Source organism: Nomia melanderi, chromosome 9, assembly GCF_051020985.1.
Source record: "Nomia melanderi isolate GNS246 chromosome 9, iyNomMela1, whole genome shotgun sequence".
Classification (NCBI taxonomy): Eukaryota; Metazoa; Arthropoda; class Insecta; order Hymenoptera; family Halictidae; genus Nomia; species Nomia melanderi.
The window spans coordinates 14456906-15603080 of record NC_135007.1 but is presented as its reverse complement, the minus strand read 5'-3'; the positions used below and the strand labels follow the sequence as shown (position 1 = coordinate 15603080).

Below are 1146175 nucleotides of genomic sequence, written 5' to 3'. Positions count from 1 at the left end.
ATCTCGGCGTTCATTGCGGCTGGTGTAGACGGTATCAGAACTGAAAGCACGGGAATACCTGAAATTTTCTTTCGAAGCCACTATCGGACGATTTCACGCTTGCGGCCACGCATCGGTTGGATTACGTTGCTTCCTGAAGTATTCGAACGTATCTTCCACTAATTTATTCTTTCGTTGTTAAGCGACTCGCTCGTGATAACGCGAGTCGAGTCACGCTTGAGGTCGCTTCGAGTCATTGTTATTTCGCTTGTGCGTACGCGAATCGAATTACCCGTTTGGCAGGTTACAATGTGATCGATTAATGTAACAAACAGCGTGTAATTAAGCCTGCGGATATTTATGCGATCTCGCTTCGTTAAACTTCAATCGAATCTCTTCCTGATCTGCAATACGATTTGCGAGTGCATAAATATCCGCAGTCCAACGATCAGTTACCGAAAAGTATCGTTCTTCCGATTTCACACTAGAACTACCGATAAAGTGGCTCATTTCTGATTTCTTTATAAGTATTCAAAAGGAACTGTTCTAAGGAATTCTTAAACGGATATATAAGTAACCTGCGACAGTACAAGTCAATCGAAATCTCAATGAATTCCTAGTTTCTACGAACGATCAATCATTCGTCCGTTCGGTAGTCCTAGCGTCAAAAGTTTCCCGCGAAACCGTCAGTTCCTTGCGTTACGAGTTTTCCGTTCGATTCGCAACGCCGCGTTATCCGAGTTACCATTTGCGTTTCCTCCGGCGTGCGCAGGAAGAACGAAAGAAACCGGTGTACCCGGTCGCCGGCACCCGAAACAGTGATAATCCAATATTAGGCGACGCGAGATATGTAACGTACAACGTAAGGCGCAAGCGAGCGGGTAATATTTAATTAGGCAGCGGGTTCGCCCCGCCGGACTGCATCCGACGTCCCGACGCGGGGGCGAATCGATAGCGCGTTACGCTAAGTCCGCACGAGATTATCGGAAGTTTATATACGCGTGGCGGGCGATCCTCAGCGCGGCCGACGCGGGCACGCGATCCGCGCGGGTACACGGCGGAGCCGTTCGCGAGAAGCGCGCGTTCGACGGAACGATTCACGGCCGGGAACGACCGATCGGGCTCGCTCGAGGCTGTCGCAGCCAGGAATCTTACAACGTCCTCTTCCATGCTTCCAGGTGCGAGCCGTCAGGAACGATTTCACTAGCGAGAACCTAGAAACAAGGGACGACTTCCCGACGTTCCGCTAGAAACGAGAAATCATTCGTGATCCTTTGACTGCGATCGAGAACGAAACGGAGGAATGTATTCACGACGGAGGCGCATGGGAGTTACACTCGATTTTCTGGAAACAATTCTAAGAATCGATGCCATTACGCGAGATATTAATGCGCATCGTTAGGCTGAAGACACGGCTATAGGCGCTGTTTGCAACGCGTTGCGCGGTTGAGGTAGTTAAAGGGTTAAAGGGTTGACACCTGGAAACATGGAGAAGGTTCAACCGATCCTATAAAGTAGGAGATCGGCGACTGAATGATCCTCGACGGAACCGAAGGCACGAGTGAACTAGTCGCTTCCGTTTTTTCTAGCGCTCGATCCCGCGTCCCGTCGGCCCTATGAGGATCACCCTATATACACATATACATACAAGAAAAAATTATATATATATATACATATATATATATATGTAAGTGTACATGTACCGTTCGTATACACATTAATGCGTGTGTCAATGTATTTCCGATCGTTTAGTCCGCGAACGACGCGCGTTCCGGCGAGACCGCCGCGATCCTCCCGGGGTCGAGGCTACCTTGTATAAATCCGATCGAGCCCGGGCAGGTCGCGGCGGTGTCGCGAGCAGGCGGCGCAGCAATGCTTCCAACGCTTCGTAGTCGAGAGCGAAACGTTCAGGAGTGATATCCGTGATAACTGTGAGAGCTGTTCCTCGATTAGCCAAGTACTCTTCGTTGATAAAACCGTTTCGTTCGCGCGGAGAGGGATCGGCGCGTCGTCCGACCGCTTCTCGTTGATCAGGACATCGGACGTTGATTTAGCTGTAGCGAATTTCGCGCTGATCGGCCGGCCCGGTCGAGGGAGAGCGAACACATTACAGGCGGAACGTTTCGCCTCGCTCGGCCGGGCCGATCGTTGATTTACCTTGCGGCGACGGATCGACTCTCCGCGCGCGTTCCGCGCGGACACTCGCTCAGGACGAAGCCCGCTTCTTCGTCCTCTTCCTATATTCCTGTATAGCGGGGCGCGCGCCGTTCGCGGACGCGCGTTTCGCTCGGTTCGCAGCGGCGCGCGCGCCGCGACTACCGTGTACCTACCGTGTAAGCGTAAGGACTTAGGTTACGAGGACAGATATTATGTATATATATATAGGTATATATATTTATATATATTTATATATATACATATATCTATATATTCATGTTGATATATTATGTGTTGTTGCTGTTGATGTTGTTACCGGTAGACGTAGCGATAAAGGTGGCAGTACTAGCGTAGTCGTTGTACGTAGGATTAACGCGAGATCGGTTTGCGTGCGATCTGCGACCGCGAGGCGCGTGCGCGCGATCCACCGCGGGATACAGGGATCTTCGAGTGCTCCCAGCCGCGTCCCGGCACGTTTCGGTAATTACTGGAAAGGGAGTAGATCGCGTTGAACGTCGAGAATCTGCGCTTCCCTCGCCAGTGGTCACGATCTCAATACGACGTACGAGCGTTCTTCCATTAACCGATCTGTAGACGCTCTTGGATGGCATTCGCGTCCAAAATTCGCCGAGCACGGTTCCACAACGGGAGCGGATAGCGAACACCGTTCGTTAAGCGTCTGGTTTCAATCAATATATCATCACCTCGAGCAAGATAGAATACTCAAGTCAATTCTAGCGAAGAACCTGCTCGGCGAATTCCGGGCGGACACGAATGAATATTGAGATACATATAACCGGTTAAGAAACTGACGCTGGGACGAGTGAACTCTCTTCGAAAACTATAAGTGTTCATTTACCGATGCTCCGTATATTCAGTTCGCGTGTTACTGGATTCAACTTCCTCCGCAGTTCCTTCGAGTTGGCTTCTCGATATTTACGAGAGGCGTCAGATGAGTCATTCGGATTTCTTGCGATCAGTTCCGGTGTCCCAGCGCGCGAGACGTCCCGTCGGGGAACGCGGCTAGCACTCCGAAGACGTTCGCCGGTGTCGCTCGAAGCTTGCCAAAAAGTAGAACGAAACCGTGACGAGCGGACACCGGCCGGCGAGGATGTTCCGCGAGGGTCGCGCGCCCGGCTCGCGAGCAGCAACCTTGAAACGGCCTATCGACGATCGTAGCGGTCCGACGTCGCTGACGTTCCTGTCGGGACTGTTCCCGCGCGTCCTCCCGAGGAGGATTCCGCTCGTCGCGACGAGCGAATCGAAACCGACGGCGAGCCACCGCCGCCCCCGCAATCTTCGCGCGCGTTCCTCCTCGAATTCACTCGGCGAATCCTTTGGCTTCCGCGGCGGCGACGAACGCGCACGCACCGTCGACTCGACAACGACCATTCGTACCTGACCCGAGACTCACACGCTGTCGACCCGACGCCACCGGACATCCGCGGAGGATGTTGGACGCTGAAGCCGCGCGCGAACGGGGCGAACGCGACACGCGGTCAACCCTTTGGGGACGAATGTCGTCACACGAGTCGCGGGGCGAGGCGATTAACTCCGTTTCGGTGTTCCCAGATTTCGATGCTAATGATGTGTTAATTCTTCGCGTTCCTCGCGGGGTTGGTCGCTGAATGAGTAGCTCGTGTCTCTGGATCGTGGTAGCTAATTTTCGAAGTTACAGGCAGCGGTTTCGACAGCTGATCAATCTATAGTTTCCTTGTCTAACGTTTAAGAATTTGTGTGATTCAGCTACTCGCGGGGACGTTTTATCATTCTTTCGAACATCCTCGTCCGCAAAGGGTTAACGCTGCGGTCACAGACGCGCAAGGGTCACTGCTCACACGTCTGGGGATTGCTTCGTATACGCTGAAGTTCGCGCGTACGTTCGATCGGTTCGAGATCGTCGGTCGGTTCTTGACCGCTGTGACCGCAGCACGATTCTTGTCCTCCCGATTCGCTCGCCCCTGAAACGCCAGCAAGCTCTCGCCGCGATATTGCCGTTCGTTCGACCGACCGTCAGCTGTCAATTTTTCGATGCTTCGAATACTATTACGTCGATGTTCAATGTGATTTCCATGCGAGCGAACCTCGCTCGGTTCGCTCGCTCGTTCGTTCGTTCGTTCTCTGTATGTACGATACTCTCGGAACACGCTCGCCGTTTTTTCGTACGCGCGCGTCTCTTGGCGTCGCTCCGTTTCGTCCTAGCAGCGTCACCGTTCTAGACCGGAGTTTCTTTGATTCTCGCTCAACGACGACCGACGAACGCGTTGAAATTTCGGTCTCGGATCGTGATTCCGTTTGAACCAAGTATTTCAATTGTTTACGCTCGTGGGGATACAATGTCAACCGCTTGTCTTTTGCGATTTCTCTTGTTCGTTTTCATAGAATTGTTTCGTCTTCGATGAGCTGTTATAAAAGGATGTATCGAGTCATATGAGCAATGTCGTTTTCCTATGCTAGCTTCCGGAATAGAAAGATGACACTTCTATTTCCTCCGTTTTTCGATGAATCGTTTAATGCCATTTTGGGAATATTCATAAGGAACGACATCGCTTGTGCAGTGACCTGATGATTCTACTTTTACCGTAAGCTTACGTTCGCTTCGAACATTCAGTGTTGAATAGGAAATAGTACCGCGTTTCGTCTGCGATTGTACGTATCATCGAGGCAAGCGATTGACGCGTTGACTGCCGACGAATTTTCCTATTACACGTGTAACTATTTACCGTATAAATGTATTAACTCGCATTCTATTGTACCCAATGTCGCATCCATCTTGCCATGGTTCATTATTTACGAACGTTCCAGTTCCTTTCGATCGTGTATTAATTAACCCCTCGCGCTGCGATTTCTCAACGGCGTTCGACGCGAGAATCTCGTAATTTATAATTGATAACGTTCACTCTACAGCGATCGACGATAGAAAAATAACATCTAACTTGTATCTGAAAAACTCAAGTAGCTTCATACTCGTCGAACACCGTTCAAACTCTGCTACGATTTAACATCGCATGCGAAGGGGTTAAAGATGGCCGCCGGTGGCCAGCGAAGCAGTCAACGCGTTAACACTTTGACTGGCAAAACACTCGTGGAAACTTCTGAGCAGTCGAAAAGGTTTTAAAATCGAGCAGAGACTAAAGTCAAGATTCTTAATTGCTCTACTGTCTTGTATCTAACGAAAGTTTAATAGAAATATTTTAACATTCCCGAGATGAAGATATCTTTTGAAACTAACGACACGTACATTCAAGAATATTTCGTTCAAGTATTTCACAGATCGATGCATCGTGTAAAGTCTAACATTAAATATCAAATTTTCTAATTCTCTTCATGAAATCCGACGAGTTACCTCTCGACTGCAAAGGGTTAATGTTTACATAAAAATCGACGTCACCAGAATCCAGGTGACGCAGCGCTCAAAGTGTTAAAGACATTCCCACCCGCGACGTCGGATCCACGCCGAGGGTAACACCGGACGAAGCCAAGGGAGCGAGCGTCTCGTATTTTCTATAGTCGCGTCTAGATCTCGCCAATTGTCGAAAGTTTGTTGCCTTCCATCGGAAAGCGGTCCCGCATTCGTCCGATCCGCGGCCGACGCGGCGGCTCGAGGCTCTCCCGCGCGCGTTCCCAGCGACACTTCCGTTTCTCCGTCTACGACGACGATACATCTCGGCCGGCGTTTCGCGGTTTTATCGTTCGGCGAGCTAAATTTATTGTTCCCTTCGTATCGCGTAAGAAGCAGTGCCGCATCGATCCGCGCGGAATATTTACGGACGATTAATAACGGTTGATCCGTTCAGGCCAGCGAGCGAGCGAGCGAGAAACACGTTGTTCCTCTCTTCTGTAAATTAGAGCGACGCGTCGCAGTTTGTTTTCCCTCGACTTCCATCGCCACGGTCGATTCCTCCGCGGCCGTCACGCAACCGACCGCGCGCCGCAGAAAATGAAGGGTTTCGTCGTCCACGAGCTCGCCCGTTCCTTCCCCGTTCTTTCTTTCCGACTCGCTCGCTCGATCGTTAATTGCCCGTGCAAAACCATGCGCGCCTATTAGCCGTAATTTACGAGTCGCTTCCACATTAGATCGGGCCACGGGGCAGCCCGATCCGTCCGTCGCAACTACGTTCTCAAGATTTCAAGCCGATACATATTTTAAGCCGCTTTATACGCGTCGCGTCGCGCCGCCCCGCGCTATACCGCGCGTCAATTGATTTATCCCGGCAATTGAATTTTTTACGGGAGCTGGCCTCCCCCTCGCGCCGTCGGAGGAGGAGGAGGAGGAGGGAAGGAATCGCGATTGTGTTCTCTGGCCGAAGGATTCGCTGCGTTATCGCGCGACCTGTGCCCGGATCGATACGCTGCGAGATAGCAGGAATAGAAGTCGGATAACGGGGAGCCGTAGGTCGGCACGTGGATAGTAATTGGCAGGCTGCGGATCTCCTGCGTTCGTGGCACTCGCGATTTCTTTCACGCTTTATCTGTCCGCTCGCTATTAATAGAACGCGAGGCGCGCGTGTAGCGGAAAGGTGCTCGGCGAGTTGCCTTTCGAACGGTCGTCCCGAAGGAGACGGTTTCACGGACTTTCCGGCTGTCGCGTCGCTTCCGGCGCGGTGGGGGATCTCTGGGAATCCGCGGTTTACGAGTGATCGGTTGACGATCGGGGTAGAAAGCTTCGCGGTTTCTTTCGGAACCGAATATCTTCGTGCCACCCCTTTTTCTCGTAGGATTCTAGGGTTGATCGTTCCATTGTTTTCCCTTTCCACTCTTTTCTACGTGTTGCACTTCGTCGATCTTGTCACGCGAAGTTTCGAGAGCCTCTAGCCCGCCATCATGCGCACAATGGTTTAGCTTGCACCGTTGCAACTTTCGACTATTCTTGCGAGCTGCGCCCTTTGGGAACGGTGATCCCGATGATATTGTTTAATTAAGCGAACGTTGGAGACTCCGGGCACGCCGTTCCGAGAGGGCAGAGCTCGGATTGCGAACGTTCGACGGTGGAGATTCCGCGAATCGTGTAAGAACGTTCGAGGTAATTGATGCATCGGTTCAGCTTCGGCTCTCCGCGTCGCTGCCGGCGGATCCGCACAGAACTTCCGTAACGATAAGGATTTTTTGAGCCGTTTTTTAACGTACGCCCGCACCAATGGCGTCCCACGATCGATCCGACGATTCTTCGATGCGTTCCCCTTTGGACTGTTTTCGTACGTTTCGGAATACTTTTTCGATTTCGACGCATTTACAATTGTTTCGCTTGACCGTAGCTCTGTGTTAGCCCGTAGCTGGCCAGAAGGGACGATGTCGCGGCGCGGTCGAGCGCGACGACGCGTTTCAAGGTTGAAGCTGTGTTTACCGCCTCCGAGAGGAGATTTTGCTCAACGTTTCCACTCGTAGTTTCAATTGAACGTTATCTGCAATTACAATATTTCACTAACGATCATTCGACTGTCAGCTTTTACTGCATCGCTAATCAAGAATCCGTTGCAAACTCGCCGCGAAGAGAAAGTTAACCTTTGCACTCGAAAGGTGACTCACCACTTGATTTCATACAGTAAAACTATAAAATCTGATATTTAATATTATATTCCCTATATTCATTTTGAGAAATATTCAAATAAAATAGTTTTCTTCCTCGATGTACGCGTGATTTCTCGTCGACTTAGTTTCACGAAATATCGATTTTGTCTCATCAGAAAATGTTCAAATATTTCTAGTGAAGAACTTCCGAGTGCAAATGGTTAACGAGAAGACGAAGACATTCGACTCAAATTAACACTTTGACTGCCACGTAATTTGAACATTCGTTTTCTTGGTGACGTATCGAACGAACTAAGTTTCATTAATTGTGTGAGATACACAGAATGTAGTAAAGTAACCGTTACGAAGAATCTTGACACTTTAGTGTATGCTTTATTAAGAGAACTATTTCGATGGCATGAGAGTTTTGGCTATTTACTTGGCAGTCAAAGTGTTAAAAGGAGTTTCACCGATCATTCGTATAATTAGCTTCCCATTATTTTTCCAAGTGAAACTCGGTTTAAACTTCTCCGCTATCAGAGACAGTAAACACAGCAGGTGGATAATTCGGGGTTGAACCCGGAAGAAGACGCTCGACTGTCGGCTGCGAGATCGACGAATTCCTACGTTCTGTCGGGAGTAGAGTTCGCGAACCGCGGTAGAAGCTCGGATTGCTTTCGTTTAGGGTTTCCGGTCCCGCTTCCGTAAACGTTCCGACGTAGCTGGTTCCCGAGACCGTGGCGCTTCCCTCGAGGAAACGAAGATGGCGTCCGTTCACCTGTGAACTGCGGATACGCGAACGACGGTCGTTTAAACGATTTCTCACTATATTCGTTGTTCATCGTCATTTAACCAGTTAAATGTGGAATCTCTTGAAAAAACCTCTGGTTCTGTGCAATAAAGTCGAAAAATGGAGCGAACCGAAGAATTACACGTTTATATGAAAAAAAGAATTCATCGCTGAGAATTGGTATCGTGTCAAGTTTTACGTGTATACTCGTCGAACGCAGTTAACCGGTTAAATGATCTGCAAGGGTGAAAAGCTCGTAACGTCTGTTGAGCATTCCGACCACGACGAAGTCTCCGTTGAATTGTCATTGAATTTCGTTATTGTATTCTACGAGACGTGCGAGCGCGCGAAAGCCGCAGTTCACCGGTGAATCCAGAGGGTCGGGGGGTCGAAGACGCGGACGCGAAGTTCATCGCGCGTCGCTGGGAACTCGGGGAAGCTCCACGGTGCCGGAGCCGATCGATGTCCATGGTTTCGAGCAGCTTCCACGACTTGGGCGTACTTTTTTAGGAGGGAAGCGTTAGCGAAATTGTTACTACCCTGTGTATGGTTACCACGTAAGCACCGCAACAGATCCACTTATTACCCGTAACGACGATATATGAGTTTTAAACGATATTCTATAAATGGCTGTACCGTATTGTAAAATCAAAGATATATAGTGTACAATAAAGTTTAGTGTTGTAGAAACGACGCAGAACCACGGTGTACCTTGCTGTCCGACGGATCCTCCGAGTCCAAGCATCCCGACGGCTCCATTCATTCCATCCCACCCGTTTCCGCCGCCGGAAATACCCGTTCGCCAGTCGGAAACGAAGCGGACGCACGTTAAATTCCGTTCGCACGTCTAATTCCCTCGAGATCGTTCGTTTACCGTTGAAACTCGTGTTCGCAAGGAGAGGAACGAAAGTGAGTAAATTTTCCATGGTTTTTTTTATTAACAGTAGAATTATGGTAATAATACGGTAACAACGTTGCACGTTTCAGCGAACACGTAACACTCCTAACGGTCCTCGTGGCAGGCTTCTTCCAGGGGTTTCCTAACGTGCGCCACGAGAATGTCGTACACGTCCAAGATCCTGTACCCCCTTTGGTCGCAGTCGGTGTCGCGGCGGAACAGAATCTTCCGCCTCAGCAGTCCCTGCGTTAGATCTTCCAAGAACTCCTCGCGAAGCTCCTCTGGAAATCTGTTGATGAACGGGTTCACCGCCAGCTGGTGATCTGTCGAGTTGAACATTCGTTTAATTACTTTATTCCTCGTCGTCTGTGATCGTTGATTTTATCGTTGTTATTTCGCTTACTGATCAGCGACTGCTCGTTCTGGAAGATGTAGCTCCTCTCCCTCTTGCTGCAGTGCAGAACCTCGAACCCGGTGTGTTCCAATATTCTCCTCAGGGAAGACCGTTGGTCTTTGCATCTGTGATAGTAAGGGACGAAACAGTCTACATCCTGCGGAACGAAACGCGTCGGGTAAGGAGTTTAATAACGTACCAGTGGAACTGCCAGAGACAAAATTACAGGCACGGCACGCTACTTTGTATTCAGTCCTCGATTAACCGAAACCATGAAGGTACTTTCGGTGGAGATTGAGAACCGGTAATTTCGTTCGGCGATTCCGGGGGATTTCTCGGAAATTCGTTACCTGCATGTACGGCCGGTACCGTGGATTCTCGTACAGGCTCATGTAAACGTCGAAGCCGTCGTTGCGCGCCAGGAACATCGTCAGCGCGGTGCCACCGGGTCGGAGCATCCTCCAGATGTTGTTGAACGTTCGCCTGGATGCGAGAGAACGTTGGATTAAACGTTTGAAGAGGTAAATCGTTTGACGAATTGATCGTATCGTGGAGGTTTGTCACGGTTCCATCGTTTGTTTGGGCAATTTTGAATGTATAGTGAGAACTGTCTCGCGTTAGGTGCAGATTTTAATGTTTATCGAAGAGGAACTCAATGGGGAGATAGCAACGAGACGTACCATGGATTCACGCACCAGTGGAGGCAGAAGAAGGAGAAGACGTTGTCGAACTGCTCGACTAACTCGTTAGGAAGATCTTCGGTCTCGGCGTTTAAACATATGAAGGACAAACGTTTCTCCTCGCTGCACTTCTTCCTTGCGTATTCGACCATTGGTTTCGATATGTCCGCCCCTGGAGATTCGAGTCAATTAACCTTAATTAGCCTTATGATTTATTTCGTAACTATAATACAACTGCTTCGTCATTAACACTAGATACCGAGCATTCAACCCTTAGCACTCTGGATGGTTTTGTAATCTAGCAACTGCAACTAATTTTTATAGTAATCCTAGCGAAAATGAGAAATGCTGTAACATTTCTTAGATCTTTTATTTTCCTTCAACATTTGGGTGTGTGAAAAATGTAATAATTGTAGGGTAGTTTCTTTAAGATTCATTAAAATATCTAATATTACTTCTGAAGCAATATTGGAGCCTACAGAGTTCAAAGGGTTAATTAATATGCAATTCCTATAAAAATTGAAACAGTAGATTATTCTCAGTTTCTTCAGACATTCGTTATAGTACTCAAATGAAACTATTTTCAAAATCATTTCGAATATTCAATGCTTCGAAGATATCAATTGCTAGGAAGAGAAACTTTTGAAAATTTGAAAAAGAAACTCCAAGAGTGCATCTGTTCAGACTTTAATTGATTCACAATTCAATTTGCGTAGTGCTAAATGGATTTCTTTAATAATTTCTCAGAGAAGCATTTGTCACCTTCCTAACAATTGCAAAAAGAAGACATCAGGCATGGGTCATTTGACCGCTCTGGTAGTTTTAGTGTTAAAGGGTTAAGAGGTCTGTCGACGAAGAAGCAAGTTCCACGATTCCCTTACCGACTACTTGAACTTCCGGTGCTAGTTTCGGCAACAGCAGCGTTTTGGTGACGTTACCGGGACCGCAGCCGATGTCTATGCACTTGCCCTTCATCTCTGAGATCTCTTTGCCGAATTCCTCGATCACTTCGAGCGCATCTCGGTACTGAAACTTGCAGGCGTTCACGTACTCCTCGACCATGTACATTTTTCAGGCCTTCTTTCTTGACACTGTTACAGAGAATGACAGATGATTCGATGGACAAAATTTACAGTCTGTTCTATCATTTTAGAAAGATCGACACTCGTTCATTTAGATCTTGGAAATTAGAGATTTGGAGGTAGATGATTAAAATCGACCCAAACATTTAACACTAGAACTAGAGCATTTAATACGATAAAAACTAACAATAGATTATTCTCAGTTTGTTCAGGCATTCGTTATAGTACTGAAATGAGGCTACTTTCAAAATCATTTCGAAGATATCAATAACTGCTAAACAAAAAAATCGAAACCAGTTTGACTGGTACGGTAGTTCCAGTGTTAATGTTTATAAAATTTATTATCAGTAAAATCGACTCATTCCTTGAATCCAGTGTTAACCCTTTTCACTCGGAAGGTGCCAGTCACCACTCGCATCAAAATTGTAAAATTTCGTGTTTAACATTAAGTCTCGAGTAATCTGTCGATACGTGACACGTGGAAATAAAATACCAGTGTTCCTCATTTTGTAAATAGAGTCCTCGTTAAGTTAAAAAATGTCATCTGTATCTGATAAAAATAAATTGAACATTTCTAGTGACAAATGTCTCGGAAGTTTCTCACTAGAAATATTTGAACATTTTCTAATGAGACAAAGTCGATATTTCGTGAAACTAAGTCGACGAGAAATCACGCGTGCATAGAGGAGCAAAGCTACTTTGTTCGAATATTCCTCAAAACGATGCATTACAGGGAATATAATATTAAATATCAAATTTTATAGTTTCACTCTATGAAATCAAATGGTGAGTCACCTCGAGTAAGGGTTAATACCTTCATATTCGATCGCTAATGAAGAACTTACGCGTATGAAACTGAATTCGACAGCTCCGGTGCACTATTTATACTCTTCCTATTTGTTATTCGAGTGGTCGTTGCGTCAGCGTTCGTAAACTTTCCGAATCGCGCACTAAAAAGCCGGTGACCCGCGTCCGTGTACTCGCGACCGGCTCAACGTACCGTCGCTTCTTCTACTGGTGACTTTTAGCCCCGAGTTTCGTATTTATATTCGGCGACTCGTACAAACAACTTTCCGGCTCTCTCGGACAATTCCCCTCCCCATTTCCTCCCGGTCCATTCGCTTTCTTTCCTTCCTCTTCTTTTTCCGGGCTCGCCCCGCTCGGGGGATCCCCTCTTCCTCGTCGCGTCTCCTCGATCCCGTCCCGGCCGCTCGGCCGTGCCTCAATGTCCAAATTCTTGACCGTGGCCACGCCATCCCGGCGATCACGTTCAAAGGTTCAACGACCCTTCCATCGACGATCGAGAATCTGGTGGAGCTCCGGCCTAAGCGTCGATTATGAATTTTAATCGTTTCACTTCTAACTCGAGTAAACCGAAGTGTTGGCCACGAAAATCTCGTTCGGATACAGGAATGTTTAAAGAAACATTGGTTTCAGCGATTCGTCTAACATTCGCGAGAAATTTTGTATGAAAGGGATCGTTCATGGGAAAATATTGATTTTTATATCTTTATTTTGTACTTACATCTGGGGTCGCGGCATAATCTCGATGATAAAGAGGGGTCATGCGCGAGAAAGTTTGAGAACCACTCTCTTCGATAGGCTTAATCGTTGACATTACGATTCTTCATCTTTTAAACAAGATGAATTGTAATCGTAAATAGTGATTAAATACGGAATCAGAATTCGAGTGATTATGAATTTAAGTGTGACATAACGAAGTATAGAATATTCCTGAAGATTCGGTTGGAACGTGTGAAATTGTTCTCTTGTTCCTCACTTATGAAAATACGTTTATCGAGGTTACAATCTTCTTGTGTTCTAGCTTGGTTTCCTCTGAATCGATGTGTCCAATTTCTCAGAAAATTATCAGTGTTCCAGTGTCAAATTTTTAACCAGAGATGGTCCACACCAACTCGTAGTAATTCTACCTTTAACCCTTAGCAGTTCTATGTCGAGTCAGACATTCTATTTTATTGCAATCTCTACCTGTTTTAACACTAGATTTACGGAACCCGTCAAATTCACGTATATTGGATTTTAGAAATATTATTTTGTAAATGTTTACGCCGATTTTGATTGAGATCACACTGACATGTACCCCAATTACCTACTATCAGATCTTCATCGATGTTTTCTCGGTGGAAGCAAGTTAACCCTCTATGGGATAACAAAATCTATGCAGTAGAAAATTACTAAATATTCACATATGAACACGAATTAACAATGTATTCGATAGTTCCAATAATTCCACCAAATGAATATATTCTGCAACTTTCTAGTTACAATGGCGTTAACACGTTAAGCGCCACGGAAATTTTAAGCGTTCTCCCGTAGAGTTTTTCTGTTGTAGCAAAGAAAAGCAGGAACAATTATTAATTATTTGACGTCACAATGTTCGCATAACTCTATTATCAACATAATTACGTTATCAAACATTTTCATTTCACATCAGTTATCTTGTACGTTACGATTGTTCTCTAGTCATTCAGAAGCGTCAGTCACCAATGGCTGACATGGCGCTTAACGTGTTAAACTCTCACGCCTGAGCGTACGAAAGTTTCAGTTTACTGATTACATTTTATTCACCACTTTCATTGCAAAATGAAGTAAATCAACAAGACGCCAGTATACTGGTATGCGACTTCAAAGTTACACGGGCTTACAAAGGGTTAAATTATGTAGCTACAGTATTATTGATTGATTCGTGCCCTACTCTCCCTTTGCGACGTGTCCTCAAGACGATGAAACATTCAGGGGTTCAACGACTGTTCCACAAACGCGAGCCGTGAACTGTCCTCATTAAAATGAACTCCTCGCTTGACCATGCATCTTAATGTCACCCTTCCTGTTCCAGGCCCTCAGCCGAGCTTCCCAGGAGTTCCCGAACCTCGGTAAGTTCAACGATCCCTTCGGAATGCATTAGAGAGTCGACTCGAATTCGTCGAAGCTCGATCGACGCGCGCGCTGCATCCCCGATCGGTCGCGAGGCGATCGGGGCCGAATCGCGGGGACGCCCGATGACGGCCGATGACGCACGCCGGGACTCACGGGAAAGTGGATCGAAAGTTCTCAATGTTCTCGGTAACGCGATACGATTACGTCGAAGGAATAACCAGCTGGTGGATTCCGTTGTAACTGACAATGATAACGCAGGTGACGCGCGCCGTCTAATCGAACTGTGACGAGACTGCAGAAGTGAACGGAAACGGGGACGCAGAAAACGGGTTCGGGGAAGACAGACGTCACTCGACCCGAGTGTTTCATTGCATCACTAGTTTATCCGTATCTCGGAACCGGGCGATAACGGTTCTTGCATCACTATTAAAATGCGGCCCGAGAATTCGAACGCTGGAGAGTTCTACGGATCTCTCGGTAATCTTGGGGACCGCAAGATTTCCTAGTTCAATCTTCGCTTTGACCTTCTCGTATCTTTACGTGATGTTTGTCGCGAGTTTATTACTCAACAGTGTTTTAATCCTTCGCCAGAACGTTGCGTCAACGCGTGTTTACAACGAAGCGTATTGGAACCGTGGAAGTATCGAGCTGAACTGAGTTAAACGATCTGAAATAATTATTCGTGGAATGTACGAGTAAGGGAAGGTGTAATTGTTCAATTAGAGTTCACTCGCGTCGGATCGGAGTGTCTTTACTTTAGAATATCGTGTCACGAAGATTTCTAATGTGGTTCATCAAAGATAAATGTCATTGAGTTAAGTTTAATCGAAACATTATTGTTCATTATTGTTCTAAAAATAAATGCACCTAGGAAATTCAATCGTAAGGCAAGGAATTAAGTGCCAACAATACCCAAGGCGTTAATATTCTTCGTTTATTGAATTGCAAGTGTATTAACCCTTAGCACTCCAGATGGTTCTGTAATCTATCAGCAACTGCGACTAATTTTTATTGTATCTCTAGCGAAAATGAAAACTGCTATAACATTTCTTAGATCTTTTTCCTTCTTAGTACAAAATTTGGATGTGTGGAGAATCTAATAATTGTAGGCTGGTTTCTTTAAGGTTCATTAGAATATCTAATATTATTCCTGCAACATTAGAGCGTACAGAGTTCAAAGGGTTAATGCGTTTCCCTAGTCGTACATTTAAAAATTCGAATCGAGGTTCAGATGGTAGCGTTCCCGAGCAGCGAAAGTCTTAATAACCAGTTTGCCGACCGCCCCGTTTTTCGGTTTCGTTGGAACGCTCGCGAAGGTGTGCACACAGCGTCGTTTAACTAGGCGTTCACCTGTCGTGCCATTCGTACGAGGAGCGCACGTGAGCCGGCCGCGTATAGCCGATCGAGCGGCGCTTCTTCCCACTGTCGTTCCGACGAGGAACGTCCACGCACTCGTCAAATATTTACCTGGAGGTCGTCGTTAAGGTATCGTTAGAAAATTGAACCGTCAGCCTGCGACGCAAACATTGTGTTTCTCGCTCGATTAAAAGCCGTCCCCGTTGTCCCGGTGCTTGTCCACGTCCGCGCGCACGCTGCGCCCCGAATCGAAACGTCCAAACACTCGCTTCTTCCCGGGCGAATGTTGTTTAAGCGGTAAATTGTGTAATTACAGGTGCAACACCTTACGACCGCTTTTATTTCCGGCCTCTAAATACCGTTTGTACAGAACGTTTGATTTCCGATGAAATGTTCGTTACGTTGGTAGTATGTCCGCGTGAGACTTGTAATAATTAATTCCTCTTTGTTAGAATATTTTTTATAATATTCACTATGCTTTGTATATTAACCCTTTGTATTCCAAGGGTGCCTCTCAGTCACTACTCGCATCAAAATTGTAAAATTTCGTATTTAACGTTAAGTCTCGAGTAATCTGTCGATACGTGAAATGTGGAAATAAAGTACCATTGTTCCTCATTTTCTGAATAGATAAAAATAAATTGAATATTTCTTGTGACAAATTTTTCGAGTGCAAAGGGTTAACACTGAAGCGACCGCGTAAAAAGAACTGTAACTACAACCTGCTCCAATATTTCTTATCGAACTCATTCAACTCGGTTAGAAACTGTGTTTTGTAAAAGAACCCCATTTAATAAACTTACTAAACTTACTAAACAACAAAGGGTAAACAAAATAAAAGGCAATACTAAGTGAAAAGTGGGAGATCTCTCTTTCGGTTGGCCAAGCGTCAACCCTTTGCGGATGAAGATTCTCCGAAGAACACGAAACCTTCAGCAGATTCGGCAAAATTGTATATCGGATGCTTAGATAATACAGAAAATGGAAACTAAGCACATCCCTTGCTAATTGAGTTATAGAATCATTCGTTCGCAACTCGGTATTCGAAATATGAGAGTTTGATCTCATTCGTCAGCAAAGTAACCCTTTGCACTCGAGAGGTGACCCTCAGTCACTTGATTTGATTTGCAAAATTATAAAGTCTTATATACAATATTAAGCTTTGCATGCATCTATAATTATATATGTTTTCTCTCTAATTAGTTTGAAAGAACATCGTCTGCGTCTCATTGGAGAACACTGAATGTTCCCAGCGAAAAACTTTCGAGCGCAAAGTGTTAATAACACGTATAACCTAACATCTAATTGTCCGAACGTTTCCATCGCTTCGATCCAGATGCATAAAAATCCCCCATTCCGGTTTATCGCGGCATCCACCGTGCTTCGTCTATATTTACGGCGGCTCGATCTTTATTTTGCTTTCCCCTCGAAGCGACAAAGCGACACACGTCTTCTTCTTCTTCCTTTCGCAATTATTTCCATAAAATACCCGCTCGAAAATAACCTACTCTATTTCGCTCGACGTAATGGCAACTATCGTCGCAACGGCCACTTGTAACGCGTCACGGGAGCAACGGAGAAGCACGGCTTTTACCCGGTAATCCGCGCATTTCACAGAACATTTATATTACGCTATCGCAAACCTTCCACGTGTAACGGCGGTCGTCGCGTCGTACATTCTCTTTCCGCGTCGACGGCGCGTACGCCACGCGTGCTCCCGTTATTTTTATAATCCGCGCCCTCTCGCGCCGCGGACCGTGATTAAATAAATTAAACTGGAGCGCGATAATTCCCTTTCTCCTTTTTTTTTTTTCTTCACACGGATCGGCCGCGATCGGTAGATCCTCCGCGGCTCGGATGCAACCCCCCGCCCCCTCCCGCCCCGTGACGGGAGGAGCCGTTTCCCTTGAGCAGCCCTTATCTTCCGGTCGCCACGTATTTGCGTTTCGGACGCCGCCGCGGCCGTATTTACGTATGCGCGGACACACGTTTCAACCCCATTCGGGGACAGGTCGATACCGGCCGCGGCGGCCACTTTCTTAATCAAACAGATCGAACGGGAATCGCCCGCTATCGTCGCCGTTCCGGTTCCGTCCCCTGGATTTCCAACTGGCGGCTGGCTTACGCGACAACTTTACTTCCTGCGATCGACCTGACGACCCGGGGGGTCACGGTTCTCGACTCGGAGCGAAGTGAACTCATTGCCGTACACTTTTAGTTTTAATATCGCGACTGGAAATGCAGGTTTTCAGCCAATTAACCCCTCAACTTGCACGCTCGAGTACATTCGAGCGCGCTAAACAGGCCGAACTGGGAAAATAATGTGAAAGAGAAGAAAACATCGTTTTATTGGTATTTATCGTTTACATGGGATTGTAAGGTGTAGCACTTATTTTTTCAAGGATAAAGTATTGCCTTTTTCATGGAACAGAAGCGCAGTATAGCAAAATTGATCTTTTTTTGGCCGGTTTTAAAAAAAATGTGCGTTAAGTTAACATCGTTTCTCGATGGAAATATTCTAACGAGTAAATTAGTTTGCAGTGGGTTAATTCTCTGCGTTATGGTTCCTTCTTCAACTGCGATCGTTACGAGTTTGTCGAGAATTTATTGGAACAAGAGATAAATTGTAGGAATGTTCTATGTCTGTGTTTGCTGTTAAGTATAATCGTTTATTAGAAGAATATTTACTTTGAACTCAAATGCACTGAGTAATGTTTATGTTCGTTAAACCATGTGGAAAATCACTAGGAGTCTGACACGTTATGTAATGTAACTTTAATGAAACTTCAAGAAATAATTAGTAGTTTCCTTATTTTCTGTTATTTAAGCATTCGTATGGATAATTCTATAATTCGGCAGGAGCTGCAGGTTTTGCGTATTTTAAAGAATCTTTGTCCGTAAAGGGTTCAAAGTTTAAGAATATTTAGAATTCGTTAAGAATTTCCTAAAAGTTAGATATCCAACAAGAAAACGAGGAATATATTCGTGAAAGTGTTTTTGGAAGTACTCGAAAGCTTGAACAGAGGAAGCGAAGTTACAGATGGAGCTCTGAAACGCTAGAGAAAAAGAGAATGATGTATTGTCACGGACTGTCGGTGGAGACGGCCTGCTGCCGAGGTCATGGGTTATCGGAGACGCGAAACGTTGGGGCCCGAAACGATCTCCCCATGGACATCATCTGGGTTCCCCATTGACTCATCATTATGAATCGAAGACATTTTTTCCCGAGAAAAAAATAAGTGAAGGTAGATTACTCTTATCGTACCATGGTCTTCGATGTTTTTATGCTGATTCGCTCGACGTATTCCGGAAGCTGTTCCATTTCGAGCATCAATGTTTCACAGGGAAGATCTAGGAAGGTCGTCGGAGCGTTTGCTTCTACGAATTCATTTGAATACGTTCATCGGGTTTTGTTCGCGGGACAAAATGTCTCACCGACGTATTTCCGGCCGCGGAAGTATTCTTCAGGAAAACAATCGACGGCTATTGTGACGTATGTTTCCCGTTGAGTTTTGCGTCTTTCGCGATTGAATGACATATCTCAGTATGCAACGATCGTTGGACAAAGAGGAGGAATCTGCGGGGAGAAAGAGACAGTCGAAGGAAGAGCGGGGAGAATAATGCTGTAGATGGCCGAAGATGGTCGCCGGGGAGGTTCGTGAAGCGGAGGAGGGGACGGTTGCTGGAGGAGAAGGAAGATGGATGCGAAACTCGCGAGGCAATGATAGATAGAGACCGCCTCTGCCTCTCGCGACCTCTCGCACCTTTTCTTCGAGAGGATCTTCTATCAGTGCCGGCCTCTGCTTCCCCGTTACCCATGATTCTTCGGCTTCTCTAATCCTTTCCGCGCTGCCATGGTTCCTCGGCAACTATCTTCGGGGGAACAGCTATTTGCGGAAGTTATCCTTTCGAATGAAAGTCATTTTATTTGGTGCGAGTATCAACTAAACATTTAACGAGATGAATTATATCTTTAATTTCAGTTGAGTTTCCGGAACATTGGATGTTCCGAGTCTTGGATCTTGTAATTCAAGTTAATGCAAACTATCTTCGGAAAAATAGCGATTCTGCGAAGGTTTTCCTTTTGAAGAGGAATGAAAGTAATTTTATTTAGTCGCGAGTATCTGTAACTAAACTTAAAGATATAATTCATCTCGTTAATTTCGGTTGAGTTTCCGGAACATTGGACGTTCCGAGTCTTGGATGCATATTCTATAACGTGCTTTTAGCGTTATTTTGTAAAATTCAAGTTAATAGGGAAATAGAAAATACAATGTCCATTGAGTTGGATAAAAGAGGAAAATATGTTGCAATTAGAAAATATTTTCGTGGCTATTACAGAGCAGAAGGGTGAATTCTGAGGAATTAAGGGGTCAGTCCAGTGGATCCCAGTTTGACCGTAGCATCGCGAGGTATCCGTGTTTTTTAAAATTTCCAAAGTGACTGGACGATTCGACGGCGGTCAGATGATCGGCAAAAAGTCGGTCCGGAGGGATCCGGATGTTCACGGGTGAACGGATCGCGGAGGGAAGGAGTCGGGCAGGGTGTTTCGCGGGGCGTACGCGTGCCGGGGCACTCGTGCCCGCGGAATCGCCCCTGGAACCTCGAGGAATCGCTCCCGTCCTTTCGAACTAAATCCTTGTCCGTGTGTATCGAATGAAGGCGGCCCGGCGGAGAGAGCCGGCGGCTTTGATAAATGACTGACGCGGAAAAAAATCCGCGTCGATACGTCTTGCTCGAGAAGATGCGCGCGGAACCAGACGGGAGGCGGAACGGAGAGGCGGGAAAACGATCGTGGAAAGATTCCTCGGGCCTCGGGCCGGATGGGTTCACGCCGCTTTCTCGTTTTGTTCTTTACTCGGCTGGTAATCGAATTACTGGTAATTATTCTAAAACTCTTGCCGACTTTTTCTTCCTCTTTTAGTAATTAGAAAGGTTCGAAGGGGATGCAAAGTATGCGGTGGGCTAGGAACGTGGGAAGATTGAGAGTGTTGGGAGACGCCGCTGTTATTCTATTGTTCTATCGTTTCGTCGTTTTATTATTCATTCATTCCGCCATTTAATTATTCAGACGTTCAAGCATTTTAGTATTTAATCACTCCAGCATTCCGTTATTCCATCATTCAATCGTTCAACCATTCAAACATTCCATCATTCGATCATTCAAACATTCCACTATTCGATCATTCCATCATTACATTATTCAACCATTCAATCCTTCAAACATTCAACCATTCAAACATTCAAACATTCCACCATTCGATTATTCAAACATTCCACTGTTCAATCATTCCATCATTACATTATTCAACCATTCAAACATTCCACCATTCGATCATTCAAACATTCAACCATTCAATCATTCACACATTCCACCATTCAAACATTCAACCATTCAACCATTCAACCACTCAAACATTCAAACATTCCACCATTCAATCAATCTATCATTCTATGATTCAACCATACAATCATTCCACTATTCAATCATTCCCTCATTCAATCATTCCACCACTCTATTTTACTCTTCCATCCTCCCATCCCCAAACTTCCATCTCCTCCACACTATCGCGGAAGATCTAAACAGCGAGGAAGGAGTTCCGACTAATCATACTTTCTGTCAGCAGCATTTCAACAAACGAACGTTTCGTACGACACGAAGTGCAGGCGCGGAGCGAGGTCGATGGTCCTCTCCGGCCGCGGATGCGTGCTTTATCGGAAAACACTGAGTGAGATATATGGAGAGATTATACGAGATGGCGTTTCGGAGTCGAACAGGTCGCTATTCTCCGCTCCGTCAATTATGCTAATTTCGATTGCCGCGAGATTAATGGAAGAAGGCGGCGTCCCCTTCGCGCAGCTCGGCCCTCGGAGCCCCGACGCCGAGGACCTGACGTTCCTTCCGCATTCGGCCGAGCGTGCATAATGTACCGGACTTGTAATTATTGCGGGTTACACGCTGACCTTTCCTATACCGACCGCGCGGACCAGCTTCTCTCTCTCTCTCTCTCCCTCTGTTTCTCTTGAAGCTGCCCGATAGAATCATGCTCGGCACGATGAACTCTCGCCGACGATTTGCGTGCCCCGGACACCCTGTGGCCTCACGATTTTCCGGGCTTCCCGAGGGAAGTGTATCTTCAGGTGGCATCTTCGAAGTATTCTCGGAGTATTCTAAAAACGGAACGTCTTTAGGAGGAGAGGTTTATTTGGAACACATTGTTGCACCGCCTCTCACCCTTTCCTCGGGCACCTTTTCTTTAACGAAGCATGCAACAATTACTTCTCTCGCGTTCGTTCTATTAATAATTCACTTACAAGGAATACTGACTTTAAAAATAGTCTTAATGCTTGAAATAGGGTTACCGGTTCTTCGGAAAAGTTAGCATTCCACTTTGTAGACATATATCGTATTCCTCGGAATAATGTGTATTTAAGACTCGAAGGAACAGTGTAGCTATCGCAGTAATTGTTCCGATCGACGGCCGATAATCGCCGGAAAACGGAACGGATTTCGAACGAGACCGGAATAATGCCTGCTTTCCATACTACGACTGCTGCCCCGCCGCGACCTCTTCGGCATTTCTTATGCTCGCACTCGGCCCGGTCGCACGCAATGACCTCTCGTCTTTTATCCGTCCCCATTGTCCGACGGTGTTGTCGTTTCCCGGTGGCGCATTGTCCGCGACCGAGACCTTTCGATTCATCCGTGACCTTTCTTCCTTCCGAGCTGCTTTCAAAATTCTTCCCGCAGAAGAATCGTTCCTAAAAAAAGAACACCGAATCGCCCGAGAATCATTCTGTCATGAAGAAACGAAACCGGAACGGTAGTCCTCGATGATGTTGGTCCTTGACACCCTTCCACCCTCTGAGAGAATATTTTTCGATTTTTCGATTTAACAATAGGTTTACGGGGATTTATTGTACACTTCATTCTATTATTCCTGAAAGAATTGATGCTCGTTTATTTAGATTGTGGAAATTGGAGATTCGATAGTAGGCAATTGGGGTACATGTCGGCGTAAACATTTACAAAATAATATTTCTAAAGTCCAATATGCGTGAATTTGACGCGTTCCGTAAACCTAGTGTTAATCGCGTTCCCATTTCGCTAAAGACACTCCTGAACATAAGAACTATAAGAGAATATTACTGTTTCCTGTACCTTCAATAATATTTTAACCCTTTGCACTCGAGAGATTTGATACAACAAAATTACAAAGTGTTATATATAATATTAAGTTTTGTACAGTGCATCGATATGTGAAGTATTCATATAAAATAGCTTTCTTTCTTAATTTACGTATGTTTCCTCGCTAGTTCGTTTGTAATAATGTCGTCTACGTTTCATCGGAAAGTGTCGAATGTTTCTAATGAAAAGCTTCCGAGTGCAAAGGTTAAGAATACCAAATAGAATGCATCAGGGTTAACACCCTATCAACGTCGAGTGACACTCATACCGATCTCTAGCTCTTTCCAGCAAAAATCTGTATTATTCATTACGAATAGTACAAAACGACGGATAATTCCGCTTTCAACGTTTCACAAAGCAAATCTACATCTCTAACAAACACAAAATTCCTTTCCATCCTTAAGGAGCATCAATTCTTTTAGGAATAATAGGATCAATTGTACAATAAATGATCCCAAACCGATCAACGTTAACAGCAAAACAGTCGAAACGCCGCGATTCCGTAGAAAATCGTACGGCAAAGGGGTTGAGCGATCCGGCAGCCCCTAGGTGTACCTGTCCGTGTGCGTGTACGTGTATGCACGCCTCCCGGTTCAGCAGGAAAGTATGAAAATCCATACAGTCGCTCGGAGAAAATATCCGTCATTTAAAATGGATGGATTTAGGCGGATATAAAAGTGAGGGGTGGAAGAAACCGGGTGGCAGCGCGAGGGAGAGAGGCCCCCGGCCCGGCACGACCCAGGTCGGCTCGGCTCGGTCACGGGAGGAGGTTCGAGGAGGTCGGGCGAGGTTGGAGGCGACTACTGAAAGTCGGTGGTGCGCTGCCGCTGCCTCCGACGGAGGTGGAGGTCGGAGATGGCGGCGGCGGCGGCAGCGGCGGCGGCGGCGGCGGCGGCGGTGATGGTGGTGGTTGCCGGTGGTGTTGGAGATTTAAGGGAGACATTTTAAATGGATGGTTCTCTCGCTGGAGCCGGCCGCCTCTGGTATTATTCAATACCGTGGCTCGTACCGCGGCGCCGCGCGTGTTTCCCGCAAGAATTCGCGACCACCCGGACGAGAGAATCGCGGAAGAATTACGGCTGGACGATGTATTTTCTTGCTACCGTCCGCCTCTTTCTTCTCGCGGGGCGCTCCCTCTCGTAGGCGAGGCAGCCCGACAGTTTCGAATCCTCTTCGAGAAGAATTTCGGATTCTGGAACGGTCGCTGGATGGAGAATCGATATTACACCCGGGATATTTCGTATGATAATGGAAGGATTCCGTTGGTTCCTTGTCGGTTCCGTATCTTGGGTACTCCGTTCCTCGAGGTTTATCGTTCCTGGGTGGTTTTACGGTTTTTCGGTGTGTTGTAGTTTTTGCTTCGGTAGAATTCGGTGAAATGACACTGGAAATAGCGAATTGGTCGAAATGTTCCTTGATTTTTGCGACTGGAGACGAATATCTTTGAGAAATTGCTGAGGAGTTGATTAAGTAATAAGCTGAAATTTAAATTATTCAAATCTTAAATACACGTTTGTAGTTTTTATAATGGAATTTTCAATTATCGCGGACGTGAATGCTGTAGCATTCATTTTGAGATTCAAAGTGACGTTTTTTCTACTTTTGCGACTCATTAAAATTTGTACTGTCTGCGTGTTAAGTGTTAAGAGAGTTCACTGTATTATATAGACTAGTTTTCATTTCCAGTTTCCAGCGTACATGCCTCGCCAGAACGTGAGATTCAAAATCAGACGGTTATCCGATTGACAGATCGAAAAGTTCGGCGGAAATTGAACAGTCCGAGGGTCGTCAAAGACAAGAATGGAATTACCTTCACGGATTTCTTTCGAATGCGTGCGCGACGCCGCGAATATCCTCGCCAGTTCGCGTCCTTTAAGACGAGCCTCGTGTATCGCGTTGTATCGCCGCGGAAGATAGTGCTACATCTCTTTAAGAAGACTCTGTTTCGGGATCGATAGGGAACGCAATCGCATTCAACACCTCCGGCATCTTTCGGTGCACCTATTTCCGCGTGAAAAAAAGATCGTCCGCGGTAACCAGCGCCGGGGACCCTTTTCCTCGGCGCGAGGTATTCCGGGAGCCTCTGTAAATAGATTTCTTAAGGAGGCTCGCCGTAACCCATGAGCATTAGTCTCCCGATATATGGTGGTATCAATGGCTGTCCTTGTTCCGGCGCAGCCTTCGGGATCGCTGCCGCTTATCCTGCCCCTAACGACCGCGAGATACCTCGTCACCCTCGCGAGGTCCTCTGCGTCCGAATTATTTCGCGCTCTTACCACTGCGACTTCTTCTTCGCGACCTGATCGAAATATTCGAATACCAGCGAAGAATATTGCAATGCTCGTTCCTTTCTTAACACTACCGAGCATTTGATACGATTGAAATTTAGTCGCTATGAATATTTTAGTAACATATTATTTTCGGTTTCTTTGGACATTCATTGTAGTATTCATGTGAAACTATTTTCAAAATCATTTCGAATATTCAATGCTTCGAAGATATCAGTAATTGCTAAATAAAATCGAAACCAGTCGTTTCGACTGGTACGTTAGTTCTAATGTTAATAATTGATTTGGAAGAGAAACAAATCAAGTGAAACTATTTATTTTATATAACTAAGACCTAACCAAGACCTAACCAAAGTTTGTAAGGCCGGGGGAACATTTTTCGAAAATAGCGCTTTAATTCAAGTGAAACTATTTTCAAAATCATTTCGAATATTCAATGCTTCGAAGATATCAATAATTGCGAAACAAAAGATATACTTCCCTGTAAATAACGTTCGCTAATGAGATACAGATATTTTAAAGATCGCACGCGAATCGAGGAACAAGGCAATTTTATTTCAACATCACATATGACTACACTATACAAAGTTTAACAGTGAGCATCAAACCCTCCAATTTCCGAATCAAATCAATCGCCGACCGAGAGGCGGCTCCGCAGTGCAAATGGTTAACTTAGTTTCCTCTTCCCTTTTCCTAGCATCGCCGGTTCCATCGTAGATCTCGCGCATAAATTACCGTTCCCCGCGAGTCGTTCGCGAGGCGGCGAAGTCGATACGTACAGATCTCTCGCGGCAGACGCTTGTTTCCCGGGTAACGCGGAACGAATCCAAACAGCGGTAATCACGGACGGCGTCGGATGCAGATGCAATTGGCACAGCAGTCCTCGCTCCTCCTCCCGGAAGGCTCGTCCCGGCGAAGAACCTATTCCTTTCCGCGCGGAAGACGAGAAAATCCGGCGGCGGCCAATGGGGCCGAGGGAAACCGCGGCGCCGACCAATCGTCGAGTTTCCAGCATTCGGATGTGACTGCGAACAGGTGTGGCGAAAGAGACGGCGGAAATCGAGGGAAAGAGGAACGACCGTGCCGGAGGGAAACCGAGAGAGAGAGAGAGATTCCGGTTCTCCAGCCGCGAGGGGGTGGATATAAAGCGTCGTCGCCGGGATGAGCAGTCGGCCCGCTCGGCCGGCGGTCCTGCGCGATCGGGAGTTTCCCGAATTCGTTTCACGGACCGGAAGTCGGCGTCGTATTTGCGCTTTCCATTGGGTTCCCGAATGTCGTCGGGGCCAATGGCACGACGAATGCCGACTGTCGGTGCCGCGATGCGGATTCTAGAGGGGTTGGTTACGCCCCGCGTCCTACCTACACCGTCGAATCGAAATGTACATAGAGAGAAAGCGCGCGAGCGGGATGAAACGGCGAAAGCGAGACGGACGGGGAGGCGAGCGGACTCGTTCGTCGAAAGAGAGAGAGAAGGGAGCATCGCTGGTAGCGGGAGGAACCGTGCCGAGGGATGAAGAGGGAAGAACCGCGACGGGTCGGAGCGAGACGCGTGCACGGAAGAGCGAGATTTCCCATCGTGTACCGGGCTCCTCCGCCCTCCCTTCGTCCCTCTGTCTATCTCTCTGTGTATTTGCGAGGGATGGCACCGTAGAGGGAGGTTTCTCCCTCTCGGAGTCCTTTGTCCGTGTGTTGCACGGCGTGTACCGTTTCGAGCTGTGTGTAGGGAGAGCCACGGGACCGTCTGTGCGTCGCGGCGAGGTCGAGAGGGAAACCGGGAGGAAAACGGGGCCGGGGACAGACGAGGCGCTGCGCGGAGGGCCGGGGCGGGCCGGGGAGGCGATGAGGACGAAGAGACGAGGACACGGCGGAGGAGTAGGAGGAGTGGGCCGCCTTGCTTCGATCCGAGAAAGAGACGCAGGCAGAGTCGGAGCGAGAGTCCTGGCTTCGATCCCACAAGGAGGTAGACACTCGGTAGCACTTAAACTCTCCTCCCTCTGCTCGCCACCCCCGGCTCTTTTCCCTCCGCCCTCTGCAATCTGCCTTCCTCTCTGCCACCCTCTCTCTACTACTTTATCCGTTCCGTCCCTCTCCTGCTCCTCCGGCCGCCTCGCCCGGCCGCCCGTCACCTCCTCGCCTCTCCCGCGAGGCAACCCGATTCCCTCTTTCTTCCATTCGGGTCCTTCGTTCGTTTAATCCGCGTCTCTTCCTCCAGTCTTCCTACCTCCACCCTTGCCGACGCCGCCGCCGCCGCCGCTCGGCTTCCAGGGAGCAATGAGAAACGCGAGGCTGACTAAGGAGACCCGAGGCAGGGGTCAGAGGTCTTTTTTCGATGGCCGCGATGGATCCTTTACGGGCTCCTCGTGAAATATTTAGCCGGGGTTATTAAATATCGCGCGGGAATGGATTCGTCGGGGTGCTCCGGGACGCCCGGGGATGCTCCGGGCTCTGATGCAGTTGAAATACGTGTTTGCACTGCTGTCGGGGAGGCTGGTAACTAGAAAATCGAGCGAACACGATTCGTATCGCGGAGCTTCTCAATTCGGAGGGGCGAGCTTTCAGAGCGCAGATTAGATGCTTCGGTAATATATATTATTTTTACTAGTTTCCAAAGTCTAGCACGAATACTTCAACTGGCAAGCCACTTGAATTCCACTGATACCATTTTCAACATTCGTGTTCTTGGTACATCGAAGTTTCATTGGATATATGACTGACAACGGTAATCTTGACAGTTTCTGCTGTATCAAGGAAACTGTTTCGATTGCATAGGAGATCGATCGTTCACTCGCCAGTCGAAGTGTCAAAGCAAACTCCGGCATCGCGGATGAGCAGAAAAACAATCGCGTCACGGTAACGTTTCCATCGTAAATCGCCGACACGTTCGGAACATCGTTCGACAAAAGAATCCAGCGGCGATCGCCCCTCTCGCTGGGGAAATTCCTTTCGTTCGGCGGCGGGCGAGCGTTACACCGCGGGGGAACGATGGCCGGCCTTTTATTGGGCAGGATTAAGGGCGGCCCGATTAAAAACGCTCCGTTACGGTGAATCGCGTGGGCCGTTTATTTTTATAAGTCAAGGTTAGCGTAACACCTGTACGCGTCCCCCAGGCGTGCCGGGGGGGATCGAGAGCAGTTTGGGGTTGACATTTTGCTCGCGCTCCTATAAACCGGGGAGGGCTCGTACGGCGCGTCGTTAAAAACGAGCTAATTGGTTTCATCAAAGCGCTCCTCTCGTCGCAGCCGACACGCCGGCCGGGGAGAGCACGGGAACGGGCGTGTCGTGCCCGTTGATTTTTCGTCCCGTGTACACACACCGTAATCTTCCTCGGGACGTCTTTATGAAAATCCTGTCGGGAAGGACACGAAAAAGGAGGACGAAGAAGACGAAGGAGGTTAAAGTCGTCGAATCGCCCTCTCGCTGCTATTTACGCGCGGAGCCGGCTTAATCGAATTTCAAATCACGCGGTTCCCGCCGGTATTTTTCTTTCCCGAAGCCGGGACGCTAAGTTCGCGGCGCACTTTCATCCCCCCGCCCCACCGCCCGGCGAGCAACGCGTCCATCGTTGAACCCTTTTTCTCGGTGGTCTTCCGCGTCCTTTTTTCCTGCCGTCTCTCTTTTAATCTTTCTCGCCTCGGCGAGGGAAGGAGGAAGGAAGCTGCGCCGCGAGGGCAAGCGTAGGTTAAAACCCTTTAGTCTGGACCGCAGGATCGGACGGCCGGCTCGCTCGAGAGTTTTCTATTCGGCGCCACTTAAAAGCGAAGCCTCGGAAAGGATCTCCCGATCCTTCGGGGGAGAGGCAGAAATCGGCTGGCTTTTATCAGACGTTCACGATGCACTGCGAAGGATCCTTCGATGTATCCGACGTCGGCGTTACGAGAACGACCGTCGACCTACTTACAGCTCGAGACCTTTAGAACCTGTGTCACTCGAAGAACATCCCCTAATCGTCCGAGAATCCTAGAGCCACGGCGCGAAGACTCGCAAGCGTAAATATCGTTAGCGGCAGGACAACGGAGGGCGGCGGGTCGGGGTGGTTCCAATTTTAAAAAGAGTACTGCCTCGCTCGAGCGTCCCTCGCTTCTATTTCCGTCGCCGGGGCGACGACGTAGGGTACCGAACGGACGAAAACGGTAAACATTCCATAATAGCGAGAAATAAATTAGTTTGCCCGGTAGCCGCGACCACTCGGCGGAACGATGGCGTCGCGGCGAACGTGCTCGTTGCTGCGCGCGGGGCGCCGGGGGTGTCGCTCCGGCGAGGGGCGAGCGGGGAAGCGGAAAGGCGGAAAAGACGGAGAAGGCGGAATAAGAGGAATAAATGGAAGGGGAGATCTTGAGAGAGGTCTCTCCCTCCTCTTCCCCTTAGCTGGCAATGACAGATACAAATAAACGATCCAGCGGTTTCGCGCAAGCGCCTTTCCAGAATCTAGCTTCTCTACCGTTCGACCACCACCACCACCACCACCACCGTCACACCACCACCACCGCCGTCGCCGCCGTTGCCGCCGCCACCGTCGCTACCACTGCTACCACCCACCCGGCCTCCCTCTTTCGCCCGGCGGAAGCCGGAGGTATATAGGCGACGGGTGCCCCCTCGACACATCCACCACCACCTTGGGTGGAGCCTCGTAACTGACGTCATCAAACGTACAGACAAACGGCACAGACGTAGAAACCAATGCGCGGAGAGGGCCAGGTGCCGGCTTACGTCTGCGTACAAATAACCGAGCACCTCGGCCACCCCCCGAGCGGACCCGCTTGGAGAACCGCCCCTATCCAGACGACTTCCATCCGTTCCGCCGCGGCAGTCGAGGGGCCGACTCTGGTACCGCCTGATTCCGACGAATGCCTCGTCGTCTGCCATTGCCTTGCCGTTTCCGTTGCGGAACGATAGACCCTTCGCTCCTTGCGCTTTAGAGGTCGATGGTCCTTGGGAAATCCTGGGGTATCGAAGGGTTTCAGGTGGATACAACCTAGTTTTGCGGACTCCATCGAAATGTTTCAGGTTTCTATTGGGTATTTCGTGTTTACGATTGTAGACGTTGGTTTCATCTCGTAGCGTGAGGTATTTAAGAAGTCGATGTAGATTATTATGGACATTCGTTATCGAGATCGCGACTCGCAGTTGAGTATAACGATTAATCTAAGGGGATGTCGCAAACAATCCAATTGTCATCCTTAACCCTTGGCGTAATTTGGCGGAGTCTGTCCTCCATAATTCCTTTCAGGAGAAATAGAAGATTCAGGGAAAACTTAGGCAGCTATAGTTATAGCTACGTTAACCCCTTGCGGTACTATTCACTTTCGTTACTAAGCTCGTGTAATATTTCACTATCGACAGTTTGTAAGAAATGCAAGAAAATCTTCCGTTCTACTTCAGGTGGAAGCTTCATTCGAAGATGATACATTGATAATAGCAAAATAGTTTGATCCGTGGTACACAACATTGATTCTTCTTGAATCAGTTTAGAAATCTTCATCGCGAGTCTCACTCGGTGAACCTTCGCATTGCCTATGTTAAACTCTACTCTCATTCTCATCCCCACGTCCAATCGCAGCGATTGAAGCACCGAATATCTCGCGATCCAAAGACAATCACAGGTTCGGTTTCAGAACGAATCCGGAGATCAACGAACTCGTTCGTAGCGGGTTATCCGAAAATGAATTCTTAACTCGGCCAGGCGATGTGACCAGTTCCCGTGTCTGGGCCGCGACGCCGGCACAGGGACCAGGCGGCGTCGGCGGCAGGGACACGCGAGCAGTAGTTGTTGGGGAAGTTGTATCGGGACCTAGTGGCAGAACCGCAGGAGGGTGGACGGCTGGAAAGGCGGCCGTTTGGAGAGGACGGGTGGCGAGGAGGAGTGTGCAGTAGGAGGCGGCGGGCGGAGGTGGAGAGGATGGCGGATGGCGGAGGGCAAGAGAGCGAGGGAGGTACGATCGGTAGGTAACACCGTGGCGATGGTTGCGGGGAGTGAGAGAATAGAGGGAATACAGCAGATAGAGGTAGCTTGGAGTCGAGTGCCCGGGGCTGAATCGACCCGGCTACATACAGCACACCCCAAGCCGGCAGTCCCTCTCTTACTCGTGCATTCGCTCGCTCGCTTCCCCTACCCTCTTTCGTTCTTCCTCCACCGTCTCCCCGACTCTCTCACCCTCTTGCCCACCTGCCGACATTCACCCGCGCGCAACCCCTTTCCACTCATTCCCGTTCTAACCGTCGTCATCTCTTCTCTTCTCCGCTCTGCTCTTCTCTTCTCCGCGCTACCCTTCTCGGCGTGCTCCGATGTTCTCGTCTATCACCCTCGCGGTTCTTCCCGACTACCTTCGCGGCAGTCTTATTCTCTTCTGCGCTGGGTATTTCGGGACCTCGCTTGCTCCTCAGTAGGTTCCTTTTTTTATTCCCTTGTGTTCTATTAGTCTTCCCGATACTCCTGTTCCTCCGATCATCTGGTTTATGCGTGCATGAATGTGACTAATTTTAGAGGAGATCGGTTTCCTTCGTGTCCTCGGTTTGCTACGTTCCAGCCCGGCGTTCTCCGGTTTACGGGAGCTCGTTCGATCCTCTCCCCGAGTTTGGTATCTCTTGGTCTGTTCGATTGTTCTCTGAAGTCTTCCCGATGCTTCACGCTCCACTTGTCGATTACTTCGAAACCTCGCTTTGTCCTAGGGGATGCAAAGAATCCTTCGACGAACGAGGTTCGCGGAATTGATAATTCGAACCGCGGATCGGCGTACTACTCGAGGCTCGTAAACACCGTCGCGCATCGAGAGAATTGGTCCGTTAGGGGGTTAATCGGCGCCCGACGATAGAATGGTAAATTGGACGACGGAGTGGCCAGCCGGCGAGTGGAGGAGCGAGACGAGGCAGCGGCGCGTTATCCTTGGATCTGAAGTTCGAGGGCTCTCCGAGTATTCGTCCTCCCGTCGATTAGGCGCATATCCGATCTGGAAAATTCGCTTAGATCGCCGGATAACCGTCGAGAGTAGGAACTCCACCAGCACTCGAGAAAAGAGAGAGAGAGAGAGAGAGAGAGTCGGCCTCGCAGGAGTCGAACGCCAATCGACTGCCTATTTACCCGCCAAACAGCGGCCGCGCTGCGAGCCGGTTCCTCTTTTCAAATTCACCCCTTTTTGAGGGGCGCGCGCACTCGCGGCGCCTCGCGCCTCGAGTATCCGCCAGACAAAACGGTCTCATTCCCATCTCAATCTATATTCGCACGTCCAACACACTCGAGATTATGAATGCGTGGGGTTAATGAAACCGGGGAAGGCGTCTGCCTTTGCACCACCAACCGACCGCCGCCGCCGCCGCCGCCGACGCCGCCGCCGCTGCCGCCGCCGCTACCCCGTCGCCAAACCCAGCCCCTCGAGTGTCTTGCCTCCGCACACACCTCCTCAGACCTCTCTTCCGCGCCAGGCCTCTTCCTCCTCATCCTACGCCGGCTTCGTCATTTTCCTCCACCTCCGGCGTACACACGTATGTATACAGGGTGTTTCTTAACCCTTTGAGGACGAATGTCGTCGTTCTACATCGAGCTTTCATATTTGGAATGCATTGCGGACGAGGAATAATTTTGTTATTTAAATAAGAGAAGGGTGTAGATCTTTGTTTCTGTGGTATTTAAGAGTTGGGTATGGAATCTAGGTGTGCTGAAGCTTTTGGATAGTTTGGAGAATCATTGTCTAAGGGTTGGATCGTGTGACGGGGAAAGTGAGTGTATATGGAGGAATATATGGAGATTATAGAATAGTTTTCTCATGTGACTCTGTAGGTTTTCTAAGGGGGTGATATTAATTTCGTATGCATCGCACCACGATTTCGCAAACACCCTGTATGCAGTTTGGCCGCAGCTACCCTCGGCGAGAACGCGGACAGCAGCCCTCGTTGCGCCCGCGGTTCTCCGCCGTTTTTCTGGGGAGGTAAACAGAGCCGGACGCGGGCGCGAACTCGCTCCACTTCGCTTTATTCTTTGAAAGGAAGGCGCGGTGGCGCGCGTGAAAGAGCCATTTCAGACCCAACGCCGACCCCCTTGCCCCTTGGGTGGTGTGAGCTGCGAAACGTGGCCAGACGAGACCGGTACTTGCGGTTCTTCGTCGGATCGCCTTCGGTCCTTAAGTTTGAGAATCGATTTCTGGAGGAATCGTGCTGTTTTAGTTATTGCGTGTAGATTCAAAGCTCGTTGGATCCTTAAGCTTAGTGGAATAAGGGATGAATGGTTGTAGGTTTCTAGTAATTTGAAGTTTGACAAAGATCTTCGATGGAAGCTGATTGGGATTCCCTTTAGATTGTTTCCTAATTTCGTTGGATTCTTAAGCTTAGGGCAATAGGGGATGCATGGTTGTAGGTTTCTAGTTTAAAGTTTGACAGAGATGCAGAGATAGTTCGAATGACAAGTATCTTCGTTGGAAGCTGATTAGGATTCATTTGTGGATTGTTTCCTAATTTCGTTGGATTCTTATGCTTAATGGAATAGGGGATGCATTATTATAGGTTTCCAGTAGTTCGAAGTTTGACAAAGATCTTCGATGGAAGCTGATTAGGATTCATTTGTGGATTGTTTCCTAATTCCGTTGGATCCTTAAGCTGAGTGCAATAGGGGATGCATGGCCATAAGTTCCTAGTTTAAAGTTTGACAGAGATGCAGGGATAGTTCGACAGACGAGTGTCTTTTCGGAGGCTGGTTGGAATTCATTGACAGATTGTTTTGCAAAAGCGTCCTCGTGTTTTACAGGGAAACGATGCGGTTTAAATTCGATAGAAAATGCATCGCCGAATGGTACACCGGTCGCGGTCGAATAAACCTCGATATTTCAAACCCCCGTCGCGGTAACCGATAGAGAAGTGTCCCGGGATGCGATGCGAAACAAAGTTGATCGGTTTTCCGCGCGACAAGCTTGTCGACGCGGTGTCGACAATGTGGCCGGAATTTTCGTTCGATTTACTGTCTCCTGAAGTTTTAGTAATTTCGCGTGCAAGTCCCGCGCTGTTTTGCTAGTTTCCCTATCGACTGAGAAGTCTCCTCTAGTTCCCCTCCGTGGCCGCGAGATGGCGTCACCGGCAACGACCGTGGCGCTAACCGCGGTATATTAGACAATTGTCATTAGTTATTCGAATTATTGAATTGATCGCGTGGGAGCTGCGGCCTGGAAGATTTGGAAGATAGTTTCTCGTGAAATTTCCAGTGATCTTTTCTAAATTTTGTGTCCTCGAAGTCTTCGTGGCTAGTACTGTGCGTTTAGCAATGAAATTGTTGTTTGTGCAATGATTCTTTCGATGAATTCGATGAAGATCGACGCTTCACTAGGTACGTTGCATTTCCTTAACATTCGCCATGTTGATTTCTTGGAATGCATTCGAATCGAACTCGTTCCACGTAATTGTATTCTGGTTTATAAAGTTATTAATATTTATCGAGTGTCGTTTGTTACTTTCTAATTATTCGTGACAGGTAACCTTCGTTAATACTTTTTTAAAGATAAACATTTATGAGAGTGTACATAGGGTTACGTTTCTAGAAATTTCCGTTACTATTTTGAATTTAACCTGACCCAAGAGCCTCCGCACGTAGCACTCCAGGTGTGAATAACTCGTTACATTGAAAATATTGCAGCAAAAGTAAAGCATTATGATGAAAGGTCATCGTAGATCGATGAAATTGCCTAGTTTGTTACACATACTTACGATAAAAAGAAGTCGACTGTTTACAAGGTTATCCGTTAACCCTAAAAGACTATAAAATGGCGGCCGAGGCCTTCAAGCGTGTAATTAACAAACTATAAACAATACATTGTTTTGCCAGTGTAGAACATTGAGAGATATTATGTACCATCGATTGGTCGTGTTCTAATATTAACGCTTCAGTTCTATTTCTTCAAAGGAAATACAAATTACTTAGTTTCTACACTTAAGATTATTCTGAATCATTGTAAAATTAAGAATTAAGATCCTAAAAGTAAATTGAAATTCTCATCAGACATACTTAATTCTTAATTTTACAATGACTGAGAATCCCTATCAAGTGTAGAAGTCAAGTGGTCTGTATTTTCTTTGGAGAAATAATTATTATCTTTGTTTAATTAGATAAAGATCCTCCAAATAAATTGAAATTCTCATCAGACTTAATACTTAATTTTACAATTACTAAGAATTCCTATCTTAAGTGTAGAAGTCAAGTTATTAGTATTTTCTTTGGGGAAATAATCATTATCTTTGCTCAATTATAGAAAGATCCTTCATTTTAATTGCAATTCTCATCAGCCTTAATACTTTTCCAGGTGCAGATGCGTATCAACGAATGCTGAACGGTGTCTAAGCAGCGGCAGGACCACGTTTGCCAGCAGCCATCGATGCGACCGAATGAAATGGCTGGATGGCGGGGGTGAGGTTATAAAGATTTTTTATTCTGGGGTGTTATCCTCCAAGTAATGGTCGCAGTAAACCACGGGAGGGCCCGGATGGACCATCGATTGCGAGTTCTTTCGCTGGGCGCCTCTTACGGCATCACGAAGGAGGATTGAGGTCCCGCATTACCTTGACTTACAGGTACTCGCGGCGGTGTTCCTCCGCGCTTCCAGTAGGAATACGTACTCCCGCTGAATATCTATCCTCCTCAGCTAAGGGCTAGACTCTTCGATCCGCGATATATTCGAGGACTAGCCCTTCGCCTGAATTTATTAGCTTCTTTATTTTATCTTTGGCTCGAAGCGACCCTTGGTACGCGGAATAGCTTTCCCTTCGTCTCGGCTTTTAAGCTTCTGGCTAGATTATGTAGATAAACTAGGAAGCGATGAGTTAATCAATTTCAACACTAGATTTACTGGGTCGAAACTACCCTTTGATTTCTACTTTCACAATTACCAAAAGGACAGATTCGAGAAATCCTTCACCCTTTGCACTCCGAAGTTTTCACTAGAAATATTTCAACATTTTCTGATGAGATGACGATATTTTGTAAAACCAACTCGAGAAATTCACGCGAATTGGCGGACAAACTGTCTTATGTCAATATTTCTCATATTGATGCATTATATGAAGTATAATGTTAAATATCAAACTTTATAGCTTCACTGTAGAGTCACCTCTCGATTGCAAAGGGTGAATTATTCAGCGTTGCAATCCTTGCATTACACTATCAACATAGTTACGTTATTAAACATTCTGATTCGATATTGATTTGCCCGTTACAATTGCTTTCAAGTAATTCAGTAGCGTCAGTCACCGGTGACTGGCATTTAACGTGTTAAATCATCCAGGGACACCCGAATTGACACATAAATCACTTTAAATCCCAATAAACCCATTATAGTATCCACAAAGAAATTCAAAAAATTCAGTTAAACCTCAGCAGTTCTACCGAATATACACAACAAAGTAGAATTTCTTCACCACCTTAGCGCCAACGATTCTCTACGCAAGACACAAAGATTTCACACCATAACTATCAATAAACCCATTATAGTACCCACAAAGAAATTCGAAAATTCAGTCGAACCTCGGTTCTACCGAATATCCACAACAAAGTAGAATTTCTCCACCATCTCAGCGCCAACGATTCCCTACGCAGGACACAAAGATTTCACACCATAACTATCAAACCCATCCACCCAATTCCTCCGCGACCCTTCTCAGCTTTCCTGCTTATTCCCATTCAACCCCGAGAAGCTCGCGGTATCATTTCGTTAAAACAACGCGTCTTGGTTCCCCGACGAAGGAATCCAACCCCGCCCTCCCCCGAATACAAAAATAATGAGCGTCGAGTGTTTTGGTTCGATTAGGCCGCGTCGATTTTTATCGTCGCCTTCGCCCTGCGGTCGTGCTCGAAGGGGGCCGCGGGCCTATGCAAATACGCTCGGCGGGGTCGCGGAGGGGGGTTGGAAAAAAATTACGCCGAAGTGCTAAACGATCGCGAAGAGGGCGATGCCTTGTATTTTTACGCGTAGCATGCGCGCTCGAGTTTCCTGCGGACGGGGCCGGGGGGGTGGCGGGGGGTTGGAAGATCGGGAAGCGAAAGAGAGCGGCACGAGGCCACCTTATGTCGGGCCGGGTGACTTCGAATGACAGAGGGTGCGGGATTTTCAGGTCGGTATGCAAATAAGCCACTCCCGGATGTCTCGGGGGTTCGATTCGGTTTAAAGTTATTGCCCCGCGCTCGAGCGGCCGCCCGCGTCACCCGGAATCATCGTTCCCGGCTGCCGGAGGCGAGCGGGATTCGCAGGAAATCGTTTCGCGCGCGATCTTCCGGCTCGCCGCGGTAGAAAAACGGATTGCCGATCAAAGAGACGTCTCGGGACGTCTGCTAATTGGATATCGCGCGAACGAATCGTCGCGATGGGGATCGTTTGTAGGGGAGTTGTTGAGAACTGTGCGAGATAGGCGTTTTTTCGATTTCTCGCTGCTGTCGCGAATTAAACGTGATTGTTTTCCCGAAATACAAAGCACTTAGTTTCTACACTTTAGATAGAGTATTCTCGATTCTAGAATATTCTCGATCCTAGAGTATTTTCGATCCTAGAGTATTCTCGATCCTAGAGTATTCTCGATCCTAGAGTATTCTCAATTCTAGAGTAATAAAATTAAGAATTCAGATCTTTCCAGTGAATTGAAATTCTCATCAGACTTAATACTTAACACGTTGAATGCCACGGAAACTTCGGTCATATTTTGTTTGTGAACTCTATTGATTATTTAAATAAAATATTAAGTTATATTCAAGTTTCTTTTTAATTTTATATGTTTTGATATCGTTTCTTGATGTTTTCGGTACTTTGTAACGTATAGATATTCTTGGCTATGTGTCCCTTAAAAATATTTTGTTACAAAAACTTATGAGTTTCATAATTGAAAACATGATAGGAAAAAGTGTAGCAATACTGTTCGTTGATTCGTGGTATCTAGTTTCTCGACTCTCGGTTAGTTGTAGCAGGAAATTCAACTTACTAGATGCGCTCTGTCGATTTTGATCTGTAATCTTCTAGGAATCATTTTCCTTGTCATTCTTACCGTTTTCTCCCTGGAGATCGTCCCACGATCTTCCGGTTCGTTAGAGTAAGAAGACGATTCTTGATCAAAGATAGCGATGTTTCCCGATGTTCGCGAGTAATTTTCGAGGCGCGGAATCGATAGGACGATCGTAACTAATTATAAGATAAATGTAGCCCGCAGGACCGGCTCGGGCCGAGAGTCACCGGGAGATAAGAGGACAAGTGCGGAGAAAAAAGGAATCGGGGGAAAAGGAGAGGCGCGCGAGCGGCTGAATGGCGATCGGCGAGCGCTCGGCTGGAAAGGGGACGGGAATCATTTAACATTTTTAATCGCTGCGCTTGATTACGGTTCGAGAGGACTCCGTGGAATCGTGTCTGTCAGGTGTGACTGCGGTTGCCGAGGATTTATGGGTCGGGCACTGATTTTTGAGAATAATCATTCTTTCAGACTCGTCCGCTTGGAAAACTCGCTGCAGTTCATACTGAAGCTACGCGATAAATCAAAATTATACGTTCCTTCTTTTTCCATTGCTGAGGAAATGCTACTTCGAGGAGGGTCTATAGAGAAAGTAGAAAGGTCAACTTATGCTTATTCGCTGGAAACATTCGACACTTTCCCATGAAGCATAGACACTATTTGAAACGAAGTGAGAAAACATTACAATTAAGAAACAAAGCTATTTTCTATATATCTTCACATATTGATGCATTATGTAATACTTAACCCTTAGCACTCTAGGTTCTTTTGTAATCTATCAGCAACTGCAACTAATTTTTAACGAGGCATCAATACGTGAAGCGGAAATAAACGAGTCCTATTGCTTAATTGGCGCAAGGTCTTACTTTATTTACGTTAATAAATATTAACAATGAAAAGTACTGTCGAGTACAAAGGTTCACTTGCGATTCTAAGTATTCTCGATAATCGGAACACCGAATGCCCGTTTCGATCTCGATAAAGTGCCTCGTGTCTTCGATTCTCCGATTGTCCCGCGATCGATCGCCGAAGAAGACACGCGATATCGCTGATTAGCGTGTCTCGTAGACGCTTAATCCCTTAAAGCACCCTTCGCGATGTAAATGAATATTGATCACCGTCCCGGGGGGGTGGATATCCGAGGCGGACTCGAAAAGAATCGTATCTCGAGACCGCAAGCGACCGTCTCTGAATGGGAAATCAAACGAAACGAACCCCGACGACGTTGATCGGGGGGTTGGGGAATGTGGGACGGTGTCGGTAATGAATAAAAATTATAATTACGTTTCTACGGCGCGGCGGTCGTTCGCCGCGGGCGAAAAAAAGAAGTTAATCAATCAAGAGTCGGGAAGGGGAGAGTTAAGGTTTTGTCTTTCCACGGGTTGGAACGTGGAAGGGAGCCCTCTCGCAACGCCAGCCCTCCTTACGGTCTCGTCTATCGGATTCGCGTCCTTCGGGGTGGAGGATTCGAGACCGATCAATTAGCTTCCCGTTAGAAGCGAGAATGTCCTCGCTTTTTATGCACTCTCAACTCTCCTGGATTCTTCGGATCTTCAACTTAACACTGGAGCTACTAGATGATTCTAAATTCCCTATTCCTGACTTATTTTACAATTACTGAGAAGATAGAGATACGGACGATTAAGCTAATTCAATAAAAGGACACCTGAAGTATAGATCAATTTGAATCTTAATTATCGCAGGCTTGTGGCTTTTATGAAATTCGTAAACTTCAACTTAATACTGGAGCTACTAGATGATTCTAAATTCCCTATTCCTGACTTATTTTACAATTACTGAGAAGATAGTGATACGGACGATTAACGAAGTTGATTAAGTAAAGGACAACTGAAATATAGATCAATTGGAATCTCAATAATCGCTTATGGTTTTTATAAAATTCGTAAGTCAGAGTAAGTGATCAGTTCTAGCGTTAATGAAGCTTTCAATTTCGTAGCATTTTGTTTGGAGTTTCAACGTTTCTATACACGGAAAATATATAATAATAATAATAATAATAATAAATATTATAAATAGCAATAATTATAATATAAAATAATAATAATAAATAGCAAGTTAGGTCGCGTGACCGATTGCCTTTGCTCCATACCAATTCCTTTCATTCTACAATACCGTCAGAAGTCTCTCGATTCTGTTCCGATTTCACAAAATTCCGACGAGCCTAAAAACATCACGTTGAAACGCCGGAAAACAGTGGAGAATCACCGAACCGCATCTCAATAGCAATCTCGAGCAAGTAAACAGAGTCACGTTCGGCGAGATCACGAGATCCCCGAGCGGATCCGTGAACCGAAGGACCCGGCAGGACCGCGGGTGTCGCGGGGAGGGGTTGTCGAATATCGGGGCCGGGCCCGGCGCGGCTAGTGAAACGTGGAATATGCAAAGAACCGCGTTACACGCATCGCTCACCGCGCATCAAACGTTTATCGCGTGAAACCATAAGAGAGCAGTTGGCGCGGATGATTCATGATGGCCGGGAGAGAGAGCGGGGTCTAGCTGCGGAGAGAAAGGGGTGGCGGATCGAAGGGGAGAGCGTGGGGAGGTCATAGAAGAAAGAGGCTGCCGACTGTATATACCTACATCATGCAAATGGTTCCAATCATAAGCGAAGTCTATAATCGATCTATAAATCTGCTTACAACGGGGGGTGGTGGAAGAAAGGTTCCTGCGGGTAGGGGGGGCGGGATGGCGCGAGGCCACGTTCACGGTGCGGCGGGGGTGGTCCCGACAGCAACGCCGTTGCCTTCCTTCGAGCGCACCTACCAACGCCCGGCCGCACACCACCATAGACAAATGTATCTTGTTAGCATACCATTTGTATGCATGGGGTTTTGCGCTCTCTCTCTCTTCCTCCGGCTACCCGGCTCGCCCCCTTCGTTGATATTGTCTTTGTCGGGCGCCGGCCGAGCTGCGGGCTCGGTTACCGTCCCTTTCGTACAGACATTTAGCGCCTAACTTCTTCGGGAAATCGAATGGAAATCGTTTACCGCTCGCTTCGTACTTAATCGACGCGGACCCTCGGTGATTTTCGATTCTTTAACGGACTCTTTACGAAATTCGACGCGTGTTTCGGTGGTGGTGCTTCACGGTTTCGATTGTGAAGTTGGATGTACCTTGATCGGTTGTGTTTGGATGGACGGTGGTTTACGTCGATCGAGATTGATGCAGTTGGATAATCTGATCGTGTTTTGGAATCTCTTATTTCTCCTTGTTTCATTGTTCAACTGTTGACTATTGGAGTAATTTCAATTGCTGCGTGCTCCAGTTTTGAAACGTAATTATTTCGAGATACTTTAACCCTTTGCGGTCCGAATTGCTCTTTTCTCACTTTGAGGTTCACGTCGACGTTGGTTCATTTTATTACAGCTTAATATGACGCTCTATTTATTTATTCAAGAATATTTGGGAGTCATTCAAATGCTACAATCGTGATACTACAAATAAACATAGAAAAAACTGTTAAAACAGGTAGAGGTTGCAATACAATAGAACGTCGAGTCTGACTCGACATAGGACTGCTAAGGGTTAATATTAAATCATTTGATCGAATTGCATTATTAATATTCCACATTCATTTAACTGAACGTCACTGTACTATGTAGCATTATTTATAATATAGAAATGTTTTCATATGATCGTCGTTTCATTGAGTGAACTATAATAATTTGGTCGGGGTCACTGGTGACCCCCATGGCATTCAACGTGTTAACTATAGAATCAAATCGTGATGCAACAGTAACAAAGTAACTATAGAACAAAGAATTGTGATTAATGGAAATCAAAAGTGTTTATGCAATTAGTATGAATTATGATGATTCGATTTACAAGGAAGACACGTATCTTCCGAACAATCTGCAGTATCGAGAGACCCGTTTGTTTCGGCGGTGGTGGGGACTGAAAGAAATCGCGGGGAGGCCAAAAGACGTCTTAAAGACGGCTGATAATTACGGGAGGCTCGCGCTCGGCCTCCTTGTTTCTTGAATATCAAAGCACTCGACAAAATAATCAGCGAACCAAAGTCGGGACCGGAGCGGTGGTCGAAGGGTTCTCTCGAGCGCGCGCGCGCGCGCACGGGGGAGGAGCCCGGACGATATTCTTTGCATCATTATCGCGATTTAATTATGTCGAGTTCCTTTGACTCTCTTCATTTAACCGTCGACGCTCGTCTCCGACCGTCCCCCGCCGCGATTCCGGCTGTAAATATTTTTAAGACGACTCGCCCGAATAATCAGGGATTCCTTTTAATCAGTCCCCCGTCGCTAATCAATTACATACCTCTCTCTCTCTCTCTCTCGGCTATCGAATTTTTTCCCGTCCTAAGGATTCCCTTCGTTTCCTTGCGAAATTGCTGGTTCGAACGAACACGGTAATTAACAGCGAATGCGACAAATGTATTATTAAATTAGAATTAGATTTATAGAACAGCTACGAATGAGTATCAGTATCTTTTTGGAAACAAATTGAGAGTAATCAAAGAAAATGAATGCGAAGCGACTGTCGAGAACTTGAACCTTTGCACTCGACAGTACTTTTCATTGTTAATATTTATTATCTTCCATTGAGATGATAATTAAGTGATAGAACTGGTTTATTTCCGTCTCACGTGTTAATGCCTCGTTAAAAATTTAGTTAACCCTTCGCGGACGGAGATTCTTTGAAATATACAAAAGCATTAGCATATCGATTGCTTAATTAATATAAGAATAGGAAACTACGTTTTCTCTTGTTGTATGCTCTTTGCAATTTTTAACTTTTTAAAATTTTTAACTTTCTAATTTGCTCTTCGAGTAATGAAATCATTTGCCAGCGACTTAGTCTTCCAAATGCGAACACTTCGTCGAAACGTGGATATTCGTTTCTAGTTAAATTTTCATTTCACAATGTTCCGTTGAATTAAACGGTGACTGAGATTCTGCTCTCAAGTGCAAAGGATTAACGTTCACAGGCGAACGCGGTCGCTGTTATACATACTGTATCGCCAGAAGTAAGTATCCGCCCCTAAAAACGGCCGCAGCCCCAGTTAAGAAGCCGCAAACGTAAAAGCCGCGCGGAGGCGGCCGAGCAGTCTCGCGAGAAATTAATTTTAACTTTAAATTAAGACTGGCCCGATACCTGGTCGCTTCTTTGTTGCCGCGAGTAGCGCGCCGGCTGAATCATCCCCTCGGGAAAGTGGCGTCGCGGGGTGGGGGCGCTCCAAGTTTTCCCGCGCTTTTGTCTAGCCGTGTTCCGCGGCGGATGTTCGCAATAAAACCAGGATACCGTGGCCGGGCAACGAGTTATCGCTTTGCCCGATCAATTTCTCGATCGCGGAATCGCGGAGAGTTCGGTGCGAGGTCAGCATAAGTATCGAACATGAAATACAATCATTTTTGATCTTTATAAATGACGCATTTATATCAATTTCGAAGTGTAACTAATTAATCCATTACGTGTTGACTTCATTAAACGATATTCAGTGATGCAAATATTCCGTTTTGTTCGTAAACTTGCAAACTGTTCGCTTGAACCAAATGAAAGATTTTCGGTACGCAGAGTTCTATTTGCAATGGATTTCCATCAAGGTCAGAATTATGAAAATTCCTATATTAACCCTTTGAACTCTGTAGGCTCCAATATTGCAACAGTTGTAATATTAAATATTTCAATGAATCTTAAAGAAACTACAAAATTATTAGATTCTCCACACATCCAAATTTTGTACTAAGGAAAATAAAAGATCGAAGAAATGTTATAGCATTCATTTTCGCTAGGAATACTATAAAAATTAGTTGCAGTTGTTGGTAGATTACAAAATAACCTGGAGTTAAGGGTTAATAGTGGAATATTGATGATTAGTAATAGATGAATATAGTATTTTTCCTTTATTTCCTTCGTAAAGAATGATTGAATGTTTCGAAATTTTGGAATCTCTGGATCACAGGATCGAAGTTTTCTTCAGTTGCTGATATATTACAAAACAACCTGGACTTAAGTGTTAACCCTTCTCACGACGATGTTTCATACCTTAAACAACTCTCCCGATACAAGCTCGAGCCGTATCGAGCTCTTAAGCATCAGACGAGCCTCGCGTCAATATCTCATTATTCGAACATCAAAATTATTCAGCTTTCGATTCGAAGTACAGAAGCTCGTTACGCGAGCGACGTTCGACAACCGGTTAAACGCGTTGAACGCCTAGGAGGACTCGCCTTGGACGTCCTGCCGGAGCAGACGTCTCCCGAGGTGCTCGGAGATCCAACGAACGAATAAGGGATGACGGTGATCTTTCGAACAGCTCTCTCCGGATCGCGGCGCTGTAATTTCTCGCCGGGAACGCGGCGAATGACAAGAGTACGGCCGAGAGAGAGGGCATCACGGGACGTCGCGCGGCGGCGAGCGAGACGGCCGAGGATAGATGGGCGTAAGAAAAAGGGCAGGGGGAGGGGGTGCGGAAGGCGCGAGAGGCCATCGGTCAATTAATCAAGATAATGAGAGGCAAGTCGAGCCACGGAGAAACTAGTAGGCAAAGGCGAAAAGGGTGGAGCGTCGGATAGAGGACAGGAGGGGTGGTGTCTGAAGGGGGGCGCTGGGAGGGCCGGGATATTAGACGAGGGTCGCCGGGAGGGGCGGGAGCGGGGCGAAGGACGGCGGGAGAGGAACGTCTGTACGAGACATTCGACACCTCGGCCAAACCGTTCCCGACAATACCGAAGATACGCGACTTGGCGGTAAACTTAGCCCGGCGAGGCTTCCGGATAAGCAGGCCAACTTGAGCCACGGAAGGAGGCGCATGATTAATTAATTAGCCCGGGCTAGTTAGGATGCCGGGCCGGATGGTTCCGCGGCGTGTGTAGGTGCGCCACGGCTCCTCGGTTACACGTTCACGGCCGGATCGATATGATCGCAGGCCCATCGATGTCGCTTGGATTCCCTCGGTTTCGAAACTTCGAAGCTACTTTTCCACGGGGTTCTTTCGGGGATGGAGAGGAAGTTTTTGGGATTTATTTGGGATAGATCGGGGTTGATTCGGTAACGATGAGACCGGGAGACTTTTGGGAATTCTGTGAACTTCGAGAGTTTAATGATGCCTTAGAGGAACTGTTATATTTTTAACCCTTGGACTTCGAGAGTTTTATATCAAAATCTAACGCAGTTTTGACTTTTGGGAATTCTGTAGGAACTTCGAGAGTTTAATGATTTGTTAGAGGAACTGTTATATTTTTAACCCTTGGACTTTGAGAGTTTTATATGGAAATCTACAGTTTCTGATGAGGTATAGTTAATATTTCTTGAGAGCAATTAATAGAAATAGCATAGAAAAACGAGGCTTTATTCTAATATTTCAGATATTACGCATCATGCTAAACTTGGTATTCAATATTATACTTGTTAACACTAGAACTACCGAGCATTTAATACGATTAATATGCAGTTCCTATAAAAATTCTAACAATAGATTATTCTCAGTTTCTTCAGATATTCATTATAGTACTCAAATAAAACTATAAAATCGAAACGAGTCATTTTGAGGTACGGTAGTTCTAGTGTTAATTTGCTGTACCTAATCGAGCGGCTGATGTTGTACAAAGGGTTAATTGCACAATGAAGAAATCAGGAATGAGTAGTTTTATTGAAGTAGGGAAGCTGAAGATACAAGATAGACTGTAGAATAGATATTTACCTATAAACATCGAGTTTAGAGTCTTTTCTGTACATTAGACTCTCAGTTGTCGCACCAGACGTCCATTTCCCTCCGTTAATCGTGGATTTCACGATTACAGAGGTTAACACGTGGTTCCGCAGCGACTGTCCGAGCATTTCGTTCCGCCGCGCGCGGTAAGTTTCCCATCGAGACCGCAGCCACGGGTAGCGACTGTTCAAAAATCGTTTTCCCCGCTTTTGTGATCGCGCGGGCATTCACGAGTGGCGGCCGGGAAGCAAACAGAGCTCTTTGTGCGCGTATCAAACCGTCCCCGCGGAATGGGAACGACGGTGGTCGTGATTTATGAACGAAACCGGTGCACGAAGAAATCTAATCCGACGAACGGAAACCCGGTCGATGGTGAAGGGGTGGTTTTTGTTTCCGCGCGCTATCACCTGGGATCTCGCGTCCTCTTGGATCTTTCAGCGAGGACTCAAAAGTCGAATGGAGAGATCGACTCGGGGCCGAGTAGACCCATGAAATATGGATCGGACAAACAGGAAGCGACGGTGAAGAGAGAGAGAGAGAAAGAGACAGAGAGAAGAAGGGTTGAACGGGGCAGAGTTCGAGAGAGAGCGCGCGCTGCCATCGTTATCGCGAGTATACAAGTGCGCAGGACGAGACACGGACCAACGCACAATCCTATCTCCCCGATCCTATCGGTCGGCAAATATAACCCTGAATGACCACCCTTTCGGATATTAACTTTCGCGAAGTCGTGCGTGCCCGCGAGATCCCGGACGGTTTACACTAGATACCGGCGAGAGGTCCTCGTCGGAGCGGGACACTTAGTTTCTCGTTTTTAATGTCCGCCTGACTCGTGTCTACGGTCCTCCACCGGCTACCGAGGATCCGAGCCCCCTGCGCAAACGTTTCCGCCAAATGGGATTAGGAACCGAAGGGGTTACGGACCCTGACTTCGAATCGTCCGCGGTGCACACTTTATTTCCGTCTCGCCGCGAGACGTTCCTGCCTCGGAATATTTCACGACTCGCCGGAGGCTGTGTAACCCTCGACGATTTTTATTCCCGTTAGGTTCAGCCGGGAGTACGATGAATATTCGTAGCTGGGGAACCGGGTATTAATTCAGTTGCGAATTCTCTTGTATACAAATCCCCGGAAGCTATCACTCGCGGTAATCTACTTAGAGGTTAAAACCTATAGACAATTTTCTTTCTTTCAATATAAAGCGGAGAATTCTCTTGTATTTAATCTACTTAGAGATTAAAACCTATAGACAATTTTCTTTCTTTCAACATCCTTCGAACTGAAGTTTCTTAGTGATCTTAGAAAACGCAGTCCGCGGAATCGAAGTCCAAGCGGAGAATTCTCCTGTATACAAATCCCCTCTTGTATTTAATCCACTCAGAGATTAAAATCGATGGACAATTTTCTTCGTTTCGACGTCGTTCGAACAATTTCTCGGTGCTCGTGGAAAACGCAGTCCGCGGAATCGAATTCCAAGCGGAGTTCCCATAGCGGAGGTTACCGTAGACGATAGAGGAATCTCGGCGGAAGGGTTGGGGCGCGAAAGGGGGATGAACCGGAGGCTCTGCCGGGACGTAGGTTAGGTTACGGAGCAGCGGTAGCTAGCTCTAGGCTGGCATGGGGCTACCGTCGGCACCGCGGCGCGTCACACATTAACATAATGCTAATTATCTTGCCAGCTCATTAGCGCCGGTAAACTGTCCGAGGAAACTCGGCCCCCCGAGATAAGGAGGTTGCCGGTGGCCGGGTTAGGGGGCGGTCTGTCGTTCTAGGAGTTGCTTGCACGCGCGTCCGCCCGCTAGCTCGCTCTCTTCTCCGGTGCTTCCCCGTCCGAGGGCTGGCAAAGATTAAGGTCCCGGCCCCGGCGAGCACCGAAGACGCCTTGACGCGGGTACGGTCCGTGCTTCCACGAGTTTGGAGAACTTGCCGGAAAGTGTTTGGACGCTTCCTAACGACTTCCTCCCGCTCCCTATCGCGTCCTCTCTGTTTCGAGGATCGCATTTATCAAACGTTACTCGCGGCATCCTGTCTTCTTTGTTCGAACTGTTAACCTGTTGTATAATACGAGGCGAACGTTGAAACTATGGAAACGACAGCTTGTATGGGTTTCGCTGTGTAGCTAAGGAGACTCATTACGAGAATAAAGTAGAAGCAGTAATTAGAATGCAACGTAATATTATTCTATCACCGATTCGTCGAACTATTCAAAGTTCGTCCTATCTCGATCCCTAAAGTGTTTAATACAAACAAAAATTGTAGTCTTCGAGAGAAAATAGTAATTAGAATGCACGTAACATATTATTCTATCATTGATTCATTGAACTATTCAAAGAAGTCCTTCGTCCTACGATCTCGATCCCCAAAATGTTTAATTCAGATCTCTAATCTCACTGAATGAATTATCTTATATCTATTATTATTATTATCTATTATCTATTATCTCATGAATTATCCAAATACATAAAACAACGTTCAATCTCCTCTACCGGTAGCTAGAAATTAGTTTCGGGTCAGCGAACCTCGTCTCGATTCCCGTAGCAATACGACTCCGTAGTTCGATCGATTAGCCTCGCCGGCTACCTGACAGATTTATTTCAGCTGATAAGCGTATTACCGGTCACCGATCGCGAATTACATTCTCCGGAGCTTAAGAGCTCCTAGACGCCGCACGCTCTTAGACGGTGTTTCTTTCGCGGACCGATACGATTAGTTTCCTCGGCCTCCGACCCGAAGAATGGCGGCACTCGCGAGTAGAGAGAGAGAGAGAGAGTGAGAGAGAGAGAGAGAGAGAGAGCTTCAGCCCTTCGGTGTAATAACCGTAAAGCAGTAACAGCGGCCGCCAACCACCTTCGCGTGCCTCCCTTCCGCCCGTTCCACTATATTCTTCGCCGCTGCCTTTTTCTTCGTTCCCCCTTCCCCGGCCATGATTCCACGGTCGCCCTTTCTTGCGCGGCCGGCCCATGTGTGCACGCGCACGCACAGCCCGGGAGGATAGGGGGATCGGCGAGGCCCCGCAGGAAAAATCATGGGTTCACGCGTCAAATCGCGTATGCATATAAAGCGGTATTATTTCGCGCGTTGACGCACCGACGAGTGCACCTACGACGCCGGATCTACAGGCCGTTGCGGAATGGGAGAGCCCGCTTTGTCGGGGAGAGACGATTCGCCCGTGGAAATGTACGAACGGCTGTTGGCCTTGTCCGTTGTTTATTCGTCTATTGTAAATTGAAAATCAGGGGAGCGCGAGAGAGCGTTCAATGTGGACTGCTTCTATGGAAATAGTGATGAGTTTCGTTTGTTTTTAGTGTGTTGGTGGATAGGAACACGGGGGTGGTAATTTGGTGTCAAAATGACTGGTTTCGATCTTTTTTAGCAATTATTGGTATCTTCGAAGCATTGAATATTCGAAATGATTTTGAAAGTAGTTTCGTTTGAAACTACAATTATAATGAATGTGAATTCTATAATGAATGTCTGAAGAAACTGAGAATAATCTATTGTTACAGTTTCTATAGGAATCGCATATTAATCATATTAAATGCTCTGTTCTAGTGTTAATTATTACTAGCTCTACAATAGTCGAATCGACTTTCCTCAATTCCCCCGAAACTACGAGAGTGCACTGATATTTCGATGGAGTTACTCACCGAATCACTTTCATCTTTTCCCTATCGCTTTTCCAATCGAAAGTCCCATCTACGTCAGACACGGTGCAAAACGAACAATCTTCCCTTCGAATTTCCCATTCTCCAGGTACTGAATCATACAACCGACACCAGAGTGGAATACTAACTTTCTAAATACGGTTGCAGCACCGTTTCTCCCCCGAAAACCTCTCGGTCCCGTTAATCTCCATCTCATCGATCAGAAGACGATCTTCCCAATCGAGTCCCGAGAAGCGAGCAGCGCTCGCCGGAGCGTTCCCCACGCGGAAACATATTTTACGCGTAAACACACGGCGTCGTTGAACATTCCGGCCGCGTCGATCGTCGCGTACATCAAACCGATCCGCTATCCGCCGTCCGAAATCCCGATTATCCGCACACGCGTCGCGCTATCGGCACTCGGAAGTTTTAACGAGCCCGGCCCGGCCCGCTCTCTGTCCGTCCTTCTCCGTTAGAGGTTAATGTCGTCGATAATTTTCGAAACTTTTAATCGAGTGCATCCTAATTGGCGCTCTCGAGACAACATCGCCCGTAGCTAATTCGGGGACGGCGGGGATCGATTAGCCGGCCGTGTCCTCCGTCTCTCTCTCTCTCTCTCGCTCGCTCTCTTTCTCTCTTTCTCTCGCTCCTTCCACCGGTGAACGTAACGAAAGCGAACTTGATGCGCGCTGATTTATTCCACGCCGGGAGTAACTCGTTACGAGTTCACTTTCCCCGGTCCCGATAGAACCACGAAAACGACCGAGGACTCGCCTACTTCGGCTGCGACCGGGCGAGGCCCGTCGACGGCGCAGCTCCCCGGCCCCGACCGACATCAAAGAGGTCTCTCGCCAGCCCAGCTTCCGTATAATTAGTGTCAGTCGTATTTGCATATTGATTGAATTGGATGTGTCGCCGCGCGACGCAAGCAACGACTCACTGCCCTCTTTCTCGCGGAATCGCTCGACCTCCCTCGACTCGCTCGGACGGACCGGTGAGGTTTCTCCGCGGTAGCGCTGCGAGCGGCGACAGTGCGTGGGAACTTGACACTTTATCTTAGCCACTGGTCGAGGGAACTACTTGCTAGTCGGCAATGCGAGTTTCGCTGAGGTGTAGCTGTGCGGTTTCAGTTGCGGAGCTCTGGAACGTTTGAATCGAAGCGTAAAGTCGACGATTTATCTTAGCTACTGGAGAAAACTGGCGACAATATGGTCTTTTTTGAGCTGTAGGAGTGTGTTTGCAGTTGTGGGAGTAGGGAATCTCGTTGATTTTTAGTTTCTTTTAAAGTTTTTTTGGTAGATTCTTCGTTGTTCGTAGTTGGGAACCGGATTCATAGGCTTGTAGATAAAAAGCGACGATAGGAAAGTGAAGTTGAGTTGAATTAATGAGTCGAAGGAAAATGACATGTTGATATGTCAGAAGCGAAATGAAGAGAATAAATCTCTGAGTTTATATGAATTTGGGCGTGAGAGACATTGCATTGAATAAGAATCTCGACTGTGAATATTCAGTTCGAAGTTGAACCACGAAACAATGTCCTTACAAACACTCAGCTGGTACAGTAAACTTGTCACCGAATCTATACAAACGTCGAAAATTCTACAGCCTATACAATCGTCCTCAGAATTACTGGCAAAGTGAGATTCACTCGAAACCGTCCACTCATCGACACAATTATGACCCAATTCATCAAAAGCAACCCTATAAAAAGGAAAGTAGGAACCCTTGCTCCGCAGTGAATATTTCAAACCGCTCTCTTTCGCGAATCATTTCCTCCCCTGACGGTCGAGCCGAGGCGGGCGCGAGAAGAAGAAGAAGAAGAAGAAGAAGGAGTGCGGATGGGAAAAGAGGGGTGGCAGCGAAAATCGACGGCGAGCATCTTGCCGCGAGAAGCGGCACGGAAAATCCGTCGGATCTCGCGGGTCGCGCGCGTGTGTCGGACGGTTTTCCACGGCCGGGGCTCGGGCAGGGGTGCAAAGGCGGCGGAGGATAGAGCGGGAACCCGTTCCAACCCCTGCGTGGCAGCAGGCTAACATATGAACGTTTGGTGACTCCACGATTTTGCGGCGTCGATTCAAATTCAGGCCGGCGCGGGCGAAATCGGTGCGGATTTAAAAAACGTCGGCTGTCGGGGGCGGCCAGGGGAAACCGAGGAAGCCGGGGGCGGGAGAGGGGGAGAGAGAGAGAGAGAGAGAATGCGAGGGGTGTGAGCTAATCGAGCGGGATCGACGCGAAGCAGTGGCTCTTAACTTTTCAGAGGTAGCCAGCAGTTATCAAAAGAGGAGTTTGTGTAGTTTGGAAAACCGACGGCATTGATGATATACTAATAGTTCAGACGCCGATTTCCTGGCGTTCTGATTTTCGGAAATTTTAAACGGAATGAATGATATTTTCCTGTTTTCAGTTGTGACATTCACTCGTTTCTTCGTTTTTCTAGGTTAGACACTTCTGTACCTTCTGAATATGTTGCTTAATCACTTCAGAAACGTTACTTTAATTTTTATTTTCTGCACTCAACTGCGTTGGCTTCTGAACGATTTATACATAACAGTGAAATTTGAAATCTATGTTCTATTCAAAACGAGTAATGTTTCAAGATAGGTGCACTGTATTCATGGAAATCGTAGGTGTATCAGCACTAAAACTAGTTAAACACTTTCGGAAATATCTCTATAGAAACTCCGAGACTGCATCCATCGATATAATTGATTTATAATTCAATTTTCCTATCGCTAAATCAATGTCTTCAATAATTTCTCAAAGCATCTGTCATCTTCTCAATAATTCCAAAAGAAGAAACCAAGAAAGTCTGACTTTAGTCTATCCGATAGTTCTAGCATTGAAACCAGTGTTCCCACTTTTTCGCGAGTATCCGCGAGTATTCGCGAGTAACAATAATACGCCAGTTAACCAGTTAACTGTGTTTAACCAGTATACACGTCATAAATCTTGACACGATACTAATTCTTTCATGAATTCTTTATTTTTCCACATAAACATGCAATTCTTCTTTGTTTTCCTTTAATCTTTAAAATATACTCTACGCGCATTCGTCCTGCGTTCGACGAGTGCACGCTCCATTTTTCAATTTCACCCAACCAGAGGTTTTCCCAACTAGATTCCACAGTTAACCGGTTAAGAACCACTGAGCGCAGAGGGCGGCGCGAACGGGGGACAGAAAAGCTGCGACGAGTCGGCAGCGGAACGGCGGCCGGCGCAGGGGGTTAACAATAGCCTGCAAGTCACTGGATAAACGACCGGGAATCGTTAAAACGCGACGCGGTCGTGACTCTATTTTGATTTCCCGCCTTGTATCGGCCGCGATACAACGCTCGACGATGGGAGGACAAAGGCCGGACCGAACCGGGAGATTCTAATTCGAACGGTGACTCTTGATATTCCCTTTTTTTCCCCTCTCCCCTTCCCCCGCTCCCCTCGCCGGGAGACAGGATCGCCGGCCTCCCTCGGCGACGTTGGTTTATTGAATTATCCGCGCGTTTCTTTTTTCCTCGGTTTCTTCGTGTTCGCCGCCGTATATCAATTCCTACGATCCAATCGCGACAGCGAGTATATTGCTCGGCCGATCATTATACCTTGCGCCCGGACAGATACCATCTGGCCCGCGGTCGGTTAATTTAGTCATTTCGGCAATCAAAGTATCAATTACTCCTGGAAAGAGTTCAGCGCGAGTTCTCCGGATTCGCAGCGTATAATTTGGGATGGCCAGTGGACAGATGGGATCGTAATTGCTCGGCGACCTTGCTGCTTGCGCGATCGCGCTCGGACGCGCCGCTCCCTCTCACGTACGCCTTCTCTCGCAGTATACTATGTATCATTCGCGGATAATTGTCGAGAAACCTTGGAACGAATAATTAAGTTTCGCGCATGCCCCTTCTTCCGAGAGGAAATTACGCTGCGCCTCTGCTGTCGCGCGGAGAACGCCGGTTTCGGTGGCTGGTTCACGGGACTCGGTGGCCTTTGGTAATCGACTTCGTTGGCGCAAAGGTGACTGGGAACGCGAGGTGTTCACTTTCAATGGTAAAACTACCGAGCTATTGGATTGTTCCATCTCTTAGAAAAATTAGTGTACTCGAGATTCGAAGCGCCTCGAACTGATTACTCATAAAAATACATTAATCTTTCTAATTTCTCATGAAAGCGTTATAGTTCCGATGATTGTGACATAAGAATTTCCAGGTGGGTCACTTGAGTTGTCAGTTCTTTGCAACTTGGTCAAAGGTGGAAGTTTCATATGTAAAATATTGACATTCCGCGAAGGGTTGATACTACAGTAGTTATTAATTTTTGCGACGGAAGTCATCAAACTTAGAATATATTCGGTTAATATTTTTATTAAATTTTCAATTTTCAAGTCGTTTTCAAATTGTCAACCTAATATTCCTTGGAATATTCAGTGTAAGTTGCAGCTAGCATTTTATAGAATCTGATCTAGATTCGTGAACTGATTCGAAAGTGTTCGTATCAGTTTCTCCAGTATAAGAAGACAACAAATAACAGTAGCAACGATTCAATCCAGAAATACAGAGAAGAAACGAGGAAATAGTACTGTACTCAAAAGCGGCAGAAAATTCGAACTGAGAAATAAATATGGCGTGCGATCCAGGGGGTAGTTGCGCGTTCCGTCGAGACGAATGTCCGCCGCGGCGGTCGACGCAATAAACAACGGTCCGCTCGCGTCTTGACTAAGAGATCCCGCGGGATGCGCGAGTTCGATGTCCGTGAAGGATAGCCGTGGGTCAGGGGCTATCGCGAACTTCCTCACCCCTCCTCCACCGCCGTAGGATAGATCGAACCCCCGAGACCGGCTCGTTCGTCACGAGCAGAAAGACCGTCCGCCTCGAGGCGGTCCGCATCGGAGGCGGAAAAAGAGTCTATATATTTATTGATTCCGATTACAATCGAACTGCCGGCGAAGGGGTGGAACACCCCTCACCGTCGAATTTCTCCCTTCATCCCTTTATGATCTGAATTATTCTGGGAACGAATGAACTTCGATAGAATCGATCAACAGAGGTGACTTTGAACTTCCTCTAACACGTTGATAAACTGTTTTATTTAGCAAATCAAGATTTTGTATTAAATAGTCGGTAGTAAAATACTGGTTGGATGAAATTGACACGTCGCAGAATTAATTAACATGTTCATTCTTCCAGGTAATCAACGAATCGTACGTAAATTGAATTTGAGCTAATGATAGATCGATTTTAACCCTTTGCACTCCGTTGTCGCCATTACGACATTGTAAGATAAGTTTATAACTTCATTTTCAGTCAAACATAACTTTAAAATGTACGCGCTTTTGTAATGACAAATCAGGGTCTTAAATCTTTTACACGCTCGTAGCTGATAGCTCATTAAAACTGATTCGGAGTTGCTGAAAGGTTATAATAGAAATTACTCGGAGTGCAAAGGGTTGATAAATCGAGACTAGAACTAGAAACACTGCTTCATTATCGCAAAACTCTTTCACCCGCGAATAAAATAGACTCTTGAAAGGGTTCCTTCCGCTGATTGCTCGGACGCGTACCCCGTCATCGCGCATGGCGGGCGCGCGAGAGCGAAACGGCCGTGCAGTTTTCCATAAATCACTTCCTTTCGATGTTCCCTTCGGAACGGAGTAATTTGGGAACGAAAATTAGTCACCGTTATCGTTATCAATATTTTTCGATGGTTTCGTCGCGCGATATCGTTGGAACCCGGGAGGTGAGAGTGGGACCGCGGGGGCGGAGGGGTGTTGCAGGGAGTGTGATATTTACAGGCCGGTGGGCACACCGGGCCAACTCAAAATAAGCAATTGACCCACGATACCTGCCTCTCTGTCTCTCCCTCTTCATCCCTTTCCCGCCGGGCCGTCCCTCTCCGCGCGCTCGCTCGCCGCGCGCACCCCTTCGCCCCCCTGCGCCCCCTTCCGCCTCTCATTCTCGTGGTAACAAAACCGTTCGTTCGGTGCGCCAATATGCGGCTAATTTGCACAACAAATAAAGCTTATTCTCCGGATTTGCATGTGTTTGAACTGCAGTGTAATTGGGTGGTACGCTCGGCTCGACGTTGTCCACTCGCCCTCCCTCTGCCGCTTCGCTGTTCCTCTTTTTCTACCCCTGCCGCCGCCGCTCTGCCTCTACGGCTCTGGAACTGTCATCTCGTTTCACGTTTTTCTACTTTTGTCGGGAATCTTCGAGCGGCCCGGTGATCGTTAAGATACTAACAATAACTGCACAGGAGATCCACGGGGCTGAAGCACTCCCTGAGCTCCGCGTTATTGTTGGCTCTCGCGATTATTCTGGAATTCGCAGGTTCGGACAAAGGAACTCTGGCACGTGGATATTTCCTTCGTCGTAATCTTTGTTCTGACGGTTCGTTTTATTTAGCGGTAGCTTTACAATTTCAAGTATTGAAGGTAAACGTTATTTAAAGTCTACGTTGTACTCGATACTATTCTCTAATCGTCTGCTGTTAAACCTCTAATTTCCAAGATCCAAACGATCATCGATACCAACAATAGAATAAACTACGAACTTAAACCTAACACCAGCGTTTCGAAAACTCTGATTGCCCATATCACAGCGAAGAATTAGCGATAGATACAAAGTTCGATGTGAACGTGACGAAGCGTTAAAGCTTGAACATACTCCTTCAATAATTCAACGGTCGAACGAGTGGACAGATCAAACAGATCGCGGATAAAACGGCCGTGAATCCGCTAATTCGCGGTGTGCGCGTGGATTTTCGCCCGATCGCGATCCCCGGCAGCCGGCCGTCCGTCGTCGGGCCGTTCCTCGATCTTCGCCGGCGATCAAACGCCGTCCAGGCTCGCGACCATTCGTGACACGGGCCGATATTCGTGCGTGGACAGGGGGAAAAAGAAATGGCGACCGGCGTGGCGCCCCTTCAAAATGGCGAGTGGTGCACACGCGTCCAGATCGATCGTCGGATATACGCGAGGTGGTTCCCGCGGCAGCTGCGGGTGCACCGTGCTAGACTTCCGACCGGCTACGAACGACTTCACTTTCAAAATGGCGGCGGTGCACGGAGGTCCGTCCGCGGTTCGTTAGAGCTCGTCGAGCTTCTTCGAGGACCTCCGACGCGGCGAATCGAATTTTCCTGTCGCGATCGACGATCGATTGACGTAGGGTGGCCTCTCCCTACGGTGTTTCGGGGGTTCACCGGATAGATGGGCGCAGGGCCGGCCGGGGGGAGGGAGCAGGGCAGTTCCGGAGGCTGGAACGCTCGAACGTATAAAGTGGTAGTGTGCAATGAACTTGTAAACCAGCGACTGAACACACAATGGCCGACGACGACAGGGTTTCTGGCCGGTTGGTGACGTCACCACTTTGTGTCCCGTGTCCGAATTGCATCGCATCGTAGGACCCTTACCGCCCCGTTTGTTTGTCCTCTCTTTGATGTCCACCTCGACCCGACGGACTTCAGAGAGACACGCTCTCTGTCTTCCTCTCGCTTTCTCTATCTCTCTCTCGGTCTTTCTCTGTCTCTCTTCGGATCGACCAGAAACCCGCCGGCTAGAAACCGAACGGTGTGTCAAAAATTCCCGTTTTCGGGAATCCGGGCGCGAGCGTGCGAGCGAGCGAGCGAGCGAGCGTTCCGGTTCGGTACCGGATCGGTTTAGGCGGGAAGCACGAGCCGCACGGACGTCTGGCGTGTCCACAAAGCGTTTCCTCCTCGCCGGATACTGTGCGCCCTTGCGAGTCCGGCTGTTCGCGCTTCGGGTGACGCCTAACGTGGAGATGATACTTCGTTGTGGAGGTTTCGAGTCGCTTCCGATCGAAGTTCGCCAGGGGAATAAGAAAATCGAGGTTGGCGCGAGTCGAGATTGTTCGAGGAGGATGATTGCTGCGAGGGGTGGTTGTTGAACAGGTATTTCGAAGTGGCAAGATTCTTGGGGGTGGAAAATAGTTTGAGGTAATCCTCGGTGCGGCATTTCGGTCTTCTGATTCTGGGGGAATCGGTTCGTAATGCCGAAGGTTTGTTAGTGTATTGATAAGGATTTGTAATGCTGATTTTCTGATGCTAAGGGTTTCTAAGTGTCTCGTTTCTAAGAAGCATTTATTAGTGTATTCATTTCTAATGCTGAGGATTTGTTGGTAAATTAAATTCTAATGATAAGAATTTATTAGTGTCGTTTGGAATGCTAGGAATTTATTAGTGTATTCATTTCTAATGCTAAGAAATTGTTGGTAAATTAAATTCTAATGCTAAGGATTCATTACTGTCGTTTCGAATGCTAAGCGTTTATTAATCTATTAATTCCTAATGCTGAGGATTTGTTAGTAAATGAAATTCTAATGCTAAGGATTTATTAGTGTCATTTCAAATGCTAAGCATTGATTAGTCTATCAATTCCTAATGCTGAGGATTCGTTGTTCAATTAAATTCTAATGCTGAAGATCTATCATCTACATCGAATAACAATGAACTCGTGTTTCGTTTAAGGTAGAAATATAACGAGTTCCTAAGTTCCCAATTACCAGAAGAAAGGATAGTCGAATGATCGTCGAATAAAATTACAATCCTCCCCGATGAGTTATTAGCCGCGTTTAAAGAGTGTTCCAGCGGGATCGACGCGGGGGTGGAATGAAAGGAGCGCGGCGGGGTGAGTTATCGAATGCGAAAACAAAGAGGTTCGCGATGTAAGATCTAAAAGGCAGGGGACGCGGAGGGCGTAACCCTTTCCCGCGCAACCGACTCTCCGTACGGAACAATTACATTTTAATTAATATTTCCTAAGAGGCCGAAAAGCTCGTCCACCCCGACCCCCGTCGAATTTATGATCGTTTTAGCCATTATTAGGGGCGGAGGCGAGCGAATCTCGCGAAAACCCATAACTTCGCCTTTACGGCTCCTTTCGCTCCTTCCATTTTCTTCTTCTACCCCCCGCCGGCCACCCTCCGGCGCCACCCGTTATCTCCCGGGCGCGCCTACTCGCCGTTTGCTTTCCTCTTCCGGCCACTTGGATTTTATTCCGCGAATAAACACGTATAAATATACAACAGCTGCAACCGTCTCATTGCCCTCGATCGCGCAAGCTTCTTCCTTTCTTTTACGGACATAGTTGATAGTTACTCATTCGACTCGCGACTGGGAAATACAATTTCTACCCTTCTTCCCGAGCATTCTAATTTAATCCCAGTCACCTGAATTCTTAACCCTTTGCAGTTGATAGGTGACTCACTACTCGATTTCACACAGTGAAACCATAAAATTCGATATTAAATATTAAACTGTCTAATCTGTTTAATATTGAAGTTAAACAGCATCGTTCCTCAATGCATTTCTTCAAGTTAGTTCCAACGAATCGTCTTTGTCTCGTCAGAAACTGTTACAAATTTTCTAGTAAGAATATCCCGAGTACAATGGGGTGACACTATATCATCAAGGAATTACTGTTAACCCTTTGCACTCGGAAGTATTTCGCTAGATATATTTAACATTTCCTAACTAGACAAAGACGATGCTTTTTAAATGAACTCAAAGAAATCACAAGTGAATTGTATTATACATAGTTCAATATTAAATATCAAATTTTATAGTTTTACTGCATCAAATCAAGTGACTGAGAGTCACCTCTCGAGTGCAAAGAGTTAACCCTCCAAGACAAAGATGATACTTTTTTGCTTATATCTCTTCGCAACGCCTAAAAACAGTCATCAAAGTACATCCCCTGAACACTTCATATTTCAGTAACAAACTCAGAATTCCCATATCGTAACCCACACGATGCCCATAACATCGGTACCATCGAACTGCAAAAGATCGAGTCTACCTTAACAATATCATCACAACAGAACTTCCACAGCTCTTCATCCTCCTCATCCCCTTCCACCCTTTCATTCCATTCGAACAGGAAATTCAGCTCCGCGCGCGATCAATCGTCCGCTTAATCTCCCCGACTGCGCATAGTCCCATCCGAGACAATTTATACCGGCAGCAACACTTTCGCCGTGTACCGATAAACACCGCGGATATCTCCGACCTCCCCCGTCGACACGGGGCTGCGTAGACGGCCAATAAGAGCCGTCACCGTCGAACAGGTTTTCCGCCGTCGAGCCGCGCGCCGTCAGGCTTCTGTCGACGGTGCGTGCGCGCTGCCGTTGTAAACGCGGGCCTAATAAGACAGCTCGTCCGTGTTCCACGTGAAACACCGGTGGCCGGGTCTCCCCCGTCCGTCGAATGTTTATTCGAGTCGTCGGCGTCGGCGGGCGCACGGCATTATATCTCGTTACGCTGTAAATACGATGGCGCGATCGATAAACGATGCACAGAGGGAAAAAGCATCGCGCGAGACGCTACGGCCGGAGGGATGGCCGCGGAGCAAGGGGGTAAAGGCTGGCGGGGGCGGAGGGGCCGGCGAAGGAGAAGAAGGAGAGACGCGGCAGAAACTTATTGCTATTACCGGCGAAACGTATCACGGGGCCCGCGATGTTACCCGCCGCCGTCGCGGTGCGCAACGCTTTTGAATTCATAAATATGCACATACGTAATTATGCAAATCAATTATTAAACGGGCGAGCGTCTCGTTCGCAACCGGCATACGCAGGCCACCGTGCTTTTTGTTGCTCGACGCGTACCATCCTCTCTCTCTCTCTCTCTCCCTCGCTCTTCTGGCAGCTCGTCCTTTTCTAATGTCCGATGTAACGCTCGCCCGAAGACTTTTCGGAATTGCGACGGGTCAACTCGCGTTGCACGACGTGCGCTGTAGGAAGACGACGGAATCCTGGTATACTGGGTGTCGGGAAAGGAGCTTCGAGAGGGTGCGAGGAATGGTTCGTGGATGATTGTTATTTTACTGTTACTATAACATTGTTGTTAGGATTCTCGCGTCTCTATTATTACAACTAGTATCACGACTACGCAACTTTATTATTTCAATGTTACTGTTGTTACAATTCTATTAGTATTCATTACTGCAACCTCCCCATCACATCTACATCACTATCAACTTTAACCCTTTGCACTCGAGAGGTGACTCTCACCACTTGATTTCACACAGCAAAACTATAGAATGTGATATTTAATGTTAAACTGTGTATAATGCGATACGTGGAACATTGGAAAACAGCTTTGTTCCTCAATGTACCGATTTCTCTTCGAATTAGTCTCAAAGAACATTCCTCGCCTCGTAAAGGAATGTTAACCCTTTGCGGACGAACGTCGACATTTCGACGAGATCAGATTTTCATATTTGGAACAGTACGTGGCAAACGAACGATCTAATTACTCAAACGGCAAGAGACCAGCACATAGTTCCCTTATTTTCCAATATAGAGTTTAGCTTCATCTGTCAAAGGTTTTGTACATTTCAAAGAATCTTCGTCCGCAAAGGGTTAAATACTTCTAGTACGAAACATCCGAGTGCAAAGGGTTAATACTTCAATATTACTATCACTATAACATTACTATCACAACTCTTATCACATCATTATTCCAACCACCCTATCACCATTATCACAACGTCCATCTACCTTACCACTAAAACAACACTCCTTTCAAGCTCTCACCTGTCCCTCGAATCCCAGTTTCCACTCGACACCCTATAGAGCGCACGAGAAAGGCAGGGAAGATGAACCGGAGACGTCGCTGCGAGATCCGTCCTCCCCCCTCGGTCCGCGTTGCGGATGATGACGCGATGCGTGGGACGTTAAGTCGAGCAAACGTGCCCCGGGGATATCGTGTGGTCAGAGATTCCTTCGTGGCTCCGTCACCGGGGATCGCTGGAACTTCCCGGTCCCTGCAAGACGAGAATGTCTTTGAGTCCCGGAAGGCATCCCGTCTCCCCGCAGGGGGTTAGCGCCCGGACCCAGCCGCGAGCCTAGCTACCGAACGGCTCTCGGCCCCCGTTCCGGCGCGCGCGACCCTACGTGCCCGGGTCGAGTGCCGCCCGGCGGGGTTACGCACGGGAAAAATTCGTCTCTTACCAACTATGCCGGGACCGGTACACCGTGGAATGCCGGTGCCTCGCTGCACACCCCCCTAAGGCCGTCCCTTGGTCCTCGATTATTCTCGGCCGCGATGCACGCGAGGAAGTTTTCGTGCATGCGTCGCTGCTGTTGTTGTTGTTGTTGTTGTTGTTGCTGTTACGGCCTCGGTTTTGGCCGAGGTGCGCCGAGGTAATTGGGAGATCTGGAGTCGATCGATGATCGCAGGCGATTTTCAGGGGGTTCTTTGGGACTCGAGCTGCAGTTGTATTGAAAACGGTGACTTCGGTGATTTCGGATTTTTGTGCTTCGTGGGATTCTTGAGTTAGGACCTTTGAGTGTTTATGTATAGATTTCATTTTCTATAACCATGTGGCTTCATTGAAATTGAGTGAGACGGGGATTATGTTGAGTTTCTATGGAAATATCACCCGAATTTGGATGACGTGACAGTTAACCCTTTGCACTCGAAAGTTTCTCAATGGAAATATTCAACATTTTCTATAGGTCATATTGTTTCACACTAATTTAACGATAATTCATAGATAAATTAAGCGACAGAGGTGTTTCATGTAAATATTTCATGTAGCAATGGAAATTTTAATTTGAAATATTAAATATTCAATTGTATAGTTTTGTTGCATCGAATCACGTGACTGAGAGTCACCTCTCGAGTGCAAAGGGTTAAAGGTGTACCAGTTGATATAGACAAACCTTATTCCGACCTCGCTGGTAACTTTATAGCGCGTGTCACCCTAAACGCATAATAATACGTCCGTTGGAGAAGATTCTGCAGCGAGAAAGAGTTGGCCACCCAGGTTTCTTCTTGTCGCGTTTTTCTTGCTCTCGTTGAGTCAGGAACTCGTTCCCCTGTAGATCCTCCGCGTTCGTTGTGTCGCGGGTCTTTCCTTTGACAAGAAGGAAGGAGGTTTCCGAAATACGATCTGTTACCTTCGAGGTATCGACTGGCAAGTTGGTTGCAAGGCTTTAGGGGTCGATCGAGGCCGGGCACGGGGGGATGAGTTAGCAACAGCAGATTGACTAAGTTTCCCCGGGACGGAGTTTCGACAGGTTGAAATCTGGTTGCAGATACCGAGAGCAGCTTCTTCGAACAGCTTCCAAACTATTTGTCCACGGAGGAGAAAGGAAGAGGGAGAGAGAGGGAGAAGGAGGAAAAGTAAGTCTCCCCCGCGGCAACGTAGACCCGGCTCGACTTTCTAAATCGGATCCAGTCCGATCCTTTAATAGCCGATCCCCAAACGATCTTAATTTTAATCCACAGCTATATCCTCTCCTCGTCTCGCCGACATTTCGACACTGACGTTGTCGAGTTTTCTGGTTTGCCAATGGAAACGTGGGGACTGGTTAGTCCTTCGAATAGAAACATAGGATTTGTAAACTTTCCATCATCTTAATTTTATTTCAATCTACATCGTTTTACTTCAAAATTTCCACATTGAAATGCTCAAATTTCCAAGTTCACGAATGCAAACTTACCGGAAACAAAGGAAATTCAGCGATTCCTGAGCTTCTCATCTTAATCTACATTTCAACACTGAAATTATTTTCTCTTTCTCTATAGAAACTTAAGAAATATCTATCGAGACTTCAATTGATATACAATTCACTTTGCGAATTGCTCAATTTCTTTAACAATTTCTCAGAGCAACACCCGTCACCTTTCCAATAATTGCAAAAATAATTATTATTAAATAGTTACTAATATCTAATATTTTACTACCGACAATTTGTAAGAAATACAACAAAATTGTCCATTCTACTTGAGGTGGAAACTTCATTCGAAGATAATAGCTTGATAACAGCAAAATAGTTTTTGATCCGTGGATAATGAACGACATTGATTCTCGTTAAATTAGTTTAGAAATCTCCATCACGAGTCTCGCTCGTTATCGCACGGGGCAAAATAATCGGTCGTTAGGAATGTTTAACGCGGCCGGTTTATAAATGAACAATCTCGCGAGCAATGGAAGCGTGGAAGGGCAGCTCACTGCCGCGATTCACGCGGATCCTTTCTGCGGAGCGGCGCGGAAGGGAACGACACTGTTGACAGGCGTCTCACGAAGTCATCCGGGTTTCGGTACGGCCGATGACGCGCACTTTTTCCCCCGCGGTGATAAATGGCACGTACCCTACCCCCTTCAGCGCCCCTCGCCCCCGCGGTCCCGTCACCGTCGACCGTCTTCTCTCTCCCCCTCGCCTCGTCCCTCTATCAGAATCTGGATAGGAGGGCGGTTGACAAGGAGCGTGAGAGTCCTGCTCGAGGGTTATCGTCGATGTTTCCGGGGAGAAGAGAAGTTGCGTGGGCAAGACACTGCCCTGATTGATACGCATCTGCGTCTCTCTCTGTTCCGTCTTGTCGGGTCATCCTCTTGGTCCCTCCTTCGGTTGGAAGAGTAATCAGTACGCTGGATTTTTATGCGTTTACAGAAAGTTTGAGAATCTAATATTATGGAAGATGTACGAAACGTTTAACCCTTTGCGGTCCGAAGTGCTGTTGGTTTTTTACTTTGAGGTTCATGTCAACGTTAGTTCATTCAACTGCTTAATATGATTCTATTTATTTATTCAGGAATATTTGGGAGTCACTGAAATGTTACCTTCAAATGCTTGTTACCTTCAAAGTTTGAGAATCTAATATTAGGGAACATGTACGAAACGTTTGAAGTGTAGTTTTTGTAGTGTTTGTGAAGAGAAAGGAATTTGTATCGTAGTTCTGCGTTTTTAATTGCATTCTTTGAGATGGGTATTTGTATTGTATCGTCTAGTAATTAGAAATCTTGTGTCATTATATTTGTATTTCTTAGTTTATCTGTAAGTGGCGACTTGTAGGAATTTAAAGGAAGAGTATAGATGAATACTTGAGCTCCTTCAAATTCGAATTATAATTTTTCAGATTGAACTCGTGTTTCTTTAAATGAAGCTGCAGCTGAAATTAAACGGTAATAACTGAATAACGGAGTTCAACGAATTCCCGTTCCTTCGAAACAACCGAAGTCTCGAAAGAAGTCGCGGGCGAATTATCCCGCGATATTTCCCGGGCGGAATCATTTAAGGCTCCTCTTTGAAGCAGCCACCGATTGAATTAAACTGGAACAGGAATAAGACACAGAGCGGGTTCGCGCGCGGGGCGCCGGATTCGACGATGAGAATCCGGCACGGAACGAATGCCAGAGAGATGAATTTATTCATTGGATGGAAGGCGGCGTATAAATGCAAAATTGGCAATACATACGAAATCTCCGGGGTTCGGAGGAAAAAGGGGTGAATACATTAGTCCCGGAATTAACCTCTTTGAACTCGGTTCTGCATCGGAATAATCGCGCGCGTTGCACCGGCCGACGATTCGAGCTGTCCGCCAGGCGGGAACTGTCGTCCTCCGGTTTCCGTGGGACGAGCGAGGGTGGAAAAGGGTTTCGAGAATCCGTGCCGAGGAATCTGAAATTGTGACGAGTTGAAGGGAGATGGAGAAACTTCGAATAAGATGTACACGTACAGGGAGAGAAAAAGAGAGAGGAGAGAAGAGAGAATAGAGCACGCGGGAAGTGGTGTTGTACGTTCGACGGAGTGCAATTTGCCGGGAAACTTATGCACCGGCATGCGGCAGACATCTCGAAAACAAGAGATTTATTCTGGCACATGCGGCTGCGGGAATGCAAGATACTTTGTTTTAATCCGACGACCGAGTGGCATCATGCACTCGCATACATTAACGGGGGCGCGCGTCGAATGCTCGACTTTCTCGATCAAAGGCGAAGGTTTCTCTTGTTCCGTGTGTTTCTCGAGTATTTCGTGGTACTCGCTGTTTCTTTTATTTGAAGATCGACGCCAGATCTGCGGAGCGAGACGGTTTTACTCGTGTCGAGTGTTGCAAACGTGATTTGACTAATGTTTCTGTCGATTTTACTGATGTAGTCACGCATGTATTCTAATCGTGAAACGGTTAGCAGTGAAACCATCAGGGTTAAAATGATCCACTGATGTCTTCTTTTTGCAATTATTAGAAAGATAGCTGTTTCTCTGAGAAATTATTAAAGACTGATCCGGCAACAGGAAAACTGAATTGTGAATCAACTGTGAATCAATGTGAATCAAATGTGAAACAAATGTGAACCAAAGTCTCGATGCAATCTTGGAGTTTCCATAGAATTTTAGAAGTCAGTTTAATTGATTGGTAGTTTTAGTGTTAATATCTTGTTTCTTAGAGATGAAGGTATATTTATGACGCGACAGGTTTTAGACAGATTCTTAGTGTCGAGGAAATTGAAGATTTTCGGGAGGTCGACGAGGAAGAAAATCACGCGGAAGCCTCTCGAAACGGGCCGCCACCCTCTTTTCGCGCGTCGCAATTTCGCGGGCGAGGGGCAGGGTGGTGCCGCGAGAACTCGATATCTCGGGATAATCGATATTAAGCGAGGAGGCCGTGGGGTCACTCGGAAATTAGTGGTACCGAGGGGTTCTCTTGGTCTTCGGCGATTGCGCGGATCCCGAAAGGGTTCGCCAATCTGATACCTCGTACGCGCTCGTATTCCGAGTGGCTCGACGATGATTAATGGCTCGTTCTACGGTTTTTTGTTAATTAGTTGATTGGGAACGCCTAGTATGATATGCAGATTCTCGGCGAGATACCGGGCCCGAGCCGCGGCTTTAATTTCGTACGTGACCTCTCGATAGGCGGTTACCCGTTTCCAACGATTCCGTTTCATCGACTCGTCATTCTGACTTTCCCTCTCCTTTCCTTTTTATTTCCACTTCGTACGTTTGTTCTCTTGTCCTACAAACTAGAACAACACTTTCTAGACGATAGATGAATAGAAGACGTCGCGTTTCGAATAGACTTTAGCTTCTCTTCATTGTTCTATCTCCGTTCTTCCTATTCCTCTTTTCGTATCCACGATTAATAACAAATTCCACTCATTCCCCTCATACTCATTTCCCTATTCCAGTAACCGAAGCAACTAACCAGAGAAGTAAAAGATAAAGAGAAGAAACAGTCACGTTTCGAATAAAGCGTCCAGCTTCCGTTTCTCATCGTTTTTCCCCGGTTCTTTCTATTTTTCTCTTTCTCTGCCCCGGTCGACAGCAAGTTGCGCTCGGTGTTTTTTCGCCTAGACCGGCCGTCATCCGATGTGATTGATTTTTATACCGTGCTCGGACCCCAGGGGAACCTAGCCGGCTGCACATGTTGTTCGGTTTACACGAGGGTGCCTATCTTTTTCGTCGTCTTCTCCGCGGCTATATTCCTCTCGTCCGCTTCTTTCTTTTTTCTCTTTCTTCCTTCCCTCTCTCTCTCTCTCTCTCTCATGATGTCTCCCTCGCTCCTTCTTCTCCTCTTTTTTTTAATATACGTCCGATCCCCGCGATTCCATCGATCTATGTAATTGCTCGGTAAAGCGCGCCGTCTACGCCGCACATTTGCCCCCTCGGTTTCGTATTTGCGGACGTCGAGGGGATGCATAATTATTCGGACGAAGGAAATGGGATATCGCACGTGAAAAAGGGAAAAGCTACGCGCGGCGAGCTATCAGGGACGACTACCGTAGAACGATATTCACTTACCGAATGGTTCACCGATCGTTCGATCGGCGAGATTCACAATCAATCCAGTCGACGCGTTTTGCCTCATTGTGGCACTTCGTTTCCCGCGCTCCCTTTCTTCCAGTAGGAAGCCGAAGGTTTCACTTTACCGTCGACCCTTAAAGGTTCAAGAGGATTAACCCTATTCGGAACCAGGGCGAAAAATACAACCCTTACACGACTCTGTTGAACGTATCAAACTCGTTTCGCCTTAACCAGTTAACTGTGCTCGACGATACTAATTTTTCCAACGACCAATTCGTTATTTTGTCAGACGAACATATAATTCTTCTCCATTTCGTTGCAGGTTTTCGTTAGATATTACTTGCTGTTAGATTTTATTGCGCTCGCGAGGAGAGATTTCTCGAACTAAGTTCCACAGTTAAGCAGATATTATAGAATTCGAAGCATCAATCACAGCATTCAAATTTCTCAACTCAAATTCAGAATTTCCTTCGGACGATCGAAGCATTCCTATCATTCAACGATAAGAGTCCTAAGCGTCTCTCAGCATAAACACGAAATTCTGTAATTACACAGGGTAACACACAATAATACAATAATAATCATGATCGAGGCTGTCGGCAGACACTTGCCTCCCCAGCGATTAATCGAGACGTCGGCGATCCGGTGGTTTAACATCGTGAAACGATACACGGGGGCCGATGGACGCCGCTCCCATTCCAGTCTGATTCGGAATATCCTTTTTTCTAAGCTATCAAGAGAAAGAACGCCGGGGCCGGCTCGAAATCGGCGGGCCCCGGGCTATCCTCTTCCCCCGACGCACGGGACGGAGCCCGCTTGCGATCTTCCGCTCGCGGATCCGTCCGGATCACTGGCCAATTTCTGCCCAATTACCGAGATTATCTAATACACCTCGCGGCTAATGATTTCTCATTACGAGGTATAAATCTCGGCGCCCCCTCTGTCTGATTGGTTCCGCGGATTGCACGAGACGTAACGTATAAATAAACATAAGCCGGTCCCCGGGACGATCGACGGATCGGGACCGGGATCGGGATCGGGACAAGGATCCATCACGCGTCGCCTACCTTTCGTTGCGTAATGATCGATGCCCCTTCGATCGTGCTCATCGAACTTTTTTCCTCGTTTTCTTCTCCCCCGGTTTTTTCGAAATATTACGTGGAAGCTGAGCTACTCCCGCTCAAAGTTTAATCGCGGACAGCCGGATGATTATAGTTTGCCTTACATAAATCACGGCCGGCGCGGCGATCGCCGGACTCCTCGGCGTTCATGCATTTTTAGCGTATTTGGTTCTGTGAAACGTATTAAACGCCGCGATCAAATTACTCGGGATTTTTGCGGTGCTTTCGGTGTATTAAGTTTCTGCGGAAGGAAGTGTGAGGCTGTGTGTTGCCGTTGCCCGGTCGGCGCTTGCCTTTTTTCAGAGGCGGAACGTGTCTTGATCGTCGCCGGGATGCACGCGCGGTTGTAGATTTATGATACTTCTGAGGAACGTAATGAGATGGATGTTGATGTAGATGTTTATCTTTCGTGGAGTGGATGTGGAGACGTTTTTGGAATTGAGAGGTTTGTTTGTAGAATTGCAATCTAATTTGTGGGAGTTTAGACTGTAGAAATTGAATCTATAGAAGTTCAGACTATCGGACTATCGAAGCTACAGAAGTTCAATCTATGAAAGTTTAATCTATCGGAGTTCGATCTATAGAAGATGAATCTATGAAAATTGAATCTTTGGAAGTTGAAGCTATGAAAGTTCAATCTATGGAAGTCGAAGCTACAGAAGTTCAATCCATGGAACTTTAATCTACATGAATTCGATTTATAGAAGTTAAATCTATTAAACTTAAATCTATATAACACGAATCAATAAAACTTTCACAATATTCCAACACTCCACAAACTCACAAAAATATTCCCTCTGTCATCACTATACAAACCCTCTCCAAAATCCTACACCTACGACACCAAGTCATTACCAACACGATTCCCAAATCACGTAATTCCGAGATTGCCATTCGCAAGAACAAGCTCCACGGAATTGCAGTCGCGGAGCAGTTCCGGCCGAAAGAAGACATCAAAAGAGCGAAGAGCGTTCCGCGCAAGTTTTAAAAGGAGCCCCGTCGTCTGACTCTCGCTCGTTTCCCCGCCCCCGCACGGATAATTACATTTACTTCAGTTATTGCCGGGACAAAGGCGCGGACCGTGATAACGCCGCAGGCCGGCTATCGATTATTCGCCGCTTTGGCGATAATTAAAAACTGTCGCTACTGCGTCGAGAGCGAAAGGGTTTCCGTGTTTCTTAAATCCGGTCGGGGACACAAAGGAACCGACCCGCGTTTTTTGCGTCCTCCTCTTCATTCCCGCCCCCGCCCCCGCCCCTCATCGTCCCGCTCCTCGCTCGCTCGCGACGACGACGACGTTTTTCTCTCCCGGCTGTTTTGCGCCCGCGCCGGACACGCTTCGCGCAACTTATTTTTCCGAGGCTTGTCAAAGGTGGCTCGAAATTAAACTCGGAATCTTCTCGCTCGCGACATCGGATTACTCGGACGAGCGGCATTAAAACTTCCTTCTCGCGGTTGGCCATTCGATTTTCTCTCGTCGGCCGATGACTTCGCGACGGGACGCGGAAACGGGGATATCAGAGAAAAATTCTGATTAATCGAAGCATTGGTTTAATGTAAATACTGCGTTAAAAATCTTCGATGCTGCATCGAGATTCTCGTGGAATTCCGAAAAGATTAGAACCTGAGAAGATTAAAGCCAAGCAAGTTAACACGTTGAATGCCATGGGGGTCACCGGTGACCCCAAACCAAATTGAATTACTATAGTTCATTCAATGAAACGATTGTTCGAAGATATTTCTATATTACAGATAATGCTACCTGACGCGGTGATATTCAGCTAGATGAACATATAATAACAATAACGGAATCTAATTAAATGGTTTAATAGTATGCTCTTTCCATTTTGTGTATTCTGCTCTATAAAATCGTGCGACGTTCAACGCGTTAATCAGAAGGAAATCACGAATCTTCGAATTCACATGAATCTTTCATCCTAGCTTATAGAGATTACAAAGTTCAGAAACCGTACCAAATATTTCGAGCAACCCGAAACTGCTGTCTAATCCAGAATAAGAATCATAGGCGCAACAGGCTTCCCAAATTCTGTAGATCCAAAAACGAGATTAAACCTGTACGCGCAAGAGGCCGAAGTGAGCGCCGAAATGTCCGCGCACCGCCGCGGGGGTGGGTCCCTCCGCTTTTCAATTTAATTCGAGGATTTTTACGGTCACACAGACACAAAGGGGAGCATCGCTCTCGGGGCCCGGGACTGCGCCAACAAACTACCCATAATTACGAGCCCCCATAGAAAATTGCGTCCATTCGAATCCCTTAAATGGACGCGCGTCCATTGTCTACGGGCTCGCTGGGCCCGGGCCCAGCGCGCAAACTGTTAAAAGAGCGAAACGCCGCGCCGCGCCGGGCCCGGCTCGTCCAGGCCCGGCCCGGCCGAACAGCCAGCGAGCTTTGATTTATGAGTTTTCGGTTTCGTAGTAAAAAATACGAATTAGTTTTCGGGATGATGATCGCGCGGAGATAATGGTCCCGATTAAGAATCCGTGGACGGCCGAAGAGGAGGAACGGGCGGCGGGTGGGAAAAAGGGAACGGGGACGAGTGGCTGACCGATCTCTCTCTCTCTCTTTCTCTCTCTCTCTCTTTCTCTCTCGAAGGACGAGTAGGATCGACGAAGAAGACGGCAAGGGGAAGGAGGAAGAAGGACGGAGAGGGATGAATGCAGAGAGGACCGGAGAGGTTTGATACTGGTCCCCCCTGCCGCTGGGAGAGCAGCGAGAAGAATCTGCCCCGAGGGCGAAGAGGGTTGACTCCCTTTTCGTCTTTGTTTTACGAAACTCGGTTTCTACTTCGGACAGCCAGCACCCTTTCGTGTCGGTGTCCCGGCCCGGCGTTTCTACCTTCCAGCTGTCTTCCGACTCTCGATCGTTTAGCGGGCTTGGACCTTTTAGCAGCGGTCGCGTTTCGTTCGAATAACGAACGTGAAGGGTTATTAGTTGATACTGGAACTGTTAGGTCTCTCGTGATCATCGAGCAGGATAGTTCGAGAAGTTAGAAATGATTCAATTCCAATAGAACTTGATTCTTGGAGCTAAGGAAACGATCGATTTTGGGTAATTCTAGTTTCTAAGTAGTTCGTTTTGAATGGTTTTACTTGTTTTGTGTAGTTTCGTCGAATTCCAGTTAATCGCCGAGGCGCGTTGGAAGAGGGTCGATTTACAGGATCATTCAACCGACTGGGTTCGTCATTGGGACAACGGAAGGCGGTCCGCTACCGGCCGAAGGATCTCGCGAATAGAAACGTCAAATCCGCGGGCAATCGTCCGTCGCTATTAATGGTCGCGACGCCATTTTACCAGGCTCCGAGGGTCGGCCATTTTGAATTCATTTCCACCAATCAAGCCGGCTACTTTTTCCGCTTATTTTTTTCCTTCCTCGCTTCTTCCTCCTACTCTGCGCCTCTCCTTCCATCCAGCGCGTTCTTCGGCTCTCCTCCTCTTCCGTTCTCCGTGGTTCACCGTCTCGCGTCCTCTCTCGCCTTCCTTCCTCCGCCTCCCCCTTCCGTCTTCTTCGCTCTTTTCCTTTTTTCACCGTTCCTCTCTGTCCCGCGGCGAACGACGCCGCCGCCGCCACCGCCGCCGCCGATACGTAGATACCGATGACCGGGCTTGCATGCGCGTGCAAATACGCGGTGCACGCAGCTAACACGCGCGCCGCGGCTACCGAACGCGCTGAAAATCGAAGAAGAGGATCAAGGCGGATGGAAATTGGACGGCGGGAAGCAACGGGCAGCGATGGGACCAGCGACGGGCTTTCGATTCTCCTCTGTCACGCGGACGCGATGATTTTGCGGCTGAAATACGGTGACGGGTTAACGCGTTGAATGCCATGGGGGTCACCGGTGACCGACCAAATCGAATTGCAGTTCACTCAATGAAACGACAATTATATGAAAACATTTCTATATTGTACATGATGCTACAGGGAGTCCTGGTTGGTTGGAATACCAGTCGATTGTATATAAATATGTTTCAGTTTGTATTGGTACAGATTTAGCAATGATTCTTATGAACTATATACTCCTACCTATCTAATGATTGGTTATACAGCGAAACAAATGGAATAGATTCTCTTTACCAAAGAGAAGCTAGAAACAGCTAATTAATCGCACAAAATAAAGGTTGATACAAAGTTGAACGCATGAAATTACCGAATTTTTAACTAAATTTCAAACCGATCGCTTGATCCAATATTGCACCAGTTCTAACATTAAATATTTTAATGAATTCTAAGAAAACTACCTTAAGATTATTAGATCTTCCAAATATAGAAAGTTTGTACCGAGAAGCGAATTAAAGGTCTGACAAATGTTATAACATTGTTAATTTTCAGTAGGACTACTATCAAAATCGGTAGGAGTCGCTGACATATCACAAAACTCTGTGGAGTGCTAAGGGTTAATGTCCAATGCTATAATTTAGCTCTCGTTAAGGTCTCGAATTCTGTGAACAATCTTCCCCAAGAATCGGTCCGCTGCGTTATTACGTGCTAATGGGTACAATTACGAATCTATCGATACCGGTTCCATCCGGAGCACACAAGAGATCGAGAATGTTTCATTCAAGCGTCGGCACTTTCAATATCTGCTCGCTTGCACGCACCCGTGGCACCGCGATACCTCGCTAGATACCGATACAACTGAATCATTATCATTTCCCGTGATCGCTTAAAACGAAGAAGACGCGGCGAAGAAAGTGGCTCGCAGCTGTGACCATGGCGCAGCAACGTTGATGCCGCAGGATCCTTAAGAGAGCTCGGGCAGCCAGCGAGCGAGCGAGTAAGCGAGCAAGCGAGCGACCGCGCGCTGTCCATCGTAATGCCGTAACATTTATTTTGCCCTTTCCCGCGCCATCCGACGCCGGAATATTTTAAAACGCGCATCCTCGCGCATCCTCGCGCGCGCGCCCTCTCCGCGCAAACGTGTAATTTGGCCGCGTTTAAAACTGTAACCTAACACGACTACCTGCAACGATCCGGCCGCCGTGTATATAACCCGCGCAACGTTGTTCGACTACTATCGATCCAAGATGGCAGCCATATAAATTGGCAGACGACGATGGCTGGGAATGCCTGCTCGGCTGGCTGGCTGGTTGGCTGGCTCGGTTGCCAGAGATCGAACGGTGATTTCGAGTCTTCCGACGCTCCCGATCGATCCGTCGATCGGGGGTTGAAAACGATTATGATGTCGGTTCCGCTTCTTGATTCTTCTTGTACCAGCGTTCTTTCTCTGTGCAGAAACGGAGGCGTAATTGTTCTTATCGGTTCTGAGCCGCATCGGTTTTGGCTCTTTGCGTCGGTTCTGTTAGAACTGCAGTCGAGAGGCGAATGTCATTCAGTATTTGATTTGATATAAGAAAATGATGAGATCTTATATGTAATATTGAATTTTCTATAATTTATTAATACGTGAAATATTGGGACAAAATAGCTTTCATATAAAACTATATGAAACTATATAAAGGTGTATACTATATGGTGTATGGTGTAATACTATATAAAACTGCATACAAGTATAAGTAATAAGGAAACATACATAAGTTAATTTTTATATAGTATTACAGCCTTTTATATAGTTTTATATAGTTTTATATAGTTTTATAGTTTCAAGGAATGTCAATATTCCCATTGGAAAACGTTGAATGCATCAACTTCCGACTGTTCATATTTGTTACATAAATGTTACCTCGATTTGAACGCAGACCCGAAGAACAACAGTTCTAGAACCGAAATCAATGAAGTTCAGAACCGATGTACCTAATAACACGACTCTACTTCAATTCTCTACAACTGTTATAGTTAAAACCAACGTACAACAGTTCCAAACAGTAATCTCAGCACCTTTCCAATCCCTGTAGATCGATTCACCTCGAACACTGTCCTCCGGAATTTTTCAACGTCGTTCTTTCGATCGATCAACCCCGAGAGCTTCTCGCAGCGTCCTCTTGCTTCCCCGGTGTCTTTCGACGTCCTTTGTACTCTGTCTTCTTCGATGCAGCAAGGTTATCTTCGTTGACCCTGATCTTCGAGCTTAAGGGAATTCGTCAAACGTTTCGAGACACTTTCGTTGAACTTTTCAGCGTTTCTTCGTGTTCAGCTGCGATTGCACGCCGATTCTTGTCGGAGTCGATTCTTTTCGGTTTTGCGTTTCGGTCGAATGGGGGCAGGGGTTGCATGTAAGACGCTGGAAACGATGATACGGAGAATTGCGAGGGGGTGGCTGGCTGGCTGGCTGGCGGATGACGGTGCGAGCCGGCTGTACGGAACGGGGTGTGGAGAACGTTGCAGAGCAAGTGCATGGAGGAGGCAATAATCTGGTTATAACTTGAGAGATTAGGTCCGGATTCGATTACCGGCGAGGTATCAAACCGTTAAACAGTCTCCGTGCTAATCAAAACCGAACCTTATTATCAACGAGCTCGGGCACGGGATTCGTCTAACCCCCGGCTGTTCACGGCGAGTCCGTTTCGCGCTCTGTTTCTCGCGACCAGAGAAAAACTCGATACTCTATTCTCGGGGGCCGGTGTTGTCCTTGGTGATCGGAGATTTTGGACGAGATAGGTCGTTGATTAATATTGGAACGGCGAATTAGATGTTGGATGGTAAATTAGAATGACAGAAGGTATTAAGAACGTTATATAGCTAGTTATTTCAATACAAGTTTGTTATGTAAGGAAACTGTAAAAGTTCTAGAAAAGTTCATACTATTCCTGTCCATACCTGTTTAAATCAAAATATCCACTTGAAGAATAAATGAAATTCAAATTCATCGTTACGAAGATGAAGTATTTCTAACTGAATCTCTTCAAATAACAAACTGTCCACCTAGAAACCAAGCAGAATTCCCAAATGTATCATTACCAGTACAAAATCTTCTACCTCTTCAAATAACAAAAATGTCCTAGAAACCAAGCAGAATTCCCAAATTTCTCATTACCAATACAAAATCTTCTACCCCTTCAAATAACAAAAATGTCCACGTAGAAACCAAGCAGAATTCCCAAATTTCTCATTACCAGTACAAAACCTTCTACCCCTTCAAATAACAAAAATGTCCACCTAGAAACCAAGCAAAATTCCTAAATATATCATTACCAATAGAAAATCTTCTACCCCTTCAAATAACAAAAGTGTCCAGCTAGTTTCCAGTAAAAACTCTCGACACGGAGGCGAAATGGAATTGATCGGTACACGAAGGATCACGAGTCGCGTCGGATCGAGGCGTCCGAGGTGCGTCAGAGTATTCCCGCGGATTAACGAGCCTGCGAAAATATGCTGGCCGGCCGCGACAGGGTTGCCGGCGCAGATAGACGCGCCCTGTCGCGTCGCCTGCGCCGCCCGACAAGGGACAGGGTCCGGTTATTCGGTGGCAGGACGATTTTCTAATTATTGCCCGTCGCCCGTGCCCGCAGGGCTTGTTCCCGCAGACCGTGGCAGCCTCTGCGTACACACGGAAATCCGTGATCCGTGGCCGGGTTTCGATCCCGATCGGCCTCGATCGCCATGGATCGAGCCGCGGAACCGAGCCCATCTGTACGACAAAGATGGACGCCGGTGAATCGCGAACGAGGGGCTACGGAAACCCGAAAGGTGTTTCCCGCCGGAAATTTCGGAATCAGGGTACATTATACTCGCGCCTCGATTAACGGGAGATTGGATTTATCGGGTGTTTGTTTAACACTGGAACCGCCGTATATTTATTAGGTTTAATACGTAACGCTTGTGAAGACCGTAACGATGGATCTTCGGTTTCTGTAGATGTTTATTGTAATATTTAAGCGGAATTATTTATTTTCGAAATCGTTTGAATATTCTGTTAACCCTTTGCACTCTGTAGGCTCCAATATTGCAGCAGTTATAATATTAAATATTTTAATGAATCTTGAAACTTTAGAGAGAGAATTATTACATTCTCCACACATCCAAATTTTCTACTAAGGAAAATGAAAGGTCGAAGAAATGTTATAGCATTCATTTTCGCTAGGAATACTATAAAAATTAATTACGGTTGATTACAAAACACCCTGGAGTGCTAAGGGTTAACATCGATTGCAAAATAAGAGAACTGAAGCTAGCGAAATTCACCCCTTTTCGGGGGAGAGACTTTCATGAAACGTAGGAATCGAATTGAGATTTTATCGGGCTTTGCACTTGTATATCATTTCATAGTTTAGCTATGAAAATGCTCTTAGTACTCTATAAATCTATACATTCTAGAGTAAATGTCACATAAAGGATTAATTGTAAATCTAAAATTCTAAGCAACTTTACCTCGGTAAGAAATCCCCGAGCAAAAGGAAGGTATACAGAAAACATAAATTGAGAAGGAAAATTCAAACTCTCGAATAAAAATACACGAGTTCACAGTTCACCAATAAATCTCATGTTTGGTGAAAGAATCGCGATAGTTCGTTGACAAATCGTGGTCGCGATAAGCGGCGGATACGCTCGCGCAGATTGTTTTTCCGCGAGGCACCGCGCGGCTCGCGACAGGCGTATCCGTCGCGGCGTTTAATTAAAAAGACGAAAACGCGGTGAAAGAGTGAGTCCCCGATACAGATAATCGTTTTACGTATAACTAACACGTCCATAAACCGACGGATTAGCGCCTGCTCGTCGTCTGCGCCCGCCTATCTGCCTCCCGTTCGCCCCGTCGACAAGCCCGCCGCGTTATCTCGCCCCGCGATAAGTGCATTAACTACTCGTATCTTCTCTAATAGTTTTCAGACACGCCGGGAAAGTCTTGTCGCGGTCGAATCTCGCCGCGCGCACGAGCAACGATGCCCGATGCTATCGGGAGTGCACGCCCGGCCCGGCCCGAACCGTTTTGAACGCCGATAACCGAACGAACGAGTTGTCTTTCGCGCCGACCGATGGAATTCAATTGAACGGTATTCCCAGGGATGCTCGTAAACGGCAACATTAACGCTGAACGGCAATTTGCACGTAACTATTCCCACCGAGACAAAAAATTGTAAAATAGAGTAAGTTGCACGACACGGATTTTGTAAAGGAAACGGAGACTGGAGGGAAGAAAACTGATTAACCTTCTATAAGTCCGTGTAATTTTGAAGTCACACGTCTATAGACTGGGTTAAATTGATTTATTTAACTTTTTATTGCAAAATGATGAACGACGTTAAATGATTAAACGACGTTAAATCAACTTAAACTTTTATATACGCAGGCGTTTACGTTCAACGTCATTGTAACTTCAAAGTTACAAAATATATACGTTTTATAAAACTATTAAAACTATTGAATGCATTTTTAATTTGTGTTCGTATGTTTACATTCAAGGGTTTAAAAACAATAGTAATTGCATCGATTAAAATCGAATGTTTGATTTCGTTAATAATAGATTCTCGGTATTTATTATTTTCCTAGAAATTGATGTTCGTTTGTTGAGAGTTTAAAATTCAAGAGTTTAAATTAGTGATAGTTGCATCGATTAAAATCAAATGTTTGATTTCGTTGATAATAGATTCTCGGGATTTATTGTTTTCCTAGAAATTGATGTTCGTTTGTTGAGAGTTTAAAATTCAAGGGTTTAAATTAGTGATAGTTGCATCGATTAAAATCGAATGTTTGATTTCGTTGATAGATTCTCGGGATTTATTGTTGTCCTAGAAATTGATGTTCGTTTGTTGAGAGCTTAGAATTCAGGGGTTTAAAAATAGTGATAATTTCATCGATTAAAATGGAATATTCGACGAGTAACGTTTATGGGATTCGATGTTCTACAAGAGTTGCGTCTGTAAGAGAATGTAACATAGTATGGATTAAGTTAATTGGTGTTCGACAGATTCAGATAGCCAGGAAATTGATAAGAGCGGACTAGTTCCTGCACGGGTAGCAATCAGCGGGATCGCGAGCAGTGGACTTAAGAACGGACCCATAGAATTTCAATTTGAAGGTGCTCGGAGGAGTCGTTACTCACTATCGACATCAACTTCTTTTAATTACGCGACACGCGTGCGCGTTTCCAGCTTCATAAAGATCGCAATCTATAAAAATGCGGCTGTCGGACGGGGCGCGCTGCGCCCGCCGAAAAAAAGGGGGGAAGACCGGGGGAGGGTGTCAAAGAGGCGCGAGAAATTGGCCGGGAAACGAAGTGCGAGAATTCGCGCCTCGGAACGATCCGATGGCATGTCAGGGGCTAATGCGATTACCGGCGAAATCAGATCCTGTAGTTAGCCAATTAGGAAAGAAGCGGCGCGGCGCGGCGCGGCGCGTCGATCCGTCGCGTCGATCGGGTGCGTGCCGTTTCCGTGTTCCCTCGTTCCCTCCCTTAACCCTTTGCACTCGGAAGTTTCTTACTGGAGGTATTTAACATTTTTCGACGAGGCAAAGACGATATTCTGTGAAACTACGTTGAGGAATATTTCTCAAATCGATGCGTTGTACGAGGTATAATATTAAATATTAAATTTTATAGTTGTTTTGTATGAAAACTAGTGAGAGTCACCTCTCGAGTACAAAGGGTTGAAGCAGTGTTTCCCAAGTTTCTTCGTGACAAGAGAAATCGCCAGTATATTGAACGAAGCTATTTTATTCTATTTTAAGGCACTGTACAAAGTTTAACATTAACTATCAGATTCTATGGTTTTACTGTGTCAAATCAGATGGTAACTGAGAGTCACATCTCGAGTGCAAAGGGTTAATACACGAAACATCGAAAGAAAATAGTTTTCTTGTGAACTTATGTATGTTCTCTTAAGGATGTCGACTGTATCTAGAAAATGTTGAATGTATTTAATGAGAAACTTTCAACTGCAAAGGGTTAATCCTAAGTCAACAACTCAGATTCTTCGATACTCACAGTCATTTTTCATGAAACAATCGAAACTGTAACAAGAAGTTAAACACACTGGACTAGGATCGGATTAATCAGATTAAGAGATTCGATTCACAAGAAGTTGAAACATCGGAATACGATTAGACGAATCACATCGACGCTACAAGTTAAAATTACTTAACATAGTTAATGCATTAATTACACCGTTACGAAATTGAGTACCAAAGGAAAGATAAAATCGCAACAGCATACGCCCGAAGGAAATCCTCGCAGAAGCCGAAACTCTGACCGGTCAGCGAGGCCGCCATCAAAGTCCTCGATACGTCGATTCCGGGCCGCAGCGCGTCCCACCCCCGGTTTTCGTGGAACGTTTCCACTGGGTCGGTTAAGGACGAGTACAGAAAAGCCCCGAGTGGCCGATAAACTCTCTCCTTTACTCTCTCCCGCTCCCGTTCCGGTCCCTGCGCGGTGGCTCCGGCTCTCTCCTCTTTTTCTTTCCGTTCGGCCGCTCGTAGACGGCCGAGTTAAGGCAGTCGTTTCGCCGACGATCGTTGCCAAGCGATAATAAACTATCCGAGGGTATGGATTTCAACGCAAATTTGCTCGGCTCTTGAAATTTCTTCTTGGCGTGGCGGATGGAGGGGGTGCGCGGCGGCGGCGGAGAATAGCGCTGAAAACCTATAAATTCGAGGGAAGTCGCCCGAGGTGTATACGCGTGTACCCACAGAGAGAGAGAGAGAGAGAGAGAGAGAGAGAGAGAGAAAGAGAGAAAGAAAGATAGAGAGAAAAAGCGGCTCGACACCGTAAAAATTAGGCGGAGGGCATATGGCAACCGTGGAGGTAGCGAAACCCCATTACTACGTGCCTCTTCCTCCACCCCTCCGTCCTCCGCCGATCAAAGCCGGAATAATCGAAAGCCTTTGGCACCTGCCACTTTGGTGCCGGTCACAGGGGACCCGAGGCTCTCTCTCTCTCTCTCTCTTCCTCTCTCTCCTCTGTGCCGTCCGGCTATCTCGAACCGCGGATCAACCGAAAATTACGATTACCCCTGTACAAAGTTCACTGGCGGGCGTGAAAAAGTATCTCCCTCAAATTACTAAATTATCGTTATTTTCCCGAAAAGTGGATCTGGATTTATGGGTCGATCACCGGGCGAAGGGACGCTCCGCCGTGGTGTAGACGCACGCGAAAGGCAATTATATTCCGGGATTCTCGCCCCGATTCCGGCTGAGAGAGGTTACCGGGCGGGTCGGCGGTTAAGTAAAAATTAAGCAACGATTCGGCGCTCCGTTTCATTTTTCAATCATCCCGGGATTTGTTCGCCGTTTTGTTTCTCGGCTGTGTTGCCGCCGCCGGAGCGCGTCCGTCTTCCTCCGGATCGTCGGGGGCCCCCTAATGAGCCGCATCGACGATACCAGCCACGGTTACCGGTTTTTCAACGACCTCTCCGTGATTATCGCCGCGCGGGTAATTGCCACGTGTCTGCGGGTATATGACGCGGTGTAATACGTGCTGAAACCTCGGCCCGCCGAAACGGAAACGATACCGCGCCGGAAGGTGTCCGGCTACAAGGAAAGCCTTTCCTTCGACCCGCCGCCTCGGTCTCGCTCCAACTCGGGGGTGGCTTTCGACGGCGTGCTTGAAGGGTGGGGGAGTGGGGGTGTGGAGCGGCGGCGTTCGACTCTACATTGCAAACACCTAGCCGGTAGAAAATGACCGGGGCCGACGTTACGTGACCGGGCTGACCGTGCCGAGCGTGCGGCGTTCCTTCGTTTTTCTGCGTTTCGGAAACGGCGATTAATCGATTCCCCTACGCCCGGTCGATACGCCCGGGAAATAATACTCCCGGGAATTCAGTTTTCGAGATACTTACGCGCTGATACCGGGAATTGGACGGTCGACTTGGGAATATTAATATACCGCGCGGTTTTCCGTCGCGAGCGGAAGGGTCGATTCTTGGGGAACTCGCGAACGGATTGGGATGCTTGTGGGAACTCTTTGCGACTTATGGCGTTTGTGAATTGATACCGATGTTTGGTTTTATTTGAGTTTAACTTCGATCGTCGCTTGCTACTACGTTGAAATAGAGTGACAGATTGGATGAGTATTCCACCCTTTGACTGTAGACTTCGAGTAGTTTATTGGAAAAAGGAAAATTCTAAGCATATATTACGCCTATATATTCTTTTAATAATAGTTGATCACAGAGGAATAATTACTTTGCATTCGAATGAACTGAGTAATATATTGAATCAAGTTGAAAATCTTCAGGAGTCTCACTCGTAGGACAAGGGGTTAAGTATTACTCTTCATCATTTCGTACTAGAATCTCGCCTGTCAGGTACCTATGGTCCTATCACATGCAAAGGTTTAATCCAAGTACATTTATAACAAAGATTGCAACCAAAGTCGACTTCCATCCTCCACGAGGCTAAAACGCGACACCTTTGCGGTCCGATTGCCCGCCGATCCGGCGAATCTCTGACGGAAAGCGGTGGCCCCGGGCACCGGAAACCCTCGGGGTCCCTAACGGTGGTGTACCGGGTCAGAAATAACGTCGTGGCACGCACCGAGGAGCTGATGAGCGGCGGACACGCGAAACCGATCCCTTCTGGGAACTAATTTCCACCCGCGTCGCCGGGGAACCGTACGACGTACGCAAAAACCGCGTGCAGCCGGTCTCGTCGTTGTCCTGCCACTTTCGCAGGACGCGTCGGGACCGCCTTTTCGGGACGGGGGAACCCCGCAACCCCGTCCCGCTCCCGTTAATTAATTAATACTCGATAATTACCGATCGCCCCGGCCCGCAACCGTGTTATCGTGACTTTCCTCGATTCTCACAACCGGCTAATCACACCCCTGTCGCCGGCGCTAACCGCCTAATAGATTCGTCCCCGCGACAACTCGAACAACGCCTCTTCAGCGTCCTCTTGCGCGCTGGGATCAGTGACGATGCGGTTCTCCGAGGACCAAGATCTACAGATTGCTAACGGATTCATTTAACTGTGCCTTTATCCTTGAGAAATGAGAGTTCTGATTGAATCTCCAACGAATCGATTGAATTTTCAAGATCGGAATCGTCTGATAATGAAACTATTATTCTGGCGACTCTTCTCGAATGCAAAGAAGTTAGATTGCTAAGGGAAGAATATAGAAATGGTCCTCTACACCTGTATAATATCCAAATATCTCCAAAAATAGCGACTTCCATCCACCGACTCGTTCTCCATAGCATCCCCTAAACTTCAACCTTGCGATCAATCCACCGACCGATCCGAATCCCAGCAAAAATCCAGTTCGCCGACCGTCAACCGAAAGAATCAAGCGAATCGAAATCCCCGTAGAACGGTCTCGGTAAGAATCGCGTCCCGTAAAGCCCCGGCTGACCGTAAACAACCGGCGAAGCGGCTACGCGGTCGGCCGGCCATAATATAATATCTAATTTCCAGGGACAACGTATCGCGGTAATGACGAGGATGTACTCGGAAGGTGGACCACCGCCGCCGCACACCGGTGTCCGCGTAACGGGAAAGCGGAGCGTCGACGTGCGTCGAGTTTCGATCGAACCCGACCGACCGGCCGACCGACCGTCCGGCAGCCTCGTTGGTGTGCTCTCCCGGCGGAGCCGTAGGTCCGCGCGCGCGATGCGACCGACGATGGCTCTCTCGCCATCGGACGGCATTGTCGTCGGCGTTGTCAGCGTTGCTCGTTGTTGTCGTTTCTCGGCCGTCCATTGCCCGGTGCGGTGAACTAGAGAGGCCGGCGGAGAGAGGACGAGAGTCGACGGAGGAACCGGTGGTGTGGGCGGCGGTGTTCTGGTAGGGATGAGGACGAGGTAGAACCGCTGGCCGAGCAAGGGAGAGGGCGGAGGGTGTCCCCTGGAGAAGAGGGTGACGGGGCGGCGGTTGTTGCGATGATGGTAGCCGTTGAAGCCATCGAGGCAGAGAGGGCTGCGAAACAGGGGGGTGAGAGAGCCAGCGCACAGGGAGCCGGAGAGTGAGAGAAAGACAGATAGACGGATAGATGGATGGACAGATAGAGAGGGATGGAGTGAGAGGGACGGAAAGAGAGGAGAGAGCCTAGGCCCGGGTTGCGCGTGCACAACGCATAACGTCAACAACAATAGATTATGCCGCAACATAGAGCCGTGTGCCTCGCTCTCGAGAATCCGCGTACGTATTGCAGCCGCGTTGGCCCGCTCACACTCGCGGGTAAGCGCGCGTTACATTACCGCCCTCCGTGTAGAACCAAACATAACCTGGACCTCCCCCCTTCCGTACCCCGGCCGCCGCCGCCGCCGCCGCCGCCGCTCTGCCCCGCCGATCTAGCTTCCCTATATCGCCGCTTCCCCGCAGCCATCTCGTTGCGAGCCCGCTCGAACGATCGAGTCCAATGAGATTCCATTGTCTCGAGTAATTAATATTGATTACAATAGGTTATACCTGCTCCGCTGCCCTCCCGCCGTCTCTCTCCCGCCAATCCGCCCCCCCATCGGCGGCCGTTCGCCTTTCTCCCTCTGTCCAACGGCGGCCGCTCTCTTGATCTGCTTCGCCTCCCTTCTAGTACGTCGTTCTCCGTTAGGACCGGCGGCTTACGGCTTACCTAGCCGCGCGGCCGCTTATATTCGATGCATTTCCGCGTTATATTAGGATTTCGCCGATCGGCTCCGATCGCAATTATCGTTGCCTCGTCATCCTCTATCGGCGTTCCCGCTGTCCCCCTGCCAGCAGCTCCTCTTTCCGCGGGCTTTCGAGGCGAGCTCGTTGTCTCTGTCGGCCGGCAGCCGCCGCGCCTCGCCGCTTTTCTGTACGCTCGTCTCTCTTCTTCGCTCGATACAACGCGCGCGTTGCTCTTCGTCTGGCGCGGGAGGCTCGCGTTTGTTGCTCGTCGCGATGATTACAGCGGTGGACGCGTTGATTAAGTTTGTAACGAGGACGAGCCTGTTTCTTGCGCTCGGCCGATACCAGCTGCGATTCGAGGATAGTTTACCTTCGGGTTCTGCCGGACTCGTGTGGAGCGTCGGTGATGTCGATTGGATTGGTTTCGGGAACGTGTCTTTCATTTTGATAAATTGGATTGCAGGAATTGCTGCGATTTGCGATGGAAATTTCTGCGAAACCCAGACGCAGAGCTGTTAATATTCGTCTTCCGGTCGTTAGGGAATGCAGATTCTGAAAGCTATTCCGTTCGCCCGAAGCGACTCGTCGCGAATTCTTCTCCGGACTCGCGCGGTGCGAGCAACATGGCCGCCACCGTATTACACCGCTCGCCGGCTATTTACTTATTCATTTGCGGGACGATCCCATTTGCGGACGCAATATCAAACGTTATTTTCCTGTTCTCCTGTGTTGCTAAACCAAGATTGGACGGCGTGTTCGTATCGTAATCGTAACGAGCAGAAGGAATGAATAAACAATTGCTGCTTGAATTCTTGAACCATCCGAGTACGGTGGTTCTATCAAAATGCCGACTCTCGAGAAACATAGAACTCCTGTTTCTTCGAAAAAATTCCACGGAGGCGGAATAAGATCAAATAAATCGTAGAAATAAAAATAGAAGTCCACGATCATTCGTCTCTTTGGCTCTACGCTGATTCATCTTGAATAGGTTAAAAAGTTGACTACCAGTCGCTCCGATCTTCCATCATCGATCTCACTCGATAGTTGTACAGACAACTAGACAAATAGATCATAGATCAACGCCGATTTCAAAGAAAGAAAGCACAATCCGATCAAAGTAAACGAGAGTCAATCTCTTAACCTCTTGACTACTGACCCTCTAAAACTTTGGTTCATCCACGTTAATTACACCAAAGCTCGCTTAGATCTAACGTCAGTGCATTCTAATCCAACAATTACATCCTCAATCAATAATACATCATATAAATGTGATCATTTCAGATCGCTTTAACTCAGTTCAATTCAATGTTCCAACGGTTTCAATACGCTGTCTCAGAAACACGCATTGACGCAACATTCTATCGTAGCCGAAGCGTTAATCGGTGGATCGAGCAGAAAAATCGGACAAGCGGGAAATGAAGAAGTCGAGAAACCTGCGGGGGCCGGTTTCTTTTCTCGGTCGTGTCCCGGCGCGGCTGCGGGCCGGAGCCGATTACTCGGGGCGCGATGTTTACCGTAAACCGATCTAAAAGCGGTTAATTCGAGCGGCGCCGGCACGCACGCGCGCGCTATTGGGTTACGTTGGTGCGTGCCACCGCGATTTCGCGTTTCCCGATCCGCCGCTGCCGCCGCCGTCGTCGTTCTCCTCGCGTTCGTGGCTTTAGTCCGCTAAAGAGGATCTCTCCGACTCGGCCGATATCGCGTTACACGCGATACCCGCTGTGCTACTCCAGCACGCGTTTGCGTTTCCGCTTAAACTGTCGTACGCTTCGCGCCGATCCACCCCCGCTCCTCGCCGGAGCACGTTCCGCCGGGGGATTTGCTCGATTGTCCTGCTCCCGATACTCGCTACGACTCTATACACACTATATAACCGTAAATACTATTTGTCTATAATTCTATTATTTATGTACCTCGTGTGTGGCAGCTTTTTTTTAGTTATTAGCTGGCGATTTGCTCGATTGACCTGCTTCCCTTGCAACTATTCTATAAACACTATATAATCGTAAATACTATTTGTCTATGATTGTTATTTATATACGTCGTATGTGGCAGTTATTGTTAGTTATTAAGAGCTTAGATGTTGGATGACATTGCTGAGTTTAAATTCGGAATATTATGCTGAAAACATTGCAGATATGTTGAACATTGGAGATCTTTGATTATTAAGAAAAGAATAATGGTAACTCTATGTAGGGATAACCGTGAAAAAGGAAAATAATTATCCCTTTGCACTAGGAAGTTTTTCATTAGAAACATCTTAACGTCTTCTGATGAGATAGAGACGATATTTTGTGAAACTCGACGAGAAATCACACTTAAATTGAGGGACACATTCTGTTTGAATATTCCTCAAATTGGTGCATTATACGAAGTTTACTATTAAGTATCAAATTTTATAGTTTTACTGTATGAAATCAAGTGATGAGTGACAGGCACCTCTCGAATGCAAGGGGTTAATATAGTAAATGATTCTACAAAATTCCAGCGTAGATAGCATAGGTACTTCTCGCGAGTAAGGGTTGCAGCCACAATTAAAGATCCCGAAAATGACCAAAATTCCTTTTCCACGAATACAGAATAACAACGGCATTCACGTGTTCTTTCAGACGGGCGGATGGGGGGAGCAGACGGTCCAGAAGAGAATGCAGGCAAGAATCACGGCCGGGGGATCGAGAGATCGAGTTCCCGCGGCAGGTGCGAACTCGTCGAGGTGCGTCGCTCGGAAATTATTAATAACGGTAGTAATATAAACATTCGAACCGCTGGTAATTACTTTAATTACACGGCCGCGCCGTGTAACTCGCTCCCGAAGGACCCGGCGCAATAAGCATTTATTCGTTTCGCAAGGCGTATAATCAACCGGTTAATCGGCGAACGCGATCGGCCACGTGTACCACGGTTCCTCCCGTATATCTCGCCGGGAAAATCGGCGTCCGATTTTGTCCCCGGATGATTTATCGATCGCACAATGAGCCGACACACGATACTACCCTTATGGCGTAACGATTCACGGGACACACTGTTCCCGATGCGTGATTGCCCCGGGCGCGTCGCTTTGTTGCGCAACCGGCTGCCACCTGCGACGCCCGCATCGTGAAACAAAAGAACTACGGCGCACGATGTGCTCCTTTTCGATGGAATATTGAGTGACGCCGAATGGAATTCGGTTTCCGCGCCTGCTGACACTCGAGCATCCGCAGACGGGCGGATGGACGATCGTCGCATCCGTTCGCAAGAGGCCGGGGGACGGACGATTCTCGAGCGACATTAGGTCCTTCTGATATCGTTACAGTTTAAGTCGGTGAGAATTTTTTGTTCGAAGCATCTGTAGATTCAGAGGAATTAAGCTCTTGATTCTTTCGAACGGAAGCAACAGAAGGTTCAAAGCTGGAAAGGAACTAGCGTCATTCTACAAGACAGGATTTTGTCAAATAAAATGGCGAAGCCTCGTTAGAATGGCACTCTCTTCAATGCAATGCTCGTTCGGCTGCAGAAGGCCCTAAGGCTCAGCTCGAGGACTTCCTTGTCAGCGTGTTCGTTGCTTCGAGACACTGGGACTTTCCCTTAACACTTTGCCGGCCGCAGATTTATCGCATCGCCGTTAGGTTGGCGAGTATGACGCAGGAAGGCAGCAAAAGTTTCAAACAGAAGAAGCATCTGCTTAAAAGACTAACAAAAGATCTGGTAAATTGGGAAGGGAGAACAGAAGCAATTGTTTCTCTAAAAATAGCATCGATATGTATTCCTGTACAATCATCGAAATAATAATCACGCGTACGTGACAGCGGCCCATAACAGCTGATGAAAAGAAGTCACGTGTACCTGACAACCGGTAAAGTGTTAAGACGACCAGGGTTTTCCCTTCGCGAAGACTATCCCACAACTCGTAAAACACAAATGAAAATTTCTCAGTTCCTACGTTCCCTGGAAAACAGTCGGAAAGCTTACTACCAAACGGAAGTCCTCGGTACCGAAGTTACCGCGGGTCCAGCCGTGACAAGCTCTGCGCGCCGAGACTTGGACGACGACGTTGAACGATAAGGCAGAGCGGAGAAAGTCTCGCAGCGAAATTACGGGCGCGCACGAAGCGAGAAGCTGGCTCTCGGCTACCTCGAGGGACGTCCGCGATCTTAATTCCGCGCGGGGCGTGCTCGACGTCCGTCCGCCGCTTCCGTCCGCGGCGCGGGCCCCGGCGAAAAACGAAATTCGGCGGATTAATTAATTCGGGACCCGCTGAGGCCGGGCCGGAGCGGGCCGCGAGCAGCGGCGAGATAAGCGATTCGACGGTTCGCTCGCATGACGGAGGCGGCGACCGTCCCATAACTCGCTCGCGATATCGCACACGCCGCGTTTAGCATATAGAGTGCAACAATTAACTCGCCAGTTCCCGCGGCGATACGGTCCGCTCCTTCGGCCGCCGCTGCCGCTGCCGCAGCCGCCGTCGGTTTCATTCGGCTTTACTCTTATTGTCGTCGCCTTAATAATCAGCACACCGGGTAGATTAATGCTCGCGGTAATTGCCGAGTTACCCCCGGCTCCCTCCTTCGTACACGTGACTAATGGCGACTCGGTTTGTCGTCGGTGGCTCCCAGATGGAAGGTGGCCGAGAGCCGTCCAACGGACGGCCGCGCCTCGGGCTAGCTTCAAAAACTTTGCTTACTCTCGGTTACTTTGACGAGCTCCGTGGCGCGCTGATTTACGCGGACTACTCGCGTCGGAGACAACCGACGGGACTTCGCGGGACGCTTTCTGTAGCAGGCGTTTGCGCTTCATCGGGGATTTAAGGGTGGATTGAATTCTTGAGTCGAATGAATCAAGAGGTTGTTTTCAGAGTGTATTGCTCGCAAATGAATTCCGTTACTGGTGATACCTAAATAAGTTACTACCGTTCACTCGATTAACTCCTGCAATTTCTGATTTCTTTTATCATTGAAGTATACATTGTAACGTTGCGACAACAATGTAACGATACAAGAAACCATCGAGAAAACAGAATTGTTTCTAGATGCACCGTGTCGCCATATTGAAAGAATAACAACTAGATTAAACAGCTATCACACCAGAGAAATCAATCGCATCCTGCACAATGAGAACCCGAGTGAAGTTTCCCGTGCACTCCCTCAACCCTCGTTCGCGAGCCGCGTCGAACTCCGACCCAGAGAGCCAAGGTCAACGGAAGTGACACGCGCAAAAAACTGTAACGAAAAACGAGGAAAAGAAGAAAGCGGCGCGCTTCCCTATGAGATTTTAACGCACCCCCTGCCAATTACGAGTGCCGTTACGGGGTAGATTAAACGGGGAAAATCGAGTGAAACGCGAAAGGGAACGAGCGAGAGAGAGAGAGGAAGCCTTGCCGCGGAAGGAGAGGAGCGAGAGAGACGACCGGCCGTTTTGAAGAGTCGGAATTACCCGTGGGAAAGGAGGAACGAAGCGAACGAGCTAGCGAGTAAGCGAGCGAGCGAGCGAGCCACGCGGCGTGTCCCCGATTAAAAAATGTTATTCGCTGGCGAGCAGAGGCCACGGTGTGTTCGGCGGGATTTTTTCACGGCGACCGTGGACGGTAAATACCGAGGGCCCGCTAACCACGAGCCAAGCTTATGATTTACCGTGCTCCGCCAGATAGGGTTATCGGCAGTATCGCGGGACTTAACCTCCCGCGACTGGGCCGCGTTATCGCGCGTCCCGCGTATTTACTCGGCCGCTAATCACCGTCGCTCCCCCTTCGAGTTCCGCGTCTTCCTGATTTTCCGGGACGGGGTTCCTTTTTTTCTTTCTTTGCCTCTCTCCTCGCGGAACAACTCCGGCGAAGCCGAAGCTGCATCTGTGCGCCGGTTTAATCGTAACGCTGCGATCAGCCGCGCCGCGGCGACTTCTAAACCCTCGTTGCACTTTCCAATCGACGGGACGAGCGCCGAGTATCGTCGCTGGACAATCGACGCTAAATTGCCCGGTGGTTTCTGGGAATTGGGTACGATGCAGATGCCGGGTTCTGGGAATCCACCGGGGAAAATGGACGGCGACCGGTTGCGTCGCGAGATCATCGGGATTATTAGATAGGGGATGATCCTGCGGAGCGTATTCGAGGTTTTAGGTTGCTTCGTAGTGACTCTTGACTTATTTGCATCGTACTACGTGGAAAATTGACGCTTGTCGTTAGAAGTGTGCTTCATAAGTAGACGCGATTCGAATTTGTAGAAAATTAGGAACAAACTGGCGAACGAGGAATTCGATTTGTTCTGATGAATATTAGGAAATGTTCGATAAATCTTTATTTAATAATTTGACTGCCACGTCACCAATTCGGATGACATTATACAGAAACGTGGAAATTAATTTCTTTCATGACGTATCGAACGCACCGAATTTTATTGGATATATAAGGTATAAGGAAGATAATGGAGCAATTATTAAGAAGAATGTTGATTTCTCAGTTTCTGGTTAATAGAGAAAACTGTTTCGAGTGCATGTGAGTTTTGACGAGTGTTTACGTGGCAAAGTGTTAACAGAGGGTTAACTGGCAATTCCCGAATACAGAATTAATCTTTAATGAAGGTTCAACGCGTTCCATTTAATCGACCTCCTCGATTTCCCACAATTCAACGCATCTCGGACTCCGAGTCGCTTCTCGAGAGAACGATAGCAACCAAAGAATCCTCCCCTTTTCCACGTATCCCGGGTTCCCATCGGAGCAAGACAGTACACCCCGTATTCTCCTTTCGTTCGACGTCGGTAGTTCGCTGCAATGATGCGGCGGACGGTGGATCTCGGCAGGTATACGTATACACATCATACATATCTCTCTTTTCGTAATGACTCGACAAATAAGATGGCCGGCGACGGGGCGCGAGGGGGGCAGGTGCGGTGTCGGCGGCGAAAATGACGTTTGGCCCGTATCGGCGGAGCACAAAGGTGTCGATAATGGAAACGGAGGAAACAATGGGCCCCGCCGCCGACGAAATATCAATTAAAACTGGGACGGTAGGCGGCGGTCGATCGCCCTGGCATTGTTTGTCCTCCGTGGCACGGTAAGGAGAATCGAGCCGAAGCCCCGGGGGAGCCGAGGCCGGAGGAGCGAAGAAACGAGAGGAGGATCGGCCGCGTGCATCGCGCTCGCGAGCTTAATAGCATGCGGCGCCGTCGTCCGGGACTCCTCTCGTTCGTTTTCGAAAAACCGCGAATCGCGTGTCTTATCTACAATCATCGAAATTACAGTGCAAAGTGATTCCTTCTATCGCCGGCAACGCGTAACACTCGCGTGCGTCTCGTCTTTAACTCGATAATCCGGGGCGCGCCTATTTTCGCCCGCATCTTCGGCCGACGTTCCTTTCTTCCACGGTCCCGCGAACCCCGGGCAGCGCCAAAGTGAATTGTAATGGGCTGTTCGTGCGCCGATAATTACGTTTAATCACAATTATCCTATCGAATCGCTGTCGTTTCGTATCGTTCCTGGTGTTCGGGCTGGGCGAGGGACACGCGGAAACCCTGTGCAACGAGCAGCTCGACTATAGGCGGCGCGTCCGTGAGCCCTGGCAGCTTCGTACTCGCGCGTAATGCTTGCCTGTTGCGGCGTTGACAGATAGGGATTACATAGAATCAAGGAAAAATAGAGGAGACGAAGGGATGCGTCTAAATTTAGAAGACACGAGATGTCTCGATGTCGCGTGGAACTCGCCGGCCCTGATCTTCCATCGTCGTCCACTGTGCTAGGACCAGTCTCCATAGTTTCTCCAAACACATGAAACCAGACGCATCCAACATCATCTGCGTTGATACATGGGATCATATGTGTTCGCTAGATTAATCGTCGCTTCTCTTTGCAACTCGCGATTCACGCTCGAACCCTACTTCTTACAGTGATAGGGTAATAAGGTTGTTGAACTGGTTTGTTTAGTTTCACCAAAAATATAATTTCACACTTAACCCTTTGAACTCTGTAGGCTCCAATATTGCACCAGTTGTAATATTGAATATTTTAATGAATCGAAGAAACTACTCTAAAATTATTAGATTTTCCATACATCCAAATTTTGTACTGAGAAGGAAAGTAAAAGATAGAAGGAATGTTACAACATCTTTCATTTTTACTAGATGCTATGAAAATTAGGTGCAGTTGCTGGTAGATTACGAAACCATCTGGAGAGCTAAGGGTTGAAAGTACAATGTTGAAGTAATACAATGATTCTAACGACTGGGTGGTTGATTACGCGAGCCGATGTTAACTGACGCTCAAGGAAAAGTCGGCATATTCATAGGAAAAGGAGCATCTAGCCAATCAGTGCGACTTTGGGTAGAGGCTCCTTTCGTTTCTCATGCGACAGTGACGGTGTGCCCCACTGTCATTTTTGTGCGTGACAATACAGAATCAAGGAAAAGGACGATGAGATCATCCCTCATCATCACGCTCCACTAGCCTAGAACCAGACTCGGCAATTTCTCTAAAGACACGGCGCCGCGCAGATCCGGAAAAGCGCGTCGCGAGAAGAAAGGCGAGTAACGAGGTTAGCCGCGAGGAGGCTAACCAGATGAAGCGCAAAGTAGTCGTCCTTCCGCAGCGGCGAAGACCGAAGAGGATCCGGCGCGAGCGGCCGAAGGGAAATGCCGTTAACGTCGGGAGCAGCGCGCGGAGAAGTCGCCGGGTGCCGCGAAAGGGAAAAAAGATACGTGCAAGGGTTGCCCTTTCCTCCCGCGATCCTCTAATGGCCCGGCGGGTCTTAAGGGCGATTTAAAAGGCTCTTAATGACATCCAACCGGGCCGGCCGACTGGGACGGCCGCGTCCGCCCGTAGCTCGCTCGCTCGCTCGCCTCCTCGCCGCGGCCGCGGCTCTAATTTCATCCGAGTGGAAACTGAAGAAACAAGTGAATTAAGCAACCCGCTAATGACAGATCGGGTTCTGGCCCGGCGAGCCTCTCGCGCCTAACGATATAACCCCAGCCCACCCCCAATTTACGCTTTCCCCGTGAGCGTGCGCCCGCTAATCCACTTTCCGGACCACTCGACACTCCGGCTCCCGGCTCGGCTATCAATTAAAAGAAGCAAAACCCCCCTTTGTCGGCCGAGCGCGTAGAAATGATTCCGGTTCAACGGCGAACCGCGTTTTAGCTGCTCCTCGCGGACGCGTCGGCGCGTTCCGATGGACGCGCGGCGTGTTTGCTCGAGAGGGAGCTGTGTTGTGGTAATTTTTTAGAACTGTGGAAATTTGATTTCGAGGAGGATTCTATGATTATCGTCGGTGGTTTCTTTTGATCGTACTATCTCTGTCGTTCGTGTTTTTACCCTTTGCAGTCCATAGGCGCCTCTAAGTTATCAAATGATTTGACATAGCAAAACTAAAGTTTGATATTTAATATTAAAATTTGTATAGTGCATCAATGTACGAGATATTGAAGGAAATAGTTCTCTTCTTCAGTGCATGTGGGATTTCTTAATTCAATCTAAGAAAACGTCTGTACTTCATTAGAATATATTGAATATTTTGATTATTGAATCATTGAACTACCGTACCAGTCACAATGACTGGTTTCGATTTTTTAGCAATTATTGATATCTTCGAAGCATTGAATATTCGAAACGATTTTGAAAATAGTTTCATTCGAGTACTATAATGAAAGTCTGAGGAAACTGGAAATAATCTATCGGTACAATTTTTATAGGAATTGAATGTTAATCGTATTAAATGCTCAGTAGTTCTGACGATGTATATTTTCCTATTGTTTCTCAATTCAGTATGGAGTCACAAGAGAATGTTTCATTACTGCATGATAGTACGATTGAAATGGAAATGATTGTAATATATTATTGGCTAGTTTTTAGTGTCGAATACACGTACCAGGCGGTAAATAATTTTCACGTGATTTTGTTGGTACGACGGTTGTTCTTTATATCGGTAGGAACTTTTGCACGGTGTGCGGCGTGCGAAAATAGTCGATGGCCGAAAACAGAACGAAAGCGGTGGTGGCCGAGGCGGTGCTCCGGGATGAAGAGTTTCAGAAGAAGCAGAAGAAGGAGGAGGCCGAGGGTAATCTACATAGGCCGAGTCACCGGGCGAACCGACTGCGCCCGACAAAGGCCAGTCTTTCCCCCTCATTTTTGTCTCATTTGAATATCTTCATTAATATCCGACCGGCCGCTCCACCCGCCGCGCGCGGATACCCGAGCCCAGTCGCCGCGGACCGCATGCATTACTCGGCTTCTTGCCACCATTTCATCGATCCCCGGCTACATAAATTATCCAGTCGGCGATTTGTCCCGCCAGCGAGCCGCTGAGTCCGGGTTCAATCAAGTTGAACTGGTTTCGAAGCCGAGATCCGTCACTTTTGTCACCGTCGGTACGACGGGTAGCTTGCGTTTTATTTTTCCTACGATAGTCGGATCGTCAAGTTCTTGTTCGTTGTTTTCATTAGCGTCGAAGGGTGTTGATTGCGGAGGAATTATAATTATATGTGGCGCGAAAACCAGGTGACGGATTTCAACGTCGAAATCAGTTATTTTCTTCGCTATTACTAAGCATTTTGTTTTTCCTATTATTCCGATCGTCAAATTCTTGTCTGTTTTCATTAGTCGAAGGGTGCTGATTAAAGGAATTATAGTTACAAGTGGCGCAAGAATCAAGCGAAATAGATTTCAACGTGGAAATCAGTTACTTTCGTCGCTATTACTAAGAGAAAAACGGGGTATTGTTTTTCCTACGAAAGCTGGATTGTCGGAATTGTTGCATCCTTTTGATCGATGTCGAGGGATGTTTACCGCAGAAGGATCACGGATTATAAGTGGCGCAAAAGTCGTTAGAGTCGGTTCGCACGGTCTAAAGGGGATTTTCGAGCGGCCAGTTTCTCGCCTTGTGTTCCCGTGGGTCATCCCGGCCACGATCGAACGATCGATCAAGTCGGGAACGATACGAGTAATTATTCGGACTCTTAATGACTTTTAGGACGCGCAATGAGCTTCGGATGTGGTCTCGCGCGGCTGGCCCTCGTGAAACTTCGATTCGAAGACTGTTGCTCTCACCCGATAGAATTTTATCTCAACATCGACATCCATCGCCTACTATCGCGACTGAACCCATAGAAAACCATACATTACCATTTCACAAACAATCCAATTCCCCTTTCACATCCCCAATCTTCAAAAACCCTAGATCTTCCACTTCGAATCTCCAAAACTCACAAGTTTCACCCAGAAATCCAATCATCCAATTCAACCCAAACTCAGCGAAACACCCCAAAACCTCCCCTCAAATCAGCGAAATACACCGGTACCAACTCACAGTCTCCGAACCGGAAAAGCGGAAAGTACCCGAGGCCGAGCAGCAACGGTGCGGCGATCGCAAGGTATCGATCTCGTTGCACGTAGCGCAAGCCGCGGTAATTTGGACCACCCATCTCCAGCGGAGACTAATCATAATGGCGTTTTGTTTTCGTGCTTTTTGCACGGAGGATCACTCTCAGCCCCCGTCGGTCGGCCGCGCCGGGGCCCGTCCGCGTGTGGGTTAAACGCGCACACAGAGAGAGAGAGAGAGAGAGAGAGAGAGAGAGAGAGAGAGAGAAAGAGAGAGCAAGAGAGAGAAAGCGAGAGCAGCGTTCACGGTGCCGCGAGAGCCTCGGAGAGAGCGGCCCGTTGGTCCGTGGAGCGAGGCGAAGCGAAAAAGAAAGACCAACGGCGAACAGATAGAGGAAGAGGACGGTCGAGGGGGGGAGGGGGCGAGCGTGTAGGTACCCGGGGCCCGAAGAAGAAGCAGTCGGACGGAGTCCGGCCGCGTAATAATCGCCCAGCACCATTAAACTAAACCGGGAATAATATTATATTAAGCTGTAGTCGGGAGGGAGACCGGAGAGGGTGGAATAGCGGAGCGATGAAGAAGAGGATCGGGCTCGGCCTGGTGCGCGACGGAGTCCGTCGTTGTTCGATCGACGGAGAGGGGCAGAGGAGATCGAACCTGGAGGACGGCCGAGGTACCACCGCTTCTCAGAACTAAGTAGATTCGAATTTCGATACGGATGATCGGGCTGAATACAAATTACTCATATATGCCCCTCGTCCCGGGTAATCACACGGTGGCTGCTCCACGGTCCAAAGAAAAATGCCTCGCTCCTTTATTTCCTTTTTGCCTCCGTCTCTCTGTCTCTATCTCTCTCTCTCTCTCTCTCTCTTTCTCGGGGTCTCATCCTCTCCCCTTCGCGCCGGCCTCCTCGAGGATTCTCGCCCTTTCTTTTTCCTCCTCGCAGTTTCACGGTGAACCGCGACGTGTCGCGAATTTGGAAAATTTTCATCGGAACGTTCCGAGCCGTCCTCTCCCTCGCCTCTTTTCTTCCTTCACTCCGGCCTCCTCCGCCTCGTTTCACCGGTCCCTACCACGTTTCCTCGGCCGCCCTCCCCGCTCGTCGATCGCGTGCAAGGTGGACCCGTGCACCCTGCAAATTATACCCTTCGCTTTCGCCGGATCGGAACGGTACAAACATTTTTGGTTACAGTGAACGGGGCGACCGCTCGGATAGTGGCACCGCGGCGGACGCGAGTCGCAAAGATGGCGGGGGAGACCGGGGCCGTGCCGAGCCGAGTCGATTTCTTGAATAGTGTCGGCGAGGGGGTGGGACGCCGGGGATGGTGAGGCACCTTCAGTCCTGCCCCCAGAACCGCGGGGAATCCAATCATAATTATTATTCCGGGCGAATCGATTGTGGCTCTCGATAGGATTGGCTCGGTTTGCCCCCTTCGGTCCCGGTTAGGCACCAGGTATGCAACCACGGCATAGGTCGGAAGGTTTTTTCCGAGTTTTTTTCAGTTTCGGATGTCGGCGCTCCGGCCGATCTTCGCGTCGATGCATTCGGCTGTATGCTGCGAATCGCAGGAAGGTCGGCACTTGGGTCGACGATGCTGCGACGATTCTGCTCGGTTCATCCTGATGTCCTTAGAATAATTTTCTGTCGATTCTTGAAAGGGAGTGTCTGATTGACGGGAAATTATAGAATTGTGCTTTTCGGAAGTCGGACGAATGAATGTAATTATTCACCCATGGAGGCACCTGCGCTATGAAACCATTACAAACATCAATTCCTCAACGACAATAGAAACTAAAACCACTTCTTAACAATCCCACCTGCGCTACGCTATGAAACAGTTCATTACAAACATCAATTCCCAACGCCCAGAAACTAGAACCAATCTCTCAACAATAAAACCATCTGAGAAAAATAGAATCTAAATTCCCAAAATCCTGGTCCCAGTCAATCAGCGTCAAAGCCATTAAGAACCAAGCAACTATCCCATCCCAATTCCGGTCCCTATCCCTTCCCGAGTCCCATCGACTCCGACGAACCTTCAGCGCGAACGCCAGAAAATCGGAAAAGCGCGTGAATCGTGCACCGTCGCCGGTGCTCCGCGAACGGTGCAGGAAGGTTGCAACGGTGCCGGTCGGCGGCCGGGGGTTGGTGGCGGCGCAACACTCGCAGCATAAATAATTAATAGTAGCCAGAGAGAGCCGCGAAGTGAGTCGACGGCTGTTTTGTGGTTCGCAGGCTCCGCCCAGCCGGACTCCGGAGCTCCTCCCTGTGGTGCCCGGTTCCAGCTTCGCCGAAGAGACCCCGAACACACGGGGACTCGGCCGTCTCGCGAGCCGAGAAGCGACGACAACTCGCGGAATTCCGAGGTCCGGCCGAGCAGGGAGAGAGAGAACCTTTCCTCCGAATTTACGATTATCGCCGGAGACCCGTAGACTCTTCCCGTCCCCTACCACCTTCGATCTTCTTATTTAGCTCCTCTCCTCGTCGCGCCATCCCCCTTTCCGCCGCCCCTTCCACGGCTCGATCCTCGCTACCGTGAAGGAACTACGAGCGCGATTGCCCGGTTTATTTGGCTGTGTAATTTACGCGGAATTACTACGTTCTTGTAATTAACTATTATGGCGTGATTATCGGCTGACGACGATGACGGCGATGCGCGGCGTGCCGCGTCGCCGTTCCATCGATGCGTACACGTACGACGCCACGGGATCGCGAAATTTCAATTTCCATCGGTCGTTCTCTCCCTCCCTCTGTCGCCCCCTCTCGCTCTTTCTCTCTTACGCGCGCTCCCCACCACGCGGCACGCTTATTACCCTCGGTATAATGACTGTGTTACCGGTATAAATTACGCGCGATCACCTTCTTGACTTTTCTGAGTGACCCGCTGCACGGGGACGCCGGCCTCGGTATCGGGCAGTGCACGGAATTGATATCGAGGCGTTTGCGAGTACCTCCGTTGACGGAGTTTGAAGGTGGAAATCGGATTTGGAGATGATTTTGTTTCGGTGTAGGGCTTAGAAATTATTTTTGGTCGATTGGTGGCTTGAGGGAAGATTATTGTTTGAAGGAGGGAAAGAGACTTTATGTTTAGTAAGGTCTATTGTATAGGTTAATAGTTTTTGATGCGTTTTATTCAAGAATTTGGATGTACGTTGAAATCTAGGAAGATTTTATAGAGGTCCTTAGGCAAAACCGTTTTCTATTCCGTTTTTCTAGTATCTTGGGGAGTTTGTTTAACCCCTTGACTTATGACTTTCTCAACTCTGATCGATACAACTTTGTCATTAACCCTTTGCACTCGACAATGTTTTTCAAGCATTCATTATTTTCTGACGGAATATTAAGAATATTATTTGCAACTTTCATAAAGAAACATCTTGCATAAATTGTTAATACCTGATTCAACATTTCATATTGAATTTTTCAGTTTATAATTTTGTTGCGTTCAATCAAATAACTGAGGGTCGCCCCTCGAGTGCAAAGGGTTAATGATTTATTGGAAAAAGAGAAAAACTCTAAGCATGTGTTATGCCTATATTTCCTTTGAAGTATAATAGTTGATTACAGAGGAATGATATTTATTTTGCACTCAAATATATATTAGTTCACAAATACATAACACAAAACATTGAAGGCTACATTGCACAGGAAAAAAGTAACTCCGCCATAGAATGAATTTCTAACAATAATCGATTTATAACCACGTTGTCGAATCACGTTGAAAAACGAGTCTCACTCGTAGGACAAGGGTTTAAGCGAGGATCCGCAGTGTAGTTACCAGAAACGTCGCGTTATTCCTGTCTTGTAGCACTGCGAAAGGAAAATTCTTCGTTCATCCTGCTCTGGGTCACGTCTTCCCTCGCTCGGCCGCGCGTGTCTCTGAAACGAGGAGCGGCAAGGAATATTCAGGTTCAGTAGATTCAACCATACAGAATCAGCCACGGCGCGACATCAAAGGAACACGGGACATAAGATACCGTTTAGCAAAGCTGAGGCTAACAGCCGAACGTGGCTTTCCGGGGGACACAAAGAAGCCGTGCGGCGACAAAATATTGTGCCGTGCGCACCGCTGCTTTCGAAATACTCACTTACGACGTTCCCACGAGTTTTCGCTATTTTCCGTCGGTTTCCGCATCGACGGTAACCTTCACTTCGTACTAAAGACCCGTATCATGCTGTGCGAACTGGGAATGAACGCTTGAAATTTCGCTGATATAGCTTAGAGACTTCAATCTTTAACAGAGGAACTAAATCCTGAAACGTTAAGCCCTTCAGTGGAAATGACGAGTCTCGCGTGGTCTGCGCGCTAAAATTGACTTTGTGCAATCATTTACAAATTTGCCATGTTCTAATCTAAATAAGTTTTTTATTTTCATAGATTCAATTGAACTCGTAATAGTACAATCTTTGATTTAAAACGGAGTTTTCAACTTACAATTTGCAACGCGAGTGCAGAGGGTTAATTAACACTAAACCTACAAGACGATTCAAAACCCATTCCGATTTCTTGTTGCAATATCAAGATCTTTAAGAAATTATTCAAGAAACTGATTTAGCAGAAACTGAATTGTAAATCAAAATTCTCGACAGATGCACCTTCCAAGTTGCATCAGAGGAATTCCAAATATTCATTTAACCCCTTGATGTACTATTTACTTTCGCCACTAAGCTCATGTACCATTTTACTATCGATTTGGAAGAAATGCAACAAAGTCCATTCTCCTTCAAGTGGAAATTATTTGAAGATAATACAATGATAGCAAAATAGTTTGCTTTGAATACCATCGATTGTTGTTAAATTAGTCTAGAAATCTTCATCACGAGTCTCACTCGTCATTGTACAAGGGGTTAATTGCTCTAAGTTCATCGTGAACGTCATCTTGCAAAGATCTCGAGCACTTCGAGCTCCAAGAACGATTCTCCGTGTTCGGTGATACTCGAATCGCCGGGAATCCCCAAAAACTTGTGCCTCCCGATTGATCGGTTCCCGGGTCGGCTATCTCGAAGACATCTTTAGTAGGCGGCGCGATCGTCGGAGACGTTTATGTAGAGCGCGGCGAGCCCGGGTCGACGGCTCGGCCGATAATCGGTGCCGCGCGGAATAAGCCCGAGCCCGAAAAAGGAAAATCCTAGGAGCTCGTCCGCGGCCCACCCCCGCAGAAATCCGCCTACGCTTCACGGCGGAGGGCTGAGCCGGCGATAAGGAGTCGTAAAAAATAATGACCGGAAAATTAATCGAATTCGACGCCGACCCGTCGCCTCGGATTCAGCCAGCTCGTGAACCATACGCCGCCCGGTGCACCGATTCCGCTCGGAAATATATATCGCGGATAAATGCCGGCGCGCTGGAATAAAACTCGGCCTCGTAAAACTTTGATCGTGCTGCGCGAATCATTCTACACCTTCCCTGCTTCTTTTCACGCGTTCGATAGGGAATATTGGGATCTTCCGTTTGAAACGTTTGAACAAAGACGAATGATCGTTTCTTCGATTTGTTAATTGTTCGTTTTTTATTTCTTTTTTTAGTAGGCTGATGCTTTTATTGATGATCTATTTAGTTAGATGATCTATTTCTTCGCTGGATATTCTAGTTGATGAAATTTCATCGGAAGCTTGATGAAATTTTAAAGCAATCTTTCCCTTTAGCTTCCATTGCTTGTCGAGTTCTCTTTCCTCGAACACGATTTTCTTTGGTTCTAGAGACTTAAGACAGGTGCTTCGAATTCGATTCTTCCCTCGTTTTCTATTCTTTTTATAATGATTCTTATTACTAATAATTCTTATTAGTACACAACTCACATCAGAGAACCTATACAATTCCCTTCGATCGTCAGAAATTTCAAAGGCAAGGTTGTTGAAGACTTCACCTGCATTTTCATCTTTTCCATTGTAACATCGAAGTTAAACGATTACTCGGAATTACTGCAAATTTTTATTACTACTAATTCTCATCAGTACAAAACTCAGATCAGAGAACCTGTGCTTCCCCATCGTCAAAAATTTCGAAGGCAATGTTGTTGAAGACTTCACCTTCATTTTCGTCTTTCTTGTAACATCGAACGTTGAACGATTACTCGCAAGGATCGCGAGGAGCTTCTAGGAGGCGTCGAGGGGTCGATCGGCCGCGAAAGCTTTGTTCCCCCTCCCCCGGCAGCCGGCCGAGCACCACGACCCGGCCGGGTATTATCATTATCGGACGAAGGGACCGTGGGACGCTGCCTGCAAGAAAGGGTTGAGTTTACACAAGAGTTAGCAACGATTCGACGCCAGCCGAGTGCTTACCGAATCACTTAAATGATTAAGGAAAAGGGTTGTTTGGACAGCGCCTCGAATCCCGGGCCATTTCATTCTTCGACGCCCGCCGCTGCTTCTTCGTCTTCCTCCTCTCTTTCTTCCAAGGAGCCCTCCTCGTTCCTCCGCCGCTAGACGTCGACGTTGTCGTCGTCGTCGTCGTCTTAGCGTAATCCGTTTTGTCAACGACTGTCGGCCCTCCGTGTCTCATTACCTTTTCTATCTTTTTATTTCCTCCTGATCGAGGAAGCCTCGGAACGGGCTTGTTATTCTCTCTGGGAACGTTCGCTGGATTTTGGAGGTTCGACGGGGGTTTTAAGGTAATTGTGGTTTTTCGAGGGCTGTTCACGCTGGGGCTACTTTATCAGTTGAAATGAAGCTTCGGTTCTCTCGTTACACAGTTATTGATAGCTTCGTCATTGAATGTTGGAAATGGTTTGGAAAATACACAGGTTCACTTGAATTCTACAACGAATGTCCCAGGAAACTATTACAATTCTTATAGGGATTACATGTTAATCGTATGAAATTCTCGATAATTCTAATATTAATGTCCCGAATTTCTTGAAAGTTATATTCGACGATTTATTATTAATCATTCATCTGTATTAGCGACAAAGGCAAATTCTCGAAATAATATTATAACTTCCAACTCAAATGTTGAAATAATATTACCAACTTCCAAATCAAATGTTGAAATAACATTACTAACTTCGAACTCAACTTCTAACCCGTTGCACTCGGAAGTTTTTCACCAGAAATATTTTAACATTTTCTGACGAGATAAAATCGATATCTTGTGAATGATGCATTATAGGAAATATAATATTAAATATCAAATTCCATGGTTCTACTGTATGAAATCAAGTGGCGAGAGTCACCTCTCGAGTGCAAAGGGCTAAATGACAATAGCAACAACATACACTTCACTTACAATATCCCCAGCATCGCTACCATCTCCGATAACCAAAAACTCGGCAACTCCCATCACCCGACCTCCGTCACCGCCGCGAAATCTCCCATCAGCTCTCGAAACGGCGCGCAGCGACCGCGAGCGTGGCGAAACTTTCGCGCGAACTTTTCCGCGAGTCCATTTTCGTTATCTCCGGAAGGGCGGCGGGGCGGGGAGTAACGAGGCGAAAGGATGTCAGGGGTACGAAGCGGAAGGTCCGCCAGCGCGTACGCGCGAGCTGTTACGGCGATCGAGCCGTGCCGGGGCCCGGGGCCCGCAACGACGGGCATTAAACCTATTAAGACGGCATAGCTCCGGCGTCAAGAGATGACAGTGATAAACTCGACCCTCTGACACTGTGCAACTCCTCTCGCCCATTCGCCCGGCGCTGAAGTACCTCTAGGAGGAATTAACGTTTTCCCTCGGCCGTCCCTCGCCCTTCTGACCGGCGCTCCTCCGTGGCGGAGGATCCATTCTGCCCGTTTTCTTCCGTTTCCTCTCTCCGAGGCCTCGATCGAGGCTGCCCGGGACTCGGGACGTCGTTGGAGGAGCCCGTGGAAGAAGGCAGGAGGGCAACAAAGGCCGTACCCCGTATCGTTACAGTTTATTATAATATAATTATGTATCCTGGAAGGGATGTATCGATGGCGGAACGGATAGAGAGGCCTGGGCCTGGAAACGGCTGAGCAAATACGAAGTCACGAAGTCGTCCGGGATCATCTGATCGGGTGGGGATCACCGGGTTCACCAATTCCTTCGTCCGTGGAGTCACGTTCCGGAGGACGGGCACGGCCCGTCCGAGGACCCGGCCGCGCCGGCTCGTGCGGCCTCCGCTCGGGACGACCGTCAGCCGGCAGGGCTCGTGACAAAAACGCTCGGAAGATCCTCATCGTTCGATCCGATCGCGGCCACAATTAACGATCGCTGCGATGGATTCCGAGGAGGATTTCGTTCGACAGCTTTCTTCCTGGTCCTCCTTGCAGGACGCTTTCCTGATGGTTTCGTGGCTTGATCGGCATGGATCTGTCGTTATTGGTTGCTTGTTTGCTTGTGTAATTCGAGTTGCTTCAGATTTGTCCTGTTCGGTAGGGTTAGGTAATAATAGGTTTATTTAGTTCACAAGTTTAGACGTGAACAATCTTCTGTGACATTGATCAGTGAACAATGTTTTCTCATCGTTCGATCCGATCGCTGCGATGGATTCCGAGGAGGATTTCGTTGGACAGCTTTCTTCTTGCTCCTCGTTGCTTTCCTGACGGTTTCGTGAGTTGATCGACATGTATCTGTCGTTATTGGTTGCTTGTCTAATTGGAGTTGTTCGGATGATTTTCCTGTTGAGTAGGGTTAGGTAGTAGCGGATGAGTAATAGAGACTTTGAATGCAATAGGTTTATTTAGTTCACAACTTCTGTGACATTGATCAGTGAACAATGTTTTCTTACACTATGTCTATCTAGATAAACTTCTCTAGAACGCAGAGAATACGGTTTCTCTGATTATACTTATACGGAATCAAGAGGATAGTCATTGGGGCCAGCCCATCCCAATCGTTTCACTCGAAAGTTTCATAGCCGGAGAGCCTCTAAAGTTTAGGGAGTTTGTAGCAGCAGGCCTCGAAGAACCACTGGTTTCGTCCATCGTCGAACATTGTACCCGTCCGGGAGATCTATCGAAGGATATCGAGGGTTGCCGACGCCCGCGGAGATGTTCTAATGCGAGCACGCGGACAGGCGAAACGGCGGGCCCTTAAATGGCGACTATTCGCCGATCGAGCGGATCGGAAATTTATGCAGCCGTCAGAATATGGCTTCGCCACTGCCAAATATATGGTATAATAATTCTCGATATCAGGTGCCTTTAATCACCTTAAATCCACAGTCCAGACACACCCCGGCGTTCACTTAACTTCAGGGTTATCTTAATCTTTCGACAGCTGCCCAGCGCCTCCTCGATCGCTCTTCTCCTTCACCCTCGATTCGATCGATTTTTTAGCGTTCGCTCTCCTCTCTACCCGATTTCCACTTTCTCTCTCTCTCTCTCTCTCTCTCCTCGGTGCCCTCTGGCCGTGCGACGCGTTCACGAGCTCCGTGAGTTTCCGTCGAACCCGCGAAAGCCTCGGTAGCCTTTCGATCTCGATCCTTCCGCTGCATTCGACTTCAGTGTCCGACCAACTGTCAGTCAGTGTTAACTCCGGAGGTGACTCACACCTTGATACGGTAAAATTAGAAAGTTCGATGTTCTATGTTGAACGTGTAATGCGTCACTGTATGAAATATCGAACGCTATCCCTTAATCTACTGATTAGTCGCAACGAACGTCGTTTATATCAGTGTTGCATATTTCTAGTAGATTTCTAGATAGACTAGATTTCTAGTAATCTAGTGCAACGAGTTAAGAAGATTGAGAGATTCTTGTCACCATCTTTAACCGTTTCAAATCTCCACCTAGAAATTTCTATAATTTCTCAACCTCTGTCCAAGTAATACTCAGCCACGTTGTTTCACTCGCATTAACACTAGGACTACCGAGTATTTAATACGATCCATACGTAATCTCCGTACAAATTGTAATAGATTATTTTCAGTTTCTTCAGACATTCATTAGTGTTCAAGTGAAACTACTTAAAATCATTTCAAATATTCACTGCTTTCAAGATATCAATAATTGCGAAACAAAATCGAAACCAGTCACTCTGACTGGTAGTTCTAGTGTTAACAGCCAAGTTCCAAGATCGATATAAATCTTCGCGGCATCGAATCATTAAATTTTCATAAGTAAAGCAGTAAAAATTCCAGAACGCCTCGAAACAACTCGACACCACCGACATCTCGAAGAATCAATCAATCACACCGAGGAACTCGTACTGGTACCAATCAGTCAGCTCAACCGGCGAGGATCTAAAATTTTTCCGTGTCCCCGGGTTACGATCCGCTCGACCCGTCCCGATCGTTCACCAGGTACCCGGCGAAGACGGAAAGAGAGAGGAAGAACCCAGGCGCTAACGACGCCAGTGGGAAAGATGCGAGATAAACGTCTCTGCCCGTGGCCGGATAACTAGCTGGCGGTTCGGAACGAGCCGCGACCTCTTCTATCCAGGTTTGATTACCGGTGTACGCCGGTCCCTCGCGTTTATTTAGGCGGTTCACTCGCGGCGCACCGCAACCTCTTACCAGCGAACACATCCCGCTTCGATCTTCCATCGGGGATCCACCGGCGAGAACTCGCCGGCGAGCTTCCCTCGTCGATCGTTCTTTCGGCGTCTCGCTCGCCTCGAAGAAATCGGCCTTGAAATCAAGCCGGCCGAACGAGAGAGAGAAGAAGAACAAGACGACGACGACGACGACGAGCAGAAAGAGAGAGAGAGAGAGAGAGAGAGAGAGGGACCTAATTGTCGGTCATACAGTACACGCATTACGCCGCCTAAGTATGCACTTAAGATACGCAGTGGCGGACGTTGGATGTATCGCGTACCTTATTACGCGACGGTGGATCCTTTCAGCGGTTAGATGCAGAGGAAACGATAGTGATTCCGGCTTGTTAGCTCCTCCTTTAATTGCCTTACGAGGTTTTCATCGTCCTCGTTGCGCGCGCAACGCACCGCGTCCTACCGGCCGGTCGTTCCCGATCGCGCGGCGACGCGACGCGCGCGGCAACCGGTGCGCGTTCCGCTGACGAATCGCACGTCATCGGCCGGCCCGTATCGCGGAATCGGTGATTTTTCACTCGGCGATTATGTATCTACCCTGCCCACCTATCCGGCGTCTATCTTTCTGGAACCGCGGCGCTGCCTCGGGTCGCTCCCGATCCTGATGGCAATCGATACCGGGCCCCGTCCGTCTCGCCAGCGATCGCGGGGAACACGCGCTACGGAACTTTCCGCGGAATTAATTAACGGACTTTTCTCGGGACTCGGTGTGTGATTGATCGCGAGCCTGGAGACGGTTTGTTTGCCGAGCCGGGGCTCCTCGTCGTTATTAATGGCGGTTTTCGTGAATGATCGCTGAACGAGTGGCGCGGAACGCTGGGATCGGGGATTTTGGAATAGTGTGTGGTGTTGGGACTTATAGTTGGTAATAGTTTCCGTATCGATTAACTCCTTGTACAATGAGGAGTGATTCGAGATGAAGATTTCTCGATTAATTTAACCCTTTGCGCTCTGAATAATTTTTAACGTAACCTTTCAGCAACGCTGGAACAGTTTTAATTCTCTGTGGGACGAATTTTTGTTCGTGATTATAACAAAATCTATACAGTAGAATGTTAATAAATATCCACGTATGAATACGAATTAAGAATGTATTCAGTAATTTCAATAAATTCAGCAAACGAATATATTTTGTAACTTTCAAGTTAGGATGTTAAAGTTTCACGCCTGAGCGTACAAAAGTTGAAGTTAACTGATTACTTTACTTTACTCACCACTTCCAGAGAAAAATAAAATAATTCAGTAAGATGCCAATATACTGATATGTGACTTCAAAGTTACATGAGCCTACAGAGGGTTAATATGAGCCATCTGCCTCTGTAACAGATTTAAGACCCTGCTTTGTCATTGTCACCGCTAGATTTAGCACAACAAAGCTATGAAGTTGAATATTTAGTATTTTAAATTAAAGTTCGTGTTGCTACGTGAACGTAAATAAATTAGCTTCGTTCCTTAATTTCTCTGTGAATCACCATTAAATCAGTTTCAAACAATGTCCTCCACGTCTCATCGGAAAACGTCGAATATTTCCATTGGAAATCTTCTCGAGTTCAAAGGGTTAGCAACATTAAACCCTCGACGGACGTTTAATACATACAAAAGCGTATTCACCGATACGAACGACATTCATACTTACCGAACTCGCAGCCGCCGGCAGAGGTACGATCAAAGCCTCGGCGCTGCGAGCGATTGGTGCCACAATGCGGCGCAATTCCCCGAGTGTTAAAGGGTGAAACGAATCGGGGCCGGCGCATAAGCGCCAGATCATCGTAGAAATTTCCCGCGCAGCGTATTTCCAGATGGAGAGACCGGCGACGTTGAATAAACGGCGAGTCACGCGGCGGTGTTTTCTCGAGGTACGCCTGACCCGCACGCCATAGGAGGCAGTGCATTATTTCCCGATATTACGTGAACGTCCGGGGAAGACGGAGGACCGGCGGAAAGGGAGAACACGCCGGGGAAAAAGGAGCGGAAGAGCGAGCCGCGCGCGCGGCCCGTGGGCGAAGGAGATGGATACTCCATCGGATCACGCACGGTTGAATTTCCGAGTCGGGCGAAACGGGGCCGGGCAGGCGGAGGCTAAACGGACCCGAGGGACACGTCGTCTCGGGCCTCGAAATTCCCTAATCGATCGTGCACTCCCGTGGACTCCGGAATCGGGATTGAAAGGTTCGCGTGCACACCCGCCGAGACATAAAGAAGCAATTTCGAAAAGGTTTGTCCGCCGGACGACGGATAATCTTTTAATTCGCTTCGAGGAACCGAACCGGGATACCCGGCACCAACGGGCGGAGGGGGAGGAAGGGGGCGGAGGAGGGGGAAGCGGAACCGCGCGCCGATCCCGTTCGTGCCGATGAATCCTTCGTTTTCTGGTCGGCGAGATGGAAAGTAATTTTCGCGCAGCCGGACCGGGATTCTGCGGATACCGTGATCAATCCGATTCCTGGAGGCGGAACGGAGCTGTTGGGATGGGAACGCTGTGACGTAACGATGGAGAGGGAGGCTGACTTTGGATTTTGTTGCGGATCGACCGGAGGATCGATTGGTACGGGATTGAGGCTGGTTTTCGGGTTGATATGTAGGTTTGCGATGGTTTGATGATCGATGTTGGTGTTTAACCCTTTGGGGAATGTCGACGTTTCGATGAGATGAAATGTTCATATTTGGAATCATTTAATTACTTGAACAGCAAGAGAGTGTGTAGTTTCTCTTTTTTCTATTAATCAAGCAATTGATGTATAGTTTATCTTTATCTCTTGAAGGTTTTGTACGTTTCAAATCTTCGTCCGCAAAGGGTTAAGCTTTGACTCTTCGAAGATTCTTTAAACTTGTAGATTCAGGGAAATTATCGAATGCTTAAATAGTAAAATAAGAAAACATTTCTTGGTATTCGAATAGTTGAATCATTCGTTTGCGGTATTTCAAACGTGAAGGTTTAACCCTTTGAACTCTGTAGGCTGCAATATTGCACCGGTTGTAATATTGAATATTTTAATGAATCTAAAGAACTACCCTGAAATTATTAGATTTTCCACACATGCAAATTTTCTACTGATAAGGAAAATAAAAGATCGAAATGTTGTAACATTTCTCACTTTCGCTAGAGATACTATAAAAATTGCAGTTGCTGACAGATTACAATATCATCTGGAGTGCTAAGTTAATCTCGAAGCTGTCAGCAGCAAAGGATTAACGTTTCTAATCGGTAGTGTAGATATATCGATATTCATTCTTACTCAAAACATAAAATACTATTCCAATGAATTTCGAAATCCATTCCATCTAAACTCCACTCAAATCAGAGAAACCTAAACACAAACGCGAAATCTTATTTCCATTCCGGTCCGCGACGCCGCAACCTCGAAAATCCCAGTCCCTCGAAAATCGCATCACGCGATCCCGGGAGACGCCGTTGCCGCGAGAAAACACCGGGAAAACCAGATACGGCCCGGCTCGTTCGCGTTAAGCGTAACGAAACGGAACGGAACGGAACGGATCGTAGCAGCACGCCGCGATGGAAAACAACGATTCAGCCCAAATAACAATCGGGCTGGAAAAGCGGGACCGGCCGGCGCGTTGCGGCGGAGTCGGCCCGCTCGGAAAAACGCGTTTATATTTCACCGGCTGCGAGAGTGAATTCCCTTTGTGACTGTAGGATGACAATTTCACGGCATTTAGCCGCGACAGGGCTCGCGTACGCGCGAAACAATGCAGAGCTCGCGAGCCAACGGGTCCCCGGCTCTCTCGTTTTTCCCTGTTCCTCTTCCTCTCTCACCCTCTCCAACCCTCTCTCTCTCTTTCTCTCTCTCTCTCTCTCTTTCTCTCTTTCAACCCCCGGCCGCCCGTTTTCAGCCGGTTTCCCTCTCTGAATTTCACTCGTGCGTCTCTGTACGCGATAGTCCGCATTCTCATCGCTTCCCGCGCTCTCCCTCGCCTCGCCGGAGGTTTTTTTTAATCGGAAACAAAAGCGTTATTGCGGAAATTAAATGACACATCGTGCCGCGCGACGTCGGAGGGGGTGAATTGCCGGCTTAAAAATTGTAGCGCCGGGAAACACCGTCCGACAGGAGGGAACGTAATTTTTTAGCGGGCAAACGGCTACGCGGGCACAATCGTTCCATGGATCGATGGCGATCGATACGTCGTCTAGCTTTCCGATACCCATTGTCGCGAGCACCCGCGCTTGCCCCCTTTTTTTTTGTCGTCGTGCCGAATAGAAACGCGATTCGGGGGAAGGCGGTGTTTGCGCGCAGGTAAACGCAGGTAAATTCGTGTTTCGGGATAGGTCGTTTCTCTTGGATACTACGTTGATTGTGATGCTTGGTAATCGATTTGCTTCTTAACTCGTTAACTGTGTTTGACGAGTATACGCGTCATCTTGAAACTCTGCTAGCTTTGTCAACGATGGATTATTTATTTTTTGAGACAAACGTGTAATTCTTCATCGTTTCCCTTTAGTTTTTTTTTACAAAACCATCTGGAGTGCTAAGGGTTAACCCTTTGCACTCGAGAGGCGGCTTCTAGTCGACATTTGATTTGACCCGAGAAAATGATAAAATTTCAAATTCAATATTAAATTTTCTATGATGTATCAACACATGGAACATCGAAATTAAATAGTTCTGTCACTTAATTTATGGAAGGTATTTCTTTATGGTAGTTGTAAAAATGTCATTGATATTTCATCAGAGAATTATGAATATTATTGCTAAGTGAAAAGTGGGAGGTTTCCCCATTCGGTTGGCTAAGTGTTAAGATTATTAGATCTTCCAAATATACAAAATTTGTGCTAAGAAGGGAATTAAGGGTCTAAGAAATGTTATAACATTGTTAATTCTCAGTAGGACTACTGTCAAAATTGCTAGGAGTTGCTGATACATCAAAAAACTATGTGGAGTGCTAAGGGTTAAAGGTCTAAGAAATGTTATAACATTATTAATTCTCAGTAGGACTACTGTCAAAATTGCTAGGAGTTGCTGATACATCAAAAAACTATGTAGAGTGCTAATTAGAGAGATTTATCGTCTACCTCGCGCGAATGTCACTTTTTTCTGAGTGTAATTGTTGGTAGCCTAGTTCGACGACCATTGACGAAGCTGGATTGGCTCGCAAGGGACCTGTGAATTGGGAGTTTGTAACTTTATCCACAACGGATGTTTTCTTGATTACCGAGACGAAAACCTCGTGACGATCGTGTCGCGATTTTAATTGCGCATGCAAATCTCCGTGCGGAACGGGTCGTGTGGAGAGTCCCGGACGACGCCAGAAAATCCGGCAGGGCCAATTCTATTGTCCGATCTAGGATCCACTTAGCCGGAGTAATTGATAGATCCCTCCGATGGCGGAGGAGGGATCGAGGAATGACAGGTTACGGGCCAGGATACGGGCCGTTCGCACGACCCTACTTCCCTGCCGTGTTATTAGTTAATTCTTACAATTACTCGTCGTCCCTGTGGTTATTCCATTACCGTGCAACTTCTCGTAGATCACCTGGACTTTTTCTCCCCCCGAGCCACCCCCTACGCGTGGGGGCAGACCTCGGGAATCGACGGGTCCGACTGGGGGCCGTTGAACGACATTCTCGACGACAGGATCGATATCGATCCGTCTTTTCTTTCATTTTCCGCCAGTTAACCCTTGACGGACCTTAAATCTTTCGGTTGAAAAATACCGTAACATAGTCAATAAGCGGGAAGATATTCACAAGTGAGCTAGTTCATTGCAAATATTACAGTAGAAGTGATAAAAATAGGAAAATCATTTTTCCACGTATTTACACGTATCATTTAATAAAAAGCAGCTAAGTTTATTATGTCGTAATGAATTTTATATTTTATATCTGAACATTTTAATGAACAGCTTTGCAAAAAGTTCCGGGAACAGAGAAAAAAATTTTTGTGAACCGTGCGGACGTGAAAGTGTTAAGGTACCCTTTGACATTGCAAGAGCAAAGTTCTCTATTCGTCATCCCCAAAACTAGGATGATCTAAAGTACTGTCAAGTGCTGGGAAGCTGGCACTCGTCTGATTGGTCAGGTTCGAGTATAATTCTATAATTATCACAACAAATTTACCCAAACAAACACTGACCAATCGCAATAACGATCGAGTACCAATAATCCTCGTACTCAGTAAGCAAATCGACGCGAAGCGAGAGAAGCGAACCATCGTTCCCGAAGGTGCAAAGAAACTGTAAGGTTCCCGTAGCGGCGCGGGTGCCGGTCACGGCGCGTCGTTCCCCGTAAGCGGTTAACGAAGACGGGAAAGAGAAGGCTCCCGCGAATAGTTAATTAGACGCGACTCGCCGGGCCGGGCCGGGCCGCGGAGGGGGGCGGCGGGCGGCGGGCGGCGGGATATAATAAATGTAACATTAATGAGTCGTAGTAACCTTGATGCTTCGGCAATGAAGCCAGCGCGATCTCCAGGGTTTTATTGAAAAACAGGAAAAGATCAAGCGCACCGAGCCGTGTCGCAATTGCGCCATGCGCGCGCCCGTTCCGCGCGCACACACGTCCCGGCCTCGTACACGGCCGCGTCTATTATTATTTCAACGCGTTTTTTGAATATTCCTCGCTAAATGGAATTAATTCCTGAACAAAAGGGAGACGAACCGGGGGAGGAGAGAGACGGAGAAACCGAACGGGTGGGTGGCGAAACGGACGGGGGAGGAGGGAAAAGAGAAAATAATTAAGTACAGAGAGAAACGTAAAACCGGGTGCGCGCGTAAATGTACCGTGGCGATCTAATCTAGCCCACAAAGTCAGTGCCGGATCGTGAGACTCGTCTGACGTCTTAATTGTAGTGTAATGCTCGTTGCGTTAATGGTGTGAATGAACTGTGTTTTCAATTACGGAGAGATCAAAGGAAGCAACGAACTGGCTGCCTTCACCGCCCGCCTGCACCGTACGCGCTCTACGCGAATCCTGGAGCCGAGAGCTGCCTCCACGGTGGAAACCAGTCGAGAGCCGGGAACGCTTCCGATCGATTTCCACGCGTTGCACCGGATGCGCCTTTTCCTCCTTCCGTCTACCGGCGGGCCGAGCTTTTTCGCCGCTCTCCGCTTCTGCTGCGAGTTTGATCCTTGAGACACTCGATGGACTCTTTGCAGTCGCCACCTGATTCCAGCAAACTTTCAAATTTTCAATTCAATATTGTGTAATGTATCAACACGTACATCGAAGTAAAATAGTTCTTTACCTATATCAGATAATTCTGTTAGTGAAAAATATCGTTAATATTTAGTCAGAGTAATGAATATTTTTCAGGAAAAGTATTGTCGAGTGCGAAGGGTTAACACGTTGATTGCCACGAGAATTTCGAACGTTTGTTACAAGATTTATTCCTTTACAGAGGAAAATAGTATTACATGTAATCATGAACGTTTCGGTATCACAGTATTCATATTACTCTATCTAGCTTCTTAAATATTTTCGTTCAATATCAATCTTCACTTTGATAAGTGCTGCGAGTTTTCTTAGTGAGAAGATTTTGACAAGTGGATGGATCGAAGCTAGGAAATATCAACCCTTACAGTCGCCACCTGATTCGAGCAAACTTTCAAATTTTCGTCTATCTATATTTATTATACTTATTAATATCATTCATCTATATCAGATAATCAATTGTGTCAGTTGCGGAAAATATCGTTAATGTTTAGTCAGAAAGTAATGAATATTTTTCATGGAAAATATTGTCGAGTGCAAGGGTTAATCCTTGAGACTCAACCCTCGTGGTGCATGAATTCTCGGAGAATCCGTGTTCCAGAGGGTTCCCGATAGTTTATCTTGATTTCTTCTGGCGAAGATTGTTTAATTACTACGCGGGTTTCCTTCGTTAGTGTTAGTTTTATTAGTTAATTGTCTGCCCGAGGGAATAGGGGTTACTCCTTGTTCGTCGCGAGTCTGTGGGTTTAATTGGAGGTCTGTGGGATTTAATCTTGCATGTTTTAATTGCTTCCGAGTAATTCAGACGCGTCAGTCATTAGTGACATGGCGCTCGACGTGTTAATACGAGATGTGGTAGATCTATCGATCTAACGTTCAACGTGCAACTTTGTTGCCTCTATACTCGAGTATCCCAAATATCGAATAAATTCTACTAACAGCCCTCACTCCCTCGTCCTCATTAACAACAAAAAACAACTATTTCTCCTTTCTGCAACTACTACAACAGATCTCTAAGAAACTATTCAACACGCAAACTGCAAATCAATTAGTCTAAGCAGATGCTCGTCTCACGAATTCCAAGTCAATTTAACTTAATTAGTTTACTCTCAATCAAAATGCAAACAACCGAAGATCAATGGATTCAAACACGACGTTACATTCCAACATCGAAAACGATCGCTTCCGAGACAGCCGGAGCTCCTCGAGGTTCATCGCGCGATTGAAAAATAAGCGGATCGAAGCTGCCGGCAGCATCGCGATGGACACACTCGTCCGACGAATACATGCTCCGTGATCGGTCTATCTCACGGAGGCGTCTCGCGTCGCGGACCGCGCGATCGAGGCTCGGCCGCGGCACCGGCGAACTCTATTCCCGCCGAGGCGAGGTGTCGATCGTTTTTTCCAGCCGTGGCGCCCCGAAGACCTTGACAAGGCGCGCGCACTTTCTTGTGCTTCTTCTTCTGGCCGGCCGGCTCGTGTTTCGAGAGGAGTTACACGCAAGAATGCGGCGCGATCGGCACCGGCGTTACATCTCGGCCTCATAACGACCGCCGGATGTGGTCAGCCAGTGTTTAATCGGTGCAAACGGAAAAATCCCTTCCGTGAGAACTCCACGGACCACGGTGCCCAGCGCTGACCACCCTTCCGAGCCGGTACGGAGCCGGAAACCAATTACGCCCGCGGGAAGACGCGAATCTCGGGGCAACCTGGAGTTAACCCTGCGGAGAAAGCGGCGGAGGCGGACGAATGAATTATAGAATGCTTTCTTCGACACTGTTTATTGATGTAGGTGTCGCGGAGAAGAATGAGAGTCTCTAAACTCTCGTCGGAAAATATATACTAGGAAGGAAGGAAGATGGAAAAGTTGGAGAGGATCGAGAAGAGAAAAGATTCGAAAGATAAAGGATAACGGTGAAACGGAAAGTAAAGAGATGTGTAATAAAGAGTGGAAAACCTTTGGAAAATCCCGCAGATTTGACAAATGTGTGATTGTACGAGGAAAAGTTATAATGGTAGACGTGAAAAAAAACCAGTGGCGTAAGCTTTTCGGCCGCCACAACCCCTGCAGATCTGATGCGTATTATGACGTACAGTGTTTTGGTATTTCAATGTCTGTTGAAATGTTGAAACTATGGTTGGAGACAGTGTTAAGTCCAGGTTAAGTCCAGGTTGTGGACTTAACCTGGACTTAACAACTTCAGATCTGATGCATCTTGTAATGTGCAGTGTTTTGGTACTTGGATGTCTGCTGAAATATTGGAACTATGGTTGGTGACTGTACATGTTTCCTTTGGGACTATTTGTATTGTACAAGTAGGGTGTTAACAGATTTTGTTATAAATATGGGTATCATTCGTGGTACATCGAATGGGCGGCGTTATTATAATAAATCTTTCGGTATTCTGGACAAGAAGAGAATACGGAGAGTTCTGGATGCTGATTATCCTATTAGCAAGATAATTATTATCATTACCGAGATCTTATCAGTATGGAACTGTAATTATCATCTTGTTAAGCAGCAATGACGGAGCTTCATTAAAATCTCTCGAAATCGAGCGTTCGTAGTTCGGTCAACTACGGTATGCAATGCACAAGGAGGACTGATATAAAATCAACTTATCTTCAACTCTGTGTCCACAAAGGAACTGAATTGCTCATTGACCACAGCTAATTGCAACAAAATCCTGAGGAACCGTAGTATACACTACGTGCCAAGTTTCTTACAATAAACTCGAAAATCTCAACTGTTGCATCTAGATAGAAACCACATCTTCGAAATAAACTCATCATTCAACCCTACATTCCAAAGAAACTAAACCACCCATCAACCAAAGCGAATCGCAAGAGAATCCTGAAACACCATAGCATCATATACTACATACTGAGTTTCCTGGTACAGTAAACCACTCGAAAATCTCAACAGTTGCATCTAGAAAGAAACTACAGAATCTACAAAATGAATTGACCATACAACCCTACGTCCACAGAAAAATCACCCATCGACCAAGGCCAATTGCAACAAATCTCCGAACCACATGAACTCCCTAGTACAGTAAACCACTCTAAAATCTCAACAGTTGCATCTAGAAAAAAACCACACCTCCAAAATAAACTCACCTTTCAACCCTACATTCCAAAGCAACCAAACCACCCATCGACCAAAACCGAATCGCAAGAAAATCCTGAAACACCATAGCATCGTATACTGCACACCGAGTTTCCTGGCACAGGAAACGGCTCGAAAATCCCAACTGTTGCACCGGCGGGACCCGGCAAGCTGCGTAGCCTTTATTCGGTCACGATCTTTCCCCCTCTGGTGATCGGTCCCCCCCGCCGCCCCTCGGAGCCACTCCGCCGGCCGGTTCTTTTTTTCTCGTCCACCCCTTCGTACTACTCGGATTACCGGCGATAAGTATCGGCGCGCACTGCCGTCCGCCGAAATTACGCTCGCCGCAGCTCCCGGCGAGGCGTTTTGATATTCCGCGGCGATAACGGGGCCGCAGCCCGAGTCGTCGTTTCGTTATTAAATTTTCCCTTCGGAACCGATGCGCCGCGGCGTGGCCTCGGCCCGGGCCCGGGCCCGGGCCTGCTTCTGTTCAACGGAGGAGAAACTCATTCGGTACAACGAAATCTTGATGCGCAGTCGGAACGAATTTCCAAAGTTCCTCGGTCCATCTTCGCCATCCCTTCCCTCCCCCTCGCCCCTCCCGCGCCCCCCTGGGGCCCGTTCCTCGCCGAAAACGAATTCTCTCCGCGGCGTCGAGCGCGGGACTCTCGGGGGGCGTGTCGAGGAACGCGATTCGCGCTGCAGGAAATCAACTCGTTCGACGCTTCCAGCGGCGAGCGTTACATTGTGGGAACGGGAAATGCGCGTGTGCTCGTGCGAGTTGCGTAAGGCGAAAGTGTTGTAGGCAAAAATGGCGGAGGTTGGCGGTAGGAGTTTTAGGGTGTGCGTATCGGTGACGTTCGGGTTCTCGCAGTTGTGGCAGTTGAATGATCGCCGATGTTTAGATTGCCAGTGGTTCGTTGGCTTTGTGTACCGGGACGCGAGGTTTGGTATGGTTTTCGATGGATGTAGAGGAATGTGAGACGTTTCTGTTCGAATGAGTGTGATTTTCTAACCCTTTGCGCTCCGAATCAGTTTTAACCCTCTGTGGGCCGAATTTTTGTTCGTGATTATAACAAAATCTATGCAGTAGAAAATTGATAAATATCCACATATGAATACGAATTAATAAATTATTCAATAGTTCCAATAATTTCATTAAACGAATATATTTTGTATTTTTCAAGTTACGCTGACGATAAACTTTCAATCCTCAGCGTGTAAAGGTTGAAGTTAACTGATTACTTAATTTTACTCACCATTTTGAGTGCAGAATGAGATAAATCAACAAGATGCCAATATACTGATATGTGACTTCAAAGTTACATGGACCTACAGAGAGTTAATATGAGCCATCTGCCCCTGTAAAAGGTTTGAGACCCTGCTTTGTCATTAAAAATTAAATTATAAAAAATGTTATAACTATAATTATAAAAAGACGAACTTATCTTACAATGTCGCCGTTACAACGCAGTGCAAAGGGCTAATGAAAAGAGAAACATGTTTTGTAATATTCATTCGTGTATTTTTCGATGCTACGTCATTGATCTTTTTTTAAGGAAAGTGATCATTGAGATATTGTTTAGAAAAGGGAGGGTTTCGTCATAGCGGCGGGGTCTCCTGATGGTCTCCTTTGTGATCGTATGGGGTTCCCTGCGTTTTAACCCGCCCGGAAAAGCTCTCTTCCACGGACCCACCCTTATGAGATAAAGAATCGAGGCGTGGGCTTTTTCGGGGGTTCTAAATAAATTTGCGTCGACCGTACCCACCAGACGGATTAACCCTTTGCACTCTCACGTCTGGTCTCGTTCACTGAGCCGGGTGTTAGTACGTGCTTACCTTTAAAAGCCGGGATTCGTCGACGGAAAGAAAGGACGTCGCGTCTCCTCTGGACCGTCTCGTGTACGTCGGATTTTGTCAGGTGAGACGAGTTAAATCGTCGCTGATACATTACGTCCGCCAGGAATCGAATAACACGTTGAACGCCGCGCTATTTCATAGAGCAAACTACACAAAACGGAAAAAGTATAATATTAAATCGTTTGATTGAATTGAATTCTTATTATGACGCGTTCAAATGTTTTGAAATAATTGTCGTTTAACTGAGTGAACTACAGTAATTCGATTTGGTTGGGGGTCACCGGTGACCCCCATGGCATTCAACGTGTTAATAAATATACACTTAGCTTTTCAAGCTGTGTTGTTTATTTCTACAAATAAATATTCAACACTTTCTTCAATTCTATGCTAGAAGCGATCGTTTGATGTTAAAATTCGAATGAACAAATGGAAGAAATTGAACTACTAAACAGAACAGAGACAAATGTACATTTTTACAAAAAGAGTCTCAAATCTAAGTCGAAAATCATATAAAAAGGCAATTAAGCATTACAGCTTCTATCTTAATTCTTCGAAGATTCACATTCACTTCGATATCACAACTCTCCCAAAGTTTACCAATCGCCTCGATTATTACAACAAAAGCTCTCCCAAATGAATCCAGCCAGGGGATTGTCGAACAAGTTCATCTCCGCCCGTCAAAACCGCAGTTACCAACGTTGCTCCAAGTTTGTCCGGTTAAACGACAGATCCTCGAAAAACAGAGTCAGGCTCGTCGTCGAAAGTTAATTCGGAGCTGTCCGGGACGGCTGGGTCTCGAGTTCACGGGGTAAACTTCGACAGTTCCCGCAGACGAGGACTTGTCCGGCAAAACTCCCCGGAGCGGTGCAGCGAAGAGACGCGACGCACGCCTCGCGACGGCCGATGGCGGCGCAGCGCGTTTCGTGAACCTATTCGCTGCATTTGTTTCAATAGCGGCCTTCGTTGGAATATTTTATTAAACAAAATATACAGATGATATTAACCCTATGATGATGAAGATTGAAGTATATAAAAGTTTGATCCTGTCGAATTGTATCGAATGCTTAAATAGGGAGTAAGGAAACTACTGATTGCTCGATGTTTGAATAGTTGAATCGTTTGCTTGCTACTTATTAGTTTGACCTAGGCAAAGTGTCTGTCATTTTCTGAAGTTTCAGTGATTTTCAACATATTGTGCCATAAGTTACAATGTTGAATTGAGATGCACGTAATAATTTACTCTACACGAAACATGGAATATTGATCGGCAATGAGCGTCAGTCTGGGTTCAAGAATATTATTTATCAAGTGATAACAAATAGAACTGTAATAAAACACTACTGAATTATTCACTTCAATGATCAAATACTCAGAAACCATTCTCTTTACTAAACTACTACAATATTCAGCATCCGATTCCACTGCAAAAGCGGTCAATTCCAACCTTCGCCTCTTCCAACCTTCAATTCACATCGTTACAATTCTCAGCATCTTCATCTTCAAACATCAGCTCCTCTCCCATCCGACCATAGAACAAGATATACCTGAAAAATTCCCAATACAAGAACTCTTCCGAGCCTGCAGTCGCGTCCCGCTATCTGCACATCGTTCACTGACAACGCGCGCAGCCCGACGGACAATTGTCTCGCAGCCTGCAGCAGGCTTTAGAGGAAAGGACGTTGTTGTTCCGCTGCCGGTGTCGGGATCCATTGATTTTCGTTTACCCGACGCCGCCGCCGACGCCGCCCGCGCTCTCCTCCGGTTTCGCTCCCTCTCTTTCGGCCTCCCCCGAGGGATGTTTCGTTATTTAAACAGATTAGCGATACGGCAGCCACCCCCCCCCCCCCGGGGGCGGGGAACCGTCTTATGTGTTTCCAATGCGTGGAACGCCGAGGAAATTAATCCTTCTTGCGGGCTCGCCCTACGCGGAGGATCTTGCTCTCGACGAGCACGCCTCCCGCGGCTCGCCCTCTCCCGAACGTTCACCGGTGAACAGTTTTGTCACGGGATCCGTCGAATTGCTTACACCTACTGGTGATCCTCTGTACCTTTGACAGACAGCACTGATTTTAACACTAGAACTACCAGACGAATTGACATTTTCAAATTCTATAGAAACTCTATGTAACTATCGAGATTTCAATTAACTTGCCGAACCAATTTCTTTAGTAACTTCGCAGGAAGCATCTGTTATCTTTCGAATAATTGAGGAAAAAGAATATAGAAATTGGTCAATTTGATTTATCACTAGAAACACGAGATATATCGATACATTTAGAAACACCGAACCGACATTTGTCTTCCAGAAACGAAGGAATTCGATTTTTTTACTTCGGATTCGTTATGTACACCTAAAATGTTACATTCATGTAACTAGCAATTAAACGATAGTAACACTGATAAATCAATCATACTGCAAAGCTCGCTTCATTCCAAAGGCAGGACCTCGACAGTCAACTTCTTAGCTCCGAACTATCCAGCTCGCAATCATGCGAGGGCCGATCGGAAAGTGCTCCGAAAAAACAGCCAGCCGAAATTTGCTACAAAGTCTCGCAGGATGCTCAAGGTCTCGCGGAGCATTCTTCTGGCTCGGGCAAACGAGGAAGCCGGCCGATCATCGGCGTTCCCGGGCAGAACGGTTAGCCGTCTCTTGGAACCGATTCTCTAATACAAATTCATGAACGGGGCCAGCCGTTTACCCTCCATTAGAGGGAAGCGCAATCAAAACCGGAGCCAGTGGACCCGATAGACTATGAACCTGAATCCGCCGGTTCGACAGAGAGACAGAGAGAGAGAGAGTGAAAGAAAGAGAAAGAGAGAGAGAGAGAGAGGTAGAGGCCAGCTGTAAATCAAACTACGAAATTCCTCCGGTGTCTGGTCGTCTCGCGGTGTCTGCGGGCCACGGGGCGCCCTGGAAAGTGTTGAGCTTGGCCAAAGGTCCTCGTTCCAGGGGAAGAGGGAGCACCTCGACGCGCAAGGGTGTAATTATGCGTCCGGGGCCCCGGGACCCAGCCTGAGGAGAGCTGGCGGAGCCTCGGCCCCCACCCACCCCCTAAGATGACCGAAAAACTGACTCATACGGTGGACTCGAGCGAATTAGAATCGCTCCTTTAACTCTTTGCACTCCGGAGGAAATTTTCTAATTTTTGAGTCTACGAATGGAATCTTCGAGGCGATAGAAACAGGGATTTCCAAAGTTTCCACCTTCATTTTAATTTTACTCTACATTCATATCTTTTTGCCTTTGGGATGCGTTTCACAGTGGCAACGCTATTAAGATATTAATAACTGCGAAGAAAATCGAGATATAATAAACATGGACATTCTTCTCTCAGTTCTGCAAGTTTGTTTATTTCGATTAGTCACGCATCCACGAATAGCAAACTAGAATCGAAAAGGAGATCATACAGAAACCGAGCAGCCAAACTCGCGTTCCTCGGTCTAGTCGAGCGATCTTCCAACTTGACTTTCATACACGTGTAACCCGCGATGTGATCTCGACTAGTGGATGTCGAGTCAGACCGTGACCGAAATAGGGAAAAACGAAGGATTCCCTTCCGCTCGTTTGCACTCGGATCAGGAGATAACGAGGCAGTCGGTAAACGACCTTCCTTCTTGCCTTTTCACCCGAGAAACTGCTTTCGCCGGAGGGCGGCAGGGGGAGGGATGCTGGGGCGCCCCTTCCGCCGATTTGTCCCGTGATCAAAGTCCCTCGCGTCTTCATCGGATTTCCCGGCCTCTTAAATCCGTGGCCGAGTTACCGGCCTCTGGAATTATTCCGGTGAACAGTAAGTTTGTTATTCGGTGCGGCTGATTTCGACGATTTCCCTTGGCTCTTCGACTTTCCCCGCGCGTCTCAACCCTTTCAATATGTGATCGTTGTTGGGTGAAGATTTTAGTCTTTAGAATCATTTTACTAGAACTACCGAGGATTTAATACGACTGATAATCCCTATAAAAATTCTAATAGATTATTTTCGGTTTTTTCAAATATTCATTATAGTATTCAAGTCGAAGATGTTTATTTTCAAGATCATTTCGAATATTCAATGCTTTTAACCCTTAGTACTCCAGGTTGTTTTGTTAGCTAGCAACAACTGAAGAAAACTTCGAGGATCCTATGATCCAAAGATTCCAAAATTTTGAAATGCAAACTTTCGATCATTCTTTACACAGAAAATAAAGGAAAATATTATATTAAGCTACTACTAATCATCAATATTCCACTATTAACCCTTAGCACTCTAGGTTGTTTTGTAATCTAGCAACTGCAACTAATTTTTATAGTATTCCTAGCGAAAATGAATGCTATAACATTTCTTCGATCTTTTATTTTCCTCAGTACAAAATTTGGATGTGTGGAAAATCTAATTTTAGAGTAGTTTCAAGATTCATTAAAATATTTAATATTATAACTGGTGCAATATTGGAGCCTACAGAGTTCAAAGGGTTAATATATCAATAATTGTAAGATAGTTCTGGTGTTAAAGAGTGTTCTAGCTTTTACTCGATGATCGTCGAGAAAGATGATGCTTGGTAACTTTTAGACACGCGTTAGACGTTTCATCCCTTAAAATATGATAGCCGAGACTAGGTTTCCCTCGGGCTGTCCGTTGAATATTATTTAGCTGCATTTCCAAGGCGCAAAACGGTGTTTAATAGTGTTTATAATTAGACGAATGTTTTACGAGGATGCCGGTCGAGAGTGGAATTAATTAGAATCGTGATAGATGGGGAATAATTCCGACTGTATTTAATTATATCGAACCCAGTGTTTTACTGTTTCTTGAAAACTTTTATGGCCCATAAATGCGCAAACATCCGCCGGCTATCTGAAATATTATTAGTGAAAAATGTGAAAGGCCTGGCACCGCATTAACGAATTTATTGGTTGTAAAAATCGCCGGGTGATAATAAGCTACAAGCATCAATTCCGAGAGCCCAATCCTTTTCTTACTTTCAATCCGCTGAAACTATTTTGCACGGGACGCATTAAATTCCATTTTCGAACCGGCAATTTGTATTTGAATATCCGCTGCTCGGTCATGAACAATTCTTGCCCGTTGAACGCCTACGGTACATAATAACCAGATACTCGATCAAATTCGCGTTAACCAGAATGAAACCTGAAAGACACTCTCATCGAGCGCATTACAGTTCCCCTCACAAACGATTCCTCGACAAATTACATTGAAAACTACAATTAACTCTGGACAGATTAACTCAATCAACGTCTCGACTCACCGATCCCTATTTACCACTTGCCCTATGATTTCCTTCCCAAATTGCTTTCAACGGAGATACTTTATTATTCATAATTCATTATTAACGGAGGAAACTTCTACGCTTATCAAAATCTACGGTTACTCAGAGGCATTATGATTAATAAGAAAAATAATATTTAATTAGTAATTATACTTATTAACATTAGAACGACCGAGCGTATAATACGATTAATGTGCAATTCCTATAAAAATTGTAACAATAGATTATTCTCAGTTTCCTCACGTTATAGTACTGAAATGAAACTATTTTCAAAATCATTTCGAATATTCAGTGCTTCGAAGATATTAATAATTGCTAAAAAAATCGAAACCAGTCATTTTGAGGTACGGTAGTTCTAGTGTTAAATACTATTTGAAATTGTAGAGCAAGGGGTTGAAGCCTCGATAAATACCAAACGAAATCCATTCGCAAGAACATCTCGGAAATCCGGGCTCTTTGCACATTAATTATATTTATTAAATACTATTTGAAATCTTCACGAGTCCGACATGGTAGAGCAAGGGGTTGAAGCCCCGATAAATACCAAACGAAATCCATTCGCACGACCATCTCGGAAATCCATGTTTTTTGCACGGTCGCAGAGCGCAACGCTAAACCAGAAACAAGAAAGAGGTCCCAGTTAAACGCACAGCGTTCGAAGTTGCCGAGGCGCTTTCTCGCGTTCGGTTTCTTGTCCGTCGTTCGTCCCGGCCTAGCAGAATTCGGTCGTTAAGTCAGCGCGCGGAATTCGCGCGCGCGGCCGTTAAAACGTTCGAACGGCCGAAAAACCGCGGCCGCGTTTCGAGGCCGGCGTGTAATTATAATTGCAAATCTTACGTCGCTCTCCGGCTAGAGCAGCGCGCGTCCGTTTCTTCGACGTCATGAAAGTTTCCGCGCGGAATCCCGCCGCCGCCGCCGCCGCCGGCTGTTTTTTGCCCGTCCCCATTGGTCGCGCGGGAAAGCTACAGAGAGACGTCCCGCAGCCGCCGCGCAACTCCCGTAGTTCGGTAAAATCGTTTAGCATAATTCGCGAGGGTGCGCGTCGTTTCGCGTCGCGTCACCCCCGATAAAAATGACTTGTTTTGCCTCCGCTTAACTCTCCTCGTTAAACGCGGTGACATCTTGACGAAACGCTGGCCGAGCAATCGGGCATGTCCCGCGGGATCCTCCCGTTCCTTAAATTCCCACCCCTTTTTCCCTGGCCACGCTCACCCTCCGATTGTTCTCGAAAAAGTTTACGGGGGATGGAAGTATCCATGTTCTGCAGATAGTGTGAGTGTCTCGTGTGTTGACAACAGCGATTTTCCATCGAGGTTCAACCCTTTGAGGACGAAGATTCTTCAAAACATACGAAATCTTCAATATACGAAGATAAATTATATATCAATTGCTTAATCGATAGAAAAGAAAACTGCGTGCTGATCTCTTGCTGTTCCACTAATTAGATCATTTTTCCACGACTTAGTCTTTCAAATATGAACGTTTCATCTCGCCGAGAAGCTAAATTATATATCAATTGCTTAATCGATAGGAAAAAAGGAAACTGCGTGCTGATCTCTTGCTGTTCCACTAATTAGATCGTTTTTCCACGACTTAGTCTTCTAAATATGAACGTTTCATCTCGCCGAAATGTCGACGTTCGTCCGCAAAGGGTTAATAGTAATTAAATAAAATGAACAAAAAAAGAAGAAGAGTAATGATCTCGAATCATAGGAACTGTCGTCGACGTCGACTCCGCCCAAGTCGATTTTCTAATTACAATCCACTCGCTCCACTCTTCAAATCGCAGGCGAGGAACTTCGGAGTGGAATAAAACGATAAGAAGAAGCATCACCGTAAAGACGAGCATTAGACGAGGGCTCGTTGCGATTCTAATTAGGAAGAACACCACCCGTTCCGGGGGGAGAATTAAGCCAATCGGCCGCGACGAATAAACGAACGAGGGCGTCCGTGAAAAACCCACCCCCGCCAACTGTCCGAACATCAAAAAGAGAAATAAAAGAAAGAGAGGACCGTCGATCCGCCCGAGAGACGACGGAAGAGACGAAGACGGTCGTCCATAAGAAAGAAACCCCGACCCGGAAAAAGAGGGGTCGCCCGGCAGGGAGACCCCCGCGGCGCAGAAAAACTCGAGAGCATGAAATTAGTCGTGCTCGCGGCCCGCGGAGCATTAGCGGCGGCTCCGGGGGCCGCGTTTTATTCGATAATTATGCAAATGCGGGAATGATTGTCGGGCAATATGTCCGTGGAATAAAAGTCGAGTCGCGGAGCAATTCGGTTATCTTTATGATTCCCGGCGCAGGGGTCGTGGAAACCGGGGGCGGAGAAGCGCTCGATTTGCATCGAGACGCTTCGAGTTTCCCTTTTCCGTCGCCGCACGTGCCTTAGAAATCCGACTGTTCATACAGCGAAAATTGAGTTGATGTGTCGCTAACTATACAGAATGATTTTCATTCGGGAAACAATTTTCTGTGGAACGTTTCCGTTTCTCTGTTTACGTAACGTTAGCTTCGAAGCTGGAAATACCTGTTGTTATTGAAGAAACTTTATAATATTCCTGGAATGTAACAAAAATATATGTTAACGCTAGAACTACCGTACCAGGCAGTTATTGATACCTTAAAAGCATTGAATATTTGAAATGATTTTGGAAATAAATAGTTTCACTTGAGCACTATGATGAATATCCAGAGAAACTGAAAATAATCTATTGTTAGAATTTTTATAGAGATTACATATCTGACACTTTTTGACACTGTTTTTACCGAAATTGATTTCTTTCTCAACGCTCATCGATACGGCTACTTTGTCGTTAATAATTTCTTGGAGAAAGAGAAAAATTCTAAGCATATGCTACGCCTATATTTCCTTTTAACCAGTTAACTGTGTTTGACGAGTATACACGTCATCTTAAAACTCTTAATGGTACTTTTCCAACGATCGATTATTTATTTTTTCAGACAAACATGTAATTCTTGTGCGCAATGAGAGATTTCTCAAACTAAATTCCACACTTAACTGGTTAAGTATAATGGTTGATTATAGAGAAATAATATTTACTTTGAACTGTAATTAACTGAGTAATATATATTTGTCGAATCACGTTGAAAATCTTCACTCGTTGCAGGACAAGGGGTTGACTACAGAACGTCCGAAGTTCCAGCGAGGAACACCGATTAAACCGAGAAGATCACTTCAAGGTAAGACGTCCAAAGCTGTCGTTCGACAGGTTCCGTAGAAATAGCGTCGGGTAAGTGAGCATCCTCTAGAAAACGACCATATTTGGTCGCGGTGTGCGCCGGTTCGAACGTCGGATGGAAAAAAGGAGGAGCCGTCGAGGGAGCGACTCGTCGCTGCGACTCCCGTGGAAGCGGGAAAAGAGAGGAAAAGGGGGAGAAAGGGGCGCGGGAGGCGGCACGGAGGTGGAAGGCCGATTAATCTAGGCGCGTGGCATGTTTTCTCGCGGCCGGTCGTTACGTGACCGCGCGTTACAAGATCTACGCGCGCATAGATCCACCCGGGGGCCTATTAAGACGTTCGCCGGCCGATTTAATTAAGTGGGCAACGAGAGAGTCCCGCGAGTCGGTGCCATACGCGCCGGATCCTCGTTATTTATTATTAAAATATATTCCCTGTCGAAAGGGTGGAGCCTCGCTCGACCAATGGCCGGCCGTCGCGTGCCTCGAGTCGTTAGCCGGGCCCTGGAAATTGATAAGAATGCATCGTCGCACGACGACCGCCGCGGCGAACGGCGCGGCCTTTAATCTGACCGTTGCTGGACTGGGCTGGTTCGAACACGGCCAACGAATCTATCGCTGCGACCCCCTAGGATACGGTAATTGGAACGCCGACCCTTTCCCTCGAACCTTCGCCGACGTAAGACGAGAATTCGTGCGGCACGCGTTCTGTTCTTTTTTTTTCGGTGCGCAGTTACTTGGTGATTCGGTGAATTATTTGCGAGTAATTAACAGGGCCGAGTGATTTTCATTGTATTATTGTGACTCGCGTGGTTTTCAGCGAATTTGATGGTGTTTTACTTCGTCTGAAGGTTTTTTCGAAACTTTGTTCTTTAACCCTTTGCACTCGGAAGCTTGTAGAAATATTCAATTTTTTAATAAGTTATATAGGACACTCCTTGAAACGAAGTGAACAATAGAACACATACTACTTCAATATTTCACATATTCATAGATGACACGAAGCTTAATAATAATAATTCTGTGTAAGATTTTACAATTTCGGTATATCGAATCAAATGACTGAGAGTCACCTCTCGAGTGCAAGGGTTCAAAGTATCTCACGTCGTGTGTCATTGAACTTCAAATAGTATATTTCAGATTTCTCTATACTCAATGTCTTCAAAATAAAAACAGCAAGGTTAGAAACCAAAAAATCTACCAATCCAATCTAAAATTCGGTAAAAAGCGAATCGAAAGTTCCCCACAAAAACCACCGAGAAAAACGACCCTTGTCCAGGAATCGCAGCCGATCGATCGGCGTTAATCCGATCGAAGAAATCCCGTCGAGCGGCGCAGAGGGAAGCGTTCCGTGCGATCGAGAGGCCCGCGAGTCTCTCCAATTCCGAAGTGAAACGACTTTCTAATTGCCGCTAATCAGGATTCTAGGTGTCCGAGAGATTCCCAGTACTCGTTGTACCGTGAACCAGTTACGACTTCGTTTCACCGACGAATATGCGCACGTGTGCGTGGATGCCTATGGAATCAGGGGATCGGAAAGAAAAACCAGAGACACCGAGTTACAATAACAACTATTTATTTATAGGTAATAATGCTGAATTACAATGAATACACTTTGTTGCCTCGATACTAGATTGTATAAGTCCGATCGCGAAATCGTCATCGCTCGTCCTCGTCGTCACTTTGTTTTTTTTTTTCTTAACTTGTTTCCATTTTCGTCGGTAGTGCGATACTCGTCACCCCCCCCCCTTGATCCTGCGATAATTGTTTTCGTCGTCAGCAATTTCCCTCGAGTTCACGGCGAATTGACCCCGTACCGCGGTCCGAGGATCGTCGTTCGAGACCCGTCGCGAATCGCCCCCGTTCGCGCGGGCGAGTCCGTCGATCGACGCGCGCGCGTCACCCGTCGGAGGGGAAACGACGATCCTCGGCCGCGGGCGCGGAACGGCGAGACCCCGATCGATCGATTGGTAGCGGCGATGGCAGATACAGATGAGCTATCGGTGGTTAAATTCTCGTTTCACTACGTGTAGCATCGTCTTAACGGGCATTGGCCGGTACGTACGATTCTAGACACTATGATTATGTGAACTTTACAACACAAGAATCCTTACTGGGCAAGAGACTTTGTACATGGATCTTAAATACGTTGACCGGCCGCGCCGCTCGGGAACACCCGTCCCCGTCCCCCGAGGGAGATCCCTTGGGAACGCCGTTTCTCGGGACGGAAGTCATCCCGTCCCGTCCGTCATCGTCGGGGAGGATGTTCCGGGCGCGCGGCCGGTCGCGACGCAGAACGCGGAACACACGCAAATTATGCATTTTTTTAGCCTTACTTGTCGACGGTAGTAACTAAGTTTATTTATATAAATAAGGTATTACGATTTAAAACGCAACCGGCTGAATCCTCTCCACCCGGCTGTCCACACTCCGCGCGCTGGCGGCGCCCACTCGACGCAATCATCGCCCCCCCCCGTACGCCCGCCCGTGTTTTGTCTCGCACAAGCATTGTTTTCCTACCATTCTACGACTATATTCACTGTTACCGATCCGCCGCGGATCCGATTCTCCCACTCGAATCCTCATTCTCTCCCGCTTTCGCCCCTGCCCCCGCGTCGTCCTCCTCGGTCGGCGGTTCGCGCGCACATTCACTCGCCCCTCTCGCTCGAATATGATACAGGATGATTAAGAGTCGCGCGGCTCGCCGCGGGAACCTCGGGCGGGCTCTCGACGTTCGGAGGATCACTCGCGATCCGTCCGCGAGCGATCGAGAACGTCCGCCGCGTCCTCCGTTCCCGGCGGCGAGTTCGCGGATTCCGGACACGCGTGCGCCGACGACCGGCTCGCACCGGGTAAATAATATTTAATGATAATCGATAATAATACTCGGAGACCGGCGCGGCCGAGCGCGATCGTCCTGTCGCGCGGGATCGCTTAAAACACAATTACCTAATTGAAAGTTACTCTCTTTCTCTCACTCTCACTCTCACTCTCTCATTCTTGCTCACGTCCTCTCTCTCTCTCTCTCACTCGCTCTCGATAATTGGGGGAATAGGTACCTCTAGGAACCGCATGCACGCGCGCGCACGCACTCTTCCCAAGCAGTCTTTAGAAATATGTTCCTCTCCCGTCGTCCTTCCTCAGCGCCGGCGCCGCGCGGTCCGGTTGCTCGTTCGCCGATTCGAGACTCGCGCGGACGCCGGCTCGACCATGGGCCTCGACCATCGGCCCATGGGTTTTGTGGTATACATTCGCGTACGGATTAACGGGTCGCGGAGAACGCGTCCTCCGGATCGTCGGCCCTCGTTGATATGTGTGTATCCACCGGCTCGATCCTCCCCTGGGATCCCCCGACGCGTCGCGGACTCTCCCCCGCCGATCGGGGACCTCCTGGACGGAGATCAAAGCCACGCACGCGTTTAAATCACGGATTCCCTCGCGGGGAGGGAGCGGAAACCCCTCCCCGGGTTGAACAAAGTCCGACAGTTCGAGCTCGCTTCGAGGCAGCTCCTCGAGAACGATCGCTTCGAGCGCGCCTCCTCTCCTCGCGCTTATCTCGAGCGGCGACGGCGCGGTCGCGGTGAATCACCGGCGCTCGGCTCGTCCTCGGCGCCGCGAGTCACGCGGAAATCGGGATTAACCCCTGCGCGACGGGTCCGCGCGCGCTGATCCACCGGGGAACGCGCCCCGCCCGGCCTCCTCGTCGATCCTCGACCGTCGTCACTCGTTTTGGCTGCTCGACAGACGCTCTGCCCCTCTTCTGCCCTCCTCCAGCCTCTTCTAGGTCGCGCTCGTGAACAGAACGGAGTTCTTGTAGTAACCCGTTCGGGACTCTGAAACAGAAGCGGGCGAACGGTGCAGTTGCTGGTGCGGACTCTGCGGCGGGGAATGGATCTCGGCTTGCCGAGGGATTTCGGGGACTCCATTTACGTGAATTGCGGGATTGCCGAGAAGATTTAACCCTTGGCTGTCCTATGTCGGACTCGACGTTCCGTTTTATTGCAACCTCTACCTGTTTTAACAGTTTTTTCGATATTTATTTGTCACAATTGTACCATTTAACCCCTTGCCCTACAAAGTGAGACTCGTGGTGAAGATTTTCGACATGGTTCAACAAATATATATATTACTCAGTTCGGATTCAAAGTAAATATTATTCTGTAATCAACTGTTATACTTAAAAGGAAACAGGCATAACATATGCTTAGAATTTATCTCTTTTTCCAATAAATTCTTAGTGACAAAGTAGCCGTATCGATCAGAGTTGAGAAATCATAGGCCAACGGGTTAAAGGTAACATCTCGATGACTCAAATATTCTTGAATAAATAAATACAGCGTCGTATTAAGTAATCGAATGAAATAACGTCGACGTGAACCTCAAAGTGAGAAACACTTCGGACCGCAAAGGGTTAATGATGTGAATGATCGTAAATGAAGGAGGGAAGAGAAGTGAAAAGAAGATAAGCGATTGAGAGTCTAGTATCTCAATAGAAACTCAGGGGACAGTTTCTCTCGTGTTTTCAACTGTATGCTACCATGCTATTCACAGGGCAACAGAACATTCTTGAAGAAACCTGTAATTAACCCTTTGCACTCGGGAGGACTCTCGGTCACTTGAAGTGATAAAATAAAGTTGAATATTCAACGTCCTCTATATTCCATCAGCAACTGTTAGACAATCCAGTGGAAAGCTCCCGATTGCAAAGGGCCGGTACCATCCGAGACATGTTTATCAAGCCTGAAATTTCCATGAAATTTCACCGGGCGGACAGGTGGATCGCCCGAGGAATCGGCCCGTCGGTCGGATTCGGCACCGTAACGGAACCAGTCCGGATAAATGGAGTCCTACCGTATCCGGGAAATAATGTCGCCCCGCGGAACGACGGACGGGGAAGGGGAGACACGGCGAAACGCGATCTCCGACGGCGACGGTGATCCGAGAAGAACAGAGAAGACCGAGCGAATGATTCGATGATCGCTCGGTTGGAAGCGGCGCCGCTCACTAATTATCCTTTGCCTGTTGAGACGTAGATCAACGCGAAAGGGACCAGGCGAAGACACGCCGGCCACGAACGGAAGGGGAAGGGGAAAGGGCGGCAGAGGGAGGGGGAGACGGACGGATGGATCGGGCCGTATCGGGCCCGCAGCGTTCGTAAATACGAGACCGGTCGACTCATCGGCCCTTAGAAGCCCCTTTGTGATCGAGCCGCCACTCGACTTTTTATCGAACTGTCGCTTATGATTGAAAATCACTGCGCGTTTTAATAGTCCAGCGGATTCGATTTGCCCCGTCCCACCGGTGCCCCGGTGCCCGGCGTCCCCCACCACTTCCCGGGAGCTTTTTTGCCCGGCACTGTTTACCAGCTTTCGCTTTTAACACCTTAACGACGGGAACGTATCGGTAACTCGCGAGTCGCCTCGACGTCGCTCCGATAAAACTCTTGGAAATCGTGATTGTAGGTTCATACGTTGTTCGGACGATCACGGTGGGACCTTCGATTCGACGCGATATCGTGTCATCCGCCGTTAAGGCGTCAATTTCGTCCGACTGCGGACGTCGGGGCGGTTTCTATCGAATCCCGTAGATTGGCGTGTCGGACGGCCGAGAACGGCGATAAAATCCCCGATACTCCCGCTAATATCCCTGAATCCCTGCAATCTCTCAATCGGAAAGTGCATGAAACCGGGCGCAAGTGTTCCCGTGCGCAGTTTATGAAGTTACATACCCGGCTTCTTCCCCCCTTATACATCTTCTTCTTTATACGTCCACTAAATTCGTCTCGCGTAAAAATCAATAACAACATTAATGCTAAATGAACCGCGGCACGCCAATAAAGTTATCGAAAACGTCCGCCTCCCGGCCACTACGTCCCCATCATTACCACTATTAAAATTCCGAATGTCCCCCATAATCCCGTGGAAACCGCTCGGGCAACATTGAAGCGAGGCAACAAAGAGGCTGCTGGCCGGCGTGTAACGCGAGAGGGGGTGAATTTATAACGAGAAAAGGACGAGGGGAATAGACGGCAGCGTCGTATAAACGCTTCTAGAATTAGCTTCCAAGATTGTTGCCGGGCCCCGTGAACATCCCCGGGCCGTCCGTCCGTCCGGCTGGCTCGCTGGCTCGCTCGCTGGCTGGCTGGCCGGTCGGTCGGTTGCTACGAAAAAGAAAAATGGGGAAGATCGGCGTCGAACGATTCCACGGGGCCGAAGCCGAGTTTACGGAGCCGCGGCCAATTAAGGGGGGCCACTCGTTAAGCGGCGAAGGGCCGGGCTGCGGCCGACGCAACGGCACGGGGAGGACCCAGCAGCGAGCGCGGGAGAAAAACGATTATTTACGTGCAACGTCACGTCGGGCCCCCGTTCCCTGCCGCCGGGGAGCATTGAAATCGCGCGTCCGTTTTTGCCGGAGCGGAGGCGCAGCGAACTTTCAGCGAAGTTTCCACCACGGGCAAGTTTTGAATCGGGCCGGGCGTGTGCCGGTGACGCGCTCGCAAGAAACACCCCCTTCGAGCAGCGCGCCGAGCCGAGCCGCGAACCGGCGGACCGCCTATCCGGCCGGGAGTTTCTAATTAAAGATCCGAAACTTTGCGCGTCCGTGTCGCAAGAAATTCCTCGAGCGGCGCCTCGCGATTCGGAAAACCGACGGTGCTCCGAGGAATCGAACGCGGCTCGAGAGGTGTACTGGAACTTCCGATCTTCGGGAACGAGTTTCGCAGCTACCTTCCCTCGGAGATGTATCATCGAGTATAATCGAGCAATGACACGGTTACTGAGTAGCTTCGAACCTTTGTTTTCCAAGTTTAGTTAATTATCTTTCCTTGGAGAGGGAGGACGTTGGATAAGGGAGGAGAGTTGATCTTTTTTGAATGAAGATCGGTTGTGACTTGTGTTGAGATTGAACGATTCGAGTAACCCGTGAGGTTACGGGATTTCTTATTCTACCGGAGATTGAGAACGACTCCGTCGAGCTTCGGGGTTGAACAGTATTAGCGAGGACAGGTTGATAAAGAGATCGAGAGTGTCTCGGCAGCGAGTACGTTCGAGGAAGGATCCTTCACCGTCGCCGATCGTGTTCGAACGAATTTTACCGTGTCTAGATGAAGGTGGTTTAGTTGGACGCACCTTGAAGAGGAGACTTGACCTGGTCCCTCTCGGCCGCCTGATGCTGCCGCGATTTTCTCTCCAGCTCGAGTTCCTGGACCAGCGACTCTGCGACAACAGAAGAGAAAACATTGGTTGATTATCGTGCAGCTCCGTTCGGTCCTCGACGTTTTAACACGTTCACCGTATCTATAGAATTCGGTTGCTTTCGCAGATCTTAGAGACTTTCCCTGGACACATCGAAGATGACAGATGCACGATAATTGCCACAAGCAATATCTACGAAAATCTTGATTCACTCGTTTCATTGAGAAAAGTGTTTCGACCATGTAGGATATTAACGAACGATTCGGCGGTGAACGTGTTAACAGCTTACCGTACCTAATGACCTACCAAGCTAACCGCTGCTAGTTCTTTTACAATCTCTGCGTGGCTTAATTACGTTTAGCGAACGTAACGTCCCTCAGCGATAAAAACCGAGCGATAAAATAACAGAATATAAAACGTCCGCTCGGGCAACCTCTCCGGGTACCGTGACCCCAGCGAGGGTTGATGCAATCGATGCAGATGGATACGATTAAAGGACACCGACGGCTCTAAACGTCTTAGCCGTCGATCTCGCCGGGGCGTGAACATCGGGAGCGCGCGCGGACGATGAAACGGAGCGGTAATTAGTGGAAAACCAGCCACCGCGAGGAAAGGGGCGCAGACAGGGATAACGGACGTAGGCAGGCGTGAAAGGGCCGCGGGTTTGCTCACTGAATTCCGCAAGGATTAGGGTGAAAACTGGAAAATGTCCCTTTAATGATATCGCGCCGAATTAACCGTGGCCGGGCTCCTCGTTTCGGTCTACTTCGTTAAGCTCACGGAACCTCGTCCCTTCTCGCTCCACGATTTCGATTCTTCCGGACGCTGGAATCTGGCCACCGAGTCAGGTAATTCTTATCGAATATTCTTCGTAGGGGTCGTTTCGCAAACACGGGGAGAAATGTTTAAAATCTAGTCTGCGTATTATAACTTCGATGAAGCGATCGCAGAACTAAGGAAGCTTCGAACGTAGTACACCTTTCAGACAATAAGATATATCCATAAAAATTCTATTAGATGTAATTCCTTATTTATATATTTATTACATAGTACACTTATTTTCAGAAAATAAGATATATCCGTTATAAAAATTTTATTAGATATAATTCCTTATTTATATATTTATTATATAGTACACTTATTTTGAGAAAATAAGATATATCCACTATAAAAGTTCTATTAGATATAATTCCTTATTTATATATTTATTACATAGTACACTTATTTTCAGAAAATAAGATATATCCAATATTAAAGTTCTATTATATCTATCACACGTGGAAATCTAGGAATTCGCTAGCACATCGATCTTCAAGTATAGTACACTTTTCAGAAAATAAGATAATCCATAAAAATTCTATTAGATATAATTCCTTATTTCCTTCCACGTCTAAGCACACGTGGAAATCTAGGAATTCGAGGAATACCACATCGATCACCTCGAAGCTAACGGAAAGCCAGTAATTTAAGGAAGCTTCGAACACAGTGCACGTTTCAGAAAATAATATAATCCATAAAAATTCTATTAGATACAATTCCTTATTTCCTTTCGCGTCTAAGCACACGTGTAAATCTAGGAATTCGCCGGCACATCGATCACCTCGCAGCAAACGCGACGGAAAGCTCGTAATTCAGGTGAGCAGCTGCAGCGTTCAGCGCGACGCTGCATAAGGCGGTAATAGAACAGTTCCAAGCGTCGCATCGGCGAGGAACGAATCGACGCGAATCGAAAGGCAAATAGCTAAGCGAGACGAGCGGCCCGAGGCGAGAAATCCGCCGATCGAAAGGATTAATCGGGGGCAAGAGGCGAGGAGGGGCGCGAGCATAATCGGGAAGCGTGAAATGGCGCCTCCTTGGGCAACGAGCAATGGTAAAATCCAATTGCGAGGCCATTAAATCCCGGTTAACCGGCGGACCCGTGGAGCCGAGAGGCAAAAGGCCTGCGCGCGCGCGCCGACTGGAGACGTCGGGGCCGAGATTCCATTATGCTTTGAGCAACAATAGCTCGAAGGGCTGTTCCGCGGCCGCGTGGGTGTGAACTGGTGCGTTCTCGTCGGGGCCGTTTATATTCCACGGGACTTGAACGGCCGGTGTTTGCGTTTCACTGAGCCAAATTACCTCTGCCGCCCTTATCCGCGCGCGGGGTGTCCCGTCCCTTTGATATCCAAATGACAATTTAACTGTTTCGGGACACGCCGCGCCGCGACAATCCACTTTGGGGGTCCCGGCGCGGGCCTCGAAAGAATCAACCTACCGTTGCGGTGCGCTTCGGAACGACGATTCACCGGTGGATCTCGTCTTCAACCCTTTCTATACTAACATGAGAGTATTCCCTTGTAGCATTGTTTCATCGATCAAAATCGCTTTAGTCTCCTGCTAAATACTACTTACGATTTAACCCTTTGCACTCGAAAGTTTTTCACTAGAAATATTCAACACTTCAATTTATCGATTAAATTATTTACATTAGTCGCAACAAGCATCGTCTGTATTTTATCAAAGGACAAAACTATTTTACTTTGATATTTCACATAGTGACGCGTTATGCAAAGTTTAGTGTTAAACATCAAACTTTATAATTTTACTGTATCAAAGCAAGTGGCGACCGAGAGTCACTCCCCTAGTGCAAAGGGTTAATATTCCCAAACTGATTGAACTCCATCGACAAACTTCGAAAAACTAAGCTGACCAACTATCAATCTAACCACACCTAAGAGTCCAAACCTTCCAATCCTCCATGCTCCAATAACTATACAAATCTCCATCTCCAACACTCCCTTCATTCCCTATCTTCGCCATCTTATTTATTCTATTATTAATTCTATTATTCCCAAAAGAATCGATGGTCGTTTATTTAGATCGTGGAAACTGGAGATTCGATAGTAGGTAATTGGGGTACACATCAATGTGATCTCAATCAAAATCGGCGTAAACATTTCCAAATAATATTTCTAAAATCCACTACGCGTCAATTTGACGTTCCGTAAACCTAGCGTTAACCTCAAAATCGCTCAGTTCTCCTCGACCGCGCATCGAAACACTATCACACCTACTCAACCTAACAGAATCTAACGTCGAGAACGAACCATCCTGCAAGACACATCGACGGCAAAATTTCTATAACCCGCAGGTCGCCGGGACATCGGTCCCAGAAATCACCGCGAAACAAGCTGCCCCTCCCCCGGCCGCGGCGGGGCACGTACGTGGCCGGGAGATCGGCCGACTAATAGTTTTGCTACCGTATTACACACCCTGACAAATCGCGCGAACAATGAAAACAATTTCAACCTCGGCGCACCACCGTCCCCACCTCCTCTCCCCTCCGCCGCCTCCGCAATATTCCTCGGGGCCCTAAACGGTCGGCATTGTGCCCTCGTCCCGGCCGCGGCCGTTTTTTTCGGCCGTTGACGCCGCCGGTAGGAGAGGCGCACCGACACAGCAGCGGCAGCGGCAGCGGCAGCAGCAGCAGCAGCCACCGCTGAAAAGAGCTGGGCCTCCTGGGACTCTGTATCCGGTATGACGGTGCGTTTATCCGCACGTAATTAACTGGCGCACAATGCATCGCGAGAAGGCCGGCTCTGGGTAGACGAAGAAAAGGAGTTCGGCCGGGAGACGGAGAAGTTCGGCGCTCGATGACGGCCGGGGGATCGCGGGGGGCTGGGGAGGCGAGAGAGGGGAAAAAATCGGAGGAATACACGGGGCTGCTCGAAAAGTCCCCGTATTGTGCCGTGTACGCCGGCCACGTCATTCTCGCGTCCCAGGTAGATACGAGAGGTGGCTCGCCGTTTTTGTTTTCCAGCCGGCCGGCCAGTCGAAATTCGATTGACACGCGTATTTCGGTGGACGATTCTTCGTTTCGTTTCTTTGCACGACTCCATTGGTGCCGATGAAATTGGGACTGTTTTTTGCGCGCCCCCGGCCGATCGGATTTGTTTTGAGGCTGCTGAGCCGACGGGTTATTAGTTCTTGCGGTTTCGTCTAAGGACGTCGTGGACTTTCGCTGTGTGCCGGGCACCGAACGATTTCACGGGAGGAGATCGGTGGAATAGTGAACGTCGAGTTGTCCGATTGAATCGTTGTTGCTTGTCTCTTGAATGTCATCTGTGTTATTTGCAATGTAGGAGAGTCTTGAGTGAATATTTAACATTGAGCGCAGGCCCCGCAATAATGCGGATTTCTGGATCTCCGTTTCTGGATGTGACGGATATGCAATGAAAATGTACTGTTTTACGAAAATGTATGTTTTGAATATTTTTTTTGGCTACTCGTTGATCAGATACAATTGGGCTAAGTGGCCGATACGTTGCCGGCGCTCAGGCTTTAACCCTTAGCACTCCAGATGGTTTTGTAATTCATCAGCAACTGCATTCAAATTATTCTTTCTTCAATTCTGTGCTAGAAGCGATCGTTTGATGTTAAAATTCGAATGACGAACAAGTGGAGAGATAGAAATTGAATTACTAAGACAAAACAGGCGAGATACAGATGTACATGTGTACAGAAAGAGTCTCAAATCAATGTCGAAAATCATATAAAAAGGCAATCAAGCATTACAGCTAGCTTCTATCTTATTAACCCTTAGCACTCCAGGTTGTTTCGTAATCTATCAGCAACTGCAAATCTGATAAATCTAAATCTAAATCTAAAATCTGATAATTTTAGGGTAGTTTCTTTGATTCTTTAAAACATTTGATACTACAACTGGTGCAACATTGGAGCCTACGGAGTTCAAAGGGTTAAAGTCTCTTAAGTCGCCAGCGCTGAATGTATTAATGGCAATAATTCCAGTTGAATCTCTCCGATTCGTTTCTTTCACACGAAACGGCAGAGCTTCAAAGATCCTATCAATCCGGAAATCCAGCGAAACGGCTTCCCAAAAGCAAGCGTCTCGTAACCGCCCGAAAAATCTTCCCCGGTGCACCGAGCAAACGATCACGAAACGATTTTAGAAAACCGAAAGCCTGCGCCGAGCTCCCCGATAATTGGCCGAGCGTTCCCGCAGCATCGAGAGCAGCGGGGTCTGGCGAAAGGAGGAATCGAAAAACAGAAAAAAGCGGCGGAAAAGAAAAAAGAGGAGGACCGTCCGTCGAGGGAACGGCGAACTCCGGCGCAAGGGGATCGAGCGTCGAGGTCCCGGAGGCACGGAAAGAACGAACGAACCCGCCGGTGGGAGGGGGTCGGCGCGGCGCGGCGGGCGCGGGGGTAGATTTCGTGTAGCGCCGCGTTTTTAATGCTCTGATCTTTATGTAAAACAGAACACGGACGGGCGAGAGAGAGAGAGAGGGGCCGGGGGACGGACGCGGGGGGGACGGGCGGCGGCGAAGGATGGGGGTGGAGGGACAGGCGCTCGAGCAGCAAGCCGACCGTGAAATTGTATGAATCAAGGAGGTGCATGGAGGAGCGCGCGGAGACACAAAAACCGGCGACGCGAGAGCGGAACAAAAAGCTGGAGGCGCGAGGACGGAGAGGAATGCGTGCGGCTGCTGCTCCCCTCGGTCTCGCGGGCGCACCGATTTCCAATCGAACGGCCTTTCGTTTTTCCTCGACTCCGCAGCCTTGATTACCCTGTTTAATTCCTCAAGATACTCCGTGGATTTGTGTCGAATTTCACTGGAACGGTTATTAGCTTCCACTGTGATTATCTTTGGTACGATTGAGGCGAACGTTGACGTATTGCGTAACGGGAAATCTCGCTTTTATGCGGAGACAGCTATGAAATTTCGGTAATTACAGCATTGGGAAATGTAAAATTCGAATTGATTGTATATTTGAAATATATTACGTAATAATGTGGTATCTGAGCTTTTCTTAGCTTTTCTTATGTTGATTGAGTTGATCTCAGTGAAAATTGCCATTCAATTCAGTTTTCTGAAAATTACGTGTGTTAATGGTTTCTCGATGATTTTCGGCGAATTACTTTGAGAGGATTGAATAATGTTGATGAGTTTTAAAGAGTGGTGCGTCGAATCGTTGGGATTGTAGATGAAGGGTTAATTGGATTTTCTGTTTTGTAGATTATGTTATTTAGGAAACTTTGTTATTGGAATTATATTTCTTAAGATTGTGAAGCTTGAATGGAAATATCTCGTTCGCTGATGTAACGGCTGTCTGTCTGTTTATCGAGAGTAAACGTACGACTATAGCGTTTATTTGCGTCAGTGGGTTAATCGAGGGCCGACTGTATTTATTCCCATGGAATGGAAACGAGTTTCGCCCGGGAATTCGAATCGAGTCCCTTTTCCTCGGGACCACCCTTAAAATATTCGTCCGGCCGGCGCAGGGCTCCCCGGGCGATATAGAAATCGCAAGTCGAGCGTCGCTCGTTATATCACGGTCGACGACAAAGCCGCTCGCCTTTTACGTATTACACGGTCGAGAAACGCCGGAGATAATTCGACGCCGTCCTTTCGAACGAATGGACTATGTTCCTCGTTTACCTGCGAGGATTAGGTGACCGAGTATCGCCGATGGATTTCGCCCAACGGTGGGGGTAGTTCTTCGGATTTTCGTATTATTAGATCTGTAACTACTCGGTTGACATATAAATACATCCCCACGTAATCATTCTTTTGTAGTATTAATTCCACGCACTAATGAAACTGATTAATTGGATCTGAACGCTTTGACTACTGTGTCACTGTGGCTGACATCGTTTCTTATATAAACTTAAACATTGATTTTCTTGGTGACGTATGAACTCATGTAACGAACTCGTGTAATGAATCTTGACTTTCTAATTTCTGATTTCTTAAGAAAACTGTTTCGACGTCAGAGAAAATTTTGTTTTCCCAGTGAACTTCGCAAGAATACGTCTTCGGTGTCCAGTAATTAGCGGCGAACGACAGAAGCGCACGGTTCGCGTAACGTCGTCGCGGTTTATCAATCCCCGTCGCGTTATCGTGTTCCGAAGAGCGAGGCAGGTGATCCGGCGCACGAGGATTAGTGGAATATTTCATCGCGGCTGTCGGTGCGCGTGTTATTCTTTCCCCGCGGTGCTACTCTTTTTCGTGGGGCCGTTCAACGGGCGAGATGCCCGGACGAGATACGCGCTCGAATTTGCAACGCACAACCGGTCGCTCGTACATTGTATTACTCCCCGGTTCGTTCCGGTTTTACGGTCGGAAGTTTCCAGGGGATAATAGATTCGCCGTATAAACTCGTGCACGCACATTCCGCGGCGCGGCGCGGCCCTCGGGCGCCGAGCCCGGCACGCTTCTCACCGGCCCGTTCTAGTTTCAAGAGGATTTTTGCCGAACGCTTTGTCCCCTCTCGTTTAACGTGAACACGGTGGCTCGGACTGTTGCCAGTTTATTCGATGGAGGAATCGGCGCGTTGATGAATTCTAGAATCTGTGGAAGTAGGACGATGATGCGGTTATTGTGGATTCGGATTCTTTGTTTATCAGTTGGATCGTTGCTTGTTAGTCTGGGGAATCTTTTGTCTGTGAATGTTGAAACATTCTGGTTGTATGATTGTGGATTGAGTATTTAGGATTCTTTGTCTCCTTTCATTTGAGTTATTGCTCATTACCCTAGGGAATCTTCTGTTTGTGATCTTCGGGATCTATAGAAGCACCGATAACCTAATCTACACAGTTTAATATGGAAAAGACAACGAGCTCCAGTGAATCCAAACGAAATCCAACGACTGGAATTCCAAACTCAGAGAACAGAGTTCCGAAACGCAACTGAAATCGTTGCCATCTAAACGATAATGCGCACTCTTAGCCGATTCGCAACAACGTCGAACAGATCTTCCCCGAAGCGATCGAAAGAGCGCATCGGAAAGCCACTAAAGCATCATCAAGCGATAGCCCACCGTCGCGAGCGGAACGCGACCCGTCTACCCGCTCCACGGGCGACAAATTCGAGGCGCGTCGTCGCTGGAAGTAGATAAAGTCGTCTCGCGCGCGGACGAGAGGTTCCCGTGGAAGTTGCCCGCGTTCGTGGCGCGGCTTGGCAACGCGAGCGGGCCGCCGGGGGGCGAGCGGGGGAGGAAATAAACGACGACGGAAGGTGGAGAGAAATAAGAAGAGCGCGCACCGAGCTGCGCGGTGCACGCTCTGTCGCGAGGTAAAGCGGACGAGGACGACGAAGGAGTAGGAACCCACCGGGGGCGGGACGTGGCGGGGCGCGGGGGGCGGAGGAGGGAGGGACGTTATGGTTGCCGCGAAATTATTGCATATAGTCTGAATATTAAAGCGCGGCGGAGTGCTTCGTCGCCGGTGGATGCCGGATGATGGACGCGAAGGAATCGTCGTCGTGTGCGCCTGTGCCCGCGCGAGCGAGCGGGTCGCACACGCGTGCACCGGCGACGACGACGACGACGACGCTCGAAGCGAGCGGAACCAGCGCGCGCGCGGACAGAGACAAAGCGAGCGACGCGCGGCGGCGAAAGGTGAACGCGGTACGGGACGGGGTGAAGGGGGGTGAAGGGGGCGAGGAGGGTTTAAGGGATACGAAGGGGCAGGGAGGACAGGTAACGCCACCGAGAGCCACCGTGGCCGCCGGGGAAATTACGGCTCCTTCCTTACTTGCCAGAGATGTGCATAAACTCTGCATTACGCGCAGTGGCGCTCATGCCGTCGACTACCGTCTTGCCAGCCGAAAATTGGCTGCCCGATGGGGCGACGGATGGGACGGGGAGCTCGGATGTTTTATGCATCTCCGAGAGCTAGGCGCGGTTCGGTTGATGGAACGGGGAGTGGGCTGTTTGTTGGATTTTGGTGGGATTCGAAGTGTTTCGTATTGAGCTGTAAGATCGAGAGTGTGGAGATCGGGGAAGCTCTCTTGTATTGAAGTTGGCGGGGTACCGTGACCTTTGGTGTCTTGACCTTCGATATGCACTGATGGAGTTTTTGGAAATTTGTTGGTTTCTGTTGGATTAGCTCTGTTGATTCGTGTTCGTACGGTTCATAATTTAGTTCGTTTCTCGGACACGCCTTGTAACCAATGATAGTCTAGTTTTCTAGACCACGCCTACAATCGAGTTTTCCTTGAGCTTCTCGGCGACGACGGGACTCTTTCGACAGTCGGATAGCTTCGGGAGAGGAGAGCTTGGGAAGCTCATTTTTAACTTACGAACTGGTTTCTCGGAGCTTTGTACTCTGTTGGATGGGGTGTATGGAACTGTGACTAGCTATAATGCGATTGTAATATTATATAATAACTAGTAATATTCCAACTGCGAAAGAAACGTCCAGTGTTTCAAGTCTGGAGGAGTTTGAACTTGGATTAGTCATCTTGTGAACTCGTGGAGGTACTCATTTCCGTATCTTCGAGTTCTGCGAATCCACCCTTAACAAACACACCTAAATCAATACAACAAACCTACATCCCAACCACACAATCCCCGAAGTACCATTCCAACTCGAATCCCTCATTTCTTGGAGTCATTTCGCCCAAAAATTCACCTCTCGTTTCCTCCAACCCCCATCGGGCGTTCCACTCACAAGAAGAGGACTCATGAAAATCTCTTTGAATGAAACTCTATGCATATACAGTGCAGATCTATAAATATTCATATCTATATATCTGCTACATTTTTCTTCCTTTTTCTACTGTCCCTCTCTTCGCTTCCCTTCGACCTACAACCTCCAGATAACCCATATTCCATTACCGTAACATCGTTTATCCAATCACAGTAAGATAAAAATTCAAAACATATTTCTCTGACACACATTTCTAGATATACACTGTGTTTCATTAAAAAATAGATTTCCACGTCTAGTCTTCTCATCAGACCATCCTCTGTCCCATCGAATTTCCCTCCAAAGCGTACCATCATCAAAAAGACACATTTCTAGATACATTGGGTTTCATTAAGAAACATATTTCCACGTCTAGGCTTCTCTTCAGACCATCCTTCGTCTCATCGAATTTCCCTCGAAAGCGTACCATCGTCAAAAAGATACACATTTCTAGATATACACTGTGTTCCATTAAAAAACATATTTCCACGTCTCGTCTTCTCATCAGATCAGCTTCTGTCCCATCGAATTTCCCTCGAAAGCGTACCATCGTCAAAAAGACACATTTCTAGGTAACACTACAATATACACCGTGTTCCATTAAGAAACATATTTCCACGTCTAGTCTTCTCTCCATACCATCCTCCGACCCATCGAATTTCCCGCGAAGTTTCCCGCGGGCCGTGGCGAATGAGAGGCGCTGTTCGTATAGAATGCATGACTCGAAGACACGACGGCCCTGAAGTCCCCTCGGCGGCGTAAGTACCCACCTCAGACGACGTTCTCGTCGACCTATACTCCTCTCCGTCTCTTCTTCTCCCCGTTCCCTCCAACCCCCATCTAAATCTCCGTTGTTTATTGCAAATGGATTCCGCATCATGATGCCCGGGCGGCTGCGGGACCCTATTCAAATACCCCGTGTTTCCTCGTCAGAACCGACTGCCCCCTTCCCACCAGCAGCAACGTTCACCTACCCTCTCCCCGACACACAGGGTTGTTATTGCCGCAGGCGTGATCTCTCTCTCACTCTCTCTCTCTCTCTCTCTGTTTGCCGTGGCATCTCCTGCTCTCACGAGATCTTTCGAATAATTTACTTTGCGCGATACAGCCGCGCGCTCGGCTCCTCTCCTCGTCCGACCCCGGTTTTTCCCGTTATTTCCTCTCTTTTTCCCCCGCATTCGAATCCCGTACGGCCGACCCTGACTTCCTCGCTCGCCTTTTTGTCCGGGTAATCGAGGATCGAAGCCGCTCGGCCGGAAGATCAGAAAAATTGAGTGGATCCTAATACGGGAACGCGATTATCCGAATTAGCGGCTCGCCGCGGGAGAGGGCGGGCTCGGAGAACGATTGTGCTCCGTCGTTACGTCGCCGGCTGGGGGAAGGCAGCCGCGCGAGCCCGCGGCGTTTTCTTAAATTTCGCCAACGCGTGGCCATTGTTGCGCGGCCCGCGGCGCGTTTCACGGTTCCGAGAGAGTTTTCTTCCTCGCGGGGCTACGCCGCGGTTAACGGTTTCCTCTACCCCCGGTGGTCTCTGAGCGACCGCACGCGATCGCTGGACGGATAGACGCCGTCTCAGAGAATAATTCTTGGGAGTTCGACGAGCGTGTTAAGTGATTTGGTTAGGAATGACGGGTTTCAAGAGATTGTGAGCGTAAGCAGAGTTTTGAGTGGGATCTGATCAGTTTTTTGTCGAAGTCAGAAAAGAACAGAAGGTACAGTGACAATAATAGCGTCGTCTTTATTGGTCAGATTCAGTGACAATGGAGCTCCTCGCTTACACGGTAGATTTATCAGTATGAATAAGTTCCTCTTATATATGTGTGTGTCGGATGCGCAACAGATTACGATTATTCTTATGGTTCTACGCAACACGGTACGAAATATTTGCCACGGTGAATATACATCTTAATGAATAGGCGGAATTAGAGACGAGTAACACAGGAGACACGAGCGTCGATTAATTACTAAGATTACCCTAGTCTTCTTCGTCTTTCTGATATTTATTCACAGGTTATTGGATGCGACTTTTGGGGATCGTCTAACTCGAGTCGTCGAATTCCCTACAGTAGTTCCCCAGATAGTTCAATCCGAGCAAACCGATCGAGGACGTAGCAAACTGACCTTGGTAGTTCTGCCAGAACGCGGACGCTTGGCTGCCGATCAGGTCCAGACCGTATCCCCATGCCGGTTTCTCGGGGGTGGAGGGTTGCTGCGAAGGGCGCGGCACCTGCGCCTCCCTGTACTGTTGGGCCTGCTGCTGCTGCTGGAGGGGTTGCTGCGAGGACTGTTGCTGCGACGGTTGCTGTTGCGACTGCGAGTGCACCGGGCTGGCTTCCGGCGGCTCGGAACTCGTGCGCGCCTCCACCGTCACGTTTTCTGGAACAGAAGGAAGACAGTTGAATTAGCGATCTGTTTTGCTGACTTGCAGCTGATTTGTGTAGTTAGTTTTTTTTATTAGAGGATATTGCGTAAGAAGATTTACATGAAGCTAACGGTCTTCGATGTTTGGACTTTCGATGTTCTAATTGTCAAATCTAGTAATTTTCAGATAATCAGATATTCGAATCCTCTAATTCTCAGATGTGCCGATCTACAAATTTTCCAATTTTCAAATGTCCCAATTTTCGAATATCCCAATCTCCGAATGCTCCAATTTTCAAACGTACCAATTTACAAATATTCCAAACGTTCCAGTTCTCAATTCCCAAATCTACCAATTTTCAGATATTCAAATATTCGAATCCTCCAACTCTCAGATATGCCAATCTACAAATATTCCAATTTTCAAATATCCCAATTTTCGAATATCCCAACTTCGGAACGCTCCAATCCTCAAACGTACCAATTTACAAATATTCCAAACATTCCAGTTCTCAATTCCCAAATCTACCAATTTTCAGATATTCAAATATTCGAATCCTCCAATTCTCAGATCTACCAATCTACAAATATTCCAATTTTCAAATATCCCAATTTTCAAGCGTACCAATTTTCGAATATCCCAATCTCCGAACGCTTCAATTCTCAATTCTACCAATTCCCAAATATTCCAAACGTTCCAGTTCTCAATTCCCAAATCTAGCAATTTTCAGATATCCAAATATTCGAATCCTCCAATTCTACAAGTATACCAATTTTCAAATATCCCAATTTGGGAGCGTACCAATTGTCGAATATCCCAACCTCCAAACTCTCCAATTCTCAAGTGCACCAATTCGCAAATATTCCAAACATCGCCACCTTAATCCCGCGAGAAGCCCACTCTTCGTTCGCCGCGTCAATCCAAGCCCCCTCCAAACAATACACAATATTTCCATCGAAACCCCGCCACATCCATCCGCCGTTCACCCGACAAACGCAAATCGACTCGCAGCGAGACGCGTCGGGAGGCAAGGGTAGAAAGAGTAGAGAGCGAGCGCCCTAACCGGGGTCCCGCCGCGGCGACAGCAGGTAACGACCCCTCCTGCAAGAGTAGTCCTTACTCGCGTGCTCCGTTTCATTTGAAATTAGTATCGCCCGTTCTCTGGTTCTGACAGGGTTAATCAGCGGCGCGACTGCTCGTGCAGCGTTCGCCGCCGACGTCGTAGACGCGAACCGACTCACCTATATCGGAATAAGAGATTTCACTTAAAGGGTTTCGAGCCGCTCCGCGCCGAGTCGAGTCGAGCCGAGTCGAGTCGAGTTTTGCTTGTGACAGGAAGAGGGGTGCCGGCGGTAGCTCTTTCGACGTTGTAGCTCGCTACCGAAAGGATCGCGGCGGCGTTCATCGTTAACCGGAGAGAGCCGGAGGTGAGCAGGATGATAGAGAGAAAAAGAGAGAGAGAGGAGGAGGAGGAGTCGCGACGATGATTCTTGGCTGGCAAGGGAGAGCGGGGGAGGGAGGAGAGGAGAGGATTCTCCCCGGCGGCTGGGGGATAAGTAAGGAATCGTATTCTGCCGGGTGTCAGGCTGTTTGCTCTGCCTCGGCGAATTAATTAATTTATTCCGAGATCACCCGGTAGCCCCGGGGCTACCGAAGATCGGCGCTGGAAGAGAGCATCAGTTTCAACGACGATCTCCTACGCGCTCGGATCCTCGGAGCGAGCACGCGCGAGAGGTCGCGCCTTCGTCTTCGGGAGCTTAATGCTCCTATCCGCCTCTTTCTCTTTCGTTCGTTCTCTTCCCTCGGTTCCCGGTTTCCCTCTGGCTTTCGGTGATTCGTACTCACCGGTAATCGCTCTGACTTGCTCCGTGGATGCCCCCGTCGCCTTCAACGCCTCCTCGAGCTGCGTGCGCCTCTTGATCTCCAGGTCCAGCTGCTCTTGCAGACGTTTCCTTGCTCTTCGCTCCTTCTTTAACCGTTTCTGGTACAACACTGCGGACAGAGGAACGTGATAGGTGAATCATTCAGTTGGTGTACGGCTCTTTGGATAAATGTGTCTGTTAGCTTCGTTTCTTAAGTACAGTTCAGTTTGAAGCTAGCTCCACAGATAGCACCGAGGAATAATTCAATGATGCTGTAACAATTTCAATATCAAATATTCTATAGAACTTTAACATTTGATGATGAGATAAAAACGATATTCCTTGAAACTAACTCGAAGGGAAATCACAAGTATATTGAAGAACAAAGCTATTTTATGCCAATATTCCACGTATCAAGGCATTGTACAAAGTTCAACATTAAATATTCAATTTTATAGTTTTACCGCGTCAAAGCAAATAGTGACTGAGAGTCGCCTTCCGAGTGCAACTTCGCCGAAGTCTCTTACTATAAACCTTCATCAGAAGAATCCACGTTACCAGATGCTTAAACAACAAAGGAAATGTACTCCTCGATCAGTAATTAAATCATTCATGTACAATTAGCATTCCAAATTCGAGAGTTTTCTCAACGAAACGTCGACATTCATCCCAAACAATACTAAAGCAACGATACCGAAAGCCTGCAACGAGATTCGACGAATCAAACTGCGCGGAGAGTCCAAGGGTCAAAGGTGCGAGGTGTCACGCGATTCCCCTCGTTCGGGCGTCCGTTCTTCGGGGCCCAGCGCGAGACGGACACCTGTCAAAACGACTTAGCGGGACGGGACCGGCGTTCCTCGTTCCCCCCAGGTGGCGGAACCCCGGCGCGGTCCAAGTCCAACGAAATTATCTTGGTGTATCATTCTACCGCGGGGGGTTTCACAGCCAGCGCAGGGGGCCTGGACCTGCGAGCACGCGTCTAAGCGGGGGTCTGATCGTCTGCTCGGCTACCGTGCGACGCCCGGGCCCCGCTGATCCGCGTCGATCAATCGGCGCTTATCGATCGATCCGAGAATCGGCTACCACTCGTTCATCGTGCTATCCGAGACCCCCTTCGACCGGCTCCTCTTTTACACGCGATCCGCGAATGTAGCGTCGGTTTCAACCCTTAGTAGGATTATGTCGGCATTTCGAGATGAAATGTTCAGATTTGGAACTGAGTCGTGGAATAATGATTTAGTTAGTCGAAGAGTAAAGGAGCGCGTAGTTTTCTTTCTGTTAATTAAGCAATTGATATATAATTTAGTATCATTGTTGTTTTTGAAGGTACTGTTTCAGTGGTTCCTAAGGATTGAATGAATAATTAGAGCGACGTGTTAAGTTGTAATTGAATGAAATAATTGCAGTCGAAAGTTGCTCACTTAATTCGTTTTCCGATGAGGATATAGACATTCTATGAAACTGAGTAGTGAGACAATGTATATAAGTTGGGAAGAAGTTATTTTGTAATATTTAATATACTATGTAAAATTGAATGTTATATAGGATTTTGTGGTTATGTTATGTCAAAGGAAAAGGAATTGTTGGAGCAAGTGGTTTGTAAATGTTGAAATGAACCGGTTGAAAAGATGATAACCAAGTTATCAATAGATTAATTAATAATAACCGATTAACCGATTTCCTCTTGCGCAATAGCTTTTCGCAATTTCACGCAAGGGTTCTCCATGGCACACGTGAAAATGCGATCTCAAGAGGAATACATCTGACACGGTCAGACGCATCCTCTAAGACAAACAGATCGCGGATCGGTCTGATCGTTCGTGGCCCCAGGTCGAGCCGTCCCCCTTTCCCCGTCCGGTTTAATTATTTTCCATCATTGTGAACCGCGGCGCGTCCGGCTATTGTGTCTTGCCAGGTTAACCCGCTCCCGGCACTTTTGACTCGATCTCCCGCGAACCCGGGCTTTGTTGTCGAGACGCCTCTATCGACAGGATCCCCGTTCAATCGCGATCGCGATCGCGTACCGTGTTACCGCTCCTTCCGCGAAACGGTGCTTCCAGACATCTTTATGGTTGCAATTTCGTGATCGAGGATCTCCGCGATTTCTGCCCGAAGAAGCCGAATGGAATATTCATTTTTTCTTCGTATCAGATTGCTTCATTTGAATGGAAATCTTCTGAGACTGAGTCTTCGTTGAAGTCATTCTGAATCTTCATTCTCTCGTTATTAAAGGACACTTTCTTTAGCTAACCAATTATCCAAACAACAGAACATTGACATATTAGACAATCTAGCTTGAAGGTTCCTAGCTAAGTTCCCAAAAATTAAAAAAATTCAAATGTCAAACCTTGTCCATGGTTCCTCAAACTTGTCTCCAAACAACTCAAGTACCCACAATTTATTTCGTCATCCACAAACCATTCGATTCTATCTCTCAACATTCTCAAACTCCCTTCATCATCTTCCACCTTCAAACGTCAAACTTCTAAACAATTCCCTCGCCATAAAAATCAGCTTCATTCCTCCATCAACAAACCATTCGATTCTATCTCTTATTCTCAAACTCACCATCTCCCACCTTTAAACATCAACCATCTCTCAACACGCTGAACCTCTCCTCACCCCCCCTCGAAACGTCAATCTTCCAAACGATTCTGCCCCGAAAATCAGCGCGATTCCCTCATCCGAAAAGTATTCGATTTCCATGTCTCACCTTCAAACATCAAACTCCCAAACAATTCTACCGCCATAAAAATCAGCTTCATTCCTCCATCAACAAACCATTCGATTCTATCTCTTATTCTCAAACTCATCATCTCCCACCTTTAAACGTCAACCATCTCTCAACACGCTGAACCTCTCCTCACCCCTCTCGAAACGTCAATCTTCCAAACGATTCTGCCCCGAAAATCAGCGCGATTCGTTCGGCCGAAAAGCATTCGATTTCTATCTCTCTCGGCGTCCAGGTGCTCCGTCCTCTCCGTGGAATAGGTTCGCGAACGACAGGTAAGGGAAGGCGAGGTAAGGAGGCACGGACTCGAGAGGAGGGAGGGTGTCGATGGAGAGAAAGCACGAGAGGGTGCGCGGAGGAGGGAATCGCCGCGCGGCCGAGGGGTCGAGGAGGAACGCAGGGCGAGGCGGGCCGGTGGGAGGCGGCGGGCGGAGGGGGGGGGGGGGACACACGAGAGTTCCTCTCGACGGCGGGTAGAGGAGCGGCCGGTGGGGTACACACGAAGGGGGAAGCGGGGGGCGCAGCATTATGATGCAAAGATGGCGCGGCTGCGGCACCCTAGAATTAGCTCGAGCACTCGCCATTGGCCGCTCGGCAAACCACTCCTTCGGTAACAACCGACTGCATACGTTGCATACTAAGGATACACGCGAGCCGGCAGAAGAATTGCCCGTCGCGCCGGGCCCCCTGCTCTCGGGCCCCGTTTTCCACCTACGATCCGGATCGACCGAGTTTCTCCTCTTCTGCCCTCTTCTCTAGCTTCGACTGTGATCTCCAGCTCGATGAAGATTCAGTTTTCCCGGAGTTCCCCGATCGTTTCGGGAATTTTGGAGGATCTTTGAATTCGTTAGAGGCTCCTGTCTTGGGTTTGATGTTAATCGTTTGAGTGTTACGAGAGAATTGTACGCGATCAGTTTGAGGATCCAGGTTGATGTCGGATGTCATTGGTTGGAGCTTATGGAGCAACCCTTACGCAGCGGACGTTAACCCTTGCGGTCCGGAGTGCTCTTGGTTTCTCAGTTTGAGGTTCACGTCGACGTTAGTTCATTCTGTTGCTTGATATGACGCTCTATTTATGCGAGAATATTTGGGAGAATTGGAATGTACCTTTAAATGGTACAATTGTGGTACTACAAATATAGAAAAGATTGTTAAGGGTAGAGGTTGCGATGAAATAGAATGTCGAGTCTCAACATAGGACTGCTAATTAACACGTTGACTGCCACGAGAATTTCGAGCGTTTCTTTACAGCAAGAAGTATTCCTTTACAATACAGGAAAATAGTATTACAAATAATTATCAATATTTCCTCATTACAGTGCTCATATTACACTATTACCTAGCCTCTTGCGTCACCGAATACTTTGATTCAATAGCAATTCTCTTGCAATTGTTTTCGAGCAATTCGGAAGCTCCGGTCACCGGTGACCACCATGGCAGTCAACGTGTTAAAGAGGCAAAATCAGTAAGCTATCCTCTGATACTACAGATAGAAAACTACCCAAGATACAAAGATCGCAAAGTCTAATGGATGTTCCATTATTCCACTATCTCCTATACCAACACATTCCCCAATCCGACCGTAACCAATCAAAGCCAAGACGCATCGCGAAACTATCCCCGCCTCTCCGCGTAAGACGCAGGGCCGACTGATTTTCCATGGAAAGAAGCCGAGAATATCGCAGCTTCAACGACCGTGAACATTTCGATGCTCCACGCAAGGGTTGACGCGTAATCGGATTACGCTTCCCGTAGTGGTGCGTCGCGCCGAAAGGGCGAAGCGAAAGAAACCCGCGGTCGGGCTCGTGAAATCAGAACCGGAGCGGCCAGGTATCGCGACCGATCGAGCCGATGAATCCGCGGACGAGTGGGAAGGGGGTGAAAGGTAGCCGGGAGAGGAGTCGGGAAGGCGACAGGCGGCCGGGGCGAGGGGGCGAGGCGAATGCTCCATTAGATAATGCAGTGGAAGGCGAAAAAGAGCGCGGCCGACGCGAGGGGCAGGGTGTCCCTCTCTCTCTCTCTCTCTTTTTCTCTCTCTCTCTCTGCCTCCCCCGTCGGAGACGTCAAAATACATCAGCTACCGCTGTGCGTTCGCTCAGAAATCCTGCGGCCGCTGTCCGCGCGGACTCCCCACGTCGAAGAGCTCTCGGACGCGTCCGCCTACGTTTAACGCTCGCCGATGAGGAGAGGAGAGGGACAAGCCGATACAGGATCGAGAGGGAACGATATCGATCTCGTCGTGACCGGCACTGTTGGGATCTTCGGGAGCCGAGGTTCTGAAAGTCGAGTTTTCGACGTCGAATGTTTTTGGATGATTTAGGACTCGATGCGAGGAAGTTTAGGTGTTTTGTCGGTGGTTTGCGGCGTTGAGCGGAAGATAACATCTGGGCTACTGTCGGTGTTCAACGCGTTCCGGCGTGTACCACCGGTGGCTCAGTAAGATGCAAGTGTTGGCTCGTTAGACGTGAATTAAATATGTGGCTCGTGAAGTGGTTTGGTAATTGGGAAACATTGATATGTTGTTGGGAATTAATTTACTTGTTGATCGGTTCAATAGTTTTGTAGATTTTGAGAATTCAGTCGCCAAATCGGAAAGAGTGGAAATTATAGAGCTGGTGTGAACGTGTTAATACTAGAACTACCGAGCAGTTAAATTGACTTTTTGAAATTCCTCTATAGTCTTCAGTTTGCGTATTGTTAAATCAATTTCTTGAATTTCTCAAAAGAACCTCTGTTATCCTTTCGATAATTGCAAAATGAAGAAATCAGGAATCATTTTGCCCCGTCTGGTAGGTTTGGTGTTAACCAGTTAACACGTTCCGTGTCACAGAAACTTTATGTTTTGCTTATGAACTGAGTTTTTCAATAGAGTAAGTTATATTCAAGTTTCTATTTTAGTGTTGTTTCCCTATTTTATTAAACACATATATTTATTCCTAGTTCTCGATCACTTGAGATCCACCTCTTCATTATCTATAATATAGTAATCACTATATACATTTGAAAGAATCTTCGCGCGAAGGGTAACAGACACCGTTTCGATCGTGCGTCTCCTGAAATTTCCAGTTCTATTGTCCCGGTAGCCGCAGAGACACCGCGTCTTTAACCACTAATAAAACTCGCCGGCAGCCAGTCCCTAAAACGGCAATCACGGGGAATCAGCGCGGCCCGGCCGCGTAAACAATCGGGGGTGGAAACGCGTCCGGCGAATCCAATAGGGAAACCCGCAGAAACTAATATACAGACCGGTCGTCTTAACCCGGGCCGCGTTTAATACACGAACGGGCGGTAGGGGTGGAACAGGCCCGCCGGGAATAGCAATATGATTTACATTTTGAGGTTATATTGACCATTCCCGGCACCTGCAGCACTCGCTCGTTCCTAGCCCGCGGCCCGGTACCGGCGATGACCGGGACTGCGCTTAAGAAAAATTAATAACACCCCCCCTCGAGTATCCTTCCAACCATCCAGATAGTCGACGTCGGATCGCTTACCGTCGCAGTGACGGAATGATGGAGATCCGCTCCTTGTACCAATCTTCGGATTCAACGCGGGTTTTTTAACGGATGTTTTAACTTTTCCCTTAGAACACGAAGGTTTTTCAGTGTTTTAATCATTCCTTTTGTTGATATTGAAACTGAAAATCTATTAATAAGGAATCTATGGAAATAGGTGATGATTCTAAGTTGCTACTACTTTTCCACTGTAAAATCTGAACTAATTCGATTCATCTAGGTCTACCTTACACTCCTGTCAGAGAAGACTCCGAACCAAGCAGAAAATTCCATACTGAACATTCAGATGAACATTCAGATCACAATGCCTATAGATTACTCAATAACTTGCAATTTTACTTAATGTTATTCTCAAGCTACTCCGAAATCCTCTCTAACTGTCTCATCTTTTCCATAAACCCCTAACCAAGGTCACTGTCCAATGCAACACTGCAAGAAGCTCAGATTAGAACTCTCATTCCACAATACTCAGAACATACAACGTAAACCAAAAACCCAGAGTCAACCCTTTGCAGATGAACGCTGGTATTTCGGCAAAATCGAACTCACATTTCGAATATGAAGTCCGCGAAGACTTAACCCTTTGCACTCTAGAGATGACTCTCAGTCACTCGATTTGATACAGCAAAACTACGAAGTTGAATACTCAGTATTTCAAATGAAACTTCGTATCGCTGTGAAATATTAAAAAAAAAAGGCTTTGCTTAATCTATCTGTGACTTATAATTAAATTAGTTTCGAACAATGTCCATATCTCATCAGAAACTGTAGAATATCTCCAGCGAAAGACTTTCTAGAGCAAAGGGTTAATTCCCCCGTATCCCGAGAGCGAAGGAACCGCCGGTCGCAGCTCGGAATCGTCTCGCGAGCGGCGTATTTCGTCCCGCAGGGTTGTAACGGCAAGAAAGGGGGAGGCCGGTCCGCGGGCGCACTTAATGCGTAATTACGATTCATGAAGGCGGACGAGCGGCGCGCGGCGCGCGCGTAATCTTGCCCGAATACGTCCTCGAGGACTGGGGGCGAGGAACAGCCGTTAGCCGGCCGTTTAAAGGGGTTCTTACGCACCTACTCGAGAAGGCGAGAGAGAGCGGCGGCCGAGCGGAGATCTCTCCTCCGACGGACAGCATCTGTGCTCTACGGTTCCGGCCGCCCTCTCTCGCCCCTTCGCGGCCGACGTTTCTCGATATATCCATACAAAAGCCCCGTCTGTTGAATAACATTACGCTCCGCGCCGGACCGATTATAGTCGGCCCGAACCCGTCGATAGTAGTTAGACCGTGCATCCTGTGCGAATGCTAATTTCGGAGCGGCGAAGCCCGCCCGGTTGCCCGCTCGGCCGGCCCCGTCCTTCGCGGTAATCGACGAAACCGCGAACCGATGTCTTCCGGTTGGCCCCTGCGCTCCGCTTTTTCCTCCTACCGTTTTCTCGCTTCTGAGATCTTTCTCCGCGATCAATGATCATCCTATGGATTTCGGGAAACGCTTGGTAGGTGATTTTTAGATGGATGAATAGGAGGTTCGAGGGAATTCTTATGGTTTATCGTAGATTTCGCTTGTAGTTTCGGGGATAATGTTTTCAAGGTAGTGTGGTTCTCGGAGTGGTACTGTAGTTTCTGAAGCGACACTTAGTTCTTGAGGGAATAATGTTGCTGATACTCTTCGAAGCGTGGCTCGCAGTGCAATGGTCTAGCTTCGAAACGTATAGTCACCGAGTTTTTTGATACTCAAAATAATCATCAATATTCCACTATTAACCCCTAGCACTCTAGGCTTTTTTGTAATCCATCAACAACTGAAGAGGCTTCGAGGATCCTATGATCCAAAGATTCCAAAATTTCGAAATGCAAACATTCAATCATTCTTTACAAAGAGAATAAAGGAACATAATATATTAATCTACTACTAATCATCAATATTCCACTATTAACCCTTAGCACTCTAGGTTTTTTTGTAATCTATCAGCAACTAATTTTTACAGTATTCCTATCGAAAATTCGAAGTCTTCTTAGTGCAAAATTTGGATACGAGGAAAATCGAATAACTTCAGGGCAGTTTCTTTGATTCATTAAAATATTTAATATTATTCCTGATGCAATATTGGAGCCTACAGAGTTCAAAGAGTTAAAACGCCATCTCCTCTCAGACTACTGATCACATCAGGCTACAGGCAAGAAATACATCTACACATTACACACATATAAAAAAGATTGAAGGCAGTTCCGCCGTAGGGGGCGGACACTTCTGGATATTCCCGTTCAAATATCAATTTCGCGGTGACAACTTCTCGCCGACCCTCGACCGACGCTCCGTGACCCATATGGAAATGGAGATCGGTCATCGGAATCCAGTTTGCGAGTGGAAACAGCCACGAGAGGGTCAGCCGCACAGCCCCGCCGAGTTCAAGCCGGCGCGCGTTTATCCACCCTCGCCGTAAAGTCGAAAGCTTCTCGCCTTTTACGTATTATTCTTTTATCCGATCGACGGACGAGATGTATTTTCCCGCGGGGAGGAATCCTCTTTCGATTTTCTCGTCTGCTCGCGTCCCTTTTCCATCTCGATCAAGGAGCGGAGACCGGCAGAAGCGGAGCGCGTCTGCTTCATCTCGCCGCGCCTGTTTCCATAGGACAAACTAATTTATCCTATTAACATCCGTTGTGTACCTTATCGTCCGGCCGAGTTCTGCGCCGCTGTTTATCGCGGCCCGTGCTTTAGATTCGCGTTGAGAGAAAGAACTCGGCCGGCCGCGCTGCGAACACGTCCCGGGAGTTTTTTGGTGTCTTTGGGACTGCGCGTTTTCATTCGTGGCTTGTGTGTTTTAGCGAATTAAACGGTGGATTTTTGGAATACGTATCTTTTGTAAGATTCAAATGCATTGTTTTGGAGAGAGCAATGCTAAGTTGGGAAGGATTATTTCGATGGGATGGAATTATGTTTCTAAGGTTATGTTGAGAAGGAACGATTTTATTACTATAATAGTAAGATATTGACGCGTAATTTCTGTTTTCTCTATTATTTAAGCGATTGATAGGAAATTTAGCTTGTTGAAGATTTTGTATAATTCGAAGAACCTTCGGTAAAGCGTTAACGAGCTATTGCTTCTATTAACACTAGAACTACCGAGCATTTAATACGATTAATATGCAATTCCTATAAAAATTGTAATAATAGATTATTCTCAGTTTCTTCTATTTAATTTCAAAATCATTTTGAATATTCAATGCTTTGAAAATATCAATAATTGCTAAACAGAAATATCGAAACTAGTCATTTTGACTGGTAGTTCTAGTGTTAATGATGAATATTAATTTAACTCAATGTATAGAATTTCCCGAACATTAGTGCATCGGAAATGACAGTATTTCCTAAATTTCACCAGAACCTAGTGGAATTCTGGAAAGTCTAGATCTGACTTTGAAGACTTTGTCCGAACAATCGACGATCTACAGTTTAGAAATGATTTCAATCTCGCCGTGAGTCGAAGAATCGAATAACAAGGTTATCGTAGAACTGGATGACACCTGAAATCCAGTCGCGTCGGGAGAAGAAGAAACGAGCGCGCCGCTCGTCCCGAGTTTCCCCGAAAATGGCAGGTGGCGGGGTCCGATCCCGGCGGCGGTCGCCAAGGGTCCCGAAACTTGCGACGGTCGCTTGAGTTACGCTCGCCCGAGTTCTGGAACGGTCCAGCAATACGAAAATATTTACTCTCCGTTCGAGCGTGGGTCATTCGAAACCGGCCGATCCGGTTACCCCCGAGTCCGGCAGCGCGGAAACGTAATAGCCGCAGCGTTTTGCTCGCGTTCCGCTTAAGCGGATCTCCCCTGTACTCCTCGTGCCCCGTGGACGTATAATTTGTGACTGAAAAACGATCGATTCGCCGATTCGCATACAAGTATACGAACAACGATTCAAATATCGAAACAGTGGATAATGTACTGTAAAGGATTTAACGATTCGATGCTGGCGTTTTAGGGGATGACGCGTGTTGCCATTGCGATTCTCGTGATTCAGGGTGTTCGTATTGTTTGTGATCGAGAAATGATTAATTCGTTGATTTGCATACTACTGTATAAACAACGATTTAAATATCGAAACAAAGGATAATGAACTTTACATGATTTAGACATGATTCAAGCATTTCAGGGGATGACGCGTATTGCCTATGCGATTCTCGTGATTCAGGATGTTCGTGTCTAATCATATAGTGATCGAGAAATGATCAATGCGTTGATTTACATACTAGTATATAAACAACGATTCAACGAAACAATGGACAATAAACTGTACAAGATTTAGACATGACTCTCTGCAAGCATTTTAGAGGATGACGCGTGATACCATTGCGATTCCCGTGATTCAGGATGTTCATATCTAATCGTATACTTTCTAATCGAGAAATGATCAATTCGCCACATCGAAATGCCCCAAAGAGAATCGAGAAATCCGAACAATCGAGAAACAAGCTTCATACGTCTCAGCCAAGATCCAGCGCCTTAGGGTATGCTACGCGCAGCCATCGCTACCGCGTCTCACAATTCCAGATAACTTCGGCCGAGTTTATTTTCTCACTGAAAAGCGATCAGATTACAACATCCTGTCACGTCGGGCACAGTCGAAAAATCTGAGCAAACGAGAAACGGACTCGAAACGTGTCGGACACGACTCGCTGGCAGCGTCCTAGGGGATGATGCGCGTTAGCATCGCTGACTCGTCCCGCGGCCCGGGATAATTGTTTCCGAAGGTAGCAATCCCGTGCGTGGCGAACCGAGGAATATATTAATTTCCTCCCGATTCGTATTACATTATCGGTAAGTATGATCGTCGATGGCGCTCGATGATAGGGTCCCGGGCGTGATAACGCAGTGTCCGCGGCGCACGTTCGTCGGTTAACGGGAGCCGATTGACCTCGCCGCTCGTTTACGTCCAAGGACTGGTAATTACGCGTTACTACGATCTTTCAGGAAACTTAAATCCCTCGCGAGGGCGAGAAAGAAACGGGCGGGACGGCCGAACGGAAGAACGGGGCGTCGAAGGGGGGGAGAGGCAGGACGCGGTTCTCGACGGTGGGGGATCAGTATCAGCGGCAGTTTCTTTATCGGCGGCCGGCAGCGCCGGTTTTCGGGGGTGCGCCGCCGATGGGACGCGTGTTTTATTGCCCGAAAACCGACAGATATCAGGATTATGTGTTCCTGTCGGCGTAGACGTCGACGCGTCCCATCGATACGCTCGTCGAAATCTCCTGACAACGGGAAAGCGGCTCCGAGGGAGATGGAAATAGAAAAATACGGCTACAGAAGGGAGGATTCTCTTTCGGTCGAGCGGATGGCGAAACCTTTTCGGAACAATCGCGAATCGGAGGAGGTAGAACAGAGAAAATGATAAAGTATTCGCTTTGAACTCTTTGAACTCTTTGAAGACTTTGTAAGCTCCGAACAATTAACGATTTATAGTTTGGAAATGATTTCGATCTTGCCGAGGTCGAAGAATCGAATAACAAGGTTATCCTAGAACTCGATGACACCTGAAATTCAGTCGCCTCAGAACAAGGAGTTCTAATATTAAATATTTTAATGAATTTTAAGGGAACTACCTTAAGATTATTAGATCTTCCGAATATACAAGGATTGCACTTAGAAGGGAATGAAAGATCTAAGAAATGTTATAACATTGTTAATTCTCAGTAGGACTACTATCAAAATTACTAGGAGTTGCTGACATATACAAAACTATGTGTGCTTAACATTTCCTATCTTCAATCCATCCACTCGTCAAAATCCCACCCTAAGAAAACTCGCACCACTCGCAACAGTAGACGCTAAACAAAACCCGAACACACAAAATTCATCACCGCTTCGATCGAGACCTTCCAGTAGTAAGAAACCGTTCGATCCGCAATGTTTCTATTTGCATTATTTCCTTGCGCGAATCCCGGCCATCACAAGCGCCGACTTTCCAGCCAGAAAATAATCGGCCAGCGGGGAGGAGAAAGGGCGGTCCGCGGAGGGTGGCTAGGCGAATCAAACGAATCGCGTTAAATATAATGGCAGCGACGCCGATGGCAAAGGCGGCGGCGGCGGCGGTGGCGAGCGGGCGAGCGAGCGAGCGACGGTGCGCTGGACTCCGAAAAACGCTCTGCGCTGGATGGTTATCGTGGTAATCGCGGGCCCAACTCGGGGCCCGTCCCGTCCGGCCCGGTCCCGATGAAATAAGACGAGAGCCATCTAATGCCGGGTTATTTTTTTAAATGGCCCCGGCCGAACGGGACCAGCCGTGAAACGGCTCGGGTCCTCTCCACCTGTGTAAGCCCGTCCGACTCGTCTCCGTTCCTCTTCTTTATTCCCTCCCCGCCGGGGTGAAACTATTTTGACCTTTTTCGCGCGTAGACGATCGGGCCCCGGACCGGGCAATTTCGTACGCGCCACCCTCGCCTCGTTCGAAAGGTTTCCGGGCCTATTCCTTCTTCCTCTGCGTTTCGAATCTCTATTCAAGCTTCTTCAGGACTCGCCCTTCTTTCTCCTATCTTTTTCCTCCTTTTTCTCCTCCGCCGATCGTATCCCCCGCTTTCGCCGTGGTATCTTTATTGCCGTTCGATCATAGTTATTATTGCCGTCGTCCCTAACAGTTAATCCGAATATTCGCGATCCAGATCGATAAGGTTTCGGGATTCCTCCGGCTGGGATGTTTGCTCGGCTAAAAGCCCGAGCATTGTAACGTTTCTCCGCCGCCGCGGGGGTGTTCCGTGTTCCTCGCCCCTCCGGCCGACGATTATTCGAGCCTTTTACAGTGATTCCTCTGCGAAGGCCTTTTTTTCGGTTTTCTGCTTTGGGAATAAAGAAAACAGAGTCGTTGGGGTGGAGCGCAGGGCAGGAAGCCATGGGGACCCCGTGGAGAAGTGTTTCAGCGATAAGCTCGGTTTCCGCGTTTAATACCGCCACCCCCTGCGAGCTGTTCCGCGTTTTCATCCCTCTGGGAGACATACGGTGGCTTAATGGTGACTTTTTTTCGAGAGAGCCGATGCGTCGGTGCGTAGTGACCGTCGATGGACGCGTGTAACGCTTTTTTCTGGCCCATCGGGCTCGGCGGAGATTGAAGGGACGATTAGGCTCGATACAGTGTTGGTCTTCGCTTGGTTCGATCGGATGTTACGTCGCTCGGCCGCTCGCGGTACTCGTGTTTGTGTTTGTATGGTTCCTTTATTTATAGGTTCTGTCTATATCGTTTCAATTTCTATGATTTCCTTAGCTATAATTTCAATCTTTATAATCTCTTTATCTATAGCTTCAATTTCTATTATTTCAATCTTTAGAATTATCTTACGTATACTTTCACTATCATTCTAATTTCCACAACTTCCTTATCTATCATTCCAATTTCTATAATTTCCTTATCTACAATTTCAATCTGTATAATCTCCTTATCTATAGTTTCAATGTCTATCATTTCAATCATTAGAACTATCTCACACACAATTTCACTATCATTCCAATTTCCACAACTTCCTTACCAATTCCATCTCTACAACTCCAATTTCCCTAATTCCCTCACCCACAGCTCCAACATCCACAATTCTTTTTATAATTTCCTCATTAATATTTCCAATCTCTACTTCCATTTCCATACATTCACTCCCATAGTTTCCATTTCCAAAATTCCTCTTCCCACTATTCCCACATTCGTCTACTACACCTTTCTATCGCTGCACTCCATTACAACCTTTCTATTCCCATTGAATCCCCATCGATTCGCGGTTCCGCGACGTTTCCCAGCACACCCTCGCCGACAGAGTAAACGGAACCGAGAGAAGGGATGAGGAAGTCTTTCCCTAACTTCCAGGGGTACGTTAGGGGTGGGAGGAGCAGGTTCGTGTACGAATTAAATTCTTAAAGTTCCCTCCCATGCATGTGGGCGAAGTCGCATTCCGCGAGTCCCCGAGACATCTAGAATCGAGTTACCTCTCGAACCACCCCCCGCCCCCGCCGCCGTTCTCCGATCTCTTTCTTTCTCCAGCTACTCGGGGGAACCGATATTAATTCCCATAAATTTCCTTTCAACGAGTACGGATATATCCCCGTGCCTCCGACCGCCCCCCGACCACCACCCCCGCGGGGTTCCTTGTGAAGCGAAGGATTGTTTGCCTTTTAATCCGAGTATGCAAAGAACGTTATTCTTCTTTCTTCGGTCTTTGAATGGGCTGGGTAAAGCGAGCTTGAAATATTCAAGGGAACCGGGAAAGTGGAGAGATTGGAGTTCAACGAATGACAGTGGCTTGTTTTGACTATTGTAGACTGGCGACGGTTGATATAGAAACACGTGAATCTAACTATCTATATATAATAAAATTCTGAGAATATATCTATATTTATAAATGAGGTAAATCGGACATTGACTTGATCTGTTTATTGTAGATTCTTATTATGACAATCTTAGATATAGAAACACGTCCAAATATCTCTAGAAATCTAGTCATCTATATATAATAAAAATCCACAATTATACATATATGAATACCTCTATATTTACACATATCTATATTTATAAGTAAGATAACAAATCCGACAATGACTTGATCTGTCTGTTTCTATATCTAAGATTATTATAATATTAATCTACATGTTTGTTTCTATATCTAAGATAGTTACAATATTAATCTACAATAAACACGTCCAAATATCCCTACAAATCTAGTCACCCATATACAATAAAAATCCACAACTATACATCCACGAATACCTCCACATTTACAGCCAGAAAATAAACTCTAAAGAATTTAACGATTCGACGCATTTTAAGGGATGACGCGTGTTACCATTCTGACTCAGGATATTCCTGTCAAATCGTATAGTTTGTAACCGAAAAACGATCATATCAGATAAAAATCCACAACTAGGACGACTGCCTCTACATTTCCAACTAACACAAATCTCAATGTCCACAGCAACCAGCCGCGACGCGAGCAAACGACGCACCCCCGAAGCGGCACGAGGCACCCAAAAGACAATCAAGAACCGAGGACGCGTCCGACAGTCGCAACTGAAGAGCCTCGCGGGCAAAGGTGAGTATCACTTGCCGAGTCTCATTCTCTAAAAAAGCGATCTCCGGCCGACTCGTCCATTCAGTCGGCGCCGCAAAGGGAATTCGTAGGCCGCTCCCCCGCCGGTGGAACGTGGAAAGAGAGAAACTGCCGAATGTACCTTGCGCGAGACACGCGGGACACGTTGAAGAGAGAGAGGAACACAGACAGAAGTACCGTAAGGGTTGGCGTTTGAATCGCAGACCGCAGGCCGCGGTCGTACTCTTTTCTTTTCGTTCGTTTCAGTTTCTGAAGTGGCCACTCGGTTCCCGCAAAACGCTCGCCGACCGAACGTTCGCGGCCGACCCGTGTTTATACAATGTAATGGCTTGTGCCAGCATTGTCGGCCGGTATCCCGGGCACATCACGGGCCACTCGGCCCGCTCGCTTCGCGATTCCCTTTCGGCATTCGTTTGGCACTTTATCACGCCCCTAGATTGCCGCATTAAACATCCAGCAAAGGGAATTTCAACCCTCGCCGACCGCTAACCGTTCGATTCCCGCGTCACGCCCCCTTGGCCGCGACGATTTTTCTGTCGCGCGGAGAGCCGGTCGTTCGGTTCCGATTAATACGGGGATCATTATCAGTTTGAGTGTTTGTAGAATGATCGCGGGTCGCTTGTTTGACGCGATAGACTTCTGAGTTGTACTTTATCAAACCTTTGCACTCGACAGTTTTTCAATGGAAATATTCAACGTTTTCTGACGAGATATAGATAGTTTCATTGAACTGTAATTCATAGATAAATTAAGCGACGAAGCTGTTTTATTTAAATACCACATAGCAATACAAAGTTTCATTTAGAATACTAAATATTCAACTTCATAGTTTTACTGTATTGAATCAAGTGGTTGAGAGTCAAACTGAATTGTTCGGATGGAAATTTTCAATGAGATCAATTTATATTGCTATATACAAAAACTCAGATATATTGTTATGCAATGTATTTTAAATAGATAATCAGTTTGAATCAAATTTCATATTTTTCTAAGTACTGTAGTAATTAGCAAAATTGCATAGCTAAGTGTCTTTACATAAGAACGAGATTTCGAGGATGTATTGAAGAAATGAAATTAAGAGACTAGAACGTAACGTCCTACGAATAGTATTTATATTATTTCAGTTTCTCTAACTCCCTAGTTACTATTGACATCCAAAGGCTTGAAAATTTGGTTTCAGTATACTGTTGGCAAAATGTTGACAATAATTGAAAAGCTTGTTTAGACACAAATGAATTCAACAACTGCATCTTTAGTCGAATATCACATAAACGTAATCATCTTATGTCAGTTTCATTCAATTCAATTCAGTGTTTCTCTACACTTCCTAGTACTGTCGCAAAATTCTGCCGTCAAAAGGTCAAACAATCCATAAGACACTATTACCAGAAACAACGGTGATAAACAATTCTCTCGCACCACGATGGAACAAAGTCCGACGTTTCGAATTAGTTCCGCGAGAGCGTCTTCCCGAGCCGACTCGCGTCACGATTTGCCGAGGAATTCAACGGTTTCCACGGGGATTAACGATCTAGCGGAATTCCGCGCGCGCCTAACGATCGTGCGAGCATTTCGCTGGACGTATCCCGTTTCCCGGCGAGCGGGAATCAAAACTCGATACCCCGAGTCCTTTGCCGAGTCCTCGGGACCACCCCCTTTGCTCCCTCTTTCTTCTTTCTGGTTTTACTCGTCGCTCCCCGTTTTCTCTCGCTTCTTCTTTGTCGATCGATCACGCGTTCAGTAATTCAAGAGGGCAAAAGGGGAAAAGGGGCCGAGCGAGCGAACGAGCGAGCGCGCGCGCGGAGAGGAGAGAGACTCTATGGAATTATGGCAGGTGGAAGACGGCCGACCTCCCTGAGCGGCGATCGCCGTCTCCAATCTACCAGCAGATATACGGTGTCGCGTTACACGCGTGGCTAACGCTATCGACCGGCGACAAGACGGGGCGGGCGGTCCCGCCCGCGTGCGGTACGCGTACCCGCCGCGGAACGGCCGCGTTCCACATTGTCGTCGTTGGAGCCTCGACGGGCGTATTGTTCGTCCCGCGGAAATTTCGATGGAACCCTTCTGGGATGACTGCGGGTCCAGAGTGGTGGGGTCGGACGCGGAAATGGATGACATCTTGCGATTCCAGGGATGGATGAAATGGGATTGCAGGTGAAGAGAGCAGAGGTTGGGCTGATCGTTTGGGGTTTAGCGATTTATTTATGAATTTTGGGAGTGATAGGGTTTGTTGGGAGTTTCGGTTTCTGTGATTTAGATTTCTGGGATTTGAATTGCTGGGGCTTGAGTACCTATGGTTTAGATTTCTAGGCTTTGGATTTCTAGGTTTCGAATTTCTAGGCTTTGGAGTTCTAAGCTTTGGAGTTCTACGCTTTGAATTTCTAGGCTTTGAATTTCTAGGCTTTGGAGTTCTAAGCTTTGGAGTTCTACGCTTTGAATTTCGAGGCTTTGCAGTTCTACACTTTGAAGTTCTAAGCTTTGAAGTTCTAAGCTTTGGAGTTCTACGCTTTGAATTTCTAGGCTTTGGAGTTCTAAGCTTTGGAGTTCTACGCTTTGAATTTCTAAGCTTTGGAGTTCTACGCTTTGAATTTCTAGGCTTTGGAGTTCTACGCTTTGAAGTTCTAAGTTTTGGATTTCTAGGCTTTGGATTTTTAGGCTTTGAAGTTCTAGGCTTTAAATTGTTATGCCCCGAATCCCTATGCTTTAGATTTCTAAGCTCTTGATTTCTACGCTTTAGATTTCTATACTTTGAATTCCTATACCTTAGATGTCTATACTTCGAATCTCCATGCTTCGGATCTCTACACTTCGTATCCCTACTTTCCGGATCCCTATCACCTAACTAACATCGCATTAACCTAAATTTATCCATTACAAACGAATAAATAAAAATTCAACTTCACGATCCAAAAAGCAACAAAAATCCCTCCTCAAAGGATACCGAATCGTCACCGATCGAATCTTTCGTTCTCCAAGAAGCACGAGCAAGCAACGATCACGTAACAGGGCGGCGAAGCACCGGGAAGAACGCTTCAGCCGGATATGACTAGGAGCGTTTGCATTTGCTCGATCGAATTATAATCGCGATGGGAACTGATCGCCGATGAATAAGTCCGGTGGGACGCTGGCTCTCCGGCGAGAACCGATATCGAAGAACCGGGGCTTCTTATGGCGTGCGCACCTCGGGGGCTTCGTTTCGTAACGAATTCCCTGAAACTTTTATTTTTCTTCCCTTTCCACCGGCGAGAAACTCGACCGATCAACCTCCAACCCCCTCCCCCCTTAACCAGGTGCGCACTGAATCATTTTCATCGTTCGATCATCCGCTCCTCGCGACTCGTTTCCGTCTGCTCCCCTTCAGCGCCGAAGCCTCGAGAAATTCCGCGTCGTCTTCCCGCGGTAATTGCGTCAACATTTCAACCCCCTCCCGTCTCAACGCACTGTCTATCTTTCATTTTTCACACACGAGCGATAACCTCCTCGAACGAAAACTCTCGCGACGAGCACGCTCTAAACAATAACACCAATAACCTAACAATAACAATGCCAATCAACAAACTACCATACAGTAAATTCTATAAATACTATAAATACACTATAAAAACATAGATCCAACATCGATGATTCAATAGCAACTTATCCCTAATTTAACTATCAAATGATAAAATAACTAGAACAAAAGAGAACAAAGACCAAAAGAAACAAAAATAAAGATATCCATAGTCAACGAGTTCTCAAAGATAAACCACTCTCGCGATCCTCCGATCACCTCCAAACCGAATCATTTTCACCGTTCGGTCATCCATTGTTATTTCCGTGTGCTCGCTCTGGAGCGTCGCAGCCTGCAGAAATTTTGCAGCGTCTTCGAGCATCGGGAGGACTCTCGTAGGATCGCTCGGAGTGGAACGGACGCGGTAATTGCGTCAAAGCGAGTCACCGAATTTCAATCACGCCACCGGGCCTCCTCGCTGAACCGCCTCCCCCTCCGTCGCAGGAAAATCATCCAGGCATTATGTATTTGCTCTCGAGTATAACCGGTTCGGCGGGTTCACCCTCGCGAAGTCGCCGCACCCGTTCCTCTCCTCGCCCGTTCCGTTCCGTCCCGCTCCTCCCGCTCGCCCGTCGCTTTCCGCTCTTTGAATTCGCGCGAGCTGACGCCCCCGCAACCCCCGCGGTTATTAATATTTGCCGACAATTACCGAACCGGAGACCCCTTTAATTCCGTCCCCCGGCGACCAAGACACGTCCCGGAGATCGATCCGACGACGTCGCTCCGCGTCCGCCACCCTTCCACCCTCTGAGTTTATTGTTTTCTTTTTTTTGGCTTCTTGAATTGGGATTGTTGGCTCTTTTCTGTATCGTTTTGAATCTCTTTAAGAGGATTTCTTGAAGCATTGAGAACATTTTGCTAGGGAGATTGAATTGAAGTGTTGAATTTGCGTTGAAGTGAAAGTGTCGAAGTGTGGAATTTGTGTTGAAGTGACACTGTCGAAGTGTTGAATTTGTGTTGAGGTGAAAGTGTTGAACTTGTGTTGAACTAAAAGTGTTGAAGTGTACAAAACCTTTAACATACGGAGCTAAATTATATATCAATTGCTTACTTAATAGAAAAAAAGGAAACAACGTGATGATCTCTTGCTGTTCGATTAATTAGATCATTTGTCCACGACTCAGTCTTCCCAATCTGAACATTTCATATCACTGAAATGCTAAAGCAAAGATCATTTGGTATTCTTAGGTCTCTAAAATGGATATTGGGTAACTAAGTTATCGAAGAAGCTATTTTTCGAAAATCTTAGGCAACCTAGTTATTAATCAAGCTTCATATATCAAGCTTCCGATGTGGATAAAGCGATCCAATGTCCCCTGCGAGCCTCGGAACGAGTCTATTCATCGGAACATCGATAACGCCGGGCTATCAAAGAAATAGCGACTGGAATATAGCAACAAATATCAGTCAAACCTATCATAAACACCTCCTAAATCCAATTCCCCTTTGCAATACGAACCACCCGGAAACGAGGGAGCCGTGTTCCAAGATCCACCGGAAGGAAGGCGCGTCCGAGGCCATTACTATATTACACCCTGCCTTCCACCTCGATTTCCCTTCGTGTTACGAATCAATCCTTGAAACATCGTCCGCATACCCAGAAACAAGTCTACGAAAATCCCCATTTAGAGTATTCTAACCTAGAATTAAATAAATGTAGGTAATCCTTATCTACTCCTTATCTCTACTAAATTAGAGCTTCTAATCAACAACCACACGAATAATCCGCACCTACTCAATCTCGTAATATTTAACATCAGATTCACGGTTATTCTACACTTCACAGTTGCTCCCAGAAAAATGTAGATAATCCTTATCTACTCCTTATCTCTACTAAATTAGAGCTTATAATCAACAACTACACGAACAATCTACAGTCACTCAATCTCGTAATATTTAACATCAGATTCACGATTGTTCTACACTTTTCACTTGCTCCTAGAAAAACAATCTATACAAACCACACAAACTCTATCTTCGAAACTAGAGTTACCAAATACTTCAAAAAACCTCCCAATAATTGACATATCCAAACAAAACCAGATCAATCTCAACAAAACGAAACTTCCCAACTTCCTCCAAACATTAAAACATCCCACTTACAATCTCACTCTCGATTCCCACAACGACAAACTCCAAAATCGAAAACAATCAACAAGCAGCAATTTCGGCTCCCTTCCAAACGAACCAATCCCATCCCTCCCGATCCTCGAGCCTCCCCGTAATTCCCCGACGGACTCGCGGGAAGAAAGCCCCGCCGCCGCGGCGGGCGTTGATTCGCTCGCGGTTAATCGAGTAATAATTAACAACGAGTTAACTAGTCGACTTCGGGGTCCATATGGGACTCGGCGAAGTTCCGCGTAGTTGCCGGATTACGTATTCTGTCCGGGCTCGTAAAGGCCTCTCGCAGCCGGCGCGGCGCTTCGTTCGGTCCCACCCCCGAAGAAATACGGAAGTCCGCGGCGATTCTCGTCGGGAGCGGCTCCTCTCTTTCCGGGGGCAAGTTTCCCGGCTGGCCTTGCGAGGGAAGTTGGTATTTGCACGGCATCCGTGGCAGAGGAGCGGTCCCCGGGCCGTCCGTGGTCCGATTTCCTCGCGCGATCCTTCGCCCCCGCGAAACTGGATCCCGTAGTTCGAGTCGAAACTGGCCGCCGTTACGGACCGGCTCCACTCCGGGGGTTGGAAAACCCATCAACGGTCGGGGGAGAGGGGGCGGGTGGCCGCGCGAAGGGAACAAGATAGTTTGCAGCGCGCACCCGACCACCCTTCCGTTTCTGCGCGTTCCGTCTTCGTTTCGCGCTGGACCGTCCGCAACGGCGAACCCTTGCAGCTGTCTCGCTCTCTCTCGCTCGGAGGATCTGCTGTGCTGGCCGCCCACCCCTTTCTACCGGAACAGAGAGCGAGGGCAAGAGTAAGCTCCGCTTACTAAGTACGTTTTGCATCTAAGACGCTCTCCGAGTTTAATTACGGGGCTTTGCGGCCGACGACGACACAGACGCCCGGGGACGACACGGACCGCCGTATGGTCAGCCTTCGGTGACCTGGCAGACGCCATGTCGCGTGTTGCTTTTTTCCTTGGATAGAGGGAAGTGGGGGGTTTTTATGGGGTTGAGATGGATTTGTGGTTGGAATTGTAGTATCGGTAAAATTCAGACGTTGGATAGGGGACGTCTTCAGTGTTGTAATTACAGTAACGGTGAATTAGAGTCAGTTCTTTAACCCCTGTATAATGACGAGTGTGACTCGTGATGAAGGTTTATAGATTAATTTAACAATAATCTATGTTATCCAGTACCCACGGATCAAAGCAAAACTGTTTTGCTTTAGAATGGACAATTTTGTTGCATTTATTTCAAATTGTCGGTACTAAAATGGTACATGAGCTTAGTGGCGAAAGTAAATAGTACGGCAAGGTTAGTAATAGAATTATTATACTATGGTATGCTTTCAGATATGACAAACTGAACTTCTAAAGACTACGTTCACTAAAAATTCACCAGGATATGAGTCGTTCAGAAGTCATCGCGGTTGAGGAAACAGAGAAAGTTAATGTTTTGGCTTCTGAAATGATTGTACGATATATTCAGAAGCTATATAAAGGCAAGTAAGTCCTTTAATAAATAGAAAGAATATTATTTATTAAAATGTACAAACAGTAGAAGATATCAAAACATCACTTTAACTCTAGAACTAGTCAAAATGGTTTCGATTTGTTTCTTCAGCAATTTGATATCTTCGAAGCATTGAATATTCGAAATGATTTTGAAAATAGCTTCACTAGAGTACTATAACGAATGTTCGAAGAAACTGAAAACAATCTATCGTTACAATTGTTATAGGAATTGCATATTAGTCGTATCAAATGCTCGGCAGTTGCAGTGTTAAACGCATTAGCTTCCGAGCGACACGAATGATTTATTATTTCCACGTATCAAGTACACCGCGGTTGAAAATTCACGTTGCAGCGTGGTTCCCGCAATATTCACCGGGGAAGCGTCTAAAATAATTTACATTGTCAACAGAATTCCGCGCAGGGGGTAGAGCAGAGGCGTTCCGTTCGAAGGAAAACCGTGGGACGGGACGCGGCGCAACGCATCGCGGCGCGGTCCGGCCCGGCCAGGAGCGAGAGAGCATAAAAGCCCCGTAGAATGACGTTTTACAAAGGGTCTATCAAGCGTGGAGCAATGTTGATGGGCAACAGATAGGCGGAGGGCCGGTGCAATTTCGCTCGGCGCGCACCGCCGCGCCGCCGCGCAGTCAGCGTCGCCGGCGTTACGATTTTTACGACGCTCCCTTTACAACCGACAAAATGTAATTTTCCGCGATATGTGTTACGGGACACGGTGCTCGCGCCGGAGGTCGCCGCTGCACGGAAACTCGCAGGAAGCCGAAAGGGAGGGAGAAGGGGGCGGGTCGGGAAGAATGCAGAAATATAGAATGCGGAAAAGAGACGGAGGAATGAAGTCGAAATCGAGAGACGGCGAAACGAGGGGACTTCTTGTGTTTGGGAGAGACTTGGAAAGGTGGAAGAGAGAAAAGGGTGAAAAGATGTAGAGTTTCTTGTGGTAAAGAGACGAAACGCGAAAGAAAGTGGAAGAAGCTGAAAAGACGTCAAAGCTTCTTCCTCCAGCGGAAGCAACGCGCAAAGTCTGAATCGCGAGCGAACCGAGAAGCAAAGAATCAAAGTTGCATAAAAGGAAGAGATTCTGGTAGACGGAGCAAACAAGGACAAAACATGAGGGAAAGCAGGAATAAAGGCAACGCGGAGGCAAAGATCGCGGAAATACCGAAAGACGATCCCGGCCGTTGGAAAGGTCCCGGCTGCCTTAGCTCCCTCCGCGGCGCGTCGCTCGGCAGCGTCTCCCCGGGGTGAGGAATCGAAGGTCATCGCAACGGTTCGGCGGGATCGTATCGTTCGATTTACCGTCGCTATAAAATTTGAGGAATTTTCAAATACGGTTTCCGAGCAGGACGCTTATGAACGGCGGCGGTCAGCGGAGAAGCCGCGGAGAGCCCGTGCCCGGTGTTCCCCGGGCCCGAAGCAGACTTTCTCGGGAATAATTTTTAAGCGGCGACGCGGGACGTCGTATCCGCGATCGAATTATTGCGAGGGAACCTCGCGACTCGGTGTCGATCGTAAATTCGCCGGCGGACAATAAAGAACCGACCGACCGGCCGGCCGGATGGGCGAATTCTTCGTTAAAAGGGCAGGACCGGCGAAAAAAACGCGGCGGGGACCGGGTTGAACGTCATTTCAACGGCGTCCGGAGAGAATACGACGTCCCCCCTCCGCGAGAGATCGGTCCCGGGGACAGGCTGAACCGAGGAGGAACGGCCGAAAGGGAAAGGAACAGGGAGCGCGTCCCGGACGAATTGATTTTCGGAATTTATCGTGGCGAGCTTCCGTTTTCGGCGGCGCGGCTTCCCCGCAATCCGCGCGTAAAGAAGCCGAGTTTACGACGGCGTTGCACCCGAGAGCACCTTCGACCGGTTAATTGGAAGGCCGGCCTAATCGCGCCGGCCGGCCGGCCGCCGAAAGAGATCGGGCTTTGTTCTTTGTTCCGCGCGATCGGCCCCTGTTCTTTCGCTCTCCTAGCTCTCCACGACCTTTTCCACTCTCTTATGGGCCGCACTCTTTATACCCAGAACTTCCGGTACAAAAGAGTGGAACTCTTCCAGCGGCGTGGCACCCTTAGGAAGGTTGCCCCGGGATCGTTCGCGGACCATTGCTTCTCTCCGTGGCGCTAAACGCTGGACTGCCTGGAGTCTCTTAGATAAACTGGGCTCGTCGAGGAACGTCGCGGGATCGTCGGCGACGGAGTCGCTAGAGCAGGGATTCCTCTTTGACAATCAAAGAAGCGGGTTGGAAGATTTTCTATTGGCGATACGTGGGCCTGACAAAGGCCACTTTGTTGGAGGTCTGTTTTTGAGATCAGCGGCGCGAGAAGTGGGATTGAATTGTTTCTGTTGCTTGGTTCCTTTTAGATTGTTGATTGGATCTTTGGAATGTCGACGGTGCTACAAACTTTGGTTTCATAAGGTTGTTTTGTAATCTATCACTGCAATTAATTTTTATAGTATTCCTAGCGAAAATGAATGCTATAACATTTCTTCGATCTTTTATTTTCCTTAGTAGAAGATTTGGATGTGTGGAAGATCGAATAATTTTAGGGTAGTTTCTTTAAGATTCATTGAAATATTTAATATTAGAACTGCTGCAATATTGGAGCCTACAAAGTTCAAAGGGTTAACCCTTTGCACTCGAGAGGTGACTCAGTCACCACTTGATTTGACACAGTAAAACTATAGAATGTGATATTTAATGTTAAACTTTGTATAATGCCTCGATACGTGAAGCATTGGAATAAAACTGCTTTGTTGCTTAATATAATTTCTCTTCAAATTAGTCTCAAAGAATATCGTCTCGTAAAGAAATGTTAAATATTTCTAGTAAGAAACATTCACTACTATCATTAACATTCAGTAAGACAAAATTGCGATAATATATTAACATTAACAATTAACTAATTTAACACTAGGTTCACGGGCATTTATTGTACACTTCATTCTATCATTCCTAAAAGAATCGATGCTCGTTTATTTATCTTGTGGAAACCGGAGATTCGATAGTAGGTAATTGGGGTACATATCAGTGTGATCTCAATCAAACTCGGCGTAAACATTTACAAAATAATATTTCTAATATCCAATATGCGTCAATTTACGTTCCGTAAACCTAGTGTTAATTCCGTATTCCCATCATTCCCCGGATCCGGCATAAAATCAGGCGTCATCCAACGCGTCAAGTAAACGTTTCGGAGGGTGTCTTTCCACCCTTCGGACAGCGTCGGTAGAAATAGTTACAGAGTATCCACGCGTGAAAGGCTGTCCGATCGCCGAAATTCCCCGCACAGCGCTCTCTCCGTTCTTCCCGTGGGATGTCCAGCGACCGGAAGAAAGAGAGGCGATCGGTGGAACGAGGGGCGGAGGCGAGGCGGCGGACCTAGTGTGCGGTCGCGCGATTTCGGGGCCCTGCGACGCAGCACGGCCGGCGCAACGCAATGCGGCAGTCGCAGTTGGGCCGAGATAATTAGGTTTGAGTGCACTCTGGCCGCCGCAGTCGGTAACTCAGTTATCAGTGGACACCCCGCGTACAATGGCTATCACAACGGCATCAAACATAACGCATCAATTAACGTGAACAATAACCGAGCCGCGGCCCAGTCGGCCGGGGAAGGGCGGGCGGCGCGCGGCGAGCGGGGGCGGGCGCGGCCGCGCTCAGGACCCTTGCGCGATGGCGAAACGATCGACGCGAGCACCCGCGAGTGCACATGATTCGATTTGCTGCGGGAAGAAGCGAAAGAGTGCCGTACGCGAATCCGGTCAATATTCGCTCGGACGATGTTTCGCGGTGAATCCTTCCGCGCGGACTTTCTATGGCGTTCGACGGCTCGTCATTTTTCAAGTGTTCACGTTTTCTGTTGTTTCTGTGTGAGGGATATTTGGATGTTCGATGGTTGGTTTGATCGATTCTTGTGCGGGTTGGAATATTGCGACTGAGATATTGATGACGATAGGAGGTTGCTTTGGACTTTTGGATGCATGTTGAGTTGGAGTATTGGAATCTTGGAATGTTTTTATATTTTAATATAGTAGTAGACTCTAGTAACCACTAGATATAGTAGTTTTATAGGGAAGATTCCAAAATGACGTTTCAAACCGAATCGTTCGCAATGAAACGCAAACATCGATGTTCCATCATTCAAGTAGTAGCGCCCTGTTACACTGCCTAAAAGTGTCTATCATAGAATCGGATTACATTTATTCATGTCCCTAATGATTATCTCCGTTCCTACAATTACCAGTTAGAACAAACGAGGCACTTAAAAACTCTGCAAACACGGAAAGCAAAATTCAGCTGCAAAACTGAGCACCGCGCTTTCCTCGTAACCCGGGACGCTTACCGATCTCGAAGATTCAAAGCTGCCATTCACCTACCAGAATCAGCAACAGCAAGGTGTCCGCGAAAGAAATTCCAGTACGGTGATCCTCGCGCCGTCCCACAGAAGGCAGGGTATTCCGCGCGCGTCCGCGAGTCAATCAAAGAGCGCCGTTGGCCGGCGTGTCCGCGGCGCGCTGGTCCGATAGCATCGGGGCGCAGCGCGGCTAACGAAATTCTCGGAAGCGACGAAAAAGCAATATCCAGAAGACCGGGTGTGCGCGTTAATCCGGTCGCGGGTATGCGTGCCGTTGCGCCTCCGTCCACGCCGCGCATACATGCACGCCGGTAAGTGCGTGCCGGCGCGAGAGGAACCGACGGGGGAAGCGAGATGGCCGTGCAGAGAGGGAGAGAGGGAGGGGGCGAGGGGGGAGAGAGAGAGGGAGGGAGGGACACGGACAGGGATGACGGCCGGAAGGAGAGGGATACGAGGGATGAGAGGGCGGCTCGGTTCGGTTCGCTCGGTTCGTATGCATCGTGCGCGATCGGGGCCCTCTGGCGTATTCAAAGCGCGCAACGTCGCTCCATCTCGAGGAATGCGGCAATCGATTATCACGGTCCTGCATATCGATACTACCGTCGGACACAGGGCCGCCGAGCGTTTTCGAGAAGCGCGGAGAGACTCGGAACGAGAACAGAATGAGAGCGTGATAGGGGCCGAACCGGAGGGACGGGACGGAGGGGCGGAAGATCGTCGCGGGAGGAAACGCGAGCGAGGAAGCACGGGTGTCCGCTTAGCGCCGCACGCACACGCGGCCGACTAATGACATCGGCTCCTCTATAATACTCGTGCCTCGAATATCATCGGCCCGATATTGCCACCACGAGAGATTAATGTTTCGTCCTGGTCCTACCCGGCCGGAACCTGCGCTCGTTCCCGCGCCTCTGCCAGCGAGCTTCTTTAACGACGCCTCGTTCCGCTGCGTTTATGCCGCGCAGTGGTCTCTACTTCGGTTTGCACGTGTTTTGTACTGGACTTTGCTGTTCGATGGTTTCGTTCGATGGATTGTTTGATAGATAATTGAAGCAGCAATTTTGAATAGCTGTCCAGAGGAACAATCTCGCCGAAATCAATGAAACTGTGTTCCAAATTCCCTGATCAATAAGTCCATCCTTAAATTCAATTCGACCGAGCGTCTCCACCGCAGGAGCATCGCAGGAGAAAAATAACTCCGCTCCGTCCGTCGTCACGCCGATAAACGTCAAAGCCCTCGGCGAGCACTCGAGAAACTTGTAGACGAGTGGAGTTTCGAGAAGGTCGGGCGGGGTGGTCGCAGCGAAAGGCTGCAGGGGTGTGGGCCGGGGCGGTTTAGTTGGTCCGCGACGAGCGGCGCCAACGATAATGGCGGCTATTAACGAGCCGTGGCGGGCGCGAAGGCACCTGAGCCCAAAATATCACCGCGATTAATGCAATTACAGCTTACAAGTCCCTTCGGCTCTAAGACCTCCGGCATTACTAATTCAATGTGCCCGGCGTTCGATGCGTTTCCGGCGGGCTCCTCTGTTGCGGGGATACTCCGTCCACCCCCTTCCCGGCGTCGAGCAGCCCCTCGCCTTCCATTTCGGGGTCCCGGGGACGGGGAACCACGAGATCCGCGCGTTGCGGCGTCGCAGGGCCACTCGTCGCTCGAGCACCGTTTCGCTGGCGGCCGGAAGATGGTCGCCCCGAAATTCGCGAGGGTGGCCCGGCGGAGAGGTCGCCGACGGATTACAACGTTCCCGGAGCCACCCTCGAGTCGGCAGCGCCGTTTGGCGGTTGCGGTTCGCGTAATTACGCCGAAGGACCCGGCCCCCCCGCGAGAAACCGCGAACGTCTTAGCTCTCCGCGTTGATCTTAGACGATCCACCCTTTTCGTACCCTATTGCCGGATCGCAGAATGTGCGGAGATGCCGGATGCTCGGGCCCGGTGTCTGATAATCGGCGGATCGACACCGCAACGCGTTCCGGGAAGGTTCCACCCTTGAGCGTCTTACGTCGGAGGTGGATTGGATTTTCGAGATTAAACGCGTCTCGCTTCTGGCAGATGACTGGGGGCGCTTGCGTGGCTTAGTTTCTGGGTATGCGATGGCGTGTATTGTTTGTTAGTAAAGGTATATGTTGGTTTGCAACCGGAGGGATGATTTTTAGAGCGATTTAAGGGATGGTCGTATTGGTTCGTTAAAATGTTTGACGGAGGATTTGAGTTCTAATTGTTAGATGAATAAGGTTATTCGTTAATAGACGTCTTGGTCGCTTTGGGATCTTGATTAGCTAGCAAATATTCCAATTTGAGCTAGCGAATATTCCACTTGTCTAATAACCTGTCAAGCTTTTGAAGATTTCAAATCGAATACAGATCTAAGCGATATTAACACGTCAACTGCCACGAGAATTTCGAGCGTTTTGTTATAAGATTAATTCCTTTATGATAGAAGAATAGTATTAGAAATAATTATCAACTATTATCTAGCTTCTTGTTATATTTGTACTGTAATATCAAAACGTTGATAATTATTTCCAATACTATTCTCTCCTATTATAAAGGAATTAATCAACACTATTATCCAGCTTCTTGCGTTACCAAATATGTTGATTCAATATCAATTTTCTTGTAATTGCTTTCAAGCAATTTGGAAGTTCCGGTGACCATGGCAGTCAACATAAATCAACGTCTAACGTAAAGTACAACTCTTTTCCTCTTTTCCTACTAAATTATCCAGGACAGAGTGGTTTCATCAAGCACGATTCAGAAGGCGATCACTTCAAGTTCAAATCGACCGAGCCCATACTCCCAATGATCCCGACGTCCGTCCCACGCGCCCGTCGTCCATCGATACGGTGCAAATGAAAAAATAGAAGGAACCTCGTAAAAATCGGCAAAAACCCGTGATTCGCGCGTAGACAAACGACCGGGGGATTTACAGTAAGTGTCGGCCGACCGATCGAGCAATTACCGCGCGCCATCCCGAGAGCGATCGTCATCATCGTCATCGACGACGGGCCGTAGGACAGTCGGCGGCGGCGGGGCTTGCACGGCGCGCACAATCCCATCACGGTTTATTAGCGCGACGATCGGGACAATCGGTCCAATGATTACAGCCGAAACATAATCGTTAACACGTACGACCCATTAATGACTATGGACCATTCTCGATGCCAAATTGGCGGCGGCTCGAATGGGCTCCGCACCGCGGCCCCGCGCGCACACGCTCGCGAACTCCATGTAACCGGCCGCACGCGCGATGATGAACGTATTCGCGCGCCGGCCCCCGCGCCCCGTTAATCCTTGTTACGACAAATCAAAACGTAAACGCTCGACACGTCCCCCCGACGTCGAATCCGACGTGATTTCGACGGCGTGCCGCTAGCAAACCGCGAATTTCACTCTGCGCGCTTCCCTCTTCCCCTATCGCGGCCGCTAATACAAGTGGCAATTCGAGTGTTTCTCTTGGTAAATTGGGGAAAGGATTATTATATTACCAAGGAAGGTATCGCGTTGGTATGGGGCTCTGGAGATTGTGGAAAGTAGATCTTAACTACCAAAGTGGATTTCCGATTGTCTGTCCTTTGTTGGTACTGGGACTACCGGGAAATTAGTCGTTCTACATGTCTTTTGTTCGCAATTATTAGAAGGATAAAAATTGATTCGGTAATAGGAAGACTAAGTTGTCGATTAGAGTCTCGATTGGGCACTCTTCGAGTTTCTATAGAGAAATTTCGAAGAGCCAACTTAACTGCTCGGTAATAGCGGTGATCAGCTTCGATGCTTTACTCTGCGTCTTCAGCGTTGATCTCTGCATCTTTCTTTTATCTTCTCGAGAGTTTATCTCTACTTCTATACAGTATAATGTCTACTTTAACCCTTTGAACTCTGTAAGCTCCAATATTGCAGCAGTTAGAGTATTAAATATTTTAATGAATCTTAAAGAAACCCTAAAATTATTATTAAGGGTTAATAGTGGAATATTGATGATTAGTAGATTAATATAGTATTTTTCCTTTATTTTCTTCTTAAAGAATGATCGAAAGTTTGCATTTCGAAATTTTGGAATTTTTGGATCATAGGATCCTCGAAGTTTCCTTCAGTTGCATAGATTACAGAACAAACTGGAATACTAAGGGTTAATACAAATACTACCCTACACAGGGTATAAAAATAATAACTTGATTACAAAATCAAAAAATTTAATAATAAACTAAATCTAATAAACTTTGATACCCTACATCAAATCAGAAAATATACTGTCGTCGTTGCTCGTTGCATCTCCTCGCTGCATCTCCTCTTTCCGCAACGAATATTATCAAAACATTCCAGCGTCTCCATGTCGTTGCCTATCTAACTATTCACGATACGGAACTCCAGTTCCCTGTTTACCGAGGCCGGTCTCCCGAAATCGGCTCGTTCCTTCATAATTTATGAGATTTCTCCGTCTGTCCGTGAGGCCTTTCCTCGCGACGTTATAATTAGAAATATGCTTACGGCCGTAATTCCGTGCGCGGAGAGGAACAAGAGGACGAGGGGGGGCGTGAAGGGGAGAGGGGAGTTCGGGGGCAGGGGTTCGGAAGGAGGGTGAGCACGTTTACTGCCAATAAGGGACGCATGCATAATAGAAAGCCGTAGATGGTAGTCGACCGACCGACAGAAGGACTTACACGGGAATGCTACTTTACGAGGACTCGTATTACGAGGGTTGCGGATTCGGCGTCTTTCATGCGCGGCCGAGCCGCACGCGAGCCGCGCGGACCCCCGCGTGCTTTTCCTTCGGTCCTTCCTGCCCGGGAAAGAACCAACGAATTATTGCTCTGCTGCGAATGCGGCGGAATCCATTCTCGGGACTCCGGCATCTGCTCGATTGCGGCTCGAGGGTGGTTTCCCTGTGTTCTGCTTCGCGAACTTGGAACGATGTGTTGCTTGTTTCTTAGTTTTCGTTGTAGTTTGCTTAGGGAAAGGATATCCAGTGCAAACCATTGTTAACCCTTTGCACTCGAAAGGTGACTCTCAGTCACCACTTGATTTGATACAGCAAAACTTGTTGCTTAATTTATCTGTGAATTCTCGTTAAATTAGGTTGAAACAATGTCGTCTGTATTCCTTCAGAAAACGTCCAAATATTTCTACTGAGAAACTTCCGAGTGCAGGTTAACATATTCCATAAACACCTCCAACTCCTCAAAGTATAATCTATCATCCCAATCACTCCATATTCCAAAAATAATTCCTCAAAATCCTCAAACAACGATTTCCTACCTTATTCCGTTCGCATCCTACGAAAGCAAACTCTTCAACAATCCCCACGCAATCTACCACCCTATCTCAAAAAGAAGAAAACAAGTCATCCTAAGTCACCCAATAGTTCCACCGTTAACCAGTTAACTGTGTTCGACGAGTGTACGCGTCACTAAAATACGGACTCCGAAACTCAGTATCCTCTACGTCTATTGAATCATTAACGGCAAACTTTCGGTAATTTCCCTTTGTACAATCAGCGCAAAACGCGAGAGCACGGAGGTGAAAAATTCGCGCAAAAATTGTTTCGCGAACCTCCTAAATCCCCAGACCCTAATTAACCAATAACTGCAAGGATGCGGTGTTTTCCAAAAAACGGTATAAGCATGGTCAATACTTCAACTTCAACAGTCCGGCGTAAAGATTAGCCGGATGTCCGCGAGGGAAAGAGTCGGATCGCCTCGATCGCCGGGGATTCATTCGCGGCGGCGTTCTCCGCATTGACGTCACGGCTGTTTATCGCCGGCAGAATGGACGAGAAAAGCTCGACGGGGAGACAGAGAGTGGAGGAGCCGCGACCGCGAGGGGGTGGGCGAGGGTTGACGCGGCTCGCACGGGGTGTCGGGTTTTGGCCGGGGTAGGGTGACACCGGCCGGTAATAACGGGTTACCGGTTACGCGCGGACATTTATTTATTTACGCCTCGCGCGCCGGGTAATTTCGCGTGATTCGAGGTTTCGTTCGCCGCGAGGAAAACCGTGTCTAAACGCAGGCCAGCCGACACCGGCTTCGCGGAGAAAAATCCTCGGCCCCGGACGCCGCAGTAGAAAACGACGATCAATGATCAGACGCGCGGGTAAACCGAGGCTGTGCGAGTGATCGCGGTAATACGTCGAGTTTCTCTGTGGGAAATTCACAGTTTTTGACATTACTAACGGTAGAACTGTTATTGTAGAATATTACAGTTACCGTCATTGCAATATTCGTCAGCTTCGCCAAAGAACATTCTAAATTCATTATATATTCCAGCAATAATCTTGAAACCAATCATCTCATCTTATTCGCATAAACAGATCACCAACACATTTCAAACTAATTCCAACCTCCACCTAATAACTCTAACCAAGCACGATCTCTGAAAAAAGCGATACGAATAATCCTCTTGAAACCAATCATCTTATCACTCGCATAAAAAGATCACCAGCACATTCCAAACTAACTCCAACCTCTATCTACAACCCTAACCACGATCTCTGAAAAAATCGATACACCTCGATTCTATCGTAAACCGCCCCTAAACTTCCAAGGGTGCAAGCATCCAATTACCCTGAAACGCGAGCAAACGCGAGCCCGCTGTCGCGCGAAACAGACCGCACGGAAAGAAGAAGAATTGCTCGGCGAGTCTCGCTCTCCGAGTAACAAAAGCAACTTCGCCGCGCTCCGAATTTCCGCGAGCGTTCCCCGTCTGGTTCACGAGCGGAGACGATTCTGGTGCGCGTGGGTGTAGGTCGGGCGGGCGGTACACGTGTGTAGTATGCACACACGGGCGCCCAAGTAATTCGCGCAATTTCATCTAAATTCCGCAGCAACGAAATTTCTCGCGTCGTCTCTCCGTGGCTCGCGCGCGCGCACACACACTGAAACGCGGCGGAGCCGCAACGCCGGCGAGGAGCTACCGTAATGGTATTTCTTACGCTCTTTGTTTATCACGAGGTTGGCCGGGGCGGCCGGCGCGGCGCTCTCGCTCTCGACGTTATTATGAAATACGATTAGGTCGGTACACCTCTGTGCTCTCTTCCATTTCTCGCCTGTGCCCGTCGTTCCTGTCTGCCTCTGTTTCTCCCTCTGACCCGCCGTTGCTCACTCTTCGCGTTAGTCTTTGGTTATTTCGAATATTCGCGAGCATCGACGGATGCCTGCGCCCGGAATACCGTGTCGCGCGCGTCTTAGATTCCAAGAGGTTTTTACTGTTGGTCCGTGTAGGGAGCAATGATTATCATTGGGGTTGGGAGTAATGGATTTCGTAGGTTTCGTGGGTGTGGTGTGTTTGATAGTGTTTGAAGGGATGCTCGGAGTTGGTAGAATCATTCGTTTTTGTTGATAATTCAATTAGGGAAAGAATTCTATTTTATGGGAGGAACTGTCAGAGAGTTTAGAGGAATGGGAACAAGATTGTTCTTAAATATGTAACAGTAGCTGAGAATATTTTGAGACTAGAATTATGTACCAGTGAAAATGACTGGTTTCGATTTTTTTTAGCAATTGATATCTTCGAAGCATTGAATATTCGAAATGATTTTGAAAATAGTTTCATTTGAGTACTGTAATGAACGTCTGAAGAAAATAATCTATTGTTAGTTTTCATATGAATTGCATATTAATCGTATTCTAGCGTAGAGTATTCAAAAATAGGAATTAGAATCATATGGAATAATTAGAGAAATATTGCGAAGAAATGGAAATTGGAAGTGAAATAGAAAATAATATCGCACATATTTTATACGACGCGGCAATATTGCATTCCGGGTACCAACTGCATTTTCGACGCGGAGTCGATTTTTCAGGCTCCCGGACAGACACGACTGCCGTATTTTTCGCCGATAAATCGTCGGGGGAGGCGCGAGCTGTCGCGGCCGCAGGATCGCGTATCTCCATATCACCCCCGTCACCGGGGGTAAGTGCAACCAGACGCGTGTCGGCGAAAGAAAACCCGGGGCCGGCGTCTATTTCCCCGTGGAGCCGGTCGCGTCCCCGTAAATAACTCGGCCGGTTTTATTCCTTTCTCTCGTGTCGTCTCGCGGAGAACGTCCTCTCGCCTCGCGCCACCCCTTCCGACGAGAATATTACCGGCGTCGAACACACGCTTGGCCAGGTAACCGAGAAATTCATCCCTCAGCACCCTCCGCGACGAAGATTTCCCGTTTAGTCCGCAGTCGTCCGCGATTTACTATTTTCTTAGCTGAGGAACGCGGCGACTCGTTGCAGCGAATTATCGATCGAGGGGATGCTGGTGGCTTCGATAAGTGAGTATCGAAGAATTCGATGGATATTGTTTCGTGTATAAGGTGATTTTTATGTTTAGACTATTTGGTTTGGAATCTTTGTTATATCGGATGCTTAAATAATAGAGGAAAAGGAAACTATGCACTGATTACTATTCGAGTTAAGTCATTCGTTCGCAACTCAGTACTCAAAATATGAAAGTTTGATTTGGTTATTTACTTCCTCGTATTGTTAAATATTTCGATTCGACATCCGTTTCCTTCATCGTCTCCGAGCATTTCGGAATCTCCGGTCAACGAGTTAACCCTTTGAACTCTGTAGGCTCCAATATTGCAGGAATAATATTAGATATTTCAATGAACCTTAAAGAAACTACCCTACAATTATCAGATTTTCCACACATCCAAATTTTGCACTAAGAAAGAAAATACAAGATCTGAGAAATGTAGCATTTTTCATTTTCGCCGGGGATACCATAAAAATTCGTTGCAGTTGTTGATAGGTTACAAAACCATCTGCTAAGGGTTAACCCTTTGCACTCCGAAGTTTTTCACCAGAAATATTTCAACATATTCTGATGAGATGAAGACGATATTTTGTAAAACCAACTCGAAATTCAGGCGAATTGACGGACAAAGCTATTTTACGTGAATATTTCTCAGAAATATGCATTATATGAAGTGCAATATTAAATATCAAACTTTATAGCTTCACTCAGGAAATCATTTCACTGTAGGAAATCAAGTGGTCAGGAAATCGACTGAGAGTCACCTCCCGAGTGCAAAGGGTCAATCTCTCGCCGGCGCCAGTAAGCGACTCCCGCAACCACCGTACGCGCGAACGGAGTTGAATTTTGAAAAAAACTGAATTTCACCGTGTTCCTCGTCGTCCGGGCTGGCAATTATAGACGCACAGGACCGGCGTTTTTCTTCCCTTGTCCCGCGATCGCTTTCGCAGCGGCGGCAACGCGGAACTCGCGGCGGAGGCTCGCCGTCGGCGTCTATTTTTACGTAAGGGGTTGCCGGCAGCCCACGCAGCGAACGCGCGGCCCATCAGCGCATTAACAATTATATTACGGAAGCTCACTGTTACGCGCGAGCGAATTCATACGCGTGCCTTCGGGGCTACGTGGGGTGGAAGCGAAGCGCCGAGGGAAGGAAAAAAATGCTGGCAAGAAAGATCCACCTCGTGGCCGGCGGAAACGGGTCCAGGAGGACCCGGAAGACGGTGGTACCTAGATCTATCATGGGAAATAGAAGACGAGACTCTGGGAACTGTTAATTAGGTGCTTACAGATCGAAGCTTGTAATTCGGAGTTCTTAGATTGAAATCGGTGTCAAATATGGAAGTTGAATCCATCACTAGGTCGATGAATCTTCTGGAAGAATGCTAAATATAAGGTGTTTCTGATTATGTTTGTCAAATGATCTAACACTAGAACTAACCAGTTCAATCAAGCACTCAGCTTCCCAACAACCTAAAACCAGATCCTACAATTTTAAAAATTCCCCGAGCAAAGAATGAACTACCCCCAACAATCAAAGATCCCATAATCCCCGAAATCGCAAGAATCGATTCATCAATGGAAACTAATTCGCTCTTTCCTCTAAAATGTGTCCAGCGCCGAGGTGACCTGACGGACGCGTTCCAGGGGGTCGCGGTTTCCGGGCGAGCCGCCGGCTTTGTCGCCGAGCGGTCAGGGAAGCGAAGACGGCGAGCGCGTGGAGCCTCGACAGGTTCGGTCGCCCTTTGGCCGCGTCCTAACAGCGGCTGTGATTTAATTTTTTTTCTCGCTGTCCGAGAGGAGCCGGCGAGGGAGAGAGAGAGAGAGAGAGGGCGGTATCATATTCACGGGTCCGGAAAAGCGGGGGACGCCGAAGGACCACCGGCGAGAGAGCGGAATCAACTGGACCGGAGCGAGTCGGAGCGATCGAGGGGTGGCTGGAGGGAGGAGTGCAGCGGCGCGCGGGGCGAGATGGATGGATCGGCGGAGAGAAAGGGGGCGAGGACGAGTAGTCTCGGCGAGACTTAATTAAACAGCGGGCAAAGCCAGGTTAGTTCACAAAGTGACCGCGGCACCTACCCCCTTGTAGCCACCAGCATCGGCGAAGAGCCGATATAGCCTGCCTTCTGGGATACACTAGCCCGCGTATCGGCTTCCCCGGCGCCGGGGAACGTCGACCGCGTCACGGACCGCCTCTGCCTACGCTTTCGATCGAACCAGCTCGCGAGCGAGCGCGTCCGCGACGGGATTAGTCGTTACATCTGCGGGGCTACTGAAATAAAAACTAAGTCCGTGGTCGGGTTTGTAGGCATTTAGATGTAAAAAACCCTTTCGCGAGCCTATCCTAGCAGCAAAGCCCGGGGACCCATTGCTTGTCGTTTTTAGTTAATCCGTGGATCCCAAGGTAGGCAATAGCTACGAATTTTACACCTGCATGTAATTTAAAGTCGAGGCGATCCTTGGGGCTGTTGCTGCTATGGTCGTTAGAAATTTCCGAGTCTCCGGCCAACGGAACCAACCGACGGACCGCTGGCGGGATGTAGGGTGTCCCGATTTTTGGAAATCCTACCCACGCGTCTGTCACTCCTCCGCCAGCGGATGATTGGTCAAGTTAATTTTAATTAATTTTCTCGCGTACTCTCTTGCGACTGTGAAACTTGCTTTCGGGAACTATGATTCTTATCTGTGCTAAATGCTTCGAGTTCAGCTTTAACCCTTTGCGGAATGTACGGTTTGCCGAGATGAATCTTCCATATTTCGAAGGCTAAATCGCAAATAGATGATTCGATTACTCAAACAGCAAGAAATCGGTAGTTTCCCTTTCTTCTATCGTTTAAGCAACTAATATCTAATTTAGCTTCGTTCGCTGAAGGTTCTGCACGTTCCAAAGAATCTTCCACGAAGGGTCAATAACTTCAGTTCGATCACCAACGCAAAATTCCTACCATTCGATTATTCCTAACAAAACCTGCCCTTCATACCGAATATTCCTACAACCAGCTACATCCCCAAACCGCCAAGCTATTCAACGGACACTTAAACACAAAATCCTTACAACATCCAGCGATCCAGAGTAAAACAAATATCCGCCATTCAAGCCAGCGATCCCCCGAAGTTCAGGTGTCGAAGGGTTCTTCCTCTTTTCTTATATTCCCGAAACACAGGGGACAGGGCAGGGCGCGCGCGTGTGTACGTGTAGTCGACAAAGCGGCACCAAAGAAGTCTACGGAACCGGGCAGCGTACAAAAAGGCGACGGGGGTGGGGAAAAAAGGGTAGCCCGGCGAAAGTGGCTCGTGGCGAGGGTCGAAGGGGCCGGGGTTCGGAAAGGCCAAAAGGGGTTGATATGTCGCTGATCGGTGGCGACACCTTTGTCGTCGTCGCGCGAGCCAAGAGCGTTTTCGACGGCGGCGCGGGGAAAGGGGGGCAGCTGGCAGAGAGAGAGAGAGAGAGAGAGAGGGAGCGTGTTCCGCGAGGGAGGAACGGAAGGGTTTATTTTCGCGGGGCTGATATGCCGGAGTGGCGCACGCCGTCGCCACACGACGTTCTTTTTATCTCAAAGCCGTATCCCTTTTGCGCCTCTTCTCTATTCCTCAATTTCCAATGAGTCGGAATACGACATGAAACGCTAAACTGCCACAAAGGGGGCGAGCACCGGCGATGACGGCCACCGGTCGAACCCTTTGCCCGGTCTGCTCTCTCTCTTTCCCGTCGCAGCGCTGGTACGGAACCTCCTGCCACTCTTCCTCGCTCTTTTCTCTTTTTCTTCCGTGTAATCCGTTAGGTATGCTTTTGTCATTACTGTTAATTCCGTCGATGGTTCCGTTCCATGGGGGGAAGGTGCTGCGATCGACTGCGGTGGGTGTAGGCTAAGGGATGGAGGTGGAATCGGTTCGCGTTTTTTCCTTGGAAACGTGTCATTGGTGAATTCACCCTTTGGGCAACGCGTGATGATCATGGGGAGGATCTTTGTTCGTTTTCTTTTGATGGAATGGTCTGTCTAATGAGGTTTTTAGAGTGTTTCTGTTGTTTAGGTAGGAGTGTTGACATTTTTGCTAGATTATGCTGTGGAGTCTATACTCTGGATTCCACGCGTTTGGAAAGTAATCAGAAATACTCAGAAACTCAGTCTTTGCTACTCTGCGAACATCCCTCTGACGAGCATTTCTTCCTGAGACTCTCCCCGATGTTTCTACTTAAATTTTGAAAATTAACCCTTCAATCTTATCTATCTCTACTCTATACTCTACTCTATATCCCTACTCTATATCCCACACACTTAAAAAAACCATCAAAACTACTCACAATTCGCCACTCTCAAAACAACCCTCTAACGAGCATTTTTTCCTAAGATCCCATTGTTTCGATTTGGATACTGAAAATTAACCCTTCAATATCTATCTCTACACTATGCTCTATCCCATAAAAAACCATCAAAACTACTCAACCCCTCAGTCCACCCTCGAATCATCGCTTCGAAACCTAGCTGAAGCTACAACCTTCCTCAACCGCCCTCTTCCTGCGACAGCAACGTTCAGAGGGACGAGCCCGCGTTTCTTCTGCGGGATCGCGTAATGTTTGTCCGCAGCGTTGACTTGTTCCTGGCAGTTTCCGGTTGCAGGGAAATGCATCCAGTGAATCAGAATGGTCGCGCAAAGGACTCGCCGAAGGAAAGAAGGGAGGGTGGCGGTCATCGAAGCGGCTGGACGGCCGTCTAGGAGCCGCAGCGTTGCACGCGAGCCGTCGACGACGGTGGCGAGGGCGTGCTTGCGTGCGTGCGTGCGTGCGTGCGTGTGCAACAACGCTCGCATCCTCCAGTCGCCGCCCCTTCTCTTGGTCTCGCGAACATTCACAATGCCGGAGGGTTGGGCTCCGCCGCGGACCCGGCGTGTGTAAACTGTTCACTTCAAAGCAAATCAGCTATTCGTTACGCACGGCAGCGCCTCGACGTCACCGTGCGTCCGTAACCGTTTACTGTTGTTGTTGTTGTTGTTGTTGTTGTTGTTGTTGTTGTTGTCGTCGACGTCGTCGTCGTTGGCGGCGATCGTCGCGGCGCAGACTCTTTTGAGGAATTAGCTTTCCACTCGTTCGAGGATAACGCGTCGGCGCATCGGAATCGCGGACGATCGTTGTTTATACTTCGGCGGACGCCTCGCTGCGCCGCTGGCGGATTATTTTCCTGATGGACGGTAATTATAGAACGCTGTCGTTTGTTCATACCGTGTCAAGGATGCACTCGCGGAAGGATCCGAGCGGATATTCGTGGTGGAGCTCGAAGACGTTTTCACTGTGTTCAGCTTTGAATCGGTTTGGAGCGATTTTGAGTCTCGGAATTAGGTTTTGGGGTTTGGGAAGGGGGTTTAGGGGTTGGGAAATTGAATGAGATTGTGTGGGTGTAGAAGGTTTCTTAGGGAAGTGGGAATTGTTTTAGTTGGAATGGAATTTTCGTGTTTCAAGGGTTATGGGAACTGTGTGATTATTGAGTGTAGGGGTAGATGTATTGTATTTGGAAGTTTCGAGTGATAACAATCGATCTTTATCGTTGTCAACGCAATTTCTCAATGACGCGAGATAACGCGGCGTCGACAGGGCCGGCAGATAGCTGCGAAAACTCGTGGATAGCGTGACGATCGACGCTACAGTGGGGTTGAAACGCGCGCGCGAGCGCGGCAAAGTCCCTCGGGTCCCAATTACACCGACACCCGATCCCGGCATTACGGCCGAGCTAATTCAAGGGGCGAGGAACGCGTCGCGTATAAATCTCGTCCCGTTGATTGTACAGTTTCGATTCCGTTTGTCACGGCGCGGTGTCGTCCTAACGATCCTGCGACGAACATTCGCGCCCCGTCCTCCTTGCTCCTTGATCTCTCCGCTGGAAGACAGCGTTCGGTGAAACCAGAGGTTACGACGAGGTTGAAAAATGGGGAATTTAGAAATTTGGTGGTTCGAAGATGTGGAAGTTTAAGAATTTGAGAACTCGAAAGCTTGGAAACTTGAAGACTTCAGTACTTGGAAATTTGAAAATGTGAAGAATTGAAGACTTGAGTACTTGGAAATTTGAAAATGTGAAGAATTGAAGACTTGAATACGTGGACATTTGGAAAATTGAAAGATCGAAGATGTGATGACTCAAAAACTTTGAATGGCAAGAATCCACCCATTTAAAAATTCGAAAATTTGAAAAGTTGAGTACTTGCAAATTTGAGAGCTTGAAAGTTCGAAGATTTGAAACTTGAAAACTTGAGAATTCAAAAATTTAGAAATGTAAAAACTTATGAAGTTGGAAGCCTGAAGACTTCAAACCTTGGAAACTTCAAACGCCAAGAACTCACGCACTTAAAAATTCGAAAATTTGAAAAGTTGAGTACTTGGGAATTTGAGAGCTTGGAAGCTCGAAGACTTGAAGCTTGCAAACTTGAGAATTCAAAAACTTAGAAATTTGAAAGCTTAGAAAGTTGAAAGCATGAATCCTCGAAACCTTAAAAACTTCAAACACTCAAAGATCCAAAATCCCAAGAACCCACGCCCCCGAAACTTCGAAAACCCAAACGTTCCCGAAGGAAACGCAAAGGCTCCGTAATTCAGAGCAAAATTTTTCCACGGTTTCCGTCACGATCGTCGCGCAGAAAGCTTTCACAGCTTGCAAGGGTGACAGGGTCCGCGGGAAAGGCGGGCGGCAGGTGACGAAGGTCTCGCGGAGTCGAAAGAAAACGAAAGGGCGGTCTGGGGTGCGGGCAGGAGGTGGGCGAGCCTTCCAAAGGGTTGTTCCTCTCTAGCGACAAAAGGTTCGACTAATTACGAGGAGGCCGCAAGTCCCCGTGTAACAGTGGCAAAGGCAGCTGTCGGTTCCCAAGGCAGTGCCGCTTGCTCTGCAGAGAGGTTTACGCGCTGAAGCAAGCGCAAAAGAACGAGAGAGAGAGTGAGAGAGAGAGAGGAGGGGGTGGGGAAATAAAGCTTTTTATCAAAGAGTAACATGGTGGTTACAGAACGACAGCAGTCGGCCAGAGTTTCCGGCCACGGATCGAATCCAGAACTCTCGCGGTCGGTTCCGCGTTCTATTTGTTATCCTAGCTCGTCCGAACGGTTTGCTCGGCGTCGCTTAACCTCCCCCGCACCCGCGCGATGACGACATTAACGCCGCTGAAAAACTCGAAGCTCGATTAACGACTTCTGGAGATCCTAGCTGAACGTAAACTGCGGAGACAACGTGTGGGAAAGGTTCCGCTATGGGAAAGCTTGAGGAGTTCTTCGATCAGCGGTATTAAAATAAACACTGTGTTTTTCGTGTATAAAGAAAGCTTCTGTTGTATGAAATATTGAGCTTTTGTAGTTGGGAGTTTAAGATTTTAAGAGACTAACCTAGTGGACTACTGAATCATTAAAATATTGAAACATTATTTACTGGAATATTGGAACATTCAGATATTCAAACGTGGAAACACCAAAATATCGAACAATCAGAACGCTATGATATCAATCTACCAAATCACTAAGAGATTAAATGAGATGAAATTCGATGAGATGAAATGTTCAGATTTGTAAGACTAAGTCGTGGAAAATGACCTAATTAGTGGAACAGCAAGAGGTTTTTCCTATCAATTAAACAATTGACATATAATTTAGCTTCGTATGTTAAAGCTTTCGTATGTCGAAGAATCTTCCAAAGGGTTAAGATAAACAGATCCACCCCTGATTTCAATAAAACAACAGTAAGAAATCTCTTGTGTCGCAATAACTTTCATCGCGCATTCGCCGACATTGCGCTGATTAGGGAAGCGTGCGCCGTATCTAGAGCTGCCAAAGGTCATCCCCATTGTTCGACGCGAAGATCGCTCAGAAATCCTTTGGCCCGCGACGACGCCGCGATTCCTCCGCCACCCCCGGCAGGATAATACGGGGCGGCAGCCAGCCGGCGGGTGGTCGGAGATTTCAACCTTTACCGAAATGCCAAGCGGGGCTTTAAACGGGCTAATAACACCGCGCCCCCGTCGAGCCCTCCGCCCCCGTCCCCTCCCGATTCCGTCCTTATTGCGCAAATTGCCCGTGCAACCGGCGTACAAGGCGATACGCCGACTATAAAATTGATAACGACCCCGCGACCCCGATGATCCGCCGCGATACGTCGTAAAGGAACGAATTTGTACGGCGATGCGATCTCCGCGTTCCTTGGAAAAACCACCCCGATGGAATCTGGAGCTGCTGGAAGCTTTCTTCGACGCGATTCCGTCTCGGGGTGTTTCTAATTCTTTTGGGGCGAGTCTCTGGGCACTCGAATTGTTTTCTCTGTTAGATAGAGGAACACTGGGATTTCTCTGTTGGGAAACGGAGAAATATTTTACATATCGATGCATACGAAACTTAATGTTATACAGAACTTTGTAATTTTGTCGTGTCGAATCAAATGATTGCCACTCCCTAGCGCTCCAGATGGTTTTGTGATCTATCAGCAACTGCATCTAGTTTTTATAGTATCCATAGCAAAAACGAAAAATGCTATAACATTTCTCAAACCTCTCATTTTCCTTAGTGCAAAATTTGGATATTTGAAAAGTCTAGTAATCATAGGGTAGTTCCTTTAAGATTCATTAAAATATCTAATATTATTCCTGGCGCGATGGAGCCTACAGAGTTCAAAGAGTTAACATCAACTCCCAATTGCACATCAGTCCACCAGTATCCAAACATCAATTCCCAGTATCTCATCGGTTTCCAGCAGTGATATCAATTTCTCGATCCTTTGTCCCGCTCGCAAACTGCGACAAAACCTTTTTCCACACCTACAAACATCAAAGAAGCACGCGCGATCCCATTCACCTAATCCCCTTATAATTAGGCCATCTATCCGTCAATAGCGGAGTAGACGAATGAAAGGGGTTGAAGAGCGGCAGCCAGAAAATCGACCGGAAGAGCGCATTGTGCCCGAACGGGATCGTTCCTCCGGAGTATATCCCACGGAACTCCGTTCCGAGAATACACGGGGTGGCATCGCTGCCGGAGCGACCTAATAGGCTGGCTCGGTTTCTTAATGTATTAAAGGCGCGCGGGAAAGCGACATCCCCGAATAACCCCACGGGGCAGCGAGCCTTTTTCTTTACGCGCCGGTCATTAGCCGAATGAAAGACGGTGGTCTCGGCCGAGGGCTTGCGTCAATATCCTCCGGATGATCGATCATCCGGCCGGGACCGCGGGAGGCCTCGCGCAAATTAGGTATCGTCCCGCGTTGCACGGTCGCCGACGATTCCTCGCGGATCCAGGGGAAACCGTCGTATCGACGGATTCTCTTCCGGTGGTGTTTCGAGAATGAGAATGCTAGTTGTGTTTAGGTGGAATGATTCGGAACTGGAATCTTTAGTTGAGGACGATGCTAGGGGTACGAACCGTGTCACGTCGAGGATGTTCATTAATCTTGGAAGATTAACGTTTAAGTTTAATGCGCATCGTGTCCGTGTTGATTTATGTTGGGATATAATTTGCCGTAATGAGTTGCATTAGTTCTAAGCGCGTCTATGGGACTTTGATGGGCTTTTAAGAGTTGTGTGTTTTGGAGGGATACGTCGCTTGTGATTAGGTCGATTTTAGATTCTGTTCGGCATTGGAGAATTGAGTGTGTAGTGGAGTATTGGAATTTACGTTTCATTTGGAGAATATTTCTTAGTACTCCATTTCCTTTCTCAAGCGTTTGTTAGAACTATTGTTAATAATGCACTGGTAAAAGAAAACACTGTGCTACATCTAGATTTAGTATACCATAGAAACTTCTAACAACAATGTTTCATTTAAACGTAACACAACTCAATGACATTTAAGTCTATTAACCCTTTGCCGACGAAGATTCTTTGAAATATACAAGACCTTCAGCAGATAAAGCTGAATTATATATCAAATCTCTAATTAATACGAAAAAAGGAACGCGATGATCTCTAGCTATTCGAGTAACTAAATCATTCGTCTGCAACTTAGTCTTCCAAACATGAAAATTTCATCTCTCCGAAATGTCTACAGTCGTCCGCAAAGGGTTAAACCACACTAAAAATCTTCGCCTCGAATCCACCACGATATCACAATCCAAAGGGTTAACATCCCTCGCGAAAATACCCCGAAAACCTAAAAACAGAGCCATCCGAAAATACACTACCCAAGACCACCCTCGAAACCGAAAGTTTCCACGCGAAGATAAAGGACCCGCCCAGCCCGCATTTCCTATATTTGCGATATCGCTCGGTTGACATTACGTCGAGCGTCGGCGCGGGGGCGGCGGTGGGCAAAGACGAGCCGCGCGAAGGGAATAGATGGGCTATTCCGTGAGACCGGCTGTCATATTCATGTATTGACACTGAGCTGGTTGACTAATGGACTGCTGTTGTCACAGGCTCGTGTTACCGCGAGGGCCGAACCCCGGCAACTCGTTTTTCCTGCGAATCGACCGAAACGAACCGACGAACGCCGCGACTCGTCCCGCCGTCGACTTCCCCGCGCTCTCCGTCGGCCGGAGCGACAGAGAAACCGAAACGGAAAGGGAGATAAAAAAATCCTCCGCGCGACGATCGACGCCATCGTCATCGTGCCAGGACATCGACGTCCTCTCACTCCCTCTCTCTCATACACACACAAACACACACACACACACACAGAGGATTTTTTTATTTTCATTTTCGTTCGTTCCGGGTGCAATATACCGATCACCAGAGATACAGAGAGGAGAGAGCGACCAGCCTCTCCCCCGCTTTCACCTGCGCCCCGCGCGAAGCACGCGGATATATTCCCCCGTCGGTCTTCTCGACTTTTACATATTTATCGGGGGGGAGGCTCGGGCATTGTGCTCGCGTCAGCCGAGACGCGCCGACATCTTTTGCCGGGAAAATCCGTGATATTGAATTTGCCCGGGCCGAGTCGGCCCGACCGGCGCGGACCGCGTTCTCTCTTTTCCGAGCTGTCTCCGTCCCCCTCTGTCTCTTTATCTCTCTGTCGGCGGCGAATCGATTCGCCGATGGCGCGCGTCGGGGCGGAAGGTTTTTCGAAAAATTCGAGAGCCGAGGATTGTCTTCCGCCGCCGACGGCCGACGTCGGCCCCGGTGTGATTCGACGGAGGAACCGACGCGATCTACCGCGGTAATGGCTTTCTCAGGGGCGGTATGAGTTTTTCGAGTGTTTCGTCGGTTTTGCTTTGTCGTTTGGCTGTATCGATTCGGAGTTCTTCGAGTTTACTTGGTAAAATAATGTATAAAGTAATGTGGATGTAGATAAAGTAATATGGATGACGAGTGGAAAGAGATTTGCGGAGATCTAGTAGGATGCTTGACGTGTTAATTGTAGATATTAGGAGAATGACGGTGAGAAGAGTAATGAAATGAGTTTTGGTTCGTTAAGGGTTGATATTCGAGCTGAATTGTACAGTCGGTTTTGTCATTTGGCAGTAACCGATTGGGAGTGTTTCAAGTTTACTTGATAAAATACTGTAATATAGACAAGTGGAAAGAAATTTGCGGAGATCTAGTAGGATGCTTAACGTGTTAATTGTAGGTATCACGGGAATGACAGTGAAAAGAGTAATAAAATGAGTTTTACAGAATTGTACAGTCGGTTGTTCTGTTTTCTTGTAGGAGTTATGAGGATACATTTATCGAGAATTATACTTCAGTGTGGATCTATCTCAATTTGTGTATCTAACGGTTTTGGAAGAAAATATCTATGGCAGTTTCGATGATTAACACTGCCACGTAGACTCATCGAAACTCATTTAAACTCATTTAACACTCATTGAAACAATATTCTTAATAATTGCTCCACTATCTTATATCTCATATATCCAACATTCGGTTTCCTCATCAGAAAATGTCCAAGTTTCTACGAAAATGTTAAAACTAGGTTTACGGAACGTAATTTGACGAATATTGAATTTTACAAACATTATTTCCTAAAAGTTCACATCGATTTTGATTAATGCAATTGCACGAGTATGTATAATAATCGTCCATTCTTCAACCCTTAATTTCCAAGATCTAAATGGATTTTTGGTAGGATCGAGAGAATAAACAGTGCAATAAACGTCCGTAAACCTAGCGTTAAAGAATTGACAATATACACGTTACTCTGACTCATCCACTATTTCCTATTAAAATATCAGTTTCCATAACGGTCGAGCCCAGTTCGCCTTAAACTTCCGTCGCCGAGGAGACACCGCTCGGAACGACGCGCATCGAACGAAGGATCCGCAGGCGACGAAGAGAAATCGCGTCCCCTTTCTTCGAATTTATCTCCCCGCCGGGCGCACGAAAATACTAGAGAAAACGCGGCCGAACAAAGAAGAAGTGGGTGTCGCGGCGAGTAGGTGGTCGACGGGAAGCAGCCTGTAAACGCGAGACGACGACGACTATTCTATTACGGGCCGACATTCGATACAAACTTGTCCCGAGCGATCACGGTTCGGCCTTCGGTTTTCTGCTCGTCCGGACTCCCTTTTTCCTCCCAGCTTCCTTCGACCCCGCGCGCCGGCTGCCTCCGCGATCCAACCCTTCCATTAACGCCGGCGGACAGGGATGAAAGGCGATTCGACGGAGACGCGGCTAAAATCGGTGGAGGCAGGAAGACCGTCTAGCCTCTCCGGAGAGCCCGAATAATAGGGTACGCGGTCGAGAGTTTATAGCGGTGTCTCTCGGTGTGACTCGTTGATTTATCGCCGAGTTAACCGTTTTCGTGGCGCGGAACGGCCGGCAGGCGTTCAGCTACTCGCGGCCGATCGGCCGTCGCGGCCCGCGCGGACGAGCGGGCTCGTTTACGCGGCGAGTCAATTTTCCAGAGGCCGTAAAGAGTGTCCGCCCCGTCGGGGACAGGCGTCCTTAAACCCACGGCGTCCGTGGAATCTCGCCGTGGGGACGCCGAACGAGCGTCGTCGACCTGGACCACCTAACACTCGAGGGGTTGAGAGTGGACGGTCTTAACCCCTTCGCGCACACGTTTCCTCGTGAAACGTGTGAGACGTTACTCATGTTTGTAGTTGATTATCGATATAACTGTTGCCTTTTGATTTTTCGTGATGAAGAGTTGGTTTGTATGGAAGAAGTTGGAATGGATTCTTAACACTAGAACTACGGATTTGAAACGATTGATGTGTAATATGAAAATTGTGAGAATATATTGTTTTCGGTTTCTTCGAATGTTCATTGTAGTATTCAAGTGAAGCTATTTTCAAGATCATTTCGAATATTCAATGCTTTTAACCCTTAGCACTCCAGGTTGTTTTGTAATCTATCTGCAACTAATTTTTATAGTATTCCTAGCAAAAATGAATGCTATAACATTTCTTCGATCTTTTATTTTTCTTCTTAGTACAAAATTTGGATGTGTGGAAAATCTAATAATTTTAGGGTTTCTTTAAGATTCATTGAAATATTTAATATTAGAACTGGTGCCATATTGGAGCCAACAGAGTTCAAAGGGTTAAGATATCGATAATTCCGAAACAGAACAATAGAAACCAGTCATTTTGACTGGTATGGTAGTTCTAGTGTTAAATGAATTGGTTCTTTCTGTCTTTGAGTTCTTTGAATGTTCTTGGAGAAGATACACTAGTCAGTTTCGAGGAGTTTTGGAGTATTGGAAGCAATTTGTACGAATTCATTGCGGATTTAACACTAAAATTACATAGGTTAAAATGACCTTTTTGTAATTATTCAGAAGATGACAGATATTTCTTTGGAGAATGATTCAAGAAATGGATTTAGTGATATAAACTGAGTTATAAATCAGTTAGTATCGATAGATGCACTCAAGTTGTTATAGAAAAATTTGGAAAAGTCAGTTTGACTAGTAGGTTTAGTGTTAATCTTCCCCTAATCTTACAGTTGGCTCGTCTACTCACCTCGGACCTTCTGTTCGTCCTGGAGCTGGCGCTCGAGGCTGTCCTTCACTTCCCTTTCTCGGAGCACGTCCATCTTTAGCTCGGCTGCAAGCAGAAGAATCAAGTTTGTTAGTTCGATCATCCTTTCTGGTTAAGTTCACCCCTTGCACTCGGGAGATGACTCTCAGTCACTTGATTTCACGCAAAAGTATAAAATCTGATATTTAACCCCTTGGTTAAGCTCATGTACCATCTTACTATCGACAATTTGCAGGAAATGCAACAAAATTGTCCATTCTACTTCAAGTGGAAATTTTATTTGAAGATAATACAATGATAATAGCAAAATAGTTTGCTTTGATCCGTGGATAATGAATAGCTTGAACTTTGAACTTTGTATAATGCCCACGTGAAATATTCGAATAAATTAATACTTGCTATTTCCCTTAAAGTTCATTTCAAAGAACATCGCCTCAAAAAATGTTAAATATTCCCAATGAGAAACTTCCGAGTGCAAAGGGTTAAAATCAACAAATGATTATACACTATATTTCACGAGATTTCGAGTTACGTAATTGTATATCATACACATTCCATTATTTACTCTCCTAATTTTCATTCTTTCGATCTAGCCTCCCAAATTCTATATCCTCACATCTCTAGAATCCACTGGTTCGAGCGCCTAAATAATTTCGCCGGCAACTGATTTCCATTTGAAACGTTACTACCGGCTCATTGTCCCGAACGAGGAGCCCGACAATGCCGCCAGGCCGGTAGACCAAGAACGACGCGTTTAATTCCGCTGCACTCTCGAAAGACTATCGCGAGGGGGTGGAATATCGCTCGGTCGAGCGGCTCCGTGATTAAATCCAACGGACGACGGTCGGGCTCGCGTAGTTACCTCTAATAGAATTACATCGAGAAACGGAGAGAGCGACTCGGCCGCGCGGCTTGTCTCCGGAGTCCCTTCGGCCAGCTTTCTCCGTCTTCGAACCCCACGGTCCCAGCGGGACGGGCCGCGGCGAATTAGCCATTTCGAATCTCGGCGAGAGGGTAGGCTCTTCCCACGAGCCCGTGGACCACGGTCTTCCCCTCTGCCCAGAAATCAATCCGAAGATTCGCGGAACATTGCGAAGTCACGGTCACAATGCACCCTTAACGGTTCGTCTACTGTTATTGACTAACGTCCAGTGCAATGGAAATCTTACGTAACCATTATTCTTTCGTACGATAAATGAATGTGTAGATAAATAGGAAGAATTGTTAATTATTTGTCGCTATGGTTCAGTTAGACTATTGACTTACGTTGTTAGATATTTTTAGTTTCACCCTTTGCACTTTGTAGGCTCCAGTATGATAACATTTGTACTATTAAATATTTTAATGAATAAATTTAGAACTATCGTGAGGTTACTGGATCTTCTATAGTCCAAATGTTGTATTAAGAAGGAAAATAAAGAAACCTAAGAGATGTTAGTTACAAAATCTGGAGTGCTAAGGGTTAACTTGTTACGATTATTTTCGAGAAGCCGGTTATTGTGTTAAGGGATCAAAGGTTAATGAATCAATTAACAATCGAAGATGTGAATTAGAAAATCACCTAGAATAGTACAATACAAAGAGGTTTGAAGAAGCTATCGTAGTCAATGTATTAATAATCAAAGGTTAATTAATCTTTAGAGGATTTTCTAATTCACAACTTCGATTGTTAATTGATTTAGGGATTAGAGAAGTAGCACAACGAAGTGGTGTTCCTTTTCCAAAAGAAATTTCTCTGCCACGTGAATATTGGAAAGATCTACAGCTAGATTTTCAGTGAGCCAATAGGCTAGCTTAGGGGATGGGAGTTCCCCGAGGTTCCTTGGAAGAAGGAAACATTTTTTTCGAACGGGCGGAGGGTATATCTCGTGCCTAAATCAAGCAAGCTAATTCGGTTTAACGGAAGAAAAGAAATAAGGGCGAGCCACCCTCGAGGTAGCTTCTCGAATTACGTTGGCAGCGCAATGAGCCGCGCAGCCCGTAACGCGCGTCTCGCGGCTCATCGGCTGATAAGCCGCTCGTTAGATCGCTGCCAATTTGAGGATACTCCGCAGGAGTTGCTCGAGTCGCGTAACGATTCCCCGAACGCAATCAAATTTCCTCTTTTTCTCTTCGTATCCAATTTCATCTTGAACCTACGCCTATCGACCCGGCCGCCTAACCTCGAATAACAATGGCTCTAGCGATGCATCCATTACGAAACTAACATTAAAAAATAACTCCCTTAGCAGAGTTAACCCTTTACACCAGAGGAGCGCCTCATTCGATTCGATACAGTGTAATCACAGAGTGACTACTTCATTCGAATCTCTCTATAACTCATCGATACTTAAAACGAAATAAAACAGCACATCCTTAATTTATTTCCTTAGTTCCTTTATTTCTCGTTAAGAACTTTAACTAGGGAAACCAGAGAACTTTCACAATTCAAAGAGTTATCACCTCTCAGCAAAGGAAACCAGGAACAATTCTCCATTATTCACCGTTAATATTAAACACTTTCGTTCGACATCGGTTATCTCGTTACAATCCTTCTCAAGTAATTCAATATCATCACTCGTCAGTAACACGTCGTTTAACTCATTAAAACTACCAAACGTTCACTACACATAATCCCCAAAACACCACAACAGACATCCAGTTCCTCCAGACATCCATCACAATATTCAAAACAATAATGTATTTCCCAACATCCCTACAAACATCCAATCCCAAAGACACCGATGATCCCGAATCAACACCACCAAAATCATTCCAACACGGTAGCTCCAGCCACCGATTCGCAACATCGGCGGAACATAAAACGAATCCCGGGCGATCCCGGGGACAATAATAACGAAGGTAATGAGGGGTGTGCGAGAAAATTCCGTGGAAGCTCGGCGAGGCGGGGCGCGCGGGATCGGCGGATCAAGCTTGGTAGATTAGGCAGGGCCCCGCCGCGCCGCGCGCGTCTTCTCAGCCAGTCTGCCGGCAATTTGAGAGCGTTTGCGAGGTCCATTAACGGCGGTAACTCTTCACGACCGGCCGCCACGAAGATTCAATTTGAATGCTAACCAGAATAGGAAGTTCGCGCCGGATCGTCGGGGGCTCGCCACGGCGAACGCGGCTCTCCGTATACGTTACGCGCGGACCAGCCCCACCTCCCCCTACCCGACCCCCCCCCGCTGCCCCTCCTCGTTCTCCGGTGAACCTCGCCCACCCCGTTATTGCCAATTTCGGCGCGTTTCTGCAGCCCACTTTGCGATCGTTTAGATTATCATCTCTCCCGGTTTCTCTTTCTCTCGTACCGACTTTAGGGCGGTCGACCGTTTGTCTGTGTGCAGGTGTTTGTGTGTGTGTGTGTGTTGGCCGTACCTTCCCGTTCCCCGTTCGGTACACCTTTCTCCGCCTTTTCCCCGGGTGCCTAACGTTTCCGGAGATAATTGAACTTTATTAGAGATCGTCGTCGACGGGACGTCAGCCCCTCGCGCGATCCGAGCCGAATACGCTCCTCGTCGCTGCCGGGCTCGATGTCTGGTTTAATGATCGCCTCGATTGTCGACGCTGTTTCATCCCTTGCTGGAACTGGTTTTCGGCGGGTTCGCAGGATTATAGAGTATCCGCGCGTTCACGTGTAATTCTTGTAGGAGTCGCGGGTGTGTTTGTTTTGTGTGCTGCGTTGGGAAGTATGTTGGAAGCGGTTTGGGGTGGTTTTGTGGTTTTGCGTTGGTTGGAGAACGGGATGGTTGAAGGGAGTGATTGAAGTTGATAGGTTTTTGGAGGAGCTTTGTTTAGGTCTGTTTGCAGCTGTGGATTGTGGATTGTGGGATGTTTAAATGGAGAAATTTGTATGTTTTGTGTGTCTAGTTGGTTTATGTAGATATTAGAATTAAATGAAGTGGTTTGGCTTGTATTGGAAGTAATTGAAGTTGATATGTTGTGGAGGAGTTTTGTTTAGGTCTGTTTGCAGCTGTTGATTGTGGATTGTGGGATGTTTAAATGGAGAAATTTGTATGTTTTGTGTGTCTAGTTGGTTTACGTGGATATTAGAATGAAATGAAGTGGTTTGGTTTGCATTGAAAGTGACTGAAGTTGATATGTTGTGGAGGAGTTTTGTTTAGGTCTGTTTGCAGCTGTGGATTGTGGATTGTGGATTGTGTAAATGGAGAAATTTGTATTTATTTTGTGTCTGGTTGGTTTACATGGATATTAGAATGAAACGAGATGGTTTAGTTCGTATTGGAAGTTCACTTTGATGTGGTTTGAATCGATTGAACAGCGTGACGAAGGATTGTTCAGCGGGTGGAAATCTTGACGAGCGGAAAGTGAAAATCGATTCCCCGGTGGAGAAAGGCGGTGGGACGGCGCGAGTTTATTGAGATTCGTCCGCGGCCATTAAAATTTCAAGGATTAACGTTAGTCACCGCGGAAAGCTGGCTGGTAAGAAACCGTCGCGCCACCCTCGCCGCGGTTCAGGCGTCGTTTCATCATTCCCGCGTCAATTAGACGATCCCTAATCGCGAGTCGCTCCATAAACCGTGAATTATGCGTCGCCCGTTATTTCTTCGTGCTAATGTCAGCTTCGTTTCTCTTTCTTCTGTTTCGTAGAAAAAGAATACTTGACAGACTCAAGAACCGTATCATTTTTTACCATAGCTTGCTTCTCTTACGATTGTTTTATTTTATTTTGTTTATTATGTAGATATTTTTACGATTATTACGATGTTCTTTATGTATGGTGCTTTTGGACATCCGAACTGATGAATATTTCATCGCAAAACTTTCGTACGAAATTAAAGCAATTATCTCGAGTCACTTCCCAAGATCATTGAGATATCTCACCTCATCAAACCCATTCCCACCTCGTACACACACAAAATGGCACCTTTCCCTCAACCCACGTCCATCAACACCGAACTATCCGGACAAAGGAACGCCCTGAATAAAAATTCATAAGTTTTGCATGGCATCCAAAACGCAGCAGATGTTGCGCTCTCTCCATACCCTAAACTACATCCTCGCTTCCCAGACAGACCTCCTTAACGCTGCCAACAGCGTGACGAACTGGCCGACCGACTCATTCCAGGAAAGAGTAGCCACCCTTTATCATTCATCCAGCTTGAATAAAAAGGTAGCAGGAACAAGTCTTCACTGTGTAATCATTACGCTTCATCCCTGTCGTAGCAAGCCTATTTGACTAAGATTATAGAGTATTTAACTATTCTGTAGAATAGATTATAAGAAGGATACTGACGACAGAAGTTGTAAAAGTTTCGATGTTTCTGCAAAATATATAGCAGAATCTAACTAAAACCAAAGGATTCACCTTTAACCTACCGCATAGCGACAGGACACTTCTACTCAAACCCAATGTCTTGTATATAGCTGCAACAATCATTCTATTACTTTTCTCATTGTTATTGTCGCAATATTTACAATGAACACATTAACACCTTAACACTTTAACTGCCATGTCGTCCGAATTCTATTTTATTTCAATATTTCCCAAATTGACGCATTATACCAAGTATAATATTACATATCAAATTTTATAGTTACTGTATGAAATCATGTGGTGAGAGTCACTTCTCAAGTGCAACGTGTCAACCATCAGTGAATTCATTTCCGTCAACGTTATTCTTTCGCAGCGGCTGAACTTGTAATACTTCCGGTCCGTTAAGGGTTAATCCTGGTTTTTCGGGTGTCCGTGTAGCGCGGGGCCCGGGGGTTGGGAAAGGGGGTGGTATCGCGAGGAGGGATCGGGGCCTAGGCTCCTCTCGCCGATAATAATATTCACGGTGGCTCGAGCACTCCGGGCCGGCAACAATAACGGTGCAACGGAACGTGCATGCCGCTGTTACCGGAGCGATTCATGGTTATTGATTAGTGTATGGTGGCAGGAAGACGGGAGGCAACGGCAACGGCAACGGCAACGGCGGCGGCGGCGGCGGTTGTAGCGTTCACATCCCCGGAGGGCTTGCACGGCGACGCGTACGCGTGTACAGCTTCTGCGCGGCGCTAAGATATTCGCCGGGCCCCCGGGGGCCACCCTCAGAAACAACAATGTCAACTTAGCCGTGCGCCGCGTGCCTCGAACCCCGCCAATCGTTTGAATAGTATAATGTGGCTTTCGTGTTCCGTTACGCTGGCCCCCGCGACAGCCTTGCAACGATGTTCGCCGTCATCTAGCTTTCTTCGGAGGCTTCCGCGCTCCGCGAGGGTTCCGAGGGATGGTTACACGTGTCTGAGGGAAACGGCGATTAACCCTTTGCACTCGAGAATATTTTTATTAATAAGTGTTCGTTATTTCCTTATGAAATGTCAATATCTTTTGCAGTTGACATAGAGATACCTTGCGTAAATTGAGCGACAGAACTATTTTATTTCGATGTTCGAATAAAATTTAATATTGAGTTTTCAATTTTACAATTTTCTTGGGTCAAATCAAATGACTGAGGTTAACCCTTTGCACTCAGAGGTTTTTTACTAGGAGTATTCGACGCGATAAGTTGCGCAAGATATTTTCTTGAATATATCTAGCGGAAGACTTTCGAAGGGTTAACCCTTTGCACTCGAGAGATGACTCTCGGTTATCATTTGATTCGATGTAACAAAATTACGAAGTGTTATATATGATATTAAGTTTTGTTGTAGCGCATCAATATTTGAAATATCTATATAAAATAGCTTTGTTTCTTTGAAACTGTAACAAGAAGTAAAACACGCTGCACTGGGATTAATTAGATTAACACTGGAGATTCGAATCATAAGAAGTTAAAACATCGTAATACGATTAGTATCTAGTATTTAGAAGCGTGTTGAAACCGTGGCAACACTGAATTGAACTAAACGAAAGCGATTTAAAGTAATCAGGTTTAAATAATACACTTCTAGTAAGAGTCACAACTATCAGTTGAGTCTTAATATTCACAGAATTCTTGCCGAAGACGAAAGAAGAAGACGAAAAGGAGGTTCCCCGATCCCGAACGTCTTCCGGCGCGTTTCAAGGGGCAGCGGCCGGGCTCCCGTCGGTTCGCAACGCGCGAATTTCATAAATTTCATAGGCGGAGCCCGATTAATCCCGGCGCGTCGCGTTACTCGGCCGCGCGAGGCTTTCCTCCGGGATCCGAAAGGGGTGGCCCCCGAACCTCCCGGCCAGAAACAACGATATTATTGTTTCCACCCTTGCATATTATAAACGCGCAACGATCGCTCGCCTACCGGGCAAGTTTGTCCTCTCCCGCGGGCATGCTTCTCCGCGCGGGACTCGAATTGTCTCCGGCCGAGCGGAAACCGAGTCTCGGTTAACCCTTTGACTGCTGTGGTCGCATATACGCGTTTCTCGATCTTTTCGATCTCACGTGTGCCGCGGTGACCATTATAAGTGTTAGGACAAGGACTATAGAATCCTTATTCAACGTGAATATCAATTAAAACAGTGTTCCAACAAATATAAATATCCAAATGAAACAATCCCATTGAACTCCATCAAATCATCGACCAAGTAGCCAACCGAATGGGATCTCCCACTTCTCACTTAGCAACGTATTGCCTTTCACTCTGTTCATCTTTTCCTTTTGTTATTTACTAAGTCTTAACGTGGGACTATCAATTCATCAAATACGGTTCCTGTTTGTACAAAACATAGTTTCTAACTAAATTAATTGAACGAGTACAATCGAAGACAATGGAGAAGGTTGCAGTTACAGTTCTTTCTAGGCGAAGTGTTAAACCATACGTGTCGCGTATGAAAATGAATCCAGTAGCACTTCGCGATTAGTTCAACGTCTATCTGAAACTCACACCACGTCTTATCGCTATGCAATCGTATACGTTCCCTTAAAAAATGAAACGAGCCAGTTAGCAACTAACAAGGAGTACTCGAGACTCGATCGATACGAATACCATAGATACTAAATTTCTTTGTAAAGAATTTCAAAGTTCCTACACCCGTAATTACTCGACACCGCCAAAAATGAATGAGGCAATAAATGAATGAAGCCTAGAATAAATGAGCATTGAGACCGAGTGAAATTCAACAGCGCGTCGATGGACAGATAAGAAAACCGGAGCTAAAGATAGACACCGGTGAGCAGAGCAGTGAAGTCGTCATGGCTGGTTAACAGGTTAGAGGAGATTCCGTCGATAACGTTCACGGTCCCGCGGCTTCGATTAACTCCTAGAAAGAGAGTAAGGCAGCGAGAGATAGATAGATAGACAGAGACAGAGAGAGAGAGAGGGAGAGATACGCATACACAAAGACGAGGCAATAGTTATCCAGCGCGGATTACGGTCCTTGGTCTAAGGGCTACAAGGGTTTCCCTCCTACAGGATTTAAGACGGACTTAGGCCTTGTTCCGGTCGCTGACCACTTTGCCTCCCATTAACCATTAACGGATCTAACGAAAATAGGATTAGATCGCAGCTAGCCGGCCTCGCGCGCCCGCTCACTAAAACTACTGTCGCTCGCGGCAGGCGTCGGGTTTCTTCGGGATTATCCGCGGAACTTTATCCGCGCGTCTTCGAGTCGCCGGGATCCGTCACGGATTCACCCGGTCCTGGGAATCTTCTACTCCGAGACGGACTAACTCGCGACGATGTTCGGATTCCGCTCGATCGAAGCTGCTTTGCTTCAAACGTGATTACGCGATCGTTGGTGATGGATTCTTTGTTAGTTGTTTTGGATTGTAGGTGTGTGGAGTATAGTGATTGTAGCGTGATTCTATTTAACCACGAATGACGAAGCAAACTGTTTTGCTGTTATCAATGTATTATATCCGAGTGAAATTTACAATTCATAGAATGGATAACTTTGCTGCATTTCTTCCAGATTGTCGATAGGCATTCTATAGTGATTATAGAATGATTCTATTTAACCACGAATGACGAAGCAAACTGTTTTGCTGTTATCAATGTATTATCTCTAAATGAAATATCCAGTTCATAGAATGGATAACTTTGTTGCATTTCTTCCAGATTATAGATGAGCAAATGTTACACGAGCTTAGTAGCGAAAGTACGCCGAGTTAACACAGTATAGTTTCTAGAGAAGCAGCTACATTTATTAGATAAATTGAAAATTAAAGATATAGAAGATATAGAAGAATAATATAGAATCATATAGAATAATATAGAATAATATAGAATATAGAATAATATAGAACAATATAGAATAATATAGAATAATATATAAAACGCACTCAGTGGATCATTTCGACTCCAACATCTCGATCCACCAAACACCACGAAAACCATAGAACTATCCTAAACCACGCCCCACCTTCGACAAACACGAAACATTCCCAGGAACTACCAACGAGCTACACGCAGAAATTCCAAATCCTAAGGCTAGCGCTAAAGAACAACGTTCCACCCGGTACACCGAACAAACTCCGTCTCCATCATCCGAAAGCTACCATCAGCCCAAAGAAAACAGAAGCGCACGGTGTTCCCGGAATACGAAAAATAATCCGGTAAACAGATCGCCGTGGCGAATAATGAAAATCCACGCGTGGGCGTATCGGTCGGTCAGAGGAGCCGCGCGCGGCGCGGCGCGGCGCGGCGCGGTTAAATTAGCGGGCTTTATCTCGATCCACGGTACTCTCGAAACGTCGCGTTGACTCCGGAGAATTCACGAGTGCGCCCGTTGGTTCCGCGATTGGGCGGTTCGAGCCCGTGGCGCAATCGAATAAAGATAGGAGAGGGATCGTACGTCGCGCGCGGGCTCCGATCGTAGGTGAATAGTTTCGATATCTCGCGGCGGAGGTCGCGGGACTACGGTGGCCGTGTTCGTCGCCCGAGCCCGGCCCGGAGATACGGCGGAGAGCGTTTTCGCGTTTCAAGATAATCCTTCCTTCCTTCCCTCGGGAACAGCCGGGCCCCTCCGGGGATAACTCGCGGAGTTATTGCACGGCCGCGGCGCGCCGCCGCTTAGAAAACGCGCCGAGGGCATCGCCGTCCTCGGCGGGACGCCGATCTTCATTTTTCCGCGCGTGCACGCGGGATTACGGGTGATTAGCTTGAACGTGAAATGTCGCGGATCTGTGATCCTTGCGGAGGAGCTGAGAGGAAAGTGTGTTTTGTTCTTGTTTCTGGGAGATGTAAGTTTCTTTGGTGCACGCTGGATTTCGGGCGATTAGCTTGAACGTGAAATGTCGCGGCTCTGTGATTATTTAGGAGGAATTGGGAGGAAACTTTGTTTTGTTCTTGTTTTTGGGAGATGTAACTTTCTTTGCTAATTCTGAGCAGTCGCTCGTGCGCATTTTGCAAACGTGGATGATGGTTTTGGATTTTAGAGAGGTGTTCACGATGAGATTTAGAGTGTACATAGGTGGGAGAAGATTTGATAGTATCGTGGGATTCCGGGTGATTAGCTTGATTGCGGAGGATCTGAGGGGAAACTGCGTTTTGTTTTCATTTCTGGGAGATGTAATTTCCTTTGGTACTTCTGAGCATTGAGCAAATGTAACCATGCAAACGTGTTAATAGTTTTAGTTTTTAGTGAAGTGTTCACGATGAGATTTAGAATGTAATTAGATGGGAGAGAAGATTTGATAGTATCGTGGGATTCCGGGTGATTAGCTTGAACGTGAAATGTAGCTCTGTGATCCTTTTGGAGGAATAGAGAGGAAACTGTGTTTCGTTCTTGTTTCTGGGAGATGCAACATTCTTTGTTACTTCTGAGCATTGAGCAAATGTGAGCATGCAAACGTGATGATGGTTTTAGGTATAGGAGAACTGTTTACGATGAGATTTAGAGTAGTTTTGATAGTACTGCGTGATTTTTTGATGTTTAGGGGATGGTCTTTTGGTTATAAAGATTGAGGCAATTTTTGACTATTCGAATACGTCAGACTTTGAGACCACCAGTCGTATCATATGCCAGTAATTCAGTAGCGACGTACACTGAGAACGTCAAAACTTTTAAAGTAGCCAAACCTCTAAACAACAGAATATTCCGTCTAATCTACATATCAAACAGTCCACCAGTACTCCATATTAAACCCTCCACCGCGTCTGTTCATAACCGTCCGTTTCTACTTCTCTCAATCCCGACTCCCGGACACTTCAATTCCCAGGAACATCCTCCTCACTTTCCATCAACCGACCGATAAATCCCACACCCCATTAACACTCAATATCAACTGCCTCCTCGGCGGAGAAATAAAATGTCCATCCCATAAATACGAAATCAATGAGTTTCCCGAGCGCACGAACCATCAACTGTCAGATACCATCGCGCCGCGCGCAACCGCGAATCGCGAATGTTTAAGGGGCAATTACCGCGGCGATTACCCGCGGTAAGACGAGTCTCTCTCCGCGTTTCGAAAGGGGATTCCTCTTAAAACACTTTGTCCCGTTTCGCGGACGCGTCTCCTTTCAGCGGCGCGTCCGCGGATCGACGCCCGGGGGAGCGCGCGGAGCGGAACGGAGCGTGCCGCGGCCGCGACGCGACGCGAGTTTCACCTCGAATCGGCCGGCGCGCGGAGAGTTGTAACAAAATATTCGTTCCTCGCGGCAGTAAACGGCGCCGTTAACGACACACAATCCTCCCTCCGTCCTTCTCGCGTCCGTCGCGCGGGACGGGGCCCTCTCTCGCGTGGCCGTTACCACTCCGCTCTTTTATTGCCGGTAAATTACACGCTTTATTCGCCCGCGCGACGACCCGAAAGCAAACTGTATAATTGAACGGTAGTTAAAACTGCGGTAGGTCAAGTTTCTTTTCCGCCCCCTCCGCGTCCCACCCCGCCGCCTCCCTTCCGCCGTTCGATTCTTCTCGTTTTACGGCTGCCCCCTTCCCTCCGCCCTCCCCCGGCCGCATCCTCCTTCGCCGATCGGACTCCGCTCTTCCATGGAAATAAACATCCGAGGGCACGGATGAATAATCGACCGTCCGCCGGCTAGGGCCGACGTTTTATCGATATTTGCACGTGGAAATTCCCGCGTAGGCGTTGGAAATTTCGGTTTCGCCGTGCGACTTCGTGGATAGGTTGTCTAGCTTTCGATTTTGTGCGATGTCTGCGTGTTGGGGAGGTTATGTAGGAATAGTGTCTCGGGACATGGGAGTTTGAGGAGGTTTTCCATGTTGAGATTGTTGAGTTGAGAATTGAGGAACTTGGATTTGAAGGATTTCGAGAGAAAAATGTGACGTGGGAAGAAATTCGTAGAAGTGACTTAGCCCGATGCTTAATTAGCATTGCGATGGTGACGGCGATAAAAATAATAAAATGATTTTTCCATATGATGCAGTAAAAGTGCCCAGAGCAAAGTGTGAGAGCCATGCTTATGGCATTGTTCCGTTAGGGGATGATACTTAAATATTGTTTAAATCTAACGTTGCTCTAGAATATCATCGAAGGCAATACGTCCAAGAGAAGTGGCTAGAATATTAACCCTCTGCACTCGACGATATTTTTAAAAATATTCATTACTTTCTGACTGAATATTAACGATATATCTCGCAACTAACACAATTGATTACCTTCTATAAATTAACAGACAGAACTATTTTACTCCGATGTTTTACGCGTTGATACATTACACGAGGTTTAACATTGAATTGAAAATTTGATAAGTTCGCCACGAGTCAGGTGACTGTAAGGCGCTGCCCGAGTGCAAAGGGTTAAACGCGATTTTCCGAGCGTAAATCTCGACCCGTTCGAATGCAAAGGGAACATTCCCATGAATTCCGGCGCAACAGCAGAATACCCAATAATCCTCTAACAATCCTTTCTTCTCCGGGGGACCATCAGTATAAAACACATCGCAAAGACAAGTTAAGCGGCCATCGCAATAACTCCTGCCCACATCCAATCGGCGAGTCGAGCTGAAGAACACTCGTCCCGAGGGAACCCACGATAACCGGCGATCGGCAACGGAGTGCCACTATTAACAGCCTAACGCGACGATAATTTCTAACTCCGCGGCGGACGGAAAAATGCGTGAGCACAAAGACGGCAACAACCGTCGTAGCGCGGGGCCGGCGAAACGTCTGTATTAAAGAGAGGAACGGACCGATCAAGGCTGGATCGTAATCGGCCGAAGGTCGCGAGAGGAAGGACCTCTCGGCGAAGGCTGCCCGACCGTCCGGGGGACATTTAAAACGGCGGCGACGATAAAACCCCGCAACAAAGTCCCGTGGAACACAAGACCGGCGCGAGATAGCGGCCCAGGGAAAAGAAATCCGCGGGATCTTCCTCTCCCGCGGCTCGTAAATTTTCGACGTTTATAATCGTCGCCGATGCCCGCCGGCGGAGGGGCGACGAGCGCGCGGACCCGCTCCGCCCGGTTCCCGAGCCGGGAAAACCGGCGGGCGGGTCGTTAGACGCGCGTCCACGTCCGTTTTGTTACTTAATTCCGTCGGCGTCGGCGATCGGTGACGATCGGGGGGGCAGCCGGGGGCCGCGTGCACGCGAGGATCGATGTCCCCCGGATCGTTAAATGCAAGATTTAGGTGACGACTCGGTTTATCGCTCGTACCGGCCCTCTTCTCGCTGGTCCCGGGACAATCACTTTTGCTACAATGCCGTCCCGGCAATTGTTGGACTTTTAACGCGGATTCTGTGGATTTAGGGGAGTCGCAGGTAGATTGGAGGCTTGGATAGTGGTTGCTGGTAGCTGTTTGATGTTTGGTGTTGTTTGATGTTGAGGGAAGGGTTTGGGAATGGGAATGTAGAGATATTCTAGATGTTCTGTTTATATTGTTTGAGGTGTTTTGAGATATTGAGGTAGGTTTGCGAAAATTTGAGTTTGAGTGTTCTGTGTGAGTTTGAGGTTTGTGACGTTGGGACAGGTTTGTTAGATTTAGGAGGAATGTATTGCTTGGTAGTGAACTGATGGAATCAGGAAATAGTTTGACGTCACGAGCTTTGTATATGACTTATGAATGAAGAGTCTGAATCCACTAAATGGTGATTCATCTTACTATCGTCGTACAAAGCTTTGTGAACGCGGAATCATCCTTTTGTAGTGAATAATTAATCTAAGAGAGAACCTTTCATGCCATACGTAATTACAGGAGAAACGTTCGTTCTCGAGCCGGTTTTTCCAAAGGTTTAACGAGTTTCCCTTGTTTCTAGAGCGAACCTACAATTTGCCTTTCAACCCTTCTTCCGCTACGGTTTAATTCGGTTTGCATGACGAATGACCGAGACGCGAATGCGGAATGACCTGGGTGTACTTAACGCAGGGGCACGGGTGTATTAAGAAAATGAATCAGCGGGGGGAACGCGTATCGATAACTCTCGGAGCGAGTTGCTCCGTTCCAGGCCAGACCGCGTTCGTGACTCCTTTTATCGTTAAATAAATAATCAACCAGTTGTTGCCGCGTTAGGCATAATTTATTATCCTCCCCGACGCCAGTCGAGGAGAGCGAGAACCCCCCACCGCCCCTCTTGAATTCCTTTTCCCCCTCGTTTCCCTGCATTCGCGCGATACCGTGCCGCCGTGCGCTTTCGTTCTGCGTTATCTCCTTCTCTCTCGGTGGGAAATATCAATTCGCTCGTGATACCGGCGGAACGAAGCGAGAGGAAATAGAATGAAATAGAAGCGTAAGCGTGTCTGCGAGCTGCTGTCGGAAAAGAATGATTTAAATTGTGGAACAGCTTGTACGGTTGATGAATTACTAAACAAATTGATCCATTGACATGTACATTCCGATGAACGCAACTTTGTAACTCGAGTAATTTTCTCTCTAGTTTCACTGCTGAACGATTAAATGCCGATAACTGCTAATTGCGACATTCATTAACTGCGACGGTATAAATACACGTCACGTGAATCAGTAATACGCGCATTGATTGAAACGGAATCCAATATCCAGTACAGCTCGACAGAGAATCAAGGATTAATATATTAGTCACATTTAACGCGGCGAACTCGATTAACTCTTGCTAAACCGTATAAACAATGATGTTTTTATATGAATATCATTAACTCATATATATCCAGGTTTTTCAACCACTACCTATCATTTCCTATTTAATGCAACTGATGTATAATTCTCATAACAGTATCATTTCCAGTTTCTACGGACATCCATCATAGTAACCAAAGAAAATTATCGTTACCAACGTCAATTCAACTACTCAATACTTTATAATACTTCAATTATCAACAATTAACACGGCTCTTAACATATTAACCCTTCGGATGAAGATTCCTTGAAGTGTAAAAAACTGTCAGCAGATGAAACTGTCAGCAGATCTCTTGCTATTCAACTAATTAATTCATCTATTCGCGATTTAGCGTTCCAAATATGAAAACTTCATCTCGCCGAAGCGTCGACATTCGTCAGCAAAGGGTTAACCCTTTGCACTCGGAAATATTCCATCAGAAATACTAAACAGTTTCTAACTAGACGAAGATGATATTTTTTGAAATTAACTCAAAGAGACGTCACAAGTAAATTGAGAAACAAAGCTTTTTTCAGTTGTTCAATGTTAAATATCAAATTTTATAATTATACTTCATCAAATCAGGCGATGACATAGAGTCACCTCTCTAGTGCAAAGGGTCAAATCCCTCTAACACCGTCGCCAACGTTCCACAAACCACTGTATACCTGCAGTCCTCCGGAGTGCAAAGGGTGAACGTAGAAGGCCTCCGAGCAGTTTCTCTAATTGACAATCGGCCGCGTTCCCGGGCCAGAGGCCCGCAGCGAGGTGGGAACCCTACATCGGCCGCGCCGCAGCAACATCGTATTGTCTCGCGTTTTTATTCCTACTTTGTTGCGTGGCGAGCGAGCCCGGCCAACTTAGGGGATGGGCAAGAACAGCCGAAGCCATGGAAGTAAGGGGGGGGGGCTGCTGCTCCCGCGTGCATACCTCCCCGGATCACGCTCGTTTACGCTATCCACGGATTCGCGCGAGAATAGCCGGGCCCCGGGGCCCCTCTTCCCTCCCCACTCCTCGACGTAGCGCTAGGCTGGTGTGCGTGCTCTCCGTCGCGGCAGGAATTAACGAGTAACAACGGGGCCACCCTGACCCGGGCGCCAACGTGTCCCATTAAAGGCGCCCTTTTTTCTGGCCACCGAGGCCCGGAGCAGGCCGGGGCCCCGGCTACCGGCCGCGCGGCTTGCTCGTTATGAAAATTCCTCGAGTTCGAAGCGGGCCACGACCGATCCACGGGCCCGCGGTACTCTCCGCGACGCGGGAACCGCGGGAACCCGGCTTCTTACGTGTCCGTTGCGTCTGCTCGGAGCGTGCAGCGCGACCGAGCCGGCCGGGAGAAAGGAGACACGGATTTTCGTGTTCTGGAAATTCTTCCGCGTCTCTCCCTGGGCGTGGTTCTCGCGATGTGTGAGAAACGCGACTCGTGTGGGAGTGTTGATAGTTGGAGTCTTTGCGATTGGGCCTCTTGTTTTAACATTGAGCGGCGACTTAAGAGGCATTTAAAGACATTCGCTTGTATCTGATCAGTGATAGCCAGGACAAATATTCAAAACATACATTTTCGTAGAATAGTACATTTTAGTTGCGTGTTTGTCAAATCCAGAAATGGAAATCCAGAATTATTGCGGAGCCGGCGCTCACGGGGCATTCACGGGGCCGCTCAATGTTTTAAGTGGTGCTTCTGGAGATGGTTTCGGTTAGGTTAGTTTTCGGGTTGATTGGCAATTGGTTTGTGGGGTTTTTTGATTGGGTATTTTGAGGAGTGGGTGAGGTGGAATCGTGGAGGCTCGTGTTTGATCAATTGGGAGCGCCCTGGGATTCCATGTTCGGAGGATTGTAAAGTCCTACAAAGTTATACTGTATGGGCTCTATTATTTGTTGTTATTGCCATTATATCTTAGGATCTTTACAAGCTATAAACGCGCGGAAACTTCCTCTCGGCTTAATCTCTTCCAGCAACGAGCAGTAAAACGGGAATTTGCATAAGAATCCATAGTTCGGTGATCGGGGTTTTCGTTTCTGCGCGGTGTCCGTGGGACGAGGGACGACTTTCTAGCGGAGCCGGGAACCTCGTTTCCCATGATCGACAATTTGTATCGCGTCCTAGTCCTGCCTCTCAGCTATAAACACAGATGTAAAGGCCGCGCGAGCTGGGAGGGTCGAGGAATATGAGCTCTGGTAGTCCCGAACACGGGAGTAACCGAAAAGCATACACGATGCGGAGCTGTCGGGCCCCGGTATCTCCGCCTCGCCCGCTATAAATAGAGAGGAGGGGAAACGGGGCCCGCTAAAACGAAGAGGAGCACCGGGAATTACGATTTCATCGTTCGCCCTCGTGCCTCCGCTCGTATTTCAACGCGTCGTGCCCCCGCACGGATTTGCTGCCTCTATTTCGTTGCGTTCTGCCATTCGCAACCTTTGAGCATTTCAAACAAACCTACCGTCCATCTTCCTTCTGAAATTAGAAACTGCTTTTCTTCCTTTTGCTCCTCGCTGCGATCGGAGTACGTTCGAGATTTAGTAACGCGGATGCCTAATGTATTCTGGTACTTCACCGAAGGTATCGAAATTGTACTGCGAGAGTTGTAGCGAATGAAGTTAATTGGAATAAGAAATTCTTAAGTCTGGTTTTCAAGCTTTACGAAGTGAAACAGGTACCGTTTAACCCTTTGCACTCGGAAGTTTCTCAAGAAATATTTGGACATTTTCTGATGAGATAAAGACATCGTTTGAAACTAATTTAACGAGAATTCACTGGTAAATTAGGCGACGGAGCTGTTTTATTTGAATATTTCACATTTATATGCAACACTTAGATTTGTCAAATCTAAAAATTTCCATCGTCTGAGGCATCATTACAAGGCAAGGGCTTCTTTCATTATCAATAAACTCAGTTAACCCTTTGCACTCGACAGATGACTCTCAGTCACTCGATTCGATACAAAGAAACTATCAAATTGAATATTCAGTATTTCAAATGTAACTTCTCACTGCTACGTGGAATATTGAAGTGAAACTCGCTTAATTTATCTATGAATTATCGTTAAATTAGTTTTAAGCTATCTACATCTCGTCAAACGAGAAAACGTTGAATATTTCCATTGAGAAACTTCCTAGTGCAAAGGGTTAAATCTGTTAGTTTTCTATACAACTCCGCAATTCCCACTACAAAACCAACAACAACAGAATGGCGCAAGAAAGCCTGGAGACAACGGAAACCGAAACAAATTCCCGGCCACCGGATGTCCAACGCAGGACTCGATGCGCCGGGAGAGGATTCCCCGGCACGCATCATCGTAATAAATATCGGCAACCGCGTGCAGGCTACCTTAAGGATCGTCCCGGGGTCGGAGGTCGTGGGCTACGAGCGCGCGAACAGCGAGCCGCGGCGATTATTATGCTTATTAAGGCGGAAAGTAATAAATTACGGCCGGGTTAATAATGGGAACCGTGAGAAGCAATCGACTTTACAGCGAGGAAGTCGTTCGGGCACGGCAGCCGCGGAACGATCCTCGCGTATCGAACGGCCCCTGGATCGATTCCTCGCAGAGGATCCTCGACTCCGAGAGTACCCTCTCCCTCACCCCCCTTGGCCGTTATTTGTTGCCGGCTCGCGCGAGCGCGCGCGCGCGAGGGAGGGTCACGCGGCGAACGTTTCCAGGGTAATAAAGCGGTCCCATTCTTAATTAAATCTTAGACAACGCGGACAAGGTAATTAAAGCAAACATCCGACGCGATAAAACCGGGGCATCGATCCTGGGAGTCCTGCGAGACCGCCGGGGACCGGGAACGAACGTTAAAAAGGGTTGGCTCGCTTGTCTTCGAGCATCTTCGGGGAACTAGACGATGATTCCCGGCTGTCGGGAGAATTGATTTCATTGGCAGCGGCCTGAGGAACCTGGACGTCTCGTTGAATCGTGAATTTCGGGGGAGCTGATGGGTTACTTGACACCTTGTTAATTGTTTGGGTGGAGAACTTTATGGTTTCTCTGTGTTTAACGTGTGATTTGAATTGAAGTTGTATTAACGCTCTGTGATTTGAGTTGAAGTATTATTAACACACTGTGATTTGAATTGGGGTAGTATTAACACTCTCTGATTTGAATTGAAGTAGTATTGACACTCTGTGATTTGAATTGAAGTAGTATTAACAATCTGTGATTTGAATTTAAGTAATATTAACATTGAATCCTATTTACAATTCGTTCTAAGAATAAGGAAAACAGATCTCTTAAAACTCGAGCTTCCTCCTGCTACAGAAATACAGTAATTTATTCTGAAATTTCTCACAAAACCTTTATCGTCTTAATATCCAAACAACGAAATGATCAGTTCGATCCATCCACTAGTTCCAACATCAACATCGTCCAATATCGCGAGACGAAATTTTCAGATTCGAATACATCTCCAACAGCTAGAATCTCCAAACGTTGCAGCATCTTCAGCGACACGCGAAGGATCCGGGTTTCCCAATAAATTCCGGCGTCATTCCCACTCCGAAAACAACCGAAAAAGAGCGTCCCGGCACCCTCTTCACAGCTCCGCTGTCCGTCGATCCCAATTACCCTGCGATCCCGAGCGCAACGTGTCCTTTCACCGTCAAACGATTCGTTTAAACAAAAGGGGCCCAGGTTCTCCGTTTCCACCCTCGCGCCGCGTAAAACGTTTTCCCGGGCCGGAGTTCGCAGGAACTTCCAGTCGGAACGCTCGAGTATTTCGTACGAAATAAAAAGCAGGAAGCGGCCGGGGCTGCCTTTACGGGAGCATCCAGAAATATCTCTTTCCCTCTTCCCTTTCACTCTCTCTCTCTGTCTCTTTCTCGCTCGCTCCGCCGCTAGGTAGGAAAGTGCAGGACGAAAGGGTTCGCCCGTGAGAGGGGAAAAAGTGGACGGGGATGGTGGACGGCGTAGAAGCCGGTTGGGCTCGCGGAGCGACGGACGGCCGGCCAGGTACCGCTTTGGGAAAAAACGAGCGTGCCATCGATACACGTGTGCGTACATAGTTTGCGCGATAATGGCTGCTCGGCCGGCCGATATAGAGATAGCCTCGGTTGGCTCCGGCCGTGGCGTGCACGCGCGTTAGACAGAGAAAGAGGGGGTCGTTCCTTGGCAGGGTTAAGCATAAATCAATCAGAACGCGCTTCGAACGGGTAGGAACGATGCTGATGCGAGAGGGACTCCGGAGATCGCGGTAGGTGGAACCTCTGCGGGGTACGAGGACCGCGTTTTGTCTTTCCGGATGGCTTTGCGGTTGATTTGCCTCGGCGAAGCAGGCTCGGTAATGACGATACTTTGGATGGATTTTTGGGAGCTTCAGTTGGTGAACCTTGCTGGTGATTGGGATGCGGAGAGGTTAGAGCTGTGGTAGATTGGGGTTGAGTTGATGTATTGAGGATTTAATGATGGTGTCATTACACGTAGACAGTACTTGGAATGGATTTCTGGAATTTTGTGAACTGATAATTTAGAAATATTCAAAGTTAGTAGATCGTCTTGAGGTATTTAACAAGCTATTGTACGAATAATGATGGCAGTAGTAATAAGCATTAACAGTTCCAATAACGACGATAACCCTAACAACACAAACAATCTTCAACCCTTAACAACGCTGACCCCAAAAGCTCAGAAACCTCGACAAAAACCGTCGCGACCATCTCTTACAGCGCTCTCAATGCAGAAAAACTTTCGCCACACGAGTCCGAGCGGACCGGGCACGGAACAAGATCCATAAGGCACGGACCCAGCGCAATATTTACGGCTGCGCGCGGTGCCCGCCGCCCGGGGCATGAATATTCCATCCGGGTTTAAGCGGGCCGAGGCGCGGTTGCAGCAGAAGCGGCCGGCAACAATGTACCAAAACGTATCCGACTCGAAATCCGCGTCCCGCAACAGGCGTAGCTCGGTAGCCGGCGGCTCGCCCGTATCCTGGTCCGCTCGCAGCGGCGGAAACCGAGGAGGGACGGAGGGAGAGAGAGGGTAGTCGCGCTGTCGCGCGGCGTGGCTCGCGGTAATAGGATTTCACGTAAGCAGCCTCCCAGGCAGCGGCCAAAAATCGAAGGAGCTTACGCGGGGCTGCACCGACGAAACGGCCAGCGAGAAAGGAACAAAAATCGGCAGGAGGAGGAGGAGGAGTAAAAGACAGAAAAAGTAAAAGACAGAAAAAAGGGACGCCGGGAAAAGGAGACGGAATCGACGAGGAGCGAACGAGGAGGACAGCGGCGAACCGAGAGCAACGCGGAGGAAAAGAGGAGGAGGAGGTGGAGGACGAGGGGCGGCGGGGGGCGAGGAGAGAGAAAGAAAGACGTCCGGACCGTACAATTTTAATTAACCCGGTACCGGGTAGCCGATCGCGATCGAATCGGGTGCACGATCTACAAGGAATCTACATAAGATCCTCCACTCGCGGCTACAACTCAATCCCCTCTTTCTATTCGGGCCCCGTCTCGGGGCCTTAAGCGGCCCGCCACGGGCGCAGATCCGGTGGACACGGGAACAGGCCGGCGCGCACAATCTTTGCACGGCCTGCCTACAACCCACCCCGCTCGCCCCGGCTCGGCCCCGCTGGCCGCGCGCCGCGCACTCCATCCCCCTGTCTTCCCTTATCTCGGCGAGCATCGGAGATAGCGCAGGCCGCTGCCTCTCGGTGGCTACTCTCGCCGGGATCCCGGCGAGCTCATATTGTTCTCCGCGCGGCCAGCGCGCCGCGGCGACGTGTAACTTACTGGGAGGAGAGGACTGATTCTCCTCTCTCGCGTCCGGTTTCGCTGTTGGCTTCTTGTTGCCTGTGGGACGCGCTCGCGACCGTATTAAGGAGCACTTCGTTTTGCGCTTGTTTCGCGGACGGTCCACGTGTTACGAGTTTCGGGATAGATTCTCGTGGGATGGGGTGGTCGGGGGTGGGTGAGGAGTTTTGGTAGGGTCGGTGGGAGATGATGGTTTAAGAGGGTGATGACGATTTGGGTTTGTGGGATTTTCGGGTGGTTCTGTTGGTAGGTTTTGGAATTCGAAGTGGTTAGAAGAGATTAACGATTCGGGTGTTTTTGAGATTGACCCTTTGCAGTCGAAGGTTTTTCACTGGAAATATTTAACATTTTGATGAAATGTAGACGATACTGTTTGAAACTAATTTAACGAGAATTCATAAATAAATTAAGCGACAAAGCTATTTTAAATACTTCCTATAGCGATGCAAAGTTTAGTTTAAAATACTAAATATTCAACTTCGTAGTTTCATTGTATCGAATCAAGAGTCACCTCTCGAGTGCAAAGGGTTAACATTCATTTTTTTGATGACGAACTAAGTTTCATTGGTTTCAATCGTTGCGAAGAATCTTGACTTCTGCTTTATTAACACTAGATTTACGAAACCCGTCAATTCGACGGATATCGAATGTTCTAAACGTTATTTCGTAACAGTTGGATTCAACTGTCTCCGGTGACCCCCAACCAAATCGAATTACCATAGTTCATTCAACTAAACGATGATTATTTGAAAAGATTTCTATATTATAAATAATACTGCCTAATGTGGCAACATTCAGCTAGACGAGCGTGCAATAATAAGAATGCAATTCAATCGAATGATTTAATACCACATTTTTTCCGTTTCAAGTATTTTGTACCATGAAATGCCGCATTCAACGTGCTAAGGAAACTGTTCTACATAGTTCCGATGACTTTACTTAGTCGAAGTGTTGACCTTTCAGACGATTACCAATTCCATCGATACCGACGAGCCGCAGATCAAAGAGACGTAGCCATGCGAACGAGATCGATCGAAACAGATCTACACTTCATACTTTACGAAACAATCTCACTGTCGAATCTCCGTGGAGGAAAGATCGAAAGAAGGTGCACATCTCGCGGATCGGTCCCGATCCAACTCCGTCATCCATGTTCGCGCGTCCGCGCGTATTAGAACGCGAACCGACGAAGACGAGAACGCGGGCGCGCAACCCGTACGAACAGAGAAGAGAGCTCGGTAATATGATAGCGGCCGTGTGTAAAACCATCTGGTGTAAAACGAGCTGCTGGCTCGTTCGAGTATTAAATCGGCCCTCTCTTACCCCCTGCACACCTCCAGCCCTCGGTTCAGCCCTCTCGGAGTCCACCCTGCACGGACATCTATCTTTCTCCTGTCCCTTCGTTCCTCGTTCTTTGATCGACTCGATCGTTCGACGTTCTTCCTCCCCTCTGGTCCTCTTCCTCTCGGTCCCTTTCTCCTTCTACGCCGGTCAACCGGTATCCTCCTTTCTCTCGCTTCCTCTTTCACACCCTAATTCATCCTTTTCGCTGTAACTCTGTCCCTTTAGCTTATATCTTCATTTCTGTCTTCTTATTCTCGCTCTGCACACCGATCAACCTTCATCCTACTTTCACTCTTTCCTTTCACCTCCTAATTTTTCGTTTATCCACTACTCTGTCTTTTACCTTATATCTCCATTCTCCTTCATTTCTATCTTCTGAATCCCTCTCTCAACACTGATCAACCTTCATCCAACTTTCACTATTTTCTTTCACCTCAAAATTCATTATTTTATCCACAACTCTGTTCTTTTAATTTACATCTCAATTCTCCTTCATTCATATCTTCTCAATCCCTCTTTCCACGCCAATAAACCATCTAACTTTCCCTCTTTCACCTTCCAATTCATCTTCTCATTATAATTTTGTCTTTTACCTTATATCTCCATTCTCCTTCATTTATACCTTCTCAATCCCTCTTTCCACGCCAATCAACCATCACCCAACTTTCCCTTTTTCACCTCCCAATTCATCCTCCTCATTATCTCTCCTTTACCTTATATGTCCATTCTCCTTCAATTCTCTTCTCATTCCCTCTCCGCACACCAATCGACTATCATGCAACTTTCCCTCTTTCCCTCTTTCATCTCCCGATTCATCCTTTTATCCACCACCCTGTTCCTTTAATTTACATCTCCATTCTCCTTTATTTATATCTTCGCAATCCCTCTTTCCACACCAATCAACCATCATCCCTCTTTCCCTCTTTCACCTCCCAATTCATCCTGCTCATTATAACTCTCCTTTACCTTATATCTCCATTCTCCTCCATTTCTCTTCTCATTCCCTCTCCACACCAATCAACCTTCATCCAATTTTCACTCTTTTCTTCCACCTCGCAATTCATCCTTCCCCTACAACTCGTTCTCTTTATCTCTCCCTTCACTCCCTCCCTTCTGTCCCATCCTCCCTTTCTAGACTACTAGTCAACTATCCGCTTTCTCCTCGTTTTGCAGCTTATCGCTTCGCTCTTCCATCAGTATCGCGAGGCGGGCGATAAGACTCGTTGCGCGCGCACGTGGACACGAGGAATCCGCTAAGCCTGGGCCCGTTCTCCCCTCGCCCCGGCGCCGCTGGACGGACGTCGCGACGCGGCAACAGATGAACTCGTCGACGTTCACGTGTCGGCCCCGTCCGACGTACGCCGCGCCGGCTGAACGTCCTCCCGCGTTAAAGTCCCGGCTTAATCGGCCGATCCGCCGCCGCGGGAACAAAGGACGGACTCTGCCTCCCGCCGCTGCCACGGACGCGGGCCCCCGCTAATGGGCCCGTCGTGTTCATACTGGGTGTCCGAGAAATTGAACGAGCATTCACGGAGTCGATGGAAATTCAACGCAAACACCAGATTTACCACACACATTTCAGTCCATTTCGAAGTTCGCGAGGAAAGTATAAATCATTAAAATTTTTTTATGTCACTTGTACACACTTTTATTATTTTATTTTATTCATAGTGTCATTTATCTTTGTGTATCATCTGGCGTTTTTACAGCTGGGTTTTCAAGGAAACGTGTGATTTCGTTGACGTGTCAAATTGACATTTGTCGGTAGACAGGTATAAGAAATGTCGGTGAACCTAATCATGGTAATTTTACATATTGGTTTCCATGCTGTCTATATGGTAAACATCGTCATATTATTTTCGCTGTTGTGATATTTACAAGGAAGTTAAGTGTCTTGATAGTTTTGTGAATTTCTTTTCGCTTGTTAGCTATGACACGGTAGTCTTTGGTAAGTAAACTTGAAATATTTTCTCTTTTGGGTTAATATTGGAGAAAAGGGTTGAGTTCTAATGAAGTGAAGCTCTGGTTTGAGTATTCCTTTTGATTGGTTAATCGTTGAGCTTGCGGTTCGCGGAGTACGCGATGACAACGGGACGCGGGACTAATATATTCCGTCGGAAACGCAAACGCGACAGTTTAATTGGCCATTAACCAGCGGAAAGTGTCGTTCCGAGGGCCGTTAACTAATGCGTTCGGCGAGCGAGCGACCCGGGCGCTCTTGTTTGGTCGATTTTTCCTGAGAGTGAACCATCGCTTCTGGATCGCGCTCGCTTGAACGGCGAAAAGTAAAATGGCTAATGTTTACGAGACGCAGAAGCGGTAAATAATGATCAGGCGTTCGAGCGGATTTCTATTCAACGTTTAGGAGCAACGTTAAATCATGTTAAACGATCGGATGAGATTATCTTGGAAAAGAAGTGTCGTGAAAATAAGAAAACTTCATTTCACGTGTAACAGTGATTACTTTAGCTATTGCAGACGTAAACGAAACTTTTCGTTCGCGTTTCCTGGTACCAAATAGGCAATTCACATCGATCATTACATGTAATCATCGTTACCGAGTAGAAACCAATAAAGATGGCATTCTTTGAAACTAACTCAAAAGGAAATCACAAGTGCATTCAGGAACCAAGCAATTTTTTCCAATATTTCAAGTATCGAGGCATTGTACAAAGTTCAACATTAAATATCAGATTTTATAGCTTTACTGCGTCAAATCAAGTGGTGACTGAGAGTCACCTCCCGAGTGCAAAGGGTTAACAAGGCGACGAAACGCAGGCTACCATTCGACTTTCATCACTAAGAATCTTCCAATAACTTATCGAACATTCAAAAATCCCTACACTCGAAAGCTGGCTAAATTGCTTCGACTACCCAAGAAACGTAATAATCTCGATAAGAATTCATCCCTAATCACATCTCCGAAACACAAGCCACCCGTCTGTCGAAGCCGAACTTCGCGTTGCACGGGATCAGCGTCGATCCTGCGTCGCGTAACACGATTCCCATAGGTTTGACGAAGTCGAACTTCGCGCGGCATCAGATCAGCCTCGATCCTGCGTCGCGTAACACGATCCCGCCGCGAGCAGTTTCTAAACCGTCGATCGAGGGATCGTTAAACGATTTCTATTCCGCGGTGTCCGGTTGCAGGATTTCGAACAGGACCGACCGGAATCGGCCGGCGATATTTCCTGTCCAACGAGAAAACCCGTTCCGCGGCCGGGGAATGCACGCGTCGCCGGCCGAGTTCTATTATACGCCGCGATTATTCGCATTCGTCGGCGATTATGACTCGTTAATTATAATTAGCCCGGCCTGGTACGTGCTCGGGCCCTCTTACGAGCGGCGCGTTATTACGAGGAGATGAAACGGAGAGAGAGATCCAGCCCCCGATCGATCTCCCGTATTAACGACCGGACGATTTGCATCGAGACGCGCGAGTTATCGCGGGCGAACGATAAAACGACGGTCAAACTGCCGACGGGATATCTCTGCGCGCGCTCTCCTCTCGGCCGGCTCGGCCCGGCCGCGTAAAAATGTATAATTGAAATGTGGATTTTAAGGACGCATATCAATTTCGAGCAGCCCCTTCAAATTGAATTTTTAACGCTCCGACGGCCTCGCAGCGACGCGCCGCCGATAACTTTGAGAATTCCGTGCGCGACGAGCTGCCCGGCCACTCGCTGGAATATTTCGATTTCGAGTGGCGATCGGAGATACCGGTTAATTTATGCGCCGTCGTTCGCTTTCGTACAACGAGTTGTAAAGTTTCGTGTTTGATGTAGAGTGCACAATGTATCGGTACGTGATAGATTGATATCGAAGTAGCTCTGCCCGATTTGTTTGTGGTGTGTGTTCAAGTTGAGTTAATCGAATGTATGTATCTAATTAGAGGAAACCTGTCGGAAGGGCTGATATCTCCCATTGCTCGTGAAACTGTTCTACCTTCGAAATCCCTTTGGTTTCATGGGAATTTTATGATACATCGACTTCAATTTTTAAACGTTGGAACTTATTCTCCGATGAAAACTCGTTTGGAAGTAATCAAAGCTAATTATCTCGAGCAACAGTGCTTCCTTTCAATCGCGTAAACTCCGAATGCATCGTATAAATCGCGATGAGTGATTGAAAGTCATACTTTATGACGAGTGTACTCGTCAAACACAGTTAACCCTGTGCACTCGGAAATTTCTCAATAGAAATATTTAACATTCTTTGACGACGCGAAGACGAACAAAGCTATTTTATTCCAATATTTCACGTATTGACGCGTTATACAAAGTTCAACATTAAATATCATATTTTATAGTTTTACTGCGTCGAATCAAGTGGTGACTGAGAGTCACCTCCTGAGTGCAAAGGGTTAACTGGTTAAATTCAACTAATTAGAGCTAGAGAAATCAAGGATCGACACGAATCTCGGGAAAATGACGCAGTGAAAAGGCAATGGTCACTACTTTTTGACGAGTATACTCGTCATGACAAAATCCTGCAACTTCTCCATGACGAGTGTACTCATCAAACATATTTAACTGGTTAAATTCAATTAATTAGAGCTAGAGGAATCATGGATCGACACGAATCTCGGGAAAATGACACGCAGTCCGATCGTCTCGGATGACAGCGTTGCCGAAGAGGACTCAGCGGGTAGCGGAGGGAAAGAGGAACGGACGGTTAGGTAAGAAAAGGTGGGGAACGGAGCCGAAGCTCGTCGACGGGTCGGAGACTAATGCCTCTTAATGTGGCTCCGCGAGAACCTCGGCAGATAATGAAATTGTGGGGAGGGGGTGGGCGAGAGGGCGGGCGACGGAGGTCCGGGGGCCTCGAGTGTCTTAAGAAAGCCCTGCCACTGACCTTTCTCGTAGTTGATTTGCCTCTCCTGCTGCCTCGCGTTGTCGGCCGCGACCTTGAGCAGGCCCTGGATATTCCTGAGCAGGGTCTCCGTACTCGAGACCGAGGGATCCTGGCCTCCCTGAGAGACGGCCACCGCCGCGGACGCGATCTGAGAGTAGTTCAGGGCCTGGGGACTTTCCGAGCCCGGCGCGGCGAGCGGCAGGTTCTCCGGCACGTCCGACAGATCTGGAAAAGTCGATGGAAATCATTCGATGTCTGGTTATTCAAGGCTGATCATGATATTGGGGTGGTTTATTTTGTTGCGGTTTGAAAACGATTTGGTTGTGATTTGAGATTTTGTTTATTGATGTGTTCGATGGAAATCATTCTTTCTTTTATTGGGGTTTGTGTATGATTTGGTTGTGATTTGAGATTTTGTCTATTGATGTGTTTGATGGAAATCATTCGATTTCAGGTTATTCAAGGCTGATCATGATATTGGGGTGGTTCCTTTTGTTGGGGTTTTTCTAGGTTCCAGGGTGTTTCTGTTAAGATTTGATACTAGGATTTCTGTTTAGATTTGGGATTATGTAATATTTCTTTCGAAATTTTAGGTTGTTGGTCTTACGAAGCTTCGAGGTATTTCTGAGATTTGATAATAGTACCTCTGTTCAGATTTGAAATGTAATATTTCTCTTGAGATAGGACGTTAGGTCTTCTAAGTTTCAAGGTATTTCCATTGATATTTGATACTAATCCTCCCGTTCAGATTCCACATTATTCCTTCGAGATTCCAGAACATTCCCTCTGACATCTAACAAGACTATTCCTCTCCATCGTCACAAACTTCCCAAGAAATTAAAAATCTCCCTCAAAACCTCGCTACACGCCAGACAATCGCAAACCTCACAGTAGAATCCCCGAAACCCGAACCGAAGCACGCGCCAAGAAACCTAATCAAACAATCAAATAATCAAATTACCCGTACCCCATCGAATTACTCATAACCCTACGAATGCCACGCAATCAACGAAACAAATGAACAATTCTCACGAAGGGCCGATCGCCGAGTCAAAGAAAACACCATTTCCAACGAAGAAAGCAATTCCATCCGAGGAAAGCGGCTGAAAGAACGAACAGTTCATTCGCCCAATCATCTCCCTTCACCTGAAACAATTCCTCCAGAGTCCGGCTCGGTGTGCTAGACCTATCCGAGCGGGAGGGGGTGGTCGGCGGCGCGGGGCCAATAAATATCGACGTCGGATCGGCCGGAGCAACGTTCGAGGGAGGTCTCTCGCGTTGGTCCGCGGCGCAGAGACTTACAACGCGTGCGTGTTCCAGAGTCGTAATCCAGCGCGGACTACTTGTTACCCTTCGCCACGTCTCTGATTTAACGCGGCCGCGGACGAATTAAATTTCGCGGGCCCCTGGGCCGTGGGCCCCGCGATTAGCCGCGCGGGACCGTGTACCACGGCCGGCCCGCCGCGGGGGTGCGACACCGAATTGTCCGGTCACGGGGTACCGTGTCCCCCGCGAGATTTATTCGTCAGTATCGCCGCGGGATCCGCGGGGAAAATCTGTCGATTCCAGGAACGAGACTCGAGAGGATTCCCGGAGGAAAGGGTCTGGAGAGAAAAAAAGATTCGAGGATTCTCGTTTGAGATTCTGCTACTCTTATTGTTCGGATTCTTGCTTCGCGTCAAGAACTGACGGTTCTTTGTTTTAAGTGTTAAGGGACCGGAAGTTTTCCGCTGGAAATGTTTTAACTCTTTGCGCTTCGCAAGTTTTCACTGGAAATACTCGATATTTCCTAATCAACTGTAGGTGAGATTTTTCGAAATTGATTTGACAAGAAGTCGAGCATACGTTGAGGAAGGAAATTATTTTCTTTCAATATTTCATATTAATGCATGATGCGAAGTAGTGTATTTAACCTCGAACTTTACAATTTAGCTGTGTCAAATGATTGGCGACTGAGAGGCAAAGGGTTAACATTTTCTGACGAGATGAAGACGATATTTTGTGAAACTATCTCGACGAGGAATCACACGTACGTTGAGGAAAGATATTTTATTTCAATGTTTCTGAAATTTATGCATTGTACCTCTTGAGTCATCTCTCGAGTGCAAAGAGTTAAGCGTTGACATTAGAACTACCGAGCGTTTAAAACGCTTAATAAGTAACCCGTGTAAAAGTTGTAACAATAGATTATTTTCGGTTTCTTCAGACATTCGTTATAGAATTCAAGAGATTTATGTTATGTTGGAAGTTGAGAGAATATTCGTTAAAAGAGCTGAGTTTCAATCCTACGAGTGTTTATTCAACAGTTTCACAAATCACCTCAAGGAACCGAGAATGAACAACACTCCCTTGATCCTCATTCACTGCACTCGCTCCGATCAAACCCAGAGGACACTATCGCGCCCCGTAAATCATCAGGAAACGCATCGGCGTGCCAAACAAAACGAACGATCGAAGGGAATCGTCGAAAATCCGGCGGGTTTAATGGTGCCCAAAGAGAGAACACGAAAAGTGGATCCCCCGCGCGAGAGGCGCAAGCCGCTCTCGGAGCGGATCGACGCGGCTAAAAGGCGGGAGTAGTCTCGTTATTCTCGCTCTATCGACGATTAGCCGTGGAAGCATGGTTTTCGTCGTTCGACGGAAAGAGGAAACGGGGGGGAGGGCGGCCCTTGGGCCCCGGGAACGATCGGAATAAAAGGATGCCTTATGGTTATGGCCGCGGAGCGGTGTGTCCCGAACGGAACGATCGGTGGAAGGAGAAAACGCGCGGCGAGACAAGACGTGGCTGCGTGGGTTCCGCCGCGGCTTAAGTGACCGCGAGGGCTGTCGGGTACGGCCCACACCGTGGTGGCTTTCGGTCCCGGGTTCCCTCTTGTTTTACGGCCGATGATACGTGCTTTATTGTATCGTCTTTTAATTATCAGCGCGCGCACCTACAACGCCACGGCATTCGGTTACTTATTGCCATTGGCCGATTTAATGCTCGCGCGCCTTCGGTGCCGATCCACCGGCACCCTTTTGATAGTAAACTACTCCTTTCAGCCAAGCGCGGACCCGCTCCCCCATTTCTTTTTCCCCTCTTTTTCTCTCGGCCGCGCCGCCTCCCACCGCCTCGTTCCCATTTTATCCACGGTTTCCCTGTCGCCTCCGCCTCCCTCCGCCCCCCCCCCCGAGATCTCACGGGCGACCGATCGGCCGGGCCTCGTGTCCTTCTTCGTCGAAACCCATTACAATTATCTACGGCCCAGGGCCGAAGGGGGCCATCCGGCGCGTTCCTTGAAGCTCTCCGGAGATTTCGCGAGGGAGGATCGACCGGAGCGTGATAAGTGTCCGAAAAACGCGTCCGAGAGCGGTCCAGGAAGTCGCGGAAAGGGACGGGGGCCCGACGGCCGAATCGCGGCGCATCGGATTCCGGGAAGGAGGCCGAGATAGCGGCGCGTCTCATTAAATCAGAACTGCATTCCACGGGCGTGTACACTCCCACGGGCGTTCGATGGGGTTCTACTTCGATCAACCCGCGGCCACCACAGCCGGGAGAGATGTTCGCCGGGCCCCCACGACACGCTGCGAGACACGGATTTCGTCTCCACCCCTCCGCGCCGCAGTGGGGTACAACCGTTCATGGGACTACCTTGTTGCTACGGTGAAATTTATACGTCTAACTCGTGTCTTTCGCAAATTTAGGGGCGACGCTAATTCCAGGCCACGCACCTACTCGTTCGGTGACGGGAGATCGGTTGGGGATCGCAAGATCGTGCTCGAGACGATTGAGTTTCGTTGGATTTAGGGGTTTGGTTGATGTTAGTGGGTGATGGAGGGAAACTTTGTGGTACTGCGGGTGGTTAAAAATATTGCTCTTGTGGAACTGTAGGTGATTAACCCCTTGTACAATGACGAGGGAGACTCGTGATGAAGATTTCTAAAGTAATTTAACAGGAATCGATGTTGTTCATTACCCACGGATCAAAGCAAAGTGTTGTGCTGTTATCATTGTATTATCTTCAAATGAAATTTCCGCCTGAAGTATGGTGAATGTGTTAAGAATATTGAAAAGTTTCGTCATTTTCGGTGTACGTGGCGATTGAATTCCTAGCGTATGGTACGGTTGTGTCTCAAAGTCTGTAGTCAGAGGGTTAATTAACCCTTTGCACTCGATAGATGACTCTCAGTTACTTGATTTGTCGCTATGAAATCTATGAAATCTGATATTTAACGTAGAACTTTGTTTAATGCCTCAATACGTGAAAAATTGGAACAAAATCTTCGACTTAATTCCAAAGAATGTCGTCTTCGTCTCGAAGATATCGATCTTCGTCTGAAGAAATATTAAATATTTCTATTGAGAAACTTCCGAGTGCAAAGGGTCAATTTACGAACGTCGGATCGATCGTTGACAATGACTTGCTAGTTCTTTTTCATTTAATTCGATACTAGATTGTAGGATAACCGAAGAAGCTAACAGGCACCAGAGTGTCTTCGAGATTCAACGAGTTAAGAAGCCTCCATTAAGAACGATTCCTCGACTGTTTATTACTATTCCTAAAGGCCCGTTTGTGTGCAAATCCGAGGACTCGTATATTCGAAATGAATTCTAAAGAGGCTCATACTCGAAGCTGAAAGAGAGATCCACGGTCTACAATGGAACGCTAAATATAGAGGATCCCCGTGCATCATAATGGATTCTATTCTCCGAATCGAGCAATCAGCGCAGGCAACAAGTTCCTCAATCGGAGTCAGGCGGCCAACATCCGTTGAACTTCCCCACGCGTCTCGAGGCGAGGATTTCGAAGCCTCTAATTGGAATATCCAATTAACGCGGCCCGCGCAGGGACAATCGGCGAATCGATTAGAAATCACCGCGATTATGACGCTCCGATGCGTCGGACCCGGGCCGGGAGACAGGCCCAGATAGCGCCGTGCTGCCCGTGGAACAAGATTCTTATCTGGACCCATCTTTCATTATTAAAATGAAACTAAATACCGAAGACGCGAGTCTAACGACCGAACCGCTCGGCCAGTGGTGCTCCTCGCGAGGATTCCTCCCTTCACTCTAGACGAAACTCTAAAATTCAATTACTTCCATAATAAAAATTACAGCTTACTGTTGCTAAATAATCCCTGCTACACAAAATGTTCAAAACTAACAAATTTCTGCAACTCATATTCTCCAAACGAATCGAAATCTTCATTGTCACTGGAAAAACTTCATATCTTCATACTAAAGAAACATAATTACACTTTCTTCTGAAGCCCTTTTGCACTCATATTATTTAACACAAACTACCAGTCAAATTGACTTTAACCCTTTGCACTCGACCATATTTTTCATTAGAAACATTCATTGTTTCCCGACAAAATACTAACAATATTATTTACTTACATAAAGAAACATCTTGCATAAATTATGGGGCAGAGTTTTATTTCTGTTTCATTTGTTAATACCTGATTCAACATTTTATATTGAATTTCTCAGTTTAAATTTCGTTCCGTTCAAATGGCGACTGAGAGTCGCCCCTCTAGTGCTAAGGGTTAAATCATTCATAATTCAGTCTACACTGAATCAATCTATTTATTAAGCTCCTAAAGAATCATCACTTATATTTCCAATAATTGTAAAAAAAACCTATCCATTCCTATCCAGTAGGTTCAGTCAGCGAGTTTCGTGCAGAAAAAGCGTTCGGCTGGCAGGAACGAAGCTACACATTGTTCGCCGATCGTCAGACTGTTCAGACTCTTATTAATTAGCGGATCTGCCGATCGGTCTAATAATAACAGGCAATTATTCGCGGAGGATCGCGGCGAGTCAAACGGGACGCGGAATCGGAATCAATTACCCCCGGCGTCGGCGGCGAGTTTTTCCCCGATATATGAGAAATCGAGAACAATCCGCTCCTACGAATCACGAGATCCGAATCAACGGGTATGCCCGAGAACGGGGCGCCGTGACTCGTCGTTCGCATGCAAATTGCTTATCAGATACAACCGCGCGGGAGTCGATAACCCTGAATAGAATGAACGGGGGCCTCTCGGGTAATCTGATCGGGCCGAGTCGCGGGAAATCGCGGGAGTATCTTCCCGCGATCGATCGCGGCTCGCTCGCGCGATTAGACGCGGATCGTGCAACGAGAGTAGAAAAAGATGAAGGGTTGAGAACGAGCCGACCGTTCGAACCCGGGGATAATAAGCCTGCCGATGTTTCTGGCTCGTTCTGCGCGGGGTTTGTGCATCGAACGACGACAGATCTCATAAGAAGATGCGTTCTTCGTTGTAACTAAGACTCTGATGATTAAGAGTCCCTCAGTCGATCGATTCGACGCAGAGAGATAAAATTTGATATTTAACAGTGGAACTACCGAGGATTTAATACGATATATAATCGCTATAAAAATTCTAATAGGTTTTCGGTTTCATCAGACATTCGTTAGTATTCAAGTGACAGCTATTTATTTTCAAGACCATTCCGAATATTCAATGCTTTGAGATATCAATAATATGCAATTCCTATGAAAACTGTAACAATAGATTTTCGGTTTCTTCAGACATTCGTTAGTATTCAAGTGAAAGCTATTTATTTTCAAGACCATTTCGAATATCCAATGCTTTGAGATATCAATAATTGAAACAAAACCGAAACCAGTCATTTTGACTGTAGTTCTAGTGTTAATATTGCATGATGCATCTGTGTGAAATATTCTGATAAAGCTCTTCTCAATTTACCTGTGACTGAGTTAATTTCAAGAAATATCGTCTTCTAGTTAGAAAATGTTAAGTGCTTAATGAAATACTTCAGTGCAAAGGGTTAACAGTCTAACAGTCTAAATACAGGAATATACCTAATCTCAAATATTCAACGCGAAGACAATCTACCAGTTCTCAAAACTGCTCGGAGCTCAATGAAAATCGATCGATCCTTATTCTACTACTCAGACGAATTCCCAGTTTCACGAGAATCTCGACGAATCCTGCACCATGCGTGTTAACCCTTTGCACTCGAAGATTTTTCAATAGAAATATCCAACACCTTTTGACGAGATACAGGTGATATCGTTTGAAACTAATTTAACGATAACTCATAGACAAATTAAGCGACAAAGGTATTCTATTCCGATATTTCACGTAACAACGCGAAGTTTCATTTGAAATATCAAATATTCAACTGCATAGTTTCGTTGTATCGAGTCAAGTGACTGAGAGTCACCTGTCGAGTGCGAAGGGTTAAAGCGGAAAACGGATCACGCTCGCGACGATAGCAGCTTGCCAGAGCGTCGAGCAGGGGTGGCTCGGGGGACGCGAGCAGAAAAGTTTCCGCGGCTGACGGACAGGTGTTTTGACAACCGCTGCGGCGAGTTTCTCGGGGCCCGGCCGATAGGGAAGACGAGAATCCGAGGAACGTCGTGCAACGCTCGGCCCGAGATGATCGATGAGAGGGTCTGACCTACCGGCCGTGCCGGGGGAACTCATCTTTAAACGCGGTGTGCCCGTCCGGTCGATTCGATATAATTATTTTACGCGATGCTCCGCGCGGCGCGGCGCGGCGCGGAACGCTCGGGCAGGGGGGGAGAGCGGAACATCGTTTCGACTTTCGGCACACGTCAAATCCACCGTCACGGTCCGGCTGCACCCTAATTGATCGAGCGATCGTTCACGTGGCCGCGTGTCGACGCCTAGATCGCTGTCCCCTTTCCGCCGGACCTCTTTATTCGTCTACCACCGTCGTACTTTATTCCTTTCGGTTTTGCTCCATTTGTCGCCGGTTTTATTCTGTTTCTGTCCGCCTTCGTTCGTTTCTCTTGCTTCCTGCTTTTTGTTGGATGTTTTTACCTCGATTCGGTTCTGCGCGATTTTGTTTCGTGTTTCGTAGTTTGTGGTGTTTGATGTTGTTTGGTGTTGTTTGATGTTGTTTTATAGTATTTACTGTTACTTGTGAATATTGTCTATTATTTCCTAGGATCTCTCACTATTTATTACTATTTCCTCGTATCGACCCTTAACACGTTCACTGCCATGAGAATTTTAGGCATTCTATACAGTATTCCTTATTCTTTTATAACAATGACAAATCTTGTAGTAACCCATTCACTAATGAAATGTGTGATTTCATTTTTACTTTCAATTTATTTCGCTTTATATTACGATACGGTACTGCCAAAAGTCAACACGTTGACTGCCACGGAGCTTTCAAATTGCTTGAAAACGATTACAATAGGATTGACATTGAATCAAAATATTTAGCAACGCAAGAAGCTAGACAATACTGTAACACGAAAACTGTAACACTTATTAATAATTATATTTAATCCTATTTCCCTCTAATCAAGGAATAAATCTTGCTATAACGCTCGAAATTCTCGTGGCAGTGAACGCGTTAAGGCCACCGACTCGAAAGCTCACCTTCGTCCTTCTCGTTGTCGTCGTCGAGGTCCTCGGACAGATTATCGTCCTCCTCCTCGTCGTCCTGCGATCGGTGCGACGCCTCCGCCTCGCTTCCGGAGTGCTCGCCCACGCTTCCGCTTCCCGCCGTCTTGGACAGGTTCAGCACGGGACTGTGACCGTTCGACGAACCTGGAACGAACAACCGAAATCGGAACGTCAATCGATATATATCGTTCCTCCGGCGATACACTACGAGGTACGACGATATTTCTGGGAAACGGGGACGGGACGGTTTTGATGGATTTTATTTGCCTGTTTGCACGGGAACCGGACTATCTACTCCGAGCGATGATGTTCGATCCCTTTTCCCCGAGTATTTGATATCCTAGCATTTTAATCCTGACGTGGATAGATACTGTTTGGACGGCGACGCGACGCCGCGACGCGTGTAATCGGCCGGACGCGGCTCTATCGGGACTATTGGCTCGATGGAACGTCGAATGCGCACCGCGGCGTCTCTGCGCGCGAGGGAATCGAACGTGACTTTCGCGGAACCGAGGAGAAGTGTGTTGATACTGTGGGTTCAGGAATATTGATGGAATACTGGTGAGAATGTTTGTGGTGAAGTAATGTAGGACTTTTGCTTTGTATTGCGAGGGATGATTGAATGACTGAATGTTTGGAGGTATAACCCAGTTAGAATCTTAAAGAAACTACCCTAAAATTCTTAGATTTTCCACACATCCAAGTTTGGTGAATTCAGGAATACTGATGAAAATATTTGTAGTAAAGTAATGTAGGACTTTTGTTTTGTATTGCAAGGGATGATTGAATGACTGAATATTTTTATATAATAAATATTTGAATGAATCTTAAAAAAATTACTATAAAATTATTAGATTTTCCATACATCCAAGTTTTGCACTGAGAAGGAAAATAGATCGAAGAAAGTTCTAAGGGTTAATAGTGGAATATTGATGATTATTAGATTAATATAGTATTCCTTTATTTTCTTTGTAAGGAATGATCGAACGTTCACATTTCGAAATTTTGTAATCTCTGGATCATAGGATCCTCAAATTTTTCTATCATTCAACGTTCAAACAGTCGAAGCTCCAAATCTTCGATTCTTCAGCTCAAATTCCATAAATTAATTATATTTCCAATGACACCGATATTAACATCCAATCAATATCTCGTTCGACGTAAAACTACATCTATCAGCAAAGCAAACAGTACCATCAGTTCCACGGCAAAAACAATCATCAATCAATTCCAATTGCGCGCCATCAATAGCCAGCAATTATACATTATCAGTCATCGATCGAGCCATCGCAATACATTCGGTGGAGCGTGAAACGGCGAGATTCCATCGGTAACCGGGCACGTCGATTCCGTGGGGCCTGCGATCGGAACACGTTCGGATTCGAGAACTCGAAACGTCCAGTTTGTCGCCGGCCGGGACGGGGCCCGGGCCCCGGGCCCGCGCGCGGATCCTCGCCACCAGCAGGATAAAAGGTTCGATCGGACGGATTAAAATATTACGGGGAATCAGAAGAAAGGCGGTGCCGCGTAACCCGATATCGGACTTAATCTCTCCGGGGCCCTTCCTAAACGCTCGGCCGGGGCCAGCAACGAGAAATAAAGAAACGCGGCCGGGCGGGAGGGGTCCCCCGAGCGGTTAGCTCGTCGACGACGCGATACGGAATCCTTCTGCATCGCTTGGCTTCGACTTTAACGCGATCTGGATGGAACCCCTGCGATCCACGGTCGGGGAATATAAGATCGAGTTGTTGGCTCCTAAGAAGGGATATTCGAGTGTTTGCCACTTTATAAATGAAATTTCTGGTTACTTGTTCTATTATTATCAATTATTCTATAAATGGCGTTCTCATTAGCTGTTCTAATGTAAGTTTCAGAAAGGATGGTAGGATTTTCTGATGGAAAATTTATAGAATGGAGGATCTTCGAGTGTTTGTTACTTTATAAATGAAAGTTCTGATTGTCTGTTCTATTACTATTAATTCTTTTGTAAATGGCGTTCTCATTAGCTGCTCTAATGTAATTTTGAGAGAAGATGATAGGATTTTCTTAAAAAAAATTCATAGAACGAAGGATCATAGAATGAACGAGTTGCTTTGATGAATCCTATAGCTGTATAGACAAACTTTTAATTTTATTTAATAAATATACTAATAAATACACTAATCTCACTCTAAAAACCACGAGTATCACGAGTTCCAATGCAACAGCAATGAAAGAATCGCATGAAAATTTCCTTGCTCCTCGAATAACCGATTTCCCCGAAAACTAAATCAATCACAGAGTGAAATCTCCCAAAAGGGGTGAACATCCCCAGAAACCAACCTCTGGAAGCTCCCGAATTCCCGGTAGAATTCCTTCGAATTCCCTATAAAACCGATACCGTAACGTCGATCGATTCGAAGTGGGACGACGCTCGATCGACGACTGTAATGGCATCCATCCCCGCTGAGAACGATCGTTCGAAGAAGATCGCCGGCGATCTAGCGACGGCCTCGAGTCACGAGAACAGCGCAGCAGAAGGATGGACGCATCGTTCGCGTAATAGTACTCGGGCCCCATAATACCGCGCCGCGTTATTCGCGGTATTATCGGCCGATTACAGTAATTACGGTAAACGAGCGTACGCGTATTTATCTTACCATTGTGCGAGCTCAGATCCCTGGGTTTCTGGTCCAATGCGAGCGCCCTCTCCGCGTCCCCTCTCTCCTCGCGGAGCCTGCAACCAGACAAACCACACACAGGAAACCTTTAGTATATTAATTCCGGCGGATTGAAATCGGCCGAGAGCGGAGGTGGACGCTCTCGGCGCGCAAGGGCATTAATTAAATAATTATTCTAGTCGCCGGGGACCGCGTGGGAAGATAAGTGGCGGTCTCGCGGCTCGCGGTAACATCCCCGTTCGTGACGACTTCGATCGATTCCACGTTTTTCCGTTTTCTCTTTGCCTTTTTCGCGAGACGTTCGTCTGTCAACGAATCATCCTGCTTTCTCTTTCTCTTTCGTTCCGCGACGGGGAATCAATTTAGATGGAAAGTTTGGTTAACCTTTTGGCTACCGTGCGACAGTATCTGCGTGTTTATTTTTCAATGATACTGGTATTTATAAATTCTATGTAATCGATAGTTGTGCACGTGACAGTCTAATATAACGTAATTAAGTAACGGATGATTCTATCAGGCTCAAATCGCAGGGATGTATATGATATGCAGACTAGAATCATAACATCTGGGCTAGTCTCGATAGAAGGTTAATCTATAAGTAATTATTAGAAAACCCGGAGAGTTTGAATGAATTTTCAAGCTAACAGTTGAAGTCTAGCTTTATCCTAAGTATTGACTCTTAACCCTTAGCACTCCAGGTTGTTTTGTAATCTATCAGCAACTGTAACTAATTTTTATAGTATTCCTAGCGAAAATGAGGAATGCTATAAACGCAAAAAATGTAAAATTTGGATCTGTGGAAAATCGAATAATTTTAGGTTAGTTTCTTTAAGATTCATTGAAATATTTAATATTATAACTGATGCGATATTGGAGCCTAGAGTTCAAAGGGTTAATATTGAATCTACTTCTCATCTAACGAGACAAACGCAACCTTGCAGATAGCATAATAAACCGACAGAAAAATAGATTATAAATAAAACCAGAAGAAACGGTAGAAAACAGTAACATTAGAAATAACGATCATCTTCAAAAGATGAATCCCACTTTCACCCAATCAGTACGACTCCATTCCAAAGGACAATCCAAGCATCACCGAGTCACCTTTCCCTGCGACCATTCCTCCGGTCGCCGTCGTCTCGCGAACGAAGAAATAAATTCAGCGAAGGGTAAAGGTTGCGAGGGTACAACTGTCGGTTCCGTTCGGTTCTCGTTAAGAGACAATTCGAGGATCGTAACGACGACCGTTGGGCCGCGGCCCAGCCGTTCGCCGGCTTTAAATGGTCGCGCGGAACGAGGCGACGGGTCCTACCGGTCCCCTCGGCGCGCGAGAACTCCCGCAGCTCCGATATCTTCCCTCTCCCCCCCTCCTCTCCGCGTCCCGCGTTCCGACGGCGCGCTCGGCCGGGCTCTTTTATTTTCTTTCGGTTTCCTCGAATGTTCGGCTTTACGAGGGCCGGGCTCGTTAAGGTACACCAGCGAGGCTTTATGCTCCCGCGCCGCGAAACTTTTAATCTCGCCCCTATATTGTTCGGCCCTCGCCGGGGGCTTCGGGACGCGGCCATAGTCGCCAGCGAGAGCTCGGTAGCGCGCCGGGGATCGTTAAGATCGGAGGACCACGCGAATCGTTCGTGAGTGTTGCCGGCGTTCTCCTCTTTTCTTCTTCTTCGCGTCTCCAGGATATCGCGGGACGCGAAGCTCTCGGGAAACGGCGCAGATTCGGGGCGGGTCTGCGCTGTTGTGTTTGGATTCGAGATTTTTTAATGTAGATTGGAAGCGAGGCTATTGGGAGATAGAGGAAAAGAGGAAAATTAGATGAGTATGTATATGACGTGGAAAGAACGTTTTATCGTTTGTGCTTTCTTTTGTAACTTCCACCCCATTGACACGTTGTGTCAGTCATGGATGTAACATGCTTAACACGTCGAATGCCATGGGGGTCACCGGTGACCCCCACCAAATCGAGTTGCTATAGTTCACTCGATGAAACGACGATTATATGAAATTTCTATATTATAAATAATGCTACATGGTACAGTGACATTCAGCTAGATGAACGTGGAATAGCAACAATGCAATTCGATCGAATGATTTAATATATTTTTTCCATTTCAAGTATTTTGTACCATGACATCCTGCGGCATTCGACGTGTTAATAACGTAACTAACTTGATAGTTAAGGGTCGTAACGTCAGATAGTGAATACTTGCTGCTTTTCTTCGCTGAAGAATAACTTGTTAGGAAAATTAGATGATGTAGATTGCTTGTAAACATCTTTAGAGGAAAGGAGAACGTTTTATTGTTTGTGCTCGCTTTTGTAACTTCCACCCTATTAACGTTAAGCGTCAGTCACAGACGTAATATGCTTAATAACTAACTCGATAGAGTAATGCAAGGGTCGCAACGTCAAACAGTGAACTTCCTGCTTTCCTTCGTTAAAGAATAACTACAGGAAAATACGTTTCAACCCCTAATTCCCCAACCTCCCGCTTCCCATCCAGAGAAATAGAAATCTCCATAAAGAGAAACATCTCCATAAAGAACCGCAGTCCAATAAACACTAGAAGCCAACGTTCGCCCTAAGAGCCGTGAAATCGGTAGAGATTTATTAACCCCAAGGTCATCCGCGCATTTACGAATTTATCCCCGAAGAAGCCGCGTTAGGTTGGAAAAAGAGGAAGAAACGAGTGTTTCCCGGGCGATTAGGCTCTCCTACCAGGCTCGTTCCTTTCCACGTTCCGCAAATTATTCTCCCGGGTATACTTTTTCCGGGCAGGTCCCCGCGCGGGCGGGGGCGGGCGGCCTCTTCGCGCCTCGAATCGAACCGCGGACCATTAAGTAAGAAGTTAATATCATTAAACATAATATTGGGCGCATCTGGGAGCCGCAGAGCACTTACCGAGCCCGGGCCGCTCGTCTCCGCCGCAAACCACCCTCCGACTATCGCCGAGCCGCCCCCCGCGATCTCGTTGAGAACCGACCCGCCCCCGCCGCCGCTCAGGCCGTTTCCACCCGCGTCACGGCCCCCTCGAACCTTAATTTTTTAATGAGAAAATGCTTTCAAAGAGCCGGAGAGAAATACCGTGGCGCGTCCACGGGCGATAAGTTACGGCCCCGCTCGACCGGAGGAGGAGAGACCTCTCGATTTCTTCGTATCTTTCAACCCCCGAGCTTCTCTTTCGGGGGAATGACTTTTTCTTTGGTTTCCGGGGACCTGGGGGTAGGCTTGCTGATTTATTTGTTGTAGCAACTGCGGACGGAGGTGACTGAGTATTGAATATTTGTAGTTGTGGTTAGTTGGAAGGGTTGTTTGATGATTTGATGTGGGTGATTGGGAGAGTGGGAAGTTGGGGGATTTGGTAGTTGGAGGAGGGGGAATTTCCAAGTTGGAAAATTGGAAGATTGAAAAATTGGGAGTTTGCTAGTTGGAGAATGGGAGAATTTCCATATTGGAGAATTGGAAGATTGAAAAATTGGGAAGTTTGCTAGTTGGAGAATAGAAGAATTTCCATGTTGGAAAATTGAAAGGTTGGAAAATTGGCAAGTTTGCTAGTTGGAGAATAGAAGAATTTCCATGCTGGAAAATTGGGAAGGTTGCTAGTTGGAGAATGAGAAAATTTCCATATGGGAAAATTGGAGGTTTGAAAAATTGGGAAGTTTGCTGGTTGAAGAATGGGAGAATTTCCAAGTTTGATAATTGGAAGATTGAAAAATTGGAAAATTATAAAACTAGAAATTCATAAAATCTCTCTAAGACGAAGCATCGCCAAAATACGAATCCCAACTACATTCCAACGATCATCGCCGAACTTCCAAATCATCCCCACCCTACGTCCCGAGGCAGAAGGGTTAAAAGACCCCAGAGCCTTTCGGAATCAACGAAAAGCATCTGCCCGAACCTCCGCCAGCAACGGACATAATAGAAGCAGCTCCTCGGCGAGCCTTCGATATCGTAACGACTTAATTTTCGGGCATAATTAAATTTTAATTGGTAATACGAGTCGATTAAGATGGCCGATGGGTATCTCGGTCCGCCTTCGTAGCCGGCCTCGCCCCCGACGATGCTTTACCCGCTGGACCGGCGAATTCGAGCGGCAACAGGGATACGCTCGGCGGATTCCTCCAAGATCGCCCATGCTTCGTGAACAAAAGCGAACGAGTAACAGACGAAGACGGAGTGATGGAGAAAGCTACGGGAAAGGGTTGACGATGCGGAGAGAGCTAAAGAAGACAAAGAGGGAGCAACACAGACAGAGATGAAGAGAGAGAAAGAAAGAGAGAGAGTAAGAGAGAGAGCATAAGAGAGTAAGAGGGAGAAGATGGTCGATTCGCTTAGACGTCGCCGTAACCAGGAACCCGGCTGGCGGGGTTATTAAATTTGTAATTAGTCGAATATTACGGCGAGCGTCGCTGCTCGTTCCGCGTGTACATCTTCACGGTTCCGGGCCGGGTAACGTTTGCGTGCCACGTTTACCCCCGTGCGTTTACCGACGCGTTTACCTGGCCTCCTCGCGTGAGTAGACACCTAGACCCACGCCGCACCGCGCCACCCTTTGCGCGCCGCGTTAATACATCATGGGATTTCATTACGCGCGCCCACGGTTCGCCCGCGCGCGGAAACGCTCGCCCCGATAGTCGCGAATAATTAGCGTCGTCTTGCAGCCACGGTTAACTCCCGCCCGGGGGTCGCAGCTTTCTTCGAAGGATTCTTCTAGGGTTGAGATCTTTGGGATTTCTTTTGTGAGATGGAGGAAGGCGTTTGAGGAGTTTAGTTGTGTGATTTGGTTGGTATTTGTATCTGTTCATCTATGCATAGTCTAGATCATAGACTCGTATTGAGATTCGAGTTGCATAGAAGCATCGAGAAAACAATTGAAGTTAATGTTCTAGCTTCTGAAATTATTATATATGTTAGGAAGCTATAAAAACTATAAAATTTAATATTATATTTCTTGCAATGCATCAGGTTGAGAAATATTCAAATAAAATAGCTTTGTTCCTCAATATACGCGTGATTTCTCATCGACTTAGTTTCACAAACTATCGATTCTATCTCATCAGAAAGTGTTAAAATATTTCCAATGAAAAACTTCCGACTGCAAAGGGTTAATTCTCTACAATCTAATTATTCCTACTTCCCTATCCCTACCCCAGAAAAATCTCAAAGAAATAAATCCACCCCCAACACCCTAATACTCCACGTTCACCTAAAAACCACAAAAAGCCCAATCAGCCTAGACATCCTAATTATTCCTGTCGCTACCCCCACGAGTTCACTCGAACCAACGTCCAACGCGGTTCATCCAGTGTTCAGACCACACGAGTCTCAAAGGGAAGAGCAACAAAGTGTTCAACGAGCAATCAGGACAAAGACGTCCGCGATCACGGCGAATGGATCCGTTTACGACGGCGAAAGTGGACCGTGAATCTCAATTCCGCGCGACGGGGGTAGGACCGGTCGCCGCGGCATTAAACGCTGCGTCTCGAACGGCAGCGGATTGAACCGTATCAATCCCCGGGCCCCGTCCATTAACGTCCCGCGAGCACGTACGGGAACTAATAAGCCGAACGAACGGCGCCCTTCTCCAGATCTTTGCCTTTAATTTTGATTCGGTAATGACGAACACACCGCGGGGATTCCCTCCCCCCCGAAACGCGTTCTCGGGAACGAGCCCGGCCGCGCAGCGGGAGCTCATTAACAGGCGTATATCCCGAGAGCTGCGCGAAGAAAGCGCGCGTGCGCGATTTTCGGATCGCGGGACGACCGTCTTCCTGCCGTGAGTCGTGCGCGCTCGCGGCTCTCGTCGATCGCTCGCGGAAATTGATCGTTGACGCGCTGTGCCGTCGACGGTTGTTTCCTGGAGAGTCGAATGTTGTTTGCTGTTGTTTACTATTGTTTGGTATTGTTTGGTATTGTCTCCTAATATTTACTCGCCATTACTTTCTAATATTATGTATTTCTTACGATCTTTTAGTATTTCTTATTATTTTCTAGTATTGTCTATTTACACTGAAACTACTAGGGATCAGATGATCAATTTGTAATTCTTTCTTTATAGCAGACATTTCTTTGAGGAACTGTTAAATGGATTTATCTATGGTTTAAAAAGAACCAATGCGTAAAGAAACGTTAATTTGCAGTTCTAGGACGCTGTAATTCTAGTAAGATGCGCAACATTTTCCATATACATTGTTCTGTTTCCCTTCGTTCGCGTTTCCTTTCCACGTCACTCTGTCTATTTCCTTTGTCAAATACAAAGGGTTACATTCATAGTAAGCAAACACCGATTTCCTATGCATTTCTCCTCATCCGTCTCTCTCGCTCTCTCTCTCTCTCTCTCTCTCTCTCTCTCTCTCTCTCTCTCTCTCTCTCTCTCTCTCTCTCTGGCTCCCCTTTCCCGTTCCAGCGGCCGCGAAATCGTATTTTTCATTAACGCGCCAGCTCCCGGCTTTTCTTTGTGCCGCGGCGCGCCAAAACACGGCACACGCGCGCGGCCCGGCGCGTGTCGTTCCGTTTGAAACGAAAAAATCAGGAAAAATACCGAGTCAAAAGGATCGGGCGCTCGCGTTCCGATAATGACGGGGAACAGTTGTAATTTCCAGGGGGTGGACAAAGAGAACGGGGCAAATTGGCGAAAGTATGCCGGCGACGCCGGTTTTTCGACAAACGAAAGCCCCTCGGGGCCGTGCTCCGGAATATTTCACCGCGAGCTAGCACGGAACTTTCCGCCCCGCGAATCGAACGCGACGATTGACCGACCCGGCCGGTGTACCGCTTGCCTGTGACCTCTCGTCGTAATTTTAATTACGCTGGAATCCGAGGCCCGATTCTGTTACACTTTCGCTGAGGGTGGGAAACGAGAAAGGGAAGTTCGCTGGGGAATGGAAGGCGAGCGGGAAATATGTGGACAGGTGGGTGGATGGATAGGCAAATATGTGGAGAAGTAGAGAGGTAAGTAGATAAATAAAGAAGTGGGTGGATAGCTAGATGTATTGATGAAGAAACAGGAAGATGGATAAATAGATAGATAGATAGATAGATAAATAGCTAGATAGCTGGATATATAGATATATAGATATACTGAGATATAGATATATAGAGATATAGATATATAGAGATATAGATATATAGAGATATAGATATATAGAGATATAGATATATAGAGATATAGATATATAGAGATATAGACATATAGAGATATAGACATATAGAGATATAGATATATAGAGATATAGATATATAGATATCACATCTATATAGATATAGACAGATAGTTAGCTAGATAGATAGATATATAGACAGAGAGTTAGCTAGATAGATGCAGAAACCGAAAAATAGATAGATTGATATACAAATATATAGATACATTTCCAAACAGATATCTATTATTACCAAAATTCTGTCGACTATCTATTTCTAGATATGTATCAATCTATCTTAACGTTTATCTATCTACACATCTACGTATCTATCTATCTGTCTATTCTTCTGTTTCTCCACCTATCTATCTACATTTCCATTAAACAAGAAGAAACAAAGACACAAAGAGAAAGGAAGGTCGTAGCAAAGGGGTAGAAGCAGGGAGTCGCCTGTCGCGAGAACGACTCCGCACCCCCGAAATATCCGTCGAGTCGAAATAATAAACGAGTCGGTTTGGCGCGGAAAGGGGTGGTTCGAGCGGCCCGGTAACGGGATCCAAAGTGCGCGATCCTGAAAACGCGACCCTCAGGGACCGTGACATCCGAGGCGAAAGGGGTTCCGTCCTCGGGACTCGTTACTCGAGTCCCGTCCGCGGAGAGCCTTCGCGCCGCCAAGGATATTCCTTATTCCAGCCCGGCCGTCTTTTCTTCCCCGGTAATTACGGGCGGAACGGCCCGTCGCGGGATCGCGTTACTCCGCGAGATGGAGGAATCATTGATTTTCTTTCGGCACTTCTTTCGTGCGCTCGCGAAATAGTTTCCTCGCGTCTTCAACGTTTACTTGATTGTTCGATAGACATTACTGTAGTATCTAGAATTTTTCGCGTAGGTTAAGGTATTTTTAAGAAAAGTGAATGTATGAATGAGAGTTCGAGTGAGAAGAATGCTTGTAGGGGAGAGAATGATTTTTGGGAGGGAATGTTTGTGTGTTGGCCTCCGTGGCATTGAGTATTTTTTGCGTATTGTCCGTGGTTTCCATATTTCATTAAATACATATATCTATTCCCAGTTCTCGATTACTGAAGATCCACCTTTTGATTATCTATAATATAGTAACCAGTATATCATTATGTTATGGGTATACATGGGAACAGTTCGATGGATTCGAATAGCATAGTTTATGCAAACAGGTTAATAAGCAAAATCAGTTTTCCGCACGGTAGGTTCGAACGTCGAGAGTTATATAAGCAAAACAAGGTATTTGTAGTAGAATAATAATTCAGCACGGTAGCCGCAAACACGTTTGATCCGAAGGATACATAAACGTTTCTCGTTACGATGAATCAACGTCTCGAACAACAACGGTCTCGTTAGAAACCGTTCGACGGAGTCGAGGCGGGCTCGCCGGTATATAGAAACGAATCGTGCAATAGCACAGGTAGTTACGGTTTTTCTCGGTGGCCACTGTAACACCGATTGCAAGAAATGAGCGGACGTTTGAATGGCCGTCCCGGGCAAAGTAACGCGAAGGGAATATAATAGTTCGTGGCTCGGCGGAGCGTCTAGACTCGTTAGCGTGTCCTATTGTCCGCGGTTTGGGCCAGTTCTTGCCGGGCTGCTCGCCGTTGCGAACGGGTTGGAGTCGGGAGAAAGAGAGAAAGAAAAAAAGGGAGCAACGGGATGGAATAAAGGAAGGAAGCGAGACAAAGAAACGTGGAGGGAGAGGGAGGGAAGGAGTTACGGAAGAAAGAGGAATAAAGGAGTATAGAGAGGAAGAAGGGAGATAGATGGGGGATGGGTGGATAGATGGAGAATCAGAAAAGTGTGAGGAAAGATAGATAGATATATAGATAAATATGAAAATATAGGAATAGATATCTAGATCAATACCTAGATAGACAAACAATAGAAAAATAGAAAAATAGATACCTAGAAAAATACCTAGACAGATATACAATAGAAAAATACAAAAATAGAAGATAGATAACTAAACTATATTCACCAGATACATAAGCAAAAAATAAAAAAATAGAAGACAGATAACTAAACTATATTCACTAAATCTACAAACAAAAAAGCCCAAAAATATCTATACAGAAATCTACACAAACAAACAACATAAAACTTCTGCACAGCAAAATAAAAAACAAACGAAAGGATACATATCCAGAAAATTAGAAAGCCAGACAGAAAGACAAACCAAAGCAGGAAGAAACCAAGAGAAACAAGAACGAACTTAAGGAAATAAAAACATCCGAAAGAATCAGCTCGACACTTCGTCCGAGACGAAACCGAAGCAACACCGTCGTCAAGCGGAGAACGGTCTCGGCACGGACAGACGGCTAATTCAAACAAACGAGAGTCGCAGAAAATATGAGAAGCATAATTCAAGATAGATGCGCTGCCGCGAGGGTGAACGAGAAATTGGTTTTCGGGATCGAGAAGGTGGCCCGAGGATCGCAGGACCTTGGGCCGGAGTGTCAGGACCGCCGTTCCGTCGGACGTTAGCTACGGCCGAGGACGAGGGGCCAACGGAATCGAATTACACCCGTCACGCGCCCCGGCTTTTCGATTTCTGCCGGATACTCGCGAATATTATCCGACGTATCGGCAGACGGACAACATTTATCAAACGCTGCGCGCGCTCGCTGCGGCGGTGGCGGGGCGCGCGGGGGACGATTCAATCAGCGGATGCCTGAGATTCTTGGCCAGGACCTTGCTCGTCGATCAAATCGATCCCGGCGAAGATGTCCGCGGTATTAATCCGGCGATTCCAATTTTTCCGCTGGCACGTGGGTCGCTGGAGATTCGGAATCGGGCGGGGAGAGTCGGGGGTGAGCTTGACGTAATGGTTTTATTGTTTTTTTAGAGCACTGTGCTTCGATGTTGATGGATTTCTCGTTGTGGGGGTTGTTGTGAAGTTAAAGCTACTGGATGAGTCAAAGTTTGTTTCGTGGATATTAACCTTTGCACTCGAGAGGCGTCTTTCAGTCGCCACTGGATTCGACCCAACGAAATGATAAAGTTTCAGATTCAATATTACATTTTACATAATCAACACATGGAACATCGAAATAAAAGAGTTTCTCGCTTAATTTATACAAGGTATTTCTTTATGTCAGTTGTAAAAAGTATCATTGGTATATTATTATTATTATTATTATTGATATATACATATATATCCAATCAATTTTAGAGCTCCAGCTAATATATATCGTTGATCGTTGACCAGAAAATAATAAATATTTGTTGAGAAAAATATTCTCGAGTGCAAAGGGTTAAGAGGTTAGTTTGACTGGTAGATTTAGTGTTAAAGGTTAGGGACTGAATGACTGCAGATTCGTGAAGATTTTATGATTCTGTGTGACTTTGTTGTGTGATTGTAAATTTTGTGTGTTATTGATGGGGGAATATAGAAGTATGGTAAAGATTTCTTATTAAAAAGTCTCTGTAATGGTTGAATGATATGTTAATCATTGAGATGTAATGGGTTTAGAGTAATCAATTCATTAGTTGGTATAATTGAGTTACAATAGGGTCGAAGATTTCACTGTTTCATTAATTCCTCGTTTGCAATGTAAAAAGGAAAGAACAGTGGAAACACAATTGAATTCGATAAACATGAAAGTTACTTTTTACATCGATTCAACGGAAACACTGTTCCATTCTAGTTTTTTTCTATAGATTTTTGCAAATGAAATTTCGTTTCCCTGTTATTGATGTTTGGCGTGCGGAACGAGCGTACGTTTCTAACGGAAATACAACACTTTTTTCTTTCGACGAATTGTTAAGCACGGAGCGCTGTAAATGATAAACCGATCTCGAATAACTATTGCGGGGCGAGGAGTTAATTTTCATAAAAAATTCGGGGCTCCGTGTAAACAATTTAGCGAAATAAATATGGCATCTTTTTTCGAACAAATTTGCTCGTTATCGAACATCAACAGGTTACGCAAACACTATCGGTGAAAAATTTGTAGCACCTTCCGCTGATCGAACGTTTATTGCCATACTTTTAATTACGATTAAAACACCGGTGCTCCGCCGCTACAACAGAATAATAATATTTCCCGTGGAACAATTATTTGCTCAAGGAACGATTTAAAATCGCGACGCGCTCGAAACTTTTCAGCGGCGGCTCGCAGCGAACGGTCTAACGGCAATTAATTTTTTTTCAATAATTTCGTCTCGCTGCTCCGCGCGACAACTGAGTTCACTGTTGCGTTACCACTGTATTTAATCAATCATAAAATGTCCCTCGCGTTTTTTAATCGTCTTCCACTGCGCTACAAGCGCCACGCTTTTTAACTACCCCTTCGCCTATTTCCTTCGCGGCTGAATAAATTACAGTTTCTCTGGCAATTAACTAGAAAGAGCAAGGGAATGAAATATTAATTATAATTCTAAATTCATTGATCCTTGGCACTACAAATGGTTTTGTAACCTATCGACAACTCCAACAATTTTAGAGCTCCAGCTAATATAATATATTTTATTATTAAATATATTATATATAATATATTATTATTAGATATATTATATATTATATATTATTATTAAATATATTATATATTATATATTATAACATTCCTTAGAATGTTGAAATTTGGATTCGTGGAAAGTAATAATCTTAGGCTAGTTTTTCTAAAATTCATTAAAATATTTAATACTGCAACTGGTGCAATATTGGAGCCTACAAGCGTTCTTTCTAGACATTATTCTATTCCTCCTAGAAAACTACAACTCAAGAAATCACCAAAGTGATTCTAAACCAGAATATTCCAATTCTTGTTCGCAAAATTCAATAAAAATCGACCACTCACCAAATAATGTCTAAAAACTTCAACATCCCTCAAATCAGCTAAACTCCAAGTATCAAGTGTTAAACTCCCAAAATCCTGATATCCAGATCTAAACTCGAATCCAACCCTTCGAAGGATCAATTACCACTAAAAACCACCCTCGCCCCTCTTCGACGTTCCACCTCAACACGCGAATATCCGAATGCAACCGAGAACAGACCCAAAATCAACTTAAACCACCCCAATCCCCGATTGAATCGCGGGACGTTTCTGCCCCTTAAAAATCCTAACTTCCCAAATGGCGGGTCGACGGGATTAGCCCGGAGAATAACACGGCTGAAATTCGAAGGTGGGACTCCGGTGTTCCCGGGGACTCGTTAAAGACCGTCTCCCATACTTATGCAGATTTGATACGGCGCTTAAAGAGCGAACGGCTCGCGGGACGTGTCGCGCGCGCGCGCGACCTGCGAGGGATTCCCGCGTTAATTGCGACGTTTACGCGACTGTGGGGCGGGCCAGGGGGTGGTTCATTGTCGTCGGGGGTGAGATCGTTCCCGCGACTACTTACGACAACGGCGTCACGTCGCGAGCAGTTCCTCGTTTAGGACAAAGCCCGGTCGCCCCGCGTGAAATCGGCGATCGTTCCATTTTATCTACGATTCGAATTCATTGATCGTCTTCTCAAAGCTGCGATCCTGTAGATCAGTTTTTTGGAATGAAAGTTTTTGTGGAATGTTTAAAAATTTGATTGCCATGTTATCTGAATTTTGGTGGCATTATTTTCTAAGTAAATTTAAGCATTCATTGGTGACGTGTTTGACGAGTCGAATTTTGTTGGATATAGGAGATTGCTTCGATTTGAGTTCATTGATCTCTATCTTCCCAAAGCTGCGATTCTATAGATCAGTTCTTTTAGTAATTAATATAATTTTCCAAAAACAATTCGGAAACTGAACAACGCTCGTCTATTTCTACAAAAACAAATTTCAATCCTTTGACTATAAAAATTGTAACAATAGATTATTTTCAGTTTCTTCAGACATTCATTACAGTACTCAAACGAAACTATTTTCAAAATCATTTCGAATATTCAAAGCTTTGAAAATATCAATGATTGCTAAACAAAAAAATCGAAACCAGCCATTTTATCTGGTAGGGTAGTTCTAGTGTTAATATTACAACTGGTGCAATATTGGAGCCTAGAGAGTTCAAAGGGTTAAGAAGTGTACCGGACTCAAACGGTTAATTGTTTCGATGAATGCAATCTGCTTAACCGTATTTTCGTTGCTCGTTTCGTCCACGATCCGCCACCATTCTCCACCATTCGCCTCCCTCGCCGAAAAGATCTTTCCCTTTCTCTCTTTCACTTTTCGGCCGTTTGACTAATAGATCTCAGCGGCAGTCACGACGCAGGCCACGGCGTAGCTAACTCCTCGCGTCGGATCCCCACCCCCGTAACGAGTCGTGATAAATGACGAGCGGGACCCGGAGCAGCGACGATTGAGATTAATTTCTCGTTGTACGTCTTGCAGCGGGCTTTGATACGCTCGTGGTCGAGTTCATTTCTGGGGAAAGATCCGCGAACGCGGAGCGGGAGACCTCGCCAGGGAAGAAACGAAATTTAAATCGAAACAGGGGAACGGTGAGATTTAAAAAAAAGATCGTCGTTCGGAAGACGAGGAACGAATACAAAATTCAGTAGCAACGTTTCTCATTTTTATACGCGATAATTAGATTAAATTCCGCAGGAATTTATAATTCGAAAAATTACTTGGAAAGGAAGCTCGATAGAATTTTATTTCGCGAGGCAGATTTCATTACGTCCGCGTGAATATTTATACGGCGTTAGAATTAATTGAAGTTTCTTTTTGGCCGGATTTTATAGATTAAACGACGCCATGAATGCATTAACTTCCGCGGTCTAATGATAATATTCGTAACCTTGACGCGGAACTCTTCATCCAGCTCCTTTTACAATGCGCTGTTCACCTGCGACTACACCGTTGCGTCGTCTATTGTTTCATCCCCCTTCAGAGGTGAATTTTATTTAATTAACCCCTTGTCTTATAGCTTCTTTGGCCGCCGCGCGTGTCGGTGGGTTGCTTTATCGTTAATAATTCCCCCGCGACGAGAGGGAATTATTCAGGTTGAATAATATTCATAAACCGTCGAGTCGGACCCGATAGAAGCGACTGGTTCGACGGATAAGTCGACTGGAAAAGATTCCGTTGTCGGCCTTGTTACTTAACGGTCGGTATTTATAAATTCTGCCCACAGGAAACACAGAAAATCGAGTCGCTGAACGGCGGCCGCCGGCAGAACAGGTTTCTAATTTAATATTTCAAGTTCAACGCGTCGGATAACTCCCCTGAATTTCCCCGCGGACAGTAAATTCGATACGCGCAACTGAGACACCGGAATTCGACGTATTTATAGCGCGACGCCGCGGAAATCGTCGGACGATTAATAAAACGCGAGCTGAAACCGCGTCCGCGTTGCTCGAATGAAATGTTTTACTGCCACTGACGACCGGCCAGCGAAATCCCGAGCACTTCGACTTTATCCACTAAGACCACTCGTAAATGGTATGAAATTCCACTTATTCTCAACATCTAGAGACTCCCCGCGATCCTCCATTGCTAACACTGAAATTAACTTCAACGATCCCTCAACGAATCTCCCTCGAACCTCCATTCACGCAACGCATCGATCACCTTAAACAATCAAACAAAACGCATCAAACTGAATCAAATCAAACCAGAACACATTAAAACAAACAACCGAGCTTCCCAACTCGTCCAACCGAACAGTCCAAACCCAAACTTCCACATTCCCACCCCCTTTCACCCCTATCCAAGAGAAAACCTAAGAAACTCGCAGGCGGAGGCTTCATTTACACGTCACAATACCGAAACAATCTCATTCCCATCAAACGCACCCATCGCAGATTTCCTCCGCGACATCCCCCTGCGCCAGTTCCGCCCCCCGTATAATCGATAAGCGGCGGGAGGACGCGAGAACGGTACGCGCGCGGAAGCGCAAAAGGCGAACGGCTCCGAAAGATCTCCTTACGTTCCCTTCCCCCGTCGGTCCCCTTCGGTTCCCGGCGAACCAGCTAATTATGTATCCCCTGCGGGACCCCCGCAGACAGGAAATGAGACTACCCGAGTTTCCATTCGTCCCGTGTACACGCGTAAATACACGTACACGCGTCTCCTGCGGGGAAAACGGGGAGCGGCGTCGGGCGGCCGCTTAAAACGCTCGGCCTGGAAATACAGTCGGATTAAGGCCGGCCCGGGGATATCAGATACGACGCCCGGCGATAACCTCCGACTTTATATCCGAGCAGGACAGCGGTTTAATTAGACGACGCCTGAGATTCCGGCTAGAAACGTTGATCGAGCTAAATTGTTTTCACGGCCGTTCCGGGCCTTCCTCGGCTGCCACCTTTGTCCGGACGTCCTATCTTTCGCTCTGTCTCTCTGTCTCCGTCTGTTTTCCGAGGGTGTACGAGTGTCTTTTTCTGTCTTTGCAGGTTGTACAGCTTTGGAGACTCTATGGGCGCCGGGAGAAGACAATGCTGATCGACTAGTCAGATATCGGAGCGTTTGGAGAGGATTCCTCGGGCTCGATCTTTAGGAGACGGAGCTCAGTTTGATCAAAGGTTTCCGGGATTTTAAGGTTATGGTTTGTCTTGCAGGTCCTTAACGAGCCCGGAACACCGGAGTCAGCTTCGAATTTCAGTGTTGTTCTTAATCCGTGATTGGAAGTTAGGATCTTTAATGGGAAGAATTTTAGGGTGTTTAGGTGGTATTTGATGGGGATGGTTTTTAGTCGTGATCTGTTGAAGGAAATTGGAATTTAATCAATTGTATTGATTGGTTCAGTTTTGTGCAATGAGACGTTTGTCTTGGAGATCGAGTCGGGTTGAATTGATGGATTGGCTTTTGGGGGTTGAGTTTGTTTGTTTTGGGAATAATTTAATTAGTAATTGTGTTGTTAGTGTTATTGGTGTAAGTTCATTGGTTAATGGAGAGTTGTCAGTGAACTGTAGGAGTTTGTATTAGGCTAAGTGAATTTTATTTTTCAGTGAAGTTTCGGTCTGTTTCTCATGAGCTCCGTCGGCGTTTAAATTCTTCGATCACGATTTATTAATATTTTGAAGACGTACACGTCTCGAGGGAAGCAAAGACACAAAGAAAACAAGGCTCGAGAAGCTCTCTCGACGCGTCAGAAAAAGAAGCAGGAAGCCGCGACGAGTAGTTGTTTGTTTAGACAGGTTTAAAGCGCTTTTTATCCCCCGCCAACAACAATCTTATCTCGATACATCTTGAACGCATCTCGGGACCACGCGACCGGCTGAATACACAAAGCGTACCGCCGCACATGGACAGTGTTTCGAAATTCGAACGAAAAGCGGAAACAACGCGAGCCAGCCTCGATTCAGCGTGTCTAGATTTCTATTACACTGTTCTATCAAACGATAAATCTATCTTCCGACAGTATTCTCTATATTTCTACTTCCCTGTGAACAAACACATCGATAAAGCTACTACAATTAAAACACCTTACCCTACATTTAACCTCTAATTCACTAAAACGATCTACAAAAATCACAGAAATCTCCCTTGAAACAGTGCGAACGTTCGTCTATTTCCAAGCTGTAACAATGAAAATAATTACAAGGAGAATGGATAAACAAATTCAATCTAATCCTAACCGATAGGCAATTCTTAAGTTAAACAGTTAAACTATTAACCCCTTGACCTATGATATCTTCCTCAACTCTGATCGATACGACTACTTTGTCATTAATAATTCATTGGAAAAAGAGAAAAATTCTAAGCATATGTGGCGAAGATTTCAAACAGAATTCAACAAGCATGAACACTACTCAATTCTATTGAACCCAAATGAAATGTTATTCTTCTGTTATCACTTGTTATGCATCAGAGCAAACACAGACACAGGATGCGCCCAAAATTTCTCTTTTCTCCAATAAACTGTTAACAACAAAGTAGTCGTATCGATCATGGTTCTGAAATAAATCATAGCGCAAGGGGTTAAAAGGGGGTAGTTCTTTTCTTGTTACCACTCGTTATGCATCAGAGCAAACACAGACACAGGACGCGCCCAAAATTTCTCTTTTTTCCAATAAACTGTTAACAACAAAGTAGTCGTGTCGATCGTGGTTCTGAAATAAATCATGGCGCAAGGGGTTAAAAGGGGGTAGTTCGGCGAAATCGCGGCACGCGTCGCGTCGTTTATCCGCGCGAAGATAGTCGGCCGCGGCGCGTTCCCGTGCGATACGTCATCCCCCGTTGGCGGCCGGGGGTTGACGTTCGCCGCCCCTGCCCGGCGAGAAAGCCTCGAAAGCATTTTTCAATTCCGCGGAAAACTTTACGATAGATATCTTCCCCACGAGAGAAGCGGCCGCGCTCCGCTCGCCAGAAACATTTGTACATAAATCTGAAAATTATGAGCCCTCGTCGTCTCCCGGCCCCCTCCCGCGTCGCCGGCGCCCTCACCCCAGCAGCCTGCAACCCCCGCAGCCGGCCGGCCATATGCCTGCCAACGCGTAACGGAGAGATAACGCGGAGAGCAACCACTCGTGAAGGCAACCGCAGCCGCACGGCTGCGTATGCGCGTGAAACTGCAGTCTTGGAACACGGCCGATACGCTGTACAGGGTGTTTCCGAAGTAGTGCGACTGGGGAGGAAGCGAGGTGATGGGGAGAGTCGGTTGGAGCTGGGAAATAGCATAAGTTGTGGGAAACTCGGTTTTTTCATACTAAGTGATCTATTGATTTCATCGTTTTGAGATTGATTGAAGATGCTTCTCGGGGAAATTATTGAAGACATTCCCGTATGTGAATTGAATTGTAAATTAATTAGTATATTAATTGAACTGCTCGGTAGGTTTGATACTGGAACTGAAGATTGGATTTTCGTTATCTTGAAGGCATTGTATATTTGAAGTGATTTTGATAGTTTCATTTTATTGTTTGATGAAACTGGGAATTATATATTATTAGAATTTTTATATCAAATGCTCCGTAGTTCTAGTGCTAAATGGAGATTGATGCACTGCGTGTGAGGAAGTGGAAATGGTGTGTCGTGGACAGACGTGTTAGACGATTCCTATTGAGTAACGCAACATGTGTAACTAATACTATTATATATAATTATTTAAAGTAACATTGTATTATTGAAAACTAGTCCAAGTCACATAATACATTTAGTAACTCAACTCTAACCTCCATTTGTTCAACATTTCAAACGAAAGAGAAATTTCATATTTCAGCAAAAGCGTTAACACTAGAACTACGGATTTAAAACGATTGATATTCTCGGTTTCCTCAAACATTCATTATAGTATTCAAGTGAAGCTATTTTCAAGATCACTTCAGATATTCAATACTTTTAAGGTACCAATAACTACAAAACAAAACTATCTAGTGTTAAACACCGTTACCTCAAAATACCGGAAACACAGGAAAAAATCACATCCCCAGTTCTCCACATAGAATAATCTTCTCTCAGACTGCACCAGAATTTCGGAAACACCCTGTACACGCTTCACTCTCGCGTCGTTCCCCGCGTTCTCTTGTTAGCACCCTCTCGGTTCACCCCGCGGCCGTTTCCAGCGGAATCGGCCACGGCCAGAGAAAGCATTCCCGTATAAATCAAGATCCGTGGAAAATAAAAATCACTTTCGCGGCGGATCGGTCGATTAAGGGGCCATCGATGGCCGCTCGGGGACGCGCCGCCGGTAGCCGGTGCGCTTTTCATCCCTATTTTCGCTCGCGGGGCGGCCGGGGAAGGCGACGAGGCTTATCGCGGTTTCGAATGGACCGATTTCCACGGGGGTTGTGTCACGGAATCGTCGGCTCTCGGGTGTTTTTACCCTGATCCCGTTCCCTCGGAGACTTTTTTACGGCGCGCCCCTAACTCTGCCTTCCTTTCGCTCCCTTGTAAACGTGCGACTTCTCGACGCGACTCGGGACACTTGGCTTTTCGGCGTGGGTATGCATTGCTGGAGTTTGATGAGGTCGATTCCATTCTGAATCTATTGTTGGGAGGTTCTTAACCTCTCGCGGAAATGAATTCTGGGATTTGGCATTCCTCGAGAGAGATTTGGGAAAGTCTTGAGGGAAGAATTCTGTTTTGTATGTACGGTAATTTTGTTTATTGATAATTTTATAGGGAGAGGTACACTTCGAAACGATGTAATATGCGTGATGCAACGAGATTATCAATGTGTGAAACGTAACATTGACGATTTGGGAATAAAACGTCTCGACGTAGGTGCGTCTTTCCAGCGCAAGAGGTTAGAGCTGTAGATCGGTGATTGTAGGATAAGTATGGAGATGGAAGTTAATTAAGGAAAATCTGAGCTCTTGTGAGTCTTTCGATATGCAAGGTTTTTCGTCCCGGTTCTCTCGAAAAATACAAGAACTGCGAAAAGCACAGGGTCGAAGGTTCCGCGCGAGTCTGAGCGACGATAAGTCTACCGATTCGACCAACCCCCCGTCGGTTCCGTTGAACGCCTCGATGCTCAGCCGGCAGGCAATACGCAAATAAACTCGCCGATCCCCCATCGTATACCCTCGACCTATCGGCCCCTCGCCTGGGCGCTAGGCTGCGTGGCCTGAGCAAGCTTCGGGAGGAGATCGAAGGAAAATATGCCGAACGAAGCGAAGTATAAAGAGAGAATCATCGGAAGAATATATGTTCTGAACACTGGAGTGTTCTTACTTGGAAGTAAGAAGGAAAGAAAATATCTAGGTAGTTGAGTAGCTGGGTACTTGAATTGCTAGGTGTCTTAGTGAGTAAGCACCTAGATAATTGGACACCTAAATAGTTGGGCAGCTAGATGGATAGTTGCTTAGATAGGTAGGCATCTTGATAACTAGGGACCTGAATCGCTAGGCGGCTAGGTAACTAGGCATCTAGATAACTAGGTATTTCGATAACTAGGCATCTAGATAACTAGGTATCTCGATAACTAGGCATCTAGATAACTACGTATCTATATAACTAGGTATCTCGATAACTAGGCATCTAGATAGCTAGGTACCTAGGTAGCTAAGCATCTAGATAGCTAGGTGCCTAGGTAGCTAGGCATCTATATAACTAGGGACCTAAATTGCTAGGCGCCTAGATATCTAAACATCTAGATAACCAGGAATCTAGATAACTAGGAACCCAAATAACTAAGCGTTTAGACAACTAGACATCTATGTAACCAGGTACCTAAGTAACTAAGCATCTACACAACTACGCACCCAAATTGCTAGGGCCTAGATAACTAGACGTCTACATAACTAGGCATCTACACATCTAATCACCTATATATCTAGACATCCATATACCCACACACTCATCCACCTACATAACTACAAAGCTAACACCTAAACAATAAAACAACTAAACACAAGAACAATTAAATCTTCAAACATTCACCCCTCACTATCCACCAAACTCAAAAACAGTTTCCACAATAACATCCTTCCCAACACTCCCATCAAAAAGAAAAAGAGAATTTACAGAGATGGTTTATCGAAGCAGACGAATATCTCTCGCGGCGAAATCTGGTTCTCCGCTGATAGAACGGGAACCCACCCCCGCGGTCTCATGTTTCTTGGGGGACGGGGCGCACGGGTGACGCGTGTGCGAAAATACACGCGTAAAAGGCCGCTTATCGGGTTTGCGCAAGAATAGGATTCGACGACGCTTCCGAAAGCCATAACCGAAACGGTAACTGCCACCCTCTGACTGATCGAACTTATTCTTTTCCTCCGTTACGCCGTGCCCCCGTGGCTCCCGTCTGTTCGCGCCGCACACCGACCGACTCCCGCCGATAATGCTTCCCCGAGCGAGACCGGAGAGGAGCGAGGACCACGCACACTATTTTTCTGGAAAATTGAATAGACAAAATCGAATATTTGCCTACTCAGCCGCCGAGGGAACCCACCCCCTCGCGCTCGCGGTATCTCGGGCCGGCAGCGCGCTCTCTGCTCGTGAAACTCGATCGGTTTTCGGGGCTGCGGATCGTCATTGGAACACGGGAATTTGTCGCAGATTTCGATTGATCAACTTGTTTATTAATTACTCTCTCATGCATCATTCTTTAATCTCTCTTTTATGTTATCAAGCTTCTTATAACATTTGCAAATCGATACTTTCGATAGGACAAGAATTCAATCTATTCATCGATCCCTATGAGAATTAACAATGTTATGACATTTCTTAGACCTTTAACCCTTAGCACTCCACATAGTTTTTTGATACGTCAGCAACTCCTAGCAATTTTGATGGTAGTCCTACTGAAAATTAACAATATTATAACATGTCTACCTTTAATTCCCTTCTCAGTACAAACTTCGTATATATAGATCTGATAATCTCAAGATAGTTGTCTTAAAATTCACTAAAATATTTAATATTACAACTAGCGCAATACTGGAGCCCACGGAGTTCGAAGGGTTAAAACTCCACAAGACAGGAACGTCGTTCCCCAGCTCTCGTATACCCAAAAATCGGAGTTTCCGCGACGAATGTCGACAGCCGGTTCCTCGAGTGCGTACGTGACGCGACAAGCCCCGCGGCGCGTTCGGCGGTCCTCCCGCGCGTCCCGTTGTCGAAAAACAATTACGCCCGGCAAAAATAGAGGGTGTCGCGCTTAATTACGCGCGCGGAAGCGGCGAAAACGCGGCGGCGCTCACCTTCGCGCTTTCTCATCAAGCTCCGCTTAATTTCTAACCCTTTCCGGCCCCTGTCGGAAGGGTCGGGCGAGGAACGCGCCCGGAGAGAGGAGAGTATATTAAGCGACACTCGGAATTACAAATAACAAATTGCAATTTGATTCCCCGCACGCTCGGCACTCGTACGGGCGGGCCGCCCGCGCCGAGGCCGAGGGCGCAATTTATCATTACCGCCCGACAATTTCGGTGACGGGCTTCCGATCCGCGATTCCGCTCCGGGGGACGAGTCCTGCGATGGAATCAAGACGTGAAAACAGTCCTTACGAACCATTAGAACTCGTGATCCTCGCTAATACACGGAACGCCGAGGAATTTCTTCGCGATCGAGGGTCTCGGGGAATTCATTTATGCCGTAAGCCTTTTATAGGAGTAGTTTTAATGACTCGTTTATTAGGAATGTGGTAATGAGGCTTTCAACGTCTGCACTGTGCTCGGAATGAGCTTAATGCTAGAGTTGCCGAGAGTTTAAACTGTTTTTGAAGTGTCTTTATGAAAATAAGCGTGAATTTATTGAGATTTTGATTGGATTATATTTTAGTTTGGGTGTTAGTTAATTAGATACTTCAGTTAATTTTCAAAGAGGTATTCGTATGTTTTCAGTAATCTCAGAAGACACATATGGGTAGTTCTAGTGTTAACTGAAGGAAATTGTTAGATTCGACGTTTTCATCGTGAGATTGCTGTTGAAGGAATTATTAACACTATTGTTACAACTTTTATGGGAATTGCATATTAATCGTATTAACACTAGAACTACCGTACCAGTCAAAATGACTGGTTTCGATTTCCTTGCTTCGCAGTTATTGATACTTTATTATATTGAAATAATTTCAAAAATAAATAGTTCCAGTTGAATACTATGACGAATATCCGAAGAAACTGAAAAAATTATTACAATTTTTATACGGATTACATGTCAACCATATTAAATGCTCGGTAGTTCTAATGTTAAGCCATCTTTAAAGAAAAAGTATTCTCGATAAAGTATTACAATATTAATATTACAACCTTCTGTTCCCAATTACACAAAACAATACCTTCGCAAATCACTGTTGAAATTAAAGTATTGACCATTATACCGTTTTTTGGAAAACCCCACATCCTTTGCAGTTATTGGTTAATTAGTTTGGCAGTTTTTTCCTTATTTTCCGTCTTGTAACCACCTACAACATCTCTTTATAAATATAACCATTACTCTAACATACTCTACATTTTTTTACTTCACATAACCCCTTAACAATCACAAATGATAAAAAGAGTCCTCCTCTAAAGGATCCCCGCCCCACAAATCGAATCAGCCCCATTCCATTCTAATTCCGAACGAGCCATAGGAATCCGCGAACGAATGAAAGCAGTGAACCCAAAAACCAAGATCACCGGATCAAGCCTCGGTAGTCACAGATGCGAATCAAACGCTATCGGCCGCGATCCGAGACGCAAGTAAGCGAGACACCCGCGAGAACCCCTGAAACGGAGGGACGGAAAGAAAGAAAGCAAGAAAGACAGAGACAGAGAGAGAATGAGAGAGAGTGACGTCGAAGGGGGTACAGGATAGGCGCGGAGAAAAGAGGGCTGGGCTAGGGTTGACGGGCGGGAGAGCGGAGCGGTTTATATGGCTAAAGGCGCATCCCCCGAGCCGTATCGATCGTTGACTTTAAAATTCAAAGAGACCGACAATAGCTTCCCTTTCCGCCGAGCCTCTGTACTACAATATCATATTCCGTTCCTTTCGTTTCATTGTCTGGTAAAGCCTGCGCTAATAATAAAAGATTGCTACCCTGGAAGCTATGCCTAGAGAAGGAGGAGGGAGCCTGCGCGTGGAACGCGCGAGGGAGACGACGCTCGCACGGGGGTGCCGCGGAACGGAGGAGGACGGACGCGAGAGAAGACGACGAGGCTGAAGCGAAAAGGAGAAACACGGGGGAAGGCGAGGGGGTGGGTTTGACTCGGAGTCTTCCCAACTTCGGTGCTACATCATCCAGATAGCCGGCCCATAATGCCTCCCGCTGAAAAGTTCGGCGAATTTCTGCGCGAATTTAATATTCCGCGCGCGGCCGGCCGCCCCTCCGCCTCCCTCTTTTGTTGCCGCGACGATTCCCGTTGTCGCGAGCCCTGTCCGCGTTAAGGGATTCGATTGTCTACGGCTGAGACTTGTTGACTGGCGTGTTTTCGAGGGACACTGAGAGTTTTGTGTTTGGATGGAGACTCGTTGGAGAGTGGAGGTGGATGTTTGGAATGCTCGTGTTTGGGGTAAATTGACGGATGGTTTGATTGGTGGAGAATTGGGGTGGGACGTGGTTTGTAATTCTGTTGTTTAAGTAATGACGTGGAGGTTTGTTTGGAGGTTTTTGTAGTTATGGGGAGATTGGGAAGGGTTAGTGTAGGTGGAAATGAAATGTGGATTTAGTGGTTTGTTACTGTTGAATTTCGAAGCTACTGTGAATAAAGATTGATGATTCGTGGGGTTGTTTCTAGTTTCTTATTTCGATAGGTAAAAGGTAGTGATAGTATTTATGTTTGATGGATTGACGAATCGAAGATGAAATATTTAACTATAATATTAATTAAACTATAATACTATAATAATATATTATAACAATTATGAAACTACGATAATATACTATAGTTTCATAGATTGTCAGTTCACGGAGGATGAAATATTTAACTATCGAGTAATCATTTTTAATTTATTCAATATTAAACTATAATACTATAATAATATACTATAAAATTTATGAAACTATAATAATATACTATAGTTTCATAGATTATCTGTTCACGAAGGATGAAATATTGAAACTATCGAGTGATCGTATTCAATTTATTCGATATTAATCTATAATACTATAATAATATACTATAACAATTATGAAACTACGATAATATACTATAGTTTCATAGATTGACTCCTCACGAAGGATGAAATATTTAGACTATCGAGTGACCGTATTCAATTTATTCGATATTAATCTATAACACAATAATATACGACAGCAATTACAATACTATAACGTAATACACAAACCACAAAACGTACCAAAAATCAAAGACACCAAGTTATTCCAACACGAACCGAGTTACCTCGATGATTACAAGGATCGGTTGCACAGAATTAAGATTTCCCTCGCTTGTCATTCGCAGTGCCGTCCCTCCTTGCCATTCCTCGTCGTTCACCGAAGAAGATGGCGAAGGAAAAGCGGGCCGAGGAGACCGCGTTCGAATTACACACGTAACAGGAACCCGGAGAAAGATATTTGGCAAGGGGGACGGGGCGAGCGCGGAATCAAAGGGGACGCAACAATGGACGATCATATTAAATCATAAATGTAAACGAAGATGGCAACCGTGGGGGAGGCAGGGCGAGAGCGCAGTCCGATAATGAAAGTTCCCGGATCCTCGAGCGGAGCCACAAAGGCACGCGAGCAATAACCGGCGCGCTCTTACGCCTACGATTTATCGGCCGCGATCCTCTTTTTTATCAGTGGACAGCGTCCCGCTGTTTCTGCGAGGCATCCGAGAATGCTCTTCTTTTTCCGAGGAAATTAACCGTTTAGTGCCAGTATCTTTCCAAAAACCCGGTCAATAAATATTAATTAATAATTAATAACTGGTACTGGAAGATTCAGTTTGGTTTTGTAGGTAGTAGATGGAAATGGAAAAGAGAAGGGAAGTTGAAGGTAGAAAAATGTTAATTAATAATAATTAATAATTGGTACTGGAAGACTCAGTTTGGTTTAGCAAGCAGTAGATGGAAATGGAAAAGAGACGGAAAGTTGAAGGTGTAGAAATCTCAAATTTTAATTCGAGATTACGGAGATCGATAGCGAAGATTGATAATATTCAGAACCTTGATTAGATTATTAGAAATTTAAGATTCATTGTAACAAAGATATGCTAGTACGCTAGAAAATAGTATGATAAAGACGTTCTCCCTAATTATTTGTCTCTGAATATTTTTCATTGTATCTTTTCCAACGTTTGAAGCGTCTAAAAGTGTCTTTCTAGTGCGATTTTCGAGCGAAACTGAAACAAACTGGAGCACACCGAAGCAACAACCCTTCCGTCACTTGTACGGGTCCGTGCTCGTTCTCTCCAGAGTTAATTCAACGAGTCCACGCTCTCCAAGTATCCAGAGGATGCGGTGTATCCTTTGGACGGATGGTTGACATCGAGGCGTGCAACGCGATCTCGCGACGGCCGCGCACCTGAGCCGAGATTAAACGTTTCGAGGGATACGAAATGAAATATTTAGCGATCCACGGGGTTCAAACGGAACCCTCCCCCACCGCGGACTCCCTTTGTCGGCGGCCTGCACCCGTCGAATCGGTCTGGAATGCGCCTAACCCCTTGTCACCGCGTTTCCTCGCCGCCCGACTCCTCTCGTATCGACTCTTTTCCCCGTTACAGCTCGATCGCGGCTCGTAATTGCTTATGGAAGAGGAAAGCGGGAGGCCAGGTGTCCGTTTCACGGTGAAATTGTTGTCTTTCCGCCCGGGGATCGCTCGTCGCGAGCGAAACACGCGCTGACGATTCTGTCAGTTACCTCGAATAATCGACACGCGTGAGTTTCTGCTTGTGAGAAATACTCTTTAGAGCAACGGAGCGTAGTGTTCTCTATATAACGAGCAGAAGACATCATATACTACTCGTTGATCCCGGTGAAAACTCGATAATTAAACAAACAATCGTTAGACGAAGGAAATATCCATGAAAAGTCGGGAATTTTCAATAATCGACACGCGTGAGCTTCTGCTTGTGAGAAATACTCTTTAGAGCAACGGAACGTAGTATTCTCTATACAACGAGCAGAAGACATCATATACTACTCGTTGATCACGATTAAAACTCGATAATTAAACAAACAATCGTTAGACGAAGGAAACATCCATGAGAAGTCGGGAATTTTCAAGAGCTACGATTTTAGAACTTCGTTATTGTTTCGGTAGAGCGTTTAGTAGCTTCACTCGCAAATGGAGATCCGGGAAATAAAGATAAAACGTGAGGGAACAACAGGGGAGGGAAGAAAAAGGAAAAGAAAGCGCGAGTCAGCGTGGAGCGCGGATCAAGTCGTGTGAAAATTTGCACGATAGGCGGCGGTGGCGCGGTTAGATCGATCGGGTGAGTGTTTCAACCGAGGAACGGGGCGGAGGCGGGCCTGAATGGACCGGATTGAAACGTCGACGGGGTGAATGGCGGTTTGAAAGAAATACATTAGCGCAATGTGAAGGGTTACTTGAAAATAAACTGGAATAACCGAACGGGCCCGCGTATCCCGGACGCGCCGGGTGCTCGATCATTCCTTCAATGCGGAACACCGCGCGCCCCGCCACGCTTCCGCCGACTTTCCTTTCAGCCGGGCAGATTTTCCGCCGCGGAAAATTCGGGTTCTCGTTCCCTCGCGATGCTGTGCTTTCTCCGAACATTCTCGTGGAGGTGCTGGGTTCCTTTGAGATTTTATCAGTTTATCGTTTATCAGATGTAACTCGTCGAATTGTTAATCTTTCACTCGACTGGAGAATTGAGTTTACTGCGAACTGGTTTTTCAAAGGTTTCAGCTGCTTTATTGTGGAGCAACAGACGTTTAGGAGAAGTTAGAGGGTTGTTATTTAAATGATTGATAAGTGGATTGATAATCTCTATGAAGTTGAGTTTCTAATGTTTCAAGAATAAGACTCGATATCCAAAAAGTACAACGCACTCTAAAATTGACTAATTTATACTATATACAACACCGATCTTCCTATAATACAATATCTAGACCATCAGCAAAACATCTCTACTCCACAAATCATTTCCTCGCAACTTCTCGAAGTTTCTCACTAGAAATATTCAACATTTGTTCCCAATATAAACACGATTCTTTGAAACTAGCTCGAAGAGAAATCAAAAGTGCATTAACCCTTCACTCACTCTTCAAAGTACACAAAGCTAGCAACATGAAGGCAAATTATACATCGAATGCTTAAACAATATAAATAAAGGAAACTATACTGATCTCTTGCTATTCGAGTAACTAAATCATTCGTTTGCAACGTAGTATTCCAAACATGAACATCTCATCTCGCCAATATGTCGACGTTCCTCCGCAAAGGGTTGAGGAATAAATTTTATCCCAATACAAAGTTCACAAAGTAAGGAAATTACACAAAGTTCATTAAACATCAGATTCGAAACTTCCACTGCGTCAAATCAGGTTTGTAACTGAGTCACCGAGTGCAAAGGTTAAAACATCTGAAACTCCCACGTGCAAGACCGATCACGAAACAATTCAGTCTCGCATTTCCATCGGCTAGTCGGAAGTGTCCGAGGCGTGCACATCAAGAAAATCTTGGAGAGGGTGGCGGAGGGGGAGCAGGAGGCGGGCAGAAGTGGGCCGGTAACGGTCACCAAGCAGGTGCATTATTCCAGCGAATGGTTTACGAGAATTTTATTGTCGGCCCCCGGTGTTCAGCGGTCGTATTTAAGGTTTTATCCGGACGCCGGCTCCGTTTCGCCCCGCGCCGCCCCGCGTCGCGCCACGCCGCGCCGCGGAAGGGGTTACGATTTTATTTTTCGAGCGCGGTTAAAAGGGCTGCGCGCGTACCGGCCCCAGTTCGGGATCGTTTCATAAAAGTCGTCTGGCACCATTCGTTCCCGTAGATTATTGCCGGCCGAGCGCGAGCCGGCACCGACGTATCATTTTATTTATTATTTCACCGTGAGACGCGCGTCCTCCTCGTTCGACAAAGGATTAAGGCGGACTCGCATAAAGAACGGGCCCTGCCTCGTTTCGCGTCGCGCCGCGTCGCCTTCTGCCGGGCACCGCGGAGACCTCGGCCGGTCGTTCTCCTACGCTCCCGCCTTAATTAACGCACGGACGACCGGCTGTCACCTCTCCACCGAATCGCCAATCCGTCGAGAGTATTCGCTCGGCGAAATTGTTGCGGCACCTGCGATCTCGATACGCGATGTCTTTGAACTTTGATAATCGTCGATAGGTTTGTCGACGATTAACCCTTTGCTGAGCTCTTTTCGCGGTTTGTTTTATAGAATTCTGTGTTGCAACCCTTTGCACTTGGAAGGCGACTCTTAGACAGTTGGTTCGACACGGTGAAACTATGAAATCTGATATTTAACCCCTTGCACTCGAAAGTTTTTCACTGGAAATATTTAACATTTTTCAACGAGATACAGGCGACACTGTTTGAAACTAATTTTATGATAATTCACAGATAAATCAAGCGACAAAGCTATTTTATTTCAATATTCCCTATAGCAATACGAAGTTTCATTTAAAATACTAAATATTCAATTTTATAGTTTTGCTGTATCAAATCAAGTGGCGACTGAGAGTCACCTCTCGAGTGCAAAGGGTTAATGTTGAACTTTGCATAATGCCTCGGTACGTGAAACACTGGAATGAAACAGCTTTGTTCCTCAATGTACTGGTGATTTCTCTTCGAATTAGTCTCCAAGAACATCGTCTTCGCCTCGTAAAGAAATGTTAAATATTTCTAGTAAAAAACATCCGAGTGCAAAGGGTTAATAGTAGCGATATACGGGTGGAACTAGGGTAGACTGGTTCTAGCTGAACGAATGAGTAGAAAGTGTAATGTAAAACTTTGCTGTTGGGCGCGTCATTCGTGAGATATGTTCGATTGTTGAACGGTAGATTGTGTCTGTGTATGACTGGATAATTCTACTTCTAGCGCTCGCGTCGTTCGAAGTTTAACCAAGGTGTTCTACCAGGAACTTCAATCTACACTTTCTCTATATTCCTTACTGCCTGAGTGGCAGCGCGGTCGCGCCTCGCTACACTGTCAAACAGTGTCAGCCTATTCGTAGAACGAAATGAAGTTTGTCTATCCTAATTATTTTCATTCCTGTTACCAGCTTGGAAATAAACGAAAACTAATTAACCACCAATCTCAACAGTCAACTGCTTAACCACCAATCTCAACAAAGTCTAGAAAATCTCGACTCCCCCATCCTCCTCCCACCCTCGATTCCAATGTCCCCGGAAGCCTCGACAAACCGTAATCCGAACTCGAAACCCAAAGAACGATCTCCGCAGAACAATCGATTCATCAATTCGTACTCAGCGCGTCGGGGAGCAAATCGAGTTCCAGCGTAACAGGAATTCGTGACACGGGAGCGGCGAGATTAAGGCGCCCCATGGCCGCGCGTGATCGCGTAACGTCTCCGCGCGAGGGAAAAACTGTCGGTGGCTGGGCGTTTAGGTGGGAGGGGGCAGCAGCTGCGACATCGCGAAATTACGAGGTGCCGTTGGAAGTAGTCGGTAGTCGGTCCTCGGAGAGGAAGCGTTGACAAATGACGGAGGCAACTTTTATTATTTTAGATGTCGGCCCATCAGACCCGCCGCCCGGTTACGACTCCGCGAACCGCGCCGGCGACGCCGCACGACGGCCGGGATGTGTTTTACATACATTTCGCGGCGGGGCGAGGACGCGCGCCCCTTGACAAATGGCCCGGGGGTTTTATTAGAGCAACTTTTTAAGCTACTCCCCCGGGCGAAGACGCGCGGCTTACGAGAAATAAAGATAAACCCGGCGCAACCCCCGCTCGCGCGCTTGCCGAGCGTCGTCGAGCCGGCTCGATCTCGTTCGCTTGTTCCTCGAGCGGCAGGAACGGTCCCTCTGCGACGAGAATCCGGGATGGCTCGAGCAATCGACGCGCTGGGGGTAATATCGCGATTTCTTTTAGAGTGGGCTTTGGTCGTTTAGACGCAACGACAGTTTTGTACGTTTGCTGATTGGTTTGTGGTTGATTGGTTGTGGTTTGGGGTTGTAGGTGGATTTTGGGAATTGGGTTTGTGGGGTATGTTTGATGGTTGTTTTATAGATATGGGTTTAATGGAGGATAGATATGTTCCAAACCTAATCAAACCTCTCCAGACTGTCTCAAACCTTCCCAGAAGATTCTCAGACCTCTCAAATCTTCTCAAACATTCTCAAACCTTCCCAAAAGATTCTCAAATATTCTCAAACCTTCCCAGAAGATTCTCTGACCTTCCAAATCTTCTCCAATAATTCTCAAACCTTCCCAGAAGATTCTCAGACCTTCCAAGTCTTCTCAAACAATACTCAAACATTCCCAGAAGATTCTCAGACTTCCCAAATCATCTCCAATAATTCTCAAACCTTCCCAGAAGATTCTCAGACATTCCCAAACCTTCTCAAACGATTCTCAAACCTTCCCAAACCTTCCCAGGAGATTCTTAGACCTCCCAAATCTTCTTCAAAAATTCTCAAACTTCCCAAAACGTCAGACACTTCTCAAACCTTCCGGAACCTCAAACGATTCCAGATCATCCTCCCAGAATCCCAAGCTCCAAGTGCCCCAAACGAACCCAACAATCCACCCACGATCCAACATTCCCAGTTCCGCGGCGTAGTCGCGAAGAACCGAAGAAACAGATACAGAAAGTGAAAAAGAAAGAGGGGCGAGGCAGTCGAACGCGCACGTTTCGCCGGGGAACATATTTACGCGGGCGATGACAAATGGTTTTTAGCGGCCGCTCGGTGGTGTGGGTGGCTGGGATAGCAGAAGTTCGGGACACCCGCTGCACTCCCTCGCCTAGCGGGCGAGCGAGCGAGCGAGCGAGCGAACGACTGCCGACGCCGGCGTCAGCGACGCGGGGCGGAGCGGGACGACGGAACGAAAGTGGTTCGCAGATGCGCCGTGACTGATGGTCCCTACTTCCAGATGTACTATATACCGCGGGGTACTTTTATCGGCGCTTGTTTGTTCAGCGAGTTTCGAAATACCAGTGGCAACGTGCCGTCGCTTTGGATCACGGATAGCGGCCGTTAGCCGGAGCAAGATGGAACACCGGCGGCGGCGGCGGCGGCGGCGGCGAGGGCTCGCTCGCGCGGGGGAGCAAGGAAAACGAAGCGACTGCAATTACCGCCGACAAGGCTGCTGGAACGGGGACGAACGGAAAAAATGATCGTTGTATCAACGGCGATACGCACGTGTGTTTACCGTCGGCGAGAACGCGAGAACGTCCCGCGTTATTTGTACTTACGGGTAATGAGCGTTCTATAGTTTCACCGCGTTCCGCGGAATTCCGCTTTTCTACGGGCGATGCTGAGTTATTCGAGTTCAACGTGTTGAGTACGACGGGGTCGCCGAGTGAATTACTGTGGTTCAATTGAACGATGGTTTGGAGACATTTGTATGGTGTTAGTAACGATATAATGCGGCGTTGAGCTAGAATATCCATTACGCAATTCTAGAGAATGGTTCAATATTATATTTTATTTTGTACTTTTCGTTGATGTAATCGGCATTTAACCCTTTGCACCACGTGATTCGATACAACAAAACTATGAAGTTGAATATTTAATATTTCAAATTAAAGTTCTCTTGGCTACGTGAAATATTCAAATAAAACACCTCTGCTTAATTCATCTATGAATCATCGTTGAATTAGTTTCAAACAATACGACCTATATCTCGTCAGAAAATTTTGAATATTTCCATTGAGAAACTTTCGAGTAAAGGGTTAACACTCTTGGAAGATTGTAGACACCGTTTTGGAGAGTTTTCTATTAACTTCCAACGGTTGGCAATCGTTTTACAGTTAATCCTTTCCATATGTTACCCTAAATGACGATTACGATATTATCAAGTCGTTCGAATTCGTTTGCCATCGTGAAGAATTTCGTTGCCGACTGTACATGTCGCGGAGTCCGCGCGTTGGGGCTTTCGTCGCGCGATGATGGACGTCTATCACGTGAGACAACGTTCCAGGCGTCCGGGATCCTCGTGGATGGACGAGATTGTCTTCCGTACGCGCTGCCGGTCGTCCCGTGAATCATTCCGGCGGCACAAGAAGAAACAGCTGATAAATTTTGGGAGAATATCGGTGGAAATAGAATCCTCCCTTCGGCGAGGGCGGCGAATCGCGGGGAGAAGATTCGGCGATATATAAATGGTCCAGGATAAGAATAAGATCATCGAGGGGCGGAAAGGGGGTGGGCTGGAATAACGCGGAGCGAATGGGAGTAATTAAGTGCCTACTCGGACGCCGTGGTCGCACGGACGTTAAATTTCGACGTTTATGTATTGTTTGTTTTAATTGCAAGCGCGCCCGTGTATACAAACGTGTGACGCTCGCCGTGGAAACGATCGTGTGAACACGGATTTAAGTGGGAATGGAAGCGAGACGTGGATTATCGGGATTCGAGGCGGAGAATTCGGAGACGCGGGAGAATCGTGAATGACTATGGGAATTGGAAGTATTGCTATAGACATAACAGTGTTTCTACTTTTGGAATTTCGACTTGAAGATATATATTTTATTTATTAGACGGAGAATTCGGAGACGCGGAAGAATCGTGAATAAATATGGGAGATCTCGGTAATGGAAGATCTCTTTAATAGATAAATATATAGAATAAATAATTCTATCGATTTCCCAGCAAATATTTCACAAATCATCCCAACGATTCCGACCCCTTTTTGATTGCCCCATTTCCGATGAAATAAATTCGAGGAGCAAATACGGCGATCTTTTCAATCAACAGCCATTATTATCGAAGATCCGCTCTGATTTCCCGGGGAAGAATAATTCACAGGTTGTTTTGATAATTTCAACTCTGCGCCGACGAGATAAACCGTGAGAATTCACATTTCCAACGGATAAACGTTATCGTCGAAGCAAATTTCAAATGGGAAAAATGAAACTGAGAAATGGAATTCTCCCATAGAAACCCCTAAAGTACATCTATTAACCCTTTGAACTCTGTAGGTTCCAATACTGCACCAGTTATTAAATATTTTAACGAATCTTAAAGAAACTACCCTTAAATTATTAGATTCTCCACACATCTAAATTTTGTACTAAGGAAAATAGATCGAAGAAATGTTATAGCATTCACTTTCGCTAGGAATACTATAGAAATTGCAGTTGCCGATTACAAAACAACCTGAAATGTTAAGGGTTAAGATCTCCATTAAACTAAAATCGAGTTTCCCCAACGATTCCTCCGAAAATCACCTATCATCTTCTCAACGATCATAAAAATAAGAGATCAGAAACTGTTTACCATTCGGCGAACCGAGGCAATTCCCCGAAAAACGGTGCACGCATCGAAAAACCGATCTCCGCAGACAAATCGCATCTTCCCGGCGCAAAAAGCGGGAAATCCACGGGAAGAAGGGTGGACAGGCGAGAGCGAGGCCAGTAGCGGAAGGGTTTCTCGTCGAGTGAGCGCAAGTGGGGGGTGGTTCGAAAGTGGATCGCCGGATTTCGGAGGCGATCAATTAATAAGAGGAGAGAGCGAGGCGGGATCGGCCACTTTTCATCGTCGAAGGGAAGCAGCGAGCGAGCGGGCGGCCGGTCGCGCCCACGCGTTGCTATGTAAATTGAAGAGGTTACACGGTTTTACATATTTCAACAGATCCGCGGGGGCGCGGGAAGACGCGGGAAAAGCGGCCGTGGCAGGGCGGGCGGCGGCGGAGTGGAGTGGGCCCGGTGGCCACTCGAAAACCGCGGGCGAAGCGTTTTGTCGAGTGTTTTATGGAAAGCTTTAGAATTGTAGATTTCCTCTCTCTCCGGGGCGCGCGCGCTCTCCGCGGCCGGATTTATGGTGTCCGCTTGTGCCCGCGCGTCTGCTACTTTCAGCTACTCGATAATATAAACGTATATTATTTAAATCCGTGAAAATTCCCGTCGCCGACCGCCGCGCCGCGCCGGGACACCGGTTTTTTCTCCTCCGCCGTGGCCCGTTTCCCGCATATAATTCGCGTCAGACACACTTTAGACCGATGATCAATGGACCGAGGGGTTGACCGATCGACGGAGCAGGCGTCTCGAGGGGCGGCGAGTACCGTTTGCTATTGGATTTCAATTGGGAAACGATTACTCCCCTCGGATTGACCGTTACGGCTCGTTTGTCATCGACGTTTCCGCGACTGCGTTCTCCGTGCACGCGTTTATTGTTCGCCGGCCATTCGGCGATCGGTGGATGAAAAAAAGTTGAAACGGCACCCTCGGTACGTGACATCTTGGTAGGTTTCGGTGGACGATGGAATCGCTCGGCGGGATTTCGGACGCGCCGGGGACGTTTATTTGCCGGAGGAACGATCCCCGATCCGAGCGCACCCTTCGACGCGCGCGGAGGCGGAAGGTGAGCCACGCGAAACCACCGACCGGACGGACACTGCAAATATTAGTTCATTACCAAAAGTGCCGGCCGAGAGCGGACCTGCGAAACGGCAACGCCGCGGAACCGCAGGAACGTTCGTCCGCGGTTTATTTAATGACACCCTGCCCGCTGCTTTTCAATTAACCGGCCCTCGGAATCTCCGCGGACGCAACCCCCGGGTTACGCTCGCGTACCTTTCCGCCACCCTCTTCGCGCGATTCTCAGCTGGAATTTTGAAACTGCTGAGTTTCTTCTCATTCAGAATTTTATTAGATTCTTCGTTTGGAACTGATCTATTCACTTATCGAGTATTTCTAGTATCGCGTAGGAGTTCTTCACTCATCCCCTGTCACTGACCAGCGATTGCGAAAATAATTCAAATCCTCAAATTCTCAGCTGGAATTTTAAAACTGCTTTGTTTCTTCTTATTCAGAATTTCATTAGATTCTCCGTTTGGAACTGATTTATTCACCTCTCGAGTATTTCTAGAACTATCTAGGAATTCGTCACTCATCCCCTGTCAGTGACCAGCGATTGCAAAACTAATTCAAATCCTCAGATCAGCAGATAAATCTGACTCCACGCAACGCTCAAAAAGTTGCATAAAACCGCAGTAAATCTTGTTCAATCTTGTACTGCCTAATCTCGCGGGGATCTTGACACGCTACAGCGTTCCGTAGTCTAGTCACGTTAATAAAACCCCGCGATCTATCGCATCGCTCGCAGCAGCATCGCAAGCATCGCTGCGAGCGATGTGTTCGAGTCTCCCATAGTTCCACGCACGCGTTGCACTCGGGCGAAACGTGGAAAACGCTCGAACACGTCGCTTCTTTGCATCGCAGCGTGTTCCGACGTGCACTGCGTTCTTCGGAGTGCACTGGAAGCTCGCGGGATTGTTCGACTGTCGAATCGCCGTGACGTATCCGATCGACCGGAAGTGTTCGGCCGAAAATCGCATGCCCCGCGATCGTAAATAAGAGAGCGGATCCACGCGTAGAAGGTCCGGGGCTGCGTGCGGGCTGTCGTGTCGTGGCGTGCGTGCACGAGGGCGAAAGGAGAGAGAGAAGCCCCGCTACGTAATATACTGGCGTGCGCGCACCGCCGAAGGGAGACCATTTAATAACAATATATCTTGCCCGTCGCGGAGAGACTGCACGGAGGAGCCGCGCCGGGAATAAGGAGGACGAAGGGCGACGCCGAGCGAGCAGATATTTTACCATTAGAATCGGCGTTTCCTCGGATTAACGCGGCCGCGGGGGATGACGCGACTCCTCGCGCCTGGAACCGCTCCGAAAGGAAGCTCGCTTACACTGGGAACTTTCTGTGTAATCGGTTCAACGTACCTCGAGTATAAAGTGAAATCGACGTTGATGGGTTACATACTTTTACTTAGCTGGTTTTCGGAATTTTTAAGTGACAATCTTTGGAGCTAACGGGAAAACGCGAGGTAAGGTGAATCTGTGTTAACAGATTCTATACATTTCATATTCCAACGTTGAGTTTTTAGATAGAACTGTCTACTAGTTGGTTAGAATATGTAGGGACTGTGTCAATCGTGTTTGTTCAAGGTTGTGTTAAATGTGGAAGTACGCGTGTAATTTATATTAATCTATTACAGATCTACTGAGAATTACATAAAAATGATAATTAAATAGTAGGCTTGAAACTGCCAAACCCTAGAATGTATACAAAAGTGCAATCAATAGAGACTACACGAGAAAGCTACAATAAGAATAGACAAGCAAGGAGGACCGAGTTTCCTATACAAATATCCCGCGTGAAGCGAACGCGCGAAGGAACCCGCAGCAAAAATAAAGGAGATTTGTAACGAGACAGCTTCTCTCGTCGCGAGGACAAATTGGAAGCGCGCCGATCCCCGAGAGCTCGTTAGTCGCGGGGCTCTCGATATCTCCCACGAAAACGATCGCGGCGAGGAAATGACCGTTCGCGGAGGAACTTAACGAGACGCGTCGTCGTCTAGCCAAGAACGAAGAAAAAAAATAAGAGAGAGAAGGAGGAAAGAACGAAGGAAAAAACGGGGTACAAAAGGCGGTCGACGTAGACCGGAAGGGAAAACAAGGTGGTTGACAATTTCACGGTACATTAGCGGGCGGTGGGTGGGTCCGTTGGTGTCGCGCACGCCGCGACTAATTATGTTTTTAATTAATCATCGTTCCGCGGGCCAAAGTTTACTCGGCCATGCTCGTTACCGGCGCGACGGTCACCGTTAATAACGCTGTCCGTCGAACGAGGGCCGAGCACCGCCCCGTTGCGACGCGCGAGACACGCTTCTTCCTCGTTATCCGGCCGGAGACTATCGAAATAATCTTTACGCGCGCCGCAAATGACCCGGAAAGCTGCGCGCCGCCTAAAAATACGTCTTCATAGAGCCACGGCGCGACGGTGTCCGGGCGGGAGACGCTTTTTCGGCGGTTTCCGATCGAAAAAGTTCGACGCTCGTTAACGGGAACGTTAACACGCTGATTACCATGGGAATCTCGAGCGTTTCGGTTATTCTCTTGTGCCGGAGATTAATGGTTTTATAAATAATCGGAGGTTGTCGGGCATTAACGTTCACCGCGAGCAGAGATTCTTCCGATGGCTGTTTCTGCGGTTGCATTGTATTCGGGATAATGTCTTTGTTGAATGCTGGTGAACTTTAGAAAGACTGTTTACACCTTGTGCATGTTGCAATTTTAAATGTGATTAATTAGATGTGATGTATACATGTTCTTTCCTTGTGATTAGGATTTTAACACTAGAACTAGGATTTAATACGATTAATATGCAATTCCTATAAAAATTGTGACGATAGATTATTCTCAGTTTCTTCAGACATTCATTATAGTACTGAAACTATTCATTTTCAAAATCATTGTGAATATTTATTGCTTCCAAGATATCAATAATTGCTAAAAAAATCGAAACCAGTTTTGACTGGTACTAGTTCTGGTGTTAATGCGATTAATATGCAATTCCTATAAAAACTGTAACAATAAATTATCCTCAGTTTCTTCAGACACTCATTATAGTACTCAAATGAAACTATTAATTTTCAAAATCATTCCAAATATTCAATGCTTCATACTTCTTAACAAATCTACCGAGCTGAATCTACTTTCCGAAATTCCTCTACAAAAGGAAAGGAGAATCTGTCATCAAAAAGAAATAAAACAAACATCTGTCACCTTTTTAACCGTCTGGTAGTTTTACTGTTACAGGTGCAAATGTTTATCCTGAAAAGTTTTCGGTACTCCGAAGGATCCTCATCAGCGAGGAATGTATCGTCGAACCAACAAATCACGTCGCGAGCGCGTGGCCGCGCGGACAGTGGAGGCGCCGGGCGATTCGATAAATAATTCGACGATCGAATTAATGAAATAAACGTCCGCGGCGACGATTCACGGTGATGGCTCCTTCGCGAGACGGCACCCTGTCGAGAATGCCGCGGAGAGGAGCGGACGGGCCGAGTTTACGATTTCGACGATTTATCGCGCACGGGGAGCGGTTAACGGCGCCGCGCGCGTTCGTTCGCTCGTCCGTTGGATTTCCCGCTTAACGAGGTCCCAGTTCCAGCCTGCTAATTGCACGCCAGGTTCCCGATTCCACTGGACTTCGGAAAATACGTCCTTGATCCCTGAACTCCGAGTTTCCTTCGAAAATCGGACCGTTCGAGTCGGTTGATCGTATCGTGATCGAGGCATCACCGCGGGAAAGGAATGTTTCGACTGGTTTCTTCGATAGGAAATTTCGCACTTGTTTATAATATTGCAGGGTAATTAACGAAGTAACACTCGGTTTATAGAATTAAGTTTGTAGAATTAATCAGAGCTACGCGAAGTTTAACGAGATAGACAACCTTCGAGTCGAAGGAGTCGAGATTGAAAGTATTAGAAAAATTCGGTCGAAATTATGGAATGCCATCTTCGAACGTCACTCATTTAATTGCTCCAAGTAGTCGGCAACTCCAATTGCTTTAGATACATGCAAGTTAGGTAACCTATACGATCGTTCGATAGTGGCTAACGACTGGTCAACGTTAAATCATCGGAGATCGATCAATCCGTGCTTTACATTCGAGAATCCGGTCTTCCAGGAATGTTTCTCCGAAGGAGAGCGAATAGGAGTAATCGGTTGTACGAGGGTTCGATCCCGATCGATCAAGGAACCGCTCGATTCCAGTGGATGCACACGGGGACCAATTTGTTAGAACGGCTGGGTCGTAGGATCGTGGCGTAACCGGCCGGCCCATCGTCGTGATCGGGCCCGTATCGTTTCGCAACAGGGTCATTAGGTTGGTCCATTTTCGGGTCAGGACGTTTGGCACGAGCGGCCGATTCGGGGAACGGACCCGACGTGTTCGTCGTGCGACGGACGCCGACGTGTCGCGCGGAGTCTAGACGGCCCGACCTATTCCCCTGTGAGATTTTCGCGTCACGCGAGCGGGGATTCCGGGTTCCTTGAAGCCGCTTCATGGAGGATCACGATGACGAATGAAATAATGTGGTGTTAAATTGTCAGTTGAATTTGGAGTATGGTGTGGTTTGATTTCGATTGGTGGTGACGGGTGAGAATGATGGAATGGTGAGTGGTGGATGTTAGGAATGTTGAATGATGGAATAGTGAGTGTTGAATGTTGAAATAATGAATGTTAGGATGTTCAATGCTGAATGTTGAATGTTAGGAATGTTGAGTGATGGAATAGTGAATGTTGAATGCTGAAATAATGAATGTTGGGGTGTTGAATGTTGAAATAATGAATGTTGGATGTTAGGAATGTTGAATAATGGAATAATGAATGTTGAATTTTGGAATGTTGAATGATGGAATAGTGAATGTTGAATATTGAATGTTGAATTCTTTTAATTCTGCAGGAATTATTTCCAGCGTTATTTGAGTGCAATATTCAAAGGAACAACGATGAATTATCAAACGAATTAATTAATCATTCATTCGAATACTCCAAGAGTTCACCAATTTATTCTACCAACCTTCTAATCATAACCTGTTCCAATCGAAGACGATTTATCCAAATCGACAAACAGGATGATTTACCACGAATGACGAGCGATAATTTCCCAAATGAACTAGCCGAATAACAAGAATCAACTCGTCCAATTATCTCCGATAAATACGTATCCGAAGCGATTCGAAAACAATTCCCGACCCCGCCTCGGAACACGATCGGCGAGGATAATTCCCGAGGATTGGGGATTCCTGAGATCGATCTCTAAATCATTGTGTGGCGGCGGCATCGCGAATCGGCCAGGGAAACGATTTCGAGAAACGTTCGCAAGAAATGCTCTCGATGGGGACGGCGGCAGGGGACGGGACGGAAGACAAAAGAAATGGCGTGACTAATGCGAGCTCGTCTGAAGACCAATCGTCCCAGCCCGTCCCGAGTCAGTCTCGAGCCGGCCCGTAACCCGTTGTCGTTAATTTCGTCTCGCTGTTCCGCGTGATTCGATCGTGCGTCAGGGATCGAGACCGACAGGGACACACGCACGACCGATTGAAATTCTATGAGAAATTAAGAAACTCACGGAAACGGCAAAACCTGGAGCAGAGAGGCTGACAGGAATTCAAAGAAACTGATGGAGATCAATGAAGAGAAGTTGAATGAAGAATTGGAGATTGCGAGAGGTTGAGAGGATTTCAAAGAAACTGATGGAGATCAATGAGGAGAAGTTGAATGAAGATTGCGAGAGAGGTTGAGAGAGAATCATTGAAGAAAGTAAATAAAAGATAGCAGTTGAAAGAGGAGAGTTAAAGTTGAAGGAGAAGAGTTAAAAAGAAGTTGAAAGAAAGAAGTTGAAGAACTTGAAAGACAAACTAAAAGAAGTTGATATAAGAAAGTTAAATACGAAGTTGAAAGACAAACTAAAAAAGGTAAAGAAGGAAGTTAAACAATAAAAGTTAATAATGGAAATCTACAACAGAGATTAAGATCCCCAGAGAGACATAGAAAACTCTCGATCAAGATTCACTAATAAAGAGAGATTAAGAGAATGATAGCTTATTAACAACCAGAGTCAACAAACGAGTGAAAAGTTACAACAGACATTAAAAATCTCAATTAAAATCCAGAAGAACAAAGAAGCATTAAAAATCAAAAGAAAAAGACACAGATTAAACGGCAAGAGAACAAGAGACTGAAAGAAAAAAGCGGGATTGCCAAGAGATCGGTAGAGAAGAGGCAAGAGTAGAAACGTCAGAGAGTCAATGGCAATAAACGTTTGGACGGAAGCGTAATTGGCGTATCCGGTGGTTGCGGGACGCTGACAAGCCGAAGCCCCCGGAGCCGTGCACACGCGTATGACGGCATTAATCATAATGCGCGCATTTGCAAGCGGGCATCGCGCCGCGGCTTAGACGCGGACGCGCGAGCACGCGTGCGTGTCGACCCGCTGACAGTTCGTTTGAACGCAATTAGCGTGCCGCTTGATAGTTGCCGGCTTAACACGCTCGGCTATCGCGACAACGATCGTCGAATCGAATTAACCGTTTCGTCGCGCCGCCGCGCTCTGTCGCTGGAACCCTCCGCTCGCCCTCCGCTGGACCGCTCCACGGAACCAGCGCGCTCCTCCGCGCCCCCCTTTTTCTCACCCTCGAACAATCCTCCGGGATTCGGATTATTTTCACCGTGGGAGAAACCAGGTATCCTCCTCGGAAACAGGAATTCCTGTTAGAATCTAATCGAATCCGACGACTTCGATAGACCGTGGACATCCCTTGCGCAACTCTTCTGCGTTACGATGTTATTCCCGGGGCAGACGATGCCGTGACGTATCGATTATTTAAATGTTGCAGACGTGCTCGAATGACGCTCGAATCATAAATATTTATTGATAGGCGAAATATAGTTTGTTGGAGTAAGGATGAAGTTAAGGGGTGTGATTGCGGAATTGTGGCAATTGGGTTTCGAGAAATATAGGGAATATTGTTTATTAAAAGGGAATTGTTGGATAAGAGTCGCAGACTAGTTTAACGCTTTCTCAGACTACCCTTCGACTTGTTTGTGCATCGCGTGTCTCATCTCTGTGTACGTAAGGGCTAAAACGACGAAGAAACTTAATACTAGAATTACCGAGCATTTGGTACGATTAATATGCAATTCCCATAAAAATTGTAACAGTAGATTATTCTCAGTTTCTCTAGACATTCATTATAGTACTGAAACTATTCATTTTCAAGATCATTCCGAATATTCAATGCCTCGAATATATCAATAACTGCTAAAAAAATCGAAACCAATTTTGTCTGGTACAGTAGTTCTAGTGTTAATGCAATTAATATGCAATTCCTATAAAAATTGTAACAATAGATTATTCTCAGTTTCGTCGGATATTCATTATAGTATTGAAACTATTCATTTTCAAAATCATTACGAATATTCAATGCCTCGAAGACATCAATAACTGCTAAAAAAATCGAAACCAGACTGGTACAATACTTCTATTGTTAATTCAACCGATCCACTTCGTAACGAACGAATTAAGTTCAACCCTTACAAGAATCCTCCCTCCCCCGAATGGCCTCTGTCCGACCAAGAGACGACGCAGGTGCGTGCCTCGCTCGCGCGGAACGGCAGCGCGAAGGGGTGGATCGAGTACGCGCGAAGATGGATAGAGAACGACGTGGCTCGTAACGGCGGGGCTCAACTTTATGAATATTATTTTCCAGCAGATGTCCCCGACGATAGAAGCTCGTCGACGTTGTCGCCGTCCGTAGTAATTAATGACGTCTACGTTGGGGCTGCGAGGACTCGCCGGCGTTCGTCGAAAGAGGAGAAGAAAGGCCAGCGGCGTCGAAAGAAGCGGGACGAAACGTTACGGCGAGGGGGTGGGTTTCCAGAGGTGAACGCCGCCGGCCGATAAGGAAACCGGGGGGGGGGGGGGGTTGCGAGAGGGTGGCCCCGGGAAGGTGGAGCAAAACCGACGGCGGATGGCGAGCGACAATGCGCGGGAATTATCCCGGAATGACGGGGTAGTTTTAAAGCCGGGAAGCCGACATTAGCGCATTGATAGCGGCTCCGCGCGTTCTGCCATCGGCCGGACCATTAATATTACTTAGCTCGCGCCGCGGAGCCGCGCGCCGGGGGTCGACGGATCCGTCGCTTCGCTGGTTTCCGTGTTTCCGCTCGCAACCCCTAAGTTTTCACTTCTGGCCGCTCGTGGATTTATAGCTGGAAACGGCCGGTCTGTTACGTGTAAATGGGATGGTTTCTTTTTGGGATTATTTCGCGAACAGGAAACGCTTGAAGACCGAATTCAGTTGAGTTTAACCCCTTGACTATTTATTTCCGCTACTGAGCTCGTATAACATTTTACTATCGGCGATTTAGAGGAAAAGTGGGAAAATTTTTCATTCTACTTTAAGCGGAAATTTCATTTGAAGATGATGCATTGTTAACGCTAGGTTTACGGGAATTTATTGTACAGTTTATTCTATTGTTCCTGGGGAAGTTGATGTTCTTTCATTTAGATTTTGGAAATTGTAGATGTAGAAATAGACAATCAGGATTCATATTCGTGTAATTTGATCAACGAAAACCGATTAAAACATTTACCAAATAATGTTTATAAAATTCTAGTGTTAATAGCGAAATAGTTGTGTGCTTTGATCCGTGAGTTGAACACTGATTGTTGTCGAATTAGTCTAGAAATCTTCGTCGCGAGTCTCAGTCGTCATTGTACGCAAGGTGTTAAAGAAACTTACGTGCGAATCGAAGTGATAGACTGTTTCGTTGCCTATTAACCCTTTGCTCGGAAGTTCGCTAATATTTCCACTGAAAAACTTCTGGAGCGCAAACTGTTAAAAGACGCCAACAACGATCACAACCATCTCACTCCACTCAACCGCACAGCCCGAAACAAGAAGCACAAATCACCCGAAGAAGCCGAAAAATCCAGTCGCGCGTTTTTCCCCGCCCAACTTTCCGGCTTATGAGATTTAATCGGTCCCCCGGAAAGACAAACGAGCGGAATAACTTCCGCGACTCGGAATCACCCGGTTCCAGTTGGTACCGCGCGGATTAACTGCGACAAATCATCGGGATTAAACCAGAAACCCAGAGACACCGCGCGCGAGAAAGGGAGCATCAGCGCGGAAGAGTAGCGAAAGAGCGTCTAACTCTACGCGGATCCGGAATCGGACAGAGGAAAGCCAGGATTGCGAATCGAAAGTACGAACGATTAATAACGCCGGGCCGGCGGCGATTAATCAGAATTGAACTCGCTGTTAAATACTCTCTCGCGCGCTCGCTCGCCCCTTCCGCTTCGCGCGCGGGATAAACAAAGGTTTACATCAGTGTCAGTCGCAACAAGTCCGAATTCGTCTAGGGTTCTCGGCATGAATATTCACGGTCGCCCGCCCCCGCGCGTCCCTTCCAGCCGCCGGTCGGCCGCGCCGATTCGCCACCCCCGTCGACCCTCGGACTCTCTTTCCCCCGTGCGGGCGCGCGGCGCGGGTCCGCGGCCGCTTCGCCGACCCCCTGCGATATCCATCGAACGGCTCGGCCGCTCAAAGGCTGAAATCACAATACGCGTTTGTCCGGTTGACGAAGTCGACTCCACGGGGCCCCGGCTAAAGCAAATAGAACGAGACGGACAGAGAAAGGGTGGACACGGGGCGAGAGGCCGGACGGCGGAGAGGCGGACGGGGACGGGCGGCGGCCAATGGTCATTGCCTTTGAATTGGAAATTACGTTTCGGCCGGTCAAGTGTCGATTTTCACCCTCGCGGATCCACCGCGGGGGTTCGCACCTTTCACGTCTCGACGCGAGATCGGTTGGAGGGATCGACGCGGAGGAATGGGCAGGGATAATGGAGAGGATGGGAGGAGGGTGGAAGAGAGTGGTGATATAAATTAACGGTTCGAGGGCTGACCAGAGATTTTCCAATTAGAGGGTTTTCAGCTGTGGATGTAAGGAGGACTGCCGGATGCTGGCCTGATTGCAGCTCGTTTCAGATGCTTTGTGGTCTTTGCGATGTGGCGTGTGTTTTGAGACGCTCCGAGGTTACTTGGACAATCAGCTTTGTGATTTTGAAGAGTGATTGGTGTTTGATAATTAGTGGTGGAGGGTAGTGTTGTGGGAGTGGAGGTGGATTCTAGGATTCTTGATTGGCTTGGTGAGATTGAAAATATTGTTAATATTTTTTATTAACATTAGAGATTATTAGATATACAATGCTTAGAAAATTCATTACAGAATCTCATCGAATTACTCCATCAAACCAAACGATACCTTAAGAAACCAAAAACTCTCTCAAACTTTCAAACTCGTCCAAGAGACAGTCCCAACTCGAATCAAAGAAACAAATCTCACCCCAAGCGAGTCGTCGCGAGATTAATCCCAACACGTAATAATATTTCCACTTTCTACACTTCCAAAATTCATCACAAAATCCCATCAAACTACTTCAACTCCAATCGAAACCTCAAGAAGCCAAAGACTCCCTCAAACATTCAAACTCATAGAAACGCTTCCAGCTCGAATAAAAAAAACAAATCTCACGCCAAGCGAGTCGCTAAATTAATCCCGACATAACAATATTTCCAACATCAACGCATACAAAACGCCATCAAACTACTCAGCAACCCAAAAAAGCTCCCCCAAACTTTCAAACTCGTCTAAAAGGCGCTTCCAGCTCAAATCGAAGAAACGAGGAGCCACCCCCAGACGAGTCGTCGCTAAATTAATCCCGACACAGTCCCGAAGTGGTTCCGCGAGGGTTGTCTACCGAGGTGTCCCAAGTTCTGCGAAGCGATTTAGCGGGTCCGCGGAGCGAAAGAGCCGCTTTCACGAATAAAGCTCCCGTCGGAAAAGGAGCGCGACCCTCTCCCTTCCGTCGCGGAGGTGGGACGGAATAACGGGGGGCGGGTGGGTGGCTGCGCGGGTGCGTGGGCGGCGGCGAGCGTTTCCCAGCCAGTCGAATGATTTAATCCCCGAATGATGGACGGGCACGTCGCGACGATGATCTGCGTGCCGTGAAGTGACAAGTGGTTAGGATCACGGGGAAACCTCGGTGGCGGCGGATGACGGGGGTTGGCCGGGCGATGGTGGTGGTTCCGGGTCGCCGTCGGTGGTCGAACGTCGGTGTCGTATCGGTGACGGGAACCGGGGATGGATTTGAGGCCGGCGGCAAGTAAAACGGGGGGCGGGGGCGGCGGACGCCGGTGTATCGGCGGTGTGCGTGGCTCGCACCGTACAAATCACGCGGGCATTACGGCGTCAAGCGGGGACTCAACGTGTCGCGCGACCGGAAACTCGATGCGGACGGTAATACTGATTTATCGGGAGCGCGAGCCTCGCGAGCGGAGATCGCGGGACTGAGGATTTTACAGGGCCTGCGGACGTTCCCGATGGCTTTTTCGGAAATTCGGAGGCCGCTCGAGGCTTGAGAAAAAGATCTTTAACGCTTCGTCACGTGAACAACCATTGAAACTTCCGTGTTCGAAACAGTTTTCTTCGTTAACCAGAAAGTGATACAAGGTTCTTCCTAATAATCAACTATCTTATGTCTCATATATCCAACAAAATTCGATGCGTCGCCAACAAAATTAACGTCCATTCCGTGAAACATAGTGTCATTTGAATTCGGCTGACGCGCAGTCAGTGTTCATGCGTTTTGAAGTTTAGGGCAGTTTAGGACTTCGTAGAAATTTTAGGATTTATGAGATAGTACTATAGAGAAATCCTTGATCGTAGATTGTTGGTAATCTTGTTCCTGTTTGATAGTCCCCTAGAAATTTGAGCACTCTAGGCGCAGAGTTCTACGAGCTATCGAGAAGTAAGGTAGACGTAACCCAGAGTATTGATCTGTACACGTCTCCCGTCACGTCCGATCGGTGTTTAAAAATCGCTTAAAGCACGGAGAACACCGAAGTTTGCGAGGAGCCGAGGAAGAATCTCAAGCAGAGATCTCCGAGGCATTATTAGCCCCGGGAGACGTTCCGTCTGATTATGTTTTAAACGTCACGCGAAGGGTCGGTCGTTCGAGGTCCACGAGGAAGCCTGCGACGCGCCCCACGCGCTCGCGTCGAGTCCCATCCCAGCGGTGGTTTAAGTACGTCAAATTTTCCTACCTTTCGAGATGTTTCACGATATCTTCGTAGGCAGCTCGGCAGTTTTCCCAAACCGTCCCGGACCTGTGGATCACAAAAAAGAACGACACTTGAGACAGACGACGGTGAGACGCGCGGGAACAAGATCCAGGGGATCGAGTCCTCCGAGTCGAGCGGAAAGAAGAGCGAAGATCTGGATGGAGGAGAGGGGAGAAGAAGGAATCTGCGGACGGTGGAAGGAATGGTAACCGTGGGGGGTGAGAGACACGGGGTTGATAAGCGAATCGGTTAATTATAAGCCCTGCCACGGGATATCCTCGGAGGAAAGTGGATCCGCGGAGTTGATTAAGAGTCCTCCTCGTTCCGTCTCGTCTTTCGTTTGTCCTTTGACTCGATCGTTGCCCGTTACCCGGCCTCTTCGAAAAACGAACGCGACGACGCTTTGAAGTCGTCCGGCTGATTAAAAAAGACGTCGCCCGTTTAGACGGGCCCTGGACGCTAATTTACTCGGTCCTATCGAAAAAACGCGAGTCCATTCAATCGGAACGGAGATATTAAACGGGGGGAACGAGCAGCACGTTCTATCGAATCGTTGACGAGCTTTGGATCTGCTTTCGCGAGTGATAAGGCTGAGGAACAGAGGTTGATGATGAATTAGATGAATGATTAATTTAATCTATCGTAAATGGTCTATCGAATCGAGGTATTCTTTATTTTCGTTCCCAGAGACGTTCGAGCTCTTTACCTTAGAGATAGTGTATTATCTATATACTTCACTGTGTGAAGATACAAAAATTCATGAAGTCAAAGGGAGGTATTAAACGAATTAAATGGGGAAAGCAAAGAGTTTTGTTGCAGAGAATTTGAAAACGAAGAAATCGAGAAACGTTCGATCGAAGCGTCAAGCTCTTTACTTTAGACAGTGAATCACCTATTTACTTCACTGTATGAAGATATAAAAATTCATGAAATCAAAGGAAGATATTAAGCAAATGAAATGGGGAAAACAAGGAGAGTTCTATTGGAGAGAATTTGAAAACGAAGAACTGTAGAGACGTTCGATAGAACTGTTGGAGAGTTTTAGATGGACTTCGTAGGCCGATAAGGCCGCGCGGGGCGAGGAAATAGAGCCGGGGGTTGAATTAGAGGGTGGCGATAGGGCAACGGCGTTGCGCCGGGATGGGGTTGCGTTGAATTAATCATATTCCGGTGTTTGTCGTGCCGCCCCCAGACGTAATCCGTCTTACCTCCCGATTCCTCTCTCTCTCTCTCTCTCTCTCCCTCTCTCGGTCTCTCCCGTTCCCTCCCCCTCGCCGGCGATAGATTTGCATTTTAATTAAAAGCAAAGCGCTGAAATCATAATGCGAAACGTGCGGCGCCGCCTTCGCCGCGTCGTTCCGCACGTAGGACGCGGCCGCTGCCTCGGAGAGGACGCGAGGAGTCTGTCCGCCCGTCGTGACGTTAAGAAGAATCGTCGGCGCGATTCCGTCCGCGAGAGCCGGCGCGCGGCGGCGAGAGACGCGGCGTGTCTGCCTATCTTCGCCGAGCGGTTGTAATTTTCTGGACAACGCCGTAGAGAGTAAATGATGGGGATAATTTGTCTTTATCGCGCGCGGGGAATTATTAAAATCGAGAAGGGGAAACAGCGTGGAAGGAGACAGACGCTTGTAAATCGCGGCGAGCGGTTATTAAAGCGAGCGTGCACGGGCATTCCGAGAGTTTTAAGCAAACCATTATATTTATCTTTGACCGTGTCCGGCGCGAGTCCCTGGGACTTTCGAAACGTCGCGAGGGGAGCGCGCGATCGAATTATCGTTCCCGTGCTACATTCGCGGGAAAGAATTTCAATGAGCGCTCTCCGCTATTCAATCTCGAGAGCGCGCGCGAGAGAGAGTGATACGCCGGTTTCAATGAGAGACCGAAATTAAGCGCCGTAAATCTCTCCGATATAAGACTATCCGTAGCGCAGCACGACGACGAATCCCGCGGCTTCGCTCCGCGCCGCCGTTGAAATTTACGAATACCAAAGAGGAAAGTTACACAACGGTCCCGCGTCTGTTTTATGCCCGATCCGCCGCGAGTTATACGCCCGGTAGAAACAATCGGGCCCGGCCGGGCGCGGGGAGGGATCGGAGGCTCGAGACGGCTAATGGCGACTGGGCGGAGGCTAATTGCAGCAGGCGGACGTAATCGAAAATTAAGGCGAGCGTCTGTATCCTCGGAAGCCCCCGGAGTCTTTGAGGAACGGGGGTGGGACCCGCCGCTAACGGCATCTATTAGAAACGCGTTAACAAATGCCGGGATTAGCCTCGCAGTTTAGCCACCCCGCCGAGCGGCGGGCCGTGTATCCTTCCTTCGACGGATACAGAAATGCCCCTTCGCCGATTCGGGGCCGCGTAATCCGCGATATACGTCTCGGCACCGCGAACGCCTGCTGGGATTTACCCGCTCGGTTTTCGGGGAAGCTATTGTCTTCGGGAGGACGCCCGATGCCTCGAGTGTTCCCTATTCGGGAGCGATCGAGCGTGTATCATTTGAACCGCGAGGATCCCGATCGTGAGTTATTGGCCTTGTCGAGGCTTGTTGGGAGTTGTAGGAAGAAGACCTTTAACGAGGTGATTTGGATGCTGAATTTGAAATTCTTGAGCGTTTGGCTACGCAGGAGGTTGCGTCGAGTATTTAGAAAGTGTATTGAAACTAAGGAAATACTGGATTGAACTGGATGAAGGCAATGTAAAATAATCATGTTTAATGTGTGGGTTAATGAGAGATGTAATTGAATTAGAATTCATTTACGTCTGATCTAAGCGAAGTTCGCTGCAATTATTGTCAACAGTAGCTAAGGGTTAACAGTGGCAGTTGAAGTAACTTTGTATAGTAACAGGAGATTTGAATGTTGAAATGCAAGCGTCCTAATAGTGGGAATTTTAAGGTGTACCCAGCGAAACTGGGATCCGAACTTAAACTGAAAGCCTTCCCGTTTTACTTTCGACTTTCTCTTTCCCTAAGAACCTCGACTCTCACAAAATCAATCAACTCGCATTTCATATTCATTACCAAATGCCCGACGAACCCTCAAAGAAACAAAAATGAAAATACCATCTCCTGCAACTTTCCTTCTACACATTCAACGAAAGATCCTAAATCGATCACCGAGATCCCGAAACAGAGCGAACGCCGAGGAACGTCTCCGAAATCCGGCAGCCGTCCTTCTCCCCCGCCGGCCCCGGAAAGCAGGAAAGAAGAGTGACGACGCCGGGATCGCGTGGCAAACACGCGGAAGGAGGGTGACTCGGTTGAGGTCGCGCGGGGGTAACACGAGCCGAGTAAACGACCTAGAAGGAACGCGAGCCGGCGAAGGAAACGGACTTCGGAGCCGGGCCATCATCATCGGGCCGCGTCGCGCCGCCTCCGACGAAGAAGAAGAAGCGGCGGGCAACGAGGGAAGGAAAAGATCAAGCAGTGTCGAGACCCCTCGGATTTCCACGGCTTCGCCGTCTCTCCCAATCCTCTTAAAGTTGTATTCTTTTGGCCTCGCCGGCCCTTCGTCACGACCCATCGCGCGGGAGCGGTCGCGCGCTCCGCTCCGCGGAAGAGGCGTCCGAGAAACGAGCAAATCCAATTTCCGAATGCGCGGAGAACGAACCGACCTACCGACCGACGGTCGAACGGACGGAGGAACGGACGGACGGACGGACGGTCGATTTAACATACCCGAAAACGATCGCGCTTAATATACATCTCTATCGCGGATTATCGTCGTTCAGGCCATCTCTAATTCGTTTGATCCCGGGAATCGGGACTCTTAACCTATTAACCGGGTGATCTCTTCGCGCGGTAATCACCCGCGCGAAATATATTCATCCGATTTAATATCAGCCTCGAATATCAACGCTTTTATTATCATTTCTCCGGGGATCGGAGAGCGCGTCCGGGCGGTTACTTCGGTATATTCGTTCTGATCCGGGACTTCTAACCGGGTGATCTTTTCCGTCGTAATCACCCGCGTGAAATATACTGATCCGCGCGGGTTTAATGTTACCCTGATCGCCGTTTTATTGTCATTTCCTTCACATTCCACGGGATATTATAACGTAATTTACTGCGGGAGTATCTTGTAGATAAATAAGCGGGACGCTCGGAAATCGGCGGATGCTAATGATCGCCGTTGCAGTTGTAATCCACGGTCGACGGGTCGATCTAGTTGGCGGTTGCGTTCCTCGCTGGTAACGGCGAGACGGATATCGCGGCGGGAGCGGAAACCGAGGGGCGAATGAATGAAACGACGTAAGATAAAGATGTTACGCTACCATATAATCAACGTTACTATTCGGTACTTCGGACAAATCTTTGGACAGTTGTTACATCGATTTATTCGACGATTGTTTCGAAAATCTTCGCAACGATTGTAAAAGGGAGAAGTAGGATTGACTCGTTTGGTAATATCGATACAGATTAACCCTTTCCGGACGAATGTCTGTAGAGATGAAGTTATGAGTTTGATTAAATAATCATCGGATCAAACGATTTCGACACTCACCTCGCGAGAGCCTCCATGTTCGACATGTTCGGGTTCACCTTCAACCCCTGCTCGGCCCGCGCCTGAGCCTGTGCCTGCAGGTGGTGCGGCAGACTGGCCGGCGACAATATGGCGGTGTGTCCTGCGCCCGGGTGGCCGCCGAGCTGCATGAACTGCATGTGACTGAGGTGGGTGGGTGGGTGATTGTACCCGTTCGCCAGTAACGGGGACTTCTCCATCCTCGGCACGTCTAAAAATCAAAAGCAGAAACAATGCAATACCGTTCGACGGGCAAATACCCGAGGGCCTAACAATGCAGCGTCAACAACCGGGGCACAAACGGGAGGCTAACCGAGCTGTCCGCCGCCCGCAAATACCGTCGCGCGCATATTTGCACGGGGATTCGTCGGGCAGCCCGGTGGATTTTCGGCGTTTCGAGGTCTCCGAGAGAGCCGGCCCATATATCTTCGTCACCGTGATCTGGGGGATGATCGGGCGCAAACATAGGACTAGCGCGATCTCCTAACTGTCCCCCATAGTCCCGTGGAACAGCGTTTCTTTCGAATGGGGGACTGCTCGCGCGTCGGAGTAAATAATTGAGGGGTGGCAAGTGAAAGTCCGGAGATGGGAGCTTCAACGCGTCTGGTCAGTCAAAGTTTCAAATGAAACGAACTGGTAACAATAGAATTTTTCGCATTGATCTCTTATCGTCTCATAGATCAAACAGGTTTGCTCGGTACAAGTTTCTACCGCGTACGAAACGTCGAAGTTTCAGATAACTACCAATTGCAACGATAGAACGTTTCTCTACAATGACAAGTAAGACTCGTGATGAAGATTTCTAGACCAATTTTACAACCAATGTTCATTACACACGGATCAAAGCAAACTATTTTGCTTATCAATGTATCATCTCCATTGAAATTTCTACTTCGAGTAGAATGGAAAATTTTTTCTTTCAAATTGTCGATAGTAAAATATTACACGAGCTTAGTAACGAGAGTGAACAGTATCGCAAGGGATTAAGAAAGCTTTCAACGTCAACCTAAGAATAACGCAACAGTTTAATAAAAATCGCAGTACCGAGTAACAATTATTTTTATATACCTTCGCCACGGAAGAGCCGATCGACAAATAAAACAGCAGACACTTTGATGAACGCTTTAAAGATTCCCCCGCGGTCCAGCCGTATTTCGAATCGCAGCCCGCTAAACGTTTCCCCGGGATCATACGGGATCGAAGGGTCCCGATCTCCACCCGGGCGCGGCGTCGTGGTCGTGCACGGACGACGCCGAAGATGATGCTATTGCGAAGAGGGGCCCGGATTGGGGGGATCGGTTCCGAAGGTGGATAGAAAGGAGGATGGGGGCCAGGGGACAGGCAGAGGTATCGGGGCCAGCCGCGGCAGGGGACGGGGGTAGAAAATGAGCGGTGCCTATTCATTACAAATTATCTAAATGGCAGTGATTTCGGCGGACCGACTGGCCGTTTGACGAGTAAGTGGCGGGTTTGCCGTGCAGTGACTGTCGATCGGATCGCGGCGAGGGGCCGGCCGGCTCGCGGTCGGATCGCGGCGCGGGCCGGTTTGACAACCACTGCGGGACCCGGCCCATGACCGGCCCTAAAATTGGACTTATTACAACTTATAGAGCGCGATTTGAACGCTCCGCTCAATAACATACATTATCCCCAATCCATATGATTTAATGAAATCCCTCTAAACTCTCCACTTAGCCTCAGTACCTTCTCGCGCGGTGCACACACACCTCCCTTCTATCTCGGCTTTTTTCGTGTATGTAACGCGCGCTCCGGCGAGATTGCTACGTGCTGGACGGGGCGAGAGCGGATTGCGAACCGTCGGCGAACAGAGAGAGAGAGAGAGAGAGAGAGAGAGAGAGAGAGAGGGATGGAAGGACAAGGGGAAAACGAGAGAGCGTCTTTCTCATTCTCTAGACGGCGCGGAGTCGGTTGGCACGTTCCGATCGCGGAGGATACTTAAAACGCGTTTCGCGAATTTTATAACCTCGACAATAGGTATTCTCAGTCGCGATACGCAGCGCGATGAAGACGTTTGCCGGTGAGTGGATTTTAGGTGAATCTAGGAAAGACGAACTCTTCTCGTAGAACCGAGAATAGGATTAAAGAGTAGACACTTAACTCGTTTCAGTGTTCGAGAACAATAGATTCACGGGCCTAGTGAATCTTCCGAGCGAGTTGTCTCTCGGCGGAGTCGAAATTCGCAGAAGAGGATCCCATCATCCGCGTCTTCGTTCCCCCACGTTCGTCTTGTCCAGCGATAGGGAAAAGGATCGCGGTGGAACACAGAGTCGCGAGGCGATCAGGCCCAGAGCGAAACGCGAGAACGACGATAAAACACAATTTGAGGCTTAAAGAGCCCGCTCGCTGCTATAACTCGCCACCCCTTCGCCTCCGCGGAGCTGGTCCGCCACCGCCGCCGCCGCCGCCGCCGCCGCTGCCACCACCTTGCCCCTCTCGTGGCTGATGAGGTGACAACCCATAATTATACAGACCGCTTTCTGTCTGGCCTGACTGCAGTGGCATGCAGAGAGGAGAGAGGCCTCCATCATCCACCTCCTCTCCTGGCCCCCCTCCCCGCCGCCTCCCGAGCTCGAAACCCTTCTTGACCGCGCGCATTCTCTCCCTCGTGTCTCTCTTCCATCTCCTATCTGCTCGGATCTCGCCTTTTTCTCCGCTCTCGCCCTTCCCCTGGGCGCCCCTCGCTCCCCCCGCCTCACCCCTTCGCTCTATCTTCCGTCCCCGCGAGTAATTCTCGCGTCCGTCGGGTTCCGGGCTCTCCGCCGGTCACTTCCCGGGCCGCCTTTAATAACGATACGCTCTCCATGGGAGAAGAAGCGAAATCGAACGAGGCGGCCGGACGAAGGGGGTGGGACGCTGCGACCGCCTAACCTGCGCCTCCCCCTCCTGCCCGCGCCACCCTCGCCGGGCCGCCGTTCCGTCGGCGGAACACGTAGATAGCGAGGATAGCGGATCGCGCGCTACTTCTTTCCCGGTGTTAATTACAAAACGCGAGAATAAATTGCCGGGCTAAATGAGCGTGGCCGCGCATCGCGTCGGCGAACCGTCCTTCTCGCTCCTCCGACGCGCGTTCTGCTTCTATCGTCGCGTCCGTGGAACGACGGACAGATGAATGGAGGAGCGAGCGAGCGAGCGGGCGAGCGAACGAGCGAGCGAGTATGCCGACACAGGTGGAATTTGTTATGCGTCGCGAACACCGGTCGCCGGACGGAGTTTCCTCGGGTTGGGGACGGACAGCTGGAAATCTCGCGGGGAGATAATGAGACGCGCGGAGCGGGGGCCGGATTGTTATTGGTAGCTGGTTTTCTCCGTTCGTGGGAAATTTGGAGGTGTGCGAATCGCGTGGAATGCACGGGATACCGGGAATGCGCTCGGCCTTTGCGCACGAATGTTTTTCTGTTGGAACGCGCAGCATTTTCTTTGGGACTCGCCCATGGCGAATATTATAGTAACCGTTTCCCGACGAATGCCTGAGATCGAACTTTCATGTTTGCGATACTAAGTAGATCTAACTACTCGAACAGCAAGAAACCATAGCTCTCTTATTCAATATCATTTAGATATTCGTTGAATTTCCCAAATCTGCAGGTTTCGTATATTAAAGGATCTTCGCCATATCAAAGTAGGATTTCATCGCTTGGCTGTATCAGATCGATCGGTGACCGTCATCTTCGAGGGTTCGACATCCGAAGCGTAGCGATTTCTGTAACGTCTCTCGGGAAATACTTGCCGTCGTAATTCCATCTTCCTGTTCTCTCTTCTTACGTTCGAATTTATGTTCCGCTGGTTCATTTCCTCTCGAATTTGCATGATCCGATACTCGAGTTTGCCGAGGAACTCGCAAACGCCGGCGCATTCCACGGGCGCGCGCGCTCGGAACTTTTCGATCTTTGCCTAGAGGATGCACCGAAGGTTCTCCGCTTTCTCTGTTCCCCCCTCTGGTTCCTTTGTATCTTTCCGTCAGCGGTTTTCTCGTCCAAGGAAACGGGGATCCTTTGCTCGAGTGACCAGCGCGAGAGAGAGAGAGACGACGCACCGGGTGAAATTATTCGGAAAATTTCCCCTTTGTCCCGTGGACGCCACCCGTGGGACAGGGAGAGTTCGATGTTTCCGCGCCTATTGTTCTTACCAAGCGACGAAGAAAACGCTCGCCGGGAACACGTCGCGCTCGTTCCCCCGGCCTATCTTTCACGGGTCGCGTTATTTGCGCTTTAGGTATGTATATGTTTACCCTCGACACCGACTCCCTCAAAACCCTTGGATTTAACCCTCGAACACCGACCCTCCTCGGCTCCGCGGCCGATGACATCGCGGCCCTTTAAGTGCCTTCGAACGTCACCCCAACTTCTTTCTTCCTTCGTCCCGTCCTCCTCTCCTTTCTTCCTCGTCCGTGCGCTTTCGTGACTTTGGCGGAGCGTCTGCGCGCTTCGCCTGCGCTGCCGATGCACAGTTGAATACCAGTTCCGAAGCGATTCAATGCTTCTCAGACGACACTCGAATCGCTTCGAAGATTCGACGCTACTCTCGAATGTCTCAATGTTTCTCGTTTAACTCTTCGTATCGAGCGACGTTCATTCCACTGTTCTACTTCTATTACAACTCGTAACTACGTTCCACCGTCTATAACTACAACCTCAATGCTTCCCAAATTAGTGTCAAAGCAGAAAGATCAAGACTACAGAATCTCAACCAACTGCCACGTATTCAGGTACTCCCAGCTGAGAAATTCTGGTTATTCCTCTTAACAATACTCATACAATTCACTGACAATATCCGCATCGTCTCAATTTTCATCATTGGTGCAATAACCAGATAAAAACGACCGAATGCGACACAGTAAGACGCAACTACAGAGAACTTTTTTCTATCTTACTTTCGTGTTATTGCTGCACCGATGCCGAAAACAGTGAGTGTAAGAGTTCCCTTGCTCCCTGACTTCTCGCCACGAGGAACAACCACTTCTCATCCGTACGACGACAATGCATACGCCGCGCGTACAGCGAGCGCACACGTCCGAAAGGCTTCAGTGGCCGAAAGCCCGTCCTTTCCACGGTTCAAGATTCGATCCCGATCGGCAGCCGAACCCGCTCGCGGTACGCGGGCGAGAATCGCGCCGTTAGCCGAGAGGAAGAGAGAGAGAGAGGGAGATTCCCTTGTGCACGTGCATCCCCGTCCAACATTGTTCCCCGACGTGTATTGGTACATAAACACGAGACGGGAAACACAGTTTCGCGCAGGAGGAATCCGGTTTTTCAAGTAATCGAGAGAGTCGAGAAGCCGGCCAGGCAGGCAGGCAGGCAGGCAGGCAGGCAGGCAGGCAGGCAGGCAGGCAGGCAGGCAAGCGGGCAGGCAGGCAGGCAGGCAGACAGGCAGGCGGGCAGCCATCGAGGTAGCTCCCTTTGCGTCCAGTCTGGAAAGAACCGAGGAGAGAGTGGATGCCATGGGTATGTACACCTCCTCGCTCCTCCTTCGTTCGGTGTTCTTCTTTCCTCGCTTTCCTCTTTTACCACACCCATTCTTCTTAATCGCTCGACCGGCCAGCTACGCGGAGTATTGAGACGTACGTCCTCGGCTGTCTCGCGGTTCCGCGCCCCGGCACCGCCGACGTGGAACTTTGGAAGATTGCCTCGTGGATTGTTCGTACGGATTTTTCATCGGCGCCTTTTTTCACCCGCTCGCGTGATTAGGGGACTTCCCGTGGAATTACTGTCAGGAATGATTTGTACAGTTCGATTTTTCGGCGAGGGACAGGTCCCTGATTATAGAGTGACGGTAATGGTCACTGTATTATGATTATACAGTTGACGGGTTGATGTGACTGGCTGATCGGCTCGGACGGCGTTCTTATTGAATGATTGGCCCGGTTCGGGGTGTATTTGTTACTTGCGAGGCAGCGGATATTGAACCCTTTATATATACTCAGTTTGCCGCGTACATTGAATGTTGAATATTCAGTTTCATAAGTAACCTTGTCGGTCGTGGAAGAAGTTGTACTTGTCAGACATTTTTCGACGATTCACGTGTTCGTCGAACTTCTGGGTAGTTCGACCACTCAACTTTCCCAAGCAGAAGGCAATATCTCCTGCAATCGCAAACTAGAGATCGTTCAACTGAAACTCTGATACATTGAACTTACAAACCCAGCAACAAGAACAACCTCCATTGCATCACCAAAACAATTCCTCTATCCAATACATCAAACCTACAAAATCAGCAACAAGATCCACCTTCAATGCAACCACCAAAACAATTCTTCTATCCAACACATCAAACCTACAAAATCAGCAACAAGATCAACCTTCAATACACCACCAAGACAATTCCTCAGTCCAACACATCAAACCTACAAACTCAGCAACAAGATCAACCTTTATTGCATCACCAAAACAATTCCTCTATCCAACACATCAAATCTACAAACTCAGCCATAAGTTTGTCGAACACATCAAACCTATAAACTCAGCCATAAGTTTGTCGAATACATCAAACCTACAAACCCAGCAACAAGAAAGACCACCAATACACCACGAAGACAATTCCTTCAGCATCCACCCAGAGCAACATCTCAAGAGGTCAACAAGCAAACTAGCTGCATCAGACACCGCGCAAACGAGGAACCACGGCGTATTGAGACATAGCTGACTCGAGGGTGGAGAAGAATAAGATACGAGCGATCTTTCTCGCGGAACGTCGCGTCGGGCGATAAGGGAACCGCGCGCGCGTAGACGGCCTCGCAGGTTAGCCCTCATACCTTAACCCTCGACTCTTTCCTCCCGGTTCCTCCGCAGGGATATCCCTTCCTCCGGCGCTGCCCTTTACCTACCACGCGTCGCCTCGCAAAAGAGCAGCCCAGTATTTGTTCTTCCAGGGTCTCCTTCGGATACGAGCATCATCCGAGGGCAGTAAACCTTTTGATATATAGTCGAAGCTTTTTAGAGTTCTGTCAGCCACGCCCACAATCAGCCTTAGTATTATTTACACTCCTGGTGGTTTGTAGTCGGTTGTGTCCCGCTTCTTCCACGTCCCCGCTCCGGCCGGTCCGCCGAACGTTTTTTTCGCTGGCCCCGGCGCGCTCTTCTTGTTTCGTTCGCCAGCCGAGGAGATCATCCTCTGTCTCCCTCCGTCCCTCACCCCCTTTTTCTCTATCTATCCGCGGCGTCGTCGTCGTTGGCACGTCGAACGATGCGCGTCGTGGATCCGCTTTTTTCCGGCGGCCGTCGGTTTTTCCTCGATCGCCCGCCTCCGGATGCGTCTGAAACTTCTCCGAGTCGAACTTTCGTCGAGACCACCTTCTTCGAGGCACGGGGACCGAGTCGGGATCGCCCGCTTTTTCGCGTTGGTCGCGCGAAGGCTGTTTTGTCAGGAGTCTATCCAATTTATTCTAGGATTCCAGGAAGCTGGCTCCAGTAGAAAATAGATTGACTGTCGGTGGTCGCGAATATTTAACTCTGCGGGCGAACGTCGACGTTTCAGATGAAGTTTTCATGTTTCGAAGATTAAGTCGTAAGTAATTTAATTACTCAGACACCGAGAGATCACGTAGTTTCGGTTTTTCCTATCATTTAAGTAATTGATATATAATCTGCTGAATATTTTGAATATTTCAAAGAATCTTCGTCAAAGGGTTAACTCGTCGATGCTTATTCTGCTTGGTCATTCAATATCTCATTTTCAGTATCTCATTTCACTGCAGAGATTGCAAAGACGAACGTCATGGATTTAGAGTCCGAATGAATCTAAGTATCGCACAGCTGGTGTCAAGGGTCGAATCGCACGATTCCCGCTCGAAAGAAAATTCAAAGGTCAACGTCACTGGAAAGACAGCCCGAGAACCCTAGTCATCAGCGAATCGCCCGAAACAATCCAATCGGAACGCCGACTTACCCAACCGGTCTCTTCCGGATGGCCGAAAGTTTGAAGAGCGGCGAAAGAGGACTGCGCCGGCCCTTCCCTTTTCGGTCGTGGAAGGCAAAGGTACCGCGAATTTATAAAATTAGATACGATCGTATCCCCGGCTGCATCATCCCCGCGAAATTATCTATTCCGAGAGCGGGCACTGTTATATACGCGATCGCATAGCCCGCGGGCCAGATTTCGGATTTCGTCGACGGCCTTCTCTCTCCTGTCTCTCTCCGGGGCCCCGACACGCAACGCGCTGGACAGAGAGAAAAGGACGGGCAGAGGCCGCGCCGCAGCGCGGTCCCAGCCGGAGAGAAAGGGACGCATATTTTATTTCGAAAATGATGATGATACGCACGAAACTTCTTCGCCCGCCATCCTCGTCCCCCGGCGTCCTTTTTTTTCCCGTCCTTCGGTTTTATCGCCGCGATACTCGCCTTCGGTGAACTCTTTTCTCTCGCCGGACAGCGAGAGGGACGCTTTCGGCCGGCTCTCCCGAGGGACTCACGAGAGGACCCGCTCGCCGCGACACCGATCCCTCGCGTGCGCATCTCTCGAATCGGAAACCGCGACCGCGGCACCCGAGCGACGCTTTCGTGGATCTTCGGGACGTGACTGATTAGAGTTGATCGATCACGGACTTTGTTGCTCGACTGTTGAATTCGAGGTGAAATTGAGGTTCGGGGAAGTTTGTGAGAGTTGAGGGTCTTGGAATGAGGTGCCTCTGGACATTGAATTGGTATTGGATAGAGTTTAGTATACAAAAGCGACGCGATTGGAAAATAATCTGCTTTCTTGAGCTAGAACTGTTAGTTTGAATATAAAAGAACTTTAGAATCATTAACACTTTCACGTCCGGTGACACCAACTTGGTGCCATTTGCATCTCGTTTATAATTTGCGGTGACCTCAACGTGGTGCCATTGGAAATTACACGTATTACACGTATCATTTAATAAAAAGCAGCCAAGTTTACTATGTTGTAATGAATTTTTTACTTTATACTTGTACATTTTAATGAACTTTGCAAAAAATTCCGGCAACAGAGAAAATCTTTGTGAACCGCGCGGACGTGAAAGTGTCAAGAACATACGCGACAATTAGTTATCCCCAATCTAAAGGACATCCATCCATTTCTCAGCAATGAAAATTCCTTTGCTCTCGAAAAGATCAATTACCGAATCTCTATCAAACTATTCGACACTTCCATCCAGATCCCCGGGAATCGAGGCTACCTCCAAGCAAAACAAAGGTGGCCAAACACGAAGGGGTAGCTAAGACGAGCGAACGCAGGGGGCTGTGGGAGACCTCGAAAACCTCGCAGCATCGCCGAGGAATCGATGTCGGGGCTAATCTCGAAGGTAAATCTTTCCCGCGGGCTAATCAAAACGGAGGATCGTGGTGCCCGGGGCCTGTATTCCCGAGCCATCTGCCCAACGGGCCGGGCCGCGGCTGAAACGCGCTCGCAACGTGCCCCGGCCCCGGGCTGGTCGCCCCCGTGCTGGGGTCGGCGCGTTTTTTCTGCCGCGTGGTGGCTCGCAACATCGGTTAATCCTCTGCATAAACATTGTATTGTGTTTCGCCGGGGATGCTCCCATTATATCATATTTTGTTATTAATATCTTCCGACTGGCTGGGCCCGGGAGCCGGGTACGGGGCACTTTTGTGCGTTCCCGATGGTTCAGGCGGCCGACTCCGCCGCGTCAAACCGGGACAGACCGATCCGGGGACAGCCGAGAGGGACGGAGAGGGGAATGCGGATCGGTCGACAGAGGGTGGAGAAAGGTTTCTGAAAAAGGACGAGGGAGAGAGGGCGACTGCGAAACCTGGGGAGCCCGAGCGAGAGGGAGGAGGTGTGCAGCGGGGGCTCTCGATATACCGGTTTCCTTTATCGTACAATGCCTACCGGGATTTTTATTATCCTGGATCCTAGCTAGCGAGGCTGCCTCGATTTCGCACGATGCTGCCTGACGAGCTGGATCTAACGAATTGCGGGTCGCGTTTCGTTCGGTAGCGTTTGGGGGACATTGTGCGCTCGCGAGGCGGCCTGTGAAAACGCGCGATGGGAATCGATAGGTTTCGTCGATAGAACTTGGGAGATTGGGCTGATTTAGCTGTTTGCTTTGGAAATGAGAATGGAATTATGATGGAATGAATTATTGTAGTTTATATTGCAGCGACTTCGTTACCACGTTTTCGATTGATTTGACATCCGACTTTCAGTTGGAACAGTAGAAAAACGGTTTCTCGAGATTCTATTAACACGTTGAATGCCGCACGATTTCATGGTACGAAATACTTGAAAGGGAAAAATATGAATTGCATTGTTATTATTGCAGGAAAATCTAGCTGAATATCACCACATTAGTCAGGATTATTCATAGTATAGAAATGTTTTCAACTAATCATGGTTTAATTGAGTGAACTGTAGTAATTTTGGGGGTTACCGGTGACCCCATGGCATTGAACGTGTTAACTGGAGCAGCACAATACCAGATTGATACTTCCACGAACGCAAAAAGTGGGTGTGGATTGTTTTATTGTCTCCTCGTTAACCTACACTTCACTCCCACAAAATAAATTATACGAACGTGTAAATATTGTAAAGAATGACTGGACTTATACTAACCGGACTTATAGTTAATAATCTCACTATTGTAAGATTAGATCCTCGCATACCTCCAGTATTCATAAAACCCTTCCCATCATCCATCCCCCAGCAACAGTTGCAAACTACCCCTATGAAGTAATCCGTGATCTCAGGTGTCCCGAGAGTCCCGAGGAAAAACCTACTGCTAACGAAAAGCACGAGGAATAAAATCATCCCGAGTCGTACGCAGCGAATGGAACAGCAACTCGGAGCGAGGCGTTCGAAGTCACAAAACTCCGCGCCGGTACAAGCAGTTAAACGTTCGTCAAGTTTTTACGGTCGCGTTTTAACTGCGGCCGGGCCGTGCCGCGCTTGTACCCGAGCGCCGGGCGATTTGGAGAGAGCGAAAGCAGCCCCCGTCCCGGCCGCAGCGCGCGTACGCGAGCCCGAGCCGCGCGCGCGGTGATCGGAAATGAAAAGAAAATAAATAACCCGCGCGGCAAAAAACCGCGGCTCGTTTGCGTGGGTACACGCGTAACCAGGACCTTTGACATGCGCCCGTGTAAACGAGCCGACCGCCCTCCAAATGTAGACATTTACCCCTTGTCGGAGGGGTGGGCGAGTTTCGCCGGCTGAAAACAAGCCGCGATCCGTGGTGTCGGTTTTCATTTCCCTCGCGCGTTTTTTCGCGTCCGCCCGTTCCCGGCTCTTTCAATCCTCCGCCCCCCCCCCTGCTCTTCCGAGTCTGTGCGTCTCTGTCGGTCGTAGGGGTAGTCGATCTGTCTCGCTCCGGTTCTCACCCCTTTTCTCTCTTTCCACCGCGGTCGCGTGTTTTTTCCCTCCATTATACGAGGCACTTCCGAGGTTCGTTTGTTGGTCACGAGGGCCGGCCGCGTCCGAAGAGCCCGTGCAAATTATAAAAATACTCGCGCTCGCGCGAGTCGGTGGGCGAGCTAGCGCACGGACAAAGCGGCCCGCTCGTTGATTCGCGAGTTAATTGAGCGGCGCGGCACTCGCCGGCCCGCTAACGAGTAAATTGTTGACTACCGCGTTGAACACGAGCGGCCGCGCGCTGTCGCTGCCCTCGCGAGGCGGCGCGGCGCGACGCGACGGGACGCGACGCCATCATCATCTCCGACACCGCGAAAACGCCGGAACATTGGCGGGGAAATTAGTACAGATTTTTGGAGCAATTAGCCTCCGTTTTCACCGCAGGAAATTGCCGTCACTCGGATAAAAAGGCTCGCACGCGCGCCCTGTCCGTTCTGATAGACCGCCGGATGCTCGTTGATTTTTCCTTTCCATCGTTTCAATGCTCCGCGGGATTTCCTGGTTTTCTGTTGACCCTTTCCACTATGATTTATTTCTCAATTATGAGTCATACAGCTGCTTTGTTATTGATAATTCATTGATAGTGAAAGAGATTCTAGGAATATTCTGTGTCTGTGTTTGGTCCAAGGTATAATAATTGATAACAAAAGAAAGTTTCACGAGTCTGACACGTCATTGTAAGGCAAAGGGTTAAGTGGCTTTCGTCGTTAGTATTATTGAAGATTCTTCTCTGATCATTACATAGGAAGATTTTCTTCTGAGAGCTATGGGGATGCTTTCATCCCTTCGACGCAGTTACATTCACTTATTTCAAAATCATTCATATCTTACTATTTTAATATAAAAAATAAAAGAAATTCGAAATTTAGACGACGAAGTTTTTGCTTGAAACGAGTGTGTTTAATCAACTTCACGATATAGGGAAGAGAATTCAGGAATCTGTGAATCCTTTATATACTGCATCAATACATGAAATATTGAAAGAAAATAACTTACCTAATTTATGTATGATTCCTTCTTAAATTTATCTTAAAGAATGTTGTCTACATCTAATTAGAAAGTAATACTTCAAGTGAAGAACTTTCGACTGCAAAGGGTTAAAATTCATCAAACCTCCAAGAAAATCCAATGAATACAACACAATGAACAATTCCTATCCACAACAAACAGTACATCTACCAATCCAAATACATGATCCTCAAGAGAAGGAACTCAACAAATAGAAAAACCAGCGCCAACATTCTAATCAATTCACCCTCGCAGAATCCTCCAACTCTCCTGCCCAAAAGGCAAACTATACCATTTTCATCGGACAACGGATTGCTCGTAACGACGAGGATAGCCCGGCAGTTTCCGATCCGCTCCCTGGCAGCGGTCGGAATCGTAAAGGGAGGCGCGCGAGGTGAGTCGAACGAGCGGGCGACCGGCGAAATAAAACGGGCCGATGGAACACCGAGTGGACACCGGCGTAATTAAGTCGTAGGGAAACGGAGCGCGGTGTCGGGAGCGGCGTCCCGCGAGCATCGAGAGAGACGGTCGCCGGGGTTTTATGGCGGCGCGCGACGCGTCAGCTTGCTCGCGGCGAGAGAGGGCCCGTGTGTGCGCGCTGCGCGCTGCACGCGTCCGGCGCGCTTGTTTTATGCACGACCCGGGGAAAACGAGACCGGCCTCCGTCGGAATAACGGCCGAGTCGATCGTTCCGCGTACGAATCCGCGGGCAGATTGGCTGCGCCCGATGATATTCAATGCCACAAATCTAACAATAAGCGAGACACCGGTTCGTATGTACACTGCGAAGTGGAGTGTGGCGATTATTTGGGCCGGAATGGTAAGTAATTGAATTTCGGGCGAGATGTTTTTCAGGGAAATTGGAAGGATTTATTGATACTCGGAATGTTAGAGGTTTGTGATGTTTATTTGATGGGTTGGGGTGATTGTGAAGGTATTTTAGTTGATGTTTCTTGATATGGTGATGGTTTAATCGTTTGAAGATGAGATTCTTTGAAATGGAGGAAACCTTCGACAGATGAAGCTAAATTATATTGATTGCCTGCTTGATTATATGAAACTGCTTGATGGATTGCTTAATAGCAAGAACAGAAACTACGTGCTAATCTCTTGCTGTCGAGTGATTAAATCATTCGCCTGCGACTCAGTCTTTAAAATATGAACGTTTCTCGCCGAAATGACATCTGTCCGCAAAGGGTTAATCGATGGTTTAACACTATTTCTATCGAATGTGTTAAAAGAGCTTTTGAAGTAACATATGATTATTTTCCAAGCTTAGTATATTCTGAATTAACACCTCGAATTTCCTAATGATGATACAATTAACTGTAGATGTCCAGAATTCGGGAAAAGTTATTCAACTGAGAATATTGTACTCTAATCTTTCATAAGACGTCTTTTGACGTCTTTTATTTAGTTTTCTTCGATTTTTCTTCTTGCGGATGCTACATTGTGGGAAATAGTGGTACAGAGGAATAGTTATTAACAGTGTACCACTATTTCCCACAATGTACTGGGCACTAAACACTATTAACCTTTTGATAACTAATGTCGTCATTTCAGCGACATCAAACTTTCACATTTAGAACACGAAGAACAAACAATTGATTGGTTCAAACAACAAGAAATCAGTTTTCTCTATCTCCACCATTTAGAAATTTCTTCTACAATGTAACTTCCTCCGTATGATTTTCGATACTCGAAAACCTCCTCGCGCGCAAAGGGTTAAACTACATCGCGACGCATAAATCTCACTCGGTCCGTCTAATTGCCCAGGTAAACTCTCACAAATCAAGCTCCCCCAAGAAAACAAAATCGCGATTTCTCGGAACCCAGATTCCCCGCGAGGACCCGTGTACGGTAAACGGACACGCCGGTTGTACTCCCACCCGCGGGGCTGCGGATGCAACTTTTTCCATCGCGCGCGGTCGCTTCTTTAACGTCTTCATTTGGCCATGGCATGCGAGGGGCCTCCGCCGCGGCGCAAAAACCGGCAGAAACGCGCAAAATTCCCCGCGAGGCTGATTTACGGCCCTGCGCCACGCAGAACAGTGTTGCGAGCCCCAACGGGTGTCCGCTCCGTTCGGTTTCGGCCCTCCGCGAGCGGCGACGCGACGCGCGGTTACCTCGCTCGCCTCTTCTCCTTTTTTTTATTTCGCCTGTCCGTACCGGTGCCCGTGATTTCAGAATTAGAAGCGCCGTTTAAGAGGCATTCTTTCGGTATAAATCACCATCTCCCTTTCTTGATCATTACCCTCGCCACGCAGCTCTTTTTATTTATCGTTACAACGACCGGCGACCCGACGCTTCTTTTTAACCCCTTTGGTACCACTAATTTCTCCCTGATCCCTCGCCTCGGTAAAAATCATGGATCCTCGAAGATCGTTAACGACGCGGATTCCTCCGCACCTGTTCCTCGGCTGATTTTCTCGAGGAGATTCTTGAAACACCCTTGTTCTGTTCGTACGATCATTCTCGCTTTCATTGTCGAGATCTTAAGGGGTTGGAGGATTTAGAAATGTATAAGGAAATCTTACGTGAGATTAGATAAACATTAGAAGCTATACATCTCCTAGAATACACCATTTTAGGTCACTAAATCTCGAAAACAGCTTCCTAAGGTTACTTAAAAGAACTTCCATCGATTTCTCTACAGATCATCCGAAAAACAGAAGATTCCTGGTGTTCGCGAGCGAGATTAGTCGTTACTTGTTTTCAACTTCGGACCCTACGACACTCAACATGCTAACTGATGCTCAAGGAAAAAAGGTAGGCATATTTACAGGAAAAGGAGCATCTACCGAGCGGCCAATCAGCGCGACTTGCCGGACACGCATACCGATTGGCCGGCCGGGGTAGAGGCTCCTTTTGTTTCTCACGCGATAGCGACGGTGAGTGTCCTACTGTCATTTTTGGGTAACACCTGGTAATCCACAATGTAAGGAACCAAATTCGAGTTCTTTGAATCCTTTCGTTCGAATCTCTGAAACTAACGAATCGCGGGAGACGCGATCGATGGACGCGTGTAACTGCCGGCCGCCCCAACCCCCTGTGTAACGGGTTGTAACGCGTCGCGCGCGTAATAATCTCGGCCGGCGTTATTATCGCTTTAATCGCGAGGATTATTTCACTTTCGCGTCAAATCCGCCGGTCCGCTCGGTTTCGGCTTCGGTTTCCCGTCCCTCCGAGCAGCCGGGCGGCCGGGCCGCGTAATTTCTGACCGCAGCCTGAAAATTCCACGTAAGCCAGTGGTTCTCGTCGCGCCCGCGGCCCAATAGGATTCCTCCCGCCGTCGACGCCATGGCATTCCGTCCCCCGCAAAGAACCTCTGCCGCCTGGGACACGGATCCTCCGGTTTTCCGCCGGAGACTCCGCGCCGCCCGACCCTTGCCCCCGATTTCGTTAATTACTTCGCGCGGATATCCGATCCGGCTCTCCGCGTTTCCACCGCAAATTCGCGGCTTCGGCCCCCTGCGGCTCAGTTACCGATCTCTGCCACTATCGTCGTGGAATTTCACTGATCTTCCGCGGAATAAATTTGCGAACCTGCTATCACTACTATCGAAATTATAATGTTCGGCTCGGGGTGGAATCTTTCGGATATTTTCGGGATTTAGATTGGAACGCAGTTATCTTTTATTCTTGTGATCTTGATTTGCTAATGGTGTCGAGGGATTTCCTTGATCTGTGAACTTTTCGGATATTTTCAGGATTTATCTTTGAACAGAGTTATTTTTTATTCTTGTGATCTTGATTTGTTATCAAGTGATTCCGTTGATTTCGGAAACTCGCGAAGAAAGTATAATCACGAATGACTGCCGCAATATTGGAACACAGGAAATTAGTATGCGAACTCCTTTCCTTGTTTAGAAATGATGAAAAAGTTCACACAAGTCTGAATATTAAACTTGAACTCCAGATTTCGAAGGAAAGATAAATCGGACTGCGACTTTCCGGGGAAAAGTGCTAAACACTCGTCAGACGAAAATAATCCAATATCGGCGGGAATTTTTAGTTGTATTTTAATATATTTAACCGATCGATGATCAGAGGCGATCGCCAGCCGAACAAGAGCGTGAAAATTGTCACGGCAGGAAGAGAGGCCTCGGGATCGGTCGATGGCGCGATACCGGAGCGATGTCGGCCCCCTATTAACCGGGTTTTATTGGTACACGAGCCAGCCGCGTTGGCTGACCTACGACCGGCAACAGTTAATCAATGCTTTTATGAGCATTCGCTCGCCGGTACAGCGTCGTTGCAGCCGCGACCGGGCAAACCGCCCCTCGCCACCCACTCGGTGGACGCCTGTCTCACCCTTCCGCCACCCTCTATCGCGTTGCATACAGACGGTCGTTCTCTATCGCGTTTCACTATGAAAAACCATGAAGATCTGATTCTTCATCGATACTCAAACGACACAATCACCCTAAATCATCGTTAAACCATTCACTGCCAGTCATATACTCGTAGCAAGAGATTGCCAGTTTGGTACAATCTTGATTGTATTTGAAATGTCTCGTAATATAAAATAAATTGAAAGTACAAATGAAATCACACATTTTATGCTAGTGAATGGGTTATTCGTCATTGTTATAAAATAATAAGGAGTATTGTATAGAACGCCTAAACATCTCATGGCAGTGAACGTAACAAACTTATCTCGCTTCCGAACTGAACATTCTTCTCGAAATAAATATTCCAAACAGTTCACTGATACACAAACGAGATCAACGTATCATTAAAAATTCCTCTAAACAACTCTCCGACCAAAGTGTCACACTGATACTCGAAACATTCAAAATTCTAGATTCCGCATCCTAAATAAAACACTCCATACAAACATTCTAATTCATCGATGCTCAAACAAGCGATTCATCCAGAAGCAACTCTCAAAACAGAAAATCCCCCATCAAACATTTCACCGGCTCGCTCGCGGTGGTGATTCACGGATCATTAAAAGACTTGGCTCGCCCCTAAATAGAAAACCGGCCGTGAAGCGGAGCCGTCGCTCAACCCCCGTGTGTCGCGCGTAAACGCGGATACCTGGATAATTGACTTAGTTTGCGCATTAATGTACGATTCGCTATGCATTAGGTCATATAATATAAATTGCGGCCGGCCAATTTGATTAATGCTATTTCGGTAATCGATGCATTAAATAATTACGGGGGCGGGGTCCGCCCGGCAGAGGAGGACGCGGCAACGGAACGCGAGCGACTCCGACGTTAGCCGATAGTCATTAGTTTATTACCGTAGGCCGGCCGGCTAGTTCGTGGCGCGCGGAATATAGTTTTCATCGGAAAACGATCGACGTGGGCCGAGCGGACGTAAGCCGGCAGGAAAAAGACGCGAGGAAACGGCCGCACGCGACTCGCACACGCCAAGTCGAGCCCTCCTCCGCGTCCCCCGGCCTTTTTGCACCCCCTTGGACGTCGTTCCTCTCGCTCCGCCCGCAGGCTATTTATTTTTCTCATCGGTTTTAATTTCGTAGAGACAACATAGATGCGTATCGGGCATCTGCACGCCCGCGCGCGCCCGCGCGCCGGTACACACGGCCATTGTGCCGGCCATTGTGCCACGGCTACGTCCCGAATGGATGTTACGCCGCCGCTATCGGGATCGGATCTCGCTCGTTGAGTTTATTAATTGCGTTATGGCAAGTGCCGCTCGCCTACCGGTCCAAATTGAAAAAAATCCCGCGCGCGAGAGCGGCCCTCTCTCTCCCTCCCCCGATCTTTTCCTCTGTTTTCGTCCCCTCGCCGCGTAGGATGTGCTTTTTTCTCTTTTCCCTCGGATCGGCTCGACGATGAATGCACCGGCACTTTGCGTATACGTGTTTCTAGCGGAACCGGCGAGTGACTAGTTGGAAAATAAAGGTGAACGTGTTAGGTGAGGTTTCCTTGGTGGAAACAGATAAAGAATATGGAACGTTGGGAAACTGAGAATGTTTACTTAGAGTTTAACATCGATTATTCGATTGGTACGTTTAATGTTATTTAGATTGCAAAAATTGAATCTGCAGGGATGTTACTCGTTATAGCAACGAATGGAAGAACCTATCTAAAGATAACTAATTTCTCACGATATTCTCCAACTCCGAAAATTCTTCAGAGCTACAAACTCCTTGTTCTACGTTCCACAAACAGATCGATCTTAAATTTTCCATGCAAATCAGAATACTCCATCGACAAACCCACCCGTCCAACGACAAAAACCACCCCGTCTTCGCGAGACCTCGCAGCGATCGGCAATCGAACGCAAGAACTCGATAACCAGGAGCGCTCGCGCAACGGCGATCAATCGTACCCGGTAAAGGGGAACCCGGAATCGTAAAACAATTATACAATTACCGCGAGCTCGTAATTAATTGGCCGCCGTTTCAACGTTTACCTCGGCTCGGCGCTGCGCGGCGCGGCGCCGGTCCTGAAACCGGCCGCGCTCGTCCGCGCGCGCGGTATTAATTCATTAACGTTGCACCGTCGAGCGTATTTGCTCGTAAAATTGAACGGGCCCCGGCGTATTCGCGATTATTTGCTCAGTCGATTTCGCGCGCCGCGATCCGCCGCCGTTCGGCCGTTTCCCCCGGTAAAAATCTCCGCGCTCGGACCGCGGTCGGCGCTCTTACGAGCGTCTTTCGGCGAGTCGGAGGAGGACGAGGACGAAGGAACAGGGGATGGTGAACGGAAACGATGCGGAGACTGTCCGTTCGGGCTAGGATATTCTGGTATCGGCAACCGCCACCGCCAGGCCGCAACACGACGGTGCAGTTGCAGTTAATTTGCTCACTCCAAGTGTGTTTGATTCCCCTAATTAATTGATCGGTGGGGTCACCGAGGCCCGGCGCGTATACGGATGGCAGTAATCAAGTGCGTGCCCCTGGTACCAGGGCTACGCGAGCACACACTCCGCGGACGAGTAGACCACTCCAATGCGATACGGCCCCGTCTTTCCCCGCTTTTCATGATCAACGCTGCGATCTTTCCTTGGTTACGGCTTCCATCGATTTCGGGGCGATGTTAGCCCTTTGCGGTCCGGAGTGCTCTTGGTTCCTGACTTTGAGGTCCACGTTGATGTTAGTTCATTCGATTAGAGATTAATATGACGCTCTATTTATTCATTCGAGAATATTTGGGAGTCATTGGAGTGTTACCTTTAAATGGTACAATTGTGATACTACGAAGAAATATAGAAAAAATTGTTAAAGGTTGCAATAAAATAGAATGTTGAATCTGACTCGTTAGAGATTGCTAACTGAGGTCTTTATCATTTGGATTTAGAATAAGGACGTCGGAGAGTTTCGAATCGAAACGATTGAATTGAATTGATCTAAAGAGAATCTGCACGTGAGTCTCATATATATTATATATTAAGTTTAATAAATTTGCGAATGAGATTGCTGTAAGAGTTAACGTCCTTATCCTTAAGATTCAGCTAAGAAAATCAAAAAATCATGAACCAATATTAAATTAAATATCAGATCTGTACATCACAGCAGTGAAAGTTCTCGCATACATCATCAATATTAAACGAATCCAACCGATTCGCGAGTGAAATCTCAAATATCCCCTTCCCGGGGAATCTTTATATCCCCCCGAACTTCGTATCTTGCAAACTTGTATCTCGCTACCGGGTGCTTCGCAAACTTTTATCTCGCAAACTGCCGTGTCGCAAACTCCCATCCCGCGAACTTTCACCCGGGATCCCGATAAACAATTCGACCGCTGAAACCGCGCGATATTGTTCGATATACTCGTCAGAGGAATCCCATCGCGAAGGGCCGTTCCAAGCGCGAATCTCGCGTCCAATAAACATATTCCCAGTTGCATTCCGGGGTCCCCGATTCCCACCGGGTCCCCGCCGCGCCATGTTCCCGGGGACCGTTCCGCGGCCTCCTCCCCGAGAGTCCATAATCCCTAATCCCCGGTATCCGCGGAGTGATCGCGCAGCATCGTTACGGCTGCTTAAATAACCGTGCTACATGGCGCAACACTGTCGTCAAAATCCGTGCCATTTCCATAAAAGCTGCGGGCCGGTGCGCGGCGCGCCGTCCCCGGGCCGCGGGTATAAAATACGAAGGAACGGGGCGAGAGAGAAAACACGGGTCCCGCGAATGGTCGAAAAGTCGTTCGCAGGCTCGTAACCGGAATCGTAAGAGCCGCTGAACGGCGCGACCGGTCGCTCGCTCGGATCGATCCGGAGACAACGGGTGACACGCTCTTAACGCTGCGAACGCCGGCCAATCAAATTCATTATTTCGGAATTTTTCGTGTAAATTCTGGGAACGGTCTCGTCGGTGTCCGTAATCGATGTGAATACGAAGGCAGACTCTGTCGAACTACATCGAATAAAATAATAGAGACAAAGAAACAGTGCACCGATGTTTCGGTGGTTTGGTAATTAGACTGTTTGCGTGCAACTTAGTATTCATCAAGCTGAATATATAACAGTATTAACCCCTCGTCGTACTATTCGCTTTCACTAAGCTCGCGTAATATTTTACTATCGACGATTTGTAAGAGATGCAACACAAAACGCAGCGTACAGCTATACGAAAACGTCTCGTTCCGACGTGTGAACGGAAGTTTCAAAGGGGTCACGGATCGATATAGGACGGTTGAACCGTCGAAAGAAAAGGGAAGAGTCTGCTCACCTAAGTGCCCGTTCTCATAGTAGTCCCCGTTGTCCATTCTGTGCTTCTTGAGCGAGTGCTGGGGGTGGTGGCCGGTCGTCGCTGCCAGGTGGCTGGCCGCTAAGCTCAGGCCCACTGATGCCCTCTTCGGTGGTCTTCCTGGCCTGGAGCTGTACAGTGGTAGAGAGTTACTGTGGTTAGAGACACCTGTCATCGAGGTAACGTCTTACCCCGATCCGCGTCGTTACGACGCGCTCGTCGTAAGTTCCGCTAGAACCCGACGCCGCGGGATCGTTCGCCGGGCCGATCCCCGTCCGGCGATGATTGATCGATCCGAAACGAACCGTCCCGATCTATCGGCGGTAATTTTGAAAGCGGCCGAGAAAGAGGCCGCCGAGGAGAGTGCTCTGAATATTCACGAATACGTCTGCCGCCCGACTGTAATTACAACGTGGAAGTCGCGTATTTCGTTCGGCCACCCTGACTGCCCTCTTAAAGCACGGCCATCGCGACGGGTGGGATGTATCTTGAGCGCGTCCGTCAGTCTTTAAGCGTATGCAAATGAAATTAATAATACGGCTCTTTAACGAAAGTCCTTAACGAAACACGGAGGATCGCGGGCTCGGAGAGTCGAAGACTCGCAGCGCGGAATTTGCTGTTGTTGACAGTATTACTGAATTTATTGAATTTATTGTGAATGATTTGAAATAATCATGTCTTCGTACGTTCGTTAGAGAAGTATATGTATTTCCAGTTCACGGGAGATAGATCGCATGAAAGTAATTTAATCGGAAGAAGATCGAATTAACACCGAGTATCGATAGAAAGGATTGTTCGGTTGATTCCGGGCACTGTTGAAAGGGTTAGAATGATCGACGAACGCGACGGATGGGATGTATCTTGAGCGCGTCCATCAGTCTTTAAGCGTATGCAAATGAAATTAATAATATGGCTCTTTAACGAAAGTCCTTAACGAAACATGGAGGATCGCGGGCTCGGAGAGTCGAGGAGACTCGAACCGCGCGGAGTTTGCTGTTGTTGACTGTCAATATTACTGAATTTATTGAATTTATTGACTTTATTGAATTTATTGAATTTATTGAATTTATTCTGAATGTTCGCGATTTGAAATAATCATGTGTTCGTACGTTCGTTAGAGAGATATATGTATTTCCAATTAGATTTCCAAGAAAGATCACATGAAAGTAATTTTATCGGAAGAAGATCGAGTTAACATTGAATATTGATAGAAATGATCGTTGGGTTGAGCAGTGATTCGGGCACTGTTGAAAGGGTTAGAATGATCGCCGAACGCGACAGAGCGAGAGCGGTCTTTCCCGAGACAGTTGGATTCGGAGATGCTGCGGAGGGCCGGGCCTCCCGGCGCTCAGGCCGAAGGCTGCGGGAGAGAACTCGATGACCGAGTTCCAGTCGCTAGGGGCGTCAATTAGTCTATGCGGGGAACGAGCGCGTTTCGAGAACTGGTTCTCGGCCGGCTCGCACGGAGGCAGCGAAAATCCACGATTAGCGAGCGCGAGCGTGCGAGCACGAGCGAAAGTGCCACGAGTTGCCGGAGATACCGGCTAATACGTAGTGACGGTGCCGCGATAAACCTAATAGAGGGGAAGATAAAGGTGCGCGTGGGACGACAAAACGCGCCAAATAGCCTGCGCATTTGCATAAGTTATCGTCACGAGGACTTTATGGTCCTCTTGCGCGCGCGTCGAGCCGAGTACCAACGGTACTGCGCCGAAATTCTTACAGCTAGATCGAAATCGAGCCGAAATCGCCGGGGAACCGACGTCCATCGGTCCGGATGCGAAAATCGCGATATCCGGGTGAATCGAGTTCAAAGATAGAACTGTCTACTAGTTGCTTAGAATATATAGAGACTATCACTCGTGTTCAAGTTTGTGTTAAATGTGGAAGTACACCTGTAATTTATATTAATTGGATTAGTAATATATGTACTCTATTTTGCGAAGATTCATCTATCTACTCTCGTGTCAAGCTTAACCCTTAGACGGAGGTTCTCCGAAGTATACGAAACCTTCAGCTAAATTATCAATTGCTTAATTAATAGAAGAAGAGAAAACCACACACTGACCTCTTGTTACTCAACTAAATATATAAATATTTTAATGAATCTTAAAGAAACTACAAAATTATTAGATTCTCCACACATCCAAATTTTGTACTAAGGAAAATAGATCGAAGAAATGTTATAGCATTCATTTTCGCTGGGAGTACTATAAAAATTAGTTGCTGATAGATTAACAACCTGGAGTGTTAAGAGTTAAATCAATCACTTCTTCCAAATACAAACATTCCATATCGTAATCAGTCGAGAATAATACTCGTGCGTCATTCCGGAAACGAACAATACACATTTAACGTTTGAGACCAGGTAATCTCACCCTCGATCTTTCCAGAGTAAACCCATCGACGGCTCCTCTCGCGTATCGCGGCGGAATCCGGAGAGCACGCGGTCGCGGTCCATAACAGTCGGACAAAATAAGAGCGGCGTCACGATGGAAAACCGTGACGCGCAGGGAACGGGCACCGCGGGTCAGAGAACGTGTGCTCGATATTTATATCCAGGCGCCAGTCGGATCGGTCCCGGTTGAGCATCTCTGGCCCCCGGTAAGCGAGCAATCTCATAGTAGTCAGGACAGATTTGTAAATCTAATTTTTCATCCCGTCTTTCTGGGCTGGCTTCTCTCGCTTCGCCTCGTCGTTCCCGGAGAGAGAATCTTCTTCCTCGTCCTACGTTTAACTCTCGCCCCCTCGCCCCCCTACGGTCCCTGCCCGCTCGATCCATCGGTCTCTCGATCTTGTTCTCCTGGCGCCCTCCCACTCTCGACCCTCGCCATCTTCCCTTCTCAATCTCTGTTTTCATCTCTGTCCTCGTTCCTCCCTTTCGCAGTTTCCCTTCTTTCTTCGCCTCTGTCATCATCCTCTTCCCTCTTCCTCTTACTCGTCTCTTACTCTTTCCACTCAATGTTTCATCTTTGTCCTCGTTTCTTCCTTTCTTCAGCTTTCTCTGTTCGATCTCTTTGCTGATTTCCTCTCTTTCTTCGGCTCTGTCATCATCCTCTTCCCTCTTCCTCTTTCCACTCAATGTTTCATCTTTGTCCTCGTTTCTTCCTTTCTTCAGCTTTCTCTGTTCGATCTCTTGCTATTTTCCTCTCTCTTGATCTTCCTGTCGCTATTTCTTCACTTCCATCTTTTCCTCTCCTCTCTATACTTCCATCTCTCTCGTTTCTTCCTGCACTTTCCTCTCCCTTTCGCTTTCCCTCCCTCCTGTCACTCTTCCTTCCTCATTTCTCTTGCACTTTTCCCCTCGTCCATCCTCGTCGCTATTCCTCTCTTCGCCTAGCTCGCCTCCTCTCTCCGTCTCTCCTCGAACTCCTTTTTCTCCGTTCGACTCTGTCCTCTCTTCCTTCGACTTCGCCCGTTTCTCGTTCCATCTCGATGTTCCCGAAGCTCACCAACCTCTCTCTCTCCCTCCCTCTCTCTCTCTCGTTCCACCGTCGGACTCTCACGCACGAGATCTCCAGACGATTCTCAGACGGCCGGTTTATACGGCGTTGATCTCTTAAACCGCTTAGCTTCGGGTTACACCGAAAACAAGAACGCACTCACGGAACGCTTAGACCCGCATAATACGTACTTGTTTGCGTACCGGCGTCTCCGCCGGCGAAATAAGAAAAGCTCGCGCGGCGGCCCCTTTTCCTGCCGCGATCGGCCGATCTAGCGCGCGCCCGGGTGGCTGCGCCGCGACCCGCTCCTCGACGAGGTGTCAGGATCCTGGAGTAATTCCTTCGCCGGGAATCTCGAGCGGGATCCCGCGCTGATGGAGCGTGCAGATCGGATATCGACCGACGCGCGATGATGCGCCTCCGACGCGGACTCGCGATGGAAAAACGTTCGAGCAACTTTGTTGACGCGTTATCTCGGAGTTCCTCTCGTGATTATTAAGCCGATCCTTCGAGTCACAGTTCGTTGGAGAGAAAAGGAATTCCGCTTTCATCGGAGGTCTTTCGTGAATATTAATTATTACTAACTGATACTCGATCGTATAAATATCGTGGACGTTGACGGGGAACGTAGATAACGGAGCTCGAAAAATCGCGAGAGAAAGGACTGAGATATCGCGTTTCTCCCAACTCGTAAATTCCAGATAATCGGACAATTAACAATCGATATCCACGTGAAATTCAGAATACCACGGCGGACAGTCTCCGACGCAAAAATCGCCGAGAAAGTTCCCGCGAGCGCGATGTCTTGCAATCTTCTATCGTTGCGCTCGATCAATTAAGCGCGGCGATTTCCTGGAGAACGCCCGAAAGTCCGTCGAAAAAGCTCTCGACGATAAATCTCGGTATCGAAACAAAACTCCCGGAGCACGCGGAACGCGGCCGACGACGGCGGATCGAATTCTCCGGGGGAAAATCGCACGGATATCGAGAAAGCCGGTTGCGAAACCGCGTCCGGCGGCCGATAAAGCGAGCGCGGGGTACGATCGTTGGCCAAGAGATCGAGAGATCGCCGGTAATCGCGGAGTTGCGGCAACGGCGCGGCCCCACAGCTACCAGATTTCGTCTCGGCTCGACAGAATTAATCGAGCCGCTGCCTGTCGGGCCCGTGTTCTAACGCGACGATCGCCGATCGTTTCGCGGCGCCGGCTTTCCTCCCTTTCCCTCTTTCCTTTTTGCGTCGCGCGCGGAACGGATATCGGCCGAGGAATCTCGAGCACGCGCACGACAACGGGAACCACTCGAAAACGCGAAAACTTCCGCGGCGAGAGGGAGAGATACCAGAAAATAGAAAGAGAGAGAGCTTAATCGCGAGATTGCGTTAGGCTCGAACGAATCGCTCGAATTCATACGCGTGTCCCGATCGTACGCGAAACACATCGGGCCGCCGGCAGCCGAGTGGAACGCTGGAATTATTACTTAGTTGCCGCAAAAACTTTTATTACGCTTCGAGCTGGACACCGGCCGCGATTTATATACGAACGGTAAACGGCGCGACCGATCTGCACGGGGCTTTCCTATTCGAGCGTGTGTGCGCGCAACGTCGGATTTCCTAGCCGATCGAAATACGATCGTTAATTGACAACCGTCCCGGCTTTTACTTTCAATCGTACGCTCGCGCGATTCGTTGGTACGTCAGCGGGCGTTATTTCGTAATTTACGTCGGTGTAATTTGTTCTGGAATTTCGCGCGATGTGAACGGGCGAAGATTGAAAAGTGTTGCGCTTTTTGCGGGAGGTTGCGAGAGAGAGAGAGAGAGAGAGAGAGAGAGAGGTTTTCCATCGATGGGCCAACCTTCGTCGAGCTACTCGTTTCCTTCGGATTGTTCCTCGATATCTCTCGATTAGCTATTTGCGATCTTTGTAATTGGGTCGTAACACGGACACCGCTTTCAACGAAAGAATTGGATTTCGTAACCGAGTTGATACGCAACGAACCAGATAGAGACTCCGGTAATTAACGATAATCAGAAGTAGTAATATCGCAACCCTTAATTCCACGTTTCATCGGAGAAATACTCTCTTCGCTCGGAATGTATGTTTACTGCCGATTCCTACCGAATCCGAACGATATCGTACTCTTATGCTATAATCGAGCGACGAATCGCGATGGCAGCCACACGAGAAACGCCGATTACGTATCGACGACGATTCGATCGTCCGGTCTAGATCGATCGGGGGAAAACGATACACGAGGGAATCGAAATCGATCGATCGGATCGGTCGCAGCGGAGCGTTGCGCGCCGTATCGCGTGTGGGATTCCCGATGATCGCCGAGCCAGGTGCTATGCCTCGATTCGATCATTCCCCGCCTTAATGATCGTTGCGTCGGCCAACGTCCGTCGGGGCTGCCACGAAAAACGACGCGCGGAGGGGGGAGGGGACGCTGCCCCGATACATCGTGGCGGAATTATGGAAGAATTGCAGACCCATTCTTACGGGGGGGACGGTCTAAGGACCGCTGCGCCGGAAAAGAAACAACTTCCACACTGGATCACCAGCTCCGCCACTCTTTTCGGATTCCCGGCGAGAAACGTTACGAGCAGCACGACGGTAAACGCACGTTCGGTGTTCCGGTGTTACCCCGCCGCCGAGGCGAGAGGCGAGACAAGATCGCGCGTTAGGCGAGAGAAAAAGGAAGAGCGGAGGATATACATGATTGGACGCTTTTATAAAGCTACCAGATGAGTCTAAATGAACCATCTTGGATCTCTTTCGCCATTCTTGAGGGATACGGAGGATTGATGGGGTAGTGAGGAAATTGATTCGGAATTAGGAGTTTTAACCCTTTGTAATCGAGATTACTCTCACCACCTGATTTCGCACTGTAGAACTATAAAATTTGATGTTTAATTTTTATTATGATTATACCTTGTGTAACGCGTCAATTTGAGAAATATTGAAATAAAATCTTATACCTTAATATTATAGCTTATATATTTAATACTGTACCTTATATAACGCGTCAGTTTGAGAAATATTGAAATAAAATATTATACCTTAATATTTTACCTTATGTAACGCGTCAGTTTGAGAAATATTGAAATATAATAGCTTTGTCCTTCAATGTACGTTATGATTTCTTCGCGAGTTTCACAAAATATCGTTTTCACCTCGTCAGAAAATGTTAAGATATTTTTAGTGAAAAACTTCCGAGTGCAAAGGGTTAAAATTACTAGCGAGAGAGTCGGCTTGTGATGTTTTGGATATTCTTGATATTTGCAGCTTGAAGTTCACTTTATGAGCAGATCGGAGATTCATCTTTCTCGGAGAATTTTCTGATTTTGTTCCCTAGTTTCTGATATTTTTGGTTAGTTTACTCGTTGATTAGTTACGTGTAAGCAGTCGAAGTTATGAGATACTTCTAGTATCTTCTAGACGTCGCGTCATCTAACTGTACTTTTGTACAGAGAGCTGTTTTCTCGAAGCTAAAGGAAGGTAATAGTGGAGAGATGAAATTCACAGCAATGGAAAGAAATAATAATAATCCGTCCGCGAGGGGGTCGGGGGCGAGGTAGCCGAACGACCATAAATTGACAATTTCGAAGTCAATTTGCCCGGGCTTACCAATCGGCTGCCGGTTAATTTCAAGGTGAATTGTGTCCAATATGGGTATATTATTAATGGGCCGGCGAGGGATAGGGTGTGCACTTCGTGCGGAGGGTTGCAACCCCGTTTTCGCGCACTGGCCGAATCTATCGCTCCGGGGCTGCCCGTGTCGCGTCGAATCGCGCCGCTGCTCTCTCTCTCTTATTCGGCATTCCGGATTAAATGCTCTCTGACGTGCGCTTGCTGCAGCATTTGTCGCGATCGACCGTGTTTAGGCCGAACGGTTTGCGGAGAACATCGCTGCAATTGTTTTCGATGGGTGGAGGCGTGTTCTCGTACGCTTGGTGTCGATTGAGGACTGAAGATTGAACTTTTGGAGCTTCAAGGTTTGAGGATTCAAATTTGAATTTTTGGAGCTTTGAAGCTTGAGGACTCAAGTTTGAACATTTGGAGATTGGAAAGTTAAGACCCAAAGATTGAACTTCTGGAAATTTGAGAACGGAGGATTGAACTTTTGGAATTTCTATACAGGAATTTCGAAATGTCGATTTATCTGGTATTTAGTGTTAAGTTACATTTTGCATGTATGTTACGTTGACTATGGTCACTGACGACTGAGATTCATCACAATAAGAAAATTGATGTCGAAGACATTAGCTAGATAATATGACTGTGATACCAAATTATTAATGATGTCCAATATCTATCGCGTTTGTTATAAAAGAATAAGTGTTACTACACGACACGCTATAAATTCTCGCGGCAGTGAACGTGTTAGCGATATCATACTACATTTCCCCGCGAACTGCATATGTGCATTCGACTTTAGAAGGCAAAGCTTCCACTGCGGAGGGTTGGCCGCACCGGGCAGAATACGTCGGCTTCCGGATTTTCGGTATCAGAGCAACGTGTGGAGTTGTTGGAATTCTTGGGTCGCATAGTGAAACGATCCTCGAGACCCGCGTCGACAATGGAGCCACTGTTTCGCGTTAAACAAACGCGATATCTTTGAATTACGACGCCGGGCTCTGTTATCGCGTATCCTGCTACCGTTCTGCGCCGTTCAAACAAGATGCCGAAAACGCGGGAATTCTTGGGCCGCCGGGAAACCAACCGGCGACAAAGTTGGAAGCTGATTACGTGTTGCTGACGGATACGGGAATTTTGCTGAAGACGTTCACGGGAAATGGAATTAATCCGTTCATATAGATGTTCGCATTCGTCTTTATCTGGAACTGAATTTTAATTTTCCAGAGATGTCTTTATTAACACTAGAACTACCGAAGATTTAATGATTGATACGTAATCCATATAAAAATTGTAACAATAGATTATCTTCGGAAGCTATTTATTTTCAAGATCACTTCGAATATTCAATGCTTTTATATCAATCATTGCGAAACAAAACAATCGAAACCAGTTTTGACTGGTACGGTAGTTCTAGTGTTAAATTGTGTTCTAATATATATAAAACAATTTCGATATGTAATGCTCCAAACTCCTAATATTCCCTTTTACTGATATCCAATCACATAATTCTATTTCGATCCTATGAAAAATTCTTTGCAAAATTCTACTAACCCTAATCTCATTCAAAGTTTATTTTCCAAGGAACAAAGTGTCCAATTATTTTCTAGTTCACCAGTATAAGCAAATTCTACTGCATTCGATTATGTCGAACAGCAACAAGTAGAATTCCAACGCAACCTGTCACAATATTTCACTGCAAATTCGCGTGATTCAAGAATCGCGTTTACACGAATCCACGGCAGTAAAATCGAGCGGAAAGTTTCTTTCAGCGCACGCCGGGTCATAGAAGTATCCACGGTCGTAAGAAAATAAACATCGGGCGATTCCGTACCGCGCAAGCCGCGTGAATCGGCGTCGAACGTGTCGTGTCCGCGCGTGTAATTACAGTTGTCGGCGAAACCGTGCCAGAAGCGGCGCGCCGCGCGTATCCCGGTTGCAACGCGAAATTCCGCTTGCCACTTGTTCACGCCACCGTTCTCCTTAACCGCGGCGGCGTGACAAGGCCGCGCGGAAAGCATTTTTTCGAACGTCCTCCCGCGCGCATTCGGATTTAGGCTGCGGTTACGTTGGCTGAGCGCGTATGCAAACGAAACGATCGATCACTGCCAGAAACAAAGCGAGCATAAAGCGTGAATTTTATGAGTCGGTTTAGCATAGAAGACGGGTTTCGTGAAGCTTTGAGATTTAAGATTAAAGGCTGAGTTTCAGAGGTATAGCTCTGTGAAGTTGGAGTCTCTGGAGATTGAGGACTCAAGATTTGGAGATTTGAAGCTTGAGGACTGAAGCTTGAAGTTTTCGAAACTTGAGGACGGAAGATTGAACTTTTGGAGCTTTGAAGCTTGAGGACTGAAGATTCAACTTTTGAAGCTTCAAAGTTCGAGCACTTAAGCTTAAATTTTTGGAGCTTCGAAACTTAGGGTCTAAAGATTGAACTTTTGGAAACTTAAGGCTTAAAGATTGAACTTTTGAAACTTCAAAGTTCGAGCACTCAAGCTTAAACTTTTGGAGCTTTGAAGCATGAGGACTAAAGATTCAACTTTTGAAGCTTCAAAGTTCGAGGACTCAAGCTTGAATTTTTGGAGCTTCGAAACTTAAGGCCTAAAGATTGAACTTTTGGAAACTTAGGGCCTAAAGATTGAACTTTTGGAAACTTAGTGCCTAAAAATTAAACTTTTGGAGCATTGAAGCTTGAGGACTCAAGCTTGAACTTTTAAATCTTCAAAGTTCAAGGACTCAAGCTTGAATTCTTGTAACTTCGAAGCATGAGTCATCAAGCATGAACTTTAACAGCCTGGAAATTGTACCAAAACCAACTCGAATGTATATGTTTATAGGAATCCGTCGACACAGGCGTCGAATCGAACCGTAACGATGCAACGCTCGAGGCTCGCGCGTGACCCCACGCGACCCGGCGAAATGATACAGATTTTCCGCGTGGACGCTGCCCGGCCGGTCCGGCTCGGTCCACTTGTAACGCGGTCGCACCCCGGGGCAATTAAAAAAAAGCCTATAAACCGCTTAACGCGCCGCGCGGACGCGCGCAGTCGTAAAACGATATAACGAATAATACGAGCGTTCCGTGGCGCGGCTTCTAATTGTCAGTTTCGCCTTTACGTCTCTTTGCCGGGATATTTCTGCCCGTCGTAATCGTTACCCCTTGTGTTCCTGTTTTCATCGGACTACCCCTTTTTCTCGCCATCAGCGTTTTTCTCAGTGAATTTTCCTCGTGGCGATGGCTTAATCAAATTTAGAGGAAATGGATCGTTTCTCTAGAATAAGTACTTTCAGATCTTGTTTCTTAGAGTCATTATTGAATTATCCTGCTAACGAGTTACAAAAAAATTCAAGAAAAAAAGATTATATATAATGCAATTATTCCGATAACGATGACAATACGTCTTTGTTATAATCTAACTGCAACGATATAATTTAAGTAACGATTTAAAAATAATATTACAGAAAATCGACGAAAGAATTCTAGAACATCACCAAATTCTATATTAATTCTAATTTAATATTCCTCTCAATACGAAGTAATTACTTCGATACCTCCAATCGATGTTCATTAAAAAATAATTCAAAAACAACATTGCAGACAATCGATGAAATCCTAGATCAACATCAATTCTAATTCGACATCCCCCTCGATAAAAGATAATTACTAAACCTACCGAGCACTTCAATTGACTTTTGAAAATTTCTATAGAAACTCCAAGAGTGCATCTGTTCAAACTTTAATTGATTTATAATTCAATTTGCGTAGTGCTAAATGAATTTCTTTAATAATTTCTCAGAGAAAAATCTGTTACCTTTCTAATAATTGCAAAAAGAAGACATCAGGGGTCATTCTACCCCTCTGATAATTTTAATATTAAACACTTCCCAAGCGACAAAACACAAAATCCCATTTCACACAATCAATTACCCAACGCTCAAACACACGAAACCTAATTCAACGAAACACCATTCCCGAAGAATCCGATCCAAAAATCACACCGTGCAATCGCACAGCCGGAACGACGGCTGAGCCACCCCAGGCGTCGCAGGATTCTTTTTCCAAAAGCTGGGAGCGTCGACGGGAACGTCCCCGGCCGTAAAGCGTCGTCGCGCGCAATTCCCGTCATAACAACGACTTCAATTTTCGTCAAAAGTCTTTCGACGTTATCGTCGCCGTCGCCGTCCGCCACCCTCTTGCGCCCTCCCCTGCCCGCGCGTCCACCGGAGATCGGCGCCTTTCGATTTCTCGCTTTATAAACTCGACTGCCGGCACTTTTCCAAATTATAAATTTTTACGAGGGCTCGCACGGTTTCTCTCTTTCCCTTTGTTATTCCTTCTCTCCGCCGCCGCCGCCTCCGTTCACCCTAAGCGTGCGGATCGCGGCAATCCCGCCAGTCAGATTGGATTTGTCCGATTTCGCGGCCGGAGCGGAAAAGAACGCGCTGGGGCGCGGACCACCCTCGCCGTGTTATTCCTCTTCACGCTCGTCCCCGCGCCGGGAAACAAAGAATCCGACACGATCCGCGAACACCTCCCTCCGAGGCGAGCTTCTGGCTGACATCAGCCGGACTCCGTCGTTTATGGGGTCGGCATAATAAAAATATCCGGGATCTCTCCTCGATGGCGGCTTTAGGATCACCGATTCGAAACGTTTGAAGATTGGAATGCCGAATTTGTGGCTCGAGAGACTCCGATTGATATTTAGGGGATGGGAATGGTAGGAAACAGGGGAGCGGAACGAACTCGATTCGCGTCTCGGACGGATCGACGATCGACGTCGAGTTTGATAGAGTAGACGCGAAGCGTGAGAGTATAAGTGTGCGATTAAAAGACCAACCCTCTGGTGCAGAAAATAAAATTCCTCGCCACCTCGGCGGGAATTAGTATTTAAAGTAGCGGAGTGGCTGGTTCCGTACAAATTAGTGTTTAAAATTATGGCGCTTCCTTTCCATAAATTGCCGCTGGAAATTACGAGGTATCCGTTCACTGCAAATTAGGGATTTAAATTCGCGGCGCGCCTTACAAATTAGTGCTCGAAATTATGAATTATCTTTTCCTACAAATTACCGGTCGAAATAGTGAAATGCGTTACCCACAAATTAGCGTTTACAATTACAAAGTTTCTTTGCCGGTATTAGCATTTAAAATCACGTATTTGCATGAGCATCCGCTCTATCTGCGAATCGCAACGGTTGATGCCGCCGGGAGGAGGCATCGCGAGCAAAAACTCGGGCGAGTATCCCCCAAGCATCCACCCTCGTTAAGGCGCGTAACCGATCTTCCTTCCGCGGAATCACGCGATCTTTACGCGTCACTGTCGGCGGGACGGAACGGGAAGATCTGGACGGAGAACGTGGCCGATAAAGATACCGTACGAGAGAGAAAGAGAGAAAGAGAGAGAAACGAGGAGAAAGAAGACGAAGGAACGGCTCCCCCGTTTCGACATCGGGAGAGAGCATTTTCTAATAACCACGATGTAAAGCTGGGGTGCGTTACACAAAAGAAATCTTTTTCCCGGGGATACGCGGACTTATCTTAGTAATATTGGATTAAAACTTATGCTCCTCTCGGTCGCAATACGTTATTTTTATTGCTCGCGGCTTTGCATAATATTCGTTCCGGGGGCGGAGCTCCCCCGGCGTTTTCCTCCTTCCGGTTCCCCTTACGCGCCGCGGCGGCCGGCGTCTTCCGAGGCTAATTTTAATTTCGATGCCCCGTCGGGGGGAGCATTACGATTTCAGCGTGGCTTACTTATTTATGTCTCGGGGCTACGCTTATTAGCCTCTCCTTATTCCTCGGGAGAAGTCGTCGTAAATCTATGGACGAGTCCTGTGACAAGGGAATAGGACGGGCTGGTGTCATATCGACGAGTGACGCTTGTTAGAATAAGAGGATGGTGTGAAGACAGTAACGAGCGAATGGGAAAGAGATTGTCGCTTTGTATCGTAACAATGGGAGAAAGGGTGAAAAATCGATTTACGTGAGACGATAGATAAGAAATTGCATTGGAAATTTTAACTTACTATGATTTGTTTTCTAACTGTGATCGATAGAACTTCGTCAGTGATAATTATTGAAAAAGAAAAAAATTCTATGCATATTCTATATCTACGTTTATCCTAGAATATCATCATTGATAACAGAAGAATAATATCTAGGTGTAATTCAAAGTAATCGAGTAATATTTGTGTTCTATAAATATATTCTATAACTCTATAATCCATAAACATACGAAATATAGGAACGATAACTTTTTCTCTTAAATTACGTATCTTCTATCATGTCATTCTATCTAGTGTTATCACTAGAACTACCGAGCATTTAATACGATTGATACGTAATCTCTATAAAAATTGTAACAATAGATTATTTTCAGTTTCTTTGGATACTCATCATAGTGCTCAAGTGAAACTATTCATTTCCAAAATTATTTCAAGTATCCAATGCTTTTAAGGTACGGTAGTTCTAGTGTTAACCCTTTACTCGGAAGTTTCTCAGTAGAAATATTTGGACATTTTCTGATGAGATATAGACGACATTGTTTGAAGCTAATTTAACGATAATTCACAGAAAAATTCAGCAACAAAGCTATTTTATTTAAATACTTCACACTGCAAAATATAATTTTAATTTAAAATACTGAATATTCAACTTCATCGTGTTGCTGTATCAAATCAAGTGGTGACTGAGAGACACCTTTCGAGTGCAAAGGGTTAATATTTCTTCAGTAAACTATCCAGTACGAAGGGTTAATGCTCCAAATGACTCCACCACGCTCCTACAAAAACAGGAAATAAAATAACAAGATAAACTACTCGGGAATTCCAGTCTATAATTAATACGAAATAAATCCTCTATCAAGAGATCCTCCCAATAAACTCCGATACACAATGTTCAATGTTTAACGACAGAGTAGCGACACACCTCGCGACAAAGTGGCAAGAGCTCGGTCGTTCCTTATTCGCGAAGGGGTAATCGCGCCGGTCGATCGGCGGCGAACAACACGAAGACGAGGAGGCGCGCAGATGCGCGATTAATCCGGGGTACGAGGCGTGTAAGCGCGCGCGCGGGGCAGATGTCTCGAGGCGGTCGACGCTCCGCTCGGCGTTGTGTTCTTTTCCGAGGCTGTTCGCGCGCCAGTTTCAATTTCGCCGGCCCTCTCGTCGTCTAGCCTCGTCGCGACTTGTGAACCAACCCCTGCGAGGGGATGAAACAGGCCGAACTCGGAAGAAAGAGATTCTATGAAGAAGCTTAACGCGTTTGCGCCGCATACAGCGTTCAAAAGTTCCCGGATCGTTTTTGGAAGTTTTAGACGATGAAGGCTTTGAGAAGTTTTTGTTGCAAAGGAACATATTGAAAGTACTGTAGAATCAACACCATCTGTTCTTTATACGTATTTCGTTCGAAATGAACAATCTAACATATTACGGTCTATGTTAGGAGTGTTTGGGGAAAGGTAATGCTTGTTTCCTATTATAATAATAATTTAACACTAGGTTTATGGGCATTTATCGCACACTTCATTCTATTATTCCTAAAAGAGATGGTCGTTTATTTAGATCGTGGAAACTGGAAATTTGATAGTAGGTAATTGGCATAAATCAACATCGGCGTAAACATTTACAAAATATTATTTCTAAAATCCAATATGCGTCAATTTGACGCGTTCCGTTAACCTAGTGTTAATGTATAGCATCGATGTGACGTGGATTTAATTCTAAAAACCATCTGGGAACTTTTGAATGCTACTATACGACGCTCCATTACCATTTCCATGATATTCACATTTAGATTAATTTGTCGCTTGAAGTATATATAAAAATATCAAAGATATACATGCAAAACCTTTCGTTTGCTTTATTCACCGTGTTCTGAATATCTGAAAATTATACGAAACAGTTGCATCAAAGACACGATCTACAATGAGGGCATTTCCTCTGTATCTACCTCGTTGGAAAGTATACACGTAGAATGCGACGCGAGAAGTAGGTTACAGCTGTTACGAGTACGATCATAACATCTTTTCGCTTCTTCGCGACGAGTGTACTCGCGAGGAACAGCTAACTGGTTAAATCCATTTCGCTCGACAATCGTCGGGATTTCCTGAGTCGCGCGTGCCAATGGAGCAGGCACGCTGACATTCCTCGTTCACGGCAGCCAGTGATACGCAGCCCGCGATAATACCCGATAATGCTTGTATTTGCGCGGGCGTGTAACCCGGCGGAACGCGGAGCCACGCTCCGCGCGCGTTACAGCCGCGTAATCCCGGCAATCTCGAGGACGTGGCCCAGTCTTCGGAACGAGTAATCCTGCCAATTTGGACCGCGGATTATCCAACGGGCAGGAACAGAATCGGAGAGAGGCGGGAGGAGATGGTGGCGGCGTGCGAGGAAGCCCGATCGCGAAACTTTGATTCGTGGACTCAAGTTCTTCCTCGCACTCGGTAATGGGTAAGTCAAAGGCGAGCGACCGGGGAAACCTCGTTCTCCGCTTGGTGTTCGTATAGCTTCGGGAATGGAGTGTTTTCGTGTACTTCGTTGGATGTACTGTGAATTAAAAATATTCTATTTAATTGGTATCTAAGTGTAATGTTAAATGAAGATTCCAGAGAGATTCTTTCAATTGTACGATTATTCTACTAGGTATTCCTACGATTTGACTACTAGGTATTCCTACAATTTCGGGAATGGAGTGTTTTCGTGTACTTCGTTGGATGTACTGAGAGGTTTAAAAATATTATTCAATTTAATTAGTATCTAAGTGCAATGTTAAATGAAGATTCTTTCAATTCTACGATTAAAAAAATTCTGAAGTATTACTTGAGAATTCGAATGATTCAGTGTACAGATAACCAAGTTCAGTTGCTCAACTTGAAACGCGTTCAAATATCAAGTTCCATATAGAACACAATTCTCAACGCGATCAACTTTGACCCAGCTCCCAGTGTCTCCACCAAGACGATCGAAACCCATTCAAACATTAAGTTCCACACAGAACACAATCCTGAACGCGACGCGTACAGTTGCTCAGCTCAAATCTGAAGGCACGCTTTCGGACGTTTCTCCCGCGACCCGAAGGCGGCCGAACGGAGCAAGGGGGTGGCAGAAGGGGTGAGACGGCGTATCGCAGCTCGGTCGGAATAAAATATATCGACTCGTAAAGCGTCGGCGGTGGTCAGGCTCTTTTTGTCGGTGAACGACGTCGAACGGGCCGCGATGGGGTGGGGCGTGGCGGGGTGGTGGCAACGCCGAAAGCAGTGTCTCTCATTTCAATATTTCTACGATAAATCCGCACCCCGGCCCTTTTACGACTTACGACGGAATAAATAATAATGCCGCCGTACGGCGTTGCGTCGCGTTCTCCTCTTTTCGCGCGCAGTTTCTTTTACTCGCGATTCAACCCGGGGCCCGGACGGTCCTCCCCTGCCGCCCGCCCTCCCCGCCCATCCCTGACACGCCGCCACGGCCTAGTCCGGGGGCTTTTACGAGCGCGCGTCGCAGCCACACACGTCCGATCGAAATAATAAGCGGCCGCGCCGCGGCGTGGACCCGTGGCGGGGGTATAACCGCCGCGAATGCATAAACTCACGCCGACTTACGACCCCGGGGCTTCAAGCGTGTCCTGTCGGGAACGGGCCGCGAACCCTTCGTCATTCTCGCGGGCCCCTGCCCCTGACTCTCTCTCTCCCTCTGCCCTTCCCTCGTTTTCCAGGCTTGTTATTGAGTCGTTAAAAACAAGGAATTCCTCGCGCGAGCTGGATACTGCTGCCGCGGGCATCCCCTCGCCGGCACCGGGAGGTGACTTAAGAGCTGGATGGGAATCATCCCCTTTAGATCTGCCCGCTGGTTTCGCTGGGAAGCTTGAATTTTTTCTCCTGGTTTCTTGTATCCTTGGGTGGATTGTGTGAGATAGTTTAGGTACGGTCGTTGTTTCTTATTGTAAGTTTACTTTGATTGATTCTCTTGGAAGTTGAACTTGGGAATCGTTGAAACGAGTATTCTGGAATTTGGTAGAGTTGGTAATTGAGATTGGCTTCGGTTTTAGTGATTACATTAAAAGTTGAAGCTTGTGGCAGCTAGAAGTTGAAGATCAAGGCAGTGGCAGCTAGAAGAAGAAGCGAACGTCGGAAGCAACAATTCTACTCTACGGGAGACTGCCGAAGATAAAAGGGCCGTGATCAACGTAATTCCTCCGGAATCACGGAAATGAATTTAATCAGTCCCGCGGGCTCCTTCGGCGGAACAGCAGCGACACGATGTCAACGCGTAGGCCCCGCCCACGAACAACGTCCCGGCGCAGCTCAATTAATTAGAATGCTAAAGGCGCGGGGGTGGGATTGTCCCGAAACGAGGAAGGATACTCGCCGGCTAGGAAAGCGGGACGCGCCGTTCGAAAGGCTGATTAAAAGAAAAACGGGGCGGCGTCAAACGGTCGGCCGGCGACCTAATAATAACGCAATTAAGCGGAGGCCGTAACTCAGCGCCGCGGGAAGAATAATTAGGGAATTATTTCGTTTCCGAGTAGGATCTCGAGATCCCATCGGAACCGTGGACTCCCCGGTCCCGTGGACGAGCCCCCACCACGCCGAAATTATAATTAAATATCAAACGTTTGCAATTACCGGGTTGCACCTGCCCAGACGTTTCCGCCTGGCCGCCGTGCTCGCCCCAAACCGGCGAATTTCGCGATGGGGAACCGGTTCGCTCGCGTACACGCGGATCTCGGACGATTATCGAACTTCTTCGCGGATAAACTGCCCGAGTTTCGAACTGCCTTCGCGAAAACGGCGTCGAAAGGCATCGAGCGGCGTGACGGCGCTGCATTTTGCTGGGAAAACGACGGGAACGATATTAACGTTTTCCTACCTGTACATTGATAAACATCGAACAGCGTGATTTCCATATTTTTCCATTTCCAAGCACGGAACAGAAAACTCAGTTCGATCTTACAAACGAGCTGACACTATTAACCCGTTGCACTCGAGAGGTGACTTGATTTCATACAGTAAAACTATAAAATTTAATACTATATTTCCTATAATGCGACATTTTGAGAAATATTGAAATAAAATAGCTTTGTTCCTCAATGTACGCGTCGACTTAGTTTCACAAAATATCGATCTTATCTCATCAGGAAATGTTAACCCTTTGCACTCCGAAGTTTCTCACTGGAAATATTTTAACACTTTCTGATGAGAAACGATATTTTGTGAGACTAACTCGAAGAGAAATTATACGTACATTGAAGAACGAAGCTATTTTATTTCAATATTTCTCAAACTGATGCGTTATGTAAGGTGTAATATTAAATATCAAATTTTATAGTTTTACAGTGTGAAATCAGGTGGTGAGTAAGAGTCACCTCTGGAGTGAAAAGGGTTAAAATATTTCTAGTGTCCAGTGCAAACGAATTACCTGTCACTACTGTGATTATAGAATATCCCAAGAATAGAAACACGTAGATTAAAAACTGCGCAACATCACGAAGTGTCCCAAACATCGAATACTCGATTAATCGCTAATCAATCAAGACACTGAAAGAATGAGACTACTATCTAGAAGGGTCACGGACACGGAGACGGTTAATGGCGGTATGTCCTCTGTTCCGCCACCGGAAACCGTCCTCCGTGTCTGCCATATTGGCCGCGTAATGCAATTAGGACAACGCTGATCCCGTCTCTGTCTTATTCCTCTGTGAGCCTTTGATTTTCGAGGCCTGCCCGCTATTTGCGGACAGTATTCGGGTTACGGTGACATAGTCGGTGCCGCGCGCGTGCATTGTGCGGGTGCGCGGCCTCGATCCTCCATCGAAGGAGCCGCAGAACGCGCGGACAGCGAGTACACACAGCGGCGAGGGTGGGAGGGAGACGGACAGAGCGGAGAGAGCGCGTGGACGTTGTCGGTTTGCGGTTGACCCGTGCCATGCCACACTCCGATACCTCTGCGGTCGCAGCCACGCCGACACACCCCGGGCTACCACATCGCCAATAACGATGTCGAGGCGACCGTCGCTCTAAGAATCCGCCGCCGGTCTCTGCCTGTCCTCTGGATCCGTTACCTCTCGCAGCGGAGAGTCGAGGAATGACAGCAACTGTTTCGAACGGTTCGTTCACCTCTTCCTCCTTCCTCCCTTTTCTGTCTTCCTTGTTCTATTGCAGCTTAAAAGCTACATTCGACGCTGATGTTATAGAAATGCCTATGTTATAGCTTGATTTCTACGATAGAGAGATAGGCAACAGTTTCGAACGGTTCGTTCGTCTTCTCTTCCTCCTTCTGTTGATTGCTGTTGAATCATTTATTCATTTGTTGGATATTGTTGGTGTTTAAGAAACGCGCTTGTGATACTGTAGGCGTCTAGAGCTTGCAAATATTACTCTTATGGTACTGTAGGCGTTTGAAAAGCTTGATTTTTGCGATGGAGAGATAACGATTCGTTAGAGCTAGCAGGAAATCCTACATTTCTATGTGGTACTGTAGGTGTCTAGAGGAGCTTGCAAATATTACTCTTATGATACTGTAGACCTCTGAAAATATTGTTTGAAGAATTCTGCTGTTCACGCGACTGAGTTCCTACCGTATTGTACGACTGATTCTCAAAGTCCAATGTAGTCAAAGGGTTAGATGATTACGAGAAATTGTGAAACAAATTTTGCTTGCACAATAAGGGATGCTCCAAGTTGCACGAAGTGTACTATGTTGAACGCTGATAAACGTCATGATTTCTGGAGACATCGTCGTTCGGTTTTCCTGGAATGTCTAGAGTCCCATGATTCGATGTTATCGCTGCGTGTATGGCGGTGCAGTACAAGTGACGAAGATCGAGCGCGAAGAACCAGTCGATGAGAAACGGAACCGCGCCGGGGGGAAGAGGCGTTCGATCGTGGAGGCACCGGGGGAACGATCCTCGCGAGTTTCGTTTGCGGTTGATCGCGCGAGCGGCTCTCGGCTGAATGGCATTCCACGGGGCCGTGTCGCCGCGGCAGCTGGAGCGGAAGAGAGGATCTCGAATCGCGCGCACGCGGGATTTTCGCGCCCTCCCGAGGCACGCGATCGAGCAGCATTAGCCGAACGCTTCGTCATCCTTCGTGATCGGTCGTTGGATCTGTCGGCGGGATCGCCGGTGATTGGCTCCTTTTTTACCGGGGGATGCGTTTGAATCGCAAACGTGGGACGAGAAAGGCGATGATTTGAATATAATTGAGAGAGTCGATGCCTGGCGGCTGGTACTCTCGACGTTGTCAAAAGATTTAGAGACACACGAGGTATTGTTACACGAATTTTATTGTACGACTGATTAAATATTCATTGCTTGTTAGCCGACGAAGCGAAGTAGATTCCACTCTACGAATAGTAGAATTCGATTGGTTTCATAAGAGAGACTGTTTTTGTGGGACAACTGCAGTGTAGAACTTTCCTTCGTTCTAGCTTATTCTTTCATCCCTTTCTTAGCAGACGCATCTATTCCATTCCTACTTTCTCGCGGTCAACCACCTTCCCCCACTCGCGGCGAGGAACGCCGGAATCAATCTTACTCGTCCACTAAAACCGCAGTTATCTTGTCAGTTGCATTACACAATAAATCGGTGAACACCGAAGCTGAGTTTCCTATTCGATGTTTCTGTTTCAGGAAACACATAGGTTTCTACTGCCTTTCCTGTTTTCACCTCGACCACCCTGCTTCAACGTAGCCATCTATATTATCCTCCAACTATCACATCATCTATAATCCTCAAAAATTCGATGTTTCTCTTAAAACTTCACATAAATGACTATCAACCGATTCCCATTTTCACCCCTTTCCAACGTAGCCATCCCCTATATTATCCTCCAATAATCCCACCATCCACAATCTTCAAAAATGCAATGTTTCTCACAAAACTTCACATAGATGTCTACTAACCGTTTCCTGTTTTCACCTCGACCACCCTGTTTCAACGTAACCACCCCTACGTTACTCTCCAACTGTCCCGCCGCTCGCAATCCTCGAGTCCTCTCATTTCTTTCCTCTCCAGCATCGTAAACCCCAGGTTTATCTGCAGCTCCCATCGAGCCGTATGTATCGCGAACAGCCGGAGCAGCGGCGGTCCCGATGGGGTTGTACGCTAACGCAGTTATTGCAGTCCATCGATATCGCGTTTCAACTTCGGATTCATCCCCCGTATTATTCCGAGTTCCGAAAGTGATCGGTATAGAAACTACGGTGGTTAGCGGGAGGATGATTCGGCAGCGGGGGCGGGAACGCCGGGGCGCAAGGGAATAGAAGAGGGAGTCGCTTTATCTTAATGCCGAAATCAAATCGGCTCTTGCATGGAATTAGAGATGGCATTACGAGCTATCAGCGCATATGCACCCTGCACCCGCCGGTGCGCGACCCCAGCAACCTCGGCTCCGCCGTGGCACAATGCCCGGGCCCCGAAGGGCGAGAACAATGCATGTCCACGGGGGTAACACGAGAACCGCGCGCGCCCGCGCGCGCTGAACGATATTACCGTGCCACCCTCTTTTCCTGCCAAGAGTCTCGCGGAATGCGAATGCGCCCGATGGACCGGACCGGCTGCCCTGTATTCCCTAATACCGGGTGGCCTGGAAGTATCCTAGTGTCCGAACACGCGACGCGAGAGGATGCACTCCCTGAATTAGAAGCGTTGGTGAATCCTTGCGACGAGATGTTTCACGATTTTTGAGGTATAGTCATTGCGCGGAGGAAGGACAAGCGAGATCGAATGCGACGAAGAGGGGAAGAAGAGAAGATTTAGGAATATAGAAGAATTAGGTGTGTAAGTACTTCGTTGACGAATGTGAATTGAAGGGTGCTTCGTGCTTCGAAGCTTCGTTTTTGAGAGTTTGAATGTTGACAGACGAAAGGTATTCAGATTGCTGTAATTCTAGATATCTTTGATGAATTTGATACTTTATCGGAGATTTCGGAGAATATAGCTGGAAGACTGCAGCGAGGTTAAAGGTTTACCAAACGCGTTTATGAAAATGTGAAACTAAGGAAAGTCTCAAGCTACGAGGAGTACAAGTAGCTTCAGAAGTGGGTTAGACGCAGCTATGATCTCTAGAAAGCATTCCCTACCGAGAAGCAACTAGAAAAGAGAATTCTACGAACGCCGCGCGAGCAAGTCGCGATGACTCGGCAGCGACGCGCGTCTGGGGATGACTTCGTGCCTGAAGAGTGTCGGCCAGCGTGCTAGTCCGTGGCTCGGAGAGCTGAACGCGCAGGAAACACGTGTAAATACTCCAATTAACGTGGGAAGTCGAAACGCGGCGTGTAACACACGCGCGGCACCGTTCCCTGCAGCCCCGTCCAATAAACAGGGAAGTTGTTTGCTCGAGGCAACCCCTATCGCCGGGAGAAAGGAACGCGAAGCCGGTGAACGAGATATTCCGTCGTCCAACCAGCAATCAGCAAACACCTTTTACTGCTGGAATCGTCTTATCCGTTCGCCCCCCGACGAGGAACGAGAGCTATCGACGCGATCCGCGCGTTCCCGGCGCGGAAACATCAAAAGGGTCCGGCAATTTCCATTTCTAATCGTCGTCGGAAGAGGCGGTCGCTTTAAAAGCTCCGGAAATTCGAATTGTTGGAAGGACTGTACACGACCCGGGGGAATCCTCTCGCGAGGACCTCGTCCATTCCCTTCATTTCTCTTCATCCCTCTTTCACTTTGTTCCAATATCTCCCTTCCCCGGCTACCCCCCGCTCCCCGTTCCGCGCAGCATTTTTTTTCCCGTGCCCCGACGCCGTTCGCTTCCTTATAAACTAATTTCGCCGGCTCCCCGCTCGCTGTCTGCGAGCGGAGAGGAGGCCGGCGCGGCCGGCCGGCGTCGAACAATTGAATTCTCTCTTTCCATTTACCTATCCGTTTGTATCAACATTTACATTTATATTTGAATAATGGGGAAAATAAAGAGGCACGGCGCCGTTTTCGCCGGCCGACGATCCCCGGGCTCCTCGCTATTACATTTTTAAGCGTTCGCTTTCAAGCCCGCGGCGACGCCGCCCCCGACCACGCCGCCGCGCCCCGGGACGAGGGTGGAAGCCGTGTAGCTCGAAGCTCGCGCTCGCGACACTCTGGGAATTCCGCGCTTCGTATTAACATTTAGATAAAGCTTATGTTAATATTATTTCCCTCGCGCCACCTGCTCTCACCCTTTTTGCTCTTCTGCTCGCCCTGCTCCGCGGCTCGACGTCTCGGCCGAGCGATTCCGCGTAACGACGTCGTCGCGAGTCTCGCAACGTTCCCCCGAGTGGGAAGTTTCGTCGAAAGATTTGCGAGTCGCGAGGGTTCGATCGAAGTATCGTATAATGGTCCTGTAGACGATCTCCGCGCGACACGTCAAATCGAACGCGTGGAAAGCTGTCTCTTCGAAGTTAATTGGAAACCAGGAATTAGTTCACAGGGATCTAAGACTATTAGACGATCCCTGCATAACGATCGCGACTTTGAATTCTTCCAATCTCAACATGAACGATATTGGAAATAAATTCCACGTCGCAAGGGTTCGATCGGAGTATCGAACATGTGAAATCGAACGCGTGGAAAGCTCTCTCTTCAAAGTTAATTGGGAACCAAGAATTAGTTCACAGGGATCTAAGACTATTAGACGATTCCCTGCATAACGATCGCGACTTTCAATTCTTCCAACATGAACGATATTGGAAATAAATTCCACGTCGCAAGAGGAAGAGATTCTACCGCGTTATACTGAACCGCGCTCGTCGGGTATCATCGGAGACACAGAACACGCGAAGCGCAGCGTCCGAACGACGGAATATTTCACCGAAACGTTTACGACTACGCGGCGAGTAAAAAGAATTTCATTGTCGTGAGCCCACCCCCGGAATACTATCGAGTACCGCGGGCGAGCTTCTACGATCGGACCTCGCCCGGAAATTCCGCCCTTTCATCTCGCTCGGCCGGCGAGGCTCGCCGATCGGTTCCCGATGCCGGCGCGCGGTCCGTGGTGAAGAAAACGAAAACCTGTCGCGAGGGCGTGCATATGCGCGCCTGTAAAGCGGCCGACCCGCTGGAAAGAGGATAGCCGGGTCGGACGTGTCCCGTGGGTCGTCCTTTATGGCCGAGGCGTGTCACTGGACCTCGCGGCGGCATTACGCGCGGACGTTAACCGATGATTTAGCGGCGTCGTGCGCGCCGCGGATCCGAGAGGCATCGCCGCCCCGGGTATATACCCGCCGCGCGGACTTTAACGCGCTTAAACGCGAACGTTACCGCCGGAAAATTGACAAGCGAGAGCTAGGACGATCGGTCGTTCGTCTCTTCCGGATCGGCGCGGAATGGACGCTGCCCGCGCCGATACGCTCCTAACGGTCCCGACGTTTTGCGTTTCTAGCGGTTCTCCTGGGTTCTATTTAATGTTTCAGATTTTCATGGGGTTTGCGTTTACGGCTGAGTTTCCAGATTTTGATGGGGGCGTTGTTATCTTTGGGGCACTTACGTGTTGCGGTTGGTTTTCATGGGTTTCGTCTGTGCATACGGAATATGTTGGTTTTTGGATTTGCATTGGTTTAGTGGTGATTCTTTGGTTTAGCTTGTTTTTGAATCTCTGTCGAGTTGTGCGCTTTCGGTTTGAGGTTTCTAATTGTGATATTCTGATCGCATTGACCCTTCGACTACAGACTTTTCGTTGGGAAATGCTGAATTTCACTATGTAGAAGCAATATTACTTACTTCTTTATATTCTACATTGAATTCTTAGTATATACTAAGCATTTAACATTAACGTCTTGTCTCGATATATCTAATAATCTAATAAACCCTAGTACAATTCGAAACATGGATGAACACGTGATCCTACATCACACTTCATACATTCGTAACGTGTCTCTAACACTTTGACTGCCACGTCACCCGACTGACATTATTTTTTACAGAAACTTGGACATTAATTTTCTTGCTGATCTACCGAACAAACCGAATTTTTGGATACGTGAGATACAAGAAAGATAGTGGAACAATTATTAAGAATTTTAATTTCTCAGTTTCTGGTTAATTTGATGAGTGTTTACGTGGCAAACTGTTAAACGCGTTCAGTATCACAAACGCAAATGTCCTTACACGCAACGGTAGTCGAGTTAAATCACCATCCTCGCGTCAATCGAAACCTCAACCCGCTCCTTCGCTCCAAAAGAAAGCAAACAACACAACGCCAGAATGCCTGCAGCAAACTGCAATCCACAATCAAACCCCGAGCCGTCGATCCCATCAGCCGTCCAACCCCGCAGAAAGCATTCGTGCGCCGGTGTATATTCCAACTCCGGATCGATGGCTATTACGCAACGATTTCGAGACAAATTTATTAGAACGCGGACATGGGGTAGAGGGTGGCATCCCCGAGGGAGAAGGGACATCGATCGGCACGGAAAAACAGAAGCACCGGGCACTGTTAATCGAGGGAACAGCGTTTTCTCCGTATCAATCCAATTGACAGCGGCCCCAAGGAGGGCGGGAGGGAGGGACGGGGAGGCTCTCGTATCCGCTATCGTCAGACGCCGGGGTAGGAAACGGAAGAGAACGAGGCGTCGGTTCGGAGCAACACGAACGCGTGCTAGGGCCGCGCGCCGCGCGCGCGGTTTACGAGGTAGCATATTTCTGGTAGCGTTCTGTGTTGTCCGGGGCCACCCACCGCGATCGGAGCAGTCAAAATAGCAGCCGAAATCATAACCGGCCGATTGTCCGGGCCTCGGGTCGAGTTATGAAGCAGTAAACCCCCCGTTGTATCGCGCGTGTCGCTTCTCTCTTGTCCCGCGCCGATTCCTTTCCTCGTTCTCGTCCCTTGGATACGCTCCCTTTGCTCGGCAACGATCCTCGCTACCGTGGACCGTGGGATTCGCTCGTCTTATGGAATAATTCGACCGAGTACCGTTGCCAGACGCGTGTCCTTGTGGTAGTGTAGTACTGTTTCGAACAGTGGAAACGGGTTGTAGATGTGATTCTTCGATCTTCTACTGGACTCGATGATTTCTCGATGCTAGTTTTAATACTGATTGTTAAGAATACTGCGATTTTGAGTTTAGATAGCGGAGGTAGACGTGATTCTCCGATGTTTCGATCTTCTTGAAGTCTACTGGACTTGATGGTGGATTTTTCGATGTTGGTTTTAATACTGATTGTTAAGAATACTGGGATTTTGAGTTTAGATAGCGGAGATAATAGGTTTTAAGTGATAATTAGTTAGGCTTTTGACTTTGAGCTGCAGGGAGATTTTCGAGACTGAAGATTGCTAGGTCGATCTTAATTCGTAGACTATTTTGATTCTACATCATAGAAACTAGATTTCCTCTAACAATATCAAAGAATTAACACTAGAACTACCGTACCAGTCAAAATGACTGGTTTCAATTTTGTTTAGCATTGATATCTTCGAAGCACTGAATATTCTAAATGACTTTGAAAATAAATAGTTTCACTAGAGTGCTACAATATTGTTACAATTTTCATAGGAATTGCATATTAATCGTATTAAATGCTCGGTAGTTCTAGTGTCAATCATTGACGGATCGAAAGTATTCAGTTGACTTACCATCGAAAATACTGCAACATAGTTAACTAAACTAAACCGTTAATTCTAAATATTGCAAGAACGACAGCGATGAAAATGAAATATCACTGGAGTAAAAGTTAGTGCCGTTTATACGGGGGCATTGCTCCGTTAAGGGTTAAACTTTCGACACGCGAAATATACAGCTCGATTCAACCCGGAGAAGAATATTACATCCTTCGAATTTTCGGTTCTGCGACAGGACGATTACTCGATACCGATTCATACCGAATCTGCATAAACACAATGGAGGCGCGGTTTTCGTCGTCCGCGTTCGCCGTTCGCGGTCCGTGCACTCGGCGGTTCGCCGTTCGGCTCTGTCTCGCTCGCGCTCGCGCGTATCTCTCGCCCGTGTTTGTCACGGGGCTCGTTGTTGCTCACCGAATGTCAGGAAACAACCGGCGTCCGTGGAGTCGCGTGACTGACAAACGTTTCGCCGAGGTCCACGCCTCGCGTTCTCGAAACGTCGCGTCCCCGCCGGTACGAGGCCGAATCCAATCCGATACATACCTGAAACAGAGGAAAGGAGAACCGGTCGTTAGATCGAGATTAACCGGGCGCGCGAGTTGCGCCGCATTTTTCACGGCAATGTGAGAAACGGGATGGAATACGAAACACGAGCGAGCGTCGATTGTGCTCTTACAATTAGTTCCAGCTTGACTCCCCTCCCCACGCCCCCCCCCCCCTTCTTCGCCGCTGCGCGATACGGATACCGAGCGATGCCTCGTGTAACGAACACACTTCATCGCTGAATTCCATTAATTAATCAGAATATTATTCCGTTCACATCGATTCAAGGAAAACGCGGCGCATTAATGAATATTTAACCTTTAGTCCTCTAAAAGATTCGTTTCTGCCGCGAGCGAGCAGTTCCTCCCGGCAAATTAACGCCCGGTCTAGTCGTCTTAATTATCGGGGGACTCATCAATCAAGGTTTCAACCGTTTGCACCCGGGACGCGAGCGTCGGCGCGCGATTTCACATAGTAAAATTATAGAATCGTACGATATCGAGCTTCCTATGATGCATTAATGCATGAAACATTATATATCTGTGTTTCTCATTAGTCCCGACGAATCTCGGTCTGCATCAGGAATATTTAATATTCCCGGTAGATTTTCAAGTGTGTACTGTCGACGGATGCGATCGTAAACAAGAGACAAAAATATTCTCTCGCTCGTACGGATCCTTTGCGATGAAACCGCTGCTTCGTGTGCGAATCGTGTACAATAGGGAACGCTCGCTTATCGATAAGGTATCGTCCGACCAGAGAATAGAGGAACCCGAGGAGAAAGGGGGAGAGAAGGTACAGAATGGAAGGTATCGTCGCGAGAGTGTACGCGCGAGACAAAAGGAACGAGCGATACGGGGAGAAGAAAAGGGCGTTGATTTGTGGAACAGGTTCTTCTAATTCCAACTCTTCCTCCGGTTCTGCCGTGGAAGACGGCCGATGGTAGCGTTACCCGATTCGATCGATAAATCAGGATAGCATTAGGCGCCACTTCGTATTGGATCCGCGGCGATCTCTTTCTCGCCACCGTGTCCCTCACCCCCGTCGCCCCGTGCTCTTCGTTGTTTCTTTTTCCCTCTAGCTCGAGAGAGAACGTGCGTTACCCTCTACGTGTCTGTATGTTCATGCGTGTGTGTATTTGTGTGTGTGTGTAAACGTCGTACGAGTCCCGGGGATTTATACGGGCAATATCGAGCCGGGATTAGCACGATCGGACGGACTCGAGTCATGCTCGAGGTCGATACCACGTGGCTATTAGTGTCAAAATAAAAATGTGGCCGCAATATATGGCGAGAACCGTAAGCCCTCTCTTATTGCCACGGCAGCGATGATAGAGAGACTTGCCCGCGCGGTTCGTTCCGTTCTCGTGGCGCCCCGGGAAAAGGAACTTGGAAAACGAACGGCCGAGGAAAGGAGATTCGCTCGGCCAGGGGGATTCGGTGTTGCGACCGTTGCGGCTCGGGGTGCAGAGGTTAGACGGCGGGACGGCGTTCGTGGGATCTGGGGCTGTGGAACTGCGGATGGGAGCGTTGGATCTGTAATTGCGAGAGAGATTGGGACTTGATAGAAAAGTGTTATGTTTTGAGATTGAGGATGCGGAGTTCTGGTGTGATGTGCGGTGAGGGGAGAGCGTTGCTTATAGATGGTGTGAGGTGGAGATGGGTAGATTGGTGTAGAGATAGATGTGGAGAGATATGGAAAAATATGGATGTAGATGTAGATAGATATAGATATAGATAGAAAGATATAGACGTAGATAGATATAGAAAAATATAGAAAAATATAGGTATAGATAGATCTGGATATAGATATAGAGAGATATAAATATTGATAGATATAGATATAGATAGATATAAATATGGAGAGATATAGATATAGATAGATATAGATATAGAAAAATATAGATATAGATAGATATAGATATAGAGAGATATAGATATAGATAGATACAGATATAGAGAGATATAGAGAGATATAGAGAGATATAGAGAGATATAGATACAGAGACATATAGATACAGAGAGATATAGATAGATATAGAAATAGATAGAAATAGATAGATATAGATAGATATAGATAGATATAGATAGATACAGATATCGAAAAATGTCCACAAACATAAATATAAATCCAGGTACAGCCACAGATATATAACTATATCCACCATCCCAAAACGCTCCAACCCCTCCTCCACTGTCCCGCAAGAAATAACCAAAAGCACCCCACGAATCAGCATAAATCTCAACTTGGCGCGCAATCGAATAACCAGAGCATTTCACGTATCACCGACGATTCAGCCGCAATCCCGAGTCGAGGAACGGGACACGCAGCCGCGTCCCGGGCGAGAAAAATCGAGCACGCGGACAGAGGAAAACCAGGAGACGCGCGAATAGAGAGGGAGAGAGAGTGCCGAGGAAAAATCCTGCCGGACGTCGAGCCACCCCATCGTTTTCCTCCTAAATAAAGTGAGCGTCGGATCAGAGAGAGGGGTGGCGTCCGGCGGCGACGGGAGACCCCGAGCGGCAATAAAACCGCCCTCCCGTCTCGCCGGACTGTCGGACAGGCCGCGAGAACCAGCGCCATAAAACTTAGAAACAATTGTCTTTTATCGTTTTGTTGTTATTTAATTTTCTCCCGGATTGGGCAGCGAGGGCCAATCGTGCCGTGGAAAGGGGGGCGGGCGGGGAGGGAGAGATGGAGGGGACACCGAGCCCCGACACCTCGGACCGTGCTCCTAAATAATTTACGAGCCTATCTCGTGCTGGCTACACCTCTCCCTGGATCGTTGGTCACCCTGGCCGCGTCCACTCTCCTTTGACAAGAGCTGGGTCCAAGGAAAACTCATCTTCGTGTTTCCGTTTGCGGACCGGGAACGCTGCGCGCCGAACGGACACGTTCACGGAAATAAAGAATTATCCAACGCGATTAACACGTTCACGCCGCTGTAATTTCCAGTCTTTCCCATTTGACTGAATTCTCAAAATTGATAAAAATATTGAAATTATCAATAAGTAAATTAGTTCTCAACTATATGGCAATGTTTTCTAATTACCAAACCACGAGCCACATATTTCATGCTAGACACCGTCTAATGAGCCATTATTGGACACACTGTCTAATGTGATATCTTACTGAGCCACCGGTGGTACACGCGTGAACGTGTTAAAGATGCATCCCTTCTTACGAGTATCTTGAATACCTTAAATTTCATCTATCGTAAACAGAACAGTTTGAATGAACTGAATCTGCAACAGCTGATTCGATTGTAACGAATCTAAGTGTAATAACTGAATAACCCTCACGAGTATCTTTAATCTGAATACCTTGAATTTCATCTATCGCAGACAGAACAGTTCGAATGAACTGAATCTGTAACAGCTGATTCGATCGTAACGAGTCAAAGAGTAATAACTGAATAATCAAGTCGAAAGTTTCGATCGTTGATTTTAATGTATCTAATCAGAGTTTACCGAACGTGAAGAGTGTCTCTATCATTAACAGACGCGAGGGCAGTCGGGAGACAAAGGGGGTTGAAGATCTCGAGACGAACGTTCGTCGGAGCATAGACCAGCACGTACTTCAGCGAAACAAATCGGTTGATGCGTCTGAACGGTTAGAATAATGTCCGTGGCGGTACCAGCTCTATTTTTATATCCGTTCGTGCAGGAAGTTGGCCCCGTAGGCTGGGGGAGACCCGTGGTACGCGAGGCCCCCAATGAAAATAATTATTAGCGTTAAGTGGACGTCGTTAACCGAGAGGAGACGGTTAGGCCCGTCGGTGACAGACGTTCCAGCGGTTGGTTAAGCTCGGATCACGCGGACGACCGGCTTCGATGCGTGAATCGAGTCGGCCGGGTGTCCCGACGCTGATGACGGCTGCTGCTGATGCTGCTGATGCTGCTGCTACTGCTGCTGCTGCTGCTGCTGCTGCAGAGGATGCGGATCCATTGGCTGGACAACTAGATTTCATTGCGTAATGCTATCTATGGTGACCCGCGGTTCCCCGCCGCCGACGACGATGTCCTCGTTCGACTTGCTCTCTCGTCCCGAGGACAATGCTTGGCCCGTACGCGCGATTAATCTTCCCGTCGCGCGGATGTTGCCGTCTTTTTTGCTCACCGGTACTTGCCAGTCGGGGAATGGGATTAGGCGTTCAACGGAAACTAATATTCGGAGACGACGGTTGGGGGAAGGCGTTATTGTTGGAAATTGCTCTGAGCAGTGCTAATAGGCTGTTCATTGAGCTGTTGATCTTCCTTTCGAAGTCAGGTGAACGTGAGTGTTTGGTAGTGATGATGTTTATTGAGCTGTTGATCTTTTCGAAATGAAAGGTAATGTTGCAAGTGATAGGCTGTTCATTGCTCTTTTCGAAACGTAACGTGAAGATATTTGGTACTGTGACAGTATAATAGTCTAAAGTTAATATTAGTTAATCTTCGTTTAGCCAATGAATTGAATCAAAACAACTCAAAGTGACCCTATTACAACATAAATATCGAGCAGATAAAAAAACAAACACAATGAAAAGCTGTAGAATTCGAGGAACCATGTGGTCCCTACGACAAACCCCATCGAAATCCGATAGAAGATTCCTCCCGACATTTTTATCGCGGGGCAAAAGGTCAGGCAGCTCTGACAGGTTGATCGAACTCGACGCGGCTCGAGGCTGTCGCTAGCACGCAAGCCATAATAAATAAATTCCGTGGGGTGGCGAACGAACGAACGAACGAACGAACATTATGTAGAACATATAAATAAACGGTTTATGTCCGGGGTCTGGACGATCCCTTCCCCTCCCCGGTTCTCTCTTCGCTCGCCTAGCTATATTTGAGTTATGAATCGTAAAAGCTAGATCGGCAATCGAGCCGGACTCTCTTCTCCCCCTCTCTTCCTCTCCGTCATCCTCTCTCTCTCTATCTCTCTTTCTCTCTGCAGGATCGGGGGAAGGTTAAAAGCCACGGTGTTAACTCGCTCTCCGGAGGATAGTATTGACACTGTGCTCCGGCAGCCACTCGTAGCTCCGATATACCACTCGAACGAGGAGGGGACCGCTGTCAATCGCGAGAACTTCTCGGGAATCGGCAGCTTCCCCGAGAAACGGGCGCACCAAGAATCCTTTCTTTCTTCGGTGTTCCCGGACCCGGATCCTTCAGCTAGTTTCTGGAACCGGCGATCTGGAATTTCGTCCTGGCTCGCTGGAAAGAGGATCTGTCCGACATTCGAAACACGAGCGGTACAAGGCTTATCTCGAGAAAACAGCGCGAGATTCGAGGAATAAATTCATAGAAACTTGTCAGTTCGCTTCGAGAGATTCGCAGGAACCTTAAGGAAAGGTGTGAAACTAGAATAATTAACTTCCCGAAGAGCTGTAGCGGCGAATCGAAGAAAGAAGAGACTCGCAATTAGCAGACGGCTATCCCCGCGACATCGAAACGAAGCTATTACAACCGCCGCACGCTCGTTTCGCGTCGAAACGAGACGCCGTTGCCCGTTATCGACGCGCTGCCCGTAACACAAATATAAAGTCGCAATTAACACAGATACCCTGTTTCCCCGGCGAGTTATCGCGACGCAGCTGCGGAGGAAGTCGCGTGGCGAGGGATTACAAACGACATCCCCCAACAAAGGAAACGACAGCCGAAACTTTCAATAAGCATATCTGCCGGCCGACCGAAACCGAAACAGTGTATTTCACACTAATTCTCGGCGTCGTAAAACACCGCAATTTTAAGGGGGCTAATTACCGGCGTCACGGGAAACAGACAAAAAGAGATAGAGAGATAGAGAAAGACAGAGAGAGGGCGCCGTTGAATTTATATATGCACGGCCTGTTTAAAGCGGTCTTTTGTTCCTCGCGACAACGCGAGCGCGTTCGTTCCATCAGATTATCGGGCTCGCATTAAAAGGCTCGTAACTCTGTCCCCCTTTCGCCTCCGTTCCTCCGGGGGGAGCGCAACCCCCAATTAATCGAACCCGGTGGCTACGCGGCGCTACGGGGCAAGACGATCGCGTCGGCCGATCGTCTTCGGTCTCGCGGCGATATCGTTATCGCCGGTCGCGAGGGAACCGCCGCCGCCTTTTATCGTCTCGGGAAGGAGGAAACGTTGCACCTGTCCCGCCTACCTGTGGCCCGGGCCTCCGTTCTTCGAACGCGACGCGGCGCGGCGCAGCGCGATGCGACGGCACAAATCTCGTCCGGAAGCGCGGCGCTCGGTTGACACCTGCGCGCCTTGAGAACCGACTCTCGAGGAGTCGGCCACGCGGACTCCTCTATTTGAACGGAAACACACGGCCGTGGATATATCGCGGCGCAGCGTTCCTCTCCCACCATTGTGGGATCGCTTTGTAGTCTGGCACGCTCGCGCGAGTCGCACGCATACGCTATCATTGCTCCGTTCCTTTTCCTTTTCTTCGCTCTGTGTTTCCTCTCTCGTCCTGGTCCCTCCGGGGATTTTTCGTCCGCTCGGTCTCTCTCCTTTCGCCGCTCTTTCTCCCTCGTTTTCCTCCTCTCTCTCGGATTTTATCCGGCCGGCCTCCGTTCTCTTCCTGGCTTCGTCCTCGTCTTTCTCCGCGCCTCTGTTCCTCTCGGATTTTATTCTCCATTCGATCTCCGTTTCTTGTTTTTCGTTTCTCTTGGGTATCTTTCGCTCGATCATCGTCTTTCTCTTCCGCTTCTCTTCTCCGTCTTCTGAGCTTCATCCTTCTCTTGGAGTTTATCTCGATCTCTCTTTCTGTGTTCCCGTCTTCGTTCGATCTCTCCTTTCCTGTTCGTTGCCTCTCTTCGATTTCCTTTTTTCCATTTAATCTTGTTTCCTCCCGTTTCCCTCCGTCCCGGTCTCTCTTGGATTTTTTCCGTCGATCTCTATCTCCGCTCCTCCCCCCCGCGCCTTGCAGCGCGGCTTCCTCGTTCCTCTTGAATTTTTTTTCCTCCGCTCGCTCGCCGTCCCGCTCAGCTCGTTATTTATTATTCGCGGCGATGGCTATGCAAACGAGCGGCGCGAGACGCGCGCGCTGCGCCCGCTTGCTCCGTCTACCGGAAAAGCCATCGCGCCGGTTTAAAAATGGAACACGCTTCCCACGAGCTGGCCGGCTCGAGTTCGGTTTTCGATGGGAACGAACGTTTCGGCGTGTTATTGCGCGTAGGGGAGATCGCGGATCGGGCCGGCCCCGCTGGAGGGGGCAGCGTTCCGAGTTCTGTTTAATTAAATGTGATTTGTGTGTACGGTTAATTGATAACGGCGCTCCTCCGCGCCTCGTTTCTTTTTATCGAGCGAATCTCTCGGCTTTATGTCGCGCGTAACTTGCCACAGGTGCAAGATACTGCGCGGATAGTTTACTAAGTAATCTGATCGTGTGTTCCGCAAGAATGTTGCGGAATATATATTCGAGGCTTTAACGCCGGACCACGAGAGTCGCGGGTTTTTTTCGGGAATTACTGTTCACTGCGACGATCGACGCTGAAACCGCCGGACGCGTCAAAATCACGCATTCCTGAATCCTTCTTCTCGCAATTATTACAGAAATTGATTCAGCGATACGCACACTGATTTATAGACCAATTAGAGGCTCGATAGATGCACTCTTGGAATTTTTATCGAGGAATTTTAAAGAGCTAATTCCATTCGTTAGGTTTAGCGTTAAGATCGAATGGAGTTTTGTAGAATCTATGGTCTTAGGCGGTTTATCTCGTAGCAGATTGAAATTATCTTTCGAAAATCAGTACAGGAAGAGACACGGAACGCCAGATTCCACGCTGCATACGATCACGAGGAAGACACTGACGGTATCTCGTCTAAAGTCAGACCACACGGTCGTCCTTGTGTAGCCTATTTTCTGTTTACGAGGATCCACAAGTACCAAAGGCCCTCCCCCGAGTATCTGCTTCTCGTCCTCGGAAGGCAGAGCGCAGGACTTCTGGTGTATCCATCGAAAAAGGCCGGCGCCACTCGAGAGTCTCGAGACAAGCATCGGCGGCTGTCACTGGCTTGAAAACGATGCAGGCCCTTCGCGCGATAGCGGTCTCCTTTAACGCGGCCTTTCCCAAACCGTGGACCGCTGACGATCCCAGGAAACAGAAGTAGTCCTCGGAACATATCCCAATAACCCTCTCCACCTAAAGAGACCTCACAATTTCATTTTCCTACTTGAGAATGATTAACCCTTCGCTGACGAAGATTATTTATAGTATACGGAACCTGAGGCAGACTCTGTGGAACTACATCGAATGCTTAAATAATAGAGAAGAACAGTGTCGGCATACGAAGCTAAGTTATGCTTAGAATATAGAAAACAAGGAAACTACACTGATCTTTCGGTGTTTTAGCAATTAAATTGTCTGTGTGCAATTTAGTATTGCAAATATGAGAGTTTTCAACAGTGTCGACATTCGGCTACAGAGGGTTGAAGTCGACGATGCAACATCTGAAGCTAAATTATGCTTAGAACATAGAAAACAAGGAAACTATACTGATCTTTCGGTGTTTTAGCAATTAAATTGTCTGTGTGCAACTTAGTATTGCAAATATGAGAGTTCTCAACAGTTGACATTCGTCCGCAGAGGGTTGAAGTCGACGATGCAACATACGAAGCTGAATTATGCTTAAAACATAGAAAACGAGGAAACTGATCTCTCACTATTCAATTAACTAAATCGATTCGATACTCCAAATCTGAAGATTTCATCTCAAAACGTCTACATTCGTCCGCGAACAGTTACCAAGCGAAATAACTTCCTGAAAGGCTTACACAAACAAATAAATTAATCCAACGAACTACTGTTCAACCAACAAAAATTCTATTACAAGAAACCTGAAAGAATCCCAGCTCGAACCGGCGACCTCGTCGAGACGTCTTGCCCGTGAAACGAATTTCCCGTTCTCCAGTCGGCGCGTAACGACGATCGGCGGCGATACGCGATCTCGTTGCGGCCGTCGACGCGAGAACGACACGACGGACGAAAACCGGGACAAAGAAAAAAAGGCAGGCACGCGGAGAGGAGAGCAGCGTAGACGAGAAAGAACCGCGTCGTGTTTTCCACGGCAACAAATCCTCGGGTATCTGGCCGGTGGCATCTGGCTGCGCGTAATTCCGTATCATTCTTTCGACCGATGTAATTATCCTCGACACGCGGTACCGTACGGCGCATTCGTTATGCGCGTGCACATCGGGCCGCACGCAGCGTACACACCGAGAGAGAGGAGGAGGCCCGCGCGCCGCGCGTACAACGCTCGTCGCGCTCGGACGATGCGTGCGTGTAAGCAGGTACCCTCTTCCGCGGCCCGTGTAGACAGAGAGGAGGCGCAGAGCCGGGACGCGAGAGCCAAGCGAGGGAGAGACGGAGCGCCGGCCTGTCGCAAATATTTCCAAGTTTGTTCATCGAGCGTCCCGTCCCCGTGCTCGTATCTATCTCGTCACGGTCGGCAAAGCCGCCGCGACATGAGAACCGAATACGGAAAAGCACCGGAGAGAGTGCCTCGAGAGGGTCCCGTGTCGTTGTTACGCGCAGGGGCCGGCTGCGCGACAATGTACGCCGTTGTTTCCGCGTTGTACGCCTCCGACTACAACCGGAGAGGCCGCCGCCCGCCCCCGGAACCCCGCCGAACGGTGGTTTTCTGTCGAGTGTCTCCGCCGCCGTGGACATCGCGCGGATACCCTACGCTCGTTGCCGGAGCACACGCGGAATGGCGATCGATGGATCGATGGATGTGTACGAGTGGTTATTGGAAGTTATCAGTGGCTATTAGCAGTTATTCCCGCGATTTCCTTTGCAGTCGTTACGATTGTGATTAACGTTCGGTTAGAATTGAGTTTTATGTTGATTCTGTATCTTTGCGTCGAAGCACGATTGCGGGTAACGGATAAACTATATTTAACGCGTTCGACGCTTCTGAGTTACTCGAAGGCAATCGTGGAGACCACCGACGTCGAATGGGAATGTTTAAGGAACCGAGGTGATAATAGCGCGATGCAAGGATCGTAACGGTGAATAATGAATAACTGTTCCTGCTTCTTTGTTATGGAAGAGCAACTGTACGGGGAAATGGAGATTCTCGTGGTTAACGTGTTAAACTATTCTTGAAATACTCTCGTGAGCCTTATATCATAAGGAGCTTCTCGTGATTAGTTCGGAAGCGGAGATCGATAATTGATCAGTGCTTTAACCCTTTGAACTCTGTAGGCTCCAATATCAAATATTTTAACGAATCAGAGAAACTACCCTGAAATTGTTAGATTTTCCACGCATCCAAATTTTGTACTGAGGAGAATAAAAGATCGAAGGAATGTTATAGCATTTTTCATTTTCACGGGAGATACCATAAAAATTAGGTGCAGTTGCTAATAAATTACGAAACCATCTGCTGAGGGTTAACTTAGGATCTGTTCCGAGTAAAACAGGGGTCAATTCAGGTATTAATCCTAACTTCACTCTATAGGTACTATCTTAACCCTCTATGGGCCGAATTTATGTTCATTATAACAAAATCTATGCAGTACAAAATTAATAAATATCCACACATCAATATGAATTACCAACCTACTCGATACTTCCAATAATTTCATCAAACGAATATATTTTGTAACTTTCAAGTTTTTAATTTTATTCACTTTCAATGCAAAATCAGATAAATCAGCAAGATGCCACATACTGATACGTGACTTCAAACTTACATAGGCCTATAGAGGGTCAAAGGAACCTAGGAAACTACAGGTTTCATTTGAAACTACCAATTCAAACCATAAGACAAGTATTCCTCCATAAACCCATATAACTCGAACTTAGAGAAAGTCGAACGACAATCCCATCCACCCGATTCCTCCATCTATTCATCGAACATGAACACCATAATCCAACGGGAACACCACGACAAAATCACCCGTGCACCGGAGACCATTGCATAATACGAAAATACGCGTCGCGGCCAATTGCAAGCGAGCGATCGCAATTTCTGCAGCGTATTATAAGTGCCTACAAAGTCCTTACGTAAGAGGGTTGAAGTACACTTACTCCTCGGGGTGGAACGAATCGAGCCCGGCCCGCTCGTGCCGTTGATACGAGAGGATAAGAGGAGAGAGAGAGAGAGAGGTCGCGGGGAGCGCGTATTAACGCGATCGCGCTCGTAACGGCGGAATTACAGACGGCAATCGGAGCGGCGTAAAGCTCGCGATGGACGCTTACGCGGGCCGATACGATACGGGCTGGCGGCCCGTGACCCGGCCACGCGTTCTTCCACGTAAGTACACACGTGTACGAGCACCCTCTTCCCGCTCCCTCGCTGCCGGATCGCCTCCACGCCCCGTGTCCCGAGAGTATTACGCGAAATGAAGCCGGGAAGATCGTCGTACGGCCGGCCAGGCACCTCGCAGAGGCGATACGATCCTCATATCCCGGCCGGGGAGAAGAGGCTCGCCGAGATCCTCGCGAGAAGACTTAATCAACGGTCCGAGTGTTTATGATTTTTGTTATTGGCCTCGTATCTCCCGCTCGGCTTTCCCGGATTTCGCGACAAACCCCCGCCCCGTATTCCCCTTGGCTCTTATGGGTAATTACTTTCTCCCGTGCGAGGATCTTCCTTCTAGGCCGGAGATCGTTCGGCTCTCTTGTCGATCGGTTTTTAACGCGAGTTTCTTTTGAATGGATGGTGTAGTTAATATAGTTAATATAGATAATATAGTTTCTTTTGGATGAGAATGTATCGTTAGGGTATTTGAATTGAAATGCAGTTGGAAAGATAGATTTGTAGAGAGCAGTGTGAATGGTAATTAAGCAATTAAGACACACTTTACCTTAACCTACTGCAACATCCAGAAACGAACTCACAGTTAACGGCTGTATTTCTTTATCAAGATATTTTTCAAATAGACTATTATCTCCAATACTATCAATAAGAAGAACAAGTGTATCTTGATTGCTTAGTTAGTAGAAAAGAAGGAATCTACGTGCTGACCTCTTGCTGTTTGACTGATTAAATCATTTGCTCGCGACTTAGACTACCCAATATGACAATCTCGAGAAAATGTCGACTTCGAAGAGGGTTAAGGAAATGGACCTGAATATTAATTAATATGAAATTATTCTCATTCTTCCGTGGCGAGTATAAAAGAGCTGAAACCTAACTGCTTCGGAATTCCCTCGGAAAATAGTTAAAAATAATATAAAAATTAAGTTATAAACGATTGACCTCTTCCAACAGAGCCAAGTACCTAATATTACCCGAATAAACAAGCATATTTTAGAAAAGAATGCAAAATCAACATAAAATTATCATTCCCCATGAACGTCAGTGAACTGGAACCAACTATAATCTAGAAGCAGCGATTACGCGAGTATCAGTACAAGTGATCGAGCCCAAATTGCACGCGAACGAGCCTAATTCCCGTGCACCGAGGAATCCTCTCGAGATCGGATCGAAGGCAGCGGTCCCGGTGCGCGTACGTCTCGACCGCAAAACCGCGGTGTCGCTCGCGCTTCCCTGAACCGCGACACAGCGAGAAGCGGCGGTCTCGCGAATTCCACCGTCGAGCCGTTTCCTCGAAGCTCGGCCCCGGCGAGGGGAAACCGACGGGGAGGACGAGAAACGGGACCGACGCGGATCCGTCGGCCGGAGGGACAGAGACGAGCCATCGAGGCTCGTCGAGCGTGCAATCACGCGGATGGCTCGGCAAACATCTCCCCCGCTCCTCCCCCCGCGCCGTTTTATTTTCTCTGCGCGCGAGTGGCGATCGGTCAGACGTCCGCGCCGCTAGGCTGTTACATATGTTGTCCATTTCGTGTTCAAACACCGCGGAAACCACCGGGAACGGGAGGAACGGACCCTCGACGATTCCGTGACGTGGCTCCGACCGCCGCGATATATCGGGATCGGTCCTCGCGCGGGGAGGATATTTACCGGGCACCGCTTCCAGCAGTTTCTCTGATTAGCCGTGATCGCGCTGCACCGAGAACTGCGCCGATAAAACGCGGCACGTGACTGAAATTCGACGTCACCCTTGTTGGTCGAGGCTCCAGAGAGATTCGGGAGTGACGCTACTTAGGCCAGATATTCCCCGGACGACGAATTTCCCCTGACTCGACAGTATTACCCTCGATGATGCGCTGCGAGCTATGTTTACGAGGAAGTATGAAACGCTTTGGCGAACGGTGGGTTTTTTGTATTAATTGTTGCTTGGAAATCGGGCAGCTTTTCGGGAATGATAGGAATGATAGTATTTCGGGTTTTATACGAATGTTTTAGTAGAGGGTAAATACTGATTTAGTGGGCGTAGATGAAAAGTGAGAATAGGATATTGATGTATTTAACGAGTAGTGCGTATGGAAAGAATCTCGAGCGTTCGCAGGCGCTAACGAAGTACCCTAATCAAACGAAAGTACGCGGCGTGATTCGGAGTCTTCACGCGGAAAGGGACCGATATCACATTGGTTTGAATAATAGGAACTAGGTAAATTAGAAGATAGAATCTAGAAACTAGAAACTAGAAACTGCAAACACTGCAGACTATCCAAACTCAACCACACAGAAACTACCAATTCTCCCAAAGAAAAGGGACCGATCCACCCATTGGTTTAAATAATAGAAACTAGGTAAATTATAAAATAGAAACTAGAAACTAGAAACTAGAAACTAGAAACTAGAAATTATAAACTGCAAACACTGCAAACAGACTATCCAAACTCAAAGACACAGAAACTACCAAGTCCAATTCTCCTAAAGAAAAGGAACCGATCCACCCATTGGTTTGAATAATAGGAACTAGGTAAATTAGAAACTAGAAACTAGAAACTAGAAATTAGAAACTAAAAACTGCAAACACTGCAGACTATATCAACGACACAAAAACTACCAAGTGCAATTCTCCCAAAGAATTCATAGCCGAAACGAGGACCACTCTCCCAACAGAAAAGTCGAATAACAGACTGAAATCTCGAAATGCCAGGGAGAAGATCCCGAATCCTCGGAGCGATCGACCGAGTGGCACAGCTCGCGCGGACCACCGAAAAGGAAGCGACCCGGCCCTCGACTGGCTGTCGAGGCGAGAACGAAAAAGGAGTACAACGCGAGAGCCGCGGGCTCAGGTGCGTGCATATGCGTGCGTGCCTGCCGGCCGTCAGCGCGGCCTCTTGAACTCGTGTCAAGCCACTCCAATCGGAGAATATCGTAATCTCCGGGACTGTACACGCTGACGTACCCCTTACGTAATTCACGTGTCTGGCGGAGAGCGTGCTCGCGTGTGTACGCGAGGCGCAAGAGCTACGGGGGCAAATCGAGGATCGGCCGACCATGCTGGGAGCACGGGAGACGGAAGAACGAGGGGCTGGGAGGGGGAGGCTGAAGGGAACCAGGACTGCCCTTCGACCTCGCGAACGCCACGCCGCATATACAAGGGTAATTCCTACGAAAGTATGATTAATCGACCGTGCTCTGTCTCACTCGCTCTCTTTCTTTCTCTGTCTTTCTCTAGTAGTTCTCGTTTTCACGGCCCTCTTTACCCTCCCCGTGCCCCGCCGACTGGTTCGTCGCGGAGGTTGAAGATCCAGTGGATCCGAGGAACTTCCGGTCTATTCGGTGGAATATTAACCCTTTGCACTCGAAAGTTTTTCAATGGAAATATTCAACAGTTTTTGACATAGGTGATATTGTTCGAAACTAATTTAACGATCGTTCATAGATGAATTAAGCGACAAAGCTGTTTTATTACAATATTTTATGTAACAATGTTTCATTTGAAATATTAAATATTCAACTTTATAGTTTTGTCGAATCTAGTGGTGAGAGTCTCTCGAGTGCAAAGGGTGAAACTAAACCAAACGGGTCAAAATGCTATTCCTGATGTCTCCTTTCTGGAATTATTAAAAATAACAGTTATTCAAGGAATTTTCATATTTGGCACTTAGAAACTACTAGGGTAAAGGGACTAGCAATATATATATATAGAGATTGCTTAGGAACTACCAGCAACATGCATATTCAAAACTACTCTCAGTAACTATAAGCCACTAAACTTCCTCCGAAGTTCAATTCTTCTGAACCACGTCTTATATTATTCCCTAAAGATACCCAATTTTATACTGCAACCGTCAAATACCAAGAGAGGAAAAAAAGATTTTCTGATTATCTCGCGAGGAATTGTTTCAGAGATTCGTAGGCGGATACGAAAACGGATCGAGGAGGAGGGGACGTAAGAGGGCGGAAGATAGGCGAATTCATTCTCGAGTGTTTCGATTTTTATTGCGGCATCCGGGGCCGGAGCTTATCGTTTCCTGGGATTTTGATGAGGTTTCCACGAAGCGGACTGAGAGAGGGAGAGAGAGGGAGACTGCGCGTTGTGCAGGTAAATTCGAGGGATTCATTCGAAAGCACAGCGCACAACGGCCAGCGTGGTCAGGCCGTTTCCTGGGCCGCCGCGGAGCACGGCCGGCTTGCACGGGGTTGTTTCCGGGCCGAGAGAGGGCAAGAGGGTCGTGCAGTTGCCACGCAGTCTGACTGACAAGCTGACTTATGCAAATACAGCCTCGCTTCGCCCGGTAATCTGATCGTACGTACATACATACGTAGTGCCTACGAGCCTTTATTTCTCGATGGGATTTAAATTACCTGTAAGCCGAGCCGTTTTAACGCTAATAATAATATAACGCCGACGACTTTATCCCTGGCCCGCGAGAATCCGTCAACCGGAGACGACTAGGCGACGAACCGTCGCGATTCCCCGAATCTTCTATCCCTAACGTTCGTCGCAACCAATGTAGAAGAAGAATATTTTACGAGCGAACTTCACTTCTACCATCACTACGACGTACACAATGGTGTCTATTGTTTGAAGAGTTTAACGAAAGTTCAACCCTTAACGGACGAATGGCACGGCGAGATCGAATTCTCATGGAATGCCAAGTGGAAAATGATTTAACCCTTTGCACTCGGAAATTTCTCACTAGAAATATTTAACATTTTTTGACGAGGCGGAGGCGATATTCTTTGAAACTAACTCGAAGGGAAAACAAGTATATTGAGGAATAAAGCTATTTTTTCCAATATTTCACTATTGAGGCGTTATACAAAGTTCAATATTAAATATCATATTCTATAGTTTTACTGCGGTGACTGAGCAAAGGGTTAATTATTCCAAATGTATAGTTTCCTTTGTATTGTTTAAGCGTCAGTAAAATTTAGCATATGTTGCAAGTGTTGTCTTTAGGTAAACCCTCTGCACTCGAGGGGAGACTCTCACCATTTGATTTGACGCAGTAAAATTAGAAAAGAAGCTTGGTTTCTCAATTTACCTGTGATCTCTTTGAATTCATTTAAAAAGAACCATCGTCTTTATCTAGTTAGAAAATGTTAAAGAAATGAAAAGAACCTCTTAGTTACAATCGCTATCGCTCTAACCAATACTTCACACTGTATCAAAGTAACACAACGAAACCTCTGACTGTCAACTAGAAATCCTCCAGTACCCAAGAACAAAGGGAAGATACTACAATCCGATTGCCATCGAAATTCGCGAGGCCCGACCGAAGAGCCGCGGTGCCAGGAAACCGTCCGCCCAATTAGCCCCATAAACTACGGCCGTGCCGTGATAAAGTCGGCGGAGGGTGGTAGGAGCGAGGTGTGTGTGTTTTTTTTTTTTACTTCAACAGGAACGGGGATGTTGTAGCCGGGCAGGACCGGGAGAAGCGTTTACGAGCGACGATACACCCTTTGGAATTGCGGACTGCGAATACACTCGGCTACTTGGTAATAAAAGCGAAAGTGCGAGAGCCGCCACGGCGAGAGCGAAGCGAGAGGAGGGGGAGAGGGAGGAAGGGCGTGAACCGCGTCGACGGGGGAAGGAAAAAAGTAGACGCGAAGGTGAGGAGCGAAAAAGGGGGATAAAGGGAAGAGGAGCGCTCTATCTGTCCGATCTGCGGTCGTGTTCGCGCTCGTGCCGAACGCCGACGCGCCGAGCCGAGCCGCTCGCTCTCCTCCGCGATAATAATTACGGCTGGATACTTGAGGGAACGCGGGCGACGAGGAAAGCCGCAACAAAAAGCTGGCGCATCCATTAGCTACGATTTTTTTACGATCGCGACGGACGCGCCGGAAACGCGGGTAATTGCGAAAATTCGCTGCCGGACAATAAAATCGGTCTAATTGAAGAGCGGCGCGACGGTGGCTGACCTTGATCTATGATTTCTTTCTCAACTCTGATGCGGCTACTTTGTCATTAATAACTTATTGGAAAAAGAAAAATTCTAAGCATATGTTATGCCTATATTTCCTTTCGGGTAATAGTTGATTACAGAGGAATAACTTTTACTTTCAATGCGAATGAACTCAGTAATATATATATTTTTTGAATCATGTTGGAAATTTTCAGATTTATATTTCAGTTTAGGTATCAGTAAATCACTCGAACTGTCTGTATCTACAGTAATTGGAGAAACTAGGAATTGTCCTAGTGTTAGACAACCAATACTACTAGAACTTCATCCTCGATTTCACCGCAAAATCCACCTCCCACAACTAACCACTCAAAAACTCGTTGCATCCCCTTTCCCTTAAAAAAAGAGCACCTCTCTCCTACGTCGGATCATCAAAAAGTTGAATTATTATTAATGCTAATCTAGAAAAAGTAAAAATACCCAACGTTTATATATCTTTAGTCTAAACAAGGCGATAGAGAGGCAACCAAATGTATCTTAATTTTCACGCGAAGTCAAGAAAAGAAAAGTGGACCTAAACTCGTGTTCAAGTCGCATCCGAGAACTTGAAGAAGCTAGACGTTTTCCAAAGCCACTAATAAAGTCACTGTTTCATTATTTCCTCGCGTAGTTCCAATGAAAAGTCCCACGTTTCCTCCGGCACGTGAATCGTTATCGATCCGCTGCACCGGGCCCGAGCGTAACGCTGTAATCGCGTCCCTTCTCCGAATTCCGCTTAACTATCGGGTTCTTCGTGCAGGGCTCGCTCGATGAATCTCGAGTTAACTAACGCGACGCCGGGTAATTAATCGAAAGAGCCCGTCCCCGCTGGCCCCCGCGCGAGCGTTGTCCGCGAGGCCGTGGAACAGAGGACGGACGAGCGGCTCGTTTCCGCTGGTCACCTCCGGCTAATCATAGACCGCACGGATCCCGGCACCGCTCCCTTGGCACTCGACTCCTCTTTCGTGTGTCGCGCGGACCCGCGCGAGCACGCTCCGATCTAGCCCTACAAGGGTGTCTGATTGTAATTACTTCGCTCAAGTGCGGTAATTAAACTTCTCCGGTGGCGCTCGCGTCCGGCCCACGGATCGCCCGCCCACGTCTCCTTCCGTTCGGAAATAATCCTCGGCTCGGTTACCTTTCTTTTCTTCGGTGAAAGCCGGCCTTACGTTCGTTGGACGTATTTTATCATCTAGGGGAAGTTTGATAAAGCATTTTAAAGGGCGATCAGCCCTTTGCCTCGTGACTTCGACGACAGGTCGAAACTTGTTTGTTTCTTGGGAAAGAGGAGTGTGTAGTGACTATCATTGCTCTAATTTATATGATGACAGAAGGCATTAGTGATGAAAATTTGGGAATATTATACACCTGTTTTGAAAACTTCCGATTCGGTAGGCAATAAGAAAGTACCGTGAAGTTTGAACGAATATCACTGGGAGGAAAGTTAACCCTCCTCGCCGATGCACGCTCCAGAATCCAAAGCAGCCCGACCTTGGCGTTGATGAAAAATTGCCTTGCCGCGCGTCGAAGCCGTCGAAACCGCGCTTTATTATTCGCTCGCGCTGTCGACGCGGCCGCGCGACGCCCAATAAAAGTGAACGAATATATCCAGATGAGAGTAAAACGAGAAAACACCGGCCGGCGAACAATGCCGCCCGGTCGGAGGGAGCGAGGAGGGCTCGGGAAGGGACTGCTTGAAACGAGAGGGAAAAAGAGTGCCGGGCCGAGGAGCGTGTTTCCTCTCCGTTCGGCGGGGAAAGAGGGAGAGAGAGTTTTCATCGAGCGAGCAACATTCTGACAGCTTATTCCACCGGTCTGCCCACCTCCTGAACTGCCAACTGCCAAATGCCAGTGCGCATTGAATCCGAACAATCAGCGTGTCGGGATTGGAAAAGGCCTGGCGCTGCGTCCGCGAGTCCTGTCAGAATGCCGGATTAACGCGCCCGCCCTCGTAATTCTCTCGTTCCGCGGCGCGATGAAAATAGACCGATCGAATGCGCGTCCCCCGGGGTTCCAGCGACGAGCGGGAACGCCGGGGAAAAAAGGAGGAACGAAGAGAGGCCGCGTACGCGGCGATCGTTCCGCGACGATGCTAACTTGTACGCGAGAGTTTCGACGTCGGGCCACCCTTGAAACAGGGAAACGCGAGGGTGAGGGGGTAAGAAGAATGCGGAGAGGGCGGGCGAAGCAGCGGCGGGGTCCGATGGTCGAAATTAAATCCATATCGGGGGCGGGGGCGCGAGCCGATTCGAGTCAAGGCGGCGGTTATCGATTCTTCGACCCCTCGAGTTCTTGTCCTGCGGACGCTTTTCTTCCTGTGCCAGTCTGTTTTGGACAGTAACTGCTAAGCAGATTGGTTGATGTGTGTTGGATATAGAGATTCACTTGTTTCTTCGATTAATCGATTGCAAAGATATTTTTTATTTGAATTTTCCGCAGCATTCGGGGATTCTTCGTTTCTCTTTTAGAGGTGTTTCCGCTTTCTAGATTGAGATTCGCGAGTGATCTATCCGAGTGACTCGGTAAATAGGAGCTACTATATCTAGATACTCGATGGATCTTTTTAATTTCGTTTCTTCAACACTTTAGTTGAAAAATTGTTCGATTTAACGTGTTGCGACCGACGCGACACCAGAGCGCGTCGCGCTTTTCAAAGATGTTTCCTCTCTCTAGATTAATATTTGCGACTGATCCATCCGAGTGACACGGCAAATAAGATCTACTGTATCTAGATACTCGATAGTCCTTTTAATTTCATGTTTTCGTTACGTCAGTTGAAGAAATCGTCCAATTTCACGGGTCGTTGCGGTTGAGGCGGCGCGCGCCACTCTTCGGCGACACTTTAGAGAAGTGGAGTGACTAGCTACTCGCGGTTGAACTGGTTTGATGCGCTCGAATGGAAGCCGAAAACGAAGAAAAGCAGGGGCAGGTGCGATTACGCGAAAGCGTGCGCATGCAACGCGGCGAAATGTCATTCCCCGCGTGGCTCGGCGCGAACCGAACGGCGGGAGTCAACCAGCCTGAACGGCGGAACACGCACGCGAGCACCGCGCGCGGCGCACATGCCACGCATTCGTTTCTGCGGCGAGCTGGAGAGCTATCCCAGGTATCCGTGTATTCCAGGGAATATGACACGGGGTTTAAACGAGCCGCCACGCGTCTTGCTCGCTCGCGATCCGCGTCGATTCGCTTGGACGAGGTTCCTTCGATTACGACGGATCTGGACGTTCAAGCTTTGCACATTTCATCGGTGCAATAAAGAATAGGTATTCATCACGCCCAACCGATCAATCATCGTGTAATAGAGAAACAGATTCTAGGAGATACTGAAATAAAACCTAGATGATTAGGTAGAAGTAAAGTCTGCGTTAATGAACATTTTCTCGCTACGTATTCGTGACTTTCTAACGAAAGATTGATCGAACCGCTGACTCTGTTGAATGGAAATAATCGAATCAGTGGATAGATCTATTTTATTCGAATATTTCCCGTGTAATTGCGTTATATAGAGTATATCGAATTTTGAGCTTCCTATATCGAACCGTGGTGCGTCACCCGAGTAGAAATGAAACCATGTGAAGTTCAATTGTTACTTTTTCAAAACTACGATTTTATCACTTTTATCTATAATTTGCGAAGGGATCGGAGTTTCGATTGTCTCTGAAAGGTGTTGCATAATTCTATAGAAGATTGTAGAAGGATCCCGCAGCCTGAAACAGGAGTAACGCGAAGTTACAACGAGAAACACGAAAACAGTGACGGGAAGCGATTGTCAATCATCGCAGGAACCAACGAGTGAAACCGATCGGGCCAGCGTCGAGCCGATCGGCTAAACGCTTCGCGGCGAGGCGCGGGTATTAGAATCCAAGGAGGAAAAGAAAGTCACGCTCGGCGCTCGAAACGGCCCCGCGTTAGTGCGCCCGGTACGAGCGGGGAATTCCATCTGGAGAGAGTCCAAGCGTTTTCACGACTCATTGCATTTAGTTCTGGTTACGGACTTATCCGTTTATCCGTCGCGATTACAGAGGGTGAGTCAGGCAATCGTAGGCCGCGCGTTTCCCGTGCTCGAATAGGCTGCCGTAAGCTCCGCGAACGCGCGGCAGACACACGCTAGGTGGGCATCGTTTGTATTATCATTGAAAACACGCGGCCGGTTCTTCCGCGACGAGTTATCGAATTAATTATCAGCGAGCCTTTCCACGCGAAGGGACGCGTTCACCCTTGGCTAATTTCGTTCACATTTCCTCTTCAATAATACTACCTCAAACGTTTCTTATAAACTGTTATTCAAAGAATACGATGAAAAGTGATGAAGATTGTCTTTATTAACGCGTTGAATGTCGCACGATTTCATATGAAGAAATGTAATATTAAATCGTTTTATTGAATTGGATTATTATTAATCGAAACAAACCAATTGAAATCTTTATATTATTTTAATTATTTTCTTATATTATTTCTTAATTTTAATATTATAGCTTTGATAAAGCAATATTCAAAGCACCGTTCAAGTACTCAGTTCCACCGTTAACACGTTAAGCGCCATGTCAGTCACTGATGACTGACGCTTCTGAATGACTAAAAAAGAATCTTAACACACAAGACAACCGATGTGAAATAAAAATGTTTAATAAGGCAACTAAGTTGATAATAGTGTAACGCAAACGTTGCAACGCTAAACAATTCATAATTATTCCGACTTTTCTTTGCTACAAAAGACAAACTATAGGAAAACGCTTAAGATTTTCGTGGCGCTTAACGTGTTAATCGCGTCCCAAAATATGATTCTATGAATCAAACTCTACAAGTGTCAACTAAACTCTCAAATCCGTCCACTACCACCTTCCTACTACTTAAATCAACAACTTCCAAAAATTCCAATTGCCCGATCTCCAATCGTTTGAGAGAAATCAAGTGAAATCGCCGGTTGCGAGGGCGCGTTTCACGTTTCCAATAACAATTCGAGCTCTTAGATAAAGCTGCAGTCGCAGGAAGGCTTAACGACGAAGCCAGATAGAAGCCGCAAACATAATAACATCCCCGCGACAAGGAGGAACACATTGTTCCGACCAATCAGCTCCGCGCGCCGATGCGAACCGTCCAGGTGCTGGCGGCCGGGCACGCCACGCGGCGAAACCGGCGAGGGGAAAAAAGGAGCGAAAGGGCGAGGCGAGCGGGAGAAAAAGAGAGAGAGAGAGAGAGAGAGAGAGGGAGAGCCTTATCGTCGGTTATTATTCGACTGGAATCAATCGACCTGCTCGGCTACGTAACGCAAACACTCGAGAAGCGAGCGAGCTTTATCGGCCGCTAATCGACTCCGCTCGAAAAACCGCGCGTTCGCGCGCTCGCGCACGCACGCACGCCGGTTCCTGCGGACTGGGAACCTGAGAACAACGGGGAATTGATACACACACGTGCACGCGGCCGCGTAGTAGGTGTGCGTGCGGTAGATGCAGCCGATCGGCAGCTCTTTTATTTCCCGATCGCGACGCGACAAAAACCGTATCACCTGTTGTCGATCTATCGCGACACCTGTAACCGACGGACAACATTGTACCGGGCGGATATCGAGATAACCGATCCACGGATAACTCGGGTTATCGTTCGATGTAATGACCGTCGACGCGACGCAACTGACCCCGCGATGACGGGGGGAGGACTCGCTCGGCCGACCGTTTCGCCCGGTGAAAACGCTCCGGGAAAATCTGTTTTTCGGAATACCGTGGGACTCGCTGATGGGACTCGCGTCGGACAGTTATTGGGGGTTTGATTTTTATGGGGGAGTATGGGATTGTTGAGTTTGAAAGAGGTGTAATAGGAGGATAGGAGGATATCATCGTTCGATGATATGTTTGAGTTATAGGAGGATAGGAATGACGTGATTATTCAGGAATATTTTAATGCTTAGTTTCTCGAGGAAAACTCGTGAAATGAGAGAAGAATAGAATTAAGGGTGGAAGAGATTATACGGTAATATTAGAATATTCGGTTCGTTGTTTCGGTACTGAAAACTAGTTTCCATTGGAAACTCCTGCTGTAATGAGAGTAAAATGGAAAAAATCATAGGTAGCAGGGATGTTTCTGGGGGAGAGTGTGGGATTGTTGTGTTGAGTTTGACAGAGGTGTATCGTTCGACGGAATGTTTGAGTTGTGAGGAGTTATGAGTTAAGTGCAAAGGGTTAGAATATTTGGTTCGTTGTTTTGAAAACTAGTTTCCATAGGAAACTCCTGTAACGAGAGTAAAATAGAAAAAATCATAGGTAGCAGGGATCATTCGAATTGCATCAACAGTAAATGCAGTGTCTAGAAAAGCTGCATAGAAATTCGAGAAGAGAGAAAATCGAAGGAACTGTAACCGTAACACAATCCTCGATGCATTTCAATCGCCTCCGATCTCGGCTCCAAACGCGTTTCCACACTCGAGTCAAAGTTTCAACTTCACGTCCGCCGGTGAGCCTATCGAGTATCTTTTCCATTGGCATTACGGCCAATCAATTTCACGGCAGCCATTACGGCGCGGCCGGTATCGGTAAAAATCGAAAGAAACCCGATCCACCTTACCCGGACCGAGCGGAATCGCAACAAAATTCGCGAGCAGAGCAACGAAGGCGTGACCCGCGACCATGAAGGCAGAAACGATCGTAGCCGAGGGCGACGATTCGTCGAAAGCCCTAAATCCGGCTGTGCACGGTGAAATTGATCGGCCGGTGCCGGTCCGATGGTTCCCGAGGGCTATCGGCGGGCGTTTATTATTTCAACCCGGGACCCCGGAATGGCCTGTCGGTGTCCGCGGCGTAGGTGTTAAATTAATACCGAGTGTTAAACGCGTCGTGTGAATCGGTCAGGTGCTCGCCGTCCGTCCGCCCGTCCCCGGCGTCTTTCGCCTTTACGTCCCGATCGGCGTCGAAAGCCCTTAATGAATTTCGTGATTAGGCGGTTTCACCGGAAACGCCTCTTAACCGTTCAATTCACCCTCCCCGGGCTCGGCGACCTGCTTCCGAGTCGTACTTTCCGCGTTTCTCACGGTGAGACAAGCTTTTTGCGAGCTTTCTTCTGTCAGCTCTTTACGATCCAATGAGATTGAAGCAGACAGACACTGCTGGTACCACGTTTGCGAATGGATACTCGGTGAACTGGTTGTGATTGATAGACGCTGGTTTGCTGCGAAGATTAATCGTCGAATTACCGTATACAGTGAACTTGCTCGTAATCTACCGAAGAAAGTACTTTCGAGATCTTAAGTTTTATTCTTATCTATACGTTTTGTTTCGCAATTGCTCGAAGAATCTATACGACTGGAATAATACTAGAATAAATTCGAAGTTCTTGACAGATCTCCATATTGAAGCTTGCATCTTATTCAAGAATCTACAAGCCCAATTCTAATTTATAGAGAAGAGCAGACTCGCATATTCCGATTGTTTCTTCAGTCCGCATCGCGGGAAATTTCGAAAAGCAACGTTTCCACCGGCGAGACGACTCGGTCGAGCAGAAGTCGCCGCGAGAGCGAGCGTACATTATTAATCGCTGTTACGAAGCTGTTCGGCGCATCGAGCACCGTTGATTAATCGGCGGCACGCTCGAGATTTTAATTAATCCTCGCGAGGGAGAGAGACGGATGAAGGAAGAAGGGATGTACAGATCGAGAGAACCAATAGAGCGAGCGAGAGAGGGAGAGAGAGAGCAGCTCGATTCTCGTGCAACGATCCAGACTTTCTCGTCGAAGAAATTACTTTGCCCTCGACGGAGCGAGCGAGAGGCCGCGAAACGCGCTCAGGCAATCGGCAAACGAATCGGGAACCCCCTCGATTCCCGAAGGATTCTCGAGATATCCTGAGCCGCTGACTCGCGCTTCGTGCACGCTTCAACGGGCAACCGGCATTCCTCGACTTCCTCGTGGATTTCTCGTTGCCCCGCGAGCCGGGGGCTCCGCGTGATTAAGTTCCATCTTCGAACCGCGATCGGCTCGGCAACTCGCCCCGGAATTGGGCTTAGGGAACAGGGGATTGCGCTTCGAGTGACAATCTTCCGGTATTCGGAACGTAAGCTTGTTTTCTTGAATGGTGTGCTGTTTACTCGACTGTAGAGGCGAGTAGCTTCTTTTAGACGCTTTCTTCTTATTTTCGTTTTAATGGAAGACGGTCGTTGAATTCTAATGTAGAAGATATGGTGATTTTTGTAGATGCTCCAGGTGAGACAGATGAGATGTGGTTAATTAAGATGTGGTTAATGAAAGACTTATGATGCTGTTCTTGTAGTAGCTGTAGGGCAAACACGTTCGTTGCAGACTTTGCCTCGTGTGCCAATATTAACCCTCAAACAGGCAGCTGAAATTTCTTAAATTTATTGATCGAGTAGGGGGGACGCCCCAGTCGACAGGGTGTTTCCAGATGTAAGGGGTAACTTTGATTAATGTTCATTAGCAGCAAGAATTCGTGTCCATCTACAGTACCAGTCACTTAAAAATTAACCCAATACGAAAGAAACCCTTCTCGAAATCGATCGACGGGAAAATCACTGAAATCATTGTCTTCTGATCAACTTGGTACCAATGTTCCAATCTTTTCGACCACTCGATAAGTCTACTTCTCATGAAACGACAAGGTTTTGCGTTATGACGAGTATACTCGTAAAAACAGCCATCATAGTACTCAAGTGAAACTATGTACTTCCAAAATCATTTTAAATATTCAATGCTTTTAAGGTATTAATAACTGCGAAACAAACAAATCGAATCCAGTCAGTTTGACTGGTAGTTCTAGTGTTAACACTTAGGCGACCGCCTGAAAAGAACTATAACTACAACCCCCTCCATTATCTTCAATTGAACTCATTCAATCAATTCGGTTAGAAACTGTGTTTTCCAAAAATAAGAACCGTGTTTGATAAATTGCAAATAATCCGACTTCAAGACTTACTGAACAACAAAAGAAAAGGTAAGCAGAGTAAAAGGCAATATGTTGCTAAGTAACAAGTGGGAGATCCCATTCGGTTGGCTAATGTTACAGGTACACATTACTCGACCGAAAGCTTCGAAGAAAATTAATTACACACATCAACACGTAGAGATCAACGAAAGCAATCGCAACAGCGAACCGGTTAATCGCTAATTAACTTCGAATACGTCCCTTCCCACGATTCCCTAATGTCGCCGACCGCGTCACGCAACAATAGTCTCGCAAGGAGGCATTCGGCGAGATTGCCGGCAATAATTATCGATTTCCAAAGTAATTCCTCGGAAGCGGCGCGAGCCCCGGGGGGCAAACGGCGGAACAGAAGCGGGACCGGCGGGGGAGGGGCGGCGGAAAAGTATTCCCGGCAAATATTTCCGTTTTTTTCCGGCGGGTAGCAGCGAGGGGGCGAGAATGGACTCGTAGACGGAGGTGGGAGTTCTGATTTCATTAGGCCCGGTGTTATGCGATTAATTAAGTCGCGAGCTCCGGGAAAAATAAGAGTAAAAGCGGATCGATCCCTCTCCTACCGTTCGCCGCGTCTCGCTCCCTCTTTACGCGCTTTCCCTTCCTTCCCTCTTCCTTATCCCCGCCGTCGACGTTCCTCCCAACCGTTACAACTCGGATATAAACGAAAAAAGGGAGATGGAAGCCCGCCGGATCGCGAGCGGAGAAAAGAATCGCCTCGAGACGAGTCCGCTTCGAGGGATGCTCTGATTCTTTAATCTTCGGGGACCGGCATTCTTTCTTAGAAATACGTTACTGTTGTATAGATGTATGATATGGAACGAGCGTATCATATAAAATTATTCTCATGGAGCTCATAGATAACTAGATCTGTAGGATTTCTAAACGATGTGAAAATTTGGAGATTTGGAGCTTTAGAGGGATGAAGGTTATTCCTTGATATTGAACAATTCTTAGGTTCCACAGATGCATAAATTTTCATGAAACCATTTCAACTATTTAACACGTCTCCACAATTTATCCGAGAATGCGTCAAGTTTCTAGTTTCCAGGATAACATCAGAACACTCATAACAACCGTCATTTCGACAAACGAACGAATCTAGTTTCAAAAGCGGCAGCAGCCCCTAAGACGACACCAGTGAATCAACAGATCATCGGTGACTCCGCAACAGCGGACCAAGAACCGTTTCCTAGCGATTCTCTCGATGACTTGCAGTGAGCCCCTAGACCACCCGTCCGCGCCCGCCGCCCCCTCGATGACGGAAATTCCGTCGTAACGATATCACACTGGCTCGGAACGGCGCGATATTAACGACGCGACCGTGTTCGCTTTGTGAAGCGAAACTATAACTGAATTTGGCCCCATCATTTTATGCATCAGACTCGCCATGCCGGTATAACTGAATTCGATGGGTAACGCAATTACGCATCTTTGCCCGTGCAGATATACGTCGCGCGTTTCTCCCCCTCTGCCCCCTGTCTCTGGCCCTCTCTGTCGCTCCGCGGCGATGCGAGAGCGCCGCTCCCACACCTACGCGCAGAGAGCACCATTAATTATTATATACGCGCGGTGCGACCGTGTGTCAACGATACGACCCCCTGCGAGCCACCCTTATCGCGCCGCCGCCGCGGGCCACCGGGATGTTCGATGATCCGCGATTTTCGAGCGAAGACAGCTCGAAGCTGCGCGGGAGAAACGCTGCGGAGATGCGTGTCCTATTGGCTGCGTCGGGTTTAAGTGTTTCAGACCGACAGTTGCAATCGGAGAATTTAATCGGGTAGAAGATACAATTCTTGTTCTGTTTGAAAGTTGAATCGAGTTTCTCGCGGAGAAGGAATCTTCACGTTTGCTGAAAGTTTGATAAATTCGTTGCATTCCCCTTCGCCTCTAACAGTTATGTAATATTTGTGGAGTCTACAGGTTTGCAATCTAAAAGGCTAACGTTTCGTGGAGAAATTGAATTGTTCAGATGTTGAATTTGATTGAATTGTTCAGATTGAATTGAATTGACAGTTATTTGTATAGATTAGTTCTAATTATTTTCTGTTCGTTGTAGTTTTCAGACATCTCGAAGTACGAATTGTGGTTCGTTTTGTGCTTTTTTTAGAATTTATAGGGTTGTGTTCCTTCTGCCTCGCCACGGTAGGAAGATCCTTTAAGAGGACGCGTCTCCGCGATGAGATCGATTGAAAGTTTGATGAGAAAAGTGGCGGACGTTCAGTTGAGCGATTGTAGTCCGCGCGAGGGTGGACGTCGGAGAGGGTGGAAGAGGCGCTTTTGCCGGGGAAAATGGTATCGCGGGCGACACGCACGCGATTCCACGAGTGTGTGGCGACACGGTGCGTAACGCTGCGCCGGCACTCAATCAGAAGTCATAATACATTTACCGCGGACTAATGAAGACCCGATGAAAGGCTGCCGCCGGGACTGCCGACAGTGACGCTCAACTGATGGCTGAATGAGGACACCGGTTTTCGTGGACGTTTGCGTTAATAGAGACGCGTAGGTGTTCTCATTTCTCGTTTCTATAACATTTCTATAACCGATGTTGCGAATTTTGATTTGGAAACATTTGAATTTGACGATTGTTTCCGAATTAAATGTACTGAACAAACATATTTCAAGACTCATAGATGCTTATAGTATCTACTGAAGAATCCTTAATGATGAAATACTCGCTATCATAATCATCAAAATAAGTGACAAACAAGATGAGGTCAACACTGGATTTACAGGCATTCTACTATATTTGTTCATGTAAATTGCGGAAATCGTTGTAGAGCAAAAACTTATGTGAATTCACATGATTGCATCAATTAAAATTAAGTGAAATTGTTACGGACTAATGTTTAAACAATTCAATATCCGTCAAATCCCCGTACATCTATTGTGAATTGCCTTAAACTTCGATCTCAGCAAGAATCTAAGCGCAGAAACCCGAGACTAATGAAACGCCGGTTGAAAAATCGACGATTCCCATTCCCGAAGAAGAGGTTCGCTGAAACCGGTGGTGGGTTCCGTTGTCCATAGGGTCGGGCGAAAGTCGAGTGGCAAATAGACCGGCGGAGAAAGGACGAGAGAACGAGTGGACACCGGGAATCTCTATCGTCCGCGGTAATCCTCGGAAATTAAAAATGCCCGCGGTTTTGAAAGGTCCGCCGTCGGCCTGAAAGAGGAAGAGCGGAAGAATAAGGGTGCGGGTTAGGTAAGTACGAGCGAAGCTCGCGGCCGGATCTCCGCTCCATTTACAGAAACTCATCGTCAAAGGGATCCAGCGTTGCGCTCTTCAAAGTTGAACGCCGGACGGAGACGTTCTCGCGGGCGCCAGGCGAGGGTTGAAGCGGCGACGAAAGCTAATGACGGTTGGGCGGCGGGGTTTCTCTTTTCGCAGTCGTACGGAGACGGCGGGGGGAGGCCGCGGGGAAAAAAGGGAACGGGCGCCGCGGACATTTACCCCGGCGACCGCCACCGTAAATGAGTATTTGCCTTTGTGAATAAATAAAACGCATTACAAAGTTGCCGGCGCGGAGGCAGCGAGTCGGAACTCTCCGGGCAAGGAGGACCCAGAATGCGGCTCCGCCTCGAGAGCACTCGAACCGGAGGAGAAAAAGAACCGGAAAGGGCAGAGCATCCAGTCCGAAGGGTGGAATCGTATTCAAGGAGAAGGGACCGAGTGTCTCGGTTGATCTACCCTTCCCACCGTAATCGAATCGCGGTCGAGTGTCGCTCCGCATTCGAACGTTGCTCTCCAATGAGAGGCAGATACTCTTTGCCGTTCCTTAGATCCTCGGCTTCTGTATTGTACGGTTTCCTCGGAGCACTGTTTCAATACTGATCAATTTAACGCGTCGACTGCCATGAGAATTTAGAACGCTTCGTAACAATACGTGTTCTTTCGTAACAAATGGTATTAGAAATGATTAATGACTTGGTAACAGTACACGCGTTACGCTGTCTAGCTGTTTGTGTTGCTAAGTATTTTATTCGACATCAGTTTCCTTATTGTAATTAAGCAATTTTGAAGCTCTGGTGAGCGTGGCAACGTGTTAATCGAGTATATTTGTAGCTTATATGTATGTTGCATCTGAACAATCTTTGAGGAAATGAAGATAATCGAAGAATAAAGGTGATGTAGTCTAAGGTGTTGAAGTTAGTGAACGTAGAACATTGTAACGCGACTAAAGGAGGATCGTCTGCGTTAAACAGTAGTGTAATCCAAATAATCCGTGTTTCTTTGATGACAGATCGTTGAGAGGAGGACACAGTTTCCCATTTTCAACCGGCGAAGTCACAAAAGGTCCGATACATCTCGACGGATCGGGGGTAGTGGCCTTGAGAAGCCAAAGTCTTTTACCCCGGCCATAATCCGCTGACGCGGTAACGTTACGAGGCACCGGTTCGGGAGCAAACTCGTCCAACTATAACGATGGTCGAGGAAACGTGGCCGCAACGGAAACGGGGGTGGAGACGGGGGCGAAGGTTAGAGGGCAGGGAGCAACATCTAAGACAATGAGATACGGGCCTTTGGAGTAATCCTCCGGCCTTCCTTGGCGTATCGACATTAATTCCCTTGCCCCGGCCACCCCACACACCCCGCCAGCTTTTAACCGGAACAGACGCACCCTATAATAGGCAAGTTGGAATCCAATCTGCAAGTTTGCAAATTCGATTCGGCCGTCTTGCGAGAAGAGCGCCGAACGAGCGGAGTTCCGCCGCTTTCCAGCGTTCGCCGACGGAGGTCCGCGAATCTTCTACCCCCCATCTGCTACTTAAATCCTTTCTGGCATCCCGTTTCCCGATATTTTTATCTCTTTCTCGAAATAAGAAATCTACAGTTTATAGACCGCTATGATGGATGTCCTCTAATAATCGAATGGTAGTTTTCACGGAGCAGGGGATGGAAGCTATAGTTATTAGCATCTGAATTCTTCCTACGTTTGATATAGATAGATCTACAATTATAATCTGTATTATCTAACTGCTCAGCATACGCTTGACTATTTCTCCCAAAATCCACAGTTGAAACTTAAAGAAATCATCTGTCAGGTTCTTCTTGAAAGCAAAAATCCAATCCTAAGTTCTCCTGGGCCTACACTTTACGATCTCCCGAAAACTACTTGCCACTGAAGATTGGAAAAACGAACGCTGATCTGAACAACGAAACACGTTTCTCCGACCATAGAGTTCAACAGCAATTATCAAACTCCCCGGCCAACAAGAAGGTACCGCGGCTCGGCCGTGGCAAGGGCGAAGCCAGGACGAGGGAGGAAGACGTTAGGCGCGGCGTGTAGTCGTACATCGCTCAAATTAGATTCCTTAGCTCGAGGGACGTCGTAAGGCTTGACGTAAAGCCCGAATAATTCTCGACGAAAGGATGGGTAAGTGTACGCGAGTAACAGAGAGAGAGAGAGAGAGAGAGAGAGAGAGAGAGGGGGTGAGACGGAGGGAGACGGGAGGCGGGCTGATTCAACGCGAGTAACATTCGTGGAGAGAAGAGGAGCTGCTGCGATAGGTGTATACGCGAGGCGGCGTATATATCAACCGTGAGCCGCACAGTTTGTCAAGCGGAAAGTTTATTCGGGCAAATATACGTGACACGGTAAAGGTAACGTTGTTTAACGTTCCATCGAGGGGGTGGAAGAGGACCCGCGAGGCACGGTACACACGCGAGCCGTGGATCCCGCCGTTTATCCGCATAAGCGAAAGGACTATTGGCTGGCAACCCTCCGAACGTCTTCCATTAAAGCTGTTCCCTTTCGTGTGATATCATTTTTCATATAGATTTGAAACTCGAGATTCTCGATGATAGTCGAACGAACCGAATTTCGGGGTGGCTGTTGAAGCTTGTGATAGTGACACGATATATCGTGTATCTAGAGTAGAAAGAACTTGAAGCTCGTAGAATATAGAATATTACGGATTTCTGTATACAGGGGTTGAAAATGTCGATTTTCCGGTGTTCGTTTCGGGAAGAAAATCGTTTCGATTGTAGAGGGTTTTAATGAGCGCTGGCCATGTTACTTCGGGACGGAGCAGAATTCCGCACAGCAAGCGGAAACAAAACTTGCTCCAAGTTATTCTCCAAGGCTTCTTCGGCGAGTTGCTGGGAGGGGTTGACGAGGAACGCGAGAGGGTGGCGAGTCGCCCCACGCCGCCGGCATAAACGCAATAATTCGAAGGGGTTGCGCGAGCGAGTGGCATGCGCGTAAATGTAGTTATAAATAAATCTAGGAGCTCTTAATGCTTGCCCCGGTGGTTCGCGAACCGAGCATCGGCAACTAGAGGAGCAGGGGGTGGGAAGTACACGGGGTCGAAGAAAGCCGAGCTGGGGTTGGGGAACAAGAACGAATATAAGGAAGAGGGGTCGCTGCTTCCAGTGTAAGGGGTTGTTCCGGAGGCCACACGCCTTGCTCTTCGAATCTACGATCGGAATAATTGAAAAATATCAAGTATTAATTAACCCCTTGCCTTACGATTCGTTTCATCTCGGATGCTTCTGGTTAATTTAATTCCGTCGAAACGTTGCAGACTTGCAAGAAAAATCTGAAACATTGAAATCAAGCCGCACGGAGAACACGCGAGGAAGACTCATTTCCACGCAAGGGGTTAACACGCAATATTTTATCTTTTACATAATGTTATTGGGCCACGTGCAATTCATTCGAGCAATTATTTTCCTCCATCCTCCGAATGTTCCAGAACCGTGCGGGACCACCTAACAGTTCCCCGAGACTCCTGAAAGAATTAGCCTCTTCCAAGAACGCGTCGCGATAAAGATTAATAATCTCGGGATTTAATGAACGAGACTCTCAGTGGTGGTTATATCAAAGAGGAGGAGAGGAAAAAAGAAAGGGAAAAATTATGTACGGCGCGCGAGTTAACGAGGCCAGAAACGTAACCGGCGCGTCCATTCCGCGAGCAGCGAGGCTCGAACGCGAGCAACTCGCAACCGGGACGACTGTGTCGGATGTTTCTTTTAATTCCTGCTTCCCCACCATCCGCGCCGCTGGCCGACGATCTCGTTCGGATAAGAGTCTGGCCGCGTTACCGGTGCATTCGCACGCCAGCCAAGGAACTCGCAAGCGAGAGCTTCGCACGCTCTCGGAAACGGTATTACAATTAATCGCGGCTGGATCCCGTGGGTGCGAAAAACCGGCGAGCATCACCTCGCGATGGATATTCATACCCGAGACCAGGCCGGGGACGCGCAGCCGCTCCCATCGATTATCGAGAAATCCGCGAAACCGGCGAGATACGCATCGGAACCGCGACGGTGAATCGCGGCTGTTTCGGTGGAAGAACTTTCACGGTGCCCGGAACAAAGACCTTTGTTCCTCTTTTTCGTAATGAGGTTGTTGATCAACGCGTTGTTGATCCCGACACAATGCGTATGCAAACATCAAGGGAACACAGATAATACTCGATTCGAGAATTCGATGAAAATTCACGCGGATTTTGCGTGTAGCTTCCGCTAAGGGATTTTTAGGTTAGGAACGCTGCCCGTAAAGATGGCGACGCGGGATGCCGGTGTAACGCGTGGTTTTTCGGAAAATAATGATTTTCAAATGTGTATAAAACCTCGTACACGAACGAAGTTACGAAAGAATGAAATATGCAATTAATTATGGATTTCTGCGATTAAAATCATACGAGGAATTCATTTTCGAATGAGACTTAAATTATACACGCTAACCGGTGGATATTAATTGTATATTGTTTCGAGCTCGATGTACCTACGTACGTTTACTTCGCGGCAAACATTGTATATACATTATCCTTTCACCAAACCGACAATTACTTTCTCGATCTTAGAAAAATGACGGAACGTATCTTTACAAATACCCGAAGAAACGCAGTGTCCCGTACCGCCGGTTTCCCACGGCGAGCAAATGGCAAACAGCCTGAACCCGCCGCGGCCCTCGTATTAAACGACCCGGCCCGGTGATTTTGAAAAATAACATCGGCAATTCCCGATCGGCGTCCGATCGAGCCACGAAGGAATTCGCGCGCGACTAACCTCGAAGGATACGAAGGATACGGAGGATCGGAACGACGGAGGGTGAACCGGGTGAAATGAGTCGAGAAATTGTTCCGTTGGAATTTATCAATTTTCTTTGAGGGATTCTAATTGTACTAATTTGTCGGGAGCCGCCGATTCCGCGACGGGGGCCACGGAATTCTATCGTTTAATCTCCGGGGAAGGAAGTTCCTTTCGTCTCCCGAACGAGGAGACGGGCGGCCTGGAACACGCGGATGCGTTCGATCGCGGAGTCGCGGCTCGGGGAAGAGAAAGAGACCGAGTAACCGTTCCGGTAAGCAGTCTACCGTGAGAAACGAGCCTCCGGAGACTCGTTTGATCTCCCAACTCCCCTAATTTTCTTGAAAATTCGGCGCAAATCGATCGGACTCGGCGAAAATCAGTAATCGACGAAGCCTCGCCACTCCGCTGTCGACAAGCGATTCTCGGTCAATCGACTCGAGCAACATTCTAAACTTGCTCGAATCATCTCAGTTCTAACAAGTACTTTTATTTCATTAGGAAAACCTGGAGTGATTACTTTCCCGAAAAAACCCTTCGAGCACAAAGAATCAATCAACTCCAGCATCGATCTCCGCCGACTCTGTTCCCCGTTCGTCGAATAAGAGAAAATCGGAAACAATCTGCAGCAGATCGCGCGATCGAAAAGAAACTCGAGACTAACATTGTCTTCGGCAGTCGGTTGCGAGCGAGCCGAGTCGCGACGCGGTGATTCCGGCCCGCCCACGTCGCATCCGCGTTGATGCGGTTACGTTGCGGATTTATCGCCGCTTGGTATCTACACGAACTCGCCGGGAACTCGCGTTAACCGGCTCTTTTATTTCCGGCTGCTCCGTTGCCGGCCGCTCGCGAGCGTCCGCCGTGTTCTCCGAAACGAGGCTCAACCGTGACCCAAAAAAGTCTCGATCGACGGACGGCGGTGTCATCGATTAATTCTGTAGCACCATCGGCGACGAAAACGGTGGCCATTCTTCGACGGCGCCGCGCCGGGAGAAACAAAGAGAGAAACGGGAGACCGGCGAAGGGAAGGAGAGCGGGGGAGAAGACAATGCGAGGAGGCGAGGAAGAAGAAGGAGAAGAAGAAAGACGAGTCTAGCTATTGGGTATCGGCTGTCGGCGATCGGAAAGAGGAACGATCGTCGGCTGGAGGAGGGAGCGCGGGCTAGGGAGCGAGAAGGAGAACGTGGACGTCGGGAAAAGAAGAATCGAGAGCTCGGGGCTGATATCAAAGCAAGGCAAACAATACGGCGAGATGCTGATGCGATTGTATTATGGCTAGTGGACCGGGTGATCCATTGTCTCGTCACGTTCTACCCACTCGGTCCTTTTATCTCGATCCCCGTAATACTCGTATCTCGTCGTATCGAGTGAGCATCCATCGAAAGTAGCACGCTCGCGATCCCCGGGCCGGGGGAGCCAGGGCTCGTCGCACGTAAGTAACGCGCGGGATCTATCGAATCTGTGAAATCCGTGCGATACGCGTCGATGGGCGCGCGCGCGCCGGACCACCCTTCGTCTTTTCTATTCCTGTTCGCCGCGAGAAAAGATCGAGAGGGAGGCGGGCTGCCCGGTGCTGCGCAGGGTTCCAGCGAGCTCGCGATACGGACGTGACTCCTCCGCTGCTTCCCCGGCTGATTCGGATCACGGTACGCGGCTTGCAGTCTTCTAATTACACATTTAGCTAATTGTTCCAGCTTATCATTCGCGGGGAATTTACAGTTCTTCCTGGGCCGTCGCGGTGATTGCGTCTTAGGAATCGGACGTTGGATTTGTCTGATTACTATTCAACGGAGGATTATTATCGGCTGCCTTGAGTCAGCGTTCACGAGTATCCTCGTCACGAAATGGCAAGATTTTCTGTTGTTCTCCTCGAAAGGAGCTGTAACTTTTCGCGACACTGTACTTTTCAAAGAGGTCGCTATCTGATTAACGCAGGGAACAAGAGAAGCGATTGAAGGTTTATGAATATTCATTATTGAAGTCTCTCTATCGTCATTATTCTGGCAATAATTACTCGAACTCCTAACGAACGGAATTCTCTGTAAGAAACTCTTCAATTCCGAATCTCGAGATCACCAGAACCAACCCCTTCATTCACGGCGCAGTCCCCATTAAGCAACACTCGAGCGAACGTAGCATGCGTCCCGTAGTAAATAAGAGGCAACGAAGGATCGCGTGAACGACCTCTCCCTGGATCCGGCGCGTCGTTCCGTTTCCGGCCGCGGATCTCGCGGAGATATGGGTTGGCGCGCGCGGACGCCGCAATTAAGACCGTAGGAAATCACCGGGAAACGAGAAGAAGACGCGTGACGGGGGCCAGGATAAAATGAATGGAAACACCGGCGCGAAAGCGAAATTGGATACACACACGGCGAACGGCGCGCTGGCTGCGGCGTCTCCGTTGGCTTCGTTGCCTTCGTCGTCGCCGTCGCGGGCCGAGGTCCCGCCGGCAGCGAAATTTATTTGGTTTTCATTCAAATCGCCTCATCTCGCATTTATGTATTCCGTGATATTGCACTTTTTAAACTCGCCTGCTTTCATCGTACGCCCGCTGGATATTAAGACCCTCGAGAGGTCCCCGTGTATTAGTCGTATAAATTTACCACGGAGGGAACGACGTTAGGATTCGACGTTGCGCCGCACGGACACAACACGTCCTACCACCCCCTCTCGCCCTGGCAACCCCGTGCACACCCCTAACCGACGCGCTGCGCCAGCACACCCCCGTGTCTCACCTCTGCTGGTCGTGTCCCGGTCGCTCTTCTTCGCGAGCGTTTTCTTCGCGCCGGACGGTATGCCAACGATTTGTATTAATTACGGTCGACCCGATCTGGTATCCCGCCGTCTGAAATTAATGGCGGCGTTTGCGGCGAGCGGTTGCTTCTCGCCTTATAAATTATAATACTTGTCCTTCGGCGAACGTGGCGTGCGGCGGTAAGGCTTCCGCGTGCCGGGCAGCCGAGTTTTTCAGTTTTAGGAAGATTCTGGTGTGTGTATGTGTGAGTTTGAAAGGGATTGGAGAGTTGCTTTCGAATAGACTCAAGACTGCGGTGTCTCGTTTCAATGGAAAGTCTGTCGGGTTTCGGAACGCTAGAACAATGGAAGTTTTTGAACTATTGAAAATATCTTCGTGAAAACTTGGATTTATCGAGATTTCGATTAGTTTCTTCAATCGCTTTCAGAGGAAATTAGGAATTAATTTTGATCCACCTAGTAGTTCTGGCGTTGATATTGATTAATATTCTTAGTGATTGGTTGACGGTAATTCGATAGGATAATGTGATCGAACTATCCGGAATTTATTCTACGAAAGAATTAAGATGTATAATACATTGTGCGGGTTTCTTAGTGAATGACTGGAGTGAAAGGTTGCCTCGCGGATGGTGAAGGGATGACGGACGAAACCAGGAATCCGAAGGAGCGAGAGATTCTCCGGTGAAATCTGATTTGCAAATCACGCGAAATGATACGATCGCGGGCTCTCCCGAGGCGGTATTAATCCGCTATTCATGACCGTTTTGCTTTTGCCGATCTAATTTTCCTGTTCAGCATTCTTAACGGTTACATTAGACGATTGTTCCGCTGTTTTCCAGGCTTAATTAATTTCACCGCTGTTTACGCGATATACGCTCCTCCGCGCCGGCCTTATCTACATTTTTCTATTAGCTCCAATTTGTACACCTGTTAATGACCCGCGTCGCGAATGCATTTCCTTCTAATCGGTATTACAAACCCGCTCGAGCTCGAACGAAACCCGGAATCCTCCCTCTCTCGATCGAACTCATTCTCCCCCTTGATTCTTCTTCGTTTGCCAAATAACGCTCATCCATTTCCCAATTTCCGAACTAACAGTCTTCAATCCACCGTAATTTCCATACCGCCGTCCTCGAGTACCAATTTCCCCAAAACGATGCCGCGGAAATATTCATTTTTTCATTTGTCCGGTTGATACGCTTCCCAAACGATCCACCCCCTAGCAGCAATGTACGGCCGCGGGGAAGGTGCAAACGCGGGAAAAAAAATATGGAAGACAGGAGAGAGAAACGGCCGGAGAAAGTACGCGCGTCGGCGCGAGGGAGAAAGACGGCCGCTCATCCCCCGTTCTAAGCGTTGCTCGCGTTTTTAATCGACCCCCGGCGCGCGCTGCCCCGGAATTCCTACGGTTAATTACGCGGGATTTCCAATGCGTGCAGACCCCGTGGAATTTTTACGATTGGCCGAGTGGCGGGCCGCCTCGCCGGCCGGCTACGGGGATTTGTACGACTGAAATATTCGAGGGATTTCATTTTATAAATGACCAAACCTGTCCCTGCCACGGGAGCGGTCGGACGAGGCGCTCTCCATCGATCTTGCCCCTTGTACCTTGTACTTCGCGCGGCGAGGTTTTCGGGACGGATTGAAATACACGCCGGGACCTCGATTAACCGTTTTCCGCGGCCACGATCGTCCCGGGGTGTCCGACGCTGGAGATTATAGAGATTCTGACTCGAAGTATTTTCAAATCGGATTTTAGCATGCTTGCAAGAATTTCTAGGGATTTATTTATTTGGATTGTCGGTGATTAATTTATTCCGGACGTTTTAACCTCTTGGCTACTGTTAGCTATGGGTCGTGAAATGATAATTCTAGCGAAGGGGTTGAAATGAAATTGTCTCCCAAGTGGCGACGTTTGCGTAAGAAGCGAAATGGAGTGTAAGGGTTAGAAACACGTAGGTTTAACGATTCTTGTGATTGTGTAGTATGTATTACACTGCATTGTATCATGAATTTAGATAATTAGAAGATACGTTGAGTATAGATTTAGACGAGTTTCCGTCAGAAGTATATTCACTGTGTTATAAAATAGTAAGAATGAAAGATGACTCGAGAGCCGTGATATTATAGTCAAAGTGCGTCCGGGTCGCGACAGATCGCGGAATCACGGGGTAAATTAGCGGAGCCGCCCCTAGGAACCGAAGTCGACGTACCGCGGCGATAAATCGAAGCCGCGAGGACGGGCAACGGGAGGAGAAGCGACCGAAGAATTTTCGTTTTCCATAAATAATTCAAGTCCCGTCCGACAGCCAGCGAGCTCACCCCTTCGTCTCGCTGCGTCCCACTCCCGTCTTCGGCCGGCCGACGTTTCTTTCCTTTTCCCACCCCCGGCTCGAGCGGTCAAAGGGGAGCGGCTCTAAGAACCTAATCTTTTCGCAAGAGGGTTTCCGGGAGCACCTGAGAACCCGTCCGGGAGAGAAGTCTTTCGGCCCCGACACCCCCTAAATACTTAATTCCATTCTCGCCTAATTGGACAGTTTTATTAAGGGATGCATATTTCAGATGGCGTTTTTATTATGTCTATTGGGAGCGAAGCGACCTCGGCGAGCCTCGCGGAGCGGGCGGACGGAAAGGAGGGCGGCGAGCGAGAATTCCGAGTTGAAGGGGTGAAAAAAAAATTAGATTTCAACCCTTCGAAAAATATTAGCACGGCCGGGAAAGGAGAGCGGTCGGTCGGACGAGACGAACGGCCGGGGTCGACGCGAGCCGGCAACCCTTCGGCCGAGGGTTGCGGCGATCGCGCTCTCTTTTCCTCCGTTGCTATTGTCTCAGGGATTAAAGGACGAGCGTCTGACGTCCCGGGGACAAACCGCGATTCTGTAAACCGCCCCCGTAACTCTTTCTCCGCGATTAATCGAGGATAACCGGAGATCGGGGTCCGCGACGCGAGGAACAATTCTGTCCCGTTGCTTCCGTTAATAGGCGGAATCGAAGGTAATCGAAGGAAAGACGGACCGGTGACTCGGAGAACGACGGAAATCTTGCTTTCGGACAATGGACGTTAAAAGAGGGAGAGATAAGGCTGTTGAAGGGGCGGATGCAGTGGGCGGGGGGCGTATAAATTTTAATAAGGCTCATTCGCCGACCCTTTGAGCCCGGCGAAATGAACGAATTAAAAGTTTCTCCCGTTTTAGTGGTCTCGCGGTTGACATTTCGGCTCGCGGGACGATCCCGCGGAATTGCGGAACTTTCGTCGTTCCGAAAAACGGGAATCCCGAACGGAATGTCCGCCGGGAGCGTTATGAATTACGCATCTTCGCGCCTGCGTGCCCTGTAGATCCATTCCACATCGATTCGGGACACCTTCCGCAATAAACTGTTACTTCTTACAAAGATCCCATTTCTCTCAACATCTCGTTTCTCCTAACGCCTTATCTCTACCAATATAATAGAAACTCCACCAACTAAACCTGATTCCTCAAAACAGATACCTCATTCCTCTCAACAAGTTCCTTCCCACGATAACATCATTTCTCTCAACAACACTTCGTCTCAACGAAATCTTTCTTAAAACAATTAATGCCTCATTCCCCTCAACAACGCGTGACTCCTCGCAACGATACTTCTCCCAATAAATCTTCTTCTCCCGCGATGAGACGTTGTTTCCCGAGGAATTCCATCCACCCGGCGCGACTGCTCGCATTTCCAAGCGGATAGGGGCGTCTCGTCCCGCGAGGAACCCCGAGACACGTGTAAAGTTCCCTCGCGAACCCCTGTTCCGCGATCCGCGCAGCCTCCGCCCCCGCCGCCCGGCCCCGCTGCGCGCGAATCGTCGAGGCGAGGCGAGCCGAGGCGGCGAGTAAGATTTCAATTAAAACAACCCCCCGGCACGACGGGGGATTAGCGATACCAATCCGTTCCGTGGCGGGCGGCGAAGCCCCGGTTATGACGCGGCATAAATATCAATGTAAATTACCGGCGAGCTCGCGCGCGCGCGCGCGCGGCCTCCGGTTTCCCGAGATCCTCCGCGAAGACGCCGCCGCCCGGTTCCTTTATGAACGCAATCATCACGCGATTTTGCATTTATGAGGTTTAAATTGCTACCACCTACCGTCTTACTGGTATCACCTCGCGTCGCGGGACCGCGCGACCCCCGAGGGGGTTGTTTCGTTGCTTGGTAAACGCGTCTCGGACGAGGCCGGCCGGGAATTGAGGGGAGGGTCGGGTCTCCGTGGCGGCAGACTCTTTGAGTTCGCGATTCCTTGTTGTGGGAGGGCTAGCGCTTGCGTGAATCTTGTGGATAGTTGAAGAATGAATGGGAATTTGATGAATAGGAATGTTGAAGTGGTTTGAAGTCGGTATTGGTCTGTAGATAGGAGTATTTGAACTGTAATCTATAATCTTGGTATTAGATTGTCGAAATTATCAAAGGTATAGTTCGTTCTTTTAGTAGTGTCGAAGAATTTAAAGACGAAGCTTCTAATTCATCCATAGACAACTTTCAGGGGAATCAAAGACAATGCTTTAAATTAATCAATAACTTTCAGAAAAATCAGAGGCAAGGCTTCAAATCAATCACAAATCATTACAGTTCCGAATACGATCACTCCCGGAACGGCTACAAAACCATTGAAAACCGGAGTGCGCGTAACAAAAGCACCCAGCCCCCAAAACTGAGGCAACCACGCGTGCCCGCAACCCTTCTTCCAAGGCCACCGTTGGAAAGAGTATCAGAGTTACATCCGCACACCGGCGAGACTCGAAAGGGGGTAGTATTTCATTACATCTCCGGTTAATCCAGCATCTCCACGTAAGACCGAAGGGGTTCGAATAGATTTCCCGGCGCGGCCGCGCACGTGGCCGGACGCGTCCGTCCCCGGATCTCCATGGCAGCGTGAAACGGTAATTCCGCGAGGACCCGCGAGAGTCTTCCGCCGGCGGTCTCGCGCGCAGACCGGGGAAAATCGTCGTACGGAATCATAATTAACGGAATTATGTCGGGAGTAACCCGATACCATTTTCGAGTAGGCAGAAAGGGTGCGCCGGAGAAAGGGGAGTCCGCGGGGCTTTAAGAACGAGGGGTTGCAATGGAACGGGGAGGAAGGACGGACGTACAAAGAGAAAGAGAGGGACGAAACGCAGCCCCGGCGGAGAACAGCCTCGTACACGCGTACCCGTCCGCCTTTAATGAACGTAATGTTACACGATACGCGCGAGCGCGCGCCACTACTCCGCTTATCCGCCGGAGGATCGGCTCTCGGACGTTGCGTTAACTTTCCCGGCCGCTTCTCGCCCGTGAAACGGGCCCCGGATCGAGGAAACGGGACCGAGCCTTTTTGGATTAACGCTAAATGTACCGGCACATCGTACGTCCGCGCTTCTTCGAATAATCGTGGACTAAAGGCAAATGGGTTGGAAGATTAGTCGTCCTCGTTGAAGAGAAAAACGCGGGAATCGAGCGACTGGTTAATTGGACGATTAGAATCGACGGGGGGTTAAACGAAGGAAGAAGCTACTGAATTCTCTACAAAATTTCGAAGGTTTCTAGATTCATGGAAATGGACGTCCTCCGTTGCGCACGTTGCACGTTTCGCTTTTACCGATGTCAAACTCGCGTTTCAAGTAGATTCCTTCACGAATTTCCAGTAGCAAGAAAGCGGGACAGAGGATTAAACCGGTCCGTCGCCCGCGGAAAAATGCGAGCCGCCTGAGAGCTGGAAATTAGAGGATCTCCAGCGAAAGAAGCTAAGCGGCAAGAGGATAACCGACGATTCTCTGACGCGCGCTCCTTGGAGCGTGCAAATACGTTGTCCCGGTCGACACCCGAAGCAGCGGCGGCTCCATCGAAATCCGAAAAGCCCGCGGGAAAGGGGGAGATTCGGTTTCCAGCGTCGATTCCGCTGGGCGAGCAAAGGCGGCGACACGCTCGAACGCGGAAGAGGATCGGCGAGAAGTGGTCTCGCGAGAAGAAAGAAGCAGACGCCGGGAGAAGAGGTCGAAGAAAAAAAATCTCGGAGGGAGGAGAAAGAGCGGGGGGCGAGGGGGTGAGAGAGAAGAGAGGCAAGAGGGCGTTAACTGAACTTTAATGGAGATCGTAGATAAATCGTTCCGACGGACGTTGAAAGAACTCTTTGACGGATTACGCCCCAAATCGTATCTATCCGCTCCCTGCGTCCCTTTGGGAGCGCGGCTCGCCTACCTGAAGCGAGCCGATGCGCCAAGAGAGTCGCTCGGGGTGCTGTTACGCGTAACAGGGGGTGACGAAGAGGTTTTTTTTCGCCCGGCGACACCGCCGCGCCGGGGAAGAAGAAGGGAAAGAGAAAACGCGGAATTAGCGGAGCGCCGCTCGAGGACCGCGCGAACGAGAAAGGAGCGGAGGGAGAAAGAGACCGAGAGAGGCAGGAAGGCGCTCAACAAGTCGAATAAAAAAGCTCATAAATAAAGAGGAGGAATTCTCTCGCCCCGCTCTCGAACCACCCTTTTCGCTTCTATCTCTCTCGCCGTCTCCGTCTCTCTCTCCGGCCGGCGTTCGCGCCCGTCTCTCTCGGCACCCTCCGCGTTTCTGCGAATGTCCCCGCGGACACCTGTTGCTGGGATCGCGCCCTGCCCGGCCGCCCTCGTGTCAAACAGAGAAACAGAGAAACGGGAAAGGGGACAAACGGAACGCCGCGCCGTGCCGGCCGGGACGAGGGGCAGGAAATTGAAGGCATTCGCTCGATTGCCTCCCGCCGACGATTGTCGGGCGACGCGAATTCGCCGGACGATTTGCCTCCCCCGGCTTTCGTTTCGCAACTGGGGGTTGGTTCCGTTGATTCCCGTTTCCGCGGGATGTTTTGTTCCTTTGTTGATAGTGTCTCGGTAATCGCGGATGTTTGACGGTGTTTGATTGTAATCAGCTCTGTGATTTTGAGATTTATGGAATTGGAATCTTCTATTGAGCTTGCTTGTAAGCTGAATATCGGGTTGTAGTGTGTAAGATGTCAAATAAGAATGAACTTCGAGTGTCACGTCGCGAATGTTCGGGTGAGAACGATTCAGGCCGAGCGAGTTTTTAGAGGCAGCTGCTGATTTGCGATAAATGGAATGCCAAGATCGCGGCCGTGGGGATATTGAGCCCCGGGGCAACCCGCTAATTACAGGGTGGCCTCGAATAAATTACAACCCGACGAAAACGCCGGGCTCGTTGGTGTAACGACGCGTTAGAACGCCTGCGAGCGAGTCGCCGGTTCCGGGGACCGTTGCATTCTAATTTCGGGGAAAAGCGAAGCAGCCGAAATTATCCACGCGTCGATACCCGAAAATGTTGTGACACGTTTCGACAACGATGGCGCTGTTCCCGCGGAATCCGAACGACGCGACGGAGGGAGGGGAATCGCGTTCAGAAGACGATTACGCGAAAGCGGAAAGAAACGATCGACGCGGAAACGAGCGTGGGGCGTCGTTCCACGGCGCTTAACTCGCTTAAATTCCATCTCGACTCGTTCCCCGGAGTCGGCATAATGAGAACGCGATATGAAGAGAGACACCGTTGTCTATCCCCACCCCCCGGCGTCGCGCCCGAGGAAACGGATATCATTTCTCGGCTCTCGTCGCGCCTCGCAGGCTCGATTACAACTTTTTATTGCATTTCCATTTCGTTTCTCCGCGAGCGGAGGGAACGCAAAGGGGATCGAACGCCCACCCCGCTCTTTTTTAAGAAGGAAAAGTCTCGAGAGTCTACGCCGAACGAGATTGCGAGGCGTCGAGATTATTTCGAGGCTCCTTCCAAACTGGCGAGGGCGGCGAGATTTCAGGCTTCTCGCGACGAGGTGTCGCGGAGGAGCTTCGTAGCTGGAGGAACGAGTCTGTCTTTCAGCATATTATCAATCGACTTCTTTGTCTTTCCCTTGTTTCTCTTAATTTCAATGCAGCCACGATATAGAGAAAGTATCAGTTATATTACTATATACTATATTAACAATATTCCTATATTATTATACATTAACCCGTTCACCTACAATATCGTCTCAGACTCGCGACAAATTACTTCCAAATTAAATATTAATTTCCTATTATCAATCGTTACTATTTAGAATAAACATAACCGTAGCATCAGAATTTCTTCCTAATAAGTTACAAACGACAAATTAGTATCGATCATAGTTAAGAAATAAATCATAGCACAAGTTTCAACTGTCATTGCTGTTGCTTCTAGACCTTCACAAAAGTCACCCTCCAACTTCCACGTTTCTACATTTCCCTCCTACCCTTAACAACACAGTGTAGACTATCGCCATTAAATTATTGTCACTATCTAATAACGCTTTCCACACTCTCCGAGAATTAGAAACGAACCAACCCATCGCACGCTTGCGAAAAATCGGCGCGCTAAGTCGCGACGCGTCTGAAATAATTCGGGGATGCGTGAAATCCCGTGCGCCCTGCCCCCCGCTCGCCCCATTCGCAGCGGTAACCGGGGCGTGAGCGATTCCGCAGCGGCGACAGAAGGGGGCGGCCCGCTTCGGGCCGCGTTTTAGGAAGCATTTGTCCGCGGGCCGCGTTTGTTGCCGAACGAAACTGTCTACCACCCGTCGGGTCCGATCGACGGGGGCGAGAAATTGGCCGCCTATCTCGAGGCGGGCAGCGACACCCGCCGCGCGATTATGCGCCGCGATCTTTCAGGCACGCTCGAGCGTGCCGCGCCGCGGCACCGTCCCGGGGACACCGGTCCCTGCGAACAAATATCGGATTAGGACAAGGTGTACGCCGGCCTGCGACACTTACGGGATGTTACGTATCGATGGGCCGCCGGGGCGAGCACGATAGCGATCGATGATACGGGTGATCCTCGAATAAAGGTACTGACGGTAAGCCGTTGTAATAAGTGCTGCGGAAGTTTATTGTGTTCTCGCCGGTAGACGGTCTGGGAAATGAAGACTTCGACCCCCCGGCGCGCCAGTCTTTTCCATGCGTGCTGCTCGCGAATTTTCGATTCATTATGGAAGGGAATTCAGTTGCAGCTTCCTCTGTAAAAAATTCTTGACGTTGGTCTTTTAGGTAAGAAGCTTGTACAGTTTACTCGTGAATTTTGAATTCATATTTTAGAACAGAAATACTATAATTCTTTAGAAACTCTTGGTCTTCAAATTGAACAATCACAACTTCGAAGTAACTCAATAAAAGCAGAAATAACATCTGAAACCAGTGATTCCAAAATCCAACCCTTATCCACTCAACTCCTCAAGCTCACAAAAACATTCCAAAAGAATCCCACCGAGTTCAACTCTATTCGAGCTCCCTCGGAGTCATATGCAACTCTTGTACATTCAATTGGAAACGCATCTGTCTCCCACATAACAATACGCATCGACAACCGGACAACGTATACGCACAACACAGGAAAGCTCGGGAAATTATACACTCGGCGAGAGTCTCCTCTGCAATTATCTGCACGTGAACCGGCGGACAGAGGGCGAAGGGAAGCAATCTATATCGCGTGAAGAAGCCGTCATACACAGAGAGAGAGAGAGAGAGAGAGAGAGAAGCGGCGACGAGATCGGAGTGCCGCACGAAAAGACGGCGGAAAATTGGCCGGCGAATCGAGAAGACGAGTCGGGGGAGGGGTGTGGGGTGACTTATAAATAATGGATGGGAAGAGCGGTGTGTATCGGTGACACGCGGTTCCGGACCTCCCCGCGGACACGGTGACAAACAGGTTTCCAGCATGCGATTCGTTACGCACGACTCGCCGCCGCGTTCCGTCTCGCGGCTCGAGCGGAAAATCTCGCGGCCCAGGACAAACTGTAACACCGGCGAACGGCGGCGGCGGCGTCGGGGAGGGGCACGGGGTAATCGCTAATTACCGAGCACCGCGATTATCTTTTCGCGACTGGAAAACACGAGCGTAACAGGACCGAAGCGAGGAGAAGGGAGTCTCGATATCGGGAGCGCGCGATGCGTAACGGTCCTCCGACGATTCCGGCCCCGTGAGATCCCGGTTCGTCGGCCATTGTTCGATTTGTTCACCGTGACCCCTTCTTCTCGCTCGCAGATCGTTCCGCCTTGTTCCTCCGGCGCACGGACGGTTCGCCGAATCGCTGGTTGAGCGACGTCTGCCGGTGTCTTATCGGTTCCCGTGTTTTCAATGGATCGGGAGGATCTTTCTCGGACAGAGACACGTTTGATGGGTGGCTTGAGTAGATTTTGACGCGACCTCGTCGGTAGTTTCTTCGGATTGCATCAGATTGATGCCTTTGGAAAGAGTTTTAGATTCGAGAGTGTGAGAGAAGTCTTTGACTAGAAATATTTAACATTTTCCAATGAGTTATTTAGACTAACTGAATGACAGAACATGTATAAGTTAAGAAACAAGCTTATTGTTTTTATATTTCACATGTTTACGGATTATACGAAGTTTAATATTGTGTATAAGGTTTTATAATTTTAGTATATCAAATATGGTGAGTGAGAGTCACCTCCCGAGTGCAAAGGGTTAATTGTTGTAACTTTTTAGCGATAGGTGTATATCTTAGGTAACAATTAGTTCGCTGTCGATTAGTCGGCTGGCGATATTTCTTGCTGGAATCGATTCGAACGTGTCAAGCTCTAATTCTAGATAGGAGCAACGTCGAGCGACGTGTTTGAGGAAAGAATTCGAAGGTTTCGGCAAAGCGACGAAGGTGAAATGGTGCAAACAGGTATGCACTCGACGGGTACCCGGCGAAGCGATGGCGTAAGCCGGTAGGAATTAATGGGATAAAGTGGCAAATATAATCGTAGCGACCGCATGTGCACAATGGCGAATGCCTCGGCCGATAATATCGATTCTTTTTACGGCGGTTTTTACGAGCTCGGAAAGTCGGCACCGCAGGCCTTGACTCGCGATCAATTACTTAACTGTATTATTTTATTCCCTCTCTCTCTCTCTCTCTCTCTCTCTCTCTCTCTCTCTCTCTCTCTCTCTCTCTCTCTCTCTCTCTCTCTCTCTCTCTCTCTCTCTCTCTCTCTCTCTCTCTCTCTCTCCTCCGTCTCAGGATTTTTCCGTTTGTTTTTACGTTTGCCCGGCGTTTCTGTGCACCGGCGTACGGTTAGGTAACAGTGCTTCGACGCCGAGGGCTTCTTTAGCCGGTTAATCGTTAATAAAGATGCTGATCTCGCCGGCGGTGAGTACGAATACGGGCGGACGATGATGCGATCGAAATTATTTGATCGAAACGGGGATCGGAAACGACGGTTACGCGTCGAGAGGTGAAACGCGATCGACGATTTCACGCGTTTCTCGCCGGTTAATAGATTCGAATTGCGACATAAAGGTACAGAATAAAAATCTGTCCGAGCCACGTCGAATATCGGCGATTTATGGTGTCTCTTTTCGGAATAACGAGAGGCTAATCAGCGGTTTCGCGTCGCGGGGAATGCGCGACGGCGGAATTCTAACGACTTTTTTCTCCCCCGAAGTTTTATTAACTTCGTACCGTCGAGGAGCGCGCGCCGAAACGACACGGAGGCATGCAATAACGCGCCGTTTAAACATTCTCCTTGATTCGTAACTCGGGAAATAAATCTCGGGCAACCTGTATTCACGCGACATTCGTTCCCCTGATTTCTGGCCCGACGTTTGCCCCCTTCGCGACCGGGTAACCGGCAATTAGCGTGTTCCGTACCGCCGGCTGCGCTGGACATTCGTCCGCGGTGAAGCACTTATTACGCGGCGCACTCTGCTCGCTAAAACGCGAAATCATTATTAGCTTTTCGACGCTAGGATCTCGACGCCGGACGGAATCATTGAAACCGCGGGAGAATGGGAACTCGCCGGCAGCAGCGAGAATAAAGAGTTCTTCAATTAAGAGATCAGCTGGATACTGGAATTCTTCGGGGCTGACGGGATTAAAGGGAAGCCAACCGAACGAGAGATCAGATTAGGAGGAAGGAAACATTGTAGAGGAATGATAAAACGAACGAGCAAAGGGGGCAGAAAGAATGAATGGGGGATCGGGTGCACGTGTGAAAGAAACGCGCGACGGAAGTACCATTTGTTCGCCAGAACCGCTGATTAATAAACATGCGCCATTCTATTCTAATAAAAACTCTTCTCGCGGACTCGAGTTTCGAACGGGATTCAGTGTAGAGCGCTTACCCGCGCGACCTTAGGAAGCATTAACACTTTCGGATCGTTCCGCAAATTTTGCCTAAAATTCTAGGATAGAACCATTGCCGAATAATACTCGATCAAACCTCCTCGAAAGTTATTCGCTAGAAACATTCAGTATTCCATTACTTAATGAAACTTAAATCCTAATTCTATTATCTAATAAAACTTGAATCTTTATTACAACTCTAATGTATACATAACTAAACGAACCGATTCAATCTTACAGCGAAAGTCATTCGAATGAGATATCGAACTTGACAATTGCACTGTACCAAATCGAGGCACGTAAAGGGCTGAATCTCCGTCCACTTGGAAACCGTCGCCATTAAGACGGGCACGAATATTTTTTCGATCCAATTTAGCTCGAAGTATCGCGGCGGCGACCACGCTCGGAGGATTACGGGAGAAATCTCCGTTTACCGTGCACGTTTTCTCGGGCGTTCTCGAGCCGCCTCGACCGCGGCGATACCATTAAAAACCACGAAGACATAATTGAGAACATAAAGGATTAACGTACGTATGCCCCGCTCACGCGTTCCCGTATATTAATGAGCGCACGAGCGCACGGCCGAGCGCGAGACGCGCAGCTACGTTCCCCTTTAGCGGAGGAAGCTAATTAAGAACGCCGCGCCAAGAGATTTCTCTGTCCGACCTTCCTGCCGGCGCGATTTTTCTCGTCCGGTTTCGGCCGGGGTCGCACGATCGCGCCGCGTTTCCCCGATTCGCCACGCGTTTCGTCGCCCCGACGCACGGCGCGGCCCGAAATTTACTACTCGCGTAACGAAAATTGAAGATTACCAACGTGCTCCTAAGTAGTCGCTGCAAAATCATTTCCAGATAAATTCCGTTTCCCTTTATATAAATTAAAGTTTCAATACACTCTTGGCGTTTCTATACAAATGTCAAGACAGTTTTGCTAGTTTTAGCGTTAGAAAGTATCAGCGATAGGGAATGAGACGAAAATCGTAAGGTATAGAGCTGAACGTATGATTCTATTTTTCTCGTATTATAGGGATATTAAGAAGTGTTTCCAATAACAATGAATATTCCACGTTTCGATTCTATCGGTCATTACCGATTTAATTACCAGACCGCCGGTCGAAGTTTCAATTACCGTGATCCATTAAAATGCCGTGTTCGCGGGAAATTAAGATGCAGTTCGGGAAAGAGCGAGGCACGAGAAACGTGTTACCAGAACGCGTGGATTTAATGTATGCTAATTGTCCGGCTTCCACGTGAACGCGATCATTTCAATGGAACATTAACGTTTTCGCGGAGTGAAGCTCGACGACGCGTTACCTTCGCCTCCGTCGAGCGCCGACGAACGCGCGGTTGGTATCTTCGTTCAGCGACAACGTCTAGAACTACGACGACGATTCCGAATCGCGGTATTACGAAGTGATTCGAAGGCGTCTGAACGCGAACAACCAGCACGCTTTGTTCTCGATTACCGAAGCAAAGCAGTTGAAAGGGATCAGCGCAGGAACCGTTAAGACAGATCGGAATCAACGACAGGAGCCTAACCGCTCGACAGGCTTGTTAGCTAATTTGACGCGGCGCAAATAGAAAATAAAACCGCGGGGAAGGCGGTCGGTAGGTGGTTCTGCTAACTCTTGAGAAATCGTACTTCCCGAAGATCTCATTCACACCTCGGCCACGGGAGAATCGGCCGCCGCCGCCGGTTCGGGACGTGGCGGGCGGCGGGGGGAAAGCCGGCGCGGATCGCACAATCGTAAAAAGATAAAGGCCGCGGCGGCGTTCGCGTCGGAGAGGCGCGAACGTGGAAGGCAGAGCGCGAAAAAGAGGAATAGATGTTAGATATAACCCGTCGGAGCGGGTCGGCGCGCAGCCAACAACTCGAGGAAATCGTAGAGTCCGCCGCCGCTGGTGTGTTACCGGTGGCGCTGCGCTGGATGGCTCCTCGCGCGCCCCGCGGCAGCTACCGTTCCTGCCGCGCTCGCTATCATTAAAACGTAATCACTGCCGTTCGCTAACCCCGCTCGGCGATGCTAATTCCCTCGTTAATTAATGCCGAGTCTCATTGTGCTGCGCCTGGCAGAAGCGCGATTTTACTCGTTACCCGGCACCTCGCTCGGTTCGATACGAATTCCGATCGTATTTTTCGGTTTTCGCCGCGGTGGGTCGCGGCGACGGGTAGGGAACGATCTCGACGTGGTGATTCGTTGCCGGTGGAAGTGCATTTGTCGCGTACCTTATCGTGTTAATCCTGGAACTACCGGACGGGTGAAAATGATAGATTTCTGGATCCTTATTTCGCATTATTCGAGTGGTACGCATGCTTGCGTAGGGAATTTCGAAATATTCCTGCATTTGCGAGTGCAGTAGCTGGTCGGATTGAAAGAAATTTTTCTGATTTTTATCAGAAATTCTAAGTAACTCGTTGCTTGGTAGTTCTAGTGTTAACCCTTTGCACTCCGAAGTTTCTCACTGGAAATATTTAAGATTTTTTGACGAAACAATCAGAAGTACATTGAGGAACGATGCTGTTTTATTCGAATATTTCACGTATCGAGGCATTATACAAAGTTCAATATTAAACATCGGATTTTATAGTTTTACTGCGTCAGATCACGTGGTGACTGAGTCACCTCTCGAGAGCAAAGGGTCAATTGTAGAAAGGTTTGCGATATAGATGTCAGAGACTGTAGCTTGAACGAAGAATTGGGATGTGTACCGGTGTAATTGTGTTAATCGAATTGTAAACTGAACGATATTTGTGCAGCGTATGTCAATTTGATGGGCGAGTCTAGTTACCTGCGAGACCTTGACAGTTTACCTAGCGTCTTGTGATATTCCGTCGCTGTGATAAGATTGATTGTACAGTGATTAATAGGTACGAAGGAGGAATGGCCAATAGCGAGGAAACAAGTAGATTTAGTTGTAGTAGATCGGTTATCTTAATTGCAAACATAAGATCCTTCCAGCCTGCTAAGGATCATTTTCCTCTGGATCGCAATCTGGACGGTTACAGCGGAATCTTACATCTCGCGTTTTGTCAATCGACAGATAAGATGCGTGGTTACAGAAGAATCTCGTCCGTCGCGTGTTGTCCAGGCGCGATAAGATTGTACAGTTACGAATATCCAAGAGGGAGAAATGGTGATGCTAAAAGAAATAGCAGATCTCGCTCGGCAGATTGGCTCGCTCGTTAATTGCAAGAGCCTCGGTACCCGCATTTTCCGCGTGCGTTTCGCGCAGCCATCAAGATTCGCATTCAATTTGCACTAGGATTATCGGGGGCTATCGCGCTCTATTCGATAAGTATAATATAATTGCTCGACAACTCGTTTTAACCTCTCCGCCTCGAATATTAATACTTCCACTCTCTCCTTTAACTCGTCTAAACAACCGGCGCCTCTCCCCGTCGCCTCCCCCGGTTCGAATGCAAGCCCATAACCACTCCATAACCTCACTCGTTTACCTTTTCCGCTACTCCTTCGCCGTACACGCTCATAAAATCCTCCTCCCTTATTAAACTCCACCGTAACACGTCTTATTTATCAATCATCCAGTTTCATTCTTTTCTCACATTATTCCTCTCCTATTGTTCCTTCCGCTCGAGGTTCTCTGTCCCCGGCGTGCCGACCGATTCCCCCGGCGACCAAAGAGCCATCGAGCGAACGATTATTATTCGACGCCGACGGGGTCCTCGAGATCGATCGTTTATTCGGAAGAAAAGGAAACGATCGGAAGTAACAGCACGAAGAAAACACTGGAGGAGCAACAGCCTCTCCAGTCCCCCGGAGGCTGCCCGCCCCTTTTAATCGTCCGCGGCCGTAATTACGGGACGTGTCGCAATAATCGGCCGCATTGTCCGGCCGAAAGAGAAGAGGGGCCCGGTCCCCGTTCCTTCTGGGACCGGCCGTTCGATCCTTCGCCTGGAGTGCCCTCGAACCGCGCTCGAGAGAGGGAGAAGGGCCGCGCTCGCTGCGGATCACGGATCCTCCTGCTGTCCGAGCCGAGATACGCTTCATTATCGAGCGCTAAACGGCCGTTTCTGCTCGCGAGCGACAATACCGCCGCGAGCCACCCCTTCGGGTAACCTCTCCGCTCGAAGATCGGTTTTGTCCCCGGCGCGACAATGAATCGTTCCCGGTCGCCGACCGTCTCGCCGGGGAAAACGCGCGAGATTCTTTATCCTCGAAGCGGCGAGGACGCGGAGGATGAATGAGGAGCCGGATCGCTCGAAGCAGATGTTCAAGATCGCGCGGAGACGAGTGGCCAGCGTTCGGCGAGTTCGAAAGTAGGATTCCCTCGACGAATGGGAATCACTTTTGTTCTTGGTAATGAAGGTAATGAATAGTACTCCGTCAACGATTTCATCACGGAAAACGCCGGTTTCCTCTGTCTTCATCTTGCCGGGTTCAAGCAGCGTGAATGTAAAGGAGGAATCGAGAGTTCGGTTGCTCGCCGGTCGAAGCAGATGTTTAAAATCGCGCGGAAGCATGAGTTATCGACGCTCGATGAGTCGGAAAGGAGGATTCTATTAGCGAACGGGGAAATTAGCTTTGTTGTCGAGGATCGGGAGGATGAATCGTTCTCTGTTAATGGTTTCATCATGGAAAACAAGAGTTTTCCCCGTGAAGGAGACGCTGCGTTGTTACATCCGAGAAACAAGGGTCTGAAAGACGAATCGGGAGTTTAATTGTAGATCGAAGCGGATAAAGATCGTTCGAAGACGAGTGACCTGAATTCAGCGATATTCGACGAGGAAACGAGAATTCGATTAGAGAAGAAGAATCCGGAGCGGAGAATCGCGGAGCGGGAATCGCAGATGATTCTAGGAACACCGGAGATCCTCGCGCCGAGATCGGGACCCTTCGATCGAGGACGTCGATCAGCTGGCCCCGCCTTTTGTATACTCGGCTGACGGTGCAACTTCGACCCCACCGTCCAACGGGTTTTTTAGCGAATTTAATATTTATACCGAATGACTGATGACCGTAATAGTGAAACGGGGTCGCATTGTTCGAAACGCTCGTGTCATTGATCGATACGACCGGCGTTTTCCCGTTGCCCGCCGCGCGCGTCAGTGGGAAACTATCCCGCGCGGCGCGGTGCAGCTTGCGCGAGGCCCGCGCGATCCAGCGCGCTCGGGATGGCAATGGCATTTGTTAAATGCTCGCTGCTAATGGCGTTTGGTTGGCCGTTACGGCGCGCCGGGCTGATTTATCGGGCCGTTCGTTCTTTGTTTTACGAGTTTTCCGTTGGCCACGGACAAACAGGTTGCTAATAGTGTCCCAGCGGGAAGAAGAGTCCAGCGTTTCCCATGAAAATCGAAGGAGCAACTCGAAAACAGGGATATTCGTAACAATCGACGTTCCTCGTTACACCGATTAAACGATCGTTCACTCTGACTGTAGTCGACAGAGAGGAGAACAAGAGTCTGCAACGAAGCTTATAGATCACCGCTCCAGATGACCGAAGATCGTTCCTCTTCTTAAACAACCGAAGCCCACGATTTCTAGAGGCGATCGGGCAAACACAAAAAGCAACTTCCTCGCCGGTGGCTCGTGGATAATTCGTTAATTACCGGCGCTCGCGGCGGAATCAACGGAATCGGGAACGATAGGAATCGCCGGTAGCTACCTGCGGATTTCCTCTTCCTATTCGCCGCCCGCTGTTCCAATGTTTCAACGAATCGTCCACAAATCCCGCGTGAAATCGCGTTCGTTCCAGCGGAACGACGAGCGTTCCACGGAGCTTCTGGCCAACGGGGCCAGCGTTCCCATGCCGCCGGATGGACCGAAACTCCTCTTGGTCCCGGGCCCGGGCCGGACTGCAGGGAATCATTAACGAATCATTATCGTGGCGTCCTCTCCTCCTCTCGCTCTGTCTTTCAGCGGGGCCTAGACCCGTGAAACAAAACCATTAATGATTTCTATTTGTATTCGTTTGTTGGTTCGTTTAGCGGCCAACGGAGAGAGAGAGACAGAATGACCGGACAGGGTGGAGGGAGGGGGAGTGAGGGGGGAGTGAGAGAGCGAGGGGCCCCGAAGCCAAGTCCCCAGTGAGTTATGTGAGAAGTTCGCTTATTTTCGTTAAGCCGAACTCCCGCGGCGCGAACAAATCGTCCTACGCTGCCGGTCCGAAGGCGCGCACACCGAGCTTTGTTTCTCCTTTCTGGTTTCCTCTCCGCCGCTTCTTCTTCCTCTCCTTCCACGATTTGCCCGTTGCCTCCGCTTTGTCTCGGGCAAACGATCACGGCCAGTTTTTCCGACTCGCTTCCCCGCTCCCTGACGAAACGATCCGTCCGCCGGCGGGAGAAACAAAAGTTTCAATGTTTCCGCCCGGAGCCACGGAATGGAAAAGCTTCCCGTGTTCGGCTCGAGACAAAAGATCCATCGGGAAGCAGCTTGTATCTCCTCGGCGCTTATGGAAAAACTTGCCGATGATTGTGCGGAACGAATCGGATGCTGCGTACCGTGATCTTAGATATCGTCTTTGTTCGATCCGCGATTATCCTTAATCAAGATCGTGCCTCGAAGCAGTAATATTATCAAGTCGCAATCGTGTGATTACTACTGTTGACTTGCAATCGAATTCGCATTTTAATCGTTACAATGATAGTCGCATAGCACTTTAATTAAGTGTGAAGAGAGCGAAGATCGGTCGCAGCTAACAAGTTAGACGTCAGCCCGTGAAGGTAGCCTTCTATATGGTCAACCTCTTAAGTATCCACCGTCGTCGCCGTTTCCCTCGTAGCTCGCAGCGATTCCCTCGGCGAGCAGACCGGCGCGTTATTTATCGTTGACGCGGCTGAGCCAATATCGTTAGCGGCGCCGCGAATGTTGGTGCCGCCGAAAGTATGGCCGCGATTACGGGAGCCGGGCTCGGTGGCGGGCCCCGCGGACGCGACCCACGGCTCCTCATCTGTCTAAACACGCGTCCCGATCGTCTCGGGCCATGTTTATCGCGATTTCAAACACGTGGGCGGCCGAGCCTCGGTGAATAACGAAGCGCGGAGGGTTTCCGAAGCCTTTGAGCGTCGGTGCACGGCGCTGATAGCCTCCGCGAGACCTCCTGCGAGTGGTAATAAGGAGAAATCTGTTCGGAGCAAGGTTTGCGCGGGTCAATCGTTACGAAGACACTCCGCCGGTCGCTCGGCGCTGATAATTGTGTTAGCGATTTGCGTTTTGATCCGATAAGATTGATGATCCGATCGTTCGGGAACGAAGAATGATTGCAGGCGATCGGGGAGATCGCCGTCGTTGAACACGCGGACGATGCGTCTAGAGGAATAGGTCTAACGCTCATCGTTTGTGTTTCTGGATATTAAGTAATCATTCGCGGAAGAAGAACGAGCGAGGGAGATCCTATAAGCAGTTCCCTAAGCGTTAAATAGAACGATCTACAAAGAAAAATGGACGCTAGAGCACCGGAAGCCTTTGAAATTCAATTCCCGCGGCTTATAGTCACCGAGATGTTCTGAAAGAAGGTATTACGGAGATATTGTGGCCGAGGATGGAACGGGCCGAGTTATACGGACATCAATAGCTAAAAGAGAGACTCTATCCTCCTTGGAATAATAGTAATCTCCTTTACGCTTTTTGCTCCGATTTAAATCGGACGCGTTCGTGGAGGGAGCGAACGCTTCGCGATCCTCGAAGATCCCAACAGGTCGCGAGAGTCCTTTGGAAATTAAAGATCCAACGGAGAAAAATATCGCGAGGGGAAGAACGATCCCGATCGCGTTCCAATTTAAACAGCTGCAGTCTAGAGTAACAGCGATCCTCAAAGATACGCGAAGCCTCCGAAATCCAATTCCGGCGAATAACGCCGACACCTCGCGCGACGGGCCAACGCCGGCGAGGAGCTCCGAGCAACGACGGCGAACAAGAGCAAACCGAGCAGGATCAATCAGCCGGGAATCAACTCCGGCGAACGAATGCAATAATAATCGGGTCCGCGTTTCGCGTTCCAATTTAAATAGGACTCGGCTGCGGGTTCCCCGAGCCTGAGTCACGGGAGCAAAGGAAGGAAGGTATGCGCGGCCGGTCGTGCGGTATACGAAGCGGAGAAGTTTCTATACCTGAATGTACCCTCGGAGGCACTGACAGAAAGGCGTTCCGCCCACAAAAGTAATCTCGGCCCGTGGCGCGGACAGAGACAGAGGGCGGCCGAGGGACGAGGAGGGCGCCACACCTGATTCATCAGCGTGGAATAAATCGAAAGACGGGCCAAAAACAAAACGAGCCACCGCCGATACATCTCTCTTTCTCTCTCCCGCCTCGCCGAGTCGTTTCCCATCTCTTTCGTCGCCCTCGCGGTAATCCGGCACGATGCATCCCGGGACCCTTTTCTTTCCTGTCCGATTCCTACGGTTGGAGAACGAGGCTCGTGTAGGTGTACGAGACCTGTATCCCTCTCTCTCTCTCTCTTCGTCCCTCTAGCCCTCGTTCAACTCGTGTCCTCTTCTCTCCGTTCCTCGCGCGCGTTCGTATCGGGGACTGCGGGCCAGGTACCAGACCCGCCCGTATATAAATTACATTTTTAATTTCCCGCCAAGACAAATGATTTAATTTATTCTATCAATTATTGGCGCGGAACGGATAGACGCGACCCGCGCCGGGGAGGGACTTGTTTGGTTTTCATTTCGATTCGTGGATCGATCTCGGCGTCGATCTGCCCGGGTACACTCCTACCACCGCCAGCCAGCGCGGTGCACGACCGCACGCCCGCGCGGCCCCGTCGATTTCTTCCGCTCGCTTCTTTCCCGCAATCTTTCATCCGAGCGACGAGCTCGCGTCCCGCGGCCGTCGATTCCGCGCGATGACTCGACGAGCCCGAGAGCTAATTGAGAGATACGCGTCGATTCCGGGTGTCTCGAGGACGCCGGCGACCGGACCCGCGAGCCGCGCCCGACGAGAGGGGAAGGAAGACCGTTGTAGACGTTTCGACGGGCAGACGGAGCCGAGACTCCGTCCCGAGAACCGGTTCGACGCGCGTCTGGAGCCCAGGCTAGGTCAGTTATTCAAAAACTGAAATATCGCCTCATTAACGGCAGCTCGTTTGCGAACACTCTCGGACGGCCGAGGATGCTGCGCTCTCCGCGGGTCCTCGCCAGCGCCGGGACCCCGTTCCAGGCTGATCCTACTCGTCCCGGGACCCCAGGGAACGCAACGACGCGACGGAGTCGCGGGGACGTACCGTTGCGAGATCACTCGATGTTCACGGTTTCGTAGGTTTCATTGGGAATTCCCGTAAACATCGGGAATTAGGAGATAATTCTAACGGAAAGCTGGGCGAGAAACTGTGGCAAATGATTCAGATGAATTCCTTAGACTAGCATTTCAATGATTTGTTAGCGTTGAAGCAGACGTGTTCGAGATCGTGGACATTGTTTCTTTAGATCGGTTAGCTGCAGTTTTTCTAGTCGTGTCAGCTTGAGAGAGCAGTGAGGAATATGTGGACGTATCGAGGCTTTCGCAGGAATTTTTATCTTCGGCAAGTGGAATCTCGTAATTCGATAAGCTTGGAATGTTCGGGAGGATTGCAATCGTAAGAATCCGGCGAATCGTCGGAAATGAAGCGATTGCGCTGCTTGCACGTGCGATTTATTCAACTGTGTCACGAGTTTTATAGCGTTCCGGTGATTTGTTTTTATTCGCGACGACATCGAGCAGTTTTTTACATTGGCCTGTGCTTGTACCGTTCACTTTTATACCGAAGAAACTCCTCGGACGAAAGAGGAGTGCATTCTTTCTTAGATTCCAATGAAGGCTACCGTTTGTCTGTCCCGCAGGCGCAGAACGCTCGATCGTAGGTACCGACGAAAGCCCGAGGTACTCTCGGCGGATTGCTATCCACCCCGAAACGAGGCTAACTATCGAGAAGAATCGGCGATTTGCAAATAAAGCCAAGGACGGAGGAGAAACGCGGCTCGGTAGCTGACGCCTCTCTACTAGCAGCCTCCTCTAAGTATCACGAAGGCTTCTAGCCTCGAGATACAGGAATTTCCGAGCATTATCCCGATGAGAAAAGGATCTCGCGAGGCGGACCGATCCTCGCCGATCAAGAACACCGCTTAGAAGTCGAGGAAAAAACGCGGCGTTCAGCGGGATGTCGAGTAGATCGTAGGATCAACGGAATATCAAATTCTCCGAATTGTTCCCTGCAACTTTGACCCGACGAATTCGCCGACATAACGGAACGCGCGGGTGGAAGTGGCGAGTACCAGCGGGTTCAAGTATTTCGCCGGATATTTTCACGGCAATTTAACACGCGAGCATTCCCGCCGCGGCTCGTGTCGCGATCCCGCGAAGATTCGGCGGAGGCGAGGGTTCGTGCATCGGTTCGGCGCCAATTAATCATCGCCCCGCGCGGCTAAGAGGCCAATTAAGCGCCGCTTTTGCAAGTCTGATTGTCCGTACGTGCGACCCGCGAGCCCCATGGTCCGCCGTGCTTTATCTATCGCGAACGCGCTCGAATTAAAATGTACTTTATGGCTCGCGTCGGCCGACAACGATCGCGACTAACCACCGCCGACCTGCCTAGCCTCGGAACAACGAGATCCCGGGCCGATCGTGCTCTTCATCCATAATTCAGCGATCAAGATTCGCTACAATGTCTTCGGCTAGGTGTCCATTTCGGAACACATTGTCCTGGCGACTGGGAAAGTTGCATGAACGATCGCTTGACAGCACAACCGTCGCTTTGAAAAACGTCCCTCGGAAGCAAACAACGAATTTAGACTGTATCCGCGAATGATCATCCTCGAAATCGATCAAACAATTGCGGAAGATTCTCTGGAAAGTAATTCACGACAGTTTCATCATCGAATAGACACTCGAGTTTGGAAACGATCGGAAAAAGGGAACGTCGGATGGAACCCCGGCGTCGCATCCAAGATGGCGGCCGAGACAACCGCGTCGCCGTTGAAATCGAGAATCGCTGGACGTCGAGAGCCGTACGGTCAGCTGCGAGCGGTAATTTGGAATTTTGTCGGGGTTAATCGAACGATGATATACGGCGAACGGCTTCGAGAAACCGAACCCCCCGTAATTACACGTCTATGTTCTCTCTCCCTCCCTCTCCCTCGCTGCCGATCGCGCCCCCTCGCGATCCTTACGAATCGTGACGATCGGATGCACTCGCTTTCCTCCTTTTGCGCCGAATAGAAATCACGGAGAGGTTACAGTAACAAGGAGCAGTCGCTGGAACAATAACACTCCGCGCCGTAAAGGATGTTCCTCGAATCGTTTCGATTAATCTTGAAAGGGTTGGTCGAGAATCGTGTGCAATTTCGCGGAGGATGGACGACAGTTTAATGCCCCGCAAATCTAATAATTTAGCCATCCAGGTCCCATCTCTCTTCTGGAGGGCGGCCGGGGAAAAATGTGCCCGTCGATACGGGATTCGGGCCGCGCCGCCGTGAACCGGGGCTAGATGTATCAACGTCGACAGTTAATAACACCTCCGCGGCCCAGGCTATTCTGGGCCCGCGACCGTAACGACGACCGTGAAACGCCGCCAGGTAATTCGGTGCAATGATATAATTACACGTCACCGGGCGATTATCTCGAGCGTTCGTATCATAGGCGAGACGCGTCGGGTCTGGCAACAACTTAAACGTCACGGTATTGCCACCGTGACGTCGACACCCGCGACGCGTCGTTTGTTTGTTTTGACTCTGGTTTCACGTAAAACGGAGCATTAAGAAGAACGAGACAAGAAGTCTCTCAATCAAAGCCTCGACATTCGATCTGTTGACTACTGACTATTAAATATCCGAGGAAAAGGAATCGCAAGGACGGTCGATTGTCGTATAGTAAGAAGAAGATCTATTCCCTAGCGTCTCGTTTCTATCATCCCCGACAGCTGTACGCGTCGCAGACCTTCGAGGAAGACGGAGATTCTTCGTCTCCCGACAGTCGCAAACCGATACACCATTCGATATCTCTCCAGGTGACGAAAGATCGATCACGGAGCGGCGTGTACTTACAAACGAGCGTACAAAAGTCAGCGGGAAGCGAGCAAGGGGCGCGAGGAAGACAATCGGAGTCGAAAGAGCAAGAAAGAAACAGACGAAGAAGAAGAAGAAGAAGAAGAAGAGGAGGAGGAAGAAGAAGAAACGGAAACGAGAAGGAACGCAGAAGGAGGCGTGCGTGCAACACGCGAGCTGACCGCACGCGTGTAAAGATGGCTCCCCGAGCGGGCTGACGAGCCGTGAAGCGCCGTCTTCGAGGCTCGACTACGGCTTTGGACGCTGGTGCTCGGTTAGCGACTCCGTGACCAGACGACTAACCCTTCTCCTCCGTACGTCGGTGGCTATCACGTAGCGTCCATGTGAAGAAGGGAAGATCGTCTCGACACGTTGCGAGCCCGGCGAGCGGCGGGGTGGCGGCCGAATCGTTCGCTCCGTGAGAGGGTACGCTCTCGACGGTGGCTGTCGTTGATTGACGCGCGACGTTACGCCAAACTCTACGGGCACGCGAGCCGAGCAAACGATATACGCTCCCGATTGGCAGCGATTTCGCCTCGGTAACTGGCAAACAACTCAGCCCCGGATACCTAGCCCTCCGCCGACAACATTCTGCCAACGTAACCGACAATATGGACCTGTTACGGTCAAGCTTGAGCTCTCGTTGTTGCGCACCGCGAGAATCTGAGGAAATTCCTAGATACTTGTAGTTATAGATGTTATCCGAATGTCTAGGTTATTATGAAATTGGAAACGAAGGATCCCGAAGTCATGAAGAGTTGATTTCAGAGTGGCCTTTAACGGCCTATATCGCTGGCGGAGGCCAAGAAGCAGGGCAGAAACGCGGTTCGCATGGAGCGCTCGATCCGAGCCCGACGCCGCCCGCTCGATCTCTCGAATCGAGTTCCACTCGCGGATCCCACCGCGATCTAGACGCGAAACCGTGGCCGTCGATTACAGTGCCGACTATACTGCAGGCCGCTACCAGATTACTAGATTACAGTCGTCCAGCGGGAGGCTCTTGGCCCCGGCTCTCTCAGTTATGTCCGTTCGAATCAGTAGCTTCGAGCTAGAACCACTTCTTTCTTCCATTTTCTTTTTACTTGCTCCGCGCTCTCTCGCGCGACGGCGAGTACGACTCGCCCGTGCGCTATGGAATTTAACGATAATTTCGCGATTCCACGTATCGAGGGCTGTGATTCGCGGTGCGCGGACCGTACCTCACGGATCCTGTTCCAGGGGCTGATTAGGGACCGAGCATCTCCGAGCCGTGACAGTCCCTTCGAAAGGGATGCGAGCTTTTGATGCCGGAACCGCGGAATTGCTGGTTTTCATTGAATTTTCGAAGGAACTATAAAACTATATCTCTTAATCCTGCGGATCTTCTCTCACGAGGTGTCGCCTTCGTATTTCGTTTAAACGAAGCGGGGTAAGAAGTATTTCGTTAATGATAATGGTATTCATCTGTACGAAATGATGTGGCTAAACGATCCGGAAGACGAACACCATAAACACTGACCCTCGAGGCAGAAAGAATATTCGAATAGCAATCACGAAGACATAAGTAGCAATAAATAAGTCCTCATTCGGTGTTCTAGACAAGAGAAAGTTAAAGGTTAAATGGGTAAACGTTAACGGTAATTACCATAATATAATACCCACCCTTGCCAGCGAGCGTTCCATCTGCGCCGCGAGCTTAATCATCGAAGGAATTACTTCTGCACACGAAAAATAGAAAACCAGAGAACTAGGAAACATTCGCAGAAGCATCGAAGAGTAATCCTCCTTCACTGCTTCGGCTAGAAAAATCGAATGAAAAATTCGAACTCCACTCGAAACTCCGCAACGAATAGAAGCGAGATCCGCGTATCCCCCGACTACCCCGAAATAAAATCTGCCAAATTATCCCAGCCGGCGGAGGACCGAAAACTGCTAACGAAACGCTTCCACGTATCATCGAAATTCCTCGGCCGTAGGAAATCCGGAATCGACGCTCGACTCGGTAACAGTCGACGCCGTTTAAGGGTGCCGAGGGGCGGTGGGCGGCCGGCGCGGATCCGCGAGTTCTAACAGTGGCTTAAAATACCGGGCGTCTAGAGCCGGGGAGGTCTCGTGCGTCGTTTAATTACCGTGTGTAACGAGTTCGAGTGGCTGCCGTGCGCACGAAACCCCTCTCGAGCGAAAAGGGGGTGCGATATGCTCGCTGACGTCGTCCACGAATCACTCGAAATTACCGTGTACCGTTGCGACCCACACCCCCTTCGCCCGTCCGTCCCCGCCCCCCAGAGCCTCTCTTAGCCACCCCTTTTCGCAGCCTTCCTCCTGTCTCGGCCGCTCTGTGCAGTCCGGCAACCCCTCGCGCCCCGCCTCGACCGACCGGCCGAGCTTTTCTGCGCTTGGAACCGTTTCGATCCGCCGTTACAATCGTTGCCGATCGCGAAACCGGACGGAAAAGGGGGAAGAAGCACGCCGACCGGTTGCCAACACATGTTAGGACATTCTGTCGGCGTTGAGGATCGCCTGCGAATGGAATGAGCTACCTTTCCTGTGATTCTCATGCGACGCAGTAATTACTTTGCTCGTATTTCCATGGAATTTCGTTTGGTACTGTGTATAACGATATTTAGATTGGTTACGGACTGTGAATTAATTGCAGTTTTGTGTTCCTGGTGTTTCAAGCAATGAAGTTCCTTTTAGAGCTTTGGTCCTCGAATTCTCGCGTGTAGATTGCGCGTCAAACATTGAAGATGTACAAATTTGTATGAGAAAGTGTAAGATCTCTTGAATAGGATAAATAAGGATACTAGAAGTTCCCAGCAGAATATAACTCTTACGCCGATTTGAGTTCTCTGATAGACTTCCATATAACAAACTAAATACGATATCTATCACCGACGAGCCGCTTCTAAACCAAAATTCCTTCTTTTATCGCTAACGAATTAAACGAGAAGGTATCCTCAAACGAATATCCGTGAACCAGTGTTCATAATAAACCTCGAAGAGCGGAGAGTCCTTGGAAGAGACTCGGCCTAAGCGAAAATCGTCGATCTCTCGACGAGCTGCAGAGAAGGGGGGTTGTCTTTCGCGAAAGGGTCGATTAGAAGGGTAGGCCTCGTTGTTACGAGGGTGGAGGACCAGGGGAAAGAACGAGATACCCAGGGGTCTCCCCACAGTCAGCTGTTTTAATGTGGGTCACCGGTTCTCCTGCGAAACGATCGATTTCCGGGCGAAACCGTCGCGTCGCCGACGACACCCGGACAGCTAGTTCCACGCTCGCGGATTCGCTCGGCCGTTCCTGGCGTCGATCGGCCGCGATACTATCGAGGTACGATATTCCGGGCCAGGTGGCGATCGGACGCGCGTTCCTTCCATCGACGCGTCCACGCGATCTCTCCCTCGATCGATCGGCAGACCGTTCCGTCCACTTTTCGTCGAGCCCTCCCGATACGATCTACGGGGCAGCTGATTACGATCAGACAGAGAAACCCCGTGTTTCAGTCGCTAAACGCCCGATCGCCTGCGAACGATGATTTATAATCGGGAACAACGCGGAAAAATAATACTTTTATTACCGATGCGTTTCAAGGAGTAATTCAAGATGGCTGAATCTCATTTCGATCGTCGGATGTCTGTACTTTCAATTGTTTTTAGTGCACTGGATCTTAGATGGACTGATTAGCTGTTCTGTTTATATATACCGATTTTCATGGATATATTTCTTCTCTGTTGGGCACCAATGATCAGCTATTTCTTCCTGACTTATCCTACGTGATCTCGAATCTCTTTCCATTGCCGTGGAGAATGCAGAAGACGTACAGAGGCCCGAGTTTCTGGTAGGCCGACGATGAAACGCAAACTAGGGAATGCATATGTATGCACTCGAAGCTCACCTAGTTGCGAACGAACAAGTGGGCAACAACTGCGGAACGATTCGCTGGAAGAATGTTCTCGGGACAGGGGAATTCGAGATGAGACTTGTAACTTTTTGAGGAACAATCGTTAGTCCTGGATAGATGTATTCAGATTGTGACTAGCATGAACACTGCAACGTTTGCGTGCGATGATCTTTTGAGATATAACGAGCATTGAATTCTAAGAGTAAGTTCTGTTCTATCCTTCACTCAACGTTCTATTCCTTTGCACGAGTAAATTCTACATTATAAAGTTATCATAATAACAGCATCTATAGAAGGAAATAGAACACTTAGTTTCCAATGTTTTAGACGAGGAAAATAACGTATGATGAATGGCCCATGATTTAGGGGATCGGAAAGGCTACCCCCGAGTCTGTACAAGATCAAAGTCAACACACTCATCTCCGAATTTGTGCTCCCAAAGGGAACATGATCCCAGTTTAATAGAAAGAATCGGCGAGCCGTCAAAGCTCCGTGTTGCCGATTTAATAGATGGAAATGTGGGAAACGTGGGGACCAATAAATGGAAATATCAGCGCCGGTCGGTGGCACGATCGCAGGAGAAAGACAAGGAGCCACGGAACGGGAGCCTGGCGCCGCTGCGATACAATGCCGACCCCCGGGATGACTTGCATCCGTACCGGTCTACACGAAGAGGAATCGGCGATCCTAGCCACGGGCGCTTTCGTTCGACTTCCTTCTTGCTTTTCCCTGCTCCCCGCCCCTTCATGAATTCTCATCGCGAGCGAGGAACGATTTCATCGTCCGCCGCGCTCATTGTCGGACACTCGGAGCGTCGCTGCGATCCGCTCGTAAGAACTCTCCCTCGGACCGGAGGATATCGAATGTTTCCACTGGCCCTTTCGAATTACGTTCTACAGCCGAGGAAACGGAGATTGATGGGGAACGAGAACCACGCATCGAAGAAGAAACGAGAATATGGCTGGGGGAATTATCAAATATGACTGGAGGAAACCGATGTTCGATGCAAACCTGTGGTGGATCGGTATTCCTCGAGTTTCGGTGTTAAATAATTCGAATTGGGGGATGCTGGTGTATATTAAAACTAGAGAATGACTAGATGGCGTTACCGGTAAAAAGCGAATATTAATCTTCAAAGGTGGAGAAGCAAGAAACTATCGGTATCTGCTGGCAAACGGAGCATCCGATGACTATGTTCGTTTGAAGGAATTCCTCGCTACAAGTATCCGCGAGAACTTTAATCGAGAGTGCCAAGGTTCCTTTCTAACGCTTCGAATCGCTTATTATCTCCCATTCGAAGCCGAAATCACGAAGAGACCGTAATTCTCGGTGCAACGGGTTTTACACGCGGCCCGCAATTATCGCTCGGGCGAAATGACGCAAAACAAGATCGCAGAAATGATTTAGCTCCCCGAGCGGCAAAGAAACGACAGCGTCCGCGTTCTGCCGGGGGACAACCCCTGGAATCTTGTTGCGGAGGATGGAAGAGGGACGACGACGACGACGCCTGGCCGGGGAGAAAGCTTGAAAAATAAAGGAAAGAGGCGGAAGGGCACGGTTAATCCTTCTTGTTTGCTTTTACGTTAATTATCTAGAATTAAGAAGGCCGGTTGTCGCGGCGCGGCGCGGCGCGCACGGCGACTGGTCGGCCGGATTACTGGCTCGATTATTACTTGTTGCGGATTATTAATTATCGAGAATTAGCGGGAGAGCCGGCTAGGGTTCGGCTGCGAGGGGTGGCGAGGGCCTACAGCTTCGGAAGAAAGCGAGCGACGGATTTGCGTCGGAGACGCGATCGATTCTTCGGAGGAAACCACTCTCGCGGAGGGTTGAAACCTTCGGGAACGGTGTTCCCCGTATATTTCCCTAATTCTGCTTTCTATTTTCACGAACTACGCTAATTACCCGTCGACGTGCATCCATTTATTCGTGACAAGACTGACCGCGACGCGTTCACGACCGCGACAAGAGCGTCGCGTCGACTCGCTCTTCCTTCGTTCAGCGACTGTCGAGTTGCGCAAACGCGATTGTAAAGGAGTAACGTGTATTAGTCACCACTGGCGAGCGGCGGACAATAAGAAGACAGATTTTTCTACGAGGAAACCGTGAAGAAACACAGAACGAAGGATCGCGATCGGCCGCGCGTCGTATCTGTGTCAAAAGCGGCCCGCCGGCAATAATGGAAGCCCTTAAAAACGCGGAGCTGGCTGGAGAGGGCCAGTCGAGCGAGCGCGTGGGTTATGAAACCGAGCGGAGAGCGCGGTGGAGAAAGAAAAACGCAGGAAAAAAGGGGGGATGGAAGAAAGCCGAAAAAAAAGGAGCGCCGGGGCCAGCTGCCGTACACACAATCCGATACAATCGCGGATAGAGTGGATACGGTTTTCCCGGAAGATAAATGGAAGCGTCGGAGGTAGAGCTTGGATATCGTCGCGGTACCGCTCTATCCGGTAGCCATGATGCTTCAGCATCCAACGGGAAGCGTCGTTCGCCGTGAAACCGTGATTTCGCGAGCTCGATCTACCGTCGTGGTTTCTACGTTTCTACTACTCTCTACTTCGACTTCGCGATCCTCTCCGCCTCTTCGCGTTAATCTCATCGTCTACTCTTCATTCTCGCTTCACCGTGTTCCCTTACGTTCCACCTTCGTTTCACCGTCCTCTCCAACCCTTCATCTTAATTTCATCGTCTATTCCTACTTTTCGTTTTCACCGCGCGATCTCTCTACTCTCCACCTTCGTTTCACGGATCTCTCCGACTCCTCGTCTTAATCTCATCGTCTATTCCTACTCTTCGTTTTCACCTGGCCATCTCTGGCCTCTCCATCCCTGTTCCACCGTCCTGCCTAGCTGTTCGCGTTAATTCCATCGCGTATTTCCACTCTTCGTTTTCATTTCGTCTTCCCCCTACCGCCGTTTCTGTTCCGCCGTTACCGCTCTCTCATCATCCCCATCCTGAATTTCCGCGTTCGCCGGTATCCCGCCGCCGTCCTCCGCTTCCCGCGGATTCGATTTGGAAATCGTACTACTTTCCATACGAGCTGGCTCGCGCGTTTGCGCGATTAAACGCGAACGCGTACCCATTTAACCGCGCGGCCGTATAGGTACGCCGGTACGCGGCGGTCGTGCATAAGCGCACGGCAACAACGAGCAGCGGAGGAGCCGTAGAGGTACGGAGCCGAGAAAATAAATATTAATAACGATGCTTTCCCTCCTCCTCTCGCCGTCCCGCTTTTTCTCCGTACCGCCGTCTCTCTCCTTTCTTCCCTCGATGCAACTAGACTGCTCTCTCCCCCCGCCCCCCCGCACGCCGCCAACCCGATCCTAGCCGCCATCCCTGTCTCTCTTCGCCCGTTGTCTGTCCGTCTCCCGCTCCGTTACTCCACGGGTGCGCGTCTGTGCATTGTTAGGGCCATTACGGGAGCCAATTAATCTATGCACAATTTTATAATTAAACGGCTAATAGCGCATAGAATTATAGTCCAGGGCCGCGCGCACTCCCACGTATCCTGCCGCGTTAGTTTGTCGGTTCACTCGTGGGTTACCCGTCGAGGAAGACGTTTAAGGGAAAGAAGGGCTGAAGGGGAAGATGAGGAAGAGGAGAAGGAGGAGGTGGAGGAGGAAGAGGAGGAGAGAACAAGGAAATCGTCGTTCGATTCGTTGGCGAGAGGATCGATCCTCCGGGTTTCCAGCCAGGACACCTGGACCCGGACGATTTTTCAGCGGGACCGGCAAATTGACTCGCCGGATAATTGGCTCGTCTCGTTAGCGAGCGTATATGGCATCAATTAGGCGTAGCCGGGAAGGAGCCGTGCTCGCCGGACGAATCGGGGACGATTCGCGAGAGGAGACGCGACGCGTGGGCGAGCGCGCGTTTCGATTTGTAAGCGTCCAAGCTGTTTCGCAATCGCCCCGCGGAGGAGGGAAAAACGAGCGCGCGTCGCCGATCCTCTAAACAACTTAATTGGTCGTCGCCTGTATCGAGCCGCGAGCCTGCGATCCGGCCGCACATCCGATCCCGTTTCTCGGTTTAACCTTTACGACGCGGCCGGCGAGCGGTTTCGAGCACCGTTCACCTGGGACTTCGACGTCAGCCCGTTAGGATTTATCCTCTTTCGCTCGGCGGGCTGAACAATGTTCCTCGCGCGGATTTGTCGGATGATCTCTCAGTTGCAGCGATGCCCGGGACGCGCGGATTTCGCTTCGCGGAGTTTGCAGGGCCCCAGGAATGCGCGAAGAGAGTAATTATGAGAGATAAAGGTTGAATCTAGGAAGACAGCGTGCAGGCTAACACGTCTGTACGGATGCCTCTCCCGGGAACTTTCTTCGGGGGGATATTGCTCCAGCTAGATCGATAGCGACACTTCGTGTCAATCTTGGAGGCATTAGCGGGATAAATAATTTCCTCCGCTAACTGTCGCACGGCGAGCGTCGTGTTCTAATCACGAGGAATCAACTCGTCAAGCGGACACCAGTGATTAATGAAGCATCCACAGACACGAGAACGCAATGTTCCGACAAAAAAACCGTACAGCGCAACACGGAACACGGGGAATCAGGTTAGGTAGTGACTCAGGCCCGCAGGAAGATTAAATACGCTGCACGAGACGCGCTGGGACATCGAGCAAAACAAAAGGAGGCTCGCGATCGAGACACCTCAGCGACTCCTATCGAGAACCATTCCGCTCGCGGAGATCCTAGCTAAACGGACCGACTCGTTTTCGATTTTACAGCCGGCCAGCAGAGGAGCGCTTGCCCCCGGTCTCCCCGGGATTAAAGATTCTTAATCCCGGCGATCCTCGGGGCACCGACGCATCCCCCGGCGCGGCTCGGCGCGAGCGTTGCAACGCAGCCGGCGCCGCCGCTATAAACCGCAAGAAAAATCCCCCTGAATTATCGGTGCGGTTCTCGGTGCATGCTGTTGCATCGATGGCGATAGAGGCAGCCCGTAGGACCGTGTAACCGTGCGCGCACAAACCCTCTTTCCCTCCGCCGTCCCCCGGCGCCGGCCGGGAGAGAGCCGGAGAGGCAACATCGGTGTGTAGCCTGTGTTCCCGGTGTTACCACTGCCCGTGCATTATCAGAATGTAACGACGTCAGCGGTACACGCGACCAGCACCGGACACCGCGCACACGAGGACCATACCCGCGGTCTCTTAATCATCCGATTTTTCCTGGCGATCCTCCCTCGCCGCTCGCGCCCCCCGTCCGCCTCTAATCGGTTCTACGCTGCTCGCCGCATGTGTCCCTACAGTTTTTCCAATCGATACGGAAAGTCTGGAGAACGATCCCCTAACCGGTGGATCCACGGAACTGGAGACAAGCTAGCGTTGGTCCAGATTGCTACCTCCGACGACTCGATGCTACTTTCGCTTTTCTTTTCAAGGAAGACTCGATTCTTGTTAAGCGTGATCTTGTTTCTCCTGTACTAATATGGCCATTGCCTCATTTGCTAGAGATGCGTTTAATTTCGAGAACAGTGCAAGGTGTAACTATGCGTCTCTACGTTTTTAACGATACGTCCGATGGACAGGAAACCGAGGATCGCATCGGGATCAATAGCGAAAGACAGCAGGGAAACGTTCAACGCAGATTAGGCTTTGTTGTTCGCGGAAGAAGTGTTTCTTATTCTGCTCGAATGAGAATATCAAGAGATTCGGTGGTTGACAAGGGGTAAATGGACGCGTGAAATATTTCATCGTCGCGCTGAGGTTCCGACGCGTCCGGGTATCGCAGCTTTTTTCGAAAGCGAGTCTGATATCGACGTCGGCAGAAGAAGAGAGGAGTGGAGCGCGACGCGCCGCCGAACTGTGCAGAAATGATGGATCATCCGGCGTATTCGAGGGACGTTGACCAGCCGGAGTTTCACTTTTTCGGCGTGGGCAATAGGTGGACGCGGCGACGCGTTCGGAGCACGATGGAGTGGCCGTTTCGACGGGGGATCGATGTAACGGATACGAGATCGAACGAGAGAAGCTGAAACGATTGTACCAATGTCGTCTACGGATTATACACTCGTTACGTAACTCTACAATCTGTCGGTTAATTCGTTCTCGACGCATAATTGATCTAAAGGTCGAAACGAATACTCAATTTCCGGAGTTACCGGGGGGTTCCTAATGTCTTTTCGAGTGTCTCAGAAGCGATTTCGCATCAGCCCCGAAGGGTTCCGAGCACAATCGTTCGCGAGCGACGAGGAATCGCGCAAATGGAAAATGTAAACAGCGTTCCCGCGGGAAAACGTAGCCCGCAGGGACGCGAGCCGTCGAGAGGGTAGCCGGCGCACGAGCCGACGGCCGGGCCGGCTCTGTTCTGTAACTGCGACTCGGATTATTTGGATCCCTATCCCTACAGCTCTCTCTTTCCTCCCGATTTCTCTTTCTCTCTGTTCCCGTCTCTGTTCCCTCCGCGCTCGGCATCCCTCGACCCTCTTTCTCCTACGCCCTCGCTGTGTCGCGCTGAATCCGTTTCCGTTGTGACTGCCACTGCGCGCCGCGCGCCGGCAATACTATTGTCCCGTGACTCCGACAACCCAACGGCGAATCGAGCCCACGGATACCGCGTTCTTGGGGGACACATCGATCTTAAGACACAACGATCTAGCGTCGAGAGGAAAAGACCGGCGAACGGTGGAGGTTTCAAAGAGGCGACGATCTCTCGGAGCACAGCGGGACCTCGATCCCCGTGGACAATACTTTCCCCGACAGCACCGGATCCCCTCGTTCCGTTTACCATTCCGTTTCGTCTGCCGTCTGACTCGTGGGTGGGGTAAGCTTGTACTACAGCCACTTCTCTCTGTCTCGTCGGTGGGGACGATTCATTCAGAGAAACTGCCGTGAAAGGGACACCTGTTGGCACGGAGGCCAGTTGACAATTCCAGATACAAGGGCACGTGCCCGGATCTCCTTTCCGTGGGCCGGGATTCTAGGTGCTGCGATTGACGAGCAGTCGAAAGAGGAATCGTACGATAAAGGCGATTCGTAGAGGAAATAAAAACGACGTACGGATTTCGTTGAGGACTACTGTACTTCGAAACTAGCCTGGATGGAGTGTATCATCGAGGGAATAGTGCAGTGTGATGAATGAAACGCGAGGGGCGAAACGAGGACTCCGATATCCCAGCGGTAGCAAAGAGGGCCTAAGCCGAGGAGGCGCGATTAAAATATTTTTTAGTCGGCCGGCAGCGCGGTACGGAGCGTAGCTGGCCGAAGATAAAGTGCTGCCCAGAGGCGACACCGGGCGTTATTAATACACGCGAGGATCGTAGCTTCCGTTCCCGGGAACGGGAGCCACGAGACGAGCAGCCGTAGGTGGCTCTACACGGCCGGGTCTTATCGTCGCGAGTCATCGAATTTCTTCGGATAGTCTACCGGTTCCCCAGAGGTATACGAGGGAATCGTTGATCGTCGATACCCATCGGAATCGATTATAGACTAGGGGAGAATCGTTAAACGAAGAAAAGCTATCGTGTCGTCTTGATCGGTGAATCAGACGCTTGATCAGGTGTGTGCACTTACCTGGCTGTGGTGCAATCCCTGTAGAGTATGTCGAAGTCCTTGCAGCTGAGTAGCTTGCATCGGTTAACGCCGGGCTGGATGGCGCCGAGTCCCCGCAGGATCCTGACTTGCTCGACGTTGCACACCAACGGCACTATATCGAGCCTCTTGAGCTTCGTGTAGACGGTGTGAAGTCCGCCGACGAGATGCTTGAGGAAGAGCTCGAAGGCCTGAGGCAGGCAGAGCATCGTGTCCCCGGCGATGATGAACGCGGCAACCTTCTGGCCGCGGTAGTCGACCAGCTTGCACTCGTTCGCGGTTGGATCGCTGGTGCTGATCGGCGGCGGGCTGTTGTAGGATCTGGGCGGCAGGACCGCGTGATGTGCGGCCATCAGCTCGAGGGGCGAACCATGGTGACCGCTGAGCATGCCGCCCAGTTGCCCGAGCAGCCCTAGACCCGGTGGCGGCAGGCCCGGCATACGGGGCACCATACCTGGCGGAGCGCCGGGTGCTCCTCCGGCGGACAGGGGTGGCGGGCTCAACGGAAGTCCTTGCGGTGGTGACCCGCGAGTCGGCGAACCCGGTGTGGGCACGCCGCGGTGCTGTTGCTGTTGCTGCGATTGTTGATCGCGGATCTGGTCCCGGGGATGAGGCTGCTGATGCGACGGCGGTGGCTGGCTGTGAGAACCGTGGAGCTGTTGCGGATTCTGGCCCGACGGGCTGTGAGGGTGCTTCGGGCTGCCGGTAACAGGGCTGGCGCGGCTACTGTGGTCGGAAGAACTATCCATCGCTCCGTGGTCCATGAGGTGTCCGAAATGCCCTCGCGATTGGTTCCTAAAAGAAGCGGCTTCTCGGGTTTCGGCTGGCAGAATCGTGGATGGCTCGTGTTGCGGTACCGACACGGCTGACTCCCAGCCGTCCGGAGTAGCGTTTCTGGTTCCGTTTCTCGATCGGTCCGGATCTAGGTGTACGCCCGCCACGTGGACACCACGGGATACGAGGGACCAAGAGGCGCGGGTCAACGCATACTAAGCTCGCGAGTGGACCTCTTTGGGTCGGCTACGCTGGTGGCAACCCAGCCGAAGAGGGCAGAACGTGGCCACGTCGATCCCGGATCGGCAATCGGGTCGTCTCGCGAGCCTCACTATCACTGGGTATTGAACTACCGTTGTCTCACGGAGTACGTTGGACCGTCGTGCACGCGCGGCGAACAACTTCACTGTGCACAACCACTCGGACAATCGTGTCCATGACAATAAGTCGGCGGTGTGCCACCGGACACCGGATTCTCTCGGACGGACCCGTTCAACGTTCTCGTCGCGGAGCAGGTCTGTCTCGGCTACGCTCGAGGAGCAGCAACCGGGCTGCCCCTCGTCGAGGATCGATCGAATGGAGTCACAAGTTCTTCTAGGCGATGCGTAGCCGGTGGACTACTAGTCCCACTGTCGAACAATGTCGGAGCACACTCGGGTATCGGCGGCGGTATCGCGGACTCGCGGGCAGAGTTCGTCGTCGACCAACGTGTGACCACGTTGAACCGTCGTCGACGACCGCGACGGTGACCGAGGAGCGGCCAGGTACGCGACACGCACGATTCGCGAAGATTCACCGCGGACCGACGAAGATGCTGTCGCGGTGACAGCGACCGCGACCACGGTGACGGGCACAACGACGACGACGATCACGACGACGACGAGGACGACGGCGGCGGCGGCGACGACGACGACGACGACGACGGCAGCAACGGCGACGACGACGACGACGACGACGACGAAAGCGGCTGCGGCGGTAACTCGCAGGAACGCGCGTCGCTCGTTCTCAAAGTGGCAAACGCTCTCTCGGTCGAGTCGGGAGTATTTCCCTACCCAGTCACAGATGTAATAAATAAAAACATCAGTGGGAGCCCGAAGAACGGGGAGGATGGGCGTTCTGTGCGCGCAACCGAGTATCCGGTTGGCGGAGCCACCGGGGTGGCTGTTCTTCCTATTGGACGGCGACCTCGCGCCGTCGACGCCTTTCGTGCCTTCCCCCGACCGGTGGTGGGACCAGGCAGCGGTTCCCCACTACCGCCGGCATCCACTGCCACCGACGACGCCGACCGGGACGATTCCGGGGGCGACTAACACACGGAGACATCCAGACGCAGACGCGAGTCTCAACAAGACAGTACGATTCGAACCTACCGCCGATCTACGCGCTACGAGTGGGGATTTCTTCTTTTTCCTCGCGACCTCTCCCTTCCTACCACCCCCAGCACACCTTCCGCGCGTACCACTACCACCGCCCCACCACCTCCTCCCTCGCCGCTGCCCTTCCCCCGCCGCCTCACCTCGCCACTCCTAAATCTAACCACCCTTCCCCCTCTCGGTGTTCTCGTGCCTCCTCGCTCCTTGTCGCCTTTTCTCCTCCCTACCCTTCCTCCTTCGCGTTGTTTCTCCTTTCTTTTCCTCCCCCTTTTTGCTTTCTTCTGCCCTCGACACCCCTCCACCGTTCCTTTTTCCATTTCGTTCGCCAGGTCTCCTCCGCGAGTAATCGTCGTGCTTCCTCTCCTGCGTTGCACCCTGTGTGCTTCTTTTTCCCTTATCGTCTTCCCTTCTGCATCGCTCCTTTCTTTTCGTGTCTAACCCCGTGTTACTTCTTTCCATCGTTCGTCGCTGTTTCTATCTTTGCCGTGTATCTGTACGTACGTCTCCGTCCTTCTCTATCGTTCGCACGCTCGCTTTCTCACGCACGAGTTCCCTCTCTATCTCTTCGCGATAGCGCGACCCGTTTCTCCCCGTCTCTCTTTCTCCTTCTCTCTGCCCCTGCCTCTTCGTAGCTCCCTCCCACTTCTTCCTCCGCAACTTCTCCTCCCACCTTGGCTTATGGCTTGCACGCTCTCTCGAACTCGCGCGCTCTCTTTCTCTCTCGCTCGCTCACTCACTCTCTCTCTCTCGAACTCGCGCGCGCGCTCGCGCTACCAGCCAGCGGACCTCCACCTCGTTCCCTCTTTCGTTACGTGTTACTATTCTCCGAGTCTCCTTCTATACCCCTCCCCCTGCTGCCGTGGAACGCTCCTGCCCCGCCTGTCTTTCTCTCTCCGTTCCTCCCTGTTCCTCTGTCCGTACGACGAAGAATGTCGCCGGCGTTCGAATCGATCGGGTCGGTCGGTCTCTGGCCCGCGCGGGGGGTCCCCCTTCCTCTTCGGTTGCACCCACCCCTTCGCCCAATGGGCGCGAGAGAGAAAGACGGAGAACGAGCGTGTTCCCCACCCCTCGCGCCACCTTCTTCTTCGCCGTTCCCTCGCTGGATCTCCTCTACCATATTCGCCATCAGCATTACACGAGCGCGCTTATTTCTTCTGTAGGTAACTCCTCGCTTCCTCGCGGATCTCTCTCTCCGCTCTCTCCTCTCTCGACCACCCTCTTTCCGCCTCTGCCCTCCGCCGCAGCCCTCCGTCGTCGCCGACGCCGCCGCCACCCCCTCGCGCGCCGCCGCTCCGCGTCGCTAACACCGTCGTTCCTCCGCCTCTTCTTCCACCCCCTCCTCTCCGCTCCTCGTCCTCCTGCCGCGGCATACGCGATATACACCACCGTACCCGACACTCTCCGCGGCTCTCGGTAAGCTCCCGAGTATGAGTGCTTAATATCTTTGTGCCATACCCGAAGCGTCCGTATCCGCCGATGCTTCTTACGTCCGAACTTTCCCTTGCTCGTTCCGACCGCGGTGGCCCTCTTCGTCTGCCGCTAATTTCGCCCCTGGCCGCCGATCTTGCGCCAGCAAAAAGAGCCGCTTCGTGTTTTTACCCCGCGCGATATAACTCGCGTCTATGCTCTGAATCCGTACATTCCTCGGGGCTTGCCGGTGTACACGGTGGATTCACCGGAATCCTTCGATGACGTCTAGAATACCAACGATGTAGTTAAACGTTGAATATATCAGTTGAGAAGAGGGTGTTGATTTCAGGACAGGGTACAAACTCGACGTCACACTGTGAGCGTAGGTAGAGCCCGGGCGAGGAAGAAAACAGTGGAAGACGGAGGGTGTGTAGTTCAGTCTTTTTCCAGCGGTCAACCCCTGTGATCAGTCCTCATCGGCCCGGTGACCCAAATCCACGAGGAAAGACCCTCCGAGTTCGTAACGAGTATCTACACGTATATACACGTGTAGACGGGCTTCGCACGCGTACTCCTCCACCGCAGCTGATCCCTTGACCTCGCGCAACCCCAAACGAAACGAGACCCCCTGGGCCTAACGTTCATTGACCATCGGTGCTAGTCCGAGCAGGGGCCGATCGTCTTGCCGTTCCACTTTTCCGACAATAGCTTGTCGCCGTCGCTGTCGCCCTACGACCGATACTCGTTTCATCCGACAACCCCGATGGCCTTGCAGTGCAGCGTACTTCCACTGTCGTCCTTCGTTCACCTGAAATAGTGAAAACGTAATTTTTCATCGGACGAGAGGAACAAAAAGTTTGAGTCGTCGTTGAAAGTATAAAAGATAGCCGGCGAGAGGCGGTTCGTTACCGTGTACGATAAAGTCATTGTTTGCCGGCGATAAAGCGATCGATGCCGAGATCCAAGTCCCCCGGTTCGAGGAAGGTCGAGGATCGGTAGGGGACCGATGTTTGCCACGAACCAAACCACGTCCAATTAGTGGAATTAATACCGGTTGGCTTTGGGGGAGCTAATGCCTCTGTGTGCATACCTACGGGTATGCACGCCGATGACTGCACTTTCCTTCGTGCGTAATGAAGGACAATCCCGTCGGTCGGGCCAGCCCGATGCATACGCTCGTCCAAGCAACCGCCTGCCTCCTCTTGTTTTGCGGTCACGGGAAAATATCTCGAGCCCACGACGAGCTTACGACTTCGAGAGAGTTAGCCTGCCCGGCTGGCTAACGGTCCCCGTTGTCTTTCTGCTAGCTGCGAAACAATTTCGTTCGCGGCGATGTTCGCGTCCTGTAACGATCCTCGCTCCTTTTTCCATCGTTCCGTCGTGCACGCGTGAACAATGCTGCGCTGTTATTCAACGCCTGAACTCACCATAGAATCCTCTACGTCTACACGAAAATCTGCCTTTGTTTTTTTCTTCTCATTCCTGTTCGTTAAGGAGTACAAGAGCCGATGGAAGCAGCTGCTCTCTGTTTAATCGTCTCCTCGTTTCCATATTACAAGGAAAAACTCCAGAACACCGATTATCAATCTCGACGAGGCGGGAGCTCTGGAAATGTTCAAGTCCCTTCGATAGACGCGTCCTGGCCGATCGACGACGGGTATTTCCAAGCGAATTGCCGCGCGGCACGCATTCTTGGAGCGTTCACGGGAGTCCGGCTCACTGGCATCGTTCCTGTTACTGCTCATTGGCCACCCCGCGCCGGGTGAATTACGCGAAGCGCAAGCGGAGAGAAAACGCCTGTGCCTCTTGTGCACCGCTGTTACGTAACCCTCGTCATTGTTCGCGCGTGGACGGCACGACGGGACTGTAACGGAGAGCGCGCGCGGCAAAGGAGGGTAAACGCGCGTACCGAGAGACCGTGTTCGATAAGAGCGGGAGAAAAAAGCGCGGATTTTTGTCGGGCAGGCCTCTGCACAGGACGAAGGCATTCCGCGTCAGCCAACCGGACACGCGTCAGAAGGACTCCAATGCGCCGGAAGCGTCGCTCTTCTTGATGTCTCTGTCCGGTGTTCCGTTTACCGGGCACCGCGTACTTTCCTCCGGGTTTCTTTTCGCTCTTCACTCTCTCCCTCTCCGCTTCTCGGTTCTTTTTTCGCCTGCGTTATCGTATCATGTTATCTCGGCGCAAAGAGGAAAGAGACGAGCAAAGGGAGAGAGAGCCGAGTTAATAGGGCGGCGTGCATCGACGTAGCGACTACTGCTGGCTGCACAGCTCCTCGTTCGCTCTCTCTCTCTCTCTCTCTCTCTCTCTCTTTCTCTGTCGTCTCTGTCCGCGTCGCGACGCGGCTCTATGCATCGCGTTTCCCGTCGTGCTTCGATCGTCTTTCCGTTCTCCTTGAATCCCCGGGCTCCTCCGTCGTCCCCCTCGATATCAAAGGAAAGAGAGCATCGATCGAATTAACGTAATTACTCGTTCGTGCAAGACACGTCGGTACATACGTGCGCGTCGTGGCGAGGCGTCAAAGTCGACTGCTCTGTCCTTCCTTCACATTCTCTTCTTGTTTTTTTTTTTTTCTCCTCCCTTTCACCCGACGAAGTCACGAAACATCGATAGATTTTGCGAAACGCGAATTGCGTGCGGTTTTTAACGCCTCCGGCCTGGAACGGCGAAAAACTGCGTCGCGTAGCTGCGAGCGGCGGTGTACAGCGGCCGCGGCGTGGAGAGGAGCGGTGTACGTGGAAAAATCAAGTGGCGGAATAATGGATTTCGAGCGGCGGCGGATGAAAAACGACGGTAATTTTTCTGGACACCGTTCGGTTTTTCAGTGCGGCTTACGCGCAACTAATTACCCATATGCCACGTGTTATTATAAATAGCCAATCGTTACCGACACAGCCGCGTCCGCGATTCGCCCATAATGGCGTGTTATCGGATAAATAAAACGGATAGCCACGGGAGGGTGCGCTCCGATTATGCATCGACGCCTCCCGGTGAGCTGTGTGGTACCTACTCTCGCTCTCTCTGGCCGACCGTACTGTTTTCCCAACGAGCGGCCGGCTTTTATTTCTCGTCGACTTTAATCCACGCGCGCCGCTGACGACAACGCCGGGGCATTTTTACCCGTTCCGCTCGCTTCCCTTCAACGGCGGTGCGCGGCTCCTCGCCGGAGCATCGATTCCCGTGGTAACAAAGCTGTTGCGGAGGATCCGTCTCTTTTCCTCGAGCCACGCGTTCCGTCCAATCTTCGAGCTTCCAAATTGATAACCGTGGGGAGCGGCCGGCGGATATCCAACGCAGGACGCGGCCCTTTCGGCGACGCGAGTGTCGACTGCCGCGAATATTCCGCCTAAACGCATTAGAAAGCTCATTTAAATACGATACAATGGCGTGGCCGTGCGCCCCTGGTCGAAATAGTGATGTCCGAAAACGGCGTACCGCCGACTAAGATGTCCTCCAACTTGTTCGGTCCACCGATAGATGAATATCATTGGACGATCGTTGAAGGATTGGAGATATTAAAACGCTTTGTCTCACGGTGAACGCAAACGTCGGTTTATCCCGGCGAGCGGCGCGACGCTCGTCACGGCTACGCTCCTCTCGCCGCGTCAATACTTTTCCACGGTGAACGCGACGCAAGACAATCACGTTGACACCCGGTGATGGATGTCCTGCCTGCTCAAAATACCCCCCTCAGTTTTCCCGCCAATAAAGCCCATTGTAAATGCGAACTATTCGAAATATTAGAGCGGCTCGGCGATTACCGGCCGTTCAGTCATCGCTCCTGACGCGTCCGTAATCCTTTCCATCTTCCTCCGCGTCCTTTTTTATTTTCCTTTCCTCCGCCTTTTTGTTCCCGGTAGCTTCGCACATCGCCGCGAGGCCGAGACTTCGCTTCGCCCGAAAATCTGCCTCCGGATCCCCGATCCGGCCCCGGTGTAATCGTCGATCGCTCGCGACGCGCTCTCGTCGCCCTCCCGTTGGCCAGGTAAGAAAAGTTCCACGATCGAATGTCGAAACATCCTGCCGTGACACCATATCTATTATTACCCGGCGAAGGTTGTTCCTCTATCCGCCGCTGACAATCTGACAACGTGCCTCGTGCTCAATGAGCAGCGTAACAATACTATTTCAGCAACCGCGCGCAAGGAAGACAGCGGAGAGTCGGGGCCCGGCTCCGTTACTGGGCCGCAAGGGAACGAACTCCACCACCGGCTGTCACTTCTCGTTGCTCGTTATCAGCGTTGTCCCTCGAAGAGAACAGAAAAAAGAAACGAACGGGCTGCCCGGCCGTTGTAGGCGGTAGCCGCCTTTCGAATAATAACCCTGGAATAAAGGAAAACGGGTGTCAAACACCGTGCGCCTCTCGGCCGATTTATCGACGAGGAGAAGGGAAAGAGAGAGACGGAGAGAGAGAGAAAGAGAGAGAGAGAGAGAGAGAGAGAGCGAAGAGCAAGGAAAAAGAAAGCGTCAGCGCGGATAAAAGGTTCGAGTCGGGTGTTGTTGAATTTTTCACCGCGTCGACCGAGGCTCCATCGAACGTTTCAGGCTCCCGATTCATCGTGTATGCTGGTCCGCCAACACGATCCGCCTTCCAACGGGGCCGTCGACTTCCCGCGCGCCGCTGTAAAGCTTAAAGAGACAGGCTTACTCGCGATTCGAAATTTATTTACACCGGCCGTAATCCCTATTATGGCCGCACGCGTAGCCCGAGGAAAAGGCCGAGCAATTTCGGATTTGGACTGCCGGGAGATGATGGATCGCCGTTTCGTAGCCGGCCGTTGATGATACCTCGCAGATGTAACCTCCGCACCCTTTTTCGGACGAAACCACTTGCCGGTGATTATCGATTAAACGCATGCATGCCGGCTTCTCTCTCGCATACGCTCCTCTTTCTCTCTTTCTCTCGCCCTCTCTCCCTCTCTCTTTGTGCTTTTCCTCTGACTTTACCCCTCTTTCCCGGGTAGCTCGGTTTCGTTCCGGAACGCTCGACATCTGGTCCCACCGCGGCACGGCTAAACGCCGAAAGTTTCTCTTACACGGATACTTGGCTGAGGATAAAAGGCTTCGATTGTCGGGCGAGGTCGAGTGGCAAGTTCGCGGTAATACGAAGGCGAGGCGGACGCCGAAAGTAGACGACGCCACGGCTGGTCGGGAAGTTGGCTACCATCTCGCGTCTTGTAACGAGCAATCTCGATAGGATTAAGACGCTGTTTACCCGTGAACAGAAAGCCGAGAGTTCGAGTTTACTTCCTCCGCAGCCGACAGGGGCTTGCGCATCCCGCCGCCGCGGACGCCAGGACGCGTTTCCACGCCGGGAACGCATACATATACATACGTTTACAACCGAGCGCCGGTTGTACTCTGTAACTTCCGTCGTCCGCGCGAGTTAGCCGGTCGCGAAGTAACAGTTCGGCAGTTCCATCGTCGCTCCTCGATAAAAATTAACATCCCCGGTGCAACTGGCGCGCGCGCGCGAGTGCCACTCGAGGCGGCGCCGACTTCCGGATATGTCGAACATATGTCGCCACTTCAGATAATCCGATGCTTTTACCGACAATCTAATCAACATCGCGGAACGAGAAATACATTTAGCACGGGTCAATAAATCCTTAAATGCATTTCAATCCGGCTGGCAATGATAAGAACTTGATCCAGGACACGCAGGCTTTTCACGCGGCTCGTGGTCTCCCTGTAACATAAATCCGTGTCGGTTGGAATTCATTCTACATGGATTCGACGGTTTCTTGAATAATTACCAAAACCCACCAGCAAATATGATTAATCGAGCAAAACAGGTTCATCCACTTCTTGCTTGTATCTACTACGGAACACGAGTGCAGAGTATGTCCGTTCTCCTGGTACAGTTTTTATGTCTCTGCAGAGAATTCCTCTAAAATCGTTGATGGCTCGCATCTGGAAGGAACAATGCAGCGTTAGTACTCGTATTTTCGGCTTCGAAACGAGAATTTCCGTCGCGCCGCGAGGAGAGAGAGAGGACTTTGCGAAACGAGTCGGCCATGGAAGTTTTCACGGGAGTTCTGTCGCGAGGCTGAAAGTCAGATGGGCAAGTTAGAACACGCCCGAGAAGACGCAAGCTCCTTTGACTTTATAAATAATAAATTCGCGTAAAAACAGCCGGAGGGACATAGGAGACGGAGAGGGAGAAAGCGAGATTGTGGCAGGAACGTGGGAAGCACGGGGATGAAGGAAGAAACGGGCGCGAACGGTAGGACGACGAGCGACGGGGAGGGGCGGGATGAAAGAGGCGAGAGGATCGCGGCGGCGAAAGAGAGACGGAAGGACAAAGACGACTGGTAATAAAGAGCAGGCAGTAAGAGCGGCGAAGTGACGTCCTGTGTCGCGAAGTCATAAACTGGGCCCCAGGATCTCGGGCTTACACTCTTATTAAAACGTCGTCCTGCATATTGACGGTTATTGATCACCTTTCGCGCACCTCGCCGCTTTTACGATACAAGGTCCGTGTCACCTTGAAAACCACGGATACCGTACCCGTTCCAAAAGAGACGGACGATATCCGCGACGAAAATGCATATCGGTTCACGCTCGCCTTGCCTGCTATCCGTGAACAACGGCAAAATGACCAGCACGCGTCCAATAATTATAATACCGCCATTTTGTCGTTAGGCGAATGCCCACTTGATCATGAACGGGCATCCCGGTGCCCACAAAATTTTGCGGCGTCTTTTTCTTTTAAATGAAATAATGATCAGTTGCGATTTCTTTATGGCGCCGGGACGCCGATTAAGCTTGTAGTACACGCATTAAATGTTTTTAGAAATAAAATGACTTTCTCATATTAACTGGAAGTTGCTCGATCGCGTGGTAAATCTGAGATACTCGTTTGTTAAGTACATTCTTGTATATCGACGAGTTGATTTTCTTTGATAAAGAGATTAAGGTTAAGTCGGTCCATCGGGAGAAATACACGCTGTATCTTTGATCTAGGTTTACCTTTTACGAACTTGAATACTTCCGACGACGAGGGTGAAGAGAATTTTGGTAAATACAGGGATCAGAGGTTGCATCGAACAGGAGAAACATTGTTCTCGAACGAACAAAAGAAAGGTACTGCATACAAACTGATCACTTATTGGCGCTCTTTTTGATTGCTACTGTGTTGGTAATATTACTTTCTACTACTGTAGTCAAATTTTTGTGATCGGTAGGTAACATACTGCAACTGTATATATAGTCGATACCGATGTTATTAGCCGACGAATCGTTGGTGGGACTGGATCAGTCGCAGAGGGCGTCGTCTGTGTATTCTGTACTCAATGATTGTCTACTTCGCGGATAAGTAGATTCTAAGCTGATCGGCCATTTTTAGTCGAATCTCTGCTAGAACCAGTGGTCTTGTCGCCTCTATTTTCCGACGTTTTAATTTTTCCACCGTGTTTGATTTGCCATTTGCGAGCGACGTACGGTGAAACCAGGAAGTACCAATGAAAACGAAGTAGCCTCCGGCGGTTTTGACTTTTAACTTGGTCATCGTTGGGACTAGGTGAGCGAAGCAATTTTTTCCCGAATCTCCTGTTCCCGTAAACAAATCTCAGTGGTGGGGATGCAGATGCACTTCGCTGTTTATCGCATCGATGATATATGCATGACACTACGCTTGTAACAGTTCATTTTTATTACATGAAGAACCACGAGCTGACAATGGGTAACGCGGGAAGCAATCACCCGGTTGGTCATCATCATAGCAGCTCTTCAGGTAGAGAGCATCGTCATACCAAAGAGCATCCTCCTCCGTCGCCAGGAAAGGAAGGCCAAGCGTTCGTTTTTGATAAAAAGCCAAGTCAGAAATTAGTTTTCCAATCGTCCCATGAGGACGAAGAACCTTATTATGCTAAAGTACGTACAGTGTGTCATTATATTAGATAAGTTGTTTGAGATGTAACATTCATATTTCGATAACTCAATATTCTTTCCGTGGATAGACCGGTGGACATCATAATGGAGATGATTACAGCCATCGTCCGCGTTCTAACACTGTATCCGAAGGAACAAAAGTTGCAGACAGCAAAGTATTGCCTACAGTCTTCAAATGGGAGGGTGGTGGTAAACAGGTTTATATTAGTGGAACTTTCACTGGATGGAAGACACTACCTATGGTGAAGAGTCATGGGGATTTTGTAACAATTATCGATTTACCAGAGGGGGAACATCAATATAAGTTCTTTGTTGACGGCGAATGGAGACACGATCCAGACATAGTAACATTCTTTTATTGTCTCTCATATTATAACTGTGTAGAATATGTTTTACAGATGTTTGTGTTTCTTATAGAAAATTGTTGATAATGGTATGGGTTCTAAGAATAATCTTGTATCTGTAAAGAAATCAGATTTTGAAGTATTCCAAGCACTTGCAAAAGATAGCGAGGGTGTTATTAGTAGTGCTCAAACAGAATACGGTCAAGAAGTTCCTCCCCATAAACCATGGGAAAAAGTGGCTGGTCCACCAATATTACCACCTCATTTACTACAAGTTATCCTGAATAAGGATACTCCGTTGTCTGTAAGTACTGAAAAGGAAAATACTGTACAAAAGGTTCTATTATTTGAAAAATCCCATAATACGATTATTTCAGTGCGAGCCAACTCTTCTACCAGAACCAAATCATGTTATGTTAAATCATTTGTATGCCTTAAGTATCAAAGATAGCGTAATGGTACTATCCGCCACACATCGCTATCGCAAGAAATACGTTACAACTCTATTGTACAAACCAATTTAAATGTTTAAATCATTCCCAAAGCTATTGGCAAATTGTTAGTTACATCGAACCAGTACATACGTATTTTGTAGGTAAGGTAAGAATATCAACATTTTAAGAAAATGAAATATTTGGTAACTTATAGATTATGAGGAATTTTATCTGAAATGTATAATACTGTATCTATTATTTATTAAAATGAAATATTTTACATTAGACGTCTTCCAGACAATGCGAGTAATTCTTGTACATGTAAAATTCGTATAGCAATATCGACATAATATCTTCGGCACTTGATTTAAACCATATTATCAGTTATTTCTTCTTGGTAAGCATACGGCGCATCCGGTCTTGTCTTGAGAAAATATGTCCCAACGGTCTTTTTATCAACATACTCGCCCATTAACGTAGTTTCAGAACGACTGCAATTGCCACTCGTAAACTGATCCCACGTGTTACACTTTCTTGCCAAAAACGTCGATTTTGGATTAATGCTCTCCGTGAAATACATATACGATCGCCCGTGACTGCATGCCTCTGCGCAAATAATAATAACCCAGCATATATATACATTTGTGTCCTTTAAGGAGACGCATGCAACCTACCAGGATACATTACCTATAACTTCAGCGATACAACAACAGCCGGGTTGAACAGCAGTTCCACCGTTCGGGTAGAAATCGACGATGCCTATTGGTTGTAAATATCCTAACACTCCGCCGCAGGAATGAATAACATCGACAAATAACGCATCCGTAGAATCCAATCGGGTTTTGTCAGTAGTGAGCAAATGGAATCCTGGCAAAGCAGGATCCAATCCGGTTATCCTTCCCAGGCGGCCCGACTTCACTGAACTTCCGGTGTTCCCGGCAACGTGCGCTCCGAGAGAGTGTCCTTAATTTAATTATAGTCAAGTGAGAGCAAATACGAAATAATAGTACATAAAAGTGATCCCAAATAATACGTACCAAGGAAATGAATGTTTTCAGTTTTCAGACCGGTTTTCGCACCTAGGAAATCAATGAATTCCGCAGCCGCTAATCCTACCTTTTCCGTGTTCCGCATTGGCCCAAGATAAAACGTGCTCGCAGCCAGCGGTTGCCAGTCCACCATAATGACATTGTAATCGTCGTAGCTTAAATACGCTGTGGATTATAAAAATGAAAATATGGAATCAGGCTTACTGACGAGGTAGCGGTTTTGAAAGTATTAGTAAAATTAGTCTGTATACCGTCTTTCATATGGATGAGACCATCGCTCATCGAGCTCGATTTCCATCCGTGTGTTATAAATTTCGTTACTCGGGATGGATTCAAGGTGGACTTGCTAAGTCCCACGGTATCGTTCGTGTACAGCTGAGTACCATTAATCGGACCATCTCTTAAAACACACAACATTATGCTTCAATAAGAAACACCTGATACTTTTGAACGAGATACCACATAACATTACCGGGTGTAAAGAAAGTAGGAAACCTGTGACTCGTCGAAAATGCCTCGCATGTCGGTTTCCGTGTGTTTCAGTACTGCTACTTGCGGTTTCCCGTTTCCATCGGGCATGAAAATCCAGTCTTCTCCGTAGCCGTCGTACTTTTCTCGCAGACCACTGTTCCACGTTGTTTTACATATCGCGTAATCGTAAAAACTAATAAACAGGACCGTGAGCAGTGCGTATTTACTTGTTAAAATCATATTGTTACTCGTGAGAAATACGAAGCTTTGCATGGGAACCGTTACGAAGTTGAGAAATGACACTAAAGCAATTACAAGAGAATTTGAAGACTCGGTTAGGAACTCGTTACGGTAATATCCACGGGGTCCTATCGCTCGTCTTAATCGCTTAGCGAAGACTGCAGGGTGGAAGCTTCTTATAAACCCCGAGAATGTCACGATGGACGTTTGAGCGAGCCCTCTCACGGCCCAGTTTCTTTTTGTTTATCTTAAACACCGTATCGTACATGCGGAAATACTGTCAAGTGGTTGCACGACGGTGCCTTAAGCATTGTAATCGTATTCAAAGAGGTGCAGGTTTTTGCCCAATTAACTGACCAGGTACACCGGATATCTTCCTATCGCGCGAAACTAAATAGTAACGTGTACACTTTATTAAAGGGGACTGTCGCCACGCTGATAACTTTCTTTTCCCTTTTTAACGAAATTGTCGAGGTAATCACGGGTTGGCATAAAGAAGCAATTTTATATGAACATAGAATATATTATCACACATTGTCATACAACACACGTTTTACCGATACACGTCGAGATTGCTGACTTATTCCGTCTAGCGATGTAACGTACCCTATATACGTTTCGAGCTTAATGACTTTATTCTAATGTCCCCTGTACAAACGTGTTAGTAGAGAGTAATTCACATCGATATGCGAAGCTCATCCATACGTGATTATTAAAAAGATAGTGGATGTCACGTTATACCATTTGGCCTTTTTGTTGGATGATTCTGCAAAAGTGTACGATATGCGTGAAATTAGTTTGTTTTACAATCTATACAGATATGGAAATCAAGAATAATTACCGACCATTCGGTAATGAGTTTCTTCCAAATTCACCATCGCCAAAACATCCAACTAACGGAACTTCTGGAAAATATTTTTTGAATATAGTCGATTCCACATTGCACTCGTCGAACATATATTCCCCGCGTGCACAGCATGCGAACATAAATCCCATGGAATGCTTTTTTAAACGGACACGGCTCCTAAATGATTTTATCCGTTGCTCCACGCATTCTTTAGTTTTATAATTTTTCCCGACGATCATTGACCAAGAATCGATTGCTCCAGTCAGAGTAATTCCAACGCAAAATGCAAATTCTCCGCATCTGTCGTTCTTGCTGTCCTTTGCATTGCAAACTAAGACATCTTTAGCTATTCCACCCCATACGGAAAGTTCATCCATTGGATAACTGTATTTAAAAAATATTACATACGTTTTACTGTGTCTAAGTATTAATTATATGATATTAATATTAAAATCCTTAGGACTATTACCATTTCTTCAAAGAATTTGCTAGTTTTATTGCCAAATTACGACCTCTCAAGTCACAGAACAGTAACAAACATTTAGATCTACTAGAATCCTTTTCCGACGTGGTTAAAACCTTTTTAATCTCTTCACTGTAGTTCTCAACAGACACCGACAAATCATTCTTCGTTGTAGAATTATCCCCAATTACAAATGTTTTAATCGTCACATCCGGTATCTTTGGTAAAAATGCGCATACAATATTTTCTAGGTTTCCCTCGATTTCTTTATTATTAAAGACAACTCCATGGGTGCCCAATGTCACAGTATCACAATTCGGGGGAAGTACCTTACAATGGCAGTCTAAAGGACACAGTCGTTAATAGTAAAACGCTAAATACATGTAAAAAGTCGATACTAATCATAGTAAATATTAAATGTAGTATACCTGATTGGCTAAATGGTACAGAAGGTGCTGTAAAAAATAATCCTAGAGCAGGCTTTATTTGTAATTTTTTAACGCTTTGCGCTTTAAAACGTTCCATGCTCCATTTCTGATTGGGTAAAAGTTTACAATCCTGTATGAAATAGGTAGGGCCTCTAGTTCGTATTTCGTCATTTGCCGCCTCTAACCAGGATCTGCAATATAAAGCGCTACGTGCTAGCGCAACTTTACGAAGCCTCTAGGAAAACGAGCCGTGAAATTTCATAATATGTGCAGAAGGCACACGATTAGAGCAGCTCGGGGCTTCTTCATTTCTTAGGAGCCGACCTTTCCCAGGGGGAATCATGAAAAATGAGCTTTTTCCTTCGCTTTAACATAGAACAAAACACAATGCATAAATGGGGTAATCGAGCTCGCACCTGCAAACCATTGAGGCCCTTGACAATTCCACTCCATTCAATTCTTTAAATACAATTCTTAAAATGTCGTAGGTTAAGGGTCCGTTCGTCTGTTTCTCGTCAACTTTGCCGCTGCCCGCGGTGTCCGATTTGCCAGTGCCATTCCCTCGAATCTTCTTTCGCGGTAAATCCTCCATTTATGCGACCGTTTAAATTTGACAATGTCCACTACGGTTTTCAAACGATATATTTATCACATGAGCCAGCTCAAAAAGTTGCCACAGTGATTGCTGTCGCACGGTGTCTGCTTGTGTCACGGATAACCATCGTAAACAGATCACCGCTGTCTCTACTCGTTTTCTCCTCTCCTCGATTTCGATTTCTCATTAAAATTATTACTCTTTCGTCCTACAACTGTTGGCAACGATAACAACAATGAAAGATCACGGTCATTGGAAGCTTACACGCCTCTGGAAATCATTGAATTTTAACGATGAATCATTAAGTTTTCATAGAAACTCTACCAGAGATGCTAATGGCCTTCTGCGAACGAAAGAAATAAGGTTCGTGTGATGGTGAACGCCGCTGCGTATCCGAATGATGACATCACGTTAACAGTCGTGGAAAGTTCGAATGTAAATGTGTTTCTGATCGAACAATTATTTTTACTGAGATCTAATGGAGATTGAAACTAAAGAGAGCGTTTTACCTGATGATACTCACGGTCTTTGCCGTATTTGTCTTACAGCGAATCACAATAACCAATATATTTTCGGAGCTGCTAGAAATGATTCAGATGGTACGGACACGTACGACTTGTCTGATAAATTTCGTTTATGTAGTGGTGTGGAGGTCAGTTTAATATTCAACCTTTTCTCTTCTTCTTTTGACCTCCCCTTATCACTTTATTGATAAAGGTTTGTCTTGAATAGATGATGGAGAATGATGGTTTACCTGCCACTATCTGTATAGAATGTGTGGTTAAAGTGAATGAAGCATACAAATTAAGAAAACAATGTCAGCGATCAGATGCACAGTTAAGGGAGCTATATGGAAAGTTGAAAACATTTTATAATAACACTAGATTGAAGGTGACCAAGGTAAGTATTTAAATATGAATATATAGAAATTGATATTATACAGTTGTAAAACCTCTCTCTTTTTATTAGGATCAGTACTGTCAAACGGACTATACTTTTAATTCTGGTTTTGTTAAAATAGAGGCAAATATACTTTCTGTAATTGATCAGAATGCACCTTCAATCGGGGATTGTGAGAAAGATCATAAAACAATTAATGAATCTAATTGTATAGAATACGATGATATCAATAGCCACCTAAATAATAGTTGTATTAAACGGATTGCAGCTGTATGTGAGAAGAACACTACTGGAAGGGAAGCTTATAGAACGAGAAGGACAACTATGTTCAAAAGAGTAACTTCTATGGAGAACTTAAGAAACCATAAAGAGAGACAAAGACAGTACATAAAAAAGAATGCAAAGCGAGATATCATAGAAAATGATCATACAGAAAATATTAGGGACACAGTCTCTAAAAATTCTTATGCTTGCCTGAAATGTTCTAGGTGTTACTCCAGTAAGAAATCCCTAGATAGACATATAGCAACTCACGATGAAAAGAAATTTACATGTGATAAATGTAATAAACAATTTTTGCAACTTAATGATTTGATGAAGCATAATAAATTGCACAAAGCTAAGGAAAAAGTTAAACCAGTATTATGTAGCATATGTAATAAGAGTTTTAAGAAAACTGATACTATGGTCAGACATTTAAATGTCCACAAAAGGGCCAATCCAAAAGAAGTTCTTTCTATCTTGAAAGAAATTAGGGACAAAAGAAAATTAGAAAATATTAGTGAAGAAACAATTACTGAAATTAATGATAGTAGAAAAGAGCAAAAGGATGGTTATGTAAATAGTGAAAGTAGAGCATCGGACGTGATTAAGAAATATACATTAAGCTCTGAATACAGAGATCCTAATTGTCATATGTTAAATGCCAATATCGACGCAAAAATTGACACTTTCGATAATGCGGCGCTTCATCGTTGTAAATACTGCAATAAATGTTATCCTACGGATAAATTACTTCAGAACCATTTACTGAGTCACAGTGGGAAAAAATTCCTTTGTAACGTTTGCAATATGAAATTTTTCCGGCAAGATAGATTAGAAAGTCATAAAAAGCGTTACGGACACAACGAGGACGAAAAAAGTTTGGAAATCCAAAAACCATCTGATGACAAATCAGCTATTAAATTAATAAACAGTTGGATACGAGAAGAACTTGATTCGGATAACGAAGAGAAGGGTTTCCCCTGTAAAATATGTGGAAAGTCGTATGATACTAAAAGATCTCTTTCGAAACATCAGCTGAATGCGCACAATTCAAAACAAGAAGGATGTATAAACTGCGGTGATAATTGTACTTGCAACGACAAAGATAAAGATCAGCAAAAAGCGAGTAAAATACTGAAGCCGTATCATTGCGAAGAATGTAACAAGTCCTTTGAGAAAGAAGTGAAGCTACAGAGACACGCAAGGATTCATGAACGCGCCAAAGAGCAGGAAGACGCAAACTTTAAACGATACTTATGTCACATATGCAGCAAAACGTTTCGACAAAATACTGGTTTGATGTTCCACATGAGAACACACACCGGTTACAAGCCGCACGTTTGCAAGTACTGCGGTCGAGGATTCACATCGAACTCGAATTGTATTAATCATGAAAGGACTCACACCGGTGACAGACCATTCGTATGCCACTTTTGCAGTGCAGCTTTCGCCAAGTCGTGTACCCTTAAAGCGCATATCACAACGCACACCGGAGAGGCAAATTACCATTGCAAAACATGCGGGAAATCGTTTAGAAGGCTGAAATACTTGAAGGAGCACAGATTCACTCATACCGGGGAAAAACCGTACGCTTGTAAAATCTGCGGTACAGCGTACAGCCATAATGGTAGTCTGTTCGTTCACGAGAAGAAATGTAGAGCGCAGTATCAGAATGCACAAAACTATTGTCAGTCGGAGACATCCTCGCCGAGCGTGACTCCGATTATAACAATCTTACCCCAAACACATTTGAATGAAATTATTGTCCCGTTAAACATTCAAGACGGCAAAACTTATGTGAACGATATGCAGAGAATAAATTCTCCAAGTATAGACAGCGTAAGTCCTGTTACCACTCCGGACTTACATGTGCATCAAAATTCTGATAACTCTGACGTCTCTCTGTCTGTAAAAAACTTTGCTCTTATCGGGCACATGTTTCAATCGTAGGATATCGTAAAAAAAAAGAAAAAGTAATCAACGTGGAGGTATTTCTGTGATAAATCGTGCGGAATTGTTTCGGCTACTTCGCAGTTTAAAAGAAAGAAAATAACAATTTTTCAATATATGTTATTGAATTAACAAGTATTACAACTTGTATATTGTTTGTTTTTTTATATATTATAGAATGAGGTGGACTGGGTCTATTTTATGACTATTTTGCTTGAATTCGTATAATATAGCATGAGTAATAGTGTCAAATATTATCACTGTATAAAAGAAACAGGGATGATCTTTAAAATAAAATAACAAGCATTGATACTTCTTTCTTTTTTATTGAAAAAAGGCTGAATGCATTGTTCCTGTTCTTAATTGCGGTAACGTAAAAGATCAAGCACACTAGCGAACTCTATTCGAACAGGACGGACTGCGAGTAAACTACAAAGCACTGCAACACAAATAGCGTGTGTCCAGATTCCTTCTTTATTCTGGTTATCATTCGAGCCTATCCAAATTTAAATAGTAAATAATTGATAACATTTAACCTCGCCAATGGAAGGAAAATTGTATTGCAGAGTTATGTAGCTCATTAGCTAACTCTTCCATTTTGATAAAATGCGCTAATGCATTGGGACATTTTATATAAAATTATGATGTTAAGCTTGCCATTGATTAGTAGTTAAGAATATTAACGCGTCGCCATCTGTAAGAATGTGATTTATTTAATCATTGATTTCGTTGTAAAGCGACCATAAAACGTAATCGTCAGTCTCGCTCCGAATACGGCGAGTTAAGGGATGTATAGCGTCTGTAATGTGACCATACGTGATTTAAGCAGTGCTCCATGACGTCTTGTGAAATCAGTGAAGGCTATTACATCTTAAGATGATCTATGAGAAGATCTTTGACTTTGTATTTATTTAGATGTTCAATCTAAGCAACTACTGCGGCTTCACTTACTAATGCCACTTCTTTCTACTTCATTTGAATGAAGTTTTTAAGTGAATCATGAATATTTTATACACTGAATTAACATTCACGTGGCAGCTTTGTTTATGATCACATGCACAGACTTTTTCCGTTTTTATACTAAAGCTTATTATTATCGATTCTAAGAATTTAATGTTGCCGCATCCAGTGGACCGATAATGTTCCTCAGAATCATCAGAGAAAATCTTACTCCTCCCGCGATAACAGTAGTGCAGTATACATAAAAAAAATATGTGGTCGGAAATCGTGGAATACTTGAAAGACGCGTCTTTAGTCGCTGAAATTCAGAAAGCTTTTGGCGTGAAAATCCATCATAAGAGAAATTTCAAAGAACATTATGAGGAGAACTCGGTTAATGAGACGCGCGAAATTACTTCTTCGGTGTTTGAACACGACTTAACTAGTTGTACGCGTGAATCTGGAGAATCAAAGGAGAACGGTCACGTTCCATTTTTGAGAAAATCCATCAACGCAGCCGGTACCAGTGCTTCGAACGACGAACAGGAAGAATTACTTTCTGTTTCTAATGATTCAAACTATACCATAACAAATTACTTTTGGTATTATTTGTTTTTATTTGGAACTCAATTAGGAGATGAAATATTTTACTCTACATTTATACCATTTTGGTTTTGGAATATTGATGGGGCAGTGGGTAGACGGGTTGTCTTAGTATGGGCCATCACTATCACTACAGGTATGTGGTTATTTAATAGAATTTGACACCAATTATATTTAAACAAAATAATTTGTTGTAGTATTGTAAATGTATAACTTATTTAGGTCAGATACTAAAAGATATTATACGTTGGCCAAGACCTGCGTGCCCACCAGCAATTCGATTGCAATCAAAATGGTCAGAAGAATATGGTATGCCATCTACTCATGCCATGATTGGCGTATCAATTCCTTTCAGTGTAGTATTATTTACAATGAATAGATATATTTATCCTTTTTCTATTGGTTGGATGATTGCTTTTCTTTGGTAAGTGATACATTGTGACTTAACAGTAGAGGTTTATAAAGTTAATAATGGGTGTAATGTATACCTATCTTTATTTCTTTGAAAGGTGTACACTTGTGTGTATGAGCAGGCTTTATTTGGGCATGCACACAGTGTTAGATATTCTGGCAGGTTTAATATTAGCTATCGCATTAATGATTCCACTAATACCCTTAGTGGATATAACAGATTATTATTTTATATCGAATTTTTGGGCTTTAGCAACCTTAATTGCTATAAGTATAGTTGTGATAGTCTATTATCCCACAAGCAACAGATGGACACCAACCAGGTAATGAATGGAATATTTTATTAATTCTATCAATGAATTTTATCTCAATCTATCAGTATCATTTTTTATATTTTTATTACAGGGGTGACACAAGTATGGTGGTGTCTGTTACTACTGGGGTTCATGTAGGAGCATGGCTTAATTATAAGACTGGGGCTATGATAACTCCCACAAAGGTTCCACCATATCATATTGTATGGCCTTCATATGCAATGCTTGATTGCTTGATACTTAGAACAATACTTGGATTTTGCAGCATTCTTGTAACAAGAGCTGTTTGCAAATCCGTTAGTTATGGAGCAATGTGTGCCATATTAAAAATCAATGCTAGAGACCTTATGAAAAGTCAAAACTATTCAGAAAATAAAAATAAGGTTCTTGTTGATCTAGTCTATAAATATCTAACTTGTTTCATGATAGGTTTAAATACAGTGTACCTCTTGCCAAACATTTTCACCATGATAGGAATTGAACGACCAACATTTTACACGGAAATATAAATTGACTATAGATCTTAGTTATCAGAATGGTGTAATACATATCTTGAACTTAAATAAGCTATGGAATACGATTACTATTTTAGCATATGTTCCACATTCCAATACTAATGCTTGTGATATAATTTTTTTGTACAAAAAGAAAACAGTTGTATGTAATGTTACAATTTGTTTTTATAATGTGTTTGTTGGATATTTTGTAATATTTCTTATACCAAAAAGTATAAGTTGAATCTTCCATAATTGTTGATTAGATTCAAGTCACAGTTGTCTTGTTCATATACAAATATTGATCGATCTTCATAAGCTTAAAAATAATTATGCTATTCACGCACATCAAAGTTTTATTGTTACGAAGAAAAAAAAACAGCAGAGAACAAGATACTGCTTGTATTTGTTTTTGAATATAATTAATGTTACAATAAAACTATTTATAAACTTAATATGCTTACGTTTGTTATTTATTAAACACAGTCTGTAGCATTTTGGACAGGCATATCTAATCTAAGCACCTATAAAAGTTATACAAAATTCATGTTATTTTAACATGATTTCTTTTTGTTGTATAATACGTTTTATAATAAATAGATACTCTTACCCTGAGATATTTATCCAAAAGACATTTTACACTTGCTACATTTATGGTATAGGGAATTGAAAGATCACAGGTAAGTCCAATCTTATCAACATTAATTACAATACGATCTTCATTCAGGAGTACTTCCATGTCTTCACTATTAATCTGTAAAAAATGTAAAGAAAACAACAATATTTTTCTGTGGTCACTGATTGTAGATGAAAATTCATTTATGTTACCCCTTTAGGCATGTAAAATAGACCAATTAAGTTTGTTGCAGTTCCTTTTAAAGGTTGTTTCAATAATACATAATCTATCTTTGAATCTATAGATTTTGAAGAGATTTCTGTCTCTTTAATTTCATTTTTTTTCTTATAACTTTCTTTTGGAGAGGATTTGATTTCTTCAATAAGAGGCTTTTTAGTTTGTGTATGAGTTCTTGGTTCGCGATTTTCAATTCTGAATTGTTGTAATTTTCCCATGACCTGGAATAAATATGATATTAACTACTTATCAATTTTATTTATTTTCCTATATTAAAAAACAATAATACCTTACGATTCTTAAGAATTACATATTCTTCTAGATTTAGATTTTTATTGATCTTTGCTCCTGTACCCTCTATTATAACTGTTATTGTAAAGATTAAGAAGTTCTTCTGTTTCTGACATTTTTCAAAATATGTTGTATTAATTACAATGTCACATGTTACACAAGGCGATCCACCTATAATATTAATTATATCATAAAATTAAATATTAATTTTTTTTAAATTTATTTGAAAGATTTAGACACCTTTATCAGATTCAAGTCTTTCAGTTCCTATACTCAAAGGTATAACAAAATCTGAAGCTTTTTCTTCTGAGATTATCTCTATAAGTTTTGCATCAGATATATCTTCAGGTGCTGGTATTTTATCTGATGTACATATATTTAAAAAAACCTTTTCATCTGCATCTGTTTTTGTTTTTACACATATTCCTAAAATGTTAAACGAATATAGCTTATGTATTTAATACAAGTAATTATTATTTTTTGTCATGTTTATAATGTTGTATATAAACTTACCAGGCTTAGGTTGGACAATAAAGAAAGGTTTCGAATCAAGCTGTTTCAGTAAATTATCCTGTGCCACAGTTTCCTAGTAAAATCACAAATATTTACAGAGAATCTGTCAATTTTAAAATAATATTTTCATTACTAATTTGTTTACTTACTGGCAATGTTAAATTTTGTGTTAATATTGTATCATCGACATCAAGAAACGTTCTGTTACTCATGGTATGAAAATATCTTCACCAATTTTATTGAAATTTAATGTATTCTTTAAGATGTAGTTGTTTAATAACTACCCACACTCAATAAACATCTACGAAGTTGAAAGTATACCGTATCTGCGTATAGATAGCGCTTTGATCAATGACTTAGAACACGAGAGCAAAAATTGGCGGGGATCATGTTTGTTGTTCTTCAAAACATGAAACTTTAGTTTGAGTGAAACACGTTTTTCAGAATTCAGTGTTGTATTAACGTTGAACAGTAATAATTTTACCTTTATAAATTATTACGGTCTATCTTCTTAGCTGTTGTTAAAATGGCACGGTGTGTGAATGCAATGGAAGGATTAACCCTGAGGTACGGAAAAATTAATAAATATTATAATAATCTATTAACGTAACATTGAAAAGGATACTTATTGATATGTTTACTTCAGCGATTTAACAGGGAAGGACGGACTTGTATTCGAAGTCGGTGAATATCTGCAACCCGAAGAAGAAGACTTTTCTTACTCGTCGACGGTTCCATTATCTAACGAGGAGGTTTTAAATTTATTAAATATGAACGATTTTCAAGACAATGATGACGACGATGAAGCTGATAATTCTGCTTCTCTTTTTGGTATAAGCTTTGATGAATTAAAAACTAAAATGACGGATATTTGTGGAAATGGCAAGGTAAATGAATGTTTATCTAAAATGTACTTGTATAAATTAATACTTTTTTATATATTCGTTTTTATTATCATTTGCAGATTATGAAATTTGAAAAGCAGAAGGGTGTTGGAGAAATTATTCCTTTTGACGCTCAAGTTACTATAAAATATTTAGGACATTTTGAGTACAATGATGAGCCATTCGATTCAAGTTTCACTCGGGGAGGAGCAGAAACATACCGTCTTAATCAGGGTTCATTACTACCTGGTTTGGAGATTGCTATATCAACTATGAAAAAGCATGAAATAGCAATATTCATTGTGCATCCTGATTTAGCATATGGAAGACTTGGTTGCCTTCCTCGTATTCCTCCAAATGCTGAGATTTTATTCATTGTTCACCTCATTGATTTTGTGGATAATGGATCTGTAGAGACACTTGATAATCTTTCCATAGAGGAGAAAAGAATATTTGCAAATGTTGTTACACGGGCACGTGCTAAATTTAATACTGCTAAAGATTGTTTTCATAAAAAAAAGTTTAAGCAAGCAATACGAGAGTAAGTTCTTCCAAATATTGTAGGACTGGGACAATGTAGTGGTAATTTGAATGTTTAACAAAAAATTTATTGACAAAATAAAAATTTTAAACTGTAATATAATATTAGGTATGCAAAAGCAATTAATTGGTTGGAAAGAGCAGAATTAAAAAATGATGAAGAAGAAGGAGAATTTAACAAATGGATTTCAAGGGGCTACAGCAATCTTGCAGTTTGTTACAATATGGAGAATATGCCTCGTCGTGCTTGTATCGCGTGCAATAGAGTACCTATACCATCAGCAAAAACTCATTTCAAGTATGTCTTACTGATTACAATTTATGATAAACACATCTGTAGATGAAAATAGGGTCTATGTTTTTTTGTTCCAGTCATGGTAGAGCTTTATTTAAAATGGGAGAGTATAACAGAGCAATGGAACAATTACAATTGGCCCTTACAATGGAACCTAATAATGAAGTGACTATTAAGGAAATTAGATTGGTAAATATTAATATTCAAGCAACAAACATTTTATAAGCATTTTATTTTATTTGTTACTTTTAGGTAAACGAGAATCAACGAAAATACACGGACATAGAGAAACAACTATGGTCAAAGTGTTTGAAAACTCAGCAGAAAGAGAAAAAACAAACAACGTTTGAGGAAGCTGCGCGTAAGATGTGCGAAACTTTCTCAAAAGACAGTCAATTATTAAGGCAACCACTTCCGGAATCGTTAACACCGGAAGAAGATAAATGCATACGAGAACAGGCTGCTGCGTTTGGTCTTTTAATTACCACACATCAAAGATACGGAAGAGAAATTACATTTCTCAATAAATCTAGCTACTAAGGTCGTTATGTCCACTTGTAAATTTAGTATCTTTTATAAGATATGAAAGTGTATTACTCGTGATTCTTTGAACATTTCCAGAAAAAAGATTTATACTTTTCGTAAATTCTCATTGTTCTTCTTTTCATTTTACATAAATTGACTTATAGGAACTTCAGGACAATCCCCGTAATATTTACTAAATCAAGGACTTCAACGAAGCGGAAGAAACTTCAATTGGTACATGAGGATAGTTCAGAGGACTTGTAGTTTATAGTATTAGCGACGAGATAAAAAGAGATATCAAATTGGAGGTATAAAGAGTTCGAAAAAGTGACGAAATATATCGCGTCTCTACAGTGGTCGTTATAGTGTTACTAAAAAGTGTATATAAAACATTTAAACGTTTGGATTAATCGTAGACGAATCTTCTGGAAGAGGCTTTTCAGTTTCATTTCCGAACCGTGCTCTATATTTTCGTCTGACTAGGTCCCATTCAACGATGTTCTCAATTCTAGATGAATCTTTTAAAGATAATTGACTTTCCAATGGAGTTGGTCGAAGTAATGGAAAATTGGTGGCGTCGCGTTGCTGCGGTGATATCCCGTTATCCTAAAGGAAAAAGAAAAGGAAAACGATCATTCATCGATATTTTAAGGTCAACTTTTGACGTGCCACATACCTGGAAAAAGGGGTGGCCCGTGAATAGTCGCGTCACGCCCGTTTTGCGTTCACGGCGGCGGTGTGCCGTGCATAGTTTAACGATGTACGTGATCCAAGAAGAAAATAGGTTCAGGGGCGAAGGCGCTGTTTTTGTTCTTAAAAAAAGGATAGGTGGTTGATTTTCTTTTTTTATCTTCTATACAGAATCATGCCCTACAAATTATAATAATGTTTCTCTTGTAGCGACGGTACCTTTCATGGTGAGCGTTTGGGGAACGCTCGATAATTTTTTACCGGAAACTCTGACTAATCGACGAGAAAAGAATCGTTCTGGAAGGTCTTCGATACATTACGGCTCCTTACTTTTTATTTATCGTCGATTTTACCATTTTTGTTCCAGTTAAGTTGCCGCGATTACTGAAACCTACTTGATCGTGCGCCTTTCTACTTACTTTTGCATTTTGCGAATCAGTTTGCTAAGCCCGTACTTCCACTCGATGTCGCTCTGCGACTGGATACTTTGGTACGTGTCGGACATCATCGCGATCAACAGATTGATCAGTACTATGACGCTAACCAACATGTATAGGGAGAATGATACCTGCCGGAACATTACACCAGGTGATCATTGAACGCGAACAGTCGCTTGTTCGAATCGCGCGCGCCAGCCCGGCCGCTGTTCCGCGAACGTTGTCCTGACCTTAAATAAATATATGGTCCAACTCGGTTGCAGCTTTCGCTTTAACGACATCGTGAAGTCGTCCGTGTCCTTCTGGCCGAAAATAGCGAAGAACAGATTTTCCGTGATATCGATGGGATTCACTTTCACTGAAAGAATGGAATCAACCGTCTAAATGGGCGAACGCGTCCGCTCCGCGTTCAGGTCGAACGGGCGTCTGACACACGTGGGCTCGAGAAGAACGAAAATCGATCGAGTAACTCGGGGATGATATCGCCGGTCTTATTTCAGATCATGGTCCAGCCTTGAAACGCATGCGATGGAGGGGCAAGGGCGTCAGGAAGGGAGGACGAAGCGAATGAATGAGATCCGCAAATGAATTTCGAACGTTCCGAACGGCGTACGAATGAGTGGTCGAGTCGGGAGGTCTGGTGAATCTAGCGATGGAGAATGCGTGTCAATGATCGACGGAAAGCTGATCAATCGGCGGACGGTCGATGCACCGTGTTCACGATACGATCTCGCAAATACGCGTGTAAACTATATGTATCGCCGGGTTTGCAAGCGTCGTGATGGTCGAGAGCCAGCCAGCATGCACACGTGCAATCATTCTCTAGGATTGTCCCGCTGACACCTCAAGGAATCGGTTACTGGTTCGTCAACTTGTTTGGTGAAACATTCAAGGCAGTGACGGTGCGCAAACGGTAATCGTCGAAGTTATCACCGGACTCGCAATCCGGGGTCTAGCTCCCTGTCAAGAAGCGGCTGAAATCATCATATTACGGTACGACGTCGCGAGACAAGGGACACGAGATAAGGTTTGTCGTCGGTGGTGAAAGAATCACAGAACGGTCCGATCGGTTTCGACGTTTATTTCGATAAGAAAGATTTGTACGAGCAAGGGGACGGGGTTGGGTGGGCTGTACACACTGTCTACGCCGGAGAACAATGTTTCGAGGTATCGTCGTGTCTTGCGTGGAAGTAAATGTCACAGAAATTCAATTCAAGGGACGGTGGTCGGCGGTGCTTGATTCCCAGCAGGTACAACGACCAGCGAGTTTTCCAGTGTCGCCGTGATCGCCTCGTGCTCCGCGGAATCTTTCGATTCCTCGGCGTGTTTCTCGAGCGTATCGCCGTAGAGGTCTCGGTACTTCCGTCTGACCGCTTCCCAGTCGACGACGTTGTCGATTCTGACCGCGTTGCTGAACGACAGTTGGCTACCAAGGGGACTCAGGTGAACGACGGACAGGGCGACGCTGTCCTTGTGAGCCACCTGAGTCTTTTTCACTTTGGACAGCCACTTGGCGCCCATACGGGAACGCGGGGAAAGCGCGTCGGCCCTCTGGAGTCCACCCATCAGGCGGACCAGGGACGGCCGTTGCTTTTTCGCGGCGCGTTTTTTGCACAGCTTGTACAGATACGTCATCCAGGTGGTAAACAGATTCAGCGGGGACGGAGCTGTGCTTGTCCTGCGCATCGAAGAAACGTGTCCACGGTCAATTAGGATCAGCCTTGGCCGGAAGACGCCCGGGTTGTAATCGAACGCGGCGGCGCTAACAACCGGTGGGCGACACGAAAATCCGCGGGCATGCAAAACGCTCGGTAACGGTTAAGGAAGACTTTGAACACCGGTGTCCCACCTCTTACCTGTGCATGTTCCTAACGAGTTTACTCAGTCCGTACTTCCACTCGATGTCGGACTGTGCTTGTATCCGCTGGTATGTATCGCTCATCATCGCGATCAGCAGATTAATCAGCACGACCACCGAGACCAGCATGTATATGCCGAAGGTGAGCTTGAACAGCACTCTGGTCCACTCGGGCTGCATTGTTTCGACCTTGAATTGTTCGTGGGTCGTCTGACCGAAGATGGCGAAGAACAATAACTCAACGGCCAGTACGGGACTCATCCTGACTGGAAATACGTGGGAACGAATATGTCTCGTGAAAAGTCTGTTCGCACCGCGGCCTAGAATCTTATAATGCAAATGCATATGTCTATACCGGTCGGTCGTTCTGTCGGTCGAGTTAGAGGTAACGTTCGGTCGGTGTCGGGTGTGTGTCGCATTTGCATTTGTACGGGTGTTAAAAGATAGGTGCGTGTCGGTTTGCCCGCCTCGAATTGCTTCTCGAGGCTGCGTGTCGCTAATGGCTAAATCGCTAAGACACGAGGTACGAACGCCGCGTCGTTCTACGGTATTACGTATCAAGGGATGCGTTTTGCTGCGACTTCGCAGTTCCCGCAACTGATCGCTTCCTTCTACTTTCAGGCACGCGAAATGCGGAAGACCGGTCGCGGGAAGAGCCGCTTTAAGGGGATTACAAGCGCAATCCATGAAGAGGAGGAGATAGCCATGCTGGGTCAACGTTGGACGCACGATACGACACTCTCGTGTCACGCTATGTATCTCCCGTGCCCGTGCGTTACTTACGTAAATCCCGAAACGTACGACGGCCCGTCTATATCTCGCGGGAAGATCGTTGATCTTCGATTGCGGCGACGAGTCCAACTACCGAGATGTATGTACCTATGGATGCGTTGCGTTGACGCGAGACGGCTCTCTCTCTCGGAGCACCGTTGCCGCGAGCGGAGTCCAACAACGTTAGAATAATGTAACAAATCGTGTGTACGCGACCGCCGGACGGAAGAACGCCCGTCGCTTTCCGAGGTGAGGAACCAGGGTTCCTCTAAATAGGCGGCGTGGACGTCGTGGCTGGCATCGCGGACGAGTTGGTGGGTCCGTTCTCGTCCTCGTTCTCGTTGTCCTCGTCCTTGTCGTCTTTGTCTGCCTCTTTCTCGGGCTCGTTCCCGGTCAGCGCCAGGTATTTCTTACGTATCGAATCCCAGTCGACCACGCTTTCGATCCTGGTCGCGCTATTAAACGACAACTGGCTGCCGAGCGGGCTCAAATGCACCACAGACAGCGCGACGCTGTCTTTCGGCCTGACTTGGCCTTTTTTCACTTTCGCCAGCCATTTCGCGCCCATCTTCGAGCGCGGCGACAGTCGACCGGCCCGCTGTAGCCCCATCATGTGGACCAACGAGGGCCGTTTACGTTTGGCGGCGCGTTGCTTGCACACCTTGATGAAGTACACGATCCACGTAGTGAGCAAGTTAAGGGGCGACGGGGCGGTGGTCGTTCTGCAACACGGAATCGCGTGTCCAGCCTATCCCGCAGATGTTCGGTTTCTTAATAAGCGAGAGATCTACGCGGCGAGAGACGCGGCGCGGTTGAGCAGAGCCGACAACATCGTGCGACAACACGACAGAGCAGAGACAGGCGTACAGAGTTATAGGGGTGTGGGTGGTAGTAGCGGCGGAGCGCCAGAGGGTGTTCGTGCGGATCGTATCCCGCGGGCTCCCGTCCCGCAAGGAAGCGATATTTCGTACGGGCGGATATTTTGAATTCCGATCGAGCGCGCGCGCGCTCGCCCGGCGGGGAGATCCGATATCGGCCTCGGAAACGGTATACGCTCGCCCGTGGAGAGGCTTACCTGTGCATGTTACGGATCAGTTTACTCAGCCCGTATTTCCACTCAATGTCCGATTGCGCCTGTATCCTCTGGTAGGTGTCGCTCATCATGGCGATCAGCAGATTAATTAATACGACTACCGAGACCAACATGTATACGCCGAATGCCAGCTTGAAGAGGACCGAGGTCCACTGCGGCTGATTGGTCTCGACCTTCAGCTCGCCATGGGTGGTTTGGCCAAAGACGGCGAAGAACAGGTACTCGAAGGCGAGTACCGGGTTCATCTTTACTGGAATTCGAGGCACACACACATATGGTTCTTTGATTTGTCTGCATTTGATTTGTTTGTTTTTTTTTTGATTTGTTGATTTTTTTTTTTTTTTTTTAGATGTTTTTTGGTTATCACGGTTTCTCTCGTGACTTGCGCTTGTTGCTGTTGCTTCGTGCCGTTCAGACAGGCTGGCTACTGGTGGGCTCGCTATGTATGGATGCGGGTGGTGTAATATATATATATATATATAATATCATAACGCACATTAGAAGTAAACGAACGAAGAACGATCGTAGGAAACGAGCGAACCAACGAACGAACGAACGAACGAACGAACGAACGATGAACGTACTGAACGAACATGCTCATGCTAATACAGAGACTTTGGCCATGCTTGCGAATAACGTTGGATGCATGCCGGACGTTCCGTGAGCTTCGATCCATGTCGTGTGATTTTCCGGGTGACGTCTAAAACATTGTCGAGAGTGGTACTCGTCGTTTCGTTACTCAGTTTTGTTTTGTTTTTTTTTTGCTTTTTTTTTCTATCCGAATTTTTATCCTATTACGTCCAGTGCGCGTGGTTTCTGTTCTTTTTAACGCTTCCGTCATTCTCCCTCTCATTTCAGCGTAACTTTCCCGCAACGAGCGGCTTCGCGGGATGCAATCGAGTCGATCTACAAAAGCCCGAGGTGTGTTACGTGTCTGTGTGTGTACGTTATCGACCGGATTCGAATTGCGCGGGCTCTCCGTGTGCTCTTCTCTACCCCGGTTCTCCGGAACTCGGCAATAATCGATTCGTTTGCTCTGGACGATGAGATGCAGCATGCAGACGACGACGACGACGAACCGTTTGTCTTTTCCCCGTTCATCCCCTTCGCTTTCTCTCTCTCCCTCTCTCTCTCTCTCTCTCTCTCTCTCTCTCTCTCCCCCTTTCCACGCTCGCGCGCGTGCTCTCTCCCACCTTTCTCTCGCTTCGTGTTCCTCTCGTTTTCCGTGCTTTTATTTTTTTCTCTTTTTTTTCTTATCCGACTGTTTTTCCCCAGGCGTACGAATAGGAACCGGCGAGAGGAGCCGCGCGAACGTACACGTTACGCAGAAATGGAACTATTTACCGTGCGCATGCAAGGACAAAAGTAATAAGGTCGGACGCTTCGCTGCCTCTCGAGGGATCGTCGCGTCGAAGGAACTACGCGAAGCGACCGCGTGTCGGAGGAGCGTTGGATTCGGGAGATAGGAGGAACGGGACGGACGGGCGAAGTGACGTTAGCGGGACGTAGAAATGGATAACGTGGGATCTGGTTATTGGTTGAAGTGCGCGCGTCGGGCCGGTACGTCGGTATCAAAACGATGATGATCCGAGCCATCGCTCCGATGCCCGACATGACCGACGTTTGCCGATTACAATGTGACACAGAGAAAAACACGCATTGCGCAAGACTCGAACAGCACGAGGAAAACAACAAATTGCTCTTAATGTATGAAGGATAAACACGTTTAGAGAAATGCAAGAACGATGCACAACAGAGGCTGTGGAGAAACGCGCACTCGATTGGCGCCCCCGTGAGATTCACGAAACAAGCCGGGCGGTGGTCGTCGGCAACCCGCTCGGCGGGTACGCTGAGATCTCGAGACCGGTGAGGAGATCGAGATCGAGCCGTGGACACCGAGTAGCTGCGATTCGAGCTCCCGAATCGTTTTGAGGGCGAGATGATATCAGAGAGGCGAAGGAAGACGATGACGGACCGTTTGACAAGGGAGCAACGTTGTTGCAGTATGGAGAAATTGGAAGGTACAGACTACGGAAGCGCCGAATCGCAGCGCGGGTTTACGGCGCGTCAGTGAGGAAACGTTTCTCGCGTCGTTGCAAAAATCATATATAATATAATAGATTTATGCTGATTGAAATCAGGCAGCAGTCCCAGCAGGCAACACACATCTCCGGCGAAACGCACAATGCAGACGATACGACACCAAGAAGAATCGTGTCCTGCATTCCGTTGTGCACGTGCCATTTGCCATTCATCTCACGTTCCGTTAGATCCGGTTAATTGCGGCGTCTCGTTAAGAGAACGTTCCGAAAATCGGCGAACAACTTACTATCTCGGGAGCTATCGTCACAACACTCTTTAACTTTCTTGTAGCGGCCGTAGCGACGAGGAGGCGCCGTCGACGGCGTCTCCATCATCCATTCCGTAACATTGGCCAACAAATCTATTCATTGCAATTCAACCGGTTATATGCGTTTGTCTCGAGGTTTGCACGAGGCTTTTTATATAGGTGTTTTCTAAATTTCGTGTTCGGTAATATAATCGGTTTTGCTCTACGTATTGGCTAGTCGGGACAGCGGCGATGGATCTTTCCCGGTCCAATCGCGTTCGAAATCTCTAATACGTCTATCGACCCACGAGATCGCACAATCGTATGCCGCATACGTTCGAAACTCGCTCGAGAGAGTCGAGGCGTCGCGGAAGTGGGATCAAGGAAAACGGTTTTTCTCAGTCAAGGCGAGGAGCACGCGTCATGCGTTCGGGCGTTATCGAATCTATGCGATACTGTTCCGCACGATAGGAGAAGAAGCGTCGAGTACGCGTGCTCGTCCGCGAAACGACCTGCAAACGGACACGTGTGCGAGCCGTGTCCTCGTAGACGTGTCCGTGTAATCGCGCGTGTATCGCATGTTCGCGGTCCCATCGACCGCGCCGCTGACTTTCCGTTCTTACATCGTTTCGGTTCACGGATCGTTTCATCTCATTTTTTTTTTTTTTTTTTGTTCCGTTTCTAGATCGGAGTAGCTGCGATATCGTATCCGACGGGATAAAGACAAGGGTAGAAGTGAGGGCGGGAGGCTTGGAGTCTCGCTCCGTTTCCCCTGGCAACGTCGAAAGGATCACGTGCGTCGACACTTACCGTCGTAGAAGGCGCCCTTCTTCTTCTTGTCGTCGGCGCGGGCGTCCTGGATCGACTGGTTCTTGAACGCCTGGTTCAGCGCGACGAAGTGCATCGAGAACCCGAACACGAAGATCGCGAGCACCGCGAGGAACCTCGCGAGGTCCTTCATCAGGTTGCCGATGATGATCGCCCAGGGGCCGAACAGATGATGGAACGACAGGAAGTCGAGGATCTGTACGCAGGCTAGCAGGAAGCTTAACGCGAACAGCTGGTTCCTGAGGTAGAGCAGAGTAGGCCAGTAAGGTCGGTGGACGATCACGAAGCCCATCAGATGGAAGGCTACGCCGAATATTCCGAACAGCAGCACCGCTAACTTGATCCAGCCCAGGCCGCTCTTGTCGCTGGGATTGGTCAGCTCGAAGAGCAACAGCCCGGACAGCATCACCAACAGACACCACTCGTACCAGTAGGGCAGCAGGCTCGCCCTGACCACCGGGTATATAGGAATTATGCCGACCAGCAACAGGAAGACCATCAGATATATGTGGGACGTCAGGTACGACATGAACTTGATGATTGGTACGTTGTTGTACTTGTGGCCGAGAGGCAGAGCGAACACCACCCAGACAGGCGGGCATACGAGGAACGCGATGAACAGGAGGATCGTCCTGAACGCGTTCCAGTTCAAGCTGCCCTGCCACAGCTCCTGCAGGTACCTCTGCACCACCGTGTGCGCGATCACCTCCTTCTGCTCGTTCTCGATCAGCACGTCCAAGAACTCCACGTTCCTCCGGTCCATCGACGTCAGAATCCTTCCAGCCGAGTCCGCGCCCGCAGCCAGGGCCAACAGTTCCGTGGCCATCGCCTCGCACTGCTTCCCGGCTGCGATCAAATCCTTCGCCCTCTCTTTCTCCTTCTCCGACAGCTTCATGTAGATGTTGGACAGCTTCGCGGCGGTGTCCACCGGCGCCGGGGACACCAACACGAACTCCTCGATCGGCTTGTTGTTGTTGCTCTTGCTGCAGACCATCATGTTGTACACGAACTGAAAGACCAACGATTGCCATCTAACTCGTCGCAGGTTACTCGAAACATTCGAGTACTTCCACGATTGAATCTCGCGTTTCAATATCTGGTACAACCTCGAACGAAAGTCATCGAAGATCGGTGCAGCAGTGAACGCGTCAATCGTTTACCGGCAAGAGCGGGAGGTCACGCGGCTAGAAAGCTGCTCACGGATCGCGTGCCAGCTATCTAACGTGGCCGTTCGCCGAAAATTTATTGGCTCGACCGAGCGATGATCATTGCCTGCGTCGAAACTTTTCGAATTCCGTGCGCGGATCGCGAGACCGGCCTCTACGTGGGCAAGGGGTGCGGGGAGGGGAGAAGGCGGAGGTAGAAGCGAGACTCGAAGAAAGACTTCGCTCACCCTCTTATCCTCCATCAGGGCATAGGTATCGTGCTCCTTCTCCATGAGATACTTGAGCACGTCGTTGTGACCCTCGGAGGCGGCGAACCAGATCGGCGCGCTGCCGAGATTGGTCTCGCTCTTCGGCGAGGCGCCGCTCTCCACCAGCAATTTAACAACGTCGAGATAGCCGGCGCGGGCGGCGCAGTGCAGCGGCGTCCAGCCGTTCTTATCCGTCGCGTTTATTTCCGCCCCCTGGCCGAGCAGCACCTCGACCATCTGGTAGTGGCCGTGGGTCGCCGCGATGTGGAGACCGGTCTTCCCGTAACGGTCCGAGCTGTGCAACAGCTCCGCGGATCGGCTCAGCAGCAGGCCCACCACCGTGATGTGACCGCCGAAACATGCCAAGTGGAGAGGATTGAAGCCGTTCTCCGTGGTAGCAGCCTCCACCTTTCCGGGCAAGTAACACGTACGCGTCAGTCCGTTGGTTCCTGGACATATTTCTCACGGAGACCCTTATTTTTACAGTACCTGCACGCCAGCCGAGTTCAACAGCAATCGAACCACGTTCTCGTTCCCGGAATAAGCGGCCAGATGCAGCGGAGTCATCCCGGATTCCGTTCCCAGCTCGCCAACCAGCGTGCCGCCGGTTGGCGGATCGGACTTTACTGTCCCTGGCACGTGGGTTAGCAACTCGCGCACGGTATCTGCGAAAGTTCATTCACTTATGCGAGGGTACCTTTCCAACCAGCACGCATCGATTTTGAGGAAACCTATGCGAGATGTAGGTCTTAAGAAAATATTTGACACTGCTTTTTCTTAGCCAACGTCCACTTTGAACGGGTTAAAACACCCTTCAAAGTTGAGAGTTGATTTTTTATATCTTTGAAACTAGAGGGTGTGGAAGAGGGGTTTTCTTATTAAATTGAAAGCCTGGAAATGATCAATTTGACCGATAAGAAAGAATACGCGTAAAATATTTTCTCGAGAATTATGTCTCATTAGTTCTATTAACATCGACGTGTGCTGAAAATGTTCCCTTGTCAGATTCTTTGCGGACAGGATGCATTTGCTCGATCGTAGGAGGAGATTTACCAGCTTGTCCGAAGTAAGCTGCGACGTGGAGAGCGGTGACCCCGAGTTTCTTGCTGGATATGCGCAAAGAGGTGGAGGACCTCATCACCTCGAGTACCTGGCCGTGTCCATGCTGCGCGGCCAAATGAACCGCAGTGAAACCGGCTCGATTTTCATCCGCGCAGGACGCACCTGCTCTGACCAACGCTTTCACCACCTCTGCGTGACCTCCCTCGGCCGCCAGCTGAAGCGGCGTCGCCTCCGTCAACTTGTTCCTCGCGGAGATCACGCCTTGGCGATCGAATTTCATCAGCTCCTCGATCACGCGCACGCTGCCCTGCATCGCCGCGATGTGGGCGCAAGTGTTGCCGTCCTTGGTGCACGCCATCACGAGGCTCGGGTGTCTCTGGAGGAACAGCTGAGCGACCTCCGCGTAATTGTTCATCGCCGCCGCGTGAATCGGCTTCTGTCCCTGATCGTCGGTCGCGTCGATGCTCGCGCCTAGCTCCAGCAGCAGCTTGCAAACTTCCAGCTGACCGGCGCCGGCCGCCAAATGAAGAGGCGTCTGCTTTCTCAGCGTAAGAACGTCTATCGCAGCGCCATGGTCCTGCACGAGGAACTTGACGAGATGCGAGTAGCCGTTCATCGCTGCCAAATGCAGCGCGGTCCGGCCGACCCTCGACTTCGAGTTTATGAACGCTTTGTTCGCGAGCAGCGCGTCGCAGACCTGCAGGTAGCCGTGCTCGGCGGCCAGATGAAGCGCGGATCTCCCTTCGAGATCGAACACGTCGACCCTCGCGTGATTCGCCAGCAGGTTGGTCACCAGCTCCATGTGTCCCCTGTGCGCGGCGATGAGCAACGGCGTCCAGCCGACCGCGCTCTGACGGTTCAAGGCCTTCTGCACCTCGGTGGCCGACATGCGACTTATCATCTCGGACAGCACTTCGTTGTTACCCGCTAGCGCGCAGTAGTGGAACGCCGACTCCTGCGCCTGTTTAGTTTGCAGGGACACGTCCGCGCCGCCTTCGAGCAGCGCGCGAACCACCGCCCGGTCGTCGCCGGGAGTCTTCACTTCCGACGGCTCGATCTGCGCGGCGTAATGCAGGGCGCTCGCGCCCTCGTTTGTCACGCTGTTGACATACGAGGTCGCCGTTTCCGGACCCTTCTTCTCCTTCACGAACTGGATCAAGTGGCGCACCACGTCGGCCTTGCACCCTCTGCAGGCCAAGTGCAGCGGAGTCTCGCCGTTCTACAGGGGAAACCTTACTGCGTCACCAGAACAGGAGAAAGCTGTTTCGCGTTAGAGCAACGAGGATTTCTACCTTCGACTTGTACATGGGATCACCGCCATCCTCCAGCAGGAGCAGCAAGGTAGCCAAGTTCCCGTGGCTGGCCGCCACGTGCACAGGCGTCTGTCCGTCGTCGGTGGTCAGGTTCGGCCCCGCTCCGGATTTCAGCAACATCAACGCGCACCTGTCACCGTCCGGCACCCTCGCGGCTATATGCAGAGGCGTCTCGCGGAGCTTGCCACCCCTCACGTGAACCTCGGCCCCGTAACCTAGTAGCGTCTCTACCACCGCAGGTTTCGCGTTTTCCACGGCTATGTGCAACGCGGTGTAATTGTCGTTCGTCGTTGCGTCCACCTATGCAGCAGGTAAACCGATCGCATCTGTTCAACTCCTCGGAACTTTCGTCTACTGTCCTCAGACATCTTTTCACTTCTCAATCGAAAGAGCAAGTACGGCACAGAGCACAGTTCGAAGGAGACATGAAAAGATATCTGTGGACAGTACGTTGAAGAAAGATGCCGTCCACACGAGCTTCCGAGGCACGTATAATATCCGTTCGATTCGATAGCCCTCTAGAAACTGTAACAAGCTCCGAGACAACACGAGGAATCCACAGGAAGCACCGTACCTTCTCGCCCCGCTGCAACAGGGTGCTTATAATCCCGACGTGACCGTACTTGGCGGCGGTGTGGATCGACCTGGCGCCCCGTTTGTTTGGCATGTGCAAGTAAACGCCCTTCTTGAAGAGCATCGTCGCGCACTCCGAGTGGCCGTTCAGCGAGGCGATGTGCATCAGCGTGGACCCGTCCTTGGTCCTCTCGAATATGCTGGCCTTGAACTTATCCGCCAGCAGCTCGATTATGGACGCGTGTCCGTACTCGGCTGCCAGGTGCATCGGAGTGCGATCCTGATGGTCGGTAATGGACGCGGACGCCCTGACTCCGTAGAAGTACTTGACAAGAGTCTCGTCGCCCTCCGCGCTCGCTATGTGCAGCGCGGTTTGCCCCTCGCCCTGAAACGGTAAAGTCGCTTTTCCCATCTTCCTCCGAGGCTAAACCTCCTCCCGACCGGTGCCACGTACATTCTGCATGTCCACCGTTGCTCCGTAGTCCACCAGTATCCGCACCATGTCGATGTCCCTCCTCCTAGCAGCCAGATGAAGAGCGGAATCGCCGGTCGGCGTGGTAGCGCGGAGCTGATCAGGCGCCTGTTGAGCCAGCAGCTCTCGACACATGGACTGGTTGCCAGCCTCCACGGCCAGGAGCAGCGGTATCTTCCCTTTCTGCGAAACAGCGCATCGGACGTGTTGCGGGAGGAGTTCTCAGGGAAGAACCGGGAGAAAATAGGAGATATCCATCGACGAACGTTTCGCGCGTGGTGGAGGTAACGGATAAAAGTACGATTTTCATAAATAGTCGCGGTCGTTGGTACGAGGACGTAAAAATCGACGTCGGCGAGCCGAATCGCCCCGGTCCCGCTCGTTTACGGGACGGCGAACATTAGGAAAGTTGTGTGTGCTTGCCTCTGTGTGGGGCAGGAAGGGGAACGGATGGGAATGGGAGGGCGAGCGAAGAGAGAAGAAGAAGAAGCGAGCCGGCGGAGAATTATGACAGCTGTTCGGTACCAGGCAGTGATATTCCCGGGGCATCATTCGCGTCACGCGAGAAATGTGGCCGGCAATCGGGGAACGCCGGGCGATAGGGGAACCGTCCGTGGTAGGAGACCGTCGGTCTCGGCTCGGGATCGAAGGATATCGTCGGATCAGGGAATTGGAAAATTCCGTGGAGGGTTTCCGATCTTACCCCGTCGACTTTCAGCCTGATGTCGCGTCCCGCGGCGGCCAGCAGCGCGCGGAGGATCGAGGTTGCGGTGCCCGTTTGCCTCGACGCGACCAGGTGCACCGCGGTCTGCTGCCTCGGCTGTGCTCCAACATTTTATTATTCAGATTGATTACGCCGGAGTGTTGTACTGTAATCTGGAATCGCTAATTCCGCTAATTCCCAGAGAAATTCCGCTAATCTCCTACGACTCTGTACTCTAAAACGAATTAGCCCTCGGACTGCCGAGGAAGCCGGCGTGCCCCGCGCAGTTGTAAAACGTTATCGGCTCGTTTGAAGTAACTTTTATTGCCGTCGTAAAAGAACTATATATTTAATCGCATATTTGATCGATACTCGATGCATTTCAGCATGGTAATGCGAAGACCCGCTCGAATCGGGGGAAAATATGAACAGCTGGCAGTCCGAGGGTTAACAATGGAAACCTTACGAGCCAGGAACTCAAGGTGAAAAAGTTTCGATCAAGATGTCCATGATTTTAAGTAGCGACGACTGAGTTCTATCGCGTCGTTGCGATCTAACAAGGAGAGGGCCAGTCGTAAAAATCTGTTTGAATGAAACCTTGTGTATGTTATAATACGTATCTGGAAATGAGAAACTCTCGTGGCTTTTTGGACAATGGTCCTTCGTTTTCGAAACAAATGAGTTTCAAATTTGTATGTCACTGTAATAAGATGATTATAAGAAGGCTAGTGTACCAAGGTATGGCAACAGTGGTAGCATCTCTAGCTATGACACCGAAGGTAATTCCGAATCTCCATGCTTGGAATTCTTTTTTTCCGTTTTCCTCTGTTTTCCTTTGAATTATAATTACAGTAGCATACAAGCTTAAAATTCATTCTCTTCGAAAACCGAGGATCATCGTGGAAAAAGTCTTAAGGTTTTCCATTCCTAGATATCCACTACAATGTCCATAGCGTTTCATTGAAAGGCAAATCTTTTCTATCTGTCATTCTCCTTGTAATCCGAATCGGAGCGATCGAGGGAATGGAGAAGCGTACCCCGCCGGTGGCGTACGGATCGACGCCCCGCTTCGACAACAGCAGCTTGACGACGTCCTCCCTGGAGTACATGGCCGCGATGTGGAGGGCATTGTAATTGTCCTGTGAAAAACGAGGGGCAATCTCGTCAGGGCCAACGAATCGTCCCGCGGATGATCGACGCGCTACTTCCATTCACCCTTCGCGGTTACTTCCACCCTATCGGACGGGATCGCTGCGGGTAGCCGTGTAAATGGCGGCTGCGGCCGCGGCGATAGAGCGGCGGTGGTCGTGGACGAAGTATAAATCGGCAAGATTCGCCTCCGGTGCGGCGGGGTATGGAAGCCCGGTAATAAATCGCGTTTCGCCGCGCCCAGAATGAAACGAACGGTTTTCTCCGGGGTCGAACGGTTCGAAAACGATGTCGGGGCGAGCGTGGGTGGGGCCGGCGATCCCTGGGCTCGCGATTAGCCTCGTTAGGTCGAGCTCAACGACGGCCGCGTCAACTTTTTCCCGAAGCTTCCGAGATTCTCGGAACCGCGGCCGAGTAACGGGGAAATACCGCGGCCGCGGTGGGACGTTTCCTCCAGAGGTTGGTCGGCCAAGGGCTCGCCGATGCTTAGGGGCCGCGTGGGCGTCGCCGCGTAATCGGTGATCGCGGCAACGAAGAAACGCGTCGATAGAAATCTGAAAGAAAAGAACGGCTCGTTATCGGCCAGAACGATCGAACCACTTTTTCGCCCTAGTGACTCGCCGGCCTACTTGCCGCCTGCGCCCGCTTACTTTCTCGCGAACCGCGCCGGAACCCCTTGGCCTTGGCCCTCCTTCACGCGATCTTACCCTCCTTCATACGGACTCGGGACACGGATTACATGGAGATCGTTAACAGTACACGTTCCGTGGTCTGCACCAACCCCGGCCACGCAGGCTGCTGGAAATTACGTGTCGGTGCCACGTAACGCGGCCGCGAACGCTTATTTATAAAAGCGTACCCGCCGGCCGCCTTGCTCGCGAGCACGAAACGACAGCCGGCGCGGCGCGGCGCGGTTTCGCCCGCGAATTCATGGAATTCGGCGGAACCGCGAGGGATCGATGGAAGCATTCTTCGAATCCGTTCGCTGTAACTATTCGCGCGCGGCGAGACCGTGTCCCGCCGATTAAGTCTAATTAGTCGTGATACTTGCGTTGTTCCTCGAGCCCACGTCCGCTCCCAGCTCGATCATCCGGTCTAGCAGGCCCGCGCGGTTGTCCTTCACCGCGTACATCAGCGGCGTCATGCCCGTCGTCTGGAAAACAACGGATCGGTAACGAGTTTGTTCGTCGATCTTTGCCCTCGATCCGACTAACCGGGTCCGTGACGCCCGTCAGAGGAGTGACATTCCCGTCCTCCCCCGCGTTCTGCACCGCCTTCTCCAGAGATTTGAGCAGCTGGTCCACCGGTGCCCATTCTCCGCGCGCGGTAAGCCCGAGAAGCTTCTGCGAGGCTTCCCTGGCGGTGGCCCCGGCCGATCCTGGCTTGCTACCGGGCTGCGCGCCATCCGCGCTCGCTGCTCCTCCGGCGCTTCCCGTCGAGGACGGTCCTCCGGCGGCGTCATCCTTCGCGGCGACCGGGCTCTCCTCTTTGCTCGACGGACTCTTCTTCTCGTCCTTGCCGCCCGACGGCTTCTTGCTGTTACTGCTGCTCATGGTACCTCTTGCGCGGCTCTCTCATCGTAGAGCGCTTCCCGGGCATCGCTCGCGATTCACGGAACCGCTTCCTTCCTCCGTCGGTTCGCCGCAAGGGAATCCTCGCCGCGACTTCCCTCTGCTCTCCCGCTGATCCTTCCTTTCTATCCGAGATCACTGCCGGCTACCCCCCGCGCGAAGTCGGAACAGAATGTTTGCTCTGCCAGCCGGAGACTGTGAGCTACGACCGAGCGCGTGCTAACCGCGCGTTTATCCTGGCGATTCTGAAGACGTTACGCGGCGGAGGGCTCGCGAGAGGGTTGCCTGCCTTTCCCTCGACCCTCTCGCTGGGGAACAGGGATCGACCAATCACTGTCACGCCACCGCGCCCCGCGTAGCCGACCCGGTTGTTCTACACTAAAACGAACGAGAACGTAGACCGGCGAGCGGGCTCGAAAGCCAGCCTGCGCACCAACGACGCGTGCCCTCTCGGCCTGACCCGGCCTAACCGTAGGCCTCGCTTCCTCGGAAGCTAAGAAAATGCGGATCGGTGCCGCCGGAGCAGCGGAGCGGCGGTGGCGGCGGCGAAGCCGGGAACGGCCGCCACCCCTGCGAGCAGGGGTGGGGAAACGGTGGTACGGCGGTGTGGCATGGTCGACGTCGACACGCGACTTCCGGCGGCGGCCCGCAAGGCACGCCATCCACCTATCTCGGCTCGACGGTTTTAGACTTCAACCGCGACCGCCCTCCTACCACCGGCGATTTACCATCGCTATCATCCCTCCTCGCGGCGTTCTCAGCCCCCAAGAGATTTTCTGCCTGTTGTTGCGTATGATCGTTTATTGCCGAAGGATAGCGGATACTAGAGTATGATGATAGGACGGAATTTAGCTACCCTCTTGTGTTAATATCGCCGAGGGCCGTTCGGCCTGAGGTTTGAAATTTTTTAGAAGCAATCTTTCTCGTGTGCTACGTCGTAATGACGTAATTATACACATTGTACGTGCACACTTTAACCCTTTGGCTACGGCAAAATTTCGCGTCAACGCGTGTTTTTAAGAAAGTCGAAACCATGGAAACACTGAATTGAACTAAATGACAGCGATCTGAAATAATCATATTTATGTGGCGCATGGCTAACGGAAGCTGTAATTGTTCAACTGCCAAGTTGAAACTTGATTTGTAATATTTTGGGCATTGGAGTTACAGAGCTTTTGCACGGCTGGGAAGGAACCTTGTACCTGCTGTGTTCGGTTATTGTTGAACACTAGTTAAACATAGATATCGTGTACTTGTAGTGTACGTCGAGGAAATATCGTATAAAGGAGAATAATTATGACCGATGATAAAATTTCCATTAAGTATACATGTCTAGGACTCAGCTATCGGTAAGCGTATCAGAGACGATTTACAAAGACATTTTGCATACCGTAAACACTGCATTACATAACATTTGGGTTCGTGGAATCCCAGGGTTCCCGTAATCTCCGCCCAATAACCGTGCGCTTTGATAACGCCCAACTAACACACTCCGTTGTAATACCTAAATTTCACGAATGTCTTCGCTTCAGCAATCAAAAATAAATTTATAGACGTCACCAACAGACGTCTACATTCGGGAGACCGAGGTGAAACGTCGAGAGCTTAAAAAGCACGAGGCCGAGGTTTCAAGGATCGATTACTCAACCGCTCTCTAATTACTATTCGCGATGCAGACCAGTTATTAAGCAGTCACACTTTCCGATAATTAAAAATGTATCTCGCAATGACGTAGGAAGCTCTAAAATATACAAGCGCATCCATGTACAGCGCATAACAAGCAGTGGCTAGCCTTGATCTGTACATCGCATTCATTAACGGCGCTGATGGTGTCAGAAGCACTTATCAACAATCACAGCCGATTGTACAAGAGTCTGACACTACGTATATATATACATACGCCTGTCGTCGGCGAATCAGCCGAACGTGGTCGATGCGGCGCTCGATAGTTGACGGCCGGCTGACGTTCGGATCGCACAGCGTGTCGCATGCGAGCAAATCAACGGGCCGCGCGTTGTAAACAGCGAATCGCGGGCGCTTGATGTTGTCGTTCGAAGTCTTGTATCCAGCATTCGGGACAACGGGACGTCGAGTAAACAGCTCCGCCAAAGAAATGCTGCGCACGTTCGCCAGCAGAGCCTTGCCCGCGGGCACCAGCTACCACTTTCATGGACGCGCCTTGGCATCGGGACAGTCGCGCGGTGAGTGCTCGACCCGCGGAAATCGCGAAAGTTACATAAACTTATTTAACTTCTCATGCAGATCGCGCCGGAGCCTCGGAGTTGCGTCACGTTTCCATGCGACAGAGGCGATTCAATCACGGGCCCGGGAAGAACTTGTCGTACATCTCGAACGGAGGCAGCGTGCCGCTGATAGACGTCACCGTGGGACAACTGATGGACACCGCGTCGGAGAGATGGCCGGACAAAGAGTGCCTGATCTCCGTCGACCAAAACGTTCGTCTAACGTTCTCGCAGCTGCTGCGACGCGCGGACAGATTCGCGGCGGGTCTGAAGAAGCTGGGCCTGAGGAAGGGCGATCGCGTGGGTATATGGAGTCCGAACACCGCGGAGTGGCTGACAACCTTCTGGGCCTGCCTCAGAGCCGGCTTCATCTGCGTGCCCCTGAACTCGGCGTACCAATTGGGCGAGATGACGTACTGCCTGGAGAAGGTGGGCATCAAAGCGGTGATATCGCCGGACAGGTTCAAGACGCAGGATTACCCGAGCATGCTGCTGCAGGCGAAGCAGTCCTGCCCGAATTTCGAGCACATAATCATCGCGTCGAGGGATCACGTGGCGTAAGGAACCGTTCGAGCGCGAAACACTCCGAAAGATCCGAAACGAGCCGGCTCCGGATCGGCCGTTTATCTCCCGCGAATGATATAAACGCGTCCCCTTGGAATTCTGTCTAATTCGAGCGAGGGGACGGGGACGCCGCGCGATAACTCTTGGATATCCGGCTAGGGCGGGTCGATAGCGGGACGGAGTCACCAGTAAATCCTTCGTCCTTAGGAAACGCGGCCGTATCGGGCCATCGCGGGGGCCGGGGGGAGCTGGGAACGCGGCCGACCCTCCGCGGAAGGTAAATTCGTCGCAGAGCGAAAGGCCGTTTCTCCTGATAAGTCCGGATCGGGCGAGGTCGATCGCGCCGCGGCCAGTTTTAATGTATTCGCCGGCTGGCCGCTCGCCGCCGCTCGATCGTTCTCCGCTCGGCCGCGGTCCCGTGAGTCATGAATATCGCGTGCAACGGCGTGCCCGTCGGCCACCGTCGACGCGTAGCCCGTGTACCCGGGCACGTCCAGGACGGGTTAATCACTGCGTCGCGGTTTTATTGTCGTGTAAACGTTCCGCGTGATCCAGCGCGCTTTCCCTTTCGCGTCTCCTCGGTTTCTGCGCTGCTCTACAACCGGCCGAGCGGAATGGTATCCTTCGCGCTGAACTAGTCGACTGCCATCGACACTCGGGAAACTCGCGCTTGTTACATAGACGTTCAAAGAGATTGCTCTTACAGCACCGTGGACGGTTAAAAATATTACTCGAAAAGTTTTCATTCCCGTACACGACTAAATCGCTGCCGTATGGCACGGTTCAAAGTCCGCCGCAGTCGGAGGGTAAATCCGGTACATCTCGAACGGATTTATCGCCTCGGTGAATGGAGAATATCAATCGTCCTTGTGAAAGTAGATTAAATTACTGCGTCACGATAAAAGTATCTCGAGCAGCTTGCTCGCCGAGATGAACGAGTTTGAAATTCCGATAGCGAGCTCTCGGAAACTTCTCGAGGCGGCTTTCGAAGTACACGATCCCCTTAAACGGACACGTAGCCTGTTGACCGCGATAATCGGCCGTGCTCGGTGTAATTGCCGCGATCTGCGGCATGCAACCTCGCGCCCCGGCAAATCGCTGCCAGCTGACGGACCCCGGTTCGCCGTTTCGGCGTCTCGGCGATCCCCCGGGCAGCACGTGTCGCGGAACGGATTGCGGGTGGAAGGCGCGAGCGGGAACAAATTACTCGTAGTGCAGCGGCAATTTCCTAAAAACGCGGCGCCCGTCTTTCAGCGGCTCGAGGCCCGCTCGCGGCACCTGCGATCCGATTGATCGTCCGGAGCTCGCCCATCCGGCCAATCTATTTCCAACCCCGGCGGACTCGTAATTTCTCCAACTTTCGCCCGATCATCCGGCCCGATTTGATTAATAATCGCCCCGCCGCCGTGAACGGAATCACCGTGACGCGCAATTAGGTTAATGGCTGCGGCCGGCGCGCGCTACCCCGGCCGTTTCCGAACTTAAGCTTCGATACACGCGCCGGCCGATCGATCTCACGCCCGTGGATCTTCGCAGGGGCACTCGACGGTACTGCGACGTGGAGGAGCTCGCGGCGAGGATCGAGGTCGAGGCGATCGCCGCGGAACAGGACGCGGTGTCGTGTTCCGACGAGTGTGCCATACTGTTCACGTCGGGAACCACTGGGAGACCGAAGGCGGCGCTGTTGACGCATAGATCCGTGGTGAATAATTCGCGACAGGTAAGAGAGTTCGCGGATGCGTCGAGAATGTAGGATGCTGGCTGGGTACCTTGGTATTCCAAGATACTTGTTAAGTTAATGATTATCGATTTTGCGTTTGGACCTAACCGGTGAAGCACTGTCGATAGTTCGATACCACTTCATTCAGTGATTCTCGGAATTGTCATCCCCTAGGAGACTACGGGTAGTTAAATGTTATACTTGTGGCATTTAAATTCTAGGTACTTTGTGCTTTGTGGATACCTTGATACTCTAGCTGTAAGATACTTGTTAAGTTAATGATTATCGATTTTGCATCTGGTCGTCGCTGTCGTACCTAACTGGTAAAGTACTATTGATTTATCATCCTCTAGAAGACTCTGGATAGGTAAACTTGTAGTACTTAAATGTTACGTACTTAATTATATCTTTCCCTATTAGAGGATTGAAGATCACCGATTCATTAGACGAGCGCTCCTTTCGTTTTCTATTAGGATTCTCATACACCGTTCGATTCGACGGCAACCTCAGTTTTCCATTCGAGGGTAAAAAGATCTTCGGCGTCTATTTGGTAGTTCCATCTCCCAATGATTCGGTTATCGAATATCACGCGATAACTGCAATTTACTTTCCATTCCCTGGTTTATTAGGTCTTAGAAAGATCGGAGATTCGAGCGGAGCATAAGGCGTGCCTGAACGTCCCGTTCTTCCACGTGTTCGCCATCATTAAGAGCCTGGTGATGCTTCAATCCGGTTCCAGCATCGTGCTGGAGTCGCCCTCGTTCAACCCGGTCAAGTCGATAGAGGCGATGCTGAAGGAGAAATGCGAGATCACTTATGGGACGCCGACGATGTGGGTAAGAAACCGACGACTCCGCGTCGCCTTTACGAGGAGGCAATAAAATTCTCGTTGGCCCTGTTCAAATAAGACGCGAAACCGTTTGCGTTAGATCAATCTTCTCGACGCCCATCAACGGCTCCAGCCTCCGCCAATAAGGCTGTTCTCCGGGGTCACCGGGGGAGCCCCTGCCGCGCCGGAGCTCTTCAGGAGGGTACGGGAGTGTTTTCATTTCGACAAGATGAAGGTAATCAACGATCTCGCCGTGTTAAATCGTCCCTAAGATGATCCGTTCCCATTATTTCGCTAACTACACGCGTATTCCTCGTGGCCGCCGATGCCACCGAGAACGCCGGCGAACGTGCTTACAAATCCTCGAGCAATCGATCAATTCTAATTTAATCTAATCTAATCTTTCAATGATTCAACCTTCCGAAGACGTAATCGTCTAATTGACACTAGAACTAGCGTATCGGTGAAAAGAACCGGTTTTTATTTGCCGCTTCCGCAATTATTGATAGAAGCATTCAATACTCGAGATGATCTTGAGAATTCCACTTGAATACTGTAACGAATCTCTGAAGAAACTGAGAACAATCTACTGTCACAGTTTTTATAAGCATCATATATCAGTCGTATTAACTCTTTGCACTCGAGAGTTTTTCACTAGAAATCTGCAGTATTTCACAATCAGATGTAAACGACGTTCTTCGACACTAACAAACGAGAAAACGTACGTAAATTAACACGTTGAATGCCATGGGGGTCACCGGTGACCGCCAACCAAATCCGATTACTATGGTTCATTCAATTAAACGACGATTATTTGGAAACAATTCTATATTATAAATAACGCTACCCAATGCAGTGACATTCGACTACACGAACGTGCAGTAATAATAATGGAATTCAATCAAATGACTTAATAATATATTTTTTCCGTTTTGTGTATTTTGCTCCATGGAATCGCGTGGCATTCAACGTGTTAAGAATCACAGCTATTTTATTTCAATACGTCGCATTTCGATACAGTATACGAACCACAGTGTTACACATAAGATTATAATTTTGCTGTGTCAAATTTAGTGGTGACTGAGAGTCACCTCTCGAGTGCAAAAGTTAAATGCTCGATAGTTCTAGCGTTAAATGGAACTATCAGGAAGGCAAAGTAAGCTACGACCGTCGACCGCCGATACACAGGGCACAAGTCATCGAACGGCAATGGAATACATCAGCCGCGGACAATGGCTCGCGGGATCCGGTATGCAAACCGTCCGTCGGTTTTTGCGCGAGTCAGCGTCGAACGGCGACGCGTTCCGCCGGTGAGAATTTATTTTCGGCCGGATCGTTTACACGGAGTAACAGGCGCGGCTAATAACAGAGGCCGACCGGTTTCCATTTATCGGCGTAATTGTCGAAATATATTCGGGTTGCCCGTAGACCCGGTATCGCGCGAAAGGTCGTCGACACACGTGGCAGGCACTGATTCGGCGGCGGCGGTGGCGGCGGAGGGAAAGGGCCGTGTATAACGCGTCGCGCGCTGGCCCGTTATCTATGCACATATCTCTTGCACCGAGCAACTCCTCGGTCCGTATGCATAAATACGATTCCGCGAGGAGAAATATCGCTCCTCGGTCTCGCGATCAATAAACGTTCCCTTTCGCGAAATCGGGTCCCGGCCGGCGTGTGTCGGTGCCCGGCCCCCAGGCGTTTATTACGTCCGTCGGGGTAGCAAGAGTCCGGCCGGCAGGTTTGCATACCAGTCCTTTGTTTGATGGGTTGCCAGACGATCTACGGGCAGACGGAGGGGACGGCGGTAGTTTGTCAGTCGTTACCCGGCGAGCCCGCGGAGTTGACGGACAAAACGGTCGGCCATGTGTCTTGCCACATGGAGATTAAGGTGAGAAAACTTCGCCCACTTCTTCGACACTCGTGTCCTCTGCTGGAGAGTCCTCCGCGTCGCTTGTTGCATCGATCAGTCCCAGTAGATTACTAGAGCAACACGTTAGTGTTGGTAGTACGTGTGAGGACAGGTGTGTCCACCGATCAATTAGATTCGCGTTGCTTCTCGCCAGCTCTCCAGCAGTTGGACAGATCCGTGACACTTCGGCAATTCTTTTGACTTTCATGATTCTCGAAGGTGGTGGACCAGAAAGGAGCAACCGTTCCCTTAGGCACCGTCGGCGAGCTCTGCGTGCGCGGGTACAACGTCATGAAGGGTTACTGGGGCGACGAGGAGAACACCGCGAAGACCATAACGGAAGATGGCTGGCTGAAGACCGGCGATCAATTCATCCTACGGCCGGACGGTTACGGGCACATAATTGGCAGGTTGAAGGACATGCTGATCAGAGGCGGGGAGAACATTTTCCCGAAGGTGAGCGCGGATTACCGTGACTGGCTGCGATATTTGGCCTCCTCTTATCCCGTATGAATCGCGTTTCCCCGCAGGAGGTCGAGGACTTCTTGATGACGCATCCGATGGTGCTGGAGGCGCATGTGATCGGCGCTTACGACCGCGTTTACGGCGAGGAAATATGCGCGTGCGTGCGTCTCCGGGAGGGCGCGCGGCTCACCGCGGAGGAGCTTAAGAGCCACTGCAAGGGTAAGATCGCGCACTTCAAGATACCGCGTTACGTCGAGTTCCTCGACGAGTTCCCGAAAACGGGCAGCGGCAAAGTGCAGAAGTTCCGGCTGAAGCAGGAAATGGAGCGTAAGGGCGTGATCCCGGCCGCCCCGAGCGAGCCGGAGTTTTCCACGAGCGTTTCCTCGGTTTGAATCGCCACCCACTCCTTTCCCTTCGATTCACCCTCGACCCTCGTCGCTCAATACCAAAGCACATCGGGATACCGAACGTATTACGGGATAGTATTCGGTGATCGTGCAGTACAAATCAAGCTTGTCAGGGAGAAAGCTTCGGAGTAGTTTTATTTATTTCCCCTTATCTCCGCCTAGATAAAAGGGTAACGCAGATTAAACATAGCTGAGACCTGTACTCGCGTTTATCAAAAGTGTTATCGTTGGAAAGGTCATAGCCGTGATAAGGATACACCGCGCGATACACGGAGTACAGAAGATGGCGCCACACGACTGCCAGAACGATTGGGGGGCTCGGCAAAGTAGAGAGCTGTCTTCGTATGCAAAACGGTTACCATCGCGGAGATTGTTCCGTCGATAATTTGATCATGTCCATTGTAAAATATTGTACAATTTTATGGACCTTTTGATAATATATCTTCCAAGAACAACATTTCCGAAGCAAACCCCGCGGAGAAGCTCGCAAAGAGCAAGCGGCGATGCGACACCTCCGGTCGATCTCCCGTTTCCCGCAGCACGCGTCCGCGTTTTTGCGACGACGCCGAGGAAACCTCGTCGTGGACGCCAAATGTCGCTGAAAAACGTCGATCGGTGATCGATGACAACGCGGGGCCGGAAGCTTCGCATAATGAAGCGCACCGGGAAGGAAGCCGGGGAAGCTGGAAAGGTGTACGCTGACGCGGCACCGGGGAAAAAGAGGACGCGGAGCGAAAAGACGGTGGAAGCCATCGAAATCCGCGGATCCTCCGAGTCGGGCACGTGTTTCAGGTGGCGTCTAATTGAGGATGGATAGCCGGAGGGCAGTCTCGGTTCTCCGAAGACCGGAGGACTCGGGAGAGGCGTGCATTACCGCGGCAGATGGTGGTCGTGATTGCAGCTGCTCCGCGCCGGAACACCTGCCGTTTTCTCCGGCGTCTATCGGGACGAACGAAATCACTGTCCAACCTCTCCGCGTCATCTTCCCTCGGCATTTTTGTTGCCACGGGAGTGGCTCGATCGTCGATGGGAACAAACCCGGGATAGGCGACAGCCATCGATTGGATCGCGCGACGTAGCTTTGCGGTCGCCGGAAACCGTTTCGGCCTCGAAAGCGTCCGGGGACGGAAGGAATTGCGGGGAGACGGGGAAAGTGATTTCCACCGTGTCGAGTGTTGTTGAAATCTTTTTAAATATCTCCGGCGAGACCGCAAAAACCGCGTGGAGATGGCTTGTAGTCGGGGCTGTCTCAGGAGCGAAATTAATTCTGGCGGCCGGCCAGAATCTACGAGCGCGGGACACGAAACATCGGGGTCGGGGTGGGACAGGAAGGGGTGGCAGGAAGCGCGGTACACGAAGGGATGATAGTGGAGCGGAGTAAATTCGCCGGAGACAGATTCGCGCGGAAAATTATCCGCGAAAATTGGTGGCCGTGCGCGCCGTCCCGACAGCCGGAATAGACGACCGTGACCGCACGGCGTTCCCCTCTCGGAGCACCGGAGGAAGCCGGGGGTAGCTAACGAGCTGTCAACTGTCATCGAAATCGAGACACGGCACCGGAGGACGCCGGCGAAACGCGTCCTCCTCTTCCTCCGGAGGCCCGGAGAGGAACAGAGAGACAGGGCGGGACGGTTCGAAATTTCTCGGAGGGCCGCGTAATCGATTCGTCTTTTCGTTCCGGCTCGATTTCCGGCGGGCGGGCCGGTCGACGCGGCCCGAACAATGGGACCGCGGGGAACGACGCGAGGAACGATGAAAAATGGGAGACGAAAGGGCGAACGGCGAGACGCCGGGGAAGCGGCGATCGAAAGAATGGGAAGAAATTCCAGAGCGGCAAGCGGAGAATGGCGGTAAATTAATAATGGCGGTGGCGCGGCGTGGCGCGGGCAGGGTGGAAAAGCGAAAGAGAGAAAGAGGGAACCGGCCGGCGGAGGGGAGAGTTCGTTTAATCGCTTAATCGAGACTCCAGAATGCCTGGCGAACCGAAGGCTCCGCGGCAGCGCGCTTTCCTTTCGTTCCGATGAAAGCTCTCGAAAGGGTCGGCAATTACTTAAAAACGAAGTTGCGCGCCATCATCGCCGCGTTCCCGTTCCGCCACCCGCCACCCGCCCCTCCCGCCGCGTTGGTTCGCCTCTTTCCGGTTTCTTTCAGCTAGCAGGGACCGCGCTCCTCCTCGCGGGGGATGCTTTTACGCGGGTTCGCCGCGGAGGAAGTTCGAAAAACCCGGCCCGCAAGCTCGCCCGGACGCGGACGTGTCTGCGCTACTCTCTCTCGCCCTCTGTCCGGAGTAACGACAGCAATATCCAAATAGTAAAACGGATGGCAGCCGGCTCGAGGGCACGGCAAACACTCGAACCGGCGGCCGGATCGATGAAAGGCGCGCGGGGGAAGCGCAACCGCTGTAATAAAAGAGCCGGACCGCGTAAACGTAATCCAACGGTTTCTGCGCGGCGGCGGAATGGAGGCCGCGGTCTCTTCTCCTCCGCAGCAGGGCGAAACCGGTGCGAAATACGAGACCGGTCCGCGCGGTCGTCCCGAGAATCCGATACAAAACCGGAGAGCGACGCGCGCGGTCGCGATCGCGATGCCCGCGCGGATCTTCCTGGAACAACGGGAAAAATCATCCTCGCGGGCCGCGTCTTCGGTTCCTCGGGCACTTGCCGTCCCCTGGTTCTCGAGGGGTCACGTTACTTCCGTGATCCAATACGTGGACAGTCGTAGCGGTTGCTGGCGACCGCTTCCGAATCGATGAAACAGTTAGGATACGACGGCTGACGTCTGATGGGAATGTTTTATAGATGGACTCAGCGGATGGTAGAGTAACGCGAGAGTCGAGGTATTTAATAGAGGACAGTTGTTTGTTTTTAGCTTTGTTACGGAGGAACGAGTGACACGTAAGCCACTCGAGGTTCTACATAGTAGCAGTCGATGTACCGGTAGAGTCAGTTTTCGAGTAACAGTTCGCGAGGTAATCGACGCGGAGGCGGTTAAGACTGAAATCGCGTTTAAAGATTAAACGGTTCTTTACGTCCGTCCAATGATGTCTCCTCGATCGTCCGTTTCCAGTGCTCTCGATGGTCGCTTTTGATGGAGAGTTACGGGTAGTTGTACGGTGCGTTTTATTTAAAGATCGAAACGCTCTTTCATTTTTAATAGCGCGCGGAACGCTTCGAGCGCAGTTCGAACCGTATCAAAACAGCGGGATCGTAAACAGGAGACGTTTCCTACGATCATTTTTCTCGAAATTTTATCTGGGTCGCCGGGGAGGTTTTTGCCGGACAGCATATACTTTTATTTGCCCCGCATCATTTTATTGAATTCGCGTTTTTACAGCCCGCGGGACCGGGGAGTTTTCCATCGCGGAATTATAAACCCGGTATGTAAATGAAATATTTCATCGCTCGTGGCATTCACCGCGCGAAAAAGGGAAAAGAGGTATAAGAGACCGCATTCTATCGCGTTACGATTAGACTGCGGACGTTTATGCAAATCCCGGTTCAGCGTAGACAAATTCCAAGAAACCGCGGTTAATTAAGGTTCTCGTTTCCCGTCGCGGCAGCTAAATCCTCTCCGACTTTCTATTTTTTCTCTTTTTCTCTTCTTTTCTCCCCTCCTTTCGAGACAATTCCCTCCTAACGTCCTAATCGCGGCGTCGACATTTCTCTCCTCGCGACTCGCGCGAACGTCCGACGATCAAAAATCCCCGGAGGTCCGCGGGAAAAAATTCGAACAGTTTCCAGCTCATGTACCGGCGACAGAAGCTAATAATAAAAAGGGAAACTCCGGGGACTCGCCGTGCAATCCGGCGACTCGCCAGACGGAGGAGTCCTTTTCAAGCGAGCGTGGAGAATCAGCTGCCGGCTGGCGGGCTCGTCGTTGTTCATCCTTCCAGGACGTTCCAGCATCCGGCCGCGTAGTCGGAGAATGAACCGTGGTGTCGCGGGATAGCGGAGAAAGCGATGAGTAATAAGGAGTTCCCCGGCGCGTGTACGGAGGAATATTTCGTCCGGTTGCGACACCAAACCCACGTATGAGTCGACGATACTCGAGACACGTAGTACGCGTTCGCGGGAACGAGTTTCCGAACTAATGTATTAATAAAATGGATGTCTCGATGTTTTTAGAGCATGACTTGCAGCGGTTGCTACGATTCAAGAATATTCTAGAGTTGGAGGATTTATCGTTTGAATTGTACAGTTCCAGGGTGACGACGCTCTAGAGTTTCAAAGTTGTAGAATTATAGAGTTTCGCAGTGTTAGGCTTACGAAGTCGCAGAGTTCTAGAGTTATAAAGCTCTATGGTTATAGAGTTAAAGAATTCCAAAATTCCGCAGACACAGAGTTACATCGAATAACTGAAACAAACGGAAATCCGACGTTATGATGTTCTAGAGTTTCAAAGTTGTAGAATTATAGAGTTTCGGAGTTCTAGGGTTACGAAGTCGCAGAGTTCTAGAGTTATAAAGTTCCATGATATAGTTGCAGAGTTTTAAAGTTCTAGAATTCCAGAGTTCTACAACCCCGTTTCCAAAACCGCAGAATTCGAAAATTCAGCAGCCACGTGACATCAAACAATACCAAACGAAAATCCAAGTACAACGCTCCAAGCCTCGCACGCGAAGCAACTTACAAATCACAAGTGTCCATCGTACAAAGCCGAACGACGAAACTTGAACTGTACCAATCGCGTCTGCAATAAAATTACCACATACAGTATCAGGCGGACCCTTAAAAGGAGAAAAGAAGCAACTCACCTGCCTCCGGCCGGGGACAAGCCTAATAATAACCAATTAGACCGCCATCGGTCACAGGTGTCTTCTTTCCACCGCGACTCGTGGTGGAACGGCGGGCTCCCGTTCGTCGAAGAATCGGGGTTACGCGGACTCTTCGGCCAGCGACGCGCGCCGGATCGATATGTATACTTATTCCTCCGACGATCGCGACGCCGAAGAACGAGCGCGAACGGCCACTCGAGGCCGCGACCACGGCGGCGGGTTCGGTGCCAGTCCCCGGAGGATCGATCGTCGCTCGAGCGGCCGGAAATAACGCGACGGAAAATAGGTAACAACGGATCCTCGGGCCGGTGGTAGAACCTCGTCGGCGTTTTTTGCCCGCTGGCCAGATGGAATCGCTGCTACGAATCTCAGTTGCGCGTCTCGGGCGGGCGGGCGGGCGCGCGCGGCAAAAAGCCGCCTGGAAGAAGAAGCTTTAATGGAGAACGCGGAGAACGATCCGGGAGGAGAGGACAGGGCGAGTGGCTCTCCGGTCGTCCGGTTTTTCTCGCCTCTCGAATCGCGGCCCCGCCACGGAAGTCCCGCGAGGGGACCAAGATTATCGCGTTCCCATAAAACGAATGAATTCCCCGGGCCGGCGAAACGCTCGCCGGAAACGCAGACAAAAGGAAAGCCTCCGCCGCGATGGACGAAGAAAGGGTACTCCAGAGGAGGAGAAAGGGGACTCCGGATGACGCGGCAGCGATGACGAATCCTCCGTTTCCGGCCCGCCGTTGAACCTCGCTGGCAACCGCCGTTGTTGCCCGTTCGAGCGTGTTGCGGAACGTTTTTGAAACCCGAAGGACGCCGGGAATATATTCCCTCCGCATGGAGACGTAACGCGTTCAGCGACGGGGGAGGTCTGTCTTGACGAGGCCGTGTCTTCTGCGTCTTTCCCTTTTCCCTTCGCGTTCGCTGGAATCGAGTTACGTAGGTTTAAAGCCTCTACGCTTTAACCCCTTGCCCTACAACGAATGGACTCGTGAAGATTTTCAACGTGATTCGACGAATACATATCACTCGGTTCATTCGAATTCAAAGTAAATATTCCTCTAATCAACTATTACACTTAAAAGGAACCATAGGTATACCATATGCTTATTTTTCTCTTTTTTCAATAAATTATTAATGACAGTAGTATCAGAGTTGAAGAAATCGTAGACCAAGGGGTTAAGAGTCTCCGCGTGAGAATCTTCCATCAAGCTTCTCTGCGTTATAGAAATGACTACATAGGTATACAATATGCTTATTTTTCTCTTTTTCCAATAAATTATTAATGACAGTAGTATCAGAGTTGAAGAAATCATAGGCCAAGGGGTTAAGAGAGTCTCCGCGTGAGAATCTTCCATCAAGCTTCTCCACATCATAGAAATTACTACATTCATCGAAGTTCCCAAGTCGGATAATCACAATGTACAACTAACATAATAATCCTCAAGGAAACCGTGCCTCGGAATGATTGCGAAAGAGCCGGATAATGACTTATTCCGACCTACTTAGTTGCTCCAGTTAACAGGTCGCTCTCGACGTGACGCGTTTTCCACGGAAGCGTCGATGGGAGATAGTCTCATTGGTACAAACGGCAACGTTAAAGCTCCCCCGGCCGTCGACGAGGGGCGGAAGCAGAGGGGAGCCGGGGGATGACCGGCTCCAGCTCCGAGAGACCGAAAACCATGGGGTTTTCTATCCACGTAATCGATTTACGAGGAGTCATTCGTCCCCGACGTTCTTCTTCCTCTTTCTCCGACCCTTTTTTTCAGGATCTGCCCTCTTCGTCCCTCACCGCCGCAGGCAAACGTCGCGTCGCGTCGCGTCGCGTCGCCGGTGGAAGCGTGCCGCTGGCTTTGGAGCGAGGGACCGCGGTCCCCCGCTCGAGGCTCACCCTACTGCCACTCTTTCCATCTCCATTTCCCTTTGTCGCCGCGTTTTCTCGTGGCTGCGGCTCACCCCACGGCGCGTTTATATGTATATACGCGCGCGATCCACCCCTGCGAGGCCGCCGGAGAATTCTCCCGTATCGATCGAGCGAAGACGGGGGGAGCCGTGCGACCCCGCGCAGCGATTTAAGTCTATTTAATGCCCGATACATTGTTTAGCGTCGCTCCTACTCGCTTATACGCTCGCCAGCGCGCGCCTGAGGGTACGTTTACAGCGATGGGGCCGCGATGGAGGCTCCGGGGGGATGTGCGTCGATCCGAGCGCCGGCGGAACATCTTTCTCTCGCGCGAGTGCGGCGGTTCGCTGCGATAACACGCCGGTCGTTCCAAGTTTCCCGGAGAGCAACGGACGACGAGCGATTCCGAAGAATCGAGAATTGAAAGTTCCGTACGCGAACTTGCTAACGCGTCGACTGCCGCGAGGAACTATAGAGCTCCGTGCCGCTTATTCTTTTCGTGTCGGACGAGGGGGAGGAATTATTAACACTGGAACTATCGATAGGATAGAGCTACTTATAATTTGTTGCGAACAGTAGGAAAACGTTTCGTGAGATTCGAGGCGCTTCCTGTTGCGTTGCAGAAACCTAGGGATTTCGAAATTTCTTACGAGAGCAGCTTTGTCTTAATAATGGCGGATAAATGTCATTTTCGCCTGCAGTTACAGTGATAAATGTTTCGTATCGAGATTCTTATTATCCAATCATTCGCGTGATTGAACACGTTTATGCAACCCCGGTTATCTTATACCTTACAATTACTACTTTACATTCGATCGCAAGCTACGCCCGCGATTATTAATTAGCGCCCGCCGGGATTAGCTGAATTTCAATTACAGATTACCGATCGATTCGCGAACGATAATCTGTTATTGAATCAAGCTACATTTGAATCATCCGCGGACGCAATCAGGCTGCCCTCCGGCCAGCTTCGTTCCGATCGGACGAGTCGGATGTCTCTTCTAAGAAGAATCGCTCGCCCCCAGTTTCCACGAGACGCCGCGTTAATGCGATTCGAGCCTCAGTCGTCCCTTCGATCGTGTTTACCCTCGCGCCGTAGAATAGCCGTTGCTCCCGCAATTTCCACACGCGGCCGCCATGCGTGTCGGGGTGGATGCGAGAGCGCGTGCATTCGGCAAGAGGGTCGAGGGTTTCCGGGGGTGGCGGCGGCGGTTCCGAGTTTTCGGGCGAGTCGTGTTTGCAGAGACGCCCCGGCCGGAATTAATAAAGCCTTTCCCGTAGACCGGTACGGATTTTTTCTATCAATTTCTCGGCTACGTTCCATATTTGAGCGTATTGTGCTCCGCGAACAATAACTCATCTCGATATTGCTGGGCTGGCTCTCGCATCCAGCGAGCCCGTCTCTTTTTCTCCCTTTCTCTCTTTATCTCTGTCTCCTTCTCTCTCTCTCTCTCTCTCTCTCTCTCTCTCTCTCTTTTTTTTATCTCTCTCTGTCCCTCTGTTCGATCTACGCGGCTCCGTTTCCCCTGTCCCGCTATCTTCGCTCGCTTTTCCGCCTCTTCCATCCGCGCCCACCCCGCCGCCGCGTCGATAAAGTCACCGGCAGTCGCGATTTTACGACTCGAAACGGAACTTTGCCTATTAAAGCGTGGCTCGTTAGCCCCGCGTCCCGTCCCGTCCCGTCCCGTCGCGACGGGACGCTCGCTCGCTCGACTTCGCCGGCCAGACGGGTCGCGATTCGATTCCGCAGCCCCCGCGCGATCCACCGCCGCCGGACTATCGGACATCGATCGCGCCGCGTCACGGCGTTTCACGGTTCCCCGACGAAAATGAAATTCGCGGGGGGTTGGTTTTGTTTCTGGGTTAGAGGGCCTGTGACCGGGTCAAAGTTCACATACACCAGAGGCGCGCGCGCGGTTTATTGAAAAAGGGAGGACGCCTTCGGACACGCTTTTGGCCGCGCTGATTTATCTTGTTTTTCGGCGCTCCCCTTTTCGCCTTTTGTTTTTGCCAGTCGCGGCTCCGAGGGGAACTGTTTTCACAGAGTTTCCCACGGGTAATCCCAGAGAACGTACACCTACGTTCCGCGGCTCCTAATTTTCATTTCATTCCGTAAGAAGACGTCGAGCACTCGAGTAAAAAGAGTCTCCCCTCGTTTATCACGCAAAAATCAGTCCATCCATCACGAATCGTTTGCCAATCAGCTCTTCCCAACGAGAGGAATCTCCAAAAATCTTCAAAAATCTCGAACTCCTTCGAAAAATCCTCAAGAAACATCGTCGCAAGCCTTCATCCGCCCCGTCGTCCACTCATCCGCATACTCTCGAAAACTAGTTTCGGAAGTCTCGCGGAAAACCGGTAATTAACAGTCTCCCCGATCGAAAGACGGTCTCGCCGCATTAGCCGGACAATGGGCAGCGTCCAGGGATCGGCGGGCGACAGGTCGGCTTTAAAGGAGCCACGGATCCCGTTGCGTTTACGTTTGCGTGGCACGTGGGTGTACTCGAGGAAAACTCTCGGCGGAGCGGGGTAAGCTCGGGGAAACGAGAAGCCGGTTAATGAAGGATGGAAGGGCCGGCTGGCCTGTGTTTGAGAAGCACTAGTCCGGTCTCTCGAGAGTGGTCGGTCTTCTGGCGGATATCTGCCGGGGCACCGGGATGAACCGCGCGGGGGTACAGCGGGCTCTGGCCGCTTCCCAAGGGAGCTCGTTCCAGCTCCGTCCGTCGCGCGAGCCGCTCTCTCGCGTAAAAGCGCGTCCGCGAGAGTGAGAAACCAGGTTATATGCAGATACACGCTCGTTCTTCCCGGCCTTTCTTCCACGATAGTCCCGGCTTTCTCTCTCTCTCTCTCTTTCACTCCACGTTTCTCTTTGTCCCCCCGTCCTCTCCGCGCCGGTGCAGCTCGTTCGCCACTTACCCGGGCTCCGGCGGCCGATCTCCCGCCCCCGCCGCGTCCCTCATATCCCGGAGTCGTTTCTTTCCTCGCCTCTGAAACGCTCGACGATACCCTCAGGTACGAAATGGCAATCGCTCTAGGCTCTTCGTCTCCGCGCCTCTTCCTTCCTCGCTCCGGTGTTCTCTTTCAGCGCGCGGCGTCTCCGTCTGTACTCTCTGTTCTCCACGCCATCCGTTCCCGGCACCGCCGCTGCACCCCCTTTGTTCGGGCGCGCCGCGGAGTCCTCGCAGTCTCGCAAATCAACGCAGCTTCTTACTTTCCGCGTGCCGCGTTTATTTGCGCATCAGCCGCCGACTACGCTGCGCCGTCTCTTCTGCTTCTTTTCGAACGGCGGGGAGGGGCTTCTGGAGTTAACTACCTTCTAGACTCCGATGATCTTTGAGGGCTTTGCGGAGAGTGACGAATTGAAAGAGTTTCTGCTTTTCGAGAGGAATCGGATGGCTTAGTTTACTTTAACTCTTTGCGGAGCGATATATGTTGCTAACAATCATTTTGCTGCTTTTGTCAGCGTTATTCTTGTAATGTTAACAATTAACCCTTTGCACTCGAAAGTTCGCTTGAAATATTCTATACTTCCTAATTAGACAAGATACTTCAAAATGAACTTAACAAGAAATCACACATAAATTACGGAACAAAGCTATTTCCTTCCAATATTTCACGTATCGGTGCAGTATATGGTTAATGGTAAATACCAAAATTTCTAATTTTCCTGTATCAAATCATCTGGCGACTAGAAGTCGCTTCCTGAGTGCAAAGGGTTAATCAAGCATTGTGCTAGGTCACTTCTGTGAACTTGTTTCCGCATCGTACGGTATTTTTTGGCAAGTGAATTTGAAATACTTTCGGTCAGTTAAGGCTTAGTCCTTCGACAGTTTATTCTATCGTCTATAGTAAAGTTTATGCAGATATTCAAACTCTTAGCTTCGAAATAGCCGATTGTAATGCACATTCGCACAATTGCACCGTAAACCCGGCGTTCGCCGTTTAATTCCGCAACGGAGAAACCTTTGAACGCTCCCGAAAATCGCACTCGCGAAGGGCCAGGTATCATCGGAATCGGTAAAGGGAGCAGCTAATCCGAGTCAACTGAAAGGTCCGCCATTCAGCGTAGTTCCAAGGCGCGAGTATCCGATACAGTGCTCGCCTTCGCCGATCGGCGGAAAGAATCCCGGGCAGCCCGAAATTACGGCACGGTCGAGCGTTAAGGGGCCGGATCCCGTCGTATTTTCCACGGGCGAAATCCGGGGGACTATCCGGTTGCTTGGCCGCTCGCGGGCCGGATTACGCGTGATCCAGGCGCAACGCGGTACACCGACCAGGCGGTAGGAGAGACGAGCGATCCGTCGATGGCCGTTCCGCTTTAGCCGGCTCCTCGGCGCGGCGGTCGATCGGTTTTGCCGCGGGGACGGGCCGGATCGATGCGTTTCCGATGCGGCTTTCGGGAAATCGGGCTCTCCGGCTCTGTCGCTCTGTGCCCGGTCGTTCGGCCGTGGTCCCAGCCTCGGCGAGCCGCGTGCACCGGGAGCGGAAGAGAGACGGCGAACCGGGTGACCCGGCGCGCATCGCCGCTCTGACGAAGTAGATTCAATTAACGAGCGGCGCGCCGCGGGAAAGAAAGGACGACGGAAACTGGAACGGGGCGGAGAGAGCGGCGCCGCGGACACGGGGAGAGGCGGAAAGAGAGAAAAACGCGGAGAAAGCGGCTCCGGGGAAACGGCGTCGGCTTCCCGCAGAGTAAACGAACGAAATTCGACGTCCGTCGGAGGCGGGCTCTCTTCCGGCGCGACGCACGCCGCCGGAGAAAGATGTTTTCCCGCGTGGACGGACGGACCGTTGACGCAGAGCGGAAAGGGGGGAGGAGAGAGGTCTCGTGACCCGCGTCGCGGCGGAGAGACCTTTTTCTCCCGTTTTCCCGTGGCCCAGTTGCGGCGCCGGGGAAAAACAAAGGATACGGATCCCGATCCCACCGGCGCAGCTTGAAATATAGCCGGCCGTTCACGCCCATGCGAACCGAGCCGCCTCTCCTCCGCCGATTAAATACCTAAATACCGTCAGCCGCCGCCGATACGTGGCCGGGACGCGTTAAACGATTAATCGCGCTGATTGGATTCCAATTAGCCTGCTAACGACACCGCGGCCAAAGCGGATCTCCCTCTCTTTCCCTCTTTCCCTCTGTTTTCGGCCGGCGCTCGCTCTTTATATCTATACATTAGGATTCTTTCTCTCTTCCAGCCCGTTTTCCGCGCATTCTTTCCCGTTCCCGCGGGGCGGATCGTTCGCGTTTTCCTTTTTTCCGCCCCCCGCCGCCCGCCGCCCTCCCCTCCGGCCACGACACGCTAAACGTCCACCAGCACCGTCGGCGACCGCCATTCTCCGGGCGATCGCTCGTTCCCAGACGGCTCGGTTACGCGACGGCGAATATACGAGCACCGTGAAAGGGGCATTTTCCTTTATTGCCCCTTGGCCGAGCGATTTTATTGGCCGTCCGGCGAACGGGTCCGCGAAGGACCGGCCGCGAGCTGCCCGAACCCTCCGTCGCGCGGAGAACCATGGTACCTACGCCACGGATATGACTCGATGGCCGAACGCCGGAAAGCAGCTTTTCTTCGTGTGCCTCGCGGCGTGACGGAATTAATACGCGCCGCTGTTTCGGCGGATCGGAGTACAAAATGCGAGCGAGGATAAGTGTCTGCTTCCATTTGGGTCACTCGGATCCCTTCTCTTAAGCGATTTCCTTGATCATTCAGTTGAAACCAGAGATAACATGTCTTCCACATTACTCTCATCTCTCTTCAGCTTATCTTAACACGAAGCAGCATTCACAGAGCAATAAAAATACATGCATCATCGAAATTTCGTATGCAGGTCCTCCAGCTATCAAGAGCTCCGTATTTCACCGAGAAACATTAAGATAAGCATCTCGCACCTGCTCCTTAAACTGTCAACGCACATCCATTTATCCTGCGTTCGAAGCATACGCTCGTCATCGGTTCATCGCACGCCAGCGCAAGATCTCGCAGATTCTCGGAAACATAAAACCTCTAGCAAACGAAGCTAAATCACACACGCACCGCTCAGACAACAGAACAAGTAGAATCTCTCGATCTCTCGCAGTTTAACCAAATCATCCGTTCGCGACTTAGCGTCCCAAACACATTCCGTCTCCAAAACGCCGTTCGTCAGCAAGCGAATTGAAGTTAGCCGGTGAACCGAGCGCATTCAGCGCGGGCACGCCGGAATCCGCGTTCCTTCCGCGATGAACCCGGAGGAGAGCATCGATGGAAAAATCCTGCAGGGCGGAGTGCGCTGAATTAGTAAAGAGTCAACCGTGCGCGCCAGTTAACGGGGCAGCGAGCAAGAAATCAGTCGCTGTATATGCTCAGCTTTCAGGGTTAGAACTCGTTCTACCGGCACACACACACACACACACACATATATACGTATATATATCGTCGCCTCGTCTACCGTCCGAACGCGGCCCACCCCCAGTCCCTATCCGAGCCATTTTACACGATCCACACCCCCCGACAACGCGCCCCTTTCTTCAGCGATCTCTCCCCTCCCGGCGCAGCACGCGGCCAGTGTAAGCACACCGTACGGAATAACCGACAAACAGCCGTGTCGACGAAAGCTTCCCTAACCGAAGGAACGTATTGCAGACGTATTTGCATTCAATTTCTTCGGGAGGGCCCTCCCCCGTCTCCGCCGCGTTACTCTCTTTCTCTCGTCCTTTCAGCGTTCGTTTCTGGCTCCCCGTTAGCTTCCCTCTCGCTCGCGCCGGGCCGTTCTCCTTGTTCCTCCTCCTCGTTTCTCGTTTTCCTCCTCGCCGGCCCGGCATCCCTCGCGGCTCGCTCGCCTTTCTTCGCTCGCCCCCCCCCCCGCCCGGCCGCGTCTCCGACGGTTCGCCCTTTTCTTCGCTGCGAAATAGGGTCTCGAGGATGAAAGGAATGCACTTGCCAAACATTAGCATCCACGTACGACGCAGTCGATACACGGAGACCGGAGAGCCTGTTCCACAGCCGGATGACTGCTCGACGCATCTCGCGCTCCCTATTTTCGCGCCCCCCTCGCACTCGTCTCCCGCCGATTTCGGGGGACTTCGGCGTCGCTTGTTTCTACGGTTGCGGCTGATGGGAATCGAGATTGGTAATTGGAAGACGGTTCGATGTTGGTCACCGGTTGTGCGGTTGGCTCGGGGAAGTTCTGCTTCTATAGTTTCTACCGTGAAAATGTTGTTCTACTTAGTTTCACTGTAGTAGGAGCGAATGTAGTGCAGTCGGAACGATGTTTTTAATGAAATCTTGGAACCATCGCGGTTAAACTTTTATAGGGAAAGTAGAGAGCAAGGTTTTATTGCGAAGGAAACAGCAGTAGCTAAACTGACGTTTCTCCGTCATTCTTATAAAACAGAGATCCAAAATCTATCATCACACATTCATCTAATTCAGATCAAACTTCCATGTTTCTAATACCATCTCGCAAACGAATGACATCCCCAAGCATCAAGCAATCAGCACACACTTCCTCATTCTCTCCAATCATTCAATATCTCCGGCAGAATCGTTTTATGCCTCGCAGAAGGTTCAAAGCGTTAAAACCCACAAACCGTCAAACTGTCAAACTGCCACGCGAGCCCCGCGTTAACCAGCCAACAATCCCGGCGAATCGCGGAGTCGGCCGTCAGCGGAGAGTTAACGCGTCAGCGACGAGGACACCGCGCAAGTTCATTCCTCGGGCTTTGTGCCGCGGCTGTCCGCGAGTGTCGTAGGTCACAGGGTCTTTCGGGAGCGGCGGTGCCTTCTTCTTCGGCCGCGGCGCGAAAAGGTCCCGGCCGCGGAAACTTTCGGAATAGTTTGGCGGGAGAGCACGGAAGCGCCGGCAAGTTTCGCCGCGGAACTCTCCGCGGGCTCGAAGGGGCGAATTATGGTGGCTTCGGGCCGCCGCTTCCTTCTTCCCCGTGCTCGGATCCCGGCTTCCTTATACGCGGCTTCCTTTTCCGTTTCTTCGAGTTATTCGTCACGCTGCCGGGACTTTCTCGGCCGCGGCGAACTATGCGGCGGCCCCGTCGTCCTCCGGCCGGGGAGCGTCGCGGCCGGAGTCGATCGCCGGGAACTTTCGTCGCTGGTTCTTTGACCGGGAGCGCGGCCGTAACGCGCGTTCCTCTCCGGCGTGCCGAATGGACCGCGCCGGAATGGGGGTGTATTATTCCGGCACGTTGATGCTCTTTGAATGGAGATTTAGTTGTTAGGAGCCGAGGTGGTTAACTTCGTCCTTTGTCCGGCGATTGGGGGAATTGGGAGCGCGACGCGTGAATGGGACGGCTTTGATGGAGGAAGAAGCGATGAAAGCCACGGAAAGAGCGGGAAACGAGTTTTTGATATTTATTGTTACTAGCATTGCGCCGCGGTGCGTGGCTCGTTGATGGATATTAACGGAGCCGATAGAAATATTCGAGTCCTCGTATTTCGTTGAACGCTCGATGGCTCCCGGAGCGCGACGCGTTACGTTCGGGCAACTGTAATTACGATTAATTACAATTCCCGTAACGAGGGTATCATTAAAATAACATGCAACGGTTCCTAAGCTGCAATCAATTATCGTAAGTTCACGGGAAACATTCGACTCTGCACAATTATATGACGACTCGAGAGGACAGCGTGGAATTTATTCCCGTGCGCGCGGATTAATCGCAGGAATTATCGCTCGACCGTGCGATCTCGTTAATGGAAAATTCTGGGTCTTCATCGAGACTTTGAAATTGATAGATGCCCCGCGGGGCTTTTAAACAGGCTCCATCTTTCGGATCTTCGGACTCTCTTGTAACGCTCCTCTAAGAAGCTTAGAACTCTCTTGGCAGCCTTCTTTCGGATTCTTTTGAAAGATTCTTCGGAAAATCTCTTCGAACTCTTCGAAAGGGATCTTTGTTAAATCTCTGGCCCCGTCCGACCCTCCGAAAACCGCGCGGACTCCTCGGGGAACCTTTCGGACTCGCTTAGGAAAGTCTTTAATAAACATCGCGACACTTCGACTCCAATCCGCTTCCAAACGTCATTAACGTCCTGCCAAGCGCGATCGCCGTAAATATAACCGAATCAATATTTTCCAATACGCAACATCGTGTTGCATATTTATTTGCCAAATAAATACAAGGTCGAAATTAATTATATATTTATTAATATGTATTTTAAGGTGATTTACAAAACTGGATACGAACGCTGCTCGTTGCTCGTTTACTGTGAACTGCCGAACTCGAAAAAAATCGAGAGTCAGGTGCAATAGAAATTATTGAAAGTATCGAATACATTGTTTTGTATTCATACGTGGATATTCATTACTTTTGTACTGCATAGATTTTGTTATGATCGTGAACAAAAATTCAGCCCATAGTGGGTTAATTTATATTTATGTTTGTATATTTAATGCTCATCTTCTTCATCATCTGAATTTATTAAATTACATTCTTCAATGATTCGCATACACACGTCTTATAAGATATTAATACATTCACTGACAGTAAAAAAATATATTATTACACCGTACATACACCACCTAATCTCAATAAGTCTCAGAGCTGTATAATATTCTTAGCTTACATCTTTCACTATAAAGAAGCTGTTAGATTTTGGCATAAATCGACTCACGATGTGTATTTTGAATCGTAGTCTTTATGTATGTTCGACGAAAGCGTCATAAGAAAGGATCAGAAAACACGGTCACTTTTGCGACCCGAGCACTGCCGTTCTTTACTGTTAGTTTGCTGGGTTTCTTTTTCCAAAACGGTCAAGAACATACGTTTACCCTTCCGCACAGGGCTTATTGTAATCACGCTCTGCGTTTAGTTCTGAACGAGCATCCCAAGCGAACGGTTGCCAAATTTACACGAATACATACACTCTGTTTTCTATTTCTAATTAATAAATAAATTCTTTCGGAAGCCAGAGCTGCTAATCATTCGACAGAATGGTTTTTCCGCGTCGCGAGCGAGAGGTGGCGGAACGGTTCCCCGTGAATTCCGAAGTACGAGCTGTGTACATTGACTCGGACGTTTGCTAATAACCGCAGACATGCCAGCTAGCCAGACGGACTCGCTGTTCCGACGGAGGATCTCCCGATGGAACATTGCCGGCGGTCGAGAATTAATTTGCTCCCGAGAGTCGTACTTCGCAATTACTTTATCGTTTCTTCAGTGGCCCCGCTGTATCGTTTCCTCCCACTTGATATTTATCTTGGAACAGCGCCCGTTGATCGGCGAGCGTTCGTTCGCGATACTCCTCCGGAACGAACCAATTTTCGGCCTCTCTTAACCCGTCGTCGTCGTCGTCGTCGTCGTCGTGGTCGTTACCGTCGACGAACGGCCGAGCCGCGTCGTAACGATTCGTTTGAATCGGCGCGAGGGAAAAACTGTGGAACGCGATGAGAGGAACGGAGAAGGAGAGGTTTCGATCCGTCGCGATTGTAGGCCGGGAACAACGAGCGATAGGTTCAAGTGCGGCCGTCGATGACGCAAGCTAGCGAACTTATCGCGAATGCTGGCTGGCGGAAAGGCTCGTTTATTAAAGTCACGAGGCTGGTTGCTTATTAGAAATCGAGCCTCGCGGACCCATTAATATTCATCGACGGTGTTTCGATGATAAAAGATCCCCGCCGTCGATCGCCGGGACCCACCGGACGGACGAGGAGAAGAATAGTCTCTCTATTAAGGCTCGGTGTACCGGGGATTACCTCGTTATTGGCGCCGAGGGAATCGTCAAGCAATCGTTGGCTGGGCAACTGAAATTCGCGGATCACCGACTGGTTGCTAACTGCCATTTAGTCGGCGTTCGACGCGAACGATGAACGTAATCCCTGTATTAACCCTTTGTGGAGGATTCTATGGAACGTCCGAAACTTTCGGAAGCTACGTTATACTTTGGAATCTTGCGCTGTACTGACGAGCTATCGATCTTTCGTTGCGAACGATTATTGAAAGTCTATCTCCAAAATGACATTCGTCCTTCAAGGGTTAAGATTTTAGTAATATAGATTTTTAGTCCATAGTTTAATTTTTAATCCTTCATGTAACATTTTAGATAACACAAATCCAAAGTAAAATCTAAAATCGGATTCCTTATTTTCTTCCGTAAGTTAGAAATTTTGGTTCAATCGATGTTTAAGAATGTATCAATAAACCGACGCTCGCGTTTTTAGTACTGAAATTTAGCCGGCGTTCAATGTGTTAATTCATTTCGAGATTATGTTCGAGTAATCGCAAATGTCGCTCGAAAATTCACCGATCAACTAATCAACATTAAAGAGCAGAGAAGAACACTCTCCTCATTAGGTATATCGGAGGTCACCTAATTATCACGAAGAAAATCGTCAACCGATCGCCGAGAGTTCAAATGAAAAATCTACGGACTCAACCGCAGCCGACGCCGAACTAAAGAGATAAGAAGGAATCCGTCCATTAGGTCCCGGTGTGCCAGGGATTATCTCATTATTGCCACCGATGAAACCGTCAAGTAATCACCGGACGGAAATTGCATCGCTCGCGAATTAAAATTCGCAATCCGGCCGATTCCCGATCCACTCGCGATCCATTGTTCTGGGTGACGAGGAACGGTTATAAGCGGCGAAAGGCCTGCGAGTTCGAATTCGGCCGCGGCCTGCCGCCCCCGCCTCTCCCTTTGCCGGTTGTTGCAAATTTTCCGTGGCGAGCGAACGCGACCGGTGACGTTTAATCGAACCGGACCGGATAAAATATTCGAATTGGAAGGTTACGCACCGTCGGCTCGGCCAGCCCCGCGAGCCGGGCATCAATTAATTTGGATTTATTAGAACGAAGAACTCGTCGATCGCCGCCGCCGCCGCCGCCGCCGCCGCTCTCCTCTCGCTCGCTCTCTGTCTCCGTTCCTCTCCTCCTTCCGCCGCCGTCAACCGTTTCTCTCGCCGCCACCGTTATTCCCTTGATTTTAACGAGGCCGCCCGTTAATTCCCGGCCGCGCAATCCCGGCTAGAAATTCACGTGTTTATCGATTATCCATCCCGGGACCCCGTACATTGTGGCGATCGTTTCCGTTTCACGATTAATCAGGACCCGCGATTAATTCTCCGGCTTCGGTCAACCCGGTCACCTTAGCGACCATCATCATCATCGTTTCCCGGCGCGGTGCCGCGTTACGATGCTCCGGATGGTTCCCGTGGATTAGTGCTATCTAATTTTGCGGCCGCGCTGCGGCGCACTGCTGATGAGGCCGCCGATGCGACGTTTTCTTCCGTCTTTCCACGGCTGAGCGGAATCGTCGCGTCGATATTCACCGTCGCGTCGCGGATTTTTATGCGATCGCGGAATTCTACCGAGAATTTTTTTTTTAATTCTGTTTTTATCGTGTTCGTAGAGATATTTATAATTCTATTGCAATTTCATGTAACAATCGTAGAGAATCAAACTGCAGTAGGATAAAAAGAATCGTGAGCATAAAATAAAATTATTCCCCCTTCTAGTTTCAATCAATCCTCGCGTTCATATTAGAAAAAAAATCCATAGACAATTATTCATTCCCGAAGGAAACCAAACAACAAGAACAATCAACAGAACCATTCCATACCGCGGAGAATTTTTTTGGAATTCTCTTTTTATCGTGTTGTTAGAGATATTTATAATTCTATTGCAATTTCGTGTAACAATCGTAGAGAACGAAACTGCAGTGTAGGAAAAAAAAGAATCGTGAGCATAGAATAAAATTATTCCTCTTTCTAGTTTCAATCAATCTCGCGTCCATATTAGAAAGAAAATCCATAGACAATTATTCATTCCCACAGCAAACCAAGCAACAAAAGAACAATCAACAGAACCACTCCACGCATTAGCATTTCCAAAAAAGTGCACTAGGTTACCATGCACCATCTTGAAATTTCAGTGACGTCACAGCGAGGTCCTCGCGACAATACGTCCTGCATCGTTCGAAGTTCCGGCCTGCTCGCGTAACGTAATCCACGCGTTAGTCGCGCTGAAAAATTAACGAGACGCGACGGGCCCTCGGACGATAAATAATTTAGGCTGAAAGCTGTCTCACCTGTCGCCCGGGCTAGGCCCGCGGGAACTCTCGTTGTTCCTCCTCGACGAATATCCGAGGCGTCTCGGCGAACGCCTCTAGACGTTCCCGTGAAAACATGGCGGACGGCCCCGCTCGGCCCGCGAGAAAGCGTATTAATTCGATTTCCTCCGGTTCGATTCCCCCCGTTGCCGATGCAGGACATCAAAAGCGAAACGACGCAACGTTTCGATGGATCGCGCGCGCGCGCGCGCGCGTTTACGACCGGAAAATGTACCTGCCGGGGATCCGCCAATTATGAAATTTCTATTTGCTCGGATTCGTTAGCGGAGCCAGTCCCCCGAAAGAAATCGATGCAATCAGCAAATGCGATTCGCCTCTCGACCCTCGCGGCTCATTGATCTCGCTGCGCGAGCCGGGGCTGGGACAAGGGACGGAGGACGGAGAGGAGACATATTAAAGTTAATTAATTATAAAACTTATGGGCACTTGAGCCGTTCGTTAATTTGCCTCGGCGACGGGAACAATAAAGTTAGCCGCGAATCCGTGGTCTGCGGAGAGTTGTGTTCTTACTATCGTCGCGACTCCTTGTTTTTTCGAAGTTATGTTTATTGGAGGCGTTGGAAGTTTTTCGAACGTCGATTTGACATTTGCTCTCGAAATTCCGTCGGTTTTCCTTGATTGATTGGTCCTAGTTTCGGGTTTAACGGTTAGGATATTGATTCAGCGAAGCGTGTATTTATTGGATCGCGTTCAATGATTTATGGGGTTATATGGGGCGATTTGATGGGATTTGAACAGCTTTTGGGAAAAATAGTGTTAAGGCTGTTCGTATGTTAGGGGTATTAGGTGTTTTAGTGGTTTTATTGCAGGTTGTGACGCATGGGGTGACACTCGGAGTGTGGGCAACTCGTTTTTTCGTGTTTTTCAATGCTTCGCGATGTTTTAGTGAGATATTGTTGTTTTCGTGGTTATTGCGGCTTTTATCGTGATTTTTTCCGGGATTTATCGGTGGTTCGATCGACGAGCTGTTTAATTATCGGAGTGTTTGCAATGGGAAAAGGCGAGCGGCTGATAAAATTTTAGACCCTCGTTCCGGTGAACGCGCGTGGCCGGACCAGACGGATAGATCATAGTTCTGGGACAATATTCGCTGTTCCGTAAACTAAATACGCGTAACAACGAAACTTTCTGGTATAATAGCGATACAGGCACAGTGTAGACGCGCATGAAAGTTGGCGAGCCGGTGTATCGAACTAAAGGGGGCTGCGATAAGCGATGGATACTGGAAAAAATGGCGCTGTAAATGGGGAGAAACTGTTTTACTCTCGAGACTACGCAGCAACAAGTTCACTCGTACCATGCATTCGGTATAGTGTTTCTAAATTTCCAACGAGACAGAAAATGGAAACGAAATGAACGATAATTCATATTAAAGTAAGAAACTCGAGTAACCATAGACAATATTATTCACTTATACAGAACTTCAAACACTTATCTTCAGGAAACATTCCTTATTCAAATCCAACGAAACAACGAAAAACCTCTCACATGTCATCATTAAACAAATCAATCCAATCACCTGACTATCCCCCAGACCACAAAATTCAACGAATCTCCCAAAACATCGAAACAACGATAACTTTCACATCTCATCATTAAAAAAACCAATCCAATTATCTCACCATCCCCTAAACTCTCACACAACCAAAAAATTCCTACAACCAATTACCAAACAAACCAATTCAATCATCTCACCACCCCTTAAACACCAAACAACCAAAAGCTTCTCACAACCAATTACCAAACAAACCAAACCAATCACCATCCCAAACCACAAAACCCAACGTATCTCCCAGCACACCGAACCAACGAAAAACCTCTCACATCTCATCATTAAACAAACCGATCCAATCATCTCACCATCCCTAAACACCAAACAACCAAAAACTTCTCCCAACCACTCACCAAACAAACCAAGCCAATCACCATCCCAAACCACAAAACCCAACGAACTTCCCAGCACACCGAACCAACGAAAACCCTCTCGCATCTGATCATCGAGCAAACCGATGCAATCTCTCAAGCACCCCCTTCCGATCATAAAGCAGTTCCCTGGCAGTGGGTATCATTACAATGCGAGCAGAGCGGAGCGCCGGGGACTGACGAGAAACGTCCGTCAGGGTCAGAAAAAAAGAGGCGCGCGAAGATGATTAAGGGGCGCTCGTAAATTTCGCGGCGGTCCGGAGCGCACCAGCCAGCCGTTGGGGCCGCAGCAGGATAACACTCGATACGTCAGTTTCACCCTCGCGGGGTGTATTTCAGCCGGTGCACTCCAGCGTAGAGATCCCAGCGTCCACGTGGCCGTGTGTCTGCGTGTGGGGTGGCTACCCTCTGTTGCGAAATTCGCAAGGAACCTGTCGCTCGCGCGGAACCTGTTTCCCAGCGGTGCGCGGCGCGCAAGGGGTGAACGGGACACGTTTCGGGGCACGGAATTCGACGGGGCACAATGGCGATCGGCGGGGTGACAGGCTAATCTTTTATCTCCGCGCGGCACGCGTCCCCGACCCATCTGGCGAAGTTTACGGGGGGTCGATCGGTCTATCACGAGGATATTACGCGGCGTCGGAACGGCCGGGCCGGCATAACGACGACGACGACGACGGTAAGCCCCCGGGCTAGAAGGGGCGGCCCGGCGATTTACGCGGCGCGTTTATATTTTCTCTCCTCGCCTTCGTTCGGCCACGGGATTACATCGAGCCGGAGCGGAGCGGCGCTCCGGGCTTTTATTATATCGCCGTTCTGTCCATTCGCGCGAATTAAAATCCATCGCGGGTGCAACGGGGGCGCGCCGTGTTAAGCTCGCGAATGGTTTTGTCGGTTAGTGGGCCTGCCCTTCGAGAGGATGTTTTAACGCGATTCGTTGACTGTTTCTGGTTGGTGCATTGTTTTGAGTTTGGGGAGGGTTTGGGTATGCGGAGATTTATTTGTTGTTTAGATGTGTACTTATAGGTTTGTCTGTTTATGTGTTATTAGGTATTGGTTCGTGGGGGTTTCTTGTTGGCAATAAGGTGCTCTAAATTTATATAAAACTATATAAAACTATATAAAACTTCCCTTCATCTCAGATCCAACATCAACCCACATTACTCTACATTTTCCTAACGTCAGTATCTCTATCAACCCCGCGTCTAATTCCAGTCCAACACAGAACTCCCTTTCCCTCATTATCACTCACCCCACACGTTCACCTTCCATCTGCCTTCCCAACCGTTCCCCCCAGCAACGCGCACAATATCCTCAGTTGAAAGTGATTCAACTCTAAATTCTTGAGTACAAGCTTCAGTGATGTTCATCGGATGATCTAGTCTAACACTAAATAACACTAACATTCTATGGTAATAGTCAAGCTATTTGCAGTTGAAAGTGATTCAACTCTAGATTCTTGAATACAAGCTTCAGTGGTGTTGATCGGATGATTCAATCTCATGATTTCATAATCACCTTCCATCTACCTTCCCCACCGTTCCCCAAGCAACGCGCACAATATCCCGAGTTCGATCAAGAATCACCATACCGGGGCCGCTGTTTCAGATACAATCGCATTCCCATTCGGCCAACGTCGCGGCGTCGTCGGCTCCATTGTCGGAAGTTACAATCCGCTCAACTTCCGGCGGGTCGCATCGACGGGTCGACGGGAAGGCGTTGAGCCGGCAGGCAATCCTGTCCAGTTCCTGACGGTTCTCGCCTTCCCTTCCCCCAGCCACCAACCACCCTTCCACCACCCTCCCCTCCTCGTACTTTGACTTTCGCCCGGTTTCCGCGGGAATCTCGCCGCACTCTTCCCGAAACTTGTTCCCTCGTCCCTATCGAATCTCGTCTCGAGACGTCTGGCGCTGGCGGTCCCTGATTAACTCGAAAGATCGTCCCGGCCGCCTCGCGGCGAACTTCGTCCGCCCTCTTCCAACCCGCGCCGCCCCCTCGCCCCTCCGCCGCCGCGTCTGTCGACTTTTCCCCTAGGTTTTCGCCGGGCGAAAGAAGAAAAGAATGTCGCTCGGCGATAGATCGGGGGCCGAGTCGCGCCGCGCCGCGCCGCGCCGGGGGAACAGGCTAAATGCAAATAACGGAGGCCCGGGGACGGATCGGATAAGAAGCCAGCTCCAGCTACCGCCTTCCGCTCCGTATTTTATTTCGCCTTTGTCGCGGGATCGCCGAGATTCGGCGATGCGCCGCGGGAGAACGGCCGCGCCGAGGGGGCGGACGGGGACCGAGCAATTCCGGAACGAGGTGAAACCGAGTAAAACTCGATCCGAGCGGAAGAGGGTAGCTAACGGTTGTTCTACGCGTCGGCTGGAGAGGATCGGCGAGCCAGGATAAGGGGTTCGGGGGGGTTTGAGCTCGGAGAATCACGGGGATCCCCGGCAAACGCGTCCGACCATTTTCCACGGTTCGCCCCGCGGAGCGGTGCATTTTTTACGGCGCGAGATTTAAGAGGCTGAAAAAAGTCCGCGTGACGACCAAGTAGGTCGGGCGGCCCCCTAACGAGTAGCAAACACACGGCTGCATAATCGGCCGAATTCGGCCCGCTTTATTCGCGTCGACGGCAGACTTCCTCGACCCTAGACCGTCCCCAGCCCAGGCTCTCCGGCTCTGTTCATCTCGCTCGGGCCTCGCGGGGGCTCCGCGATCCCCAGGGGAGAAGGGGAGGATCGAATGAGTGTATATAGCGCGCCGAATCCCCGGGCTATCGTGAGAAAAGCCGGAATACTGCCGGGCCGTGAGAGTTTCCCTTCTTCGCGACAGCGGCTGCTGGCGCGCCGGTGTGTCATTGGAGCGGCGCCGGTGCTCGCGCGTATTTTATCGTCGTAGGATTTGTTTTTTGAGTATTATAGTATGAGAAGTATACGTAGAATTGTATGTATGATTATTAGACTCCGATTTTCGCGCGGATTCAAGTATTAACCGGTTCAGTGCTACGGGTTCTCGCGGAAATCCGATAAATCGGCGTGGCCGCGATTCTTTCGTTCCAATTCAGAAACGGTGGTTCTCTGTTTTTACATAAAATAATTCGAACGCTTCGTTTGTTCATTTCCAAGCTGCAATAGCAGAAATGGGAGTAAATCATTAGAAGGAAAAGATGGAGGGAAGGGTGGTGGAATTTAGGTTGATTCTACGAGCCGATAGCCTGCACTTTTAGCGAACAGTGGAGAATATAAAGAGAACAATAGAACCGCGATAGAAAAAGACTTCTCTTGATAATCATTATAACTTGCACACGATTTTTGATTATTTCGGACCGTCAACATTCTGCAACCTCAAATTTCCATCGATCTTCCATCGGAGATTTCTTTCCCAGTCATTTATCCGAGCTATCAGTGGCTCAACGATATCGACAATCGAGATTCCGCCGTATAGTTCTCAAAGAACAATGAAATTCTCATTCGTATCACGCTCCGAGCAGCATTACTGGCCTCGCGTCTCGTCCCTCGACCCTCTCGGTGCGCCGTAATCGCAACCTTAAGGCGTATCATCCTGCGAGAACACGAAGATCCACCTTCTCGCCGCTCGCAGCCGGCCGGGATCCCGGTAACGAGCGAACATCGGGTCTCGTTCCGTTCGCGAGACTCCGCTCGTGTCGGTTCGCGTCGGGTCTCGAATCCTTTTCCGCTCCGGCCGCGCGTTTAAGCAACGTTTAAATAAACTGGCTGCTTGGTGACGAGAAACGGGGTAAACGAACCGTGAGAGCTGGGAAACAAGGAAGAGGACGAGGGGGACGAGCCGAGGGCCGCGTGCGCGCGGACGGAAATGGGACAGTGGAACGTTCCGCGCGTAGACCGCGCGACGGCGACCCCGGGAATATTCCCCCGCCGCACGCTGCGGCCAAACGGCTGTTTTCTGGACGAAACTCGATAACTTCACCGTTATCGGACGCTGGCTTTTTATACATGATTCTCTTCTGTTCTGTGGTAATGGTCGAGGTGTTTGCTCTTTAATGTGATTGTACTCTAGATTTTTGAGTATAAGCTTCAGCGATGTTGAGGATGATTTAATCTCATGATGATCTAGTTTAACACTAATTAACACTAACTAACACTAATATTCTGTGGTAATGGTCGAGGTGTTTGCTGTTTAATGTGATTGTACTCTAGATTTTTGAGTATAAGCTTCAGTGATGTTGAGGATCGAATGGTTTAATCTCATGATGATTTAGTCTAACACTAATTAACACTAATATTCTATGGTAATGGTCGAGGTGTTTGCAGTTGGAAGTGATTAAATTCTAGATTTTTGAGTACAAGTTTCAGTGATGTCGAGACAGACAGGTTAAAATGACCTATTCCCGATCCTTTCATTTCGATTAGTAAAAAGCCAACACGTTTCTCTGAGAAATTATTGAAGAAATTGCTTTAAAAATACGCAAACTGAACGATAAATGAATTAAAGTCTCGACAGACGCGCTTTTGAAGTTTCTATAGAGGAATTTTGAAAGGTCAATGTAACTGCTCGGTAGTTTTAGTGCTAATTGCCATAATGGATCAGTGGCAACGTAATTAGCTACAAAATCACAGCGAATAGATAGAAGGTTATTTGCGCAGATTGATAGACTCGAATATTAATGAACGGAAAATCGAATTAGATACACGCACCCGCATAAAATAGATACGCAAGTTTTATTACCATCTTTTTTCTAGGGCGCCCGGGTTATTACCTTTATTATTATACGAAGGACGCCGCCGTAGTGTGTATAAAGTTATCGAACCGGGTTCTGTTCATTACTCATTCATTACACAGCCTACCCCTCATTTGAATCAGGTGTTCTAATTAATTACGGCGCCGACCACCGGCCAACACGCCATTCAACGAGGCGGAGAAGAATAAAACTTTGCGGGCAACATTAATAAAATTGTTACTCTACCGCACTCCATTCAGCGGCATACGTTACAAATGCATAAACATACGTGTACTTTAATTATAAATACGCGTACCGCGAGTTTTAATTTATTCCCGGGCTAGTTCAAATGCCCTGCTTTTATTCGTGTGTATTATATCACGCGTCGGTCGGCGGCACACAAAAGAACACCGTTCCCGCGGATCTATCTCCGAAACGCAAGGGTCAGGTGAAAACGAACGAATAAAAGCGGATGGATTCGTTTGCTGTTCCATGGTGTTCTATGCGTTCCATGGGATCTTCCGCAACGAGTATCGCAAGTTTAATCCAGATTTAGAATCGCGCGTTTAATGTTGCAAGTGTACAAATTCGTTTGTTGCACGGCAAAGGGTTGCACAACGAGGAAATGAGAAGCTTAAGAAATTTAAAAGCAATTAAGAGAAACGTCGAGAGGATTAAACGATGAATATTATAATTAAAGGATGTTGATCCAAATGGAGTTCTCATTTTCAGTTGATTCGCTTGTTAAATCAGCTGACTGAAATTTGCCGAATATTTTTCCCATTACACGCCCCTTTTTTTATTACTATGTCTAGGTACTTTATAGGAGATTGAATATAATGCGAAGAGAGTTTCTAACGGCAGCAAAGATTCCCTTTCGATAGAGTAAAAACTGCTCCGCCGGATTCTCTTAGTCCGAAGAGAGGATTTACGGATTTGTACGCTCTCCTTCAAACAAATGATTCAATTAGACGCGGATAAAAGTGATCTTAACAAGTTCGCCGCTGAACCGGCGCGCACGGAGATCCCCATACGGCCGGAGGAATTTATCCAAGGAAACAGAAAGCCGAGACGCGCGGATCCATTACGGTGATTATTATTAGACCGCGACTTTATACGCAATCCGGGAGCCCCGTAAATAAATTCTGATCCCCGTATTAAAAATTCAAGCGAGCCCGAAATGAAACGGGGATCCCCCGGAATCCAATATTGCGATAAACGCATAAAATGTGCAATTACTCCGGCAGTCCTTGCCTCGTCCCGTAAATCCTGACGGGATTCGCCTCGCTCGACAATGTCGTTAATGTTATCCAAAAAATCAATCTCGAACTCTGCGCTCGTCAGAACGGTTCAACGTTTCCTCCCGTTTCCCGCGTCGAATCGCATTACACGCGCGGAGACCTTAAACGCGCCGCTCCCAACTCCGGAAACATTCGAAGACCAGAATTAATCACTTCGTCCTATGAACACCTCGGATATCTCCAAACAAACATCATCAGAACTTCCCGGGGACCAGATGAACTCATCAATCCAGCGAAACCGACGACCGGATCCCCGAAGACAGCTCCAGGATCGCTCCTTACAGCGATCTCGGTAAGACTCCCGGATCCCGCGGAATCCTGGACATTCGCCACATCTATGATCGATCGGTTAACAAAGGAAAAACACAATAAACCAAGAAGAACCCAAAAAACAGAGGGAGACACCCGAAAAAGATCGAAACTCGTCGATCGTCCTACCCGAGCCTCAGCTCGACGCAGCCCCGAGCAAACAGCGAAACTTCCAAGTGACGGGGCAGTCTCATCAATCCAACGAAGTTAACGACTGAGACCGGTTTCCGGAAGCTTACCGCTGGATAGTCGGTCGCAGGAATCCCGGTAAGACCCTCGGATCCCGCGGAATCCCTGGACATTCGCTACGCCTATGGCCGACCGGCTAACGAAGGCAAGACGACGCCGGAGGAACGAGCGAAAGGGACGAAGCGGGAATCAGACCAGCGGGAGTTTTCAGCTCGGGAGGGCCGCGGGAGGGGTGAGGAGGGTCGCGGTAAACGGAAACGGCGGGAAAGGCGGGGGGGAGGAGCGGGGGAGCCGTCCGCGCAGAGAAAAGGGTACGGCGACCGCGCCGGTGGCACTGCTGGAAAATCAGACTAATTACTTTGTACGCGTGGCTTTCACCGAAATGGGCTCGCGATTATTTTCCCCGGGTATAATCTCGGCTAGACGCGTATTCCGCGGCAGGACTTTATAATCGCGTCGCGGCCGCTGCGCCCGTGTCCGCGCAAAAGGACGTACGGACGGACGGAAGGGCGGTTTTACCCCGAACGGCTGAGAGTTCCTTGATTTCTTTCCCGTCCGCGCGGGAATCCAGACCGTCCCCCTCCCGCCCCGCCGACGAAACTTGATGTTACCGCGCGGGGTAATCGCGGCCCCGCGATGTCAAAGCGACGCGAGGCAGCGGCTTTTTATCGCGGAGACGGGAATCCATTTCGCCGTCTCCTGTTTCGCAATTACGACGATCGTAGCCCGCGCGCTCTCGCTTCCCCCATTTTTCCCCTCCCGGCTTTTCCTCTTTCTCCCTCGCGTCGCTGCCCGTTTCCTCGCGCGTTCGCCTCTACGTTCATCGCCACCGTGGGAAGGTTTCGCGGGTGGCCGCGGGTGATAAACGTTCGCGGATCCCCGGGAAAGATTACTCGATATCCCGCCGCGGATTGATATCGTTGTCCGGGCGCCGGCCGGCTTAGTAATCGATGCATTAACGGCTCCCTGAGACCGTTTATCTCGCGAGTTTCCATGATCGCGGTGCATTATCCGCGGACGATGATCGCTCCGACGCGGGGATCCACTCGGGTTGTTAATTGATTGCGGGATTCGACGGTGGAGCACGGATAACGCGGATTTCCCCGAGTTTTCGGGAGGAGGATTTTCAATCTGGGATCGAGATTAACGCGGTTAGCGTGGTTTCTTTCAAGGATTCTTCTCGGGAATGAGATAAGCGTATGGGTATAGCAGCTTCGGGGGCTGAGGCGCCGTGCACGCGCGCGTATCGCGGAATGGCTGCTTTTCTTCAGCTTTTAGTTCCGTTTTATTTACTGCCGTGTTTGGAGAACGCTTCCGCGAAATGTTTGTCGGAAGTCGGCAGAAATGTCGGGGATACAGATATTCGGAACGAGGCGTGTCCAGCGTTGCCTCGAACGTACACCGGGTACCGTATTTTAAGAACCATCCTGCGTCTTGCATCCACTTTTATTCGATTCCGTGCTTTCTTTGACTACATAAAAAAGTCAGAATTTTATGCCGAGATCTCGAAGTCTTTCTTCAGACCTGCACCGTTTCTCCTCGACGTCCTGAAAGTCGGCCACGCGCGGGAACAGCGTATGAATGTATAATTCAAAACGCCATCTTTGTTCGCCGCGCGGCCGCGGTCGCGGTTGCATTCGTTACGATCGGATGCACGTATCGCGAGCGCGGAGTGCGAGAGATTTCTAATTTACCAGGCCGCGCGCTATCTCGGCGCCCGAATTAATTGTTTCCTATCCTCGCTATCTGTCAATCGGAAAAATCCGAGTCTCGAATGTTTCAAAGAGAAACTTGAAGAATTAGAACCATACTCCAATCAGAAATCACACGTCGAGCATCGAAAAAATTCACAGTTCACCTAAAAGACCATTCAATTAATTCTACAAACTTCATTGAAAGCTCCTCTAACAATCATAATCTACGTCACAGTGCTTCCGTGGACGAAACCGAGAAATTCGACTACAACGAAAATTGAAAGCCATCAATGCATTGATAAGTCTTATTATACAAAATATTCATTTCAAACACAATAAGTCCATGCAAATCAATTCCCTACAAACCTTGGAACCAAAGCGTAAAACCTCCATGGCCTCTAAAGAAACTTCACAACATCCCCATAACTACTCAACGAAAATTGAAAGCCATCGATAAGTCCTATTACACAAAATATTCACTTCAAACACAATTCTATAAATCAATTCCTATCTACAAACCTTGGAACCAAAGCGTAAAACCTGCATCGCCTCCGAAGAAGCTTCATAACACCCCACAACGCAACAAACATAACCTCCGTACGTTTATCTCTACCCCACGACGTTTGTCTGAATCATCTCCTATCGCTCACACTTTCAACCACACCGAGTTCCACAGAGAAAACAGCCGTTCGGTCGCAGCGTGCGCTTCCAAGTGCTCCGAGAGCCCGAGAAGGGGTTAATAAAACAGCTCGCAGCCCTTTGTACCCTTGGAATACGTAATAAACCAGCACCGCGGAAACTTTCCCTCGAAGACGCCTTTAATTCCGCCCCCGGGGGTGGCTCGCGTATCTGCCCGTTCGTCACGAATCCGCAACGATTCCGTTACGCTAGAACGAATTCGGCCCGGCGCCCGTGGGAGGAAGAGGAGCCGGAATTATCGGAGGAGGATCGGACCTTCGCTCGTATTTGCGCGCGCGCTCGGCCAACGGCCGGCCGGCGTAGGAGCAGGGGGGATCGGGATCGGGTCGGGACCGGGTCGTTCCGGGATCCCCGTGGCGTAACCGTATCGTGTTCCCCGGGTTCGCGCAATTTCAGCTTAGTCGAGCTCGATAAATTCGCGCTACGAAACGTTCCCGTGGATACCTTCGTTTGCGCGGGGATCCGATCGTACCCACCCCCGCGTTTTCGCTGAACGGGGCCACGTTTACGCCGACCCCGGATCGTTCCGCGTTTGTTTCAGCGACTGGAACGAAGGGAAAGAGCGCGGGCTGCTGGAAGCTGCGCTTCGAGGAAGGGCTCGTGGTTGATCGATCCCCGTAGAGACGTTTAACCCATTGTCCCATGATTTCTTCCGCGATACGAGGAAGGTTTCGGAAGTGCGGGGTTTTGAGACTAAAACTACGGGGCGGTTCAGGACACATTTCTGAGTTCTTTTCGTAATTGTTAACCGCTTGACGTACTTTAACGAGCTTGACTCGTGGTAAAAATTTTACCAAACATAAATATCACGAGTATATCGGTCGCTATAATTATGGCACGGATTTTGCTGGGTTCAATGGTATGGCAAAGGGTTAGAGATAGATATTTCGGAGGAATTATTGGAGGAATCGACTTGGCAATGCGGAAATTGAATTGTAGGTCAATTTAGAAGCTGATAGATGTACTTTTCAAGTTTCGATAGGAATTTTAGGGAGTTTGAATGTTGAATGAGAATTTTAATATGGAGGATTTTTGTAGTAAATTAATCCTTTGGAGTATTGTTTAGCTAACGTAACATTTGACTGTCGATTTGGGAGAAATTTCGAAATTTCTGTTGATAATACATTGATGATAGTAATATAGTTATTTTGATTCGAGAGTAATGAATAACATTGAGTTTAAATTCTCATACGTCTTTTTATAGCAAGGGGTGGGTACTCCGTAATGTGTGCACGATCTTTTTAAATGATTATTTCACTCGTTAAGCCGATGAAATATTGATGGGAATTGGAGCTGGATTTACTGCTAACAAGAAAACAGCTTTCTGCAGGACTTAGTAGATTATTGTTAGTAATCTGTTGGAAGGAGAGCAGAGTTCGATAATTATCGTACGGCTGAGTCGATTGTAGAGGTCTATAGTAATATTTAATTTGCTTTAGGAGAAAGTAGATCATTGGATTTGTTCGAATTCTCGGAACTTTCATCGTTAGTTCGATAAACGAGGTATTTCGGTTTGCGGCGGGCTCTAATGACAAAACAGATCGGTGATTGCACATAATAATATGAATATCATTAATACGATACGATGTTTCGATTGATTAAATTGTATAATATTTCAGTTAAATGATTTCGGGACGAAGACGAGTTTCGTCGCGATACTTATTTATTATCAGAGAAAATCGTCGCATTAGTATGCCTTCTAATTGCGCACTAACTGCGCCGGAGTAATTTTGCAAGGGAATTTTAGACTGTCCGTTTCCGTTAGCTCGGGGAAAATGTTTGCGCGACGGAACTGGGAAATTCTTGTCGTAATTGTAGCGAAGATTGGTCGGTACTGTTATAGACTCCGGGCGTTTCCATTTTTAATGCCGTTTAGGTGGGAACTTGGAAGTTTCGGGAATTGGCGCGGTGGAAATTCGATCGTTCCGCGGACGATATCGGGGAAATTTTGTCTCGGCATATTGACCGTTCGATAATAATTGCCGAGGCTAATAATAACTATAATATCGCTGATGGAAACAGTATCAGTTACAGATTCTTCGTTCCACTGACCGACCGCATCGACAATACGCGAAACGAACGGCTGGGAGACAGGAGATTAATATCGTACAAAAAGATCCGGGATTAAGGATAACGCAGGGATCAATAAACAATTAAATTAAGAATAGGATTAAAGGGAAACGAAGCGGAGGGAAAAAATACACGAGGTATGCGAGGGCGAGGCGTAGCGGATATTAAACGCAGTTATTAAACCTAACTCGCGTCGGGGGTGGGGGTTGGAATGCCGGGGTGCAGAGGTGAATAAGATGGTCCGCAGTTATGACTGAGATGGAACGACCGGAGTGAAACAGTGTGATTGAAAATAATAATCAACGGCATCGCATTACAGCGTACATCGCTAACGATATACATTCAACCCTTAACCCCTTGCCTTATGATTTACTTCTCAACTGTGATCGATACAATTACTCCGGTACTAACAATTCAAAAAAAAAAATTCTGTGCATATTTTAAGCCTGTGTGTTCCCTAGAATATAATAATTAATTACAGAAAAATAATATATACTTTGAACTCGAATGAACCGAGATGTGTTTGTTGAATCATGTTGAAAATCATCACGTCTCACTCGTAGGAGGGGTTAATGGATTGCAAGCATTTCAAATTGACTGCGAAAAAATACAGTAAAGTGACCTAGCAGAATATTTACCATGTTAATTACAAATATTACAAGAATAACGGTAATAAGCATGATAAAATAATTGCCCAAAGGTTAATATTATTTCTTTATTCACTGACAAAATCACTGTATGATTGTATTACCGTAATAGAGCAAAACGCAATATTATTTATTTATCGATATAACGTCATAACCGCAGCAAGAAGAAGATATTATTTATCTGTTCGGAGTACGATGTCGGTAATAAAATAGAACAGCGAGGAATGAAACGCGAGGGTATTAAGCTCATACGTTCGGCACATGCATTATGCATGGAGATCGCTGATTATCGGCGCTTCAATTTTTCTTTTGATGACTTTCTCCCTCGGAGAGGCGGTATCGCGGACGGGGCAGCTTGGAGGGAAGATTTCCAAGTTGCTGCCTAATCGTAAGTATTATCCAGGGATGACCGACTGACTGATGCGCTCTCGTATCAGCCCGAACGTGTTCTCTCGGGTGTGATTGGTGATATTCTCCGGGCCGGAGATTGATGATGCACCGCGCACGAATGACTGATGGCCGTTCCGAGTGGCAAGCGCGAGTGTACTTTAAATATTAACATTTTCTCGAAGATGGATTTATATTCGAGCAGGCCGGAGATCATTCCGGCGCGGATCCTCGAAGCTAAACCGCCATCAAGCGTTCGCCAAACCGACCTTCCGTCGACTGTCTCCGGTTCCCGGCGAAGGGAAATATTGGCCCGCGGTAAATATTAGAATAATTGTCTCGCGGAGCGCGCACGGCTATTTATATTTATTCAGAAATTTGTTGCCGCGCGACTCGAGCCGCCGCGAGAGGTTCGACCGTACTTTGATCGTTCTAATTGTCCTTTGATCGTCGCGCCCGCCCGCTGATTGTTCGTTACACTTTCGTATTTTCGTAACGTCCGGGGCTTCGCGAGGTAATTACGGAAACAATCTGTCACATGTGCGTACGTACGTACTCCGCTGGAATCGAAAAGCACCCTACCGCGATGCGAAAAGTTCAGTAAACGCCGCTTGAAACGCGAAGCTTTGTCGCGCTTACCGTCCGGCAACTCGAGGATTTCAGTTCGCGAAGTTTCGCAGTTAATAAAGGGAGGCTTCCCCGTGCGTTGGTTAATTTGCGCGGTTACGGCGTGCCGGGATCCCGTGGATTCTTCCATTCGTCTCCTCGCTGTTCGCGCGGGGCGCGTTCACCCCGAACGAATACGAATATGGAACTTCGGAGCTGTCGCAACGAATTGTTGTTGATAGATTCTATCGTATTATGCGCTCGGAATTCTCGTAGAAACGCGTTGACAGAAGAAAGTTAACCATTTACGAATTAACAATGTATTCAATAGCTTCAATAATTCCATCAAACGAATATATTTTGTAACTTTCCAGTTACGATGACGTTCAACTTTCACGCCTGAGCGTACGAAAGTTTCAGTTTACCGATTACTTCATTTTATTCACCACTTTCAGTGCAAAATGAAATAAATCAAGATGCCAGTATACTGATATGTGACTTCAAAGTTACACGGGCTTACAAAGGGTTAACATTTTCTAACTAGACAAAGACGACGGTTTTTTTAATGAATTCAAAGAGAAATCACAGGTGAATTGAGAAACGAAGCTTTTTTATTCCAATATTTCGCGCACCGATGCGTACATAGTTCAGCAATAAATATTAGCCGTGCCTAAGAGGTTAAGAAACAAAATTATCTATATACAACCGTCTCCGACATCATTGCCGCGATTGGTCCAAGACCAGAGAAAGACGCTACCACGGTCGCATTTCTAGCGAGAGGATCGAAGAAAAGTGGACCGGAAGCCGGGCATAACGCGGCCACGGATCGCGTCGCGTCTAATCGGTCTGAGCGGTCGGGAACAGGGGCCTCGCGCGTGTCTCGTTTCCAGAACGATTAGGAAACGGTATTTCGTCCGTCGGTTCTGATGGTACGAGGCAAATGGAACGCTCGACTGCGATTACTCGAGCACGAAGATCCAATTGGCCTTGGATCGGAGCGACCGAGTACACCACTCCCCCTTCCCTCCTCCATCTCCGGCGCTCCTCGAGCGGAGATATCGGTCGTGGCATATCGAGCGGACTGGCGGCGTGCATCGGCCGCCGGAGAAGAGAGATCGATACTGTCGCTATCGCGTCCCGCCGGTTCAACCGATCCTCCGGTGTGTATTCCCACCTGGAAACGCCGGATTTCGTATGCCGGCTGTTCCCTGTATCGGGCCCGCACGTTCGCGAATTATCGCGAGTCACGTAGTCCGGTAGTCGCGCGGAAACCTCGCAGCTATTATTACGATGTAATACGCGGGAGCAGGGTGGCCTGGGAAGGGGAGGGGTGAACTCCTCGCGGAACTCGCGGAGACGTTACGGGGAACGCTTGGCCTACGCCGGCTGACGAGAGATTCGAGGTCCTTCGCACCTGGGATGATGCATGCTGGGAGCATGGATGATCGTTCGAAATACAGGCTACTCATTGGTAATAGGGACACTGGGGTTGCGAAGTTGGATCGTTTTGAAAGTTGGGAGTTTTGATGGTTTCGGAGATTTTTGTGTTATAATGTTGGAAATGGGTGCGAATGATGGCTAAGGTTGAAATGGCATGCAGGTTTCATGTGTAGAGTGTAATATGAATATTGTAGGGTAATATTGCGTGTAGGTCGAAGTACTTAGGCTTAAGGGAGGTTTTTCTCGAAGGTCAGAGGGCCTAGGAAAGTGGCGTAAAGTGAGGCCGTCGTTAGTCCCCGAAGAATAGTCGGCTTAAGCGCATCACAGTTTCGTGAATAGTTTCTATGTGGAGTTACGTACTTAGATTAGATACGGGAAACGCGGAAGTTGGTTAAGAGTATGAGAAAGTACCACGTTTTGTATGCAATATAGTGTGTACGGAGTAAATGTAATATTTCACTATCGACATGGAAGAAATGGCAAAATTCTCTACTTGGAGTGGAAACTTCTATGAAGATGATACAATGACAATGGAGAAATAGTTCGCTTAGATTCTAGAAATCTCCATCGTGAGTCTCACTCTTCATTATACGCAAGGGGTTAATTAACAACACATGCAATCACGGATTGTTCAAGTAAAGTCGTCAGTTATCCATCGAGCTATCGACAGTTTGGAAGAAATGTCACAAAATTGTCCACTCTATTTAATAATACATTGATAAGCAAAATAGTTCGCTTCGATTCCTGAGTAACGAACATTGCCTGTTAGATTCTAGAAATCTCCATCTTGAGTCTCACTCTTCATTATACGCAAGGGGTTAATTGACAAGACATACAATCACGGATTGTCCAAGTATAAGCCGTCAGTTATCATCCATCGAACTATCGAGCCACCGAGCCATCCTCCCGGCGAATATTCAACTCGGCGCATTAACAGCTCAAAGAGGCATAATCACCCGACACAACGGCTAACACCGAGAGAACAGTATCCAAGACAATAAGCCATCGTTCCAAGGAAAAGCCGCGCGGGGCGGCAAGATATAGGGTATCCGGTCCGTGTCGCGGCGGGATAAGACGTTGAAACGCGTCGCCGGATACCGTGGGGCCAGAATCCCGAGCTTCCCGGCGAGCTGCCACCGGGATGTCATCGAGCCACGGGAATAATGGAAATTATCCAAGCTGGAACGATCCGGTGAACGGGAGAAGAGAGGCTTGTCACGAGGATAGAATTGGAGGCGACTCGAGCGTGGATCCTTCCAGTGGGGGGCGGAGGGTTGAACGGTCTGCCGTTGCGGAGCGGTAGGGTGAGTCCCTGAATCCCACTCCCTCCCTTCCGCCCCTCCGTCTGTTTGGATAAGAAAGGGAGCCGACGCGCTTATTAAAGGAGTATCGATCCGCTCGTAAAAGATTATTTTCATCGCGAACGATGTCCCGGTGTCCCGGTTTCCATCGCACCCTCGCGCGCCGACCGGGCGAAACGAGACCGGGCTCTCGATCCTCTTTCGAATCTTCCGCGCGATCCGAACGCAGCCAGCGCGGAATGGTCTCGATCGGCGGAATCCTCTTTCTTCCGCTTCCCCCGGCCCCCGGAGGGTCATTCCGTCGCGCGAATCACGGCCAGAAGGCGGCGCGGCCGTATAAGGTCGCGCGGAGCGGCGGCGAAAGGGGGATGAATTTTAGCCCCGGACTCTTTCGCGAATTTCGCATCCGTTTTGGCATCGCGAGAGCTAGCCGGCTAAGCCGGCCAACGATCGATAATGTATGCGAGCAGCGCCGACTCCTCTCCACCCTTCGCGCACCCCTTCATCCCCTGTTCTCCTGTGATCTCATCTCACTCTGTTTCTCGTTCCGTTCCGACTACACTCGCGGTTGGCCCCGTGGCCCGTTCGCGGCACGCGAAAAAAGATAAATGGAATATTCTTTTACGTAACAACGCCACGGCCGAACGTCGCTCGCTCGACGGGAACTGGGAAACCGCGGGAACGCGACGCGCCGACGGTTTCACCTATTCACCGTGGTTTAATATCGCCGGATTTCCGGGGCTCGCCACTTTCAAACGAAATCGATGCACGCCTTCGACGCGTTGCGAAGATTGTTCGCCGCTCGGAGGGTGGTTCTCGCGAGGGATGACTGTTAGAGGACTAAAAGTAGTTTAGAGGTTACGGGCTGTTAAGGGATCATTTAACGCAGATGACGAGCGAGATCGAGTTTATGGAAGTGACTTAGGATGATGCTTTACGTATTTATTGGAAATATTGCAGTAACAGTGATGAAGATAGAATGATTTTTGCTGCGTACGCGTTTGAAGTAAAAGTGTCTTTAGCTGCATTTAATTTAACCCTCTATGCGCCGAATTTAACAAAATTTATGCAGTATGAAATTAATAAGTATCAATATATAAACACAAATGTATTCAATAGTTTCAATAATTTTATTGAAACGAATATATTTTGTAATTTTGAAATTACAATGACGTTGAACGTAAACGCCTGTGTGTACAAAATTTTAAGTTGGTTAATTATTTAACGTCTTTTGTCATTTTGCAATAAAATATTAAACACGTCAATTTAACTCGGTATATTGATGTGTGTCTTATATGGCGACGTTCAAGGTAACATTGGACTGAATGATTGCTGGATGATTGATACCTCGAACGATTTCCCGGAGAAAAATAAATGAAACAAAGGAAGACGTAATATTGAATTAATGAATTAAATTCCGTTATTATTGGAAGTTTATCTCGTCGATCGTCACTATACTATTATTTGTAATATAGAAATGTTATCAAACGGGCATCGTTTAATTGAGTTACACTCATTCGACGTTGGTAGCGAACGCCGAACCCATGACGTTCAACGCGATAATCGCGAGCCGTAGCTCGTTTACTTAATTCCGGCAAGTTTTCGATCAGGAAAAAGTAATTCGAATTCACGGTAAACGCGTGTCGCTTTTATGAACAGTATGTTACACGGAATAATGAGAATTGTTCCCGTGAAATTTCAATTACGTATAGGGAGCGTTACTATGAATGGTTCATTAATCGTCCGCCGACAACGAGCGCGCAAAGAATACGCCGGAAAATCGTCGGTCCGCGTTTGCCGAACGAATATAAGCAACTAACGTCGCCCGTGCGGCGGAAGATGTAAAAACAAAAGCGTCGACGCGCGAGTTTTGATCGTTCCCCGAGCCCGGCCGCCGACGAGAATGGGTTTTGTTAAATGTTTCGAGTGCGCGCGGAATTATCGTGACCAGGAAATTATTGTATTTACTGTCCCACGCGGGGAACCCGGAATTCTCTGTTTTATCCGGAATCGTTTGCACGCGAGACCTTTGAAGAATACGCTGGGAGCGTTAAGTAATTATCTTCAGTATTTATGATTTACCTCTGTCCTCCGTACTCGCGTTTCGACGATCGCCGGGTCTGTATTCCAGGTGGTGTTGCGCGGCGGACGATCCATAAAACTCGGATGCGATAAATATCTATGGTGTTTATAGTTGCGCGAAAGAAACCGGTCCGGAATAGAGCAACCGGCTTCGGCAACTGTTTCAAAGGTGTCCACGCCGTGCAATCGCGTAATTATCATCTGTAAATAAAACGGTTTACAGTCTTGCGAACGGTTCTCTGGTTCAACTGGACCAGATGCGGTTTGGTTGCAACTTTTATGTCGAGGCGAGAGAGCAACGTTCATGAAATGGTGATCGAAACAGGAAATTAACCCTTTGCGTTTGGAAGTTTTTTACTAGAAATATTCAATATTCGATGAGATACAGACGACGTTTGAAAGTAATTAACGAGGAAACATAGAAATTAAGAAGGAAAGTTATTTTATTTCAATATTCCATGCATTGATGCATCATACAAAGCTTAATATTACATATAAGACTTTATAATTTTGCAAATGGAATCAAGTGGTGAATGAGAGAGACATATCGATAGCACCATTGTTTCATTTACTCAAAAACACTCATCCTACACTACTGTTCCTTTCAATCCTTCGAAGACGAACGTCACTTCGGCTTCAACGTTGTACATAGAACACCAGGACGCAAGAATTTAATTACTCGGGTAACGAAAGATACTCTCCCCTAATTCCTAAGCTCGGAATACCCTAAGCAACCTCCATCGGAGGTTCCTATTAGAAAAATTCCGAAGGGTCGAAACAGGCGTTTACAGAATTCCTCGCGGACAATCCATTTCCAGAATACTCGATGACCGATTTAATCAACACTGCGTCATACCTAATCACACACCAACACTGTCGATACCACCCTCAAACAATTCCTCAAACGAAACACGTCAACACATCTCTATATCTACATTCTACTACATTCGTCACGCAGAGTCCATCGAGTGCCACCGACTCGATTTTTTCGCATATTCGAAACTCGAAGTCTTGATAGCCAGAGACCACGGAAGGTTAGTGAGAGTAAGCAAGAGGATTTCCTTCGTTCCTCGCAACAAGCCGGTCTCTCTCGGTTCCCCGGGTTTGATGAAGCACCGAAATCCCATAAAGTTGCCGGCCGGCTCGCGAGACGACGGCGGAGAGGGCGCGCGGCGAAGGAGCGAGCGGGAGGGCGAGTGTGCGGAGGACTCGTTAAGAGGCGGGCTCCGGCTATATCACGCGAGCGAGGGTTTTAAAAAACGTAGCTTTCCGCCGGCCGTTCCCGGCCACCTGAGCTCAAGCCGCAAAAAGCGCAGCCCGACTCTCTCCCGCTCTCTCCCCGTGTCTTTGTCCCTCTGTCCCTCTCGACGCGCGCGTACGTCGACCCACCGAAGTTGGCTCGTTGGCCGAAGAACGCGATAGATTCCCCTGGAACGAGCAATTCCGACAGGATTTCGGCTTGTCCACCCTCCCCCCGGCCCTCGAGGAATTCCCCGGATACCGATATACCGAGGCGTTATTGTTTCCGCGGTGGCCCCGTCGACGACGGATTAACGAGTCGAGGAACGTAGCTACGAACCGGTCTGATCTCCAGAATCCGTCGGAGTATTGGAGCCGTGCTCCGCAAGCTTCCCGCTCGGGGATTAGGTTGGCTGCTCCGGTTTTCGTTCGGGTTTTCAGCGATTAAGTTTGAGCAAACCCGAGGATGAATGGCGAGCTCGCGCGAGAGAGGGAGAGAGAGACAGGTCTGACGTTTGCCGAAGCGTGTTTTGTGTTTGACGACCGATGTCGGTTATTCGGCCGATCCGGGGGTTGATGATTCTTTGAACAATGAACCTGGTAGGGACGAGAAAGGGTTGTGTGTTGATAGGGGGCGTTCCGGGGGGACGCGGTGTTTGCTCGAAGTTTCGTGCGACGATGTTTCTCGATTGATTCTGTTGTTCCGCGAGGACGAATTGATTTTGTCGAGTCCGCGCGAGGAAGCGCGCGGTAATGGGATATTCTTTCGGGGACAATCTAAGAGGAGAGGCTTCCCGGTGATCCGGGGCAGACGTTTAGCGACGCAGTTTATGGAAACTTTACGGTTTCCATCGAACAGCCTTCGAACGATCGCGTACGCTGCGCATATTTCGCCTGACGAACGTACTTCGAGGTACTATTTTACGCGGGAGTATATTCCGTTGATATAAAACTGCTTCGTTCCTTGACTCGTACGAGAGTCAAGCCGGAAACCGACGCGCTTGAGTCCGTTTCTATATTCTAATGTTCAGTTTGAGCGCAAGGAATGATAGCTTCAGTTACTAACCCCTTGGCTTATGATTTCTTTCTGAACTCTGATCGATACGGCTACTTTGTCGTTAATAATTTATTGGAAAAAGAGCAAAATTCTAGGCATATGTTATGCCTATATCGATATTTAGGTATAATAGCTGATTACAGAGGAATAATATTTACTTTGCATTCGAATGAACCGTGTTTTCGTTAGCTTTTCAACCCTTTAACGAATGTCGGTATTTTGTTGAGATCAAACTTCCATATTTTAGGTACCAAGGGCTTTCTGATGTAGAAATGGGTAAGTTCTTTAACCCCTTGTCCCACAACAACAAGTGAGATTCGTGATGAAGATTTTCAACATGATTCAACAAATATATATATTAATCAGTTCATTCCACTTCAAAGTAAATATTATCCCTCTATTCAACTATTATACTTAAACCGAAACACAGGCATATCATACGCTTAGAATTCTCTTTCTCCAATAAATTATCACTCCGAAAATATCCGTGTCGATCAGAATTGAGAAAGAGATCGCAGGCCGAGGGGTTAATCGCGCGGACGAGGCAATTCCGCGAAAGAAAGCCGGCTGTGCGGCCAGTGCACCGGCGCGACGCGTTCCCCGAAGGGTGCCGCTCGCGATTGCGTTCGTCCCCGGGCCGCAGGAGGGGAGGGCCTCTCGCGCGATTCGGTTTTTATAGCCGGCAACCACCCCGGATAGAGATACCGGGGGGATATTTATCGACGTACTTATTTCGACGAGCCTCGGGGCCAACCCCAGCCTCGGGATAATCGTCGGAAGAGGCTGCGAGCCACGTTGCCCGCCCCCAGGCTCCTCCGCGCCGCTAATCCGAAAGGCACACGGACGAACGTAAATCAAACCCGTGGATACGAGGGGTATCGCGGGGGCCGGGGGGGTGTCTTCTGCACCTCCCACCGAAACGAACGCCGCGCGATCATCGGCAATCCAATCCCGGCCGATCCAGATTCACGATACTCGTCGAGGCCCGATCCCCCGAAATTCTCCTAACGCGATTGTTTTTGCCCGTCTCCCCCCGCCCCCTCCCGCTGCGACGAGATATTGCTCTTTCCTTCGTGTCCCGTCGACGAAGTGGCTCCTCTGCGAGCCCGAACGTCGCACGATGTCCGTGTACCACGCTGCGCTCGGTGGAGGGAGATTTCGACGGTGCACGGGGTGAGTCACCGGGAGGGAATTGAAATTCGCCGGGACGGACGGCGCAGAGGAATCCAGGGACGCGCGGCTTGTTTTCGTAGGGGACGCGTTTAACGGACTCCTGTTTTTTCAAATTATCGGGGCCAACCTCGGCGGAGGTTTTATTTGGACGCGTATTAGGCGCTCTGGGGCGAATCCGTGTTTCCGTTGGCTTTCACGGGAGCGTTAGTCGCTCGATACGGAATTGCGGTGTTTCATGATTAACCCCTACCGCCGCCGCTTACGGGCGCTTTGGAAATTTGGTTTCGCCACTGTTGCAGCCCATAGGAGACTGTAAAGCGGCATTGACGATGATCGCGCCTGGGTGTGGCGCGAGCGAATCCTACTTCGACGATACCTTCCGTTTCCATGGTTTCGATACGCGTCGTCAACATTCTGCCGTAACATTAAACGTTGCGTCGGTCGAATTAAAGCTCTCCTCGATGTATATCCACTGTCGTCGAGTTACTTCGAAAATACATCCTCTGTCTCGTTAGAAACTACAGAATATTCAAAGGTAAAACTGTGTAACGCGTCAATATAACCTAAACTCCATACGATTCCAAGAAACTCTTTGTAGACGGTTCGCCCTTTTGCGAAGAGGTTTACTTCTTAGAAAAGCGTTGAGGAAAAGTTAGTCGCCGTTCCTCGTTAGAGCCGCATCGCGTAATAAATATATTTAACCCGACCACGGACTTAGTTTTTATTTTAGCAGCCCTACGTCTTACTCCCTAAAAGCTCGCAACGAAAACGCTAACGATTAAGGCAAGCGGACAAGACAATCACAAGACCGAGCCCGATCGAACTCCAATAATCCCGTCCAAGGAGATCGAACGGCAAACAATCAATCCTCGGCGGACAGAGGGCCAGCTCTCGCGCGGGGATTGAAGATCGCACGGTCAGACGCGGCACGATCGTCCGTCACGTACGCCGGAATTCGAAACGTAAACCCGGCGCGCCGGGGAAAGCCCTGTCCCGGAATGCGGGCACGCGGTCCCTCAACATCCCGAAACTATTCGAGCAATCTGAACCGGCGCAACGCTCGCGGCCCGGCCGGCCCTGCCGGCACAGGTAAATCCGAAAGGCCTTTGCGCGATTGATCCCGCGGGGAACAAAGAAGCGAAAAGAGGGCGTTAAAAACAATCGTCCGGCGGACACGGGAATCGTGGATGCCGCCGGATCGGGCGTACAATATAAACAAATCCCGCGCTTAATGACCCGCGGACTTATCCGCGGGATCGAACGCGAGCGCGGTTCGCCGCGTTTCAAAGTTACCTCCGCAGAGAATCGCGTGCCGCTCGAAAAACGCGGAACGACGGCCTCGGCCGACCGGTCAGCCGGCTTCCTTTGATCTGTCGAGTGGGCAGGGACGCGTCGCAGTCCCGAGTATACCCGTTGATTAAAAATATCCCGATCAAAGCGTTAAAAAGCAGCCCGGCCAACTTTCCCGTCGCTGTTGTCTCGATCTCGCGCGTCCCCCGTAGCCGATCGACGAGCCCGCCGTTCGGTGCACGGCCATCCCGCCGATCGATCGGCGTTAGCGGGCCACGGGAAACTCGTAAACCGACTGCGGAGTCCCCCGCTGTGAACGGGAAATCCGAGTTTTCGGCACAAAGAGACTCGGTTACGCCGAAACAGGCTCGATTCACGCGGCGCCCCGTTCGACCGCGATCCCTTGCGATCAAGGGTTCCAACCGAGGCATTCGCGTTCGACGATAGGAGACAATTAAATCTTCCCGGTATAGACGCGTGTGTTTGCCCGTAAGTGATTTTGTTCGAGGCACGGATATTACGGGTGTTTACCGTACTGTTCTGTCGTTCTTGGGAGAGGTGATGTTTTGTTTGGATGTTGGATGTTAGGAGTTTAATAGCGAAACTACCGGGATGGTCGAAATTATCCGTTCTTCGTTCTTGGCAGTCGAAGTTTTTCAATTCTTCGATAACAGGTTTCGATTCACATTGACTGTGCGATGCCTTCTTCGAGTTGGATATTACTACTTATTATACTTATAACTTATAACTTTATTAAACTTATAACTTATAACTTATAACTTATAACTTTATTAAACTTATAACTTATAACTTATAACTTATAACTTTATTAAACTTATAACTTTTTAAACTCTTCTCTAACAGATTTCGATTCAAATTGACCACACAATGCCTTCTTCGACTCACAATTACTACTTATTCTTAGTAATCAAATCTTTTAAACTCTTCTCTAACAGATTTCGACACGAGTTGACCATACAATACCTTCTTCTACTCACAATTACTACTTATTCTCATCAGTCAAAGTTTTTCAATTCTTCTCTAACAGATTTCGATTCAAATTGACCATAGAATACCTTCTTCGACTCACAATTACTACTTATTCTCATCAGTCAAAGTTTTTCAATTCTTCTCTAACAGATTTCGATTCAAATTGACCACACCATCAATACATCCCTTAAATTACACATCACTCCATTACCAAAGATCGTAATTAGTCGCTACTTACTCCCCATTGATGGCTAGCATGGCTCACGTCTATTCACTCGGCCGCTTCTCGTTAACGATCCCAACGTCGTTCCCTACGAATACACTCCTCGCAGTGCTCCGCGAGGAACGATGGTAAATTCATAGAACCGGTAACCGTCCGGAATACCCGATTATTTTAACATTCGAATCTCACTTTGTGGCGGGATCCTGCAATAGCCTTTTACCGGATTATCGCGTCAATTTTAATTGGCCTTTACCGTCTCGCGCAATCGTTAGCAACCCTTTTTCGGGATTAATCGAAGTATCCAAGCTCCCTATTGTCGTCCTATTGATTGCGTTTCTGAAACGGTGCCACCGTGTAAAGTAGCTCTCGGACATCGCTAATGTGCAGCGTCCCTGGCAGTTTTACCATGAGAATTGGAGCAAGATTTTCTGGCTTTATCCGTAACACTGGGAATCCTTAATTTTTGGATTTTTGTTTAATGTAAACTTTCTTGGGACAAGAAACGTCTACAACCTGTTGGTTCTTATAATGAAATAACGAATCAGTCTCTACTTAATTAAGACAATAAGTAAATACGTCTGTTCGGTGCAATCAATGAATGTCACAGAGACTGAGATCCATTATTCTTCGGATCCATTATCCAATACTTACAATCTATAACCTTGTTTTAACCAGTTAAGCGTGGAATTTAGTTTGAAAAATCTCATTGTGCGCGCAATAAAATCAAATAATGAAGTGTATACTCGTTAAATGCAGGCCGAATGCACTTAAAATATATCCGAACGAAAAACTAAAGCGAAACGAAGAATTACATGTTTGTCTGAAAAAATAAATAATCCATCGTTGAAAGAGTTAGCATCATTGAGAGTTTTAAGATGATATACTCGTCAAACACAGTTAACTGGTAAAAGTGCTGTGCTCGAATTTTGATGGGATTGCCGCTGAAAAAACCTCACATCCCATAATGAAACAGGAATAGCCCATACGTTCACCTCTATCCTCCGCATTGTTTCCTAACGCATAATTCTCGAGTTACCAAGTTTCCCGAGAAAACGCGTGTTCGGCGTTAGCGTGCGCCGCCTTGGTCGCTAGTCAGCTTCCCGCTATCCGTCGAGTGATCGACGCCGGCCGACGTCTTGCGCACGGTGTGCGGCCGATCGTTCCGAGCGGGCCGCGTCGGTGGTCCCGTGTTTGCAGCCTGCCCATCGGCGCCGAACTGAATCAGCATTCCGTAAGCACTAAATACCGCTAATATCGCGCATGTGCCTCGTACACCTTGATGGATGAGAATTCGCCTCCCAGTCCTCTCTCTCTCTCTCGCACACACACATCCTGTTCCGGCGTTTCCTCTTCCATCCACTCGTCGTTCGTCTCTGTTCGCTGCACTAGTTTCAATGGTGCCGCGCGTTTATCCGCCACCGCGTCGCTTAGTCACCAACGACCCGGGCTACGCGTGGCAATTGCGTGAGCGCGACGAGTGCACGGCCGACCGACTGGGCGGAGAGAGAGAGAGAGGAAAATTGGTTCGCGATCGCGACTAACCGCGCAGCGTAATACGGCCCGCGTTTAATTGATTCGCGACAGTAACGGGTCACGAGGTGTGACTCACGAACCCGGCCGCGGGATTTTATAACGTGACCCGATCCGCTAAGGGTGCGTTCACTCGGAGACGGCGCGTTCGCGAGCGCGTCCGCGACGAGATTAGTCGTTACTTCGGTTTTCGACCTCGCGATTCACGATAGGACCCTACGATTTTTTACAGTGATAGGGTGATAAGGTTGTTGAACTGGTTTGTTTAGTTTCACCAAGAAGAATATAATTTCACACTTAACCCCTTGAACTCTGTAACTCAATATTGCAGTAATATTGAATATTTTAATGAATCAAAGAAACTACCCTAAAATTATTAGATCTTCCATACGTCCAAATTTTGTACTAAGGAAAGTAAAAGATCGAAGGAATGTTATAGCATTCATTTTCTTTAGGAATACTATAAAAATTAGTTGCTGATAGATTACAAAACCATCTGGAGTGCTAAGGGTTAATACATATGTTAACCCTTTGCGGACGAATGTCGAATTCCGGCGAGATGAAACTTTATATTTGGAAGACTGAGTGCAAAGGGTTAACCCTTTGAACTCTGTAGACTCCAATATTGCACCAGTAGTATTGAATATTTTAATGAATCAAACAAACTACCCTAAAATTATTAGATTTTCCATACATCCAAATTTTGTACTAAGGAAAATAATTTCTAATCTAAAATTTCTAATCTTCTCTAGGAATACTATAAAAATTAATTGCAGTTGCTGAACTGGTTTGTTTGTTTCACCAAAAAGAACTATTTTACTTCGATGTTTTATCTGTACAAGGTTTAATATTGAATTGAAAATTTTATAAGTTTGCGTCGAATCGTGTGGTGACTGAGAGTCACCTCTCGAGTGCAAAGGGTTAACTGACGCTCAAGGAAAAAAAGTCGCCATATTTACAGGAAAAAGGAGCATCTACCGAGCGGCCAATCAGTGTCTTGCCGGACACGCATACCGATTGGCCGCCCAAGGTAGAGGCTCCTTTTGTTCCTCACGCGACGACGGTGAGTGTCTTACTGTCATTTTTGTGCGCGTAACGCGGTGAAGCGGATTTTCGACGGCGCGCTGTCCGTCATCCACTCGCGGCGCGTTCGGGGAAGGACCGGTGCTCGGCTGTCAGAGACAACGCGCGACTCCGGGCCCGCTCGTGTTTAACGGGGAAACAAACGCGCGTTTCTGCCGCAATCACCGTGGACACGTTGAATCTCTTTAGCCGGCGGTTCTCAACCCGCGGGCTGTTGCTCTTTGAAAGGCTGCTCGCTGTGGAAACAGTCGGTGTTCTTTTAATAACTGTTTGTTCCGCGGAATTGCAGTTGGAGAATCAATTGGGGATTAACCTCTTGCCATATAACGAGTGAGACTCGTGGTGAACATTTTCAACCTGATTCAACAAATATATGTATTACTCAGTTCATTCGAATTCAAAGTAAATATTATTACTCTGTAATCAACTATTATACTTGAAACGAAATGTAGACACAACATATGCTTGGAATTTTTCTCTTCTTCCAATAAATTATTAATGACAAAGTAGCCGTATCGATCAGAGAGAAAGAAATCATAGGTCAAGGAGTTAACCCTTTTGTGGATTCCGCCAAATCAAGCATCGAGTGCCTAAATAATATAGAATAAGGGAATTAGGAACTTGTTTCTTACTGTTTGAGTAGTTGGATCATTTGTTTGCTATTTAATATTGCAAACATGAACGTTGGATCTCGGCAGAGTGTCGACGTTCGTCCGCGAAGGGTTAACTTTATTGTACTGAGCTGAGTAGACTGTATTGTGGAGGGTTGATGTGTTTTATTTATCGTTTCTGCGATTTTTGTGAGTTTGATCCCTTTTTTTTCAAAAAAACTGTTAAGGGGTTAAGTAACTTCCATCGTTCTGCGATCACAATCCTCTTCAATTACCAAGAATATCATCCTCACTTTTCATAAATTCTGAAAGAGCCGCGTTAATCAATTCCCGCGCGTCTAGCCAACTCCGCGCGACTCATCGCGCCAGCGTAAACGCAGCCTAATCCGTTCCCCCGTCCCCCGGAGTCGCTGAAACTTCTCAGGCGTCTGTAGAACTTACCCTCCAGCCGGCTAATTAAAAAGAAGGTAGTTTAATAACGTGGATAAATGTATCGCGGCCAAGCGGCGGGAGGCTTTATGAAAATACGAGCCGGGCGTGTTATCGGCGGACGCGTCGTTTTTCACGGGGAAACGATGAAGCGAAGTTCCAAGCGGCGCCGTTAATATCCGCGTCGAAGCTTTCCTACAGTTACAACAGTGTCTCGATGGTGGAGGCTGCTGCTGCCGCGGCGGGTACGGTGCGTCTGTTGATGGAAAAACTCGAGGAGATGATGTCGTTATTATCAGGCCAAAGTGCATTTCTCGTTGAAGCAAAGATCTGTTTACCGTAGAGACGAAAGTGCATCTAGCATTGATGCAACGATGAATTTAATATTCCAGCAATGTGATTAATCTTGAGTCAACGATGTATTTTACCCTTAGCACTCCAGGTTGTTTTGTGATCTATCAACTGCAACTAATTTTTATAGTATTCCTAGAGAAGATTAGAATTGCTATAAAATTTCTTCGATTTATTTTCCTTAGTACAAAATTTGGATGTGTGGAGAATCTAATAATTTTAGGGTAGTTTCTTTAAGATTCAGTAAAATATTTAATATCGTAAATGGTGCAATATTGGAGCCTACAGAGTTCAAAGGGTTAAAAGTTAGTGCTACAGCGAAATAGTTAGTGCTTTGATTCATGGATAATGAACAACATTGATGTCAAATTAGTCTAGAAATCTTCATCACTCGTCATCGTACTTCAAGGGGTTAATATAAAAGTAAACTACTGATATCTCGCTATCCAAGTAACCAAATCATTCGTCCACTTCCTAAATACAAAAGGTTCATCTCGAAATAGACATTCATCCACAAGGGTTCCCCAAAATCATCAACACCTAACCTAACTAAAACCTGCATCCAGCAAAGCTGTCCACTCGCATCAGCCACCAACCTACTCACCTTCAATCCACCACTCTCGAATCACAATATGATCCAATAAAAACCAGACGCCCGTTCCCCTCCATCGCAGGAGCGACAGGTTCCAAGGGTCGTGTTCCAAGACCGGCAACAAGGGTTGACGCGCTCCTCTCGGCGGGCTTTTGTACACTCGACGCGCTCGCAGCACGCAATCGTCGTCTTGTGCATTAGCAGGAGCCGGCCGGGGCGCGCGCCATCGTCGCGGCATCAACAGCCTGGTAGTTTCGAATCGGCGTTCCGCTATCGCGCCGGTATCACCCTCCGTCACTCGACACCCTCTTTCAGCCCCGCAGCGGCGCGGATTCAGCGTGTGCCGGCCGAGCGGGCCGGAGCTCGGAGGCACGAGCCTTCCGAATCCCTCGCGGCCACCGGGTTTCTTTGTGTCGCCGGTTACCCGGGCAACCTCAGCGAGTTTGCCCAGGATTAAATATGTAGTTTCGAATTAGACCGGCACAACGGGCGGCGGGGGTGGGTCGTGGAGAGGGCGGCCGGAAAACATGCGGCCTAGACGCGTCTTAGACTGGATGGGACGGGGAACCGGTGCTCTTTGGACATCAAAGGGACAAAAGCGAGCCGGAAGTCGAAGGCACGAGCCCGCGCGACCCCTCCGAGGCTACTCGACGTTTCACCCCTGCCTGGACCGTTGACGCACGCGGGAGAAACTATCGGAGGGGGCGGTTCGCTCGAGTTTTATTTTATATTCCCGTGCTTCCAGCCGGTTGCCTCCTCCCGCGGCCGGCACTCTTTCCCGAAGGGTTCCATTCTCGGCTGAAACAACATTTCAAATATGTCGGGGATATTATTCCGGACTTTTAACCCGCAGAATTTCGCCCGCAACTTAATATAAACGGGCCGCGGGAAGTTCGCGCGGATACAGTTCGCGCGAGGAATTTCCTTACTATTGTTGCTGCGTCCGCGGCCGACTATCTCCGCCGTCGTATTAAACGGCCGGCGCGCGTCCGAGCGGCTGCAGGTTTTGCGGAAATGTTTCTCCCGCGTTGCCCGTGACTTATTGTTATTATTATCGGGGATTATTAATTAGCTCAGTTACGGCACTGTACGTTTAACGGGAACACGACGGTGATGCAGTTTCCATTCGACGCGTTAACGCGCGACCTTCTTTGCCGTGTTCTCGTCCGGGAACACGGTGAGTAGTAAATTCTCGTCTATGGGGTGCTCGAGTTTCGGAGGGACGTTCACTTTCCTTCGGCTACGGGAACTATCGCTGAGATGAACCTCTTTGAATACGGGTTTGTGAGTAATGTGTAGAATTTTGAAATTCAACGGTGGAATTTTTCAGACTTCAGTTGGCGTTTGTGTATTGCTAAGTTTTTCTAGTACTTTTTCGAAGAAGCATCTGTTGTGTGTTGAATAACTGGAAAAAATTAAACCAGGAATGGATCATGTTGATGCATCCTGTAGTTTTAGTGTTAATTAACTGTGCATCATCTCCGAAGCAAGCTAGAGTTACCATAAACGACAGTTAACCTTTAACCCTTTGAATGTTTCTCACTGGAAGTATTCAACATTTTCCGACAAGATATAGACAACATTGTTTGAAACTAATCTAACGATAATTCACAGATAAATTAAGCAACGAAGCTATTTTATTTAAGTATTTCACATAGCAATACAAAGTTTCATTTGAAGTACTAAATATTCAACTTCATAATTTTAACAATACCATATAAACGACATAGTACTGTTACTTACCTAATCCAATGCTATATATAGCAAACATCATTCTATCATTTTTATCACTGTTATTGTAACATTTACAACTGACACTTATCGTGTTAGGTCACTTCTACAAATCTATCTTGTTATCAGTGTCACGGTATTCTTCGGCAGTAAGTAAACGCGAAACACTTCCGGTCCGTTAACCCTTGCGGTCCGAAGTGCTCTTGGTTTCTCACTTCGAGATTCACGTCGACGCCAGTTCATTCGATTACAGCTTAATACGACGCTCTATTTATTCAAGAATATTCGGGAGTCATTGAAATGTTACCTTTAACACGTTCACTGCCAAACAAACAATCGGAATACCTATGCTGTGAAAATAATTTTCTTGATAAAGTAGAAACTAAAAGTCAAGATTCTTTGTAACGACTGCTGTTGTCCCTCTTATGTCTCATGCATGCAAGAAAATTCGGTTCGTTCAAAACGTCACCGAGAAAATTAATGTTTGAGTTTATGTAGAAAATGATGTCATCTGAATTCGAGTGACGTGCAGTCAAAGTGTTAAATGGTACAATTGCGATACAAAGCGCTTTATTTTCAAGTAATGTTTATGTAGGTACATAGTAGCGCCTTTATGGCGAAGGCTAATAATTATTCATATTAATCTTGTACTAGATACATATTTATAAATATTAATTCGTGGCTATCATACTACAAATAAATATAGAAAAAATTCTTAAAACACGTAGAAATTGCAATAAAATAGACTGTCGAGTCTGACTCGAGGACTGCTAAGGGTTAAGGGTTAACACACTTTCCGACTTCTGCATCGTATCAGAAGCGACGCTAACGGTTCCACGTTACGTAACGATCGGAAAAGAAACTATTACCCAGTGAAGGGGAGGAGAAGCGATCCTACGCTCAAACGAAAAACGTGGACCGCGGAGGGATCGGTGAATCAGGCGGACCAATTCGGCGCCGAGTAAACGATCCGAGGGGTTAGGTTCTTGGGGGAACGGGGGGCGAAGCCGGAAACAAAGCGGTGGGCGTTTTGCTTGCCCGTTCTCCGGAGAAATATGGCGGTCATTATCGCGGAGCCGCGGAACTTCGGCGTTCCCGTTTTTTCCTCGGGACCGGCCTAGCCTCCGGAATCAAGCCTACCGTTGAAACTTTTTCCTGGAGCCCGGAATACTCTCAGACCTGTTCACCGATCCTCCCGATCGTCACTGCGCGCTGTAGCTTCGATTTCCCAGCGCCGTAATTCACAGGTTAACGACCGGGGGAATTAAAATAAATCGTGGGTCAGCGAATGTGATCCGTAAACGCAACCTAGCTTCTACTCTTGATCATCATTGCGTAGTTTTCACTTTCCATTCTACACTTTACGCGATAATGATCTGGGAAACCGACATCAATCAGGGATTAGAGGATAGGATCGTTGAATTTGATCAAGACTTAATTTAACCAGTTAACTGCGATACTAATTCTTTCATGAATTCTTCATTTTTTCACGTAAACATGTAATTCTTTGTTTCGCTTCTTGTTTTTGATGACACGCTCCATTTTATTTTGTTGCGAGTACAAGAGGTTTTTCCAACTTTTCTTTAATCATCTCCCAGAAACATCTGTCATCTTATTAACTGCCAAACGACGGAATCAGGAATGATTTTCAGCTGACAGTTAGAGAAACTGAATTTACCCGCACAAAGTGTTAATTTTCCAAATGAAAATCATTTTCTATAACAAGAGCTACTTACCACAATGGTAACCAATTTTCAATACTTAACCCTTCGCACTCAAAGGTGCCTCTCAGTCACCGTTTGATTCAATATAACAAAATTACAAAGTTGTATATAACACTACGTTCTGTGTAATCCATCAATATGTGAAACATTTATACAAAACAGCTTTGTTTCTTAATTGCATGTTTTCTCATTAGTTCCTTTCAAATAGTGTCGCCTGTCTCATTGGAAAGTGTCGAATATTTCTAGTGACGAGCTTCCGAGTGCAAAGGGTTAAATTCTTTCGTCATCAAAGACAACCCTCTATTTTCAACAATTCACTCGAAAATCGAAATCAATCCCAAATTCCGGAGTCATTGAACCTAATCAGATCCTAACTCCAACGTAACCGGTCCTCCCGATCGTTGCGCAAAGTCGCTTCCCAGCGGCGAGCAGCGCGCTAACGATCGCAAGAATTGAAATAAACCGAGCATTAGCAACCATGATCATTAAACCCGACTCAGGCCGGCCCACTCGAGCGTCACCGCGTGCAGCGGCAACCCCTCTCCATTTTCCAGCATCATAGTTCACGCGATAATCGGCGCAGAAATTGAAATAAATCGCGGATTAGCAAGTATGCTTATTAAACCTCGCCGCGCGGCCCGTTGGTGCGTGACCGCCGGTCACTTTGTCCGTCATCCGGTTCGCGTCGTGGGCGCAGGTATCCAACGACCGGGGAAACTAGTCACCGGCTCTCTCTCCAGAAGCGTACACCAGTTTCGCCGGGAAATGCGAACGTCACGCGCGCCTTGGCTCGCGATTTCCTTTCGTTCGTTATTTTCTCTTTTTTTCGCAGGACTCGGCTGGCCGTTCGCCCGCGTTGCAACGGGTCGCGCGATCCTTATCGTCGCGGGCTCGGGAGCTTAAGCGATCGTTAAAGTTCATCGCTGCGCGGACCCGCTGGAAGCCAACCGCGAGCGGTCTCGTTTTTAACCTCTCGCGCTGGAAACGCGTGCCGCGCGATGTTTTCCTTCCGAAATTGATATGATTTTCTACGAAAGTGATAGATAGACTCGTTACAGGAGATAGATTGATCTTGATTTATCGACACGTTGACTGTTACTGGCATCGAACGGAGCTACCGGATTATTTCGGAACAATTGTAATTTGTCGGATAACCGATGAATGAAACAGTAGTGTGGATAATTAGGTAATTGTCTTCTCACGTTACTAGGATAATAGTAACGTGAGAATCGCGGTTCGATGATAAGGTTTTTCGTGTTTATGGGGGAATGAGCGATATACGAAATTTTGAAGGTTTTATTGGCGACCTGTGATCTAATTTGATATAGATGGTATTGTAATAGATAATCGTTGGTTAAAGAATGTACAGAAATCTGAGCTTCTTATTCGATTTTTCGAATGCTCTCAAGTTTCCAATATTGCCGAGGTGCACAAAGAATATTAGCTCCTCGATTCCGGCCGCGAGGAATATTAGATTTTCGGTTTTGGCCGGCGAGCAATATTAGATTTCCGATTCGGAACCACAAAGAATATTAACCTCCCGGTTTTGGCTCGCAAAGAATATTAGCTTTCCGATCGTGGCCCACAAAGAATGTCGGTACCCGATTCCGCATAATCACCGAGCGTTGACGAAGTATTCGATACTGTCTCCGCCAGCTCCGTTAATCCATTCACCATAATATCGGATCATTTTCGCGATGAAATAACTAACGTTCAGATTTCGCGAATTCGATCGAAGATCTTCATTTATCTTCCATACAATTCGAATATCACTATCCATTGCCAATTTCTGACATTCCTTCTTTCAAATTGCTAATTCTAGCAAATTACTGTGGAGTGCTAAAATAAACGAAGGTAACAAAATTTCTCGTTAAACAGTCACTCGATGGGATACAGCATCTGCAAGTCATTGGTTTGTTTAATTTCAAGGGTAGAAAAGAAAAGGCAGGAGTCAATCGTGAAACAGCGTCGAGACGATACTGTCGAAGAGTCGATTCGTTAATTGTAGACACAACTATCAGACTAAACTGACTTAGTTACTTAGTTAACTTTATTAACTGACTTAAATAAAGTTAATATCATTGCTTAATATAGTATGTTCTTTATTGTAACACGTTGACTGCCAAACGCTCACCAAAACCCGTACAATTCAAACAATTCCAACAAAACAGATCCTAAAGGTCAAAATTGTTCAGAACAATTGCCAATTGCATCTTCAATACACCTAATAAAATTCATTTCAATACTCCAACAAAATTAATTTCTCGATGGAAGAAATGTCACCGAATTTGGGTGACACATTACTCACATTACTAACCAAAAAGATACCAGCCTCAGTGAAAGAGATCACAAGATAAATAGAAAAACAAGATATAATTGCCAGTCGTCATTTTCCAGCGTGCAAACGGAACGTCCGCTGCAGCCGTCGTTTGCGTCGATGAACTCGAAAACGGGGGTGTTGGAGCCACGGTTCTTGAGGAACGAAGACCAGTCGGGTTCCGGTTCCTTCGTTCGAACGCCGGTGGAAGGAGGGATCTCGTTTCGCGGCTCACGGCCACTGCCAGGGACACGCGGACCGTGTAGCCTGCGAAAACGAGGAAAATAGGGTGGCGCGTCCGGGGCGATGAGGGGGGCCGGACGCCGGCGGGGGATGGGACAGGAAAGACCGTCTAATCCGACGGTATCACCGGGGCCAGCTATTCCGAGTCAGCTTCCGTGGCAAGTAATAACGCCGGTGTAACGGCATCGCTATCGTTGTTCCCGGGGGTGAGTTATGGGGCTCCATGCCGCGGCCGGTGTACCTACCCCGTACGTGTCATCGAGCCATCCTCCTAATTATGTGAAACGAACCACGCCGTTGCGTCACGGGCCAGGCTAATGGGAAACGATAATTTATAGAGAAAGCATGGTTATTTTCTTCTCGCCACACTTTCCCGCGCCTCCCGCACCCTCGCGCCCTCGAGTACACCGTAAAAATGCGGGGCCTCGTTCGCCGGCTTCTTCGAGGTTCGATGGGAAGGCTTGCTGGAGCGTTCGGCGGATCGTAAGGGGTTCGATGGGGAAGATCCTTAGAGGGTGTACATTAACCCTTTGCACTCTGTAGGCTCTCGGTCGACGATTGATTTGACAAGAAAATTATGGAGTTTGATATTTAATATTAAACTTTGTACGCGTCGATATGTGAAATATTGAAATAGCCTCTTTTTTTAATTTATGTGTGATTGCTCGTTAAGTCAGTTTGAAAGAATATCGTTGGTATTTGATTAAGAAATATTGAATATTTCTAATGGGAAACTTCTGGAGTGCACAGGGTTAACTTGCGTACCGGTTAATAGAAAACTGAATTGGCGGATGGTCAACTTATATTACTATATATAGAACAATTCAGATATCATATTGCAGTATCGAGAATTTTTAGCGTAGGTTAGGGTATTTTTAAGAAGAGTAAACGTTGTTTCCATATTTTATTAAATACATATATTTATTCCTAGTTCTCGATTACTCAAGATCCGCTCTTTCATTATCTATAATATAGTAACACTATAATATTGTTATGTAATGTACTTTAACCCTCTGCACTCGATAGTCGACTCTCAGTCACCATTTGATTTGATATAACAAAATTACAAACTATATATAATATTAAGTTTTGCATAATACATCAGTATGTGAAATATTTATATAAAATAGCTTTGTTTCTTAATTGTATGAATGTTTCTAGTGAAAAGCTTCCGAGTGCAAAGGATTAAATAATCAATTCGAATGAAATTTTATATTTCTTTGAATGCTGTGGTAATTAGCGAAGTTGCGTAGCTAAGTGTCTTTATAAAGAAACGAGATTTCTCGTTACCAGTACGCAAGATATTAAGATTAGAATTACTAAGTAGGAAATGACCCATTTCATGAGACTTCTGTCGCAATTACGGGAAAAGCATAGAAGATCTTCGGAGAAGTTTAATTAATTGATTTAGATGAACATAAACTGGAATGTGAGGAAATATGGAACTCAATAAACGTATTTTTGTACGTTTTGTAAGGAAATACTGACAAAAGAAATGATTAGACTTAGAAACCGTGTTATAAGCAAAATCTGAGAAGTGAGAAATATCCAATTCACCTCGAGATTTGCTTAATAACGCGAAGGTTTTCAAGTTTCTTAAGAATTTCTCTTCCTGACATTGAATCTAAATGTCCATTAATAAGAATCCTATGAAAAAAACATTGACTCTAAGTCCCAACTATTAGTCTCCCCCTGTTAAGTCTGAATTGATCGAATTCGCTTCGGTCTACTCTACCGGAAGAACATCGATTCGACGGATAAATCAATCAGGTAAAGAGACATTTCCTTAAAATTTCAATCGAGGTAAAGTGGTAGAAGGTATAGCTCAATAGAAAATCAAACGACCGTCGCGGTAGACCGCGGACTGACGTTCGATTTTCACGGGGACCGTCTTTACATTCCATCAGCGTGATCGCGCGGCCGATCCGTAACCGATAATAGGAACGTCGCGGATGATTAAATAAAACGCGTGGATCATTGGTAATTGATTGGTTTTCATGCCCGGGGAAGGATGGCCGCGGGATTGGTGATCCCTTATGGATCATCGAATTTTGAGCGATGAATCCGGGGCTCGACCCCTCGGGCACCGTTACAGACGACAGGCCGGTTATTAATCTTCCGTGAAAAGACTATGGATGAGATATTGCGGGAATATCTCATGACTTGACACTTGCTAATATGCAGGGATATCCTATTATTATGGCGGAATTACGCGGCCAGAAATACTCGGTAATAGTCCAATAAATGTGTCGGCGAGATTAATATGGAACTATCCTCCCTTCCGGCCGAAATCTGCTCCAGTTCGCCGTAACCGGCGCGAACGCCTACCGGAACGATCCTCGGCGAGCCTAACGATATTCAACTTTGACATTTAATTTAACAGCAACCTCCACGAGGGGAGTTTCCGTTGAATTTTTCAGGAGATACGAGCTGACCGGCTTACCGTCGATCGAGGGCGATTGCTCGCGCGTTTGATAGCGTTGTACACCGATAATACTTTGATTAACAAGATTAAGAGGCTTCAAGCGGGGATCGACGGATAGATCGGTTTACCAGTGGCTGAAAAATTTAGCGCGCGGTCATGATCTCTCTCGATCCCCGGACGGAACGTTCCGCTCGACTAATTTCATTCGCCGCGGCGATTCCTCGATCGAGAATTTAATAAGCTCGCGGAAGAAAGATGGACCCGCAGGTGGTAATCCGTCCGGAGAGCGCGGGACCTCGTGATTATTCTTCATTCTCGGGTCGAAGGCGAACCCGGGCCGCATACAAACTAGATATTTGTGTCGATCGAGAATTCTCCTGTCGGACTCGAGTACCGGCAAGATGATTTTCTCGATGAATCTCTTTGGCCGCGTTATGGCCGCTGTGTACGCCCCGCTCGCGGCCGGCGTGTCGATAAGTAATCAACCATCCGACTCAACCTGTGTTCCTCCCTCGTGGAAATTAGGGATCGATATTGGTTCGTTTATATTCGCAATGATTTGTCGATACTCCGCGTTGGCTTCATTGTTGCACGGGCTCGGAGGATATTAAAATTCGAGAATTTTTACAGTTTCTCTTTTAATGGAAAAACGATCTTTCAATCTCGTTTCCTTTTTCGGGGTTTCATTCTCTGTCCTACGTTATTTTTCCGGTTAATTTAATGTTTTTATTTCGATGCACTCGCTGAATTTTATTGCCGAATATTATTTTTACTGGAATTCAATTTTTGATTTTACCACTGCCCCGTTTCGGTTTGTACAATTTTCACGGTTCTACTTTTACTAGAATTTTAACTTCTTCGTCTGTTTTTTCAATATTCTAACTTCCTTGTTCCCACGTTCATTCGAATGTTAACTTCTGCTCTACTTTCACAGTTTTCATTTCCTGTTCCCACTTCAACCAGAACTTTAACTTCTACTTCCACAATTTTAATTTCCTGTTCCCACTTCAACCAGAACTTTAACTTCTACTTCTACTTCCACAATTCTAATTTCCTCACTTCCATAATATCTTCATCTCCACAACACTAATCTCCCGCCTCGAATTTCAACTTCCGTCTCCTCACAACCTCAACTTCCACATCTCCGCAACTTCAACCTCTCCGCTTCAACTACAATTTCGCCTATTTCCACCTTGGCCGCAATTCACTCTCCCCCCTCCATGGTCCTCCCTTTCCCAGCATTCCCACAACAATTCAATTTCCTCACTCCACCGTGCTCCCCCTCTCCTTAATTACTTTCCACGGCTCCTTCCGCAAAAATCATCGCTCCCCCGCCCCCGTTCGCTTTACATAATACCCGGCGTTACCCTCAACTTTACACCCCCATTCATCAGCCAATAGTATCAACGTTAGCGGCCCGTAATGAACAGGGGATCGCGAGCGGGTCGCCGTCCGCGCCATTTCCCCGGCAGAAGCCGAGCCGAAACAGTCCATCTTCGGGGACGCGGCCCAGGGACAGGAGGAGTCCGTTATTCGCTCGCAGTCTGCCGATGTTCGATCATCGTGGCCCGCGTTCTAATTCCTCGGCGACCCGTTTCCATATCGATGAGCGCCGCCGCCCGCGCCGCCCGAAATTGCTTTCGGCACGACGGTATTCGAAATCGTCCCTCGGATCGGTAAACGTCAGCGCGACGGATTCATCGGGCCGCGTGTACCATCTTTGTTAGCGGCCAGTTATTTTTTTCCTCGTATTTCATTGTCCTCTCTGTCTCTCTCTGTCTCTCTCTGTCTGTCATTCTGCCGATCGTTTTTTTTTTTAAACCATTTTTGCTCAAACGAGTCGCGCAAGCTGGACCGCTATTCCCGTGCAGGAGGGGCGAGATTGTTCGATCGCGCGGCGATCGACCGCTTGATCCCGCCCCGGGGTTTGTCGACGCTCGCGTGATTCCCGGCGATATACCGTCAGCCTTTCCGCGTCATTGGCGTCGTTGAAGCGACGATATTTTACGAGGATAAATTATAACGGCCGCATCGGATCCTGCCGCGACGAATATTCGCCTGAACCGTTCTTGCCCTCGGCGCAGGCCGTTGATGCCCGATCCCCGGTTCGCTCGGGGGAATTCGTCTGGGCCGAGAGGTAGCCGGGGATCGTTAATTGAATAATTAATCCACCTTCAATCGGAATGTGGGCCAGGAAAGTTGGCCGGGTTTCCTCGTTTTTTAGGGTGGAGGAGGTAAGGAATGGAAATGTAGATTGGTGTTTATACGGAAGGAGGGTTCTTAATTTGTATTGAAATGGAGTTAATCTCGTTGAATTCTATAGTTTCGGGGCGCTCGTGGGAAGGGTTGACTTTGCATTGATAATGGAACTGCTGTGCTGGTAGAAATTACCGGTTTCGAGTCTATGGTTCGTGGTTGTTGATGCCTTTGGGGTATTGAACGTTCGAAACAACGCTGTAAATGAATAGTTTCATTTGTACATCGAATGTCCAAAGAAACTGAAAATAATCTGTTACATATGAATTATATTAAATTCTCGGTAGCAATATTAAAATATTCAAGCAATATTAAATTATCTATCGTTGCAACTTTTATAGAGATAACCTATGAATCGTATCACATGCTCGGTAGTTCTAGTGTTTAAACATTAAAGCGTCGTTAAATAAATCTATCGTTACAGGTTTGATAGGTATTATCTATGCATCATGTTAAGAGCTCGGTAGTCCTAGTGTTAAAATGTTAAATAATCGTTACAATTTTCATAGCGATTACATATGAATCGTACTAAGTGCTTCGTAGTACTAGTGTTAAAATATTGAAGCATTATTAAATAATCGTTACAATTTTTACAGGGGTTGCATGTGAATCATATTAAATGCTCAGTAGTCCTAGTGTTAAAATATTAAATAATCGTTACAATTTTCATAGGGATCACATATGAACCGTATTAAAAACTCGGTAGTCCTATTGTTAAAATATTAAATAATCGTTACAATTTTTCCAGGGGTTACATGTGACTCATATTCAGTGCTCGGTAGTCCCAGTGTTAAAATATTGAAGCATTATTGAACTCATCTAATGGGGAACCAGACGAAGCCCCCTCCGACTTCGTTAAATCCGAGCCAGTGGGGGCGCAGCTTCAGCCGAGTGGGCCGTTCGAGATATTCTTATCAAACGTTAACACGCTCGCTAACGTATTCGACGTAAGTCGGATGAGCAAGTTCCCGTATAAAACATCGGACTTCGGTCTGGTTAGATCGCACGCAGATGAGCCGGCCCGGTTGTCTGCAGTTTAACGCATTACGGTCCGCCGCTCTTTCTTTCGAAGTTCGCCGCGCAGCGCCGGCCCGGGGAAGATTGAATCTACGAGGGAAATTTCAAACGATCCTTTTCACTCCTCGAAATCGACAATAAAGAAATCAACTTCCCAGAAGTTCGTGTTTAACTTTACCGCGATATTAAAACTCCGCGGTAACGTATACACGTGAACGGAATGAACAGATTAAAAGCGTAACGCGACGGGATTAAAAGTATCTATGAACGCATAAAAGGCTACACCGCCGGAGAAACGAAAACACTAATAAACAATCTAAATAGGAAACAACGAGCCACGAGCAACTATACGAAACTACAACAATCGCGAATAAACGAACGATTCTATTTTTCTCTCAGCGTTCCATCCGAAGGGCAGAAATCGATAGCGAGCCCGAAGAAACCGCTTATCCCGTAAAGTCCAAAGCTAATTACAAGCCAGCCAATTTGTTCGGCAATATTCCATATCCCGCTCGAGCGCAGGGCCGCGCCGGGCCGCGCCGCGTCGGGTCGCGTCGCCCCCTCGAAAATCCCGAAATTTATGCGCGCGTAATTCGCCGGTACTTTTACGAAACATGCAGATTAGGGCGCGCGGAATATGCCCGGGGGTTTACGGGTCGCGTAACCTGTTAATAGTGTGCCGGGTACATAGTTAACACGGACCTAACCGTGGAAAACGGGAGTGTTAATCACCTCTGTTCTGCAGGCAGCGCGTGACTAGGTGAAGCGGCAACGGCGCGCGGGGGATGAAGCCGACGGTTAGATCCACGTTAGGGTATCCAGGTATCTCGGGTACCGGGTTTCGAATCGATACCGCCACTTTTAACCGTGTCTGCTCCCGATTATTATCCCCGTAACGCCGGAATTGCCGTTCTATCCGTTCCACGGCGGGACGGCGCGCCCCGGGGTCAAAGGCGCACCGGCCGACAATTAGGATCGTCGAGTCGTCGAGGAGAGAGAGAGAGGGAGAGAGATCTCGTGGAAGAGGACGCGCCTCTGCCCCTGTCCCGGATAGAGGATCCGCGGACCGATAAAGGTGCCCAGCGGAGAACATAAATTCGACGATCGTGCCTTTGTGGATAGGCCAAAGGGGTTGGCCGGCCGAGTGCCCGGAACTTTAGGGCCAATCTCGGTGGGTGGTTCTCGCCCTCTTTCTCTGCCCCTCGCCTAGCCACTCGCGGGAGGACGAACGACCCGGAGACGCTCTTTTCAGGAGATCTAGGGAGGAACGCGCTCCTATTCTCTGCGCTAAAGACTTCCCAGAGACTCCTTTCGCGGCGCGTAACTTTTCCTTCGGGGCACGCCCACCGCCGTCGTGCCCGTCGTCGGACACCCGCCGTCGGGATAGGGCCGGGAATAAATCTGTTACGTTGGCTCGGATGTGTCCTCGATGGGCCGCGGGGGTGGTTACTCCGCTAGGGCTCGTCGAGGATTGGGTTATGGAGTTATCCGTGTTTTGCGGCTGAGTTGCGGGGAGTGGGTGTGTTTGTCGGGCCGGGATTGATGGAGATCATCGAGGCTGCGAGAGAGTTGTGGAATTGTGGAACTGGGGAACTGTGGAATTGTAGAATTGTAGGACTGTAGGGTTGTGGAGTTACAGGATTGTAGGATTGTAGGACTATAGGGTAGTAGAGTTGTAGGATTGTAGAATGGTAGAAATGTAGAAAAATGGTAGAATGGTAGAAAAAATTGTAGAATGATAGAATTGTAGAAAAGGTAGAAAAGGTAGAAAGGTAGAATGGTAGAATTCTAGAAATTGTAGGATTGCAGAATTGTAGAATAGGAGAATAGTAGAATAGTAGAATTGTGATATGGTAGAATAGTAGAATGGTAGAATGGTAGAATCTTTGAGTTTCAGGATTTTAGAATTTTTGGACTTTAGATTTGTGGAGTTGCAAAGTTCAGGAATTGTAGAATTTAAAAATTTTAGGATTTTACAGTGATAGACTTGTAAAGTAGCAGAATTAAAAGACGGTACAATTAAAGAACTTTAGACTTCTGTAATTGTAGAATTATATAATAATAAAATTACATATTCTCACTTACTGGGGAATCTATATAACAACACAATCGAATTACTCGTTCAATATATATTCATAATTTTTCCCTTCCGCCTATCGATAACCTGCGATACAGATAAGCGATATACATTCCATTTCCACGAACCCACCCCGTACACAAAAGGGCAGACAGTTGATTAGGAAGTTGTCGAGGTGCTGAATTCTATTGTTGTACAGTTATTCATAAACAAATGAGACAATTATCGTTCAGCTAGTCTCGATATTACGCCCGGAATTGGACAGAGACACTTCCAGCGAACAGTAATGCACCGGCGAAATGGCGCGACGTTTCTTGCAAGAAGAAAACTGCGCCTCGGGCGGGACAGAAGAAGAAACAAAAGAGAATCTATCCTTCGTCAGGAAAAGGGAGGACTCTTGAAAGGCAGCCAGTGACGAGGCTGAATACATTTTCCGTGGCCCGTTCCTTCGCTGGATTCGCGGAAGAATAGATTATTTATTAGGACGTCGCCGTTGCACATACGTGCAACGTGCATCCGCTCGTGCACCTAAATTTATTTCCACGGATTCGTTATATTCAACTTGCCAACTTTATTTCAGTGTACTTTGACAGACAGCTGTGACACCGTATCCTGGATTGCCATGTAATATTCATAAATGTTCTCCGAAATCATTCTTATAATCTACTAACCTAAATCGTACCGTACAAACAATTTAAATAAACCAGCATCATAATTACAGCACGGAAAGAATACTCTATTATTTACACAGCTACCAATAATACAGTCCGCGTTACTGAAACCTTCCTCTGACATCCGGAACTCTCAAACACGTCAAAATAACTCACTCCTAAATTCCTCTTCCGCAATTACCGAAAAGGAGATACTTTCAGAAGTAACTCATAGAATTAATAGAAAACTAAATAATAAATCCACCAAAATCATAACAGACAAACTATTTAAGTTTCTACATAAAAGTGTATTCATTTCGCACCAAACAAAAATAATCACTGCTCATCATTCATTGTCTCGATTCCACGTCAAACTGCCTATTCACATTACCATTCCACGCTACTTATCCCACAGATCACAATTTTTCCCAAACAACATACAAGCTCCAATCATCGTTGATTTACCAGGAAACAAGACTCCAACCACACGCCTTTCCCATTACACCCCGGGACTAACAATCGATAATTCCGAGAAGAAAGATCCGCGAACTCGCGTCTGAATAATTCCGGCGCGTTCCCGCTCGGAAACCAATCACCGTTCGCCCGCAGTGGATTTTCGAGCCGTCTCCTTTGGCTAAAAAGAAAATTATCCGCATAAGAATATTTAATAAGCAAAACCTGCGAGCATCCTCGTAGTCGGTTCCGGCGCATGAAAAACGTAGACAATCGTCGTTACGGTCAAGCCGCAGACGGTTCGCTCCACGGGCGACGTGGAAAAAGGGAAGGTCGGTTTTTCGCATGCACGGACGATCAGAAATTGGCCGCAATCTTTGCGCCGCTTACGGACAATTACCGTCGGGATTGCCTCCCCTCTCTCCGCCCGCGGTCCCCTTGTTTCTTCTTAGCTCCCGCCCCGTCGACGGCTCCGTTCACCGGCCGAGCGTCGCGCGCGTAACGCCGCTCCGGTCGCGACGAATAAAAGAGCCGCGATACGGTTTCCAGGCCCACGCGGATTGATCAGGCCCGGCTGAATATTTAAAATTTAATTGCCGTTACGACTGACGCGTCTAAATAATTGATCGCGGCTTGTCACGCGCTCGGATGTTTCGACTGTCAATAGTTGATAAAGCTTAATCGGCGCGCGAGCGTTTAACCGTTCGGGTCCGGCGGCCGATTTCTAGGATGTTTTATACAGCAGCGTGTATATATGTATACAGAGAGAGAGAGAGGAGAAGAGGGAGGAGAAGAGGAGGGAGAAATAGTGATCGATCACCATGGCGATCGGGCATTCCGAGCCCTCGTTATGGGAATACGTAATCGGGCGAACAATTATTACCCCTCACCTAGACGTTTTAGTGGCCCATATTACCTCTTTTGATCAGATTTACGCGGCCCACTGAATCACACTAATTACCTATCACTTAATTAACCGTAGGTATTGTGCGGATTAATGCGCCGCGAGCCGGCCCGGAGTGGGCCATTAAACAAATGGAAAAGGACTGGTTCCGAGCAGATGTCTGACGAGGCGCGGACGCCGGCTACTTTTCGATCGCGAGCGCGCGTACCCTCGCTCGAGCATTCCGCGAGCGTTCCTGGATTTTTATGGAGCCGCGCAACATTTCGGGGAAACCGCGCGCATAGGGTATCAGGCGGACTTATGAAATATTCGGGGTCCTTTGCAGCATTTAGCGGGGGAAACGTTTTTCCGCCGCAATTATTCCGCCCGCGCGATTATGTTCTTGAATATTTCAATCCGCGCGAGGGTTCACGAACGTCGTCGGGTCGGACCGATTCGGCGCCGACTTTTGATCGATTTATTTCGTTCCGATGTGTATTTTAACGGTGATCCGATTTCTGTTTATTTAACTATCAACGCGGATAGGATATCGGAAGACTGTCTGGATTAGGGGACGAGAGGTAATTAGAATACGTACGACGCGATTTTCTTCGCTCGCGAGCGTGTATCGGCCGGGTTCAAGGGACACCGCGCGCACGTGGAATTCCCATTTCCTCCGCGAAATTATTTAACGCCGCGCGGAATGAATTTTCCAGTCGGCTTCGCGGCATCGCGCAGCGAGGGGCCTCGCTCAAAGGATTTTTTAAGAGACCGGAAATGATGGTAATCCGTCGGCGCAGGGTCCGAGATCCGTCCGAGATCTTCAAGTGGCATTTTTGTCTGGCGCGTCGGTTGGAGCTTGGGGATGCTTGTTTTCATTCGGCTCCGCTCCGTCCACGCTTTCCAGCTTTGAAACTTTCCCTTCGCGTTAAACACTGCAGGTAGAATTCACTTGCTGCTCGAAATGATTATCTTGATCGTTGGAATATCTGTAGATACGCGAGGGGATGGATGGATACGTAGATTGACGGATAAATGGGCACGTAGATTTATAGACGCGGAGATTTGTCGGTAGATAGGTGAATAGACTTGCAGATCGATCGATTGATGGACAGAGATTAGAACAATTTCGAGAGAGAGTTCGCTGATAAAAATGGAACAAGGGGAGGCTAATCGAATATTGTGAGATAGATCATCGGTAAACGATACAACCGGCGGCGGATGCGAGGAATGTTGGAAATTATGAGGCAAAGCTAATTGGCGTCGCTAATATAATAATAGCGGCGCGGGTAAATATTGAAAAAGTTCAGAGGTCGATCGGCGGCGGATTAACCGGATAGATTCCAGCTCCTTCGTCATGAAAAATTCCTGACATTGGTGGTCGGCCGATCGGCGCAGTTTCTAGGCCGCTCGCCACCCCTGCACGGGAATTTGACCCGTTTCTCGGGAGAAGAAGCCACCGGCACCGTATAAGCCGGATCGCCGATTATGATTCATCATCCGCATCCCCCTTTCGAAGCGGAGAAACCTCGGAAAGTTCTTTTCTCGTCGCTTTCTTCGCCTGTCTGAGAGACATCGCGACGAACGCTTGAATATTTCGAACTTGTGACCGAAAATTCGCAGCGATATGAGTGAGATTGTACTGGGTGAATCTCTAGAAAGTTTCGGGTGATTCGAGAGGTCTTGGAAGTCTTGAAAGTATTGAAAGTATTGAAAGTATTGAACGTCTTGAAAGTCTTGAAAGTATTGAAAGTATTGAAGGTCTTGAAAGTATTGAAAGTATTGAAAGTATTGAAGGTCTTGAAAGTCTTGGAAGTCTTGAAAGTCTTGGAAGTCTTGAAAAACTCGATAAGACTTTCAAGTCTTAGGAATCATGAGAGTAACTCGACAAGACTTTAAAATCTTCGGAAGTCTTTCGAAACTTTGAAAACTTCGAAGACTAGATAAATCCTGAACATCTCGAGAAGATCGAAACCTTCTTCCTACCGATTCGACAGATAAATTAAAGCCTCCAGAACTGCATCGAATTCACTTATCCAAAGACCACAAAGTCCTAACCAAAATCGACTCTCGTTCGTAGCAACGCGACTGTCATCACGAAAAATCTCGAAGTAGTTTCAAGACTCCCAAATGCCCATCGTCGGAAGCAGATAGCCCGGGGTCTTTAACCTTCGCGAAAGGCGGAGGAGCCCTCCGCGCGTCCGCGGAGATGCGAACGGGATGAAACGATATATGGGCGCGGGCGTGTTTCCGCGGCGACCACGATCCGCTAGGGAAATAAGGAAAAGGAACGCGCGGAACAAATAGAAACGCGATACAAACATAAATAGAGAGACAACGCGAGCCGGACGGGGGATGGGGTGGGTCGCGCGACGCGGAGGGATCGCGGGGAATCTAGCGTGGCACGTTGAAAGCGTCTCGGACCTTGTCGAGCTAGAATCTTCGTTTTTTTCACATTTTCTCCCAGCTTTTTTCCCCTTTCCTTCTTCATCTTCTTCCTCCTCTTCTTCCTCTTCCTCTTCTTCTTCTTCAGCGAGAGGAAACAAAAGACTCGGGAGCAGAATATGGACGCGTATCTCGATCTTAGCGACACATAGGGGCGCGCAGGTGTGTACGCGGTAATACGCGCGTGTATCGGATCCCGAGACGCGACCTAGCCCTCCCGTTCCTGTATTATCTCGCCGGTACACTCGACTGATTAATTCTATGGCTCGGATCGGTTAATGAAAATATTATCCGCGAGCATATTTGACCGGGGCCCGCGAGACCCGTGAACGTTTATTGGCAGAGACACGGGCTCTGGACGGGGGCGTAATTAGGTCCGACTAGCCCGGATACGATGGGTTAACATACGACCCGCGATTATTAAATGGGAATTACCGGCGGCACCGACATTAATGCGGTGCCGAGTATTATCGCGTGACGACCCCGCGCGCCCGGCTTACACCGTAATTCCCGTGTCTCCCGCAGCGCCACTGATTTTACGAACAACAACGATCATCGCGGCGAGACGATGCCTCCATGCCGTGGGCTTCGGTCAGGCTCCGTTCACACCGATGGACAATGATGCGGGTAACTTGTTGTCGGTCAGGGTTCAAGATTTTATTCGAGTATTCGTTTCTTCGAAACATACAAAGCTAAATTATATATCAATTGCTTAATTGATAGAAAAAAAACTGCGTGGTGATCTCTTGCTGTTCCACTAATTAGGTCATTTGTTCATGACTTAGTCTTCGAAACCTGAACATTTCATCTCATCGAAATGCCGGCATCTGTCCGCAAAGGGTTAATCGATTAACCCTTTGCACTTGACGCAGCAAACTTATAAAATTTTCAATTCAATATTATATCAATAAGACATCGAAATAAAATAGTCCCTTAATTTATATAAGATAAGCAATCGCGTTAGTTGCGAAAAATAACGTTAATATTTAGTCGGAAAGTAATGAATATTTGTAATGAAAATTGTCGAGTGCAAGAGGTTAATATGCAATTCCCATGAAAATTGTAACAATAGATTATTTTCAGTTTCTTCAGACGTTCATTATAGTACTGAAACTATTTATTTTCAAAATCATTTCGAATATTCAATGCTTCGAAGATATAATTGCTAAAAAAAATCGAAACCAGTTTTGACTGGTTTAGCGTTAATTCTTTGATGTACGATTGTCTTCGATGCGAGGAGTTGAAGAGTGAGTCTTTAAAGCTCGAGAAGGTTCGGGGATTAAATTTAAAGGCTGAACCCAAGAAGCGAGGTTTACTTTGAAAGAATTCTTAAAGCCTCGGGGCTCAATGTTAAAGACTGAGCGAAGGCTCAACTGAATATTTAAAGCGTCAGGGTTCAACTTCAAAGAACCTCCGAAACTTCGAGGCTCAACGTTAAAGGCTGAATATCGAAAGCTGCGGAACTCAACCTTGAAGCTTCGGAGCTCTGAAAAGACTGCAGCGTTTGTGGACGGAGTCCCGAGGCCCAGCTCGAGCTGTAAACCCTTTGCGGAGGAATGTCGACGTTTTGGCGTGATTAAATGTTCGCGTTTGGAGTGCTGAGTTGCGAACGAGTGAATTAATCGTTTGAACTCGAGAGATCATTATGTAGTTTCCTTTTTTCTGTTGATTATGCGTTTAGTGTATCATTCAGATTTTTACGCTGCGAGTTTTGTATAAACTGGCACTGTTATTTATAGGATCCAATGTAGATGGCAATCATTTCTATCACTGTTATTGTAATGTTTACAACTAACACGTTAAGTATTGTGCTACGTTACTTCTGTGAACTTTTTCTTTGTTATTTATGTCACGGTATCTTTTCACAAGTAAACTTGGAATACTTCCAATGAACACGGTAAACGACACAAAAATTTTGACCGTTTTTTCGTAGAGTTATTCTCTTGTAGCAAAGAAAAGTAGAAAGAATTACAGCTTAGTTCCATCATTAAACATTTACATTTGATATCGGTTATCTTGCATATTACAATTGCCTTCAAGCCATTCAAAAGCGTCTAAATAAATAATAAATGTTCATATTTGACGCTGAGCTTCGATTCATCAATACAACTAGTATTCAAACACAACAGTTTTCCTTAATTCACGGTTCCTTGTTCCTTCCAAAGAATCTACGTCCAATCAGAAAGCGTTGAATGTTATTGGTGAGGAACCTTTGAATGCAAAGTCTTCATACGTTTTCATCAAGTATGACAGTGAATAAACGTTTAACACATCGCGGATCGGCTAATTTTCAGAAAACTGAATTGTGATGGCAATTTTCACTGAGATCAACTTATAATTACTATACGTAGAAAAACTCAGATATATTTTAACCCTTTGCAGTCGATAGGTGACTCTCCAACCATTTGATTAGATATAACAAAACTGTGCTATATATTAAGTTTTGCATAATGCATCAGTATGTGAAATATTTATATAAACTAGCTTTGTTTCTTACTTGTACGTTTTCTCATTAGTTCGCTTCAAATAATGTCGTCTATGTTTCATCAGAAAACGTCGAATGTTTCTAGTGAAAAACTTCCGAGTGCAAAGGGTTAAATAGATAATCAAATAAAATTGTATATTTCTTCAATACTGTGATAATTATCGAAGTTATAGCTAAGTGTCTCCACATAAAAACGAGATTTCCGTTACCGGTCCGTGTCAAGAAGTCTCGAAAAAAGCGAAGTCTAATTCTCCGAACAGCGGACCGTCCATTGCCCGTCACTGTGAACCAAGCCGAACGATAATCGGGGCGATGCTGGAAGGATCACCGGGGCGCATGCTCGATCTGCGACCGGCCACGCACTCGAAATCCGCGCGCCGATTCCGATCGATTTCCTATCCGATGGACACTTAACCCCTCCCTGCGCCGGGGCGCGCGAGCTCGAAATTAATTAACGATAAGATTAATTGGTCCAGACCGGCAGTGTTTCCGGCTACTGGTGTCCTATCGCGGAGCGAAACGAGGTCCGCGCCCGCGCGCGTGTCCCGATACGCTCTCCGATTCCGCTCCTCCGTGTTTCCCTCTCGTTAAGGGCGGCGAAAACAAAGTCCCCCGTTTTTCCGTTCCTCGACGAGCGAGGGAAAAATGGTCGGAAAGACGGTCCCTCTCTCTGCCCGTGACACTTTCGCGATCAGAAAGTGGAGGCGATCGATATACGGTGCTCTGGAAACCGCGGCCGTCGGGGGTCACTCGGGGGGAGCAACCTTTCGATCCATCCGACGACGACGGAACGAACGCGCGCCTTCGAAATGCCGTTCCTCCCTCGTTGCACTGCAGTCCTTTTTTATTATTAGCATGGTTTTTCATCGCGACTCGTGGATGCTTCTTTCGTTGTGGATCTTATTCTTAGTGGTTGTTTGATTTATTTTTTCGAAAGGGTTGCAAGGTTACGAATGGGTTACAGTAATGAGATTCTATACTATTAGACAGTAAGGTAAGATTCTAATAAAGCTTCAATAACAATTATTTGAAAAACTATCAAGTGTCTGTATAATGTCATATTTTCATAACTAGGTCGGCTACATGCAATTCCATCAATATGACCCGCAAACTTCGAAATAGAAGCTCATTAAGTTAACGGTAGACGTCTGTTAACACATTGCGTACCGGTAACGAAAAATCTCGTTTTTATATAGACACTTAGCTTCGCCAATTACCACGGCATTGAGAAAACATAAAATTCAATTCGAATTGATTATCTATTTAAAATATATTACATTACAATACATCTGAGTTTTTCAGTGAAAATTGCCATCACAATTCAGTTTCCTGAAAATCAACCGGTACGCAATGAGTTAATCATATACGCTTCTTACGCAGCTCCGACACGTTCGCTCCATTTCAACTGAATTCTCTACGACCGTTCGAGCGTTCCGCCGAAGCGCGGGTTACCATGGAATAAGGAGAGCACCGCGATAATACAATATCCCGCGAATCTTCCGTGCGCTTCCGCGTCCGGGAAACGTTCGGATTCGCGGATGTTTAAATGTTTCAACGGTAATGGCCACTCCGTTGGCTGTTTGCTCGGAATAATTCCGCGAATCCCCCGCGAACGGACGTTATGCGTTTTCGCCCGTCCCACGTTCGTCCGCGGGGCGGTCGGATGTTCGCTCCGGTCGAAAACACTGATCCAATATGTATCAAAACGTTCCGCGGGATAAAGCGGAGAAGTTTCGGCGGGGCTGTCACGCGAGTTCTCCGGGCCGAACAAACAGGACCGCCGCTCATTAAGAATCGCGCACGGAGGACGGGCGCGCGCGCGCGCGTTCGTTTCATAAAGTTCCGGGGCGCAATACCGCGGGACACCGTCGCGAACGTCAATGACAGATGCGGGAACTCCGGTCGTGCGAAAGTTTCGCGAAAAACTTTTCCCCGGGAACTTCCGAAAACGAATGAAGACACGGCGCACGGGCCGGAGAGAGAAGAATGGCGGCGGCAAGCTGACTGAAATCATTTCTAGATTTCATAGTTCTCGAGGCGGCGCGCGGCTTGTATCTCCGCCGGGGAAACAAACACCGCCCCCGCCCCCCAACCCCCTACGCGGCCGCTCGTTCATCCCCGCGCGGTGTTCCGGTCGAATGAATCCGTTTCCGCGAGGCAGGTAAGCACGTACGGCCGGGCCGAGCGAAATTCTGGCGCCGGGCCAGCCGCAGCGTGGAACTCGCCGCGCGTACGAAACTGGATGGATGAAATCGGCCGAGAGGAGGAACGATACCGAGGAGCGACGAGCGCCGGGAAAGCGGAGGAAACGTGAGGAAGCGAAATATTGAGGGAATAAAAAGACGCACCGGAGGGGGAGGTCGGAGAGGATAGTAGAGAACGCGAGAGAAGAGGAATCTGAACGGTAAATAGAGGAAGGATGGATTTAGGAGGAATAGAGACTTAGGAAAGAGTACTCGGAGTAAAGGATAAAATTTGCGGGAAAATAGGGTAGCGACAGGAATTTTGAAGAGTAGACAAGAATAGAGACTACTTAAAAGAGAAGCAGGCTTACAAGGAGTAAGAGGAAACTTGCGAGAAGAAAATAGAGGAACGGAGAGAGGAAGCAGGGGAAGTTAGACGAGAGAGATCTCTAAGGTAAAAGAAAATACAGGGGAGAAGCCGAGGAAGGTCGAAGAAAAAGGAGCAAAATTAGGGGAAAAGGGTACATAAAACACCGCGTACAGGGAACTTTCTTCGACGACCCGTCCTTCGATCGATCGGCGCTCAGTTATTACGCGAGTCCGCTGACGAACTCTGCCCGTCGAGATCGAGAGCCGGATCACGGCACCGTGGGCGGATCGCTCGGGGAACGGTGTACGCGACGGATCCGGGCAGTCTTTAACCGACTTTGGTCGAAAGTTTCGCGATCCTTTTCGGAGCTTCTCGAACGAGCTGGAAGAAAGAGGCGAGACCGAGGAGCGGAGCGGGGCGAGGCGGGTTCCCCGATAAGCGGACTCGAAGGCGGCGAGCGTAGACGCAGGTAGACTCGCGGACAAGAGACGCAGGCGCAGGGTCGCGCCTACGGGACCCCGGTGAACGGACGGATCCAGGTATCGATTCGGCTGTCTTACAGGCTCCTCTCCGAGGCCCGATGAATAAAAATGACATGCTAACGAGCGTGGTTCAGCCGGGCTGAAACTAACTCCGAGGTAACCCGCGGCCGAGACGAGCGCGTTAAGCGACGCGACGCGACGCGACGCGACGCCGCGCGCCGAGCCGCGCCGGCTCGTTTCCAACGGATCCACGGAGACAACCTGGCTCTAGGATCCGTCGAGCTTCGTTCGGACCAGTGGTTCTTGGAGAGTTGATTGAGCTCGAGGATCTAGGAGAAGCGAGTTGCCGATCGCAGGATTTTTCATGCAGGGGTTCTAGGATTTTGAGGCGATGGTCGTAAATAATTTTTGAAAATGAAACGACATACCCTATTGGGAGTTTTTGGCGACTTTGAACTTTTTATGCAGACTTTTCTATGGTTTTTGGTGGGTTTTGCAGGGGTGTTTGATCTTGGAGGGAGAATGATGATTGAAGCGGGAAGTACTGGTTGATGGTAGTGTAGAATATTGGTGATTAAGTGGTTGAGGTGATTTTTGTGGGTAATTTTGGTTTTAGACGGTATTGGAGAATGATGGTAGGATTGTGTATTGTAGTTGGTTTAGAGTAATTTTTTATTTAAGAAAGAAGGGTAGTTAACCCTTTGCCGAGGAATGTTGACAGTAAGGCAAGACGAAATGTTTGTATTTGGAGGACTAAGTGGCGAATGATTTAATTAGTGAAACAAGAGATCAGCGCGTTTTATTAACCAGTTAACTGGAATTTAGTTGGAAAAACCTCTCGTTCTGCGCGCAATAAAATAAAATGGAGCGTGTACTCGAACGCAGAACGAATGCGTAGAGTATATTTTAATGAAATATCGAAGCGGAACAAAGAAGAATTACATGTTTCTGTGAAAAAATAAAGAATTCATGAATGAATTAGTATCATGTCAAGCTTACGACGTGTTACTCGTCACAGTTAACTGGTTAATTAAGCGACTGATACGTTATTTAACTAGATCCGAAGGTTTTGTATCTCAAAGGAGAAGCCTTCCGCTTGTCCTACATTCGAAAATAAAGCAAATCTTTTCCACGGCGAATGTATGGAATTCTTCAGAGATTTCTCCGGCGGGATTCCACGGTTAATAGGCGGAACAAGTTTGGGAACCCCTGCTCGGAACGCACCATTACGTCTTCGGAACAGCGACTTTGGGAACCAGTCGAGGAACAGAAGGGTAGAGGAATGCGTGCGGGGGTGGGAGACGCTGGAAATGGAGGAGGAGGGCCGAAACAGGCGGATCGAGTGAGCCTCCGAGCCCACCGATGCGATTAATATTCGGGCCGATCGTTCGAGCGGAAACGGATTCACCGTCTCCCGTCCCCGAGAGACGGAACCGGAGACATTTTGCGCCCGGGGAACGAAATAGTTCGGCCGCTTTCTTCCCCGGGGCGCGCGCGGGGCCGATATCGAGCGCGTTTATCCGGCGCAACGGCGCGCCGTGCTCTCGCTACAAACCCCCCGAAAACCCAGTTGCGCGATCGCGGGGAACCAGCCTGCACGGATTCCGACGAGAAATTAATGCCGAGCGGGGAATAAATTTTGAGCGGGTTCGAGCGGCGAACTACGACCAACTTTGTTGCGCGCCGACACGCGCCGGTTCGGTGATCAACTGCTGCTGCTGCCTGCTGCTGTTGCTGGATTCGAGGGACGTTCGGCGGAGCAGATTGCGAGGCTTCTAGGATTTCGGGACGGTGGTGGGTGATTTTGGGAAATGATACGCGTGGGATGGAATGGATTCGTTGATGCAGGATTGAACAGGTTTGGTTGAGGTTGAGGTACTGGTAGAAGTATGTTCTTTGGAATTTGTGATTGTTTATGTTGTTTACGTTGGTTCGTGGGTAATGGTCGAGAGGGTTCTAGGATTTCGAGACGATGGTGGGTGATTTTGGGAAATGAAACGATAGATTTGTTGATGGAAGATTGAAAAGGTTTGATGAAGATTGAAATACTGATGGAATTTTGTTCTTTGGAATTAGTGATTATTTCTAATATTTGCGTTGGTTCATGGGTAATAATCGCGAGAGTTCTAGGATTTCGAGGCGGTGGTCGTAAATGATTTTTGAACATGAAACGACAGATCCGTTGATGGAAGATTGAAAAGGTTTGATAAAGATTGAAATACTGACAGAAGTATGTTCTTTGGAATTAGTGATTGTTTCTATTGTTTGCGTTGGTTCATAGGTAATGATCACGAGGGTACTAGGATGTCGAGGCGACGGTCGTAAATAATTTTTGAAAATGAAGCGACATATCCGTTGACGGAAGATTGAAAAGGTTTGACGAAGATTGAAATACTGACAGAAGTACGATCCTCTGAATCATTGATAATCCACGTTGTTCATCTCGGTCTCCATATAATCGTGTCACGTCGAAGTTCGCCGAGAACTGGAACTCTATATAAAGAACACCCCGATGAAACTTCAATTCGATTCGCAAAAGTGTCGTTCAGGAATTAGCGTCGATCAGTGTTACCCTCGATTAAGGCCGTAACCGGTGGCACTCGGATTCAGCGAATTTGGGTCGGGTAAAATCTATTCCGGTAATACAAGCGCGCTGATTAATGAATGCCGGCGAACAAGCTAGAATTTTCCTTGTATCGGTCAAAGCTATCCGTTGCGCCCCGAACGGAATATACACACGGCATAACAAGCTTAATTGAAACTCGAAGCGTTAGCGTCGCCGCGCTCCTCAAGCAGCAATCACCGTCAATTTACCGGAGGTGCGCTGATTTATAAAGAGGGAAAGGAAAGCGGACTTTCATTTCCTTTATTATGTCCGCTACGGAATATACACACAGAGCTGTGCCGGTCTTTATTAAAACCTTTATTTCGCCGCGTAGTTCGAGTTAGGGGATGCTATAAATGCATAAACATCCGCAGTCTAGACTGATAACGACGATCCCTTGTTTGATCGGTGCCCCGTAATAAAAGAGAGTCGAACTTGGAGGGGAAAGGGGAGGGAAAGAGTAACGAGAAGACGGCTTCAAAGGAGACGGACATAAATTTAATTGGTCGTTGATTCGAGGCAACGCGGAGATGCTCTTACACAAAAGAGTTCGGCTCGGTTGTTGCCCGGTTTTTATTTATTGTCGTTAATTGCAGCCGTACGGCCGGGGCTCTCTGTCACACGAACCCTTCAGCGTGCTCGCCGCGAGCCGGAGGGGGGTGGTGGTGGTGTTTGACTGGCCAAATTTGTTCGTCGTCACGTGGACGTCCGCCGCGCGTCGAATTAACGGCACGCGAACGCCTTGTTTGCGCGGACCACGCAAATTTAACTTGGTACCGGCAGGAATCGTCGTGCGCCGAATAATTAAATCCGTTTAATTGCCAGTTGATTTGAAGAGACGCGAGACGTCGCGCGGCGAACTGACGTCCCTCGCCACGTTGGAACCGCTGAAGGATCGGCTCGAGCGACGACCAGTTGATACCGAGTGTGCTGTTGCGAAAAGATCAAACGTTCTTTGTGGGCCACCGGGTTGGAGTTTCGAGTAGAATTGTGGATCGACACGTGGACGGGTTAAGGAACAACTGTTACGAATGACTTTGAAGTTCGTACTTCAGCAACCCCTTGGCTACTTGCGCCCGAAGGCGCTTGGAATGATTTACGCAAAGTGTTATCGATAATTGCAGCGAAGCTTAGAGATGTAAATGAATTCTAATTCAACAATAGCATGTTCTGTTAGGCATACATTACATAAGTATGACTGTTTCAGATTGGCTTCGTTTAATTCCATCCAGTGTTTCCATGGTTTCGATGTTGTTTCTTAGAAATACGCGTTAATAATGCAAATCGAATATTTTTTTTATCGTTATATCAATACAAATACAAAAATTTATCTGAGAATCTTTCGCAGAAGCCTCATCATTTAAATACTCATCTGGAAATTCTGAAATGTATCAGTTCAACCTATCCCGTAGTTTCCGAGTGAAAAAATAAATCTGTTGAATATTTACTTGTAGAAATAAACAACACAGTTTGAAGAGTTAAGTGTATATTCATTAAAGTACGAGTACGGTGCTTTACAAAGCTGAAAAACAGAACGCTGTTCAACGGTTGAACGTTTGCTACGAACTGTACGAACGACACGGAGAAAAAAAGAACGCTCAGCGCGTGCAACAAACAGATGGCTGTCGGGAAAAACAACTGTCGAAACAGAGGACTGCGCCAATGGATACCTAGCAATCATTGAAAATATACTTCCTCGTTCTCAACAAAATTATAGAGTAAGGGGTTAATCCTTTGCACTTTGTAGGCTCCAATATTGCACCAGTTACAATATTAAATATTTCAATGAATCTTAAAGAAACTACCCTAAAATTATTAGACTCTCCACACATCCAAATTTCGTACTAAGAAGGAAAAAGATCGAAAAAATGTTATAGCATTTCTCATTTTCACTAGGAATACTATAAAAATTCACTAGAGATTCTATGAAAATTAGTTGCAGTTGCTGACAGATTACAAAACAACCTGGAATGCTAAGGGTTAATACATATATTAACCCTTTGCAGACGAATGTCGAATTCTAGCGAGATGAAATTTTATATTTGGAAGACTGAGTGCAAAGGGTTAACCCTTTGAACTCTGTAGGCTCCAATATTGCAGGAATAATATTAGATATTTTAATGAATCAAAGAAACTACCCTAAAATTATTAGATTTTCCATACATCCAAATTTTGTACTAAGGAAAGTAAAAGATCGAAGGAATGTTATAGCATTTTTCATTTTCACCAGAGATTCTATGAAAATTAGTTGCAGTCGCCCATAGATCGCAAAACAACCCGGAGTGCTAAGGGTTAAATCTCGCCGCATTCTCCGACAAGACTATTTCACGCTATTACCCTCGACAATAGACCGCGAAGTCGAAGCATCATCCCCGATGATGGTTTACCAGCTAGATGGAAAACCGGGGGACAAATGTTACGGGCTGCGAGCGTCGTGCAGCTGACACCGCGGATTAACATATTCCGCGAAAGGGGATGGGACGAGAGGCTCGCGTAGGACATTGCAGTCACGCGAGCCTCTCTCCCCCCCGCCGTCGACCCCGTCCCGTCGGAAAAATCTTGGTGAAAGATTAGAGTTCCCGCGATGTTCCGGTCGACTCGTCGCGTCGCGTCCCGTCGCGCCGCGTCGCGTCGCGTCGTGGCTTCGCCTTACACGCGGAATACTGAATTTTTTATTTTTTTTTTGTTCCCCCGGTACTTTTCCAATTACCTCGGACAGAACGGGGCCCCGGCCGTCTCTCGTTTTCCCGTTCTCATTTCGCCTTTCGCCCGTCGCGTCTCTCGGAAATGGAAAAAGAAGAGGAAGAACAGAGACGACAGGCCGGGGCAGCCGGGACGAGGGACGCGGAGCGAGAGAGAGAGAGAGAGAACGCTCGTCGTTGAAGAGAGCCGCGGGCGGATCGCGACGTCCGCCGCGAGTTTTGATTAAAACTAAACGGCGAATAAAAATTCCGCGATCCCGCGGGACTCGCGCCGGGGGAGGCCGAGCCGCCCTGATCGATTCCGGCGGACCGCTTTGCCCGATTCCTCGACGGCTCTCGGCCGTATTGGTTTACGATACGCGGAGGACCGAGCCGCGACGTTTTTTTCGGGGGTGTCCCGTGGCAGTTTCCCGGGGGTTCGGAAAAAATAGCGCCGTCTTTCACGGCGCTCCTGGCCGAGGGAAGTATAAAGTTCGGTCTCGAATCGAAAATCGATGTCCCGACGATGCCTTCGCTAAGTGCCGTTCGGAGTATCGCCGCTTCTTCCTTCGAGCGAGCGCCGCGGCGAAGAATGCCGAACAAACGAGAGAACGTCCGCGGGCCAGCGCACCTTCGAGCGACGCTGAGTGCCGCGATACCGGACACTTCTCGATTATTCCGGACGTCCGCAGTCGACGATACCCTGGAAATCGACTGTTCACTTTACACGTTACCAGCCGCTGTCGCGTACGCGTGATTATCATTTCGATGCTTGCACAGGATATATCGATGCTATTTTTAGAGGAATTGCTTCCACTGTTTTCTCTTCCCAATTTATCAGATCGTGTCGCAATCTCTTCAACTGTAACTGCGGGACGTCACACGGAGTTCGACGTGTTCTAGAAGAGAACATAAAGACGCGACTAGTGAAATTACACATGTATGAATACTAAATTTCTTTATTACTAATCTGGCTATATTTTTCAAAAGATTTTGAAAAAATTGACATTTCCGTGACAGTTGCCTGTCGACAGAAGCATCTCGACGTGAGTGGCACGTCTTTCCATCGCAAGTGCTTGAAAATATTGCTTTCATGGAACTGTAGGTGATTAACGCGTTCGATAGTAGTGTTTATTATAAATGTCTCAGGCATGTTTTTTTCAATGCAATAAATAAAAGAAAATATTTAAAAAATGAAACTGAGTCATTGAATTTCTACGTTGAATTCCACACGATTTCCATAGTACCAAATACTCGAAATGAAAAAATAGAATATTAAATCATTTGGTTGAACTGCATTGTTAATATTGCGCGTTCGTCTAGCCGAATGTCGTATTAGATAGCATTGTTTGTAACATAGAAATATTTTCGGATAATCAACGTTTCATTAAGTGAATTATTAATTCGATTTGGTTGGGTCATCGGTGACCCCATGGCATTCGACGAGTTAACCTCTGCACTCTTCATGAAAATTGTAAAATTTCGTATTTAACATTAAGTCTTGACTAATCTGTCGATACGTGAAATGTGGAAATAAAATACCAGTTCCCCTCATTTTGTGAATAGATTCCTCGTTAAGTTAAAAAATGTCATCTGTATCTCAAAAATAAATTGAATATTTCTAGCGAAAAATTTTTCGAGTTAGGCTTAATATAACGTTGACGTTGAAACGGGAGATATCCACTGTCATGGAAGAAACTGCACAATGTCGATGTAACGCGACAAAAATGTCATCGCCGTATGTTTAGCTCTATACCTTACAACTTTTGTTTGAAGCGGCGATCTCTATCACTTACACTTTCCAAGTTATTGAATTTTGTTCGGAAAGCGAGCGTTTGACCGCATTGTGCGCCGGAGAGTCGATTCTGCCCGGCGACGGATTTAGAGTCGATCGTTTCCTATTTTTGGAACTGTTGTGCTTTGACAGCGAAAGATCGAACCGTGTTTTTAAGATTTTATTTCCTCGAGAGTGCTTCTACGGAGATTTATTGATTTATGATTGAGTTTACGTATTGCTGAATGTTTTCAGTGATTTTTCAGATCATCTATTTTGTCAGTAAACGTAACGATTTACTAGAAGAATAAGAAATAAACTGTACAAATTTATTCTAAACTACACAGATTGAGACGAAAGTAATGTTCCATTTGAATTTGACATGACATTCGGCTATTAATGAAAATTTAATGAACTACATTCGAAATTTTAGCCACGAGTCTGACGTGGTACAACGCAAAGTTAAATATTCATCCTTTGTAGCTTTCGGTTAGTGATTTCCGGTACCGCCACATGCTGATTAATCAAATATTGAAATATTTCTATAATTTTCTATTATCGAGCTGCGCAGCCAGCGGACAGAGCAGTTATTCCGTCCCGGCAAAGGGTGCGCAGACAGAAAATCATTTTCCGCAGTCTGTTTAGTATTTAAATTCTCCGTGCCGAGTTTCAGTTGCATCGGTTCGATCGCCCTACGTTAAATTCCATTTGTCTGTAACCGTCTGCGGCAAAGACGGTTCCGCTAAGTGGATCGTCAATAAGGCAGCCTGATAATTTTCATTTCCAGAAGTACCTCCTTATTGGTTAAATCAAGATTTAATCATTAATGTCTTTGTAGACTTTAGCGTCTATTCTTAAGGCAGACTCCTATCGCGCATCTGTTTCAAAGCTGTCTCTCGAAATCACTCGCATAGCTAAAAGTGGTCAATAATTATTAATACTTGAAGAGCTTCTGAATCTGTAAACGCATGCTTTTACCAAGCTGCATTCGACACGTCCCATTACTCTTTCAGTAATCCTGAATTTTAATCATCTTATGTACATAAATATTTCACCACTCTCTCTCTCTAATCTGATTCCAGCCAGAATCGCGGCAGTTCGTGCATTTATAAACGCCCGCTATCTTACAAAGTCCGAGAAAATGAAAATTATCAAGTTTAGCACCGCTCGAGCATTAAAATCGGCGGGATGGATGGAAAAATCGGGTCAGCGAGGCTCTGTCTATCTTTACATTCTTCTATGGAAGAATTTTTAAAACTTCAACGCATTTTCCTTTAGTCCGTCACGGAGTGTACACATTTTAAGCGGAGTTCGCACAATAATGGCAACACGCTCGACGAGCCGAGTGTCGTGTCAAAAATTGGAAAGACGTCTCCGCGCGGCGATTTTTCGACCGTCGCCGCTCGATGGAATGAAAACCCTTCAGCCATCGGCGAGAGAAGAGAAGCACCCTTCTGGGACGCAGACGAGAGGAGAACCGCAACGGAGAGACATCAAGGACAAGAAGAAGCCGTACGACTTTGGAACGCGGCGGCGATCGCGCGAGGCGCCTCGATCATTCCTCCCGCAGCGCGGAAAAACCGCAGGCAAGAAGACAGGCGAGCGAGCAAGCGAGCGAGCGAGTGAGCGGGGACCAAGGTGCCGCGAAGGAGAGGCTGCGCTTGAAAGAGCTGCCCGTGGAAAGAGGAGACGGACGCGTTCATCGATCTGGAAGAGCATCTCCGGAGGGAGCCGGTGACAATTACAAAAGGCGATACATCGTGCTCAAGGTAAAAACTTGAAGCCCGGAGACGGTATTTTATTATCATTATTATCGTATTATTAACAGGTAAACAAAGCCTCTGGCGCGCGAGGAGGAAGAGGACAATGGACGGAGAAATTTTTATTAAGGGTAGCGGAGGCAGTGGAATATTGCGTTTAAGAATTTCATTGGATTTAAGATTCCGAGGGGTTTAGACGGTCTCGGGAGTTCCCGGAACGAGGTTTGTGAAAGTTTCGAGAGTTACGCGGATTTCAACGGTTTTGAGACTTTCGGGAACTTAAGATTTTCAAGACTTTCAGGATTTTCAAGATTTTCGAGGATTTCAAGACTTTCAAGACTTTCAAGAACTTCAATACTTTCAAGACCTTCAATACTTTCAATACTTTCAATACTTTCAATACTTTCAAGACCTTCAATACTTTCAATACTTTCAATACTTTCAAGGCCTTCAATACTTTCAAGGCTTTCAAGACCTTCAATACTTTCAACACTTTCAAGACCTTCAATACTTTCAAGACCTTCAAGACCTTTAATATTTCAAGACTTTCAATACTTTCAAGATTTCCAACACTTTCAAGACTGTCAAGATTTTCAAGACTTTCAATGCATTCAAGATTTTCCAGGCTTTCAAAGATTCCAATATTTCCAAGACATCCAACGCATTCAAAGCTACCAAGACCTCCAACAATTCCAAGATTCCCAATACTGTCCAACACCTTCAAGACCTCCAACACTCCCAAGACACCCAGTTCCACAGAATCGAAGAACTCCAAATCTCGCCGGTCCTCCGATGCTTCCAAAAACACGCGACGACCCTAACTCTTCCGCGGCCGGGAAGGTTTCCAAGATCAACGTGAAACGCGAACGCCGGCTTACCATTTCCCAGCTGAAAAGCCGCGGGAACAAAAAAGCCTCGGGCGAAACGAAGGGAAACGCGATTCGGGGAAGGCAGAACTCTCCGCATTGGCTACCGTGCGGCCAACGAATTCATATCGTCCGGTTTTCCGCGAAATTAAGAAACGGCTTGGCCTAGAAAACGTAATAACAAACGACAAAGGCGGGCTGCGCGCGCTCGTCGCGAATTCATTACACGCTTGAAATTGTTCGTAATCACCGGGAAACAAGTCGCGCACAATACCAAGCGGGGAGCAGGTACCTGTTGTGCGGGGACAGGAAGGAGCCGGCCGAGGAATCCTCTTTTCCGTGGCGCGCGCGTGTACGTGGATTCACGTGTCTGTACGTGGATCGCGTGATTCATAGGTACGATGTATCACTGCTCGCTCGCAGTCCGATACCGTTCACCGAGCGCGGTCGCCAATCTGATCCGAAACAAAGGGCTACGAATCCGCTCTGCGCGTGTATCGAAGATCCGACCCCGAGGGCTTTGGTTTTGTCAGCTTGATGGAGAAGCGGAGACCGAAGAGGAACAGGAGGAAGAAGCAGAGGAAGAAGAAGAAGGAGAAGAAGAAGCCGAAGAGCACGAGGTCGTCGAGCGAGGCGGAAAAGAGAAGGGAAAGGAAGGATGAAGAGGACAGGAAAGGCGTAAGACAGAGGTCGGCCTCGTTCGGGCAGAGTTCAACGGACTGAGCGCGTCGGATCTAACGACGAGGCCGAGCCGGAGATCGCGGAGCCCCGCTACTTCACGCTACTCGTCTTGCGAGCATCTTTTTCCGATGGCGACCGTCTTTCTTCGGCCCTTCGTGGAAGAGTAGAAACCGGTCGAGCACACTTGCGGTTGGAACGGTCTGGCGTGCTCTAGCCGAGATAGATGGTGTTTGATAGATGCCCGCTATTTTGGTTGCGCAAAACAGGGGTGACTGCGAGACTTGGGCGTCGATTGTGATTTTTCGTTGGTTGGATATTGTATGGCAGATCGTTTGGTGGTTGATCTGAGATTCCAAAGACCATGATCCTTTGAAATTGCATTCTGTATAATTAATGATTTTACACTTCAACCCTTGTTTAACCCTTTGTAGTTGAGAGGTGACTCTCAGTCACTTGTATGGCAGATCGTTTGGTGTTTGGATTGCATTGGATCTGAGATTCTAAAGGCCACGATCCTTTGAAATTGCATTGTGTATAGGAATTAATGATTTTCAACCCTTGTTTAACCCTTTGCGAGAGGTACCTCTCACCGTTTGATTTCATACAGTAGAACTATGAAATTTTTTATTTAATATTATACCCTGTATAATGCATCAATTTGAGAAATATTGAATTACGTGTGATTTCTCTTCGAGTTTCATAAAATATCTTTATCCCTTTAGGAAATCTTGAGATATTTCTAGTAAAAAACTTCCGAGTGCAAAGGGTTAATACTGTGATAGTAGTTACTGTTTTAAAGATAATGATGGTAGAATGGATTGTTATATAGTTGTTTATACTTGAACAAGAATATTTCCAAGTACACCAGTTTTCCGATCTCAATTCTCTTCAAGCTGGAATCTTCGGTCACAGGTCAACGCGTTAACCCCTTGCAACTCATAGCCAGTTTTGTGTCCATTATATTCGTTTTAGTGATTCTCAGCATAATAGTATACACGACCTTAATTCCAGAGACGCTTCATCATCTCGAATTATAAATCATTCAAGGACCGCGAAGAGTTCCTCCAAATTACCCAAGAAATCGCTACGCTAGCAAGCTAAATCACGAGCAAAGTGCACCACGAACATAACTCACAATTAGCAAACACTATTCAACCGCGACAGCTCCTCTCGCAGGCCAAAAACACGTGTCGCGCGGCTGTCGTCGCCGTTTCCACCGGAAATCGCAGCTCCGCCGTGAGCTCGGCCCGAACGCATCGAACGACTGCAGCTTCCCGAAGCCAATTACGAATTTTCCGTTTTTCCCGGAGGAAACATATTCTCCGTTTTCCTCGTGGAACGTAAGTGGACAGGTGGAAAAAGCGGGGAGAGCGATGCGTGCCGCTGGGTCGGTCACGCTCGTTAGCCGAGGGGGTTGTGCACGTGCGCCCCATTTCAGCAAGAAACAGGGAACAAAGCGACGGTGCCTCGTAAATAACGCACCGGCTGGCGACACGCGTTCTCCCCTCAGACCGCGTCCCGCTCCGGGCAGGAACTTCTTGCGCCCGTGCAGCACGTCGCTCGGAAAGAAGATCCCGCGGCGAAGATCGGGCAAGAAAACGATCTTCGTTTCGAGTTTTCTTCGTTTCCATCTTTTCCCCAGGTTCCCCCGGTGTCCTCCGTGTCGTCGCTATGCCGCGGGATCGCGCGGCGAACTCCGACCGATCGTGCCGTTCGCCTATCGGCTGGCGTGTCTGCTCGCCGTCCCGCAAGAAGACGAATTCCGCCGGAGAGAACGATCCTCGCCGGTCTGTTTTTCTTTCGGGCAGGCTAACCGCGGCCCGGCAAGTACCCCGACGACAAGCGGAAGCGTTTAGCGAGCCATTAAAGTCAGCTGGCCGTTACGATAATCGGGCAAATCGATTTATATCCGGCCGACGCCGACGCGGGACGCCGGTCGGGGCAGATCCGATAAATCGATTCGGTTTACCGTGCCGGCGCTGCGGCGGCGAGCGAACGCAGAGGGATGGAGGTCGGAGCCGCTCGCCCTAAAATTCCCATCGGTCCGCCACGCCGTGGAGGAACGATAAAGATCCGCCCGCTCGGGTTCCTCCGGTTGCTTTTCAATAAACCGTGAAACTCACGGCGAATTCTCGCGGTTATCCCGCGAGCTCGCGACGCTCCTCGTTTCCTGGGACGCGTGTCTTGTATATCCTCGAGTTACTCCGCTCGGTAAAAAGTAGACTTACTGCATGGCGTCGTCGAGTTAGTGTTCCCTTCGAGTTCCCGCGACTGTATTCTGGTTTCTATGGGGTTTTCAAGATCTCTGTTCTCGGAGCGCTTTGTAATTAGCTGGCCGTTTATCGTCGACTTTTCTTGGGTTTCGAGGATGTGCTTTTGTCTTCGATGTGAGATGCTAGTGTTGTGATATATAGAAGTATGTACCATTTCTTTACGAGGAGGAGACGATGTTCTTTGAGACTTATTCGAAGAGAAATCACTAGTACATTGAGGAACAATGCTGTTTTGTTCCAATGTTTCACGTATCGAGGCATTACACAAAGTTTAACATTAAATATCGCACTCTATAATTTCACTGTGTCAAATCAAGTGGTGACTGAGAGTCACCTCTCGAAAGTGAGTGGTTAAATGATTCTCAGGAGTTCCAAGGCAACCGATCAACACAAATAAGTACCAGACTAACTGCCTGGCGTCGCGGAGTTGGTGTTCCCTTCGAGTTCCCGCGACTGTATTCTGGTTTCTATGGGGTTTTCAAGATCTCTGTTCTCGGAGCGCTTCGTAATTAGCTGGCCCTCGTTTGTCGTTGACTTTGTTTCTTGGTTTCTGAGGACGTGCTTTTGTTTTTGATGTGAAATATTAGTGTTATGATATATTGATTACTATTATTGATACTTATCGATTGTATTGTTAGTAATTATGGAAAGAATATTGCGGTTACAGCGAGGATTCTCAAAGCGTATCGCGATGTAACAAATACAATTACAACGATCGCTGAACTACTCGACCCAATTGAATCCGCATTCACGAGCGTCACCGGCGAGTCACCTCGTAAAGATCGTCGAATTGCCGTAGGTCGACGGCAACAGCGTCCCACAAAGCAACAAACAGCGCGAAAAAAGCGCTAGTGTAGGGCCGGCGTCGATCAAAGTCCCGATAGATTGAAATTTGATTGAATATCGTCCGATTGAAAAAGGAATCGCCGATCTGAAACGAGCGCGCGACCAGCGGAATCGTTTCGGCCGTCGCCGATAAGCCGTTAGATAAGGCCGGATCGAGCCGTTTCGCGCTTCGACGCTCGAACCGCGGCGCGCACGCACCTGTCGTCCGGCACGCGCGCGCCGCGCCGACCGTTGCCGTCCCAGGAAACGCGGCTACCGATGGGAACGGGCTCGGGAAACCGTTGGCTCGATTAAACGCCGCTCGAAACTGCCCCCGTGCAACCCCCGGCCCGGCCGCGCCGCGCGGCGACGAGCGGAGCGTGACGGGGAACGGCCGCGAGCAGGAGGAACGGCGACTTCGAAGCGACGGCGGGCCTGCAGGTTGAAACTTCGGTATCGATGGGGATAATTATGCGCCCTTGTTCCGTCGGCCGGCTCGAGTGGCTGCGAATAATCGCCGCGATTTATGGGTCGACGGAGCAGCGAGAGTTTCGCCGGTTGTTTTCAGGATACATCGGCTTTGAGGCGCGCCGGGAAAGCCGCGCTCCGACGAACGGAATTTCATTTAATTTCATTTCATCCTACTTCACTCGGAAACTTCCCGTCCCAGCTCGCGCGCTTGGCGGTTTCGCGGGTTGATAAGGTTTGATCCGGGTTTTCTTCTTTGTTCTTCCCCGAAGCAGTTTTTCCCTTTGCCTCTCGCGAAGTGGTTTTCTTTCCTTAGTTTTCTATCTGCCGATCGAACGGGGCAGATATTATCTCGCGACTCGCACTCAATTGTTGATCGTTGAAACTCATTTTAGTAAGTTTAATGAGAACCGACCGGTGATTTCAAAGTTTCAGCGAGCTCCGCGGGTCACGGCGCGGCTTGCTTCTTCTCGCGTTTCGTTTCGTTTCGTTCCGTTCTTGATTAATTTCTACGTTTCGTTCGGAAGGCTCCGCCGATAAATCAACGGGGTTAATGTCGCAGAAGGGACCGGCCGGGGAAAGATTTAGGGGACGTTCGCCGCACGATACGGACGAACCGTGACGCGCCGGTTAGGCGGATTCGTTCCGCGCCGCGTTTTCCTTGATAACGTCCGGAGTTCATTCGGCCAGTAGGCCGAGCGGTCCGCGAGTTAACTCGTCGTTTGTATCCCGTTCAATCTGCCGGCAATTTTTATCGCCCTCCCATCCCCTCCGCCGCCGCTCGCTGCTGTTTGTTTAAACGCGGGACGTCGCATTTAATTGCATCGTAACTTTTGTTGCAGTATAAATTGCATTCCGTTTACATCGTCCCCGAGTTGTTTCGCTTTGGTTCGTAATTGAGGGGTTGGAGCGGCGGGGGCTGTAAACGCTCGGCGGTTGTAAAAAATTAATTCGATCGCGCTGCACGGCGATAAGTAGATTTCCAATTTTGCGCTTCGAATGGAATCTAGGTGCATCGAGCTTTTCACTAGACTCCGTCCGGCGGAAGGGGTGAATGATGGAGTAACGGTAGGGAAAAATCATTGGTGCGGGTTTTTATCTCCCCAAGAATTCTTATTTATTCATTCGACTCGCTTCTAAACAAATTAAAAGAATCGGCACTTAAACCGTTGAATCGCCCATTTCCGACGCGTTTTATCCTCGAGTAAATCGACCGGCGGATGTTACGCTTATCACCGATCGCTTCTCGATTTGAAAGTATCGAACCGTCATGAGATCCTGATGAATTTATAGTGAACGATAACCGTCTCCGTTGTAACGTTTCCGCAAAACGAAGTCGCCCATTCAGCCGGGGCTACGATTCGATTATACGCCCGTTCGCCGAGTTAACGCGTTCATTTATCGTCCATAAAACGATCGATCCAATTACATATCTTGATTCGAACGGCGGCGGCGGCGGCGGCGGCGTCGAGTGAAATGAGATTCATTTTCCGGTTAAAAGAGGATTAAAGTGTCCCGCTAAATCCTGGCTACCGCTCTCGAGCAGAATTTCGGGATCCATTCGGCTGTGTTTATGGACACGCCTTAAGGCGACGTTACCGAGCGCGGGGACACCTAGAAACAACTACTCGAGCGGGAAGTAAGGTTATCACCGATTCCGTCGGGGATCGCGTAAAATTCTTAACGCCCCAATTAAGAATTCATAGAGTCACCGGTGTCCGGACGGCGGAACGGAGGAACTTCAACGGGCTCTTTAACCATTTAACTACGGGCACGTTAATAGACGCTGAAATTTTCCCGTCGCGCGGGTAACGCTGTTCAACGATTAATTGCTAATTACGAATGGACAATAGATTAGTAAATAGATTGCCAAGCTAATTTGGTAGCCAAACGTTAGACGCGTTTAATGATTTTCAAACAGCCCGACGTGACGCGAATCGGTTTTCTAATGTTGCATTGTTGTATGAAAGGTTCTTCTGTTATCGTTAGCTTCATTTTTTCTTGTCGTGACTTTGATAGAATGTTAAGTTTAATTACCGAATTGTACTTTAGATTTAACAGAGAGAAACTTATAGATTTCTTATTAATAGCTTCGATACTAGTAGGAAGAATTATTGAGAAACTTAAGAACCTTTGTTTCATGAGCGAAAATCTGAGAAATTAGATGTAGATTAGATATAGATTATTAGATGTAGATATTATTAGATATAGATATAGATTATTATATATATAATAATAATAATATATAGGTTACATTAGCTAGTTAAATGCAAGCATGGCTATGCCATATAGATAGTCCACAAAGAAAATATATACAATTAAATTAAAAAGAAACAATAAAGATACAAATAATAAATAAATAGATACAAAAATAAAGCTACAAATAATAATAAATAAATAAAATAACTACATAACAAGCACAGCCAATATTCAACAATAGCCAGCATTCAACAGGTGGTGAAAAGAATGAAAATCACTAATTAGGAAAAGTAATAAATAAGCTTCACCTGATTCTACGAACCGAACTGCCACTTTCGAATGTAACAGAGAAGCGCTCGGGACTCAAACGGTTAAAGAAAACTCGTTTATTTTGTTTGTTCAGGAGTTCCCGAAACGCAGGGTTCAACGGTTAACCCCGGCACCACCTGTAGGCGGCTGTAATTAAACCACCAGCGATCGGCGAACAGTTTCCAACGCATCGCTGGCTGTTCCACGCGCGGTTCCCGATCAGAGACGCGGCGCCTCGCGTCGCGAGACTTCCCCTTTGATACGCCATTCTGTTTTCACCCGTCTCCGCTTCGAGATCCCATTGAATACTCCCGGGGAAACGAAGCGGCTGCCTCCTTCTCCGCGATCCGCCAGACGAAGAAGCCACTCGAAACGAGTCACCGGCAGCTGCGACTCCTTCTTCCGTCTATCAAAACCCCGATATACTCTGCACCAGTGACGCGCAACTCCGTGCACGAGGCCCGCGTCGAAACCCTTCCTGCCCGCGAACCCTTTTTGTCAGATTAACGTTGTAATCAGCGGCCGTTTCTCTTATCGAGATCGGCCGGAGAGCGTAATCTGACGCGGCTCGTGGGAAAGACGAGTGTCGTATGAAAAGAACGCGACCTTCGATTATAGATAACCTTCGGAATGACTGTCTGCAGTGCCTGTTGACGAATAGAACACCCAGTCATCGATTAACACTGGAACTACCGAGCATTTAATACGATTAATATGCAATTCCTATAGAAATTGTAACAATAGATTATTTTCAGTTTCTTCAGACATTCATTATAGTGAAATGAAGCTATTTGTTTTTGAAATCATTTCGAATATTCAGTGCTTCGAAGATATCAATAATTGCTAAATAAGAAAATTGAAAGCAGTCATTTTGACTGGTACGGTAGTTCTAGTGTTAATAATGATAATATTCTAGACTACTCGATGCAACCATGAGGAACTCGGTTGATCCATCGATCTTTCATTTTCCTTACCCAATCTTCTCCTGGTCTTGTCTTCTAGTTAATAATATCTTAGCTCACTAATTCACCATTTATCAATACTATCAATACTATAAAACTCCAAAGACACCTCTTACCCATATACCATCCTCTAACAATCTAATCCTATTAAATCCACATGCAGTACACCTGCAATATTTTCGATCTCTACACAACTAACGTCTGATTTTAAAATACAATATCCACGTAGAACTTGATTTTCAAGAACTCAAACAGCAAAACCTGTATCTGTCATTCTCCATCAATATTACTTGCCAATTACAACAATTAAAAAAAAAAAGCTAATTCGCCAGCCAGACATCAGACATTGATTAACACTTGCGCTGGAAAGACGTGTTACGCGTGATGTTTTTGTCTGAAAATTACCAACGACGTCTTATTAGACTACATATTCCAGATTGTTCTGAAATCTACCGTTTCGTACAAAATTATTGGTAAACGACATTTGTGTACATATCTGTATAATATACGAAGACAAAATTCTTCGCGCGAAATCCTGTCGAGTTTCTCAATTCGTTGCCAGCGCAAGTGGTTGAACGATTCTCAGGAATTCCAAGGCAACCGATCAACACAAATAAAACGCCCAATAAACGTCCCCGCGTAGCCAATACACGATAATATACCATTAACCAGTGAAGTGTGGAACTTAGTTCGAAAAATCTCTCATTTTTCGCGCAATAAAATCAAATAATGCAGTGTGTACTCGTTAAATGCAGGCCAAATGCACTTAAAATATATCCTAACGAAAAAGAATTACATGTTTGTCTCAAAAAATAAATAATCCATCGTTGAAAAAGTCAGCACCATTAAGAGTTTTAAGACGTGTAAACTCGTCAAACACAGTTAACTCGTTAATCTCCTTTCGCACAGAGAAGTTTGCTAGTCACTGCTCTTCCGTCTCGACGCGAGTATTTCCGTCAGAATCCGGCGCGACTCGGTGACGGTTTCCCTCGAGCTAGACGTTCGCCTACCGCGAGGATCGGTCGGACCCGGTAGATCGCTATCGGAAGATCGCGGCGTCCGGTCGCCTCCCACGCGACCCTCCGGTTCCCTTTACCGATCCCGACCTCTCACTCGCGGGGATGGGACGGACGGACGGGCGGACGGTTTTATCGCGAGACACGCCGGAGTATACCGGGCCGTGCGAACGGAAGCCTCCGGTCACGGCTCGTCGAGTCGACGCGAGGCGTCCTGCTCGTCCCTCGACCGTTGCGTTGGGACGACTCCTCCGACCGTTCGTTACCCGGGCCACCTGCGGCAGAGGCCTCGCCGGGAAACGACAGCCCCGAGCGGCGCCGGCGGGGAACGGGGCGGCGGGGAATCAGAGCTGAAGCGTAATTCGATTAGCGGACGGCGGGTTTTATGCAAAATAAAATTTCCTGCGGCGAACAGCGCGGCCGCCTGCGGACGAAACTCCGAAATTCGACAATTCGGCTAACGAAAATTGGGGGTTACCGATGTGCCGCTGAGCTGTGCTTATGCGAAATCGTTTTCATTTGGACAGTCAACCTTTTGTGATGAATTCGGATCCTGTTTGTACGAGATTGGAGCGGGAGATACGTATCGTTGTGGAAAAGATTTTGTAGTTGCATGATGTGAACGGAAATGTAATTAGAATATGTTTCGCTGTGTTTTACAGTTTTTGTGGCAGGTTTTTGTGTAGCTTATTCTTTAGTTTATTAACCTTTTGAACTCGGAAGTTTTTCAATGGAACTCGACATTTTTTGACGGGATATAGGTGATATTGTTTGAAACTATTTTAACGATAATTCGTAGTTTTCTTTCAATATTTCACGTAACAATGCGGAGTTTCAGTTGAAATATTAAATATTCAACTTTATAGTTTTGTTGCGTCGAATCAAGTGGTGAGAGTCACCTCTCGAGTGCAGAGGGTTAAGTATTGAAAATTTACCATTGTGGTAAGTAGTTCTTGTTATACAAAATGATTTTCATTTGGAAAGTTAACACTTTGTGCTAGTAAATTCAGTCCCTCTAACTGTCAGCTGAAAATCATTCCTGATCCCGTCGTTCGGCAGTCAATAAGACAGATGTTTCTGGGAGATGATTAAAGAAATCGATTTAGCAATACGCAATCTGAGTTATGGATCGATTAAAGTCTAGTCAACCTTTTCTATAAGCTCCAATCAACTCTAGTTAATCACATTGCACGAACAGCTAACGTTTGACTTTGATTCGAGGATAGAATACGACAAGCGTGCTCATTAAATGCTGTTTGGAGGCATTAATTATGAAGAGTCGTATCGATTACGAACAGTTCAATTTCAATTGCATTGAAACTGGCAGCGATCGGCTTTGATAGAAGATGATTGGCAATCGAATTAAGTGTTACCCGCGCGAATCGCCGTGAATAACGTGTAGTCGGATTACATTTCGGCCGGCCCTGTTCGAAACCGCAGCTGCCTTTCGGGCAGCTTTGCCGTGTTTACTCGCCGTTCCCGGTCTTTTTCTCGCTTTTTGATTCTACCCGAGGCACGCCGTGTCCGCGAAAGCGGTCTGGGAAGTTTCACCTCCGGGCAACGCTGGGAAAATCACCGCGCGTTTAAGTGAAACGAAATGAGAAGGCTCCTCGGCCGTAACTCCGCGGAATTAGTTTCGCTAATCTGTCGCAAAGCGTCCGGAGTTTCGATCGGTTTTTGAATTCGACTGTTCCTCAGAGTTCCTGATCCAATATTCTTCAAGACCAACTAATACACTGTCACACTGGATTTTTCATTTAAGCGTAAACCTTCGAACACCTCTCTTTCCCTCGGAAAACGAGAAACCTACGAAGGCAACAGAGAGAACATTCCTCTATGACGCCTCTACACGAATTCCCATTAGATACACTAATACTAGGTTCACGCGTCAATTTGACGCAGATTGAATTTTATAAACATTATTTGGTTTTAATCGGTTTTCGTTCTGCATCTACAATTTCCAAAATCTAAATGAACGAATACCTTCCCCAGGAACAATAGAATAAACTGTACAATAAACGCCCGTAAACCTTAACACCTTCATCCGCCAGAACAAACATCTACACTCACTGAATTCATCATCAAGAACGATCGAAACAATTCCAACCTCCATTTCCCTGCAACCCCTATCACCGTCTGTCACCGGCGGCCAAAAGCAAGACACCAGCCGTTAACGTATTATTAACGATCGAATAAACCGCTCAGCTCGCGAAGGTAACAGGTACCGGCAAAGCCAATTAGCCTCCCACGCGCGGCGCCCGTAATAATCGTCGTCCGCAAACATAAGCCAATTTATAATCAAGAGCACGTCACCGAGTTCCTCCGCGTCACAATAACTCGGATCCCTTCTGCGGAGCAGCGGCGAAACTAACCCGGCCATTAGCCGTCAAAAGGAGAGGCCCGCGACATTTCAACTTCCCGGTGAGCCAAGAGGTGACCAGGTTCAAGGTCAGCCCCGGTGAAAGGGAGACGTCAAAGCGGCGGCGTAAAATTAGCCTCGTCCTGTTCCCAGAGAGCGTCACGGAAACATAACCTGCCCGGCGAAAGTTTTCGGCCTGCAATCCCCCCGGATCACGGGGGTGGGTCCTAAGGGTTCGGATGCTGCCGCACGTTTCGCCGGGAACGGAACCGCAGCCGCTCTCCCGCGTGGGAATTCCCGTCGACGAGCCGCAGCCGGAGGAAGACAGCGTCGGGTAGCTACCGCGCCGCGGCGTATCCGGATTAGTCGCTCGAGGGGCACGCGGCGGGGGCGCAACAAATTTCGAGCGCGTTTCGGGAGCTTATTAAGCCGACGAGCCGAATCTTCGGGGCCGCGGCGAGCACTTAGCCGCCGCGTACTATCGGGCGCGACCTCAAAGAGCTTTTACGAGTCCTCCAGCTTCTCGCTTCCCGCCGCTGCCGTTAACGATACGCCGGGAACACCTTAACGACCTGACGCGAGCTACCCGCCGGGACAGGAAGCCGGCTTTATTTATCGCGATAAACGTTACTCGACCCCTTACCATCGTCTTACAAAAGGATTACGATCCCTGCACGTCCATCCTGGCCGGGATACCGTCCCCCATTCTCGCACCTACATCTCGCGGGCAGACCGTTTGCTGGTACACTATCGCAGCTCGTGCCCTGGAAACCGGGTGTAACTTGGGAGGATTGCCGGGGCGAAGGATGCATTTAACGGGAACCTCACTTTTCCTGCGTTCAGATTTAACCCTTTGCCGGAGGTGACTCTGTTAGTGAGATTTGATGAAGTGGAATTATCAAGTTTGATGTTTAACAGTAGGTTATGGAAATCGTCAATTTGACGCAGATTGAATTTTATAGACTTTATTTGGTGAATGTTTCAATCGGTTTTCGTTGACCCAGTTACACGAATATAAATCCTGATTGTCTATTTCTACATTTAGAATTTCTGAAAATCTAAATGAACGGATATATACTTTGCAGTCGAGAGGCGAGCCAGTCATCACGATTTGATGAAGTGAAATTATTCACTTTTCAGATTTAACCTCTCGAGTGAGAGGTGACTCTGTCACCAGGATTTGATGAAGTGAAATTATAGAATTTGATATTTAATATTGAACTGGGTAAAATGCACTCGTGTGTGAAATGTTGGGATGGAAAAGCTTTGTTTCTCAATTTACTTGTGATTCTTTGAGTTAATTTCAGAAAATATCATCTTTGTCTAGTTGGAAATTGTTAAGAATTTCAGATTTTCATATTTAACTAATTTCTTTAACACGTTCCATGCCACGTGTACCACATGTGGTACACGCCAATGTTTGTAAAAAAATATTTTTAATAGTTACGATTGAAAACATAAAGAAACAATATCAAAATATATAAAAATGACCAAAAACTTGAATATAACTTACTATTTTATTGAAAAACTCAATACAGTTCATAAGCAAAATATAAAGTTTCCGTGTCACGAAACGTGTTAACCCTTCCTCAGAGAAACATCTGTTATCATTTGAATAATTGCAAAAAGGAGGAATCAATATTGAGTCATTTTGACCTGTTTGATAGCTTCAGTGTCAACAAGATGTTCAATCGAGATTGTTCAACCTGTTATAGTTTCACTCTTGAACGGACACCTGGCTTGACCTTCGAACTGATTCGCCGGTTCTACGTGTCGTATAGATTCGACGACTGATTCTATCAGCGCCGATAAGACGGCTCGCGGAAACGATCCCGCTGGGGGATGCAAGTCAGTTTCTAGAGCTTGGTCCACGGAGCAGATGTTGCTGGGATGGTCTGGCTAGACGGAGATGATAGGCGCCGCTCCAATAGCGGTATCGACGATCGGCAGGCCACGTCAGCTTTTTCCAGTTAGCTGGCGGAATTCTCGATCGGAAGGATACGGGTAATGGAACGCTGCGAGATGGGATTCCCTTGTTTATTTGTTTATTCGTCGCTGAAGCTCGTTAACCGGGCGTCGATATTTTTTGGGAATACCGGCATTCGCGCTTCTTAGCGCATTGTTCGCCGGTAATTTTCCGCAAAAGCCATCTCATGTCACCGGTTAATATTCTGTAATCAAGCATCAAAGTGAAACAATCCAAATAAACTTCAGCATGCTTTATAAATAATGAATTGAAATATAATTTTGAATATTTCGCTCTCGCAATATTCTACATTCCTCTGCGTTTCAACAATTGAAACAGCTACTACTGGTATTCGCGCTTCTTAGCGCATTGTTCGCCGGTAATTTTCCGCAAAAGCCATCCCATGTCACCGGTTATTATTCCGTAATCAAGTATGAAAGTGGAACAATCCAAATGAACTTCAGCATACTTTATAAATAATCAATCGAAACGAAACTTTCATATCTTGTATATAACTTTGTATATTTTGCTTTCGCGATATTCTATATTGCGTTTCAAACATTGAAACAGCTAATGCAAGTGCAAACACGACTTAACTCGTGACCGGTCAACAACGTGTCATGTATACGCTTCGATATGAGAAACGAGCGGAGTCGACTGAAAGGATATAAATTTCGCTTGCTCTTCGGCTTGCATTAATTGATTAAATTAAAACAGCTCAATGGACAGAGTTGATAAAAATAATACATCGTTGCTGGAATCTGTAAGTTCAAACTCTGCTGACGTCCTTTCTTCCGTCAAAGTTCAGCGGCACTTCCATTGGCAAGGAGGTTACGTTTGTTACGGACTGTACAGTGGCTGAATATTCATAGGTGCAAGAACACATTTTCCTTTGATTGTACTCTATAATGCTTGAACTTCGTAAAGTCAATCAAGTGCTCGCCACGAGCAAGTTTGTCTCGGTGTTATAAGGAGAGGGTTGGAACAGCTTCCGGCTGCACCGTTACGCATTGTTTTGTCAATTCCGACATCGTATCTTGGTAATCATCGGACCGGGAGGATCTCCTTTCGAGTTGATCTCGATTGTTCGAACTGGAATCGACTCGAGTTGCTTCGTAAGATTACTGCGAAGCGCGTGTTCGCGATATTTACAGTCAATCATTGCGTAATAAAGGAGGCAGAACATGGTTAGCGTCAACGTGCTCTAAGCGGAGCCGAAGGTGGATGACGTGTCACCCCTCGGGCGTCGAAAGATTTATGACGGGGTCTTAGCGAGCATGCGAACTCGAACAAGGGTGGATGGGACGAAACAGAACAGTTGTTAGGCGATGGCTGGCCGCCACGTTGCTCCGTCGAACTGTAGCTTGTCACAGGGATGCCCTTATTGTTCGTTTCTGCTGTTCTTCCCCTGCAACCGGCGCATAAGCTAACCAAATGTACCCGAAATCCGCTGGACTAAGGTCCACCCTCTTCTAGAACGTCCTTCGTAACTACCCTTGTAATCTTCACAGATTTTTATTAGAACTCAACCAAACACGTTGAGTGCCCAGCGATAATGCGGGATTTTTATCTATCGTTTAATTGCTATGTTCATGTAACTTTTTAGATATGTATAACACAAGTCCAAAGTAACATTTACAAAATTGAATTTCTTATCCTCTTCTGTAAGTTCGAAATTTTGGTTTAGTCGATGTTTAAAAATGTATCGATATAGTCACCGACACTCGCGTTTTTAGTAGCTGAAATTTAGCCGGTTCAATGTGCTAAGAGACATCTCACCCCATAGATCTGTGAATTCTAGTTCAACATCTTCCATTGCTATAGGAAATATTTAAATAAAACTACTTCGTCGCTTAATTTATCTGTGAATGATCGTCTGAAGGGTTACTGTAGTTGGAAATGAAATGTGGATTTAATGGTTCCTTACTGTTGACTGGAATTTCGAAGCTACCGTGAATAAAGATTGATGATTCTAGTTTCTTGTTTCGATAGATAGAATGTAGTAACAGTGATATTTAATCGTAAGCGTAATCATTTTTAATTTGTTCAATATTAACCCTTAGCACTCGAGATGTGACTCTCACCACTTAATTTGATACATCAAAACTATAAAATTAAATATTTAATATTTCAAATGAAACTTTGTATCGCTATAGGAAATATTTAAATAAAATTACTTCCTCAATTTATCCGCGAATGATCGTTAAATTAGTTTCAAACAGTGTCGTCTATCTCGTCGAAAAATGTTAAATATTTCCAGCGAAGAACTTTCGAGTGCAAAGGGTTAATTGGCAATTCTATCAGTCGCGGCGAAGTTCCAGTTCGCCGAAATAAAAGACACGCGATGATCTCTGGCTCGCGAGCCAGCTGCAATAATTTCCCGGTCGTATTTAGAGAAGGAATTATGGGAAGTTCCGCAAACGAATTCGCAATGATTTTTCGCGGAACTTGTTACTCTCCGCGCGCGAAATCGGCGCGCGGGGGCGTGCCGATTGGAGAAGTTTCCGAAGGGAAAGCGTTCCCTAATTGCATCCGGCGAAATTCATCCCACGGCGGCACGCTCGCGCGCGCGGGCGTGCACGGCCGTTCGGCCGCTCTTTGAGCGGCTCCGAAGATTTCCGACCCCGGGCGCTCGAATTCCCGAGGGTAAATCGAGCACGGCTCGAACTTCAGACGCTCGGGATACGCCGGCAGCGTAGCCGCGAAAGAGAAAGGGGGGGAGCGCAACTTTGCGCGTGGCCGGGAATTTTTACACGACCCCTGACCTGTCCGCCCGCTCACAAAGACACTCGGCTCGGTGTTCCGCCGGGGCAAAGGGCGAATCACGGGGCCCGCGAGCGGCGGTCCGCGATTCCGGGCGGTCCGCCCCGGCCCCGCTCCAGTATGCAGGCGTCGCGGAAACTTTTCCAATCGAGCGGAAACTTTGTTCCCGTAATTAAAGCCGCGCGAATACTTAATGGACTCGTGCCGGCTGATCGATCGGCCGTTCCGGCGGCGCGCCGGCCCCGATTTCTGCTCCGCTAACTTGCCCGGCTGACCTTATCGCCGCTGAAAAGCCGCGGCTTCTTCTTTGTCAAGGTTGAATTCATGACCGAAGCACAGGAAGCTCGGTGACTTTCACGGGCAACGGCGTTATGGCGTCTGTTGCTGGGAAGCTGCCGTAGGACGTCACTCGGCGCTCTTCTGCGAGCCGATTGGTGCGTAAGCGCTTCCGCGAATCGTATAATTAGAACCGTAGCTGACCAATCGGACGAGCCCTAGCTTCCAAGTACTTGGTGCACGTATGATGCGCGTCATTGGTTGCAGAGGGTGAATCATGGGAAGATAATGGTTTTGTTGGATTTGAACGGATGAAATCGGATAGTTTCCAAGGGTGCACATTGTTATTGTAGTATTCTTTTCAGTATTTTCTGGATCTCCAACGATGTTTGAAAAGAAATTGCTATTCCTTGTTAATAATAGCTAATAGCGTAACATTAATACGCATGTGAGAACTACCTATTGTAGTAAATTATATTTAATTAGCCTTCGCCATAAAGGCGCTATTGTATACCCGCCCCCGGCCAAACTTTGTAAGGCTGGGGAACATTTTTTGAAAATAAAGCGCCTTTTCTTCTTTTCAGTATTTTCTATATCACCAACGATTTTTGAAAAGTAATTGCTATTCTTTGTTAACCCTTTGCACTCGGATGTTTCGTACTAGAAATATTTAAAATTGATGTTTGAGACTAATTCGAAGAGAAGGCACCAGTGCATTGAGGAACAAAGCTGTTTTATTCGAATGTTTCACGTATCAAGGCATTACACAAAGTTTAACATTAAATATCACATTCTATAGTTTGACTGTGTGAAATCAAGTGGTGACTGAGAGTCACCTCTCGAGTGCAGAGGGTTAACTTTGCTACTTCGTATATCATAGTCGACATCAACAGACCTTCAAGCGACGTTCAACGCGGAGAAACGGAATAGAATTCATCGTGTAAGTTTGATTGGCCGCATTCCCGTTAAATATTCAAAATTATTCCCTCGAGTCGCGATGCATTCGTTTCGCCGTAAAGTAACAGAATGTACTGCCCCGTAAATCATTTCAGAGACACGAGCACTGAATAGGTCCTCGTGCAACCGTGCTGCTTTTCGCCGCACGATCCACCTCAGCTCGCCGCTCGGCCAGTAACAAAGACGTGCCGAAATTGAGTCGCTGTTACTATCGAATCCACCGTTGCGAGTGGAAGAATCCCTTTGCACTTCTTCACTTTCGAACCATAGGACAGGTTGTCCAACCCTTTGCGGTCCGAAGTGCTCTCGGTTTCTCACTTTGAGGTCCACGTCGACGTTAGTTCATTCAATTACAGCTTAATAAGATGATCTATTTATTCATTCAATAATATTTGGAAGTCATTGAAATGTTACCTTTAAACGGTACAACTGTGATACCACAGATAAATATAGAAAAAATTGTTAAAACTGAATAGAATTTAATAGAATCTCGAGTCTGACTCGACATGGGACTGCTAAGGGCTAACGTGAGATCCCTACTGAAGGGAACATTTTAACATCCCTCCCGAAGGACGCTCTCTGTTCCACCCCCGGAAGGAGTGCCAATAAACTCTGTCGAAGACGGCGATCAGGCCTGATGTTTTTGAGAAGGCATAGGTTCACTGAATATTCATTTGCTAAATAAACAAAGAAACGCGGTTCTCAGCTCGTTTTCTGTGAACTCGCTCAAAAGCGTGTCCTCCTCAAGTAAAACTAACCCTCGCAAGAAATGTGACTCAATACCATTAAAAACACATCTAACACTCACTCTCACCATAGTTTTCCACAAGAACAACGTCGACTCGCCAAAAGAAACCAGCAAACCCCAAAAAACGCCATTCCTGCAGCTCCCGGAGCACTTCTGCGATAGCACTCGGAGCGACCTCGAACGTGTTTTAGCGTTAAATATTAAGCCTACGCTATACCAGACGGATGTGCCCGCGTCGGAACACGTGTCACGGAAGGCAGATAGCGACGGATGCGCGAGCAACACGTATCGCGCCGCGAGGAGGCCTCCGAAGGAGCCACGATCGCTCGGTAGGTTCAGCGAGCGAGGCGCGCGGAGAGCGAAGTTTAGTTCCCGTATCACGCGGGAGGATAACGGGCCGGGAGAAGTCTAACGAAGAGACGTCTGGGGAGCTATTTCACCTAATTTAACTGCGCGAGACCCGGCCGGGGCGGGCGGGTCGCGGGGAACGGGGGCGGCGAGGTACGCGGACGCCCGAGGAGCGGCGGCGTTCGGTCCCCGAGGATCGCGGGGACGCGGGCGTGCTCCGCGCGAGCGATCCCGGCGGGTTCGCGCGCGAGTAATTCCGCGGAACGGAGGTCGCGGCGAGGAGCACCGTAATCGACGACGGTCACCGAAGTCCCTTGGAGATGATGGCGGGAATTTATACCGGCGGTGAATAAAAGATAATAAACTCCGGCTTTTAGCGGCGCGCCGCTCGCTCGGGGAGTTGTCGAGGCGTATCGATTGATAAAGTTTCGACGAGCGTCCTGACACACGTACACTGGGTGGCCGGGGCGCGTTCCGAGGGGTCGCGCGCTATCGGAGATAGACAAATTGCGGGGAAATGGCCGTTTTCGAGGTTCCTTATTCCAACGCTCGCCGCGGCGTTTTCAGCGCGGAACGCTCGCTGGGATGATGGACCGATTTTCTTGTGGTTCTATCGGGTGCTTTCGAGTGAGGCGATTGGAGGGTTGAAGGATGGAGAGTGGAGAAGGGGCGAGTATTCATTTTGGAAGGGTTTTGTTAGGAGTTTTTCTGTATTCTAAGTGGAGATTGATATGTTCAGAGGTGTTAGGAGATAGGTCTTCAGAGTTTTCGAAATTGTTGAAGTTTGAAAATAGTGGAGAGAAATGTGCTGGTAATTGTATAGTAGGGGAAGTGGGAAGGTTGTGGAGAATAATTAACCTTTTACACTCCGAGGAATTTTTAATACGAGCTAGGACAGTATTATAATGGCGCCTTTGTGGGAGATTGAAGATCCTTTGTCGTTAAAGAAACAGGTGTAGATTTTAACCCTTTGCACTCGAGAAGTTTTTCATTAGAATACTCAACATTTTTTAATCAAATACCGACGACATTCAAACTGACTTAACGAGGAATCGCACTGATGCATTGTACAAAGTTTAGTATTCCTATAAAAATTGTAACAATAGATTTTTTTCAGTTTCTTCAGACATTCATTATAGTACTCAAATGAAACTATTCATTTTCAAAATCATTTCGAATATTCAACGCTGTTAACCCCTCGTCCTACAACGAGTGAGACTCGTGAAGATTTTCAACATATAAAAAATTTAAATTTAATTATATAAAATTTTGAATATTGAAACTTTGAAAGGTGTCGTTCGCCATGTTCGATGCACACAGCGTTGGGGATGCATCGGTAGAACGTTTCCATAGGTTTCGAAGTTAACCGAGTTAGCGACGTTTGAAAATCATCCGACAGAACGAGTTCATAACGGGCCCGATCGCACCTATTCGACTCGTTCCAAGATGTCGTTCGGTTCCAGGGGACGGGCCGTCGGTGGTTGTTTCGCGTTCGCCGGAGGATTTATCGCATCGGCACTCTTCCGGCGTCGAATACTCCTCGGTGTGTCCCTTCCGTAATCCGGGCGGCAGGAAGCCGGCGACCTTTCGGCCGGGCAAGAGTCGACTCCTTAATTAATGGATGGAAGTAATTAAGAAGCGGGGAATCTCCCGCGGGCGGCCCGTGTCCCGTCGGAGCGTACGTGCCTTCGTTTCTCCGGTGCTTCCGGACGTCGCATATTCGCGTCTCCCGCGGGGGAAACTTTTCAACCCTCCCCTTTACGACCCGCCTCTTCCCGAACAATTGCGACGAAGAAAAAATATTCAAGAACCGTGAGGACCGACTCGAACCAACAGACCAGTTGAAGGAACGCCGTGAGAATTGGACCTTCCATCCTTCCCTTAGCGAACTTGGTCCTTCGGGTCAGTTGGAATAAGGGAGAAATGTTCAGGAACTAACGATCTTCGAAGAAACTTGGCGGATCGAACCTTCGACATTTGAACCATTGTAATCGATAAAGAAATATTCAACACTGAAAGAGAACCCCTGGCAATCCAGCTCTTCTTAAATAATTGAATCTTAGAGAAGATATTGACAGAACCGAGGAAACCAACTCGAACTAACGGTCCAATTGAAGAGACGTGAGAATTGGAGCTTTGAACTTTGAACCATTGTAATCAATAAAGAAATATTCAATAATCAAAGAGAACCACCTCCTGACAATCCAGCTCTTCTTAAATAATTGGATCTTAGAAAAGATATTGACAGAACCGAGGAAACCAACTCGAACTAATGGTCCAATCGAAGAAACGTAAGAATTGGACCTTGACCCTTCTCCTCGCAACCCTGATCCTCCAACAATTGGAATAAGGGAGAAATATTATAAACCAACCCTTCAAAGAACCTTCACGACAATCGAACCTCGAACCCCCAAATCAATCGCAATCAATGCGACACCCAAAAACCAAAGAACCGCGTCGATCTAACAATCCATTCGAAGCAACACCTCGGGAATCGAGCCGGCGATCCTCCCTCAGCAATCCAGCTCTTCCCGAACAATTGGATCCCAGAAAAAATATTGGAAGACCCGAGGAAACCGACTCGAACTAACAATCTAGCCGAAGGAGCAACGGCGGGCCGAGTCGAACCGGAATTTATTAAACGCTGAGGACGCGGAGCGGAGGACTAAGACCAAGGGGTCGTTTTTGTGTCGGTCCGGAACGTCTTCGGCACGGTTCGCGCCGCAAGCCGGACGACGTGGAGGTACGACAAGGCGGGGAATCGTGAACGTTACACGAAGGAGGACGCGGCGCGGTAGCGCCGGAGAGCCCCGGCAAACGGAATGCCGTAAATCTCATGTAAATTCGGGCCGCCGCTTGATTTGCAAGCACAATGCCAGACAATTGTACGGTCTACCATCGAGCGGCCGGATGCGGAGTCTGCGAGTTTCTCCGGTCTCCCTGGTTAACTTCTCCCGTAGACCCCCGTCGTCGTTCCTCTCCTCGCGTTCCCTCTCGGTCTACCGATACTCTCCCCGTTCCCGTTTCCTTCCCGCCGCTCCCTCCGCCGCCGTCTCGTCGACTCGCCTCCTACGGGAACGCGTCTCTGAACGGTTTAACGATCCCTTCCCTGCAGTTCTCGCGATCCTCTCCTCTCTTCACTATTCTACCCTTTCTTTTTCTACTTCCATCCCTGCTCGTCGATTTCTCTCTTTTCGCTCCCTTTCACTCTTTTCCTTCTCCTCGACACTTCATTGCTTTCCGCTTAGCTCTCTTTCGCTTTCTATTCCCTGGTCTCTTCCTTTCTTCGTTTCCTCTCCTCTGCATCGTCTGCTCTCTTAGCTATTTAGTCTACATTCTCTTGGACTCAGTTCCCGAACTTCGACTCTCCTCTTGACCTCTCTCGACCTTGGTCTTTACTCTCTTGGCTCCTTTCATCCCTTTGCAGTTTCAGTCTCTCTCGATCTCCGCTCCGTACGTACCTAACCAAGACCTAACCAAGACCTAACCATCTCTCTCATACCTACCGTCTTTTGACTTAATCTCTACAATCCCTCTTGCTCTCTTTCGCTTTCCATTCCTCTGCTCTTCTTCCTCTCTTTGTTTCCTCTACATCTTTCACTCTCTTAACTATTTCTCTGCCTCCATTCTCTCGGACTCAGTTCCCCGAACTTCGACTCTTGACCTCTCCCGACCTTGGTCTCTACTTTCTTCCCTTTCATCCCTTCGCTGTCTCAGTCTCCCTCGATCCCCGCTTTACCATCTCTCTCGTATACCGTCTTTTGACTTAGTCTCTACAATCCCTCTCGCCATCTTGCTCTCCTTCCCTCTGTTCACCCTTTACGGTTTCACTCTATTTTCTTTGTTCGCCCTCTTTGCTCCGCGTCTATCGCTCTCCTCGTCTCAGCTTCTTGGAGTCCGTTCCCTCGACTGCGTCCGTTCCTCCGCCTCGCTGTCCCTTGGCCTCTCTTGGCCTTGATCCCTACTTTCTTGGCTGCCTTTCATCCCCTTCGCTGTCTCTCTCTCCCTCGACCTCTGCTTTCTCCGCCAACTCTCTCGCACGTATCTTTGGCTTGGTTTCTTTATCTACAATCCCTCTTGCCCTTATCTTGCTCTCTTTACATATCCTCCTCCTCTCTCCCTCTCCCTCGCTCGCTCACCAATTCCCCGTCCCAAGAGCCGTTCGTCATTCCCTCCGCTCACCGGGTCCCGGTTTTTCGACAAAGTATTTCACGCGGATAAAGAGGATCCCAGTCGCGAGCAAGATTTACTGGCCGAGCGTGCCCGCTCGTAAAGCTGACCGCGCGGTTCAACGTTAACGCAATGGAAACCCGCTGGCCCGGGCCAGACACGGGGTAGTACATCTGTCCGCGGGCCGGTGACGCGCTCGCGGCGAAAGCGTCGACCGCGAACCACCCACCGTAGGAATGCGAGCCGGTAATTCACCGGGCATTGTCGTTCCGCCGGGTACCTGCTGCTTTTCGCGCCGGGCCGGGCTGCTCTATCTGCCATTTTTCGAGCGGCGGGGCTGCGTCGAACTATGACGACGCGCCGCGGGGGTGGGACATGGTTATGGCGTCGCTTTTAGCTCCTGAGACTGTTCGGAGGCGGTGGAATGATAGTTATGTGGGTGTTGAGAAGACTAATTTTTATAATTGATGAACAAAAGGAAACTGCTGATCTCTTGCTTTTCGAGTAATTAAATCATGTTTTTATGACTTAGTCTTCGAAACATGAAAATCTCGCCGGAGTTCGACATTCGTCTGCAAAAGGTTAATATATGTATTAACCCTTAGCACTCCAGGTTGTTTTGTAATCTATCAGCAACTGAAGAAAACTTCGAGGATCCTATGATCCAAAGATTCCAAAATTTCGAAATGCAAACATTCGATCATTCTTTACAAAGAAAATAAAGGAAAAATACTGTAGAAATAGTCATATTTATGTAATTGTTGAGAATGAGCATGAAATATATTTTTAATGGCTGCAAGGTATATTGGTGCAGTCATCTGCTTCGCGGTCAGTAGTTTTCCCGAGGACAGCCATCTTTTTGCACGCGCTGAGCGTTTTTTTTCTCCGTGTCGTTCGTACAGTTCGTGGCAAACGTTCAATCGTGAACAGCGTTCCGGTTTTCAGTTTTTGTAAAGCACCGTACTGCATACTTGAACCCTTTGAACTCTGTAGGCTCCAATACTGCACCAGTTGTAATATTGAATATTTTAATGAATCAAAGAAACGACCCTAAAATTATTAGATTTTCCACACACCAAATTTTTCACTTAGAAGGGAAATAAAGGATTGAAGGAATATACTATATACTATAAAATACTATAAAAATTAGTTGCAGTTGCTGATAGATTACAAAACCGTCTGGAGTACTAAGAGTTAATAAATATACACTTAGCTCTTCGAACCGTGTCGTTTATTTCTACAAATAAATATTCAACAGTGGGATAAAAATATAATTGACTGCTCACTGTAAAATGGATAAACACTGTATACATGTACTTACAAGAAAATTGAGTATACACAGGGGAAATAGAGAATGTACAAATGAATCTACACAATGGAGCCCACACTGAAGGATCGATCGCAATACAACTCTCTTTTAACTTTGACTCGCAGGCAGAAGTTCGTTCACGTGCGCCTTTCTTTCGATTGCTTTCTTCGTGAAAATGCTTTAAGCCTGGACTCTGCACTAGACACATACAAAGTTCTTCAACACTATTCCTACCGTGACCAGTCAAATGACTGTTTTTAAAATTTCGATTAGAATTTCCTACAGACAACCTAATTGAATCGCCTTTATACCTCACGACTTCTCCTAAAATATGTGTATAAAACATTTCTCTTAATTTATAGAAGATAATCAATTGTGTTAGTTGCGAAAAATATCGTTAATATTTAGTCAATGGGTTCTGAAGTGCAAAGGGTTAAAAATATAACAGATGTTTGTCTAAGGTATTAACACGTTGAACGCGATGTTAATACTTGTAAACTGACAGCGAACTTTTGTTTAGGCGACGTCGGTGACACCGACAGTGTCAAGATTAGACAAATGTTGCATCTTTAATGAACTTTAATTGAAACATTGTACACAAAGAACCAGCTCAAATGAATATTGTATTGGGACTGTGCAATTGCTCTCTCCCACCTGAATGAAAATCAGGAAAAGCCTGAACCTATTAAAGAGATTGCGTTATCGATACGAGAACTGAATTTTAAATTAATTGAAGTGAATGTAGGTACTTTTGAAGTTCCTGGGAATTTTGAAAGGTCAATCTGCCTGATAACATTTGTGTTAAAATTAACCAGTCTCCACTTTTCGTCCAGGACAGGTCGAAGAGTGTCGGTCTGGACGTTGAAGTCGCGTTACGGGATGTCGCTCTTCATTTCGACGTGGTCTACTTTGCCCGGCATCATAATAGCATATGATTTTATTATGAGAGCGGAATACAGTTGCAATTGTGTTATTGGAATAAAATCTAATCCTGTATTCTGACTGTAATATAGGATAATAACGGATAATGGTGAATACGATTAGAAAATCTTGTTGCTTCCTGGATAATTCGAAGTTTTGGTTCTGACTATGGTATAAATTCGGTAGCGAATTTCATCTCTATTTATAACGGTGAATCGGAGTTGTCGAGATTTCCAGTTTAACCGACAAACATTGTTCCTCCGATAGACCCCGTAGAATGCGCTGTCACCGATCGATTGCTTTCGAAATAACTGCAGAATCGTAGCGAATATCGCGTTTCATTACGTTCTCGCGGGGATATCAATGACGAAATTACCCCGCGAAGGGTGGGGAATTGTAAGGACAGGGGTCGAAGCATGTAGGTCCCGGTGTCCGTCGACGATCGGCAATAAATTAATTATTCACGGATTATATATTCGTTTATTAATACCGAACTTTGTCGTCGATGTCGTCCGGGCACGATTTTATTATAATTGAAACGAATAATTAATACATCATCAATCGGGTCTGAATTTAATTTTAAACGATGCAAACGCGACCGAATAAGCTTCAGCCTTGAAAATCGCCCGCTCTTCGGGTCGGAGCCGGTCCGCCGGTTGTTCGACGATATAATCGAAATTCGTCCGGCGGACTATTAATTCCCAGTTCCAATTTTTCGAATGCCTCTGAAGTTTTCCCGCGCGTTTGATATCCCTCGCGGTTCAATTTCAACGTAAATTCATAAAATCCCCGGTTTAATTATGCAACCGTCCGCCGTTGCTCATAACCGTTTCATTTATGGAAACATTTATATTAACAATTACGGGCGGGCTATTTCGGAAACCGTGCTCCAACTGTCGGCTCGCACGCCGGTGTTCGCCGATCGCTGTAACGCATCGACCGGAAAATTCGCCGCGTTTCCCGCGCCTCGGTCCTTATTACGCGGATTTTTTTCCTGCGGGACAGAGTCTCTCGTTTCGCTTTGTAACCGAGCGCGTCGTCCTTTTATTCGCCTCGCGGGGAACGCAAAGGGACTGACACGGCCGAACGCACGCGAAGTATTCTTCGATTGCATTAGCTCGAACCTGTAGGCGGAGGGCGAAAAAATTCCGTCCCCTCGACCGAGGAATATTCTACCTCGAAGGAAACGCGCGCCGCTCGTCGGGAGAAGTTTGACACGGAAACTTCGAAAACGGAGAAGTCACGATCAACATGGCGACGAGCTTTTCGAGGGAACGCGAATCGACGGAAATTTGCGAGACGCTTGTTACGCTGGGAAACTTCGCGCGGCCAAGAGGAATTTTTTGAAAACCGAGAGGAACGCGTCTAGCTTCTCTCAGCGCGCGTTGACTTTAATTGGTTCGGGCGACGATAGCTTCGCCTGCAGATCGACCGACGTGATCTTTCGACTATTTTCGGAATATTCTGAACAGGTGTGAGTTTGAGTGGCAGGCAATCATCGGTTCGTAGAATCAACTGAATCATTTATTCGTCTAATTGTTTATTTTTATATTCGTTATCTGTGTCGCGCAATCTAGAATTATCCGTGAAAACAGGCAAACGTCACTCAGTTTCCGTGCCGGAATGGAAGAAGCGCGGTCGCTCGGCATTGTTCGGCCGGGTTTTCGCAAAACCCGCACTCGGTGAAAAAAGCTCAATCACATTGTATCCCGCGACAGGCCAATAAATCACTCGAAATCAGTATCAACGCGGGTTCCCCCAGAAAATCCGAAAACCACCGGAGAACGCGTGGTCCAATTATCCAGGCGACGCGCGGCCAGGCTAAAAATACGCGGCGAACTCGCCGCTATCCCGCGCGCGAACCCGAAATAAATAAAAGTCCCAGATCCGGCGCGAGTGCCAAAGATAATAAGGTCGCGTCGAAATGAAAGATCTCGCGTAATATCCCGGCGACGCGCGTCTAACGAACGCGGTCGCATTTCCAGGCGGCGCTGCGCGGCGCGGCGCAATTAGTTTTCCAATAAAAACGCATCGAAGGCGTTTGAGCTGTGAAACGATCGGGGTCAAGCGTTCTGCTAAACACCCTCGGCAGCTAGCCGCGAACCTCTTCTCGCCGGGAGTGCCGTTAAAACCGACGCGCCGCGCGGCCCGAGGCGATATCTTTTGATCAATCAATCGTCCCGCGTTTCCCGGCGCAACACGAGCAAAACGGGCGGAACACGGAAGAAAGAACAGCGAAGAAGAGGAGGAAGAAGAAGAAGAAGAAGAAGAAGGAGAAGAAAAAAAGGGTGATTTCACAGGGATATGCTAGGCAGACGAGAGCGCGCGCACGTAGAGGGAAGAGATCATCGTGGCGCGAGAAATAAACGAGCCGGCGCGCGCGTACTTCGCCGAGGAAAGTTTTGCCGGAGGCATGCGCGCCGCGCCGCCGCGCGATCACTCTCTCTCTTCCGCTCGCTGGCCCGCGAAACGAGACGCGAGCCGAACGGCCCGCGGTCGCACTTAACCGCCGGCTATCAAGGTGCCAGGTAGGCTGCTCTCTTGCCGTGGCGTTACGCTCCGTTCCGCACCGATCCGCTCGTTCCGCAGCTTCCCCGCGTTCGATCGCGATTCCGCGTGGCCCGCCAACAGCGGCAGGCAGCCAGTCGGTCGGTCAGCCAGCCAGCCGAGCCCGTGTTCCCGCGCTCCTGCGTTGTCCCCGTGATGACGGGATCGAGGACGATCGAGGGAACGCGGAAAACCGTTAACACGTGAGTTTCGACGTGCTGCCGATCGCGCGGCGCCGGATGAATTGACCAGTGACTCCTCGAGGGTTGGCAGTGGTAGACAGTCACGATCATCCATGTGTCCGGTATCGGTAGTCCTTAGGACACTGTGATAGACTCGTGCTACGCGTCGCAGAGTGTTGGATCGTACGATACGTGTGCCTGTGGATTTCGCTGGGCGTTCACCGGTCTCCGTCTGCCTCCGCATGGAGCGACGCTCTTCATCCCCTAACTCCGGGACTCTGGATCCAGGGATGAGGCTCGCGGGCTGGAGGATCCGCTGGAGCGTGTTCGCGCTGCTAGGAACCATAGGTGAGTGATCCCCGATCCGTCCAAGAGACCGCGCGCACGGGTCGCCGACCCCTGCCACTCGAGAGTGTAACTCTCTGACAAGGATCCTCCTCGAGCCTATCCGGCTCAACAGGTTCCTTCGGCCGTGTCGCATGTTACGCGAGTTTTTCGCGGTCGATTCTTCGACCTGGCCAATTGTTTAGGGGAAACACCGCGTCTCCAGGGACTCGGCCCGAGGGCCAGCCAATTCTTGGACGCGCTTCGGCGCTGCGACCGGGGGTTAGGGTACGCTCGCAGCTTAGATAGAACCTGGTGAAGCTCGGATTAAATGTTCGTTTCGAACAGTTAGGGTTCGTTAATGAAGGATTATCGAGCTCCTGGAACTGGTCTATCGGAAGTCAGGCAATTAACCCTTTGCACTCGAGGGGTGACTCTCAGTCACTTGATTTCATGCAGTAAAACTGTGAAATTTGATATTCAATATTGAACTGTATATAATGTATCGGCGCCTAAAATACTGGGATAACAAAGCTTTGTTTCTCAATTTACTTGTGATGCTTTGAGTTCATTTAAAAAAATATCTGTCTAATTATAAAATGTTAAATCTGGCGAAATACTTCGAGTGCAAAGGATTAATTCCACAAACGCAACAAATTGCATTCCGTAATGCAATTAACCCTTTGCACTCGAGGGGTGACTCTCAGTCACTTGATTTCATGCAGTAAAACTATGAAATTTGATATTCAATATTGAACTGTATATGCATCGGTGTGTACAATATTGGAATAACGAAGCTTTCTCAATTCACTGACGATTTTTCTTTGAGCTCATTTAAAAAAATGTCTGTCTAGTTAGAAAATGTTAAATCTGGCGAAATACTTCGAGTGCAAAGGATTAATTCCACAAACGCAACAAATTGCATTCCGTAATGCAATTAACCCTTTGCACTCGAGGGGTGACTCTCAGTCACTTGATTTCATGCAGTAAAACTATGAAATTTGATATTCAATATTGAACTGTATATGCATCGGTGTGTACAATATTGGAATAACGAAGCTTCCTCAATTCACTGACGATTTTTCTTTGAGTTCATTTCAAAAAATATCTGTCTAGTTAGAAAATGTTAAATCTGACGAAATCCTTCGAGTGCAAAGGGCTAAATCCACAAACGCAACAAAATATTCCGCAACGATCCAACACTACCATCTTCAAGCACACACGAAAGATCCACGACCTCATCAATGATTCCAAGAAAAAGAACTCCCGTTGCATATCGAAATCCACCCTAAGCCCCATCAATCACCACAAAACAAAACATTCAGCTCGAGCTGAAGGCAACTCGACGACATTTATATTCGTTAAACCTATCTGCAATCTTCGGCACGATAGGGGGTTAAATGTCGGTAGCCACGCAACTCGCCCCCATAAGCTCGCCAGCGACACTTGGTCGTCGTCCGGGGTGTCCCAGATACGCTCCGAACGCACCTTCAGCCGGGCGAATAAGCGGCCGCGGATTTGGGGGAAAGCGAAAGGGCGTTGGAGCGTGGCCAGGAGCGCGCGAATAAGGTCCGAGTTTACGAGCGGCAAGACGCCGCAGCGGATTATCCGGGAGCGGCGCGGATCAGCTCCGCGCGGCGTCTTGCGCGGATATTTCCATAGCCGCCACCGGAAGTCGGCCGAGGGATGCTCGCGGCGGCAGCCGGCGATGCTGCCGCGTCAGGAATTCGCGCTGCAAAGCGGATTTGCCCGCGAATCGTCGCCCGTTCCGCCTCCGTCCCGCGCAGTCGTCGGGTTTCCTCGTAACCTAAATAACGCGATTTCTATGGCTACCCTCCGCGGTGGCTTTTCGGGGACGCCGGGAAACTCGATCGGCGAGCGGTCCGTCGAAGACGCAACTTCGCGTCCCGGGGACCAACCCTCTCGGTTCGCGAGCGCGAGGCGGGCTGAGACGTGTTTTGTCTTTGCCGGTGGCCAGGGATACGGGCACGGTTAACTTGTTAGTTCGCTAATTGGCGGAACTGGCCGGTTCGGTCTGTAACTGGGCCACGGAATCGCACGCGTTCATGGGAGATTCGGAAGGGAGATGTCGGGCGTCGCAAGAAATGGAATCGAGTGAAATATAGAGGAACGCTCAAGGGTTCTTTACGGCGTTCTTCGGGGAAAATAATTTTAGACAGTAATTCCGCCGATGGCGTGGTTCGAGGAGCGTTCGTTCGGATCGCTCCGAACGATAGCGCGGAGCAGGAAACAACAGTTTTTCGTACGAGGCGCGCGAATATTTCGATCCCGGCCGGACTAGGATATATAGATCTAGATTAGAAAATAAACGCCGGCAGTAAAAATGAACACCGCCGGTGATAAACACCGTCCGCGTTACGTGCTTTTAGGACTGCAGTTCCATGCGTCGTAAAGGAATATCTTTATTTTTCGAGCGGGCCGAACAAATTCATAAATTCCGTATAAAACAACGAATATTAAAATCATTTGACTTTCAAATGCGCCGTTCGGGTAATGCCCGCCGGCCCGGCCGAAGGGATCGGCGCGGGCCGACGAACGAAATGAGACTTCCATTTCAATGAAATTTATTTCGATAACCCGCGGGAGAATTCGATTTCGTCGCGGATCTCTTAGGAGGATAAGTCCGCTCCTCGTCGCCGAGCGAATCGGGAATGAGGCGTCAACTTCCGCGCGATACATCGGCCGCGTTGTTCGCGAAAAATTCGCGCGATTCCGTTCGGAAATGAAAATTTCGCGGGTCGCGCGGAGATGAGCATTCCGATGGAATTGTAACGGAGGCAAACAGTGACGCCGGCTCATTGTTCGTCGGCCGGCTACGATGATTTATTGAAAACGAACGTTTAAAGTTCCGCAGAGGAACTCGCGCCCGCCGCCGGCGGTTTCAGCGCGGAACCGAGTTGCGCAGTGCTGAAATACTTATTACTTACTGAAATACACACTCGCTGCATCATGAAACCCGCATCTATTATACAGCGTGCTCTCGGGATAAGCGTGAACTGGAATAAAATATCGAAGAATCCAAATAGTTGCCGTATCGTCGTCACGCTGTCTCGTTTCCGATACGAGCTCCGCCGAAATAAATGCTCGTCGGAGATGTGCTGCGCGTTGCAGCCGGTTTAAGAGTAGCTTAGAGTCATTGAGAATGGAGCACCGTTGTTATATTACTGTGTATTGTATTAACAATATTGTTATTAACCCGTTGTTCTACGATATGTGTCGTGACAAATTATTTCTAAAGGAAATATCAGTTTTCTATCATCAATCGTTCATTTTTGTAGTAAACGTAAACAGAATGAGCATCAAAAAGCATCGTTGTTATGTTAACAATATTGCTATATTGTTATTAACCCGTTGAAACAATATGTGTCAGAGTCGTGAAAAATTATTTCTGAATGAAATATCAGTTTTCTGTTATGAATCGTTCATTTTTGTAGTAAACGTAAACAGGATGAGCATCAAAAGGCATCGTTGTTATATTAACAATATTGCTATATTGTTATTATCTCGTTGATACAATATGTGTCAGTCTCGTGACAAATTATTTCTGAATGAAATATCAGTTTTCTGTTATGAATCGTTCATTTTTGTAATAAACGTAAACAGAATAAGCATCAAAATTATTTCTTTCGTCACAAATCATTAACTCTTTCCATTCGAAAGTTTCTCACTAAAAATATTCGACATTCTCCGATCAGATATAGACGACATTCTTTGAATCTAATTAATGAGAACATAAGCTAAGAAAATAAGTTGTTTTATTTCAATATTTCTCGTATTGATGCATTGTAAGTTTATTATTCACAAGATTTGATAATTTCGCTATATCAGGTACTCACTGAAGGTCACCACTCGTGCAAAGGGTTAAAGGCAAAGTACTTACATCGAGCACAGTTAAGAAATGAATACGGGGTAATCAGAATTTCCATTAGAGACTAACTTGGATCACCAACTTGCAATATTTCCATGTTTATTCCTCGCTCTCCATTATCATTAGCATTAAGACCGAGAAATTCAATCGTGAAGATAAAGGAACCCGAAAGAAGCCCGCTCGCCCGTATTAATTAGAACGAACACCCGCCGCAAAACATCCGAGGAAACGCGCGGCCCCTTTTTCACTATTCTCCCTTATTTCACTGAGCCCCGAAAGGGTTAATTCGTCGCGCAACAGCACGATTTATGCCGTTGGCGGGCGCACAGCGGTCCGAGAATAAATTTCCATTTACCCTCGCGTATCGTCGCGCGGTCTCCGGGCTTTTCCGGCCGAGGGAACCCGTCTCCCGCGGTTTTCGAACTCGAAGATCCCCGTCTTCGAGACTGTATAAATCCCTCCGCCGCGGCCATCGCGAGGATCCTCGGGAACCTGATGAATCGGAGAGTATTCCCGGGAAATACCGCGAGTGCCATCATCAAATTTTTCAGTGGGAAGATGAAGAAGAAAGTTACGTGATATTACATCGAACGTTGTGTCGTAACGATGTCGTCCGTCAATGTTATCGGCGTTACGGATGACTGCCGTTATCGACGGCTACTTGCAAAAGAAAAATTGAACTTAATCCATTGGTATCAGCGTTACATAAATAGCATACTAGATTTTCCTCGGGAAGATCCGACACGTCCGCTTTATCAGTTAACGCTGGGTTCACGGAGTGCGTCGGTTTGACGCATAAATTTTATAAACATTACAAACGTTTATGAAATATATTCGTTTGATAAAATTATTAAAACTATTGAATACATTTTTAATTCGTGTTCATATGTTGATACTTATTAATCTCATACTGCATAAATTTTGTTATAATCACGAAACGAAATTCGGCCCATAGAGGGTTAACGCGTTAATTGTAAATATTCCAAGAATAACAGCCATGGAACGATAAAACGCTATATACAGATTGCAGTAAGCAAAAGCATGCCGTTTATACGTCGGCGTTGCTCCATTAGGAGATAAAATTGCATTCACCCTCGCGAAGGAGTTTTCCGTGAAAAACGTTGAACTTTCGTTGCATTGAACCGGCTGAATCGCGTTCGCTCAGGAGAACAGAGGAAGATTTTCCAGTTTCGACGATTGCAGTATTTCCTACGGGAACTCTTCGATCCTCGTTGACCGACGCGACGATCCGTCGCTCGGTTTTCGCGTGTCGGCGTGCACGTTACCCGACAACGGGGGCGGTCGGCGCGCGCGGGCGGGCGTTCGACGGCGGTAGGGAAACGAACCGCGGGATAACTCGACGCTACGCATTAGCCTGATTAAAAGCATGGCCGGCTAGTCGAGATCCGTTGATGTTTAATGCGTTTCCGAGGGGCGCGGGGGACGGGAAGGTCGCGCGGCGACAGGGGGCGGGCGAGCGCGCGCCGCGATTTTCCGCGTGGAACGTCGACGAGACGACGGGCGTCGATTTTGACAGACGTTATTGGCACGCCAGCGTGCCCGCCGACTTCGAGCAGTCGAACAGTTTTCGAAGTGTTTCAATTTGTATCGCGAATAAATAATCATCCGCTAATAGAGTGGTTGCCGAAGTTCGGCGGGCGGGCGGGTCGCGCGTAAATTCGAGAACTTGAAAAGTCGCTTTAATATTCATTACCGCGGCGAAGTTATTGCGCGGCGCTAGAAACGTGGATAATTTAAAGTACGGAGTAGTTGCCGCGAATGCCCTTGTTTGCTCGGCGAACGCGACAATTAATGTATCCGACATTCGTTCGAATATCCGACGAATGTTCCTTCGATATTCCGAGTAATTTCTTGTTTCCGTTCCGACGGCGCCCGGCTTCGAGAATTTCAATTCAGACGTGCAACGTTCTCTTGCTACGTGTCGAAACTGAAAAATTGTCTTCGCTATTCTTGTCCTGTCGATAAGCGTCATCGGTAATGTAGAAAGATGACATCGTTAACCCTTTGCGCGAATTTCTCTTGCATCTTTTCTTTGATAACTGTGTTACTACGATATTATATTTGAAATGGAAAATAGATAGCTTCTAGAGAAGAGTAAACAATACTTCTTTCTAATAATTTTTAATCCACGTATTAACCCCTTGGCCTATGATTTCCTTCTCAACTGTGATCGATACGGCTACTGTCATTAATAATTTCATAGAAAAAGAGAAAAATTCTAAGCATATGTTACACCTATATTTCCTTTCAAGCATAATAATTGATTACAGAGGAATAACGTTTACTCTGAATTCGAATAAATAGAGTAATATATATATATATATATATTTGTTGAATCATCAAGGCAAGGCGTTAACAGAGCACACCCACGAAAACTGACATCGAGTCACATTAGAATAAAATCGCAAAGGGTTCGCCGTAATATAACCTTCCCCAGAAAAATTCGACGTTGGCAGTTCTTTTTCGTCTGCTTTTCGATTCTCGACGAGCGGGGGTTCCGTTGAGAGCAGCCGCTAATTCCGCGCGAGCTGCGTCGGCTGCGAAATCTTAACGCTCGAGCCCGGAGGAAACGCGGGGGTGGTTTCCGGGGGCGCGAGCGAGTCGTCTATAAATCAGGCCGACTTAAGGGCGCTGGAGCCATGATTATGGAGCGGCAATGGAGTTTCGCCGGGAATTAACGGCGCCGGTGACAGCAGGCCTCCCGCGCGCAGACCCAACTTCCCCCTGGAAAATTCTCTCGCCCCCGGACAAATTAGAAGGCCGGGCATTCCCGGCGTGGCAATAACCGAAGAATCTTCTTCGCCCGGGACCCGCAGAGTTTATCGTCGGCTGTGAACTGCGGCGACGCGTTTTCCGTGACGGGCTGCCGAGTTTCGGGATCCGCAGTTTACCACGTGGAATATTCCGGCGCCGTGATAGATATAATTAATTTTTCTTCGAACTCGGAACACTGAGGACGAAAACCGGATTCGCCGGAGTTGACGGGTCGACGTCGCGCAGTTTCACGGAGCTGAACGCGGAAACCGGCCGGAATATGATATTAAGTCTTTTGATTGAATTGCATTGTTATCGCGCGTTATAGATGACATTTTGTCGCTTCTTCGTCGATCCGGAGTAGGGAGAGCTTGGCGAAGTCGGAGTATAATGAGAGACATTCGAGCATCAGTCATAAATATGCGATAAAGGAAATATTTCGATCTTTCTGAAAGTGCAGAGGATTGTTGGGATTGTTGCGATGTAAGGAAACGAACCTTTGAGCTTGTTAATTACGAGAAACTAGTGTGATTCACACCGTGGACTTGTTCCCATCTCAACAATCCACTGACACGAGAGAATAAGATCGACATTAATGAACTTTAGATTTTTATCTGTTTATATTTTATCGTGACATCGCTTTGTTCCTCAGTTCGAAAGAATAAGAAGATACCCTGAACAGTCGTATTACGTGTAATACAGAGATATTTATAAACAATCACCGTTCAACCGAATGAACCGCAGTAATTCGATTCGCGGTCCACCGATCACCTCCAAACCATTCAGCGCGTTAATAAAGGAACATTCATAACTACTAGAGACGTTACACCGCGAGATATCTTGTTTATGGAGCGGTACGACCGAGAATTCGTGTCGCGGAGTAATTTATCTGCCGCGATGCACTTGGCGTTCGAGGAACGAGCACCGCCGCGCAAGACGCTTCTCGATCGGCGACATAACTCAAAAATAGATGAACCTCCGTGGAAATATAAATCAGGGACGCGCGCCGATAGTTTTTTCCGCTCGCCGATTTTCGGCTTGGTTTCTTCCGCGCGGAACGATACGATCGTGCAGTTTTCAACTTGTTTTTTACGTGGAGATTAATTTGTTTTCCGGCTCGTTGGGAACGCGCGCGCGCGCGGGTGTTGCGTTACATTCGAAAACGCAGAAACATTGTATGACGTGTTTACCGTTCCAGCGATTGACCGCTCGCAGCGGTTTATCCGCGGATAAACGACGAGGCTCGGTTGTATCAGGGAATTATGCGTTGATAATTAATGTCGAAATCCGTGTTCAAGGGGGATGAATTTTCGTATTCAACGGCGGCCGGCCGCAGGGGGCACCGCGGGACGATATTGTCCGGTATTCTTATGAAAATTGAAACGGAGATTAATTGAAACGCGGATCAATTGCCGCGAATCGCGGCCGTTCGGCGCGGGCGCGTGCATAAAGACATAATGCGGGAATTAATTGATGCGTGTGATTCGCGCTGACTCGCGATTAATGGTCTTAACAGCACCGGCTCATTTTCATCCGCTTCGAAGTGTCAGAGAAACTACATTTCTTTTCTGCTTGTACTGACTTTCATCCATCGTAGTTTTATTTATAAGGTCGTTGTATACATACATTATATATATAATATATATTATGTCAATTTTTAAATTGTTCGAGATGTGTAATTTTGTTTGAGTCAAATTAACCTGTCGGTAGAGATATGAAAATGAAATGTCACCGGTGATACGTAACGCTTGGAACAAATAAGGAAACTAGAACGATTTTTCTTCTAAGGGAAGTCATCGAACCTGGGAATTTGTAAAATTGCGAGACTGTAAGTAGAATGCTAATACAGTGAAAATTTGAGTCGAATTTCAAGTTGAAGGGGTAACCCCTAGAAAAAATGTAAATTCATCCCCGTGGAATATCCTGAGAAGGGTGAAAGATGGCGAGAAGTTTGAACCAAGAGTACATTGTTCCTCCTCTATAGAATTGCGATGTAAAATAGTCGAGAATTTTCTAAGTCACCGTTAATCAACTCAAACGAGTTCCACGAAACAGCCGGACGCTGTCCAATATCCCACAACCGACAAAAGAAAAACCGCTCGAACGTAATCTCCACGGACGCGCGTCGATGAGAGGGAAGATCGATGGAAAATCACTTTTATTTAGAACGTAACGGTTAAACGTGATTGCGAGTCTGTCATTCGGCTACCCCGTAGGAGCCCGACTGAAGTCAATCCGCGAGATCGAAGCGGCGCGTGCACGTTTCCAGAGCGGAGCTTCAAAGAAACCGCGTCAGAACAAAATTGAACGCGTCCGGGTAAACACCGAATCCGGCAGCGCCGACGAGCGGGTAAGTCTCCGGCGTATTTCGCAACAAAACATCCCGGAGCCGAAGTAATTAAACGAATGCTCCGCGGGATCCGTTCGCTTTATCTGCCGGCCGCAACCCGTTCAATTATCAGCGTGCAGTCCGCCGCGGGTTTCCGCTTAGTTCATAAATATCGTAACGTATCATTTACACCGTTGCTCGTCCGCGCGGTCCGCTCGCGACGGCCCTCCGCGTCGGCTGAGGAACGTTTCGCTCGATGTTTATGTTCCATTATATCTTAATGCGAGGCCGCCGCGCGACAATACCGCCGGCGGCCATTTTTTCGGCGAGCAGAGGCCTCGAAACACAGCCGCGCCGCCATTGTGATCGCGAGTAATTGTCGGATCGCCGTGGATCCTCTAACGAGAACACTCGCGAAGAAGAGGGACGGAAAGAGACGCCGATAAAGAGAGAAGAATAGAGAGAAACGGCGGGGGGGGGGGGGGAGGTGGGAGTGAAGATCGAGAGTGAAAGGGACAGACGATCGACGAAAAAAGGGGAAAAGGAAGCGAGAACTGGTTCAAATCCATCCGCGGAACACGTTCGCCCCGGCAACAATGCGAACGATCGTCATTTGCTTGGCCGCGATTGCTTCGCAATCCTGCCGCGGGAGCGGATCGGTGGAGCGGCGATCCGAATCTGGCGGCGGGGGTGGCGGCATCCGGTCGATTTTAAAGAGTTTCGTTTCGCGAGCGAGCGCTGCCGTTAATCCAACTCCCGAGGCAAATCGACGTCGCGCGCGCGGCCTGGAAAACGATATCGAAAGCGTCCCCGGAATTCGCCGCTATTCCGCTCGCGGGGCGGAGGGTGTCGGGAACGCCGGGCGCGCGGGACGGGGAAAACCGATTGCCCGAAATAAAAAAAATAGGGGAAAGAGAATCGCGGCAGCTTTCCGCGTCGCGGCGGGACGCGGTCGAACGCGCGTTCGCCTTGCGCTCTCCGCTCGATTTGTTCGCGGGCCGCTGCGAATCGAGGCTTTCACGAGAGAGAGAGAGTGAGGGAGAGAGAGTGTGAGTGGGAAGGAGAGGGTGTTCGACGGGTTTCGAATCCAAACGCTTGCGTCCACGGAAATTCGCCAGGCCGTCGCCCTCGGCGACTTGACGAAGGCGTTAGGCGGTTAAACGGTTGGCCGTGCCCCGAGCAATACGGTAAGTGCTAAATTAAATTCAACGGAATGAGCGGCCGACCGACAGAGACCGAGCGGCGCGGCGCGGCGCGGCGCGGTGCGGCGCCGAATCCGTGAGCACTCTCACCGCCCCGCTGCAAATGAGAGAGAAAGTGTGCGCGCGAGAGGTTCCGATGCGGGGACAAAGGAGGGAAGGGTGGGGAAAAAAAGGGTGTGCGCGGCGAGCGCGGATTTCGCCGCGTGAAAATTAGTTTTCCCGTTAATTGGACCGAGGGTACGCGAAGTCTCCATCCCGCGTAATTGGATTCGTATACGCGTATCCCTCGTGTTCTCTTCGAGGCCGACCGGGTCGCGCTCGTTGCCCGATTTCCGGCTCGTTTCACGCTTACGTCGGCCCATTTTAACCGGCTCGCGCCCGCTCGGCTTTCAGCGCCGTTTAGGGGCTACGCGTGATCTGTACTGTTGGTCAGGAGATGAACTCTGAAAGGTATGCGGCTCTAATTGGTCGGCTCTCGTGCCTTTTTCCATTTCGCTTCTGATACTTATTCGATATCGGTAATGAGGTTGTGTGTGATTAATGAAAATTATGCTTGGCCAGAGACGCGGCTCGGTTACTTTGAAGCATTGTAATTAATGACAAGAGTAATATTCGATTCGGATTGGAGAGAATTAAGTGACATTTATATTTGGTAATGTCTACTTAAAATCTTTTGACTGCGGAGAATTCGTGGTAGGGGATTTTGCGGGATGCAACGTTACAGCGGTGGGTTTACGGTGAATTAGGTTTCGAGTAACAACAGGATCGCTGTGGCGGTTCCCTTGTTTCCACGTTTTTGGCCGGAAATGAACAAAAATGTAAATTATTCAGGGGTTGCCTCGCGCCGGCGCGAATACGGCGAATACGTATTGCGGGTATTAATATTTTTAATCTCTCCGCTTGCAATATTAATACGGGCACTCGATGAATATGAGGATTCTTCCGTTAATATCAATTGAAAGAAAATACAATTCCGCAAATAGAAATCCGGAAATTTTGCACTGCACTGTTGCGGTGAATATTTGATTTCATTTCCCATTGGGAGATTATTAATAACAAAGTAACAGCGCGCCTCGCAACGAGATAAATAATGAAGCACGAGCTTAATTCCCCCTCATAGATTTTTGATCACCGAATGCGCCGGAATGATACTTTAGTAGTGCGTCAGAATTTCGTGCCGGGGGGACAATAAAAACACAGCGACGCTCAGAAAGTAATTTTCAACAGAAGAATGAATTTCCAGTGGCAGCCAGCGTGCAAACGTTCTCGAGAACGATCGTCAACTATAGCCAGCAGCCATCAAATGCATTTGTACGGCGGCGCGCAGACTATATTCGACCGGTCATGTATATTTATCCCCTTCGTCAGCGTCGTCGGGTTCGGCGGAACGTTCATGTTTATGTATTTAGCAGTTCAGAGTGTTTCTTTGCGTTTCATACAGCTTCATAATACTTTATTAGAAGACACGTGTTACAGTGTCGCGTCTTTCAACCACCGCCAGGCTGGCAACGGCCGCCACATAGAAATGACGCTGCGCTCCGGCGGCCATATTTACGCATTCAAATTAGAGCCATTCATTCTTCAAAGTGATTAACTCTGCAATACAGAAACCACAAGAATTACTCTACTAAAGCCATATTAAAAAACCACGGCCGAATGTTCCGGCGGCTCGAAGACACTTAAAAACTACAGTTAATCGTTAAAATCTACGAGCGACTCGTTTATAGGTTATGTCTGCGAACTTTAACAAAAAGAATCAAATTCCTTCAAATGAATCTAAAAAATAAATCTCCACTAAATTCCTATATCTTCTAACTTCCCATCGAAACCAGGTAATCTCAAAAATCAAAGCATCAACGTTTAACATTCACTCGAGACTCATTCAAGGAACAGATATCGAGTTCGTTTTTGTTCAATATTATTCCATCGTATTTCCCGATCAATCGATTAGCAAATCAATCATTGAAAAACGGTCGATAGGTCTTAAATCTCCAATAACAGACCCTCGAATTCGTTTTCTCCGAGGTTTATCCGTTTCTGGGTTACCATCGCTCACCGGCGTCGGTTCCTCGGGCGGACACGCGCCGCGTCTCGGGGATGGTTCGGCCGGAATCTACCGACGTTACATTCCCGGTGATTTAAGTAGCCCGTGCCGAGACGACCGGGGTTACGGAACGGCGCAGGGCCGCATGCACCGCTGTGTACACCGCGATACTACGAAAATATCCGCTGGCCGGCGGCCAACTCCGCCGCCTCCTCCGCCTTTTCGCGGGACGCGCACCCCAGGCTGCGAGACGCGGCCGCGTTCCGATGTATCGCGATCGCACGTATCGCGGCTATTTATGGATCCCCGCCGGTAGATTTATCGGCATCGCTCGTATTTACAAGCGCCACCCCGCAGGGCACCATCCGCCGCCCTTCCTCGCCCTCTGTTAACGTGGCGCGCGATGATAGAAAGAATACACCTGAGAGAAATGGGCTCTAATTGGCCGGGGGTGAAAGGTGCCGTGGTTTTTATTATTTCAGGCTTAATTACCGAGCAATTAGATCGATTAGTTTCCGCTTCTCTTATATCTTTGGATTATTGTTCCTATTGTACGTGACATTTGGATCTTCATTAATCAATTCGTTTCAGAATACCCGTTTAATATTTAATGATTTATCTAATCTCTCAGAAGAATTATAAGTCTTCTATACTCAATCCTAAAGTGAAACTAGAAATAATTCTGATCTATGCAGCAACCCTAATATTAACTAAAACACCGGAACTGATCTATTCTGATTCCTTCTCGCAATTATTAACCCTTTGCACTCCATAGGCACCTCAGTCGCCAATTGATTTGACACAGCAAAATTATAGAGTTTGACATTTAATATTAAACTCTATATTATACATCGACATGTAAAATATTAAAACAGCCACTTTCATTAATTTACGTGCGATTTCTCGTTAAGTCAGTTCGAAAGAATGTCGGTATTTGATTAAAAACCGTTGAGTGTCTCTATTAAAAAACTGGAGTACAAAGCGTTAAAAAGGTAAACGTCTCTCCTGGAAACCATTAAAGAAATTGGCTTAGCAACGCGAGAACTGAATTCCATATCAAACAACCTCTCAATAAACACACTCTCATAATTCCCATCACGTTTCAAGATGTCAATTTCACTGCTCGGCAGTTACCGTTAACGCTGATACATCAGAAACGCTGATCACTTAGAGAAATTCGCTTTCTACGCCATTTGTCTGATTCCGTGCCATTGCAGGCAACTTCTTTCTATCAGCCCGACGTGTATACCTATAGACAGGAATGATTCTCGCGGGTATTCGCGTCGTCGGTATCGGCCCTAAAATACCCTCGCATTCGATCGACGCGGGGCGGTTCGCCAGCTCGGGGGCAAAAAAATTCGACATACATTCGCCGGTATATCGGGGGCTGGAGATCGAGCCGTTGGAACGACGGCGGCGGCGGGCCGCGATGCAATCGGGGAAGCCCGAGGAAACATGGCCGGCCGCGAGAGTCTCGGCCGCGCACGGTCGATGGCCCTAACGTAGGGCCGGTTCCGCGTCGTAGGCCACGTTTACGCCGGTGCAGCGGGCGCTGTCGGGTTTACAGCGTGTCTGTGCGTGAGCGTACGCAGGAGTGCACGGGTCACAGAGAGATAAATAGACAGACACAGAGGCGCGTGCAAGGTTCCGACGCTCGGCGAGCTCCGACGGCCGGGAAGCTCTTGAAGCAATTAAAATGAAAATGCGCGGAGACGAGTGCGCCGCCGTTGTCAGTCTGCGTTTGAGAAAATAAAATAAAAGGTGTCGTTGTGCCTGCGATTCCCCTGGGCCGCGACGCTTCCGCTTCCGGCGTAGACGCGTCAGAAATGGACGGCTTTTTGTTCGGAGCCCGGCAAGAAGTCCTTTGAAACCGCGAAAGATCTTGTTGAGTTGTTGAATTAGTTGCTAATTTCGTTGCAGGAAATGGGAGTATGTAACGATCGTTGAGATGACGATTTATTCGCGTGTACGTTAGATCGAGTATGGATCTATCGAGGAGTTTCGTGGAAAGTTGTAGGCTTTTAATAGCTGTAATCGCGAAAGAAGGCGGGCACGTTGTAACACACGTCGACGTTAATGAAATCCTGGTCGACCTCATATCAGCCTGTTTATTTTCCGAATGTGATTTAGACACCCCGCGATTAACCGGTTTAAAGTCCCGTTTTAACGCGCCGGCCGCAACCCCTTTGGGAAAGCAAACAGCCATCGGGGAACGCGTGTTTATTTATCGCCGAGCGCGCCCGGCCGCGTGTTTCTTTCGTGTAAACGTCGTTCCAGGATCAACGGCTGCCCATCTTCCCCATGGAGATCCATAAAAATCAAGGAATACTCGTTTGCAGTCGTCGCCGGGGTATAGATAGATCGTAAAATCAGCCGGCCGTTGGAGCGAACGTGTTTCGAGGGGGTAGGACAAGCGAATCGACGGGAACGCGATCCCCTTAGCGCCGGGAACCGTGATCCGCAGTTTTGATACGGCTCGAAAGCCTGGAACACCTATCGGCACAGATTCTATAAAGTTTAGCTCCTACCTTAAAAGTTTAACGCGTTCGCTATCGTCGTCATTTGCGTCAATCCTTTCGCATCCGGAGAGGTGAGTCTGATTTTACGAAAATTTTTAGTGTACGCCATAGCGCGTGAAACGGCGCTGCGAGGATCAACGACCCTCGGGTTTTATACAAATTCCGCCGAAAGAGTGGGACGCGTTCGGCGGAGCGTCGTCGTTATGAAAGCTCTAACCTCGAGAATCCACTAGCAGCGAGCGTATTAATTTACGACCACCTCTATGTCTCGGCGACGGCTGCACAACGCCGCGAACGCAATCGAAGAGCTCATCGCGGCGCGGTGATAAAACCGCGGCATTGTGCGAAAGATGATCAAAACACAGGTGTCCCGCGGAGGAAGCATCCGGCAGAAGCGACGCCGACAAAAGGCCTCGCCGCCGATACCGGTTCCCGCGGGTGCGCTTCATCCCCTATCTCCTCCCGTCCCGCCGCCTAATAGGTTTCCTCGAGGAAAACCCCTCCACCTGCCGCGGTAAAAAGATGTCTGTCGCGTCTCCATCATCCTGCCAATTCCATTGAATGCCGCCCGCCCGGCACCCATCCAGCGTTACCCCCGAAGCAGCGGCGGGGTTATCGAGACATCGAATCATTCCGAACACGCGGCGAAAAATTCGAACCGCCGCGGCCGGGACTCGATACCGCCGAACGCCTCGGAAGTTTTGAATTCGAGCCAAATTTCGTAGAGGCTCCGGGGACTTTCGCGACGTTCGAGAGTTCATTGAATCCCACGCGGGCCGATTCGAATTTCCTCGAAGGTCTTGAATTCGAGCCAAATCTCGGTGAACGCTTCGAGACTTTCGGTACAGTCGAGAGTTGATCAACTCCTGTCCCGAGCGATTCGAATTTTCAAACTCTCCAACCGAGCGTCGACGCGTCCGTGCCCTCGCGACGCTCGAGAGTATCGGATGCTGATCGAACGTTAGATTTCCAGTGATTCAGGAATCAATTGTCGAACGTCGATCAATAACTACCGTTTCGTAGATCTTACCACGTAAGCTACCAGCTAAACAAGCTCGCATAGTACCAAAAAATCAAGTTGAACCTGTTAAAACTACTCCAATTTCAAATCTCAAGCAAACTGCATCGAACGATTCAAACTTCAGTCACATCCTGTGACACGGGCATCATTGTAATCAATGAATTTAACCCTTTGCACTCGAGAGGTGACTTTCAGTCACTGGATTCGATTTGCAAAATTATAAAGTCTTATGTATAATATTATTTGTACGATGCATCAATGTATGAAATATTGAAATAAAATAACTGTCCTTCGTATATGCTTCCTCGTTAGTTTCAAAGAACATCGTGGCAAACTCTGAACACTCCTGGAAAACTTTCGAGTGCAAAGGGTTAAGTCTCCCAAGCAACACTGCACTCAAACAATGAAAGGCTTAAACCATCGCGATGCTTGTACCGCCGCAAGTTCCAACGTGTCCGAGGACCTTCCGCCGACCGACGATCACAGACGTTCCTCCAGTGGTGCGCTTTTCGTCTGGCGCAGCTTTAGGTCAGGTTTCAACGGCCTGCGAAAGGGCCGAGCTTACGCGTCCCAGAACCACAGCGTCCAAGAAGGACAGCGAAAGCGAGCCAGACGGAGAGAGAGTGAAAGCAAGAGAAAGAGAGACGAAGGGATCACGCGATTCCGCAATCATACGCGGCCGGGCCGGCGTAACATGCACCCGGGGGCTTATCATGCGCCGCAAAGTGAAATTATTCCGCGCTGAACCCTTGTCGCCGATACGCGCGCGTGTCGCGGGCCCTGCGGAGCCGGCACGACAAGCCGCGCCTCGCGGGTCGCGCGCCTTGTGGTTACCAGTTTCGAGGGACTCGAATTTAACAACCGACCGACCGGTCGAGACCCCACTCCTTCGGTTTTTCTTTTTCCCCATTACAGCCGGCCGCGGACGCGGGTCGCGCGTTCGACGGGAGGGCGGACGGACGCCGGCAGCGTGCGAACGCGACCCGGAAGAAGGTTTTTCGCTGCTCGTTAGCGCTTATCGATTTTCCACCGATGCCCCGCACGGATTTCACTCGACACGCGGACCCTCCATTACGACGCTAATGTCTGCTCGCGGATAAGGCCGAGTTTACGAGTGGCCGCGCCGTTCGTGCGGGTCGCGGCTCGCTCTTCCGGGTTCGGGGTGTGACTTTTTGAATATGCTCGTCCCCGGGAGTTTGAGCATGCCCGCTCGACGCGGTTATCGTTTATTTAGAGCGCGCTCGATGTCGGCCGAATGCTCGCGTAATGCACGGCTTGGAGTCATGAACGGAATGAGTCGGAGGTTCGGATGGGGGATGATAGCTCCGGTGGTACAAGGGGACTGCAATTAACCGCTTGTGTCACGGGTCTTTCCGAAAACGGTCGAAATACGCGGTCGCGCTTCTTTCGTTTCAGCTGGGAAACTGACGCTTTTCTATTTTTAGATTGAAGGAGTCTATATAGTGCGATCGTATTTCCGTTTCTAAGCAGGCAATTACTATAGTGGTACTGTAGTATAGATAATGAAAGGTGGATCTTGAGTAACTGTCACGGAAATGTCATTTCCAAAATGTTTTGAAAAATATGATATGCAAGATTAGTAGTAAAGAAATTTAGTATTTATACATGTGTAATTTCACCAGTTGACGCGTCTTTAGATTCTCTTCTAGAACACGTCGAACTCCGTGCGACGTCTCGCAGTTACAGTTGACTGTTCTGGCACGCGCACCCGTGAATTTCTTTCCACCGCGAGTGGTTAACAGAGTATAGCGTTGCTATATTATAGATAATGAAGGAGTGGATCTTGAGTAATCGAGAGCTAGGAATAAATATATGTATCTAATAAAATATGGAAACAACACGGACAACAAGTAACAAGTACAACTCGCAACTCTCTCACAGACATTCCCTTCCAAAAATCATTCTCTCCCCCACAAGCATTCTTCTCACACGCACACATCACAAACACTCGGGTGCACCCCTGGAAAACTGGCCCTGCAATCTTGGGTCCGCGACGTTGAGCAGACCACTTTCCCTCGACCGTTTTAAATCCTGTCCACTCACACTCAATCTTACATTCGCTCTTCCTAAAAATACCTTAACCTACGCTAAAACTTCTAGATACTACATAACAGAAATAAATAGAAGGAAGGGGAATAAGTAAACTTCATTGGATTCTACGAACCGATAGGTTGACACTTTTAGGTAGTGTACCGAAGAAACGCGATCGCGCAGCTACTCAAACAGTGAATATGGTTCAGAGGTCGGGCGAGCGAAGGGTGAGGTTGTCGGGTGAATTTATTAGTGTTGATGGCTCTTTTTCCGTTCGCCTGTTATTCTTTTTCGGTTGTTTTCTGGTTCTCTTTAGTCCTGCTTCGCCCGCCTCGAGGGAACGCCGGTGTTCCTTGGAAAAGCATTAACTCCGGGACTCGCGTGGACGAGCCGCGTGGAAGCCTTGGGGTGGGTTTTTACATGAGGCGGAAAGTCGCGAGCGCAGCGCACCGCGGATCTCTGTGCTCCTGTGTAAAATGGAAACGCGAGCGGCATAATGCGATGTAAGCTACAATTGAATTGCACGCTGCGGGAATGTTAGTTACAGCTCCGGCGGACGTCGGGGGGTCAAGGAAGCGAGACTCGACCCCGCGACCGCGGTCGCCGCGTTACTCGGGAATTACCGGTGTTTGATCGCCAGAAATATCAAATCCATTTCACTCGATAATTTCTATAGGAGCCGGCCGTGGCTCGAACTCGCGCTCATCAATAGAGGCCGCTCCCCCGGCGAGGCCAAATATTATTTCAATTTCCTCCGGATTGATACTGGATATTAACTTTCCCCCGTCAATATTTAACCGTCAAAGTCAATGTTTGCCCGGCCGATAAACACGCAACTCCATTTTTCCGTTCACCGTTGCCGACAACAATCGCCGGCCGAGCGCGAGCAGCCGAACGCCCTAACAATCGCGGAACAATGCCCGTGGAACCCGGCCGCAAAAACCCAAGTGAACCGCGCCGGTCCCGCGGGAGGCCGAGCGAAAGGAACAAAATCCGCAATGCAGAGTCCTATCGGGAGCCGTCGAAAGTCCCGTTGAAAGTCGAACGAAGGTATAACAAGGGATCAGGGCGGATAGCTCGGCGGAGCGTCCGTCGTCGGGTAATTAAGTGTCCTCGACCGGGCCGCGGCGAGAGGGGGGCGAACGAGCTTTACGAGTCGATCCGTCGAGTGGACGTAAATTACCGGTGAGGGGGGGGATCGAGCGGAGGGGGCGCGGGCGCCGGTTAGAAACGGAGAAAGATCGAGAGAGCCACTCGATCCCGCGTGTCCGGTATCGCGCGAAAGAGGTCAGGGTGGCTCGCCGTTGGGGTCGGGCGAGGGGCGGCCGGGGGAAGGGGGCCGCAGAACGTGGCGGAACGATCCCGTGTTCCGGGCGAACGGAAACAGACGGCGGTCCGCGAGCGGCGGCTATCTCGTCAGCTCGTTTCCACGGGGCCGTTTCGCGCGAGCGACGCCGGGCGCGCTAATAATATCGTCGTAAAAGCGAGGAGGACGAGTCCTCGCGGCCGGAGACGACGGTGCTCCGTCGAGCGATTCGATCGATAGCCTCGGTCAGCGGTTACGAGTGCCTCGCTCTCTTTTCGCCCTCGGTTCGTGTCCAGGATCCCAGCCCGACGAGGAAACAACGGGGGAAAACGCCGGCGAGCGATCCAGCCGAGCGATCTCGGCTCTCGTCCGCAGGGTTGTCACGGGTTTCTCAGAAAATTCGCTCGAGACGCGAGCTGGGATCGAGCTTCGTTCCCTTTCGCATGGGAAACTGAATTAGGATGTTTGTTAACGTTCAGTGAGCTTAATATTGATATGCCGGTACGCAGCACGCGAATTTCTGCTTTACGACCGACGAGAAGAGCGACGAAATGCTTCGATCGTGTGTGTTTGCGTAGGCGGCCGCATTAAGCCACGTAATTTTAACGGTCCGTGCCTGCGGGTTTACGGTGTTTAATGATAGAAATCTGCCGGAGCCTATGCAACTGCAGGGGTGAATGTGGAAGTGTGTTTCTTCAGAGCGGAATTGTTATGATGGAGTATAATGGAATGGTATATTTATATATTTGTAATGGGAATAGAAGGTTCATGTTACGAGAGTAATGATGATTCTTGGGTCGAAAGTTACCAAGCTTTTTCTCTCTTTCTCTGATTTCTGTTTAGTGTTAAAGGGTGAATGGTATGTTTATATATTTCTAATAGGAATAGAAGATTCATGTTACGAGAGTAATGATGATTCTTGGGTCGAAGGTTACAGAGCTATTGTCTTTTTCTCTGGTTTCTATTTAGAGTTGGAGGGTTGAATGTCGAAGTATATTTCTTCGAAGAGGAATTGAATATAATAGAATGATATATTAATCTATTTCTAATAGAAATAGAAGGTTCAATATTACGAGGGTAATGATGATTCTTGGGTCGAAGGTTACGGAGCTTTTTCTCTGTTTCTCTGGTTTCTGTTTAGAGTTGGAAGGGTGAATGTCGAAGAATATTCCTTCGAAGCAGAATTGTTCTGATTGAATCTAACGGAATGGTCTATTCCTATTAGAAATATATAAATATAGAAAAAGCTTCGTAACCTTCGACCCAAGAATCACAATTACTCTCGTATCATTGAACCATCTAATCCTATTAGAAATATATAAATATAAAATTCAACGTTACGAGAGTAATGACGATTCTCGGGTCAAAGGTTACGGAACTTTTCCTCTCTCCGTTTTCTCTTCAGAACTTCAGGTAAATAGACTTCCCTTATTTTCAGATTATTTTTCCGCGGTTCCATTGTCGAAGCTTGTTGATCACGACCTAACCCAGATACAGTTTCGAGTGTTCACGTGGAACTGCGCTAAGGAAATGGCAGAAATTGGGAACAGCCGCGTTTACCGAGTCTAACGGAGGAACAACGAAGAAACGTTTCAGGGTTTCGGTTAAGCGTCGCGGAAGGATGCGGGGAGGGCAGCGGCTAGTCGATCCGCGGGAAAACCGGACGTGCCCCCGAACGATCGCGGTAATCCCGGTTTAAAGTGGTCGTCCGTCTTCCTCCCCGAACCGCCCCCGGGGGACTGCTCACTTATTTATCAACGGGGATTACTTTGGGGGTTGCTTAGCGATACAATGTAATAATAATAATAACGAGGCGGGTCGATGGATGAGCGATGAGCGATCCTGCGGACGGATCGCTGTCTAAACTTTCGGTTCGTCCGGTGTAAGTGGAGCAAATTGCTTTTCGCCTCGTAGAATTGAAAAAATTCTATTGAACTATACGCTTACACATTTCGCCATTGTTTCCTTATTAATCCCTTGCCGTACAGTAACGAGTGAGACTCGCGATGAAGTTCGCGATCGATGTTATTCACCAGGGATCAAACTATTTCGCTATTATCATTGTATCATCTTCAAACAAAACTTCCACTTGAAGTATGGACAATTTTGTTGCACTTATTCCAAATTGCCGATAGTATGGTACATGGTTAAATGTAACATCGGAAGATCGGCGTGACAATGTTGAAGTCAATTTTCTGGAGATACAATATTAACTCCAATGATATTGATTCTACGATATTAGTTCCAACGATATTGACTCCACGATATTAACTCTAATGATGTTGACCCTACATCGAAGGCAAGTCTCCGTTCCGATGTAAAGTGTCGATAGCGACAATTTCTGCGGTCGCTCGCAATACTCGCTCGCGAGAAACGATCCGGCGAGCGTCTCGCGATGGCGTTGCTCTCGAATAGACACCTACCTCCGAAGAACCGAGGAACAGCGAGCAGGCGAGGCGAGAACGAACGAGAAGACGATGGAAGTTTCGGTGTTCGTTCGGTCGCCGGAATAGATTGAGTCCTGCGGAACGCGAAAGAGCGGGGCAACTGTTTGCGCAAAGCGGGAAGCGAGGAGAACGCGTTCCCGAATCGATCCGTTTTGACCCAGATAGACGATTTCGGGAGTGAGTCCCGGTTCCCGAGCGGTGCCGGGGAAATTAGGAGATTCCGGGGAACTTCTGGCGTCGGGGATACGCGTGTGTCCGCCGCCGATTGCCGGGAGATCGTTAACGATTCGCGGCGAGCGGGCGTTGCGAAGACGAGTCCTGACCCTCGAGTCTTGACAGCTGTAGCCCCGATTCGAGCCTTAAAAGCTCGAGCTCTCGGGGCTTAAGCCGCGAGCTGTAAAATGTGAAGTCTTCTGCGCTCGAGGCTCTATGCTGGAAGACTCCGGGCGTTTGTTAATATACTAACGCCGCGCGGAGTTAATATAGCAAGCCAGAAGATTCTTCGAGCATGGCCACTTGAGTATTGAAGGCTCTTAAGGCGCAGATCAAGCTTCCACGGCTTCAAAATTGAGCTCTGCGGATTCGAGGACTCAATATCCGAGGTTGAACCTTGAACAGTCGAAGACTCGAGATTTGTAGAGCTTGAAGCTGGGAGTTTAGCTTTAGGGAACAATGATGCTTCGAGGACTCTAGGTTTATAGGACTCTGCACTTAGCTCTTAGAGTTAGCTTGATACTGTGAAGGTTTTAAGTTTCTAGATCTTTAAGTATTCTGCACTTAGCTTTTAGAGTTACCTTGATATTTCGAAGACTCAAGCTTTGTAGAACTCTTAACTTTTAAGCATCGGACTTTAGGTTTGAACCTTGGAGCTTTGAAGATTCTAAGGTTCAAGGACTCTAAGTTATCTAGACTCATCTTTTAGAATGAAACCTTGATACTGCGAAGACTTTAAGTTTCTAGGTTTCTTAGATCTTTAGATTTAGAGTCGAACCTTGATATTTCGAAGACTCGAGTTTTGTAGAACTCTTAGCTATTAAGCATCGGACTTTAGGTTTGAAACACGCTGGCATCGTGTATACGTGCATCCAAATGAATATAGAAAAAATGATTAAAACAGGTAGAGGTTGCAATAAAACAGAACGTCGAGCCCGACTCGACGCAGGACTGCTACGGGTTAAGCGTGTAGACTCGCAGGTTTTCAGAACGCTGGATATCGATGGGCATCGTCTAACCTATCCGTCGGTGTTGCGCGCGCGTTGGCGGCTAACGTAATCGCGATCCGTCCCGTCTAACCCGCCGGGCGGAATTACGGGGGGATAATGCGCGGTAATTCGCGTTGCCACGGTTCCGAGCGGAGCCCACGGGTATTTCGCCTCGTTAGGCCGCTAAGGTACGGGAAAATTGTATGGAATTCGCGAGGCACCGGCGGCGAGTGAAAGAAAATAACAATGCCGGGGTTCCGGTTGATTTATCGTCGATGTCCAAAAGTCACGCCAAGGAGATCGGCGGCTCCCTTTCCGAACGGCGGAAGGGGTTGCGAGGCGAACGGTTATCGATAACGCGAGAAAAACCGGCCGCAAGTTAACACGCCGGCGGTCACGGTGGTCAACGATCGCCGGGGAACTTTTTAAATCGCCCGAGAACGATCACCGCCGCGCGGTGAGTGCCGCTCCGCTCTTACAACATCGCGTCGCGGCCGACCGAACTTTCGACACCGCTGCGACGCGAAGTTTATTTTCCAGTGTAAAGTCTGGATACTTCATAGGCTTTTATAATAAGAAACTTGCAGCGCGAACTTGTCTGCGTGACTCTGGAGCCTTCGAGAAGCCGGAAACGGGGCGGACGGCGACCGAAAATTGCGGAAAACCTAGTTACATGCACGCGAAGGGAAATCCTCGAGCGTTGTCTTTCTTGTCTTACTCTATTCTTCTTTTCTTAATGCTTAGCACTTAGTTTTGTGATGTGTCAGCAACTCTTACCAAGTTTGATAGTATTCCTAGAAAATTAGAAATGAATAACACTTCTTCGATCTTTTATTTTCCTTAGCACAAAATTTGGATGTGCGGAAAATCAATTTTAGGGTAGTTTCTTTAAGATTCATTGAAATATTTAATATTAGAATGCAGAGTTCAAAGGGTTAACCTCTTGTCATACGAGCGAGACTCTTCAAGATTTCTAGATTAATTTAATATCAATGTTGTTCATTAACTACGGATCAAAGACAAGTATTTCGCTATCAATATATTATCTTCAAATGAAATTTCTGTTCAAAGTAGGAACTTTTGCTGACTCACGAATTGCCGATAGCAAAATGTTACAGGAGCTTAGAGAAATAATAATAATAAATACTACCTGAAGGGGTTAAATAGAATTTCGAGCATGAATTGACGCGACATGGAAATATTTATCGACTCGAGTATCCAGGGAATAATATCACGCGATGAACCGTGACACGGCGTCACCGTAAGTATTTCTAATAGCATCTCTGTTCGTTACGAGAGTATAAGGGACATCATAGGAATCCCCATGGGAGCGGCTGTGTTAAGGAGACTCAGTTTTTCCGCAAATCCGATTCGAGACGCGCATACAAGATTCATTCCTGGGGAATAATTTAAGATCGCCCGCCGTAAAGCGTCGTCGGGCCCGGATGAAGCGGCGACTAAGTTCACTTATGAAGCTAATAAATAGTAATGAACCCGAATGCGAGCCCGGGGAAATACCTCCGGGGCGGGCCGATAACGCGACGCGGTTTACGGTCTCTGATTGATCGAGAGCCTTATGAAAATTCAGCCGAGTCGGAATCAAGACGGTACACTGACGTGCAACCTCCACGGAAATGTCGACGGTCACGCGTCTCCGGATATTGCGAATGAAAGTTTTAAACCGCGAGTAACAGGGCCGTGGATCTCGGATTTACTCGCTCGTATACCGCTACGTGACGCTCTTATTAATGCATCTCCTGCGGCCACCGTAAATTCGATACGGTAAATTTCAATTAAGACGCGAATATTCGAATTAACCCTTGAGGGACGACGCTCAATTTCCGGTTTCCTTCGGCTACTGTGCTTCCTTTTTTTCTCTTCGCTGTAGATGTTGACATAATTTGTCGGCGAGTGAATCTCTTTGATGTTTTCTTTATGGATGACTGTAAGTGATTGATAATTTAGACGTTTCAACGCTTGATTTATGTTAATTTTAATTTGCTGATGATTTAGATATTTTGTCTCCATTTCCTCCGACTTCTATGGCTTTTTTTTTCTTCGTTGTAGATGTTGCCATAATTTGTCGGTGAGTGAATCTCTTTGATGTTTTCTTTATGGATAATTGTAAGTTGATAATTTAGATGTAATTTGCTGGTAATTTAGAGTTTTCGGTGTTTCCTTTATGGATATTAATAATTTGCTGATGATTTAGATATTTTGCCTCCATTTCCTTCGATTTCTATGATTTTTTTTTCTCTACGTTATAGATATTGCCATAATTTCTCAATGAGTGAACCTGATGTTTCCTTTATGGGTAATTGTGATTGATAATTCAGATGTTTTAACGTTTGATTCATATAACAATAATTCGCTGATAATTCAGATTTTTCATACTTTACTTATAGGGAATATTAATTCACTGACAATTTAACGTTTCCACTGTTTCTTTATAGATACCAATAATTCCCTAATAATCCCGATATTCCGCCGCGTTCTTCACAGGCGTCTCTAATTTTCCGTCCGGCAAACAATAAACGAGCAAAGCGGAAGGAATAAGCGCGCCAGACAAACGGCCGTCGGAATCCCCCGAAAACCAGCAATAATGACGATAATAAAGTCTACCCACGGTTCATCCGGTCGTTCGAAATTCGACATATCCGATTAAACCGGGCGCATCCCAGCGGACCGCGTTTGAAATCCGAGAAAAACTCCACTCGGAACAAAGCTCTTCGCTGCCCATCAGAGCATCCGCCGTCTAAAAATAATTGCGATCGCTTTCCCGCGACTCGCGTCGATCCGTCACTCCATCCAGACCCGCCGAAACCTCCGGAAAGAAATTCCGAATGAATCTTCACTCTATAGACCGGCAAACAAAGCCACAATACACGCGTCTCACCTAAAACCTCTAGCCCCGCGCGAACTCCGGCCGAGAAGAATCCCCCATAGAATCCTCCCCCAGACAACCATCCCCCGAACGGAGACAAAGGACGATGAATAATTAATCCCCGAAAAGAATCGTTCTCCAAACATCGGCCGAATCCCCCCGCGGCGGGCGACGCGGTTAACGCCGTCCGGAACTTTTCCCTTCGATCCTTTATCGCGAAGCTAAAAGTTTCCCCGTCGAGCCGGGAGCGCTCGTAGGCGGTCCCCCTGGCCCATTTCCCGCGGATCCCGCGGCGCTGGATTGAGCGGCGTTAAATGGTTTATTCTGTATCAGCGGGCGCAACATCAACCCGTCGACGCGGCCGTCCAAGGCGGACGGATATACGCGCGCGCGGGTAGCGCCGGAGGCCGCGGAATACCCGTGGAACGATATTATTCGACGGGGCCGGGTATTTTTTCAGCGCGCCGCGGCAGAGGAGCGAACGAACGAACGGACGAGCGGGAGGAAAAAAAAGGGAAAAATGAGCAGGCGGAAAAAAAAGCGGGCGCGCGTAGCTCCGGGCTAATGCGATTACGCGGCGAGCTAAAAACGAGCGAACGGCCGAGTTAAATTTACCCCGCGAAATACCGGGCCGGCCGCGGAGGGCGCGGAACGGAAAGTAAGGAGGGCGGCGCTCGGGGAACGGTCCTCCTCCGGCGGCTATTCAAATTTCTTCCGGTCGCGTTATCTACGGACGGCCGCGCGTCGAACGCCGCCGGATCGGCCGGATCGCGCGAGAAGGGGTTGAGGCCGGTGCACGCCGGGGCGGAGGGCTCGTTGGTTAAAGAAGCGATAAGTTTCACGGCACCCGCGAGGACCGGTGTTTCCCGAACCCCGGCCGTTAAGGATATTCCGATATTATGCAAATGCGAGGGTAGGTGTCTAGACCGGCGCGGTCCTCGCGATTGTTCCGCGTCCGTGGTCGTCGATGTTTTCCGATCGAGTGCGTTCCATTCGATCGTCGCGCCGGATCATCCTCGCGATTCGACGGGACGGTGGTTTCAGAAGAATATTTCGGTAGCGGGAGTTTCGACGCTCCGGGCGGTCGTTTTTGCGCGGTGTAACGCGCGAGATGTCTTTGTTTTCGCGGTGCGCGCTGGCAGGTTCCATTGGGTTCGTATATTCATATGGTAACCGGGGGTGCTGCAACCCCCGGCGTCGATTCCACTGAAGTTCGCCGGCGAAGGAGATGTCGGGGAATATCCGATGTGCATTGTTCCCGCGTTGGGCGTTGTTCCGGCGAGCGCGCGATGTACCGAGCGATGTACACTTTCGCTCCGCCGGTGTCTGCATGGATACCAGCCGCGGGCGGTCGAACGTATAATAAATTAACTTAAGCGATCGGCGGAACGCAACAAAGTAATTAGTATCGATTCGCTTATGATTGATTGAGTGATACGAATTTCACTTTAACCACTCAGTCGTCGCGCGTTCGATCGCCCGAGGGTCGTACAGCCCCGATTTCCGTCTAATTGCCGGAGTTTCGTTAGGAAACGATACTACCGGTGTCCAGGAAAGCTCGTCGATTGCCGTTCTACGGTGGTACCACCGTCGGAGCGCAATTTCAAGGGCAACGGCGCAATCTCCGCTATCCCGTGAAATCTCCTCGGCTCCGGACCGTCACGTCCGAAACGCCCTCCGAACAAGACAAACCGTGCACGGAGCCGTGACGTCGTCTTCCCCGGTTCATCCGCTCCCGTGTCTCCGTGGCCGAGGCAGCGCAGGAATCGGGTCAGTCTCGGGGCAGAGCCGTTAACGAACGGAAAAGGTATATAGCCTCCCCGGTGCACGGTAAGAAAATTGAATGTTCGCCTTTAATTAAGCCACCGAAACGTACCCATCGCGGGGTTGGCGGCGAAGGGCCAGGGGCGATCCTGGACGGGAACGGTTTTCGAGGGAAACGACCGGTTTCCTGGAGGCGGCGCGCGGCGCGGCGGGGCACGGGGGTGCTCGGGGTTGGATATCTGCGGGCAGGGCGGAGAGAAGGCCCCCGGTGCACTCGGGAAGAACGATTGGCGTTTGCACGCGGTTCAGTGACCCTGGTTCAATCTCCAGGCAAATTGAATTCTTTTTAAAGATCAAAGAGCACGATATACCTATAAGCGACGCGCGGCTAAGCCCTCGCCACGGGACGCGCGCCGCCGCGTTATCGACTTATACACAGCCAGGAATTCGTTTTTCTTGAGAGACGACCGATCGGGCATCCAGACCGGGGGGAATATTAAAAAAAAGAGAAGGAAGTCGAGGGAGGAAAAAATTGGAGGACGAAGGAAGGAGAGTCGGGCGAGGGAGGATCGCTCGACCATCCTTTCCCCCTGCTCGACGCCGGGAGATTTCCCTCTGACCTCTCTCGAAGAAGATCGCGGAGGTGCATCCTCGGACGGGCGTTTCCTTGATGCTTCCGGCGTCTTTGACTTCGCGCCTCCGCCGAGTAAGAAGCCGCCTCCGCCGCCGCCGACGCGGAGGAGGGCAACGCGCGCGGAACAGGTTTTTGAAAGTTTCCTCGCCGGTAACCACCTAATCAACCAGCCACGCCGAAACTCGCGGGTTAAAGGCAGCATTAGCCGACAGCTGGGATGCGGGTAATAAGGATGCATTTCCCGCGGAGCTGCCGGAGAGGTGCGCGCTTGCCTGGAAAAATGGGATGGATCTCGGGAGCAGCGGAATTACCGCGCGAGAGCAAATGGTGATTATGTTGTTGATCGAGGCCCTTTGGCTCCCTTGCCTCGGCCGTGTTGCTGGCTTCTTACTCCGACCTCCTGACGGATTTGCTTTGCGCACTGTGGGCGGAATTAATGGCAGCGGAATATTATTTGTTGACGCTGAAACTAACGGACGGGTCGGATTGACTCGCTTCGGGATTTTTATTCCGCGGCTGAATTGTGGAGGCGCTTTTGTGGAAGGTTTTTAGATATTTGTGTAGATAGATAATAGGAGAGCGTTTGATCTTATGGAACGTACTGTTTCAATTTTAATGACAGTTTGAATAAGCCGATCTAATTATGTAGTTTAGTGTTAATCCGTCGATGCGAATACCGACGGTGCATTTTCTAAACCCTCACGAAAACCCATTAAAATCTCTCTAATTACATACCAAAGATCTCCCAGCAAAAACCCGAAAATCCACGTCCGTAAAACTGCAATACTCCCACGCAACGCGTCGCCCGGCAATCGCGCACGCAATTCAACTCGAACTCGCATTTATCCAAACTTTCCTTATCACCGGGGCGCGTCCAACTTCGAATCGGATAACAGTTCGATCCGAAAGAAGCTCCGCCCGGAAACAACGTCGCGGCGACTCACGGCTGTGGAAGCCGAGAAGAAGATTCGCCGGGACGAGCGAGCCGGGGAGCGGAAAAAGGGAAGACGCACGGGCGGACGACCAGTTGACTTTGCAACCGCGCGTTTCCTCCGCGGCCGTAATTAACTGAAACGTTCCGTTCTCACGGACCCGTCGCAGCTCGTTGAAACGGTCGGGACGTAAATACGGTTCAGAAGCTCCCCGTCCCTGTCGCTCCTCCGTCGCGGACGTCATCGACGGCTGGACGGGATCCGGTGCTTCCCGTCGCGCGAAAGTACCGGAGAGGTTTCGTCCTCGCCGCGCCGAGATTTACGGGACGGAGCCGCCGTCAGCTTCTTGGCTCCGCTCCCGGAAATAAATTACACGGCCGTCGCTTTGCATCCCCGTCGGTTTTTTTCCGCGCGGACCGGCCAGCAGCCCGGCTCGGACCCGCCGCGCGTTCACGGTCGCCGGGATCGCCGGTACGCTCGGTTGACCCGAATCTCGCCGCTGCGTTTCCGCGGCAGTCGCAGTACCGTAACTCCCATCGAGGTCATCGTTCGCGTGTCGCGAGAGGCGGGGGGGGGCACGGCGGACGGTGTCGCGGCCGTTCGCGATCGCGGAACGGCGAGGAAACGTTCCGCGCGGAACGGAAGAGAGACGGCGGCACGCGGAACGGAAGGAGAGAGCGTGTCGGCCGAGGCTGGGAAGAGGGAGAGCGAGAGAGCGCGACAGAGAGTTTTGTTTTTAGGAATTACGAGGTAGCGCTCGCTGCAGCTCGCAACCGGCGCGGCGGCCGGCTGACGGAGAATGGCCGGCACGTTTTCAATTAAGCCCATAATTACGAATTCGATGGGAATATGCCCCCACGGTATATGTGCGGCGCGTGCACGCTCGTCGACGTAATTAGAGCCTCGATATTTATGCCCGAGCATTAACCGTTCCCGTCCTTTCGCGAGCCTCTCCTAGCGCTGGCAAGCTTCGATGCGCCGATCGCGGTGATCTCGCACCCTCCCGACCCCGCTCGAGCTTCGCGCGTTGTTACTAGAATTTTTCGGCCGTTTGCTCTGTGCAGTGATTTTTTGGGAACGTGGGGTTGTTTTTATGGTGACACGTTAACCCTTTGTCGAAAGTTTTTCGCTTGAAATATTCTATACTTTCTAATTAGATGTAGATTCTTTGAAATGAATTTAACAAGAAATTACATATAAATTAGGTGACAAAACTATTTTATTTTAATATTTCACTGAGGCAGTATACAAAGGTTAATAAATACCAAAATTTATCATTTTGCTGGATCTATTCGTCTGGCGACTGGGGTCGCCTCTCGAGTGCAAGCGGTTGATAGTGTAGGAGAGAGAGAATTTTATTTGAAACAGTATAATTATGACAACTCTCAATAAAACAGTCACAAAAACGCACACACTATTTATACACTCAATGCTCTTGTCTCACTCGCACACTTTCTAGAACGTTCTTTCATTACCATTAACTTCAAATACATTTGGAATATTCTAGATTCATAAAAAACGAATATTATTAACATACAGAGAAAATCAATGTTTCTCCGAGAAATTATTAGAGACGTTGATTCAGCAATAGGCAAACTGAATTGTGATCAATTAACGTCTCGGTGGATGTAACCTCGAAGTTGATATAAAAGAATTTCAGTTTAACTGCAGGGTTTAGTGTTAAGAAATCAGAAGATTGATGTTCTTTATAACGATCCAGCCTCTTTCTTATATACTACATATCCAAGAATATTTGGATCGTTCAATACATTACCAATCGATACTTAAATTCATACGAAGGATGTTATCAACCGAATTCGGGTAGTTTATTAATAGTGACTAGGATATTGACCCTAGTTCGCTAAAATAGTAAGTAGCGCATTCATTTCCAAGCTGGGTGTCAGGAAGTGTGGATTCCATTACATAGATCATTATGCGTGTAATCGGTTCGGCGATGTAAATATGTAAATTAGAATTTTACTTCATTACTACTAAAGTGTTATTAGGATTAGCTATTAATAGTGCTATATTATTAAATACACTATTATAGCGATACTTAATAATATAATACCATATAATGTCACTATCAAATAGTAACTGCATAAATATATATAATATTTAACAATATTATTCAATTATTAACAGTGTTTCAGTACCTGTGTCCATGATTCTCTAATTACCCTCGTTATTAAATATTTCCATTCGACGTCGATCTATTTATTATAACCGTTACCAATTAATCCCCGATCTCCAGTCATCGATGACCTACCCACGCGACGCGTTCGACGTCGAATCTTTCCACCGAGCATTTCCATTCCTCTCTTTTACTGCACCCTTTTTTTCTCCGATTTTTTCCACGTCGTCGTTCACGCCCCGTTTCCCCGAGCCCCGACGACGAGAGCGGTCGGGACGGAATGGCCGACATCTGCGACGCACGTGGAACTCGCGACGCCTCGGAACCGGAAGCTTCCCCGTGGAAAGCGAGCTAAGGACGTCCCCGTTCCGGCCGTTCGAGGCTCGCTCCGTTTTTCCCGAAACCGGCTGGAATTCCGTGGATTTACGAGGATCGGGGGAGAGCTCGATGAGGAACGCTCGCTGAAAGTTTTACGAGTCGGGGCTGCCACTTGCGCGACACCCGGGCATCTCGCGTAACGGTTAACCCTTTACGAAGACCTTTGACGCGCCTGAAGTATTTACCAAAGCATAATCGAATCCTTAAGTACCAGAAAAGGAGGAGGTCTTGTTGCCTGAATAATTAAATTACATCAGACTAAGGTAAATCGGGGGTCGAATCGAATCGAAATCAAAATTCCTTTTCACTTGTCGTTAATATTAAGCATTTCCGCTTCTATATCAACAAACGGAACATTTCCGCGCTGCTTGTTTACAAGCACTCTATTTAGAAAAATCCCTTATCGCGAATATGGCGACTTCCTCAAAGGGTTGACGGTACAAGCAGCAAATAATAACCTTTACACGGTAATAACTTCCACGGGATTATTAGAGGAACCTATTTTCCACGGAAATTCGCAGCGTTGAAAAATTAAGATCGCAGAGAACGGCGAGGTCGATCCTTGATAAGGCTTATCACATAGAAGGTAAAGGATCTTTGTTTTACAGGAGCTCCGTATCGAATTTTAGAGTAAGAAACGGCTCGAACGGAAATTCGAGTTACAGAGGTCTCGCGCGACCGCGGAGCTGCTACGTGGGGCATTGATTTTCAAATAAATTTTTACCGAGACAGGTTAGACCTCTGAACTCCAGCGGGGAACGCCTCGAAGAGAATCGAGTCGCTGAAAGTGTATTATTCCCGTCGGAGCGTTATCTTGGCCGAGCGCGCGACTCGAAATTTGTTCATTCCACGGAATTCCCGGGGATTTAACGGTTTCGAATCGGCGTCGATGTTTTCGCAGCGGCCGATCCGCGCCGGGCGCTCGTAAACCTGTCGTTCCGGAAAATATCAGACTATAAGGGTACATTTCCACCGCGTGACATTAAAAATCATGACCCTCGACGTCGCGGCGAGCACGGGTTCCAGTTTCCGCGAGGGTAAGAGTCGCGATTTACTGTCACGTAAGAGCACGTACCTCGAGAGCCACTCTGACCGGGAGACCGAGCGTTAAACAATCCGCGGGAAGGCACGTCGCGGAATATTTCCCGAGACACGCGGCCAAGGATACGAATCGCGCCGGAACGAACTCTCCCTTGGCGCAGTCGTAAGTGCTTTTGATCGATGTTTCTCGGCGAACGAGTCGTTGCGACATTTTCGACAGGTTTTGGAATGTTCTAGATTTATTCTTGGTTTGTGATATGTTGAAATTGATGTTTGATATTATTTTGTATTGAGAATAGTTTAATGCTATTAAGGAATCGCGGCGGAACGAACTCTGCCTTGACGCAGTTGTAAGTGCTTTTGATCGATGTTTCTCGGTGAACGATTCGTTGCGACATTTTCGACAGGTTTTGGAATGTTCTCGATTTATTCTTGATTTGTAAGATTTTGAGACTGATATTTAATGCTGTTCTATATTGAGAATAGTTTAATGTTATTCGATACAATGATGGTTTAACCCTTTGTCACAGAATACCGTGTCAGACACAATTTCAAAGAGAATTCAACAAACATAAACATCACTCGATTCTTTTGGACCCAAATGAAATATTATTCTTCTGTTATTGTTTGTTATACTTCAGAGCTAACAAACACAGAATGTGCTCAAAGTTTGTTTCTCTTTCCAATAAATTATTAATAACAAAGTAGTATCGATGGCGGTTCTGAAATAAATAGGGCAAAGGGGTTAATATAGAACTTTCAGTTAGGTTCACCGAACGCGTTCATTTGAATATCGGATTTTATGAATGTTTGATAGATGTCTAAGTCATTAATGATTGACGTGTCTTAACTATCTACTTTTCAACCGATAATGACAGAATAAACTAAGTATTAATCGTGAAATTAATAAGTGAAGAGTTCATAAACCCAGTATTAATCATTCATTTAAGAACACTTGAGAAGTTCTAAACGTTGAATACATATATTTAATACGGATCAAATTACGGTATTATGAATAGTTAAGGTGAATGTCAGCGAAATACTCGACAACTGAAATAGCCCGTCACATTCGGGTCGTTTTCCGCTAGGAACGTGCTCGAAGATCGAATGCAAGCGAGGAACGAACCGTGTAAATAGAACAAAGCGGTAACGATGTATTTAGCACGTTCGCTGACATACATTTATAAAAATCCCTCCCAGCCGTAGTAATTTATTCAGCGGAACGGGAATTGGAAAGTCGAGATTTATCACGGCGATTGCTCTTTTAAAACACTCGACGTATAATATAGAGTCGGTCGTTGAAGATTTCGAATTGAAATGAATATGAATGGCACTCCTCCCTTTTCAATTGCAATCAAATATTTCTCTTCTGTTACGAGAGTGTTCAACGGCCGGAGCCGCTGCAGATTGACAATAACCATGGAATTCCCTACTCCCAAGGAAATTCATAACAATTAACCCTTATAATCAGGGAAAATACAAACCAAGAAATTACATAATAATCTCACATCCTACAGATCTTAACGAAGTTTCTCAATTAACATCCACTCAACTCACTAATACAAAAATTAATATTCGAAACTGTTTCCAAAGTATTAACCTTTCAGCTGCAACCAGAATTTCCGCGGCACTATGTACAAGCTTGAAAGCATCCGAAACTATACGATGCTTTACTAACATTAGAAATATTATTAGAAAATATCCTTTACTGGAAACAAATATGAAATGTCAAAAAAACACGAAGCGTCAGACAGTGTGTCAAAGGATCTACAAACTGAGCTAATTACTGTTTAACCCTTTGAACTCTGTAGGCTCTATTGCACCAGTTGTAATATTGAATATTTTAATAATCGAAGAAACGATCCTAAAATCATTCGATCTTCCACACATCCAAATTCTGTACTGAGAAGGGAAATAAAAGATTGGAGGAATAGCATTTATCATTTTCATTAGAGATACAATAAAAACTAGCTGCAGTTGCTGATAGATTACAAAACCATCTGCAGTGCTAAGAGCTAAAATCATTATTCCCACGAAAGGCACTATAACGGCGTACCGTTCCAAAAGCTAACATCCCGAAAGCCACTGAAGTACACAGCAGCTAAAAGGTGAGCGAGCCATAAAAAGCGGAAAGAACGTCGCGAAGAGAACGAAAATCACGTCGACGCGACGAAAAGAACGATTCTACAAATTCCATCGGCCGCCCGCCCCTCCCCCGCATTATTTATTAGCGACGATCAATTCTCATTCTCCAATCAAACGCGTCGATTCCTTCGGCGCTCGTTGCACGTTCCTCCGCGTTCCGCGTTCCGGCCGCGCCCCACCCCCATAAACTCGGTACAGACAGCGGCGGCCGTTTCCCGGCCGTTATTATTTCACGTGGTCCGGTAGATCACATCGGCGTCGACCAATAAATCTGTCCCTATCGAGCCCTAACGACGGCATCCGCCGCGCAACCAATTAAGGATCGGAAGCCGGTTACCGGTGGCGGGCGTCTTGCGTCTTCCATATCTCCCCGAAACCCTCATTTCCCATCTACCGTGCGAGCACCCCCTCCTCGCGCCCCCGCGCCGCGCGCCGTACGCTTCATGGCTCGTTACCCGTTCGCCCCGTTCGGTTCATCGGGGAATCCCGGCGCGTAGGAGCACCCGCGAGCGTCCCGGCCGCGGTTAAACGCAACGACGGCATCCCCGAAACGAGAGCCCGATCGTGACGCCGGATGAAATAAGGGCAATTAATTAAATAACACTGGTTCGAGTTACCGTGCCAGTGATATCGTATCTCTGTATGGATGAATGTAATCGAGATGTCGCGTGTTGATAGCGGGTAATTGTACCTGTCGAGGTGTACAACGAGTAATCGCTTCAGACTTTTCATTCATTTTTCAATTACAATGGACATTGTGCCGTGTGCATTGAAATATGGAGCAGACATCTTGAAGCTCGATTGTGCGAGGTAACAGTGAAGGGAAAGTCGGAAAGGAAAGATCCTCCGGCTGAACGGTGGCCTTATTCTTTAGCCTCCGAGGAGCATTGTATCGAGAAGAGTAACATTCAACCGAGTTGCCACCGTTTTATTTTATAAAATTCTGCAATTGTCTCGAGGAAGCTTCGAATAACACGATTCTCCGAATTATTTCTCAGGGAACGATTTTCTTACAGTTCCCGCAGCGGTACCCGAGAAACGTTACAGGTACGAACGGAGCTCGGTTCTAAGGGTTGAAGCGCATCTGTCGAGGATCCAATCGCGATTCCTCGCGTGTCCCGCCGCGTGACTCACGGACAGGCCGCGCGCACCGGAATCGGCGTGGAGGAGCTAAGGATCCCGGCGAAAGGAACCATTCGCGGTACAAGTATCCGGCGCGTAAGGGAAATCACGCTCGGTTTAGAACCGTAGCGACTTTAATTCCCCGATTATCCCGCATTGCCCCGTTAGAGACGTTATTACCTATGCAGCCGCGCTCATTTCGCCGGCCCCCGCGCGCGCGTCTCATCCGTTTTTACAGCCGGCGGCGTCGCGACTCGATTCCACGTTCGCCGAACTAATGGACGGGCGCGCGCGCGACCGCCTTTTGTTCTGCGCGGCGTGCTCGAATCGGCCCGGAACAAATAGAACGGACGGGTAAAGGGCCGCGCTTATCTGGTATCGGGGGAACGGGAACGTTAAAATTCCTCCTTGGAACCGCCTCCTTCGCCACCGCCCCCCTCCGCCCCGCTGCTCCACGTCTGTCTCACCTACGACCTCTCGGGCTCAACCCTTCTCCGCGCTCGCCATCTCGAGGCGGATGAGCTCGTCGCCCTCGAAACCAACGGGCCAGAGATAAACCGTCGTAAACGTTGGAAGAAAATTTCTTAAGAGGGCGGCGAGATAGCGTACCCGGTTTCCGCGAGAAAAGCGAGGGCCGCAGGGTCGAGGGAGAAAGGTTTACGAGGTGGCCTCGCGTAGCCGGGTAACTAGCCGTGCAATTATCCGTGACAATAGCCGCGCGTCGCGGCAAACCGTGGCATTGCTGCCAGTCTACGACGCCACCGCCGCCTATTCACCGCTCGACCCCCGCCCCCCGCGCGCCACCCGCCATCGCGGCGTGCCCGACCAACCCCCGCCGGTCCTTTTTCTCTTTCAGTAAACCGGTAATGGAACGGTCTAGCCGCCGACGCCGCAACGGTTCGCCTCTATCTTGCCGATTCCAGATTGAATTGCCTTTCTGGTTACCATTCGACCCCTTCCCTGGCCGTCCCGCGAAACTCGCTCGCCCCCTCTTTCTTCTGTGATCTTTCTCTCTTTTCAGCCCCTGTCCACGGGGATACGTTTGTCTTTGATACCATCCGACCCGGCTACGTTTGCTTCAACGTCGAGACAGCGATGATCACCGTTTCGATGTTTTTCTGCGGGAATGCTAGAGGTTTTTAATGAGATATGGGTGACGTTTCTAAGGGTTGAATCGTGGAGAGATTATTTGAACGCTTCGTTTTCGCGCTTTGTGTAGGGATTGGTGTATATGGGACTTTGACCTTTGTGCGATGCATCCACGTATGGGACTTTCGAAAAATTTCTATGGATTTTAAGAAACGTCACCTATGTCTCGTTAGGAAACTTGAGTTATGTGTAATGTTATGAAACTAATTTAGTGTATTAAAACTAAGACTCCCAGAGGGGTCAAATGACCCATGTCTTCTTTTTGCAATTATTAGAAAGGTAATAAATGTTTCTCTGAGAAATTATTAAAGAAACTCATTTAGCACTACGCAAATTGAGTTGTGTATCAATTGAAGTCTGAACAGATGCACTCTTGGAGTTTCTATAACGAAATTTTCAAGTCAATTGAAGTGCTCGGTAGTTTTAGTGTTAAGTAGAGGTAACGTGCTCGTTGCTAGAATATTGAATGTTTCGTTAGTTTTTTTCGCGATGGTACTTAGCGTAGATATAAATGTTTATTGTTCGGTATCGCGTCGCTGGTTAATTATGCAGATAATTGAATTACGAAGTATTTTGGTTTGATAGGTATTATCGTGTATAATTGTAACCGTTGTCGGGTTACTTGAATTTACGAGCTTCGGTAACCAGCATGGCAGTCAACGCGTTGATACTCGGAGCAGGGCTAATTGCGACGCCTGTCGTACTTGCGAGTAATGAATTGTTTTGTATCGTGACCACCGCCGCGCGACGATTCCTTTTTTCCAGAAACAGAGCCAACTGACACGCACCGGTATTATATGCAGCGGTGAAACTTGTTCGTTAATCCTGTAATACTCGAAGTGCTTCTGGAGTTTCGTTTTGGAGAATTATATCGACGTCCCTAAACACTGCGTTCGAACACGTCACTTTAATCATTCATCTATAGAGACTCGAGAAACGCAGATATTCTACTGCAGTAACGAGATCATTATATAACCGATAATTACAAGATAAACTCCCCGAAACACGCAACCATTGTCATAAAATTCAATGGCGAACCAGCGTCCACACAAGACGGAACTTAATCATTCGAGTGCCATGTCGAAAAATACCAAATCGGCTTTCTAAGCAGGCGATAACAAAACTCAAAATATAATCAGGAATCCATTTTAATCAGTACACCACTCAAACAATCAACACTAAAACAACCGAGCAGTCAAATCGAAATATCTCCATAAAAACTTCAGACATTACAAACGAATCATTTTCACCCGGTAGTTTACTAATACCAACCGTGTATTTCCAGAAAATATTCCAAACATTTACCTAACACGTAAAACATCCTAAGTATTTAATACCATCAGTCCCATAAACAACAGCTATCATAAACTACTCGCGAAACAGATATTCCATCCAATCCACACGCAGCATCGGATAACAATGCAAACAGAAAGTATTTCAATTCCATCACTTAGCTCGCTACGATGACCCTTGCCCTTTTAATACACGAGAACTCTTCAATTTACTCGTTTCCCCCCGTTAGAACGTAACAAGCGGCGCCGGCCGTTGAAACGCGACTCCATCGGGCGATTCGCGAAGCGGAATCGGCGCGGGGGAAGCGCGCGATCCGCGATGCGATCCACGTGGGGGCGAGCGGAGGAGTCTCGACCTCGTCCTAACGATACGAAATGCATATTAATGCGGCGAGCAGCTCGCCAACACCGTCGGAAACAAGCTTTTACCTGGTGGCTTCTCTCCGCTCGCTCTCCTCCCGCCGCGCCCCCGCTTTCTCGTCGGCCCCGTCCTTTTTCCTCCTCTTTTTGCCAACTTTTTCCGCAGGACACTCGACGGATTCTTTTTTCTTGCGCCCTCTCGTGTCCGTCCCTTCGTCCCTCGCCCCCTCCCCCTCTGCCGGTGTTCCACTCCTTTCGCCGGTTTTCTTGCTCCGCTCACTAATTTCGTGCAAGTTCCGGCGGTGGTTCGCGCGACCGCGCCGCTCTCGTCCCGTTTTTTTCCACCGTCGCCGCTGGGGAGCGGCTTTTCGCCCCTGGACATCGTTACGCGCGTCGGAACAGCGCGGAAGATTCTGTTTCGGGGCTCGCCGCGGGACCCGGCGAACGTCGACGTTCCGTTGGACCTTGATTTTTCGACGTTGAGTCAGAGGAACCTTGCGCTGTGACGTTGTTGAACGAGGTTCGACGCGATCGGAGTGTCTTCGTGGTTTGAAACGAATCGAATGCTACTTTAGGTATTGTAAGAATAAATTTCGGGGCTCCGGCGAAGGTCGACGTTCCGTTGGACGTTGATTTTTCGACGTTGAGTTGGAGGATCATTGCGCTGTGACGTTGTTGATAGAGGTTTGGCACGGTAGGAGTGTTTTCGTGATTTGAAACGAGTCGAATGCTACTTTAGGTATTGTAAGAATAAATTCGACATGTGGGTTAACGAGAGGAATATCGGGAATTGTCAGTCAGGTGATGAATCCTATCTGATTTCTGTTATATAGACCGGATGCACAATGGAGGTCAAAGGGGTCAGCCAAAAATGTCTGAAGTCGAAAGCGTTTCCAAAGTGAAATGGCTTCAAAGTATCAGTATCACTTAGGAATGAATGGAATCCGGGAATGAGACTCGAGAGCTCGCAGCTCAATGCGATTATATTATTTTCGAGACGTCCGTTAAAGGCTAAGCCGCGAAAGAAGGAGCCGACGATCGCGGGCGCAACGGAAGGCGGACAAGAAATATCCGGCCGGGGAATAATTAAAAGCACGCGTTTCTCTTTCAACCGCCTCTGGAATCGAACCGTCGACGGCGAGTCCATTCCGCGCCGCGGAACATGAGCTGACTTGTTAGAAAGAGAGAGGACGTTCACGAAATTTATCGGGCTCATCGTGTGTCGCCGCTGTAGACTAGTGAATTGTTAATATAGTAATAAATCCCGCGACCATCGCGGCCCGAAACAAGAACGCGCGGGAACGTGTCCGCGATATTTCAAACAAAAAAAAAAAAAAAACGCCGGCTGTCCGTCATCCGAGGGTTAATATCGGTTTTCCAGGCGCGCCCGACGGACCGTGGCCGCGCTCGTTCGTCGGGGACGCGCGAGCTTAAAAGAGGCCGTACGGTAAACGGAGAAGACCCGCAGAAGACGCCGAAGGAAAACACGAGGGCGGGATCGGGGGATGAAGACGTCGCGGAGTGTTCTCGCGAAATTCTCGCGTACTCGAGATTAACCCGTTGTACTCGAAAAATTTGTCACTAGAAATATTGAATTTATGAGATATAGATGACATTTCTTTAACCCCTTGCCTTACGATTTTATTCTCGACTATGATCGATACGACTACTTTATTATTAATATTTATTGAGAAAAAGAACAGATTTAGAAGCATATTCTATATCAATCTCTGCTCCAAAGTATAATAATTAATAATACAAGAATTAAATTTTAATTCAAAGGGATCGAGTGATATTCAAGCTAGTTCGATTCTGTTTAAAATCTAAAATACGTGTCTGACACGTTATTGTAAGGCGAGGGGTTAAACTAACTTAACGAGGGATCTATTCACAGAATAAGGGGAACTAGAAATCTTTAACATTTTTTCGCGAAGACGGTATTCCTTGAAGCTAACTCGAAGGGAAATCACGAGAACATTGAAGAACAAAGCTATTTTATTCCAGTATTTCACAGTTCAGCATTATATATCAAATTCTATAGTTTCGAGTAGAATCAAATGATTGAGAGTCACCTCTCGAGTGCAAAGTTTATCTAAAGTATTCTGTTTATCACTATCAACTATAATTTTCTCACTATGTTTCTCAAGAAATAAATCAAAGTAAATTTATTCGAATAAATGTTATTTTTTGATATTTTCTTGTAATAACACAATATTTGTGATCTCAGATAACTACTCTTATTAATTTTGTTGCACACACACCCAATCACTTCACTTTTGGTAAATATCCACAAAAGTTGTTTAGCATCCAAACGGTTATCTTCCTCGGTTGTAGCTGGTTCGTTGCAAATACATCGATTTCGGGGGTTGTAACGCGGTAGAATTTGATTTTGGTATTACGCGTTCAGCGCTAGGTTCACGGAACCCGTGAATTTGATATTGAATTGCTTAAATATTATTCAACAGCGGTTTAAGTCGATTTTGATTCGTGCAATCGTGGGAATACACGTAGTACTCTAGCCTTGAAGCTACAATGTTCGCGATCTATGTAAACGAACCTACTTCCCCAGAACCAATAGAATAAAGTGTAAGATAAATATCTGCACATCTAGCATTAAACTGAAAACTACCCTTGCAAGAGGTGTTTCATTTGCATAAAACGAAACTCGGCGATCAATTAAGAAAGAGAATCTCGGTTACACAACGTATCCTTAGAACTCGAAGGTTGACCTTTCCAACAACACTGGTATATTTTAATTCAACCCCTTGCACTCCGTTCACATTTTTCCCTATACAACGCCATGTCTAATCATAGTGCACGAAATTCAATATTGAACATCTTCAATATCGAAACACCTGTGGAAAGGTTACAGTTCAGCAAAGAGCACTTGCTTTTCACTGAAATTCTAAAATTGCCTTCCAAATGAACCGCGATCGAAGAAGTCGAATTGGAAAATTCGAGGAGTTAGGGGAACGATCAGTGAAAGTCACAGATCCATAGTACCTCGTCGGTCAAAGCTGGAAAATAATTCGGCGCCCTTCTCCCTTCACCCTTACGTCGTTCACGCTCCCGCGATTAGAATTGACCTTATCCCCTTTTGTCCGTCGCGTCGTCGGCGAAAAGTTTCGAGCAAAACGAGCGCGGCCGGACGGGGTTCGAGGCGGGGAAGACCCTCTCAAAGGACGCCGGCAGACGAAAGGCCTCGAGTGCTCGGAGCCGGGCGGTATCGATCGCTTCCCGATCGTTTAAATCCAGTTAGCGTTATCTTTGTAACACCCTGGAACTCTTTCGAGTCCGCCGAATCGCGGCGCCGGAAAACGAGGTCGCCCCTTAAGCGGCGGCGAAGCGTCTCCGGGGCTTTCCGCGAGTGGAACGGCCAACTCCGAACGAAATCACGGTTATCCGGCGACGATTTTAACGCCGGATGCGACGGGAAGTCGCGAGGAGCCCCGGGAGTCGTTGAAATTTTCAGAACCGGGAAGAAGATGGACCGCTTCCAGGGAATTTTATTTAGGTCCCTGGAAAATTGATCGCGACCACTTCTTCGCCGTTGAATTTATGGATCGATCCGCGCCGGGAACTCGGATGGTCTATTGGCAACTACTCTTTACATCACTGCCGAGCGGTCTTTGGGACACCTCAATAATTCATTCGTTTTCTCCATTTGTATATTAAACTCTCTCGACCGAATCATCTCAACACGTACCGGTAACGAGACATCTCGTTTTTATGTAAAGACAGTTATGCAACTTCGCTAATTACCGCAGCATTGAACGAATATAAAATTTCATTCGAATTGATTATCTATTTAAAATATATTACATAACGATATATCTGAGTTTTTCTATGTATAGTGATATCAGTTGATCTCAGTGAAAATTGCCATCACAATTCAGTTTTTTGAAAAGTGGCCGATACGCAATGAGTTAATTACGGAGATTATTAAGAACACGGTTCAGGTTAGAGAATATTCCATAGCGCAGGACTATTGAATTCTTCATTCCGCGAGGAATGCAAATTTTCGATTCTATTTCGCAAAGAATCTTCTCTATCATCTAGTTTTCTATTATTTTCTAAATTATTATAATTCTAAATTTTCTATTATTTTTTATTATTTCTTAATTTACTATTATGTAGAGTCTCAGAGTACATAAATAAGCACACTCCAAAGCTTCTTCGGTAAGCGTCTAATTAAAACGAGTCCGATATACACATTCTCTCCCAAAGAACAAAAATTCGCAATGATCGAGAAACATCAACAACGGTCGTCAATCGACCGCTTCGAGTCTCGTGCCGCTTACACATCAAAACGAACTTGCCCACAATTCTATCCCCCGAAGAACGATAACTTTTCGATTCTGCCGCGCGAGGAACAGCGAGTTCCCGATTCCGTTCCGAAAACAAGGGCTGTTCTATAGCAGCTGGCACGACGGTCGTACTCTCTGTCGCGATTCCCAGTACGCAAATGCTTCGGCCGTCGAATTGGATCGCGGCGCGGCATAGACGGCCGGGAAACTAGGAAACGAAGGTACCAAGAAAAGTGTACGTCGCGCCGTTGGAAACCGCCGCCGGTCCGCTGAATAATTCACCGGTACTCGCTTGTTTCCGCGAATAATCCGACCGGCATCCCATTGTTGCGGGGATGGAAGGAAACCCGGTTAACAAGTGGAAAGCGCGGGGATAATTATTCTACTCTGCGGCTCCGCCGACGAGCTTCGTATCGGCCGGCCGTTATTTAAACGCGCCTGTAATCTTGCAACAATGTCCCGGATGACGATGATCGCCGGGCGGGGGACCGCCGCCCCGCGGAAGCGGATCCCGCGAAAAACACCGAAAGCTCATTACCGCGGCTGCCGCGGTTATTTCACGACCGACGACAAAGGTTGCGCGTATATTTTCATAACGTCCGCGGGACATTCAATTTCGCCGGGCCGCCGAACCGATTATCAATTTCGGATCGAGCAAGGGATGGGAAGCTGCTGATGCCGCCGCTTCCGGTGCCCCCGTTAGCCGCATAAATCTTTCGCGCGCGGCGGCGACGCATTATACGAAAAGCTTCGGGCCGATTGTTGTTTTCCGCCGAATCGCGTGTTTCATTCGGCATATTCCGCGGTGCCCGCCGGCCCGCTCATTATTCCGCCGGTATTCCGCCGGCGAACGCAACACGTTCCGGGGCTTGTACAATATCGGTTAATGTCTGCTCGTCTTATCGATTCGCGCGCGAGGAAACGAGGCTTCGACGGGGGACGAGCGTTTCGTCGAGCTTAAACGACGCTTTCGCCGTTCCTTTATCGTAAACTGCGCTAATCAACGTTTTCATCGTCACGATTGCCGCGAGTATCGGTCTGTAATTAACAACGTGTTCGCGTGTTTATCCTGGTGTCCTTACGGGATCGACAATTTCTGCGAGCTGTTCTTAACAGCCTCGACGCTAGAAACTCCTTTCTTCGCGTAATTCGACCGAATAACTCCGCTCGCGATCTTAATCCCGGAGGCGTTAAATCCGAAAGAATAACACCGCGACGGTGTCGGACAGTCGATAGTCTGTCCCGGAGTCGATTAAAAGAGTCTCGAGCTAACCCCCGACGCGCCTGTGTCTCGAATAAGGGACTCGCCGTGGAGCGGAAACGCCGTCGAAAGAAGCGCAGGAAGCGGAGAACAAAAACCGCCGGGCGGATAAGTTTGTCCTCGCGAGAGAGGTTTACCTTTCGTTAGGTAGGAGTGCCCGGCCATGGTTTCGGGGGGCAGGGTCGCGGGGGCGGCTAGTTAGCCGGCTCGACGAAGCGATCCTCGTTTTCCCCGAGCGTTTCCGCGTAACGGGCCGGAGCCGTTGGAACGATTAACGCGTGCCTACGCTCGCGATATCCGCGGACCGCTGGAAATTCTCGTTCCCTCGGCCTCTGCGCTAGCTGCGGCTGCGATCGAACGAGACCAGAAGCACGTCTGACGACGAGGGGAACGGGAATCTCCGAGCCGCGTTAACGAGGGCTGTCCTATGCATTTGTATCTATTTATTAAGCGACTCTCGACGATCTGACACAGCAGCGTTTTAAATTTCAATGGTTAACCCTTTGCACTCCAAAGGTGCCTCAGTCACCAATCGATTGCGTCGAAATTGTGAAATTCCGTATTTAACGTTAAGTCTTGAGTAATCTATCGATATGTGAAATGGGGAAATAAAATACCATTGTTCCTCTTATTTTGTGGATAGATTCCTCGTTAAGTTAGTTGAAAAAATATCATCTGTATCTCATGAATTGAATATTTCTGGTGACAAATTTTTGGAGTGCAAAGGGTTAACTCTGCACTCTGAGCAATTTTTAGTATAATTCGGCAACTTTGATTTTTATTATGACCATCAATTATCCCAGGAGTATTTACAATGGTACGAGAAAGCGTTGTCATTCAAGACACGTATACATTTTAAAGTTACATTTTATTAAAAACAGTATCAGCTTATCTTACAATACCAACGGAGTGCAAAGAGTAATGTCTCACAATCTAAAATATTCGAACAAAACACTTAATTAAATTAGTTTCGAAAAGCTAGCAACTTCCGAGCGCAAAGCTTCGAATCTCTGCTGACGCGAGGTCCCTACGAGTCTCGTATCATAACATTCGATAAGAATCAAACTCAGATGAGCCATCTGCAACGGTGGTCACCGGAGAACACAGGGAAATCCGACTCCGGAAGCAGGAGCGTCGGGGATTCATTGAAATTCACCTCGCCAGTGAAAGTTGCACCGCGAACGAAATAAACGAAGGCGCGTCGAGCGGACGGGCCACGTCGCCGAGCGATATCTCAAAATTCTCGGCGGGACCATAGGAGGATCGCCACCTGGAGAGGACAGCCGGGGGGAGCCCGAGTCCGCGGGAAGGGCGAAACTCGACGAGAAATATTGACTCGGTCACAATGACACCGAATCTCGGATAAAATAGGATAAGATATCCCGGGGTGTCTCATAGACGCGGCGCGCGGACCGGCGTCCCGGCGAATCGGCCGGCCACCTTGAGTCGGTGGCCGGCGGGACGCGGGAGTGCACAGGGGCCAAGTTATACGGCAGGATTACGAGATTGCCACCAGGGGATTACGAGGATAGCTCCCGGAACGTCCAATCTCAAGGATAAACACTTTCCTACGCTCATGGTACCGCTCCGCCTCGCCTCTGGAGGCCTCCTCCCGACCCGGAGAAGATTCGCGGAGGCTCCCCTATCTAACCTCTCATCCCCCGCCGCGGAGAGCGGAGACCGAACGACATCCAGCGCCTTATTGAGACACCGCCGCGCGGCAACAACCACCTTCTGTCTTCCCCTACCCCTGCAATTCCTTCGCGCGCAATCCTCGCACGTCCCAAACTTCGAGCCGGAACATTGGGGCGGAAGCTGATAGGTCAGTGTTCGGTTATTGACCGAGTGGACAACGCTCTTTGCTCGTTGAGACGCTGGTTCGACGAACTAAGATTTCGATGATGTATGCACTCTGCGTGTGATTCTTTGCGATTGAACTTTTGGTGTCTGAGAACCATAGGGTATTTAGTCTGATGTCTCATTGTCTCACCTGATTTCTCATTTTGGAAGTTGCATCGTTGATGAACGCTTCGCGAATCGACAGCAGATCAAACTTTCATGTTTGGAGTACCAAGTCGCAGACAAATGATTTAGCTATGAACAGCAAGGAATCCATAGTTCCCTTATTCTCTATTAACCCCTTGAGGTACAATGACGAGTGCTCCTCGCGATGAAGATTTCTAGAATAATTTAACAACAATCGATGTCACTCATTACCCACGGATCAAAGCAAACTATTTTGCTTTCATAGTATTATCTTCAAATAAAATCTCCACTTGAAGTAGAATAGAATTTAGTTGCGTTCCAAATTGTCGATAGTAAAATGGTAGCTTAGTGGCGAAAGTAAATAGTACGCCAAGGGGTGAACCAAGCGTTCCACGTCTAACTCGACAGAATCTACAAAAGTGTCATACACCTCAGAGAATCTCAAGAGGTTGAACGCAGACGAAACCGCTTCGCGAATTCGTCCAGAAGCGCCGCGGATCGTGGCTAAGTACAAATGCTAAGTCAACTGCCGCCGATCCCGAAACTTCAATTTACAAGCGGCCGCGCCGCGATCTACAACAACGAACACCGAATTACGTATCCGGGGGGACGAGATCGAGCGTACCGGAGCCCGGCGACCGCAAAGGGTTAATGACTGCGTCATCCAAGCCGCAGCTCCGGCCGCTAAGCCAGGTGATCCTCGCTCGCATTCTCCGCAGCTATCGCCGGAAAGTTGACGGCGCCCCGTTGGAAGAAGTCTTAACGGCTCCTGCCCGACTCCTCGGAGTCGAGCGTCGTCGGTGGCGGCGGAGCAGGGGCGGAGGAAGATAGGGGTGGCCGATCGAGCGGCGCGGAATGTCGCGGGGCCGCGCGAACCGGCCGCGAATAGCTCGATAATCGGGAACAAAAGGAGGTTCCGAACGACGAGCAGAAAGAGGGAGGGGGTGGCTATATCCTCGAGCTATTCGAGAACTAGTTTTATCGAGCTTACTCGGCTCGCCAGGCTCGTACGTCGTGTGCCGCCTGCGAGGAGGTTGCGAGTCGCGCGTCCCGACAGAGCCGCGTCGATATTGCCCGCCCGGATCGGGACGGGTCCGCGGAGTATCGTAGACGGCTACGTCGTCGGTGTCGTCTTTCCGTCCCCCTTTCTTTCTCCGACACCCTTTTTCTTCCCCTCCCCCGTTCGCTCTTCTCGCTGTTCCTCCCGCCCCTCGGATTCCATCATCCCCGCTGCAGAAAGCCGGGGATAAACTTCTTCGCCGGCTGGATGTGCTCGAGCGTAACGATCCCCGAAGCGCGGACGCGTATCCCTCCGGACGCTCATTTTTTCCCTCCCGCTCGCTGGCACCTCTCCTCGGAGAAAGAAAGCGGCGGCCGGGGGGGAGAGAGACGGACACGGTAAGCTCGTCGGAAAGTTTTCGCGCGGGAGTAACGCGAGCCGCCCGTGAAATTTACGCGATCCGACGCGTTCCTTATAAAAACGAGGAGTCGGGGCTGCTGATGATATCGCGCCGTCAACGGGGCGGGGAGGGAAAAGTTCGAGCCGGGCCGCAACGTTGCTTCCGACGGGTTTACTGCGATCGCCGAGTCGCGCTGCCGCGGCCTGGCCTAGTAAGTTCCGCCGTTACTCGACCATAAACACCCGGATTGCGTCACGACGCGAACGCCGCGCACATAAATAAGCAACCCCGCCGACGGACGGCCTGGCCACGGGCTTGCCGCCTGTCGAACTCCCGCGCGACGCCGCGTCGCGATTTTTCAACCCCCTCGCTGACGGACCTCCGGACGGAAACTGCACACGCGACACCAATTAGGGAGTTAAGGGCGGATGGCCCGCTGACCGTGCTTTTAGCTGACTTTGAGGCGAGTGTCTTGTCGAGTGTGGGGCGGGGAACGGAGTATTAGAGGGGTGGATGTTATTTGGGAGATGATTTCTTTTGTGTCATTCGGGACGTACTAGTTTTTGTTGGGGGTTATATTCTGAGATTTGAAATCTAAAGATGACGGAGGAAATTTGAAATGTAACACTTTGCACTCTAGGCGTCAGTTGATTTGATATAGGTTATGAAGTTTATTAACCCTTTGCACTCGGAAGTATTTCGTTAGGAATATTTAATATTTTCTAACTAGACAGGCGATATTTTTTTAAATTAACGCAAAGAAGAATTGCAAGTGAATTGGAAAAAGCTTTTTATCCCATTTCACACACCGATGCATTATGTACAGTTGAATATTGAATATCAAATTTTATTGCTTTACTAGATGAAATTAAGTGGTGAGAGTCACCTCTCGAGTGCAAAGGGTTAATATTAAACGTTGCACGACGCCTCGATATGTGAAATATCGGAAGAAAATAGCTTTGTTCCTTAAATCAGTACGATATCAACTCAGTGTGAGAGAATGTCGTCGGTATATCATTATAAAACGCTGATTTCTAACGAAACACTTCCGGAATACGAAGGGTTAAAATATAGAACTTCAAATTCAAGATTTGAAAAGCCCGTGACGAATGAAGAATGTTTAACCAGTTAATACTAATTTTTTCAACGAGGAGTTCTTTATTTTTTCACATAAACATGTAATTCTCCGTTTCGCTTTGATCTTCCATTAAAATACACTCTACGCGTTGGTCCAGCGTTCGACGAGTGCACGCTCAATTTTTCGATTTTATTGCGCGCGGGACGAGAGGTTTTTCCAACCGAATTCCGCAGTTAACTGGTTAATCGAGTGTCTATTTGGTAACATAATCCATCGGCGAACTGTGATCGAAAACCGGTAAACAATCAAGCTAACGCGATGAAAATTCCGTATCCCCGGCGCTCGCGCGAACGTTAGAACGCCGGACGGGGGATAAAAAGCAGACGCACACGGGGGCAATGAAAAAGTCGGAGCACACTTGTCGCACGGAGTCGTAAAAAGTTGGTATCCGAAGGATTAAAGGGGCCGTTTGATACGGCGACGGTCTTCGAGATACGTGACTGCCGTGAAACACGTTGATCTTTACCCGACCATTTGTAGTCGGGCACCGCGCGTTTGAATGTAACCCCCGCCCGTTTCCAGGCGGCTTCCGGTCGGAATACCCCGGTGAATGAAACGGAAAAGTAACCCTTGAAATATGCTCTTTCGTTGACTCGGTACGATCGTTTGTTCGCCGGCCGCGCGGGCTTCCACGTTTGTGGACAGGTTTCCAACGGTCCCCCGCGACACCACTCCAGAATTTGTTTGCCCCCGGACCCTGTCTATTCTTCCGTTCCATCTTCAGGTGGAGCACGGTTCCGATGAAATGAACCGCCGTTTCTGTTCGCTCCCCGTCCGTCTACGATACTTAACCCGGCGAGTGCTACCTTTCCCGTAACTCATTCCCTTATTCCCTCCTCCAGCGATACTCGCTTTCCGACCTCTAGTGTTCATTACAGTATTAACGGCGCGCATTCGTGTCCATCGTCTCGTCTTCCTATTATTCTTGTCCAACCAACTCTGACTCTATCCTTAACACTAGAACTACCCGGCGGCTCGGAATTATCCATTCCTGATTACTTCTTGTAATTATTAAAGAGGCCTCTCCGAGCTGTTAGAGAAATTGATTTGGCAATGCGAGAACTGAATTGTTAATCCAAGTTTCAGTTTGTACACTTTTGGGCTTTCTGTAGAATTTCGGAGAGATAGTTTAACTGCTCGATTGTTCTGGTGTTAACCCTTTGCACTTCGAAGTTTTTTACTGGAAATATTTCAATATTTTCTGATGAGATGAAGACGATATTTTGTAGCACCAACTCGACGAGAAGTTCTCGTGAATTGATAGACGAAGCTATTTTACGTCAATATTTCTCAGATTGATGCATTACATGAAGTATAATAGTAAATAAAATTATGAATAGTAAATAGACTTCACTGTAACTACCACCTACTCTATTCAGTCATCTCTAAAATTGTGACACTAGATTCACCAAGCGAGTAATTTTGAACTTCTTCGTAAGATAAATCACAGAAACCATTCATTTCTATCACACACCGACTTTTATACATCACTTCCATTTACATCATTATAATTATGTCATATTTCAAGTTGTCTCTTAACCCTCGGGCCGAATTTTATTCAATAGTTTCAGAAATTTCAAACGAATATATTTTCTAACTTTCAAGTTACAATGACCAACTTGAAAGTTAGAAAATATATTCCTTTGAAAGTTACAAGGACCAACTTTCACACCTGAGCGTACAAAAGTTCCAGTTAACTGTACTTAATTTTATTCACCACTTTAAGGTGCAAAATGAGATAAACCATCAAGATGCCAATATTGACTTCAAAGTTATATGGTCCCACGGAGGATTAACACCAGATTTACGGACGTTTATTGTGCAGCTTGTTTCATTGTGCTTAGAAAAATTAATATTCATTGATTCAGATCTTGAAAATCGGAGATTGGAATTCACTCGTGTAACTGCTTCAATCAAAATCGACTTAATCATTTACCGCATAACCTTTATAAAATTCAATATATCTAATTGACGCGTCCCATAAACCTAGCGTTAAACAAACTGTGATTCCATTCAGTCAAATTGAGATATATAAACATCCGTAAACCTAGTGTTAAAAATGAACCACAAGGATCGATGACACCTAAGAAACTACTAGTTCCCAGTACAAAAATATTCCCTTCGAAACGACGTAACGTATCATTACCGTAATTCCCATCGAGCCTAATCCGCCTCTTCCGACAATAGCGGCGCTACTCCTTTCCGTTTAATATAAAAATCTCGACGTCGATACCCGCGGAGTAGTTTCGAAGGAAACAGAGCCGGGGGACGGTCTATTTGCCTGGACCGGGGCGCAGAAAGCCGGCGGCGCGTCGGTGGACAGGTTTCCCCGGTCTCCCACGACAGCACTCGACAATTTGTTTGCTCGGGCCCCCACCGGCCATTCTTCCTTTTCCATTTTCAGGTGGCCGCCGCCGGTTTCGTTCGGCTGTAATACGCCGGGAGCCGGTTCACGGGGTCGGACGCGGCTCCCTGGGAAGCGACCTCGCCGCGGCGACGGCCAAAGATAAATCGTTAAAGGGAATTAACCCGAGGCGCCTCGCTCCGCTCCATTACACCCGCGTCCTAGGATTCGGCCCGTAGAAATGGCCCACGGCCGACCAACCCTCCGTACCCTCTTTTCCACGGTCTTTCCGGGAAGCCGAAGACCGTTCGGTCCCTACGCGGAACCTCCGCGGGCACAATGGGCCGCGTTGTGCGCCGCTTCCCGGAAGTCACGCCGCGGAGAAAGCTTCCTTGTGCATGACGTTCGAGAGGAAACGGACCACCGTGTAGAGGCAGCTTGAAAATGTGATATTGGTTTCGGAGTTTGATTAACCCTTTGCGCGCGAGCGTCATCTCGGCGAAATGAAATTTTCGTATTCAAAACTAAGTTGCATGGAAATGTTTCAGTTACTCGAATAAGAAGTCACGCAGTTTCCTTTCTTTATTGTTTAACACGTTGAACCGCATGATTTCATGGTACAAAATACTTGAAATGGAAAAAATATAATGTTGAATCATCCGATTGAATTGCACTGTTATTATTGCAGGTTCATCTAGCTTATTTATACTGACTCAGTATTGCAAGAAAAGGGTTGAAGACCTGGTACAATGATTTCTTTCAGAACTGCACTCGACAGAACTATTGTATCGTTCATAAGATCGAGACTGGCCAGAGTCTTGGTTAAATTGAATTAAATTCGAATTGTTTATTGACTGGAAATATATGCGGTCGAGCCGAACGAATGTAGTTCGGGAAGTTTCTTCGCGAGTTTCCATTTATCTTGACCGTTAGTCGGCAAATTAACCGGGATAATAGGGGTGCCGCTGCATTTGAAACAGTGATGGAGAACCGAAATTTCAGTGAATGATTTCGGAGGTCCTATACCTGTTCTAATGCATTTATAGGGCCGATTATTTGCAACGATTGCGCGAGATTTTATAATAAATGGAATCAAAACAGATTGCCGCTATACGTTACCTATATATGTTTAAAATTTAGCGCTCAGTCTATGAGCGGGATAAGTTGTGATCTGGTTTACCATGACATTCGAATAGCTATGAGAATCGATTGTAACTATTTCGGCGTTGATACAGTAGCCGAAGAACAACAGATGTATGAATGATACGTTCGGTAATACGGTAACTGTAACGGAAATGTGTGCGATCTAAAATTTAGGTCCTCCGTGACAGTGACACAGAATAGAATTCCTTCGGAGGATCTTTAAATAACAGCTTTCGAGCTCCGTTCTAAAGATATTACCCGTATTTTATTCATCGAATCGGGACCTCCGTATGACACTTTATTCCGGGAACGTTAAGGAGTACGAGGTGAATTAAAATTCTGCCGTTTCGCGAACAAGGCCGCGGCGCGGCATTGCGAGCGTTTTTCTTGGGATACGTTAACGCCGGAGTTACGTACAATGTTCACATCTCATCTCACATTCCGGCTTGAATATTTGAAATTTGGAGTAACATTCTCGTATGGAGATTTAACGCGAAGAGTAGTGATTTCATTGTGATAAAAATAAAACATGTATCTCCGCATCCGGCACGCGGATAATGAAAATCACGTTTCATCTCGGTCAAACAGTGCGCGAGTATCAAACAATGCCGTACTAAAATCCATCTAAAAAGTCATCCGACGATGTAACCGTGTGATGCTGCGATTTTATGAAGCAGGATAAAGGGAAGGAATATTTCAGTGCTGCCCGACATTCCTCAAATAAAATCGTACACGAGACACATTCAAATTCAGTTTTTACGTTAATCCCATCGTAAAGCTGCACCGATTCTACGCCGAAATAAAAATAAGCAAACATCGCTTCAGCTGACGTCGCACATTATGTAAATACCAATACAGAATAAATAATTATGCGTCGTTCACTCATATTTATATTCGAGCTATTCGTTGTTCACGTGGCGAATCTTTGTTCATTATTTATTGCATCGTTCCCTATTCCCATTTACAAATTCAATTAATACGCAATACAATAATCCTTTACCTCTTATGTTCTTCGTTATCATTGAACATATTAATCATTATCCGTACAGAACAATCATAAAATTCCACAAAATTCATTCTCAATCCTATCAATTCAAAAAACACAATACTCTCAAACATCAATCAAATTCCTTCGAAGCACAGCTAAAACTAATTTCCAAAAACCATTTCATTAAATTAACCCTTTGCACTCGGAGGTTTTTCACTAGAAATATTTCAAGATTTCCTAATGGGATAAAGACAATTCATGAAACTACCTCGAAGAGAAATCACACATCGAGGAACGAAGCTATTTTATTTCAACATTTCTCAAATTGATTATACAGGGTATAATAAAATAACAAATTTCATAGTTTCACTGTATGAAATCAAAGGGTTAAAACAAACTGCGCAATTCCTCCTAACACCTTCGATCGCCCATTCCCCAAGCTTTATTCCCAATTCTATCAATTCTAAAAAACTCCTTCACAGTACTCTCGAGCGCCAGCCCGGGAACACTGGAGAAACTAATTTCAAAAAAACACTTAAATTAAAACAACTAACAAACTCCACGATTCGTCGTTCCCGAAGAACTTCGGCGAGCTCCGACTCGGAGCGGCCGTTCCGGCGTCCCATTTTCATAAGCCCGGTTCTCGTGCGCCCTAAATAAGTAACAGATAAGGCGGCCTCGCGGCCCGTCGTCCGCGAGATCAGCGCGATGGTAAGAGGGAAGCTTTACATTCCAATTGTCGTGCCGCGCGATCCGATCGATCCGAGCGGAAACGCTCGCGAGAAACGCCGTGCCCGCCGCGCGTGTTCTATAGGCGGTTCCAGAAATAACGACGCGTAGTACGTAGCACGTTACGTACACACACGTATCCCCCGTTACTCCGGCGGAACCGCAATCGAGAAACTAGGAGCGGACTTTTTAACTGCAATTAGGCCGACCCTATTACCTTTCGCCGGTAGGATTTCCAGTTGCCGTCGGATCGGAAAACTTGGAGAAAGAGGGTGCCGCCCGCGCGAGCGCCCGTTGACGAAGCGTTCGCGCCCGGCCAAGTTTCGAATATCCGTGGCCCGGGGAAAATGAACGGGTGAGAATATTCAACGGCGACGTTGAGTCATGGCCGTTCTGATAGCGCCGCCGCCGGCTAGATAAATGTCCGCCGGAATTGAAAACCCCGGCGATTTTCTTCGGGCTCGAAGATGAAAGATCCGTCCGGTAATTTTAATACATATATAACACGCGCGCCCGGTGGGAAACTGAGTCTCGCGTGCGCGGATACGATCGGCCGGCTCCTCTTCTGTGTACTCGATGCTCCGGCAACTTTCCGCTTTTATATTCTGTCAGTTTTTCTAATTACGATCGGACACTGGCGATTCGGATACGTCGTGACGCATCTGGGTTATGTATAAAACCGTCGCGGCGGGGTTTTCTTTGTGAATTCGCGTTTGAATTTGGAAAATGGGAATATGGACTGAGACGAATGGTTTCTGGGATATTCTGGGAAATAGGTGGGGCTTTCGAAATCTTTTCTATTCGTTGACGAGTCACGTTGGAACCTAGACTAGTGTAATTTCTTCGACAATCAACCCTTAACGGAGCTATTCCATATAAGGTATACGGCACTTTAATTAAGAGTAAGAAAGTGTGAAAGTTTTCATCACTGTTATTGTAATATTTATGAACACGTTAAATATTACTTCATATCACTTCTATGAGTCTTTCTTATCTGTCACGGTAGTTTCCAATAACTAAGTCTGAAATACTTTTGCAGCGTTAAGGGTTAACTTTTCCAAATCTGGAAAACGAAACACTCAGCGTTTCATAATGACACATACTGACGACATTCGTTCACACTGAGCAGAAATCGCACTGATTTGAGGAACGAAACTATTTTCTTCCGATATTTCCCATATCGAGGCATCGTGCAACGTTTAATATTAACCCTTTGCACTCGAGAGACTCTCACCACTTGATTTCATGTAGTAAAGCTATAAAATTTGATATTCAATATTTAACTGTACATAATGCATCGGTGTGTGAAATGGGATAAAAAGCTTTTTCCAATTCACTTGCAATTTTTCTTTGAGTTAATTAAAAAAAATATCGCCTGTGTTAGAAAATGTTGCAAAGGGTAACATTTCAAATCTCAAATTTCCACCCTCAATCTTCAGATTTCAACTCTCAAGCTCCAAATCTCCCCAGAATACACGAACCCCGAAAAACGAGCATACGTCCCGAATCAGTGCCACGAAAGAAACGTTCATCTCTTTCGTTCTAGTTTGATAAGCCCCGGTATCTTCGTTTGCATCGGCTTGGTTAGAAGTGAAGCTGCTTCCGGTTTCTCCGGCGAGCTCCTTTGTCGAGAAACATTGCTAACTCGCCGATTCTGCGGCGGTGCCGTTAACAAAACCGCCGGCGCCGTCGGAAAGAGGGAAGTTCGATAAAGCGACAAAAGCTGAGATCAATACTCAATCAAGAACAAGCCGAAGTACCGGAATGGACCGAAGTCAGTCACTATCGAGGAGCCAAACGAGCCCGAGTGCTACCCGCCGGGGCGCGGTATATCTCTCGATTTCGTATGCCGGTCCTTATCGCGCTCCCTCAAACGATCCGGCGCGGCACTAAGTAGTATACGTTGTTTAATCTACTCGCTGGGAGATTTCAAAAGACCCTTTAATCAGTCCCCCCTCCGGCCGTCTCGCGCCACCCCTCCCCGCCGACGGTTTTCCCGCCGCGGCCGGGGAGCGGGCTCGCCGCGATTTCTCCGCGAAGTGGCTCCGATTAATGGCACCGCTCGGCGCAAAATAGGTCAGCGTTTCCAAAGTCGAGCGTCGACGCGCGACAGATTGATGGCGGGAGGAGAAGGCAGCGAAAGTAACGCGCATCGATTACGCCGGTTTGAATCCGAAACGAAGAGGCCACGGGGAATCGAGTCGGCGCTCTGACGACCGTTTCACCGGCAATGAGTCCGCGCGAGGGGGCGAGTCGCGGAAACGGAGGGCCGTGCAGACGGAGAACGAGAGTGTATTAGAGATAGAGGAAGAGAAGATGGACGGTATAGAACGAGGAGAGAGGAAAGACTCGCTAAGAGAGGAGCGAACGAGATGTAAAAGGGAAAAGAGAGATACAGGAGTCATAGAGTGTATGGGACAGAGACGTGGATAGCTGTGTAGGCAGAGGAACAGAGAACAGACTCATAGGAAGAGTAACGGAGAACAATCCTAGAAAGAGAGCCACGAGCATGTAATTATAGAAAAAGAGAGACAAGCGGAGAAAGGGGAACAGAGGATCACAGAGGAAGAGGAACGCAGCGCATAATCACGCAGAGAAACACAGAATCGCAGCGAACGAGAAAGACAGAGGAACCAGAGACAGAGACGCGCAAAGAAAGAAACAGAGAGTCACGTACAGAGAGAGAGACAGAACGAGCTGAGAAGCGGAGAGCGAGAAAGAGTGAGGCTGGTGAACGTGGATTCCCGCTCGTAAGGCCTCCGCGGAAAGAGACTCGTTGAAAACCAGCGGGACGGAGCGAGAACGGTGAAACGGCGGAGCGAGCGGGAAAGAGAAAGCCGCGCGTTCAAGGGAGGAGGATGGAATATGGAGAACGAGAGGTGAGACAGGAAGGGGCGCGGGGCAGAAGGTAACGGCGCGGTAGGAGCGGCAACCGGCTCGACTGGAATCCAATGGCGCGAAGCCAAGAATTTTCAGTTTTCATCAGGAATTTTCCCTGGTGGGGTCCGCGAAAAAACATCGAGAGGGATGAATCCGCCCCCGCCGCCGCGGCCCACGGCCGGCGAGCGAACAACGAGCATCGGGACAAAGAGCCGAAAAGGCGGGTCTCTCTCGTCGGAGAGGAAGACAGGGTACGAAGTTGTCCAGAGAGGTCCGAAGGGACGCGAGCACGGCGTACTCCTGGTTGGAAGCTCGGCGTAAAAATGCGACCGGGTCCGCTGTCTTCTATTAGAAACTTGGCACGACGGAGAGAGAGAGAGGAATCCACGGTCTCGTGTATGTACGTTATGTACCAGGGACGCGAAACGTGTCCGCCGTTGCTCGAGCAGAACGATCCGACACGTTCGACACGGTCCGCGCGGAAAACCTCGGGACACGGCTCGGCCGCGTCGCGTTCCGCCGATGGGATTACCGCGGAAAATTCTTGGGGCACGCGGAGCGAACGTGCAACGACGCTCGGAAGTGTTTCGCCGCTTACACGGTTCGCCGGGGAAAGAAAATGAGACGGTTCTTCGGGCGCGCGGCAAAGCGGAAGGTGGATGTTTCAATTTATAGCCTGCGAGAGATGGATGGGCAGGCGGGAGTTATTGAACACTGTTCGAATGCTTCTTTGAGGAAGGCTCTCGGATGTGGGGGATCCTGCTTTGGGAAGCGCCGTGTAACGCGGAATGCTCGTACGGTTGAGATGTTCTTAAACAGACACTGAAGTGTCGAGATTTCCGCCGCGATCTGTCGAGGAATAGACGCGAGTTGTCGGGAGTATGTACAATAGCGTCGCTACTCGCGAACCGCTTGACGTACGGACTATTTTTCTCACTGGGTTTTCACCTTCGGATAGATTAGAGGCTGCTTTTATAATTCCGAGTTATAACACACCGGAGAACCGAGGCAGAAACTCCTCGAGATACGAAGTTCTGGAACGGATTAAGTCGGCGAGTCGGGGCAACGCTGTTCTCGAACGCCCGCTAACGCGCGCGCGCGCGGAGGAGGTGGAACGAAGAAGAACCGTTCCAGGAGCTATCCTCAAAGCGGCGATCGAGAAATAAGAATGGCCGTAGCGGTTTGGGCCGGGCTCGCCCGTTTCCTGTCCGCGTAGTCCATATTTCTCCCCGGCGCAGTTAACCTCTGTAACGGATACGCGTATTACATAAATAAATAAAGAAGAAGACTCCCCGGCGTGTTAACGCAGCCTCGTTACGATTCACCGTCCTCCGCTCGATCACGTACGCGCCGTTTAAATCTCTTCGGTCTCGGGCCCTGGCGCCGCGCCGGGAAATCCCGGTCCTACGCCAGTGGAGAAGTGGGACCGGTGTGACGGGTTCGCAGATGCGAGGGCCCGGGCCCGCGCGCCGCTACTTATCCTCCACGCACCTCTCCGGGGCCCGGCGCGCCGAGAAACAGCAGATCGGAGAGCCTCTCCGCGCGTTTCCTCTCCTGGAAATCGCGGATAACGGTCGGTCCCGGCGCACACTGCTCTGGCCCTTCGCGGCTCCGAGTACTGTCGAACCTCGACGAGTCGAATCGCAACGGAAGCCATCGGTTGCGGTCCGAGGCAGTCATAAAGGCTCCGCTTTGCTGGGTATAGAAAGCTTTCTGGGAACACGGCTCGCCGAAAGATTCGACTCGTACAGAATCTGGGACTTCTGGGTAGAATCCGATTTCATCGAATTTCAATTTTAACCTTTTGAGACAAGATGATTTGGAGTATAGGAAACCAATTTCACCGAATTAAATAGTAAATCGTGTAGAAGGAAGTGTGCTGGGTTCTTATTGTTCGAGTAGTTGAATGATTTGTTTGCTGTTCCATGGAAGTTTGATCATTGTCGACATTCGTTTGTAGTTTACTGTGAAAGTACTGGAGAAGAGTTGAAGCACTGGAACGGTTTTTGTATTTTACGTTGAAATAAGGGAATGTTAAGAGTTAGAAGAGGTTCTCGAGTTGTAGAGGTTCGAGTTATCGAGGTTTTATTGACCCCTTGCTATATGATTTCTTCGTTGATCGTGTTACTTGGAATCGCTGTATCACTGACGATTCACTGGGAATGGAGGAGAATTCTCCGGAGATTAAGGATCGTTGACGGAGAGATAGCATTTGATTTTGTCTCGGATGGAGTAACGTTTCCATGTGGGCTGCTCGATAAACAGAAGCCAGAAGAACGGAGAAAATTACATCGCGGTCAATGCATTTCGAGATTTTCTCCTATTAATTCGGCGACCTAGATCGCTATGCGTCACGAGCCTTTCGTTCGCCGAGCGAGAGAAGTGACGTAGATCTCCGCGACACGAGATTTCGATTTCGTGATCACTGCCCGCAGCCACGCAACGCGGACACGACGCGATGGAAATGAGTCACGCTGCACGCGCGCGCATAGGGTATAACGCCAGGTATATAGATAGAACGGGATTAATAGGAGAACGGTTACCGGGAATATTGAATGGGAAGCGTTCGAGAGGAGTTTCTGGGAAGTTGCTCCGGATTTTCTTGGGATTCAGGAATGGATCATTAACGAGAAGAGTTCCCGGAGATCCTGGATCTTCCAGGAATCGAGGGATAGATTATCGAGGAGGATTTTCGAGAATTCCCTCTAGATTCTTCCAAGATCCAGAGCTGAAGCTTTGATCTACATTTTCTTAAGATAGAGTAGGCTAATCATGAAAGTCTGTAGAAACCTCGAATTTTCTTGAGATCAAAAGACATGACGACAAAGGCTTTCGCGAATTCGCCGTAAACTTTCTTCGCGTTCCGGAATCGATCCTTAAGAGAAAGAAGTTTTTAAGAATTCGTCCCGGAATCCAACGGTAAAGAGAAAACTTTTCGGTAGTTCGATGTAGACCCTCCCGAGATCCAAGAATCAGTTACCAATTCGCGATAAGTGTTCTCCAGAATTCGCCGTGGATCTTCTCTTGATCCCAGAATAGGCGATCGTCGGTGAGAAACGGTTTTCTGGGTGTTCGTTCTGGATTTCCTCGAGATCCAAGGATAAATCGTTAACGAGGGAATCGGACTCGTTATGCTCGGCGCGTTCTCGGGCGCTCGTCACATATTTCTGACGTCCCCATTCTTTCGTTGCGCAGCGTAACGCGACGCGTTGTATGCTAATCGCGAGCCCGCCGTGACATCGATCGCGCCGAACGATTTTTCGTCCGATCGCCCGTGTTTCGGTGGATGTTGCCCGCGACCCCCGCGCGAAATTGATTACGCGGGGCGCCAGGGATCCTCAGACCGCGGACTTTATGCGCTCGCGGCGCATGCAAATCCGCGCGACCCGCTGGAACCGTGGTTTGACAAAAATTAATGGAGTTTTACATAAGCAATTTCGACGCTATCGCGAGCAAGACAAATGTCTTTTTTATTCCGACGTCCGCAAGAAAATTTCCCCACGCATTACCCATGCCGATTAAACCGTTGATTCGATTAAATGTTCCTTTCCTTAACCTACAATCGCGGCCGAAGTCTCTAATGAAAAAGAATCGATTTGACTAAACGTACGACCACAATCCCACGAATACCGAATAAACAACAGTTACAACAAAATACTATAATCACTGATTAAGTACAATAAAACAAAATTATTCAACGATCCAACCAAGCAACAAACTCGCTCGTCGACGCGTCGAACGAAACGCGAAGCAGGAGAAACGGTTCGAGGAAAAAAACCGAGCACCTGCCAGAACTTTCTCGCGTTTTTCCCGGCGGATTACGTAAATCCGACGAATCATATTACCTTGATTCCCCGCGGCAGCGAAATAACTAAATCATGACTGCGTAGACGCGCGTCAAGGCCGGCGCGTCATGGATCCGCGGATCGCAGGCTTAATCGTTCGGCGCGTCCGCATTTCTCCCGACCGCCGCCCCCGCCGCCGCAGCCGCCGATTGTGCGGCACGGGCGAGGCGCGAGCGCAGCAGACACGCACGCGGAAAACGTGGCGGAAATCCGTGCAACAGGTGCCGGCGGCGGCGAACTTCTCGCGTAGTTTCGCAGGATACTTGCACGGGTGTCGCGCGCGAAAACAGGTAGGAAGTATCCAACGGGAACAGAATCGCGGTCCTCCGGTAGCAATCGATCGTCGACGAGAAGACGGCGATCGCGGACGTGGGGAATCTGTCTAGCTTCACTTTCGATTACCCGTCGTTAACGTTAGGTTCACTGAAACCGTGAATGTGACGGAAATTGAGTATTTTAACCCTTTGCACTGCGAACATGTTCAATATATTAGTAGTTCATTGTTGTCGATCTTTCGGGAACATGAATTTCGTGTAGGAGAGGGAATATTGTTTCAATTTTTATTGTCCATTTGCTTTGTTCGAGTAAAAAGAATTTTAGTTTGAAATATATGATATCTGTGATGCGAATTATCTATTGCAGAGCCAACGGAGTGTAAAGGGTTAAAGATTTCGGAAGAAATTAAGTTGATTTTGATACAATTATGCGAATTCGCGTTGTAGTTGTTTATTCATGACAAAGTAATTTTCGTCAGCTGTATGGACAAATATGTAGTTTTAGGAGAGATGGAGTGAAACAAACGTTCGAAAAGCTAGTGTTAAGGCTGTCTTTAGAAAGCCTCCATGGGCGATGAGATCAGGGATTGAGAACAGTTGTGACGTCGGTTTTGGTTCTTGAAACAGTTATGAAGAACCGAAATGAGTCATAACGTTTCTCTCTCAACTATGATCGGTACAACATCCGAACAATGTATCGAAACAGGAGAAAAATTCTCATCTCATCCTCAATTAGAAATGCTGTAACGTTTCTTCGATCTATTTTCCTTCTTAGCAGAAAATTTGGATGTGTGGATAATCTAATGGTTTTAGGGTAGTTTCTTTAAGATTCATTAAAATATTTAACCCTTTGAACTCCGTAGCCTCCAATATTGCACCAGTTCTAATATTAAATATTTTAATGAATTTTAAGAAAACTACCTTAAGATTCTTAAATCTTCCAAATGTACAAAGTTTGTACTGAGAAGGGAATTAAAGGTCTAAGAAATGTTATAACATTGTTAATCTTCAGTAGGAAATCAAAATTGGTAGGACTTGCTGACATATCATAAAACTTATATGAAGTGCTAAGGGTTACTATTATAACCGGTGCAATATTGGAGCCTACAGAGTTCAAAGGGTTAAAGCAAAGTTATCATTTCAACATTTCAAACATTCATAAATTGCATGAAGCTTAATATTATATATAAAACTTTGTTTCTGGTATATCAAATTGTACGATGACTGAGAGTCACCTCTCGATTGCAAAGGGTTAAAACTCACCCCCTGAAGGCAGTATCCGCAGCGAAGACCGGAGGAAACACAGGATTCCCCAGCAGTTCTCCGCGATGACAAATCGCCCCGCCGGCCGCCATGCATCCTCGCGGACACCGGCAGCCACCGAAACTCGCCGAGTTCCTTCCCCACCCCCGTGTAAACTCGTCCTTTTTCTATTTTTTCCCGGTTCTTCTCTTTTCCCGGCGGTTCGCTCGATCACCGTGCGGATTTACGGGCGTCGTTACTCGAAACGCGGTCGCGCGAGTTTAGTTTCACGGGGCGGTTAATGCGTCCCCGACGAAAATGGGGGGACGGTGTTGTCGAACCGAGGGTCGGAGTTTTGCATCACTTAAAGCGCAGTTTCCCGGGCCGGAGACTTAACCGGAGACTCGTCGCGCGCCGCGACGCTCGCGGAAAGCTGCGAAGTTTCTACGTTTGATCGGCCGGCTACGTTTGGCTAACGGCATTAAACTTTCCCCGGCGCGGAGCGTGATTACCAGCTTGTTCGGAGCGCGCGAGCGCGCCCCGTTCCCGGAGTTCACGAGCGTGGCCGGTAAACAGAATTAAATCCGATTCCCCTGTTTATGTATACGCCGCCGCTACCCGGTCAACCCCCATCGAATTCCTGTTACACGCTGCCGGGACCAGCATTGTCCGCTCGCGCTGACCGACGTTGGCTATCCCGCTGCCGGACGGTTTTCGCCGACCGCAAATAGCTAAGAGTCAGCCATTTAAATGCTGAACGGGTACCCGCGGACGGCCGAACTTTCCACGGTAGACCCCGGAATCTACACGGTGCCGCGCTTCGAGGCGGAACGTGGATTTTCGAGGTGGTCCGCGGTGATTTTTGCTTCGCTCCGTGTCTCCGGATCTGTCTCTGCTCGCCTTTTGTTTCGACGAGGGTGGTAGCGAGCGGAATTAGAGGATTTGTACTTTTGTTGGGACATTGGGAGATTGTCGAGAACGGTTTATGTTTTCGAGAGATGAGTGAATTTGTTGAGTGGTTGTTTTGGAAAATACTCTCTGCATTTTAATGACTAGTGATAATGTTGCGTGAATGTCGAAGTTTCTAGTAGGTTATTTATTGTTTTTTAATTGGCAGTTGGATGAGCTAGGGTCTTCAATGTGAAGGAGATTCAAGTTTTATTTGTTGCAAATTTGTTTACAAAATCCTTCGTAGTCTCCTGTATTTCATTTTAGGACACCGGTGAATCTAATCGCGTTAATTCAATCCTACTAAGATCAATTACTGAGGTCTAATCTGAATTGTTATTAGACAATTCGCGGTGTTTCGGGTCTGCCCGCTGTATTTTTACGAAGGATTCACAGGGCGGCCGAGATTAAGCGGAACTTCGTTTCCCTCATGAATCCATTCAGCGGATTAAACACAAAGTGAAACAATGTGAGATCATATTAAGCTCCGTATTTGATTAATTCCTCGTAAAATCCTTGCTCGATGTGCAACACAGCTCCAGCTGCTATTCATCGGATAGAGAAGTCTTCGCGAATGCCGAATAAAACTCGAAAACAACCACGAAAAAATAACAAACATTCAATAACAACTCGATAAATTAACTCACCTACCTCCCTTTAAACGGTAACACCGATACACGGTGTCCCAAAAACCGTCGGAGCGTCGAGCAAACAACGGAAATCCGGTAAAAATACGAAAACACCGAAATCAACCGCGATCTCGGAATAATAAAACCGCCGAACGAATTCCGGGCGACAAAATCGCGAAACGGGCATTTAATCCGAGCAACATCGTCGCCCGGTTGAACGCGAAAAATCGCGTTGCTCCATATTCTCCTCGGTTCCCGGCGAATATATTTTTATCCCGTGGCCCGCAGATAAGGATTCACGATCAATTCACGTGCGAAACGAGCGCGCCACGTAACTCGAACAAGCGTTCGGGTCCGTTACATTGTCTTACTATCCGTTAGCACGGGGATCGAGTTGCACGCGACGTCGGCCGTTGTCGCTGGTACGTATATAACGGGGGCAGCTCGAAAATACAGGAAAAATCCCGCCGGCCGTTCGATATTTCACGCGACATTTATCGGGCCGGCCGGCCGGCGGTGCGCGTGCGAATCAATTAATTCGATCATTTAGAACAAAAGCGCCGTTTATGATTCCGGCCGATGCGATTGTAAAACTAGAAATCTGAAATTGCTCGTTCCGCCGCTCGCCGCGCGGCACCCGCGGATAACGTATAGCTCACAATCAGCTTTTTCACCCGGGGGGGTAACAACGTCGCTCGTTACCCGTAAAATTAAACCGCATCAATCACGCGTGCACACTCGTTAATAGTTATTCACGTACACGGGACGCAGCACGCGCGCGGCGTCCTCCACATAATAATCATCGCGGCGATGGATTCCCGTGGACCGTTTATTCATAACAACGACAACAACGACGACGCTAACAAGAACCGTGTCCTCCGGTTCGGGTCGCGCGACAAGATCCCCGCGGACGGTGCGCGCCGTATTCAAATATTCGTGTTTTATCGGAGGTGGAACGCGTGTAATTCATACGGGCGGACGGGATTATAAAATATTTTCATTTCCTAACGCGAGCGGAGAACGGCGGAGGGATTCGACGGGATTTAATTCAACGTTCAACATCGGCGGACTACGCGGGCACGTTCCCGCTGGTTACGGAGACAACGTTACGTCTCGTTTCGAGCAAAACAAACGTACGAAATTCATTCAAATTGAAATATTGTATCGCGGGGGATATTCCGTTTTGCTTTGTTCGCCTCGGTTTAAGACGCCTTTAGCTGATACCTACTTCGCCGGAGCTGCTCCGCGCTTGCACCACCGCGGAAATTATATTACGGATTTCAATGTAAACGCGTGTTTACGCTGGAACGTTAATACCGACGAGTGTAAAATTTCAATTCGGTGGAGTGGATGTGGAATTGAAAGGTAACGCCGTTTGAATCGAGTTCGAGAGAGTTGTTGCGACGGCGTATTGGTGTTTAACCCTTCGATGATTCTTTGGGAGATAACCTTTAGCGGATCGAGTTAAATTATTTATGAATTGCTTAATTGATAGAGGAAGAGGAAGTTACGTGCTGAACTCTCGCTGTTTGACTAATTCGATCGTTTGTTCTTAGTCTTCTGGATACAAACGTTTCATCGAAATGGCGACGTTCGTAAAGGTTTATTATCCAAATAACAGATCAGATTATTAAGATTATCAAGATTATTAAGAGTACATCTAACTTGTCATTCTATAGGAGCAGCTTTTATATTAACACTAAACTACCTAGCAGTTAAACTAACTTGAAATTCCCCTGTAGAAACTTCAAGAATCCATCCACCAAGACTTTAATCGATTTACAGTTCACTCTGCGTATTATTAAATCAAACTCTTTAACAATTTCTCACAAAAAAATCTATTACCTTTTTAATAATTCTAATAAGAAAAAGTCTGGTAGTCTTAGTGTTAAATACTCCACACTAAGAGTTCATCTATTGCGACTTTAACCCTTTGCACTCCAGAAGTTTCTCACCAGAAATATTCAATACTTTCTAATGAGACACAGACGACATTTTCTTAGATTGAATTAAGAAATCTCACATGCACTGAGGAAATCTTTCAATATTTCCTACATTGATGCATTATACAAAGTATAATATCAAATATCAAAGTTTACAGTTTCGCTGTTAAATCATTCGGTGACCTCGAGGGGCCTCTGGAGTGCAAAGGGTTGATTTACAATTCACTCTGCATATCGTTAATTAAAACTCTTTAACAATTCCTCAACAAAAACATCTACTACCTTTTTAATAATACCAACAAGAGAAAGCAGTAGTGTTATCGTTAAAAAATCCTCGCAGTTCACCGTTTTCATTTTCTTGCCAAGACTTCGACGTGTAATTCACCGTTCCGCGGGACAAGTTTGCGCGCGTCAAAGGATCCTCGGCGAAACGCTCCGCGCAAAAACAAGACGAAAAACGAGGATTTAAATCCGCCTGCAGGATTCACGGCGTTTCGTTCGCGGTACACGGAAACGTCCGCGACTCTTTCCCAGGAGCCAATTGTCCGCGGCTCCCCTCGGTTCACGGCGCGAAGGGGAAGCGCGAATTCGTTACGCTCGTAAATATCCCCGGCGCTCGTTACATACCGACAGTCCGTCAAAACAACGAACGTACAAACCGGCGAGCGCCGGGGAAACGGCGAGGCAGGAGGCGCGTTCGAGTCACGTTCGACCACTCTCGAGGAGCAGAAAAACCGTGAAGGGGACAAAAGGGAGCCTGCCTCGGAGCGGAGCGTAGGCCAACCGAGCACGCACCAGTGTACCACGTACAGCGTACAACATCGTGCATAAGTATTTACTTAGTCACTCCCACTTATTTTGCCAGAAATTAGCCCGTTCGCGCGGCGGTCCTGCATTTTGCGGGGAAAAAACCGCTTCGGCGAGAGAAACAAGGGCAGCACGGAATTAATAGAGAAAATACGGGCTGACTAGGAAAAGGAAATAATGTATTCGCGTTTGAGTCAGCAGGGGAATATAGAAAAATGCAGCATTAGTATGATAAGTTATTCTAGAAATTTCGATAGAGTCGATTAAAGTTTTTCGAAAGAATCGACTTTAATGTGTTTGACGAGTATACACGTCACCTCAAACATCTCGATGGTGCTCACTTTTTCAACGATGGATTATTTATTTTTTGAGACGAACACGTAATTCTTCGTTTCGCTTCAGTTTTTCGTTAGGATATATTTTAAGTGCATTTGGCCTGCATTTAACGAGTATACACTTCATTAGTTGATTTTATTGCACGCACAATGAGATTTTTCAAAGTAAATTCCACGCTTAACTGGTTAATGTTAAGACTACGAGACTCTTAGAGTTCTGTTGAGATTTCGGTTAATTTATAATTGTTTGCATATGGCTGAAGCTGTTTCTTTGATGATCTCTTAGGGAATCATGGAATCTTTTGAATAGTTGCAAGGAGATATCAGGAATGGGTTTTAATCGCTCTGATACTGTATCGTTTTATCGAGTGTCGCTAATTCAATACTCCAGTGTTGAAATCAGCCATTAATAATTAATCCTATTCAAACCCGCAATTAACGATAGCTAATAAAGCCGATCTACTATTCGAATCTATCGAATCTAGAATTAACGATAGAATCACCGATTCAGAACCACTGAGTCTTTAACCCTTTGCACTCGAGAATATTTTTCTCGGCAAATATTCATTATTTTCTAATGAAATATCAACTAACACAAAAAAATACCTTGCAGAACTATTTCATTTTGATGTTCCATGTGATGCATTATATAAAATTTAATATTGAATCTGAAATTTGATCATTTTGCTCGGTCAAATCAAATGGCGACGGATAGGCGGCTCTCGAGAATATTTTTCTCGACAAATATTCATTATTTTCTGACGAAATATTAATGATATTTTGTGCAACTAACACAAAGAAATACCTTGCATAAATTAAGTAACAGAACTATTTCATTGGTGTTCCATGTGATACATTATATAAAATTTAATATTGAATCTGAAATTTGATCATTTTGCTCGGTCAAATCAAATGACTGAAAGGCGGCTCTCGAGTGCAAAGTTCACCAAGATTCATCAATTTCAATCCTCCAAAGGCATTCCACGATCTTCCATAAGCGAGAGCGTTTCCTCGATTTTCCGAAGCTCGGGTTCCCCGCGTCTCGCGCGCAACTCCAACAGGTTCTACGGTATCCCGAGCTCTCGAGCTCTCGAGCGGAGGCCGCGCGAGGCGTCCGAAATACTTATGCAAGGTAGTGTACGGCACACCGGTGCCTAGCTCTCGCATACGTCGGTAGCGCAGCGCGTCGTTCCCGTGGCCGGTGCGTGTCGCGTTGCGCGTTGAAACGCACCGGGGACACGTGATACGCGCTCCTACGTTATCCCACGCTCCTTGGTCGGCCGAGAGTACATTGTTTCACGCGAGGACGAGTCTACGCTCGCGCTCCGCTGGCTCTCCGGCTGCGGGACCCGGGTGCATTGTATCGCGCGCGTCCGATGCAGCCGATGAAAGAGTGGGATCTCCTCCCGTGCACCGGGGCGTTTAGAAAAAGCAATCGCGCCGAGATAAACCGGCCGGGAGAAACGCTCGCCGAGATAAGGGTAGGGCGGCCCTAAGAAGCCGAACAACGCCGCGACCCCTTATCTCGCGAGGTCGCCTGGAAGACGACTAGGTTGTTATCTCTGCCCGTGGACTTAGTCCCTGGTGGAGGGAGATTTAGCCGATCGGCCTGACACCTCTTAATTGCTTCGATTCTTCCATTCGCCTCGTACCCTCGTTCCGCACCCTTGGCTACGATCCACCCGGAGGAATCCGCGTCCGACCCTCTTCGATAGGTCACTCGTCCAATGGAGGATTGAGCTGGATTTTCAGAGGATTTTGCAATGGTTGGCCATTGGCTGGGTGTTTCGCGAACAAGAGGGTAAATAAGATAATGGGAGGCTGGCGTGAGCTTCGCTGGTAATTCTTCGGTTGCTGATCGGTGATGTTGAGATGGATTGGGTACAAGTGGTTCGTTTTGTCGAGTTGAAATGCAGTGTTCCATAGATTGTATCGGAGTAGTTCCTTGTATTTCTATTGGAGCTAGATTAGACTCATCTCGAACTTCAACGAGCGTACGAAATCTTTTCGACTGGAACGGAGAGAAGAATGTCGAGGAGGTCTCGTCTGTTCGCATCGTGCCGCGAGCTGCTCGAATCAGCAAATCATCTCGAGGTGGATCTTAACGAGCACACTATCAAGAGACCGCTTCAACGACACGTCCGCGCGGCGAACGATTTATTCGTTATCTAATTAAATCCCGGCACAATCTTCGCTCTTTCCGCTGCAGCTTCACGGCTAATGGGGAAGACATTTAACCGGGCCAGCTTCCGTTCGTTTTCCGCGGCGTTTCACGGTGCTTCCGCTGGGCGGAATCGATCGAGCGCGCCGCTGCCGCCGCGCCGCGCCGCTCCGCGGCAATCAAAGAGAATTTCGTGGCGGTGTTTCGGTCCGGCCGCGCGCCCGTTCCCGTATCTCCCGGGTGCCGTGACGCGAACAGGGTTAAATTTAGCCTCGGATCGTCTCTTAGGAAGCGTTGAACCCAAGACCTTTCCAGCCTCTCTCTTCTCTCCTCTATCGCTCCGGCTGCTGCTGCTGCTGCTGCTCCTCTCTTCGGGCAGCCTTCCTTCTGCTCCCCGGTCGGCTGGCCGGCCGGCCGACCGGCCGTTTCACTCCTCAGCCCTCCGGCCTCCCCTGCTCGCCTACAAATATAGGCTGGCGATTCGCGCGGCGCTTCCCCTCGGTCTGCGAAGCCTCTAGGTTCGCTGTTATTACTCCGGAATAACAGAAGATACATCCGTTGGGCTACTGTTTTAACGAGCCGGCACGTGTTCGCTCTTATCGGCCGCCGGCCCTATCCAGTTTGCCTCCGCGACCGCCTCCGTTTATATTTCTTGCCCGTTCCCGTAAACGCGCGACCCGGCAGGAACGAGATTCGGCGTTAAGCCTCGTACACACGTTGAAGCGTGCGAGCGACGGGTCTCTGGCCTCTTCGCTTTTCGGTACGTTGGAGTTTGTACTGTGAGACCTTGAGCCGGGAGAGTCGACTTGATCGCTCGTGGCGGTGGCGTCGCGTGTGTTTCGGTGTATAGGTAGTTGAGTTAGGAATCAAGGGACCGGGGATCAAGGGTTCAAGGGACCGAGAGATCAAAAGACGAAGAGACCAAGGAACCAAGGAACCAAGGAACCAAAGAACCAAGGATCCAAGGAACCTAGGAACCAATGAATCAAAGAACCAAGGAACCAAGGAATCAAGGAACCAAGGAACCTAGGAACCTAGGTACCAAAGAATCAAAGAACCAAGGAACCAAGGAACCAAGGAACCAAAGAACCAAGGATCCAAGGAACCTAGGAACCAATGAATCAAAGAACCAAGGAACCAAGGAACCAAGGAATCAAGGAACCAAGGAACCTAGGAACCTAGGTACCAAAGAACCAAGGAACCAAGGAACCAAGGAACCAAGGAACCAAGGAACCAAGGAACCAAGGAACCACGGAACCAAGGAACCAAGGAACCAAGGAACCAAGGAACCAAGAAACCAAGGAATCAAGGAACCAAGGAACCAAGGAACCAAGGAACCAAAGAATCAAGCAACCAATGAACCAAGGTACCAAGGAACCAAGCAACTAAGGAACCAAGCAACCAAAGAAACAAGGAATCAAGGAACCAAGGAACTAAGGAACCAAAGAACCAAAGAACCAAAGAACCAAGCAACCAAGGAACCAAGGAACCAAGGAACCAAGGAATCTGTCATCTTGACTCGTCAGCTAGTCCTAGCTCAAAATCTAATACACATGAACAAATAGTTCACGTTGCCACATTCTCTTTCATACTCATTCCTGCAGCGGTCATCCGGAAATAGTAGCGATCCAATACAGCAAAAGTTCACTCTCACCTCCCTCGATCATCCTTCACGTCAAACGTCCGCGAGTTCATCAAGAGCTTGCCTTCGGTTGGTGCGAGCGCACCATTAGCCCGCGTCGTCGTGTCGACGGCGACGGACCTGGTTTTATGGATAAATATTGAACGTGCACGCCGACTTTTCGACCAGTCTCCCAGCGTATAACGGCCTCGCGATGGTTTTATCCCCGTCCACCGGCGTGGCAGCTTGCTTGCTTTCGCTGGATTCTAAAAACAGTCCTCGGACCTCTGCATTAACTCCCCGGGTAACCGGATGTTATCGCATCATCGCTGCTGCGGTTCTGCCCGCCAAATCGTGAATCATTTATTATCCTCCCCATTATTTCTGCCGGTGGCGCGGCGAAGACTGGTCACAGTTGCTCGATATTCGCCGGGACGTCGAGCGGAGCCGACTGCTGGGCCCGTTCGCGCCGGATACCGAATCTCGTTACGCCCGCGATTCGATATGGGGTTTCTGATTGATCTTTCGCGCGGCACCCGGCCCCGCTCGGACAAATATTAGGACGATGGTCGGAGCGCGGGAGCGTTCGGGGAGCCCGGGGTGCTTCGGGGGCGTGATTGGAACGTGCAAATCGAGGAGAAAGAAAAGAGTCGGGGGAAACAATGGGATCGATCATAAGTTCCCGTCTCGGTTCCCTGCTGTACCTTTAATCCTACTCCACTCTTAAATATCGCTCCTCGTATCACGGGAGACCGTTATTCCCGACACTCGAAACTATATCGAACAACAAAGCGATCACTTCAGTGAACCGAGTTCAGATTTAGTGGGTTCGGTCCGTATCAAAACAAACGCTTCACTAGTAACTCCCTCGGAGCAGATACTTCCTCAACCATACCGTATCTTTCTCCTTCTCCAAACAAAACCATAAACCTATCAGGCGTGAAAGGATTTCAAAACTTCGAGGAACATTATCACGTCCCCGAATCGCCTCCGCGCGGCCTACATTTCCCTCGTGTAAACTCATCGCTCGACACTCCCGATCATCCGTGGAAAAGGCTGCGACTCGCGCGAGGGCTGTCAGCCGCGATGATGCGATCCACGGGGTTAAAGTTACAACCTCTCGGCCTCCCAGCATTCCACGGGCCGGAGCCGCAGTGCCTCGCGACGACAGACTCCAGGAATGCTCTCCGCCGCGCCGCCGATAAGCGGTCTCCTCTCGTGTCGAGGGTTTTTGTCGCCGATCCGTGCGTCCCGAATGAAAGAGCCTCGTTGTTTTGTGCCCCCGGGGGCCATACGGTTTCGCTCAGGCCTCCGCGGCCGGCGTCCGCCTCCCGAACCGCTTTTTCCGCGACGGCGACGCCGAAAGGAGGCCGGACGACCGCTTTTCCCCCGCTGCGTTGCGCTGTAAGGCACTCTGCTCGCCCGTAGTTTACGTTTCAGTGTTGCAACCAATGTCAACCGGTGGACCTTTGTCCAAAGTGCGTCGTCATTACGGCAAACGCGCACAATCGGCCGCATGCTCGGGAAGAAAGTAAACGTTTCGAAGTATAAATATAAGTAAACGCAGATGCTGAGGTTCTTATAATCGGAAAATTATGTAACCAGTAGGTAAATGATGGAGGACTCAATGGCATGCTTGAAATTACAATATTAACGCTTTGCACTCGGAAGTTTTTCAGTAGAAATATTTGAACATTGATGAGATAAAGACGACACTGTTTGAAACTAATTTAACGATGATTCACAGATAAATTAAGTAACAAAGCTATTTTATTGAAATATTTCACATTGCAATACAAAGTTTAATTTAGTAAATAACTTCATAGTTTTGCTGTATCAAGTCAAATGACTGAGAGTCACCTTTCGAGTGCAAAGGGTCAACCCTTTGCGGACGGAGATTCTGTAAAATATACGAAACCCTCGGCAGATGAAACTAAATTATTAAATTGCTTAATTAATATAAAAAAAGGGAACTACGTACTGATATCTTGCTGTTCGAGTAATCAAATTATTCGTCCACGACTTTCATCTCGCCGAAATGTAGACATTCGTCCGGAAAGGGTTGTTTCGTCCAAAGTTCTTCGAAAGTTTCGAAAATTCAGTACATACAATTCGCAATAACTCCACTCTGCGCATGGAAAGCCCGCTTTTAAAATTCCTATTAAACCCAACACTCTCATTTTTCTCGAAAATGGACCATTGTCAACAAATCCATAAACATGTTGCATTCCTGAATAAGCACTCTCACACAGTTCCATTCAAAACCAGATTTTTACAACCTCTCCCAAGCAATCAATCATCTCTCCTATCCCTTTCCGATGCAAACTTATTCCTCGCAACAGGTAATCGATAAAAACCCTTAACAAATGACGTACATCCTATACCCCGCTAACAATCAACGAATAGACAGTGCTCGCAAACGAACGTCCATCGGTTGACATTGGTCGCGACGTAGAAACGCGCAGCAGCCATTTCACGGCGTACGCCGCGAGCGTAGTGCCTAACCGCGACACGCGTAGCGGTAAACGCGCGAGGCGAGTCCGAGCGTTTTCGTCGGAGGTCGGAGCTGCGCGATGGCCGGCATCGGCGACGCCTGGGAATCAGGAATTCCAAGGTCGACGAAAGGCGGGGACCGACGGTAGCCGTCGAGGGAAAGCGGCGGCGGCGGCGGCGGCGGCTGTGCAGCGGCCGAACGCGTACGCGTGGGTGCGTTTTAACGCGTCGCCTCGGCCGTGACGCGAATCTCGATGCGAGGGAGGGATGAAAAGGTTGGGAACGAGTGGTAGCCACTCTCTAATACGATCCTGCACGCTCGTTGCTTATCCTGGAACGGGCCCGGACGTCGTTCAGACGGGCGCCGCGAGTCGCGGATACGGAGATGCCACCGTGCGTGCTCCGTTCGAGGAGCTCTCGGCTGAATCTTTTATGAAACGAAGGTCTGGGTTAGACTGAATTACCTCGCTGCTCTGCGGAGCTTCTGGGACTTACTGGCGGTGATGTTTGTTTCACGCTAAATTCGCGGAGCGACTTAGTTTCACTCGTATTGGGTATTACGTGCATCGTTTGCTAGATGTTTGATTTCGATCAATGGAATGTGTAATTGTCTGTCTGTGAAGCTTTGGCTTCTGAGGCCTGAATGATCGATTATCTGTTTCTCTAAGAATCATAAACAGTGAATAGATCTAGAATTGTAGATCTAGTGTTAAGTGGAATTGCCTTGAGGATGGATCATGCATTCAATGAGGAACTTCATTGTAACGTAACCAACGCTGTTTTTCGTGATTCGTCGTCTCTCCTGGAGTTTCAGCGATCCGAGGGAAGCTGCAGTTGTCTTTAATTAGAATTCAGACGTTAACAAGCCTGAAGTCATCGATAGTATCGCGAGTCGCGTCTAACCACCGGAGAATCTCTAAAAACTGAGAAGCATTCCGCTTCTCCTCGCTTCCGTCAGCGAGAGATCAATACGAACGTCATGCCACGTCCATCTCCGAACTAATTAAGCTTATCCTGCGACGCATTCTTCTCCATCTGTAAAAACAAACGAGCGTATTATACTGACCGGTTTTCTACGCTCCGTTCAACAAATATCGCCGAGCGAACGGCCGATTTGTATTTTCTAGAACCCGGACGAACCGGCGTTTCAGAAACGAAACTTCGGCTGGTAAAAGTTAAGCTTGTTCCGTATTCGATTGAAGATAAAATGCGTACGAAGCAAATGATCCTTACTTCAGAGTCGTTACGTTCCCAGTTCTATGACAGAGAAACTTTACGAGCCGCAGACGTATTCGGGTTACAAAGGTTCGATTGTAGCAGCTTGTCCGAAAACTTGTCCCTTCGATCGATCGTTTACTCTATGATTTCTCGAACGGCTGCGCTAGTTAGAGCGACTCGCCGAGTTCCCGTGTGCCCACTTGTAAAACAGAGAAACTTCGCGAGCCGCAGACGTTAGCGAAGTTCCAGCGCGCCGTTCGCGACGCGTAGCCTCGCGATACGTCGGTCGACGGAGGTGTAGGTACGTACACACGGTAGGACCGGTTCGGAGCCGTTGCCTATTGTAGAGAAGAAACAAAGAGGAGGGTTTAGAGCGGCCGCGATTCTTCGATTCCCCGCGCTGGCTCGCTAACAGAGACCTCAAGATCCGCGCCGGACGGACGTACTCGCCGTGCTCGATTACAACGGAGGCCCGCACGACGTTTAATATCGAGCACCGGCCGCGAGTATCGATTCGGGCCGGTCAATACGTTCGAACCTGGCCTAATCATTCACTCGCGGACCGGCGTTCGGATTAATAATGAGCTCCTCGGAGCGAGGAAGAGGATCAAAGCGCCGCTGCGCGCGGTCTTCGAAAGATTACAGCAACCTGCGGAACATATCGAGCTAATAGATAAGCTTCCGCGCTCGAAACCGCATTACTTCTCCTCTTCCCCCGATGGTTTTAGCCTGGATAACCCCTTTAAGAGAGTTTAAGATGGCTCGAATTACAAGTAGGTTAAATGCAAATGATCCTCGCGATTCTTTCACGCGCCAGCAAAGGCGATCGACCAGGCTCAGCCGGCTAAAGCTGGAGCTCGTTGCCGTGACTCAGGAGCTTCGATAATTTCGCAATAATTACTCGCCGATTCAGCTGGGAGGACTAGAATTACAGAAGCTGCGAGCGATCGAATTAAAGCTAAGGTCTACCGGCGGTCTCTAAGGTCCGCAGTCTTGAACAAGCTGCGAAGGTTCAAACAATTATTTTATACCCCAGCAAGATGCAAAGATAAAGCTACCTCCCTGCATTCGATTCGGCATCTAATATTCTAACGAATTCAAACATTCCTGTAGCATCTGCCGGCGTGCCAAGTGCCTAACCCGTTGCGGCAAATAAACAACGCTCGATTTAAGCGTTCGGCATCTTTATCCCGACCCGAGGATTCCGCGTCCGAGTCGAGAGATAGAGAGAGAGAGGAGGATGAGTGGAGGGGATCGGAGAGGCGCGTTGCATCTCGAGTGCGCTCTCGAAACTTCGTGCCCTTAACGTACACCCTGTACACGAAGGCGTCCCGGCTCGTCGGAAGCAGCGTCGCCGATTAGCTCCGCGGGCGATCCGCTCGATACATCGGCGATTATCCGTCCCCAGGTCCTTATCTATCCGTCAACCTGCTAGAGTCAGCCGGGCTCCCCGGCTAATCACGGAAACCGCGCTGCTCAATATTTGCTCTGCGGTTGCGCTCGTCGCCTCGCGGGTCCGTCGCCTAGCTGGCACGCCGTAGGTAGCGACCGATCTAGCCGAGGAACAAAGGCCTGGCGCCGATAACGCACGGTACGAACGGTAACCGTTAAGAAAGTCGAACACGGCCGAGGCATTCGGCCGGTCCGAGGACTATCGCGGGGCCTGATCCGGCGGCGTTGCCGGTTCCGCGGACCGGGCCCTGACGCCACGGCGTTGCGAGATCGGCGGGCGACGTTGCCAGCCGGCCAGCCAGCCAGGCGAACAAGGCAGGGAAACGGGCAAGCGGCCAGGTACCGAGGAGAGGGCAGGTAGGAGAGAGCGGTGAAGAGAAGGTGCGCGACGGTGGGGGCAGGTGAAGAGCAAAGGGGGAGCTCGTGTTCCAGCGTAAAGCTGGGTATCCGTTTGAGAGCGAAGCTATGAGTTACTCTCGGGAACATTTATCAGCAGTAATGCATCGAGTTGGCTGCGAGTTTGAATACCCTTGGATAGTCATCCTCAAGGCGGTCCTTGTAAGAAACCCTCTCGAGGGCGACTCGCGTCGCTGTCCAATGGAGATCTAACGTAACCACTATAATAGACGTTTTCGGTGCAGCTTATTGATCATTGTCTTTAGCAACTCCTCTCAATTCTATACTCTTCGAGCTCAATGTTGTTTACGATTGATCTACGATTACTGCGAAATCTGCCGTCCGAGGTAAATCGGCAACGGATTAGGAAATTCGCTGTCGAAGGCTACCACGTCTGCGAGAGACAGGACAGCGCAGCTTATTGATCATTGTCCTTAGCAACTCTTCTCAATTCTATACTCTTCAAGCTCAATATTGTTTACGATTGATCTACGATTACTGCGAAATCTGCTGTCCAAAGTAAATCGGCAACGGACTAGGAAATTCGCTGTCGAAGACTACCACGTCTGCGAGAAACAGGACAGCGCAGCTTATTGATCATTGTCCTTAGCAACTCTTCTCAACTCTATCCTCTTCAAACTCAAAGTTGTTTACGATTGATCTACGGTTATTGCGAAATCTGCCGTCCGAGGTAAACCGGCAACGGACTAGGAAATTCGCTGTCGAAGACTACCACGTCCGCGAGAAACGGAGGACAGCGCAGGTACGGTTAGCCGGTGTTGGCCGAGCGTCGAGCGCTCAGGAAAGAGAACCTGGCGAGATTCGAGGCATCAGCAGCCAGCAGCGGCTCGGCGAGGAGCGCGAGAGAGAGGAAGCGGAATGAAGAGAGACCGTAGAGGCTCTCGGTCACCGGCACGACCGTAGGACGTAACCGCGGCGCGGGTTCGGCGGCGTTGCCGCTTCCTAGGTGATTCCCCGGCCAGGCCGTATTCGGGGCCCCGAGCACGGGCTGTTGCCTCCGCCTGGTCCCGCCGATTCTCGTTCCTCGGTTCGGGGACCATCTGCTCGCCCTCCGGGCCTTTGAATCTTTAATGGTTCGCGTGACTGGCCGCGGCGGGATGCTACGAGATGCTGTGCGCGCCCGCCGCTTTTTCTGCCGCTCTTTTAACCTTGCTCTCTCTTTTCCTCGTCGTCGCCGGTGTCTCTTCATCTCGCGCCTCGCCGCGGAATCGCTCGCATCCGACGCGATCGTCGATCTTCGCTTTCGCTGATTGCCGAGCGTGTATGCCGTATGAAACCTCCGGCGCTCGGGCGAAACGGAGCGCCGCGGAGAGGAATGTTTTTGTCCGTTGTAGGTTTAAATGGCACGCCTTCTTGGGTTTCGACACGTTTTTCGAGGAGAATCTTCGACGCGTTCGCCCGGGGATCCGAGCGTTAGCTACTAACAGTACGCTGATTTATCTGGTAATTTAGAGACGTTGGTGCAGAGGCTGAGCCGCTCGGTTGAGCATTAACGGACGGTCGACAGAGATGAGATTTTCACGTTTCGAAGACTAACGAGTCGAATACTGAAACAAGAGATCAGCACGTAGTTTTTATTATTCAATCGCTTTATAATTCAGCTTCATCTGCTGCAGGTTCGGTACGTTTCAAAGAACCTTCGCAAAGGGTTGGCGAGAACCGCGATTCTATTACAAAACGAAAGTTTCATCGCGAAACAAAGAAAAAGGGATAGGCAAAGCGAAATTGTTCGATCGAACCGCGCGGTAGGTATTCGACGTGTTCAGGAAGCCGCGAGCGCTCTTTCGATCGGCGGGCCGGAAGTCGGGGGTGGCAGTATGGCGGTGCCTTGCGGGGAACGAGCCGAATCGAGGCGCAATTATCGCGACCGCAATTATTTCGACGATTCCGGCCGGCTTATCCCCGTTTTCCGCGTGCCGCGCGCGACGGACCGACCGGGCGGACGGTTCGTTAACGGGCCGCGAACGGGAATCGTTACCGTTTAATTAAGCGCATTTTCGGATCGCGTTCCGCGGCGCGGCGCGGTGCGGCGCGGCGCGACGGCCAATCGGTCGTTTTCGATCTTTAAAATACGCGTGGATCGAAGGAACCGGAGCGGCGCGGCCGCGCGCCGGGTTTCCCCTTGGCTGCTCTCCTCTCTCGGGCCCTCTTGTCCTCGAGACCCGGCTTCGATTTCATTTCGTGCCCCCTTCCTCTATTCTCTCGCTCCTTTTCCCCTTTGTCCTCGTTCGTCTTCGACCTCTCCGCTCCTTTTCTCTGCCAGCCGTGCCCAGTTTTTCAGCGTGCGACGCGGCGCGGGGGTGGGAGCGGCGTCGATTTTCACGCGGGCCATATGTCCCGCGCACCTTTCGATCGAGGCTTGCTGCGGGAATATTTATTCCTAGGGAAATAGAGAATTCCCTCCCTTCGTGAGAGGCAGATGGCCCGTTGCCGCCGCCGCCTCTGCGGAGCAGGTAGCGGAGGGGGTGAGAGCCGGGCGGAAAGGAGCGCGCGATCACGGAGGAATGGACACCTGCTGCACCTAGGTGTCCTTCGGCCGTCGAACAACCACCGGTCGTTTCTTCCCTCGGTTCTCTCGTTCACGGTTACTACCCTCTTCGGTTCTCGGATCGCTCGTCGTTACGGTGATGGAGCTTTCGGCGTTTCTGTCTCGGATAGCGTTATCTCCTTCCCGGCGAAGAAATTGCGGCGGTCTTTACCGGCAATGATTTCTCTGTTACGATTAATTCGCCGCGATTATATAGATTACACGGAACACCGGGAGCAAAGAGGGGACGATATCGGGAATTGAAGCGTGCTCCTCCGAGAAATATATTAATGAGAGCTCGCGGGCTTCCTTTTACCTCCGTAATTAATAATTCATTCCCGCCGAACTCTCGCCGGCGGTCGTTCCGATCCGGAACTTCTTTTCACCGGAGACTTCCCAGACCAACGCCAGACCTTTGGCAACCCTGACCTCAGGAAACTTTCCGAAACGAGAATCAATCCGAAGGAACTTAATCTACCCGCCGCTACTGCACGAAACCCGATTCCCTCTTCCGAATTCTTAAACAATCCTTACCGCCGACTCGAATGGACCTCAGAACACGATAACGTACTATCGAATTTTACGATATCCAATCAACGGACGCTCGCCCCTCTGACAAACCATTAACCCTTTAACCCGAACGTCGACTGCAATTCAGCTCGACCGGTATCAATTGACGAAATTCGATATTCGGCATCAAACCCCGTAATACAATTACACGTCCAATACGAAAATAAAATGGCTCCGTCCCCCGGTACGCGCCACTTCCCTCTGGCACAATGAAAAACGTAATCAACGCTTGTACCGAAAAGAACTGCGGGCGTATATAACGAGGAAACTTTCGACTGCAAAGGATTAAATTGTCATTTCATCGTAATTAACGATCCGCCGGCGGTATCTCCTCAATGGGAGAGACCAACCCCCGAGGAAACACGGTGTTCTGCGGTCGCTGGAAAAATTGCCGGGGGTCGGCGGCTCGGGATGCTCGGTGAAAAAGCTCGGCAACCGCGACAGACGGCCGCACGAAGGTTCGGCAGTCCCATGGGCCTAGCCCGCGGCGGCAAGAACCACCTGCCGCAGAGGTCGGTGGGGGCAAGCTGTTCTCGCGCGTCCTACCTCTCTTCTAACCACCCCCCTCCCGCCCCTCGCCCATCTTGCGCTTCTACCCTCTTCCTTGGTTCCCGTCTTCATCATATCCTACCGTTTCCCTTCGGCCCTTTCTCTCTCTCTTCCCTCGCGCGTCCTTCTTCCTCTCACTCTCTCTCCGTCTTTCTGTCGGCTTCCCTCTCTCCGGCTCTCGGCCGAACGTGTTCTGCGTTCGTCTTCCGTCCCGGCTATGCCACCTTCGCTACCATCACCGCCATCACACCGCCGTACCTCACGGCTTCGGTCCGACGACCGTGGATCACGCCGACCGGTTGTATACAGGGTGTCCGGAAGAGAGGAAGACGCGAGGACGTGTCCCGTGTGCTCGGGGCAAACGAATGTTGCGCTCGTTCGAGCTCCGGTGAACGTACTGGCTTCAGGGGTAGACGTCGGGACGTCGAACGGAACTTGTTACTTTGTTGTTATTTCGTTCTTCGGTCCGTTGTTTGTAGTCTGATTGTTCGAATGACGTTAAAGGCGTGGGCTCCGTTTGATCGGTTGCGTGGTAAGGGGCATTTATCGGGGAAAACAGCGCGGCGTTGCCGTTCGGCGATTAGTTAGTTCGTTTCTGGGACACGTACAGCCGAGGAAAGTATCAGGGTCGTAGAGCAGAGCTCTAAACGCTCGAAAATGTGTCGTTTCACCTCGCGGCAGCGAAATTGGACCCGTTCGAGAGGGGGAAACGACCTCTCGCAGCCTGTCAAAGCTGTTCAGGCAAGGTAAAAAGCCCGGTGTACGTGGTTCGTGTGTTTTCTATTTCCACCGAGCGATAATAAAACTTCCACGAGGCCGGCCAACGCGGATATAATGTTTTAATTGCCCCGCCATTCCATTTTATCCGCGGAGGCGCGTTTCTCGATCCGCGGCGATCGACGATCGGATGGGTCTGCGGCTGATAGCGACGCCTTGTCGCTGGCCTGCAGCTCTCGAGCCTGTCCGAAACTTCAACCTTTCCCTCCGAGCGTTTTTAACCTACCAAAAAACTTGATCCGCCATGAAAATCCACGGTCCGCTTGTCGCACTTCGCTCGGTCGTCCAGAAAAATGGTTCCGTACTTTCACTCTTATACCTCTGGTTTTCCTGTCTCTTTATCAAACCTGGAACGAACGTTGAAACGTCGACGTCCGATCCAGTCGTCAGCCAAACTCGTGAATTCGAGGAGCAACGCGAAACGGACTTCCTCCGATTCCATCTCGCTAATCGCAGTGGAACCTACATCGAAAAACCCTATCGAGATGAACGAAGCGAGCGCGACACATTGCGCATTAATAATATCACGCAACACGTCGCCGCTGTTCCTCGCATAACACGAGGCCGGTTCGTTCGGTGAACGGGCGTTAAATACCCTAACCCTAACCGAGCCGTGCATTTCCAACACCCTGTATAAGCGATACGCCGCGCTACGAGCACCGAAAGAGTGGGGAGCGCGTTGCAACGAGAAGGGGGAGAGCAGCCGGTGGGGGGTAGGAGCAATGCTACGCGACCCCAAGCTCAGTCGTCGCGCGACCCTCGTGAAGTGTGTTTGTGTCGGGACATTCCTCGTTCTACGTCTCGATCCGTTACGTTTTACAAAGTGCTCCGGACGAGATCGCATATTCCAGTTGCCTCCGCCGCCGTTTCGAACTCTGCGAACATTTCGATCGCTTCCTCGATCTAGAACCGCGCGACTATCGCCCGCCGGAGGATCCAGGAACGGTTGCTCGCACGCGTGTGTTGAAACGGTCGTTGCTCGAAAAAGCGTGTCCAGTTGCGTACCGTCGCGGCTCGCTTAAAGGAGGAAGAGGTGTGCAGCAGGTCGCGCGTCGAGACGAAGCGCACAGTGTGCCGCTGGTGTACGCGCGCCGCTTGCAACGTGGCGTTTTGAAATCGCGCGCAAAAGGCGGTGCGCGAAGCGGCGCGCGCGCGGCCCCCGCGATCCGGCGCCGATGGGAATCGGCGCGCGAGGCCCGCGGTTCTCAGTGCACGCGCGTCCCCGTTGAGCAACCGCCGCGCCGCCGTCGATCGTCCTCGGCGATCCATCGACGAATCAACGGAAGATAATGGGATATCCGTTCCAGCGGGCGGATCGCGATGTCGGCGTAGCCGGACGGTCGTCCAGGTAGAATCGGCGGGTACCCCGACCTGCTCGTGAGCCGGATCAGGAAACCCATGAGGTTGCCCGAAGAGTCGGCGAGTGTTGTTCGCGGCGAACACGGGAAGAGGTCCTTCGCGAGTGACAGTGCTGGTTGCTTCGGTCCAACCGTCGTCGAACGATGATGCGCCGCGCGACGGTGACGTCGACGGTCCCGCGCGAGTAGCGATCGACCGACCGATCGATCTCGCGACCTGACGGATATACACGCGTCACCGGCCTCGCGCGACGTCGCACGTACTCGGTGAAAGTCGCCAGCGCGTACGCCGCTCCGTGGAATCGCACCTGAACGCGGACGGACACGACCGGCGGCGGACAACGACGGGTCTCGCCGTCGTCCCGACGACGCACCGGTAACGATCCACGATCGAATGGATAGGATACGGATAAACCGACCGCCGGGGACGGCGATCGTCGCCGTTTTATTGCTGATCCTCAGTCCCGGTGAGTATTCTCCCTTCGACGGGGACACGCGCGCCTACTACTATGCCCTCGATCGGGTTCTCAGCCGCTCGCTTCCGCCGCGCGGCTCGCCTTCGCGCTGGCCTCGCGGTTTCGTGTTCCGCGAACTCGAGAACGACTGGATCCTCGCATTCCGCGACGCTTCTCGGAACTGCGTGGCTTTTCAAGGTGAATTCCCGGAGATCTCGATGAGTCCTGGGACTCGTTCCAGGTTGGAATCGATACTTCGCGATTGGGCAGAATATAATGATACCTAACGTAGACAATCGTTCACTTGCACTTTGGTATCGTGTCCCATGGATTTGCTTCGTTGCGGGGTGTTTGGGAATTGTTGGTTGTAGGAAATGAATATTTATGAACGCTCTGACGAGTGGCGATGCGAGATGGAATTTTTGTAGATGGAAGACTAAGTTGAGAAATGATTTAATTCGCATAGCTAGAAATCAGTTTCCCGTTTGTATGTTAATTAAGAAAGATATATAGTTCGGCTTCATCTGCTGGAGGTTTTGTGTATTTTAAGGAATAGTCAGCGAAGGGTTAATCACGTCCATTATTTTGATTCATTATTAGGTCAGGCGTATTATGTAAGAGTCGGGTACTTTAAATTCCTCCGGCGGACTCCAAAATGGCGGAGTCGCGTTCGCGTGATGCCGGCCGATAACCGTTGACCCAATAGAGTCACGCGTCCGTGACACCGGCCGTAAACGCTTCAACGAGTAATTTCTCTTCTCTGGTTTTGACGTAATTTCACGAGGACTTTATTATCGTCCACGCTGTGTTGTATAAATGGGAAGGGAGGTTTGAAAGGGAACGGTCGCACAAAGACATTCCCTCGACCGACAGTTAAAGCCATCCGCGCACCGGAAGCTAATAATCTTCGCGACGACTATGTCGAAAAAGGAACTCGACGGCTCCGACTCGAGTAACAATCCCGGAAGAGATGTATTAATCGACAAACGATATTTTATTTCCGCATGGGAATCACCGCGATTAACCCGTGATCCTAATAAATACGAAAACCGCGTCGCAACTCGGCGCGCATTACACGTAGAATTACGCCGATGGCTGTTAAACCGTCGATTTCGAGAGCGCTATCGAGTAACCGTCATCGAGTAAAGCGTCCAAGTGACACAACATGGAAAAGACCGTGCGCCATTACATTTTCCCGGCGCTGTAACGGCGACAACGTTCTGTACTTTGCATAAGGAAAACCGAATTACTTGGCGGTTTATCGGACATCATAACGCAGGTTTCAGGATGGCCGACGAGGATACCTGTTTAAACTTCGTCGGCACTTCGCAAAGACGATACGTTTCACTTACTAAAACAATGGGATTACAAGGCCTGCTTGTGAAACAACGTTGACTTCATTCCATCAGCTTCCAAAGAAACTAATCCAATTACTCATGAAATCGTTAACAAAGAATCACACCTACTCGTTCAAATCAATCGAAATACAATCGAACCGTTACCAAATAATCACGAAATTCCCTATCCATCGAATCTCCTTATCACAAATCCAGTGTCAGTCAACTACCTCAGCCGATTTTCCACGATCTAGATCGTCCACCTCAGACAAATCGCTCGATAATTCGGATTCCTCGCTAATACACGCAATCTATATCGTCAACCTCCGCAGACGTGTTTCGAAAAGTTCCTCCCGGTCCAATTAGATCGGATAATCAAGATCCCAGCGGTATTCCGCGGCGATTACGGCGCAAAGACTCGCTCGGGCGTCGAGTTGTCGCGGTCCGGCCGCGACCCGAGACCGCGCAGCGCCGTCCTTTCAAGAAACCCGTTCCAGGCCGCGCCGCGAGGCTCGAAGGCCTCCTTTCCCTTGGCCAATGCTAACCGTTCGCGATCTCGGCGATCCTCGGGCTCGGAGTGTGTATCGTAACCGAGAACTGGCCGCGTTGCCGGCCAGCTCCGGCGCGTTTCGCCATTTTAGGGAGGCGCAACAGCTGCGCGTCTTAGAAATAGGACCGGTTCCTTTTTTCCCTCGATCGAGGCTGCTGGTTCTCGGCCAAGATGGATGGCTTCGCCGAAGACGGCCGAGCGACCCGATCAAATAGGTCGGCGAGGATTCCTTCGCCCGCGACCCGGGAGCCCCGGCCGCGTTCTAAAGATTCAATGGCCGATGTTGGCGGAATTGTAACGAGCGGAGCACACTTCCGGGAGCTTTCTCGATGGGAACAGGCTCGACCCGAGCGCGAACAATTCCGTGCGGCTGTTTCCATGGAAAAAATGGCCGCGACCGGTGAAATTTTAACGCCGCGCGATGCAGATTTCAGGGGACGAAAGAGCGCCGGTGAATTATTACCTCGGCGCGTTAATTATGCAGCGAAAGGTAATAGGCGAGCGTAGACACCGCTATCGATTCACCTGATTTCTTTTTGTTATTGACTCGCGGCCGGTAATTTTAACGCGCGGATCGAATGTGGAGCAACAGGCTCGAAAGAAAGGATAAATATAGAACCGGGAAGGTATGGATCGCAACGTAAATACACTCGATCCTTCCCTGTTCGTCTCGGCGACCGATGGAACGAAAATACTGGATTCCAATTAATCAGAGGCGACGCTCTCGCGTCCAATCAGCGGTGATTCGATTGTTGCCACTATAAAAAGCTCGTGTAAACGCATCCGCGTTGCTGCCTTCTAACGTTCCACGAAGCGGACTCCGGCTAAAAGTAAAAGTAAAAATGATATTCTATAATCGGGACCGCTCGGGATCGGGAATCTCGGTGAAACCGGGTCGGCACACGAAAACCTCGAGTTTTATACGTCGCGTATCGCATTATTGAACCGGTCCGGTCGATTCGAGCCGACCGCGATCGATACGAGCAGCGCGCATTTTCGCGGATCGCGCGGCGAGAAACCGAGCCCCGTCGAACCGGTCGAGGAAAAGTTCGCCGAGCGCGCGCGGCACGGGAACGGAAACCAGTAATTCCTCCTTTTGTTCCGAGCGGGAACGACCGCGCGCTCGATTTCTTGTAAACCCGCGCGTCACCGGAGAGACGCGCGCTCCAATTTTCGTTTTTACGCGGCGGCTCGGCCCCCCGGAATTGAACGCGGCGTCGCGCGGAAACCGACGACACCGACCGGGGGGAAAAAAGAAACAAACGTCACGGCGCATTAGTCGCGGAGTTAACAGTTATCGGGATATTCGGGGAATAATGCCGCGCGCTCGCTTCTGTCTCTCCGCGCGCCCTCCGACCGTTTCGCCACGAGCGGCTCGCACGAGCGCATCCAATCACGCGGTCGTATTGTTTCGCCGGCTCGAACGCCGGAACCGCCGGTTAAAACGACTCGCCTTTGAGCCTGTTCCTTTCGGAATTATGAGAACTCGACGCTTCCAACTTCCCGCGGATTGTTGCGAGCCGATTCACATGCGGCTGGGTGGCTGACAGAATTCTTCGCTCGTTCCTACTGGGAGTCGTTTTATTTTAGCGCATCTGATAATATTAAACTGACGAACTGGAAATTGTTTATTCTCGATGTACCGTTGACCCGCAATTTCGCGTGGAACTGTCCTGCCGCCGGTTATTATTCTGTAATTAAGCACGAAAGTGGAACGATCCGAGCGAACTTCGGTACACTTTATTTGCGCGTGATGGATTGCAATCAAACGTCGGACATCTTTTATACAGCTCCGAATATTTCGCGATATTCCATACCACTGCGTCCCGAAAATTGAAGTAACTAATGCAAACACGGTTAATTCGTGATCAATCAAAAACGCTTTACTCCCGCGCGCTCCCGGAATCGGTTCCCCGGCAGCATCCGCGTTTTCGACCGGGGAACCCGGACAAAATCCATTTACCTCGAGACTCTGACGTTAATAAGAAACCAAGAAACCCCGGAATAACGTTCATTAATCTAACAACTTCATATCCAAACTCGCGAACATCAACCGAGCGATTCCCCGTCGACTCCGGACGCGAACTCCGCGGAACTTGATCCCGGTCTTCGGCGAGAAAACCGAGTAACCGGAACTCGGTTAGTCTATTTCTCGATAGTTGAACAACGGTAACATCGATCTTTGACCGTACCGAAAACAAAGTGGCCGCTGTATCGTGGGCGGCGGCGAAGTTCGAGCCCATCGGGGTCGCGAGGTCGAAGAGGAGCGATCCGGGGATCTCCCCGGCCGGCTTCGTTGTCGTCGTGGTCGTCATTGGTGTTTCGGAATCCGGCGAGTACCATAGCTCACCGTTAATGGCCGCGCTCTAGGGGTTGTCTATTAACGCGGAAGGGTCGAAACGGCGGCGCGGAGGGCGGCGGCAGCGTGCGGCCCGTAAATTCGCCGGGAATGCGAATGGGGACCGGGGGCTGTGTTCGGCGTCGTTCTCCCGGTTCCGGGGGAAATATCGAACGACGCCACACGGCACGGAACGGCACGCCGTCAACGGCGTTAGGCATCTCCCTCCCCCTCTATCCAGTGACGTAGGCCCCTGCCACAGGTGTCTCCTCGCGAAACGACGCGTTAAACGCCCGGCCAGAGACGAGCCTCGGCCGCTTTCCGGCCGCTTCTTCTTGCACGTGTGTGTGTGCGCGCATTCTGCATAGGGACGTTAAGCCGCACTCGCGCGCGGAACAATGGCGGATGCCGGGGGAGGGAGGCCAACTGTCACCAGCGAACACAGCGACTTTTCTCGAACAATTTCGTCGCTGGCAACAGTATCTTTGACTGCGTTTCGCGCTGTTGTTCCACGCCAAATAGCCGGGAATGAACGTTTGTGCTGGAATGCTCGTTCGGGTTGACGAAATGTAATTGCGATGTACCGATGCTGAGAGCATTCGGATCTACAGTTTATATGGGTTGTGTAGGGTTGTTGATTGAAGGACCGGTTAGTTTTTGTTTGTTGTTCGCCGGTTTTCGTGGTTTCTAGGAGTATGGAGGAGTTTCTGGAAGGGGTGGATTTATAAATCGGAATCGTTGGAGAGTTGTGGTACTGGGGATTGAGGGAGAATTTCGACGAAGTGGAGAAATCGGGGATCATTGCTGAGGGTACTCATTATATAGAAGAATTTCACTTTTCACGCATATTCTTTCACTTACGAACGTAGCAACACCAGGTTTCATATATTCCAGATTCGGAAAATACGGCGATTAAATGTTTGTTTTACTAGAACAAGCTACCAATATTACGAATCCGTGTTACCTGACACAGATACGACAAACTCTGCAATGCAGTTAATAGATGCACTAGCGGCGACTATGCGGTACAAGTCTAAATATCGAATATTTAACCCTTAACGGACCAGAAGTATTTCAAGGTTTCCTACCGACAGGTTAGCTCTATAAAATAAAAGAATTTCTGCGATATACGCGGCACTGGACACAGTAAGTAAAAGAAAGGACAAACTAAATTATCTATCGAATGCTTAAATAATAGAAACGAGGAATCTGTACAACTTGGTATTCCAAATACGAACATCTCATCTCGCTAACTATAAACATTCCTCCACAAAGGGTTAACATCGCATTTCTCGCGACACGGAATACCATCTCAACGCCAAAAACAGAAGGCAAACATAATAATATTAACCACTTGCCTTATGATGTATTTCTCAAGTGTAATTGACACAACAGTTTGTCACTGACAATTTCCTAAAAAAACGAGAAAAGTTCTATATTCTATGCACATACTCACATAATAAGCAATTAATACCAGAAGAATAAGTCATTCGAATTGAAAGGAAACTCTTTAACCCTTATCACTCCAGATGGTTTTGCAACCTATCAGCAACTACAACTAATTTTTATGGTACCTTTAGTGAAAATGAAAACTGCTATAACATACGTTCGATCTTTTAATAAAAATCTAATAATTTTGTAGTTTCTTTGATTCATTGAAATATTTAATATTACAACTGGTGCGATATTGGAGCCCACAGAGTTCAAGGGGTTAAAATGTTCATCAGGACTGCGAGAGGTTGTTACAAAGCGAGGGGTTAACGACAATACTAAGGATGATGAGGATCACGGTGGCGGTGATGATTATAATATTAGCGAGGATATATACAGCGACCGTAGCCTGTTTCTCGAAAGAAGACACTCGGCGGTCGCGTCGTCCGCCATAGCACCGCGCCCCCACTATGGCCACTCGACGCTGATGACATTCCAGCGTAGGTGGGATGCACGACGGCAGCCGTTCCGCGGCGTCTCTTCACAGAGCGTGTGCTCTTTCGAAAAACAGACCGTAACTCCTCCGTCGCCGCGTAGTTTCCACGCGATATCCCGGTTCGCGTCTCTCATTAGCAGGCTGCGGGAAGTTTACGAGTTTACGGCTGCTTCTCCCGTGACCTACAGAACACGGACGAAGATTTCGATGCGGAGTTAACTCCGCGCGGAGAGCAGCCTGCCTAACGTTCAAAACCATCCAACGCGGAAAACGAAATTCCCCGTGATTTTCTCGCTGAACCGTATCCCCGTCTACGATTCGCGAATTAACTCGCGCGCACAGGCATCCTTGATTGACAACGGCGCTGCTCGGAAAGTGTGACGGTTCTAAAGCCTCTGTTCTAATTGTACGTACAGGTACCTCTGTTTTAACACTAGCTTCACGAGACCCGCCAATTTGAAGGATACTGAATGTTTCGAACGTTATTTAGTAAGTTTCAGTCGGTTTTCATTCCAGCTACGATTTCCGCGATGTTCATAGACGAACGCGTAGTTTTCTAGGAACAGTACAACAAATCGTAGAACAAACGCCTGTGAGTCTAGTGTTAATTGACCTGAGGTCATTACCCTGGCGTTTGAACTAGACAAACAACTTTTCAAAATATTTATAGAAATCCCGAGAGTGCATCGAGCCTTCGATCAAAACTTAGTTTGCGTATACTAATGCAGTTTCCTCGGAAACTCCTTAGAGAAGGATCTACGATTTTCCGATAATTATAAAAGAATCTAGAAATGGGTCATTCTGATGCACCTGGTAGTTCTATTGTCAAGAGATCAGTAATCAGGATAATCACGATCGACTAAAACTACAAATACACAAGTCCTTCAAAAACCTCGAAATCCCGGCAACCCCGAACCACCTAATTACCTGAAATCGGCCGCACTCATCGGCGCACGATAACCCAGAAAAAGCACTAGAACGAGGATAATCCACGAAAGAAGTTTCCTGCAGCAAGGCTGCGTGCACGCGAGCAAGTAAGCGCGGTATCGAAAAGTAAACAAGGTGGCAAGGGTGCGCGTCCGAGGGCAAGGGGCTGAAGGGCGGAGGAGAGCACAGAAGAAGGGAACGTAAGCTGCGCCGGTGGGTCGATGGATCGAGGGGTTCGTTAGAAGGGGGGGCGAGGGAGGCGAGCACAAGAGAGAAGCTCCCGGATGGATTTATAGAGGGACAAGCAGACGTAAATATAGACTCGTGCATAGGTATGGAGCGAGACCGTGAGGAAAACTGCTCGAGGAGAGAGGGGGGGTGGGAACACGGGGGTCGCGCGCCTAAGGTGAGAGACATGGTCGAGCGAAAGAGAGGACGGGGAAGAAAGGAGAGGAACGTCGGTGGAAGGGGAACACAACGATCCCTTGAAGCTAAGCCCGATGGAGTGGGGCCGTACAGTCGCGATGGGTCGAGGGGAGGGGGCGGGGGGGAGAGCTGTTCGAGGTGTTCGAGGAAAGAAAGAGAGAGGTTCCACGATATCAGCGTCGAGGAGTCAAACCGGTGGCTTTTACCGTTACGCGACCCAATGACGAGGGACACCGTCGTCGTCGTCGTCGAATCGTGGCTCCGTCAGAGACCACGGATCGTTTCGAAGCGCACGAAAAACGGAGGGGTGGGAGGGAGGAACGGTGCCGAACGTTCGCCGCGACGCGGAGGAACGAGTTTTCGGTGGACTTAAGAGGATCCACACCTGGCCGCCCGACCGGTGTCGCCGAGGATCGCGCGCGCAGGCGGACGTGTGCCGGATTTTAAATATTTAACAGGCAGCCGGCTCGCAGGCGACCCGAATGCGTCGTTATCTCGGCGGCCGGCGCGCGGCGCAGCGGCCCGCCTCATCGGCAGGCTCGCACAGGTCGTCAGAGATAACGGCAATTGGAGCGCGAACGGAGCACAACGAAACGGCTCGATAATCGATCCCGCGGATGTCTTTTCGACCGGGTTCGATTTAGGTTTAATCGACGTGGTCGGAAGTCGGCCGTGACTCGGCTCCCCCGGATTCCTGGAGGGGATGATTCGATCTTTCATGGTCCCGATCGGGCTCGATTGATACTGCCGTTGATAATTTTAGTTTTCGGTGGCAGTAGGGCTTTAGTGGAGATCCGATTGTTGGGGCTGCGGAGACTGATGGGGAATGGTTTGACACTGAAACTACCGGAGTCGAAATGATTCCTGATTTCCTTTTACTATTATTGGAAATAATGTTTCTAATGATGTATTGAAGTAATGGAGTTGGCAATACGAGAAGTGTAGATCGATTGAAGTCGCAATGAACATCGATGGAGTTTCTACGGAGAAGTTTCGAAAGGTCAAAGTAACTGTAGTTTGTGTTAAGAATAGATCGGCGGGTCTGAGCGGAGCCGTTTTTGGGTCTTTGAATTATTGGAAAGCGGATACCGCTCTAGGGAATTATTTAGTAGACTTTAGGTGTATAATAAAATTGCGTTGAGATTTCAATGATGTTCTTGAAAGTTCACTCGTGATTACGCAGTGCGTCGGAGAGACGACGCACAAGGCTCTTATCGCTCGATCCACGCGGCAGAGCGCGTCGTGGGTACACTAACGTGTATCAGCTCGTTCTTTACTCAGTTGCGACGCGGCCATAGGTCGATGCAGCTGAATTCGGTTTCGGAATGTACGTAAACATCGAAGTCGAAGCACGCGATATCGACCCGTGGCCGTTGAAAATGAGCCGCCTTAAACATTCTGTCAATTATCCCGACGAGCGATCGAATTACTCGAGTCGGGTACAACTTTCGTTCGAAGTACGCGCGGTGCACCGTTCCCCGTGTAATTCTCAGCGACGAGGTAACGGCGGCGAGCGCGGATCGTTGAAGAAATCGAGAGGCGAGCGATTAAACCAAACTCCCAGCGTTCCACGTGAAACTCCGCTCGCAGAGACGCGGCTCGCTCGAACACCGCGAGGCGAAACGTCGCGAGCGAACAATGGTAACGAGTTCTAACGAAGTTACAAACCCCGCGCTGGCGTGCTCCGGTAATAAACTAAACACAGGCGCTCGTAAACACCGGGGAGACAGACGCTGCGCGTCTCATCTCGCAGACAACGCCTCGTCGCCAGATATCATCGTCCGCGGGGCGTTTGAAGCGTTGCTCCTCACCCCCGAAAAACCACCCCCGTCCTCGAGCGCGAGAAAACGCGGCTCGAAAGTACAATAGGCAGCTCGCGTCTGTGCGGAGCACTCCGCGTTGCCCGGGAGGAGAGCCCTGGGAAGCAAGTTTTGTTCAGAATTTTGATTCGCTACGCGCAATCACGCTGATAAACAGCGAATCAGCGTCGATCACGAGACGAAGAAAGATCAGTAATCAGTCTTGTTTGTTTAAACCGACCGCTTAGAGCCTCGTTCTTCAGCTTAGCCATGAAAACGTACGATATTTCGCGAGAAAACACTACAATCGAAATCCTCAAAGAAATCTTCAGACTGGCAAACGCTCAAAAGTATAAAGCACGAGTGTTCCCCTCGCTAATTTGCTATTTACCATGAAGCTTCCTCCTACCCAATCGAAACTCCGAGCAAAACAGCCGGCAGTCTATTTCCTGACCCGCGACGTCCCGGAATTCCCCCGGCGGGAGACGCGCGACAGTCGTCGGAGAGCCGAACGTCGTTACACGGTTCAGCAAACACTAGAGTCACGCGGCGCGCGGAGCGGAGAAAAAGCCTGCCTCTTGTTCCCCGAATCGAAAGACAAAGAATCCGAACGCGAGAGGCAAAACATGGGGCGCGAAGAGTCTCGAATTTCCCTCCGCCCCGATTTTCTAACGAAGCGACTGTTTCCAGCGGCGGCGCAGGGTCGCGTGGAGGAGACGCAGATGGACACGCACGAGGGGTCCACGGTGCAGCTGCAGTGCCGCTTCTCCCCGCCCCGGGAGAACGTGACGTGCTTCTGGCTGACGCACACGAACGACAACCACGACAACGCGGCGGTGGACAACCGCGAGCTGTCGCCGCAGTACAAGGTCTTCATGAACCTCGAGGAGGGCCGGTATGATCTTCAGATCAGGAACGTGTCCTACGAGCGGGACAACGGCAAGTACGAGTGCCGCGTGAAGGCGAACGGCGCCGGCATCGACCTGCACCGGAAGTTCATCACGCTGACGGTGCTGCGAGCGCCGGGACCGCCGACGATCTCGCCGGCCTCGGCATCGGCGACCGAGGGCGAGAAGCTCGAGCTACAGTGCAACACGAACGGCGGCAGCCCCGAGCCGGAGGTCAGGTGGTACCGCGGCAACGAGACGGCGGTGCTGCACTCCGGCAAGACGCTGCTGGTGGAGCCGAAGAAGGAGGACGACAGGGCGACGTTCCGCTGCGTGGTGAGGAACAGAGCGATGCGGGACGGCGAGACGCTGAACGCGACCGTCACCCTCGACGTCAACTACTTCCCGCGAGTGACCGTCGGCCCCGAGAACCCCCTGAAGGTGGAGGTGAACGGCACCGCGAACCTGGAGTGCCGGGTGGACTCGAAGCCGGTGGTGGAGATGGTGCGCTGGTGGCGCGACGGCAGCTTCGTCGCCACCAGCTTCCAGCACACCATCAAGCGGGTGACGGTGCAGGACTCCGGCAAGTACACCTGCCAGGCGGACAACGGCCTGGAGAAGAAGGGCGAGAGCTCTTTGATACTGGACGTCCTCTACCCCCCGACGGTCACCATCGAGGGCGACACTCTGAGGGAGGCCGAGGTCGAGGACACCGTCACGGGCCACTGCAACGTCACCGCCAACCCCCTGCCCTCGGTGATCGAGTGGCTGAGAGAAGGTCGGCCCGACTTTCGCCAGTTAGGCTCCATCCTCAGGCTGAGCCGCGTCACGGCTGACCATGCCGGCAACTACACTTGCCGCGCTGTCAACACTATCCACCCCTCCGGCGGGGACAGGAGGAACTACTCTGCCACCGCCAGGTTGACTGTCAGGGTTAGGCACAAGCCTGGTCCGGCTAGAGTCACTCCGGACTCGCCGGTTGCAGTTGAGGGGTCGAGAGTCATCCTCACTTGCAAGGCTAGCCCTGCCGGCTACCCCGAGCCTAGGTACAAATGGTGGAAGGAGGGCGAGGCAGGGACCATCTCCATGGCTTCGGATAATACTGGACCCAGGTACGAAATCGACTCCGTCCACCTGGGCAGCGAGGGGACCTACAAATGCCACGCCACCAACGAGGTCGGCAACGGCGAGGCCGCCTCCGTCAACCTGACCGTTCACCAGCCGCCGAAGATACTCACCAAGCTGCAGCCGCATGTTACCAGAAAGTGAGTAGATCGCGGTTTGCACCCGCTCCTCTCGATAGATCGATACACCTCAATTTTGGTAAAAGGGATGAAGGTCTCCGATGCGCGCGTGTGCGCGTCCGACCGCACGCACGCACGCGGCGTGTGTGCTTTATTCCAGGCACCGCCGGGGAATGTTTGATCACTCAGCGATCGCGGCCCACAGGTGAACGAAAGGTAGCGCGGGGTTGTATTATTTCGTGATTGCTGCTTTGATGTCGCCGCTCGGTCACGCGGGTCCTATGAAAATTTGATCATCGAGGCTTCTTTCTCGGGGAGGCCGGGAACCGTTGTTTCGCCGGCTGACAGTCGAGCATTTTCGAGCGGCGAGCTTGTCGCGCTGCGGCCTTCGTTCCTACGCGGAGTAATTAAATTAATTAACCGATGGCCCGGCGCTTGGCTGTCGGATCGTTGACACACGCGCGACCAAAATATGGAATGTAAATAACTGAAATTGATCCCCCGGTCGCGGCTGTTCGGTAACGGGCTTTTATTTTCGTTCTAGCTCCGCGTGTTTCGCGCGTTTGTAAATACAGAACTCGCATCCGCGACGGAAGTCGGCGTTTGGACGTTGCTAGCGTCGTTTCCTGCCGATCGCGGAGGGTTCGTTATTAGTTTCGAAGATCCGATTGTCTTCGAGTCGCTTTTATTCGGTCGGAACTGCTCGATCTCCGAGTGTCTCGCGCGGCCGCATAAAATTTGAACGCTTCGGGGACCGTGAGAAGCCTCGGGAGGGTAACTGAGTCTCGTCAACAAATCTCTGGAGCACGGTTCCAAATCCCGCTGGCGCGGTTCCCATTTTTCCTAGGCTTCCGCGATAGCGCGCATTTACATGAGATCTCCTTACTTTCACTCGCGGAATCCCAAAACACTCCATGCACCACCGAAACACATCTGCCCCCGACTCGTATCGATCCCGGAGTCGGACGACAGAAATTCTAGCTTCGAGTTCTTATTCGGTTCGTTGGTACTAATTAATTCCAGTCGGAACTTTGAAAAATACCGGACTGCAGACGGTTCAGTGCGCCGTGTTTTATTCATATAATAAAAACTGCAGGAACCAGAGATTCGGGGAGCATTAACTCTTTACGATCAGCACATTCTGGTGACAGTACCAACTGGTCGACGCAAATATTTTTCTGTACGTGGTTTATAATAAGTATATGGATATTAAAAATTTGCCGAAGTTACTGTGCTTCGTTGAAAATGAATTCTGTAAAGAATAATACATCTTTTGATCGTAAAATAACGCTAGAGAAAAATAAGATGCCATATTGGCGACATTGTGGCGGCCCCGTCGCAATGGGTTGACTGAAAGTAAACCTATAATCTTAGTTCTTCGCGTGATATTAATAGCATCCATCTGCCAATTCGACAAATATCCCCAGATAACGAACCCAACCCCCTAAGCTTCAGTCATATAATATTACTTACCTCCAGCTACAAATACGCAAAACATCGTAATACTAATACCATCCATCTGCTAACTCAACAAACATTTTCACCAACCCTAACTCCCACCCTCCAACCATCTAATATTATTTACAAGCTACAAATTTGCAAAACATCATGATACTAATACCATCCATCTGCCAATTCAACAAACATCCTCAGCAACCCTAACCCCTAACCCCTAACCTTCAAACATACAATATTATTTACAAGCTGCAAATCCGCAAAACATCATGATACTAATATCATTCACCTGCCACTTGGACGAACATCTTCACGAACCCTAACCCCTAACCTTCAAACATATAATATTATTTACAAGCTACAAATCGCAAAACACCATGATTCGTTTCCACAGAGTGGGCGAGTCGTCGTTCCAAGTGTCCTGCGTGGCGCAAGGCAAGCCCCGTCCCAGCGTGCGCTGGCTGAAGGACGACCAAGAGCTGACAGCGGACGAGAGGCTGTACAAAGTAACGACGAGCGCCTTGGAGGGCCACGGGAACGTGATCAACGTGAACTCGACCTTAAGCTTCCTAGGCCACGCTCGGCCGCAGACGGACGAGATCGTCGCGAGCGACCGCGGCAAGTACACCTGCGTGTTCGTGAACGAGGTGAAGAAGGTGGAGTCGACGATGATGCTGAAAGTGGAGCACGAGCCGATACCGCTCCACCAACACGGGAAAGTAGCCTACGACCTCGGGGACTCGGCGGAGGTGACCTGCAAAGTGCAAGCCTGGCCGAAGCCGGAATTCCAATGGAGCTTCGGGACGAACCCCGCGCCGCTGCAGGGCTCGTCGAGCGACGGTCCGTACGAGATCTTCACCAGCAGCGACAACTACGACGTGTACATGTCCGTGCTGAGGATAGCGAACATCCGCGAGTGGAATTACGGGGATTACAGCTGCCGCGCGGCGAACGCGCAGGGCAGCATCACGTCGACGATCCGGCTGCAGCCGAAAGGCGCGCCGGACAAGCCGATCAACGTCACCGCGATGGACGTCGGGCCCACCCACGTGGCGCTCCTCTGGGAGCTGGGCTTCGACGGCGGCCTGAACATCACGAAATACTTCGTCTACTACAAACGAGTGCCCGGCGGCGACGAGATCATCGTGCCGGACTGCCCGGGACCCAGGTCGCCGGCGGGACTGTGGGCGGAGGTGCAGTGCGTCTGGACGAATCCCTGCAACGTCACGGAGCTGGAGCAGCATCAGACTTACGCGTTCAGGGTGAAGGTCTACAACACGAAGAACCATTCAGATTACTCGGACGAGATCACCGCTACTACCGCCGTCCCGAAGATCCCCGCGCCGCTCGAGGTCAGCTACGACCCGGAGAGCGGCAGGCTGGTCATCAGCGTGAAGGAGACCTGCTTGTCGCTGGTCGCGCTGATCGAGAAACTGGACACGCCGACGTCCTCGCTGCAGGAGTCCCAGTGGAAGCTGCTCGACGAGTGGCAGCTGGAGGTGATGGGCACCGCGTCCACGCAGAGGGAAGGCGACCTGAAGGACTACAAGTCTCTGGGCGACGACCCGAAGCTCAGGATCCGGCTGTGCCTGAAAGCCGACAAGCAGAAGTGCGGGGAGTACGTGCAGGCTAAGAGTGAGTACTGGTTTTTCGATGCGGATCCCGTTACCGAGGATTCGGCCGGATGTTTGAGACGTGTACTTTGCATTTGCCAGTTGGCCCGTCGCGCATCGCGCAGGCGGGCGCGCTCGCCACGCCGACGCTGATCGCGCTGGTGGTCAGCGGAGCCGTCTTCCTCCTGTTCGCGGCGCTCCTGCTGCTCTTTTGTCGGTGTCGCCGGAAACACGCCACGAAGGCCAAGGACTACGAGATGGACTCCAACGCGTGAGTACTGCAGCGTTTGGCTTTGGTCTCCTTGGGTTCGGGAATTGGTGCACTTCGTTGGTCTCTGGAAACCGTGAAGCTTCTTTCGATAGATGACTCATTTCGGAATCAGATTGTTCAATTTTTAACATTGGAACTACTGGCTCGAAATGACGAATTCCGAGTTTCTTTTGCAATTGTTATAAAGGCAGAGGCTGCGTGTTTGACAGTAGAACTACCGTTTCGTGATTTATTTGTTTCCAGTTATTGGAAAGATGACGGATGCTTCCTTGAGAAATTACTAGAGAAATTGATTTGGTAATACCTAAACTGAAATAGCATTTACCAAGGAATTTGAAAAAGATGGTTCAACGCTAGATTTACTTAGACGTGAATTATTATAATTATTATCCTAGTAATTTATTTTTAAATCCCTAATTTCCAAGGTCTACACTAACGAATATCAATTTTTCTAGGAATAATGGAATCAATTATACAAACCTCCGTAAACCTATCGTGTTAAATGCTCGGTAGTTCCAGTGTTAAGACACTTCCTCGATTACCTCCGACATTCGTCACTCCACAGTTCATCCTATTACCCCATAGAAATTCCTCCACCTCATAAACCAAACTTTCAACGTTACTCACCTCTGCGAACCCAGATTTAACACTAAAACTACCGAGCATTCGACACGATTGAAATGTAATCGACCAAATGAATGAATTCGATTCAAATGAAACAATTTACTTTCAAAATCATTTCGACTATTCAATGCTTCGAAGATATCAATAATTGCGAAACAGAAGAAACCAGTCATTTCGACTGGTAGCTCCAGTGTTAACACGTAGCCAACCGAATGAGGAAATCTCCCACTTTCCACTTAGAAACGTACTGCCTTTCATTCTATTTACCTTTTCTTTTATTTAGTAAATCTTGAAGTGGTACTATTCGCAATTCATCAAACACAGTTCTTACTCTCACAAAACACAGTTTCCAACCGAATTAATCGAACGACTAGTGGAAGATAATGGAGGAGTTTCTAGTTATAATTCCTTTCAAGCGGTCTAAGTCTCAAGATTACCTCTTCACCTCGAAATCCCACAACACTCGTCCCACATCCACAACTTCAAACCTCCAGTTCCCCGCTTCTGTTTGGAGTCAATTAATTTCCCGACTGAATGTCTCATACGGCAAAGCAAACATTCACGGTGCTCCCGCGTTCTGTTAGGGTACGGCCGAGCCTAGTCGCGGGGAATGGCCAGCAGAGCCAGGCGCCGCCGCCCTATTACGCGGAGAACAAAGCCCTGGAGCACAGCCTGGACCACGCGCTGGCCATGGAGGATTCCAAGACGCCCGCGTACTCGCAGCCCGGCTACGGCTACCATCAACCGAACCACAATATCAACGGTACGTACGACGAAATCACAACCGCGCCTCGACCCGAGGCGTCGCGTCCTCTCGCCGAGCGTGAGACGGAACGCGCCACGCACGTTCGACGAAGGGGAAAAAAAGGATCTCGGGATATTTCCTTCTCGCATCCCATCGCGTCGGAATCGCAAACGGAAGACCCGCGTCGGGGAACAGGTTACGCTCCCCGTCCGTCCGTCCCGTCCCTTCTTCTCTGTCTCTCCTTTCCCGACCGAGGATGGAAACAATGGCGGAGGAAAAAGTTGCCTTAACGAGGTCTAACTTCCTACGATTATACTTTTTCTCCCCCGCCCCGCGCGCGGCCCGCCGCTCGCACGAGTGCAACCGTATACCGGCAAAGTGCAACGGCAATTTGCCATTTCTTTCCATCTTCGCCGGTAAAGAGATGTGGCGCGTCCTAGTTGCGTGACTCGGCCCCTATACGGCCCTGGATAATTCATACGGCTGTTACGCCGCGAAGGATGCCGCGTTTTCGCGTCTCCGCGAACAATTTCGCGATAACGCCGTATCCCGCGCCCGGGACATCTTGATTCCGACGCCGCGCCGCCTTGAAAAATATTTCATGAGCAATAAGCCCCGCGTTTTTCGCCGAGCAACGCGAAGGGAGTAGCGGCGGCTCTGCTCGACGGTTGACAAAGGCGAGGTTGATTGTTTAACGAGATCCTCGTGTAGCTTCTTCGCTTCGAGACGCTTAACCACTTGCGCCTGCGACGGATCGAGAAACTCGGCGGGATCTCGAATTTTGTCTTCGAGTATTGTATACTGATATGTACACAAATGTTTACCAGTTTTGTGCGAAGTGGTAGATTTCAATCTGGAGCATGTGATCTAATGAGACTATCGACGTTTGCAATATGTCGTCGGTGATTTTCGGACAAAAATATCACGGCGTAACACCTCTTTCTTCGCCACTTTTCGCGACGGTGCGACTGACCTTAGTGAGTTAACCCTTTGCACTCGAAAGTTTTTCACTAGAAATATTCAACACTGTCCGATGAAATATAGACGATGCTCGTCGCGACTAATGTAAATAATTTAATCGATAAATTAGAGGACTGTTTTACTTTGATATTTCACATAGTGACGCGTTATACAAGGTTTAGTGTTAAACGTGAAACTTTATAATTTTACTGTATCAGACCAAGAGAGTCACCTCCCGAGTGCAAAGGGTTGAACGTTAACACTAGGTTTACGGGCATTTATTGTACACTTCATTCTATTATTCCTAAAAGAATCGATGCTCGTTTATCTAGATTGTGGGAACTGGAGATTCGATAGTAGGTAATTGGGGTACATGTCAGTGGAGATTCGATAGTAGGTAATTGGGGTACATGTCAGTGTGATCGCATCAATTAAAATCGGCGCGAACATTTACAAAATAATATTTCTAAAACCCAATATGCGTCAATTTCACGCGTTCCGTAAATCTAGTGTTAACCCTTTCGCGACGGCGCACCTGTACCATTCTTCGCCATTTTTCGCAACAATGCAACTGACCATACTTTGTCGTCGTTCGCGAAAGCGCAAGTGAACCACACTTCTCCAATGTGTTTACAGCTTAATTTTGAGTTCGCCGTTGAAATAAAATAACAATATAAAATAACCAACAAGTGACTGCCCTATATAAGCGGCGTCAGCTTCTGTGGACCAAAAAGTGGCTGCCGTATATACACGGCACCCGCCGCGAAAGGGTTAAAGATAATTGATAAACGCATCTGTTGGCAAATCGTTCCTCCTCGGGATGGATCGTTGCGGACGTTTCGCGCGTCGGCTGGACGCAATCCGCGTAGCCAGCGAGCGGAAAACAATGGCGCGATGGCTTTTACTTTCCGCTCGCGCAACGATAACGCGGCGCGTCGCAACGCCAATTAACATTGAATTATCCTCGTGCTCGCTGAATTAAACGTTGCGAAAGCAAGACCCAGTTCGCGTCCGCTTGTTCGGCAGATGTTTCAGGGGATTTTTGCGCCAGCTTTATTGCCCAACGCTCTCGACGATCGTTCGCGATAACGGTTGTCGCGCTGGGGTTCGTTGTAATTTCGCCGATGGGAGATATACAGGTTTTCCGGCAGAACCGTCGTCGCGTTTCGTGGGCCCCGATAAGGGAAAACACGCCGTATAAACGCACGTCGCTCGGTGGCGTCGTTAAAAAGTTGTATGAAAGAAGCTATAACGAAATGACCGATAACGAACGTTCGTACACCGAGGACTCTCTGTGAATAGACGTAGTTATAGGGGTTATAGAGGAATTAATTATATAGGATTTTCTAACTGCCACTAGAAAGTAAGTGTGATCGATACGATCGGCGCGACACACTGGGACAACGCGGGTTCGTTACCGTTCGCTTCACGTGCGACTTTATTTGCCGGGACTTCTCCGAGATGCTTCCAATAACGGCTGTCCCGACGGTTTTTCCTTATTTCGAACTGTAGAGAAACTTTCTTTGTACCTCCATAGGTACGGTGGCGTTTAATGAAACGCGGTGATTATTAACCTCTCGCGGACGGAAGTCGGGATGAAGTTTTCGTATTTGGAAGGGAAAGTCGCTGGCGAATGATTTGCTTACTCGAACAAGAGACCAGTATCAATTTTTTATACTCATTAACCCATTTGAGACAGATCTTTTTCGAACACGGTCCTCAGGAGCGAAGGACATAAGGATATTATTATTATTGCACACATGAAATACTAAAATCCAAAAAATCTCTCGCGACTATCAAACAGAACTCTGCTCTACTCGCCAAAAAATACTAAAATCCAAAGAAACTCGCGCGACAATCAAACAGAATACTACACTACTCGCCATAGAATACTAAAATCCAAAAAAGCTCGCACGACTATCAACTCTACTCTACTCGCCACGAGATACTAAAATCCAAAAAAGCTCGCGCGACAATCAACCCTACTCTACTCGCGAAAGCGCCGGATGAATCGATCGCGATTAACGCAGCATCCCTTCTCCCCGAGCAGGTGTGAACATGGGCTACATGGACAACAGCTACTCGAACTCGAATAACGGTGGTTCGGTGAACTCGCAAGACTCCATCTGGCAGATGAAGTCGGCGGCCGCGAACGGAGTGGGCCAGCCGTACGACCTGGCCGGCTACGCAACCACCGAGTCGGATTACCCGACCCATCCTCATTACCTCCCGCAGAGGGAGGATTACCGGGAAAGCCATAATCTAAGTCGACAGCAGTTTTGCTCGGAACCATTCGCCACCGTCGTAAAGTCTCAAAAACACGTCGGTGAGTACTATTCTTTAGCTACGCTCTCTCTCCACACCCCCCCGCACCGGGGGGCTGTTCCACCCTTTCTCCATTTCCTCGGTTCCAACCCCTGCCTCGGCCCCGCGCACCGCCGCGCGCCTCGCGATCGACCCGAACGATGGACATTCAATTCTATCTGTCGCGAGTTCCACGAGCAATTTAGTCATACGAAAGTTCCGGATTCGCCCGTCCGTTGATCGAGGACATCTGGAGACGTCGAAAACATCTTGACAGGCCATTAACGGTCTTAATAAATTTAGAAACGGCGAGCGTCATCTCTCCCTCCCCTTCGCGGAAGTTTCGCGAACGATTTATTAAGAGACCAATGAATCCGTGGAACGACCCGAACGCGTTTTACTGTCGGACAGGTTGTCGGCTCTCTCTCCTTTGTCTCTAGTAGACGCCGCCGATTCTTCCGGGATTAACGAAGTGGCTTCGAGTGCCTCGATAATCACCGGGCGACGAGTAATTGGAGCCATTTCGTGCCTTGTCGCGCGGCCATTCGCGTGTTTCGTGATTCCTTCGACGGGCGTGATCGTGATTTACCGCGATCGTTCGCGGGGAATTACGCTCTCGCCTCGGAATCAACGATCCTGCCACCTCCCTTTCGACCGACGTCGTTAAAAATGCGTCGAGCTTGCATCCTCCGCTTCGGACGCAGACGGACAGTTCCTTAACCCATTCGCTGCTAAGGAGTATGCTCGTCTGTTTACCGAAGTTCTGTTATTTCTTGGTAGGAGCGTATATATTATCATACATAATCGTTTACACGCGTAAAATCAAAGACGAGTATACTCGTCGTTGGGAAGGCAACGGGACTCGACATGTTTGTGGGCAAAAAATTTGCTTATTCGAGAGCCTGTGTGTTGTAACATTGAAAGTAGGACGAGTATGCTCGTCTTTGGTTTTATGCATGTAAATGATTATGTATGATAATGTATGTGCTTTTATCAAGGAATAACAGAACTTTGGTAGACAACAGCACTCAAAATATAAATGGCAATGGGAATAGCTTCATAATATAGGCTTGGCAGCGAATGTTAACCCTTTGCACTCCGTAGGCTCCAATATTTCAGCAGATATAATATTAAATATTTCAATGAATCTTAAAGAAACTACACTAAAATTGTTAGATTTTCCACACATCCAAATTTTGTATTAAGAAGGAAAATAGAAGATCGAAGAAATGTTATAGCACATCTATTTTCGCTAGGAATACTGTAAAAATTAGTTGCAGTTGCTGATTACGAAACAACCTGGAGTGCTAAGGGTTAATAGTGGAATATTGATGATTAGTAGTAGATATAGTATTTTTCCTTTATTTTCTTTGTAAAGTGCAAAGGGTTAACGTGCTTCGTGCCACGGAAACTTTGGTATTGATTTTTTTAATGAAACAAGTTGTATTCAAGCTTTTGGTCATTCTTATGTATTTTGGTATTGCTTTGCTTTCGCTGCTTTGTAACGTATTATCCATGATCATGTGTCTTTTAACCAATTATCTGTGTTTGACGAGTATACACGTCATAAAGCTTGACATGATACTAATTCTTTCAGCGATGAATTCTTTATTTCTTCATATAAACATGTAATTCTTTGTTTCGCTCTGATCTTTCATTAAAATATACTCGTGCATTCGTCCTTCGACGAGTACACGCTCCATTTTATTTTATTGCGCGCAGAGGTTTTTCCAATTAAATTTCACCGTTAACTGGTTAAACATATTTTCTTACAAAAATTGACGTGTACCAGTCCGTAGAATCGAATGAAGTTTATTTTCCTTGTAATTATTTATCTTTGTATTATAAAATATCTTTTCTTTCGTTATTTAACGAGTCTTGAACTGGGATAATTTGCATCAAATACGGTTTTTACAAAGCACAGTTTCTAACCGAATTGACTGAGTTCAATCGAAGATAATACAGAAGATTGCAGTTATAGTCCTTTTTAGGCGGTCGTCTAAATTGCACGGAATTCGTATATTTTACGTGGACGTTTTCCGAAAAGATTCACGACGAAGGAGATTCCACCTTCGATCTGCAGTTAGCAGATTCCCTCGACCACCCTCCGCGACACGAACGCGGTTGTCCCGAATCTAGAGTCCCATTGTAAGTCACCGCGCGCTCTTAAACCAGAGAAAAGAGCGGCCGCCGACAGTAAATAATGAAAATGTCACCAGCCACGAGATTCCTCTCGGTCCGATCGGAACAGGAACATTTCACGCTCACCGAGCGGCCGTGTTCGACCCTGTCGGAACAGCAACCGTCGCGATACCTCATCCCCCGGGCGCCCCGTATCTTACAACGCGATCTCTCCGCGTTCCCGCGCTCACGTTTCCCGTGCACGTACCGCGAAACCGCCTCCTCTCGCGTGTTCTTTCGTGTCGGAACAGAGGCTCCCAAAGTGCGGGTCGCGACCCGCTGGATGGCGAGCTGATTTCCGACGGAATGAAACTCGGCACGAGGATGTACGTAATCTTTTGAAATCGGAAACTTCGGTGGAACGCGGAGTCTCTTTACTCATAAACCTCCGGTACGGCAATATTTAGTATGTTTCGTTTTAAATGAATGGAGTTTGTGTTGAATTAATCCTCTGTTAAGTAAACTGAATGCTCTTTAAGCTTTGAGCTTTAAAATACCTTTGTTAAAGTATATCAAATGGCATGTTTCTTCTTAAGAATCCTCTTGTATTTCCAGTTAGTTGCTAACAAACTCCAATTTTTAATTGATCTTTGATTTAGTAGCTCGCGAACTGAGGATCAGTTGATTTATTCGAAACGCAAGAGAATTCTTCAGCTACGTTCGTGTCAGGAAAATGATGTTTGATCTACATTAACACTAGAACGTAGCAGTCAAAATGACTGGTTTCTTCTGTTTCGCAATTATTGATATCTTCAAAGCATTGAATAGTCGAAATGATTTTGAAAATAGTTTCACTTGAACACTATAATGAATGTCCAAAGAAACCGAAAATAGTCTATTACTACAATATTCATAGCGATTGCATTTCAATCGTATCAGATGATCGGTAGTTCTAGTGTCAATAAAGGTATTTTAAACGGGACTCAGTTTACTTGAAACAGGATTGAATATAAACTTAACACACCTTGTAAATAAAAAATAAAATATCGTACCAAAGGGTTAGAACCAAAGAATCCTCATTATTGCTATGTTTCAATTAATATCCCACACAATCATCCACGATACCCAAATACCTCGTCACTCATCCACTACCTGTCCCACGGAAAAGAACTCCGAACTACAGCACGATGAGAGCCACTGCCGCAGGATTCTAAGCGCGACCGTTCTTGTTTGCCCGACAGATTCGCCGTACGACGTGTCCGGTCTACCGTATCAGGAGAACTACGACGAGGACGCGAAGCCGCCGCAGCAGGTCAGCCTGTCGTACGACGAGAGCCTGGAGTCGGGCTACTCGACCCCGAACAGCCGTGGACGCAGGATCATCCGCGAGATAATCGTCTGAGACCTGCCTACCGGCTCGCGAGCCGGAACCACGCGGACCACTTGGCTCTAGCAGGAGGCTGCAGCCGCCGGTTACCGGCAACCGGCGGAGCAGACCCGCGACCCGCCGCGTCACCGGATGGAGATAGTGATCGAGAACCCGGTTGACTCGCCTCCGCCCCCGCCGCCGCCTCCGCCGCCGCCGCCAGTGATGTCCCCGCCCTACGAACCCCCGACGAACACTTCGATGCCCGCCGTGACCACCGTGATGACGATCACGATCGCCGAGAGCCCCACCGCCCCCGTCTACCCGCCGGTCAGGTTCTCCTACCGCGAGTCGTACACCGCCAACACGCTCACCTGCGTGAACTCGCTGCCGAGGGACGGCTACGCGCGCCAGGGCCGCGGCAGGTCGCCGTACGACGACCCGGAGGGCGCGCCGTCCGTCAGGCGGATCGACAAGTCCGGCCTGCTGGGCATCACCGAGCCCGAGGCCGCCGGGAGGACCGGCCTACGCTCCCCGAGGTTCCTCTCCGGCGTCGGCCCCTCGAGCATCGTGTCGCCGAGACGGTTCGAGTGCGTCGGCCAGCTGGACCCCGTACCTGAAGTACCCGGACAGGCGAACCGCGCGAACGTGGCGCCCGGCGGCGTGGCCAGCATGTTCCCCTGCATCCCCGGCCTGATGGAGAGGCGAGAGGCGAGGGCGGACCCCTGCGAGGCCCTCTCGGTGGCCAGCCTGGGCAGGCCCGCGAAGGCCTCCTCGTTCGACTCGCTGGAGAGGAGGAACGACCGGCTGGAGGTCGAGACGCTGCGGACGTTCGAGCGCAGCCTGGACGGCATCGAGTCCTCCAGCGTCAGCTCCAGCTACGGCTCGTACAGGTTCCAGGAGGGCTGCGAGGCCAGGGCCAGGACGCTCGGCAGGCTGTCCAGGTTCTCGCTGAAGAGGAGCGAGAGGGAGAAGGCGATGGAGGGTGTGGCCAGGTACTCGGAGACCTGTTGCAGCTTCCCCTTCAAAGTGCGCGCCGCGCCGGCGCTGCAGGGGCCGGACTCCCATCTGCCGACCACCAGAGCCACCACGACCGCGGTCACCGCGTCGACGACCACGACCTCGGTGTCGACGATCAGGGAGGTCGAGGGCACCGCGAAGCAGGACCACGGGTCCAGGGACGACGACCCCGCGCCGGGGGAGGAGAGGGCGGAGGCGGAGGGCTGCGAGCACGGGTCCGCCAGGAACCCGAACGACGAGTCCCCGCAGAGGGCCGAGGAACTGTTGGACAACGACGCGATCCAGACCCTGCGAGTGATCATTCTGTCCGAGCAGTTGTGAAGGAGGAGCAGCTAGGCGGTCGTTGATCGACACGGGCTGGACGGGCGTGGGACAGAGAGAGAGAGGGTTGACGGAGGAAAGGAACACTCGTTTTTTCTCGCCGACCGAAATATATCGTTCGATGTTGTATTATATTTAAGTAGGCTGTAAGTATCCCGCGGAAAATGGAGGGACGATACGGACCGTATTGACGAATCTCGCATAAAGGCTGACGCGATGCCATAAGAGGCCATACTTTCGAGAAAGAGAGAGAGAGAGAGCGTGAGAGAGAGCGCGTGAGGGGGAGAGATAGAGAGAGAGAACGAGAGAGAGAGAGTTAGAGAAAGATTGATGGATTCCGCGTGCCGGATGGATCGTGAGTAGGATTCTGTCGATCGTTCCGTGCGTCCAATAGAGATCGATAGTCGCAGTGCGAGCCGCGACCTCGAACCGCGAGCATCTCGTTTTCTAGTTTTCCTCGCGGAATGAATGAAGCGCCTGAAAGTGGTTTCCTCGATCTTGAGTTTCGGCGAATTGGATCGCGGAGAATTCCCCGCCGCGCGGAATCGCGTCGGAAGTTCGGGGCGATCCGATTCGGTTGAAGTTTCGCGATCCTCCGGGGAAGAGTTCGTTCGCGGCGATCACGCGGGGACGAGGGGACTCCTGGAATTCGGAGCGGTTGGGGGTCGCGGCAGTTTCTACGGGCGTTTCTCTGAGAATCCTGATTGACGCGTTGATCCAGCCAGCACGCGGAACGTCGAAGTTCGAGCGCGAACACCCGGGTGGCGGTCGCGCTCGTCCGACGACCCGTTACGCGTTTTGTACTTTTATATCGTGGACGACGACGCCGATTCGGGCGACGAATCGATCCCGCGTGTTGCCCCGGTCCCAGGCCGGGCACACGACCCTGTATGTACCATAAAATCGACTGCGCCGCGACGCGCTTAGAAACGTAAGCAATAAGCCTGGCGCTCGGGCAAGATGGCGGCGGCCGGCAGCGTCGCAGGGCCCGCGTCCGCCATCTTTACGGCGCGAGGAAGCCGGCCGGACTTTGACCGGGAACTTTCATCGCCGGGACGTTCGTTCTTCGCGTTCGTTTGATTTTCAGGGGAATATCTCTTAATTGGTTCGTATATATTCACAATTTCAATGTGGTTTTAAGCCGGGGCACGTCGTTAACCTAGAAACTGCGAGATATTCCATTGTAATAACTTGTTTACCTTTCATTAATATTCCATTAGTTTGCAAGCCAAAGGATTCCCGGGTATCTTGAATTAAAGTTTAACGTTTCAAGATTCAACGTTTCAAATTTCAAACATTTTTCATTGAAGTCTCTAATTCTCCATCTTCTGTACGGAACCCAAGGTTCCATTTAACTTTATTTCAAATCCAACCGTCGCTAAATTCTCCGTAGAATCCTCTTCGTTCTACACGGATCCTCGGTCAAAGGTCGCGATTCCGCGGTGGACTCGGCGTTCCTCGCGCCGTGATCGCAGCATCGGCCAGGACTCGGATTCGGGCGCGCTCACGCTCGGCCGGCGAGCAGTCCCGAGCGTCCGTCTGTTGTACATAACGGTAAACGTACCAGTACTTAACGAGCCGAGCCGAGACGGGACGGCGGCGATCGGGCCCCGAGGAGTGCCGAAGGAACACAGTCACTCGTTCCCCCCTCGTTTCGCGCGCGGAACGAGCGGCGAAAGACTGGGATATAACAAAAGGAGGGAAAAAAAGAAAGAGAAAGCGCGGGATTCCTCGGGGTCCCACGCCGCCGCCATTCCGCGTCTCGCGTCTACGGACCGCGCGGCTCGCGCGTCTTCTTCAAGCCCGAACTAACGATAGCTGCGCTTTTAAACGTTCAATGATTCATTTGTTGGCTCCGCGCGCGTCTGACCGCGCGTCTATCCCACCCACACACACACAGACAAACACAAACACACACACATTACGACCTTAGTTTCCCTTGTAGCATCGGAACGCGGCGCGTTTAGGAATCTCGCGTACGTAGCGTACCTTCGTTGAAGTGTTCTTATTTTTCTACCGACCCGGCGAACGGCATCGCCTAACCGACAAACTCGTTCGCCGAACATTCGTGTCTCTTGATTCGTAGACCTCACGGTTGTAGAAGAGAAAGAGAGAGATTAATGGAGAGAGAGAGAGGGGGGGAGAGAAATAGAGAGCGTGATAAAGGACCAGCCGGGATTGTACGCGTTCGTTCCTTTCGACTTGTGATCTCATTTCTTCGCTGAGAAACGACCGTTTCCGTTCTTTGTTCTTTCTTTTCTTTGTTCGTTTCTGTTTCTGATTAACCTGCTAACCGGGCGGCTTCCGTCGAACGGATCATCTGAACAGTGTTACTGGTGCTACTAATTTTAACGTACGCGGAGAACTCGATTCGAACTCTGAGCATCCCAGCATCCGAAACACCGGTGTCGCAAGTTGAAGCGAGCGTTCTCCGGCGAATTTGGGCTAATGATCTCGACCTTGTCTCGCTGATATCAACGACGAAAAAGAAGTCTCCAGGCGAATCCACGGGAAGGGCGGTTAGCAGGTTAACTTCGGTGGTTCGGTTCGCGAAACCATGTCCTCGAGAACGTTCCCCGCGATCCCTTCGGTTCGAGGAGAACGGCAATCCTCGTGGCAATTGCATCGGCGGACCCCGATCCGTCGGGACCATTCAGTTTGCAATGTCATCCCCTGCACCGCAGAGGTGTGCGGACTCTCGGATTCAGCCGGGCAAGAAAGAACCGCGGGCTTCTATTATCCCGCGTGCGAACGGTGTCCCACGGCGTGCCCCATTGTTTCGGGTTCGCGCGACACCCGTCGTCGTCCCGCCGGATCGGACTTTAACGACGCGCTTTTATTATTCCGATCCTGACGTCAGACGGAGATTAGATTTCTCGGGGACGCCGCTCCCTTTCGAGCGTGTCCACTTTAAACAGTCCCCATCGCGCGACGGCCGGCAAGTTTCCGATTGGATTTATAATTGAATCATTCCCGCCGCTTCCTCTCGAGGAGGCAGTGATCTACGTCCTCGCGAAACTTTTTAAATTCCTAAATGAGAACGGCACTTTTAATCGTAATCGGTTTACGCTCCCGCGGGATCTTAGCGGGGACCGGAGGGGGAGTAATTCGTGCGCCTCTAGAATTCGCAGGACGAACCGAGAACGTCGAGAGGAGTGTTGACAGTCTTTATTTCTGGCTCGTGAAAGATTCGTTCGTTCGTTCGTGTGTGAACTCGCTGGTTTCCCCGTCACGTCGACGCGAACGGTCGACGAAGATTACGGCCGAGAGCGGATCTCTCCCGCCAGTTTCCCGAGACTCGGTGGCACCGAACGGATCCTCGGACGAGGACATCGTTTCCGGAAGCGAAGAAACGACCCCCGCACCTCCGTCTTTCAACGGCGAAAACCGACCGACCAAATACATAGAGAAAATAGACGCGTTCCGCCGTACCGCGAGCGGAATCGTCGCAACTCGCGGACGTTTCTCCTCCAAACGCGGAAGCCGAACGCGTCACCCGCCGCGCACGTGGGGCGCCGGGTACGAGAGTGATGGGCGTCTTTTCTTTTCAACGCGCGTGCGGAACGGCCGCACGCGCGGCGCGTGCAAATCTGAAATTGATATATATACCGATCGACATGTATACATATATATCAATTATCGTCCATTATAGTTACGATATTATTACGAATTATTATTTGTACAAATTTTATGTTGCGATATAAAATAAACGATAAAACGACTGTGGCTGCTTTGTTGTTTTGGTGTAGTTTGATGACAGGGGAGGTTTTAGAGCTGAGAAAATTTCTTTTCAATCTATCTTTTAATAGATGTAATAATAGACTGTTTTAACCCTTTGAACTGTAGGCTCGAATACTGCAGGAATAATATTAGATATTTTAATGAATCTTAAGGAAACTACCATATGATTATTAAATTTTTCACACATCCAAATTTTGCACTATGGAAAATGAAAGAAATAGCATTTTTATTTTTTGATAGGGATACTATAAAAATTAGTTGCTTACAAAATATTACTTTACTGAATTTGTACTGTTACAGTATGAAGGTTATTTGTAGATATTGCGGTATGAATATTAATTTTTCATTTCAAATTTTGGCCCTCCCCTGGCAATTAATAGATAATGCAGGATATATATTAGAATTAATTAACCCTTTGCACTTGAAGTCTTTTATTCGAAATATTTTAATATTTCCTGACAAAAACACATACATTCAGGAACAAAGTTATTTTATTTCAATATTTCTCTGCTGTATTATAATGAGTATAATATTAAATATCAAGATTTATAGTTTTACTGTACGAAATTCGAGTGCAAAGGGTTGAATTACACTTATTCGTTTCAAATTCTGCATGGCACATATAATTCGTGCCGTTCTGACCATATACCATAAGGTATATTTCGGCACGAATTATTTGCTTCATAAAATTTGTATTTTTTGCTAGTGGCGCCATCCGTGGGAAAACGCTCAAACTGGTAGACAAATGTTACCGATCGATGAGTGTAGGTGGATCGATGGTGGCGCCATCCGTGGGAAAACGCTCAAACTGGTAGACAAATGTTACCGATCAAGAAGTGTAGGTGGATCGATGGTGGCGCCATCCGTGGGAAAACGCTCAAACTGGTAGACAAAAGTTACCGATCGATGAGTGTAGGCGGATCGATGGTGGCGCCATCCGTGGGAAAACGCTCAAACTGGTAGACAACTGTTACCGATCGAAGAGTGTAGGTGGATCGATGGTGGCGCCATCCGTGGGAAAACGCTGAAACCGGTAGACAAATGTTACCGATCCTGTAGTGTAGGTGGATCGATGGTGGCGCCATCCGTGGGAAAACGCTGAAACCGGTAGACAAATGTTACCGATCGGTGAGTGTAGGTGGAGTGATAGTGACGTCATCTGTGGAAAAATGGTGCAACTGTTAGACAAAGGTTACCGATCAAGAAGTGTAGGTGGAGTGACAGTGGCGCCATTTGTGGCAAGACGTTTAAACAGGTAGATAAACATTAAAGAACTCAGAATGATAGTTTGCGTATTTACAGGGCGTGTTAGTTGTCAGATATCAAGAAACTTATTGTAATTAACTGTGATTGTCAATGTGAAATTAGTAGATTTACGAAATCTACATGTGTTTTTACTAGTTAATTGTTATACTTGCGGAATTAATGATACATTTTGTCATTAAACATGAAGAGAAGGATGGTAAACATTCAGGGGATGCACAGAGTGATATAGAAGAAAATCTGTTGTAATAAACTGCAAAATTAGTTTAAAAAAGGTATAGCAGTTATTGTTAAGTATGGTACAAGCTTGATGGTTGTTTGTATTATAAATAATCATGGAAACTGCACAACCTTTGTACCTTAACCTCTTCAGTGAAGATAAGGTTCATGTTTTGAAAGAAGTAAGTATAGTATGAGATTTCTAATATTAATATTTTGAAGTAATGAAAATACAATTAATGTAATATAGTTGTTGCATGCATGTGTGGATGAAATATGTGGTAGACCAGGTCCATCCTACCATAAATTTGCGAATAGCATAGATTGGAGCAGAGAGGAATATGAAGAAACATATAAATTGATATCAACACTACTGAGGAACCCTGCTTGCTTGTATTTGGTGGAAGAGAAGGTATACTTGACATTCCTTTCCTTTTATTGTATGAAGAAATAATATTTTTCACTTAGATGCCTCCAGAATACCATGAACTACCAGAACATATTCAACAAAGTATATTAACTTGTTTGAAAGTACGAAGAGAACAATTAACAAATGCTTTACTGAAAGAATACTCCAAGGAAGAGAATGATACCTTAGTGGATTTTGATTGGAGATTGAAGGTAATGAACTAAAGAATTATTTTACTTGGATACTTATGTACTGATTATAATGTTATCAACAGCTTGTAATGGGATCAAGTAAACTTGCTTCATTGAGGGAACCACTGCTTCAGTTGGACCTCATGGTTGAGAATAAGGATAGAAAACGTATATTGGGATTAGAATTGAACAAAGACGAATTAGAAACGTTTATAAATGTCATGGAGTCTATAGTGAAATAAATACAAATGAGATTAACTTAAGCGACACTAAATGAAATGGACCATGTGTATACTTTACTTTGGATACATGCAATTATAGAAGTTCTTCAAAGGGCAATAAAAACCATCCTATTTTACACTTGTTTCACAGTTTATTATAGGTTATAGATAAATGTAGAATAGTTTAATTGCTATTATAACTGCTCATCGAAGATACTGAAGACTGTTATTCTCTGTCTGAGGCGTCTTCGACTCAAAAGTCTCATTTACAATTTTGTTCATTTTTTTTTTGTTCCGGCACGCAAAATAAATAAACGAGCAAGCTTGCGTCGGCGACGCCTCAGGTTTCAACGATCGATAGTTTTTGCGAGTGTACAGATTTATCAGTCGGGTTCAAGGATTTTGTTTTTACGTTTTTCGTGATTTTTTTTCTTTTAAATCTCGTTTAAATAAAAAAAGTTCGCTCTCGTCGCCAAAACTTGTTTCGAAAAAACGGTGAATTTCGTTGTAAAGATCATTACGGACAATATATTTAATGAAAAGGTTTACTATACAACTTTTAATTTTACCTCTTTCTCTCCTTACTCATTAATAATAATAATATATATCGTTTAAAAATCAATGCCGGTCGCGGGCACATTGAACGCTCGCTCCATTTCTTTCCTTTTTCGTTTTTCTTTCCACCTTTTTTTAACACTTACAAGTATTCTGAGATTTTGGAGCATTTACATGTAATGCGCTTTGTCGTTTTTTTTTAACTTTACGATTCTACGCTACGGTCTTAATAAAAAAGAAAGCTTCTCGTAGGTAATTATCATTTACTCGATGGGCCGGGATCCGTACACGGACGAACGGATCCGTTGAATCTTCTTTTTTTTCCTCGGGTGGTGAAATTGTGCAATGTCTCGTAATTGTAGTTAGGCGATACCTTTTATAATGATTATTATAAAATTACGAATAGGCTTTCCCGTAAGTAGTTTCTCATATGGAGAAGTTTAGCATTTCGAACGAACGCCGAATTTACACAAAACGCTTTTTTTCCTCTATGTCTAGATTATATATCACTTACATTCTTGTCTCGACTTACTGTTTAATGCTTTCGTGTGTGATTGTGTCTCTCTCTTTTCCATTTTTTCCTCTTTCTCCTCCTCCTCAATTATTTCTCAATTCATACCGTTACTGTTATTATTATTATTATTATTTATTTTTTTCCCCATTTTCTCGATATCCTCCGTGTGTCTCGTAAAACGATACGTGTTGGCAACGTACGGTTCCTCTCGCGTGTGAAAAAATTGTCCTTGCTAATATTTCTCGTGTGTTTTTTCTTTTTTAATATTTCGTGTACCTCGTTGTGTCGTGTGCTCGCGCGTACCAAAGTCATACTTAGAAAGTGTGTGTGCAGTTCCTCGTTACAACGTAAAAACCTCTCTCTCTCTCTCTCGCTCTCTCTCGTTCTCTCTCTCTCACATTCTCTCTCGCTCTCTCAATTGTACAATTACAAAAGAAAAACAAGGACCGCGAATGAAATACGAGCAAAATAATCGACTGTCCTTGAAATTGCGATGCGAGTGTTTCATTACTCGTGCGCTTCGACATATACTTTTTGTTCATCTCTACCTTTCCCAGCACTCTCACAATCTCTCTCTCTCTCTCTCTCTTTCTCTCCCTCTCTCTCTCCCCATTCTATTCCTTCCGCATACATATCTTTTTTTGCAGTGTCCAACAAGATGGAACACCAAGATTCAATTTTCCCCCATTTTCTCTCTCCCACCCTCTCCCCTAGCCACTCAACGTTCATTCTCTCAGTCCACACTCTCTCCCCCTTCCTCTCTCAAACAGTCATTCGTCCAGTCATCGCGTCGTCGCGTACAAACGATGATAATCGCGTTTCGGCGACACAATATCCACGCACACCGTTCACTTCTGGAGACTGGTGTCTCCGAGCTTCCCTTCTTTATTACACGTATCCTATTCCTTCCACCCTTTCTCTTTCTCGACAGTAACCGTTGTCGTTAACAGGAGGACGCGATCCGACGGTTCTTCTCTCGATCGTGCCTTCCCCTCTGAAATGTTCGTTCCGTTGGCCGTCCGTCGCGCGATGGTCACACGTGCGTGATTCGACTTGGCAGCTTAGCAACAATGGCAGAGATTTTTCCGTTTGAAGTGAACGCAATGGGGAGAGCGTGCGCAACCAATGATACAAATTCAGACCTGCGTCCAACCGAGGGGTGACAAGAATTTCTCGCTTTTGTCCGGATAATTGCCGAAAGAAAAGAGACAAGCAATGATTCTAAAAGGGATTCGAAGAGGTTCGGCTTACAGATTCAAACCACCGGCGAAAGACAACGCGCGTTCTCTCTCTCTCTCTCTCTCTCTCTCAAGAATCAACCGTTTTATTTTGGCTCGTCCACGTGAAACCCCGTTCTTCTAGCTCGACGACACGACCGTTAGCCATTCGTGAACACGTTCCAACCTTGATCCGTCGAATGCCGTCTAATAATTGTTAATAGGCCTACTATAAAGTCTACGATGCTCTCGCGGTGTCGCGGGTAACATCGTCATCGTTCCGTATTTCTTTTTTGTATTTTTTTTTGTTCGTTTATTATTTACTTTTTCCGTGTGTGTGTTTTATGTGAGAGTGTGTGTGATCGTTCATCCATTCAATTCGTAATTATCCGTTTTTCGTGTTTTCTTTATCCATTTTTTCTTTTTTCTTTTTTCCCTTTTTTCCTTTTTACTTGCTGTTGTTGTTGTTGTTGTTGCTGCTGCTGCTGCTGCTGTTTGCTGTTGTTGCTCGTAACGAAAGAACGTTCATTTTCCGGTTTAGTTTGCAGGAATGGTCCAAATATACATATCTATATAATATACTTTTTTGGTTTTAACGAGAGAAAAGAACTTTCTTCTTCCCAAAATTACAATTCGGTTAAGCGGCGTTTATTCGTTCACGTTGATCTGGTAAGGCGCGTCCGCGATGATTTCCTGCGGACAATGGTTCAACGTTTCGGTAAGATAGTAATAATGATTATACGGTATAATAAATAATCGCAAATTATGTTATTGGAAAATAACACTTACGGTCGTAGTACACTCGATTGTTGCCGCCGCAACAGCCTTATCGCTTATTTCGATCTCTTCGATAGCCTACAACAAAGACAAACGCGACGTCATTAATGTTACAACATTCGTTTATCGATTAATTAATAAGTTCTTCCAGTAGACAACATATCAACGTCAATTATCAGATGGCCCCTCGCTCTCTATTCTTCGTTGGACATTAACTAATCGTTAATGGCCTCAGAATCGCTCGTGCTTGCGCAGCGCGAACGATCTTTTGGCGATCATCATAAAACGTATCGATCAATTACATGATTCATATCCTCTACCAAACTGAAGCGTTTATGTATTAAATATTTATATATATTTTCTTCGATCAAATGAATCTTCCAAACAAAATGTCAGGAAAATAAAACTGAGTCTTATCTAGAAACAGAATAAAGTTTACAGTAAACGTCCGTAAATCTAGTGTCAAAGAACTATTAATTCCATTGACTCTAAAGAATTGCAACTATTACAACAATTAACTTGATTTCTCTGCAAAATGGAGCCCAAAATAAACGGCTCAATTTCCCACAAATTTCATCAAAACACTAATAAAATACAGAACTCTAAAAATCGTTTGTTTTTTCTGAATAGTTTGATGAGAATTTGACAAATATTTCAGACGATCTCTTTCTCCTACATTATTTATTATTATTTATTTAGTACGTTATCTAGAAACAGAATGAAGTTTACAATAAACGTCCCTAAATCTGCTATTATTAACTATTAATAAAAGATTCTAAAGAATTGCAACTATTACAACAATTAACTGAATTTCTCTGAAAAATGGAGCCCAAAATAAACGGCTCAATTTCCCACAAATTGCATTAAAAGACACTAACAAAATACAGAACTCTAAAAGTCATATATTCCTTCTGAACAGTTCGATGAGAATTTCACAACTATTTCGTACGATGATCGATTACCTTGGCTACCGAGGCAACATCTTCGGTGATGGCCGGCGCGGATGGCGGAGGAGCAGGTGTCTCGATTGGGACGGCTGGAGGTGTAACCTTCTCTTCTGAGCTTTCCGTCGTGCTGTCGTGGCCCACGTTATTTTCTACCGGTGCCTCTGACTCGGGAGTGCTCTGGAAAACACACGCCTGCTCGTTAGACAGTGGCAAGCCCGCTGAACAGATCGCGACGACCGCGGCAAGTCCAAAATCCCAGCATGCTACGAGGACAAAAGACGTAAAGGTCGATTCCGTCTAGCTAAATTCGAGGTGGAAGGGATTCGAAGGAACGGAGACGGAAGTTTCTTAAAGCCAGATTCCCATCCGCATTTGCCGTTAGTTGTGCCCTTAATCCGTTAACCGAGGAACTCGATCGCGAGCGATTCAATAACCGACGATTAACGCTTTCACCGTCACAGCTAATTCTACGGAATATCTATGATCTCGTTAGTGAATATCTAATTCATTCAACATCGTACTGCGAACACTTGTATCTAATTTATCGAACACTGTGCTATGAATAAATCTCAATCTAATCGTCGATTCGAAGCGGTAGTGAACTATATTGCCGGTGAAAGCGTTAAATTGATCAAAAGGACTTTGACGATGTTCTCGTTTGTGAATATTCATTCCTCTCGGTTAACATATTAAGGGTAAATTGTGCGCACTATGAAAAGCGTGGTCCGACGAACTATCCCAACGTCTAGCCGCGAGAAATGGCGAGAGATCGAATGGACAACCGGACGGAATCGCTCCTCATGCTTCGGACAGCCCAAAGAATCGGGAAACCCTCTGCTCGCGCGGAACCCCGCGTATAAGAAAAACTCTGCATGCGCAATACAAGATGCTGACGACACAACGGATGCAATTACGGAAACAGCATGATAGTTTGCCGATCTCTAATCAGAATTTCCAACTCTCTAGAATGAAAGTGTACCGCATTGGAATCGTCGTTAATCATCATCATCGAAGTATATACTAAGTGAAACACGACACGTGTGTGTGTGTGTGTGAAACAGAGAAAAAAAAATGAAACGTCTTTACGTCTATCAATGAGATTCGCTCTAAGAAACATCATTATTAATAATATCGATTTTCTAGGTCGAGCTCTAAGAAAAGGTTGCGTAACAGACAGCGTTCATTGAAAACAGTGAGATACAATGTATGAATATTTTCATCTACCGATCTCTAAGATCTCTCGAAGTGCGCACCGATCGTTTCTCGATCGGACGAATCAATTTCTGTGCGTCGAGCTACGATAGGTGGATACGGAGTTCGAAAAATGATATTATACGCTCTAAAAGTTTCCAGCGCCTCGATTCGAGAAAATTAACAAAGTCGTTGGTTAATGATTGTCAAGAAAACCAAGAGGCAAACAACACAGGGTGATATGGCAGTAAATGGTGACAATGTTTCTTATCGGTCTTTCGATTTTTCTTTTCTCTTTTGATTCTTTTTTCTTTTTTGGTGGTGGTCGATGGATCGGAAGCTTCTGGGAGGGGACAGATATATAATGATGTATGTATATGTATAATATCTATATATACAAATATATAAATATACATATATATATATATAAATATATATATATAAATATATATATAAATATATATATAAATATTGTCAGCCAACAGAGTAGGAGACGCTGTTTTGTTAATCACGCTCGACAGAACGAAGGATGCATTCGACGAGACCCTTTTCTGAACACGGGGAATGATGACCGGTGATTTCGCTTGAGAAAAGGAGGATATACGGGACACGATGATGAGATATATATACCAGGGGATGAGACGTTATTGGTTTTCGAGGACCAATCGGATTCGGTCGGTCTCGTGATTACGTTTTCTCCATATCGTGCATGGAAACTGGCCGAACGTGCGTGTGTAACAGACATTTATTACTTTTTTTTATATGTATATATATATATATATATTTTTTTTTTCGAGAAATCTTTCTCATGGATGAAATCGTGCAAAAAACCCACAGACGTCGATGTCAGTCTCAGTCTCGTTCGATTAAACCTTCGGGAGTCGTCGACGGAACGTTCATCTTTGTCGAAAACGTCCTCTACACGTTTTAATATTTTTAACTTTTTTTTGACTTCGTTCATATCGTTTTAGGATCGAAGGTGCAACATTCCGAGGAGTATTTTTTTTGGTCGACGTTCGGTAGACATAGTTTCAGTTTTGTACTTGGTTTCAACAGAGGAACAAAGGTGTCCAGGTAACAGACAGAAGGGGATGATTCTGAATATTATAATCGAAGAGGAGCACATGGAAACCAGGATAAGTCGATATTCTCGAGACTATATACCACAGAGAGACGGTGGTCGTTTGTGCGGACCGTAACGACGAGATTATATACTTGGAACGAGGCGCCACCAAAGGTTTTTGTCATTTGCTCGTTTCGTTTACTGTTTTTTTTTTACTTTTTTTTTTACTTTTGCTTTTCGTTCGATTTGGCTGCCTGAATTCATGCCAGGAGGTTGTGTTACATGTTAGTCACCTGATGGGTCTCCTGGACAGTGGTTGGCGACGTGGTGTTGTTGTTCGACAACTGACACGAGACCGAGCTCTCTTCCTGGTTCTCAGTCTCCGCCGGAGACTTGGCTACAGTCTTCCTTAACTCACTGTCTGACTCGTGTACGGGACAGGCGGGCGAATAGTCGCTATTCGTTTCGTTCGCTAGTCGCTGTCGGTCGTCGTGATCGTGTTGTTGTGCGTGTGTTTGCGAGGAGTCTATCGTGGACGCAGTCAGGCCAGGTACGGTAACACCGACGAAGCTGTTGGACTGGGGACTGGGACTTCTGGGCGGTGTCAGAAGAAGCGTCTCTGTCGGGTGTGCTGGGCTGGCCGTGTCGGTTACGTAACTACTACTCGTCGTCGCTAGCGGGCAAGAGAGCTCTTCCGGTGGTAAGGGGTATTCGAACGAGTCCGCGCTCGGGACCGTGCTCTGGGGTGCCGCGGGAAGATCGTCCGGGACTCGATCTAGACTCTGATCTAGCCTGTCATCCGAAGATTGACTGCTCTTCTTAGACTTTTTCGGGACACACTTGGCGTCCTCGTCGTCCGAAGATCTACTCGGGACTCGTGGAGATTCTACAGGAACTAAAGGAGGAACTGAGATTGCGTCTGGAACTGGACAGTCTTCTGTTGCGTTATCCGGCTCCCTAGGGGAATCACTCTCATTCGCGTCTTCCGTTCGTCGCTGTTCCGACTCGACGATTTCAGGAGAAACTGAGACTTTCTCTACGACCGGGCAGTCCTCTATCGTTTCTATGCCGTCTTCCGACTGGCCGGGGGAGTCCTTCTCGTTCCCTATCTCGGTTTCCTGCTCTGACTCTAGGTGCGAAGTTAGATCTAGGACGGGGGATGAAGGCACTGCGGAGTCTTCGTCGACGATCTCCGAGTCGAATTTGTCGCGAACGACCGGCTCCGGTTCTTGCTCTGGCGGAGGAGGCAGGCTGTTTTCGTCTTCCATCAGGATCTCGATCACCTCGGTGACTTTTTTCGCTTCGTCCTCGACGATGTAGATGGCGTCCGACGACTGGTCGGGCTCCGTCGTGTCTCCGGTGGAGAGGACTTCCGGCTCGTCGATCGCCAGCTCTTCTTCCGCAGGGACGACCACGTCGGCGTCCATTTCCGTCGCGTATTTGTCCTCCACGTCGGGGATCACTTCCACCGATTCGGTGTCCACTTTCGAGACATCCGCTTCGGTGTCCTCTATCGCCTCCTCGACCGTCACCTCGACGACCTCTTCTTCTTCGGGAATCACCACCGCGGGTTTCGCCTCGACCACTATCTCCTCCGAGAGCGGCACCGGACCTTCCTCCGATTCCAGGATCAAATCGCTCGTCGTGACTGGTGGATCGATGACCACTCTCTCGGAAGTGGGCGCGGTTGTTTCTTCGACGACTGCCGCAACTTCGACGACTTCCTCGACAACCGATTCCACGACGCGTTCCGAAGATTCTACCGGCGTTTCCTGTGGACGTATCTCGGGCTCTGAAGTTTGTTCGGGTGTTTCCGGTGTCCTTTCCCTCGAAACTTTGCTACCTACTTCGCAAACCGTTTCAGACTCGATTATTTCTTCGACGATTCCTACTTCCTCGGTTACGAGAGGCTCGGCGCATATAACCTCGACTTTCTCTTCGACTTTGATTTCGATACTTCCGGCTGGTTTTTCCTCGATCGCCGCTTCCACCGTTACTTCCTCTTTCTCGATCTTCTCGAACACAAGCTTCTCAGATGGAATTTCTTTGCTAGTTTCAACTTCTTCCTTTACTAGTCGATCTATCTTGCAAACGTCTGGTTCTACGCTCGGTCCAACCGATTCGATTTCCTCTTTTGCAACCGGCCGAGCCTCCGCCTCCTCCTTCACAGCTTCTCGATCCTTTATCTCGCAGACATCCGACTCTACAGTCGATTCAGCCTCGGCGGCTTCCTCTTTCGCAACTGGCTGAGCCTCGACCTCCTCTTTCGCAACAGCTCGATCCTCGATCTCGCGGACCTCCGACTCTGCAGTCGATTCAGCCTCGACGGCCTCCTTCGCAGCTGGCTGCGCTTCGATCTCTACTGCAACCGGCCGAGCCTCGACCTCCTCCTTCGCAACCGGTTTATCCTTGATCTTGCAAACATCCGACTCAGGACTCGCTCTAACCTCATCGACCTCTTTCGCTACCGGTTCCTCCTGAATCTCGCGAACATCCGACTCAGGATTCGCTCTAACCTCATCAACCTCCTCTTTCACTACCGGTTCCTCCTGAATCTCGCGAACATCCTTACTCTCATCATCAACCGGAGCTACCTCTTCCTTAAGAACCTTCCGATCGTCGATCTTACAAACCTCCTCTACAATCTCATCAACGGGCCTAGCTACTTCCCCCGAAACCTTCCGATCTTCAACCTTACAAACCTCCTCCTCCACATTCCCCTTAACAACATCCTCCTCCTTGTTACCCGCGACATGATCTACCACCGGCAGAGCCTCTAATTTCTGTGTAGTCTGGCTAGTATCGTCTGGGGATGAAACCTGGGTGCTTGATCTCTGGGGTTTGGTTGCATCGAGTGAATCCGCGGACGGTGTCTGGGGTGGTGGTGGTGATGGTGGTGGTGGTGGTGGTTCGTCACGCTCCGGACATGAGGTTGAGGAGACGGCATTGGACAGGGTGGCGGTGGTTGTCGGTGAAACGGGGGCGCTGTCGCCGGCGTCGTCGTCGGCGACAGAGGCGGCGGCAGCAGCCTCGGCAGGCAACTTGAGGGCTTCCGCGAGTGCGGTCGCGGTCGCCGCGGCCTGCTGAGCCTGCTGCAACGGTGACGGGTCAATGGGCGTCGGCGGCGGACTGGACGGGGTCAGGGAAGGAATATCCTCACTGGTTTTCCTCTCAATGATAGACGGCGTAGTAGCGACTGTCTGGACTCGGAAAACGGACACTTCTACCGGGCCCGTTACGAACTGACCACCGGCTGGACTGACCTCGACTACTTTTTTCTCGGCCTCGACATTTTCGACCTCCTCTTTCTTTTCCTCGACAGGGACGGGAGTGGGGGCAGAGGGAGTGGGTTCCTCTTGCTTTTCGTCGGCCGGGCTACCGGCGACGGTTCCCGCCGCCGCCGCCGCTGCTGCTGCTGCTGCTGCTGATGCTGCTGCTGTCGGTGACGGCGACGCGTCCTCCTTCGCCTCCGAAGAGGGCGCTGACGACGGCGCGGTCTCCGCCTCCGCGGACGGACTACTTACTGCTGACTTCTCCTCCACCGGGCTGCCGGCCGTTGCCGAACCGTTCTCTGCTTCCTCGCCACCCTGAAAGGTTGTTAGCTTGGTTAGAACATTGGTCTGGTGTGCTTCATTGCGGAGGGAATATGGCGGGTTTAACACTTTGCAATTGGGAGATCGCTATCGGTCAAGTTAGCAAGTTTGACAATATATTAAGACAGAATTTTCAAGCTTGTTCTATGTCTACGTTTATTAGGTTGACGATGGTGGAGAAGATTTAACCCTTTGCACTCGTTTCTTACTGGAAATATTTAACATTTCTTTACGGGGCGATGTTCTTTGAGACTAATTCGAAGAGGAAGCAACAGTACATTGAGGAACAAAGCTGTTATTCCAATGCATTATACAAAGTTTAACATTAAATATCACATTCTATAGTTTCACTGTGTCAAATCGAGTGGTTGAGAGTCACCTCTCGAGTGCAAAGGGTTTATATTCAACGAAAGGATGTAACACTTAGATTTGTCGAATTCTGTTGGAAACTTTCGTCACGAGTCTGCCACGATATTGTAGGTCAACGGGTTAACGGAGCAACGCCGCCATATTAGCGGTATGGGACTTGTAAGCCATATAAGGTTCGTAACAGTTTACTGGTTAATAATTAGACAATTCTAGGAATATAATCAACAAAATCGCCCACTTCTTTCCATGTAATTAACCCTTTGCACTCAAGAGACTATCACCATTTGATTTAACAAAATTACAGAGCGTTATATATAATAGTCACGTATGTTTAATTAGTTCGTTTCAAAGTGTCTATACCTCATCAGAAAATGTCGAAAGTTTCCAGTGAAAAGTCTCCGAGTGTAAAGACTGTATCCTATTGGCTCAATCGAATGCTACATTGATACGATTAAACTCGAATCGAACGAATCCCAGCGATTCCCTGGCACCCTGCTCCTCGACTATCCGAACGAACCAGTTTCGAAACGGTGCACGCCAGGACACGCCGCTGGGAAAATGCGTCGCAGCTCCGTTCGAGCGCGATATTATTTTTTTGTTCGTCGCGAAGGGTGACCAACTTAACAGTTGTCGCCCCGGTCCGCTCTGTCCCGGGGGTGCCGGGGGTACGGGCGTTCTCTGAGCGATTCAGAATAGAAAGGAGGGTGAAAACGGCCTAGCGACACGTAGACAAGAGAGGGGCTCGCAGGAGGGTGAACGGTCCTGGTCGGGATACACAGAGGGGCACAAAAAAGGACAGACCCCATGGGGCGCAGGGGACTGGCGACGTCACCCTTTCAGGGGTGGCCAATCGTGTCACTGTGTCAGCGAGTATCGCTCGCTGCGAACCGGTAATTGATTTTCATTTCACGATTGGTAACAGCGAATCTACGGGGATGTCTCTTGCCTTTGTGTTTCCTTGGAAAAAACCGAAGAGAACATAGTTAACCCTTTGCACTCGAATGGTGATTCTGAGTCGCCATTCGATTTGACGCTGCAAAATTATGGAATATTTAGTATTTTAAATGAAACTTTCTATTGCAATGTGAAATATTGAGAAAATATCTTTGTTGCTTAATTTATCTGTGAGTTATCGTTGAATTAGTTTCAAACGAGGTGGACTGTATCTCGTTGGAAAATGTTGAATATTACCAGGCAAAAACTTTCGAGTGCAAAGGGTTAAACGTTCAATGCCTAAATCGTAGAGAATAATGAAACTGTACTGGTTTCTTACTGTTCGAATAGCTGAATCATTTGTTTGTAATTTGGTATTCCAAACATGGAAATTTGATGAAAAATGCCGACGTTCGTCCGCGAAGGGTTAAACTATCGTTTAATTTCTAGTCCCACATTAATATAAAATTTTAGATATGTATACCAGAAATCCAAAGTAAAATTACAAAATCGAATTCCTTATTCTTCTTCGTAAGTTACAAATATCGGTTCGATCGTTTCAAAAAGCATCGATAGAATCATCAACGCTCGTTTCTAGTATCTACAATTCAGCGGACATGCCTACAACGTGTTAAGGATACGAGTATTCGATGGTTAAGCAGCAGGAAACTCGAAGCAAAACGGAAAAGAAGGAATCAATCCTTGAAACCGAAGAGGGAAACAGAAACCGGACGTGCGGAACGCGGGGCGGCGCGTGCTTTATCGTCCCCAGACCGCTCGTATCGATCGACTCTACCGGGGGCTAAGTGAAACCCCTTCCCGGCCGTTCCTCCCGGTGCATTTTCGTAAGGGGTAAGCCACTCGCTTAAAGAATTACACGTCGGCGAAGGGTAGCCCCTGCCGTCACAAGGGCTTTCCAGCCGCGGGAGTGTTTTTTCTCGGACGTTTCTGTGTTTCCCCAGCACGATTCTCGAACCTACGAAAACCATACACGCGCAGGGACGTGGCTGAATCATCCCTGTTTACCGAGGTGCAATTTCCCATCGCGTCTCTATGCGTATCTTTGGATTTTTGGGTAATCGAAGGATTTTCTCGATGAAGATCCTCGATGAAGAGACGAGAAGATATTTTACGAAGTGATTCTGCAACATAGTTCTCTGAGCTACTGAAAATTTAGACATAGACACCTCATTAAATCATCCCTGTTTTCCAACGTGCAATTTCCCATCGGGTTTCTATGCGTATCCTTGCCAAGATTTTTGAGTAATCGAAGGATTTTCTCGATGAAGTTCTTCGATGAAGTAATAAGAAGATTTTACAAAGATTTTACAAAGCGATTCTGCAACATAGTTCTCCGAGCCACTGAAATATTAGATATAGAGACCTAATTAAAAATCATCCCTCTATTTCTACAGTTTCCAACCTTTATACTACTACGCCTAAGAAAAATTTGTTCCGCGGCTCCCTATCTTTCAACCCTTTGCGGACGAATGTCTACATTTCGAGATGAAAGTTTCGTATTTAAAAAACTAAGTCGCGGACGAATGATTCCGCAACTGTCAGCAAATCCTCGATTTCATCAGAACTTCCGAGAGCTACAAGGAAAACGATGCTTCTGCGTCGCAAATCGGCGTCGTCCTCGAATCGAGGACGGTCTGCCTAATCCCTGATCTTTCCAACGCAGTTTCCTCTGACACTCTTCCAAAACGTACCCGTTACGGTTAGTCCCTCGACGTCGACCACCCGATAAGAGTCTAAATCTCCACCGGCGTTACGAATTTGGCGAAAGTTTCGCGGCGTGGAAGAGGCCAAAAGCGCAGCGCGACGTCTGGCGGCCGGCCAGGCGAGGAATCATTCCTCGGGCCATTGTCCGCCGTTCGAGGTCGACGGAAGAAAGGAACGCGTCGCGGTAATAAACTTCCGATCACCCTGGCGCTGCTAATCGATCGCCGCCGCTTCAACCCCTTTTACCAAAACCGTGCGCTCTCTTGGCTGGCCGTTGACCAAAGTGCTACTAGGTTACGGTAGAGGAGGAGAGACGGACGGAGACTTCTGATCGAGGGGCAAACGAGCGGACAAGCGACGAAGTAAAGGGAAAACCTGGTTTCGCGGCTCGACGCCAGTCGGAATATATTTAAACGAGAATCACGGATTTCGACGCGTTCGGTTACTTGACGCCCGGCCAACTATCGAGTTTAGGCGCGGGGAAAAGTCGAACGTCGACTTGGGTCCGTTTTCTATGGGTCACGCTGAACACTTAGCCGATGATCAACAAGTAGTTTCCTTTTTTTCTATTAATTAACCCCTTGACGCAGTTTCTTTGAAAAAAAACCGGTAAAAAAATCAATTTTGATATACTGCACTTTTGTTCCATGGAAAAAGAATGTATTTTATTCTTGAGTAAATAAGTGTTATAGCTTACAATCCCATGTAAATGAGAAATATCAATAAAACGATTTTTCTTTGCTTTCACATTGTTATTTTCACAGTTTGGCCCGTTTAGCGCGCTCGAATTAACTCGAGCGTACAAGTTAAGGGGTTGATTATAATATATATAGCGAAAATTAGAAATACATCTCTTAGATCTTTTATTTTCCTCGGCAGTACTAAATTTGGATGTGTGAGGAATCGAGTAATATTAGGGTAGTTTCTTTAACCCTTCGCCCTTGTATATTTCAAAGAATCTTCGCAAAGGGTTAACATCTCCAATGCACTTTGCAATTTGTCCGATGTCGGCATTCTAGCGAGATGAAATGTTCAAATTTGAAAGACTAATTCGTAGACAAATGATCTAATTAGTTTAGTTTTCTTTTTTTCTATTAATCAACCCCTTGCTCTACAACAACGAGTGAGACTCGTGGTAAAGATTTTCAACATGATTCAACAAATATGTATATTACTCAGTTCATTCGAATTCAAAGTGAATATTACTCCTTCCTGATCGACTATTATACTTGAAAGGAGTAACTACGCACAAAAATGGGAATTTCGTGGCAGATTCCCGTTTCTTCTAACTTTGGCTTGCTTTCGAGGAGACAGTTGCCAGGGCTTGAATGACGAAGACGAAAATACTCGCGACATTTAGAATTTAATAGGCGGATTAATGGCTTCTATTGTCGACCCACGGAGAGTAGAATATTTGTTGCGCGAGTCCACGCGATTGCCCACGCTATCCGCGAGTAATGATTTGAAATGTTGTTGATGGAGATCGACAGAAGTTTGTTGCGATAGTGAATGGTTGATTGTGTGGGGTTTTGAGTTGATCGTTGCGTCCTGGCATCCTTGTACTTTCGTATTTTTGCAATTCTTCCTAGCACCACGTTCGTTTGTATCATAAACAAGTTTCGAGTATTGTATTAAATTTGAATTTGAAATAATAAATAAAATATGCCAATGAATCGAGGTCGTACCCCAATTTTCTCTAAATGTGGACAGATCTATGTCAGATCAACTCAGAAACCAAAGCTTTCGAATATATTCTATTTAGAAAGTACCCAAAGTTCTGAATTTTCCATGAAAACTCCATAATTAGATTTAAAATTGAAATAATGAGTAAAATACACCAATGAATCGAGGTCGTACCCTAATTTTCTCTAACTGTGGACAGGTCTGTGTCAGATCTACTCAGAAACCAAAGCTTTCGAGTATATTCCATTCAGAAAGTACCCAAAATTCTGAATTTTCCACGAACACTCTCCATAATTAGCTGAAAGAATCACGATACGCGTCGGCGATCATCTCCGAGCGAAACATCGCCGGGCCCTGTAGCCATTGAACCGTGCGCGAATTATCCTGCCTGGTGATCTACCGCAGCAGCTGGTGCTCGGCTGCATTAGCACCGATCTACCAGAATCAATTTCCTGTCCCGAAAAAAAGAAAGAAGTCGACTAGGGTGACGCTCGGCACGTGCGCGCGTGTAACAACTGTCGTCGCTGAGACGTACGCACGCTCCGCGAGTCCATAAAATTCGAGGGGGACCGATAACCATCGGAAACGCAATTTTTTCGGTCGGAACCAATAGAATATCAGCTTTCCGCATATGTTTACTCATTTTTCTTACTAATTGTATTAATTTCTGGTACTTATAGTATGTAACTAGTAAAACAGATTGAACATTGTTAGACTATTCTGTCTTTCGTGTAGTATCTAAGTAGCAAAGTATTTGAAATTTGTCACTAAATTCTGAACAATTATTAAATTCTGTTATTCTATTGTCTTCGGTAGAGTATCTAGATAGCAAAGCGTATAGAAAAGTTTCTGAATTTCATTTGTAAACTAAAGAAATGTAGAAAGTTTGTCAATATAGCGATTCCTTTCCTATAGTAACCGATTGGCGAAAGATCTAGCTGAAATTTCCCAGCAACTCGAAGTTCTCTATCGAACAGATGTCCAGTGGATTCGTTACTCTCCAGATAATCGTCGGGTAGAGATTCTCTTCTCGCGTCTTTCCGCGAGCGGAAACGCAACGACAAAGAAACGCGTTATTAACGTCCCGGAAACGGCCTGTTGTGCGCTCGAGCACGGCATGACCTAGACAATGACGTCTTTAGCAACGCCAGAAAAAGGAGAAAATGTAAAAAAAAAGGGGAGAAAGAAAGAAAAAGATGGACGACGATGTCACCGACGGTTTTTCTGGCGAACAGACGTCTACGCCGCTGATTACTCATTGTCCCCGGCGAACGCGTGGCCGCGACGGCCAGCCGCCATTTTTACGGCCGCGCAGGGACTCCTTTCTTCGCGCCTCCGTCATTTTTTCTGTTTACCTCGTGTCCGCCGCGCTTCCCAGGAATTGAGTTACGACAGATGCGTTTATTCGGTCCAACGGAGCGCGTCCGACGACAGTAATATCGGCGTGTAAACGGAGGAGGCTCGGGAAGATGCGTTTTAATGGGACGATAATGCACGCGAGTTTGTACATTCGTTCCGGAGATCGTTTGATACGGTTTAATGTCCTCTGAGGAGTAGGGTGTACTGTGTCAACTCGCGTGTTGCGGTTTCGAGCTGTTGCGATAGGCAAAAAGCGATTCTGATTGGTTGTATCTTGCGATCGGATAGAGCAGGCGATTGCGCGAACGATGCTTCTGTTAGAGTAACTCGAGTGTGCTCAATGTTGACCCTTAGCACTCAGATGATTTTGTAATCTACCAACTCCAAGTTTTTATAGTATCTCTAGCACAAATGAAAAATGTTATATTGTAACATCTCTTAAAGAAATCCTTCTTAAGAAGTTCCTTCTTAATACAAAAAATCTACTAAAGAAATCCATGTTCCTTCTTAATACAAAATTTGGATGCATAGATACAGTAATCTTAGGGTATTTCTAAATTTATTCATTAAAATATGTAATAGCATAAATGGTGTCACAGTGGAGCCAGAGTGCAAAGGGTTAAAAGGTGATATCGAAGGAAAGTGCACTGATTCTAGGTTTCATGCTAGTTGTGATACATAAGTATCTAAACGTTAATATTTGCACTCGAGGTGACTCAATCACCACTTGATATAATTTGCAAAATTATAAAGTTATATATATAATATCAAGCTTTATATGCATCAATATATGGAATATTGAAATAAAATAACTGTCCTTAATTCATATATGTTTTCTCATAGTTTCAAAGGACATCGTCCATCTCACCGGAGAACACTGAATATTTCTAATGAAAAACTTTCGAGAGCAAATGGTTAATAACACTGATGAAACTGCCGATACTGAAAGACTCCGGTGCAATCTCGTGCACAACGGTTTCTAAACTACCAAATCGACTGACACAAAGTGCTCAAGAAATTCCAATTTCCCATTCAAACGATCATTATCCGAGGCAACGATAAACGGTATATTTGTACATAATCTCCATTTTCGCGGCTTCATAGCGTTCTTCCACGAGAGGCGGCGATAACGGCGGACCGGGCGGCGCGCTAACCAGCGAGACGCCATAATAAACTCGAGATGATCTCGCGGCGAAGATTAATGCGGCGCGTAATTAATGGGTCTAACGCGACTCGTCGAGTTGCTCGTTAAAAGCGCGCGCGGTTTTCACGGTTCCATAACGTTCCCAACGGTCGGGCGATCGTTAATAATCTCGATACGGATCCGATGGGCCCTGTAAAGCTCGAAAACGATCGGCGTTTTACGGCAAACAACGGGAAAACCGGTGGCGCGACCGGGGCCGGCGGTCGGGCACGAATTCGATTCCCGTCGCGGGACGATTAAATTTCTCGCCGGCCAATTCCGCGCGAGGTATTAATTTCCATCGATCCTGCGCGGCGTGTCGCGCGAACGCGACGGTTCCGCGTGGATTAACGAGCAACGATCGGCTCGTTGTATCGCGTTCATTCCGCTCGAGCGCGGACGTTGTATAGAATTCGATACGCGAAACCTTAAAACGCGTTCACCCACGTGGAACACGGCGCGCGGCGTTCGGGCTCGAAAAGAACGAGCGGAATTATGTAAAAGTAAACGCGATTGAAAGCAGCCGAACGAATGGAGGCGTACTGGGGCGTCGGTGGGGGGAGGCAGAGAAAATTGAACTGGAGCAAAGGACACGAAAGAATGAGCGTCGGGGCAAACAGATTTAAACGGAACCGCGCTGAATCGAGCCGAGCAAAAGGAGGCGGAATCTGAATCGAGCCAGATGAGACTGAACCGAAACGAAACGAAACGAAACGAAACGAACCGAGGCGGAACAAAACGAGGCAAAACAAAGGATTCTACGAGGAGTATGATCGCCGAATGGCGCTGATCCGCGCTATTTTCGGTCGCGGCGGCGCGCCGAGCGTTCGCCCCGCGAAAGCATCCTCGCGAGAGAGGGCTCTCGTCCGCGCGCACGGGGAGTCGCCGAGCCGGTGGCGCGTCGCGTGACTATTTTTGCGCGGCGACACCGAGTGTCGGTTTACCTTTGTTCCCGCTCCGCGGCGACGCGCGGTCGCGGAGTTTCGATCCGGCGGACAATGGGCGATTACATAAAAACGGTATCGATCGGCCGGCCGTCCCCCGGGAGGCGCGCGAATAAAATGCGAAATGTTATTCCGACGAAGCGAGCCACCTCTCGTCCTTTTCAGCGATCTATGTTCTTCCTCCGTTCGTCTCTCGATACCGATAATCTCGGACAATGCGAATTCAACCTCGGACACGATAGTTGTCCGTGGATAGCGCAAAGTTCAGATCTACTCGAGTTCCCTCGGGTAAATATTTGCCCGAGATCATCGAGACGCGGCTATTTAAATACCGCGGATAACCGTGGCAACGGTTTCGGGAAATTGATTGGTCGCGCGCTTAATGGTCGATAAAAATTAGTGAAAACACGTCGATTGCGCTGACGCGTGATCGTTGGAATTAATTGTTATTGGCGACCCGGCTTGTTTGCTCGACGTACAACTTTGTTTACTAGTGTCTTTTATCTGAATTCGATTTTGTTCTCCACCGTTGGGGTTGTTAACCGTTCCACGGCCAATCAGAAATATATCTCGTTTCTGTGTTTCATTCTGTTCCCACTCGTGCCAAATAAAAGGCCGTTTCGTACTCGTTCCAAGAACAATTCCTTTCCCTTATCTTGCATTGTTCCGGTCTTGCCAATAGAAGGGTTAACCTGCGCCAAAAACGCACTCGCCTCGCTTCGGTATCGCGCACCCGGAAGTGCATCGAGATAGATGGAAATATACTGCTCCTTCGCTGTGTGGGACCGTCGCGTTTTTATTCGCGGAACGAATAGATCGTAAGACAACAGATTCACCCTTTGCGGACGAAGATTGTTGAAAGTGTACAAAACCTGCAAATTCTGCTAAACACTGTACTGACTTCTTGCTGTTCGAACAGTTGAATCATTTGTAATTTGCTATTCCAAATATGGAAGTTTCATACATTCGTCCGCAAAGGATAGATTGATCCTTACCGTTAACGTTAATTCACAGCATGTCATCGCGTGTATCGTTAAATAATAAATCGGTTACCAGTTTGCGAAAGTATTAATAGAGAAATTCGTTAAACAGCTGAATGATCCAGTGTAAATCGGTTACCAATCCGTGGAGGTATTAATAAAAGAAAAAAATCGCATATCCAAAGGGAACTCCAGCAAACACGCATCCAGTGCATCCGTACCGTAGCGGATTTCAGTTCCTCGGTCTCCAACGGGGGCGCAGCGACGCCCAAAAGCGGCACGTAGGACAAAACCCTCCTCGTGCCCCGCCCGAACGCGCTGAACACTCGGTACACACCGTTGCCCACACTTCGGCCCGCCCTCGACATCGACTCCATCCTCGCGCGAGATTTCGATTAAAAACAGTTCGCAGGACGTCCTTGAAAAGAAATACCACGACGATGATGACGGAGGACCGTCCGCGCGAGCGGAAATTCGAAAACGAACGGCCGGGGATCGCGGATTCGCGGCGACCGTCGCGTCCCACGCTGCGATTTTCCGGTTTATTTTCGTCCTCGATCGAATATCACGGCAGTTCGCCTTGTACAGGGTGTTTCGTAACTGTATGGAAGGGTTACGTCGAAAAGAAACGGAAAAATTGAGGTGAAAAGGGCAGGAAAGTTGAAAAAGCGTTGAGCCCGATGAATGTTGGATGTTCGGGGGAAACTTCTTGAATGAAGATAGTGACTTAAAAAATGTTCACGAGATTCAAGAAACTGGAGAATTAGTTCATGGGGTTCCTGATGTACGTGGAAAGTGTATCTCTATAGGAAAATATAGATGATTCGCGAAGTCTCGAAGTTTCTCGAACGAGCACAGATTTCCGATGATTCCCGTGTATCGTTAGTTTCTACGAGGGCCGAGTATCCCGAGACACCCTGTACATAGAAAACTGGAAGGCGCCCCTAGCAGCCAAGCTATTCCGCCGTGGTCTATTAATAGAACCGAAACGGCGTGCACACGATTGTTACTACGCAAAAAACCGGCGAATGTGCTTCTATATCTGGAGAAGACGCGGAAGATAAAACGCGAAACTGGGTCATCGATACGCGATTGAGCAACGTCGGTCCGACGATTACGCGGCCGAAATTCCGACGATCCCAGGGAATCGTCCGAGAAAAAGTAGAAACGCGCTCCTCCCTTTAGGGAACGTCTCACTCCGGCAATTTCCCGAAAGTTCTCCGGCGAACCCGATCGCGATCCCAGGCAGCCGTCGACGAAATTTCTCGAAATGAACTCGGTATCTCGGTTCGTTCTACCTTTTATCACACAACTTTTATCACACCGTATCACTGACGCGTCGAGTGAACAGAGAATGATCCGCACGGGCTCACAGTTCGCCGTTGGCGAACTACTCGGGCCGGACCGCGGGTTCACGGTGGTTTATATAGAGTCCAACAGAGGATCGTCCCACGTCTCTCGTCTAGAGAGAGCGCGAGAGCGAGACAGAGAGAGAGAGAGAGAGAGTGTGCGTGTAAGAGTGAGAGAGGAGAGTTCAGTTACTGATACACACGTGGACACAGGAGGAGAGAGAAAGAGGGAAGAGGGAAATCTCCTCGGTCCGCCGAGAGAGGAAAGCGACTGCTTCCAGCAGGAACAGGAGAGAGGAGAGGAGCCAACGATCGCGGCCAAAGGGAATTCGCGAATGAATCTTGCCACTGACAGTGCAGTCTTTCTCCGGCGAATCGACCGATACCCGGGTTCGCCTCTTTCTCTTTTATCGCGATCCCTCCCGTTCCTTCTCTATCGATTTTCGGCGAAACTGAGGAACTTTGGACACTCGCGGCTACTCTCGCGATGAATCTCTGACGGTACAATCTTCGCTCGGATCGGTGGATACACCGATTATCCTCCTTTATCGTGTTCCTTCCTTTTATGTTCCTTTTTCTCTTGGTTTTCGAGGAACTTCGGACACTTAGATCGAATGAATGCGAAAGTGCAGTCTTGAGTAAATCGATGGATAAGTTCTTCGATTCTTCTATTGTACTCTCTTAGTCTTTTTTCATTGGTTCTTGACGAAGCTGAGTGAACACTGAGAATCCTCTATGTATTCGCGGATTAGAACGGGAGCGAAACGTTCGCGACGAAGGCGAATTCGCGAATGAGCGGCTGTTTCCTACAGCGCAATCTTTGCCGAGCGAATCCCGCTGATACTGCGAATCCCTCTTTTCCTTCATTGTGTTCTTTTCCTCGGCTTCTTTCGGTGCTTCTTTTGTCTCCGACGGGACTGAACCTTGAACGCTGCGAGCACTTTTTGCGTATCTGCGAGCCGGAACGAGATGATTCGCAGAGACGAGCGACGGAGCTGGGTGGACTTTGGCTGGTTGTGAAATGTATAGTTTGAGCAGAATTTCGACGAGCGCGGATCCGTGCTCGTGGCTGGACGTGGATTTCGTTGGAGATAGATGCGCGACGGAACGCGAGGAAATGCAAGGGTCATGAGGGGGAAGGGGGGCCTCCCACGCGGCAGTGAAACCAGGAAGAGAAACGCGACGGCGAGGGGGGAGGAAGGAAAGAGAGTGGCGAGCGGAGGAGATAGACAAGAGAGACGAAGACGGCGGGAGAGAAAGACGCGAGGGAAAGTGGCTGATGTGAAGGGTAGATAGAGAGGAAGAGCGGCATGTGGGAGACCGAGAAATGAAAGGAAACGCGAGGGAAAGAGTGAGGTTCGAGAGATAGACGCGGGAGAAAGGGGGAAATTCAAAAGGCAGGTTCGAAAGAAAAAGACGCGATAGAAAAGAGAGTGTTCTGGAGATGCGAGGAAAATAGGACTCGAGAGAGATACAGGGAAAGAAAGTGAAAGAGAGATTAACCCTTGCAGTCCTATGTCGGACTCGACTATTTTATTGCAACATTTACCTGTTTTAAGAATTTTTTCTATATTCGTAGTATCATAATTGTAGCATTTAACCCTTTGCACTCGGAAGTTTTTTACTAGAAATATTCGATATTTTCCATAGACAACACTATTTGAAACAAACTAATGAGCAAACATACGTCAATTAAGAAACAGAGAGATATTTTTATAGAAATATTTCACATATTGATGTGTTATGCAAAACTTACTATGTATAACACTTTGCAACTTTGTTATATCGAATCAAACGGTGACAGAGTCACGTCTCGAGTGCAAAGGGCTGAAGGTAATATTTCAATGACTGCCAAATATTCTTGAATAAATAAATAGAGCGTCATATTAACCTATAATTGAATGAACTAAAGTGAGGAACCAAGAGCACTTAGGACCGCAAAAAGTTAATGTCCAAGTTTTAACAATTTTTTCTATATTTATTTATAGTATCACAATTGTACCATTTAAAGGTAACATTTCAACGACTCCCAAATATTCTTGAATAAATAGAGCGTCATAAGCTGTAATTGAATCAACGTCGACTCGAACCTCAAAAGAAACCAGAACTTCGGACCGCAAAGGGTTAAAGAGACGTACAAAGAGGATCATAAGATACAAGAGATAGTAGCAAAAGGAGAAATACAATGGATATACCCAAATAAAAAGACAACAATCGGAAGCAGACGAACAGAGAAAGATTCTCTTAAAGAGTGCCAGCAGAGGAAGCAAAGGTACAAGAACGAGACAGATACAAGAGCAAGAATGCACAAGATCCCAGAGAAAGACAGGAAAAGGGAACAGCGATCGAATAAAGGAAAGCACGAACAACAGGAAAAATCTGAGCGGATTACAGGCATAGAGAGCGAGCGCTTTGTACTCTCGAGGATCGCGCGTCCGTCCCAGTCGCGTTTTATCTTCGAGACGCGAGAAGAGAAGGAACTCTCGCCGACAGGGGGTGGGTGAACGCCGAGGAGCGGGACTCGAATTCGATCTGCGAGTCTCGCGGACGAGAAATCGAGCGAGCTAGCGACCGACCGACCGACCGACGGGGAAAAATTCACGCCGCAAAACCACCGTGCGTTTCTATTCTTAGACGACTGATCGAAAGAGAAAGGCGCCGATAGAGACGGAAAAAGGGAGGCGGACACGCCGGCTACCGTAAGAAAGATTACTATTTAACGGGCCCGAAGGGAAGACGAAGACGAAGACGATACACGGGCGCGAGGCGGGGTTAGCTCGCGCCGCGGAGGACATTTTTGAGCCTGTTCCAAACTTCGAGCGCTGCATGCTTGACCTTTACGCGGCGTTAGTCATGGAGTGAGTCAATCGGAGAGCCAAGATGGCGGAGGGATGGTCGAATTACGTGCGTGGACGGTTTCCTCGGTGGAAATTACTCGGAAACGAGCTGCTTTGCAAGCTTCTTAACACTGGCTGCCGTGTCACCTGAATTCGGGTGACACTATGATTCATATATACTTAAATGTTACTTTTCTCGGTGATGAAACGAATAGACTGAATTCTGTTGGATGTGAGATACTAGAAAGATAGTAGAGTTATGAAGAATATTGACTTCTTAGTTTCAGCGTTATTAAGAAAATTGCTTTGATTGCGTGGGAGTTTCGATGGGTGTATTTCTTGGCAAAGTGTTAAATTAGTTCGAACGAATATTAACACTTTGCACTCGGAAGATTTTCAATTCGACAGTTTCTTGTGAGACGTAGATGAGATTATTTGAAACGAACTAATGAGGAAACATAGAGTGAATTAAGGAACGAAGGTATTTTATAGAAATATTTTGCATATTGATGCATTGTACGAAACTTAACCCTTTGCACTCGAGAGGTGACTCTCACTCACCACTTGACTTCATACAGTAAAACCATAAAATTTCATATTTAATATTATATTCCCTATAATGCATCATTTTGAGAAATATTCAAATAAAATAGCTTTGTGCCTGAATGTACGCGTGATTCCTCGTCAACTTAGTTTCACAAGATATCGATTGTATCTCATCAGAAAATGTTAAAATATTTCTAGTGAAAATCTTCCGAGTGCAAAGGGTTAATATGATGTATAACACTTTGTAATTTTATTATATCAAATGGTGACTGAGAGTCACCTCTCGAGTGCAAAGGGTTAATCATTTGTCGCGACATCCACGAATACGAAGAATGCGAAGATTGTATCGATCAACGAAATTAACCAGTATTAGGTGGAATTCGAATATTCCTTGATATCGACCAACAAGACAGGAAATTGTAAGATTCGCATTCTAATCTGAATCTATTACATTCAGGATTACAGAATGTAAGATTCAAATGCGCCTGCCGGATAACGCAATACCAACGCGGCGGCGCGCTCCGTCGCGAGGAGATTAAAAGAATCCAACTTCCTGCGTTTCGAGCCACGCGTTCCTTACATGGCCAATAAACTCGCGAAGAGGGTGCTTGAAATTTAGATGCACCGGTGGTATTGGAATTGCAAAGAGCGGTCGGAGTCGCTTTCGAAAGGAACATCTCTGAGGCAACAACCTGCAAAGGTAAGCAACGACGGGCGTCGTTTTCTTTTTACAAACGACACGCACGGAAGATGTTCATTTCCCGACGAGAAAATCCACCGGGAAATTTCTATGGTGAACGGGCAGCGGAGTTCCGTGACCGATCGCCGATGGCAGCATCGACCGTGAAGTTGTTCCGGAATTATTCTTAGACCTGGGCAAGGAAGGAGGCGGATTACCAACCGAGACGGAGAGAAAGATCTTGGACGAGAGCGAACGCGTCGGCCGGATGTGCGTACAGATGGAGACGTTCCCCGGCCGAGGGCGGAAACAGAGGTCTCGTTACGACCGACGTATTAATTGACGTTAACGATGGAAAATACGCCGGGCGCTAACTGACCGAACATCCCTACCGATCGCTGCGCTGTTCCTGTTTCTCTCGGTTTCTCTCGATCCAGATGCATCCTGCCGGGGGAACATCTGCTAAAACAATTTGCCAGATGCCCCTTCTTGACAAATTGCAAAGTGCACTGGAGATGTTAACCCTTGCGGACGAAGATTCTTTGAAATGTACAAAATCTTCAACGTATGAAGCTAAATTATATCAACGGCTTCAGCAATTAGAGAAAAAGGAAAACTACGTGATCTCTTGCTGTTCAACTAATTAGATCATTTGTCTACGAATTAGTCTTTCAAATTTGAACGTTTCGTCTCGCTGAAATGCCGACTTCGGACAAATCGCGAAGTGCATTGGAGATGTTAACCCTTTGCGAAGATTCTTTGAAATGTACAGAACCTTCAACATATGAAGCTAAATTATATATCAATTGTTTAATTAATAGAAAAACAGAAACTAATAGAAAAACAGAAAAGTTTCATTTTACTAAAATGTCGACATTCGTCCACAAAGTTAACCGTAGGAAATGTCCACGATTCGATCGGGGACTAAACTGAGTCTTAAGCTGAGAAAATATTTTTTAGTTAAAATTTCGAAAGGTGTCTTTTGTCAAGAAGATCAAGGTGTTGATTACAATAGCTACAGTCATGCATTATCTCTTTTCTTTTAAACGGTTTCTTCCTGTTCTTTTGGACGCACGTATGCCACTTACGAAATAAACGGCTCGAATAGGGGATGCGGAGCAGGGTGAGGGAGGATTCGGCAGATCGATTCGAATAGTGCGATAGTGTGATGATTTACGGAGTGATAACGGTCGTTGCGTTGGCATATTTGTCGCGCCTGTTGTTGCGCCGCCCCTCGCGTTGGATTTATAGTGAGTCACGGGGAGGTGTTTCTACCCTCTCGATTGTTGATTCCGATTGATATTCGTTTGGAACGGGAGTTTACGTTAACAGCCCTCGTTAATGGGGGTGTACGTTGCATTAATTGAGACCGAGCGAACTATTACGGAATTAATGCCACGAAACCGTTAGCATCGTCGGTGTCGAAGAACTGTGACGGCTGCGTGGATCATTTCAATCTTCAATGCGATTTCAATTGATATATCGTTTAGCTTCGTCTGCTGAAGATTTTGCGTGTTTCGAAGAATCTTCGTCCGCAAAGAGTTAACCCTAGCACTCGAGAGGTGACTCTCAGTCTCAGTCAAAACTATGAAGTTGAATATTTAGTATTTTAAATGAAAATTATATTTTGCAGTGTGAAGTATTTAAATAAAATAGCTTTGCTGCTTAATTTATCTGTGAATTATCGTTAAATTAGTTTCAAACAATGTCGTGTATATTTCATCGGAAAATGTCGAAATATTTCTACTGAGAAACTTCCGAGTGCAAGGGTTAATTACTCAAACAAGAGATCAGCACGTAGTTTCTGTTTTTCCTATTGTTTCAGCAATCGATACATCATTTAGCTTCGTCTGAAGATTTTGTGTTTCAATGAATCTTCGTCCGCAAAGGGTTAATTTCATAATCATTGGTAAAGTCGAGAAGTCGATTCAATTTTACTATCAATAAATAAATAATATCAATTTTAAGTGAAACATTCAAACGGTGGCTTTCGACACGTTCGGTGGAAACATCGTTAAGGCCGCTTTCGAACTGAATAGGTCGATTCGTTTGTTGCAACCTGTTTCGTTCACGCGAAAAACTCACCTGGTCGATTTATAAATCCACCGTGGCATGACGTCGCTGAAAAGGGATTCTACCGTGGAAAAGGAGACGTTAAGGAGCGCGAAAAATATTCAGGAGCTCGTAAAAGGAGGGAGAGACACTGACGCAGTCGTAAAGATCAGCGAAAGAGAGAGAGAGAGAGGCGGAGAGGAGCGGTGTACCGAGATCGTGAAACGAATCCCCAAGATAGGTGGCGAAAGGAACGAATACGACCGGATGGATCGTAAAATCTATTATTTTTAAAACGGCCCGGCAGCCCTCGCTGCCTTCGCTCATCTCGCCCTTATCCCTCCCTCCTGCTATTCTACGCAGCTGCGAAAACGTGATCCGATCACAGATTACCAACGGCGGTTCGGATATAACAGTGGACTCCGCTGCGAATTCAGCTCGGTAATTTTCAGCCACTGTCGATCTACGATTGAAATCGAGATCGTTACGGTAAGGACCAATTAATAGTCGGTTCGAGGTGGTTCGACCGCGCTTACGAACGACTTTGGACGTGCTGCGAAAGTCAAGTACGGTTTCGTGATAATTGCCAATGAGAGATCTACAATAGATGCCTTTGTCTCGGTCAAATGGCACGCAGATTATTTAAACCATTCTGCCAGAATTTCTTTCGGTGACTTCGTGGTTATATTTTATTCAATATATCGTCTTTGTGAGGTGCTAATAATATTCGAAGCAGGGAAACTCCGCGATTTTTTGGTAATTTACTCTTCGCAGAAAATATGGAAGATTGATCGTTGCAAATATGACTAACCACGTCAAGCGCCGTGTCACCGATGACCGACACTTCTCAGTTGAAAACAATTGTAACGCGAGATAACCGATGTCGGATGAAGATGTTTAATTAACGTAACGAAGCACAATGAGAGATTTTTCAAACTAAATTCCACGCTTAACATGTTAACACTAGAACTACCAGTCAAAATGACTGGTTTCAGTTTTTCTGTTTCGGAATTATTGATATCTTCAAAGCATCGAACATTCGAAATGATCTTGAAAATAAATAGTTTCACTTGAATGCTACAACGAATGTCTGAAGAAACCGTGAATAATCTATTGTTACAATTTTTATATGGATTACATATCAATCGTATCAAATGCTCGGTAGTTCTAGCGTTAATGAAGTCTTGCGTTGAATTTTCTGTTGACATTTTCGCTTAGTTCTCTATTAGATCTTTTATTGAACTTTTGTTTAATCCTATCGAATTCTCTACAATGAATGTCCGAAGAAACCGAGAATAATCTATTACTAAAATATTCATAGCGATTACATCTGAATCGCATCAAATACTGGGTAGTTCCAGCGTTAAGCGGCTTGCTCGGTTCCGAAATATCAGCATTGGCCGATCTTCCCTTGCAGTTTATTCGGGTTTACCCGGCACTTTCTCTACGAGTAACAACTTGTAATGAGAACTTGCGTTTTAATCGTCGGTCTCGGTCTGTAATCAGATTACATTTCGCCCAACTTTGTTCCACAGGCGGAGGGAAGCCCCTCCGTTGCGAGCAACAGGAACGCAGCCCGACGTCGCCGGCGTCGACGGCCGACGGAGCCGGCGACGGCGTCAACGACACGCTCCGGGAAGCACGCAACTCTCGTGTATATATATTCACCCTCTTGTCCGCTCTCTTCACCCTTTGAAGAGGGTCGCGAAACGCAACACAAGGGTGGTGCGTGCAAGGACAGAGATAGAGAGAGAAAGAGAGAGAGAGAGAGAGAGAGGGAAGTTGGGTATCGATTTTATCATTCGCGTACGCGGATTCAACCGCACGAAAGCCAAACGCGCGATGGAGAGGGAGGAAAGGGGTGCAGCAAGGAGCGGTCAATGATAATTATCCTTCGGGTGTCTTTTCAAGATAATTTTTTCACGTCCTTTCTTGTATTCCGTTAATTTGAGTGAATTTGGCAGTTTCCAGAACGGAGGGGTTAATGGTATTAATTAATGATCGAGTTGCTGTGTGAAGGACCAGGGTAGTTTTTTGTATTCTGTATTTTAACGTTAGATTTAGGGGCGTTTATACTTTATTCTATTGTTAGTGGAGAGCTACGTGTTCTATAGAAATTGCGAAGATTGCTTCAAAACTACCGAATTTTATTCGCGTGAAAAATCGACTATACCCTGGAAATCCTTGTCATCGCCTAATTCCTTCACCGACAACAGTCAAAAGATCCAGTAATTATTCTTTCTAGCTAATCCAGTCACTGTCTAAACTACAATACACAATTCTACGCAGCTCGTTGAAACCCAAAAGATAATATATTATTCGTGTTTCCAATGTCTTATACCCCGAAACTCCTTGTCATCCCCTAATTCCTCCACAGCTAATAGTCAAAAGATCGAATAATTAATCTTCTTTCTAAACTACAATACACAATTCTACACAGATCGTTGAAACCCAAGAGAGAACAATATATCTTCTTGTTTTCAATGTCTTATACCTCGAAAATCCTTGTCATCCCCTAATTCCACCACAGCCAACAGTCAAAAGATCAAATAATTATTCTTTCTAGCTAATCCGGTCACTGTCTAAACTACAATACACAATTCTACACAGATCGTTGAAACCCAAAAGAGAACAACATATTCGTGTTTCCAATGTTTTACACCTCGAAAATCCTTATCATCCTCTAATTCCTCCGCAGCCATCAAAAGATCAAATAATTAGTCTTCCACCTCAAAGCGCAAAACAAGAACCGAGCAAAGTCGAACCACGAAGCCTGATTTCAACGCAAGCTTCGGATATTATCGATCGATCCCCCGAGGTTCCAGCCCTGACGGGGGTGTATCGCCGCGAAGTCTCTCTCCCGGCCCGTCTAGATATGGCGATGAAACGCGCGGAATCTCAGCCGCTCCGCTTCCCGGAAACGCTTCCTACTCCCGGCCCGCTGCATAATTGAAGACGCCGGGGTCGCCGCGATGCCTGCGACGGCGCCCGGTAACTACGGGTAAACTACTCGGCCCCCGATAAATATTGAAACATCCACTTCGTTCGATGCACCACCATGGCTCTCGCCCACCCCCGAAACGCTCCCGGAGACGAGGGCGTTGCCTGAATGGCTGACAACGCTCGATCGTCCATTGAAATAAGGGTTGCTCTCTCTGCCTCTTAACCCAATTGCCGGCGAATATGTTAATCCGCCTCGAGATTTTCATCGAACTCGAAATTCGAGGGCGCGACAACCGGTGCTTGACCCGGTGATTGCTCGACTTTTTAATTGGGGAAATTGGGCTTTTCGGAGACCCGGGGAAAATTGCTTCGACGAGCGACGTGCGATTTGATGGTCTTCCTTTGGGGATGATGTAGAATTAAATTAGAGGTTGATGCAATGAGATGTCAGAGAGATGTGGAATGATTGAAAGAATTTCAGATCTGTCGAAACGAAAAATTAGAGTGAAGATTTAGGGAATTGGAGATAGGTTGACAGACTATTTTGGATTTATGGATCTGATGCGAGTTTCTAGAATAATGTATTGTTAAGATATATACTGAGGTGTTATTTAAAATTGAAACCGTATTACAAACGTCTTGAGATTCCGTCGAGGTAGACGTTTCCGGTAGGAACATTACGCGACGAGAACGAGACTCGAACGCAAGAGGCGCAACGGAAAATAAATGGAAAAAAAGAAGCTTGCAACGATTCGCCCATAATACAAGTGAATTCTATACTATGACAGAATCGAACGAAATTCCCGGCGAGACAAACAAGCGAGCGGAAACTAAACAGCGGGTTCGGGACACGTTCGAAGCGTATCGTTCCGTGCGGGAGGTCTCGCTCTTTTTTTTCGATCACGTAAGAATTCCATTTGCGTACGAAGGATTCACGACCACGAGCCACCCGCGGAAATCCTCCCTCTTTCCCTCCCCCGCGGCCCCGGTTCCGTCGTTCCGGAATGCGAACACGTTTGGAATATTTCGCATATCGGCGGGAGGATTTCCGGTCACAAATTGCGTTCGACGAGCCGCGGCGCGCTGCCCGGAATCGTTCGAATGGGAAAAAGAGACACACACACACGCCGTTCGAGAACGAATCGGCTGATGGTATTCACGCGGCGTGAAGCGGCGGCGAGTTAAATGGTAAAAATGGCGAAAACTTCGAGAACGTCGAGGCGAGATCCTTCGTTCTCCCCGTGCGCGCGTCGCAGTGAGTCCTGCAGCTGAAAGGTGAAGAATTTTATTCGCTTGAGGAACTATCAACGATCGCGACTCTTGTGACGTAGGAAGCGAGCAGGTTCGAAATGGTATCTGTAATTTAGGAGTAAGTAGAGTCGCGTAGAGATTGACGATGTTAATAAATTAACTTCATTAACCTCTTAGGCACGGCTGAGTGCCTAAAATTGAACTTTCTATTGCTATAGGGAATATTGAAATGAAACAGCTTCGTCGCTCAATTTATCTGTGAATTATATTTAAATTAGTTTCGAAGGATGTCGTCTATATCTCGTCGAAAAATGTGGAATGTTTCCAGTGAAAAACTTTCGAGTGCAAAGGGTTAATTAGTGATACAATTGGGTATGATACATGATATAGTGCCTAAGAGGTTAATCTTGATTTTTCCTTTCATTTCACTATATTATACGAAGTTAACTATTTTCCTACTCTGTTCGCTGTTTCTTAATTCTCGCGGGATTTGCGTTCAACGCAGTGGCCAGCCGATGTTTCAATCTCCAGGTACACAAGGATCACGTTTACCGGCTGAAAGAGCCGCGAGCGGTGTCCATTGACAGGCAGGTGGCGAAAAAAGGGGTGGCGTCCGATGGAAACGAAAAGGACGGGAAGATAATGGACGGAAAAACTCGTTATCGAGTGTCTTCTTTCCGCCAGCCGGGCCGCAGTGTCGCGTCCTGCGGTTTCGGGGCGCGACTAACCGCCGAACGGGACATTCCAGCTGGGAAATCACGCGACGCTTCAGCCGGCGATTCTTAATCAAAGGACGAGGCTTTTTGTAACGAACCATAAACGCGGCTCCTGTGCGCCGATAACAATACGCTCGGCTGACGCTGGTTCACCGAGCGACGCCGAATTATTTATGCGTGATCGAAAACTCCACCCCTGAAATCATCCCCTGAATTTTCACGTATTGACGTTGGATAACGAGATATCCTCTCTTTTATTTACCCTGGTTTATAGTTTTATTCAATGTAAATTCCGATTCGCACGCTTCCAATGTACAGTGAATATTTATCTCGACACTGCAAATATTCGATGTTATTATTTTCAAGCTTCGCGTTTAACTCTGCGGACGAACGTCGGCGTTCTAGCGAGATGAAATCGTGTTTGGAAAACCAAGTCGCGAACGAATGATTGAATCAGTGAAACAAGAGATCGGCAGGTAATTTCCTTCTTTTCCTGTTAATTAAGCAACTGGTGTATTATTTATTTTAACCCTCTATGGGCCCATGTAACTTTGAAGTTATAGATATCAGTATATCGGCATCTTGTTGATTTATTTCATTTTGCACTCAAAGTGGCGAATAAAATGAAGTAATCAGTTAACTGAAACTTTTATATGTCCAGGCGCGAAAGTTTAACGCCATTGTAACTTGAAAGTTACAAAATGTATTCGTTTGATGAAATTATTAAAACTATTGAATATTTTATTAATTCGTATTCATATGTGGATATTTATTAATTTTGTACTGTATAGATTTTATTATAATCATGAACAAAAATTCGGCCCACAGAGGGTTAATCTGCTGAAGGTTTATATTTCAAAGAATCTTCGTCCGCAAAGGGTTAAAATTATTTTTCGGTAAATTATGGAATACCAGATCGAGAAGCATGATCGACGAATAGATTTTAATTGAGAGAAATACCCGACGCGGATGCTAAAGCACCCTCTGTTTTATATTTCTAGCAAGTCGATTTTATTGGCGAGGCCTTCCCCCGTCCCACTTCGTCCCTCGTTTTACAAGACTTCCGTCTTTCCCCGGGATCAACGGAATACTGCTATCAATAAAGCAGTCCTTCCTTCTACGGCTCTCGCTTTTATCGTTTCCAAATCCCAACCCCTATTTTGTAGACGTTTCTTCCGGGCCTGGGTCGAGGCAAATTGACTACAGAGCTTTCCTTGATCCACTGCAGGGTTTCTCGAGATGCTCGGGCAATTTTCCTTTGAATTTTTATGTAGATCCGATGAGCAAAGTTTACTTGATCTACGGTGTCGTACATACTTTATACCGCTGCGTTCAGAGTCGATGTATTCGCTACTGAATGACTTGAACTTACAACTTACAAACCCTTTGCGGTCCGAAGTGCTCTTGGTTTCTCACTTTGAGATTCACGTCGACGTTAGTTCATTCAATTACTTAGTTTCAAGTGAAACTATTTATTTCCAAAATCATTTAAAATATTCACTGCTTTTAAGGTATTAACCCTTCGCACTCGGGAGGCGCCTTTCAGTCGCCATTTGATCTGTCCCAAGAATATTGCAAAATTGAAAATTCAATATTAAATTTTATACAATGTACGAACACATGGAACATCGAAATATAGTTCTGTCACTTAATTTATGCAAGGTATCTCTCTATGTCAATTACAAAAAATATTCTCGAGTGCAAGGGGTTAATAACTGCGAAGCAAACAAATAGAAACCAGTCATTTAGACTGTTAGTTCTAGTAATGAAACTACCAATCAGTCAACATATCAATTTTCAATATTAAATATCAAATTTTATAATTTCAGTGTGAAATCAGGTGGTGAATCACCTCTCGAGTGCAAAGGGTTAAATTGCGAAACAAACAAATCGAAACCAGTCATTCTGACTGTTAGTTCTAGTGTCAATGAAACTACCAACCAGTCAACGTATTTTCAATATCAAATATTTGACTGTTACGGTAGTTCTAGTGTTAATGAAACTATCAGTCAACTATCAATTTTCAGTTTCTAAGCTGATTTGTATCATGATACTAGATTTCAAGCCTCGATCGACCCTGCAAAAGTGGATCCGATTTGTTCGCATTTACCGAGGTATATTTAAATCGATACAAAGTTCCGCGCAATTGGGATCGGCGTCGCGGAAGTTTCTTGTTCGCGCACGCGAGCGCGGCACGAGTCTCTCGCCCGGAGCGGCGGCCAGGCCTGGTGAATGCGAAAAGCCCTGGTAGCCCCGTCGGTCGGCATGGCAACAGCTCCGCGCGTCCCGGCGTCGGGACGCTCGATACTAGACGACGACGACGACGACGCCCAAATCCAAGGGGACGGAGGGTGGAACGACGGGAACGCGCGGAAACGCGGCGCGGGAGACCGATCGCGGTTCCGCGATCGATCCGCGGATTTATCTCGCCGGGATTTATCCGGACCGGGATATCCTGATTCAGGACCTCTGAGCCCTTTAACCCTTTGCACTCGAGAGGTGACTTCACCACTTGATTCGATGCGGTGAAACTATGAAATTTGATATTTAACCCTTTGCACTCGACAGGTGACTCTCAGTTGACGATTGATTTGACACAGCGAAATTATAGAGTTTGATGTTTAATATTAAACTTTGTACAATCGACATGTAAAATGTTCAAATAAAACAGCCTCCTTCTCTAATTTATGTGCGATTTCGAGTTAGGTCAGTTTGAATGTCGTTGGTATTTCATTAGAAAATATTGAGTACTTCTAATGAAACACTTCTGGAGTGCAAAGGGTTAATATTGATGTATAATGCATCGGCGTGTGAAATATTGGGATGAAGAAGCTTTGTTTCTCGATTCACTTGTGATTTCTCTTTGAGTTCCTTTAACACTAGAACTAACGTACCAGTCGAAATGACTGGTTTCGATTGTTTTGTTTCACAATTATTGATATCTTAAAATTGAATATTCGAAATTATGGAAATAAATAGCTTTGACTTGAATACTATAATGAATGTCTAATGTAATATAATGTAGCTTCGTATATTGAAGGTTTTGTATCTTTCGAAGAATCTTCGTCGGCAAAGGGTTAATCCTTTGATGGTTTCTTTGTTGTTAGATATGATTATCGATTTTAATCAAAGCGTTGTGTATTTTAACAACTTTTGCGTTCTCTATAGTGCAAGTTTCGGAAATATTTGAAACGCATTTATATGGAACTAGGATATCCTGAATTCCAAAGTTCAAAGACCTTTAATATTTCAATAGTTTTCTGCGAAGTCGGAAATGAATTGATGAAATTTCAATGCTTCTAGAAATACTCTCGAATAAATTAAAACATGCGCTACATTGATTCAGTAAAATAATGTAGAACGAAGTAGAAGGTAAATAGTCAATATCTTAGCAAACCGTGGTGACTCGTGCTAATCAAAATTTACCAGCCTCGAAAAGCCATTCATCAGAGAGTCACAGTAACCAAGAAATATTCCGAAACTCAAGAGCAAGAGAGCATAAGTTGAAAAATAAAGATCCGAATCTACCGAAGAACGACGCGCGCAGTAAGTACACGTCGCCGGCGAGTGATCGTTGTTGATCGCGAAAAGAAACGGGAAGATAACCGCGTCGTCTCATGGAAATTGATAATCCGGCGCGGGTGGGGAGGGTATCGTTTAATGGTCGCGAATGACAATCGCGCCGTCGCCGTTATATTTAGAGACATTTTTATCGCGTCCGCGATTCGTGTTTTTTAATGCGACTCCGCGGCGAAGTGTGTCATGCCCGATACCCGGCCGATTTATAAATAAAGAAGAGGGAAGCGCGCGACACCGACGAAACCGCGTATATATTCGTCGCTCGTATTTTTAATACAATGGCATCTCGATGACGTCAAGTGATAAAGGGGCGGAGAGATCTGCGACGGCGGAGGTCTTTCAACCGGCACACTTTGACCAGCCTCGTTGCGCTCGAATTATCCGAATCGCGACCCTCGCGGCCGTGCTAATTAATTCTGCTAATAATTAAACAAACTAACCCCTAATAAAAGACACGACCAGCAGGAAACGAAGGAACGAACGAAATCCTTTGGAAATTTGATATTGTATCAGGGGTATTCAACCTTGTACACTTTTGTTATTTGTTTTAACCCTTTGAACTCTGTAGGCGCCTCTCAGTCAAATGATTTGAAACAGCAAAATTGTAAAGTTTGATACTTAATATTAAACTTTGTGTAATATACGAAATTTTGAAAGAAAATAGTTCTAGAAAATAGTGCTCTTCTTCCAATTATATTCCGATTATTCTTTAGATTCTATTCCTTCTTCGTTTACTCTAGATCGCTCAGTTTCGTAGACTATCCTTTTTCGAATTGATCTGCTGTCTGAATTCTTGATTAACACTAGGTAAATACATAAACTCAAACATTAATTATCTCGGTGACGTTTCGAACGAACCGAATTTTCTTGCATGTATGAGATATAAGAGGGACAACAGAGCAGTCGTTATAAAGAATCTTGACTTTTTAGTTTCTACTTTATCAAGAAAATTATTTTCACATAGGTATTCCGATGATTGTTCGGCAGTCAACGTGTTAAAGGTAACATTTCAATGACTCCCAAATACTCTTGAATAAATAAATAGACCGTCATAAGCTGCAATTAAATGAACTAACGTCGAAGTGAACCTCAAACTGAGAAACCGAGAGCACTTCGGACCGCAAAGGGTTAAGAGTTCGATGTGCAGTTACACTTTCAATGAAAAATTTCAATATACTCGAAGAGAATTGATAATACATTACTCTGACAAGTGGAAGAGCCAAATATTTTCGACTTTTCCACGGAGAAAAGAGTGCTCTCGGTGTCTCGCAAAATCCCCGCGCTCAAAGGGGTTAATCGCGTCCATCGCGAGGGACAAAGGGCGTCCGCGAGCGGAAGGGGTCGCTCGAAAGTGTAATTCGAGGCGACGGTGCAACGATCGCGGAGCAACCCGGGCGCATTTATGAAATTAATTCGACGACGGTACAGCGGTGGGCGTGGCGCGCGCGTTTCCTAAGTGTCAATGCGATATATTTCGCGCGATCCGCTCCGTTGTCAATTCAACGTGTATTAATTAACGCAAATTCAGCCGGAAAACCGGCGGGGAGAATGTGAAAGAGCTTCTTCCGAGTGAAATACGAGTTTTCCGGGTTGCGCGGGGTTAAGAGTCGCTCGTTGGCCTCGCGTTTTTTTCAGCTTCTCGGAGGAGGGGGAAGAAAGGGCTTGATTACCTCGCCGCTTGCGCACCACCTGCCCCTTCGATCGTTTCTTTTGCATTATGGCCCGTCGGAAAAGGAGGCGTTCTCATTTCGCGGCGGGAACGACGGGACGAGGAGGAATTAATCTCTGGGTGGAGCAAGGAAGTGTAGCAAGACGAACGAACGGGGGAGAGGCGCATTCTTCTAGGATTAATAGCGGGATATTGTGTAACGCGGGCTTGTTTGTTAACGGGACGGTTAATCCTCTGCGGTTTCGCGCGGGGGAAGATTTAATATTCAATTTCGTGGCAGCGAGGGCCTGTTTTATTAACGCTAGCTTTACGGGCGTTTATTGTACACTTCGTTCTATTATTCCTGAAAGAATCGATGCTCGTTTGTTTAGACTGTGGAAACTGGAGATTTGATAGTAGGTAATTGAGGTACATGTCAACAGTTTTGTAAACATTTACAAAGTAATGTTTCTAAAATCCAATATGCGTCAATTTCACGCGTAAACCTAGTTAACCCTCCATGGGCCGAATTTTGTTTCGTGATTATAAGAAAATTTACGCAGTATGAAATTAATAAATATCAACATATGCACAGGAATTAAATATGTATTCGATAGTTTTAATGGTTTTATTAAAACGAATATATTTTGTAACTTTGAAGTTACAACGACGTTGAACGTAAACGCCTGCGTTTTCAAGTTGATTTAATGTCGTCTGTCATTTTGCAATAAAAAATTAAATAAATCAATTTAACTGAGTACTATATTTGTTGAATCATGTTGAAAATCTTCACCGCAATTCTGATTTTCACGGCTCCCGAAGTTGTCCATCAACGTTGATTCAAGTTTCAAAGCGAGGAACCGAGAGTATTTCAGATCGCGAAGGGTTGATCGAGCAATGGACTCCTAGGTACATTACGGGGTGTTTAGATTAAACGAACGGATGCTCGTTCATCCTCCATTCCGACGAATTCGTGCTCGTTCACTGTAAACGCTGATGGAGCTAGATTTGCGGCGAATGTTCGCGTAGTTTAAACCTTCCTTCTGAATACTCGCTGCATTATACAGTTCGTGTCCAATGTTTCTATAATAAATTACAATGGAACAGGCGTGGACGTACTCTGTCAAAATAGTGGAAGAACGAACACCTATTTCTTTAATCTAACGCGTCATTAGGGGATAGAGGATTGACGTAGAAACACATAAAACTTGTCCATGGTAGACTGCCAAGATACTTATCCCAGGGAACTCGAGTGGGGAAGGAAACTACGTCGCTAATATTTACGCGGCAGATTCACTCCGAAGACGACCGAAGGACTAACCCTCGATAGAGGGTGAATTCATCCCCTCCGATCGAAGGATTCGGAGTATATTGCGACTGGCTCGACGCGTGGGGCTTGTTTTCGTTGAATTCAGGAAATTCTTCGGCCCCGTTTCTTCTCGCAATATTCGGGCAATAATGTCGAGCAACGATAGGAACTTTCAACCCCTATTTACTATTTCTTCTTTGTTTAACCCTTCGCGGACGAAGAATCTTTGAAATATACTGAGCCTTCGGCAGATGAAGCTAAATGATCAATCGATTAAACAAGTAGAAAAGAAACTATGTATCGATCTCTTCCGTCCGGAACTTTCAATGTTCCCAAGCTCCAAACTTTCGAACTTTTAAATCTCCAAACTGCCGATATTTAGAAATATTACAATTTGTAGTTTCTAAAGCTCTAGAGTTCTAAGATCCTAAAGTTCCGAACTTCGAAGACTCCAACGTCCGAAACTTCCAATGTTCCCAAGCTCCAACGTTCTAAACTTCCAAAATTTTAAATCTCCAAACTGCCGATATTTAGAAATATTGGAATTTATAGTTTCTAAAGTTCTAGAGTTCTAAGATTCTAAAGTTCCGAACTTCGAAGACTCGAACGTCCGAAACTTTCAATATTCTCGAGCTCCAACATTCTAAATTTCCAAAATTTTAAATCTCCAAACTGCCGATATTTAGAAATATTACAATTTGTAGTTCCTAAGTTCTAAAGCTCTAAAATTCTAAAGTTCCGAACTTCGAAGACACCAGTGTCCGAAACTTTCAATGTTCCCAAGCTCCAACGTTCTAAACTTCCAAGTAAACTGTCCGATACGAAGTTCCACGATTTATCCTCGATTCGATACAAATATCAGCACCGGCGCTAAACGTGTTAATCCACCGTGAGAGAAAAGTCGTCGAATCGATTCCCTCGGGGCCTCTAAACGCGGTAGGAAGCGTCCCGTTCGGACAGTGCTCCTCTCGGCTAATCCGTTTAATCAGGACAGCCTCCCGACGGCTCCCAGACACGTCCGAGGGAGAACGTTCAACAGTTCTGGCCGGCCGCCAACAGTTTCGCTCGTCGGTTGATTAGCTTGTAATTGCGTATTGTTTTCCCTGCTGGCGGAATAAGACGTGGGCCAGCGTGGGAGGGCCGAGGACCTGCGCGGAACCGCCTTTGAGCGCGAGTACGTGCAGACAGGCCGGTTCCAGATCCAATTTATGCGTCAAATAGACCGTTCCCGATCGAACGGAACAGTCTGGACCCTCGGTTGACACGGCCGGACGGTAAACAAGATAAAGGATACGCCTCGAGGCGACTTTCCTGTCTCGAGAAAGCTTCCCAGGGAGACCTTCCGAGATCTCGTACCTCGATATCGCGTCGGGAAACGTTATTCGACGTCTAATCTTCGGATCTCTAGTGCGAGATGAAATCTGACTTCCTGAACCTTATAGGATCTCGAGATTTCCGATCGAACTGCCCGCAGATACGACTGATGCTTGAAACTGCTGATGTTTTGAAATATTAGAATTTGTAGTTTCTAGAGTTCGAGAGTTCTAGAGTTCTATGATTCTGAAGTTCCGAACTTCGAAGACCGAAACTTTCAATATTCCCAAGCTTCAGCGTTCTAAACTTCCGAACTTTCAAATTTCCAAACTGCCGATATTTAGAAATATTAGAATTTGTAGTACCTAAGTTCTAGAGTTCTAGATTTCTAACGCTCCGAACTTCGAAGACTCCAACGTCTGAAACTTTCAATATTCTCAAGCTTCAACGTTCTAAGCTTCCAAACTTTCAAATCTCCAAACTGCCGATATTTAGAAATATAAGAATTTGTAGCTCCTAAGTTCTAAAGGTCTAAAATTCTAAAGTTCCGAACTTCGAAGACTCCAGCGTCCCAAACTTTCAATATTCCCAAGCTCCAACGTCCTAAACTTCCAAACTTTTAAATCTCCAAACTGCGGATATTTAGAAACATTGGAATTTGTAGTTTCTAAAGCTCTAAGATTCTAAAGTTCGAACTTCGAAGACAGCATCCGAAACTTTCAATATTCCCAAGCTTCTAAACTTCCGAACTTTTAAATCTCCAAACTGCCATGAATTCCAAAATTTCTAAACTCTCGAGATTCCAAGAACCCAGCGTTTCAAAGTCGCAACGTCCCGAACCTCGCAGCCATCGGACACCGTGGCATCTCGCAAGTCTCTTGCAGCTCAACGCGTTAGCTCATCCTTCATCCAATCCTCTCAGCCCCGCGACACTCGGTAATCGCGGGTCGTGCCTCTCGACGATTCAAGGAGGAATATCCGAAAGGATTGAAGGCTCGCGCAAAGAAGACGCGGCGCTTTGAGCCGGCGCGGACTCCTTTTGTACTTCATTACAATAAAACGGGATTCCCTCCCTTTTTATCCATTGCCATCAACGCGCGCGCACCTCCGCCGTTTCAGCTCTCTCGGCAGGATTTTAACTGAATTTAAATCGAAGACGACAGACGACGACGACGACGACGACGACGACGGGCTCTCCGGTTGAAAGGCGATTGTTAAGAGGCCCTCCGGCTCGTTAACTTTCCATCTTTCACGACTCGTTAGGAGACCCTCGAGCCGCGCGTTGACACGTGCACGCGCACGCACGGGCTTCTATCGATCATTTTTCCCGGCCGGCGCGACGGGAGCCGCGGGAGGAACGGCAAAAAGGACTCGAAACGCGCCGCGGTTTGCTCCCGTTCTCACGGTTTCCGTTTCCGCCGCGCGGACGAACACTGTCCCCGTGCACGCTCGCGTAAACCGCGCGGGAAGATTGACCGGATCCCGTTAGGGCAGGGACGAGCGACGACTTTCCATTTCGATTTTCTCACCGGGTATATTCCGACAGAGAATCCCTGGGATTTTGTTGGAGAAGTATTAAGTTTTTCAGTAGACGTGCAATATTTCTCAATGAGAGATAAACAACGTTGTTTGAAAGTAACAAACGATAAAAAAGGCTGTTTTATTTTGTATATCGATGTATTATACGAAGCAGAGTATTTCGGGTAGCCTGTTTCGGCTGCTACCTTTATGACAAGCTAAGTTGAATGAAACATTGCTGTAAAGAATAATAAATTTAATAGAAGTAGAAAGAAAAATCACTTAGATACAGTTAACACGTTGACACGGTGATCGATGACACTTCTATATATAAAAGTATAATTTTGTTATATCAAATCTAGTGGTGAGAGTCATTTCTCGAGCAGAAAGAGTTAAGTTGACCGTTCGCACTGTCGAATTGTTGAGGAAGTTTGAGGAACTTATTCGGTTCATCGTTTCATTTTGTTGATTGATTATCATTTCTTCGAGTATTTGCAAAATGCGATGTTATGACGGGTTTAGTCGATCTCGATAGTTTGTGTGAATGTTCGTTTATTTTCGCGCGCCTCGGCAATTTAATAATAGAAGACAGATAGGAAGCGCGAAGCAATTTCCGGCAGAACGTCCGGAAAAATCGTGGTATCGATTCTGACGACGTCGAGAGTATTTATACGACGGTCGTCGAACCTCGCGAGCCCGCGGAGCGCGCGCAATGTTTCCTCGTGCTTTTTATTCGCGTTCCACCTGTCGCATTGTGTTCTGTAGCGAGCGAGGACGGACGCGTGTCAGCGGCGATAGACGAAATGCGATTGCTACTAGGAACAAACAAGAGCATCCTTCTGTCTCGCGGCCGTGATGTACGAGGAACCGAGTCGGACCGAATCGACGACCAAATCGAAGCGAACGGAATGAACGAACCGAAGAAGATTGGGAAAGACGAACAAAAGAATGGAAAAGGGGTGATGAGGGTGAGGAGGGTTGGGGAGAGCGGGAGCTGAATCGAATACGAACCGAATTAAACCAAACTGCATTGAACCGAATCGAATCAAACGAAGAGGGTCAGAGGTGTTTAAAGAGTGAAAGTTCTATCGGGTCGGGTCGATTGAGTTGAGTCAAATCGAATCAAGCTTAGTAAAGACTAGTCGAGTCGAACCGACTTGAATCTAATTGAGACAAGTTGAGACAAGTTGAGTCAAGCATAGTAAAGTCTAGTTAAGTCGAACTGACTCGAATCAGATCGAGTCAACCATGGTAAAGTCTAGTTAAATCGAACCGACTTGAGTCAAGTGGAGTCGAATCAAGCATGGTAAAATCCAGTTAAGTTGAACCGACTCGAATCAAGTCGAGTCAAGTCGAATCAAGCATGGTAAAGTCTACTCAAGTCTACTCAAGTTGAGTCGAGTCGAATCAAGTATGCTAAAGTCTAGTTAAATCGAACCGACTTGAGTCAAGTTGAGTCGAATCAAGTATGGTAAAGTCTAGTTAAATCGAATCGACTCGAATCAAGTTGAGTCAAGTCTAATCACGTCGAATCAAATTGATTCAAACTGAATCAAGTCGAGTCAAATTGAATCAAGACGAGTCAAATTGAATCAAGGCGAGTCAAACTGAATCAAGTCGAGTCAAATTGAATCGAGGCGAGTCAAACTGAATCAAGTCGAGTCAAATCGAATCAAGACGAGTCAAATCAAATAAAATCGAGTCAAATAATCAATAGTAATCAAATCAAGTGAAGTAATAGAATCGAAAAGAAACCGAACAAGCGAAACGAATAAAAATACAAAGAAAACCCCGAGAAGCGTGAAAAGAGCATAGCGAGTGTGAGTTCTCATGGTTACCAATGGAAATAGCTTTCCAAAACACCCGAACGCCACGAATAGAAGGCAGACACTTGATTCAAGCAGGGGAATCGAAGGACACCTGCCGAATTCCCACGTCACCAGATGAACACACGACCGTAACGCGTAGAGACATCCTTCCGGCGTTGTTATTCCGTCGAGTTCTATCGCGTTACGCTCCGAGCGGACTCATCCCAGCCTCGTTAACGTCGCGCCGGTTTAACTGCCGATCCGTCTGCGCGCGCAACGGCGCGATAAAGTTTCGATGGATCCGCGAGAGACACCGGGAGAATTCGTTTCCCTCCCTTTCCCCTCGGCGGAGCCGATGCGTTCACCGCTCGAAGGAATCGAGCGGTACACCGGCCGGAATGAAGTTTCTTGCGCACCTTTTTGCGCGGCCTTTACACGCGTAATTAACTTCGGCACGCCGTTACAAAGCGCGTGAAGCTAGTTGCTCTCGCGATTCGCGCGAGCCTGCTCGATCGATGATGAATTTTCCTGATCGTTCCTGGATACCGTCCGCGTCATTCTCTTTTACTTCGTCGCGAAGAATGCTCGACGAGGAATTCAAGTTTCCGACAGAAATTCGCAGGAAATTCTAGCTACCCCATTCTTCTTTATTGTCAACATCCGAAGAATTTGTGAAATTTTGCTTTGCAGTTCAAACCGATGTTCCTTTGACGCAATTGTACGTTTGAAACAAAGCACACCGAAATTAACACTAATTGTGTTGCGAAAAATATCGTTAATATTCAGTCAGACAGTAATGAATACTTTTAATGAAAAATATTGTCAAGTGCAGAGGGTTAACACTAGAACTACCGTATCAGTCAAAATGACCGATTTCAGTTTTTCTGTTTCGCAATTATTGATATCTTCGAAGCATCGAATATTCGAAATGACTTTGAAAATAGTTTCACTTGAATACTACAATGAATGTCTGAAGAAACCGAACATAATCTATCGTTAGAATTTTTATATAGATTACATATCAATCGTATTAAATCCGTAGTTCTACTGTCAATGAGGTCTCGCGTTGAGTTGTCCTTTGACATTCTCGCTTAATTCTGTTAGATCTTCCATTGAATTTTCCTTCAATCTTCCGTTCAACTTTCTATCAGATCTATTGAATCGTCCACAACACTGAACGTCTGAATAAATCGGAAATAATCTATTACCACAATATTCAAGCGATAACATTTCAATCGTATCAAATGCTCGGTAGCACCAGTGTTAACGGATGAACGACCTATTCTCGTCCCAGAAGCGTCGTCGCTTCGAATTCGCAGGTAGAACGGAATCTCAACCGCGATCGACGAGATTAAGAGACGACCGAACGAATCTCACTCGTATTTCTCGGATATTAGGAACATCACCGCTCCGAAGCGATAGGCACGACGGAGTTTCGACGGTGAAACGCAGAAAATCGCGGCGAAACGAGCACGCAATCGCGCAGAAAGATACAGTTCGCGGGATGAATTTCATCGGGGCCATTAGGAATGAAATCGAAGCCAGTAGAAACTACCGAGGCGCCTTCCGCGACGAATCAAACCGGTTTTTAACCGGCCGATCCGGCCGATCTCCTGCCCCGGCCACTGTTGCGACGTATTCTTCGCGGCGCATGCATGTACCGTTGCATGTGCAACCGCGGCCCGCGACATATTTTAAGAGCACCGACGGGCCCCACCGTATCTCGTCACTTGTCACATAAATTTGTAGCCGTCCCCGCCGCCGCGTCGCTGGTCCCCAGCTCTCTGCTCTCCGCTCGCGCGCGCGCGCGAGCTTCGAACAAATCGTTCCCTCTTTCTTGCCGCATCTCCGACTCCGATCTGCCCGGACCGTCTATTCGAGGTAATTTTACCGTAACGCGCCGCCTTTCGAACTTCTCGCATCGTTGGCCACGGTTTTTCGCGACGCTCCTTCACGATCCGCGCAACGATTTATGAATCTGCTTCTTTCGCGATTGTCTCGCTGGACTTCTCGCAATTTTACGCTCCGCGGCTTGATTATTCCGATGTTTTTAGAGGATCGCCACTTTTCTGGGGCATTGATGTTCCTCTTCGAAGATTCATCTCCGAACTAGCGTCTTCCAATCGTCAACGCCTTCAGAGATCATCTTCCAAGATCATCTTCCAAACACTAAGAATCAATGCCCTTAAGAGTTGATCCTCGAAGATCGCGTCTCTCAGATTATTCCAAACATCAATATTCCCCGAATTCATTAGCGATATTCCGGAACGTTACCCAAACTCATTAGCAGCGTCCTCGCAACGTCGTCCGAACTTATTAGCGACACCGCTCGAATCCTCAAACTTACATTCTCCAACCAACGTCTCTACCGACGTTCCTCGGCCAACCCCCGATTTCCGTTTCCTCGATCGTCCTCGGACCCGAAGCTTCCCGCATCGGTGCAGCCTTGGCAAGGTGACGAGCCTAGCAGCGCAAAAAGAAAGGAAACCGCGTCGAGGTTCGTGACCGTGAAACGGAACAAAGGAACTAGTGAAAGTCTTTCTCGCCCCTTGGCTCCGCGGCTCGCCGAACTCACCCTCGCGCACAGGTGTTTTTTTCCTCTCGAAGGGTTGAGTCACGCGAACCTCGTTCGAAACTGTTGGATAGCCAACCTAATGACTATAGATAAGCGTACTAGAACCTGCGTCCAAAATATGGCCTTGTTTTTCAAGTCCAAAATCCTAGATAAAATACATAAATATCTCATCCAGCGTCGCGTCGCTAAATCTCTTTAGGAGGGCTATCGACGACACCTGCGAGGCACATTAGAGCCCTGAGTATTTTTACCACAGCAGAAATAAAAGCCCAAGGAACCGTTACTTCAATAATTTAGTCGCAGTCGCGTGTTCGCGACTGCGTGAATTTTGACTATGGACGAAAGATGCGAGTGAGAAGGGTGCAAGCGTGAGAAAGAGAGCGAATGGGGGTGTGTGTTAAAAGCGAGTGGGAATGCGTGCGAGAACATTTTGGTGAGAGACAGAGCATTTTTGTGCGTGAGAGTCGTGTGTTGGCCTTCGTGGTATTAAGTTGTATTTCTACGTGTTGTCCATATTGTTTCTTTATCTCATTAAATACATATATATTGTCTCCTAATTCTCTTTCTACTGAAGATCCACATTTTCAATATCTATAATAGTAGCCCCACTATAAACTTGGCTCATCCGGGATTATAATAAGAATTGGTATCTCTAGGATAGTAGATGGTTACTCAACCCTGTTGCGTAGCGGTCTGTCCGAAATTGTAATCCGGAGTATACGTTGAAACGCGAAAATATAATTATTAACGAATCGGAGTTCGCGTCATTCACCCGGATCCCAACGTAACCTTCCACCTTCGATCCTACGTCTCCTACGCGTGCACACAAGACAAACGCACGCACGCACGCGTAAGCATCAGTCAGCGGCCCTTCTCGCCGCGCCACTGTATACGCGGTGCTAATTAATAACACTCGCCGGGAGTGAGGGAAATCCTCGCCCCGTTTTATTCCGTCTCTTTTCCCGACTCTTTAGAATAAACGTCGCCGGGAGGTGCGAGCGTATAGGCGTGAGCGATGTTGGCCGAGGAATAGAGCTGAGTGAAAGGGGACAAAGAACGAGTCGCGCGACCACACCCCGTACACGACCTCTCTTTCTCTTGTTCGCTTTTGAGCGAGGCCTCCGCGAGCGAGGGTGGATGTGCTCGGAAACAATGTGACATTCGCGTGGGCGTGAAACCGGGAATACGAGAGATGGGCACGAGCTCTTGGGAGGGAATTCTTGTTTTTTTTTCTTTTTTCTCTCTCCTTTCGGCTCGCAGACTGCCCGTTTTTCTTGGGATTCTTTGTTGGGTTCGGTGAACGTTTTTCTATTCTTCGAGGCTGTGGCGTCCTCTGCGGGAATGATGTAGGTTTGATTTCTTTGTGAAGGTTTCGTGGAAGTTACTGTTTTCGGGATAACTGGATTACGAAGGTTGGTCGTATTGACTCGGTGTTTTGAGTAGAAAATGTGGACTATGGACAGACGCAATGTCTATAAAATATCTTGGACTAGATCATTATCATTAGACCTAAATGTGACAATGTCTATTAACCCTTTGCACTAGGATGTTTCATACTAGAAATTTAACATTTCTTTACGAGACGAAGACGATGTTTGAGACTAATTCGAAGAGAAATCATCACACTGAGGAACAAAGCTGTTTTATTCCAATGTTTCACTATCGAGGCATTGTACAAAGTGTAACAGTAAATATCACTATAGTTTTACTGTGTCAAATCAAGTGTCAAATCACCCCTCGAGTAAAGGGTTAACACCACGTTTACGGAACGCGTCAAATTGACGCATATTGAATTTTAGAAATATTACTTTGTAAATGTTTACACCGATTTTGATTGACGCGATCACACTGACATGTACCCCAATTACCTACTGTCAAATCTCCAGTTTCCACAATCTAAATAAACGAGCATCGATTCTTTTAGGAATAACGAAGTGTGCAATAAATGCCCGTAAACCTAGTGTTAACTCTAGGTGTACGGAACCCGTCAATTTGACGGGTATTGAATTTTTTAAATATTATTTAGTAATACTTTACGTCCGTCTGGACTCGTGCAATTATGCGAATACGCATTGGAATACTCTGGTTCTGAAGTAACAATTTTATCATTTATATAAAGGAACACGTAGTTCCCTAGGAACAATAGAATAAAATATAGAATAAATGCCCGTAAACCTAGCGTTAAATATACCAAAGATTAGTATCACTCATACACAATTCCGAAACCTTCGAACATCAAAGAACCGTATCTCGAGAGGCCACGCAAATCGACAGCAATCAATTCCCCTAACCGTCGAAAAGCCTGCACTCGTGCATCAATCCATCAATTCCTCCACCGACGACAAGCGTCCCAAACTCATCGACACACCCGTTAGACGAGCCTCCTATCGACGATCAGATCCACGTCTCCTCGTCCTCCTACTCGAAGTTCATTCACCGGCGTCCCGTCTAGGACAATCTCCTCGCAAACTCCGCTTCTGGAAAACCTCGTGTCGTCTCGTTCGCCCTCCCCCCACACCCCCGCGCCGCCGCTTTTCCCTCTCAGCCGTGGGAATATCCTACGCTCTGCCCGCGTCACGCTTCGATCCCCCTCCCGCCGACCCGTTGCTCGCGCGAGAACGAAATTTCGCGAGTGTACGCGCGGTAATCCTTCTTTTGTGCGACGGGAATCTGGAATCACGGCCCGCGCGTGCGCTATCTCGACTCGGGACTACAATGTCACCGCGATAATGGCGCGGCGGCGCGTTAAAAATAACGCACGGTGACTTGTTATTTATTGTTCGGCCGTGCGGACGCATCGGCTCGCCCGGGAACCGTTGTTCCGCTTCTCAGCGCGGCGCTTCTGCCGCAACGCGAGCGGAAATATTGGAAATTATCGAATCATTCGATTTAATTGCATTATCGTTGTTGCACGTTTAGTTGAACGTCGCCGCGTTAGGTAACGTTATTCGGAATATGGAAATATTTTCCAATGATCATGATTCGGTATTAGACCTTGTGTGATGTATCAACACATGAAACATCGGAGTAGAATAGTTCTGTCTCTTAATTTATAGAAGATAATCAATTGTGTCAGTTGCGAAAAATATCGTTAATATTCAGTAAGAAAGTAATGAATATTTTTGGTGAAAAATATTGTCGGATGCAAAGGGTTAACACTAGAACTACCGTACCAGTCAAAATGACTTCGATTTTTCTTAGCAATTGATATCTTCGAAGCATTGAATATTCGAAATGATTTTGAAAATAGTTTCATTTCAGTACTATAATGAATGTCTGAAAATAATCTATTGTTACAGTTTTTATAGGAATTGCATATTAATCGCATTAAATGCTCGGTAGTTCTAGTGTTAATTCAACGGAGTGAAATCTTCGAATTTCATTTGAACCAACGAGAAACCGAGTAATTCCATGTTGAGCGTAACGAACGGTTCTCTCCGATTTTTAGGTAAAATCGAGGCCTTATTTCAAGTGACGCACGAACGGTTGATCATCAACTGTTATTTACGACAGTCCGCCATCTTCCTGTGAGGCCGCGAATAACGTCGCGATAGAAACTCGGTGGCTCCGACGAAATAAATTCATCTAGCCGAGCGAAGTTCGTCGGAAAGAACTTTTTACGGCACCTAATAATTCGCCGGGCGACGTAAATTCGCGTGATCGACTGTCTCTCTTCTTCCCTCGCGTCGCTGACCAATCCGCCGCGCTCTTCCTCTGTTTCTCCCTATTTCGATATTTTATGCGATCGTAAACAAGACCGCAACGCGACGCAGGAACGCGTGGGAAGGGCTCGCGAGGGTAGCTTTTCTATTACGATCGCGGGAGACAGATTTCCCACTTCCGCAGCCATTTTATTCCATTTTGAACTCGCGGAACGTGGGAGGCTTCGTTTGACTGTCTTCTCCAGTTTTATTGAGAATCTCCGCGGTTCTCGGGACTAAAGCTAATTTTCCTGTGGTTCGTTGGGTCTTGCTGGATGTGTACTGAAACTTTGATCTGAATCGTTGATTTTTATGATAGGTAACAGATGTACATATACCTTTTGAAAATCGATTTTCAATGGGATTCGCGAGACATAATAAAGTTAGCTTCGAACTATTTTACAGTGTTCGTAAAATATAGTATCATCTCCGATTTTGATGTTCGAAATTATACACAGCATTCCGAGAGATTTTAACCCTTTGCACTCGAGAGTATAAAATTTTATATTTAATATTACACTCCGTATAATGCATCAATTTGAAAAATAATGAAATACAATAGCTTTGTTCCTCAATGTACATGTAATTTCTCTTCGCGTAGATTCACAAAATATCCTGTCTTTACCCCATCAGAAACTGTTCAAATATTTCTGGTGAAACACTTCCGAGTGCAAAAGGTTAATAAAGTTTAAAGAAGTGGAAATCTGTCTTTGCAGTTTTGAAAATTGCGGATACAAAGCTTTTCGGTTTCAAAATTGAATGAACTGCAATTGTCTTCGTAGTGTTCAAAATTTCGGAGCAAGAGCTTTTCGGTTTCGAAAGGGTCAAATCGTTCGTAAAAGTCACAATAGCGAGTGATACGCGGAAAGAGGAAAGCTTCGGGACAGCATTGACTCGGCCGAGCCGTTTTCGCGACAAATAACACGCGCCGCGTTATAGGTAAGCGTATCCGGGAAGTTTGGGCCATTGAACCGCGAATGCACCGCAGTCGGCACAATGAGCGAGCAGAAGCGTCGGGCTATCGTCGAGCAACAGTCCCCGTTGCCGATTTCTCCGACAGATACGTCTCATTTCCCGTAGGAAATCGAGTCGATGCCTGCTACCCCTGGGAACGAGCGTGGCCTTATAATTGCCCTCTTCCTTCGTTTCAGAAACCGAGCCCACGAATTCTTTCCTCCGAGTCCGGCGAATCGGGTTTCTCCTCTGGGACACCGAGATTCTCAGTCCGGATGATAGGAATCCCCTAATCCTCCCTTTCACTGCTGATCATTAATCTATATCGAATATAAATCTACGCTCGTTGGATTTCCGTTCGATAATAAGATTTACGAAAGGGACACTACAATAAAAACTTTTGTAAACGACAATCTAATCACTGTCTGATAAACGAATATTACTGCACTCTCGAGGAATTTCAATTTCTATGTTCCAAATCAACGTTAGCAACTGAACGTTTCAAGGAAAACCAATAGAATCTCAAATCCACGGAAATTTCAAGCACCGAATTCTCTTCAAATAATTCTCTTCCTTCGAAGAATCAAATTTTGTTAGTTCTATAAGCACTGATTCCAACATTAGCAACTGAACGTTTCAAGTAAAACCAATAGAAACTCAAATCCACGGAAATTTCAAGGACAAACAAATTCTCCTTAAATAATTCTCCCTCTTCCTTCGAATAATAAAATTTTGTTAGTTCTATAAGCACTTATTCCAACATTAGCAACTGAACGTTTCAAGTAAAACCAATATAAACTCAAATCCATGGAAATTTCAAGCACCGAATTCTCTTCAAATAATTCTCCTTTCTTCAAAGAATCAAATTTTATTAGTTCTATAAGCACTTATTCCAACATTAGCAACTGAATATTTCAAGTAACAGCAGTAGAAACTCAAATCCATGGAAATTTCAAGCACCGAATTCTCTTCAAATAATTCTCCTCCTTCGAAGAATCAAATTTCGTTAGTTCTGTAAGCACTAATTCAAACTCCGTATGTCAAAAAATCGTCTTTCCTCTCGTTCTCTTATCTTGCCATTCAAGTGACAGAAATCCTCGACGAGCATCGCTCCGAGCAGGGAAAGCTGACATCGTCGAGGAATCTCGAGGAATCTCGAGGAATCGCAAGCCAGGACTTCGCGTGCGACAGACGAACGAGTCACGATAGCGCGTTCAACGATCCCCGGGGTTTTAACGGAACTTGAAGCCAAGAAAGAGGGGCGGGAGGGGGTTCCGCGTGAAATACGGGATAACAAGGCGGAGAGCGATAAGTCATTTCTCGCGTCGGTGTCATAACACCGCGCACAATGACATTCTAGCTGTTACGAGGCACGCACCGAGCCGCTCGGGCGCGCGGGCGCGGGCTCCTTAATGACTCGGAATGCCGGCTGTTCGAAGGGAGAGTGAAAGTCGCGCGAGTAATACCGATTGTCCCTCGCGCGCATTCCTCGAGGACGCTCCGGCGGCTAAGTTCGTAACGGCAGGAGACGACGCTCTTTGTACGCGCCTCGGCCGGGTCGTTAACGAGAAACGCATCGATCATACGATGGAACCACCTGCCGGTTAATTGAACGGTTGAAGGATTGGACGGGAGGAGGTCCGATGTTGACGGTAAAAATGAGATTGGCCGGTTTCGTTTACCGAGAGGGAGTCGGTGGTTTTGATTCACGGAAAATCAAGATTAGGGGCTTCGGATCGCGGAGGGAGCGGACTTGGAAGATTCCGATGGCGAGAAGTTAATCGGTTTGCAGGGGAACGAAGGTTGATTGAAGCAGCCGAAATTGGCGCTTTGAGTTGCAGAGGAAGCAGCACTAATCGCTTTGAGTTGCAAAAAACCGGAATCGGATGGTTAGACGTCTAAAGAAACGAAAATCGATTGCTTGATTCGCGAAGGAACCGATATCAGTCGCTTGGAGTTGTAGAGGAACCAAAATTGATCGCACTGAGTTGCAAATGAACCAAAATTGATCGCTTTAAGTTACAAAGGAAGCAAGAGTAATCGCTTTGAGTTGCAAGAAAACCGGAATCAGACGCTTAGGTGTCTAAAGAAACGAAAATCGATTCCTTAACTCGCGAAGGAACCGAAATTGGTCGCTTAGAATTGCAAACCTACCACAATTGATCGCTATGAGTTGCAAAGGAACCAAAGTTGATCGCTTTGAGTTGCAGAACACCGGAATCAGACGCTTAGATGTCTAAAGAAACGAAATTCGATTCCTTAATTTCCCAAGAAACCAAAATCGGTCGCTTAGAGTTGCAAAGGAACCAAAATCGGTCGCTTAGAGTTGCAGAGGAACCAAAATTGATCGCTTTGAGTTGGAAATGAACCAAAATTGGTCGCTTAGAGTTGCAAAGGAACCAAAATCGGTCGCTTAGAGTTGCAAATGAACCAAAATTGATCGCTCTGAGTTGGAAAGGAACCAAGCTTAATCACTCCGACTTGCAAAAAACCGGAACCAGACGCTTAGATATCTAAAGAAACGAAAATCGATTCCTAAATTCGCGAGGGAACCAAAATCAATCGCTTAGACTTGCAAACCCACCAAAACTGATCGCTTCGAGTTACAAATAAACCAAGCTTAATCACGTTTCCTTACAAAAAACCGAAATCAGCTGCTCGGATGTCCAAAGAAACCGAAGTCACGCCCTTAATTCGCAAAGGGACCGAAAGCAATCTCTCTCCCCAGAAACACCCTACTAGCAACAGCTCTCCACTCGCCGAAGCACCCTGAAAAACAGTCAAACTCAACAAATCAACCACCACCCACCTACGCATACGCAACTCCTAGACTCGTAACCCTTCGCGCGAAATCAGAGGAGACAACGATCGCGTGTTCCGCAAGATCTCTGGCGACGCGACGGGGGTAGGGATGAGGACACGGTCGCAGAAGGCAGGACCCGATCAGCCCTGAAGCGGGCACAGAGGACGGAGCGACCTCCTAAAAGATGAAGGGAGAACGAGGACGCGAGGCGGATAATTCAGTGACTCGGAGCCGGTTTTCCATGGCGGCCTATCACGAAACTCGCGAGAGGTACGACGAACCAGAAGGATGAGTCACTGCCTGCCAGCCTGCCAGCCTGTTCGCCCTTCCCTCTCGCAGCCGGTCGGTCCGCGGCCGGCCAGCTGAAAAAGAAAGGGAGTCTGCGGCGGCCGGGGCAAAAACGACGGACAGAGACGAGGAAGAAGATGAAGAAGGTGGCAAAGAAACGAGGAGGATTAGCTCGGCGATATCTCCGAGCAGCGGATCGCCTACACGGCTAGGCTCGACGACCCGAGGGACGAGAAGGAGGAGACAACCTCGTTGCTACTTATTATTCAAACCGTTCGCTAATCGTAGCGATTAATTACGCTCTCTTCGACGTCTCGAAGCGCTGCAGTTTATTCCTCTGTAGAATTGCATTAAATCGTATTCCTCCCTTTGTTATGGCGGAAAGATTTTTCCTTGGATTAGGAAGTAGCTAATACAACGTAATTCGAAAGTTGATGATAACGCGACTCTCGAGGTTCCTTCGATTTATAGAAAAGACGACTGACCTCCAAGATTAATTGAATGAGGAACTCGTGTTTGATATTGAAGAAAGTAATACCGAGACTCTGCGCGGAGCTCAATGAATCAGATCTTCGATCTCCAGCAGAGCGTGCCTCTAGCAGAAGATCTCTCTTAGCCACGCGTCTCGTTAATTGCATTACAGGACCGACGTAACCGGCAAAGATATCTCGATCGGAGGAACAAGCCCGAGTCTCCTAGCGGCGCGCGCACCGAAATCGAAACCTCGAACGATAACTCGGCCCGTGGACGCGTCTAGACGGCCAGTTTAACAGCACTCCCTTATTCGATAACGATCCGCGGGTTCAATCGGCAATCAACGCCACGCACGGCTATAAATATGAACGCGGAGCGCGGCCGACGATCGCTCGAGCCGCTGGTTGGAGGGAGATAGGAGAAAAATTGAATATCGCCGCGGCTGTGTGTTATAATTGACTTTGTCCGCGGCGGGGTATCGTTTCTACGGTGCGTTCGCTTATCATTTTTCTAGAATAAATCTCTGATAATCAGCTCGGAGGGCACCGAAGAGGATTTATTGGACGTCTCGAGGCCAATTAAACACCGGCGCGGCTCCCTCGATCCGTGACGGTTATCGCGCGGAGCCCGTTGCAGCGATTATACACAGTTTCTTATAGGCCCGATCGCTCGGGAATCGAGGAGAACACAAATCACGGTTCGGCGGGCAGCGCAGCTGGACCCCGTTGGGTTCTAGACACAGAGACTTAGGACAGTGGTGCTTAACGCTTAGGCGACCGCCTAAAAACAACTGGAACTACAACCATTACCTGCAGTTGAACTCAGTCAATTAATTCCGTTAGGAACTAAGCTTTGTAAAAAGAACCGTATCTGATGAATTGCTAATAATGCCAGTGCAATTACTGAACAGTGAAAGAAAAGATAAACAATAGAAGGCAATATGCTGAAAGTGGGATCTTGCCGTTTGGTTGGATAAGTGTTAACATGTGGACATGTTTTAACCCTTAGCACTACAGGTTCTTTTGTTTTGCGAAATTTCGAAATGCTACATTCGATCATTGTTTACAGAGAAAATAAAGGAAAAATAGTATATTAATCTACTGCTAGTCATCAATATTCCACTATTAACCCTTAGCACTCCAGGTTGCTTTGTAATCTATCAGCAACTGAAGAAATCTTCGAGGATCCTATGATCCAAAGATTCCAAAATTTCGAAATGCAAATATTCGATAATTCTTTACAAAGAAAATAAAGGAAAAATAGTATATTTATCTACTACTAGTCATCAATATTCCACTATTAACCCTTAGCACTCCAGGTTGTTTCGTAATCTATCAACTGCAACTAATTTTTATAGTATTCAGTATACACTATTATACACTATTTAGATTTTGAAAATTATAAATTTAAAAATAGATAATGAAACATTTACCAAAGGATGTTTACAAAATTCAATGTGCGTCAAATTGACGCGCTCCGTAAACCTAGTGTTAAGATTCATTAAAATATTTAATATTATAACTGGTGCAATATTGGAGCCTACAAAGTTCAAAGGCTTAATAAGCAAAAATTGAAAAAAAAAACGAATGATGTACTCCAAAGGTAAAATTGCATAATAATTTCAAAAAATTGAGGCTATACAGAATAAAACTGATGACAACGTGGTTCGTAAATTTCAACGTCATACCATTCGTGTCATTTTGAGCCTAAAATTCGATTGCTCGGTATTCCTAATAGCAAGAGCTAGATACTCTCACTAAGGACCACTGCGTCGATCCGCGCTTTGTTTGGATCCATTATTCCCGGGCAACACCGGGTTCTGGGCTGACCCGGTTAATCGATCGAGCGGAGTCTGAAATTTTATGGGCTCGCGAAGATAGGTTCTTCGCGGGCACGCGATGAATCAAGCGGAGGTTTCGGCTGCGAGCAACAGTTGGACTGTCCGCCGCGCGAGCGAGAGGAGCGAGCTTCTTTATTTTGTATTCAGATCGGAACACGCCGGGATGGGTTATAGCGGCGCGAGCACGCGCTGCGCGCATGCCGTACGCAGATAATCGCGGTCGCGCTCCAGAAGCTTTTTCTGACCCGACACCCGATGCCCACGATTAATCGCGGAGACGGCCTCGGAATGGAAAATCAGCCGACTATGCTGCTTTTGGGTCTGACGAGAGGTAACAATGGGACACCTGGTTACTAATGACTCGATGATTTGCTTCGAGGATTGCTTCTTCAACCCTTCGCCGACGAAGACTCTTCGAAATACAGTAAACTTGCAACATATGAAGCTAACTGTCGAATGCTTAACCCATTCGAGACGGCAATTTCGAAATTCTGTCATGGGGATTTCCAATTAAGTTTTTTAAAATCTCTAGACGATAGTCATAAAAACTCAATTTTCTTGTTGTTGGTGAGTATGTTTATTTTGTTTTTCTATACTTTACAGATACTATTAATTCAAAAAAATCTCGACGACTACTTTACTCAGAATAACTGATAAATGCTCATTATTATTATTGCGCACACGGTGTGCAACCGATCTTATAGCCTCGGAAATCAATTGCAATCGGTCTCGAATGGGTTAAAGGATAGAAAAAGGGGAGCTACACTCTGATTTCTTACTGTTCGAGTAATTAGATCATTCGTTTGCAACCTACTATTCCAAATATGAACACCTCATCTTGAAATTTCGACGTTCGACTGCAATTAATCCTTCAGCCGTGAAGCTTTCGTAAGTTCTTTTTAAATTAAAAAAAGATTGAGATGTCTGATACTCGATCAACTGACCTAATAATTCATTTACTCGAAATAACGCGACTTTCTTCGAAGACAATCGGTAAAACGTGTATCCGTTAATCAACGAACAATGTCTACCCAGCTTCGAATGCAAACCTCTCAGACCAGTGAATAAAGGTAGTTAACTTTCTAAATCGAAGTAAAGGTTCGGTCGTCAATATTCCTCGAACGAGCCATTGAAAGAAGGTGAACCAGACCTAGACGTGAATGAAAACATTAAGACTACCATTGTCAAGAGTAATTGTTTTTCCCGCGGAAGTCGAAGCGGACTGGTTCAGCCAGCAGAATCCAACGAAACAACGGCGAGTATGAATTAACGGGACCGCTTGGCGACTTTCTTGCGTCCCGGCTATTCTGCCACGCGAGCGTAGCGTGAAACGGGCGCGTACGCCCGATAAGGGAAAATTCCTGACTCACCTCTGCGAGTGTTTCCTCCTTGGTGACGTCTCCATTCTTGGGCGCTTCGTCGCGGGCTGGCTTATTCTTGTCCTTCTTGCTGAAGCTGATCGACCTGAAGGACCACTTTTTCTTCATCTATGAACGAGGAAACGGCATCGATAATGATCGTAAGGACCCTCGTTACGCGCTCAACTACTTGTTGTCTTATTCTAGTAAGGCGCGTGCTCGCGGAGAGCGCTGCTCGCTCGGTTTACGCTAGAACTGCCGGACAGGTCAACGAGACGTATACTTGATGTCTTCGTTTGGGATTATTGAGAACGGATAATTTAGAAGTTAGTATGGAAAGTTTATAGGTGGAGCGAATTGTAAATTGAGACTTTAACCCTTTGCGGACGAGAGACACTTCGAGATGAGATGTTCATGTTTCGAAGATTAACACTAGAACGAGTTAGAACGATTGATATGTAATGCCTATTAATTTATATAAGATAAGCGATCGCGTTAGTTAAAAATATCGTTAATATTTAGTCAGAAGGTAATGAATATTTGTAATGAAAATTGTCGAGTGCAAAGGGTTAATAGATGCAAACTTGAGTTTTCCGACACTCCGGCAGTTCTAGGGTTCAATCTGCAACCGTACATGCCACGAATGTGAAACTGATGGATCTTATGTTGTTTTCTCAGTTAGATGCTTGGTAACTGTTGGTTGATGTCAGTGTTACTGAGAAGGAATATTATCAACTATAAGAACTTGTAGGATACACAGATTTTTGTTAAAATGTGTATGGAAAATATTGCATATTTTAATATTTTCCATTAGAAAATATTCTGTACTGTATCCTTCCAACGCGTTACATCGTTGAATAGAATGATTGCTAAGGTTACTGAGAAGGAATATTATCATCAACTAATTTCTGTTAAAATGTGTATCGAAAGTATTGGATATTTGAATATTCTCCACTAGAAAATATTCTGTACTGTATCCTTCCAACGCGTTACATCGTTGAATAGAATGATTGCTAAGGTTACTGAGAAGGAATATCATCAACTATAAGAACGTATAGGATACACAAATTTTGTTAAAATGTGTATCGAAAGTATTGCATATTCTAATATTTTAGAAAATATTCTGTACTGTATCCTTCCAAGGTGTTACATCGTTGAATAGAATGCTAAGGGAGTGAGTTGCCCAACCACACCTTCATACCTCGCCAAACGACAAACTCGACACTGACACAGATTCGTCCATGAGACGTCCATTAAACGGGAATCGTTATATTCATTAAAATTCCATCTACCACGCAGCGACTATTTCGACACGAACGTCTCTCCCTCTCGATTTCCCTCACCTTCTCCTTCTTTTTGGTTTCCTTGCTGTCTGGCGAAGTGGCAGTGTTCGGACTGGCGGGGGTGGTCGCTTCTGTGGGTGTCGTGACCTCCGCCGTTTCCGCGGGCGATTCACCAGCCGACTCCTGCTTCGTCTCCTCAGCCTTTACCTCTTCTTGCTGAAACCATCAAACGAAACGCTGGTTTAACCCTCTGCCATCGGGAACTTTCCAAACTTCTAACTCTTTCCGAAAATTGGATTATATATTGCTTAAATAATAGCAAAAGCAGAAACTACATAATCATAATTAGTCTTCAAAATGAACGTTTCCTATCGAAATGACATTCCTCCGCAAAGGGTTAACCCTTTGAACTGTAGGCTCCAATATTGCACCAGTTATATCAAATATTTCAACGAATCAAAGAAACTACCCTAAAATCATTCGATTTTCCACATTGAGATTTACAGAGAAGGAAAATAAAAGATCGAAGAAAAATTACAGCATTTTTCATTTTCACCGGAGATACCATAAAAATTAGTCGCTGATAAATTACAAAACCATCCGGAGCGCCAAGGGTTAATGAAACCCATAAAATTTTCTACAAACCCTAAGTACCAGAACACTGGCAAATCGTCTCATCCTTTATCACGCGATTCAACAGCATTTTCCCTTCATCGGCGATAACTGTCGCCCGCGATACTGATAACATTGAAAGACAACATCGTCGCAGCGTTCAACGCGGCGTTAACTTCGCCCCTCAACTTGAAGAATTTGATTGCATTTAAATTCCTCCGCTGCAGGTTTCGATTTTAGCCGGGGAGCCTCGAAGTCACCGTTACGGCGCGACATCGGGCAGTGCGTCGAGAGGCCCGTGGAACTGGTTTCGAGAAGACGCGAGAGCCAAAGTGTCTTTCGTCGTCCTTTGTTCGCCGGGACAGGTGTATCAAAGTCGAGAAACTCTCTCAAAGGATTCGCCTTAAAGACGGGGAGTGGTCTTGTTTATCGCCGACTTCGATTCACTCCGCGTCAGTCGTAAACCGCGCGCGGATCGAAAACTGCTCCTCGCTCTGGCTCGCACGTTTTTCTTTTATTGGCTGACGCAACAACAACTGCTCCGGCCGCCTCTCGTCCCGGCCGAGGTACTTTTATTATTCATAAAACGAAAGGAGAGTTCCACGGACGCGGACCGAGTGCAACGAGCCCTCCCTCTTCCGCCGATGGCGCGAGCGAGAGGGAAAATGGAGCGCGAACTCCGCGACGGCGAATTAGGATTCGACGGTCGACCTTAACCCGAAGCTTGTTAACGGAAAAAGACCGGATTCTTTTAATCTCGCATTTCACGGCGCATTTGAATCTTACATTCTGTGATCCTGAATGTAATAGATTCAGATTGGAATGCGAATCTTACAATTTCCTGTCTCGCTGGTCGATATCGAGGAATATTCGAATTCCACCTGATACTGGTTAGTTTCAGTAATCAATACAATCTTCGCATTCTTCGTATTCGTGGATGTCGCGACGAATGATTAACCCTTTGCACTCGAGAGGTGACTCTCAGTGTTATATATCATATTAACACTAGGTTTACGGAACGCGTCAAATTTGACGCGGATTGAATTTTATGAACGTTATTTGGTGAATGTTCGGTTTTCGTTGATCGAATTACACGAATGTGAATCCTGATTGATTTCTACATCTACGATTTCCAAAGCTAAATGAACGAATATCAACTGCTCCAGGAACAATAGAATAAACTGTACAATAAATGTCTGTAAACCTAGTGTTAACACTAAAACTACCGAGCACTTCAACTGACTTTTGAAAATTTCGCTATAGAAACTCCAAGAGAGCATCTGTTCAGACTTTAATTGATTTACAATTGAATTTGCGTAGTGCTAAATGAATTTCTTTAATAATTTCTCAGAGAAACATTTGTTACCTTTCTAATGATTGAAAATTACAGATAGGATTCGAATCGAATGAGAGTAGAATTTTTGACTGTAAAACTGCTATGCTGGCTCAATTTGGTCCTATATTTTCAATTTCCAAGTGTAATATATGTAAGAGTGATCAAGCAATATTGTTTTCTATAATACACATATGCGCCGCACAAAATTAGTCACTCAATTAACTCGTGTCGTCGTCGATTTACAAACCGCAACAGATTACCAGGTTCTGCGCAGCGAAGATTAAAATCGGGTGCGAAGTACAATCGCTATTCCTTTTAACACTTCTGCCACGTAAACACTCATCAAAACTTCCATGTGCTCAAAACAGTTTTCCTCATTAACCAGAAACTGGGAAGTCGAGATTCTTAATAATTGCTCCACTTTCTTATATCTCATATATCCAACAAAATTCGGTTTGTTCTCTACCTCTACCTGTTTTAACAATTTTTTCTATATTTATTTATAGCATCACAATTGTACCATTTAAGGTAACATTTCAATGACTCCCAAATATTCTTGAATAAATAAATAGTGTCATATTAACCTATAATTGAATGAACTAAAGTGAGTAACCAAGAGCACTTAGGACCGCAAAGAGTTGTCCAAGTTTCTATGAAAAATTCCAGTGACATGGTAGAACAATGGAAACCGAATATTTTCCAGGTGAAAATGCGGATCTTCTCGGAAAAGACGTGAAGATAACGGCGCTAACGTTTCCGCGCTGCGATTTCGTCATTGGACACGCCAGCCTATGTTCGTTGCGGTCGGTTGCGTCACGTAGGCGAGCAGATTTTCAGCGAGCGTGTTCCCCAGGCAATTTTTCGTGAGAAAACGCCGGCGACGCGATCGCGGGAAGATCGAGAGAAAAAGCGGAGAAGCTCTCTCTTTCTCTTTCTCGTCGGCAGTAACAGTTGTGCCAGACTTATCCGAATAGGACAGCTGCGGCTCGCGATGGGACGGCGAAACCGCGAAAATCTCGGATTACAGAGGACGATCAGTGGTTCTCCGCGTCTGCCTGCAGAGGATTCTTTTCCTTTTTGGCTTTCCTTCGTTCCTTCGGTCGGAAAAATCACGCGTCGATCGTGGGTTAGCGATCATTCAACGGTAATTGAATCGGAGAAACTTTGTCTCCAAGTCCATCGTGGACACACTCTCTTGATGTTTGAGTAATCGAATCATTCGTCTGCGACTTTTCCAAATACGGAAATTTGATCTCGCCGAAATGACATTCGTCCGCAAAGGGTTAATCACTTGCTTCTATGAAAGACGATTCACTATAGAAAACTTTCAGCTTGGAAAAGCTGAAGTTCGAACATTGAATTATTAATTTTCTAAGGAAATCGTTTGGTTCTGAACACTTAACACTAGATTTACTATCGTTTATTGTAGTTTATTCCATTGTTTCCAGAAAAATGAATATTCCTTCGTTTAGATCTTGGAAATTAAAGTTGTTCTACAATAGACTGGTATAAATATTCACGCCATTGCATCGATCAAAATCGACGTAAGCACTTCACAAATGTTTGTCAAATTCATGCGTCAAATTGACGCAGTGTTAATTGAGAATTCAGACAGCAGATTAATTCTAAAAAGGATGATCTACGAAACCGACTGAGAATAAACGAAGAAAGAATAGAATCTAAAGAATAATCGTAACATAATTGGAAGATCGAGAGCGCGGTAATTCGCTCGCGAGAGAGCAAACACGTCGGACAGGCAGCCAACGTCATTATCGTTCGCGGGCGCTGTCACCGAGTCAATATTAACAAGAATAAAGAAGGGAAGCTCGCTCGCGTGTATGCGTCACGGGCGTCGCTCGATCGGATTGTAGTTCCGAGAGGCGGCGGTCCTAGTCATCGTCCCGTTGCCGAGCAAACAATCGGCGGACACGTTATCGCAGAATTATGCCGCGATGCGCCATAGATGATTATATTCCGCGGCACGCTCGGAATTAACCTTTAAAAGCTATCGTCGGAGAAGTCAGCCTTAATGTTATCATCGACGAAGTTTCCATCGCGCATTCCTCCGCTTTAGAAACGAAACGAGGAAAACAGCGGTTCAATGTTTCATTGTTACCGAACGAAAGCAGGAAAGTTACCGTTTATGTTCCGCGATAACATAGCCACCGCAAACCGAATTACCATAGGCTGCGCGTCTAACTACAACACGGAATTCCTGAAAGGAAATTTCGCCTTTCGGAACGAGTTATTTCGATTTCAATTTCAAACGAGAATCCAGCGAATTAATCGACGATTCTCATTTAAACGCCGGTCACCTTCATCGCCGATGCAAATGCGATTCGATCGGTGGGATTCTTCGAGCCGATTACAAATCGCCGGGTAATCGATCCATTTATTTATTTCGAAGAGAAGTTTATAATATAATAGATAAGGTGATAGGAGATGGAGAGTTATATTTGAAACTCGAAGTTTCATACGAGGAATGGCTTTCTAACGGAGCTAGGGGCTATTGAGATTTCCAGGGAATATGTAAAATCATTGGGAAACGTGGGAACTGATTTCCTTCGTGACGAGATCGGCCGATAACTCAAGTTCGAAGCACGCTGCGGACGAAGGCGCGCCTTTATTCCTGTTGCGCGCGGCGAGGAATCTTTCTGTTAGAGAGTCGCAGGGAACGCGCATTATATTATGTAAATATCCGGTTATTTTCGTTCTGGCCGGCCAGACGAGACGTCCGACCGTCTTGGATATCGCGGTATCGCGGCTGATACCGTGGACGGAGAGGAAACGAGGGGGGCGAACGCTCGCGGAGTCGCGAAACGAAGGGAAACGGGATTGCTCGGATGCCTCGGAGAGGCGGTCTTGCGCAACATGTTAAATAATATTGGAAATACGCAGGAAAAAGTTCCTTCACCGAGGAGCTTCCGGTTATTGGATGAGTTTCGTCGAAGATAGACGAATGAGAATATAGATAGCAGTAACTGCTTTAACCCTTCGCACCTGATTCGACGCAGCGAACTTTCAAATTTTCAATTCAATATTACTTGTGTAATGTAACACATAAAACATCGGAGTAGAATAGTTCTGTCTCTTAATTTATAGAAGATAATCGATTGTGTCAGTTGCGAAAAATATCGTTAATATTTAGTTAGAAAGTAATGAATATTTTTAATGAAAAATACTGTTGAGTGCAAAAGGTTAATACATTTGTACATTCACCGAAAAATTTGTAAGAACTTTTTACTAATATCAATGTCGTATTAAATCGAGATTAACTCTAGAGGCGACTCCCAGTCGCCAGATGATTTGATAGAGGAAAATTATAAACTTTGGTATTTACCATTATTTGGTGAAATATTGAAAGGAAATAGCATTACCATTTATTTGGTGAAATATTGAAAGGAAATAGCTTTGTTCCCTAATTTATGTGTGATTTCTTGTTACATTCATTTTAAAGAATCTTGTCTACGTCTAATTAGAAAGTATAGAGTATTTCAAATGAAAAACTTGAGTGCAAAGGGTTAATGAAGATTAACGAAGTGGAGATCTGTCTTTGTAGTTTTGAAAATTGCGGAGGAGCTTTTCGGTTTCGAACTCGAATGAAGTGCAACTCGAGAAGGCAACGGTGTCGTTATTTAAACTCTAACCCCGAAAATTTCTGACACTGCGTATCTCTCGGCTGATAATGATTGCATAATTCCCTGGGACATTCTCGGCTCGAAATAAATCGAACCATTGCGAGCGAAACGTGTTAACGAGTTAAAATTGGCACGTATTATTCGTCTTAATCGCCCGATACAGGAGAGTATCTGCTCGCTGTCCGGTCGAACGCAGATAATGCCGCTTCCACTTGGAATTACTTAATCTGTTCGCCGTGCGCGCCGTTCCCCGATAACACGAGCCGCATTTTTTCAATAAATATCCCTCCGCCGCGAGCAATAATATTAATTAACCGATGACCGGCGAGGTCCTTCGCGATCCTCGGCGCGTTCCGAGAGCGGCAAGATAAATTGCGAAAGATTTCGTCGATCGTAAACCCTCCGGTTGTTCGTCAATTCTGATTTCGTTATCTGGCATCCTCGATTAACCCGCGATCGAGAGGTCAGGCGCGGATGAACGCGACCGGTCCGACCAGTTGTTTGTACGCGGTTACACTGGTCGCGTGTTCTGTCGGGAGCCGTTCGTCCGACGATCCGTCTTCGCTCGCAACGGGAAGAATTAACTCTTCTTCGGACGAAGATTCTTTGAAGTACATGAAACCTTCAACATATGAAGCTAAATTATATCAACGGCTTCAGCAATTAGAGAAAAAGGAAAACTACATGCTGACCTCTTGCTGTTCAGCTAATTAGATCACTCGTCTACGAATTGGTCTTTCAAATTTGAACATTTCGTCTCGCTAAAATGCCGACATCGAACAAATCGCAAAGTGCATTCGAGATGTTAACCCTTTGCGAAGATTCTTTGAAATGTACACAACCTTCTGCAAATTCTGCTAAATTAAACACTGAATGCCTAAATCATAGAGAATAAGGAAACTGTGTACTGATTTCTTGCTGTTCGAACGGTTAAATCATTTGTTCATGACTGGGTATTCCAAACATGGAGGTTCGATCTCAGCAAAATGCCGACATTCCGCGAAGGGTTAATATTTCCTTTTATATTCGCTTAATTATACTGTTAGGGGTACAAGCAACACTCGAGATATTCATTCGTCGTATTTGATTGATCCTCGACAATAAAAACTAGAGAAAAATATCCAATTTCGTTATCGAGGGAATAATGCGAAAGAAATTTGGAGGTTAATATCATATTTTCTCCATTCTGTGTATTTTCCTCTTGACAACGTGTTAACCCTTAGCACTCTAGATGGTTTGTAACCTGTCAGCAACTACAGCTAATTTTTATAGTATCCCTAGCGAAAATGTGACGTCGTTAAGTGACGAGATATTTATAGGTTCGAAATCGTTATTAGTATTATAATACTAGTAACATTAGTATCGTATTCCAAGTATCACGAATAGAATATCACAGCGAAACGGGAATTCCATCGAAATGCATCCGAATGCACCGAAATGCATCGGAATGCGCTGAAATCCATCGAATGGCCGGTGTTTGGCAATAACATGTTTTTTTCTCTAGGATGCACTCGCGGCGTGCATATTCATGGAAACGCGGCAATGAAAGCGTCGACCGCGCTATAAATAAAACAATCATACGCGCAACCCGATTGCCAATGATTTATCAGCGCGAGCTTGATATGCGCCGAACGGCGTGCCGGCCCTCGCCGAGAAATCTCCATTTGTCTATCGAACGATATCGGAATACCAAGAAATTCGAGGACGCGGAACGAAGGACACCATAAACCGACGTAGCAGGTGCACAGAGCGCCGCGGTTTCTGCGACGAAATTCCGTACACCTGAATCAGACGCGAGCGTAGCCGACTAACAAAAATCGTCCGGTTCCCGTCGAGCGGAAAAACGAGCGGTGCCGGTCACGAGAACGCTGCGAAACGAGGAGAGCTCGGTGTTACGGCGCATTTACAACTATCGAACGAACGATCGCCCGTACCTTCGACCGACGAAATTGAAATACGAGCGGGAACGCGTTCATTCTTATTAAACGGACCATTCATTCGAACCGATTCATTTCGCAGGCTGAAACGTGGAATCGTTTCATGAGATTGTTACTCTGACGACGAATCGATGATTCGGAAAATAAAGTCGATTTACGAATTTGGATCCCCGCTTAATTTTGTGAATAATGCTTCTAACCTTTTGTTTTACTTTTTTGGAATTACGATGCTTTGGTTAACCCTTTGCGGACGAATGTCTACATTTCGAGATGAAAGTTTCATATTTAAAGCTAAGTGAATGATTTGATTACTTGAATAGCAAGATACCAGTACGTAGTTTCCTTTTTTTATATTAATTAAGCAACTAATGCTGCGTTGACCTGAGAAGAGAGAAGACCTGTACACTGCGAGCTATATCGTTTCTATTTACTTGTATTTTATTCAATTATCTATTCCTATGTTTGTTTTAAATAAAACATACTTAAATTCAATTAATACCACAATAGTATCTTCGTTTCAATTAGACAGAATATAGGCATTGTCAATTCGTTAACTCTTTGCGGCTGGATCGGTTAAATACTGTCCCTTTGCTTAGCTTTCTATGCATGCTGGTGTATAATTTAACCTCGAACAGTTGATGTTAATCGCATAGTCGTAGAGTTTAATGTTTTAGTTAGTTTTTCATCTAGTTTGCAATGATATAAAGTAAATGTGATTGCGTAAATGGAAATAATAATTTCCGATTATTTCCATTTTCCTTTAGAGAGATTAGAATTCCAGGCTGTTTCCTCTGAATCGCAACGATCGATAGGAGGAAAGCACTGTTTCCGTTGAATTTTCGCGAATCGAGTGACATGGCTCATCGCTGCTCACGCTAGCCGAACATTCGCACGAATTTCCGAGCGCAGGAATTCATCTCGCGCGATCGAGCAATAAAACCAGCCCGAGCACGGGACGGGACAAGGACGATTGAGCGAGTTTCGTGCGGATAATCGGCCGAACCTTCCGTGATCGATTCGAGTTCCAGCGACTCGGGAATCGCTTTCGTTCGTAGCCGTGAACCGAAAAGCGATCCGCCTTTCGAGAACGGCTATTAACAACATTCTCCTTCGTCCTGCTCTCGCGTTAAACGATAAGCAGACCAAATAATTCAGCGAGAAACTGAATGAAATTCGTAATCTATGGAAGAAATGCTCGTCGAATGATCAATTGATAATCAATTCTCAACACACTCTTCAAACAGTTCCCAGACAATTTAAAATTACCAATTTACAATTCATAGAGCAATCCCTAGTCTCCCAGCCAATCCGAATCTACAACTACAATCCGCTCGTCCATCAGACCATCGTTACATATTACAATTACACCAAGTCTGTTTATCGAATTACCAAGCGCACGAGGAAAAGAAACAACTGAGCAAACACAACATCGGACGCATTAATCATTCCGAAGACGAATCCATCAACACCGCGCAAAAACAAACTCTCTCCCTCGCCTCGCGACTCCCTCCAGCCGGCGAGAGGAGAAAAGAAGCTCGCTCGAATTCCATTCGACGGCCGAGCGCCAATTAACGCGGCCGAACAGATGACTCGGCCCGTATTAATTAATAAACCGCGCGGATCGCATGCGTCTCACGATGATTCACGCGGAAACGGCCGCGCCCCCCCTCTCCCTCTCTCTCTCCCTCGCTGGAAAAGATAGTTCTCGGACGCTCGAAAGAGATCGCGTGCCGCGGGAACACGCTCGATCGCGCGAAATAAAACCGAACGCGGTATTCAGGTCACTCGGCGATGCACGCGGCCGGGAATCGGCGCGACCGACGCGATGGCCCGATTAAACGCACCGCGTTCGGCGCGCTCGTAAAAGGAGGAAAAAGAGCCGGGAGCGGGGTTTATGGAAAAATCGAGAAAAAAGGCCGGGGAACACGGCCGACACGCCGCGCCGGTAGCCAGCTACGTTTACGACTTCGAAATAGTGTTTTAATTGAAGCGGGCCCGACACGCGAGCGAGCCGGCTCGCCTAACGTGCACCGGAGCTGTTAAATTGCACGGTCAAGGTTGCGAAAGTAAGGTCCGGTCGCCTCTGCTCGCTAGGTGGATTCTTATTATTTTCAGATTTGCGGTTGGCTTCGGAGATTTCGGGATGAATCGAACGATTTCTGGTTTTAGGTTTGTCGACAGGGTAGTTGAGATATTGCAATCTATGGGCTTCATTGGGATATCTGTGGTATTGAATATTTTGGTGAAATTTAACCGAGCACTGTGTTTACCTATACTGTGTATCTATCTATCACTGTTTTTCTTTATCTACTTATGTAATATTTATCTGTATTTATTTATTTGTATTTTTGGTTTCTATCTATATTAATATAATTGTATAGAGGCGCTGCTGTACACCTTTGGAAAACATTCTTTGGAGAATAAAGCGATTTTATTGAACATTTTGGTGAATAAAGTTGAAAGTGACGTGAGATTGTATAGCACATATGCGAATTTTCTAAGGACAATCATCTAAAGAATATTATGTTACGTTATAGCGTGGATTACAAAATCATCCGGAATAACGGTTAAATTGATTTCACACAGTAAAACTATAAAACCTGATACTTAATATTAAACTCCGTGCAACGCATCGATTTGAGAAATATTCAAACAAAATAGCTTTGTCCCTCGATGTGTGATTTCTCGTCGATTTAGTTTCACAAAATATCCTCTCTATCTCATTAGAAGACGTTAAAATACTTCTAATGAAACACTTCCGAGTGCAAAGGGTCAAACAGAGAAGTCACTAGGGAAATTCGCCAAAGTGCGAATTGAGTTATAAAACAGTTGAACATCGATAGAATTTTTCGAGTTTCCACGGAGGAATTGGAAGATTGAAGCGAATTTCGTGAAGATTCCGCGTTAACTAAGATATTCCATAGAGCAGCGATTGATGTTCGAGTATCGAGGTTCCCGAGGAACGCACTGTACATTATACTTATCTCGTGATCGTGCGGATCCCGAATAACGTTTAATAGGGCATTAAACCATTCTTTGCGCAGAAGTTTCTCAAGCGTTCAGTTTTACGGCCACTAAACCCGGGCGCGCGCACACAATACAGGACTCGCGAGCAATGTTTCCATTATTTTGTCCGGCACACGAGCCACTCGTTCGCCGGGGAGCGATTAACCTCGTGAAACGAAAAACCGAGAGATTCGATGAAACGGCTTTCGCGGAGAGCCGGGTGACCGTTGCGCGCGCCATTAAAATTGACGAACATTCGGTAAGTGGAGTTAATCGCTTCGGTCTCCGCGCGGTGACTCATACCGGCAACACGGAACGGAATGCGTTAAATTATTCGTGGCACAGTGCGGCCGCCAGCAGCCCGACTCGCTCGAGCGGCGTCGTAGATCCTTGGATCGCGAAAAAAATGAAAAAACCTGGGCAGGTGTTCGACGAGAGGAGCCGGCGGACTCGCCGAGTGGTCGGGCGCACCTGCTGCTCCTCGAGATTTCGCGAGATTCGAGCCGACGCTGAGAAACCGTCGAGCCTCGAGACGTTCCCGATGAGTTCGAGCGCTGTCTTCGCGTTGTATGTTGATTTTGATTTTGATTTTTCGAGCAGCGTCGACGGCTGAAGGATTCGTTCTGTCTAGGACAGTTAGGTATGCGCAGCGCCGGCGCAAGAACGCTCGGCGAGACGCGATTACAGTTAACCACGGTACGCGCTCACCTGTGCAAACTCAACGGTACAGACGAGCCGCGAGTTTCTTTCGAACCGCGTTCAATTTTTAATGAAAATTTCATTCGTCGTGTGAGAATACTTTGATTAACGGGGTTGCGAGGGGAGATTCGATTACGTTGCACTCTTATTATCCGGGTAATCGAATTATCCTGATTACCCTGTCCCACGATAGAATCGAATGAACGAGCTGCTCGTTAGTGAAATTAATTCACTCCGCGGGGGAAGTAGGGGTTAATGCGATTAGATGTAGAAGGAATAGAGGGAATTTAAAAATTGCTAGCTTTGAATCTATGGATGAATGTTGTTTTTGAATATTCATTTGAAGAAATGATTTATTTCAGTGGAATTAGGAATTCGAAGCGTGAAAAAGTTGCGAATGTTATGAATGACGCGAGTGAAGTCTTGTAGAATGTTCTTCCGAAACTGAGAAAATTCAAATTTCCTTTAACTTTCGAAGACTGACTCGCAAATTGAATTACTCGAATAGTAAGAGATCAGCACGTAGCTTCTGTTTTTCCTATTTAGGCAATTGATGTATCATTTAGCTTCGTCTGCTGAAGATCTTGTGTATTCCGAAGAATCATCGTCTATAAAGGATTAAATATGAGATTGTTTATCGGAGCTCGCGTCGAAGAATGAAATCTTATAGAATGTTCGTTCTTCCTAACTGAGAAAATTCAAATTTCCTTTAACTTTTGAAGACTGACTCACGAACAAATGATTGAATTGCTCAAATAGTAAGAGATCAGCACGTAGCTTCTGTTTTTCCTATTTAGGCAATTGTATCATTTAGCTTCGTCTGCTGATGATCTTGCGTATTCCGAAGAATCTTCGTCCGCGAAGGGTTAAGTATAAGATTGTTGTTAAAGGTGATTCCAGAAAATTTCCATCCAGCAATTACGCAACCTTATCTCGCCGGGAGCTCGAGCACAGCTATCTCGACGCGCGTTCGACGCCGGATCGCCGGCGGGTTGATAATACGTCCGCGGAGAATTACCGTAACGCGGTTCCAGCGCGGCTCGCGCGTGAAAGCGAGATCGAGAAATCGATACCGTGTTACGTCCGCGCGCGATACGCCGAAACAACAACGTTTCGCGGGATCGCACTTTCCTTCTCGCGCCCCGCGGAATTCATTTCGGCTCGCGTACATGCATTTTACCACCTCGAAAGTTCCGAGCGTGTTACGGTTTCGGAACGAGCGCAGTGTTTCTCGAGCGAATGAATGTTTCATTGCTAATGTTGCTCCGGGATCAGCGAGGTGAGGGAGCAACGAGCGAACTATACTCGAAACGCGAATTCCATGCCTGCCAATTAGAAGTTGAGTTATCGCTCTTGTTGTTCTGCAGTTAGGGAGTCTTAATATTCATCAGACGAAAGAAACAGGGGATAATGGGGAATGTATTACTAAGATGGCGAAAGTTCGGTAATTGTATCTAAAGATGCCGGAGAAGTTTCTTCTCTTATCTGTTATCGTGGAAACTGAGCGATGGTAGAAGGTTATTGCAGTAATTAAAACGTTTGGAAATTCAGTTTAATAGATCGGACGTTCAGTGATTCAGAAATTTTATGATGCGAGCATTCGATAACTTAGAAATTTTATAATTCGAGCATTTAATAACTCAGCAGTTTTATAATTCAAGCATTCAATAACTCAGCAATTTTATAATTGGAACATTCAGTAACTCAGAAATTTTATAATTCGAAGATTCAATAACTCAGAAATTTTATAATTGAAACATTTAATAACTCAGAAATATTATAATTCGAGCGTTCAGTGATTCAGAAATTTTATAATTCGAGCATTCAATAACTCGGAAATTTCACAGTTCGAGCATTCAAGAACTCAAAAATTTTATAATCCGAGCATTCGACAACTCAGAAATTTTATAATTGGAACATTCAGTAACTCAAAAATTTTATAATTCGAGCATTGAAGAACTCAGAGATTTTATAATTCGAGCATTCAATAACTCAGAAATTTTATAATTATATCATTCCGTAACTCAGAAATTCTATAATTCGAGCATTCAACAACTCAGAAACTTCATAGTTCGATAACTCAAACATTCAATTCCCAAAATGGCAGTAATCCAATTACCGAAACCACTCTATCCCACGAATGAGGCTCAAATAAGATCCTCCTACACGCCTACACCCTCCGAACAGCTCGAGGCGCGGATCGGCAAGAAAAATATTCCAACGGAAGCATTCGTTGGCCATAGCTCGCTCGTTCCCTCCAGGTGCGAATCTAGGCGAGGCGTTTCGACAAAGATCGTTATCCTGGCCGAGCAAAGTGGTACAATGGGCGTAATGCGCGTATAAAAATACACTCTTTCCAGGAAGCCGAGTGTACGCCTTTCCCGCTCTAGAAATGCAACGGCCGATCGATGGAACGTGCAACGGCGGCCGCCGCTTGGAAACCACAACACCGGCCGCGGAGGTAACGCCGCGGAACGTTCGCGGAAACCGCGTTAAATCGCGGACGAGCGAAGATAAGCGTCCCTCGGCGAGCTCCTGCGCTCGCGCCGATCGAAAGGAGAAGAAAGTACGAGGCACCGGGTGCTTTTCTTATTGAACGGAAATGAAAGGAAGAGGCAGAGCGGAGGAACGAGGCGGTCTTCCTCTTCCTCTTCCTCTTTCTCTTTCTCTTTCCCCCCGGACTTTCGTGGATTTTCTTTTTCCCTCGCGCGCGCCGGCGTATCTGGTGCATGACAGCCGCCGGGGTTGCTCAATCGAGGAAATATCGAGTTTCGTCTAGCTCCGAGAGCATTTCACGTTAATACACTGACACGCTCGACGCGCGGCGCTCGTCGAGAGCGACAGTTCGAACTTTCGATGCTCGCCGACGTGGCTGGGTGACACCTTTTACCTCGACGCGGCAGCCGGTGATTTTCGGCTCTCGTTGGTATTGAATGCCGGCGTGGTGTTGATGGAAGATGACAGGTCGGACGACGCTTTCAGATAGCGAATAAGCGAAGAGGAAAACGAATAGCGAAGGGAACTGGCGAAATAAATTGTTATTCTATCAATGAACAGCACTCCAGACGGTTAATTTTTCTGTATGGTTGATGGAGGATAAGTAGAGAGACCAGTTTTTTTAAGAGCTACTATAGCGTGAATATCATTGGCTTGTGAGAAAAGAAATATGTTTGTGGAAGTTAATGCAGAATTTTTCTGTATAGTTGGAGGATAAGTAGAGATAGCACAGTTTTTTTAAGAGCTACTATAGCGTGAATATCATTGGCTTGTGAAAAAGGAAATGTGTTTGTGGAAGCTAATACAGATTTATAGTGAAAGAGAATTAGAATTTTAAGAGGAAATGTTTAACCATTCGTATGGTATTCCTAATGAAACTTAAAGAATTTCATATTACAAAGTTTCGTAGAATTTTTATTCTCCTACATAATTTACCTGTGTAACGTAGTAATCTTAACCCTTAGAACTCCAGGTTGTTTCGTAATCTATCAGCAACTGCAACTAATTTTTATAGTATCCCTAGCGAAAATGAGAAATTATTCAATTATTACATTTTTCACGCATCCAAATTTTGTACTAAGGAAAACAAAAGATCGAAGGAATGTTATAGCATTTCTCATTTTCGCTAATACTATAAAAATTGCAGTTGATAGATTACAAAACAATCTGCAGTGCTAAGTGTTAAAAGCCAACGTTGTTGCCACTGGTTTTTCTATTGTTACTGATTCGCATGTATCATCAAGATACCAGTGACTGATCCAGGTGTCCCGCGAGACTGTCCCCGAAGGACCGTTTCGATTTTTCTAGCGATCAAAGCGTCCCGAAGGCGTCAAACACGTAGCATATCTCCTAGGTCAGTCTCAGAATAGTACTGCGCGACGTGCCACGTGCGCGGACAGCCGATTGTGCAACGCGGCGATGGAGACGGGCTAGCGACACGGTAGAGTAATCAGGAACCGGCTGTCTGAACATAATACACTTCCTTAGAGGCGGTGACGCATGAATTTCATCGAGGAGCGCTGCAATAACCGATGTATCACGAGTGGTTAAGTAGCTGAAATTTCTTTTCCCCTTCCGATCGAACTGCGCGCAGGGCTTCTTACATTAGGGGATGAAGTCTACAAGGGATGAATCTACACGAACAAATGAATCGAAAATGTGGGATACGATTTCTCTCTAGGAACTTTCGTTTTCGAGATATTCGACAAAGTTGGAACGCCTTAGAAGTCACGAGTAGATACGGTAGGTCATGCACAGACAGCTGAACTGAGGGCACGAGCTTTTGAACTCGATTATCTCGGTAACGAAGGGTCGCACGGGAAACTTTCTTGTATGTTTTCTATTCAGTTTTTAATGCAGAATCATCCCCTGTTTCAGTTTTCCACCTGTCACGAGGCGTTTTGTAGTTACTCCGTTGTAAAGGGAGTTCTTTTTATTCTCTCTACCGTAACAAAACAGAAAAACTGATCTATTCAGTGGTATTGTCAGTATAGATCGTATCGCGCCATCGTTATTGATTGAGTTAGATACAATCGAGACGATAGTATCTAGGTAAACACTAGTATCTCGAAGTTTCGAAGGCTGATTCATCGCCGCGCGCTTCGCAGAGCTGATAACTTCGAGGTAGCTTCGAACGCAGATGATCTACGGACGCGTGAATCATCGTTCGCGTCGCGATTAGAGGAGCTCAAGATACGGGGAACCGGTGATCTCGCGGGATATCGCCGAGACGCGGTGCACGCGACCCGTCCTGCAACTTTCGACTCGAGACCCGTCGCGATTGCACAAATCCCTGCGGTGTATGTCTCCTCGGGTTCTGGTCGGGCGTTCGTTATCTGGGAAACTGCGTGGCCCAACTTCTGTCGGCGATCATCGACAGATAACGATCTACCGGTGAATTTAACCCTTGCACTCGAGAGGTGACTCAGTCACCACTTGATTTGATGCAGCAGAAATGTGAAGTTGAATATTTAATATTTTAAATTGAAGTTTAACTTGCTACGTGAAATATTGAAATAAAACATCTCTGTTGCTTGATTTATCTACGAATTATCGTTAGTTTCAAACAACATGACCTATATCTCGTCAGGAAATGAACATTTCCATTGAGAAACTTCCGAGTTCAAAGGGTTAACCTATTTTGACCCAAGAAAATTGTAAAATTGAAAATATTAAATTTTCTATAATATACGAACACATGGAACATCGAAATATAGTTCTATCACTTAATTTACGCAAGGTATCTCTTTACGTTAATTACAAAGAATACCACTGACATTTCATCAAAAGATGAATACTTACTGCGAAAAACATTCTCGAGTGCAAAGGGTTAATAGTCTCTCATTCGAGAGGCTCACGCGATTCTTGATACAGAGAATTCCTCTGCCAATATTTACATCATTAAACGTAGAAGACTGAACGAAAACAGTAGGTTCGTGTAAGCACTGGACTTGATTCAATGCCAATCAATCGAAATGAAACTTCACCGTAGTTTCTACAGAGCCCATCGAAGAAACTTTCTTTCGAAACGTACGATCCAATATTACACCATAGAATTCGATGCAATCGTGTAACTATACTCAGCTGAAAAGTCCGAGGAGCCTTAATAGAAGAATCCCCAGCATTCGAGTATTTCCTTCTCGATTTCCTAGAACGATTTCTGTAACGAACGGACGGCGGAGAGGTCTCACTCAACGGTCGGCCGGTTGAAAAATGTATAATTGAAATTCCACGGTCCGATAATTACGTGTACCCTATCAAGGCTCGCATCCGCGTAAGTTTCGCGTCTAACGAAGAGATAAAGAAGCAAATCGAAGGCTCCCGGGGGGTTGGGTGGTATCGGGTTCCCTCACCTTCTCCTTGTCCTTCTCCTTTTCCGTGGCCTCATCCTTGTCCTTCTCCTTATCCTCGGCCACGTCCGTGTGCGGCGCTATGCCGTTGGTGGTGGGCTTCGTGTCGGTCTCCTCGATCCTCTCCAGCTTGCCGTCGCCAGGTGCTGCGGCATCCCCGACGCTGCCATCGGCCGGCAACCCCTCCTTCTTAGGCGTCGTCGTTATGTCCACGGACCTTCTGCTTTGTCTACCTCCCATCTTGCTCCGTTTGCCTCTCTATCCTTCCTCTGTCTCACCTGTCTCCCTCGTTCCCGCGCTTTCCGGATGCTGTTGATCAGGTGTCGCGCGTCCAACGAAACTGACCTGCAATCAGACCGATAAGAATGTCAGAAACCCTTCTTACAATAGTGTAGCATCGTAGTTTTAACGCGTTAAGCGTTTTCTCATAGAGTTTGTCTTTTGTGGCAAAAGTAGGAATATTTATGAATTGTTTGGCGTTGCGACGTTTGCGTTACACTATCAACTTAGTTGCGTTGTTAAACATTTTTATTTCACGTCGGTTGTCTTGTATGTTACGATTGTTTTTTAGACATTCAGAAGCGTCAGTCACCAGTGTCTGTGTTAACCCGTGTCGACATTTCGGAGAGATGAAATTTTCATATTTGGAAGACTAAGTCGCAGGCAAATGAATTAATTACTCGGACAGCAAGAGATTAGTATGTAGTTTGTTTTCGCTGTTATTTAAGCAATAATTTAGCTTCATCCGTTGAAGGTTTCCTACATTCCAAAGAATCGGCGTCCGCAAAGTTGCGTTGACCTGAGAAAAGACCTGTACACTGCGAGCTATATAGTTTCTATTTATTTGTATTGTATTCAATTATCTATTCCTGTTTTTTTAAATAAAACATACTTAAATCTAATTAATACCACAATAGTATCTTCGTTTCAATTAGACAGAATATGGGCATTGTCAATTCGTTAACTCTTTGCGTCGGTTAAAAACTGTCCCTTTGCTTAGCTTTCTATGCATGCTGGTGTATAATTTAACCTTGAACAATTGATGTTAATCGTAGTCGTAGAGTTTAATGTTTTAGTTAGTTTTTCATCTAGTTTGCAATGATATAAAATAAATGTGATTGCATAAATGGAAATGATAATTTATGCAAGTGTGCCTTGAAGAATTAATTGAATGAACTTTGGTTACGGAGATTTATGATTACTCGATGGAGGATTGTTTACTAATACTCTGGTTACTTTGTAAATTGGTAATATATTGATTAATATGGTGGAGAACGAAGTTTTTTGTATTCTTGCAGTAAGGAGTCTCGAGTATTAGGTGTTAATCGTGTTACAGGGTTGATTTTTGGTAATTGAAACGTGGAAAATATTCTCGATTTATTTCATGTCACGAGTGTGGTGTTATTTATAGTAGTAGAGATACCGTGGTGACGGTAGGTCGTAGAATTTTTCGAGAACCGGATCGCATTCTTCGATTAAGGATTCCGTCCGCGTCGATTCGTTATAAATAACAGAAACAGGGACAGTCGCAGCGGAATACAGCGTGCGATTGCGCGAATTACGCGAGCTGCCTTAATGGAAAGCGATCTCGATCAGTGTGATTTATTTGTTTATCGGGTATGCGGGCGCATTGACACCGAACTGCATTTCCCACTGATGCATCGCCACCGGATCTATGCTAGCGAGCCACGGAACCGCGAACTGGAACAACAACGAAGCGCTTGGCGCGTCGCAGCGACTTTTTCCCGAACCGTTCGTTCGTTTTCTTTCCTTGACCGAAATGAGTGTTACGCCGAGCAAGATCGATTTCAACGATTCAGCAACACCATCCACGTACGAGTCGCAGCTCGGGAAAACTTTTTACGACAGGTATAAATCTTGCCGAGGCCGCCGCTCGATAAGATCGAACGGTGAACGAGCTTCGATCGCGTTTCTCAGCGCCGTGGAAATGGCTCTGTTCCGAGTTTCAGATTCAAACGTGTTAGGGATTTGGAAGATGTGGGAGTTTGATGATTTGAACGTTTGAATGTTTGAAAATTTAAATGTTTAAAGGTTTGAAGGTTTGAAGATTGGAAGGTTTGAAGATTGGAAGGTTTGAAGATTGGAAGGTTTGAAGATTCGAAGGTTTGAAGATTGGAAGGTTTGAAGATTCGAAGGTTTGAAGATTCGAAGGTTTGAAGATTCGAAGGTTTGAAGATTCGAAGGTTGGGAGATTCGAAGGTTGGGAGATTCGAAGGTTGGGAGATTCGAAGGTTGGGAGATTCGAAGGTTGGGAGATTCGAATGTTGAGAGATTCGAATGTTTGAAGATTTGAACGTTGGGAGATTTGAATGTTGGAAGATATGAATGTTTGAAAATTTGAATGTTTAAAGGTTTGAAGGACTGAAGATTTGAATGTTTAAATATACAAAAGTTTGAAAACTTGAAATTTGAAGACTTAAAGATTTGAAATTTGTAATATTCGAAGATTCGAAGATTTAAAAGTATTAATATTTAAAAATCTGAAGACAAGAAAATTTGATATGCAAAGCAGATTATAGAACGCTCAGTTACAATCATTCCATACAAATAATTCGAGTACATTTCATATGATTCACATATATATCTCTGCAGGCCTGAAAGGGTTAATTCGTCATCCAGAGATGGAGGGAGAGATTATGTCACAGAATCAAGCTTCATCAGGCAACGATATTTAACTCGTTAACCGGTCGATATTTCAAGTGCAAACACTCGCCAAAGCATAACTCAAGCAAATAAAATTAATTTACAGTCGGCATTCCACGCCGATAAATATCGAATACAGCGTAACAGCCCGGTACTATCGCGAACATCGTACTCCGATAAAACGCGGGAATCGCCGGGTAAATAAACAAATAAATAAGCGAAAGGGAAAGTTACTGGAAGACGAATCGGACGCGAATGAAGAGTTAACAAGTTAAGCCGATGCTAACGTCGCGCAGGTGCCACCTGCGAGAGGATTCCTGGCAATCAGGGCCGACTTCTGCTGCGAAAGAAATCGCCGAGCATACCGTGCAATAATGAATAATATATGAAGTCCCTGGCAAGAGACAGAAACGAACGGAGAACGGGGCTCCAGCGAGCGCGAATGGAATCCCTTCGAGTTATAGTACGAGACTCGTGCTAACAAGCAAACTTCGACTCGAAGATCCAAGATTCAAGATCTAAGATCCAAGTTTCTCAGGCCAATTGTTCCTTTCGAAAATGCAACTTCTCCAGACACGGATTTCCCTCGCATTATAACGAATCTCGGCTACTTCATAAATTATTCCTAAACTTTATTTTCAACTTTCGAATGAATTCACTTTAAAAAAGATAAGGTAGTGTCTCTAAAACTTATCAAGTTACAAGGTATTAAAATATTTGATTGAATTAACTGACAAATTTCTGTTTCCAAGATTACTATTGAAAAATCAACGTCAGATCAAAGAAAATGATATTTTCCAAAGGCAAAACGAAACAACTATTACGTTTCAGAAATTGTTCACTAACAGCTCCTTCAAGATAACTATTGCACTATTTTAGATTATCAAAGATATCTCCAACGAAAAAGAAGCAGGAAAAAAAGAAGTCGAAGCAAGACAATCGCATCCACAGATAAGCCACTAATGCTCTCAGATAACAGATAAGACTTCCTATTCCCTGGTATCGCTGCTAACGGAAAGCGCGCGCGGTCGCTTGCGTCACTCGTGAAAAGAAATCGCTCGAAAAAAAGAACAAAAGACGGGCAAGAGGGAAAAAATCACGGCGAAGAAAGAGGTTCTTTCACGGGGCCGACTAGACGCTAATTATCGTGACGGGAAAAGGCCTGTTAGCCGTTAAAAGCGTACGTGGACAGCGGCTAACGGTTCCGAGGTCGGTGTCGATGCTTCTCTCACGGCGAAAGAGGAAACGATCCGTTGTTCGAGCGGACGCCGCGAAAAACTGGCGCGGCGAGAGAGGACGGGACAGGACGATCCTTGTGTTTTAAAGACCACGTGGCGCGGATACGCGCCGCTGACCGCCTCGCGGCTACAATGCGTAACGCGTCCGACTGCTCACAGGCTTCTGCGACGAGAAACACGATCGAGAAACCGATTTTCTTGTTGCCGCTGTCTTGCTGCGGTTGTACGTCTTTATACGCGAGCGGTCTGAGAACTGAGCAGCTCGTGTGCTAGAAACGGCTGCGTTGGAGACGTAGGGTTGATTTATGGAGGTTTTTTCTTGTTTTTCCCTGTTTTTGGAGGTGTTTGAATGGCGCGGTGCGAAATTGAATATGAAGTTTTGAATTTGATGTTTGAAACTTGGAAAATGAAACTTAGAAAATGGAACTTGGAGATTGAAATTGAGAAGTTGAGATGTTTGAAGGTTTGACGTTTGAAGTTTGGAAATTGGAAATTGGAATTTGAAGACTGAAATTTAGTTGAAATGATTGAAGACTTGACGTTTGAAATTCGCAAATTGAAATTTGGAAGTTGAAATGTTTGAAGACTTGAAGTTGAAGCTTGAAAACGTTTGAAGTTTGCAAGTTGGAATTTGAAGATTGAGATTTAGAAGTTGAAACGTTTGAAGACTTGACGTTTGAAGTTTGGAAATTGGAAGTTGAAATGTTTGAAGATTTGACGTTTGAAATTTGGAAATTAGAATTCGAAGATTGAAACTTGGAACTTAAAATGTTTGAAGACTTGACGTTTGAAGTTTGCAAATTGGAATTTGAAGATTGAAAATTGAAAGTTGAAATGTTTGAAGACTTGACGTTTGAAGTTTGCAAATTAGAATTCGAAGACTGAAACTTAGAACTAAAAATGTTTGAAGATTTGACGTTTGAAGTTTTGAAATTGAAATTCAAACTCCAGATTTTAAACTTTCGAATGAAAAATTTTAAAAAGGACAGGAAAGCTTCTTTTGCGTCAAGGCTATCAAATATTCAAGCCAACATGAGAATCTGATAGAACGTACTTCGTAGTATTCCTTTGGTTGCACTTCAAACACTGGCCGGAGCGACGAAACGTGTACCAGAGAGGCAGCGTTTCGACAACAGGAGCAAGATACAACGAGTCAACACCTCGGTAACACGCGAACGACAGCCGGATGCGAGGCGTGAAAGAAAGCCGAGTGGATTGGCTCCCGATCCGCGCGACTGGCGAACGATCGAACGCGAAACACTCGCGCGACACTTCTGAAACAGAAGTTCACGCGGCTCGAACGCGCGTATCACTGTCACCGAATAATAGCGTTCGTCTCTGGTGCAGCCTATTCACGGTGCATTGCACTTTCGTGTCGCCAGTGCGCAACAGCTTTGCCGCGGCTCGCGTTAATGCGTTCGACGCTGCATATACCGGGTGAACGGATTCTCCCATAGAGAAACAACACGAATTTTTCTGTGACAACGTATACTCTTGCACAGTAGTAACACAATTCTGTTCGTTCAACTTCAACAGGATGACTTTACAAAATAATCTACATAAATAAACTGATCTAACGATTTGTAACTGGAATTTGAACAAATTGAGAAAACAGAAGCTTTCTAATTTTATAATTATAACTTTTACTACTGAATTTATACACTTATATATTACATAAGTTTTTCAATGGAAATATTCGACACTTTGACGAGATATATGTGATACTGTTAACGATAATTCATAGATAAATTAAGCAACAAAGGTGTTTTATCTCAATATTTCACGTAACAACGCGAAGTTTCATTTGAAACATTAAATATTCAACTTTATAGTTTTCTTGCATCGAATCAAGTGACTGAGACCTCTCGAGTGCAAAGGGTTAATAGACGTTACTCTTGAATTATTCATAATACTCCACGCTTCAAGCAAAATAAATAAACTGTTGCCTACTTCAATCCACAGATATCAAATTTATTAAATTCCAATCAACCTACACTACCATCAATTTCCCCGCACGAGGTACACAAAGACATAATCAGTCCCTAAAAGAAAGTTTCAAAGGGAATCAGACACGCAATAGAGGGAAGCGGCATTGAATGGACAAGATCCATTGAACAAGTCCATTGTCGAATCCAGCAAATTTTCCGTAACAAAGTAAGGGAAAGCCGAGGTGGGAGATATTGAAATGTACTTTCTACTTCGACGTCCATTATCCGTATCAACGGCTCGAACGGTGCAATGGAAACGTCTCCTCCATTATCGTTATTCTTACGTAACGGAATATAACCGACTACCTAAACCTTGCTCCCCGTCTTTCTCCTTCATCCCCTATCTCTCCCTCTATCTCTCCAGCGGAACACCCTCGTTCGTTAGAACCGAAATTTCCGAACAAATTGGAGTACCGTTCGGCACAAAGGAACCATGGACCGGCGAAGAGGAGGGTGCGCTATTAAAAGTTCCGCTTCGTTTCGTGCCCCACGATAAATTTGTCGAATTACGGGAAACATTATCGAGATCCTCCGCGTTATTGTTAGATCATCGCCCGCCGAGGAATTATGGGGTGATTGGGAATTAATTCTCCGTGAAGAAATGAACATCCTATGCAGATTCGAGTGGCGGAACCGTGCGTCCTCGAGGAGGATCGGTTAACTTTCTGGAAGAATGAGTTGTGCAATGGCTATCACTGTGCGAGGAGAAAATACTAATTATGGACTGAAGAATATAATTCGATTGGAATATAAAAGATAAATGTAACGTAGATTTCTGGACTCTCTAAATCTCTAAATTTCTGGATTCTCTAAATCTCTGGATCTCTGGACTCTCCAAATCTCTAGATCTTTGAACCCTCTAAATCTCTAGATCCCTAAATTCTTGAAATCTCTGAACTCTCTGAATCTCTGAGCTCTTTGAATCTCTGAACTCTTTGAATGTCTGGATCTCTACATTCTCTAGATCTTTGGACTCTAAATCTCTATATCTCTACATTCTCTAGATCTTTGGACTCTAAATCGCTATATCTCTACATTCTCTAGATCTTTGGACTCTAAATCTCTACATCTCTACATCCTCTAAATCTCTAAACCCTCTAAATCCCTAGATCTCAGGATTCCCTAGTTCCAGGCAAAATTCAGTTCGCAACGATCGAATTTTCCAAGCAACCCGCAAAGTTACAACTCCTCAAAGACTAAACGAAACATCGTCTAGACCCACGAGATTCAATCAAAGTTACAAAAGTAATCGCAATCAATAAATCGCGTTCAAGTCAAAAGCAACTACCATTATTCAATTTATATATGATATGGATTATATACAAATTGCCTTTAAATATTCGATCACTTTCTCATTTTCTTATCGTCACTTTCTTCGTCCAATATTTGTCGACTTGCACGTGTTCCCATTTCAGAATACTTTCGAATTCTATAGTACGAGAGAGAATAGATCCTAGACCATGTGTTTTTACACTCGAATATTTCAAGTGAACCGAGGATCTCTCCAGATCCGGGCAACATTTGTTGCTCGGCGAAGCGGCGGCAACAGTTTCCTCTGTCGAGAAAACATCATCAAGCAAGGAATAGCAGCGTCGAGGAAAAGGAAACGTATAATTAGTCCCCATCGTATATTAGACAGTGGAACGGCCCTCGACAAATATTTATGTTATTCCATATCCCTCGGGCCGCGGGCGCGTCGCGCACATGCAAACCGGTGCGCAGAGTAAAAAATAGATTTAGTGGCGTGGCCGGCGGGCGCATCGAAAGTGCGCTAAGTGGCGAGAGGAGAGAGAGTGGCTGGAAACACGTGTCGAACCACCGTGAGGCTCGTGGGAAGCGTGGAAGCCGCGTCCCGCAGGAAAAATAGCCTTTCCTGTCGTAACTCACTCGTACCTACGATTTATCTCGTCGCCGCCGACTATATTTAGCGTATCACCGTTGGCGAACTGCATCGCGAGATAAAACTCCGCGAGACTTCTTTCCGTCGAATTTTCGAACTGTACAAAGGATTTTAACGCTAAAACTACCGGAGGGCTCGAACGACCCATGCCCGATGTCTTCTTCTTGCAATTATTAGAAAGACAAATGTTTCTCTGAGAAATTGTTAAAGAAATTCAGCACTGCGCAAATTGAATTGTAAATCAATCAACCAGTTAACTGCGTTTGACGAGTATACACGTCGTCGTAAAGCTTGGCACGATACTAATTCTTTCACCATGAATTCTTTATTTTTTCATATAAAGACATTTTTCGATTTTATTGTGCGCAGGGCCAGAGGTTTTACCAACTAAATTCCACAGTTAACTGGTTATAGTCTGAACAGGTGCACTCTTGGAGTTTCTATAGAGAAATTTTCAAAAGTCAATTAAAGTGCTCGGTAGTTTTAGTGTTAAACGCATCCGAGACACTTCGAAACATTTCTGTCGGGTTTCGAAGTCTGTTATCTTTTCTAATTTAGATTAGTTGAATCCGAGTGAAAACTTGTGAACTGTATGGTTATTAATCAACTGGAAAGCAGAAATTTGACGGAGTTACGCGTGGGAAGGAGTGATTTAGTAATTCGATGGATGTTACAATTAGGGAATGTTCAGAGATAGTCGCATTGGCTTCTTTTTTACTTGATTCTCTTCAATTTGAGTTAACCCTTTGCACTGGAAAGTTTTTCACTTGAAGTATTCTATACTCTCTAATTAGATGTGGGCAACATTCTTTAAAATGGATTTAACAAGAATTATATTTAATATTTTCTTTCAATATTTCACGTATTGGTGCAGTATACAAAGGTTAACGGTAAATACCGAAATTTATAATTTTGCTGTATCGAGTGCAAAGGGTTAATTAATCGAACATAAAGCAGCCCATCGCGAGCTCCGATCAAAAGAATCTCAGAATCTCTATAAACAAACCGATCTATTCCCAGAAAACCTCTCCGACCGCGAAGCAAGCATCGGCCAGGAATTCGCCCGTAGGACAAAACGAGAGTAGCGAAATGAAATCGGCTTGTTTCACCGATTCGCGTAGCGCGCGCCGGTTCAACGACTCGGTCGTACGCGATTTTCAGGAAACCGGCCGATCGGCGGATGGAAAGGCGGCCGTGTCGCGGTGACTCACGTAAACGATCCGACGCGATCGGGTAACTGGAAATCCGTAGCCCGAGCGAGAGAACGCGATCAACGAGCGCCGATTAAACTCCGCGATTAAAACGTGACTCGCCGGAGATATCCACGTTGCGAAATCTCCAGTTCCACATAACTCTCGTTCCGCGAGGGAACGAAAACGAAAAAGAATCAGAAAGAGAGAGAGAGAGAGAGAGAAAGAGGAAGGTTAAAAAATGAATTTTATCCGAGTCGTCGAGTGGATGATAGATCACGCAACATCGCGGATCGCGATTTCAATCTAGGCTTGAATGCGCCAACTCGCCGGTGCCGGGCTGACTAATTATCTATTCTTCAGCGGCCGCAGCCGTACAAACGAGACAGCCGCGCGGCGCGACATTTCTTTCTGCGAGATCCGCTCAATAGATTAATAAGCGCATTCAGGGGTCACTGCCGTCGAAGACTGTTAACGGCTTAACGACAGACAGCGTCGTCGCGGCAAAGGATCGCAGCAGCAGGCGCGACGCAGCGGACTATGGGAACACGAATTCCAGCGACGCTGCCCGCAGCGGCGGCGTTAAACGGCGAAACAACGGGCGTTTACGCGGGCCTGACGATATTAAAATGGCATCGGCCGATGCGTCGGGGTGCACTATGGAAAGAACCAGTTTCCCGGGAAACGATAACGGTCGGTCGGCGTAATTTCCACGCGATTATCTCGTGAGTCAGAGGATTCTTTGGAATCCCGCCGTTCGCTTGACTGGCAGCGTGGCTTCGCTCGAGTTTTACCGAGTTTTACTGAGTTTCTCCGCTCGTAAACGGAACGACTCTGGTTCGCCGTTAACACGTTATCGCCTATTGTGCTCGGCAACCGTCCGTTGCGCGTCGGATCGTTGTCGAGTTACTTGTGATTTGAAGATAGAAATCACCGACGCGCCGGATGGGAATGTTTGGAAATTACAAGCGTTTTAAAAGCTATCGGTCGGGTTTTGTACGTGGATGTTACGAAGAGATGTCTGGGTGCGATAGGCTGTAGAATATTACGATCGATGATAAATGTTTCATTAGAGATGTTACTTAGAAATATAAAGAACGTGTAATTGAATGATATGTAACTTAGGTGTTTTAGTAAATATAGAAAATTCCCTTTGGAAATGGTTGTGTTATGAATAACAATGAGCGAGCGACGTGTTGAATCAAGGCCACTCCATGATCTATCGCTGAAACGCGTTAACAGCCGGGACTGGGTCAACCGAGCTGCACAGTTGCATCCCGTTGAGCCATTAGCAACTAAGAAAACATATATCAATCAAGGAAGAGGAAGGAAAAAATGGTTTTTCCCACCCCTGTGGTAATGTGAGAGAATACTGTTCGTGATTCCCACGCTGTGAATGACTACAGGCCGCCGTGTACGCGTATATACCGTGTGTGCCGAATCAATCGTCCATTATTTTCACAGGGCGAACGCTAATTCCGGCGAAGGCTGGCAGCCGGACAGGGCCTAGGTCAATAATTCGTCCTCGAGAAAAGGACATCTGCTCCCGGCGGCCCACTGTTCTCCAAATTGAGAATTACGAGCGTGCCAGGGAGAGAGAGAGAATGGGAGAGGCCGTCCGCGAGGAGCGACGAAAAGCGAGCCCGTATATTCGGGCGCGTGTCCCGCATGCGTGATACACCTCGGTCGTATTGGTTCGGTACGCACACGTGCGTGATGGCGATCGGAGTTTCGTGATCGAGGCGAGGGAACGTTCTGACGTGTTTTGTGATTTTGTTGAATAGAGGGTGATCTGGCGATTTTCCAAGCGCGTCGGGGTGCTGATGCTCGGTAATAATAGTTTGGTAAAATGGTTTACTGCTTTGGGTATCTGGATCTGTGGATCTCTGGATTTTTGGGTCTCTGGATTCTTGGAATCTCTGGATCTCTGGATTCTCTAGATCTCTGGATTCTCTAGATCTCTGGACTCTCTAAATCTCTAGATCTCTGGACTCTCGAAATCTCTAGATCCCTAAATTCTTGACATCTCTGAACTCTCTAAATCTCTGAGCTCTTTGAATCTCTGAACTCTTTGAATGTCTGGATCTCTGGACTCTCGAAATCTCTAGATCCCTAAATTCTTGAAATCTCTGAACTCTCGAAATCTCTGAGCTCTTTGAATCTCTGAACTCTTTGAATCTCTGAACTCTTTGAATGTCTGGATCTCTGGATTCTCCAAATCTCTAGACTCTCTAAATCTCTATATCTCTAAATTCTCTAGATCTCTGCGTCCTCTAAATCTCTAGTCTCCCTAACCCCTAGATCTCAAGATTCCCTGGCTCCAGGCAAAATTCAGTTCGCACCGATCGAATTTTCCTAGCAACCCGCAAAATTACAAATCCTGAAAGACGAAACATCGTCTAGACCCACAAGATCCAATCAAAGTTAAAAAAGTAACCGCAATCAATAAATCGCGTTCGAAGTCAAAAGCAATTAAGCCCGCTCGATATCTTGTTTTGCGAGGTAGATTATTTTCAGATCACTCGCGCTTCGCGAGACTTCCACGAACCCTGATTCGACGGTAAGAAAAATTCTGGCGGACAAAGAGCGTGGCCATGGCTAGGATATAGGGTACAGGGTCCGCGGCTGGAATGGTCTTAAAAATACACGCATGTCCGGAGTGCGACGCGTCTATTCTCGGTTGCAGCAGCACGCGTGCACCCCCAACCCGTGTAAACAACTGCGGGAACGGACCTTGCCCGCGGAGCGTGCGACAGAGTCCCTGCGCTGGCCAAATCTCCTAAGACTCGTGTAAACAGGAGGAGATAGGGAACGCGGGCCCTGGTTAATGTAGGATAAACTCGAGCAAACTTCCGCGTTCAACGCGGAGGGTGACTCTTTGACGATCGGCGAAGATACTCGAGAGACTAGGATGGAGATAAGATGATTTAATACTCGGAGCATCGTTCGATGGCTGAAAATTCTACACTATTCGGAGCTATATCTAGAAAGGTCTGCAAACTTATTTAGCCTGCCACTCCTTTTCCCAGGAAAAGGATTACTCGACGGATACCAGGAAATCTAGCTTCCTCGCCGAGTAAACATGAGGACATTACACGAAAAGCAACTATCTCTGGGAATCACCGTTCTATTGATCTTCGAAAAGCAAAATCCGAGTAACAGTTGAAACCTCCGAGCACGCCCAATAAACCGAGAATCCTATCGCCGCCTATACTTCTCCCAATGACTCATCGATCGGCAATCTCGCGGGTTGCCCAACATAACAGTAACATATTCCGCAGAGAAGAAAACGCGGAGCGTCCACGGGACTATTCGAGAGCCAAAGAAGAGCCACGGGGCAGCGGTTTCCTCGCGAAAAACCGGTCGAGCCGCGGAGCGTTTCGAAGGCGCACACCGCTCCTCCATCATGCGCGGACACAGGGGTCCGGCGCGCGGCGCGGCGCGGCGCGGCACGACCGGCACCGGCTCCTTTTCTTCGTTCCCGTAAACGAGAGAAAGGCAGATGTGGGCAAGTTAACGACCCGTTATCGCGTGGATGGCGCGCGGACTCGCCGTTCCTGAAACTGGTTGCCGCCGATATTGCCGGCGAGAGCGAGGAGGGAAAAAGGCAACGACGCGCGCCGCGGGGGGAGACGGGGGGGACGGAGGGAGGAGGCGGCGATGCGTGGCGAATCGCGGAACGTCGACGGAACACGGGCCCGACCGTTGACCAATATGCCAAACGCAGGTGCACGCGAACACGGGGGACAAGGAGATGACTCCCGGAGCGGTCTTTCGACTCCCTCCATCGTTCCGGAGAGAAACTGCAATTTTCTGTGCGCGAGTCGCAGCTGTAAGCTGATTCTTTCCTGCGATAGGTCCTTTCCAGTAACCCGAAGGTGATTTAATGGAGGCGAACGGCGGGAGGGAGGAGGGAGGGTAATGAAGATGAAGCCGGGGGAAAGACCATTCGACGGAGTCGATGGTAATATCGGAAATGACGGAACAGGGAAGTTAACCCGGGGGGAAGACGATTTGACAAAGTCGACGGTTCACTGGCAACGAGGAAACGAGAACCTAATGGAAATGAACGTAAGAAACGGTGCAGCGAAAAGACGCGTGCGACTACGAAATTACGAACGTTAACTAGCAGCTGCTCCTTGCCGACGTAAACGAGTGTTTCCCTGGCAGCTCGACGAAGTTGATTTATCATTGACGGAGGAAAGAAACGAGAGAAGGGAGCGTAACGAAAACGAACCCGGGAAAAAGACAGTCGGAGAGAAAAGATCGGGCCAAGGTGCAGGCAAAGAGTGGCCTGGCCAGCCACTAGCTACCAACCAGTCGGCCAGCCAGAGCCAGGCCAGCAGCAGCATTTTCTCGGCCTTTCTCCACCGGTTGCCATTCCCCGAGCGACAACAATCGCTTCCGTGGAAGCCTTGACTGCGTTTTAAATGCACGGCAGGTAGAGGCCTGCTATGCAAAATCGGCACAAAGGAGAGAGAGACTGTAGGCAGCCGGGCAGCCGGGCAAGCAGGCGAGCAGGCGAGCGAGCAGGCAGGCAGGCAGACACGTCGCCTCTGTTTAAGGCACCCGGGTTGGCAAGAACGTATCTCCTTTCTATCCCTCTCCTCTCTTTTGCCATGGTAACAAGGGAACGCGGCTAAATCTGCGGCTGGACAAAGCGTTTCGACGGGAATTTTCGTTTCGTTTCTATTCCACGGTGCTTTTTCACTGACACGCTCTAAACATGTGTCCTAACACGTCTCGGGTTCGCCGATTCTACCCTACTGGTTGACACTTGATAGGACATTCTAGGATATACCATTCTAGGATGATTCTAGAAACAGATGATTCATTTTGAATTGATGTTATCGTGGTAGATACTCGATTCCTTTGAAAGACATCGATCTTTCCGGGATAGTTCTGCTTAGGAAATAGCTCGTTACAAGATTCGTCACTGCTACCCTATTAGACACTTGTTATACTCCGGAAAATCGATAGTTCTAGGACAAGTCGTTTCAGGAAATAGATGATTCACTCTAGGACACCTCATTCTGTTCCGGAGACAATGTTCAATCAATGAAATCACCGTGACGGTCTCAAGAGCGAAAATCAGCGAAGACAATCGACTACAGGGGCACACTAAACGCGCAACGCCTAGGAGGCGTGCAACGATCGTTGGAAAGAGATTCCGATGGGATCGCGGGGCCGGAGGGAAAGGTCACCGGTCGCGGGTCTTGAAATCGTGCGTGCACGGTCGATCGTTCGTTCGGGGGTTAATACCGGCCGACCGTGGTAGGAGAGAAGGGGAATCAAGATGGCGTAACCGGCCGCTGCTCCCAACGATCCTGCGATCGCGTCCTTAGGCGCGGGGCTTCTCTCCCATTGGACCCCTATCATCTCCGCCGAACATCGAGCAGCAATCTCACTTAAACATCCATCAACTACCGGTCACGGACTCTCGGGAACCTATCCGAGAACACGACCGACCAGCCACAATCTCGCCACGAGCGAGGGGAAAGCCGGCTCTCGCGCGGCGGCTGCTATATCGATTGATGGTGCCCATCTTCAAAATGGCGCGGGATACACGCTCGAAATCCCGCCGCTGTGCCGACGTCCGACTCTCTGTGCCTTCCCCGTTCCCTCGGCCGAAAACTCGCCGCGAAAGACACCGTCTCAACGAACTCATCGAAATACCCCTTCTAGACTCGAGACGAAACCTACGAAAACTACAGCGGAGACTGTTCCTAGAACGAAATTAGAAGGACTCGGGCCTCCGCAGTATTCATCACGTTCCAATTTCACCCGGTACAAAGACAGCAATTTTATTTCCAGGATCGAAGATGCTATCGAACTCTACCCTACAGAGAAGACTCGCGTCTCGAAAGCGAACCCTGGACACTAGAGCTCGAACCGTTGGCGATCGCCACGAGGCGCGCAGAGTCTCCCGAAAAGATGATACCCGGTGTCCGGGGGGTGGCAGGTACTCACCTCGACGGTCGAGGGCGTCGTGAGTGTCGCGTCGAGGCGGAATGTTCCCTCGAGAGGAGCGTCGGGTCCCTCGTCGCCTCTTGCTCGCCACGGGGAACAACACACTGGATATATATTATCCCAAGAAGACTAGCGGCTGCGGCGGCGGCGGCGGCGGCGGCAGGGGGGAGAATCTTTGGAGGCGCGGCTGGCGACGATCACAATGACGACGAAGAAGTGCACGAAGAGAGGACGACACGATGACGACGACGATGATGCTTGGCGTCTGGACAGACACGAGAGGGAGAGAGGGTGAACCGGGAGATCGGAAGCTGTCTACCTCTTTCGACTGACTGACTGACACACTAGGCGAACACCTTTGCACGGGCAAAAGGGAGAGCAGCCACGGAAGAGGAGACGATGGTTGGTGTAGTACCGCCGGGAACGGGAGGTCCGGGTCAGAGAAGAAATTTGCTTTTTAGCGGGAGCGCGTTCGCGAACTCATCCAGCAGGCTCGGTAACGCGCGACCGACTGAAGAGAGAGAGAACGCTGGCGGAGGGGAAGCAAGCGGCGTCCGTCTGTCGGTCCGTCTGTCTGTCCGTCCGTCCCGTCCCGTCCGTCCGTCCGTCCGTCCGTTCGTCCGACCGTCTTTCTGTCACCACACGGTATTGCTAGCTGCTGGCTCGAAAGAGCGAGCGAGAGGAAGAGAAAGAAAGAGAGAGAGAGAGAGAGCCGTCTCTCGCCTCTCTTCCGCCGTCCTTCTCTCCCTCTTTCTTCGCCTCTTTCCCTCCAGGCTCGTTCCGTCGGTTCTTCTTGCTCCGTTCCCTTTTGCCCGTTTACCTATCCCGTCTCTCCGTCTCACCCTCCCTACCACTCTCTTCCTCGACGCACGAACACACCCCGAAGAGGAAAATTTCACCAACAGGTACACGCGTCTCACCACCGGCGATCGCGAGGATGCCGAGCAGGGTCGCCTCACGACGAACTTACAGGATCGACCGGGTGCACAATTCAGGCGGATCACGAAGAAACTCACCCCCGGAGAACCGTGACGAGACCCGGTTGTTCCTTTTCTTAATTCGGAGACACTGGAATCGGAGAACGGTGCAGGCGTACGAAGCGCGCCGGATACGATCGCCGTGCTCGGAATCGCCGCCGAGCGGGGATCGATCGCTCGCGAAGCCGCGTGCAATTCACCAAGGTTCCCCACGATTCTCCGGGAGGCTCGTTTCCTTCCTTTGTTCCCGCCGAATCGCGCCGGGGAGAGACTACAGGCGCCTCTCTCCTCTCTTTGTCCCGTGCGTCGCTGCGCCCGGAGAGGAGGAGGAGGAGAAGAGTCGTGGCGCGGTCGATGGAACGCGCGCACCGACCGGCGAAATTCGGTTTCGGAGTCCGTGGACCGCGGGGCCTCTCACTAGCGAAAGAAATCGTCGTACCCTGTGTCACTCGTCGGCGAACAACGATCGGGATCCTCCTCTGGCGTTTCCCTCGGCTGCCGCAGAGAAGACTCAGAAGCGGAACTCCGTTCACGGACGATCCAGCGCAACACACTTCGGCCGGCTCCGGGGTCGAAGTTCGAGGTTGATTCGAGCACGCTCGAGATTTCCGTTGGATTCAAGGAATTCCTCGTTCCTTCCGCGTCCCAGTGGCCCGTCCGCGAGAGAGACGCAACGCGGCTCCGTTTTCTCCCGTTTCTACCGTGGCCTCGGCCGAACGCTCGCTGTTGGCTCCGGTTTGTTCCGCACCGCTCGACGCTCGGAGAAAGAATGAGCTCCGGGATAGACGGGAGAGCCGGCCCAGGAGCGTAACCGGCCGAGCCCGGCACCCCGGGACTCTCTCGTTCCGGATGGTGGCAGCCCTGCCTGCTTGCCTGCCTGCCCGCCTGCTTGCTTGCCTGCTTGCTTGCCTGTTTGCCTGCCTGCCTGCCTGCCTGCCTGGCCTGCCACCGCCTCCAGCGAGAGCAACGCGCGCGGTGTGCGTTGGTTAGGGTATGGGGGTTCGGGAGAGACTCCAGGGCGGGGTCCCTGTCACGAAGGGCTCCCTGCCGAGCAGTAACGCGCACCGGATGGAAGAACCTTACGAGATACGGGAGAAAGTGTGCTTGGCTTTTTTCAGGGTCAGATCAACTTGTCTTGCGCGAATTCTACGCCGATGGAATTTACGCTGTCGAACTGTCGGTGGGAATATTATGCGGGTATGGTGTTCTGCGTTGGGTTTCAGTATTTCTGGTTTCTTAGACTGGAACGGGTTTTTGGGGACTTTTTGGGATAGAGGTTTTTGGAGAAAGAGGGTTTCGAAGGGTGTTGTAAGGAATGTTAGAAAATAGGGAATGTTTAGTGTAATATGAAAATGGAGCCGTCAGATGTACGATGCAGTGGATATGTTGAAGCAGCTGGCGTAACGTACGCCCTTCTGTCGTTTTATTCTCGAAGGTAATTGATTAATTAATTAATCGCTGTGGGGAGTACATTCTTCTGTAACTCCGGTGCTTGTATTCGCGAGGAAGTATTTTACGGTTAGCGGCAGCTCCTCGTCTTCTTCTTCGTCATCTTCGCGATCGATTCACGCAATTCATACGCAGGACCAGAAGAGGGAGGCGGAAACGCATGAAAACCAACAGAGAGAGCGAGAGAGATTCGGGTACACGGTGAACGACCTACCGTAACACGCGTTTCGACCGAATTCGAAGAGAGGCGAGAACTGGTGGGGGAAATCGATTCGCGAAAGTCATTCGCGGACATCGAACATTACGCTATACGCTGCTACTCCGATCGCCGTTGCCGGCACCAACAGTTACGTATAGGAACCTAGATTTCTATATCAAATCAACATTCGAAAACAATTTGTAGAAGGAAAAATTAGAATCGAAGTTCTCATGTCTCTACACATTTAAACTGAAACTTCCTATTAAGCAGACGAAAAACTACTTGCTAGTTAATTATTAGAAACACAAACGTTCATGCATACTAAAAAAGGTGATTCATTTTTATTGAAATGATGGTAATCTACTTGTGATGGTTTTAGCGAGATAATCAGCTTAGAAATGTGTAGTTCAAAGGGTTAAACACTTAGAGTTCATGGGGATGTTCCATTTTTATTGAAATGATGTTGGTAATCTACTTGTGATGGTTTCAGCGAGATAATCAGCTTAGAAATGTAACATCCCCATGGACTCTAAATGTTTAACCCTTTGAACTCTCCAATATTGCACCAGTTACAATATTAAATATTTTAATAAATCTTAAAGAAACTACCCTAAAATTATCGATTTTCCACACATCAAAATTTTGCATTGAGAAGGAAAATAAAAGATCGAAGGAATGGTATAGCATTTCCCATTTTCGCTAGGAATACCATAAAAATTAGTTGCCATTTCAACGTCAAAGTTGGGAACCAAAGGAATATTTTCAAAGGAATATTTTAACAAATTTTAAGAAAGCTACTTTAAGATTATTAGATCTTCCAGATATACAAAGCTTGTATAAAGACCTAAACAAAATACCTAACACCATCCCACATTTCCCAGCGACAGTCACATATAGATTATCTACTTAGTTTCAATAAATAAAACACATCTATACAAAGAATGCTTGCATATACAATCCTAATTCGAAAAACTGCCGCGAAATTCTTTAATTATCCATTTCCCCGAAACGACGTCAGTCACGAGCAGATTATCCGTCGTCGACGTTGCACGGTTGGCAATCTCCGGTGATTGTGGCGCGTTCTACCTGGAAATCGTTCGTTGTTTAGGCAACTGGCCGGCGAGGACGGTGTCCGCTCGAGCGGAACGAAATGTACGCGTAGCGTGTATACCTGCCGGCCTCTTGCCCGCTCGCCTACAACTGGTCTAGCCGTGTTTTGTTCGCCTTTCGCCTTCCCGGCCTGCCCCGGCCGACCGGTGACTAATGCGAAAAACGACGACGCGACCGTCGAGAGGGACGACGACGCGCGCTACGTGCCCGCCGCGACGGACACGTCGCGTTAGATAACAGCACGGCGCGCATGGAATTTCGGAATTTCGATTCCGCCCCGGACTACGCTGCATCGATGCACCCATACGTTCGTGTCTCTTGGTCGCCGGGTATTGGAGACTTCGATGCGTCGCGTCGCGTCGCGTCGCGTCGCGGCGCGTTGTTAGCTCGCTCGCTTTTCATTCGGGCGTTCTGTGTATAGTCGTTCAGTCGGCCGGCGATACATTGTATCGATTTCCGAACGACGCACGCCACGAAACGCCCAAGTTATGGGGTTCGTTGCAACGTGCGGTGTAATGTGGGCTGCGACGATGGAAATTGAGAATTTTGGGGGTGAAGTTGTCAGGATTTCGTTGGTCGTTCTTAGGGATGAAGCTTTCATCGTTTGGAACATTTTCACTGGAGTTAGTCAATATTTTCCGATAAAAGAAATGCGATGAAACGAACAAGTTATGGGGTTCGTTGCAACGTGCGGTGTGATGTGGGCTGCGACGGTGGAAATTGAGAATTTTGGGGGTGAAGTTGTCAGGATTTCGTTAGTCGTTCTTAGGGACGAAGCTTTCACCGTTTGGTGGATTTTCACTGGAGTTATTCGATATTTTGCGATTAGATATGGAGGACTGCTGAGAAACAGATAAATAAATAAAGCTATTGCATTCCAATATGTTATGCACGGACGTGTAGAAAGTTTGATATCGTACGTGAGTTTATAATTTTGATGTCAAATCAAGTGGCGACTGAGGGTTAGAGTGGAAAGGTTTAATGATTCGGGTGGGGATTTTTGAATTTGTGAGTATGTCAGACGCGAGAGGATATTTAACAGTTGATAGCCATTAAGCAGTGATTTTTAACGTAATTTCTCAGGGCTGTTTCGTCGAGTTTTTGATGGCACGGTTAATTAACCGTTCGGGATTTCCTAAGTGGGCTTTCGACAGCGCAATTGTGAATCGATAATTAACTGGCCGGGATTTCTTAAGTGATCTTTCGATAGCAATGGTAGTTACAACCGTGAACCAATAATTAATTGCTCGCGATTTCGTAATCGATCTTTCAATACCGGCGGCGATTACGATCTTGAGCCGGCCGCCGCTCTTTAGGGGACGTTACGTAATAATGCGTTACAGAGAGCTATTACTTAACGACAAGTTATTAATTATATGTATTGAGAAATCAGTTTAATAATCCATTTAATCGGGCCCGCGAAAGAACGGGGACTTATTCGAACACAATAAAACCCCGTCGACTCCCACCTCTGTAATCGTGTATTTCAATGCGACCGTCTTTATCCCGGTAATAACAACCTGCTTTTTTCGAACACACACAACCCGTATTCCCATTCCCGCGCGCGTTACGCTCGATTAACTTCGATTATTCGAGTCCCACGACGAAATTAGCCCCGATACTTCGCGCGTCTAATAAAAGCCCATCGGTTTCTTTTCAATCGGCAGCTACTCGAAACCGATCGTCGCCTCGGGGAATCGGTAATCAGCGCAGAATGCACCTCGACGGTCTCGACTGTCGATCGATAGCGCTCGCCGGAGACCGTTCGTCGATCTCCGAGGAGGGGGAGGCGGGCGAAGATCGGTTTCTCCGTATCGGATCGGCGCTGATCGACTCGCCGCGATGTCGCATACCGTGCCGAGGACGCTTTTGTGTTTGACGAACAATGCCCGGATAAGGATTTTCCGCGAAACCAAGCCAGATTATTAACTTCCGGGCCGGACGACCTCGACCCCCTGCGTCGTCAACGTCGTCGACGTTGTCGTCGTCGCTCGGTCGCGGTTCAGTCGACGAGAAGTTCGCCGGAAGCGGCCGTAATGCGCGAAGTTTCGAACAGGTGCAGCAGTCGCAGTAACTTCGCTCTCTTTATTCTCCGCGTTCGAGTTTCTTAGTGAACTACGTAGGAATTGAATGTATCTCTTGTAGCAGCGATTAGGAATATTTTCAGTTGGTTTTGATTGGAAGCACGTAGTCACTGGTGAGCGACGATTCTGAATAGACAACCGTAACATGCAAGATAACCGATTCACGTCGAATGGAAATGTTTAATAACGTAACTATGTTCATAACAGTGTAACGTAAACATTGTAACGCTGAATAATTAACACCTTGCCCTACGAGTAAGACTCATGAAAATTTTCAACATGATTCAACAAATATATATATTACTCGGTTCATTCGAGTTCAAAGTGAATATTATTTCTCTGTAATCAAATATTGTACTTAAAAGAAAATGTAGGCATAACATATGCTTAGAATTTTTCTCTCTTTCCAATAAATTATTGACAAAGTAGCCGTATCGATCAGAGCTGAGACAGAAATCATAGGTCAAAGGGTTAACCCTCGGACGATGATTCTTTGAGATGTACGAAACCTAGAGCAGATGAAGCTGAATTATTGCTTAAATAAGCGAAAACAGAAGCTACTAATCAAGCTACTCTTGATTTGATGCAGCAAAACTATGAAGTTAACCCTTTGCACTTGAGAATATTTTTCTCGATAAATATTCATTATTTTCTCATGAAATATCAATGATATGTTTTACAACCAACATAAAGAAATATCTTGCATAAATTAAGTAACAGAACCATTTTATTTCGATGTTCCATGTGTTCATGTATTATATAAAAATTTAATACTGAATTCTAAATTTTATCATTTCCATAGGTCAAATCAAATGGCGACTGAAAGACGCCTTTCGAGTACAAAGGGTTAAATGTTTAGTACTTTAAATGAACCTTTGTATCGTCATATGAAATATTTCAGTAAAATATCTTTGTTGCTTAATTTACCCGTAAATTATCGTTATATTATCTTCAAACAACGTCGTCTGTATCTAGTCGGAAAATCCTGAACATTTCCAGTAAAAAAACTTCCGAGTGCAAAGGGTTAATACGCAATACAAACAAGCGCCGCAAAAAATCCGACCACACGCGTGTCCGGCGGCTCGCAACAGCCGTGCGTCAGAAGCGAAGGAACCGAAGTCGACGTAAAAGAACACCTCGCTGCAGGAGGAAACACAAATCCTCGCAGTTACTCACTCGGGACGACCGCGGAAACCGTAACGCGCCGATGAGCCGCTCGTAACGCGGAGCCGGCCGGTCGCAGCCGGGTTTAATAGGCAACTCGATCGCACGCGACAGACGACGCGGGTATCGCGCGCTGAAACTGCTCCGCGAATGACGCAACTAACGCGCCGAGGGTCGCATCTCCATCGTGCCCCGGGTCCCTGAATATAATGGCTTTCCTCGAATTAACGGAAATCGATTTTAGGAGCGAGCCACCGCCGCTCGCCGGATACGCGGCTCCGCCGATTACGCCGCGCGCGCGGCTATAATTGAAACCTATCTTCCCCGATCGTTGAATATCGGGCCCGGGTTTTTCGTTAATCGAACGAGCGCCGGCGGTCCTCGCGAGGATTAGTCGCCGCGAATAACAAACTCGACCGACGCGTTCGATCGCGTTACGGACACAGAAGTGTCCTGCTTATGCAATGGCGGACGTAATATTGAAGCTGGAGTTACCGGGTGTAATTTACATTGTCATGAACCTTGACGCCTGTACTTCAATATGTATCTGGTATTTTTTTGGAGATGGTTGAATTCATTTTATCTTTGTTGTGTAAGAGTCCACGGAGTTTCGAGAGAGTTTCTTCTATCTAGTAAATTAGTGAATATATTCTATCCTATTTTCGTGGTTCCTCATCTTCCTGTTTCTCGTGAGATTGATATTTCCGAAGATAGAACTGTTGGAATATTCTATTAAATCTTTGTTACCGGGTGTAATTTACATTGTCATGAACCTTGACGCCTGTACTTCAATATGTATCTGGCATTTTTCTGGAGATGGTTGAATTCATTTTATCTTTGTTGTGTAAGAGTCCACGGAGTTTCGAGAGAGTTTCTCCTATTTAGTAAATTAGTGAATATATTCTATCCTATTTTCGTGGTTCCTCATCTTCCTGTTTCTCGTGAGATTGATATTTCCGAAGATAGAACAGTTGGAATATTCTATTAAATCTTTGTTACGAGCTTAACATTTATAGCAGCTCGGTCGTAACGTATCCCCATCAAAACTCGACTCGCGATCAGCCAGTCGGTCGCGACCCAGATTCCGGGATCTCTAGAAATCAGCGGTCACTCTTCATTAAGTTCCTCAAATATTAGACAACGAGGACGCGGCCCGTCCGACGGAGCCGCGTCCGTCGCGGAGAGCTCTTATCGGTGTAAACGTTAAACGCTGTAACGAGGGGATAAAAATACGGGCGTCTTCCGAATGCTCTACTTAACGTGAATTATCTGCGATCCTTCGGACCGACGGTCTTCTCCTCGGTTCTCCGTTGCACTTATCGGCGCGAACACGGAGGAGAAATATAGACGAGCGGCAAACAGCGGGCGCAACGATAATCACGGTAACGTCCGTTCGAAGTCGGGACCGAGGAAAGAAGAGAATCACCGTGGAACGCATTAACCCAATTAGGGGGACGGGACAATGACGAATCGGTGTTTCCAGAGCGATAATCGTTATCAAGGAACAATGCCTACGGTCAGTGGAACGTCGGACAGAATCGCTTTGTTCGCTGATGAGCGTGGATCCTCTTCAAGGTTCCGCGGGACTCCCCTCGGCCGCCGAATCGCGAGGCGAAGGGAGAAAGAGGAACGAAACGCGAGATAAACGCGAAACAGGGCCGAGGATCTTTTATCTCTCCGGTTCTGCTGGTCGCGTGTTTTCCGAAATTTCTCTTGTGCGTTCTTGCTGTCTGTTGATCGCTATATTACCGTTCTTTGTGGCGATTAAAATGTTTAGCCCTTTGCCGACGAACGTCGACATTTCGACATGAGATTCTCATGTTTCTAACACTGAGTCGCAAACGAATGATCGAATTACTGAAACGGTAAGAGATCAACACGTGGTTTGTGTTTTTCCTATTATTTAACACTAGAATTACCGTAACAGTCAAAATGACAGGTTTCGATTTTTTTGTTCAGCAATTATTGATATCTTCGAAGCACTGAATATTCGAAATGACTTTGAAAATAAATAGTTAATAAGTAGAATATATAAATAGTAGAAAATAATAATAGAAATAGAATAATCAGTTTAAATCTAAATTTCTATAAATAGAAAATAATCTATTGTTACAGTTTTTATAGGAATCTTCGTCCGAAGGGTTAAGAAATATTAGGAGTATAGAAATTCTTGAAATATGTCATATAGAACAGTGCTATTTGAGTATTTTAAATGCATAAAAATCACTGACCTATTAATCACAATTAGTTCACGTACAGACCGTAGAGAGATTCTTCTCCACAAATGATTTTAGAGACTCGGACGGTGGTCGGCAATAAAAAAAGAGAGAATCTTTTAACTGTTCAGTTCCTTTTCATTTCTCCGGAATATTTTGCGCACGCAGATGTTATTACGGCAACCGTTTCCGCTCTGAAAACCGCGCAAGCAACTCGTGACCGATTAACACGTCTCGCTGATCGCGAGGAATCATTCGCGAGAGATGCGTCGAGAACATTTTTCGGCGATGCGCTCCTTCGGAATAATCACGCGTCGCCGGGAATATCGGAAAGATTATTTTGTTGACGTCAAACCGTTCGTATCTCGCGTGAGTCATGCACTTTTCGCGTCCCGTAGATTGGGAAAATTTATGCACCTGCGCAGCGATTTTTCTTCCGGCTGTTCGCCGCTCGCGTTGATGCAGTTTCAGATAAAAATTAATTGGATTTCTCGATGACTTTTACCTCTGTCCAGATAATGGCTTTCTTTCGGCCTATTTCTGTAAGCTACGTGCGCAACGAATACGGTAATAAAAGTGACCAACCGAGAAATAGGTCACTCGATATCGCTTACCCTAAATATTATTCGAAGCGTCGAACGAACCTCGAATAATTTCATTCTCAACATCTCCAGATCTCTCATCGTTTCATCTATTTCCTAAAATGCTCGATACTCCGCTAGACCCCATAAAATCGACGAATTTGTATTACAACCCTTTGCAGAATGTCGACGTTCCGAAACGTTCATACTCAGAATACTAAATCGCGAACAAACCATTTAATCCCTCAAACAGCGAGATCGGTAGCGACTCAGCGCGCAAAGGGTTAAACCGTAAGACGCTTACAACGCTCGGTAGTGATGTACCATAATCAGTGCCAGTTATAAAAAGTCCCCGTAATCGCTGTACAGGTTACCTAATGCATCTCGTAACCACAGCATCTCGACAATTTTCAATTACACGTCTCCAACGGCTTCCTCTCGCGTCGCGAACTAACGATAATGATAATACGGCGAACAATCGCCTTTTAACGTGTCCGCCGCGTTCGACGGACTAATCAGGATGCGTCGGGACATCCTGAAAAACATCGGCGAAGGTCCCAGACGCGAGTTCTGTGCGAAAACGACGAAGGGAACGGAGGGGAGAAGGAGGGGGCGCGCTCGATCGACGACGCCGATGTTACGGCCATTCTTTCCGCGGGGACAGGAAATGAGAACCGGCTCGTCGAAGGAGTCGGTCGCTTCGACAACGGTACACCGTCCAGAGAGAGCATATGGCGAACGGAGAGCGGCGTTTTCCTTGATACGCGACGATAACGCGTCGGACGCCGCTGGACAAAGGATCTTTATGCACTTGCGCGTGGACCTGTTAGACGCGAGGGAATGCGTGCGCATGCATATGCATGTACGGAGAGACGAAGGTTACTGGCACCTTTTAAGAGGAATTTTTCTTTTATGGAAATCGGAACTCAGGAATCGGCCGTTGCGTCGATTCGAAGGTTACTTGTGAGCAGAGTGTGATGAAGTTGATTATTAGATTCATTTCTGGCTTTTTGAATTGAAAAAATTCCTAGTGGACACGGCTCTCATCCGAAAGCTAGAAATGAATGTCTCCAGGCCGTGAAAGCATCAAAACTACTAAGTTGATTATTACACCTGTTTCCTCTTTCCCCTTTCTCTCTTCCCTTTTTCTGTCACGTTTCTATCTTGCTATTCTGTTTCTCTTATCTTTGTCTCTTCTCCCTTCTCACATTTTTTTCTTACTTTCCCTCCTTTTCTCTACTCTCTTCCCAAAGTTTTACTCATCTTAAGTAATCTATCTCATCAACTTTAAGTTGATTATTATACATACTCTCCTCTCAAACTTCTATTTATATCTTACGTAATCTATCTTATCATCTTTAAGTTGATTATTATACATAAAGTTGATCAGATTATTTAAGATGTGAGGAGTTTGGGAGGAGAGTAGAAAAATGTGAGAAGCGAGAAGAGACAAAGATAAGAGAAACAGAAAAGCAAGATAGAAATGTGAAGGAAAAAGGGAGAAGAAAGTGGGGAAGAGAGAAAGGGGAAAGAGGAAACAGAGGAAGGAAAAAGGAACGACAGGAAACAGAAAGGAGAGGAGGGAGGGAACGGAAGAAAAAAGGAAGAGAGGACAGAAGACAAGGGCAAAAGAGAAAAGGAGGAAAAAGAGGAGAGAACGTGAGAGAACGCGAGAGAACGAAAGAGAAGGGAGAGATCGGTGCCGCGGCGAAGAGCTATGGTCACCTTAGCGTACGCTAAGCACAACCTTGCCAGAGTGGCGTTCTAAATTGTTAACGAGTGGGTTCTCCCGCGGCCTTCCTTTCTTCCTTCCGTCCAGCGGATCGGAACGGAAGCGACGGGGGGGAAAAAAAAGGGAAGGGGATCGAGCAGTGCGCATTTCCGAGCGAGATGCGCGTTGACCTTTGCATCTTAACCCGGGACCATTATAGCCATTCGTAAATGAATAAAGTGGTGGGTAAAAGGCCGAGGGATAAAAGGTTCTCGTTACTCGTCGCTCGTTCCTCGTCCGTTCGACCGGAGACTGTTCGTTCTTCGAGTTTTATGGGAAGAATTATGGCCGATGGGCGAACGAATAGGCCCCGACAGGCGGGACGATAGATTGAACGCATGAAAAGTTTAATTAACTGGCCGCGGGCCATCGTAGATCCGCTCTAACCAAGATTCCAGCTGTACAATAAATTCCGAAACTTCGCGGCGTATGATTCCATAAAATATACGAGATCGTCCGACCTGCGAGCTGTCTGATTCATTCGACTTCCAGTTTCTTCGACTTCGCGTTTATTCGAGGTTTAATTTATCTAATTTCACTCGTCGGCTTTCTCGTTTATTCCATATTCAGCTCGTTCGACTTTCTGACTTCCAGTTCGTCTAATCTACGAGTTCCCTTGGTACTTCCGAACTCTGCTTTCTTCGATTTCCGATTTATTCGGTGTTTATGTGATCTTCGGCTCGTTCGATTTCTGATTCATTCGGTTTCTCGGTTATTCGATACTCGGTTCATTGAACGTTTAATTCGTTTGACCTTTATACTTCTAGCTCGACGAACCTTCAAGTTTTCTGGTTCACTAGATATCTAGTTTCTTCGATTTCCGATTTATTCGATATTTTTGTAATCTTTGGTTCGATTTCTGATTCATTCAGTTTCTCATTTATTCGATACTTAGTTCATTGAACGTTTAATCCATTTGACCTTTATGCTTCTAGCTCGACGAACCTTCAAGTTTTTTAGATCACTCGATATCTAATTTGATTTTCAATTCAATCAATATATAATTCACCTAATATCCAACCCATTCGATTTCCACGCGACTCTTGATTCATTCAGTTTTCAGTTCGATCGATACTCGATTGACTCTATTCTTGGCTTATCCGAAAATATCACTGAACTTCTTGGAGCGTAGACACGTTCGAGGGGGAGAGAGCCGCGGTGTACGCTCGCTTTCGAATATAGCGTGTAATCGACGGTGTCGATTCTCGTATACGGCACGTTCATTGCCGGAAACGGAAGCTCCACCTTCCTCGATGACTACGACAACGTTTGTGTGAACGTACTCGAAGAATGTCGCGCGCGTTACCGCCGTACCCGAAGAATCCGAGCGACCGTCGCCGTGAAACGAGCACAAGAGTCTCGAGGCGTCTTTGACGGGATCGAACGGTATCATCAATCGCTGTGACGCGAGCTAATTAACCCCTGAACAGTTAACCGAAGACAGTGACGCGGAAAACCTTCTCTGCATCACCGGCGACCCGCGTCTATCGAATTTTCATTATATTAATTACCGCCTCCATTTAGAAGTCAACGCGTTCCAAAGAAACTAATTACATGGTGGTTCCGCGCGACACAATTATGTACTAACACAAAATAAAACAATACAATTAGACAAAACTGCAATTACCTGAGTAGCTATGAATCATTCTTTAAACTTACAAAACAAGTAACATTCTTCTAAAACGAGGAATTCCTCCTAATGATTCCAAAATCCTCCAAAGAGAATGTTCACATAGAACACGTTCTTTTAACCCTTTGCACACTAGAAGTGACTCTCAGTCACCACCTGATCTGGTGAAGTAAAATTATAACCCTTTGCACTCGGAAGTTTTTAACTAGAAATATTTGAACAGTTTCCGATGAGATAAAGTCGATATTCTGTGAATCTAACTCAAAGAGAAATTACACGTACATTGAGGAACAAAGCTATTGTACTTCATTATTTCTCAAACTGATGCATTATACGGAGTATAATATTAAATATAAAATTCTATAGTTTTACTGTATGAAATCAAGTGGTGAGTGAGTCACTCTCGAGTGCAAAGAGATAAAATTTTATATTTAATATTGAACCGTGCATAATTATTGGGATGAAAGAGCTTTGTTTCTCAATTCACTTGTGATTTCCCTTTGAGTTAATTTTTAAAAATATCATCTTCTCAAAGCACAACTCGAAACCAACTCACGTCCAAAAAACTGTCAAAGAAAACACCAACGATCCCCAAACAATAAAATATCGCATTCCAATCAACAGATCCCTAATACAAGCGTTAATCAACGCAAGAATCGAATCGAATCGTCGCGGAATCTACGATCGCCTCTATCCGCTTCGTCCACGCGCCGCTTTCCTCGCGGACGCCAACGAACGGCCTCAACGAAGCTCGAAATGAAGCAATTAAAACGCGCCAACGGCGAGCGCTCGAGCGAGTATCCCTCCCTGGCAAGGTGGCAGCGGCCGTGTGTCGCTTAGAATCGAGGCGGGGGAGAGCGTTTTAGCGGAGGCGCCGATTAATGAAGATGTACAACGCGCGGCGGACGCTAGAGATGCCGAACGCCGCGGCTGCTGACCGCCTCGGACACGTACGCGCCGCTTTCTTGGCCCGATGAATGAACGCCCACGCATTTCGATGCGGACTGCCGGCAAGGTCTACGACCGGATGGGATACACCGCGAATCGTAATTCGACGAAAATGCAATCGGGCACAAGGCCGAGCGCCCGCGAACGATTCGGGATCTAAGACCCGTGTGTCCTTTGATCCTGTGCCAAGTGTAATGCCGGGTTCACAGCGGCGAAGCGCTCGCTGACTAGAGATACACTGGAGAGATACTGTTGATGTAAGATATTGCATTTAGGGAACATTTGTGGGAATTCTTGTATTTCTGAACGGAGGGAAGTGTAGTTTAGGTGTAATTGCTGTTGAATTGAATTAATGGTTACTAGGGTTTTTTCGGTAGAACTTTGATGATATAGAATTGAAATTGAGGTGATCAATTACTAATTCGACTGAGTACCAATTATACGTAATCACTTTACTGAGTTCAGAATGGCAATTTTTCAAATGTTTTCCAAATGCAACGTGTTACAGCGACAATTTTACCTGTAGAATGTATCTGAACTAGTCGGCGGTGCTGATTAAATTAAAATAATTACTGGTTGTAACTTGCTATCGAGTAAAACTTGTAATTTCATGTTGGTAGTGAGCAACTGTTTTCCTGGTTGAAGCTGAACATTCCAAAGAGAATGTTTTCATAACACTTTCTCCTTTCAATCTTTTGATCGCTATAATAATTGTCTTTCGTTTGAAATCCAACACATTGCGTACCGGTAAAGGGAAATCTCGTTTATAAATAGATACTTAGCTATGCAACTTTGCTATTTATGATGATATTTATGAATGTCGGCATTTCAGATCAGATTTTCATATTTGGAACAGTACGTAGCAAACGAATGATCTAATTACTCAAACAGCAAGAGACCAGTACGTAGTTACCTTATTTTTATTCGTTATGCGATCAATATTTATCTGCTAAAGGTTTTGTACATTTCAAAGAATCTTCGTCCGCAAAGAGTTAAATTTGCTTCGAATTGATTATCTATTTAAAATATATTACATAACAATATATCTGAGTTCTATGTACAGCGATACAAGTTGACCCCAGTGAAAATTGCCATCAAAATTCAGTTTTCTGAAAATTAACCGATACGCAACGTGTTAACCCCTTGCCGTACAATGACGAGTCCCATGATGAAGATTTCCAACCTAATTTAACAATCAATGTTGTTCATTGCCCACAGATCAGAGCAAACAACTATTTTAATATCAATGTATCATCAAATGAAATTTTCACCTGAAGTAGAATGGAAAATTTTGTTGTATTTCTTACAAATTGTCGATAGCAAAATATTATACGAGCTTAGTAACGGAAGTAAATAGTACGTCAAGTGGTTAAAAGAAAATGACGTGAGAGCTTTGGAACTCGGTGAGCTTACGATGTGTGTTAATGTGTAATATAGGTCAATGGACCAAAGAAGATATTTTATCTATCTGGTTTGTAAGACCAGATACTTTTGTAACTTGGTTACACTGGCGTACTGAGTAAGTTTTAAATAATTGACTTGGCTTGATTTATCGGACCGTGTGTCCCTTTATTTTCTTGTTGACAACACTTGTCCTAATACTACGATGATACTGCAATATCGCTGTCTTGATAAACTCTGGCTAATTTGTTTCTTATGGTGTGTCGAATGGTTAGGGTTTTATTTAATGTGTCCGAGCCTTTTTCTCTATCGTTGTAAAAACTAAGTGTTCCTCGACTATAGAACTGCAAACGGGACGGTGAGGGTTATCGCTTAATTGTATGTATTCTTAATGTGTTTGGGTACAAGTTCCATGCAGTGTGGAGCCGGCATAAGAAGCTGCGAACCCCATCGCGCACGTTCCTCTAGGCTTGTTATAGAGTTGGAAAGCTCTCGTCTCGGGGAAAAGGCTAGGCTGACACCGGCCGATATTTGCAACGACACGCGTCGATTTGTCTGCGCCGACGTAGGCGGCCGAACCCACGTGCACCACTTATAGACTTCCTCGCCTTCGGCTTTGCCGATCGTTCCGAGAACAAATTACTTTACGGTTCCATTATTCCTGGTGCGAACTGGAGATCTCTATTTGATGTGGGTTTAAATATAGCTGGCTGCGCTCGTGGATTAATCTATTTGGGTTTTATCCCAACGCTTCACTAATGTCGTACCGTTTCTTTCGAAGTTTAATTATGATACTTTACTAATAACTTGAATATTCTTCGTAATTTAACCCTTGAAGATTCTTCGAAATACAAAACCTTCAACATACGAAGCTAAATTATGTATCAACTGCTTAATTAACCCTTTGCACTCGAGAGGTGACCACTTGATTTTATACGGTAAAGATATAAAATTTGATATTTAATATTATACTGTGTATGAGGCATCAATTTGAGAAATATAGGAATAAAGTAGCTTTGTTCCTCGATGTATGTGTAATCATCAAATGTTCAAATATTTCTAGTGAAAAACTGCCGAGTAAAGGGTTAATAGCACAAAAGATACCTACGCGTAGATCTCTTGCTGTTCGACTAATTAGATTATTTTTCCAAACCTGAACATTTCATCTCACGAAGGAAAAAGAAACTTTGTGTTTATATGGTACTCACTCCAAACTTGAAACACCCAACAAATTCTGAAGGTAAAAATTATTTCAATAGAATCAGAGTATTTTATTCCGAGATCCTGCAACACCTAATTTACATACATTCACCCGAAAACCGTCAATTTGACGAGGTACAGAGAGCAAGAGGTTAACGACGCACACCAAACAAACCATGAATACGTTGACGCACGCGTAATGAGAACCGCAGAAGTTAAAACGCGAGTACATTAATTACAGCCGTATCTTTACGGCTCGCGTTTAAAAGCGTGACCTCCGAAGCATGAATACACGATTAAATAATTAAGCAGCCTGTAGCGTAACGTCTCCGAGGCGTGACTGAAATTTCGAGCCGAGGAATCCCGAAAAAAATCATTTCCCCGGCCGTTTCGCGTCCTTTTGCATTCCGCGCGAATGGAATGCCGTATCACGGTAACCGGAGGAACAATATAGATTTATCGCTTTATCGAAGATCGTTCGGCCGACTAGAAATTGCGAAATTAAATAAACCACGCCGTGGCCCACGCACCGGCCGATTAGATTCCAACCGGAGCCTTTAACATTCCTCGCGATACGAAGTTTCTCCGCAGGTTTTCTTTTCCACCGTTGATACCGGCTAATGAAATTTCCGGTTGATTTCCGGTCACATTATTCCACGCCCCCCCTTTCACCTCGTTCCCCGCGAACTGCCGATGGATTGCGGATGTTTGTGTACTTTATGACAACGCTCGAACTCCCGGTAAAGCGGTAAAACAAAGATTTCGATCAAGTTCAACCTGGTGTGTTTCTATACCGTCGACACAATGGAATTCTGATTAGAGAAACGGAATTATATTCGATTCTCTAGCGTTTAACCCTTTTCCATGCAATATTCGACTCGTAAGATCTGAAACGTTGGCAGAAATGTCACTCGATTCAAGTTCAAATTGAATACTATTTTGCGATTGTGTATCTTTCTAGTAAACTACTAATGACGATTCTAGAGTAACAGGAATAGAGCAAGGGGTTAATTATCTAAAATAATGTCCATGTATCTGGTTGCCTAGTGATCACGTGGATAGAATCTATACTCGAATCAACATCGTTAACAATGGATTTTCTATTTGATATTCATCGTAAAGTACGATCGCGATTGGCTTTTTCCAGTTGAAATCTCTCGTCACTGGTGTACGGCTGATAGCAGACTGCCGGTGATTACAATAATTATTAACTATTGTTGTTGCTTAATATCCCGAGTCCGGAAGCCCGCGGACGAGTCGTTAAAGCGTGAAAAGCGACCGTAACGAGCAGCTTTCGAACCGGTGTACACAAACGCGCCAACGAGCGACGGAGAGAGCGAGCGAGAGAGAGAGAGAGAGAGAGGATCGTGTAACGAGCTGTTAGAAATTCACCGGGCATTTTCTGCAAGCTCTCCATCGGCCATTCCGGGCCGCAAATATTTACTCGTGTCACGGTAAGCCGAGCGCGATACTATTTGCCCGGGCTACTTTATCGCGTTACTTTATCGCGCATAACCTGATGCCTGAACACCGCCGCCCGGCCAGCGCAAGAAATTACGACAGCGCTCTCCGTTACACGCTCGTATCGCTCGGTGCATCCTTGATATCGGAGAACATCCGCCGTTCAACCTTGCGCCTTTTTTCCGATCATTTTAATCGTCTCTTTTCGTCGCACTTCTCTGGGCTTTTAGTGTTCCTCTTTTATAATTCTTTCACGCTACAGAAGATACCGTTGAATTCGAGTTTGATTTAGAACTTTTATTTAAATTTCAATGGTTATGCAATCAAAAGCTAAAAATTTCAATGGATATGCAATCAAAAGCTCCAAATTTCAATATAAAACCAAAAACCTGAAATTCCAACGATCCAAGGTTCGAAAACTAAATTTCAGCTATAACATCAAAAGCCAAATTTCAATGGATATACAATCAAAAGCTCCAAATTTCAATGGATATGCGATCAAAAGCTCCAAATTTCAATGATTATACAATCTAAAGCTCCAAAATTCAACGGTTATGCAATCAAAAGCCCCAAATTTCAATATAAAACCAAACACCTGAAATTCCAACGATCCAAGGTTCGAAAACTAAATTTCATCTATAACATCAACAGCCAAATTTCAACGTTTCGTTGTCGATTCTTGACCTTTCGGTTCTTCAACTACGCAACGCGAAGATGATAAGAGCTATTCATAATTAATTAGCATCTGTCTAATCTTACGTTTCACGATTCGCTTCCTAGTTACGCGAATCGGCACTAAATTTTTCCACCGCCGCTTCTCGATCTGTTCTGCGCATCAAAGAAACACCAGCTGCATTTTCCGCGTTCTCCAATTTTTCCCATTTCCCGCTATCATTATTCGACCCTCCGCATTCCTGAACATCAAAGAAACACCAGCCACATTTCGCACGTTCCCCGACAAGTTTTCCCATTTCCTACTGCCATTATTCGATTCCCCGTTGCTCCCGACGTCGAGGAACTATCGCGGGAGCTCCTCCCCCCGACGATCCGTCCGATATTCTATTGCCATTATTCAATTCTCCGAATTCCTCTCGACGTCAAAGCGGCCCGGTAATGTTTTTTCAAGCTCGCGCATTCCCCGAACTTTCCTAATTTCCCGTTCGCAACGGTCCGCCCTCCGGCTTCCTCGTTACGCGACGCGACGCGAGACGACGGAACACCCCTTTCGCCCTCCTCCGAATCGGGCCTCGCGTTCGGCGCGGAGGAAACGGAACGGAACCACGTCGTAATTACCCATATCCCAATCACGGCCGATCCGGAGAATCGTTCCATTGAATCGGGCCATAAATTACGGATCAGCCACGGCCGGCGACGGGGAGGAGGAGAGCGCCGCAGCGTCGTCACTTCAAAGCGGCCAGCCACGGGTTAATATTATATTATTCGACGCCGGTTCCGGCGACCTTAAACGCGATCACGGGCCGCGCACCCACGGGAATCCCGGTCGCTGGCCCACTATTCGGCCGACCTGCCATTTTAATGCGGTTAAACCTCCACTTCCGAATAAAAGTTCGTCAGTCGGCCACGGAGTCCCTCGCATCCGTCGGAACTCTGGACGGCTGGCGCCCGGAATCATCCTCTGCGGGCCCGGTTTGCGAAGTTGCGCAGAACGCGGCAGGAAACGGCGAAAAATCGGGCAGCGAGCCGAACACACCGTGCCGTTCCGTTTCCCGTGGAACTTTTGTCCCGCCGGAACCGGCCGATAACGTGTCCTTAACCGCGCGTGCGGCACTGCCGCGTGTTTTTCGAGCATTGTTCCGCGCGGAGACTGTATTTACACGATTCCGTGGGTTTTCAGAGTTTTGTATCGGTGAAGGGGAACGCGGTTCAGTATATTCGCGTAATGTGTAGTTTTTGTATTGGGTGAGTTTTAGGGGAGCATTGGGTCGCGATGCCAAAATGGATTCTTCGTGGCTTCTATCTATATGGGAACTAGAGACAGTCGTTTTCTTTGTACTTGTCAGTGACAACTACGAATAATTCTAACTTAAGCAACTAAGGAAGAATATTTTTTAACTAATGCACCAGGATGGAACACTGAAACTAGTCCCATTTCAGAATTTTTGGAGATACTTTGCACTCTGTAGGCTCCATGACACCATTTATACTATTAAATATTTTACTGAATAAATTTAGAACTATCCTACGATTACTGGATCTGCCCCATCTGGATCAGTCCCATTTCAGAATTTTTGGAGATACCTTGTACTCTGTAGGCTCCATGACACCATTTATACTATTCAATATTTTACTGAATAAATTTAGAACTACCCTACGATTACTGGATCTTCATCCATATTTTGTATTAAGGAACATAAATCTAAGAGATGTTACAATATAACATTTTTCATTTGTGCTAGGAATACTATGAAAACAGCTTGGAGTTGAGATTACAAAATCATCTAGAGTACTAAACGTCTTCAAAGCTCGAGAAACGTAATTCTAACTAGTACAGAAAACTACAAGCAAGTCGCACCGATAGCTCTAGCGTTAACCGCGAACCGATCGAAGGGAAAGTGAATTTTTGATCGCGTCCATTCGTCGCGCCGCGGATTCGTGTCACGAACGCCCGACGCGCGTCGGCGAATTAATTTTCAGTCGCGTCGACGTCAGGGAGGCTCGGCATTCTTTCTTTCTGCGTCAATTTCGAGCGGAACGGGGCGCGCGTTCGCTCCGTCCGCGGGGCGGATGTCGTTATATTGAAAAGGAATGTAGGATCCGCAGCCGGGAGAGCGAAGTTTAAAATGAAACGGGGACAGTCCTCGTTGCCGGGCCAGCGGTGCTCGGTAAATTCTTTACGCGCCCGATCGAGCTCTCTCCGTCTCGAATGCGAGGCACGCGCTCGCCGGAATGCACGCGGCGCGCGCGTCATTAACATCCGAAACTCCTTTTCCTGCGAGGGAGCCGCGCGCCGCCGGGGGAAAATTGCATCTTGTTTGTTTCAGCCGGGCCGGGAACGATTCGGCGATCGCGCGCCTTTATTGCGTGCGCGATCGCGGCGAGAAAGAACGAAAGGAATAGCACGTATTATATGCAGATCGATGGAAATTGCTATGACTCGAGGCTCGGTTTTAATAAGCGCGTTGGGGTAAGTTATTCATAGATTCTTGGAATTGCGAAATTAAGGAAACACGCTTGCTCGGAACTTGCAGCTTTCGTCGTTTTTATGTAATCTAGAGTAACTTGCGATTTCTTGCATCGTTTTAATAGTGACTGAGTGGTGCAAAGTCTAATTGCTGAATGAGTGAAATTTTAATAGCGACGGAAGCAAGTGCCTGCAAGTTTCAGTGGTTGGGAAATTGGAAGCTCCAAATTTCCATGGTTATGCACTCAGACGCTCCCAATTTAGTGGTTATACAATTAGAAGCTCAAAATTTCAATAGTAATGCAATCAAAAACTCCGAATTTCAATGCTTATGCAATCAAAATCTCCAAACTTCAATGCTTATGCAATCAAAAGCTCCAACTTCAATGGTCATGCCATCAAAAGCTCCAAACTTCAATGGTTATGCCATCAAAAGCTCCAAACTTCAATGTTTATGCCATCAAAAGCTCCAAATTTCAATATAAAACCAAAAACCCGAAGTTCCAACGACTCAAGGTTCGAAAACTAAATTTCAGCTACAACACCAAAATCCAAATTTCAATGTTTCAAAGGCAAAATCTGAACCGTCCACGATAGAACCAACACCTTACGCCTATAAATCTCCGCTTCTCAAAAAATAACGATTCCGCAAAACATCCGAAAGCTCCACGAAAACGACGGCCTATCCCGTCTCGCCAATACATGCCCCTTAACCGGCGAGGAGCCTCTTGTTCGGGTGTCGGTCGTAATTTGCGCGACGAGTCGCTCGTAGAAGAACATTTCGCTGGGACTCGCTTAAACGGCTAATGATACTGGCATTGTGACGCGGTGGGCCGCGGTTGTTGTTCCACCAAGACGGTAAATCACCGACGTCGCGGCAATTAAGTTCTAATTAAGCGTCGCTAGCCGGGTCGGACACCTCCGATGCTGATTCCATTCTCCCGGCGAACGGGGGTGACGGGGGGTGGAGGAGGGAGGGATGGGAGGAGAGACCACGAGGTTCGGTACACGAGGAACGTGACACGGCACGGGTCCCGGTAACAAACAGGGTGTACCGATCGGCAGGAACACATCCGAGTCCGATCACGTAGCCCGCGTTTCACGACGATTGGGAACGACTCGCGAACCAGCTGAAAGGGTGCGCCACCCCGGGGCGACGTGTGCTGCCGTTTCGCCGGTGTGTCGACGGGGAAAGTAGAAGAATTGTCAACGACTTATTCGCTTGAGAATGGTGAATTAATCCTTAGATAATTAATCCTTAGATGATTATATTTAGAGGAAAATCGGTTGGAAATAGAATGAGTAAGAAAGAAACTTCTGTTGATTTTGAATGTTGAACGTTTCATTGACTCTAAGTTGATGGAAGTTTTGGCTGAAGGTATTGGAAGTACGATAGCTGATGACTTTGATTTATATGAAAGGGGATGGTGACGAAGTGAAGTAAGCGATGTGTGATTGTAGTGTAATTTACTTTGAGAGTACTGTAATAATGTAATTGCGAGAATTAGAGAGGCGAAGGTGAATTTGTAGCACGCGATCCAGAGAGACAAAAGAATGTCATTTGGACTGAATAAGTTAGTGAGCTACCATTAACAACAATAGGAGGTTTATTTACATGGAGTTGGTAATCAGCTTTACAACCCTTTGCTAATGAAACGTCACCGATTCAGGAACGAAGCGGCGCGATAGCGATGGACACGTCCATCGGGCGGATAACGAGTAACGCGGAACCGTTAAATTTATTGTCCCCCGGCAACGTCGGCGTTGTCTAACGGAACCGGACAGGAAGAGTCGCGACGCCCCGAGCTCTCGCGCCGAAGCGAATTACTCGTTAAACCCGGAAATATAAGTCCTAAGCCCGGTGGCTCTGGCTTTTAACGAGGTCGTAACTCCTGCGCGGCCGAGGAAAAAGTGTCGTTTCCCTAATTACGTTAGATACGGCCGGCCCGTTCGTAACTATTTGGACACATTCGCGTTGATATACCCGCCTGGAAGTAAAGTAACTGTTTAAGTAAAACGCTCCGGTACAGTTTTAACGGTGGTACTAATTGTAATGGAAGCATCAATTAGTCGCGATTGTGGTAAGCATAGGAGATTGTGATATTAGAATGAAAGGATATTAGAATATTGGGAAATTAAGATAGAATGTCGGAAAATTAGGATATTAGGATATTGGGAAATTAAGATAGAATCTCGAGAAATTGGAATATTAGGATATTGGGAAATTAAGATAGAATCTCGAGAAATTGGAATATTAGAATATTGGGAAATTAAGATAGAATCTCGAAAAATTAGAATATTAGAATATTGGGCAATTGGAAAATTAGGATACAAATTCCCAATTTTATGGAATATTCCACAAAGTTCGTTTTCCTAGCCAAAAGATCTTTTACGTTAAAATGAAAATTCAGAAATATTGTTAGTGCACCTTAATTAGGTTTCCCTGCAATTTATAGATCCGTACACGCCATAAACGCATAAAGATACGGGGACTAATGTTAATACAGCATTATAATAAAAACGCAAACACCGGAATAAGATCACGCGGAGTTTCTAAGTATGAAAATCGAAAGCCGGCGCCACACGCCTCGGACGGAAGTCACCGGCAACCAGTTCACGTGCCGCGACCGGTCAATTATTCCGTAGGGGGTGGGTCAGATCGCGTGGAAGAGAATCGTTTGGAAAAGCCGGGACATAATTCTCTCTCTCCTCGGTCAGGCTCGACCTTTGTCGCCAGCAATTATATCCGTCGTGCGCGTGTTAATGACGGACGTTGGATTTTCTAATGAAACATTCATTTCTTTCGTTCCACAAACGGCGCGAGGGTTGAATTTAATTTTAAATTCTCGAACGTGCGAGTTCCTTCGACATCGCGGTTGATAAGTTTATTTCAACGTTGATTGTTCCTCGGTATACGAAGATGTGTTACTTGTAAATGAAAACTTAGTACGCAGATGAAATATTGATAACGAGTAAGTTTATGAGACTTTAATGAGAATTACGTGTAATGAATAATATTTGAGTTTCATTCAACCGAGGCAGGAAACTTAGCACAGTTTAATATTTATAATTGAAGGGTTAACTTTTTCATATCGAAGTCGATCTCTGTGCATTAAACTGTTGATCTGCTAGAACAGAATCTTACGTTTCGCAAACGAAGGATCAAATTAAAATTTTATTTCCATCGAATCTAGTGGTATTATTAAACCATTATAAAAAATTAATATAGAAAATCTACGAGAAGGAAACTTATATATCGCGATGAACAAATACGAAAATTCACTTTCCCAATCGATCGAAAGCATAAACGAGGGTCGAAAGGTGTTCGAACGGTGGTCGAAAGCGACCGGGTGACAGATGTAAACGCGTCCAGCGTTTTTTCTTTGGAAACACACACGGTCGAACGCGCTCGAAAAACCGGACAGATGCGCGTTTTTCAACCACCGAAAGTGTCCATTGTTTTTCCCTGGAATAAGAGCGGAGCGACCGATTCAAAGGACCGGGATCGATCGCGTTGATCGACGCGTGACATCAAAAGCTCGTGTTTCAGCCAGCCACGATTTTCGGGTCTCTCATGACCCAACCGCAACACCACAGTGTTTCTTTATTTACTTTCGATTTATCGCTAATTTCGTCCAACGTACAAATTTAACAATAGTCATTTTTTATTATACTTCATAAAATATTTCTTAATGCTGTTAAAAAATTAAAAAATGGGGGATGATCGTATAGATATGAATTTCTTACGTTAGAACCTATAATAAAAAAACGACATGACTCATGAGATGATTTGATGTGAGAAAGTTATTATTGGACCATGTACTCCTATACGTTCAATGATATTTCGAATTTGCGTTCTAATTTGAGAAACTGGGGAGACCATAATAGGGTTAACATCCTCGTAGAACGTATTCCACGGCATTTCGACGTCAAAGTTGGGAACCCGATGACGGAGGGCGCGAGCAATCAGCAACGAAAGAGGAACACGCAACGCTCGGCGTCTTGGCGCGTAAGTGAAACTGAATGGCGGTCGGAATTACGTTTTGTCGGGTCGTTTAATCCATTCTACGTCAATCTCGGCCCGATTAGCGCGGCAAAGCGACGAACTAACTCCCTCGGACCACGCTGATTTGCGCCGCGTGCGTGTTCCGCGCGTGACTGTGCCCGGAAGACAGCGTTTACCATTTTTACCGATGAGAACACAGTTGTTAATGCGAGCTGGAATATCGATGACGTGTGGATATAGAAATTAGACTTGGGATTTGTTGCGGTCAACCGAACAATGAACAATTACCTCCAAGGATTTTAACCCTTAGCACTACACATAATTTTGCGATATGTCAGCAACTCCTACCAATTTTGATAGGTAATTATAACATTTCTTAGACCTTTAATTCCCTTCTCAGTACAAACTTTCTATATTTGGAAGATCTGATCATCTTAAGGTAGTTTTCTTAAAATTCATTAAAATATTTATTAGAACTGGTGCAATATTGGAGCCTACAGAGTTCAAAGGGTTACTGTGGAGTTTGTGTTACTGGCAAAACTGGCAGTTCTGAATTTTGTGTAGAATTGGGAAAATATAGATGTTTTCGCGAGGAATTGTTAGTATAGAGGAATCGTTACAATATTGCCAGTTGAAATGAAACTATAATTAACGTAATTATACAAAAGCTTCAACTATCCCACTTATTAACCCTTAGCAATCGAAAGTTTTTCAATGGAAATATTCAACACTTTTTGACGAGATATAGGTGACATTGTTTGAAACTAATTTAACGATAATTCATAGATAAATTGAGCATCAAAGGTTTTATTTCAATATTTCACGTAACATTGCGAAGTTTAATTTAAAATACTGAATACTGAACTTCATTGCTGTATCAAATCAAATGACAGAGTCACCTCTCGTGCAAAGGGTTAACTTATTCATCTATTCAAAATGTATGTCAATCTCTTAATAAATCACTCCTCAAGCCTCCTGCTTTACAGAAATGAAATACAAAGCGAATTCTCTCCACAATTCTTCCATCGAAAGACGGAATATTTCCATCCGCGAAGAAGCAGGCAATCACGAATTCGAGAGGAATCGCAACCGCGGTATCCCTCGCCAAGAAAAATAATTCCGCTCGGCGATGAAACGCCTCCGCTCGTCGAACTCACGAAAACGGAAGCGTCGAACTTTTTCCTCCTTCCCCGGAGAACAAAACGCCGGGAGAGGGGGAACACCTGTAGGCGAAAGAACTCGGATCGAAACATCCCGGGAGGTAATAAAAATGGCGAGAATTCCGACGGAAGGTTTACTTTATCCCGCGGGATGGTTCGAAGTGCAATAAACGAGGCCGAGGGGCCCGGGATCTCGCGCGATCGTCCTCGTTCAAACAGCGATCGTTTATCTGCGGGTCGGAAGGCTTGTCGAAATCTTTCGGTCATATCCGGCGCAGCTCCCCGGGAAAACAAAGTCTGTCCAATGATCGAGGAGATAGGACCGAGGCTCGCGAGTTTCTTATCTCCGTGGAAGAGAAAACGAAGGCGTGTTCTGGATATTGACACGGTCCCGTGACTAATGTTCCGATTGAACAGCCGAATATGTGTCGATAAGCTTCACTGTTCGACCTTTTTATTCCACCAGAAGTAGTTCCTTCCAGTATTGACTTTCTGTAATCGTTTATCTTCGAGAATTCGTACTTAATTATTCCTGGTGTTTATCAAGCTAAATTTTCCAACCCTCTGAGTCAACTATTCGAGTCTAAGTAAATGCTGTTTATTTTCAAGGGAAACTCCGTTTTCCAGCCCTTGAAGTCTACACCTACGTCTGCACTTTCATCGTTACATACGATCCATAAATCCCTTGCCTCCGACGATCGTTTACCTATCCAAATCTTCCTTACTCTCTTACAAAGCGAAACGATCGAATAATTTGTATTAACCCTTCTGAAATACTATTCCTCTTTATGAATGATTACTCTATAAAGCAAACGTTAACGTACACTTCAAATGTTTCTATCTCAAATAAATTAACACAAACTACCGAGCACTTCAACTGACTTTTCAAAATTTCACCATAGAAACTCCAAGAGTGCATCTGTTCAGACTACAACCAGTTAACTGTGGAATTTAGTTGGTAAAACCTCTGGTCCTGCGCACGATAAAATCGAAAAATGTGTTTATGTGAAAAAATAAAGAATCCATCGTGAAAGAATTATCGTGTCAAGCTTTACGATGACGTATACTCGTCAAACGCAGTTAACTGGTTAATTGATTTACAATTCAATTCGCGCAGTGCTGAATTTCTTTAACAATTTCTCAGAGAAACATCTATCTTTCTAATAATTGCAAAAGGAAGACATCAGGCACGGGTCATTTGACCCCTCCGGTAGTTTTAGCGTTAACAGACCGATCACAGCTGGGAAGGAAACCACAGGGCAACCGGTTTTTTCCAAGGAAAAAGAAATGAGTATAAGAATATCTATTCCGTCGTGGATCGGCGAAATTGCAGCTAATAACTCCGATCATCCCCTCGGGACAAATTCCTCGGAGCTCCGGATATGCGGGCGGAATAATATCGTGGAACGCGTCGCGATCGAAGTAACGATCCGTTCCATGAAACTCGAAAATTCGCGTGGACGGAAAGCCATCCGCCGTAGTCTGCCCTCTCCCCCTTTCCCGGTTCCCAGTCCCGACGCCACGAGGACGTCGCCGTCCACCCTCTAACCGATCCGCCCGGCGAACTATACACTTCGACGGTGCCACTCGACGGGAGAGGGTCGCTCGTCGCCGCTTTCGTATTGATTGTACACCGTCGGATGATTCATGGGGATCTCCTATCCCCTTCCCTCCACCGCTTTCTCCTTCCCCGTTCCTACGGCAGCCACCCCCGCGATATTCTAAGCCGGCAGACACGAGCGACCCCCATGAAGCTTCTATCCCTGCATGCGTTAGGAGAGGACGAGAGGGGACATAGGGTGGTTAGAGGAGAGAACGAGGGAGACGGATGGCGTTCCTCGGTGGGGGGGAAGGGGGACCGCTAGACAGGCAAGGCGAAGGACATGTCGGGGCTAGGCTGGGCTCGAGTTGGGCTGGGCCTACGCGGATTCGTCAAACAATCGCCCTGTGGACTGACTCATTAAGCGGAGCGTCGCCGGAATAGGCGAAATGTGTTTGCCGTGGATTTCTTCGTTTTTCGGCTGGACATGCCACTGGAGTGTCGCGAGGAATTAGGGGGTGAGGGTTGTTTAGGACATAATTGTTTAGGGCATTATAGAGATGTGAAATCGGTAAACTGGTGATGAGAATGAAAATGGTTTAGAAGTGACGGAAGAGAATTCAACCCTTTGAACTCTGTAGGCTCCAATATTGCACCAGGAATAATATTAGATATTTTAACACTAGGTTTACGCATATTGGATTTTAGAAATATTATTTTGCAAATGTTTACGCCCCAATTACCTACTATCGAATCTCCAGTTTCCACAATCTAAATAAATCAATTCTTTTAGGAATAATAGAATCAAGTGTACAATAAATACCAGTAAACCTAGTGTTAATGAATCTTACAGAAACTACCCTACAATTACTAGATTTCTCACACATCGCATTTTTCATTTTCGCTATGGATACTATAAAAACTAGTTGCAGTTGCTGATAGATCACACAACCATCTGGAGTGCCAAGGGTTAAATATGAAAGCCAGTTGGGATTGTTCAATTGGATTTCTCGGCTTCAACGTCGAAGTACAATGTCCTACTGCCGCAGACGTTCGATACAGAAGTCACGGAAGTTTGAATAGTTAATATTACTACCATTACCGATAGTTCCATTCGAAATTCTCTCCATTCGCGGGTACCGCGAGGCCAGACTTCTGGTACCACGAGAGCGGCCGCCTCCGGGGTTTGTCAAATCGGGCTTCGGTTTTCGGATACCAGCACAACAGGTTTTTGGAGCGAATCGCGCCGCCCAATACACGCAAAGAGAGGGAAGCAGGGAAAAAGAGAAGGCGGTACACGCGTGTACACAGGGTGTTTGCGAAATCCCGGTGCAACCAATCGTAAACGTTATTCCGCTCGAAAACCCAGCAATCTTCCCAATAGTAACGCCGACTTTCAAACGATCGAATCCCAAAATTCATGCGTTAATCTCATTCTACTTGCAAAAACATTCATTTATTAATCTCCTAGTACTTCCTACTACTCAATTTATAAACCTGAACGCACGCGTGCGGGTTGAACTTTCTAAATCGATCGTCCCAGGAAAAGAAGTCTCTTAAATCGAAATTTTACCCCTCGCTTTCCACTGGTTTTCGCGTTCGGACCGACTTCCTTCCTGGTTGTACCACGATTTCGGAAACACCATGTATACGGCCGTACTCCAGAGTCTCGCCCCGTCCCTCGTAGCACATCTGGCCGCAGATTCAAGGCCGGACAATCAACTTCGCGTGGAAAGAGGGACCTCTCCGACTCGCCGACGTATGCGCCCGTGTACGCGCGTACACCGATCCTCGTATGATACCCAAGGACAAACGCTTCCCCCGATGGCGTTATTTATAATCCTTATATCTCGCTTGGAACCCGAAGACACCTCGCGTTTGCGGGACACCGACGGAAAACGGGCGAGCGGCGAGAGGGGCGAGGGGCCAGGCTCGGAGGAAGGGTGGAGTCGCGAAAATTTATCTGCGGAATGCGGGCTTTTGAGGGGAACCTTATCGGTCGTTTATCGCTTGTTGACTGTTACAATGGATGTTTCGTGTTTGTCGTTCCAATCGATGGCTTGTTTGGGCAGTGTTATTAAATGTGCCGATGTAGGTGTCGGTTTAATGCTGTTTAACCGGTTGACTGCCGCGAGAATGTCGAGTTTTATATAATAATAATCGTGTAGAAATCGTTCTTTCTAATTAAAAGTATTCATTAACCCTTCGCGGTCCGAAGTGCTCTTGGTTTCTCACTTCGAGGTTCGCGTCGATGTTTGTTCATTCAATTACAGTCATTGAAATGTTACCTTTAAATGGTACAATTGTGATACAAATAAATATAGAAAAAATTGTTGAAACAGGTAGAGGTTGCAATAAAATAGAATGTCGAGTCTGACTCGACATAGGACTGCTAAGGGTTAATAATTCGCTGTTGGAGTGAGCTCAGTATTATCTAGTTATTTATAATACGAAATGTTTTCGACGTAATGTTCGTATTATAATTATATTTAAGCAGTTTGGAAGCTCTGGTTGACAGTGACTATAGCAGTCAATGTGTTAATATTGCTTAATGTTATTTGATATTGGTTTTAGGCTTGTCGCGAGTAGAGAATAGTGAATGTAGCAGCATAGTAATTTGAGTTTTGAGAAACGGAGGGGAAACGTGTTTGGAACGCAGTATTATTTTGGAATTCGAAATGCTTTCGTTTATGTCGTATCATACTGCATTTTTTAATATTGTCTTTCTCATGTTATACTATATTTTATATTGTACAACTACGTTTCACTTCGTTGTACACTATACTATTTTTCATACCACACTACACTTTACACTATACAGCTCTCTCCACACTCCATATCAAACCATTTTTCATACTACCCAATTTCCCTACGACAGAAAATCATTGGAAGCGTTCGAAAACAGTCGCTGGGACAACGGAACACGGCGTGATCGTGTCTTCCCCAGTCCCGTCCCTCCGTCGAGATACTTTTACAACAGCCATTCGGTCCGCTGCTCTGCTACTTAAAATGTAAATATGCACGGTAGTGTTTGTATGTTTGAAGATGATAATGCGAGCGAGCTGGGCAAAGCTGCCAACACCCCACTCGCCCCTTCGCGTGCCACACGACCGCCGACCAAAGTTTCGATAGTCGCTGTACAAATAATACTCGAACCAGAGAGAACAACGGGATAACGGCCGACAGTCGAACCGATCGATCGATCGATCGCTCGCTCGCTCGCCAAATCTTTTTCGCGTAGGATGAACTTTCGACTGGACGTCCCCTCTGTTCCGGTATCTTCGGGCTTCGGTATAACGTTACCGCAAAGGTGGTCAGCGTGCCGTCGTGCGCCACCGGGCGAACTGCCCTTCGAGCGGTTGAAGCTCGAGGCTTGATTGGTTAACGATTTTTTTGTGGAATTAGTCTGGTCTCTACAGAAGACTCGATTTTATTTAATTTTTAACCGGTTAAGTGTGGAATTTAATTTGAAAAATCTCTCATTGCGCGTTAAATGCAGGCCAAGTGCGCTTAAAATATATCCTAACGAGAAACTAAAGCGAAACGAAGAATTACATGTTTGTCTACAAAATAAATAATCCATCGTTGAAAAAGTTAGCACCCTTAAGAGTTTTAAGATGAGCAATCGACTCGTGATCGATTAACACTAGAACTACTATACCAGTCGAAATGACTGGTTTCGATTTGTTTCGCAGTTATTAGTACCTTAAAAGCACTGAATACTTGAAATGATTTTGGAAATAGTTTCACTTGAGTACTATGATGAACATCCAAAGAAACTGGAAATAATCTATTGTTAATTTTTATAGATTACATATCAATCGCATTAAATGCTCGGTAGTTCTAGTGTTATACAATAAGAATTGTGAAATAGGAGACGTCAACGTTGACTTGAAAGGTTGATTCAATGATTTTTGGATTGGATTTGGTTCTCTGTAAAACTCAATTGCAAACGCCAGATGCTTATCAGCAATTGTAATTTCAGTAATTCAATCATCGAGCTTCGTAAATAAAGGATGTCAATTGTACAACAAAAGCATAGTTTGTCTATGAATATTACTAAACAAATAAACGCGAAGGTAATTATACTCCGCCAACAATCACATTATATGTTATTACAGTGAACAATAGAGATCGGAACACAGGTGAGCACCATCGAACGAGGATTTAATCGTTCCGAACAGTCGCGCGATTTTCATCGGTTACCTATTAGTCAATAATTCCGCAGCGCCGTCAGAAATCGTTTGAAATTCAATCCAATATCACTTAGTAATATTACATTTGTTGCTACAATTTCGCTCGCCGGCAGTCCGCCGCGTTCAAAATAGAAGCTCCACGCGATCGTTAAATATTGAAGTCCCCGACTGCCGGGAACCGTGCGTGCCCGGATCGGGAATCGATCCGACGATCAATTTTTAATCGACCGAAGAATCATGTTGCCGCGGAGAACATCGCAGACGGGAGGACGTGGAAGCGTTAAATCGCGATTTTTCGACGGGCGTACGCGGCGTTTGTAACGATGATAGTCGTAAAAGGATCGAGGATCGTAATTCCGGGGCATCGTTCATCCGGGAACGATGGATCGAAGCTGTCAGAGCGAACAAAGCGCCGAAACAAGATTACAATTTGTATTACAGCGACGCGAACCGTGCCCAGTGGGACGATTTATTCGTGGCGTGTTACTTAATCTCCTTGGAAAGAAAGTTTTCTCGGAAGGAGGAGCAACAGATACAACTAGGAACTGTCTAGTCATGCGGGGACGGACCGCAGATGGATCGTGTCGAGGATGTAGCCTCGGGAGCGAGGAATTAAATGCGGTGCAGTGTATTCATTACGCGACACTTGAATTTAATATTATTACCATTTCGAGTACAACACTACAATTATAATTCTACAATATTACAGTAAATTGTACAATTATTGACACAGAAAATGAACTCCAGTTTCACTCTGATTATTAAATCGCACCGAGTAATCTCATTTCAGGGAAACAGGTAATACTCTGTAAAAATCTAATACCAACATCTATACAGCAATTAGCGTTACATTGTTCCATCGCGACAATGATCAACGCTGCGATTTAAATATCCAGGAAGTCAACGATTCTCAAGCTTACTGCTTAATTTACTCTCAAAATTTGTCACTAGAAATATTCAATTTATTTTTATCAGATATAGATGACATTTTTCTCAACTTAACGAGGAATCTATTCACAAAATAAGGGGAACAATGATATTTTACTTCCCCATTTCACGTATCAACAGATTACTCAAGGCTTAATGTTAAATACGGAATTTTACAATTTTGATGCACCAATCGAGTGCAAAGGGTTGATCAAATCTGCATTTCCCAAGCGTATCGCAATAGAATTTAATAAAATCTACTTGTCAAACCCATTTCCCGATAGGATTGAATAAAATCTACATATCCCGTGCTTATTTTCTGAAACTGCTAAGGAAAACGAGGATCGAGCGCGTTTTCGATTTAGGAACCCAAGTAGCGGAACTGACCCGGGACAAGAAAGCCGAGGGTAGCAAACCTGTTGGTCTGATCCATCGCGAGGACGAACGAAGCCCGGCGTAAGCCGTGAAGCATTAACGCTGCTAGAACTATAACGCCGGGGGAAAAAAGGAGAGGAAGCACGGCGGCGAAGGGGGAGAGAAGAGAGAAGAGAAAGAGACAGAGGAAGCTGAAGAAGCGCTTGGTCCAGGGGTTAAGCCTCTCTCGTGCTTCCAACGCGGATCCCGGCGTTAATTCGATACTTCCTGCTCGCGAGACGAGACCAGACTTTTCTCGGATCCGCCATTTTTCTCCGCCTCCATTCTTTTTTCCCCTCCCGGCCGAGGGAACGCTCGCTCCGCGTTTCAGGGTAATCTTGTCCGGGATAGACGGTCACGGTACGTGAAATCGCGCAGCCAGTTATTTCCTTGTTATCCGAATTACGCGCGCGCTCCCCGGCGCACTTCAAACAACTTCTGGCTGGATCCTTTCCAGCGGATGCGGAACGAACCTTAGCCTTCTCGCGGGAACCTCCATTTGGAACCGAGAAGAGGAGAGCGAAGTGTGCTCGTTAAGGCTAATGACAAATTCATTGTAGGGAAGGCAAATAACGGATAATAGAGCCGTTTCATTTGATAATAGATATCATTGTTCGTTCAAGACGCACCGTGAATGGACAACGAGTCTGAGATCTAGTCTACTAATACGTAACATCCTGAGATTTGATAGATTCGATCGATTTCACTGGTTTACATTCCAGTTTTCCAAACGATCCGCTTGCTAATCTCAGGATGATTAACACCTCGTAATCCAGCCGTTCCAGGGGAGTAAATCCGTCGCGACGGAGACGAACGATAAATTCGGTGGAAGCGACAGTAATAAAGTCACCGCGCGAAAGGCGAACAATAAATTCATAACTGGGAGAAGTCGAATAATAGATTCACAGCGAGCAGGCCGAATAAATCCCCGGCAAGGGAGACGAACGATAAATTCCTGGCATGGAGGACGAATAAATTCGCGGCGGAGACGGAGGTGCTCGGACATAAACTAAAACAGCTAGGCGTAGACGGTCGACCAGGAAGCGCGAGATTTAGAGAAGGGCCGCGTGCGTGCGTGCGCGCCGGCCGAGGAAGGAGGAAGAAGGTCGAGAGCGGAGAGCCGGAGCTTCGACGACTTGACCGGCTTCTCTCTCGGCTTCTCTTCCCTCTACCTGCACGCCGGTGCCGGGATTACGCATATTTGTGGCTCAAAGGACCGTCAGGGCCAGCGAATCGAGCAACCTTGCGAGCAGGTAGGTATACGCGAGAGCGAAACGCTCGGCCGATGCCGGGATAACCGGTTTCCGCGATGTACGTTTGTCGAAACGCCTTAATTACCAGGACCTCTGCACGTCCTTTCGCCTCTCTTTCTCGATCCTTCGAGTCGGGCAGGGGTGTACGAGGGAATCGGCCGGGCCCGTCGCACGTGGGCAAGGAGAAGAATTTTTGGGTGTGGCTGGTTGTGATTGATCTTGGACGGATCGATTCTTGGAGAACGATTACCGGATGGATGAAGGGATCGAGAAGTGAACTTTGAAGACGAGATTTCGTATTTGGAATGGTATTGGTGATAGAATTGATAATTTGGAATCTTGAATTGGGTTCATTGGTTCTTTGAGATTGTCAGTAGCTGTATTCATGGGTTACAATCGAGGAATCTTAGTTTCAACTAAGTGTCTAGATCTTCAAAACCTTAGATCTTTTAGATTTTCAACGGTGATAAAGATCAACTGCAAATACGAGTCTATTTAAAATGGCTTCGAAAATATCTTCGGTAAACAAGCCTGCGTTGGAACATTTGACCCTTTGAACTCTGTAGGCTCCAATATTGCGCCAGTTCTAATATTAGATATTTTAATGAATTTTAAGGGAACTACTTTAAGATTATTAGATCTCCCAGACATCCAAATGTTCTACTAAGAAGGAAAATAAAAGACCGAAGAAATGTTATAGCATTCATTTTCGCTAGGAATACTATAAGAATTAGTTGCCATTTCAACGTCAAAATTGGAAACCAAGGGAATATTTTCAAAGGAATATTTTAATGAATTTTAAGAAAACTACTATAAGATTATTAGATGTTCCAGATGTACAAAGCTTGTACTGAGAAGGGAATTAAAAGCCTAAGAAACGTTATAACATTGTTAATTTTCAGGACTATCAAAATTGTTAGGAGTTGCTGACGCATCAACTATGTGGAGTGCTAAGGGTTAAGGTACGTCCCTAGAAAATGTGATACATTGGAAATGTATCTATGGAGGATGAAGAGAAAACTACTCGACAGACGATCCTTCAGCCCCGATACTCGGAAATCTGGTGCAACCTTTCTCAATCTCCAGTATATCACGTGCCGGGGTTGGTTCTCGAATCCTACAGACACCGTTCCCCGAAATTTCAATCCACGAGCGTGGAGCCACGCCACCGGAAATCCTGCCCCTCCATTCGCGCCGCTCTCCTTGCATCTAAAATTCATTAGCGGCACGCTGCGCCGCGTTTAATCTGGCAAAGTGCAGCAGCCGGGGAAAGGCCGATTCAGGGCCGTACGTAGCCGGCGAACGGGCTGATCTCGCGCGTCGCCGGATATTCTACGCGATCGATCGATCCGCGGCGCCTCTTTCCTCCGCTTATCGTCGAAACGGGAAGAGGAAAAACGAAATTATGGCCCGGAGATACTATCGCACTCCTGAGAATACCGATTCCGCTGAGATTGCATTAGCGCGCCGTGATTTCCCTTAGCATCGAGACGATTGGATTTGTCCAATTCCTCTACAACCTTTCATAGAAGCTTGAACCTTCTTTGTTTCGTTAAGGGAACACTCGGATTTAACTGAACGAAGTTTGTACAGTTCAGAAGCTACTGTAATGCATCTCTGATACAACGGAAATACGGAATTTTAATGTAATAAACATTCTGGTAGATGAAATTTGAAAGTAACCATTTCATTTCCAGTCGAATGTATTAAGAATATTCAATATTTCCCGATGAGACAGACGTGTTTCAAAAGTAACTCGCGAAAGATACGTAAATTGAGAAAAGCTAATTCATTTCCATATTTTCGATATTGATTATACGGAGATTAATATTATAAGACTTGTAATTCGTGTCACATCAAGTGGTAACTCGACAGTCTCTCGAATCCAAAGGACGAACTGCTCCAATTTACGCGTTAACCCTTTCCGGACGAAGATTCTTTGAAATGTACAAAACCTTTAACAGACGAAGCTAAATTCTACATCGATCGCTATTATATACATCGATCAAAGGATTCTAAATTCTACATTTATTATACAGTTTATTCTATTGTTCCTGGGGAAGTTGATATTCATTCATTTAGATTCTGGGAATTGTAGACGTAGAAATAGACAATCAGGATTCATATTCGTATAATTAGATCAACGAAAACCGACTGAAACATTTACCAAATGTTCATAAAATTCAATCTCCGTCAAATTGACGCGTTCCGTAAACCTAGCGTTAACAATCCAGAACTCCAATCTCTCGAGCTTCAAACGAGCCATCGAAAAACCGTCGATTCGGTGTATCGGCCCCCGTCAACCGATGCGATCGCTGACACCAGCTCAAAGGACCAGGAGGACCGTCCGTCTCGACTCGGCTCTCGAGATAGAACGTTCAACCGGGTTCCCGCGGAGCGGTTTACCGTTTCCTAGCTGAACCGATCTCCGTTGCTCGCCGATATATCCCTTCGCCGCCTCCGCCCCCGGCCAGGTCTCCTCTCGCTCGATCGGACCCGCTCGTGTACGTGTCATAGAAAACGGTACGATAGCTTCCCTCCCTTTCTGGCCCGCTCACGCCCCCGTTCTGCGCCTCTCTCTGTCCGTCCGTCCGTCCGTCCTGGTCTATTCACGCCGCGGAGACCGGCAGAGATTATCGGTCGTCCGTCGTATGACTCACTCGAATGGTGGCCAGCCATAGAGTCCCACCGGCCAGAACGAGCTGCCGCGATAATCCGCTCCGGCTATCGGCCGACGAAACGTCGACCGGCTCTCTGCGCCGCGAACAACGACGTCTTTCCTATTTTCCATGGCTTTTCAACGCGTCCCACCGCTGGCTTTCGTGGAGCAGCCGTCTGACACGGGAAGTCATCGAACTCGGAAATTCAAAGAATTACGAGACTGTGTGAGTCGAGTAAGCCGAGCTTAATACGTTGCGGTTCTACCGAACTTCTTCGAAGGGGTGAAACCACCCTTTGGAGGAAATGTAAGTATTTCTTTTCCATGGATCGTTGGACGATAAGGGATTGCGAAGTTTTAGAAGGTATATTGTTCTTGTATGAGTATGATATGGCGAAATAGAATTTTTCGAAAGATTGGTTTTGGGAAAAATGAAAATGTTTCTTTTCTATGGATTATTGGATGATAGGATCGCGAAGTTTTAAGAGGTTGTTCTCGCACGACTATGATATGGCGAAATAGAATTTTTCAGAAGGTTGGTATTTGGTTTGCAATTTGTGACTGCAGTGTTGGTTTTTCTTGGTAGAAGACTGATTCTTAGATAACTGTAGGAGTGATTTTATGCCTTTTTTTGTAAGTGAGAGAGATGGAGACTGACATTACAAATGGATCGAATGGAAATACAATTGAAGGTCCTCGTGCGTGGCATTTAAGGACCACTGTGTTACAGTGGCCTCTGCACGGATTAGACGCAGCCATTCGTGACATTTAGAGTTCAACGTGAATTTCTGCGTCGCAGAAATGATACGATCTCCTATATACTAATCCTGCTTCAAAGAATAGAGGAATCATGCGCGGTATTGTCGAAGAAGCACCATAGTAACGTAGTTAACGAACTACCTCAATACTTCGACATCAAAACGATTCCCATTTCTCCGTCCGCAATTAACAATAAATTATTGAAAACTAATTCAGTACCACCTAAACGAACCCAAACCAATTAAAATCTTAATAAACCCACAGCTTTCACAGAGAATCATTGAACAACCCGTTTAATCGCTCGGTAGTTCCAGTGTTTGCTTTGGCTGGCAAGTAAACACTCATCAAACCTACGCAGTCTTCTATCTATACCTTAATCAAGCAGCAACTAAAAAGTCAAGATTCTTCATAAACATCACTCTAGTATCTCTCTTACCTCGCGTACCCAACAAAACTCGATTCCGTCGTCACGTTACCAAGAAAATGACTATTTAACCCTTTGAACTCCCCAATATCGCACCAAGAATAATATTAGATATTTTAATGAAAGATCAAAGAGAAACAAAGAATCACATGCTTACGTGAAAAAATAAGGAATTCATGAAAGAATTAGTATCGTGTCAAGCTTTATGACGTGTATACTCGTCAAACAGTTAACTGGTTAAACAACGTTTTCATCCCTTAACACGTTGAACTCTGTAGGCTACAATATTGCACCAGGAATAATATTAGATATTTTAATGAACCTTAAAGAAACTACCCTACAATCATTAGATTTTCCACACATCCAAATTACTAAGGAAAATAAAAGATCTAATAGCATTTCCCATTTTCGCTATGGATACCATAAAAATCAGTTACAGTTCCGACAGATCACAAAACCACTACGGATTGAGTTTCCATAAAAAACAGTATCACCCATATTTGGGTGACGTAGCGGACGAAGTGTTGAACAAGTCAGTCATCCAGTTCGCGAGTCAACGAACCGTCTTCGACGGCCCCGTGCGCCAGAGGAACGCCAGACAAACGACCGAATAAATCTCCCGGGCATCCGAAGACCGTGTAACAGACTCGAACAAAGTCACGACGTTGCGCGCTGGATTTTTCGGCGCTGGTGTAACGGTACGTCACGCGGTACTCCGGGGAATGATGGACAAGCGTGACAGCCGAGGCTCGGCGACGTCCCCTCGGATTCGCGAGCGAAAAAATCCCTCGAGCCCGAGCGCGACGCGCGGATTCCGCGGTTCTCCCCCCTCGCGCCACCCGCGAACCGTGGACCTATCTTAACGACGTAGGTCACGGAGGCCAAAGAAACAGTCCATTACCCCGTATCTCCGCGAAGGAATTGCACCGGCCGCGGCTGGAAAAACAAGACGTCGCGCGTTGTTCCCGGGCAACGGTGAACATCGGCCTCGGTCCACCGAGCCCGCTCGAAACCGTCCGCCGAGGGGAGCGCGTATTTTTTTCGAGAGATCCGCGAGAGAATCCGATGTACGCTTATCGCGGAGATACGGAGCTTGTCTCCGGAATGAGGATCCTCGGCATGCGGCGATAACCGAGGGCGCGGATCGAGCGGGGGAGAAGACAGATTGAAGGCTCGCGGGGAATGAGGAGAATGAGAAGATTGAATCGAACCGTTTCGTGGATCTGGCAGAAGCGGCTGATCGATCGTAGTAATCTGTTCCATTTTGTTACAGTGGGAGGTACGGTGGAATTAACGGTAACAGATGAAGCTGAAAGTTTGTGATTTATTAACAGGTTTACGGGTATTTATTGTATAGTTTATTCTATTGTTACTAGAACAGTTGACACTCGCCTATTTAGATTTTGAAAATTATAGATTTTGGAATAAACAGTTAGGATATATATTCGTGTTATCGGATCAACCGAAACCGACCGAAACATTTACCAAAGGATGTTTAGAAAATTCAATGCGCGTGAGATTGACGCGCTCCGTAAACCTAGTGTTAACCCTTTGCACTTGAGGTTTTTCGTTAGAAATATTTTAACATTTTCTGAGGTACAGACGATATTTTGTGAAACTAACTTGAGAAATCACAGGTGCATTGAGGAACAAAGCTACTTTATTTCAATATTTCTGGTGAATGACCTCTCGAGCACAGGGGGTTAAGGATAGGACTGTCAATTGATTCGATATTTCGAACCTCTAGATTAGATTTTGTGATACCTTGAATTCTCTCAATTTTAAAACAATTCAATGACAACGACTATAATTTAATATTCCAGAAGATGCAAGTTTCAAAGACTTTCTCAAGAATGAACTTCCTTATCTAGAACTGAAATCTCAATTTTCCGCTCCTAAAAGTATCGAAACTGTCTTAATTCGCAACGCTCTAAATATCTCTTCCCTCGGAACCCTTTCCTTCGAGATCGTCGTGCCAAGGTATTGCCAAGGCGAGAACAATCCGAGATGTAAATTCTCCGCGAAACCGAGTTAGGTCCGCGGCAGGCTCGACAAATTTTTAATGAAACGTTACGCGGCGGCGTGGACCGGTACACGGTGAGTCCCGTTGGGAGGACGACGCCGAGATATCGGGAGGATTTCTCGGAGCCGACTTGCGAAACGCGGCCTTAAAATAGTGTGTACACGCGCGCGTGCCACGGTTGCGCGCGGTCGGTGTTCGAGGTTAAGGTTAAGGCTGCGAGAGCAGCGAGCACTCGCGAGGGCGAGACGCCGAAGACGAACGAGGACCACTCGAGGGAGAGACGGATCGAGTTTTATTTAACCCCGTTCTCCCTGTTACCGGGACGCGACCCTTCCAGCTTCCCCTCCCTCGAGTTACGAACGCGGAACAGTCTTCGGGGCGAACCAAGGAACGAACGTACCCTCGCTTTTCCAGTTTTCGCTGCGCTACGCTGGAGAAGAATTACACTGTGCAGCGAGTGCAGCTAGAAATATGCAATGCGCACGTTGAAGAGATGATCTGCTACGTGCGGAGGGTAACCGTTTGTCCAATGGCGTAATGGCGAGCTTCCACGGTTGAAATCGAAAGCTGCAGGTACATTGTTTCATTGTTCGAATAAGTGGAGATTGATATGTCGTTCTTTGCTTTTCTAGTATTAGACTTTGCATTCGAGAGGTGACTATGAGAGGTGAGAGGTAAAACTATAAAACTTGATATTTAATATTATATTTCCTATAATGCATCATTTTGAGAAATATTCAAATAAAATAGCTTTGTTCCTCAATGTACGCGTGATTTCTCGTCGACTTAGTTTCTCAAAATATAGATTTTATCTCATCAGAAAATGTTCAAATATTTCTAGTCAAAAACTTCCGAGTGCAAAGGTTAGCCCTTTGCGGACGAATGTCGACACTTTGCCGAGATCTAACGTTCATATTCGTAATATTAAGTAACAAACAAGTGACTCAACTACTCAAGCAGTAAGAAACCAGTACATAATTCCCCTTATTCTACGTTATTTAGGCATTCGATGTGATTCGGCAGAATCAAAAGGTTTCGTATACTCTAGAGAATCTTCGCCGCAAGGGGATAATGTTCGCAAGAATGGGAGGATATTATATTCAAATTGTGGATATTATATTCAAAATATACCTGTAATATAACGTAACAGTTCTTTTCACCGTAACGTTTCACTTTAAACTGATTGGAATGAAGTCTTCGCCAGACAATTACTACGGCAAAGTGTGCGGTACGTCCGTTAGAAAATGTGCAGTAAATATTCATGGTAGAATGTGCGGTAAATACTCATTGTAGAGCGTAAAGTGCAGATGTATATGCACGCACGCACGCAAATACACAGAGGAGACAGGCAACGAGGGATAAAAGAGGGCGACGATAAAAATTGACTGGGCACACCCCGAGGTCTGCGGGCGGATTTCCATTTCACGGCGGCTACGTTCGACTGGCTTCTGAAGCGGGATGGAAGTTAAATGGGACCGAGCCTGATATATTCAGGTTCCGGTTTCGCTATGCTCGGTTGACTATGGGGTTCAGGGGAGACACGCCTAATGTGTATCCTCTGTGTGCTCGTAAACGCGCAATATTTCAAACTTTTGCGACACTAAGGGATTACTTGTTTCGCTCCTTCTCCTCCCCACCCCCTTACAATCGCTGCTTCTGACACTTCCGTAATCCGGGACAGCTCCGACATCCTATTTCAATTATATATTTCGCGATTTTTTAAAGTGAATTAGGTAGGAAAGATACTTCAAGGGAAGTTAATCACGAATAGTTTAGTATGAAACATTTGAACGTTGAGAGATGAATATTCTGTAAGAGATGTATATTACTTCGTACGAGTAATATTAAGAAATCAGTAAACATTGTTATTAATAAGTATATTTAATATAATGTTAGCGAAGAAGTTTAATCTTTGAATAGTGAAACGAGGAAATGGAAGATTATAGTATACAACTAACCCTTTAGAAGATTGTTGAAAATATAGGAAACCTTCTGCAGATTCTAAATTAAACATTCAATGCTTAACACTAGAACTACCGAGCATTTAATACGATTAATATGCAATTCCTATAAAAATCGTAACAATAGATTATTTTCAGTTTCTGCAGACGTTCGTTATAGTACTCAAATGAAGCTATTTATTTTCAAAATCATTTCGAAGATATCAATAATTGCTAAACAAAAAAACCGAAATCAGTCATTTTGACTGGTACGGTAGTTCTAGTGTTAAATCCTAGAGAACAATGAAACTGTGTACTGATTTCTTACTGTTCGAATAGCTAAATCATTTGTTTATAATTTGGTATTCCAAACATGTAAGTTTGATTCGGCAAAATGCCGACGTTCGTAAAGGGCTAACATTGATGTTGAAAAATTAGTGAACATTTTTACTAATTCACAAATATACTTATAGCGCAACGTTAGAGGCGAAATGTAGTTTTCAGGCGGCGAGTCGAGGAAACGGAAAATTACAGATACAACGCGGGACAAGCAACGAGTCAACGCGTCTTCCCAGGTTAACGGGTTAAGCGAGGGGGCCGGGATGCTCGAAATAATTACAGAATGTCCGTCGTCCTCTAGACAGCCGAGTAGACGAAAGAACCGCAAATTAAGCAGAGCGGAAATGGCGGCGTATTATAATCCGCGCTCCGTCAGTCATAATTTTAATCCATTTAATCCAGGGACTGCAACAATGTCGACCTTACGCGTCGACAGAATTGTAGCTTTCACGACCCCTTTCGAGCTCCATATGTTCAACTTCCACCAAGGACGCTTTATGAATGTCTGGTCGGACAATGATCCAAGGACGCGCGTGATCTACGCTAACAATCTAAATATTGACGCGATATAACGTTCGACTGGATACACGTCGGCCGAACAAACACGGGAACGCTTTGTAGGAAACGTTCTAAACGCGAACAAAGCGCTCCACGGGCGAACCCTTCTGTGCAAAGAATGGGCAGGCCTCTTTCCTAAAACACTGTGTTTGAAGCTCGGGAATCGTGCCAAGGATTGTTACTGAATCGAAGTATATTCTTCGAAGATTGCATTAGCAAACAGAATCCGATCGATACCGAAATAAATTGTAGAACAACGAAAATTACAGGAATCTAGGAACCCTACGATTTCCTTACAAACACAATAATTTCATCGTTAACAGCTACTTAAAACCCAACAACTGATACGAGACGAAATTCAAATTCAAATCTAAACTCAAAGGAACCAAGCGACACTCGAATTTCCCGAATTCCCTTCAAAATCTTCGCAAGAAATTTCAAAAGCATGAAACCCCTGGCGTTACGAGGTTCCTTCGGCTTCCAAATCCTCGGCACAAGTTCAACACCCAATCCCGAAGGCTGCATCTCGGAGAATCTCGTTTGATCGCGAAGGGAATCAATTTTTCGTAACAACCACCGGGAAGGGGCGCCACCCCGAAGCGCTGACTTCAATCAGTCAACGCGTCACCCTCTCGCGGAGGACGGAACTTTAACCTTCACCTTGAACACGCCCCGAAGCGCGCGACAACTATTTTAGGGTGACGCGTTGAAGGAGCGAGCGAGCGAGCAGCAGAGAGGAGAGTTGATCCGCGCGGACGTCGCCGTCTAATCTTGAACGCGCGTTTCACGGTGCGAGTTGATCGAGTTAAAACGGCCACAAAGGCGCTGAGCCATCGCTCCATAATCGCGCCATTGTGCCGACCGTTTAAACGGCCGGTCATTTATTCATTCCCCGGCGAAGAAGCTGGAAATCAAGAGAGAAGAAGCGAAAGAAAGGGGGACGCGACGACGTCCCACGGTCGTACGGAAATAACGCGTCGCGGCGATTAACGTGGGCGCGCGCCGCGGACACCGGGTATAATTAGGCCCGATACACGCTATCGAACCGCTAAAAGTTTCTCCCTTATCCGTTGTTTTCGAGAGACGAAGGTGGAACTAGGTTGGACTAGTATTGCGAAGCATTCACAGTTACTTTGCACGTTTCATACAGTAGAAGTATAAAATTTGATATTTAATATTATATTTCCTATAATGCATCATTTTGAGAAACATTCAAATAAAATAGTTTTGTGACTTAGTTTCACAAAATATCGATTTCATCTCATAAGAAAATGTTAAAATATTTCTAGTGAAAAGCTTCCGTGCATTGGGTTAATCGAGAGAAATGAAGATTTATTGGATCTCGTATCTATATTTATCTCATATTACTGCCTTATATTGTATATACTATCGCCGTTAGAACTGAAAGTTAAATGGACTTCGAATCTTTTTGTAGGAATTATACCTAAGATCTTCATTTTCTATGATTCTATCGATACTCTGGTTTCTAAGGGTGCAGCTACTGAGAGTTCAATTGACTTACAGTTTGCGTATTGCTGAATCAATTTCTTCAGCTATCTCTGAGAGAAGCATCTGCTTTGTTAACAATTCCGAAAGAAGAATTCGGGAATGGGCGAATCTGATCCATTTGGTGGTTCTAGTGTTACACTGCGAAGGTTCGTCGACGGTTAATACAATGGAACGCGGGACCATGGGGATTGAACGATAGACACGTCTATGAGGAACGACGCGGGGGACACGTGTCGTCGGTTCAGACGCCACCGAATTCTGATCGTACACGCGTATTTGCGCAGCTGCGAATGCTGCGCGAGGTGTAGACTGATGGTACTGTTGGTGATCACGGGAGTGACACGGATCTATGGATCGTAGTGTAACTGGGAACCGTTCGAGGGGCTCAACGTTGAATGAGACACTGAGTTCATTCTTTGTTCGACTGGGTATTTGGCGTTTACGAAATACCGGGTGTAAATATTAGGAAATATCGCACGCTACACTCTGTATCGAATATTACACTGTGCCCCGAGTTGATTTGGATCTTTACCGATCACTTTTCATGGACACCGTATCCCCTAACGCTGATCGCCAAGATGAAACCGAGGACTTAAATGACTGTCGGGGTGGCGTTACAAAGAGAGTCCCATTGGATACATGAAAGCGTGAAGACGAGAGATCTCCGGGTCATCTACGGATAAAAAGATAATTCCCGAATGAATCAGTCGCATCGCATCCGACCGTCAGCAATGCACAATCAGAATACATTTCGCGTCAGCTCAATCTACAATGGAATCGAGTCCCTCCGTCCCGCTGCAACTGAATTAATCACGCGACCCGAGCGCTGAAAGCAAGAGGAACGACGGGGACAGTCGGAATCGCGACGGAACCGTGCAAAAACGCGGAATGCCGGGGATCAACGACGAAACTAATCCAATGAGACGCCGTGCGCGAAATGATTTACAACCCTCGCGGAGGAGGCACTAATTCAGCCATCCGCGCGGACGATTGGAAACGACGGCGTTATTTGCCCGTTCGTCTCGCCGTTTCTCGAGCCGGCGCATTATCGAATCGGCACTAACGTTTTATTCGATCAGTCGATTCGCTCCCCGAGACACCGGGACGCGCGTACGTCGACGGCGAGCCATCCGGTTCCGCTATTTGCTCGGAGGAACGAAATAACAGAGGAACACGTGTCGTTCCGGTGCATCCGAGGAAAACAAATAAGGGTTCCCCGGGGTGGATTGGTCGCCGGGCTTCTCCGTGAGGGTCATTCGACCGACCCTCAGGGTTCGATGGACGAAATTCGAAGCTGTAACTACATTTTCCCTGTAACGGCGTTACGCCACCGCGGGACAATACGGCGAAGGACACGGGGAAGGAGCTCGATAACGATCATCGGGATTCCTCTCTCTCCGCGCGGACGTTACCGTAAAAATGGACGCGATAACGGTACGCTTAATCGGAGTTTGCGAGTACGCTCCTCGATTACCGTGTTACGCCGATAAGAAAATGAATTATTCCCTCTCGAACGGTAACTCGAGGAGCGATTTTTCCTCGAAACCGATTCGCGGTCGCCACGTCGGATCGGTTTTCCGTTTATGAATATCGGAGCGTTTTATAGACCACGAAATGGCTAATATCCTGCAATTACCGCGGGAAAGTTTCCGAAGGAGCGATTTACCCCTCGGATTCAGTGTATTCTGAATTGTCGATTCTCAACATGTTGAAAGGTATAAATAATGCATGGCTCGGCACGCGTAGAGCGAGCGCGATGGAAACGCGGCAATAAACGTAGTCCGAGCGTAATTCATACGCCCAGATAATTCAGAAGCTATAATTATATAAGTAAAACGAGAGAGGAGGATGCGAACGGGCGAAGTTGAAACACGATCGAGATAACACGTCCTCCCCGGTTAGCGCAAGAAGCGGCGTCGCGCGACAACGCGCGACGACCGACGACAGGAGACGAGGAATGCGACGCAGCGAAGTCGTGCGATCGCATTAGCCGGACCAATTAACGTAATTAACTGTAATTAATTAGGAGCGGCCGGGAACCACCGCGGAGGCTCGTGCAAACCGTCGGACGCGGCCGGTTCGCCGAACCTGCGCGCCGATTCCGGTGAACGCGAACCGCTTCTAGAAGCAATTTTCCATTCGCGTAGAAGTTGAGAACGATCGGTGACCATTTCCGTAAACGAGAAGCTTGTCTTTCGTTTCTAAATTTAAAACCTGCGATCGGCAGTAACCTCCATGGTTAAAAACTCTATACTTTTGAAGATGGAAACCAGGCGTTACCAATTATCTCAACGACTAAAACGTCTATCGTTTGCTTTCGAAGTGGAAAACGAGCAATGAGTAATAACTTTTGTAAGTAAAAGGCCTATCTTCTGTTCTTGGAACACGTAAGAATTAATCACTGATAATATCTAAGACTGAGAATGCTAAGTTTGCTTTTGATAACAAGAACGAGCAATCGGTAATAATTCCCGTTACCGAGAGATCTATCCTTTGTTCTCGATTTGACTGAAGACCAATTTGCGAACGATCCGCGAAAGGGGTGGAGGAAACAGCCTCGAAAACGGTCCAACTCGAAGTCGTAGACGGACAACACCACCGCGGCGAGCTCCGATTATTTTTGGCCGCGTAAATATTTTTACGACGCCACCGGCGTTCCTCCTTTTCGCCATTTTTAACGAACTCGTTTCAGATGATATACACGCGGGGCCAGTGATCCCGAGACCCGCCTACCAGTTTCTCTCCCCGGTGCTCCCTTCTTTATCCTTCACCCGGTTTCTAATTGCATCCAACGGGGGAAAAGGAAAGGGCAAGAATATAAAGAAACCGACGATCCTGACACGCGGAAACGGGACCGTGCTCTCGCTCGGGCTAGTTCTCCGAGGATCACATCCGTTTAGGGTGCTAACTGTAATGCCATCCCCGGTGGTCAACATTTCCTCTTCATCATTTTCTCCGTCTTCCAAAATTAAAGACAGCTATGAAAAGTATCGAGAAAATTCGAAAAGAAACTAAACTAAATCGAGGATCTTAGTCCGATACCATTCTTAACGCCCGAAACTGTCTTTTCATAATTCTATCTATCTTCTGAAATTGAAAATAGCTATAAAAAACATCGGAAAAGTCTAAGAGATAAAATAAATCGAGGATTTTAATCCAATACCATTCCTAACGCCCGAAACTGTCTTTTCATAATTCTATCAATCTTCTGAAATTAAAAATACCTATGAAAAACATCGGAAGAGTCTAAGAGATTGAAATAAACCGAGAATTGGAATCTGTTACCCCTAGCGCCCCAAACTGTCTTCCCATAATTCTATCAATCTCCTACAATTAACGCTAAGTTTACGGAACGCGTCAAATTGACGCACATTGGATCCTAGAAATATTACATCCTGTAAATGTTTACGCCGATTTTGATTGATGCGATCACACTGACGTGTACCCCAATTACCTACTATCAAATCTCCAGTTTCCACAATCTAAATAAACGAGCATCAATTCTTTTAGGAATAATAGAAAAAAGATAGCTATGAAGAACATCGAACTCAAAGAACAAACTAAGATAAATCGAGAATGAAATCTTATACCATTCCTGCCACCGAGATTTTCTATTATTCATCCCTTATCCTCCTAGTATCTAAAACAGTTGCCAGAGGTAACGAGAAACCCCAAATTACCAGCAGATCGCATCCGAAAGAGTTCGACGAATTTCGAAACAGATCTCGTCGCGGCGCTTCGTTTCTTTCTACCTGCGACCAGAAATCACAGAACCGCAATCCTCCTTCACGTTTCCCATTTTCCCTTTTCTCGTCTCCGTCCCGCGCTGATCCTGGGCCGATACGCCGGGAACGAGAAAGGGACGCGGGGGAGGAGGCGAGAGGAGAGGTCCTCGTAACCACATTATCGCGGATTTTCCTGCCGGTTCGTGGCTCGTCAACGGGGACGTGGCTTAATCCATTATGTAGCTACTGTGTTGGCTCTTCAAGGCGGCTTTTCAAGGGCCCGCCACTCGCGCACGTACACACGGAGACGCGCAGACTCGTCTGGCGCACCCACACCCACGGCTATCTTTCTCTCGTCGAGCAAACAGCGATATTACTCGGCCAACAACGACCACCGCGGCGGCGGCGGCTCGGCTGCTGGAAGGAACGAGACGCCGGCGGATGCCTGCGATTCGTCGTTCACATTTCGCGTGTCACGGTCCGCGGAGCCGGAATGGAAGCTGAATAGAGGGGGTCAGCGGGAAAAGCGGCGCGGCGCTGACCGACAATACGCGAAAACGATGGAACCGCTTCACCGTGAACCAGACCTAGGATAAGGACGCGGGAAGAAATAGGTTTCGACGACGAGACGGGTCTCTTGTCCTGTGGATCTGGAGTATTCTATCCGGAGATTCATGTAGAAATTGATTCGAATACTGCGGCATACGGAAGAGGGGTTGGTTCGCATGGAGCGTTTCATAAGAATTAGATGGGAGAGTTTTCTGTAGGATGGGATTGTTTCGTTGCGAATGATTGGAAGGAATGTGGATATTTTTAGAAGTGATCTAGATCTTCAGCTAGGACCAATGCTTACTTTTAGTGTTAGAGTATCTTTAACCCTTTGCACTCGAAAGTTTTTCCAGGGAAATATTCTACACTTTCTAACAAGATATAGGTGATATTGTTTGAAACTAATTTAACGATAATTCACAGACAATGCGAAGTTTAATTTGAAATATGAAATATTCAGCTTTAGCTTTGTTGTGTCGAATCAAGTGATGACTGAGTCACCTCTCGATTGCGAAGGGTTAAAAAGGAAATGGAAGAAAAGAATGATAAAGTAGATAGTTGATACAGGCGAGAATTAAAATTTCCAAAGAAAACTGGATGGTTTCTATGTAACAGTTTTCAATGTAGGATTTCGAGGACCACGAAGAAACCGTAGGTGTCCCATTATGTCCTCGCGAGGCGCGCACGACAATCCTCCGCATCGAGCGTTCGTGAAGATAAACGACGCGGCACGATAACGAACAATTCGAAACCGGCGGGTATTTGCATAAGAATCCGGACAGCACGGCGGGCGAGGAGGGAAGAGAGGATCGAGCCCCGTCAATCATCGGAATCCTCGGGACACGACCCAGGAAAGAGAGTCCTTGGCTCGTCAATGCTCGAGGACCCCCGGATAAGATTTATGTTCGGTCAGGCAAACACGGAGCGCGCGAGGCGGCTTCGATATATTCCGACCACGTGTCCGGGTTGCGTAATAAACGTGACCCACCCTCATCCCTCGGCTGCGCGGCTCGCGTCCTTCAATGGACTCAGATATCCGAGACGACCAGTCTCGGCCCGATAAACGTTTCGAACGTTTCCGAGTGCCGCTGCATAGAGCTCGAGCGAGAAGGAAACGAGGAGCAACACGCAAGAATACGAAGAAAATGAAGTGGACTATAAAAAAAGGAAGAGAAAGACGAGGACGATGAAGAATACGAAGCAGAGGCTGAAAAAGTGTAAGATGATGATGACAAAGGACACGAAGAACCAGCTGAAAAACACGAAGATAATGATGATGAGGGAAAAACCGGAGGGAACGCGAATGACCTGAACAAGAACCTGAGGAAGCAGAAAATTATGATGACGAAGAAACTAAAAAAAAAAAGAAGAAGGAAGATTATAGTCGCAGACGTTGCGAGCAACCCCTTCCGACCAAGGGACGGAAGAAAGTCTTACTCCGAATATCCGTCTCGCGGGATCTCCCTTGAAAGCCTGCACCGCAGAGAGAGGAGGCGGAGGAGGAGAGAAAAAAGGAAGCAGTCGGAAAGAGAGAAGCTCAGAAACGAGAAGAGAGTTCCCGGTGGGTAGAGAGCATCGAGCACAGAAGCTACTACGAACTTTTGTACGATCAGCATCGGGAGAGTAGCAGAGAGCGGGGGGTGCGAGGGGGAAGGGCGAGGCTTAAGCCGAGCTAAGAATGCGGGGGAGAGAGCGAGCGCAGCGTTTGAGAGTAGGGCACGGATGGTGAACAGCTGCCAGTGCCTACGGTGGCCGTTTTGTGTGAACGTGCCCCCATAACCCCCATACTCCCCCTTTTGCGACCATTCCCTCTTACTCTCTCACTCGCTCTCTTTTTCTCTCTCTTTCTCGCGTCTCTACCGGCAGCGCTGCGCTCGCTCTTGCGACCACCGTAAGCCCTCGTGTACACAGTCATCCATCTATCCCTTCGCTGGCTCTCCGGTTGGCGAGGAATAAAGGCGCGCTCGCGACCGTGCGCGCGTCGCGTTTCCGCTAATCTACGTGTCCGATCGAGCCGAAAATTCTTCATCCCTCGTCGAACATTTCTCCTTTCTCTGAGGATGAAGATAGAGCGTGGGTTGAATGGAGGGAGTTCAGATTGTACGATCTTTTGAAGATCGTTGTACGCTGGAGTGCGGTTGTTAAGGTTGTTAGCGGATCGGGGTGGTTGACTCCGATTCTCGAGTTTTCTACGAATGTTCACCCTTTGCGCCACCGAAGTTTTTCAGTGGGAATAGTATTCCGTAATGAGATGCACGCGAGGTTTTCGGGAATTGAGAAATCGTACGTTCATCGTCGAAGGAAACTATTTTCTTGCGATACTTATCGATGCATTGTACGAAGTTTAATGTTAGTCATCAAACTTTACAATTCTGCTTTATTAAATCACTGAGAGGCGACTCTAGAGTGCAAAGGGTTAATACTATAACAATTTTCCTACTGTTCTCCCACTAATTCCTCAACTTTAAACATCTCGTGTACCCTTCGTCGCAGAAATATTGATTAATATTTGCGACTTCCACGCGATGCGAGAGTTAATGATGCAAGCCTCCAGTAGCAGCTTCCGCGATGTTCCGAGAACGAAGAAAAATCGGTAACATCGAATCCCCGGTATCTTGCAATAAATCGTAACATGTTTCCTCGAGGATCTAAGTGCACGCCCGCAAATGCCAACAACAACGGCTAGACAATGGCTAATACAGTAGGACGGATCACCGATTCAGCCGCGAAACCGTGGAAAAAGGCCATCAATCGTACAGAAAATCGCTCCGTGCTCGGTGATCTATGAAAAAGCAATCAGCGCCGGGTAATCGACGGCGATCCAGCCCCCCCATGCCTGACGTGTCTCAGTTACGATCGAAACACAGCGAGACGGCGATCACCGGGTTACAAGGAGAGACAAGCCGCCGAGACACGCCGCGGCTCGCGTAACGGTAAATCAATGCGCGCTCCTCTTCAACCCCTCTTTTCCATTAAGTCTACCACCGGCCGCAGCTCCGATCGGATCTACTAGACGTTTCCCGCTGAACGACCTCGCTCGATGAAAGGATCCCCGCAAACGAGCGCGCTTATCGCGGGGCCGGGGGACTAAATGAAATGGTAGCGCGCACCGTTCGGAGCAGCACGATCGATCATGAAGAAACAATTGCCGGGTTCGTTCGGCGAATTGATTTCTCTCGAAACCGTCGTTCCATGATTTTTTCCCCCTCGGCGGGCTTAGGTAGGCACTCTTCGGGCAAATTGAGCCGTTCCGATGATCGTGTCGCGGTGGATGCGAATAAAATGGAGGTTATAGTTACGGGGACGTTGGAAGATGGTAATTCGTGTGAGCTAATTGACGGGTAAGTTGATGAGTAGACTCTAGTAGAGAAGTTTTCCTGACTGAGGGTACGGTAAATGTTTGCTGGAACGGAGTATTAGATAAGATTGTCTTCTAATTGTTCGCTGCGTTCAATACCCTATTGCTAGCCTTCTCGGAATTGTAGTTATCTTACTGTGGTAGACCGTAGCTTGGCAGTTGCCGAGAAAAAATGCCAATTCCTGGACACTCCGGCGAATTAAAGTAGATCAAACTATCGTTTCATCTAGAAATATTAGTGATCGTTCTACGATACATAAAAACGCGAGGACTTCTAACGTGACGATGGAAACAAAAAGTGGATGTACATACATAGTCGAGTTTACTCGAGTGATCGATCGGTCGGAACAAAAACCTCTACTGATTTATATCGAACGGACACCGATATAAATTAAAGCATTCCTAAGTTGGACCGCGAAAAGACCGACCGAAGGAAGAGATGTATTTCATCAGAGGAAAACGCTGCTGTAGACATTTCCTAGACCGCCGTTCTAATGGGATCGCTCGGAACGATCGAAGGCCCGAGATGTTTCCTGCGATCGGAACGTCGCGCGATAAATTATAACACGATAAATCTCGCAGCGCGCGGCGCAACGTCGCCCGGCGAACACGACGGAGACACGCAAGAAGGAAACATCGGAGCGGGGTCGTTTTGTTCGGGAACGGTAACATTGTTGTAACACGAGAAGATATTGTCCACTTGACAACGGAGCCACGGCATGGAAGAGAATCACTCGCGGTGCACGTGATGCCCGACCCGATACCGTCCTCGCAGAGCCTTTTCGTTCTGGAAAAAACACTTCCATCGAACCGCCCGCTGAATCGATCTTTACCATTTTTCGCTCTGAAATCCCCTGTCAATCTTCTATACAAAATTCTTCGATTCCTGGATCTTAAACTCTACCTGATCCTCAATTCATACCAAACGCGCTCATCGATTCTACGATCGTTATAATTCATACTTGCTCCTTGTACGAAAAGACCAATATTATTAACTTATTAACTCGTTGACCGCTAAATTAGCAGACAACACTAGAACTACCGATCACTTGAACCACGTAAAATAGCTTTATAGAATCTATTAATATAAATTCATTAAGATTTCAATTAATTTGTATTTTAGTTTAGGTATCAGTAAATCAGCTTCTTTAATTATTTCCTAAAGTATCTGTACCTTTGCAGTAATTCTAAGAAATTAGGAATTAGTCGTGTCGACCAGGTAGTTCCAGTGTCAACGCAAATGCGAACTGAAGTTTCATCACAGGGATCGCTCGTTTAAACAAACGGATTCCCATGGAAACGTTGCAAAACCCACTGTACAAGCGCCGCGGCAAAAACGAGGCAGCTCGAATCGTATCGTCGAGCAATCGATTGTTCCAGCCCATATCCGACCAGCAAGCGCATCGCACTGTCCGACTCTCCTCCGGCGGCCACCTTCCTCATCCTCTTCCCTCATTCTTTCCTCCATTTTTTTTTTCCACCTCGTCGATGAAATTCCAGCTCGACTCCAAAACGATCCCGAACGTTTCGTAACGTCGGCCAGGTAGTCGGTCGACCGTTGGAAGCAGAAGAGGAAGAAGACGGCGAAGAAACAAAGCAAACGGAGAAAAAGGAAGTCGAAGATGGTGGGGGGGGGGGGGTTAGAGGATCGTTCGGAGGAGGAAGGAACGGCTCGAGGAAGGAGAGGTTCGAGAAAAGGCGGTCCCCGAAGAGGCTCCTTGTCCCCGGGACGTTTAATTTCAGGCAGTCCGAGAGAGGAGAGAGCTCGTAACATCGCCGGCGTGTTTAACATCGGGAGAGGAGAGTGGGCCTTGGGAAGAAGATGCCCGCGATCAACCGAGAGAACCAGTTCTCGCGCCTTAAACGGGCGGTTCTCACGCGTCGCGGGCCCTTCGACGAGATTCGACCTACTGTTTCATTGGAGGACGTTAAATATTTATAGCGAGAACAATTTTCCAGCGCGGACAGTTCGCGCTGGACTCGCGGAACCCGACGATCCGATCGGATATTGAATTTTATTCGCAGCATTTCGTGAAACACTTCGATCGACGCGACGGGGATGCGTACAGTTGTACGTGTTTTTCGAGCGTTGATCTTCAGGATTTACGGGACATTCGGTTTTGTAGGTAACGTTAAGGATACCTTTCTAGTTAGAACTACGGCGCAGTTGAAGGTAGAAGCACCAACTGCTACGAGCGAGGTTTTACTGCGATTGTTTGAACTGCCAGACCTAATGAGAACCACTGGCCCGGCTCGCGTAACGTTGTTTGCGGAACGCCAGACTATCTTCCTTCTCCACGGGGCTAATCCAGTTTCGCGCGAATTAGAATTATTCTTGGGGCGAAGAAAGCGGCTAACGACACGCGGATGATGAATTATTAAGAGACGAATTACTCTCTTCTTCCTAGCGGAGAGAAGTTTAGAGGATGGGTTATTAGCATTACCATGCTGCTAAAGAAATTGACTTTAATATCCGGAATTACCGGCGAGAGGATTTATTAGCTTGTTGGGATGCTGGAGTCTAGGTCTGCTGGAGAGAGTTCTCGGGTCGTCTTCGACCCACTTAGGTTTTCAATGTTACTGTGAATTTCTCGTCATTCTAAAATAGAACCGAGCAAACGAACGATCAAACAATCTTCATCCTGTTCGATTTGGATTGAAAATCTTGAAAACTTTAAAGAATTGAACTTTTCAATAAAAATCATATTAACATTTTTTAAATGTTAACCCTCTTTCAATGTTTCATACCAAAAACCTCACATTACCCTCATCATCTCCCCCAAAATACGAATTTTGTAAATGAAAATTACAATTGTTTTCCATGGGACACTTTTAACCCTTAACGAACCAACGCCGCCATATTAGCGACATAGCACTTCACCTAAGGGTCCAAGCCGCGTATAATGGCAAAAATCATGTTATTACCTTCATCACTGTTATTGTAATATTTACAATTAGCACGTTAAGTATTGCGCTAGGTCACTACTGTGAATTTGTTTCCGCTCGTTATCTTACGGTATTTCAGTGGCAAGTAAACTTGAAATACTTCCGGTCTGTTAAGGGTCAATCTCGGATCGTGCATTCTTTCAAAACGCAGACCACAGGCCCCGCAAGTCGATTTCCTCGTAAAAGCCACGCCTAATGATGGCGCGGAACGAACAAAACCGTCTCCATCGGTTCGCAGAAACGATTCGCGTTAACGTTGCGTAAAATGAGATACGAAAAGTCGCGGCGACGGTGATCAGTCGGTGTTATCGAGGCACAGGAGACAAAAGAAACCAGTACCGAGTGAAATGGAAGCGACTTCCAGCGGCGTGACGCCGGTTGAGAATTGCTGGCCGAGATACGATCGTTTCGTGATCAATAATACGATCGTAACGGGCCCGTGGCGCGTGAAGGGAGAAAAGGAAGGCGGCAAGCCGCCTCGAACCGCGATTCGAGCGTTAATGAGTCATTCGAGAGCCGTGTTTGACACGTATATCTCGGTTCCTAATTGCGCGCGTTCGGCTTAGAACAAATTCGCCGAGCCCGCGATAAACGAGCCGTTCGTTCATTGAGTAGAGTGACCCCGCGACCGAAAATTAGAGAAATTCCACGAAATTCTGTAGAAAAAAAGCAAACCTAGTGCTTCGACTCTCTAATCGATAATCAGACGAATCGTATACGTTTCATACTATCATATGTACATACGAGCCATGATGTAACAGGTTGCATAAAGAACATGAAATTAATGTTACAGATATGGTTATATAAACTTGTACGCATTATAGTAACTTAGGTTCATTCTTTCAATATTGTATTTAGATCTTTTAGACAACCCTTCACGCTCGAGAACTTTTACTAGAAATATTGAACATTTTCTGATGAGACAGATAATTTTCAAAGTAGCTTAAACAAATGTATTTCATTTCGATATTTTACATATTTGCATCGCGCGAAGCTCAATATCGAATTAACCCTTTGCACTCGAAAGTTTCTCACTAAAAATATTCAACATTCTCCGATGAGATACAGACGATGTTCTTCGAAACTAATTAATGAAGGAACATATATAAATTAAGAACGAAAGTTATTTCATTTCGATATTTCATATACTGATGCATCATCCAAAGTTCAATATTATACAAAAGACTTCATAATTTTGCAAATCAAATCAAGTGCTGACTGAGAGTCACCTCTCGAGTGCAAAGGGTTAAACTTTATTCGTTTTCTGTACCAGATCATCGACCGAGAGTCGCTTCCTAAGTGAAAAGGGTTAACGAAATGTCGCAACCGAGACGATCGTCGTCGAAATAAATGGCAACGTCGAGCGAGTCAGCGAAGTATCTTACGTAAGTAACCGATCGACCGTTTCAACGTTGAAATTTTCGGATACTCGAGGAACGAAGACAGCCGCGATCCGTGAACGATTCAAATTGCGCTAGCGGAGTCCTCCTCGCTTATTCTTCTTCCTCTCCGCTAGCTAACGGGGGATGCGAGACGAGGGAAAGAGGAGTTCACACCGGCGGAACAAAGAAAGTCAATGCCGTGACGTTTCCACGAGGTTTTTACGGTTTACTCTAGGTACCGTTACAGCGCGCGATTTCGCCGCGCGATCGCTCGCGTACACGCCGAGCGTTCGACGGGGGAGAGAGGAAAGAGAAAAAAAAGGACGAGGAGAGCGACAAAGCGAATCGTGTACGCGAAGGGGTCGATAACCGCCGCGGGCTCGGATTCTTCGTTGATTTCTTCTCGTTCGCGGGGAACGCCTGCTCTTCCCGTATTCGGGGCGTGATTTTTAGGCGGATTTCTCGGGAACGTAACGGGGAAAACCGGGAAGACTCTTACGAGGTTCCTCTTTCCTTGGATTACCGCGATCAATTTGGGAATTCGCGGACGGAAATGAGAACTGGGAATTATCGCTGGATTGATAAATTCGCGCGACTTTCTTTCCAATGGCAATATTAAATAATGACAATCGCATTTTACGATAAGACTTCGCTGTAGAATTGAAACTGATCGTAAAAGAAGTGGTCAATTAGAACTATCTTCTAACCCTTTGAACTCTGTGGCTCCAATATTGCACCAGTTCTAATATTAAATATTTTAATGAATTTTAAGGAAACTACTTTAAGATTATTAGACCTTCCAGACATCCAAATGTTCTACTAAGGAAAATAAAAGACGAAGAAATGTTATAGCATTTCCCATTTTCGCTAGGAATACTATAAGAATTAGTTGCCTTTTTAACGTCACAGTTGGGAACCAAAGGAATATTTTAATGAATTTTAAAAAGACTTCCAGATGTACAAAGCTTGTACTGAGAAGGGAATTAAAGGTCTAAGAAACGTTAAAACATTGTTAATTTTCAGGACTACCATCAAAATTGGTAAGAGTTGCTGACACATCACAAAACTACGTGGAGTAAGGGTTAAATCAACTATACAAAAATTCCACGTTCCAACGAGACCAGAAAATGATTAAGCGTTATTTAACCATTCAGCTAATGGTTGACCAACTCCATAATGGCTCTCGTGTACATCATCGTTTTAACCGGTACGCCACTATAGCGGCGCAATCCTTTCTCTCGTTAATAGTCGTGCGGATTCCAGTCGAATCTAACGTAATCGCACAATGAAAGATTCTATCAGTCTCGAATCGCAGTGGTATTACAGTTATGATATGCAGACCACGTAAAACGATGCCATTCAGAGGCAGAACTTCGCGATTAGTCCCGCTATAGCTGAAAGGTTAAGGACACGACGTCAATGATCGAAAGAAACGATCCTACGGAATAATCTTCCGTCGGAGTATCCTCGCAGAAGGCATCGGCTGGAGAACGGCGAGCGTATCCTGGACGGACGGACGGACGGACGAACGCTCGGAGCGATCGCCGAGGAAGACGAATAGGAGAAAGACGGTATAACGCGGAGAGAGGATACCACTTGAATAGGAACCGGAACTCGAGGTCCGTGCTCGGAATTGACTACGCGATTGCACATGTATGGCTGTGCATATGAATCAGATAAAAGAGAGCCGGAGGGTTTCCTAGCCGCGCGGAGGAAAGAGAAACGGACCGATGGGACCGCGAAGGAAGACAGGAAAGGTTATCGGCTACATCATTGATTTCTTCGTCGCGAATAAATCTCCGACGCCGAGAGGAAAAAGGAACGAAAAGGAAAAGGAAAACAAGGGGGGGGGGGGGGGGAGAACGGATGCGTTCGCGAACGCGCGAATCGGACTGGACGCTTTCGAAACCGCAGGTACCGTCTCGAAAATGGTACAACAAGAGTGAATCCCCGGCACCGAGCGAGCGACCGGCAACACGAGATGCGTGGTCGTTGAAACGAAAGGATTAATAACAGAGATTTTCTGTCTGACGAGCGTCGAAAGCGCTGCGCAGCGATGGCAATTGCCATTAACGGGACAAGCGCGGAGAATAATAACGTTATACTTGGAAAATCTGTTGCATCGCTCGAATCGGACTGTTGCTTTCTCTTGGCGATTAGAAACAAAGACAAAACTCGATTTTTCTTTTAGTAACACGTTCTGTGCTGTGGGTACCATTTATGGTACACGCGGAATTTTTGTAAGGAAACAACGTTTGTGAGACATATGCCATTAATGGGCTAAGAGTAGAGAATATTACATTTGGAAAAACTGTTTTCGTGTTTTTCATTACCACGTTTCATGCCATTGGTACCATTTATGGTACACGCAAAATTTTTGTGAGACACGTGTCAAAGAACAATGGTACCTGAACGAGTCAAACAATTAGAAAAAGGACTACGATCTTCAAACTCAAAGTGTGCAATGAGTTACAAAAGAATGGTAAGCTATTACCATTGCTACAGTAATAACGGTGAGATTCTATGAATAAATATACATTATTTTGTCCGTTGGAATTACTAGATCGAGATTCACCGTGCAGATTTTGGGAAGTGTGTTCTAGTGATTTTTAAACGATATTATAGGGAATTGTAATTTCGCGCGGTCGGTAATGCCACAGATAAATCTGCGGTACGCACGTCCGTGCTGGCCGGCGGATTCTAATTCGTGTATCCGCGGCCAATCCACGGGACCCGATTAATTCGATAGACCGGCGGAAATAGAGGATCGAATACCGTCCTGCTGGAACCATAAACGGGGGAGAGGATTCCCGGCCCCGTGTTGTTCATTAGCGGATTGCGGATTCATGCAAATTTCGATTTTATGGTTTTCCGCGTACCGCGCATGCGCACCGCGGTCAGGGTTCCCCCGAACGGCGACCGAAATGCGATTTCGAAATTTTACGAATAATTCCGAATTTATTAAACCCCGTACAATAAATAACGCGAGCATAATTCTGAACGATAAGTACCGTACGCGAAATTGACGAGTGTTTTACGAATAAAAAAAAAGAAAAATTTGTATAATTTTGTATAAGAAAAAACACTATCCCCGTTCCCGGACGTCTAGTGAATTTTGTCCAATAACAACGCGTTCCGGTAACTCCTCCCTTTGACCCGGCCAACCTTGAATCTCGTCGCACGAATATTCTTAATAAAAATAAAAATATAAACTCGTAACGCCGGTGTGACTCATGTTTACATTCACGGTGTATTTTTAACCTGTTAACCGGGAATAATAACACTAACTCGATTGTATTCAACTGCATCTTGTAATCGCTTTTTTATTGGCCCCTAGAAGAGAGTCCTTGTAACCTATGTTCCGTATCCAGATGCAACCGTCTCCGGGAATCCCGTAAGAGTAAATTTCACCGATACTAACGATATCTCCAAAGGAGACTGGAAATTTCTCGTTCACGTCCATTTTGGACATTGGTGCCCATCAATCGAGCATTGTAACAACGACTGCACGGCGACGAAACGATGGGAACGCGGACGCAAAAAATTCGGCAACGTCAGGTGACGCGCAATTCGTGCGGAATCTTGACGCCGCCTGTCTGTCAATGAGGGAGGAAAAAAAATTGTACGCGACACGCTGCGTCCCCGGGATTCGCTGGGAAAAAATTCGGGACAGTGTCGGGTTTCGGGAAGAAGCCAGCGGTTAGCGGGGAACCCGTAAAAAATTCGTGCAGGGATCGTTAGGATCCACGTGCTACGAAATACGTTCTCGGTGAGCCGGCGTCACCCGGCGGATACGTCGTTCACGAACAATCGAATTAACGGTCGAAGTATGCCGATCCGACGATCGGAAAATCGGTGAATCGGCGCGGAAAGAACACGGGAGAAGATGGCGATGGTTTTACTCACCGTTAACGGCAATATATCCTGGAGAAATGCGTCGGAATACGGATCCCAATCACTTGCAACAACACTTCACTCGAGTACGCCGATCACTGCGCTTGTGCGTTCAAATTCATCGTCCTCCGGCGCAGCACTGCTGCCATCTTGCGCGACTCCGGCGCAGCTCAATTATACCCGCAAAGCGCATTCACAATGGCCGCGAACGATCCTGGATTTAAATCTTACACGCATGAAGCTTGAGACGATTAAAAATGTATGGGGAAATGATGGGCGTTGGTATGAATCGGTTTTAAGAAATCGCGTAGCAACGTGTACGCTCGAAGGCGTACGTCGGCGTCGACGTTCCTGCGAGGAGTGAACAATTCTTCGACCATAGATGCAAAAAAAGGTACTCCGACCATTCTCCGACCTACCAACTGGAATCGAGGTAGGCCTGATTTATGGCGACCTCGAACGTCAAGAATTCTTAACGCAGTAACGTTGCGGTTTAGCGTGCAGTAAGAAAAGGATTTAATATTTACCATTAATTGGAGACACCAACGGAGAATAATACAGTTTTATCTTAAATCTAAGGAACAAAACTTTGTTCGATTATTTTCAAACCATAAAGACGACGTCCATATTCTTCTTTCCATGACCGAAATAAAGAGACCCATAATGTGGGCTGTTCAGTTTGTGATAGAAAGTCATGCCGGGCCAGTACAGGCTGTGCAAGATTACCAGATTTTTCTCTTGCAGCACTTGCAGGCTCCAGCAACCTATATAGGCGTGCAATATTGTAAAATTATTTTTATATTTTAAATATATCATTGTACCTTGTGGGACATCGAGGTCGATCGTGTCTAAGAAATCAATTGCGTAATTGTAGTCAGGTCTAGTTAATAAATTAGTATTCCATTTTTGTTGAGGAGGACGTGCGTGTAAATAGGACTTTAAATAAGTGCTCTCGACAGAATTGAGTCCTTCGAAACTCAAATTTTCGATCACCTCACCGTTTGGACATTTGAACCAAGCACCGCGCGGAATTAGTGCAGCATCTTCTCTAATTAGATCTACTATTGCTGCAAGTCTATCTTCCTCTTTCAGTTCTTTAGGTATGGGACCCTAGAGTGTATCAAAGTTTTTGGATACTTCGTTTTCAAGTTTCAAAACAAACTACAAACACGTAGCGCCATCTTACATCGAAGTACTTCTTGGGATCCTCATTTGGCGGAAACGGGGGATTTATGTTGTAAACGTTTGTCATTATCGATGTATCACCTTCGAATTTATTAATCGCGAGAGGAGTTAAAAATCGAGCGCATTTATTTGCCTTTGGTAGAAGCAACCAATTGAAACCATCCGTGCTGATCATCGTATAATGTATGTTAACGCAATGAGATAAAATTTGTGTTAAATTGAGAACCACTGTTCGCTTACCTATAATAATAAACTTGTCCATCCATACAGTCTTTTTCAAATCCATAAGCGATATGATAATCGTTTTGTATCCCGTAAATTTTACCCCAATAATAACATTTTCGAAAATGATTTTCTTTTTGCAGTACTACAAGAGAATTTTGCAATAACTGAGAATTTTCAGTGCCTACGCAAATTCCGGCATGACCCAGGATATCTAAACTCTCCAGCAATTTTACGCATTGCATTTTTTAGTCGTGCGTTTTATTATGTTGCTAAACTACAGATAAATTATTGGCAGATTAAGCGAAGAATAACTTTCTAATATTTTCAAAACAATTGAAAACTTAGGTCTTGTCATAAACAATTAAATTCGTAATTTGTGATTGCATAAAAAAGTTGCAGCGAGTGTACACAACCAATGTAAACAAGTTATAACATGTCGTGTTTTGAACGTTAGTTCTGTTCGTTATAAGAAGTAAAATGTCTTCGTCCGAGGAGGAAAGTGATAAACTTTCAGATCTAGAAGTTATTCGCGATAGAATTTTAACTGAACCCCGAGGTGAACGTATGCAAGTTAGTGCCTGGGAAGATGATGACGATGGAGTGGAAGCTGAACGTAATGCAAAAGGTTAGGGGTTAGAATTTTCATTTATGCTTATAGTACTTTTCTGAAGAAAATGATGTTCCTTTTTTTCAGAACCTGATGCAAAGGAAATTCTTGAAGCAGCTGAACGAGGTGATTTGGCAAAGATCAAAAAGTTGTTAACAAAAAATTTACGGTTGTTAGAATGTACTGATAAAGATGGTTATACACCATTGCACAGAGCTTGCTATGGTAATCATGTGGAAATTGTGGAGGTACGGACTCTTATAATTTTTTATCGAATAATAGTTCTCATTCAGATCGATGTTACTTTATCTTTTTTGTAGTATTTACTTCAAGCTGGGGCAAAGATAGATGCTAAAACTTTGGATGAATGGCAACCATTGCATTCAGCTTGTTGCTGGAATAACGTGGAATGTGCTGCAGTTTTAATTGCAAATGGGGCAGACATAAATGCTCAGAGTAAAGGGGATCAAACACCTCTGCATTTAGTGTGTGCAAGCTCTCATAATTCCCGTTCATTGCAACTCCTCCTCCTGCATCCAGACACGAATCATCGTTTAATAAACTCAAGTGGTGATACAGCAGAGCAGATTGCTAGAAGAACAGGGAAGTACTATCCCATGTTTGAAATTGTTGAGGACTGTTTAAATATAATATAAGGTAAGTCAATGTCTATTGTACTGTTAATCTTTTATGAATATACTTAATATCCTTATATACAAACATTACAATGTTATGAACATAAAAAATGTATGAAAGTAACAGTTTGATGTAAGCGTATCTACAATGTACTATTGTCCTATTTATAAATATATTAATAACATAACTCATACCTCCTATGTAAGTGCATTATATGCTTTAATACAACAGAGCACAAAAATATTGCAAGAGTACTATTAAAAGTGTAACAAAAACGTAATTATAATAAAGATTTCAATAAAATAATACTTTAACTTTGTCCTTTTTTTTGTTCTGTAGATGGAATTGTGGTGCAAAACAGTTTCTTTAAGGAATGAGAAACGAATTCGAGCGATATTATTTTTATAAAAATGCGAATACGATGTCGATGTGGTGTGATGATTGCATGACTCGAGTGTTTCTCTTCAATAAAATATCGATAAAATAGAAACGAATGTTCGATGCTATACAAAATAAATTGTTCGTTGCGTTGATGAATTTAAAAGGCATTCTGGTTTCATTTATTTACATTAGAGGGACGTTAAGTTCACGAACTTTGGAGTGCCGTTGCTTAGACGCTTAGACCCTTCCCATATGAGAACAGTGAAGTCTTCGGTGACCGCGTACAAATGATGCTGATCTAATGCCCACGATATTGCGATCACTGCACCACAACCTCTGATGCCATTTACAATCTCTCTAACTAGCCTCAAGTCCCAACTGCTCCATAATCGTATCACTCCGTTATCTAATCCTGTCGCGATAACATTTACGGAAACTCCTTCAGGCGCATTACTGTAGCAAAGAGCTGTTATTTTGTTCCTAGACAAAACGGAACCGACCGCTCTCGCATTTATAGTAAATACTTTCAGTTCTGACTGACTGGAAGACGCATTCTCCACCGTCTTAGTGGTTTCGTAAGTGACGGCAATATCTCCGAGTGTTTCGCTAATCGATAGCAATCGAATAGGATACTGTGCCTCGCAGGATACCGATCTGACATACGTTAAACTGCAAAAGAAATATTTGATTGTGTTAGCAAAGAGTTTTATGTAAATTAGCGTATTTATATTAATATGAACGCACCTATTCAAGTCCCATATAACAATAACCCCACTTGTATCACCGGTAACAGCTATACTAAATGCCCGTGAAATAGATATCGTAGTTATTCTACTCCTGTGAGCTAACAGCACGCAAGCTGGGACTGAACTGAAATCAATTTTACTTGGCACAACGGTGTAAGTATGTACAGTGACTCTGCCTGATAGGTGACCTGCCCATAGCTGTCCACAATCTGGTGCAGATCCCAAAATAGTAATCTATAAAAACATATAAGAACTTATACTATCAAACTTTTGATGTTATAGCTAATTTTAGATTGTAAATTGTTTTACTTACAGGATCCAATCCCGAAGATTTCATCAGTGGCCTCGGTGGTTGTTCCTTTTTACATTTCAGTCTTGTAATTCCATCTGTACCACTCCAGGACACCAAAGCAGCACCCAGTACGGATGTTCCGCTTAACATACTTGCACCTGGAAGCATTACAAATTTTAAAAATGAACAAGGTACCTACAAATAAGTTACAGAATTATGAAGGAACTTTAAGAGCTAATGAGAGGTACCTTTCTCTTTCGTATAACCAAGCAGAAGGGTGGTATAATTAGGCAATCCAAAAACATCCCCTGTCATCAGGGGAACCAAGCTGCCTAACGGTGCTCTGTGCTTATGTTTCCAGCATAAGACTGGCTCGTTTCCGGGTGCACCAACGTAATTTCCCCATTTTATGCCTGTAACACCCCAAGGCAAATATTAATATTTCAAAGTAGAATTTATAAGACAATTCTCTAGACTTCAAAACATGCCCTACCTTCTACACCATCGATTACTTGAGGCAACGACGTATGTGAAATAGAACTTCCAACATTTTGTAATGGTAACGGATGTGCAACTTTGAACAATTGCGCCGGTGTTTGACCATAAGTTCGCACCATAGTTTCCCAAGCCTGACGTTCCAAGGGGTCTGATATTTGATCCACATTAAATCCATAATAGGTCTGAAAAGATCAACTTGAGTGAACTTCGAACTTCGAACAAGATGTAAATAAATTACGTCGCTTCAATTTACCGCAGGATGAAAAACATTTATTGCTTCCACAGCCGGTCTTCCTGTCTGCCTGAATCCAAACACCAGATCAATCCAATAGGGCAAAACTTCTCTGACAATATCCGCTTCTAAAGCTGCCCTATGAGCAAGCACAAAAAGCCTCGCGTCGCCGCCGCACCATTTTGGCAATTCGACATCCCCGACTCTATTCCCATTCTGTCGCACACCGAAATTGAATCCTTCAGAGTTCAACAAAAATTCCGGCAAATAGAAAAATTCCGGGATCAATTCCTTCACATCAGTCGTGGAGTCGCAACTGGTTAGTCTCCAGGTAGTAGCCAGCGCATGAAACGTTCTGTCAGGAATGTCGAAGTTGTCATCTTGATAACAGAGGAACATGCTGGTGAAAGGCGGCAGTCGCACCAAAAAATGCAGCACCGTTCCAGAATTACTGTAATGTGATCCATAATGAAACGGTTCTTGATTCAGCGCAATCAAATTCAACCCTTCCGACAAAGCTTGCTTCAAGTAGTTGTAATTATTAATATAATGTTGCTCGTTCTTCTTATCCTGCACAGCCATGGGCCGCTTGAAGTTCCGATAAATCTTAGGAGAGTTCAGATCAATCTTCTCGTTCGTGTAATCCGCCAACACGAACGGGAAGACAGGATACTGCATCAAGTCATTGTAAGAACGACCAGCCAATTTGTTGAGGCAAGTTATGTACTCCCAATTAGTCAAAGCTCCGCTTCGCCACAGCATGATGGCTTCGCTTAAATCATCACCAGGTACCCGCCTTGGTAGATTGCAAGCGGACAATTCTGTGACGAATTCGTCTCGTTGCTTGGACGAGTTGAACGCTAATAAATAAGTCCTTCCTGTAATCAAGAATATCTCGATGGCTCTTTCCTGCAGCTGGTACCTCCTCCTGTGCAACTCTCGGATGTCTTCTAGACGCCATGCTGTTCCGCCTACCATAGCCAGATCCAATCCTCCTAAAGCTATGTCGGTGTGCAACGGGATGTCAGGATTGTCAGGTACAAAATAAAGACAGGTCTCGCCGATGAGCACTTCGCCAGCCAGTTCGGCTCTAGGTGTGACTACTTTCGCCTGGGACATTTTGCGTATCCTTTCACTGGTATGCAGCCGCTCGATCAACGCTGATGCGTTCGCGTCTTGTCTATCAGTCATGAACAGATAAGACAACGGTGCCTCGATTTTTGCGGCTTCCAATTTATCCTGGTGATCAGCCATGAAGAATCTCTTGTCGATGTTCAGGTGGCACCTCTGCAGGCGGATCCTGACTCTAGCAGGTCCCTCGGTTGGATCCAGTTCCCAGCTTCTCGGGTAGCTTGTATCAAAGTGCCAGGCGGCTCTTTCATGCGTCAAACGTCTGGCCAGGTCCCTCCACTTGGCGACCGCCTGAGCCTCCATCGCTCTAGAATGTTTCAGTCTTTCCATTAATACTTTCCGTTCTTGATTCTGTTCCTCGACAACCGTCCGCGTGATGGTCATCGCGCTCTCCGTCAGTTGCTTCGCGATTACGTCGAACCTGTTCGCGATTCTCTGGATGGCTGGTAGATTGTTGTCGATCCAAATGTCACGGTCCCTCATCAGTTCCCTTCTTAACAGAGCCAACTCCTCGTTCCAGATTCCTGGACTGGCTTGTTCTATGCCTTTGGCTAGGTCCCAGATGTTCAATGCTTCCTTCAGCTCCGCGCAGATCCTAGCGTCAGCGCTGGGCATCTCGTCCCGCCTTTGCAACAGGTCCCAAAAGAACACGGTGAACTTTTGCTCCACTTGAGGATGAACTTCCAGCAAAGACGACAGTATGTCTCTGGCTTTCGGCTCTTCCATCAGCGATCGCACCGCGAATATCCGCGTGTTGTTGCTTTGGTGTGGCCCCAGAAGCCAGACCATTATCTTCGCTGTGTACTTCCGCAACGCGTGTCTAGCTGACCAGCCGCTGCTCCAGTGGTTCTTCTTCTCAAGCGGGTTGCAGAGACCGTGCAGAAGGATTGAGAATAATCTCTTGGTCAGTTGCAGCTCGTTTCCAGAGGGAGACTCGTCGGCTGCCGTTATGAACTCCACCGCGCGGGTTAGAACGATACGAAGTCGATCCAACAATTCTCCTTTCCCTGTCTCGCGCAAAGTCGCCATCGTTGGCGCGTACAAGCTTGTGAAACTAGACGATCGAGACCCGTGGTCGCTTTGGTCGCTGGACGTTGTAAAAACTGAAAGGAACGTTGTGAGATGAACCGGATTACTATAATTCACTCAGTTAAACTATCATTATTTGGAAAGATGTCTATGTTATAAATAATGCTGCCTAATGCGGTGACATTCAGCTAGACGAACATCCAATAATAATAATGCAATTGTGTTAAGGTTTTATATGTTGTAAGATGGTAGTTACCTGAGGTCATGTGAGACGCTGAAGCTAGATACGACGCCGTGCTTCTCAATCGAAAGCCCGACTGATTCCAGACTTTAACCATCAGTACATCCAGTTCACCGTCGAAGAGGGCGACTTGTGCGTCCCTCACCACTGATACGCAGCTTCTGTTCTTCGTGCAATGTGTCTTCTCTTTCAGCTCCATGTGATTCAAAATCAGATGTAAGTCTAGAATCGCCTGCATTTGATGACTTCCCGGAGATTCTAGTAGCTTCGTAGCAATGGCGACTAGTAGAACATGGATGTCTCGATAGAGGGACGTGAATCCGCCCTTATGTGCCCCTCCGACCAATGCTTGAATCAGCGATTCGATCAGGCCTTGTTCCAACAGCATTCTCAAAGCATTGGGATTCTAAAATTCAAATTAGTACATTAAATTTCAGTAAAACTGTTTCCAGCTTATATTTTCCAGCTTACTTTCGCAATTATATCAGTGATGAACGACACTATCGGCCTGGCTACATTTGGTTCGGTGCCAGCAGCTTTAGCGATCATAGCCATCAACGGTGGCATGGCAGCCACCGTCGGTCCCCTTAAAGCTAAATTTTCCAGAGCTACCACTAGAGGTTCGCTTCCAGGATACAACGCTATCTGATTAGCCAAATGCATGAAATACTTTTGCTTGATGAACTTGTTGACTTCTTCATCGCTGGCACGTTGCAGGTACGTTTGTACCACCTGTAAAACGGTCGTTCTTAGACTGATGGGAATACAGTAACTTTTAATCTCTTGTAACTGTAAAGTCCTTAATGAATACCTTAATTAACGCTGTGCGAACTCTAGCGTCCGGATTATTCGCCAGCACAAGTAAGAGCTCAGCCCTTAGAACATGTTTAAGCACCGACCCTACTTGACTGTCAGGTAGAACTCTAACTGCATCTCGGAGTAGCAACAAAAGACCTTCGCAGACCAAACCTTGGCACGCTCTTCTTTCATCCGTCCATGTAGTCTGCTTTTCCTGTAGCAACAGTTACAACGATTAATCACTAAACCCGACAAATAAGATTCCATTTCGTTTCAGGACAAAAGTATTTCATGCTTACATTGCTGAGAGGATTAGATCCGTCGCTAGCAGCAATCCCGGAATCCTCTCCAGCGCTGGTATCCTGAGGCGGACCGTTCCGACGTTCCTTTCTCTTCGGCATTTTATTCTTTTGAATCTGCGCATTCGTCAGGCCTTTGCTCAATTTACTGTTCTCCAAGGTTCCTATGGATTCCTCCGAAGAACTGGTGGTCACCGTAGAGCTGACTTTCACTATCTTCTTCTCCCCGAGAGATGGCAGTAAAAAATATATGTTATGCCTCGAATGAGTGATGTAGGTCTCTGAGGCTTGATGAACGAGGACTAAGAAGTCAGTGATAGCCACCAGGTGAGCAAATTCAGGTGGAGCACCCATCAGCGCTCTTATCAATTCGACAACCGCTGTTCCAGTTGACGAGTCGATCACAGCTCCCAGTTCCTCGTACAGGAAATGCTCCTGCGGATGCAAAAGGAAGGATGTCTACACCTTGTACTCGAAGAAGGGTTCAAGCTGAAGTTTCAATTCCAAAGGTTACCTTGCACAGCGTCAGGATCGTGTCGACGATCTCAACTCTGTTCAACTGCGACGCGTTGAACTCGCGCTGCGAGTGCTGATCTCTGAGCAGCAGCAGCATCGCTTGCAGCAGCAAGCTCAGCGCGTCGTATTTAGCCCACGTTCTCCACGCGGTCAGAGCGCCTTTAATCAGTTCGGGATCGGTGATGACGGCCTCGCAGTTTTGCGAGACCAAGTGATTACCGCTGCCGATATCTTTTATTAGGATCGAGCTATCACATGCAGCGTCTAACATTGCTTTCAGTATGTGTCTACCTGCGCGGCATCGTGGCGATTCTAGCACGCGTAGAATCAGCGACGTTCCACCTTCTGACCGATACTGATTCAACAGCTCTGAATCGTTTCGTATCAGGTGCAACACTATCGACAACGCTAGAGCTTGCTCTTCTTCGGTGGAGTTCAACTCGACTACCTATTGTGCAACATAGTTCGTATAACAGGGATCTAATCTATCGAGCTGATACATAAAAGAGTTCCACTGTAACTAGAGGATAAATCATTGTTTGCCAGCTCCAACTTGCAGCCAATTCAATTTTGTACAGGTGATATGAAACAGTGATGAACATATTGCTTGGTAAATGTATTGGTATATTACTTGTTTAATTTTTACTTATCAAGTAGAATGTAACTTATTTATGTATCAGCTCAATAATCGTACAAAGGGTGTATTCGATTTCTAGGGAGCTAGTGCTTACTCTGGCGAACAGGTACAGGAATATGGGCACCCCTCCCACTAAAGTAGCCGCGGGAACCAATCCTCTGTACTGTTGGCATTCCAACCGAACGGAGAGGATCGGAGCCACGGACAACGGCGGCTGTTGCGACACTCTGTGTTCCGGCGCGGAGACAACCCTAAAACCTGGTTGACCCGGAAACAGATTTCTTACCACGGCTAGAAACGAGTATACGACATTTATACGAAAAAAAACTAACAAACTGCAGTGGATCCAAACGCATGCACAATCCGGGCGCAACTTACCCGCGGGATTAGCGATAGCTTGAGGATACAGGTGGACAATATTGGGATTCTGCGCCTCGTAGCTGAGCAGCAGGTTATTTTGCAATTCCCCTAGATGAGAATTCGTGGCGTCCATTACGGCGTCCCAGTCGATTTTAGTGTCGGACACTTTTGTCTCGACAGCGTGTCGCAAATATGTCCCGCCGTACGACTTCCTGCGGCTCGCGTCGAATTTTCCTCCCTCTGCGTTAAGGATGGGCGAGATGAAGCAATGATTCATATGTAAATTTATCAAGTGGATCGCAGTGCTCACCGAATCGTATTTCTCGAACCCCGTCCAACGCTCCGGACGCGATCAACGGTGCGAAATCAGGCTTCTCCGTGTTTAGAATACACTCAGCGAGATTAGTATAATTAGGTCCGAGGCTGGCTAGGTACAAGGCCCTCTCTTTAGTAAACACCGGACACCTGCGCGTTCAATCGTGCGATTAAGTACATGGAAAATGGTAATCGATCGCGAATAAACTGTTCGACTTGATTCAAGTGTAATTCTAGGTCTCGGTGGATTCGAATTGATTGTTTATTACTCTACCATGCAATTACTATTACTACTGCTATTTCTTATGAATATCCCATACCTGAACACCATCAAGTTGCCAAGATACCAAGCTCCAATGCTGCTGAAACCGATTTGCCCTAACAAGACACACGTGGTGCCTGGTTTTCTCACCAGCAGACCGTCGAATGGCAATTGCGCACTGATCTCCTTCCAACCGTCCACCCACAGGGACACTTCGACTACCGCGCTGCGTTTGTTTAATACGGTGTCCTTGAAATTCAGGGCTAAGTGATGCCACCGACCGGAAGGAAGCATACCGGTTATCGACGTTTCGGAGACAGTGCGGTTCATTTTGTCGTCCGGCCGTGTCAAACGTAGGATTAACTTATCTGAAAGAAGACAACGAAGAAATATTGCCTCGAAAACAATTGATAATCTCCAAATAATCTCGACGACGAAATACAACGGATTTACCTGATTTGAGATCCAGCCACGTTTCCAGAACCAGAGATTCGAACCCAATGGACATCAAATGTATGATGGACGTTGGCGTAGGTGGCGAAGCTGAACCTGCTATGACTGACGTACCCGAGAACATATCAGACATCGATTGGTCTTCCATGATAATTTAGGAAGCATGCGTTAAATAGAAAACACGCTTATTGCTACGTTTGACACGCATATGTGCGTTAGGTAATTTATGTAGACTGCGGATTTCCATTCAAAGTTTGCACCCATTCGAATGCATGAAATCCAGAGTCCAGTTACACATTAAAAGTAAACAATTGCATGCAAAGCTGTCGATTAATTGCTCTACCAACCTTCGCGACTCCAGTTGTCAGACAGAATGCCCCAGTCGGATAAACTCTCGTTATCCGAGTCGAGTAGCGGTGAAGTACTGATGATTGTCCCTTTCCCAGATGCCGATGATCCCCTTTCAACTCTCAGCCACATGGACACCGAACAACCGTGCAACCAAACTGGCCAAGCGAGTTCAGGACCAATTGGCAAACAAGTTGCGTGGACAGACCACGGGCTACATATTCCTGACGCAAGGTGTCTTTCCCGGAAGTTCCTGACAAGATTCTCAGCCTTCTCCAAGTTCTTGTACGCTTCAGACTGCGTTTTCGGCGACACATTTGCTTCGGACACCACAGGAAACGACAAGATGAAATTCGGTTGAGGCCGCGCGGCTAGGGCCAGATGGAAAAGCGACTGCAGCAGCGACAGAAGCGGTGGTTCGTCGACTTTGAACAGCGAGAGATAGGTGACTAATTCCGATGGCGAAATTGACTGCGTCGCTAGTAATGTGAACACTTCTAGAACGGCGTGTTGCAAGTCTGAAACACGGTGTTACGCAATATTGCGTTTAGTGATAAAAACTGAATGGAAGTAGCCTCAGAATTAAACCTTTAAGACTGGCATTGTATTTGAAATTCAAATGTGACTCAAGCTCAGTAGATTTACAGAATTCAATGAATGATAATTTTACTATTGAAGGTACCTTGATACTGAGGGTCCTTAGTAGTGAAAATATCCCGAAACCCATTCAGTATTTTCGTGATCACTCCGGAACCCGCTAGAGCAGCGCAACTCGACGCACTTTCTCTACAGGTAGCAGCGACTTTCCTCAAACCAGCTGTGATAATAGAGCCCCTTTCTGCGTCCAAACCTCTGCAAAGAGTGTTCATTGATAAAGCTTCTTAATAATTCAGTTCTCATAGTATGTAAAGACTCACTGTTCACTGAAATGAATTAAAAGATCAACTGCCAGTGAACACAGCGCCGGATGAGCGTTCGTGTTGCCTCTGGGTTCCAGCACTGGTCCCAGCGAGTTGCTTCTCTTCACTGTGTTAGCACCGGGACTTCTTCCGGGTACTTCAACGTCCGCCTCGTAACCGTCGTCGGCAGTCACGTATTCACCTGTGCTGCTATCGTCCGCGGCGCAGTCTGGCATCACGTCTAACGTCACTGTTGGTAGCTAAGACAGAAAGTTGAAAGAAATTGAAGAAGACACTGAAATGAGAGATTCAAAACTTCAGCAGCCTGGTACAATTCTCATTATTGAAATTATTGACTCCATTCTTGGGACTCGATTAATAAATTCTATCCAAGCTACCAAAACTTTGGAATTATTTCCATGGAAAGTCTGTGTCTCCAAAAGTAGGCGTGCTTTCTTCAACAGATTCTTATCTTTTAATTGACAAGCGTATAAAGTAACATACTCTAGGTCGAGTATACTGCGGCACAGTTTCCTCCTGAGCAGGCTTCAGCAAAGAAACTTTCAGCAAGGCCTCCACGATCACGGCCAGTCCGCGGCGCAACTGCACGCCCATCTCTATCAGCGTTTTTCCCAGCTCCATCACTACATCGCAGCCACCTGCATCGCAGAATATTTTCCATGTTATATACATGTAACGACGAAAAAATCGGTTGAATACATTAACGGTACTACGATCTAACTGGAAGAAGAATCAACCGACCGATGGATAGTTTCAGGTGTTTACCGGCTACGGTCGTTCCGTGAACTGTTTTCACGCCGGGCGAATTCCCCGAGCCTATTGGAATTATAATCCGCAGCTGTGCTCGATCGAGTTTTACGCACGCAGGACAGAAACGTACGCCGGACGATTCGTGATTCACGGTTCGTTATATAAAACTACTTACACAACGGGGACGTCAAGCAGCACGTGAGCAAAGCCTCGAAGAGCCTGTGCGCTGATTTATTGGTGTCTGAAACAGGGCCAAACGTCTTAACATTAATTTCGACGCCTTGTAACACCGACGCGATCCGGCTTAATCAGTCCAGAAGAACATACCCATAATACTATCCGTGGAAATGCACACAGCGAGCTTTCTGAAAAGTTGCAAGGACTTCACCGACAGGGGATGCAGAGACAGTTCAGCGCGAAATTTCGGGCTGCTCAGCGCTACCCCGGCGGCGGCCCTCCAAACAGCGCTCGCTTGGTACAAATTCAACTTTTTATTCGTCTCTGCATCACTATCAGCTTCCACGGAAGTGGCTGTGACGTCCGATCGGTCGAATACTTCAGGAAAATACGAAATCGTGCTGGCAGAACTCTCTGTCTCTGGTTCCAACTCCAAAGTATCGTTCACGATGCTAGCACCCGCTTGAACGTTCTGATCGCTGGCTTCCCGACTGCTTGTTTGTTCGACGCGTTCCGAGCTCTCCAGACCATTGAGTAATTCTATCGTTTCCTTCTCGAGAGACTCGAACAGGGATTTCAACGCGGGTTTCCCTGCAGTCTCTACGGAATCGCGTTCCGTGGAACTGGCTCTCCAAATCTCGATGATCACCGTAACTTCTAGAAGCGCGTACACGCTTCTAGTGAAGGTGGTGTCTGGTAGCAGTACCAGTGCTTCCTTCAGTCCATCCGCCTCCATGAACCCCTCGCATATCTGCGTGTTCACGATCAAGCAGGATATAGCGGAGAGGCAGGATTGAACGAGGAACTTCGCAGTCGCGTTGTCTTTGTCGGACGCGTAGCAAGACTTAGCCTTCAGGAAGGTAGGATAGAATACTTTCCTTAGCAGCTCTCGTCTGACCTGAAACCTGGAGGTAGGTCCTATCTTCAGCAGATGAGCTATTATAACGTAACAAAGTTTCGGCTCGTCGGGAGTCAACAGTTCAGCGTACATCTCCAGAAAGTCCCAGGAACAGGTAGCTGGTCGATCACAGGTGGAGCAGAGGTCTGACTCCGAGTAAGCCCCGAGCTCCTTGAAGAAGGTTCTCTCCAGAAGAGCAACGGCTGGCGCGTAAGTGGCTGGATCGTGTTTCTTCAAGAGCGACGTGATGCTGAACATCAGTGTCCTCGGGGGGAAGCAGCAACAGGTGCCAGCCGCGGCGCAAACCTTGATCAGCCGGACCTGCAGCTCGGTGGCGAAGGGATGGGACTCCCTGAGGAGACTGGTGAGCGTCATGAACAACGACGAAATGCAACAACCCTGCTTAGTGACAATGCCGACGAGAGGCTGAGCGTACGCCGCGCCGAAGACGTCGGTGTGATGATGATTGGGCAGGTTGTTCGCGCAGAACTTGTGTTTAGACCGGCTGCAGTTGGCCGCGTGCGAAATGTCGCGTCGCACAGACTTTAAGCCGCTGGTTAGCGCGCCGATCATATCAATGACCTTCCTGGCGCGGATTACGGACCTGGCCGGATCGACGCTCGGCAGATCGACGATCGCCAGGATCGTTCTCTCGACGAGCTTGCCGTCCTGGCTCTCGGTGAACAATTGGAACAGCTCTAAAAAATCGGACAGCTTCTCTATAGCAGCGCCCTGCTGATGAAGGAGGCAGTACAGGAACGTGACGATCCCATAGATGGTAGCGAAGATGAACTCCTGCAGCAGCGACCCTTCCTCCGGCGAGAAGACGCTCACCGGTTTGCTGCAGGCGTCCTCTAGCAATCTCAGGGTCATCGGCAGCAGTCCGTTGTGAATCACGGTGGTAGTCGGTTCGTTGGCTCTCAGTACACGTTCCAAAGCGGTCAGCATGAGCCTGGCAGCGGCCGCTTTCAAAGTAGCGCATTCGGTTCCGTTCAAGCCAGCCCCGTCTATGCCGAACTGCAGGGACCACAGCGTGTCCAAAGCGAATTTCAGTACTTGCACGGCCGGCGTCTGCTCCGCGGGGGTGTCGTAACCCCGTAATCCCTGCAGCAACTGAATGATCAACAGACTGGTCTCGAAATTGCTGATCCTAGCGCCCAGCACGCTCTTGATCCTCTCGTCGATGTAGTCCTTGGGCGTCTTCTTCGCCGGCCGGGTGGGCAGCTCGTACAGAGCGGCCTGCCATTTCTGCTCCTCGTCGCTGCGGACGACGGAGGTGAAGTACTCGAAGTCCATGGGGTTCAGGCGGATCTTCAGCGTGAGGGACCGCGCCTGATCGATGCCGTCTGTCAGCAGCTCGGACTCGCTGCTCGCGGTTTCCGGCGTGTTGCGCCGCGTGTCGAACATCCCGAACGACCTCTGCTTGCCGTGGACCGGCACCTTCGCGCCGATGCTTTGTCTGCGACCCGTTCTCCTACGGGACGAAGCATTGCCCTCGTGGGAAGCGTTCCGGCTGGACTTGATCGGCTTGCGTTTCGCGTGCGGCACGATCTCTACCGTGTCGACGGTGTCGTCGTTCGAGTGAAACTTCACATAAGGATTGCCGGCCGACTCGACGCTCGACGGAACCGCGCCGCCGTTCGGAGCCCTCTGATCGGCCTTGCCAGCCTCTTCTTGAAGGGAGACGGGATAGAGGGCAACCAGAAGAGCCACCAGCTCGCGGCCGCAAGACAAGCCTCGCACGCCCAGCAGATGGAGAACCGATAGGCAACGCCAGCCACGGTCCTGGGTCAGGTACCTCCGCAACCCGATCAGCTCGTTCCCGTCGATCCTCTTCGCGCAAAGCTCGTGCACGTCCGAGAGCAGCTCGCAGGCTATCAAGGTGGATACTCCTCCGCCGCCGACCGAACTGAAATGGGCATTTCCATACTACGTCTTTTATATTGTTATCTTATCCATCGGACAAGGTAGGCGACCTTATCTACGCCTATTATCGGCCGCGATACGACTACCGTTCGGACGTCAGCGGGTGGTGCGCAATCTTATTTCCAGTGGGAGACGCGATATCTTCGGGGGAAGTTTCGCGCGAGCGGAACGGATGTGCGACGGTGACGAAAGTTGATACATCGGGCGTACGGGGAAAGTATCCGATCGGAATCGCGAACGTGATCGCTGACGGACGAACTTGTTTCTATACGTGGAAGTTAACATTGTTGCACGGATATCGGCGATAGACCGTACGACGGGGTTTAAAAAGATTATCGATGGAGAGATATGTACGCGCGTCTCGTTTCCAAATATACAAGCCGGCGTTCACGTGAAAGTTATGATAAACTAGCACAAGTGGAACGATAACGCTTTCGATGGCGGGAATAGACGAGACGGCGAATAATAATCGTCTTGTTCCGCGCTCTGCGAAAGGAACGAACGATTCTATGTATTTTAATGAAACGATTAAGTTCTCCGCTATTTTCTGATTCGAAGGAATGTTAGAAACAAGGTAACCAGAAGGAACGAAGATAAGATAAAAACGGATTGAACAAGCAACAATAGAGACTCGAAGGCAATTCTCGAATTATAGTAAGATATAGTCTTAGATTGAACAGGAACTCGAAGGAACAAAGCAGGATCGGGACGCGTTTCCTTCGATCGAATACTTTCCACCGGTACGCTCGGTTAACGCTCTTGTTTTTCGGTTTCGATGTCTGGTATTCGCGAGTGCGCGGAGCAATCGTCTCTAGCCAGTGCACGTGTGAGAAAGTGACCGCAAACGGCGAGCGTGTCGAAGGTAAAAAACCGTCCGGAGCGATCGAAACCGCAAAATCGGGATCGGGTATTCATTCTGCGGTCGGCGATCGGCGCGGTCGAGCCATAAAAATCACTGGATCCGCTAGTCCCCGATCTTCGGCTCGATCGGATGCACGTTGGTCCGAGGCTCGCGCGAAGTGAATCACGTTCGTGCCGTCGGCGCCTCGATTTTCGAGGGGATTAATAGCGACGGCGTTATCGCGATCGATGGCGATCCAGATCGGATATCTTCGCGATCTTACCAAAACGATAGGGCATCTTTCACGTCACGGCCTTCTTTCACTTGAGCGAGCAGCTCGGCGAGGAACACGTCCAGCCAGGATGACTTCTGAAAGAAACAAGAGAGACCACCGATTACGCGGAAAAATCGGAATTAGGAAGGTCGAAAGTTCGCCGTTGCCGTCGATAATTTCGGCGGACTAATTGGCGCGGACTAAGTAAATACAAATAATGGAACGTCTCCTCTTTTTTTCTTTCTTTCCGCGACGACAACGTGCATCCGAGATTCGATACGATGGTAGGAAAACAATTCGCCGCGTCGTAGATACGGTGGCTCACGAGGAAATAAACAAAGATGTTGCCTCTCCTCGGATCCCGACGTGTTCGACGATTGTTTCGCGCGACGCCGATAAAATAATCGCCGCGATAGACTCGTTCCGCTGCCGAAAACAGCGGCCGACGCTCGCGAGCTCTGCGCTTGACGCGATCCCGTTCGTTTTACGGGCTCGTCGGTGGCTCGTCGTCGCCGATTAACCCTTCGCGGACGGACGCAATCGAATTTCACAGCGCCCGTGACGCTTTTCGGAGTAAACACATGATTCACAGCGGAAACAACCGCAAACATTGCGCCGATCGTCGATTCCGGGAGCTTTGTGTCAATTTGGATTGACGGCAATTGCGTCCGCGCGCAAGGGGACTCGCCGAGATAACGCTTTCTCTTTCGATACCTTGCGTCGAAAAAGCCCCGGATGACATAACCGCCAGCAGGAGATACCGCGGCGAGAGCGTCACGAACGAAACAAACAATCCCCATTAATTTCGACGATGATCGATCGAAAATATTCACCGGCCCGTCCGTCGCCCGTTAATCTCGCGCGCAGAAGTAATCGATAGTGTTTACGTTATACGAGACGGAGATGATCACGCGGTTCTTCGCTACCTGTGGCGAAGTATTGACTGCGTAACTTGTATGTCATCCGGGCGCAAGGCTAAAGTGGCGTTTAGTTACATGATCGTGGGTGATTGACGATCATTATATTCAGCGGACCGACCATTACAGGCGCGTTAATCAGGCATGCAAGAAGAAAATGGTCGGCGTTCCTTGCCAGTGGAAGACTCGGAGAGAAAGGCCGGCGCGTCGAGGTAAAGGTAATGTTGAAGGCGACCCAACTAGCAACTCGTCCTCGCTTCTCCTTGAACACGTTGCGTCGAGGAAAGAAAATTCTAGAACTATCGAATCCTCTTTAACGAGACAATCAAGAGACGATTCAGAACAATTGAAAGAACTATAACAGAACGCCGAAGACGACGGAGTATCTTCGAATACACTAGAAACTCGACGGTCGCGAGAAATCGGTCGACAGGTGTAAACCTCGTTCCGCTTCAAAACGCGACGAACGATCGAGACAAAGTTGATGCAGATTTCAGATCCAAAATATATACCTCGTAACTCTGCGGCTCCGCGTGAATGAAGTGATCCCACAAAATCTGGAGCTTGTTGGTCGAAGCGGAAGACATCCCGAGGCGGTCCTCGTACTCCTTCTCGTCGTCTTCCTCCCTGTCCTCGGTCTTCAGCCGGTTGTCCTCCTCATAGCTCATAAGCTCGTCGAAGCTGAACCACGGGCACAAGGTGTCCTCGGCCAGTCTGCGAGGATCACCGGCGACGCTCGTAATCCGATCACCTGAAACGATCGTGGACCTTTATCCCAGGCGCGCCTTCCTCAGCCGCGCGAACATCGAAATCTCGAGCGTCCCCGCCGATCTTTTACTACAGTGTACAACGGTCTCCGCCACTCTCTCCGTTCTACTAATATCAACGATTCTATCCACGATTCTATCCGCTGCGAGCTGATCATCGTCCGACTCCGGACTCTGTCAGAAGCGTCGCGACCGATTCGCGTGCGAGAAACGCGTCCGCGGCGTCGGGCCGCGCGTGTATGCGTTCCCGTCGATCTAAGCGACTACACAACGGGCTTACATAACATCCCCACGAGTCCACGGCAGACCAGTTTCCAGCCTTCCGCGGGAAGCCTGAAAGCTTCTCGTAGCCCACGAAGCACACGCCGCCCGCGACAACAACTGGCGGCAGAGAGGGGAAGGATCGGTGGAGAAAACCGGAGGCAGACGGGGGAGAGAGGGAGAGAGAGAGAGAGAGAGAGAGAGAGAGAGAGAGAGAGAGAGAGAGAGAGAGTGAGAAAGAGCGGACAAGGGGGAGAGCAGTAACCCCGGCTCATAAGCTCCTCCTGGATGCGGCCGCCGCCGTCATCGTCGCGGCTACTCGGCTACTGGCTACGTGGTGACACAATTCGTCGGTAGTCGTTGGCGCGCGACGGCCGGAACCCGGAGTCCGCGAGTAGGCAGCTCGTTATCAGCTGAGTCTTCCTCCGCGCGACGCCTTTGCTGCGTGTCTCCTTATCAGCTCGGACCGTCCGATTCTTTCTTACGCCATCGGAGAGGAACCAACAGCGCCGGACGGACCGCGGATCCCTGCTCGCGGCGATTCCACCGGGAAGGACGAACGCGAGCGGGCACTGTCAATGCCCTCGCTGCGCTGGCCAGCTAGCCAGCCAGCTAGCTGCTCGGCTAGACCACCGTCTGATAATCTAAGCTTCTCGAACGTGCGAAAAAAGCACGTTTAACGGACGACTCCGAGCGAGGCGGTTGCTCAGGGGATCACGACCTCGCCGAGTGATCGGCTATCGTTCCGGTCAACGGCGACAGTGATTTACGAGCTCCTTCTGTTACGACTTTTTAGCCAACACCGACCGGGAGAACTAACGGTGGTCATTGATCCTCGCGCGACTCGTTTCCCGAACGGAGCACCACACGGAGGGGGGCTTTTTCCCAGATAAACGATCGCACTCGGAATCGGGCCGATTACCGGGGAGGTTGCACGTGATGCACGCGGGCTAACCGGGCCGAACCGTCGGACGGCCGCCGTTTGGTCCCCACACTTTGTCTTCATGAAGCCATCGATGGTGTCCTCGGCTTCTTTCGCAACACGAGAACCTTAGCAGGTCTCAAGGGTGGAATTATCAAGGAACAACCGCCACTCGAGAACCTTCACTTCGTGCGAACCACTAGATCGTTCTTCTCCCTTTCCGTTGCGACGCACGAACTCTGCGAAGTCCCGTGGAACGTACCGTCTAGAGGTAACTGCCGTTCGACCGACGTTCCGCGCGAACCGAGTCGAGTCGCTTTCGGTCGCGAATCAAATTTCTCTCGGAACCGTCGGACGCGCGCCGAGATACGATCGGAAGCGGTGACAAACGGCCGCAAGGCTGCACTCCGCGATGAGTGTTCGGCACCGGGATTCCCTCGCTGGACTGTCCGCGTACACGACCGCCGCGTACGAAGGAAGGGGGACGATAGGACGGAGAGACGAGCCCCCGATGGGTCGGCGCTGGCCCCTCCAATCGGCTGCTCGAGGAAACTTATGATTCACGCACCCCCGGACTGCCACCCCCGTGAACCGCAACCGGTGAATAAAATCGGGGGGGCACGGGGAATCCCGCGGGAAGGTGGACGAACTGCAAATCAAAGAATCGCCGCGCGTGAGTAAATATTGTTCGCCGTCGAACGACACCGTCAACCCTTCGGACCGGAGCGCGCGAGGAAAGGAAGCGTGATATTAAGCTCCGCAGCGCGTCGATGTGTGCAAAATAGCTTTGTTTCCTCATTTATATGTGTTCTATTATTAGCTTCAAAGAACGTCGACCATATCTTATCGGGAAACGTTGAATATTTCTAGTGAAAAACTTTCCAGTGCAAAGGGTTAATTGGTTCCCTGTCGCACGAGACTTTTCGCCGAGCCGTGAACTACACAATGTTTAACTCTTTGCGGACGAATGTCGACATTTCGGCAGGATGGAACGTTCATATTTGGAAGACTGAGTCGCAAACAAATGATTTAATCGCTCGAACACCAAGAAATCAGCGTATAGTTTCTGTTTTTCCTGTCATTTAAGTAACAGAGATAATTTAGCTTCATCTGCTGAAGATTTCGTGTATTTCAAGGAATCTTCGTCCGCAAAGGGTTAAACGTGCCACTAAAATTTCAGGATAGTTAAAGAAATATAGTTAGCCATTTTCCTCTTTGAACGTCTAGAAGTGACGCGAATTTAACGCGTTTTTTGGAAATCGCGTTCGTGAATTTTTAACTATCGTATCCAGTTTATTATTCGGTTGTAATCTTCGACCATAGTATTCGAGTGTAAGTCCAGTCCCGTGTTATCCGAGGGTTGTCTCTGTCCGTGTACCGTTGCTTGATCCTGCTCATAGGGGTGTCTTTAACAGGTATGCAATTAGTCAGTCGAACAGCCGTGCCGGCGGTCACGTAGACCACAGTTTACGAACAGCGGGGCCGCTGTTAGGTATCGGATTTAATTGTGCGCTTGTCAAACCAAATAAGTGTTCGCAAGATTCGTATCTCGGGGAGCCTAGACTCTGTCCAGGACTCCGGCCGATCAAGATGGCGGAGAACACCGACCGTAATTCTAAAATCGTCGGGACACGCGTGTGGCTCGCGTTCGCCGAGCATTTTATCTCCCTGTAAAACGTAAGGCGTGTAAATCACCCGCGGCGCGTGTTGTATAATAATTCCGATTCCGCAGGATTTCGTAACGACGGCAGGCGCCATTGTGAAATTTACGCCGCTATCGCCAGGGAAACTGCATACGCTGTGCAGCGAATCGAGCGGATCTTTGTTCGATCAACCGATTGAATTGTTACACGATGAACGATTTTCTAGCAGGAATGATTAAGAATTCAACTAATAGAATATATTAGAATAATATACTGCAAATATTCCAGTTCCTTAAATTCAAATTTAGGATCTGTCGTAGACGTTTGACTCAATTGCGAGACAAAGGGTTGAAAGGATCCGCGGATCCCATCGGTTCTAACTCTAGTTTCAGAGGTCATCTATCGAGTATCGCACCGAGCAGGTCAACGGCAAGATGCACGCAAGCTCTCGGATTTTTGCATCATAAACGATAATGTGTTTTTATCGTTTCCCCAACTTTCGCAACGGCGATCTTCCCGTTTCGCGCGTTTCCGGGGACCGCCTGTAGCTGGGAACCGCCGGATAATTGAATTATCCGCGCGTGATCGACGGACCGGAATTATCGGTTAGCCGAGCTTCAACCACCCGCCGCGAACAACAGCCTCCGGGTTTCTGACAAACAACGATAACCGGCCGAACACGTGCAAACAATTGAAAACATTCAGTTTGAGGCGCGCGGCCGTAATTGCCGATCAATCTTTGACTCGGTGCAGTGGTCGCTCGTTATTGTGCGCCTCCGCGCGCAAGCGATTATCTTAATGGAGTTTCCACTCCGTTGTTGTTTCTTTAATTAGCAACAGCTCGGCACGACGACGCGCGATAATGAGCGTTCGGTGCGCGTCTACGGCGCGAAAACCGTTTCCCGCGAAAAACCGGGGCCGATATTTCCCCCGTGCCGCGGCGGCGGAAGAGAAAAAACGAAAGCGAACGGTAACGTGCGCGATAAACGGCGCCGCGCGAAGAAAAGTGTTCGTTAGATCCCTCCGGAGTGATAAGTCGCATCGGTGGACGCGGAGAAGCAACCGATTTTTCTCGCCGATCGTCCGACGTGATCGTTCTAACGGTAATATTTGAATATTTATATATTCGTCATTAGTATGCTAATGATTCGATTCGACAAAGAGAATTTTAATTACCTTCGTATTTTTAATGGAATCCTTTGTAGTCGAGTGCAAGGATTTCGATATTTTCTGATCGAATTCGTTTGAACAATTGACATCGATGTTCCGTAAATTGTAAACTAAATAATTATAATATTCTGTTGCTCAGAATTAAGTATCGATTTTATTTTACCGAGAAAACAATGATAATCGTAACGTATGTTTGTATACACGGATACCGATCGATTAATCGATAGATAATCGAACATCCGATGTTCTAGACCTCCCACGTTCCGGTGGCATCATCGTCGTTACATTTCGTTAGTTTCCTTATCGACGCTAGAGATTAGGCAGTATCTTAGCATTGATTTTTATATCCAGATTTAAACTGTTCGAAACGATTATCTCTAATCCCCGTACGATTGAATAATCGATCAATCGATTCCGCCGGAAGAGCGCCCCTAACCGTGGCGTTGACGAATTTTTCGAATTTTTCAGAACTCGATTCAAGAACGATACAGTCCCCGCAACAAACAGCGAGCCGAGATAACAGTTGACCTTCGGCCCTCTGGGTACACAGTTGATTATTAAGATAGCCGGTCTTTCTTTTTTTCTATCGTTGAAACTTTTTCCCTGGCCGTAGCTGAGCGTGTTTTCAATTCGCGTCACGTTTCCCGCCACTAGCGTTCACCTCTATGATCTCATGCGCGACGAGATTGTATCGAATGTCACACGGGTAGAAGACGAGGCACGTAGAAACAAGATGGCAATGCCTTTTCGGGGAACACCGCAGGCCCGTTCGTTCACGAATCGTCCATTACCTGAACTGTGTCGCCTGAATTGAATCCGATGGCGGAATCAGTAACGTTGCGTCACGTTTTTCCATAATCGGAATAACAACATCGGCACCATTGTTCCTTTCGTACTGTAAGAAACGCGTGCAATCATCGGTGATTGGACACTGGTAAACGGGAACTGTTATTCTCCACCCTCCCCACGAATTTGCGCCACTTTCAAAGTACACCGAGCCGCGCACTCGTGATATTTTTCGTTCGTTTTGGTGGACAGTAAGAAATCGTTCGCGGAAATGACGAAGACGGAACGAGTGAAGTACTATGCGCTCTTAACCGATTCTTTCCCATACAGGACTGTCCGGTGTTTAACGTTGTTGGCACGAGAATATCTCCTTCCAATGGGTATTGATTTTCATTGAAACAATGGCTCGTTGACGAAAAACATTTTCGTTGGCACCGACCGAATATTTGGCAACTGTCAGTTGAATAAGAATCGAGTACTTTAAATGGTGCCCTCTGTTCTTACGCCTGATATTTTTCAGGATCGTTAGACTGAAAACTCACGGATAGCTCGTATGTTCGCATAATCCGTGGAGTGTGTTTAACCTCCGTAAACTTTATGTTGTTTCCTGATACTCTATGAAAGTTTAAGTAGATTCTTTCGATAGCTTATCGATAAGAAATGACCGTGTGGGAGAGACTGCGGAATCCCTGTGGCTGGAGATCCGGTGCTAAGCAAATTTCAGTCGATGCCATAATACCGATCTTTGCGGTTCCAACATTGGCGGTTATAGCTGCACAAACAGTTCTATGCACTTTAATTATATTCATCACTACCCCGTTGCTGGTGTACTATCTGCACCATAATTTCCTGAGATTTCTGCTACGTACGAAATTCTTTTTAATGTGGACTATTACAAGTGTTATCATGTTGATGTTGATCTTTGAAGTCAGCGTCGTACCACTATTAGAGATCTTGCCAGAAGAGAATTTAGTGTTTATACTTTGTGTGGTGGGAGGCATATTCTGTGGCTACAAGAGTAGACTGAACGCAGACTTTGCAGCGCAAGAAAGTTCTTTGACTCAAGGTTTAGAACTTGGAGAAGGAAGCGGGGAACTTTGCATTACGTGTAGAAGGAGAGCACCTCCGAAAGCTCATCACTGTAGAATGTGTCAGACGTGCATTCTGAATAGGGAATATCATTGTAAATGGTACATCTTCAGTTTACGCAGATAATAATATTTATTTTATGCAATGATACAGACCGTATTTTATATTATAGGTTGGATTGTTGCATAGGTTCCAGTAATTTGAGATGGTATCTAGGATGCTTGTTCTTCTCAGCCATAGCTTTTATCTATGGCTCCAATTTAACCATGACTACCGTTTGCCATCCGTTTATATTTATTGGTACTGTCCTTTTACCAGACGACTGCAGTGACGTGTATCATCAATTAGAGTATGTACTTCTCTTTTTTTTTTTTTAGATTTCTTATTGAATTATAGTAGTTATAGACAGCATCAAACTGCTGAAATTAATTATATCGGATGTAAGATTGTTCTTGGGGGAGCACAATACTTCTCATTATTGAGATTCTCAAAATTAAACTGGAAAGATACAGAGGATCTACAATACAAACTTCAATAATCAGAAGATAGTGATAATTGTCGAGACTTGTGTTAACGTCGTAAATATTGTAATATCTCTTATTTGCTTTCTGACAATATAAAAGTTGAATAGATAACGTGTCGCGCAACTGTTTGCTTCAAGTACCCAATCGATATATAATAATGTACATATTGTTCCAGCATTGCCCTCTGCTTCATCTCGGCACTCTACAGCCTACTGGTTGGTATGGTGGTTCTTTTCTATTTAATATATCATCTTTGGTTAATATACCTTGGTACAACATCGAACGAACGACGCCTCCTCGAAGCTGGAAGCCAATACGATCAGGGGATATTAAAAATCGTATCCCGATTATTTTGCTGCAAAACTTAGATACTAAATGTAGACTAGATTATTAAATTTAATTTGTATGGATGGTGATACTTTGCATTGCGCAGAGGATATTTAAAAATCTGAAACAATGAGGCCAGAACATCAGGCGGTACGTGAATTATAATATTCACTTCAATATTAGTTCAAGCACACTTTTCTCTATTTATATTCTTTAATTTTTTTTTCCCCATTCTTGACCGATTTTTTTTCTCTTTTTTTTATAGTAGCAAACCAACTCGTACATAAGCTATCGCTAGTAATATCGAACTCCGAAGTAACATATCGTAATGCAAAAGGGTTGCTCTCAGTTACTGTGCTGGTTACTTTCATTTCATTATTGCGCACATTATTTATATACTTATTGTAACTGTGATAAAGTGGCCATTGTACGATCATCGCAATAAATTATATTAATCAATTGTGTATAGTACATCTAAGGTCTAAGCATTACTGATGTTCACATCTTTTTTATGGAAGAAAATAATATAAAATCAATAATAGCTTTTGTGTTACATAACTTTCGTCGTCTACACTGTACAGTTTTCTTATTCGTGATCTCTAGAAACTAACTTCAATCTTCAAGCGCAACGCCCCGTTGTTTGGGATTAAAGTCGGGAATCACTGTCTGCACCAGTTGCCTCAATTCGTTTCTTCTTTTCTCGCTTTCTGTAATATCCGCGGCAATCGCGAGGTACCTCCTCCACGTAAAGAGGTACCTCCGCTTCAGTTGATTTACATAGTGTCTGCCAGCCAGCTCCTCGTTTCTTTCGCGTTCCGCTTTCAGTTCTAAGGTTACCGTTCGCCATAGCGCAAAGTACCTATCCAGCAGCTTTATCTCGCAGAAGTCGGTGGCAACTTGATATTTCAGGTTCTCCTCTTTCACCATCCGCCTCCATTCCCCGAACGCACTTATCGTCAAACGTTTATTGTAAACAGACTCTGCGATCGTGATCCTCGCTAGCAATTCCGCTTCGGTTTCTCTTCTCCAGGCGACGAATATCTTCCTCGTTAGAGTCTCCCTGTAATGATCGTCCGCTTTCCTCACGTTACTTTTCTTCCGTTCGACGAGCGCGATCAACGGCTCGATTAAATAACGCCTCAACAGGTACCGCCGGTAGAACTGGTCGGCGATATTGTTCAGCCTGTTATGCCGCTCTATTTCGCGCAGACGATTCTGCTCCTGTTCCCGTCGAAGCCTCCTAGCCTCCGCCGCGGCCTGTTAACAAACGCGTAAGAAGCAACGTCCCATCGCGACCGATCGCATAAAAAGCGCAGCCACGAACGAGATAAGAGCGTCTGCGAGGTGAAATTAAACTTGTGACACTTAGTACGGCGTTAATATACTCTGACCCCTTATTTTATCTGACCTCTTGTTGCAATCTCCTCTTCTTCTGCTCCTCCTCTAGCCTAGCAGCCTCTTCTCTCATCTTCTGCTCCTCCAGTTTCCTCCTGCGCGACTCTTCCGCCAGTTTCACCCTCTCCCGCCTCGCCTCTGCTCGCGCCTCCATTCTCAATAAAAATTTCGGAGCACCCGGCGCTTGGTGGGGCACCGTTAAGCTTTCGTCCCTTTGTTGTTCAAAAACGGAACTGTTAGACCATTTCTATGCACTCATAGCGCATCAAAGAATACAGCAAAGCGAACAGTTGGAAATGCAATGACATCCCCATTTCACTTCGAATCGCTTCCGCAGTAGCTAAATTCTCGATTACCTGTAACCAGCCTGTTGCATCAACTGAATCAGCGTCCTCCTCGTCATCTTCCCGCAATGGGTCAGCGTCTCTTTCACCACGTGCACCGTCTCTTTGCTCGACCTGTAGATCTCCTTCTGCGTCTCTCTCAGCTTCAGCTCCTCGATGATCTTGTTCTGCTCCGCCAGCTTCGCTCTCTGGCTCTCTATGATCTTCTTCTGCGCGCTCAGACGGCTCTGCGCCGGCGATTCCGCGGCGACAGCTTTGAAAACAGTGCTTCTCCTCCTCGTCACCGTGTCGAATTCTCTGGCGGCTGGACCGTCGTCCTTGCCCCTCGGTTTCTTGGTCCTCATCAGCTCCTTCTGATGCTCCGTGATCGCGTTGATGAACAACTCGATCTTCCGCTCCTCGGAGACCCTCGGATCCTCTCGTTCCTGCGCGTCGCTCGTCTCGTTCCTCAGACGCGTCCTCCAGATGTCGAAGTACTTCCTCGTGATCCTCGAGGTCACGCTCTGCTGGATCTTCGTCTTGATGTCCCTCAGCCGGCGCTCCTCTTCGGCGTTACTTCTCAGAGCGTCGAAGCATTTCCTCAGAACGTCCAATCGCTGCAGTTCCGCTTCCGAATTGGGCTTGTCCGTGATCGTCACCTTGATGCTTCCCAAGGGTGGCTCCGAATTTTCTACCTTCTCGTTATTCAACGCGGAGTCAGCCTTCGGCAGCATACTCTTTTTCCAAGGAGCGTCCGCCAGTCTGTCCTGGCTGCTCCTTTCTGTGTCCTCGGATATCTGCAATGTTTTTCATAGACTCTCAATGAAAATAACTCAGTCGTCCATCGGTCGCGCGAGACGGAGACCAACCTTACGTTTGGCTCTCCTGCAGGCACTCCAAAATTCCTCGTCGTCCGACGGCGCGAAGGTCCTCCTCTTGCACGTGTAGGGTCTCGAGAACTTCGGCCGACTCCTCAGCACCTCCATTTCGAATCTCTTCAGCTCCCTCTCCAGGAATCGCTGCTGCTTCTTCATATACGACTTCGCGTCCTCCTCCTCCGTGAACAATCTACGAACCGGAAATTCCTTTCAATAAAAACGCTCTTTCCCCTCGATCGAGACAGCGTCGTACCTCTTTGCCTCCGCCAAGACGGAGCATTTCGTCGGCGAGACGGACAAATCCTCGCGAAGTATCCGGTGCCTCGCGTCCATGATCAAATTCGGATCGAGGAAGCTCTTCTCCTCGTCCCGTATCATTCGAAGCTTCTCCGAGGGGTGGAAAATATCTGTCTTCATCATCCGGTCCAACAGATCGGTCAGCTCCGCGCGTATCATCGTGGATTTCGTATTTTCGGCGGAATCGCTGTTCCGTTCGTCGGGAGCGTTGTACAGGTCTCTTGTTGACACGTTGTTGTTTCGTTGTTAAGGAAAGTTATGAAAGATACTGGCTGTACACGCAGCTGTGCCTTCCCGACCCCATTCATAAATCAGGGGGTGGAAGCAAGCGGTATGGGGGTGGCAGGACGCTATCGACTTGTTTCGTCCTGAAAAATATGTACGCCGTATGTTTTAGCGTTACAGCTCCTGTATATGTATTAAAGTATCGTTTGTAGTAGAAATTTCTCAATTGAGATTATTTATGGTTGAATCGCAGTAATGACTGTTGTATATATCCGGCAGCCTGAAGGTTTTCTGTATGCAATATATTCAATGATTTTTCTGGTAGTTGGCTTGATTAAACGCGTATCACCGGGGCTAGTGTAATAAAATGCAGTAAAAGTAAATTAAGCATAATTGTATATTATTGATAAATGAGCGTATAAATCGATGAATATTTTAATAGGACGCAAGGAAATTGTAACGCGAAATTGTCCACTGGATGGTAATAGATATTCGGGATTTCAAATAAAATTGAGATTAATCGATAATCGTTGTAATCATTTGGTGGATCGATTTACCTAAAAATCCGCCGCCAATTTGACTGGTCGATTCGAAAGTTTCCCGCCATTGCAGTGGTGCTCAGTCAGCGTTATGAAACTGATAACGTCAATTGTTGACGAGCCAGTTGCAGCAGGTGCATCACAGGACAAAAAGTGCGTCGACTTCGAAAACTTATGCATTGAGGATGGTAAGTTTTCCTCTTTATAGGGCAAAGATTAAACTGTCGTGAGCCTATTGTCGAAATTATCGGGAGTGTTATCGTGCCGTATCAGAGCTGTCTCGAAGTCGCACGAATGCGATCGTTGTGGTTAAAAAACTCCGATTTCTTTGCCTCCATTCGTTCTGTAATAGCGAGACTAGCTGCGATTTCAAAGAGCGATTTTAGCAGGTAACGGGTGTTGTGGTATTCTTGGAGCAAGACGAGAATTAAAATGGATCCAAGGGGCCCTCCTGAGGGGGCCCCTGTTAATTCCTTTGAAATTCCAAACATTGACAAAGTGTCTGACACTTCAGTAAATTGGTCTGCTGATCATTCGCTCCATTCAGCTGTGTGCGAGCAACCCAAAAAAATGAGTAACAAGCTGTTGTTTCTGACTGTAAGTGTTTACATACTGTCATCTGTTGAGAAATCATTTGTCCAGCAAACATCGATCTAACTTATGTTTTTATTAGGTGGAGTATGTGGAGGATCAGTCTCGGGAATATCCTCGTCTATTTCCAACATACGAGCAAGTCTCTTTTTCTCCCAGAGCAACTTCCCCGCTTTCTGATTTCGAGCACCGTGTCAGTCCTCTTGACCCGAATATGAGTTCAGCAGCTAGGTATTCACCAACTCCTGTACAACTTCCACCATCTCCTTTTCATAATTCTGTTGTTGTTCTACAAGGTCCATCCTCCCCTTTAATATCCCCACCCGAGTCGAACGAGAGAACAAATGTTAACTATGTTTCTCAAATGACCCATCCAATTGATGCACAGAGTGTACAACAAACAGACAATACACCCGACTTTGTTGCCAATGAAAATGAAGAGCAGTTGGTCTCTAGTGTTGGTAGTGAATTAATTTTGATGCAAGGTAAATTTCTGTAAATAGTATCTGTAAGATATACCCTCTAATTTATATTACAAACGCAAAATGTGTCTGCAGAGACCAATTCTGGATTGGAATCACCAGCAGCACCATTGATGCTGACAGGAATGCCTAGTACAGATTTTACGTTGAGTAGAGATTTTCTTGTTATGCAAGATGACCAAATGAATGTCATGAATTCGTTTAAAGCTCAAAATCTTGATGTGGATGATTCTACTTTATCATCAGCTGCAGAAAATTCGAATAAGGAGAATAAAGTGGATCCTTTGGTCAAACCAAAAGATCAAGATATTAATGAAGTTTTGATAGATACGGAAGAAAAGAAGGATAGTGAAAAGCAGAATGTTAGACGCTCCAAGCGTCGTATAAACGATAAGAAAAGTTCTTGTATGTAATTCTATCTGTATTTTCATGATTTTGTTAACGCAGAGCTAAAAGTTCATATATTTTCGTAGGTTGCGATGAAGGCGACGATGTCTGTACTGGAGACAATTGTACATCGCATAACGTGTGTACGATAGCAGATCAGCCTGTGCCATCACGAGCTATAGCAACACTGCCAGGATCATATCTCTCCATAAATAAGTTGTCCAGTTCCGAAATTGAATCGAACGGATCAGAATATGGAGTTTTTGCAAAACGTTACATACAAAAACGTACTCAATTTGGTCCGATTGAAGGCATCTTGTACCCATACGATGGTACTCCATTTAAAAACGAATTACCGTTACTCTATGAAACCGAAAACGAGGAATTACTGAAAGTAGATGTTTCGAATGAAAGTGTGTATCTACAGTTTACACGATGATCTTCAAATTACCGGAAGTTGCACTTCCTAAAACATGTAATTGACTTTACAGATGCTTCAAATTGGATGCGCTTCGTAAGGCCCGCATTGGCGTATAAAGAACAGAATCTAGTAATTTGCCAACAACGCGATGGAATAGTGTTCTTAACAACCAGGCACATCTTACCAAAGGAGGAACTGAAGGCTGGTCCAAGTACTGATTACGCGATTCGTAGGAATTTGACAGCGCTGAAGCCTGTGCAAGAAACTAAAGATGATAAAGGTATATAACGATCGATTAGAATATTGTCAAACATCTTGTACAATGTAATTTCTAATTCTAGAGCCTAAGAATCAGCTGTCATCTCGGCCTCGCTTAGACGATAATCATTCTCGTCGCGTGAAAGTATTTCACGGGAGAAATTTGAAAGAGAAAGAGAATTCAAGACAGAATAATTCAAAGGAATGGAAATGTTCAGTTTGTGGTTTAATTTTTCGAAAAGCAATATTGCTTAATTTGCATACCCTCACTCACGGTGCTGATAAAGTTAAAACGAAGATTCAGAACACCGCTTGTCCACAGTGTGGGCTGCGATTCCAGAAGCAAAAGGAGTTAGTTAATCACGTCTCCCAACACGGAAGATTATCTTTAACGAAAACAAAGAGAATGACCCCTTTATCTACGTATAAGTGTTCAATGTGCTACAAACGTTTTGCCACGAAAGTACGGTTACAACAGCACTGTTTGGTGCATGGTGCTGAAGACCAAAAACCACTGCCATGCAACATTTGCTTCAAACGATTCATGAACAACTCAGCGTTGTCTTGTCACTTAAAAACACACCGAGGTAAATCCTGTTTCTATCAGATAAATCTTGGTGCAAGGGAAACAACTCGAAACTTTCATGTGTATCCGTTTTATTTATTTCCAGAGAATAAACAAGTGTTTGAGTGTCCGATGTGCCGGCAACTATTTAGCCAGAGTATCACACTGAAAGATCACATTGAAACTCATAAAAAAGAAGATGGTACCTTTTGCTGTCCCTACTGCCAAAGAATATTTATGAAATATTCCGTTATACGTAAACATATTAGAGCGCATCATTGCGAAAGGAAACACAAGTGTCAAGTTTGCGCGAAACGCTTCGCTACGGTTGACAAATTGCAGATGCATCTTCTAAAACATTCTGATCATAGGTATTTCGAAATCCGTACATCACAGAGATAATTATTATACATATTATATAACATTCTTATTACAGAGAATTTCATTGTGCTAATTGTGGCAAACAATTTAAGAGGAAAGATAAGCTGAAGGAGCACATGACGAAGTTACATAATTCGCAAACGGCTACCGAGGAACAAATGTCGCAGGTTACACAAACAAAAAAATTTGTTCCAAAGGTATTTTAGCGTTATCCTTATGCGGAGTGTCCAACGAAACGTTCGGTAATGTGTTTCACTGTTATGCGAACAGGTCAATCCTAATGACTACAATCGCTTCATTTACAAATGTCATCAATGCCTGGTGGGCTTTAAACGAAGGGGAATGCTCGTCAATCATTTAGCAAAACGTCATCCTGATGTTGCTCCCGAATCTGTTCCAGAACTGAACTTACCAATTTTACGCCAAACTAGAGACTATTACTGTCAATACTGCGACAAGGTTCGATACAATCTAGCGATAGCGATTGATAGCGTGAGTCGATCTACATTCAATTAAAATCATTATACTTTAAAGGTTTACAAAAGCAGCAGTAAACGTAAAGCGCATATTATGAAAAATCACCCGGGAGCTGCTTTACCGCCAAGCAACAGACAAAAGGAGTCCGACTACTCCGATTTGCCTAATCCAACGTTCAGTCAAACTGTTGGTAGTATCACAACTACGCCCCAGGGTTGCCAGTGGTGTCACAAACAATATGCCAGTAAGGTACGTACCGATTCATATAATTTTACAGGTAGCTCGAAATATTTAAAAAATTTCAGAGAAAAACAGTCGATTCGTTTCCACAGGCAAAATTATTACAACATCAACGTAAGAAGCATTCGAATTTGATGGAACCAGCCGATCAAGTACCACGGTCCCGGAATCGACAGCCACAAAATCAAAATCAACCCCCGGTACTTATCGAAGATCACTTCGTGCTGTCGGATTACATTCAAGCGTGCGACACGAATTCCGAGTTCTTTAAGCCGAAAATAATCAAACTGTCCGAGGACGTTGATCTCATAAGTAACGGACTGGAACTTGTCGGGCAACAGTTTGTTCGTATGCGTGACATACGTTGAAAAGAGCGATGACAGCCTCGTCACGAGGTTTCGTCAATTTACCGAGATATGAATCTCATGAATTTGTGCACAGTAGAGGAAACACAACTGTGCTTTTTGCTGTGGTTGCCAAATGAAGGCGAACCCGTCGTCCCCCGCGCGAGGGGCAATTGGTGCGCCGCCGGGGAATATTTGGGTCGCAGCTTTGTCGGCGTCGGTGCGAAACACTCGACGCCCATTTCTTGGTTGTACGGTCGGCGATGACGTCGTCGCGACCTCGAGGCTGGGCAGCCAGCGGCATTGGAAACTTTGTTGGAACGGAGTACACACACTGTTTTGTGAAAACTTTCAGCCCGACGGGGCAAAAAACACAGGAACGAAAGAATTTACGCCTAAGACACACAACAGGAAACACAAACATGGAGATTTAAGACTAAACACAACGGGGAAACATGTAGTTGTCGAGATCTTTGCTCAAGGTATTACGAGTACAGAGCGCGAAGAAAAAAGGTAGATCAACTCCTTTGAACTGTCGGCACATCTCTCTGACATTAACTCCTAGTAGTTTCTTTGAAAATTTTAAAGAAAAAAAAAAAAATAAATAATGCTTCAATTCGATGTGATTCAATTATGGATGTTAGGCTGGTCGAACATTTAAGGGTCAGGTTTAAAGTGAAATTTAAACTCGGCTTCAATTTGGAGAACGCGCTGATCCCCCGCTGGACCTTAGAACAGCGTGGACATCGTCTATGCGATACGACATTTTTTTATAGACCTGATTATAGCATATCTACATGTCGCGTTTGGCTTTCATGATAAAACAATTGTCTGTAGATTACACGGGAATGTTGTAGTCCGTAATGGATTGTTCGCAGTTTACTCTCTCTCTATCTCTCTCTCTCTCTCGTATAATTCACAACTCTGTCACTCTCATCCCGAGGAGGAAGATGTCTGTACGTTTCGGTCTTAGATTCTCAATCGAATCCGGATTCATTTTCGCGAGGCCTCGTCGCGACAGATTCGCATCCATCACACGCTCATCGAATTGAAATAACGCGGTTGAAATTGAAAGAAAGATATTCAATAGTTACTTAGGCGAAGAAAAAAAAATAAACAAAAAATATTGCTTTTGTCTTTGTCAATCTCACGATGCATGTAAAACTATCCGCGACGTCCGGAGAGACGGGGTTCGCGTTTGATCGGAGACAAATGTGGAATCTCACCGGGTACCCAACAAGCGCAACGCGACGAACGACAGATCGACAGGTAAAACGATTCGAAATTTATTTTACATGCATTATGTACACATAATATGACGTATATTATGGCGAAGCGAAGACAAAAGAGTGCATGTTCGTTAATGTTGTTGAGTACATGGAGAACTGTATTGTAAACATGACTTAAATAAAGTTACCCAGTGACTGACACACGTACGATTCACTATGCCAGACAAATTGTAACGAACCAATTAATTATAGGTGCGCTGCGTTGCGTGTACAAAGAGTTAGATTCAAGAATTCTTCGCCGGACAGAGATATTTGCTACAAGAATAATTTTATATTTTCTCTCTTTTATCTAAAATACTATTGTCATCCTCTACGCCGTGTCTAATAGTCCGTTTACCTATGTCTGTTAATTTTACTTTTAAACTTCTCGCTGACGATCGCCAGAGGACCGACAGCGTCAGGTTTTAGCGTACCCGCGTTGGATACCGTCGCGATGTTGCCGTCCTTTCTCAACTGAGCCATCTCGTGCAACTGCTTCTGCATCACGACCAGGGAGACCTTGTTCGCCGAGAAGAAATCCTGCATGGAGATCAGCTCTCCGGACATCCTCCTAGGTATATCCGAGCCGTCGCCCTTCAGCGAATCCCTTCCGGCCACCCTGGTGCCCCTCCTCTTCGAGAAGTACATCGTCGACACGGAGGACCTCCTCCTCGGTAAATGCGGCGCGAACGTGTGCCGGTTCCGGCACTGTATCTTCTGTATGATGTAATTCAACCCTTGCTTGATCACGATCGATGTCACGTTCAACAGGGAGTACGTGCAGCAGCAGCCGAGCAGAACGAACAGAAAGTTGGCGATGCGGTACCTGCGCCGGGACAAACCACCGAATTGAGAACCTTCGACGGCCAAGCTTCAGGAAAGGAAGAAACGCACCAGTAGATGTAAGAGTGATCCGCCCTCTCCGTGGCGACGAAGTCCCCGAACCCGATGGTCGCGAAGCTGACGAAGCAGAAGTACAGAGCGTCGAAGTACTCCCACTGTTCGAGCGGAGCGTAAACGGCGGCAGCGCAGCTGGCCACCGTGCAGCTGAACACCGACAGATAGAACATCACCCAGTACACGCTCGGCTTCCATTGGTCCAGGTCCGAACTGTTGTCGTCGATCTCGACGGTCCGCGGCAGAGAGTCCTTCCGGCCCTCCAGGAATCTCGAGCGTCTCCGCAGACGGTGCTGATGGTTAATGCGCAGGACCCACGCGAGGAACGTGATGATCCTCTCGAGGAACAGATTGAAGAACAGAATCCCGCCTGGAAACCCGACCGTTTACGTCTCGGATCGTCGTGTTCTATTCCTATCATTGTCAAGTTTCTCGAGACCGAGTACGCTTGGTCTATGAAAACTACTGTGCAAAGCATCCGTGGGAGACGACGGATCGACCAAGCATCGAGAAACACGACATTCTTACCGGAGCAGCCGACGAATCCGTAGAAGATCACGGCGACTTTACCCGGCGTGGACTGCGGCGCGGTGTTCCCGTACCCTGGAAAATGGCGCTCGGAATCAGGTCCACGATCCCCGCGGACGCGGTGCGGAATACCGGGCCAAAGGGACTGCGGAGGGCAACCGCGGTACTGGGTCGCGAGATATTAACATTCCGGAGTCCACCGGCGCATTCTTGCGCGTGCCGCGGACGACGACCCTTTCCCCTTCGTTCGCCGCTGTTGTGACCGCGGGTTTCGATAATCGCGGCCGCCGATTAGAGGCCGGCTCTCGCGGGACAGTAGGAAAAGTACCCGAACGCGCAAGATTACGGGGTATATAGGGCGAACGTTGCAAAATTGTTTGCCGACGGTTGTTGACGTCCGACCGAGCAGATAGATTTTCCGAAACGCCGCGGGAAAAGGGGGGGCGAGAGCACGGTCGCGATAAAGCGCGGCACATGTTCCACTGACCCGTTATTCCGGTTCACTTGCACGGCACCGAGCGAGACACGTGGAATGCTGGAACGGTCGTTTCCGCTTACCGATCGTGGAGACGATGGTGCCCACGAAGTAGAAGCTGCCGGAGAAGTCCCATCGCCGGCCCTTGTTGATCACACCGGAGGACGAGGCGTTCCCGTAGGCGTACAGCAGCTCGTCCAGTCTCTGGAGAGCGACGGGGCTGCTTTGAAGGTGGTGCCGCCGGAATGTATGGTACACCCTCCAGAACTCAGCCGCCTGGAAGCACCGAATGACTCAATACACTTGGTTCGCCTGAAGTCTTCTCGTCTTAGTGTACCTTCGTATCGAGATGTAGAAATAAATGTACCGATAGCCGAGTGTTCATCGATATTTCATTTGTTGTAGACTTGCGTTAAGGATAACGATCAGACTGTCCGGCGGAACCGATGCTTTCGTTCACGGCGACGACGGTGTACACGGTTTTTGATTTTTTAAACGGACAATGGTTTCTACTGTTTCATACCTGTCGTATTTCAAGGTCAGCCTCCAACTGTTGGAAGAGCGCAGCGCCGGCGAGCATGTACACCGCGAGTAGAACGAAAAGAAGGATGAACCTCGCGTTGTCCTCCCCGAGGCAAGTGCACACGCACATCACCGGTGATTCTCATCTCTCTCCCTCCGGACAGAAGCGCGACCGGACGCGATCCCCACCTTCGCTTTTCCTCCGGGTCGGCGCAAACTCGGCGACGAACGCATCCGCGAACATCTGCGGATGCATCGTCGGCGAGCATTACAATGATGCACTTATTTGGGATCTGCTAGAAACACGCGTGTGCTTAGCCGACCGATTCGACGGTCGGGGATTGTACGTTCGAACGCAATTTCGATCGTCTCTTGACAGTCGCCTCTTTTGACTGGAATTATTATATATATTAAGCTGTTTCGTTTATTCAACGAAATTTAAATGCCACGCATCGATCGTTTAAAAATCTCGTTCGACGCGAGCCGTGTCGCGAATTATTTATACGTTACACGGCCCCGTATCAAACCGACTGTAAACGAAATGATTTCGTGAACCGAGTCCCCGGAAATGTAGGCCACTGGAAAAGCGAACGCTGAAAAAAGGTTCTTTGACACGCTAAAAATAGAGGCCGAATCAGTATACAAAACCGAGACCCTTTTTCTGTGGATAAAGGTATATAGCGTAAACTCCGCGCATTATTATTTCATAGGTGCGATGATACTTCGGATTGCATTCTCAGATACGCGGCGACGGTTCCGTGTACCCTTGCTCTCTCTCTCTCTTTCTCTCTCTCTCTCTCTCTCTTACGTTCTAGGAGTCCGAACGCGGGTCCGCGTCAGGATGGGGCTTGTGGGCATGGTGTTGCGAAATTAAACGATACTGGCTCGTAATAAAAAATAAAGTTTGTTAACAGCTCCTACGGAGGATCTAACGATGCTACGGTATTCTTTATATAAATATTGTGAAACTCGACACGCTTGACTCTCTTAGATCGAACTATTCTGTAGGTACATGCGTATAAAATCTATGAAATTCATAACATTCGCAAATTAACGACTATGTAATACTTATTAGATACGCTACCCGAGCGAGCGGGTCGCGTAACAACGTTTTCGCGTTACGACTCGACCGGATCGTGATTATAGTACAGTCTTCAGTGCCTTGTTTGCGGACCTTCCTCCAACTTTCGCCAGACAACCTGGAAGCAAACCGTAACGATTATCGGCGCGCGCTCTTGCGTCATTCAGCGTTGGAATTAACAAAAGCAATTAGAAAGACTAACGTTACACATCTCTCTGACTAAGGCTTTCTCCCCGTCGTGGCCGCCTTCTCTTTCAAGCTGCTCCCTGACCTCGAGAACCTGAAGAGCTCGCACCACCGCTTCCGGACGACCTCCGAGATGAGGATTCTCGCCAGGACTATTTGGATTCTCCCAAATCTCCCCAGGAGCCACCTCCCATCCCTGCGCCCGCGCCTGCAGGACACTCTTGTCCTCCTCCAGTTGCTTCACTCGTTGCTCCAAACTCCTCACGTACTGCATCGTTTGATCTACGAACAAAGTTACGTTGAGGTTCTCTCTTATAATTCTTCCTCGGCTCGTTTAACCCTTTGCACTCGAGGGGTGACCCTCGGTCACCGTTCAATTTCATGTAACAAAATTCCAAAGTGTTATGTGTAGTATTAACCCTTAGCACTCCAGCTTGTTTTGTAATCAGCAACTGCAATTTTTATAGTATTCCTAGCGAAAATTAATGCTATAACATTTCTTCGATTTATTTTCCTTGTTAGTACAAAATTTGGATATGTGGAAAATCTGATAATTTTAGGGTAGTTTCTTTAAGATTCATTAAAATATTTAATATAACTGGTGCAATATTGGAGCCTACAGAGTTCAAAGGGTTAAGTTCTGTATAATGCAGCATGTGAAATATTTCTATAAAATTTCTTTGTTTCTTAACTGACGTATGTTTCCTCATTAGTTTGTTTAAATGGCGTCGTCTAGATTTCAAAGGGTTAACACGTTGAATACTGTACGATTTCGTTGAGCAAATGGAAGCAATCAAATATTGTATCATTCAATTGAATTGCACGTTCGTCTAGAATGTCACCACGTTAGGCAGCATCATTTATAGAAATATTTTAACATTTTCTGATGAGATAAAGACAACATTTTATGAAACTAACTCGAAGAGAAATCACACGTACACCGAGGAACAAAGCTATTTTATTTCAATATTTCTCAAATTGCTGCATTATACGGAGTATAATATTAAATATCAAATTTTATAGTTTTACTGTATGAAATCAAATGGTGACAGTCATCTCTCGAGTGCAAAGGGTTCAATGAACTAATTCCCTTTGGTCGTCAACGTGATAAACGATTTCTCTTTCTTTACCTTTCCATTTTCAATGTGTCCTCAATTACATCATTTGTTACTTCTAGGCAAATTACCATGTGAATTATCATTATCATTATCATTATCATTACCGTTAAAGGTGGACGCGTGCCTAGGTCTCGGAGGGGCAGTTTCCTCGGCGTTGGTGCTCGAACTCGAGCCATCCCCGTCGTCCCTTTGGCCACCTCCCCGTTCCTCGTCCAGGTAAAGACAGAGCTCCTTCAGCTCCAGATTGTCCTTGATCAATTCCTGCTGTTTATTGTCCAGTTGACGTAACTTATTCTGATAGGCGGAGACCTCCTGACGCATCACGCTCGCGGTGTACCTCCCGAACCTCTGCCATTCCCTCGCCAATTTTCGTCCTTTCTGGCGATCGTCGTCCAGAAAGCAACAAAGATCGCGCAGCTCCTGGTTGTCGTCGCTTAATCTTTGGTTCGCCTCCTTCAACGCTCGCAGCTCGCTCAGCTGAGGACAAACGGATTTCCCTGTTCATATCTCGATTCGAACGCCGAACCATTTAACAAGCATTTCTTTCTCACTCCTAGACGGACTAAGGTAAACAACGATGCCTCTAATAAAATGACCTAATAAAACGACACGCAGCATCGAAAGTGTACGTGCCAGTCCTAATCGAAGCTCATATTATCTGGTCACGAATCCGATCGTCCGATTAGCTGAAACCTGTCGCGCACGTGTCCGGCAAGTGAGCGATTCGAGATAACTGCAACCTCCTCGTACGTAACGTGTTTGTTAAGAACATTCTCGAATTCACGTGACGGAAGGATCTCAGATGTACTCCTTCTTTACAGAGAAACCCGTATTCCCCGACGGTATATAATTCCACGATCGGCGATCGCCGGTTCGAAGAGAATCCGATTGTCGTCGGGATCATTCGCGGTCAGGCCCACACGTGTGCGTGACTGGCTGGAGTTACGATGGTGGGATCAACCCGCGTGACCTAGAAGAACCCCGAAAAACTTCCGTGTGACGTGCTCAAGATTCGCGACGGCGTTTTCTCGCTGTCCGAACGAGGAAGAATGAAAGGAACATCTCCTCCTGTCCTACAGCCGTTCGAAACGTTCCTTTCTTACGCGGTTAACTAGATCTCGGTAACGCAGAGCGACGAGCTTTCACCTTTATCTCCTCTCTTCCACTTTTCACCGCGGAATTTCCCCGAGACTAACGACCCGACCGATTTCCAGGTGTTCCGATTAGAAAATTCCGACGGGACTCACCAAGCTCTGTATCTGTCGGTTCTGCTCGGCTGCGAGCCTCGCGATGTCGGTCTCTGTCTTGCGGACGAACTTGAGCATCTCCACGGGTCCGAGTCGGAGGAACTCGTCGTCGGTGATCCTCTGTCTGATCGGCGGCGTTTGTGCAGTGTTTACCGTGGGAGGATACTGACCGTTAGGCGGCAAGTACTGACCTTGGCCGACCTTGGCCTGAAGGTAACCGTGTTGCGGCTGGCTGGTTTTCGAGACGGCTGCTGTCAGGGCGGCATTACCGCCTTGAGGATGATGTCGGTGCTCTATCCGCGGCGAGTACTTGCCCTGCGCATCCTTCTGCTGGGGGACCGGTCGCTGCTGCGTCGCCTGATGATGGCTCAAGGCCACCGGCGGACCTTGAACGCCGGCCGACACGGCGGTCGAGGCGGAAGGGCCGGTGCCGAAGTGAGGATGATTCTTGAGGATGCCGATCGTCGGCTGCGGCGGCGGCTGGTATCGCGGCGGCACTTGCTCCACTGCCGCTGACTTGGTCACGTGCGACGGATGATGATGCTGCTGCTGCTGCTGCTGCTGTTGCTGCGGCTGCTGCTGCGGCTGGGACTTACTCTTATTGGACATCGCGGCTAATTTAGCTCCAGGCAGCGCCGTGTCCCATTTCAGAAAGTCCACCACCGTAGCTTCTTCGTTGCCCGGCTTGTCTCACTCGACCCGCTAAGATCTGGGTCACTGTGCGGTCCCTCACTCTCTCTCTCTCTCTCTCTCTCTCTCTTTCTCTTTCCTTCTCTTTCTCTCTGTTCCCCGAGATCAGATTTACCACTTAAGAGAGTCGGGCCCCGTCTGAAAGCGGCTGCCTCGCCGAGCCACGAGCCTTACCTTATCGACGAACGGGCCCTGCGACGCAGTTCGAACTACTGTACACGATTGAACGTCTCTCGCCGTGCGTTCCCTTTATACCGAAGCCGTATCTGGTTAACGCACTTCGCATGATCCCTACGCGATTGTCGCGCGATCGTTAACTCACACCATGCGATCGTCGATGCACCATTGTCTACCAGCGCGAACCGACGGGTCACACTGTTACGAACTCCCGTCGACTCGTCATAGGATCGTTATAGTAGATCACGTTCCGGCGCACCCTTGTAAAACTTCGAGACGGCCTGCTCGACGTGCCGGACGCCGTGACAGCTCTTTTACCGTTGAACTCTCGCGTCGAACGAGTTCCCCGGCGATAGCCGCCGAACAGCCTTGGCTTCGCCGCGGGATTAAAGAGTCGTCGTCCTCGCGTCACGGCTGGCCACCGAGCGATCGCGTGGTATGCTCGCGTTCCATCTGTCAGCGGCGACGGTCGTGATCGTGGACGCGTGCGAGCATAGTTCCGCGACCGGGAACAGAGGCTCTGGCGCATATCCGACTGGCCCAAACGTTCTCATCCAACTTCTGCGTAGGTCCCCTCGCGGAATGCCGACGATACCAGCGATATTGCACTCCCGAGAGCGAATGCGCTCAGCCGGGTCCCCCGTTTTTCTCGCTGCTGCTGCTGTTGCTGCTGCTGCTCCTGCTGCTGGGCCACCGCCGCCGCCACCGCATTTCACAAGCCTCAGTGCCGTAACACTGAGTGGGGCATTCCAGTGAAACCTCGTCGTCCGTGACCGCACCGCACCACCGGAGACTTTCACGCGGCTCGTATCCGATTGTAAACCGATTAGATCGCCGAAGCGTTCCCCGGACGACGATCGGCTCCCCTCGATGTCCAGGGAGAAGCGCAACGGTCCCGTTCGTCGATACCTTCCCACTTGTACCTCGCGCGCTACATCATCCTCGTCGACGACCGAACCTCGACGTCCAGCGAGTCACCCAGAGGATCGCACCCCGCGGGTCGGATTCGGGACCGGTACCAGAACGTCCGTCGGCGAACGGAGCGGCGGCGATTCCCGTGAAAATCGTGCACACTGACAATATGGCGACCGCCGGGGCCTGGCGATCCCAGAAGCGATTGCTGACGACGCTAGGGCTTTAAGGTCGCGACGCGGGAACACAAAGCGAACCTCTGATTGGGCCGTTCCTCCTCCTTCGGGAGGGGATTTAACGGCGTGTTTCACCTCGTGGGAGGCTCCGAGGAACAGAATCTTGCGGCCGCGAGAGGCCCCGATCTCGGCGCACCGGCTATCTCCGCGAACAGACTCTAACGTTCTGTACAACGTCGATCCGAGACGAACATTAGCTTACCTTTCGTATTCAATGTTTACTTGAGTTAATACCTACAGTCCATTTTTCATGTAAAATATTTGAACTTAGGAGACGGGGTAAACGTACAGATTGGACGTTAGGATTATTGAGTGAAATAGTTTATCACTCGCTTATCATGCGAATACTTTCAGTGTTATTCACCGCGCGAGAATATTTGCGAACGTGGATTCGTTCATTGGAATTCCTCCTCGGTCTGACCGCACGCGCCAGGTGTTTAAGCCCTTTCCGTCGCCGGCGGCGATCTTCGAAAAAATTCTACCTGCTGCACAAACGGATACGTTTACGCTCTGCCCGAGTTCTTTTTCTCCTTTCGTACAGTCATCCTTCTGTTTCCGAGTCATCCACGATCAAACAGGAGATTCTGTTCCTCTTCCGAGGAATCGGGCAGTTGGAACAGTGTATTTTTGCGGCTAGAGACCATTGATTCGGAAGGGAAATCTCGGAACAGTACACTCTTGTAATTATTAATAGGAATTACAATGTAGTCGTTCCAGTTGGCATTAATGGATTCATGCGGTAATTGCATGCGTTCTCTGGGTTCATTGAGAATTCTATTACGTTTGAAATACTGATAATAAAACCAGTGAATTTTTTACTACTGGAGAGTAGTAGAAGTGAATGTAGAATGTGGGAATTTAATTTGACTGTGGATGCAATCAAATGCTTTCACACGAAATCTTTTAATTGATGAATGATGGTTACGTTCAGAACTGATAAAAAATAGATTGCGACACTTGCACGTGTAGATAATGTAGGTGGTTTCTAGAACATGTATGATAAAACAGTGTAGACATGTTCTGGCTGGTGATATTAATTACTGTTGGTAATTATTTTTAACTGACGATAATGCAGTTATTTGAAGCAATTGTTATTTTAGATATATAGATTGCTGCAAGATGTCGCCACCGGACATCCGATTCGCGGCTTTTCTACTTCCTTGTTGACAAGGAATCCACGCGAGAATTTGTCGCTTGTTCATTTCAATTTTATTTGTCACTATCATATATCTTTGTAAAGTTCAATAAGCTTACATAAGAGATAGAAAAGTACGTCGTTTGATGATTATCCTTAAACCATTTATTTATACTAGCGAGGCTTTGAATGATGGAAAATTCAAAGGGAGAAAAGAGGGTAACATTAGACGATTCCGACACGCAATCGCTGGAGCCGATTTTAGTAAGGCTTGATAAACAGGGTTGTGCTCCTCATGACATTCGTATTGATAAAAATGAGGTACAGAATAAAATCTCTGTAACGTAACGTCTTACCGTTCTTCTGCGCCCATTATTAATGAAATTTGTAATCTTTAATAGTTCAGAATAGGTCGTGGGAGAGACAATGATGAGATTATTTTGGATACTATGATATCCAGGAGGCACTGTATCTTAAGATGCGAAGGGAACGAGGAATGGACTATTAAAGATATAAGTTCCTCGACTACATTTATCAATGATGTACCTCTTACGTCGGGAGTAAGCCAAAGAATCATTCATGGGGATATTATACAATTTAGTTCGTGTGACCGATTCAGATACACGTTCACTCTTGTTCCCAAAGAAGAGCATAGAACAAAAAAACCTAGATTAGATGTACAAATATTTGATAATGTACTTATAGAGCAAAAAACATTTGCGGAGAGTCAGGAATGTCAGAAGAGAGTCCTCAAAGATAAGTTACAAACAAAGCAAAAAGAACAAGATGTATTGAAGCAACAATTGGAGCAGCTTTTAAAGCAGCAATGTGTTGCAAGAGAAAATACAGATGATCTGAAAAAACAAATTGTAATACTAGAAAGTAATATAGAGAAAGGTAACATTCAAGAGCAACATTTGCACCAAATGTATGCTGAATTATTAGAAAAATTAGAAAATGAAAGAGTGCAATTCGAGGAAAGATTAGATAGTGAAAGACAAAAATGGCAAGAAGCATTGAATGTGAGCAAACAGGAGAAAGAGACATTAGAAATGAAAATGAGGGAACAGATGGAAAAGTGGAGGGAAGAGCAACAAGCTGAATGGAAAAGTGTTATGGAAAATAGAGTTAAAGAAGAGAAAAATATACAGGCTCAGTTGTTAAATGAAAAAACATTTTTGGAAGAGAAGTTAAAAGAAACAGAAAAAGCTTTGAAAGAAAAAGAAGCTAAAGTTGAAATACCACAGGCTAATGGTATTATCATTTATGTTATTGTTGAAAGCATTAAATGATTAAGTAACATGCCATACATTAAATTTTTATTTGCAGTTGCAGGCCCTTCTGATGCCAATGATAGCTGTATATTTTTAGAAATTGTAAATGATACAGCAATTATTTTAGACACAATAGACCTAACACTTCCAACTCAAATTACTGTAGACACAGAGGAGAAAGAAACTGTAATCGATAAAGTTACCAATATAATGGATGAACAGTTAACTTGTAGCATATGCTCAGAGTTATTTGTAAAAGCAACAACATTAAATTGCATGCACACATTCTGTCATCATTGTATTCATACATGGAATAAAAAGAAAAAAGAATGCCCTGTCTGCAGAGCACCAGTGGCATCCATGAATAGGTCCATAGTTCTTGATAATTTTATTGAAAGTATGTTAGAAAATTTACCTACTACATTTAAAGAAAAACGGAAAGAAATCATAGCAGAAAGAAAAGGTAAAATTGCAAATAATTAGTTTAATTTTGTACTCAACATTTATTCAAATATTTTATACATTTTACAGTTGTACAACGCAAAAGAAAGATTCGTTGAATTATTGCTGTAAAAGGAAGAAACAGCAAGCGTGATTCCTATTAATGTTTAAAGTCTGTTAATATTAAATACCACCAGCGTTAATATAAAATGAATTTACTAACAGTATTAGGGTAAGGTGAAAACATGAAAATACAGAAATATATTTTGTAATATAAACATTTCTTAAAAAAAGTATATCGATATTATTATTACTTCCTCCTTATTAACATTGATACGTTCTATTTACAAAAACAATGACATTTAAATGTTTCTGGAAGGTACGATTCCAAGTAGAATAACGAAGCGACATCTCTAGGCAAACGGTTCAAACGCTACCAATAACACTTACATTGTAAGTTGTATATTTCAATATAAATTATTTATTTCCTTATATGTACTACAAATTCTGAAAAAACAACGATGCATTTCTTTCATCGACTAAAGTATTAAGTAAGAAATAGATAATTATTTCCATTCATAATTTCTCGATCTGCATCTTGCTGCTATGATTATAGAGCGCATGCAAATCGCACAGCGCTGCAAATTGGTCATAAAGTACCATATCACCGAGAAGAGTTTCTATTTTACTTACACACAGAAACGTAATATTATCTTATAAAAATGTTGAATTAAAATTACAAAAAATACATTTCATGTATTTCCTTCTTAAATCTCCAAATAAACGCGAATAAAATTCAGATTTCGCTCTTTCCTGTTTAGTTGTGAAGCATATCGCTGGTAGCGCTACGAATGTTCAGCTTTTTACGCAGAATTACCTGTCTATAATTATCTGTGGTTGTGACACCGAACTATACCCTGAACGTCGCGTAAATGGCGAAATACAATATACGACGACACTAGGGCAAAGTGAGATCTTTTCGTTCGGTGGTGTGGTTTGTCGGTCCGTTGGTCCGATTAGACTTTCGTGTCGCTAACGGACCAAGCACGACGACACGGTTACGTTGTTTTTCGCAGTGGGAAAACGACACGTCTTTGGAAGGATGGCGACCTGACCCCTTCCGAATAATGGAATACTGTGCACAACGGTACGTTACCCGTAAGCAGGTCGTATTTACCGAACTATACGCAATTATTTTTCTATGTGTGTGGGAATTCAGGGTATGCACCTGCACGGCAACAGCTATCCCTCCGAAACCTCTGAAGGTTACATGATGTTATTAAAGACACTATCACGCGTTCAGCCGTCGTCATGACAAATTTTTTTCCACCTGTCTTTGTGCCTCGACGACAGTATACAGCTTCGCGATATCGGATCTGAAACCACGTGTCTCTATTTGTTGCATCGGTGAACGTTCTCGAATTGATCCATTAGCGCAATCGTCCCTTATCAAGATTATTTACATGCCTGAAATATTCTAGCAGTCATGTTTCGCGAGGCATAAAGAAACATGGAAGGGAGAATACTACTGTCAATGGAATTCTTAATATAGATGTTTTAGGGGACTGTTTGTGCATTTATGTTTGTCATCTTTGCAAGCTATCAATAGTCTTTGTATGAACTATGTACGACTTGTATTGACACCTTTTGATGACATAAAAATTTAATTTTTTTAATGGAATTAGTATTGGCTCGAATAACATTGTATGATTAGTAAATTTCTAAGCTTATTCCTTTATGTTGGTTTCAGATTGTCAGTTTAAAATACGTTCAATTGGTGCTATTAAACTTACAAGGTGAGTTCAATTGATACGCTTAATCTTATGATGATTTTACATTATATTTATATATACATATATTCTTATAAAATTTAATTTTTCTGGTTCTGTTCAAATATAGATGGCTGATGTTGATCCTGAAACTTTGTTAGAGTGGCTCAGTATGGGCCAAGGAGATGAGAGGGACATGCAGTTAATTGCCTTGGAGCAGTTATGCATGTTACTCCTCATGTCTGATAATGTTGATCGATGCTTTGAATGGTATATCACAAATATTAAATATAAATTATCTTTCATTAACAAACCAGTGTATTAAACAAACAATCTATTATTTGCATTACAGCTGTCCACCACGCACATTTCTCCCTGCATTATGTAGAATTTTTTTGGATGAACTTGCACCGGATAGTGTCTTAGAAGTGACTGCTCGAGCCATCACGTATTACTTGGACGTTTCTGCAGAATGTACACGCAGAGTAGTAGCAATGGAAGGTGCTGTGAAAGCAATTTGCAGTCGCCTATCCGGTGCTGGATTAGGTTCCAGGACTAGTCGGGATTTGGCTGAGCAGTGCATAAAGGTATTGAATGATTCCACCATTAGTATATAATATAATATTCAAACTATATATAATATTGTTGTTACCTTAGGTATTAGAACTGGTTTGCGCAAGGGAAGCTGGTGCTGTATTTGAAGCTGGTGGCCTTCCATGTGCCTTGTGCTTTATTCGAGAGCATGGAGCTCGTGTCCACCGAGACACCCTACATTCTGCAATGGCTGTAGTTACCCGTCTTTGCGGGAAAGTAGAACCGCAAGATAAATCATTGCCGGATTGCGTTGAAGCTTTATCAACATTACTTAGACACGAGGATGCACATGTTGCCGATGGAGCGCTTCGATGTTTCGCATCACTTGCTGATCGGTTTTCAAGGCGAAATACAGACCCTGCTCCTTTAGCATGTAATGGATTAGTTTCAGAACTTTTACATAGGTATGTTTTCCTAATAGTTAGAATTAGTAAATTATACATGTTGCTATAATTAAAATTTTCCTTTATAGGCTGTCGAATGCAGCAGGACCTGGTACATCAGTGGCAGCAACTTCCGGGAATCCAAAGACACCTCCGCCCTCTAGCACAGCTTCAACAATTCCAGTTCCAGAAGCAAAGTCATGTGCTTCTGTATCCACCATAATTAGCCTTTTATCAACACTTTGCAGAGGATCACCTTCTATAACCCATGATCTTTTACGTTCTGAGCTACCAGATGCAATTGAGAAAGCCTTAAAAGGGGATGAACGATGTGCTCTTGATTCTATGAGATTAGTCGATTTATTATTAGTCCTGCTATTCGAGGGAAGATCAGCATTAGGTCGCAACGCAACCGGTGGATCGTCAGGCCCGTTGTTACCACGATTGAGGCGTTTGGATAGTGCTGGGGAGAAATCTCATAGGCAACTGATAGATTGTATTCGATCAAAAGATACGGATGCTTTAATAGAGGCTATAGATTCCGGTGGCATCGAAGTGAATTTCATGGATGATGTTGGCCAAACGTTGCTTAATTGGGCATCCGCATTTGGGACTCAAGAAATGGTTGAATTTTTATGCGACAGGGGGGCGGACGTTAATAAAGGGCAAAGATCCTCTAGTTTGCACTATGCCGCGTGCTTCGGAAGACCTGCTATCGCTAAAGTGTTACTTAAGCATGGGGCAAATCCAGATTTAAGAGACGAAGACGGGAAAACGCCATTAGACAAAGCCAGAGAACGAGTGGACGAGGGGCACAGGGAAGTGGCAGCTATATTGCAATCTCCTGGGGAATGGATGTTACCAAACCAAGAGCACAGAAAACCAGAAACGGAATCAGAATTCACAGAACCGAAAGGTGATCCTGAGATGGCGCCAGTTTATCTAAAACGATTATTACCGGTATTTTGTGCAACGTTTCAGTCGTCTATGTTACCCAGTGTTAGGAAAGCCAGTTTAAGTTTAATTAGAAAGATGGTGCATTATATACAACCAGATCTACTTGTTGAAACATGTGGTTCTGATAGTACAGGAGATTGCGGCGCTATGCTTGTAGAGGTGATCGCCAATGTACTAGATAACGAGGTAAGTCTAGGACATGTAATATTTATACGTATATACATATCTATATATTCAGAATATTATCTTTTATATATTTCTTTAGGTCCTATTTACATATAAACAAGTTAAGTTACTATTTCAGGACTAGTTAATAACGTATTTTGTATACCTCAGTACTCATGCAGGCAGGCAGGCAGCCAAACAGACAATTCTAGTGATTTAGTTAAGACTGTTCACAGGAGCTTGAGTTAAAAACACCATCACCACCACCTCCGCCTCTCAAGCCGTATATTGGCCCAAAATTGCGTTGCCTCTCATCGCGCAAGTCTTCCAGTCCCCTGAACTACATTGTTGATAAGACGGTAACGTCTAATTCTATATTTGCCAATCGCTAGTTGGAAGACCCTTTGTGTACCCCATATGCTACTCGTGATACCCCTAAATTTTTTTTTTCTCTGATTTGATTAATAACTACGCAAATATTTCATTAACATATTGCATTCATTATATGATTTATATAAGGCGTGATGTCTAACATACGTAAGCATGTCTTACTTCTATTCTGACAAAACGTTCGTTTTCGTGTAAATATATTTTGCGTCACTATAAAAAAAAAAAATATCCACAATATGGAGTGGAGACTTTTTTTAGCTATATGCATTAATATTTATACATGGCCCAACGAGCAATTTATATTTTAGCACAGAACGTGACATAAGAGGACAGTTAGGGCAAGAAGTTCTAAAAAAGTTTTTCAAAATGAAAGTTGTTCAGAGGTATTCAGTGAATGGAGAGTGGAGTTTGTTGTACAGAATAGGTATATGTAACGAAGGATTCGATGTAAAGCTGGTTGTCCACTTCTGTCGACTGTCTGCCTGCTGCTGATGGGATTAATGGGCATTATTTGCTTGTAATTTCATTGAAATCGCGTAATCGTTTTGTTGATAAATCAAATTGTGCCGTTCTATTGGTGTTACATACTCAATGAGACAACCACAGACAATCTGTAGAAACTTGTGTAGTACTCACTTTTGCATTAAATCAAGAAAGAAGGACCAGAAATATCTGTTTAATTTAACCGGATTCTGATTTCGATTGGCATTACTGTTACTAAACCGTTCCTTTTTTTTTTTATTTTAATCTGAATAGGAGGACGAAGATGGACACTTAGTGGTTTTGCAAATGATACAAGATTTGATGATAAAAAGCAAAGATGAGTTTCTAGAACATTTCGCTCGTTTGGGAGTCTTTTCGAAAGTTGCTGCGCTAGCTGGGCCGAAAGAAAATACACCTGAACCGGAAGCGGAATCAAATCAATCCGGGGAAGAGCAGAGAATGGAAGATGCAAGAGAACTTTTAGTCGGGAGAGCTTATCATTGGAGAGATTGGTGTATCTGCAGAGGACGTGATTGTTTGTACGTCTGGTCTGATGCAGCTGCCTTAGAATTATCAAACGGAAGCAATGGATGGTTTCGGTTTATACTTGATGGGAAACTGGCAACAATGTATTCCAGTGGAAGCCCCGAAGGAGGAACAGATACGTCAGGTGTGTTTTTTCCTTCCTATGACATCAACATCAAAATTCATCACGTCTTGTCCATCTTGCCATTGTCTTTCTTGTTGAAGTGTTCCCTCACCTCCTTTACACCCTTCGCGCCAAATAAGTTTGGCTCTGTTCAAATTCACTTCTTATTTATGTTATATCTTGTTCATTTGTGATTAACTTCCGCGAGGGGAATAGTTTAGTAAATAACTGGTTTTACTAACTGCCTACAGGAAAAGGGAGGAACACTGAGTCGCTTACCACCGAAGGTAGGTACATACATGTTCGGCTCTCCTAGTTGTGCACGCTGTCCTAACCTTCAATGTAAATCATCAGTCGCATGCATGACAAACTCCTTTATTTCTGCATGACCTGAAACATTCTCTGCCATAACATTATTCGGTTCATTCGATATCTTCGCACCAACTGTGGCCAGATTGACCGTATAAATCACTGGGACGTATACATTGCAGAGAACCGTGGCGAATTCTTGGAGAAATTGCAAAGAGCTCGTAGTCAAGTGAAACCAAATTCTGTGAGTCAGCCTGTTCTGTCGCGTCCTGGTACAACCCGGCTGATCGTGGGGAATTGGGCATTATCCAGTAGAAGAGAAAGCGTACTGGGCATACATAACAGCGACAGTTTGCAGGTAACCATTTTAAGAGAGGATTTGCCAGGATTTATTTTTGAGTCAAATCGGGGTACAAAGCATTCCTTCACGGCAGAAACAAGCTTAGGTAAGTGAGCAGACAATTTCTGTTGACAATATCTGACTCTAATTAATTACTGTATTATTTAATCTCATCTGTATTCATTTTCAGGCCCAGAATTTTCAGCTGGCTGGGCAGGCAAAAGAGGAAAGAGATTGAGATCCAAGATAGAAGCCATTAAACAAAAAGTTAAAATGCAAGCTCAGGACATTTATGAGCGATATTTCAAAGCTGCCCAGGCTCAGCCGCGCGGAGTGGTTGCTAAGTTGGGAGCCATTGTCAATCAGATAGAAAAGGCTTGTCAGAAGCAACAGTCTGGGAACCGAGAATGGCGTAACATATTGCAAAGTGCGCTAGAGGAACTGAAACTTTTATTAAACGAAGAGGGGAAAGTCTCCGCGTACGAGCTGCATTCTAGTGGCTTAGTTCAAGCGTTACTCGTTCTATTAGCAGCTCCGCCGGGGCCGCAGCCGCCGACATTAAGAGCGACCAAGCTCAGAATGCAACGAATAGCAGTATTTAAAAGTTGCTTCCACGCAGCGGATGTGAATAAGGAGCATAACTCGGCTAAGATTCTAGTTCATAAATTAGTTTCGGTCTTAGAGTCCATCGAGAAATTACCGGTCTACTTGTACGATACACCAGGCTCTGGCTATGGCTTGCAGATTCTGACCAGAAGACTGCGCTTCCGGTTGGAAAAAGCGGCCGGAGAAAGCTCCCTGATAGACAGGTCTGGTCGCAGCTTAAAAATGGAGCCGTTGAGTACCATACAACAATTAGAGAATCATTTACTAAGGATGGTAGCTAAACAGTGGTACGATCACGATAGATCCACATTTACATTTGTAAAGAAACTGAAGGAGGGTAATAAAATTACATTTAAATATCAATACGACTTCGATGAGAATGGCTTGCTGTACTGGATCGGTACGAATGCGAAAACTTGTTCCGAATGGGTGAACCCCGGTCAGTACGGCTTGGTCGTCGTCACGTCCAGCGACGGAAGAAACTTGCCTTACGGCCACCTCGAAGACATTCTGAGCCGCGATCCGTCCGCGTTAAATTGTCACACGAACGACGATAAGCGTGCCTGGTTTTCCATTGACTTAGGAGTCTGGATCATCCCAAGTGCTTACACACTGAGACACGCGAAAGGCTACGGTAGAAGCGCTCTGCGAAACTGGCTGTTCCAGGCCTCTAAAGACGGTGTAACTTGGACGAATCTTTACGCTCACGTTGACGACACGTCGTTGAATGATCCTGGCAACACAGCCACTTGGCAGTTAGAACTGCCGACGGATGAGACCCAAGGCTGGCGTCATCTGCGGTTGCAACAAATTGGAAAGAACTCCTCCGGGCAAACGCATTATTTGTCCGTGTCTGGATTCGAAGTTTATGGTGAAGTTACCGGGGTATGTGAAGACTTGGGTCGCGCTGCTAGGGAGGCTGAAGCCGGAATCCGAAGACTGAGAAGATTTATCAAATCCCAAGTACTGCGTCACTTAGTCGCGGGTGCTAGAGTCGCTAGAGGCTTGGATTGGAAGTGGAGGGAGCAGGATGGCGTACCGCAAGGTATTGTTGCATCCTAAGTAATTCGTTTAATGTCGCTACCCTTCGGGCTAACAAGTTGTATCTTTGTTGTCTCAGGTGAAGGTACTGTAACAGGAGAATTGCATAATGGTTGGATAGACGTAACGTGGGATCACGGCGGTTCCAATTCGTACAGAATGGGCGCAGAAGGAAAATATGATTTAAGACTTGTCGGTGCAGGTTTCGATACAGATAACGGGGCGAAAGGCAAGACTGGTGCTGGCGTGTTAACGGGACGAAAATCTAGCAGTACTCCCAGTTTACCGGATTGCACTGACACTGTGATGCGGGGCTCGGTGGCGTCTACGGATCAGGCTGCGAGCGCGGATAATCTGGCAGCTAAGGTACAGTCGAGATTCCGTTGTATACAGCTAGAAGTGTGTTTTTTTCTAATTGTTGTTCGTACAAAGGCTTGAGGTATTGTTACTTATCGACATGTATTGATTAATGTAGAACCTCGTACACTTGTTTAAAGTAGCTTCAATTTTGTCTTTTTTACGAGCAGGAGTCCGCTGAATCGATAGCAGAGAGTGTGTTGTCGGTTGCTCGTGCTGAAGCGGTTGTCGCTGTAACCGGCGAAGGTGGAGCAAACTCGACAAGCGAATTGTCCGTTGTGTTACATCCAAGGCCTGACACTACTGTGACAAGTGATCTGGCAACAATCGTTGAGAGTCTTGCGCTTAACACTGACTGTTCCACCAACAGTAACAGCAATCGTGCATCTAGTAGTTCGAAACCATTGCTTACCACTGTGCGAGGGAACAAGGTGTGGCACTTACATAATTATCAATGAAGTATATATGATACATTGTATAGCGTTTATACTAATTCTCTATTCGAATACACTTACAGCCAGTGACAAGCTTACTCGAAGCTGCTGAAGCACTGGACCGTGTCAGAGAAGGAGCTGACAGGCTACGCAATAATACTAATAGCTTTTTAAGTGGAGAGTTACTTAGTTTAGTGCCCGTTAGAATTAGCGTGTCAGGCGAGTCGGAGGAGAATTCGTTGAGGATAAAACCTGTTCAAAGACATCACTTCGCGGTTGCAGATGGTATGGCAATAGCATAATTTCCATTGCCTTCTTCTCATTGTCTGAGCAGAAATAATCGTAGAAACTAATGATTTATACTGCTATCCCCTGAAGCACGTGTAGCTTACTCGTGTAAAACTCCATACGACTCCCTGCGTTTTTAACTCACCTGTTACATTTTCACTGAACTAGCTACCAAAGAATGCAGTCGGGACAAAGAAGCTAGCTCATCTACGCAAAACACAACTGGAGGATGTCCTGTTGTCGTGACCAATCCCATGTCCGTGTCTGTCCCCAACCTCGCTTGTTCAGACGCTAGCAATACTTTGGAACCAACTACTGCTACTGGTTTATTGGGTACTTTTAACGCAATGACTCGGAGGCGTACATTTGGTTAGTGTTCGTGAAATATTGCTAGAGAATATTCAGATTGTTTCACTACTATTAATTGTCGTTCATTTCTTAATTATCGTCGAGTATCATTCATGACATCATACTAACAAAGCGTACTCTCTTAGGACCTACAGGCGGACCACATATTGCTTCTAATTCCAATACTGGTTCAAATTCCCGCGGACCTAATTCTGTGTCAAGCTTAGTTCGTCTTGCCTTGAATCCCAATTTCCCCGGTGGTTTGTTAAGTACCGCGCAAAGCTATCCGAGTTTGACCAGTAGCGGCCAAGTGGCAGGCAGCGGTGTCACGACGACGACAGGGGCCGGCTTAGGACAAGCGCTCACAATGTCACTGACCAGTACGAGCAGCGACAGTGAACAGGTAAACATTTGATGTGCATTTCAAATGATCTCATTCGAACATTTTTTAACACAATTATTTGCGTATATAAGATCAAACATTAAGTGTATGATTTTATATAATGTAATACGCAGTTATTGCTACAGGTGAGTCTCGAGGACTTCCTGGAGTCGTGCGGAGGAGTTGCAAGTTCTAGCGCCAGTGGAGCGAGGATAATTAACAGACCAACTCTGGTGACAGAATTGGAGGACGACGAGGACGTCGCTCTCGAGGAAGAAGAGGATAACGATGATCATGATCAAGAGGTAGGTTCATAAACATACAATCCACTAACATAGCCATGGTATAATTTTGAATCATTTTTATTTCTTATATCTGCTTAGGAGGATGATGAAGAGAACGAAGAGGAAGGTGACGTCTGTGAAGGAGATTACGAAGAAGTAATGGTACACCGCAATTTATTAGCAACATTTATGGAAGAAGAAGCTTCTCAGAGTAGCAAGAGTCGCGCTTGGGACGACGAGTTCGTCTTGAAGCGTCAATTCTCAGCCTTGATTCCTGCTTTCGATCCTCGACCCGGTCGAACAAATGTTAATCAAGTCAGTATAAATAATTACAGCCCACGATCAGACGGAAATCCTTTTATTCTTATCATATAATTTTGTCGACAGACAACAGACTTAGAAGTTCCACCACCTGGCAGCGAAACTCAGTCCAGTGCTCGCGTAGGCTCGTTGCCAATGCCTAGGCTTTCCTTAACGTTGAAGGGTCCGGGTCTTCCGGGTGTGCCAGATGTTGAACTGCCACTTATAGAACCCCATGCCACTATCTTCCAAGCGGTGCAGGAGCTAATGCAGTTAACCGAATTAGGAAGTCGACAGGAGAAGCTGAAAAGAATATGGGAACCAAATTATACGTATGTATTTAACACCTTAACGTGGCATCTTAATCAGAAGCATACAATTCCGAATACTTGACCTTCTTGTGTCTCATTTATAGAATAATATACAAAGAATCCAGGGACGAAGAGTCATCGGGAAGAGCAACGCCAATCGTGACACTGTACTCCCGCAACGCTACCCAGAATTCATCGGTGTGCACCGTGGAAGACGTTCTGCAACTTCTAAGGCACGTTTACGTATTGAGCACGACTCGCGACGACGGTAAACACATAGAGAGCGAAGAGTCCGAAGAGTCGACGTGTTACGTTCACCCCGATGACTTCACCTCGAAGAAAATTACGAACAAGATAGTCCAACAGATACAAGACCCGTTGGCCTTAGCTGCCGGAGCATTGCCGAACTGGTGCGAAGAGCTCGCTAGAAGTTGTCCATTTTTGCTACCTTTCGAGACCAGGCGACTGTACTTCAGTTGCACCGCTTTTGGGGCGTCACGGTCGATCGTGTGGCTTCAGACGCAGAGGGATGCCGTTCTAGAAAGACAAAGAGCGCCTGGGCTGAGTCCCCGACGCGATGATAGCAATGAGTTTCGCGTAGGCAGGCTTAAACACGAAAGAGTCAGTGTACCTAGGGGAGAGAAATTATTAGACTGGGCAGAACAAGTACTAAAGGTAAAGTTAATCTTGATTTATCAGCTCTAATGGTATTCGCTTTTTACGTAGTCGTTATTAATCTTCATAAATCTTCCTCGTGACATCTCATTCGTCATTGCAGGTACACGCAAGTCGGAAGAGCATACTAGAAGTAGAATTCGTTGGCGAAGAGGGAACCGGTCTCGGACCGACATTAGAATTTTTCGCATTGGTCGCCGCAGAACTGCAGCGCAAAGACTTAGGTCTGTGGTTGTGCGACGACGAGGAAACTCCCGAGACGGAACAGACCAGAGTTTCCGGTGACCAGGTCCGACCCGCAGGGTATTACGTGACACGACCGAGCGGACTGTTCCCTGCCCCTCTGCCGCAGGACTCCGCCGCTTGTGATCGTGCCGTTCGATACTTTTGGTTCTTGGGTGTGTTCCTGGCGAAAGTTTTGCAGGATAATAGATTGGTAGATTTACCGTTGTCCCGTCCTTTCTTAAAGTTAATGTGTCACGGAGACATTACGAACAACGTGAACGAAAAGATCGGCCTGTCCGGTGTTACTCAAGAGAGCATGTCGTCCAGCATGTCGAGTAGTTTTATATCGGAGGAGGGCGAAGCGGACGCTGCGTACTCTTCGTTCGTGCCCTCCCCTTGGTACGCCGGTCTACTGGACATAGAGGATCTCGTACTCGTAGACCCAGTGAGAGGCGACTTCCTCAAAGAGATACAGACAGCCACCGCTAAGCGCGACAGAACTTTCTCGGACGGTCGCAGTTCCGCGGACGAAGAGACGTCTCTGAACATCACTCATCCGTCTGGCATGTCTGTGCCCATCGAAGATCTGGCTTTAACCATGACTTACTCTCCTAGTTCTAAAGTTTTCGGACACGATCAGGTCGAATTAGTTGACGGCGGTGCCGAGGTTACAATCACTATGGATAACGCAAGGGAATATGCGGACTTGACGAATAACTATTGCCTCGACCGAGGTATCGCCAGGCAACTGGAGTCATTCAAATCCGGTTTCTCGAAGGTCTTCCCAATGGAGAAACTCCATGCTTTCAGTCCTGAAGAGATAAGGGCGATGCTCTGTGGTGAACAAAATCCACAGTGGACCAGAGAAGATTTGCTCAATTACACCGAGCCTAAGTTGGGTTACACAAGAGAAAGGTGAATATTGGTTGAGATTACATTGTGACACGTAGTTTGTGTTATTGTTATTTGAATATGGTATTTTATGTGGAGGGAGAGAATGAATCTCTGACATTTTCTGTTACAGTCCTGGATTCCAGAGATTCGTGAACGTTCTAGTTTCGTTGACCGGCCCAGAAAGGAAGGCTTTCCTACAATTCGCGACTGGATGTTCAGCTTTACCTCCCGGTGGATTATGTAATTTGCATCCGAGATTGACTGTGGTGAGAAAAGTGGACGCTGGTTCAGGTGGTTATCCCTCCGTTAACACCTGTGTTCATTATTTAAAATTACCGGAGTATCCCACCGAAGAGATACTTAAGGAGAGACTCTTGGCTGCAACTAGGGAAAGAGGATTTCATTTAAATTAATCTCGTTTCTGGTCTGGCAAGGAACTGTTTGCGACAAACAGAACCAGAAAAGCACCCGCTCTCGAAGTGTGCGTATCGAACTTTGCTTCACAGATTGAATCGTGTGATCTAATGCACGAGAGCAAAGTCTGGCCTTGATGTTATTCGAAGAAAAAACCTAAAATAATTGTCCAATAGGAGTCGGTACAGGTTTAAAAGAATCAGCATACGACCTGGAACGGAAACGCATAATAAAGCGTTTAGATATCGCTTAAATAAAATAATAGTTATCGGCGTAACGTGAATAGTCTAAGCGTAATGTTATGTTTCAAATTTAGCGTTCAAATTTGTACGTTTTAAATGATCTGTAATGTAACAAATAGTATCAAACTATGCTGTTCACAACACCTTGTTGTTCGTGTAATATCTTTTAATAATGAAGCAACCATTTTTTAATATACTACCATAATATTTGCTACATAATTACATCCTGATTTATATATACAAATATGTATATCTAACAACGCGTATAAATGAGAAACAGGATCAACTCGATAATTTATCAGATTTGCCGTAAGTTTTTCGTTCCAGGTGGTGGTCATATGATACGATGACGAATTTTGTCCAATACAATAGAAATTGTATTTTCTCAAGAAATGTAATACACACGAGTGTTTTCAAGTATATTTGCTGTCCTTGTGGAACAAGAACTTTACAGTTCCTCCATATAGAACGAATGTTCATACTGTCTTCTTTGTGAAGTATTGTTGTGCTTGGAAAGTGATTCATGTTGTAAGAAAAAGAGGCTCCCTTGATGAAAATTTCTATTTTCTTTATCAAAATGCCTCTAACGGTACACAACACACGCGCGTGCGCGCTCGTATACACATACACACACGTATTACACGTACACACGTCGTTATTGAAACGCACGAAGAACAGTGTAAATCAAAATTGCCCTGTGCAAAGTGCTAAGTTTTTTATTGGTCACAATGGAAACGATGTATTTTAGCATCTAGACCAATTTTCACAGCTTCAAATGTTTGTCCCTTTTAATCGAATATATCAGCGCATCACTAACAAAACAGGCAAAGAACAAAAAAAGAGAGAAACAAGGAAAAGTGGAGAAGCGTTTTGACGAAAAGCGTTCACGAAGACTTTGCAAGCTGAGCACTCTGCATCTTTGTACAATATGCTACTTAATGCTCACTCGATAATTATAATTATAGGCGGAAATCAGTATCCTTGTAATAATAGTGTCTAGAAGAAAAGATATGAAAATAATATAAATGTGAGAAAAGATTGATTAATGATATCGATATGAGGAATAGTTACTATTACTGTAATATAAATTATTATTGATTCTTGGGGAAAAGAATAAAAGAGAAAAAAAACGTTATAAAGTATAACATGTTTTTCAACGTAATTTGTTACATATTTTATACAGTTTATGAATATAAACGTATGTATTTAACAATTCCATTGCCCTTTAAAAAAGATATGCATATCACTAGATCTCATATAATGTACGACCTACGAATACCACTAATATATAATGTACACAGATCCATTGGTGTCCTTTTTGAAGGCTTCATAAGATCAAGGTTTATATTTCCGGTGTGATTTATGTATATTATGCAGAGAACATTCATTTTTTTTTTTTACAGTTTCGCCGATTGATGTAGGGGATTCTCAGGATTATAGTTTTCCGATCGTAGTCACTTGCTTTGTAATACAGTGTTTGCTTCAGCGCGTTCTTCTTCTAATTCGCTAGCCGTAGCAGTCAACTTGGACCTTGCAAAGTCGTTAATTGGAAGTCCCTGGAAGTTTATTATAAATATCATGTACCTTTTTATTTTTAAAATATATAGTTGAATGTTAGATAATATAATATTAAGTGCTTACTTGTACAATTTTATATTGCTTGTTTTCTATGGTTACTGGAAAAGAGAATACAATATCCTTTGGAATTCCATAGCTGCCATCAGACAGGACACCCATGCTGACCCATTCTCCTGGGTTGGTACCCATCCACCAATCTCTCATGTGATCACCAGCTGCTTTGGCAGCTGACATTGCAGATGACATTTTTCTGGCAGCTATCACAGCCGCACCGCGTTTCTGAATTGTTTCCACAAAGGTAGTTTTCAACCACTGTTCATCATTTACAGCTGATGGTACTGGCTTGGTGCCAGATGAAAGAGTTACAGAAGCATGTGCAGCATCAGGGAATTGAGTTGAGCTATGGTTACCCCATATAATTACTTTCTTCACTTTATCAACCTGTTTGCAAATGTAAATTTAAGTAAAACCATATGTTCTATCTAATATATATATATATATATTGTAACATTAAATCTACCTGTACACCCAATCGTGCTGCTAAAGCTGCTTGAGCACGATTTTGGTCCAATCTAGTCATGGCAGTAAAGTTTTCTTTTGGAATAGATGGTGCATAGTGAGAGCAAATCAATGCATTTGTATTAGCAGGATTTCCAACAACTAAAATTTTAACATCTTTTCGAGCATATTTATCCAAAGCCTCTCCTTGTACTTTAAATATTGCTACATTAGCAGCTAACAAATCTTTGCGTTCCATCCCTTCTTTTCGTGGCATTGCTCCAACCAGAAAAGCAGCAGCAACATCCTTGAAGGCTACTGCCGGATCAGCAGTTGGTACCACTTCTAAAAATGTAACATTAATGTATGCCTTTATTGTATCTAAATCTCCTTCTCTCAAAAAGGTCATATGCTTCAGTAGAGTCAACATGTTACGTAATGTCAATGTTACGTAATAAGCGCTATTTCCATATCTTGCCCAAGTAAATAAAGTAACATACTGTTCACGTATAAGTACTAATCGAGCAATTCCCATGTAATTTCATTTAGTGTATTATTATACCATTCATTAGTTGCTTAACACATAGTGTTTTTACCTCTCAAAAGAGGAAGAGCCAAATCTTGCAATTCCATGACTACCCCATCCAAAACTTTCATCATAACTGGGATATCTAATAAACGAAGATTAATTGGTTGAGTTGGACCAAAAACTGTACCAGCTGCAAGCTGGTACAGTAAGGAATAGGCAATTTGCCCTGCAGCTCCCGTAACCACCACATTAATTGGTTCAGTCTGAAAAAAGAGATAAATAATTCAACTCAATTATTAAAAATCTAGACAATTTGTTGAGTAGATTTGAATGTTCATGTAAACTCATATTTTTAACAATTAAAGAACAGCAATATATTAAATTACAGTTCATACTCATTTAAATTTGAATTTTATTTTAATACATACAGATCTAAAACTTAACAATGAATATGGTTAATACAATTTTTAATCTTTATTTAAATAATTCTATTTAATGCTGTGTAATACAGGTGGTTAAACATATGTAACATCTAAGATTAATTAAATACTATGAAAAAATAATTATAATGCTTTAAATGATACATCAAGGTCAAATGTAGGTTAAGCCACGATTGTATCGAATAAAATATGCAACATTAAAAATTGTTGATTTTTTTAAACAAAATAATAAGTCTAAGGCAGCAGTTACTTACCATCTTTCACCGGGATTCAGTATAATACTGTGAGATATCGAGATAAGGCCGAAGAAAGTGATAGAATTATCCAGAAGCACTAAGGTCGAACTGATTGGTGTAATAACATTGACAGCGACTGGTCTGGAAGATAGATTCGAATTCGAATGTTCGCGCTGGAGGCCGAATTTTATAGCGAACTTACTTCCTATTTTTTGCGAATTAAAACGCAGCAATGTTTCAATTATGTATCCGTGATTATATACGCAAAATGAGCAACGTCCAAGTATCAAAATAACGTTTAAATTATGAAGGATAATCGATATTTTATGAAAAATACTTTTTGTATATAGTCGAGCTGCTCTTTTCTTCCTTGTGCACTCTTTTTATTCGTCATACGTTTCACAAATTTAGTTTGAATTAGAGTCATTAGAGAATTCAAGTATTTGGTTTTTACTTACCATATTATTGTGTATATGCCTGCCAAGTAAGATTTTGTTGCATAATATTTACAGATATCGCATAAGAGTTCCAAAAATTTATTTAAACCTAGTATCCAATCCTAGCTTAGGATAAAGTTTCAAATATTTGCAGCTAGAGGGCCAAAAATGAAATTTGATTCTCACAAGCAGTTGCGTTGTTACCTCGTGATTCAAATTTATGAATACATTACATCAAATATTTCAGATTCTATTATTATAGAAGCTTATTATCTGAATATTCGTTATTGCTTATGTTATCAATTAATTTCAATGAAAGTGATAAGATTTGGTGCTTCTACCACAAACTTAAAATTAATGCAGATATCCTGCAGAATACTTTTTTCGTCCATTGTTCTGTAGTACCGACAGTGAAACTAATGCGCTAATGACTTTCATCTGAATAGTTCAGCTAGTACAAACTTAGCAAGATTTTAATAATATCGTGTTACGAATGTTAAGTTTCTACTTGAATTTTCCTATAATATATAACAATTATACGGTTATTATTCATGCTTTTTACCATAGACTTAAGTTTGTGATTTTGGCCAATTAGTTTCACAGGCTTATCATTAGATGGTGTTGGCAAGCCGCTTCAAATGACGGTGTCATGATAGGGGTATGTCATGTGGTTTTGGAAATTTATATTTAAGTTGCATAAAGTTATATTTTCTTTGAATTTACGATAATTTTCGTCATTAACAGTTAGTATTCTCCGTTTATAATTTTAGTGAACCGAATATTGTTGTTATGTTACGTGTAGATCACATGTAAAATGCAATGATAATCAGGTACCAGGGTGACATATACCTACATACATGCTTATAGATACATCAGCCGGATAGTTAGTACGATTTCAGCCATACGTCAAAATGGCTGAGTTAATTGCGGTGCCGTTGAAGAAACCGTTCGATGTCGATGTTATTAAACCATTAACGAACGTTATTAAATCAACGTACAGCAGTGCGAGTAACCAAAAAGATTATACGGAAGCAATTACCGATTTCAGTAAATTAAGGAACAACGCGTTATGGCGAGCTTTCGAGAAGTCCGATAGCTCCTTAGAGATTATATACAGGTATGAGTCATCTTTAATTAAGTATTATTTTAATCGTACTTACGTTAATTTCTTAAATAATATCTACTTCTACTTGCACCGTTTGGTTAATTATATATTCGTCATTAGCCATCATGGGAAATTAGAAACTTTTTTTAGCTGGTCATTATAGGTGTTTTCCGAATAATGACGTGGATTAGGAATGATATCAGCATTTCGTGAAATTTATGTGCTACATACTATTATATGCAAGGATTGTTGTTGAAGAAAATGTATGATTTACTGTTGTAGTTACTATGATCAACTGTGTGCATTGGAGGGCAAGATACCTGCCCATGAATTACAGATTCCATTCAAATGGAAAGATGCATTTGACCGTACGATGTTTGGAGGAAAACTTAGTTTAAGTAAGATTATTTTAAGTGTAACTAAAATCTGATCTACAATAGGACAATTGGTAGAAGAAAATATAAATTAATCTTGTTTGATTTTAAGTTGATTAAGGAATAGATTCAAAGCAGATAAGATAAAGCTGTTTTTGAGTTCATCAATATATTAATCATAATTTATATTTAGATAATAGCCACTATGGAAAAGACTGATTGAATTTAGGATATATAAGAATATTAAAAACGTGACATATTGTACATCAGTTTCATAATATTATTTATTTCAGCTATTAGTACATTGGCTTATGAAAAAGTATGTGTTCTATTCAATATTGCTGCTCTGCTAAGTTCAGTAGCAGCAACACAATCGCTTCATGATATGAAATCAGCTGCAAAATTATTTCAAGTTAGTATTTGAATTAAGGAAATCATCAATATACTGTAGCAAAGTTCTAATATCTGTATACACAAATATGTTACATAAGTATTATATAAATTTCAGCAATCTGCAGGTATCTTTAATTATCTTAAAGGAAATGTTATGATGGAAATTCAGCAAGAACCTACACCTGACATCAGTCCAGAAACATTAGGTGCATTATCTATACTAATGCTTGCTCAAGCTCAGGAAATATTTGTACATAAAGCTATCGAAGATTCCATGAAACATGGAATTGTAGCTAAATTAGCTGCTCAAGCTGAAGAACTTTATGCGGATGCATTAATGTTGTTCCAGAAAGAGATTTTCAGGTCTTTTTGGGATAAGGAATGGGTTCCTTTGGTACGTGTATGGTATTTTTTAAAAATTTAGTACATATATGTATATAACATTCTACTATCTTCATGTAGATAGCAGGGAAGCAAGCCGGTTACTTAGCAATGTCTGAATTTTATCAATCTTTAGTATGTAAAAATAATAAAGCTATTGGAGAAGAAATTGCTAGACTAGAGGTAAATCTTATTTCGTATAAAGTGAAAATAACTGATATTATCACTATTCCTAAAATACTGATTAAAATGTTTACCATTAGCATGCTGTGGAATTGTTCAAAGCAGCGCAACAACGTTCGAACAAACGTAACTTATTTGAAGAATATTTCAATAAGGCCCAAAGGAATCTTACAGAAGCAAAAAAAGATAATGACTTTATTTATCATGAAAGGATACCAGATGTAAAATCTTTGGAGCCCGTAGGTAAAGCCAACATTGTAAAGTTGTTGCCCATGCCTGAGACTTTCAGTACAAACTTCAAAGGTCTGTTGTAAATTATCATGAAATGATACATTCACATTGATCAGGTTTTACATATAATCTTACCTAATATTCTAGATCTTTTCGCTGATTTGTTGCCTGTAAGTGTTCACCAAGCATTGTCATCCTATGATGTTCGTCGCAATGAATTAGTTAATGCAGAAATTTCTAAACTACGTGAAATGACGCAAGTGCTAAATAGGTACAATAACAATTTGAGTATGTGTAATAATTATTAAATACATCGATAATTAATGATTCAATTATTTTAGTATTCTGGCAAGTTTGAACTTACCTGCCGCTATCGAAGATACGAGTGGTGCCGAATTACCTCAATCTGTGTTGGAGAAAGCTCAATTTGTGAAGGAAGCAGGTGGAATTACTGCTTTAGAAAGTGCTATGACTGAACTACCAGATCTTTTACAAAGAAACAAAGAAATCTTAGACGAGGTTAGAAGAAGAAGAAATAATACAGAATAATAATAGTACTTTCAAATTATTTTTATTTCTCATTCACAATTTTTAGTCTGAAAGAATGCTTCAAGAAGAACGGCAATCTGATGATCAGTTGAAAGAACAATTCAAGGAACGTTGGACCAGAATACCTAGCTCTCGTCTGACAGAGCAGTTCACTATTACTTTACGGAAGTACCGTGAAATTATTAACAGGGCTGTAACGGCTGATAAGGTAAATAAACGTAAAGATCAATTTTATAAAAATTCACATATATATGTTGACACATTTGTTACGTTATTTGTAGGCTGTACGTGAAAAATATGAAACTCACAAAGAAGGTATGGAAATTTTGAGTTTAGATGACAGTGCCCTGATCAATGCGGTACCAACTGGATCAGGTGTTCAGGAAAGCAGCACAGTGTCACAACTTAGACAACTTATGGAAAATGTAACTTGATTATGATTTCTTTCTACGTCTCCCTGATGATGTTATTACTTTATTTACATTAAAACTATGATTTTTCCCCAGGTGGAAACATTAAAAGCAGAACGTGATGTCATAGAAAGTGAATTGAAGTCTGCCACTACCGATATGAAAGCAACGTTTTTGTCAGCACTTTCTAAAGATGGTGCTATCGATGAACCAAACTTATCTGTAGAAAGCATAGGAAAAACTTACGGACCTTTACAAAAGCAAGTCAGGGACAGTGTTGCACGGCAAGAACAGTTGATCGCTGATATTCAAGTACATATAAATCGTTTGTTTATTAAACAATTAGAATACTTTTTAGGATATTAATTTTCATTGGAAATATTGCAGAGGTGTCATGCAGCGTTTACTAACGAGCAATCTGGCAGTGGTAGTTCAAGAGAGGCAATGCTATGCAAATTAGCAGCTGCTTATGATTCATTTAAAGAATTAAAAGGCAATTTAAATGAAGGTGCTAAGTTTTATAATGACTTAACACAGGTATGGTAATGAGCATTAAGTTAATTATTTATTGGTACTTTGAATTATTACTGACGTAACAGCAGTGAGATTATGGGTATCGAATTATTTGATTTCACAGTTACTGGTAGTGTTCCAAAACAAAATATCAGATTTTTGTTTTGCTCGAAAAACGGAGAAGGAGGAACTACTGAAAGATTTGACGACAAATTTGAGTCATGCTGGTCCAACTACAACTCCCACCATTCCAGCTCATCATGGTGGTATGCATTGCAATCTACAGTAACTAATTACTTCGTATACTCAGCTTTAAATATATACATTTGTACAGGAACATCTGGACAGAATCAGCCTCCTGCGCCTGAACAAACTACCGCACCATCGCAGTTGCCGTACCCTACACAGTTTCAAGGAGCAATGCCCATACCGTACGGAGCTGGTCCTGCTACACCGTATCCTGCATATATTGCTCCTCCCATGCCTACAGCGTATAATCCATATGCGACAATGCCTTATCCTACCCAAGGTAATTCACAAATGTTTTTTTTAATAATGTACATGTACATTGCAATGAATTTTCATGGCTTTAATCGGTTTTATTAATCTTGTTCATTACATTAGCTCCAGGAAATTATAATCCGTACCAAGGTATGCCTCAAGTTCCTTATGGTGGGTATGCAACTTTGCCACGTTACGGAGGGAACCAAAATCCTCCCGGTCACAATCCATTTTGAAATACGAATTGTGTGTTGCATGTACTATGATTGTAACTATAGACATGCAAACGTGCAGAATCAGCAAAGCTTATGTGTAATAACGTCGCAGAAATTAAAGCGAAATATATTTTAATGGCATTTCGTTCTGTCCAGCATCAAACAATGAATAAACAACGTTTAAGATCGGTTTAGAGGACAGACACTTCTTGATTGTTATTAAATTTCATGCAGTTAAATTTTGATATAATATTTATCGATACGTGATATAAGTTAAGCGTTACGTTTAGATAAAGTCAATCTTATTTTATCTTATTGTATAATTTTATTCAAGTCGAATTGATTATCTTACTTATATCTTGATTAAATTGATGATTATCAATACTATACACGTTATGGTTATATTCATGCAATATACTTTTTAATGGTTCGAAAGTATTTCACAAAGAAAGTGATAAATACAAAACATATACAAAACTTCTGCAATTTATAGATATATTTTGTAACATAACGTACAGTCTCCGTCATTGTAACACTATACAACCGTAATTGCTAGGTAATCATTGCCTTCATTTTGTATTTAGTTAAACAATTTTATATTACTGATCTTTTGCTATATCGCACTGTTCGTAACTGCGCTTTCGTTTCGAAATGTATATTATATATTTTTTGTAATAAATTAGAATGTTCTAAATAATAATGAAGTTGACCTAAACATATGTAATGTTATTCCCCACTCTGATTTATTGTCGGATTTATGGTAAATATTTTTATAAGTATTATGTAAAGTACATCTAGTACATTAGTCTTGTGTCTAGGTTGGCAACACGTTAATGACGACAATGGAAAGGGGAACCCCTGATCGGAGTTACTAGCTTAAAGGTTGGTAGGCTGTTTTCAGTATTTGGGGTGAAATTATGATCTGCTAGGGACATTGTACTAGTAACAGTACACAGCTCCCAGATGACTTTTAACACTATAATGTTTCGTAACATGAGTTTACACATATGTTGTTTTGTAGTTGTAAAAAGGAAGCAGACAATGGAAGATTTGTTGCCTCAAACAAGTGTAACGCAGTAAATAATTCCTCTAACACACATGCTGTGGAGGAGTTTAGGAATTGTTGCAGAAATGATATTATACAGAACCTGTTCCTTCCTTCAAAGATAGCACCGTTGAAATGACTCCAAAACGGAAGGTATGTGGATCTTATGTAGGTTAGGGAAATACTGTTGTTGTGTTTGTTTTAAATCATCAACAAGTCCTATCATGTCAGATGTGAAATAAATGTTTCTGTGAATGACAAATACAATTCATTGTTAAATCCTAGACAACCAGCTCAGAATCTACTTCAACAACCAGCTCTGGCTCCTCATCTAGCAGTTCCTCTAGTTCAGGCAGTGAATCTAGCTCATCCGATTCGGAAAACTCCAGCAGCTCTGCAAATAGCCAGAAAGCTTCTGACACAGAGAGAACAAAAAAGAAAGCAACCTTTCCTGCTAACCGGCATGGCAAGACTAAAGCTGAAGCAGTTTCTGTTGTATCATCAGAAACAAAAAATAAGGAAAGAGTACCACCAAAGAGTAGATCTGTAGTATATTCTTCAGAATCTGAAGAATCACCTGCTAAAGTAAAATCAGCAAAACGAAAACCACCAGCCAAACCTAAAGCCACTGCTACAGTAGCTCCAGTTGTTAAACAGCAAAGACCACCTGCGAAATCTACTACTACTTCTGTACAACAAAAAAACACATCAAATCCCAAACCAATTGGTGGTAATAAGCCTAACAAACCTGCTGGTAAGAATATAATGTATTGAGAACAATTGTAATCAAACTATTTCTGTTTATTTACCAGTATATATTTTCATATATTTATCAGCATCTACAAGCACCAATGGGAAAGTACTAGACAAATCAACGAAAGTAACATCTGAGCCTGTACAAAAGAAACTGAAAAAGAAAAGTATCTTTAGCCCAGAGAATAGCAGCGAAAGTGATGGTGGTATTCCTCCTAAGACCACTGTACCCAAGCCAACGAATAACTCTACCAAGTACACAAAGAATCAGCCAACCAAGGCAAAACCAGTTGACACAAAACAAAAACTAGTTGCTCCTAGCAGACCCAGTAAGAGTAGCAAGATGTTTTGATTTTAATTCTATTGAGATCTCTCAAAGTATACATATATATAATAATAATACCACTTTACCAGGTCTATTGACGAAAGCTGTACAACCTCAGAAGTCTGACAGCTCTGCAAGTTCCAAAAGTTGTTCTGCAGGATCAGGTTCTTCTGGTTCATCGGACAGTAGCACAGACTCTGAATCTTCTGAAAGTATAGCGAGTCCACAGCCTCAAATAAAGAAAAAAGATACTCAACCAAGTGCAACGGTAGCTGCTGCAACCAATGTTCCACCGAAACGGCCCTCTGTAGCAGTAGCTCCAGTGAAACCACAAAAGTGTACAAAACGGCAAAGTAAGTTCTACGATTTTTCGTCCATTTATATTTACAATTCTAAAAATTTTTGTTTTTACATTTAGGCACAGTAAAAAGTGACGATGAAGCCGACGCGTCTGCCAGTGAGAAAGAGATTGATGAGCACGGGGAGACAACTGCTTCGAAGGTGACGGCGAAGGGCAAAAGGAAACTCCAGACGCGTAAGGGTAGCAAGTTACTTCAGCTTCAAACGAAGGCTGCTAGCGATTCGGAATCCGACGCAGGTACGAACGTATCGTAGCGGTTACAGTAACATAGCGTGCGGTCATGACATTACTAATCTGCAACTCCTTGCTCCTTACCTCTCTTTTGATAAATTTAGTTTCTTGTACATAGTAGTTTAACACTTTCACTGTCTCTCCAGATTACCAGTAATACTTTTCTATTCTGTTTGATTCTTTTGGTTGACACACCTCTTTACCATTTCTTTTCATTATTTCCGATTGATTTCAGTAAGTTGAACAAGTGATTGTTTTGGTAACTAGTTAGCACTAACCTGTTATTTCTGTACGTTCTCTTCCAATAAGTTCAGTCCCTCCTGTCGACCTTTTCGTTACAAAATGCAAAAGAAATACGAAGATAGAGAAACGTTATAGGTGAATTCTAAGCACCACCGTTCTATCATGACGAGCATCTCAAAATTCATTCACTTCTCGAGCAAAATACAGGGTGTTTCTACAATCGTGGTACAACTTGAACGAGGATGATCCCTTATTCAAATATCAGGCGAAAGTATTCATCAAATTTCATCATATAACGGGTAGAACAACAGTAAAAACAGAGAGCTTGAACGATAAATAGAAGTAAGTTATGATCAGCCAGTTGATTAACGGGTCTACCTAAAAATAATAATAAATTCGAATACAACCGCAGAATTCGATTTCACGGGCGGTCGAGGCTCACAAAAGGAAATTTTATTCTGTAGTTTCCCTTCCGCTTAATGTTCCCGGTTGCGCCACGATCGCCGAAACATCCTGTAGAATCGAAGCGACGCGAAAGCACTAGTTTTCCATTCGTTGAGAGAGCAAAGAAGGAAAAGAGGCCGGTAGAGACACACATTATTCGCAGGCGGTGGATTTAGGACTCTATGCTGCCTCCTTAACACAAAAAAGCAGTATTTGCGGTTCTGGATGGATGGATTGGACATATATGTTATGTGGCCCTTAGGGAATCCAGTGGTCGATGGGACAGTCTCGTTGTATACTGAACAAAACCGTATAAAACAAAAGTAACGATAGTAATAACAATAGAACAAAAAAAAAAAAAGCAAATGAGTGACATGATGTACAGAGTACAAAAGAAAACAAAGCATGTGTCCAAGGTGTCCTAAGATGCAGATACAGTCTTTTTGCTTACGGCGGCAGTATGGTTCTCAGGTACGGAAACGGTAGCGTGTAAGCGTATCCTGCAAATTCCGCTGATCCGGTGTGATTTATCGAGAGTAGCCGAGAGCAAGAGGAGCACCAGCAAATCGCCGGTTAAACGCGCCGGGCCTAGCACCCAGGCCAGGCACGCTTCCGGTGCCAACAGGGTATCACAGAACAGCGCCGGGACCAACAATGCCACCAGCGGAAGATCCGGTCAGGGGAATTACGCCCGCGCGCGGGTCGCTAAGGAGAGAGAGTGTCCTTTAGCGCCGACGTGCGACTCTAGGGGTCACCTCTCCGGGAAGCTCGAATCGCACTTCACGTTGGAGGCTTGCCCCATGTATCACAATACCACGTCGCAAGCCTGCATGTAAGTCGTCGTCTTCATTCCTTGCCAATGCCACGCGTTCTCCATGCACAACGTTCAATCCTGACATTAATGTACCCCACGTTGCAGAGAGTTTCACAAAGACAGGAAGAAGCGGGAGGAGGAGCGGAAGAAGGCCGTCGGTTGCCTCGCGAAGAAATCGCCGAAGGGCGTGCACCAGACGACGGAGCAGCGGAACTATCAGCTGAAAGTCAGAGAGCTGAGGAACAAGTGGAAGGGGAACACCGGCGACGGGAACGAGACGGACAGCGAGAACGAGCTGCAGGGGAACGAGAAGGACCGTCAGCCGCGCCTGACGAACCTGACGCCGGACTACGATCTGAAGCTGTTCATGGAGGCCCAGGCGATCGCCAGCGAGAAGATCGTAAGTTCCCCGAGGTCGCGCGGCTTCCCCGCCTCGCCGGGGATCGCACCGAAGGCTGAATTGAATTGCGTTCAAGGAGAAAGAGCTGAAGGAGCTGGACTACGACGGCGAGGGTAGAAACGCGGGCGGCACGCGGGTGATCGAGATGGGCAAATGGGAGATGGAGGTGTGGTACCAGAGCCCCTATCCCGAGGAGTTCAGTCGCGCACCGAAGCTTTACTTGTGCGAGTACTGTCTGCGGTACGCGAAGAGCCGTCAGGTGCTGAGGCGGCACAGGGAGAAATGCTTGTGGAGGCATCCGCCCGGCCACGAGGTATATAGGTCGGTCATCCGTTCCATCGGTTCCCCGATTGATCGCCGGCATCGTTTGAATCCGCGGATTCTAAATTACACTCCCCGTTACAGGAAAGACAAAATAGGCGTGTGGGAGGTGGACGGCAAACGCTACAAGCAGTACTGCCAGAACCTCTGTCTGCTGGCGAAGTTCTTCCTGGACCACAAAACGCTGTACTACGACGTGGAGCCGTTCCTTTTCTACGTGATGACGATCGGTGACGCGGAGGGGTGTCACACGGTCGGCTACTTCAGCAAGGTGAGCGTTGTCCTCTCTTTTCTCACTGCACGAGGAAAAATGTGGGCCGTCGCGCGTGTACACGCGTACAGGCCTGACCCTGACGAGGATGGTCTCCTTTTTTACTCCGGTTTACTGCGCGGACCACCTTCACCGTCCTCTTCAGGGTCGTCCTGTGCGTTTCGGAGAAATCATTGAAATACCGGCAGGGACGGCCTTATTTTTAACACCGTCCGACTGGTCACCGACGAATAAAGACGACGCTCTTGCGCAACGCGCGTTGCACTCGCGGGAAAGTAAAAGGGGCCTGCGTTGTTCGTTGAACAGGATTTTTGTAATTATTATCGTTTTCCTCGTGCAAATTACTCGCTTGAACGATTACACGAATCAACGTTCAACGGGCAATTGTTCACGTTGAGTTAACAAGGAGTTAACGCGACTGTCGTGAGGATTTTCGGCGTTTCATATAATGTTATTCTCTCGTGGCAAAGATAAATGATGTTAGAAATAATTCTTAATAATTTACTGCGAACGGTGGTATCCCTTTGGTATCGCTCGCGACAGTGAACGCGTTAAAAAATAAAATCAAGCAAGGCATAAAAGAAATCCTCCTCGAGGAGTTTCTTATTGGCTCGTTGCGACAAGCTACCAACGGAGATATTAATGCGAAGCACGTGCGTGTACGTGCGCGACTGTGCGTGAAACGGTACGCCTGTGTCGGTTAGCACTTGCGTAAACGGGGGCCCACGTTCACATGATAGGCGTCCCATGGACAACACCCGGGGATAATATTAAAACCGCTCGAACGATTCCGAACCGTCCTCCCGTGTCCCTTTTGTCGCTATTCGTATTAACGTTGATTGTACGAGCTGTCCGCGATTATCAGCCGCGTCGCTGTTCGTCTACGCTCCGCCGCGGCGAACAACATTTAATGGAGTAACGTTTAACGCTAGAACCACCGAGTAATTAGAGCGACTTATATTTAGAATCCCTCGTGAGAATTAGGAATGTTAATGTTTAGGAGATTCGGAAGAATTCTTGTTGCTGCATTTCCGTTTGAATTCGTTTGACGAAGAAACCGTCGTAACTTTGATGGTTGGACAATGAAAATTCAGAAATAGATAGTTTCCACAGAGAAACAAGATTCGAGATATTTTTAGTTTCAGATAATCACTAACGAAACGGAAGTTTTATATTCATATTGAACACGATTGAGATACTTTCTAATTTTCTAAATTTCGATGCGGACGTCTGCTTCCATCATTAAACCTTAGCACTCCGGATGGTTTTGTAATTTATCAGCAATTGCGACTAATTTTTATAGTATCTCTAGTGAAAATGAAAAATGTTGTAACATTCCTTCGATCTTTCATTTTCCTTCTCAGCACAAAATTTGGATGTGGAAAATCTAATAATTTTAGGGTAGTTTCTTTGATTCGTTAGAATATTTAACTGTCTACAGAGCCTACAGAGTTCAAAGGGTTAACCCTTTGCGGACCAAACTCTCATATTTCGAATACCGATTTGCGAAGGAATGATTTAATAACTCAAGTAGCAAGGGATCAATGCATACTTTCCTTTTCCTCCATTATTTAAGCATCCGTCGTGTAATTTGGCCGAATCTGCCGAAGGTTTCGTGTTCTTTGAAGAATCTTCGTCCGCAAAGGGTAAAACTGTCGCAACCGATACCCTCGGATCTCATCAGTTCCCTCGCGAGGTACAAAAAGTCCCCGGCCGGCCGATCGAAACGAACAAACACTCCTCGAACCTACATCCATCGTCGCCCGAATAAAATACTAATTTTAACTTCTTCCGAGGATACCGGCACATGTCCGTAATCCCTAATTTTAGTCCGATATTAAAGCCGAATGGTCACGCGCCGTTCGACACGTTCGCAATTACATTCTCGCCGGTTCCAATCCCATTCGATCCACGATAAAAATTAGATCAAGATACCCGTAGCTCTCGAGTCCCGGCGACCCTCAAAATACACGTTCCTGTCTGCCAGATCCGGGCAAACTCTGATCACACTTACGATCAGTGACTAATGACTGAGTAAACATCCGAGCGTAACTGATGACTGAGTTTCTAACAACTATCGACTGATTACAGTAAAACCGCTGAACACTAATTGCTATCGTGACTAAAGACACTTGTATGCATCAGAAAATCGTGACAAATCAACGTAACAATTATTAATTAACTCTCTGTAGGCCCATGTGACTTTAAAGTCACATATCAGTATATTGGCATCTTGTCGATTTATTTCATTTTGCACTCGAAGCGGTGAAAATTAAGTAATCAGTGAACTTCAACTTCTATACGCTCAGGCGTGAAAGTTTAACTTGTAACTTGAAAGATACAAAATATATTCGTTTGATGAAATTATTGAAACTATTGAATAATTGTTAATTCGTATTCACATGTGGATATCTATTAATTTTGTACCGCATAGATTTTGTTATAATATTGAACAAAAATTCGGCGCATAAGGGGTTAATTCAGAAAATCTGCATCTCATTATACAAAGCTCGGTGTTACACATAAATCTTCCTAATTCCACCGCACCGAATCAATCGGTGACCGAGACTCGCCAGCCGAGTGGAAAGGGTTAATCATTAATTAATCCGCGCAACAATTAACATTGCAATGTACCTGACAATTAACGTAAATCGTTAAAGCAACTGAACGTAACAATTATTAATTCAGAAAATCGTAGCTCCGCTCGTACAAAGCTCGGCGTTACACATAAATCTTCCTAATTCCAGCGTATCGAATCAATCGGTGACCGAGACACGGCAGCCGAGTGGAAGGGGTTAACAATTATTAATTAATCCGTGCCCTACTCCGCTCGTACCCCTACCCCACTCACCTAATACGCCTATCCGCTATTTTTGCTTCTATTTCGCGGTTTACCGCAGCTGGTAATGGCATCCGCGTGCCGTGCACGGATTACACGGGGGTGTGTATCGCGGAAAGGGGGTGTCTCGTGTCTCCTCCGTTCCCCTCCCTCCCCTCGGCCCACGGTCGAACCGTTCCCGGTCTGCTCGGCCGTAGGAGGAAGAGGAGGGAGGAGGGAGGAGGAGGATGAGGATCGGTGGGAGAAGGCTCTTCTACGCACGCCTATTTACTGCGGAACAGCATCGCCGGAGTCGAAATCTTTACCGACGTTCAACGACCTCTGACCCTGGCAAGACGCGGCAATCCGCACCCCCGACGGACGGGGGCCGGGGGACGGTTGCCGAGGGTGGGCGACGAAAATTTCCTTCGGTCCCGAGCAAACGTTTACCCCTGTTCCCTTTTGTCCTCCAGAAGACTTCCAGAAAACCTTCTTATCCTTTCTTAGGGGTGGGACCGGTTGCTTGTTCCTTTGTCTAACGGGTGGTTAGGGATGCGCGCCTTTTTGCTGATTGATTTCTGCCCTATTTCCGTCGGATTGCTTGCTTTTCCTAGCGTTGATGATGTTCGGAGGAATTCGTGAGCTGATAATTCGCGAGGACTTTTATTCGGATTATGACGTGATGTTAGGGGTTGTTTTAGAGATAATTTATAGGTAGTGATAGGGTGTTCTACTTGGGGCTTTGAATTGTTTATTTCTGTAGATATTAGAAGCTTGGGCTTGATTTCAGTGAGTTTATAGAGAAGGGTTAATTAGATGTCCTGCGTTGGAATTTCTGGTTGCTCGTTGTCATTCTTATTGGTCAGTGATTGTTGGAGAAAAGTTAAATTAATGATAGGATGTTCTACTTGGGGCTTTGAATTGTTTATTATTGTAGATGTTAGAAGTGTTTGGGGTTGATTTGAATGAACTTGTAGAGAAGGGTTAATTAGATGTCCTGCATTGGAATTTTAGGTTGCTCGTTGTCATTCTTATTGGCCAGTGATTGCTCGAGTAAAGTTAAATTAATGGTAGGATGTTCTAATTGGGACTTTGAATTGTTTACTATTGTAGATATTAGAAGCTTGGGGTTGATTTCAACGAATTTATAGAGAAGAGTTAATTAGACGTCCTGCATTGGAATTTCAGGTTGCTCGTTGTCATTCTTATTGGCCAGTGATTGCTCGAGTAAAGTCGATCCCTGTTTTTAATATTTCTACCGTGTTGAATTGTGGGAAAGTCTTCGTTTCGCTGCGCGCGTCGGCTTACAGGTTATTTACGAACCGGTGCAGCCTAACAATCATTCTTCTAATGATCAGCGTCGCTTTGAGGGGATATATTTAGGGATGTGTTAACGTTTGTTGAGTCTCCGCGCGCACGCGTTACCGTGATAAATTCAATGTTCACGAGGTCTTCAACCCTGTCAGCCGAATAACCCTTTGAGATCGGAAAGAACGGAACGCTGGTACCCGTACGACGGCTCACCGCGCCGCTCCGCGTACTCTGCGCAATGATTACATACAAGAATCGTTATCTGGCTTCTTGTTTGTCTCCGTTATTTTTAGTTTCCTCGATACATGCGTCGCTTTCCACATACTTCGACTTTTCCGCGAAGGAACTCGCGACACGCTGCTGCCAGACCGTACAAATGATCCGCTTCACGATTCAATGAATAAGCAGAATTTCTGTCTAACGAACAATCGAAATTTCTGCTTGTTTCATAAATCAACGGAACATTAACGTGCTCTCAGAAAATTGCTGTTGACCTGTCTCCTAGCAAGCTGTAAAAAGTAAATCAACTCTCTTCAATTTAAGAGAAAGGAGTCGAAGTTGAAGCAAGGGATGAAGCAAATGAACAAAGAACATTAGAGATCATTAGAAAATACTGTTAACATCCAGTAAATCTACTTGTATTCTGGTATCAGCGAAACGCGCGTATGCAGAGCGATCGATCATCCATCAACACTTCATCCCCCAAAAAGCCGCACGCCAGAAGTGTCTCCCGTGCATCGACTAAAACACGTGCGTCTCCATTCCAGAGGCGCCGCGGACGCGTGCTAGCGTACCGCGATTCATCCGCAGGCTCGATTCCCTAAATAATTCCCCGACGAGCCGTGGCGGCGCGTGTCCGCGAGGGGTGGGGTTCATCGTCCCCGATTCCTCGGGACCCGGTCCGGGGAGGACGCCGCGCCGCGCTAAAATCCCGGACGCGATAATTTCGATATCGATCCTCCCCCAAAATTCACCTTCCTAAATATCTGCGAAACACACTTGCGATACTGGTGGTTGCCACCGTCTTGGAGGAGAATGTCAACCCTTTGCACTCGAGAGGTGACTCTCAGTCACTCGATTGGTGCATGAAAACTGTAAAATTGTATTTAACCCTTTGAACTCTGTAGGCTCCAATATTGCACCAGTTGTTAATATTGAATATTTTAATGAATCTTAAAGAAACTACCCTAAAATTATTCGATTTTCTACACATCTAAATTTTGTACTAACAAGGAAAATAAAAGATTGAAGAAATGTTATAGCATTTCTAATTTTCGCTAGGAATACTATAAAAATTAGTTGCAGTTAAGGGTTAACATTGAGTCTTGAGTAATCTGTCGATACGTGAAACAAAATCAAATACCATTGTTCCCCTTACTTTGTGAATAGATTCCTCGTTGAGTTAGTTCTGAAAAATGTCATCTATATCTCATAAAAATAAATTGAATATTTCTAGTGACAAATTTTTCGAGTGCAAAGGGTTAATATTTTAGACAAAACGAAGATATCCTTTGAAGATAGCTCGAAGGGAAATCACAAGTACATGGAGGAACAAAGCTATTTTATTCGAATGTTTCACGTATCGAGGCATAATACAAAGTTGAACATTAAATATCGGATCTTATAGTTTTACTGTGTCAGATCAAGTGGTGGCTGAGGGTCATCTCGAGTGCAAAGGGTTAACACGTTGGCAGAGAGCAATTGCACAGTCCGAATACAACGTTCGTTTGTGCCATGGTTCTTTGATTACAATGTTTTAATTGAACTTCATTAAAATTGTAATGTTTATTGTTTAACCTTGACACTGCCGGTAACGCACTGATGTTAAACGAAAAGTTTGCTCGTCGCGTTCGTGTTAACCTAGCTGCGACAGAATTTCGCGTCACATTCTTTAGAAAATACCTTGAAACCATGGAAACACTGAACTACATTAAACCAATCTAAAACAATTATTAATATAATATACCATTGACGGAAGCAACTGTCGAACTAGAATTCTCGTCAGATGTAACCGAGCTTCGCCGCAATTGCAGGCGCCAACAGTACACCGAAATCAAATTTTCAAAGCGCCTTTATAGGCTAACAGTCGCCAAGAGGTTAAGAGCAGCTTCATTTATAACGTCCCGGGGGGTCGCAATTATTTAAGAAGCGAAAACTGCGTCAACGTGCCTCCATTACAGAGTTAGCCGTCCTCTAAAAACCCTGAAACGACCCTCAGCGATATTTCACGCGGAAGTGTCATTTCCCGAACTCCACGGCGAGTGTTCCCAAATTTCATTACCGCTTGATTGGTCATACACGTCCTCCCATCAAATTTGTATATTTCCCATTCGCCCCATACCACTCGCGCCGCCCCGAATCAAACAGATTACCACCACCACCACCTCCCCGAGGTTCGACAATTAAAGAACACCGTCGAGCCCTTCGCTCGATGCCTCGAAGTCGCCCTAAATTCCCATCCCGAAAATTCCAAAAACAAATCTCCCCCGCCCCCGCTCTGGAACTTGTTAACACACCCCGCGAAAAGGGCGGCACCCGTCGGAGGTCGATGCTGGCTGCATCCGCAGTGGCGTCGGCAGCAGCGGCGGCAGTAACGCGGAGTCAAAATCTTTATAGACGTTCAATGACCCCGACCCTGGCCAGACGGTCGTGGGGTGACGCGGTGCTGGTAGCGGCAGCAGCAGCAGTAGCGGCGGCAGCAGCGGCGGTGGTGGTGGTGGTTGGTGGTGGTGGTGGAACGGTCTGACTCGAAGTGCGACGAGGATAGATTCACCGACGGGGTTGACGGGAACGGGGGTTGGGCGCTGGCGTACGTACGCTATGCGCTCACGGCGTGCACCACCAGGTGGGTGGCGAGGAGTGGGGGTCGCTCGCCCCTAGGGCGAGTGGTGGTGGAGCTGTGCTGCAGAAATAGGGGATGGCGGTTGCAGAGGAAGCCGGGAGAAGGGATGGCAGGGCGTCGCCTGGCATCGGGTCGTCAACCTTTCTGCGGCACTGCGACGTCGGGGTCGTTATTATTTCCTCCTACTCCGCCTCCGCGTCTTTCCCGTGTCTTTTTCTCGGCGACGGCGGCGTCGGTCGCGCCGGACGGCCGGGGTCGCGTCGGTTTTCTTCAGCCCCGCGACCCCCGGACCTGGCCACCTTGCTGGCTCCTTTTGCCGATCGCTGCGCGGCCGAATCTTTTATGTCCTGTCTAGTTCCTTGGGGTGGGACCGGGTTCTTGTACTCTTCGCGTTTTATTTCGTTGGCCCGTTTGTTTCGGGGGCTTCCAGAGGGGAGGATCTTCCGGCGGGAGTAATTTGGATAGTGTCTTTTATACGGCGATTCGTGATGGATGGAATTGGGGATCGAGATGACCCGTTTTCGGTATTTTGGGATGGCGTGCCGGGCTCTCTGCGGGACGCTCGGGGTATTGATTGCGACGCTGATTTTAACGGGCGCACTGGAGAACATGGAGAGTTTAGAGACGGTTGTAAGTGGAATAGATTTTGTTCGGGAGGTTTGGGAGAAATATTTGTCTAGGTTGGTCTAGGATCTTTTGGGATTAAGTAGTTTGGGCGGGTCCCGGTCAGACAAGCTGCGAAAGATATACTTTGTCTCTGCGTCTCGAAGGAATCAATCGACGCAAGCTTACTCTGTCTTGAAACCTCAATCATTTCCATCTTCAATCAATCTTTTCACATCGAAGGACAAAACCCTCTTCATTATTCCCATTAGGCAAAACAATCGTCAACGCAAACTTACTCTATCTTCCTCAAACCTAGCAACAATCATCTCCACCATATTCAATCAATCTTTTCACACCGAAAGACAAAACCCACTTCATTATTCCCATTAGCTAAAACAATCGTCAACGCAAACTTGCTCCACCTATCAAACCTAGCAACAATCATTTCCTTCAATCAATCTTTTCACAGCGAAAGACAAAACCCTCTTCATTATTCCCATTAGCCAAAACAATCGTCAACGCAAACTTGCTTCATCAAACCTAGCAACAATCATTTCCTTCAATCTTTCCACGTCGAAAAACTCACGTTGCTATTCCAATGCGCCAAAATAATCGTTCAACGCAAACTTACTCCACCAACCTGTAATCTGTCAACAATCATTTCCTCTTCAATCAATCTTTTCACAGCAAAAGACAAAACCTTCTTCATTATTCCCATTAGCCAAAACAATCGTCAACGCAAACTTGCTCCACGTATCAAGCCTAACAACAACCATCTCCACCATCTTCAATAAATTTTTTTACACCGAAAGACAAAACCCTCTTCATTATTCCCATTAGCCAAAACAATCGTCAACGCAAACTTGCTCCACCTATCAAACCTAGCAACAATCTTTCCACGTCGAAAGACAAAACTCACGTTGCAATTCGAATGCGCCAAAATAATCGTTCAACGCAAACTTGCTCTACCATCCCGTGATCTGTCAACAATTGTTTCCACCATTTTCGAGCAATCTTCTCATTGGCGGCTCTTGCATCCTCTCTCCGTCAGAGCTAGGCAGCAAAGAGGGGAACGGGGAGAGGGCGGCGTAAGCAAAGTCGATCGATCGACGCGTCCGCGCGGCGTGCACGGATGCTTCCTCGCGTCTTGCGGTCTCTCCTCCGCTTGACCTCGAATAATCCGGACGTTGGCCTTGAGTCTGGGGGCCGTTGACCCCGGGGGCGAGGCGGCCGTTGACCTTGAGTGTAATCCGGGGTCGTCGACCCCGCGCACGGCCGTCCCGGTGGTGTGTTCGCGTTATATTAACGGACGGGGAGAGAGATCTGCAGACGACGGTGACCTTGAGCGATCCTAGCCCCCGCGACCTTGAACGATTCGACGCCGGTAGTCGGTCGAGGGGACAGCCGACGAGACGAGGAACTACGGCTCCCGTCGCGATGTATCGCGAGGGGTTGGAGGGAAGAAACGAGCACCGTCACCGAAACGGAGAATTTCGAAATTTTCGACCCCTTAACGAATAAGGATCTTCGCGAGGAATTAACTCTTTGCACTTGAGAGATAACTCTCAGTCGCTATTTAATTGAACGGTGGAAAATTATGGAACGAAAAATTCAATATGAAATGTTCGATAAGGTATTGCTGGTGATTCTCGGGACGGGAGGTGACGGGAGGCGAGTCACCACTTGGTTTGATACAAAATTATAAAGTTCGATGTATAACACTAAACTTTGTATAATGCGTCACTATGTGAAATATCGAAGTAGAATAGTTTTGTCCAGTAATTTATCGATTAAATTATTTACATTAGTCGCAACAAGCAACAGTCACCACTTTGTTTGATACAGTGAAATTTTAAAGTTTGATGTTTAACACTAAACTTTGTGTAACGCGCATCACTATGTGAAATATCAAAGTAAAATAGTTTTGTCCTTTAATTTATCGATTAAATTATTACATTAGTAGCAACAAGCAACAGTCACCACTTGATTTGATACAGTAAAATTATAAAGTTTGATGTTTAACATTAAACTTGAACTTTTGAGCTTACTGTGAAATAAGGAGACCATGCATTAAGATAGTAATCTGATTTTCCAGGGATTATTTTATATATATACTGTATAGGTTTGTTGTGAAATTGGAGAAAGATTTCGCTACAGAAGACACTTCAGTAGATACTGATGAATACGTTCATGCCTGTAACGCTGGAAGGATTAAACTTTAGAGTATCGGCTAAGCCTCCTTCAAGGCTATGCACGAAACTTCAACTTCGCCACGTGTGCGCTGTAAACTACATTACAGTAGCTTATACCGTGCCCAACTCGAATTTAAATGAATAGTGTCGATAGTTCAATTCTTACAAGTAGAGTAAATATTCTAAGAATCTCTGATGCTCTTCGCCTGATAAGATAAGGTTTCAAGCTCGAAGCACTCGGTTCTAACAGAATAGGAATTATTCAAGTTCAATAATCTCACACATTAACCAGTGAACTGTGTTTGACGTATACACGTCATCTTAAAACTCTTAACGGTGCTAACTTTTTCAACGATGGATTATTTATTTTTTCGAACAAACATATAATTATTCTTTTCGCTCTAGTTTTTCATCAGGATATATTTTAAGCGCACTTGGTCTGCATTTAACAAGTATACACTTCATTATTTCATTGCGCACACAACGAGATTTTTCAAACTACATTCCACGCTTAACTGGTTAAACAAAATCATCCTAATACACGAAAGCAAAACCTAACCTGTGTACCACGAATACTTACCGAGAACCGATCTACGTGGATAAAACGAGTGCTCGTCTAAAGATTAATAACCCCCTCTCTTTCGAACGTCTCTCCCTGTTCTTTCTCGCTGTAACCACGTGACGTAGTAGAATCTTTATCAATTCCGAGCCAGCCGAGCAGAAATCTACCGGAGGGTCGGGGATCGAGGCGTGAACGTTTACAGCTTCCGGCCGTTGCTCGGCCGAGGCACGAAAGGAAGCCCGCACGCGCGATTTTCGAGAGATAAAAACGCGAGAAAATACGTGTGCGGCGTTCCCTTCGAGCCGACGTTCGCTAAACGCCGGCGAGAGCCGTCGGAACGCAAATTCTACTCGTAAAACGTCGACGGCGGATCGAGAAAGTTTCTCGGACGAGCGTTTCCGAACGTCTCAAACGAGACGGGCTCGCTCGGACGGGTGTCCGGGTCGGGTTCCCCCGCTGTAGATCGAAGTTGCAAATTTATAAACCAGCCCGGCTGCCGAGGGGAACCGCGCGAGGTCCGTCCCTAGCCGCTGCCGACCCTAAAAGATATTTTTAAGAAACTTCTCGCCTGTTTTATTACACGGCGAATTCCCGCGAACCGCTTCGTCGAAGCGTGTCCGATCCGTGTTTCGTTTTGGGAGCGAGCGCTCGGCATCGCCGCTCCATTCTGGTTCCGTTGCAACGAGCGGACTGCATATCCTACTCGAAAAGATGTTGTTCGTTCTATATATTATCAATGAATCGACTATTCCACGATTTTCTTTGTTTTACTGTAACTAGAATATTGGATATATTTAACCCTTTGCACTCGAGAGGTGACTCAGTCACTTGATTTGATAAAAACTATGAAGTTGAATATTTAGTATTTTAAATTAGTTTGTGTTGCTATGTGAAATGTTTGAATAAAATAACGTTCCTTGATTTATCTGTGAATTACCGTTAAATTACAATGTCGTCTGTCTCGTCGGAAAATGTTGAATATTTCCAGGAAATCTTGCATTAGGATTATCGAAGAATACAGAATCGACTTAGAACGAGAACTATGAATCAAACTCACAGCTCTCTTATAGTCCTTACAATGTAAATTAACACTAGGTTTACGGAACGCGTCAAATCGACGCATATTGGGTTTTAGAAATATCATTTTGTAAATTACCATATTTTGTAAATCATCGCAACTTCCAATAGAAACAATTTTCCCAATAAACCAGAAACTAGAGTCAAGATTCTTCGTAACGATTACTCTTTCTTATATCTCGCATCCAATAATTCTTCCTGATTTCGTAAGAGTTCAATATTCTGCACAAGCGAATTACCTGCTATCAAATCTCCAGTTTCCACGATCTAAATAAACTCGCATCGATTCCTTTAGGAACAATAGAACGAAGTGTACGATAAACGCCCGTGAACCTAGCGTTAAAGAAATCTCGGCGGTTCTACAGTTAACGAGGATGTTCGCGGAGGCTTCGATATTACCATTTTTATCCGCCGACAGCCGAAGACGATACAGTCGCTAGCGAGACGGCGATGCGCGTTAAGTGGCTTGCGAAACCGACACCGAGTCGCGCAAGAAGTATTCCTTATACTTCGCCGGGTAAAAAAGAAGAGACGGAGGAAAGGGAAAAGGAAAAAGGAGAGCCCCGGTGCCGCGCAAGAGGCGGCCAGTCCAGTCCGCTGGGAGGCCGAAACATCTCGGGATTAAATATGTTTCAGCCGGACACTTATAATTGCTGTTTACGACACGCTCGATAATGGCCCGGTAATCATAATGCAATACGGACACAGCGAGAAAGAGTCTGAGGCTCTCCCGAAGAGAGTCGTATTCGTTCGGATCTCCCCCGAAAAAGGAGAAACGCTTGTCACGTGAAATCCAGACGGGGAACCGGTTTTCGGGGCCGTCGGGTCCAAGACGCACCGGCAACAACGGTGCCCTGTCCTGTCCTGTTCTATCCTGTCCTGTTCTGTTCCGTTCTGTCCTGTCCTGTCCTGTCCTGTCCTGTCCCGCGTGCTCCTGAAATCCTCGCGAGGGAAGAGCGCCTTCTCTCCTCGGGGAGGATCGACCCAGAGCCTGTTTCTAGCGAAACCAGAATTCCGATAGCCCGGCCTTCTCTCCTTCCCGATCTTTCGGCCGCTCGTGGATCGTTGGGCGGATTATGGCTGGACCCAGCTGTAATCGAGAGGATCCAGGAGATCCTATGCTAGGGGATCGAACGATCCCATGATGCTAACGCGATACGAGGGTTGCGTCATGAGGGGGGTTAATTGATGTTAGCCTGGAATTTCTTTTAGAACGAGTTAGGTTCTTTTATCTCTTCTCCAGGTGATGAGTATAGTTTCAAATGGATTTGATTATTTTGGTTGTGATTCAGATAGTTGATGTGAGTTAATAGTTGTTTGACTGGACCCAGGTGTAATCGAGAGGATCCAGGAGATCCTATGCTAATTGATGTTAGCGTTGCGCCTGGAATTTCTATGAGAATGACGAGTTAGGTTCTTTTATCTTTTCTCCAGGTGATGAGTATAGTTTGAAGTGGATTTGATTATTTTGGTTGTGATTGAGATAGTTGACGTGAGTTAATAGTTGTTTGACTGGACCCAGGAGATCCTATGCTAGGGGATCGAACGATGATCGATCCCATGATGCTAACGCGATACGAGGGTTGCGTCATGTGGGGGATTAATTGATGTTAGCCTGGAATTTCTTTGAGAACGAGTTAGGTTCTTTTATCTCTTCTCCAGGTGATGAGTATAGTTTGAAATGGATTTGATTATTTTGGTCTTGATTGAGATAGTTGATACGAGTTAATAGTTGTTTGACAGTTATTCTACTGTCTCGAGTAATGATAGTGAAGTTAAGAGTTGATTTCAGAGAGAAATAGGGTTGTCCTTTAAATCCCTACGCTATTGTCTAAGAAACTTAGTGACTAGTATTTTACAGTAACGAAGATCTGAGACAATAGCATAGAATTGAAACTAGAGACGAAATCTGTTCAAATGTCTAAGATGTATCAAGACATCCTTAGTCCCAACGAGTCGTTCAAAATATACCAAATCCTCCGAAACCGTTATGAAATCGAGTCGCATCGGAAGCTCTCCGAGGTTCCACGGTATCGAGACGCTGTTCTAATCACTTGGAATACCGAGATTCGATTGTCCATCGCTGCTCGCGGCGGATCGAAGCGTCCGACCGCTCGCGGAACAGAGGTAGAGGAGAGAGTACGTCGACGAGCTGCGAATAACGTGTCCCGAGCGAACGAGAGGACAGCGTATCCTCTTACGCAGGTATTCCAGACGGGATCCCGCTCGAATGGGACGAACAGGGAAGAAAAGAGCGGCCGAGGGGGGAGCCGAGGGAGGGAGAAAGGAGAGAGAAGCCGACGACGGAGGAACACGACACGCATGTCGAACACCGGCACCTACACCACAATGCCCCCTGTCTTTTCCTACTCCCGTGATACGGACGAAAGAGTATCCTTTTATCCTGTTAACCGGGGAGAACGAGTTAACGCGTCGTTTTTATTTCACCTGTTATACGCCGCGATCGGCTCGCTGCGGATCCTCGCGCGGATTTCGATTTTTTCCCGACGCGAGAACCGCCGGACGGGTTTCGAACGATCCATTTCCTGACTGTTCTTGTTGCGATCATCGGAAAGTCTCGGTGTTGGTCGGGATATTATGAAACAGAAGAAATTTAGGGGAAATTTAGAATGACTCGAAGAGTTTAGTGAATTCTAATCGGTAGATCGATCTGTATGCGAACTTGAGTTCCTGCGAGCGCAATTAGGTAGTTAGAATTGTAATGGGAAATGACTTTGATAATGACTCTAATGAATACTGCAAGAAGCGGCGCACTCCGGATATTACGAGTTTCCGCATCGCGTTGCGCTCTACGGAATGATGCACTTTCAATTTTCTCGCAAATACATCGAGACTCGCGGTAATCGCGTTTTCTTTCGCGCGGATTCCCACGATCGACGACCGCCGATCGAACATTCGCGTCGAGATACCGGGAATAAAAGAGAGGCGGACCGAGGATACTTTGATTCGCGTACGAGGACGAGGACGAGGACGATCCTCCTCTAAAACGCGTTGGAGGCCGTTGGAAATCAGCAGACGGTGTATCCGTGGAGACGCTCGGCGATCCACAAGCTGCTCGGGCCTCGCTCGTTTGACTAACTTCCGGTGGTGCGCCAGTTAGCCCGTCACGAACCGTTCCACTGTATATGGTCCTGAATAATGCATGCAGAAATGGAACGAGCGCACCTTCTAGGAACGAAGTGCGGTCGAGGGGAATAAGAGAGAGGGAGAGAAAGAGAGAGAGAGAGAGGGAGAGAGGGAACACGAAGGAAAGAGGAAGATAAAAGGAAGAAAGGGAAGGGGGTGAGTGGGAGAGAAGGTTTTAAAAAGGAGGAAGGCAGGAGATGCAAGGTAAAAAGGAGATAAAAATTGTGAAAGGGGAAGAGGCTCGAGAGGAAAGGATTAAGGGAGAGAAGTATCTCCGGTGCTCGCCGGAGAGGATACGAGAAAACGATGGCCCCGATGCGTGTAACGCAATAAATAGGCAGGGACTGACGGAACGTTTATATCTCTGAAAGCCGAAGAGAGGATACCGAAAGGCGAAAGCGTGCACGAAGACGGATGAAAGGAAGAATGGATAGAGGGAGGAGGGGGTGGGGGTCTCGCGATCAGAAAAAAAAGGTAACGCACAGCCGGTAGAGCCGGCGAAGAATTCACCGGCTCGTTGGTTCTCGAAATTCTCGGCCTTTTATTCCCGATTTTGTTTCGCGAGGGAAACGTCGATAATCTTTGGTTATATGTATCTTTCGAAGGGGTTGAACGCGAGAGGATGGGCAGGTTTATCCGCGAAGTTCGGGAAGTTGGATAGAATCCTTTGAACGAAGGAATTAATGAGAGAAATATGTGGGAATTCCAGCTCCGAATCAGTTTTAATATGAACTATCAGCTACGAGTGTGCTAATGTAAAAGATTTAAGACCCTTTGTCATTAAAGCGAGTGTACATTTTAAAGTTGTTTGACTAAAAATGAAGCTATAAACTTATACAATGTCGCAAAGACAACAGAGTGCAGGTTAATATTTAAAGTGAGGTTGTTGGATAATAGAATGTTTCGAGGAACGGAACAGAGAAGATTGATATTGAGAATGTTCAACCCTAAGACTCTCAGAGTCACCGAAGTTCGCTTCTTTTTCGGAGAGGGAAGCTGAAAAACCAATACGAACGTTACAAATTACGCTGCTATCGCGGTTTGTCACGCGAGCCCATTCCGGAGTGGCTTATTAATTTCCGTAGCATCCGAGCATTTAAGGGTTGAACACACTCGACAAGTCGGCTCGTCGTTAACAGGTTAAGCACGCGACGGGGATATCTTTCTTCCCCTTTTTTTCTTCCTTCGTCTCGTTTTCTCCTTTCCCTGGCAACGAGCGTGTCCTCGGGATCGGGAACGATTCGTTCTCATTGTGGCGGCCGTTAAACACGGTAATTGGAAACTAAAAGAGGTAAATTTAGCGAGGCTGAAGTGGCTCGGCCCGGCCCTTCCCTTTCAAAGAATGACGAGAGGGCTCCGGTGAAGGGCCACGGTGTACATAACGCGTAAATAGTTGGACCCGGAGGCGTTTATACTCCCCGGACGCTATGTAAAGAAGCGGAGGATCGCGCTTCGGGGGAGGCTGCGATACCTGAGGAGTGGGGCCGGCCGGGGGGTGGGGAGCGTAAACGTCGGAGGATCTCTTTGAGCGCCGAGAAATCTGATTTCGGGGATGAATTTATTTATTATCGAATTCCTGGCTGAGAGTCGCGAGCACGATACCTGGGAAATCGAGAGGACCGAGGAGAGACACGACGGAGGAAGAGGAGGCACCCTTGAGAAATGGTGCACGAAGATTCTGGAAGGAGTGCTCGCGAGGAAGTTCGGCGAGTTGTTGGAAAGGGGTGAGGAGACGGCGGAGCCTGTTTTTGGGAAAATGGGGATGAATTTATGGAGGAATGGTGGAGACAGGGGAAGGTTGAGGAGAAAATGGAGTGATGAAGATGGCGTTAGTGAAAGAAGTTGAAGGATGAACAAGTAGATGATGAAGATTAAGAAGGTTGAAGGTTGAGAAGAAAATGGAGAGGATGAAGATGGCGTTAGTGAAAGAAAGAGGTTGAAGAACGAAGAAGATGTTGATGATAAAGATTAAGAAGAAGGTTGAAGGTTAAGAAGAAAATGGAGAAGATGAAGACGTGTATGATGATCATGAAGATAAAGATGAAGGTGTGTGTGAAACAAAAGAAGCTAAAAAAGATCGAGGCAGAAGCTGTCGACGATGATCATAAAGCTGAAGGCGTCAATGAAACAAAAAAAGCTGAAGATCGAAGAAGACGTCGAGGAGAGGAAGGCTAATGCACAAAGAAGAAAAACCAAAGACAGAAAATTTCCTATTCAGAATTCCAAGCAAGCTCCCCAGCGAAAGCTGCACTAAAGCGATCGCAGCCCTCACCCCGTGGAAAAAACTATCCTCGAAAACCCCCGTACAAGCCGTACAAGAAAAGCGTGGATGGAAGGGGGAGGTGGTGCGGGCGTGGCGCGAATCGCCCGAAGAGAGAGGAAAGTCGCGGGCAAGAAAGGCAGTCAGAGGGTCGGTCAATTTTCCTTAAAAATATCCCGCAGACGTGGTGCTCGCGCCACAGCTAGAGGGAGGAGGGGGAGGAGGAGGAGAAGGAGGAGGAGAGGAGGACACGGCGCGAAAGAGAGGGCTCCGCGGCGCAGGAGAAAGAGGGCCGCAGAAGTTAGAGGCGGCGGCGTTGTAGGAGACGTCGGGGGAAGGGGGTAGAAAAGGAAAGGGATGACGTAGAGTAACACGGGAGTACGAGGACGAGTAGTAGTAGTAGAGGTCGTCGATACGATACGCGGCGGGCCTCTTGGAGAAGAGGTTGGGGTAGGCTCGCCCAACCCTCCGCTCGCTGGAAAACCAGCCCTCGCCCTCTCTCGCTCTGCTCCACGGTTCCTCCCTGCGAAAGCTCGGGGCCGGGCGAGGCGATCGATGCCAGACAGTCCTGTTCACACGACCAAATCCCGCCGAATACACATCGCGCACCCCCAGAAGGTTGGGGTAGGCTGGCGTCTAGCCCTAACTGGCCGTAGTCCACTTGGTCTCCATTATTGGCATCAGCGAAATTGATTAATTCCATGAAATTCCATGAAATTCCGTTAGCAACGGCGCATCTGAAGCTTTTCACGCTGAACTTCGAGGACATTCGAAGAGTGGAGTTGATCAGTTTGACCCGCGAACGGTCCGCGTGTATATATATACGTGCGCGAGGGTGGTTCCGAAAGTTCCCCTAACAATGAACGCGTACAACTTTTAGTTTCCAATTATGCTTCGACCTTTAAATCCTGCTTCCAGGCAGTTTCACTCGCGATGCTCGCTTTTAAATATCGTTGTCTACCATGGAGATCTCCTACATTCTCGATTTACTTTTTCCTATGAACTCGCATCCCCCTGTACAATCTACCGAACACCCCGCGCATACTCTTCCCGTGAGTTTTACTCGAGCGTCCTCCTCCCCCCGGCTCCCCCCGGCGTTTCGCGCGCGTACTCGACCACGATGTCGTTATCCGCGTCGTGTCTCGTGACAGAGAGCCGCAAGTGTACACCGTGGTTTCCAGTTTCCCTGGCCCGCCTTCTTCGTCTTCCACCCCTCCCTCTTCGTCTATCGCGCCGGTCGGGCGTCGCGGCCACGAAAAACTCCACGTGGCTAAGCTCTCTTCCTTCCCCCCCGGGGCAACGAGCGGAGTTCGTCGCCCTTCGGTGGCACGCTGGGAGACTGGGGAATAGATACAGTAGTGCCCCGATAGTAGCTTCGCCCCGATAACGGTCCCGGAGACATTCCATTTCCTAGAGCTGCACGCCGACGACAACGATCTTTCCATTGTCCCAGTCCGCCGAGGGACTAACGGTGTAACTACGGTAGCGCCTCGATGATAGGCACGTCTTCGTCCTCTAATAACAGCGGCAAGGTCATCTCCCGCATTTCCTAGAGCCACGCGTCAACGCCAAACGTCAACGATCTTTCCCGTGGCAAGCAACCCTTGCCTTTCTCCCTTTGTTACTCGTCGTCTGCTAGATGGTTAGGGGGTTGCTCGATTCCCTTTCGGACCTTGACCTCTGTTCCGCGAGCGAGCGGACACCGGGGGATGAAAACGGACCGAGATATCCGAGAACGCTGCCGATCGTAAAACTCGATTTCGTTATTAATTCGCCGCGCGCCCCTCTCTCCTCTCCTCTCCTCGCCTCTCTCTTTCTCGCTTCGCTGCTAGGCTGGTCCGTGCCGCAACGATTCCGCGGGGAACGTAGCTATGGTAACCTGTGTTCTAGCGCGCGGATGGGTTTAAAACGAAAGCGAACAACCCATCGATCGGCGTTCCGTCGTCTACGACGGAATTAACGGACACGCGATATATGTGCACGCGTGTGCGTGAGCCGCCGGCCCGTCCATCGATCCGGTGTATCGACTGCGAAGAGGTTTCCTCCCTTCAGTCGCGACGCGGCGCGGCGCGACGCGACGCTAGGAGAATGCACAAAAGGGTATTGTTCGAGCGTCGAAATCCTACCGGAGGAGTGTCCAGGCTTCCGCGTGGGATTGCACGCGACAAACGTTTTTCCCTCGCGGCCGAGATCCGAGGATGATCGAATGATCGATCGGGGAAAGCTGTTTCTGGGTTTCCTTGTCAACTTTGGGGTTGTTGGAATGTTGACCTTGCGGTGGGAGACAACTATGCTTTGCTGGTCTTATCTGGATTCCAGTAAAATCAAGAACACTCAAACTTAGCTTAGGTCGCTATACTGTTTCAGTTTTCTGGAGCCGATCAACCGATCCTCAAAGTTAGCTCTCCAGTGTCTTAGTCTGCTCTAGGCACCAGTTATTTAAAGAAGCTTGACCAGACATCAGATCCACGCTATCTAGCGCGATGCTTCCTTAGCCTTCTAACAAGCTCGAAGAAGACTGCTCTAGTCTGCACTGGGACAAGCTGGGTCAACGAGACTCCTCGTCGATCTAGTTTTCTCTAGGTTCTAGTTAGAGCAAGAAAACTCCCCTAAACTTAGCTTAGCTCCCAGTACTTTTCTAGTCTCTGGATTCCAGTAAGATCAAGAACACTCCTCAAACTTAGCACAGGTCGCAGTGCTGTTTTAATCTTCTAGAGCCTATGGATCAATTTCCCCAAAGTTAGCTTAGCTCCAACATCCTAGTCTTCTCTAGATTCTAGTTAGATCAAGAAACCTTCTCCAAATTTAGAGCAGCTCCCAATACTTTTCCAGTCTTCTCTAGCCCATAGATCAACCAAACTCCCCCAAAATTATCTTAGCTCCAACATCCCAGTCTTCTCTAAGCACCAGTTACTCCAAAGCAGCATCTCCAGACATCAGATCCACGCTATCTAGCGCGACGCTTCCTTAGCCTTCTAACAAGCTGAAAGAAGACTGCTCTCGTCTGCACCGGGACAAGCCGGGTCAACGAGACTCCTCGTCGATCCTCTCTACCATTCTTCCCTCGCAGGCCAGCTGAATTGATTCGCCATTGGACGGCGCGAAGGCAAATCTACAAGGGGTCCTCGAACAACGAACCAGCGAGTGAACTGTCGGTCGGTCAGGCTCTCTCCGTCTTTCTCTGCGAAAAAAGGGAAACGCCGGCGCGCGCGAGCGCGTTCTCCGCTGAAAGGAGAAACCGGGAACAACCGTGGCGAAGGGTGGACGACAATTAATAAGTCCGCGTTGAAATTTCCGTGCCAGGGGCCGCGGCGGAGGACCGAGCGTGGACCGATCGAGGGACCGTCACGATTTCGCTCTGGGATTTAGGAGGCCGGAGAGGTGTGCGCGCCGGGGATAATCCGCTCGCGGTCCTGCCTCGACCCTCTTCTAGCTCGGGTATCCGCCATTGATAAATTTACGGCGTCCCTTGAGGGACTCGAGCCGCCCTTCGTCTGGACGCCGGGAATTCCGGAGGGGCGACTCGGTTTCTTCTTCTCGTGCCTGGTGTTTCCCGCTTTCTACATGAAACGATTAGAATGTAGCCACCTTCGAGGGTGCGAAAGTTCCTCGGAAGGTATAGAACCGTGGAAAGAAAGGAGAATTCTCTTTCCTTTCTCGCTGCGGTACTGTCTTGTACCCGTTGTTTCAAGCTATCGGAATATAGGGGCCGTAGGGATGAGAAACTCGCGCGATCTTTGAGATAAGAAAGATAGATGAAAAAGATCTCTCGGAGAAGGAAGCTGGACTGAAGGAGAGTGGATCACCGAGATAAACTGGAGGAAAGTGGATGTCTGGAAGGAAGAGGATAGATCAAGGGAAAGTAATATCCTGAAACAAAGAAGACCGGGGAGAAGCGGTTCCCCGAAACAAAGAGGACAAATGAAACTAAAGAAGAATCTCATTTTAATCCTCTCGTCCAACTGTTTTCCACTTTCTGCGCGCAACCGATTAGAATACGATCGGCCGAGAGTATCGGAAAGTTGCTCAGACGGCGGAAGGTAGTCTGAAGAACAGAAAAATGTCGTTTTAAGGGGTCCTCTGGTCGCATCGGCGAATCGATCAATGGGTTTCCCGGCGTCAGGAATCTCCTCCCACGCGATCCGCGACGCGGCAGGGCCGTAGGGAACTCGCCGGACACCCCGTATGTTAAGAGGAACGCTTTGTTCGGTATAAAGAAAGTGGAGGAGGAAACTCGGTGCATCTAAATATAGAAGTGACCGTCGCGAGGAGCTGTATAACCTTTAAGCGACGCTCACAACGCGCGCGCGCCTCGGCTCGCGTCGCGCCGGCCGCGATCGAGGAATTCGCGGCCCGTTGCGGGAGACCTCGATCGTTCCGATCTGGTCGCTCGACATTCCGCAGACTGATCTTCCTCGGATCCGCTGGAACGAACACGCGTTTCAGCCGCGACGATCCGGGATTATAAATCGATCCGCGAACAGGCGAGATCGTTAATTACTCCTCGTCCCGTTGCACTTTTCTTCTCGATTTCGTTGCCGCTCATCGATCTTCCACAATTTTCAGAAACGCGGAGAGTTACTTCGTTTCTCGGGCTTATACGTTTGTCTGAATGATTACTAGTAATATCAATTATAAGAAATATTAACACTAACACCGTATAACTCTGTTAACCGTGAAATTCAACTGATAGCAAACATTTCCAGCTTTGAATTCAATTAATATGAATATATTCCAGTTTGAAACTGCGACTTTCGCGCAGAGTCCACGTTTATAATTTTTCATTGGGGAATAATCGATGGAATATATAAATTCTCGCACGTGTAGCCATCTAGAATCCGTCTGATTAGCAACTAACAAGTAGAATTTACTGCTCTACATGTTAGTTACTTCGTTATTCGGGTTTATACATCATTTGTCTGAATGATTACTAGTAATATCAATTATAAGAAATATGACCACTAACACCGTATAACTCTAATTGTGAAATTCAATTGATAGCAAACATTTCCAGCCTCGAATTCAATTAATACGAGTATATTCCAGTTTGAAACTGCAACTTTGCACTACTCAACCTTCGCAAAGTCCACGTTTATAATTTTTCATTGGGGAATAATCGATGGAATATATAAGTTCTCGCACGTGTAGCCATCTATAACCCATCTGATTAGCAACTAACAAGTAGAATTTACTGCTCTGGAAGTTCGTAACTTCAACGGGAGATTAAGTGTTATTTCTTCTTAAACGACCGAAGTAAATGCTACTCGAGATCGTTTTAACTTCGCTCGGAGATCTTCGAGGCGGCTCGTTCCCGACGTAGCGTCGCAACGGCAGACGTTTAGATTACCGCTATCTGCATACTTTCTAACTTTCCGCGACTAAAACGATCGCACAATGCCGTTCAGTGTCGCCCGCGACGATATTGGAACCGTAACACTGAAGTTCCTGTGCTCGCCGTGACACTGAACCACCGACAACGCTATCTTTTGTGCGGCGACGCCTATCACCTGTACCCCGAAAATTCGAATTCGCAGCTGCGAGCCCGCAGTTTCGCGTTCACCTTCGAATTTTTGCTCGGAACACGGAAACCTCGAAAGGAAGTACGCGCGTATCGGCCTCGTCGTTGAACGTCAGCCTTTAACTTATTCCTGTAGCCCGTGTTCCGCGTCAACGGTGACGAACGCCTCTGAAATACTCGATGATTCGATGTCGTTGCGTGCCCGACGTGTTTCTCGAAATTTCAGAATCATTCGATGAAAATACCGAGTGATTCGCTCGATGCTCAAAGTAATCGATCCTATTTTTCGAACGTTTCTCGAGTAACTCTCTCTCTTTGATACGTTCGCCAAATTTCATCTTCGATATGAAACTTGTTATAATTCTTCGAAATGAAACGTGTGATTTCTCTTCGAGTTTCAGGAACTATCTTCCGTCTCTGAACGGAAGTATAGATATTCGAATGATGTATCGATGAATTATGCTAAGTAATTATGCCAACTCGAAAGTCTATAAGTAGCTCTTTAAATAACTGAATAAATGACTGTATAAATGACTGCTTAAGTTACTATATAATTACTAACTCAGGGAATATTAGGTATTTCCAGCTAAAAACTTCCGAGCGCAAGGGGTTTAGAGGCTCGATCCGTTCGCTCGATGATCGGCAGCGAAAACTCTGATCTTGAGGGCCGTAGCAATGGCGTCCGTCTCAAGTTCGCGGGAGGAGAAAGAAGAGAGGAGGCCGCGTAGAGAGACAATTATTTTATTCGCGTTATCCGCGCGCTCTCTCGCAGACGTTCGTTCACCTACGCACGGTTTCTTGCACACCGACGCGCGCGTCGGGGGCCGCGTGACGTGTTTATGAGCGCTCGAGGAACGAAGCAGATATATACGACGGATGCCTGGCTGAATACCCGCTCGCTTAGGCAGCTTTCACACGGCGATACATGTATCGCGATACAAGTATAATGGACAGGGGATACGCATTATCGCGTGGAACCATTTCGAAGCGTTCGCTTTGCTAGACGTGCGCAGGGGCGAAGCAATTATTTAAGTAGTACTATGGAATTATATGGAAATCAGTGGAACTTTTCGGATCTCTGTTCTTGTGTGATGCAATGCTGCGATACTGTGGTGCCTCGATGTTTGATTCAGATGTTTCCTTGATACGTCTTTTGGTTTGATAGACACTTTGGTGTTTTTGTTGTAAATGCGTTGATGTATTGATAGTAGACGCATCTTTGACTCGGTAATAGATACTTCTTTGCTTCGATAGTAGATGCATCTTTGCCTCGATAGTTGACATATTTTTAGCTTGATAGTAGAAATATTTTTGCTTAGATAGTAGATGCATCATTGCCTCAATAGTTGACACATTTTTAGCTCGATGATAGATACATCTTTGCCTCGATAGTAGACGCATCTTTGCCTCGACAATAGATACTTCTTTGCCTCGATAGTAGACGCATCTTTGCTTTGAGAATAGATACTTCTTTGCCTAGATAGTAGATACTTCTTTGCCTCTATAGTAGATACTTCCTTGCCTCGATAGTAGATGCACCTTTCGTCGATAGTAGATACTTCTTTGCCTCGACAGTAGATGCATCTTTGCCTCGACAATAGATACTTCTTTGCTTCGATAGTAGACGCATCTTTGCCTCGATAGTAGATGCATCTTTGCCTCAATAGTAGATACTTCTTTGCCTGAATAGTAGATACTTCTTTGCCTCGATACTAGATGCATCTTTGCCTCAATATTAAACTCAGTGCCATACCCACCATTTCCTGCTACTTCACATCAAAATGGCCCCGAGGTGCATCTACCATCGAAGGCTCTACTATACTCACTCTCTATACCCTCTATAGAACTGCCTCGAGTGCGAAAATCGTGTTATTCGCAAAAGAGCAACGCGTATCGTCGTATGAAAGCGGCCTTAAGCTCGCCAGGCGTTCCGACGCGCCGCTATCGCCGCACGTGCGCGCCTCGACGCTTTACGGCGCGACGATACGCAGAAAAGGATACTGACCGATTGGGAAGCCTTTTACGATCGACGCCGTTCACGTCGAGACTGCCTTCGATCGATAACCAGCTAACAATAATCCTTCAATCGAAAGGATACCTTTAAGGAAACGCTTGTCACCAGCGATGAGAACATTTCCGTGGAATTGTTCGAGAATTTAGCAGGAAAAAGACCCGAAAGAATCTTCGGACTTCAGTTACAAACCTCTATTTCGAGATTCTCTTGAAATCAACATCGAAGGATCACTTTCGATGACAACTTGAGAATTTATAAGCTGACAACTGACATTTTCTTTCCCTGAAATCGTCTGATTCAGGAAAACATTCAATTTCTCTTAAAATTAAGATCGAAGGATCACTTTCGATGAGATCTTGAGGATTTCTCAGCTGACAACTGACATTTTCTTTCCCTGGAATCGTCTGATTCACGGAAACATTCGATTTCTCTTAAAATTAAGATCGAAGGATCACTTTCGATGACAACTTGAGAATTTCTAAGCTAACAACTGACATTTTCGTTCCCTGAAATCGTCTGATTCATGAAAACCTTCGATTTCTCTTAAAATCAACATCGAAGGATCACTTGAAAACTTGAGAATTTCTAAGCATACAACTAAGATTTTCATCAACAAAGATAAACCTTCGATCGAAAATTAAATAAACCTGAAAAGATTGCCAATGAAACACGAAGCAAACTGAAACCGTTGAAACTCTTATCTAAATCGTCTCGAAGTTCGCTATCCGAGGTCTGCAGAAAATGTCCGACACACGAAAAACTGTACAAACCTCCGCAATTTACTTGTTATCAGGATCTCGGCCCGACATTCCAAGAAAAGGGGGTTGATCGAGCGTTAAACGTCCCCCTCCCGAGGTTGTGTTTGAACAACGGCGCGAGTTTCGTCGATCGCCCATCGCCGATCGATCCGTTTATCGGCGGGCGAACCGTTGCCGGTGGCTACCGCGATCGTTAACTACACCGGCTAGCCGAAAGGAGACAAGAGAGGAGAGCAGAGAGAGGCCAGGTATCGATCCCCCTAGGACTATATCTATATCGCGGCTCGGGCTCGAGTCCAGCCTGGACGTCGGGGCCATTTTCCGAATTCCTCGTCACAGTGGGAACTTCTCCTTTCTGTCTGATCGTTGTCAGACAGTTTCACTGCACAGAACCTGCATTAGAGTAATAGCAGCGCGATCTTGCTCTTCGATAACTAAAAAGGGGACCGCGATAACCGGGGAATGTTGATCAAATCTGTTTCTCTGGGACTTGGACAGTTTCAGAGTTTATTTAGACACATTCGCTAGTAGTGTTACATATTTGTGACTGCAATTCTATGTTTTATAAAGGAAACGAGATTGATTGATATAGTTAGAGATGTAATCTACGAAGTTATATTTAGGAATTCAATGGCTCTCCATTTGTTTCAATAGTTTTGAAATAGTTTTAATTGAGATCGCCACTGAAACTAACGCTAGTGAACGTTAGATTGAAATTTGTTGCCTGTTATATTGGGATTCTGGAGAATAGTCTTAATGAACGCTAAATCTACTAGATTATATATAAAATGATTAATTCACAGGAATTAGGAAGAATTAACCCCTTGCCCTATGATTTCTCAATTACCGATATACCTACTTTCTTAATGATTCATTGAAATCAGACAAAAATTCTGAGCAAGAATTGACTAACTTTTATGTTTATCAACTCTTTGCACTCGGGAGGTGACTCAGTCACCACTTGATTTCCTACAGTAAAGCTATAAAGTTTGATATTTAACATTATACTTCATATAATGATCAATCTGAGAAATATTGACGTAAAACAGCTTTGTCCGTCAATTCACGTGAATTTCTTGTCGAGTTGGTTTTACAAAATATCCTCATCTCATCGGAAAATGTTGAAATATTTCTAATGAAAAACTTCGGAGTGCACAGGGTTAACTTCCTTAAATTCTTCAGTACGATTCTGACGCGTTATAAGGCAAGAGGTTAAACAGGCGTTCGTATATAATTCTAAAATATAAGGCAACTTCCATAGTTTCCATGAAGAAGTAACAACTCGACTTCACTGTACAATGTTGAGCGGAATATTTCAATGTTCCCAGTTCACCGATTCAGCTTCATCGTTTCGCAGATAAGTAATACATTTTTTGATAAGTCTAGTCAACGATAGAGACAGAATTGAATTAACGACACGAACTCAGTCGATCTCGTCGGACGTCTCCGACGGAGTCTCGCGTGCGAAACGCAGCGGAAGGGAAAGAAAGATGGGAAAACGAGGGACGAGGAAAAGCGAGGATAGCTTAGGGGCCTTTCTTGCGCGGGCCCACGGTGGTGGGGACGTCGAGACGTCCCTGAACGGAGCGGAGACTAGTGGCCCAAGGACGTCGCGGGGCCCAGATTCTCCTCTTCGCCTTTTCCCCCTCCCTGCCTCCGCGAGACCATCCTTCGTCACCGGTGAACCTCACCGGCGTCCAGCGCTTCTTTTTCTGGAATCATCGGTTTGATTAATGGACAAATTTCTCGGGAGTTCTTATCAGAATTCTAATCAAAACTCGTCTCTCCGTTGATACCCACAGTTTCGCGAACTTCCATCGTTGGAACAACTTTATTCCCTGGTAATTTGCTAGAAACAGAAAACCGAGCTCATCCTATAACTTCTCCCTCTTTCATTTAATTGTAGAAACCTCTGTACACGTTATTCGCAGGTTTCTACTGCTGAAACGATCATCGTCGAGATAGAATTGGACAAATTTCTCACTTCTGATCAAAATTATCTTTCCGTTAATACCCAGTTTCAAAGCTTCGATCGTTGGAACAACTTTGTTCTCTGGTAATTTGCTAGAAACAAAAAACCGAGCTCATCCTATAGCTTTTCTCTCTTCCATTCAACTGTTGAAACCATGATCGCCGAGATAGAATTGCAAAATTTTTCACTTCTGATCAAAATTCGTCTTTCTGTTAATATCCACAGTTTCAGAGTTTCCATCGTTGGAACAACTTTATTCTCTGGTAATTTGCTAGAAACAAAAAACCGAACTCATCTCATAGCTTTTCTCTCTTCCATTCAACAGTTGAAATGATCATCGCCGGAGAGAATTGGACAAATTTTTCAGTTCTGATCAAAATTCGTCTTTCTGTTAATACCCAGTTTCAAAGCTTCGATCGTTAGAACAACTTTATTCTCTAATAATTCTCTAGAAACAAAAAACCGAGCTCATCCTATAGCTTCTCTCTCCTGTAAACCTCCGTAAACATATTCACAGCTTTCAACCGTTGAAACGATCACCGTCGAGATAGAATCGACCAAATTTCCCACTTCCGATCAAAATTCGCCTTTCCGCCAATACCCAGTTTCGGAGGTTCGACCGTTAAAACAGCTTCATTCCCCGATAATTCGCCAGAAACAAAAAACCGAGCTCATCCTATAGCTTCTCCTCCATTCAACTGTAAAAACCTCTGTAAACGTTATTCGCAGGTTCCGACTGTTGAAACGATGATCGCCGGGAGAAAATTAATTGGACAAGCTTCGCGTGCGCGCGGAGAATGAAATACACTCTCCGATAGCAATTAGTTTGAAAGGTTCGACAATTGATCAACGAATTTCGAAACTGTGTTCGATCGTGTCTGCGTTCCCCATGGTAACGAACGGCGAACGACAACAGTGAATCGAACACGGCTGTAAACGAATCTTCCAAGTCACAACAGATTTTTACAGCCGACGACGGTTTTCGCGTCGCGGAGATCGGACCGTAGAATTTCCCGCGTCGGCCATCTTCCCCTTATCGTCGGCTTTTCCTGCGACGCTCCGTCTTCAGGTTTCAGCGGTCGGCTCTCTCCCGTTCCCTGCACGGTCTCCCGATTCCTCGCCTCCTTTTCCTTCCATCGATGAACACACACAACACACAACACACGGGAACGCGTAGACACACAACCGAGTCCTCTCTCGAGTTGTGTGTCCTTCGAACCGTTGCTGCCCCACTCGCCAGTTAGCAACAAGCACGGCCGCCGCCGCCGCCGCCGCCGCCGCGGCCGGAAATACCGGGTGTCCGAGTTGTACCGGGCCCTTTCCTCGCCGAGGAAACGGGACCGAGGGGCGTCGGATGATTAATTAGCCGGCCACGGCCAGATTCGAGTCGTCTGGGGCGCGGATCCAGGTCCCAGGTCGCCTCGATTCGGTGTCGCTGCTACGGTCTGCTCTTCGTTCGTGTAACGAAACACTGAGGATAGACGGGAGCTTGGGGATTTCGAGATGTTTAGATTGAGAACTCCAGGGAGATCTGGAGACTCGGTTGTATTTTCTGGGATTATTGCCGATCGCGCAGTGGCTGCTCTTGGCGCTGTTGATGAGTGAATAGGGAATGGTAGGTTGGTTGTAGGTGTAGTTTTGCTTACATGGTTTTACACGTGAATTCTTTAACCCTTTGAGAGATGACAGTCAATACTTGATTTGACACAGTAGAAGTATAGAATGTGATGTTTAATGTTAACACTAGTTAAGTTTGTTAAGTGTTCTCCACTGGAAATATTCAACTTTCCATGCTCGGACGACGTCCTTTGAAATGAATTAATGAGAACGTAATTGGAGAATCAAAGAATATTTTGATAATTCAATTTAACAATTTTTTTTATATTTATCTGTAGTATCACAATTGTACCATTTAAAGGTAACATTTCAATGACTCCCAAATATTCTTGAATAAATAGAGCATTTGATACGATTAATATGTAATTCCTATAAAAATTGTAACAGATTATTTTCAGTTTCTTCAGACATTCATTATAGTACTCAAAACTATTTATTTTCAAAATCATTTCGAATATTCAATGCTTCGAAGATATCAATAATTGCTAAAAAAATCGAAGCCAGTCAGAATGGGTACGGTAGTTCTAGTGTTAAACATTTCCAACGAGAAACTTCCAAGTGCAAAGGGTCAACTTGCGCTGGAAATGAATTCAGAAATTTGGCAAACTCTCCTGCGATGAATTTTACCTATTTTACGCTGATGTGTGCACTAATTTCCTTCGTTAATCATTATGTATAGAGTGATATATTTCGAAATGATATAACAGGCGTAATGCAACAAGATTATCAATGTGCGAAAGACATCATTGAGAATTTTCAGATAAAAACGTCTCGACGTGCATGGAGGATCCTTTCGATAAAATTTCCAAGAATTCCGAAACAATTTCTCGTCGCCTCGTTCTACTCTAAAACCCAAAGAAAAATCATCTATTTGCCAAACGCTACCAATCAAGACCGCGCCGTACAATGTTTCAATTACCACAAATACTCTCGCGTGGCCGGCGAGTTCAGCTTCGAGCGATCGCCGCTGGAAATTTTCGAAACATCGCCGCAGCAATTTTCACGAGTAATTCTTTCGATAATCCGGGTCCGCTCGCATGTTCATCGAACAACGGTTTCAACCCCCTGGAAACCGAAATTTACGGCTCGCGTTCGCTCCATTTTCGCAGCCGATAATCGGGCGAGGCCTCCGAACGATACGTTCGTGCGTAATCAGATTATAATAAAACGCAAACAGATCACGCGACCGAAGGAACGCGCGAGCGCGGCCATGGCAACGGGAACCGGGGACGAAAACGCGCGGATAAAAAAATGTCGAAAGCCATGGGAACCGAACGGCGTTTCGGGAAAAATCGAACGGCGAGGAGAGAAGCAACTGGGCGTGAAAATAAAAATCCTGGAAATCCCGAGGAGCGCATCGCGTGTTCCCGGAGAGAACGTTAGGAGAGCTCGCGCGATTTATCGCGGCCCCGTCCGTTTGATAACACGCGAAATGTGCCGGTCTCGTCTCGCGTTCAGGTAATAACTCCATTTCCACTCCTCCCGTGAAACGCGCGGTGTATTAAAAACAGATTAAGCGTGTTAATCCCTCGCGCCGCGGCTTCTTTCGCGGTTGCGTTCCGCGGAATCGTTTGATCGCTTTCGATTCGGTGGAGGAAAGATGTTTAACCCTTTGCGGACGAATGTCGTTTCGCTGAGATCATTCAGCCAGCGACAATCGTTGGCGTTACGTATTAACCCTTTGCACTCGAGGCGCCTCTAAGTCACCAGATGATTTGACACAGAGAAACTGTGAACTTTGATGTTTAATATTAAACTTTGCACGATGCATCAATGTACGAAATATTGAAGGAAAGTTCTCTTCCTCGGTGCACGTGAGATTTCTTAATTCAATCGAAGAAAATGTCTGTATCTCATTGGAAATTCCAAGTCACCAAATGATTTGACACAGCAAAACTGTGAACTTTGATGTTTAATATTAAGCTTTGTACGATGCATCAATATATGGAATATTCAAATAAAATAACTTTCCTTCTTAATTCATATATGTTTCCTTATTAATTAGTTTCAAAGAACATCGTATCTCTTCGGAGAATAGTGAGTATTCCTAGTGAAAAACTTTCGAGTGCAAAGGGTTAATACAAGGTTTGTAGAAGAATAATTAGAGATGAAGGGATGGAATTTATTTGATGAGATGGGACAAAAGATTGTGCATTAACTGTTTGAATATCTAACAACTACTGAAATTGAGTTTTCGAAATGTCTCTGAAACTGCAAGAGAGCTTCTATCGAAACTTTAATTGATTCATAATTCAGTTTGCGTATTAACTCAGTTTCTTTTGTAACTCCCGGTATCTGCTGTTTTTAATAATCCTGGAAAGAAATCAGGAATTGGTAATTTTGACTAATTCAGTGGTTCTAGTGTTGATTATCGTTACATTAGAAGCTGAAGGGTTAATCGTACGTAGTTGTAAATCAATAGTTTAACGTGTCAATAGGATCTTTCTCGAGAATCTCACTGGAATCGATGAAGAGGGGCGCGAATGAGGGAGACACGGTAAAACAAACAGAGAAACGGGTATCGTTGAATTTCAGAGACGACAGAAGGAAGAGGAAGGTCAACGTTGACCGAATAAAAGTCGATTAGATTAGGAAGATAGAAACGCGAATGATTTATCGTCGGAATGGGCGGACACCGGGGCCAGAGTAGAGGAGATAAAACGGGACGGGCCGGTTCCCTCGAATTTTGACGACCGGGCCCGATGTAATTTCACGCGAAATTTATCTAATCTCGCTGGCGCGATACTCCGTAGGTGCACGCCCACCGTGGCGAAAAAATACGTCCTCGAAAAAAGAGAGGAAAAGATAAAAAGATCGGAGCCTCCGCGGGTGCCCGGTCGACGGTGCTCTATATTTAAACGTTCGAGTGACGCGGGTCACTCCAGGAACACGGTCAAAAGTCGCGGTTTCTTTCGCGTCGCGATACCTCGCCGTGTCTTTGACACTGTAATCTCCGTTGCGCTTTTATGCGCCGGGAGATAAAGGGTTAATGAGATTTTAGAGAGGAGAGCTCGGAGAATTCGACGAGGTCGGCTCCGTTACGGCCTGAGTTCGTGGAAATTTTAAAGAGATGTTTTAGTATATTGTCGAGTTGCTCGTTGAGTGGATTTCCAGATGCACAGTTGACGGAATCATTTATTTGTCGGATATCCTGTTTCTTGAATACCTAATTTCTCAGGGGTCCATTTCTCGGGTATTTAATTCTTCAGGTATTCAATCTCTCGAGTATCTAATTTCTCAGATATTAAGTTTTTTAAAGAACTAATTTCTCTGGAATCCAATTTATCAAGTACCTAACTTCTCAGGTACCCAATTTCTCAAGCATCTAATTTCTTAAGCACCTAATTTCTCAAATATCCAGTTCCTTAAATACCTAATTTCTCAGGAATCCAATTTCCCAAGTACCAAATTTCTCAAACATCTCAAACATCTCAGATATCTAATTTCTCAAGCACCTAATTTCTCAGGAATCCAATTTCTCGAGTACCTAATTCCTCAAGTATTCAATTTCTCAAGTACCTAATTTCTCAAATATCCGGTTCCTTAAATACCTAATTTCTCAGGAATCCAATTTCCCAAGTACCTAACTTCTCAGGTACCCGATTTCTCAAGCTCCCAATTTCTTAAGCACCTAATTTCTCATTAATCCAATTTCTCGAGCACCTAATTCCTCAAGTGTTCACTCTCCCAAGTACCTAATTTCTCAGATATCCAGTTTTCTAAATATCCAATTACTCAGGCTTCCAATTTCTCAAGCACGTAACTTCTCAGACGTCTAGTTTCTCAAACGCCTAATCTCTCAGCCACCTAATTTCCTATCCACTTCCCGAAATACCAAGTCCCTTATTACTTAATTTCTTCAATAACTAACTCGAATCTCTAACTCCTCATACCAAAAACAAATATTATAAAACATCACAATCGACTAAACGAAGCACTATCAAGAGTATGAAAATATCGATGATTTTATCGTTGTTCAGGACACAAGTACAACGACGGGCTAAGCGAACGTTTTCTGTTCGTTCTCCACGGTTCACGAGCCAACGGCACCGCTCGAATCCTGATTCGAAAGAAGCCGCGGACAGATGTTTAATAAAACATACTGCGTTTCTCCTCGGACGACGGCGCACCAAAATATCGTTTGCCCATTGTGTTTTTTAGTGACGAAGGTCGCGACGCATTAACGTCATAACGCCCGCAATATTCCGGCCGCCGCGCGCTCGCCCGGACAGACGGAACGAATTGGGCGAACGTTAACGCGCTTCGTCACGGGAACGTGAAAGTGCTTCCCTTGAGTCGCTACGGGAAAAAATCCGTAAAGATCTCCGAAAGTCGATGCGATTTATCTTGCGAAAAAGTCACGGAACTACTCGGAATCAACCCGTTGACTTGTCAGTTCTTTTTTCGCCGCCACGCTCGCTGAGATAATTGTGTCGTCGATAATTTATTCATTATATAATAGTAAATGTAATACATATTCATTTCAAATAATTGCATCCGCGTCTAATTTACAGCGGTATCATTAACACATTGCGTACCGGAAACGGGAGATCTCGTTTTTATTTAAATCTATCGTTGTTTTGCGAACTGCTGCACTATTTAAGGAAATATTAAAATATTCTAATATTAGATATTAAGTTTTAGTAGAACTGGTTACTTGTTTAACCCTTTTCTAATACTAAGTTGCACAGAAACAATTTAATTACTGAAACAGCGAAAGATCTGTACGTTGTTTCTTTTTTTTTCTATTGTTTAAGCATTCGATGTGTGATTTGACAGGATCTGCCTTGTTTCATATACTATAAATAATCTTCGTGTACGAAGAGTTAATGCTGATGAAATAATAAGATATTTGAATATTTTTCATATAGCGATACATCACGAGTTACAAGTTGATCTCATTGAGAAATCAGTTTTCTAAAAATTAATTGGTACGCGATGTGTTAAGAGAACAGTGTTCATTTTGAATTCTAATGAAATAAATCGTAACTCGTGAATGATATGTACAATCTTTAGAAAATTCCTTCGAACAATTTTATCCACATTTACAGCCGAATTATTGAGGAAAAGATGATCTTCACTTTGAATGCAAATGAAATAAATCATAACACGTGAATATGTACAATCTTCAGAAAATTCAACTTCAACTGTCTCAAGAATCCTCTCGCAAAATTCCCATATCTTCGAGATACAATTTTCCATCGTAATTTCATTCTCCTAATTAGACCGTCGAATAATTGAATTTGTACGAAGAGCTAGTAATAATATTCTAGACTGGACGTCCGAGCGTGGACCGTGAATCGCAGTCGCGAGGAGAACAGCAGACGTTTGCGCCGCCTTGAAAATCTGAAAAAAGAAACGCCGAAGGTCAGGTGCACGGTGCCTTTCGAGAACTTTCGATATTCCAGCGAGCGGAGGAACGGTTCTCGAAAATTCTCGTCGGAAACGCACGAAAAAAATGTCGCGATTCCGCCTCTCGACGCCTCGCGATCCTCTGTTTTTCATTCTCGAGTTTCCAGCGATGCTATTAATAAATGAGACAAAGGTTGGACAACCGGTGGACTGAACTTCTGTTCGCTTTCTGTTGCAGGAGAAGAGTTCTTTCCTGAATTACAACGTGTCCTGCATACTGACGCTTCCGCCTTATCAGCGGCAGGGATACGGACGGTTGTTAATCGATTTCAGTGAGTAACAGAGTCTCTTTTATACCAATTATTCCATTATTTGTCGCCCTATTCATTTCTTAATTTGAAATTTGAGAAAAATGGGGGTTAATGAAGATTCCAAGAGACTGAAGGAACTCGATAGGTCAAAATAAATTAACACGAGATAGAGTAAAATATTTTTCATTCTAAATGTATCAACGAAACGTAAGAAACTGTAGGATAATATATTATTCTTATTCTTCAAACATTTTACGAAGTTGCATTGTCGGGAGATCAAGAGTGCTACGAAATCTGCAGTTCATATCTGAATGATACTGAAGATTTTTAACCCTTTGAACTCTGTAGGCTCCAATATTGCACCAATTATAATATTAAATATTTTAATGAATCTTGAAGGAACTACCCTAATATTATTTGATTTTCCACACATCCAAATTTTGTACAGATAATCAATTCGAATCAAATTTTATATTTTTTCCAATGCTGTAATTAGCGAAGTCGCGTAGCTAAGTGTCTTTATATAAAAACGAGATTTCTCGTTGCCAGTACGCCATGTGTTAATAATTCTGCTGTGAAGTAGACGTAGATACAATTATTTGAAATTAATGTGTATTATATTTACTATTATATAAAGAATATTATATAATATTATAACTATTATACAAAGAATATTATATATTATTATAACTATTATACAAAAAAAAACTTCCGAGTGCAAATGGTTAAAAGAACAAATTCGAAATGCAGATAGATTGCGAACTGTTATCGAATGTTAATCAGTAGCGTGGCGAAAGATGTCGCGAACGAGCGAAATTCGGCGCGTTCCGAGGCGCGTTCTCGTCGGGTCCAACCATCTGCGGCCTTGCCGGTTGTCCCTGGGCGCAGGATGACGACATCCCAACCGACGAAATCGAAAGGACAACCGAATTAGGAACCGGAGTTTCTGGGAACCGCCTCCGCGGTTTCCGTCCGCGCGCCGCGTGGCAAACACGCGTGGAATTTCATTGAAAATCAATTCGCCATTGTCGCCGGCCGAAACGCGCAAGTTTCCATTGGATTCCGAGGCAAAGAACAGAAAGCAGAATCGGACGAGTCGAAATTTTAACACGTTGAATGCCATGGGGGTCACCGGTGACCCCCAACCGAATCGAATTACTATAGTTCACTCAATTAATCCTTTGCACTCGAAAGTTTTTCACTTGAAATATTCTATACTTTCGAATTTGATATAGGCAAGATTCTTTACAATGAATTTAACAAGAAATCGTACATAAATTAGGTAACAAAATTATTTTGTAATACCTCACATACTGATGCAGTATGCAAAGGTTAATGGTAAATCCCAAAATTTATAATTTTGCTGGATTAAATGATCTGGCGACTGGGAGTCGCCTCCCGAGTGCAAAGGGTTAAAACAGGTTGCAATAAAATAGAATCTTTTCCGTTTTGTATTTTGCTCTCTGTTAATGAACGACCATTGGTTAACATCGATATCGAGGAACCGTTGATCTGATTCATGTCAATCGGGGAAAACCGGTGAAATCATTTGCTCGCTCGATTGTAACGAAACGCCACGGCGCGATTTCCACGTGGACTTCCGACCGCGATCAACGGTGACTCACGTATTTGTTTCGCGGGACGCCGTCGCGTTTGCTTGTCTCGTAAAATGTCGGAGTTAGCGTGAAAATTATGGACAATATGTTGACGAAGTGGGTACGTCGGAATAAAAGGTAACGAGGATAAGAGAACGCGTGTTCCTTAACGATTTTTGCGAAGTGCTCGAACATAGTTTGAGCTGAATTTACGAGACACTGTAAAATGAAATGGAGATTCGGTTCAAACGTGGATATAGAGAATTTATAATTCTTGTGATTCAATTGTTGAATCGAAGAGTGGTTCGAAGATTCTTGAGTATTCGGAAGTTGATGGACTGTTTCGAATGTTAACACTAGAACTATCGAGCGTTTAATACGATTAACTCTTAGCACTCCAGATGGTTTTGTAGTCTATCAGCATCTGCAACTAATTTTTATGGTATCTATAGCGGAAACGAAGAATGCAACATTCCTTCGATCTTTCAATAAAAATCTAATAATTTAACAATAGAAAATCTAATAATCTTAGGGTAGTTTCCTTGCTTCTTGATTAAAATATTCGATGTAAGATTACATATTAAGGTGATTTCTTTGATTAAAATATTTAATATTATAACTGGAGCAATATTGGAGCCTAGAGTTCAAAGGGTTAATATATTCCTATAAAAATTGTAATAGATTATTTTCAGTTTCTTCAGACATTCATTATAGTACTGAAATGAAACTATTTTCAAAATAATTTCAAATATTCAATGCTTCCAAACCAGTCATTTTGACGGTAGTTCTAGTGTTAATGCGTCTGTTGACATAATTCATTAGCGAATCTGATCGAAATTTCGAACAATAACGCCGCTGTAACGCGTAGACCGATAAATTTCAATGTATCGTTCGATTCAATTCGAGACTCGCGTTCGTTCGCCGATCGCCGGCTCAAGGCACAATTTCCCATCGGCTGCGGCGTCAAAATCGCTTGCGAATCTCGCGAGAGCAACGCGTCGACCGCCACGTCACCCATTTATGGCCGCGACAGCTTTCCGGCTCCGCGAATGCGTCAGCCTCGCTCGGTCGACGCTCGTCCTTGATTACGAGGCACGTTATCCGCGACGCACGCCCGGAAAAGATAACCGGTCGCGTCTTCGACACCGAAACCGTAGGAACTTAACAATCAAATTCCAGAGGAAACGTGGAAACCCGCAAACGCTCGTTTATCAGCGAGAAACAAAGGGAATGAATGAAAATCGGTCGGAAGAAACTCGTAAAAAGGTTGCCGATGGAAATATTAAGAAAAAACGAATGATTCTGTCGCGTCTTTGACACCGAAACCGTAGGAATTTAATAATCAAATTCTAGAGTAAACGTGGAAACCCGCAAACACTCGTTTATCAACGAGAAACAAAGGGAATGAATGAAAATCGGTCGGAAGGAACTCGTAAGAACCCGGTTGCCGATGGAAATATTAAGAAAAAACGAATGAGATTCTGTCGCGTCGCCGGAGATCGATCGCCGGAAGTGTCCTCCGGCTTGCCAGTCCTCGGAATTCAGGATCCACCGATCGGGACGCTCTCATTGTCCCCTATTTCATGCGTCTGGGAGCGCGTCACGGTAGAAACGCGAGGAAAAAGGGTGGCACGAGGGGGGAGTGACGATCGTCTCGACGTGGAGCTCCCTTCTTCTCTCGGAACAGCCATTTCTCTCTTTCCTCCTCGCTCGTATCCTTAATTTTCTCTTGTGTCACTCGCTGATTCCGATTCTTTCATTTTCTACCTCTTCCTCTTTCACGGGGAACCCATTTCTGGAACGCTTCCTCTCTCTTTCTCCTTCGTATCCCCTCTTCTCGCTCTCGTCTTTATCTTCTTTCTCTGATTTTCTCTCTCTATCTTTTTTCTCTCATTTCGTCATTTTCCTACCTCTTTCTTTTATTTCCATCTCTCGTCCATATTCTCTGCCCTCCGAGGAAAACCATCGCCAGAATCCTCTCTTCTCACTCTCGACTTTATCTTTTTTCTCTGATTTCCTCTCTCTCTCTCTCTCTTTATCTTTATGTTCTTTCTCTGATTTTTTCTCTCCCTCTCTATCTTCTTTCTCTCATTTCTTCATTTTCCCATCTCTTTCTTCCATTCCCATCTCTCGTCCATATTCTCTGCCCTCGGAGGAAAGCCATCGCGAGAATCCTCTCGTTCCTTCCTCCTCCGATCCTCGATTTTCCCTTCCGTCTCCCTCCGATCCCCTCGTTTCCTGGTTCCTCTCTTTTTTCCCTCTTACGTCCCACTCTGCTTCTCACCTGAACCATTCCGCGTTCCGGAGTACGCGTGCACACCGGTCGAAAGAGCGTAGCGGCCGCGTTGATAATTAAACGCGAGCTTTTTGCCGTGACGTCATTTTCATTGATGCCGACGAGGCGGAGAGAGGCGGTGTGGGGTGCGGCGGTCGTAGCGCGCGTAGGGGGTGGCTGGCACGTCGACGACGGCGACCGGGGGCGGGGGGTTGGAGCGGCGGGAGCAGGCAGGAACGTATCCGAACGGGTGCGAGGGGGGTGGCGTTAGGTGGCTGGGGTTGTGGGTCGACGTACTATGCGGACGGAGTCGTCGAGAATCGTAGCCGTCGCGACGGGGCGAGGGGCGGTGGTCGCGGGGTGTTAGCTCTGGCGGGTTTTCCGCAGGGGTTGAAATACTCTGCTGGAGGAAGAGGGATGGAGCAACGCGGAGATTGAAGGTGAAGGATAGAGGAGGACGGATGTCGGCGTGTAGAGGCGGATGAACAGGGATGCACGGAGAGGCGAGAAGATAGACGAAGGTGGAGGATCGTAGAGGTGCAACGAGAAAAATAGGGAATAAGGAGGCTGAGAGGAGTGTAGAAAAGCGTGGAGATAGACGAAGCTGGAGGATCGTAGAGGTGCAACGAGAAAAATAGGGAAATGCGGAGGCTGAGAGAAGGGTAGGAAAATGGAGATAGACGAAGGTAGAGAATGATAGAGATGTAGAGGAAAATAGGGAATGTGGAGGTTGAGAGGAGCGTAGAAAAGTGGAGATAGACGGAGGTGGAGGATCGTAGAGGTGCAACGAGAAAAATAGGGAAATGCGGAGGCTGAGAGAAGGGTAGGAAAATGGAGATAGACGAAGGTAGAGAATGACAGAGATGCAAATAGAAAAATGGGGAACTAGAGACTAAGAGGAAGAGTATAAGGAAACTGAAAGAGGAGCATAGAGAATCGTAGAGCCACGATAGAGTAACATGGTAGGAGAGAGCAAGGTAAACGATGCAGAGGCAGACGAAGTTTGATAGAAAAATGTAGCGAGCCAGAGGGATAAATAGAGAAGCGCGGGGACGGAGAGGACCAGGCGCGGGAGAAGGTACAGGGAATAATGGATAGATGCAGGGAACGAACGGAAAAAGAGGAACGCACAAGCAGACAGAGAATAATAGAGAGGACCCGTGGCTGGAAGGAGACAGCTAGAGAAGCGTAGAGGCGGTCGGAGAGAGGCAGACAGCGAAACCCACCGCGACGTGCGGTATCGGCGCCGGTGGTGGGAAAGGATACCGCGGTGGTAGTGGTGACGGATAGTGGAGAGTGTAGATCGGAGTGGAATGGTTAGCGGAAAGTGCGACGCCCGGCGTCTCGCCGCATCGATCCACCCCCACGAACACTGGAGCGGAGAGTTGCTGCTCGCGCTCTACCTGCTGCTGGCTGCTGCTGTTAGCTACACACACACACACACACACACACGCGTATATACAGGCGTGCACACATACACGTACGGGTCGTATGCATACGTATATAGTATTCGCACGCACCACAGGAATACCTACGCACACAGGTGACGGGGTTCACAGACACGCGGCGGGATTCGTCTCGTCTCGTCTGGTCCCGTCTCTCGTCCCGTCTCGCGTACGTGCGGGGTGTGTCCGATGCACCACCTTGCTCTGCGAAGGAATTCCTGGCGGAGAGCCGACTCCCGGAGTATACCGAGTTTCCGGAAATTCGCGTAACTTCGGGGATTGGGGACTGCGATCGCTGAGATTGTTCTTGGAGAGGATTGGGGATGATCGGAGGAATGACGGATGAGACCACGTGGAGGATGACGCGCGGATTTTCGGATGGATTTTTTAGAGGGATGGGTTTTTGGCGAGGAGGTGGATAAGGAATTGTTGGGTTGTTGTGTAGGTGGGTACCTAGGTTGCTAGATCACTGGGTAGCTAGGTAGCTAAATTGCTAGATAGTTAGGTAGCTAAATTGCTAGATCACTAGATAGCTAGGTAGCTAAATTGCTAGATATCTAGATTGCTAGATCACTAAATAATTAGGTAGCTAAATTGCTAGATACCTAGATTGCTAGATCACTAGATTGCTAGATCACTAGATAGTTAGGTAGCTAAATTGCTAGATACCTAGGTCGCTAAATCACTAAACAGCTAGGTAACTAAATTCTTAGATACCTAAGTTGCTAGATCACTAGATAGCTAAGTAACTAAATTGCTAGATACCTTAGTCGCTAGATCACCAGATAGCTAGGTAGCTAAATTATCAGATACCTAGGTTGCTAGATCACTAGATAGCTAAGTAACTAAATTGCTATATACCTAAGTTGCTAGATCATCGGATAGCTAGGTAGCTAAATTGCTAGATACCTAAGTTATCAGATCACTAAACAACTAAGTAACTAAATTGCCAGATCACCACATAACTACCTAACTAAACTTCCAGACACCTAAATTCTCCACCGATACACAAGAATCCACATTCCCCCCCAAAACCCCCATCATTTCTCAATCCGGAATCTTCAGACTCCAAAGAAATCTCCCTCTCGGAAAGCAGTGAAGGCTGAAAAAGACGCCCGATTCAAAAGTCGAACATCCAACAATACTCCGCAGCTGCATACAAAAGCCGACGAGGCACCGGACAACAAAAGGAAACATCATCATTATCAACTCAATAACTCATTTCTCCCGGTTAACAGGTTAAGAAACACGGTCCCCTCGAGGAGACACACCCTTCCCATCCCTTCGCCCTCCGCCCTCGGTGCCGAACCGGCGAACTCGGCCCTACAGGCACACCTGGTTCGATTCGAGGAGCCAGCCGTAGGGCTGCCGCGATCGCATGACCTCCGTTGACCTCGCCCCACGAGCCCGGCTCTCGCAGGGCGCGCCGCCCTTTTCCTACAGCGCGTAGGGCGGCCACCTTGCGGCCACCGCGAGCCTTCCCCGACTCCGCTGTCACGGCGATCCTCGTCCAACCGCCCCCCTCCTCCCATCTTTTCCTCTCTTCCTCTTCAACCCTCACTCGCCCCGTTGTTCTCTCATCCTTCCCAGTCACCGGCGCTTTCCTCTTTCCCCGATTTCCTCTGCGCCACCGCCGCCATTACTACTACTACTACTACTATTACTACTACTAGTGCTAGTACTACTGCTGTCGCCGCTTGCTAGTAACCACCGGCGAAACTCGGCAAACTGAACGGACGCGTAATGAATGCGCTACTCTGCCTCTTTTCGGCGGTACGCTGGCTGCGTACGTTGAACGGAGCACGGCATTGGAGAACGTGCGAGGGAGAAGCGGAATCGATGAACGCGGGAAACGATCAGAAGCTGTGGAGAATTATAGAATTGCTCATTGAGATAAGAACTATGGATTATTGGTGAACGCTGAGAAAATTGTAGAATCTAGATAGGAGAATCAGATTCAACACAGAGAAACTCAGAGCTGTAGAGAATTATAGAATTGCTCACTGAGGAAAGAACTATGGATTGGTAAACGCTGAGAAAATCGTAGAACGTACAAAGGAGAATCAGATTCGACACACAGAGAAACAGAGCTAAAGAAATCACGAAGCTAAGCATCCTACCACAGAGCCAGCGAACAGAAACATCCGCGGCGCACAAAGGAATTACAGGATCAACAAGCGTACCAAAGGAAACCGTGAAACAGCCGGTAGAATCTGGGAATCAGTGAACACAGGAGGAACCACAAAATCGCTGAGCACGGGAAAGAGAGCCGCAGAATCAGTGAACACGGAAAAGAGACGAACCGCGCCAGCGGAAAAACCCGCCGGGCCGGGAAAGAATCGAGGGTGGCGTCGACGGTGGCGGTGGCGGCGTTGGCTGCAGAGATAGAGGGTAGACACACCGGTCCTCTCTCGCTCCCGGTCCAGAACACTGTCGGAGAAGGAGGAACCGGGAAGAGTAGGAGCGCGAGGAGACGGAGGAGTAAAAGGATGGTCATTGAACCCCTCAGCCTCTCCAGGACGTCCTGGAATAAGCTCGACACAGGACCGGTCCTCTCCGGTGGCTCGGTCACACTCCGCGAAAATCGTCCACCCTCCCCCTCCTTTTTTTTTACCAACCCACCCCTCGCTCGTGCGGTCCTCTTACCCCGACACCTGGGGACACGCCGGGATCTCTTTTATCTTCCCTCTTTCCTCGTCCTCGTTTCCAACCCCCCCAACCCCCTCTTTTCGCGCGATTTTCTTTGCCTCTTTTCCGAGTGTTTTCGACTTTTCCCCCGGCTCGCCCTCGCGAACGGACGCGGAACCTCCGCAACGTGCCGCAGCCTATCGCGCCGATCTCGATTATTCGGGTAATGAGAATTCCGCGGTTATTTCGGGAGCGGCACCGCGGCGCGCGCCCCGACGCACGCTTCCGCGAGGATTTCGTCCCGGCCGACGCTGGTCGTTGAACCTCGCCGTTTCCGGCCGCTCTGGAAAACCCGCAGCGCGACGACCGGCGCCGGGAAATTTCCTCGCGATCTGCTCCTTCGGGATCTGCGAGATTTTGATGGTTCACTGTTTCGTATCGGTGAATTCTTTTGAAATTCAGGCGATTTTCGTGCTGGAAATCGGTGTTTTAGGAGGTTTCGAGGTATGAGGGGAGGTTTTTCGTTGGAATCGGGTTTTTGGGTGAGACTGATGATCTGGGTGGTTAGGTTGGAACATCGAGTAGCGTGATTTCTCGTTGAAAGGAGCGGGTAATCGATATGCTGGGAATTTTCTGTGACCGATGCAGTTCGAGTATTCCCTGATCGATACGCTTCAGATTCCCTCTGTGCCATGCTGCTGGAATATTCTTGGTTCGATTGAACAATGGCTGAAAGGATGAACGCGGTTTGCTCCCCGCGAGCATAACGAATGACCCATAAAAGGGGAAATCGGTTTAGACGCGACTACTGGGAGATCGATTCATCTAATTAGCTGATTAGTTCGCGCGGCCCGGGAAATGGGAAACCTTTAAACGTTGATGATGGCGGCGGGTGGAGATGAATCTTGCTCCATCTCGTACGAGTGCTCAGGAATAGGTTCATTGATCATTATTATCGAACCGACAGCTCGAACTAATGAATGTAGGTTGAGGCTCGCGGTAATCTCAGGTGATATTACGCGAATTAACCCTTTGAACTCGGAGGTTTTTCCCTGGAAATATTTTAACATTTTCTGACGAGATAGAGAGGATATTCTGCGAAACTAACTCGACGAGAAATTACACGTACGTTGAGGAACAAAGGTATTTTATTTCAATATTTCTCAAATTGATGCGTTATACGGAGTATAATATTAAATGTCATATTTTATAATTTTACTGTATGATCACGTGGTGAACGAGTCACCTCTCGAGTGTAAAGTTTAAAAATGTCCTTAGCTTTCGCGATTATAAAAGTACAAATCCTTCTAACAAAAATTTCCCACGTTCGCCTAATACTTCAACCCTTAGCACTTTAAGGTTCATTAAAATATTTAACCCTTTGCACTCTGTAGGCTCCAATATTGCACCAGGAATGATATTAGATATTTTAATGAATCTCAAAGAACCCTATAATTATTACTTTCCACACATCCAAATTTTGCACTAAGGAACATAAAAGATCTAAATCAGTTGCAGTTGATTTCCTACAGTGAAGCTATAAAGTTTGATATTTAATACTATACTTCGTATAATACATCAATCTAAGAAATACTGACGTAATTGAAAAATTAAGGAATTTCTCGTCGAGTTGATTTTACGAAATCTCATCTCCATCTCATCAGAAAATGTTGAAATATTTCTATTGAAAAACTTCGTATTGCAAAGGGTTAACATTATAACTGCAATATTCGAACCTACAGAGTTCAAAGGGTTAACTTCCCAAACCTAATCACCATCTCCTGCGATTATCAAAGAATCCATCGATATCTTCATCCGCAAACCCAATGGGCGTGTCCCGTCCACCCACCATCGAAAACCCGATGTGTTCTTAACACCCCGAGCTCCCTCGCCCCTTAAAGCAAACAGTTCCAAACGAACTTCCCCGAAAACCCTGCAATCAAGTCTGAATCGCGGCCCGAAGAAGCTCCCGGCGCCGGTGCCATTTTTACGGGCCGGCCCGCGCGCGGCCGTTGGTTTGAATAAATCAATACGCGCCCCGAATTTCCAGCAACGGGAATAGGATTCACCGGTTCGAAATTATTTTCGATACGGCACTGCCGTCGCGCGGCGTTTCATCCTTCGTCGGTCACTGACACCAGAAACGGCTTATAGCGGTCGCCGCGTCGATTCCGGACGGTCACGTGTGTGCGCGTGTGTCACGCACACGCCGGCTGCCGGCGTTCTCTCTCTCCGTCCGTCTGTCTTTCTCTCTCTCTGTTGCCGTACCTATGCGGCTTCGCGTGTATTCTCGCGTGCAATCGGAATTTCATAGTCCGTTTTAGCGGTCCCCGAGCGCAAGGACGTCTCGCAGCTCTTAAATGACACGTTGGCGACCGTTATAAAGGACCTGCCCTCCGTAACGTCTCGCTAGACCCCTCTATGGTCGCTTCGCTTCCGAAGGAAACATTCGTTTGTGCAGAATATTGAACGCTTACGAAATGATGAATCGTTTTGTTTAACACTTTGACGCTTGGACCGCCATTTTTAACACTAGGTTTACGGAGTGCGTCGATTTGACGCATACTGAATTTATAAACATTAGTTGGCAAGCGTTTGTCGGCTTTGGTTGATGCAGTTAAGAATACGTATAATCTAATTTTAAATCCCTAATTTCCAACATCTAAATGGTTGAACGTCGATTTTTCTAGGAACAATAGAATAAACCGGACAATACAGTAAACCTAGTGTTAACGTAATCTTGTGTATTTTTTTGGCGACGCATCGAAGTTTTATTGAGATATAAGGAAGAGTAATCGGTACGAAGAATCTTGACTCTAGTTTCTGGTTTATTGGGGAAACTGTTTCGATTGGAAGTTTACCAAGATAATAGAAATAATTAACCCTGTGCACTCGGATGTTTCTTACTAGAAATATTTAACATTTCTTTGCGAGACGATGTTCTTTGAGACTAATTCGAAATCATCAGTACCTTGAGGAACAAAGCTGTTTTACATTACACAAAGTTTAACACTAGGTTTACGGGCATTTATTGTACACTTCATTCTATTATTCCTAAAAGAATCGCTCGTTTATTCAGATTGTGGAAACTGGAGATTTGATAGTAGGTAACTGTGGTACATGTCACTGTGATCGCATCAATCAAAATCGGCGTAAACATTTACCAAATAATATTTCCAAAATCCGTGCGTCAATTTGACGCGTTCCGTAAACCTAGTGTTAATTAATTGCATGCTTGAAGTAGTCGAATGTTTTGACCCTTTGCACTCGGTCGGTCACTTGATTCGATGTAACAAAATTGTACAATTTTATATAATATATCAAACGTGAATTATCAAAATAGCTTTGATTCTCCAATTACGTTCTCATTAGTTCATTTCAAAGGACGTCGTCCGAGTTGCATGGATTTTGAATATTTCCAGTGGAGAACTCTCAGAGTGCAAAGGGTTAATAATCAGATTTGAGAAAGATACGCGGAATGAATATTCTAAGAGCGGAGTGGGTCATTTTCATGTACGAACCGGTGAAATGACACGTTTGGGATTATTATAAAGGATTGATCGTACGCAGGGCTCCCGCTAGACTCCCATAAGGTTGCGTGATCGAAGATATTACGCCGGCTAGTTTCTCATGATTCCCGATGAACAAGGGCGGACACATTTCTCTGCGCAGGTTACTTATTGACCAGGGTCGAGAAAAAGATTGGCTCGCCGGAGAAACCCTTATCGGATCTCGGCTTGATCTCGTATCGCAGCTATTGGAAGGACGTTCTGCTGCAGTACCTCTGCAACTTCGGGGGCAAGGAACTCTCCGTCAAAGGTAACAGAGTTTTAGGTCGTTCGTCGCCTCGGAACGACGAACGAATAGTATGCGAACGATTAACCCTTTGCACTCGATCGGTGCATCGAAATTGTAAAATTTCGTGCTTAACACGTTAACACTTTGACCGCCACGTCAAACAAATTTGGGTGACACTGTTTTTCAATTAACTTGAATATGAATTTTCTTGGTAACCTATCGAACGAACCGAATTTTGTTGGATGTGTGAGATATGAAAAAGTAGAGCAATTACGAAGAATCTTGACCTTTTAGTTTCTACTTAAGGAAGAAAAGTGTTTCGAGTACCTGGGAGTTTTGACGAGTGTCTACGCAGTGGAAGTGTTAAGCGCTATGTCAGTCGCTGACTGACGCTTCTGAATGACTAAAGACAATTGCAACATACAAGATAACCGATGCGAGACATGTGTCTTATAAAAATAAATTGAATATTTCTAGTGACAAACTTTTTGAGTGCAAAGGGTTAAATGAGCATTAACACTAAACCTACCGAGCAGTTAAACTGACCTTTCGAAATTCCTTGCAACTCCAAGAGTGCATCTATGGAAACTTAAATTAGCTTAAAATTCAGTTTACGTGTTGCTAAATCAGTTTCTTTAATCATTTATCAAAGAAACATCTATTTTTTTAATAATTGAAAATAAAGCTGGACCCGTCTGGTAGTTTTAGTGTTAAGGGTTGAAAGTGCATGAAACGACGTTGAGATTGACACGTTAACTGCCACGAAAATCAGATTTTTATCGCTTATTCTTTTTAGCAAAGATAAAAAGTTACTTATCCCTACTGTACATTATGAAATATTTTCTGTCGACATTAATTAACTCATAAATTATAATTACTGTCATTTGAAGCTCCTGTCATCGAAGACCAATGCGGCGGTTAACGCGTCAATATCGAGTGAATCAGGAAAAATGAAGTAGAAACGTAACTTCGACGAACAAATTTATTCCGACACGATTTACAAGGAATTCGTTGAAATTCCCGATGATTCGCGTAGATTGGATAACTCGAGAATACCGTCTGCGCAGATATCAGCAAGGAGATGGCGATCGACTCGTACGACATCGTCAGCACGCTGCAGGCCCTCGGCATGATGAAGTACTGGAAGGGGAAGCATATCATTCTGAAAAAACAGGTAAGTCCTTCCCCTTTCACGCGTTCCATCAAATCACTCCATAAGTTCATATTCAACGTATAATTCTCTTTCGAATCAAGGATACAAATACAATACAGCACTACAATGTAATATATTCTATACACAACAAATACACTAAACAAATAACCCAAAAGATAAAAACTAAACACACCAGACTCTCAATTATTCGACTTAATTCCGAACGAGAACGATCGATTTAGATCTCGGAGAGTCCTGCACATGTACCTCATAAATATATTTCTGTTTTTTAGGCACCAGTGATATTTATAATGCGGTAGTTCTATGTTTGAAACGAAAAGCGGACCGTTCCTCCCCGATTCACGGTGGCAATGTCTCATTCGCGCCGCTTGAACATTCGAAAATTTCTCTGAGAAAGAACTTATGGACTGACTTGACCGCTCGCCTCGGAAGAGGGGGGGGATTCCCCCGCTCGGTTTTCCCCGCGATCGCAACCCCTCGTCGCGGCGATCGCGTCGCGTGATTTACGGCCGGCTCGGCCTCGAGGAATCGTTGACGGACGCTGGCAACGGAATTACGAGCTGAACGCGGCTCCCCGCCGAAGTTATACCCGCATAAATTACGCGGGACGGCTTCCGCGACGCGAAACGGCCCTCCTCGGAGACTTTCCTCCCCCTCGTTCTTTGTATCGCGCGGGTATTTTCGCGCGAACAGGTCTTCCACCCCTGTGAACTTGAGATCGTACTGGCTCTCGCTTGTTTAATAGAGCCGGCACAGAGCTGGCGTTTGTAATGATTTTTTTTCTCAGGTTTCTGCGTCTTTGACGGAGGCGTGGTAACGAAGACGTTTGATTGAATGTTAATGGAGTGTTCGAGGAATTGTTTGGTTTGTATCATTTTTGGAACGAGTTCATTTCGAATGACTTCGGAGTTAATATAGGGGATAGTGTCTATGAGGTTCTGGAACCGTTGGAGTTCTGCAATTTCGAATAAGTTTTGGAACGGACGATAATTTCGAGTACCTAGGATTCCATAGCCTCTGGAAATCTACGCTTTCGAGCAACAACTTCCCCGAAAGTCTATAATTTCAAACAATCGCACCGAAGTTCCGTAACCCCTGGGAATTCTACAATTACTGGTAACTTCCTCGGAGTCCATCAATCCCATCGTTTCGAACGATCGCTTTGCAAACTCTGCCTCTCTTCTCTTCGAAATACTTCAGAATACTTCGAAATACTTCAAAATACTTCGAAATGCTTCAAAACACTTCAAAATACTTCAAAATGCTTCAAAATACTTCAAAACACTTGTATTAGTACAATACAAAACTAAGTATTAGTACTAATACAAAATTATACTACTAATACAATATTAGTACCAATACAAAAACTAAGTATTAGTTTGCTCCAAAGTATAATCATCGACAACAGATGAACAATACACAATTGGAATCCAAACCAATTGAACAATACCATCTTCCTTAAATCCTATTCGAACCTTCACCCCTATCTGACACTACAGCCTAAGGGGTTAAATTCCTCAGTCGCAACAACCATCAACATTCGATCAAACAGTATTACTTCAACCAAACTGAACAACACCTATCTCCGTCAAATTCTATTCTAAACCCTCACCCCTATCTGACACTACAGCCCAAAGGGTTAAATTCCTCAGTCGCAACAACCATCAACATTCGATCAAACAGTATTACTTCAACCAGAAAACTTGCAAACCGTACTCGAGCACGGCCAGTGCATCTCAAAATCGTCTCACGCTTCGGCCCGCGCCCTCGTGTCCGCGTAAACGTCTAGCTTCTCGGTGTGCGAGCGGGAAAAGAGAAATAGAGCGATAGAGCGAAGGAAAGGGAGGGACGGAGGGCGAAGGAATGGGGAGAGATGGAAAAGAAACGGACCGTTGGGAGAACCGTTGAAATAATTTCAGGACGTGATCGACGACTACAAGGAGAGGGTGAAGAGACGGGGGCCCGTCTACAAAGAGATCGATCCGGAGTGTCTGAAATGGAACCCCTTCCAGCCACCCAAGACGCCCTCCGCCTCGAACTAAGGTCTGCGACGAACGAGAAGAGCCCAGCCAGGAGCGGCCGGAATGACGCCGACGTCGGCCTCCTCCCCCCCTCCCCCTCGAGCCCCACGGTTCCTCGTCGAGCGAGGGCGGCGGACGATCTCTTTCTTCCTCGTCGCCGACTCCCTCTCTCCGGCGACTCCTTTTTTTCCCTTCTGCCCCGTCTTCTTCTCATTCTCCTCCGTCGCCGTCCCCCGGTTCCTCGCGATGTTCCGAGTCTGATCCTCTTTCTCTCGCTCGGCGCGAGTCCGCGTCGCGACAGGTTCGCCGGCCAGCGGCTCGTTAGACCGACAGCTTCGCGCGGATGCAGATTTTCCGGAGGTTCGTCGGGGAAATTCCGCTGGGCAGTCGGTTTTCCGGGAACCGCGCCGCGTCCGCCGGTCAGCGGATCCTCCCGGTTTTCGCCGTTCGCGGAATCTTTCGCGCGGACGGCCGAAAGCTGATTCGGCGTGGGTCTGGGCGGATCCGGACGGAATCTGGGCTGGCGATCGGCGGAAGTTTCGCGGCGGATTTCGGCGGAATCGCTCGTTATCGGGGAAACTCGCGCGGCTGAACGGCAGCGATGCTTTGGGATTCTGTACGGTTGATCTTGATTTCTTTTTTAATCGCCGAATGGGTTCGGACTGTAGAGAATGGGGATTCTTGGGAGTTCGGGAATGACTCGGTTCGGAGATTCGGAAGTTCGAACTGCCGAAAGCGATTCGAAGGGGCGAGAGGCGACGAGCGAGAGAGGGACTAGTTTCCGAGAAACGTAGCACGACGGAGTGAACGATTCGCGAAATCTAAGCAGAAAATATAGAATAACATTTTCTCTCCGCTTCGAAACGATCGTGTTCGAAACACTGAGAACGAACCAATACGTCTGTCCACGACACGCCATTTCTACTAAAGAATATTCTACGTTTTTTACTTATTTTTCCATGCGCGTTTCACTCGTACAATTTCAGGGACACAGGGTGAATCGTTGAACCGCAAAATCTCCTCGCGAACTGTTCGTGATACACGAAAAATGGTATTCGAGACATCAGTCGTACGGCTGCGATCGAAAGTAGTCGATCGGTTGGACAGCAAATAATTTAAGCGGTTCCCGCGCGACGAACAGTTCGCGAGGGAATTTCGGCACAGTCGGGTGACCCACCCTGTACATGCATTTATTGATCGAGTCTAGGTTCGCTGCAAAACAGAAATTGAGCCGCGGACGAGAGGATACGCAACCGTGGAGCAGAAACCGGCGACCTCGGTCGAACCGTTTCGACCGGCGTTCAAAATAACTCGAAAGCTATCGAGTCAAGGTTGAACCGGATCCATTTAAACGCTCCCGATACACACGTACAAAAAAGCGTGCGTGCGAGCGAACGCGAGCGCGCGCGGTGCCGATCGGCGACCGAAAACGTTTAAAAGCGTCGACCACGAAAACCGCTCGGGGATTTCTGCGAACGTCTCGCCGGGACGGTCGTGCGTGTGTGGCCCGGTGGCAGCGCGCGGCGAGTTAAGCCGCGTTCCCATGTGTGCGACGCGCGGCGCGAAATTCTCTTACGGAACGATTTATCGGTTCCCCGATCCCTCCCCGGTGTCCCGGGATCCCGCGACGAGCGTCGTCTCGGAATCGTTCGGGGATGCGTTATTAAAATTAACAAACTTGTTGCTGGAAACGAGGGAGGACTTTGTAAAATACGGGCACTCGCGTTCGATGGCGTCGTTACTTACGCTGCACGGTTGTTTTGCAAAAATAACGGGTCATTACGCGGAGGACTTGTTTTATAGGGATTTTATAGGTCGTTCCGCGGAGACTTGTTTCGCGAAAGTAAGGGCTATTTGCATGGGGACTCGTTCGGCGTAAGTAAGAGATGATTACACGGAGACAAATCGTACCGCGCGAGAGGTTTTATGAAAAGAGAGATTTACGAAGGGAGTGTTTCGGATACCGGGAGGGTTAATCGGGAAATCGTGTATACTCGGCTGTGAACACGCCTTTGACCAATTTTTAGTCATTACAGCGTGTCGTTTCTTTTATTCGTTCTCGGACCCCTCCTTTTTATCGTGGAGTTTTATCTGTCCGTTAATCTGTCCTCAATTGCCGAAATATCGGGTTTCCGTTTATATTGCCGGTTAATTAATTTTTGCGGCCGGCGCGGATCGGATCGGATCGGATCGAATGGTTTTTGATCATCGGCAGTTACTTATCGGGTTCGCCGGCTCGTTAATTGGCTGTCGTGAGCGCTAATTAACGGCTGAATTACACGGTTAACAGGTTAACGGCGAAGAAGAGAGGTTCACGGGGGCCCGCCGATAACGCGCGTGGGAACGGGGCTTAAGGAAACACGAACGGATGTTGCACAGACTGACGGAAGAATTTCCTGTCTCTAACCCCTTTGCGATTGTAATATAGCTCCGTGTATCGATTACGACGACAGGAATTGTTTCTTCTCATCTTCCTTTTTTGTTTCTCTTTTCTTTTTCGTATAGGATCTTTCTACCTACATATACATAGGGTTGAATAAATGATTGGATACCAATGAACAGTTCTCTTTATTCAGTCACATCTCGGTACACTTAAGAACCTTACACAATCGTTACGCGCACGTCCTCCTCGGTATTCGAATTGAATAAAAAATAAAAAACAGTTGAATACAGGCTAATTATTATTCTTCATTCACCGTCGGAATTTCCTGCGAGGTATTTACATGAACATTCGAGTAACGCTTATTAGTATACAGTCCTGGGAGCGAAGCTTAACGATAAGACGGGCATAATTGTCGGATAAACCGAGAACCGCTGGCTTAGTACAAAGTGGAGGCTATAAAATATTTTATTGATGCCGAACAGTGTATTACATTAAGGAACAAGTGTTATCGTGTTCCTCTCTTTAAACCAGATACGCTCGGACACCGTTCATTTTGTTATTCTCTCGAAATAACGTCCGCGCTTTACAGCCTCCAGTCCGCGAATAACAGCCGTCGATTAATATTATTCGCGTTACGCTCGACCGTAATAAAAGTACAATCAGCTTAGAATCATCCTTCTGCAAACACGATAAGCGTATCTGGATTAGTCATCGCCTCGACTTCCACGCCAGCGTTTAACGACGCATCGTTGACCTCGCCGACTATCGTTCGAAAAATTCGACTCTGTAATTACCTATCCGTCGAACTCTACGGTAGGAACTCGATCGTTCGCTTCACAGCGGCGGGCGGAATTCGAAACCATCAGGATCATCAGCTCGCAAAGTTTCCGCCGCGCTCGATCGCGAAGGGCTCGACCGATTCCCAAGCGCGAAGCGACCTTTGAGATCTCCGCGCGGTTGAGCACCGCTGCGCCGCTTATCGTCACACGAGAACAAGTCCGCGCCGCGCTCGAGTTTCTCGCGTGTAAGTTACGTCGAGGTTCGTCCAGTTATCGACGAGCGTAACGTTTCACGACCAAGCACCGGCGTCTCCCTAAAGCTACGTGCACAATTGCAATATTTATAAAAATACAACGCTCTTTCCGTCGGAGCGTCGCTCGCTCGCGCGCTCGTTTCCCGGATAACCAGTGATTTACCCTTTCGACAAACTTACTCGCGTGTTTTATACATATCTCTTTTTTATTTACACGTGTAGAACATCGATCGTTGTTCCGGCCGGCAAGGGGAAACGACGCAGAACCTTCTCGCTCGTCGATTTCTCGCGAATAATTGCGGATACACGCGGCCGAGAATCCGCGCGCCTTTGATTTCACGCCTCGTTACCGCCGCTCGAATTATTCCACGTTGCTGGATTAATGGCGTTTCCTTTCCGCGATTCTTGTCTCGGACGCTCGCCTCGTCTCATTGGCAATAGGAAAATGCTCCGCGAAGTTTTCCTTAACCGCGCCGTGACTTGGAGTCTGAATTTCAATTTACCAAGGTTCGTTTGATTCGGGATTAATAGAACGATTAGTCTCTCGAGGAAACTTCTTATTCTGATTTCACACTGTATATACTTATTCCTTCAGTGACGCAATTGTCCTTATTGTGTCAGCGATACGATGACAATTCCAAGGAACTCGTAGCACGTAATCGTTCTATCGTCTACACTTTTCTACCAATCGAATGTTTCGCAATGATAGTTACTCTAGCAGACTCAGAACAAACGTCCCTCCCCTTTTTTACATCTCTCCTCTACACTCTCATTAATACCATCGAGCCCGTCAGCGACGAGAGGATCAAGAAAAACACATCAGAGTGCAACCAGGACTCTCGCAGGATCACAAGCGACCGAATTGCTCAGACGAATTAAGAGACAAGCGATTATATTTCTAACGTAAGATCGTCATGACACCAACGCCAGCGTTAACGTCGTTAATAACGTAGCCTTTATTACAGAATATATTGAGAGAGAAAAAAAGTAGAAAGAGCTTCGAGAGTGGCGGAACAAGAGGTCCGGATTAGAGTCGAAGGCGATCTCGGGGAATTTCCTGGACGATCGGATCTCGCACCTTCGACCGGCCGTCTATTTTAAGCGGGGCCGATTCGGCCGCTATCCGATTAATTAATACGCGGGGCCTTATGCAAGCTTGATGTTCGGGTGACTCAAAGGAATTTCCCCGGGACGCGTTCGCTCTCTCGCGGTGAAAACCGGCGGGAGAAACGGACGAGACCGAACCGAGCGCGCAACCGGTTCGGGCGCGAGCGCGCATCTCGTGGATTTTATTAACAGTACAAATAACAGTCGACGACGAGCCTGCAGAACTGTCTCCAGAAGAAACCGCGAGATTGGCCTGTAAATGACGCTTAGACGGCACGGTAGACGCGAGAAATAAAACACTTTTACGAACACCCGCAGCCTCCTCTCTTTGCGAGACGTCGCAACCTGCCCGCCGGGACGTTTTTAGAACCCGTTGATACAGTTCCTCTGTGCACGCTCCATTGACTCGTAATGCCCCTATTTAGTTTCTTTTATGATCAGTCACCTCTCCCGGCAAGACCAATCCCGCATTCACGGCCCCCGACCGGCCGCGCACCGTCTACGCCTATGCGTGCGCCGCTCTCTCCTCCCTCGTTTCCTCTCGATGCTCCTTTTTACCACGAACGCTTTTGTTGTGCGTTAAAAAGGACATTAGCTTGTTAACTGTCTCCGACGGTGAAAAGCGAGAGCAGATATCAATACGATAAATCAAGATGGCTCGTGAATGACGAGCTTTGTTCTCGAACGTTAATGGATACACGTTAGGGTTGAGTTTTGAGAATTAACCCTTTGCTGAGGAAGATTCTTGTAGACTGATGAAGAGTACATATCGATTGCCTGATTAACATGTTCGTTAGCGTCATTGTGACGGCCGTAATCCTGTATTTTAATGAAAATGGAATTAATTCTGTAGATATTGTGATTGGAAATGATAAACTACGAGGTTTAATGTTTTGTTTCGATTTATTGAATCGAAGAAAAGATAATTGAGGTGTTAACACGTTCCAGTGTTTGTTTCAGTGGCGACCCTCTCAATTGTATTTCATTCAATTCAATAAATCGAAACAAACTATTGAAGCAAACGAAGCTAAAGCGAGTCGAATCCCTAAATGTAATATTCAGAGACGCAATGATTTCAAAAGTATTATAATATTAAGCCTTTGCACTCGAAAGTTTTTCACTGGAAATATTTAACATTTTCCGACGAGATACAGACGACACTGTTTCAAACTAATTTAACGATCGTTCACAGATAAATCAAGCGACAAAGTAATTTTATTTAAGTATTTCCTATAGCAATAGTTTCATTGAAAATACTAAATATTCAATTTCATAGTTTTGCTGACAAATCAAGTGGTGAGTCACCTATCGAGTGCAAAGAGTTAACATTATCTAACTAGACAAAGACGATTTGTTGAAATGAACTCAGTCACAAGTAAATGAAACAAAGCTTTCTTATTCCAATATTTACCGATGCGTTATATACAGCTCAATATTAAACATCAAACTTTATAGTTTTACTGCGTCAAATCAAATGATAAAGTCACCTCTCGAGTGCAAAGGTTAACTTCGTTTCCATTATACAAAATATACAATTACGACGCTCGTAGCGAACGTGTTAATCTTTCTGCTTAGATTTGACGCGTTCCGTAAACCTAGTGTTAACACATTGCGTACTGGTAACGAGAAATCTCGTTTTTATATAAAGACACTTAGCTATAACTTCGCTAATTACAGCATTGAAAAAATATAAAATTTAATTCGAATTGATTATCTATTTAAAATATATTACATAACAATATATCTGAGTTTTTCTATGTATAGCAATATAAGTTGACCTCAGTGAACAATTGCCACACGCAAAATTCAGTTTTCTAAGTAACGAGAAATCTCGTTTTTATATAAAGACACTTAGCTATAACTTCGCCAATTACAGCACTGAAGAAAATATAAAATTTAATTCGAATTGATTATCTATTTAAAATATATTACATAACAATATATCTGAGTTTTTCTATGTATAGTGATATAAGTTGACCTCAGTGCAAAATTGCCATCCGCGCAACTCAGTTTTCCGAAAATTAGCCGGTGCGCAACGTGTCAACTGCAGCGTGCGTGAAACAATCGTCTAAATATTCGAGCGCATCGCGGTGCACCGGAGACGTCTCCGATGATCACAGAAACACAGAACCATTGAGAAATATGGTCAAGTACGATCGAGGAGTTAACTCGACGCCCCCGAGTTAACAGGCGAAGATGAACGTAATGGAACGTAATGCCGGCGATTGTGGACGTCGAGTTTTTCAGCAGCCATCGCGCCGGTGTCTCGTGACCGGGGAGGAGGCTCCAGCGCGACCGCAATGAAAGAATGCGTGAGCGCGCGACCGCAAACGGCTACTTTTCGACGCGCAACGGGGACCACCGCCATTGGAATCGAGCAAAGAGGCGAATAATTGCGTTACCCCGTTCCTCCTCCTCCTCCTCCTCCTCCCCCTCCCCCTTTTTCCTCTCTTTTTTCTTCTTTCAGTTGGCACCGCCACGCGACCCCAACGTAACGCCATTATCCCATTAGCCCGCGACATTATCGTGCGACAACGGCCGCTCTCCTTCGGAGAGAAACGATACACACACGGCCGCCGACGTGTGTATCGGGGTCGCGCGACCAACAACAGGGCGCCGGTTTAATTTTATTTGCCCGCTCGAACGGGAGGAACGATGCTGAAAATTCAATCTCGTACGCTCGCCCGGCGATGCTTGTTAATCGCTTTACGACACGCCGAATCGCGCGCTGTTCTCCGAAATGGCGGAACGGCTACGTTTTTGCTTCGCGGATGTGGTCTTTTGGAAATTCGATTATTGCGACGTCATCGAGCGTCGAGCATTCCAGGCGTTATAATAATTTGGTTCGTTTAGAAGTTTTACGCGTTTCTGACCTTTGCTCGTTTGGATGTCTCTGATAGTTCCCTTAACCCTTTGCACTCGGGAAGTGACTCTTAGTCAGTTGGTTTGATACAGTGAAATTATAAAGTTTGATGTTTAACACTAAACTTTGTGTAACGCGTCACTATGTGAAATATCAAAGTAAAATAGTCTTAATTTATCGATTAAATTATTTACATTAGTCACGACAAGCATCGTCTATATTTTATCGAAGAGTGTTGAATATTTCTAGTGAAGAACTTTCGAGTGCAAAGGGTTAACCCTTAGCAGTCCTATGTCGAGTCAGACTCGACATTCTATTTTATTGCAAATTTTTTCTATATTTATTTGTAGTATCACATTTGTACCATTTAAAGGTAGCATTTCAATGACTCCCAAATATTCTTGAATAAATAAATAGAGCGTCATATTAAGCTGTAATTGAAACAATGTAATATGCGCAATGCAACAAGATTGTCAATGTGTAAGACATCGTTGACTATTTTGAAACGGAAACGTCTCGACGTTTGAAATTGTGGAATTTGTGAAATTTGCAGGACACTTTATAAATTGTCGACGTGACGAACTGCTGGAATAATAATGAAGCAGTTCTTAGTTGTTGAGGTTCCACATTGATAACGAGACGGTTGGCAGAGTCGGTTGAACCCGTTAATCGAGTGGTTCAACACATTAATAAATAATCACGGCTCGTCGTGACTTAATATGGCAATAAGGGTATCCATGGTGCAATCGACCTCTTGACGTACAATTATCTTCGTGATTATGCTCGTCCAACAAATTTTACTATCAATCATTCGCAAGTAAACAAACAAATTTCCTATTCATTGTAAACGACAGTTTATTCTGAAGATAGAACCATTGAGCAAAGTCATTTGTCACTTCTACTTATGTGTAACAAATAACATGGGCTCTTCATAAATTGTTCTTTCCGTAAAGAAAAGGCTCGCGTGAAAAAAGTCCGCGTAAATCGAGGGTTAGGCGTAATGCATCAATTTTGGAAATATTGAAACAAAATAGCTTTGTTTCTCGATGCACCTGTGATTTCTCTTCGAGTTCACAAAATATCGTCTTCATCTCATCATCAAATTCTCAAATATTTCCACTGAAAAACTGCAGAGTGCAAAAGGTTAACGTTCAACTTTTCCTAATGCCTCGATACATGAAAAGTTTCAATAAAACAGCATTGCTCTTCAATGTATCTATAATTTCCCTTCGAGTTCACAAAATATCGTCTTCACCTCATCATTAAACGTTCAAACATTTCCAGTGAAAAACTTTCGAGTGCAAAAGGTTAAGTTTCAACAGTCGGGCAACTTACACGTGTGGCATACGACGAATTAACTCGTTCCTTCCTCGGTCAGTTCGCATCGCTGATACGTTCAGGTCTAGGACGTTCCGGTTCGTTACGTCGACGTAAGGCAGCAGGGCACAGTCATATGAATTGCGCTCCAACAGGTGCCGGGTATCGAGTTCACCAGAGCACCTGATGAAGTACAATTAACATGCAGCCTCCACAGTTGTTCCCCTCGCATCTCAGGTGTTGTCTCCGGGTGTTCCTCCGACGATCTCGTTGGGAGCCTCGCGATTGGCCGCGCCGGGACCAGAATTCGTGGCGTGGAAAAATGATGTACCGGTTTCGCCGCAGTGCGCGCTACTTCAGGTACCTGACTGACTCGAAATTGGCACAGCCTGAAGTACCCGAGTAACGCGTGTCGCAAACGACACATAGTCACGTTGCTCGCATCCATCCACGGTCCGGCGCCAGCTCCTCGCGAAGTTAGCCGTCTTCCTCGTTCCGTCGTGACGAGGAAACGGTTTCGTCGTCTGTTCACTCGATTGCATCACGTTACGGAGAAACATTCCATCGTCGTCGCAGCGTTTCGCTTTGATTACATTTCAATGATTAACACTAGAACTACCAAGCAGGCTGACTTCTCAAAATTTTTCTGTAGAAACCTCGAGAGTATCTATCGAGACTTCGATCGATCAAAACTATTGCTAAAAGAATTTCTTTAACACTAGGTATACTAGGATTTTCATTTAGATTTTGGAAATTGTAAATGTAGAAATAGACAATCAGGATTCATATTCGTGTAATTGGGTCAACGAAAACCGATTGATAAAATTCAATCTGCGTCAAATCGATGCGTTCCGTAAACCTAGTGTTAAAGATGTCTTAGAGAAGTCTATTGTTTATCCACTAATCGTAAAAGAGTTTAGGAACTTTGTCCCATCTGATAGTTCTAGTGTTCACCCGTAGAATACATAGTTCATAATATTCATAACAGTAGGTAGCGAGTATTAATACAATGATTCATTGAGAACACGCTTATCACAAGATACGATTCCTCTTCACGCAATATATAAATAATTAACAGATTAAACGAGCGTTCGACAGTCTCTTATAATTTTCTCCTCCAGTTATTTCATCCTGAGACAAAATTCAACGATTCCATTTCAAGCATCATCGAGTTTCGCCTGTGGAAATGCGCGAGGTGAAGGGTTTTCGCTTAAAGTGATCGGTCGCCATTTTGCTCGGCTCTGAATGGACCAATGGGCGGTCCGTCACGTGACTGCGCCGCCATTGTTGCCTCTAGCTCTATCCTTAAACGCAAACGCAGAATGCTTACAGGTTTATAGAACATATAGAAACCAGAATTGAAAACGTCCATGATTTACGATCGTCGTCTTATTCCATTATTACCGATCAGTGAATGCAACGTACACAACGACACTGTTCAACAGCAGGTGGCCGATGGAAAGTTCCGACGATTCGGTTGATAATGAATTCCCGAGGCATTCGAAATTCGGTATTCAAGGGAAACCTGCTGGTACCGTAAGAAATCGACAATAACCTCGGAACGTGAAGCCGATCGGATTTATCATGGAAACAGAGCTTAAGGACAGATGCCTAGGAAATCTACCGTTTCTAATCTACCTGGCTTTCAACGTTTCCTCCGCGTCACGTGACCCGAGGCCTGGGGGCGTGTCAACTAACCAACGGAGGTCCGCCATTTTTCTTAACTCGCCGCTTAACTTCGTTACTTTTACCATTCTACGTCGAGTTATACGAAATAAAACATCACTGCCGTTCAATTATTCCTCGAAACGTCACTGAACATTTCCGGAAGCTCTCGCCGCGGACGTGTCCGGTGTACCTTCCTCGTCGGGAGCGAGCCGAACGGAAATAACGTCGTTAACGTTCGAGCAACGTTGACGCTCGGGAACGTTCCATCTGCGTCCGATAACTGTTGCGCAACGTTACACCACCGGCAGCCCTCATGCCGCGTCTCCAAGGAACTTTATCTTCGGCCGCTCGCCGGGGAACAACCGGAAATCCGAACTTGTCACGCGACTGCCAGCGGAGGCCAGCCAACGCGTCCGGCGGACACCTGTCACGAAACGTACCGTCGGTCGATACGATTGATCGGCCGCGATCGATAAGCCCGTGAATACCCGACACGGCCGACAAAAGGGAAACCCCCTAGACTTGAATTAAGTCGTTCGCGCGGCTGTCCCTCGAACGCGCCGTTGGACAACGGGACGACGCTCGACAATGGAGCCGAGGAGAATGGAGGAGCCGAGAAGAAAATGAAACTCCGGCGACTTCTTGTTATCTTTATGGACCGTTCGACGGCGCGTTCCGCGATCGGGAAGAGGAGCGTCGAAGAGTCGTGATACTTGTTATGGTATGCGAACGGCGAACCACTGGTTTCACTGTGCTATGAATAATCGAAGGAACGAAATGGTGACCCTTTGAACTCTAGGCTCCAATATTGCGCCAGTTGTAATATTGAATATTTTAATGAATCGAAGAGACTACCCTAGAATTATTAGATTTTTCACAACCAAATTTTGCACTAAGGAAAATAAAAGATCTAAGGAATAGCATTTTTCATTTTCACTAGAGATACTATGCTGATTAGTTGCAGTTGCTGATTACAAAGCCATCAGCTAAGGGTTGAACCCTTTGCACTCGGAAGTTTCTCACTTGAAATGTTTAACGTTTCGATGAGACGATATTTCTTGAAAAGAGGAGAAATTCACAGGTAGATTGAGGAAGCTATTTTATTCCAATGTTGAATAATTAATTAAAATAAATTAAGCGTCAAATCAAGTGACTGAGTCACATTGCGAGTGCAAAGGGTTAACTCCAGTTCCGTTAAACTTCTACTACCGGAAGACTGAATTTTTACAAAATTCCACCACCAAATGAACAGAATAAACTAGCGATTCAACTTTCGATTTCTCAAATTCTCTAGCTGGAGAATCAACGGAAAAATTGAACAAACTCTACTATACCATAAACAAAAGAAAAGATGTTACTTTAACCCTCGAGTTCCGTGAAACGTCTACGATCGCGAACTGAATCTCTACAAGATCCCACCAAATAAACAGAATGAATAAATTAACGATTCGACTTTCGGCGATTGGATCGCTTAAATTCGAATCGGCCGAGAAAAGTGAAGAAACGAAGGACAATACTCCTGGCCATTTGGAGGGCAGAGAGCGCCGCGAGGTCACCGTGATCCGCGGAGTTCCTTCGCATCGGTCGGACGCATCGTTGACATTGAAACTTCGGCCACTCTCGTTGGCGGAGGTAAAGGAAAGTCCCTCCCCCTCTCGCCGGCGCCCTTCTTTCGACGGTCGTCCGACGATAATAGGCCGGCGGGTGATCGCGGGGGCGAGGTCCCGATGAATCAAAGCGAAGAAGCCAGACGGCCCGAGGAGAGGGAGGGAAAAAGGAAAAGAGGAGAGAACGGTCGGAGATAGGTTGGCGAGAGAGAGATAAAAGGGGAAAGGATCGAATGAATCGTCCGCGTGGTGGGGGCGAAGGAGGAGGGCAAGGTTGCGATCAGACGGCGACGAATAGGCGACCCCCCTCGTCCCCCTCTTCCTGACGAGATTATACGCGAATCTAGCTTTTAATCGAAGAATTTCCTTTACGAGCTGCTCGGACGAACGCGAGTCGGAGCTAAGCGAGAGATTAAACGCGAATAAACCGAGGCACTTCGAGACAGGACTTCTGGGAACGTAGGCTCCGTGATGGATGATAAGACTGCAGAATGTTTGGGAAATGATGGAGATGAAGGATTCGTTGAATGTTTTTGGTTAAGCGAAAGATAAATGGATTGTTAGAGTATTTTCAGATCTGAGTTCTAGAGTTGGAGATTCAATGGCTCTGTGAATGAGAGCCACTGAATGTTTGGAAAATGATGATCGAGATGAAAGATTCGTTAAACGGATTGTTAGAGTATCTTGAAATCAAAATTCTAGAGTTGGAGATTCAGTGGCTCTGTGAATGAGATTCACTGCAGAATGTTTGGAAAATGATGGAGATGAAGGATTCGTTGAATGTTTGGAAAATGATCGAGATGAAAGATTCATTGAATGTTTTGGGTTAAGTGAAAGATAAACGGATTGTTAGAGTATCTTGAAAACAAAGTTCTATAGTTAGAGACTCCGTAATGGCTCTGTGAATGAGAGCCACTGAATGTTTGGAAAATGATGATCGAGATGAAAGATTCATTGAATGTTTCGAGTTAAGTGAAAGATAAGAGTCAAATGGATTGCTAGAGTATTTTAAGATCAAAGTTCTAGTAGAACTGGAGATTCCGTAACGGCTCTGTGAATGATAGTCACTGTAAACCATTGGCGTAACAGCACGCTTCAAGGACCTTCCACAAACATTTCGAAAACGGAGGTTTCGAAAACACCGATGTATTAAAAGATTCTAGGACACATCGATGAATGAATGCGCCTGGAAAACAGCCGCGCAATGGCGTCGGCTCGAGTTTTACAGATACCGGAGCATTCCTCCAAGAACTCGTGACGCATTCCATCGGCAAACACTGCTCGGTACTCGACTGTCTGCATTACGGGCGGAATAACAACGTGCCGAGACGGATTCCCGATAAACGCAGGGTGTTCCAGAAATCGTGGCATCTAGAAACAGCTCTCGATTCGAATACGAATGAAATACATGGAAATGGAACTTGCTATACCCTAACGATCGTTTCTACTCGCGAAACGGTCGAACCGATACGAACCGAGGTATTTATCATTTCACTGAAAAGAGTTGGAAATTCTCGATATTTCCGGAGCACCCTGTACACAAAGCCGCCGTTACAGCTCGCGAGCGGTCTGTTTTTACAATTATCCTTAAACAAAGGTCGAAGCATATTAATACGAGCGTCGGTTACAAAAATAGCGAGGAATTCGCGTCGCGAGCGACTATTTTCGGTTTTTCCGCCGGCTCGTTTCGCAGCCGCGCATTTTCCAGCGTGGCCTTTCAACCACGCGAAAATACCACCGCGCGCTCGGCTGTCGTTTGAATGCCTCGTTATACGTCGAGGAATGCATTGATCCATTGTTCGCCGATTCAATGGCATTTCGCGCGGCGGTCTCGACACCGCCGACTTCTCTGTCGCGGATATCGAACGCAGACATTATCCGCCGATCGATCGCGATATCGAGTGCCTTTCCCGATTCCATAGAAAACAGAGACAGATACTAATGATTTCTCTTTCGAGTGCAGTCGAGGCGCAACACTCGTCGCCGATAATTAATCGTCGGCTCCTCGTTCTGGTAATATCGCACAGAATTTTCCCAAATTTCAAACACTGGAATAATCGTTTCTGTAATTCAATCGAAATCTCAACTTTTCCACTTTGAGAAATTAACACTAGAACTACCGGGTATTTGATACGATTCATATGTAATCCCTATAAAAATTGTAATTATTATCGATTCCTTCAGACATTCATTATGGTATTCAAGTGGAACTATTTACTTTAAGGATTTCGAATATTCAATGCTTTTAAGATATCAATAATTACGAAATTAAAACGTTGAAACGTAGTTCTGTTAATGGTTCAGACGCTGCTCACTTTCCTGAAACCTCAGTTCCCTTGGAAGCTCATACAGTACCTAGTAACTAAATTTCAAAGGTCAGAGTATTAAAAAATTCACTTGCAATCATCGCGAAGCACTAAAGCAACGAAACTCCTACCTAGATACCAAAGGAATTCTCGCAAATGGAATCGAGATAAAAGCAACGGAATATACGAAAAGAAGAGAGTAACGTCAAACGAAATAAAATTGCAGAAAATTTTAGCCTCGATAATTCGCAACCTCCGTCGCGTCGCAATGTTTCGAAATCGGTTCGTCGCACTGGTGCATCGCGTTCCTGCGAGTCATTCAGCCAGCAACAATCGTTGGCACTGCATATTAACTCTTTGCACTCGAGGCGCCTCTAAGTCACCAAATGATTTGACACAGCAAAACTCTAACTTTGATATTTAATATTAAACTTTGTACAATGCATCAATGTACGAGATATTGAAAGAAAGTTCTCTTCTTCGGTGCATGTGAGATTTCTTAATTCAATCGAAGAAAATGTCTGTATCTCATTAGAAACTCTAAGTCACCAAATGATTTGACACAGCAAAACTGTAAACTTTGATGTTTAATATTAAACTTTGTACAATGCATCAATGTACGAAATATTGAAAGAAAATAGGTGCATGTGAGATTTCTTAATTCAATCGAAGAAAATGTCTGCATCTCATTAGAGAATATTGAATATTTCCGGTGAAAAACTTCTGGAGTGCAAAGGGTTAATCTATTTGGAAATCTTATGAACCCAAGAAAGGCGATGATCGTCGTTCGCACGAGTTGAAGGGAGATCGATCGAGAATTAAATTGGTTCGCCGGTTCTCCGGCACGTCGACGGTTACCGGAAGTCCGCTGCAAGACCGCGCAGCCGCGGTGGCCGGGCCCCGGGGCCTGTGTGGGACGCGTAACGACCGTTAAGAAACTTCCGTTGCTAAGGCCCCGTTGCGCCGTGGATGAGTCAAGATTACTCGGAAAAAAATGGCCGTACACGTGTGTCCGTCTGTCACCTAGCCGCGAAAGCCGAAGCGGCTCCGAGAGGCCCGTGACTCATCTAACGGCGACGCGAGTGAACGCCTTCTCGGGAATCATCGATTTTTCCACGGTTCTTCGGGGATCCGTCCGACTGCCGTGATTTATTCCGCGATTAGACGCCTAGGAGCTGGTTTATCGCCGATGATTTCGTAACGGGAAAAGGAACTGTCCGTCGTGGGCGTGTATTTAGCGTGAAAGTTCGGTATCCGCGAGGTGAAACACCGTTTCTTTGTAACGACGAACATCGAATGACGGGTGTTCGCGTTTTTGTTACGTGTACTTTCATGGTTTTCTTGCGACTACGCTTCCTGGAGTTACTTTATTGTTGGGAAGGGAAGGGAGACTTTCTTTCGTGCAGTAAGATAATTTTCTATTGAATTCAACTGGAAATTCTGATTCTTTGCTTGAATCTGAAGGAAATGATAAGCTAAAGAGATTTGCTAGGTTGTTGGAAACTTGGCAAAGATCGTTGAATATTCTCCTGACAGTTGTGTTTCGAATAGTCAGGATGAGACTTTCCTTCGTGTAGTAAGATAATTTTCTATTAAATTCAATTGGAAATTCTGATTCCTTGCGATTCGATGTTAGATTAAAGGAAGTTCATGGCAATCCAAAGGAAATGAAAAGCTAAAGAGATTTGCTAAGTTGTTGGAAACTTGGGAAAGATCGTTGGTAGTGATATATTTTCCTGACAGTCGCGTTTCGAATAGTCAGGATGAGAAGTGGCGAAAAGAACGAGTGTATCGTTGGCTATTGGAAACTGTCTGGCATAGTTGTCTTCAGCCTGCTGCCAGCAGATTCGTCTAGCTTCCCGAGAAACACTATACGGATTGATTTCAGACAGCATTGCTACTGTAATCCGAGATCGGCACAATAGAAACACGTTTGTCCAACCTTTCTCGGCTGCCGGCACAAGTTCCGTTGATACCTAAGGACTGGATTAACGACATCGATTCGACCGCGTCGCGTATTCCTACGCCGCCATCTTGCATATACTATTCGCCGGGCTGAAGAATGCGAAATCGCGGTGCAGAGTAACGCTTTCTGTGATTTCCTTTGAAATCGAATTTATTGAAGAGATTAAAAGCGACAGGAAGCTTCGATAAGCAGAGTAATTAATATTTTGGTCTCTCTGCAGGATAAAATGTGTTAAACATCGGAGATTGTAAATATTTCGAGGGAATAGATTTTAACTCTGCTTTTACTCGTTTTATTTATAGATTAAGTATTATTAAAACAAAGGAATTTGTAAAATAGTAAGAAGTCTTTTTATATTTTTGAGTTCAAATTGTCTTGGACAAAGTGAGGACGTGAGGAATTTAAGAAAGAGCAACGTCAAAAAAACGTTAAGAGAACGTTATGAAAATATTAAGGAACGTTAAGGTAAGAAATTCATTGGAAAAAAATGAATAAAGAATGTATAACGAAGCTACAGATATTGAATAGATATCGAAGACTCCCTTGCGCAGGAGAGTGCTCGGCGGCAAGTAGAAACGGTCGGTCATGAACGGACACGGCAGTCGAGTCCTACGGCGCGCTACGTGTTCAACCTATTAAATTTGATTTTCTCGAAAACGAAGCACGATACGAAGAAGCATCATCAGACAATTTTGATTCTGCTTTGTTCAAGGAATCAGGTCGCCTATGGTTACACCTAAATTATTCAACCATAAGCTCGGAAAATAACGATAATAATGAATCCTCTAATGGTTTCATGATCCAGCGAGGGTTACGACAGAGGAATTCTTACCGATTCCCCCATGAAATCACGGAAATCCGCGTTGATGATTATACTCGGATTAAAGTAGAGCCCCGACAGACCATTTACACGTATAAAACGGCGAACGGTAGACGCGCGGCAAGGAAACGCTGTGAAAACGCGGAAATGCCGGCCGATAAGCGTTCGAACGCCACCGCGATAAGATTCCTTTCCGCGCGGTGTATCGGTTAGCGGGAAATGGCAGCGCACACGTCCACGAATTCCAGAAAGAAGCTATCCGGTCTCGCGTGCAATCGAGCGGCGAACCGTTGGAATTCTATCGGTGAATCACGCGAACGATGCAAGTCTTCGACCCGAGCAAACGATATTTTACGGCCCCTAACATAAACGCGTTCGTAAATATTCAACGTTCCTTTGCATTATTAATTTCACGAACCACTGAAATAACAGTGGTCGATTCGAATCGGCCGCTAATAGTCGCTTGTTCGTCGCAGTTACTCGCGTTCGTTACGAGTCGCAATTAAACCGCGGACTTTCGGAATTCGTCGGAAGTACAACGGAACGCAGAACGGTGAAACGTGTAAAACCTAAAAGTGGCACCACCTTTGCAACTTATTAAGATTCCTGAGGGACGAGATAGGTTGTAATTAACTCCTAATTGCTCGGATTCATTCGAGAAACGTCGATTTTGCGGAAAGCTCCGCGACCGCGCTGGAATCCGTGGAATCGCAACGTATTTATATGTGAACTTATTTACGCCGCTACTTAGTGTTTCGCGGAAAAGGCGAGAATGTCTCGATACCGGGCAGCTATTTCGACGCCGCGAGGTGCGGCAGTATTTCCAGAACGCGGGGAAAAACAGAGAGAAAAGAAAGGATCCGGTGGAGAGGCAAAAATAGCCGGCCTCCTCCCGGCCGCTGTCCGTTTCCGCGCTCTCCTCTTCTCTTTCGCTCTTTCGATCCGTGGAATCTGTTCAAATATGGCGGCGGGGATCGCCTGGGACCATTTTATCCGTCAGCCACGACGCCTCGGAGCTCGGGAAAACAGGATTCGCCGAGAAATTCGGCAGAATTTTCACGTAAAAGGAAAACCTCGGGGGTCTATGGTGTTCTTAACGGATCCCTAAGATCGCCAAAGAGGATTGGATACCACTGAAATCAGCATTGTGCTCTTTGAATCACTGTCAGGCGTTCTTAACGTTTCATCAAAGGGAATTGGGAACAATGTGGAGCAAAATTTTCGTCGACAACCAAGGAAAAACTTTTCAGATAAAAGAACAGTGTCTAGGGTCTTAGACCTTAATGAATCCCCAAGATGATTACAGGACTATGCTCCACTGGAATTAGTATGGTGCTCTTTAAATTAAGAGATAATGCTCTTGTTCAAAAGGAACTGAAGATAAAGTGAAACTGCTGAGACTGAATTAAAAATATTCGAGAAGAAAGATGTCTTCGTAAAACACTAAAATAGCTAGAGTGAAATTGGCTCGACAGTCTTCTGCTATCAGATGTTCTCGATACTTTTATTTTATTATTACATAATGGGCGACGTAATAACGATAAGATTCTCGATCAGTATCAATTAACTTGACCGCGACAAAAGCACATTAGCGAACGACAGTCGTTATCGCCGAACGAATTTGCCTTTCATACAAGCGGCGAAGACCTTACCGGTGGTTGCGCTCGGTTCTATTGTACTGACAAGCCTCGTCAAAGTTTACCGCCGCCTTACTTACGCTGATAACGGTTATCGCTTTACAATGTGTTTCACACCGAGGTTCGAGGAAACTTCGCCTTGTTTCGCAAATTCTTCGATAAACTCGTACCGCGAAACGTGGCGCCGTTTAGCTCGCCTTCTCGCGTCGCTCATTCAGAATCGCGGGTAAATAAGGTCACGATCGAACGAGGGATCTGAAACTTTAATGGAAACGATACTCGCGCGGAGTGCCAACCGATCGAGCTTCCCAATTCAACCGTAAAAAGAACGAGCGAAATGAAGCGTATCTTCAAGCACGACAATCGAATCCCGAAACGTCAGATATCCCGATAATTGGATCGGAATAAATTATCCGGAGAAAGAAATCGAAATTCATAAATCGGATAAGATAGGGGATGAAAATTCATTTGGATCTCGACTGGTTGAACGGACACTTGTGAAACTGAATGAAAACGGAATGATTCCCCGTTCGCGTAATGGTAATTGGTGTTGAATTAATGAAACGAAAACGGGATTCGCCGGCGGATCGCCGAGATATATTCGGATTCGGAATTGCTAGGGAGACAGCTTTCCAGAACTGAATACCGGCGATTGTTCGCCGCACAAAAAGAGAGAGACAGGGAGAAAGAGAGAGAGAGAGAAAAAAACGGTTAAATCGAGAAGCAAGCCGTTTCATGAAAGACAGCGTCGAGTGGTTTTATCGTTGCCCCACCCTCTCCCCCGCCCCTTTCTTTCTCTATCCTCCTCCTCTCTCCTCTTCGTCTTTTTTTTTCCCTTCTCCGGCGCGATTATACATGTCCGCCCGCATTCTTCGGGAATTACGATCACGAATGAAAAATTATGCGGAGCGGAGTAGAAGACCGTGCCACTCTGCGGGCCCGAGCACGCCGCGCACACGTGGGAACGGGGCTTAAGGGTACACGCGTCACTTCGCGAATTAGACGATACCGCGCGCGCGGCGATAACTGTGTGCCTCTCTGTACTTACTCGGCCGGATTGAGTCGATGACCCCGGCGCACAGATAAGAACCAGTCCGCGCACTGTGTTCGACACTGTCCGGCCCGTTACACTGGTCGTTCGCGAAAAGGAAATCCGCGGAATGTCTCTTGGTGCTTTTCACTGAGCCTGTCCGGAAGATACTCGACACGTCGAACTATTCTTTCGCTGATACTTCTGTGTTCATTGGACGTCCGCCGGTGCCCGGGTCCGTTGTGACCCGTGCGTTAATTTCGTAAATCAGGTTTATCAGGTTGATCCCGATGCCCACCGGTGGCCGGGTACATTCTGACCCGTTCGTTAATTTCGTAAAGTAGGTTTATCACGTTGATCCCGATGCCCACCGGTGGCCGGGTACATTCTGACCCGTTCGTTAATATCGCAAAGTTTCATCACGTCGATTCCGATGAGAGATCACAGGAATAAGTCGAAACGGATTCTAACGCGAAGCTCCGTTTTCGCGAAGGTCCACTTCGAACGTTCGTCGGGTAACACGTCGACGACGTACCCGTGAAAATGTTCATGTTCAATTGTCCGAGGAACGGAGCTCGAAAGAACCACCACCACCACCGCCTCCTTCTCCTCCTGCTCCTCCTCCACCGTTCCCATGGTTCTCCGCTCGATGGAAAAATACGCTCACTTTCGTTGTTCACGTTAAGCCGGGGGTCCTTCCGCTCGGTCTGAGTCCACTGAGGATCCACGCGCGAGTAAACGCGTTATCCGGCTCGAAAAATTGACGCGACACCGACGGTAGAAGGAACACCGGCGCGCGCGCGAGCGCGAGCGAACGAGCGAGCCGAGCGCGCGCGGAGGGGTTGCTCCGGTGCGGGCTGCGCGTCTGCCCTTGAAACTTTTCGTCTACGTGCCTGACCCTCTTTTACACGGCACTGAACCGAAATGTGTCCTTGACGGGCCGGAACAGTTCGACCATAGCCGCGGCGAGCGGGAACGGACGGCGCGTACCGAACTACGCAGGGTGAGGCGATCGGACGAGCGGAGACGACACGGGACGGAACGAGACGAGACGAGACGAGTCGAGTCGAGTCGAGTCGAGTCGAGTCGAGTCGAGTCGAGTCGGGACGAACCGAGAGAGAGACCTTAAGCCGAAACCTGCTGGAAGTATGGTGGGGCACCTAACGAACCATACCGAGAGCATGGTGGGGCAAGATGGAGACCAGTCGGCGCCACTGTGGACCATCCTGCACGGATGGACGCCCGTGCCCGATTGTTCTCCGATCTCACGAATTTCAAGGCCGTCTACGCGAAACCGGCTCCGCGAAAAAGGAGATCCAGGAATCTTCCTTCCTTCCTTTCCTTCTATCTTTCTTTCTTTCTTCCTTTCTTTCTTTCCTTTCTTTCTTTCTTTCTTTCTTTCCAGCTCCTGTCCTTTCTTAGCCAATCGGTCTCTCCTCTTGCCCCTTCCTACACGCACCACGCATACACGCAGGGCGTTCCTATTTTTCTTTTTTCCTGCGATGGCTGACGTCATCGGGATTCGCATGCCATTTCCGTTCCCTTTGTCCAGACGTGGGGCTACGTTACCAGAGACAGTCGGAGACTACACCGGCAGACTTGCGAATTTTTCGTTTCAGATCCCTCGACCCCTGGGTGTATAGTTTGCACACTTTTGGAACGTTTTGCGAGGAATTATTTGGTCTAGGAGCTTCAATGAGTTTTGGTTTCGGTTATTTGTAGTTTGGAAACTTGGGAAGAGGTTAATTACACTGAAATTAGTTAATCTGGATGAAACAGCCATTTTGGTTCCTAATCTCTACGAAATGAAGAATGAGCTAATCTAGGATCTTCAATGAGTTTCAATCTCTATGTTTCAGTTACTTATCAAGAACTCGCGAAAAGGATAATTTCACACTGAAATTAGTGAATCTAGAAAAAACCGCCATTTTGGTTCCCAATCTCTACGAAACGTCTAATGAGCTAATCTATGATCTTCAATGAGCTTCAACTTCTAGGTTTCAGTTACTTATCAAGAACTCGCGAAGCGGATAATTTCACGTTGAAATTACTTAACGATCTAAATAAAATGGCCGTTTCGGCCAAGCTCTACTACGTCCAGGTAACGAGCGAACGATGTAAATTGCAAAATAAGAATATCCGCGGATCGAGTTCTATAAAGAAACTCCAGTTGCGGGGCGGAGAACGTAGAATATATATATATATATTTTAGCCGGCATCGGCGAGACCGGTATGAATCGACCGAACCCAGAATCCGCTCGCCGCCGACGACATTCCAATTAGATGTTCTACTCGAAACTCGTTCCATCCACGTACATCCTGAACGCGTCGATTTGCGCGAGAGCCTTCTAGCCAGCCGGCGAGGGTTTTTCAAGTACGCACACGTGTACGCCGGGAATGTAATCCGAGGAAAGAAACGCGCTTTTATTCTGGTCGTGCTGTATATAGTTGTCCCGCATTCTTCGGAAAGTTACGTGTGCGGACGCCGCCGCCGCCGCTCGATGTCCATACCCGATCAATTTGCCGCGGTAACGCTCAATTTAAACGAGAACCTGGGCAACCGATCACGTACTTCGTGCCGGGATTTAAACGCTCCGAGCGTTCGAAGATTCTATCCGGCGAGGTTATCGGTCGCATCAGTCGCCGAGAGTCATAAGCAATTGCGCGGACGCCGTCGTTGTTGTAGATCCTCGGACGGACGCTTCGTAGATCGCGCTTTAAGTTAATCGTGAAGGAAAATTTGAATGGGCGCTTGGAACGTTGAGAAATTTTTGTTCGAACTCGTAGCATGTTTTACGAAATATTTAATGGATCAACTGGGAACTATTGTAGATCTTTGGATGGATCAATAGATTGTGGTTTACGTTAATCGTGATGGAAAATTGGAGTAGGCGCTTGGAACGTTGAGAAATTTTTGCTAGAACTCGTAGCATGTTTTACGAAATATTTAATAGAGTAATTGGGAACTGTTATTAGATGCTCAGATGGATTCTCCATAGATCTGGTTAGGTTAATCGTGGAGGAAAATTGGAGTAGTGGTGCTTAGAATATTTTAGGAAATATCTGATCAACTGGGAACTATTGTAGATCTTTGGATGTATTGGTGATGCGAAATTGGAGTAGACGTTTATAACAGTTAGAAACTTTTCGAAACTCGTAGCATATTTCAAGAAATATCTATTAGAATCAACTGAGAACTATATAAGCGATTAAATGAATTCCATGGATTGATCAATCCCGGATCGATTGCGGTGACCAGTCATCGAATGTTCGATTCACAAGCATGACACGACAGCTCATTGCAGATACGCATTTCCACTGTGTCATGGATCTAATGTGTCATAGTCCCACTTCGCAGATACACTCGGCCGGCGCCGGAAAGGTTAAATGCTTTTCTCAGGCAGCAGCAGCAGCAGGAATTGGCGGTGAAGTTAATCGGAAAATCCAGGGGTCAGCAATCTCTGTGAAACCACGGGCTCGCCGAGGCCACGGACGTCGTAAGCAGCTGCAGAATTCGAATGGCGGAGGGCATGTGCAGGGGGTTCAGAGGGACAGAGGGTAAACGGACTGCCGCGAAGAAAGAAAGAGAAGAGAGAGGGAGAGAGAGAAAGAGATGGCGTTCACCACGAAATGGAAGATTTCCCGATGACCACGACGCCGGTGTCTGGTAATGGATGGAACATGGGGAAGAGGCAAAAACGATGTGTGTCGCGTGGAGAACGACCGACCGTCGGAGGGAGAGAAGGATAGAGAGAAAGAGACAGAGAACTAGAGAGAGAATGAGAAAGAGAAGTAGAGAGAGAGTGAGAGAGAGAGAAAGAACAGAGAAGTAGAGAGAGAATGATAGAGACAATAAGACAGAGAGAAGTAGGGAGAGAGAATAATAGAGAGAATGATAGAAAGGATGTTAGAGAGGATGTTAGAATGATACATGGAAAAAGACAGAGAGAAGTAGGGAGAGAGAATGATATAGAGAAAGAGAGAATGATAGAGAGAATGAGAGAAAGAATGATGGAGAGAATATTAAAGAGAATGTTAGAGCAAAAGAGAGAGAAAATGATGGAGAGAATGCTGGAGAGAATATTAGAGAGAATGTCAGAGAAAATGACAGAGAGAATGCTACAGAGAATGAGAGAAAGAAAGAGGGAATGATAAAAAATGAGAGAGAAAGAGAGAATGCTATAGAGAAAGAGACAGAGAGAAGCAGAGAGAGAGAGTGAGAAGGAAAACGGGTATGCGGCCTGGGAGGAAGAGAGACAGCGATGTTCGGGACACGTCTGGCTGGAGGGGGGTGCAGACAGGGGCGGGGCACGTCGCGGAGGGCCCCGCGCTCGATGGAAGGAGGCAAGAGGTAGAGGGAGAAGGGTGCCTAGCAACAGGCCTGCCGGCAGCCGGGCAGAGCAGCGTGATTAAATAAAACCAGCGTCGGGCACGGCGACCCACCAGGCGTTGACATCAGCGCACATGTACGAGAGAGCCTTTTTGAGTGCTCATGAGCGAGCGGATCGGTAACCGAGAGAAAGCGAGAGAGAGAGAGACAGAGAAAGACTTACGCACGAGCTACGCGCACAGATACAACGACACCGGTTCGTGTACGTACCACGAGGCCGTCCCGGTACCGAACCGAACCGAACCGAACGAACGAACGAACGAACGAACGTTACAACCGGCGAATTCCCTCAGCCCACATGACTCTGACTGACTACTCGCCGGTCGCCCTCTTCTAACTTTCAATTCTAACCAGTGACGGGCTGCTCCCTTCGCCGCGTCTACGATTAATTTACCAGTCCTCGATTCGAATCATTCCGAACTGGATAGTGTGTTCTAACTGATGTATGAGGCAAGACGCGTCATGGGTTTCCAACTTGGGAGGCTATACCGCCGGAGGCAACGTTTTTAATAAGAATTAATGTTCTTAGTATCTAGAAATAAACTTCGTATCGTAACAGTACTGATTCAGTGGAGTAATGTTTTTGTAATGGAGTTATCGTTATTTAAAATTTATGTCTATTAAAAGATAGAATTTTTGATGAATTAATGTTCATAGAATAATCTAGAAATAAACCATATCGTAACAGTACAGTGTAGTTTATTTTGTAATGGAGTTATTGTTATTTAGAACTGTCTATATTGTTGTATCTATTAACACTAGAACTACCGGAGTCAAATGACCAATTAATTTCTTTCACGATTACTGTAGCACAGACGCTAGAGGTGATTAAAGCTGATTTAGGGATACCTAATAGAGATATAAGCCAATTGATATCTTAATGAACTCTTACAGCTCTCATAAATTTTCAAAAGACAAGAAAAGGTTGGAAACCGCTAATGTACGTTGAAAGGAGTCGTATTGGAAAACTTTAGGGGTTGTTTAACACGTAGGATAATTGAATGCAGCTTGTACCGGTCGGCAAGTAGGAGAATCGGATTAAATGGAACGTCTTGTAGCAGGAAATGTAGATGTCACCGTAAACGAGCGGAAAAATTCATCGATTTATAGGATTTTTCTATGGTTTTCTCGTTGAACGTTGGAAACGTTGAATTGTCGATTGAACGCGCGACAGAAGTGACGAGACGAAGAGTTATCTCGAACGTTTGATACGCGAGTATTTGAAATCACGATGGAACGAGTTGCGAAATGATGCGGCCGATTGTGATCGCGCCTTTCAACGAAGGACTGACGCAGACGCCCACTTAACCTTATATAGTTTCGCACCTCTCCGCGCAGGAGAATTCGACGTCGAACATGTGGAAACAAAGATAATTATTTAGGTATCACTTGGACCGATTAGGCGTATAATAACTCGGCATATGTTCCCTACCGGTGAACTAGTATTACTGCCAGTTGTGACAGACGTGCGACACGTGTCAAAAATATCGTCTAATTCCACGAACGCTGACCAATCGTCTTCTGTTTCACTTTTCTCTTTGTCTTTCCTTGGAAAACAACGTACCGGAATTGATATTCAAAAATAAATTTCAATGTGAAATTACACTTGGAGAAAATTAAATTAACAGAAATGGAATCTTAAGGAAATTCGTTACTGTCGTCCGAACGTCGACACGTGCAATAACTGAAAATACAGTTCGACTATAGCAGTCACCGTAACGGTCGTCAGAATTTGCGCGATGATTCGAGTAATTGTAGCCGCGAGAGCGTGTAATGTAAAAGCGTTCTATAAAGTCCGGGACGAAAAAACATTTTCCCGTCAGAAAAGCAATTAGCGACTTGTATGGAATTTTTCGATCCTCGTACAGTAACCTCCTCGAAAGGTAAGTCCTCGCTTCACCCTTTTTACCACTCGAGCAGCATGCACGGTGCGCAGAAAGAAAAATTCTCGGTACTTTCGTTTTATCGAAATTGAAAATGTTGCGTAAAATCAGCGAGCGATAAGTGCCGCGTATCCAAAGGAAGAACGTATCCAGATTGATAAGTCGCTCGACGGGGAGCAAAGGGGACGGACGACAAGAGTAACCGAAATCGCTGGACGAAATAACATTCTTTTTTCTCGGCCGGAGGGAAAAAAAATAGTAATCTCCAAGACTAAACATAAAATTCCGAGCACGAATCGACGGAAACTCGTGAACTCTAAAAATAACGATCGACTCATAGTACGGTTACAAGAACGCAGAAAAATAATATTATCGCCGCGAGACGATACGGTGGAGCCCTCGTTTCTAGAACACGAGTTCTCACCTTATTGTCGGCTAGTTCATGGTTAACACGACGAATTATCAACGGAAACGAATTCTCCGATTTACCACTTCCTATTGAATATTCCCCGGTAACAACGTCGGTTTTATTTTGCGCGTCTTCGCGACACGAAAACACGACACAGACGTCGCAAAAAAGAGAAAAAACAAGTATTCTACTTTCAAATGATGACGCAATATTTTTATACCACGAAGGTCAAGAATCGCGACAATTTTTACTACCGATACTTCTCGTATATACGGATTCTATCTGTTCGTCGACGAACAACGGCCAAGGAAGCAAACAGAAAGGAAAAAATAAAATCAACGATTTACCTGTGTATCTGACGTGCACGTGGTTCACCTCTTCCGGGGAATTGCGCGAACGAGGTTAGCCGGTGGCGCAGGCACTATTACGTGACGTTTCCATCGCTTCGGTTAGTTTCGCCCACATCGATCGACCCGCGGTTTTTTCTTCCGTCAATTTATTTCGTCCGACATCACCAGAAGAAAAAGAAAACAAAAGGAAAAGTCGAGGAGAACTGTTCCCTGTATTATCACTTTGACCCCGAGCGTGGCCGGTGCGAATTAAAATGGTCGCTTCTTGCCGTTTCGTAAGTTGTGCCGGAATGCGCCGTAAGCGACCGGCATAAGCCGGTACGTACGCGTGACAGACAGTCGCGTCTCGAAATTATTTTCGACCGGACTTTTACCCCCGCGTGCTACGAGGCCGGCTGCTCACCGTTTTTATTCTCTCTCTCTCTCTCTTTCTCTCTCTCTCTATCTCCCTCTACTCCCTCTTTCTTCTCTCTACTCCCGAACTACGCAGGGCTTCACCATCTGCTGACTCGCGAAAAACTTTCACGAAAAACCGAACTTGCCTCTCTCGCTGCCCTTTCCGTTCAAATCACAACCTTTAACACCTACGTGGGTACCGCGACGCGCCGGCGTATACGGAATAACGAATTTTTCGAAATTTACAGAATAACCGATCGACGGAATACGGTAGTCAAATTGACTCCGGTTCGCAACCGTTGCTCTTCGATCACGATAGAGGGACCCGGACGAGTTTCGATCTACTAATACGACCGGGATCGTCGCGTACTGGCTCGGTCGCGATAAAGGTCGCAATCGACCGTGATTCGCGGAATTCGAAGCTTTTACCAAGAATACCGACCGATTACGTATCTCTATTTTCTCTCTCTTACTCTTGCGGATACCCGATCTCTCTCTCTCTCTTTTTCTCTCTCTTTCTCTCTCTCGCTCTCTTGCAGATGCACACTCGCAAACACGCTCTCTACGTACATCTCGTGTGCCGTGACCGGTGGAAATGGCCGCGTATTTAACACGTCACCAAACACACTCGGGCAATTTCGCTCGGAGATGCGGACATACGTGGCAGCCAGCCGCGAACGGATACGATGCACACTTACGAATTCCGAGGTTGGTCAGGAGACTTCCGGTTCGAGGCGAGGAGACTGATTCCTCGGTACCCGTATAAACGAGCCGTTCCACGGGGTGTGAAAATAGGATTTCAGGTACGGTTCAACGATTTCCTTACTGTTTCCCGATGTAGAGAGAAAAAAGACAGGTAGGAAGAAGAAGAAGTAGAAGATTGAGAGAGAGAGAGAGAATGTGTTCTAAGGATAACGAGACCGTCAAGGAAAAAAATCAGCGAGTACAGGAGAAGAGAGAAGACTCGAAAAATGGAATCGGCGAGAGAGAGCAGAAGGTTCCCCGATCCGAGGAGCGAGGCGCAAGAACGATGTGCGAAAATACCTCTTTCACGAACAGCCGGCGACGAACTGGCCGATTGGCCGTTGCACGGAGCGCAAAACTGCCGGTCTCCTCGCGGCGCGCCTGCTACTACCCGTCCTGCACGATGTAGACCCCACCGGCCGGCCCGATCCTAGACGAGCGCGCACGAGCCCGATCGGAGCTAGCCGAATTCGACCGGAAGCCCTCCCGTACCGAGAACCGCCGAAGCGCGTCGAACCTTTGTACTTTCCGCCCATCTCATCGGGAATTCCTGTCCGGAATCGCCGCCACGGTCGATCCTTTATCCGTGCGCGGCGGCGGCAACGCGCCACGGCCGACGGCGATGCCTTCGCCGAGAACACCGTCTCCTCGAGCCGCCAGATACGCCGCCATTTATTTATTCAATTCCCAATTAGCGGCCGGGGAACCCCCCCGGGTTTTCCTAACCTGTACGGACCGATCGGACGATCACGTTACTTCCGAAACGATGCGTTTTCGACACTTTGCGCTCGGAAGTTTTTCAGGAGAAATGGTCAACGTTTTTTTGAGATGTTCCTTGACAGCTTGATGAGAATCAGGTACATTGGAGGACAAAATTATTTTTTTATTTTGAACGTATTGAGGTATTGGGGAAAGTTCAACTGAAGTCTGCATTCGAAAGTTTTTCAGGAGAAATGTTTCACAGTTTTTTGAGATGTTCCTTGACACTTGATGGGAAATCAGGTACACTGGAGAACAAATTTATTTGTTTAATTTTTCACGTATTGAGGTATTGGAGAAAGTTCAACTGAAGTCTGCATTCGAAAGTTTCTCAAGAGAAATGTTTCACATTTTTTTGAGGTGTTCCTTAACACTCATCAGGTACACTGGAGAATAAAGTTATTTTTTTTTTCACGTATTGAGATATTAGGAGTTCAAAATTTTTTTTGAAGAAGATATTCCTTGAAACTCAAAGACAAAAAGAAATAAAACAAAGCTGTTTTATTTCAATATTTCTCAGATTGATGCATTATACAAAGTATAATATAAAATACCAAATTTTATAGTTTTACTGTATGACGTCAAGTGGTGACTGAGTCACCTCCTGAGTGCAAAGGGTTAAGTATCAGATTTTATAGTTTTACTGCGGCAAATCACGTGGTGAGAGTCGCCTCCCGAGTGCAAAGGGTTAAGGCGCCTAAAATGCGGTACCATTTTCATTCATAGGGTGTCTCAATATTAGAGGACTCTTAGGAAGCTTCTTAGCAGCTTGGATGTTGCCAGTGGGATCTGGAGTAAATGTATTTGTATAGTCATGAACCGAGCAACTCTTTCAGGCTATTCGATACAGGGACTTTGTCCCTAGAGTTTTAAAGAATACTTTAGGATACTGAGGTTGTTTGTTATTGTACATGATTTGTTTCAGAGTTCGTGTAGTGTTTCCAGGGACTAGTGTTCCAAGAAGCTGGTATTCATGGGGAAGCAATTTTGGAGGCTGTTTCGTGTCACTGTAGCAGGAAATTCAGCTGAAAGCGTTTCGAGGAGAACGGAAGAGGTGGTAATTCGTTGGAGGAAGGTCCGGTGGGTAGGGAGGATGCTGGAGAACCTCTCGTCCAAGATCTTGGAGAGCCATTTTTGTTCAGTTTGCCCGTGTGGGGGTCGAGCGTTGCCGGAGAATGCTCGTTTCCATTCACTCGAAGCTCCGCGATGTTTGACTGAAAGATTATTGTTGCTAATATGAAATGAAAAGTTTCAGGTGCCTCGAGAAAATTGCAAGGGAAACAAGGTCGTGGAACCAAGAGGATGCGAGCGTAAATTGGCGAACTTAGAACGGAAGATCAAACGACAATTCAATGAACAAATAGAAGGTAAATGTCGGTTGCACGTGAACGTCTCTTGAAAAACGTTGCGTTGAAACACGTAGTAGAGCACGATGTCTTCTAGGAAGCAGTTCCACGCGAACGTTTCGTTTCAGCCAGCTGTTTTAGGGTAACAATTTGCCATTTCTTTTTTCCCCCTGCAGGCTAAAGCCTCGTTGAGCGTAGTCCGCAGGACGGGATCGGTTTTGCGCGAACCTATGCAATTTCGCGAGCGTGGGCACGAGAGATCTTCGTACTTATTGCCAAACCTATCGATCAAGGAAATTGTTGCGATGCAACGCGCACACTCGGAGACTTTGTTTCGCAGAGCACCAACACCGCGGCAGGCCGAGGACTCCGCAGTACACGTACAGGGCCATGCACCACGGGCTTTCGTCGTTATTACGCGATCTTGTGCAACTGGAAGCGGCGAGCAGCGACTCCTTGCCTCACGGAGATTGCCACGATCGCGAAATAATATCGCGGACCTTCTCTACGCTCGTTATTGCCGTTAAGAAACTCGAGGAGCGTAAAGGCAAAAATACGGTACGGAGCCCGAAAGCCGGAGAGAAGCATAAATTAATCAGGAAACAGCGAATGCAGGTTTGCGTGCGAGGGCGAGGCTCGGCGGGCAGTTAATAAACGATATGCAAACGATTGCGTGATCCCAATTATTGGTGAGATTTTAAAGTGGCCCCGAGATCCAACGTAAACGGAAAGCATAAACGATGAGCGGATAATGTAAAGCATCCTTTTGCAGCGCAAAAGAGAAGGACGAGCGGTTTAAAGGGCTGCGCTGCGAGGGATCAAAACGTTCCCGCCGAGTGTCAGTTAATAAACCAGCCAATAAAGTCGTCGAGATTTTTCTTTCTTCTTTTTTTTTTTTTAGTTTAGTTTACATCTCGGAACGATCATCACAAAGGAGCTCTTTGTCTCGGTCCCGTTATCCCGATCGCGGGATTAACGAGCGGAGGAGAAACGTTGTCTTCCCATTCACCCCCTCGACTGAATTCATTTCCCGATGAAACGCGGCGATCGCGGCACGATAATTGCCGATTCAAGCGCGCGTCGACGAAAGTAAGACGATGAACGTGCACGTTTGGAAACGTCCAATCCGGGAATCCGATAATTAGATTCCGGATCTTTATGCGGAATCACAGTTTTTTCAGAGCCACCTGCACGAGTGGAACGCCGCTAATTGCGGCTAAGCTTTATTAGCGTACGCTAGATTAACTGGCGAGATACAAGCGCGTTTAGAAGCGTACCACGTGACTTATCAATTCTCACTCGTACAAGTCTTCTACAGATCACCGTGAATAGCCAGGAGATTGAACCTAGTTAAAACCATCGATCAAGAGGCCGACTGTTTAACGAGGACAGCGTTAAACAGACGACTTAACGGGTCCTCGAGGAGCAATCCCCTAACACCTGTCCACAGCCCGGGATTTCCGCGGCGCGGCTAAGGGCGTCGTCAGCTCGCGCGAAAAAAGGTAACGACCGTCGGACGGGGCCGGGTCGCGTGGTAATTTCATTTGGATCCGGTGGACGTCGCAATTCGAGAAACCAGGTGGTATATCGTTTGATGTGTATGGACTGCGACGGCAGAAGTGCAGCGACGCTGGATGGTAGGATAGGGGAGTGCTGGCCTGGCGGGGCGGAAGGGGAAGAGGAGGAGGAGGTGGAGGAGGAGGAGGAGGCGAGGATGACTGGAGGCAGATAGGCGACAAGGGGATGGGCCTGCGGCGGGAACGGATGGAGGATGATCGAGAGAAAGCGAGAGAAAGGGGGACTGAACCGGGCGAGACGAGGAGGAAAGCAGAAGAGGGAACCAGAGAGCGAAGCGAAGAGAGGAGAAAGAGAACGCGATGATTGCCTCGTGGAAGGGGCACGTGGGAGAGAACCGGCGAGGAACAGAGAGAGAGAGAGAGAAAGAGAAGGAGAGCCGGGCAGAGATAGATAGACGGATAGAGGGAAAGATAGAGGCAGATAGGTTAGAGCCGGCGGGAGAGCAAGAAAGAGGGAAGAGGGAGAGACTGACTGGGTCTTTCACCCGAGGAACGAACCGAACGAATAGCTCGTCGCCGGTGCTCCCGGTTCTGCCGGTGCTGGGTGCTGTTGCTGTTGCTGCTTTCGCGTCTCGCTCGCAGCCCGCTGGACTTGTGTGCGCCTCGGCCGCCGGTCTGCACCGGGCACGATTATTATCGTACTGATCTGGCACAATGCGCTGTGCATTACATGCAACGTCCGTGCCCGCCGTTAGCCGGGTTTCGACACCGCCTCGCGACACAGAACCGCATTCCTGATTAAGCCTTTCGGGACAGAGGATCGCCGCGCGCTGAACTCTCCGCCGTCCGGGCACCGTGTAATAACACGGATAACGCGCGCGACCGATCTTCTCGCGTCGAACGCGCGAGAGCTATATACGTACCCGATACACATCAGCGGCGCGTGACACGACGGATAACGTCGGATTGAATTATCGCTCCGCGGGCCCCTGGGGGGGGGGGCGGGTGGCAGATACACCTAAGATCGGTTTCTTTTTCTTCCAGATCGGACCGCTGATATATGCCCGACAACTGTTCGCGAGCAACAAAGCGCCGGAGCGAGCGCGCCCGGCCACGTGTGCAGGATCGCTGGTCGTGTCTCTTCATCCCTGGCTTTCTTTTATCGACGGAACGATCATCGATTGTCACGCCGTTCTTACCTGTACGTCGTGAGCTTGATATTCGGAACGAGGTTATCATTTATCCCCGAGTTTTCGGCAGAAGCCGGTACACCGAGGGCTAGGGAAACATACGCGGCCGGCGGATCCTGCGGTCGCGCGACGAACGAAAATACGAATGAGCCCGGCCGCAGGACAGGTTCTCCATTCCGAGAAACGTTCGGGCCACTCAAAGGAAGATTAAGGACTTACGCAAACACGCCGGTACACGCGTTCAACGTTCGGAGGATCGGTCTTACAACGCGGCCATAGAATCCGGCGAGTAAAGCTGTCGCGCGGAAGAGATACCGGCGAGTCCTCCCGGTGTCTGGCGCGGCGCTATCGCGATCCTTCCACCGTAAGGACAACGCTCGCCCGAGAGCGCGCGAGTGTATATGTCTCCGTCGTCAATAACGAAAATGTACGCGACTCTCCGCGGCCCGGCGGTATCAGGACACCAGGTTTTCGCCGGGCCAGCAGCGCGGACGCACTGAAAGCGACCTCTTTAAATGCGAACGCGACAAATGTATCTCGCGAGGGGTTCCATTAACTATCTCGACGCCGGGGAGCGTTACGTATCGCGGAGGCCTCTCGCCGGCCGCGGCGTTCCTCTCGTTATGCAGATTCGTCACTCGATTCGACGATGATTCACGCGGCCGTCGCGTGAATTAAATCATCCGCCGTTCAGAGTACCGCGAAACCGAACGCTTTCGCCTCGAATATCGCCTTTGTCGCGGCTCGAGGGCAGGACTTTCGAGGAATGTTTGCTCATTCGCTTATCGGTTTAAACTCGAAGGCGGAGGAGGTCTCTTCGACGCTAGAACCGCCGGACGGGTCGAAATGATTTACTCCTCGCTTCTTCTTTTGTATCGATTAAAGAGACCCAACTGCTTTTCTCGGAAGTTCTTAAACGCGATGATACAGCACCGGGCGAACTGAAATATGAGTCAGTTGGAATCTGAATAAATGTACTCTCGTCGTTTCTGGGCGAAATGAAGGTTTACCTACTCGACTGCTCGGTAGCTCTAGTGCTGAGTCGAGGGGATTCGTGAAAAATTCCTAGTTTTCTTGTATTGTCGGTTGGTTTGCTAGTTCAAGCTTGATTGTAAATAATTGTACCCTCATCATTTCTGTTTGAAATGAAAGTTTACCTATTCGACTGCTCGGTAGTTCTAGTGTTAAGTTGAGGGGATTCATGAAAAATTAGGAAACTGTTTGTATTGTCAGTTGAATAATTAGTCCAAGCTAGATGATTGCAAAGGGACACTTGTGTTGTATTGGTTTGCTAGTTCAAGCTGAATGATTGAAAATAATTATACTCTCATCATTTCTGTTTGAAATGAAAGTTTACCTATTCGACTACTTAGTAGTTCTAGTGCTAAGTCGAGAGGATTCATAAAAAATTCAGAGTCTTCTTGTATTGTCAGTTGGTTTGCTAGTTCAAGCTAGATGATTGAAAATAATTGTACCCTCATCACTTCTGTTCTAAATGAAAGTTTACCTATTCGACTGCTCGGTAATTCTAGTGCTAAGTCGAGGATACTCCTGAAAAATTAGGAAACAGTTTGCTTATATCTCCAGTTGAATAATTAGTCCAAGCCGGATGATTGCAAAGGAACACATTCTGTTCGCAGAAATCAGAGCAGTGCGGATAAACGGATGAACACACGGGCGACTAAGTGCATCGGCCGACCGACTTTCGGAATCGAAAACCGAACCAGCGGAGGAAGCGGAGGAGAGCATGCATCGTTGGGCTGATCAAACGTAGGCCGTGTCTACTTCCTTGGCGGCCCCGCGGTGTATTTCGTTCGCTCTTTGATCGCGACTCGATCCCAGCTCGATTTTCCGGTAAATACACCGAAAAGGAGTCCACCGGGCAATCTCGCTGATTGGTTAATGGCGATCAAAGCTGAATTTTGTACATCGTGCAATTATTTGCCCTGCAGTCTGGCTATTACTAGGTGCGCCAGATTGCGGCGCGCCGCGGCGTACGCCAAACCGATCTATATCTGTCTACGTCGATTCATCCACGAGCGAGCGCGCGTATGCTTGAAAACGCCTGCATCGAAATTGTCAATTAATTTTCGCGATGCGAATGCCGCTCCTTCGCCGACTCGTCCTGGAAACGCACCGCTCGGTCGCCACCTTTTCCAGCCGAAATATCGACTATCCGCAAAAGTTCTTTCCGAAGGAAAAAGTGTTCAGAACTCTTGGAACAAGGTGAATTACTGTGTCAGAGAGATTTAACCCTTTGCACTCGAGAGGTGAGTCACCGCGTGATTCGATACAAAACTATGAAGTTGAATGTTTCATATTTCAAATTGAAGTTTGCATTGCTACGTGAAATAGTTAAGTCAAACACCTCTGTTGCTTAATTTATCTATGAATTATCGTTGAATTAGTTTCTAGCAATATGACCTATATCTCGTCAGAAAATATTTCCATTGAGAAACTTTCGAGTGCAAAGGGCTAAACCTTCACGGATGTCAACATTCCGATACGAAAATTCCATATTTCCAAGACCAAATCGAAAACAAATGATTCAAGTACTCGAACTGCAAGAGATCAGTAGCTTTTTTATCTACTAATTAAGCAATTGATATACAATTTAGCTTCTATTGAATGTTCTGTACATTTCAAAGAATCTTCGTCAAAGATTTAACCCTTAGCACTCCAGATGGTTTTGTAATCTATCTTCTATTTTCCTTCTTAGTGCAAAATTTGGATGTGTGAAAAATCTAATAATTGTGGGGTTGTTTCTTTAAGATTCATTAAAATGTCTAATATTATTCCTGGTGCAATATTGGAGCCTACGGAGTTGAAAGGATTAATTATTGGATGTACATTACTGATAACATTGATTCTACAATTGACCAATATATCATACACTCTTACAATTCGAAATCGGCGCGCACTTTCGCGCACGTCGAATAGGTTCCAGGGTGAATCACCTAGCCTCGGAGCGTACTTTTTATTATTCGCGGCTTCTTCTGGCACACCTTCGTTTTTCGGTGCTTTATGCGCGAACGGATATACGCGCCGGATTATTCTCGCCGCTTCTCTTTCGCTCTTCCTTCGTTATTCTTTATTCCCTTCGCGTTTCGTCTCTGTTTCTCGGACCTCTCCGTCCGTCGTCGGCCGCTCGCTCCCTCTTTCGCCGTCGGTCGCTCCAGCCACAGCAAATTCGCATCGGCCATCAGCCGGTGCCAATAACGTACCAAGGCAGATGGGAGATGTGGCGAGGGTTCGGTGGTTAGCCCGACGTCGGCGGGGCGAAGGGATGCTTTACTGTCTGCAGGGCTGTGCTCCGCGATCCCGGCGCCCGATACTCGCGGTTACGCCTCTGGAAAATCGGCCGTGCGTTCTTCTGACCGTTTGCCATTGTACGCCGACTTCTTTCGCACGAAGGAATTCCAGTTTTATTCATTCTACTTAACGCTAGAACTGCCGAGCACTTAACACTAGGTTTAAGGGCATTTATTGTACACTTCATTCTAGTATTCCTAAAAGAATCGATGCTCATTTAGATTGTGGAAACTGGAGATATGATAGTGGGCAATTGGGGTACGTGTCGGTGGGATCGCATCAATCGAAATCGGCGTAAACATTTAAAATAATATTTCTAAAATCTAATATGCGTCAATTTCACGCGTTCCGCAAACCTAGTGTTAAAATACTAAATATTCAACTTCATAGTTTTGCTGTATCAACTAAAGTGGTGACTGAGAGTCACCTCTCGAGTGCAAAGGGTTAATATTATCTAACTAGACAAAGACGATTTGTTGAAATGAACTCGGTCACAAGTAAATTGAGAAACAAAGCTTTCTTATCTCAATGTTTCACCGATGTATTATACATATTCAATATTGAATATCAAATTTTCTAATTTTTCTGCATAAATCAAACGGTGACTTAGTCACCTCTTAACCTCTTGAACGTTTCAATTGGTTTATACTTGAGTTTAGGTACTAGTGAATCAGCTTCTTTAATCATTCTTTCATCTCTTGATTTATCGTGTCGAACTCGTGATGAAAATTTCAAACTGAATTTGAGAAATCTGTTATTTGTATTCTTTAAATAAGTTAAATATTACTTCTATTATTAATTATTAACGTCTGAAGGAAACGTAGATGTAGAATAAGCATCAAAATTGTCTTTTCCTAATAAGTTATAAAGTAGTTGCATCGATCATAGCTAAAAGATAAATCACAGAGCAAAGAGTCAAAGTATCCGTACATTTGCAGTCATTCTAAAAGAAACTGAGCACTGGTCATCTTAACCAATCCAGTGGTTTTAGTGTTGAGCATTAAAATTGTCTTTTCCTAATAAACTATTAAGTAGTTGCATCGATCATAGCTAAGAGACAAATCACAGAGCAAAGAGTCAAAGTATCCATACCTTTGCAGTCATTCCAAAAGAAACTGATCATCTCAACCCACCCAGTAGTTCTACTGTTAAGCACCATTCCACTATCCTCTATATATTAATTACCAGCTGAGCCACAGCCCATGACTCATCCAAAAGCCCTCAGCAACATCTTACATAAATCTCATTCATCCACGTATTCTTCCCCCACACATCTATCGTCGAATGACACTATACCGTTTCCAGGCGGCAAGCAACCCAGGAACCAGCAGCAGATCAAGCTCCTCAATCCACCTTCCACGAATCGTTCGCCGTCGTCATCGTGAAGTAACGCCAAGTGCATCGAGGACTCGGCGGAACAGTAACGGCCGGTTTATCAGTCGGATCAATCGTTTCGCGTCAACGGCCCGGAAGGAATTCGGGAGGTGTGCTTTCACGGGCGCGTCGACGCGCAGCTGCTCCCGGTAACGCGGCGACGATAATGCGGAAACTTTCACCGGCCGGAAATCGAGGCTCGGCCGAGAAAAATTTCAATCGGGGCCGTCTCCGTCGAGCGGATAATTCAAAGTCAAGTGCACGCACCGCGCTCGCTCTTTCTCTTTCTCTCTTTCTCTCTCGCCCTCGCGTTGCTCCCTGTCGCGACCGGTCGGTTAATTTGTCGCGCGTTTCAGCCCGCGAGACGACGCCTTTGAAACGACCCTCGCGAGCGCGCCACCGCTTTTTCCCATGCACGCAACTTTGTCCACGCGGCCGTGAGATCACCGCGGGGGCATTAACGCGTCCAGCCCGACCGTGCTGAAAACATGCGCGGGCACACGCCGGCATCCACACGGAGTGCCGATGCACTTTATCATCGTGTTGTACTTTTCCTATCGCGCCGCGCGATTCCCCGCTTGCCGAACGCGATACCGGTGATTGTTTAAACAAAGATTCCCTCCGAGCGCGGCCGATTGTTCCTTCGGGCAGATTCTTTTTATCGGAATTAACGGGGGAAAAGTGTGTTTGCAGGGTGGGAGGCTTGTGGAGGGATTGATAGCTTTTTAGATGTTTGTTTGAACGGTTCAAGGTTGATGCGTTCTTGGGTTGAGGTTTGACGCGAATGCTGTGGGTCACGGTGACCCGAGCAAATTGAGTTATAGTTCATGAGGCGATTCTATGGAAATGTTTGTATATTGTAAATAGTGCTGTATAGTACTGTGGCATTTAGATGAACGTGGAGTAGTAATTCGGTTGAATGATTTAACCCTTTGCACTAGGGAGTTTCTTAGAAATTTTTAACATTTTTTGATGAGACGATATTTGAAAGGAAATAAGTACATTGAGGAGCAAAGCTATTTTATTCTAATATTTCACGTGTCAAGGCATTATACAGAGTTCAACATTGAATATCAAATTTTATAGTTATATCGTGTCAAATCAAACAACTGAGAGTTACAAGTGCAAAGGGTTAATATTGTATTTTTTTCTATTTTGTATTTTCCTACAAAGAAATGTTTAACAATTTGAAATCACAAGTAGATTGACGAACAAAGCTATTTTATTCTAATATTTCACGTGTCAAGGCATTATACAAAGTTCACCATTGCACATCAGATTTTATAATTATATCGATTTGACACGATACCGTCATGACGCGAATCGTGCGGCATTCAACGCGTCAAACATTTTCATTTCACGTCGGTTATCTATGTTACGATTTTCTAATCGTTCAAAGTCACCAGTGACTGCCGCTTAACGTGTTAATAATTACTAGTCCGATTAGTCCATTGATCACAGTTGAGATTCGAATTTCCACTACACCGTCCGTCGACCTCTCCGACGAAGGATCCCAGAATGCATTCGATCTTCGAGTGCATCTTCGAAGATCCCGGTCCGGCGCGAAGTGATTCTCCTCTGACAAAGAAACAATGAATGACTTGCGAAGAATTTCGCTGATTTTTGCGCGGCTTAATTATAGACGCTCAAGGCCTCCGGACGCGGTGAAAATTAACATGCCGCTCCCCCGGAGGAGCGCCTCTTTGCACTTGTGCCGGCGGATGAAAAATTTATTCATACTGGCTCCCGTTGCTGGCCGAGGATTGTATTTGTATAACTCGAAACAGCCAGTTCTATATTAATCCCCTATCTACTAATTCGATTAATTACTACTGCTCATACATCTCCAAAGAGACTGGAAATGTGCCGTGTTAACCGGTTAACTGTGTTTGACGAGTATACGTCATCGTAAAGCTTGACATGATACTAATTCTTTCAGCGATGAATTCTTTGTTTTTCCATGTAAACATGTAACTCTTCTTTGTTTCGCTTTGATCTTTCATTAAAACATACTCTACGTGCATTCGTCCTCCGTACGACGAGCACACGCTCCATTTTTTTATTTTATCGCGAGAACGAGAGGTTTCTCCAACTAAATTCCACAGTTGACTGGTTAACACGTTGTAGGAAAATACAAAGTAGAAAAAAATACAATATCAACCATTTGCACTTGGAAAGCAATTCTCAATCACTTATATTTATATTGTAAATAATGCTACTTAACGCGACATTCAGTGAGGCAAATTTTCTCAACGCAATTCAATGAAACAATTGAGTATTGTATCTTTCTCATCTCGCATATTGTGCACCTTAACCCTTTGCGGTCCGAATTTGAAACTAATTAACGAGAAAACATATAAATTAAGAAGGAAAGTTATTTTATTTCAATATTCCATATATCGATGTATCATACAAAGCTTAATATTATATATAAGACTTTATAATTTTGCAAATCAAATCTGATGACTGAGAGTCGCCTCTCGAGTGCAAAGGGTTAACCCTCCGCGGACGAAGATTGAAACATGCAAAATCAGCAGATGAAGCTAAATTATAGATGAATTACTTAAATACTAGAAGAAACTACGTGCTGATCCCTTGCTGTATTTAAATCATTCGTGCTAATTAACACTAGAACTACGCACCAGTCAAAATGACTGGTCTCGATTGTTCTGTTTCGCAATTGTTGGTACCTTAAAAGCATTGAACATCAGAGTGCAAAGGGTTAAAATCGTGCGGTGTTCAACGTGTCAATTTATAGTCTACTAGCAGACGTATGTTTTCGCGACAGGTACTCGGAAAGTCCCCGAAGGGTCCCGCGGAAGGGAAGCATAAACTGTGTCCGAGCCGAGTCCCAAACTAGCCGTTTCCAGAGCCGAAAAATTCCCCGCTGCGACGTCTGGCCCGATAATTTTTATTATTCCTCGCCCACGGGCGTCGTCCTTACGTCTGTCCGTTCCACGAACCGGCCGGCCGGTCGCGTTTCCACCTACGGTTCCTCCGTCCCTCTTCGCGCGGCTCCTCAATTGCGGGGAGGACGATCTCTGGGGACAATCGGCACTCTCATCGACCACGCAAAAACCGTTCGCCGGCTCTTCTTCCTCCGTTTAATTAACTCCAATTAATTGCCACGAATTCTTCACGGGGAATTCATAATGATACTCGATGACGGTTCCAGTTGCGTGCAATGTAACTCATTGCTTACACTCGCCGGGTCCACCTTTGGACACCGTTGGGAAAGGTTCGATCCTGACAGTAGTTCTCAACTTTCGATCCCAGCAGGATCTTCGCGAATATCCTAAATAAAACAAGTACTATATAAAAGCGACGCCATCACGCTTTCGTTTCAGCGAAACTGAACTTCTCTATTCTCAGATAAAAAGAGTCTGCACAGTTCATTCTATTTTCCATTTCTAAGCAGGCAGTAAGAAAAACTGAAATAAATAATTAAAAGACAAATAAACTTCATTTGACTCTACGAACCGACTTGCCACTCAAATGATTGACACGTTGAATGCCATGGGGGTCACCGGTGAAATGTGAATTCTTCTTTTCAGATTACCATAGTCTGTTCGAAGCTTTCCACCTTCATCGAAGCCGACGACGCAGAAGACAAAGCTTCAATCAACCTCTCGATTCCTCGGAGGATTCATGGCCGCGGACGCTAATTATTCGCGTAAAAAAGTTAAACGACCCTCCCGCAGTTATTACGCCGTCCGTGGAGCAATTAGACGGCTTCTGTGTTCCTTTCCTCCTCTCTCTCTCTTCTGCCCTCTTACTCTTACCCTCTTTTTTTCATCCTCGCGTTCCGGAAGAATGCTAAAAAGCCGGCTAGCCCCCCGAAGACGATAGCGGCCGACGTACTTATCTTATTAACGCCGTTCCTTTCAGGCGAACGTGGAACGATCGTCGCGGTGCTCGCTCTTCGGAACGACCCTGACAAAGTCCCGACCGGCCTGGCCAGACGACCGCGAGACGACTCGCTTCGCGAACGCCCCGGAGCCCGTTCCACGCGTGTCCCGAGCTTGGACGCCGCCGAGGACTAGACGCGCCGCGGAGACCGAGCGACTCATCGTCCGGATAGATCAGGTAACAAGCGGAAGATAAGAGAGTCGGTCGTTTTTCGGTGGATCGTGATCCCCGCGAACCGCACCGACCGTACGCGCTATCGTACGCTTACGTTTACTCGATTACGCTCGATAGCCGACGCTATCCGACTCAATTAAACCGAATCACGAGTTTTTCGATTCAAACCATGGAACGCAGCTCGTTCTACTCGAACGTCGGGCACGCGGCGTTCTCGAGGCACCGCGAGGCTACCAAAGCGGTTAACGGCAGCGGCGGTATTCGCATATTGACCGGTCGAAGCCGGCGGGCGCATTTCTGCGTGTCTGGTGCGCGCCGCAGACGGGGCGATTCGAGGAGGCTATAAATAAGACGCTGGGGTGCGCTGGATTTCCTTAAAAACTCAGGACCCAACACGTGCGTATCAGGTACGTCTATCTCGAGGTTTCTCTTCAGGAACTTACGTCATCGCGAGGCGAAAAACGAACGAGTCTGAGACCCACGGTTGTCAGGACCGCAACGTCTAGCAGTTTGAGCAGAGACGAGTGGGCAGCGTGAACCTGCGTCCGTGCCAAAGGACAGGAAAGACGTAACGAGGGAAGAAGAGGAGATTAAGAAAGAAGACTCGGAGAACGTCGGAGGAACCGGAGGAAGAGGAGAAAAAGGAACATCAGGATGGGTGGGAGTAGCTAGGGTTAGCGGAGGAGGGGAAAGGACGGAGGGAAAGAGAGAGAGGAGGAAAAAAAGGAGAGCATTGGCAATGCAGTGATACGCAGCGCGGCAGCAATGGCGCCGAAAATGCAATGTGGTGCGCCGGGGACGACGGTGTCGGCGTCGGGCGTGGCGGATAACTGACCTCGACTCGTCTAGCTCTGCCGCCCCTGACGCCTCGCCAGACTTTCCTCCGTGTCCCTCCGACGTTGCATCGTGCCAGTGATCCCCCACTGGTACCGACCGGCCGGGGAACGCCGCACCGCTCGCGCGCCGTCATCCGCGCGGCTCCTCCGCTCCGGCTGACGTATCGTTCCACCCTTTTCTATCCACGGCGAGAGCTTTCGTTCTCGTCCTACGGTCAAATGGTCTGGGTTACCCCTCCAACGGCGACCTTACTCCCTCTACACCTGCCTTACGCTAGGTCCCCACCCCTGATTCTCTTGCTCTCCGTCCGCCTGTGTGCTGCACGCGTGCACGCGTGTGTGTATGCCCGTGTTCGATTCCTCTCGCTCTTTCTCTCGCTCTCTTTCTCTTGTTGTCTTTTTCTCTGTTCAACGACCGACTCTTCTGGCCTCGTCTGGTCCGCCGGCTTGGTCTGGTCTAGTCCCGACTCGTCTCGTCTCGTCTCGTCCGGACTCGTCTCGACTCGTCTCGTCTCCTAGCGGCCTTCCGCGCCCCTGGCAGATCGGCAGACAGCAGTCTGACTGTCTGGTTGCCCGGCAACGCGCCGCTGCCTGTCGCCGTCGATGAGAGAGGGTGAATTCAGCGATAGTTACGTGCTGCGTCCTGCACGAGCAAATCCTGACGTACCGGGACACCATGTACATACACTGTTCGCCGTACGAATCGTATATACAGTGAGCCAGTGAACGCGACCGTGCCGTGGACGAGGCGGCTCTTATCGTCGGTCGGTTTTAGGATGTAGAGGGTTGACCTTTGGACCGGTCGCAGGCCTTTTGAGGAATTAGGGGATCCGCGCCTTGTGCACCTTGTGTATAGATACCTTTAATTTCTGGCGTTTCGAATGGTAATGTTCTTTAATGGCAAGGGACGATGTTGGACATGATTGTTCATGATTTAGTATTACAGTAGTCATGATCTATTTTACTAAGTATTTTCAAATCGAGTTTCTTATTGCAATTGTTCTTCAGACATTGGAAGCATCGTTGACCTTGTGCACCTTGTGTATGGAGATACTTTTATGAAAACGCACCTTTAACGACCGCGAGAATTTCTTGCGTTTTGAATGGTAATGTTCTTTGATAACAAGGAACGATGTTGGAAATCAATGTTCATGATTTAGTATTACAGTAGTCACGCTATGATCTATTTTACTAAGTATTTCCAAATCGAGTTTCTTATTGTAATCGTCCTTCAGACATTTGGAAGGTGTCAAAGGTTAATGGGGTTGTTCTCTCGCAAGATACTAGCTGTCATTCTATCGGTACTCTTTGGTCACCCGTCGAAGACTTCGAGCCTCGTTCCATGGTTTCCACGTAAAGGGCTGCACCTTGGGGGTAGAAAGATGACATACAAGCAGTACTGCAGGGACAGGTGTACAGTTTCGCGCTTTATCGACGCACCGCTCGGTTTCTTTCCTCATCCGGGGTAGTAATTAGTAATTACCGCTCCCTTACGCCGGTTTTCATGTAACGAACACCGAGCGTCGATCACGGGGGTTGATAACAGTCGACGGTGATGAGCACATTCTAAATTGGGGTATGAAATTTACAAACGGAGGTAGCTTATTAACGCGAAACGCTTCGCAACGAGACGCAACGGCATATGTTTCGCTGAATTCAACGCCACAACACTTTCAGCCCTTTAACGCGTTAAGCGCCATGTCAGCCACTGGTGACTGACACTTTTGAATGAAAAAACAATCGTAACATACAAGACAACCGATGCGAAATGAAAATGTTTAATAAGGCGACTAAGTTGATAATAGTGTAACGCAAACGTTGCAACAATTCATAATTATTCCTACTTCTTTTTGCTACAAAAGACTGTAAAAGGGAAAATGCAAAGGACGATTGTTACGTAGGGATTATCTTATATTAGAAAGTACAATCGGTTTGAGAAACGTCATCGTAAGTGTCCACCTCAGTCCTTGCTTCAGAGACGTGGAAATTGATGTAGTCACAATTGGAGAATGCAGTCCCCTCGGTAAAACAGTCAGATTCAATGCTCTGAAAGTATCCGAGGGAACTGGATCAAAAAAGAGTTTCAAAAAGTTCTAAGATTGCAGAATATAAAAGTAGTCTTGTAAAAGACTTTCCCAAACTCCATGGGAAAACGCTTAAGATTCTTGCGGCGCTTGACGTGTTAAACAAGCCGGCTTGTCGGAGGTTCCTATCGAACGCTACGCGAGAGATAGCGTCGACGCCGAAGGTTAGTGTGGGTGTTAAAGGTTAAAGTCATATGTGGCCGAGACAATTTTGAGACGCACCAGTAGCATACAAATCCGCAGGGTTAAATTTAGGTGACTTCATTTCCCAGAATATAGACCGGTTCCTCCGCGCGTATCCTTCGATATGCATGTAGATATAATTGCAATTGTCCCCCGTGACGGGAGCACATCGATCGACGCGCCCATTAATATTAGAGACGCTCTCCGGGAATGACTAAATCTTATTCTGGCGTAAGGACGCGCGTTCGCGAAATGGTACGGTTGAATAAACCTGAGGATATCAGACTCGAACTTTACATTATAGACACTACGATGGAATTTAACACGCCGACCGCCACGGTGGTCACGTGTGACCGCAAATCGTTTCTTCTGTAGCGCCATGGTCATCGGAGATTCAAAATTACAAGAGAATAATTATAGATGGAGGATGACTGACGTCGAGTACAATGTTCAGTAGCGTTGGTACCTAGGTACTCGTAACGTAAGAATTGTGATATTAATGAATAATTTTCGGAGCTTCGAAATTACAAGAAAGTAATTATAGCTTGTAGGATAACTGACGTCGAATGCCGTGTTCAGTAGCGTTGGTAGCTAGGTACTCGTGTAACGTAAGAATTGTGATATTAACACCAGATTTACGGACGTTTGTTCTATACTTTATTCTATTGTTCCTAGAAAACTACGTGCTCGTCTATATAAATTGCGAAAATCAAAACTAGAGTATTGCAATACGTATTCGCGTAATTGCACAAATCAAAAGCGACTTGAACTGTTACTAAGATAAGATATAGTAGTTCTAGTGTTAATATCGAATTTTGTCCATTTTGTGTATTTTCCGCCATAAAATCGTGCGGCATCCAACGTGTCAATACAAGAGCTTACGGGTGAATGGACAAGGAAATTTGAAACACACCGAAAAGGTTCGCTCATTCACCCCTTTTAACGGATTAACGAGGGGCAGTTAAGGAAGAAAGTTGAACGGATAAAGCGTCTTAACGGTCCACGTCTTTGTTAACTCCGGGTCCGGGCTAGGGTCTTTATTCTGCGAAGCATCGTTCGCCGCAACGCGGAGGCAAAAAGGACACGCTGCGTTTCGAACGCAAGAAATTCCAGGAACCTTAATTGTAAGGAACGTGTACAGTTAGGAAGGTGTCGGGTGCCGCAAAACAATTTGCGCCCGACGCTTTCGAGTTTTCCTTCTCGTTCCCAGCTCCGTTCTTCCCGAGCTTCTTCCTTTTCGCGCGAGAAATCGTTTTGCCCCGACGGGCATCGGTAAGGTACAATGCCCCCGCGATGAATCGCACTCCGTTGCCGCACTGGCGATCGCCTGGAAATTGGAACGTTAATCCCGGAGAAATCAAGCAGAAAAATTAACACGTTCGCTATGAGCGTCGTAATCTATTTTACATAATGGAAACGGAGTTAAGTCTTTGCACTCGAGAGGTGACTCGATCATTTGATTTGACGCGGTAAAACTATAAAGTTTGATATTTAATATTGAGCTGTATATGATGCATTGGTAAATATTGGGATAAGAAAGCTTTGTTTCATTTACTTGTGACCGAGTTCATTTCAACAAATCGTCTTTGTGTAGTGAGAGATTGTTAACCCTTTGCACTCTAAAGGTGACTCGATCATCACTTGATCTGATACAACACTATGAAGTTGAATATTTAGCATTTTAAATGAAACTTTGTACTGCTGTGTGAAATATTTAAATAAAATAGCTTTGCTCAATTTATGTGTGAATTGTCGTTAAATCAGTTTCAAACAATGTCGTCCATATCTCGTCGGGAAATGCTGAATATTTCCAGTGGAAAACTTCCGAGTGCAAGGGTTATTGTTATTAGAAATGATAAACTACATTATATTTAGGAACTCAATGACTTTCAGTTTGATTCCAATATTTCGTTTAGATTTAATAGATTGGAGGTATAATAACTGTCACCGAAATGTGGTAGCGAACGTGTCAGAGCTTTCAGAAACACGAGTGATAAACGAGTCTATTAAACATTCTCAACGAGAATAATACATTTTAATTTTCCCACCCTTAATCTTTCTAGAATTAATCACGTGAACGCAAAGCATTAATGACCCGTGTCAATGGACGACGGTCGAGCGTGATGTCTTTCTGATGTTAGTAACCGCGGATGACTGCGATTGTTGTGTATCGGTGCACCGAATGAAATAACAGCGCAGCCGACGATACTTGAACGTCGCGATCGAACGCGTCCGATATAGCGGCGTTTTCTAAAAATACGTCTGTACACCGCGGAATTCAAAGTGTCAATATTTACGAAAAAAATCGTGTTGCACACTTGAACCGAACAGAGAACGAAAATACATCGACCGGGAGTCTCGTTTACACGGCTACGCGTTACAACAACATTCCTTTGTTAGAAACCAATTCCTTGGCCAATAAGGTTCGACTGCGTGTGACTCATAACGCAACTGTTCAATGACTCAGAGCCCGGAGATTGTTAGCAATGTCTCGAGAAGACGTGGCATCGGAACCTGAATCATGAGCATATCGGCTGCAACCATCGGATACCTGTCCTCTAGTGCCCGGTGTCCGTTGAGGAAAAATATCATGCTAGAATACAAAATAGCGAACATTACAATTATATCTTCGGTTGGGTTTAAACGCTAGAACTACCGTGTAGGTCGTAATGACTAATTCCTGTTTGCTTCTTTAACCCTTAGAAAACATTGCCATATAGTTGAGAATTAACCCTTTGAACTCTGTGGGCTTCAATATTGCACCAGTTGTAATATTAAATATTTTAATCAATCTTAAAGAAACTACCCTAAAATTATTACATTTTCCACACATTCAAATTTTGTACTAAGGAAAATAAAAGATTGAAGAAATGTTATAGCATTTCCCATTTTCGCTAGGAATACTATAAAAATTAGTTACTGATAAATTACAAAACAACATGGAGTGCTAAGGGTTAACCCTTTGAACTCTGTAGGCTCCAATGCACCAGGAATAATATTACATATTTTAATAAATCTTAAAGAAACGATCCTATAATTATTAGATTTCTCACACATCCAATTTTGTACTAAAAATTAGTTGCAACTGCTGATTACAAAACCATCTGGAGTGCTAAGGGTTAATTATTAAAAACAGATTCACTTATCCGAGGAACTACTATAGAAATTGATTCAACAATAGACAAACTGAATGATAAATATAAATCTCAGCACTGGAGTTTCCATAGAAAAATCTGGAAAAGTCAGTTTAACTGTTCAGTAATTATAGTGTTGAGATAAATTCGATGAAATTGTGAATGTTTGAATACAGATATGGTATCATTAGTGGTTTACAAAAATATCTTACCTATTAACTAATCATTGTTATTCGTTGTTAAACACGATTGTCAGAGAATGGAATATTGTAGGAGGCATTCACGGAAAAGTAACGTGTGTCCGCTGATCGGAATTTAATGATATTAAAATATTGCAATTTATGCGAGAATAATGATATCGTGCTCAGAGAGCAAGGAAAACGATTAAAATTTGAAAATCCGGCACCTGCTGTCCTCGCAACGACCCAAATATTTTCGAATTCACCTTGTAGCTGAATGTTCCGTACGGTTGGGTCACTTAACGATTTATCGTACAGCTGTTCCGTGGAGATCTTCCCTTTTTTCTTTCTTTCTTTCTCATAGGTAGCCGGCTTCCTGTAAGAAACGCCCTTTATCACACGAAACAATCAATGGTAGCCATAAAACGACCGTTAGACCTTTTCTTCGCACTTTCTTACCTGCGAAATGATGCTAAGGATTATGGTACGACGAGTCACCGTAGAGAAACGAATATCTGAAATAACATGGCTAGAAAAATAGTAATTACATCGGGATTGTTTAATCCTCGAATGACAAACGATCGTAGACATAACGGTTCTTAATTAAACGACGTTAGCGAAAATTTAGCTTCACTTTCCAGGTTTCCTGAAGCTTGCGATGAAATATCTGTTCGACTTGTTAAGCAAAAAATATCGTTTTATTTGAAATACGTAAATTTGTCGTTATAAAGCGAAACATTAGCGTAAATGCTAAAATTAATGCTAGTTGTCGAAATATTCGTACAGTTTAATCATTCTCAACCTTACATCACAAATGATATTCTTACCAATCATAATGCTTATTCTCGTTATTACATTATCTGTACAGTAAACGTTTCGCAAACGTTACACGTTCCTTATATGTATACTATTTGTACAATAAAAGTTCTCTATCGTGTAAAATGAGCGTGTATTTGTTGCATATTCTGCATCTCATGAAAAAATCGGAGAATCATCATTCCCGTGTCTATATTAAACTCGCCGTCACACGCTCGTTATTGTTTTTTATATGTACCGTGATATAGCTCCGCGTCGAATTATTGTTCATGACAGCGGAGTATAGATCAACTTAAATCTTAATAACATGTAGGTCTATAAAGAAGTCCACTTTCTTTTAAAGTATTCATATAACAGAAACATGACACACGTATGCTCTGTTTCACAACGTAAACGTAACGTATCACATTCTGTAAATCTTAAGCACGATTTAAATCTTTATAAAATTATATTTTTGCCAGACACACAAAAGAAGTACACAAGTGTGAACAAGCTCTACATTTTCTTTATGTCGATTAAAATTTTATGCAGATCGCACGTCTCGTTTGTTTTTTTTTTCTCAATTGTTTGCACGCTTGACTTACATTCTCCTGTATCTCGTGTTCTACTTAAAACAATGTTGGCGAATGAAAGTGATACCTCGCGACAGGACAATTGAAGTCTTAAAAAGCTTAATCGTAAAACAATCTTGCACAACTTAGTACAGTTTAGTTCATGACAAATCAAACAGCACGTTCGTATAAACTTTTAAAAGAACATGACGATATTCCATTCGGAGGTTGTTTTGTATAAATAGGACGAAAACCATAAAAATCTATAATTATCCGATTACTCAATGTTTACTATCCGCACGTTATCTGCAAAGTATGCGTGACATTCGCTACCTTCAAACAGTTGACTAGACGTATACCTAATATAAATAGGTAATCCAGATATCACTTTCCATAGGTATTATATGTTCAACGATTATGTGGAACGGATGCGAGATGACTATACATAAAACTAACACAAGTATGCATGTAATTGAAATGACAAAAAGGAGTTTCACGGTTACTTTAAATACATCACTTTCCATGTAAAAGTACGAAATACATCTTACAAGAAAAAAAAAGAAAATAAGTTTACCATCATTGCTCTTGCATACTTTGCAAAGGAATGTGAAGATAGTAAACAAATAAGAGATGATAGAAATCTTTGATGTTATGTTTATACAGTATAAACTCACCATTTTACAGTAATCTTGTTTTATTAAATACCTTCAAATGTTTCAACTAAATAAAGGACCCTGGAAGATCTTTGCTGTTTTTAATTTTAACATTCTTCCTCAGTTTTACGCCACAATATATCAACGATATAAACGTGCAAAATTTCGTAAGGCCTGGTTCACGGGTTTCGCCGAGTCCGCCCTGCAAGAGAAAACGAACCCGTATAAGTATTATTGATCTCATAACGAAACAACGTTACAAATTAAACTTTCGTATACCTTGTAACCGTACTATGAAATTCAAATAATTGTTCGGGTTGAGCTGTAGGTGAACCACCTGCGTTTTGCGATGGCATCGTTTTGATGGCTTCTTCTAAACAATTCGACAGCAACTGAACAACAAACATTATCCTCGTTGTAGACGAGTGACTGTACCTTTTATTTTAATTAATGATTAGTCTCGCATCACTTACTTCTCTATTACATAATGACAATTCAACGAAAACATCTGCTACGTCCGACAACATGTAAGAGGATAATGAGAATACTGATGCATGGAGTAGTCTCATGACTAAAGTTTGTCCCTTTTCTCTTAATATGCGTTGCACCAGTTCTCGTCGCATCGAGTAATCACTTCGGTTCTTCGAGAAAAATAGTAAATGAAAAAATCAATATTTATACAATAATTTGAAGAGCGTATAATGTTTCTCTTTAAATTACCTCATGGTTACGACCGCAGTGTAAAAGGTCGTAAAAAAATTTCATTACTGAAACATTCGCATCCCTATGATCTAAACTGCAAGCCATTAAGGCACAGTCGATTATACTTCCTATTATAGCCGAGTGTAAGAAAGGTATTGGAGCTCTTTGTAAGAACCTGTTGGAAAAAGGTGATTTTATTTGTCAACTGAAATCCAAAGGAATTTTTATAAGCTGTATGCAATAAAAAGAACGTACCTGGCACATAGTCTAAAAAGGTCGTCCACCGTATCTGGATGATTCTTTAATCCATCCTGTTGTTGGAGAAGATTAAACGTAGGCCCAATAAATGCTTCCAGCATTGCTAATAGACCAGAAACGCATTCTGGATCCATTGCATATTCGTCAACTAATATTGAACCAAGATATAAAAAACAGCTGTGTTGATGCGCTGAATATAATTGCACGATCTAAAAGTTTGTGACACATTGAATAAAACTGGATAAACTCTTACTTTTCAAGAAACACGGACCTGTTTGACAAGTGGTTCAAGAAGATGAGCGGAATGTTTTCCTACGCAACGGACAGCGAATCTTAAACAACGACAACACCTTTCCATCACTTTCGCGTCTTGTTGATATGTTGTACACACATTCGAGAGTATTGGCCACATCTGTTATTTATAAAAGCAGAAGCATGAGTGACGCTTATTTTTGAACAGCATAAAATTTAACATATTATGGCGTTTCCAAGACCTACTTCGGTAACAGCACTCTGACAAGGATGAGGTTCGTTAGGGTCATCAATTCGAGGGTCAGTATGTCTAAATATAGCAGCTAATCTATCTAGCCATATCAAAGGATCAGTCTTTGTTCCTATTTCAATTGGAATTCTACGTTCCATGATTTCACACAATGGTCTAGCTTGGAACCAACATAGTTCTTTCATTGCTTGTGTAATTTCATCGCGCGGTAAGCTAGACATAATTATTGCTACTCCTATTGCAAAATAAAAACATATCACACAATATTCTTTGAGAATATCTTTTGGGATAAAGATCAACTTACCCTTGAGTAAACCGATAGCTGCGTCATTGCTAATAGCAAAACCGTCAAGAGAACGTGCGATCTGCAACAATCCTGGGAAATGTGAGGCCATGTGCAAACGACAGGCTGTACATATACTTAATAATGCTCCACAGGCTGCGCTTCCTAAACCTTTTTGACTTAGGCAGGTCAGTAGAAAATTTAAAACAGGTTCTAAAATGGGAATTTTCAGTGAAAGATGATTATAAAGGAAACTGTTGAAATAACGATTACAATCTCATCAAGTTTTACCTAAGGACTGTGGGTGACTATCTATCCATTCGCAGAGTTCTCCTAATAAAAGAATACTTGTATGACGTACAGCGATGTGTGTGTTTTCAGGTAAATTTAAGATAGCTTCTACTACTTTTGGAACTACATCATTCTCTTTTCTGAAAATAAATGTCAGAGTCAATGTCAACCTTGTGACACAACTAAAAAAAAAACTTACGGCAAAATATTTTTCGCAACTGCTTGCATTACAAACAGCGCAGCTTCAGTCGAATCCCATGTAGGTACGTGATTAGGTTGTCCCTGTGGACTTGGACCGCCCGTTAAGGAAGAAAACATTTGTCGAAAACAATGACTACTTCCAACAACAAATACGACATCTTTTATCAGTTCTGAAACACGATTTCTAAAATCGGCGAATTCTTCACCCCCGGCACCCTCCTCCACTAGACCCAGCTATTGAAAAAAAATGATGTATTTAATATCAAAACTGAAATAGAATTAGTACGCTTAAACATTGGTTACTGACATGATCTGGTTCCATTTGACAGTGCCTACAGAGAGCTCCGATTAATCTCTCAATGTGAGGTCGAAATACGGCATTAAGGTCATCGCTATTTCTTTGATAAAGAATTTCAGATAAACGATACCACAGATTAAAAGTTATTTGCGCCACCTGATATAAATAAAATTTGTAAAAAATTGAAAGCAACGCATTTGACGTAGAAAGAAATAAATACCTCATAGTCATGATGACCGACACACACTAAAACGAGGTCTAGAATTTTAATTGCATAATGTTGCTTTCCTCCAGCACAACCATTTATCATGGTTTCCAAAAACGTTTCGGCCAATTCCGTAAAAATTCGACAATAATTTATCGACCTAAATAAATTTTCATGATTAGCAACAGCACGTTCAAGTTTATTTTGCAAAACTATAATCGCTAAATAAATATAATAAAAATGATTTACTTGTCCATATCTTCATATGCAACAGATAAATGATAAGGTTGTTCCAAAGCTATTACACTAGTAAAAAGCCATAATTGTAACTGTTGTAATTGTAAACTTGTTTCACTATTATTATCACGATTACTATTACTGTCTTCTTCTAAAACTTGCAAAATTACACACATGCAATCTGCAGCTGCTTCATGTATAGGAGACATGGTCATATGGTTTCCAAGTATCTAAAAGTCAAGTAGTCCATTAGATTTCAAATTTTAGAAAATTTACAATTACTCGAACAACTTACTTGAAGAGTATATACAATAACATCACTTGTAGGTGCAAGGGGTATAGCGTGTACTGCAATCCAACTTGTAAAACATCTTAGAATTGTACAACGAATATGACAACTTTCTCCACCATTCTTTAGACACATTTTCTGAGAATGAAAAGTTTAATTAAGAATTAAGGAGTGATAATACATAATTACTCAAATTGTTTCAGTGTACTTACAAAAAATTCAGTTACTGTGTCAGCACTTGCATTGAGCTCTTGTAATATATGTTGTCTGCGATTGGCTCCTAGTCTACACAAGCAAATTTTAATTTAGACACTGATTTAACACATCTAAAACTTTTTGTTACAATGTTCTATTTTTAGTTGAAAATTTATTATACCTAAGAGATCTTGAATTTACTTCTTCTGGTAATACTGTCATTACTTCTAGCAATGACCATAAGTTATTAGTCGATCCTCCAAATCTATTTATTAAATCTACAACTGGTTTTTGCCATGAGGACATTTGCAATGCAAGATCAGCCAGAGCCAAACATAACTGTAATTACAATTATAATTATAGGAAAAAAACAGAAATATTACAATATAAAATATTAATATGTAATATATGAACCTGTGTGACAATAGCCAAATTAGTGTTTTCATTAGTTTGTGATATGTGATTCAATAAAGAATCTCTTAAAGCAATATGGGCTTCTGCAGGTAGCTCTTGAAAACACAATTGTATCTTAGTACGCATTGTCTGTGCAGCAAAATAACAAGATTGTACATCTCGTTTTTGCTGTAACATTTCATTTGCTATTTTCCATGCAAAAACCTAAAATGATACATAAGTACAGCAACTGTTAGTTTATCATTCTTCCCACTTATGCCCATACATACAAATAATGAGTACTATTACATGAAAATTATAATGAATGGATATCAATATACGGATGTAAGGTTAGAAACCATTTCACCTCTTCTTATTTTATAATTGTTTTTTTACACGGTTGTTAGTACAGGTTTAACAACGATCACATTGTCGACACGGTAGCAAGGCAGAATATTTGCAAAACTTTTCAGTTCAGAAAATAAGTAACTGAAGGCAATGAAACACCGCTAACAAGTAGCTTACCGATTTTTGTAATTCGTCCAGCCATTGAGATGTTTTCCCTGTCCCCGAAGGATCCGAATAATTATATAAAGAATACACTGCCTGGTAGACAGTTTCCAGGTCAGGTGGTAACTCCATTCTTCAACAAATAATCGTTTTCCCTGTAATCTCCATACAGTTGACTCTCACTGACAACAGATCGGTCGCGTTTATTAGACCTATATCCAACCTATAAGATCAACTGGTACAGTCACGAAACAGTTCTCATTCGCGCTGTCAGCGCATATGCTGTTTTATCGACTAACAGCAAACGGTTTCTATTCCTAAAATTCTAATTGCTTGAATAAAAAAAAACATTTACTTACAGAAACTTGTTTCTTTTCTGTTCTTCAATATAATACAATATTAATCACTGATCAGTGGTAAAAGGGAAATAATTCATACAGCACAATTACTTTATCATTGGTAAGTTATCAGTGGGAACTGAACTTTATAAGACCATTAATATCCAACGTCTTATTTTGCTAATACAGTCACTTTTCACTTTTTGTAATCATTACTTACAAATACTATAAGAAATGACAACGAAACTGCATCAAAATGAGTAAGCAGCTGTCGATGGATTAAAACGGAAGGAAAATTTTCTTTTGAGGTAAACAAATTTTAGTCGTAACGTAATAAAAGATACTAGGAGACTAGAATAATAAAAAAAGTGAATCTTTAAACATTATACATTTGAACTGTTTTTCACTTGATGCTTGAGATTCGTGAATTTTTAAACGATTTCCTGTTTAAACATTCCGGAATTTCAAACAACCCGCCGTTCATATGTTATCCACAGAGTGCCTCACGAAAGAATACGTGTACCTTCTATAGTTGAAGAATTGCGATATTTCCGTACACCATGCTACCATGAGTTCTACATGATCTGTGTGAGCGATGCGTCGAAAGTTTATGACGTTTGACAGTTGGACAATAAATGCAAGAAATAACATCTGAAAAATACAATGAATGATTATAAAATTCCGATAATCGAGCCTACTATCGATTACACGAAGGTGCAGATATTCGTCTTCAGCTTTCTCTAATCGGTTTGCATACTGCTACCCAGAAAAATGATTTACATCTCTCATTCTCGATTTCATTCTTGCTTATCTTAGGTTCCAGCAATTAACCAGAAAAGGACAATATCGTTTATTAATCACTTTATTGTGCATACTGTTACATTCCTGAATAAATTTGTACTATCCTGCGAGGAAAGATTATTTGAATTTGAAAATAAGTTGCAGAGAATTGAAGCCTCTTTAGCAATTTTAGAATCTTGGGTACGTAGGAGTTGATAAATAAAATTGCCAAATATATTTCATGGTGCTTCCAATTTTTGGAAAATGTAAGTAATCTATGTATTTTTTATAGTTATCATCTGTTCCTGATCTGGAACAGAGTAATCAAGAAAACACGCAAGGTCCTGTAGGAAGTACTACAGAGGAAAAGCAGAGTACATCAAAAATAGATGAACCTGATGCTACTACTCAAGAGGAGCCTAAAAATATTCAGACTGAGGAACAACCTGTAAATAAAGATCCCCGTTATGAAAAGTATTTTAAAATGTTACATTTTGGTGTATCGAAAGGAGCAGTTAAATTACAGATGCAACATGAGGGATTGGACTCGTCTATATTGGAGTAAGTTCCAATTAATTTGTTTTAGAAAATAAATAATCAAAACCACAGCTTATAGTTGTATCCGATAATATTATTTACAATGCATTAAGTATAGATGTTGAAGTGTAATGAAGATCATTGATAAATAGAATTATTTTGCTTAAGTAGAAAATGATAAATTATAATTTTAATGCCTTTGGATCGATGTTTAAATCATTTTTAACATTGTAATATGGTCCAGTGTGTTCAAACGATGCTTATTTTTTTATCTTAACAGTGATTCCCAGCATATAGTTTCTAAGCCGAAGTCTACAGATAATGGTGAGAATGAAGGAGATTAAATGATTAGTTGTATTCAGGTGTTAAGGATAAAAAATATTTTTGCATTATAAGACAATTAATAAAATAAACTATACAAATTCCAAAAGATTTATTTCATTTCTTATTAAATACATACAGAAAGTTAATGTATATAACTTCACCCTAGAACTGGATCATTTGTCCCTAAAACAAATAATAATTATTACGTTAGTTACTGTTTATTCCTTTAATAATTTCAGTTGTAAACATTTATGTAAGATGCTTACCTTTCTCTTCTTATCTCCTCCTAATTCGAAGTGCTTGCATCTCTTAAGGGGAATCTGTTTCCTATATTTGCATTCTGTACATTCCATTCTCAAGACAATTTTCTTTGTAGTTTTCGCCTATAAGAAATACATGAAGTTGCTTATGAAAACTGATGAATTCATCTTTAAACTGTCAGTAACAAATATTAATCCTAAGAAACCGCAAAATGAATGTTTCATAAAGCATACCTTCTTTCTGAAGATAGGTTTTGTTTGACCACCAAAACCTTGCTGTTTACGGTCATAACGTCTTCTACCTTGAGATGCATGCCTTTCTTTGCTTTTTTTATATTGTGTCACTTTATGAGGCTTGTGTACTTTGCACTTTTTGCAGAAAGTACGCCTTTGCTTCGGTACGTTAACCTGAAAGCACAAAATTATACAAATTATACTAACGTGTAAACTTTATTACTGTATTAAACATTGCATTGAACCTATACGGTATACAGAAAATTTATATCTTCATTGTTTCATTCAATTTATCTGCATCGAACCTCTTTTCACACTCTCTCATTGCACAAATTATAATATTTTATGCAGCTTTCTGTCAGTTATTAAGGTTATGTTTCCACTCGTATACATTCACTGGTGGCCGACAAAATCGTAAAATATTGCATTCACTTTTCAGAAAATAATTTGTTCGCTTGAAATTTAAACATTCTAAATAACGTCGTTCAAGGATCGATGTCCTAATTCTAGATGAAATACGTGTATTTTGAATCGCACATCTACCTACCATCTTGGATGTTTAGAAAGAAAAGGAAACGTACTTTAACCGGAAAGTGGTATGTATACGTACAGTGCGCATGCGCTTGTAGTCATACGTTGCACAGAATTTAGAAATTTAATATTTTTTTTTTTACACTTAGGCGTATATGTTAACACGGTCATTAATCTAATACTATTCAGTAAAATTCAATTTGTACAATATTCCTATAAAAGTGAATACAATCTTTTCGAGTTCCTTGAAACACAAAATTTCGATTGCATATACGCCATTAACAGCCGGCGTCAAAATCGGTTTAATATATAAGACGTCCAATCAATAACAGCAATTGTGTTACAATGATTTTCTTTTTCTTATTTTTCATAAACAATTTGCAAATAGCATATCGTCTTAGCAATAAAACGTAGTTAATATCCGCTCAAAGTAACAATAAACTGCGGAAAACAAGGCACAAGTACAATAAAGACGAAACGTATACTATATACGTGACTACGTTACATATTTTATTCCGTTTTTATCTATGGAACTTGGAAACTTAACCTATACGATTTTTTTTCAGATATCCACGTCCCCCTGATTACAATAATTCCTTATTCGAATTGAACCGTAGAAAATATTCATACATATTTCGCAACGTTGAAAATGCTTCATCGAAGGTCTCTCTGAAAAAGCAAAACCACGATAAACATCACATTTTTCGACGACAGGTACGCGTCTTCGTCGTTCGAAAATCCTGGCTCCTTTTTCCTGTACGATTCCCGCCGCGATGGCAGCAATATGTTGCCACGATACATCCGATTCAATTTCCGAATTTCATCGATATCGAAGCGATCCCGTTGTTTTCTAGAAAACGTCGACGATACACGCGGTGTCGATCGATTTCCCGCGATGAGGAAGATTCGAAAAGAATATAAATGAATTGTAGCGAAGCAGCTTATTTGAATCGAGTAACTTAGCCTCGAACCAGACGTCGAACCTCGGCCACGAACTCTCGAACCCCTCGTCCTCCGCAGGATTTAATTTTATTTATACGTCAGGTGGACGGATTACGCGGGAAACGTACGCAGTAAATAATAAAAGATTACGCGGCGTTATAACGTTTCCAATTAGGTGCAGTGATACGTCCCGAAAGGGCATTACGGTTTCAACCAATCAGGCATTTATCGAGTTTCAAACCCGCGCCATCTTCATTTTTGAACAAAGCCAGGTTGGATGTGCTAGGAGCGAGCCGAGACCGGGTAGTAGTCAGCTTTGCGCTATTCGCGCCACAGTCGTCAGTACACGATACTCTCCACTCCTGACTGGTTCGACTCTGTCTCACCCTCCTCTCCCCTCTCTCTCTTTCTCTGTTTCTCCCCCCTCTGCCCCTTGGGTTTTCGCCTGACGACGCTGCTCTCTCGGGCATTTCGCCGGAAACCGACGCCGCGCGAGGACACGGAGTCTCGTTACGTGTTACACACGCCACCGCTCTATATCTTTTTCCACCGTTTTGTAAGCGGACACGCAGGCATCTTGCCCAACACACACCTTCCACCATGAGTACTAAGGAAAACAACGAGGTCGTTATCGAGAAGGTGTCCGAGAACGACAAGGCTTCCGGGGACGCGAAGTGCGAGATCAAAGGAATCAAGAGGCCGGCCGAGGTGAGTAGTGTCTTGTTTTTTTTCTCTCTCTCTCTCTCTCTCTCTCTCTCTCTCTCTCTCTCTCTATCTCTCCCTCTATCTCTCTCCCTATCTCTCTCCCTTTTGCCATCCGATTTCACGTTATATCATTCCCATTATCGGTCCCGGTGATATTAGTACGTAAGGCAATATTACCAATCGCATTAAAGCACGTACGACTTACACACGCCGGCTTTACTACACCATGCTTCCGCGCCACGCTGCTCGGTCACGGCATCGTCTATGATTTCACGGAATCGTCGCGATCATAATACAACGCCAGTAGTTATTTCTGGGTATCCGAATCGGCGGTGTCCCCGCCGTCGAATTTTCCCGCTCAAACGGTTCCGCGCGTGGATATATTCCTCCCATCGGACAGAACGGGCAAAACATTATTAAAATTTCGTGGACGGTACGTATCGTGTACACTCGGGGAACAAACTGGTGGGCGGCGGGCAGTCGAGTGGCCGTTTCGACCGACTGACGGCGCGGAAGAAGATAGAGGATGCCGGCCGGCATTTTCCCTCTGGGTTCTACACCGTTCCCTCGTATCCCTCGTATCTCGAACGCTTTTCCGTCCCCCGGTTTTCCCGCCCGCCCCTCAAAACACACGGCAGCCGCGCGTGTGGAACGCGGGGCGATCGTGTTTTTCCGATACACACACAAGAGGATCGGGAAAGGGACGCCATCGTATTTCGCGTGGCTGCCACGAGCACGATGAATCGTTCGGTTGATCACCCCTGTCGTTACAATGCCGTCTATAATTACCGATCTGGATTTCACGTTACCGTCTAATATCGGAACGAACGACACTTCGTGCGCGTCCGCGCCTCGATCGACGGGGGGAATATGTTTATGAAATTTAGGGCGGGATCTTCGGTTATACCCAGCGCCATGTGCTTCGTTCCCCGCACACCTTTTCGCGTTATTACGCGTCCTCGGACTCGTGCCCCGCCGCCGCGAACGCGATCCGTCGTCTGTGCATCGTTCGACGGGAACGATTCCGCGTTGTCCCGGTGTTGTGCCTACAAGATGGACGCCATTTTTCATCTAGAATATCAGTGTTGTAGCTAGGAAAAGCGAGCATCCCGCGCATTTTTCCGACCGCCGTCGCTGCCGCCACCACCGCCGTCGTGGGTTTCCATTATGGCGCCCGAAACCAAGCCCGCGTTCATTGTGCTATCTCGCTCGCGCTCGTTCCATCTTCGGCTCCCTCCCTTTATCGTCTTCTCTCCCTTTCCTCTATCTCTCTTTCTCCCTCCATCTCTCTCTCGCTCTCCCGCGCGCTCTACTCACACCACACACACACACACACACGCACACAATACATACACATTTACTCCGACACACTTTATGTGTCGTAATTGATCGATAATTCGTTATAAGAGGGTTAATCGTGTCTGACGGACGATCGATAGACTACCACATATCTCTTTCGGGTCGACGTGTTGCTCTGAAATTGTTTACCGATCTGCGTGCATAAACACCGCGTTGAAGGCTTCCTTCCTCGCTTTGCTCCCCCCTCTATCTGTCTCTCTCTCTCTCTATCTATCTATCTATCCATCTATCTATCTCTATCTTTCTTCCTCTATCTCCTCTCTCTTTCTCTCTCTCTTGCTCTCAGTCTCCCCTCCCCTCCTGTCCTCGAGTCTACCGGTGTTCAACTCCGTGTCTCTCTCTTTCCCTCGAAAACCCCACGCGCGCAGCCAGCGGCAACGCCATGTATTATATACCCATGTCTCTCCTGCCTCCCCATTCTTTCGCAGTATGCCGCGCGGTGTTACGAACCTTCGAGAAAACATCGACACGATTTTTCATCTTAAATCGGACCGCCGTCCGTTCCACGTATCCTGATAGCAGCGCGGCGTCTTTATTTTTAGTCGATAATGCGCGCCGTACGACACACCAGCCTCTATTATGGGGAGCCGCGAGGTGAAACTTGTTACCGAAAATGCCGGTAATCGTGGTGTTGTCCCCCACGCTCTTCTGTCGGTCACGTATCATATACAGTTCATGGCGAGAGAGGCGTCTTCGGGTAGCGGGAATAATACGTCACGTGGAAATCCACGAGTACAGCTGCTTTCGGTGATCCGAGGCGTTGTATATCCAGTATTTTATGATTATTATTGTTATTACGATTATCATTGTACTTATCAGTATGTACGGTGGTTCGTTTATTTTCTCGGTCGGAAGTATCGAAAGGGTACCCATAACGACGCCGCTTCCCTCCGCGTCGTTAGTGTTCCGAGTTAATTGATTTTTACTGGATCCACCGACGTGCAATCCGTTCGCGGGGCACGGTGATCGACGATGTATCATCATTGCGCTCCGATTACGTAGCACGTATAGCGAATTTGATGAATATTATCTAGCGCTCCGCGGAGAGAGAGAGACCACGCTATGACGCAAGCGCGCGTATCGTGTTAAGAGGAACGTGGAAGGAAAGGAAAAGGCGGGAATTACGAATGCCGATTAAACTCGAAGCTTCTCGTTGAATCGCGTTCCCTCGCGCGCCGTTTACAGGAGTAACTATGCTGATTATAAAGTTACACAACGTGACGTAACGAATCCGTAATAACTCGGGGATGACCGTTGTTTCGCTCGATACTCGGTTAATTGTTCGGTATTTGTTGATTAATCTATTACCTTCAATATACTTAACCTCTCTTCGAGCGGGAAATCTAACGACGTATATTAAACGCGATCGTTGATTAATCTGTTTATAAGAGATTTAAATTATCATCATCATGTATTTATTCATGCTTGTTCTGAACATTGTTTTTTTTTTAATTATTGAACAGGTGATATTCCACCGGTAAACGGTTGCTTTAGTAATTCCAATATGGTTAAATTGACGCGTGTTTCCGAAGAATTATATAACGTTTGATCACGGTGTACTCAGACGCTCGAGAGAATCGAGCTGAAATGTATGTACGATAGGTTATGAACGATTGGGTTATCTACAAAGACCTCGTGATTAGTAACAAGTCGATAGGTAATCGTGTCTCTGGGATAACAGACGGAATATCGTCGTTTCATGACCACTGTACACTAGCCTGGCACGTCACTGTCACTTGCCGTACGGTGTGTAAACGCCATGATAGCGTATAGAAGCGGCGGCAGTGGCCCCAACGGATTCTATAGTTTGAAGAAAGCGCGTCAAGTTTCAGAGAGACCGTCCCGCGTCATAACGCTCTGTCGGGCACATAATGGCTTCATGAATTACAAGCCGCTTTTTTTCTCTTCTCTCCTCCATTGATTTGTAATGCAAACGCACCGCGACCGATGCGCACCTCATTCACGTTTCATTGTAATTACTCTCAAACATTGTTATTCCAAACAGTATCTTACAGTTTTGTCTTTCTTCTTTCTCCTTCTTCTCATTCTTCTTCTTCTTTTTATTTATTGAATCGATTAACTCGATATTCATACGGTCCTGCCTCGAGTTTATGAAACGAGATACTAGGTTTCGTTTGATAAGGACGCTCGATAATACGAGAAACGGTTACCTTGAGGCAACACGGACTCGTTACGACTCTAACGCACGATTAGAGGGTGTTAGAGTCGGTTTACTCGAATAATCATCAGTTTTTACATTCTTCTCAACAATCCGTAGTTTTCCAGGCTCGTTTTTCCTTTTTCCCTTTGAGTAAACTTTTATAACGGCTTTGGTTTTGTATACGATACCCGGGCACGCTGTTTCGTGCTTCTCTCGCCCCTCCTCCCCCTCCCCCGTCCTCCACACTTTCCCCTCTGTCGTGAGCTATACGCAGCACGAACACATCCCTTCTACAAACATGTGTCGTAGTCGTGTCTGCCAATCCCTACGCTTCTCCCACCATCTAGTCTCTTAGTCGATTCCTCCCTTTGATTGGACGATGCAGTTCTCCGAGTTTTCTATGCCCTCTTTCCTCGTACTGGCGATACACACGGTTCGTGTGTATACACCATTACCGGCCAACCACCACCCTGATCACGGGTAACGCTGTATGAACACGAGTTTAAGGTGTACACCGGCATTTCGAGAGAGATTCGTACGGGGCCGTCGTCGTCGTCGTCGTCGTCGTGTGTCTCTCCCGTACACTTTTCGAAACGGTCTGCTCGTGTTTCCGTTTATCACAGCCGCGATTCGATACCGAGACCTCCTCCTTGGGTACCTCTCCGAGAGACACGGCCAGATAAGATTGAATGTTCCAACGGTCTAAGCGTTCGGTTTCAGAATAAATAAAGAATTAAGCTCATAAATTCTGCTCTCCCTTCTTCCCGTTCACGGTAAAATATTTTTCGCTTTGTTGGAACGACACCAGCGTAAAATGCTAAGGCGACGTAATTTTAGGCACTTTTAACTGCGAATCGCCTAGGATTAAACGAAGCCTTCTCTGGTACACGAAAATACTTAAAACTGTATTATCGCTGGTTAGAACGCCGAGGGATATTAATAAATTGCAGTTCGATAAAAATATATTTCGGGAAGAGATTTGCTAAGGTTATATCTATCTGGTAATTTTTATTATTTTACTGGTTATTTGAAATTTTATTTCTTTGGGTTTTTTGTTTCTGTTTTATTGTAGTTTTAATTGTAGTTTTTTAGGAGAGTGTTTGGTGTATTGTAGTATAATTCCCTGGTAGCTTCTTGTGTTTTCCTGTTCCGCCATATTTGAACGGAAGGTCCCCCTACTTTTCTTTTCGTGTCCTTACGTTTCTTGGCGGGAAGGGAATCCTCTTCATCCGCTCCCTCCCCTCTATTCTCGGTCATTGCCGAAGGGTCCCCTGTTCGTGAGGTCTCTCCCACTTGTTTCCACGGGCGACGTTTAACCTCCAAATATGTAGAATGTTTGAACGGAAATGGTTAATTCCTGATATGCTAATAATCTCTCGTTGAAAGTTCGAGGCACAGCGGGAATGTAACGCCGATGCTTTTGCCGTTTACAGGAGAAGAACGACGACACGAAGAAACAGAAGAAGGAGGAGAACGGCGACGGAGAAGTAGAAGAAGAGGAGATTGAAGAAGAGGTCGAGGAAGAGGAAGAAGTCGACGGTGACGGCGAGGAAGATGACGAAGACGACGACATGCCGGAGGGCGAGGAAGATTTAGAAGAGGGCGAAGGTGAGGGGGATTAATAATAATTGTCGCGTCTCTAAGATTCGAAGAATCTGTGTTACCGATCGTGGTTAGAATCTAGGCTCGCGTGCCACGCGAATCGATAATCCTTTGCGCGTCTATTAAGTAAACATGTATCGCTAGAATGAATGTTGTGTTTATCCTTTGTAGACGAAGAAGAGGATGATGCAGAAGGTGAAGTAGAAGGAGAAGTAGAAGACGAGGAGGAAGACGCATAATGAAAACAGGGAAGGAAGTATGTAAGTAAGAAGGGAGGTAGGCACATGGTGTCGTCGTCGATCTTCGGCAGTCTTCTCAGCAAACACTTACTCTCATATTGAGTGGTTGGTAGCAATGTTGAATATATCCATCGTGCCCGAAACCCGTATTGCTGGAACCTCCCAACCGTACGAAAGAAAAATTACCACCTCACCGGAGTTGTGGTGGGCTGACACGCATTAGAGGCAGCCGCAAATTCTGTTGTCTTGGCTCTTCGCAATTCTGGTCGTCTAGCCATCACCAAATGCTGTTAGGTAGTTTGGAACGGGAACCATTGATTCGTCATTACGGAGTTTAAAAATGAAACGCGTCGATTCCGTTTTAAATATCACGTTCAAAGTACTCCAGGGGACGCGCGTAGCCGCCGCCCGTGCACGCCTCCTCTCGGTACCAAATCGTACACACACAGACAGGGTTCCGATATGACGAATCCATTGTTTCGTCCAAACCACCTGCTAACTGGTATTTGCCGTCATCTGGCTTCTCTTCGCGGGACAGTTTTATAACGGAAACTTATTTAAGATATAAAAAGCTCTATTGTATTTAAATAGTGTAAAATGAACATTTGTGGGTGATGATTTTTTTACATTTGAAATCAAATTTACGTTTGTAGTTCGACGAATGTCTCTCACCTTGTGCGCGTGATTGATTTTCCTTTATCTCGACCTATACGTGTATTTGTAATGATATTGCAGGAGCGCGAGCGATTGAACAAAGTGGACAGAAAAGAAAGAAAGAAATAAATAAAACTATAAATGGAGCGGCGCCATGAAATTATTGAAAAATAAGAAAATCAACAATGCCGGATCGACATCTATATCGATGTATATTAACGGAAGAAAAGAATTTTAAAAAAAAAACAGTCTCGAACATTCTATCTCGTGCTCCTGTTTGATCTAAAAACAGGAATTAAGGTTAATGCAACGCTCGCGCCAGGTAGTGTGGATGAGTAATGTGTGACTTTAACATTGCATAATAATTATACATAGCATGTATAAAGTTATGAAATAAGAAACATTTTATTATTAACGATAACATTATGTAACGTAATGTAATGTGGAGAGGTTGTTACACTTTAGGCTTGGAGCATAGAGTAGGGAGAGCACATTTTTATTTGATATATACTCTTGCGTGGAGAATACTTTTCATTTTTTTCGAGGAAGTACACTACTGATGTTTCCGATTTGATTATATGAGTTCATATATATTACAAGATTTTGCCGTGCGGTGCAAAGCATTTATAAAAATGAAAGGAAAAAAAGAGAATAAAATTTATTTATGAGAATGCCAAGTAAGCCGAACATTCTCTCCCTATTCGATTGCTCTCGTTCGAACGTAATTCAGTTGTATTTTACGTACCGTGGTTTTATTTTGACTTTATTGTCATGGACTGCTCATAGCAATGATTCGTTGACTGTCTCTTAGAACAAGTGCGACAGTATTCATTATTACAAAACTTCCTCTCATCCCATTGTGAAGTCTTTTTTTCGTTTCAAATGAATTAATTCCCGTGATTGTTCGCTGGTTACCAATAACGATCGAAAGATGCTTCTCTTTGTATGCAAAAAGTCGGTGGATCGTTGCAGATTGAATGTCCATGCACACACCACTTATTTCGGGAGACTGGTAGACAAGGAAGGGTGATGAGACATTGCGGTTACGATACCATTGTACCATAGCTGCATAATAAATAAAGGTAACGATAATTTGAATGCGAGACGATGTCCCACGTTTTAATGTACAAATATTTTCGAATGAGATAGTTAAATAAAACGCAGTTAGATCAGAGAAAATGATTCGTTCTCGTGTGAGTAGTAATGGGTTTAAACCATCTGGAGACAAATTTACAGTAATGGCAGTATTAAAGATAAAGAAAACTGCTATTCGTGGACTGAATCCTGCTACATTGAATCCAAGGAGATGGGATGGACCGTGTAACGACGACGTGTAACGAACAAATTTTTATTCGATGTATTTACAAAATGAATATGCGACGAGAAAGATTATTCAGCGTGTATACCGTGAAAGAAAATAAGAGGAGAGATATCATGCTTGAAGCGTAATTAACAATCGATCATTGTACTAGTTTTACCGGCCATACCATCTCCAGAACTCTGTTACTCGACGGTTTTATACACAATCCGCTGCTGTATTTACACGTGTTCACTTCAAGATAGTACCTTGACGATCATCAATGTTGACAAAGAACTATCTTAAAGTACAGGTGCCTGAGCAAAAATAAGTACTTTAGCGTTCATAGTATACAATACATACACTATAAGCATAGGTTCATTTAATTTTATTAATACAATACCAAGCCCCGTTTGCAACATTGTCCGAAAATGGAATAAAATGGACTCGCGTCGTGTAGCTCGAGCTTCAGGAATATCTTCTTCTAACGCTCTAACTTCGCTCGACTGCTAGACGTGACTTTTAAGAAAATTATTTACTGGTGCTAACGGGTCTTAATCAATCAATCAGGCAGATCGCCCCCTCAGATACCGTTACATCCCTACGTTTGTTAGGTAAGCATTAAAAAAAGAAAAGAACAAAAACAGGAGTTTAAGGATCTTAAGGAAAATCTGGTAATGAAACGTGTCACGATTTAAACGTAAAACGAAATCTTAGGCTAAGAATTTGGTTTGTGTGTTCATAAGTCTTGTTCAAACTACTTTTGTACAGGATACCATCGCATCATCACTTTCGACGTAACAGTAAACACCACAGACTATATTTCTGCCCATTCCATCAGAATTGAACTTTCATTGTATTTTTAAGTAAATACATTTTGGAAAACAACACAAATGGTTTTTTATTCTTCACGTATTTGTGAAGGAATGAGTCTCTTCCCTAGAAATATAATTAGTTTGTAATACATGGACAATTAATTTATTCCTTTAAGATAATACTTTAGAAATAAATACTTTTACTTCACCTTGTACATAAGTATAAGAATTAAGAATTGTGAGAGGTCATACTGTGTAAATAGTTACGAAACAATTAATAATAAAAAGAAATATAATGTACGTAATGAATATGTGATATTTGACTAAAATACTATTAAAGATTAATACTCGTGTATTATTTACACATAATAATTGTAATGTACGATTATAATATTATACTCTTAGATGTAATTTTATATGTACTAAGTGTATGTACCTGTGTATAATTTTATTTGTATCAGACACTGTTTATTTATAAATACTCTGTGTAATTATAGTACTGACTTTAAGGTGATATTTGGTAACTGGTAGTAGGATATTACGATTGCAAATACCGTGTATATATATATATATATATATAGTATAGTAGTAATTTATGATGAAAAACATAACATTTTTTTCTCCATGTAATTGCAAAATAACATACTTCTGCTCTATGTTTAGGACAGATATTTATTTAAAGACGAATCAAGGTGCCTGGACGGAATGTGTGTTGGAGTTTTTATAACCGGGGTATACATAAAAATTGGAGCAGAGCATTTGTGCTTCGATATTACAAATATAAAACTATATTTACAAATTTGTAGTAAATATAAATGTGTAAAAAAAAAAAATAAAAGTACATTCGAATAAGCGTACCAAATGTGTAAGAAAACAGTTTATTCACTGGGTGTCCGTTTTACCTAAAACAATGATACTTTGTACGAGATACTGCATGCAGATTGTCCTTTACAATACACAATGTACGTTTTCTTTTTTTTCTTTTTGTTAATTATAAGATTTTATTTCATATAATCGTAACGATTGTCGAGACATTTTGCATGCACGTCTACGCGTGTAGCTTTCAATACACTTTGATCACAGTCACAGCATTCTATATATTAGTTTGATCGATAAATATTTCCATCCGTGATGTTTAAAAAAAAAAAAACTGAATCTCAAAAACCGTACAAAATTATTAACAGCGTTTAAAATAAACGTTCAACTTACAACAATATACAATCGGTGATGCAGTTTCTATCACAACCAATTAAATACTAATCACTTTTGTAATATATTCCCTAACAAGAATGTCTGGCTAACGTTTTACAACGTACTTCTGTTGTTCACATTGGTACAAAGGTTGATAAAATTTACACATATTTTTTAATCGTCAACTTCCTGTCTCGGTTTGTACATGCTGTTTAAAGTGCAGAGTTCTGCAGTAATTCTTGTAAAACTGTCCGTCATGCTACTGCTTTCTCCATTATTCGTCCCTTGGTTCGCCCCTTTGCTCGTTTCAGGCTAAATACAATAACTATTTAGTTTCTCCTGCATCTTCATTAGTTAAATTCACATTTACTAGCGGTTAACATTGAAATATACCTTACTGGAATCCGAGATAGACAATCCACTGGATAAGTTCTCAGAGAGAGCGGTACCAAAAGCAGCGAGTTCTGCTGAATCAAGCTGATTCAGACTTAAGTCAAAATTATAATGTTGATTGTCCATATCTAAAACACTGGTAACGTCTGTCCCGTCTACTCCACCTGCTGAATTTATTACAAATGTATAAACAGTATTTCAATTGATATCAGTACACGAACAGCTCTAAACGGATGCTATTAATTGTTACCAGCATTGTCCAACGTTTGCAATTCTTGATAGCCGGATGTTACTCTGTTCAATATCAATTGTTCTTGCGGTTGTGGCTGTAACGTATCGTGTACGTATGGGAATGGTTGTTGTATGTGTGTTCCTGTTGTCGGTTGTTGTACTACATGACTATTTGTTGATTGGTATTGAGGCGATAGTTGCGGTTGAATAAGATGTGGGGTGTAAGGGCTGTATTCCATTGGCGACGGTGTACGACCTGGAGATACTTGAGGCCTGTGTAACATATTCAGACTTGAGCAGATCATACGAGCATTATATTTTCTAGATATTCGAGCGAAACGAGTTACCTCAGTGTTTGCATTGTAGACTGTGACTGTGGGGAAGTAGACCCAATGGAATAAAGTGGAAAAGAACTTCCACTGGCAACTGAACCACCATATGGAGATATCCTGTCCATTGGTTCTGGTTTGATAATGTTAAAATTGTATTGAATCGGTTGGTTTAATAGTCCAGCATCTACAATACCATTAACAAATTACTTTATAGTCCTAAACGAATGTTTCATATTGTTGTGGTAAGATAGAATTTACTTGAAACATTCTGTTCCTACAATTTTTGTAATGTAATGTTTGTGTAAAAGAATGTTAGTCGCCATGCACAGTAACGTGGAAGGAAAGAGAAGGATTTTAGTAGTGAAGACTACACAATAAACAGAAATTAGCCGACGAAAGCAAAGCATTACATTAAAAGAGAATTAATAATAGAGATGATACATGCAATTTTATATATTTTCACGCCAAACATCACTCTATAAAAATTGTATGACCTGTATTGTAATAATAAATACAGTCAATGTGATTAGCAGAAAATCAGCAAACTAAGTTAATTATTATCATATCGTACCTGCGGGTCTTATAACATTATTTTAATCTGAAATTGTCTGGGAGCGGAATAAAAAATACAACTTACGCATCATTAGATAATTTACATGTATATAGATAGATATATTATGCATATGTAAGTCATACAATATATAGATATAGTTTTTTTCTCAAAGAAGCAGTTTATAAAAATTTGTGTTACGATACAAATATTGCACATTATTTCCATTTCTATTATTCTATTATTGCTGAGTTCCTAAGTACAATATTCTCTTAAAAGAGCAGAGTACTTGTATAGCAGCCTCCATTTCTTTTCTTTCCTTTTCTTTTTTTTTTAAGTAGCTTGCCGAATTTGTTGCAACTACTATAGATATAAAAACAGCATCCATTTATCTAATCACCGATAATAATTATAAAAATACAATTTCATTTTGAAATGTACAAGGCCACTGCTCTCTGATCATTCAAGTACAAATTCCAAATGTTCTTACAAAATATGTTCTTAAAAAAGTATAAAACAAGATCCCTTGTCAATGTGTGAAAATATATATATATATATGTATATGTATATAATATTTCTTAATACAATGGTAATCTTAAATCCATGAAGAAATATCTTCCTCTGCACAGAGGAAACTTTCAACGATTGTTCTGTATTATTGGTTCCAGGTAATTAGGCACTGTGTACGACACGATTAAACGTGTAAAATATTCAACGACAAACATCTCAGAAATATCTAATCTCCCTTCTGTGCAGAGGACGTGATTAATTCTGTGGTTAGTGTGTGATGCGACTCGAAAAACGCTGAAACATTAATATTCTGACAAATATAAACTTGGAGATTCATAAAAAATACCGTCAACATTTCCCACATGTACAAGTATTCCAAACCTCTGGAATTTCCAACAAATTTCTCTATATTTATTACAACAATCATTACAACAAACAGAGCATAGGTGCCCGCATTGAAATGCAGAAAAAGGGTACTCATTGCTGGCATTGCTGGGACAGCTTGCTTAATTGTTCTTCGTTTGCAATAAAGTATTGTAGCAAAATGTCAACATGAAAATTAGTTACAGTATAGGAAAAAAAAAGAGAGAGAGATAAAGTCCGAAGTTTGATATCGAATATATATATATATGTATATATAGTAAAAATGTATTCCGATCAATCCTGACGATGCGACAATGCCAATGACGCCATTGAAACCCACTCCCGGCAAAGCTGTAGAGTTGAGAACAATTTTATAAAGATACTCACGCTTCTCAGCTTCTGCCTGTACATGCCTCAAAACTAGCGCGTTTGGACTGTTATTAAACTTTTGTCGCTTTCGCCTTAACGAATCAGGATCATCTATAAATGATTGTACATTAACCTCATGATGTTTGATTAACAATTAAATTAGGATTTCTCTGAAGACGAAAGGCCCTACACGGAATCGCGCGAGGTCTTTCTCCGCTTTCGAATTTAATAATCGTATGCACAGAATCATCGTGTCTTTGGCTTCAAATAAATAAAACGATCATTCCCTTCGGTCATAAATTAAATGCCCACTCTACAGACTAGAAACAAAATAATGCGTATAAACTTGGAACACTATAAAAAAAACTTAACAACTTGTAATAAATAGTAAAAAGCAAGAATGAAATACAGGTAGCAACACCATAAAGTCTGACTAGAAGGGACTCTGAGTCCTTCGGTAATAAACAACAAGTTCCCGCTGAATCTCTGCGACTTCAGCTACCGTTAAAAGTCTGCATGAAAGACCATGGAAAAAGAATAACAATTTGTACCACGACTAGAATAGCGTTAATATCCGTCTCGCCGCGTCTCCGTCGAGACCGGACGATCAATGTGCCGTCTTACGCTCGACGGAGAAGCGCGTTCCTCCGAGGTTCATTATAAAAATTGCTTCCTTTCCTTTCTACACGTACAAATGCGTCGCAAGAACGCGAGCGTGCCGAGGCCGCGAGAAAATTACAATCGCAAAAAACAACAGCCTCGGCGAATCACAATATACTTTTATAGTTCAAAATATATGAGCGTAATTATGCGATATCATTCAGGGACAGAAAAATGTCACTCTCAAGTGGAAGTACTCTATCGAAAATCACAACTACCAAAAGCAAACTACATCTCCTTCTTTTCTGAGTATATCTTCCCCCCCTCGACGGGGCTATAATAGAAAGACATCTCGTCGAATTCGGACGCTGTCGCGTGCGGTGCCATAGCGGTGTACAACGCGTAATGCTCGGCCTCTGTCAATTCCATTCCGTAAGGCGGTGTCTCGTCGCCGTCTAATCTCAGTGACTTCACGCTAGTGGTACTTATCGCGCTAGGTCTTGGACACTGCAACAGCGCGGAATCCGGTATACTATTCTTCCCTAAATATGTGATGCTTCCTGAAGCATTCAGCGAAGGATTGCTGCCTTTGGACGTATTCGAAACGGTGTCTTTGTCTTTCTTTAGCTTCTTCGCGAATAACTTCGAGAAGAGTCCCTGCTTCGAGGTTTTCGTGAGCGTGCCGGGCAGAGAAGGTAAATTCTTGTTGGGCGCTTCGACGAAAGGTTCAGACATCACGTGAGCGGATATAGGGCGAGGTAGAAGGGGCATGGAAGGCATTTTGCGGATGCGTTTCGGAGGCAACGGTGGCAGTCTCTCCTCCGTCTCCTGCGTTCCATCCCTTTTTGTGGTCACCGGAGGCGAGAAAGAGGAGTGATTCGCATGCTCTGGCTTTGGTATCGCTACGTCTTCGTACTTCCTGTCGTTCAGTAGATCCACGAACTCTATGGGATTCTTCATGGCCATCTGTAGACTAGTGTATGTTTGATTATCGCAAACGTCGATGTCCATCGATTGATCGGCGGTGTTCTGCTCAAGAGCCGCCTGCACCAGCTTCGCGTGCGTATCGGCATAAATTTGATCGAGTTCGGCTACTTGAGTCAGCAGTTCATTGAAAGATCTGTTGCAATCGTCTGCCTCGCTTTTGAAATCCACATCCTGATCCTTCTCTTTCAGGGATGTCTGACCTTTCTGCACCCACTTGCCTACTTCCGAGTAGTCGAACCAGTCGGACTTACTTTTCGGGGACTCTAAATCTTTGAACGTGTTCGCGTTATCGATAACGGTATCGGACTTAGTGGAAATTAAAGTTCCTGAATTGGTATCGATCGTTTCCTTATCCATACGATGGCTATCGACTTTGTACAGTTTGTTTATTTGTGCACTCTCAGAGCTGTTGGGTACCTCGTTATTCTCGTAATCTATTATCGTGTTTTTTAGGTGGCCTACATTTTGTGCGGCACTCTGATTGACCTCGGTGTTCCCGTTACAGGAGTCTAATGTGTTCTTTACGTTATACAGATCGTTCAAGGCGCGTAGGGCGGAAATTTTGTTAGTTGACTTTTTGATGTCGAAGTCGTTATTATTGAACTCGTCGATATTACGCGGAAACCTGGGTGTAACGTTTGAGAGTAAGGCAGATTCGGTGGCTAATATTTTACCAAATGTACTATAATCGGTTTTCTTCCGAGCAAATGCTTTCCGCAAAGACCAGAATGCAGGCCTACCTGCACCAAGTGGTAACATCTGAAACGGTAACGGTTCACTCGTTGCACCATCTGATGGTCTCTTGAGCTGAATGTACACTTGCACCGGTTGATCCACTTGCTGTATGCGGTACGTGGGTGTTCTGAACGCTATTGCTGTCTGTTAAGAATTATTGAAATGTCATTTAGTATGTCACAATTATGAGAAATAAAAAATACTGAACTTAGATTACCATACAAACATGAAACGTACTTGTTTATGTACATGAGTAGGTTGAAAATCACCAAATCCTTCCCACACCATTTGCCCGTCCTTCTCTTCGAAAAATCTAACTTGTATATCTTCTTTAGCAACCTTTTCGCACAGTAAAATCATTTCCATACCACCAGCAACTGAAGCACTACAATGACTGAGCTTGCATATTACAAGATCTGACATTGCCTCTGAAATAATCAAGAGAAACATATAATGGCTAGCTAAAGTAAATAGAAATTGTAGCGAATTGGACTTACTTTTATCAAATATAGGGTCAGATACAACTGGTGGTAATGGTAAATTGAATTTTCCTTTCTGTGATCCTTCTAGGAAAACTTGGAAACATAATCTCACTGCATTTAAATCAATGCTAGTAGGCTGTCTTTTATGTTCGAAGCCAGCTATTAAAACAGAGACATGATTTTGGTATTTTGTAACACAGACAATAATTTCTTACAATTAGTTCCATTTGTAGCTTACTTCGAAAAGGATCTACACGGATCTCTTCCCTTATTCTAAGCGCCTCTTCAATGTCCTTTTTCTTAACACACTGAATCCCAAGATTTGCAAATGTGACTGTCATATTTTCTGATGATACTTCTACTGTACAAACACCTCTCTTGCATGCCTCCTTTCCAACTAAGTTGTGCGGATGAGGTCTGTGCGGTTGATCTTTTGTTACACATGATACTATAACTACAGCTCGGCCTTTGTATCCCACTATCTTTATCACATATCATCAATTATTATCACAGAGAACTCGTGTTAATAAAGAATATATATTAGCTAATACTCACTCTTATACTAGGAAAAGTTTTATTTTCTGGTGTACTGTTTACACCAGGTATACTGCCAGCAGATCTACCCTCGCATTCATAACGAAATCGTAAAGCTTTGCTGGCTGGCTGCTCTATTATTTCGACGTACGGCAACAACCGTCCAGTGTTCATTTCCACTGGCGGTAGAGTCTCCCTTCCGGTAGACTCCACAAACCCAGGATCGGTAGTTTGGATGACTTCAACTATTGAAAAAATTCATAGAAATTCAATGAACCTTCTGCCGAAACTCCACATGGAAGTACAAGGAAACTCCGAATACTTACTGACATCACTAATATTTATATTCCCATCACTCATACCATGGAATTGTTCCATGCCTTTTAGTGGTTAGTACACTGAACAGAAGCCATCTGGAAAACGATTCTTACGTCAGTACATACAGCCTTCCTAAACACTAATCAAACGGTTCCCTAAACGTGTGTCTCACAATCAACTAATATCTCGCACGGCAACGCACAGAACTAAAATTATCCTTCGTTAACGACCGCTGTTTAGAATGCATTATCAAAGGAGGAAAACCGAGTGAACGCGTTTCACAGAATTCCATGTTTCACGGGAACGGATTCGCGCGTGATTTGTCGCGCGAGCGGATCAAGGTAAAAACGTGCGATCGTACCTAAATATGAACGGAAACGATCGCGTGGAGGGAAAAATCGACTCCGCGGATCAATTCATCCGGTGAGCTCGTGCGCCCGCGGAGATGTACCAAACATCTTCGTGGAAAAGATGTTTATGTCGCAATACACGGGGCGACGACGATCGACGCACAGAACGAAGTTAGGCGTAACTTTTCGATTTCACACCGGCAAGGAGGGATCGAGCGTGAAAGGTGAACGTGTACGGATAGAGGCTCGGTACGGTGTACTTCGAAGCGACAGCTGTTCACAGGTATACTCCCAGAGGCACTGCAACACAAGTGTCCCGAGGGAAGAGAAACGGCAAGAAAGCAAAAGTGAGGAACAGAGACAGAGCGAGAGAGCGAAGAGGACGAGGAGGGATGCCACGCTGATCCAATCATTATTTTGGGAGAGCCTAGGCCTGTACCAGCCGTGCAGCTATAATTAAACTATCGTAGGACAATGTGACGAGAAAGACTTGCCTGCAACTTGATCGACATAGTAAGGCACTTTCTTCGACGCCGATAATTTCCTTTTCCTCCCGCGAGAACCGATCACCGAGAATCCGTTGTCCTCCCCTTTAATAAAAACGATCCGCTGTCGTCGCGTTCCGACAACTGCGTAGACGCGGAAAATATTCCCGGAGATTCAAAAGTTCTTGATCCGGCGCTGCGCACACGATTCGCACGCGACACAAAAGCGTGCACGGGACTAGAAACAAGACCTAACCCGACACAACATTTCGCCCGAACTTTGCATCGGCACTGGCATGCTCTCCCGTCGCTTTCGACATGCTAACCAACACCGATATTACAACTCCGTGGATACCGCGCGGAACACGCGCACTTCCCATGCGGAATCTACGCTCTTGCGCGGTCAAGCGGAGTCCGTCGGATTGGCGAATTTCTTACGTGGATGGTACACATTTCGAGCGACGAATCGCCGATGACAGATCAAGTGGTATTGTTCGAGCAACAGATACGAGAAAAAAACAGACGTTTCGATTGTCGAGTGTGGGCTAACAGCTTAACTATCGCACGCTGACTCCTGCCCGCTCCGCCTCGTCTATTATTACCGATCTTCGCTCGTGTATTAAAATCTGTAATCTAATACCTGAATGATTCTCTATCGCCGCGCTCTACGGTCGTGCGAAAATTCATTTGATTCACACGAATGATGCTCCGTTAAATATTCGTACGCATTTAGTCGCTCCACGAGGTCAAGCTGTCACGAATCTATGCGCATTCGATCCATCGATGATTTGCACGCGATCATCGACTCCGATAACCAATGCGTTCAGATACATCGCGAATCGTCGGAAATGTTTCTAGAATTTAACCCTTTGCACTCGGAAGTTTTTCACTAGAAATGTTTAAACGTTTCCCGATGAGATCAAGATATTCCGTACTCGTACAGAAATCATTACGTTCAAGTACAGAACTATATTTCAATATTCCTCAAACTGACGCGTTACATAAGGTACAATATCAAATATTAAATTTTATAGTTTTCTGTGAAATCAAGTGGCGAGTCACTTATCGAGTGCAGAGTTAATACGCAAATCATTATGATAATGTCTTTTATATCAGCATCATAGATTCTCTTGGAATCCATGTCATCTGACATTTTTGAATTTCTCTAATTACTTTCAATATTGGTCCAGCAGTTCTAACGGACAGAAAACAGCTTAGACGTGGGAAAAGTAGATTTATTAATAAGTCTAAGGTTCACTGAATTTATCATGTATAGATTAAAATTCAGGGCCGTCGGTAGCTGCTCGGCGCCCAGACACTCGCTCGATGACTCATCTGTACACGTCACACGATTTCTGTTTTATCATACGAAATCGTGGAGCATTAGGTAATCACGAACCTGTATGAAATTATGTAAATTCTATCGATTCGAAGTCGAGAAGAATTTATACCACCATCTCTCTCTCTCTCTCTCTCTCTCTCTCTCTCCTTGTCCTGGCCAACAGGTTAAGCCGATCGGCGATGGTTCAAGTTTACGCCAGGAATCAGATCTACGCGTTACGTAAGTCCTAATCGCTTCCTATGCGTATCGTCGTAGGTGTATATTCGATTTATGCAATTCCGCGAACCAGAACGTTCGAGGCGCGACAGTTTGCGTGGCTCGTTAGAAATAATTGAAGTTATCGAACAAGAATCACAAGGTTGTTGACGGGAAGCGTGTATAAGTTGCGAGTACAGGTCGCCTCAAAATAAACGGGCACCGCTCGAGAAGAGATACGATCGTAGTTCGACGAAACGAGTCGATATACGAGCCTCGCAACTGGCAATTGTTTGCGCCATCGTTTCGAGATCCTGCGTACTTATGCGAACGCCTTCCGGAAGACAAATTACCTGACATTTTCAATAGATGGCGTGTTGAATGCCACAACAATGGTTCACACGTACCGAGCTACGGAAATTTCGGTTATATTTTACTGATGAGCTATGTTGATTTTTTTCTAATGAAATATTAAGGTATATTCAAGTTCTAGGTAATTCTTATATATTTTTATGCTGTACCTCTGTTCTGATCTGTAACCATCCGTGACCATGTGTCCAAATATTTTCTTACAGAAATTCGCGTGTACCGTATACACGTGGCACTGAACGTGTCAATGAATAGACACTGCGGATTATGCATTAGCGTGCATTGTTACGTTGAGATTCAAACGTGAACGATTTAACACGTTGAATATTGAAAATGGAACAAATATTAAACCATTTGTTGAATTGCGTTATTATTGCATGTTCACCTAGCTGAACACCGCAGGTAGCATTGTTTATAATATAGAAATGTTTTCAAATAATCCTCGTTTAATTGAGTGAACTATAATTTAATTTGGATAACAACCTGGAGTGCTAAGGGTTAATTTACTTATTGATCATTTCAATATTTTCATCAATCTTAACACGTTGTATGCCATGGGGGTCACCAGTGACCCCCAACCAAGTCGAATTACATTTCTATATTATAAATAATGCTATCTAATGTGCTGACATTCAGCTAGATGAACCTGCAATAATAACAATGCAATTCAATCAAATGATTCAATATCATATTCTTTCCATTTCAAGTATTCTGTACCATGAAATCGTGCGGCATTCAACGTATTAAAAATTCAGCCAAATGGGAAACCGTGAAAATTACAGCGTGAACATGTTAATCAATTTTTAATCTTATTTATGGCCAGAGGACTGAGAACTGTATGCTTACACTTCATTCTAGGTGAACAACGATTTTTCTAATTCGCGGATCATCGTGAAGGCAACTGGCGATGCACATTTGTCTCGGTCGGTCTCCATGACGAGGACATCAAACAAACGATTATTGCTTTTGTGAGGAGCGTTATATTCGAGAATGCCGCAAGCCATGCCAGAAACTGCGATCTCGCCGTTGAGTCTATCTTCCCTGAGCGCCTCGACCGGCTCGAGGGAGGAGCCGAGCCATTTTCCTGCCGGAAAAAGGCTGCCACGATGCGTGCGACGTAAATTTCAAGCGTGCTCCCAGCTACCTGTAAGATGTCGTAGGCCCAGCCCGTATTATCGTCCGCACAGGACGACTTACCTGAGACTTGCCGGACTCGCGACGATAAATTACAACGGCTCGATAAACACGGCGAAAAGCTGCCCGGATAGGTTAACATGCGCGCCAATGTTCCACGCGATCGGCCCCTCGGCTTGCAAGAAGAGCGTGTCCATGATTGATCTCACGCAATCCACGATGGAGCCGGAAAACGGCGATCTCAGGTAGTTCATGGAATAAATCAGCCGCGGGGGAAGATTATAAATTTCAGGGATCATCTTATAGGTGTCTAGCGTGACTAGGGTCAGATATTAACCCTTTGCACTCGGGAGGTGACTCTCAGTCACCTTATGATTCGGTACGAAACTGTGAAGTTGAATATTTAACCCTTTGCACTTGAAGGTTTTTCACTTGAAATATTCTGTAGCTTCTAATGAGATGTGGACAGGATTGTTTAAAATGAATTTATCAAGAAATCACATAAATTAGGGATCTAAATTATAATTAGATAAATTAGGGCAGGTCAATGTGTTAATTATAATACTATAACACTACTACGTGTTTGATATTGATGTTGCTATAGATTGATTCGTACGTAAAGGAGAATGTAGATCGTGTTGTACACTGACGCTTCCTATTTATTTAGATCGGACAGTAGCACGACCCTGGAGAAGCTCGAGGACGCCGAGAAAGTTTACGGTGGAAACGACGTCGGACTCGGTGTCGGTATCAAGAACTGGATGGACGGATTCGTGTCGGCGGAGTCCGAGGAAGGGGGCCCGGGATTTTTTCAAAATCCAAGAAAAGCAGCGAGCCTGGTGTGCCGCGTGCTCGTGGTGAACGCGTGGAGGCGCAGGCGCGAGGAGGCGCTCTATCTTCGCGACACGATCGACAATTTGACACAGAACACCGGGCACCTACAGTTGCAAATCTCTGTGCTGCGTCGGTTGATCGACACGGAGAACAACCGTGTTGCTCGGCTGACCGGCGAGGCGAACCGTCTCAAAATGCAATTGGATGAGACCGTGAAACAGAGGGACGCGCTGAAAACGGTAATCCATTGCATCGAGTGTACGGGATGCGACAATGTTATCCGTTAATACGTTGACTGCCAGGAAAAACAGTCTTTTACGTATCACTTATACATCTTAGAAAGTTAATAGGAATTATTATTAACATATTACTGGCTAATTTTCAGAAAATTGAATTGTGGCAATTTTTACTGAGGTCAACATATCACTATACATAGAAACGCTTAGATATCATATTGTTATGTAGTATATTTTAAATAGATAATCAATTTGAATCAAATTTCATATTTTTCTAAGTACTAGTAAATTAGCAAAACCGGCTAATTTTCAGAAAACTGAATTGTGGCAATTTCTACTGAGGTCAACATATCACTATACATAGAAAAACTCAGATATCATATTGTTATGTAATATATTTTAAACAGATAATTCGAATTAAATTTTATATTTTTTCAATGCTGTAATTAGCGAAGTTATAGCTAAGTGTCTTCATATAAAAACTAGATTTCTCGTTACCTTGCTACCACAATTACGTTGCAATATTACCTACTCATTCACGTTATTGAATACTCTTATTCTACAGTTCTGATGAATTATAAATGTTTCCAAGTAATTTCACCAGTGACCACTGGCAGTCAACGTAACCACTTGCGCTGTAAATGAATTCAGATATTCAGCAGTCTTGCACAATGAATTGTTTTTATTTTATTAATTGGACATTAATTTAAATTATCTCATCGTCAAATGTTAAATATTTCTAATGAGAAATGTCCAAGCGCAAAGGGTCAACCGTTCAATCGTTCGTAACATTGTTGCACCGCGTAAGTTTCCCGTAGTCATATCGAATCAACTGATCGGTTTCCGTGTAACAATGTTGACTATCGTCGATCGATGCGAGCGCTCGATTCATTGAGTTGCGTAGGACCTGGCGTGGTAGGCTCGCGTGCATCTATAACGTCCGCGGAACACGAGAGTTCAATGACGTGTATCTAACTAGAGGGATGACGCTAGCGTGAGCGCTCGCGACACATGTTTCAGAGGCGCTCAATAATGCGGTTCACGAAAGAATTCAGCTGCCGGTGTTGCGCCGGCTACCGGGAAGCTGTTACCAAGCAATGTATTCCTAGCGTACGAAGCTCATGTCTCAATAACCTCGAGAATACTCGTCCATCCTTCCGTCCGTCTATTGGAAACTTTCCCGCCGCTTTCATTCGTTCCCCGACAAAAGGAACAAGCTTTGTAAAGTTCATTCTATTTTCATTTCATTTGTCCAATCGCGCGCGCGCGTAGCTTCCTGCCGATTGGCCGATATACCGATATGCGTCGCGGCGATTAATTAGTATGTACGCCGGTAGACACGGCAGCGAGGCGTTGGCACCGGTCCAGCGGCTAATTGTGAAGCGAAAGAAGGAACTGTATCGCGCCGCGTGCGACGCTCGTCGAAATAGACGAAACCCGGAGTCCTGTTCTAGATAGCTCTCGGGGATTCACGGGCGTACGTTCGACGCGTTGTGTATATTCTGACGAAGTGGGTTACCCTTCTGTTGCAGGGGAAAGAGAGGATGGAGGAGGAGGCGCGGCGGTTGCGCGAGGTCGCCGAGGAGAGGCTGGTCGCCGCGGAGAACGTGCGGAACGAACTGATCACCGCGAGGGATCAGCTCCGCGCGCTGGACGAGCAGATCTCGAGGGACCGGGAGAAGCTGCTCAAGCTGCGGGAGGACAAAAGAACGCTGCTCGAAAAGGCTAGCTTCAGCGTCGAGAACTCCTCGTTCCTATTCACTCGTGAACTTCGCACGAGGTCTATTTCGAGGTTCTGAAAAGCTAAACCGTTAAGCTGGTAGTTAACTGAACGTCGAAATAGATTTACGGCCATCGCCGTACAAGGGTTAATCACCGTCCCCGCAAGTTGTACGCGAGCTTCCACAAGCGCCTCGTCGGCCGCTGCGAAAATTGATTTCACCGGATGACTCATTGCCGTGCTCGTGACAGACGAGAGAGGGTGAACTCGGTTCGATGCGAATTTCCACCGCCTTCTACGAGAGAATGAGTCATCCCGTCGCCCTTCCGAGTTCATAGAACTCCGCGGAGCTCGATCCCTTTACCTCGTTGCGCGACGCCGGTTGTGCACGGGACCTTAGCTCTTTATCGTCCAAGATGACTGGCACTTGTGGATCAAGGATGGCAATTGGGACGAGCACCTCGCGGGCGGGTACGCGCGTTAGGAGATATAGAGCGGCGTTGAGTCACGTTTCTTTAGTGCCATCGGTGACTCAATCTAATGTAACACTCGTTCCTTTCGGTACGTGGAAGCGGGGATCGATAGCTGGTTGACCCATTTCGTTTCCGTTCGACGGAGATCGGCAACGAAAACCGCGGGAATATCGCGCCCCTCCGATCGCATCGCTCGCGGCCGGGTTTCGCGTGCGGTGCGGCTCGGTTGCAGGCCGGCCGTTCGTGTCGTTTATCTCGACGGTTTATCGACCGTTTCGCGGAATTTATATGCAAGAATGTTAACGGTACCCGGAATTTCGAGCGCGCGGAATTCTTGTAGGTGACGGCCGGCGAAACTTTGGCCACCGAAAGGGGCGCGAGGGCGGAGAAGGCCGAATCCGCCGCGGAGGAGCTGCAGCTCAAGCTGACCGCCCAGATCATTTTGGCCGAGACCTCGCAGCAGCGGATACAACAATACGTCGAGTAACTGGCCGCGCACCGATCGTCGATTCACTTGCGACTCTTCCTTCGTTTTACTCGTGTATTTTATTTGTTTTATGTATATTTCAAAGGGCTGTAGTACGTTAACACTAGAACTGCTAGATACACGTTGGGTGCCATGGTCACTGGTGACCTCGATCAAATCAAATAATAATTAAATAATAATAATAATAATAATAATAACAATAGTAATAATAGTAATAGTAATAGTAATAGTAATACTAATAGTAGTAATAGTAATAGTAATAGTAATAGTAATAATAATAGTAATAATAATAGTAATAGTAATAGTAATAGTAGTAGTGTAGTAGTAGTAATAGTAGTGGTAATAGTAGTAGTAATAGTAGTAGTAATAATAATAATAGTAATAGTAATAGTAATAATAATAATAATAATAATAGTAAATAATAATAGTAAATAATAATAATTATATAATTCATTCAATTAAATGATTACTTGACAACTTTTCTGTATTACTAGCAATACTACGTAATACATTCAACAAGATAAATCTGCAACGCATTTCAATGATATAAATTGATATTAGATTATTATATATATTCTCTGCAAAATCGTGCGGCACTCAACGTGATTCATAATTCAGTCTGAGCATTGACAAATCAATTTCTCTGATAACTCCCAGAGGCATCTTTTTAATCGCGGAAGGAAGAAGTCAGTGGGTCATTTTGACTCGTTCGGGTTCTAGCGTTAATGTAACTACGTACTAGGGAGTTGAAGACAAGAGAAGACGAGAAGGTCGAATTGGAGAAGCGCTTGAAAGCCAGCGAGGAAACGGGGAGGTCCCTGAATTTGCGCGTCGCTTGCCTGGAAGCTCACTTAGCTGACCGCGAAGTTTCTTTGAGACGCGTCGAGGCTACTTGCAGTTCGATGTTGTACGTTCACTTTGTTGATTCAGATGACACGTCCCTCCTCCTTTTATCGCTTTGGAATATTCTAGGTCGGAATTGAACGAGCTGCGAGAGCGAGTGATAAGGCAGTCCCAGGAGGGGGGTTGGAGCAGCAGAATGTTGCAAATCGCCGGCACCGTTGTTCGTGCCCCTGGGGTCATTCTTCGGACTTTATTGTCCACTACGGGGCCAGTGCTAACTTCGTAAAGGTAGTTGGAACGTTTAACCCTTTGCACTCGGAAGTTTTTCATAGGAAATATTTGAACACTGAAATATTTGATATTTTGTAAACTGGAAGAGAAATCATGTACTAACACTAAAACTACCAGAGGGGTCAAATGACGCATGCCTGATTTTTGCAATTATTAGAAAGGTAACAAATGTTTCTTTCTCACGGTGATTTCAGGTGCAGTTCATCAGAATGTTTAGCACCGTTGAACTGAAACGCTTCGAGAAGTGGAACTTCTGATTCAGCGACGAGAGCTGATCCAAGACGGAGAACTGGAGGAAAGTGATCAATGAACGAAATCGCGAGGAAAAGCTCGAAGATCGTGCAAGAGTCTCTTTTGAATATTAAATCTGCGGGCATTCTACTTATTGCGGAGATTAGAATACTTTATTTTGTATTTTTTTTTATTTCGAACACTTTTCTGATATTGTCTACTTGATATTTACTGAAAGAGCGTATCACTGACGAAACTGGTATCCTTGGAATGGATGAAATAAATATCGATATCGGGTGCCTTTTTTAACTCTATATTTTACACTTTTTTTTTCTCGTGTAACATGATAAAGTGATAAAAATAATGTACCGTCAGCATTGCTGTGCATTAGATAATAACCTATTCGTTTCACATTGCAAATCAACAACAAACACATTTACATAACCGGTATACATGTATATATACACATGCGATCGTGGTCGAACCGCGTTTTACATAACAACTACGCGTTTCTTAATACTAATAAAAATGTAATATATACATATACATATGTATATATATATATTACAAATATATCTTCACATTATGTATATATATATTATATATATTACAGTAATATACATTATAACATATATTATAATCATATAAATTATATCATATATAATATAAATACGTTATAATATATATTACAATTATATAAACGATACTATACATAATATAAATATATATAATATACATATATATATGTAATATACGTACAAGCGACTCATATATTACATGTATAAGTGTTTACAACAGAGAGCGATACTCACGGTATATTATTTTTTCCAAAAACACGCCACGATAGGTCGGTTAAATCTAAGTAACCCACGAGTGACACAAGTACGACGTGTCTGATCACAATTCTCATTATTGTGTACTTAGAGAAAAGTACATATGGTAAAATTAACGATTCTCACGGTTCGTTTCGGTAACAATCGCCATATTCGTCGCGACGCCTCTCGCCGATCGTGGTTAACCAGGGGGCACGAAGTTTCACTGGAAGAATTCGTTCGTTATCACAAAAATCGTTTCGTGTTCGGAGCGCGATACGCCGGATTGTAGCACGTGATTTCTCGCTAGTCGACCTACGGGTACTCTTGTCATGCCGTACGTTATAATTAGACGCATCCTGCTACCTTTAAAGAAACGGTGTGTAACGAGAGAGAAAAGAAATACGGAGAGGTAACACACACGGTGTACGTGGGAGAGAGAGTTTCCTACTAAAAGTACTCACTAATCAACAAATCATCGGGACGACGTCGCGTCTACGGGCGAAGCCTAAGTCGCCGTCCCTACGTTCTTTGGTTCTGATTCCTTACGTGTATTGCTCGAGTAATAATGTTAATCCTCTCATTTTCGAATACTGTGTGTATGTACGCAGAACAACTCAAACGTGTGACCGGTGATATGAAGGTACATTAGGTACATCCTCGAAGTACGAGCTCTTCCTTCGTTTCCGGTGTCCGTTCTCGCAAGACTGTACAGTGGATTCTAGCTCCTGTCTATTTCAGGCGACAAAAAGTTGCACTCGTTTCGCCAGTCGAACGTTCCCAAATCCCCTAGCTCGGTTCCCATTGAACCTGTTAACCGGGGAGGTCGAGCTCATTCTATTCACCTATGTACGAGTTTCTCCTTTCCTTTGTTCATTTAATTGAAATGTATGGCTATATCGACTACTTTGTATTTATTACCGGTTCAAATGATTTCGATTCTTATTCATCGGTGAATACTTCTGCGGTTCTCATGGTAGAAAAGTCACCCGGTTAACAGGCTGACGCGTAACAAGTGTTCCTAGTACGTTAACCTACGACAAACCTCGATACAATGAATTGAGCGATTCAGATGTTCGGCTCGAATCGCTCGCGTCCGTATCACCGTTTTATAAAAACTTGTTTCGCCACGATCTCGTGGCGAGAGTATCAATGTGTCCGCGTGTTATGTTTCTCGAATGATTGGATTGTTCTCTGGCGGTCTCCCGGGGGAACGGAAAAAACGGTCGTCTGAAAAGTCGCCCGGTTTGTCCCGGTGTACATGTATCAAAACGTTGCGACAGAATCTCTTCGTCACCCTCGATCGCACGCGCGGCGATCGAGGGAGTGTCACAGTTTTGACGTCACGAAACGTGTCGCTAATGACGAACGGAAAGAACTCTACAAATAAATACTGTTTTTTCTTTTTTCTTTTGTAATATCAGCGCGTTTTCGATGAGACTAGAAACGATCGATCGTTGAATCCCCTCCATTAGATCATACCGAAACCTTCGGTGCCTTCGCTGATCGCCAACAGCAGCGCTTTCTCGAAGTGATCGTAACATTCGTAGTCCGGCAAGCAGAGTTGATTGAAGCTGTGCAGAAAAAAAGAAAAAGAAGGATCACGTTTTATCGTGAAGAAGATTATTCGTGATGAACACCTTTAACCCTTAACCGAGGAGGCTAATTTTCATCTCATTCTTGTCTCAATAGGTTTTTGTTTTACACATAATTAACGTTCGCTACCGGCATGTATTTGTGACGGATGTAACCATGTATTTTACATAATGAGAATGAAGTTAACCCTTTGCACTCGAGAGCTGACTCCAATTGATTTGGTGCAGTGGAACTATAAATGTGTGAAATATTGAGATAAGCAAGCTTTGTTCCTCAATTCACTTGTGACCTCTCAGAGTTAATTTAATTTAAAATTTTTTTAATATTTGAGTTAATTTAAAAAAATATCGTCTTTGTCTAGTCAGCAAATGTTAAGTATTTCTAGTGAAATACTTCTGAGTGTAACGGGTTAATCCTGAAGATATTATTATTAGAAATAATCTACGATTACATTTAGAGACTCAATGCCTCGTTTCATTTTTCTATTTTCTTCAAATTTATTGGACTGAAGAAAATATTGAAACCGTCACCGAAATAAGCGCTGGTGGCGAACGCGTTAAGACACAGTAAGCACCATAGAATCTCCAAAGTAACCGTGCCAACAGTTACGGGTTAAACGTTTCATTGTGGAGACGAATCCACTCGGTTCGTTACCCGGAAACGGTCGAGCGTACCATGTGTGCGCTGTGGGCAAGTTGGCGAAAGTCGGCGCAGCTGTGATCTGAAACCGCGGGCTCAGCTTCTGGAATCCGCCTGGTGGTAATTGCGAGCAGCCCGTGGTGAACTGCAGCAGCCGAGCCATCTCCTCCTGCGTGAAGTTACTGACCGCGGTCCAGAACCAATCCAGAACGCGAAGGAACTCCCGGGAATTTCCGTTCGCGATGTGGTGAGCTCGTAAATCTGCCACGCTGTACTCGCCTGTTCCGCACAGCAGCAGCTGCAACGGGGAAACGCGGAATGGGTACGGCCATTAAACGCGCGGGGAGATATTTTCGTAGGCGGCGAAAGCCTCTGTTTATACTTCGAGTTCGTTCTCGTCGAAGATGCCCAACAGATTGTCGGGGATCAGCTCGTTGAGGCCGCGCAGGAAATGCTCGACTTCGTTTCTGACCGACGTCGCTAGCCTGTGCTGTGCCAACGCGTCTAAATAACGCAGTTTCGTGTCGTTGGTCACGCGGATCTTGGTGCCTCCTGGGATCAACTCGGCTACCTGTTACAGAGAAGACAAGTGGTAGAAGTGGCAGATACTGATGAGATTGCAACTGTTTGACGTACCTTCAGCAACTGCCCGTCTTTGTCATATTCCTCTTCGACGAAGTACAACTCCATTTCCTCCACGTCGTTCTCCAGGATGTATTTGATCTTGCTTAGGTACAAATCCGGGTCGTCTTGCTCGAAATACTAGCAGGGAATATGAGTTTTTGAAATTAGTTCTTGCAATGAGTAGGCATCGTTGCTTTATAATAGAATCTTAACACTTAGCCAACTGAATGAGGAGATCTGCCACTTTTCACTTAGCGTACTGCCTCTTATTCTGTTTATTTTTTGTTGTTTAGTAAGTCTCAAAGTGGGATTACTTGCAATTTATCAAATACGGTTATTTTTACAAAACAAGGTTTTAACCAAATTGCATGAGTTCAATTGAAGATAATGGAAGAGGTAGTTATAGTTCTTTCTAGTTGCCTAAGTCTTAATGAAAATGGTACTTTAGGTTTTAACCAAATTAATTGTATGTTCAATTGAAGATAATGGAAAAGGTAGTTATAGTTCTTTTTAGTTGCCTAAGTCTTAATGAAAATGGTTTAGCCTATCTTCAGTGCATACAGATTTATTTCTGAGTTTTACCTTGTAATGCACTCTGAGGCCAATGATCTGCGCGAGGAAGGACCTGGTGAATCTTGCGCGCACCAGTTGACGATAGGAGCCCCCTAAGGCGGATTCGAAGAGGCATTTGCCCACTATACGACCGGCGAACTCGTAGTGCTTCAACTTTAGGTGCGGGGCCCGTTTGTTATTGGGATGGACCAAGCCTTGCGGTGACTCCCCGAAGCACGCGAACAGCCCGTTTCCGGAATCGAACAGCGCGGCGCATATCAATTCGAACCATTCCCGTCTGACTCCGCCCAAGTCCACGCCTGAAATATCACGTATTACTTTCCCTGTAAATTAAACGGGCATCCGTCACGCCACGCTAAAGTGTACCTTGTTCTCCTTGAAACGTGATCTCGAAGTTCCTACACCAATCGGTCACGGAGAATCCCTTGGTGACTTTCATCGACTTCGAACAGAGAATATTATTATAATCGCATTTTCACAATTATCATAATTATTATACAAATCGCGTTGGTGTAAACAATGAGAATCATGTTTCTTTGAGATTTACCGATTCCAATAGCTTGTCCCGCTGGACTTTCATGGAAAGCTTCTCGTGGTAGTGCTTCAGGTGATACTTCCGAACCTCGTGGCAAAAGAAAAGTTGCTTGTCGGCGAACGTCTCGCTTCCGCCGATGTTCTTCAAGAGGAACAACGTAAACGTAGCAGCAATTATGTCTCTGTAGAGGGAAATTAATTCGACCGGCGGCTGGCATCCGTCGTCGATTGAGAACGAGTCGTAGCCGTCGTACTGATTGCTCGAACAATTAAAGTGGAACTGAAAGTCATTGTTTATCGTTATCGAGCGTGATACAGGGCTCGCAGGGAACCTGTAATCTTGTTTATGAAGAATTCACCTTGGTCGACGGGCAGAGCCGGAACGTGACTAGCCTCTTCGGTATTATTCGCAGCAGATACTCTTTGATCGTGAGTTGTTTAGGCGAGATGAAACAAAATACTTTCTTCGGTTTCGCGAATCGCTCGCCCTGCATGCCCAACAGCTTCGCCGCGTAACAAATGTCGGGGTCCTTCGAGGCCACGTTACTGTGCACCATTCTCGCGACATCACCTAAGGCAATTTTGATCATCACTGTTGTGTACGTGACGCGTTAACCCTTTCGCTACTACTATTTAACCATGAACGTATTTTTGTTATTTGTATTGTCTCAAGGATTTGCTTCATTTTCATAGTATTCAAGTGAAACTATTTTCAAAGTCATTTCGAATATTCAATGCTTTGAAGATATTGCGAAACAGAAAAATTGAAAGTCACTTTCTGGTACGGTAGTTCTAGTGTTAAATATCAAAATTTAGTTTCACTGTGTCAAATTAAGTGACTGAGTCACCTCTCGGTGCAAAGGGTAAACATTTTCGTTATATAAAATATTTGATTGTAAAATATGATTGTAAAATATAGGATTGCGACGCTGGTAGCGAACGTGTTAACAGTAAAACTACCATACGGGACAAAATGCCCTATTCCTCATTCCTTCTTGCAAATGTTAAAAAGATAACAAATGTTTCTCTGAGAAATTATTAAAGAAATTAGTTTAGTAATGCGCAAACTGAATTGTAAATCACTTAAAGTTTCAGTACTTCGCGGCGAGGAGCAAAAAAGTTAAAAGAGAACAAGATCCGTACTCTCTAGCACAATGATGTCGAAGTCTCCGTTGTGCAGTTGCAGGCCGGACAAGCTGACAGTCGCGTGATAGCAGCCGCCTTTCGGGAAGCTGACTTTCACGCGGATTCTCTGGTTCGGAGAGTCGTAGTCCAGCTGTATGTCGCAATTCGGTCCAGATGATTTGTCTATCGCGCTGCCAATCTGCAACAAGAATAAGCAAAATTAACTATTCCTGCATGAACTATTGAGTAACGTCAACGAGCGATCCCCTATTCATCCATAACTATTACTCATCTAGACAAGCTAGTACTAATGATCTTGCCTGAGTAATGTTGATCTCATAGCCTTCGGTAGGTTTATCACCAGGCCCGAATATACATAAATTGTCGTACTCGTCCCTGGGCTCTATCATCATGCTATGCGCAATGCCAGCAGTACAAACCACCGTGGAACTCTGTCGAACGAAGATGGTCTTGTTTGGATCCGGAGGACCTGCCACGTCAAAATCAAATTATAGCTAGTCGCAGCCTTGTCTTTGAGACAATCCTAGACCTATTGTAAGAGGTGCCGGTGTCGGTAGAGGATCAACAGCGAGCGTGTAGATATCTGTTGAAGTGAAACAGTTCCCCAGAAGACTCCTCTTACAAAAAACTAACACGTAGCCATAATGAAGTGTTGAAGCGTTCATGTAAACCGCGGCAGTGGTTCGCTGTTGATTCTCAACCCGAACAGGCGCCGGCACCTTTTACACTATCGCATTATCAGGTGACCATACCGGGTAGGAAATTCTTAAGAAACGGGCTGCCGTGCACATGGCACGATCCAATCAGCACGGCTATCCGGTATTGTCCAGCATGGCGGACGGTGAACTTGACGACTGCGGTGTTCGCGGCCAGCGGGTCGGTGCCTCCCAGTTCTATCAGAGTGGCTACGCGCCGGGAACTCTCGGTGACCTCCACTATCAGGTTGTCCTTGTCGCAGATAGGGTAAGGCTGGCCGTTGCGTTGGTAAAACTGTCAAGGAAACAGCAGCGAAGCGGTGAGATCTTGACACAGGTCAAAGGTGCGTTTAACCGGCAATTAAGGTAATTGAGGGACATTCAATCTGCGTCTCAGAGCCGGACGTAGGACGAGGTGACGCGGCACGTTCCTCGGTGCTTATTAGACCAGCGGTAAATTAGCTTAACACGTTGAGCGCCGGCTCCGCGATAATGCTGGATTTTTAGTCTACCGTTTAACGCACAGTTTTTTTGAAGAACCGGCCAAAAAGAATCAATTTTGATATACTGCGCTTTTGTTTCATGGAGAAAGGCTGTATTTTATTCTTGAATGAATAAGTGTTATAGCTTGCAATCCCATGTAAATGATAGATATCAATAAAACGATTTTTTTTTTTAACTTGGACATTAACCCTTTGCACTCGAAGGTTTTTAAATAGAAATATTCGATAGAAATTTAGATACAATAACACAAATCCAAAGTAAAATTTACAAAATCGAATTCCTTATTCTCTTCGGCAAATTAGAAATCTTGGTTTAATCGACGTTTAAAAATGCATCGATATAATCATCGACGTTTTCGGTAGCTGAAATTTAGCCGGCGTTCAATGCGTTAACGGCGCGGAAGGTACCTTGACGGTGAACGTCATCGTCTCGCCCACCAGCTGCGGCTCTTCCCATTCGAAATGGACTCGGCAGTTGCTCGGCAGAAGATACTTCCCTGTCACGTACTGCAACAGGGTGCGCTTCGCTTCCGGCGCCAGGGCTGGCTGCGTCATGGCCGCCAGGATCACCAAGCCCGCCATAGACACGGACACCACCAACATCCCACCTGGAAGGGATCGTACTGATTTAAAAATAATCATTTTTACAGTCCTTTCATTATGATTTCCGTGCGGTAACAGTCCATTTTCTGATTAACACGTTGAACGCTGCACGATTTCATAGAGCATTTCCTTTGAACTCCAATATTGCAGTAGTTACAATATTAAATATTTTAATGAATCTTAACCCCTTGGCTCAGAAAAATTTTAAGCATACGCTATATTTCCTTTTAAGTATAATAGTTGAATACAGAGGAATAATATTTACTTTGAAGTTGAATGAACTGAGTAATATATATATTTGTTGAATTATGTTGAAAATATTCACCAAGAGTCTGATTTGTTGTTGTAGAGGAACGGGTTAAAGAAACTACCCTAAAATTACTCAATTCTTCACATCCAAATTTTGCACTGACAAGGAGAATAAAAGATCTAAGAAACGTATTTCTAATTTTCGCTAGGAATACTAAAAATTAGTTGCTGATAGATTACAAAACAACCTACAATGCTAAGGGTTAAGAACTATGATACAGAATAATTAGTGACTAATTCTAATACCATTTGCTTCTGTTATAAGTTAAGTGACGTTATACGAAACGCTCTAAATGCTCGTTGCGGTCAACGTGTTAATATTCAACTGTCTAACTCGACAAACAAAGTACCCCATGTCCACGCGTGCTGGTGCTGACTGTTCTTAACTACTGCGCTCCACAGATCAGCCTTCAGTGTCTCTAAGTCTTCCTTGGACGTGGGCAGCGTCTGTCTAGCCTCTATCCATCGCGGCAGATCCTTACCAAGTGCTGCCCTCGCAGCGTTGTCCTCCACCCAGTACACGTCCTCCAGAGACATCACTTCCATTTGCATCAGCCTGAACAAACAAAGAAGATGAATCTATCTTCGTACAAACAATAAATATACTTCAATGAATAAATAATTATATTTCACCGTTTGAGTAGAGATCTTTAACCACTTGCATTGGAAATGCATTTAGAAATTTGGCAAAGTTTCTTTTTACCTATTTCACACTGATATGTACACTAATTTTGTTTGTCAATCATTCTGTATAGAGTGATACGTTTCGAATTTAATAGGCGTGATGCAACAAGATTATCAATGTGTGAAAGACATCATTGAGAATTTTCGGATAGAAACGTCTCGTGGCACGTCTTTCCAGCGCAAGCGGTTAAAAAAACACGGTCGGAAGAAGCCGAAGCGCAATAGGGTCTTCCGAATGGAATGCGAAAACATCCGAGTGACGCGATAGCACTCCTTTTATTCTGCGTCGAGAAAAGCCAAAGCAAGATAGCACTTGTCTTGACACGTTCACACCGGCGCTAATTTCCACTCTTTCCCATTTGGCGGCTGATTCTCAAGATTGATAAAAATATTGAAATGATCAGTAAGTAAATTAAGTCTCAACTATATGGAAATGGTTCCTAATTACCAAACCACTTGAGCCACATATTTGATGCTGCACACCGTCTAATGAGCCAACACTATCTAATGTGATATCTTACTAGCCACCGGTGGTACGCCGGTGTGAACGTGTTAATCTATGTTAATACTATTATATATATTAGTATACTACTGTATAATTTCATACTATTGTATTACTATTGTATTATTTATAATTTCATACTGTTGTATCACTATTGTATCATTCATAAGTTAATACTACTGTATATAATAGGACTCAAACGGTTAACAATAAATTATAAAATTATAAAATAGACAACAATTCATATTGCGCCAGGACAATGATTCATATTTAACACTTTGCCACGTAAACGCTCATCAAAACTCTCAAGTGCTCGAAACAGTTTTCATTAACCAGAAACTGAGAAATCAAGATTCCTTGATAATTGCTCAATCTTTCTTATATCAAAACAATTAACCCTTTGCACTCGAGACGTGACTCCCAGTCACCACATGATTCGATACAACAAAACTATGAAGTTGAATATTTAATATTTCAGATTAAATGTTCCTCTATTACTTAATTTGTCTATGAATTATCGTTAAATTAGCTTCAAACAATATCACCTATGTCTCGTCAGAAAATGTTGAATATTTCTATTGAAAAACTTTCGAGTGCAAAGGGTTAATGTCCAAGTTTCTATAAAAAATGTCACCCGAATTCAAGTGACTTAGCAAAGTGTTAAACTAATCAGCTCGTCAAGATCCAGGACACATTTGGATCATTTCCCAGCACTTCGTTAGCTTCCGAAGCCAAAATCTTCCGACAATCTTTAACGAAACGATTGCATCGAAACGAGACGAGTCCCAGGGGAATCCCTCACTTTTGGTAGTAGCTGTGTAGGCCGTGATCCTGCAACCACTCCAGCAAGACCAGCCTCTGCAGCAGCTGGCGTGCGGCGCGTTGCAAGCGTTCTTCATCCTGCGCCGGAAGTTGCGGTAGCGCGTCGACGTCGCCGCAGCTCGCGAGAGATGAGATGCCTGCAAAAAGTCGAAGACGATAAGTCAACTCTCCGCGGGCCTCGCGCTTTCCAGAAGAACGTGTATACACAGCTGGCGTTAACGCTGAAGTTCGGATGACGCTGTTCATTGTCATTTTTTTTTCTAATCAGGGACCGACAGGGAATCCAGCAGATAGCGGTGTGTATCATTCGCGGAGAACAGGAAGAACGTTTCAGATAAATCAGGGATCGCAGCCGGTCTCGCGCGTCCGCTTTCATTTGCGTCGCTGTTCGCGAGACTGTTTGACTTGTACCGCTCGAAATGCGCTCCGCGTCGCTGACCGTTCTCCTGTGCATCTTCGAGTGTATCGGCGTCGTGCTCGCGATATGCACCGTGAGCGAACACCAAGGAGGTGAGGCGTATGTGTTCGACATACCGGGAATTTTTGAGAACTTATGATGGTGATGACGATTCAAGCTAGAGATAATTCTTCTTGCTGGTTTTACTTTGTATATGTGTTTGACGATCGAATAACATCGTGGTTCTAGGATTTCTAGATACCAGGAATTTTTGAGAACTTACGATGGCGATGACGGTTCAAGCTAGAAATAATTCTTCTTGCTGGTTTTACTTTGTATATATGTTTGACGATCGAATAACATCGTGGTTCTAGGATTTCTAGATACCAGGAATTTTTGAGAACTTACGATGGCGATGACGGTTCAAGCTAGAGATAATTCTTCTTGCTGGTTTTACTTTGTATATATGTTTGACGATCGAATAACATCGTGGTTCTAGGATTTCTAGATACAAGGAATAACACTAAAGCTACCAGACGGGTCAAAATGACCTATTCCTCATTCCTCCTTCCAAATGTTGAAAAGATAAATGTTTTCCTGAGAAATTATTAAAGAAATTAATTTACTAATGCGCAAACTGAATTGTAAATCACTTAAAGTTTCAATGGATGCACTTGTAATTTCCATACACAAATCTCAAAATGTCAATTCATCTGCTCGGTAGTTTTAATATTAATGCAACTCCTCTATGCTTCTTTCTTTTCCACCTTTCACCTCATACATTTCCTAGTCTCTTTTCCTCCGTCAAGAGCTACCATACCTATTATTAAAGCTAAAAGCACTATCATCACAGTGATACATTAAATAAACGTCAACTCCTCAGATTCCGGTCGTCGCGTGCAATGCCAGAACGCGAGCTTGCACTCGGTGCTGTCTCAACCGTCATCCAACGTGGGTACAATGATGATCCTAAACTCGATGCTGCGTCAGATACCGGAGCGAGCTTTCGACAATTACTCGACGAGCCTGCAGATCTTGAACATTCGCAAGTGCGGCATTAGGGAGATCCACGAGGGAGCTTTCTACGGGCTGGCCAGGTTGAAGAGGCTCAGCCTGTCCGACAACGACATCGCGGCGGTGAAGGAGGAGTGGTTCAGGGACACCGTCTACCTCGAACAATTGGACCTGTCCTACAACAAGATCAGCACACTGCAACCGATCATTTTCTCGAAAATGCTGCTGCTCAAGCGTCTCGACCTCACGGAGAATCGCTTGGCTTGCTTCGACTACAATAGCCTGCCTGGGGGCATCGATAAAGTCTACTTCGCCGGGAATCCCCTGAGCTTCCTGTGCCGCGGAAAGGTAAGAACTTTGAAGACTCTCGTGGAAATCGTGGTTTACAGTATGCGCGTCGTTGCTCTTTCTTGGACTGGTACGTTAACCCTTTGCACTCCGCTGGCTCTGTTATAGAGAGATAATTTGTCTGTTACGTGTCATGTTACATTGACCCCTTAACGCACAGTTTTTTTTTAAGAAAACCGGCCAAAAGAATATTAGAGAAGAATAGAGAAAATAGTGATTCCTACCAAGGAATACTATATATTTTCTCTTAGATCTGTTACTTTAATTGTGTTCTAGAAGCTTAGAATTTCCTTGGAACTACGGAACGCGTTTAGTGAATTCAAAGGCTCTATATTTGCTCTATAATTGCTTTTGATTGCTTTTGATTGATTTATGCTTTGGATATTTCACATATTTCATAGTATACTGTGCATTCTATGCAATATGGAGCCGTTGAATTCACTAAACGATGCGTTCCTTAGATTCAAGGAAATTCTAAGGCTCCAGAACACAATTAAAGTAACAGATCTACGAAAAAACAGTGTTTCCTACCAACGAATACTATATAATTGCTTCTGACTGACTTATGCTTTGAATTTCACACATTTCCCAGTATTATACATTCTACGCAATACAGAGCCATCGAACGAATTAAAAGTTCACAATCCAGTTCTAACGAATCGTCAGTACACGCGAGGCATCCTCGCGAGGGATTTCGCAAGTCGCAAGGGGTTAAGAGTTACAGAGTCCCCGGCGAGAGCAACGATGCGTCTCAAGCGAGGTTTGCGTATCGATTCCGAAACACTGCAGATGACACTGTGGATGCGGGACCACGGGGTGAGCTACAAGTCCGGGACCGACGAGAAGGAGACGTGGTTGGACAAGCTACTTTGGCTCTGCGCCATCGACGACCCGGCGGCCGCGGAATCTGAGCTGCTGATCAAACAGTGCGTGATCATGAATCTGTTCAATCAGCTGCGGACCGGTTTGACCACGGCCGATAGCTACCCCCGCTACTTCTCGAAATGCGTGGATCCTGGATACTTTCTGATCGACTGCGTACTGAAGGAAGCTGAGCCGCACCGGACTGACACGAACGCGAACGTGATCTCGAATCTTCTGTTGTACCTGCGGCACGCCAAGTCTGGCTGAGGATTTACATTTTTATTGTCTATTCACCTAACCTCTTGCTGTACTTCGACACGTTGAGAAAGATGTTATACTTTTTGTTTGACATCGGTGCGTGACACCGGCAGTGTCGAGGTTAACCCTTTGAACTCTAGGCTCCAATATTGCACCAGGAATAATGTTAGATATTTTAATGAATTTTAAGAAAACTACCTTAAGATTATTTGATTTTCCACACATCCAAATTTTGTACTAAGGAAAATAAAAGATTGAAGAAATGTTATAGCATTTCCTATTTTTGCTAGGAATACTATAAAAATTCCAGTTGCTGATAAATTACAAAACAACCTAGAGTGCTAAGGGTTAACCCTTTGAACTCCGTAGGCTCCAATATTGCACCAGTTCTAATATTAACCCTCTATGGGCCGAATTTTGTTTCGTGATAATAAGAAAATTTATGCAGCATGAAATTAATAAATATTAACGTATGAACATAAATTAACAATGTATTCAATAGTTTTAATACCTTTATTAACATACCTTTAATACCGCGATTATTGATATCTTGAAGGCATTCAATGTTCAAAATTATCTTGAAAAACAATAGTTCTACTTGAGTACTATAATGAATGTCTGAAGAAACTGAAAATAATCTATTGTTCCAATTTCTATAAGAATCGCATATTAATCGTATTAAATGCTCGGAAGTTTTATTGTTAACCCTTTGCACTCGAGGAGCGCCTTACAGTCGTCACCTGATTCGACGCAGGAAACTTATAAAATTTTCAATTCAATATAAAACCTTGTGTAATGTATCAACACGTAAAGCATCGAAGTAAAATAGTTCTGTCTCTTAATTTATAGAGAATAATCGACTGTGTTAGTTGCGAGAAATATCGTTAATATTTAGACAGAAAGTAATGAATACTTTCAATGAAAAATATTGTCGAGAGCAAAGGGTTAAACATGTGTTATTTTATAAAATTTTAAGAGATTCTTAAATCATCACGGTGCAAGAAGATTTTAGGTTATAAATGTATCGTTCGTTCATGGTGTTCGCGAAGAAAATATACGCAGTGCGTACGGTGTGGCCGAATGGGGAAGCATTCCACTTTGCGGCGTAAAAACCACCCCTACGCGATTGTTCAATCGATGCAGGGAGTTAACGATCAGGTCGTAAACGTGGAAAAGTCGAGAGCCGGGCGAAGTTTGATCGTCGTAGTACAAGCTTCCTCGAGGAATTTACAATTTCACTGTTTCTTCAGCTGCGGGCTGTATCCGCCACATGTGGCCGACGAGAAAAGTTGCAGTAAAAATATACAATCCAATAATAAGTGGTTCTTTATTGCGGGGCAATAGTACGCTACGATCTAAGAGAAAATAATCTGAGGATTTTCGAACCTGAATGGACCATGATCAATATGAAGATACTGCTATGACGATCAACATGAATATAAATATTAACACGACGGCTAAGATGAATATAAAGATACCTGTGAAATATAATATTTAGAACAGTGCTACGAATGAAACTGAAATATAAATTTTATTGTAAATTCATATGGAGTAATATAAATATTAATAACATAGATATTATGACGGTCAAGATGAATATAAATATATCTGTGAATTATAATATTTAAAAGACTACTATGAATAAAAATGATCTTCATGAATTTCAAGGCCAAGTTGAGTAAAAAATGATGTTTTCCGTTTAAATTGGTACTCACCGGAAGGAGCGCTGCCGCTGGGTCGCAGCGACATGCCAATGGACGATATCTCGTCGGCAAAGAAATAATTGTCGCGTTGTCCATGCCGGCAAGCTCGGTTTTTGTCCGGCATAATTACGCCCAGCTTGTCCTGGCCCGCCAGCGTTTATCGACTACAGGGCATTCCCTTTTCGTTCACCGTCGCATCGCTCCTCGCGTCACGAGGTCATCTTTAGCCCCCAAAACATTCGCAAACATTCTTTTAACGCTAGAACCGCCGACCAGTGGAACTGACTTTTTCAAACTTTTCTATAGGAACTCTAATAGAGTACCTAAACCCTTAACGGACCGGAAGTATCTCAAGTTTACTGTCAAAAAATACTGTGGATAACAAACAGAAAGAAATTCAGAGAAGAGACCTAGCACAGTAGTTAACGCGTTAATGGTGAATATTATAAGAATGGTGACAAAAATAATAAAATGAATATAAAAGAATAATATAAAATAGAAATAATAAAAGATAAAAATAGTAAGATAAGATGAAAATAATAAAATGAATATGAAAGAATACTATAAAATAAAAATAATAAAATGACATAGCTCCGTTAAGGGTCAAGATCTCTATTGCCCCTCGACTCAGTTTGCCAAGTCAACTTCAGCGATTCCCCCATCTTCCCTCGATCCCCAATAATCCCATCCCCCTCAATAATTACTAAAGAACCGCTATTCAGCAGTTCCACTGCAAAATCCATTCTCCGATCACCGAGGTATCGCGAGAGAACCAAGTCGCGCGAAACGAACAGCGAACTGTCCCGAGTAACAATGGAAACCGCGCGCTTTGTTTCTCAGTCGATCAATTGTAACCGTCAGCCATCGACATTTGTTGGCGACACGTCGGTTCCATTGAAAAAAAAAAAAAAAAAAAATAGAAAGAACAAGAAAAAACGGAGCGAACTAACCGAACAACATTCAGTTAGCCGACAAGTTGGACGCTTAGACAGAGTTGCCGCCATTTTTGCGACGGCAGGGCCGCCATGTTCGCGCCGGGACAAAAGAGGATGGCGCAGGCACGCGGCCGACCGACATTAATCACTTGTGCGCGGCGAACAATGGGGGATTGTGCCTGCTAACGAAATGTGATTAATTTCGATTATCAACCGAGCGAGACCGAGGGAGGCCGGTTATGAAACGGCGATCCGCCGGTCATCGTCGGTTCCGCCGATCTAATTGTATCGCTCGAAAAATAGCTGACAGCCTTGTCAACCGGTTAACAAACCATCATCGTTGCCGTCATTCCCGTCGGGCTTTCAACGCTCATTGTCCAACTTTGTCCTTTGTCTTCGAGGTGTGCCGGTCGGATCGTCTCGGCCGAATTTCGTATCCAGGTCGAATATTTTATGCAGCACGCGGGATAATAGGAAAATCCAATCTCGCCGCGTTTCCTCGGGCGTTCCGAGGATCCGCAGTAAGAATATAGCCGACTACCGAATGGTCTTCTCACGGTGAGAGATCGGTCTTTAACAGTTTCAACGGAAGTTTCACTACCGGCAATTAGAATAACTTATTTGGAATTTATCGTGGAAGTTGTAGGAGTGAATGAAAAAGGAATGTCTAGCGGTATACTAAACTTTAGAGACATCTGGAAGTTTGAATTTCCAAGTTGAATAGAATATTTCGACTCGCTGGTTTTGTTGAATTAGAGTGATCTCTAGCGACTGCGGAGCTATTGCTTAAATTTCTGGATTAACCCCCTGCAATTCGAGTTCATCTTTCTTTCCGACAATTCCGTATTGTTTTAGGTACTTTACTCGACGTGTATTTCAAAAGACACTTGTCACTGATGTTATTATGAATAGTATAATAACGTAACACGATTTAACTATTAGTGCCACGGGTTTCTGCGAGAATCCGTTCGAAAAGCGTCAAACTGCGCTTCTTTTGTTTCAACTCAGAAACAAAAGAATTCTAAAGACAATTCTACCGTTTCGTTTCTCTATTTCCAAGCCGGTGACATTAGAAATGAAAATAAGTTAGAAGAATAAACAGACAAATGAGTTTGTGTCAGAAATTCTTGGCACTCGGATAGTTAAGAACGTCTCGACGGAGGAGCACAGGTTCGAATAAATCTGATATCGAGGCGCATTCGACACAGAAGTGCAAAGGGTTAAGCTGACGGAGGCTGGCGAGGGTACAGGAAGCGGGCGAGCTGGCTCCCCGGCTCGGTGTATTACTTTTGCCCGAGTTGACCCAGAATCCAGGCCAGCCGGGGACGCGAAAAAGAGATTGATAGCGGGTCCGGACGATTCGCCCATTGTCCGCGCGCCCGCCCGCCCGCCCGCTCGCTCGCCGATTAACGACGCCAATTAAACGATCGTGGATCGATGGCGGCCCGGCCACGGTTTAATCAACGACGCCGACACGTTACACGCGAATTAAACGTTAAACCGAAAACCGGGTCAAGAGTCCAGCCGAGGTCGACCCGGCGGGGTCGTCGACACCGCCCGTGTTTCCCGGCCCGCTCGCGCGCTCGCTCGCTCTCGCGTTTCCCGTGCGCAATTTATCGGCGATCGGCGAACAAAAAAAAATAAAACACGAACGTCGAAACTTACGGCCGGGAATGGTACGCCGCGTTAATCGATAACGGTAAGCGACGGCGAATCCCTGCGCTCCGGGACCAAGCGAAATTGGGAATGCTGCCGATCATGGAAGGTGTTCGGCGATGAAACCGATGGACACTGGTGGATTTTGTTGAAGATTGATTTGAGATAGACTTGTTAGAGTTGGAATCAGTGGCGGCTCTATTCAACCGAATTTCCAGTTGATATTATTGATAACGTTTCATATGAGAGCTTTTTTCTTTAACCCCTTGCCGTACAATGTGAGACTCGCGATGAAGATTTCTAGACTAATTTAACAATCAATGTTGTTCATTACCCACGGATTAAAACAAATATTTTGCTGTTATCAATGTATTATCTTCAAATGAAATTTCCACCTGAAGTAGAATGGAAAATTTTGTAGTATTTATTACAAATAGTCGATAGTAAAATATTACACGAGCTTAGTAACGAAAGTAAATAGTAAGGGGTTAAAGAATCTTCGTCAACAAAGGGTTAGTTCGACAATATTCCATTGTAAATCAATTTCTCACGGTGACTTCAGGTGCAGTTCATCAGAATGTTTAGTACCGTTGAACCAAAACGCTTCGAGAAGCGGAACTTCTGATTCAGCGACGAGAGCTGATCCAAGACGGAGAAACGGAGGAAAGTGATCGCGAGCGAAATCGCGAGGAAAAGCTCGAAGATCGTGCAAGAGTCTCTTCCGAATATTAAATCTGGCATTCCACTTATCGCGGAGATTAGAATACTTCATTTTGTATTTCTTTCATTCGATTTGACTGCCCAGCGACGGTAATCTCCAATTTTCGTTACTCGAATTTCGGGGTTTCGTGCAGAAGCGGCGTCTCGTCGCAGCTCGCGGAACAACATCCGCAGTGAACCAATATCTCGAAGGGGCGCGGAAGATTGCGGTGCAGTCTCGAGGTGTTACGAACGCCGAGGAATAAGCGCGTTCCATTAGCGAGCGCGTCAAAGCTGCCGCAATCTTCCTAAGCCGCGGAGGATCTCCGGGGGGGATCCCCCCTGCCGCCATTAACTCCCGTCGTCTCTTTCTTCCCGCGAGAAAGACCGGAGAAATAAAGAGTCCGCGCGCGCGGCACAATGGAAGAGGATCAGCCGCGAAACGCCGCGACCTCGCCGTGGACTCTTGACCTTTTCCGAACGGTTATCCTTCGCCGGCATTGCTTCGTGCTAACGATCCTTTCGGCGCTGAGAGGGGCGGCCGCGAGAGGGTTGCGCGAACTACTACGACCGGCGGGGGCGGGGAGGGGGCGCCAGGGAAACCAGGGCATACGTATGTCATACACTCTCATGATTATGCATGAGAGGGTTGCCGGTATCGCGAAGGTAGGACAGATCGATTCCGCGTTCTCGCCGCGCGCCCCTTTTGTGTCCTCGCGGTCCTCGCCTGGCGGTGGTCACTGAAGCGCCTCGAATTGTTTTGACTTTGAACGAACGGGTGGGAGCACGGACATCATTCGATTCCGGGGATGGTATTGGCTCGGTGAGTTTTCGATGATTCCATGGAGTCTCGGAGGTCTTTGGAGACTTGATCAGATTTCGATTGTTTATTGTCTTTGTATATAACTGTATGGGTTGATGATATTCTTAACCCTTTGCACTCGAGAGGTGATTCACTCATCATTTGATTTCATAGAGTAAAACTCGTCAAACACAGTTAACTGGTTAAAGTTTAAAGAAATTAGAAAATGGAAAGTTTGACTTAACCGTATTGACTGATATAATATGTAACAGTTAATAATAATATTATTATTAAACAAGCGAAAGTCTGACCATCGAGTCGCCAGATCTATCAAGACTTTCAGTTTCGTTCCAAGGAATCATTGAAACGCAACTTACCAAGCATTTAAGACCATCACAGAATCGAATGATACTCGAATCGCTTCGAACATTCATGGTATTGAAAAGTTTCGAATCACTTCGAACATTGATATTCGATTGTGCGTCGTTATCCTCGATCCCTGGACGCTCTCTCATCCTCCCGCGCGATCGCGTTTGCTAATGCGCGGCGAAAATTAGTGGACGCTTTCGGGGAACAGTCTACGGGAACAAAAGAGAACGCGGTTAATGCGGGGAAACAGAGAGCTGCGTGATCGTGCGAGCCGTTCACTCGGGAAAGTACGGAACGCTAATAAAAAAGAAAAACCTTCGAGCCGACGAGCAATTAAACTGCCCGGTTATATATATATATATATATCCTCCCATGCAAACGACGAGATTACATTTCACAACACTTTAATTGATCTGCACTTTACCGTGTTCCATTAACGCTTTAATTGATCCGTACGTCGGTGTATTTTATTAACGTTTCAATTGATTTACATTTGTATCTTTCTAATAATCGTCGAGGAAGAAATCTGAAACGACTCGCCTCGACCTGTTTGGTAGTTCCACTGTTACGTTGGTAAAATATAGAAAGCAGAGAGATTCGTTGGAATTATACGCATAAAGAAGCGGCCGAGTGTTTTGGTATTAAAGTTGGAAATGTTTAGAAAGTGGACTTGATTAGCTTGATATATGAAAGACTCGTATATAGGATGTCTGAATTATTATTACCCGGAGCTTCTCGCGGAAACGCTGGACGTAAGGAAAAATGACGGACAGTCTTTGCTTGGGTTTCTCGTTTCCAAGACAATTACCGGGTAACGTTAAACGGTCGTTAAAAAGAATTACCCAGCAATAATAAACGATTGTCGGAAAAATTACGAGTAACTAATAGTAATGAACGATTACCAGAAGTTTATAGATAACTACTATCAATAATAAACGATTATCAGAAAAATTATAGTTAACTACTATCAGTAATAAACGATTACCAGTAAGATTATAGTTAACTACTATCAATAATAAACGATTGCCAGAAAGATTACGAGTAACTAATAGTAATAATCGATTACGAGTAAGATTATAATTAATTACTATCAATAATAAACGATTGTCAGAAAGATTTCGAGTAACTAATAGTAATAAACGATTACCAGTAAGATTATAGTCAACTACTATCAATAATAAATGATTGTCAGAAAGATTCTAGTCAACTACTATCAATAATAAACGATTACCAGTAAGATCATAGTCAACTACCATCAACAATAACCGATTACCCAAAAAGATTCCAAGTAATATTCCAAGCACCAACAAACATCGCCAACTTCCGTGGCTTCTCTAGCAACAAAACGCACCGTGTAAGTAATTTCGCTCACGTCAGTAAGTACTTACACGTGCTTTATTGCACAGGGAACGTTGTACTGGCCGATACCATCAACAGCAGAGGTCCGCATACAAAATGAACCGTGCGCTCCGGGCAGAGCGACAGGGCTACGTAACATAAAACTTGCAACACCGAGGGAAGACGGAACGGGCAGTGAATAGAATCTAACGAATCCTCAACATCGATCGGCCTTTTCAACAATGTCAATGCCGTCGTAAAAGTTCGACGGCAATTTTCTCGGCGTTGCAACTTTTATGCGGAACACGGCGCGCGCGCGCATTGATTGCGGTTTAGGAACGCGAGTCGAGTACTCCGTGCGATTAGCCTCGCGGCCTACATTATATTCGAGCGGATTTTATATTTCGCTGGTGCACGCGTCACGTGTTCTCCGCGGATGATCCCCGGGCCGAGGGGGAGGAGAGAAGAAGCGAGCCCGAAATCAAAGGAGGCGCGGTTGAAAAGAAGCGCTCTCGAGGACCGTGAGAAATTAGTTGCGCGCGGACCAGATGAAAAGACGCCGGCACGGTGAATGCGTTCCAACGATTCAAACGAGCAATTGTTTCTCGGGGCTAATTAAAATCCGGAGCAGCTCGACGCTGCTCCGTCGCGGAGACGGAGTCTCCGTGTTCCGCGCTGACGGACCTCGCGTTTAACGCGTTGAACGCCGTGGGGGTCACCGGTGACCCCCAGGCAAATCGGATTACTATAATTCACTCGATTAACCCCTCAACTTGCACGCTCGAGTTAATTCGAGCGCGCTAAACAGGCCAAACTGCGAAAATAACAATGTGAAAGCAAAGAAAAAAAATTGTTTTATTGATATTTATCATTTATATGAGATTGCAAGCTATAACATTTATTGAAGAATAAAATATAGCCTTTTTCCATGGAACAGAAGCGCAGTGTATCAAAATTGATTTTTTTGGCCGGTTTTTAAAAAAAAAACTGAATATTTCAGATTAAATTTTGCGTTGATACGTGAGATAGTTGAATAAAACTCTGTTGCTTAATTTATCTATGAATTATAATTAGTTTCAAGCATCACCTATATCTCGTCAGAAAATGTTGAATATTACTTGTGAAAAACGTCTGGAGTGCAAAGGGTTAATTAAGAAATAACAATCGGTGACGTGAGATAGCTTCTGCATGGAATTGTCAACGATGTGTCAAACCTCTAAATTCTAAGATCTAAATGAACGAATTATTCTAAGAACGATACAAGGAACTTTACACTAAATTTCCGTAAATATACTGTTAACTGGAAATACACTGAATTGACGGTTGTTACATTGTAGAACTGATATATCCGAAATAACTGCTATAAAAGCGTTAAACTATTATCAGTTTTAATTTTCAAATATTCATCAGTTACTATATATTATCATCCCCAATAACAGAAACAGAATTTCTATTATTATTCTGTAGTTATAAATATTTCCTCGATTCTCGTCGACCGTTCCAAAGCCAATACGATAACAGCTCGAGCCGCGTACTCGAAGAACCGTTTGCGCTTCAACGCGGTCGCATTAATATAATCGTAATTAATACGTTTAAAATCCGGGAGAAATTCGGGCACGAAATTAAGAACTCCGGCAGAACGAGCCCGCCGAGAAAGCGCGTCGCTGGACCGACGGATCCGCGGAAGAAACGGATACAGTTGGAACCGGCACACATTCGACCGTTGATTTCCTTTTCTACGCAATTCCGCGAGAGTGCACGCACGCTTCGGGGCCGACTTTCTAAGCGGCACGACTCGCGGAATCTCCCGTTGGATTTTCGGGTGGAAACGAAGCTAGAAATAAAACCATAATGCATCACCGGCGGAATTCGGCCGAGCGTTCCGCTGATCTTCCGTTGATCAACGGCGGATCACGGTGTCCCGACGGCTCGGGAGGAGATAACGCCCTTAAATTTTCGCTACTTTACTGCACCGGCCCGGATCACATTTACATAATCCTCCGGAGCACCGGATAATGCCGACGCCGCGAGTTGTTTTTCTCTCTCGACCGCGCGATGCACTGGACACCGGATTTATGGCTGTGATTTTAGCGCCGTTTGCGTTCACGCTTTCGCCACCCCCGCAGGGGTGAACTTTCGCGATTACCTCGCGTTTTGTAAATAAGTGGTGTCTGCCCTGCTATCGGAAAATCATCGTGTTTCCAGCTATTTCTAAATATTAACCCTTTGCACTCGGACATTGTGAAATTTCGTATTTAACGTTGAGTCTTGAGTAATCCGTCGATACGTGAAATGTGGAAATAAAATACCATTCTTATGTTGTGAATAGATTGCTCGTTAAGTTGAGAAAAATGTCATCTATATCTTGTAAAAATAAATTGAACTCCCATGCAATCGAAGCAGTTCTCTCAATAAAGCAAAACCTAAAGGGGCAAGATTCTTCGTAACGATTACATTACTCTCCTTATATCTCACACATTCAAAAACTTAGTTCGATGCGTCACCAAGAAAATGAATAATCAAGATTACGTCAAAAATGGTGTCACTCGTATTCAGGTGACGTGGTAGTCAAAGTGTTAAACAATGAAACAAGGAAACTACGCACTAACTCTTTCATTAATTAAATCACTTGTCAGCGAGTTAGCTTCCCAAACACAATTTCATCTCGTCGAAACGTCGATCGTGCAAAGGGTTAAATCTGAATAAAATATTCAGCGACCAATAGTAAACGCGTCGGACATCCGCCAACAATACACATCATTAACTCCAATTACAGTCCCGATAAACCCCGGTCGCTGGAAACACGTCCGAGCGCTGCCTGAGATATCATTAGCAATTCTCCGCGGCTTATAATCAAGTGCAACGGCGTGGTTGCCACGGCTAAGTCGAGCATCCACGGCAGCAGACCTCGTGCAAATTTCATGCTACCTCGTCACCGTATCGCGACACGTCTTCCCATTAAATCTCATTGAAACCGCGCTCCCACGCGTGTCAGCGGCTATGACGCGCGACTAGGAGGACCTCGTGGGTGGCGACGTGTCGCGCGTCGGGCTCGTTAGGTTTTCGATCGCATCGGCCACTGTGTGACCGGCGTTCAACCCTTCCGCCGTCGGTGCAAACGACGGACGATTGGGAAAATGTGCTCTATGAATTTTGTAGACTCAATTTTTCATAGAGCAAGATTTCATACAGCAAAATACACGAGATGGAAAAAGTATATTAAATCATTTGATTGAGTTGCATTATTGTTATATGTTCATCTAGCTGAATGTCGCATTAAGTAGTATTATTTATAATATAGAAATGGTTCCAAATGATCAACGTGTAATTGAATGAACTATAGAAATTCGAAAACGAGAACTAAGAATCGAAGGGCAATGAAATTAGAGAGTGAATAGAGCTAGAAACTTGACGCTTTGAGTTACGCGTCACCCGAGTGACAATTCTCAATGGAAAATTGATGATCTTAAGAAACAAAGTTGACGTTACAAAGAAACTTTATCAAACTTAACCGCGAAAAGTTTCATTAAGATAATTGCTCCAACTCTGCGACTTTCATGAGTGTAGACCGGTGAACGCGTTAAAGGGTTAATCCCTTGCTATACAATGACGAGCGAAACTATCTATTTCTAGACGAATTTAACAACAAAGTGTTAAACCCTCAAATGAAACTTCCATTTCAAGTAGAATGGAAAACTGCGTTTTCAGAAATGTCGATAGTGAAATGTTACAGGAGTTCGGCAGCAAAAGTAAATAGTACGGCAAGGGGTTAAAGCTCAACCACGTCAGACGTAATGGCGTCTCGCGAGCGGAATTTTTTTCTCTGCGTAGAAAACGCGAAAGGTTAAGGCCAGTCGCGGCCAGAGTCGCTCTAACGCCGCGGCCACCGCCGCCGGGGGACAAAGATCAATACTTTTCCCCTTGGCCGGCGTGCGCCGTGGATTTCTGCACAGACCGGGCCACCCTCGGGCCGACCCCTACCACGGGACTTCGCGAGCCCCCCCTTCGACACTCAAGACGCCGGCCCTGCGTGCCCCGTTAGCCCTGTTTCGCCCTGTTCAGCCCGGACCGCTAGGGCGCTCGACCTGCGCGCTTCGACGCGCGACGGACGCTTCTTTCTTGTTTTTACGTTTTAACCCTTTGCACTCGGAGATCTTTCATTAGATGTATTCAACATTTTTCAGTGATTTCTGGACGATGTTCTTTGAAACGAGCTTAATGAGAGAACATACATAAATTAGGAAACAAAGTAATTATTTCAAGATTCCAGATATTTATGGATTACACGAAGCTTAACACTAGAACTACCGAGCATTTAATACGATTAATATGCAGTTCCTATAAAAATTGTAACAATAGATTATTTTCAGTTTCTTCAGACATTCATTATAGTACTCAAGTGGAACTATTTATTTTTAGAATCATTTCGAATATTCAATGCTTTGAAAATATCAATAATTGTTAAACAAAAAAATCGAAACCAGTCATTTTGACTGGTACGGTAGTTCTAGTGGTAATACTGTGTGTAAGACTTTATAATTTTGGTATGTCAAAGCAAATGGTGACTGAGTCACCCCTCGAGTGCAAAGGGTTAACCCCTTGCCTTGCAATAACGTGTCAGACACGTGGTGTACACTTTAACCCTTTGCCTTAGAATAACGTGTTAGACACGTGTGTAGATTTTAACAATTGCATGCTTTTAGTTTTACAATCGTGCCCTGAAACGTAGTTTTGTTTAAATTGATTCGGCTTGTTAAATTGTGAGAGCTTCAAATAATTTAATGTTTAAAAAATTCAGTATCCGTAAAATTGACGAGTTCCGTAAATCTAGCGTTAATATACGAATTACTTATCAAACGATTTAACGTTCACTAACGGTTCGAAATAATATAATTCCCTTTGGAATTACGACGCGAGAGGTGAACGTTTCAGGATCCAGCTTCCGGAGAACATTTTTCCGCGCAAACGCGAATACAGTACTGGGTTGACTCATAACTTCGTGTGAATGTTTGTCTAGTCATCCTTGCATCATTAAAATCTAATTGAAGAATACATTTAGCGGAAGTGGGCAGTACGATGATAAAACAGAATGCAACCGAACAGCGAATGTATAATCCAAAATTTGTTTTCATTAGAAGTAAACTGTGCTCCCCAATGAAAATAAAAGTTATAGATTCGACAGTTCACAAACATTACTGTACACTTGATTCTAGAGCCATCGTGAAAGTAATGGAGAAAGAATATATAAAAACGATTATCAAATCGAAAACATTAATACTAGGTTTACTGGCATTTATTGTTTATTCTATTGTTCCTGGGGAAGTTGATATTCGTTCATTTAGATTTTGGAAATTGTAGACGTAGAAATAGACAATCAGGATTCATACTGTAATTGGATCAACGAAAACCTATTGAAACATTTACCAAATAATGTCTATAAAATTCAATCCGCGTGAAATCGACGCGTTCCGTAAACCTAGTGTTAACATTAACGAAACAAGAAAAACCGAACGTCTACGACGAGTTAATTTGTCTTCTCCGGTTAACAAGTTAGGGTAACTCACTCGAAACATCGAGCTAGGCAGATGTCAGCGTTTGGGAGCACAAATCCACCGAGATCCCCGATTAATTCCGTCTCCGGCAGTATCGCGGGCGGATGTTAACTCGCAAATACGGGAATTGAATTTTCGGGGGAGCAATCTAACTCGTATCTCAACGCAGGCGACGGTGGAAGTTTCCGCGTCGACGTCCGCCCGATAAAACGTGTTCCCGTGAAAACTTTTTCCGCCGCGTTAAAGTGCCGCAATGCAGGATGTACACGCGGTAGCTCCGGGCGATCCGCGTCCTAGCCGTATCAACGTCCGAATATATACTTCAAGCGGAACGAATAAAAGATGAGGGACTGCTAACCAATCTCTCTGAACAAAAGGGTACATTTGAATCGCGAAACGGAGGAATGTGTCCCTTTGATCTGGTAACTTGGTAATTCTTTTCATCGCGAACAGAGAAATGTAACTCGCAGAGAGTGACGTTAATGGAACAACGATTTCGCAGTTAACTATGTGAAACCTTTGACTGCAGACGCATTCCTGTAATTGTTCACTATTAACCTACTGCGATCTTATGATTGTACAATAGGTTTACCATTAACAATTACAGAAATTAATACAAATGAATTTATAAAACAACTCTTGGAAAATAGGTATCACATGAAATTCGACATAAAGATATCTACAAGATAACAGAAGAATTTCAATTCAAATAACTCTAACACTAGGCATATTGGATCTTAGAAATATTATTTTGTAAATGTTCACGCCGATTTTGATTGATGCGATCACACTGACATGTACCCCAATTACTATCAAATCTCCAGTTTCCATAATCTAAATAAACGAGCATCGATTCTTTTAGGAATAATAGAATAGAGTGTACAATAAATGCCCGTAAACCTAGTGCTAATATCCATATTCGTTTTTTGCTTGGCACATTACAAGGCAAGAGGTTAACACATTGAATGCATAGACAGAATTAAGTATTGAATCATTACATATATATTAGCATAAGTAGCATTACTTAGAATATAGAAACATTTTCAAATAATCAACGTTCAACTGAAAAAACTACAGTAATTCGTTTCGGTTGGACGGCATTCAACGTGTTCATGAAACTGTTCACCTAATCGCCAACACGATACCCTCGAGCCGTATTCCTCCGCTGGCTCTCATTTACCGAATAAAATCTAACAGAAACCATCCCCGATCAGTGTCGCGCCGGCGAGCGCTCGCGGTTATTACATTTCCGGTCCCCAGACGTCCTCCGCGAACCGTCTCTTTCTCTTTCCCTCCGCTCGGGTTCCAGTGGCTCGGTCCCGGAGCTCGCTCGAGTACGATTTAGAAATTCAAATGGAACCGTCGCAGCCCGAGAAACTGCTCTCGAGACGAGCCCTCAGACCGTGTTACCTTCCACCGGGCGGTAGCTTGAACGGCATCGTTGAACTTTCGATTGTCGCGGAACAATTCCGGCTACGAGGTAAATGGTAATGCGTCCGGAAGCGAACGGTGTTGCTCCTCGAAGGCTGGGGCGCACTGGGTCACGAAGGTAGTCGAACGGCCGCGATTAACAATTCAAGGGAAACGTAGGATCAATCGAGCCGGCAGATCTTGAACTTGTTTGATCGCCGAGATTTCTACGGCCGAGGGAAAGCATTGCGGCTATGATCGCGCGATGAAAAGATTCTGCCTATAATGAACAAAGAATGCTTAGTGAGTTACTGAGAGTTAGAAGAAAGAAGATAGGAAGATTCTAGATTGATTAGTGACGAATGGAAATTATAGCTGTTGGATATTAGAAATAATCAAAGAAAGAATGTTTAGTGAGTTACTAAGATTTAGAAGAAAGAAGGTAGGAAGATTTTAGATTGATTAGTGACAAATGGAAATTATAGCTGTCGGATATTAGGTATAATCAAAGAAAGAATGCTTAGTGAGTTACTAAGATTTAGAAAGAAGATAGGAAGATTTTAGATTGATTAGTGACAAATGGAAATTATAGTCGTTGGATATTAGGAATAATAAAAATAATACCAATTTTGAAGATACAAGACACTGCGATTTCTCTGGAACTTCGAACTTGAAATCCTAAAAAATAATATATCAATATTCTTAATGGAAATGTTGGTTATTTTTAGATTTTTTATAGTTGAGTCACGATCATTGTAAATGCCGTTGCAGATAGTTCACAGTGATATTTCACAATTATCCCTGTGTACGAAGTTCATCATAAAGATTCGTGTATCGTGGATCGTCCGAGGCTTCCGTGACCCAGAGTAATTAAGAGGGAAATTCGTTCCCGCGAATCGCGTGCGCGGACGAACTTGCCGAGCCGCGCAAAATTCGAAATAATAAAGGGAACGAGATTTAAGCGGGCCTTGGGGTGTACGGGACACGCGAGCGGCGCGTCGGATTTAACTCTCTGGAATACGTAAGTCGGAGTTGGAATTCGAAGCTTCTTTCGAGAGTCCCAATCGAAGACGGAATCGTAACAATTTTGTAAATAGTGAACTTCTGTTTTTTACCTCTGAACAAGCTAGTAATCTTAAATTATAATAATAGTAATAATATTAATAATCTTCAAATTTCAAATTTTTGACACTAAAACTACCAGACGGCTCAAAATGGCCCCTTCCTGATTTCTTTCGCAATTATTACAAAGATAAGTTTATGTGAGCAATCATTGAAGAAATTGGTTTGCTAATAGGTAAACTACATTGTAAATCAGTTAAAGCCTCAATAGATGCATTCTTGGAGTTTCTATACAGGGATTTTAAAAAGTCAATTATTCGGTAGTTTTAGTGTTAAATTCTCAGAAATTAAAATTTCCAAATTTCCCTTCGCACAGAACAGAAATGTCCGAGTACTTTGCTACATCATTTTGTCTAATATATCCTCCTTGCGTCATCGCCCAAATTATTTCACCAAGATCCTCTAAGAAATTCGGTATTTCATTTGAACGATTAATCACAGTATAAAAATATACTGGGTAGTTAAATGTTAAACCGTAAACTACGATGTGATATATAGGCCAGTCGTTTACATTTTGATTCCAAGTTTTTAATACGTTCGAAAATACAGTGGTACAGATGTGCACCAGCCGTCGCGGAAGGGTTAAATAGTCCGTCGGCCGCTGAGCGCGGCAAATCGAAGTGCACGCTTAATTAGAGGCGTAATTCGATGGTCTCCGAGCGAATAACAGCACTCGGTCGCACGGGGCTCCGGGTAAACAAGGCTGCGAGCGTGAATTTTAATCCTATGGCTGTTGAACGCGAATCGATTTATCGCGAACTTTGGTTCTCGGCGATCGGAGCGTTCCAATTAATATAAATTGCATATGGATCCCTCGTGGATCCTGTTCGCCGTCAGAAGTCTGACGGATTGAGACTGATAACAATGAAACTAGAAACTTTTTGAAAGCGCATTTTGATTTTGTCGTTTGTCATTAGCGGAAAGCAACTTCTCTGCGTTTAGAGCGCGAAGGGTAATTATTCATGATTTCGAATAGTTAGAGGTTTAATAGAGATTGATGAGGTTTCTGGCTGATCGATGAATGGAAGCTAGAAGCGGTCTGCCGACGGCGCTACGCTGTCGTGACTGTTAACGTTAATCGCGGGTATCATTTAGCAAGAACACGATCCAAATATATTTTGGTAACACTAAAATTTCGGTAGTTCTTTAGATCGACATCTGTAGCATAGAGAAGTCATAAAAATGATTTGATAGATTTTAACCCCTTGGCTACCATTGGCGCCTAAAGGCTTAAAAATTTGTTTCCGATACACTGTCAGCGCTGACAGGCCCAAAATGTTACAATAATTGCAGCAAAGTGAACTGAATTCTAATTCAACAATTACTTCCGTTAGTCATATACTATACAAACGTGATTAATTTATATTCGTTTAACACTAGATTTACGGACGTTTATTCTACACTTCATTCTATTGTTCCTAGAAAACTACGTGTTCGTTTATATAAATCGCGAAAATTGTAGAGTATTGCAATGCGTATTCGCATAATTGCACGGATCAAAATCGACTTAAACTGCTACTATATGTTTAAAAAATTCAATATCCGTGAAATTGACGGGGTCCGTAAACCTAGTGTTAATTTAGTTTAACTCAGTATTTCGGTGGTTTCGATACACTTCCCTTGAAATTCCGTAGCCAAGGGGTGGAATTCTAATATACCTGTTCTACATAACATCCACGCAATATCGAAACGATAAACATCAAAATACGCTTCCACGAAACAGAACAAATCTCCCGAAACATCCCGTCGCGATCGTACGAATGGCGCGCGCGCGTCCAAGAGCAGCGATGCATGAAAACTTACAAGTTTGAACGGGCGATCCGTCCCGTCGGCGGTGTATCGTGGTTCCCGCCTCGGGGTAGCGTCAAAAACTGGAACGTCGCAACGGAAAAATCGCGGTTGGGTAGAGCGCTTCGACCGGTGGTTAGCGGGCGCGTTGTCGTGCGCTCGGATCGGCTTCGAGGCTTGCGGTATGCGTGTGTGTGATATTCGGGGGTTGTGTGCGTTTCCGGTGAAAATAGTCGCCCCGTGATTCTCGCGTCCCGATACTTCAAAGCGTATCGCGTTTCGAACCGGTGTCTCGCTAACAACGTCTAATTCTCTTCTACGAGGACTGGTGGCGGCGGCGGGCCGGGGGGGTCAGACGATCGTCTTCGAAAGGTGAAAGTTACGGTGGGACAAGGTTGAACAGCGTGCTAGCGGTTCGCCGAGGCGAGGGCCGGCTCGGCCGACGCGAAGCGGGTGGAACGTAGGAGAACAAGGAGGATTGAACGCAGACGGCTCGGGTCCGGGAGGGTTGAAGAACGCGAGGAAGGTTTTCTACGAACGACGCGGCGCGTCTACTATGGCGCGGACCGGCCAGCGTGTCAGAGGATCCGTGAACACGCGAATATCCGAGGCTCGTTCACGGCGTCACCGTTGTTCGCAGGCACGCGGTTCGCACGGTGGTCGACGCGTACGCGGCCCCTGACAGCACGCATAATGCTCACGCCGCTGGTGTCTTCGCCTCCTTCACCGGCAACCGAAACAGAGGAATGTTAAAACAAGTCGGGGTCTACGGCCGTCTACCCCGTAGACGGGTAGATGGGTTCAGCGGGGATCGCTCGTGCTGCGGAACGCGGCTGATCAAGACTCATTCGAATAGCTTTGAACTTTGACCATCGAGAAGAACCTTACGCTTGAACGCTGGCGTTCAGTCGGAATGTTCTTTGCGATCGTTCGTACATTCTTGCTTGGAGCGGCTGCTAAACCATGATCTACGACTACCGACTACTTCTACATCGTTTTACGATAGACTAATAGGCTCGAGAAATATTGTACTGTGCTGTGGAAACATTTGGGCATCACCGCGGAGAGAACGTGCAGAAAGCGAGAGATCCGTTAGAGAATCGTGAATGAATTGTTCTGTCTATTACGTCTAGATCCTACTAATGCGTCCTCCCGATCGAGCCGCGAACGGCGACGTAACACGAGCGATGCGGAAGAGGGACCCGCGAGCGCGAAGGGGTTGCTCGTCGAGCGGGTTCGTTTTCTGTCGGGGCGACCACCTCGCGACGCCCGTTTTCCCGAAACCGAGAGCGATGCGACTCGACGATCCGTACGCGCGGACTCACGCCAGACGACTGCACGCGATACGATAACGCGGCCAGAGACCACCCTCTGCCACCCACCAGACCGTTCGTTCGGTTCGTACTCCCACCAGGCGGAAGCCAGGCCGCGAGGAACACCGCGCCACGCCAGCCGAGAGGTTCACCTCTCACCCTTCGCGTCGTTCCTTGGGGTACGTGTCCATATAACGCTAGAACAACCGGCACATTGATTGATCATGTTGATGAACTTTGGTGTGCCGGGGTAAGCTATGCGGAGGACCTTTAAGATAACAATGGTCGATGAAAAATCAATTGACATATATCTTTGATCCTTCATTTTGGATAACGATAATAAGAATAAAAGTGTCTTAACCCTTAGCGGAGATTCTTTGAAATATACAAAACCTTCAGCAGATGAAGCTAAATTACACATCGATTTCTTAAATAATAAGAAAGGAAAGTACGTACTAATCTCTTGCTGCTTCAGGAACTAAATCATTTGTCACTTAGTGCTCCAACTATGAAAATTCGATCTCTCTGAAGTGTCGACATTCGTCCGGAAAGGGTTAATGGTATTTGTAGTGTAAAGGAAACTTGAAATTATCTTGGGTTGTTCTAGTGTTGAAATTATTGCGAGTGTGTCTGATAAGGAGATACTGTCCTGAGAGCGACGATGAGTTTGACAATCGGACAGCCGCTCTCGAGATAGGGTACATTTGCGAAAAAGGTTCTCGAGAGCAATCCCCGATGGTTTCACCCTCGAGTGGACAGACAGCTTTACCCGAACTATCATCGGCGTGGATTTCGGTAAAAGTACATACACGCCACGGTTCAGTTTCCCACGCTACCCCTTACCGTTCGATCCTTCACGCGATCCGGCCATCCTCCGAAGATACCTTTACTGACTGCGAATAGGGGACGGTCGTTCGGAGACACCGCGGATTTTCCGGAAGATCCGCGCCGTTGGAACATCGGGAATCGATTTGGGAAGTGTATCGGAGGGAGAGTCCTCTGACGCGTTTCTAGGTCGCGCGAAGGACCAATCTTTAACGAGGCTCCCGAGGTACTTAGAGTAGCTATTCGCAACATTGATGGGACCGTTTGCTGTTTAACGACTTCAAGACACTTCACGAATTTCCTACCGGGCGAATCGAACGTTGATTTCGAGGAGCATCGAGAGGACAGACGCTTTTCTGGGTCAGCTTCTTCAGCGAGTCCCAAGGTCCCCGTTTTTACAGCGATTCGTAACATCGACGGGGACGATTCTACGGGGCGTTCCGCGGATATTACTTCGGGGAATCTTCGATGAAGATTGAAAACCGATGGGAAACCCGGGGATTGAATTCCCCGATGCGTTTCTGGGTCGGAGGATGACGGGGGGCGAGCCGAGATATTTAGGAGGATCGAGGAGCGAACGATTCGCTGGCTCGAGACACTGATGACCGATTTAATAATACCTTTCCGAATCAACTTTTCGAGGGGCCTCGACGTCGGGTTCAAGGTATCCCACTGGACCCGGGATCAGAGTTTTCCGATAATTGCGGCGCACTTGTCGCCGAATCGAGGAGAAGTGTACTCGCGCCGCAACGAACGCCCCCGGCATCTAGACACGCTTAATCTCCAACGATCTACGGTCGATCGGGGGTCGGGGCGGGGTGAAGCGTGTACTTGCTGACTGCACCGAATAGTTAGTTTCCTCTCGACCGACCGATCTTGCTTTCTGCCGCGTCGACGGAAGCCTGCCTCTCGGAAATTCTTTAGAGCCTCTCCTCTGACCGGATTAAAATTACCGAATCATCCGTAATACCTTCTCCTGTCGAACGTCGGAATAAAAAAAAATTAGACGGAACCAAGGTGGATCGATGCTCGATGACGAAGTGCTCCCTCGAGCCAAAAATATACCAACGGCAGCGTTTCGTACGAACTCAGCTCCAGGGCCGAGCAAAGAGGATAACAATCCATTGGCAAAGGATCCGGGTAGATTGGTAGCAGAATTCCCTACCCTAACGAGTTCCCCGACTTTTTCTGTCGTCGACCTTGTCGGCCGTCCATTACCGTGGCCGTCCACTCGGCCCAGTCTGCGAAGGCTCCTATTGACAGGGAAACATCATTAGACGGTCGTGTTGCCATGATGGAAAAGTTGTCGAGCGGCCGCCCGGGACGGTTTCATCTGGCAGCGTTCGAGGGGGGCGCGTTTATTATTCAACGGGAATGCTCTGTTGGGCCATCAGGAGCTCTGTCGCTTATTGGTCAGCGTCACGGTCCGCGGACGACGCCGAAAAAACCGGCGTGCGTCCGTGTGCACACGCAGACGCTGGAAAGGGGATGAGCGGCATGCCCCACCACCGCGCGGCCGAATGCAAACAGCGCGCAGCGACATTGCCGCAGCTGGGAACTTCGTATCCGTTCGTTCGTCCCACCAATAAACGTGGTGCAAAATCCTGGCCCCGAAACGGGAGCCGCGCAAGCGCCGACCCCCTTGGCAGCGACCGCGGCCAACGAGATAACAGTCCGGACACTGACGCAGATTTATCAGCTCTCTCCGGTCTCGCTTCGGGCTCCAAACGTGATGCGGAGAACTTGCGGATGCACCACCGGCGAAAGCAGGATCGCGTGCTCGGATTGCCCCTGATCCTCTTAAGCCATCGGCTACCAACTAGGGGTGTCTTGTGTGCTGGACGCTTTGGGCATCTTGCCTGGGGACTACGGACACCTCCACGTTGTGTCCCTAACGCTAACACTGCCAAGCTTCGACTGACTTTTCTGAATTTCTTTATAAAGCTTCTGTGTATTTATTCAGATTTCAATTGGTTTATGTTCCAGTGTAGGTACTACTAAATCAGCAACGATTTCTTAGAGAAGCGTCTGTACCTTCTCAGTAATTGTATAAGAAATCAGGAATGGGTCATTCTGGCCCATCTGGTAGTTCTGGTGTTAACCCTCTGCGGTCCGAAGTGCTCTCGGTTTCTCAATTTATTTATTCAAGGATATTTGGGAGTCCTTGAAATGTTACCTTTAAATGGTACAATTGTGATGCTACAAATAAATATAGAAAAAATTGTTGAAACAGATAGAGGTTGCTAAGGGTTAATGAGTACTCTTCTTTCTTGGTTCAGTTCCTTGTTTGCGCGAGTATTGATTAATGAGGCGACGATTAAGTTAATTAGCGAGGTAACTTCCATTGTTTCTGAGGTATTTCTTATTTATGAGTGCAAACTGAGTTAAAGTTTTTAAGTCAATCCTAGGACATTAGCCGATCCTCTTTTTCAGGGAAATCGGCTGTAGAATCGTTTCCTTTCACACTTCGTAACGAAGAACTGAATTGCGCTCCGGGTATAGGATGACAGCGAGCTACCCGGAAACTCTGGCTGCTCGAGTCAAGTCTTTGAGATGTTAATGAATTCCGAAGTGGCCGAGCTCTTGCCAAAGTAATGAATAACGTTTGCACAGGCAGAGCCGCGACGGAGCTGCGCCGGGTTCTTGTTGCTGCACGATTAATGCATTCCGGAAGACCGATAACTTTAGGGGCAATCAATAGTATCCGGTACCCCTATTCTCAATGAAATTGACTGCACGCCAGACAATGCGTTCCCGTGTCACGGCGCGCGATAACGAGCCTATTGTTTGGACGCACGACGGACGATTTCAATCGTTCTGCTCGAGGACCAGTCGTAAGAAATGATAGGACTTTACCGACAGGTGGACCAAAGCCAGCAATAGAAAACGGTCCTTGTCTAATGAGAAACCATCTCCCGCTTGAAAACAATTAACGGTCAATTTCTCAGACCAAATTGTCCGTACGCCTCACATCCTCGAATTCGAAAGCGAAACGCTTTCTAAAAATTGCAATGGTTAGTAAGCAATCGTCATGCATGATGCCACACGTGACGTAAGCTTAACACTAGAACTACCGGTTAGGTTAAAACGACTCATTTCGAGTCTCTGGTAATTATGGGAAAGGCACAGATTTTCTAAATTATTTAAGAAATTGATTTAGATGAATACCTAGAGTATAAGGAAATTGAAAATTTAATAAATGTATTATTATAAGAAAATGCAGAAGTTTACTGGCCGGTAGTTCTAGTGTCAAGGAAGCAACGGTAACGTTAGAGGAACGGGTCGATTCGATTCTGACCTTTTTCCCGGAAGAGGGGCCGGTACTGTTTCAGGCCGATTTCAGCGAGCCACTGATCCGCTTCGGTGAGGTCCCCGTTGCTTGCGTTTCCGGTGGCAAGCATCAAAAGTTTGCCAAGAGACAGGACCATCGAAAGGGCCAGGAACACTCCCGAAAGTACGGTCGACCATCGTGCCATTTCCTGATTTCCGGTACATCTTCAAAATGTAACGACGGTGTAAGCTTGCATGTGCTTGCGGCGAGCTGTCACGTCGGAACGTTGACGGGACAAATGTAGTGACTTTTTTGGGGGACACTATGAAGGACACTTCCTGTACGGAAATTAGGCGCCAAAATGCCTTTCCCGTTCGTTGCGATAGCAGGATTACGGGACATTTTTACCACACCTAGATTCGGCTTATTTTTATCACTCGTCTAGTGGGAATACCGTTGCATAACAAACTGGACCGAATAAATTTATTTCCGAATAGCGAGCCCTCGGTACCGGAGAGCACTTCCGCTTTGGCACCCCGCTGTTTTTACGGGTGTCACTATATTTGTTCCGGCGACGGTACATATAGTCGGCTGTTAACAGGTTATGTAGCCTCGCAAATTGGAGGTTATGTCGCCGCGGTGTTTGTAAACAAGACGGGTGTTGGTAAATGTAACTAGGCGGTAGCTTATGTTAATAGGGCTTACCACATTTTCAATAGGGCTAATCGTCGGCACACGACACGATTGACAATGCTGCGCAGTTTTATGGAGGTAAGAACGGTGCGTGGTCGGGCAGAATCGGGATAACTGTAGATGGAGTGACAGCTGGAGGACACTATGAGCATCATAGGGACTTCACGCGCCGGTGTTTCGTTCAATGGTCGGACTGGAGATCGATTTCATGGTACATCACCATTACCATTCGCCGATAACGCTGCTCGCCGATCTCCATCGATAAAGCAGTCCATTAGACAGTTACTCGAATAGTAAAAAGGTAAACAGTAATGAAAAAAATGAAATACAAAAAATGAAATCTTGAAATCGTTATTCTAATTACTTAAATAACTTAATCGATTGACGTTCTATAATTCTCATTACCTTTCTATTTCTTTATCTAAGAATCAAGAGAGTTTCTAAATCTCCACGTTATCACTAACATAATTCTATTCCAATGTCATATCAGAACGAAATGCAGTCTCACTCGACGTCTGAGCAAGATGTTATCTGAAATCCTGTTTACCTTAAGACCTACGTGGGTACGGTTAACCGATAACGCCTTCAAAAATCAAGTGATTCGAATTTCTAGAAATCACGTGTCACCCGCGGACCGTTAGAACGCGACTGCCATTTAACTGGTACCGAAGGAAAATAGAATGCGACCGAAATTCGCGGTAATCCGGCTGCCGATACTCTAGCAACGAGGCCGTAAATTGGTCACCAATAAATAATGGACGAGCTCCGTTCAGCCGGCCAGGGCACGCTAAGGAGGCTGCGTTAACGGTCCACGCAAGGGATCGCTGCCGGTGCACAAGACGTCGTGTCCTCGACATTGTGATCGTTACCTTCGAATGTCGAATGCGACCGAGTTCCTTTTGCCGGTTAGAAGAAGTAGTCCCGCGTCGTCGATCTCTGCCCCACTGTGCACCGCGACTGTTTTCAGTCGAATAGGTTAATTCCGTTACGTTTCATTGGATTTCAAATCTAGTACTTTCCGTTGGCGGGAGGGGGCACGTTTATGGCGGAATTTAAATGTTACGTGGAGCGTTCGCTGGCTCGTCGGTAAAGTTAATTTAGACGATGCACTGTTCGACGGGAATTTTTGAGATTTATCGAATTCAAACGAAATAGTTGCCGAGTTGAACGAGCTCGTTGGCCCTCTGTGGTTGTGTGCGGAAGATATGTTTCAGTTGTGCTGCCTGCCGCCTAACCTCATTAACGTCGATCGTTTCCACATGACGAGTTTGAAAAAAGGTATCTCGATCCATGTTACAAACTTGTTTGACAAGATGTGTCCGCGTATGTAGCAATCAGTTTTTCTATAGTCGATGATAACGATCGGACGCTCGGTTTCTGATTGCATATTAAATTTTGCTGTTTGTTGAAAATGTAGACGTTCAGGGGTTATCCACCTGTCCGGAAATGATAATTAACGTATATGTTATTGTTATTGTAGGATTAACACGTTCAATGCCATGTGTAACATGTGGTACACGTTAATTTTTGTAACAAAATATTTTTAACACTAGAACTACGTACCAGTCAAAATGACTGGTTTCGATTTGTTTGTGTCACAGTTAATACCTTAACAGCATTGAATATTTGAAATGATCTTGGAAATAAATAATTTCACTTGAGTACTATGATGAATATCCAAAGAAACTGAAAATAATCTATTGTTACAATTTTTATAGAGATTACGTATCAATCGTATTAAATGCTCGGTAGTTCTAGTGTTAAGGGACACGTGGTCAAGAATAGCTGTATACGTTACAACCGAAAACATCGAGAAACGATATCGAAATATATAAAATTAAAAGAAAACTTGAATAGAACTTAATATTTTATTTAAAAAATCAATACAGTTCATAAGCAAAATATGACTGAAATTTCCGTGGCACGGAACGTGTTAATAGGTAGCAATTATTCTTGCAAACAGATAACATTTTGTCGCTTGCTTATTAAGCGATTCATTAGGCATTCCGACAGCTAACTACAAAGGTTACTGTCTCGCATAGAGAACCAATTACGTGACTCGCATTAACACGGTGTTGTCTTCGACGTGCCCAGTCCCGCCAATTATTGATAAGTGTGCAACCCAGGTTGATCAAGAATCGCTGTCAGCCAGTCATTTAATCAGCATATCCAATTACCACGGTGTGAATATATATATTATAGATACGATAGGCTAGTTAACTGCAGGTACTGTGTACCAATTTTCGCATCGCTACGTATGGTGTTCCATATAATGTACGTACAAGGTGTATATAATGTGTTAATTAGACTAGCTCATTTTATTCATTCCGTGTATTATAAAATTCGATTTTTAACCTCGAATATTTTACACTATCAATTTTATGCGTTAACACGTTCGCTGTCAGTGTCATATTTGTGACGGCCGTAATCCTATATTTTATATAAAGAAAATGAGATGAATCCTATAAATATAGTTAGTTAAAGTTACGAAATTACATTTAGGAATTCAACGACTCGTTTCAGCTTCATTTGTTTCAACAGTTCGTTTAGAAGATTTATCGGATAAAATATTATAATTGAGAAGATCGCCACTGAAACAAACGAGGCAACTCACAGTCGCCATTTTGTTTGATACAGCCAAGTAACAAAGTTCGATCGATAATATTAAAGTTCATTTAACACTAAAATTACCAAGCACTTCAATTGACTTCTGAAAATTTCACTACAGAAACTCCAAGAGTGCATCTGCTCAGACTTCAATTGATTTACAATTCAATATGCGTAGTGCTAAATGAATTTCTTTAATAGTTTCTCAGAGAAACATTCGTTACCTTTCTAATAACTGCAAAAAGAAGACATCATGGGTCATCTGACCCTCTGGTAGTTTCAGTGTTAACGTAATTATCCATGAAACGTTAACATAGAATAGCAGATCTGCAGACCGCAGACGCCATATAAAAAATGGAACACACTTCAAAACTTTCGTGGATGAAATCTGGTCTGCGAAGGATACAAGTAAAGAAACAAACGATACGTGATGGACGTAAATGGGCCGAACGGTATGTAGGTACTAGTCGGCGTTCAAAAAGGAGCATCACTCCAGGATAGTTCGAGAATAAGACAATGTTACAGGCAGGTTTCAGCAGGTTCTTGTATTGAACGAAACCCCGATAAAGATAAACAAAAAAAAAATGCAGGCAAGTCGAAGCGTAATGCTCGTATCTTCGAGACTATTTTCCCGTAGGTCCTGGCGTAACAGAAGCCTTAATTTGCGGCGATAAATGAAGAGGACGAGGAGAGCCGAGGTGGCATAAATGGATCGTGACTTCTTTGCCAATCGGTTCCGTACGTGATACATTCCTCCGGTTAACAAGAACCACCGCGGAATCGTGTTGGCCGGCGAGTCGACGGTCCGGTTTTACGACGGAGGTGTCAATCCCATTATGTCTGCCGGGTGATCCGTTCGGTTACCGTCAGCAAATCGAATCAACAGGTTCCTCGGAAAATAGAAGAAGCCGCGAGAAGCTCGACGACTTCGAGCGGCCGGGTATAAGTCGGGTATTCCTCTCGTGTACGAAGGATACAGTTTGTTATTTATTTATCGAATTAATACATTCGTCTAACTATATAGGAAACGGATACGAAGGAAGGTGGAGAGAGACGGAGAGAGAGATAAGACGGAGAGGACTCGTATGGCAGTCGAGGCATCACCGGAGGTATCGCCGGTAATAGCTGGCAATATTTTATAGTGGATTTCTTGCGTTGTTAGGTCACGGCGATCCAGATTCTTTTCTTATCTTTTGCGACGATTAACGAACAGATGTACCGTGGCGCGGTAACGTTTAAAAGGTCGTTAAACAGTGCCCCTGCCCGCTACCAGTCGGATATTACCGCGAGCGGGGAGGTGACAGGACCCGATGGTAATTTAGAGAATGGCCGGGCAGCGGCGCAGTCCCGGTGCAAACGCGTCGCGTTCGCCTTGTCCGGTCGCATACTTTACGAGTTCCCCTGTATGGTCACGAACACGGGACACTATACCGCACCGCTATACCTCGCTTTGACAGCGGCGAAATGTTTATTTAATACATGGAATATCCCTATTCCCGGCTCGCCGGCTCTACACGGAGCAACGCCGGCTTGGCCCGGCCCGGCGCGACTCGCGTTTCTTTCACGGACTCGCTCGTACATCCCGCGGACCAGCCTAAACATTTTTCCCGTGGAACGCGCATGAAATACGCTAGACCCGCCGCGCCGGGACGGATGGTACCAGCCTGCGAGCAGACGGACACACGTGCACGGGGAATGTAAAGCACAATTTGTCCCGATATCCGGTCATCGCTAACTGTTCCTACTTTCGTCAACATTTCTTTCGCGACGTCCACGGCGAGCTACTTCTGCATTTGATGCCTCCCAATCTGATTCGATTCCTCCGTTTTTAGGAACCGTTCAACGGCGACCGTTGCGCGCGCGCGTCGCGCTGGATCTAGGCGAGTAAAAGCATCGGGAAACGGACGGACGAGCCAGCCAAGTTGGATCCGATCGCGCGCGTGAACTTTTGAATCTGATACGCTCGAAAACGAAGTGCCCCGACGTTAGATACCTGCTCGCGTTCCGTTGCCTGCCAATTGCGCGCAGGTATCCGGCACAGTCCTCCAGCGTCCCCTCGCAGCGAAGCACGACCGGCGAACGAGGGGCGTCGCCGAAACCCTTCCGATTGAGCGATCAGGCTCGCGCATCGATTTTCGCGATTCCGTCCGATACGCTCGCGTGAAATACGACCGAATCGGCCGGAAGTGGGCGCGGTGCCGCGGCATTCTTCGGGTGTTGCCCGTCCCGATAAACGCTCGGCCCGCGATATCGCGATTAGCGTTATCATCCTGTCGATCGGTCAACGTCTCGTTGGCTGTGATTTAAAGACTCCGGCATTGTAAATCATCGGCGACTTAATGACACCTGGCCGGGTACCCTCGAGCGTTGTATCTCTCGTCTAACGAATCGAATTTAACGGCGGACGACCAATGAGCGACGCATCGGTCCGTTCATTTCAATAATGAACCGGTGCTGCCGACCGGTCCACCGCGATTTAATAATCCCCGCGGAACGTTTCGGCTCGATTTGACGCGGGTAATGAATCTTGAAACGTGGCAGGCCGCGGTGTATCAATTAATCGTCGGTATAACGGTGCCGAGGTTGCCCGGCGTAATGTTACAATAATTTACGAGACCGTGGCCGACTGGACCGATCGCAGGTGCGTCCGATCCCGCGATCGGGCAAAGTGGATCAGCTCCGCGGTGGCTGGCAACGGCGCTCGCTCGCGACTTCCCGTCAAATTATCCTGTTGTCGGACTGGTACCGGCGAGGCGCGCGAGCCTCCTTTGATCCTTCCGAGGTTTATCGAACCGTGTCGAAAGGAAATACGCTGGAAAATGCGGCCATTAAATCGGACGCAGGCCGCGATCGCGTTTATACGCAATTACCGGGCGAACGCGCGCGGGCGGCCCAACACACGCGCCACCTAATAACTTAATCTGTCGGCCGGATAAAGGCGGTTGTTCGTTCGCATGTCGGCTAATGCAATCTGTCCGTCTATCTATCTATGCTCTCCCTGTCCCTCTCCATCGCGCGCGGGCGCGCACGCGTCGAGGAGACGGGACACGAAAAGGGGGTCGGATGATCGGGATCGATCGCAGAAATCGGATCGCGAACAAAAGCCGGTTCGCGCTGCCCGCTCGCGTGTACCGGCGACCGTTTTCTCTCGCCTCGTCCGAGGAAAAATACGGGACCGGCTCGTAAGACGCGGATAATGAATCCATTCAAATTCAATTCGCTCGGAGGGTATTCCCGGCCTACAGGGACGCGCTCGCGCGCGCGATTTCTCCCGGCTGCCGTCCCGGAATGACCCTCTCGTCTCTTCGTCATCATTTATTATTCCTTGTCGCGGGAATTTATTATCTCCTTCGTGCCGCCGAGTGGTCCAGTCGGACACTTTGTTCCCCATAAATCATCCGCGGTGGAAGCCCGATTTAAATCGATTCGACGACGTCCACGCGCGAGCTTCTTCGGTTTGAATAATCTCGGGCTCGCCGGTTTTTAGGGTGTTCACCGCGGTGAATCGAAGGTCCTCGGCAAGGACACCGGTCGCTCGAAACGAGCCCGGTCCCCCGTGCACGCAGGACCAAGTCGTGTTTCGTAATGACCGGCCCGGGACGACCCGGCGAACGAGGTCGTTGCTCGGCCGTTTCGTTGCTTTAAGGCCGTCTTCGTGAAGCACATGCAAAAAACATGCGAATCGTTACACGTAGACGGTCACCTGGCCCGGTTGCCTCGCCGCTGGCGGGGGCAGATCGGGAATACCTGATTCTCGCGTTTCGGACCCGACACTTTTTTACAGGAACACGTCGGAACGCCGTGGAACGTGGAAACTGTTCCTTGTTTCTTCTCCTTTTTTTTGCGCCCCTCTTTCTTCGCGGGTGCTGCTTACACCGGGCCTTTCGTCGCGCGGCGATCCGCTCCGCTGTCGGGCCGTTCGGGTGCCTCGAGCGGTCGCGGACGAAACAATCGCCTGGAAAATCGAGCGCGATACGGCGGCCGTGTCTCTCCGGCGAAATAACCGCGCGAAACGCGTAAGTGGGTTAATGGCTGAGTCCACACGAGATTCACGTCGATAGTCGCGGCCCGTTCCGTCCAATTCTATTCGAGGAGTTCCGTGAAACAAGCCGATGTCTCGCCGAACATTACCGAAATTTCAGCAATTTCATCTCTCGCCCCTAATATTTTCATCAATTATCTATCACGAACTCCACCCATCGGGGGTCCCCTGAAATTAGACGCGAAACTGCAACGTTCGCCGAGCCTTCGTATCCGTCTTAAGTAGAAAATAAATAGGGCGAAATTCGCGGTATCAGAAGATTGAAAAATTACACCGGTCAACTCGTAATCAGCCCATTCGACTTCCCGAGGGCCCGGTCGAGTCGTTTGGCCGCGAGGAATCCTCGCCGGCCACATTTTTCGGCCGAACGGGAGAGGCCATCAGCGGATTTTTCGGAGTATCCGCGTTAATAGATTGAAACGAGGTACCGGGTGCATTACGCGGGATGCCACGGACAGAGTTGATGCTGATGAACGATCCCCTCCGGCCGGAGATCGAGGGGAGCAGAGGGATGGTGCGCTGCACCTGCGACCGCAGCGGAGCGAGAGGCCCCGCCATACATTCGGCCTTCTCTTCCCTCGGGCCAGTGCCACACTTTCGTGTGTAACGACCGGCCGCCGTGTTTTTTAGTCCCCGTTCGGGGCGTTAGGCGACCGAAACTGGAGCACCGGCAGCGTTTTCGTCGAATCTAGGAAAGTACGCGCCGGGCCATTCGACTGGATCGGACGTAATCCCGTCAGACGTTCCGGGAATAAATCCGTGAATCTTTCGTACTTCCCGACGAGATTGTTCAATTAGAAATTATATGTACACGCGCGCGAGTGTGTGTTTCGCGAGAAAGTCTTCCCGATAATTTCGTTTCCGCGATTAATCGCCGCGCGCCTCGCGTGCTACCCGCGAAATCTCTTTATTAATTAGCCGGCGACCGAGCGGCGGTGGACGTCGAAATGCCTAGTTCCCGAGGCGAATGCGCGACTTCGTTTGCACGGGAAATTACCGGTTAGAATGTAAGTAGGAAAGGAGACTAATGTCGCTGTCGGTAACAAGAAAATTCCCTCCCCGAGCGATCGTTCGATTAGAAAGTGCACCCGTTGAAATGTAAATCGGCGATGCCCGCCGCGTCGCGCGGCTGGCGTCTTCATCGGCCGGCCGAGAACATTCTACTATCGTCGGACCGTTTTACACTTTTAATCGCCTAACTTTCTCAATCAGGTTCTCCGCGGGGCGGGCGACCGCCGCGATCAGGTTAGGGTCCGTTATCGGTCACTTTTTCTGGAAAAGAAACCTCCGCCTTTTCCCTTTTCTTCTTCCGCCGATCAGCTTGGCTAAGGTTTCTCGATGATTCACAGGCTACGGAGTGCGCGGGATTCACCGAGGATCCGCGTACCAGATCCATCGGTGCTGACGATGGACGCAGGTTGAATCCTTCGAAAATCGAGGATGACTGGCGAAGGTCCGCGGAACAGGTGGACATTTCGGTGAGATGTTGAATGAGGAGAAGCAGAAGAAGAGGAGGAGGATGAAGAAGAAAAGGTCGAAGAGGAAGAGTAAGAGGTTTTCAGGTGGAGAAGGAAGAGCTGGCCTAGAAACCGATGGTTCTCCGATCTCTGATCAGTTCGTGGGTTTTCAGGCTTCGTCCCCTCGGTGCCCGCGTCTCGTTCAGCCAGCGGCCCCCGCCGCCCCTCCGCCGTGTACCGGCAGCCGTCGTCGACGATGATGGTAATGGTAAATGGCCCATGGAGAGGCTCTCCAGTCCGCGCCTCCACTGGAAACGGGAGCACGCCACGTGAAAGTAGGAAGGGGAGGCTATAGCCGGACCGACGTCGCTTCGTGCGCCTCAGTCGTTCGTGGACCTCGAAGGACGATAGAGGTCGAAGAGGGCACTTCCTCCTCTCCTTCGTCACGGCGCCAACACCGCACCGCCAAACACACCACACCACACCACGCCACGCCACGCCAAGCGGACCAAGTCGTGTCTCTCCTTTCTCCGGCCGGCAACTCGCATCGCGCGCCTTCAGCCTTTTATCCTCCTCGACAACCGGTGGCGAACGAGAGATCACGAACGCCCGGCGCAATAAGATAATCGTTCGCAGACGTCCGCCTACTGCGCACCAAGATAGTTGTCTTTGTAAAACTTAAACGTCGCCTCCGTCGTCGTCTTCGTCGTTATCGTCGTCGTCAGTCTTCGACGCCGTTGTCTTCATTACACCCGCCGTACAACCGACCAACCAAAGGATCTCCGGCCAGAGCACCGTCGACGCCTGACCAAGGATGATGCACCGTCACGTTCACCTCGTCGTCGGGATTGTCCTGCTGTGCTGCCTCCAAGGTCGGTATCGTTTTTAAGCCGCGCCGCGCCGCGCCGCCCTAACCCGATCGATCTCCGGCTCGATCATCTCCGGCCGTTCCGCTCCGGTGAAAGTCCGCAACAGGTCGCAACCTCCTTTTCGTTCGCGCCTCCCGCAAACCTTGCCCCTCGTTTCCCAACGGGGAAACAGGCTTGCGCGGTCACGCATGCGACACCCTTCTTCCTCCTGGTCTTTCAACGGCCGCGCCGTTTTTCCCTTTCGCGCACGGGAATCCGCACCGTTGCGCCCGACTGCCCGCCTGCTCGCTGGACAACTAGCCGGCTGTATTATTCCGCGTCTGGGAAAATGATCGATAATTCGTTCCCGTCTGCCGCAACTAATTTCAACGGTTTCACGGTTCGCCAATCGAGAAACAAATGAAGTAACCGCGCCGCGGCGCGCCGCGCCGCACCGCGCCGTGCGCGACGGGACAGGACGGGACCGTTCATTATTCCGCGCGGAGCCCAGTCGACTATGAACCGGCGAAACCGTTCTCGCGATCCCTCGCGCGACAAGCGGCCGACACTGACCGTACGACGTCTTGTTAACCGGACGATTCTTCGAATACCGATACCCTCGCGAGCACCATCATGGAGAGAGGAAAACGATGATTCGTCTCGCGTCAAGGGAGACCAGAATCAGTTTGTAATTCCGCCGTTGATAAGTCTCATGAAGTAGGATGCTAGAAATTGTAAATAAACTGGTAGGAGTCTCTACGGTCATTGTCAGCCAATAGTCTCACCTGGTTAACAGGTTAATCGCTTGCTGTTCCGAGAACAGCGAAACTAGAATGAAACCCATCGACCCAGATGTCGACCGGTCGGAACGCTAATTCTTATTCCGTTTTCACACGTTCGCCGCAACTTCTTCTCGGAAGCGTTCTGGTTACGCTACTTGTATTTCTACTAGTCGATGACCTCTTCTATATGTTCAATATTAACCGAAACTTTGCTTCTCGGAGCCCGTTCATTGAGCATACTCTCCTGAATGGGCGAAGCGACTTTTATTCATGTCGTGCTGATTGTTCGGCCGACACAGCGAAATTATAAATCGGACCGGTCGCTGGCTGACGGATTGATCTCGTCCGAAGTGGGTCAGCCGTCGGACCAGCAGAGTTCAAAGGTCCAACCGGATCCCGGGCGCGGAATGCAAATAGAACGGTCCACGTCCGGACGGTAAATCAAACAAGACGACTGTATTATTTGCAATTTATCGTGGCACGTCGGGACACACGCATGAAATACGAGCGTGCCCGCTTGCTGCCCGGTATCTCGTCTTCTTTTCAATTGCCCCCGCCCCGATAAATGGGATTAATGACGCTGGCGGTTATTAATATTCGCTTTATCCGGCGCAGAAACCGTACTCGGTCCATTACAGCTTAACGGTTCGCCGGGAATCGTAACGATTATCGCGTATGTTCGCGCGTCTCGGCCACCGGGGTCCGCGGCCATAAAATGGCGACCCGAATACACGCGTTCCGCCCGGTAACCGGCGGAAGGTCGCCGGGAACCATTGAAAAAATCTGCATTCCTCGCGCGGAGCCGCCGAGAATGAAACCGTGCTCTTCCGGTAGTGATCTCGTTCGAACGTCCATCTTTGCGACAATTCTTCAGAAGCTAGTGAATATTTGACAAATGAACGAAGAAATAGATTCAATAAAAATCAACCGAAATCTCAATGGACGCTTGTAGTTTCCATGGAAAAATTTGAAGTTAACGAACGCCATCAGATTGCTTCGTTATACTGTATTCCCAACAGATTTGCATAGGCTTTCACAGCCAGGAATTCTGAGTCTCCAATGCTAGGTGTCCCCATCTTAGTGCCAAGATTCCACGATATCTTTTTACTTTGCCAACGTTCTTTAGACTCAGCCACAACCCTAGTCTCGTTTATTTAACACTGCAGACGTTTATCGTACACTTCGTTCTATAATTCCCAGGAGAATCGACGCTCGTCCGTTCGGATCTGGGAAAGTAAATAATTACGGTTCGATCGGAACCGGCGTTGACGTACTCTAAATAATGTTAATGAAATCCGCTGAGCATTCGATTGACAGGTTCCTCCGTGGTGTTAAACCTCGCGTCGAGTCCAATAAGTTAACAGCATTCTTGTTTTACACTAATGGAATCTATCCTTTATCGCTGCACCCGGACCAGTCTAGCGTCGACACCCTCCTTCACTTCTGCACGGCAAATGGCTTCGGTCAGAGAGCGGCCCATTGAATTCTCCGCGGGGAGTAGCGTGTCCGCGTTGGCCAGGCGCGATGCTCCTTTCAGCCGGATGGACGAGGAAGAGAGAGAAAGGGGGAGGGTGGAACGGCATAAAAAAGGAGCACGATGGTTTTTCGTTTTAATCTCTCGCGCGGTCGCGACGGCTCGTGCGCTAGCTCACGGGGCGAGCTGCAACTCTTCCTCTTCCTCTCCGGCAGCCTCTTCGAGTCCTTCAACACGGTAGCGGTTCTGCTGCTCGGAGTTTCTTTTTTTCGCTCTAACGCGATGACTGTCCATTAAGCACTCGGCAAATACTGTTCGAATAATTTTCTTGATGAAACGGCGACTGGAAAGCCGAGAGCTCCCGTAGCGATTGCTCTATAGATCCTCCTGCGTCTCGTAGCTCTCGGAGAATTAGGTTCATTAGATATACCACTAAGAAAATGAATTATTAACCAGTTCTATAATTTCCTTCGCAACTAGGCTCATCAGGATTCACTTATCCTGCATAATCTACTAGAAGAATAGAACTTTTCATACATGCTGATCTCATGTTTGACTAATTCAATTGTCTACTCGCGAGTCTTTCAAAATATCAACATTCGTCTGCAAAGGTTAAATTGAGTTTTCTGGAATTAAATGGCGTTTACTGTTTGTATATTTCGTATATTCGATTTGGAATCGTTACGAGGTGTTCAGTTTGAAAGTGGCGTTAGCCAAATTCGAGCGACGTAATCAAGGTGTTAATCCCGTGTTACTGGAGGATTCTTAGGGGCCGACTAGGGGGGCATAAATCGGAAACGAGAGATACAATCGTGCCCCGGCGGGGTTCGGAAGGTCGCGGCTTAATGGACCGCGTTCACGATACCCAGTATTTCCGTTCATCGGCCAGATAATCCTCGCCCGGTGCCAATTAGTGTCTCGGCTTTTAATTAATACGCGTCGAAAGGGTCGCCCCCCCCTCTGCGCCTTCTCACGCAATTCCCCCGCTCGGAGCAGCTTCCATTCTCACGCGCGGAAGGGAACCACCGAGCCGTTCGAATTCTTTGATCTCGAATCTCAGGTGTTTTCTTGCGTTTTATGTTAGATCGTGAAGGCTCCGCGCCACCGTTACTCCGCGAGAATTCGATTAACTTTTTGATGAGGTATGCGGTGCGTTATTTTCGTCCGTTTGTAATAGGAATTCGATACGTGCTGTTTTGTGGATGCCGATGAAACTTAGTACTCTGTATTAGAAACTAGGCAAACATCGAGATTCTAGTGACCGTGACAGCGGCGTTCTACGAGGATTATTAGCACTGTTTATTAGGTATTTCTTCATGATTATCAATGGGAAAATTCATTGTTAGGGAGAACGCTTGAAATTGTAACGTGTATGTTGATAATGCTTTGTCTTGCTAGTTTCTATCTATTCTCTAATGTTTCACCTTTCACCTCGTTGATTTATATTGTAGTATTCATCAACGTCTATCGTTTCAGTAGAAATTTATCTATTCTTGAATATTTCTTACAAAAATCTGTCGAGATAACGGAGCAATTCATTTGATTCTAATACTCCTAAAATCTCCTTCGAGGAAATACAGTTAACGTGGCAAAACGACCACGATAAAAATTCTGCTCGCAAACGAACACGCCCAGGCCGGCGTTCGTTAGAAAAAGATTCCATGAAATTCCAGAGACCACGCTTTGCCAATCCAAGATTAAAGGTATCGAACTCCCGCGAACGAATTAAGCTCTAAACGCGGCAGCGTTTAACTCGGGGACACTTGGAGAACACCGTTATCGGGAATCCGATAATTCCGCCGCGCGACAGCCGGCGATTTACGCTCCCGGGGGGATAGTTCTGCCAGATTACAAACAACAAGAGCAAAACCGCGTTAAGACCCATTAGAATTTGTACGAACGCCGCGGTACCAGGCGACGAGCAAAACGAGGAGCGTTTACGCGTGCATAAAATAATAACATAATCTCGCGCTCGGTGTCCCGTTCGGTTCGCGTACCGCGTTAAATGCGCCGGTAATGTCGTGCCGGCGACTTGATCCAGCCGGAAGTAAACAAAGATCGTAGAAACGCGGTTAAATCCCCGGCGAACGAAAAACGTAAACGGGGAGCAACAGCATCGCCTCCCCTGAATATACCGGATGCCTCGCGCGCACTCGAGCCTGTCCTATAAACTGTATCCCCATAATCGAGGTGACGACAGACTCTGCCGATAACGGATGTTTTTGTCTTGCCCGCTGGGAAAACTGCTGTCGGTTGACACTAGCTTTCAAACATTTCGAGGGCCGCAACCGGTCGAGACGGTAGTTCGCAAGGAAACAGATCGAGAAGGTTTTTAGAAATAAGTTTGACACTGGAACTACCGAAAGTCAAATCAGCATTTCGAACTCTAAGAATGAATACTGAGATTTCAATTGACTTAAGATTCAATTGGAGTATTACTAAATCGCAGAGAAGCATGTGTTATATTTTAATCATTAAGAAGTCTGTTAGTTCTAGTGTTAACGACTAATCTGCTTGCGAAATTCACTACAATCAACCAAATGCAATTGCATTACTTATGCTGCTTTAGATGTATTTTTAATAAGGAAAATATCTCTAATCGGCACTGAGTAACATGTTGCATCTACTGAAGTCCACAGACGATTTATCATCTGTTCATCTTAAGTTTCTAATATCCTGCAGCAACTTGCAAAGAATATTGAATTTTCTATTCCATTGTTATAGAATTTTTTATCCTATTGCAAAGACTAGATTTTCGACCGTGGTCCATAAGGAACAGATACGCGTCAGTTCCAGGTTGCGACAAGATGGCCGACGCAGCTCCCGATAACCGCGCGAGCCGCATCCTGAATCTCCGGCTCATCTGAAATCAACTAACGACATTCTGCGAACCTTTGCCCCAGGATTCAGTCCCGAGGGGGATCGCGTATGCTAATCCGTGAGCAACCGGTATCGGTTCACGCGGAAATTTTCCGGCGCACTGGTGAAAATGTGTTCCCGTTTATCGGCGCGTTCGCGGCGACGTCGATAAGAGTTACAGAGCCCCGGAATCGTTGCCGATAATGCGATCCCGGGCGGCTCCTAATCTCGGAGTAGTCGCGAGCGAGCGATCGGAGCGCGAACATCGCCGCAAAAACTGGTCGTGTCGATTTCATCGGGCCGATAACACCTTCCACACGGCGGTTTAATCGTTTTATAGGACTGCTTAATGAAATCGGCCGTTCCCGGGGAATTACCGATCCTACAATTAATTCGAGGGCCGTGCTAATACGGCCGGCGACCGTATCTAAGGATCGTTCGCGGCGGTTACCGTCAAATCAGAACTAATGAGTTCCGATCGCGCGGCGCGCCCCGTTAACCCCCATGGGAACGGTCGGCGTTAACTCCGCCATCCGTATTCGTCCCGCTCGCGTCTTAACGATCTTCTATTGCGTCGCCGGCGGACACACTTTAGGGTTTATGCACACGAGCGACGCGATCCTGTCGCGATTTTACGTATGTGTTCCATATGTACAGAGGAAACTTCATCTTGCACAATGTACGCAATTAAAAAGAAAGAAGTACATGCATTTGTCATCCTTGTCGCGATCCGGTGTCGTTTTGTCTAGCGATCTCACCGTAACACCGTGCGATCGACAAAACAATGAATCGCGATAAAGAGGACATATATATGTATGTATTTCATTTTTGTATAATTGTGTATATTGTATTAGATAAAATTTGCTCAGTATATGTGGCACATGTACGTAAAGCGACACCGATTGACAAAATAGTAGGTAAAATAGTTAAAATAGTTAAAATATTGTGTAAAATGGAATTTTTTCTGTGTATGTGGTACCTGCATGTAAAATTGCCAGCGTCACCGTCGCAAGATCGCGTTGCTCGTGTGCATAGGCCCTTACATGGCTACTGGCCACGATCCGATTAACGTCGCGCCGCCCGTTTCGTGCCCGTAACGACCGTTCGCGATCGAATCGCTGGAAATTAACGTCGGTTGTTTGTAATTGTAATTATACGCTGTCACCGGTCGTTCAAATTTTAAGCCACTGAACGGAAACGGACGCTCCGCCGGGGATACCTTGTTATACGATTCTCGCGTGTTACCCGTGATTTTATAGAATCGCGGACTACTCTGTAACAGGTTCCACGAGAGTCTTCTCCTGATCGAGACGCGGACGACCTGTTGGTTCTTTGCACCCGGGGGTAACTCTCAGTCACCTTTTAATTTGCATATAGAACAGTCACAAAGACTCGTGAATAACATTGTGCTTCGCGTAATGCATCGATATGCGAAGTGTCGAAGTACAAAGCTTCGTTTCTTGATTTCTGTATATTTTCTCATATATGTATTAACCCTTTAACCCTTTGCCACCACTTGATTTCCTACAGTGAAGCTATAAAGTTTGATATTTAATATTATACTTCATATAATGCATCAATCTGAGAAATATTGACGTAAAATAGCTTTGTCCGTCAATTCACGTGGATTTCTCGTCGAGTTGGTTTTACAAAATATCATCTTCATCTCAGAAAATGTTGAAATTTTTCTAGTGAAAAACTTCGCAGTGCAAAGGTTAACTCTGTAGACTCCAATATTGCACCAGTTGTATTATGAATATTTTAATGAATCGAAGGAACTACCCTAAAATTCTTAGATTTTCCACACATCCAAATTTTGTACTCAGAAAGGAAATGAAAAATTGAAGGAATGTTGTAGCATTTTTCATTTTCATTAGAGATACTATAAAGTTGCAGTTGCTGATAGATTACAGAACCATCTGGAGTGCTAAGGGTTAATATACATTTCTAGTAAGAAACCTTAAAGTGCATAGGCTTAATAGATCCAGTAGTTTACACATAAGAATGTCTATACTCTAAGATATCTGCGAAACCAGCGTAGAAGCTGTATTATCAGTGAAACAGGAGGTCTCTGGTGATTTCAATGACCGGTGCAGCAGGACCTCGATCGACGAAGTATTTAGATCAGCTCTTCGCGATCTAGATAGTTCACTCCTGGTAATTCACAAACTCGATGATTCAAAGATTATACACCGAGCAGTACACGATCGAAACTCGCAGGCGTGCTTCGAAGGAAGTAAATTCCACGCTATGAATACTCTGTTAGAATAACGGGAGCACTCGATGAAATGTTTCTCAAATTCAATATTCATTCGTACAGGAGGAACGTCTCGATTGAACGTCGCGGGAACCAGCGTCTTTCAATTGTGAATCCCGGCACGTCTATCCGATCCTCGTCGTATTGGAAACGAGCAGAAAACGTCGGCGGGCGACCCGCGGACCGGGTGCCTCAATAAAAGATGATCCTCTAAAAGCGTTACGGCTTCGGTTCATTGACTTTCGGACGCGTTCGGCATCCCCGTGACCCGGTTCCATGTTATCCGTCTCCCACGGGAAAAACCGGCGCCACGTGCATACTAGCCGATCGCGTTCCAACGAGCGCACGATAGAAAAAGAGAAAGAGGAACGTTGTTGGGCGAAGAGGAGGATAGAGTAACAGAGGCTAGACTAGGCAAAGAGAAAGAGGAACGTAGTTGGGCGAAGAGAATAGAGAGAAACAGAGGCTAGACTAGGGAAAGAGAAAGAAATAGAGAAAGGAACGTAGTTGGGGAAAGAGGAGGACAGAGAGTAACGGAAGCTAGACTAATTAAAGAGAAAGAAATGGAGAAAGAGGAACGTAGTTGGGCGAAGAGAAGGATAGAGTAACAGAGGCTAAACTAGGTGAAGAGAAAGAAAACGAGAAAGAGGAACGTAGTTGGGCAAAGAGAAGAATAGAGAGTAACGGAGGCCAGACTAGGTAAAGAGAAAGAAATGTTGAGAAAGATAGATTTAGAGAGAGGAATGCAGGTAGGCAGAGAGAGAAACAGAAATGGAAAGGTACCAGTCTAGACGAAGAGGAAGAAACGAGGAAAGAGAGGCACAGTGTAGAGAAGAATGTGGATAAAGAAAGAGGACGGCTAGATAGAGAGACGAAAATACAGATGAAAAGAGGCTAACGCAAAGAGAAAGAAACAGAGCGTAAGAGGTACCGAGCAAGGGAAAAAGAAATAAATACAGAGAGGAAGACTGGCGCACGAATAGAATGAAAGGACTAGAGGAAAAGGTAGCGAGCCAGCTAAGTAGAAGGGAACACGGAGACAAGGAAAAAGGAGTTGTTCAGTGAGTCGGATTCCCGGGACATCGTAATTCCGTCGACTATGAAACGATTTTTCACGCTCGAAGGGGCTTCGCGTGTGTGGCCGAGCGGAAAAAGGGCCGCGGCCGCTTCCCGGCGCGGGTCTTGCGTTTATTAAAACGCGAATTAACGACCACCTGATGATCCGGGACAGGCAGGGACACGCCGCGAACGGCGGGGGACCATTACCTCGGACGGCCTCTCTGTCTGGCTCTAATTAATTCGTCTCACGGGCCGGACCCGGTAATTGCGACTGATCGACGACCTGTCCCCGACCCCGAGACACCGACGCGACCAGGCCCGCCTCCACCGTTCGGTCCCAATTCCGAAGGAAAAATGGCAAACGCTACACGCGTGCTTAATTAGCGCCGGCCGCGTGTAATTACATGTATAACGGGCAATCACTCGTTCAGACATCCTGTTCGCTCGACGCGTTCTAAGAGGACTTGGCCGTGCAACGGACTGCGCAAGAAAATTCCGAGGTGCAGAAGTCAGATGTTTTAGATACCTCTGCTCACAGCTGTTGCCTCGAGATTGCGCCGTAGAATCTTGTTTCTTTCGTTAATGCGGTCTAACCCCTCGGCGTATTTACTTTCGCCACTACGCTCGTGTACCATTTTACTATCGACAATTTGGAATGCGACAAAATTGTCCATCCTAGTGGAAATTTCATTTGAAGATGATACAATGATAATAGCAAAATTGTTTGCTTTGATCCGTGGGTAATGAATAATATCGATTGTTAAGTTAGTCTAGAAATCTTCATGACGAGGGGTTAATTGGGGCAGAGTGATGATGTATAGGAATAGCTTTGAGAAGCTAGGAAGGTGATTTTGTTGACCTTGGAGCTTAATGATTGTAGGAACTTAGCTACCATGTTGAACTTTGTATTTTGGTAATTTAGTTGCCTATTGTATTTTATTGCACGTGACTGGCAGTAAAATATTTACCATTCAATATTATCAGTAATTAGCTTCTAAGTTCTCCCTAACCTATTTACTTTCGCCACTAAGCTCATGTACCATTTTACTATCGACAGTTTGGAAGAAATGCAACAAAGTCCATTCTACTTCAAGTGGAAATTTTATTTGAATACAATGATAATAGCAAAATAGTTTGCTTTGATCCGTGGCTAATGAATAACATCGATTGTTAAGTTAGTCTAGAAATCTTCATGACGAGGGATTAATTGGGACAGAGTGATAGTGATGATGTATAGGAATAGCTTTGAGAAGCTAAGGTGATTTTGTTGACCTTGGAGCTAAACGATCGTAGAAACTTAGCTGCCATGTTGAACTATATTTTGGGACAAATTAGTTATCGTATTTTATTCCCCGTGACTGGTACCAAAATATTTACCATGTCCCATGAACTCTTCACATTCTCGTAACGAACGGTACGTGTTATCTGAGCTGTTCTAATTCCGCCGATGCCTCTGTCCCCAAGGTTCGTTCAATATTTACAAGGGACGTATTCGTTTGAACAGCACACTCGCGACATTTCGACATCGCAGAAGCGATAATAAATCACCGGTAACGTCCAGGCGTCCCGAAATAATTCAAGGGCCGTGGATCCCATCTACCGGCTGCATCACGATGGTATCTATACGTGTCCCATCGGCCACGCCTGCGTCCCACGCGAGAAAGCCGAGTTTTTACGGCGCGCGTCCTTCGCCCCGTGATTCCTTTCCCGAGAGGATCGAGCGAGCACGCCGGTTACCGTTACTCGAAAATGCTTAGAAAATATTTGTACGGCCTGGTTCTGTGACACCGAAACCACCGGGTCGAGGCTGCGTTTCTCGTTTCAGCGTCCCGCGTTTCTTTCGGTCGATCCCCGTAATCCATCAACCGATTCCATTACCTCGAATGGGCCATTACCGAGGAGAAAACCTCGCTCCTCCGATATTCCTGAAAAAATACACATCCCAGTTCTGTGACATTAAAACCGACGCAAGCCGAAGATTGCGTTTCTCGATTCAGTGACTCGCGATTCCTCGGTTCGATCTCCGTGACGCGTTAATCCGCGTCGTTTCCAATGGGCCATTATTCATCGCGTAACGCTCTTCCGAAGATGCTTAGAAAACACCTGCGTTTCTCCGGCTCGATTTCCGCAGTCGATTCTATTACAGCGAGTGAAGTCGCCGTCGATCGAATGGTCGGTGTCCGTGTCGCCCGCGGGTCGAGTTCGGAACAGGCTCCGACCCGATCCGCATTCGGGTCGCGTAATAAGCGGCGCTGGTCGCGCGAAAGTCGAACGGAGCGAAGCGCGGCCGCGAGAGATGCGTGTGCACGATCTTATGCTAAGTGGAATAGGCGTCCGCGCCCGGTTATGTAGCATCGGACGCGGAGAGCACGCACGGCAGATCCTATCGGAGCGGTTTCCTCGTCGTGACCGATGCTCGCTGGTATGTTTGCGCGCCGCGTGTCTCCTAGGAAACGTAAATTATTCATTGGGACCGCGGGACGTGTCGCGCGTTACCTTCGCGTTACCATTTTTTCCCAAGCCGGTGTTTCATGTCGCGTTAGGCACTATCCCCTGTTGCGTTAGCATCTTACGCCGCGTCCGATAGAAAACGAAGAGACCGATCGCGAGTTCGACTCGGGGAAATTGATTGGGCGTTGGGGAGGAGTGAACGCTTTGAAATTGTAATGTGTTATGTTGATGTCAAGCTGGTGTATTATTGCTGCTTTGCATCGTGTTATTTACTAACGTGTTATTTTCTAATGTTTTAGCTTTTGAATTTTTCGTTTCTTTTGTGGGATTTAGCAACGCGTTAGTTTCTAGAGTTTTAGTTTCCAACGCTTTATTTTCTATGGTTTTAGTTTCCAACGCGTTATTTTCTATGGTTTCAGTTTTCAACGCGTTAATTTCTGTCGCGTCAGTTTCTATCGTTTCAGTTTCCAACGCGTTATTTTCTATCGTTTCAGTTTTCAACACCTTATTTTCTATCGCGTTATTTCCCATCGTTTCAATTTTCAACGCGTTAATTTCTGTCGCGTCAGTTTCTATCGTTTCAGTTTCCAACGCGTTATTTTCTATCGTTTCAGTTTTCAACACCTTATTTTCTATCGCGTTATTTCCCATCGTTTCAATTTTCAACGCGTTAATTTCTGTCGCGTCAGTTTCTATCGTTTCAGTTTCCAACGCGTTATTTTCTATCGTTTCAGTTTTCAACACCTTATTTTCTATCGCGTTATTTCCCATCGTTTCAGTTTTCAACGCGTTAGTTTCTGTCGCGTCAGTTTCTATCGTTTCAGTTTTCAACGCGTTATTTTCTATCGCTTCAGTTTTCAACGCGTTACTGTCCAATGTTTTATCTTTCGTCTCGTTCGTTTCCATTGTGGTATTTATCAACGCGTTAGCTTCTATCGCTTTAGTTTCCAACGCCTTACTTTCTGTCACGTTATTTTCTATTGTTTTAGTTTCCAACGCGTTATTTCCTAATGTTTTATCTTTCGTCCCGTTCGTTTCCATTGTGGTATTTATCAACGCGTTAGCTAATATCGCTTTAGTTTGCAACGCCTTATTTTCTGTCGCTTTAGTTTCCAACGCCTCATTTTCCATCGCGTTATTCTCCATCGTACAATTACCCACCGCGTTATTCCTAACGTTTCACCTTCCACCCTCTTAATTTCTATTCCAATATTTACCAACGCGTCATTCTCCACCGCGCAATTTCCCAACGCGTTATCATCCAACACCATCTTCCACCCCCTTCATTCCTATTACAGCATTTATCAACGATTTCCATCGCGTTAGTTTCTAATCGTTTCCATTCGCAACAGCCTATTTTCTACGTTATTTTCCATCGCACTATTTCCCAACGCGTCCTCCTCCACCGCGTTCTATTTCATCCCGTCGTTTCTCATCGCTGTCTTCCGACGCGTTATCGGTTCCCGCATTCCGCCTGCAATTCAGAACGGAAGGCCCCGTCTCTAGAAAAATCGCTTTTACATTCGGAACGACCACGCGTCCGCGAGCGAACACTTTCACGACGAGCGCGGCTTTCGCTTCGAATTAGACGGAGCCCCGACGGCTGAACCGCGCGGACCTCCTATTGCCGGGGAATTTTTCACCGGCGGCACGTACCCGTTCGGTCCGCTCGCACAATGAGGCCTCGTGCCGCGTTTAATGGAACGTATCGGGGAATCTAGTACAGCCGGCCGCGCGGCTGTTCAGCGTTTCAATCGGATTCACGGCCGCCTCCTCGTTCGCCAATCCGATTTTCCTCGGACCGCCCTGTTCGCGAGAAATCTAAGCCGATTACACGTCGCCGGCGACTTGACTGGCCGATTTTATGCGTTCACGGCGTATAAGTCCGCGTGCCGGCCGCCGTAAAACAAGAACCGCGAAACGATGATTCATCCGATGGATCCTTAACCGACATATATGTACACTCACGTGGCGGTTTCGTGCGCGTTCCAGTTTACTGGAAATCTCCTTTTATTCGGGCGGAAGTTTCTTTCGAAGATTCCTGCGTGTATCGTTCGCGTGTACCGTCGCGCTGTTACTCGCGGTAGCGATAGCTGCGTGCTCTATTCGCCGATTTGCTCCGGTGTTCTAACAGGCCAATAAAGAAAGACGCAGGAGAAAAAGTTATGGGTTCCGGCTGGTGAAACAGCCCCGTGGAAGTTGTAAATTTGAACCGAGTGGCAAAGGAAAACGGATCGTTCGATGACGAATTACTCTTCTGCAGATTACCGCTGACCTAGAACTCGCGGTAATGGAGGCTAATTACCGTCTCGTACCGGTTACTAATTAGAGAAACATGATTGGGAATTAACGGTTACATTACGGTCGTTATTGATGTTTGATTAGAGCGCGAGTGAACCCTGAGGGCACGTTTCACGCTGACGTAGTCGTAAGTAGTGCAGCTGATTCTCTGTGACTGTTTTGCTCTGTTTTAATGCGCTCGATATTTCACGGGATTATCGGGCACGAAGAAAAGCTGGTAGAAGTTTTAAATACCTATTCGTTTCACGTAGCTTGATGAAAGAAATATTGACCGTTTGCACTCGAGAGGTGACTCTGTCACTTGATTCGATACAAGAAAACTATAAAGTTGAATATTTAATATTTCGAATGAAACTTCGCATTGTTACGTGAAATATTGAAATAGAACACCTTTGTTGCTTAATTTAGCTATGAATTATCGTTAAATTAGTTTCAAAGAATATCACCTATGTGTCGAATATTTCCATTGAAAAACTTTTGAGTGCAAAGGGTTAACCACTTGCGGTGGCAACGAATTGAGAAATATTAGAACAATCTAGAATCTGTAATCCAATAAGATTATCGACGACAATATGTCGTTAATTTTCGGACAAAAACATCACGACGCGTAACACGTCTTTCCACCGCAAATTAATGACATTTCAGGAAAACAGAAGTATATTGTATTCGCCGTTACTAACACTAGGTTTATGGGCATTTATTGTACAGTTTATTCTATTGTTCCTAGGGAAGTTGATATTCGTTCATTTACATTTTGGAAATTGTAGATGTAGAACTAGACAATCAGGATTCATATTCGTGTAGTTTGATCAACGAAAACCGATTGAAACATTACCAAATAATGTTTATAAAATTCAATCTGCTTCAAACTGATGCGTTGCGTAAACCTAGTGCTAAATTTAGCGTAAACTGAGATCGCGCGTAAAACTGCCTCCTAAATATTGTTCAAATTCACGTGAAAAAGGCGTATCAATGTTTATAATCTCGCCACATCGAACGCGAGTGGTGATCGAGGCTCGCCTCCGTAGTGTAAAGGGTTAATCATAAAAATCCGCCGACAATGTCTCGGTCCCTTGTCCGGGCACCGATTCACGTCCCCGGAACACCGCGCGAGCCCAGCCGGAAGAGGAGTACAATCGCCGTGGATACCTGGAATAACAGAGAGCGACGGTCCGGCGAGCGGACATGAATTAGCATTACCGCGGACGCCGGCGATACGTAGTTCCGCGGTCGGAACGGTACCTCGCTCTCCGGTCTCGGATTTCAGTTATAAATTCGCCGCGATTGTGGCGAACAGGTCCCCCCGCCCCCCCCCTTCGCCGTGTTCACGTTTCATAATTCAAGATCCGTTTCCCGCGGCCGTTATTAACGAGGCTGCCCTTTCAGCCGGCCGTCCGTCCGCCAGCTCCGCTAACCGCGCGTGACCGATGTTCAACCCCTTAACCAGTTATCCGCGTCTAACGAGGATACACGTCATTTTGAAATGATAATACGGTAGAGCCTCCTCTAACGCGATTAAAGTATCCTCGCGTTGCAAGCTTCGCGTCCGCGAACTTCGCGTGAAGCTTGATTGAAAGGAAATTTCCTTCGCGAAGGACGTTCGCCATTGGTTTTGTTACTCGAACTGTAGTTTGTTCACGTAATTAATCGATATGGAATTTGTGTAAATTAGTAGGATGATATTGAGCAATTTTGTTGAACTTGTTAGTTGAAATTTAGTGGTTTCTGCCGATTACTGAGGTTTAACGTCGCTCCCTCGTGAAACGAGCGTGCGTTTATTCGAATTGTAGCTTGATCACGGTAAATAATCTATACGGAATTTGTATAAATTAGTAGGATGATATTGAGCAATTTTGGTGAACTTGTTAGTTGATATTTAGTGGTTTCGGCCGATTACTGAGGTTTAACGTCGCTCCCTCTTGAATCTGGAGCGTGCGTTTATTCGAATTGTAGCTCGATCATGGTAATTAATCGATACGGAATTTGTATAAATTAGTAGGATGATATTGAGCAATTTTGGTGAACTTGTTAGTTGAAATTTAGTGGTTTCGGCTAGTTACTAAGGTTTAACGTCGCTCTCTCGTGAATCTCGGGCGTACGTTTCGCGAGGAGGACCGTTAAAGGATTAACGCGTCCGCGATTCTCTTTGAGCGACCCGGCTCTATAGAAACGAGGAGTAAAGAAAGAAAATAGAATAGAGAAAGGAGCGGGGTGGTGGGAGTAAAAGGAAGAAGGCTAGAAAGGATGGCAAAAGTGGCCGTAATCGGCGACAAGGCAATTTATTCGGCGGTCTCGTTAGCGCCCTACTTTTCCACCCGTTCAGCGCCCGATGAGTCTGTTCGTTATCTTTAATCCCCTGCCGCGCGATTTCCTCGGCGACTACGGTTGTCAGGATTATTTCAATAATAATAATAATTTATTGAACGGAAGCCCTTTGATACGCGGGGAAATAATAACGCGGAGAAACCCGGGGATAACGCACTGAAAGAATTGCAACGTAACGAGAAATTGTTAAAAAATTGAGATCACTTCACCCGCTCTACTTAGAAACCATAATTGCAATTACTAATGCTACTGTAATCAACGTATTAACTTCGACAGTCCTATTTGTTAATAACCTTAGTTCTAATCGTAATCGCTGATATAACTGTAATTAACCTATTAACTTGAAAAGTTATATTTCCTAATAACCTTAGAAGTTAATGAGTACACTTTAGATGAAGCATCGACGACAACAAAATGGAGGAACCCTGTTTCACTTCGATCCTTAGAAAACAAATCTGCAACGTAACGAGAAATTACTAAAAAATTAACACTACTACACCCGCTCCACTTAGAAACGATAATTGCAACTGCTAATGTTACTGCAATCAACGTATTATCTTTGAAAGTTCTAATCGTAATCACCGATATAACTGTGATTAACCTGTCAACCTGAAAAGTTCTATTTCCTAATAACCTTAGAAGTTAATGAGTACACGTCGGATGAAGCACCGACGACAACAAAATGGAGGAACCCTGTTTCACTTCGATCCATAGAAAACAAATAACATTCGTATCCATTCAGCCGAGCTGACCACCATTGAAACTTATCAGTCGTTGCACCGCGAGGGGTAACGAAGCGTTTCTCCCGCGCGAAACCCACGCATTCCGATCGCCGCGGAAGCAACAGGCCCGATCGGCGATCACAAAACGACACTGGTTACCTACGCGGATATTATTAGTAGCCCGCGACGTTTACGCGTGCTATTAATACCCGGCTAACCTGTCCGACCCGTTCCTCGGCCCGCTCGCGCTCCCGCAGACCATCAATTATTATTTACCCGCGTTATCGCGAATCGACAGTATCGATAAGATAATCGGACATCTTGTAACCGAGCTTTTTCCACCGGCCACCTGAATGTTGTTACTTTAAATTCAGATGGTCAGGTCGCTCTAGGATATGCTCCGGGATTACTCTAATGCGCGGAGATTATTTGAAAGCTGCTAATTTGCATTCGCCGGCCATTCTTTCGAGCAGCTTGTTGCGACTCCGATCACGGAACTATAATTAACGGGGAATTTCAATGAAATTTTTCAAATGTACACTATATTCGAAGTCTTTTGATTCGTATTTAACAATTCTCGAAATCCGTCGTATTTGAGTTCAAATTTTCTAAATCCCTACTGATTGAGACATTTCCAATTACCATTGCATTGAAATTTTCGAAAATTTTCAAATATACACTACATCTGAATTTTTCTAATTTATGTTTAACAATTCCTGAAATCCGTATCGTATTTTAGTTCAAATTTTCCAACTCCCTACTACATTCAGAAACCCGTATCGTATTTCAATTCAAATTTAATCCTATCCAATCTTCCAAATTCCGTCATTCAAACAATTCCAATCACATCACTAAAATTTTCAAATTTCCACTCCAAACTTTCGCCATCGAAACCCAACGCGTGACTCAGCCGCCTCAATCCGAATCACCTGGATTCACAAAAAAAGACCACTCCATAAATTACTCGTATCCGTACGATTTCCTCGATTATTCAAAACCGGGGTAATTTAAGAGCCAATAATCGGGCGTTCGTTTTAACCGGGGTTCGTCAGAGGCACTACCCGTCTCGGCTGAAGTTTACAACGGGTTCATTTGAGGCTAGCGGTGCCCGTATTAGCGCGTAACTCTGTGTCCGCATTTTATAACGTCTAGAAAACGTTAACGAGTAACGGTCTGAATGAACGCGTCTATAGATGCGCGTGGACGTCTCAGCAGCCTTCCACTCCTCATCTCTCTCTCTCTTTCTCTCTCTTTCTCTGTCTCTCTCTTCGTTGATAGTTAATACCTCGTCGTAAAGCCAGCCGCTAGCGTACCGGCTACTTTATTATAGATAGTAGCCGGAACGATAGGCTCGGGTCGATTAATGAGCGGCCGTTGCACGTGTTTCGCGGTTAAACGCGATCGTCCGCGTTGACAAATGTACCCGCCGCGCACCGGCCGCCCCGCGATCCATCGATCGCCGGCGTACCTTACGATCGGGGCACCGTTCGTTGTTTCGCGTTTGTTCGATCGTTAATCCACCGCCGTCGGGACTGATCGATCGCTTCTTGTTTGCCGTAACGAATGGTCCATTTATCCTCGGCAATGGGAAGCCGCTGGTTTAATAGTCGGCTCGATCAGTTTTCTTATCACTTAGCCGCCCGGTTATTGAGTCAGTAGAAACGGAGTCAGTTCGGACTTGGAATTTTTGGAAGAACTTCGCGAGGTCTGGAAACTTTCGGTACCGGAACGTCTGGGAAGTTCGAAGGTTTCGAAACTTGCTGTCCGGGAATTTCGAAAGTTTCGAGTCCCAGAGATGTGGAAGATCGTTGAGTTTCGAGAGGTTTCTAGGCTTCGACGGTTCGAGTAACCCGTCTCTGGTTATTAGCTACTTGTGGAACGGTTTCCGAATGAGTAACGACGCGATGGCCCGAGGAGGATGCAACTGGCGAGCGAGCGAGCGAGCGTGCCGGTTACGAGATTGCGAGGCTGCAACCTGATCCTTGGTTCCGCGGAACTGCGCCCCGTTCGATCGATAAACCAGTCCAGGCTGTCCTTTCGGGAACGACACCGTTACCGCTCCTCGATCCATCCGCCGATACTTGACTTACTTCGCTGACCTGGAGACCCAGTGAACGCGCTCCTGCGAATTTCCGACTAGTTCTCTGGGACGTCTTATTGACATCCTTGTCGCCTGGAGACTGTCTTCGTCTTAGATGTACGTTCAGAGTGTTTACATAAGAATTGTTACTTTAGCACTAGAACTACCAGTCAAAACTGGTTTCGATTTTTTTAGCAATTATTGATTTCGAAGCATTGAGTATTTGAAATGATCTTGAAAATAAACAGTTTCGTTTGAGGACTATAATGAATGCCTGAAGAAACTGAGAATAATCTATTGTTACAATTTTTAGGGGAATTGCAGATTAATCGTATTAACACTAGAACTACCGTACCAGTCAAAACTGGTTTCGATTTTTTAGCAATTATTGATTTTGAAGCATTGAAGATTCGGAATGATCTTGAAAATAACTAGTTTCATTTCAGTACTATAATGAATGCCTGAAGAAACTGAGAATAATATTGTTACACTTTTTATAGGAATTGTATATTAATCTTAAATGCTCGGTAGTTCTGATGTTAGAGAAGATCTAGTTGGAGCAGTCTTTTGCTCCTTAACCTTTGAACCGTATGTTTCAACTACCTAGATTGTTTCGTTTGAGTACTATAATGAATGTCTGAAGAAACTGAGAATAATATTGTTACGCTTTTTATAGGAATTGCATATTAATCTTAAATGCTCGTTAGTTCTAGTGTTAGAGAAGATAATCTAGTTGGAGTCTTTTAACCTTTGAACCGTATATAATTCAACTATCTAGATAAACCTACCATCTACTCTCCCATTTCCATCTACAAGGTATCACTTCTAAAATTTCAAACCACCTTCGTTCTCGTTGCCCGGATCTCTCGTTCCCACACATTCAATTTCATCAAACAGCCAAGGAACGTTGGCAGTTCTCCATTAAAATCGGCCGAGTCCACGTCGATTTCGCAAAACGATGGCCCGCGGATCCGCGACGAATCCGAAGCGTAGGAGTTATATCAGTATCTACACCGAGGCCACGGGCGCCCAGGTAACGATATGCGCATAAAAGATTTCGTGTGCCCCGGCAGGAAAATACGCTCGCAAGCGAACTCACGCGGCGGTATTTACGCCCGGCCCGGCGACGATATGCCCGTCACGTTTTTCGTCGATGTCGGGCCTGACTTCGAACGAACTCGAAGAGGAGGACGCGTCGCTTGAAACCGCGAAGGTTCCACGGCTATCGAACCTTTTATTAGGTTTCTTCTGGCCGTTTTTGCTCGCGGGGAAAATAGCGGCGCAAGGATGCGCTGTTCTTGCCTCTAATGACAAGCCTCCGGGGCTAAGATGCTCGGGCCCGGTTAGTTGCAAGCGAGGAGGACAGGATAGAGATATTAATCGTTCGAAAAGTTTTTCTGCGCTGACGTAATTTATGTATCGAGCGTTTAAATATTGGTAAAAACTCGGCAGTGATCTTTCATTATCGGAAACGATCGCTTTGTAACGTGGAGACTTGAAATTTATACATTGTGGGAATGTTAATATTATTACTGTTCGAAGGGAAATTTCAATTTTGATTCTATTTCTGCGTCAGATATAGAAACCGTAGAAGCTTTTATTTAATTATTAATCCTTCCAGAACGAGCGCACTAATGGCTGCAATCAGGCTTCAATATCTAGAGTCGAGAGTTCCGACGATAGTTCAGCGCAGTTTCCTTATTTTCCAGCAATTAAGAAATCAATATCTAATTTAATCTTCCGTGCGGCTTCGAGTACTTAGTCCCGATAAGACCTTTCAATCTCGAAGAGGGGATTACCCAGGATCCAAAAAAAGGTTGGGAAACACTGTCGCGAGCGGAGAGGAACCTCCCGTGATCCCAAAGAAACGAGCCTCACACACGTAACCATCCATCTTCCGGCGAACTCGTTTTTTTCCCCCGGTGAAATTACATCTTTACGAAACTGATTACCATTCTCGGGCTGCCGAGCCACTGATAGACGACTATTTTGTTCCATTGCTTCCGTGTTCGACACGCAAACGAACGGCCACTTACACGTATTCCAGGTTTTTTCGCTTTTTCTTCTGGTAATTAGAGGATCCGCGGCCACCCTCTAGCGTTCCGGAGCGCTTAAAAACTCGGCTTAAACGGTCGTTTAACGCTGTAGAACGCGAAATAAAACCGAGCCACCTGGGCGGGGAAAGGGGGACGGCGGAGTCGTTAACGTTTCGCGTCGACGTGTTTATATTTCAGCGTTATATCGGTACATACGCGTCTATCCTTCCGTCGGTCTTTCACGCTCCACTTTTCCGGTTTCCGCGTAGCCAATGATTTCTCCGGATTATTAGCAAAAAGGAAACCGGCGGTGAAAAAAAATCGGGATCTGCTCGCGACGCTTACAACCGTCCCTCCGTCCGTCCGTCCGTCCGTCCCACTCCGTCGGGTTTCTTCGCGGCCGGGCGATCACGAGAAAGCTGCGATCGGGGGAATGGAAAAGGAACAAAGCGGCCGCGCAGCATCCTCTCGGACGCGTTCGGCCGATCGACACCGGGGATCCTTGGTTTTCCGGTGAACGAGGGCCCCGTAACCCCCTGGCCTAGACTTAAGTAAGTAGGTATGGAGGTGAGGTCGAGGTCGCTTTCGTGCTCCTTTCGACCCGGTGAACCACAGACCCGTTCCCGTAAATTAATGGCCTGCGCGCGTGAGCGCGCGAGCTGGAAGCTTTCGCTTCGTCCGGTCTAGCGATGAGGGATCGCTAGATCGTTTGATGCATCGTCGATAAATTTCCCTCGCTCGATGAACCGGCTGCCGTTCGTGCTTCCTCTCGAACGGGTCGGGACCGATCGTTATTTCTTCTCGCGAGAGGGATCGGGAGGAAACGTGTAATCGCCATTGATGATTTTCGATTGGACGTTGATGCGTCGGGTGATTGAGCGATCCGTTCGACGAGATGAATGGAATCGGGTTGATCCGTGCTTTTAGCGGTGGCTCGATTAGAGACTGGGAAGTACGAGAGTGTTCAGAGTGTTTGTTCTTTGTTTGCGCGTTGTTACTTCGTAATTAGCGAATTGCTGCTTCGAGAGTTCATTCAAAGTTTGAGAATCTTTGATCTAGATCTCAAGTTTCTCGTTTGTTGTTTGTCTCTCGAGAGTTTCTGAAAGAGAGTTTGGAAGTTTGAGTGTTAAGAGTTCTTAGAATTGCGTTTCAAGCTTGGAATCTCGAATTGCATTTCCGCAGCTGGTTAATCAACTGGGAGCGCGAGGAACGCGGAGGATAACACTCTGGATCTTCGGTGATTCCAACATCAACGACCCACGCGTCGACTCTCTCGCTCAATCGCGTCATAAACGTGCCAAGCACCGCACTTTCCATTCCACTAATCTACCCCCTAATGAAGACGTGTCACAGGGTCAACGGGTCAATCATCCAGACGCGGAGGAAATTGAATCAGGGAGATGAAAAATCGGGGACACTTTCGAGCCTCTCGTCCGACGCTCAACCGGTCATTAACGCGCTTATTGAAGTCCGATCCGCGGCCCCGAGGCTATCGATGTCAGCCGAGCTAATTGAGGGTCGGGGTCAGGCCGCAGCATTTACGACGCGAACCTCGCCGCGCGTCAATTCGAAACGCGTGTTTCGCGGACGGTGCGAGCGGCGGCCTGACGATCGTAGCTAATTGGCGGATCGATTTTAAATCGCCGGATAACGAGCGATCACGCGCTGCTAGATTATTCTTCCACTTTAAATATCCCCCGTGATTGTTAAGCTTGATTCACAGCGACTGCCGGCGACGGTTCGATCACGACCGGCCAGGCTGAAGAATTATACCGATGCGTTCGTGTCCGGCGATCAGAGGAAATCGAATTCCGTCGATGTCGTTTACATTAGCTCGTTTGAGAAGAGAACAATAATCTCTAAATATAATCCTCGAAACGCAATCGTTAATCGAACGAGAATACAGAGCAGAAGGTTCGCCTTTATGACGATTACGTCACCCAAAACTGTCTTTTAATAACGCAATTTCTTTCTCGCCGAAGATTAACTCGATTTTTATCGACAGCGAGCTATATTTAGAGAACGCTGTCCTTGTCCCGAGCGAACGAACCGAAATGGAACATCTATTCGAAGGGATTTGATTGTTTTTGATCGTTGAACGCGAATGCCTCGGTAAAGTCCTTGATTCCGACTGATCTCGATCCGACCGTACCATTGACTGTTAGTGTGAATCGGGTCTTATTCCGTCCCTTCTTTTTTTTTTTAATAATCCCACGTTTAATGACGGTCGATTATTAACGCTCGTTCGATTTGCTCGGGACGCGTTTCCGCGTCTTTTTTACCGGCGTGTCCTTATTTGGAGTCGCGGCTCGAGAGCGCCGCGCTAACAACATCAATCAAGTTGTCGCCGACCAGTAACGACGTTATTAGATTGATCCCTGGAGCCGATTGGGCGAGGCAGGCGGAGAGGCATCGGCAGAGACCGCGATTCCCCGAGCAAAAAAGCTCCACGATCAGGCAGTCGGAGCCGCGTTTCGCCTCCGAGACGATCGTCGCGCCGGCCTTCGCGGATAATTATCCTTTCTCTGGGACGCGCGGCGATGCGTTTCTTCTTTAATCACTCAATACGTCGTCCCTGTTACCTCGTTTTACTCTAATTACATTTAATACGCAATTTCCTTAAAAGCTGCGCGCCGCTCTTGCCGACCTCGTATATATTTCTCCGTCTCTTTCTCTTTCTCCCTCCGCCTCTGCCCTCTCGATCGGCCGAACAGGATTTTTACGTGGCGAGGGAAATCTTGGATCGTAGAATCGAAGGTTTATGCTTCGGCTATTCCGAGATGAAACGTTCTTGAGGAATTTCTTGTATTTTACCGGCGAGTCGGTGACTACGCCGCCGCAGGGCAGCCTGGCGCTGCGGTCCGACAAAATGGCGTCCACGCTAGCCCGGTTGCCGAAAGTGTTAGATCTTATTGAAAATATTCTTTGTTGACTGTTTCAATGGCGTGGTATTATAGTAATTATTATAAATTATGGTGTCAATCACTATTATAATACAGTAACGGTTAATCGTAATATTGCCGCTGTAGCGACTATAAGCTGCAATATTGCTATTATAACGATTGCAAGTTACAATATTGATGTTGTAACGATTAAATCATCATATCACTATTACAATACATCGCATTGTACCAAGATGTTCATTATAATCTTCAGATATCTAATTAACAGTTCGAGATTTCACATTTTGATTTTGAACCATAGAATACCTACGCGGTTGCTAACTCATTAATCAAACTGTTGTACCGGAGATACAACATCAGCCAATACCGATCGATCAAGGTGTTAAACGTCGTTAATCGGTCGATTCGCAGTCGAATACCTGCTCGTCGCGGTACAATTACCATTCCGTCGGAGACCTCGCGGCGAAAGGTTCGACGAATCCCGTCCGAAATTCTTGATCCCGGTAACGTTACGCGGTTAACCGACCTCCCTACTCCCGTTATATCCCGAATCCACGCGAAAACGATCCACGTGGCCCGTCCGGCGTTCGTGCCGCCGCGAAATTCCATCGGCAGCGGCGATGCCCGCTCGCACCGGTAATCAGGGACCTCCGCTTATGCAAAGAAAGAGCTTCATTTACACTAGCGGTACGGTCACGGTGAGCCGACACGTATACACGCACACCAACGGGTATCATTCATTCACGCTCAGCAGCCTCGAACAAGATTTAGAGGATACGTTGGCCGAGTGAACGATCGCGAGACGTTATCGCGAAAGTGTGGAATTCTTAGTCGGATCGGATTTTTCGTTTCGAGCGTTCAGGTCTCAATTCATTCGCTTTGTAAATTACCTTAACTCTCGAATTCATTTACCGTCGCTTCTTTGAAGATTGAAGAGTTTATTTTCGTCTTCTCTATGCAAATGATATTTTAATCTTCGTTAACACGTTCGAGAGTGTTCAAAAAGGAAGATAAGAGCAGAAACGATAACGTCAGAGCGTATCAGTGGTCTGCTCGCAATGCAGCTTGAAAGATTCAACATTGTAGCAAGTGAAGTGGAGATAAGCTAACGAGTAGCGGTAATTACGCAGCAGTACGTATTTAGATTCAGGTGTGAGGAATGTAATCGCCGATGAACATTGAGATAGACGGCGTCCGGAAGAAATAGAGATACAGCAATGTAGAGAGTTTAATGATTTGATCCGAAGCGGAACGTGCGCCGAACGATGTTGCGAATTACGCAAAAACGGCGAATTCGCGCGAAGAATGCACGATAATTACGGAGATAGAAGCAGAAAGTGTAAACCTGGTATCTCCCGAGCGTCGTCTATGGAAAAAGGCGACGGGCAAGAAGCGAGGGTAATTGAGTACAATTTGAGAAGCGTTTGATATGTCGTGTACTGCGGTTTCCGAGGAGAGAGCAGCATCTGGTATAAAACACCTGGAACATCCGGGAAAGATGTAACAAACGCAACAGCGGCTTAGGCTCTCCACCTCGATACGTTTTGCAACGAAGAAGCGTAACAGAGTGATTTGTGGCTGATCGAGAGACAAACCGTACGTCGGCGAGCGGGCACGCGAGTCACGAAAGAAGAATCGCACGCGACGATTGGAAATTTCGCGCTGGAATCGAATCACGCACCTCGATCCACGGGTCCCCGTCGCCGTCGCTGTAAACTGTGCGCACGCCTCGGAATTTTTCGACGGAAAAAACGAAAACGAAGATGAATCACTCGAGCCGAGGAATCGGCAAAGAGGAAAAAGAGAAAGATGAATTATTTGGGGGAAAGGAGTGGGAAAGAAGGAATGATTGATACGCAAGAGAGAAAAATCGCCCGAGAGAATGAACGAAGTAAGAAAAATTATTCGAGAAGAAGAATCGACGGAGTAAAAAGATATAATTCCTCCTAAGAAAGATTGATGAAGTGAAAAAAAGGACACAGTGAGATCTCTCTTGGGAGGACTTTACGAAGACGAAAAGGAAAGAAAGTAAAATATGATGAATATGTTCAAAGGATCCATTGAAACGGGAAGAGAAACAGAAGAGACAGATTTATTCGAGACAAAGAATCCACACATACAAAAGAAGTAATAATAACACTTAGAATAATCTTACTGTTATTCCTCATACTGAATTTGAATATGCAATCTATTTCTCCTCAGCAACCCCGCTTTCCAGAAACGAAATTTTGAAGAGAATTAGTGGAAACTGTTTTGTTAGTGGAATATTCAATTACTGGTTTCTATTCTTTCGGATTTTGTGCTATAGATTCTTATCTGTTGGCGATAATTTTATATTTTATAATTGTTAATTTTAAGAATTTTTCCGAGTGTTAACCCTCAGCACTCCAGGTTGTTTTGTAATCTATCGGCAACTGCAATTAATTTGTATATTCCTAGTGAAAATTGGAAACGCTATAACATTTCTTCGATCTTTCCTTCTTAGTACAAAATTCGGATGCGTGGAAAATCGAATAATTTTAGCGTAGTTTCTTTAAGTCTCATTAAAATATTTAATATTATAACTGGTGCAGTATTGGAGTTTACAGAGTTCAAAGGGTTAATACATTTTTCTGAAAGATATGACACACATAATTTAACTTGAACAATTTACTTTAATAATTAGTAATACAATTGGGTACGATCTATGATATTGTAGACGGTTCGCCCTTTTGCGTGTCAATACTTGGGGGCCTGAGAGATAGACCAGGCCCATTGACTAATTCATGACCAAGGGGACCACCGGGACCTGGGTCACGTACGCCCTCGTCTGAAGAGGTTTCCTTCTTAGAAAAGCGTTGAGGAAAAGTTAGTCGCCGTTCCTCGTTAGAGCCACATCGCGTAATAAATACATTTAACCTGACTACGGACTTAGTTTTAATTTTAGTAGCCCTACAATATATTGGTAACGACGGAGCCACTATAGTGGCGCGTCGTTCAGAAAGATGACATCCGCGAAAGCCACTATACTGGCGCGTCGCTACCAATATATTGTAGGGCTACTAAAATAAAAACTAATTAAAGCCGAAGAATCGAAAACGGAAGAGAACTCGCAGGCAGAATCTTCTAACGAATAAAACATCCGCCGACAAGAAAACCAGAAGACAGCCGCGAAGAATCCGCGAGGAAAGAGAGTCGGAAGGATGAAACGAGAGGAATCGCGGATTTATGCCCGGGCGCACGTTCCTCGCGCGCGATCGAGGGTTTCTCCGATCTAACGGATCGAGAGGCGAGCAGCGAGCGGCACGCTCGCCGGAGATCAAGCGATCTGGGAGGTAGTTTTTCGCCCCAGTACTCCACTTACCCGTGCGCCGCTTTAAACCCGAACCCGACGATTTATGGAACGCGACTCGTTTGTCGTGCCCGTTCGCGATCAATGGCGACACACATACCCGGGGGCTTTTTGCCGGCGATCGCCACGCGACCGTCGACGCCTCTCCTCCGTCCGATAACGTTCCGCGGCTCGGTTTTTCCCCTCGGCCGGTCTCTTTTTGCGATCGGGGCCCGCGCGGCGGAGCCACGGCTTCCGTGATCCAGATCCGACGTTCGTTCATCCACGGCCGATTTATTTTCGATTTGCGCTGCCGTTTCTTTCTGTTGCCAAGGTGAAACGGACGCGACGAACACTCGCCGTGTGCGTGACGCTCGCGTCGGGCAGGGCGGTATAATTGATCTTTAATGATTTCGAAGTTAAGTGTCACGAAGACGTTGAGTCGTTTGTTCTTTTGTGGCGGAGTCGCTTGGGTTACTGATTATTTGATACGATGCTTGTATTATGTTGTCGGGTTATAGGTTTTTTTTTATATTGTGTTAGATATTGTAGAGTTTAGAAGCGTCAGCGACCTTCATTACTGTGTTAACCTCTTGGCCTACAACGAGACTCGTGGAGATTTTCAACGTGATTCAACAAATATATGTATTACTCAGTTCATTCGAGTTCAAAGTAAACATTATTCCTCTTTAATCAATTATTATACTTAAAAGGAGATATAGGCATAACGTATGCTTAGAATTTCTTTCTTTTTCTAATAAATTATTAATGTCGAAGTAGCCGTATCAGAGTTGAGAAAGAAATCATAGGCCAAGGGGTTAAAAGGAAATATAGGCATAACATATGCTTAGAATTTCTCTCTTTTTCCAGTAAATTATTAATGACAAAGTAACCGTATCAGAGTTGAGAAAGAAGTCATAGGCCAAGGGGTTAACGAGGATAGTGAAGAGGAAATTGGGTAACAATGTTGAAATGGAATTATTGCTGAAAGAAGAGAGTGATTTTTGGGAACGAAAAGAGTTCTTGATTATTACGTTGGTGCTTCGTATTCCTTTGTTGAAGTATTATCTTTATTGTGTCTGGGGAATGTAAACATGTATGCATTTATGCATTATCTTTATTGTGTCTGGGGAATGTAAACATTTATGCGAACGTATACTCGGCAATAGTGAAGTTCGAGCAGACACAAGCGAATACCGTTAGTAACACAGGGGTTACGGGGAATTGAAATTCTTGTAACTGAGGGATTTCCTCGAGGAATTTTATGATTAATGAAACAGGATAATGTTACTTTACACGGCGATAGAACGGAATTTATAGAGTCGTACTTTCCCCTTCGTTAATAAAGACACCCTTGGCCGGTGGTGCGTACACGGGTTCAGTTAAATTTTATTGGGATCTTTATTCCCCGGCGTTCTGCGTTCTTAACGTGTTAACTGGGGATGACGCGCATGTGTAGACACGCGTCCGTCGTGTTCGCATTTCACCGTGCAGAAACGCTGGTCGTTTTTTCATTCGCCCGAACGTCGCTATGTTTAATTAAACCATAATCCCGGCGAGAATGTGAATTGAATTGTAATCGTGGTTCGTTTCGTGGGAGGAATCGCTTCCGATCATTATCCTTCCTTGTTCATTAGGAGGAATCCGTAATGAGTAACAGGTGAAATATCATCTAGGAAGCTTAGATATTTTCTTATAAATGTATTTTTCTTATCCTACAGTTCAAGCGTTAATCGAAACCTAAATATTTCCCACAAAATTATTTCGTGATTACCGTGATCGAATAACAGTTCCAACAATTGGATCAATCGAGTATTTCTCACAAAACTATTTATTGATTACCATAATTTATAACAGAGTTCATTAGTTTCGAATATTAACTCAAATATTTAATAAACTTTCATACAATTTCCATAAAATACAAGTAACATATTCATCAATTTCAGTGATCAATCCCAATGATCTCTTTTTGTATTCCCCTAATTTTCCATCGACAACAGACTGAAAAAATCGGTTTCCTTCACTCGAACGACATATCGAGCTCGAGTTATACAGTTACGCGGCAGATCGGTTGAAACCGGCGCCGCGTGATCAGCATTTACGAGCATTGTTTCGGCGAAAATCGTTTCGAAAGGTGAACTGCAGCGTCGCGATCGTTCCAAGCGTCGAATCGCGGTGTCATCGAGACGCACGAGGAACGAAAGGAACCTGTTTCGATTACCGAAGGCTGAATACCTTTGATAATTGGTCGATTATACCGTTTCGATATCGCGGATGCCCGCGATCGAGACGAGACCTCGATTTTAATGCGAAACGTGTGTACCGCGTTATCTGCTTCGTCCCGATAGCGCCTCAAATTCTTCTGTAATCTCTTGTCTCGTGATTTCTATCGCGATCGATAAGATTGTCTTACTAATTAATGATTTACCGTAGAACGAAATCGAGTTAAACAGAACCGAGGAACATGGAAACCAAAGAATCCCACTCTCTCCGTACGTTTTCCACTATTCTTTCATTTCACTATCAACACGCATCTCGAAATCTAACAATTAATAACAGAACAGACAACACTCAACTCAAATTCAAAAGAATCGATCGCCATTCGTGTCAGATAAATCCAGTTCGAACCTTTTCCCCGACGCCGGAAATCAACGCGTAAAATCACAAAATTCCACGGTTTCTCTTCGAAAACAGAAAATCCACGGCAACTCTCCTCTTTTAAAGGCAACATTCATCAAAACCGCATTCCTCGCGATCGTCTCCGACCGACCAAAACAAAATCAAACCGCGCATCACAGTTTCACGCGAGAAACACGCGTATAACCCAAGAATCTCATCTTTACGACGCGATCGGGACAATGGGCGCAGGAAACGAGATCTCGCCGCGATACGGAAGTATCCTGCGCGAGGCATCCTCTTTCAGGGCTCCGCAATATCTTCCGCGGCTTGACAGACGTCGGAAAATTTACTCCGCGCCGGAAATAGTCTGTTTTCCGGGCGCGGCGGTGGAATGAACGCGCGGCGGCGCCGCAATTAGCCGGCCGCGTCCCCGCGTAAAAAGTAACGGCCGTTCTCCCTCGTCTCAAAAATCATTAGAAAATCCCCCCGGCCCGTCCCCCCCCCCCCCCCTCCCCGCGTCGTTTTCCGTCACGGTTCGTTGCCTATCGGCGGTGGATTTTATTACGCACGGCCGCGGAAAGCCAGAAGCGGAAAAGGAGCGAGAGCGGATCGGGTTTAATTGCCGGTAATCGCATGCTCCGCGATAGAAAAACGTTAAACGCTCGCCGTTGGGCGAACGAACGCGGCGCATCGCATCGCGGACGTGTTACGGGACAATGCTATGAGGAAGACGAGATCGTTTCGCGATGATAAAGGGGCCGGTGGCAGCGGTCGGGTGCATCGGAGGCTGCACGAACGCCGCGCGGATATACGAGGGACGCTCCGCGGGGAATCGAGAGGAAAACGATGTTTATTCTCATCGGACGCGGCAATTGAATTCGGAGACATTCGGTGGTAATTGGTTTCGGAAATTTTCGTGCCGCAGGCGATCGGTGGCGTTGAATAATTACCGTGGCTGATTGCCGTTGTATACTTTTGCTTTTTATCTTGGATTCAATTCGATGGATTCATTCGTCGAACGAAGTGTTCGTTATAAAATATCGAGTGTATATGATGTTGAATAAATATTATATCTAACGTCTATACGAACGTGATGTGAAATTATTTATCGAATTTAATGGTTTGGTATATTCTGTTGGATTGTAGGAACTTTTTGAGCTTCCGGGATGTTCAACCTGATAATAGGAACTTTGATTCTAAGTGTTTGTTATTTGTAGATTTCAAGATGTTGAGTTTTATAAATTTGTGTAGATTCTGAATAGCTTGTATTTTCTAAATTTTCCCTTCTAGACTTAGTGCTAGAACTACCAAGCATTTAATACGATTAATATGCAGTTTCTATAAAAATTCTAATAATAGATTATTTTCAGTTTCTTCAGGTTATAGTACTGAAATGGAACTATTTTTAATAGTTCGAAGATATGAATAATTGCTGAACAAAAGCTCCTGTATTCGCAGTTCCGCGAATCGCGTCGTTATGAAAAAAAATAATTATGAAATTATTATAGCTTGTATAATAATTTTTTCAATTTTCCCTTCTAGACTTAACGCTAGAACTACCGAGCATTTGATGCGATTAATATGCAATTCCTATAAAAATTCTAACAATAGATTATTTTCGGTTTCTTCAGGCGTTCGTTATAGAACTGAAATGAAACTATTTTCAAGATCATTTCGAATATTCAATGCTCCGGAGATATCAATAATTGCTAAAAAAATCGAAACCAGTCATTTCGACTGGTACGGTAGTTCCAGACTCAACCGCATTGGCCGAGCGGTTCAATTCTCTCCAGCCGAGAAATCAAAAGCTCCTCTGTTCATAGTTCCGCGAATCGCGTCGTTATGAAAATCTGCTTCATGTAAATAGAAAATTCCCCAGTATTTGCGGCCATCATCCTCGCGGAACACGAGGGAACGACCCGGACGATGATTTCCACGGTATCGATCACGAATGATTCACACGCAGCTGCCGTGGCTCGCTTTCGGTGCACATACGCCCAAGATCTCGGCGGTGCTCGACGCTGCACGCGATCCCGCGCGCTTGAATCGCTCGCCGGCATTAATGGATTACACGTATACCTACACCAGCGGCGGCTCGTGAGAATCCGCGGTGGTGGGGCTGCAATAAAATTATAGTATGCAAATACTGCACGGCACGCACACACGCGCGCGCGCAGGTACATCCCGGTTAAACTTTCCTTTAATCAGACTTCGCGTCTTTTAATTGAACTGTCTTTTTAACGGAACTTTATTTCAACGCTTCACGATAAATTCGCTTTTAACGTTCTCCCCCTCGGCGACTGTTCGTCTTTCCTACTTCTTTCGTTAACGATCGAAAAAGCAGCGGATGTTTTTCCGAGGAGCGAGCGAAGATGCGTCGGCGGTACGTAAACTGAATTACAGATCAATCGCGTTTTCAATAGACGCTCTTCGAGTTTCTGTGAAAAAATTTAAGGAAGCGAATTCGACTTGTCGATTGTTCCATTGTTAACCCTTTGCACTCGAAAGTTTTTCACTGGAAATATTCAACACTTTCCTAAAATTATCCTAAAACGAAACTATCCTAAAATTATTCGATTTTCGAAACTTTCTACTAAGGAAAATAAATGATCGAAGAAATGTCGTAGCATTCATTTTCGCTAGGAATATTATAAAAATTAGTTGTAGTTGCTGATAAATTACGAGACAATGCAAAATACGCCTTTCAGATCGGTAACTAGAAATTTCTAATGAAACCTTCATTTCTTCATTTTGAACAGTCTACTCTATAAGTCGCTTTTGGTATACTTCTCGATATCTTTCGCGAAGGAAGTGGAACTCGATCGATTCTCGATGAAATCGTATCCGCTGGAACGTTTACTTTCCGCGTGATTTTTCCACGGGAGATCGCTGATCCGGTTTCCTGTGTTGGCTACGCATCGTTTTCCTCGTTTTTCCGTCATTGTTGTTCTTCGATCGATCCGGTCGCCGATTATCTTATGAACGGAATGGAATTCGCGATCGGCGGATCGATAGTTGAAGGAACGAACACGCGCGTCACGGGATTAGATAACCGATCGCGAGCCGAGAGCGGTGTAATTTGTCAGCCACCCCGAATGGATCATTGGATCGCGGCTTATAACAACCCTGGAAGTTTACTCGGCGATGTCGGTTTCTCGATGGGCGGTGAACGGAATCGCTCGAGGTGTTATCAGCGTTAATGGCTTGTGTATCCTCGAGGTAAATTGGCATGCGTTACCTGGTTTCACTTTCGAGATGATACGAACATGTTTGACGTTCGAGGAACGCCTTTGAGGATCGGCGGATGCGAAGGAGACTTTCGAACGCGTTTTTTAACCCTTTGCACTCGAAAATTTTCCACTGGTTCAACGCTTTTCGATAGAACACAGACGACGCTCTTTGGAACTAACGAAACAAAGCTGTTTTATATAAATGTTTCACACATTGATGCGTTATACGAAACTTAGTATTATATATAACACTTTGTAATTTCATGTATCGAATGTAATGGCGACTGACAGTCACCTTCCGAGTGCAAAGAGTTAATAATTTTTTTTACTAACACGATACAGAATCTTAACCCTTTGCACTCCAGAAGTTTTTCACCGGAAATATTCAATATTTTCTAAGGAGATACAGACGACATTTTCTTAGATTGAATTGAAAAATCTCACATGCACTCAATACCTCCAAATTGTTCCCGAACTCAAACTAATCACCTCCACCTTCCGAACACCTTCAAAAACTCCTCGAACATCTCAGAATCGATCTCAAAACACCTGTTACAAGCAACGATCCGATCACTAAACTAAAACTGCAATTATTCAGAAAGCATCCGCGTTTCAACTACTTTCCGCGTTCAGCTCGTTCAACCGGTGTCCCCCTAATTGACACCGGGCTCCTCGTTCGCGCTGAAATCCCGGCGAGCTTTAATTACGTTTCCACGTTCTCGTGCGCGGTGCTCTATCCCGACGCGCCTAATCTCCTCTTTCATCCCGGGCCGTCGTTAATAACACACCGGCGCCTTTTTGCGCAAAAGAACCTGGACTCCGTAGGAGGACAGAGGAGCGAGAGATCGGCGATGGAAAAGAAAGGAGAGCCTCGGTCGTCTCTATACGCGGACGATTGTTCCTTTTATTAATCCGAGAGGTTATTCCTATCGAATCGTTCCGGTTCGTTAAACAGATCCTTATTTCGCTGTTATCGATCTAACAGGCGGCGGCGGCGGCGGCGGCGGCGGCCTCCTCTCTTCGGTTTCGTGGACAAAAATCCGAGCAGCAGCATCCACCCGGTCGCCGTGCATCCTTGCCGTGGTTCACCGACCCGCATATTTCTCTCTCCGCCCCTCTCGCTCGCCGTTGTCGCGCGCCGCGGGCACCGTCTTCCTTCCTCCTGCGCTTCTGCGGTCGCGTCTTCCTCCTTCCCTCTTGCCGCTCGCTCTTTCCTCCATTCTGCTCGCCTCTTTCTCTTTTTACTTTCTTTCGCTCGCGTCTTTTGTCTCTTATCTCTCTCTTTTCTGAATCTTGCGTCTCTTGTTTCCCCTTTTTCCCTCGTCTCTTCCACTTCGCTCTTCTTCTCTTTTCGTCTGTTTCCTCTTGCCTTCTTAGTTCATCTTATTAAATTTCTCCTTTTCCCCTGATTCCTCTTCCCTTTCCATTAGTCTTTCTGTTCTCGTTTATCTACCGTTACTTTCGTCTTTCTTCGTTTATCTTTTTCTTAATCTTTTACCTCTTTCTTCGTTTATCTTTCTCTTACTAATTCTTTCCTCTTTCTTGGTTTATCTTTCTCTTACTCTTTCTTTCCTTTTTCTTGGTTTATCTTTCTCTTACTCTTTCTTTCCTCTTTCTTGGTTTATCTTTCTCTTACTCTTTCTTGGTTTATCTTTCTCTTACTAATTCTTTCCTCTTTCGTCGTTTATCTTTCTCTTACTCCTTCTTTCCTCTTTTTTCGTTTACCTTCTCTTACTCTTTCTTTCCTCTTTCTCTTACTATTTCTTTACTCTTCCTCTTACCCTTTCCTTCCTCTTCCTCTTCCTCTCCGTCTCCTCCCCGCGTTTTCCTCCTTCCGTCCACTGCCACGGCGTGTGCATCCATTGTGCATCGCATGCATGCACGCGCGCGCTTGACCGGTCGCATCTCCGTTCCTCCCGACCCGTGAATGTTTCTTCTACGGGTATACGTTTACCCGTACACGTACGCGTGTACATGCACGTACGACTGTATCTGTGTGTGTATAATTCGATCTGCATTGTTCGCCAATCGCCACCCTGCAGGATGGGTGCCGGTCGATTATCTTCTTCTTGTGTTGCGGCCAGACGTTCTCCGTTATTGGCATAATTGATTCACTTAATCGCGGCCGTGGGAGTGACGGACACCTCCTTCTGTCGGCCATCACCGCGCTAATCACGCGTCCGCTTGCGGCCAAGTGACGTCCGTCTGCGGTGAAGAAGCCGGGGCTCTAGTTCGCGTGAATTTCTTTGATCCGACTGGCTGTACTCGTTCGGACGAGTCGAGGTCCTGTTCTAATTAGCAATAAATGAATTTTATTCGACATCTTCTATTCCATTTAATAAGGAGAGCCCGTCGGGAAACGCAGGATAATTGGAATAGAATATAATTAATCGAGGTTTACAATTAACTTGCGCTCGGTTTTGCTGAATCTCACCGCGGCTCATTGCTTTTATGCCATTCGTAACTCCGACCGTCCAAACGTCGAAACCCTCGATGAATTCTTCATCAACGGTAATCCCGTCCATCTTCATTATTCTTTATAAAATTAACCCCTTGGCGTACTATTTACTTTTTCTAAGCTCATGTACCATTTTACTGTCGACAATGTGGAATGCTACAGAATTGTCCATCCTAGTGGAAATTTCATTTGAAGATGATACAAAGATAGATATTTTAATATCATGTATACTGCATTTAATTTTAATTAAAAAAATGGTCCGCTACGGAACGTGTTAACGAAGGTTCTGTTGGGATCCGGGTGAATGACGTGAAGTCCGATTCGTTGATAATAATTATATTTTGGCGTTTCAACGTATACTCCGGATATAACACATCGAACGACGCGGAAACGGAAAATTTCGGACACACCGCTACGCAACAGGGTTGAAAGAATAACAATCTGCTATCCTAGAGATACCAATTCTTATATACTAAGCTTTTCGCTAAGTAGGGGATGTCGGTGGCCCTTGGTACCTGATGACTCGTTGTAGATGACTAGTCCTGGATGAGACACTTGTGTATTTTATCTAGGATTTTGGACGTGTGAAAAACAAGGCAAGATATTTTGGACGCAGCGGTTCTAGTACGCTTATCTATGCGTCATTAGGTTGGTCATCCAACAGTTCCCAGTACGAACAATGAAGAATAACAAAGAATCGAATCAATTTCTTCCTCATCGTTGCTAAATCGAAATTCCCCCGAACAATGGCCGACACCGGCTACCGCCATCGTCCAGCCCGGAGCTTCGTTTAAAGATCCTCGAGATGCGCAGGGTTCCCTTGACCGGCGGCGGCGCTCGACGGAAATTCAATTTAGATATCGTGCGCCGGCGCACGCACCGGTAACGGCGACCGAGAAGAGCCGGCCGATCGCGAGTGATCGATAAATCGTGATCGTCGTGATCACGAACGGCCGGGTTAACCCGTTCGTTCCTCCCTTCTTCTTCCTCGTTTCTCTCCCTCCTCTTCGTTTATATTAAGCCCGAGACCGGCTCCCCGCGAAGATGCAGGAAAAGATCGTTTCCCGACTTCTCTCCCGATTATTACGACGGAACGTGGAAAAAAAGCGAGCCGTAATAACGGCGATGGTCGCGGCGCGGCGCCTTTGACCGGCGCAGGAAGAACGTCCCATTACAATGCGTATCGTCCGGCATCTGCGCGAATCCCGCAGAGGATTCTCGGATTCGCGTTAGCCGCGAATTATCGGAGCGTTCAGATCGATGCAGGATCCAGGCAAATTGTATCCCGAGGACTGTAGACCCGGTGGTTACGGTATAGGGAAAAATTCGTTGCTCAGCCATGGGGTAAGGGAGGATCCGAGTGTTCGGCACTTGATCGCGGATAATTCGGCCGATCGTTCATTAACCCTTTGCACTCGGAAGTCTTCTATTGGATATATTCAATGTTTTCTAATTAGTCAGACAATGCTTGAGGAACTCGAAAGATAAAATTCAAATCATCTTGTAGAATGACTTCTCACTGAACGTCCATCTTCAGTCAAATCAACTCAAATCGGTTTTCATTTCCAAGTTAACTCATCCAGCACTTAGATCTTCGGCAAATTATCGTTCTACACAACTCTCACAAATCCAAAACTAACTAATTAGTCAGACAATGCTTGATGAACACGTAAAATAAAATTCAAATCAGCCTTAGAATGACTTCTCACTGAACGTCCACCTTTAGCCCTTCGAAACAACTGAAATCGTTTTTCACTTGCAAGTTAACTCATCCGGCACTTGGATCTTCGGCAAATTATCATTCTACACAGCTCGTGGACCCTATAAATCCGAATCCAATTGAAACTAACGATCGCCACCGTCGCGAGGAATAATTCACGGACAGATTCCCGATCTTCGGCGCAAGTTACGGAAGCGAGGATCGAGAGGGCCGTCCACGGTATCGCCGATAAATCAACAAAAAGGAGGAAGAGGCGGCTCGCGGGATCCTCGCGGGACGCGGAGATCTTATCTGCGTTCTTTGGGGGGGAGAGGGGTGCCCGGGGAGGGCTGCTGAATTATAATCGCGAGGATGTTCCGTGCGTCCCTCGATTAGTCGCGCGAGCATGCGACTGCCCGCGCCGCGGATGTATCGGCGACCGCGCCTCGTTCGGTTATCTTTTAACTGTATCCCCCTCGATTTTCTAATTTGTTACATATTATGCGAGCCGGCGCGCAGCAACGACCGCAGTAAATCCCGTGTGCTGTTGACCCGGCGATCGCTGGACCGAGACCGGCGAGCGGGCAACGCGCGCCCGTAGATATCCCGCGAGCAGGGTCAACAGGAAGCAATTCGAGTTTCGACAGAATCTTAAGCGGCCCGTTAACGTTTTACGCCGTTCACCTTTGCTCGGATGGGAGCCGCGGTTCGTGGAATATTTTCGGCGCAGGATGTTTCAATCGCGCCGGAAGGATCGTCCGGGAATTTTCATTCGTTTAGGATCGGCAGTAGTTTTGATGATTTTGAAAGATTTGGGAAGGTTTGGGAAGGTTTGAAGAGTGAATTGTTAGTATTTAGAAAGTGTGAGAGGATGGTGGAAGTTTGATTTGAGTTGCATTAGGAGTTTCGATGCTTTGGTACGTTCGGAAGATCGGTTTAGCATTGTTAACGTCGAGTCGGTTTTGTTAAGTTTGAAAGCTTAAGAATTTGAAGGTCTGTAAGTTTGCAATCTTGACAGTTTGAAGGTCTGAAGGTTTGTAAACTTAGAAGTTTGAAAGTTTGAAAGTTTGGAAGCTTAGAAATTTGAAGGTTTAAAAGTCTGGAAGCTTAAAAATCTGAAGGTTTGTAAGTTTGAAAGCTTGAAAGTTTGAAGGTTTGGAATGAAAGCTTGACAGTTTGAATGTCTGAAGGTTTATAAGCTTGAAAGCTTAAAAATTTGAAAGTTTAAAATTTTGTGTTTCTTACAAATCGTCGATAGTAAAATATTACACGATTAGTGACAAAAGTAAATAGTTCTCCAGAAGTTAAGGAGAACTCAGAAGCTAATTACTGATAACATCGGATTCAAACTACGTTGGAAATCTATTTTCCCAATAGTTATCGGTATCACTTTTCTCGCAGTTCGTGCGGAGAAACAGAGGTATGCACCATAAACTCGCAGAAACTATAAAACCACTAGTTACAAACTGCGAATTAAAGGAACATAAAGGAGCCTGTAATTGAATTAAATGAAATTTAAGTGATTGACAAATGAGGGTGCTAAACATCCGTTGTGAATCTTCACGCGTCAACCGTCCACGCAGCTAAGGAAGCTGTCTCGCATGATATTCTCCGGTATCTCCGTCCCTCGTTCTCTTCCCGGGACCGTTTCGCGTCTCTTCCGCACCTTCGTGCGTCGGCTGTACGTTCGCACATCTGGATTGCACCCTGTCATTAAAAGTATACGATTACGCTAACCCGAGGGGTACTCTTTTCATACGGAAGAGTGCGAGCGCGCCTTGATGGCTCGCAATAAACCAAAGTAACAGTAAACGTTATTCCGTTTTACGATTTACGGGCTCTTCTTCGTTACACGGGAGCAGCGCTGGCGTGTTTCGTTCCGCGAGATTGAACGACAAGCAATGTTATTATGTCAAATCTTTAATGTATCGTCCCGATCACGATGGAATGCACCGAGCCCCGAGACGATGTTCGGGCTCGCCATGCACCATTCGATCCGCGGCGTTGAACGCGCCCCTGTTCCTTGTTAACGCTTTTCTTGTTAGTCCAGCACGGTTATTCTTCGGATTTTCAGCCTACACGATGAGAGGTTTAATAGGGAATTCGATACGCTACCGCATTATTTTGTTGATAGATCGTTAATGATGCCGTGATTGATTATGCGCATGAATTGGCTGATTAAAGGACGTCACGGGTTGTAATTAGTGTTATTGTTCGTGTAATTGCGTGTGCTGCGGATCGGGGCGAGGAAATATTGAAGCTTGAGGATTTGGAAGTTTGAAAGCTTGACAGCTTGAAACCTTGAAACCTTGAAACCTTGAAACCTTGAAATATTGAAGGTTGAAGGTTTGGCAGTTTGAAAGTTTGAAGGTTCGGAAGTTTGAAAACTTTACAGATTAAAGGTCTGAAGGTTTGTAAGCTTAGAAGTTTGAAAGTTTGAAAATTTGAAAGTTTGATAGCTTAAAGATTTGAAGGCTTGAAAGTTTCAAAGCTTGGAAGCTTGAAAGTTTGAAGGTTTGGAAGTTTGAAGGTTTGGAAGTTTGAAAACTTGGATGCTTAAAAGTTTGAAGGTTTGGAAGTTTGGAAGTTTAGAAGTTTGAAAGTTTGAAAATTTGAAAGTTTGATAGCTTAAAAGTTTGAAGGTTTAGAAGTTTAAAAGCTTGAAAGTTTGATAGCTTAAAGATTTGAAGGTTTGAAAGTTTGAAAGCTTGGAAACTTGGAAGCTTGAAAGTTTGAAGGTTTGGAAGTTTGGAAGTTTGAAAGTTTGAAAATTTGAAAGTTTGATAGCTTAAAAATTTGAAGGCTTAGAAACTTGAAAGCTTGAAAGTTTGATAGCTTAAAAATTTGAAGATTTGAAAGTTTGAAAGCTCGACACTCTGAATGTCCGAAGGTTTACAAACCTAAAATCTTCTAAATTTGAAACTTCGCAAGTTTAAAATCCTGAAACTTTCAAATCTGCAAACCCCCAAACTCTCCACCATTCAACCTTTCAAAATCTCAAATTCCCAACACTTCCCGACAGCATTCCCACGCATTTAATTACCCTAAAAACATCTGCACAACAGGTTACGACGCATATATACCATCCGCATAAACCATTATCCCTTCCACCAACATAAACCGCAATCAACGTTAAATTATTCTAATTTACGTCCACAGATTTCGTGACCGGCGCCTGTCCCCGCATATGCCCTCCAGGCGGCGAGCCGGTGTGCGGCAGCGACGGTGTGATCTACGCGTCGCAGTGCGAAATGCGGAAGAAGATGTGCGGAAAAGGTGAGGTCGCCGCGCCGCGTTCGGCCGTTAATAATTATGATCGGTTTCTCGTCCGCGTCCCTTGGAATCTCTCTTCTCCAACGGCGATTATACGAGGCGCGCAACGTTCCTTTACAACGTCCGCGGCGCGCACGGGTACACCTAACTTTCGTTCCCGCGCGGCTCGAACGAGCTTTTAACCCCTTCGCCGTACAATTTTCATGGCGTCCGTGCTCGTCGGATTTATTTTACTATTAACAATCTACGGGAACACGCGGAAACCTTCTGTCCACCGTATATAATAAACCGCGCGCTCAACTTAATCGCGAAACATTGATAATGACAATATACACACTTTTACTTTAGAGCCGCCATTTAATGGAATCACCGATGTAAGATACAGGACTATGTACGTAAGCCTGGGACGTCCTATTTCCGCTTAACGTCCAGGTGTTTTCAACCATTTATAAATTAGCCGCAATTATCCCATGGTGCACATTTCTTGTAAATTATAGACCTCTATCGAACTATAAAGAAGTATACTCGTACGCTATAAGTATCAGACATTAGAAAATCCTGGATAATTACGGGTAGGCTCTACTTTTATCTCAATTCACCTGTAACGAATAACGTTAATCGTTAAACCTACATAGTGTTTCCATTAGAAAAAACTTAGAATCCTAGATAAAAATTACAATTAAATGGATCAAAATGGCGAAGATTTCTTTCATTTAAAACACACCAATGTTTCTCGAAACGATTAGAGTATTCAATTGCACAGCACATAAAGTAAAACACAAGTCGATTGAAATTCTAACAAACCCGCTCTTATGGATTCCATAAAAAATGGAAATAAAGGGGGCGGTTTAACTGCTTGGTAGTGCTAGTGTTCAGAGCAACGGGGTTTAGCCGTTAAAAGATGATCCCTTGATACCGGTTCGCGTTCGCCACCGTTGAAACCTGAAGCGAATCGGCGTTCGCCGGGTAATTATCGGCAGTGAACAAATTGCACAGGCGTGACCGTGGCCACGGAGAAGACGGCTTGCCTGAGGTCGTCCGGTAGCAAGTGCGAGCACCGTTGTCCCGGCGATCAGGACCCAGTTTGCGGCACGGACGGTCGCACTTACCTGAACAAGTGCATGCTCAGGGTCGAGATCTGCCGCGTTGGCATCGAACTGTCCCACCTCGGACCGTGCAACAACATATCCGCGCATCGGGAGAACTGTCCCGTGTCCTGCGACTTCGCGCCGCTCGACGGACCGATCTGCGGGAGCGATGGGAACGTTTATAAGTCCACGTGCCAGATGAAGCTGCTCACCTGTGGGTATGTGGATCGTTGAATGTGTTGAGACATTTGTCAAGGGGAGGTTGATTAGAGAGAGGATTTTTGAGGAATGGATGATGGAGATTGGAAAGGGATTTTAGATGGTAATGGAATGAGTTGTAGTGAACTTTGTAATTTTGTGGTGTGCATGTTGTGGTATGTCTGGAAATGGAAACCCTTGAAGCTTTTTTGGTAATGGTTAATGAAGTTTGAAAGTTTGAAGGTTTGAAGGTTTGAAGGTTTGAGGGTTTGATGGTTTGTAAGCCTGGAAGTTTGAAAGCTAGACAGATTGAAGGTCTGAAGGTTTGTAAGCTTAGAAGTTTGAAAGCTAGACAGATGAAGGTCTGAAGGTTTGTAAGCTTAGAAGTTTGAAAGTTTGAAAGTTTGAAAGTTTGGAAGTTTGAGAGCTTAAGAATTTGAAGGTTTGTAAGTTGAAAGCTTGAAAGTTTGAAAGTTTCAAGGTTTGAAGGTTTGAAGGTTTGGAAGTTTGGAAGCTTGGCAGATTGAAGGTCTGAAGGTTTGTAAGCTTAGAAGTTTGAAAGTTTGAAAGTTTGGAAGCTTAAAACTTTGAAGGTTTGTAAATTTGAAAGCTTGACAGATTGAAGGTCTGAAGGTTTGTAAGCTTCGATGCTTGAAATTTTGAAAGTTTCAAAGCTTAGAAATTTGAAGGCTTGTAAGTTTGAAAGCTTGAAGGTTTGAAGGTTTGGAAGTTTGAAAGCTTGACAGATTGAAGGTCTGAATGTTTGTAAGCTTAGAAGTTTGAAAGTTTGAAAGTTTAAAAGTCTGAAAACTTGGAAATCTTGAAACTTTCAGATCTTCAAACTCTGAAACTTTCCAACATTCAACCTTTCAAAATCTCAAATTCAATTCAATTGATTGTGATAAGACGATTAGAAGCCTACTACAAGCTATCGTAGCACTTACTTTATTCTAATATTATTTATCATCTTATAACAGTACCATGCAAACTTATATATATAATGATTTAATATAACAGACATAAACATCTGTTTTTTAATGAAACTTTATGTATGGTATAGGACATATCTAAAAATGAGTTTATCTACCCTTTCCTCGCAAGCGTCTATCGAGCACAAAGGGTTAACGACGAGTCATCCAATGTTCCCGTGCTCGGTATTAAAATTACATGACAGTTTATCTTGTATCGTAGGCAAGGCGTAGTGCGTACCAATAAAAAGCACTGTCAAACGACGAGACACTGTCGTGAATCCTGTTGGCGCGGTGCCAAGCCGGCCTGCGGCAGCGACGGCATCCTCTATTCGAACACCTGCAAAATGCGAGCGAAGAACTGCGGGTAAGTCGATTCGATTCGTAGATCCTAGTTGTAAATTCGATTCGTTCCGCCGTCAGGCCGCACGCGCAATTCGCCGCGTCGTCTAATCCCGTTCGATCGTTTAGCAAGCACGTGTTCGAGGTGCCGATGTCGTTCTGCGTGTCGCGGGAGCGGACGTCCGGCGGACAATCGAACGCGTGCCCATTGGACTGCAAGAACGAGCTGGAAACGCCGACCTGCGGCTCCGACGGCAGCATCTACAGGAACGAGTGCGAGATGCAGATGCTTAATTGCGGGTCAGTCACCGGGGACGTTCGTTCTTTTAATATTGTCGCCGGACTGCGGATGCTGCGCGTGCATGCAATCTTGCCCAGTAATTTACGATAATGCGACCTAAACGGGTACTGTTTCCTTTGCGAACGGTTTCATTAGGGGACTGATCAACGGGCCTTGCGTCGGCTAGCTCGGAAAGATTAATGTCGCGACTTTCGCTGGATTTTTCGTTGTATTTTTTAACACTGGAACTACCGTACCAGTCGGAATGACTGGTTTCGATTGTCTTGTTTCGCAATGATTGATATCTTAACAGCATTGAATATTCGAAATGATCTTGAAAATAAATAGCTTGAATACTGTAATGCATGCCTGAAGAAACCGAACATAATCTATTGTTACAATTTTTATAGATTACATATCAATCGTATTCAATCCTCGGTAGTTCTAGTGTTAGAGGTCTTGTGTTGAGTTTTCTGTTGACATTTTCGCTTAGTTCTCTGTTAGATCTTTTATTGAATTTTTGTTTAGTCTTCTGTTAAGTTTTCTATTAGATCTCCTATTGAATTTTCGGTTCAATTTTCTATTAGATCTCCTATTGAATTTTCGGTTCAATTTTCTACTAGATCTATTGAATTTTCGGTTCAATTTTCTACTAGATCTATTGAATTTTCGGTTCAATCTTCTCTTAGATCTCCCACTGAATTTCTCGTCCAATTTTCCATTACACTTTCCACCGAATCATCTACCGAGTCCTCTATCGAACTTTCCACGAAACCTTCCAGCGAATTTTCCATTAAATCACCCACCGAATCACACTAAATTCCACACCGCAATATCCTGATCATAAACGCGTCCGCAGTTCGGTCCGACGAGAAAGTTCATTACACTCTCGAAACGCTGAACCATTAATCACGTTTACATCGGCTCCCCAGGCAAGCAAGGCGAAAGGTGAGCGTGGTGGACTTCGATAAGTGTCAGCCGCGTCTGAACAAGTGCATGAAGCAGCAGCAGCGATGCGGTAACGAGATGGACCCAGTTTGCGGCAGCGACGCGAACACGTATCCGAATCAGTGTCATTTGAACGTCGCCGTTTGCCTGTAAGTAACACGACCGCTGCGCCGGTCTTCCTCCTCCGCTCTTTCTCTCTCTCGCCGGGGAGATCGACGAAAGTAGCTCGTAACGATCGCTGTTACACGCGAACCAATTACCCCGTCACAAATATTGGCTACGGGGCGTCGTTAAACGACGCATCGATCACGCGTTAACCCGTGTCGTCACGGTTTACCTTTCCAGAAAGGGCATTCAGCTGGCTCACGTCGGGGAGTGCACGACCTTGAAGGAAACCGAACAGTGCCCCGAAGACTGCAGCGAGGTGGCCGAGGAACCAGTTTGTGGAAGCGACGGGAACGTTTACCGGTGATTAAGAGCGTTATTCGGATTCCAGGACGTCCGGCGCCGGCAGTTTTTAAGGGCGCGAGAGTCGCGAACTGTCGCATCGGTTATGAAAAAATCATCCCTTTCTCCTAATCGCTCACCTCTTACCGAAATGTCTATAGTTCTTTACCCTTTGCGAAGATTCTTCGAAGAACGCGAAACCTTCAGCAGATTCAAATTATGCGGATGCTTAACCCTTTGCGGAAGCTTCTTTGAAATATAAAAAACCGTCAGCTGTTGGAGCTAAATGATACATCGGTTGCTTAGATAATTGGAAAAGGGAAATTAGGTGATGATCTGCTGTTTTAGTAATTAAATCGTTTGTTTGCGACTTAGTGTTCGCCAAAATGTCGACGTTCGCCCGCAAAGGGTTAAATAATAGAGAAAGGAAACTATGCACTGATCTCTTGCTATTTGAGTTAGTAAATCATTCAACTCGGTATTCAAAATATGAAAGTTTGATGGCAAAACGTCGACATTCGTCCGCAAAGGGTTAAATATTCATTCCATCGAATGGTACAGTATATACAGTATTAATATGTAATCCGTATAAAAGTTGTAATAATAGATTATTGTCAGTTTCTTTAGACACTCATTATAGTATTCAAATCAAACTATTTATTTTCAAGATAATTTCCATTATTGAGTCGACCCAGCAAAATTATAAAATTTCAGATTCAATATTCTGATATCTTATCAGAAAATAATGAATATTTGTTGAGAAAAAATTCTCGAGTGCAGAGGGTTAATACCTTAAAAGCATTGAATATTCGAAATGGTTTTGAAAATAAACAGTTTCATTTGAGTACTATAATGATGCCTGAAGAAACTGAAAATAATCTATTGTTACAATTTTTATAGTTCTAGTGTTAATCTCATTGCATACACCTATGCTTTGCCCATAATTTCCAATCTCTCCATTCCACCAAGAAACTCCTAATTCTCCATCGATTCCCCAAACTTCCCCTTTCCCAAAATAGAATCCCCCGTTTTACCGAGAAACGTCCGTCCAATAATCCATCATCGCATAATGCGATCCTCGAGTTCGCGAATAACGTCCGCGACTCAAGACTCAATTTCCATGCGCGTCGCAAGACCTCCATCACTTTCGCTCGAGAGCCTCCATACGCTTGTCCAGTTGATTGCCGCGCATTCTGCGACGACAATCGGCGGAATCAACTCTCCGGGGTACCCTAGAGCTCCGCCGGCACTCGACGTCCTCCCTTCTCCCCCCTCGTTCCCGCGAAATTGCGCCCTTATGGACTTATCGGTTGTGCTGTTGCTTAGGTCCCTTTGCCATCTGCAGCGCGAAACGTGCGGTCAGAGGGTGGTTCAAGTTCCGGCGCAACATTGTCGTACCACGGCGCTCTGCAACCAGGTCTGCAGCGGGGAGCGCCAGTTTGTTTGCGGTTCCGACAACAAGTTCTATCGCAACGAGTGCGAGATGAAGAGGGACAATTGCGGGTAAGCAACGTACGGGCACTCGACGCGATCGCGTGCTCCCGCGCGTAAAGAACGGGCCGCTCCCGTTGGGAGACGGGAGATCGGTCGTTGATTCGAATGATACGGCCGACGTGCAGCGGCAATTTAGAGTTTGAGTCCCGGCTGGCCAAGAACCGCGCCCTCTTCGGATCGCGTGGCGCGGAGTAATGGAATGCTCGAACGGCGGAGTAAGAAGTTGATGTGTTCGGGGCCCGAGTCGGTTTTCTTTGTCCCGTGGAATGTTTCTGGTAACGGAATGCTTCTGATAGAGTGGAGCGTTCAAGGAATGACAGAATCGGAGTAGGTTGTTAGAGGTTGAAGCCTGATCAAAAATGTATTTGATAGGTTCAGATAATAGACTGAAAGAATTTCTGGAGGACCATGGAATAAGAAGTTGAGGTGTTTCGTAGAATAAAACGTGAAATAAGAGTAGAGTCGTGTTTAGAATCTGAATAGTGTCGGATATTATGTTGTATTATAATGTATACGCTAGAAGCTGAAATGTTTAGGACAAAAAGTTCACCCGTAACAAACGAATTCCCCGCAGGAAACACGTGTACGTGGTGCCAATGAAGAGATGCGTGCAGGGATTCCTGTTCCGCGGCTGCCAGAAGATCTGTCCGCCGTATTACGACCCCGTTTGCGGCACAGACGGTATGACGTACAGCAACGAGTGCTTCCTCGAGATCGAGAACTGTCGCAGTCGGAGCTTAGTCACGAAGAAGTACCACGGAGTGTGCGGTCAGCCGACAGAGGAGCCCAAGAACTACCTGTACTAAGCTGTAGAAAAGAAAACCACTCTTCCGAACATCGCCGACTTTAAGACACTCCTCGAACGGACTGTTCAAAGATAAGGAAAAACGACAGAAAAAAAGCGAAAGAAAGAAAGAAAGAAAGAAAAGCGATCGGAATCAAGTTCCTTCGAGTCGATCGATCTTCGCGCAAGACAATCCCCGCGACGACCAAACACGAATCGCGTAACGAACGGAATTCCCCCATTATCCTGGTCGCGTCGAAACGGAATTCGTTGAACGTAGTTCACTCGATTGTTTAGTGAATATCTCTTGCCTAATCGAGAAACAACATTTTTGTCGAACGACTCACGGAGCATGGATGCTCCTGCTCGAACGCGAAACGGATTTCTGACGTCCTCGTGATCGATCGTGTCCTGATCGTCGATTAATCCTGCGATCATTGATTCCTCTCGCGAAGGAGCTGAGTTTCAGCGTCTCCTATTGGCATTCGTTTCTTTCTTTTTCATCGGTAATCGTGAACAACGGAGGATTAATCGGCGAACAACCGCGAGAATCTTCCCTTCGATCACCGATTATCGGGCCAAGACTGTATTTCGCGATTGTTCACGAGCACCGCGCCGTCATTCTGTAATTTATTCACGGGATTCCGGCGTTCGATCGGATAGATCCGAGCCGGGAATCCCGGCAGACCGGTCGCGCGCACAGCTCCCCTCGATACCCTTCGCCACGGTACGATCATTCTTATTTATTCTAGTATTATTATTATTATTAATTATCCCATCGTCTTTGCATCATTTCTCACCACTTTTATCGCTACCGCTGCAGTAACACGACTGTCCCCGTGATCCCCTTATTCTAATCGCAAGGGACTATTCCCCCTATCCAGCTGCTGTATCGACCCTCTGACTGCGTGATGTGTGTTCATGTTACAATTTTTAATCCTTATCATCGTATTCTTAATTTATTTATCGGACATGCGACAATCCCTTTTTTTTGTTCTTTGTATCGACACTAACACACGTGCTTCGAATGTCAATAATAAACTATAATATACATATATTTTAAGGTAAACGTTGTCTGTGGTTCAAATTTTCAAGCGAAAGTGAAACGATTCTCTAGGGAAACGAATATGAAAGAATTAACGATGATCAGTAACAATATCTTTTCTCATGAACAACCGTCGAAACTTACTGTCAAGTAAGTTCTGTGAGTTTAACACGTTGAATGCCATGTGGGTCACCGGTGACCCTGAATAAAATCGAATTACTGTTCATTCGATTGAACGATTATTCGAAAACATTTCTATATTATAATGCTACCTAATGGCTGTCATTCAGCTATAGCAATAATAATAATGCTTCAAACAAATTTAACCCTTTGCGCAAAATTTGATATTTAATATCACACCTTGTACAACGCATCAATTTGAGGAATACAAAAATAAATTTAAAAAAATATCATTATATTATAATATATAATAATAGATAATAATCTGATAATATTATTTATCAGAAAATATTAAAATACTTCTAGTGGAAAAACCTCCGAGTGCAAAGGGTTAATATCACATTTTCCCAATCTTCTGTATTTTACTCTATAAAACCATTCAACGTGTTAAATGCATGTCACCTCTCAGGATACTCAAAATTTCTCTCAACACACTTCTCCCAACAATTTACTAAAATACACTAATCACAACATAACTTACCGCCATATTCAGAGAACCCTTCAGCGACACAGTCACATAAAAACTGACAAACAACAAAAATTCAAATTCCCATCAGAATCCCCTACAGTTCCGCTCTCGAACCTCGTCGCCTCTCGTCTTTATCAGACGAGGCTTAATTACCCCTTCTCGTCGGAGGATAACCCGTCGAACCGAGGCAGCAGGTTAGCGGAAGTGCCGGTAGTCGACGCCACTCGTCGCCATTGCATCTCCGGCCGCAAGATGGCGACGACGTGCGCCGATATTGACAGGTGCTGAGAGAGCATGGCGGCCAGTGTTTACGACAACTGATCGCCACCGATCGAATCCGCGGATGATCCGAGCGTTTCGCGTGTTGTTTACGCGATCGTTGTCCCGGCACGCTGCTCGACGGAAACCAGTCCCGCGTGTCGCCCGCCGGTCCGCCCCCCGTCCGAACGGGAGCGAGTGTAACGGTCGTTCCCGGTCAGTGGAAAACGCGTGCCACGATCACGAGAGTTTCGGATCAGGTGGTGGGTCTCGCCGTTGACACGCTAGCGGCCACGAAGCGGACCGCTGGGATACCTAGGCCATCGTCTTAATCGTGAGTAACAGAATCCTCGGTTCCCCTAGAGCTAAGACGGCCGGGTCAATAGCGACGCGGCGGAACAATGGTCGACCTATTTTATTAGACCGACGGTGCTTCTGTCGAGAATTTGATAAGCGACCGGACAGCGGCAGAGGCCATCTTTGAGGCCTCCCTGTGTGCGTTGGTCACGCCGGGCCAAAAGAGGATCGCGATTACACTAGTCCGCGTTACATAAAACGCCGGAGGATGACACACGCTCGACGCCTTAGATAATCGTTACGCGAGAGGAAGGGCTTCGGGATACTCTCTACGCAGGTCTCGACCCCGTGTCCGACGGCCACGAAAGTATCGGCTGCCTCTCGGGGAACGAGCGTGCACACCGGTCACTCTAATTAGCCGTCGAGAATGACGGTTCGGGTACCCTGCCATTGGGCGAACGTTCGCATCGATCCGCCGTACGGGGGTTCGGCTTTGTTATGGTGTGCCTCGGCGAAGACAACTCGTAACCGAGTTTTATTTGGGCCATTGTCAATCGATGCCGCCGGTGCGCGGATTTTTTCGGCCATTGCACGCGACGGTTTTCCGAAGCGTCTCGGGTTATGCTTTCGGGCCGGACTTTCACTGACGGCGCATTCGTCTACGTCGCGGAGGCGAGTCAGGTGGAAACGCGTGATCTGACGGTGCAAATATTTCCTCCCGCGGCGGGGGCCGGGGGGAATAATTCGATGCGAATAGTTCGCGGATGGGAACCGGACTTCCATCTTGCCGGGCCGATTCGATCGTGATGTTCGAATGACTGTTTTCATCCGTTTCACGTGACGATTAATTGTCATTTGGAATCGAGGATCTATTCGCTCGCTGATGAATTATCTTATCAGGTCAATCGTTCGATGATCGATTGAAGTTTCTTATCAACTTTTTGAAATTCACCATGCGACTCAGGTGACGTCACACGTTGCGTAACCGCCAAAATGTCAAGGGAAAATTGTCGAGGCGCGAATTGAATTAATTTGTGCCTTCGGACTAGTGTTATTACTATAACAATGTCAATAGGATTCTGTCGTAATTAAACCTCGAACTGTCTTACTGTCGATTGCGTAACATGTTCAGACCGTTAATAATTATATGTCCAATATGGACAGCACTATGCACTCAATATTTTTCTGTTCTTTATTTTATCTTCTATTGTGTATAATATTATGAACATTATATATTAATGAATTATATTGATTGTATATCGATTGCATGTATACAGGCATGGGTCCAGATAGACCCGGCCTTCGCAAGGGTCCGTTCGAAAACGTTACATCGTAAATTTAATATATTTACAATATTTTTGTTCCAACGCCAACAAAGTTTTAACGCTAGATTTACGGAATGAGTCAATTTGACTCATTGAATTTTATAAGCATTATTTGGTAAATGTTTGGGTCCATTTATGAGTTATGCAAATATCCTAATTGTCTACTTTTAACCCTTTGCACTCCAAAAATTTGTCACTCGAAATATTCAATTTATTTTTATGAGATACAGATGACGTTCTTTTCAACTTAACGAGGAATCTATTCACAAAATAAGGGGAACAATGGTATTTTATTTCCACGTTTCACGTATCGATAGATTACTCGAGACCTAATGTTAAATATGAAATTTTACAATTTTGATACATCAATCGGGTTAACCCTTTTTTTTTAAGTTTTTCACTAGAAATATTTTAACATTTTCTGATGAGATAAAATCGATATTTTGTGAAGCTAAGTCGACGAGAAATCAAGCGTGCATCGAGGAACAAAGCTACTTTATTTAAACATTCCTCAAAATGATGCATTATAGGAAATATAACGTTAAATATTAAATTGTATAGTTTCACTGTATGAAATCAAGTGATAAGCGAGAGTCACCTCTCGAGTGCAAGGGTTAAACCTCTAATTTACATCTAAACGAATAAGAATTTTTCCAAGAACAATGCGGTACAGTAAAGGTCAGCAAATCCAGCGACAATTAAAAAATACTCGGTGTTTGGATATGATGTAACAGCCGAGTCGCCGAGCCCACGTGCTCCCTAACCTGTTTACACCATCCCGCCTTTGTTATCTTATCATTATCTCTCGCATCGGCGAGCAGACCGGTGGCAGTGTTTTCAGACGCGGAACCGTTTCCAACCGTCGGAATCGAGGATTTTTCACTGCCCCACGGAAAAATACGTCCCCGGCACGCAATTAAACCTATCGATCGGCGGGCAGACACGAATTCGCGGCGGCTCCTGACGGTGCCATTTCTCCCCGTCGACGTCCTGAATTTTTCCGCGTTTCTTTTTCTTCGTTTCTATGCTCGTCCGTCGATGCGACTCTACGAGCATCGCATCGGTGCACCGAAACGCCCATCGGCCCTTTAGGAAATTGCGCTGGGTACCACTTTCTTGTCATTTCTTTCATTCCTTTCGTTGCAGGTTGCTTTCCAATAGTTTGGAAATATAGCTCTTTTTATAGATTTTTAATAATACTTTGCAGCTGGTTTTTATAGATAGATTTTAGTTGATGAGAAAAATCGGATATTGAATCGTTTGATTGCATCGCGTTATCGTTATCGTTCGTTTAGCTGAATGCCACCGTTGAGTAGCATTATTTGGAATATAGAAATGTTTTCAATTAGTCACCGTCTAATTGAGTGAATCATTCGATCTGACTCTTCGTAATTAAATTTGTTCTATTCAAGCTAATTCAATTCTAACGTACCATTGCCAATCGAACGTCCAGTTTCTAATTATCAAATTATCTTCCAAATTTCACGCAGTTTCCTAGATTCTTAACACGTTGACGCCGGCCCTTTTTTAAACGTCTTAAAAAGACAACGTCAAACGACAGCGTCAACGTGTTAAAAGATGGCGAAATTCCTCAGATTCTCATTTTCCTTTTCGTCTCGATTTATGTTTCGAAAATACACAACTCTATACGCAGCTTATAATAAACAAGCAACATTGTTTGCATACAAGGTTCGAGCGGATCAGAAGCATCCTCTTAACGATCGCGAAAGATCCCAAGCGCGATCCCCAAACAGCTCCGAAATAATCTAAAACAGCAGGGCTGCAGAAAAAATGGCACTCGTAGGATATAATTCAGGACACAAGGGGCGTAGAGGAATTTCGAACGAGCAATCGATAGCCGTCCACGATGAAGTATTTAAATTCGATCTCGTAAAGACTCGCCGCGCCGTAAAATCCGTGAAAAACGGTCGAAAGGCGATCGGGTGGGACGATTACATAACCGGATACACGCGCCGGTGAAAAAAGCGGTTGCGGCAGGTTGCAGGATATAAATCGGTAGAGTCTGCGGCCGCCGAGGATCCCGGTGACGCATTTAGCGCGGCCGCGATAAAATGATTCCGGCTGAAAGGCGCTGCGACGAAAGAAATTGGCCGGCTCCGGTTTGATGCTCGGTTCGCCGTTGTTCGAGGCACAAAGGAGCGGCAATTGGGACCGGCATCGGTCAACCAGCCGGCCACCTTGCCGCGCTCTCGCCTATTGAATGGATTTCCTAGCGAGTTGACCCGCGGATCGCCGCCAATCGACGTATCGTCTTCCTACGGTCGCGTGATTCCATCGGCGGCTCGGTATTCTCCGTTGCGTGATTGACACCGAATCGTTTGACATTTTCCGCGTCGCGTCCGGAGCGAGAGGATTCAGTGATTAGCGTCCGCGTGACGCGGTAATGGCAATAATTGCGCTGACGCTCGGATTGTTCCGTGGAGCGAGCGTAGAACGCGCCGGCCGATTCAGGGGAAAAAATGTTGGAAGATCGTCTTCTAACGAGTTGACGCGTCGCTTGAGAATGTTTTGCAAATGGATATTAAGTAATGGTTGCTGAAGCAGTGTGTAATTATCTAAGTTCTGTGAAGCTGGAGGAAGCTGCTTGGTACGATGGAAGATGAGACGCTTAAACGTTTGTTTCTCGCTTCGAGATTCACGTCGGCAGTTCATTCAATTACAGCTTGTGACGCTCTGTTTATTTATTCGAGAATATTTGGGGGTCGTTGAAATGTTACCTTTAAGTGGCACAGTTGTGATACTGCAAATAAATATAGAAAAAATTGTTGAAGGTAGAGGTTGCAATAAAATAGAATGTCGAGTCGACGTAGGACTGCTAAGGGTTAAAGGTCGTTTATGGTAATAGTTCTGTTAATCTTCTGTCTCATCAGTATTTTAACATACGAGGGGTAGTTCTCTCGCCTCCCGAAAAACTGGAAATCGACTGCAGGAATGCACTCCAATCCACTCTATATTCTCGAATTCATCTATGCCGACCCGAGCACACTTCTCTCGCGTAGAGAAAAGTTCAAAGTACTGTCTGCGTCCCACGCTTCGTTCCACTTTCCACGATCACCCAGTATACAGCTGGTCTCTGCAGAGAATAGACGTTTCTCCGGGTTCGATAGTCGATCATGTAACCGGACCAAATCGACGAGCCATCGAATCAGTCCCGGCCCCTCCGCGTAACGCGTCGAACTCATGAATCTCCAATTACTTTAGCTCACTTGGTCGATACGAGGCGAGTCCTCTTCGCCGTTGATCGCTGCGCATTCGGTTACCAAAGTGATTAAGCTCGACAAACGAACACCGGAATGTCCACGGAACTGTAACGCGAAGAACCAATCGAGAATTTTCCCGCGAAAGTTCGGAAACATTCGAAAAATGCAGTCGATTGCGTTGACCTACCGAGAGCCGAGAAACACACCGCGAAACCGCTGAAAAACCTGTAAACACTGTGGGAAGACACCGTGGGCCAGTTTCGGCGGAACAGTCAGCTCGCGGAGGAAGTCGATTACAAACTCCCGCGCGCGTTTATCGAATTAATTATACCGCGGCGGGCCGGCAACGAAATGATCTATTGTGTTTTAATGGCCGCGTCACACGCTCCAGCCTTGAGCCGGCAAGTCGAGGGAATCGACCCTCGGACCGGATCTCGAATCCTCCTTCTCCTTTGCTGTTCCTCGTCCTCTTTTTTTTCCCTTCTGCCTCTGCCTCGCCTCCCTTTTTTCCCTCTCCTCCTGCGGGAAGGGTAATATGGAATTAAAAGGGTGGCGGCCGACGGAGGTGGCAGGTCTTGCGTGTCACCCGGCAGCGAGCACCTATTCTGGCTCGGTTTTTAAATGAACCTGAAACGGCCGGGGCCACCGCGCGCATTCAGCCCCCTTCGTGCACAAGAGATAAATTTCTCTGGAAGCGGCCGCATTGTGCGGCAATAAAATTCCCTTTGTCCGTGCCCGGCGTCTCGAAGGAAACGCGAAAATAATGGGACGCGTGTACGCCGCGAGACGGGCCCGGCCACGGAGATTTTCATCGGGTCACTTGGTCCCTCTCGTTGATTCCCGTGTGCACACCTCGGGCGTGAACTTTGACACGCTCTTTGTTGCCCGGGCATTGAAAATGGTGTACGGCGAGACTCATTTACGAGAAAAACGATGGTTTTCTTATTGATCTCCGGAATCGTGGAGTTTCTCTGGGTGTTTGGAAAACGAGCGTTGTAGACGTTCATTACGTTTTTCTACGAACATAGATGACTCGGGGGAATGTAGGTATTCATTGTCGGTGGCATTGTCTTTCGCAATGGTAATTTAGAGACGATTGATCGATGGAGAGCAAGAAAATAATTATCGGTACAGCTGTTACGTGCTTCACGTTGATGCATCGTGCAATTGCAGTTTCAATCTCCGCTGAGAAACACGTTTACAGCTCGCGAAAGGCAAAAGCAATGCACGATTTTTCGATACCCGTCGAACCCCGGACCGTTTTTCACGCGCTTGTCACGCGGCGTGTAAATGACACTTCTTCGGATAAGAAAGGAAGAAAATAGGAAACGGTGGAAACGAGGAAACGCAAGTTGCGCACTCGACGGATTTTTCCTTGCGCGACCGTCCCCCATCGATCCCTCTGCTTTTTCGCGTGCCGTATTAATGGCGCATGCCCTGGATGCTGGCGGACCGGGAATCGGCCGTTTCCACGTCCCGCGGACTATTCTCCACTTTCCAGTCGATCAGCAAATATTGCTCCTCGTACCGCGATCGGTGTCGTTTTGTTCGTTTGCTCTGCGGCGGTGCTGTTAACACATTCGCGGCCGATGACGCGGACCGGCGTCCCAGCCGCGATGGCCATTTTCAGGGATGAGTCTACTATTTTCCTTGAATGAAACTGTTTGGCGTCATGGTTTCGATTTTAGCTTCGTAATGATCTATGCTACTCGTTTATCGTTCATATATTCGCAAATTAAACGTCGCGCAATATTTATCACTAATTAAACGCTTAGACTCTCGTTTCTCCTAATTCTTTCGGGAATTTTGAACATTCTCAACTCGAAACTCAGCTTCAACTAGAAATATGTATTAATAATTATTAATACCAATATCTATTATCACCATTATTAATATCAGTAATATTTCAAATTCTTGGATTAATTCGAGACCACAGCAGGTTTAAACCGATCCCATTGCCTCGTTATTGAATCTCCGAACCCAGACGAAACACGATTACCGCCATTGGGTTAGTCAGGATTTAAGGGAACGATTTCCGAAGCGATTACGCGACCGCATCCGGCCGGCAATCGGCCCACAGGACATCCCTGAATCTCCGTCGTGCGCGGCCACTTCCGCGCGCGGCGCGGCTCGCGTTTTTCTTATCGGCGGCGGAGCTACGAAGGAGCCTCGTACAAACTGGAAACACGGTACTACGCCTACGCGGGCCGACGCGAGCGGTTCTCATTCGCTTCCGGTCACGCGATCCTCGCCAACATCCTTCAACCTTAAACCTTGCACTCCGGTCCTTTACGACCCAGTTCCACATAAGCCTCCATTTAAATTCTCCGCTGGCAATTAAAGCCGTAAACTTCGCGAGCCAACCCGTAACTAAAGCTAATAACTTAATTTACCGTCCGTTCGACCCCCGGAGTTCATTCCACTGAAATTTCACCCCGTGTGATTTTTCTTTTAATACCGTTCCTCAACGACGCGGACGCAACCACTGATAACGCTGAGCTTGTACGCATTCCTTCGGTCGGTCATTGATAACAGCGTTATCGTGGAACCTTTCTATTCTCTCGCGCACCTCGCCGCGCGCGTAACAATGATGGTTATTAACCGGTCAGCAATTAACGCGGCAGTTATCGCTGTTTCCCTCGAGTGGTAGCTTTCAGAGGCTAATACCCCGCGTAACAAAGACGTTTTCCCATCGTTCCTGTCCCCGATGTTTCGAGCGGGCTCGGATAAGAAGCGCGTTCACGGGTGCACCGTTATCTCGACGCAGGAGCGCGGCACGGTACGCTTTATTTTCGTCGCCGAAACCGGAAGCCGCGTCGGCTGCGCGGCTACCATTGTCACGGTGGCCGTTTGTTTACCCTCGCCGATACCGGGTTATCTTATCCGCTAGTCCTTTCACCCTCCGCCGGCGCGCCAGATAACGCGGTCGGTTGTCTTCGGCTCGATGAAAGGGTTGTTCGAGTTCTAAACAGAACGAAGAAATCCAAAGAATTCTGGACCGCGAGCTTCTGGAACGTCGCGCACCGGTTTACAAGCTCGAACGCTCTGAGGAGCTATCAGCGAATAAATTTCGCCTGAGATTATCTCGCGCGTGACCGGCGCTGAATTTCGCTGTCGTTCACTCTGGGAAATTGATCTTCGTACATGCTAGTAACTTTAATACCGATTCAAACGATTGATGTATCTTCTTTTAGTATTTAACCCTTTGTGATTCTATATCGAGATGTACTGGATATCAGATTTTACTGCTGTTTCACTGTTGCATTCGGAAAATTGTAATCAGTTTGTTATAAACACAATTTTGATACTTCTCAAATGTTTTTGAACTACTTATGAAAGTTCTGTAGGAAACAATAGTTGAATCGACGAATGTCAGTTGCTACTAGTCAAGTGAGATCTCTAGAATACCTCGTCCTACAAGGGATCAATCGCCATTTTTGTCAATTTTCCATGATTGATTGTAGCTCGGGAGCATATTAAAAGCGAGTATGTGTTCGTAGGAACTGAAAGAATCCGAAAAGCTAAGCGTTGTCTTTGAATCATTGAAGATAACAGCCGCCGAGCGCCTTCGAGCGTTTTTCCAGTGATACCCGCGGCCGAGCCGCGCCGCTCGAAAGCCCACGGAGAACGCTCCGGCTTCCGGTGGAAATAATTTGCCGGCGTGGAACAGTCCGCGCAGCGTTCTTAACCGGATTACCGAGATGATATCAGCGATTTTACCACGGTAATTAACGCCGCTTCCCGATAGTCTCTCCGCGGGCGCGCGATGCTTCTTCCTTTCCGCCGAAGAGACGGGGCCAAGCAATTAATTACCGGGCCTCGTTAATCAACGCAACGCTCGTTTCCACGGTCTACCTACTGATACACTTAATCGCCTTTTATCGGATGATCCGCGGGCCACCGGTTATCCCCCAATTTCCTTCTGCTCGACATTCTTCACCAGCTGGGAAAAGGAGAATCCCCGCCCGGAAATTTCTTCTCCACTCCGCCCTTCTTCGTCATCGTTTTATTCCGCGCGTTCCACGAGCGCCGCGAAATTTTCTTTCGACGCCGTTGCTGGCATTCCATTCGCACCTCGCTCGGCGAGCAGCGTGAAGATTCAGCCTTTAGTGATGCCAAGCTTCGCGAATCCCGGGGAAATGGGAATTGGCTTGTTCTGCGAGCATTCGAGCGACTTATCGCGCGGTTGCCTCGGGTTTTTGCCTCTGTAATTTCTCATTCTTCTCTTTTTGCCTCTCCCTCGCGCTGTGACTTTTATTCTCTTACGCCTGTGCAACGGGGGAAACTCGTGTGGCTTCGGAAACTAGAGTATTGCTAAATTGTTAGATCCGTTTTAGTGAATATTTCTCCACTATCTTCTATCCAATGATTTATTCGTAATTTTCAAAGGAAGATAGAGTATTACTAAATTGTTAGATCCGTTTTAGTGAATATTTCTCTACTACCTTCTATCCAATGATTTATTCGTAATTTTCAAAGGAAGATTATAAATCAATCGATTCACTCACGTCCGAATCTCCCAGAGAAATTCCCAGGAAATCGAAACAGCTTCGAGGGGGGTTGATCCGATAAACACAAATTCTTTCGAGCCACCGGCGAACTACACTGCTCCGAATCGTGCCATCCTCGAGGACTAGTTTTAAATCACCGCCGAAGGGAATCGAAAAGAGAGAAAGAAGGAAGGCGGAAGGAGCCAGCAGGCGGTCGCAGGAATTTGTCAGAGGCCGGGCGGGTCGGGATGCTAATTCGAGCGTGGATAATTTTAAGTGGAACGTCGGGGTTGCAGTCGCGATTCGTTTCGCCGATCCAGCGATCCAGTTACCGGACAATTACGGTACTTTCATTAGCGGAGTTTCCCCCGGCGCCGAGCGACAGGCTTTTCTTCTTTCCCGCGCGTTGCTCGCGGCCCCGCAGCCTGTCAGACGGACGCGGCCGCGGCGAACTCGTTTGACCTTATCCGCGGAGGTCAACGTTTTCCATATTATCAGGAACATCCTTTTCAACGAGCCGCGCCCGCAAATTGCCGTAAAGTGCCCGCGCCGTCTTCTGCGTTTCCCCTTTTCCTACTTTCTTCGTTCGTCTACTATCGCCACTGGAGATGGCTGCGAGTTCCACGATGCTTACACTGTGATTAGACGGTTTCTAAAAGGAACGTGGTTTCAGGTTTTCGAGCGGAGTTGGATTTTCGGGGATGTCTGTTCGCAAGTTTCGTATTTGCGACCGAATTTTCGGAGATTTTGGCGTACTTTAATCGAGATCTGTGAAATGAAGTTAGTATTTTTGGGTAGATAAGTATATTCAAGTTTCTTAGTTCTTGAAACTGGAAATGAGGATGTTGGGATATATACTGTATCAACTGTCAAACTACCTCGCAATTTAACCCGTAGTACTCCAGATGGTTTTGTAATTAGCAACTGCAACTAACTTTTATGGTATCTCTAGTGAAAATGAAAAATGCTATAACTTCGATCTTTTAATAAAAATCTAATATTTTAATGAATTAAAGAAACTACCCTAGTATCATTAGACTTTTTATTATCAATTATTAGATTTTTATTAAAAGATCGAAGGTACTTTATGGCATTTTTCATTTTCACTAGAGATCCCATAAAATTTTCATAATATTTCATATTATAACTGGTACAATATTGGAGCCTACAGAGTTCAAAGGGTTAAGTCATACTTCAATCTAGAATATGGAACATTTCGAACTATTCAAATTGTCCAAGCCATCGATTCCCAGAGCCTCCAATTCATCAAGCCCGCAACCCTCGATTCCCAGTCGAACAGCCCCAGAATGAATACAAAAGAAGGAGCCTACAGAGTTCAAAGGGTTAAGTTCTACTTCAGTCTAAAATATGGAACATCAAAAAATCTTTGATTCCAATAATTTCGAACTATTCAAATAGTCCAAGCCATCGATTCCCAGAGTCTCCAATTCATCAAGCCCGCAACCCTCGATTGCCGAACAGCCCCAGGATTAATACAAAAGAAGCCTCCGCTCCGGCCTAAATGAAATTCCTCATCTTCTCTTTCCAACGCGGCGTCCCCAATGGAAACGAAACATTCCACCGAAATTGACTCGGCACGATGGGTACATATTGAAGTTGATCCCATCCCCAGCCTCCTCCGACTTCTGGTCTAAACGTGGGTGGCTGGCTCGCGCGGTGAGTCAACGTCTCCGCCATTGTGCCGGTCGCCGAGAAATCCGAGCGCGAGAATTAAGAATTCCCGGCCGGCTAATAGCCGATCGGAATCACGATAAACTAACGGGTCCTTTGAACCGCCTCGAACAGCCGGATCACGGGGACCTTAATGAATTTCAATCGATCCGTCTTCATCCCGTTGTGAGGCACGTGAACCGGGTTTATGATACGAACGTGACCGCCTCAGCCGCGTCTAGGATCCGCGGAGAGAGGATCCAGGTTGTATCCTTTTGTCCAAGTAGCTCTCGAAGCAGCATCTCGCGAGATTTCGTGTTCTAATTAGAGGAAACTTGGCTTTCGCAATGCCGGAAGGTTGAAGGATGCTAGCCGCAATTGGGGTTAGGGATAGGGATGCGTTCGAGTTGGAGTTCGAAGGGTCGGTTGCTAAGAATGTTTAGGTAGATTGTTGAGGTTTCTTTTTCTTAGGGGTTACATTTGTTTCTTGTTTCATGGCTGGAGCTTCTAGTTTTATTTGTGAAGGCTAGACAGTTATTTGTTTTACTCTGAAGGCATTTTGATGTTTGATCTTTTTGGCAGTGAACGAATAGTTCGCAGATGATTACTTTATAGAAGATTGAAGTTTATTGTCCGGTTTATTCTATTGTTGAGGTTTCTTTTTCTTAGGGGTTACATTTGTTTCTTGTTTCATGGCTGGAGCTTCTAGTTTTATTTGTGAAGGCTAGACAGTTATTTGTTTTACTCTGAAGGCACTTTGATGTTTGATCTTTTTGGCAGTGAACGAGTAATTTGCAGATGATTACTTTATAGAAGATTGCAGGAACTTAACACTAGGTTTACGGACTTTATTGTCCAGTTTATTCTACTGTTCCTAGAAAAATTGATCGACCATTTAGATCTTGGAAATTAGGGATTTAAAATTAGGCATCAACCAAATCGACATAAACGTTTGCCAAGTAATGTTTATGAATTCAGTATGCGTCACATTGACGCACTCAAACCTAGTGTTAAACATACACAAACTGTAGTTCCTACGTTAATAGTTAGCGAATTGAGAGTAATTCGTATTATCTCGTCTAATTCTAAGCAGTCTTCAACTCTTCGCTATCTGATCTATTCAGACAGCTTAATCAAAGACCAATAAAAGCTCCCAACGAACAGAGTGTAACTACAGTTAGCAAACAGATCCTACGGCCCTCCGTAACCTTTGAACCTTTCGACGTCGCCTTTTTCCGATCAATTTCTCGGGGCGACCGCTTCCACGGGCAAAATGAAGCTGCCAAGGGTGGATCAGCGTGAAAAGGAACGCATAAATATTAATCGGCAGCTTCCGCTGTACAAAATGGAGCGTTAACGAGGCTGTTCGCCGGCAGTCATTTCCATTGCTGATCGCTTGTCGTGTCTGCGTTGTGTCGCGGGCTCCCAGCAGCTGTGTCGACACGCGGCGCAAACATCGGCTTTCCGCGGCAGGGGACAACGACGAAGAAAAAGGAGGAACACGCGATGCTCTTCTTTCCTCGGCTTCTGTTTCCAGCGCGTGTGCTTCTTCCCTCGCGACCATTTGGTCCCTTTGCGTTCCCTCTCGCTCCTCGTTAAGAACCGAGACAAGTAATTTACATAATTTTCCGGAATTATCAAGATATTACGTCGAATAAAAGAACTCCTCCTCTTTTTTCCCTTTTGTACGAAGAAGGGACAGAAGTTAGAAAACTTGCCATCGAATTCCTTTCGAAGACAGTCCACGATACAATCTAATTCGAAGGACGTAGATGAAAATGAATAAACTTCCCTTGCAACCTCTAGAACAACCATTTCTCGATCCATTCGAAATTTTCATCTCCGATGCGACTGGAATCGCCGTTGCCAACAAATTCTGCTGCATTTCGAATCCACGAAATCTATGAACATCCCCCATCCATTCCAATAACGCAACAAAACTTCTGTACGAAGATGGGACAGAAATAAGAATAGAATACACAGCGAAGAAAGTCTTAAAATTTGCCTTCGAATTCCTTTCGAAGATAGTTGTCCACGATACAATCTAATTCTAAGGACGTAGATGAAAATCGATAAACTTCCCTTGCAACCTCTAGAATAACCATTTCTCGATCCATTCGAAATTTTCATCTCCGATGCGACTGGAATCACCGTTGCCAACGAATTCTGCTGCACTTCGTTCGCAGAAAGGAACCGAATCTATGAAATCTCTATGAACATCCCCCATCGATTCCAATAACGCAACAAAACCCATCCGCGTCCCGTTTTTTTCACGCCGCGTCCACGAAGAATTATGGATTCCCCTTTTCGTCTGATCCTCTGTTTCCATTGTAGATTAGAGGGCGTGTCCAGGTGCTCGGATCGATTAACCCGCGCGAAAGATAATTCATTGTCCGATGCGGGCGCCGGAGAGAGGCTGCTGCGGCAACAGCATACCGGGTACCACGGAAATATGAATGACTCCGACGGCCCATCCATCTTTGAGGCGTACGGGGGGAAAAAAGCGGAGCCGCCGGAATAATTCGTAGGTGAAACGAACGAAACGCTCGCTCGCCGGTACTCCCGTCGCGTTCGCCTCGTAAAAAAAAGGTCCCCCTTCGAGTTTCGCATGACAATGGCCGCCGTTGTCGCCCGGACCTAGCGGAGCGGGCTCCGGCTCGGCCCTCTTCCGTTTCCGCCGCGTTTTCCCCGGTTTTTCGCGGCCAGCACGCTCGGGGGTGTCGTTCAACTATGGCGCCGGCGATCGGCGATAATTAGAAAATGGAGGCTTTTTCGGGTTTCCCGGGGACACCCGAGGCAGACGAAACTTTCGATTGCTTCGGCGTTTGACGTATCGCTGGCAGTTGGTTAGCGGAGGCCGTCGGCTTTTACCAGGGAATTTTTCGGGATGAAGTTTCGATTGCTTTCGCGCTCGAAATTTCACCGATCGTTAGAAAATGGAACTGTTTTGGTTTCGAAAATATTTGCGGTGAATTGAGAGATATTGCGTTTTTGATATCCTTAGTATTGAGCATAGAGAGTATTAAAATTATAATTGTAATATAAGTTTGATATTAGGAATAATTATAGCTTAATCACAGATGCTTTAGTCAAAAATTGCATACGATGAGTTGTAACTAAGTATATACATATCCAAATCAAACTAAAACTAAAATTCCATTCAAAACTCATAAACGTTATACACCTTAAAATTTCTGAATTAATTGTCGAATGTAATGATCAACGTATCCAGTATAACATTCTTGTTCGATGAAAAGCAAATATTCGCGAAAGTGTTGGAGTTCCTCGTTTAATTTCTATTTCCAGCGAGGAATCCCCGTAACCGTGAAATTGCACAAACATCAACGGTGATAATCCTCGCACCCAAGACTCATTCGTAAATTTCAATTTCGTGTAAACTGCGCGTCCGCGGGGAGGGCTCGGCGCAAACACCGAATATTTGCCCATACTTACGGCAGACGCGATCGATACTCATTTACTTGCAGCCGAAGGCGGCCCGTTCCCGTTGGAACGATGGCAAACTCACGGGACATTGTTCGGATCGTGTACATTCCCCGCCCCCCACCGCCCCCCTCCTCTTCCCGTTCCCTTTTTCTTCGGCAACTCAGAAATTCAATCTTACGATCGATCGATCATCGACTCGAAAACTGTTTGAACTGGCTTGACTCGCAGCTACACGTGAATTATTCCTCTCGAATGATTCGTAAAAGCTTCGCAGGATTTCGAACGTGGCCGGGGGCGGTCTACAAGAGGCGGCGCTCGATTCGTTTATGTTTTATTTTACAGTCGAAGTTCCGTTCGTCTTGGATTTCGTGTGTTTTTCCTTCTTGGAGAGTTTCGGCGGGCGGAGGGGTTGAGCAGAGTTTCAGATAAGAAACTTACAGGATTTCAGGGGAACGGTGTGGAAACGGTGAACTGTATTCGATGTTGAACTATTTACTTGTACAATCGGTACTCGAAACTAAGTACAAAGAATTGTAACGAGTAAACGAAAAATAAACTTCGTAGCAGTGAAATTCTAAGCAGAATATAAAATATTATCAAACCTTTTTAAAATCAAGTTATAGATCATTTAACCCTTAGCACTCTAGATGGTTTTGTAATCTATCAACTGCAACTAATTTTTATAGAATTCCTAGCTAAAGTGAAAAATGCTGTAACATTTCTTAGATCTTTTATTTTCCTTCTTAGTGCAAAATTTGGACGTGTGAAAAATCTAATAATTGTAGGGTAGTTTCTTTAAGATTCATTAAAACATCTAATATTATTCCTGGTGCAATATTGGAGCTTACAGAGTTCAAAGGGTTAAAATCCAATTGTAGATATCATTATTCACCAACTGAGAAGATATTATTACAGAATGAAAATGTTGTGGCATAATTTATAATCAACAGGAAAACACACAGAATACAAGGCTTCGCTCTATTTCAAAGAATCCACCCCTATCAACGTCTCAGCGCAACAGTTAAGCTTCCCACGCCTCAATGTCAACATGTTAACATCGGTACACCTCTCTACAACTCCAATTTCCCCATCTCAAGTATCACAATCCTCCGACACGGTTCCCACTGCGCAAACATCATCCACCAGCCATAGAACTGTGCCAGGGGACCACGAAAATCCCCTCCCCGCGGCCCGAAGAAGTCACGAGCACTCGGAACTCGAGAACGAGACCTTCTTCCCCTTTCACCACGTGCTCGGTTCACGTTCACGGCAACACCTGTCGGAAGGTCGTTTCGTCGCGTTCAGCTCGTCGCCACCCCCGGAGGCAGTCGAGGGTCGGGGGCGGCGGTGTTGGCAGCCCTTCTTGCTTTCTTCATTTCACGGGTGAACGAATGATCAAGAGGGTGTGAGCTGAAATGCTAATGTTGGAGAGGGAGGAAAAAGAATGGGCGAGGAAAGAGAGGAGATCAAGAGCGAGAGAAGAAAATAGGAGGAAAAGGAGAGGGTAGATCGGAAAGGAGATAGAGTGAAGAAAAGAGCAAGAAAAAAGGAAAACCAGTAAATGGCTGGAAAAGAGCGAGAGGAGAGAATAGAAGAGAAAGGGGAGGATAGATCGAAAAAAGGAAATAAAGTGAAGAAAAGAAGAGCAAGAAAAAAGGAAAAGCAGTAAATGGCTGGAAAAGATCGAGAAAACGAGATGTTCTTGAAGGAGCTTCCTTTTTCTTTCTCTCAGTCGCTCTTTAAATACATCGATCGTCGAATCGATGCTCGTTAAACTTCATACAATCGAAGCAATTT

At 46.7% G+C, this 1146175-nt stretch overlaps 37 protein-coding genes and 1 long non-coding RNA gene across 109 annotated transcripts; 20 read left to right on the top strand and 18 right to left on the bottom strand.

Annotated features, from left to right (window-relative positions):
- Window positions 1–9348: 9348 nt before the first annotated feature.
- Window positions 9349–12518, bottom strand: jhamt (juvenile hormone acid methyltransferase). 2 transcript variants are annotated; one of them, XM_031989679.2, is made up of 6 exons: window positions 12334–12518; window positions 11288–11497; window positions 10422–10578; window positions 10077–10209; window positions 9736–9883; window positions 9349–9655 (listed from the first exon to the last, which is right to left on the bottom strand). In XM_031989679.2, exons 2-6 carry the CDS (start codon window positions 11472–11474, stop codon window positions 9438–9440), a joined length of 843 nt encoding a protein of 280 aa, XP_031845539.1. In that variant the 5' UTR covers window positions 11475–11497; window positions 12334–12518; the 3' UTR covers window positions 9349–9437. The 2 variants fall into 2 exon arrangements, with proteins under 2 accessions (XP_031845539.1, XP_031845538.1); XM_031989678.2 differs by having other exon boundaries at window positions 10407–10578; window positions 12334–12517.
- Window positions 12519–34335: 21817 nt separating this feature from the next.
- LOC116432589 (uncharacterized) lies at window positions 34336–351041 on the top strand. 8 transcript variants are annotated; one of them, XR_012999343.1, is made up of 7 exons: window positions 34336–34523; window positions 35494–35597; window positions 86203–86334; window positions 125844–125916; window positions 161978–162094; window positions 183495–183926; window positions 350920–351041. XR_012999343.1 is itself a non-coding variant. In XM_031989692.2 (6 exons), the coding sequence occupies exons 2-6, from the start codon at window positions 35589–35591 to the stop codon at window positions 169128–169130; spliced, it is 345 nt and encodes a 114-aa protein (XP_031845552.1). In that variant the 5' UTR covers window positions 34336–34523; window positions 35494–35588; the 3' UTR covers window positions 169131–169214. The 8 variants fall into 8 exon arrangements, 3 of the variants coding, with proteins under 3 accessions (XP_031845552.1, XP_076226642.1, XP_076226641.1); XR_012999344.1 differs by lacking the exon at window positions 350920–351041 and adding an exon at window positions 277188–277292; XR_012999342.1 differs by lacking the exon at window positions 350920–351041 and adding an exon at window positions 266100–266770.
- On the bottom strand, window positions 129544–410842 carry dac (dachshund family transcription factor). 3 transcript variants are annotated; one of them, XM_031989688.2, is made up of 13 exons: window positions 410597–410842; window positions 406659–410518; window positions 307121–307269; window positions 286108–286336; window positions 281589–281651; window positions 234619–234695; window positions 231953–232123; window positions 223562–223786; window positions 195734–195817; window positions 146783–146929; window positions 144697–144951; window positions 133041–133127; window positions 129544–129746 (listed from the first exon to the last, which is right to left on the bottom strand). In XM_031989688.2, exons 2-13 carry the CDS (start codon window positions 407438–407440, stop codon window positions 129694–129696), a joined length of 2322 nt encoding a protein of 773 aa, XP_031845548.1. In that variant the 5' UTR covers window positions 407441–410518; window positions 410597–410842; the 3' UTR covers window positions 129544–129693. The 3 variants fall into 3 exon arrangements, with proteins under 3 accessions (XP_031845548.1, XP_031845549.1, XP_031845550.1); XM_031989689.2 differs by having other exon boundaries at window positions 307121–307263; window positions 406659–410842; XM_031989690.2 differs by having other exon boundaries at window positions 129648–129746; window positions 133007–133127; window positions 406659–410842.
- Window positions 410843–417524: 6682 nt separating this feature from the next.
- alc (5'-AMP-activated protein kinase subunit beta-1) lies at window positions 417525–419710 on the top strand. 4 transcript variants are annotated; one of them, XM_031989742.2, is made up of 5 exons: window positions 417525–417756; window positions 417900–418109; window positions 418196–418471; window positions 418545–418775; window positions 418849–419190. In XM_031989742.2, exons 2-5 carry the CDS (start codon window positions 417915–417917, stop codon window positions 418993–418995), a joined length of 849 nt encoding a protein of 282 aa, XP_031845602.1. In that variant the 5' UTR covers window positions 417525–417756; window positions 417900–417914; the 3' UTR covers window positions 418996–419190. The 4 variants fall into 4 exon arrangements, 2 of the variants coding, with proteins under 2 accessions (XP_031845602.1, XP_031845600.1); XR_012999468.1 differs by lacking the exon at window positions 417525–417756 and adding an exon at window positions 419562–419710 and having other exon boundaries at window positions 417880–418109; window positions 418849–419066; XR_012999469.1 differs by lacking the exon at window positions 417525–417756 and adding an exon at window positions 419562–419704 and having other exon boundaries at window positions 417880–418109; window positions 418849–419071.
- LOC116432613 (pancreatic triacylglycerol lipase) lies at window positions 419151–420698 on the bottom strand. The gene is made up of 5 exons (XM_031989738.2): window positions 420427–420698; window positions 420206–420354; window positions 419943–420119; window positions 419593–419868; window positions 419151–419511 (listed from the first exon to the last, which is right to left on the bottom strand). Exons 1-5 carry the CDS (start codon window positions 420696–420698, stop codon window positions 419273–419275), a joined length of 1113 nt encoding a protein of 370 aa, XP_031845598.1. The 3' UTR covers window positions 419151–419272.
- Window positions 420699–421281: 583 nt separating this feature from the next.
- On the bottom strand, window positions 421282–422995 carry LOC116432612 (F-box only protein 22-like). Its single transcript, XM_031989737.2, has 5 exons — window positions 422820–422995; window positions 422404–422594; window positions 421982–422318; window positions 421511–421896; window positions 421282–421431 (listed from the first exon to the last, which is right to left on the bottom strand). Exons 1-5 carry the CDS (start codon window positions 422993–422995, stop codon window positions 421361–421363), a joined length of 1161 nt encoding a protein of 386 aa, XP_031845597.1. The 3' UTR covers window positions 421282–421360.
- Window positions 422996–423475: 480 nt separating this feature from the next.
- On the top strand, window positions 423476–426422 carry LOC116432609 (uncharacterized). Its single transcript, XM_031989727.2, has 3 exons — window positions 423476–423650; window positions 423731–423898; window positions 423968–426422. The coding sequence occupies exons 1-3, from the start codon at window positions 423477–423479 to the stop codon at window positions 426110–426112; spliced, it is 2487 nt and encodes an 828-aa protein (XP_031845587.1). The 5' UTR covers window position 423476; the 3' UTR covers window positions 426113–426422.
- Window positions 426423–426551: 129 nt separating this feature from the next.
- LOC116432611 (sphingosine-1-phosphate phosphatase 2) lies at window positions 426552–429328 on the top strand. The gene is made up of 4 exons (XM_031989729.2): window positions 426552–427790; window positions 427877–428078; window positions 428164–428388; window positions 428471–429328. Exons 1-4 carry the CDS (start codon window positions 427325–427327, stop codon window positions 428886–428888), a joined length of 1311 nt encoding a protein of 436 aa, XP_031845589.1. The 5' UTR covers window positions 426552–427324; the 3' UTR covers window positions 428889–429328.
- PIH1D1 (PIH1 domain containing 1) lies at window positions 429260–430875 on the bottom strand. The gene is made up of 7 exons (XM_031989739.2): window positions 430680–430875; window positions 430531–430603; window positions 430258–430443; window positions 430016–430188; window positions 429702–429947; window positions 429484–429627; window positions 429260–429397 (listed from the first exon to the last, which is right to left on the bottom strand). Exons 1-7 carry the CDS (start codon window positions 430740–430742, stop codon window positions 429350–429352), a joined length of 933 nt encoding a protein of 310 aa, XP_031845599.1. The 5' UTR covers window positions 430743–430875; the 3' UTR covers window positions 429260–429349.
- On the top strand, window positions 430856–432789 carry shu (inactive peptidyl-prolyl cis-trans isomerase shutdown). Its single transcript, XM_031989728.2, has 6 exons — window positions 430856–431097; window positions 431177–431417; window positions 431495–431955; window positions 432064–432252; window positions 432327–432438; window positions 432502–432789. Exons 1-6 carry the CDS (start codon window positions 431057–431059, stop codon window positions 432787–432789), a joined length of 1332 nt encoding a protein of 443 aa, XP_031845588.1. The 5' UTR covers window positions 430856–431056.
- Window positions 432790–433054: 265 nt separating this feature from the next.
- nompC (no mechanoreceptor potential C) lies at window positions 433055–449731 on the bottom strand. Of its 8 annotated transcripts, none has more exons than XM_076371044.1 (15): window positions 448681–449726; window positions 448518–448619; window positions 447355–447456; window positions 446318–446434; window positions 445597–445797; window positions 445144–445527; window positions 444549–444869; window positions 443248–444475; window positions 442684–442859; window positions 442174–442602; window positions 440763–441789; window positions 434132–434259; window positions 433884–434032; window positions 433451–433586; window positions 433055–433380 (listed from the first exon to the last, which is right to left on the bottom strand). In XM_076371044.1, the coding sequence occupies exons 1-15, from the start codon at window positions 449017–449019 to the stop codon at window positions 433168–433170; spliced, it is 5052 nt and encodes a 1683-aa protein (XP_076227159.1). In that variant the 5' UTR covers window positions 449020–449726; the 3' UTR covers window positions 433055–433167. The 8 variants fall into 8 exon arrangements, 7 of the variants coding, with proteins under 7 accessions (XP_076227159.1, XP_076227160.1, XP_076227163.1 ...); XM_076371045.1 differs by having other exon boundaries at window positions 433370–433380; window positions 433447–433586; window positions 448681–449727; XR_012999467.1 differs by lacking the exon at window positions 433055–433380 and having other exon boundaries at window positions 433469–433586; window positions 433684–434032; window positions 448681–449725.
- Window positions 449732–450846: 1115 nt separating this feature from the next.
- Window positions 450847–461289, top strand: Acsf2 (Acyl-CoA synthetase family member 2). Its single transcript, XM_031989694.2, has 8 exons — window positions 450847–451238; window positions 451300–451837; window positions 453381–453564; window positions 454194–454400; window positions 454494–454628; window positions 456168–456281; window positions 456522–456758; window positions 456833–461289. Exons 1-8 carry the CDS (start codon window positions 451079–451081, stop codon window positions 457157–457159), a joined length of 1902 nt encoding a protein of 633 aa, XP_031845554.2. The 5' UTR covers window positions 450847–451078; the 3' UTR covers window positions 457160–461289.
- A 105973-nt stretch (window positions 461290–567262) lies between these two features.
- ed (hemicentin protein echinoid) lies at window positions 567263–673173 on the top strand. 3 transcript variants are annotated; one of them, XM_076370514.1, is made up of 7 exons: window positions 567263–567848; window positions 660238–661699; window positions 663528–664768; window positions 664849–665017; window positions 666226–666404; window positions 669397–669672; window positions 673013–673173. In XM_076370514.1, the coding sequence occupies exons 1-7, from the start codon at window positions 567743–567745 to the stop codon at window positions 673171–673173; spliced, it is 3594 nt and encodes a 1197-aa protein (XP_076226629.1). In that variant the 5' UTR covers window positions 567263–567742. The 3 variants fall into 3 exon arrangements, with proteins under 3 accessions (XP_076226629.1, XP_076226630.1, XP_031829342.1); XM_076370515.1 differs by lacking the exon at window positions 567263–567848 and adding an exon at window positions 649188–649778; XM_031973482.2 differs by lacking the exon at window positions 567263–567848 and adding an exon at window positions 649188–650255.
- A 6284-nt stretch (window positions 673174–679457) lies between these two features.
- On the top strand, window positions 679458–683418 carry LOC116425569 (COMM domain-containing protein 8). The gene is made up of 4 exons (XM_031973485.2): window positions 679458–679883; window positions 679952–680113; window positions 680170–680322; window positions 680385–683418. The coding sequence occupies exons 1-4, from the start codon at window positions 679818–679820 to the stop codon at window positions 680541–680543; spliced, it is 540 nt and encodes a 179-aa protein (XP_031829345.1). The 5' UTR covers window positions 679458–679817; the 3' UTR covers window positions 680544–683418.
- On the bottom strand, window positions 680655–831472 carry LOC116425575 (uncharacterized). The gene is made up of 8 exons (XM_076370840.1): window positions 831311–831472; window positions 755458–755799; window positions 738441–738596; window positions 737110–737226; window positions 687080–690373; window positions 684548–684709; window positions 683598–683663; window positions 680655–683501 (listed from the first exon to the last, which is right to left on the bottom strand). Exons 2-8 carry the CDS (start codon window positions 755692–755694, stop codon window positions 683457–683459), a joined length of 4077 nt encoding a protein of 1358 aa, XP_076226955.1. The 5' UTR covers window positions 755695–755799; window positions 831311–831472; the 3' UTR covers window positions 680655–683456.
- A 262-nt stretch (window positions 831473–831734) lies between these two features.
- On the bottom strand, window positions 831735–832950 carry Rsph9 (Radial spoke head protein 9). The gene is made up of 4 exons (XM_031973509.2): window positions 832724–832950; window positions 832485–832650; window positions 832120–832408; window positions 831735–832062 (listed from the first exon to the last, which is right to left on the bottom strand). The coding sequence occupies exons 1-4, from the start codon at window positions 832948–832950 to the stop codon at window positions 831902–831904; spliced, it is 843 nt and encodes a 280-aa protein (XP_031829369.2). The 3' UTR covers window positions 831735–831901.
- On the top strand, window positions 832516–834484 carry LOC116425576 (ankyrin repeat domain-containing protein 49). Of its 2 annotated transcripts, XM_031973505.2 has the most exons (5): window positions 832516–832666; window positions 832849–833333; window positions 833403–833563; window positions 833636–833972; window positions 834291–834484. In XM_031973505.2, the coding sequence occupies exons 2-4, from the start codon at window positions 833186–833188 to the stop codon at window positions 833969–833971; spliced, it is 645 nt and encodes a 214-aa protein (XP_031829365.1). In that variant the 5' UTR covers window positions 832516–832666; window positions 832849–833185; the 3' UTR covers window position 833972; window positions 834291–834484. The 2 variants fall into 2 exon arrangements, with proteins under 2 accessions (XP_031829365.1, XP_031829366.1); XM_031973506.2 differs by lacking the exon at window positions 832516–832666 and having other exon boundaries at window positions 832741–833333.
- A 36-nt stretch (window positions 834485–834520) lies between these two features.
- mv (lysosomal-trafficking regulator mauve) lies at window positions 834521–854890 on the bottom strand. 4 transcript variants are annotated; one of them, XM_076370835.1, is made up of 26 exons: window positions 854747–854882; window positions 851143–851791; window positions 849705–849943; window positions 848285–848370; window positions 844487–847143; window positions 844335–844400; window positions 843893–844047; window positions 843407–843648; window positions 843172–843341; window positions 842489–843007; window positions 842142–842246; window positions 841747–842056; window positions 841422–841576; window positions 841130–841351; window positions 840846–841042; window positions 840113–840562; window positions 839599–840033; window positions 839313–839513; window positions 838973–839233; window positions 838517–838907; window positions 836122–838334; window positions 835864–836050; window positions 835619–835783; window positions 835392–835528; window positions 835077–835312; window positions 834521–835001 (listed from the first exon to the last, which is right to left on the bottom strand). In XM_076370835.1, exons 3-26 carry the CDS (start codon window positions 849858–849860, stop codon window positions 834521–834523), a joined length of 10197 nt encoding a protein of 3398 aa, XP_076226950.1. In that variant the 5' UTR covers window positions 849861–849943; window positions 851143–851791; window positions 854747–854882. The 4 variants fall into 4 exon arrangements, with proteins under 4 accessions (XP_076226950.1, XP_076226949.1, XP_031829348.2 ...); XM_076370834.1 differs by lacking the exon at window positions 851143–851791 and having other exon boundaries at window positions 854747–854890; XM_031973488.2 differs by lacking the exons at window positions 851143–851791; window positions 854747–854882 and adding an exon at window positions 850240–851100.
- Window positions 854858–860386, top strand: GABPI (zinc finger DHHC-type palmitoyltransferase GABPI). 5 transcript variants are annotated; one of them, XM_076370838.1, is made up of 5 exons: window positions 854858–854992; window positions 855072–855196; window positions 855262–855931; window positions 856003–856179; window positions 856530–857284. In XM_076370838.1, the coding sequence occupies exons 3-5, from the start codon at window positions 855402–855404 to the stop codon at window positions 856720–856722; spliced, it is 900 nt and encodes a 299-aa protein (XP_076226953.1). In that variant the 5' UTR covers window positions 854858–854992; window positions 855072–855196; window positions 855262–855401; the 3' UTR covers window positions 856723–857284. The 5 variants fall into 5 exon arrangements, 3 of the variants coding, with proteins under 3 accessions (XP_076226953.1, XP_076226954.1, XP_076226952.1); XM_076370839.1 differs by lacking the exon at window positions 854858–854992 and having other exon boundaries at window positions 854995–855121; XM_076370837.1 differs by lacking the exon at window positions 854858–854992 and having other exon boundaries at window positions 855046–855196.
- LOC116425577 (uncharacterized) lies at window positions 857294–859888 on the bottom strand. Its single transcript, XM_076370836.1, is given in 4 exon segments — window positions 857294–857938; window positions 858090–858288; window positions 858433–859467; window positions 859531–859888. Coding segments are annotated over 4 exon segments (2082 nt in total). The 5' UTR covers window positions 859734–859888.
- LOC116425572 (PR domain zinc finger protein 10) lies at window positions 860382–866283 on the top strand. Of its 3 annotated transcripts, XR_004234706.2 has the most exons (13): window positions 860406–860526; window positions 860725–860935; window positions 861012–861414; window positions 861487–861816; window positions 861885–862211; window positions 862290–862499; window positions 862561–863064; window positions 863149–863413; window positions 863479–863620; window positions 863694–863882; window positions 863958–864149; window positions 864233–864997; window positions 866158–866283. XR_004234706.2 is itself a non-coding variant. In XM_031973493.2 (12 exons), exons 2-12 carry the CDS (start codon window positions 860771–860773, stop codon window positions 864506–864508), a joined length of 3003 nt encoding a protein of 1000 aa, XP_031829353.1. In that variant the 5' UTR covers window positions 860382–860526; window positions 860728–860770; the 3' UTR covers window positions 864509–865122. The 3 variants fall into 3 exon arrangements, 2 of the variants coding, with proteins under 2 accessions (XP_031829353.1, XP_031829350.1); XM_031973493.2 differs by lacking the exon at window positions 866158–866283 and having other exon boundaries at window positions 860382–860526; window positions 860728–860935; window positions 864233–865122; XM_031973490.2 differs by lacking the exon at window positions 866158–866283 and having other exon boundaries at window positions 864233–865928.
- LOC116425574 (potassium channel subfamily K member 13-like) lies at window positions 865749–868324 on the bottom strand. The gene is made up of 5 exons (XM_031973496.2): window positions 868176–868324; window positions 867736–867928; window positions 867178–867252; window positions 866647–867019; window positions 865749–866578 (listed from the first exon to the last, which is right to left on the bottom strand). The coding sequence occupies exons 1-5, from the start codon at window positions 868302–868304 to the stop codon at window positions 866107–866109; spliced, it is 1242 nt and encodes a 413-aa protein (XP_031829356.1). The 5' UTR covers window positions 868305–868324; the 3' UTR covers window positions 865749–866106.
- A 698-nt stretch (window positions 868325–869022) lies between these two features.
- On the bottom strand, window positions 869023–873948 carry Ccdc85 (coiled-coil domain-containing protein 85). 2 transcript variants are annotated; one of them, XM_031973494.2, is made up of 4 exons: window positions 871807–873948; window positions 870664–871036; window positions 869463–869723; window positions 869023–869373 (listed from the first exon to the last, which is right to left on the bottom strand). In XM_031973494.2, exons 1-4 carry the CDS (start codon window positions 872413–872415, stop codon window positions 869315–869317), a joined length of 1302 nt encoding a protein of 433 aa, XP_031829354.1. In that variant the 5' UTR covers window positions 872416–873948; the 3' UTR covers window positions 869023–869314. The 2 variants fall into 2 exon arrangements, with proteins under 2 accessions (XP_031829354.1, XP_031829355.1); XM_031973495.2 differs by having other exon boundaries at window positions 869048–869373; window positions 869458–869723.
- A 1025-nt stretch (window positions 873949–874973) lies between these two features.
- On the top strand, window positions 874974–876950 carry LOC116425583 (uncharacterized). The gene is made up of 4 exons (XM_031973518.2): window positions 874974–875277; window positions 875358–876210; window positions 876286–876693; window positions 876762–876950. Exons 1-4 carry the CDS (start codon window positions 875146–875148, stop codon window positions 876788–876790), a joined length of 1422 nt encoding a protein of 473 aa, XP_031829378.1. The 5' UTR covers window positions 874974–875145; the 3' UTR covers window positions 876791–876950.
- Window positions 876951–877536: 586 nt separating this feature from the next.
- On the top strand, window positions 877537–890656 carry Ufd4 (ubiquitin fusion-degradation 4-like). Of its 7 annotated transcripts, none has more exons than XM_076371065.1 (22): window positions 877537–877818; window positions 878422–878467; window positions 878571–878710; window positions 878793–879027; window positions 879098–879438; window positions 879507–880560; window positions 880776–880898; window positions 881686–882082; window positions 882313–882348; window positions 882553–882816; window positions 882901–884361; window positions 884437–884723; window positions 884885–885145; window positions 885232–885433; window positions 885605–885805; window positions 885931–886187; window positions 886313–886471; window positions 886550–886765; window positions 886838–887082; window positions 887166–887736; window positions 887840–888876; window positions 888986–890656. In XM_076371065.1, exons 3-22 carry the CDS (start codon window positions 878571–878573, stop codon window positions 889266–889268), a joined length of 7770 nt encoding a protein of 2589 aa, XP_076227180.1. In that variant the 5' UTR covers window positions 877537–877818; window positions 878422–878467; the 3' UTR covers window positions 889269–890656. The 7 variants fall into 7 exon arrangements, with proteins under 7 accessions (XP_076227180.1, XP_031829370.1, XP_031829374.1 ...); XM_031973510.2 differs by having other exon boundaries at window positions 886301–886471; XM_031973514.2 differs by lacking the exon at window positions 885605–885805 and having other exon boundaries at window positions 886301–886471.
- Window positions 890640–893386, bottom strand: Mdh1 (malate dehydrogenase 1). The gene is made up of 6 exons (XM_031973519.2): window positions 893251–893386; window positions 892811–892933; window positions 892184–892379; window positions 891610–891932; window positions 891153–891530; window positions 890640–891067 (listed from the first exon to the last, which is right to left on the bottom strand). Exons 2-6 carry the CDS (start codon window positions 892811–892813, stop codon window positions 890966–890968), a joined length of 1002 nt encoding a protein of 333 aa, XP_031829379.1. The 5' UTR covers window positions 892814–892933; window positions 893251–893386; the 3' UTR covers window positions 890640–890965.
- Window positions 893387–893728: 342 nt separating this feature from the next.
- ALiX (programmed cell death 6-interacting protein-like protein AliX) lies at window positions 893729–898278 on the top strand. 4 transcript variants are annotated; one of them, XM_031973517.2, is made up of 16 exons: window positions 893729–893887; window positions 894097–894346; window positions 894617–894732; window positions 895002–895120; window positions 895217–895495; window positions 895564–895665; window positions 895746–895968; window positions 896044–896167; window positions 896238–896415; window positions 896492–896653; window positions 896727–896870; window positions 896952–897167; window positions 897243–897392; window positions 897493–897634; window positions 897703–897897; window positions 897993–898278. In XM_031973517.2, exons 2-16 carry the CDS (start codon window positions 894141–894143, stop codon window positions 898103–898105), a joined length of 2469 nt encoding a protein of 822 aa, XP_031829377.1. In that variant the 5' UTR covers window positions 893729–893887; window positions 894097–894140; the 3' UTR covers window positions 898106–898278. The 4 variants fall into 4 exon arrangements, with proteins under 4 accessions (XP_031829377.1, XP_031829376.1, XP_076227184.1 ...); XM_031973516.2 differs by having other exon boundaries at window positions 893833–893972; XM_076371070.1 differs by having other exon boundaries at window positions 893869–893887; window positions 894000–894346.
- A 779-nt stretch (window positions 898279–899057) lies between these two features.
- chm (lysine acetyltransferase chameau) lies at window positions 899058–1001035 on the top strand. Of its 7 annotated transcripts, XR_012999489.1 has the most exons (18): window positions 899058–899282; window positions 899415–899883; window positions 899966–900211; window positions 900297–900560; window positions 900626–900805; window positions 901958–902318; window positions 902406–902700; window positions 902777–903021; window positions 903106–903292; window positions 937577–937670; window positions 949265–949411; window positions 950458–950564; window positions 982179–982620; window positions 985161–985317; window positions 986947–987532; window positions 989924–990141; window positions 993881–994078; window positions 994256–1001035. XR_012999489.1 is itself a non-coding variant. In XM_076371153.1 (13 exons), the coding sequence occupies exons 1-13, from the start codon at window positions 899265–899267 to the stop codon at window positions 975882–975884; spliced, it is 2775 nt and encodes a 924-aa protein (XP_076227268.1). In that variant the 5' UTR covers window positions 899058–899264; the 3' UTR covers window positions 975885–977387. The 7 variants fall into 7 exon arrangements, 5 of the variants coding, with proteins under 5 accessions (XP_076227268.1, XP_076227270.1, XP_076227271.1 ...); XR_012999488.1 differs by lacking the exons at window positions 982179–982620; window positions 985161–985317; window positions 986947–987532; ... (1 more) ...; window positions 993881–994078; window positions 994256–1001035 and adding exons at window positions 952484–956904; window positions 956967–957419; XM_076371153.1 differs by lacking the exons at window positions 982179–982620; window positions 985161–985317; window positions 986947–987532; ... (1 more) ...; window positions 993881–994078; window positions 994256–1001035 and adding an exon at window positions 975723–977387.
- Window positions 955137–962042, bottom strand: LOC143174948 (uncharacterized). The gene is made up of 2 exons (XR_012999492.1): window positions 961307–962042; window positions 955137–957927 (listed from the first exon to the last, which is right to left on the bottom strand). It is a non-coding gene; the product is annotated as an uncharacterized LOC143174948 (long non-coding RNA).
- Window positions 1001036–1001222: 187 nt separating the features above from the next.
- Tnpo-SR (transportin 3) lies at window positions 1001223–1007251 on the bottom strand. Of its 2 annotated transcripts, XM_031973430.2 has the most exons (19): window positions 1007235–1007250; window positions 1006891–1007098; window positions 1006387–1006590; window positions 1006154–1006311; window positions 1005990–1006062; window positions 1005784–1005915; window positions 1005501–1005718; window positions 1005267–1005411; window positions 1005056–1005202; window positions 1004747–1004982; window positions 1004548–1004687; window positions 1004278–1004469; window positions 1003970–1004208; window positions 1003743–1003883; window positions 1003469–1003680; window positions 1003232–1003388; window positions 1002985–1003152; window positions 1002791–1002903; window positions 1001226–1002713 (listed from the first exon to the last, which is right to left on the bottom strand). In XM_031973430.2, exons 2-19 carry the CDS (start codon window positions 1007005–1007007, stop codon window positions 1002653–1002655), a joined length of 2853 nt encoding a protein of 950 aa, XP_031829290.1. In that variant the 5' UTR covers window positions 1007008–1007098; window positions 1007235–1007250; the 3' UTR covers window positions 1001226–1002652. The 2 variants fall into 2 exon arrangements, with proteins under 2 accessions (XP_031829291.1, XP_031829290.1); XM_031973431.2 differs by lacking the exon at window positions 1006387–1006590 and having other exon boundaries at window positions 1001223–1002713; window positions 1007235–1007251.
- A 471-nt stretch (window positions 1007252–1007722) lies between these two features.
- CCDC53 (Coiled-coil domain containing 53) lies at window positions 1007723–1008962 on the top strand. Its single transcript, XM_031973432.2, has 4 exons — window positions 1007723–1007927; window positions 1008030–1008194; window positions 1008286–1008554; window positions 1008811–1008962. Exons 1-4 carry the CDS (start codon window positions 1007877–1007879, stop codon window positions 1008872–1008874), a joined length of 549 nt encoding a protein of 182 aa, XP_031829292.1. The 5' UTR covers window positions 1007723–1007876; the 3' UTR covers window positions 1008875–1008962.
- Window positions 1008947–1009994, bottom strand: RpL36A (ribosomal protein L36A). Its single transcript, XM_031973435.2, has 4 exons — window positions 1009896–1009994; window positions 1009349–1009522; window positions 1009121–1009237; window positions 1008947–1009037 (listed from the first exon to the last, which is right to left on the bottom strand). The coding sequence occupies exons 1-4, from the start codon at window positions 1009896–1009898 to the stop codon at window positions 1009017–1009019; spliced, it is 315 nt and encodes a 104-aa protein (XP_031829295.1). The 5' UTR covers window positions 1009899–1009994; the 3' UTR covers window positions 1008947–1009016.
- A 1120-nt stretch (window positions 1009995–1011114) lies between these two features.
- LOC116425545 (uncharacterized) lies at window positions 1011115–1018720 on the top strand. Of its 2 annotated transcripts, XM_076371169.1 has the most exons (4): window positions 1011115–1011529; window positions 1016480–1016654; window positions 1016820–1016908; window positions 1017623–1018720. In XM_076371169.1, exons 1-3 carry the CDS (start codon window positions 1011422–1011424, stop codon window positions 1016885–1016887), a joined length of 351 nt encoding a protein of 116 aa, XP_076227284.1. In that variant the 5' UTR covers window positions 1011115–1011421; the 3' UTR covers window positions 1016888–1016908; window positions 1017623–1018720. The 2 variants fall into 2 exon arrangements, with proteins under 2 accessions (XP_076227284.1, XP_031829293.1); XM_031973433.2 differs by having other exon boundaries at window positions 1011116–1011529; window positions 1016820–1018720.
- Window positions 1018721–1020305: 1585 nt separating this feature from the next.
- Window positions 1020306–1030196, bottom strand: Dl (dorsal). 8 transcript variants are annotated; one of them, XM_076371163.1, is made up of 12 exons: window positions 1028093–1028463; window positions 1027257–1027343; window positions 1026952–1027175; window positions 1026635–1026878; window positions 1026412–1026555; window positions 1026152–1026342; window positions 1025920–1026058; window positions 1023611–1023703; window positions 1021816–1021984; window positions 1021488–1021741; window positions 1021238–1021401; window positions 1020306–1021156 (listed from the first exon to the last, which is right to left on the bottom strand). In XM_076371163.1, exons 2-12 carry the CDS (start codon window positions 1027306–1027308, stop codon window positions 1021019–1021021), a joined length of 1812 nt encoding a protein of 603 aa, XP_076227278.1. In that variant the 5' UTR covers window positions 1027309–1027343; window positions 1028093–1028463; the 3' UTR covers window positions 1020306–1021018. The 8 variants fall into 8 exon arrangements, 7 of the variants coding, with proteins under 7 accessions (XP_076227278.1, XP_076227277.1, XP_031829337.2 ...); XM_076371162.1 differs by having other exon boundaries at window positions 1021238–1021404; window positions 1028093–1028458; XR_012999490.1 differs by lacking the exons at window positions 1020306–1021156; window positions 1021238–1021401; window positions 1021488–1021741 and having other exon boundaries at window positions 1021919–1021984; window positions 1023611–1026058; window positions 1028093–1028480.
- On the top strand, window positions 1029146–1036552 carry LOC116425563 (uncharacterized). Of its 5 annotated transcripts, XM_076371165.1 has the most exons (9): window positions 1029146–1029470; window positions 1029589–1029644; window positions 1030848–1031368; window positions 1031791–1032196; window positions 1033726–1033917; window positions 1034727–1034869; window positions 1035616–1035780; window positions 1035846–1036004; window positions 1036202–1036552. In XM_076371165.1, the coding sequence occupies exons 3-8, from the start codon at window positions 1030980–1030982 to the stop codon at window positions 1036000–1036002; spliced, it is 1452 nt and encodes a 483-aa protein (XP_076227280.1). In that variant the 5' UTR covers window positions 1029146–1029470; window positions 1029589–1029644; window positions 1030848–1030979; the 3' UTR covers window positions 1036003–1036004; window positions 1036202–1036552. The 5 variants fall into 5 exon arrangements, with proteins under 5 accessions (XP_076227280.1, XP_031829336.1, XP_076227282.1 ...); XM_031973476.2 differs by having other exon boundaries at window positions 1029146–1029644; XM_076371167.1 differs by having other exon boundaries at window positions 1029146–1030096.
- LOC116425559 (apoptosis-resistant E3 ubiquitin protein ligase 1) lies at window positions 1036536–1073625 on the bottom strand. 9 transcript variants are annotated; one of them, XM_031973458.2, is made up of 17 exons: window positions 1073507–1073625; window positions 1072650–1072890; window positions 1071972–1072168; window positions 1046261–1046417; window positions 1044623–1044828; window positions 1043769–1043983; window positions 1042915–1043152; window positions 1042462–1042631; window positions 1042160–1042340; window positions 1041376–1041587; window positions 1041030–1041296; window positions 1040849–1040924; window positions 1040492–1040781; window positions 1039922–1040047; window positions 1039668–1039856; window positions 1039321–1039583; window positions 1036536–1038624 (listed from the first exon to the last, which is right to left on the bottom strand). In XM_031973458.2, exons 3-17 carry the CDS (start codon window positions 1072147–1072149, stop codon window positions 1038522–1038524), a joined length of 2871 nt encoding a protein of 956 aa, XP_031829318.1. In that variant the 5' UTR covers window positions 1072150–1072168; window positions 1072650–1072890; window positions 1073507–1073625; the 3' UTR covers window positions 1036536–1038521. The 9 variants fall into 9 exon arrangements, with proteins under 9 accessions (XP_031829318.1, XP_031829319.1, XP_076227265.1 ...); XM_031973459.2 differs by having other exon boundaries at window positions 1043769–1043968; window positions 1073507–1073624; XM_076371150.1 differs by lacking the exons at window positions 1071972–1072168; window positions 1072650–1072890; window positions 1073507–1073625 and adding exons at window positions 1050877–1051085; window positions 1066551–1067256; window positions 1067663–1067887.
- LOC116425561 (uncharacterized) lies at window positions 1046621–1049651 on the top strand. The gene is made up of 3 exons (XM_031973475.2): window positions 1046621–1046790; window positions 1047561–1048039; window positions 1048829–1049651. The coding sequence occupies exons 1-3, from the start codon at window positions 1046700–1046702 to the stop codon at window positions 1049168–1049170; spliced, it is 912 nt and encodes a 303-aa protein (XP_031829335.2). The 5' UTR covers window positions 1046621–1046699; the 3' UTR covers window positions 1049171–1049651.
- Window positions 1073626–1073657: 32 nt separating the features above from the next.
- On the top strand, window positions 1073658–1129047 carry LOC116425560 (serine protease inhibitor dipetalogastin). Of its 3 annotated transcripts, none has more exons than XM_031973473.2 (13): window positions 1073658–1073915; window positions 1075882–1076195; window positions 1076269–1076362; window positions 1080636–1080833; window positions 1080917–1081615; window positions 1121316–1121432; window positions 1122426–1122735; window positions 1123907–1124050; window positions 1124155–1124325; window positions 1125238–1125402; window positions 1125599–1125721; window positions 1127027–1127203; window positions 1127769–1129047. In XM_031973473.2, the coding sequence occupies exons 5-13, from the start codon at window positions 1081558–1081560 to the stop codon at window positions 1127998–1128000; spliced, it is 1497 nt and encodes a 498-aa protein (XP_031829333.1). In that variant the 5' UTR covers window positions 1073658–1073915; window positions 1075882–1076195; window positions 1076269–1076362; window positions 1080636–1080833; window positions 1080917–1081557; the 3' UTR covers window positions 1128001–1129047. The 3 variants fall into 3 exon arrangements, with proteins under 3 accessions (XP_031829333.1, XP_031829334.1, XP_076227279.1); XM_031973474.2 differs by having other exon boundaries at window positions 1075562–1076195; XM_076371164.1 differs by having other exon boundaries at window positions 1074639–1076195.
- Window positions 1129048–1146175: the final 17128 nt, after the last annotated feature.

What these genes read in the sequence shown, in the direction of transcription:
- shu (XM_031989728.2), top strand. Translation starts at nt 431,057, where the DNA reads ATGGCACGGTGTGTGAATGCAATGGAAGGATTAACCCTGAG. An exon ending in ATGGAAGGATTAACCCTGAG is followed by an intron (nt 431,098 to 431,176) that starts GTACGGAAAAAT and finishes TGTTTACTTCAG; the next exon opens with CGATTTAACAGGGAAGGACG. An exon ending in TTTAAGCAAGCAATACGAGA is followed by an intron (nt 431,956 to 432,063) that starts GTAAGTTCTTCC and finishes ATATAATATTAG; the next exon opens with GTATGCAAAAGCAATTAATT.
- PIH1D1 (XM_031989739.2), bottom strand. Translation starts at nt 430,742, where the DNA reads ATGAGTAACAGAACGTTTCTTGATGTCGATGATACAATATTAACACAA. An exon ending in CACAAAATTTAACATTGCCA is followed by an intron (nt 430,604 to 430,679) that starts GTAAGTAAACAA and finishes TGATTTTACTAG; the next exon opens with GAAACTGTGGCACAGGATAA. An exon ending in AAGACTTGAATCTGATAAAG is followed by an intron (nt 430,189 to 430,257) that starts GTGTCTAAATCT and finishes TTAATATTATAG; the next exon opens with GTGGATCGCCTTGTGTAACA.
- LOC116425560 (XM_031973473.2), top strand. Translation starts at nt 1,081,558, where the DNA reads ATGATGCACCGTCACGTTCACCTCGTCGTCGGGATTGTCCTGCTGTGC. An exon ending in AGCGACGGGAACGTTTACCG is followed by an intron (nt 1,125,722 to 1,127,026) that starts GTGATTAAGAGC and finishes GCTGTTGCTTAG; the next exon opens with GTCCCTTTGCCATCTGCAGC. An exon ending in ATGAAGAGGGACAATTGCGG is followed by an intron (nt 1,127,204 to 1,127,768) that starts GTAAGCAACGTA and finishes AATTCCCCGCAG; the next exon opens with GAAACACGTGTACGTGGTGC.
- LOC116425576 (XM_031973505.2), top strand. Translation starts at nt 833,186, where the DNA reads ATGTCTTCGTCCGAGGAGGAAAGTGATAAACTTTCAGATCTAGAAGTT. An exon ending in AGCTGAACGTAATGCAAAAG is followed by an intron (nt 833,334 to 833,402) that starts GTTAGGGGTTAG and finishes CCTTTTTTTCAG; the next exon opens with AACCTGATGCAAAGGAAATT. An exon ending in ATCATGTGGAAATTGTGGAG is followed by an intron (nt 833,564 to 833,635) that starts GTACGGACTCTT and finishes TCTTTTTTGTAG; the next exon opens with TATTTACTTCAAGCTGGGGC.
- Rsph9 (XM_031973509.2), bottom strand. Translation starts at nt 832,950, where the DNA reads ATGCAATGCGTAAAATTGCTGGAGAGTTTAGATATCCTGGGTCATGCC. An exon ending in GGACAAGTTTATTATTATAG is followed by an intron (nt 832,651 to 832,723) that starts GTAAGCGAACAG and finishes TACGATGATCAG; the next exon opens with CACGGATGGTTTCAATTGGT. An exon ending in ATCCCAAGAAGTACTTCGAT is followed by an intron (nt 832,409 to 832,484) that starts GTAAGATGGCGC and finishes GATACACTCTAG; the next exon opens with GGTCCCATACCTAAAGAACT.
- LOC116432612 (XM_031989737.2), bottom strand. Translation starts at nt 422,995, where the DNA reads ATGGAGGATTTACCGCGAAAGAAGATTCGAGGGAATGGCACTGGCAAA. An exon ending in TGTACCATTTAGCCAATCAG is followed by an intron (nt 422,319 to 422,403) that starts GTATACTACATT and finishes TGTGTCCTTTAG; the next exon opens with ACTGCCATTGTAAGGTACTT. An exon ending in AAGAAACTCATTACCGAATG is followed by an intron (nt 421,432 to 421,510) that starts GTCGGTAATTAT and finishes ACACTTTTGCAG; the next exon opens with AATCATCCAACAAAAAGGCC.
- LOC116425559 (XM_031973458.2), bottom strand. Translation starts at nt 1,072,149, where the DNA reads ATGGCACGATGGTCGACCGTACTTTCGGGAGTGTTCCTGGCCCTTTCG. An exon ending in CCAGCACGCGTGGACATGGG is followed by an intron (nt 1,043,984 to 1,044,622) that starts GTACTTTGTTTG and finishes TTTTTAAATCAG; the next exon opens with TACGATCCCTTCCAGGTGGG. An exon ending in CACGTTTCAAGGAGAACAAG is followed by an intron (nt 1,040,782 to 1,040,848) that starts GTACACTTTAGC and finishes GTGATATTTCAG; the next exon opens with GCGTGGACTTGGGCGGAGTC.
- chm (XM_076371153.1), top strand. An exon ending in ACCACGTCGCAAGCCTGCAT is followed by an intron (nt 902,319 to 902,405) that starts GTAAGTCGTCGT and finishes CCCACGTTGCAG; the next exon opens with AGAGTTTCACAAAGACAGGA. An exon ending in ACGGTTGTTAATCGATTTCA is followed by an intron (nt 937,671 to 949,264) that starts GTGAGTAACAGA and finishes TTCTCTGCGCAG; the next exon opens with GTTACTTATTGACCAGGGTC.
- CCDC53 (XM_031973432.2), top strand. Translation starts at nt 1,007,877, where the DNA reads ATGAATGATTATAAAATTCCGATAATCGAGCCTACTATCGATTACACG. An exon ending in CTACTATCGATTACACGAAG is followed by an intron (nt 1,007,928 to 1,008,029) that starts GTGCAGATATTC and finishes TGCTTATCTTAG; the next exon opens with GTTCCAGCAATTAACCAGAA. An exon ending in TAGCAATTTTAGAATCTTGG is followed by an intron (nt 1,008,195 to 1,008,285) that starts GTACGTAGGAGT and finishes TATTTTTTATAG; the next exon opens with TTATCATCTGTTCCTGATCT.
- nompC (XM_076371048.1), bottom strand. Translation starts at nt 449,019, where the DNA reads ATGAGCAGCAGTAACAGCAAGAAGCCGTCGGGCGGCAAGGACGAGAAG. An exon ending in TCAGGCTGAAAGTCGACGGG is followed by an intron (nt 445,798 to 446,317) that starts GTAAGATCGGAA and finishes GCTGTTTCGCAG; the next exon opens with AAAGGGAAGATACCGCTGCT. An exon ending in TGTTGCAGCGGGGCGAGAAG is followed by an intron (nt 444,870 to 445,143) that starts GTACGGTGCTTC and finishes CCTGCTGCATAG; the next exon opens with GTGGACGCAACGACGAACGA.
- GABPI (XM_076370838.1), top strand. Translation starts at nt 855,402, where the DNA reads ATGACCGTGTGGGAGAGACTGCGGAATCCCTGTGGCTGGAGATCCGGT. An exon ending in AGGGAATATCATTGTAAATG is followed by an intron (nt 855,932 to 856,002) that starts GTACATCTTCAG and finishes TTTATATTATAG; the next exon opens with GTTGGATTGTTGCATAGGTT. An exon ending in GACGTGTATCATCAATTAGA is followed by an intron (nt 856,180 to 856,529) that starts GTATGTACTTCT and finishes ATATTGTTCCAG; the next exon opens with CATTGCCCTCTGCTTCATCT.
- Acsf2 (XM_031989694.2), top strand. Translation starts at nt 451,079, where the DNA reads ATGTTGTCGTTCGAAGTCTTGTATCCAGCATTCGGGACAACGGGACGT. An exon ending in GCGTCGAGGGATCACGTGGC is followed by an intron (nt 451,838 to 453,380) that starts GTAAGGAACCGT and finishes GGATCTTCGCAG; the next exon opens with GGGCACTCGACGGTACTGCG. An exon ending in ATGGGACGCCGACGATGTGG is followed by an intron (nt 454,401 to 454,493) that starts GTAAGAAACCGA and finishes CGTTTGCGTTAG; the next exon opens with ATCAATCTTCTCGACGCCCA.
- Dl (XM_031973477.2), bottom strand. Translation starts at nt 1,027,308, where the DNA reads ATGGAACAATTCCATGGTATGAGTGATGGGAATATAAATATTAGTGAT. An exon ending in CCGTGTAGATCCTTTTCGAA is followed by an intron (nt 1,026,556 to 1,026,634) that starts GTAAGCTACAAA and finishes CTGTTTTAATAG; the next exon opens with CTGGCTTCGAACATAAAAGA. An exon ending in TGACCCTATATTTGATAAAA is followed by an intron (nt 1,026,343 to 1,026,411) that starts GTAAGTCCAATT and finishes TGATTATTTCAG; the next exon opens with AGGCAATGTCAGATCTTGTA.
- mv (XM_031973488.2), bottom strand. Translation starts at nt 850,495, where the DNA reads ATGAGCCGGGGTTACTGCTCTCCCCCTTGTCCGCTCTTTCTCACTCTC. An exon ending in GGCAACTTGATGGTGTTCAG is followed by an intron (nt 841,577 to 841,746) that starts GTATGGGATATT and finishes TTGAACGCGCAG; the next exon opens with GTGTCCGGTGTTTACTAAAG. An exon ending in TCCTGTACCTGTTCGCCAGA is followed by an intron (nt 840,563 to 840,845) that starts GTAAGCACTAGC and finishes GTTGCACAATAG; the next exon opens with GTAGTCGAGTTGAACTCCAC.
- LOC116425569 (XM_031973485.2), top strand. Translation starts at nt 679,818, where the DNA reads ATGGAAACTGCACAACCTTTGTACCTTAACCTCTTCAGTGAAGATAAG. An exon ending in TGTATTTGGTGGAAGAGAAG is followed by an intron (nt 680,114 to 680,169) that starts GTATACTTGACA and finishes TTTTTCACTTAG; the next exon opens with ATGCCTCCAGAATACCATGA. An exon ending in ATTTTGATTGGAGATTGAAG is followed by an intron (nt 680,323 to 680,384) that starts GTAATGAACTAA and finishes TGTTATCAACAG; the next exon opens with CTTGTAATGGGATCAAGTAA.
- LOC116432589 (XM_031989692.2), top strand. An exon ending in CTCGGAAATTATTAATAACG is followed by an intron (nt 86,335 to 125,843) that starts GTAGTAATATAA and finishes CACTCGTTGCAG; the next exon opens with GACAAGGGGTTGACTACAGA. An exon ending in ACCGAGAAGATCACTTCAAG is followed by an intron (nt 125,917 to 161,977) that starts GTAAGACGTCCA and finishes CAATGTCCACAG; the next exon opens with CAACCAGCCGCGACGCGAGC.
- LOC116425575 (XM_076370840.1), bottom strand. Translation starts at nt 755,694, where the DNA reads ATGGGAGGTAGACAAAGCAGAAGGTCCGTGGACATAACGACGACGCCT. An exon ending in AGGAGGAAACACTCGCAGAG is followed by an intron (nt 690,374 to 737,109) that starts GTGAGTCAGGAA and finishes ACAACCTTTCAG; the next exon opens with GGTGGCGAGGAAGCAGAGAA. An exon ending in ATGTTGCCTCGGTAGCCAAG is followed by an intron (nt 683,664 to 684,547) that starts GTAATCGATCAT and finishes TCTTTGTTGTAG; the next exon opens with GCTATCGAAGAGATCGAAAT.
- LOC116425561 (XM_031973475.2), top strand. Translation starts at nt 1,046,700, where the DNA reads ATGCGCTCCGCGTCGCTGACCGTTCTCCTGTGCATCTTCGAGTGTATC. An exon ending in CGTGAGCGAACACCAAGGAG is followed by an intron (nt 1,046,791 to 1,047,560) that starts GTGAGGCGTATG and finishes TCAACTCCTCAG; the next exon opens with ATTCCGGTCGTCGCGTGCAA. An exon ending in GCTTCCTGTGCCGCGGAAAG is followed by an intron (nt 1,048,040 to 1,048,828) that starts GTAAGAACTTTG and finishes GAAACACTGCAG; the next exon opens with ATGACACTGTGGATGCGGGA.
- LOC116425574 (XM_031973496.2), bottom strand. Translation starts at nt 868,304, where the DNA reads ATGTGCGTGTGCACTTGCCTCGGGGAGGACAACGCGAGGTTCATCCTT. An exon ending in CACCATCGTCTCCACGATCG is followed by an intron (nt 867,253 to 867,735) that starts GTAAGCGGAAAC and finishes GCCATTTTCCAG; the next exon opens with GGTACGGGAACACCGCGCCG. An exon ending in GATCACTCTTACATCTACTG is followed by an intron (nt 866,579 to 866,646) that starts GTGCGTTTCTTC and finishes GTCCCGGCGCAG; the next exon opens with GTACCGCATCGCCAACTTTC.
- Tnpo-SR (XM_031973430.2), bottom strand. Translation starts at nt 1,007,007, where the DNA reads ATGGAGTTACCACCTGACCTGGAAACTGTCTACCAGGCAGTGTATTCT. An exon ending in CTTTTTAGACTATGTGCCAG is followed by an intron (nt 1,003,389 to 1,003,468) that starts GTACGTTCTTTT and finishes TTTTTCCAACAG; the next exon opens with GTTCTTACAAAGAGCTCCAA. An exon ending in TGTCATTATGTAATAGAGAA is followed by an intron (nt 1,002,904 to 1,002,984) that starts GTAAGTGATGCG and finishes TTTGTTGTTCAG; the next exon opens with TTGCTGTCGAATTGTTTAGA.
- RpL36A (XM_031973435.2), bottom strand. An exon ending in AACCTATCTTCAGAAAGAAG is followed by an intron (nt 1,009,238 to 1,009,348) that starts GTATGCTTTATG and finishes TATTTCTTATAG; the next exon opens with GCGAAAACTACAAAGAAAAT. An exon ending in GAGGAGATAAGAAGAGAAAG is followed by an intron (nt 1,009,038 to 1,009,120) that starts GTAAGCATCTTA and finishes TATTTGTTTTAG; the next exon opens with GGACAAATGATCCAGTTCTA.
- Ccdc85 (XM_031973494.2), bottom strand. Translation starts at nt 872,415, where the DNA reads ATGTCCAATAAGAGTAAGTCCCAGCCGCAGCAGCAGCCGCAGCAACAG. An exon ending in ACCGACAGATACAGAGCTTG is followed by an intron (nt 871,037 to 871,806) that starts GTGAGTCCCGTC and finishes GTTTGTCCTCAG; the next exon opens with CTGAGCGAGCTGCGAGCGTT. An exon ending in GCACGCGTCCACCTTTAACG is followed by an intron (nt 869,724 to 870,663) that starts GTAATGATAATG and finishes CTTTGTTCGTAG; the next exon opens with ATCAAACGATGCAGTACGTG.
- LOC116425572 (XM_031973490.2), top strand. Translation starts at nt 860,771, where the DNA reads ATGGATCCAAGGGGCCCTCCTGAGGGGGCCCCTGTTAATTCCTTTGAA. An exon ending in TCACTTAAAAACACACCGAG is followed by an intron (nt 863,065 to 863,148) that starts GTAAATCCTGTT and finishes ATTTATTTCCAG; the next exon opens with AGAATAAACAAGTGTTTGAG. An exon ending in ACAAACAATATGCCAGTAAG is followed by an intron (nt 864,150 to 864,232) that starts GTACGTACCGAT and finishes TCGTTTCCACAG; the next exon opens with GCAAAATTATTACAACATCA.
- Ufd4 (XM_031973510.2), top strand. Translation starts at nt 878,571, where the DNA reads ATGGCTGATGTTGATCCTGAAACTTTGTTAGAGTGGCTCAGTATGGGC. An exon ending in TGGCTGAGCAGTGCATAAAG is followed by an intron (nt 879,028 to 879,097) that starts GTATTGAATGAT and finishes TTGTTACCTTAG; the next exon opens with GTATTAGAACTGGTTTGCGC. An exon ending in GTCGAACAAATGTTAATCAA is followed by an intron (nt 886,766 to 886,837) that starts GTCAGTATAAAT and finishes TTTTGTCGACAG; the next exon opens with ACAACAGACTTAGAAGTTCC.
- LOC116432613 (XM_031989738.2), bottom strand. Translation starts at nt 420,698, where the DNA reads ATGCAAAGCTTCGTATTTCTCACGAGTAACAATATGATTTTAACAAGT. An exon ending in TCCTACTTTCTTTACACCCG is followed by an intron (nt 420,355 to 420,426) that starts GTAATGTTATGT and finishes GTGTGTTTTAAG; the next exon opens with AGATGGTCCGATTAATGGTA. An exon ending in TGAAAACATTCATTTCCTTG is followed by an intron (nt 419,869 to 419,942) that starts GTACGTATTATT and finishes AATTAAATTAAG; the next exon opens with GACACTCTCTCGGAGCGCAC.
- LOC116425583 (XM_031973518.2), top strand. Translation starts at nt 875,146, where the DNA reads ATGATGGAAAATTCAAAGGGAGAAAAGAGGGTAACATTAGACGATTCC. An exon ending in TTCGTATTGATAAAAATGAG is followed by an intron (nt 875,278 to 875,357) that starts GTACAGAATAAA and finishes AATCTTTAATAG; the next exon opens with TTCAGAATAGGTCGTGGGAG. An exon ending in AATCATAGCAGAAAGAAAAG is followed by an intron (nt 876,694 to 876,761) that starts GTAAAATTGCAA and finishes TACATTTTACAG; the next exon opens with TTGTACAACGCAAAAGAAAG.
- alc (XM_031989740.2), top strand. Translation starts at nt 417,894, where the DNA reads ATGAAGAACCACGAGCTGACAATGGGTAACGCGGGAAGCAATCACCCG. An exon ending in AAGAACCTTATTATGCTAAA is followed by an intron (nt 418,110 to 418,195) that starts GTACGTACAGTG and finishes TTCCGTGGATAG; the next exon opens with ACCGGTGGACATCATAATGG. An exon ending in GGAGACACGATCCAGACATA is followed by an intron (nt 418,472 to 418,544) that starts GTAACATTCTTT and finishes TGTTTCTTATAG; the next exon opens with AAAATTGTTGATAATGGTAT.
- LOC116432611 (XM_031989729.2), top strand. Translation starts at nt 427,325, where the DNA reads ATGTGGTCGGAAATCGTGGAATACTTGAAAGACGCGTCTTTAGTCGCT. An exon ending in GGCCATCACTATCACTACAG is followed by an intron (nt 427,791 to 427,876) that starts GTATGTGGTTAT and finishes TAACTTATTTAG; the next exon opens with GTCAGATACTAAAAGATATT. An exon ending in TGGATGATTGCTTTTCTTTG is followed by an intron (nt 428,079 to 428,163) that starts GTAAGTGATACA and finishes TTTCTTTGAAAG; the next exon opens with GTGTACACTTGTGTGTATGA.
- ed (XM_076370514.1), top strand. Translation starts at nt 567,743, where the DNA reads ATGGAGCGACGCTCTTCATCCCCTAACTCCGGGACTCTGGATCCAGGG. An exon ending in GGAGTACGTGCAGGCTAAGA is followed by an intron (nt 664,769 to 664,848) that starts GTGAGTACTGGT and finishes TGCATTTGCCAG; the next exon opens with TTGGCCCGTCGCGCATCGCG. An exon ending in AAAGTCTCAAAAACACGTCG is followed by an intron (nt 669,673 to 673,012) that starts GTGAGTACTATT and finishes TTTGCCCGACAG; the next exon opens with ATTCGCCGTACGACGTGTCC.
- LOC116432609 (XM_031989727.2), top strand. Translation starts at nt 423,477, where the DNA reads ATGGAGATTGAAACTAAAGAGAGCGTTTTACCTGATGATACTCACGGT. An exon ending in GTTTATGTAGTGGTGTGGAG is followed by an intron (nt 423,651 to 423,730) that starts GTCAGTTTAATA and finishes TGTCTTGAATAG; the next exon opens with ATGATGGAGAATGATGGTTT. An exon ending in CTAGATTGAAGGTGACCAAG is followed by an intron (nt 423,899 to 423,967) that starts GTAAGTATTTAA and finishes TCTTTTTATTAG; the next exon opens with GATCAGTACTGTCAAACGGA.
- Mdh1 (XM_031973519.2), bottom strand. An exon ending in GGCTCTTCCTCTTTTGAGAG is followed by an intron (nt 891,933 to 892,183) that starts GTAAAAACACTA and finishes TTACATTTTTAG; the next exon opens with AAGTGGTACCAACTGCTGAT. An exon ending in CAGCACGATTGGGTGTACAG is followed by an intron (nt 891,531 to 891,609) that starts GTAGATTTAATG and finishes ATTTGCAAACAG; the next exon opens with GTTGATAAAGTGAAGAAAGT.
- LOC116425563 (XM_076371165.1), top strand. Translation starts at nt 1,030,980, where the DNA reads ATGCCGCAAGCCATGCCAGAAACTGCGATCTCGCCGTTGAGTCTATCT. An exon ending in AGAGGGACGCGCTGAAAACG is followed by an intron (nt 1,032,197 to 1,033,725) that starts GTAATCCATTGC and finishes CTTCTGTTGCAG; the next exon opens with GGGAAAGAGAGGATGGAGGA. An exon ending in CGGATACAACAATACGTCGA is followed by an intron (nt 1,034,870 to 1,035,615) that starts GTAACTGGCCGC and finishes ACTACGTACTAG; the next exon opens with GGAGTTGAAGACAAGAGAAG.
- jhamt (XM_031989678.2), bottom strand. Translation starts at nt 11,474, where the DNA reads ATGTACATGGTCGAGGAGTACGTGAACGCCTGCAAGTTTCAGTACCGA. An exon ending in ACCGGAAGTTCAAGTAGTCG is followed by an intron (nt 10,579 to 11,287) that starts GTAAGGGAATCG and finishes TCGAATCTCCAG; the next exon opens with GGGCGGACATATCGAAACCA. An exon ending in GAACGAGCAGTCGCTGATCA is followed by an intron (nt 9,656 to 9,735) that starts GTAAGCGAAATA and finishes TCAACTCGACAG; the next exon opens with ATCACCAGCTGGCGGTGAAC.
- dac (XM_031989688.2), bottom strand. Translation starts at nt 407,440, where the DNA reads ATGGACCACGGAGCGATGGATAGTTCTTCCGACCACAGTAGCCGCGCC. An exon ending in GGATCTGAGCTCGCACAATG is followed by an intron (nt 232,124 to 234,618) that starts GTAAGATAAATA and finishes TGTTCGTTCCAG; the next exon opens with GTTCGTCGAACGGTCACAGT. An exon ending in GCAAATCAACTACGAGAAAG is followed by an intron (nt 195,818 to 223,561) that starts GTCAGTGGCAGG and finishes TTCTGCTTGCAG; the next exon opens with CCGAGCTAAAGATGGACGTG.
- LOC116425545 (XM_076371169.1), top strand. Translation starts at nt 1,011,422, where the DNA reads ATGAGTACTAAGGAAAACAACGAGGTCGTTATCGAGAAGGTGTCCGAG. An exon ending in GAATCAAGAGGCCGGCCGAG is followed by an intron (nt 1,011,530 to 1,016,479) that starts GTGAGTAGTGTC and finishes TGCCGTTTACAG; the next exon opens with GAGAAGAACGACGACACGAA. An exon ending in AGATTTAGAAGAGGGCGAAG is followed by an intron (nt 1,016,655 to 1,016,819) that starts GTGAGGGGGATT and finishes TATCCTTTGTAG; the next exon opens with ACGAAGAAGAGGATGATGCA.
- ALiX (XM_031973517.2), top strand. Translation starts at nt 894,141, where the DNA reads ATGGCTGAGTTAATTGCGGTGCCGTTGAAGAAACCGTTCGATGTCGAT. An exon ending in ACAAAGAAATCTTAGACGAG is followed by an intron (nt 896,416 to 896,491) that starts GTTAGAAGAAGA and finishes CACAATTTTTAG; the next exon opens with TCTGAAAGAATGCTTCAAGA. An exon ending in AATGCCTTATCCTACCCAAG is followed by an intron (nt 897,898 to 897,992) that starts GTAATTCACAAA and finishes TCATTACATTAG; the next exon opens with CTCCAGGAAATTATAATCCG.